General features: G+C 41.9%; 40 protein-coding genes, 1 long non-coding RNA gene, 1 other non-coding gene and 1 pseudogene across 86 annotated transcripts; 15 read left to right on the top strand and 28 right to left on the bottom strand.

Moving 5' to 3' along the window:
• Positions 1 to 4,703: 4,703 nt before the first annotated feature.
• On the top strand, positions 4,704 to 27,716 carry ubald1a (UBA-like domain containing 1a). Its single transcript, XM_074620637.1, has 3 exons — positions 4,704 to 5,015; positions 5,567 to 5,626; positions 25,332 to 27,716. The coding sequence occupies exons 1-3, from the start codon at positions 4,908 to 4,910 to the stop codon at positions 25,653 to 25,655; spliced, it is 492 nt and encodes a 163-aa protein (XP_074476738.1). The 5' UTR covers positions 4,704 to 4,907; the 3' UTR covers positions 25,656 to 27,716.
• A 19,467-nt stretch (positions 27,717 to 47,183) lies between these two features.
• Positions 47,184 to 55,546, top strand: LOC141758868 (uncharacterized). Of its 2 annotated transcripts, none has more exons than XM_074620634.1 (5): positions 47,184 to 48,261; positions 49,880 to 50,005; positions 50,195 to 50,341; positions 51,787 to 51,913; positions 53,091 to 55,546. In XM_074620634.1, the coding sequence occupies exons 1-5, from the start codon at positions 48,060 to 48,062 to the stop codon at positions 53,197 to 53,199; spliced, it is 711 nt and encodes a 236-aa protein (XP_074476735.1). In that variant the 5' UTR covers positions 47,184 to 48,059; the 3' UTR covers positions 53,200 to 55,546. The 2 variants fall into 2 exon arrangements, with proteins under 2 accessions (XP_074476735.1, XP_074476736.1); XM_074620635.1 differs by having other exon boundaries at positions 50,195 to 50,345; positions 51,794 to 51,913.
• mrtfba (myocardin related transcription factor Ba) lies at positions 53,892 to 94,935 on the bottom strand. Of its 4 annotated transcripts, none has more exons than XM_074620620.1 (18): positions 94,763 to 94,935; positions 83,660 to 83,748; positions 80,310 to 80,542; positions 75,139 to 75,213; positions 73,438 to 73,503; positions 73,197 to 73,252; positions 73,005 to 73,080; positions 71,434 to 71,595; positions 70,993 to 71,210; positions 70,740 to 70,883; positions 68,993 to 69,240; positions 68,301 to 68,472; positions 65,452 to 66,486; positions 65,185 to 65,307; positions 63,782 to 63,928; positions 63,038 to 63,172; positions 62,816 to 62,876; positions 53,892 to 59,794 (listed from the first exon to the last, which is right to left on the bottom strand). In XM_074620620.1, the coding sequence occupies exons 3-18, from the start codon at positions 80,461 to 80,463 to the stop codon at positions 59,283 to 59,285; spliced, it is 3,384 nt and encodes a 1,127-aa protein (XP_074476721.1). In that variant the 5' UTR covers positions 80,464 to 80,542; positions 83,660 to 83,748; positions 94,763 to 94,935; the 3' UTR covers positions 53,892 to 59,282. The 4 variants fall into 4 exon arrangements, with proteins under 4 accessions (XP_074476721.1, XP_074476722.1, XP_074476723.1 ...); XM_074620621.1 differs by having other exon boundaries at positions 70,993 to 71,207; XM_074620622.1 differs by lacking the exon at positions 75,139 to 75,213.
• Positions 94,936 to 97,682: 2,747 nt separating this feature from the next.
• ercc4 (excision repair cross-complementation group 4) lies at positions 97,683 to 134,751 on the bottom strand. 4 transcript variants are annotated; one of them, XM_074620625.1, is made up of 14 exons: positions 134,006 to 134,751; positions 125,486 to 125,598; positions 109,222 to 109,341; positions 108,855 to 108,886; positions 105,672 to 105,857; positions 103,459 to 103,639; positions 101,745 to 101,940; positions 101,412 to 101,619; positions 101,045 to 101,225; positions 100,817 to 100,948; positions 100,597 to 100,701; positions 99,536 to 100,190; positions 99,319 to 99,431; positions 97,683 to 98,438 (listed from the first exon to the last, which is right to left on the bottom strand). In XM_074620625.1, the coding sequence occupies exons 1-14, from the start codon at positions 134,011 to 134,013 to the stop codon at positions 97,699 to 97,701; spliced, it is 2,970 nt and encodes a 989-aa protein (XP_074476726.1). In that variant the 5' UTR covers positions 134,014 to 134,751; the 3' UTR covers positions 97,683 to 97,698. The 4 variants fall into 4 exon arrangements, with proteins under 4 accessions (XP_074476726.1, XP_074476727.1, XP_074476728.1 ...); XM_074620626.1 differs by lacking the exon at positions 134,006 to 134,751 and adding an exon at positions 119,193 to 119,283 and having other exon boundaries at positions 125,486 to 125,563; XM_074620627.1 differs by lacking the exon at positions 134,006 to 134,751 and adding an exon at positions 119,201 to 119,283 and having other exon boundaries at positions 125,486 to 125,533.
• A 2,431-nt stretch (positions 134,752 to 137,182) lies between these two features.
• Positions 137,183 to 182,802, bottom strand: cpped1 (calcineurin-like phosphoesterase domain containing 1). Its single transcript, XM_074620632.1, has 6 exons — positions 182,558 to 182,802; positions 176,368 to 176,586; positions 160,707 to 160,879; positions 159,078 to 159,203; positions 158,786 to 158,918; positions 137,183 to 139,029 (listed from the first exon to the last, which is right to left on the bottom strand). Exons 1-6 carry the CDS (start codon positions 182,622 to 182,624, stop codon positions 138,803 to 138,805), a joined length of 945 nt encoding a protein of 314 aa, XP_074476733.1. The 5' UTR covers positions 182,625 to 182,802; the 3' UTR covers positions 137,183 to 138,802.
• A 5,753-nt stretch (positions 182,803 to 188,555) lies between these two features.
• shisa9a (shisa family member 9a) lies at positions 188,556 to 260,415 on the top strand. The gene is made up of 4 exons (XM_074620630.1): positions 188,556 to 189,713; positions 190,671 to 190,777; positions 236,201 to 236,386; positions 249,245 to 260,415. Exons 1-4 carry the CDS (start codon positions 189,169 to 189,171, stop codon positions 250,174 to 250,176), a joined length of 1,770 nt encoding a protein of 589 aa, XP_074476731.1. The 5' UTR covers positions 188,556 to 189,168; the 3' UTR covers positions 250,177 to 260,415.
• LOC141758872 (uncharacterized) lies at positions 189,679 to 364,130 on the bottom strand. 4 transcript variants are annotated; one of them, XR_012591973.1, is made up of 6 exons: positions 362,319 to 364,130; positions 356,066 to 356,248; positions 355,304 to 355,347; positions 207,611 to 207,789; positions 199,907 to 200,032; positions 199,037 to 199,543 (listed from the first exon to the last, which is right to left on the bottom strand). It is a non-coding gene; the product is annotated as an uncharacterized LOC141758872 (long non-coding RNA). The 4 variants fall into 4 exon arrangements; XR_012591974.1 differs by lacking the exons at positions 199,037 to 199,543; positions 199,907 to 200,032; positions 207,611 to 207,789 and adding exons at positions 189,679 to 191,109; positions 193,849 to 193,941 and having other exon boundaries at positions 362,319 to 363,847; XR_012591975.1 differs by lacking the exons at positions 199,037 to 199,543; positions 199,907 to 200,032; positions 207,611 to 207,789 and adding an exon at positions 189,679 to 191,109 and having other exon boundaries at positions 362,319 to 363,829.
• A 496-nt stretch (positions 364,131 to 364,626) lies between these two features.
• Positions 364,627 to 540,097, bottom strand: snx29 (sorting nexin 29). Of its 2 annotated transcripts, XR_012591971.1 has the most exons (22): positions 539,667 to 540,097; positions 535,639 to 535,703; positions 534,918 to 534,970; positions 534,204 to 534,328; positions 532,602 to 532,782; positions 532,300 to 532,370; positions 531,294 to 531,554; positions 529,700 to 530,102; positions 528,528 to 528,640; positions 528,150 to 528,246; positions 527,948 to 528,030; positions 521,893 to 521,956; positions 521,085 to 521,213; positions 507,095 to 507,180; positions 456,349 to 456,455; positions 433,046 to 433,162; positions 430,745 to 430,800; positions 430,260 to 430,341; positions 399,866 to 400,006; positions 381,748 to 381,887; positions 368,815 to 370,119; positions 364,627 to 368,670 (listed from the first exon to the last, which is right to left on the bottom strand). XR_012591971.1 is itself a non-coding variant. In XM_074620629.1 (21 exons), exons 1-21 carry the CDS (start codon positions 539,671 to 539,673, stop codon positions 369,993 to 369,995), a joined length of 2,508 nt encoding a protein of 835 aa, XP_074476730.1. In that variant the 5' UTR covers positions 539,674 to 540,097; the 3' UTR covers positions 364,627 to 369,992. The 2 variants fall into 2 exon arrangements, 1 of the variants encoding a protein (XP_074476730.1); XM_074620629.1 differs by having other exon boundaries at positions 364,627 to 370,119.
• Positions 471,903 to 845,518, top strand: phf5a (PHD finger protein 5A). The gene is made up of 5 exons (XM_074620638.1): positions 471,903 to 471,907; positions 841,660 to 841,745; positions 842,099 to 842,122; positions 845,028 to 845,194; positions 845,320 to 845,518. The coding sequence occupies exons 2-5, from the start codon at positions 841,694 to 841,696 to the stop codon at positions 845,407 to 845,409; spliced, it is 333 nt and encodes a 110-aa protein (XP_074476739.1). The 5' UTR covers positions 471,903 to 471,907; positions 841,660 to 841,693; the 3' UTR covers positions 845,410 to 845,518.
• Positions 543,245 to 545,617, bottom strand: LOC141758869 (transmembrane protein 238-like). Its single transcript, XM_074620636.1, has one exon. It carries the CDS (start codon positions 545,407 to 545,409, stop codon positions 544,912 to 544,914), a length of 498 nt encoding a protein of 165 aa, XP_074476737.1. The 5' UTR covers positions 545,410 to 545,617; the 3' UTR covers positions 543,245 to 544,911.
• Positions 547,360 to 553,319, bottom strand: rsl1d1 (ribosomal L1 domain containing 1). Its single transcript, XM_074620631.1, has 9 exons — positions 553,168 to 553,319; positions 552,790 to 552,929; positions 550,759 to 550,897; positions 550,369 to 550,517; positions 549,889 to 549,990; positions 548,356 to 548,449; positions 547,972 to 548,109; positions 547,760 to 547,870; positions 547,360 to 547,631 (listed from the first exon to the last, which is right to left on the bottom strand). The coding sequence occupies exons 1-9, from the start codon at positions 553,204 to 553,206 to the stop codon at positions 547,500 to 547,502; spliced, it is 1,044 nt and encodes a 347-aa protein (XP_074476732.1). The 5' UTR covers positions 553,207 to 553,319; the 3' UTR covers positions 547,360 to 547,499.
• gspt1 (G1 to S phase transition 1) lies at positions 554,590 to 570,668 on the bottom strand. The gene is made up of 14 exons (XM_074619286.1): positions 570,208 to 570,668; positions 569,914 to 569,958; positions 566,501 to 566,773; positions 566,381 to 566,414; positions 566,030 to 566,107; positions 564,102 to 564,282; positions 563,698 to 563,852; positions 563,270 to 563,410; positions 561,223 to 561,316; positions 558,797 to 558,877; positions 558,382 to 558,555; positions 556,635 to 556,724; positions 556,315 to 556,483; positions 554,590 to 555,349 (listed from the first exon to the last, which is right to left on the bottom strand). The coding sequence occupies exons 1-14, from the start codon at positions 570,419 to 570,421 to the stop codon at positions 555,297 to 555,299; spliced, it is 1,782 nt and encodes a 593-aa protein (XP_074475387.1). The 5' UTR covers positions 570,422 to 570,668; the 3' UTR covers positions 554,590 to 555,296.
• Positions 571,588 to 579,981, bottom strand: dmc1 (DNA meiotic recombinase 1). 2 transcript variants are annotated; one of them, XM_074620742.1, is made up of 13 exons: positions 579,561 to 579,981; positions 578,423 to 578,467; positions 578,177 to 578,323; positions 577,961 to 578,028; positions 576,385 to 576,437; positions 576,249 to 576,290; positions 576,075 to 576,147; positions 575,831 to 575,922; positions 575,664 to 575,737; positions 574,490 to 574,604; positions 574,195 to 574,255; positions 573,980 to 574,096; positions 571,588 to 571,948 (listed from the first exon to the last, which is right to left on the bottom strand). In XM_074620742.1, exons 1-13 carry the CDS (start codon positions 579,615 to 579,617, stop codon positions 571,879 to 571,881), a joined length of 1,014 nt encoding a protein of 337 aa, XP_074476843.1. In that variant the 5' UTR covers positions 579,618 to 579,981; the 3' UTR covers positions 571,588 to 571,878. The 2 variants fall into 2 exon arrangements, with proteins under 2 accessions (XP_074476843.1, XP_074476842.1); XM_074620741.1 differs by having other exon boundaries at positions 577,961 to 578,043; positions 579,561 to 579,980.
• Positions 580,713 to 584,194, bottom strand: tomm22 (translocase of outer mitochondrial membrane 22 homolog (yeast)). The gene is made up of 4 exons (XM_074620744.1): positions 583,846 to 584,194; positions 582,256 to 582,374; positions 581,973 to 582,090; positions 580,713 to 581,784 (listed from the first exon to the last, which is right to left on the bottom strand). The coding sequence occupies exons 1-4, from the start codon at positions 583,933 to 583,935 to the stop codon at positions 581,710 to 581,712; spliced, it is 402 nt and encodes a 133-aa protein (XP_074476845.1). The 5' UTR covers positions 583,936 to 584,194; the 3' UTR covers positions 580,713 to 581,709.
• On the top strand, positions 587,160 to 595,815 carry maff (v-maf avian musculoaponeurotic fibrosarcoma oncogene homolog F). Its single transcript, XM_074620743.1, is given in 4 exon segments — positions 587,160 to 587,240; positions 587,242 to 587,264; positions 592,227 to 592,302; positions 592,438 to 595,815. Coding segments are annotated over 4 exon segments (603 nt in total). The 5' UTR covers positions 587,160 to 587,174; the 3' UTR covers positions 592,876 to 595,815.
• On the bottom strand, positions 599,142 to 618,165 carry tmem184ba (transmembrane protein 184ba). 2 transcript variants are annotated; one of them, XM_074621123.1, is made up of 10 exons: positions 617,776 to 618,165; positions 617,641 to 617,686; positions 614,561 to 614,794; positions 612,076 to 612,241; positions 606,996 to 607,086; positions 606,644 to 606,811; positions 605,391 to 605,560; positions 605,096 to 605,290; positions 604,764 to 604,790; positions 601,949 to 603,163 (listed from the first exon to the last, which is right to left on the bottom strand). In XM_074621123.1, the coding sequence occupies exons 3-10, from the start codon at positions 614,792 to 614,794 to the stop codon at positions 602,934 to 602,936; spliced, it is 1,281 nt and encodes a 426-aa protein (XP_074477224.1). In that variant the 5' UTR covers positions 617,641 to 617,686; positions 617,776 to 618,165; the 3' UTR covers positions 601,949 to 602,933. The 2 variants fall into 2 exon arrangements, with proteins under 2 accessions (XP_074477225.1, XP_074477224.1); XM_074621124.1 differs by lacking the exon at positions 604,764 to 604,790 and having other exon boundaries at positions 599,142 to 603,163.
• csnk1e (casein kinase 1, epsilon) lies at positions 621,268 to 636,741 on the bottom strand. 2 transcript variants are annotated; one of them, XM_074620225.1, is made up of 11 exons: positions 636,435 to 636,741; positions 634,274 to 634,371; positions 633,992 to 634,102; positions 631,393 to 631,541; positions 628,686 to 628,914; positions 628,209 to 628,379; positions 627,248 to 627,396; positions 626,870 to 627,080; positions 626,617 to 626,762; positions 624,439 to 624,504; positions 621,268 to 622,654 (listed from the first exon to the last, which is right to left on the bottom strand). In XM_074620225.1, exons 2-10 carry the CDS (start codon positions 634,347 to 634,349, stop codon positions 624,472 to 624,474), a joined length of 1,275 nt encoding a protein of 424 aa, XP_074476326.1. In that variant the 5' UTR covers positions 634,350 to 634,371; positions 636,435 to 636,741; the 3' UTR covers positions 621,268 to 622,654; positions 624,439 to 624,471. The 2 variants fall into 2 exon arrangements, with proteins under 2 accessions (XP_074476326.1, XP_074476327.1); XM_074620226.1 differs by having other exon boundaries at positions 622,557 to 622,651.
• tnrc6ba (trinucleotide repeat containing adaptor 6Ba) lies at positions 641,140 to 668,322 on the bottom strand. The gene is made up of 23 exons (XM_074620722.1): positions 668,182 to 668,322; positions 665,087 to 665,178; positions 662,928 to 662,949; positions 661,175 to 661,627; positions 658,173 to 661,057; positions 657,872 to 658,058; positions 656,317 to 656,481; positions 655,862 to 656,091; positions 655,454 to 655,528; positions 654,314 to 654,541; positions 653,981 to 654,100; positions 653,648 to 653,773; positions 651,019 to 651,189; positions 649,973 to 650,089; positions 649,675 to 649,879; positions 649,267 to 649,434; positions 648,965 to 649,111; positions 647,925 to 648,068; positions 647,555 to 647,647; positions 645,892 to 646,104; positions 645,475 to 645,542; positions 645,143 to 645,282; positions 641,140 to 643,614 (listed from the first exon to the last, which is right to left on the bottom strand). The coding sequence occupies exons 2-23, from the start codon at positions 665,141 to 665,143 to the stop codon at positions 643,044 to 643,046; spliced, it is 6,585 nt and encodes a 2,194-aa protein (XP_074476823.1). The 5' UTR covers positions 665,144 to 665,178; positions 668,182 to 668,322; the 3' UTR covers positions 641,140 to 643,043.
• Positions 668,267 to 674,820, top strand: LOC141758914 (putative endonuclease 4). Of its 4 annotated transcripts, none has more exons than XM_074620720.1 (8): positions 668,267 to 668,396; positions 669,574 to 669,726; positions 670,836 to 671,045; positions 671,216 to 671,398; positions 673,026 to 673,157; positions 674,000 to 674,104; positions 674,228 to 674,357; positions 674,560 to 674,820. In XM_074620720.1, exons 1-8 carry the CDS (start codon positions 668,384 to 668,386, stop codon positions 674,618 to 674,620), a joined length of 987 nt encoding a protein of 328 aa, XP_074476821.1. In that variant the 5' UTR covers positions 668,267 to 668,383; the 3' UTR covers positions 674,621 to 674,820. The 4 variants fall into 4 exon arrangements, with proteins under 4 accessions (XP_074476821.1, XP_074476820.1, XP_074476822.1 ...); XM_074620719.1 differs by lacking the exons at positions 668,267 to 668,396; positions 669,574 to 669,726 and adding exons at positions 668,510 to 668,640; positions 668,760 to 668,932; XM_074620721.1 differs by lacking the exon at positions 668,267 to 668,396 and having other exon boundaries at positions 669,480 to 669,666.
• On the top strand, positions 698,527 to 712,475 carry cdc42ep1a (CDC42 effector protein (Rho GTPase binding) 1a). The gene is made up of 4 exons (XM_074620602.1): positions 698,527 to 698,664; positions 704,884 to 704,994; positions 707,818 to 708,769; positions 710,810 to 712,475. The coding sequence occupies exons 3-4, from the start codon at positions 708,298 to 708,300 to the stop codon at positions 711,517 to 711,519; spliced, it is 1,182 nt and encodes a 393-aa protein (XP_074476703.1). The 5' UTR covers positions 698,527 to 698,664; positions 704,884 to 704,994; positions 707,818 to 708,297; the 3' UTR covers positions 711,520 to 712,475.
• sh3bp1 (SH3-domain binding protein 1) lies at positions 712,472 to 731,531 on the bottom strand. Its single transcript, XM_074620601.1, has 18 exons — positions 731,197 to 731,531; positions 727,143 to 727,185; positions 726,552 to 726,656; positions 726,388 to 726,464; positions 725,873 to 725,984; positions 724,875 to 724,951; positions 724,694 to 724,781; positions 724,521 to 724,589; positions 724,338 to 724,428; positions 724,113 to 724,249; positions 722,180 to 722,291; positions 721,731 to 721,812; positions 721,564 to 721,644; positions 721,295 to 721,408; positions 720,832 to 720,929; positions 718,727 to 718,898; positions 718,170 to 718,522; positions 712,472 to 714,298 (listed from the first exon to the last, which is right to left on the bottom strand). Exons 1-18 carry the CDS (start codon positions 731,244 to 731,246, stop codon positions 714,000 to 714,002), a joined length of 2,160 nt encoding a protein of 719 aa, XP_074476702.1. The 5' UTR covers positions 731,247 to 731,531; the 3' UTR covers positions 712,472 to 713,999.
• Positions 734,473 to 741,298, bottom strand: pdap1a (pdgfa associated protein 1a). Its single transcript, XM_074620603.1, has 6 exons — positions 741,114 to 741,298; positions 739,531 to 739,613; positions 739,377 to 739,451; positions 738,223 to 738,344; positions 737,930 to 738,081; positions 734,473 to 735,980 (listed from the first exon to the last, which is right to left on the bottom strand). Exons 1-6 carry the CDS (start codon positions 741,124 to 741,126, stop codon positions 735,946 to 735,948), a joined length of 480 nt encoding a protein of 159 aa, XP_074476704.1. The 5' UTR covers positions 741,127 to 741,298; the 3' UTR covers positions 734,473 to 735,945.
• On the bottom strand, positions 743,241 to 746,196 carry cby1 (chibby 1, beta catenin antagonist). Of its 2 annotated transcripts, none has more exons than XM_074620446.1 (5): positions 746,064 to 746,196; positions 745,735 to 745,833; positions 745,515 to 745,620; positions 744,391 to 744,503; positions 743,241 to 743,733 (listed from the first exon to the last, which is right to left on the bottom strand). In XM_074620446.1, the coding sequence occupies exons 1-5, from the start codon at positions 746,067 to 746,069 to the stop codon at positions 743,653 to 743,655; spliced, it is 405 nt and encodes a 134-aa protein (XP_074476547.1). In that variant the 5' UTR covers positions 746,070 to 746,196; the 3' UTR covers positions 743,241 to 743,652. The 2 variants fall into 2 exon arrangements, with proteins under 2 accessions (XP_074476547.1, XP_074476548.1); XM_074620447.1 differs by having other exon boundaries at positions 745,979 to 746,140.
• Positions 746,335 to 761,336, top strand: plbd1b (phospholipase B domain containing 1b). 2 transcript variants are annotated; one of them, XM_074620436.1, is made up of 11 exons: positions 746,335 to 746,954; positions 747,419 to 747,731; positions 748,996 to 749,079; positions 749,750 to 749,891; positions 749,987 to 750,133; positions 751,736 to 751,880; positions 753,480 to 753,680; positions 757,450 to 757,590; positions 757,674 to 757,859; positions 757,994 to 758,100; positions 759,189 to 761,336. In XM_074620436.1, exons 1-11 carry the CDS (start codon positions 746,885 to 746,887, stop codon positions 759,363 to 759,365), a joined length of 1,713 nt encoding a protein of 570 aa, XP_074476537.1. In that variant the 5' UTR covers positions 746,335 to 746,884; the 3' UTR covers positions 759,366 to 761,336. The 2 variants fall into 2 exon arrangements, with proteins under 2 accessions (XP_074476537.1, XP_074476538.1); XM_074620437.1 differs by having other exon boundaries at positions 747,509 to 747,731; positions 759,189 to 761,334.
• Positions 746,615 to 746,687, top strand: trnar-ccu (transfer RNA arginine (anticodon CCU)). Its single transcript has one exon. It is a non-coding gene; the product is annotated as a tRNA-Arg (tRNA).
• kctd17 (potassium channel tetramerization domain containing 17) lies at positions 762,858 to 787,538 on the top strand. Of its 9 annotated transcripts, none has more exons than XR_012591943.1 (7): positions 762,858 to 763,226; positions 778,387 to 778,495; positions 779,246 to 779,337; positions 780,285 to 780,383; positions 782,542 to 782,667; positions 783,171 to 783,656; positions 783,832 to 787,538. XR_012591943.1 is itself a non-coding variant. In XM_074620441.1 (7 exons), exons 1-6 carry the CDS (start codon positions 762,858 to 762,860, stop codon positions 783,291 to 783,293), a joined length of 918 nt encoding a protein of 305 aa, XP_074476542.1. In that variant the 3' UTR covers positions 783,294 to 783,333; positions 784,886 to 787,538. The 9 variants fall into 9 exon arrangements, 7 of the variants coding, with proteins under 7 accessions (XP_074476542.1, XP_074476540.1, XP_074476543.1 ...); XR_012591944.1 differs by having other exon boundaries at positions 783,821 to 787,538; XM_074620441.1 differs by having other exon boundaries at positions 783,171 to 783,333; positions 784,886 to 787,538.
• On the bottom strand, positions 789,914 to 812,370 carry gucy2cb (guanylate cyclase 2Cb). The gene is made up of 27 exons (XM_074620435.1): positions 811,547 to 812,370; positions 809,192 to 809,304; positions 808,731 to 808,798; positions 808,244 to 808,459; positions 807,633 to 807,751; positions 806,991 to 807,093; positions 806,397 to 806,511; positions 804,634 to 804,775; positions 802,821 to 802,903; positions 802,536 to 802,644; positions 801,227 to 801,308; positions 799,663 to 799,765; positions 798,735 to 798,794; positions 798,565 to 798,636; positions 798,344 to 798,448; positions 798,089 to 798,175; positions 797,028 to 797,160; positions 796,795 to 796,932; positions 796,532 to 796,608; positions 796,355 to 796,446; positions 796,064 to 796,222; positions 795,640 to 795,832; positions 794,740 to 794,914; positions 794,437 to 794,535; positions 794,130 to 794,224; positions 793,897 to 793,973; positions 789,914 to 793,141 (listed from the first exon to the last, which is right to left on the bottom strand). Exons 1-27 carry the CDS (start codon positions 811,770 to 811,772, stop codon positions 792,931 to 792,933), a joined length of 3,252 nt encoding a protein of 1,083 aa, XP_074476536.1. The 5' UTR covers positions 811,773 to 812,370; the 3' UTR covers positions 789,914 to 792,930.
• On the bottom strand, positions 817,456 to 827,313 carry csdc2a (cold shock domain containing C2, RNA binding a). The gene is made up of 4 exons (XM_074619931.1): positions 827,089 to 827,313; positions 821,432 to 821,779; positions 821,090 to 821,212; positions 817,456 to 819,912 (listed from the first exon to the last, which is right to left on the bottom strand). Exons 2-4 carry the CDS (start codon positions 821,617 to 821,619, stop codon positions 819,750 to 819,752), a joined length of 474 nt encoding a protein of 157 aa, XP_074476032.1. The 5' UTR covers positions 821,620 to 821,779; positions 827,089 to 827,313; the 3' UTR covers positions 817,456 to 819,749.
• aco2 (aconitase 2, mitochondrial) lies at positions 829,768 to 840,631 on the bottom strand. Its single transcript, XM_074619379.1, has 17 exons — positions 840,565 to 840,631; positions 838,179 to 838,321; positions 837,643 to 837,901; positions 837,455 to 837,547; positions 837,202 to 837,360; positions 836,961 to 837,111; positions 836,731 to 836,835; positions 836,249 to 836,340; positions 834,616 to 834,721; positions 834,332 to 834,489; positions 834,174 to 834,247; positions 833,969 to 834,080; positions 833,594 to 833,872; positions 833,296 to 833,487; positions 832,118 to 832,250; positions 831,830 to 831,951; positions 829,768 to 831,735 (listed from the first exon to the last, which is right to left on the bottom strand). Exons 1-17 carry the CDS (start codon positions 840,598 to 840,600, stop codon positions 831,604 to 831,606), a joined length of 2,346 nt encoding a protein of 781 aa, XP_074475480.1. The 5' UTR covers positions 840,601 to 840,631; the 3' UTR covers positions 829,768 to 831,603.
• Positions 845,519 to 848,277: 2,759 nt separating the features above from the next.
• On the bottom strand, positions 848,278 to 860,228 carry tefa (TEF transcription factor, PAR bZIP family member a). 3 transcript variants are annotated; one of them, XM_074621004.1, is made up of 5 exons: positions 860,023 to 860,228; positions 852,692 to 853,090; positions 852,115 to 852,335; positions 850,711 to 850,922; positions 848,278 to 850,378 (listed from the first exon to the last, which is right to left on the bottom strand). In XM_074621004.1, the coding sequence occupies exons 1-5, from the start codon at positions 860,087 to 860,089 to the stop codon at positions 850,354 to 850,356; spliced, it is 924 nt and encodes a 307-aa protein (XP_074477105.1). In that variant the 5' UTR covers positions 860,090 to 860,228; the 3' UTR covers positions 848,278 to 850,353. The 3 variants fall into 3 exon arrangements, with proteins under 3 accessions (XP_074477105.1, XP_074477106.1, XP_074477104.1); XM_074621005.1 differs by lacking the exon at positions 860,023 to 860,228 and adding an exon at positions 857,617 to 857,763; XM_074621003.1 differs by lacking the exon at positions 860,023 to 860,228 and adding an exon at positions 855,153 to 855,487.
• Positions 860,229 to 864,483: 4,255 nt separating this feature from the next.
• Positions 864,484 to 877,498, bottom strand: zc3h7bb (zinc finger CCCH-type containing 7Bb). Of its 2 annotated transcripts, none has more exons than XM_074618993.1 (21): positions 877,291 to 877,498; positions 876,426 to 876,487; positions 876,264 to 876,300; positions 875,755 to 875,952; positions 875,389 to 875,547; positions 874,424 to 874,564; positions 874,282 to 874,324; positions 873,935 to 874,176; positions 873,378 to 873,669; positions 872,288 to 872,346; positions 872,010 to 872,109; positions 870,606 to 870,767; positions 870,260 to 870,465; positions 870,074 to 870,174; positions 869,736 to 869,917; positions 869,431 to 869,510; positions 868,438 to 868,697; positions 868,216 to 868,321; positions 867,440 to 867,548; positions 867,131 to 867,264; positions 864,484 to 866,189 (listed from the first exon to the last, which is right to left on the bottom strand). In XM_074618993.1, exons 2-21 carry the CDS (start codon positions 876,482 to 876,484, stop codon positions 866,154 to 866,156), a joined length of 2,706 nt encoding a protein of 901 aa, XP_074475094.1. In that variant the 5' UTR covers positions 876,485 to 876,487; positions 877,291 to 877,498; the 3' UTR covers positions 864,484 to 866,153. The 2 variants fall into 2 exon arrangements, with proteins under 2 accessions (XP_074475094.1, XP_074475093.1); XM_074618992.1 differs by having other exon boundaries at positions 876,426 to 876,504; positions 877,291 to 877,413.
• Positions 877,499 to 879,173: 1,675 nt separating this feature from the next.
• rangap1b (Ran GTPase activating protein 1b) lies at positions 879,174 to 887,076 on the top strand. 2 transcript variants are annotated; one of them, XM_074620987.1, is made up of 16 exons: positions 879,174 to 879,328; positions 879,713 to 879,828; positions 880,406 to 880,533; positions 880,679 to 880,738; positions 880,832 to 881,011; positions 881,203 to 881,337; positions 882,140 to 882,298; positions 882,393 to 882,506; positions 882,597 to 882,696; positions 882,957 to 883,041; positions 884,137 to 884,305; positions 884,497 to 884,580; positions 884,728 to 884,830; positions 884,926 to 885,014; positions 885,239 to 885,360; positions 886,258 to 887,076. In XM_074620987.1, the coding sequence occupies exons 2-16, from the start codon at positions 879,720 to 879,722 to the stop codon at positions 886,352 to 886,354; spliced, it is 1,734 nt and encodes a 577-aa protein (XP_074477088.1). In that variant the 5' UTR covers positions 879,174 to 879,328; positions 879,713 to 879,719; the 3' UTR covers positions 886,355 to 887,076. The 2 variants fall into 2 exon arrangements, with proteins under 2 accessions (XP_074477088.1, XP_074477089.1); XM_074620988.1 differs by lacking the exon at positions 879,174 to 879,328 and adding an exon at positions 879,354 to 879,490.
• Positions 887,077 to 888,572: 1,496 nt separating this feature from the next.
• chadlb (chondroadherin-like b) lies at positions 888,573 to 907,455 on the top strand. Its single transcript, XM_074620986.1, has 11 exons — positions 888,573 to 888,732; positions 891,778 to 891,945; positions 892,033 to 892,227; positions 892,397 to 892,552; positions 893,129 to 893,274; positions 893,362 to 893,643; positions 893,740 to 893,959; positions 894,489 to 894,762; positions 894,860 to 895,272; positions 895,366 to 895,532; positions 906,690 to 907,455. Exons 2-11 carry the CDS (start codon positions 891,778 to 891,780, stop codon positions 906,988 to 906,990), a joined length of 2,322 nt encoding a protein of 773 aa, XP_074477087.1. The 5' UTR covers positions 888,573 to 888,732; the 3' UTR covers positions 906,991 to 907,455.
• On the top strand, positions 898,672 to 900,613 carry LOC141759068 (uncharacterized). Its single transcript, XM_074620989.1, has one exon. It carries the CDS (start codon positions 899,018 to 899,020, stop codon positions 900,611 to 900,613), a length of 1,596 nt encoding a protein of 531 aa, XP_074477090.1. The 5' UTR covers positions 898,672 to 899,017.
• Positions 907,456 to 907,702: 247 nt separating the features above from the next.
• Positions 907,703 to 920,723, bottom strand: l3mbtl2 (L3MBTL histone methyl-lysine binding protein 2). 4 transcript variants are annotated; one of them, XM_074620983.1, is made up of 18 exons: positions 920,671 to 920,723; positions 918,692 to 919,128; positions 918,461 to 918,554; positions 918,189 to 918,322; positions 913,937 to 914,003; positions 913,597 to 913,676; positions 913,181 to 913,298; positions 912,004 to 912,138; positions 911,705 to 911,793; positions 911,313 to 911,559; positions 911,128 to 911,198; positions 910,538 to 910,642; positions 910,227 to 910,374; positions 909,968 to 910,050; positions 909,601 to 909,835; positions 909,333 to 909,398; positions 909,050 to 909,190; positions 907,703 to 908,963 (listed from the first exon to the last, which is right to left on the bottom strand). In XM_074620983.1, exons 2-18 carry the CDS (start codon positions 919,040 to 919,042, stop codon positions 908,593 to 908,595), a joined length of 2,535 nt encoding a protein of 844 aa, XP_074477084.1. In that variant the 5' UTR covers positions 919,043 to 919,128; positions 920,671 to 920,723; the 3' UTR covers positions 907,703 to 908,592. The 4 variants fall into 4 exon arrangements, with proteins under 4 accessions (XP_074477084.1, XP_074477083.1, XP_074477085.1 ...); XM_074620982.1 differs by having other exon boundaries at positions 920,556 to 920,692; XM_074620984.1 differs by lacking the exon at positions 909,333 to 909,398 and having other exon boundaries at positions 920,556 to 920,691.
• Positions 920,724 to 926,686: 5,963 nt separating this feature from the next.
• Positions 926,687 to 957,507, top strand: ep300a (EP300 lysine acetyltransferase a). Of its 6 annotated transcripts, none has more exons than XM_074620715.1 (31): positions 926,687 to 927,195; positions 930,068 to 930,732; positions 932,076 to 932,255; positions 932,576 to 932,906; positions 934,293 to 934,406; positions 934,747 to 934,986; positions 935,992 to 936,097; positions 936,219 to 936,344; positions 936,965 to 937,082; positions 937,479 to 937,611; positions 938,313 to 938,387; positions 938,714 to 938,799; positions 939,077 to 939,229; positions 940,379 to 940,861; positions 941,094 to 941,499; positions 941,671 to 941,789; positions 942,083 to 942,146; positions 943,059 to 943,234; positions 944,279 to 944,367; positions 946,352 to 946,432; positions 948,079 to 948,135; positions 948,241 to 948,318; positions 948,413 to 948,480; positions 948,746 to 948,896; positions 949,189 to 949,335; positions 949,446 to 949,559; positions 949,748 to 949,913; positions 950,720 to 950,887; positions 950,991 to 951,152; positions 951,551 to 951,832; positions 951,953 to 957,507. In XM_074620715.1, exons 1-31 carry the CDS (start codon positions 927,102 to 927,104, stop codon positions 955,235 to 955,237), a joined length of 8,517 nt encoding a protein of 2,838 aa, XP_074476816.1. In that variant the 5' UTR covers positions 926,687 to 927,101; the 3' UTR covers positions 955,238 to 957,507. The 6 variants fall into 6 exon arrangements, with proteins under 6 accessions (XP_074476816.1, XP_074476814.1, XP_074476812.1 ...); XM_074620713.1 differs by having other exon boundaries at positions 946,322 to 946,432; XM_074620711.1 differs by having other exon boundaries at positions 938,298 to 938,387; positions 946,322 to 946,432.
• A 4,765-nt stretch (positions 957,508 to 962,272) lies between these two features.
• On the bottom strand, positions 962,273 to 971,978 carry cbx7b (chromobox homolog 7b). The gene is made up of 6 exons (XM_074620708.1): positions 971,311 to 971,978; positions 966,924 to 966,967; positions 966,588 to 966,653; positions 964,324 to 964,390; positions 963,860 to 964,202; positions 962,273 to 963,288 (listed from the first exon to the last, which is right to left on the bottom strand). Exons 1-6 carry the CDS (start codon positions 971,377 to 971,379, stop codon positions 963,083 to 963,085), a joined length of 795 nt encoding a protein of 264 aa, XP_074476809.1. The 5' UTR covers positions 971,380 to 971,978; the 3' UTR covers positions 962,273 to 963,082.
• Positions 971,979 to 975,596: 3,618 nt separating this feature from the next.
• On the bottom strand, positions 975,597 to 983,712 carry josd1 (Josephin domain containing 1). Its single transcript, XM_074619378.1, has 5 exons — positions 983,566 to 983,712; positions 982,101 to 983,021; positions 981,879 to 982,007; positions 978,879 to 979,073; positions 975,597 to 977,146 (listed from the first exon to the last, which is right to left on the bottom strand). Exons 2-5 carry the CDS (start codon positions 982,472 to 982,474, stop codon positions 977,047 to 977,049), a joined length of 798 nt encoding a protein of 265 aa, XP_074475479.1. The 5' UTR covers positions 982,475 to 983,021; positions 983,566 to 983,712; the 3' UTR covers positions 975,597 to 977,046.
• A 2,997-nt stretch (positions 983,713 to 986,709) lies between these two features.
• Positions 986,710 to 992,857, bottom strand: LOC141758510 (GTPase IMAP family member 5-like). Of its 5 annotated transcripts, none has more exons than XM_074620008.1 (8): positions 992,690 to 992,855; positions 992,195 to 992,311; positions 991,418 to 991,486; positions 990,940 to 990,990; positions 990,248 to 990,298; positions 990,090 to 990,140; positions 989,800 to 989,841; positions 986,710 to 988,968 (listed from the first exon to the last, which is right to left on the bottom strand). In XM_074620008.1, exons 2-8 carry the CDS (start codon positions 992,238 to 992,240, stop codon positions 988,247 to 988,249), a joined length of 1,032 nt encoding a protein of 343 aa, XP_074476109.1. In that variant the 5' UTR covers positions 992,241 to 992,311; positions 992,690 to 992,855; the 3' UTR covers positions 986,710 to 988,246. The 5 variants fall into 5 exon arrangements, with proteins under 5 accessions (XP_074476109.1, XP_074476110.1, XP_074476111.1 ...); XM_074620009.1 differs by lacking the exon at positions 992,690 to 992,855 and adding an exon at positions 992,616 to 992,685; XM_074620010.1 differs by lacking the exon at positions 992,690 to 992,855 and adding an exon at positions 992,613 to 992,677.
• A 132-nt stretch (positions 992,858 to 992,989) lies between these two features.
• LOC141759072 (X-ray repair cross-complementing protein 5-like) lies at positions 992,990 to 1,003,703 on the bottom strand (annotated as a pseudogene).
• A 1,230-nt stretch (positions 1,003,704 to 1,004,933) lies between these two features.
• Positions 1,004,934 to 1,028,186, top strand: desi1b (desumoylating isopeptidase 1b). Its single transcript, XM_074620992.1, has 7 exons — positions 1,004,934 to 1,005,204; positions 1,022,234 to 1,022,353; positions 1,022,544 to 1,022,565; positions 1,022,722 to 1,022,791; positions 1,022,962 to 1,023,071; positions 1,024,016 to 1,024,138; positions 1,025,885 to 1,028,186. Exons 2-7 carry the CDS (start codon positions 1,022,266 to 1,022,268, stop codon positions 1,025,964 to 1,025,966), a joined length of 495 nt encoding a protein of 164 aa, XP_074477093.1. The 5' UTR covers positions 1,004,934 to 1,005,204; positions 1,022,234 to 1,022,265; the 3' UTR covers positions 1,025,967 to 1,028,186.
• On the bottom strand, positions 1,012,629 to 1,020,895 carry xrcc6 (X-ray repair complementing defective repair in Chinese hamster cells 6). 2 transcript variants are annotated; one of them, XM_074620990.1, is made up of 13 exons: positions 1,020,797 to 1,020,895; positions 1,019,838 to 1,019,927; positions 1,018,488 to 1,018,600; positions 1,018,131 to 1,018,272; positions 1,017,504 to 1,017,755; positions 1,017,232 to 1,017,418; positions 1,016,916 to 1,017,102; positions 1,016,644 to 1,016,812; positions 1,016,305 to 1,016,466; positions 1,016,024 to 1,016,153; positions 1,014,914 to 1,015,014; positions 1,014,677 to 1,014,793; positions 1,012,629 to 1,013,328 (listed from the first exon to the last, which is right to left on the bottom strand). In XM_074620990.1, exons 2-13 carry the CDS (start codon positions 1,019,908 to 1,019,910, stop codon positions 1,013,129 to 1,013,131), a joined length of 1,833 nt encoding a protein of 610 aa, XP_074477091.1. In that variant the 5' UTR covers positions 1,019,911 to 1,019,927; positions 1,020,797 to 1,020,895; the 3' UTR covers positions 1,012,629 to 1,013,128. The 2 variants fall into 2 exon arrangements, with proteins under 2 accessions (XP_074477091.1, XP_074477092.1); XM_074620991.1 differs by lacking the exon at positions 1,020,797 to 1,020,895 and adding an exon at positions 1,020,754 to 1,020,779 and having other exon boundaries at positions 1,019,838 to 1,019,930.
• Positions 1,028,187 to 1,035,540: 7,354 nt separating the features above from the next.
• On the bottom strand, positions 1,035,541 to 1,079,281 carry shisa8b (shisa family member 8b). Its single transcript, XM_074619924.1, has 5 exons — positions 1,078,965 to 1,079,281; positions 1,077,621 to 1,078,307; positions 1,059,212 to 1,059,336; positions 1,042,616 to 1,042,729; positions 1,035,541 to 1,037,163 (listed from the first exon to the last, which is right to left on the bottom strand). Exons 2-5 carry the CDS (start codon positions 1,078,262 to 1,078,264, stop codon positions 1,036,484 to 1,036,486), a joined length of 1,563 nt encoding a protein of 520 aa, XP_074476025.1. The 5' UTR covers positions 1,078,265 to 1,078,307; positions 1,078,965 to 1,079,281; the 3' UTR covers positions 1,035,541 to 1,036,483.
• Positions 1,079,282 to 1,100,883: the final 21,602 nt, after the last annotated feature.

Below are 1,100,883 nucleotides of genomic sequence, written 5' to 3'. Positions count from 1 at the left end.
TGCAAATGTCAAATCAGTGCTCTAATTTCTGGCTAAGGAGGGAATGCACTTACAGTTACAGCTTTGTGCTGTCTGTATCCTCCAATTACATCCATAGGCCATGTCATTATGGAGGACGAAACATGCCAAAATCAAAAATGAATAAACAAATAAATAAATGGCTTGATAAATAAATAAATATGCAATTAAATATACCAAAAATAATATTAAAAATATATGTAGGCATTAATTAATTGATCAAATGTGTATTAAATTGACATTTCTGTTTTAATTTGCTTTTTTAAAATGTATGTACCTTTGTTTTAATTCCCCTATCTATCTACTCTTCTATTTAATTCTTCGTTTTATTTATTGATTAATTTATTTTTTATTAACTTTTACATTTATTTATTTATTTTTGCATTTGTTTTTATTTATTTCAAAATATTTTTTTTTATTAATTTATTCGTTATAAGATTGTATGTATTTATTTATTTATTTCTGATGTCATGGTCTCAGTACCCTGACTACCGAACACATTTGAGTTGCCGCCAATGCACCAGGCGTCTGATTGGAAATATGTGGATGTAATGACCTTATAATGACCCGGCCATGTGGCATTCAATGGCCCCTGCTGTCTATACATGTGGGATACACATAGCTACCATAGCCGACATCTGGTGTTAAGTCAAAGATTGCATACTGAAACAATCATGGCCACTTAACAACTAATATAAAGGGAGAAAGCCTTTACAGAAGTAAGAGCTGTGGCCCACCTTCCTCCTAAAGCCTGAGGCTATTTCCTACAGTATGCAGCAATGCCAACCATCTCTCTTTCTCCCAAAACAGATTCCGTCAACACATCTGCTGAAGTTAAAGAATTAGAGGCTGACAAGGGCTGGCATTCAGTGTAGGGCACCGAGGATGGATGAGTGGCAAAATCGTTTCTGCGACACTCAAAGAACGTGGATACGTTGGGCCAGCTGTTGCAAGTCATCAAGGAGGCTTGATTTTTAAAATGTCTCCAGGTTTGTTCAGGTTCTTGACAAAGGGGTCTGCTGGTGAGGCGGGCAAATGTTTGAACAGCTGTTCTTATTGTTGCCAGGCTTCCCGCTGTCCTTCGGCAGCAACTAAGCACACATACAGTATGGCTACAGTACATCTAATGGGCTGAAAGAGGTATGCATTTCTTGTTAATAGCACTGTTGACCTTTGGAGGGGTTTTTAATTCAGAAAAACACTAATATATGGCAAAGTCCTTGAATTTAATTATTTTGGCTACAACTCACAACTACTTATTTGGGCAATTGTGGGGGACCAACTGATGAACATGAGATACTTAAATATATTTAACATCGGTCACTTAATTAACTTGTGCAGATTGGAGTCCTGAATACTCTCTTTACGTGTTTCAAATGTTATTTTGGCCATATTTTGTTTTCTCTTTGCTTTACTTTACAGCTCTAAAGTTTGGAAGATTACATTTTTGACACTCTACATTAAAACAGGGGAAACACTACATGATTTTAAAGGGATAGTTTGGATGTTTTGAAGTGGGGTTGTATGAAGTATTAAATCCATTGTCTGTGAACGGTATACTGTATAATGGTCAGCAGGCCCCCAGTTTGGAGAAGCAGACAGGAGGTACCGCACTGAACCAAAGCAATGTGCTGCTGTGGACGAGGCCAGCAGCAAAACGTATTTTAGCCCCTGAAAAGAAAGGCCCACCTAAAAAAATAAATACCAGTTTAAGTGTACGCTATATTTAGAATATTTTTGCCGGTTTATTTTGCTGTCAGACAGCTACACAGTCTGTTTCCAACAAGGAACTGAAGCGGTTATGTATGCTCTCGCCACAGCAACCAGACTCCATTGAAATAAACGGCGATTTTACAGAAGCCCAGCAACCCCCATGTTCTGCGAGGTAAAATTACAGTATTTTTCAATGGAGTCTGGTGGCCCTGGCAAGAGAATAGACGGATACAAAGTCTTCAGTTCCCCATCGGAAAGTGCTGTCTGATGGCGAGGTAAACCTGTGAAAATATTCCAAATATAGCAAACACCTAAACAGATTTTTTTTATTTGAGCCTTTCTTTTATGTGGCTAAAATACATTTTGCTGCAGTACATTGCTTTGCTTCCATGCAGTAATTCCTGTCTGCTTCTTCAAACTGGTAGCGTGCCGACAGTCATCTACTGTAGGTAATACACTGACTATGGATAAGTACCTCATACAACCTCTTGCCGAGAGTTAGACGAGAAGATTGAAACTACTTTCATATTTGTGTGGCACAGTAAGTGAAGGCAAGTGCCCATAAATGACACCAAGGGAGCTGTAAGTCACATAGAACTGTAGATTGTTAACCAGCCCAAAGGTCACACTAAAATATAAATATGTATTGTACAAACCTCCAAGTTTATGTTTAATGTAAAAACATGACTTTATTACCATGGATGTCAATGACCCCTAACTTCACCCAGTGTGACAGTAAATGCTGTTTTCCAGGTTCCTCCTTTTACCAGCAGATGTCGCTGTTTCCAATCTTTCCTCCATCCTCTCTCTCTCTCACACACTACAGCTGCTACAAACATGCCATTGATAAAAGAATGTTTACAGTTTAAAGTTACCCACAATGCTGAGCGGTGTGTGTGTTGATATCAGAGGGCTCATTTTACACACAGCCTGCACTAAAACTGCTGCGTTAGAAGCCTAGATATATAATTTACTGACCCTAATCCATCCACAGTAATAAGCCAAGGGGGGTGTATTTAAAAAAAATTACATAATTTCTGTGTAACTCTATTGTATTCTATTGTTCATTCATTGTCTTACTTTGTTTAAAGCTGCAGCGGGTAGAAATGGAGCAAATAGGATTTAAAAAAAGTTATTTTTATAAAACGGTCACTATATCCTGACAGTAGTGCATGAGACAGGTAATCTAAAAAAAAAATCATGTGTCTCTGTGTCCTCCGGTGCTCCTAACGGCATCTGCAAGATTTCACAGACCGGAGGAAAACAACCAATCAGAGCTGAGCTAGAGCCTTGCCGTCTCTGAGCAGCTATCAATCACTCACAAACTCTTATCAAACAGTCAAACTAGGCAGCGCTGATCAAATATGAATCAATATTCTGTTACTGTCTATTTCTTGCCTCAAATGTTTTCAGAAACATCTTGTAGTGTACTGTTTAGCTGTAACATGAGAAAGTTTGTGACCCGGCAGCCATGTTGAGATCAATTCAAGGCCTATGGAAAGGAGGCTGGGTCACGGGCGGACATGGGTCTTGCAGTATGGGGTATGACACATGCGCAGTGTAACTGAAGCTGCGGTCGTGCGTTGCGATTGGCTCAATTTCGGCGAGTGCGGGCGAGATTTTACTGCGCATGTGTTATACCCCCAGAGATATGACGCGTGACCTAGCCTCCTTTCTATAGGCCTTGGATCAGTTGAGGAAATACCAAGCACCGCCCACCAGCCGGAGCACAGCCAATAGCAACGCTCTCTCTCTCTCAAATGACCTGTGATTGGTCAAAGTCTCCCGTCATTTTTTAAAGCCTGAAAACAGAGCCACGAGGAGGTGCAGAAATCTCTCAGAACACTTAAATTTTGCCCAATGACGCCAAAATATTCTGCCTACTGAAGCTTTAAGTGACCACAAATGACTCCATTCTCCTCTCTTTATATCACATACGCTTCTTCTGTCATTAAAAAGAAGAATAAATGGACCTATTTTGTTTAACGATTCCTTATTATATGCTCATTAATTTCAATAAATCACAGTAAGAGGGTGATTAAGTCGTTAATAATATGCGTCATTATGGCCATCTGGATGAAGCCTCTTCTTCATTATAAACCTGTTTCAAACTGCATCACCTATAACATCCGACCTGCCATAGTGTCCTTGAGCAAGATGAAAAAAAAAAACATGCTCGCTTTGTTGTTAACAAAAGGAGATGATGGGGTTCTGTTTTAATTTGCTTCTTTTTTTTTATGCACCTTTGTATTAATTCCCCTATTTATCTACTCTTCTATTAAATTGTTCCTTTTATTTATTGATGACTTATTTTTTATTAACTTTTACATTTATTTATTTATTTTAGTTTTTATTTATTTAAAAAATATTTTAATTAATTTATTCGTTATTAAATTGTATGTATTTATTTATTTATGATGCCGCAGTCTGCACTGATGTGTGCAGATAAGCTGCAGCACTGAGATTGTTTTATGAGAAGAAATGCGCAGAGCAGACACGATACGCTTCTGAATGTTGCATCTCATGACTGTATGACTGTCCCTAATTTAACTCCGAGCGATGTAATTGGCGACGGTGGATTTGTTTACCATATTTGGCAAGATAGTGACACAGCTCGCCTGGGAATTGGACGAGAGCGGCCGTCATTCACAAAACAGTCTGCCTTCTGGAGCTTTTTACAAACAAAGCGGTGGCTCACGGGTAATGTAGTCCAAAACAAACCCTCTCTGAGATCACTCAAGCAGGGTGTTTTCCTTTCTTATGCGGTGATTTAAACATCACACACGGTCCATACTTTAAAATACACTCACTATGATTAAGTTTGTCCGCTTAACGCGTCTGTAAGTGTGAAAATAAAGCCTGTATGAACGGGTTTAACGGAGACCCTCCGCCTTGCAGCATACAAATCCCACCGGCAGTGCTCTCACCTGATTGGCTGCGCTCAGCTGTCAATCACCCTCAATGCTCCTTAAACTAACCGCTCCTACAGTAAATATTTGTGTTTGCTTCAACCGGCTGTAATGGTGGACGACTGAAGGCGAAGAGCAACGGAATACAACTAGAGTGAAAGAAAGAGAAGAGAGAGAAGCAAACACAGTCTGTTTTCAAGAGCACAGCAGAACACAGCACAGCCAGCTGTAGTAGGACACACCGGGCTTTTCTTTTTTAGTCGAAAAATGGATGAACTCAAACATCAAGTCATGATTAACCAGTTCGTCCTGACGGCGGGTTGTGCGGCAGACCAGGCGAAGCAGCTTCTGCAGGCGGCACACTGGCAGTTCGAGGTAAAGAAGAAACACATTGTTGTGGTAGCAGCGTTATAGCAACACGGCTAATGTTTATGTCTGACCCCACCAGTAGTTTCCCACTAGCACTTCTTTTTAGCCTCTTAAAATGCAACACAAAACAAAGCCTTATAGTGTTAGTGTCCGTTTTAGTCGGCCCCACTTCCTAAGCAGAACTTTTGCCGTATTTAAAGTAGATGAATGTGTGTTTTAAACCAGTCAGGGAATACACAGTAAACACGTACAGCTAGCATATCCAATTACTCTAGATTAAATACTATAATCCCACACATGACAGCAGCAGTGTTACAGGCGAGGCCAGCGAGGGCTATTACGCAATAAAGAAGATGACCGTCGTGTTGTAACGACTAGCCTACTAAAGAGTACATCATTGTTTAGTCTGCGGTGGATATAGATTTAGCATTTGTCCTCTGCTGTATTGTTTATGTATCAGAAATAAGCAATATTTAGACGTATTCTTTGCTATTTTTAATGAAAACATTGTCACCAAAAATGTCATTAATTTTCTCTCCCTTGTGTTTTTATTATAGACTGCCCTCAGTGTCTTTTTTCAAGAAACAAATATTCCATATGGCCATCATCATCAAATGGTGAGTGTGAGGAGGAGGAGGAGTGTGCATACATTTTTTTTTATATGTATTGTTCTATTTATGTGATTATAACAAAGCTAACTTGGAGCTAGTACATCTTTAAGGCTGCTGTGTTGTTTTGGGTGGGATGGGGGAGGATAAACAGCCCCTATAGGCCGAGAGGGATGATGTTGTACTAACAATAACAAAGCACATGTCGGCCATGTTGTGAGCTTCCAGAAATAAACACACAGGCAGGCATGCAGCAGCAGCAGCTATATTGAGAGAGAGAGAGAGAGAGAGAGAGAGAGAGGGAGGGAGTGTATGTATGCTTGAAAGAAAGAGGGAGGGAGATGGACAGATGTGGATCTATGCAATTTCTCATTTTTCATTGTATCAATTGCATAAAAGGAAGGAAGGAAGGGCTACCCAGTTTCTGGGTAAAACAGAAAAAAAACAGTCTCCTTCCAGGAAGAGGACAGCTGCCTCTCACAAATAGATCCTGGTGCAGTTGCGTTTGTCTCTGTGTTATTCAGCTGTTTGCCCCCAACAATGCACATATTGGTGATTTTTTTTAGTGGCACACAGAACAGAACAGTGCAGAGTAAACTGGTAGGCGTTAGGGCTGTGCGACACTCTGACACACAGGTTGAACATTATGAAACACTAGCAGTATTTGGGCTTTTAGCAGCAGCCTTTGTTTGCAGCTGCATGCATGGCAGCATCTGGCAACAGCTGCCCTCTGGAAGAGACTGACATTACAGTACGTGTGGGGGGATGTGTTTTGGACGAAACTGTTGATTATTTTTAAGCCAACACACAACCGTTTGTGTGGGAAAGACGGTCACCGAACTGCCTCACATTTTTGCATTGCTAGAGGAGAGATTGGGATAAAAGTAGGGCTGACCCGAATGCTTCAAGGCTTCAGCTGTTGCCATGGTATTCAACCTCCAAATCACTATTCAAATGCTTTGTTTTTTTAATTTAAATTTGTTTTATTATATATATATATATATATACATATATATATATATATATATATATACATATGTGTATATATGTGTATATATGTGTATATATATATATATATATATATATGTGTATATATATATATGTATATATGTGTATATATATATATATATGTGTATATATATATGTATATATGTATATATAAATCCCCAAATAACCCATGAAATAAGGAATATTCCCACAACATTATTCACATCCAACATCAATTATATTAGTTATTCTCAGACAGATATTGCTGTTTGTTGTGTTTAGAGGTGTGTGTGTGTGTGTACAGTAGTGCTGCAGCAGCACGGTCCTGGGCACTGAAACGGTGGAAATGGAGACAGACAGACAGAAGAACATGTCAGCCTGCTGTGCCACACCGTGAAGCGAAGCTTCGAATACCTTTTGAATATTACTCACCGAAGCTTCGAAGTCCAAAAAATGGTATTCGGGACAGCCCTAATCATTTTGAAGCTAACACTCTTTGTGTGTGCATTTGGCTCACAAATTGCTTAACATTTCTGCATTGCTAGAGGGATAAAAGAGGATTTTTTTATTGCACTGTGTGAGAGTGTGTACATTTACAGCTTTGGAGTATAGAGCAATATCGCCAGTCGGCATAGAAACGGCTCACCCTGAGCTGGATCATTTATATAGCAGCTTTATATTATAAGAAAAGAAAGCTAGTCCTTCTTTATCATCTGATCAGTAAATAAGAACATATCTTATTTAGCTGCATGAAATGTCTCACTTTAATTTAGAGAGTAAACAATCTGCCAAGAGCTGTTCTTGTCCGTGTGCCAAATAGGGCTGAGCTTGATTGCCGCAGACACTACTGGATAATGAAAGTCAGGAAGGCAAGGAGCACCTACGTGTGTTTGTGGTGTTATTGTTATATAGACATGCTCTTGCATAATCGCAAGTTCCCTTTTTTTGCATGTGTGCGCGTCTCTGCGTACGTTACACGCATGCATTTGTATTTTGCGCATGGGTGTTTGTGTGTGAGTCACAACAGTACTACAGTAGGGCAGCGTGTCCAACCTTCCTGCAGCAGCTTACCAGGCCACAGTGTTTCGTCGGTTACACACATCTAATCCACTTTGCTCTCTATCTCTCTCTTCCGTTTTAGAGTAAACACGAGCAACCATTAAGTTACATTTTCTGTTGCACATGCAGTTGCGCAATGTTTTGTGTCACAACACCAACTGAACTCATCCTTGAGAGTGCTATTTTGGCTAGAGGCCTCGCCCCAGCCTGAATGTCCCCGACAGATAGCCTGTAGACATGCGGTTCTTGGCAGCGTGGCGAGTCAGGGACGTCATGTGGGTCAGTTAGTTTACGGATACTGTTCAATGAGCCGGCTTTATGCTATTGTTTTTTGAGGCCCAACAATGTGGTGTACCAAATCACTTTCCCATCTAACTTTGGCATCGACTTATCTTGGAAACAAAAGCAGTGTTGTTTAAGAAATACAGTCATCTCTAAACAAAGCTTGTGTGGTGAGGATTTGTCCAACCATGTCAAGTCTGATTTTGTTTACCTGCGCTTTGCTAATGCATCATTTGTCCACTGCATGTCAGAGGTTTATACCCTATATCAAATAGTGAGGTGAGCGAGCCTACTCATCAGTAAAGGTTTGTAATGCTTTGGAGGGCGGAGGATTTAGATAAAGCTCTTGTCATTATTATTTCCTTTTAGTAGCGATCCCAGACCCAGGGGAGTGCCCTGTGCTTTGGCACACGATGTAAAAGAGCTACAATCTCTGCACAGACACGCATTTAAGGCTCTGTTTGTTGTCGTCTATGTGCGTCTGTTTCAGTGAGAGAGGCAGCCACATGATGAACAGATTGGCCATTTACTCTGCGTTTTGAGTGACGCTATCAAAGCATACATCTACTGTGTGGTCCACGATGGACACCGATCCAACCTGCTTTGCGTTTTTTTTTGTGCGGCTACTCCCAGTTTCCTCCTCTGCACACACCCTGCCTTTACTAACACCGTAACCACAAACGCATTCCTACAGGATGCGGCGCTCGCACACATGCCAACCCAAAATGGACCCTTTCACAGCAGAGGGTGCCGGTATAAACTAAAAACACAGCACCCTGTCTTCTTTCTTTTAGTTTACACACTCTCACTCCTCTCTCCTCCCTCCCTCCCTTGCTCGCTGTCTCTTTCTGTTTACAGACGCAAAACATAAGGCTCTAGAATTCAATTAGCTGTTTATGTTTCCTGTTGGAGAATTTTATAATCGCGCCCTGTCCTCGTCATCTTGTTTTAGCATAAATCTCAAAGCAGTTACCACCTCCAGAACAGCATATCGGCATGTTCGATCACACTTTGGAACGTTGTATTTGTGTTGCTTCTGGCTGTTTGATGCTAATCCCGCTTAACACATTTTATGCACATATTCTTGTACCCCCTGCCTTTTTTGTTTTCATACATATTCTAGGAATGTGCCAAACTCATTTTAAAGGTGCTTTATTTGATATCCAGAGCATTAATATAGCATCAAACAACTATTTGCTATGTAAAGATATAGTGGAGTAATGTCTATCAGAGCAGAGAATGAAGTCGCTCTCCCTCTGTGTGTGTTGTAATCAGAGCTGCTTTGTTTACATAGCCCGGCCGTCCGCGCGTACCATTTAAGGCCCAGACACACCAAGCAGACGTCGAAGAACTAGCCGACTGTTGTGTCGCCTCACATCACCATTGTCTTGGCCGACAACTTGCATTTGAACACACCACAGAGCCTACAGCCGACAGCCAGTTAGCACAGATGTTCACACCAGCAAAAAGATGGCCGTGTCGTTGTGAAAATATCCGTGTATTGGAATGATCAAATGAAATGAAGATGAAAAATGTGTGTTTTTCCTCTTGACTTTACTCGTTGGCTTTCTTTCCTCACTTCCGTTTCTCTTCTCGTGCACTTACCCGCTTAAACTGAGCAGCCAATCGGAGTGATTTTTCTCACCAACGAGCTCCGCCGCCAATTCGACATGCTGAATCGGCCAAAATGCCTCAGACTCGGGCAGACTAAAGCCAACAGTACGGGACATACCGCAAAAACTAGGCTGACAGACGCTCACCGACGGCCCCAGAAATCTCCCTGGCTTGGTGTGTCATGTTAGGTCGCTGTTGGCACCGTTAGCTACGAGCCGCCGGCAATAGAAATGCTCCCAATCTCACATTTAGCACCTTTTAAGGCATTTTTTAATTAATGGCCTATGTAAAGTCTGAGCTATTTCTAATACTTGTTAGACAGTCAAAGATGCTCATCCACATTGTCACCACAGAATAACAGTAGAGAAAGGAGTTTGTCGATTGCAAGCAAAACTACCTAAAATGGTTTCCTGTGTGCAAAAAATAGATGCACATGAGCCACTTCGGAAACTATATTGTCATCATGTTTTTTGAATGATCAGGTCATGACAGGGTAACTGTCTGTCTTTTGAGTTGTTCACTATGTAACTCTATGAATTTGGAAGCAAAGACACTTGACACTTATCAACAATATCAGCGTTTCCATGATTAATGTCCCTCCATGTGTGGAGCTCATGCAGCCACAATAAAGTGAATGAATCCTCATGTGACCACAGAGGAGGAAGCAGCCGAAGCTGGATGACTTCCACGGCCGTGTGGAAACATGTGACCCCCATCATGTGACTAAGCAGGGAAACGAGCTAACTAAGCCACAATGCCTGCTTCTTCACATGCGTGTAATTTCCGCCAGAGTTATGGCTATTAAAAAATACAGCGAGGGGCCTCATGTGGCAGCCCCGCAGTAACGTCAGGACTGTGGTGTTATGTGAAAGCATGTTGTCTTTAGTAGGTCAGGGTAATAAAAACTAATCTCCTCGAGAAATATTTCACATTCTTCATGGATCATATCTGCACTCGTGAAGTATATGCACCTCCTGTTCTCCCTCTGATATGCTTTTATATATATAGTTCTTGCTTTAGCCCCTTTTTCTTAGCCCTATAGTCCTATTACACTGTAAAATATTGTCCAAGCACTGTGGATCTGGCTTTCTCCTTTTTATGGCTTAAATTAGCATATTAGCGATTACCTGGTCTACATACTGCAACCCATAGAATCATGAAAAAGAAGCTCCATGATTTGAATGATCACCTTTTTTTATTGTGCTGTAATTGTTGTGCATCACCGGGCGGGTGAGTGAAACGAGGATTTTATGAAGGGCAACGTTCAGTACCAACTGACTGAATAGTATTGGGCACTAAATGCTGTTTCCTGGCAATATAAACAGCCAGTAGGAGAAAGGAGAAGGGTGTGTATGTGTGTGTTTGAGGGGGTGTTTCTGGTAACTACAAACATTCGGTTTTGGTGTTCGGGTGTGGCTTTAAAAAAAGGGATTTTTAGAAATCCTAACTTTTCTCATCCGTGTAACATCTCTCTGAGATTTTGAAGTGTGCGGTGTGCCCATGCAGAAGAGCAGAGGTATAATTACCTTCATAAATCATGATGTGACAACATGGACGACTGTCTGCTCCTGTTTCTGTTTCTCTCTCTCTGTCTCAGCTTCTATCCCTTCATCACCGCACTGCGAGAGATGGAGGAAGGCTGACTGAAGTATATAAAGGATACTTTAATTCTTTCTTAAATAGCAGTGAGGAATCATTGGAAACGGGGTATTTGGCTGGTGCTTTAAGTGAAATAGGCTAATAGCGAGGCAATGCCAGGTATTTGGGTAGAAGATACAATGACACAGTGTTGCTTTGTGTCTCTGCCACAGAAGAAACAAGGTGCTCTCTGTCCCGCTGCAGACATTGCTTACAGAAACTTATTAAGTGCAGAATGAGGTGAAATCCAGTTTCTCCCATTGTATATTTAAGTCTGATTTCATGAGTGTAAAATGTGTCTCAAATTTAGACCTCTGGGGATTGAGCCATTTTTTCCTATTACTGGGGCCTCGACTCTCTTTTAATATATAAACGCGTGTATAAATGCAGTACTGTAAAGGCCTATGCACAGCAAGTTTATATTTTTCGTCTGAAATTGTCGCGCCTTTAAAAATAAATACAACTTCCTGTTGTATCAATCACGTTTACAGGCCGACTCCTTTTGTCCGTCATTAAAGTTTTCGGAACCGGTTCCATTTCTGTGTTTTTTTCGCCACTCGGAGCCACCGTCCGTGCAAATGTCATCATCAAAAAAGGCATTATAATCACTTTACGATTTAGAAAAGTAAATAAAAGAATATTGTGGAATGTGGAATTTAAAGATATGTTGTGGCAGGTGATTGCAGAACAGTTTGGAATCAGGGATGGTTTCAAAACAAAGGATGTAGGAAAGATTAAACAGTAGTGATTGTGCTCTAGGGAGCTAAACGATTCATGCTAATGTCATTCATTCATTAGCCCCATTTGGGACTAGTGCTATCCATTGCAACCACGTAATTAATTCAGTTTTGTCTTGTATTTGGAAACAAATAGAATAATAAAACTAGGGCTGTCAAAGTTAACGCGATAATAACGCAAATTTGTTTTAAAGCCACTAAATTCTTTAAGGCATTAACGCAACTTGCGATTTTAAGGTTTCAGCAGGCTCGGTTTTAAAGCTAAAGTGATGATACTGGCATCATGTGAAACTAGAAAACATAAAAATAACTCCGTTGCTTGGATGGATTATAAACGGTGGCTCATTGTAACGGCTGAACCGTGCGCCGCAGGACAGTTTTTAAAGTAAGTTGCTACGTACATCCGTTACAGAGATATTATTAAAAGTATGGAGTAAGTGTTTTTGCAATCGCGGCCGACTGATGCGACCCCAGAGGGTTAATCATGTCTAGATCTGTTGATGTTGTTAATGAATGTGCCTCGATATGTATGTGAGTGTGGTTGTCTGTGCCCGTGTGTCGTACAGCCATGCCAAGCAGCTAGCCACATCTGAAGAGGCTTGGCCTGCGCGCTGCATGTTCCAGCATGTTGCCCTGCATGTTTCCAGGAGCACGGCTTCCCAGAACCCTAACCACACACACACACACACACAAAGGCGTGAGCGCACACGCACAGAGACACACACACACACACAGGAACTTTGGCTCAAGGGACTCTGGGAATGGGAATCCATTTGGGATGACTGCGAGGACCAGATGTGTTTATGAGCATTGGAGTTAGATTGAGTTTCACACTGATTCTTGGAGTCACTGAGTGTACACACACACACACACACACACATAGACACACACACATAGACACACACACTCACACATAGACACACACACACAGGGGTTAGGCTTATGGCGCAGGAAAGACAAGCAGCACATGGGAACCTTGTCACATTGTGTCTCCCTGGCCTGTTTTCTCAGATTAGCTGTAGCACTAGCCTCAGCTCATCTTACGACCTAGACCTAGGCTGTAGTACACACATACTAACATACTATTTATACTAAATATGACGTAACATTGAGTATGTAGTGTGTTCACACTGCATAGTATGTGGATTTTGTGTACACAAGAAATGCACGGATGTATACTACTTTCGCAAGAATTTCTGCGGCGTGAGCTTACTGCACATTCTCAATTGCCCCACAATGCATTGCGTCTGGGTGCTTTGAGACCAGCTGTCAGTCCTGTGAGATTTTGAGCCAGGCTAAACGCTGTTAATACTTCACTTTATTAAGGCTGCAACTAATGATTATTTTTCTCGATTAATCGATTAGTTGTTTGGTCTATAAAATGTCTGAAAATGGGGGGGGGGGAATGTCGATTAGTGTTTCCCAAAGCCCAAGATGACGTCCTCAGTTGTCTTGTTTTGTCCACAACTTAAAGATATTCAGTTTCCTGTCATAGAGGAGTAAACAAACCAGAAAATATTCACATTTAAGAAGCTGGAATCAGAGAATTTTGACCTTTTTTCTTCTTAAAAAATTACTCAAATAGGGATGCACCGATACCGAATCGGATATCGGGCTGATACTGACTCATAGCTGGATCGGGTATCGGTGACTGGGGCCGATCTATTAAATTCAATTCTATGTTTATATACATTATATTCTGGAATTTTAATTCCTGTTGACCAATATGTTGCTGCATTAAAAGGTTTACACCTGACTTGTAATTCCTGTTTGTTTTGATTTATTTTTTTGCCATATTGTAGGTGTATGATTTATTATTTTAATGATAAATAACAATTCACCAAATTTATATCTATATATTTATTTGTTACATTTTGTTTTAGTTAGGAAATCAATGTTTAAGTCGAGCCTGATGTTGCCTTACACATAAAAGAATGATCCCAGTCACTTCCACACAGTAAAGCATATACAGCCTATTAATTATACACTGTTATCCAATCGGTAATTTGCGATGTTTTCGGAGATGTGACGCAGCCGCTGGCGTGGTGTCTTGAGGCCGGCCCGGTGTTTGCTTGAGCCTACTTCAGTGTGAGCAGTCTGCTGGTTAATCATACTTAATCTTTTATTTAGTTGGAAGTGTGCAATACGTTGGAACACAGTCGAAACGCCGTCACCGTCCTCAGCCTTGTCCATCCCTTTCCCGCTTGCCTGACTCACATTCATGACCCTTGACTCATCGCCAAGTCCCCGTTTCATCTGTCTTTCTCTTAGCTCTGCTCTTCAATTCCTACATCAGATCTCGAAATTGTTGATGAGTTTTCAAATAAAATTCTTATGTGATGGTGTTCAGTGGTTCAGATTGAAACTTGAAGCTTACACTGATTATAAAACCTAATATATGGGTTGCATGGGAGGTGAAATAAACAAAACTTGATCTACGGCACAGATATCTTTTGGCAAGCTGAACCCGAGTGTTTGCATCGTAATCGTGTTTTGTTCTCCCTTACGATGACCTTTGGCCTAGTAGTTTCTGTTGCCAGACTGTTACCAGTCGACAGGCCAAACTCCTTTTTCTAGATACGAGTGGGCAACTGAACACCTATTGTTAGCCTGTTAGCCATTGTTATGAGCAGTGCAGTGCGTGCAGTTGGTCAAAACACAACACATGCAGCCCCAGTTCTCCTATCTTCTGTCTGGTGTTGCTTTCTTTTTCTTTCCGTTTCTGTTCTTTCTTCTTGCCGTTGCTCCTATCTTTCTTTGTTTTTCATTCTCCTTCCTCTATTATACAGTGTGATAATACACTTGAAAACAGAGCACAGCCTGGCTAATGATCAACTGAGTCCCTCGTGAGCACAAATCCAACCATGTCCCTGTGTGTGTATATAATATTAACTCACACACAGACCTACACAGACTCGGGGCTCAGCTGCTGGAAAGCTGGGTGAGGTCTCGGAAGGAGCGAGGGGTCATGGGTGAGGAAGGGAGGGGACGGTCACTTGAAACGTTCAGCAGCACCTGTCAACCTCCTTTATTTAGTTTGGAAAAGAAACATCTAGTTCTGACAGTCCCATTAAAAAACCTGACTGTCACCTCCTGTTGGTGAGCCATGTGACGGGATAATAAAAACAGACACAGAGAGCTGCTCGTCTGGTTTAGATACGATGCGATTGTGTTGATTTGGTGAAACTGGCTAGTGCCAAACCTCCACTGATCTACTGATGTGTAAAGGAATGGCAGGTTTCCATGCAAGGCTTGGAGAGGATGTTGGCAAACAGATAGATGAAGGTCCTGTCAGCATATTAAGCTAGCAGTTGTTTTGTTTGTTTACGCTTTGTATTTTCATTTGTTGTCGTGAGAAAAGTTAATGCTCACTTTAGTCCAAATGGTTAAATCATCTCCTGAAATGAGCCGCTCACATCATTGAGATCCAACTGCAAAGATGCTGCTCCAAAACAAAAAAAGCAGCGCTAGGCTACATACGCACCAAATGAACACTCCCTGTTTAAACATTTATCAGGCAGGCAGAATCATGTGCAGTTAAATCCAACAATGGTTTATTCAGCCTGCCTTCTCTCCTTTTATTCCATCCTTTCCCTCTGGCTCCTGTTTTCTCCACTTTTTTTTTACTCTTTTTCTTCTATTAACATTAATCTGTCGCACCCTTCCATTTAGCCCTCATTTCCACAGTCCTCAGTTACCATTACATCGATGACTGTACAGCAACAGTAGGATCAAACGGCGGTCACATCTACACGGTGCCTGTTGTGCGACCCCATAAAAGGAAAAGTTTATTTTGCTGCATCTTTGTTTGTGGTTTATTGAGGTTTTCATTGCCAGTTTACAAGTAAATCAGGCCTTGAATGCCAGTAATTGAATGCCACGCAGACTCACTACTCACTAGTTGCTTGTTTATTGGACAGGGTCTCAGTAAACTGTCATCTGTTGAGGTTACATATTTGGGAAGCATGTTGTCAAAACATTTAATTCCAGTTCTCGTAATCTTGGCTAAACGTGATGGACTCGTCCGTACTCTCTGCCAGTATTTTTGACATATTGAGGAGGCATTTCATATCATCGGGAGGCCAAGTTTAACGTCCATTTGTCTTGTTAATCTAGGCTTGGCCAACATTCATCCTCTTTTGCCCATAAAACATTGCTCTTTGGGTTTCCAGTCAGTTGTCAGGTCTAAAGCCGTGTTTCCACTGCATGGTACGGCTCTGCTCGACTCGACTTGACTCACTTTTGGTACCAACTCCTTTTCGCAATGCCTTGTTTCCACTGCAGATAGTTCCCCCTCAGTGTAGACGGGATTCTCAGCTGATCGCTGTAGCGACGGCATGTGAAACTGCCATGACATCATCTTCAACGGGACACTCGCTGAATACTTTCAACGGCAACCAAACGGAGGATCTGAACGTCGTCAATTGTACGCCGTAGTTTAACGAGATGCCATTTGTTTTAAATCTGGGCCGATAAATACAAAATTGCAGTCGCCATTGACGATAGCTATTGACCTGCATTGTTTTAACTCCACCTTCTAGTATCGACTCAGCTCTCTTTGAACCTCGACCGAGGTGCTACCGAGAGTGGAGGGGTTCTATTGGTACAACTTTTGCTCATGGAAACGTGAAAAAAAACAACATTCTAATGTGTAACAAACTGAACTGAACTGCTCGTTGGAAACGTGCCAAATCATACTGTATTCTGGCACTCTTTCGAAGTGGACAGAGACCTGCATTGTCAGTGTTGCCAGGTTTGAGTGGCATTGTTCTCACATGCCCAAACAAACCAAACAAAAGGCGTGAATATATAAAGATGCATGACGTGAGTGCACCCAAGACTAGCCCAGACCTGATGCTGGTGAAACCTCAGCATCCTCCCACACAACCAGCACTTACCAACTAGTTAAAAGAGGTGCAGTCAACCACTTCTATCTCCTGTCCATATCTTACTCTTTTTTCTCAACCTTTTCTTTTTCAGTATTGCACAGCTTTACACCCCTGAGCTGCCCATTAATAGTCACAGTTACGGTGGAACAGTCGGATGAAGTGCCTTTTTGACTTTGTTTAGTGTTATGAGGTTTATATCCAATAACTTTGCTAGAAGACAAACAGTGAGACCATCAATGTTGTGTAAAATGCTCCCAGAGTTGAGGTTTATCTCGTCGTTGTGTAGCCAAGGAGAGCAATGCACTTGATATAACTCCAGGTTATCCTACACATTTGTCTCTAATAGGAAAATAAAAAGTTTGCATCAGCATAGACGGCAAACATAATACAGATTTCCTCAAACCATACATTGCCTTGGGGTTCACCAGATGACCAAATAAAGATTTTGACGTGGCGTGCCACAGCAGCCGAGCCATCAATGCAGACACCTCGTCTTGTTTTTGCAGTTGTCTACCATGTGTTGTTTTGCAAGTTGACAGGCTGTAGTGAGGAAACATTTTCTGACAGTCACACTGACCAGTCACCATCAGCAAGTGTTATTTTTGTATAGTCCCTGAACTCCAGATATAAAATTTCATAATGTTCTTATCTTAAAAAATTTGGGAACTGGCTTATAACAAGTCCACACATTGATGCACACACAACTTCATTTGTTTTTGGTGTAAGACTTCCAGCTATAAAGCAGTATATACTGCCGACAGTCAGTTTCTCCAGATACTACATGTATACGTTATACTGAAAAAGCAAGTTAGGCGCTGCGTGCGTCACCGTGATTCTCGTGTCTCACAGATCTCTCAGCACAGTTTGCTGCGAGCGCTGACTTCCAGCGTGTGAAGCCACAGACCGGAGGGAGAGGGAGACGGAGTGGGAAGTGAGAGAAAGATGGATAAGGGAGAGAAAACAGACATGTTCTAGGTTCATACTGCAGAGGGAATGATGGAGAGAAAGTAGTTTGGTTTCCATCACAAGTATTGCAAATTGTGATGAATAGAACTAATAATCCTGAATATGTACAGCAATATCCGATCAAACTTGCTCAATCTTCAAAAAACAAGTCAAGCAAAGAGACAAATTTAAGTATTGATGTAAGTTTGTGAGCTAAAGTTGTTCCGATTTGGGTCAAATTATTGATTTCTTAAGTAGGTAGCTGTGTAATAAGCGGGATAATGTACAGATAGCGGGTCATTGTTGTGAAATAAACCCCAACAGGGTGTAAGACAGCTGCATGGCCCTGTTGGGGTTTATTTCACAACAATGACCGGCTCACGGTACATTATCCCTTACATAATAATAATAATAACTATATATATATACATGTGTGTGTATATATATATATATATATATATATATATGTATATATGTATGTATATATATATATATATATATATGTGTATATATATATATATATATATATATATATGTATATATATATATGTATATGTATATATATATATATATGTATATATATATATACATACATGTGTGTATATATATATATATATATACATGTGTATATATATATATATATATATATTATCACGATGGTGTCGCTATCGGGGGGAAAAAATGGTATCGGAACATCTCTAGTTTGAGCAGATTTGGCTTTTGGACATTGTGAAATATTAATAAATTACAACAATAATATAAAAATGTCCAACATTAGCTGGAACTTGACAGCAATAACTTGCTCAGTATTACTCGAATTTCACATTTTTGGTCAATAAGGAAGTCTGTTTAATTGCATTAATCTAGTTAATGGAAACAAGCAGATCACTTTTCATTTATTGCAAAATTTGTCTTAGAATTCCTGTGACAGCTGGACGGAAACATCCCGAGAGACTGAAGTGAGATGAATGTGAGTGTGTGTGTGTGTGTGTGTGTGTGTGTGTCGTGGGGTAGAAGAAGCACTGAGGTAAACGTTACACTGGGGGAGATCAGCTGGGGTCACGAAACGTAATTGGACCCTCTGCAAAAGTACGCAAGAGGATAGAAAGCTTCACTTTTCACCCCGGTGCACACATACACACTTGATATTTCTGAGGAATGTGGTCGGTTAGACTGGAAATAACTCCGGCTCATCTGTGTTTGTGGACAAACACACACACGTATGTACACAAACGGAGGAGTGTTTAAGGTTGGTGGAGCCTGACCGCAGGCCCGGGCCAGGCATGTTTAGAGTGGTCGCTGCCTGTCGGCCTCGCGGTCTTCACGCTGGGCTCGGCAAACAGACTTGGAAGTGAGGGCGGGCAGGGCCGGGCCGCTGCGACCACAGAGCCCCGTCCCATCAACAGGAGAAGATCTGTGCTGCGTCCTCATAACAACAGTCGCCATGACAACCCCTCTCTGTTGGCTCTGTTTTGCACACAAACTCAAGCTCTCGCTGTCTGTTATTCCCCCCCCCCGTCTCTCCATCTGTATATCTAGAATAAATGGCTAGACCTCCCTGCTGTAACACACTTTCTGTTGTATGTGCTGCTGCATGCACTCGCACAGTCTGTCATACAGTATACTCAACAACAGCAGCTTCTAACATCTGCTTGTGTTTCCCGAACATACAGTTTTGGCTTTCTCAACAGCAGCAACATGGCAGTGAATTTCTGCGCTGCTCTGAGTGGGAGTCAATCTTTTCATCTTTTTATTTTTCATACTTTAGCATACTAGTTTACAAAGCCCACAGACAGCCATTTGTCTGAGTTAACTGAGCTGACTGTTCTCATATTAACACTCGAAACTGTTTTGGAGACGATTTAACGATGTCACCGTAACGTCAATTTGAAAACAAGTTTACCTTACCCAACCTGTCTCTTTAAAGGGATGGGTCAGGTATTTTGAAGTGGGGTTGAATGAGGTGCTTATCCATAGTCGGTGTAAACAATGGCGTCAACGCGGTATTATATTATTAATACATAATTAATAAATAATTACCAACGTTGACAGCCCAAATATAAATATATAAAACCAGTTTATGTTTTTATCTTACCGAACAACAAAGTGTTACTTAGTTCCCAGTAAAAAGAAAAATTTTGATTTAGTATTTAGCCCACAGCTTAAACAAATTCTCTTAAAAGACACATATTTTTATTATAAAAAGAAAGCCTCACCAAACTAACAGTTTTACAACAATGTGCAGATGTCTTTTGACCATCATCCAGTGATTTATTAATCCCAAATAAATATCCTTCTTGGCCATGAACCTGCCTTCTTCCACATCCCATATCGCTGGTATGTGTGTGACGCAACTGCAGACCCTCTGTAGACCCTCTTAACGTCAACATTGTGTGTGTGTATGTACATGGTAGTGATTTTCTCAAATGAAACATTAACCCTCTCGCTGCGGCTCACGTGCCCGTCAGTTGTCCAACAGCCAATTGGATTTGAGCTTCAGTCTGCACGCACCGGTCTCGGCAGCTCTTGCAGTATTTTGCCTCAGTGCAGCGAGAGTTAATCTGCCACTAGGCTGCTTAATACGCACAAAGGGAAAACACAGTAACCTGCTTCCTCAGTATGCTGCACCAGGGTTTAATCTCTGTGTAGGAAACCATGTGGAGGTTTTACCTCTAGTGCTGCTTTCTGTGCTTTGACAAAACACAGGTCATGTGCTTTAATACTGTACGCTTGAAACATAAAAACAACAGATGTAATACATATCACATATTTGTGTCTCATTTGTTTGGGAGTGGAAAAAGGTGTTTCTTTCTATCTATGTGGACAAATCTGGGGTCCGTTGAAGCTTTTATCAGTGAGAAAGTGTCTGTTAAGCAGTCCAATCCAAACTCAGACAGCTGCTCTGTCTTTGGGCCAGATTCTCTTCCCTCTGGGTCGATACCGTCTGCGTCTCTGACTCTGTCCAAGGTCCCCTGCAAAGACAAGACACACACTCGCATGCCGACACTCAGAGGTGTGTTTTTTAGTGAGTGGAGGAGTGTGAGGTGGGCAGTTGTGAGACAGAAACATGGTGTTTTAAGTCGCTTTTGTCGTCAGCCTCCCTCTCCCATCCTTCCTTTTTAGGCTGCTGTTAAATATGACGCAAAAGCCAAAATGTACAAGTGAAAGGTACAGTCTCTCAGCAGACTGCAGGTGTGTATTTATACCTGCTCATCTGTGTATGAGTTTATAGATGAGTAAGTCCGATGTAAAGGTCTCAGTGGACAACTTGAAAGGTCATGTGTCAGCATTTTCCATTCCTGGCCAGTAAGCAAGGAGGCAGGAGTCCTCGGCTATTGTTTTCCTACCTGAGCACCAGTCACACGGATCCTTAACTGATCACGAGTTTTAAGAAACCCAACCAGCCGCTTCCACCGCCGCTCGCCAAGAACAGGAAGGATCACAGAGGTCACTTCAGCATTCCAGGGTGTCTCTTTACCGCAGGAAGCAGCCTCAGAGACATGAGCCAGCGTTTCCTGTCAGGAGTGCGCAGTGGACACACTCACCTTTCATAACAACGTGCCACTCCGAGGACCTCTAACTCGGCCCGGCCCTGGCCGCGCCTGGCTCCACGCTGTGTATTCGCAGGACTAACCTGCAAGCCGCAGCACTTTTAGGGGGTAAAGTGGTCCAATTACAGCCCCCAAGGGAGGAATGGTGTTCCTGTCACGCTGTTGTTATTCTGAAGGCTGCTTCTTGTGCGCTAAGGCTGCGTGTCACAATCTGAGCATCCTGGGTGATGGAGCCAAGGGTAGATTATGCTGCATTTCCACCGCATGGTGCGGTACGCCTCCACTCAACTTGATTCGCTCTTTTTTGATTTTCCATCAGCAAAAGTTCTGGATAGTACCTGGTACTTTTTTCGGTACCACAGCCGATACTAAAAGGTGGAGTTAAAACACTGCAGACTACTGATTGGTTGGAGAGAATCGTCACTTGAGTGACACGAGACATCCTGTCCAAACTAAGGGTGTAAGAAAATATACGCAACATTATGTTTATGTTGATACTGTATCGATTCTCAAAAACACTATCGATTTTAAATTAAGTTTCCATTCTTTTTACTGTGACAATTTTCCTAAAATTCTACTTTCAAAAATCGCAATATATTGCCTCGCTTACAGTATCACAATATATTGAATCGTAACCCCTGTATCATCATACGTATTGTATTGCCAGATTCTTGCCAATACACAGCCCTAGTACAAATCTGCCATTTTTAAATAGCCAAGCTACCGTCAATAGCGACCGCAATTTTTTTTCTATTCACTCGACCCAGATTTTTTAAAATTGGCAGCTCGCAAAACTACCCCGTACACTACGTCGTACAATTGACAAAATGCAGACGTTCCTCTGTTTGGTTGCAGATGAAAGGATTCAGCGAGTGTCACGGCAGAGTCACGGTGCTTCTCTATAGAGAGCTGAAATTCCGCCCCTTCCAATGGACCCCATGGGACCTTATTTCGGAAAAAAATATGAAGGCCAGAGACAGATATTTTCTGATACCGTTTGAATTGCGCCATGAATCACACATGATGTTTGTCAATTTAAAACATAATTTTGCAAGTCAAGAAAGTTTTGTGTGAAACCGCTCAGTGAACTACATCTCTCGTCTCGCAAAATAAACATCACCAACACTAGCTAGCTAGCTATGTTCCACGCACCAATGAAACGTTATCTTACCTGATGTGTTTTATCCGTCGACTAGTGTTTTTTTCATCACCCGGGAAGCGAAAGAACGATCAAGACCGTTGCTGGTGTGAGTACATCTCAGTACGAAACACACCGGCATCGTAGCTCCGGAGAGAGAGACGTCACTTACTCGACTTTTGGGTGTGTCGTCTTTCTAATTACGTATTTTCACAGTCTTACAACAAATTGCAACTTTCTTGGCTTGCAAAATGATGTCTTAAATTGACAAACAATCATATGTGCGATTCATGGCGCAATTCATTTGCCTCTCGCCGTTGACTACCGTTCATATTTTTCCCGAAATAAGGTCCCATGGTGGTCGCCTCTATAGCCAGCTGAGAATCTCTCCTACACTGAGGGGGTACTATCCACAGTGGGAAAAAAAACTAGAGAAAAGGACCCGTTACCAGAAGTGAGTGGAGTTGAGCCAAGCTATGCCGTGGAGACGAGGCATTAGATACCGAGGGTCAGCCTGAGTTCTTCTGGTTGTCAGTAAGGGAAATGTTGTTTTCCATCTTTTTCCCAACATTTTTGGTCCAATACTCATGTGTGACTGCAGCTGCTGTTCCCCATAGTTGATTCATTGAGTGTATGACTCCCAATTCCAGAAAATGCCCCCCTGTAGGGTTTGAGCATGCAGACTGCACAATAGATGGTTAATTAAGTTGATTGAATTCGAATGCGAGCTCAGATTCTGTCATGCCAGTTGTACTTGAATCATAAGTAAATTTCATCTTGTATAATCCTGGGAGTTGCCAAGCTGTTTTCTTCCATTGTTGTGGCTTGGTGATTTAGGGTTATTTTGCCGTGTAGGTGCCTGCCCCGTCGGCCTCCCAGCCCAGGCAATTATTTTTAGATGACAAGCCTCCTGGTTAAAACACGGCTCCACCTCTGCTTCCCTATGGAATACAGTAGGTTGTTGTTTTCCTGGTCACAAATGGACGGGGACACAGAAGAGGAAGCAGGCCACGGAGCAGTGTGTGAGAAGCCGTGTTAGTGAGGATGAGGATGAAGGCTTTACTATTTCTGAGCAACCAAACATGTTGTTCACATGGTCTGTTAGCTGCAAGCTGGTAGGTCGAGTGTTGTTTTTGGCACTCGGGTGTATTGTGTGTGTGTGCGCTCGGGGTGCGCCACTAAAGGAACTCCTGGCAGCAGAACAATAACAGCGTTGGCACAAAGGAGGGTCGGAGCAGGTTAGAGCACAGGGGATATGTTCAGGCCAAGGAGACTTGGTGTGTGTGTGTGTTTATATGTCCACAAAGTTTATCTATTCTGCTAAATCAAGTCGGACGCCATATTACAGTTGGAACAGGAAGTGGTTGTAAACAAAGGACTGTAATGTCATCATCAGGACCCTCTGGGGAAGCAAAGGGATTCCCCTAAATTCCCCTTCAGTTATTCAAAACAGTTTGCTTCCTTTTAAAGCGATATCCGCTTTCGAACTGCTTGAAACAACCTTTTGTGCCAATGATGTACATTACTGAAGTAACAGTGTTTGTTGGTGTTTGCCCAGTTTTCTTGAAGATAAACTGGCCAGTGTAGACAGAAGAACATGATTTTTTACACTACAGAAGCATTGGAGTTTGATCAACCAGGTTTTGGTGTTATTCTTTTGTTATAAAAAAGCAAAAAAGGATCTTTATAGCCCACTTTATAGTGAAAGTCAACAGATCTATTGGAAGAAATCCATTATAGAAGATGAAAATTTACCAATTTCTCCACTGATATTATCAGTAAAACAGAATGTGGTGCAGCAACAAGACAAGTTGCATTTTGTTCTGTTATTCTCCACTATAGTCCACTATGACCCACAGCTGAAAGCAGCCAGTTCATTACATGTCAGCTGTGAAAATCATTCTCCTAACTAACAATTATTTTCATTATTGATTAATCTGCTGAATATTTTCCGACATTATGTTGATCTAGGGGTGTCACGAGAGCCGATACTTTAAAAATTCGGAAAACATGACGATACGTTTTCTACCCTACCACCGGTACCGTCAGGGCACGTGATGGCGTTCTGTTGTCCCGGGGACGATAAAAAATGAGTTTGGGACGCAGTAAAACTCATTATCAACGCGTCCAGGGGTCGCACCCTGTTTTTTCCTGTTAACGCAACATTGTGAACAACAAATGTGTGTTGAAATCAGCAGGACGAGAGCTAGTTAACGTTAGCTGTTAGCTCCGTGCAGGACTGTGCTGCTTACCGGCTGCTAACAGCTAACGTTAACTAGCTCCCTTCTTGCTGATTTCAACACAGGAGGTGCCATTGATTTACATTATGATGCGCGCAGGCTCTACTCAGTAAAATGAGCATTGGGTGATGGTAAATTCTAACTGTTGTCATGAAATGTAGTCTTGTAAAATTAAGTTTTTGCAAACGGTAACAAAGGAGTGGATGTTGAAGAGCATGGGAGTTATTGTTTTACTTTGCGTTTTTTTTACCGTGGTATCGAATTAGTATGGAGAATCATGGTATTTCACTGTAATTGGAATCGACTACTACATTTCTGGTATCGTGACATCCCTTTATCGATCAAACGGTTAATGACCGTTTAACGACCCACAGTCAAAAACCCCAAAAGATTCAACTTATTATAGATGACCAAGAAAACTAACCAGTATTTAAATTTGAGGAGCTGGAACCACTGATTTTTTTTTGTTTTGTTTGAAAGATGATTGATAATCATAATAGATACATTTTCTGTTGATCAACTAATTGATAAATGGACTAATCTTTTGAGCTCTCCTTACATCAGAAGTTGTTGGCATGTTATTGGAAAGAAATAGGACATGCATTAATCATTCTGTCTGCCTTCTCCTTCTCAGATGTGCACCCCAGCCAACACACCAGCGACGCCCCCCAACTTCCCGGACGCGTTGACCATGTTCTCCAGGCTGAAGGCGTCCGAGAGCTTCAGCAGCAGCGGCGGCAGTCCCATTGCCGCCATGGCCATGGCCACCTCACCCCCGCCCCCCCAGGTCGGAGGCTGGGGGGTCTCACCAAACATACCTAATGTGCCGCAACCTCCACATGGACTCTGGACTCAGGGGCAACCCCCCACGCAGCCCTGCCCCGCCTGGCCCACGGGCGTGAACCCTCACGCAGGCGCCGAGCAGAAGGCTAGTGTAGCGATGGAGGCTGAGAGATGAAGGGCAGCACGGGACTGAGAAGCCCCCCTTTTCCGCCCCAGGGAGGGAGGGAGACGGGGGGTAAATGCAGGGGAGGGTGGGAGATGATAATGGGTAGAAATGGTCTTTTTCCCCAAAAGACGGATGGAGATGGAGACGGATACTACGCAAACCAAGAAAAACTCAACGTGGACAATTTAAGAAGAGGAGAAAACCAATGCAAATGTCAATACAAAAATAGAAAAGAAAAAAAAAGATACGCACACACATAGTAATAAGAGAGCAACTGAAATCTTTTGTTAGTTTTTTCCTAAGTAAATGCATAGATAAGAGAAATATTATTGAACTAAAAAAAAAAAGAAATTTTTAAAAAATTGTCACGCCCAAGGATTCTATGTGATGTTCAAGGACTTTCAAGGCAGCAAACTTAATTTTCTGTTTTCTTTTTTTGTTTAGTTTTTTCTTTTTTTTCATCTTTTCAGCCAGTGTTTTTTTTAGCAACTGGTGTTTCTGTGTTTCTGCAACTCTGTGCTGCATGAGGAGAGAGGAACTTGCAAATGCAGTGTTTGAGATTGACTCAAAAATCTACACGCACTTGAGTGTGAGTGTGTACGCATGTGAGCGGGTGGTCAGTTTGTAATCAAAAATGTACACACACACATATATATATATATAAATATATATATATTCACACACACACACATACACACACTTTAGCGTTTAGAGGAAACACCTCCATACTGTCATCCCCATCGTCAAAGGTGGGACTTTTCTTACCTCACCTGGTGGTCACCTGACTTCTTTCAGCCAATCAGGGATTCTTCTTAAAAACCAACCGTTGCCGCCGCAGGACATGTTTTTAAAGTTTTTTTCTTAAAAGGCAGCCGCTCTGGTTTCTGCTAACTGATCCTCGCTGCGATGGCTTTTTTTCCTGACACCGTTTTAAAACCTGGACTCAGAAACAAACAAACTGTCCACTGTATACATTTTCTGGAGATTTGGGTTATTACAAGAAAAAAAAAAAAGAAATCATGGTTTAATATAATATTGTTTATAATGCTAATGTTTTTTTGTTGAAAAGGTTAAGGGGAGGTGGCTTTGAAAATGGGTGGGACTACAGGTTGATTTATTTTTTTTTTTTTTCTGAAAGAGTGAATCAAACGCAGCTAAAAATGGCTACAGATCTAAAAGAGGACAAACAAAAAAGAAAACACGACTACTCCATCTTTGTAAACAGAATTGCCACTTTGCATGATGTGTTCATAACGTGTAACATCTTTTGTAGCAAACATACATGAGGTCGAGACATGATTATGGGATGGGGAGGGGGGGTGGAGTTAAAGATGAGGGTGGGGGTGGTGGGTCTCATCCCCAACGCTAATAGAGATGTAATAGATGAGCGTTTCTCCACAAAGAGTCAAATCAGCAGCGTCTAAAAGGCAAAATTGGACTTGTTGGATATGAGAAACAAAAGAAGAAAATGGGTGTGGGGCAGCTTTGGGAAGCCCACCACCAACTATTTGGGGACACTACGGACTACTTTCAGATATAAAGTATATTATATACCCTCAGAGGGGTTTTTACAACATTTAGGTCTCTAGTGTCGACCGGTCCCTGGTCCAGTGATACCGCTGAGGGACAATTCAGGGATGACCCTGATGTACGGCAATATTTTAAATACAGGGTCTGCCCCTTTTTTAAGTTTCTCCTATTTGGATTATTTTTTCATTCGATATACAAGAAAAGAGATATTTTAAATAGCTGAGGGTCTTTTTTTTTTCTTTTTTTTTTTTTAAAGGAAAAAGAAATGGGAAGTTATGGATATAATAATGAATAAATAAGCGACTTCCTTTTTTTAAATTATTATTTAGACTAAACTAATGTTTGAGTTCATCCTTTCCCATGCTTCATACTTTATTTGGTTAAATCAGAGCGTTTCTGGGTGGGCCTGTTCCTAAATGGTTTCTCATGTATGTTTCCCCACTTGTATGACTGTATGAGACCATTCCCACAATATTTGTGGACTACCTGATAATTAACTTATCATTTTTTGTGAACCTAAATAAATATTGTATGTCAACCTAATCGGCATTGGTTTACTGCAGTGTGTTAAATAATGACAGTGGGGAGATGGATGCATCATAATCTCACGCTTGGCTACCTCTCAGCCAGGCGGATTTAATACAGTCACCCAGCCAGACTACAAAGTCATGTTCTACAAACCCCTCTGTCTCCCTGTGTCGGAGAACTAAGAAGTCTGTCTGATGTTTTTGGAGCAGGGAGTGCCGGAGATGAAAGCCGAAATGGAGGAGAAGAGAGCGAAAAGCTTTTTGAAAGAGTGAGTTTGGCTCTGTGGCCGTTGCTATCTTCACCTCCCTGAAACCACTCCACTCTTCAGATGTAAACACAAACAAACTCCAGCTGTCTACGTGCACAAAATTGGCATGCATAAACACCCGCCCCACACATGCCGGCGGTGTAATGGTGGTGGTTGTAATGATGGTGGTGATTAAGGAAGGGTCACAGAGTTCTCCATGTCCTCCGCTCACCTCCTGGCTTCTGCCGCCTCTACAGGAAATAAACCAGATTCCCTTCGCTGATTATGTGTGTGCCGCTTTGCCAGTCTCTGAGCTGCTGTGAGTGTGACAGTTGGGTCAGGTGAATGCCGACAACTAGTACGAGTACGTGGGAACAGGAATAGCAATAGGCCCTTTTCACAGCATCCATTTTGACATGGCATCACAGGTGTAATTGATAAAACGACTTATGGTCTCAATCCAGTGAGCCAGCATGCACAATACCAGGACCCTGGCACACCTAAATGGATCAGGGCCGCAATTGATGTTATTAATTTCCGCCTGTGTTTACCCTGCAATGACATGTCAAGATGGCTGCCAGGGTTTGTCCAAGAGCAGAACAGCATGGCCCGGTATTGCTTGTTTCCGACTCACAGTATTTTCCCCTTATCTTTTTTCATCGTAACCTCACTGGAAAGAGGGCTGTAAATTGATAATCTTATCCGAGTGATTCACTTTATTATACCCCCGCGACAACGTAGTCGCGGAGGTATATAGCGCTACGCGTGTCCGTCCATCCCTTCGTTCGTTCGCGCGTCACACTTTCGTTTCCGGAGCAGAACTCGGAAACTATTTAACTTAGGGACTTCAAATTTGGTATGATGGTTGACAGTGTGGTTTAGTTGTTTCTTTTGGGGGTTTGAAGTCTAGGGGGCCCAAAATATTGGAAATTTTGGCCAAAAACTGATTTTTTTTTTTCCGACTTCAATTTAATTTCCGGAGTAGAACTCATTCCGTTAGTTCCAAAAGGGCAAAACCTTTGGCCCTACTTTAGAAGGGGTCAAGCAGTGAGCGGGGGGTATGTGAGCCATGCTCACTTTTGCCTTGTTTTGGTTAGGGATGCACCGATCCGACTTTTTCAGTCCCGATAGCGATACCTGGTCTTTGGGCATCGGCTGATTCCGAGTACCGATCCGATACCGGTGTTTAATTAATAAGCTGTATGCCTCACTGTGTGGAAGTGACTTGATCAGGCCTGACTTAAACATTGCTTTCCTAACTTAAAACAAAATGTAACAAATAAATACATAGATAAAATTCTACGGAATTGTATTAAAATAATAAATCGTACACCAGCAACTTGGTAAACAGGAATTACAATTCAAGTGTAAACCTTTTTTAATGCAGCAACAAATTGGTCAAGACTTACCAGTATATAACGAATATTACATACAGACATAGAATTTAATTGAATAGATCGGCTCCGTTGTCTCCGACACCCGATCCAGCTATTTGAGTCGGTATCGGCCCGATATCCGATCCGGTATCGATATCAGTGCATCCCTAATTTTGGTGATGTCTTCAGCTCAGTTTTCCCAGAAAACACTTCTTTGTTTTGTTATTGTGTAATTACTAATGCTGAGTACCCGGTTCTTCTTGTATTTACTGCTAACAAACTGCTGATGTAAACACAACAAATCATATTCTGACGTCAACACTTTGCTGAGAGGAGCCACCACATGAAACATTTATCTATCTATCTGCAGGCATTTTAATTCCTCAGATTACATGACAGAACCTGCTTGTATTAAAAGAGGATGAGAAATGCAGCATTTATCATTAACGTGTCAACTGTTAGTTCACTGTTGTAGAGTGATGCGGCTCTGTTCAGTTCAAATATCCTTCACACAAAAGCAGGACATTGTTTTCTGGGTCACTGGATAGTGTGGACACAACACAGCCTCACAGATGGCCCGCCATCAGCACACCTGTCTCGCTTCATGAGTAAACATTGCGATATTAGCTCGCTGCTGTACCACTGCTAAATTAGTTTGACCTCAAATTATATGTTAATTGTATTTTCTGTAAACAAAGGAGACTACACTTGAGAAGATTTCCAGCTTACCTTTGGCCTCTACAAATAATTTCATTTTAAGATACCAGATTGGATCGTATTAAATCTGTTTAAAAATATAACTTTGCAAAACAGAAAAGGTTTATCATTTCACTTAAAGGTACCCTCTGGAGTTTTTGACCACTAGTAACGCCATCGAGCAATGTTTTTATTATTAGGGCTATCAAAGTCAAGTTAGTTTTAACGGCACTAATTTCTTTAACACATTAACACAATCGATCTTTCGGAGGTTGTAGCGCTCTCAGTTTTAGATACTGGTATTATATGAAACTAGTAAACCTAAGGAATCCATTGGTACCAATCATGTCATGCTAGCTTATTGCGAAGGAGGCTAAATAACGCTCCAAACTTGCGCTACATTTTGGCAAGGAAAAACTGGCATGGCCATTTTCAAAGGGGTCCCTTGACCTCTGACCTCAAGATATGTGAATGAAAATGGGTTCTATGGGTACCCACGAGTCTCCCCTTTACAGACATGCCCACTTTATGATAATCACATGCAGTTTTGGGGGGGCTGCACGGTGGTGCAGTGGTTAGCACTGTTGCCTCCCAGCAGAGAGGCTGTAATGGCTTCTACAGAACATTTTACATGATGTCCACTAACCCTTTTTAAGCGAGCCTCTGCTCCCTATAGCCTCGGCTATAAAAAAAATTATATTTTGTCTAAAACGCTGAAACATAATACTGGGGTTTTCTATCCGTATCTGTTTCACTACTACTTGATAGCCAAATTTAAGAACCTCGTCATGTTTACGTGAGGCAACACAATGCTTCACTCTTCGAGACCAGTGCTGTAGATATGGACAGGGTGCTTGTATGTATGCAGGGCAGGGGGAAGACAGAGGACACTGCACACTGTGTGGAGGTGGGCAGGGGAGCAGAACGGACACAGTGACATTGGGTGCGTTTGTAACCTGGCACCTCACCTGGCTGTGCACCGGACAGGCTGCAGCCACAGCAGCAGCAGGAAGTGGGAGAAAGGTGAAACACATGCTGCACATACACACAAAGCTTCTGGTAGACATTAGGTGGAGAGAGTGAGAATATGAGTAAAAGTAAGTAAAACGTCCGAATGAAGGGTTCATATTGTGGGAAAACATTGAAATTCATAGGCCGGAAACCCGGCTTTCACCTGTCAGTCGAAGGGGTGTTGGATATGACTTGGGAGACGAGAACAAATATGAAAGCTCCAAGATTTATCGAGAGAACGATGCATCATCTACGGTCCGTGGCAGTCAAAGTTCAGAGCGGGTAGAAATGACTCGGAAAATGAGCAGCTGTGTGTCTTAATGATGCCGCATCAATCACTCAGCCTGTCTCCAGCTGTGTGTTCTCTGTTTTTGGATTCTTGTTTGTTCTGCGGCAAATATATGTTATCAATAATATAGGCCTTATTGGATTTGAAGGTCACCTTTAAACTGTTACAACTATAATCGCTAATGTGATAACGCCTTCTTCTACCATTGTACATGACATGACAGCATGATGCTTAAGGTGCTACATGTAGCATTTTTTAAATCACCGCCTGGAAAAGCACCCACATGGAACATGCGCAGTAGCGTCCGCTCGGTCACATGACTCGGTCACGGGGTCCCAGCGTCACGCCGTCGTCACGGCTGGCGCTCCAGCCTCGTTCTGGGTCTCATTCACATGAACGGAGGAAGAGAAATAACTCTGGATTCGGCTATTAGTGCGTTTTACAACTATTAGGACCTAATGATTTAAATAAAGGCTAGTAGAGTGTTCGTACTGGGGGGTTGATTTGTCTAAAAAAAAAGTATCCGCTGAGTTACAGACGTCTATTTCCCAATGTAAGTCTATGGGTAAAAGTCTTCTTGGGCCCAATGGCATCACGTGACGGACACAGAAGATGCAGTAACGCCGTTTGACCACTAACAAAGTTGGGATCAACGACCGGCGCTCTTCCTGGCTTCCTTGCTTGCCCAGCACCAAATGGCAGACAGACAAAGTTAGCGACTAGCTGGTGAACCCAGCGGAGCATTTAACAGCTAAAGAGCCAGATATGTTTCTCAAGAGTTGGTGGAGACCAAAACGGAGCTATAGCAAGCTGACCAGAAACACGACCACAAACGAATGTTAATGATGCTCCATACGTTTCATGTGTAAATAGGCATTTGCCATTATCAACTTCAGAGGGTGATAAGATGTGAACACTGTGTTTGCAGCTTGTTGCTTGATCTAAATCAGTTAACGCAGCTTTGAGCGTCATTCTCACTGGAAGAACAGCACTGATTTCGTTTCGTCATACAGTACGTCACATTTCCTGTGAAATGTGCTCCAGTGGAACACAATTCAAAAGAAGCCATTAGAGCCTGCCAGTCAGCCGGGATGAATGGCCTTGTTTTGTTTGCAGTAATTATATCAGTGTCTCAAAATAATATGGCAATGATTCACTGATGTTGAACAGTGTTGCAATTGCACCTTTTATATCTGTGGTTTCAGCCAGTGCTGGTGTCACCAGTGTGTGGTGTGTGTGTGTGCATGACCGCGGTGAACCTGTGACAATGGCTGTGTGCCATTTCAGCCACTCTGTGGCCGAGATCCTGAGTTGGACACAAAGCCGGCTTTATCTCGGCTCTCACTGTTGTATCAGTGCTGCCTGGCTGGACGCATTAGCACCGGACTTAGCAGCCACACACACACACACACACACACACACACACACACTCTCTCTCTCACACACACACACCAGTACTAAAACAATACATTACACTAAAACTGGAAGCAGGGGAAGTTGTGTGTGCATACGTGAATGTGTGACCATAAAGAGACCACTGACCACCGGGGGAAGTGACAGAGACAGACACATGCTGTTTCAGTTCCCATGTCATGTGGGAAAGAAAGTCATATTAGTAACATTGATGCATGTTCTGTCTGTGTGTTTGTTTGTGTGTGTGTGTGTGTGTGAGGACAACACGCCCGAACAGGTCAGACTGGCCTCATAAAAACATTATGCATCAAAGTGTTGCTCTCTCTTTCTTTCTTTCTTTTTCACTTCCCTCTATCTTTCTTCTCAACATCACCCCCCCCCCCACCCCCCCCACGCCCTCCCCTTCCCTCTTTGCAGACACTCCTCCATGCACATGATCTCTCTCATTCTCACTTTCTGTCTGTCTCGAACTCTTTCACTCCCTCACAGAGAGCGTGGAATGTGGAGAGAGAAGAGATTTTCAAAAGACACAGAGGAGAAGCAAGCTGTAAAAAAACACAAAAAACACGTTTACAGGTGAATTAGCAGGTTGTTACACTGCAGCAGACACAGATGTTCACACATAAACAGTGAATGTGGCTGTTAACCCCTTTGCGTTCAGAAAAAATCTTAAAGTGAATCACCAGCTTGGTAAATTTGACACATTGTCATATATCTCCACGCTCCTCCCTCGCATTCAGTTATCATTTTTACGACCCAGTGTGAGCTTATCGCTGTCTGCTTTACTTCAAATGTGATTTTCTGTTACAGTGATGCTCTGCAGCTCGCACGCTGGTGTCTTGACTGCGCGGCGGCTCTGTGGTGACAGCAGGGGTTCGATTAGATTAGATGAAACATTAATGATCCCTGTGGGGAATCAGGCCATTGCAGCAAGCAAGCGCCGACAGTATGCATCAAATAAAAATAGGATGCAAAGAAGAAGACAGCCTAAGGGAGGTGGAGTGTATGCAAACATGCAGCTAACAACTCCAACACTTAGATGTATAAATATATGGATAACAATGTATAAATTAGCAGCATGTATTCCCAGTAGTCCCTTAAAAAAGCTTGCAAATTATTCCACATTGTGTGTGCCATATATATTCTGTGTGAGCATGTTCCAACTATTCACTGAAGCTGTCTGATGTTTATGCACTCATGTTCAAACCAAAGACTTTTTTATGGCTGCACCATTCCAGTACATGGAAATATTCGACACGTTTTCCCAAACGACAAGGATAGGTTGACACTTTTTAAAACAAGAAAGAACTCACATATCAAAGCTATTATAAGGCTTTAGCTGTCGGAGTTAGCAAAATCCTATTCTAGACCAGCAGCCCTCATGTTTTGTGAGGTAAAATTACTGTTTTTTTCAATGGAGTCTGGTGGCTTTAGCGAGAGCATAGATGGATACAACGGCTTCAGTTCCAGGTCAGAAAGGGCTGTCTTTGGCAAAGTTGTTGTTTGTGACTCATTCTTAAAGACTTACATTAGAAAGGACAAATGGCCTGGGGGCCGAGTGCCACAGACAGGGTATAGGGAAGTTGTAAAGTACTGAGAAATGGACTAAAACTGTTGTTGATTTTGATCTTTTACTGGGATTTGTTGAACAGTATGGAAAACACTAAGAGTCTACAGCTATGCTAGTGTCTCTGTAACGCTGTGCTTTGTGCTTTAGCTAAATGTTAATGTGACACTCACAATGACAGTGCTAACATGCTGATGTTTAGCAAGTGTTTACCGTCTTCACTATCTTAGGCCTGGTCCACACCATAGACTGTATACAGATTAACGACGCGTCTCCACTTTCTCCAAAATATCCCGGATACGGGAGCTGCTGTCTTGAGATTTTGACGACATTTAGAGCCAGAGTCTGCGCAGTAGTGATCGGGGGGTCTGGAGCTGCGGTATCGAGGTCCCGCCCACACACCTGTCCGAGCCAATCACAAGCCGAGCACGGCCCCTGCTTGCTAGCGTGAGCCACCTAGCTGCTACGTTAGCACCACGGGAGCTGTTTGGCTAGGAAGACACAACAACTATCAATATCTTTATGATCATACTGACTGTTCTATTACACAGACTCGTGACGGTTATGGAAAATTAGAGTTAAATCTCCTCTCTCGTACAATTCCCGAGCTGTCAATCATGTCTCACCACCTTTTTATAGCATCAAATAACTAATTAAAACCAAACTTACACTTGCACATACAGCAGCATGATAAGAACTACCTAAAATGACAGAAACCATCTTTGGGAAAAATGTAATTGATGTGTACTTTGATTTTCTTTGTTTTACCCATGTCCTATCCGCTAACATGGAGGGGGCGGGCTTTATGACCTATACTGCAGCCAGCCACCAGGGGGCGACCAAGATGTTTTGGCTTCACTTTTGTCATGTCGTCCATCTTTACATACAGTCCAAGGTCCACACATAAACAGATGGACGAGGCCTTAGTTTAGCGTGTCAGCATGCTATCGTTTGCTGATTAGCATTAAACACAAAGTACAGCTGAAGCTCATGGGAATGTCATTAGGTTTGCAGGTATTTGGTCATAAACAAAAGTGTTGGACAATTTTGACACTAGATAAAATGTTAAAAGATCATTTTTACAATTCATCGTGACAAGGACATGAATGTTTGTACGAAATGTGTGCCAACCCATCCACTAGATGTTGAGATATTCCAGTGACACCGACCAAGTGCCATCCCTACAGCAATGCTGCTAGCAAGGCTAAAGATAGAAAATAGTGCCAGCATTATCACTTAAGACTGACATTTACACTGGAGGAAACAGAACCCTCTTGCTCTTTAAGAGTCTTCTCAGCATCGTAGATGTGGTGTACATCTCAGAATTACCATGCCAGTGATGCACACATGTTGAAATACTACATGTATCTTGTATCATGTGTCTTGTTTAACAGTGTCTTTACAGGTCATCGTGTGAGCAGAAGTGAGTGGGTTGACAAGTCAATCCGCCCGAGACAAACGAGTCTGCGCCCTGCGGGGAGGCACGCTGTGGTAACACGCCAGGAAACTCCTTGTGATTTGTCACCGTGATTTATCTTTGTTGTCGTGCATTCGAGGCACAACAACGACGTGCCATGCAGTTTTAATCTCTGAATCTTTACAGCTGACTGATGCTGAACGGAGATTTTTAAAGGGACGCTCCATTACATAACTCCTCTTGTTGCAACAGATGATTTACAGCAGCGATATGTGTGTGAACATAACTCGTGTGCAGATAGGCGTCTGTGGGGGGAACGTGATGTAGTGTCTCTGATGCAGAACTGGATCCATCCTCTCTCTCTCTCTCGCCTGTCGCTGCGGCTGCAGACATCGTTTTTCATATTAAGACCTGCATGCTGGCAGCGTGCCTGACACCCTCTCTCTCGTCCTCTTTTCTCCCTCCTCCTCTTTTCACCTCTTCTCTTTCTGTTTCTCCCCTCTCTCACTTACTTGTCCCCTTACACAAACACACTTCTCCTCCTCCTCCTCCTCCTCCTCCCTCTCCTCTCCTCTGATCAGGCTGAGTGGTGCAGTGATCTCGCCTGTCTGCCCTGCCCGGCGAAATAAAACAAACAAAAAACTGTCCCAGTTTGATGACATCATCGCTCAGCCAACATGTTTCGAGACCATGAGTGGAACCAACTGCTGTGAGTGTGTATTCAAATTCCCCCCCCATTAGTCAGTGTGAGAGTCCAGCTGCAAGCTGCTGCTGCACAGGAAGTGGTTCTAACAATGGTTTTGTTCAGACAAGAAAACAGGAACATCACACACACACACACACACACACACACACACACACACACACACACACACTGTCATACCACACTCGTGAGTGTCTGTGATGACATTCATCACAGACAGCCGTATCTGTACCTGATGCTAATCTTGAGCCTAAACACAAGTCATAACCCCAAACTAATGTGCTACTACAATGAAAATGACAGTAAACAAACTATAAAATGTATCCTTGTATTGGTAGTTGATGTGAGAAAGAGAGTAAGTACACATTACATATTGAAAATAAAACTATAAAACAATTATTAAAAGACATAACAAGATTAAATGGACATTATAGTGGAAGAAATTAAAATTCAACGATATCCCTGGATGAGTTCTAGTTTGGTCCTCATAAGTATAGGAATGCATGAACACACACACACTAATCCAGGCATGACGCAACCCTTTCAGCAACTGTATGTCATCATCAGCGAGACGTCCTCTGGGAGGGAGCGACCCTGTACAACACGCTGCCTAATGGACACACCGGACTGCAAGAGTGTGTTGAAATAATCTGTACTTAGAGTAACAGTAACAGTACGGCGAGTAAACACAGACTGACCTATATCACTGCACTGATATTACAGCGTTGTTGTGGTGGAAGTCTAAGTCGTTTGATAGACCATCAGTTATGTAACAGCCCACTGTTATGGCTGGAATTATAGAGGGCTGTTCCAACGCTGTAAAAACATTATCAGGCTGGCTCATAAACCAACGCCTGCCAGTTAGTTTAGTAGCTGACTGACCTGACTGGGAAAAATGTTGCATTCCTTTAAACAAAATGGCCACTTGGGAGCAGCCCAACATTGACACATAACCTTATGAAGTTGATGTATTGAACCATAGAACCATATAAAGATGGACACGTCTCCACTTCCTGCCACTGTACAGAAGTGAAGCCAAAATATCCCAAATATGGGAGCTGGAGTTTTTGATGTAAGTTGGAACCAGAGTCTTCGCAGTAGTGATTTTGGGGGCTGGAGCCGCGGTATCGAGGTCACCCGCCCGAACAAATGGCCAGCCGAGCACAGCCGTAGCTTGTCAGAGAGAGAGACTCACACCTGCCAATCTTTTCTATAGCATCAAATAACTAATTAAAAACAAACATATCAGAAAAATTAACACTTATCAGCATGATAAGAACTATCAAAAATGACAGAAACCATCTTTGGGAAAAATTTATTTGACGTGTATTTTGACTTTTTAGTTTGGCCTGTGTCCAATCCGCTAACATGGAGGATTTATGACCTATACTGCAGCCAGCCACCAGGGGGCGATGGAGATGTTTTGGCTTCACTTTAGGGGAGCTGTCATGTCGTCCATCTTTACATACAGACTATATATTGAACATGTTAGCAAATAGTTGCTTTTCTACACATCAAGCAGACACGTATACCGACATTAACGCTCATTTGGAGTCGTGTTTCTGGCAACTGGGGTCTAACATTCACTCTCTTTTAGCTTGCTCTAACAACACATGTTGAAACACAGTACAACATGTGTATAAACATAGACTATATAAGGATATGTTAACAGATATCAATACATTTTGAAAAATAACTTTTTTTTTGCCTTGAAAAGGGATTGGAAAATCTTTTAAAAATAGGTTTACGGGGGGTGTTTATCAAATCAAATCAAATCAAATCAATTTATTTTTGTATAGCGTCAAATCACAACAGAAGTTATCTCATGACGCTTTATATATAGAGCAGGTCTATGACCGTACACCATAGTGTAGAGACCCAACAGGATCCACCAAGCGCACTGTGGCCAGGAACAACTCCCCGATTACTGGGAAGAAACCTGGAGCAGAACCGGGCGCAGGGCGGGCGGCCATCTGCCGAGACCGGCTGGGGGGATAGATAGATAGAGAGAGAGTGAGAGAGAGAGAGAGAGAGAGAGAGAGAGAGAGAGAGAGAGAGAAGCAGCCACAATAGCAGTCTAGCAGCTGTAATAGCTAATACAAGTAGGACTGATAACACAAAACCAATAGTGGTGGATGGAAAGAGTGATAATACAACTATCGGAGATGATATTATTGGGTCGTCCCCAGACGGGCTTTCAAGTGGAGCTTCCAGCTGTCTCAGTCCTCCATACATCTTGCTAGCTCGCCAGCACTGTCCAGCATCTCTCCTAAGTACGTCCATGTGTGTTGGTGTGGGACGTCCCTGCGATCGATGCCCGTGCGTTGGTTCCCGCAGCATTAGCATGTTTACTGGGAGCTCTTGATGTCTTTGGCAGTGACTGAGAAGTGTTATTCTCCAGGCTGCCACATTGTCACTAGGTGTTGGAAATCCCTCGTTAGCATTGGTAGTCCCTCGTACAGACGTAGTTAATTAAGGATGGTAGCAGTTGGTGTCAAGCAGGCACCGACGCGGCAGCAGATGCAGCCACAATACCGGAGACCACCAAGATGAATGTTAATTATTACTACAGTATGTTCAGACAAGTTAACAAGCAATGTTATTTTGATTTATATGTATCTGCGCTACTTAAACCTTAATAATAAATAATTTGGCTACTTGGGGGCAGCATAACAAGCTATGAACACAACATATAGACCTACCTTATAAAGTTGATGTGTCCAACATAATTACCAACAGGTACGTAGCAACATTACCATTAATTTGGAGATGTGTTTCTGGCCACCTGAAGAATATAAGTTTAATATTCACTAACTTTTAGCTCTGTTTTGGTCTCCACCAAGTAAAATATCTGTCTTTTTAGCTGCTAAATGCTACACTAAGTTCAACATAATGTAGCATTTAACAGCTACACTATGCTCACTAGCTGGCTGCTAACATTTTCTGCTGTTTAGTGGGCAGGTAAACCAATTAATTTGGGGTGAATAAACCCCTGGTTGGTGGATGGTGGGGTCAAGTCCATACAACTCTTGGGCCGGCCCCGTAAATAAGCACTTCAAACATTTATTTTGAATTGTTTCAGGACAAGGAGGTAACAATGATCCATGTATTGAACATTTACTCTATTACAGTAAAGCCATTGTGATGGTCTGAGGATACGTGAGAACTTTCTGTTGCTGAATAATGAAGCTCATTTACCATCAATGACCGTGTGTATCCTTCTATCCTGTGTGACTAATACCCTGACAGGTGGTGCACACGCATACTTTACTGTTATTTGATCTGTGTGCATCTACACACACACACACACTCACGCACATACGTACACACACCGTCAAATAAGCAGCTGAGAAATTAGGTCTGTAATTGTGTGAGAGAGAGTCTTAAAACTGGAAGGAGAGAAAGAAAGAAAGATGTGAAGCTTGTGCAAAGCTCCTTAATATTTCAGGTTGGTACATGCACTGAGGGATGAATGAAAGAATAGATGGGTCGATGGATGGATGGAGGTCTGCCACTGCAGGACTGGTGACGTCAGCCCTGTAAACTAAGGACATAATCCTCTGTAGGCCTGACCTGCTCCTTTAGTGTAAGAGACTGACATCCAGTGGTCAGATGCTAGAACAACATAAAGTTTGCCTCTCTTCTTTTATACTTAAAGCACTTAAAAATGTACAAATAAATCATCCTGATTTGTTGTTCGCCACTTTGCATTATATCCGTGTTTAGTCACATGAGCACAGTGGCCCAGATAACCTCCACGGTGCCATAGAAACGCAAAGAAACATTGATGACAACACCTTATCAAACTGTTAAGTGGTATAAAAAGACACATAGGAAATGAAAAGAGGTCACAGATAAGGCTTATGAAATACACTCCTTTATCTGTGTAATTACAATCTGTTGGTCACTGAGACCGATGTATGTGTGTGGAATATAGGTCAGACATCATCTGCTCTGCGGATGTTACAAACCAGCTCCAGGCTTTATTGATGCTACGGCGGCTGGCTACTGTCATATGGGGCCAACTGCCGCATTTCACAGTTCACCGAGCCGGTACACTGTGTGCTACCAAACACCACAACGGGTTAGCTTATTTTTAAACCAATAATTGACCGAGACATAAGCATTTATAGAGTGTGGCTATGACCTTTGAACTCAGCTTTATCAGCATGACATGTGTCTAAATTATTATCAAGTGTTTCTGATGGCTTAATGGTGTTATTAATAACATTTTTATGTAGATGAATTTATTTTTATTTTGAAATAAATAATAATACATCCACAGAGCTTTTAGAAAGGTGCTAAAATAAAAGTATGGCTTTTCCTGAAAGAAAAAATATTTTGATTGTGAATTAATCATTTAAAAAATGTTGGCGGGACCAAAATTAATGTTTTGTTTATCTCTGTGGAAGATATCGGACGTTTGGTTTCCACTTCTAACAAGTCTTGTGAGCCAATAGTAAAACTACGTTTTGGTATCCCGTGGTATCTCTGGGTCGTCAGTTAGTGTGGGAAAAAATGGATAAATGGCTGAGATTTATGGTAAATGCCTGGCAACGACTTGTTGTGAAGTGAGTGCAATGGAACGGGGGAGGGAAAATGCAACATCTAGTGGCTGAATGTTATATAGTTATATTGTAATCAGCGGTGAGTGGAAGGGAGTTATGAAACCCTCCAACAGCGAGTCTGCTTCGATGCCGACTTAACCAGCTGCCCTTACTGAAGACATGCAACGCCATAGTGTGTTTGTCATGAAACACGCTCCTATATCAGTACCAGTACAAACATTTACTCGTAAACTGCTCAAACTAAGATATATATATATATATATATATATATATATATATGTATATGTATATCAGGAGCTATAACCCCATCATTTATTATATCTTCAACTGTGCAATACAGTACAATAATTTTGTGCAATAATTCAGATGTGCAATAATCTGGTTTACTCCGGCATTAACACTGCATTTATATATACATTTAAACTAATATTCTTATTTTACACTGTTCTTGCATTTTCATAAATATATGCATTCATATTATTTGCACTTTTGTTATATATTGTATATACTGTATATTTCTTATTTATATTTTCTTATGATTTCTCTATTTATATATATATATATATATATTTATTTATATATATATATTCGCATTTATATTCTAGAACAGGGAGAAACGTTACTCAATTTCCTCCCGCGGACCAATAAAGTATTTCTGATTCTGATATTTATTTATTTCCTTGCCAGACAGAGGGAAGTTCGCCCCGAAGTGGCCGCTGTATTTATGCCCTCCACCTTAAAGAAGGGTGCTTCATTGAGCTGTGAGTGTGACTACAAATGGAGGGTGTAGGGACCGGGTTGGAATTGGGCCCTCGACCGCAGTGACTAGAGCAGGGGTCTTCAACCTGCGGCTCCGGAGCCACATGCAGCTCTTTAGCTCCTCTCCGGTGGCTCCCTGTGGATTTATTAAAAAATTAGTGGAAATGAATAACTGTTTTTTTGTTTACATTTTCATTTTTATTTGTCATTGTTGTAGGTCTATAGTACGACGGTATGACGGAGTATTAGGGAAAAAAGTCATACTATTATGAAAATATATATGTATAGCAGTAGTAATTTTACTACTCGCCACAAGGGGGTGCTAGTGTGGTTGGTACGGGAGGAGGGAGATGTTGGCTTGTTGTGATCGGAAATGAACAACAGGTGAATGCAATCAGGACATGCAGCGTTGGATCAGAGCAACAGAGACGAGGTCCACATGGAGTTGAAGATATTGTCAGTTAAAGTGCGCGAGCCTAACCTAGGCTATTTCATTGCAAACAATAAAGGCGTAAAAAAGGCTGGACGTTTCCAGAAGAGATTCAACCTGTCAGTAGAAGTTATGTTGCGGGTCTGCAGGTCAATTAAGGACGGAGAGGAGAGGCAGCTTCATCATCTTCAGCAGCAGGTCAGTGAAGGCATCAGGCACTCAGACACGTGTTGTGTCAGTTTGTGCTGGACCCTGAACGTCTCATCTTCCTGGACCTGGTAAGTGTTGATATTCTTCCTTCCAGTGCTAGGCTAAAAGTGCATTTTGTACATTTTAAAGTTAAATGCATCAATATGGTGCACTTTGAAAGCAAAGTTAGGCTAAATCTATGAAGAACTTGTGATCTTATAAACAATGTTGTGCTCTATTAGTGGTGGAATGTCACTATAAGTACATTAAGGCTGTACTTAAGTACAATTTTGAGGTACTTGTACTGTTTACTTGAGTATTTCCATTTTGTAACTTTATACTTCCTCTACATCTCAGAGGGAATATTGTATTTTTTAACTTCACTGCATCTATTTGACAATGTTAGTTACTACTAGCTACACTTTGCAGATTCAGATTCTTAATACAAAATATAAATCAACTAATGATGTATTATTAAGTAGTCTATATAAAGTAGTTAAAATGAGCTCCTCCTTTACCAGCTGCAACGTTAAAGTGATGAACTCATGCATCAATAATTATAATTCAATAATATCATTTTGAAATGGGCCATTCTGCAAAATGAGTACTTTTTACTTTTTGGTACTTAAAATATATTTTGATGCTGCTACTTTTGTACTTTTCTTAAGTAAGTTCTTAAGGACTTTTACTTGTAACAGAGTATTTTTACTCAGTATTACTTTTATTTAAGTAAGATGTCAGAGTACTTCTTACACTACTGTACTCTAGTAAACACTTTAATCATAAACACTTTGGTTGTATTGATATGAATGGTGATGGCATGGCAAAACAAAGTCACACTGCGTGGTAAACAAGACGACATGACATTCAATGCTTCCTTTATTATCTCCTTTAGCTTAGGATACACTGGACCATCCTTTACCAAAGGAAAAGAGAGAATAACATCCCACAATTCCTTGCGGTCGCAGCATTTAAAGGATGCACCATTCGGCCGTTCATGATAACAATCTATATGCTTACTTTACATATTATTTTCATACGCTTGTATACTAATTGGATTCATGTTTAATATGAGTGGACAGTGACAATGATTTTGTTTCACTTTATTTTTAATTAATTATTTATTTCGAACATGTAATAAATACCTAGGTACAAAACAAGAATAACAAATGAAATGAACAGTAAACAATCAATTAACAAATAATCAACATAAATAAATATTACATGTCCCAAAAGAAGTTGGAAGAAGTTTATAATCCTACACTTTCTCTATAACTCCAACAATTAACTCAATATTTATCATATGTTTCTTTGTTTATTTCAATTCCAACCTTAGTAATGAAGTGATATTTTTCACTGGTTTTCCACGTTTAAGGTCAGATAATCTTTATTATATGTTGATGTAAAGTGTTCCAGCAGCAGCAGGAGGACCGGCAGTATCTCTCTTTCACACACCGCATGGTGAAGGAGCACGTCATTGAAAGACCTATTTAACCACCTTTTGTAGTCCATCTTCAGAACATTGTAGTTTCACACCTTCGCATCTCTCCTTGACCTCATGACGTTTTCTATCGAGGTCAAGGAAAAGTGGTTAGGAAACGACGTTAGGAAGTAATTTTTTTACTTTTGACCATAGCCATATACAGCGGGTAAAATAAGTATTGAACACGTCACCATTTTTCTCAGTAAATATATTTCCAAAAGCGCTATTGACATGAAATTTTCACCAGATGTTGGTAACAACCCAAGTAATCTATACATACAAAGAAACCAAAACAAATAAGTTCAGAAATTAAGTTATTTGTAATAATGTGAAATGACACAGGGAAAAAGTATTGAACACGCTTACTGATATTTATTTAATACTTTGTACAAAAGCCTTTGTTGGTAAAGACAGACTTCAAGACGCCTCTGTATGGAGAAACTAGTCGTATGCATTGCTCAGGTGTGATTTTGGCCCATTCTTCCACACAAACAGTCTTCAAATCTTGAAGGTTCCGTGGGTCTCTTCTATGAACTCTGATCTTCAGTTCTTTCCATAGATTTTCAATTGGATTGAAGTCAGGTGATTGGCTGGGCCATTCTAGCAGCTTTATTTTCTTTCTCTGAAACCAATTGAGAGTTTCCTTGGCTGTGTGTTTGGGATCATTGTCTTGCTGAAATGTCCACCCTCGTTTCATCTTCATCATCCTGGTAGATGGCAGCAGATTTTTATCAAGAATGTCTCGGTACATTTTTCCATTCATCCTTCCTTCAATTATGTGGTTTGCCAGTACCGTATGCTGAAAAGCAGCCCCACACCATGACGTTCCCACCTCCAAACTTCACTGTTGGTATGGTGTTTTTAGGGTGATGTGCAGTGCTATTTGTCCTCCAAACATGGTGTGTATTATGGCATCCAAAGAGTTCAATTTTGCTCTCATCTGATCAGGCTATATTCTCCCAGTATTTCACAGGCTTGTCCAAATGTTGTGCAGAAAACTTTAAACGAGCTTCAACATTCTTTTTCAGTGTAGGGCAGGATAAGGTTTAAAAGCTGGATAAAACTGGATAAATTGTCAAACCCATGACAGAGCTACTGAATACACTTAAGGTGGAGACCAAAACAAAGCTATAAGAAAAGTGAATATTGGACTTCATCAGGGGCCTGCGCAGCTTTCACACTGGAAGATGGCGTACTCACAAAATTGGGAAAGTACGTACGCACAGAAATTTTCACATGTATAAAACCGTGCGTACGCCTGTTCCTGCGCACCTTTCCTTTATACATCCCAATTGACGTGAAATTGAGCGCAGCTGCACGCGCCGCTTGGTCCGCCTTGTCTCCTCCTTGTCTCCTCCCACTAATAAATATGCAAATTACTATAAATACGCGCCATGCTGTCACCTATTGTCCAACTAACAATGGCAAAACGTGCGAAAAAAAGTAAAAAAAAGAAAAATTTCACAGAATGTGAAATAGAAGTGCTTGTCACTGAGGTGGAGGCTCGACAAAATATTTTATTTGGTGGTCTTTCTTCGGGAATAAGCAACAAACGCAAAATGACTGAGTGGCAGTGTGTTACAATGTCAGTTAATGCAGCAGGATCGGAGACAAGGACAACAGCTGAATTAAAAAAAAAGTGGTCTGACATCAAAGTAGATGTAAAGCGAAGGGTAGCTGCGCATCGGCAGAGTGTAACAGCCACAGGTGGGGGCCCAGGAAAGCCGGAGCTGACACCACAAGAAGAACGAGTGGCTGCCATCGTGGGAGAAACCACACTTTCTGGCATCCTGCCAGCAAATGAGGGAGATTCTGACATGTGGGTTACTCTTGGTAAGTACATAAAATACAGCATGACTCAAACCTTGCTGCTGAATTCACACACCACGTACAACATCACATCTGTTATGTTACATTCCACTTTAATAAGCAGGCTGGAGACATTGAGTTACAGAAAGTAATGTCCTTTATTGTTACAGATAATGTGGAAACTGGGGAATGCAGCGTCAGGAGCGCATCTCCATCCGCCATCCTGAGCCAGGCAGAGCCAGGAGGAGGAGAGGGAAGCCATGGATCTGAGGCCGGCGTCTCCACAGCAGCTGACCGTGCGCTCCCGGAGGCGCATGGATCCGCTGCACCCCGGGCCTCGACTGCTGAAGGGCGTCAGTCTGGCCGAGTCCTCACCAACGCTGTGCTGGAGTCACAGACAGAAATTGTTAATACAATGAAAAATATATGCCAGGAATTAAAAACAATGAATGGATTCCTTGGTGAGATAAGCCAAACATTAAAAGAGTGATCTCTAAATACACGCTCCCTCCGAATTCTGCCATTGGCGATGTCCTCCAACAGTGCCAAAGCAGCCATGGTTTAGCAAGTACGCGCCATCATGTTTACGCAGCCTTTTATATGCCACATCTAATTGTCTACACCTTGTCAACTTCATAACGCATCACACGTGACTTATTCCTTTTCTTCCCAGGGGAGATGGGTCTGTGCGCCTCGCTCCCCGTGCGTCATGGATGTCAGTGCGCCTCGGCAAGTGTGCAGTCCCTGACGTGTGTTAACATCTCCGTGTAACAGGAACAGAGAAAACTTTCCAGTTTACTTGCAATGTTGTTTTTGGCACAGTGGTTAAGGCATGTCATCTCTGGGAACTTAGTTTAAATATGTTTTTGTTGTGCCTTTCTGATGTTAAACAATATGCTCAAACTAGTTAAGAAATATCTATTTTTTTTAATCTCGCTTCATTAACAAAGCTCAGTAAATTGAGTGGAAAAAATATTTTTACACATTTGGCGAGTTTCAGCACTTTGTAGTTTGACGCTGCCAAATGACAGAGTTTGGAGGACGGCCCGCACATTCTCACGACTGGTCTAGAGTTTGCGGCACGGTACGCACATTCTCACGTCACGTTGATTTTTATACATCCCGTTGTGAGCGTGAAACACAGCGTACGTAACATTTTAGTACGTGCGCACCGTTTATACATGAGGCCCCAGGTGACCAGAAACACAACTCCAATGAATGCTAATGTTGCTGTGGCTCTCTAGTGACTAAAACAATAATTAACAGTACTTAAGTATTTTTTATATAACATAAAATAATCATGACTAAATAAATTCTTTTTAGAATTTTAATAGAATTTAACCAACAAAACTAATCTTCCTCATCAAGGCTGTATGAGTTTGATCAGATTTGACAGTGGCAACATAAGTAAACAACAATACATCCACTTTTTAGTTAAAATGTCGATTAATCCTTATTGGTGCACTGAAGTAATAAAACGATCCAAAAACGAACCAAAACGGTTCCAACTTTAGCAGGAAATTGTATGGTCATGTTGGACCACATTGAGACAAGAAGATTATTGAAAAAATATGTTTGCAGGTCCTTTACATGTGTTGCTACCTGATACGTATCGCTATTAGGGGATGTAGAAAAAGGCATGCACTGTCTCCGTACTTCTGAGTGGGTCTTAAATAAAAACGATATAGTCTGGAGTTGAACTAAGCTGGACTTTGACCGTTTTGTTGAGGTCAACTCACCATCCATTGTGTTGTATTTTTAACCACACAGTGCAAACAGTGCAGTCTAAAAAAACATATATGATCGGCTCTGCCAAAAATACTGACTGAAAAGACTGTTGTACTTTCCCACTGGACCAAAACAGTCAAATCATGTCCACACCTCGTGAAATTACAATATGACCGCCGTCTTCCCGTTAATATCAGCCACTATGTATTGTCCTGTATATGGTCCAGGCTCACGACATTTGCATGTTTTACAGTCATCTGTTTGTGCAAGCTGTTTACATCACGCATTCAGTGACGTCTGTGTTAAAGCTACTTTCAGTGTCGTGAGCCAGGGCTGGCCAGATGATGAAACCATTTGGATCATTCGGATGAGTCTTATTTTTCAAAGCCTTGGATAAGTTTTGTTTTTTTAAATAATTTTCGAGAAAAGACAGATTTTTCGGAGGCGTCGTTAGAAATGTTCAACATCGTGCAGCTTTCCATTTCTCTGGGCTGCAAGTGAAAAAGCGGAGCCTCGAAACCTAAAACTTTCCCCAGAAGGACTTGACTCCGGATTCGAATTCTGGTTTTGAACAGCTTTTAGTTTACATTCAGTTTTGAGGATTCAGCTCGGTTAAAACTACGCCACTCAGGTGTTTAAACAGACTTTCAGGCATACACAGAGCATCGGGATGATGAACACAGGCGTCAGTTTATACCCAGAACAAGAGCAGCGGGATGACTCTGAACCCGGTACCCAGGATGAATCCAACTGGGAGACACCGGAGCAAAAGTTCCGCATACAGCAGCTTCACAACAGGCGTTTCCTTCTGCTCAAGATGAAGCATTTCAAAAAGAAGGCAGAGGACAACGGCGTCTGGACCACAGAGGAAAGTGAGTAAATGAATCGTAATTCAGTGGTTCCCAATGATCCTTTTAATCATTGGTGGTGGCAGCTGCTGCACCGCTTTGTACTTTTAGTGTGTCTGTTAATTTACCTTTGTTTTGTACGTCAAATTCATGTTTTTTTAAATATATTTTTTGATGAATGTATTGTAAAAAATATACAGCTTTATACTTTTCCTTTACCACCAATCAGTTTGCAAAGTAAATTGCAACTTATGATTTTTATCTTTCAGTAGTTAATTTTATATTTCAACATTTTTGCTGGCAAGCTGTCGCCAGCAAAGTTAGCTAAATTAAAAAAAAAAAAAAATTCTGCCCATTTTCTATGGGCAGAAATATGTATCACTAGAAACTGAATTTTAATAATTTATATTTTAATTTGAATTGCTAAACTTCAATAATTGCATTAGAAACTGAATCTAAATAGCATAATTTGAAATAAAATGCATTAGTTTGAAACTGAACTCCAACAAACTGGACTTACTGAGACACACATCCGGTCATCAAGGAAGAGCAGTCGAGTGCAGATTCACAGAACTCCGGCCCGTGCTAACAGCGTTGTGCTCTGGAGACATCGCTGTTCGCTGAGTATTGCTGAGTTTAACGATAATGTTATTGACATCTAACTATTAATTCAGGATTCCCGGCAGGAGATATTTAATATTTGATTTCAGTAACGTTAGTGTAAAATTTCCACAGTAGCAGCAACCGGTATCTGAGGTGTTTACGTTACCAACGCACGGAAGAAGTAATGTCTGCGTTGGTGACGTTGCAGGGTGTTCCGAATGGAGACATTTTTGTCGAGGGAAGTTCCCTTAACTGACATTAAATACAGTTTCAGAGCAACTGAATTCAATTTCATATCACATTCATTTTCAAGTTTATTGCAATTCAGCTCCAAACTAATAAATTAAATCTCAAATTTATGCCGTTGAGATTTAGTTTTTCAATGCAATTATTCAAGTTAAACAATACAAATGCAAATAATGTGATTCAAATTGAGTTTTTTAATGCCATTATTCAACTGGAACAATTAAAATTCAGTTTCTAGTGACACATATTTCTGCCCATATTGTTCCCCTTTACCGCCATTCAGTTGATGAATTAAGTCTTTATTTATTTTACTCTTATTTTTATCATTTACTAGTTACTTTTGTGTTTTTTGACAACTAATGCATTTTAGCTGGCAAGCTAACACCAACAAAGTTAGCCAACAAACTAGGAGCTAGCTAGTATTTATTTCCGTCGCAAGTTCTTCCATCTCATTATCATATCATCATTAGAAAAATTGGGATATGATGCATGGGGACAACATGCAATAAATGATTAAATGTGCGTTAAGACCTAAGAAATACAAAAGCCATGGAGGAAAATAGAAGCGTAATATATATTGAAGCTTTATCTTTCTTTTTTACACTCCATTTTAGGTATTTAACTGACAATATTATTCGTTGTCATATTTGTTTTTACTTGCGTAATAACTACATTTTGTCAGTTTTGGATCCATGAAGAAGTGCTGTAATAATTAAAAATGGTCAACAGGTATTGTAGCGTGTTCTAGATCTTTTTCATCTTTGTAAACTTCCTCTCTGTGTGATGTCATCAGTGACCTGTGAGGACAGCGACCAACTGTGTGAGCTGGAGGCCATCCAGAAGGAGCTGGACGAGCTGCTGGCTAAAAAGGAGTTGTTGGAGAAAAAGGGAAATCGCTCCGAACTCAGAGCAAATGAAGGCAAGTTGTTCTTTACTTTTTTTCACTTACTATTAAAGTTTAAAATCTGGACTTTCTATCACTGGAAAATATACTTCAACGTCACAGTAATAAGTAATGGCAACCCTGCTTTGTGTGAAAACAGCCTTTTTTTTTGTACATACAGATGTTGCTTAATGCATCTATAATGTCTCTTATGTTTTAAATCAGGTCAACAGGACGCTTATAACTCTGAGACACCCCGTGGAGGGATCTACACGCTACCGCCTGCCCAGCTGACACAGGAGGACATTCCACTGGAGGGGAGAGTAAAAACTAAGCCTGTAGCAGAAAGACCAACAGACCCAGTCGTTCCAGGTAAGTTACACACACATTCACATAATGGTCTCAGTCATGCAGAGCCGTAATCACCTGGCCCACTGGCCCGCGGGCTACACTATGAGAAACTATTTACTATACTATGATTTTTTTTTTTATGGCATACTATAGCCTACTAACATTTTACCATGACTTTTATTCTGACATTTTTTATGGCGCACGATACGTTGACATTGTCTTTGGCATACTAATACTGTGCCATTTGTAGGACATACTATTCTATGACTTTTTTAATGACACTTTGATATACTATGACTATTTTTTGACCATTTTGATGACATACTATACTGTAACTTAAACTTTATGAAGTACCATACTATGTCTTTTTATATATACTGGAAAAACAAAGTTCGGAAACTTGTGTTTGGTCAGTTATTTCTCTGTTGTTACAATGCTAATTGGCATTGTATTTAACATCGTTGGAAAGCCTGCGTCCAACTTTTTTTTTTAGACGTACTATACTATGACTTTTTTTAAAGTTTTCGACATACTATACTATGACTTATTTAAAATGTTTCGACATAGTATATTATGACTTTTTTTTTACATTTTTCGTTATACTGTACTATGACTTTTCTTTCGACATACTATACTATAACTTTATTTTATTTTTTCAACATACTATACTATGACTTTTATTTTTTCGACATACTTTACAATGACTTATTTTTTTTTACACACTTTATTTATTTTTTTCAACATACTATGACTTTTTTAATTTTTTCAACATATTATACTATACTATACTATGAACTACTCAAAAAAAAAAAAAAAAAGTCATATAGTTAATAACAAATTAAGTTAAAGTATAGTATGTCGGAAAAAAAAGTCATAGCATTTTATATCGAAAAAGTCATAGTATGCAGTAGAATGTTGAAAAAATAAACAAAGTGAGACCAAGTATAATTAAAAAATGTCATAGTTTTGTATGTGAAAAAAAAAAAAGTCATGGTATAACATGTCGAAAAAAAGTCATAGTATAATATTTCGAAGAAAAATACAAAGTCAGAGTATAGTAAATGCAAAAAAGTCCGATTTGAACCCGGGATTCAGCCTTGGTATATGGGTGCCCACTCTACCAGACGTGCTACCGGGCGCCCACTATAACACATTTTATTAAATTTTGTGACTTTCTATATATTATCACATTTTTCTTTTAAATTTTTTATGGTATATTTTACCATGATTTTTTATGACATACCATACTATGACTTTTTAATGACATTTTCATGGCATAATGAGTTTATTATGAAATGTTTGTCTTATCAAATCAATATCTCTCCGGGGTGACAAAGAATAATTAGATAACTTCTGAAGTGCCCTCTCAAAGTGTTTTGTGATTATGCCTCAGCACTCATACATTTGTCAACATCTGAGTATTTATTACGCCGGTAACAGTGTTCTCTGTCTCTCTTGTGGGCAAGCGGACAGTCTGGGTCGGACACCAGCAGTCACCAAATGTCCATCCTGTGAAGAGGTCATCATCACAGAAACCCGCAGCAGAGTGGGCGAGGCTTCGTGGATGTTATGCTTCTTGTGCACCCTGACAGGGTAGGTCTTTTTGGACTTGATTGGCTGTAGATATTTTTTACCCTGCCTGACTGCTGTAAAAAAACTTCACATTTTGTAAAAAAAAAAATCGCTTTTAAATATCGCTTTCCCGTCAAGAGTCTCATACAGTCTGTACGCTATATATGAAGCTACAGCCAGGACACGTTTAGCATAAAGACAGAAAGCAGGGGGAAACAGCTAGCCTCGTTCTGTCCGAAGGCTTTGGTTCTACAGCCTTACTTGGTCCGGTATGACCAGTACCTAATGGTTAATATTAGTTAATGTTAGATAACTTTAGATAGATATTGCCATGTCAGTAGATGTGTTTAAGCTGACCACTATAGACGGGTTTCTGTCCAACGTCATCACAGAGATGCGCACGCAACCAGGAGGCAGAAAGTACGGCATGTCTAACAGAGCCAAGCTGCAAAGCAGAGATGACGAGGAGTTGTGCAGTAATCTGCACCAAACTGCAGAAAAGATGGATTGAAAATGTTTAATATTCCCGAGGGGATCACATGCCTTCGCTAAAAACAGATTATGGATCCAGGCCTGATGTGGCAAAAGCATTGTTGTCACACAGCGCTAGCAAAGCAGCGGGTGGTCATGACTCCACAGATTGATAAAATGAACTGATCAACAACAGGGTGATCCACCCACACTCTGAGGAAGCCACTGTGTGACTGGTTGTACTGGTAACATGACCAAAATCCAAGTCTCCAGTTTTGTATTAACATTATACCTGTGTCTGGCGGCGGCCATCTCACCTAACTTGAACTCTGACCAGAGTGTCAACCAAACAGACGCTGGTCCCCCCAAGTCAAATCACACTTATGTCTGATCTAATGTTACCCATTTCATACCAGGTGATAATAATAATCAAATCTCATAATAATACGTCATATGATAATGGTATCTGGTGGTTGGACTCTGCAGGGGTCTAGTATAGTCAACAAAAATACGAAATCTACGCGGATTACAACGGTTGTCAACAAGCGGTTTTGTCCCCTGAATGTGCACTCACCCAGTAATGTTTAGATACGAGAAACCCGTCTATTATCCAAAGTGATTCAGTATTTAAGACAAACTAGTTGTTGTAGAGAGTTCAACCGACACCTTGTGTCATCACCTGTCACATTCCCACTCATGCTCACATTGTTTTTCTTTCCTTCCACAGGTGTGTCGCAGGCTGCTGTTTAATCCCTTTCTGCGTGAAGCGTATGAGAAACGTCCACCACCGGTGTCCCCGGTGCCAGGCAAACGTACACACCCACCGGCCATTCTGACATGGAGGGTTACGATATTAACAGCCCTGATGTGATTTGTAGAGTACGATCCACGACTTCTGTGCTCGAGTGACCACTTCCTGTGGTCGTCTTGGATCCGTCTGGGACTCGGCCTCAGCTGTTTACTGATCTTGGCAAAGTGCCTGGAGTCGACTACAGCGCTGGTACAAACTGATAAATTAAGGACATTTTCACACGGTGAAAGTCAGCCTCGGTTTGCCAACTGGAATATCAGCATAACAGTGACTTATTCAAGATTTAAGCTCGCAAATGCAAACTCACTTTAATCATGTGTAGACCAGCTAATGTGTTACTGAGAGCTACAAAAACTGATCCCTACATTTGAAAGGGATCAAGGTCTTTTTGCTGCCGATATTAGGATACAGCTTTATGGTTTGACAGTCAACAATCTAATGACCTTTATGACTGCTTTCGTTGGTATAAGGGAAATATGTCTGGGAACAGCCATTATCTCAGAGGAAAATGGAAATAGCGTTGCTTAACATATGCAAACACGGACCCGTAACCGTAAGTCCGGAAAAAAGTTTTCATACGCTGTCAACGGTCAAATGTAGTGCCTTGCTTGATTCTTCTGTTTCTGTACTCTCGTAAGTTCTAGTTAGATATTATTTGTTTGTGATATATTTTATAGAACATTTTTATTTTTCTGTAATGAACTTCTGCAGAAGGCGTTCACAGTACACCAAATTTTATTGACACATAAAGGCATACAGTACTTATATATACATCTTTTTGAGTATTTACAAAATAGAGAACCCATGGATGTTACACATGTAGAAAAATATGCATTACATCTATATAAATATGTACACAATGTGCAAAACATATGGCATACAAACAAGAGGCATGGCATGGGTGGTGCAGATAGTGGGGAGACTACGGCTACAATGAAGCATGTCAAATGTCCCCTAAATTCATAGATTTTAGTTAAACGTCTTGTCTGAAGTTCACCAAAAAATGTACAATGTTTACATGATGATAAACGGTGCAGGTGAACGAGGACAAGCAGGAGAGCTGAAGTCTATACAGGGGAAGCCTGAGCCAACACCTGTTAACTCTAACTATTAAAGTAGAGAAGCTGACAGGAACCTTAAGGGTTCTTCAGATCGACCATGCCTCCAAAGAAAACCTAAATTATGAGGGTTATTCAAACAACCACTCAGATATTAAGTGCTTTTGAACTTATAAACTGTCTTACTCTGTAGTAAAGGTTCTTACATTAATAAAATCAAGGCAGGATCTGACATACAGTACAGTATATCAAGGTTGCGTCTAGAAGGTAACCCACAAGTGAGAAAGGCATTGACCTTGAATAGTTAAAGTTACGATAGGTTGTCGGGCAACGAGTCTCGCGAGAGTTTTCACAAATTGTGGGTAACCATCTAGACACGACCTTATATCCAGGGAGAGCAGGCATTATTGCTTTTTAGCTGTCCCTGTCTGGCCATTCGGGAACCACAAATAGCCAATGGTTAAGGGGTGTCACATCGAGAGTAAATGTGTAGATTTACCGCAGCCACCAAGTTTGTACATGTCTGATATGAAAAATAAAAAAAACTCTGCAAACCAGAATTATACACATGAAGTCTTCTTTTACCCATTTTACATTAGCATAAAAACAAGATTAAATGTTTTTACTTTTACTTTTCACCCTAAAAAGTGATAAATACAAAAATGTGACAAAATTAACAAAATGTGATATATATATATGTTGCTCTGCCTTTCTGGCAACAAAATATAAAATTTAACAGCCTTAAAGCTGACGGACTAAAGAACAAGAAAAAAAATATTAACTCCTCATCTCTTCTAGGATACACATGAATCAACTCGTGATTCTTACTCCTCGTCCTATGTAGTATTTAACAATCGCAGCAATGTGGGAAAAAAGGACTACAACTAGACAAGGTATATCGGGGTCTAAGCACCCCGACGTGACCAGTAGAATGAGGCCTCATAAGAGGATTAAACAGGTGATTTAACACAACTTTGTTTGTAGGAACAAAAACTGGAATACAACAAGAGCATCACACTTCTTTGACAAGACAGTGCTGGAATAAAGGGCTCTCAATCAGTTTGCTGAGGCCACCAAATTATTGCCGATGAACAGCAAACCAGCATTCCACAGGCAGAAAATACCTAGATTAAAAATGCAAGAAAAAGAGCCCCATTTAAATTGTTTTCCTGCTGGAAATGACCCTGAAAATGTGCCACAATATGAAGACATGCGGCGCCCTCTAGTGCCCATGGACTTAATGACAGATTTAAGTGGTTAAAATGTACTGTGAATGTGGTTTCACTGGTGAATGATTTAAAAAAGAAAAGAAAAGACAATTAAAAAAAGCAATCTTATTCCAAAGTGCCATACAGTAAGACTGCATCAATCCCAAAAGAATATCCCTAAAGTGAGATACGAAATCAGTAACTCAATATTTAGGTTTGAAAAGAAACAGTGAGCGGGATACGATGCAATCTGTTAAAAAATAAACATCTAGAATTTATGACGGCTTTAAAAGTAGCTAAGCCCTCTTCACTGTGTATCACACCTCGAAAGGTGTCTGTGCGTTTTTGACTGTAGGACACCGACCGAACAACACAGATAAAAACAGTAAACAGTCATCAGAAGCCTTTTTAAAGAGTAAAGTTTTGAGTATGTCAATCGGATAGCAAATGATTTCATTTCATAGATATTAGCAAATTTCTTCAGACAACTTGCGGGCGACGGCTGAGAAAGAGCTCGAAACGGCCCGAGATTAAACGCGAATACAATCATGCACACGGAGACACGGGTGGACATGCAAGAGACAGGAAGACAAATCCACATGTACACACACACACACAACATGCTTGCTTGCTTCTCTCACACACACACATTTGGTCAGGACACTAACTTAGTAGCTGATGCATCACAAGACTATTCCACCAGCCAAATTGTAATTTAGAATAGGACTGTACCGAATGTCCCCTTTTTTAAAAAAATTCAAAGCTTCTATTGAGCTTTTCGATTTAAACTTTGAATGTCTGTCCTCATAATTTATGACTTTGTTTTTGTGGTTATATAAATGTAATTCATGGTGCTGTTAGATAGCTGCTAGACCGCCCCGTTACTACAGGTGCGTGCCTCGGTTTGTGTACGGCGAACGGGAGAGTAAACAGTTTTTGAAAGACTAAACGCCAACAAATATGTATTTAAGCAGAATATTTTGTTAGATACAAATTAGGGCTGCACAAGTTACCGAATATTAATCATAAATCAAGCGATTCCTAAACTAACAGCCAGCTACTGGAGGACAATCGAGATGTTTTGGCCTCACTCTTGGGGAGCCGTCATGCCGCTACACTCGTCTTAGGATCTACAGCAATGTCGGCAACCCACCCGACCCATCTTGAAACATGCTTTGTGGCTGTGACTTTTTTTTGCATGTCATCACCATTCATATCTATACAACCAATGTGTTTGTGATTACATTGTTTACAAGAGCACAACATTGTTCAGTTCCATTGTTCTAGTGTCTTAATTTTGCTCTCAAAGTACACCAGATTAAAGCATTTAACATTAAACTGTAGCTTACAAAATTTAGGGTGAATATTCCTGTATTTTTTCTAGGATTGTCAAAGTTACGCAAATTTGTTTTAATGGCACTAATGTCTTTAATGCATTAATGCATAAACTTGTCGCGAAGGAGGATAAATAACACTCCAAATGTGTGCTAAATTTTGGCGAGGAAACACTGGCATGGCCATATTCAAAGAGGTCCCTTGACCTCTGACCTCAAGATATGTCAAGGAAAAAATGGGTTCTATGGGTACCCACAAGTCTCCCCTTTACAGACATGCCCACTTTATGATCATCACTGGCAGTTTGGGGCAAATCATAGTCAAGTCAGCACACTGACACACTGACAGCTGTTGTCTTATGATTTGAGTATATTTTTTTATGCTCTGGACAATATTTGTCGTTGTTTTATGTTGTTAAATTATTTCCAATACTATATGCATAAAGCAGCATAAAGCAGCATATTTGTCCACTCCCATGTTGATAAGAGTATTAAATACTTGACAAATCTCCCTTTAAGGTACATTTTGAAAAGATAAAAAATGTGCGATTAATTTGCGTTTAACTATGGACTATCACGTGATTAATCACGATTAAATATTTTTATTTTATTTACAGCATGGAAGTGAAAGCAGTGCTGTTTATTTAAATGTGAAAGTGCAATAAAAATATGTTGTCGCTTAAATGAATGAATAATCGTGATTATCATTTTGGCCATAATCGTGCAGCCCTAATAAAAACACTAATTAATTTTGGAAATGATTACATCTATTGTTTTTCAGTACATTTTGACTTTTGGACGTCAACTTGCATGTTTGATGGCTAGTGATGCATTAATTTCCCGCTCTGACACACACACACTCACACACACTCACACACACAAAGACAAAGTGCCGGATACTGTAGGACAGCTAGATATAAAGCTCATCTCCTCCAAAGACATCTTTATTCCTCGATATAACTTGCAGTTTACACCTATTCTGGATGTGTGCCTGCATGTCTCATAAACTGATATTTGTTCCCTTTCCACCGTTTTGTCAGTTTACTATCGGAAGAAAAAAAAGCTGCCAATTTTGTGAGTGTAGTCCCATTTTTCCAAAATTACATTCAAAATAAGATACTTGTACAACAACTGCAGTATCTCTGGAGCAATTGGCCACACGATCTTGATGTTGATCACAATCATATCGATCACTCGTATTAACGATCACCTCGGATATGCAAAGTTCACATTTCCTTGTTCTGAGGTGATTGAGGCGCATCGTTCGATCTCTCTCCGCCTCTTTAAGTGCATAGCTCTCACATAGATGGAGGAGCTTCCTCCTCTCGTCGTCCGACTGAAGTCGAGTCTTTGTTCTATAGAGTCATTGGTTCATCAGCTCGACCGCGGGGGTCGTGATAGGTCAGAAGAAAAAGAAAAGTCACATCTGATACGACATATCAGATTAGTCAGCATACATGTAATGTACAGTACGTGGTAGATTGGACCAGTGTGAACGGAGGCTTCACCTCCTCTCAGTTAGGAGTCCCTTTAGCACAGTGACGGACTGAACACGTCTGGCTTAAAGGGAACAAACGGATTGGACTGTCCAGCGCCTCAGCCTTCGACTGGTTTAGTCTGAGTATCCCCAGGTGAAGCGGTCAATAGCTGAGGCCGTACTGACATCGTGACACACTGATATCCCAGGCCAAGCCCCGGATGAATTTTTATTGAGAATCTGACCTCCTGTCAATTTTCTTTATTCCAACTACATTTCATCTGTAGTCTGTGAGCGGCCATTTAGAGTGACACATTTATTGTGTTGTTAATGACCAGCTTTTTTAACCTAGCACGGCACAGTATGCTTCAGTGGAACAAAGGCCTTCACATCACGCCACCGTTTTACATTTAGTTACTGTGTTTACACAGTAAAATAGACGCAGTGTTCACACTGAAAGCAAACCAGGCAAATCTCCAGTAAGAAATAAACGGTTAGATCAGCCATCGATACTATTCAGGCTCTCTGTCAGGGAGAAAGTGAAGTTTCTATTAGTGTGGTTTAGATTATTTATAAACTGTCCATGCTACCAGTATTCATTTGGCTCTGTCTCCTTGTCTCTGTAAATGTTCATTTAAATCATGACAGACAAGTCTGTTTAAAATCCCTTTATCACTAATCTGATGGGTGATCACCTTAGTGATGACGTTATTCTGGCTGCTCAGCCATACGAGGCTTTCTTTTAAAGCTGTGCAAACTCCTGCTTGTAGTTCAACTTCAGTGCACTGCCTGTACAGCATCTCTTCCTGTAGTACAGTGGGAATATTACAGATGTTATGGATGTGCTGTTAAGAGTGGTATGGCACACAGATGCCATGTTTTCACCTTTTTAAAAATGTTGACTTCTTCGCATCTGTCGATCCCTTCTTCCTCTTCCTCTTCATCCATCCCATCTATCTCTCACTCCAGGCTCAACTTGCTCTGCCATATCTCTGGACTCTCTTTTTTTTCCTATGTCATCCACCCCTCTGTCAGTCCCAGTGCAGCTGCAGGTCTTGTGTATCCAGGAAGTCCGATGGGATCCCCAGTGGTGTGAGTGCCCCGGCAGGACCTGGTGGCATGGTGAGGTCCAGCCACTCCATATTGTCCAGGCCCGGGTCAGACAGGCCCATGTTGAGCGAGGACGGCGAGGAAGAGTCGCAGAAGGACAGGTCTGACGTGTCCATGGGCGAGTAGGGTTGCTGTTCCATCAGCTGGGCCTGCAGCTCCTCTATCAGGCCCCGTGTGCGTGGGTCTGACGCCGGCGCCGTGTCGGCCAGTGTGCCCTCCAGAAAGGCCTCCAGCTGATTGTCTGTGGCGAGCGAGGAAAGGCTGTGCATGCCGGGGCCGATGATGGCGTTCAGGGTGGGCGGAGGAGCCAACTGGATCTGTGGAGGCGGCCTGCAGAGCACAGTGTTGACCGGCAGGGTGGAGATGTTTGCTGTGACTGGGAGGGTCTTATTTAGAGACACGTGATGGTCCTGCTGGATAAACGGTGTGATTTCTGGATGAGGGGATAAAACATGGATTAATGTGAGCGTTCAACCAATGAGGGCTCTTTTGAAGACTCCTAAACCCTTTGATTGACGCCATAACCTTGATGTTCCAAGTAAGTTCATTGAAACACAAACTGATTAAACTGGATGTTATTTAACACTATTCAAGTTGTTACTATAATGTTTTTCATACAATTGTAGGTATTTGTGCTACAAGTGTCTAACTATTTCAACTCTTTATTCATTACTTTAGCTTAGAATCTGAAATGTTATCCATAACTTTTAGCTAACTATTTAAGCCCTGCAACTGGCCGGAGGAGGAGCCGCTGCTGCCGGGTGCGGAGCTCCGACTGCAAGTCGAAGGCGGCAGTGAAGCCAGATCTGAGTTTAAGGAATTTCTGGTGAGCCTGTATGCTTCTGTATGCTTTTGTGCGGTGGCACTGATGACGGGCATTCAGAGTTAACTACATAGAAAAGCCAATGTTCTCACTGATGGTCTTGTTTACTTATGTAGGTCATAAAGACGCATCAGTATTAAGTTGAGACTGTTTCATAATCAGTTAAAAGTTCCTCACAGTAACTTCAAGCTAACTATTTCAACTGTTAATGGATGAATTAATGGATAAATGATTAACGTCTGCTTATTCAGGGGCAGGTCTCGGGGTCAGCAGGCTCAGCAGGGTATTCCAGACGTCCCTCTCCCCAGCAACATTTTCCAGCTCTTCCTGGAGGACCCTAAGCGTTCCCAGGCCAGACATGATATGTAATATATATCCCCATATCTCTATCTATCTAGATCCATCTATCTATATCTACATCTCTATGTCTATGTCTATCTATAGCTATCTATATCGATCTAGATTTCTATCTCTATAATGCTATGCCTATCTATATCTATCTGGATCTAGATTTATCCATCTATATATGTCTCTATCCGTCCGTCTATTTACACTTCTCAATATCTATCTATCCATGTCTATTCATCTAGCTCTATATCTAGCTATCGATCTATATATTTATCTATGTCTCTATATCTATCCATCTGTATCTATCTATATCCATCTATCTGTCTGTCTGTCCATCTATCTCTATGTCTCTCTAGCTCTTTATCCATTTATATATATATCTCTGTCTGTCTATCTCATCTCTCTATATATCTATCTCTATCCATCCATCTATATATCTCTGTCTGTCTATCAATCTACCTATATCCACATCCCTATATTTGTCTCTCTGTCCATCTATATCTAGATTTATCTATCTATATATCTCTGTCTATCCATCTAGATCTATATCTAGCTATCGATCTATCTTTATCTATTTATATCTATCTATCAATCTATGTATATCTACCTATACTGTATCTATATCTATATCTCTATGTCTGTTCATCTATTTATAACTATCCATCTAGATTTATATGTCTATCTATCTAGATCTATCCATCGATCTTTATATCTATCATCTGTATCAGATGTATCCAGCCCCTCTCCAGGTGTTTGGTTCCAGAACCAGTGTCATGTGTGGAGGTGTGCTCAAATATATCTAGTTGATACTGCTCCACCTCCTGCACCAGCAGTTCATTCCCCACGTCCCTATAGCCAGTCTGCGATGCCAGGAGTCGGCACGCCTAGGTCCCTGCCCTTGCCTGCCGCCCAATAAGTGTCAAGACCCGGCCACCAGATGCTCGCCAGCGAGCTTCCTTCCCAGGTCTGGCGTAAATTGATTTCCAATAATAAATATATGGATACATTTGCATAGAGCAAGCACATTTGACAACTCCCATGTTCATAGGAGTATTAAATAGTTGACAATCTCTCTTTAAGATACATTTTGAACAGATACAAAATGTGCAATTAGCTATGGACACTCATGCGATTAATCACGATTAAATATCGATTGACAGACCTAAAAATAATTTAATTTAAAATGACTGTAGCTCACACCAAGAAGAGGGTGCAAAAACATTAAAAGCACTTTCCCTAAAGATGGTGCGGGTCCGAGGAACGAAAAACATAATTTGTCCGCATGACTGAAGGTCGCAGCTACTGATATTAATGCAGCATGGTATATAGAACATTTTCAAAGAAGATGAATTTGCATGCATATATAAAATATCACCATAATGAATTGCTAATAAAAGCATCATTGTTTCTATAATAAAAACCTAACTTCACCCTGAGTTATTTTGTAAGCCAGTCAATATGATGTTTAACTTTTATAAATATATAAAATTTTATCTGCAAACCATGGATTGTCACGTTTTTTATTTAATCTTGTATTTTGTAAGAATAACATACTTGTTTATAACATCTAAAAGTAGTAATTTAAAATATAAGGCCATCTGAGGGTCTGGACCGGTTACGCATGTCGTTCGATAGGTTCATTTACAGTCAATATGTTCATTTAACATGAGCGAAAGGAAGCGCTCTGTCTAGACCAGACAGACGACGAAACAATCGTTGCAGATCGTGAGCTGGCCTGCTCCGCACTGGCTGTTCGGACGCTGCGGTGCCGGGCCTGCACAACATGAGATGTGAGTTCCTCCTTCCCTCTCACAAAACGTTACTCTGTAGCTCTCTCACAGTCCAACAGCTAACTAGCTAGCAAGCTCTACTGGCATATAAACAAGAGGGAGGAAGTGGTAAAGTAATAAAAGCCGCCTCTTTGATTGGCTGCCATGGCTGGGTTTGACATTGTCGAGCGACGCGATTCTGCGCCTGGCGCTAAAAAGTTAAAACCAAAAGAAAAGCACGGCAGGTGCGCTGTACCATAGTTTTGCTGGCGACGCATTTCTAGCGACACATCTGTGTGAGCCTGAGTCTACATATTGCTGGGGTTGAGGAGGAGCCTCTGTCATATTAGCCAAGACAACATAAATTTGTAAAAGGCTGATTTCAGTCCAATTCTGTTAACATAAGCTGTAATGTCACCAAAGTGATGACGATGCTGCCTACACCGCAGTTTCCTCAGCATTTCCCTGAGACTATAATGTTCTGGGTGTGTACTGACGGTGTGCACCTCCTTACCTCCACTCTCTATAAGGATGTCGAACAAGTCATCCATTTGCTGGCTGGTTGCCGTGGGAACCTGAAAAGACAGTCAACAAGGTTAAGACACTTCAGTCTGCACACCAAAAGCAAAAAACAGTTCCTCAAGGCTGGAAAAATAGTCTATTATTGTATTCTGAAGGATACAGTGGTGCCTAGTGGCGTGTGTGTGTTTTGGACTTTGGCTGGCGCGTTTCTTACCTGTGAAACATTGTTGACGTGCAGGTTGCGGCTTTGTTTGATGGCCTCCTCATAGCGGGGAGGCTCTCTTGTCTTGGGAGGCTGATTAACAAGGGAGTTGGGCTGAAGGATGAAGGTAGGCTGGGGAGAAGAAGGCTGGAAGAATAAGAGAGATGGAGAAAATACAGACAGAATTAATATCCGTCTCTATGAAGCCAACTCTAGAAGTTAAGTTGGGAAAATTGTTATAATGAAATAGTAAATGATCTCAAAAAGCATCAACTTGTGCTTTACTTGAGTATTTCCATTTTAAGTAAATCTATACTTCTACTCCACTACAGCTCAGAGGTAAATATTGTACTTTTTATTTGTCTGACAGTTTGTTACTTTTCAGATTACATTTTTTCATCCCCTTCCTGTCCAGGGAAAAACATGCATCTTCAATGTGTTGATTTTGAATCTGTGATATTGTTCCTTTAAGTGCTGGGAAAATTCTCCTACTTAAGTTAAATAAACTATTTAAAAACCCTCTTGGATCAGCTGGAAAATGCTATTCTGCAAAGTCTAATAGAATATGATGCATTGCTGTAGATTAAACTAGCTAACAGTATATGTATAAAGGAGTTATAGACATAGTTACATACAGTGTGGTACTAGTACTTTTACCTAAGTAAAGGATCTGAATACTTTTTCCACCACTGGTACGTAGAATAGACTGAATCAAACTAAACCCCCTCCCCTCCAGTGATAACTCAACACTGATACCTTATTGAGGGGTCCGTTGGAGATGTGGTTGGGTGAAGCCCGTGGAGAGACCCTGTTGTCTGGGGAGCTCCTCAGGAAACACTGGGGATTCATCTCAGGCCTAGTTTGGTTCTCCAAACCAGTAGCGTTATTGCACATAGTCAGAGTCTGTCAAGACACGAGACAGAGTCTAACATCAGTGTTGTTTTAGAGGAGGAACTGAAGATACAGCAAATGTGACGTGGGACACACGACTTCATAGCTCTCACATACTACATAGTTACTTTAGTTTGAAGAGTAGGGTTTCATTAATTATAAACAATTATCTTAATTATTTCTGTTAAAATGTGAAACAAGCTAAATCTGAAAGTAAATACACTTTTAGTAAGAGATATGATCATGACTAATACACAAGCTGTTCAACTAATCAACATAATACCTGACACTACAAACTAAAGAGCACTGGTTGTGGGAAAAGATAGCCTGTCTCACATCTTGCATCTCATACTGCTGAAACAATTAGAACATTTTTTCACAATCGATTAAGCTATTAAGTAATGCTCACACTTTCTGGTTACAGTTTCTCTAATGTGAGGATTTGCTAGGGCTGCTCGATTATTTAACATGACTACGCATTGACTTTGGAAACATCATGCATTCAGAAAGAACATTTTGAGAGCAAAATTAAGAGGCTAGATCTATGAAGAACTTCGTGCTCTAGTTAACAATTTAATCAAAAGCACATTGGTGGTTGTATAAATATGAATGGCGATGACGCGGCAAAAAAATTCACGCACCGATAAAGCATGGTAAACGAGACGGGGTCCGTGTTTCGAGACGGGTTGGGAGGGTTGCCGACACCGCCGCACTGAGGACAGTCCGCCTAAGTGGCGAGGTCTGAGCGATGGGTGCTGTAAAGCCGTCGCCACGGAACCTTTTTAAGCCGACCTAGGTGGTCATGGCACACGAGGGAATCCTCCCACACCGAGTGGCCGTCCATGACCCGTCGAGCGGGGTGAAAGCGCATCAACGAGTGAAACGGAATGCTGCACAATAATCATTTGGTCTCGATTGTCTTGTTCTCATAATCTTTGGACGCAAAACTTGTAATTGAAACTGAAATTTGATTAATTGCACATCTCTAGGATTTGCTGTGTTTCTCTATTTTACATCACGGTAAATCAACGAGCAATTCGAAGACGTCACCTTGGTCCCTGGGAAATTGTAATGATACTCTTGACTTTTCTGACATTGTACAGTTCAAACAATAAATCACTTAGTGAAAAAATAATAAGAACAATCATTAGTTGCAGGCCTGCTTACATCAGCTACAGCAGCACTTCTCCAGTAACCATCATAACAGGGCACATTACTGTCATAGGACAGTGACAGATAAGCATTGTTGTTTTAGTGGCGTGACTGACCTGTAGCAGTGTGTTGTGGTTGGTTAACTGCTGGCTAGGTGGCATCTCCATCTGAGTGGTTCGCAGCTGAGAAACTGAGGCCTGCACCAGGCCTGGATTTGAGCCCGTGGCCTGAAGAACAGGCTGAGATAAAGGGAAAAGGATGTAAGAACATAATTGTGAGTCTACAGATCCCGTTTTCTAATTTGTAAGCCCCTAAAGCAGGAAAACACACTAACAGTTCTCTAACTAACATACACCGTTGTCTCTACTTTATTGCAATCTTACCTGCAGGCTGACAGTGGTGCTTGGCAGCTGGATTGCAGTAGCGTTGTTAGGTAGCGAGACTGGGAGGAGGATCCTCCCACCCTGGCCAGTCGTGGTTAACAAGGTCTGAGGCTGACCCAGCACCTGGGACACCCCACCTGAGTGGCTGATGAAGAACTGCTGCAGGCTGGGGGCTGCGGGTTGAGACTGGGGCCGGGTCTGCAGTTTGGGACTTCTCTGTGACTGGGAGAGTAGCTGTGGGTTGTTGGTTATTTGGGACTGAGCTTGGGACTGGATCTGGGTGATCATCTGGGTTTGGGTCTGGAGCTGGAGCGGCTTGCCAGAAGAAACAGTCACATCCTCCAACTTGACCACTGTTGGGAGGGGGGAGAGAGCCTGGGAGCCCAGGATAGAGTTGGGGATTGTAGCGGTAGTGGATGAACAGTTTGACAGGACTGTACCCTCCATTTTTACTACATTTGAGTTCAGGACAGTAGGAACAGGGTTCATGGCGGGTACAGAAATGAGTTTGGGAGAACCAGAGGTAGAGTCAGTGGTGCAGCCACCCTGGCCTCTCTTCTCCACCTCCAGCTGCATCTTCAGCTCCTCCACCAACTTCTGCTCCTGCTCCAGCTTCTTCATCAACTCCACTATCTGCCGCTCCTTCTCATGGAGCCGCCTGTCCTTTTCCTCCGGGACTTGGAAAGACGTGAGACCTGCCCAGCCAGAACTCACCATTTGCATTTCGAAAAGAGCCTCAGACATGCCTACGTCCTGCTGGAAGGTGGAGCGATCAGCGGGAATGGGTGAGACCGGCGGTGTGGGGTTCGTGTTCTCTGGAGCCACCTGCTGGACTGGAAGGACTATAGCCGGGGTGGCGTCCATGGCCATGGAGGAGAAGGTGGTGGTGGTGGTGGCAGGGGCAGGGGCAGGAACGGTTGTAGGAGCAGAGGTGCAGTGGTTGTCTTGGAAAGGTTTCAGTCTTTCTATCAGATCAGTTTTTGTTCCTGACACGGGGAGGCCACGCAGCTTCAGCTCCAGTTTTAGCTCAGCCACCTAGACACATACAAATATTGTCACATCATTAATTTTGGACTAGTGCTAGAGGAGTGCAGCTGATTTTTAAAGGAATAGTTCAATACTTTGGCCTCTTTGTTGAGGGTGAGATGAGAAAATGTATACCACTCTTTTATACGTTTGTTAAATATGAAGCTACAGCCAGTTGCCGATTAACGTAGCACAAAGACTGGAAGCAGGGAAAAACATTTAGCTTGGTTCTGTCCAAAGGTTTTAAACAAATCTGCCATCCCGCACCTCTAAATTTAACCTTTTATTACAACTATTTCTTGTCTGGGGGGTCGTTTCTAGAAGGTAACCCCCAAGATAAGAAAACGTGCGAAAACACCTGCGAGAGTCGCTGTCCGACGACCTAACCTAACCGTAACCGTTCGAAAGTCAATGCCTAACCTTAACTATCTCACGAGAGTTTCGCAACTTGGGGGTTATCTTCTAGACACGACTTTGACTGGGCCAGTCACTTCCTGGAGTGCAATCATCAGTGGAGCAACCACAACCAACAAGACTCCAGGAAATCACTGATCTTAGCAAAGATAGTCCTGCACATAACCACAAATAAAACCACAGCTTTTACACTTTTTTTTTTTTTTTTTGCATGGATTAAAACAGCAAGATACTGTATATGTATGTTTAAAGGTCTTATTGATAACATTTTTATGGAGACAAATATTTAAAAAAAATAAAAATAAAATACATCTACGGAGCCTTTAGAAAAGTACAGAATAAAAGTATGGCTTTTCCTGAAAAAATTCTGATTGTGAAATAATCATTTTAAAAATGTTGGTGGATCCAAAATGAATGTTTTGTTTATCTCTGTGGAAGATATCTGACGTTTGGTTCCCATTTCTAACAAGGATTGTGAGCCAATAGTAAAACGACGTTGGTATCACGTGGGTATCTCTGGGTCGTCATTTAGGCTGCGGTCAAAAAATTACGTCCTAATGTCTTTTCCTAACCACTTTTCATTGACCTTGATGGAAAACGTCATGAGTTCAAGGAAAGATATGAAGGAGAATTCAGAAAGGATTTAGAAAAAGACAACCGTGGTGTTCAGAGAATCCGACTGCTCTTTCACTAGGCTCCATAATGATTATGCGACGGCGGCGGATGTTATTGACACCACTCTGCTGTGGTGAAACTACAATGTTCTGAAGATGGACTACAAAGGGCGCTGCTTCCCCCCGTGTGTTATTAAATAGCTCTTTCAGTTTGTGAAAGAGAGATACCGCCAGTCCTTCTGCTGCATAATAAAGGATTATCTGACCTAACATGGACAACCAAAAAATGGCTGAGATTGACGGTAAGTGCCTGGCAACGACTTGTTGTGAAGTGAATGCAATGAATCGGAGGAGGGAGAACGCAAGATCTAGTGGCTAAATGTTATCAATGGCACCTTTAATTAATGTGTTAATTAGTGAGCTTTAGAGGTGCTGCTAGGCAGATTTAGTTACCTTTGGACAGAACAAGGCTAGCCAATTCCCCTGCCTTTTGTATTTCTTAATCCAATGAAACTTTAAGAAAAAGAGATTTGAAGTTGTCCGTGCCCTCAGATTATCATTGCTTTATGAATCTTCCTAAATGACTAGACAAAAAAACCTTGTTAGAGATCTGATAGCCCCACATATGATCTGTGAAAACATTCCTGTATTGGCTGTGTAATATCTTGAGTGGGCCTAAAAAAGGGAAAATATCTCCCTTTAGGCTACAATTTGATGATTTCTGAGCTGCTGGGGCATGCTTGTTCCAAGTTATAAGGGTGAGGGGTTTGCTGGTACAAGTCGGTTTCAAAATACCTTCATCTCCTCCAGGTTGGCAGGCAGGACTCCTGGCTTGCGGTTCGAGAGCGAGTTGTTTGGACGAGCCGGAGCCGGAGTCACGGGGGGAGGTGGAGGAGCAGAGGGCAAAGACACCATGATGGAGGTTGGCAGGCTGCCGGCGCTGCCGCTCTGACCCTCGGCCACAGGCCTATGGCGAGGAAGAGACACAAAAACATGAGGTCATTGTCATTTCAGGAAATAATTTACACTACTTCTGTATCATCACATGAATAAGGAACAGAGGAAGAGGAGGTGTGAGAAAGAGGGAAGGAGGACAAAGGAGTATTATTGGAGAGATCATTGAAAGGCAGGAAAGAGAGAGGGGAAATCTGTTCCCAATATGAACAGACCATCCATCCTGCGCCCTGCGCCTCACTAACAAAGTCAGTCAACCAAACCACAGTGCAGTAGTTCAAAGGGAGCTCGGTCATGCTGCCACTGTGAGGACATTTATGAAAAACAGCAGCTGCTGAAACAACATCCTGTTAGTTATTAATATGATTACACACAGAGTTGTTTTTGGAAAACTAGCTAACGGCCCTCTGGGTCATTGAAAACAATATTTAACTTGCTTTCAGGCGTTTCCAGATAAAGAGTTATGGAGGCAAGCCAAGCCAGAAACAATACAATTATAATCTTTTTTTTTTTATTAGTTCTAATATACGTACTTCAGTGGTGCTGGTAATATAGTCTGGTAGTTGTAGTGCTGCTGTTGCTGGCTCAGGATCTGCAGCTGGAGGAATAGCTGCTGTTGCTGCAGCAGTCGGGCGTAAGAGGAGTCCATGGGTTCTTCACTGGCCTCCAGCTTCTGGTCTGGGGGAACATACTGGTGGTACTTGAGCTTTTTCACCCTGGACTTGGGCTCTTTGCCCTTCTTACTGCGGCTCTTCTCTGAGGGCGACCTCTGCTGGCTTTGCTGTTGTGTGAGGAAACAGGAAAATGTACCGTTTGTACCAGCAGCATTCAAACTAGGGATGACACGATACCAGAAATTTAGTAGTCAACATCAATACCAGTGAAATTCCACGATTCTCGATACCAATTCCATACCACGGTAAAAAACAAATGTAAAACTAGAATGGCACTCGGAGCGCGCAGACCTCCTTAAAAATATTCCTGAATCCAGACGATGATCAGGATCGCCACCAAAATCTAATGGATTGTTCATTGTGCTACACCCCTACCCTCCAAAACATGTCATTCAAATCCATTGCAAACTTTTGGAGTAATCCTGCTAACAGACAAACCAACAAACAAACAAACAAACCAACGCCGGTGAAAACATAACTTCCTTCCTAGGCCTTCGGCCTTGGTGGAGGTAACAATAAATCCCATGTACTACAACATGCAGTGCTCTCCTTTATTACCGTTTGCGTACTGTTTTTTGCTAGGAAGTTACACAGGTCATAATTCCCTCTCTATTATTTATTTTATATTGCTGTGAAAACATCTCCTTCTATCAACTGGATTTATTCAAGTTTCTTGCAAAAACAATATTTTACAAGATTACATTTGAACACATCATGATAACGTTAGAATTTACCTTTGCCCAATACTAATTTTTACTGAATAGAGCACATCATAATGTAAATCAGTGGTTCTCAACCTTTTTGAGTCGTGACCCCCTCAGAATAATCAGGTTGGTGTTCTCGATCCCCCAATTTTGTTTAGCTTTTTTAGTTTGAACAGCTAGCACCTAGGTGTTGTCCACTGTGCTCCATTTTTGATGCGTTCCATGACTTTTTTCTCTCCCCCTGACCTCAGAAACTCATGTGCACACACTCAATAAAATCTATTCTGAGGCAAATTATATCACTGGTACAGGCGATGTAATGTAAAAAACATTCCCCAGTATCAAATTGTTTTTATTTTTAATGTTTTTTTTTTTCTTTTTCTCCACAACCATCTGGTGACCCCCAGAAATGATCTCGCGACCTTCTTGGGGAGAAGAAGGTCCCGACCCCCAAGTTGAGAACCACGGACAAAAATCACTGGCATCTCTGAACTAGGTAGGACAAGAGCTAGTTAACGTTAGCTGTTAGCTCCGTGCAGAATTGTGCTGCTTACCGGCTAACAGCTAAAGTTAACTAGCTCTCGTCCTGCCGATTTCAACATGGATTTGTTGTTCACACAGTGTAGCATTATCGGGGAGAAAAATTGGGTGCATCCCATGGACTTGTCGATAGTGAGTTTACTGTGTCCCAAACACATTTTCTATCGTCCCCGGGGTTTGACGGGACGCCATTAGTCTCGAGCCCTTACGGTACCTGCGGTACTGTAGAAAAACGAGTACCGTCACATTTTCAGAATTTTGGCATCAACTTGATACCGAACTATTGGTTCTCGTGACATCCCGTATTCAAACATTACAGTAAGAGGTTATATTATAATTAGAGGTGAAAAAATGCTTCTTACCTTCACCAGCGTTGGGCCCGGTTTTGAAGGAGCAACTGTGGTGACTGGCTGTACAGGAGTGACAGCTGGGCGGCTAGCAGGCTGCTCAATGGTTGATATCATTTTCATAAAGTCTGTTGTTGCTTGTGTGGCAACTGGGAAGGGCTGAAGAATCATAACAAAAAAGACACTAAAGTCCAATATCAATGTTATGAAGCTACAAAAACCTGGGCAATCATACACAAACACCAGTACTACTAGTCCTGTATCTGACCTGCAGCACGGTGGTGGGTATTGGTAGAGCTGGTGACGGAGCTGGTGCCGGTGCCGGTGCCGGTGCTGGTGTTGGTGCTGGAGGGGGCGTCTCTGGCACTTTGCTCTCCGGGGCGGGAGAGGGGACAGAACTCTGAGACTCCTGGCTGGCCGGCTGATCTGGGGACGGGGCATCACTGCTGTCTTCATCCAACACTTTGGGATAGTTCACCTGACCTACTAAGAGACAACAACAAAGTCCGGCACATAACCACTCAGTGTTTTTTGTATCTCTTAGCCAGTAATAAACAACTTTTATCATCAATTCTCTCAGATTATCTGCATGGCTGATCAAACAACGACCTCTTCTGACAGTGTCCATTAGGGCAGGTATTCTCTAAAAGCACTGGCTGTCTAATATATATAGATTAGCCTATTTATCATCACTGTCCCCGTCTCTCACCGATGATGGCCTGTTTAACGCTGGAATCCACGGGCAGGATGTTTTTCTCCACCAGCTCCAGGGGGCCGGGTCTCTGGGCGATCATCTCGTTCAGGTTGTCGGCCAGCCGAGCCCTCTTCAGTCTCATCTGGGTGGCCTGTAGTGAGGGTTCTGCACCAGTCTCTGAGGAACAGACAAACATGTCACACATTATACGGTCAAATTGCAGATTTCTTGTTATTTGTTTTATAGCCCTGTGTCTGGTGCCATTTTAAATTCTATTATGTTTAACATCTTCCACTCTTTGAGGGCGCCGGCAACCTTGGCTGACTTTACTTTTTTCAGAGGTTGTAGCAGGCTCAGTTAGTTAGAGCCAGAGTGAAGATAGGGGTATCATATGAAGCTAGAAAACCTAAGGAATCCACTGGTATGTCACGAGGAACGCTACAAAGTTATGCCAAATTTCGGTGAGGAAAAACTGCCAAGGCCATTTTCAAAGGGGTCTCTTGACCTCTGACCTCAAGATATGTGAATGAAAATGGGTTCTATGGGTACCCACGAGTCTCCCCTTTACAGACATGCCCACTTTATGATAATCACATGCAGTTTTTTTAATACAGTATAAATGTGTTATTTGCGCCTATTTTAGAAATGGTGTGTTTGAATATTTCTGCATACTGGGGTCCCTAAACAGTGTTGGAATTATATAAATTGGGTATCACTGTAAAGCTGAGACTCTTGTGGATCCAATGAGCCCAACTGTATTCATGTGTAATGATGTTAGTCCCCATAGTAGCCATTTCATTGAATTGAGACCAATTTTTTAATCTTGACCTCCCTGTATAAAATGACCTGTGGTGACCTCTAGGATAATCACAGCCTCATGAAACTTTACAGCCACAAACTAGAGACCTAGAGCATTCAGAGGATGGATGACTTTACTAGGTAGATTGACAATAAGGGAGTTTGTGAGCAGTTTCCAGAACAGAAGTGCTTGCCATCTAATCACTGAAAAATGCAATTCTTGCAGAAATCTCCAAATGTCAAAAGTTTTTGATACCAAATCACAGCATGGCTTTTTCTATGGTGTTCATCAAGGTCTTGGCGTCTTAATGTGGTATTTTGGAGGGATAATTGATCATTTTTATCAATTCTCACGTGGTAAAAAATGGTTAAATTTAGCACCAAATCTGTGTAGCAAATGGTATCAACCCAAAAATTTGCTGCAACAACTTATGATACATAATAGAGCATGGGAATGACCCTCACATACTTCCATCATAATGTTCTAAGCCCTTATACACTTCAATTTATTTTACTTATTTTATTTTTTTATTTATATTTATGACTATAACAACTTGACACACAGTGCTGAAACATCTCAAATTAATATTCATGTTCCCAGCTTTCAGATGATGTACACCACTTCTATGTGACATCTACTGTTGACCTGTGTGACCCCCTCCAAAAAAAGACAAAAGTGGGTTTATGAAAAAGAGGAGTGGAGTGGAAAAGGTTAAAAAAAAAAAAGTCTACGAGGAACACCAGATAATACAAAGTGTTCGTAGTGAGAACTAGAGAACCACCAGTACCTTGCAGGATGTGCATCCTGACCAGCTCTGCTCTCTCTGGACGACTGCGGATCTTGTGCTTGAGGAAATTCTCAGTCTAAAGAGAAAGAAGGCCAGTCAGCAAATCATCTAAATGTTCATGCCCTGTTCCCTTCTGCAGCATTGAGCTACACAACAGTCTTAGCACTTTATTTCCTGAACTGGGTGCCTTACCCTGGCTCTCTCCAAGCTGCGAATCTGCCCATGGAAAGCTGCCGGGCTCTTCAGAGCTGCAACACACAACATTGTCATCAAGCACAATTTAAAAAAAAAAATTATCCAGATTAAAAAAAGAAAAGAACAAACATGTTTATTATCTCAGCTATCAGGGTCCCAGTTTGTTATCATACACCCGCCCACACCACACTAGCTTTTCGGTGAGTGACAGACAACTGGCAGCGCTGCTGACACTCACGTGGCATGATGCCCTGGTCCACCAGCTGCTCCCGGGTTCGCCTTTGCTGAAGCCTCAACTGCAGGACTGAAAACAAAAATGGAAAGAAATGTTATTATAGAAAAACAGAGGCATTTGATTGTAATATTAAGTAGAAAACATGAAAATGAGGGAAAGCAGTCAGAAGAAAAAAAAAACGTGGTAGAATATAAAAATAAAAATACGGAAGGAAAAAAAGCTGAGAAGTTAACCACATACCAAGCTCTCCCCACCCATGCATCACTCACATCCTGCTCTAGTCATTAGGCTGACAATATATGATAACGTCATTCTATAGGGGACGCCTTGCACTCAGGACGTAAGTTATCCTACCAGTCGACCACATTTTGATAAACATTGGTTTCACACATAAGTGCATGGTAGTGTGTTGGAACTATACCAACTATTCCTGTGCTGGCATTAAAAGCCTGCAGAGGAGACTTTAGCGCCAAAAAAAATCAGTCCTATCTTGTGTTTTTTTTTTTGTGACTTCACTCCTGAGAGCTATCTAGTGCAACTTCAGTCCTCAGTAGCGGTTTAAAAGTTGTTTCGCACCAAGCACGGATTTTCATCCGAAAGGTTTGCACGGGAAATTTATAAAAACTGATTTTGTGGGTTCTTGTGAATCCTTGCACATCCCTGAAGAACATTCGTGTGGGGGGGGGGGGAATATTCGGACAGACCTCGATTTCAGCCGATTTACGCCTGCTGAAATATGTGTTTGACCAATGAAATCTTTTGTTCCAACTGATCGCCGTCGTTCTACATAATAATTAGCCATGTGCTTCTGTTTGTTGCACGAAGAGTGTGTATTTTCGGGGTCTTGGAACTATGGGTGCTTGTTTTCAAGGTAAAGGACTGTCAGACAAATGGGCTTTTTTCAGTCCAATGGGACATTTTTCGGACTAATGGTGTTTCGAAATAACAATGGGCTGTCCCCTTCTCAACACCCAATAATATATGACAAACACTACGACGTCAACAACCAAATAAAGGACAATACATGGCTTGAGATCGCCCAGCATCTGGGATATGATGAAGAGGGTAATGTGGCTGATATGCATTTGCTGATGTTAATTTGCTAATATGTTGGTCTAGTCGGGACTAGCCAAAACAGCTAGCGTTAGCATCACATTTTGGTCCAATTAGTTTATGTCCTGTTTAGTTAACCCCGGGGGTTAGCCCCTTAGACATTCTCTGTCTGGAGTGGACAGGGCAGTATTTGCATAGTTTGCATGTGCGTAGTTGTCAACCCGTAAAATACAGATGCAGATTTTTCGCATTCCCGCACAACATTTTCGCATTCCACTGGTGAGAAAAAGGCTTTTCGGATGGCATGGCATTTTGTTCTGTTTCCCCATAAACTTCTTTTACCAGGGTATGACATTTCACACGCTGTTATTATGTGCTCACAAGCCTGAAGCTTTAACGTTTGGACAGCTGCTACCCCAAAAACAAAAACAAGACAGAAGCAAAGATAGATATCCACCACCAAAATACTAGATATGATTTATTATCATTTAGTCCATCTCTTTATTTCCATCTGTTGAAAAATGTGAGTATTGAAGTGATTATCAAGCTGTTTTAGTAACCCAACAACAACTCCAGGACAAGCTGGCACCAGCATTAGCCTACTTGAGTTGAGGAATTAGCATAGAAACAACAAATAAGAGGAGTGCTCACCTGCTCTGAACCTAGTGCAGTCACTGGGGGTCTCTACCTCCATACAGGCCATTGTCTGAGACTGAGAGTCCTGGCCTATAGAGCAGTCCAAAATACAACTGAGTGATTAAGCCATTTGATTCCAAGGTGACAGCTGTTGTATTAAAGCCAAAAGTATGTAGCTTATAGTCATATCCTCTCTCATGATCAGCTGAACGATACAAATCCACGGCATTGTGACGCTTCTAAGAATTAGAGGAGCAACATTAGGCCCGTCCTCTATTCCTCTGTCCCTCCCTGACTCTTTTTTACTGCAGGGCCACAACCCCCTCCTACCCCTCTACGCTCACTTCCCTCTCTCACTCGGACATTTTCTGGCTGTAGGCGATTCCAACTCAGGCTGATGTGATGTCTACACGGTTTCCTTGAAACTACTGAGGAACAGTCAAGAGTCTGAGTCAGCTCTGACTAAGGACAAAAGGACAATAACAACTGCATCCTCAAGCTGAAAAAGAAGAGCTTGTGGCAACAACACAAGTGTTATACAGCTTTAATTGTATTTTGTTAGCGGGCCTACAACATAAGGATGTGTCACATTAAGAAGGAGGAGATTTGCACAAAATAAACACTGTTCATAGGCGTTTTCAGACTGGAGGGATTTTTTCACAGTTCTAAGAACCCCCATTTGTATTGTGTCCGCACAGCAACAACTAGGAACGATCTTAGGTCTAAGAACGCCGTTTTGAGGGACTTTTTTAGCTCCTATTTTAGAGTAGGTACTGTCCCAGCGCAAGAGGAACCGGGAGTGACTGGAGTGACGGGAGTGACGGAAGTGACGGAAGTGAAGGAAGTGAAGGAAGTGACGCAAGTGTACGGTGATTGGTCGAACACGTGAGCCAATGCAGCACCGGCAACGACCATTTTAAAAACCCTGTTAGCCTTGTAAACAACAGACAACACAAAACACAGACAACAGACATCGAACAAATGGGCCGACAGCAGGTCCAGAAGTTAACTCGTTCATGAGCACACAACAACTGAGAAAAAGAACGAGAGAGAGCTGCTGCTCAGCGAGCTAACCCTGTAGCACAAAGGCCAACCCAGTAAAGTTAGAGGCTAACGCAGTAGCACAAAGCATACCCAATGAGCCAAAGAACAATAGCCGCAAAAGGTACTTTTGTGACGGCTATTTTGCTTGAGTTTATATACAAACTAGCCGCTTGCCGATCTTCCAGATCTTCCAGGCGTCGGCCAGCTAACGTCACTTAAGCATTCCTATTGGCAGTGTGAATGCAAACAGAAAAACGCCCTTGAAGGTATGTAGTTCTCGGGGGAGCTCCCCAGTGGGCAGTTCCTCTCAGGGAGTCCCCACAACTGTTTTGTCCGAAATCGCCTAATGAGTACGAACACTTCTCCATTCACAGGAAGGAACAGGAAACAGCTGGCCTCACCAACGTAACTCCACGCCACTTCTCTCTCATGTCTTTGGTGGTAAACATAAACTGAGGGCAACTCTTTCTCCCAAAGTTAAGATCACTGATTGCATCACCTATGCAAAACTATTATACATCATCAATATGTCATAACCTTTTGCATACTCTGATGGAGCACTGTCGCTTTAATTCCAACTAGAGCTGTGGTGAAACATGTTTGTTTAAGGTGATATATATAGACTTCCAGTCAGTGGCATTGTCCTCAATTCCTCCGGGAAATGCTGCTCAGCCTGACAAACACATGTTGACCTCTGACCTCAGCATGCCGAGGCGAGAGGTGGATGATATGACTGAGCTGTTATGCACACAGAGACAGGCACGCACACAGAAAGCAGGTCAATGGAAGAAACACTATACACAATAAAAATGTGCCTGTTTCACCTGCAGTTAAAACGTGAGCTTTTAATATCTAAAAAAGAACCAGATGGTTCTGTTCAATATGAGGCTGGAGCTAGCAGCCGGCTAGCTTATCCCAGTTTTCATAGTTTAGCATAAAGACTGGAAACAGAAGGAAACAGCTAGCATTGCTCTGTCAAAAGGTAACAAAATCGGCCTATCGGCACCTCTTAAGCTCACTAATCAACATGTTATATCTCATTTATTTAATCAGTACAAAAACCGAAGTGTAAAAACATCACCGTGAGGTTACCAGGCATTGCAGGCAACCAGGAAGTCACTGCGTCAGCCGAGAAATAGTCCTGCACATATAACCCCGTTTAATCCATAACTTGCCATTTTTACACTGTTTTTGTAAGAATTAAACAAACAACATAAGAATGTTAATTAATGAGCTTTAAAAGGGACTGCATCGCTCAAAACAGTGAGGCGCACACGTCACCAGACGGAGGTCTTTCCATGAATCAATGCTGATCCTAGTGTTAACTTTTCCTGCTTCAGACTCCCGACCGCGGTGGGAGATAGATATAACTTTGCGGTTTTGGTGCTTCCGTGTAGTTTGTGTTGGAGTCTTGTCTGAACAGCGTAGCCACACGCGAGCGCGCATATGCGAGGACGTATGGGACACCGACCCGAGTGATTTATACGTGTAAGAAGTTACAAACAGTCCCTTTAAAAAGGTGCTGGTAGGTGGATTTAGTTACCTTTAGAGACAGCCAGGTGTGGGGTTTCCAGTCTTTATGCTAAGCTAAGCTAACTCTACATATGAGTGTGATGTCAATCTTCTCATCTAACTCTCAGCGAGAAAGTGAATGAGTGCATATTCCCAAAATATTGCACGATTCCTTTAAAGCGACCTGTTAAAAGTACAAACTAAGAAACCAAAATTGACACTGCTGTCACAGTCATTTATCTCTATGTTCACAAAATAAACACTAATGCCACCAACCAGAGACCTCACAGGAGGTCAGCCTGTGATGTGTGCATAATGAAGACTGACACGTTTCGGAGTTGCAAAAGAACTTGCGAACACTGTTTGAGTGTTGATACTGGATACCCAGCTGGTTGCACCTGCCCATGACTCTGGCCTATTTTTGAACATCTGACTAAAGACTGAATTCCAAAAATAATTCAAATACAGCATTACAGATGCGATGGACTGAAAGCAGCTACTCAACAAACGATCTCTTTAAAGAGTCAGACTCTGGGGTTAATTACAGACAACATTCACTATTTATAAACTTCTCTGCAGATGTAAGTTTACCTCCTACTTTTGGAAGTAGAAGATCCTATTTTAGCTTAAAAAATGTTCTAGCTGTGCACTTCTTCAGGCTTTTGCTGTTATCAATAACCTTATTGATTTCACCTCTTACTGGCCAGACTCTCATTCCCTGTCACAACAAACTCCCAGCCCTGATTCTCTGCTGACAGAGCGATCCTCCCGTCTCTCTCCAGACTCTCTGAGTTACATCCTCCTGCCCCACACAACAACAAAGTGGCCTTAGACACTCAGACCTGTCATGATGGTAGACAGATTAACACCTGCATGTTAAAACCAATGTGAGAGAGGGGGGGTACTCTGCGGTTGGCAGAGTGCTGGGGGTGGCTCAGTGGGCGGAAAGTATGAGGTGTGTGTTCTCACTGGAAGGGGAAATGACAAAAGCCGAGCTGATGAGTGGGTGCTACTGGTGTTGACATTCCACAAAAATGTTCCACTGCCGAGACATTTTTATGGCGCTCTCCTGCAGAGAGCGGCAGCCGCAGTGCACCGTGCATGACGGCACAAAACCCTACGATTATCCAAAAATGTGTTCAATCCACAGCTCTAACTGAACACACTGCGTTTCTTGACTGTATCTGACAAATTAGATTTTTCTAAGCGTGATGATCAATATCACAGGGAAAGCCATGAACTGATCTCCTTACACCATCTAAGCCACGATCAGGAACTGGCAAAAAGGCAGCAGTGAATGTAACCCACTCCTGAAGCCTGGTAATCGTGTACCCATCCATCAGTGTCTGAATCAGCCAGTACCCATGTGGCTGCCAGAACAACACCAACATCGTGAGGCTAATGAAAAGCTAACATGTAGGCTGGCTCGCACAAAAGAAAAAGCTGATGGAAGCTTCACTCACTTTTATGGCCCATTTTGAACTTAATAGTTCTGTGTGTATGTGTGTACATGCATTAACAGTGTGTAGGCTGTCTGTGTATAAAGGGTATTTAAGGACAAACAGGGCTGCCATAAGCGTCACCATGCTGGAGGAGTTGCAACAAAGGCAAGGAGCATAATGTTATTATATATTGTACATTAGCTGTCAAGTTTGATTTAGATGGGAATTCAATTTCAGTGAATGTTTTTAGGGAGAGTTATTCATTTTTAACTCTCCATACATTTCTTATGTTTTGACCAATCAAGAATAAACAGTTTTTCATCTTCTTCCTGACTGTTTTTTCTGCCTTTTTTCTGCCTTTTTACACTGACGAGAGGCACCTCCTTAGTATTTTTGCAGAAGGAAGAGGTGATTAATAGCGCGAAGTTAACGCAACAAATTTCTTTAACACAATTTGCGATTTTTAATTAACCTCTTAAAATCCGATGGGCCGCTATTCGATCTTTAGGAGGTTGTAGTGGGCTCAGTTTTAAAGCTAGAGTGAAGATATCATATCAACCATGTCATTATAGCTTGTCGGCAAAGAGGCTAAATAACGCTCCAAAGTTGTGCTAAATTTTGGCAAGGAAAGGCATGGCCATTTTCAGAGGGGTCCCTTGACCTCTGACCTCAAGATATCTGAATTAAAATGGGTTTTATGAGTACCCACGAGTCTCCCCTTTACAGACATGCCCACTTTATGATAATCACATGCAGTTTGGGGCAAGTCATAGTCAAGTCAGCACACTGACACACTGACAGCTGCTGTTGCCTGCTGGGCTGCAGTTTGCCATGTTATGATTGGAGCATATTTGTTATGCTAAATGCAGTACCTGTGAGGGTTTCTGGACAATATTTGTCATTGTTTTGTGTTATTAATTGATTTCCAGTAATAAATATATACATACATTTGCATAAAGCAGCATATTTTCCTACTTCCATGTTGATAAGAGTATTAAATACTTGACAAATCTCCCTTTTAAGGTGCATTTTGAACAGATAAAACAAATGTGCGATTAACTATTTTAATCGATTGACAGCCCTAGAAAATAGAAATCTTTTTTGGTCACTCTTTCATCATGGTGGCCTGTTCAATGTATCTTCTGTCCTAGCATGCCATGACAGGCCTGTACAGCAGCATTTCCTCACCGTTTTTGCGTTCATTGAGCGGAGGTAGCGGCTGCAGCGACAGCTCCTCCATCTCGTGGGTCACCGCCTCGCTCTGAGGACTGGGCAGCAGCAGGCTCGACATCTCGCAATCCCCCTCAGCCCCTAGCTGCCCGTGAGACGCCTGGAGCTCCATCTTGCCTCGTTGAGGGGAGGAGAGGCAAGCAACGGGGGGGTATGGGTCACCGTCCCTTTGGTTGCTGTCTCGCTGCTACCTGCGTACAAGAAGAGAGAGTGAGGAGTTAAGAGGGAAATCTAGTAACTGCTTTGCTCCTCTCGCTGAAGAACTCAACAGGAGGAATACATCACTCAAGGATATTTTGTGGGCTTGTCATGAAGATCAGTAATTCAGAATAATAACCATCATCCTGTTGGTATGACTACTTCACCCAACTGGTGAAATGCTAAGGGTGGCATTTCAATTGGGCCATCTGGAAGAGCTCAGTCGCAGCCCAAATTATTCATTAAACGAGCTGGGTCGGCTATTATACTGAATAATCGCCTCAAACCGCTGCTCGTGAGAAACAACGCCAGTTTATGCATGAATGTTCTCTCTGTTCAGACAGGCTTCATAATCTGGAATATGACGTCGCTGTGGCGGTTTCAAACCGGGGGAACGGAAACATTTCGGGGAGCAAAACAAACAGTTTAGTATCCATGGCTTCCCAACAGCCTCTTAACCAGACTGCTCGGTCTGAACATGCATGCTATTTATCGCTCTTCAGCAGCACCCACATCTAGCCATTCCAGGACCTAAGCACTCTTAACCGCCCTGTTGGGTTGCTTTTGGCTGATCCACTTTGTTCGTATGGCTGCTTTTATTTCTCCCTGTAGGTCCTTAAAGTGCCAAAGGCATTACACGGCCCAGGGAGACTACAGGACCTAAGTGGACTCATTGGGTTTCAACATGTCTGAACGTTCATTCTGGTTGCTGAATGCTGATGTCATGTATCCAAAAACAACAAATACTGAACCTCGTGCTTCATCATAATCGTGTTCTGCTTTTAAAGATTGTGTGATAATCTATAAAAAATGCTGTCGCTCAGTGCAAGGAACATATATTTTCACAAACACATACACTGAATTTCTGCTGTTTGCCAGACGTAAAGCTCTTTGTTTTTCTGCTTTACGGACATTCTGTGACTAGTGATCACTGTAGTTTACACTAAACATGGTATTCCTTAATGACAAGTTTATAATATTCTTGTGGTAATAAAAACTGGGGAGAACAATTGAGAGAGAACAAAATATATTAAATGGGCTGCTGATTATGTGCTAGAATTCATTTAAGTAAATGAAAAAAAAGCAAACTGGTATTTTTTCAAATATGATTTTTTTCTTCTTTTTTTAAATTTTCACCAGTTTTTTTAACATTCAAAACAAACAATGATGACTTCTAAATTATATTTTGAACACTATAAATAGGGGCTGCACGGTGGTGCAGTGGTTAGCACTGGCGCCTCACAGCTAGAGGGTTGCAGGTTCGAATCCGGCTTGGGACCCTTCTGTGTGGAGTTTGCATGTTCTCCCCGTGTTAGCGTGGGTTTTCTCCGGGTACTCCGGTTTCCTCCCACAGTCCAAAGACATGCAGGTTAGGTTAATTGTGGACTCTAAATTGCCCGTAGGTGTGAGTGTGAGCGTGAATGGTTGTCTGTCTCTATGTGTCAGCCCTGCGATGGACTGGCGACCTGTCCAGGGTGTACCCTGCCTTCGCCCAATGTCGGCTGGGATCGGCTCCAGCCCCCCCGCGACCCCTAACGGGATAAGCGGTTGCAGATGGATGGATGGATGGACACTATAAATAATTAGCCCTAGCCATACATGTCACAAATAAAAGGCGTAACAACTCAAACTTGTTATAAAAATACTAAATAAATGCAATAAAAAGGTGATAAGCAAATAAAGGTGGAGCTCTTTCATCAAAAAGATGCAATAAAAAAATGTAGTCGGTCAAAACTTCAAATCACAACTGTTACGCAAAATAGATGCAGCCTTTGTAGATCATTTTAAAATTTGACCTGATTTCAATATTTTTATGCTGCTGCAGCTGTAGAAGAAACCTGCTATATATGATTAGTAGGTTGTCCGTGGGTCAAATTTATATAAATGTATACAGTGCTGGTGTTGTTTGTTTACATGGTTTTTATTTTTTATTTTTATGAATGTCTGGCGGACAAATCCTCATAAATAAAATGACTATAAGTAATTATTTCACAGTCAGAGTTTTATATCTGACTATCTGTCTTTCAGACTTCCTCATGTACTCTGTAATAACTGTTACCTGCTATATCTGTGACATTTTGGGAGTGTGCCTTCAGCCCCACCAATCAAACGTCAAGTATTAACATGGGAGTCAATCCCAGTTCACTTGGCAGTTACTGGCAATCTGAATTGGTGCATGTTGAGTCTGGCAACCTCGACAAAATCACCACACTCTTGGCTTCTGACCCGCAGCCACTTTCTGGCCCCTTAATGATGATGAGGTGCCGCTAAAACGCCCCGCTACAGACGTTACTCAGGCCTTGATGTTCGACCTCAGGGGTTTTCTGTGGCAGAACAGTCCAGTCACAGCGTCTTCAGTGACTAACACGTCTCTGCTCCGTAGCATCTAAGTACTTCCTATAGATTACATCAAACTGTGCATCATGCGCTGTGAGGCCTTTTGCTTGGAATTTTCTGGGCCAAGTCAAAGCTGTTAGAAAGGGACTCTACATGCACGCTGGTCAAGAGTCATCTCTCTCAGGTTGTATTTCAGTGGAAGGAGGAGGTCATTCAGCAATGAAATTTAGTCAGTCAGGTACTGGATTTCACTCCTCACTGCAGAATAATTTTCCTTCCCCTCAGTTTCTCTAACAAAGAGTTGGAACACGAACTGAGACGGAAAGATAAACAGCACTTAATTCCCTTTTTAAGTATCTGGCCCTTCATGCAGAACTAACATCCTTTGCCAATTGAGGTAGGTTTATGTGATCCACATTTTGATTGGGATCAAATAAAAGTCGCCAACTTTGGTGTTTAATTTCAGGATGAACTGATCAAAGCTTTAGTCAAGTTTACAGATCTTGAAAAAGAAGTCTGACAATATTGGTTTCACTCACGATTTCACAAAGAAGTACACAAATACAGAAAAAGAGTGATAATGAAGAAATGAACACAAATATATTTCAGAGTTCATCACAACCTCCTAAACCAGGTCAAATTTGTTTGTGTGCTTGCCTGTGAAGTGAAAGGCCCAACTATACGAGGGCAAACAAAAGGCTTGGTAGGCAACTGTCTACCAATTGTTGATGAATCAAAAATAGCACTCTTTCAATCGATGAATTCATGCCTACCTGTAGTGGCAGAGGACAGCGAGGGAGAGAGGAAAGAGACGTCCGGGCTAGTTGCTGTGAAGAGTCCCGGCTAAGCCATGGAGTCGAACCTGGAAGGAGAGAGAAAGGAGCAAACCTAAATATCACCAATACAACTGAAAGAGATGATCCAAGCAGGATCTTACCTCTACCCAGCAGATTACAATTACATAGTATGTTCAGTCCTGTAATATCTTTTACATTTAATTTTCAGTTTCTAAAGTGAGATTATGTAGGTAGCCCTCTTCTCTGTCTCGGTCCAGCCATGTTGGCTATTGCTGGTCCCTCTGCCTTTGTTTATCCCCAAAAAATGTAACTTTTATCAATGGAAATTTAAAATACATTTTCTAAAGATATTACAGAGAGCAAGATAAAAAAAACAACCCCCAAAAAACATTGAAACAATGGCATGTTCTTACTTGGAGTTATGGCAAAGACACACTACAATTACTTTTTAAATACATTAAATACTAGGGGTGTATACATCGATCTTGATCGATATAGCGACTCAGTGATCAACGATCCAATATCATCAATTCAAAGTGAAAATACATACATGTCGTCAACTTTAAGATACGTATTTATTTTGAAATTCTTAACTGATAAAAAACATTTGCACTTTATAGTGAACAGGAGGTCTATTTATTAGAAAATAGATTGTTTTTTCATTTAAATGTCTGGAAGATCCCAGTAATAAAATTGTCAAATCATAATTAAGTTGCTTTTTGTGAGCTGATATAAATCTGATTGTGTTAAATATATATGAAATATGATATCGTCTCATATCGATTGCAGGCCCCTGAATTAAAATCGATATCAGCAAATATCGTATTGTTGTTCAAAGAATCTATGTAATATTGTGATTTACACCCCTATTAAATACTTTTTAAAGCGTAAAAAGGGGAACCATTAAAATCCATTAAAAAATAATGAAATAAAAACACATATACACACACAGTGCTGAACCAGACCCTGATGCAGCTTGAATAGGTGTGTTTGAAGACAAGTGGAGAATAAAACAGATGATAAGTACCACTTAAAGATGTCTGAATGAAACTAGCCGACACTTAAGGTCTGAAAATTGATGTTCACAGGTTGCTAGGAAAACCTGCAGCGAGTGGTCTCTATGACGATGGAAGTGGATCCTTCACGCAGAGACAAGAGAAACTCTTATTTAATATAACTACATTAGGGTCTTATTGATGTTTCAATTTACTGGCACTCAGGGCAGATCATGGTCTTGTACTACATATCAGATGTTTGCCAGTTATGTTTGTTTATGTGGGTTCCTTCCTGACCACAGCATCATAAATACTGTGAGCTTCTTTTTTGGCTATGATTTCCAGATGCTGTTTTTCGCCAGTAAGGTTGCAGGTTTGTGTCATTAAAATAGAAAAAATAATCGCATACTGACATAAAAAAGTGTGTATTAAGTGGCAAATAACAACCAAAAACCCACATCAGTCAACCTATCGATTTCAACTGGCAGGCCTAAAAGGCCAAGAAAGGTGTCAGCAGGATTAGTCAGAGCACTACATGCTGTGTGTATATATATATATATATATATATATATGTGTGTTGATGGAAACGAGGGTGGGTGGACGAGTGACAGAGAGAAAGGAGGCTATAAAAGAGAGAAGAAGGAACAAACAACTGTCACGGCTGACGGGGCGTTGTGGGATAAACATCGGCGCTTACCCGGCAGAATCAAAGAGCAGATCCAGATGGCAGGCGCTGCGTGTTGCTCTGCACTGGACTGCTCTTTTAACGGCACGGGGCAACAAGTACCATGTGTTCCATCAAAGGGCAATGCACACATATGGTACAAACACACACCAGTAAACACACGACTAGTTTCAGCGGTGGGCTTAACAGCAGAGGGTATAAAGAGGTTTGCGTAGGTCAGCGCGGTACTATATTATTCTGCTTACAAGGCAGTGTTGTCTTTTTACTCGTCACAATTAAAAAAATGATTTTTCCGGAGCTTGTGATGTAAGTAGCTAAAAAGTGAGCCATCTCGCTTCTTTGTCATCTCTGTTGAGAGTTGCACGTACACAGTGCTGATCGGGCGAGAAAATGGCGGCAGGTAAAGACAAAGTTTATGAGCTGAAGTACAAGCGAGCATTTCAATTATCCTGGAAACAGGTTAGCCAGGGTGGCGTTAGAGGATGAGGGCGAAACTCCAGATTCATTTACTTAAAAAGGGAACTATTATGCTGTTGTGCTTTTTCCTTTTGTGTGTTTCATAGTTTTTTAGTGCATGTAAAAGGTCTGCAAAGTTACAAAGCCAAAAGTCCACGCCAAAGGGTGTTACTCTCCCTCACCGAAACACTGCTCCTGAACTGCCTGAAACGCCTTGCTTCAAGTCCCGCGTTTTCTTCCGTAACGTTGTGATGTCACCAAGTAACACATTTAAATAATTCCTGCTAAGGAGTTAGCTTGGCACGCCCTCAAAAAAAAAAAAACTAGTTAGAGTGGATCTGGAGCGGAGTCCAAAGAGTTTGGTTCGGTTGACCATACGGGTGGAAAAAAAAAATCGATTCACCTATGTATTGCAATTTCTTAACAATTTTCAAATAATTTGTTTAATGCCAGAATCAATATATTTGCTTCATTTGAATCTATGCGGAGGTAGACGGAAGTTACCACTTTTATTATTGTAGTTAGAGTAATGTGACGTCATATCCGTATCCTGCATGCTAACAATGTCATGGACAGGAAATGTTTTGCGGTAATGTGCGGTCAAGCCAGCTGTCACTCTTATCTCCGTAGTCGAATCGGCCGACGCTGAATCTGTAGCGCACCCATATACTGACATTTATGTTAAATGCATTCAAACGGCCCCGATGGAGCTGAAAATGGATGGATAAAGAGAACAGAGCTCACGGGAGAGCTAGCGACGGACTTGGTGAAGTTAGTGGAAGTATACACGAGTGACTAAGCCTTGTTTTCAAAATAAGGTGTTAACAAAGGGAACTGTATATATAAAATACATATGGAAATAAGATTAACTGGATTATATTCACCAGAAGTATAAAACATTACATGTCCCATTAAAAGCAGGAGCTCAAACAGAGCGTTTCAGTCAGAGGGTGAAAAGAGGTGCTGCAGCACAGCCAGTACGAGAAAAATAAAGCGTTTTTTGAACATTAAAGCATATAAACATGCTCTAGTAGAAACCTTAAATACAAGTATGCACCTGAAAATGAGCATAATAAGTCCTCTTTAAATAAAGATTAAACATGACAATAAACTCTGGTCTTTGTTGTTATTTCATAACCGCTGATAAAACAATTTGTATAAGGGTAAGTCAAAATTTACTTTGGGCCAGCAGATTTCTGACCCGCTCAACATTAACGTTGAACTCTGTACATGAAATCTGATCTCTGCATTTGACCCATCCTAAGCATTTAAGAGAAGTGGGCTGCTGTAAAGCGCCCGGGGAGCAACTTGGGGTTTAGTGTCTCGCTCAAGGACACTTCAACATGAGGACAATAGGAGCTGGGTAACTGCCAAAAAAGACGACCCGCTCTACCCCCTGAGCCACAGCCGCCCCTGCCACTGGGTGTGTTTGGTATTTCAAGGTGAAGGGTCATTGCAGTGGCCCACCTGTACATCAATCATTAACACTGTGCTTAACCTATCAGCACATAGCCTGCTTTCTTGCTAACGTGTTGCTAGCAACCTGTGATCTGGTCTGCTCAACATATCATTAAGACAAACGAATGAAGACCGTCATCGTAGAGAAAACTTTATAAGCGCCATCAGAAACGAGCAGCCCTTTATCGCATTACAGTATTATTCTTAAAACAAAACAACACTGGTATGGGGTATCAGTGCCACACAGAGTGATTGTCAGAGGCAACAAAAGTTAATCTTCAATCAGTATTTGTACAGCTAGTGAGGAAGACAGAAAAAGGAATTTGTGGAGGAGTATCGGTCATATACCGGTCAGAATAAAGTCGCAAAAACTGGACGGCCTGTAAGGGCCTGAAAAGTCAAAGAGCCCCGCTAGACACTCAACCAAAAGACCCAACAAACGGACGGCCATCTTTCTATCCAACTGCTCTCACTGGAAGAGCTAAAAATACATTCTAACAGACTTCCAAATGAGATATTTTACTTATGGAACAAAAACATTTCCATTACCCCACAGACTTCAGTTTGATGGTGGTTTAAAGACAATCCTCTTCATTACCGATGCTTATTGTGAAGCTCAATGCAATGTTGGCATCATTAACTGAAAACAAACTGGTTTCATCTGTGTTTTATCATCTGCAGCACGAAATCAGAGTCCAACTAGGTAATCATGATGTAGTATGCAGTATGATGGCAGTAACTGGGTGTGTCTACCCCCTGAGGCGTTTGTTCCCTCTTTCTCACAACCTTATAAAAGGCATGAACATATCCAGTACAGGTGAGAGGCTTTATGACGTTCTACCGCGAGCATCTCCCTGATTGTCATAAGGCACACATAAAAACATGTGGGTGTGGATTCAGGCTATGAAACAATATTGAAAGTCTAACCAGTATTTCACAATCCTGTTTTCAGCAAAACAATCAGCGAATCAATAATTCTGCAGCCATAAAACGGAATAGGAACGATTACAACCACAGAGCTACGTATCCACAACAGTAACAAAAACAGAGATACCACCACTTTCCTGTCTCTGCCTACTAGGACATGGGTCATCTTTACTACAAATAGGCCTGGCTGTGAAGCCTTCACTTGATGAAGTTCCCACAAGCACTCACATACACATTCACTCAACTGACAGCATGAGATAACTGAAAACTGCAGCTTAGGTCTATGTAAGCCAGCCAGTGACCGGACCAATCAGCGTCCTGTGAGGAGCTACTGGCAGCTATGGGCATGGTTTATGTGTTTATGTGTTTATGTGACGTGACGACACAGAGTAGCAACTGTTCGTTGAAAACAACAATGCGGCCCCTTAAGAGGTTAGCGTAGATGCCACAATAGCATCAGTTTAGAACTGCAATGATTAATCGATTAAATGATTAGTTGTCAACTATTCAATTAATTGCAACTATTTTGATAATCGATTCATCTGTAATTTTTTAAAGAAAAAAAGTCTCTGATTTCAGCTTTTTAAATGTGTTTTATCTAGTTTCTTTACACCTCTATGACAGTAAACGGAATATTTTTGAATTGTGGATAAAACATGACATTTGTGGACGTCATTTTGGGCTTTGGGAAACACTGATCGACATTTTTCACCATTTTCTGAAATTTTATAGACCAAACACCTAATCGATTATTCGGGAAAATAATCGACAGATTGATTAACAATGAAAATAATCGTTAGCTGCAGCCCTACATCAGTTATATCAGAACTAGAGAGTATTTCTTCAGTGAAAGAAGAGCAAAGAACGGCACTGAAGGCTTTTCTCGATGGAGATTTTTTTTGCTCTTCTCCTGACTGGCTTCGGTAAGAGATTGATTGACAGATAGTTCATCCAATCACCTGCCAAGTATTTTGCCTGCCCTTTTCCAAACAGTTTCCAATGACGGCTTCTCAGATGTTTCTGTGTAGGGCTGTACAATTAATCAATTTGATCGAAAATGGCCTAGTGCAATTTTCAAATTGCAGGAGGCGCAATTATTTTTAAAGGCGAAATGTGTCAAAATACCGTTTAAATTCACTATTCTCATGCTGTAGAGATGTCCAGGCCAACTCATCATATTCTACACACTTAAGATAATATCTTTGTTTGGTAAAGATCCTTGCAAAAATCACACGACTTTAATATGTTTTTCAATGAAAATGAGAATAGTGATGTAAAAATTATCATTCCCCCTAATATCACAAATCATACTGCAATTGCAAAATTATTGCAATTAGATATTCTTTCAAAATTATTCAGCCCTAGTTCTGTGTAAACAAACCATCTGGCATGTCAGGTTATTATCACCTAGCCCTATAAGCCATTCATTCTGTAAATGTGTGAGAAATGCTAAACAAATGTACCATGCACATACAAAACACACACTTCGACTAGCACACAGCATGAGAACCACTACGTGCCAAACTACAGTCTTCAAACTGCATTTTTCTGGGCCTTAAATAGACCACGTCTGGTTCCAACAAAAATGTCTTCTTTTATCCAGAGATAAGACAGAAATGATGTCATCGCTGTGGCTCATTCACACGAGTCACTGTTCTGCCCTGTTCCCCACAGACACACGTGTGGTGTCGTTTCCTTCCTGGCTGCCTTTGTGCACTTTGCTGAAAAGATCTTCTGAAAACAGTACAAAAGGCTCAATGGGTGGAAACCAAACACTATAGGACTGTCTCACCTAAGAAAAGACCATTACAGCAGTTACATAGCCAAACTTCAACAGAGAGTGCGGCCTGTCATGAACAATTTTGTAGACTGGTTATGTAAAATAGTTTCTGAGAAATGAAAACAAATCTGACTCAAGTGCCCCGGTGAATTGTGGGTAGCCTGTCAGTACTAACAACTCCTGCACCTCAGTATAGTCTGATTTGCCACAATCACTGTAACCAGGGTCTGAAATTAGCACCTTGTTGGCAATGGCGGATAAAGTCGTCAGGCCATCCGCCACTTTGGCAGACAGAGAAAACGCTAGTGATGGGAATAGAGAACCGGTTCCTAGTTGTCCGATTCCTTGGCATGTCATGCCTCCGTGTCTATCGACTCCTCTTATTGATGCTTTCCGACAGTTACGCACGCAGGAGGAGAGTTAGTAACGTTACCTGTTAGCAGCTGGTGGACAGCACAGTCCTGCTTGGTTAAATAACGGAGCTACTAATGTTAACTGAGGTTCCATTGAGTTAAATAACGAAGCATTCATGCTCAGTAAAAATGACTATTGGGCGAAGGTGAATGACAACTGGCAAGAAACTTGAATAAATCCAGTTGTTTGAAGGAGATGTTTTCACAGCAATATGAAATAAATAATAGAGAGGGAATTATGACCTGTTTAACTTCCTAACACTAGCTCTTAACAGCTCATAATACATCATTAAAACTACTGATGCCAAGATTTTTTTTAATAAAAGCTTATATTTAAATAATCATTTCAATTGTGTGTTTTATGCAAATAACCACAATAAATGAAAATAGCAAAGTACAGTGCTGAGTAAAGTACCTTCCCACCGCCAAAAAATAGGGCTCCCCCAGAAGCTACGGTGTAATTCGAACACTAGAATTTACCATGCATACAGGTTTCGTCCGAAATCACACATTATGCACTACATACTCAACAGGTGTAGTATTGTTCAGCATACTTTTGTGTGAATAACCAAACAGTAGTGTGTATCTCTTCGGACGCACTGAGCAGTAATTTACGTCGTCACTTTCTGAGAGTTTCCTTGCCAGTTGGAGACATGTAACCATGGTAACCCGTGCCAACCTTATGTGATCAAAACGACGATTTGTTTGAATCAAAGTCTGAATTGATTTAAAATCAAATCAAAGCAAACTGATGTTACAGAGCTGTCCGTCAACGTCCATTATGAACGTTGTCCTCACTACTGCTTTGCATTGTGGGATATTTATGCTGCCGTAGTGTCCAGCGTTGCATACTGTAATATCTCACCGGAAATAGTAGGCAATTCGTGTACTATTGGTTCCATACTAAGGTTCGGACATACTGAAATATCTCACATACTGTTTTAATGTACTAAATAACATGTTAGTATGGAATTTCGGACACAACCACAATGTCTTTTATGTAAAATATATCGAACATTGAATGACATCACATCTAAAATGTTATTCCTTCATATTCCAGGAAGTGAAACAAAAGTTAATCTCAGACCCTGACTGTAAGGGTCCAATATTAGAACATTCTAAAATCAGTGGACACAAATCGGGTACTATAAAATGCAAACATGTCTGCCTGCATTGTGCTATTTGGTTTCATTTTAATTCACCACACAGGGAGAGACATGGAAACCCTAGTCTGAAGTGATCTGAGCAGACAGTCTTTCCTGCAAACTAATACTGCACTGGGGGGTTGAAACAAGTACAACACACAGGGATATATGGCTTACAGCCTTCGGGATAATTACTTTTTCCATCCGACCACAAGCACAGTGTTTAAGTTAATAATTCACACTTTGCAGTGGCAGACTTTGACTGGACGGGGTCGCCTCTGAAACTATTTTTATTTTTTATTTTCCTTTATTTAACCAGGTTAGTCCCACTGAGATCAACGATCTCTTTTATGATGAACCTGGCCAAGATAGCAGCAAGACAGTTATAGTAAAAGTAACAGACAACACATAAATTAACAACATTAAAATACAATGTTGCTCATACAAAAACACTTGCACACAGACAACCTGGACTGCAGCGATTTCACCAGAGCTTTAAACTCATTCAAGGTAACTAAGTTTTGAAGTTGAAGATCAGATTGTAAATTATTCCAAGCAGTAGGTGCCGAAAAACCTAAAAGCTTTCTTTCCCATTTCAGTTCGTACTTTGGGAACAACAACTACCACATCCTGACCGTCTATATGACTCACACAGACCGCGACCTGTGTGTGGATTTGCCACTGCAGCACCACTAACGTTACCTCACTTTCCTCTCTTCAATCGATTGGAAGATAAGATCCTCAGGGTTTGTGCAAGCGAAAGGGCCTCATTACACAGCGCTGCGTGGATAGTATTACTTGAGTAATGGGGCTGCCAACTCACAGTGATAGTGTATACCAGCTATTCTCTACCACTGGGCCGGGGCCCACTGGTGGGCCTCAGAGTTGCACCTAGTGGGCAGCGGAGGTACTGACAAATGGTTAGATTAACCTCTTCAGAATCCAACGGCCGCTCTTCTGTTTTTCAGAGGTTGTAGCGGGCGGGTTTTAAAGCTAGAGGAAGGATACTGGAATGAAACTAAAAATCCTAAGGAGTCCCTTGGTCCCAATCATGCCATGCTATAGCTTTTCGGGAAGGAGGCTAAATAACACTTCGAAGTTACGCTAAATTTTGTCGAGGAAAAACTGGCATGGCCATTTTCAAAGAGGCCCCTTGACCTCTGACCTCAAGATATGTGAATGACAATGGGTTCTATGGGTAACCCCGAGTCTCCCCTTTACAGACATATATGTCTCGGATGCAGTGACACAAAATGGAGTATTCTTTTAAACAAAAAGTGATGTTGGAGACAACCCTGCACCAGTAAAAGCTCCAGAGCATGTGGTGAGGACTAATGACCCTGAATAGTTTGGATTCATAATGGCAGGCAGTGATGAGGTGAGGGTAAGCTGAATATGTATGTGGGTCATTACACCTGACAGAGGCATAACACTTACTTATAGCCCAGTTTGTCATTTATTTGGGAAGGTGGTCCTCGAAATTATTTTAACAATCAGACGTGGGCCTCAAGTTACACAAGGTTGAGAACCCCTGGCATAGATGCAGCAATAGCATCAGTTTAGAAATGCAATGATTAATCAATTAATTGATTAGTTGTCACCTATTAAATTAATTGAAACTATTTTGAAAATCGATTAATCTGTAATTTTTTAAGATAAAAAGTCAAATTTCGTGGGCCTCAAGTTACAAAAGGTTGAGAAGCCCCTGGTGTGTGCCATGCTGCAGCATTCAGAGAGCATCCAGAGAGCATCCAGAGCATTCAGAGAGCATCCTGGCTCTCATTCAGAGAGCATTCAGAGAGCATTCAGAGAGCATCCAGAGAGCATCCAGAGCATTCAGAGAGCATCCTGGCTCTCATTCAGAGAGCATTCAGAGAGCATCCAGAGAGCATTCAGAGAGCATTCAGAGCATCCAGAGAGCATCCTGGCTCTCATCCAGAGAGCATTCAGAGAGCATCCAGAGAGCATCCAGAGCATTCAGAGAGCATTCAGAGAGCATCCAGAGCATTCAGAGAGCATTCAGAGAGCATCCAGAGAGCATTCAGAGAGCATTCAGAGAGCATCCAGAGAGCATCCAGAGCATCCAGAGAGCATCCTGGCTCTCATCCAGAGAGCATTCAGAGAGCATCCAGAGAGCATTCAGAGAGCATCCAGAGAGCATCCAGAGCATTCAGAGAGCATCCAGAGAGCATCCAGAGCATCCAGAGAGCATTCAGAGAGCATTCAGAGAGCATTCAGAGAGCATCCAGAGCATCCAGAGAGCATTCAGAGAGCATTCAGAGAGCATTCAGAGAGCATCCAGAGAGCATCCAGAGCATCCTGGCTCTCATTCAGAGAGCATTCAGAGAGCATTCAGAGAGCATTCAGAGAGCATTCAGAGAGCATCCTGGCTCTCATTCAGAGAGCATTCAGAGAGCATTCAGAGAGCATCCTGGCTCTCATTCAGAGAGCATTCAGAGAGCATTCAGAGAGCATTCAGAGAGCATCCAGAGCATCCAGAGAGCATCCTGGCTCTCATTCAGAGAGCATCCAGAGAGCATCCAGAGCATCCAGAGAGCATCCTGGCTCTCATTCAGAGAGCATTCAGAGAGCATTCAGAGAGCATCCTGGCTCTCATTCAGAGAGCATCCAGAGAGCATCCAGAGCATCCAGAGAGCATCCTGGCTCTCATTCAGAGAGCATTCAGAGAGCATTCAGAGAGCATTCAGAGAGCATCCTGGCTCTCATTCAGAGAGCATTCAGAGAGCATTCAGAGAGCATCCTGGCTCAGGAGGAAAGGGATGAAATAAACATGCAGTGCACAAACACAATACTGACAACTAGCTAGTTTAAACAGCAGTAACACATGTTCCTATGGAGGTTATTATTGACTGACATGGCTGTCGGCTCCACCACAGCTCCTGGTATCGCAGTGCAGGAGGATGGGTGGGTGTGGGATGAGCTAACGCTGGGCTAGCTACTTTAAATCTGACAGGTGAGTGAGTTGCAGACAATCATACCTGACAATGAAGCACTTCCGTGTCCATCATTCATAGGACTAAACAAAGTTAATATTAGTTACAGTCAAACCCCTCCACGCTTTGCTGCGCAGTCTCACCGAGCCTCAGTCTGCTGCCTCTTGTCTGCTTATCCTCGACAACAACAACCTCTTCAGTTAGCTCGGTTTAGCTTAGCACAGTGCTAACATGCTAAAAACAAGACAGCAGCCGCGGGCTCTTACCCAACTGCGAAGACTTGGAAGTCGGATATGTCCGAGCTCTGGTTCACGACGAGGTATCCATGAATGTCACTGGAGTTGTCTTGGTGTATTTCGTGTTTCTTCTCCTCTAGATGTGAGAGTGAAGTTTATCTCGCGCAGTAAAATGGCTGCGACTAGTCTGGGATCGGACGCAGAGTGACGTCATGACGCTGGAGTTTAGGAAGCCTCGAGGGACAGCAGTTACTACCCCATGAGCCTGACCAGTTTACTGCTGCTACCAAACTACATCACAATACCTCCACCGATTTCTATTTCAAAACAGTTTCCACCCAGAAAACTCATCTGTTTTTTGTTCTCACATAGTATTGGATAATGTTAGTGTTGCATAACTTGCAGGATGTATAAAACTAAATGTACATGACAGAATGATACTACTGTTGTGTGCTGTTTCTTCTATGTTATAGTTTATTTAAAGGGACTCTATGTAAGAATCAGATATGCTTGTTAACAGCGACACGTGTGGCCGTTAAGTCAACGAAAGTCAGCGTCGTGCTCGCGCTTGCTCGCTCTAAATAGACATGAACGAGCACCGCTCAAAACAGTGAGGTGACACACGTCAGCTAAAACCACAATATCACTCTATATTTCACCTGCTTGGCAGTAATGTTAGCTGACCAGACGAAGGTCTCTCCATGAATCACTGCTGATCCTGGTGTTGGCTTTTGCTCTTCAGCCTCCCGACCACAGCCAGAGGGAACGGGAGACACCGGCACCCGGTCAGAGACGATAACGTTTCTCGCTGCGGAGCACGGTCACTTCACAAGACACGGAAAACCTCTGTTGGTCTGGAGGAGCTGCAGCAGTTATTTCTGCACAAACGTCCCCTGTACATTCACTAGATATTCTCAGAGCTAAAATAACTCTTCTGCAGTGTGGAGTGTGTGCACGCATGCACTTGAGCGTGAGGCGAAATAGCGTGAACGTCTTGTCTGAACAGTGTAGCCACACGCGAGCGCGCATGGGACACCGACCCGGATTGATTTATACGTGTAAGAAGTTACAAACAGTCCCTTTAAAGCTTCAGTAGGCAGAATATCTTTGGCATCATTGGGCAAAAAATCTCATAATAACCTTTCAGCATATTGTAATTCAAGTGTTCTGAGAGAAAACTAGACTTCTGCACCTCATCATGGCTGTTTTCAGGCTTCAAAAAATCTAGCCCATGACGGGAGACTTTGGCCAATCACAGGTCATTTCAGAGAGAGGGAGCGTTCCTATTGGCTGTTCATTCGACGGAGGCAGCTGTCAATCTATCGCGAACTCCGATCAAACGGTCAAACTAGGCAGCGCTGAACAAATATGAATTAATAATCTGTTACTGTTATGTCTATTTCTCACCTCAAATGTTTTCAGAAACATCTTGTAGTGTACTGTTTAGCTGTAAAATTATATTATAATTTTTAGTACTTATATTTCTTTACATATATTTTGTTTATATTGTAGTATTATGTGCACATTGTAGCATTCTGTACATTATTTACATGTCACATACTCCTTAATTTCTATTTTCTTACATTTCTTATGTTTATATAAGAGCAACTGTAACGCCCCAATTTCCCCCCCCGGGGATCAATAAAGTATTTCTGATTCTGAATGTATTTGTGCTTTTGTTATATCTGGATATTTTGTTTCTCTCTCTCTCTCTCCGCTATACTCAGGTTTCTCTTGCAAAAGAGATCTTGATCTCAATGAGATTACCTGATTAAATAAAGGTTATGTACTGTGTATGAAGTACTATTCTTTGAAGCACTCATTTGTGGTATTTGAGCAATTTTTCCACCTCTGCATAACGCTGCCTAGAGTAAATGGAACCATCATCCTCGTCTTTCTTTTAACGATTTCAAAATTGACCGGCGGCATCACCACCCATTATCTCCGCAATCCATTTTTAAGGCGATAAAAAAAAGACATAAAAACTTGAATATTTTAAAACAAATATTTTGATAATAATGTATGTTTTTAGAGTGTGCTGTACTGTATTGTTCTACAAAGCTTTATTTTGAAACAGAGGTTATACAAAACACTTAAATATTACACTAAAATATTTACGGACTATATATTTTATTTACCAAGTTATTTAAAAAATCTAATACATGTTCAATTAGATTACAAAATACAATAGAAAAAAACAGTTCAGTTCATTCTATACATTAAAATAATACATATTTCCATTTTGATGACAAAGACTATACTGTACAAATGTAAGGTGTGAATTCAGTCTGCAATGTTCTACATTAACGGCATTGTCTTCCAGCTTTACAATGCTAAACTAATCCTGATACCAGGAAAAATATATTTCTATACATAAGTCAGATGCTTTAGCACAGTGGTTCCCAACCTATTTTCCTTGAAGCCTCCCTACTTGTCTCTAAGAAAAGCCCATATTTTCTGATCTCATCACCCTAAAAGAAATGACAAATCCTCGAACAAAATCCTCAATTTGAGCAAACTGTTTTTGACCGCAGTGAAAATGTTAAACGGCTAAAAGGCTAAATGCCAACAAATGTGGATTGAAGCAGAATATTTTGTTAGACAATTTTGGAAATTATATCATCTATCTTATTTTAATTAATGTTGACTTTTGGACTTTACAACGCTCTGGAGTTATTGGCAATGTTTGGATAACACAAGACTGAAACAATCCTTCGGAGCCACCACTGGAATCTAATTCTACTAATAGAAATTATCCAGTAAGTGTGTTATTATGATTTTAGTTATACGTGTGCAAACCTAATTTTGACAACGTCAGAGCAGACAAATCCTGGCGCACCCCTTGTGATCTTTGGCGCCCCCCTCAGGGGGGCCTGGACCCCAGGTTGGGAACCATTGCTTTAGAGGAAGAAGAAGGCATACTGTATTAATCCCTCTATAGGAAATTCAATTTGTTTTACTGCCTATCATGTCTGCTTGGCCTTCTGCACAGGAGGAGGGACGTCAGCGGCATTATGCAGAAACTCATACAGCAACTTAGCGTTGTTATTGTTCCCGAGTATCTCTGCCAGCTTGTCCTGGCTGAGTTTGGCTAAATCTGCCAGGCTGTCTGCGTTTTTTATAAGAGCCCGATAGTTTTTTGTATTGACCCCGGGCATTTTCAACAGGAAGTCATATGGTCCTGGGTTGTAGAGGTCTGCTGATTCCGCCACCATGTCTGACTCGGCTGTGACTGCTTGAGCTGCCGCGGCATCGGGTTCGGCGCGACCCTGCTTTAGATCCAAGAAGAGCTCAGCTGTGGCGTGTGGCGAGGTGCACCAGAGTATACGGAGCCGTGGGAAATGCAAGGTGAGCAAGGTGAGTTTTGAGGAAACATCATTGGACGATATCTCGTTGCGGAAATCTGATCGGGCTATTAAAGAAAACGGTTTCGCTGGGTCGAACTCGATGAGGAGCACTGGTTTCTTGTAGTACCGGGTCATGGAGAGACACTGGGTGTAGAGGCGGCCGCTCTGCAGCGAGCCGATCAGATCGCTGACGCTCTTGCGCTCGACGCACGTGTCCGGGGTCAGGATGTAGTCGCCTACTTCTAGGGTGACGGGCTCGATGTCCAGCCCGCGGCGGTGCAGCAAGGAGGGCAGTTCGCTGCGGAACTCCCGCATGTCCACGATGACTCGAGAGGGCTCTTTGGGCTGCTCCTGGCCTCCTGGTTATTGGACAGGAAAAGGAAAATAATCAGACACTTATTCAAGAAAATGTGGGACTTTTATAAAGGAAGACAAAGGAAACTGTTCAGGAAATTCAAAGAGAATCAAAAAACAGAACAAATCTTTCAAAAACGACTAAAAATAAGTCCCGTTTCCACCGCAGGAACTTTCCCCTAGAACTATGAACCTTTTGAGGAACTCGGTGCATTTTGACCGCAGAGACCAGTCTCTAAATTAAGTTCCGGGGACATTTTATGGGGCTTCTTTACCCCCAAAAAGGCCTTGGTCGGGGGGTAGTACTTTCTGAAAGTAGCGGAACTTTCGGGGTGGAGTTTGCAGGGATGATCATCGCTGATTGGTCAAACACACGCAGCGCTGCCCCTTCAACGGCTTCAACTTGTGCACCGTTTCATTCATAAACAAGGAAGTACTCTAGTATTAAAGTAAAGACAGAGATCGAGAGGGTGAGCGGTAGAAGAGGGAGACAGCGCGACGGTGCTGTGAATGAGAGAAAGAAAAGTTGTTTTCTGATTGTTTCACAGCAGTTACGTTCTAAAACGCAAATAAATAACCATCAAACAGATGATTTACTGTGGAGACAGATGCTCGTATATTAATTTTCCTCCTCTACATTTCATCTATTACATCTAAAGAGCATTAGTAAATATATGTGGCAGTAAATATCTGCTGTGACCACCAGCAGCCCTCGTCCCATGACATGTTGCTCAGCGGACTAATTTGCCTAATCTTCGCAGGTTCTTATACCGTGGTGGAAACACAGACAACAGTGGACTGAAGGAACCTTTTAGTTCCTTGAAAAGTAGTTCCAGGGACTAAAAGTCCTGGGAACATTTGGTGGAAACCTGGTTATAGACATGCCTGCTTTGCGGGTGTTGGTGGTGGCATTGGCAGGCTCTAAATTTCTAGCAAGGTCCAGGTTGGTGTCTTCTCGCCCCTCCCTCTCCTCTGGGATCACCATAGTAGCCTTTTCCCTGCAGAGAAACACACACACACACACACAAGGCACCAATGAGAAGCCGACACTTCAACAGCACATACATCAACAGATGCTTGAGGAGAGAGAACTGGTTCTGACCTGATCAGGTGCTCAAAGGCTTTCTTCTCCTTAGACAGCGCCGTCAGGTACTTCTGCTCTTCTGTCGAGCCTCCGTAGATGAGGAAATACACCCTCAGCGTCTTTCCGGGTCGGCTGGCTTTGTAGATCTCCAGCTGGCGGACGAAGCTGAGTTCGGCGTCATACAGCACCACGAAACTGGGCTCCACCTCGTGCAGCACTCGCGTCAAGCTGTGGGGGTCTGTGAGGCCTTTCAGCGGGTGAATGACGGTCAGCGGCTCCTTTAGGACGCCGTAGTAGGCGTCCGATGACAAATCCAGCTTCAGCTGATCTTCCTCCCCTCCGTCCTCCTCTGTCGGTTCATCCTCATCTCCGCTGCTGCCCATCGCCGCTGCTTCATCCTCTTTCCCCACCATCTGGGTCAGAGTCAGCGATGGCCTTTTTTTACTCTTTGTGGATTTTTTGTTCTGTGCAGGCTCCTTTCCCTTGGCTCCTTTTTTAGGCCAGCCGTTGCCCTTTTTGTGCGAGTCGAGTTCAAAGGCGGCGGCTGCAGCGGGGTCCCGTTTACCGACTGTGCGGGCGTACAGTCGGTTAAGCATCCAGTCGGAGCCGTGCCTGATGTACTGCTGCAGCTGGGCACAAGTCCTGTCGTCACTGGCGCAGATCAGCACAGCACCTGGGAGCAGTTACACAGACCACGCACATACCACGGTTAGGAGAGTGTGTGTGTCCATCCTTCTGTTAAAAGAGGCTGAATTCGATATTCAGAGCCTTTTTAACGTTCCGTCACGGAAGCGTAGCGACCAGGACAAACTAGCACACTCTGAGGATGACTTTGTGAAATGTCAGCTGGCCTTTCTGCTGGTTCTTTATTCAAAATTGAAGATTTCATCTTCTCATATGCTTTTCTTGTAGATTGAGGTGATTTCAATAGAAAACAAAACCACCTTTTGGAAACTAAAAGCTAGTTTCTATGAAATTCTGTTAATATAGTGCATTATATATAAATAGAGAGAATAGAGATGCTATACACTGTTGACACGATGGACCCTTATAGCGCTTTAACAGAACTGAGCTCTAACCTGGTTCATGCTGAGGGCTCTTGTTCTCCTTCTCAATCTCCTGCAGTACCTCGGTCAGAGCTCCCCACTTTGGGCTCGTTTCCAGCACAAGTTCCCGCTTCACCTCTGAAACAAACACACATACACACATCGAGCCTTTAGTCATTAACATACACATACAAGCAGATAACGTTGCAGATATCTACTCTGAAGAACAGAGATCTGTTCGTTGGTCGGTTACCTGAAGCAGAGGAGGACTTCGGTTTCTCCGCCTCCGGTCCCATTTTAAATTTCTTCTTGTTCTCAGGGATGCGGTACACTCGACCCCTGGCGTTCATAAACATGGAGGTGCTGGAGTCGAGGAACAACCACCCTGATGGTTGCAACAACAGGCGCATGTAATCAAACGCGGTGATTAATCGCAAAGATTAAATACAATTATTTTACTTCCAAATAAGTTCTAGTTTACCTGAATTGGATCCAAAGATCTTTTGGCTGGAGCGCAGCGACTCCAGCAGATTGAGGAAGGTGACACAGTCGTACTGGGTGAGGTAGAGCAGGAGCACCCTCAGCACTTTCAGGTCCTGGACCAGGCCCTTGGTCTTTGCTCCCAGCTGGTGCCACAACGGGTCCAGGTAGTGACGGATGGTCTGGATGGGAGAGAGGCAAAACACAACCTTAAAAATGAAAATTCAACTGACATAGAAATAAAAACTTACAAAAAGCTGGCACACGTGTCATTCTCATGATGTGTTTTTTTGTTTGTTTCCATTACACTAGGCCTTCCAGAAAAACAAGCAAAATGCTTAATCTATGTCAGTAACACAGTGACGGACCTTTTCGAAGGCGTTGCCTAGCGTGTTCTCCACGGAGAGGTCCTCGGCCTCCAGGGTGGGGTTGTAGCGTTTCAGCTCCTTCAGACAGGCGCTCATGATGTCCAGGATGGAGCTCTGGATGGCCTTCATAGCCGGCGTCGCTGTCACATGGAGCTCCACCACCTCCGGCTTGTGCCTGTCCAGCGCCGTGTTTACTGATGCTTGAAACCTGTTAAGAGAGCAAAGGTAAATAATGATAAGGGAAGTATACAGTCTTTGTTAAATTACACGTTTCCTGCTATGACATGTCTAAATGTCTGCAGTGAAAAAAGGGTCTGTTATGTTTGATCATACCTGGGCCACAGGTAGAGCTTCTTGACGAAGAGGTTCCTCATCACTCGCTCCACCTGGCAGAAGCCCGAGGAGAAGGACGTGGCCTTGTCAGTGAAAGCTTTAATGAAGCCCGTCTTGTTCTTCTGTCTGAACAGACGGAGGATGAAGGCCTCCTGACACGACTCAATGATTTTATGAGCACGATACACCAGGATGCCTGAAGGGGTGGTACAGAAAGATAGTGCAAGTTAGTCTAGGTTTTTGTTTGGTACTGAGAACAGAGAAATAGAAAAAACTGTCAAATGTAATGCAGTGCAACACCCATCAATAACTACTACATCACTTTAAAAAACGTTTTGATGAAGATGGTCTTATTGTTTTTAATGGTACATTTAGCTTTATACTTAAAGCTGCAGTGGGTAGAAATGGCGCAAATATGATTTAAAAAAGTTATTGTTATAAAACTCACTATATCCTGACAGTAGTGCATGAGACAGGTAATCTGAAAAAAATCATATGCCTCTGTGTCCTCCGGTGCTCCTAATGGCATCTGCAAGACTTCACAGACCGGAGGAAAACAACCAATCAGAGCTGGAGCCTTGCCGTCTCTGAGCAGCTGTCAATCACTCGCAAACTCTGATCAAACGGTCAAACTAGGCAGCGCTGATCAAATATGAATCAATATTCTGTTACTGTAATGCCTATTTCTCTCCTCAAATGTTTTCAGAAACATCTTGTAGTGTACTGTTTAGCTGTAAAATGAGAAAGTTTGTGACCCGGCAGCCATGTTGAGATCAGTTGAGGAAATACCAAGCACCGCCCACCAGCCGGAGCACAGCCAATAGGAACGTTCTCTCTCTCTGAAATGACCTGTGATTGGCCAAAGTCTCCCGTCACAGGCTAGATTTTTTTAAAGCCTGAAAACAGAGCCATGAGGAGGTGCAGCAGTCTGGTTTTCTCTCAGAACACTTGAATTACAATACGCTGAAAGGTTATTATGGACTTTTTGCCCAATGATGCCAAAAATATTCTGCCTACTGCAGGTTTAACATTAAAGGCTTGTTTTAAAGTGTATTTAACACAATCTGTTATTTTTTAAACATATATTTGACAAGTATATTCACTGTTGCACTGCTGTTTTTATCTGTTCAAGTATTTCTTTTATGCATTGTACGGTGTCCTTGTGTGTTCTGAAAGCCGTCACCAAATAAAATGTATTATTATTAATAAGTATATTCACAACCAAAGACTTTTTATTCCTCAACTGAGTAATTAAAGATACTGACAGATTTATTCTGTTAGCAATATCAGAATAATTAACTTGGCTTTAGTGGTTTTCTCTCTCGTTAGACCCCATGTTAAAAGACCTGAAAATGAAATTGTGAGTGACATCATGCCTGAAATTTTGGTGGACATGGCCTTTGAGATTACTATGGTTCCTTTGTAACTCAAATGGATGGCTCTGTTAGCACTGAAATGCCCTTAACAACTGATAATATGTTAAAAGTTTTGTTATATAATTATTAATCCCACAATAAGGCCATTCGATAATAATAGTAAACACAGGTGTAACAATGTTAGTGATAACGGACATGTTATCATAGGATGCACAAAAACAGATGTTGTTCCCAAAGTAAATGAAACTAGTCATTGTCGGTGATCAATAAGATCACAATATGTGACAAACAAACATGTCTGGCTCTCTTTTTTAGCCATGATCAGGTGGTCATCTGACCTGATATGAGATGAGCAGGGATGCGGTCAGTGAGGAAGTCGACCACCAGGATCCTGCTGGTGACGAACAGCACCCCTCCCTCGGTGTAAACATTATAGCGCTCAGTGCTCTGCACGTCGCTGGTCACTGTCCTGGGCAGGTGGGTCACACCCTCCACTCGCAACTGCTCTGTGAAATACTCCTGAGGAGGGAGGACAAAAAAAAGAACGTATTTTGTTAAACCTGCTCTAAGTACCGCTGCACACTGGATGCAGCAAGAGCTACCTGTAAAATAGAGGTAAACTGATTAATTGATTTGACCGATTAATCGTCGCCGATAGGGCGTTGTACAAACTATTGTTATTGCCGGAACTGGGCTCTGATAGTGGCTGATGGCTACACAGCCGCCATCAGTCAGTTGCATGGAGGCTCCGTACACAAAGTCAAGGTAGAGGGGGAGAAAAAAGTTATCTCTCGAATATATATAACGCAACACTAACAGCTCTTTGTCCATGATACAAGACAGGCAGACAGGGAGGAGAATAAATCATTCCCTGTTACTTTAACTTGTACCAATTTGGTGTTCTCTCTTCGGGCATATGCAAAAGTAGCCGACTAGGCTGATACAAAAGTAAAGAAGATATCGGCAATAATCTGCATTTTCCTGCTCCAAACTATCTTTATTATATCGGCCTTTAAAAATCCACTATCAGTCGACCTCTTCTGTAAAACTCAGAATTGTGATACCCAGGAGTGACGCATGACTGTAATATGTTTGCCTCTGTAAAGTCATCTTGCCCAGTGTTGCCAGTCCACCACACAGTAATTGGGTGTGCAAATCCTAAAAAGGGTTTTCTGTGAAAAAAAGGGAAATCATGTGTGACTACAATTTAACTGAATAAATGTAATAAATGAAAATGAAATGTATTGAGAGCTGTATTACAGTATTTGTTTATTTATTTAAAAAGGATCCCCATTAGCTGATACCAATGGCAACAGCTAGTCTTCCTGGGGTCCGAAATCAAGTACATTAAATTGATCACATACATACTATATACAACATCATATTTGTCTAATAACATTCAAATTTTCCAAACATATATAAATTTCACATTCATACACATCTTCCACAACCATTTAGCCTCAAGACCCATCATCATGGAAAAGGAACAAAAGAAAAAACACATATGACCAACACTGGACTATCGATCAGCTGCTTAAGTAATGTGTTCTTAGATGGTATTTTAATGAGGATTTGTTAGAGGATTGTCCGATGTAAAGAGGGCAGCTATTCCAATAATTGATGGCACGGTAAATGACCGTCTTTTTTAAGGCATTAGATTTTGGGTGAGGTAACATGATTTGGCCATCACCTGCTGTTCTAGTGAAATGACTGTGAACGTCCCTGCATCTGGTAATTTGACTGTATAAAAACTTGTGTTTATTAGAATAAATGCTGTTACTAAAGAATGTCGCTGTGCTATAGGATATATATTGCTATATAGACCCTTTTCACTGCATGTACAAGCAGGAACAGAATAATAACATTAACAACACTGTGTCCCAACCATGACTTTGAGTGAGCATGCACAATATCAGACCCCTGGAACTGGCTCACCTGAACAGAATGCAGGCATTATTAATGTTATTCATTTCACCTTAACTGTTTCAACAAGTCAAAATGTCTGCGTGCAATGTTCTCTTTATGTTGTTGGTAGGACTTGGTAGTTATGGGTTATTTTCTAACAGACACCATATTTCAGTGTTTCTGAAAACCACAACATTTACAAAGCTCTGCTCTTTACACCTAGAGTCATAGTTTACATTATTTAACTACATTATCCATATCGCAGATCCTTCCTTCCTGCAGACTCCACAACCAGCACTGCTCCCAGTAGACCACTTACACACCAACAACTGACAATAACCTGATATTTTGAGGTGGAATTTCATTCATTCATTCATTCATTCATTCATTCATTCATTCATTCATTCATTCTCACTGTGTAATATCATTTTCCACTTGTGCAATTGTGTTAACAAATTGTTTTTTGCACTATCCCCTTTGCTGCTGTACACTGCACATTTCCCCACAGCGGGACTAATAAAGGAATATCTGATCTTATCTTATTGGCTACCTTGCTGTTCCACATCACAAAGCTAACGTCAGTATTTAACTTATGAAGCCTTTTTTAAAGATACATTTCAGCTCGCTAACTCAATGTGTTCCTCACCTGTTCAGGTGTGGTGGTGTTGAGCAGGAGGACCAGGCTGCCCTGCTCAGAGTAAACCCGCATGAACTGCAGCAGGATGCGGTCTATCCCCATCCCCTCCGCCGTCACCAGCAGCCCGTCAGAGCCGAACAGAGACAGGAACATCTCCGTCTCAAACTCCAGCAGCGGCCCCGACATGCTGAGAGCCTAAAACACACGTAGACCAACAAGTTCTCTCTCACTCCCAGTGATAAAACTGAGCTAAAAGCGACAAAAACACATTGTGAGACAGACACTAGTGTGTGAGTGTGCTGCTCGCTTCTGTTACTCAATGTTTTGAAGTTGCACATCCGGTCACGTGACAATAAAAACAAACGAGAACGTGATAGTGAGCGTGACGTTTAAGAGCAAGAGCGCCATCTAGTGACGTGGAGGACTATAGCAGGTAAACCATGATGTCAAGCTCTTCTGTAGGAATTATGTTCTGCTTTTTACACAAAGTTGGTTTGTTGATGTTTTATTTAATATGCAAACAAAGCAGAAGTACTTTTAGTCTCTTTCTTGCTTTATCTCTTATATATCCTTTTCACATCCTCATAAATGGAATGGTAGTTTGGAAACTAACTCCCAAACAGACAACTCTTTGATGTCAGATTTTTTCCAGAAGCATGTGAATGCACCAGTTATGGTAGAAAACAGTCCTCTGCTCTCAATAGTATATATGATAAATTTGGTTACAGCAAAACAGCATGCATCTAAATTCTGTTTTACACACGAAGAAAATCAATGAGACCAGAATGTTTTGGCATTAAACACCACATTTAAAGTTATCCAATATCATATCTGGTTGTGACCTGTTACAATAGCCAGTTTTCAGATGCATCAATATACTCACACACTTTAATAGGCTTACTCAAAAAGTAAGCGCAACTACAAGCTAAGTATATCTTTCTGTAGGCCTATAAGGCAAGACTACTTAATTATACTTTTCTAAAGTATACCTCTATTAAAAGATTAAGTACAAGTAGGCCTATAAGCCAAGTATACTTTACTATACTTTTCTGTATACTTGTCAGTAAGAGCCAAGTATACTTAGACTTTTCTGTATACTTGTCAGTATGAGCCAAGTGTACTTAGACTTTTCTGCATACTTGTCAGTATAAGCCAAGTATACTTAGACTTTTCTGCATACTTGTCAGTATAAGCCAAGTATACTTGGACTTTAGTGTATACTTGTCAGTATAAACCAAGTACACTTAGATTTTTCTGTGTACTTGTCAGTATGAGCCAAGTATACTTATGTATACTTTTGTTAAGTATATCTCTGATAAGTACATAAAAGTAAACTGAAATTATACTCCATTATTTTAAGTTTAAAAAAAGTATACTAATAGCACACTTGAATAAACTTTTTTTTGGTAAGGGATATCAGTATCAAACCCCCAAAACCCCTCACACCAGTTAAAATAATAATCCACTTTCAGTTAATTGCAGCAATAAGAAACACACTAATACACCATCAAACAATAAAGCGGGCCCAGAAATTCAGGGTACGGCGCCAATCGCTGTTTTAGTGACAGTATTAGCGTGTTTTCGGGTGGATTATTCCTCTAATGCACAGACAGGAACAGTGCTGTAATATGCTTGCATAACAAAGCCTCCCAGCTGCGTTTTTGTAAAACTCACTGTTGTGTCAGCCCACATTTCTCTGCCGTAAGAGAGGAGGGGACCAGAATAGGTCTGTGTGCTTATGGACGACAGCAGAAGAGCCCACCACCTCCCCCCAAAACACGCACACACACAAACACACATACAAACACACAAACTCAGTGTTGTTACACAGGGGCGCGGACACGACTCACCACAGAGACTTCAGGCGTGAATTTAGCCACTTTGATGTTTACATCTGTCACTTATCCGCTGTGTTGCACGGACTCCATGTGGAGCCAGATTATATAAAACAACACCCTTGAGTGGGACACATTATAATGAATTATCTGGACAATATGTTCTTTTCACTCTGTCCTACTCTGCAAAGTTAGTTCAGGTTATCCTTGAAGTGACACAGGAAACTCTGAGTGAGTGTGTCATTTCAATCTGCCAGGAAAACTAATTTCTTATCTTGATTTTGAATAAATGAGGGGTGAAGGACTGTTGCAGAAATTAAGTAAGCATTTAAAACTCATATTTCAGTGACTCTTCCATCCCTAATGAATTTCATTATTGCTGTCAACAAGTGAAGGAAGAGTAATATGGGAAGTCTTATATAGCAGATTATAATATGGCCCATCCAACACCTTTGGAATGAACTGGAGTGCCGACTATAAACCAGGCCGTATCGCGCACCATCAGTGGTCGACCTCAAGAGGTGGCTAAGTACATTTACTCAAGTACTGTACTGTACTTAAAGGTACAGTGTGTAGGATTTGGCTGCATCTAGTGATGTGGTTGCAGATTGCAACCAACTGAGTACCCGCTCACTCCTCCATTTCCAAGACTCAAAAAACGTGAGTTGGCGAGTGCAAAACCGTGGTAACGCCGTTCTTGAATTTGGAAGCCTTTACGTGTCTTAAAAAAGGGAGTTTCTAACAAGTGGCTAAATGAGACTACTCAACGTCATCACGCCGACTTGTCCGCCTTTACAGCCTCGTTGTGTATACTCACGTTCATGCGCGGTATACTGCGTTTATAGCCTAACTTTAACTTTTTGCTTCTTACGATTGCATTCACAATTCAAAATCATAAGAGTGGTGTTCATTTGTGGAGATTATCAAAAATACATCATCCCTGGAGCACTCTAATGGTTTTGGAGTGAGACGTTTAACCATCACATAAAGGTGTAATAATCGGGTATCAACATACTTTTGGCCATGTAGTGGACTGTAATATTCCTAGGCCGGTATTTTTGAGGCCACCCATCTGACCTCACAGTGAAATTCTCACAATCTGCAGGCGTTTTGACAACTCAGATGCAGTGGTAGAGAGAGAGAGAGAGACATTTAAAAAAAAGCTCCAACACTCCAGCCAACATCAAAGGTGGCCCCAGAGCTGGAGACACACGACAGGCCCAGGCTGCCTCGCCTGCACAGTGCAACGCTACCGGGGGAGTTTATAGGTGCCTTGAACTTAAACTGAGAACTTGATGGAAAGGTGAGGGGGGAAAGCTGGAGGAAACCCAGCATGAAAATAAAAATGAGACTCTACCTCAATATGAAAGGGTTGGATGAGGTCGTTGCCTAGAAATATGAGTGTAGAAGTGCCATTATGTGGATTTGTATTCAAGAGTAAAATCCCCCCCAAAAAAGGCACAGAAAACACAGTGAAACACTTGCATCTCCAAAAATGTCTTTTTACGGCCACGTTTGCAGCCTTGTGTTCAGCTTGACAACCATGTCTCTTATTCTATCCAGTTCATTTGATCTTTCTAACAGCACAAAAATGTTGGGAGTGCACAGACACTGAAGATGACTCCTGGAGGATTAAAGCGATGATGCACTGTCATGAACAAGCCTACAGAGAGCAGTGGAGCGCCGTGTTCTGCGAACGCACGTCTCACTTTAGACGGGCTTACCTCTGAGGGGGTGATGTCTAGTGTGAGAACGTTTGTGTCTCTTCTTCTGCAGCTTAACAGTCAGGATGAAAACATGAGGCAGGCTGGTTGGGATGGAGTGGTAACACGACACCATTAGGACTGACAAGAGAGAGAAAGAAAAAAACATAATTGATTCTTCTGCTATTATTACAGTTTTATGGTACATGAAATTGAATCAAATGATGCATAAATGTGCTTGGAGGAAGCGGCATGTTTTCCCACGGAGGGAGCGTCAGGTTGGTTGGCACGTGTGAAGGATCGCGGCGAAAACCGTTCATCCGCTTCTCTTTGCACCGAGCGAGATGAGTAAAAAAGGTTTGGCAGCTGATGTGCATCCTGATACCGCGGATGGTGCGGCATTATTGTAAATGAGAGGGGAACAGCTTGAAATTGATGGCAGGCTGGAGGATAAAATAAGACGAGATATTTAACACTGACTGCAGTGTAGGAGGGAGAAAGAGAGAGAGACAGAGAGAGAGAAGAGAAAACAGCTAAAGGCCCGATACATCCCTCCAGCCCTCATTAGGAAGAGAGAGAAGCAGCAGGGTTTTGTTGTAAATGGAGGGCTAAGCCTGAGAGCCAACTAGGCTCTGAGGGCCAAACTCAACGCCTCTGGAGGTTAACACACACACACACACACACACATTAAAGGAATAGCTCAACATTGTGGGAAACACACTTATTTGCTTTCTTGCTGAGAGTTAGACGAGAAGATCGATGCCACACGTGAAATATGAAGCTATAGAGCCAGAAGACCGTTAGCTTAGCTTAGCACAAAGAGTGCAAACAGCTAGCCTGGCTCTGGTCAAAGATGACAGAATCCACCTACCAGCACCTCTAAAGCTAACAAATTAACATTTTTAAAAATGATCTGTTGTGGTTTCATGGGGGTGGGGGGGGTAAGTGTTGGACTATTTAGCCTGCTAGTCAGCTAGTTTTCAGTATGTTAGTCTGGATCGTAACTCCCACGTAAAACCATAACATGACGTTTATACACTTTAGTTTTTGTACAGATTAAACCCATAGGTTACTGTTTAACATGTTAATCTGAGTTTTAGAGGTGCTGGTATGTGTGGATTTTGTTACCTTTGGACAGAGCCAGACTCTGACTCCTGTTAACCAGCTCACCGGCTGCTAGCAGTAGCTTCAAATGTACTGTACAGACATCATAGACTGTATATAAGAAGTGAACGTAGTCATCTTGACGTCGCCCATTGGTTTGTGGACTGCCGTTTTGAAGCTTCGAGTTTGGCATTTTGGCTGTCGCCATCTTGTTTTTTTGCAACCAGAAGTAACGCAAGAGGGTGGAGCTAAGCACAACCGAACGCTGAATAAGACATTTTCAGGCAACCAAAAGGGTTACAATTAACTTTCATGAACTGAAAACACACTGTGAAAGGGTTAAAGTTGTAAGACAAATATGCGGACAACACCCAGACCGGAAAACATCTTGGTAGCGACCTGTCAATCACAAGGTAGCCACGCCCTAAAGCATGCCCTGCTTTATGGTCTATTTGACTCTAAATGGGACCATCATTTACTAAATGAACATCATGCTGTATTGAAGACCATAAACTCATGTTTACAATGTTTACTGAGGTAATAAATCAAGTGAGAAGTAGGCTCATTTTCTCATAAACTTCTATACAATCAGACTTCTTTTTGCAACCAGAGGAGTAGGCCCCTGCTGGCTGTTAGAGAGAATGCAAGTTTAAGGCACTTCAGCATTGGCTTCACTTTCCAGACCTGAAGGAAGCCCACTGACAGACATCAAAGAGATATAAATCTTCTCAACGAACTTACAGCAAGAAAGCAAATAAGAGTATTTCCGAAAATATCAATGTTGTGCACTCTAGCTAAGACACTATTACTGTGGCAGCAGAATAAAGCTTAAGGTAGAGTACCCGGCCCAGATAGCAAGAGGTCAGCGGCACATCACAAACACCGTTTTTAGACGTCCCTGGTCAGTTGTTGGCATGCTGCTCAGAATGCAAACATGAGGGCTTAAAGGTGCAGTGTGTAGGATCTGGCGGCATCTAGTGGTGAGGTTGCAGATTGCAACCAACTGAAACTTCTCCCGTGACACCCGTGTGCCAAGCGGATAGGAAAACTACTGTGGCCGACGCAAAAACGTGAATGGTCCTATCTAGAGCCAGTGTTTGGTTTGTCCGCACTGTAGAAACATGGCGGACTCCGTGAAGAAGACCCACTCTGTGTAGATATAAACGACTCATTCTAAGGTAACGAGCACACGACGATTCTTATTTTCAGGTGATTACATAGTGATAAAAGATTGCCCTAAATGCTACACACTGTTCCTTTAATGGAGATTATTTAAAGCACAATTCATTTCATGTAGCAGAGGCTTGTGGGTTTTGATTTGGTCATTTGCAGGTGTAAAGAAGTCTATTAAGACTTCATTTTTGAAAACTAAGTATCATTCCAAGGGTATTTTCGTATTCAGATTTTCAACCTGTGATAAACGTTGTATATATTTAGCCAAAGCCAGTGTTGCCGCGCAGGTTTACAGGTGAGATGCCACCGTAGTAATGGCGACTCGTTTACTTCTGCCCTCAACCCAGATTTGTGATTCCAATCCTAAAACCGAAGGGCAGCCCTGCTACAACATAGCAACGTGCAAGGAAAACATTTTTCTGTTCAATTCTTTTTGGAAAGGTTTTGTAAGGAATGCACAAAGAATAACCTTCAATCAAACCTGCATGGTGTATTTTTCAAATAATATCAGATGTGTGTCTATAATTAAGGTGCAATGGGGCCAAAAAACACTTAGACTGCACCTCAGGTTGAACCAACCAACACAGGGTCAAACTCTGAAAAGTATGACTCGCTGAAAGCCTTTTAGTGCTATAAGAGCAGTCACAATTTTAGAAAACAACTGTGAGCGGGAGCTGATTTTCGGTGGAAATAAAAGTACTCCAGCTGCACGAGAAGATGGCTGCTGCAGGCTCTCCATGTGTAGCATTTCAGGCTGTCATGACCCTTGTTACTCCAACTCCGTAGCGGAATGTGACTAAAGATTACAGCGCTCGGAAACGGCAGAGTGGTGAATGCATGTTCACAAATTGGGATTATTACAGCACACCCTCGGTGCACTGAAATATAGATGAGAGAGAGGAGCATTTTGGCACTCGGAGCCGGGTCAAGCAGCACCAGTCAAGCAGCGCCTGTAATGCTCAACCGTAATGCTCAACCGTAATGACACACAGAAGTAATTTCTTTGTTTACGTAACGGTGGGAGCTGATTACCAAAAGCAAAGAGACCTACGTTGTTTCCAGGGCTGCAATTTGCATATATTATCGGTGACAAAACAAGACAATAAACATTTTGGCGGTGATGAAAAAGCACTCTCTCATGGTCAAATTGCGGCGTGCAAAAGACGAAGAAAAAAAGATTCTATTGAAGCAAATGTATGGCTTTTATAAGATGCACGAACAAGGCTCGCCGCCTGTCACATCCACTTTAGCAAATCACTGTGACAGCGGATGCCAATAAACGGGAGGGGAACGTGGCATTTGTGAGAAAAGATGAGAACAGAGGGGAGAGCCGAGGGAGAGGAAAAAGACAATAACAGGAAGTGAAGGAGTGAGACACGGGGCGACAGATAAACAAATTTTTCTTGCCTGTAATGTTTGGCGAACCAGCGCGACGGCTGGCTCTGTCAAATGGGCATATTAGATGAATAATTCAAGGCGGCTGGCAGACTGGAGGTTTAGAGGATGGTGTCAGTAGGTGACTGGGGAGACACGTTACAGGCTGGAGTGGATGTCAGTGATGCATTAGAGGGAATGGCTGCTACGTGTGTGTGTGTGTGTGTGTGTGTGACAATATTTGGTGAGAATATGAGATACAGAGCGAAGGAGGGATAGTGTGTTTGTGAGGAAACAGGCACTAACAGAGAAATACCCACACTGCAGAGGGACTCGCACGCAGAGTTTTCAGGATCTATTAGCATATCTCACTCAGTCCCTCTGATGAGCGATCGTGGGAGAACTGCAACTGTTTTCATGGTATTTTTTTTTTTTAACAGACCAAGGCTCTCTGTTTGATGTTGCGGACACATTTCGCTCTGTCTGTAAACCAATAAAACCCTAAATCCCGACAGGATCCGGGGGCCCGTTATCGACGGGCAGACCTCAGATCCACAAGGCTGCACTTCCTGGACCAGAGATAGAGGGGCGAGGAAGAACAAGAGCGAACCAAAGGAGAAAAGCAGAGATCAAGGCGGCTCAAAGGCTGATTTGATCTCTACCAGCTGTGTTCTGGAGAGGCGAAACCTTCGATCTCTCTGTGGTGGGGAAGGATGGGGGTGTGAGGTTGAGAGGGTGCTCGTGTTGAATTTAAAACCTTGGCATAGGCGTTTATGTTTTCACATTAACAGCATCTGGACATTGACTACGTTTACATGCACACTAATATTCCACTATTATTCCAAATATCACAATATTGTGAATTTGAAATGGGTCATGTAAAAAGCATATTTTGTTTGGATATTGGATAGCATTTTCCGATTAAGACATGAGATATGCCGATATTATTCAGGTTTTAGGAGCATTCTTTGGACATGAATACAGCACATTCGTCTCAATTGGGGTTTTTACGGCAGTTTGCGACCATTGGGCAAAAACCTGGTCTAAAAAGTGAAGCCAATGCTGAAGTGCCTTAAACTTGCATTCTATCTAATAGCCAGCAGGGGGCGACTCCTCTGGTTGCAAAAAGAAGTCTGATTGTATAGAAATCTCTGAGGAAATGAGCCTACTTCTCACTTGATTTATTACCTCAGTAAACATTGTAAACATGAGTTGATGGTCTCAATCACTAGTTTCAAGTCTTCTTCAATACAGCATGATGTTCATTTAGTAAATTATGGTCCCATTTAGAGTCAAATAGAACATAAAGCTTAGTACTCAGTTCCACCCTCTCGTGTCACTTCTGGTTGCAAAAAAACAAGATGGCGAGGACCATAAACGAAGACGGCGACGGCCAAAATGCCAAACTAAAGGCTTCAAAACAGCAGTCGACAAACCCGTGGGTGACGTTAAGGTGACTACGTCCACTTCTTATATACAATGTTTACGACACACGGCTCCACGGCCTCTTGCCTGTTTACGACCAGCTCTGTGCGTTGTACAGTACGCAAACCGACTAGCCGACAGTTTCTGGTCGGAAGGAGAAACACACCTACTGTTAAACATTATGCAAGAATTGGATATCAACAGGTTTTTTGGATATTCACAAATATCGCAACGCCGACCTTTTCAAAGAGGTTTGAAGGAATGGAAGATTGAGGCTGTGTTTGCACGGTCAAACAAAGACCGCAACCGGTTAATCGAAATAAGCACGGCTGCATGTAAACGGAAATATTAGTGGAATATTTATTTTCATCAGCAATGTAATAGTAGGAATATTGTCTTTTCGGAATAAGGGCAAAAACCGCAACACAGTAATCGCTTCTGGATGTCGTTAGCTTAGCTTAGCACAAACACTGGGAAAAGAAGAAGGCACCAACATGTTATCGTCATGTATAGCCTACAGCAGTGGCGGCCGGCCAATAGAGGGCCACGGGGCCTGGCCCCACCCACCTTGAGCCACCAAAAAAAAAAAAAAAAAAATTATAAAATTATTAATTATAAAAATTATAAAAATTATAAAAATTGTCAATATGTGTGTTTTTGACCTATGGAATATACCCGTAATATTTGTAAAATAGGATAACTGCGCCAAATATCTGCTTTCCTCCTTGAACTCTCTGCTAGTGCACCTCTCAGCTGCTCTGCTGCATGTGCACTTTCTGGGGCCAAATGGATTTGGCCCAAGGAAGGCGGGTCTAATAAGCAGTACAGCCAATCACTGTTTAAAGATATATGATTACAAGCATGAATGACATACAATTCATCCAATCAGCGCCGTAAAAAAGACTTCCGGGAGGGCCAAACTGATTTGGCCCATGGTGTGCGCGCGCACGTTCACGTGTGTCTCTCTCTGTTCTCGTCAGGGCTCATGTCAGTTCTCGCGTGATCTTGTCTTCTCGTCTCTCGCTTCTCTCCACTTCTTTTTGATACTTTTTTTTGCATTGAATCGTACTAGGATGTTTGTTGAAATTGATTGGCCCTACCCAAAAAAAAATCCACCAGCCGCCACTGGCCTACAGGTATTGGCATTATGGGCCTATTGTCCATGTGACAAGAGTTCTATAGAGGACTAAAGTTGCCAATATTCCCTTTTGCTACACGTTTTTACGTTGAGTTAACTCTGCATTTCTTTGTGTCTAAACATGAACTGCTAACCAAGGACCAGGCTAGTTCCCGTTAGCATGGGTGCTAATAGCCACTTCAAATCAGGTAATGTCCATGTAAGTGCCCTATAGGCAATCGTCTGACAAGATAATTTATTGTTGCTCATAGCCTTTGTAACATCTGGTAACATTTTAAACCTCACTGGCTAGCTAAGCAACTAAAAGCAAAGCACATTCAAGATCATACAGTTACACCATCTGCTGGCTTGGCTGACAGCAAACTATCCCATATGGCTTTGGAAATGCAGTTGTATTTTCTTTACGGAACAGAGTGTGCTAAAGGGATAGCATCCTCTGTTTTAGCCTCACTCGTTTCAGAGGTCAACACTGTCAAATAAGTTTGTTACTGGTCCATTTCCAAAGACCTAAAACTATTTAGTCTTGTTCCTGACATATACTGGACAATTTTCTATTTTGAATGTCTTTTAATGAAATGTATTTATTGAAATTAAATACAACCATGCTTTAAATTACTGTTTAGTCTCCGTCTTATTTTTCTGTGGACAAGTGTTACAACAGATACAATTAAGCCTGATGGTGCACCCCCACAGGTGTTCTCTCATTTGGACTGTGTGGACACATACAGATTGTGCTCTACTTAATATAATCGCAATAGCCATTTTTTTCAGGGCAGACATCTCGACATGTAATAGCTCGAAAAGCACAGATGACAAATACACACGCGGCTGAATAAATAAACGTTGTCACATACACAAATCTTAATAGACCTTTTTCGCGGATGACATCTGGACTCGTCAAACACTGGTGTAATTAATTAAATTATCCTGTTATGTTGCGTGCACCGGTTCCAGGCCTTGACACATGCTGGCCCACTCTAATGGTTTATCGGCTGATGTAAGCAGAAGGAAGCCATCATTAATGTTATTAGTTACACCTGTGCTTTTCCTGCAATGACATGTCAAAATGTCTGCCGGGAAAAAGGTCGAGGACAACTTACACTTATTAGCACATGGAGTCTGGTGATTTCACACAATTCCCAGAATAGCTGAACCGAGGTCTAATCAGCCAGAACGAATGAAAAGACCTGTGTGGGTATGTAGTTTCCAGTTAAGAGTCTCATACCAACACACAAGACACCCTTTAGTGTTTGTATGAGACGCACCGGGCTTTCAAGCAACAGTGTTTGACTCGCTTGTCTACCCAGCGCGCCAGAAAGTGACGCCAAGGGGTCTTATCCAAGTGTCAGTATGTACAAGTTGGGATGAGAATGAGCTATATATATCAAGGGTCGAAAGTAGCGGTGGACACGGCTCCTAATCTTGAACAGTATCGGATGCCCGGTAGTGGTACAAACAAGAAACAAATCACCGGCACTCACAGATAAAGGGTCTTTCTTTCTAACGCGTTTCAGCTATAAGCCATCATAAGTGTCACGCTGAGAGTACCGTGAGTGCCGGTGATTTGTTTCTTCTATATATCAACAGTCAACAGTGAGAGCCATCAGGAGTCAGCTACAGGGACTTGCAAAACAATGAGTTTAAAGCGATATATTAAACTTAACTTTATCTTTCATTCATGACGTAATTACCTCGGAAGTTCAGCAGGTTTGCTGATTCACACTGGTATTTAGGCCTGCAGTATAATGCGGATTTGAATTCATGTCAGCTAGGCTAACTAGCTAACGGAGAAAATAGTGGAGCGGATAGTGGAAAAATCATGCAAATAGTGATACAAGCACCAAATTTGGCACGATGATTCCCAAGTGGACGCTCAGCAAGTATGAACGATTGGCCACTTGAAAATCCAATATGGCGGCCATTTTTCAAGATGGCCGCCAAATTGACCTGCCGATAATGGTTTCCCTCATAGAAATTCATCTACTTGGTCGAGTAGGGGATCAGTAGTCCAAAGTTTCCTTCCCTGAAAGACCGGATAAGCAGGAATATGACAAACTCCATATCCAACACCAGGTGCTAGAACTGGAACTGTGGACTCTCAAGCCGCAAAAACCACAAAGCAAAGACTCAGCGGACGGCCAGAAAGTAATAAAAAACTTATTGTAGGATGTTAAAGTTGTAAAAATTAGATCAAGCATACAAGAAAACATATAACTTTACATCACACATTCAAATTGACCAAGTACAGTAAAGTAAAGTCCTTAAGAAAAACATTGACAGCCATCTTGAAAAATGGCCGCCATATTGCAGTCAATAAATGTTAAAACAAACATCAAAATTAGATCCAGCATGCCACAAAACATATCATTTGACACCAAGATCACTCAAATCAATCAAGTAGATCAATTACTATGAGAGATATCATTATCAGCAGGTCAATTTGGCGGCCATCTTGAAAAATGGCCGCTATCTTGGATTTTCAAGTGGCCAATCGTTTATATTTGCTTAGTGACCCCTCGCGATCATCATGCCAAATTTGGTGCTTGTATCACTATTTGCACGATTTCATTGAATAATGGATGTTATCCGCTCCACTAAAAGGTCAGCTATAGTGTTTTATGCCATTATAAAGACTCAAGTTTAGGCCTTTGTTGTCAGAGTCCCAAAAGAGATGGAAGACCAGGTCAAAGTTCACATAGAAAAAACATCTTGAGAATCATTTGCTCTCATTTTGAACTATCTCAGCTCAGGAGTAAGAAAAGAAGGGCAGCTGGGAGAGTGATGCAAGGTGTGGATGAAGCCAGTGTATTTACCGAAAGTCAGCGGAGGTGCTAGCACGTAGCGAAGGTTTAGCTAACTAATTCAGATCCACACACACAAAGAAGTACACACTACTCCTTATAAAAGCCAGATAGCTGTCAAGCGTCTGATGCAGTAAGTCAAAGGCAAAGGAGGATTTCGAACATTAGCATTCCTCCATAATTCCTCCTAATCCAAACACTAACATAACAGTAGGAAGTTCAATCTAATTGAGGAGGGGATGAAAGCCAAGGATATCCTGTGTGGGAAAAGATATCTGGATTAATTAGTATTGTTGTAGTAGTGTACGTGTGCGTTTTGGTTGTACAGCTACTTGTGTGTGCCAAAATGGGCCCTGTGTAACGGTGGATGTGCGTGGACGTGTGTTTGTGCATTTGACAATACGTGAGAGGGTAATTGTTGCTGTATTATATCCTATATGTGGAGCCGCCACCTCATCAGTGAATGTTCACTAACATAAGAAGCATGTGTGATTGGATTTTCCCGTTTTAATCACTCTGCCTCTATTTTTTGCTTGTTGGTGTTGAGGCCTGTCTAATTACAAGGACGGATTAAATTTGAATGTCAACATGTTAAAGGCATGCAATCACGGCCATAAACACACAGAGGGGGGATCTGCAGGCATCATTTTTAACTGAATCAACCACACATGTGAGTGTTTGTGTGTGTTCGTGTATCCTTGTGAGGACTTGCGTATACTTGCATCCTTGCGAGGACCATGTTCATGTGGCTGCATGCATAGCGACATGTGCTTCTGACCGACATACAAATAAACTTGAGCAAAGTGTTATTGAACTATTGCGCAAAAATAAAGTCCCTTGACTCATAATGCTAACAAAATGCTACAATGCTAACAAAACACCCAGGTAATCAACCCCAGGTATTCATAGCGTTGCACTCGTCGTACAGACGAAGACTGACAGAAGTAAATGGGTGAAAAAAGAACTTGAATGCTTACTTTCACACCTTCAAACACCTGGCGAATCACTGCATGAGGTGGGCGTGCTTGTCTGGTTTGGAAAGTTACAGAAATTCTGGAAGCAGTCGCCCTAAGAAAAGTGAAAAAGGTGTCAGGCGTCAGAAAGGTGTTGGGTGAAGGTGTTTCAGATGCTGTTTGATCATTCAACAACATTGTCTAATCCACTAGTTTCATAAAAGCCCTTCTAGTGACGGGTGTTCCTTTCAATAGATAAATAAATAAGCACTGTAGTTGATGCATACTGACACCTTTACTGTCCTCTGTCAGTAGCAAAGTTATAAGTATGATGAGTGAATAAAAATACTTTTACTCAGTCCTGTCTTGTACCAAGCAAAAGGCAACCTCCGGGGCTGAGAAATTAAGCCAAAACTGCAGTTCCTCAAATGGCCACTTGAGTCTGGCTCCAAAAGCGAGCCAATCCCCATGGACCCATACGTTCAAATACCCAACTTTACAGTAGAAATAAACATGTTTACAGCCTGGTTATGGTCTCTATAGCTAATTTTCCCTTTCATCTGGGGGTGAATTGTATAACTCACCCGTTTAAATTATATTAAGACTTAACATTATGCATAATTAAGGGAATGGCCTCTTTGAGTGACGGGTGGTTGCCGTGGGTGCCATGCTGACGATACCTAGCCCGCCAGGCCCCGCTCTTCCCTAGCTCCACCCTCTCGTCCAAATATGGTCACTTCTGGCTCCAAAAAAAACAAGATGGCTACGGACAGAATGCCAAACTCGAGCCTTTAAAACGGTAGTCCACAAGCCAATGGGTGACGTCACGTGACTATGTCTACTTCTTATATACAGTCTATGGTACCAACAAATCAAATCAAATTTGGTTTCTGGCCTGACGATATTTTCTAAACCATAACCAAATAGTTCCAGTTGCCTAAACCTAACCAGACCTCAGAAAACCTAACCAGACCTCAATAATGACGACTGTAATTTACATTGAATAAATAGTTACCTAGTACCAACCTACTGTTCTATGACTGTGTGGTCAAGTTGGAGCATATAACTGTGCATGTAGCAAATTTCAATTAAATATGCTGTGGTTACCCTGATTGATGGACTAGCTATTGTGAGGCATTTCAGACACACTTTACTATAGCGTGCTCCAGGGATGACGTATTTTTGTTGGCCCACCAGGAAGTTAGAATCGCCCTGGGTTTCCTCGAGAAAAAGCCAATGGGATTTTTCCATTAGGTTTTGGATTATTGCAGAAAATAAGCTGTGTGGCAAACATACTTTTATGATAATTACACGTTTTGTTCAGCAAGATAATCTCTACAATGAACACCACTTCTATGATTTTTGAAGCGTAAATGCAAAATAAAAAGTAAGAGTAACATATACATGCTTGGTATTCTGTAATATATTATTCAAATGTGTGTGAGTGAATGTATAAGCACATATGTGTGCCCTGTTTGTCCACGTTCCATTGAGTAATGTTCCACCCCATTATAGGGGATGAGTGGGACTATCTGAGGATCTTCTGTACATTAAGCCTGGGCTTTCTGCTCCATTTTTTCATCCTTCTCTGAGAAACTAAAGAATATTAATATTTAGAATGATTGTTGCATTGCCTCGCTCCGGAGGCGCTTTTCAGTGATGCGCGGCACGTCGGAACCCGTCAGTTTAGTGCGTTGTTAGACTGCATCTTGGGTGCTAATGTTCCCTTACAGTTTATTGCTTGGCGAAATGGCTCCATTAGTGTCGAAACCCAGTAATGGCATGCAGATGGGCCGTCATGCGCTAAAGCAAGAGTTGTGAGAGGGAATGTTGACTGACAGGCAGGAAGGGAAAATGTCTACCTGTCTTTATACTGTGTGTTTATGAAGAAAATGTACCATATACTGTATGTATGTGAAGTGTGCTCACGCGTGTCTCATAGTGTGTGTGCTTATTATCATAGTTGTGTAAGGGTGTTAATATGTGTGTGTGTGTGTGTGTGTGTGTGTGTGTGTGTGTGTGTGTGTGTGTGTGTGTGTACATGCATTAGAGAGAGAATGTGTGTGTGTTTATGTGTGTACACTCTCCTCTCAGGGGATGGCAGGCGGCTTAGAGATGTGTTCACTTCTATTCAGCTGTTACACTCTGCTGCTCCTTGGGGGTCTTAAAGAAGCGACGCAGCAGTGGGGGGAGACTGTTATGATGACAGTGGGAAATGCCCGCTATGCCACACTACAAATTGCTCTGCTGGCTAAAAGCAACTTTAAGTTAGTTAGCGTTGGCCCGCAGGAAACTCTGAACTTTCAAACTCTGTGGCGATATTCCAACTAGCACTATGAAAGACAGAAAAAAAGGCAATTACATTTTGTTTCTGGCTAATGATGCAACCCTTCTTCTAGGACTGAGGGACAAATACGTACAGTATATGCTCTTAGCTTAACATTTTGTGGCTTTATAAGAGAGAATAACATACACTGACAGGGGATTATTACAATATTTGTTGCATGGATTTTTGCCAGCCGCGACAGCGATGCTGGTATTGTCTGTGTGTGTGTCATCATGGCAAAATGCTGTCCTAAAGACTTGGACTGTAGTGGGAACTACCACAAAAGTGGTTTTGAGCACTTTGCCAAATGTTTATATTTGTCTGTCTGCCTGTGGACAGATTTTGTCGCTGCGAATTGCAGCCCGTTCTCATTCCCAGGGCAGCAAATACCGACGCTTTGTCACGCCCCTCGGCGTGTGATACTGACGCATAAGGCACCCACAAAGGGCTTTCATCCAGGAGACCGATGTTCGTGTCCCGTGCATTAAGTTGCGCTTTCACTTTACAAACAGCTGTCCCTGCGAGTCCCATGTTCACAACGTTAAGTTGGTGTGATCCAATCGCATTAATTGTTTTGTTTTGCACATCAAAATATGAAATAACTCCATAATGCATATACTAAGGATGCAAAATTGCGGGAATATTCAAGGTGGAAACATTCCATGGGATTTAACTGGAATTTATGGGAATTAAAGGGAAATAAGGCAAATAAAATGGACGTCACCCATAGGTTTCTGAAGAGCAAAAATTAAGCTCAAAGTGGATGGCAAAATCACATTGGGTTTTTGTCGAGGGAATACGTCCTCCCTGGAGCACTCTATAAACAAAATGTTAGCGTTTTTCTTCAGTTTTCAAAAATCCTGATTTTGACTATGAATTAAAGTGTGATTTATCATGAGATTTAAAAAAAATCTAAATTGTACTGTTAGAAACTTGCCCAAAGTATGTCCATACCAAATTTCAAGACTTTTGACAGATCAGAATAAATGTTGTGGCATTTTTCCTTATCATACTAAATATAGGCTTTGGGCATAAAAGGGTTTGCAAACATCTTGCAAATCAAATGTACTTTGGGCCAACAGGCTGTTGCCTGATTGTTCCTGTCTGTAATACAAATAGTGGTTTGATCACATATCCATAATGGAAACCACAGTTTTTAGTTCAATGGAACATGGGCGCTCGCAGCTAAACGTTGGCAAAAATAACCTTCTGAAAGCTCCCTTTGTTCATGTTAATCTAAACACCATTATGTGTGAAAAGAACTGACATCTTTAACAAGATGACAGTGCTCCAATAGCTCTTCAGTAGGTGGCCTTCCTGGCAACTGAGCTAACTTTAACATATAGCTGTGGTGTTGTGATCACAGGAACCGCAGGAGACCGTGTCAAGTTTACACATCAGATGGACGCAAATTACGCAAAACTGTTGTTTACTGGCGCAATATTAGCTTTACAAAGCCAAAGAATATTTCTGGTGCATGAAACCCTCCAAACTTTGATTAAAGGTGTTAAAAAAAATTAAATTGAGTACATAATGTACCTCAATATGCAGTGATTATAATGTTAATTTAGGCAGGCATCCTGCAGTTTATACTCACACTATTGTCCTCGACGCTTCCTCACAAACTTTCATCTACAAACACACACATACACCTAGCTGCGTAGCGAGGTGGGCGCAGGTGCTCCTCGTTGTCCTGACAAACCACTCCTGTCTCTCTCCGCCTCTCAGCCACTACATTCACATCCTGTGTGCGGGTAAATAACAGCATTCGGCCATTTTTAGTCAGCAGGTGGCTAGTTGATGGGGAGGTTGTGTTCCACGTCCAAAAAAACTGTTGAAACAATCTTCCATCTTCACTTTGAGAGAGTGGGAGTCCGGTTGGTGGTGGTGTGAAGAACAGTATTGTGGGTAAATGTCACAGAGAGCCTTCTGTTCCGTATCTGACTAAGTGAACACACAAAAAAAATATCCATGCACGGGCATATCCACCACTCTGTCTGCTCTAACAACACACAGAGAGAACAAGACTCAAGAATAGTAGGATTTCTGCAGAGTAATGATGTCAATGTCATATTTTTAGTACTAAGACACATACAGCAGATGCAACTGTTGTGCTATTTAACTATTAAAACCTTTTTCTAAATGATTCATGAACAAAACATGAGCATATTTTTCAGTAAAATGACTTTGGCTTCTTACCCAAAGTTCAGGTACAGTGCAGTGCAGTGCAGTGTATCTCTCTATTTTGTTGGCATATTGAGGATTTGTCTCACCCACTTCCTGTTTCTACATACTGTATTTGCGTCACATGGGATCTATATAGAAATGGGAAACATTCCCATTTCTGTGACTTGCAAGCGTTCACGTCACTGGACAGCTCAGTACTTTAACCCCTCGAAATGACAATATAGTACTATCTCAAAGGTACTAAATGCTAAATTTGAAGCACGGCTCTCAACATGGCAACGACTGAGCTGGCGGCTCCCAGCTAATGGTGCTAACAGAGCTAACAGTGAAAACAACAGCAACAGTGCTGACAGAGCTAACAGTGTTAACCGGGGGGAAGGGGACAGGTGGGTGCCACGCTTCCGCAATGGAAGCTCTGATCACAACACACACAGGGGGAGAGTGACTTCATTCTCTGCTCAGGTAGACTCTATATCTTTAAAAAGCAAATAGTTGTTTGCTGCTAAATTAATGCTCTGAATATCGTATAGAGCACTGTTAATTACATTTTGGTTTAATAACCTTGAAATAGAGACTTTGGCAGACTATATCAGAGCTTCCAGAAAAAGCAGTTTCCCCCAAGACTTAGAGACTGACATGAGCATTTACAAATTGTAAACAGGTAATTACGATAACTCCGATATGACACAAATGCGACAGCCTCACACTATCAAAGCCCAGTCAGATAAGAATATAAAAGACTGTATAGATTTAGTTGAATAATAAGTAATAACGTTTTTTTGATAAAACTCATGAATGTGGTTGATTTGTTAAGATTAACCAGCATTTTAAGGGGGCTTGTCCTCATCCAAGAAACTCAAGCAAAGAGCGGTGCTTTGAGGTAAGTGCTAACGTCAGCATGTTAACATGCTTGCAATGACAATGCTAACGCGCTGACGTTTAGCAGGTATAATGTTTACCAGGTATAATGTTTACCATGTCCACTATCTTGGTTTATTAGGTAAGCGTGCCAAAATTTGCCAATTAGGACTAAACACAAAGTATGGGTTGCTATGTGTTTCATCATCAAACAAAGTTTTGGACGAATGGAAATTTTGACCTGATGATGGTGTCACCCATTGGTTTGTGGACATTTTGTTTTTTGCAACCAGAAGAGACACGAGAAGGTGGAGTTAAGTACAACCCAACGCTGAATAAGACATTTTTAGGTGACCAAAAAGTTACAATTAATGTTCATGAACTGAAAACACACTGTGAAAGGCTTAAAGTTGTAAGACGAAGACAAGGACAACTCTCAGACCGGACAACGCAAGATAGCCACGCCCTAAAGCATCCCCTGCTTTATGGTCTATTTGACTCTAAATGGAACCATAATTTACTAAATGAACATCATGCTGTATTGAAGAAGACTTGAGACTAGTGATTGAGACCATAAACTCATGTTTACAATGTTTACTGAGGTAATAAATCAAGTGAGAAATAGGCTCATTTTCTCATAGACTTCTATACAATCTGACTTCTTTTTGCAACCAGAGGAGTCGCCCCCTGCTGGCTGTTAGAAAGAATGCAAGTTTAAGGCACTTCTGCATTGGCTTCACTTTTCAGACCCGGAGGTTGCCTACTTTGCTGTACGTAGGTGGTGGTAGGCACCACCCATAGAGCCATGCCACTAGTGTGGCTAAAAAGTTTGACAGGTGAAATAGGTCAAAGGTAAAAAAATTAGACCTCAGCTTTGTAGGATCAAAAGTCAGTGTGATAGCTGTCGTGTCAGTAGGATGTTCTCCTGGAGGTCAGTGGTTGGTACCTTTAGATGTCTCCAGCAGAGTGGGTCGCATGATGTCATGGATGCTTGAACACATTTCCTCTTCGGGGTGCTCTCTCTGCTTCAAGTGTGACATTTTAGCTGAAAACTTTTCTCTGGAATTCATATGAGAGAAAAAAAGAAACTTTTAGTTCAAGCAAGAAGACAATTATCATTTTAATTTTCTCATCACAGCCGGTCTCCACCTCTCAATTATTATCCAGCGAACTCACCAAGTTATGCGCCCATACTTTTCTGTCAACCATGATTATTAACCTTGCTGAAGGGTATTTGAACTCTCTCGCACGTCGTGTCTCCTCGCTATCGCTGCTGCTGGAGAAATGTGATTGGGAGATGACTGGGCGGTCAAAACGTGTGCAGACAAATCATGACTATTTCATGTCATCTGGTAATAGACGGTGGAAAAAACACATACATATTTATGTGAAAATATGACGGATTATTTATGGCCTTAACGCAACAGTTGGGGATACATCTGTGACCAGTCAGACTACGTGGCTGAAACCAACCCCGTCGCATTAAATAAAGCGACTCGCGCATATTTTTGACCCCGCTGAATGGTAGAATGATGAAAACATGCTCCATCTTGGCAAGGCGAGCGAGGAGCGCCGGTCCCCGCCAGCTCTCCCAGTCTGTCTCGCTGGCTGCAGGCCCAGAGGGCAGGGCGCGGGGATGGATGGGCCTGTCGCCGGCTCTCTGCTGCCCAGATGGCTCGCTCTGTCAGCGGGCTCACTACCAGGAGGGGTGGCACCCTGACGTCAGGCCATGATTGGATACGCCAACTTTCATTTGCTTCCCCCCAACACCTGTGGACTGCGTGGGGAAATGAAGGGGTGGCGGTACTGCTGGAGCCCGGCCGAGTGTGTGCGCTCATGTTCTTGTACTTCTGCCCTTTCGAAGAGCCAATTTGAGTTTAATACTCAGCATCATTCAGCGTCATTTCTGAGTTGACAAAACAATCTCACCACAAGGTCCGTTTAGTAGCTCTTCTGGAGCTTTTTTATCGTATCACACACCAGCGTCCTCGGCAGATTGAGTTGGCTCAGTTGTCATGAAATTGTAGACGTTCAAATGTCCATTTTCTCTGAGCACTCTGAGTGCTGTAATCGTTTTATATCAACAATGGATGTAATCAAATATGTGTAATGTGGAAGCGGCAGCTTGTAGTGACAAACCAACAGAGAATAATCACCCGACTCAGCAGTTTGTTTTAGTGTCTTTTCTCAGCTCAGTGTTTTGGTTCCGACATCCACAACTTTACTGTTTTGGAGCAGCTGATTAGACTGTTGTCAGGTCATTAAATGAGCGTTATCTGTGGTTATCAGCCTCATAGATGTAGGTCAGTAGGGCCCTGTTGCACCCAATATTGGGTTTTTATCATCGATTCACATGGTCGATCACCAAAAGAAGGAATAAAAGAAGACGACAGCGACCTCTAGCGACTGTAGTTATTATAACAGGAGCAAAAGTGGAAGGGTGACGCTGTAGTATAGACAGCGTGAAACTCCGTATGGGGTGGAGATCGGGGGCGATGGATGGGACACAAAACACAGGGCTTTCACCCACGAAGCCGGAGTTCGCATCCCGTGTGAAACCAATAACAATGTGACCACGGGCCAAACAGCCAAACCTTGGTCTGACGAATAGAGGTGGTCTCGGTCCGGATCAGATTGAACCATAGTTCATTTCTATTGTGTTCTCGTGTTCGGGCTTTCGGACCAATTACAGGAAGTTCTGGCAGGCTATCGTCATGTTATAAGAGTAGCGTAGCTCTTTTAAGGAATAGCTCAGTGCGTATTGTGGCTGGCTCGTGTTGTCTGATCCAATAGAAGAGCTACTGGAGCTCAAATTGCTGAAAAAGTGAATGCTGGTTCCGGTAGAAAGGTGTCAGAACACACAGTGAGGAGCAGTTTGTTGCATATGGGGCTACGAAGCCGCAGACCGGTCAGGGTGCCCGGGCTGACCTGTGTCCACCGCCAAAAGCGCCTACAATGGGCCCGTGAGCATCAGAACTGAACCCCGGAGCAATGGAAGGAGGTGGCCTGGTCTGATGAATCACGTTTTCTTTTACATCATGTGGACGGCAACAAGTTCGAGGTGTTGACTCGACCTTCAAATTCTCCAGATCTCAATCCAGTCGAGCATCTGTGGGATGTGCTGGACAAACAAGTCCGATCCACGGAGGCCCCACCTCGCAACTTACAGGACTTAAAGGCTCTGCTACTGACGGCTTGGTGCCAGATACCACAGCATAGCTTCAGAGGTCTAGTGGAGTCCATGCCTCGACGGGTCAGGGCTGTTTTAGCGGCGAAAGGGGGACCTACTCAATATTAGGCAGGTGGTCATAATGTTATGGCTGATTGGTGTATGTCAGAGTTGTGTTTCTGCTGCCACAAAGTGGCCAAAAAAAAATCAGTTAACGCAGGTTTATGTTATAAGATCTAAAGCTCCAGAACAGCTACTAAATAGACCTCGTCATGAGATTGTTTTGTTATGAACTGCAGTTTTCGGGGCCTGTGGGAAATAACTTGAGGGTGGAGAACTTGAAGATGTTTTATAGTTGACAGGATCAAATTGTTATGCTAATTGAATTGCTTTTAAGTGGATAGCAATACAGACCCGGTACCTGGTAGTATGGTATTTTATCAGTACAGAATGAGGCAAACACATTGCACTACATAGTGAATATAAGTTCAGTGTTTGTCAGCCTGTCAACTCTAGCATTTAAGGCGCGTGCATTATTATGGTTTTCTGGCAATGATGTCAAAGGACTGCCTTGCTTTTCCAAGTTTCTAAATTAAAAACTGTAAAGTCTCTCTCTGTAGATGTTATAATGAACCTGGAGGCTTGTTTTTCATCACCTGCGTTCACCTTTTTGACACTCTTTTATTAATTTTCCCAGCGTGGCATTTCTCCATGGTGCTTTTTTTCTTACCTTCACTTTAGTGGGAGCATTGGCATTAATAACATTTGAAATTTATCTTTGACTGAGGCCAAAGCGAGAGCAGGCGTAGAAGAGAAAGTCTGAATTAATTCATTTTCAGTGATGGTCGTCTCAAAGAAAACACACGGATGGTCAACGGTAATAGTTCTTTGGTGCTGCTTTCAACATGAATGTTAAACGGTCAAAGTCGATGCAGATGATAGAAGTTCAGCAAAGTCATCAAAAAAGTTTGCAGTATATTTGGGTGGCCTATACTGTAGACGCTTAGAATACAGCTTGACATTAGTATTTAGGTATAAGGAGGACTTGCAGTAAATGGGAGATTTATGCTGTAAATAACAACACCACAGAGAGCTTCATCAAAAAAAATGATACCCAAACGGATTTGTGTAGTTATGGCATAATTCCTGATAATTCTGCGATATGATTATCAGCTTATGTAGAGGGGTTTATTTGAATTAAATATCTGGTCACGGCTGCTCTGGTTACAACAGCGCTACGTGTGGGCGGCTGTGGCTCAGAGGGTAGAGCAGGTTGTCCACCAATCGGAAGGTCGGTGGTTCGATCCCCGGCTGCTCCGGGTCACATGTCGATGTGTCCTTGAGCAAGACACTTAACCCTAAATTGCTCCCGGAGGCATAGCCATCGGTGTGTGAATGAGTATTTAGATTAAATCCTGATGGGCAAAGTTGGCACCTTAGTAGCCTCTGCCATCAGTGTATGAATGTGTGTGTGAATGGGTGAATACTTACATGTAGTGTAAAGCGCTTTGAGTGGTCGGAAGACTAGAAAAGCGCTATATAAGTCCAAGTCCAAGTCCATTACGTGTTAAGCAATAATTCTGAATTCAACCATTTAATTCAGTAGCGTATCAGGAGGATCACATCATGCATAAATACACACACAAAAACACAAAAACAAGATGCAATCATCAGTTTGTCAAACTAACATAAGTTTGTCGGCCACGCACCTTCAAATTAAAAGATTTAAAGGGGACATATCATGCTCATTTTCAGGTTCATACTTGTATTTTCGGTTCACTTTATTTTTCTCATACTGTCCGTCTGAATATACCTGTATTCAACCTCTGTCTGAAACACTCTGTTTTAGCGTCTGTCTCTTTAAGACCCGCCTCCCAAAAGAGATACCCAAATGTATGGGCACAAGAACTGACATGATATATCCCCTTTAACAATCTTTATTGAGACAAATGATATTACAAACATTCCTTTGCACACACGTTGGACACAAAAAAAAATGAAAGAATGAAAAAAAAAGGGGGTGAAAGAGAACAAATATTATTAGCTGAACTCACATTATTCTTCAATAATGAATCATCGTATGAAAAAACACACTACTTGATGCTGATCTACTCCTACATTTAAGATAACTGTAATTCTAACCTTAAAAAAACCCAAATCCCCTTTTAATCTTAACACAAAATAAAAAACACAAGGTTGATTTATTAGCTGTTCTGGGGCTTTTGGTAGATGATTTTGGTTGAAACTTGGTTACTTAAGTAAGTTACTTAAGTAAGGCCAAAGGTTTTGCCCTTTAGGAACTAATGGAATTAGTCTATTGAGCACAATGTAGCTTGTTATTAACTCACCTGCCTCAAATCTAGACTTCTAACTCCCAAAAGGCAAAACTACACCACACTGTAAACCATCATACCAAATTTGAAGTTCCTTAATGAAATAGTTTCTGAGTTCTGCTCCAGAAACGAAATTGAAGTCGAAAAAAATCTAATTTATTTTGGCCAAAATTTCAAATAATGTGGCCACCCTGGACTTCTATCCCCCCAAAAGGCACAACTAGACCACACTGTCAACCATCATACCAAATTTGAAGTTCCTAAGTGAAATAGTTTCCGAGTTCTGCTCGCGGGACAAAGTGTGACACGCGAACGGATGGAAAGACGGAAAGACGGACAGACGGACAGACGGACAGACGGACAGAAGGACGTACACGCGGAGCGCTATGTACCCACGACTACGTTGTCGCGGGGGTATAATTACAAATTCAGCCTATCATCACCTTAAGAATATGCCAATAATTAAAGGAATTCAATTTTCCAACCGGTCCGGAGTGAGGCGGAGTGACCGCTCTGGCTGGCTAATTATTATTATTTTAGATTATTTTTATTTTCTATTTTATTTCACTCTTTAAATCCTGTTTAAATGTCTATTTTATACTGTGTTTCTTTTCTTAGTGCCTTTATGTGTTATGTAAAACACTTTGAATTGCCGGCTGTTGAAAGGTGCTATACGAATAACCTTGCCTTGCCTTGACTCCAGCATGAAGTACTTTGAGTGAACCAAACAAAAGTGGATTTTATTCCTCGGGCATTATACTGCAGGAGATTTTGTGCCGCAAAATTATTTTCTCTATTCAAACAACAGTAACAGTAGTCCTGACTCATGGAGCCTGTTAATTTAACTTCCTAAGCTGTCATTACTTTGAGTTTGAAAACTTTTGATGAACCCTGGATGAATAGTGGAGTACATCATGGCGGTCTTTGCTTTATTAAACTGTCTGCTTCACCTACAGTTCGTCTTGTGAGTTTCCTCGGATGCGGCACGGAGCCAAAAATATCTGACGACCAAATTGATCCAACCACCGTGTAATGATAGCTTCTCGGGATTCCATTAGGAACCAAAACACTCAGGCGAACATAAAACAAGCTGCTTTTTTTTGTGCCTCCGGTGGAAACATTCACTCATGCTATCATACAGGCCTCTCATGTACGTTTCAAATGCAGGTGACCTGTGAACCCAGTTGCCTACAGGCACTTGAAGTGAGGAAAACCATCAGTGTTATGGACTCTACACCCTGGCAGCTGATGAAAGTGTTGCAGAGGGATGCATGTGTCTTTTATGTTTGTGTGTAGGGGGTGTTTATGTACATGCATCTATATGAGTATGTCTGCATGTGCACCGCAACAGCGCTCTGGATCAATAAACAGGAACTAGCTTTCATCTGTCACAGCAGAATAAATCTCCTGCAGGAGAGCAAAAGGCCACGACGCTGACCTCAAGCCCGTCTAGAAAGCTGCTCTCTTGAGAGGACATTTTTTTTTTTTTTGCAGTATCAACCATTTGCATGCAATCCCTAAAACGTTCTTTCGAAGAAATGTATTTTCGCAGCAGTAAAGCGAGAGACTAAACCTCAGTTTCAGAGCAGAATAGCTCGAAATATGTGGTTGCGTGTGTTTTTTTGTGAATGAATTACTGTTCTGCAGGCAGTCAGTCGCACATTCAGTCCCCGCCGTAGTGTCCAATAACAGCCATTTGTTCGACTGTAGAGTCCTGGAGCAAGCCAACCCCACCTGCTCACTCCCCTCCGGCTGCGCTGGAGTCAGCCAATCTCTGATTTAACACCGAGGGAGTGGAAAAATATGGAGACAATACTCGAGTGGATTCAGTTGAAGCTGAAAATGTTGATGTTTTTTACGTTCAAATGCCACATCTTATCAGCAGCCTCAGCGGGTTTTTCGGTGCGTTTCTTGTCGTCTGATTCGTCTGTTTGTTCTGCTAAGCTGAATCTCCTCCAGTTTTGTGTCTGTATTGACGGATGAAAGTTTAAACTTGAAATGACAGACGCATGTCAGAATCATCATCATCCATTAAACAAACAGAGTCGAGGAGGAGCCAGACATGTTTCTGCTTTCCGAGGAGGATACACACCAACTGTATCACATGAAAACAAACGATGACAGGAAGACACACACTCAGGTTGAAATTCTGAGTGCACACTGCCGTTCAAAAGTTGGGAAACGCCTCCCACAAGAGCTTGATTGGGTACAGTGAAATAGCAGAGAGGATATTTTTTAATGGTCCTTCATGTCTCTTTACAAATAGATGTTATTTTGTATGAAGGGTTTACAAAATAGTCCTGTTTGTGCATGGAGAAGAATGAAACGGAGAAAGAAACTAAGATCCCTCGGAGCAATCAGAAAAGAAGAAATCACCAGTAATTGGTAAAAGAAAGTGGAAGCTTTGAATCAAAATGTGTGCAGATTCAAAATAGGAACAGGTTCCTGTTTCAGTATCAAGTGCACAACAATGCAGCCTATTACAAGCTGGAATTAACCAGTGAGCAACCTCTGGGTCTCAGAAGTGAAGCCAATGTTGAAGGGCCTTAAACTTGCATTCCTTCTAACAGCCAGCAGGGGGCGACTCCTCTGGTTGATGAAAGAAGTCTGATTGTATAGAAGTCTATGAGAAAATGAGCCTACTTCTCTCTTGATTTATTACCTCAGTAAACATTGTAAACATGAGTTTATGGTCTCAATCACTAGTTTCAAGTCTTCTTCAATACAGCATGATGTTCATTTAGTAAAGTCTCTACCACAGCGTTGTCCGGTCTGGGAGTTGTCCGTGTTTTGGTAGTAGAACTTTAGTTCAGAAGGTTAATTATAACTAGAGCTGTCAATCAATTAAAATGTTTAATTGCCATTAATCGCATGATTGTCTATAGTTAATCGCGATTAATCGCAAATGAATCGCATTTTATTTCTGTTCAAAATGTACCTTAAAGGGAGATTTGTCAAGTATTTAATACTCTTATCAACATGGCAAATATGCTTGCTTTATGCAAATGCAGATGTATGTATATATACTGTATATTGGAAATCAATTAACAACACAAAACAATGACAAATATTGTCCAGAAACCCTCACAGGTACTGCATTTAGCATAAAATAAAATATGCTCAAATCATAACATGGTAAACTGCAGCCCAACAGGGAACACCAGCTGTCAGTGTGTCAGTGTGCTGACTTGACTATGACTTGCCCCAAATTGCATGTGATTATCATAAAGTGGGCATGTCTGTAAAGGGGAGACTCGTGGGTACCCATAGAACCCATTTTCATTCACATATCTTGAGGTCAGAGGTCAAGGGACCCCTTTGAAAATGGTCATGACAATTTTTCCTCGCCCAAAATTTAGCGTAAGTTTGGTGCGTTATTTAGCCTCCTTCACGACGAGCTAGTATGACACGGTTGGTACCGAGGCTACCAAGTTCCTTATGTTTTTTTGTAGTTCCAAATGATGCCAGTATCGTCGCTCTAGCTTTAAAACGGAGCACAATACAACCTCCGAAAGATCGATTATTATCACGTTAACTTTGACAGCCGTAATTAGAACCTTTTTGGTCGCCTAAAAATGTCTTATTCAGAGTTCAGTTGCACTTAGCTCCACCCTCTCGTGGCATTTCTGGTTGCAAAAAAACAAACATAGCGACGGCCAAAATGCCGAACTCGAAGCTTCAAAACGGCAGTCCGCAAACCAATAGGTGACATCACGGTGACTATGTCTACTTCTTATATACAGTCTATGGAATTAAGAGGTGTGTTGCTTTAGCAAAACTATTCTTCAAACTTCACAATAGATATATTAGGTTAAACTATTAGTGGGGCAGGAAGGCAAACCAAGTGTGCATTTTATGACTAAAGCATGAAAGTTTCAGCAAGTAATCTACATAACCCAAGGTTTTATTACAGACATGGAGGTAATTCGTATCTGAGCTCTGGTGCCCTTGAGTGGTCACTGACCTCAGCATCAGTACAGTCTGGACAATCAGGATCACCAAATCATAGATGGATAGTAATCATATATAAAGAATGGATCCGGGAGGACGTCGAGCAACTTCAGGTGTCGCCAAACAGACCTGAACCACGCGACCTCCTCACCAACATGGAGACCTGGAGGAGGACAGAATACACAAACACACAAGAGCAAAGATCACCATTCACAGAGACAGGAGAATGAAACAGAGAGAGAGAGACAAGAGGAGAGGCTGGATCTCTTGAAGGATGAAGATCCAAAACTTCTGGAACGAGGCACCGACAGCCAGGGGAGAGAAAAAGAGGTCCCAGGACATCCAACACAGAGAAGGCCTGAGATAGTCATCTTCATTATGAACTCATGATTTCACTTAATAAGTGAAATCAAAATGTGATGAATTGGACACACTGTTCACAGTGCAGCAGTAGAGGGGAACCTTCAAGGAGAAAATACTGGGTTTCAGTCTGGCAGACTGATTAAGACACACTGATTAAGTCTGAAGTGAAGCACCTGAAAACTAGCCTGACCTAGACGACGGAAGTCTATGGGAATAGGTTACCATGGTAACTTATGTCAGACTAATTCAAACCTCCTTTATGAAACAGAACTTCCTGATAATAAGTCTGATTTACTGAAGTAAGCCTGTCTTGCTTTATGAAACACCCCTCTGTTATCCTTAAAACTGCAGTGGGTAGAATTAGAGAAAATATGATTAAAAAAAAAGTTATTTTTTATAAAACGGTCACTATATCCTGACAGTAAAGTGAATGAGACAGGTAATCTGAAAAGGATCATATGCCTCTGTGTCCTCCGGTGCTCCTAACGGCATCTGCAAGATTTCACAAACTGGAAGAAAACAACCAATCAGAGCCGAGCTGAAGCCTTGTCGTCTCTGAGCAGCTGTCAATCACTCGCAAACTCTGTGAAACTAGGCAGCGCTGGTCAAATATGAATCAATATTCTGTTACTGTAATGATTATTTCTCAAATCATATGTTTTCAGAAACATCTTGTAGTGTACTGTTTACCTGTAACATGAGAAAGTTTGTGACCCGGCAGCCATGTTGACATAATTTAAGGAAATACCAAGCACCGCCCACCAGCTGGAGCACAGCCAATAGGAACGCTCTCTCTCTGAAATTACCTGTGATTGGTCAAAGTCTTCCGCACGGGCTAGGTTTTCTAAAGCCTGAAAACAGAGCCATGAGGAGGTGGTTAGTAGAAGCCTAGTTATCTCTCAGAACACTTGAATTACAATATGCTGAAAGGTTATTTTGGAATTTTTACCCAATGATGCTAAAAATATTCTGCCTACTGCAGCTTTGAGTAAAAATGACATGACAGAGCAACAGGTTGATGAACATAAACATTTTAAGAACAATTTAATGTAGTCATTTCTGAGTAGTGAATTTCAAAACGTTTCATATCAAACATGCATCAAAAGTCGTTTGTGCGAGTCCAGCTTTTAAAATACAAAGAACGGCACAGTAACACCCTTCCATCATTAGATAAAATCAACATTTATTATAAAAAAATACAACCAATCATGTCACAGTCGTGGTGCCCGGTACGGTCATTCATTAGAATTCAACACGGGGGGGGCGGACAAGTCAAAAGCGTGTGATGTTCCCCGATTCATAGAGCAAATATGTGCTCTAAAACAAATTCACACACACAAAAGAAAGATAAAGAACAATGTGATAGAGCTTGGCTACCGTGAGGATATAAAAATAGATAAGGACATAAGGTTCCTTCTCAGACAGGAAATGAAGGAGATGGACTGAGTCGTCTTTCACACATCACACTCATTATCCATTCCTCTCAGACGCACGCCCCCCCTCTCCTCCCTCCCTCCATCTATGCTGACTTTTTGGAAAAGAGACAGAACCCGTCAGTGTGAAATGAGGTCAGCGATCGTGGCGCTGATGGAAAATCACCTACAGTACCCTCCAGACCGCGGACGGACTCACACACAGCCAGGGGAGTACGTACACTTTCTCTGCTGCACCCGTAGTCTCTCTCCGACACACACACAGATGTGTTGCTAAAGAGTTGCCATGACAACTCTCTTAAATTCCCAGTCGGTCAGGGCGAATGTGAGAGTCTCTGTGTGTGTGTGGATAGTGTAATCGAGGAGTCATTTAGGGCTCACGGAGAAAGTCATTTTGTTGCAGAAATGTTCATTTTAAAGACAATTTCAGGACTGTGAGCTTCCAAATAAGCCTGCAGCTGTAACACTGTGAGGTTGTCTGAGCTATGACTAGAACTAGTCAGAAAAATGCTGTGCTCCTCCCACCATTAATCACATCACTATCACTACGATTTTATCAGCCTGACACCAATCCCTTTAGTTTGGCATTTAACAACACAATCACACCTTATTCATTTTATTTACAGAGTTCACAGCAAGCACCCCAAACAGATTAGGTGTGATGTAAACGTTAGGTGTTACATCGTGGATATTTGCAACACTTAGTCTGCTGTCCGACATTAAAGTGAGAGATTTTCACTTAATACAACCCAATTTTTTTATGTAATTATTTGGACCCATTTTTTCCTGCAATTGCCTCTTTATATAATAGTTTTCCCATTTAGTGGCGGGGTCCGCCATTCCTGCGCTGGCTTTGACTTCCTTTCACCCGTACTGGGGATTCACATGACATCAAGTTACGCAATTCAGCCTTACTGTTTTTATCTGAATGACATATCACTATCACTGGTTACTGTTCTAACTTTGTATTATGTTACTTTTACCGCTAATGCAAACTGAACATTTCCTACGGCTGCGGTTTCACATTAAAGGAACAGTGTGTAGCATTTAGGGGGATCTATTGGCAGAAATGGAATATAATATTAATAGTTTTCTTCAGTGTATTATCATCTGAAAATGAGTGTTGTTGCGTTTTTCGTTAGCTTAGAATGAGCCGTTTATATCTACCGTACATATGGAGTGAGTCCTCTTCACGGAGTCCACCGTGTTTCTACAGTAGCCAAGAAAAGACAAACCAAACACTGGTTATAGATAGAGGGATTTGCGTTTTTGCGTCAGCCACCGTCGTTCTTCGACACGCTTGGCACACGGGGGGAAATTTCAGATGGTTTCCATCTGCAACCTCACCGCCAGATGCCGCCAAATCCTACACACTGCACCTTTAAAAAAGTGTATAACTGGCAAAACATGGGTTTTATTTATTTTTTTAACAGTAGATCAGTTTTAAATGTTTCCACAGGTGTCATCCATGGGAATATTTCTTTAGTAACCAGGACTGAATTCTCAGGGATTATAACTTTAAAATCTAAGTTCTTATAAATGTTATGGGTAAGAATTATCTCTCAAGCCAACACATATTAAAAGACTATCTAAAAATAGTATTTTGGCTGGACAGTACACAAAAAGCTTCTCAGTTTCTATCTTTTACCGGCAAGGGCCGTGCATCTTAAACATCGTACCACGTTAAACATAAAAACACACACACACAATATGGAGATTTGATTAGCTTGCATAGAATTGCCAACGGCAAACAGTAGAAATAGCTACAACAGCTGGATATTTTAGGATCATTAAAGGAAAATGCCACCCTTTAATACCCTCACACTGTTAACCTGCTGCATTCAGTGCAGTCCAGCAGTCATTCTGGGATGAATCTTTTCCTCGTCCACACTTTGTCTCAACCTGTCTGATCTCCTTTTATATATTTTAGTGGTTTCCTACATCACCCGTGATGCTGTTTTTGAATGAGGTTTCAGTGTTTTAGGGTGGAATCTTCCTTTAACGATGGAAAAGTTCGGATACATTCAAAGTTACACGGATAACATCGGACTTAGAACACAAGTTTGTAGAACACATTCAATGACTGTTGTGAGCCCCTTTTAGGTCGGCGGGGACAGATTATTATCCAAGGAAAACATTTAGTAGAGACACAAACTAAACACAAGTTGCATGTAGTTGCATCTTTGTTGGTTTAAACTCTCTGTTATTTTCTTATTTCTGACCCAACATGGAGAACATGCCTCAATATAAATCTTTCGAGGAACAGTGTGTAACATTTCAGGGGATCTATGAGCAGAAATGGAATATAATATCCATAACTATGTTTACATTCATGTATAATCACTAGAATCTAAGAATCGTTGTGTTTTTGTTAGAACCCAGAACGGACAAACCAAACACTGGCTCTGGAGAGAGCCTTTCGTTGTTTTTACGTTACCTGAAGGCCACCGTAGTTCTCCGACACGCTTGTGAAACTGCGGAAACGTGAGCCGCAGAGTGCAAAACCGTGGTACCGCCAGCCGCCGTCTGAAATCCGTAGTAGTGTTATTATGGTAAGGATGGCCCCTGAGCGAGGCGAATAGCGTCACCACGGTTTTGCACTCGGCGGCTCACATTACCGCAGTCTTGGAAGGGGAGGAGTGAGCGGAAGAGGTACTCAGTTGGTTGCAATCTGCAACCACGCCACTAGATCCGCAAAATCCTATACACAGTACCTTTACATTTTATTTTTTTTTCCACTTTAATGAATACACAGAATTTTTAGAGAATGGGCCATTGGTTAATATTTGATGAGACTTGTTTGCTGGTAGATAATAATTAGCTTATCACATTGGAGAAAATGAGGTATGAATGATTTTAATATCTCATATTCTTATCTGCGGGTATGAGTTGACCAAGTGTCCAAAAACCTTCTTGTGTGCCTCCACGAACAGGGGCTCAAAACTGTATGAACAATTCACAAAAAAAAACAACTTGTTGTTGACAAGTTAGTCAGATTTTCCCTCCTTCAGTCTTCAGACCTGCAGGAGCTTCCTGAGCTCCTCGTCCATGCCTCCCGCGCTTAGCTGCTCCAGGCTGTAGTAGCGGTGGACGACGTCGTCCGCGGTCACCACCACCACCCGGAGGCCGTGGGCGTCCTTGCCGAGCTGGCACCCGATGGCCGAGCTCACGACCATGTCCAGGCCGCCGTGGCAACCGCCGGCGTTTCGGTGATAGTGGCCGGAGAACACCGCTTTCACCCCTGTGGCGATGAGACAGGTGTCAGAGTGCGGGAATCTCATCAGTGAAGAAACCCAAGCATTAAATCGGGGGAACACAGAAAGCTTGAATGAGTTGTTTAGTGGCCTGATTTAGTTTGTCTCTGCTGACGTCACCGGTCTCAACTGGGACGTCGCTATGAATAGGCATCATGCTCTTTAGAGCGCCATGTAATTCACACCACGTCTGACCCCTCTGTCCCTCATGGATCCAGGATAAAAGGTGCAGTACAATTATTAACACCTCGCGGCACAAAATGGCCAAAATACGTCCACAAGGACTTGACTGGGTTAGTGATGCTCCATCAGGAGATTTCTCTGCTTTAAATAACTCACTTTACAGCCCAAACAAGAACCTGCTGCTCAAATGTAGGTATGCAGTCGCATAATATCATTATTAGAAGCAATTGTTCAGTATAACCTGTGAGTATATGCAACAGTAGTGCACTGTTATAGTTATAGAGTCATCTAGAATAGTTTCCTATCCACAACTGTAGGGAGGGAGGAAAATGAAAAGAACAGAGAAACTAGAGAGGAGAGAGAAGAGAGGAATGGAGGAAGGATGGAAGATGGATAGAAAGAAAAGCAGGAGAGAGAAGAACAGAGAAATTAGAAAGGAGAGAGATGGGGAGAAAGGAGGGAAGTAAGAAAGGAAGGAAGAAATGTGAGAGGTAGAAAGGAAGGACCTAAGGTAGGGAGTAAAAAAGAAAAGAACAGAGAAACTAGAGAGGAGAGAGAGATGAGAGGAAGGAAGGAAGGAAGGAAGGAAGGAAGGAAGGAAGGAAGAAAGAAGGAAAGAAAGAAAAAAGAAAGAAAGAAAAGTTGGAAAAAGAGGAACAGATAAATTAGAAAAGAGAGGGAGGAAGGAAAGAAAGAGAAGATCAAAGACAGAAAGAAAGAAAGAAAAGTGGGAAAGAGAAGAACAGATAAATTAGAAAGGAGAGATGGAGGAAGGAAAGAAGGAGAAGATTAAATACGGAAAGAAAGAAAGACAGAAAGAATGAAGGAAAAAAGAGAACAAAGAAAGTAGAAAAGAGAGAGGGAGGAAGGAAAGAAAGAGAAGATTAACGACAGAACAAAGAATAAAAGAAAGAAAGAAAGAAAGAAAGAGAATAACAAAGAAAGTAGAAAGGAGAGAGGGAGGAAAGAAAGAAGGAAAGAAAGAAAGAAGGAAAGAAAGAAAGAAGGAAAGAAAGAACGAACGTGAAGGACATGAAGTGAAGGACATACTCGGGAGCTTTCCACTTGTGGCATGTTTTGAAAACCTGGGGAACTTTCATTAAGGGAGGCACGATTTTCAATTTATTTTCAATTACACACATCATCATTAATAGAGCGGCAGGTCTGGCTCGGCTCGGCTCGGCTCGGCCCCGCGGCACCGCTGCACCGCTGCACCGCTGCACCGCTGCACCGCTGCCGTGTCACTACAGTTGAAACGACTGCACACTTAAAATGGCAGGTCACAACACGCCATACTTTGAGCGAGGAGCAGAGAGTCAGTTGTTTTACAGCGTGTGAAGGTAGGACTTGTCTGAAGTTGTTTTTTTTTGTTTTGGGGGAACCAATTGGACTTTCTGGCAAGTTGGTAATTTTTGGCCAATTTTCACTTGAACGAGGAGTAAACATTAAGGTTAGGATTTAGGTCGGGGGTTTTATGCTTTAAGATTACAATAGATAAAGTTTATGTTTATATTATTATCTGTGAAATTTGCTCATAAGTACAATGATATGCGTGTATTCTACCTACGTGTGTAGGTGATTTTAATTCGGGTCTACTGCAGGCTTTCGGCACAGAAAATGAGCTGCTCTATTTAACAGCGAGTGTTTCCATGGAGGGAAGTCTGGCTGCTCGCTGCCTCGTCTCTCCGGAGAGACGCCCAGCCAAAATAAAATAATGAAAAACCGGCAACAAAAGAGGATAAATTGCAGTCAGCGCATGAGAAAGACATCGGTCTGTCCCAGAAATCCGCACAACAAAGACGAGGAAGATCCCTTCCGAAAAAAAACAAACTCCCAGCTGCTGATACTACTTCGATGTCGGCGCCGTGAAATTGCCCTGAATCACCAAGTCCGCTGCTCTGCATAATCAAACAGCACCAGAATACAAATGTGACCTAAATTTATATTAATATTCAAAGCTATGTGAGGACAGCGGTTGCACATGCTGGACGATGATTAAATAATTAATCCGCCATAGATGGAAATTGATGGTTTAGGGCCTAGTGTGTGTGTGTGTGTGTGTGTGTATGTCTGCGGCTAAATTAATTTACAATCAAAACCTGGGGCAGCGCCCCGTGATGCGTGGATGGGCCTGCAGCTATATCATTATGGACACCAGTATGTGTGGCCAGTAGGGACGCACCGTTTTATCAGCTGAACATTGATATCGGCAAATAGGTTGTCGTTCGCCGATGTCAGTGTCCGATGTTTATCTGTTGAGTCGAATCTATTTTGCGCCGGCTAAATGGTGCGTCGGTTATTTGCGGTCGGTCTCGGACACCAGTAATTCTGGCATGACGGTGGGTCCATACGCACGTGTGGTTTGTTCACAAAAAGTCGGCCGTGTGGGAGTATAACGCTGTCTTGGAGAAAGATCGGCGACACGAACGTTGTTATGTTCAACGAAAAATGAAGCAGTAAAATAACGGCTTACGAGATTTCTTAAAAACAATCCGGGCCGCCACATTGTCATCTTGCTGCTCCGCTGTGGGTCCGTCCAGCCCAGACAGCTGAGGCAGTGAGACCTGAGGCTGAGCTGGCAAAGTGGAGATCTTCATCCGCGTTCTGCCGCTACTAGTCCACTAGTTAACTGATCGCGGATGCCGTCATTCTCTCGGACGGATAAAAAAATGTAAATGAAAAATGCTGAAATGGGTCGCCAAATACACTTGGGTGACTGTTAATATATGGGCGGCCCGCCCAAGTTAAATCTATGTATCGGAAACACTGCTTATGTTTCTGCTTATGTTTCAAATCGCTTTCACTTTTACATTTAATTTATGTGTCGCAAAACAAATATGTGTTGTGATACTGTATCGATTCTCCAAAACACTGAGTCGATTTTTAATTAACCTCTTAAAAATCCGACGGCCCGCCAATCGATCGATCGATTTGATCTTTCAGAGGTTGTAGCGGCCTCAGTTTTAAAGTCTAGTGAAGGTACTCACATCATATGAAACTATAAACACCTGAGGAATCCATTGGTTCCAACCATGTCACACTAGCTTGTCGGGAGTGAGGTTAAATGACGCTCCAAAGTTACGCTAAATTTTGGCGAGGAAAACTGGCATGGCCATTTTCAAAAGGGGTCCCTTGACCTCTGACCTCAAGATATGTGAATGAAAATGGGTTCTATGGGTACCCACGAGTCTCCCCTTTACAGACATGCCCACTTTATGATAATCACATGCAAAATGGGGCAAAAACAATGCAGTTTTTTGAATGCATTACAAAAGTGTTATTTTTGCCTATTTTAAAAAATGGTGGATATCTGGCGTGTTCTTTATACTATGACAGTTTTCCCAAAAATTTGACGTAAAAAAAATCCCAATATATCACCATGCTCACATTATCGCAATACATCACAGTATATTGAATCGTAACCCCTGTATCATGACACATCATATTGCCAGATTCTTGCCAATACACAGCCCTATTGAGTAGATAGTTGTATAGTTATTTAAAAAAAAAAAAGAATCTTCTTCATGTGAAAGAAGGTTATATTAAGGTTGTTTCATGAATTTTGTATGATTGAATTTGTGCTAATTCAAAGACAGTGTAATGAAATGCTGAATGACTTTAAAACATCTCAGTTATTCTTTTCATAATGAACTGGTGTTTGTTTCCCTGGCACAAAAAGGAGAATAAATAACAGCAAAAACAAAAAACATCGCTATCGGCCAAATTGTTATTTTAAACATCGGTATCGGCCCAGAATTTTGCAATGGTGCATCTCTAGTGGCCAGGAATAATAGCCTTTCATATAACCTTGCCCCTGCTCTAGGTGGCTGAGTAACTGGCCTGCCTCAACACTGTCTAGTCATAAATGTGTGTACACATGTGTGTCCTTGATGTTATTTCTAGATGAGGGCCACGAATGCCCTCTAGGCCAAAGCATGTACTCAATATTCTGAATGACTGTGTGTGTGTATAGTCGTGTGTGTGTGTGTGTGTCCCTCTACGCTGACAGACGCCTAAGTGTTTTATCTGTCCTTTGAGGAATCACACAGCTCATCTTCATTTATTTAAACCCTGCGAATGAAAACAAAGCAAAGCGGCAACAGAAGTGTGAAGCACGGAAAAATGTTTGATGGGATCACCTGATGACTCAGACTGTGGAAATGTTGGATTTGTTACAGTATCCGCTGTGACTACTTATTCGTCGCGAGAGAGATGAGTTGGTGGGAGGAAGACGCTAAGACAGCAGTAGTAAAGAAGCGATAGACAGGAATTAATCCCGTATTAATAATAATAATAAATGATAATGATAATAAACCGGCATCTTTTTGAAGCTGATATGTTTTTTCCGAACCTCCTTCCAAAACTCCCAAAGATGCTGCCGTGATTAATCACGCCGCCGAATAGACTGCGTGGGAGTGTGTAAGTGTGCATATGTATACATGTGCCAGTGCGTCTGAGTTCTGTCGCCACGTCTCTGATGATCCACGTCCCACACGTACACCGCACGACACACCACCACGCAGCAGCAGTGAGCTTCCCCCATATGTATGTGACATGTTTGTGATGCATCCATGGAGCTGTACATTTGTTGCTCATAGCTTTAAAAATAAAAGGAATAAGTCACAAACGGCCCCACTGTGCAAAAGAAACTGCTACAGAAGGAGGCCCTTTTGGACATTAAAGGAACATTTTGGGAAATACACATTCACTCTCTTGCTGAGAGTTAGACGAGAAGTTTCATACCAGAGACGGTTCAGAGAGGAGACGGCACACTGTGAGTCAGTTTCATGTATCCGCGTCACATGGGATTCGTCACTGCCCCGCCGCTTTAGAAGACTAGCAGCATCACCTGAGTCTATTAACTCCAATGGGAGAAGTGAACGTGAACACCAATTATAACTGATTCTTTCGCCCCATAGTCACCAAAGTAAATATTGGACCCATTTTTCACAAGCCACATATCTTCCAAACATTCTGACACTAAAATGTCCTTTTACAGACGGACAAATCAGGAGAAAATTAACTTTGTTCAAGACCTTAAGCAAGGTATCAATCTTCTCATCTAAAGGCCTTTACGCAACGGGGGCATGACGAATAAACAAAACAAAAATGCGAAACACTTTCCTGCGAATGTTATATGTAGAGGGCTTTTATTGTGAAAGGTAAGAACGGAAGGAGTGGACCTGGTATGTGTTGCCTTTGTCAAGGTTGAAAGGAGTAATACAATTTGCCACCTTGAGTCGGATTATGGACAAAGAATGTAAATTGTCAAGAATTGAAAATTAATTGTTCGTTCCTTTAAATCATCAGTGCCTAGCAGCAGAGCTACGCTTCCACCATTTTGGACTGAAAGCGTCTACCGGGCGAAAGTAAAACGTCCGCCTAAAAAGTGCCATACAAAAGTAAAACAAAATTATTTCTATTCTATTGTCATATTCTACCAAAATGGCCTGTGTTGAACAATAAAATATTAGAAATATAATAAGCATTTTCAGTCCAAAATGGCGGCAGCGGCTGTTGTCAAAAAACAGGAGTTTCGTCTCTTTGCTTCTATACTCCATGTTGTTGTTTCGTAAATAAAAAGAGGAACTCAACCCATTCCGCATAACGTCATTGGTTGATGCCTTTATTCGCTGTGCGAAACCTCCGAAAAATCGACCATGTTCCGAAAAAAAAGTAGTTTTTTTGTCTTGTAATATTGGCGGTCTGTGTGAAAGTAATCATGACCAAAACAACAGATGGAAAAAATATATTGAAGTGCGTATTGATTTAAAAAAAAAAAAAAAAAAAAAACTCCGCCGGTGTGTAAAGGCGTTAACTCTCAACAAAAAGGCGATTAAGAGCATTTCCCAAAGTGTCGAACTATTCCTTTAATAAAACAACTGCAAGTTAATAAACATACCTTTACACAATATAAATTAATAATAATCCATATAAGTCATCTTGAATATTAAGTTGTCACTAGCATTTACTACAACAATAAGTAAAGTATACCATTAAGTGTAAGTGGTCATATCTTCTGCACTTCATTGGTATTTTAAAATGTCTCTCAGCCACCCAGAATAACCTTCCCCCCGCCCCAACACTACTATTGAAATACAACAATAACAGATTCACCCCCTGGTTTTCTCCTCAGAGGCACAAAGGTCCTTGGAGAGTTGCGCTTGGCCAACCTGTCTAATGTCTATCAGGCAGAATGAGATCTCTGTTAGGTCGTCACGACACACACTACAGGCTTTCCTTCAAGGCCTTAAGTATAGCTGACAACTGAAGTGGACTCAACCAATAGACAATTTGTATGTTGTGGGAATGAATCGGCTCCCTCCGCTGGCCCGCTCCACCGGCTCTTACCGAGCGAAACCGATTTCATAGAAACAATTTAGCAGAGGCCCAGAGATAACACCCTGACCTGAATTCATTAGAGCACGTCCCCTTTCAGAGCGCCGTCATTACGCAGGCTTTAGAAGTCAAACCACTCCACCTGGGCTCTTGTCTGCTAAAAAAAATAAAATAAAAACACTCTCTGAGAGAAAAGATGGCCTGTCTGAGAAAGAAAAGCATTTTCAATCTCCAAAAGATTTTCTGCATGAATAAAAGATAAACAATTGAAAAAAAAAAAAAGAATAAAGAAGCTGAAAAAGCCGTCCCCATTGCCATGCAGTCAGAAGATGAAGCTGACCTCTGAAATTGTCTGCTGGAAAATGAATGCGGGGAAAGCACTCTTTCAAAGTGAGGGGTAGAGGCTGAGATTGCCTGCATGGAACTAAAAAATACACAAAATAAAAAGCAAAAAAACAATTTAAAAACCTCCAAAATACCCTAGCATTGTTTCAGAGACGTATAACTATTGATTGGCAGCGATCCCTTGTAGACCAACACAGTGATGAGGATTAAACCCACATTGGCGTCTTGGGTTGAACGCAGGTCAGACACTACTCAGGTTTATGAAGAGGAAGTCTGGTAAGGCCCTTGTATGTACTCCAAGAAAGGTGCCCAAGTTCTTACTCTGTTTTGATTTGACCACTGAGAGTGCTGTGGTGGGGGAATATTATTATTTTTGCAGGTAATTTGTCATAAAGTATGGGACAATTTGAAAAAAAAATTAATTAATCAAAAATCTGACCGAATGATGGCGCTAAATGAAAAGTCAGAGGATCAACAATGTTATTATGATTCTGGTGATCTGGGGACCATGAATAGCCGTCGTGATCAAAGAAATTTAGTAATCGATACCAATACCAGGGAAATACCCCAGGTCACGTGGAAAAACGTTTCTAGAAAGGCTTGGGAACATGGTCTGAAATTAGCACCTGCCACCCACCAAATGCAAGTAAATTGACGGCAGTGGCGGGTGAAATCATCAGGACAGCGCTACATGGGTGCTGCTACTACATCAGCATGGCACTACTGCTACTAAACCTGAGGGGACACACCCTTTTTTTTTAGAGAGAGAATTATGACCTGTTTAACTTCCTAACAACTTAACAAGATTTTTTTTATCATTTGAATTGTGTGTTTTTATGCATATAACCACTATAGATTACAATAGCAAAGTGCAGTACAGTGTACACTACCCTCCCTAACCCCAAAAATAGGGCTCCCCAGAAGCTACAGAAACACCATGTATTTAATGTTTTTTATGTAAACTATATTGAACATTGAATGACATCAGATCTAAAATGTTATTCTGACAATACCATACTAAACCCATTCAGCCGTAGAGAGAATGGAACATATAACCACGCTGAGTGTCAGTGTCTTGCATTACCCACTGAGCTATACGCAGACGGGAGACACAGTACGTGTTCAGAGAGTGTTAAATAGCAGTGTATCGCATTCAGTTAAGGATTGTTGAATCCAATTTCAACCCGTTTTAGTCTCTTCGCCATGCTTTGCTTCATTCTTCCCCTTTTCTTGCCGAGCGGGCGCCCTCGCGGAAAACATCGCACTCTCTGTGGCGATAATTCCCCATCTTGTCTCGGCTTCTGCGGAAATCCCATTTACCTGTCAGCCTTGAAACAGTGCTCGATCTTTTGTGCTTTTCTTTGCGATAAAGATTCCCATCTGGGGATTGGCCTTTGCTTTGACAGACAGAGGTGGTGGAGGGGTGGGAAGGAGAGAGGAAGGAAGGAAGGAAGGGGCGCTCAGAAAATACCCAGAGTAAGCAGTCGGAGTGATGGAAACATATTGAATGCTAACGGAGCAAAATTACCCAGAGTCAAATTGAATTCTGGTCAGAGTTGCAGAAAAAATGCACAGAAATGAGAGGGGGGGGGGGGGGGGGGGAGAGTCCCTTCCAATATGCCAATATATATTTCTATTATGATTTTCATATGCTGCAGCCGTTTGAGCCATGTTCGCCTTAATTGCTGGATGTGTCTGAATATTCTGAAACACCGTCGCTATATAAATGCTAATAGCGGCAGCCAATGTAGACCGCCAAATAAAGGAAGTAAAGAGACGTCCGTCCACATCCGATCACGTTTGATGTTTGTGCTCCTCAATCTGCCGTCCCCTCCTTTCCTTTCCCGCTCTCCATCATCTCCCTTTCATCTCTTGGTCACTGATTTTGCAGGCTACGAGATTGGATTTGCTAATTGCGAGCTAAGTTCCTATCTTTGCCGCTAACACTCTTCCCCCCCCCCCCCTCTATCAGTGATGACCTCCTTTCCCCCCCCCTCTTTGACACAAACTCTTAATGCAGTTCAGAACAAAGCTGTCAGCTGTGAGAGCGAAGGCTGCGTAGGAGTGAACATGCGACGCGTGTGCTCGCGTTGAAGGGCGGTTGTCATTAAAGTGCAGGTCTGGGAAATAATTCATCATGAAAATGGTGGCTGTTGATAATTTGCATGACAGAGGGATGCAAAATGATGTAGCGCGGTGAGGCATCTTGCAGCCCCGGCTCCCCATAAATCACTCTCAGCCATCAGTCACCACGCAGCAGCATCCCCTCCCTGTGTCCTCCAGTCACACGATCACAAAGGGAGCTGGGAAATGAAAGTAGTCAGCATGTCATCTATCCCTCTGAGAGCACGCCTGCCTTTTGGCCATTTGGTACCCAACGTGGTACCTAATCATCCTGAATTCACCAAGCAATGATCCTTATGTTTCTCTAAGGACAACAGGGGCTTAGTTGTGAGGGGGGTAGTGGAACTAAGCCCCCCTACCTGGTGAGGACCCTCAAGAAGCCTCAAGCTAAAAGTTTCTTTTCATCTTTTGTTTGAAATCATTAGCATTATAAGAAAACTAGTTGTAGTTGTTCATGTCACTCTATAATGAGTAGTAATATGGACACTTGTGCTTTATTCCACAGTGTCCTCACAGGAGGTGTACAGCGAAAGCAGCATCTCAGCAGCAGCAGCAGCTTCATTTCATGTCCACAGAGGAGGCGTTCAGGCACGGTGCTGAGCGTAGGTCACCCACGTCTTGGCAGCCCACAACGTAACCGCTGTAGATACTGCATGCGAGTAAAACGCCTCGAGGCGCACCTTAACCCGCAGTAGGGGGAAGAAGTGCGAGGTGAGATGTAGCTGCGTCGAAACCGAACGATGGCGGGGACTTTTGAAGGAGTCTGGGAAGTTGTATCAGCTCCGGAGTAGAACTTTAACGACTACATTTAAACGGACAATATTTCAACTTTAAAACAGTTAGCCAGTGAAGGAATATTTAACATTTTTGAAATTTCTTTGAAGTACTTGTATGTTAGTTGAGTATTTCCATTTTCTGATTCTTAATACTTGGAATCCACTACATTTTAGAGGAAAATATTGCACGTTTTACTCCACTACATTTATTTGACAACAATAGTTAGTTACTGGGCAGATTAATATTAAAGGAGGATCTATTGGCAGAAATTGAATATAATATTAATAAGTGTGCACCGTTAGCTGTAAGCCACCGACTCAGCCGTCGCCATGTTGTGAGCCATATAGAGGCAATAGAAATGCTCCCAATCCCGTATTTAGCACCTTTAAATCTCCTCATATGTAATTTGCCGACCTACAATCATTGTCATTATTTTTGGATACACCGCATCAATGAATGTTTTCTTGCTGAATTCTTACACAACTTGAATCCCCCTCCCCCTTTTTATTTTTCTGTTTGTGTCTTTGTTTTGTTTTTTAATCCTCTGCCAATTAGTTATTAATTTTCCGTCCTTTTCACTCTTTTGTTTGTAAAATACACAAATGCAATTTGCATTGGAATTATCTGTAAAACTGAAAACCACAATTAATTTAATTTTAACTGATTAGAAATAAATAATAATATATAACTCCAATCAGGGCCTTTCTTCTGCATAGTAAGTACATAAACAAGAGCAGTGTAGTCATGCATTTATGGTTACCAATTAAATCTTTATGACCTTCAACTTGCTGTGGAAGAGAAAAGTGCCAGAAGCAAGCAGAAACAAGACAAGACCTAGACGTGAGTGGAAAAAACGTTCCCTCCTCATTCATTTCGATGAGGTCACTGGGCCGAACCTGGCGCAATGAAATGCAACGTCATACAGCAAGGCATTACGTTTGCCAAAGAAATACGTGCAAGTACACAGTCCTGGTCATTACTTTGTACGGTTAACTCAGGCTACATCCACAATAATACGTTTTAAAATGCATCGTTTATGCCTAGCGTCCACACTAATTGGGCGTTTTCGAGCCCCTAAAATGGAGACATTTGAAAATGCTGCTTACCCCGTTTTAGTTTTGAAACTCCAGGGTTGCGTTTTAGTCTGAACGGACAGAAACCAAGACCTTAGAAAACAATGAAGCAGACACCCACGTTCGCTTCTCGATTGGGTCTTATCAGTCACGTGTCCATCCCTGATTCGTCACGCCCCGTCACTTGAACCTTTTACAGTAGAAAACATCAGCGTCTACCACCAGTGGTTCATTTCAACATGGATAACGAGTTACAAGCGTTGCTGACCTTGTTGTCTACGCTAGCAGCTGTTAAATTCTGCATTTTATAATGCGACTACTGCTTTCATGGACAGGATGCAAGCTATTATTGGAGCGCTTTACACATGGATGTATAAAGAGAACTGGATACAGCGTTGGAGGCGGGGCCCCGTTCATTCCTATGAAAGTTGTTCAGTGGCGCATGAAGACAAAATGGCTCGACTTCCGCCTGGAAAGGTACCCGGATCTCGGGCACATGGAACATGAGCAGTAGCGTCCGCTTAGTCACATGACTCGGTCATGGTGTCCCAACGTCACGGCTTGCGCTCCAGCCTCGGTCTGAGTCTCATTCACATGAACGGAAGAAGGGAAATAACTCTGGATTCGGCTATTAGTGCGTTTTACAACTTTAAAACCTAATAATTTAAATAAGGGCTATTAGAGTGTTCGTACTGGGGAGATGATTTACCTAAAAAAAAATTATCCGCTGAGTTACAGACGTCTCTTTCCAAATGTAAGTCTATGGGAAAAGTATTTTTTGGGCCCAATGGCATCACTTGACGGACACTGAAGTTGCAGTACTGCCGTTTGGCCACCACGAAAGTTGGGATCAACGACCGGCGCTCTTCCTGGGGGCTTGGCTTTACATCAATTCCTGTGTCCAGCGCTGCTTCCTGTATACACAGGGACGCACATGCCCAGTGTATGTGAATGGTCATTTTCAGGCGTGGCAGTATGGACAGAGATTAATTCTGAAATGACCCTAAAACGCTCATCTGGACGGATATTGTTTTAAAACGACACGTATTAGTGTGGATGTAGCCTTAGTTATCACATTTATCTGGAGATCGTTGCAACAATCAGAACCTTCTAGAGTTGTAAAATCCATTCTCATAGTATTAAAAACCGCTGTGCAGTGTTTCAGAGACTGATAAGCCTTCAAGCTCCAAGAATCCATTACTCAAACTGGCCTTCCTGGATCTTATCGTCTCACTGGCACCTAACAACACGCCCCCAACCAATGCACCCCCTCTTTTGGGCCTGAATACCTGTTATGTCATCACCGCCAACCCCAACCTTTGGCTGCGGTAGAAAGAGAGATTAAGACAAAGAAAACGACAGAATAAAGAGAAAGCATTATTCAGCCTCATCATTAAAACAATGGGGTTAAAGGCTTAACCGTGGCCTCTTATCAAATCCCCAGTGGGTGATAAATGTGTCTTCGGTTTTTGAACAGAGTCGGCCCCTCGCTGATAAAGACAACCGGCGGCAAGAGAGAGAGAGAAAGAGTGAGAGACAAGAGAGGGGAGAGACGGAGAGGCTTATCTTTGCCTCTAATTAGCTACTGTATATGTACAACTCTACAGCCGCAAGCGATGTTGGGAATTCCAATGAATTTCTCAGCTGTACGCTTGTTTTTTTCCTGTATAATACAGTATACAGGATTTGGAGGCAGCGAGGGAGCAAGTGTGTACAGTATGTATATCTGTGCGTGCGTTCATTCTGCCTTGTTTATATGTGCGCTGAAGGTACTCTGAATGCAGGATATAAACCTTTCAGGAGGAGGAGGTGGAAAGAAATCTAATTACAGTACTCCATCTGAGAGGATAGAAGAGGCTGAGAGCACTGCTGGGATTTCTGCTACTCCACTCCTCTCGGAAAGGAGACACCGGTCTCCAGCGATGGGAATTCAATCTTCTCTGAAGAGATTCTGGATGCGCGTAAGGCCCGCTCTCTCTAAATTCAACATCCGCAACGAGCAAGCGACCTACGATTTTTTTTTTGCACGTCTTTCTTCCTCCGCTCGCGGTAACTGACTGCTGACTGAGTTGCGTTCGTGCACTGAAAAATTGGCATAGGTAGAGTAGGGGCGAAAAGAGAGCATTATTTACTATGATTACGAGTATGACAGTGACGAGGAAGCACAGGTGTACCCATAACAAGAAGAGTAAAGAACTTCCTCCGGGGTGTTTAGGGCTTTTGCATGATTGTTACCAACAAAACTGACAGTATTGTACTGACTGAAAAGTTCTACCAAGCAACACGTTGTCTTGTTTACCGGTTGTCATAACAGTTTGCAAAGCAACCAACGAATCAGACTTATTTGAGCCGTTTGAAAAAACATGCCCTTTTTCCAATCACGTGCTCCGTTTCAACTCAAAAGATATTAAATGTACGGAGCGAGTGCACAATTAAAGGCAATATTTAATATCAACCGAATCACTGTCACATCAGAAACCGGGGTAATTGCTTGTGCAATTAAAAAAAAAGAAAGGGGGAAAGCACGGTACTTTAGTTGCCCGAGAGGGGGTCATCACGCAGAGACAGTGCATCATTAATATGAGCTGGAATGCAGTCAACAGTTCCCAGGGTGGAACCGCTCGCTCTGATGAGCCACTGGAAGACTAATTGGTGTCGCACCTTTCCCCATGTGCGGCTGTGCTGTCGAGATAACATATAGATACTGATATATCATGCATAGAAAAAATGCACCAATGCGATTTATATGCAGAAATGCATACAAGGACATGTATAAAATAAACAATTACTCAAACATCTCCTGACACACATGAGAAGAAGGAGTAGGGGAGAGAAATAAAAAATACCTCCGTGAGGAAAAATCAATTAAATTTCTTTTGTCTGCCGGGGACTACGCTCTCTATTTCCATCATACTGTATGTCCCCGGAGTGGTGGGTGGGGGCGGCGGCGGCGGCAGAAAGCAGCTATAACAACCTCACAAATGCTGAGCCAAATCCCCGGCATGCTGTAAGTCAACTGACGCCACACAAAGACACCTCTGAGTGGTCGAGAAGAGCTCAGTTACACACAGCGGAGCGTACTTTTCTTAATGCGAGGATTGATTTGATGCCAGAGACACGTTTGTGTTACATCCAGCGATTCCATTTCAACGGCCCGCTTTTTGTAGAATTTTGAATTACAGAGACAAAGGACGAGGAAAGACGTCCAGATTTTTACCTCTTTGTTCTTGCCAGACTGCTGTTTTCCTTTTTGCTAAAATAAGTACCAATTAGAAGAACTTTGAGGCAGCCAACTAAGAAGAAAGATCCTTGAAGAGTTTTTTTTGAACAACCTCCATGTGTTATTAGTACAAAGAAACACTGTTAAAGTATCATAAAGAGCTTTCCGGCGTTCCTTTAAGGGATCTTGAAACTAAATTCTTTTCTACACAATAAAACCCGTAATCCGTCTGTTGATATAACTGCATTTGTCTCCGAAGGAAAAAAGGATGTGAGAGCTGGCAGCACAGACACAGATAGAGACTTATCCTTGTCAACCGCGTACTTAATGGAAATCTCAGTAGAAAAATGACATTCACGCGTCATCTGTGCCAATGCTTAACTGTTCCGGGTGTGGACTTGAATCTTTTTGAGAGCGGGACTGGAAACAGAAGTGTGTGTGTGTGTGTGTGTGTGCGAGAGGTTAATGACGCTGGCCTTTGCTGTAATGACAGTAATGATCACCAGAGCACATCTGGAGGCTTCGGATCACAGGGTGCAGCGGTGAGGACGGACAGACATGGGAGGAGAGATGATGCGTGAATAACGCAATGCAAATAGGGGGGGAGAAAAATTACCATAGACGTATGTATGTCCAGAAGAGACATCATTTACCACGGATGAGAGGAAACTCAGCCCCTCGCCGCACAGACAAGGAAGACAAATAACACACTTGCCCTGGCGCTCTTGTTTCTTCAATATGCAGCAAATAACATTTCAATTTCTTCAATTCCTCGCTCGTTTTGATTGTTTCCTCCACAAAAAAGCTTGCAGTATGTCCACTGGGATATTTTTACCAGGCGCCTGTTTGCCCTGCGGGGAACTTCTACTTCATAGAAGTTCCTACAATTCCGTCATGTTGTGGTGAACATTTAAAAAATAAGAAAATCAGTGTTTACATTTAGTTTTATGTGAAGTTTTTTTACTTCTGGTGAATACTTTCCAATGAATCTTATTTCCATTACGTATTTTTTAAGACTGTCAAAGTTAAAGGGACTGTTTGTAACTTTTTAAGCGTATAAATGTACCGGGTCGGGATCCCATGCGCGCTCGCATATGCGCGCTTGCGTGTGGCCGGAGTCACTGCTCCTCTGCCTGCTTGCCTTCACTCACACAGTGCGCGTTCTCGCTGTCTCGCTCCACCTCTAGACGTGAACGCGCGCTCACTCCACACTGTAGAAGAGTTAGTTTAGCTCTGAGACTATCTAGTGAATGTACAGTGGACGTTTGTGCAGAAATAACTGCTGCAGCTCCTCCAGACCAACAGAGGTTTTCCATGTCTTGTGAAGTGACAGGGCTCCGCAGCGAGAAACGTTATCGCCTCCGACCGGGTGCCGGTGTCTCCCTCCGGGCGCAGTCGGGAGGCGATAACGTTTCTCTTCCTGCTTCAGCCCCGGCACCGAACCGCTTTTGCTGAAGCAGGAAAAGCCAACACTATGATCAGCAGTGATTCATGGAGAGACCTTCGTCTGGTCAGCTAACATTACTGCCAAGCAGGTGAAATAAAGAGTGATATTGTGGTATTAGCTGACGTGTGTCGCCTCACTGTTTTGAGCGATGCTCGTTCAGGTATATTTAGAGCGAGCAAGCACGAGCCCGACGCTGACTTTCGTTGATTTCACGGCCACAGGTGTCGCTGTTAACAAGCATTTCTGAAAGTTACAAATAGTCCCTTTAACGCGATAATAACGCGTTAACATAAATTCCTTCTAACGTCACTAATTTCTTTAACACATTAATGCAATCGATCTGTCATAGGTTGTAGCGGGCTAAGTTTTAAAGCTAGAGTGAAGATACTGGTTTCATATGAAACTAGAAAAAACATAATCTATTTATACTAACCATGTCATACTTGCTTTTCGCAAAAGGAGACTAAAACTTGCTAAAGCTAAATTTTGGCAGGGAAAAACTGGCATGGCCATTTTCAAAGAAAAGGTCCCTTGACCTCTGACCTCAAGATATGTGAATTACAATGGGTTCTATGGGTACCCACGAGTCTCCCCTTTACAGATATGCCCACTTTATGATAAACACATGCAGTTTTGGGGCAAGTCATAGTCAAGTCAGCACACTGACACACTGACAGCGGTTGATTTGAGCATATGTTTTATGCTAAATGCAGTACCTGTGAGGGTTTCTGGACAATATTTGTCATTGTTTTGTGTTGTTAATTCATTTCCAATAATAAATATATACATACATTTGCATAAAGCAGCATATTTGCCCACTCCCATGTTGATAAGAGTATTAAATACTTGACAAATCTCCCTTTAAGGTACATTTGGAAGAGGTGAAAAATGTGCAATTAATTTGCGATCAATCGCAATTAAATATTTTAAATCGCTTGACAGCCCCTACCAAAAATCGAAAATAGTTTTCTGAACAACATTTGGTACAAATGTACAGTAGCAGCTCTATGATGAACGGACACAGAGCACAAGGACGATTACAGTCAGCGTGCCTCCAGGACATACTACGGCAGATTCAGAGTACAGATCGTACAGCATCAGAAACTGAGACACTCAGGAGATGAAGGAGAGAGAGCAGAAGGAAAGAGAAATCTGGGGGGATCCGAGGAGAGCAGAAAGAACAAAGAGACAAAGGCTGTATAATTCAATAATAACTGCTTTGATTCCTTATGTCAAGTCATCAAATTTGTGTTTTAGATTTAGCACATTTATCTGACTTATCAAGAGCTATTAACAATGACAAAGCTGTGCCATATTTCATAGCCTTTTTTTGTAATTGTCATTTGGAACTCCTATGATCTTAATCACTACGAATCTTTATAAACACTGCAAAATGATTGTTAACATTGCTATCCGAGCAGTAGAAATTTCCAGATAAATTCAAGCGACAGAGCTTGACATTTATGCCTGAGCCCATTGTTATGTATGGGACAGGACCGGACCGAGAGAATGAGTAAAACGTGACATGATAAATCACAACCCTTCTCTCGCAGAAGCACCACATATTGTACTTACACATATGTGCACAGAAACATGAGAAAGTCATGTAGCGTACGCTGCTTTACATCAAGCAACCGCATGTCTGTCATCAATTATTAATAACCACATACATGCACTACGTATATAGTCATGCAGTACATGCCCTGTATGTAGTCTGAATTTAATTGCGGGCAGGACGTGTGAACAAGAGTGTGGATGAGAAAGGACACTTGCGCATATAGCATGTTCTGCACATACAGTAATACCCATTATTTCCTGTGTATGAAAAGCCTATATGGGCTGCCCTTTAAATCTTTAACCAGTGTTCCTTTAAGGCAGTGATTACCAACCTATTAACTTGTATCTTATAAAAGCCCTCCCTACTTGCATGGAAGAAAAGCCCCCCATTGTCATCACCCAAAAAAAATTACAAATCCTCAATTTGAATAAAGGGATTTTGTGTATTGAATGTTTTCTTTTTTTTTATTAAATCAACTTTCTTAAATGAATCGAACTCGTCAGTTTTGTCAACATACCTAAAGTGATGATGTCTTGATGGATTTGCTAAGCTGCTAATGTTTATGATTTTTGTAACAACTTAATTAATTTACTATATTAGAGTTAGAGATAGGGATGCTCATTTTGTAAAAATGTCTTAACCAATAACCGACCCTCGTTAACCGATTTATTAACCGTTAACCGATAGCGTTAATCGGTTAAAATGCTTAATGTCGGTTAACAGTTAATTATGGACATCCCTAGTTAGAGCCAAAATAGATTTTTTTTCTTATTGTGGTTAAATACATGAAATTTATGGTGTTGTTAGATTGCTGCTAAACCGCCCCGTTAATACAGCGACGTGCCTCACTTTGTGCGCTTCAAGCGCGAGAGTTTTTGACCAGAGTGAAAATGTTGTTTTTGAAAGGCTAAACGCCAACAAATGGATTGAAGCTGAATGATTTGTTAGATTTTGCTACTAAGTAGTCAAGAAATATATCTTTTTAAATAGTTTTATATACAGACTTTTGAATAGATTAGCCAGTAAGTGTGTTATTATGATTTTAGTTATACATGAGCAAATCTAATTTTGACAACCTCAGAGCAGACAAATGCTGGCGCACCCCCTGTGGTATTTGGCACCCCCCTAAGGGGGCCCGGACCCCCAGATTGGGAACCACCGCCTTGGGGCCCTGACACACCAAGCCGACGGATCGGACAGTTTGGGGGAGTCGTTGAACTTCTGTCAGCCCAGTATTTTTTGGTGTGTCTCACACCATCGGCTTTAGTCTGCCCGTGTTGGAGGTCTTTCGGCCAATTGAGCATGTTGAATCGGAGGTGACACATCGGTGAGAGAAATCACTCTGATTGGCTGTTCAGCTTAAATAAATCAGTGCACGAGAAGAGAAACGAAAGTGAGGAAAGCAAGCCGACGAGTAAAGTCTAGAGGAAAAACACAGAAGGCTCTTCTCATTTTTCATCATCATCATCTCATCTGATCATTCCAATACAAGGATATGTTCACAACGACATGGCCATCTGGAATGAAGCTGAGTGGTGTGAAGATGGTCGAGAAACGCCACTTTGTTTCATGTACGTATCCTAACAACTGCTTGTATATCCGCAGTACTCGGTCTTCTAGTTTCCCTTTTTGAATGACGAATACAGACTACCGCCACCTGCTGGTGTGAAGAGTTATTTCCTCTAACACAGGCGAAGAACGTACGCGGTAGTTGGCCGTCGGCTGTAGTCTGTGCGTGTGTTTGCGTGTAACTTTTTGGCCAAGACAAAGGCGACGTGAGGCGACGCAGCTGGTTGCCTTCGTCGCCGCTAGTTCTTTGATGTCGGCTTGGTGTGTCACCGTCCTTAGAGAAGCCTTCAATTATAAGGGAGAGGGGTCATCAGACAGAAACAGGCCAACGTGGTTAAATAAACGCTGGATAATGTAATTAATACCATCCCCCGACAGTCACCTTGATGCATGATTGAGCATGACATGTGTCCGTGTGAGCTGTCCTGTCAATCAGTTGGAAGTGGCCGGATAGTGCGATGAGTGCTTTCTTAAAGACGTATTGTCCTTGTGAGAGTCTCCCGGCCCGATACCCTTGTATCAGACTCTTCTAAGCCGACAACAATGGATTTTGATTATGGAATTATTCCTCTTATAGGGAGTGAATGCATTCATTAATTCAATTACGCCCGTGTTGAGTGTGTGTGTGTGTGTGTGTGTGTGTGTGTGTGTGCCAGGAGCTCCTCCTGCGGTTCTGGCTAATGGCGTATTAATCCTCCGGGCTGGGATCTTAACAGTGCTTCAGTTAGATATGCTAGAAACGAGCAGGTTTAATGGGAACATTAGCTCAGAGGTATTAAAACAAGAAATTTAAGACCACTTCACAGTGGCCTAAATCCATCTTTATGGAAAATACTGCTGATATTTTATGGTTTTGGAAGCTGCTTGACTTTCAAAACAATACAACTCGGCTTTATCTCTTTTGTGACTTCTAACTCAAAGTTAGAGCCAAAAATAAGATATACACTAATCTGGACTGACAAGACCTAGTAGTTAGAAGAGACGACGCATACTGTCTGTCATGTTGAAGTGCCCGTGAGCAATACTGGACTCTCTTCTGCTCAAGTTTGTCCGCATAAAAACACAGTAACTAGAGGAAAAAGGTATATAACGAGCCCTGCTGTCCTACCTGCCTTCTTGAATCTGTCCAGCAGGATTTGTCTGACTCCCCTCTGCAGGTTGAAGTAGTCGTCGTCCTCATCGGGGCTCTTTAGGTACAGAGGAATGTGCTGGAACACCAGGATGTGTTTGGGTTTGGGTTCCTGAACAGAGACACATGTGAGGGAATCGGTTCATCACCGATCTCCAAAATTCAATTGTTGTGTCAAATGGCTTTCGAGAAGGCAGACGGAAGACAATATCTAGATGAACGCCTTCATAAATCAGACGAGAAAAGAGTCATGTGAGTGATGGGATTGTACCGTTGAGGAGGAGGCTGTGCTCAGCTGCTCCTCCAGCCACGTCTCCTGGGCCTCCTTCATCAGAGGGCAGGACGAGCCGTCGTAGAACAACTGGGAGTTCAGAACCAGGCAGAAGACTCCACCCACCTGAGACAACAGGAGAGAAGAAGAAGAGAAGAGACACAGAGGTTACCTACAGTTCTTTCATTTTTCAAACAATAACAACAACCTATATATACAAAGACCTTCTTTTATAGTGCATTTTCTACTATCTATACATTTCTATTCCTACTTTTTTTCCCCTGTACTAATTCCTAACCTCCGCACAGAAGATCGATGACAAATCATCTTATTTTAAAAATTCAACTACTACTGCTTCTCCATGAATTATCACATGGTCAAAGTGAGCATGTGAGCAGGGACCTGGAGTCGAGGGGGGCTTACGGCATTTAAGGTTTGTTCAAGTGGTTAGAAATATGTAAAAGGACCCTGTATACATGGAAGTGGGCCTGCATGTGAATGCTGAGCGGATGTTAAGTCATGTCAGTCAAGTGTCAACCATGATTTCATGAAAAATGATCCACTAACATGGAGGGGGCGGCGTTTGGGTGATCGAGATGTTTTGGCTTCACATTTGGGGAGCTGTCATGTCGTCCATCTTTATATACAGTCTATGGTATTTACCAGGCAGGGAGGGTCTAATGTAACCGTGGATGTATAAAGAGAACTGGATACAGCGTTGGAGGCGTCGCCCCGTTCATTCCTTTGAAAGTTGCTCAGTGGCGCATGAAGCCTAAATGGCTCGACTTCCGTCTGGAAAAGTACCCGGATCTTGCTGGAACATGCTCAGTAGCGTCCGCTCTGTCAAATGACTCGGTCACGGGGTCCCAAGTTCATGCCGTCATCACGGCTTGGCGCTCCAGCCTCGGTCTGGGTCTCATTCACATGAACGGAGGAAGGGAAATAACTCTGGATTCGGCTATTAGTGCATTTTACAACTTTTCAAAACGTAATTGAAAAGAGTTGATTCACCTCAAATAAATGATCCGCTGAGTTACAGATGTCTCTTTCCCAATGTAAGTCTAAGGGAAAAAGTATTTTTGGGCCCAATGGCATCACGTGACTGACACAGAAGTTGCAGTACCGCCGTTTGGACACTACGAAAGTTGGGATCAACGACCGGCGCACTTCCTGGGGGATTGAATGTAAGATGCTATTGAGTTGCATTATGGGAAATGTAGGATGTTTTTGAAGCTTGACCCATTCTCAAGACTAAAAGTCAGGATATCTTGCTTTAATTTTGATCAATGTTTTTTTTAAATCTGTCTCTTGCGAGTCCCCTAACTTTATGGAAGTAGAAAACTAAATAATCCTTTGAATAAAAATAATGTATGCTGTCCATGATATGCACATTGCAGAACAGAACCAAAATGTGGTTAATGTCACATACCAAAAGAATCAACACTAACTGCAACATAGTATGGTGTGTGGAGGTTACTTGGCCCTGTGCTTTTGTGCACCGTAGTCCTGTGAGCAGGGAGTGGGCATGCTCAAGGCAAACATGTATGCGTGTGTAGGTAAGAGCCCTTGGGCATATTTGTGCCACTACTACTATGTTTACTAATTAAACATTCTAAGGTCTCTGCTTACCCAGAAGCTGAAATAGTCGTTCCCCCAAGCACTGCAGTACTGCTCCACCGTCCTTGTGGTGGGGGTGTTGCCCACGTCGTGATTCCCGCTGACAAACACCAGCGGGATGGAGGGATCTGTCCCCTTCAAGGCCACCTTCAGGTCTCGCTCTTGACCTTCTCTGAATGGGGTGTCTGGGGGGGGGGAAAGAGGAACTCATTGTCACAAGGTGAAAAACGCCTCGATGTCCTTGCGTCAAATTAAGCGGTGGTTACAGACATCCACAAAGAAAAACCAAACAGCGTTGACTTGGATCATACAAATCAATACTTGATTATTAATATTGATAACAACACATTGCCTGGACAAGATAAAAAACGAGTCAGAGAGGGAGGAATTGATATGAATGTTGATGAAAACTGTCAGAATGGGAGTGTGAAGGGTACTACAGGTGAGAGGCGCCTGAGGGAAGGGGGATTATTTGGATGATAACGATGACAGCTCAGGGAATGATCAATAGTCTGTACAGCTCGACTTCATATCACCATGGTTACTGGCATGATGAGTTCTGGTGGAAGCCTCCCCAGGTCCACGCGGCAAACCCAACCTTTCTGCTGAGTTGAGTGCTATGCGGAGCACTTGTCAGATTCACCGGTCCAAGATGCACGAGGCTATAGGTTTTACGAGATCTATACCATGTGGTCATTTGTGTTAAGATCGGGAGTAATGCGCTAAAGGAGAAGAGAATTCAGTCCCAGTGTAGGTAAAGGACAGAGAACGGGCGAGACTCAAGCCTATTTATAATTTAGAACGTATATCAAACAAACCTATCAGCCATTTCTCTGAAGTTATTCCTTCGTCTCCCTCTTCTCCTCTCTTTTCCTTTCTATTCATCCGAGTAATTATTTTACTGGCCTACTTCTGGAGCAAACGTTTCCTTGGATGTTTGGATAGGACTCATTACATAAGAGCCTTTTTCCCGACAGAACATCTTGTGCATGACAGAGCGAGAGAATGCAGAGTTTAAAACGCGTTTGGATAAAAAGGTAAAACGTCGCTTTCACCTGTCTCTCTTCTATAATTAAGCCGCCCTGTCAGACTTCAAATTGTCAATAGAACACGCAAACATTCGCTGGAATACAAAAAGGAGACATGAAGGCTGTTTTTTGTTATGTAAAACAGACTCGGCGTGACACTTTTTTTTAATACGACTGCATTTCTGTTCAGTTTGAAGGGTAACTGCTTCTGTGCAATCACACAAAGTAGATTAATTTCCTCACGTATAACACGTTGTACTTCAAGAAGAACAATTATCACTAGCAGTTAATAATGTCGTGAAATATTGCCCAACATGGGCTGATGACACCTGAGGGTAAATCTTGTTACTCTGTTGAGCTGCCAGTACATCTAACAAGTCTCTTGGTCAATATCTACTACTAGGGAATGAAATATGGAAGCAATTATCCATCCATCCATCCATCCATCCATCCATCTGCAACCGCTTATCCCGTTAGGGGTCGCGGGGGGGGCTGGAGCCGATCCCAGCCGACATTGGGCGAAGGCGGGGTACACCCTGGACAGGTCGCCAGTCCATCACAGGGCTGACACATAGAGACAGACAACCATTCACACTCACATTCACACCTACGGGCAATTTAGAGTCAACAATTAACCTAACCTGCATGTCTTTGGACTGTGGGAGGAAACCGGAGTACCCGGAGAAAACCCACGCTAACACGGGGAGAACATGCAAACTCCACACAGAAGGGCCCCAAGCCAGATTTGAACCTGCAACCCTCTAGCTGTGAGGCGCCAGTGCTAACCACTGCACCACCGTGCAGCCCATGGAAGCAATTAGGGCTGCAAAAAAAAGTGATATTGCAATTTGTTTTCCTATAATACATATTGTGATGTGAAAAAATACAGGAATATTCACCCTAAATTTTTATAGGCTACATTTTAACGTTAAATGCATCAATCTGGTGCACTTTGAGAGCAAAAATTAAGAGGTTAGATGAATCATTTTGTGCTCTTGTAAACAATTTAATCATAAACACGTTGGTTGTATAGATATGAATGGTGATGACATGGCAAAAAAGTCACACCCGCAAAGTATAGTAAACGAGACAAAGTCCAGGTTTCAAGACGGGTCAGGTGGGTGGCCGACATCGTCGCAGACCCCCTGACGCACTGAGGGCAGTCTGCAGGGGGCCCTGTCCCTCCACGCAGGGAGAGAGGGCACAGCAAGCATTAACCCCACCGTTGAGAAGTGTAAAAACATATACAGTTCATTGTGAAACTGGCGGTCAGATTGTAGGTAATTAATGGGAAACACTGGATTAGTCATGGAAATCGAGAACCATGCGAGTGTTCCTTTTGCATCCAGCAGCAAAAGAGTTGTAGCATGACGTGTTTGAGTTCATTTGCCGAACATCCTGCGATGTGACTATTGCGCATGCGCACATCGCAATGTCACGATATATTGTGCAGCCCTATAAACAATGATTTATAACATGTCTCGATTAAAAGATATATCGGGGCACCTCAGAGTGAGCTATTGCATTCATGCAATGGCTGCCCACTATTTTGTGCATAAATCGATCATTACAAAATTCATGCACAAAACACTTCTTAAACAAATTTTTGAGTATTCCGGCAGAAGGTGCATTTAGTTTTGGCTTTATAATAACGGTAAAGATACTGTAATTATGTCATTTTTACAAATCAATTTCCGTCATTTTGTTCCGGGAAACGAATTCTGTGCCATGAAAAGTGAAAGTGAAACTGTAATACTATATTAAAATGATTAAAGTTATGCATTAGTAAGACACCTTATTTATCTATTCACAGTGTTCTCAGTGATTATCAATACATAGATAAGCTATCAGAGTAATTCAATCCATTGAGAAAACTTAACATCTTGTTTGGTCTCTGGTGAGCTGACGGTCTGAAGCAGAGTTCTTGATGAAAACGATGACAGACGAGGCCACAACAATGTGGACCCATTATTCCACAATCACAATATTTGACCGCTGCCACAATTATATACAAACAAAGGCAGCCGCACTAATGAAAATGGGATGGAGAGTAGGGGGCACAAAGGTTGTTATTTGAAATGGCAATTGTTGCGGCCGCTAGCTCTCAAATAACCCCGCTGTTACAATTGGATTTAAACAGATTTGATTTATTTATTCACAAGTGGAGACTTTGTCTTGTTTTTTTATTTCTAAGGTCAGTCTCTACAAGTATTACAAGCTTGGATAAATCTAGAAGGGACCTTGTCACCTGCTCCACTGGAGCTGGTTGGTGCCTAAAAACAGAAAAACAAATGTTACGTTTGACACCATCCAAGTGTCAACGTGTGTAATCGAGTGAGTGGGAAGCAGGTTGGGCCTCGACATGACCATGTAACCACGTTTTTTATTTTCTTTGGATACATAAATGTGAAAAAAATAAGCAGCACTGGTAGCCACAGAGAGTGGCAGGGACGCTGTGCTGCCTTCTGCTTCCTCACACCTCCAGCTGCCTGCCCCTCAACGACAGCCATCCGCTTAACATGGCAATGTCCATGAATCATCCTTCAGCACTAAAACAGCGTAAACCAATCCTCAACCATACAGTGCCCCATCAATCTGCGTTTAAGACACCCTGCTTTGGATTAATGGGGAGTGGTTATGGGCATGACAACATGTCGGTTTAATATTTGTTTAGATATGTCCGGCTGCAGTTGTACAGCCTCGACTGCTTATTCACTATAAATCTGGATTCATTCTTATCTGGTTACATTTGTCAGTTGACAAGTCCTCCTTCACTTACCATTAACCTATCGTAACAGTGCCATACAACATTGTGCAAATGATCACTTGCTTGGCAAGAGGTAAAATACAAGGGGGAGTTGTGATGAGAACCATTTACAAAGAGCATGCACAAAAGAGTAATAAATAGGGGTGGGGTGATTCTCTGGTGATTCTGGCCACTAGTAATAAAATGAATTTCATAAATAAGTAGGGTACATAATGAAGGCTCACGAAACATTTTATGAAAATGTCATTTCTATGCATACATTTTCTCGCCCTGCTTTCCTCTTCTGGAATAAGCAATCCATGTACCGAGCAGGTATACGGAAATAAAAACACAATGCTGCTCTCCGCTCTCTCCGGGGCTCTGACAGAAAGGCCTTGTTCATTTAATGAGATTGCAACACTGTGATTCTCAAACCTTGACAGGAGACTTTGGCAAGTTCTCCTTGAGCCCGTCCAACATTGTAAGCACTCCTCTCAATCCAGAGCGAAGACTGCACACAGGCCTCGGTGTGTGGGGTCTTGCTGTCACATACATTTCCTACACTTAAACAACTGTATTTTCGACTTGTAGGTGGGGGGGGGACCTCTATATTTGTGACTAACTCAAGCAATGTTCCGGCGCTGACAGGTTGTGCTGATGTGGCACTGGCCTACGGTCTATGACAAGGTGGTAGCCGGGATGAAGTCGTATTAAACGCATCCCACAACCTTGCACACACTTTGTTACATTACAGCATGCTGGACCAATCCTGTGAGCGATGAAATTCACCACAAGTACTGTAAACTGTAATGTGTATTGTGAATTGTCACCACAAAACTTGAAATGTCCCGAGCTGATCTTAAGGATCGGTACCTGGGCATACCAGACGTATTTTATATATATTTTATATTTCCTTTCTTTACTGTACTCTGCTGTGTTTTGGCCACCTCAAACTGCTAGTTTTGCAGCGTGTCTCTCTCTTTTATGACAGCTGGGCTCTACAGTGCAGCATTTCGCTGCCAGTGAAAATGTGTGAATGTGAATGAATTTCATAGACTGTCAATAAGGAGTGGACGTAGTAACCGTGACGTCACCCATTAGTTTGTGGACTGCTGTTTTGAAGCATCGTGTTCAGCATTTTAGCTGTCGCCATCTTGGCTTTTGCCCTTCGCCATCTTGTTTTTTTGCAACCAGAAGTGACCCGAGGAGGTGGAGCAACCTGAACAAGACATTTTTAGGCAACCAAAATGTTATAATTAACTTTCATGAACTGAAAACACACTGTGAAAGGGTTAAAGTTGCAAAACGAAAACAAGGACAACTCCCAGACCGGATAACGTCATGGTAGCGATATTTCAATCACAAGGTAGCCACGCCCTAAAGCATACCCTGCTTTATGGTTTATTTTACTCTAAATGGGACCATAATTGACTAAATGAACATCATCAATTCAGACGGAGTATACTTGTTAGGGGTGTCGCAATTTAGATTCTAAATTGAAAATCAACCGAAATGAGCTTTCGATTTCAACCTTTGGAAGTCAAAAGCAGGATCTGAGATTCTTCCCGTATTCCCACTTAAAATCTATTGCATGTCTACGTCGCTTTGTGCGGTAAAGCATGTGGGCGCCAACAGGGACTTCACGGTGCATTCGGGTGTACCTCGTAAACGCTGAGAAACTCAAGCTGTTGTTTTAAAGTACCCTCCTACCATCTAGTGGATCTTCCTTTTTGTTGTTTGGCAGTTAGTTCCCAATTGACTGGAGAAATAAGTTATTGTTATTAATTATTTAAAAATGTAAATGACATAAAACCAATGATCTGTTGATCTTTACGAATCAAGACTCCATAGTCTAACGATGGCATGTTTAAATCGAAAAAAATCAAATTGAATCGTGACGTTAAAATCAAAAGTCAAATTGTGGATTTGGAGAATTGGGACACCCCTAATACTAGTGCCTTAAGGATGCCTCCCTTTAGAGGTATTCCAGGCACCTCCAACTTCGAGTAGACCCCAGGGCAACCCAGAGCATGCTGGGAGGACTACATATCCCATCTGGCTTGGGAACGTCTTGTGATCCCCCTGGATCCTGGTAAGAGTTATCCAGATTACTCGGATACGCCATCAAAAAATGGATGGATGGAGGAATTCACCCTGATATTTACAGTTCATTTCACAGTTGTCTTACCAGAGGATCTCTTCACACTGACATTTTCAACTGTGCATCTCCTGGGCCACTATGAAATGGAGACATTTCTAAACTTCTACACCCCTTGATAGTCCCAAACCCCCTAAAAAAAACTGCACAAGCCTCTGGATGGTCCCATTAGATAAACACACACACAGAACCTCCCTGCTCACCCGAAAACCCCTCCAAAAGATTTTTCCAAAATGCTTCCCAAAAACAACTTCTCTCGAGGCAGTCTACATACTCTCCTCTCCTCTGCTTCAGAATCCCATGGAGAGTCCCACTTCATCTGCCTTCAACTCCAATTAAACGGGTTTCCACAGTTACAGAGAGGGGACAGGGAAGTCCCAGGGTAACCTCTACTTCACCTTTAGGAGTTTTTACACACATACTCCAACACTTCTCCCCGCTGTATCATGCGTAACATCCCTCGCGAACCCCCAGAGACAGAGCTTGGATCCTTTGTAGTGCTCATTAGGAGAGTGTTAAGTCCAGCATGTTTCTCTAATCTAATCAGCTCTCTATCTCGTCCCCTCCTCCCTCTGCCGCCGCCGCCGCCCCCCCCGCCTCCCTGCTCTTTATCCTCTTCATTTGTCAGCTTTGAAAATAAGTGAGAGAAAGACACGAGAGAGGGGAAAGAGAGCGAGGGAGAAGCGAGATTGGAGGAAGTCCTTGAGATGAGAAAGCGTCTCTTGGGGGCGTTGGCTTGGATTGGAGAGGAGACGGGGAATTGGGATCAAGGAACATTCTGTCAGTAGAGGTCTGGAGGACGCTGGCCAGGAAGTATGACTTAAGAATTGTTTAGTTTTTGGCGTCCCAAAAATAAATGAACATGATCGAGTGCGATATTGACATCAAAATGCGTGCCCCGCTCATAGAAAACTCTGCTGCTTAAATTAAGCGCTTCCCAAACAAACTAACAAACCGGTTTGCAGAAGTCTCATATATCCAAGCTTTTTGCTGGTCACACACATGTGCAACCGCCACATGGTGATTTTGCGTTGGCAAACAGCGGCACAGTTAGTAACATCACACGCATACGTGTCGTCGGAAGTTCTTCAGCGCGAGTGAAGAGGACATAAAGCTGCAATTTGTCACAACTACAATTCCAGAATAAGCCGTGGAGGAACAACTTTACAAACATTTAGAACAACAAACTTAATCAGACACTTCTTATATTATAATTCATTCCCATGGCTGCTGCTCAGAGTAATCACAGTGACAGCGTTCGTCTGCCGTTAGAAGAGGTTCCAGTGAGTTACATTACGGTGCGTTCAGACTCTGCTCAGTAAAAATGAGGCGATGGTAAATTATAGCGGATCTGAGTACACTTGACCCCAAAATCAAGTTTGTTTGATTAGTGTAGACGCTCCGTACCGTACTCTGGCACGGTTCGTCGATCCAAATCCACTTGAAAAGGTAGTCTCGGGCACGGATCATGTGTACTCCGGTGCGGTTCGCATCAGGTGTGAAAGCCAACTGTACCAAAACACGGAAGTTGACCGCTATTTAACGCGAGCAACATTAGCAGTCAGCGAGTAGTTGTGAAAGGGTCTCCTCCGAAATCTGTATATATGCGCGTAGCATGTGCCGATGTCATCCTCTGAATTCCACGGCCATGATTGATAAAGCAGGAAGGCAGGCGAGAGGTACATTAAAATACAGACAATAGTAGGCAATGGGGTTGGGCGATGTTAGTTATTTCATTTAGCTAGTTTAATGGTGTGCCTCCGAAGAATGAGAGCCACTCAGCTGCTCAGAGGGGAGAGAGAGAGAGAGAGAGAGAGAGAGAGAGAGAGAGAGAGAGAGAGAGAGAGAGAGAGAGACACAGCGGGGGAAACCGAGTGTAGAGCCGCCATATTTTCACATCAAACTCGATGAAATAAGAGTTTATTTTGACCAAACCAGAGTTAGTGATTGTTGGAAAGACTAAGAACGCCGGTTTTGGGGGAGTTTTATTTTGTTTCTGTGAAGTTTGAATGAAGTGTGTTTTACGATGCTCTGCCACCAGAACAACTGATCTCAACATTAACAAATACATGTGGATGATGACGCAATCATACTCAAGCACGATACGGATCAATCGTACCTAATATGAAAACGCCCTTAGAGTTTTTCACGGTTGGAATGTTTCACAAGATGGAAGTGAAAGCAGCGCTCTGTTTATTTAAATGTGAAATTGCAATAAAAATATGTTGTCCCTAAAATCAATGAATAATTGTGATAACAATCGTAATCTCAATATTGATCAAAATAATCGGGATTATAATTTTTTGCCGTAATCGTGCATCCCTAGATTGCACCTCGTGGACCGTCTGTGACGGGATGCAAATGGAAGTCCATCTGGGTTTGTGTTTCAGAACAATTACAAGAACAAACAGAACTTCTGATTCCTCCGCGTTAGATTTAATTCACATGGATGCTTCAAATAGATTCATCAGAGGCGAGAATAAATGTGTTTGTGTACGGTGTCAGACTTGCAAATGAAGGTTGTCAAAATAAAGTATGAGGCATGAGACTGCAGCTGTTTGCTAAAGAGAACAGACAGACAAGAAAGAGCGAGAGACGGAGAGGGAAAAAGAGACAGAAAAGGAGAAGGAGAGTGTGAGAGCGAAGGAGAGGAGATAGAGAGCGCAATCCGTGGGAACAGAAATACAGTTGCCAATTTCCTGTCGCCGACAGGCAGCGGTGTTGACAATGCCGGTTGACAGCCAGCTTCCCCTGGCCGCCACCCATTCATTCTGTATTGTAAATAAACAGTTTAAGGGGAAATGTCAGCCGAGAGACGGAAGTAGCAGCTCCGGCTATAATACCTCTTCCCTCCTCCCTACTGATGCAGCAGCGCCGTTGCCAGGCAAGTGACGGACGTGGCGAGTAATGAGGATGGCACACACAACCTGTTCTGTTGGGGGCTGACAGTAACAAGGGCTGACGCCGTGGCGTTTAAAGGTCCCCAAGGGCCTCGCGGTTTAAACCCCGTGCTTACACTATCTACTGTCCCAGTGTGCGTCTGAAATAGATCCCGCCGCGACCTATAAATGCGACTGATCAGAGTGAGACGAAGGGGGGGGGGGGGGGGGGGGGAATGGATGGCGGTCATGTTTTGGTCTAAATGGTGCAGTCATGGAGATGATGAGGATACTTGGACGCCTACAGCGAGACTCTCAGATGATAGGGGGAGACAGCTCCGGGAGTGTTCATGACTGTTGCCGGCCATGCAGCTAAAATTGGCGGACGTTATGACCCAAAAAAAAAAGGAGAAGAGGGAGGCAAGAGTTGCTCTGTGACTAAGCCAAGCTAAATCTGTGTTGTATGTGAATAGTTTGCCTTGAGTCAAATTTTAGAAACAGGGGCCAAGGACGTTTTAGAGATGACATACTGTACCACATACAACAGAAAATATATTCTGCTAAATAACTTCAAATCAGGGTCAAGGCCAGATTCTTTCATCACAATCCAATCAAACTAGGGTTGTCAAAGTTAACGAGATAAAAACATGTTAACGCAAATTTGTTTTAACGCCACTTATTTTCTTCGTAGTGGGCTCGAGTGATGATACTGCTTTCATATGAAACTAGAAAAACCTAATGAATCCATCGGTACCAACCGTGTCATACTAGCTTGTTGCGAAGAAGGGCAAATAACACTCCAATCTTACCTCAAATTTTGGCGAGGAAAAACTGGTATGGCCATTTTCAAAAGGGATCCGTTGACCTCTGACCTCAAGATATGTGAATGAAAATGGGTTCTATGGGTACCCACGAGTCTCCCCTTTACAGACATGCCCACTTTATGACTTGCCCAAAACTGCATGTGATTATCATAGTCAAGTCAGCACACTGACAGCTGTTGTTGCCTGTTGGGCTGCAGTTTACCATGTTATGATTTAAGCATATTTTTTTTATGTTGAATGCAGTACCTGTGAGGGTTTATGAACAATATTTCTCATTGTTTTGTGTTGTTAATTGATTTCCAATAATAAATATATACATACATTTGCATAAATCAAACATATTTGCCCACTCCCAAGAGGGTTAAATACTTGACAAATCTCCCTCTAAAAGGTACATTTTGAACAAATTAAAAATGTGCAATTAATCAAGATTAACTATGGACAATCATGTGATTAATCGTGATTAAATACTTTAATCGACTGAAAGCCCTAAATCAAACATGTAAACCGAAGCACTGAGAGACACCGACATGCAGAGATGGAGAGAGAGAGAGACAGGTTCGCCCGCTGACTTCTTTTCTCTCTCTGTGTCCATTCCTTGAGGCCAGGCAGGCAGCTCACGCTACTCCCTAATTGTCATGCAAAGGTAGTTTGCATCGGTTTGGCGGCTTGTGGCTCTTTTTGCTGAACATTAACTCTGCTGTGGGTCCTGCCAGCCCGTCCCTCTTACCCTGTTATCAAATCAGGCTCATTTCATTACAGTTACATCAATAAAAAGCATCCACTATTGCCTGCCAAGCTACACAGTCTTCTACTGAGTATCGTCTACAGCGTAAAAAAAGGGCTTTTACTTTGTAAGTGGAATTATTTGGCTTATGTTTACAGGTTAGCATTAATCGTCATATCTCTGTCGCTACCCAAACAGAGACACAAGACAGACAGAAGGGAGCACAATTGAACACGGCGTGAGTCAAACACGGCGTGTCGGTTCCAAACAAGGTGGGAAATGAGCAGCGAAATTATTATTTGGTTTACTCGGCCAGCCATTTTCTGGAGGTAACCAACTGTTCCCAAAACCCCCGTTCTATTCTGAAAATCTGTTTGTCTGGCTAGACGGCGGAAGCATCTGGTGAATTGGGGAAACCAGCTGCCACTGTGGCAAAAGACGTCAGCTCGCTGTCCCGGTTCCAAGACATCTAACACGTCTAACTCCCAGCATAAGATTGATGGAGTGAAACCAACGTTCGCTCGCTGTTGCAAAATTATTCCCGAATGATTGAATAGAAAGGCCTCATAATGTCCATCTGCAACCGTTTCACAAAGCTAAATCTTTGCCTTCATGCAAACAGCACCCAGGTGCTTTATATAGATAGATATCGCATGCTGTCACGGGGGTGAGGGGGGTCTGATGTTTACAAATTTGACTTTACAAACAGGGTAGAGAACTTTTTCACCTCCCAGCTGCAGCACTCAAAAACACACCAGCCGCTATCTTGTATAGATTTTTAGAATTTGACAGGAATTTAAAGTGTGTCTGGTCAAATCAATAGCCAAAATCCTCATCAGCACAGCAACCAAAAGTTGCCCGAGAACAGCCAGAAGCCCCGTGCATTTTCAAAAGATAAATATCAGCTGCTGTCATGGGGGAGTTCAGTGTTTACAGACTCTGGCTGGGAAACAGAGCGGGCTAATGTTCAAACCTACCTCAGTGAGAGATATTCTGAAACATCCCAAAGCTGATGTTCTTCACAGAGTGCATTAATTAGTTTGGGATTGTCTCGGAGGGCGGCCGAGAATACATTAATCAATATATATAAATCAGACATATTCCATTCTCTTTAAAGACTGATGAGTGTCAGAAAGCTCGCTCGGCTTCTGCTAACAACATATCTGAGAATCGGCAGCGATGGACGCAGTATGAGGGAGGTCTGAAGATTCTTGTTACATTCTGTATATTCAAGCTCTCCTTACTCACAAATCTAGAATATTAATTCCGTATAACAACGTCTATCACACGCATCCTTTTCTGTTAAAGGGATAGTTCGGGTGTTTTGAAGTGGGGTTGTATGAGGTACGTATCCATAGTAGGTGTATTACCTGCAGTAGATGACGTAAGCATGCCCCCAGTTTGGAGAAGCAGCCAGGAGTTACCGCACGGAACAAAAGCAATGTAGTGCCGTGGACGGGGCCGGCAGCGAAATATATTTTAGACACCCAAAAGAAAGGCCCTGTATCAGATTAAGTGTACGCTATATTTAGAATATTTTCACCGCTTTACATCGCCTGGAACTGAAGCGTTTGTATCCGTCTATGCTCTCACCAAAGCCACCAGACTCCATTGAAAGAATCTGTAATTTTACCTCGGAGAACACAGGGATTGCTGGTCTACCGCTGCCTCAAACGGTTAGTTAGTTTGTGCTATTGTGTAACTATGGTGAATCTAAACTAACCAAAGTCACACAATAGCACAAACAAACTAACCGGTCAAGGCAGCGTTAGACCAGCAGCTCCCGAGTTCTGTGAGGTTAAATTACTATTTATTTTTTTAATGAAGTCTAGGGCTGTCACAGTGAAGCAATTTCCCCTGCGGTGAGAATGATTGTCTTAACAGCACATTATGCAGTATTATTGCCGGCTTTTTTTTTTTTAATTTATCCTGATTTTAGTGCTATATGAAGACGCTTTAGGCTATTATTAAGTATATTGTTGCTTATTAAATGATTAAGATGACAGTTTTAAAACTATTTAAATACGTGTTTTCTGTTAAATGCAGAACACAAAAGGGCAATGAGGCACAGCCTTTTTTTTTCAACTGAGATGCTTTGGTTGCATCTGGTTGCTATACAGAATGTCCACATGAGTAAATATGTCGGCACAAGGTAGAGTACTTGCTCTGGATGAAGGGAAGGCCGAAGCACGTATAGGGAGAGAGGACGGACCAGCACTCGTACATGTGGGATGTGACGGTTGGTCTTTGTGGTATTTGTCCTGCCTTTCCTCCATTGTGATTGAACGGCTGGGTAAAAAAGTGACAGTGATGAACGCAACGTTTTAAGTTGAGCATTTCTCAACTCTCAGCGACCAGAAATAAAAACGCCAAACGTGCAGCGCTCAGTTTAGAATAGACGCTCAGCACCTCTCTCACGCTGCTGGTGTTTTCCAACATGGTGACCCATTGCAAAGAATTCAAAAAAGAAAAATGTGAACATAGTGGTTTTGGCGATTGCCTTCCATTCCCTGCTGTTGGCTTGTCAATAGTGCGGTATTGCAGTATGTGGTTATTGCGTCATCCCCAATGGAGTCTGGTTACTTTGGTGAGAGCATAAATAACGGCTTCAGTTCCCCGTTGGAAACATAGATAGCTGTCTCACGGCAAGGTAAAACGGAGAAAATATTCTAAATATAGCGTACAATTAAACTGATTTTTTAGGTGCTACAATACGTTTTACTGCCGTCCACAGCAGTGCATTGCTTTGCTTCTGTGTGGTAACTCCAGTCTGCTTCTCCAAACTGGGGGCTTGCCGACCATCATCTACTGTAAGTAATACGCTGACTATGGATAAATACCTCATACAACCCCACTTCAAAACACCCAAACTATCCCTATTCCCTGTATTTTGGTCAAATGCCATCCACTATTTCACTGTTTTGCAGGTCATCACAAAACCTGCACGGGGGTCACAAATAAGCAACTCTGCCCGAGGCTCCAAAAACTGACAGCCGTATCGCACAAAGAGACTCAGATTACACTGCATGCCTATTTGGAATCCTATACGACAGAGAGAAAAAAAAGCATGACATTTTAATGGTTTCAGTCAGAAACATTCTTGTCACATTTTGCAGTTATGACAAATATATTTGACGTTGGCATAATAGCTCCTTTCAGAGCAGCTTTCCTGCCTAATCACAAAGTCATCTCACGCTGGGCAGGTCAAAAACTACAATCCACAGTGGAAATAGTGTAGAGCGAGCGGAGGCGGGTTTAACACCGCTGATCAGTCTGACCTCTACACATCATGAAATAATACAAGGTTGAAATGTCAGTGCAAATACCCGATATAGCACGGATATGTGGCAAATTTAAATAACAATCTATTTAATCAGCTTAAACTGAACAAAAGTTCAGCTTGCAAACGCCACTAGCAAGTGAAAAGCAGCAGCGATAGTTTATGTAGCTGGTTGCTGGTGCATTTTCAGCTTGCAGTGGAAGAGTGATCACAGTGAGTATCGGTTATGGTGGATTAATAGTTCAGTCTGTGTTGGGGTTTAGCAACGGAGCTGACACACGTAGCTGATGTGTGTGGCGCCTCCTCAAAAATGTTACTCTAGTAAAGGGATCAGCAACCTTTTCTATCAAAAGAGCCAATTTAGGCAATAAATAAATAAAGAAAATATGTCTGGAGCCGCAAAACATTTGAGCATTGTGATGAAGGTAGCACAGTTTATAGTCTAAGTATATAGTATATAGGTTTAATGCAGTGAAGGCCAAAGTGCAAATGTACTACAGAGTATTAGGGCCACATTGAGGGAAAAAACATCTGAGATTTACAGAATAAAGTCATAATACTACGAGAAAAAAGTCACAATATTACGAGGAAAGTCATAACTTTACGAGAAAAAAAGTTGTAATATTACGAGAATAAAGTCATAACTATATGAGAAAAAAAGTCGTAATATTACCAGAATAAAGTCATAACTTTACGAGAAAAAACGTCGTAATATGAGAATAAAGTCAGAAGTTTACGAGAAAAGAAGAAAATAACATGTAAAATTACTACTTTATAATATTATGACTTTATTCTCAAAATCTCTGATTTATTTTTTTCCCTCAATGTGGCCCTAATACTCCGTCGTACCATAGACCTACAACAATGATAAATAAAAATTAAAACGTAAACAAAAAAACAGTTATTCATTTCCACAGATCTTTTAAAAATCCATAGGGAGCCAGTGGAGAGGGGCTAAAGAGCTGTATGTGGCTCCGGAGCTAATTTCTCCAGATCCAAACTGTTATGTGGTATCAGATCACGTTATACTCCTAACGGAACTATTGACTAAAATAAATAAAATGTCATAATAAAAAGCTGTATTGTGTATATAAAAGCAGGACGCAGCCTCACAACCCGAGTAGGAAAACGTTTATGTTCACTGGCCACAAACCTCAAAGGTCAGCAGGTGATTTAAGAAGAATATATTATATAATATGACTTAATTCGATGGCCGATGGAATAGTACATCATTTAACAGTGTTTGAGTGGTGCTTGTTGATCATTTCTGACTCTGCTCAGTACCATCCTTTGATCTCTTTGAGGGAAAAACAAGATCTCGGTGTAGGGGCGCCGAATCTGTCAGCACGCCGAATACAAACGAGGCATAAAACAAGTCGGTGAAACGGGTGTTTGGCGCGCGCGTGACATCACAGCTTGTGTTTCTAAATAGTCTGCGGTTATCTGTAATTTGGGAGAGGCCATTTCGAACACTTTGAACTAAGTGCAGCATTTGCATGAGCCTGCGTGATGTACCAGATGCCATGAGATAACGCTCGCGGGACCACTGCTGGGTCGTTTGGTCTCACTAAAAGAGGCTGAGCGGAGTTTAAACTCACGCCACCGACATCTGTGGGTTCACATTACTTGCTCCGACATTAGGCGGATAATTGGCAGCTACACCGGTTTGATGCCAGTATCTAGTTTGTCCACGGGAACCCTCTCCTCGCTGCTGTGGCTTGTGCTTGTTGTGGTTTCTTTACAGCCCCTCAGAACTCAGCATGCATTTATCGCACAGAGAAGTTGAAAGTATTTCAATGTTTAGCAACAAAAAAAAAAAGGCAATGTACTTCAAAACAGCGTTTCATCAGGACACAACAGCAGGACCCACTGGAAAAATAAGTTCATTCTCAAAAGACTCTACCGGGAGAGAAACTGCAATGACAACCTCTTCATTTCGAGCAGCAGTCGTGCTCTCGTGTAGCTCTTGAAAACTACATTTTATAAAGGTTTTCGAGTGCAGTGTGTGTCCTTCATGTGCTCTATCCCTACCTGGCATGGCATGGACCAGGTCGCCACACAACACCATGAACCTCGGCCTGGGTCGGAGCCGGTTCACAACCTCCACGGCCTGCTTGGTGAGCTCGATCTCCTCGGCCCATTCGTCCCCTCCGCCGTCGCAGTCGCCATCCCTCCAGGCCTTCATCAGCCCGAGCTGGGGGTCAGCGCCCTGGATGAAGCAAAACGGTCCCGTCCACTCGTGCTCTGCATCTGGAACAAGGAGAGACGGACACTGGTTCATGTAAAGCTGCATCAGGCAACTTTCTGTGCTGTTACATCTTTATTTCACCGTGTTAAAAGGTTTCTTAGTGTTTTACATGAGCAAAATACAACACTTTTTTTAGATTCTCATACAGTTTGATAAAAAATTTGTTTATTATCAATTTACACATCCTCAAGAGTCCTCCTTTGTCTTTTTTGCTTGAGCACTTACAGTGTGAAAGCAAGTACACACACTATTTTGATAGAAATGTTTTTCGCATGACAAATACAAGGAGAAATGGCAATTAATACTGATTTACATGAATCTACAGCTATAAATATAAATGTCACCTTATAATGTATACACCATGACCAATAAACGGCATGAAAATGCAAAATACTCGCCTGCGAATATTATGTGTATAGGGCTTTTATTGTGAAATGTAAGAACAGAAGGAGTGGATCTAGTCTGAGCCGCCCTTGTCATGGTTGAAAGGAGTAATAAAGTTTGCCGTCTTGTTTCGGACTACGGAGCCTCCGAGTTGTTGTTTTATAAATATAGGTGCAACTCAACCTGTTCCACACAACGTGATTGGTTGATGCCTTTATTCGCGACGCAAAAGCGCAGAATGTCAACCTTGTTCCGGAAAAAAATTACGTTGCTTCGCCGCGTAAAATTCGCGTTTTGTGTGAAAGTACTCGTGACAAAAACAACAGTTTGAAAAAATATATATTTATGGGTGAATTAATCTCACAAAAAAAACACTGCCAGTGTGTAACGACCTTTAGTCTATTCGATTAGTCTATTGACAGAAAAAATAATGGCCAACCATTTTGATAATTGTTAAAGTCATTTTTCATGCAAAATGGCAGAAAATGCTGTTTTCAGCCTTTGAAATATGAAGATTTCCTGCTTTTTCTCTGTTTTCTATCATATTAAACTGAAAATCTTTGGGTTTCGAACGGACAAAACAAGACATTTAAAGACATCACCTTGGACTTTGAGAAACTGGGATGGACATTTTTCACTATTCCCTGACATGTTATAAACCAAACCATTAATTGATTAATCTAGAAATGTATCGTCATATTAACCGATCATGAAGTAGTTGCAGCCCTAGTGTGAATATGCATATAGTTGGGTAGTTTTGCTCTGATTTAAACTTATTTAATGGACACAGCTTTCATTAGCAACCAACCTATTGATTTATCTGCCGGGTATTAAAGGGATAGTTCAGGTGTTTTGAAGTGGGGTTGTATGAGATACTTATCCATAGTCAGTGTATTACGGATGGCGGTCGGCACGCCCCCAGTTTGGAGAAACAAACAGGAGTTACCGCACGGAACCAAAGAAATGTACTGCTGTGGACGGGGCCGACAGCAAAACATATTTTAGCCACCTAAAAAAAAATCAATATCAGTTTAAGTGAACACTATATTTAGAATATTTTAACCGCTTTACCTTTCCGTCAGACAGCCATTTCCAACAGGGAACTGAAACCGTTGTATCCATCTATGCTCTCGCCAAAGCCACCAGACTCCATTGAAAAAAACTGTAATTTTACTTCGCAGAACACGGCAGCTGCTGGTCTACCGCTGCCTCGATCGGTTAGTTTGTTTTTTGCTATCGTGTAACTCTGGTGAATCCGAACTTACCAAAGCTGTCTCACGGCAAGGTAAACAAGTGAAAATATTCTAAATACAGCACACATTAAAACTGATATTGATTTTTTTTTAGGTGGCTAAAATACGTTTTGCTGCCGGCTCTGTCCACACTAGAACATTGCTTTGCTACCGTGCGGTAACTCCTGTCTGCTTCTCCAAACTGGGGGCGTACAGGCCGTCATCTACTGAAGGTAATACACTGACCCTAACCCTATGGATAAGTACCTCATACGACCCCACTTCAAGGTTCCCAAACTATCCCTTTAACTTCACATTCTGTCAGCATCTGAACATTTTCGTCGCAATATTTTTAGGTCACAGGATGTTTGCACAGAACACTTCACATAGTGACAATAATAATTCTATTTGTATAGCACTTTTCAAGCTGGGAGCATAAAGCCTTGTATGCAGAAGAAACAGAAAAGCTTAAGTGATTAGGTGTCATCACAGCATTAGTCATTCAGCTGTCCCGTATAAGGCCTGCTGTGAAAGTTTCATGTAGAAAAAAAGCTTTATATTCATTCTTAATCAACACTTGAGTTGAAAGGGCTTTGATTTGGATGTAGGGACTGGGATGTGATGTACGGCCTTTTGTTAAAGCTCTGCATGCTTGCTCCATGAGCAACCAATGACAAGTAATCAACAAACATGTTGGAGCATGAATGGCAAAGAACAAGTGTTTTACATAACCCCTGATATTGCGTAATGGAAGGGCTCTACAATCTAATCACTCTCAAATATTCATTAACAATCTGTTCCTGGCTTTCCGTGTAAAGAACGGAAGCAGACACTCCACACGGCTTAGCTGATGGTAATGACAAGGTTCGACATGAAGGACACGAGAGAAAAGCGGTACGGAAATGGAGTCCCCTTGTTGCCCGCAAATGGACAGATGCAAAGAGCAGATGTAAACAGTTTCTGCTCCACTCGTTTCGTTTCCGGAGGATGTGAGGAGCGGTGCGCGCCGCCGCCGTCGCCGTTGAGAGTATGCATCTGCATTCTGCACAAATCCCATCGCTCACACTCTCAGCGGGGACGAGTAGCTGTTCAGCATCCTCCGTGTTTAACATGCTCTCCGCGTGTCTCGCTCCCAAATGAGTTTACGAATTGCGTCCTCCAGAGGAACTTCAACAAAGATAAGCAAAGAAAAAGAGCGACAAAAGAGTGTCTTGCTCCTGGGGAATCAGGCGAGTAAAAGCTTAACAATGATCCCCTCTGTGTAATTGACATTTAGAAAAAACCATGAGGGGAAACACATTCTGCCTTTATGATTACCATCATTATCTCTTCAACCAAATTGCTTTAGAATGCCTTCAGTCCAAACTAGCCTGGCCTTGATCTAAACTTACAGCTACACGGTGAGGACTGCTGATGAATTCTGAACAGCTGCCATGACCACTGTAGTATAAAGTTAAGTTTCCTGTGTTATCTCAGAAGTCTATGACAGTCCATCAACATTTAAGTAGATCAAAAACTCGCATCAGCACATCTTGAACTCCTGCAGCTCAGCATAGAGTCTCTAAACTCAGTCCGAGCTCACCTCGAGTGTTTGCATATGGAAATAACTGCCTAACAATGCACACGTCAGTAAGTTTTCAACTCACACAGCACATGCAACATGTAAATTTGCATGTACACCCCCCCCGTGCATGTTGGTCCTAGTTATTATAGGGCTGCATGATTATGGGCAAAATGATAATCAGGATTATGTTTGATCAATATTGAGATCACGATTATTTATCATGATAATTCATTGATTTTTTTGCACTTTCACATTTAAATAAACAGAGCACTGCTTTCACTTCCATGTTGTGCTACATTCCTGCTAAATTTGTACAAATCTTTGCATCAAAATAGGTAGGGCTGTCCACTCTTAGTAGATTAGTTGATTAATCAGTCGTTTTGGTCTTAGTCGACTAAGATTTCTTTAGTCGATTAGTCGTTTAGTCGTTTTTGTATGCTGAATGACTTCTTTCCAAGAAACTTATGAGCACATCTCTGGTAAACACAAGATTTAAAGAAGTGCTTTTGTGTGATTCTTTGTGGAGAAACTAAGTTTTACAGACACTGTATGTTAATTAAGTCAACTAATCGATTAGTCGAGTGTCAGTCGACTAAGAATTTCTTTGGTTGAGGACAGCCCTAAAAATAAGACCTTAGTCCTTCTTATTCACAGTACATCTCCTAGATGCAAAATAAAATTGTTTTATACCCAAAATTTAATCAACAGAGCACTCCTTTCACTTTCACTTTGTGCTAAATTCCCGCTATTCAACACATCTTTGCATCAAAATAAGACTTTTTTTTATGAGTGAAGCACGCATTTTAAACATCAATGTTACAGTAAATCATGTTCATTTAATTGTGGGAAGCCAAAATCGTGATAACGATTCATATTTGATTAATTGTGCAGCCCTAAGTTATTATTAGTTATCTTCTCTTGTGAGTGCCCTGAACAACAATCTGTAAAAGATTCCCCCGAAGCTGCAAAGGCAAAGCACATCCTGAAATGTTTTTCTTTACGCTGAGCATACTTTACAGCACAATGTCTCTCCCTGGAGTCAGGTGTTGTGAACTATTTCACAGACAAAGAAAAAAAACAGATTAAAAAAACAAAAACAAACAAACACCAGGACTTTGCCGAAGCCGACAAAAGCTCCCCATGACAGCAGATAAGAGCCTTGTGTCAGCCATGTGTGGCTGCGCTGGTCGAGCACAAGTTCAAACATGAATCTGCACAGATTTCTCAGGTGGCAGCATGTGAACAAAATGAATCATCATCTGAGATGAAAGCACACGAGAGGGCTTGCTTTAGCAGCAAAGAATAAAATACTGAACATTATTAATTTCTTCCCTTGGAGTTTTACCTTATACTAACTGGTTTCCTCCAGTAGGCGCGGAAGAACTAGATAGATAGATAGATAGATAGATAGATAGATAGATAGATAGATAGATAGATAGATAGTAACTTTATTGATCCCCAGGGAAATTCAAGTTTCCAGCATCACAGTTCCATAGTGCAAAACATGTTAGTAAAAAGGCAGTAAAAAAGTTAGTACCGCAAAGTACAAAAAAATATACCAGATATAAAAATACAAGGAGATGAAGAAAACTGTTAAAACTGAATATAGTGCAGGGTAACAGCTGTGATACAGGACTATTAAAAAAGTGAATAAAGTGCAGAAGAGAATTTTAAAAATGAGTATATTGCAGGGTAACTCCAGTAGTTTAGTCTATGAAAGTGCACTGTGTGCATTATTATCTGTCCTGCAGACCGTAGACAGACAAGACAGGTTGACAGAACATAAATGGGTTGAGTTGTTTGAGTGATTATGGTTTGAGTCCTTGAATAACCTGCCTGCAGGGCTGAACCACTTTAGTAATTAAACATTTTAGACCAATTTAATCTACTTAAAAAATTATGTCTGCCACATTGACAATAACAACATTCCTGATATTCCTAAAAACTTCCTGCAGCTGTCAGACTACACAACCAGCACTGCTCCCAGTAGACCACTTACACACCAACAACACAATAACCTGGTATTTTCAGGTGTAATTTATTTCATTCATTCATTCATTCATTCTCACTGTGCAATATCATTTTCCACTTGTGCAATTGTGTTAACAGTCTGTTTATTGTCAATACTGTATATACTGCTCCTATTCTTATACTTTATATTGTGTTGCACTTTGTTTAGCTCTTTTTTACTGTGTTAGCTGATGCATCTTGTTTTTTGCACTATCCCCTTTGCTGCTGTACACTGCAAATTCCCCCACTGCAGGACTAATAAAGGTATATCTTATCTTATCTTATCTTAATATCAAGTTATGCTACAACTCCCACTTAAAAATGCAGGAATGTGGTTAAACGTTGCTGCAGAGTCAGAGGTCCTCATTAGAATGTAGTGGACCAAACAAGATGTTTTTCAAAGTGAATCACCAACTATTACCTTATATGGTCATGAACAGTTACCATTAACCGTTAACTACAGCACTTTTAAAAAACAACAACTGTGCATTATTGCTCTGCGTTTGATTCACAACACTGGCTTTAACGTTACTCTTTAACTATGTTGTAAACACAAGCTAGCATGTTAACCCTCGCTCAACCCGACAACACAACAGTTATTAAAACTACACGAAGCTACACAAAAAGCTGTCTGCGTTTGCTCTTTGTGACCGTTAACCTACAGCCAGCGACAACAACAGGTTGTTGTGTAACACCAGAGTTAAGGAGAGTTAGCGTTAGCTCGCGCGTTAGCATGTCAGTTGGCTAACCGGCTAAATGAATAAGCTAGTTAAAGTCTGTTACCTTCAGTCAGTCCGATGAACGTCCGCTGCTGAGCCTTCAGGAACATCTCCTCCTCGCTCTCAGCCATAAGTGCAGAGTAATGATCAAGAGTTGTCCCAGTGAACTGTGTTAGAGACTTGTGCGTCTGTCAGGGAGCCTCCGAGCAGGTTAGTTGTGTTCTTCAGTGTCGGGTCGTCCGGCTGACTCTGGTGACTTTAACTCTGTGATCGACTACACTGCCTGTTCGTGAGTCTGTGTGACTTCCCTCAGTGAGGCTGCAACATGCAGGCTTTCCTATATACACACACAAGAGCGCATTTATGGATCCACTCTTTCACTTTACTCTCAGAATAACAAGCCAGATACAGCCTTTAACGTGTACTGTAACTTATTATACACTATAACATACTTTTTTTTTTTTTTTTTTTAAAGTCAGGTGAGGGACCCTGGACAGTGGCAGGGGCCTTTCAGCACCATGGAGAGAGGTGGTTCCAATTTATTTTTATTTTTTTTAATTTATTTATTTATTTGCACATAATATAAAACTGCACAAAATCCAGTCAATACGATACGATACAACTTTATTGTCGGTTTGCACTGAAATTCATTTTGCATCCATAGGCAGCTCAGTTTGAGAAAAAGTACACATACTGTATTTCCCACAATAAAATACAAATCAATGTATAACTTTTATATGATGTGATTTTCTGGATTTTTTTTTAATATTCTGTCTCTCACTGTTAAAATACACCTACCATTAAAATTATAGACCGTTGTTTTCTTTGTAAGTGGGCAAACTTACAAAATCGGCAAGGGATCAAATACTTATTTCCTCCACTGTACAATAGACATACTGTTACCATAGACAGAGAGACAAGTAAAAGACCCATAAGACAAAAAAACAAAACACATCACAATTATTCATACATAACCCATTACAAAATTACCATCTGTCCTCTGGATTTACATGTCTTTAGCAGCACATTAATTATTATTTAGCATTATTATTTAGCAACCAGATGGACTGATGGACAAAAGCGTTCTTTAGCCTGATGCGGTTAAATGTAGGGACTCTAAATCGCCTCTTGGAGGGCAGAAGTTGATATTCCCCATTTAAAACATGCAAGGGATCAGAAGAGATACTGTTGGCAAGTCTGAGCATGCTCTTGTTGTGAGCTGCTTGAAAGGAGGCTGTCACAGGTTGGCCAATGATCTTCGCGCAGATTTTGATTTGGCTATAAAGTTTAGTTTGAAGTTTTACAGATATAATGCATAACATTGCGCCTTTGGTACGTACTGTGCGTTCCAATACCCATACTACCCTACTATTTAGTATGCCAGAAAAAGATTTACATGTCCCAATACATAGTATGTCAAATGCAGTATGCCAAAAATACCAGGACATCCTATACTACATTCGGTCGCATTTTGCAGTATGCAAGCCAGCATACTTCTCTGGCTATTCTGACCCACAATACTCTGTGCAGGGGATACATGAGCAAGAGGGTCAAAGTTCAAGGTGCAATGTTATGAGGAAGTAGTGTGTCCCAATGTCCCAATTGTATGCATACTGCATGCAACAGTATGTACTTTGTAAGGGCAGCTGCAGTACGTACTAGAAGTAAAAAGAAAAAGTATGCGATTTGGAACATAGACTGAGTCTGTGTGCAGCGGCCCACAGACAAGAAGCCACAGGCTTATACAAAGGACCTCCCCCCCTCCCCCAACCCCAGGAGAAAATAACTATAACAAAAAAGGAAGAAAGATCTAAACTAACATCATTTTAAAAATACAACAAAAGTGAAACAACAACAAGCAGTACACAAAATGTGCAGAAAAACCCTAACCAAACAGTGGAAAACAATCCAATAAAAACAATGAAATACATTTCAAAAGAAGCAGTACAGAAAAAAAAGAAAACTTATCTAAACATATCAAAAGATAATTAGACATCATGAATTAAATGTGATGATAATTTCCTTTTAAAATGTTCTAAGGATAACGAGCTCTTGATAACATGTATTTTGGTGTTCCATATTTGTACACCACGATATCTGAGGGAGTACTGGCCATTTCAGTATTTGAATGAGAGTTCATTGTTGGTTTTGCTCGCTTTCACTGCACCCAGTCAGTTCAAACAACCTTGAAGGAGATGCTTTTTATAACCACAAAATCAATCAACATAGGCCAATTGTGTTACAGGTTTATATAAGTATGTTTTACTGGTGGGGAAATTAACTTACATTTTTATGCTCTTCGGCTCAGTTCAGCTCAACTCAGACTGTTAAATCTCTCTCTCTCTCTCTCTCTCTCTCTCTCTCTCTCTCTCTCTCTCTCTCTCTCTCTCTCTCTCTCTCTCTCTCTCTCTCTCTGCACCTGTTTGGCAAAAAACAATTGCACTTGAAGAACTTGAGATATCCACTAAATAATCCCATACACTGGTGGACTCAGGGGGTGCCCCCATGTTTGAACGAACCGCAACAAAAGTGCCCTCTTGGATGCCCCTATGGTAGATAAAACAGGATAAAGTACCCTCTTGGGTGCCCTTCTAGTGGAGAAAATGTGATGCAGTGCCCTCTAGGGTGCCCTTCTAGTAGAGAAAGCATGATAAAGTTGAATCTAGGGTGCCCTTCTAGTGGAGAAAACATGATAAAGTTCAATCTAGGGTGCCGTTGCAGTGGAGAAAACGGTGTAAAGTGCCCTCTAGGGTGCCCTTCCAGTGGAGAAAACATGATAAAGTTGAATCTAGGGTGCCCTTCCAGTGGAGAAAACATGATAAAGTGCCCTCTAGGGTGCCCTTCTAGTGGAGAAAACATGATGCAGTGCCCTCTAGGGTCCCCTTAAATGAAGAAAACATGATAAATTGGCATAAAGGGTGCTTTTCCAGTGGAGAAAACAAAAAGAAAACATGTTAAATGCCATGTAGGGTGCCCTTCCAGTAGAGAAAACATGATGTAGTGCCATATAAGTTACCCTACATGCTAGAAAACTTTATGCGCACTGGTGCCCCACCACGTGCAGCTATATGCATACTGAATTTGCCTGATTCTCTTCAGGTGCTGTAGCATAAACCTTTATATGCTAAACATCTGTAGTCCAGATAATTTTGCATTTCGTGTCAAAAACTCCGGGGAAGCCCCGTGGTCCCACAGTCCCTTGTTAACACAAAGTCAGGTGAGGGACCTTGGACAGAGGCAGGGGCCTTTCAGCACCATGGAGAGAGTTGGTTCCAAATTCAGCACCCAATCCTCTCTTTTATCCAACTGGGAAAAAAACGGCTGATCTGGTTGCTCTAATATTTTCAGTATTTGAATGAGAGTTAATTGTTGGTTTTGCTCGCTTTCACTGCACCCAGTCAGACAGTTCAAATAACCTTGAAGGAGATATCTGCTTTTTAACCACAAAATCATATTATATAAATATGTTTTATTGGTTTGGAAATGAACTTACATTTTTATGCTCTTTGGCTCAGTTCAGCTCAACTCAGACTGTTAAACATTTTTTTTTTCTCTCACTCTCTCTCACAGCACCTGTTTGGCAAAAAACAACTGCACTTGAAGAACTTGAGATATCCACTAAATAATCCCATACACTGGTGGACTCAGGGGGTGCCCCCATGTTCAAACGAACCGCAGCAAAAGTGCCCTCTCGGATGCCCCTATTGTAGATAAAACATGATAAAGTACCCTCTAGGGTGCCATTCTAGTGGAGAAAACGTGATAAAGTTGAATCTAGGGTACCCTTCCAGTGGAGAAAACGTGATGCAGTGCCCTCTAGGGTGCCCTTACAGTGGAGCAAACATGATAAAGTGCCCTCTGGGTGCCCTTCCAGTAGAGAAAACATGATAAAGTGCCATCAAGGGTGCCCTTAAATGAAGAAAAACATGATGCAGTGCCCTCTAGTGTGACCTTCGAGTGGAGAATATGTGACACATTACCCTCTAGGGTGTCCTTCTAGTGGAGAAAACATGATGCAGTGCCCTCTAGGGTGCCCTTAAATGAAGAAAACATGATACATTTTGCCTAAAGGGTGCTCTTCTAGTGGAGAAAACACAAATAAAACATGATACATTTTGCCTAAAGGGTGCTCTTCTAGTGGAGAAAACACAAATAAAACATGTTAAATGCCATGTAGGTTGCCCTTCCAGTAGAGAAAACATGATGTAGTGCCATATAGGTTATTCTACATGCTAGAAAACTTTATGCGCGCTGGTGCCCCCACCACCTGCAGCTGACTTTTTATTTTATTTCGCCCCTGCCCCTCAGACAGTTCACCACTGCTCCCATACAAAGTGTTTTGCTTTCGCCTTGAGCCTATTTTGTTTGCGAAGAAGTATCAGTGTTTTTGAAATACTACTAGTTGAAAGGGAGAGACATTTTCCAATCGGACACCATATGGGAATGAGGCAAAAAGAATCTGTCAAGCACTATGTCTGTTGTTTTGAAGATTTACTTATCTTATTATTTGGTTGTGTCTTTTTGTTAGGATACATTTAAACTAAGGAGCTGCTTCTCGTGAGCAATATACTGCTTAAAAAACCCTGATGTTTTCCAGAACGTCTCCAGGGATGTAGTGGGCATTAGTGCGTCCTGCATGGGGCCACATTTTTTGTTGAAGGGGCCGCTCTTTTACAAAATGTATCCCCTGCTTTAGAAGCTGTGCCAGCCAGCCACTGCCTATTACAGCACATTAAGCTACTTGTGATTTCAGGATTTTCTAGAACAATGGATGACAACCTACGACTGAAACTGAATAAAGTGGAAAATGTGGGGGTGGGGGTGAGGCTCCCACGCCTTTCCTCGACGGCAAAATAGTGATGTGCGTATTCAGAGGCTTTTATCATAATATTTCATGATACATTCTCTCTCTGTCTCTCTCTCTCTCTCTCTTGGATGCCCCTATGGTAGATAAAACATGATAAAGTACCCTCTAGGGTGCCCTTCTAGTGGAGAAAATGTGACGCAGTGCCCTCTAGGGTGCCCTTCCAGTGGAGAAAGCATTATAAAGTTGAATCTAGGGTGCCCTTCCAGTGGAGAAAACATGATAAAGTTCAATCTAGGGTGCCCTTCTAGTGGAGAAAACGTGATGCAGTGCCCTCTAGGGTGCCCTTCCAATGGAGAAAAACATAATAAAGTTGAATCTAGGGTGCCTTTCCAGTGGAGAAAACATGATGCAGGGCCCTCTAGGGTGCCCTTCCAGTGGAGAAAACATGATAAAGTACCCTCTAGGGTGCCCTTCTAGTGGAGAAAACGTGACGCAGTGCTCTCTAGGGTGCCCCTTCCAGTGGAGAAAGCATGATAAAGTTGAATCTAGGGTGCCCTTCCAGTGGAGAAAACGGTCTTAAGTGCCCTCTATAGGGTGCCCTTCCAGTGGAGAAAACATGATAAAGTACCCTCTAGGGTGCCCTTCCAGTGGAGAAAACATGATAAATGACCATATAGGGTGCCCTTCCAGTGGAGAAAACATGATAAAGTTGAATCTAGGGTGCCCTTCCAGTGGAGAAAACATGATAAAGTACCCTTTAGGGTGCCATCTAATAGAGAAAACGTGATGCAGTGCCCTTTAGGGTGCCCTTCAAGTGGAGAAAACTTGATAAGGTTAAATTTAGGGTGCCCTTCCAATAGAGAAAACATGATAAAGTGCCCTCTAGGGTGCCCTTCCAGTAGAGAAAACATGATGCAATGCCCTTTAGGGTGCCCTTCCAGTAGAGAAAACATGATAAAGTACCCTCTAGGGTGCCATCTAGTAGAGAAAACGTGATGCAGTGCCCTTTAGGGTGCCCTTCCAGTGGAGAAAACATGATAAAGTTGAATCTAGGGTACCCTTCCAGTGGAGAAAACATGATAAAGTGTCCTCAGCTGTGCCAGCCAGCCACTGCCTATTACAGCACATTAAGCTACTTGTGATTTCAGGATTTTCTAAAACAATGGATGACAAACCTACGACTGAAAATGAATAAAGTGGAGAAAATGTGGTGGGGAGGAGGAGGGGTGGAAGGCTCCCACGCCTTTCCTCGACGGCAAAATAGTGATGTGCGTATTCCGAGGCTTTTATCATAATATTTCATAATAAATTCTCTCTCTGTGTCTCTCTCTCTCTCTCTCTCTCTCTCTCCTCAGCCCTCGCAGTCTCACTCCCTCCCCATGTTTTTCCTCCTCCTCTCCTCTCCTCTTTTTGCGCACCAGGCTCTCCCACCCTCGGCTCTTTCTTTCTATTCGCTCACTGCGCTCTCCACCTCGGTGCGGCTCGTGTCTCTGCCTACTGCCCGTGCGTAAGAGCGCACCGATGGATATGTTCAAGTGATGCACTCCTGAAGAAAAACATTTCTAAAAAAGACGCATAGATGCGCAGCAGAGGAGAGGAATTATAGTTAGATTAAATCATTCCAGGGAGATTGTTTTTAATTTTAATTTTTACGCATTTGTTGTTTTTTTCTTTTTTTCTTTGGATGATGATATGACATGTTGACTAAAAAGATGTTGATGGACGCGGATGACGGTGCGTCGCTATTATTTGGATGTGGTGTGTTCAGGGACTTTTCAGCAGCGTGCCATGACCGCGCGCCCTTCTTCTTCTTCTCTCCGAGTCTCGTCGTTTGCGCGTGAAGTTGAACGGAGGAGAAGGGCACCACGATGAGAGGGAAATACTTTCTCCTCGGCTTCCTGTTGCTCAAACTTATGATGGCTCTGGTGTGCAAGGCTGACGGAGAACCGGGACTGCTCGGCGGGTTCGTGATGATCGCCACCTCCAACACCTCCACCTCCAGCACCTCCAGCAGGGAGGAGCAGGAGAGCGCCGCGTCCGAGGTGACGCCGCCGCACACCGAGGACCGCTGCCGGGGCTACTACGACGTGATGGGCCAGTGGGACCCGCCGTTCGTCTGCAAGACCGGCAACTACCTGTTCTGCTGCGGCACCTGTGGCTTCCGCTTCTGCTGCTCCTACAAACACTCGCGGCTGGACCAGAGCACCTGCAAGAACTACGACACGCCGGTGTGGATGAAGACCGGCCAGACGCCCTACAAGAAGATGAACAAAATGATCGACAGCACCAAAGACAAGACCAACTTGATTGTTTACATCATATGTGGAGTAGTGGCCATCATGGCTCTAGTGGGGATTTTCACCAAATTGGGACTGGAAAAGGCGCACCGGCCTCAGAGAGAGAACATGTCCAGGTGAGTCTCTTTCTTTCTTGCTGCTGAATCTCAGTGCGCTTGTTTACAAAAGAGACTTGCAGTATATAGTAGAGCCTACGTACGCACGCACTGATGATCTGGAGCGCGCATTTCATCATCTAGTGCAGAGAAGTATATATAAATGGGAATCAATTAGAACATCACTGCTTAGAATAATGCATTACGCGTCCGCAGGGAAAAAAATACAGATTTCTTAAGGCACTTTTATATGACATGAGGGAGACCGAGCTCTTACACCTCGAAACAACAATTATATTGTACATAAATTAAGGTAATAAACATAATACACATTATAAAACATGTACAATTAACATTCAGAAATGTGCCACAACGTCGTTTTGGATATATCCATGATAATCCAAATTATTGACAGATATAGATCAAACTAAAACCTGCTTTATGTTGCACAATTAATAAAAAATATAATAATACATAATCTGTGCAAGGTTGAAAGGTGTCAATCTCATTTTTGTTCCTTGGCAACCATGAGCAACTCGTGTCATCTTCTGTATTTTGGTAAAAAAATAAAAAAGAAGTGGATTGTGCATGGCATGCGCTCTCCACTCCAGTCTCTCCATCCACTGTGGTACATAGCATAACATTACGTGCAGCTACTCTTATCAGGCGTGGGCGGCTTCCTTTCACTAGAGTAAAAAGGCGCTCCATTGTGTTATGATAGGAGATTTTTTATACATAGGCAGGAGTATATGTGCAGAAAAGAAAAAAAACAGGATAAAATAAAAAACAAATATTTCCCCATTCATCAGGGGAATCACCTTTTATTTTCCAGTTGGCTGCAAATCACAGTTTCATTTGAGGATCCATGTGCAGCAGTGCAGCCCAACTGAATAATTCAATTAACCATGTTATCCTCATGTCTGCATCCATCACCGCCTCTCTCTGTCTCTCTCCTCCCTCTGTCTGTCTGTCTGACAGGGCCGTTGCCAGCGTGCTGCAGGGCGGGTGTCCAGGTGAGCAGTACCGTGGGGAGGAGGCCCTCGGGATGCACTCACAGCACTTTGTTTCCAGGGCAACAAACCTCCGTAAGTGCTTTTATTTTTTAATATATATATATCTGGACAGAGGGTCTGCAGTGGTTAGCACTGTTGCCTCACAGCGAGAGAGGTCGTAGGTTCAAACCCAGGCTTGTGTGGAGTTTGCATGTTCTCCCCCGTGTTAGAATGGGTTTACTCCGGGTGCTCAGGTTTCCCCCCACATTCCAAAGACATGCAGGTTAGGTTCATTGTTGACTCTAAATTGCCCCGTAGGTGTGAATTTTGAATGGTTGATGAATTATAGTCTGGCGACCTGTCCAGGGTGTACTCCGCCTTTGCCCAGTGTCAGCTGGGATCGCCTCCAGCCCCCAGCTGCGGCCCTGAATAGGATAAGCGGTTACAGATAATGGATGGATGGATATTTGGACAGCTCATTACTGGATTAATTTAGCATATAGAGGTGTGGGTGGGGGTTGTCTGTCAGCAAAAAAAGCTGCTTGAATGTGTCAAGGTTGAGGCTTTTATGAAGTCATCTGGAGTGACGTAAGGATGTGAGAAGTCACTCCTCCCCAGCTGGGCTCCAAAATGTTTTAAAACCGCGCTCATATCTGGCTGATGGTGCGTAGTCAGAAAATCCTCAAATATACAATACACACACAGACACACAGGGGGGGGGGAACACACACATCGCCGCAGGCGTGTTCCTATTTTGTTTCAAATGACAGCATTGGGGTTTTTTGTTTTATCTCGCACCGGCCAGATATCCATCCATTTCATAACGCGCTAGAAAGAAGAGAATATCTGCCTGCCTTTTTTTCTGCAGCTTTTCAAATCCAAAGCTTTATTCACTGTTTTATTTTGGTTCATGCCCACATGATATAATGAGAGAGAGAGAAAAAGGGGAGTGGGAGTGTGTGTCGGTGAGGAAGTAAGTGGTGGTGGTGATGGTAGTGTGTTTGTGTTGTGTTGTGTGTGTGTAAGGGGGTGGGAGTTTGAAGGGTGGTGGTGGTGGTGGTGTATGAATGCCATCTATTTCTGTTGCGTCCCGTGGGCTGCTACAGTACCAAGCTTTGTGTTTTAACACCGAAGATCAAACAGATGAATCCACACAAAAAAACACACAAACACACACACACACACACACACACACACACACACACACACACACACTCAAATATGTACAGACCCCGGCGTACACTACATACACATCACAAACACATAGAATCAAGCCAGCACACAGCATTCAGATCCCCTCCAAAAGTTGCATCATTATTTCTTGTGCCTAAACAAAACGCAGATCTAAGTCACATCTAAATCATAGTGGCTGTACTATTAGAGGGCTGTCTTTCCCACATTTCTCATGTTACTATCAACTATAGGGCTGTCCTCGACCAACGAGATTCTTAGTCGACTAACGTACGATTTTGACGACCAATCGACAGATCTGTAAAACTGAATTTCGCCACAAAGAATCACACAAAAGAATCACTTTAAATCTGGTGATTACCAGAGATGTGCTCATAAGGCTCTTGGAAATAAGTCATTCAGCATGAAAAAAGCATAAAAAAATGACGAATCGACAAAAGAAATCTTAGTCGACTAAGACCAAAACGACCGATCAGTCAACTAATCGAGGAGTGGGCAGCCCTACTATCAAGCTATACATGACACCATCTGACTGCAGTTGAAATCTCAGTTGAAATTGCACATCAAAAAGACCACACCTTGCCTTTTTGCCTGCGTTTCACCCCTGTGGTGCACGGCAAAGATAAATAAATCAATTTCACCCAGTTATTTAATCTGACGTTTGAGTGCTGAAAAGTCCTAGCTTTAGGGAAAAGTGAAAAGATTTGCCAGTTCAATGCGATTATTTTTGCAATTTTCCAACACAAACAAAGTGGTATCAAGACTGTCGTTCCTATTTGGCACTTGGGTTGAGAACAGAACGATTTCTTGCTCACAACACAACATTAAAGAGGACCTATTGTGCTCATTTTCAGGTTCATACTTGGGGTTGTTACAAAAACATGATTACATGCTTTAATGTAAAAAAAAAAAACGCTTTATTTTTCTCATACCGGCTGTGCTGCAAAACCTCTTTTCACCCTCTGTCTGAAACGCTCTGTTTGAGCTCCTGTCCCGCCCTCTCGAAAAGCCCAGTCTGCTCTGTTTGGTCAGCTGGCCCACTCTGTTGTGATTGGTCAAACGAACCAAACTTTTTGGACTCCGCTCCTGCTAGCTTTGTCTGAGGGCGTTCCAAACTAGCCGCTAAGCAGGTATTATGCAAATGTTACTTGGTGACATCACCACGTTACGGAAGAAAAGGCGGGACTTCAAGCGAGGCGTTTCAAGCAGTTCAGGAGCAGTGTAACTCCCTTTGGCGTGGCACAGACCTTTTACATACAGAAAAAACCCCACTATACAACACACTAAAGGAAAGGGAATACACACAAAGGCATAATATGTCCTCTTTAAAGCGGTATCCCCAAATGTTTTTTAGCAAGTTACAGTTTACATTTGGAAACTTAACACACAGTAAACATAGTTGAGTTTAAACCATCAACAGTGTAAAAGAATCTGGGATTTCGGGGCGCTGTTGAGTGCTATAACCGACAGGAAGACAGGAAGTGTTCATGTAAGGAAGTGGTGGGGGGGTTGAGTTACTACTTCTCTTTGCAGAAATGAGATAAATATGTAATCCTACAACAGCTCCCCCAGCTAACGACATGGTGACATAACCCTACTCGGCATGAAGCACTCCGCCCACAGACACCATCACCATCACGATGAGAGCACATCTCGTGGAAAAGGGGAATGAAAGGTTGCATTCATTAAAATGGTTTGGTTTCGGAAGGGGGGTGGGGGGGGAGGAACTCAGTCTCAAAACCCCTGAAAAGAGCTGAATAACACTTTCAGTAGGTGTTGGGGTCCACTCGAGTGTTTTTTCTTCTCTTCCTCCCTCGCTGTGGGAGAGAGGAGATAGCGTGGCGGCCTTTCACCCGAGTGGCCGGGACGACACTACTGTGAAATAGCGATTATTATTTGCGACGTGGAACTTGCTCCCCCCCTGAACCTTCTAATCCTCGGGGTTGTGGGTAATCATGTGGAATGTTATTAACCTCTGTGATCTGGCCGGATCCTCCACCTGATTGGTTCACGGGTCCCCTCCGCCGGCCGAGGAAGACGATTCATCACAGGGGCACGGGGAGAGGCTGTTGGAGGGAAGAGGAATTAGATATGGATTTGCTGGATATGACCGTGTTATTCTTGTTTTAAGTGATTAACGGAAGATAAATAGACTGAAAAGGGCAAGACGATTTTTCACTGAGAGAGCCGCTGTGAATGCACAGGAAGGTACGGGGAAGGGAGAGAAGAAGAGAGAGGCGGATGTAAGGATGAGCGCTTGGGTTAAAAGGGCCACTGCATGTGTGCACAAGGGGAATTTGTCCACATATAGCGCAGGTTTGTGCAGGAAAATCTATTTTCAGGACTAACTACGTATTGATTATAGCTTATGGCTAGATCGTCCTATTACTGGCATCAATGAATTTGGTCTGGCAGATTCTGGCAGCTCCGTATATAGGAGGAGCAAATCCCTTTGGGCCTTGTGTGACTGTCAGTCACAGAATGCTATTTGTCTGTAAAGGAATCACCGATGACCTCAGTTCCTTTATCATTGATATGGTTCCCCCCAGCAAGCACTTTATTCAATGCATTTGTCAACAGAGGTATAGAAAAACAAGCAGACCCTTATTCCCAATACGTGCTTCGCTGCGTCTTGATCATTAGTAATCATTATCACATGTACCACACAAGTGAGAACGTATCAATTAGTAATAGTAAAGCCAGAGGCTTGTGTTTGTTATGTTGTGGGCCCCTGTGTGTATCCAGGAGGGGCCTTCGCAATCTACTGCATATTAAAGGGGACAAATCGGCATATTGTACATATTGTTTCAGACAGAGGGTGAATAGTAGGGATGGGACAAAAAAATTGATTCACCTATGTAATGCAATTTTTTTACGATTTTGAAATTGATTTTTTTAATGCCGGAATTGATATATTTACTTCATTTGAGTCTATGTGGAGGTAGAAGGAAGTTACCGCTTTCATTGTTGTAGTCAGAGTAACGTGACGTCATATCCGTTCCGTATCCGTCAACCAAAACAAACCGCAGCGAGACGAAATGACAAAGCAGGAAACGGAGGGTCTGCATGGATACGACCTGCACCCTCACATGTCACATTCAAAGTGGTAAACACTACACATTGCCAGGAGCTGCCAGAGCTAGACATCATGGCTAAAGCTGCATGCTAAACTCTGTCATGGACAGGAAACGTTTATCATATCGCGGTAACGTGCGGCTAAGCCGGCCGTCACTCTCATCTGCGTGGTCAAATCGTCCGACGCTACAACTCTAGAGCACCCATATACTGACATTTATGTTAAATGCATTCAAACGGCCCCAATGGAGCTGACTATGGATGTATAAAGAGAACGGAGCTGACGGGAGAGCTAGAGACGGCAAAGTTAGCGGAAGAATACACATGTGACTATGTCTGGATTTCAAAATAAGGTGTTAATAAAGGGAACTGTATATATAAAACACATATATGGAAATAAGATTTATTGGATTATATTCACCAGAAGTATAAAACATTACATGTCCCTTTAAATTAAAAAGAAAATACTACTAATTTCTGAGGGAAATGTCTTTATTCTTTGATTTTTAGGTTGCTGGAAAATTTTGATAAATAATGCCTGACATTGACTGATATATTTGACTTCAGGACATCTCTGACTACATACATGCTGTAAATCAAACATTTTGACTGTATTAAGTTAGATATTTTCTAAAGTAAAAGTCCCTAGAAGTGTATGGTTCAACTTTTTCCCATGGTCTTGTGTTAAAAAAGTTAAAAATTGCAATAAATAGTCATATCGAATCACAATACATATCGAATCGGAACCCAAGTATCGGGATAGTATAGAATCCGGAGATAGGTGTATCGTCCCAGCCCTAGTGAATACAGGTATATTCAGACAGACAGAATGAAAACAATGATGTGTTTTTTGAACATTGAAGCAGGTAAACATGTTCTAGTAGAAACCCAAAAATACAAGTATGAACCTGAAAATAAGCATGATATGTTCCCTTTAAGAATAGACTATTTGGTTGCCTAGTGAACCAGAACCAGTAAGAACCACCAATCCTCAAGTGTGCCGGCTGGCAGACTTTCATGTCATCTCCAAACCCTGAAACTTTGTTTGAATCCTTAAAAGGCTGAAAATCCTGCGTCTCTTCACTTCCAGCATCAAAGAGCCTAAGAGACAAAGAGGGGAGGGAATGGAGAAAGAGGGGAGAACGCTGGAAGGAGAGGGAACAGCACAATGTGAGGAGTCAAGAGATGGCAACGCCCAGACTGATGGTAGCAATTTCCGAAGCTCTGAAGGACAGGGCTTTGTATCTGTCATGTCCTCTATATTAAAGGGGACATATCATGCTCACTTTCAGGTTCATACTTGTATTTGGGGTTTCTACTAGACCATGTTTACATGCTTTAATGTTAAAAAAAAACATGTTATTTTTCTCATACTGTCTGTCTGAATATACTTGATTCACCCTCTGTCTGAAATGCTCCGTTTTAGCGCCTGTCTCTTTAAGACCCCCTTACTGAAAAAGCCCAGTCTGCTCTGATTTGTCCCGTGTGAATCCAAAAGACGTTGATTTATTTGTCACGTAACTTCTGTACTTAAGTAACACCACTTTGTAGTTATTTTGACCAATACCACGATCTTTTCCTAAACCTAACAAAGTAGTTTTGTTGCCTAAAGCTAACCAAGTGTTTCAAACGTAGTTATTTCAACCCAAACTACAATCTTTTCCTAAACCACCCAAGCAGTTTATTTTGAAAAGACTGTTTTCATGTAATGTGCGGAAATTGACACGCGTTTCTGGACATTCATGGTAGAACGCAAGAAAAATTTGGAATAACTTTTCCTAAGATATCATATGAACCGTTGTATGAGGATACGTTGATTCTAATGAACCAGCGTGTGACATAGGAAGGTGAGTCAAATCTGAATGGCTTGTTGAATCGCATGTTTTCTGATTTAGGTAGCCCACAAAAAACTGACTGGGTTGTCTTATTTCACCGTGTGTGGGTTGGTCGGCACTCCAGATACCCGAATGTATTCGCACAAGCACCGAAGAATTGAGTTTCACATGATATGTCCCCTTTAAATCCGCACTAGTGCTATGCTTTTGTTTGGATTGCCATGAAAAAGTCTGACAGCATCTAGAGCAGTGGTCTCAAACTCAATTTACCTGGGGGCCGCTGGAGGCAGAGTCTGGGTGAGGCTGGGCCGCATCAGGTATTCCACAAAAAAAGCTTTGTTAAAAAAAACAACAATCTTCTCAAACGTCATTATTAACAGTTCTTTAACTTGAATGGGTTCTTCTGAACATGAACTGTCCTGAACATTAATGGAACATTGAAGAACATGAACGGTTCTTCTGAACATGGCCTCTATTGCGTCTCCCACTTTTCCTGAAATTGTCTGTGCTCGTCACCAACCTTTCTCTTCACTGCAGGCTTTGAAAAAGACATGATTGGGGCTGTGTGACAAGATATATATTCATTCCACTTGGTGTCACTCCGCAATAAAGTTGTGCCTGCTGTGTTTGTGTTGCTCTGCAATTACACCACCAAACCGCTAGTTGGCGGCGGCGTCTCTATGAGTTTCCTTCTTCTTCTTGTACTACAAACAGAAACTGAGGGAGTTGGAGCTAATAACTGTTGAACCACAGAACTTTTACTGACATTACTGCAACGCCGAAAAGAGAAAATATATCTGAGTGGATTTGTGTGAACAAACATTGAAAAGATGGAGGCAGAGAGAAGTAGAACTTGGTCCTGGCCGCTCAGCATCGCTGAGAGACTGGACCAATCACAGCTGTTGCGGTCTGCGTCGCCGCGACGTGTAGTTACATTTCTGGAGAGGTGCACGTCAGGCTACGGCGTCGATTCAACGCAGAAGTATAAATCAAGCTTTAATCGAGTTTATGCGATGTTACACGGGCGCCGCCACAGTTGTTGTGAAATGTTTCTCTGCTTGCATCAAGCCCGGCCGATTGCCCGCCCCCGGGAGCCATATACCCCACTGTGATTGGTAGGTTCGTTCAGCTCGGGCTCGCGCAACAAAGGGACCTTCCACGGCAAACTGCCATTCACATAAAACTCGCGGGCTGAGGGCGCCTGGTTAGCTCAGTTGGTAGAGCGGGCGCCCATGTAACAAGACTTGGTCCTGACCGCGGCGGCCCGGGTTCGAATCCGGCCTGTGGCCCTTTCCGCATCCACTCTCTCTCTCCCCCCTTTCCAAGACTCTATCCACTGTCCTGTCAATAAAAATGAAAAAATGCCCCCAAAAAAAACTTTATAAAAAACTTTATAAAAAAAAAAAAAATTTGCGGGCCGCACTAACATTAAACTTTCATATCAAGGTGGGGGCCACAAAATATCGTCTTGCGGGCCGCAATTGGCCCGCGGGCCGCGAGTTTGAGACCCCTGATCTAGAGCCATTACCACCGAGTTCAGGGTGACTTTCACTCCAGCTTTTGGCACCAGAAGAGTCTCTTAAGTGTAATTGACAAGCAGCAGCAGCTAATCTCTTTGTTACTACACCCGCTGTCTAATCTATGAAGAAGTTAGTGGTGAAATTTAATTGGAAAACAGTATTTATCCTTGTGAATTATTACACTGAACAATTCCTCCAGACCAATATTGTACTTCTTAGTCCTGTAATTGTCATTTTGGGTATCACACTAAAGAGCTTTAGGTGGGCAGCGCTATTAGAACACACACACACACAGCTACACGCACACGCTCACACATGGTACTCTGTATTCACAACTCAATTCAACATTTGCAGGCTTAATTACCTCCCCAGCAGTTATAATCTTTCCCTAAACATTCTGAGACGGGAAGGATGAAATTTTAATAGGTAATTGCTTCTGAGATTGCACAGGCACGAGGAAAGGCCCTGTCTGCAAAATACTCCTGCTCCGCCTTGTGACTGTGTGTACAAGCGTGCGCGTGTGTGTGTGCGAGCGAATGTGTATGCGTGCGCACAGTGTGTATGCAGTGCGCGGGCCTGTCAAAAGGAGCTGTGCATATCCTTCGTTAAAAGTAGGTGACTGTGTGACCTTGTCTTCCCAGCTGTCATCTGAGCCTTCAGTGTGTCACATCTGATTGCAGAGTGTCAGAGCGGAAAGAGGAGCACCAGCTAGTGAACCCACACGCCGTCGCGCAGGCCGTAGAAACAAGCAAAAGAGAGAGGCTGCGTGAGAGAAAATGACAGAGCCCGAGGTAGTTATCTGGGAGGCGTCACTCCGGCAACAGCTCCCGTTTGAAGCTCAGCTTCTTGTCCTCGTGTTCAAACAGGCAAGAAAGCAGGTGAAGTTGAGGTTCCGTCGCAGAGTTTGTCTTTCAGTCTCATAGCTCGTCGGAGCGACAGTAAAGCTTCTTCTCCAATATCCACAGCTGGTTTTCTTTCATCCAGACCATCGAGGGAAATGTTTTTGTTCTAGTTTTTTTATTGACTTACTTTCACTCACACTGCCTATTTACAAAAAAATCAAGGCTTATCGCAAACACAAAAGTCACGCAGTCACTCTAGTAACACATTTACTGTCCATTTTCATACATACACTTAAAGGTATATTATGTTGGTATTTGTTGGTTGGTGTTTGTGAACACACGGCATTCAAAGTTGGCCTCTCCTCAGCGGCTATACTAGTCGAGAGCTATAGCGAGCTATAGAGTGAATGAAGAGAGGGAGCGGCGTTAGTGAGAACATAGCGGTGAATCTGAGAAATAAAATGTTATTTTCTGACCGTTTCAGGGCGGTTACGTTCTAAAGCACAAATAAACACACCCACACCTCCACACAACCCTGCGGGAGGGTGCAGAGTTGCTGGATTTTGAATGAATGCAGCCGAAGGTCAGGTTTCATCCTGTCCTCTCTGCTCGGTGTATGTGTGGCTCGGTCAAACTGACACACCAAATAGCAGCACACAGACGAGTAGAGAGAGAGGAACAGGGGGAAACTGAAGCACATAAATAACACACAGCGATGTGTCAAACCCGTTCTCATCCCTCAAATACGGGGACTTGTACCTCGGTATCAGACGTCGAGGGGCGTGACAAAGCGGTGGTATTTGACAACCTGAACGGGCTGCACACCCTGCGTGCTGTTATTGACACGTAGGGCCCAAAGGCTCTTTGCTGACACCGAGAAGAGTCCTGAACACAGCAAAATAAGAAGAAAATACAGGCAGAGGGCTGTGGGGTCTCTGTAGACCACCACACACTACTAGTGGATCATAAGTGATAATTGAGAGGGCTTATTTTTATACCAGTCTATACGTCGTTTTTTAGGAAATTCATCCATATTATACCTTTAAATTAATAGTTTGACTTTTTAGGAAATACGTTATGCACTTTCTTGGCGAGAGTTACCTGAGAAGATTGATACCCCTGTCGTCTTCACAGGAAACAACTTTGTTAGGTTTAGGTAAAGATTGTGGTTTGGGTTAAGATAACTACGTAAAAAAAACATCTTGTTACAGAAACAAAAAAAAACTACGGAAGTGACGTAACTTAAGTACGGAAGTTATGTGACAAATAAATCAACGTTGACTTCTGCTTTCACACGAGGTACAAACAGCGGTCTCCTGGGCTAAAGTCCGGCATTTTTTGACTCACCCTTCCACCCCGACCTCCTCCCTATGAGGCATTCGACAGTTCTTCGTGGATTACATACGGTGTTGGCTTTAGCACTTGCCGCCATCTTGACAGTTGATACCCATAACATTTGGGCACCAAGGTGGAGACTTCAGGTAAAGCAAGCAAGCCACAACCATCCAGTTATCGTTGAGATGTCAATTAAGATAAACATGCCCAAAAAGATGCTTTTTAAGTCTCAATATGTTCTTGATATGGACTATGACTTTCAAAACTGCCACCAAACACATTAGAAAAAGTTAAATTAGCTGTTGAGACACCAATGCCCTGTCAAATGGCCATTAGAGAAATACACGCTAAACTCCGAGACTGAACTAATCCGATTTCAGTCCATATATTGTAACTTTAGCTACAGATAATATACTTGTATATTAGTTTGTCTGAATAGCTCGTCACAACTGACAAACCACGTTGCTTTCCCACATTTTCAGACATCCTAGTGCACTTGGTTCCACATACAAGTATCGCTCCGGCCATGAAAGGCGCAAATCAGGCTACAGTGAGCAACAAGGCAAAAAGTCAATAAGTCACAGGCTCAGATTCTCAGAAAGTGCAGAAGTGTCTCCTCCTCCTCTCCAGGGCCTCATTCCTGCACCCTCTCTCTGCCTAATTATCTTAATGTGAGGCCCCTCAGCAGCCCAGGGACGCCATTAGATTCCTGTTTATTAGGGCTCTGGGGCCGCACAGCCGGCAGGCATCGACCAGCGGCAGACATCCACTCAGTTTAGGCACAGAGGGAGGCCGGCCGGGGAGGTGTCAACACAGCCAGAGGGAAGGAGGGAGGGAGTCTGGGATTGAGGAGCGGAAGAGGAAAAGAAGCAAAAAAGATTTTTGTAAACGATAAAGAGAGAAATAGAAAATCTCCCCCGAAAGTAGCAGGCGACCCCCTGAGCCGTCGCGCTTCTGCTCCTAAGCATTTAGCTTCCTTGTGGAAGGCAATGTAAATTGGAACAAGCACTCATTTTGTGGACATTTAAAGAAATCAAAGAGTATTTTGACGGGCAGAGAGAGAGCGGCCTAATGCGTGCCGCCCGTCATTTTCTGTCCTCAGCGTTTTGCATCACCCAGCGTGTAATTTCCCATCTTGTCATTGTGGTGGCGTAATAAAAAAGAAGCAATAGGGACAGTGAATATCTTAACATCTAATCAGCCAAACCCCCCGCCTCCCTCCCACCCTCCTCACGAATATTAATCACTTCATTTACTCCCAGGAAGTCCCATCTTGCATTTGACAGGTAATTACGTCTGCGACTGTGTGTGTGTGTGTGTGTGTTTGCACGTGCGTCCAAGTCTACGCTCACTTGCGTGCTCATCATACATGCTGGTGTATGCACGTAACCTGTGGTGCGCTTCAGTAGAATCCTGTGTCATGAGCAACATTATAATCCCTCCATACGTCTTCATCTACTTCCAGGCTCATTTACATTGGACTATCCGTGATGATACGGCACTCGCAGGCAGTCATGGGATAAGCAGACAGACTTCCCATCTGTATGTTTGAACAGGTGGTTATCACCACTGGTTTCTAATTAACTGCTACACTGACTCTCCTTAATCGACTATTCTACTTAATGAGTCAAGCCTTTTGCAAATATTAGGATTATTGTCTGTATGAATAGGAATTCGCACAAAAATGTAATTATTAGCGTAAAAATAACTGTAAACACAAACTCGAGTCGAGGGTTTTGTTTTGAAGTTTCGAGAGGCACTTGGCTCGATGCATGCATTCTTATATTTGTCATTGCAGAAGGGGAGCTAATGAGGAATCAGCTATGTTCCTTTTTAACAAGCTCCACGTCTGTCAGACATACATTGAAGCGAGCTGAGTCTCAGCATTGTAAATCTAGTTAGGCCCCCTAACATGTAGCTGTGTGTTACACCGTGTGAAATCCTCTGTAATCTGCAGCTTTTGTTGCACAGTTTTCCTTTTATACTGTTTCTAATGGAAAAATAGAGCTCTAATCTTCTGCATTGCTGACAGTAATAGTATATATACATTCCTGCCACTTCCCAACAGTGTTCCAGCGGTGCTCTAATAGTATGCACAGTGGAAGCTCTCGTCTCACGGGGTATGCCAAGTGATTCCAATCCCAACTTGGGGTACTTGCACCCTAAGGGGTACTTCATGCGGTTGCCAGGGAGTACGTGGAAAGACTGTGGAGTAGCTCAACAAATAAGGCGGAAAATAGAAGTTATGATTTGATTTATGACATGCTCGTGCTCATACAGCGTTCTGTAACACCTGAACATCACAGGTTGTGATTGAGAGAGCGTGAAAACTAGTTAGCAAGCAAGGAGATGAGTCTAAACAGTTGGTTAAAAGTAATGGATAAATGGTTTAAATTGAGAGCTAAAAGTAACAGATAAACAGTTGTGATAGTTACTGTAGCTAAAAGTAATGGGTGGTAAATGGACTGGCATTTATATAGCGCGTTTCTAGTCTTCCGACCACTCAAAGCGCTTTACACTACATGTCAGCATTCACCCATTCACACCCATTCATACACTGATGCAAGATGTCAACTTTGCCCATCAGGATCTAATCTAAATACTCATTCACACACCGATGACTATGCCTTCGGGAGCAATTTTGGGGTTAAGTGTCTTGTGTCTCAAGGACACATCGGCATGTGACCGGAGGAGCCGTGCATCGAACCCCCAACCTTCCGATTGGTGGACGACCTGCTCTAACCTCTGAGCCACAGCCGCCGATAAATGGTTTAAATAGTTAACTAAAAGTAATGGATGAATGGATGGAATTAGTTAGCTAATAAACAGATGAAATAGTTAGCTAAAAGTACTGGAGGAACTGTTGTAATAGTTATCTAAAAGCAGTGTATAAATGGTTGAAATAGTTAGCTAATAAACAGATGAAATAGTTAGCTAAAAGTAATGATACACTGTAGAAATAGTTAGCTAAGCTAAAAGTAGTGGATACATGTTTGAAATAGCTAAAAGTAATTGATAAATGGTTGAAATAGTTAGCTAAAAGCAATGGATAAATGGCAGTAAGAGTTAGCTTTAAGTAATGGATACATGTTGTAATAGTTAGCTAAAAGCAATGGATAAATGGCAGTAAGAGTTAGCTTTAAGTAATGGATACATGTTGTAATAGTTAGCTAAAAGTAATGGATAAATGGTTTGAAATAGTTAGCTAATAAACAGTTGAAATAGTTTGCTTAAAGAGATGGATAAATGATTCCAATAGTTAACTAAAAGTAATGGATAAATAGCTGTAATAGTTAAAAGTAATAGATAACTGTTGAACTATAGACTGCTATTGGATAAGTGGCTGAAATATTTAATAGTTGAAATAGTTAGCTAACATGTAATGGATACACCATATGGCTGAAATGGTTATGTCACAATGAGTACGAACGCAACCTTTATCAAAACATCCTAAACTTTAACATTTCATGAAAATATATTGTAAAAATGTTCACTTTTATGTAGTTAATAGTGTTAAATAGCATCCAGTTTGGGTTAATGAAGTGGTGCTTGAGTTCATCCGACAGGGCAGTTGAAAAAAAAAACCTAGGTTGGGGAACACTGGAGTACAGAAGATCTTATTACACCTCCAGTATTATAGGAGCTGAGCCGTGAATTGGCCAGTCACGTCTCCATGGGTGTGCATTTTGAAAGTCTTGGCATTGAAAGAGAACAATCTGTTTTGGATGAACTGGCCAAAGCAACAGATCACACAACGCGTCCCTAAGGTGCTGAGGGCTCTTTTTTTTTTTCTCTTTTTCTCCTCCTTTTGCACACACATGCACACACACACACTTATGGACGCCCACACCACGTGTACAACCTCCATATACACATATATTCTCCAGGCCTGTATTTCACACGGCCCGGGGACAGGCAGCAGATTTGCTTGGCAAGCTGACTGATGCCACCAGCGATGTTAAGTCACAGGCAGGGAAAGCTCATGCTGGGAGCACATTTGTGGAACCCCCCACCCCCACCCCCCCTCCCCATCCACGTGCGCCATCCACAAACACACACACACACACACACACACCCAACTCCACCTCGTTCTCTCTCTTTCGCCTACGGGCCTCAGTATGGCCTGGCTCGCTCACCACCCTGCCCCGAGGAGGTATGGACACATTGGCAGCCTTCCCGTCGCTCACCCTCCCATCCTCATACATACATATGGACACACACAAACACTGCACTCGTGGACAGGCTTACAGCCCCCGCTCCCCCCCCCCCAATGCTGCTGGGCACTGGCCCATGGATAGGGGACATGTGGCTGGGTGAAATGCGTCACGATGCTGGGCTCTCGCTCCAACAGATCTTGTGCCTGTCTGCCTGCCTGCAAATTACCAGCCTGGAACGCCTCACAAAAAAACAGAGAAGGAGTTTTGTTTTTCCACCCTTCTGAATGCAGCAATCGGCCCTGCTCTCGGCTCCCCTCGGCTTCTGGCCACTGTTGCCTTTTCTTTCTGTTGGCGTTTCTTGTCTCTTATGGCAGTATAGCTGTTTACAGAATTTGTTCCTCTTTCTACTCCTGGTGTTGTTTTTTGTTGCGGTTTCAAGACGATTTCTCACCATTTTCCCCAGAGAGTAGCGCAAGTGTGTTTCCGTCTCTAGTCATTACCAGTATGTACGCATGCAACAGGCTTAGAAGGCACCGATAAATATGTTCAGATTGCTACACTGAATGTATTTTGCTCTGTGAGTTTGGAAGTGAGTCTACAATTGAATAAGAAATCTCCTTCCTTGGAGGATTTAAACCGGGAGATCAACTGTTTTTTTGTTTCAGGGAAGGTCGTGCTGTTTTTATTTATTTTGCCCACATATAACCTGACATTGATAGTGGAAGCTTCACACAGCTAGAACCGCCTCAGTGTCAAAGGAGAGTCGAGTCAAGGAGAACACACTGATTGAATACATCATACCATCGGTGAGACTTTCTTTTTCTTGCTTCGAAATCTTTGAAAGGACCTAGCCACTGAAAACTTATGTTTTGAGTACGAAAGGTGGCTCTGAAAAGCTTGCTCCTTGAAAGGCAGGAAGACAGCTGTAGTCAACTTGCAGTTGGACAATGGTGACCCAGTTTCATAGAGTGGCACTCAACATCCAAATCCACTCTGATGTCTGATGTTAAATATGAAATGACAGCCGGCAGCCGGATAGCTTAGCTCAACATACAGTAAAGACTAGAATCGGGGTGAAACAGCTACTGGTTGCTTGGCAACCTCACAGCGACGACAAGGTTGAAGGCACGGTCACACAGTCGTGTCTAGAAGGGAGCCCGCAAATTGCAACATTTGATCTGGGATCTGCAAAGACTTGCAAAAACCCTCACGAGACTCGCTGCCCGACTACCTATCCTAAACTCAATTATTCAAGGTCAATGCCTAACGTTAACTATTCGAGATCAATGCCTAACCTTAACAATCTCCCGAGAGTTTCCCCACTTTGCAGGCTCCCTTCTAGCCACTACCCGGTCACACGTGCGCAAACATTCCTCTCCCGTTCACTTTCATTCTATGCGAGCGAAGGGGCGAAAAAAACATTCGCTTCCGGTGCCATGGCAAATTTGCATCTTAATATTTGCGTGAATTTCAATTTTAGTGAACTTTCAGGCGAATATCCCCCTCATGTGTGACTGTGCCTTTAAGAAAGTCACCCGCTCCCGGCCAAAAAGTAGTCCCACACAAATCTGCAAATTATCCGCCTTACACTTACGTTTTTTGTGAGAATCAAACAAATGAGATATAACAGTTTAAATGGTTAGCTTTATAGGTGCTGGTAGGTGAATTTTGTTACCTTTGGACAGAGTCAGGCTAGCTGTTTCCCTGTTTCCAGTCTTTATGCTAAGCTAAGCTAACCAGCTGCGGGCTGTAGCTGCATATTTAGTGTAAATACTAGGGATGTCATGAGAACAGATACTTCGGTAGCAAGTCGATGCCAAGATTCTGAAAACGTGAGGGTACTTGAGCGTCTAAAATCCAAAAGGACGCAGTAAACTCATTATTGTGAACAACAAATCTGCGTTGAAATTGGCAGGATGAGAGACAGTTAACGTCAGCTGTTAGCCGCACAGTCCTGTGGAGCTAACAGCTGACGTTAATGGAGGTTGCATGGAGTTTCATTATGATGCATTCAAGTTCTATTTAGTAAAAAGAGTGAGAATAAAGGAGTATTAGGCGAAGGTAAATTATAACCTTATCATGATGTGTTCAAATGTAATCCTGTTTTTGGCAAGAAACCTGATTAAATCCAGTTGTTTGAAGGAGATGTTTTCACAACAATATCAAATAGATAACAGAGAGGGAATGATGACCTGTGTTTATCGCTGTATTGAATTGAGTATTGAGAATTGTAGAATTTCATTGGTATTGGTATCGACTACTACTACTTTTCTGGTATTGTGACATCCCCGGTACAAAGAGAGTGGTATCGATCTTCCCATCGAACTCTCAGCAAGAAAGCAAATGACCATTTTTCTCAGAATGTCAAATTATTTCTTTCATCAAAACATCCAAATAAACTTCTCAAACTACTTCTGCAATATAATTTGTGTGCCCACTCTCGGTGGTTTAGTGAACCTGTTGACTCAATATGGAGATTTCAATTACTTTCCTGCCCGTTCATTGGCTGCCCATGTTTAGTCTCATGCATATATGCAAATGCACAATTTCAGTATCTTCTCATCAGATCACAGGCAGCAGCATGCCACTGTGTCTGTGCACAAAGCAATTTAATGAGGTTCATAATCCCAACGGGCCTTAACTTATTGGAAAATCAGGGAGCACATTAATTTAGGCGGCTGCCCAGTAATATGTAATATACAGTACTCTGCCTCTGATGAGGCATTCAACTTTACTCAGCTCTTGTGTGCAGAGCTCCTGCATGCAGATTTAATACTTCCCTCGAGTGTCTACCCGCAGCCTATAATCATACAACTCTGTACGTCTTTGCACATATGGTAAACATCTCCAATCACACAAGAAAGGTACTTTTGCACTATAGAGATACGGCAATTGCGTGGAGTGCTGCAGCGAGTGGAGGAATAGTAATTCTAGGGAAGCGTAAGAGACAGCCATCCAGTGGGAGAGGTACCTTTAGATGTCACTGTCAACCTCACCAGCAGGCTGCGATTGAATCGGTCCCCCTCAGGAATCTCGGGAAATGGAAGCGGAGGGGATGTGAAAGCGCCTTTTTTTTCTCTTCTCCTTCCCATTCTGATATACGGAGCCTGATGGAGAGTAGTCGTACATGCCAAGTCTGAAAGATAGAGACTGAGTGGAGAAATAAAGTGAGGGAACAAAAAAAAACCCGAGACGGGTAGAGTGCAAGCGGAGGACCAGAGATGAGAGAAGAAAGATTGTGGAAAAAGAAACCCACAGAGGGGAGGCTGGGAGTGTTTGGCGAAAGATGGAGTGAGGAGATCTATACGGAGACCATCGATCTTTCAGGCCTCTCCTGATATGAAAGTGGGGAGACACAGAGCGGATAGGATTCAGACAAAGCTCCCTGTTGCGTTTCGAGTTCACAATGGCACAGCATTGGACTGTCGTGACGAAGTGGGCTTCGATGCTTTGACATTCACTTAGTCCTGAATTTAGTCCCCATTTCCTGTAGCAACATCGAGTATTTTACATGTCAAGTGTGAACAAACAGTATTGATGTGAATGTGGCAGGTGCATCAGTCTCGCATAGTGTACGAGTGGAAGATGAGAAACATTGATTTCTTGTTGCCGGTAGACAATGAGACGGCAACGGATATGTGGATGGAGAATTGGAGGCAGCAGAGACAATGGGGTTTGGAGGAGTGTGTATATTGTATGTTTGCATGAGTGCGTATGAATTGGGTGTATGGACAGGTTAATTGGTGCTTGTAAGCAATTCTGAAATAGTTTTCTCACATATTTGGTTACTGCCAGCTTGTTTTTAGGGGAATTCTGGTTTATTACTACCAAGGTCTTGTTTGCATAGTTGTAACGATTCTTCATGGTGGTAATAACATTAAAAGCTTATTGCTGAGATCTGGGAATATGGCAACAATACTATAACAATATCCCATGGGACGAGAATCATGAGCAGTCCGACGATCAGACAAGATTTAAAAGGTACCGTTTGTAACTTCTTACACGTATAAATCGTTCTATAAAGCTTCTGTAGCTTGTAGACGCCGACAGTAACGTTAATATTGCCGTTGCTTAGCAGCGCTGTTCTCACGACTTAACCACTTGAACGCAAAGCATATTGTGTACACGACTTCCCATGTTTAAAACACGAGCTTGCGAGTTTCATTTGAAGGCACCAGATGTTGCATACCAAACAGAACCTCCTGTACCAAAAGGTTCAACACGAATACACGTACCGTTACACCCCTAGCTCCCCGCCGTAAAAACAAAACCCAACTAATAACGGATGGTGATGAAACAGCCTTAGAAACACCTCAGAAAAGCAAAAAAAAAATAAATTACGTTGTTGGAGAAACATTTTGCTGTCTGTTTGTGAACTTTAATCCGCAGTGGCATTTTAAAGGTGCAGTTTGATTGACGTTTTAACAATGCAAATATAGGTCCTTTTCACAGCGGCCATTTTGACAAGTCATAGCAGGGTAAACACAGGTGTAATTGATCAAATGATTATGGTCCCGCTCTATTTAGTGTCAGCCATTCCAGTGAGCCAGCATGCTCAATACCAGGGTCCTGGCCCACCTGAATGGAACAGGGACATAATTAATGTTATTAGTGGTTTACCCTGCAATGTCAAAATGGCTGCTGTGAAAAGGGCCTATTGTATCATGTTGAGTTATTCACTGTCCAATATGCAAAAACAGTATACTAGATAGATTACTATGTACTGTAGTACTGTACAGTTCGTATATAGTATTTTCGATTGTACCTCCAAATATGGTGGTTTGGATAATCTAGCTAAACTGGTGGCTTATAACATGTCTGGTCAAGTTAAGTCTTTAAGTCTCAAATCTTCATTTTTGTACCTTAAATCCAAGTCTACAACTCTGGTTTCTGCCGTTTATGCCCATTATGTGCATGTTTGCATGTAAGGGTTTGTTAAAGCATAATGTGCGTGCTTTTATCTCTGCACTGCCTGCATGGCCTTGAGTGCAAACATTTCACTTGGCTGCTTCTCGTGTTATTTCAGCATCATATTGAATTCCATCTTGCTCTACCTGAGTCATTTAGTCCAGCCGTATGTTTGTATCGATTTTAATCTGCGCCCTCAATACATCCACTTCCTCTTTACTTCTTTCTCATCGTCTCCTCCCCTCTCATTGTGTGCATTGTTCCACCAGGCTCTGCCCTGAGATCAACAGTTAAAATCATAAATGATGTATAATTAATTCCACGCAGCCGTGCCTGCACAACAGATTAGATTTATGTATGACTGCCTCCCCTGACCCACAATATTTATCAGCAGGTACCTTCCTAAATTATAATGCATCCCACACTTTCTGGGTTCTTTTGTGAATGTGAAAACAAGCTACTTTGCTCTCTTTGTTGGTAAAGTTCGGCTGAAGTCTCTGTGCAGCCCTGTCTCGTTTAGGAATTCAAAGTGTGTGCTTTGATCAGTTTTGTAGAACACTGACCGTTCACTAAACCCCTCTCCCAAACAGTGATTGTCCAATCATAGCTTAACAACTGTAACTATGAAGAAGACGAGCTTTAGATTTTTTCCTCAAGTTGAAGCAGGGTAAGAGAGATATTCTGCATTTAAAGGGTTTAGAGGTTGGTGTCTTTTTTTTTTTTAGCTCTTACCCGCTCTTCCAGGTTCTGTTCGAGAAAACCACATTCAAAATCCCATTGACATTTGTAACTACGCTAATAAAAATACAGCCCTGGAACTATCTCAACAGTATGTTACGTGGCCCGCTTCACGTGTCTAGATAAGGATGGTGTTTTTTTTTTTTTTTAATTATCTAATATTGTTTTTTATTGAGCATTTTTAGCTGCCTTTTTAAAAAAACAAAAACAAATAAACTTTATTCAGAGCAATTATAATACAGTTTGTCGTAGGGATATGAACTTGCATTTCCCAATAACAAACTAATCAGATTAAAACAAAAAAGACCAGCAAGGCAATATTGACAATAAAATAAATACATAAAAGTAAAATATTACATGAACATAATAAAAAATAAATATACTTCTACCTTTAAAGGTGCTAAATGCGAGATTGAGAGCATTTCTATTGCCTCCACAAGGCTCTCAACATGGCGTCAGCTGAGCCGGCGGCTTGCAGCTAACGGTGTTAGCAGAGCTAAACAGTGTTAACCCGGGGGTTGGGTGGGTGCTACGTTTCCATGATATCTTTACATACAGCAAATTAATGCTCTGAATATTGTATAGAGAACCTTTAACGAACATAAGAACCACTTTTTTGAATTTAGGGAACTTTACACTTCGGCAACCCCAGCCCGTTACCCGAAATAGCGCTACGTTCACCAAAAAAAGAAGGATTAGTCCTCATGCTAAAAAATACGTCAGAGGCAGCATTTTCAAACTTATGGAGCTAACTTTAGCTCAATTAGCTAGCTAGAGCAACAGCTGATAAAATGCCAGTGACAGTTGTCATTTAAAGCCTGCAAAATTGAGGGTTGCAGACCAAAAATGAGAAGCTGCTTTTGTCAACCCCTAATCTCTGTGGGCAACGGGACAATATTTTGGTATCTGAAGTGTTCCGGTTTATGTTTGTAGTCCGAATAGTATTGACCGATCACGTTCGAACAGGCTGTGGTTGATTGCAGTTAAACAGTCCGCGCGGAGAGCAAAAGGGGCATTGGCCGATATGCAATCTCGGAACTATCGTATAACAATGATTTAGCTTTTTATTGGTTTAAAATTAGCTTGTAAACTTCTGAAACAATCCGGTCGTACAGGTCGTCTCACAACTCCAATTCCAGTCTCAAGTCTCAAGTTGCTGATCGGACTGTAAACAATGAGCAGCGCACGGAAAAGGAAGTCTTGGCCCAGATATCCACTGGCTACACCCCAGAGATATAGCCCCTTGCCCCCAGAGGCTTATCCGTGATCAGACTGATAGCTGATGGGTTATGAGATTGGTCAACCTGTCTGAAATCAAGGACCGGTTGTTTCAGAAACAAAGTTTTGAGTGGTAAATCTGCCTCCATTGCAGCACATGTCATGTCATTGGCAATGTCAGTGTTTTCCAAAATCACTATCACGTTTCCTACACTTTAGCAAAACTATAAAAGCGTATGTATTGTGAAGCAAACTCTCTCCCCCCGCCATAGATGAGCACAGCACAATCCATAATAGTAGCAAATAAAGCAAAGTGCAGAGTACAGCGCAACAGAGGCTGCCAATCTTCTAAGTGATAATCTGTCTGTTTATGTCTTGTTTGTGTTAATGGGTTTATTGATGCTAAAATGCAACACCTTCAATAGCCCATCTATTTGCCAGCAATGGCACAGTTTTTCAGCTTTCATACAAGCCAGTGTTTGCAAAGAAGATTATCATCATTATCTTCAGAGACACGTGTTTACGGCGCACGTCTGCGACCTTCCAGACATCAATATCAATAGTGAGAAAAAAAAAATCAAACACATGCTGAAGTATTCTTCACCGGCTCCTACACTGCAGCTCTAGCAACGCTGGAGTGAAGGTTTTTAATATCAGTTTCTGAATAAATTTGTAACGCGTCTTAAAATTTGTATTGGTTTGAAAATCAAAATACAGTCATGAAGCTGCAGCACAAGCTTTGCTGTGCCAACCAACCGCTCCGGCCAAAAGCACCATTACCATCCCCAGCATTAGCTCGGCCCTAAATTATTTATTGTTTTCTGATTGCTAACCGACATCTCAGGTTTCTCCATCGCCACGTCCGCACTCCTACACCGTCTGCCCATCTGCGGTTGATGGAATTCCAAGACTTGCTTCATCCGCGTGCACGGCCAGCCAGCCAGCCAGCCAGCGCTGCACAACATTTGTTTATGGCGGCGCTTATTTATTTTCTGGGATGATTCGCTAACAGCAGGCACAGGGCACACAGGTTGTTGGAGGTAATGAGCAGGGGAGGGAGAGATGGGAAGAAGGAAACAGGAGAGGATAGGAGAGAAACAGAGAGCGATGCTAGCGAAATAACCGTGTTTTTATGGAGGATAATTTTCCTCCCCAGAAGGCAGTGATTGGCATTAATTACCTAACAGGTGCTAACAGCGATGAATCTCATAATTAACCAGTTTAGATTTAGTTCATTTGGGAAGACATGAGTATGAGGCGGCTGGGTGCAGAAGTGTGTGTGAGCATGTGTCGGGTGTGTGTGCGAGGAGAAAGCAGAAGTGAGAGACAAAGACGTCTGAGAGATGTACAGTATGTACAGTAAGTAGGCATGCAAATGTGTGCCTTTCTGTGTCTGTGTTGTAATTTCACGCGTGAATCATCCAGACTGTGATCATTTTGTGTCACACGGAGCTCTCTCGTGATCTCCATCTCGCAGCTTGGACAAAAGTTATCAGCTATCAGAGCTCAGAGTTTGTACTTGAATAAAATGTGTGTGAATCAGCGTCAGACCAGTATAATCAGTTTGCCATCGAATGTGATCATTTAAAAGCAGTCATTTTTGCCATACTTCCCACATTAGTGTGGAGTTTTTGCGACTCATTTCTGAGGGTAAAACCTTCGTCTGCCTGCAAAAAGCGTCTGCACCTCTTTTGGTTTTTAGAGAATGAAATCATCATGAAATCATTTGGGGCAAGTGTTATAAAAAAATATCGGTTATACGTAACATGTAGAAATCAACCTTTCCAAGTCATTCCAAAGATGCTGGAATGGGTTGATATCTGGGGGGGGACTGTGCGGGCCAGTGAAGCGACAGCAGGAGATCTCTCCTTGGAGGCATTCGGTGACATGACAAGTGTTGTTCCATGGTGTGTTATCATGCCGGAGGGGTCCATCCAAGTGTGAATAAACTGTAGCGAAGAAGACTAAACTTGCTTGGCAACAATATTCAGATATGCCATCCTATCAACGGGCAACCTCCGGGTCTGAAAAGTGAAGCCAATGCGGAAGTGCCCTAAACTTGCATTCTTTCTAATAGCCAGCAGGGGGCGACTCCTCTGGTTGCAAAAAGAAGTCTGATTGTATAGAAGTCTGTGAGAAAATGATCCTACTTCTCACTTGATTTATTACCTCAGTAAACACTGTAAACATGAGTTTATGGTCTCAATCGCTAGTTTCAAGTCTTCTTCAATACAGCATGATGTTCATTTAATACATTATGGTCCCATTTATAGTCAGATCGACCATAAAGCATGGGATGCTTTAGGGTGTGGCTACCTTGAGATTGACATGTCGCTACCAAGGCGTTGTCAGGGAGTTGTCTGCGTTTTCGTTTCACAACTTTAACCCTTCCACAGTGTGTTTTCAGTTTATAAAAGTTATTTGTAACACATCAGCCCCCTAATTATATCTTATTCAGCATTCGGTCGTACTTATTTCCACCCTCTCGTGTCACTTCTGTTTACAAAAAACAAGATGGCAACGGCCAAAAACCAAGATGGCAATGGCCAAAATGCAGAATTTGAAGCTTCAAAACGGCAGTCCACAAACCAATGGGTGACGTCATGGTGACTATGTCCACTTCTTATTATCATTCTACGCATCCTGTTAAAACTTGTTGTTGTTTACACCAAAGAACGAGACTGCAAGGTAAAATCTGAACCAGGATGCAGATTCAGGTTCCTATGCTTTGGATTTGACTAAGATACTTTTTTTGCACTCCTCAGTGGACTACATTTGATTTGTTTTGCCCGCTGGAGACACACGTTCTTGTTCTGCACCCAGCATGGGTTTTTGTCTTGATTGAGCTGCAGCAGCCTAGCTGCATAAATAAGTGCACTCTGATTTGACCTTCTTTACACACATTTTGAGTTGGATGTGATTTGTCAGGTTGTGGCCTGTCCAGCCCGGTCTCATCAAATGGCGTATGAATGACACCGCAATTTGTAAGTAATTTCGCAGGCAATAACAACGCCATTCTTGCTTTTGGCGTGTCATTTCGCACCATGTAGTCCGTACTGACTGCGATGTAAACACGTCCATGTGAAGAAGCTACGCTCAGAGCTAAGGACGTAGAATAACAAAGTGAGAAAGACTGCTTATGGTGGGGGACTTTCAACCAGGAGACCGGTGTTTGTGATGTGAGTCAGTGACATTGGTAATGTGTTTTCCGTTCTTATGTTACGTTGTTTGAGTGTGTATATTACTTAGTTCACATACTTATTTTAAGCACAAGTATGTTTTTTCTAAACCTAACTAAGAGGTTTTATTTCCTAAACATAACCGCAGCTGTTTCAAGGTAACGAAATGGCATTAAATGATGAAAAAGCAGTTTCACAAACTTTAACCCCGCGGTGTGAAATGACACGCGGAAAAAGCCGCAAATGCGTTATCATGAAACGCGGAATGTCCTTAAAATGTCGTGCTAATTATACGCCTTCCCATGAAGTCTGCTTTGCAAGATTCTTCACATTCTCCGTTCACCTCACTTATCCACACACAAGCTGATCTGTGATCTGTACTTTTGAACTCACACCAGTCTGCAGATTATTGAAACTTCCCAAAACAACAATCATTTGGGTGATGGTAGAATCAACAGGCCTATAGTCAACGATCTTGCCTACACCAACTGATTCGAATACACTCACTAACACTAGCCTAACTGATGCAGAAAAAGGCTGGTTATGTGATGTATGACTTGTTAGAATATGAGATCAGTGTCAAAGCAGAGATTGTTCCTTATAAACCGGCACCTCACTGTATATGTGGCCAAGCGTTCGTCCCCTCTGTGCTTCTCGCTTTTGGCTCTGGGTTCGTTTTTGGAGGGCTACTGGCAGTGCAGGCACTGCCCAGCGGGGTAGGGTGTAGGGTGGTAGTGGGGGGGTCGTCCATATGGGGATTTCCTTATGACCCACTTCTTACCCCCCCCCCATGCTGTCACACAGAACCCATCTCTGCCTCTCCGCTCTGCAGCATTCGTCAAGTCTTTGTCTGCTCGCACTGGTTCCCTCACACTCCCCTGTTGCCAAGACACGGAGCGGCGGCGCAGGAGAGCTGACAGTTACGCTGGCACTCTGCAGGACCGCTGCCTCGCAACGGAGGACCCTCACATGAATGCTGTAGCAACAAAGGCACACGGAGAAAAAAAAACGCATTCACGCGGAAAGCAGCCGTAAACCGGACGCTGGGCGCAAACGCCCACGCGAGAATGTGCACCCACATGTGTGCATACTCGTACAGTTCATCTACTCAATGTATGCTAACGTTTCTGTTGTTCTTTGTACAGCTCTTGTGACCGCCGTTTTGCTCACAAAGTGACAGCAACACACGCACTGTACACTTTGCACCCTGCCAGCACTTGTGTTCTCCCGTTTACAAATAGAGCAAGGCAGCCGGTCCTTCTTCAGTAACCTACTTTTTCCCCACTCCCCTCTCCTTTTATTTTATTTTTGCATCCCTAACTCTCCGAGGGAGTATGGATGTCTCGCTTGAGTCAATTCCTGCGGCGCGGGCCATCAATAAACGCCGCGTTTAGTTTATATATCGCTAATAATAGAACGTCACCGAGGCATCTTTTGTGGATGAATAGACAGGTTCCCGCGGTGGAGTGTGGGATTCACTCACAGGGCTAATCTGTCCCTCTTAGCTCGGAGATCCCTCGGGGGCCTTCTCCGAGGTTCCTGAAAGAATATTCCGCTCGAATTTTGCATCTTTCATGAGCTGGAGGAAAGACGAGGCGGAAGGTATCGGATGCCCTTCTGTATCTGTGTTCCGAACGCAGTGAAAGTGCGCTGACCTGCTCCTTCTGCGGGGAGACAGATAAATACTCCGGAAATCCTTTTGACAACAGATGGACTGAGGGAGCAGTGGGATTGAGAAAGAGGAGGAGAGATGGATAAACAGGTACACAAATAACAGTGTGCTGATATCAGACGGGCATATGGCAGAGACAGAGAGGAGAGATTACTCTGAACACCGAGCATCTCGATCCGGGGCCCCGCGGAAGCCTTTCTCCCTATTAGTAAACCCATGTTGCATCTACAATAAAGCACCTAATCATGTTCAATTAAAGCCAATTATACTCATGCAGGAGCAATGCACAAACACACATACTCCAGAACATAGCAAAGCAACACAGGCTGATACTGAAGATTACCCCCAGCGAGCGAACAGAAGGCAAAAAATCTGTGTTTTTTAGAGGAGCGTGAGACAGATTATGTCCCTCACGGATGCTATTTCTGCAGCCTCACTCACTTTGACTCATTGATGTGCTGTCTTGTGGCTCTCAGGAAGGACGGGAGAACACGAGAAAAACAAAAAGAGAGGAAAGGATTGTAGTTCTTGAGGAAACTTCTAAATGTCATGAAGCTACAAGTCTGCGAGCAAAAAGCAGATCACGTCTGCAGATGATGATAAAGCATTGCGTTATCGAGCTGTTGTGCTCGGAGCCGATTCTAGAAAGTGTGTAACAAGGGGTTATTTGTGCCGCCGCTCTCTAGACACACACCTAGAAGCTCCTTTCTTTGTTTCGCCAAACAAAGGAAACGGTTAATTGCAGTCTGGGATTGATTAGATTGTTCTGATGCCGCGTGAACTGCACGCAGTTTAAGCCGTCACCGCTCGCATTTAACTCCTGAATTCAGCAATTATTGTCAAACATTTCTCATCCTGCTGCTGGCTGGCTGGTTGCTGAGGGATGAGCGGAGGGGAAATCTGCCTACTGCCCTGTCTTGTCTTCGCAGGGCCAAGAAAAGCCCCTCACAGCTGTGCTCCGATACTTAAACCTGCCAGGGATTCAGCCCGAGGGCCAGGTGCAGCAGACTAAAGCTTTTAAACATAAAGCTTTAGTCAGCGGAGCCGGAGGAGCAGACTCTGGGTCAGAGACTGCAGGGGAATAAATTCTGAGGTTAGGTTTAATTAAACGCTATCAGCGATCGGGATCCTGCCTTCAGCACGTCTGCTTTGTTATGATAGAGTCTGCTGGATTATATCAGTTTAACCTCTATTTAAAATCAGATATTGCCATAACCAATTGCTGGTGTTATAAAAATGTTTCTTAGAGCACAGGAAATTCAAATTTATGACAAAGTATGATGCGTTGGCATCAAAATGCTATTTTCCCCGAGCCCTTCTAAACACTTTTTCCCACATGACCTGACGTATTTTTCTGCATGATGACGCTGCTACATTTACAGTATATACATTCTTATAGTCAGTGCATTAACGTCACATACAGTAACTTAGATGGCGGTCGGTGTGCTCCCAGTATGGAGAAGCAGACAGGAGTACCGGCACGGAAGCTAAGCAATGTACTGTTGTGTGGACGCCACGTTATTGCGAATCCGAAAGTCACACAATAAAACAAACGGACTAACCGACCGATGCAGCGGTAGACCAGCAACTCCTGTGTTCTGCGAGGTAAAATGACCGTTTTTGTGAATGGAAATATGTGAAAATATTCTAAATATAGCGTACACTGCCTACAGTACACTGATACTGATTTTTTTAGGTGGCTAAAAGACGTTTTTTTCCGCTGCTCCCGTCCACAGTTGCTTAACCTCGCTGTCCTTTCCGACAGGGAACTAAAGCAGTTATATATCTCTTTCTTTAATGCTACCGTTCACAAAAGACGTCATTTTAGCACGCAGAACGCAGGAGCATACATACAACCCCACCTCAAGAAATCCAAATTAACACTTTCAGTAATTTCCAAACTGTCAGTTAGTGCTAGCATTCACATTATTCATAGCCTTAATAATTAGCTTCGACTAGCTGACTTTGGAAACCTACGTCACTGCTTTTTGCAATGGCTGCGTGGGCGTTTCCATTTGAAAAAAACGTAACAGGATGCAGACAGACCTGCCACAGATCTGTAAAACTGAGTTTCTCAACAAAGAATCACACAAAAAGCACCACTTCAAATCTTGTGTTTACCAGAGACGAAAAGTTTCTTGGAAAGAAGTCATTCAGCATGAAAAAAGCATAAAAAATGACTTATCGACTAAAGAAATCTCAGTCGACTAAGACCAAACGACCAATCAGTCGACTCAGAGGTGGCAGCCCTACCACCAAATTTCATGACAATCCATCCACGAGTTGTTGAGACATTTCACTCACAAATATTCTCATGATGGTACTGTCAGGTGATCACCAAAGTCATACGGTTCATCGTCTGGGAACCATAAATGTTGGTGCAAAATTTAATGGCAATCCATCCAATATTTCATACGGTATTTTAGTGTGGATCAAATTCAACTTAATTCAATACATGCACAATACAGTATAATGGCCTTTTTTACAAAGCAAAGTTAGCTGCGGCTTAATATTATACTCTATCAGTTTAAATCACATATGTTTTGCTTTACTTTTGTCATCTTAAATACCATAACTACCTGACAGGCTCTCACAAGCAACCGTTGGAAAGCAGTGTCCTGCCCGTCTCTCTCCGGTGGTATCTGGGTTGGCCCCGCTGACATGTTGTCAGAGGTGTCAGCCCCCCGTGGAGACACACATCATTATCATCACCATCTCCCACTGCCTCCCTCCCTAGATGTCTGTCTCGCTTTGTCTGTAGCAGCATGTTGCCCTCAGTTGATGGAGCGGTAGTCCCACTGCTGACTCATAACACTGGATGAGAGTGTGGTGGGGGGAACAGTATTAGCCCAGTAAGTCATTGTGGCACTGCAGTGGTAGCATCCTGCCAATCAGAAAGCTCACAAACAAGCTCTTGAAAACTCACAATGAGAAGAAAGAAAAAGTTAGACAAACAAATAAAAGGACTTTGGCCCCGTTTAATTCATAAACAATCAGGCCGTGACTTTAAAAATGGAACATTTCTCTGCGAGAGAGAGAGACAGGGGATCATTGAGAAAAAACAATAGGCCCAGATGTTATTGTGGATGCTCTGTTGCCTTGAGTGGTGCTTCATCATCATGATGAATAAGGGGCTCCTCTTTGTCAATCATGTGCTTTAGTGGAGCAGGTATTTATTTCTCCGTTTTCGCTGTCTGCCCCGTCTTTCTCTCTGTGGCCCGGTGACTGATGAGCCCTGTCACGGGGAGGAACACCCAGTCTGTAGCCACCGGAGATGACTGCCCGAGGCACTTATGAAATAATGTGATGTTTTGAAATATCAAGAAAATTCTTTGACAGGTGAGCGCGTGGAGGAAAAACATGCACCGTCTCTTGCTTTGGCTGAAATTAAAAGAACGTACAAAGGAGATTAAACGTTTGTTTTCAGGCTTAAATCTGACCTCCGACCACTCTTTGTAGCGATGCACCTGTCTGCCCACACCAAGTACTGATCTAGTACCAGAGCTATCTTTTTCTAAAATCGGCATACATCACTACATTGAACTCACTGGGGGAAATCTTTATGTAATGTAACATGGGTACAGGCATTACAGTAACAGAATATTGATTCATATTTGTTCAGCGCTGCCTAGTTTGACCGTTTGATCGGAGTTCGCGAGTGATTGACAGCTGCCTCCGTTGAATGAACGGCCAATAGGAACGCTCTCTCTCTGAAATGACCTGGGATTGGCCAAAGTCTCTCGTCACAGGCTAGAAAACAGAGCCATGAGGACGTGCAGAAGTCTAGTTTTCTCTCAGAACACCTGAATTACAATATGATAAGGTTATTAAAGGTCCCATATTGTAAAAAGTGAGATTTTCATGTCTTTTATATTATAAAGCAGGTTTAAGTGCCTTATAAATACTGTTAAACTATCAAAATGTTCAATATACGGAGCAACACACACAGCCCGCATTCAGAAATTGTGAGTTTGAAACAAGCCGTTAGGATTTCTGTCCATTTGTGATGTCACAAATATACAATTTTTAGACCATTTCAAGGTTTTAAACGTAAACATTCTAAATGTGTCCCAGTTTATTTCCTGTTGCAGTGCAAGGCCTATATAAAGGAGGCTGGGTCACGCGTCATCTCTCCGGGGCTATAACACATGTGCAGTAAAATTTGCCCAATAATGCCAAAAATATTCTGCCTACTGCCGCTTTAAGCGGATCGGGCTTCAGCCGGGTTCGTCTAATCCAGGTTAAATACAGTTTCTTCGTCAGTGTCATTCAACCAATCAGTTACATACGTTATATCACAGATTTGAGCACCACAGGCTCATGTTAACCTGACATAAAATGATCCCAAAAAGGTCCGCTGAGACTTGAAATTCATGAAAAAGAGAGCACTAGTATTGGATTGGGAATTGGTATTAGCAAATACCTTGAGTTCAGGTTTCTGCTAACTGGTAAAAAAAATAAATTATTCTTGTCGATATGAAACTGCAGTTTTATTTGAAAGAATTCAGCTGCTATTTCTTTTCCAAACAACTTTTTTTGCCCATTCTGTTTCCTACTACCTGATGTTTTCTCCCACACATCTGTCAGCGCTCAGCAGCGCAGAGGACTTATGGTCTTAAGCGTCTGATAAACAGGTCTCGCTACCCGGAGGTGTTATTTGGCATTTCGTTTGCTCGAACGCCCTTCACGTGTGAGTTGCTTCCATCCACTCGTGCGGCGCAAGATGCCACAAGGTAGATTCTATTTTGCCCGTTTAAATACGAGTGTGAAGTCAGCTGCAATGACACATTATGATGATGCCGTTACAAATGGATGCCCCCATCTGCTACGGTTTAGGAGTTGGATGCAGATAATAAGATAAGGCAACCGTCCTAGTATACAGTATGTGTCAGAAGCAAAAGGGAAAATAATGGAATATGTTCAAAAGGAAGCATCTCAAGGGACAGCGACGGTCATTATCAGAATTGTTCCGACACCGATATCTGATTTTTTGTATTCCCACACAGCTTACTTTTAAAACACTATTCCCTTGAACTGAGATATCTCTACTTTAAACAGGCCTTTTATAGATATCAGAGTGATATCTTACTATTGATTCAGTCACTAGCTTTAACAATGTCCTGTGAGACTCGAGTCGACGCATTGTCCTGTGACAAGACAACGCGAGAGGGAAATGGTTGTTGGATCCTGTTGGGAAAGGTTCCTCTGTGAATAGGAGAGGGAAAAAAAGATGAGAGGAACAATAGAAATCGATAGCACTTCAAAATGAGGAAGGTATGACGGAAGGCTCTAATCATAAAAGGGGTGCAAACGGAAGTCATTGTGCCTTCAAAGGCTCAGGGAGGAACAATTAAGGGTAGATAAGCTATTCTCTCCGCTATCATTCCTCTCGCCGCCATTTTCCACGACAGACTTTTCAATAATACGGTTTCTCTGCATCACACTCCTATCTGTCTAATGGTCAGCCCTCATGAGAATTACTCAGAGAGATATGTGATCGCTTTTGGAATGGAGTTGGCAGCGCACGCTTTCTCTGTAGCCCATTTTCTCTGCATCTCTCGAGCATTTCACGACACACTCCCCCTCTGAGCTCCATCTCACTATCTCTTCCTAAACGGGAGTGTGCTAATGCGCTAATGAGCGAAGACAAAGCTAGCAGCATATGGTGATGATAATGAGATGAACAATGTTTGGAAAACAAGGCCATATATAAGACTGGAGGATCTGACACATTGGAGAAGACGGAGAGAGCGAGCTGTGCACTGAATGCCGTGCAGCAGCCTTACGGCTAAGCTACATGAGATATATTATTCATGGCTATGCACGCCCAAGTCCTTAAGGCAATATTTCTGGGCAAATAAATGAACGCTGGTGCCAGTGACATGCTTTTAATATCCTTTTATCATATCGCAGATGCTTAGCTTTTGCCACCAAGTGTTCTCATGCTCTGAAACAGTAAAGCAGTGGTTCACAACCCTTTTTTTCCCCCAGACGTACCCCCAGAGCTGTCAGAATGAAACATCTGTCATGTTCCAAATGTGTTTACAATTGTTGATGTTATTTAATACTTTTAACTATATAAAAGTGGATATTGTTACAGTATCTTTTCATACAATTTAACGGTGTTTTTGGCTTAGAAAAGTTTGAACATGCAACTAGTGGCAGAAGCTAGACGCTTCAACCATTTACTTTAAGCTAACCGCTTCAACCATTTATAGCCTACGTTACTTTTAGTTAACTATTTCAACCAATAGTAGCCTACATTACTTTTAGCTAACCATTTCAACCATTTATAGCCTACGTTACTTTTAGCTAACAGTTTCAACCAATAGTAGCCTACATTACTTTTAGCTAACCGTTTCAACCATTTATAGCATACATGTCTTTTATGTCTACTATTTCAATCATTTATAGCATACATTACTTTTTGAAAACTATTTCATTCATTTATAGCATACATTACTTTTTGAAAACTATTTCATTCATTTATAGCATACATTACTTTTGGTTAACTAATTTATTTCAACCAAATACCCGTTAATTTTAGCTAACCAACCATTTATCTGTTACATTTAGCTAACCATTTCAACCATTTCTCCATTGCTTATAGTAACCATGTATCCATTCTAGCTATTTCAACTCCATATCCGTTATTTTTTAGCTAACTATTTCAACCATTTACCTTCAGCTTTTATCACCATTTATCCAAAAGTTAAGAGCTGTGTATCCATTACTTTCAGCTACCTGTTTGTTTCTCTGTTGGCTTGCTAACCAGTTATCGCATTTCTTTTTGTGTTGCAACTTGTGGTTTTCAGGTGTAATAGCTGACTTATGTTTTTTTGATCGGATTACAATTCTGTATTTCATCAATTTAGTTGAGGCACTATACAATCTTTCCACCTATCCACTGGCAACTACAGAATTGGGGGTACAACTACCCATGATTGGGCATAACTATTCCAAAGTAGGCCACTCAGTGACTTTTGAAGCATCTCTAAAAGCTGTATGCTGTCTGCTTGACTGGCCTTCTTTCAGGCGGTAAACATCGGTGTCAGATAGTTTCTATCTGGGAGCTTTTTGGCCCTTACACTTCAAACTTGCCCCCCACTGCTGACAGTGCCAGCAGGTAGCGAGACCCACGGAGCCCCAGACATCTGTTCTGTTCTCGCTGTCTCTCTCTTTCATTCTAGCAAACTTTCTTGTTTATATATATATATATAACGATTTCGATGAATTTTCTCCACTGTGCCCACCAATCACGTAGGCGTGACCTTACGCGATCGGTGGAACACGCCTTCCTTGCTCAAGCCTCCACATGAACTCGCTCACCTTATACCGCCCACCACACAAAGGGGATTTTACACCCGGCTCGCGCCAAAAATTCCCGTGAGCTCAGCGGTCGCATAGCGAGGGCCTCTGCTCGCTCTGTGATCCTCGCCGTCCTCCGGTGCTGCAGGAGAGAGATATGGGCCGAAGGGATGAGGTCAAGACGGATGCAGCGCTTTTTTTATGTGCTGTAAACAGACAGGAGGGCAAATAAAGAGGAAGCTCTCGACTCCCGTCTCAACACAGGCTCACACATAACCTGCTTACCATTTGCAGTGTGACTAAATATGCATATGCAGAGAAACAGAGAGTACCCCACACACTCCTACACACGGGATGTGTGCACACTGTCACATGAGGGTGAGTGATTTGGACGAGTCAAGAGCTCTCAAAGCCGCATCATAAATACAGAAAGCCTCACAAATTAGAGACCGTTTTTGGTCTCGGGATGCATTTCTTGGGCACAAATTTTCATATAACTAGGATCACAGATGTTAATCATCGCTCCCATTTTCACAAAACAAATGTCGCTTTGGACAACGCACACATGTCACCTTTCATTATCAGGCTCCATTTACATAGGGTTTTCATTGTCGGCGTTGACTTTTGTGTCAACATCTCTTTAACGTCAAAATGCTTTTGCTCGGTTATACCCAAAGATGACTCACGAAATTGCTCTCTTTACCAAACTGGAACAAGTCTTTTCAATAAAACATGCACGCTTTTTTGACAACGCTTGACAAAAAGCCGTTGTGGATGTGACCTAGAACAAGCTAGGAGGAGTGCAAGCAGACACGTGAAGAAGAGATGAACAGACAGACCAACGGAGCAGCAGGCAGCATAACATAGGTTGCATAACAATGACTTTTTCAGTACAGTACAGCCGGCCTGCCTGTTGATATGTGGGCGCGGGTGACTGCGGGACAATGCGAACTCGCCGTGTGCTGCAGTGCAAATACTACACGAGAGAATACTGTTGCCATGACAAGAGAGAAAGGAAGAGAGAGAGATGGGAGAGAGGGTTGAGTAATGACAGAGAGGCAGTTTTGCAGCTGAAGAAAAGAAGAGGGTTTATCCATTTGCAGAGTGAGGAGAAAGAGGGAATAATAGATGAGTCAGCTGCTTACAATTTTTCAGCGGCGAATCAAACAAGCGGCGAAATTACACTGTACAGCCAGTAGCGATGGAGTCAGGCCAAGCATGAGATAGAAGCACTCCTACATACATGTGCTCTGGCTCGCTCTTGATCTCTCTCTTATGTTTTTTTCTTCATTTTCTCTTGCACACACACATCTATACAGTACACATCAAGGGACACAGATGAATGCGTTGTCTACCCTATTTCAGCATGTGGCAGAACGGAATATATATTCTTGTCTGGGACATGAGAAAAGAGCAGATACCACGTCTGCCCCCGGGAGGATTGCCTCACCGCTCCATGCTGGATGTCTGGCTTCCCACGGGGGAGACGGCGCGGCGGCTTTGAAATCACTCTGTTTTTTGGTGCCGTATGACTCGGCCTCGGCGGCGTTATGTATGCACACTCATGTTGCGCGTTTGCTGACTGCACTGTCTGTTACCTGGCGGTCATAAGCTCATCATCCACGCGCTGTCTCATCAGCGCGGTCACACTTAGTGTAATCCTGACATCCCCGCGCCTTCGCCCTGCAGGGTGGATTCATGTAAATGTCTTTTTCTTTAACATTAAAAATAGGGTTCAAACGGTGGCAAATGCAGGATCAAATCCACTGCTTTTAGCCTTAATTCCTTAAGCAGTACCCTTTGAAGACTTCATACTAGGGCTGTCCTCGACCAAAGAAATTCTTAATCGACTAATCGATTAGTTGATTTTATCGACAGATCTGTAAAACTGAGTTTCTCCACAAAGAATCACACAGAAGCACCACTTTCTCATAAGTTTCTTGGAAATAAGTCATTCAGCATGAAAAAAGCATTAAAAACCAACTAATCGACTAGAGAAATCTTAGTCGACTAAGACCAAAGCAACCGATTAATCCACTAATCGACTACGAGGGGGCAGCCCTACTTCATATCAATAAATTCCCTGTTTCCTCCTGACAGTGTAACATAGCAACGATTCAGCCAATTTACAGCCTCTTTTACAAGCAGCCAGTGTTGTGAGCAGGTCTTACGAAACAAATGGCATAGAGCTAATGATAAATCTTTCATACTGGGCAGCAGTAATCTGGCAAAGCCAGACGTCCATCTTGTCAAGCTCACGGAGGTCTGAGGTAAATCATAATATCTGACCTTTAGAAGTCTTCTGGCAGCCATTCAACTGGCTGTGAGATGGAAAAACACACCTGCCTATTATATGGAAACCTGGTGCATCTGGACAGATTCAATTATAAGGCAGAAGTGCGGATTCTCTACTTTGGTGGGAAAATACAATAAAAACGTTTTCTTTCATGAGCAGTTCTCAAAACTGACATGGCATTCATTGAACGTGACTCCTACACAGCTATATAGCAAATATTAATTTTTCCAAGTTAGTGCGATAATCGAAACTTTTCACACCAAACATGCAAGCAAGGCTTGAGACCACCATTGTTTTCAATAGAGAACTTAACAACTAAACAACTGTGTTCAAGTCTAAATTTAACTTTGACCTTAAAGCAGCAGTAGGTAAAATGTTTTTGGCATCATGGGGCAAAAATTCCATAATAACCTTTCAGCATATTGTAATTCAAGTGTTCTGAGAGATAACTAGACTTCTGCACCTCCTCATGGCTCTGTTTTCAGGCTTTAGAAAATCTAGCACACGACGGGAGACTTTGACCAATCACAGGTCATTTCAGAGAGAGAGCGTTCCTATTGGCTGTGCTCCGGTCATGTGACTGGAACTTGGCGTTCCTTCAACAGTTTTCACAATGGCTGCTGCGTCACAAACTTTCTCATTTTACAGCTAAACAGTACACTACAAGATGATTCTGAAAACATTAGAGAGGAGAAATAGGCATTAACGTAACATAATATTGATTCATATTTGATCAGCGCTGCCTAGTTTGACCGTTTGGTCGGAGTTCGCGAGTGATTGACGGCTGGCTCTCATAGACAGCAGAAGGTCCCAGTGTTGGATTGCGAGATTTAGAAGAAATTACAGAGTGCAGACGTTCAGTTAGAGGATTGCACGGCCACTTTTAAGAAATCCCAAGCATCCACCGCCAGTCTTTTATTTTGAAGGCACTGAGAGGGTCCCAAGAGCAGATTATCAAAATTTCATTAAGAATTTTAAAGGCCTTTTGAATCTTTCATTTGAAAAGTCTTTATACAAATGGGACGAATGAATGAATGAATGAAGGAATTCAATATTAAGGATTAGCTCCACCTGTTGTATCTCCATAGAGTACTGCAGGTTAGGTGATCACACGTGTGTCCATCTATTTTGTCTGTAATCGACATACTGCACAGCATGTCCATTACAGTATGTGAGATATGTTTAGCAATGTGTATTTACTGAGTGCATTCAGGCTCTCAGTGAAATTAATCTTTCTTGTAGCACAAACCTCAGTGCAATCTTTGTTTTCAGATGAACATATCTTCTGGCCTTTCTCATAAACACAATATTCTCAGTACAATCAGGCTCCAAACAGGATAAGACCTATTGATTTGGTTCACCTCATGACCTTTAACCAGGCATTTTATACAACTATCATCTATTCAGCACAGCTTGGCTCTGAAAGCACCAAATACCTGAGATGATTAGACTTTGGTGGAGGTTTCTATTGAGCTCTACTGAGCAATTTTTCTCTTCAAATTGAAAAATTGAGTACATCAGCTTTTTCAATGAGCTCTGATTTTTGCCTTCTTGGCTGCTACAAATGTATTGTTATTCTGTTGCCAGGACTGTTAACCTGAGGGGGAGCCGGAGGGAGGGTGCTATGCTTCTGTGACGACGCCGTTGGTCAGGGCGGGGTTAGCAGTGAGCTAGCCAGTGGGGCACGTTCACATGCACTAATATGCTCTAAAAGGCATGCGAGGTCGGCCCGGCTATCTCAACAAAGCACAGAGAAGCTCATATTTCAACACACACAGAGGGAAAGTGACTTCATTCTCTGCTCAGGTAGACATTACTCCACATATCTTTACATAGCAAACAGTTGTTTGATGCTGCAGTGGGTAGAAATGGAGCAAATATGATTAAAGAAAGTTATTTTTATAAAACGGTCACTATTGCCTGACAGTAGTGCATGAGACAGGTAATCTGAAAAAAATCCACTGCTCCTAATGGCCTCTGCAAGATTTCACAGACCGCAGGAAAACAACCAATTAGAGCCGAGCTGGAGTCTTGCCGTCTCTGAGCAGCTGTCAATCACTCGCGAACTCCGATCAAACGGTCAAACTAGGCAGCACTGATCAAATATGAATCAATATTCTGTTACTGTAATGCCTATTTCTCGCCTCAAATGTTTTCAGAAACATCTTGTAGTGTACTGTTTAGCTGTGAAATGAGAAATTTTGTAACCCGGCAGCCATGTTGAGATCAGTTGAGGAAATACCAAGCACCGCCCACCAGCCGGAGCACAGCCAATAGGAACGCTCAATAGGAACAATTTTTTTTAAGCCTGAAAGCAGAGCCATGAGGAGGTGCAGAAGTCTAGTTTTCTCTCAGAACACTTGAATTACAATATGCTGAAAGGTTATCATGGAATTATTGCCCAATGATTCCAGAAACAATCTGCCTACTGCAGGTTTAATGCTCTGGATATCGTATAAAGCACCTTTAAAGCTTTGTTGCAATGTTCAGTAAAAACATAGTAAGAACCAGTATCTCAGGATGGCCTTCTGTGGCTGAAATATTTAGTCATAAATGTATATTCGGATGACGAGAAGCATTGTTGTGGGATCATAATTTTTGTCTTTAGTTTCCATTTTGTTTGACCTGATACCTAAAAACACAATGGGCTTGTAATTGTCATAGCTTGTCAAACTGATTCCCAACTATATCCCTTTCTTTGTTTGCTGTAGTCCTAATCTTGGGGAAATACTCCAGTAGCAGAAATTAAATCTGGCTGTCACTGGAGATAGTTACAAGATGGCAGTGACCTTAGAGAATCAGTGTGTTTTGGTTCAGCTTGGCGACCACACACACCAGCAGACTCCCTTTCATCATCCTGATGGGCATCCCGGTGACAGCTGTCAGTCATCCTCTCATAGAGTGATGATGTCATCAGGCTGCTGTGTTTGTTTTCACTGTGTGTGTGATCCTTTTCACTAAGATCAAAATACAGGGATGAGAGGTTTTTAACAAAGACAGATCCTGGAGCAGTAGTAGCAGAATAGCTGGATCTATTTTTTTGTATCTCTCGAAATTGCACGAGGCGAGGTCTGCAATTATATTCATTTTGGCTCAATGTTCCATCATCTTTGCCACCCTTGTCAACCGAGCGCTAACACAGTGTTTCTATAAACCTGAAATAATTATAGCACTCTGTAAGCAAAGAGAACAGGAGGAGAAGAGATTGTGTATTGTTTTGCACTCTGGAGCAGAAGTGTATTAGAGTAAATAGCAGAGAATTAGCAGTACACAGCATTAATCCATGTCGTGGATCGTATGCATGAGCAATAGAGCTACATTGGCAAAGACTGCTTCTTCTTAAGGAACGATTAACAGCGAGTTTTATAGACTGGATAGCTTAAAATGTTTTGTTATAATGTGATAAACTGTAGAAAATGTGTCCGATAAATTCAAAAGCACATCTATTATAACCACAAGTCCTAACAACACTGCTTGCTGCAATTTCTTGTCTCATCATTGTTACTTTAAGTCTTTGTGAGGTGTTGAATTGCTTTTGAATTTGGTTCACTGAAACTTGGTTTTCCATTGAAAATGGATGACGTATTGTAACTCCAACATTTTTAACAGGCGCTGGATAAAGCAGTGGGTATAAAAGGCAAAATCTGGACTGGAACACTCGCTTTTATGCTACTGTGATAATTAGTTGTTATTGTAATACTTCACACCATCATGGAAAAGTTAAAGCAACGGATAATTAAAATGATTATGGAAGCATAATGAATGTCTTTGAATGTGGTTTACTTGGCTAAAGTTCCCATTTGCATTTAAAGATACAGTTTCAAATTTTGGGAAATGTGCTTATTCACTGTCTGGTAGAGATGTTCCGATACTATTTTTTCCTTCCCGATTCCGATACCTAAATTTGCGGTATTGAGTATTGATCTGATACCAGTGTGATAAAAAAAAAGTATATACTTATTATTCTAATTACCTCCACCAAGGCCAAAGGCCTAGGAAGGAGGTTATATTTTCACCAGCGTTGGTTTGTTGGTTTGTTGGTTTGTCTGTTAGCAGGATTAGTACAAAAGTTCACAATGGATTAAAATAAAATTTTTTGGAGGGGTGTGGTGTGGCACAATGAACAATCCATTAGATTTTGGTGGCGATCCGGATCATGGGCCGGATTCAGAATTTTTTTTAAGGATCCCAATCAGCCAGAACATTAAGACCTCTGGGTATAACACATGCCCAGTGTAACTGATGATGCATGACCCCGCCTTCTTCCTTCAGAGAGAGAGAGACAGAGAGAGAGCAGGGGTGGGGCTGGGGGTGGGACACGGCACCTGCAGATTCTGCGTTTTTTCACATTAAACTCGGTGAAATTACAGTTGAGTTCGACCAAAGTACACTTGGTGATTGTTAGAAAGAGTAATAACGACGGTTTAGGTGAGTTTTTTTTTTTGTTTCTGTCCAGTTTGAATGAAGTGTTTTACGATGCCCCGCTACGTACAGCTGATCTCAACATAAACAAAAATACACCTGTTTGATGGTTTAAGCTGCACGGAGAGGGGGGGCAATCGTACCCGAGCACCTTGGCGGAGGTCTGAGCTCTCCGAGTGCCATTCTAGTTATTATTATTGTTATTTAACAGCTGTTTACTACTGACCATGTATGGATGTCATATGATTACTACTTTAATTCACACAAATCGTCGTTTTGGTCACAAGAGGATGGCAAGGGGTACCATGGTTACACGTCTCCAACCGGCAAGGAGGCTCTCAGGAAGTGACGACGTAAATTAATGCTCAGTGCGTCCAAAAGGATACATACTACTGTTTATTCACACAAAAGTATGTTGCACGATAGTACACCTGTTGAGTATGTAGTGCATAGTATGCGATTTCAGTCTAGTCTATGTCATTTTTTGACGCGTAATATTTACGTTCTGTGTGAAAGTACTCACGACAAAAAACGCCCCCAGAGTGTACACGCATTAACTCTGCGCTAAAAAATTGTCCAACTATTGGTTTGAGCCAAAATGCACCACAGTTGTAAGCAGATGTTTATCTGTAGCTCAGTGAGGCTGTAATTTGAATTGCCAGCTCTTCACATCCTCAGCCAGCCAACTTGGCAGAGCAGACATGAGTCCAGTTTAATACATTGTGTTCGTAGTCTCTCTGGTAAAAGACTATTTAAACATTATCTCACCAGATTTTTCTTTCTATCTATTATCAATATAAAGCATTTGCATACAATCACAATTAAGTATCCAGTATAAAATATAAGGCAGTCTCCTTTTTTGTGCTGCCATTTCCATGAATGTTCATGTATTCACTGTGAGCCAATTCATGGCAGAGTGCCTGAAAACAAGGGGGGTGCACCAGCGCTTTGATAGGATATTAAATTTTACAATTGTGCACGGCAACCAGGCAAAACCCATTATGAAATGAGAAAATTGGTGACCTCGTGCCAGCCACGTTGGCCTCCTTATGAAAAATAAAAGCAGAGGACGGGCATTCATCGCGACTGGAGTGAATGTTGTTTTTTGAGAGATGCATGAAAGAGAAGGGCTTCATCAATGCCTCCAGCTGTTTCCATTTACTTATAGCCTTTAGTAAGCCAGACGTCTATATGTACTTACATCACACATGTCTCTTCTTTTTCACCGAGCACCGTGGGACATCTCATCACATCGGGGCGTCTCGTCTCTTATTCTTTCTACTACCCGGCAACACGCTGTCTCGCACTCTGATGCTCTTTTTAATTGTCTCGACTCTCTCTCTCTCTACCTTGTCACTCAGCGTATGTGTGTGTGTGGTTTGAGTCGGTGCCAGGGCTAAGTGATTAATTAGTAACAACACAACTTGCTTTTCTTGACAGTCGGACTGTGCAGGTTTAAGGCCTTTGAGCGCACCTCGTGGCTCAACAATCCACCGCTGGGATGAAACAGGGAGGAAATGGAAGGAGGAAATCAATATTGTCGGGTTGTGGCCACATGACTTCCCCCTTCTGTTTGCTGTGGAGCGACAAAAGGCCATCTGGATGAGCACCTTTAAGAGGGCTGAAAGGAGAAGGAGGGGAGGAAGAGATGGTTCATCTTTTACTATAGTAAATCAGTCTATATCAGGGGTGTCAAACTCATTTGAGTTCAGCGGCCACGTACAGTCCAATTTGATCTCAAGTGGGCCGGAGAGGTGAAACCACTGCATAGTAACCTATGAATAACAACACCTCCAAATTTTCCCTTCCTGTTAGTGAAAAGGAGTACAAATACATTCTGAAAATGTTCACAATTAATGATCCATTTACAAAAGAGATGATGAAATGTCTCGCTGACCTCTTATCTTCTCAGTTTTCCTGGCAAGTTCTTGTATTTCCCGCCATGAGTCTGATAGTGGCCCTAAATATTCTGTAACTTGAGCACTGAAAGGTGGACAATAGGATCTGGTCCATTTTCTTGGAAAATCTCACAATCTGTGTCAATATTTTTCCTTTTTTGACAAAGATATTTTCCATCGCCGGCTCCTGCATGAACAGTAGCTTGACAGTGTTGTGTCAAGTAGCTCCGAAAACGTAGAAGCAAATGTTCCAATTCGCCATCTAATATTGTAAAACTGCCAATATTCAATATCTTCACAGTTTATTTCTCAACTCAAACATTTTCAGAAGTGAATTTAGTGATGAAATAGCTACGAAAAATTTAAAAAAAACCAAGCCGTTTTTGGCTGCTGTTGTTGTGACCATTGCCTGTACCATTCCAGCGCTTTGCATTGTGGGATACAGCAGGCGAGGTAAACTGGTATGATGTATACTGGAGATTTTTTCCAAATCAGTACGACATCTACGTACGCCATTTTTGGCATACTAGAGATTTTGCTTTTGTTTGCATACTACATGCTACATTTGGGCCAAATCAGTATGTACTATTAGTATAGTATGCAGTTTTGAATACAGCCTTTGTCTAGTTCCCTTTGAGCTCCACACATCTCCTGTGTTCCTCTTGCAGCCATTTTTTCTAACTTTTTTCTCACTCTCTTCATTCTTTATGCATCCTCTTCCCCCTCTCTTTCTCCTATTTCACTTTACTCCCTCTCGTTCTCCGTCTCTTAGCTTGTTCTTACTTCTCAAATTATCAAGTGGCAGTTTTTGGGGCTTTTAACAGAATGTATTCACTTAGCGAGGGGTACCAGCGCCTTCAGTAACAGGAATTTGCAATTATCCGTCAGACTCAGCGCAGCGAGAGAACAATGCTGAAGAGAGTGTCCTCCGAATCCCCACACATATCTTAACATTCGGCTGTGCTTTAAAGTCAGACCGTGCAGTTCTGCTACATTTCCCCACCACTCGCTTACAACTCCGTCGAGCTGCCGGCGCCGCCCTTCATATCCATCTGTAGCCTACATATCCTGCCATCTGCTTTCTGCGTCTTCCAGAGGAAGTGCAGCTTTTAGGTGCAGTCCTTGAGGAAAGCTGATCCATTCACTAATCAAACATGCTGGAATGAAGTCGGAGAGTACTACAATCACACGTTCAACACACCTTTTGAAATTGAATGATCACTTAACGAATTAGGGGAATACATTAGCACATCTTGTAACCAGGATATTATATTTAATATAAGACATCTGTTACTTCCTACACCATAAGCAGGAGTTAATATTAAAGCCACCAACAGGCAACTTCACAGAATAATAGATACTAATAGTAAAAGTAACAAAAAAATAACGGATAAACTGTTGACATAGTTATCTTAAAGTGACGGATAAACTGTCGAAATACTTAGCTAAAAATAACGGATAAACTGTCGAAATAGTATAATAATGCTATGGACTATGGAACAGTTCAATAGTGCAGTATATACTATACAATATACACTTCCATGCAACTGTTGCAAATATAATCAAAATGCTAGTTTTGCAGTACACTGCATCAGCATTTTACCTGAAGCACTTTCTTCCACTCACTTTTCATGCTAAAGCGTTTATAGTTCAGCTGTGTGGTGAAATATCTTTTAGATTAACAAAGCAAAGCACAAAATCTGTAAACCATGCAGAATGTTCGACAAATAGCTCAATCAGATATGCAGACTTTCATCCCCCGGTTAGAGAAATGGGGCCGATTGCAGAGCATTTTCACAGTTGGGAGCATTGAGATCAGAAGATCTCCCAAATGTTACAACTACTATGTCCAACAACAATGGTCCTGTTAAACTGCCTGAAATGGCTGCATGTGACAGATTTTTTTCCCCTGCCACAGCAGCAGAATTAACCTCAGGTCAGCACTATGAATATGGCCAGACGGTTGCCTTAGAACTACTCGTAAAAAAAAAATGCTGTCTAGAGGATATGCTGGAAAACTAATCAAAATGATTCTGTCTGGTTGGCATTTTGAGAATTGTTTCCCTGCTAAAAATCATTACACACACATTATCTTACAAATGTGAAAAAAAATCCAATCAGAAAATTACAACTAATTGAATTTGTTGTAATTTGATGTAATTGCAACAAATTGAATTTTATGACTGATTTGATGGGGTTTAAAAGTTATTTAATGGTGGTAAATCCTGGGCAAACACAGCACCTGACACCAGGATTTAGGATATGTCTACAAAGCACTTCAAATATAGACGACTATAGCTCTTTGTTGCAGATCAACTTCCATATTGAGACTGATGGGTACACAAGACTCAGTCCAAACAGAGTATATGTCTGGACCGTGTACGGTCAGTCTGTGAATTTGTGGCTAAATTGTTACACAAATAGTCAGTGGTCATGTCTATAATGTTAAATCCAGCGGTGCACGTCCACCAGGTCCGGCGAGGACACTAGGGTAAGAGCTGCTCTGCTCAGCTTGCCGTTCAAGCGGTGACGTACCCTATCGTGGAATGCGCCTGATTGGTCCCTGGTTTTCTGCTCGCCGTTTAAAACAGGAAACAACAAGGCGGCTTGCTCGTTAAGTTATTCTGTCTAAATAATCCACTAAAATCTACTTCTGAAAACATTTTAAGAGAGAAATGAACCTTGTTTCATTTTAGAACTATCGCCTAGTTCAGTGGTCAGCAAACTTGCGGCTTCGGAGCCGTCTCTTTAGCTCTTCTCCAGTGGCTCCAGTGGTTTTTTGTTTACATTTAAATTTTTATTTATCATTGTTGTAGGTCTATGGTACAACGGTACGATGGAGTTTTGGGGCCACATTTTGGAAAAAAATATATCTGAGATTTCGAGAATAAAGTCATAATATTATAAAATAGTAATTTTACGTGCTATTTTCTTTTTTTTCTCATAAAGTTCTGACTCATCTCGTAATATTACGACTTTATTCTCGTAATATTACAACTTTTTGTCTTGTAAAGTTGTGACTTTATTCTTGTTATATTCCGACTTTTTTTTTGTAATCCTATGACTTTATTCTCGTAATATTAAAAAAAAAATTCTCGTAAAGTTCTGACTTTTTTCCCCTCAATGTAGCCCTAATACTCCGTAGTACATTTGCACTTTGGCCCCTCACTGCATTAGACTTATAGTATATACTACATACTTAGACTATAAACTGTGTTACCTTCATCACAATGCTCAAATGTTTTGCGGCTCCAGACAGATTTCTTCTTTTTTTTTTGCCTAAAATGGCTCTTTTCATAGTAAAGGTTGCTGACCCCTGTACTAGTTTGACAGCTTGGTCCAAGTTTTGTGCGCCGGACGGGTTCGTTTGCATAACGGACTGTTCCCCTGCCTTTTCACTTTGAAAGAGCAACAGCCAATGAGGAAACTCCAACACTTGGCTAACCAATCGTGTAACTTCATCACTCAGTCAGTCACTCACTCAGTGACAGACTTCTGCGTTTGTAGGGCCGCCCCTCTGCAGTATAATAATAATATACTAAAATCTGTATTCTGGTGCATGAGCATGCATGGTCAAATTACTGGTAAAACCTCATGTAATAGACAGCAGATGCAGCTTATCAGTGCACATATATACTCTCTGGATTCTGCCCAAATGTGTATCAAGCATCATGACATGTAATAGGCTGCAGCTGTAGATCGATGGCAAGAGTCCATCCAAAAGCTGATGGTACTGATATGAATGGATGTTAATGTGGACATCATTTCTAAAGCAACAGATCATACAGTATAAAAAAGAAGAAAAGAGGGGTGTTATGTAAGTGGATGCTTGTAAGTGGAGCTTTAAACTGTCGACCCTCCCACACACCCCATCCTAAACCTGATTCTAACCTTGTCCCCTGTCATGTGTCCTCGCCCACAGAGGGTGGTCAGATCAACAACAACGTGGGACAGGGCTCGAACATGGGCCAGCAGCACCCTTACCCTGCCCTCAACCAGCTGACCCACGTCTACGAACAGCAGCAGCATCAACAACAGCAGCAGCAGCATCAGCAGCAGCAGCAACAAAACAAGGATCTCAACAAGTACGCCTCCCTGAAGGCTGTGGGTGAGTGTCTGTCAAGTGCTCTTGTTATCTTTCAATTTTAAAGACGAAACAGTTACAGTTTGAGATAGGCGGTGCACTTGATGTTGCGCAATTGGGTTTTAAAATAAAACAAGTTGGTTTTTACCGGTGGTTGCTGCTGGCTCTGACTAGTTTGGAGAGGGTGCATCATCGCCTAAATTAATCTTGGGGCTTCCCTTTTCTCTTGTCAGCAGAGTCACCATCTGATGCATCCTGAGTTTGGCAGTGAATCTTTTATCAATTACTTGTTTTGTGATCCAAACACAAAGGATGCTGCTTTTTTTTTTTTTTTTCAGAGGTCTCCAGTAGTGATGTGACTGAACTATAGCAGTCCTGCGGGCAGATCTGACAGGTGTTATTGATCGCACTGCCGAACTGGACGCGCTGCAAAACACAGGCAGCCTGCTGCTCGTCAAGCTGTTTGACAGCTTAATGCGCGCCGCCGAATTCAATGAGCTCGGTCGCCACAGTGCGGCCCGATTTGAATTCGCCTTACGCTATTGGCAGCGGCGTCACTATTTCATAACCTGAATTCATTTAAGGATTGACTCGTGAATATTTCAGCGCGTTGTCTGTCAGCATGTTTATGCCAGACAGGTTGCTCGAATTCGGCACCACTCGCGCCAGATATCACCCACGAACACATCTCGACATCTGTATAAACATATGCAAGATGCCATTTGTCTGTTTATTAGAAAAGAATCAGCCTTTCTCTGCGTGCCAAGCGGCAGAAATAAAAAAAAAAATATTTGATCCAGACGACAAATGTAGGTGTGAACATTCTCCGTATTGTAAATCTAAATGTTACTCCCCACGCCACGCTGTGTGCAGAGGGCCGTGACTCATCCCCCAGACATGTCACAGTAATAGATCATCATGCTTGTTTATGATGAGCACTGCTTTGTGCCCTGGAAGCAAAGACGACGTTGTGTAATTATAGTAGCGGTTTAAATAACTGCCAGCGAAACTGAAAACAGAGGAAAAGATGAATAATGACTGATAAGTGGACAACATTTTAAGTTTAAAAGGACCAAAGAACATCAATGAAAATGCTGATTAACGCTGTCATCCCGAGTCGCGGACCCTGTCATATTGTTTGTCGACGTATTTTTTGTTCATTCCCAGATAACAGGCCAAATATAGACATCACACGATACATATTTCCAGCTACAGCTGTGTTTGATTGCAGGAAAATTGTTCAGTTATATGAAACGCCAACGGAAGACGCCTTGGTGTTGGTCCCCGAGGATCAAAGAACAAAGGGATTCTTTCTCAACTCAATATCTTTTTGCACCAATATTCAACCAGGAGAGAATGAATCCATCAAAGGAGAGATGCCAATTTCTCCACTGACGGGAGCTTTAATAGACCAGAATGCAGCGCAGTCGCAATTTGAGGAAGGAAAAAAGGGGACGCAACTCCACTGTTTCCCAACTGGAAAAGCTTACTCTCTGATGTTAGGCTACGGCTTTCCTTTCATCTCAAGCGCACATAAAACCAACAGATGGATGCAGCACACGCTCCGGGGATTGAGGATGGCATTTTGGGAAATCTCTAACTGTAGGGGAAAATAGATGAGGCAGTTTGATGGGGGGGAAAAAAAAGGGGCACAAGGAAAAAGGATAATTTTAGCAAAATGACTGGAAATTGTAAAGGATAACAAATTGAGAACGTACTCTTCACAGTAACAGTATTCAAAGATGTATCTATATTTTGCAGCTCAAAAGCGTTTTTTCAAAACTTACTGTGTCTGGGAATCAAACCTGAAGAGACAAACATTAGGCAAACATGCATGTTGTGAAAAGTGATTTTTTGTTCAAGATCCCTTCCAGACATGTTTCAAGACATATACTAAATTAATTAATCAATTAATTACCTTGTTTAAAAACCTCTTGAAATTACATAAACTCCTTCTTCGTGTTATTAAAAAAAAAAATCCAGAATCTATAAATATGTAAATATAAGTAAATATGTAAATACTCCATTTGAAAAAGTTTAACTACTGGACACACAATATATGGAGCCTTCACGTTTCCACATCACACTTGTGTAAGTTTATTGGACCATGATTGGCTCTAGACCATAGGCTGCATTTAGGAAGTGGATGTAGTCACCGTGACGTCACCCATTGGTTTGTGGACTGCCATTTTGAAGCCTCAAGTATGGCATTTTGGCCGTCGCCATCTTGGTTTTTTGCAACCAGAAGTGACACGAGAGGGTGGAGCTAAGTACAACCAAATGTCCAAAAGACATTTTTTGGGCAACCAAAATGTTACAATTAGCTTTCATGAAGTGAAAACACACTGTGAAAGGGTTAAAGTTGTAAGACAAAAACACGGACAACTCCAAGACCGGACAATGCCATGATAGCAACCTGTCAATCACAAGGTAGCCACGTCCTAAAGCACGGGTCCATAATGGGAAATGCGACCATGATTTACTAAATGAACATCATGCTGTATTGAAGAAGACTTGAAACTAGCGATTGCAACCATAAACCCATGTTTACAATGTTTACTGAGGTAATAAGTCAAGTGAGAAGTAGGCTCATTTTCTCATAGACTTCTAAACAATCAGACTTCTTTTAGCAACTAGAAGAGTCACCCCCTGCTGGCTATTAGAGAGAATGCAGGTTTAATGCACTTCCACGTTGGCTTAACTTTGCAGAACCGGAAGTTTCTGCCTGCAAACTATAGAGTTATGTTGTGGTCCAAGGCAAGTGGAAATTTTGGATAGCTTAATAGTCGGCTTTACTTCACCCAGAGACTAATGTTAGAGCTCCACCACCAGCAAACGAGCACACTCTGCAACTTTTGACAGAATTTACAGGCAACTCTGGTTGGCCAAAGAAAAGAAGTCGGCCCACGGTCTGTTTCATTGCAAAGACACACTGCTTTTCATTACTTCTTTACTCCAGAACACAAATGACATTTAGCCTGTGATGGTCAGTGGATTACACTTCATTATTTTCATACAGGCAGAAGACTGTGACATTCTTCTAGCTTTTTTCAAATAAAGAAGCGGCGTACTCCCACACATTTTTCTCTGCTTCTTTCTGTTTGCCGGTGACCTTCATCAAGACCATTTAACTTAATAACTGCCAGCCACAGTATATCTCATATTGCATTTCAGCGGACTGAAAACACAAGTGAGTGGTTTGGCACAAAGTGCACTGATGTAAGAGCCTGAAACTAGTAGCCCCTTTGTGATTTATTGAATTTAAGAATCGGTTTTGAATTCAAGAATGGAATTGTGAGATTTCCAAATATTCCCAATAGGGCTGTCAATTGATTAAAATATTTTATCGCAATTAATCGCATGATTGTCCATAGTTAATCACCTGTCATCCCAAATTAATCACATGTTTTTTTATCTGTTCAAATGGAGTTTCATATGATACCAGTATCGTCACTCTAGCTTTAACTCTGAGCTCACTACTACCTCCGAAAGACCGACCGATTGCGTTAATGCGTTAAAGTAATTAGTTGTGTTAAAATTAATTTCCGTTAAAGCGTTATTATTGCGTTAACTTTGACAGCCCTAATTAAAATATTTAATAGCGATTAAGCACATGATTTTCCATAGTTAATCATGATTAATCACAACATTTTTAATTTCTTCAAAGTGTACCTTAAAGGGAGATTTGTCAAGTATATATTACTCTTTTTAAAATAGGAGTGGGCAAATATGCTGCTTTATGCAAATGTATGTATATATTTATTATTGGAAATCAATTACTTACACAAAACAATGACAAATATTGTCCAGAAACCCTCACAGGTACTGCATTTAGCATAAAAAATATGCTCAAATCATAACATGGCAAACTGCAGCCCAACAGGCAACAACAGCTGTTTTCAGTGTGCTGACTTGACTATGACTTGTCCCAAAACTGCATGTGATTATCATAAAGTGGGCATGTCTGTAAAGGGGAGACTTGTGGGTACCCATAAAACCCATTTTCATTCACATATCTTGAGGTCAGAGGTCAAGGGACCCCTTTGAAAATGGCCATGCCAGTTTTTCCTCGCCAAAATTTAGCGCAAGTTTGGAGCGTTAATTAACCTCCTTTGCAACAAGCTAGTATGACATGGTTGGTACCAATGGGTTCCTTAGGCTTTTCCAGTTTCATGTGATAGCAGTACCTTCACTGGCAAGCTTTAAAACTGAGCCCGCTAAAACCTCACCAAGTGGCGTTAAATTTGCGTTAACACGTTAATATTGTGTTAACTTTGACAGCCCTAATTCGACCCTACAAATAATTCTGGATTGTACTTTAATGACCGCTGTTTAAAAATCAAGTGTTTTATTTTTCACACGAAAAAAGGAAACAATTTCTCAGAAGATTCTTTGAAAAAAAAGTACCAGAATAAATGTTCACTGTGATTGATTAATATTCTGAGGCGGTGTTAACTCTCTGCAAGTTGATTTTGATAAGGCACTGACATGTTCTGAGAGCAGTGGCCGCCTGGAGGGCACAAAATCAATCTGCGTAACCGTGGTAGGCTCTGAAAAATGGTCCGAAGTGCTACAAAGTGTACAGGATTACTAGTTAATGGGATAAAAAATGTGCAAAACTACCAGTGTGCTGTACATGTGGGTTCACACAAGGAACCTGTTCGCGAGGACTGAACTGGGTCCGGGCAGCGATGTAGAAATTACATTCAAACCTTTTTTAGCGCATCTGACAATTCTCTTCAGCTCCTTTTCCAACCCGCTTCTTCCTCTCTGCTTCTTTATGTCTAAAATGGCCCTCATCTTCCCGTCACCACCGCTTCTCCTGCACAATTTTCCTCCCGTTTGCTCTTCTAACCTTTAACGCCTTGGCTCGTTTTTCTCTCCCTCCCTGTCTCCTTCATTTCCTCTCACCTTTTTTTTTCTCCTGTTCCTTTCCTCCCACCTCTCTCCGTTTCCCATCTTCTCTTCTTCCTCCTTTCATATCGCCGCCTTTATCACCTGCGTCCTGCCCTCTGCTTTGCATTTTTCCTCACCTTTTTCTTTTTGCTTCCTTTGTCTCCCCCTCCCACACACCATCTCTTCCTCACCCCCTGGACTCCCCATCCCCCTTCCTTCAATCCATCAAACTCCATATCGCACCCTTAAAGAATCACTGGGCTGCTAATCTCAGTCCTCTCTTATAGCGGCTCATATCTGATTCCATTTCTGTAATTGAAGGGAGGCCTCATGCCCTCTCCCCCTTTGGGCTCACAATTGACTGACAGATTTCCATTCCACAAGTGGTATTCAAAGAGGCTCCCACGAAAATGATTGGAAACCCGTCCGGAGATAAACAGCACAGGAGCCTGGGATTCCAGGAGGCGAGCTGCCAGTCCAGTGATGGAACGTTGCACACAAGCATGTGAACAATGTGTGTGAGGGAAGAGGGAAAGACCAAATATCGGCAAAACAAAACCAAAATGCCAGCGGTGGCTCTTTTTAGAAGTCACCTTTGTGCGAGCTCTGCTAATCTTGAGCAACATAAATGGACTTGGCTTTGCTTTTCTTCTCCTTCCCCACACAGTCTGGTGCTCTCGCTGCCCGTTGACCCCATGAGAAATAGAACCAAGTCTAAGATCAACACCATTTTCCCAACTCCTTCCAATCGCCTCTTTTTTTCACCCTTTTCTTTAATTGCCTCTGCCACTTTCCCAATGGTCTACCGTCCAGCTGATAAGCCGCACTTCTGTCAATCAATAGCCATCTCCACTGTCCCCCTGTGCATCTATATAAGGTCACTTTATCGAGTTCTAACTGCAGCCAAGGCAAAAACCAACTAATAAAGGTCCCTAGATGCAGACCAGTGGCTCAGCCCAGAGGAGGACGCAGTACAAACGACCAATTATGGCCCATGTCTAATGCACTAAGTCTACAACAACTACCATAAAACCTTAACCCTCGGAGACCCACAACGGACCCGTTTTTGTCTTTTTTTAAGGGGGTTCTTTAGGGGGAGATAGCTGGTCAACAGTAGATGTCACATACTGTAGAAGTAGTGTACATCATCTAAAAGCTGGGAACCTGAAGATTAATTTGAGATGCTCAGCAGTGTGTGTTAAGTATTTCTAGTCATAAATCATAAATAAACAGTAATTAGTTAATTAAAAATTAATTTTCAAAGTGTATAAGGGTTTAAAACATTATGATTGAAGCACATGATGGTCATCCCCATGCTCTATTATGTCTCATAAGCTGTTGCAGCAAATTTCAGGTTGATACCATTTGTTACACAGATTCTGTGCTAAATTTAACAATTTTTTATCACTCAAGAAGTGATAAAAATGACCAATAATTCCTCCAAAATACCACATTAAGTCACCAAGGCCTTGAGGAACACCATAGAAAAAGCCATGCTGTGATTTGGTATCAAAAGCTTTTGACATTTGGAGATTTCTGCAAGTATTGCATTTTTCGGTGATTAGATGGCGGGCACTCTCGCTCTGGAAACTGGTTGGAAACCTCCTTATTGTCAATCTACCTAAGAAAGCCATCCATCCTCTGAATGCTCTAGGTCTCTAGTGTGAGGTTGTAAAGTTTCATGAGGCTGTGATTATCCTAGAGGTCACCACAGGTCATTTTATACAGTGAGGTCAAGTTTAATAAAATGGTCTCACTACAATGAAATGGCTACTATGGGGACTAACATCATCACACACAAGAGTCTCAGCTTTACAGTGATAACCACTTTATGTAATTCAAGACTGTTTCAGAAATATTCAAACACACCATTTTTAGGAAAGGTGAAAATAAGACATTTATACTGCATGCAACAAAACTGCATGTGATTATCATAAAGTTGGCATGTCCGTAAAGGGGAGACTCGTGGGTACCCATAGAACCCATTTTCAGTCACATATCTTGAGGTCAGAGGTCAAGGGACTAGTTTTTCCTCACCAAAATTTAGCCCAACTTTTTATTTAGCCTCCTTCCCGACAAGCTAGCATTACAAGGTTGGCACCTATGGATTCCTTAGGTTTTCTAGTTTCATGTGATATCACTTTAGCTCTAAAACTGAACTTGATACAGCCTCTGAAAGAAAGTAAAGTCGGTCAGGATCGTAGGTCTCAGGGGATTAAGGGACGACATGTTCCTACATCGGTACCGGGTCGAAACAGGTTGTGCACTGTTGTGTAGTTACACAAAAGTTGCGATTGAAGTTGACATATTTCTAGAACATATGAATGCGATACCGTTTTGAAAAGCTGAGATCTCCAGCTTTCTGAATCTGTAATCCAAGTGTATGTAGTCCAGACTATGTCTTATTACGAAGTATTTCAATGATAAAGTCTTACAGAAATAAACTTCGTAAATATAAGAATAAGTTGTGATCAAAAGATCCGCTACAATTTCCTCATAATTCTACATTATCATGCCTTAAACGCCCCTCGTATCACAAACACAGCGGGGGAAACAAAGCCGTCACATTTTACAGTCACACTCTGCTCACACTGACACAAATCTATGTTCTTGCCAAAATATTTCACCCAGGCGTACTGACGAGAATGAAACACCCAACAACAACAAAAATCACCCAAGAAGCCACAAGCCTTCTTTTATGGACTTCAGGCTTCCACATAGCTCCACCTGCTGCTATATTGCAGTTTTTAATATGCAGGGCTCACGTAGAAAAAGATTGTTATCGGTGTAAAATTATTAAAAATGTAAAGTTTTTTTTAGAACTTGCAGATTATAAACATATATCCTTATACCTCGGCTATCATTTCATCTCCTATAATCTCTTTATATGCAAATGAGTTTCTAAAATGAAGCACTGATTCGGCGCGACATGGGGCGGTGATATCTTAACAACAGTGCTCTGGGCTTTAATGCTAATGCCAGCATGGCGACATGTTCACAATGACAATGTTAACATGCTGATGTTTAGCAGGTATAATGGTTTCCAAGTTTGCTATCTTAGTTTGGTGTGTTTGATGCGTAGCAATCACTTTCGCTAATAGGTACTAAACACGAAATACAGCTGAGGCTAATGGGACAAAATGAAATATTGACCTGCTGATGGCGTTACAGAAAAGGTCAGAGGACCACCAAACTCATTAGGATACATCATCTGGCCACCATGGATATTTGTACCAAATTTCATGGCAATCCATCAGTTCCCAAGATATTTTACTAAAAAACAATTATGTCAAACTCCTGGCGGCACTAGGGGTGTTACGAGAACCGATACTTTGCTACCAAGTCGATGCCAAAATTCGGAAGACGTGACAGTACTCATTTTTCTACAGTAGCGCAGGTACCATATGTAATGTTACCGGGGATCAGGGCTCAAGACTAACGGCATCCCGTCGTCCCAGGGACGATATAGAAAATTCTCTGATAATGCTACATCGTGAACAACAAATCCATGTTGAAATCGGCAGGAGGAGAGCTAGTTAACGTAAGCCGTTAGCAGCCATTGGGCAGCACAGTTGGCTAAATAAAGGACTTAACAACTAATGTTAACGGAGGTTGCATTGAGTTACAATATGATGCGTTCAAGCTCTATAGAAAGGCAAAGTCCCGCCCCTTCCAGTGGACCCCATGGGACCTTCGGAAAAAATATGTACGGTAGTCAGCGGCGAGAGACTAATGTTTTTTGATCCCATTTGAATTGCGCCATGAATCACACATATGATGTTTGTGAATTTAAAAGATAATTTTGCAAGTCAAGAAAGTCGCAGTTTGTCGTTGGTTTGTCGAAGTATCATTTAGTTTTGTGTGAAACCGCTCAGTGAACTACATCTCTCGTCTCGCACAACATACGTCGACAACACCAGCAAGCTAGCTAGCGCTAGCTAACTTAAGCTTAACGTTATCTTACCTGACGTGTTTTATCCAGCGACTCCTGGTCGTTTTATTAGCTGGAAAGAGAAAGAACGAGCGAGACCCGTTGCTGGTGTGATGTACAGTATAGCTTTTGGCTGTGAAGTCTTTCTAATTACATATTTTCACAGTCTTGGACATCACAATTGGACATTAGTACTGGCACTTGCTAACCAGCTTTTAAGAGTATTTATTGCTAATGCTTATTTTTTTTATCTTATTTATTCTTATTCTATTCTTAATCTTGTTGTGTGCTTGTTCTATCTTTTGCTGCTGTAACTCAGAAATTTCCCCTCTGGGATTAATAAAGTACCTACCTAACTACCTTCAACAGTTTTACAACAAACTGCGACTTTCATGACTTGCGAAATGTCGTTTTAAATTGAGAAACGTGTGATTCATGGAGCAATTCAAACGGGATAAAAAAAAAAAATTGTCTCTTGCCGTTGACTACCGTACATATTTTTTACCGAAGTAAAGTCCTATGGTGGTCCACCGGAAGGGGCGGGACTTAGCCCCTCTATTCAGTCAGAAATGAGTATTGGGCAAAGGTAAATTATAATGTATCATGATGTGTTTAAATGTAATTGTAAGATTTTGGCGAGGAACTTGAGGCGGATCACCAGGGATTAATAATACATTTGCAAAAAACAGTATGCAAACAGTAATAAAGTCTATAGAATTGATGTTTGTACAAAATTCCATGGCAATCAAGATATTTCAGGGTACACCGAGACAGACTGATCCGAGAACTCGACACTGTCGCCGCTAGACTGGCTAACATGTGTATGACCATAAAGATGTCAAATTCTCTTGCATTTTATAACAAAGCACAAGCAGTTTGCACCTGCGTCTATTTCAGCCCATTCTATGTGCTACAGTAGCCCATAGTTCAGCCTGTATGTTTGACATTACTGTATTTCCACAGCGAAGATAGCAGCTGATCTCCTAGAGAGCAGGGCGGTTCAGATTTACATCTCACATCCTGTTAAGAGCATTTTCCTTGCCAAAGAATACAACCATTCAGATGTAAAGAGTTTACTTTCCAGAGTGGAAAAGCCTCACAGAGAGCTTTTACTTCATCATAAGACAATAAAAGTCCCAGACTAATGGATGTTTCTGGGTAGGGTGGCAGCACTGTGACAGGGAGATCCACCCACTTACAGTAACATCCCAGGAATACATTAGGTTCTGAATTTGCAAAAACATGTTGTAAAATGTAAGGTATTTAAGGCTTTTAAAATGATTAAAACCTTCCATCACCTTGGCGGTAGACAGCCTGATTGGCTAATAAAAGCATATTGACATACTGGTCTAACCCTAATAAGGTCCTTACTATACGTTATTGGCACTTAGGGACTTCGGGGAAGCAGTGCTTGATTTTCTGATGCATAATGCGTGTTAGTCTCTGTGGGATGCTGGCCTTTCTCAGATAGAGGCATGCAGAGCCCACGCTGCGAAACAGCTGTGCTTCCCGTTTCCACTCACGTACGCCGCTGGGTGTGTGCACCATCGAGCCGACAGCCGCCGGATTGATTCACCTGTCGCCTGAGCAGGTTTGATCCCCGGGGGCGGTCCAGCGGCGACTCGACGGGTGAGACGCCGCGCCGCTCCTCCCCCCCCCTTCCACCTCCTCACAAACATCCCTTCACTTGTTTCTCTCCCCCGTTCGCAGAGCGATAAAGCAGATTTATAGTTACAGCGGCGAAGCAAAAACTCGCCGAGTGTGTTAACTTTATCTTCAAGGACGCGGAGGCAACGAGGGTTAAAGAGTAATGACTCGACTGTGAACGCGAATTCGACGGGGGGGAAAAAAAGCTCACATTTCGCAGTGATAAGAGAGACTGTAGCTTGGTGACAGTGACTGACAGAGGGAGGAATGAATGTGAGGCATTAAACCTGACTGCTTCAAGGCTAAAGAGACACAAGCACACACACAGAAGATACGGGAAGATGCTTACACCAACACACAGAGCACAGTAAGGCTTGGTAGACAGATACGCGTGGGCGTCTGTTGAGTCTTTGTATTTGCATGCATGAATGTTTATACTGTCTATATGTACGTATTTCCTTATACTCTTTAACCGTTATGGTCATCAATTTGTTTTTTTCTGAAACATCCTGTATTTCCTCATATTGCAAAGCCATGGTCGGGGCCATAGATTCTAACTTGCACAAACCTCAGACAGATAAAGGATCAATGAGTCAGGTGAACTACACAAACATATTCAACTTGAAAAGCAATTTCTGAAGAAATTGCGTTGTGAATGCTAGATGCTGAAGAGCTGACGCTACGCTGTAATGCTGGCTTAAATGTTGTGAGAAGAAGATGAAGTAGTAGGAATAGTTGGAAAAGTGGGAATGGGTTTAATTTGTATGAATATCATTGAAAAGTTGAATAATACCAATAGTGTATAAAAGATGTGGAATATTTTAAGGTTTTTGAATAGCTGACACTAAACTGCATTGCTGGCTTTAATCTGTATGAAGAAGGATACAGAATCAGAATCAAAAGATTATGAATCAGTAAATAAAAGTTGTAATTGCATGAAAAGCAGCTGAAGCCTTATTAATAGTTAGTTCTGAGTTCCCTGATAAGAAAGTTACCTTCTGTGGCTTTTATTTTGAAAAACTAGGTGAATCCTAGTTTCCTGATAACATACAAAAAGGGGAATTTTACCAAGCTCCAAACAAAGTTAAATATTTCAAAATGTACAATTGGGATGAATGAAAGTTGAATAATAGCCAGAATCTACGGAAGATATGGAACATTTTACAGTTTGAATGGAGTTTCTAGGTGAAAGTATGAATGAGCAGTGAAGAGTTGAAAATGTTTAATTTCTGAACATGTCTTCCATTCATTTCAATGGAGAATTTTTGATGAATTATGGTTAATAATTCAGAAAATATGAAAGTTATGAATGAGAAAAGTAATAGCCATCATGTCCTAATTGAGCTGCACGTTTTCATGTTTGAATGGAGTTTCTATGTTGAAAAATGTGGAACGAGTAGCGATGCAAAGAAGTGGTCTGACGACAAATAAAAATAGACTCAGTAGAATAACATATGTAACCCCTCTGCCCCTGCACTCTCTCTGCTACTAGGGGATGGAGAGGGGGGGGGTGGCAGTTTAACAAGCAGCATGCATTTTGGTCATTTTGCTTGCAAGGTGGATGGCAACCCCCCCTCAAATCTCCTACTGACAATAGTGCATGGTGTAATGGTTTTACCAACGCAACTAGTTTGTCAGAAGCAAAAAAAATGTGAAACGCTGCTTACACAGAACTTTGTATCAGAAAGCATTCTAGCTCTGCAATGGCACTGCCCTTCATTTCCTCCTCAGAAAGGGCGGTCAACAAGGTCTTCTTGAAATCGTTTTCTAGTTATAGTATGTCAAAAGGGGAAAAAAACATTCGCCATGCTCTTTTTATCATAGTGAACACCTTCCCACAACACAGAAATTAGATGTTTTCTTGGCTTCACAGTGGAGGAAGAGGCGAGGTGGAGGAGACATTCTGGGCTTTTCTTTTTGATTTCACTCCCCCGGTGGCACGACGGGCCTCTTCATGCAGGCGTTTTTACAGTGGCCCTGACACTGCTTGGTCAGTTACAGGAGATGAGGGTAGGCTGACTAACAAAGTTAAAGAATATGGGGTTTGTTATACGACCTTTTCAGATTGTGGGAGTTAAAAAGAGATGGGATGTTTTCTATCCAAACTTTGGAGTGTGCTCCCATGTCTCAGTTTGCAGCTGATCTGCAAACTGCTGAAAGACTTATTTTATGAGTCACTCTACATAACAGTTTTATTTTCGATCTGTTCTACCGTAGCAAAACGGACAAGCTGAGGATATTGTTTTATCACAGCTGGCAGTCTAAAAAGAGCAAACAAATTGAAAGGAAATTCATTTAGATTTCAACATTTGTCCCAAGATTTCAGCTGTGCTCTTCAGCAGCTCTTTTATGTCCACTTAACATTTTATTAATTCGCTTTCTGTTTCTCTCTCTCCCTCTTCCGTCAGCTGCCAAGTACAACGGTGAAGTCTACAACAAGCGCCGGCTGATGGTGGAGCTGCCAACGAAGGGCGGGCTTCCTCTCCAGCCAATGGGCAACTCCAGATCTTCCATGGGCAACATGTCGTCGATGACTCCTCCGATGACTTCCAACCCCATGGCTTCGAACCAAATGGCCTCCAATCCCATGAACCCCAGCATCACCCAGATGACCTCCATGGCCCCAATGACATCTATGATGCCCATGACCTCCATGACACCCATGACTTCCCTCACCCAGATGACCTCCATGAACCATATGACCTCCATGACCCCTATGACCTCCATGGCCCCTATGACTTCCATGACCCCTATGACCTCCCTTGGTCCACTGACTCCTGAGCCAGTGGCCACCTATGTCACAGAGATGCCCAGCATCTCTTCCATTTCAACCCTCCCGACGGAACGGCACATAGCCGGCGTTGGAGGACTAGGGGGACTCAAGCTGAATGGCCAGAAACCCAAAGGCAGCCATGGCCACGTGGGCCACAGCTCTCACAGCTCTCACACTCACAGTCATGGTCACAGCCACAGTAGCAAGCCGCCAGGACTCGGGGCTACCTCCCTGGCACACATGGCGGGGACCATGCCAGGTGGCATGTCCCTGGGTATCTCCAGGGCCGCCGAGACCGCCATTGGCCACGGCTCAGCTACAATGGGCCGCCCAATGGCGTACAGCTCCAACACAATCGCGGCTGGGCATACGATGGGGCTGGGGCTGAAGGCCTGGGATGGGACTGAGACGGTGGGCCGGAGGAAGACCTACGGCCACAAGAGGCCTCAGTGCACCGTGCTCGAGCCCAACCAGCTACACAGCACCAGAGGCCAAAGCCACAGCCAACACTTCCTCCCCACACAGCCCTACTTTGTGACCAACAGCAAGACAGAGGTGACTGTGTGAGAGAGGAAGAAAAGGAGAAAAACGAGGGGGAAAAGGATGCATGTGGAGTGGCGGCACAAGTAATCTCTTGAGTGGAGACGCCAACCCCAGTGTTGGTCAAAGGCGCAGATCTATGTGTGTGTTTATGTGGCTCGTCGGTATACTGGTGAATGTGGTGGGACAGTAACACTGTGTCCGAGTGGTCCTCGTTTCACAAACCGAGTTCACCAATCAAATCACTGAACGGACCTTTGTTGTCAAACACATGGCGTCCAAGTTGGTGGCATCTGTAACCATAACTTCAACGAACCTGGGATGTGTGTACACTTGTGGTGATATTAGAGTGTTGTCTCACAGCTAATATCTTCTCGGTAATGATACCTATATCTGAGCATTACCAGTGCAACACACGGATGATAAAGTGGGATACTGCTGATAATAAAATGGATTGGCTTTACGAACCAAACCTGAGAAGCAATATAAGGGATTAAGTGTAACGCACCGGAGCATCGTGGGAAAGAAGGAAACACAGCAAGTTTACCCACAAAACTCGCAACAACTGTTCTGCTCATCTGCCCAATAAAGCGTCGAATGGTTTGGAAGAACATTCCCTTATGATCCCGACTTCCCCAAATCTCCTGAGGGCTTTGAAACAGACACACATGATGAGGGCGCTGGGCTTTGGACTGCTGACATGCAGGGCTTTGTACTGTGGCTATTCAGAAGCGCCTTCATGAGATCTGCAGCTGAAGGTCGCCCCTTTTTTTCAACAAGGCTCCAGCATAGAGAATGGAGGCTGTCGTATACTGGCATTGTTCTGTTCTGATCTCGTCTGCGTGGCGACAGCTGGCCCAGAGGAGGGATAAGGAGGCGGGGAGGCAGCATCTGGATGATGCTGCGGCTAGCAGAGGCTCCACGGAGCGCGATTCTCGTACACTCACACAAACACATTCATGCACACGCAGACACATATTTCCACACAAACAAACAGAAACATATACTGTAGAAATACCGCACACCAGGGTTTGACCAAAATGGCTTTTAAAGAATGACACCAATAATTTTACAATTAAGTCACAGATGGCTGATATTTAGTTTAATTTACATATTTGTTATCTTTAAATTTGACAGTTTGCAATTAAAAAACTCGGTTCAGTGCTTCCCCAAGATTATGTTCTTATCGGTGAATTTAGACGGTCACAGTACTCTTGAATTAAACTTGAGAAAAATGTAACTTTCAGAAATGGCAGCTAAGTCAGAATGACCCATCTTATCTATTCAAGGACAGGGTACAGTTTTAGATACATAAATACTTTTGAATGAAAATTATTTACAATTAAAGTTGCACAATTAAAAGGGATAGTTTTGGGAAATACCACTTATGTCTGCATGTTAAATATGAAGCTAGAGCCAGCAGTAAGTTAGCTGAGCTCTAGCTTAGCTCAAAGACTGGAAACAGGGTGAAACAGCTAGCCTGGTTCTGTCCAATAGTACAATAACAAAATCTGCGTATACACGCATCGCAAAAGCTCACTAATTTATATATTATATCAAGTTTTTTATCCAAACAAAAATCAAACTGTAAAAAAGATACTTTGTGGTTTTTGTGCCAGACTATTTCTCTACAGGACACAGTAACTTCATCATATTGTCGCTGTAAGGCCGTCAGGCAACAAAGTGTTTCACTATTTCTTTAAAAGAATAAATAAATTGTGCAAAAAAAAAAAGCAGTTTTAATGTAGCTGTGGTCAGGAATTGCCTTGATCATTCTGGAAGTGGACAAAATGACCTATTGACCCTTTTACAACCGACGTCATGATTAAGTCACAGTGTTAGCTGGAGGCAAAACAGAGGTAACGATGCATCACCTCAGCGCAGTGGGCTACAGTTACACATTGAAAATGTCATCTGGCTGGGTTGTTGGGTGCCAGAATCAATATCGCATACATTTCAGATGACAAACTGTGATTGGAGGCTTTATCAAGCTGCAATATTGGCAAAGCCTTTCAGAGATGGAGATAAAACGTTGCTGATAGTTTAGCTTAGCCTTCTGCTAACCGTAATTAGCCATCATGGCGGCTGCACCGCAGCAGTGAGCTCACGAAGAAGGCCAAACTATTAAAAATATGGAGAGAAAATGTTGCTAATAGGCTAAACTGTTAAATATATGGAGAGAACATGTTACTAATGGACTTAACCACTAGAGTTGGGGAGGAAATGTTGCTAATAGTTTAGCCTTCTGCTAACCGTTGCCACAGCCATGAGCCTTTGGCTGCCGTTAGCATTAGCTAAACTATTAGCTATATTTTCTCCCCAACTCTGAAACGCTTCGCAGCCATTGTAAAACTCTCTTTTTGATTAGTCCGCCATTCTAAAAGTTGCGGTCCCTGAGAGTGAGTGACACACATCTCTATAGCCATATGTTAAAAAACAAGCCAACTAAACTTGCTAGCCAGCTTTAGCTAACGGGTTGTGAAAATCATTCTGCCTCCAGCTACGCTCTGCCACAGAAATAGGTCATCACGTTTAACAAACAGAAAAAGGGTCTATTAAATGAAAAATATGTTATATATAGGCTACGTATTAGTTTAAGGCAAACACAGACAGCACACATACAATATGGGTCTATTGAGCAATTATACGCCTAACAACATATTTCAGTAGGTGGACCGAATGTAAGCTTTATTGGCTTTTCAACATTTTATTTCTGCACAGATGTTGTATAGGATGTTATACTTCTCTCTAGTTTTCGACAAAAGCGAGAAACTACTGTGAAAAGTGGGTGTAACAGGAGTAAAAATACCACACTTTTTTAAGCTGGTATTAGAAGACACTGCCACAAGAAGACTTGATTAGATCACTCACTGTACCTGAGCTCTAGCTGGAAAAAAAAACACATCACAAACTGCAGAAAGAAAAAATCTATCTGGGTTACATGACTCAAACATAAAAATAAATCCTTAAGTCTGACAAATAGGCCAAATCTTCTAAGGGGCTTCTCGGAGCCTGTTTTTTTTGCTTGTTTTGTAATGATGTGAGATTTATTAGCAGCTGCAGCCGCGGTTATCATTTCGACCTTGTTATCTAAAGTGCTGCTTCCACCTCTAAGACCCCTCTTTACACTTGCGATTAAGATGCATTTTGAAGCGATCGGGTCGTAATCAAGACATTAAAATAGAAAAAGGAGACACGGTGAGGATGGATCATGATTGGATTGCTTAAACCATCTCTGTAGAGAGTAGATCCAACCAAAGCACAAGCAAAAAGGTGTAAATTGACAATTTTAAAACATGTAGATGTAAGAGAGGTGCACATGACAATCTGTTGATGATATAAGACACTGGATTTCAGTTAGACACATTTTCATCGGAAGCTCCAGCAGAGCCAGAGAGTCACTTTGAGTACACTGTGTATCCAGACATGTAGATCTGAGGTACAAACGGGGTCTAATACTACAGCTTCTGAATGAAAAGATGAAAACAGACGAGCCAGTTGGTGCGTAAGGTAAAGGGGGTCTACAGGAAGGGGATGTTTTTTTTGCCTCATGCTGTGGAACCCCCCGCTGCCTCGAGTGGTCACATGACTTGGAAACCTGAGACCAAATTGAAAGCATGGAACAGGATTTCAAGAAGTCATCAGAGCATTAAAAACACACCCACACCTTACACGTGCACACAAACACATTACAGGGTGGACTCTGCTTTCCCTCCGCTCCAACAGTGCCGAGCGGCAGGCGTCATCGCAGCAGGGAGACAAAAAAAGAGTCAGCACTGTTATCGCGCCTGTTGTATATGAAAGACTGTGAAACTCCAGACCATGGCCCCTTTGTAGCGATAACTTATTATGCTTTTTATATATATAAATATACATAGCCTCGCTCTCTTAATCTCTTTCTTTTCTTCACTTCTTTTCACCCCCTTTTTTTCCTCCTTCTTTTGCTCCCTCCATGTCTGAATGGAGAAATATCCGCGAGAAACAAACACGGGGCTGTGATGAATCTTTTCTGTGATAGTGGAGTACAGTCATGATGAGACAGTGAATAATAATAATTCGCCCCCCACCTTGAAAAGGCATGATTGGTTTTCCCCCCAGTGTGCATTGTGTTCCAGCAGGAAATATAAGTGATTGATTCTGTGTGCCAAAAAATGTAATTCATTTTGCAATTTTGTACCACTGTGTGTCCTCTTGAACACTGCGCACATTTCACTCTTTATAACTACTTTTTCTACGTGTGTGTGTGTGTGTGTGTGTGTGTGTGTGTGTGTGTGTGTGAATCCAACTTTGGCATATTGTCTCTGAAGAAGTCAAAACTCAAACAAACAAGACAAACAAAAATGCATCGCATAACAATGGAGATCACAATCCCCATAAACCTGTTTGCCTCCTATGAGAATCCTTTTGCAAATTTTGTTTTGTTTTTTTCCTCCACCTTGTATTCATGTCCTCCTCTTCTTGCCAGCTGGTGGTTTTGTTTGCAACAGAGTTGAGAAGCAGGTCAATGTTTGCTCAGAATGTGCATTATCGGACCCAATTGACTTAATCCAGCAAGGCGGAAATGTGGAAATATGAACCCTCCTTGCCATCACGTACTGTTCCGTCCTTAAAGCCCATTCAGCTCTGCAAAAGCAGCCACTGGAACAATTGGTAAGCGGGTGGGGGCAGTTGGTAAACAAAACAACCCCAAAAAAAAATTCATCCCTCACGGTAACAGCCAAAATAAACCCGATAGAAAGCGGGGAATTGGTTGCGCTGGCTGGGTCGCGGTTGATAGGGTCAGGGCCACAGATGAGTGGGTTCAGGAGGCAGTCATGTCTGACATTTTTCATCAGACGAGTCAGTCGGACAAAAAATGCCACAGCAGAGACTAAAGGACACAGGTAGTCTGCAGGCTCAATGCAGCCGGCTCTAACAGAGCCAGTAGGAGCTCTGGAACAGCCAGTGTTCGTCATTTATTGTGACATTCTCGGTTTTCTATGTTTTGACAACAACATTTGGTGATAAAATGTTGTGCTTATTATCGGTACTGGCTCAACATACTGTGATAAGTTTATTCAGTGGCTAATAAACAACTGTAAATACAACAAGGTCCAAAGAAAATGAGGTAGATGTGCATTATTCCTTCTCATTTTGGAGTGCTTTTGTAATTTGAAGGACAATTTTATAGAGATGGTTTCTTTATGGTTTCCACTAATGTTTCTGAGATAGATATCCTTATTTCCAGCAGGGGAGCAGCATAACCTATCATGAATAGATAGGGTATATGAATGACTTCTTTATGGTATCATATACGAAATACATCTATGATTAACTGATTTTGCAATGGCCCGGTCACCACCAATTTAAACTGCGAAATCAGTTCATTTCAATGGCATGGCCGTGATCTGTAGATTCGCTCATGGAGAAAAGTAAATCCATCAATGTAAAGGCTCATACACCGGTCGTAGCTATACCTACGAAAAGTAATGCACTTTAATTCATATAAATAATCCCACGAATTTCGTACGTAATCCATGTAATCGTGAACCAGGAAGTATGAAGAGCAAAAAAACGTGTCGTAGGGAGTAAGTTAGGGTAGGTCGGTGGGTGAAAAAGAAACGGACTTTCGCCCAGAACACATTGATTTATTTGCCACGGAACCTTTGTTATGCCACTTCCGTAACCCTAACGTTGATTTGCCACGTAACTTCCGCACTTAAGTTACGCCACTTCCGTAGTGATATTAACCCAAACTTTGACTTATTTGTCACATAACTTCCGCACTTAAGTAACGCCACTTCCGTAGGGATTTTAACTCAAACGTTGACTTATTTGTCACTTAAGTAACGCCACTTCCGTAGTTATTTTAACCCAAACCAAACATTTTTCCTAAACCTAACCAAGTTGTTTCCTGTGAAGATGGAAGTTTATTTTGAAAAGACTGCATGCATGTAACGAGCGGAAACTAACACGTGTTGCTGGGCATTCGTCGCATGTTGCTGGACATTAGTAGGAACTCACAAAAAATGAGGAATAACTTTTGCATAAGATATCATACAAACTGTTGTATGAAGATACGTTGATCCATGCAAATGTATCGTGTTGAGTTTGGTGAACTTTGAAATGTGAATTTGCGCTGTCGACCAATAACAAGCCCTCAAAGCCAGAGAGTCCAAAAAGGACAAAGTTGTCATTGCTTATCAGCTGTTTTGCGCCGTTCAGTTTTATTTAACCTTAAGTATAAACTGTTCTACAAAAGAGGCATGGTTTGCAGACAGCTTGGGGCTGCTGGTACAAATAAGTCTTTAAGAAGCTTGGAGAGCCACTACGCCACTACAGGTCTAGAACCACATATTTCGCGAAGATACGTGGATGACTTTCACAGTTGGTGTGACCAGGCCTTTAGTGAAACTAGTCAATCAGAAAGTCCCTCACCCAGCTGGCCACTCTGTAGTAACTGACACCCTGCAGTATAGTGTCAGTGATCCCTTTCACCTCTGAGTGTCTTACTACCTACCGTGACACTGCCAAATGAGTTCCAGAATTAGGGATGACCACTCAGTGTGAACTCATTGCTCCAAATCATTCAGGTCCTGATTGCCCCTGAAGGTGCACTGCCTGCCACAGCTCAAAGCTTTTTTTTCTGTATTATTCTTTTTTCTTGCTGCCTGAATGGAAGTAAAATGGAGGTGCAATTGGCCTAATTATAGGAATCAAGACCCAAGTTAGAGGGTGCCGCGGTTCACCGGCACATTGATCACCAACAGAGGCAGGAGCAGGAATCAGGCCAGTCGAGCATGCAGCCTGAAGTTATGTAGTGTTAATGCTGGATCTGATTTGGCCTTGTGACCTGGAGTTAATAACTATTATTATATTCTGTGTGTTTTGTTTTTTTAAGAATGCAATATTTGACTCAATTTACACCCATCTTATCAATATTAATCAAAGTGAGACCTATCTATCTAGTCACTTTATTCAATTAAAGTAAGTAAAGTAAGAAAAGTAAAAAAGATTCTGTCAAGGACATTCCAAACTAAGTGACAAATTGAAACAAAAAACTGCAGTGAGCGCTGCGTTCAGCCTTGTATGTTTTGTCCCACTTTGCTATGAAGCATTGCACACCAGCTACCTTGGTAACACAAGCTACCTAGCTTGAGCTACGTGCAGTTTGTTTATGTCACACTACAGGATTGTTTTTACTATATATTTTTCTGCATGATCTACCTTTTCTTTTATCATGGTCCAGACTGCTACACTGTGTCCCTTGCTACTGCTGACCCCTCCCCACTGCCATATGTGCCCTCCAATTAGGGCCGTGTATTGGCAAGAAACTGGCAATACGATACGTATCACGATACGGGGGTTGCGATTCAATATATTGCGATGTATTGCGATACTGTAAGCATGGCGATATATTGAGATTTTTTAAAATCTATTTTTAGGAAAACTGTCATAGTATAAAAAACACACCACCGTATGCATATAATCTCAGTAAAAAAAAAAACTTTTTTATGCAATCAGAACATCTGCATTTGCATTCATCACAGTCCCTGTTACATGCAACATCATAGCATTTCTTTGAGAGGACGCACATCTTTGCAAATGAAATAAAGTAAGTTAATCTTTGCATGTAAACTATTAAAAATCGATTGGCTTTTTGAGAATCGATACAGTATCACAATACTAATATCGCAATACTCAATATTTTCTTTCACCCCTACCTCCAACACACTACTTTTCACCAATTGTGAAGAGCTTTACCGAAACTACTTACATCCCATCCCCCCCTTTGCATAGGTGCACCAACCAACCAATAAGCGCAACGACAATGATCCCCGACTGGCTTCCCACCTGCAAAACACTGCCAATCGTGCTCTGCCCGGGGTCGAACACAGGTCCTCAGCCTTGCATCGCCTGAGCCACCTGCCTCTCATAGCCATGTAGCCACCACTGTGCTCATTTTTTATGTGCTCTTCTCTTAGGGCGTATTCACACCTGCCTTGTTTAGTTCGGTTGAATCGAACCCTGGAGCGTTTACCCTCTCGGTGCGGTTCGTTTGGGCAGGTGTGAACACAGCATTCACACTCGGGTGCGGACCAAAAAAAAGCTTCCAAACGAACTGCGGTACGCTTCGGTACGCTTCGTTTGTGGTGAGAACATGATCCGACCTCGATCCGGCCCAACTGGAGAAAGCATTGCGCCTTTTAGGATTAAACCAGCTCCGGTAGCAAGCTGCGCTGTGCATGTCAACACCAGACACCAGAAAAAATTACTACAAAAGAGCCTGCGCTTGCCCTCGCTATTCAAAACAGTACTAAACAGGTGTAACGTCAGGCTGTGTTGAAGACCATCGGCATACCTGATGGATCTTTGGAAATATTTTCGGCCGATTGGCATGTCCCAGTTTAGGAGGGTTAATGCACGACTCCTCCTCCGGCGACTCCAGTGCATCAATACATTGTTTTCCAGTCGCGCCTCAATTTCAAACTGTATCGTTTGCCTTGAGTGGAAAATTGCTACGAGGTAAAAGAAAAAAAAAAAGATGACAAGGGCCAAGATCAAGCCGCGTAGTTGGCCCTCCATTGTTGCGTTATGGAAGTCTGCTCTTCTTTGTTTACTTCCAGGAGTTTGCCAGCGTGGAAATTCTGACCAATAGAGATCAGTTTCTTTGCGCACCAACATTTTGGTCCACTTGTAACGCTGCCATGTGAACACAAACCAAACTCGAGGCAATATGCAACATGATAACAATTTGGTCCCTGATTCGGAGCAAAGCGAACGAACTACAGGTGTGAAAACGCCCTTACTGCAGTGTTTTGAGTCTGTCTGGATTCATGTCAAAAAGCAAAGACCAACAGTGGCAGACGAGCGAGAGAGATTTTAATGAAATGTCTTGAAACAAGACAGAGAAAAAAAGCTGCTGAACTCACCTACCTACCTACAAAATACACATTAACAAGTACCAGCAATGGCAGAACTAGAGAATTACAAAAGCTTATACTTCCACTAGCCCACACAAGCCTCACTGAGAGGCAGAAAGTGGCAGGTGAGATGTGAATGGAATATATAAAAATTGGGATTGTGGTCCAAATTCTCCTCTCTAGCTTTAGCAGAGAGAGAGAGAGGCTTATTAATACAAAATAAAGCAACCCCCATTAGACAAGTTGTGCTGAAATCAAGCCTCTCTTGTTCAGCAGAGCAGACAGGCAGCAGTCGGGAGAAAACCACATAGCGGTATATCTACAAGGAATATTCAATAAGAGGCAGAAAAAAAAAAGGAGCTGTACTGGGACCAGTGGCCTGGGGGGGCTTTACGAGTTCTCACTGTGGTCTTTAATCACCGAAACCCGGAGTGGGGAAGAGCTTTGGTGCTGCGACGGGGACTTGAGTCCACAGTGGCACACAAAGACAGAAAAGGGACTTAATGTCAACACTTGATTGGGAGGAAGCTTTGAATTATTGATGTCGCAAAAAACGTTGGCGGCGGCGCGGCACGTGAGGGCTAACAGCTCCATTTGTGAATCAGAGATGACTGTTGGCTCACACACACACATTTTATGTTGTATTGTTTTGATCATTAATGCAGAGTATATTCACAATCAATCACTGATTCCTCCAGACAAATTGGCCATTACTAACGAACATGCACTGGAACATATTTGTCAGCTCCTTTCGGGCTGAGTATTTGCTTACACTGTGTATCCCGTTTAAGCTGAAGACGTGAAGCATGGCTTGTTCTTGATGTCAGACTGAATCAGGACAATGCAGTTGTCTGTAAATATTCATTTCTTGGTGGGGAGGTATAGTGAAGAAAGTCTCTGTTTTTTCCACCCTTAAATCACAGCAGATAAAAATGCAGAATACTCTCTTCATTAAAGAAAAGAAAGAGCAGCGTTCTCAAGATCAGAAAGTGGGATATGTACAGTACATCTGGGATGACACTAAAGGGCTCAAACACCAGGTTTTCCTCCACTCTTTTCTTTTCTATCCTTTACCGTCGCTGTTTGCTGGACTCCGTAGCGTTGTAAACCATTTACAGCCTACGAGGAGCGGCATCTGTATGATCAAAAAAAATATATATCGGTATATTATCAAAGGGGTTTTTCTCGTCAGCTATGTTTACGACTTTGTATAGCATCAGTCTTTATGCGCAATGTTTTCACCAATCTGGAGCTTTCTGCACACGGGAGACAGAGGAGATGCAGTGTTTGTTGTCCAGTAACGCTCCACATCTGTTTTAAAAAGTTTTTTTTGCTCCTATGGTGTGCTTTATATGTATGATTTTTTTTTTTTTTTTTAAATTATCATAAACCTATATTAAATATACTTGCTGTTAGAATAAACGGAAGGTTTTCAATCACGGCGGATGTGAGAAAAAAAATAAATCTTCGGGTTATTGACCTCTGCTAGGGATTTTCCATTACCTTTTGAAGAATCAATAAGCTATTTGCGATATGACTACTATCCATTAGCGAGCATATCCTTTTATAGAACCACTCATTGATTAACTCATTTTCGGTGTTAATCATGCATTACATACAAAGTTATACGAGAATCCAATTTTCTATTTTTGATGTCCGGACCAGTTTGTGGTATTTATGCATATGTGTATATGGATACATAATATGGCCCCCCGACACTGCATTTATGAGTGACTAGTAAAGCATATTTTCTATGGTAGAGCCCATCTCCCACTATTGTTTGCACAGTAGCTTATATTATGCACCGTGATGCCCCATTGTCCTTTTACTGTTTACTGACTTTATAATTTGTGACATTAAGTTATGAAAAAGCTGTATTTTGGTACTATTCAGATATTGTTAGAAAAAGAGATATAGCAGACGTTTTGTCCCAGAAATATATTACCATAGTGTTTCTATGAATTTGTCTGTTTTCCTTATTTTGGGGAGGGGTGACAGGGATATTTTTCTGTTCTTCTTTTGTTGATGATTTGCCATCTGACAGTATATCACCATTGTTCTATATACGACTTTCTTACGTGGCAATAAAAGATGACTTATGTAAAAAAAAAAAAAAAATTGCTCCTCTCTTTGCCGTCCTTTCGTGTCTCTTTTATTCTCTGTTGTTTCTTTGTCCCTTTGTCCTCAGCAAATCCGCAATCCTTCAGCTCTTCTTTATTCCCCTCTCCTTTTTCCTCTACGTATCTCCCCTCCCACTTTCCTCCTCTCTGTTTCCCTTGGCTCTCTACTTCCAAGCAAACATTTGATGTTAAATAGACGTTGTTAGTGCAGATTGGACTAACTTCGGAAACACATTTATATATAGCAGCAAAGGAAATGCTGAAAGGACGTTCATAGTCAGCTGCTTCCTGCTTTGTGTTTTTTTGAGGTTGACACCTGAATGTCTTACAGATGTCAATTCAAACAAATTCTCAAATTAGTTTTTCCTATTCTTGTCCGTTAAATGCTGCTAAGTTAGCACCTCTTTCTCTATTTTCTTCACAGTGAGCATTTGACAGATGGCAATATGCATTCTCCATCTGTATAATTTAAAATTGATATAATATTTTAATTAAATAAAACACATTTGATACTATTTATGGTCTGCATTTTTTCAGCAACAGTCATTCAATGTATTTAAATTCAGTAATTACTAGAGATGTCACGATACCAGGAATTAGTAGTTAATAACAGTAACAGTGAATTTCCACTATTTTTTTTAATACCAATTCGATACTACAGTAAAAACTAAAGTAAAACAATAAATCCCATGTACTTCAACACACACTCCTTTTATTACTGTTTGCGTACTGGTTTTTATCTTTATCTTTTATTCGGATCTCCATTAGCTGTGGCCAAAGCCCAGCTACTCTTCCTGGAGTCCACTCAAACCACCAATACTATTCTAGCACAACTTGAACTATACTAGTTCAATTATCTTGCTTGACATGCCCATGCAGTGTTCCATGTCATCATGGCTCTTCACACTACAGTGCTTTTCAACCTGTTTGTTTTCACCTTAGGAAGTGTGAATCTACCTTCAGTTGGCATGCCTGGTACTATAATCATGTTCATCAGAACTGAAGCATAATTGTTTATATAATACCCTTGGCATGTTAGTTACCGATATATTTCTAATGAATTTAAGCAACGAGGCAGTAAATCTGTCTTTTCGTTTTAACCGTGATAGACTGTTATGCATGTAATTGACATTAGTTGTATATGAACAACGAAGTAAACAACGTGCTGCCTTATTCTGAGCAATTTGCAACTTCTTTATGTGTGACACGTCAGCACTAGACCAAACCTTTAAGCAATAGTCCAGATGAGATAAAACAAGTGTTTTAATGACATTTCCCCTTACATTTGAATTTAAAACATTTGAACATCTCCCTATAACGGCATGCCCATTTTACTGACCACCTTACCTAAACAGGTAAGAAACAGATAGAAAGTTTAACAGGTCATAATTCCCTCTTTATTGTCTGTTTTATATTTCTGTATTTATTCAACTTTCTCAGCAAAAACTACATTTTACAAGATTGCATTTGAACATCACGATAACATTTACATTCGCCAACTCATTTTTACTGAAAAGAGACTGAATGCATCATAAAGTAATCAATGGCACGTCCCCTGTTGAAATGGGCAGGGCGAGAGGTAGTTAACGTTAACTGTTAGTAGCTGGTAAGTGGTAACTAACGCTAACTAGCTCTCGTCCTGCCGATTCAACGTGGATTTGTTGTTCACAATGCAGCACTATCAGGGAAAAGATAGGCTGACGTGATAGTGAGTAGTAGATAGCGAGTTTACAACGTCCCAAACACATTTTCGATGTTAACGACGTTAATCTCGAGCCCTGACGGTACTGTAGAAAAACGAGTAAGGTCACGTTTTCAGAATTTTGGCATCGACTTGGTACCGAGGTATCAGTTCTCGTGACATTCCTAATAATTACCCCTCTATACAGTAGTCTTCATTGTTAGTGGCGGGGTCCGCCATTCCCGTACAGGATTTAAATTGTCTACCGTGACATGGGGGTTTGTAAATTCACCTTATTCATATCAGCATCACTGTTTGCTTTTCACTGAATTACGTTACTGCTAATGATAACCCAACACTTCCTACAGCTGCTGCTACACATTAAAAGCGTTGACATAGTGAAACATTGGGTGGCTTTTATTGTGAAGCAGTAAGAAGAAACACAATGTATTTGTCACAATGACAATAATCGTTCATCAAAAATGCATCTGCAAAGAAAGACATGGTTAGTGCCTGCATTTTCTGACACCAGATCAGTTTTAAATATTGCATGAAGCTTGAGCTGTTAGTTAATGATGGAAAAATGACATTAATTAGCATTTCTTCTTTATTAAAACAATGCAAGTTTGTTTGCCTGAGCTGTAAACAGATACTCTTTTGTTGTATTTCTGACAAAGTAGCTGCTCACGTAAGAGTGTAACATTCTGGGACCTGTAGTGTTATATCACATTATTTTAGGGCTTAATTTATGCTTGCCTTTATGCTTTTTTGCATATAGTTGTCTCAACATCACCTTTTGGAGTTTTAGAGATTATTTTTGGCAGTATGCCTTTCATTCAACAGAACTTCAGAGATAAAAGGTCCCAGGGAAGATGAAATGTGCCTCATTCTACAAAGTCACTATATTCAAATCAACATCTATTCTCCATAAATCCCGGGTCCTCTCCTCTCGTACCTCTTTCCCCTGCCGCTTCCCCTCATGCATGCAGAGCCGAAGCCAGAGAGTTAATGTGTCCTTGGGCTTCAAACGTAAGATCCGTGCCAGACTTAAATCAAACCTACTGTTTGGTTGTAAATATTGTTTTTTTTAACTTTCAAACTGTGCATGCAAGGTAAAAAAAAACAACCAACAAACAAGAAACCATCTATTAACTGCACACAAACGTTTGCCTTCACACCCGTCCAAATACAAACACACACCACAACAGACACGCACATTCACACAATGTGAGTTTACACTAATTACTCAGGCTGCCAGTGCTATTGGCAGCGAGGAAACAGTCCAGGGAATTTAACTCAAAACAAAGCAAACCTGCTTTTCCCTCCCGCTCCCCTGCCAATCCCTCTTTACCTTCCTGAATCCTGCTCAGCAGAGCGGAGCTGCACAACAAGAGCTTTCTGTGTGTTTTTAAGCCATCTGGCACTGATCTCCACTTCTACCGTCAGGGGGTATCATCACCATCATCATCACAATCATCATCATCATCTTTTGGTAGTTGTTTTGGTTCTCGCTGGTCTTTTTCATCAGTTCTGCCAACAACATTATCATCATGAACATGTTATGATCACCACTGTCATCATCATCATCCATCAATCACCGTCAACTTCCCAGACTTCAGTTTATTTGTATAACTAAAGTTATGAAAAAAACCAAAGGACTGGACCGGCTTGCTGATATAGGCCTAATTGTCCAAATTTAGTCCGGAATAAAAAAAATACTTCCAGGTATTTCAAAAACACTTGATGTTGGAAGCAAGGGCGCCATGATATGACTTGATCTGTGCTGTGTATGCAGGTGTAAGTATTTAGTTCAATAACCCAGCACAGTTTGCAGGAATTTTTTTTTGCATTAGGGATGTTAATAATTAACCGTTCAACCGTTAACTGACATTAAGAATTCAAACCGATTAACGCTATCGGTTACACGGTTAAAATAAATATTAATAATTAATTAAAGAGCTGAGCAAAACTCAGAGGAGCGGCTTGTTACTTAAAGGAGAAAAGCTGGTCCACCTTAAGAGAGCCAACATTTTTTTCTAGCGCCTGGGTTGAATAACACAGCATGACCAACGCAATAATGAGATTAATCTTCTATCGTTTTGATAAGTAGGTTCAAATTTGAATGTACCAGCTCTGACAGCCCGGGGCAAACATTAACACTTAGTTATCTTACGGTGTGGCTGCCGGATTCCAACTCTTTTGGAGAGTAGTGACAGTGTGTATTTGACCAGTTAATTGAGTACTTTTAGTTTTTAGAGATTTTAATGAATTTTCTGCTTTGGTTAATGGTTTCTTGTAATGACACTTGTGAATTATGTATGTAAAGTAGGATATCATCTGCGTATAAACTAATATGTTAAAATCACCTCCAATTCAATTCAGCTCCAATGATAATTTAATGAATTTAGTGAGTCTCTGAAATGATATAGGGGTGTGAAGAATTTCTTATGAATCAATATTGATACACCTCTTTGTATTTAATTAGAAGCAGCAGAGAAAACTGAATTCTGGTTACTTTAATCGATGGTCGTGAGAGTTTGATATGCGGGTTTCTTGAAGAAGGCAAGTGTCTGGTTTTAATTTATTTACATGATTAAATATTTAATTCCTTTTAGCTTGTGAGCTTATCCCACATATATTCCATTTTAGGAATTTAAATGGAACAATGATTTGGGTGCGTTTTGTGGGTCTGTAAGTGAAGGTAAAGAATACATCTTTATATTTAAACATTTTGGTATTTTTTTTAATAAGTCAGCTGAAGCATTCCAATTCACTGCACAGCACATCAATTATGTAGCGAAAACAGCACTCAGCTTTTCAGAAATTGCATGTTATTCTCATGGCCCAAGGCAGCAAAAATCAGCGTCTGTGAAAATGAGCCATTCTCTTCCAAAGCTTAAGACCAGGAGGAGTCAGACTCTAATCTGCGAGTAAGAAAGCAATGTACAGCCTGGAGGGATACCACTGACAGCGACGCTGGGACTCACTTTGTCGTCTCTTCCACTGTTTGTTTGAACTTTGAGATCCAAGGGAGCTACGCTTCATAACATAGTAATGTTGTCTGTTTGAATTTAGAAATGTGCCCTGATAGTCAGAATATATCATGTTTGATTCTGTTGAGCTTTATATATTTTTTTTTTTCACATCTTTTGTTGAGCTTATTTTTTCCCCCTTTTGCCCGTTCATCTTTTATCCTGCATTACAGATTAGGAAGAAAATTGTGAATAGAAGAAAAATAGAAAATATTATGACCAAAAAGAAGGTTTAAAGAATCCAGAGCAAGACGCTTGAGGTTCTGCAAGTTAAAAAGGTACCATTTTTGGAATCTTTGGAGAAATTTACTATCAGACATAGACAGACTTGACAAAGACAGAAAAAAAAAGAAAGCCGATTAGACAAAAGAGCATCTTAGACAGAGTCCATTTTTTTATGGAGCTATCCTGCATTGCAGATGCCTCTTGGCAAATTGTGAATGGAAATTTGGAGAAAGAAAATAACCAAAAATAGAGTTCAACGAATTCAACGCCAGACACTTGGACTTGGAATGGACTTGCATTTATACAGCGCTTTTCTAGTATACCACTCAAAGCGCTTTACACTACATGTCAGCTTTCAACCATTCACACACACATTCATACACTGATGGCAGAGGCTACTAAGGTTCCAACTATGCCCATCTGGATGTAATCTAAATCTCATTCACACGCCGATGGCTATGCCTCCAGGAGCAACTTGGGGTTAAGTGTCTAGCTCAAGGACACATCGACATGTGACCCCGAGCAGCCGGGGATCGAACCACCGACCTTCCGATTGGTCGACAACCTGCTCTACCCTCTGAGCCACAGCCGCCCCTTGAGGTTATATAGAAACTTATTATAAAAAATACACTTAGATATGTATAGATGAGAAGAAAATGGAAAGATTCGAGAATAAATTGAGTAATAAAAGCAGAAAGTAGTTCAAATAAATAGGTGAAAATACTAGGTCTGTCAAGGTCAACATGATAACGCGTTTGTTTTAACGCCACTAATTTCTGTAACGCATTTAAACAACTTGCGATTTTTAGGTTGTAGCGGGCTCATTTTAAAGCTAAAGTGAAGATACTGGCATCATATGAAACAAGAAAACCTAAGGAGTCCATTGGTACCAACCATGTCATACCAGCTTATTGCGAAAGGGGCTCCGCAGAGACAAACGTAACCGTCTCGTTACCGGCGGTTGCCGGTGTCTTCCTGCTCTCTCCGGCTGCGGGCGGAGGGAGACGAATTTCTCGCTGGGGAGCCCCGCTGCTGAAGCCTGCGCTGAGGCAGGAGAAGCAAACACAGTATCAGCATTGATTCATGGAGAGACCTTCGTCTGGTCAGCTAACATTACTGCCAAGCAGCTGAAATATAGAGTGATATTGTGCTTTTAGCTGACGTGTGTCGCCTCACTGTTTTGAGCGATGCTCGTTCACGTCCATTTAGAGCGAGCACAAGCATGAGCCCGACATTGAATTTCGTTGATTTCACGGCCACAGGTGTCGCTGTTAAGAAGCATTTCTGAAAGTTACAAATAGTCCCTTTAACTTTGGACAATCATGCGATTAATCGCGATTAAATATTTTAATTGATCGACAGCCCTATTGAACACATGAAAATAAACACATACAAGCTGCAGGTCATCACTGGGAAAATCACATTTTATGGCACTTGTGAATCACTACTTTATGCCACTGCAGCTCTGACCTTTAACCTTTTACTGTTAACGGCCAATATAAAAACATCTGATATAAAGACATCAATGTCATACATGTCAGCAAAATTGTAAAGCTGAACATGAGCAGCGTAACTAAAGTCAGAGCCGGGCCGGTCAGTGTGTAAACGCTGCACATCACCTTTTCACAGCAAATGATTTTATGCAGAAGGCTTTGCATGATGGGACTACCCTCCACACAAAGTTCAATGAGTCATCCTGTCAAAAGGATTGACCGGCCAATCACCCTGGAGACTGTTTCTCCTCTTCACTCTCTCTCTCTCTACCGAGATAATACAGTATTCAAACACACACAGGGAGACAGAATGGGCTCTGGGCTCTCAGGGATAAACTGCACTATGCTAAGCTGGGCTCCTCTCCATGCTCTTTTGAAGGGTATATAATGTGGAGTAGTTGAACAAATAAGTTCTTCTTTTTATACCCTCCTTTGTCAAGACTATGCACTTGTTCAACGTCTTGCTAATGTAAAGGAGAGGCAGTGTCGACTGTGTGTGGTTTGTACAGTACATCTATCCTTGTGAGGGCTATTTTGAATGTTAGATGTTTTCATGCTTGCTTTTTTATTGGTGCAGTGCATGGATGTATTAAGAGAATTGGATACAGCGTTGATACCTCGTTCATTCCTTTGAAAGTTGCTTAGTGGTGCATGAAGACAAAATGGCTCGACTTCCGCCTGGAAAAGTCCCCGGATCTTGGGCACATGGAACATGCGCAGTAAAGTGTATTTAACTATCCACCTTTCCGACCTCCTCCGCGCGCGCTTCTGCGGACTATCGATACAAATGGATTTGTGATACGTCAAAAACAGACATAATCAGCGACAAAGTACGTTTCCCTTGACATGCATTGTAATTTACAATGCAATTTTGTTGTGTGGGAACGTAATTTTTAGGAGACGAGGCTGGACTAGGAGCAACCGGGAGAATGAGGCTCGGGGGTTGGCTAATTTTTTACATATAGGGAGAAGGGACGGCAACAATGTGAATAAACACAAGGTTAACATTCTAGTTACAGCGGCAGCTATCAATATTTCTATGTCAATAAAGCAAATAATAACTACAGATGAACCAACAAATAACAATATCACCCAACTCTGCAGTTCACCTCAGCTCTACAGAACATTTTTACAACTTTACTGTTTTGATTCACTCCTACAGTTGCAGCATGCACCTGTTTTCAGCAACAACAACAAAAAAGCAGACCGATAAAGTTCGCAACTAGCTGGTGAACATAGTGTTAGCATTTAGCAGCTAAAGAGCCAGATATTTCCCTCAGGAGCTGGTGGAAACCAAAACAGACTATTTGGCTTAAATTCATCAGGTGTCCAGAAACATCAAATGAATGCTGTCACTCGACATGCAACTGTGGTAAAAATTGAATTGAATTCTGGTTTGACTGTTTATAAAGCATACAGCATAAACAATCACCCAATTCTGTGTTACATCTTTTTGACTAACTTCATTCCTAATTATTCAATTTTACACTTTTTTGGGGGGGGGGGGGAACTTAAGGTTAAGGTTAAGGTTTTTTGTAAAAAAAAAAGCAGATCTTATGAATTATTTTGACTATAGTTATTATCAGAGGAACATAATGTTGATGGATTATCACATACTGGTATATGTAAACTTTTAGTCAGAATATTGTTTTGAAATCATTAAAAAAAAAATTAATAGCAGCACATAATGACACTTAGTGGTCAATATGTATATATGTTTTTTCAAAGACCACAGTGGGCAACCATCCATGTGACTTTGGGGCAATTAGATTTTAAAAAATCCATATCTATGATATAATGAAGTTTGAAAACGGGTCAAATTTGACCCGAGGACAACAGGAGGGTTAATGTTGTATCCAAAACATCAATTCAATAAAAGTTTGAGAAGCAAGTTTGAGTGGTTTCTGTGCTGCTGCAGGTTGTATGTAAAATGCTAGTGGAACCCCAAGGCATATATGGGAGTGATAGGTTCACACTACAGTAGGTTTATTTGACCATGAAATACACATGCTTTTAAAATCTCATGGTGAAATCAATGCATGTATCGAGAAAAGAGTCCTAGCAGATCTCTATCCGTGGTATACCATGAGCTAACCGTGTAGAATTGATTTTTCTTTTGAAATATTGCTGCTGAGCGCAGCATCACTCAGAGCAACTCCACTGCATACAAAGTGTTCCCCGGAGGCGTAGCACCGAGATCCACAGGTGAACGCCGGAGTGTCCCCGTCAAGGTACCTCTGCTTCATCAAAACTGCATCGCCAATGTGGTATATTTTCAGGTCTTATACAAGACAGCGGGGCCCCTCTTATGCAAACATGGGTAAATAGCATACGTGGACATAGGGACCAAAGTCCAGGGGTTGAAAGATAAACATGTAGGACACACATGGACTTATGCTCAGCTCGCATGTTACATGACAGATGTTGCATAACATCTGTGCCCGATATAAGGAGGCGCGAGAGCCCCAAAGGGAGGACTCTCAGATTTGAGTTGAGACCTCCGGACGTTCTAGACGTTCGTTATGACATTTGTTGCTTGTTTGTAATAAACTCTATTATACCAAAAAGAACAGTGTCCGCGGAGCATCCTTCCTCATCACTTCAACAGCACTGTCGCAGGAAAGATACGACATAAATTGGCGTCACGGGACAGGATCGGAAGTGACCATCAGCACAACTTCACAAAACGGTGAGATCACTCGATGAATGCTGGTCATTAATTGGGGCTGTTATGTGGAGTTGTTTGGACACACCGTAAATTAAGAACCTTCTTGTTATGGACATGTACTGTTGATTTGATGTTTAAAGTGAGGCTCCGTGCTAAATTTAATGAAAAAAGGGGAATGAATAGAGAAAAGATATAAAGTGAAGAAAAGAAGTATGAGAAATACAAGGAATAGTTTAGAATAGTCATGGTAACTATAAGGTGTACTAAAGAGTATTGTGCAAGATTAACGCTAAGACACATGCATAAAAAATGCATATTAGACACTGAGTAACGATGGCTCTGACATAGTCCGGAATTAACTTAGAAAGACAAAATTGGGAAACCTGGATCCAGGTAATTTGAATAAATAAATGTAAAGAGTGTTAAGAGACAGAGAAATAAAGGAAATAAAGGAAATAAAGGAAATGATCATAGGACAGCCGCAAATCGGATAGAATAGAAAGCCCTCAAGTGGAGGAGCATGTAGTATGGGCCGCGAGTAAAACCTGAAAACGACATCTTATGGTCAGTTTAATAACTGGAGAGTGTAGAATCACAATTCGAATGACCGTTACCACTCTGACGCTTGTTGACGAACGGTGTTCAAGAAGTAGCCTCTCTTCGGAGATTTTACACTTCAATGGTAGCACAAATTTTATGAGAAAAAGTAAGGAAAATAGCGGCAGAAAGCATGCTGTATGAATGAAGATATCTAAAGTTGGAGTGAAGAGAATGTGTGTGTATGGACTTTGGGAGGAGATGCAGCTGGGAAAATGTGGGTGTGTGACACATGGCGCCATATGTGTGCCATAAAATGCATGGGAAGAGAATATATGTGTCAAAGTTAATAATTTGTAAGAATAGATACGTGGCCCGATGTATTGTATAAAACCATGAGCTTCTGTTTCCAGAAGACTAAATTAATTAAATAATGTAAAACATAAGCTGTTGATTGTGGGAATTGCTCTGGATCAGAGATCGAAGCGCACCCTCTCTGGATCTCTGCTGTCACTCACGCCGTTGGGCGTGATGACACGGCCGGTAGGAGTGGACGCTTGTTTTCTCTGCAAAAGAGGGACTTCCGGGAGATACAGTAAAAGAATAAAACGATGAGCCACTGAAATGAGCCTGGTTACGATAAACGCATACACATAAGATAAATAACTATAAACCAGGACAAATAAAGTGGAGTTGTGTAACTGCAGTACCCGTATAACCCTTGGAAAAGAATAGAAATATATAATAATAAGAATAAAGAATGTATAAAACCATGAACTTCGTTTAAGAAGGGTAGCGTTTGAAACCCCCCCCCCTCTCTCTCACTCGCCTCAGAATTCCCTAGAGGAGGTTGGAATGTGGGAGTATCCTTGGCCGTTTGAACTGTTTGGATCAGTGGGGTTTACTAAGTGCTTTAATGTGTAGGTAGGGGTTTAAGTTAGGAATAAAATTGATGATGCTGTTAAAGGGACCTAATGGGTTCACAAGAGACTAAATCATTACATGTTTTTTGTCTGTTATGTCATTTATGGTGAATGAGAATTGAGACGGGAGGCACGGCAGCGGGCCGGCACATCACGGAGGGTGGATTGCTGACGTCAACTTGGAGGCTCTCCAGGTCAATCTACTAAAAAGGCCGGTACAATTTATTCACAAACTCTTTAACAAAAACAAAACCTGCATTCCCATATTTGTATGTGTTCTCAGTCATAAGCAATATTGATGGTACACATATAGACCTGCTTTCATTTATTAAGCCTAAGAGGAAACTGACCTGCTCATTCAGGAGAAATAAATAAATGAATTAATAGAAAACTTGGCAACGGATTGATCAGTTAATGCATTTGATTAATTAATGGCATATGATTGTTTAGTCTAAACTCTGCTGACAATTACAGATGTTCAGTTATGTTATGGTGCGTAGTTTGTAAGAGAAAGATTACAAAAGAGTGTGATTTTTGGGCACCATGTTTGCTTGAACAGATTGATTATGTCATAGGCAGGTGTAACTAGTTGTGGACTATGTTGACATGATAAAACCGATTGAAGGGAATGCTCAATCGGTTGCCAAGTTCTTATGCAGAGAGGTCATAAGCAGGTGGGGACTTCCAGATCGAATATCCTCAGACAATGGGAAAGAGTTTGTGGATAAGACGGTGAAATTGATTTTGGAAAAAAACTAGGAATTAAACAGCGTACAATTTACTACAGTAACCACTCCAAAGGTGATTAGTACACAGATAAAGCTTGTTACGTTAGTTCCGGAAACAACTAAGAATGTTCATACACCTACTCAGGCTACTACTCTAGTTATGACTTCAAAGGGGATGAATGCTACAACAGTGACGACATCCGTGGCATCTACGACATTTGTAAATACAACGCAGACATCTAATATGACATCTTGGACCTTTAAGGATGTGATTAATGTAATCCAGAAGCAAATGTAAAAAATAGAGCCTAGCGTGAACAGCAGTAATGACATTGTTGAAGTTAGAGAACAGAGGATAGAAGAGAAGTATGTAGAGTCATCTATGACAGCTTAGAGGACTATTTTAAACATAGATAATAACTTTGTTGACTCTGATCAGACACCAGAGTACAGGATGGATCAATACCATACAATACAAAAGAGAGACACTAAATGGAAGGCATTTGGGTTTGATCCTTCAGTGTTACAAATCGCAGTACTGGAACCGCGGTCCAGGTTAAGGGATCTCCAACTTGGTATCATTTATCGCACTGCGTCAAAGCACCCAGAGTCGAGATGACTCTGTGGAACAAAATGAGGGAGAACAGGCAGCCGAAGGGCAGAGGCATGAGAATCTCCCAAGTCAAAATCAAGAAGGGGGGATTGTCCAGATTGTGGAAAATATCGATGATGCTGAGCATATTTTTGATGATGTCAGTAATGATAATGTTGATAATGGACAAGGAAATGTATTTGGGGACATCAAATTCCAATATGTCCCAGAAACAACAGAGCATGTTTCAGTGGAGAGTGACACACCAGAGGATGCAAAGAGATCTGACTCCATTGCGAGAAAACTCGGAGGTTCAGTTGGGAAAAGGAGTCCCAGGCCAGTCCGGAGGAGGGTCAAACCTCTCCGTTATGAAACTTAGGATGGTAGAGAATGTGTCACAGCTAACAACAGAGGTACCTAATAAGATTTATACGACGCAAAAACCTGAAGAGATAGTGGTCAGAGCCAAGCTTGGAAAAATGGTTATTCTTCCTTGTAAATGTGGAATAGGGAATAGCCGTATTCACGATTTTCCCAAGTGGGAAAATAGTCGTGGAGAGGATGTGGAGTTGATACTTCCTGGACAACACGGTCCGCCTTATAATCAAAGGAAGTACTTATTGTACAATGATATGAGGTATACGAAAATTGTAGATGATTGTTCACTTGCAGTGCGCAACGTAACTCGGGAAGATGAAGGGGAATATATGTGTACATATCGGGAGCCAGAGTTTAAATTTGTTCCATCTAGCCACTCTTGGATTGGAAGTTACATAAGTCGTAAGGTGAGACTTATGATAACAAACCTAAGACCTGTTGAAGTAACCACTGCAAAGGTAAATAACACACGTATAGAGGCTGCTACTTTAAATTTGAAATCAATAAATAATGATAATGCTTTCGATCAGAGTACTACCTTGGCGACATCATTGACGCCTAAGAAATTGGAGAATGTGACACAGACACTTGACAAAGTATCCTTGAAAGTGAAAGAGATGGTGAATGAGAGCCGGAAGTCTATGTTAGAGATGGGGATTAGTGTGAGTAGTAGGAAGGAGATTGAGGAAGTGAAGGTTGGAAATTCATTTGAGACTGTTCAGAGGAATATTGTAGATGAGGGAAAGGAGTTTGTTGACTCGGATCGGATATCACAGGAGATGTTTGAACAGAACCATGTAATGCAGAAGAGAGAAGCTAAGTGGAAAGCGTATGGATTTGATGCTTTAGCGTTGGGAATTGTAGACCCATGGGCAGGTAGAAATTTATGGTTTCAGCAGTTAACACACTCAGTGAGATCAATCAAGAAATTGAAGGGTCCATGTGTGTTGAAAGTACCAACACCAAGCTCATGGCCTTCGATTTTAGAGACTATACCAGAACCACTAACCACTATGTGTCAAAGTTATGCATTATCATGGCTCTTGTATCAACAGCAATCATCAGTGGATAAAGTGATGGCTTTAGCAATGAACCTTTTTAAGCCTAGATTGACTTGTTCTTGGTTGGCAGGTTTACCATATGTAAATATACTTGATCAGCATGAAGATATCAGAACAGCGGTCCCTGATATAATGGAGGTGACAGCAGTGGGAGCTAACAGCTGTTTTTGTTCAAATACAACTCATGAAGGACCGGGAACGTTTATGGGGTTATCAAAGTGTGATAAATATATGATGGACTTGGGTAAAATGGAACGTGGGAATAGTAATGATTCGTATGAAGCGTCTTTTCAGGTACCACAACACAAAAAGAAGACAATTGTAAGGGTACATAATCAGATATTGCCAGGGAATGTGACTATCGGGAATTTCAAGGATATTTGGTGGGTCTGTGGTAATAAGGCATACATATTTCTACCATATGGGTGGACAGGATGCTGTTATATGGCACTGTTGAAACTTCCATATGAGGTTCTTACTATCCAGAAGGGAGAAGGGCCAAAGGGGGTCCAATCTGATGTTGCTTCAAGTAGTAGGAGAAAACGTGAGTTGGCACAGTTTCACAAGTTGGAATCCTACCATTGGAGAATAAGTTTAGGAGAGAAGTGGGGTATAGGATTATTTCCATGGTATGGGGTGGCATTCTTGGCAGATCACATCGACAACATTACCTACACCTTGCAAGGCTTTGCGAACGAAACCATAAGAGGTTTCGAATTGTTGTCAAACACCCAGAGAAGTCACAGACTGACGTTGCTGAAACATGACATGGCTCTTGATTATATTTTGGCCAAACAAGGGGGCTTATGTGTTGCTTTAAATTTATCAGGAGATGCTTGCTATACGTTGATTCCTGATAGTTCTGATAATATGACTAGTGTCATAGAGGCATTGAAGCTCATAAGAGATGCGTTTGGCCCATCAGAAGACGCGGGATGGTCTGCAAATGCTTGGTTGCAGGATAAATTGGGGCCATTAGGAGCAGTGTTAGTTCAGGTTTTGGTAGCGCTCGTTCTGTCGTTGTGCGTGATGTTTTGTTTTTGCACGATGTTGTTGACCTTTGCAAAGGCCATGATAATTAAATGGGTTGGAGTTGTGCTGCCCGGCGATCAAACATTGATGCCATTATTACACGAAGCTGACACGGACGTGGAAGAGGATGACGCAATAAAGATCGAATTGGTGGAGGAATATCCATTTTAAATATCTCAGAGGATTATAATCCTGTTCTTTACCTCTGTTTTTGCTGGCATAGTTTGTAGTGTTGATTTGGGTTTGCTCTTTCGAGACTTTGTGTAGTCTCGAAGGGGGGGTATGGCAACAAATGAACAATATGATTAATGGATAATATGATTTCTAATTTCACATTTTTACTTATAGAAGTGTTCTTATTCTGTGTTTGATGTTTTAATTTGTATCTGTTATGTATGCAAAAGATACTGGTTTTCTTTTCTTTCATTCTAGAACATATTGGGGGAAGAACACTGTGAGGGTGGTGGATTGTCAGGGACTCCGATGGGCTGAATGGATTCAGACACTTCAAACATGAAAATACGAATGGCCTGAAGAACTCTGAACGTGGACTGGCGATACAACATCCAGAGTCAAGACGTCATCGATACTACACCTGAGTCAAGGCTGCTGAGAAACTGCAGCGTTATACAGTCTTATGTCTTCTCTTAGATGTTACCTTAGTATTATTGAAAATGAATTTTCTTTTTTGTGTATTACATGCTTGGGAAATGATGGTTTCTAAATATAATGGGACCTCAGATGTTTTCTTTTTCTTTTTCTCGATGTTTAGGGACAGTGGGGTAGGCAGGAAAAGGTCCATAGAAAGGTGCGATGGGTCGACCAGCCTGACTTTGGACATTATCTTGTTTTGATTTGCTGAGAGTTCCATATGCATTTGCTTAAATCATTTCCATACACAAATTGCTAAAATTCCTCATTTCAGTGTTATGGAGTACGACGTATGGTCGCCTTGGCAGAGGGACCGTGAGAGAATTTTCCTGTCTACATTGTTTAATGGATATTTCAAGAAAGATTAGCTGCCGGACAGGTTTTTCACTCTCACTTTTATACTCCATGTAGTTGTTTCAATGGTAAAAAGGAAGGGTTGTTAAATTTGTCATGTTTATACACCTGTATGTCTTTTATTGTATTTTTTCAAGACTTTGTGTAAGTCTCGAAGGGGGGAATATGTGGTATATTTTCAGGTCTTATACAAGACAGCGGGGCCCCTCTTATGCAAACATGGGTAAATAGCATACGTGGACATAGGGACCAAAGTCCAGGGGTTGAAAGATAAACATGTAGGACACACATGGACTTATGCTCAGCTCGCATGTTACATGACAGATGTTGCATAACATCTGTGCCCGATATAAGGAGGCGCGAGAGCCCCAAAGGGAGGACTCTCAGATTTGAGTTGAGACCTCCGGACGTTCTAGACGTTCGTTATGACATTTGTTGCTTGTTTGTAATAAACTCTATTATACCAAAAAGAACAGTGTCCGCGGAGCATCCTTCCTCATCACTTCAACAGCACTGTCGCAGGAAAGATACGACACCAACAACATCACACTGATTCTAAAAAATAAACACTGTCAGCTCGACGTCTACCCCCCTCTTTTAACAAATTAGCCTGCGAGCATAGCTGCTATTTCCAGTAGATGAAGTACTCCGTCTGTGGGTACAGGAGAGGAATGGTGCTGTCCGGGACAAAATGGACGGCGACAAAAGAACGCTCTTTAATCATTCCTTGCTGATGAGATCGATTTTACGGTGGAGACGAGAGCCCGCCGGGGTCAAGCAGCTTCCCGGGGGTAAGACGGAGAGAGAGAGAGTGCCGGTGATGCACCTGGACACCAGATGGTTCATCAGCAGGTCTCTCTTTGTCCTCACTGACAGGAAATGGATCGCTGAGGGACAGACTCTTTCCTAATTACTACAAAACCACACAAACACACACACAAAACAGACACACATGGACTCAAAGTCACACAAACCCACAGCAGGATTTCCGCCGGTGTATTGCAAAGCCCGGCAGCCTGTGGATATTATACGTCTAGGGCTTTTATTGTGAAAGGTAAGAACAGAAGGAGTGGATCTGGTCTGCGCCGCCTTCGTCAAGGTTGTAAAAAGTAATAAAGTTTACCGTTTTGGTTCGGAATACAGAGCCTCTGTGTTGTTGTTTCATAAATATAGGTGCAACTCAACCTGCTACGCACAATGTTCCGAAAAAATTTTCACCACCTAATATTCCTGTTCTGCGTTAAAGTACTCATGACAAAAACAACAGTTTGAAAAAATACATTGCCTCTGCCAAAAGAAAATACATAATATATAATAAAAAAATACACTTTGCTGGTCCTAACAACTTTTCTGGTGGAAACCCACACGTCTGCCCGCACTTTTGCATACACACACGGGACTGTTGCACCTGAGTCACACCAAGCATACGCACAGCAAAAACACATGCATGCTTGCTGTACAGCACACACCTGGATGCACACATACAAGGCAGTGCGCCGGCTGTCAAATTGGCTACTCTCTTGCTTTCCTCTTTGCTTTTCCCAGAGTACATTTCAGCACGGAGCTGTCAGATGGCTCTTTATATCCAACTGTCCCAGTGTGGCCTGCCAGGCCTCCACACATACATACACGCGCTGCATTTTGGTGAGGAAAAACTGCCATTGGCCATTTTCAAAGGGGTCCCTTGACCTCTGACCTCAAGGTATGTGAATGAAAATGGGTTCTATGGGTACCCACAAATCTCCCCTTTACAGACATGCCCACTTTATGATAATCACATGCAGTTTGGGGAAAAAGCAGTTTTTTGAATGCATTATAAATGTGTTATTTTCGCCTTTTCTCTCCTATAAAATGGTGTATTTGAATATTTCTGCATACTGGGGTCCTTAAACAGTCTTGGAATTACATAAATTGGGTATCACTGTAAAGCTGAGACTCTTGTGGATCCAATGAGCCCAACTGTATTCATGTGTGATGATGTTAGTCCCCATAGTAGCCATGTCATTGTAGTGAGACCATTTCTTTTAAACTTGACCTCACTGTATAAAATGACCTGTGGTGACCTCTAGGATAATCACAGCCTCATGAAACTTTACAACCACAAACTACAGACCTAGAGCATTCAGAGGATGGATGGCTTTCTCTAGGTAGATCGACAATAAGGGGGTTTCTGAGCAGTTTCCAGAACAGAAGTGCTCGCTATTCAATCGCCAAAGAAATGCAATTCTTGCAGAAATCTCCAACTCTCAAGGTCTTGGTGTCTTAATGTGGTATTTTGCAGGGATTGTAGATCATTTTGATCAATTCTCGAGACATGGAGCATGAGAATGGCCATCATATACTCATATCATCATGTTCTATGTTCTTATACACACATTTTTATGTCTTACTAATAACTAGAACAACTTGACACACAGTGCTGAACTGCATCTCAGATTAATCTTCAGGTTCCCAGCTTTCAGATGATGTACACCACCTCTATGTGACATCTACTGTTGACTATTTATCTACCCCTGAACATCCCGTGTACCCCACCACTACCCCTTGAAAAAAAAGAGGGTGGAATGGTAAGGGGTTAACATTTCTCCTCGCTTTCAGCATTGTATAACTTTCGTTTTATTCCAGCTCTCTCCGTCTCTCTCATCTCACACACACACACACACACACACACACACATAAACAAGTACACTAAACAGCGCCACTAACATCTCCATCATCTATATAATAAGACTTCTGTGCAAAAAGACTAATCACAGTGGAAATGTCAGCTGATGGAGAGGAGGCAGCAAATAGTTTTATGTTGAATAGGTGTACATTTTAATATCTACCTCGGGACCTTTTACATCCAAAGTTATTATCAATAAAAGGAAATTGCCATAAATAACGTTGACAGACTCTGCAACAAAAGTAGAATGTTTTTGTTTTTTCCAAAGCAGTTTCAATATGAGTTTTTTACAGTGCTATATAATTATTTTGCACTCCTTTGGGTTCACGTCCTGGTTCATGTAACTCACGCGTTTCACCTGTCAACCGCTCAAACGAGAGGAAGAGCAGCTAATTTTGCAACTTCTTACACACTGTACTGACAGAGGAAAAACAGCTTTGGAATATGTTTTGAATTGACATCTGTGAGACATTTAGGTCACAACTTCATAAGACAATGCAAGCAGCTGATGGATGAACTTTCACTTCGCCGCTATATATAGATGTGTTTATAGTTAAGTTAAGTGCAAGGCGGTCCATCAATACCGAACATCAAAACTGTGCTGGAAAGCAGAGGGGAGTGGGAAGGGAGAGGAAGTCTTCACTGTACGACACTGTGCATGTAAAGTCTGAGAAGAGAGAGTATATTGCAACAAGATATAAAGGCATCGAGCTTTTTCATTACTTAACAAAGAGCATCGCTAAACAATACAAAACAGAAAAACATAACACCGATTCCATTATCTTTAGTTTAGAAATGAAATGAGATTTTGTATCCGTTTGACCTTACAAAGAAAACACAACAAAGCAGAACAGAATATAAAAGAACAGCAACATTATACTGTTCATATACCGGATGTGTGTGTGTTGTGAGTGTGGGGTGTAGGGGTGGAAGATTGGAGGTTTGTCTCAATATTTCTGCGGTAGAAATAGTCAGCATAATAAGGGTTAAATCTTAGCAGCTTTAACACTGACCTTGACAGATTCACTCATGTCTGCCAGATCAAAATACAGCAGACTGACACACGAATGAAGGCGATGTTGACCATTGACCATGTAATGGTCGAGTGGTGTTTAACTGTACTCACTACATTTTTTTTTTCTAGATCCAAAGCTCCCAATTAGAGCTGTCAATCGATTTAAATATTTAATGGCGATCAATTGCATTTTTTTTTATCTTTTCAAAATGGACCTTAAAGGTCACATATTATGCTCATTTCCAGGTTCATAGATGTATTTTAATGTTGCACTAGAACATGTTTACATGCTGCAATGTTCAAAAAACCCTTTATTCTTCTCATACTGCAGCCTGAGTCTGCCTGCCTCAGAGCCTAATTCAGCCTCTGTCTGAAAACCACTGATTCACAGCCTGTCTCCTCCCACTCTGCTCTGATTGGTCAGCGTTTTCTGTCAATCAAACTTCCTCAACAACAACAGCGTCACCCTCCCCCTCCCTCCCGGAGAAGCTCTCGAGAGAGAGAGAGACGAGTGGAGAGAGAGGAGCTAGAATAGAGCTTATAAACCACTTTAAAGTTTATAAACCAGAAACTTCACCCAGCGCACGTTACCGGAGGAATCTGATCAGAAATCGGCGACACATGATGAACATCTGCGGTCCAGATTCCAGGTTTTCCTGACGGTTTCTCTCAGGTAAATAATACTATTTATAGCTCTGTTAGTTAACTCAGTGTTTACCTCATGCATCAACTCTGTAAACCGTAAACATACACTCTGTTTTACGTCTGTCTTTACAGATCCATCTGTGAGAAATGACCGACAGAATCATCCCAGAGGAGAGCAGACAGCTGTGAGCAGATGGGAGATACAGAGCTAACGGGTTAGCTACATGCTACCGCTATGAGACGGTGTGTAAACACAGCGACCATCAGGGTGGAAAATAGAAGATGTGAAACAGTAGTCAGTTCATTATTTCTGCTAAAAGATAAATGTATGGAAGATCAGAGTAATGGTATATTATTTACAGTAGTAGCTGTCTCTGTGTTACCATGACTACAGACCACCGGAGCTTAGCTTACCATAGTTTACCAGAGCTGAAGACTTTCTCCTGTACCATGTTAACATAACTAACTAACAGGTGAGATGATTACAAATGCTGTGAATAATTAATATTGTCATCTGTCAACTCAAATAAAGTTTGACTGTGAAACAGAAATGTGTTGTGTTGCTTACAAGTCACTATTTACTCCCTGTACTCTTCTACATGCATGACATCAAATATATATAATATATAAATATCATCTGTTTAAACAGTGTAATTACATAAAGCCTTTGTGAAAGAACATGTTATATTTAGATGATGGGAGTACATGAAGCCTGTTCTGCTGGTTCTTGCAGACTTTGCTCAAGTTCGGTTGAGGAGGAGAGACAGTGACGCGCTGTGGGGCGGGGTCAGCTACTGAAGGTTCTCTCTGGTTCGACCAGGAAACCCTTACATGGCTTGCATTTCTCTAATGACGTCAGAAGAGAAGGAAAAAAAGCGATTTTTTTTTCTGCACCCATTTCCGGACAAACGAAGGAGGAGAAAAAGAGAGAGGATGGTCTTTTATGATACTATGGTGGCCTGTAGACACACTGGGGACAGATATTGATGTTTAAAAGACATGGAAAAGTGCATTTTGCATAATAGGTGACCTTTAAAGGGAGATTTGTCAAGTATTTAATTCTCTAATCAACATGGGAGTGGGCAAATATGCTGCTTTATGCAAATGTATGTATATATTTATTATTGGAAATCAATTAACAACACAAAATAATGACAAATATTGTCCAGAAACCCTCACAGGTACTGCATTTAGCATAGAAAATATGCTCAAATCTTCAAACCTTCTCATCTCATCTTCAACTGCTTATCTGGGGTTGGGTCGCGGGGGTAACAGCTCCAGCAGGGGACCCCAAACTTCCCTTTCCCAGGCCACATTAACCAGCTCTGACTGGGGGATCCCGAGGCGTTCTCTGGCCAGTGTGGAGATATAATCTCTCCACCTATTCCTGGGTCTTCCCCCTGGCCTCCTCCCAGCTGGTCGTGCCTGGACACCTCCCTAGGGAGGCGCCCAGGGGGCATCCTTAATAGATACCCGAACTACCTCAGCTGCCTCCTTTCAACGCAAAGGAGTAGCGGCTCTACTCCTACTCCCATTTTCATTCACATATCTTGAAGTCAGAGGTCCAGGGACCAGCTTTGGACCAGTTTGGAGCGCTATTTAGCCTCCTTCGACAAGATAGTATGACCTGGTTGGTATCAATGGATTCCTTACGTTTTCTAGTTTCATATGATGACAGTATCTTCTCTCTGGCTTTAAAACTGAGCCCGCTATGAGGTATCGCGAGTTTGCGTTAAAGAAATTAGTGGCGTTAAAACAAATTTGCATTAACGCGTTATTATCGTGCTAAATGTGAGAGCCCTACTCCTAATAAATGGGTGTAAAAGTATTGATTCATTATGTTACCTAATGATGACAGAGGAGGGTCGCACTCAATGACAAGAAGTCCCTTTATTTACAGGAGACTAAATCAAGCAGTATAGATGCTTCTTAAAGGGACAGTGTGTAGGATTTGGCAGCATCTAGTGCTGTGGTTGCAGATTGCAACCAACTGAGTACCCCTGTGCTCACTCCTCACTTTGCCAGGCCATCCATACCATAATAACAATACTTTAGGAGTAACGGAAGTCAGACGGTGGCTGGCGTTACCGCGGTTTTGCACTCCGCGGCTCACGTTACCGCAGTTTCACAAGCGTGTCGGAGAACTACGGTGGCCTTCAGGTAACGTAAAAAACTCTCTAGAGCCAGTATTTGGTTTGTCCGTTCTGGGCTACTGTAGAAACATGGAGGACTCCGGGAAGAGGACCCGCTCCCTATATGAAGGGCTCCTTTTAAGCTAACAAAAACACAACGATTCTTAATTTCAGATGATTATACACGAATGAAAAATAGTTATGAATATTTTATTCCATTTCTGCTAACACATCCCCAAAATCCTACACTGGTCCTTTAAATAACAAACACATATGTGATCCGCTTTAAGATAATTGGCACTATCAGCATTGGAAGAAGGAAGAAGGGGTTATTCCCTATTACCTTGATGACATCATCAGGGTTCTTCTTTCTAACTCGGGAAAATTCTTTGAAGAGCCACAAAAAACATCACACAAGGATGAGTAGTGCTCCTTGTGACAGGTAAATTCAACTTAGTGTGCAAAATCGGTGAAGTGCCCTTTTATTCCGGTGTAACAGCTTGGATACATAACTTGTTTTTTTACTTTTTATTCCGTGCATGAATTGAAGTGATTTTGTTCTCATTGCGTCCTGCCAGTCACCATGACAATGAGAGTAGGGAGGAGACTAATCTGTCGAAACGATACCCAGAGAATTCTTTTCAATAGGCCTTGATGTGAAGCAGAGACGAAGTCACGCTGTATTTGAAAAAAAACGACAAAACAAAGAAAAAATCATTGACACTCAGACAAAAGACTTCACAACAACAAAACACTGACACTCTTACACAAGTGTAATCAGTTGCCGGAGTGTTGATGCCAGGTTTTGGCCTGGTAAACGCAGTAATTCCCAACCCCTGCCAGAACCAGCCTGCCAAAACACAATCCCATTAGCGTGACATCTCTAAAGTGCATTTTACTCATTGGCACAATACATCCAAAATGTCAAGTCTCCTGGTGCTGTTGTAATAAGCCCATTAGTTGCCAACTGGCTGCTGCACCTCGCGAGTGGCGCACAGTTTCGGCACCAGCTGTGCAGCATTAGCGTTTGCAGCAATATCTGTGTTCCACCAGCAGGGGTGTAGCAAGCAATTATGTTCCCGAGCGGAGGAAAGAGACTCTCAGCCACTCTTCTCTCCTCAACACTCTCATCATGGATCTTTCTCCACGACTCAAACACAAGTTCAGTCATCAGACCTACCATTTTGGGCCAAACTACGAGTACTAATTCCTGTCACAGCTGGTGCTCCCCAAAGTCATTCAAGGAAGTATCACAGGAAAACACTTCAGATGTGTCAGGCGACATAAAAGTTCAAGCTGCTTTAGTTTTTTAGCCTGTATGTCAACACATTTTCAGCACGGGGCAAATATCTGTATATAAACAGATAGAGCAGAGTGTCAGTATGTCAGGAATATAAGAACCATGTTGACAGGACATTCAGAGCGAAGGAAATGTCAGAATATGTATTGATAGTGTAAAAGGAAAAAAAGTTATTATTAATGGGTTTTGTCAGTCCTATCGTTTTTTCTTTTTCGTCCTGTTCTAAGCTAAGAACTACAGTTCCCATCATGCTTTGGGGCATGCAAGATGGAAGTTTGTGGTGCCTTCAAATGAAACTCGTGACCTCGTGTTTAGAACATGGGAAGTCGTGTACACAATGTGCGTGGCGTTCAAGTGCTTAAGTCGTGAAGAACGCCGCTGCTAAGCAACGGCAATATTAACGTTACTGTCGGCATCTAGAAGCCACAGAGGCAAATAATTTAGCAAGCTAGCAAGCAGGTAACATAATGCAGTAAATGTAAAGGTATAATGACAGAGGAGAAAGAATAGTCAGTTAGTAACATCAACATTTTCCTCAGATTTATTATAAAATTACGAAGAAAAACAATATACCACTTATTTACTTATTTATTTACGTTATGACCACCAGTGTTGGTTATTTCAATCGTGTTTTTTCTGTTAGTTTTCGGATGACCTCTAAATAATTCCAATGAGCCTTGCTACCATTGGAGCAAATCAAAGGCGACAATCAGAGCAAATCAAAATGCTTTGTTGTTGAATCTTTTGAACAAAAGATGACGCCATAGTTGCTGAATTCATCCAAAATTTACCCCGGAATCAACAAGTGAATTAATCAAACCAGTACATTGTGTTCCGCCCTCTATTAGCGGTGCATGTAACAGAATTTGAAGCTCGTTGATTGGATGCTTCTTTCTGAAATACATTTTGGGTGTCGTCGTTAACTTCTCATTAACTTCTTGTTAACTTCTCATTTTTATGCCCACAGTCCTTTGACTTTTTATTAAGGAACCAGATATTTCCTAACACAGTTATTGCTCTTTTTTGTACTGATGATTCAACCGGGAGAGTTTCATATCGATCCTAGCAATAGAAGTGCACATAAAGTTGTCTATGGAAAAAAATAATGGGACTTTTATTTCTGAAACCGTGGTAGGGATTAGCTGTCCCAGAAAGGTCGCCAATAGCCCATGCCTTTGCCAATGTAAGGACAATATTTGGCTTGTTTTCCCATTAATGTATTAAATTATTACTATTATTATTATTAGCTGTTGTTGCCTGTTGGGCTTGAGTTTGACATGTTATGATTTGAGCATATTTTTTATGCTAAATGCAGTACCTGTGAGGGTTTCTGGACAATATTTGTCATTGTTTTGTGTTGTTACTTGATTTCCAATAATAAATATATAGATACATTTGCATAAAGTAGCATATTTTCCCACTCCCATGTTGAGAAGATATTGAATACTTGACAAATCTCCCTTTAAGGTACATTTTGTTTTCTAATTGCGATTGACTACAGACAATCATGCCATTAACCGCCCTAAAATAAACCTAAACCAGAGTGAGACAAAAGAAAATAACTCTGCAAGATGGAAATCATTCCAGTCCAAACACTTAGATAATCACCACAGCCACAATCAAAACAGTGAATCTCCAGCAGTTTCAGTGCCACACACCCCTCCATCTTATCTGCATCTCCTCCAGAGCCCACAGAGGCACCACCAGCACTTGAGCCCTTTCCAGCCAATGGATAGCCACGATCCCCACCGACGGTGGTCAGTACAAGCCGGCTGGAACGGACCCGGAGGGCGGCGCGCTTCCAACAAACGGCCTGGAGGAAAGCCAAGCGTTGCCACGGTGACAGAGCTGCGAAGAAAATCTCTTTGTATTGTTACCAAGGCAACAACTGTGGATAGGTGGGGAGGAAGGGAAGGGAAGGGAAGGATGGACTGATGGAGAAAAGGGGAGAGAGGGGGAAGAAGGAAAAAAAGAAAGAAGGGGAGAGTAAAAATAACAGGGTGAGGCGAGAGGAAGGAGAAGGGATGGCGATGGTTTGTTGTTTGAGGTGCAGAGAGAAGAGCTTGGGCTTTATTATTCCCTCCATCTCAGCCGTGTTGATGCTGGATGATTCTCGACTGCGTGGGAGAATTTACAGTTTGCTGTAACCTCATCCCAAACAAAGTTACTCAGCAGATTCTTTTGAGTCAGATGGATACAGCAGCGCTTCTTTGAGAAGGCAGCTCAAACAGGACACAATAAGTCAATGGCTCCTTTACCGACTCTATGTCTCCAGGCTGGGTAGTTTAGTGAGCTCTGCTATAGCATCACACTTTCTATTTCTCAGTATTACACCTCTCCGTCGTCTGTCTACCCCCCCGCCCCCCCTCTTCTTCCTCCAGAGCTGAGCACTGAGTCCAACATTTTTAAGAGTTCTGACTTGAGAACGTTTATTGGAGTCATTTTGATAACTTCTGAACTGCTTTTGCTCCAGGGGCTTCACTAATTCCCACTGTGTCTGAATTGATTGCATAAATCTAGCGGGGAAAGAATAACACTGCAGAAGTGTTTCTTCTCAGCATTTCTGGATTTAGCATATGCGAGTGTGAATGTGTGCGAGATGAAAAACACTCTTCTAAGTGGCTCCGTCGCCGCTCTATCTACACTATAATAAATATAATGAATAATGTAGTCATTCCACTTTCTTGCGAGGCCAGAGAAGTGCAAGTAGACAGAAGGACTTGACAGAGGGGAGGATGAATGACTTTATTTCAATATGCTCTTGGTTACATTTTGGAGTCTATGTATGCAGATTTATGCAACCCGCCGTTTTTCAGCCTGCTCGTTACTCAAAGCAAACTGGAAATTTCTCATCAGTCCCCCCAATTCTACACTTCACACGCAGCTTCCACACATTCTAATGTGCATGAGGCAGCGAGATTAGAGGGAAATTGAATCGAATCAGAATCCCACGGAATTGCACGGAGCTCGGCGGAAAAAAGAGGACAGATCCAAAAAGGAAAAGGTATCTGTTATCTAACGCCGGCATCGCATCTCATCTCTGCTGATTGCCTGGAGACAATCAGCCGCTTGGTGAAGGGAGAGAACAGAGGACTTCAGGTTTCAGCACAAACTCTTATGAAACCTCCCGTGGTGGTGGTGGCGGTGCAAATCTGGTCAGCCCTTCGCCGTGTCCACGTGAAAGTGTTTTGTGTTCTTTTCTCGACACAGTCGGGCCGCTGGAGTGACAGGAAAAACGAGCACAGCGGGAGAGAGAGAAGAAAGAGGAAGCTGCGAGCGCCGCCTCGGTCTTAATTGATATTCCGGCCGAGGAGTCGGAATATTCAAATGTCAGTAAGCTCTGTTATCTCACTTGGGAGTCGGCAGAGATTAGGGGATAGGTGAACGAGGGGCGCCGGGAGGTATCACACTGCTTAAACTTCCTCGCATGCAAACACACACACACTTTTGCACATGTGCGCTCATGCATACTTCCATCACAAAAAATGCAAATATGCGCGCACGCTCCAGACAGGCAGTCCAGCTCCCCCCCGCCCACCTGCAGAGACTTCCCCCTCTCACAAACACCTTTCTGCATACACACACACACGCACTTTGTCACTCACACACACTTCTCGTTGCATGTTCTTTGTTTGCAAGGAGGTCGGTGAGTGAAGGCTATTAGCTCAGCGGAGTCTCTCCTGCTGTCTGCTCGGGCTCAACTACAAAGACGGATCGCTGTTTCAAATCAATATTACTGCGGCCGGATCCTGGCTGTTACACAGAGAACGGTGTGTATTAACCCTCGGCTAATACCAAATCCTATTAGCTTCTTCCTGTTCCCTCCCGTGCGGACGGTTCTATCTGGCTCTTATATCTACAGTATCTGTCTCACACGCGAGTAACTTTGACATATTAAACATTATTACCATATTGCTAGATGAAAGGATTCATTGTTATTCGCAAATTACTGGCACATTTTCTATCTGTTCAAAATGTACCTTAAAGGGAGATTTGTCAGGTATTTAATACTCTTATCAACATGGGAGTGGACAAATATTAGAGCTGGGAGGATTCACCTATCTCCCGATTCAATACTATCATGATACTTGGGTGCCGATTCGATATGTATTGCGATTTTTAAGTACTGCGATTCTACAAGTATTGCGACTCGATATTACGATTTATTGTGATTTTTGTTAACTTCTTTAACACTAGACCATGGGAAAAAGTTGAATCATACTCTTCTAGGGACTTTTACTTTGGAAAATATTTAAATTAATACAGTAAGAATGTTTGATTTTCATGTCCTGAAGTCAAATATATCAGTCATTGAGAGACATTATTTATTAAATTTTTTCCAGCAACCCAAAAATCAAAGAATAAAGACTTTTCCGTCACAAATTAGTGATATATTTTTTTTAATTTATAAGTAACATGTAATGTTTTATACTTCTAGTGAATATAATCCAATCAAGCTTATTTCCATATATGCATTTTGTATATACAGTTCCCTTTGTTAACACCTTATTTTGAAAACCGGACGTAGTCACACGTGTATTCTTCCGCTAACTTCACCAAATCCGTCTCTAGCTCTCCCGTCAGCTCTGTTCTCTTTATACATCCATGTTCAGCTCCATCGGGGTTGTTTGAATGCATTTAACATAAATGTCAGTATATGGGTGCTCTACAGTTGTAGCGTCGGCTGATTTGACCACAGAGACGAGAGTGACGGCTGGCTTAACCGCACGTTACCACAATACGATAACGTTTCCTGTCCATGACAGAGTTAGCATGCAGCTTTAGCCGTGATGTCTAGCTCTGCTTTTCCTGTCAATGTGTGAAACCCAAAGTGTTTCCATACTTTACTGGATGTGTAGTGTTTACCACGCTGGATTTATAATGTGAGGGTGCAGTTCGTATCCACGCAGACCGGAACGGATATGACGTCACGTTACTCAGACTACAACAATAAAAGTAGTAACTTCCTAATTCCTCTGCATAGATTCGCAAATATATCGATTCTGGCCTTAAAAAAAACAATTTCAAGATCGTAAAAAAAAACAATGCGATACACAGGTGAATTGATTTAATTTCCTACCCCTAGCAAATATGCTGATTTATGCAAATGTATGTATATATTTATTATTGGAAATCGATAAACATCACAAAACAATGACAAATATTGTCCAGAAACCCTCACAGGTACTGCATTTAGCATGGAAAATATGCTTGAATCATAACATGGCAAACTGCAGCCCAACAGGCAACAACAGCTGTCAGTGTGTCAGTGTGCTGACTTGACTATGACTTGCCCCAAAAACTGCATGTGATTATCATAAAGTGGGCATGTCTGTAAAGGGGAGACTCGTGGGTACCCATAGAACCCATTTTCATTCACATATCTTGAGGTCAGAGGTCAGGATACCCCTTTCAAAATTGCAAAGCCAGTTTTTCCGCACCAACATTTACCACAAGTTTGGAGCGTTATTTAGTCTACCAATGGATTCCTTATGATTTCTAGTTTTATATGATTCCAGTATCTTTAATCTAGCTTTAAAACTGAGCACGCTACAACCTAAAAATCGCAAGTGTTGCAGAAATTAGTGGCGTTGAAAAGAAATTGAGTTAATACTTTATTATCGCGTTAACTTTGACAGCCCTCATTTTTATATTTTCTACTCTCCTCATTTCTTTTGCCAAAATGACCTCACTCTGGAGACCTAAAGCTGAAACCGGCTCTCATCAACACACTCTCTCAAACACACACATGTATAGAGACCCTCCTTCTTCTGCAGGCCAAGGAGCTGATCAGAAGAGCAACTCTGCTCCATTCACACGGTTTTCCTCTGAGACTGACTAGGAAAACAACTAAGGCACAAATAATCACATGTATATGCATACACACGCACGCACGCGCGCGCGCACACACACACACACACACACACACACACACACACACACACACACACACACACACACACTGTAGTCAAGTCAAGTCAATTTTATTTGTATAGCCCAAAATCATAAATTTGCCTCAGGGGGGCTACTGTAGACACTTCCGACCTCCTACTACCAAAGCACTTTCTACTGTTTATTTCTCAAGTGACATTGTTTCCTCACGATCCAGCTTGACTACAGGCAAAAGCGCAAAACAACACACACATAAACACCCATACACACCACGGACACTGTGTGTATTTATAGATAAATGGAGAGACGAGGAACGTATGGAGGGCTCATTTTATGAAAGCATGCTAATTTCCATTCTGCTACTAGTTATTAAAAGGACGCCAGAAGCTACAATAATATGGTGCAATTACATGCATGCGTAGAAGTATAGGTGGTTTCTGCTTTTTTCTTTCTGCATATTTTAACAGGCGAAAACAGACACATTTATCAGCCGCAGGGGAGAATCGTAGAAAGAGATAAAATTACGGGGGTGTTTGTGAAGTCATTTTAGCTTCATTTGGTATCTTTCTTCTTAAGGTGTAGCAGTGGGAATTATTTTTCTGACCAATAGCCGACTCTAACCGATTATTAACTGTTAACAGACAAGATCACTGCACTTCATGCAGCGCTGCTGTGGTTTTAGTGCCCAACAAGCTGCCCAGCTGAAACGATAAGCCGATGCACAAGCAGGTTAAATCCATCAAAAACAAAACAGACAACTGAGTCCCCAGTTCACCCGACCGGGAGAGTTGGCAGCCGGGATGCTGAGTGCATTGTCGTGGACACATGCAGTCATTTTCCCAGTAAAAGTCTCCATTGCATCGATTAGTTTAGCTGCAAGGTTGTCAGCTAAACCTAAACCTAACTAATCTTACTCCTCATGCCTAAACGTAGCCAACCCAACCAACGAAAGCAACGAGTAATAAGAGGCAGAGTGATGCGTTATGCCTTCGCCAGTAGGGAAAAATAACGGGAAGGTCCGATGATGTCATTCTGCATAATAATGAGGGCTGTCCCGAATACCATTTTGGTATTGAAGGGCTTTGAAGCTTCAGTGAGAAATATTCGAAGGTATTCGAAGGTATTCGAAGCTGCGAGACAGCGCCCCTGCCGCCCTGCTGTACACACACGCATCTGTACACACAACAAACTAATAATGATCTAATAATAATTCAAGTTGAATATGAGAACTGAATAATGATGGATTATTCCTTATTTCTGGGCTATTTCTGGATTAATACATTATTATTACATACTAATATACATATATATTTAAAAAAAAAAAAAAAGCATTTGAATACTGATTTGGAGGTTGATTACCATGGCAACGGTTTGTTGCACGGAGAGTATGTATTTTTCGGAGCAATGGGAGTTTGGGCTGTCGGACAAATGGACTTTCGGTCCAATGGGACATTTTTCGGACTATTGGTGTTTCGTAATAATGGGCCGTCGGAACAATGGGCAGTCCCTTGCAAAAATAGACCAAAGCTGGGTTTCCAACAAAAGTTCCCAGCACTTTAAGTCCCTGGAACTACTCTTCAAGGAACTCATAAGGTTCCTTCAGCCAACTGTTGTCTGCATTTCCATCGCGGTCTAAAGCAGAGATTAGGTAAATTAATCCGCTGGCGTATGAAAAAGCAACACGACATGGGACCAAGGCTGCTGGTGGTCACAGCAGTAAACACAGTCTGCAGTTCAGTGTGTCCGCCTGTTACAGCTAAAAAAAAAAACACTGGAAAAAAAAATGTAAGGTTTAGTCTCACTGGGACGACATTTACTGCTGCATATGTTTACTGATGCACTTTGGATGCAATGAATGAAATGCAGAGGAGGAAAATGAAAATAAGAGCGTCTGTCTTTACAGTAAATCATCTGTTGAGAGTTTGAGGGTTATTCATTTGTGCTTTAGAACGTTAACGCAGTGAAACAATCAGAAAACAACTCTTCTTTCTCTCATTCAAAGCACTTTCATGCTACAACTCTCTCTCTCTCTTCTACCACTCGCACGTACAATCTCTCTCTTTTTCTCTGTCTTTTTTTAGTCAGGACGCCGACGGCAGAGCCTAACTTTACTTTTAATGCTATCAAACAAAGAGAAATGTTTACCCCTAAAATGGTCCTAAATTGATACTAGAGTACTTCCTCTTTATATGAATGAAGCGGTATACAAATTGAAGCAGCAGTGCTGTGTGTGTTTCACCAATCGGCGACGGTCATCCCTGCAAACTCCACCCTGAAAGTTCCCGTACTTTCAGAAAGTACTACCCCCCTACCAGGGCCTTTTGGGGGGTAAAATGTCCCCGGAACTTAATTTAGACCCTGGTGCCTGCGGTCGAAAACGCAATGAGTTCCTCAAAAGGTTCTTGGTGGAAACGGGGCTCAAGATAGAGAAGATGACTAGTGGGGAGGTGTTTCTTGTTATAAAGGTGTGAGGACTGGAGCACCCAGGGGTTACCAAGTGGTAGCTCCAAATTACCTCCTGCCATGACAGCTGCGAAGACTTATACAAGAATCTGCAAGAAAGAAAAAAAAAAAACATGTCTGTGACATTCCACACCGGGTCTGACAGAGAAATTTCTGAGTTCAGAATGTGACTCCATTGTTGGCCTGTTTTAATGAGCTTTGCCAGTAGCCCGGGGTAAAAGTGCAGTTGGATCCAGTGATAATGAGAAGCATAATGCTGCTCCCTCTGCCTCTTCATGCCCTCCGTTAAAATAGGACCTGAGAGTTAGCTTCACTTCAAATTAGACTTAAAAGAAAGTCCTGGGCTTGACGAGGGGGGGAATGAATTAAAAAATGCTTTGACCAGGAGTCACAACAACAGAGTTAGATGGTACGTCTTGGTATTTATATGCAACAGCTCGTTTTGATAACTTTGCTTCAAAGTGTCGTTCTCAGCAGGCTTCCTCAGGCAAAGCCATTTGACGCAATCTTCATCTTTTACAGTCAACTTCATGGCCAATTTTAGAGTATTCAAACGTATCCTCTTGATCTTCTTTACTTTAAATGCAGGCTTTTTGTCACTGCTATTCAGTCATTACTCATGCAGTATTCACTCATACAATTAATCGCTAATTCAATAATTAACCGACTGATAAAAGATGTTTCCCTGTATATCGAGTGTGTGTCTGTGAGTCGAGTCTTATAAAGTGTCTTTTTTTAGTTTATTCTGGGCAAACAAACAAACGCGTTTCAGCTATAAGCCGTCATCAGCGTGATCACTCAAGACGTAATGCCAGTTTGAAATATTCAGGTGAGGCACAGACACCAATCAGGAAAGAGTAGGGGTGTGACAATTCACTCAGCTCACGATACGATACACGATATTGGGTTCACGATCTCGATACGATTCGATATTATAACAATAATTTCAACAAAACTTGGAACTGAAAAAGCAGCCTTTTATTCAAAAGACACAAAATGCAAAACAATGCTGTTGTTTGCCATATAATTAAATTTTTTATGAAATTTGAATGTGTTATATAACTAGTAACATGGTATAGCCTAATCATCTTGGAATAGAATGTGTCACTTGAATTCTACTTTATGACTGAACCCTTTTCCACACACTGAACTAAAAGGTTTCTATCCAGTAGGAATTCTCATATGCATCTTCAGTTTCCTATTTTGTGTTCCAAAATGATGCCATACTTTCGCCTGACTCCTCCATTATTGCCTGGATGCAAATCAGCTGCAAATGCACTAACCACACCAGCACTAGGGATGTGACGGTGAGGACATTTTCCCACCGGTTAATAATCTTATGACAACACCGATGTTACCGATTACACCGGATATTTTACAAGAAAAGATTACGGTCAACAGTTGTGTCTGGCCTTGGGTTTAAATCTGAAAAATTTCCAAATAGGCGTGTGCTTTCCGCTTTGACATCAAATCCTCGGCTTGTCTGCTCTCGTCCCGGCATGTAATGTAATCAGTGCATGCCCGAACACCGTGTGGCGGCGGTGCTTCACCTACTGGTCTGAAGTCAGAGCGCCATCGTCTATTCAAACAAAGCACTGAAAAAGACGAGAGAATGCAGATCAGTTCTTGTATGACTAGATGTACCTATGATGCCCTGATATCGCGATACAGTTTTTTGTCTAGACGATACACATCGTCACGTTTTTAAATCGCGATATTTCGAAGCGCGATATTTCGTCACACCCCTATAGGAAAGTGACTACATGATTACACAATAGGATTCATCTGTGAATGCACCGCCAGGACACTGCCTCTCACAACAAAGGAGGCGTGACCAAAACAGTCATTCATTTTTTTTTAATGAATACATATTTACATTTTAACTTAATAAATAAATAACTAAGTTACATGTTCTGTCATCTATTATTCCATTATTTTTCCTGATGTTTTAGATTTTTGCCGTGGTATCGTTTCAGTATCGGTATCGAGATATTTAGGCAAGGTATCGTATCGAAATCAGAATGTTGGTATCGCGACAACACTACTAGCCAGTTGGTAAAAATTGGCTACCTATAGAGGAAGTGCTTATAAATTACATAAAACACACATGTGGCTTTACCTCAACCATCAACGAAACAAGTGTTCGACATCCTTAAACAGGAACTGATTGATTTTATGATCACTTGGGTGCAGATCAACATATTATAAAGCTAATAGAGCCAATATTTTAGCAAACAATTGCCTATTCACACGTCCAGCAGACACAGAGCATTAGCTTTCATTGGATCATATTTTTGGCTACCTGGGGAACGTCAGTCCAATAATTACTCTCTGTGTAGCTATTTTGGACACTAAATGCTCCACTATGTTCACCAGCTAGTTGCTAACTGGGGGCAGGTAGATTATAGTGGGAAAGAAAGCAGCTGCCAGCTGGAATCAGGGTTGATGAGAGCCGTAAAACTGAACCAAAAACACTTAAGTCGCACCATAACACCAAAGCAATTAACTGGGAGATGCTAAAACGCTCCATAGAGCTGCAGAGTCTGGTGATAATTCTCTGCGGGTTAATCACTTCGAGCAAACCTTTTTTAATACACTTGGTGAAAGGCTCCATTGTTAAAAATTGACTGGTGCAGCTTTAAAAAAGGCACAAAAGTCACTAAGTAGATTTTTTTTGGTTTGAGTAATGGAGGATTCATTTATGTTCACACTGTCAAAGTCAGTGAATCAGGGCTTTGAAAACAGAAATCACATGAAAAGGCAGATGGCATGTCTTCTGGTCAGACATTTAGTGACTTGACATCCCACTAAAATTACAGATTTTGACGAAAGGGGGGAAAGTAAAGCATGATTGACGGAACTCTTTGCTGCGATTAACGACTCACGTTCTCAACGAGCATATTAACTCTAACAAGTGTCACCATGCTCTTTAGTAATCAGCGGAGAATGCAAACGGAGCAGTCTTTAGTTGGTCAAAAGGTAGGATGAGAGACAGCAAAGTGAAAGCAGATAGATTCTTTTTTAAAAATGGTGAAGTGTCATAAATCAGGAAAAAGATCATCAGAACTAGAGCAGGCTGGGAAAAAAATACTGTAGTTGGAATGCTACGAAAACTGCACTGCATAGATGGTCTGGAAGTCAGTGAGTAGCAACAGTTCTCTATGTGGGTAACAAGGTCGGATGAGAGGTAGGTGAGAAGGCATTCATTGGTACCAACCATGTCATGTTAGCTTGTCAGGAAGGAGGCTAAATAACGCTCAAAATTTAGGCTTAATTTTGGCGAGGGGAAAAACAGCCATGGCCATTTTCAAAGAGGTCCTTTGACTTCTGACCTCAAGGTATGTGAATGAAAATGGGTTCTATGGGTACCCACGAGTCTCCCCTTTACAGACATGCCCACGTTACGCTTATCTGATACAGTCTGGGGCAAAAAACAGGCAGTTTTTGTAGTCTTGGAATTGCATAAATTGCACTGTAAAGCTGAGACTCTTGTGGATCCAATGAGCCCAACTGTATTCATGTGTGATGATGTTAGTCTCCATTTCATTGTAGTAAGACCATTTTTTTTTTTTAAACTTAACCTCACTGTGAAAAATGACCTGTGGTGACCTCTAGGATAATCACAGCCTCATGAAACGTTACAGCCACAAACTAGAGACCTAGAGCATTCAAAGGATGGATGGCTTTTCTAGCTAGATTGACAATAAGGGGGTATCTGCGCAGTTTACACAACAGAAGTGCTCGCCATCCAATCGCCGAAAAATGCAATTCTTGCAGAAATCTCAAAATGTCAAAAGTTTTTGATACTAAATCACAGTATAGCCTTTTTCTATGGTGTTCCTCAAGGTCTTGGTGTCTTAATGTGGTATTTTAGAGGGATTATTGATCAATTAACAACTTAAGAGCCTTAAGTATATCATAATGTTCTAAGCCCTTATACACTCTCACTATTTATTTTAATTAAATAATTAATTAATTCATGTTTATATCTGATTCATGACTAGAACAACTTGGCACACAGTGCTAAGCTGCATCTCAAATTAACCTTCAGGTTCCCAGCTTTCAGATGATGTACACCACTTTTATGTGACATCTACTGTTGACCTGCTATCTCCCCCTAAACACACACACACACACACACACACACACACTCAGGGCCCCTTAGCGCTCGTCCGTCCCGCTCCGGGCGAGGTGCCAGCGCTCGCAGATGGCATTAGTGGAAGATGAAGTGGAGCCAGTGAAATGTGAATGCCAGTTAGTACCCTAACTGCTATCTGATCAGCCTCGCTGAGCGTCAAAGACTTGTTGACTTGAAGCAAAAACAGCTACAGGTGCACACTGTGCTACTTATGCAAAAGACTGTTTCCTGTTTGTTGTTTTTACAGTATTTCACCCCTCAAATCCCTGAATAACATGCCAATGTCTATCTGTATACACAACTTGTTTTAGCGTAATCTTTAAATGCTTTGAACCCAGGTGGCAACTTGCAGTTCTGAAAAGTGAAGCCAATGAGGAAGTGCCTTAAACTTGCATTCTCTCTAACAGCCAGCAGGGGGCGACTCCTCTGGTTGCAAAAAGAAGTCTGATTGTATAGAAGTCTATGAGAAAATGAACCTACTTCTCACTTGATTTATTACCTCAGTAAACATTGTAAACATGAGTTTATGGTCTCAATCACTAGTTTCAATACAACATGATGTTCATTTAGTAAATTATCGTCCCGTTTAGAGTCAAATAGACCATAATGCAGGGGATGCTTTAAGGCGGGGCTACCTTTGGTATGGACAGGTCGCTACCATGGCGTTGTCCGGTCTGGGAGTTGTTTGTGTGTTCGTCTTTTAACCCTTTCACAGTGTGTTTTCAGTTCATGAAATATAATACATTTTGGTCGCCTAAAAATGTCTTATTCAGCATTCGGTTGTTCTTAGCTCCACCATAAACCAATGGGTGACGTCAAGGTGATTACGTCCACTTCCTATATACAATCTATGTTTGAACCACGTCGACCGTGAGATGGGCTCAACAGAAACACTTTATGATCCTCACTGTAATGTGTAGGTAAAACATAAAACATTTTATATTATACACTAGGGCTGCACAATTAATCAAATAATAGCATAATGAGTATTATAACATATTATAAAGTAAATTATAACGCTATCATGATGCGTTCAATGTAACCTTGTAAAATGTAGTTTTTGGCAAGAAACTTGAATAAATACAGTTGTTTGAAGGAGATGATTTCACAGCAATATAAAATAGATAATAGAGAGAGAAACACTAGCTATAAGCAGCTTATAATATATAATTAGAACTACTAATGCCAAGATTTGTTTTAATCAAAGCAAATATTCAAATAAAAATACAATAATTTGTTTCCTAATCAATTGACTTGTGTGTTTTTTATGGAAATAACCACAATAACAAAGTATAAGGATAACATTTAGAGTTTTTGTCAGTTTGAATGTAACACAACGTGGAAGTGAAAGCAGTGGTCTGTTCATTTAAATTGTGAAATTGCAATAAAAATATTTTGTCCCTAAAATCTATGAATAATCTTGATAAATAATCGTGATTTCAATATTGATTAAAATAATTGTGATTATAATTTTGGCCATAATCCTGCAGCCCTATCGTACACCACAATGCCACTGTATATTTAAATTTTTCTATATTAAATTCCTCTGAGCTGTGGCACGGAGGGAAAAAACTTTATCAGGCTTTGGCTTCAAATGCAATACTTAGTGGGATACATTCATGGCAGACAATAAAATATATAATCTCATTCTAATCCTATTTCATTTTAAAGTGCGACATTGATTACATTTCAGTGATGGACGTATACAGTGCTGTATGGGTTTTGAGGGCCAAAATTAGGAGTATAGTGTTTTTTTTTCTCGATTTGAGCACATTTGCACGCTGTTGTGAAAAGTGAGTCAAGGCAATTGGAGATGACTGCGACTGCCAGGCAAAACCGCTAATCAGTGCTAGGCGGTCCTTGCAGATGAGAAGTGGGCTGTTTGTGGCTGCAGTGATTGGCTACTTCTCTTTTATTCCTTCCATCTCTGCCTTGTTTATGCCCGATTATGCGTGACAGTGTGGGCGGATTTACAGTTTGCAGTAACCTCATCCAAAACAAAGTTACTCAGCAGAATACTGAATCAGAAAGATGCAGCAGCAAGTCCATCTTTGAGGCAGAAGCTCCAACAGAAACAGTAGGAGTCTGTGCCTTTTCTTTTTTTCTTCTTCAGCGTATGTTTCCAAGCAGAAGATTATGTGAGATGTTTGTTGATGTGTATTATCAGTTCTGGCTGAATTACTTTACCTCGAGGAGGATGTGTGTGTTTACAGTGCGAGAGAGCTTCCGATAAATAAATGATTTTTATACATCCGCATCATTGTAGAAGCTCATCGATTGCCAATAACGGAGGCCTGATGCAACAAGTCGCTGCCTGAAATTACAGCAGAGCTCGGATCCTTTCCGCTTATGCTCTGACACACACATCTGTCGCTATGGCAACACACACACCTGGATAATTTCAGCTTGGCCAAAGAGTATAGAAGCAAAAAATGCCAATGAGTCTGTGACCATGGATGTATAAAGAGACGTCTGTAAATCAGAGGATCTTTTTCTTTTCTTTTTTTTTGTAAATCAACTTCCCAGTACGAACACTGTAATAGCCCTCATTTAAATCATTATGTCCTAAATGTTATAAAATTAAGTAATAGCCAAATCCAGAGTTATTTTCATCGGCATAATGAACATGCATCAGACCCACAGGACTGCATCGCCCTGCACGTTCATATATTCTGGCTGTACGTGGCTGTCATAATGGATATATTGACTGTAATTCATCACTTTTATTATCTTATATTAATAAATTTGACTTATATAGCGCTTTTCAGGGACTCAAAGACGCTTGAAAAGGACACTTAATACACCCATGGGCTGTATGTTGTAAGCCTGTACCGTGGTGGATGTATTACCGTCTCTGTTCCCAAACAACCGGCTATCGGCCAGTAGCTAGTAGCGCTAGTAGCATGACATCAACAGAATTTAATGTAGTTGTAGGCTATTTACTAACACGCAGGGAAAACGCACAGGACACAACCTCTTATACATCCATGGTCTGTGGTCTATTGGGCATCGATTTTGGAGATCCTTTACATGAAAAAGATTGCGATCGTTATCAAAATCAGTGTGCTGGATATTTTAACTTCCATTTATGTCCATCGCTCATTTTATGCTCCTCTGGGAAGCGGCCGGAAATAAATAAGTACGGAAATAGTTATAATAGTGCACATATTTATAATATTTTATTGTTCAACACAGGCCATTTTGGTAGAAACATTAAAATTATGACAATAGAATAGAAATAATTTAGTTTTACTTTTGTAAGCCATTTCGTAAGTGGACGTTTTCGACTCGATTACAGTCCAAAATGGCGGAGGCGTGGTTCTGCTGCTGGCGTTACAACGTATAATTGACTTCGGGCGGCTGTGGCTCAGAGGGTAGAGCAGGTTGTCCACCAATCGGAAGGTCGGTGGTTCGATCCCCGGCTGCTCCGGATCACATGTCGATGTGTCCTTGAGCAAGACACTTAACCCCAAATTGCTGTTGCTGTGAGTGAGTATTTAGATTAAATCCTGATGGGCAAAGTTGGCACCTTAGTAGCCTCTGCCATCAGTGTATGAATGTGTGTGTGAATGGGTGAATACTGACATGTAGTGTAAAGCGCTTTGAGTGGTCGGAAGACTAGAAAAGCGCTATATAAGTCCAAGTCCATTTACCATTTACCATTTACTTTCACTTCTTAGCAATATCTGTTCTTTGGCTTGGGCAAAACCCCCCAGATTGAAATGACATTAGATACTAAGTAAAGCTGCTAGGCCAGAGAGCCAATCGAGGCGGCCAGCACATATTCACCCAGTGCATGCACCGGAACAGTGAGCTTCCAAATATTGCTTATCATAGCATATTTCCTATTCCAACCTCTTCAGATGATTAGCTTTTAAGAGAAAAATCTGACATTAACCTTTGAGTGGAAAAGTACTAAAAGGAATTTCTCTTACTTTCCTCCTCTGATAGAACCTTTATTGATCCCTCACAGCACTGTTAGGGTTTGGAGGTGATGGGTCATCTAACAGAGGAGGAGATGAGTTGGCTTTTCTTTTCCAGAGGAAATGGAGCTGAAATTACTCTTTTGAACTTTGGTCCGACTGCAGTTCTTCTGCTCGGCTCTGCACAGCCTCAGTCTCAGCACTGCTTGAGAAAGAGGTCGACCCGTCGCAACGCCGTCGGATCCATCTGTCTGTCTGAATATGGTCTCTGGTATGCTTCAGAGGCATCCTCCATAATACCTTTTTTGCAGGCTAATGGTTTGTTCTGGCAAAGCACTTCATCAGCGTTTCAGTGTGATGAGCAAACATCACAATCCTTGAAAGGTATTCAAACCTGCTATCCTTTTGCTCTTTTCTGTTGTGCTTTTCAACTTATTCAGAATTTATTGAGCTGTCTAGGTGCTAGGCAGAGCACTTTATTCTATCAAAGAGAAACAATTTTGCTCTTTTCAAACACCCACCAACGCTGCTTAATAAGACTGTTGTTCCAAACACACTGACAAGTGTGTGTCCCCACAGTAGCTCGATTGCTGATGTAATTCGAATGGATATTTAGCGGTAATGTTGCTTTGCTTTTAGCTGTCAAATTGCAGTAATATTTTTCCACCATTGCAGTATTTGCTCCTTATTCTTGCGTGATGCCTAAAAAGGGAATTTTACATATCAGTATCTGTTTACTAGTCATGGGGCATATTACCTGCAAAAAACACACCAGCACCAGCCTGTGAAAACAGATGAAGAAATGTCCTCCGTGGCTTTTGGAGGAGCTTTGTCAAGTCTGAGAAAATAACGGCTGATGATGTGGAACGTGAAAGATGTGAGTGATCACCGGGCATGGAGAGTCTAAGACCAAGGTGACGAGCCTGCAGCCATGCTCGCAGCTCTGTCAGGCTGTATTCAGACATGCTAACGTCAGCATGTTAAAATGCTCACTATGACAATGATGGTGATGTTAAGCAGGTATAATGATTAACATGTTAGTGTATTAAGTCAATGTTATTTCTATAGCCCAGGAGTCAGCAACCTTTACTATCAAAATAGCCATTTTAGGCAAAAAAATAAATAAATAATCTATCTGGAGCCGCAAAACATCTGAGCATTGTGATGAAGGTGACACAGTTTATAGTCTAAGTATATAGTATATGAGTCTAATGCAGTAAGGGCCAAAGTGCAAATGTATGACTGAGTATTAGGGCCACACTGAGGGAAAAAAAATCGGAGATTTAGAGAATAAAGTCATATTACGGGAAAAAAAAGTCGTAATATTCCGAAAAATTAAGTCATAACTTTACGAGAAAAAAAGTCGTAATATTACGAGAATAAAGTCATAACTTTACGAGAAAAACGTCAGAAGTTTACGAGAAAAAAAGTTGTAATATGAGAATAAAGTCATAATATTCCGAGAAAAAAGTTTACAGAAGTTTACGAGAAAAAAAGAAAATAACATGCAATATTACTACTTTATAATATTATGACTTTATTTTCGTGATATTACGACTTTTTTCTCTTAAACTTCTGAATTTATTCTCGTAAACTTATGACTTTGTTCTCGTAATATTGTGACTTTATTCCCGAAATCTCTGATTTATTTTTTTTCCCTGGGTATGTTGAACTTGCTTCGTAGCACAGGCCTAAGGTCAGTGGTTTCAGGTTCATTCTCTATTTTTTCACAAGATCAAGATCTATTTTAATGACGTGAAAGGTTGCTTTCACAGCATACATTAGAAAAAAGGCAGGTAGACACACTGGACAAATCACCAGTATTACAAAATATAACCTATATTCAAACACATTCACACTACTGGCAATTTAATGTCTGAAATTCACCTGAGTGGATGTGTGTGCACTGTGGGAGGAGTGTGGGTTGTCTCGCATTTACACATTGATTTTATACAGGAGCAGCATGAATGTCCAACAAAGCTTTTGTTCGGGCATGATGACTGTTTTATATGCATGCTATATTCATCATATACACCTCACAGAATTATAGCCTAACAAAGCGGTTTGTGTACATCTACGTCACTCTCCTCATCTGCACAACTCCAAAGCAATCAACATTTAACACAGAACGCCATCAGTAATAACCAAATCAACTGCAGAAGATTACTATGCATCTTGTCATACTTTTTCACTCAAATGCCTTAATAAGGACTGGATTTATTCAGAGTAATTAGTGGCAATATTCCAGCGACACACACACACACAGGCACTGCCCTAGAAATGGGTGTAAGTCTTCAAAAGCATTACATCTGTTTCTACAGTGAAAGATTATCTCTCCTTTTTCGGAATACAGATTTATGAATTACAGCCAATAATGCTTTGATTGATGGAAGAAAAAAAATAGCAGCCCCATTTTCCGGGCGGTGAAAAACAGCAGCATATGTCAGTGTCGTGGTACATTTTTCTAATTCCCTGGCTGTGAAAACGGGGAGGAGAAAACATTTGTTTCGTGTTGTCTTATGGGCCACTTTAATCACGGATAGAAAGGCCTGTGGAGGAGATTTCGGAATTCATCAAACTGAAATGTGGAGGAAACTCGTGTCGTGCCAAGTGTGCAGATATGCAAATGCAGGTTGGCAGACATGTGAATTTATGATTATTTACATGATCCTATAGACGTGCACCGACTCTTAGATCTAGCTAGGAAACTTTGTATGACACTGGAAGCAGTTCTGCCATACCTTCTATATTTTTGTATGCAATTTATATGCTACATGTAAGGGATAATGCATGACGAGGTGTCCATTATCAGGAATTAATGGACGACGGGGAGGCCAGTTCATTAATTCTTGATTATATACACCTCAATGGGCATTATCATGATTAGACAGCCCATTCTCATTACCAGGGCGTCAAATACCGAGGCTTGGTCACGGCCGTCGGTGTGTGATACCTGCCACACAAGGCGCCCTTTAGCACTGGTATGAGACGCACCAGCAACTACAATGCGAACCCGTCCGCGGCAATAGTAAATGCTCAAAGAAAATGCGCAGGGAGTGACTGTGGTGAAGTGGTTTAAAGAGCTAAAAGACACACTAAGGGTGGGTGGAAGGGATAGTGGATGGGTCCAACAAACACAGGGCTTTCATCCAGGAGGCCGCTGTTCGCGTCCCGTGCGACACTTTCACTTTCACGTTAGAATCAGCTTTTCGTTCGTGTCCTGCGTTCACAACGTTCAGTTTCAATTTCACTTTACAAACGTAGAAGTTTTAAGCTCAACCATTATGTTTTTTTTTCCTGAACCTAACTAAGTGGTTTTGTTGCCTCAACTTAAAGTACAACAAGTATTATAAAAGTTCAGTGGGGCGGTGTAACTTACTTTTTGCAGCCACCGTGTGGTGTTCAGAGGATGACGCACTGAAGGACTAACGTTACACTCAGTGTTGTAAATAATATACTCTATTTAGAAAGGTGAACATTCACTGCACTACTATACTTAGTAGGTGTTTATTATCAGGAATTATTACACAGCTTTGTTGAATATTCAATTCTGATTGGACAATCACGGCGTTCTACGGTCTGATAATTCTTTATAGCAGACCGTTGCTACGTATAACAGACCGTTGCTATGTATAACAGACCGTTGCTACGTATAACAGACCGTTGCTATGTATAACAGACCGTTTTCATGGGCTCAGTTCTGATGTCGGACTCTGGCGGACCGTTTTGTGTCAAATTATTGATTGCTTAAGTAAGTAGCTGTGTAATAAGCGGGATAATGCACAGCTAGCGGGTCATTGTTGTGAAAGAAACCCCTACAGGGCGATGAGAGACCGCAGGATCGCCCTGTCCGGGTTTCTTTCACAACAATGACCGGCTCGCTGTACATTATCCGTTACTTAATGGCACCCTGCAGCCAATCAGAATTGAGTATTCACCCAGACCATGGTATAATAAGAAATATCAGCTAATTTGATTACACTGATTGATTGATTCATTTTTTAAGCTACTTTTCATGATTCTTTAAGAGGCACCTGGCCTACAAGTAGACTAGAGGTACCCACTGCAGTACCAGGCCATTGCAGGCCATTGCAGTTTATGGATTTAGTCCTTTCTTAAAACAGATTACTTTAGCTAATATAAAAAGTCATGAGCTCGTCTGTGCAGCAAAACTAAAACACGGATGACTCGAGGGCTTAAAAGATTCACGGTGAAGGTTGAAAACGATTCCTTGTCACCGACCTCATGGTTATTCCAACAAGTGCGTATCCTTCACTGTCACAGATCATCAAAAGTGCTCCTGATCAGCGGTCCACACGTAACTCTTTGATACGATGGATGTGACACGAAAAAGTTGGGTTTCATGAGCCGGTGCAGGTCAAACACACGGCTGAATAATGATGAATCAGGATGCGATGATGAGGACGACACGACCGACTTCAAAGGCACCAGCGGAAATCACATTAACTTTCTGACAGCATTTCTACACACCGCTGTGCCTCATGCAGGCATGGGCGAACATGAATTAGCAGCACACAAACACACGTAAAGCATACACACACACACACACACACACACACACACACACACACACACACACACACACAGAAAAGCAAACAACGACTACAGACACTCAAGCATTCAAACACTCATCAATCTCTCTCAGCGCTATATTCTCTCTCTCCGTCTTGCCTTTTCCTTCCCTCTCTTGCTTTCACATACAAACACACAGCCACTCAGGTGGGGTAATTGAATGTGACAGCAAATCCTGAGAGGGTTGTTGGCGGGTTATCAGGTTAACCTGTGAAATGTAACCCACCTGACACCAGCAGGTTGGCTCTGACACCTACAGCAGACACGGTTGAATCACTCCGGCAAAGACTGGAGGCTAAATACACTAGCTTCCTCTTCTTCAGCACAGGTATTTTCACTTTTTTTCTGAGTAGTGCAGGATAACTGCAGAGTAACAAAATGCATGTAATCACACTTTATCGGAACTGACATGAGACTGTAAACTACATCTTTGTCAGAAAAGTGCTAAAGATGGACTCCATCCTGTTTTAAAGGATCTGTGGTTTACTCCCCCCGAGGCATTTTGCTCTTCATCAGTTCATCGTTCTCTCAAAGGTTAGCACTATCAAGATGTCGCGTCAAATTTGGGCAGCAGCGTAAACATAATTGACCAATCGTAGTTCCTGCCCCACTTAGTTACTGTTGCTAGGTCGGACAAGCTTGACAAAAAGAAACATGGCGATGCCGGTGCCACAGTGTGTATTAGATTGTTTAGATTAGTTTCTGGGCGACAGCAATATAGCTTCCAGAAGCCATCAGCAAGGACTACAGTATCAGATATATTAACGATGATAAACTTTACTCAGGTAACTTTTACGATTGGGATGCTAGACACCGTGTATATCAAAATAAATAACACCAAAAGGTACTATGGGGCGGAACGAAGCAGGGATAGTATAACCACAGGACTAAAATCAGACAAAGTCATGCAGGTTCACCAGAAATTCCATCAGCTCAAGACTCGAGCCAAGACTGACACCACGCTGCTGGGGGCCCAGGCCGTATTGCTGGGTCCGCTGGAGTGAAAGGAGGCACGGGAGAACCAGATCCAGGACAGCGCGGGGAAGATTGTCAGACACTGCTGCAATAAAATAATAGATTTTCTAAAGGGACTCTGGTTTAAAGGGACTTTTGTCCACAGGGACCGCCAAAATCAAAACAAAATGAAAGTTCCTCATAGTAACTGTGACTATATACAATATAATGTGTCTGTGAAGATGTGACACCAATTTAATGTGACTTACATAGTAATGTACCTTTGAACAGACGTAGCATATCTAAATATAACAGGAAAGGGGAAAGTTGACAGAGGTTCAGCTGGTTTCCAAGCTTGCTCAACTGTTATTGGAGCACAGAGCTGAAAAGGGGTGGGGCTTAAAAAGGGTCCATTGTGATTGGCCCAATATTTTTTCTTGGGCCCTTGCCCCAAACACAAGCACACACACACACACACACACACACAGACACACAAAAACAACCACTCCAGACAATTGCTATGTCCCCATGGAGAGGCTCACCATGCAACTCCCATCCAGCAAATCAGCACCATGGACAGCAGCCAGAGCACCAAACACTATTAGATTGCCCTGAACTCAGCGGCCCGATGTTATCACAGATTAGAGTAGGTGCACATTTTCCAAAAATACTGTATGAGAGGTAACAATTACATTGCTTTAGATGTAAAATCCCTGATCCTACTCCATAACAAAGAGAACCTTAAAGCTAATAATAAAGTGGCAAAACAAATCACCCTTCTACATGGGCCCCTGACAGCATCTGGCCCCTGTGTAGCTGCCCCGGTTGTACAGTCGATATTTACGGCATTGCGTCTGGGCTAGCCTCTGTTCACTATCTTCTGTAACTCAGTGAGCATTTCTTTCATCTGTCTTTCTGAAAAAATTATACGTTCTTTGGGTTTACTCTCTATGTTCATAGACAAAAAGCGATCCACGTGTGATTTTTAAAAAGTTATACGATTACTGTTAGCTTATAAAAAAACAACGGTTTTCTATGAAAATGTATCAGTGCATTTAAGGGACTATTTGTAACTTTCAGAAATGCTTCTTAACAGCGACACCTGTGGACGTGAAATCATCGAAAGTCAGCGTCGGGCTCGCGCTTGCTCGCTCTAAATATACCTGAACGAGCATCGCTCAAAACAGTGAGGCGACACACGTCAGCTAAAAGCACAATATCACTCTATATTTCAGCTGCTTGGCAGTAATGTTAGCTGACCAGACGAAGGTCTCTCCATGGACATGATTTAGATCTGATCCTAGTGTTGGCTTTTCCTGCTTAAGTGCAGGCTGAGGCAGCGGGGCTCTCCAGCGTGTCTCCCTGCTCTCTCCGCCCGCAGCCGGAGAGAGCAGAGGAGACACCGGCACCCGGTCGGTAACGAGAAGACAACGTGACTCTCTGCAGAGCTCCGTCACTTCACAAGACACGGAAAACCTCTGTTAGTCCGGAGGAGCTGCAGCAGTTATTTCTGCACAAACGTCCCCTGTGCATTCACTAGATATTCTCAGAGCTAAACTAACTCTTCTGCAGTGAGTGCGCGTTCACGTTTAGAGGTGGAGCGAGCTGATCGAGAACGCGCGCTGAGTGAAGGCGAGCAGGAAGAAAAGGAGGGTACAGCGGCTACACGCAAACGCGCATAAGCGTGTGTGCCGACCCGCAACATTTATACGCTTAAAAAGTTACAAACAGTCCCTTTAACGTTGGTACTTATGTCATTCTAACTTGATTATGACTATATCCATAATGTTTACCCACACTCTCTCCTAGTCATTTTTCCAACTTTTTATCTGCACTGCTCAGTACTCCTTGTCTTGATGTTTCATTAGCAATGGTCTAAGTTTAATGGGAATTGGCTAAATACTACTAAAACTGAAATATTGAATACAAATCAATATTAGATCAGGTTTTTTTGTAATAACCTTAGACATATGGAGTATCACACAGCACACTATTGCGTAAGGGATGGACTAATTAAGAATAATTATTAATTAAGATTATTAATGATTTAAACAATACCTGTTTGTTTTGGTAAACTGACTAACATTGCTTCAGTGGAAGCCAAGCTCTTATTTACTTTTATTTTAAAGACTACATAAAAATGGGAAGATAATAAAAAATGTCCTGATGAAGGTCCTTGTTAGCTAATAAAGCAGAGGAAAGTGTGTGCGCAAGCAAGTAATTTTTTTATATGAAAAAGACAATAAAGATCCCACAAAATTTGCACTTGAAGTCTTATGTGTGATTCATCCCGGCTTCATTTATGATGTTCAATAGCGAGCACATGCAGAGAGAAGAAGATGAACTTCCACACAACTGTAAAATAGCAAGGAGGTCTTCGGGATATTAAGTTACAGCCAGTGTTGCAGAATCTCAGCCGTGTAACATCTTAAAATCCCTCTCATATTTACAGTAGGCATACATATCCTCCTTTGAGAGGTCCAGAAGGGATTAGGGTTTTTATACCTGGATTTACATTGTCAAAAACATAAAGAAATTGCTGTGTATAAGAGGATGTGCTGCGTAGTGCAATTACACACTTCTCTCCTCCGGCAGCAAAATATTGTAACAGTGAAAATGGGATTGCGGTTGCCGCCAATTAATGGAGTGTGATGATGAGGATCTCCAGCTCGAGGCGCCCGTTATGAGTCGGAGAGACGCCCGCCAGGCTCCGTTTATTGACAGCTCGAGAATCAACAACGCACCCGTAGCCAATCAGTCAACGGTTCTCAATTCAACTGTTAAAATCCATCTGCAAGTCTACAGCAGTTCAGCTCGACACCAACAAAGCGCACGCATGATGAAATGGAGCGCAATCACCGGGGTGCTGCGTGTTGTTGCTGTCAGCCCCCTTCTTTCCACACAATGAGGGAGTTTTAACTCAGTGAGGGCCACAAAACATCAGTCACTGGCCTTCAGTCACTGATGGCAGCTTTGATCCGCAGGATAAAGGGGACTTTGAGGCACCATCTGCATGTAAACCGTCGCTTGATAACCCGATGATGACATGAAAATGTAATGATGGAGACGAGATATGAAGATCAGGAGGAGGAAGCGACGGAAGATCAGAGGGAGGATAAGTTTGCTGTTGATAATATCGACACTGATGACAATAATGAGGAGGATAAAGAGAGAAAGAGACAGGGTATGTGAGGTTTTCATCATGATTATGATCATGATGATGGTCTTGATTGAAATGACAATGAATCCTTTAGATCCCAAATGGAGAAAGGCCTCAAAACAGTATCAGTTGCCTTGGTTAATTTTTTAGACAATGTCATCTATGGCTTGGTTTATCCACCACTTTAGAACTATCCGATGGATTGCCATGAAATTTGGTACACATATTCATGTTGCCTAGAGCATAAACCCTAATGAATTTGGTGATCCTCCACCTTTTCATCTAGTTCTACCAGCAGGTCAAAATTCTTACCTGTCCAGTGGAATATCTTAACATCTGGTGGATGACTTTTCATCATTTGTAGATTTGAGTGAAATGTCACAACTACTGGATGGACTGCTATGAAATTTGGTACAGCCATTCATGTTTCCCTCAGTATGAATTTTAATCAAGTTGGTGATCCCTTAACTTTTCATTTGGAGTCACCAACTTTAAAACTGTCCAGTACTTTGCTCTATGACCAAATACCTGCAAGAATAATGGCATTTCCATCAGCCTCAGTTGCATGGACGGGCCTACCGGGCACAGGCCTCGGGGCCCAAAGTGTCAGGGGCCCCCCTGGCCTTCCCCTAGAAAAAATGTCACTTAAAGAGACTCGTACCAACCAAGGCCTATAGAAAGGAGGCTGGGTCCCGCGTCATCAACGCTTCATATCTTTGGGGATATAACACATGCGCAGTAAAATCTGGTCTGCACTCGCCGAAATTGAGCCAATCCCAATGCATGACCGCAGCTTCAGTTACACTGCGCTTGTGTTATACCCCATACCCCAAGACCCATGTCCGCCCGTGACCCAGCCTCCTTTCCATAGGTCTTGGTACCAACCAGGAAGAGAAAACAACTACAAAGAGATGCAAAATGACTACAGACAGAAAATGACAAAAAGACCAAAACAGTTACAAAGAGATACAAAATGACCACAAAGAGACACAAAACAACTACAAAGAGATACAAAATTAGCACAAAGAGATGCAAAACAACAACAAAACTGGGCGCCAACAACCACAGACAAAAAATAACCACAAAAGACCAAAACAACTACAAAGAGACTCAAAACGACCACAAAGAGACTCAAAACGACTACAAATAGGGGCAAAACAACCACAGACAATAATAACTACAAAAAGACTAAAACAATTACCTAGTGACAAGAAGCAACTACAAAGAGACACAAAATAACCAAAAAGAGACAAAAACTGACCACAAAGAGACTCAAAATTACCACAAAGAGACACAAAACAACAAAAAATAGACACAAAATTAGCACAAAGAGATTCAGAACAACAACAAAACTGGGCACAACAACCACAGACAAAAAGTAACCACAAAAGACCAAAAGCACTACAAAGAGACACAAAACGACTACAAAAAGGGGCAAAACAACCACAGACAATAATAACTACAAAAAGACTAAAACAATTACCTAGTGGAAAGAAGCAACTACAAAGAGACACAAAATAACCACAAAGAGACAACAACTGACCACAAAGAGACTCAAAACAACAACAAAAGAGGCTGAACAACTATAGAGTGTGTGTGTCTTGCTCCTACGTAGGCGGTGGGGCTTGTCTGCATGTCTGTGCCCAGGAGCCCATCGTCTCATAATCCACCCATGCTCAGTTGTACTTCATGTTGAGTGCATTGCACGCTAACATGTTAAACTAAGATGGTGAACATGGCAACACATTACACCTGCTAAACATCAGCATGTCGGCATGTTGTCACTGTGAGCATCTTAGCATGCTGGCATTCGCATTTAGCTCAAAGCACCTCCTCACATGACCGCTAACATGACTAACGTGACCGTATAGACTCGTTGTTTTCTCATATTCGGTGCTGCTATTTATTTTCACATTCTCCTCTTGATGGCTTTCTCTCTGCTTTTTAATTCACTGCACTCAGTTGAACTTATCAACTGCAGCAGTGCTTCAATCCAAAGGGAAACAATTAGGAAGTTAAAACCTTGAAGGGAAATAAATAAATTGTGACATGCTACTGTTTATTTGGGTATGTTAAATTCTGACTGAGAAATTGGATCCCCCAAAAAAATTGAAGGGGAACTTGAGAGTTTTCCTCTGATCTGTGGGAAACAAGCTTTCCCTTACTAATCGACTTCACGCTAGTTCTTCAAGTGTGCCGTTGTAAACACCGCCGTTAGTATTCTGGCTCCGTAGCGTCGCCGTGAAACCGTCCATAATCACACTTCTCTGCATTTGAGTCGAATAATGGCCGGTCATGGCCCCTGCGTTATATTCAAGGGCTCACCTTGTATTGATCCCATTGATCAATCTACACATAATTGTAATAATAATGCATCTTCACAAATCAATGTGTGCATTGTGACGCTGTGAAATCATTCCTGTGCTGCATCACACATGCTCCGGTGTGATAGTCATAGATCTGAGCTGCAAAACTAAAAAGAAATTATTGCAAACTTTGTACTGGAAATTTTCCCTCTGACTGTATTTCAAAGTCCCTCGGTGTCATAAAGGAAGTGTGTGTGTGTGTGTGTGTGTGTTTGTTTGTGTGTGGGATCACAGGTGTGAGAGAGATAGTTATGGCTCTTTTATGCACACTTCACACTCTTGCACATGCACACACATATTAATATGTAGCCAAGGGCAACAGCTGGATCCATTCCCGTTCCAGGGGAAAGCGGCGGCTTCGGAGAGCCATGTGGCGTTTGCATATGCATATGTAAACATGCACTCACGGTGCAATGCTGGTAAATTGTATCCGCTATCTGCATCAACAGTGGCTTAGAGATATGTAGCCGCCCGTGCGTGGAGCTCTCTGTGTAAATACGCTCACATCCCCTCCCTCGGTCTGTTTGAAATTGCAGGTCGACTGTTTGTTTTTTGATATTGCAATTTGCCTCGGCAATGATATCTGAAACAGGGGACAGTTATTGTGTCGCGTGTGTTTGTGTACATTTGTGGCCCTTTGTTGCATATTTGTAGATATTTGATGCTTTGTGACTGTGTTGCTTTGTAGCTCTCTGTCTGCTGGAGTTACATGTCATGGCTGATCATGCCTAAAAATATGAGTTCCAATATAATTCCAGTTTAAAAAGGACTGTATGTAAGTTTTTACATGTGTAAACGTGTTTTAATGGTGTGTTTCTAACAGGTTGTAACCTAACCTAAAAACATGAGACCTTCCATGACTTTCTGGGTTTCCTCTATAAACCTGTAGACTGCTTTTAATGTGACGAACCAGGGCCGATTTCTTCCGGGAAAATCTAACGGATGTGACGTCATGCGTGTTCGACGAGTGCCTTTAGTTTCAGCTCCACATACAGGGCTAACAGAGAGCAACCATAGCTAACGTTCAGTTAGAAATGGAGTCCACTAACGCCAACAAACAACCAGCCTCCACCACAACTCAGACTCCAACACAAACTCCACGGAAACACAAAAAAACAAAACAAAGTTATATCTAGTGAAGCCCGTCTTGTGAAACAGAAATGTGAGTGACGTCGGGCGAAAACTAGTGTTGTGGGAGAATAGCAGAGCCACTGCAAAGAGTGTGTGTGTGTGCACGTGGGAAGTGAGTGGTAAAGCAAGAGAGAGAGGGAGCGGCGGCGAGTGTGTGATAAAATGAGCGAGCAGCGGAGCAGAAGAGAGTTACTTTAGCTCTGAGAATATCAAGGGAATGTACAGTGGAAGTTGCAGTTTGTACAGATATATAAGCTGCAGCTCGTCAAGACCAACAGAGGTTTCCCGTGTCTTGTTTCCTTACTGGGGGTTAACTAAGGAGAGAGTAACATTATCAACTCCGGCCCAGGAGACCAAAACTAAGGTGTCTCCCCTGTTCCTTCTGACCACGGTCGGGAGGCTGAAGCTGGAAAAGTTAACACTAGGATAAACATCTGCCGGGCCTTTGATTCATGAAGGGACCTTCGTTTGGTAAGCTAACATTACTGCCAAGCATGTGAAACATATGGTGATATTGTGGTTTTATCTGCTAATGTTGCTAACATTAATCAACGTGATGCCTGTCAATCATGTTCAGTCTCATGTGTGTCGCCTCCCTGTTTTTCCCGATGCTCGCTCGCGTCTTCGTAGTGTGAGCGCGAGCAACAGGACGCTGACTGTCGTTGACTCTAACGGCCACAGGCGTCACTGTTAACAAGCAAATTCTGATTCTAACATAGAGTCCCTTTAATGTTGTGCAAAGTAATAACTTCTGTCTCTTTCCCTTGTGTGCATTTTCACAGGTAAATAACATGCATTCATGTTAGCCTCGTGCACTGATGATCAAAGTACACGACACGTGTATCTTGTTCCTTGATCCTCTAGAAAATCAAGGAGCTCCTAATAATGCAGGATTCATCTGATTATTGCAGAGTTTATGCCCTGTGGGGATGCTCACATGGGAGCATCTGGTTCCACATTACTGTAAGTAATAGACACATACAGCAGCCAGCCTGGATGCCAATCTCTCTATTAAGGCTTTGATGTGCGTATGTAGCGAGGCAGCGCTCCCGCAGGACGCCCCGCGCTCGCTGCGGCGCGGATCGGCATTACTGGCATTATTACACACAGAATTATTATTTAGATTTCCTTAGAGGCAAAGGGAAAAGGAGAAAGCTGGTGGGTGTGTGTGTTTGTATGAGGTTGATGGGTTTTGTGGTTGTTTGTGCATGTGTTGGACAGTTTGCATGTGTTTGAATGTGTGCAGAGACAAATGGAAAGATGGAGAAAAAGACTCAGAAGAGATCTATCTCTAGGCTATAAGGCATCACGAGACACGCACCCCCCCCCCATAATGCAAATGACTGCAGGGAACGTACACATGGGGTATTGCTCGGTCCCTCTGGGATCGATGCGCATGTGGTGAAAGTCAAACATAAAGACGTAATGTACACCATCCAACATGCAATATGTCTTGGAAAGGCTCTGATGCAACGTGCAGCACGAGGAGGAAGAAGATAAAATAATTCTTCGGAGCCTCGTGAAAGACTACTTGAAGAGCAATACTTGGAAGACCATCAGAGAGTTTGTTCGTCAGCCAAGAAAATGTTCAGAGAGGTCATGCATTGATCACACAGTAGCTCATGTTCTGGGTTTGAAATCAGATCTGGATTTCTCTGGTAACTTAGTGATATGCAGGAAAATAGGAGCTTCTGGTGGTTTAAATACCATGATAAAGGTATGGTAGGTGGGTGCTCCAACAATTTAGTTTTCAAATTCCATATGGTTGGGTCACTCGTACCCCTGTTTCTTCTTCAGACGCTGAGATATCCGGATTTTTTGTCCCTATGGGCCCAACAAACACAAGGCTTTCCTCAAGGAGACCACTATTCGTGTCCAGTGCAACACATGTTCACACCGTTCAGTGTCATTTTCACTGTGCAACGTAGTAATTTCAAGCCCAACCATGTAGTTTTTTTCCTCAACCTAACTATAGTGGTTTTATTGCCTGAACCTAAGCAAGTCTTTTTGTTTAATTCACAACACAGCACGTGTTTACTGCGACCAAAAAGTGACACTGCAGGAACTGATAAAGCGTCAATATGTGACGAGTTGGGATGAAAATATGTTGGTTACACAGAACCATCTGAGAAGCCGTCATTAGAAACCGTTTCGAAAAGAGCAGGCACTTTCAAAAAATACATGAAAGGTGATTGGATGAACCATCTGTCAGTCAAACTCTTCCCGAAGCCAGTCGGGAGAAGTGCGAAAACATGTTTTCTATCGAGAAAAGCCTTCAGTGCCATTCTTTGCTCTTCTTTCAGTGAAGAAATGCTCTCAAGTTCTGATATAACCTCCTCAGGAGTCGCCATTGTCGTTTAGAACGAACAGTCGCCTCAACATGTCGTCTCACACACTTAAGCCAGGGCGTAGCTGCTCACAGGACGCCGATTGGTCCGTGGTCATGCTTGCCGGCCACAAACGCATAACTTGAAGCCTGAGAAGTTGGATTTTCATGTGTGATAGAGCATGATCTCGTGACATTGCGAGAATCCAGCTGCCGTGCAAGGTAGCAACAATGCTGGATCCAACAAAAGCATATTTTTGTTCCTCCCTGCCTGGTCTTTCAAACTCCAGACTCACTTATGGATGAGCCCTGATGATATCGACAGGGTCATTTTATCATGGTGCCTTCAAATAGTGTAGTAGGCGTACTGTATATTGTAATTATTCGTAATGTTGTAAACACGAGCTCACAAGTTTCATTTGAAGGCGCCATCAGACTTAATAAATATTCTTTCAAAGCCACAAAAGACATTACACTGGTACTGGTACTGGTACTGGTATACTGCCCATGCTAATAAACAGATATTTAAGTATAAAATTGGTGGAATGTCCCTTTAACTTTCAGTCCATTCTACACATGGAATGAATCCTTCACCTTTGTGCAAATCCAGCAACTTATCCGTGTATCTGTGTAATGGAAGTGCAATGTGTAATAGAGCTCAAACGCTATACAGTATACAGTAAAGTGCTGCTATTAGTGTTCCCATTTCACACATCCATCATTTATCTAGCAACAGGATTATAAGGAGTAGAACCTGGCTGTTATAGTGTAATATCAAACTCACATACAGTGGCAGACAGTTGTCTAGTTTGGTAGAAACAAAGGGGGCACTTGCCCTGCCTCTGTTCAGTGATGAGATCTGTCACAGTGATGTATTGCTCTATAAAGAGTGGACTTGTGATGCTGGGAAAGATATGTTTGGCGATGGTGCCGAGGATACGGGTTCTGGTTGGGAACTTGCAGCTCCTTAGATGATTCAAGCAGGCCAAAGGTTTTCTGGAATCACATTTGAGTTGCTCATAAACACCAAGTGGGTTATTTTCAAGTGGGTGGTTGTTGGTGAACATGTTGGCTATTTACACATCCAAAAGACAGGAAGTAGCGTCCATTTGGAGACCATTCAACTCACAGTACAACATTGGCAAATTAAGTCCATTAAATACAATGTCACACTGGGTATTCCCTTTTAGTTCCAGTTCCAGTTTTTCCTCAATCTCTTTGGCTCAAACAGTCTTAACATTTCTAAAAAAGTGCAATTGTCACAACTGTTTGATGGGACATCACATATTGCATGTCTGCAAAAGGTATTAAAGCAACAACAACAACCAAAACCTGCAAACAAACAAATTAAAAACAACAAATTGTACCTCCTCGTCATGGATATTTATGGAATATACATGCATGTCTGACAGATTTTGATAATTGAATGGATCATTTTGCATGTGATGGCTCAAACAATGAAAGAACGTTATAATAATAATAATAAGGGGTTGGGCAGGTAATCTTCATGCAGACATTCAACACTTATTGTCTGCAGGGTTGTTGAAAGAAATTCTGGGCAATGTAGTTAATCAGTAACTGAAGTAGAAAAAAATGAAGCAGGCGGAGGCAAAGTGGGTAAAACAAAAGAGTTAATTAAAAACCTCATCAGAAAAATACCACTGAAGAAATTGAACATCAGCGGTAATAGATGAACGGTGTAGGACCTGCAGAGTGTATGCATACTGCACAGTGCATACAGTACAAACATACACAGAGCTTTGTGTATTTAAGAAGTGCAGTATAGGCTAATTAAATTAGCTTGGACAGAAGCTCCTAACCCCTAATTAACCTCTGGTTAATTACATACACAGATGTTAGAGCACGGACTAAATTATTTCCTCTGGCCTGATGAGCTTATAAACAATAAAAGCCACCAGATGATAAATCTCCTAATCCAAGACACTGAGAACAGTTTTAGAAATAACTTTATCACACCAGCCGTGACGCCAAATCGGGCCGGGGCGTACAGTGTGTGTGTGTGTGTGTGTGGGGGGGGGGTGGGGGGGGGGGGGGGGGGGCAATGGCCCATCTTCACACTCAGCCTTCATTTTGATCTCAACTACAGTATATAAGAAGTGGACGTAGCCACCGTGACATCAGCTATTGGTTTGTTGATTGTCGAGCCCCTAGCTCGGCATTTTGGCCGTCACCATCTTGGTTATTTGCAACCAGAAGTGACACAAGAGGGAGGAGCTAAATACAACTGAACAATTAACTTTCATGAACTGAAAACACACTGTGAAAGGGTTAAAGAGCGCAAAGAGCTGGCCGTAAACAGGCAGGAGGCCGTGGGGCCGTGTGTCACCCATTGATTTGTCGACTGCAGTTTTGAAGCCTTTAGTTTGTCATTTTGGTCGTTGCCGTCTTCGGTTTTGGCCGTCGCCATCTTGGTTTTTTGCAACCAGAAGTCACACGAGAGGATGGAGCTAAGATCAACTGAACGCTGAATGAGACATTTTTAAGTGACCAAAAAGGTTATAATTAACTTTCATGAACTGAAAACACACTGTGAAAGGGTTAAAGTTGTAAGACGAAAATGTAGACAACTCTCAGTCCGGGCAACGCCGTGGTAGCGACCTGTCAATCACAGGGTAGCCATGCCCTAAAACATACCCTGCTTTATGGTCTATTTGATTCTAAATGGGACCGTAATTGACTAAATGAACATCATGGTGTATTGAAGAAGACTTGAAACTAGCGATTGAGACCATAAACTCATGTTACAATGTTTACTGAGGTAATAAATCAAGTGAGAAGTAGGCTCATTTTCTCATAGACTTCTACACAATCAGACTTCTTTTTGCAACCAGAGGAGTCGCCCCCTGCTGGCTGTTAGAAAGAATGCAGGTTTAAGGCACTTCAGCATTAGCTTCACTTTTCAGACTCGGAGGTCGCCCACTGCTACACACCTATAAAGTTTTGTGACGCGAAATTGGGCCAGGGGCTTAAAGTGTGTGTGTGGGGGGAGGGTGGGGAGACACATTTTGCCATGATGACACACACAGAGACTGACAAGGTGAATACTGACGGCTGGTTTGGTTGGAAGGACAGAACGTCTCGTCTCCACTTGACTTTGACTTTATATGTCTGAACAAATGAATACATTTCTTGCATTTGGCTCAGAGGAAAACCAGCATTATGAACTGCATTAATTCAATTTGCATTACGAGTTAACATTTTTTGTGCGTGTTTGCGATGATTTCCGTGTGTGTGTGCAGGGTGCATTGAAGCAGAGTTGAATTTATTGCAATCAGCATCAGTGATTATGTCTGCATGGAGAGAAACCTCCAACTAGCTAATCTTGAGCTCATCTCCAAACAAGATATCGACACCCCTCTGGAGCCAAATTCTCATTCTGGCGGGGTGTTCCCCAGAGCTGTGGTCTGAAAAGGCCAGGAGTTATTTCCATATTTATTGTGCTGCTTCAGCCCTAGATGAATAAATCAAAGGCGTAGCTAATGGCCTTCTACAGATATTCCTTAATAAATCTCTGCTTTAATGCGCATCATTAAGTACTCGCTTGTGTATGAGGCGGCTCAAAATGCCACTTTGTTTTCATTTACCAAACAGTCATTTCTAACTCTGCCGGTGCGGTGAGTCCCTCTCTTTCTCTCACTCTGCTTTCTCGCCGTGTCTCAGCTTCGTGGAGGCAGTCTTGGGGTCTTAATCATGGTACTCTCCCTGATTAAAACCAGTGTACTAAGCCAATTAGGATGCCCACAGGTGGGCAATTAGGAGAGTGAATGTGCAGCACAGTGCTGAAGTGGGTCAGACAAGGCTACAGGTCGGGGACACGTTCTCCTTTGATTGGGAGACGGTGCTCCGACATCAGCTCCAACTTTGCTGTAACAGTCATTAAAACAACTCTGCTAGTTTGTTTTCCTCCTTAGTAAAAAACAAAACAACTAAGACGCTTCAAACTTTGTGTCATGACACCCTCAAGTACAATAAGAGGACAGTGAGCCTCTCTTATGTCATCCACAGTGGTATTCACTTATTTTATTTACCCATTTCCTCTACTATCCCATCTGTTCAAATCTAAAGGGTGTTGTGAGACCCGATTTCCCCAGACAAAAATGCAGGAAACGTAACAAAGCTCAAATTTAACTCTGTACGAAGCTAAAGAGGTAGGATCACATTTGCAACCAGATGTGAATACATCTAACCGCCTGAATTCGGTCTGACCAAAGCTATTGAGTGAAGGCTTGGACACGGCCTTGAGCTATGGGGTATGAAAACTCCCCCTGCAGCCCAAAAAGCATTTTCCCCATAGACCACCATTGTAAAAGAGACATCTGTAAAACTGTTGACAGGAAACCTCGAACTGCAAACAAGGTCGCTAATGACTCTTTCCATTCTGAATTTTTGATCCATGGAGGCTTTATATTTGTAAAACCTTCCTCGAGCCGAGAAAAGCGATTTAAAAATCTGTGAGGTCATCACAATGTAAAGTCTATGGGCCAAGCGTTAGCTTGTGGGTGGCGGTGCCGGCAGGAGAAACACTACTGCGCATATTCAGTGGGCTGCATACCCCAGAAGTAAACCGAGAAGCTAGAAAACTTTTTTAGGCGTATTGGAATGAATAGGCGCCATCTTGGGGGTCCGGTATCTAGTTCCAGTTTGGCACTAGAGATAAAAGGATGGTGTCCACTCGGGTGCTCTTTGGTTGGGCTTGGCCTGGCAGAAGGTTTTGGGTTAGCTCGAATAGATGGCGGTGGATATACAATAGAACGTTTTCAAATAGAAAGCACTTGTTTATAGTCTTTTATTAAAGATCTTTTCAATAATCGTTTTCAATAATTGAACAGAATTGGGGTTCAGTGGTTAGCACTGTTGCCTCACAGCGGGTTTTGAATGGGATAAGCGGTTACAGATAAAGAACGGATGGATGGATGAACAGAATTGTAATTATCACCCATAAAGTAGGCTCCTATAAAACCCTCCCTGCGGACGCCTCATGAATCAAATCTATCATCTCCATGTTCTATGATCGTGCGCCAGCTATGAGCCTTTTAGGAAGTGCAGACCGGATTTTACTGCGCATGTGTTGTACCCCGATGATCTGACGTGATATGAAGCTGTGACATCTCTTTTAACCCTCCTTGGGTCGGACCAGGAACACACTTGAAGGGCCGCTACAACCTAAGGCAAGGGTCACATGACAGATTGAATCAGTAGGCTACTTTTCAATAGCCTTGTTAGTCCTTGTACTGAAGGTAATCAAGGAAGAAGTGCATAGCACAACTGTCCTTGAACAATAACAGAAGTAAAACTCGTTACAGCAGAGGGTAAGATGCAGTAAAGATTCAACCTGCTGCGTTTCTTTTTTCCTTCACCAATTTTGGCAAAGACTAGCAGTCAATAGTGGTAGGTGTCCATCCTCCTGCTTCTTCTATATTGCATGTGAATTTACTCGTCTCATAGCCTGCAAATAAGCAGGAGAAAGACACGACCTTGTGTTATATGTTTGTGTTGTGCTTTCTAAAAGAGGCCATAGGAGCAAAGGGCTGAATGGTTGGTCATGTGGCTGGCTGAGGAAGACAGCAGTATTGTAGTGAAATGGGGATGCTGGACTGTGCATTGGTCACTTGGGAGTGTGTGTGAATGGTGTTTGAGTTGACAGTCGGAGGTCCTGAATTCACACAGCCATCACTCTTACTCTGTTTCTGTGTGCACGCTCTCCTCATGCCCTCTCTTCTTCCTCCTATACCACCTTCCTCGTCTCCGTCTACTCCCAGACGCTCTTCAAACACACACACACACACCCTCTGTGCCTCCATCATCATGCAGCCCATAATGGAACATCTGCATGAATAGGGCATTTTCAGTATGAGCAGGGGAGAGGAGAGCATCATAAAAGTGGTCGGGCTAAATGGGAGCTCGGCTCCGTGAGGCCGTATTAATCATTTTAATATCTGCAACCTTAATTTTAATGCTAAGCTCTGGGTGCGGATACCCAGCTTGTGGCATGGCTGAGAGAAAATAACACATCGCAGACACCCGAAACAGCCTCTTCCTCCTCCTCTTCCTCCTCCTCCTCCTCCTCCTCCTTCTCCTCCTCCTCCTCCACCAGCAGCACAGAGAGAAAAAAGTTTGAATGCAGAAACAGAGCCTCAACTTCCCTTTTAAATAATTCAAGAACTGGACAAAAAAAAAAGTTTTTGGAGGCAGAAACTCCTGGCAAGGTTTTCTCTGGAAAGTCTCCTGCAGGGAGCCGGTGTGCAGGCCCAGGTATGAGCAGAGATGATTCTCTGGAGAGCGAGAGCGGAGCTCTGAGGAACGGGTTGGAGAAGGGAGGTATTACGTCAGCCAACGAGCGAGCATCCGCCGCCGTGTGATCTATTCAAAGAATCCCCTCTTCAGAGGATGTTAATGTAAACTCACTTCCATCCAGTTCAGCGTGTGTTCGGTTCAGCTCCACTCGTCACTGTTCTGGCTGAGCGCACCCACCCGTTGCGTCTCATGAGTATTTCCTCTGATGTGTTTAATGCAATTTAATTAAGAAGAATCTTATTCCCATCAAGCTTAAAACCGATGCTGTTATTTTCTCTGCCAAAAAAAGTTGGAAGAAAGTTTTTCTTTTTCATTCATGGTATATTTGTTTGAAATTTGACTGGAAGTTTGGTGGGCAGCTCCAGGTTGATTAGATGATTTTTTTCTTTTATTGAATATAGTCATCTTATCAGACGTACAAGCTTCAAACTGCAGCAAATCCATCGTATTAGTCGTGATGGCAGGGGAAATTTTAGACTCTTTTTAGGGGTGCTCAAGCACACCTAAATTTCATCTCAGCACCCCTAAAAAATAATTATCAAACCATTTGAGACTGCTGACATTACCTTCTTTAAGAGGCTGTAGCGGACTCTGTCTTAACACTAGAGATAGATAGACATATTGGCATCATATAAAACTAGAAAACCTAAGGAACACATTCACATTCATTATCAACCATGTCATGCTAGCTCGTTGAGAAGGAGGCTAAATAATACTCCAAAATTAGGCTAAATTTTGGTGTGAAAAAACTGGAATGGCGATTTCCAACGGGGTCCTTTGACCTCTGACCTCAAGATATGTGAATGAAAATGAGTTCCTTTGTACCCACGAGTCCCCTTTACAGACATGCCCACTTTATGATAATCACATGCAGTTTTTTTAATACAGAATAAATGTGTTATTTTCGCCCCCATTCTAAAAATGGTGTGTTTCAATATCTCTACATACTGGGGTCCATTAACAGTCTTGAAATACATAAATTGGGTATGACTGGAAAACTGACACTCTTGTGGATCCAATGGGCCCAGTTGTATTCATGTGTGATGAAGTAAGTAGCCATGTCATTGCAGTGAGACCATTTTTTTTTTCTTTTAAACTTGACGTCAATGTATAAAATGACCTGAGAGCCTTACCTGCATTATATTCCATTATATCCATAACTTGATGCAAAAAATCTGAAATTGGAGCATACAAATTTACTAGAATGCAGGAAATTAAGTGTTTGACACTCAAATTTTCATGGGGGGGAACTCCAGGCCCCCCGCTTAATGAGTCCCCCCCCAATGTTGAAACAAAACCTATGCCCTTGACTATACATATGGTACATTTCCATTGAGGGCTGAGCCGCCTAAAGGTCTAGAATCACTCCTGGGTGATTGTAACAAAAGTAAAATGACATTAGTATTATCATTTTAACCAGAGTGTTAGCAATAGTCTGTCCACTCTGGACAGCAAGCCTGACAGTGTTCATTTGCCCCTACAAAAGTCAACAGTACCAGTGTTTATATTAAGTCCTCACCCATCAGAGTTAATTTGAACAGCTGCCTCGGAGCCGTATCTGCTCTATGAGTGGACAAACAGCCCACTCCACCGCAAATAATTGTCACCGGAATGGCACTAGAAAATTGGTTGTGTGATTGTGTGTCCTAGAACGAACCTCGCATGGCCAGCCCGCCAATGTTGCTTTACGCTTTGTGGTCAAGGCTCAGGACAAAAGGTGAAAAGATCTGCCTGTAACTACAACGGGTGACTGACAAGTTCTCATTGAAAACAACGTAAGCTCTTCCTGCACCCGATGGGGGCAAAGTGCAACCTTGTTGTGAGTGCAACCGGTCTATTCATGGGCTTTGCTTTAGGGGCCCAACGACCAGCTCAAGCAGCGCTCCGACCTTGACACTCGCTTTGCCCATCTGTGAGGTGTTTAGATGAGGCACAAGCAGGTGTGTGGCTCATCCAAATGAGGCAGCGCAAAGCGGTTGTTGGTATTCTGGTGGAAATTGAGTCGTAGACGGACATTACCCTGAAAACAGACGCTACCATCTGTTTCGGGTGCGAAGTCACTCTTTTGCCACTTTTTATCAACAAGAACAAACTGAATACTTAGGCACAGCAATAACAGAATGATGCTTAAAATGTAAATAAAGTATTTTAATTAAACCCTGTCCAACCAGTAGATGTGTCGAAATCAGAAGTGCAAAAAGCAGTGATGTACAGAGTAATGTGCATATAGAATAAACAATAAGGGGTAGATATGAATACACTATGATATACGTATATACAGTATACTGTATATATACAGTATATATATAAATACACAGTATGAACAAAAAGTCTGAAACTCACTAGTTACTAGTATGTGATTTCAGACACAGCCTTTTCAAACTTGTCAACATAAACATTCTAAATGGGCCCCTTTGTATTTGCTGTTGCAATGATTGTTAATGCAGTAATTGACAGGAAGTAAACTTGGACCAAAGCTGTTGCCCTAGTAACAGAATGGCAATGAAAAGGTCTATAAGTACAAGTAATGGCAACAGTGAGAATATACAGGAAAAAGAGCAGGTGGGGGTATCATATGGATACTGTGTAATGTGGTTCAAGTAACAAGAGACCATCCAGCTTTCGATGGAAAAGATGTTTTCGCTCTTCTCCCGACTGACTACGGCAAGAGTTTGATTGACAGATAGTTTTTCCAAGCATTGCTGTCACGGCTGGTAACAACGGTCCCTTTAAGGCAAAAACTGGCCTTGAAGTTGCTCAGCTGTGTTTTAGACCTACACTACAACACCCAGGGTAAGTTGCCCATGAGGTGCAGAAATTGAGAGGTTAAAAAGTCATAACACAGCATTGATTGTTGTTATCATAAACCACACACTGTAGTTTGCTGAAAGTCTGGCTTTCAATTTTTCAGCTCTCAGTTCTCAACGGTTCTTTTCCAGACAAACATCTCACAGTTAAGACTGGCTTTGGGAGCCATCATCATAAATTGTTGACATTTATAAGAGGTGACCTGGGAACAGCCATCTGTAGCAGCCTTAAATGAGATGAGAACATCCTCAATCTAATCAAGAATACCCAGCAGAGGATCTCCTTCCCGTGTCCAGTCACTGGATCACAGCTAATTCAATCCTATCGATCGTCATGCGTCACAGGCTCATATGTTTCTGCCTCGTACCGTCTTGTAGGTCGCGCACAAACAACAAGGGATTGATGAAGGAGACCACCTGTTTGACCTCTAACCCTCAGGAGGATGGTTGTATTGTTTCAGCAGTTTCCTCACATCAGTCGCATCACTACTCAACCCTGTCTCCTACTAAATGTGTTCGTATACAATTAATTTGGTGTGGCAAACCTTTGTAAGAGTAAACATGACTACTGCCTGGATTATGTTCACTGGCAATGTGTTTTCTAATTCCGGTAGTGTAACGCCTCGTTTCCACGTAGCTCTGTGAATGTATGCGAGTCAGCCCAAAGTCCATTCATTTCTATGGGAACCTCTGATCTGCAATAAAAACAACTTTCTTTAATGAATAGAACTCGTCAGTTTTGTCAACATAAATAAAGTGACGACGTCTTGATGGATTCGCCAAGCGATTGCAAATACATAATATGATCTCTTTTTGTAACGACTTGATTCATTAATAGTGATAGAGCTGAAATAGATTTGTTGTTGTTGTGGTTAAATAAATGTAATTTATGTTGTTAGATTGCTGCTAGACCACATCGTTGATAAAGGTACGTGCCTCGCTCTGTGTGTGTCAAGCGGGAGAGCAAATTGAGGTTTTTGATTGCAGTGATAATGTTGTTTTTGAAAGGCTAAATGCCAACAAATGTGGATTGAAGCAGAATATTGCGTTATATTTTGCTAATAACTAGCAAAAGGACATATCTTTTTTAAATAGTTTTATATACCGACTTTTGTTTAAATTATCCAGTAAGTGTGTTATTATGATTTTAATTATACATGAGAAAATCTAATTTTGACAACCCTTTATGATCTTTGGTGCCCCCAAGGGATGCCCGGACCCCAGGTTGGGAACCACTGATATAGAGTGCATGCATAGTGGTTCAAATGTCTTTTAACAAAATATATATATTTTTTTCTAATAAAATTATGAAAAACAGACAATCAACTTCTCTATCCATCCGTAGAGAGATGCATTTCCTTGCGTTGAACACTAGCGGACGTACTCCGTAAACTATACGAAATTACGGACACAAAACAAAACTGTGTGGAAATAGGTGCAAGGTTTTTATTCTTTATACTTTTACACTAGAGATTCATCTTCTGCGCCCAACATGTCATTAGGTTTAGGCTAATACAATGTTCAGTTAAACATGTTTTTTTGGGGGGGGGGAGAAGGGGCACTTAAAAGGGCGCAACAAGTGTAAAGTGGTTATGGCTAAAGAGTAAGCAAACAGTTACTCATCCAGCAGGAATGGAGCAACAGTAGCATTCATTTGGAGTCATGTCTCTGCCTTTGTATTGCTTTAAAGTCACTGCAAAGTCACAAATGTGCAATCTATACTTTGTGAGGTCCAGTTGCCTTAAATTCAACTTTCCCTGTGTTTTCCCTGGTTTCCTTTTTCCTCCTCCTGCATCTTGTTTCTTCTCTGGCTGTGTTTACAACCCACTTATCTTATTCCCCCTCCCTTTTCTTCCACTTGGATCCGCTTGTCATTTTTCTCCTCTCCATCATTGCGTCTTCCTTCATCACTCCTCACCACTTCCCCCTGCTGCTGCTTCTAATTCTTCCCACTTCTGTCTTCTCCGTTTCTTATCCCTCTCTTGTTTGCCTCCATCCCTCCCATAACACCCTCCAATCCCTCTGTGCTATCTTCTCTCTTCTTCTTCCTCCTCTGCCGGTTTCCCACACTACGTATAGCTGTTAGAAGTAGCAGCGGGTCACATCAGCCCCGAGCCAAGCTGTGCCGTTTCAGGCTCTATAGCCGTGCCCGGCCAACTGTTCTGCTCCGTTTGGCTCACCTGACTGGGCCTTTACAGCAACCCCGCCATCGAACCGTCCTCCTCCTCAATCCCACAACAATCAAACTCCAACTGTCACTTCTCAACTGTCATTAGCCTAATTGTCACGCTGCCTGGCTCCTTTCTTACTGCCAAGTGTGGGACTTGTCCGCCTGAATGCCAAATACTGGGCTCATCCAAAAGAGTTTCACCCTGCTGCGCCTGGCTAAAGGCAAACGCTGTGCCCATCCAATACATCCCAATTATCCTAACAACTCCGATTTCCCATCAGGGCTTCGGTCCAAAATAGTCTCATCTTCCATTAACTGATAATGATCAGCTAAACTGGACCACACAGATTTAATGTGAGCACCTGTAAATGTAGCTGTTAATCTTACTGGGACTCCCACCACGTTTTAACACACCAGCCAACTGTTCTGTTCTCTTCCCTCCCAGCACAAAATGGGAGTCATGGGAAATGAGATTTGTTCATCTAGTCAGCCAAAGAGAGCAAACATGAAAATCAACAGGTGGCAACAAAGAGCACTCTGAATCTCATCTGCAGAATTCACTACTACTACTACTACTACGAGGGAAAATAGATATAGAATGGACATAGAAACAGGGAAAATAAGATGAGAAATAAAATACACTTCATAAAATAATATAGATATAAGAAAAAAAATGTTAATTTATGAATTTAGTATTGTCATCGTTATAGATATTTTCTTTCTTTTATATAGGCCTGTCGTGTGGTGAGTTTACCAAGTTGACCCAATCGCAGAGTAACAGGCAGGACAGGTAGTTTTTAAATAAAAGCGAGCTTTAATAAAGCTGAAAAATCCAAAACCACAAAACAGGGAGGGGAACAAAGTACAAAGAAACCACAAAGTACAAATGAAAACACACCAAAAAAAACAAACTGAGAACAAAACGAAACTACAAACCAGAAGATACGAGAAACACGGGCAGGAGGAACACTAGGACCAGAGCAGGAGGAAACAAGGAACACAGAGGACAAGGTAGACGGGGCTGGGGAGACAAACGAACCACAAGGGCAGAGGGGAACACACAGGCTTAAATACAAGACATGATTACACACAGGTGAAACAAATCAGGGCGGGGCAGACAATCAACAAAAGGCGGGAAAACAAACAAAGGAGGGAAGTAAAACCAGACAAGACACAGGAGGAGTGAACTACCAAAATAAAACAGGAAACTGGAATGAGGATATAAAAGAAACCAAACACAAACCAAAATCACATAAACATAACTAATAAAGACTGGCACAGCCAGAACATGACAAGGCCAGTAATTCTCAAAGTGGGGTCCGTGGTACCCTGTCAGGGGGGTCAGCGAAAAAAATAGCTATAAATTATTAAAAAAATTAATGAAATTATAATATATATATAATTATAAAAATAAATGTATAGAAAATGTATCATTAAAAAGTGCATAGCTACTGATGGGGGCCATTTTATTTAATTGTTCATTACTCCCACCCACGTTGCTTTGGGACAATAGAATCTCTGATATGATTGTGACACACAACAGTAAGTTCATTATTTTTAAGTTGGAGCACTTACTGAAAGTCAGCTTTAGACTGGTAATTTTAAACATCTGGATTTATCAGGACTATGCCAGTCTTGCTAATGTTCATTTTCTGAATGTTTTAAGATCAATTACTTGAAATGTAGGCTATAAATGCTGTCAAGTTGAGTCCAAATGTGAATAAAATCACCTTCTGTTTAAAGATACAGTATGTGGATTATCTAATCTCCTTTTATTATCATAATGATTCAAATTGAAATGTTGTAGGAGTTATTTGTTTGTTGTTAGTATTTATTTGTTGTTTTACTAATAAGAAGTTTTGTTTGATTTATTATTTTAGATGTTTACTTTATTTTGACTCAGTTTTTGATAGTGTTTTCTTTTGCTAGTTATTTGTTTAGTTTAATTATTTTCTTGTTAAGTAACCTATCTTGTTTTTTTGCGTAATTAGTATTTTGTTCTCTTTTGTTTATGAATTGGGTAAAACTGTGGGCACCCATGGTTATATAGGTAGGCAGGCAGTGAAAATGTTTGTTGTCAAATGTTTGTGAACAATGATCTGTTTCTCGAATAAAAATATGCATAAAAAATAAGATGAAATAGAATACATGGAATGTATGCCATAAGATGAAAAATAAAACCCACTGAATGACAATAATATTATTAAAATCAGTACCCTTATTTGCAGCATGCACACATACAACAATAAACACGGCAGCAGCATCAAAAGGACTGCATTCCCTTCTTTTCTACATCAGTGGTGGAGATTTGAATTTTTAAGACGAAAACTCAGAAAGCCTTGAGCGCACGGTTTGCAAACACGTTATCCAGTTATTACTTGTTGCTGATAGCTTGTTTTGGAGTCTACTTTGTGCTCTCTAGTGCTCGAAAGTAATTTACTAGAACTGAGAATAATGTCTTTTAATAAGATTGATTTGGTTTCATTTCACTTACAAAATTACTTGTGTCCAATGTAAAATATGCTCTATATGATATCCAGAGCATTAATATAAAGCAGCAAACAACCATTTCCTATGTAAAGATATACAGTAGTGGAATAATGTCTACCTGGCCGCCACTCTGCACTGAGCTCATGCGGCGGTTACAGCTGATAACGCCGTCCAGGAAACGGCGGTACTACAACTTCCGTGTCCGTCACGTTATGCCATTGGACCCAAAAATACTTTTTTCCCCATAGACTTACATTGAGAAAGAGACGTCCCTAAATCAGCGGATCATTTTTTTTTAGGTGAATCAACTTCCCAGTACGAACACTCTAATAGCCCTTATTTAAATCATTAGGTCCTAAAAGTTGTAAAATGCACTAATAGCTGAATCCAGAGTTATTTCCCTTCTTCCGTTCACGTGAATGAGACCCAGAACGAGGCTGGAGCGAGGGCTGGGAGTCGGGGTTAAAGGAAACACTGCTGCGCCTGCTCTATGGGCCCAATGGATGCGGAAGATCGCCGGATGATCCGGGTACTTTATCACTCGGCAGTCAAGCCATTTTGGCTACAGGTGCCACTGAGCAACTCTCATAGGCTCATAGGCATAGCTAAATGCTCCCGATCTCACATTTAGCTCCTCTAAGCCCCTAAATTGTGACCAGTGAGTTGTACATGCTGGTGTAATGCTGGATCAATAGCTGGTGTTATATTTATATATTTATATTTACATCTCACTTTAGCATGTTAGCATGGTAACATTTGAAAAAACAAAAACAAAAGTACAATTGAGACTAATGGGAATGCCTTTAGTTTTGCAGGTATTTGGTCATAAACTAAAGTATTGGACAAATTAAAATTGTGACCTGATGATGGCACTATATATAAAGATATATATAAAGCACAGGGATCAACATACAATACTTTGCATACAATGCATGCCAGCAGTGATGTCAGGAGGGACAGACCTGCAGTCGGAGCTCCGGCAGGAGGTGGAGAGCTCCACGCCCGGCGGCAGCAGCAGCAGCTCCTCCTCCTCTGGCCACGAGCAGAGCTTCACCTTTCTGCTCCACCGGTCCCCGCTGGGTGCCAACACCGACACAACACTGTTGGAGGGCCAGGCCACATTTCTGGGCCCGCTGGAGGGAAGGGAGGCACGGGAGAACCAGGACTATACGCGGGGCAGACTGTCAGACCCTGCTGCCATAAAATTAGAACTTTTCTAAAGGGGACACTGGTGCTCGGAAACACTTCTGCTTTTGTCCACGGGGGGCTGCCAAAATGAACACAGTAGCTTTAAAATGGACATTAAATATATGCTGATAACAGCGCGGTGTTCGTATATGGTCGTTATTCGTTTTATTACATTATTAGTGCATAGTATTATTCCCTCATCCACTTAGTTTCACCTCATTTAACATTATAATATTTGACATTCAATAATGTGGTGATATCACCCAACTCCATTAACACATTTGACATTTGTAGCCCATTATGAGACACATTTTATTGCCTTTTGACAAGGTTAACAGCCCTTATAACTTAACCGGTCACTACATTGCTATTGTATGCTACAGTAAATTACTGTATGTGTCTGACAAAGTCTCTCTCCTCTGACTTTAGTGTCAGGAGCCAAGGGCAGCGGGAGAGAGGAGCGGGGGGGGGGAGGAGACGGTGGGAGGGCTGTCTTTGACAGGTGGACGAATGACGACGATAGCTACCTGTATCTGAGAGCTTTTTTGCACTTTGATCCGTGGCAGATGACTGATTTATCAACAGACAGACAGATGTTATCATCAACGGGAGATACGGGTGACAAATGGCAGTCTGGGAGACGGGATGCAGGTGGGGGGGGGGGAGCAACACGTGGAGGATGCAGGCAGGGAAGGAAAGGAAAGTGAGGTGATGTGGGAAGAAAGTGGGAGAAGTTTCAACGGATAGACGGATTGATAAATGGCTGAACACGCGTATACTATACGCAGACTGATAATTTAAGTCGGGAAAGGAATTGACAGGGAGAAAGAGGAGGAAGAGAGATGCTATGCTCAGTAGACTGTGATAACTGGCAGGATGAGAGAGATGTTGTTCTGCCTCCAAATTACTGACTGCAGCGTGTAAACATGATGCTGGGCAGAAACGGAGCTGCTGCTACATTGATCAACGAGGAAATAAATCACGAGGTGAAGCCGAGAGAATAACCAAGTGCTTTCACCAGTCAAGGCCAGCCGCTTCTTGCAGCAGCTACAAGTGTGTCTGAATGTGTATGTAGCAGGTGTTCACGTGGTGCGTCTGATTCTGCACAAACCGGCGATGCATTTACGCTGAGAAGTAACCACAAAACCAACCTCAGTGTGTTTCAGCTGCTGCTGTCTTCTGAAGCCCGAGGCACAGCTCGGCGCTTGTGAGCATCATAAAATGCAACAAGTCGAGCCGGACACGCGCGCGCACACACACACACACACACACACACACACAACCCTAGTTGCTATGGAAACAGGGCCCTCAAAAAGGCTCAAAGAGTTTTGAAGGATGCAAAAAAAATGTGCTGTGAGAGGCTCTGACTCGCAGGAAAATAGCTAGTATTAGAAAATAAAAACGCAAGCACTTTTTTTTTTTATTGACGCCATCAACAAGTCATGAATAAGTTTATTTGATTTATCTGTAAGTTAGGGGCTTTTGTAACATCTGTGCATTCGCTATTTCAGCTTTTTCGGTTTTCGGCTTTTTCTTCGGTGCTCTGAAGATCGCTTGGTATGCAGCACGGCGGCTTGGCCCACTTTGTTCGTTCGAGCGGCATAAAACACATTTGACTCGACAAAAGACATTAAAATAGATGTCTAATCCTTGACTAATTCAAACCAAATCCTTTTGTTCGTGTCCTGTCACATCATGAGCGCAGAGAGAGAGAGAGGCATGTTCACGCACACACACACACTGAGAGGAGAGTGTGGTATCTTATTCCAGGCTTTCAGACGGACCATTGTTATTTAGAGAGCCCCCACCACCGGCCAAACCACCCACACACACACACACACACCAATCATCCAACTCCCACCCTGCCGCCCACCATCCTACCCACACCACCACACACACACATATGAATGTATCCTCCAAAAATTGGACTCCTGACAGGGTGGGAAAGCCTCCAAAACGGCATTTAGACATGAAACTCTCCACTGAAACCCAGACTAATGAAATCCTTCTCACAGTTAGCAGCTTCTTAAGGAACGGTGATCCACAAAAGTATCCGACGACATGGGGAAATCTCGACACACAGGCGCACACACACTCATGGCTCACCCGTCATGCTCTGCTATTTGACACTTGCCAGGGCCGCCTCTTGGTGTCGTGCCAGCCGGATTCCCTCTCGCTCCGGCAGCCAAACAAATTAACGAAGGCGACTTGACCCCTGTTCAAAGAGAGGGCATCGCCGGGAAATTGGAATTTCGAGACCCGATTAGAGACTCCACGAGCACCGTCCACGGGCGCGTGTCACCGATATGCCACACCGCCCTCCTGCGTGTGGCCGGGGCCTGTAATTAACACGCAGCACCGATGCTCGGCGGTGACAAGCAGGGACACGGGTGTGTGGATTCATTTTACCCACGGGTGCATGAATATGCAGTGTGTGCATGCAAATGGGGGCCTTTTGTATTCAAGGCGTTAATTACTCCCTCTTTTGGTTTGATGGCTTCCATAAATGCAGCACAAAAAGGTAGTGAAAGTCAGAGTGCCATTAAAGCAGCAGTGGGTAGAAATGGAGCAAATTTGATTAAAAAAAGTTGTATTTATAAAACGGTCACTATATCCTGACAGTAGTGCATGAGACAGGTAATCTGAAAATAATCATGTCCCTCTGTGTCCTCCGGTGCTCCTAATGGCATCTGCAAGATTTCACAGACCGGAGGAAAACAACCAATCAGAGCCGAGCTGGAGCCTTGCCGTCTCTGAGCAGCTGCCAATCACTCACAAACTCCGATCAAACGGTCAAACTAGGCAGCACTGATCAAATATGAATCAATATTCTGTTACTGTAATGACTATTTCTCTCCTCAAATGTTTTCATAAACATCTTCTAGTGTACTGTTTAGCTGTAAAATGAGAATGTTTGTGACCCGGCTTGTTTCTGAAAACATTTGAGGAGAGAAATAGGCATTACTGTAACAGAATATTGACTCATATTTGATCAGCGCTGCCTAGTTTGACCGTTTGATCGGAGTTTGCGAGTGAATGAACAGCCGATAGGAACGCTCTCTCTCTGAAATTACTTCAGATTTTTTAAAGCCTGAAAACAGAGCCATGAGGAGGCGCAGAAGTCTAATTATCTCTCAGAACACTTGAATTACAATATGCTGAAAGGTTATTATGGAATTTTTTGCACAATGATGATGCCTCAAATGTTTTCAGAAACATCTTGTAGTGTACTGTTTAGCTGTTAAATGAGAAGGTTCGGTCCTGCTGGTGGGCGGTGCTTGGTATTTTCCTCAACTGGTGTCAACTTTCTCATGTTACAGCTAAACAGTACACTACAAGATGTTTCTGAGAACATTTGAGGAGAGAAGTAGTCATTACAGTAACAGATTATTGATTCATACTTGATCAGTGCTGCCTAGTTTGACTGTTTGATCATGAGTTTGCGAGTGATTGACAGCTGCTCAGAGTAGGCAAGGCTCCAGCTCGGCTCTGATTGGTTGTTTTCCTCTGGTCTGTGAAATCTTGCAGATGCCATTAGGAGCACCGGAGGACACAGAGGCACATGATTTTTCTCAGATTAACCTGTCTCATGCACTACTGTCAGGATATAGTGACCTTTTTTTAATCACATTTGCTCCATTTCTACGCACTGCTGCTTTAATGTCTAAGCAAGAGAAATATTTACAATATTCTGTTCAGCTGTGTCGGAAGCTAAAGTAATAAAAATCCCTTGTTATTCCACTTGCAAAATTATCTTTGACACCACCCAAACATGTCCACAATCCTCTTCTACTTGCTAGAAAATACACAAACTTTCAATAATGGGTTTGTCAATACATTGTTAACAGCCTGTTTGCGTTACCCTGTTGCCTTTTGCCCTTTGTTTCAGTCATTAGGCCACATTTTGTCAATCCGCTGTCCGTTTCATCCACTTTCTCGTCTATTTTCTTGCCTCTCTCTCTCTCTCTCTCTCTCTCTCTCTCTCTCTCTCTCTCTCTCTCTCTCTCTCTCTCTCTCTCTCTCTCTCTCTCTCTCTCTCTCTCTCTCTCTCTCTCTCTCTCTCTCTCTCTCTCTCTCTCTCTCTCTCTCTCTCTCTCTCTCTCTCTCTCTCTCTCTCTCTCTCTCTCTCCAGAAACATTTTAGAGTACATAAACGCCGGGCCAGGAGTAAAGGTTAGCAGGGGTGTTTCTAAACCCAAACAGACAGATAGATTTGGTCTGCTTATTGAATCCATTTGTCTTTGGATTGGCACTAATGAAAGCTATTAGGCCGAGAACACATTAGACTCTGCATATCTGTGCGGTGTGTGTGTGTGTGCGTGTGTGTGTATCTGCGAGTATGTGATGGAAAGAGAGGCAGATCGAGAGCAATGATGGGTTACCTCTCCGTTGGCCACTAAAGGCCAGTAGTCTTTAAAAGAGAATATTAGTCCCTTCTACTGTAGACCTCTCCTTAGCAGTCCTCCGGGTGCTATTAGGACTGACTGCATCACTTAAATGCTTCCTTCCTTACACACTCGGCATGACTCATCTTCACAGATGGGTGAAAGATGTGAGGAAGGGTCAGGTCTGTTTGTGGACCTGCAGTAATTACGGTATTTAGGTTGTAGTATGAGCTGTTTACTCCAGTAAAAGGAGACAGACGAGGCCAGCTGCTGTCCTGTCAGTTCAGATGAAGCTCGCTGTGCTGCTGCTTCATTCCCAGTTGACATTTAAGTACAGATGAACTGAGATTCCCTCTTTAAAAAAAATAAAACGGCTCCTCTATTACCTCCACCTGACACAGCAAGCCTCCCTCTCTTTATCTCTGTCTGCTCCTCCCACCACCAAAGCAGCTAATTCAATAAAGCAACCATTTGTTTCTGTTCTAATCAGTATCTATCTTGCTGATGGAATAGAGGCTGACTCCGGTGATTGTTTCCTGCTGTTTTTGGGGGTTTCTTTCCCCGCCCCAGGTTCAGGCTTGATGATATGCTTGGCAAATTGGAATTTGAATTAGGAATGAAAAAAAAAGAGTGCCAGCTCAAGGAAAACCCATCACTTCCTACTTATTGCAAAGTAACACGGATTATGTTGTCTGAAACAGCTTCAGTGAAAGGGAAAGATTAGGTTCAGGCGACCCAAAAACTTTAAAAAGTTTAAAGGAGGTTGCCAGCCATCAGAGATTGGAATTTCATCCAAAGGCATCTGCAGGTCACAGGGTTATACACTCTATTCTATAGATCGCTTTGAGATGAGAATGATTTTCAATTTGTGCATAAAAAATGGCAAAAAATTGGAAAAAAGTCCAAACGTTTTAAAGATTGACTGGAGCTGAAAAAGTTGGTGTATATATAAAAGTGCAATGGACACTAAACTAAACTGACTTTCTACTATATCAACACATTCTCACTCCCAACTTGTCGAAATACCGAAGCTTGGTCAGTGGCCCTACGCTTCAAACTATGACGCTCTAGTTACCCCCCTAGCGTCAGTTTTACCCCTCTAAGTCAGGGATGGCGTGTCAGTTTTCGCTCTTAACATGCATGGTGTCTTTCAAAATCAACTTCCATCCCCACAGGAAGTTTATGTTTAGACACTTTAAACTCGGTTAATGTTTGGAAAAGATTATGGTTGACGTTAACTTGAGCGGGCTGTTCTCAAACATTGTTCGTAGCTATACCTACGAAAAGTAATGCACTGTAGTTTCTGTATATGTCATGAAATTAATTAATATGAAAAATCATGAATCAGGAAGTATAAAGAGCGACAAACGGTGCGTAGGGAGGAGGTTATTTTAACCTGAACCACAATCTTTTCCTAAACCGAAGTTGTTTTTGTCACGTAACTTCTGTACTTAAGTTACGTCACTTTCGGTGACTATCGCAAACCATGATCTTTTTTCCTAAACCTAACCAAGTTGATCTTTTCCAAAACCTAACTAAGTAGTTTTGTTGCCTAAACCTAATCAAGTAGTCTTGTTGCCTAAACCTAATCAAGTCGATCTTTTCCTAAACCTAACTAAGAACTTTTGTTGCCTAAACATAACTAAGTTGATTTTTTTTCCCCTAAATGTAACTAAGTAGTTTTGTTACCCTGTATGCATGTAACAAGCGTAAATTGACACGTGCTTCACGTGTTGCTGGACATTCATAGAAAAACGCACAAAAACGTATGTTGACTTGAGTGACGAGTCAGGTGACTAGCGAATCATGTGACAAACTAACTCAATGTAGCGGCCTCCTGGGTGAAAGTTATGTGTTTGTTTGACCCATCTGCCATCCCTCGCTCCCTCCCAGCCTACGCAGACATTCTCGCTCTTTCTATGACGCTACTTGCTCTGAGCGTCTAATAACGGGTTTACACTGGAGTTAGTTGAAAGCCCGTTGCGTCGCATACAGACGCTAAAGGGTGCCTCGGTGCTACGGTATCAGACGCAGATGGGCACACTGACCAAGTGTCTGTATTTGACGAGTTGGGAGTGAGAACGGGTTGACTATGTCATTGTCAGACTAAAATAATTCAGTCATTTTCACTCCTGTGATTGTAAAGTACCACACAAAATTGGGCTTTAATGAGATGCCCTCCAACTCCCCACCAAAAAAACAAAAAAACAAAAGGTTACCAAACTTTCTTGCCCCAAAAACTGCAGCCGTGCAGCGAAACGCCTTCACTGACAATACACAAGCTCATTTGATGAGCTCCATTGTCGAGGCACGACATGATTTCGCAGCGTCTCGCACTTCCCTTTCGGCGATCTCGCTTCACCCATCTATTACGGCGTGTAACATCATGGACGAGCTGCTTTCTCTCCTCCCTCCCTCCACTCCCCCTTTCTACCAAAAAATGCCTCATCAAGGTCTGAGTCAATGTGAGCCTGTGAGAAATTAAATTCCCCTAATTAGGCCAGCAGATTTGCCTGCTTTATCCTTCTGCCTCCCAAACCTCCCCTCATCCAGACAAATCTCTAATTAATCGCCGCATACTGACTATACTTCAGAGGCCCGGGCCTCAATGAATGGTGCAGGGATTCTCATGCTTCTTCACTCTAGAAATAGGATTCTAAAAAAAGGCTATTATAATCAGAGCTCTCCTTGTATATATGTGTGTGTGTGTATATATTCTCTTAGGGGTTACTCAGTGCTTACATCAAAGGGGAAACGGCTCCAGGCTGTAATTGAGGATGACATAGTTCTGTGAATTTAAGGAAGACATGTTGTATGAACTGTGCTTCCCTGTCTGTGTATCATAACAGCTGTGTGGCAGACTATGTGTGTCTGAAAACATCATATATGGACAGGCGGCCATAACGAGAACGAGAGGGCAAAGATGAAGGATTTCTGCGGATTTCTTCAGCTAATTAAGGGTATAAGTTGCCGTTCCAGCCGACTTCAGAAGTTCGGATTCCTCACAACTATGGCATCAGTGTCTCACTCTCAATCTGAGCTCATGAGTGAGAATTTTCTAGACATACAAAGGTATTGTTTTTAGTTCCTTCCTTGCTCGTTTCTGCAATTTGGGCCCATTTTTAAGATGAACTTTTGTTAAACTATGAACCATTTGCACCAAATATTTGTGGATAAAACACTCCAGGGCGAATTCACTAAGAATAAATTGCGGCTGCCGATCATCATTTGCAACCGTCTGAAGGTCCAATTCACAAAAGATATTACACTAATGATATTACAGCACAAACATGTGTATAAAGTTTTGCCGCTGAGTGTAATTTGCCATTTTTTTTGCGTCTGATTATCCTGCAATTATTCCATGCGGCAAAGTATAAATGTGCTTGAGGCCAATGCGTTTGTTGCGAGGGGTGGAGTCAATCTGTGCCAGACCACCCGAAGGTATTTAAGAGAGAGGAAAGAGGCCAGGATTTGGGAAATTTTGCGCCAAATGTATAAATATTACCTGATTTAAAGGTCCCATATTGCAAAAAGTAAGATTTTCATGTGTTTTATATTATAAAGCAGGTTAAAGTGATGTATAAATACTGTGAAAGTATCGAAACGCTCAATCCATGGAGAAATACACAAAAGCCCGTATTCAGAAACTGTGCCTTTGAAACAAGCTGTCAGGATTTCTGTCCATTTGTGATGTCACAAATCTACAATATAAATAGTGCCTTCAAATGGGGTCGCGTTTACCGTGTTCACGAGGAAACTAAACTGGAAAAGTCCATATGAACGCCCCCCTCTCGTAGTATTCACGACCTCGTAAGAGGAAAGTTTCTGGAAGCTCAGAGTTTACGAGTTGTGACGTGTTTGTTGACGTTGTTTTGACCAGTGTCAAATCAGTCACACTAAATCTACTCCGATTCAATGTTGCAAGGCAATAAAACAAGAAAAATGAACATGAGAAAATATCTCATAGATACTGTGTTTGTTTTTTTTATAACCAAATATTCCCACTAATGCTCCACAGATTTACTATGGTTTGAATCTGATCTACTGGGAATACGTGTATACAGGCGCAAAACAAATTCCTACCCCACAAATAAGCTCTTCTGTGTAGTAACTGTCTACATTTGGTGGCCGTGGTGCGTGTGATATAGTAGGTGTAATGCATATGAATCACACTCTCCCCAGCCAATATCCACACCCCGCACACACACAGTCACCTGCTGTTTACCCCGGCGCCGCTAACGTCCCACTAAAGCTCGGTTAGAGAGCGCAATAGAGAATCCATCTCACACTCTCAGCTGGTCTGAAGCAATCAGTGAGATGGGATTCCACTGGCTGCTTGCTTTACATATCCAATCTGACTCCATCCTCTTTAGATAAACATAGCGTCTCGGGGTCCCCAGCTGCAGTTGCACTGTGGCGACACCGTAATGAGTCGCGGAACGCTGACAGAGATGTGGAGGGGGACTCCATTTCTGCTGCTGCTGTGTGGGTCGAGACCCGTGTAGGTGGAGCTGCCCGCTCCAATACATGGAGTGGAGTGTGTGTGTGTGTGTAATGTAAAGCGTACATGTCTGTGTAAATGAGTGTGTGTACAGTATGTGAAAGTGTGTCAGTGCTTGGACTGCTTGCTGCTCATTTACATGGAGATGTATTTCTTCTATAATGCACTGTTCTCCTATACACACAATTCACTTCACAAACACACAGAGTTTCTCTCAGCAGTGCAATCGCCACATCTGTCAGAGGTTAATGCAATTCCTGTGAGTATGGTGGAAAGAAAGAAACAAGGATGCATCTTCACAACGTAACACACACACATGCACACACACACACACACAACTTCAGATGTATTGAAATTGATTTTTCCCAAAGGGGCGTCTCAGTCGGCCTCTCAGCTGCTTGACCATAATGTTCCTGCGGCTTACTGTTCATAAGTGTGTGTGTGTGTGTGTGTGTGGGTGTGTGTGTGTGTGTGTTTGTGTGTCTGGGGCCACAGCAGCAAGATGATTCTGAAAACATTTGAGGCGAGAAATAGGCATTAACGTAACATAATATTGATTCATATTTGATCAGCGCTGCCGTTTGACCGTTTGGTTGTAGTTTGTGAGTGATTGACAGCCGGCTCTCATAGACGGCAGACTTGACAGCAGATACTGTAGCTTTAAAATAACTCCAGAAGTGACGTTACTTAAAGCTGAAGTAGGCAGATTGGAGTAAATATGATTAAAAAAAGTTATTTTTATAAAACGCTCTATCGTGACAGTAGTGCATAAAACAGGTAACCTGAAAAAATCATGTTCCACTGTGTCCTCCGGTGCTCCTAACGGCATCTGCAAGATTTCACATACCGGAGGAAAACAAGTAGTAAGAGCTGATCTGAGGTCCGCTGTCCAGCTGCTGTCTATGAGAGCCGGCTGTCAATCACTCGCAAACTCCGATCAAACGGTCAAACTAGGCAGCGCTGATCAAATATGAATCAATATTCTGTTAAGTTAATGCCAATTTCTCATCTCAAATGTTTTCAGAATCATCTTGTAGTGCACGGTTTAGCTGTGAAACGAGAACGTTTGTGACGCCGCCGCCATTGTGAAATCTGCTGAAGGAATGCAAAGTTTTGGTCACATGACTGGAGCACAGCCAATAGGAACGCTATCTCTCTGAAATGACCTGTGATTGGTCAAAGTCTCCCGTCACGGGCTAGATTTTCTAAAGCCTGAAAACAGAGCCATGAGGAGGTGCAGAAGTCTAGTTATCTCAGAACACTTGAATTACAATATGCTGAAAGGTTATTATGGAATTTTTGCCCAATGATGCCAAAAATATACTGTCTACTGCCACTTTAGGTACTGAAGTTACGTGACAAATAAATCAACATTGACTTCTGGTTTCACACGGGACACAAACACCGGTCTCCATGTCGAAAGTCTTTTTGACCCATCCATTAACCCCGTCCTCCTCCCTACATGCCGTTTGTCGCTTTTTATACTTCCTGGTTCACGATTTCTTGGATTACATATGAATTGATTTTGTGGGATATATATATATATATGAATTACAGTGCATTACTTTTTGTAAGTATAGCTGCAAACTGTGTATGAGAACAGCCTGTTCTATTTCTATGGTTTCACCGTAATAGAGCAAAATCAGCATCCTTGGAGGTTTGCAGGATGTCCCAAAGCAGAACCGTCATGCAGTTTCTAACCACAAGCAGGACATTTTTTACAGTGTGGGTCAATGTGCATTTAGGGGTTAATGTTGTTTGCTTAAATATAGTCTAGATTGTTTCCCATTTTGTCTCGTAATCTTCAAAGAGAGGGTGAAATTTAATGAATATCAGCGTTTCCATGATGATTTGCAAAGGAATGAAAAGGCTTGGTTGCCATGGGGTTTGAGGCGTATATTGAGTTAAAAGCTCCCTAAATACACTGTCAACACACTCAGCGGTCTGCCGGGACATAACAGGGAGGATCACACACACACACACACACACACACACACACTGACTGACACAGAGTGAACACCCTTAAACACAAGGGCATGTCAATCACCAGAAAAATTGAGTTTAATTATAGATTTCCAAATTAATCAACATCCGATTTGCTTTAAAGTTGGGCTTCACTTTTGTCTGTTTAAAGCTGCATGTCATGGTGAGAGGTGTCAGGACAGTGGGGAAGCTGTCAAAGAAAACCGATATGATCCGACAATTCCTTTTAACCTTTATTTAATTAGGATGAAGAACAAATTGCTTCATAGAAAGGACTTCACACAAAGATTTTTCTTCCTTTGTACAGTCTATTATTGAAAGAAACTCTCCTTTCATGCACTGACTAAGTTGAAATTTCTCCCTTTTCCTTTGTAGGACGGTCTTATTATTCTTTGCCACCAAAAACCAGAATTCAAACTAAAAATGCATTGTACACATGTGATGTCATTTTAATGTGTTTAAGGTTGTATTCAACATTTAATTAAGAGCCTGGCAGCTGATTTATCATGTCAGGTCGTCCAGTATTGCCAGCAGCCTTTGATTTTCTCAGCAATTTACACTTATTTCCTGTCTCAGGTGGGCTGCTGTGAGTTTGCTCAAGGTTTTCCCCACTGATGTGGCTTCTTGAGCAAACAGCTGACAGTGACTTCCTAAAGGCCAGGTCAATTGTCCACCCTAATCCTCTTGATTTCAGGTAGCAAATCCACACACAGAGCTTTTGTGGTGGTTGCAGCTGCTCACCACTCCAGAGATGCTGTACGTGTGTGACCCACAAACACTGCTGCCAAAAGTTGAAAAACAAACTATGAACCTACAGCTGTGCTGGCTCTGTCGGACTCGTACGCTCGATGGTGATGCTTTGAGACAACATCAGAATATATGCTGCTTATATGCTTATGTTTAGGTAGCTATAATGTTGACCATGGTCATCACATAGCATGTTAGCATGCAGGCTGTTCGCAGCAACCTGTATTCTCTAGTCAACTGGCCATCACTTGTTACCAGGCGTCAGATCCACGGGTACCAGTTCATTTATACAACTATCATCGGCAAAACTCCTCCATATCTCCGCTCGCTACTCACTAATATCTCCAACAGTACCCGCAATTTACGTTCTAGTAAATTCATTAGTATGGTCATTCCTAAAGGTCTGCACCTCCTTTGGTCGTCGCTCATTCCAGTTTGCTGCTCCCAGTGACTGGAATGAGTTACAAAAGACGCTAAAACTCCACACCCTCATTTCGTTACCCTCCTTTAATAACTCCTTACAACCGATAGTTTCTGATCACTGCACCTGCTTCTGAATTTGCCTCTCTGGAACACAGCATATACAGTACAGTATATATTTATACAGTATATTGTTATATATATCATTATATACTGTGTACATACACCGATCAGCCGTAACATTAGGTCAGCACGGGCACCCTGACCGGTCTGCGGCTACGCAGCCCCAGACGCAACAAACTGCGATGCACTGTGTGTTCTGACACCTTTCTATCAGAACCAGCATTCACTTTTTCAGCAATTTGAGGTGCAGTAGCTCTTCTATTGGATCGGACCACACCAGCGCCAGCCTTCACTCCCCACGTGCATCAATGAGCCAGGAAGGCCAAATTGGAATTTGCCAAAACACAGAGACGAGGCTCAAAAGTTGTGGGACATTCTATTTCAAGGCTTAAATTGGAAAAAAGTTTTGAGTACTTGGAAAAATGGATTGTGTATAAACACCATTGATTGAAGTGTGACATTGTATATCAAGATGTATTTACAAAAATATACATTTAAGAGTTTAAAAAAAAAAGTTGTGGGACAAAGTTATATGGACTGATGAGGCAAAGATTAACCTTTACCAAAGTGATGGAAAGGCTAATGTGTGGAGAAAGAAAGGATCTGCTCATGATCCCAAACACACAAGCTCATCTGTGAAACACGGTGGAAGTAATGTCATGGCCTGGGCTTGCATGGCTTCTTCTGGGACGGGCTCATTGATCTACATTTATGATGTTACACATGATGGCAGCAGCAAAAAACACTTTTATCTGCCAATTTAAAGAGAGATGCAACCAAACTGATCGGGAGATCCTTCATCATGCAGCAAGACAACGACCCAAAACACACTGCCAAAACAACCGAGGAGTTCATCAGGGGAAAGGTTTTAGACTGGCCGAGTCAATCTCCAGACTTAAACCCTATTAAGCATGCATTTTACCTGCTAAAGAGGAGCCTGAAGGGAGAAACCCCCCTGAAACAAACAACTGAAAGAGACTCCGGTGAAAGCCTGGAAAAGTATCACAAAAGAAGAATGCAAAAGTTTGGTGATGTCAATGGGTCACAGGCGTGATGCAGTTATTGCAATTAAAGGATTTGCAACTAAATATGAAGTATTATTCACTTTAATCTATTTTAAGTCTATCTGTTCCTATACTTTTGCTCACCTAAAAATGTGGTGTTCCGTTACCAACGATGCTATCTTCTAAGTTGTGTAACAGATCTAGATGTAAATACCTGGAAATAGAAGCTGAAATCCTGATCTCTTGTCTCATAATCATCTTTTGATGTCAAACCCAAATGTTTTCAGTGTACAGCAAAAATAAAGGAATTGGCCTCGCTGTTCCAATAGATTTTGAGGGGATTGTATATATATTGTAATATATATACTGTATATATTGTGATGTTTTAATTTTGTCTAATGTTTTATTGCTCTAATCGTACTTATGTTCTAATATCTTGTATCGCCTTGCCTTCCGTCGCTGCCTCTTGGCCAGGTCGTCATTGTAAATGAGACTTGGATCTCAACATACCTATCTGGTTAAATAAAGGTACAATAAATCAAATAAAAAGGACCACTGTCTGACTAGTTTACTACTTTGTCCTGGTGGACAAGAACCACATAACAACCATATATGAACGGATCCATTTATCTGCTCTCTAATCCCCAGCACCACGTTGGAGCCGAGGCTTGCCGGTTCCAGCTGTAGGTGGAGCGGTGGCTGTCTACCAGATCAGACAAAGTGGAGACACCCTCTGCCCCGGGCCGCATGTAATTACTCCCACAACAAAAAGCACAAGTGAGCAGAGGAGAGGAGGCTGCCAGGCTCGTTGGGAAAAAAAAGGCAAACTCCCTCTCTTCTCATCTGTCTCTCTGTCGTAGAGTTTTGTCTTTTCCCCACGCTGTCGCTTCCACTTTATCTCCCTTTTTTTCTCTCTCATATACACACACACATAAATAATGAACCATAACAACACAAGCTCCCACAGCTTCATATGACTCAGTTGGTTCACAAGAGTCCACCGCACACACACATGCAAACACAGGCACAACAAGCGGATTGCCACACAACAACAACAACAACAACAGCGCTGTTGGGAGTTCCCGGAGGCTTCGCGGAGCACTGTGGTTCATGGAGAGAGTCTTATGTAATCTGAGAGACTGGCAAAATGGGGCTAAGCGACCAGTCCCAGCCAGAGCTGTAGCTCACTGAGAGTCACAGCTGGAGCTATACTGTACTTTCAAACATACTGTAGCTTGGACCGGGAGTTTAATCGGGGGGAGTGTCAATACAAATGACTCAATAATTGTGTTTCTCTAAGTACTAAACATTTCTAACTTTCTTGTCTATAATCTATTTTTGAATAAAACTTTTTTTTGAGCAGCTCTCAATCCCCCCAGCTTTGATTTCACATTTTTAGCTGCTTACCATGGGAGGATGAGTAGTTGGTGTTGCAAGAAATGCCAGCTTGGGATAAAAAGCTTCATTCTCAGACCAAAAATCTGTGTTGAAAATAGACGTTTCTTAAAGGGGACATCTCATGCTCATTTTTAGGTTCATATTTGTATTTTGGGTTTCTACCAGAACATGTTTACATGCTTTAATGTTAAAAAAAACACTTTATTTTTCTCATACTGTCCGTCTGAATAAACCTGTATTCACCCTCTGTTTGAAACACTCCGTTTTAGCGCCTGTCTCTTTAAGCACCCTGCCTGAAAAGTGAAGCCAATGCTGAAGTGCCTTAAACTTGCATTGTTTCTAACAGCCAGCAGGGGGCGACTCCTCTGGTTGCAAAAAGAAGTCTGGTTGTATAGTGTCTATGAGAAAATGAGCCTACTTCTCACTTGATTTATCACCTCAGTAAACATGAGTTTATGGTCGCTAGTTTCAAGTCATCTTCAATACAGCATGATGTCTATCAGTAAAATAGACCATAAAGCAGGGGATGCTTTAGGGCGTGGCTACCTTGTGATTGACAGGTCGCTACCACTGCTTTTTCCGGTCTGGGAATTGTCCGTGTTTTCGTCTTCGAACTTCAACAGTGTGTTTTCAGTTCATGAAAGTTAATATTAACTTTTTTGGTCGCCTAAAAATGTCTTATTCGCATTCGGTTGCACTTAGCTCCACCCTCTCGTGTCACTTCTGGTCGCAAATAACCATGATGGCGACGGCTAAAATGCCGAACTACTCAAGGCCTCAAAATGGCAGTCCGCAAACAAGTGGGTGACGTCACGGTGACTACGTCCACTTCTAATATACAGTCTATTTGTGCAACCCGATATCACGCTAAAGCGTGTAATAGACCACATCTGTCCACCAGAGGATATTGTGTCAGGTTCATGTTTTGCCTCGCCGAGGTCTGAATATTACACACGTGTATGAAGGTGCAGTACCAGAAGAGGTTAATAAACCCCTCACTTAGGTTTAGCCAACAAAACCACTAAGTTAGGTTTAGGAAAAACGTCATGTTGGCCTTAAAATAAATACGTAAACTAAGTACAATACATACGGAAACAACATAACCGGTCTCCTGGTTGAACGTCCTGTGTTTATTGGACCATGCGGATTCATGCGCCTTTTCATGCGATCAGGCTGGCATGTAACATAGGAAGGGGAGACAAATCTGAATGACTTGTTGAATCACGTTTTTCTGATCATGGCATTCCACAAAAAAACTGACTAAGTTGTATCATTTCACAGTTTTGTGGGTTGGTAGACACTCCAGATACCCAAATGTGTGTGCACAAGCAGTTTTTCATGATATGTCCCCTTTAAAATAAGAGCTCGTGGAAATAAATCGACATCATTTTGATATATTAAGAGGACGCTAGCTGCACTGTCTCCCCGTCTGTGTGAAAACGCCACCTGTTTTGCGAAACACAGCCTGTTATAAATGGAACCGAACAGCCAATTGTCAGCTGTGATAACGCTGCATTGAAATACTAAGAAAAAAAAAAAAGTGCGGGTAACTTGTGAAAACGAGCACAAGCAGTCTGGCTGACCTGAGATGGTGTGATGTTTGCACTTCTCTGAAATAGCAGCAGTCACCACTGTTGTTGAGAAATAAAGGTAATTAGCACATGCAACATAATGGTACGGACACACACACACACACACACACACACACATTGTTTGTGCAGACGAACAAACAATGAAATTCTCACCCAGGCGCTCAAATTAAAAAACAGCAACAGAAAAGTACAAGGACAAACAAACACACACATACACTACCCTCCAAGATGCACCTTCTTCTAACGAAGCGGCAACACTTGCAGCACGTGAGGGAAGCCTTGTGTAGGCGAGGAGGGAATCTACAGTACTAAGAGTGTGATATCTAACAGCTTAGCATGTCGTCTCTCGCGGCACTAAATCACGAGGATTCCACCTATGACTCAGTAGTTTGGAAACTTCTGCCATCAGTGTTCTCCCCAAAGGAAAAATCTGTCACTTTCTTGCATTAAAGAAGCTGCCTGTGCATAGCTTTTAATAATACACTTGACATTCAGCGATATGAAAAAAGATGTGAAACATACAGCGGGCTGCTGGCTGTGTTCAACATGCTCTCGAACTTGAAACCTTAAGTTGTTTTGTCGGCTTTAACACGGCGAAAAGTCCGGCTCCGCACTCTCTAATCAATTATATCCAAAGGGCAATTGTTTCTACCATCCCTCCGATTATATAGAAATGAACGTTTTCCATTTTGTACCAAATGAAAATGATGTGCAACTGCAGGCATCAATCAGACTGCAATATTTCGAATCATCTCTGCCAAACAAACTTCTCTAACAGAAAGCAAAGCCCAGATAAATTTGGGGCTTATTTTGTTGAAAAAATCCTTCACAATTTGTTTGAATGTTTTTCACAGCAGACATTTTGACTTGTAACAGCAGGAAAAATACAGCTGTTACTAATGACATCAACAATGGCTCTGTTCTATGTTCTACTGGAAGTGTCCCAGTAAGACAAATTGTTCCAAATCCACATTACACACTAATTATAATCCAGTTGTGAGTATGTAGTGTCAGTGTTTCCACTGGAAAATGAAAAGGATGGACAGTTGTTGTCGTTTTCACAGCCAAAACAGAAGATAACCACATATTCGATAATTTCCTGTTTGTATAAATGGGATGAGGATGTGGATTTTTTTCCATCCTGCATAATCAACGACCCAAACATGGTCGTATGAAACTTCTTGTTCCTGTCTGTTTGTGGGTAAGTTTCATTCCCCAAATAAAGAAAACATTGACCCCGCAGAGCTTCAAGTCCTGCTGTAAGAAACTTGACATGAAGGTAGATGCTAAAAAAAACATCGTTCTTAAGCAAAGCGGTCCATGACTAATATGAGAGGTGGTCATGTGACGGTCACGGAGAGAGAATAGTATAGCCTGCCGTAGCTGATGTTACACTGCGGGGTGCAACAGAGGATGATACTGGCCAGTAACCTGCGTAAAGAAGACACCCATTTTGAATGTCATCAGCCTATTGAATGGACGTTATCAGTGGTTATTACTCGCCTTTGTTGATTACTCAATTCTGATTGGTCAATTACGGCGTTCTACGGTCTGTTATTTCTTTATAGCAGACCACTGCTATGTGTTACAGTAGAATTAAAAAGTTGTAATTCCACCGTTTGGCCACTTTGTCAAATTGGCCTGGCGCCCTTCCTGGGGGCTTGGTAAGAAGGGGCCTGCTACGCCTATTAGTAGGTTCAGAAGGCTGTTATCATCTATTCACATGGTTGATCACCGATATGAAGACAAGAAGATGCTGCCGACCTAACCTACCTGGTTAGGTTTAGGAAAGGATCGTGGTTTGGGTAAAAATTATGCTTGTTACGTAACCTAAGTATCTTGGCATTAGTGGAGTATGTACAGTACTTAAGAGAAGTACGGTAAAATATGTTAACGTTGACTTTTGGTTTCACGTAGGAAACAAACAGCGTCCTCCTGGGTGAAAGTCCTGTATTTGTTTTGTCTTTATACTACATTATCTGACTTCCTCCTTTGCTCCCGTCATAATTACTACGGCCACTAGAGGTCGGCGGCATCTTCTTCTTGTCTTCATATTGGTGATCAACCATGTTAATAGATGATAACAGCCTCCTGAACCTACTAGTAGGCATAGCAGGCCCCTTCTAACCAAGCCCCCAGGAAGGGTGCCAGGCCAATTGGACATAGTGGCCAAATGGTGGAATTACAACTTCTTAATTTTTTTTAAATCTCTCTATTTGTATCAGTGAACACATCTGAAATTTGAGCACTTCGGTGGTGTGGAACGAGGCGTCAGAACCTGCTCAGATTAGCAGTATGTCATGTGAAACTGGGACACAGCTTTTCGCTTTTCATTGCAAAAGGCCCACACGTGTAATTACTAACATTAGTGATGGCTCTGAGAAATGCCTGAGATATGAGATATGTGTTCATGAGAATGGACCACGGACCAATGGACGCGAAAACATAATGCCTCCGGCCACGGCTCTCGCCGGTGCGGAGGCATAAAGAGTCTCATTCACAATGAACTGAACAAAAGAAAGAGCCAGAGAGGCCCATGAGCGTCATTTAGGTGTGGAGACTTGACGCCTCGGCTGATAAAACGCGATCAAGGTGAAATGGAAAAAAAAAGACTTGTCCCGTTTTTTATTTCAAACACTTTCACCTCACTCCCTTGTCATTTCCTCCCCCTGAATACATTTTAGGGTTTGATTTATTCAGTTCTCGCCGTCACTTTGGGCTCCAGATGCCAAAGCTGCCTTGTTTGGCCTTGAAGAAGCGACCTGGGGAGAAAGAACCTTGGCCAGGACTTTGCCGAATGCCTTCAAACGTGTCATTTTTTTCACCGCTGAAGGCTGTCTTTTTTATATTCAACGCCACGCGGGACACAAACATTACACATTCATGAAAAGCACCTGTTTGACAGTCAAATGTATTCCCTTCTGTCAATTGCGTGTGACAAGAACACGCCAGATGGAATCAACCTTCATGTTTCCCATCACCGACGGCCTCGTCTTTCATCCCCCTTTGTGCTCCCGCTATCTCTCTCTTTCGTCACATGAAGGACCCCGTTCGTCTCCGAGGAGAACAAATGAGGCTGACCTTCGTTCCGCGCACGTTAGATGGATCCGCTGTTCGGTGGCGGCTTTGAATTCTGTCTCCTCTGTACGCTCCATTTCCGTTTCTGAAGAGGAGGGACGCCTCTTTCCGTCCGCTCTCTCCATCTTTTGTCTCGATCTCATGATCTCAATTTTCTCCCTTTCTTTCCACCCACTCTGCTCATTTCTCGTTCCCCCTTTGTCTCGAGCGCTCCGTAACTTCCTCTCATTGCCTTCTCACTCCCCCCCCCCCTCCCTTCCTTCTCCTCTCTTTCTGCGCACCACATTTGTCATTTTCTACTTTGTCTGCGCCCTTCCAACTTCTCTTTGCCCTCTTTTTGCTTTCTGTCTGTGTGCTTCGGCAGAACCGGGAAAAGATATAGAGCCTCGGCGGTAATGACAGGGGTCACCGTCTGGGGTCAGCGATTTCTGCCTCAGAGCTAAATACTAAAAATGGCATGTTGTAGCCAGAAAATGGGACCAGGTGAGACGAGGGAGAGGGAGACTGAGTAAGAGAGGGCTCAAAAACTTGAACTCGCTTTCCTTAGGGCAACACCGGCAGTACTTCAGCTAGTGTGGCCAGTCCCACTACATCATGGTCATCAAAGACAGTCCTCTTCTGTCCTCCGCCATTACACCCCATCCATCGCTTCTATTAAGGGTCATCAGATTGGGCCGTAAAACACCACTTCCTGTGATTAAGTGTCCAATTACGATACCATTCTCCTCCCACGCCTCCTCTTACTCATTGCATGAACGGAGGTTTTGAATCACGCCGTGTGGATGGGGCTCAGTCTCTGTCCACAGCTTTTCCCTCCAATGGGAGGCGTCAGCCAACTACAAAGATACACAAAGAGATACAACAAAACTACAAAGAGACACAAAGAGATAAAAAAAAAAACTACAAAGATACACAAAGAGATACAATAAAACTACAAAGAGATACAAAACAACTACAAAGGGACACAAACGACTACAAAGAGACAAAGCAATACAAAACAACTACAAAGAGACACAAAAGGACTACAAAGAGACACAAAACAACTACAAAGAGACACAAAAGGACTACACAGAGACACAAAACAACTGCAAAGAGACACAATACGACTACAAAGAGACTCAAAGCAACTACAAAAGACACAAAAATGACTAGAAAGAAACAAAATGATCACAAAGAGACACAAAACAACTAAAAAGATACACAAAGAGTTACAAAAAACCTACAAAGAGATACAAAACAACTACAAAGAGACACAACTAGATACAAAACCACTACAAAGAGACAAAAAGGCTACACAGACGCAAAAAAACTACAAACTCACAAAATGACTATACAAATAGACACAAAATTATCACAAAGAGACACAAAAAGACTACAAATAGACACAAAGAGACAAAAACAACTACAAAAAGATGCTTAACAACTTTAAAGTCTTTGTTTCTCTCTCCTCTGTACATGTAGGAAAGACGGTGGGGCTTTTTGCATTTCTGTGCCCAGGCGCCCATTGTCTCATAATCAATCCATGTCAGTACTGTCACGCAACGTTAAGAGACTCAGGTTTGATGACATTAGCATGTTCTTTCTGTGCAAGTCCAGCACTAGGGCCGAACTGTTGTTGGGGAATCTGCACCACTAAAGCATATTAACTGGCAATGATTTAATCTTGAGGGCCTGTCTTCACGTATCACTGTATCAAAATCTAGTTTTAAGACCTTCATTATTTCAGTTTTGTGCTTATATGCTGCATATTCTTAAATAACCGTTTTGTTTGCAGTGTTAGGAGCAAAAGCCTAGTTTGGGGAAAAGGTAAAACAAACATTTTCTGTTTGCAACTCATGCTCCAAAAGGTGTTGTGTTCTCAGAATTCTTACATCAAATCACACACTAGTGTCTAGAAGAAAATACTGCAACGAAACTCCTGACTCAAAAGACCAAAAAGACAACAACTTTCTTTCTTCTGCAGCACGGTGCATCAAATCATAAGTTCAAACCTGCAGTACTTGAGTAGTGATGATGAAGTAAATATTTAAGGTAGTCAGTTCACTGCTCCATATCTCATCATTTACATCAGGTCATAGATTTTCTCTCTCATCACACCTGCTGTAACATTCCTTCTGGTCAGACACCTGGCCTGTCCTGACCTGCACTTATGTTTTGCAGAGCGTGTTTTCTATGTGATCCTTGTGTGAAAAGGAAAGAGAAACTGTGTTAAAAGAACCACAACTTATTATAAGTAAAGTGAATGCATTAGTCATCACTGCATCACCGCAAATGCAGTCTTTGAACAAGATCAGTGGATAGCAGTGTTCATTTCATTAAAATTCCGACTAGATAGTTCGTCAACGACCATGACTAAGACGAGACAATGACGAGACGGCACAACGTCATTAAGTCTGGAGGATGCTGAGTAACTTACTTACTGAAGTTAACAATGACAACAACAGGGCTTGGGAGAAATAAACAAGGTGATATTTTGGATTGACTGAAATGTTCAATATAATCTGATGACTAAACAAATACTAAAATGTCAACAGTTTTCATTAACTAAAGTTAAAATAGTTACGGTTTTCTTTGACTAAGATAAGACTAAAATGACCAGACTTTAAGTCAACCAAAACTAGAATTACCGCCTTGGGGTTGAATGCCTCTGTCAACCAGTCAAGTTGTAGTTTACATCCATGTCTGTCCAAAATGTCATTACTTCATCATATTATCCTACAAGACATTTGTGTGAAATTTTCATAATTAGCATATGGATTCTTGAGTTATGGTCAAAAACGTGTGTTGTGAGGTCACAGTGACCTTTGACAACCAAAATAGAATCAGGTCATCCTTGAGTCCAAGTTGACGATTGTTGCCAAGAAATTTACTCAAACGGTTCCTGAGATATCAAGAGATTGGGACGGACATTAGGTCACAGTGACCTCTGACCTTCGACCACCAAATTTTAATCAGTTCATCCTTAAGTCCAAGTGGACATTTGCGCCAAATTCTAAGAAATTCCCTCGATATGGCGTTTACACGAATAGACCAGACGTACAGACGGATGTATGGATGGACGGACAACCTGAAAACATAATGGCTCCGGCCCTGGCTGTCGCCGTCGCAGAGGCATAAAAACAGGATGAGGTTGATGATAAAAAAACTAACAAGGAATATTGACACAGGACTTAGACTAAATACAAACATAGCTGACAAAATGAACACCAGTAGATCGCAGACTGCATCAGAGTTTTGAAGACGATGTGGTTATTGTGACCCTGTGCACACATGCTTTTCCCTGCCAGCTTGTATTAGCAGTGAGGGTTGTGTCCTTGAACAGATGTAAGCTATCCAGAGCTGACCTTGAGGTCCAGAGTTGTGAGTGTAGCCTGTATAACTGGTAGATATAAATGTGAGCCTGTTTGTGTAGCTCTGCAGTGGAATCACTACCTGCAGGGCGTCCCCCCTGCCCTCCACACAATGGATGCTGGGATTGGCTGCGGCCCCTGTGACCCTGGAAAAGGATTAAGCAGGCGGAGACAATCCTGAACGCTTCGGGATCATCTACATCCCTCTCGTCCGGTACAAGGCTGAGATCTCTGAAGAATCTCAGGATGTTGTCAATAATTACGTGATCGTGGGCTGTAATAACCAAAGTTATCTCATGGGCACTTTCATGGGTCACTTTTTAAGGACATTTTGCATGTCTCGTCACGCATTTTAAACTTTTTTGAGTCTCATTTAACAACCCCATTCTAGGTTTAGCTGCTTAAAATTGCGAAAGGGCAAATTTTTTCATAAAATAAAATTCATTGATTTAACCATGCAATAGTCTCAGAGAGGCTAACAACAACAACAACAACATAAGGCTACGGTTTCAAAATCAGGGAATACATTTATTGATCAGAGCATGTATGAATGTAGCACTATCAGAGCGCTGAATATATTTCAAATTTATGGACGATTCTCTGTCAAATCAGCAGGGGGAGGCGCATGGAAACTATCAATCTCCTCCAATCTGTTTCAGTACTGCGCACAGCGCCTAAACCCTCCACGCACAACAAACAGCGCTGTCCATGGTTCTGAAACAACGTCGTTGATGAACAATGCATGTGATAGTTAAAAGTCAAAGTGCGTCACAGCAGTCAGTGGGAGTGGGTGACGGTGGCAAATATTATTTGGCTCGTTAATAATACGAGTTTTGAGAAAAAAACATAGATAAAATTCAGGCTTTTATTCATAAAGGTATTATGTTAGAGTCCAAGAGTTACCCGGGCCGCGGCCCCCCGGGCCACACACTGCTGCGGTCTATGATTCATACGCCATTTGGTGAGGCCAGATTGATATAACAACTCTCTGGGCCCTATTTTAACAATGGCACATGGTCTAAAGTGCATGGCACAAGCACATTTAGGGCGTGTCCAACTCCACTTTTGCTAGTTAACGGGAGCCATCAGCCTCAAAACGCCACTGTTTAGGGAGAGAGGGCCTGCAAACTTTGAAGTAGCCTCCATACTCACACACACAGAGGGACGAGGAGAGGAGACGCCACAGAGGCGTTTGAACCGGTGGTGACCGGAGGAGCGCTGAGAGCACGCTGCAGGTTGAGCAATACAGAATGACTGAGAGCCTAACTTCATTATATTCCCTTATATTCTGAACTGTCACCTGCCGCTTGAGTTTTGTGTTTTCCTTAACATAAATAAAAACCCTCTCCCTGTGTGTGTAACAAGCAGATACGCGTGTTGTGAACCTGCCTGTAGACATATCTTCTATCTGAATAATGCACTCTTTAAAAAAAAAATTTTTGTTGGTCAATGGCGCAATCGCTTTCTGCTGCTTCAAGTTAGCAATGCGCCAACAATGCACCTGACCACACCTCATTTTATGACCAACACACCCATGGGCGCAAGTTCATTTGCTACTGACACAACGTGGGCGCTGGGTGTGAAAACGAAACTGCGTCAATCTGAAACTAACAATGACAGCGGTGCTGTGCGCTGCATTGCGCCGGGTTTAAGATAGAGCCCTCTGTCTCTTATTTTTGTTTTAAAATGTTACTTATAGTTACTAAGTAGATTGTATTTAACCAAATAAAGTCAAGTTTTGACATAAAATTTGTCATTTTAAATATACAGGAAACAGGAGGATGGGGGGGGGGGACTCCAAGTGGCTTGAATTTGGCTGCGAACTGGCTGGCCTTCGGTTGGGTTGGGAAATAACAGGTGGCTGGAATTGGATTTGTAAAGCGCACACAGTAGCGTACGCAGAAATCACAATGTGGGGGGGGCACAGAGAAAATCAGGTGGGCATACCCCGTCCAAGACCAAACATCTACTTAATGTCTACTTAAGGTTCTGACACACTGCATATGTCAACCAAAATAGGCCATTACAACTAATATATTTGCCTGAATGCACCACAGTGTAATCATACAAGCCTTTCACATCCTCATCATCATCAGAGGTAATGTTACAGGCACCTGACATGTATACATGCATACTGCACATATCCACCTCGACCTTATTTTTTGCTGCATTTCTATTTCCGTATGTACAATGAGAGCAAAATAACCAGAGTCAAACACATGGCAGCCTACTCATACCTGGACAATCAAGCTCCAACAAGACAAACAATAGCAGCATGGTATAGCCTGACACGGCGGCCACATATTCACACACAGCATCATTAATCAAGTGTATGGATAGAACACCTGCATTAACGTTAAAAATATACACTTTAACATAGCCTGGCACAGCGGCCACATACTCACACACACACAGCTGGCAGCAACATCAGCATGAAATCAAATTGTACACCCAACAAAAACTATACCCAATAAACAATAATACTTAAATAGGCCACTAGTCCAACATTTTAAATTGGCTTACTTTTGATGATTACAGCAGGAGACGACAGGCCGTCATCACGTATCCTAAACAAGGACCAAAGAAACAACAATTGTTTTATGGTCGTAGTCAGATCATTGAAACAGCTTCATTGGCAGAAAAGGAAGCCTTCTGATTGGACAGCTACACGACTGACCGCACTGAACTATGAAGAATTAAGGATTGTTTCAAAATTTCAAAAGTTAATTCCATAATATTTCACTTGTAGAGTATTCAGCTACATTATTACCTTATTATTATTCAACCTGATTTCATGGGAAGGCATATAAATAGCACGCCATTTTAAAGACATTCCACGTGACATGATAACATATTTTAAGCTTTTTGTGTGTCATTTCATACCACGGGGTTAACGTCGTGAAAACTATGGTAATGGTCGCAGCAATGTAATGCTGCTTCTCAAAAGGGAGCTAATTTCAACTACTACTAGTTGTCAAATCAATGTAGTGCAGTAAAAAGTACAATATTTCCTCTGAAATGAAGTGGATTGCAAGTATGAAGTGTCAGAAATGGAAAATACTCAAGTACAAGTATCTCAAAATTGAAGTACACTGCTTAAGTAAATGTACATTGTTACTCCTTCACTGGCTAATTGTTTTAATTTTTGAATATTGCAGTCATTCAAGTCATTATTAAGTTTTAGTTCTACTTCTGAGCTGATACAAGTTCCCAGTCTCCTTCAAAAAGTTCCCGCCATCGTTAGCGGTTCTATCGTGAGCTCGATGCAGCTCCATCTCTGCTCACCTCGCACTTCCTCCTCCGCTGCTGTTTAAACGTCGCTTGGAGGTGTTCAGATGAAGCTTCTGAGTTGATCAAAAGAGTGCCGCGGGCGATCGTGAAAGCCTGTGATAGCTTTGAGGGGCAGGCAGAGCAAGCTTCAGTTCAGCATCCGTCTGCATAGTGAAGGAGTGAAGGAGGGGAGGCAGCCTGCAGGGAAAGAAACAAAGTCAAATAAGAGGACAAGAACAAACGGAGAGCATTGTGAAATACAAGAAAATATTGGGTGGGGGCGGGGGTTTACAGTAAGAACTGAAGACCAAGCTGGAGTTTTCATGATGGATAAATGGCAGAGCTACAAACAGTTCATCCTACCTGTTTACCTGTAGACTTCTTTTCTGTTAGTAAACATGATGATTTTTTAGGGGGCGGAGCGAAGGTGGAGGCAAAATAATTCTCCGAACACATTAGTTAAAGGGGGCCAAGTTATAGCTTGTTTTTTTTTATAATGGCTGAAAAAAAATACAAGTTTCTCTCAAGATGTACAGTCAGTCACTTATCACTAGTTAACATTAACCAATGGGGCCAAAATAGCTAACCCCTATGCCGCTGGCGGCCTACTTCGTCTGAGGAAGAGCAGACGGGAGCCCTGGAGAGAACGGCTGGCTAGCTAGGGGCCATATATTACAAAACTGAAGTTAGTTAATGATATCGATCCTTATACAAATTAGGACTACCTTGACAGTTTGCCACCCTTTACAGTCACTGCTGTGTTCTGGTGTTAGTGAACACCTGTCAGCAGTTCAAAATCTTTGGAGGCTGATGTCCAATTTACAAACGGGTATATGACCTTCAAATTTACAAGCAAAATTCCAACTACACAATTATCCAGATGAAGATAAGCTAGCTAACGTTTTCCAAATTTAGAAAATGTTGGCTAATAATGCATATTTAATCTACCGGTGGCCTATCTTGAAAAATGAAACCCATAACGTTAGCCTATACCTTTGTGTCTGACTGTATGCTAAATATACTACAATTCAGCTTTAGAATCGTATTCTCTTTGTAGTGTTACGTGTTAGCTTTTGACACTTGCAGTAAACAGCCAGCGGATGGCACTCTTATCCTATATTCTCCAAAAAAGTCCGACTTGCTGTTGGCGACGTCGCATTCCCATTCACCTGTAAGACAAATCAAGGGGTGTATAAATCTTTGGAGGCTTGTATGTATCCTGCAGAAAAGTCAGTCAAAAAGAGTCTTATACAATATCGGCGAAGCGTTTCAGAGATGGAAAGAAAATGTTGCTAATAGTTTAGCTGCCGCCAATTGCTCACGGCTGCCATTAGCAGAAGGCTAACCTATTAGCAACATTTACTCTCCAAACGCTTCGTCGATATCGTAGCCTGCTAAAGCCTCGAATCACAGTTTGTCATCTCGAATGTATGCAATATCGATTCTGGCACCCAACAACACAGCGAGATGACATTTTTGATGTGTAACTTTAGCCCACTGCTCTGGCGTGATTTGCCTCCATTCTTTCCTTTGTTTTGCCTCCAGCTAACACCGTGATGTAGTCATGACGTCAACACTATAAGGGTATATAACATTACCTTTGAATTAACATGCTATGTCACATGCGTCTCTGCTCTTATCTGAGCCCCAACATGATGAGAATCAGCATATCCGTTATCTAATTAAGTTGATGTTGCTGTATGTTCCCTTAATGCCAGAGAAGTTTCCAAACAGCTTATAGGGATAAATCACACAGTTTATTTCCCATGTTTCCACATCTGATAGCGTACTAATTAACATAATCCATTACAGCTTAATTTGAGATTTCACTCAGATAAAATACAACAGAAATGTATCCCTCTGTTCAGAGCCTTATCCATTTTCATGATGCAACCCCTCCTTCTCCCTGAAACTACAGGTCATGTGAACTTTGTTTGACATAACTGGCAGGAGTCGACGCTCGATACGGAATAAATTGAAAAGGATGGAAGGAGGGAAAAACACACCCTGAAACAATCAATTTTCCAACGTGGTGTTTTAAGATTCAGCGGCAGCGGGAGAGCTGGGAGGAAAAATCCTCCGAAGGGCTGGTTCTCTCTGTCTCTCCTGCCTCTTCGCTGAATAGGTAATAAACAGAGGCAGCCAGTGACGGGCTGAGTAAATACAATGTGCCAAGCAGGCTGGGTCTCAGAGGGAAACGGGAGAGAGGGAGAGAGAGAGAGAGAGAGAGAGAGAGAGAGAGAGAGAGAGAGAGAGAGAGAGAGAGAGAGAGAGAGGGTGAGGTGGTGATTGGAGGAGTGAGGGGAGCATGAAGGTAGAGGGATAATTGGGAGATGAAGAGAGGATAGAAAAGATCAGAGTAAAGGGGGGAGACAGGGAGTGACAGGCTGGAGGAGACCCAGATGAAAGGGGCGACCTGTAGATGAGGAGAGGACGGGGGTGAGAGAGAAGAAGAAAAATGAAAGAAAGGACAGGCGAGAGAAAAGAGGACGAGATGACAGAGAAGAAGGGAAGATAAAGAAAAAGCATGGGATATGTTGTAGAGACAGAGACGGAAGGCTGAAATAAATAAGAGGAGAGAATGTGAGAAGCAGGATAGAGACAGAGAGAGATTGAGAAGGTGTTGTAAAGTACAGAGGAGGAGCATTTCACCATCTGCAGGGAATACGGTGAACCTTCGATTCAACTTCTGCCAGCTGGAGAACAGCAGCCCGTGAGTAGGACAAAAAAAAAGTCACTCACTTGCTTGTTTTCTGACAAATAACTCAAAACCTGGAAAAAAAAAAAAATTAAGGAAACAACAGCGGTGCTGAAATAGAGCTGCTGCTGGAAGCTGACAGCAGAAACAAAGATGAACGTCACAAATGTGACTTATTCAAGCAAAGTATGTCACTTCTGCTTGCATGGATACAGGTCACAGCACATATTCCTGCTTTATTAGAGCGACTCAAAGTGTAATGCCAAAACTAAATAGTCTACAAGACTGGCATTGAAAAGTGACTTAAACATATGATAATGACAATATAATCAAATAGCTACAGTGGCCCTGAGAGCTCAACATACTGCACATCTTTGGTATTGTTTTCTTGCTAAGCTGAAATGTTCCTTTTTCTTTCTACTGTGATCTGTTTGTATAACCATTTGCAATAAAATGTGAATGAAAAGCGATGCATTGATAGAGGTGAGATATTTACGGAGGCCCTGAGAGATCAATGCACTGCAAATAAAAAAAAAACACATGCAAATAGACACAACGCTAGCAAATGAAGAAAACACTTTCACCAATTTGACAACTTATGCAGCATTTAGAAAAAGTGCTGAAAATAGAGAAACACGCTGCAAGAAGCTCACAACACAACGTAAACCGTTTCCAGGGGACACTAAAAAGTGATACACACGGCTGGAACGGAGTTGAATGTCGACGTCTGTGAACCAAAAATGGTAAATGGACTTGCATTTATATAGTGATTTTCTAATCTTCTGACCACTCAAAGCACTTAAATACGTTTCATAACTATGTTTCATATCACGCTTGCAGAAACGCACAATGCCACGTGGTTAACGTAGTGAAACGATTGGTTAGGTAACAACACTACCTGGTTAAAAACAGTGTAACATAACAGCTTAACGCAACAGCGCAACGAAACAGCGCAACGAAACTGCGCAACGTAACAGCGCACCGTAACAGCGTGACATAATAGCGCAACACAACAGCGCACAGCAACAGCGGACCATAACAGAGCAACGCAACAGCGCAACGCAACAGCGTACAGTAACAGCATAACGCAACAGCGTGACGTAACAGCGTACCGTAACAGCGCAACGCAACAGCGCACCGTAACAGCGCAACGCAACAGCGCACCGTAACAGCGTAACGTAACAGCGTAACGTAACAGCGTAACGTAACAAGTCTAATAACCATAACACGTAAATAAATAACAACTGCCCCTAGCGGACTTTCTTATGTAACAAGTGTAACAACATTACGTTACAATTCAACATTAACTTTTGGTTTCACACAAGACACAAACAGCGATCTCCTGGCTCAAAGTCCTACAGTCATAATGGACAATACTAGACAATACTATAAGAATTAACACCCGTGAATTTCCCTTTAAATCTGTAACTAAAAGTTCCTATAATCGCAAAGCATTCATTATTGTTTATATACTACATAGTGCATACCACGCTACTTTTAATCAGGAAACTGGGGTAATGAAAAGTATCCTCTACTGTATGGGCAGGCGAAATGCCCCAGCAATCAAAAGTAGCACCGGCTAAAGTTACTGTAATTACTGACACAAGCATTTCAGATAGATGCAGCTCAGCAGAGCTCCTCAGTCTCTGAGGAACATCTGCTGTTGGCCGTCTTGTAAGCATAAATATGAAGCACATGCTAATCGTGGTTTCTGTTAGGAAGCTCCTTCCTGAAGGGCTTGTTGTCTATAGGGTGCCTGAGACGTCAGCCCTGTTCCTTATCATTATAATGAACATGCGTCCTGATGCCAAGTCTGCATTGTGCGTTATAGAGATAGGAGCACTGCTTATACAGTGACCTTGTTTAAACCAGGGTCCCTGTCTCATTGATGTTCCTCACACAAAGGTAAGAGCTTGGTAAGTGCATAAAGGGACCTCCATATCTTCAAGGAGAGGCAGGAGAGTGGGAGGACGTGAAACACAACGGATGTATTTGTACTTCGACGGGTGGACGTTGTTGCAAGTGTTGGTTCAAGATCAACTCCCTCTGGTGGAGGAAGCTTTAATTTTGTTTGCATCTTTATTCGTGTTCTATGAATATGAAACTTCACGATTCTTATTTTCAGGTTATTATACAATAAAGAAAACATACTTAAACCTGCAGTTGGCAGAATATTTTTGGCATCATTGGGCAAAAATTCCATAATAACCTTTCAGCATATTGTAATTCAAGTGTTCTGAGAGAAGACTAGACTTCTGCACCTCATGGCTCTGTTTTCAGGCTTTAGAAAATGTAGCCTGTGACAGGAGACTTTGACCAATCACATGTCATTTCAGAGAGAGAGAGCATTCCTATTGGCTGTTCATTCAACGGAGGCAGCTGTCAATCACTCGTGAACTCCGATCAAACGGTCAAACTAGGCAGCGTTGATCAAATATGAATCAATATTCTGTTACTGTAATGCCTATTTCTCATTGCAGATGCCATTAGGAGCACCGGAGGACACAGATAATCAAATTTGCTCCAATTCTACCTACTACAGCTTTAATTAATATTATATTCAAATTTCTTCCAATAGATGCCCCTAAATGTTACACACTCAATCCACAGGGAAATACACACAGCCCGTATTCAGAAACTCTGCATTTGAAACAAGCCATGAGGATTTCTGGCCATTTGTGATGTCACAAATATACAATATTTAGTCCCTTTACAGTTTTAAACGTAAACATTCTAAATGTGTCCCAGTTTATTTCCTGTTGCAGTGTATGTGAATGTCATCAACTGACGGGAAGTATACATGGACCCAAGCTGTTGCCTAGCAATGCAATTCTGTTGCAATTCCGTCAAAATGCGCTAAAACGGAGCGTTTCAGACAGAGGGTGAATACAGGTATATTCAGGCCGACAGTATGAGGAAAATAAAGTTTTTTTTGAACATTACAGTATGTAAACATGTTCTAGTAGAAACACAAAATACAAGTATGAACCTGAAAATGAGCATAATATGGGACCTTTAAGAGACCTCTGGCGCTCTCTTCAATTAAAGAATTTTTCTGAGTCATAAACAATGATAAAAAGCTTTTAGTCTCGAGTTTGCACAGTATAAGTCAAGGATTTTTACTTTGATCTTTCACTTCAGGTCCAAAATCTCTTTTTTTTTTTTAGCAGTCTGATAAACAGTGCCTGAACTACACAACATTTTTGCTACAATTGCTGATGTTAAAATATTCACACATACGATATACCTAGCAGCTCGAGGACATAGACAAAATGTACAGTGATGCATGTGAATATAGTAGGCTGTATACATATTATGCTTCAGTCAGCAGGATAGGTAGCTATACCCAAACTCCAACCACAGCATTAACTTTCATCTTAACTGCATAACTTAAGTTTAATCAGGGCAACACCATCTGGGACTTGCTACACATTTACTGCAATATTTGTAGTGGATTAAATGTGAGTGAACATGAAATTAGTCATTTGTAAGTGAAAAATAGAGACCGTGTTATTATAGCTGTTCACTGTGTTCTGTTATCTTGGCCTGAGAGGAACAGGTTTGACTCACCTGTAGTCATTCCAGCTGGTTGGCCTCTTCTGGCTTTAGACAGCCCACTCCTCTCTGGATGTAGGCAGTTCAGGTTTGATTTTATATGTAAAATGTTGGATGAAAAAGTTTCAAATTGCTGCAAAGCGTAAAATAATTGGATTAACATTTCACCCTCCGCACTGTTGCGCTCCTGGAGTCCCCCAGGTGTTTTGCATTAGTGGCTAATTAGCAGTCAGATGGTGCCTTCAAATGAAGCTGGTGAGCTCGTGTTTACAACATGGGGAGTCGTGTACACGATGTGCGTGGCGTTCAAGTGGTTAAGTCGTGAGAACACCGAACTTTCAGAAACTTTCCACGTTCATATGGACTCTTCTGGTGAACACGGTAAATACGACCCCATTTGAAGGCACCAGGACACATCCCCTCATGTGTGACATCTCATTCTACACACCAAATTATAAGACTTATCATAAGAGTTATATACAGGCCAAGCACCTCATAATATACATATTTACATACAATGAAGTTAGTTACATTTGTTCAGCTGTTTTCTTACTAACACATGTCAAAAGCCAAGCCAGGTTTTTTCCATCCTATTCTATGAAAACAATAGGAACATTGCAGGAGATGTGTTGTGTCAGTGCTCCGAGTACTTGGCTCGCATGCGCCCGGTTGTGTGTTCGTGTAATGTCTAACATTGCCAAAAGCAACCATCCACATCCTAAACGGGCTTGTAACCAATTTTCTGGTCAATGGACAATGAGCATTTAGTGCACCCTCGCCATTCTTCTCTCTACCGACCCGGTACAGCATGCCCAGTACAGAAAGAAAAAAAAAAAACAGTCTTTCCCCAAAATGGCTTTGAATAAAAGCGCGGAGACCGCTTAGTGAGGCAGTGAAGGTTAAATAAGCATTCGACGAGCAAAACAGATGCAATGAGGGCCCCAGATGCTCAGAAGATGGAATTCACAGTATCTCTCCATCCATTTATGCGCAGTTTATATGGAGAACATAATGAGCTCATCTCGCCGTGCACGCTTTAGCACACACATACTGTATGTATTTAAATGACACTATACTTACCTACTCTAAGTACCTATACATGCATGAATGCATCATTGTACACTGACATGCATTCACACAGAAAAGCTTACTGTTGCAGCAGAATGGCCTTTTGTACGGAAGCCTTAACCCGACATGTTTCAAATTTGTTATCACAAGAAAACAAACGTTTTTTTTTTTATTTTATTATTTGTAATGTTTGGATCAAATCAGCCGATGGTAATAGCAAACAGCCCAGATCGAGCTGACAGCGTGGATGTATACATCCGTGGCTGACTTGGTGAAGTTAGTGGAAGGATTTTGTGTCTGCATGTAGTCCGAGATGTCTTCAACTCAAATGTATCAGTCATTGTCAGGTAATATTCATTTAAATTTTCTTCCAGCAACGAAAATAATCCAAGAATAAAGACATTTCCATCACAGTTTAGTGTTATTTCCTTTTTAATTTACTAGGAACAAAGGTAACATGTTTTATACTGCTTGTGAATATAATCCATTTCATCTTATTTCCATATATTGTACGTGCCCTTGTTAACACCTTATTTTGAAAACCGGACGTAGTCACACATGTATCCTTCCGCTAACTACACCACGCTGTCAGCCATGGATCTATACATCATCATGCTGTCAGCTCGATCTGGGCCGTTTGAATGCATTTACCGTTGGCTGATTTGACCCAAACATAATAAGTAATAAAAGAAAACAACCTTTTAACTTATTGTAATAAAGAGTTAAGGTTTATTGATAACATTTTTATGTAGACGAATATCTAAAAAAAACAAAAAAACATCTACAAAGCCTTTATAAAGGTGACGAAAATCTAATTTCCTGAAAAAAAATATTATGGCTGTGAACTAATAATTTTAAAAATGTTGGCCGGTCCAAAATGAATGTTTGATATGAATGAAGATATCTGACGTTTGGTTCCCACTTCTAACAAAGCTGGGAGTCAAAAGTATAATGACTTTTGTATCATGTGGTATCTCTGTGACGAACTGGCAATGACTTGTTGTGAAGTAAATGCAATGGAACGGGGGAGTGAGAATGCGACATCTAGTGGCAGAATGTTATCAATAGCACCTTTAATTATCTCAAGACAACAAAGCTTGTTTTCTCGAGTTGAACATAATTAACTTGTGATCTTGAGATAACGGCGTTAAAAAAAAGTTTGAATCATGCCCGTTGTGGGCTTCCGTACTTTTGCCTTCATCCATAATATCAAGCAACAATGTTAACAATGACAACACTGACACATAGTTGGTGGTACTGTATTGTACTGTACACACTGTACTTTATTGTTCAGCTTCTCTTTGCTGTGATACTGATAGATAAGGCCCGACTGCTGACTAAGGCAAGGACAGAAAAGTACACAAGAACAGACGTAATGCAACAGAACAGTTGGGCTGCATCTCGATAAGCTAAACTCACTTCCTTTGCTTGTCGTCGCTCTGATTACCCGCCTCGAGGTACAGCGAGATTCAATTCATTCAGCGTCGGGAGGATTCTGAGGGAAGGAGATGGAGTCATTTAAAAGAATAGTGATGTTTGTGATCGTATCATGAAACTTCTATACCCCAAGATAGAGGAGTAAAACTGTCATGTCCACCAGGAACTCTCTGTACAGCACTGGCCTCTTTTCTTTCTTGTCAATGACAGGCTTGCGCTTGTGTATTCTCAACAGCACTGAGATATTTTTAGCATTTACTGTAGAGCTTCAAGCCATAGAAGAAAGCACATTTTGATTTTTTAGCAAAACAATCCTGATTCAAACCAGTTTTGAAAGAGTCCTTAACAACGGCAAGAGAAAAGTTCAGTACTTTCTTCTGGAAGAATTAAATGTCAGGTTTAAAGGTGCACTGTGGAGTTTTCCTTTAATCGAACAAAAGTTAATTTTAAATTGTTACTCTCCAAAACACAGTGAGCTTTAGCAAATGCGTATTTCCTCATAGCTCATTTTTATTGTTTTAAATCTTGCATTGTTAACATCCATGTTTGCAAGCTAGCAGTCTTCTTCTTGCCTTCTTTTTGTTGGTGCATTGCAACTCTACTTTGTGCGTTACCACCGCCAACTGTCTATCAGCAGACTAGTGTGAATAGCGCTACTAGTGGTCAAAAACTCCACAGGGTACCTTTAAGTTGCTTTCAGGGTTTCTTAAAGGGGAATTTCACCGATTTTACACATCAATGTCTGGTTACAGATCTTAAAGGAGTGCTACTGCATTGTGTGAAAAAAGGTGTAAAGGCTTTTGTGGCTTGAGAGGGAGCTGTGTGTAGTCTGATAAATTGCCTCAAGTGATGTCACCTGAGGCAGTTGCGGTTGAAGACTGCAAGAAAAATAAATCTGGAGGTGTGGAGTTAGAAAGAAGTGAGCTTACCAGACCTCTTTAGCCCGCTGCTCATCTCTGCCTGAGGCTAGCGGCTTGGGGCTACATGGAGTGCTACAGAAATGAGTCCTTAAACCCAGAAATTAGTTCGCATTTTAGCACTTTCGGTTCCCTCGTCTGGAAGTCATTAGGTTTTTTGAATGGGTTTTAAGTTAGATGCCTGAAATAAGGTCTGTGGTTATTGCAAGCTTAAAAGATTTTAACGTTTTGTTCTACGATATAAAGTACATCAATAACTAGCGAATTTTGAAGCCTTTATGTCTCTTAAAAAAGGCGGTTGCTAATAAGTTGCTAAATGAGACTACTAAACGTCATCACGCCGACTCGTCCGCCTTTACAGCCTCGTTGTGTATACTCACACTCATGTGACTGCGGTGTAGTTAGTTTATAGCCGTTAGCTTTCACTTCAAAAATCATAAAAGTGGTGTTCATTTGTGGAGATTATCTTGCTGAACAAAACGTGTAAGTATCATAAACGTGTGTTTACCACAGAGCTTATTTTCTGTAATAATCCAAAACCAAATGGAACAATCCGATTGGCTTTTTGTTGAGGGAACCCAGGGCAATGTTAACTTCCGGGTTGGCCTAAAAAAAATACGTCATCCCTGGAGCACTCTATTAGGTGACTAAACTGTGGCCATCAAGTTGCATTGTGGGTAATGTAGGCACCAGGTTTTGACTAGGAAGAAGAATTCTGTGGAATAAAAAATGCATATCTCTGGTTCTGCTGCATCGATTTTGATCCTTTTTTAAATTGCCCAACAGTCTTATAGGAGTGCAATGCTAAATCGGTGGAGTACTCTTTTAAAGACAGCTTTCTGTGAATGATCCTGTACATATTTACTGTGCATTACCACACATACAATATGGATATTTGTGCAGGGAAGTTAGACTCACCAGTGGTCCCAGAGACAAACCATTCGCTGTGAAAGAGATCTCTATGAAAAGGCGAGAGACTACGCAACGATTTTGTCAGCAGTACGGAATATAATATGATACTGTGTATATAAGGCAGTGCTACACTTAGAATACCACCAATTCTACGGTTTTACTGTATCACAGCAGAGAATAATCTTTAATAAAAAGAACGTCAGAAATTCATGTTTAAGTTATATTACATGTTCTTGATAGGATGCAATAGAAGTGCCATTTGCCAGAGAATGTCAATGTGTAATATAATTTCTTTAAAAACTTTTGATACTATATCTTATTTTCCGTCATGTTGACCACAGACAGAATCTATCTGTAAAAGATCTCAGGGACGTCTAATAAAAACCTTTATGTGACGGTATCCCTGTGAGAATCCCCTAACACCGCCACGCACTGTTTACTAGTAGATGGATACTTGTGAGGGTCACTTTTGTGCAAGAATAACAACTTAATTAAAACCCACAAGCCTTGTTTGTTCACCTCCCCTCGCAGACGGTGAACAGTGTTTACCATTCCGCAGGCCGACCCTTTGATTCAAGTTTTCCGACACCCTTCTAACACAATCACTCCTCGTTTGAACATAGTCTCTGACTACTCTTGGGTAATCCATACACATGCATGAGCTTCTGTTTTACACACACTTGATGCTCAGCAGCCCTCTCTTTACACTCTAACAAGCAGCTTTTCTTCAAGTGTTTAGTCCTTGTTAAAACATTTATTTGCAACATAACGCTGCATTAAATCCTGCTAAGACACATTAGTTAAACAATCTTTAAGCACGGAATTTTTCCAGTATAGCCAGCCAACCTTTATGAAGACCCTTATTCATGTGATATAGTGGAGTTGTATTGTATAGGCATAGTGGGGTTGAGGATACTGAAACAACGCTTACATATCTATTGTAATGAGAAAATAGTGCTTCCTTTTTTTCTGCGCAAAAATATTTGACATAAATGTGGCACACACATCACAGTAGGTGTTTGAAACTGATCTTAGACGTGTGGATACGAGGAAAGATACTTTTGAGGGGAAACAGCAAGAATGTATACTTATTTATGAACTTTCTCAATAAGGGACCGTCCAAAAATTATTAGGGGGCAAGGGGACGTTAAAAAAAAAAAAAAAAAATGGCTTTAGTATATAAAGTGGGTCAAGAAGGTGTCCCCATATGCAGAGGACAACAATCCTCCTGTCACTGTTTTAGGGCTTCTTTTTCCCATCAGTCAATTAGCCATTAGGACCAATATGTCATAAACAAATAATATGAATATGAAACTCATGGATCTTTATTGATACTGGTGATTAAATGGTTTCTCTACCAACTGTCATCTTCCGTCGTCACTTTAGTCTGCAGCTTCATATAAAGTTGGCCTACATTATAATTCAAGTTTAGCCTTTTATTTAATATCTCTTAAAGGGCCAGTGTGTAGCATTTTGGGGGATCTATTAGCAGAAATGTAATATAATATTCATAACTATATTTTCATTAGTGTATAATCACCTGAAACTAACAACCGTTGTGTTTTTGTTAGCTAAGAATGAGCCCTTCATATCTACATAGGGAGCGGGTCCTCTTCGCTGAGGCCGCCATGTTGCTCCGCCATGTTTTTACAGTAGCCCAGAAAGGACAAACCAAACTCTGGCTCTAACAGGAGCCTTTCATGTTTTTACGCTAGCTGAAGGCCACCGTAGCTTTCCGACACACTTGGAAATGAAGGGGCGAGCGGAGGGGGTATTCAGTTGGTTGCAATCTGCAACCTCATTGCTAGATGCCACTAAATCCTACACACTGGTCCTTTAAGGCCTTTACACACTGGGGGTGTGACGAATAAACAAAACACTCGCCTGCGAAAACTGTATGTCTAGGGCTTTTATTGTGAAAGGTAAGATCGGAAGGAGTGGATCTGGTCTGCGCCAAGGCCTATGGAAGGAGGCTGGGACACGGGCGGACATGGGTCTTGGGTGTTTGGGGTATAACACATGCGGTAGTGTAACTGAAGCTGCGGTCGTGCGTTGCGATTGGCTCAATTTCGGCGAGGGCAGAGCAGATTTTACTGCGCTTGTGTTGTACCCCCAAAGATATGACGCGTTGATGACGTGTGACCCAGCCACCTTCAAGAGGCCTTGGTCTGTGCTGCCTTTTTCAAGGTTGAAAGGAGTAATACATTTTGGCGTTTTTGTTTGGACTACGGAGCCTTTGTGTTGTTATTTCATAAATACAGCTGCAACTCAACCCGTTCCGCACAATGTGATTGGTTGATGCCTTTATTCGCGGTGAGAAAATTCCCCAAAATCAACCTTGTTCTGGAAAAATATTGCGCTGCTTTTCCACCACGTAATATTCACATTGTGTGTGAAAGTATTCATGACAAAAACAAGAGGTAATTTGAAAATTCCACTTCTAATGTGTGAAAAATATTAATAACGCTGGGGGCAGTGGGGTGTTGCTTTTTTAAAACGTTAAATATAAATTCACCCCATCCTCCCCACCCCAATAATTTTGATACAGTCCCACAGAGATTTTGATTTTATCAGTGGTGCTTAACCCTAATCCATTAACATGATCATTATGTGGAATTTAAAAGCTGTTTTTGATAATTACTGCACCCCTGGTGACATTAAGATATGTTACACTCTCTGCAGTTTTTCTGTAATAGCCATAATAATTATAATAATAATATAACAGAAGTAAGAAAAAGCAATGCCCGTCGCATAGTGGTCTACGCCAGAGAAAGTGAATCATCGTCGTCTAAAATGTAATGGCACCATAATGCTTACACATTAACTGAAAAACTAAATTCCTTTCCCAAGAGAATAATTAAATATACCCTCCTCACCTCTCTGCACAGCGTTCCCTCCCTAACCAGAGCAGGAAGCAGCTACAAAACACTGTAGGCACTGATACACTTTCACTACAAAACTGAGCAGAGTAAGAAAAAAAACAAAAAAACAACACGTCTCCATCATCTCTTTGTGTTTTGAGATTAGAGAGAGCAGTCCGGGCTAGTTCATGTGCAGTTTAAAGAGAGTCTTTTTTGTCTCTCGGTGAGGTAAGAGGTGCTGTATGATTGGGTCCATCGATAGGCAGCCTCGGGGGGGGGGGGGGGAGTCATTTATCCTTTACTCAGCCAGACGATGCACAGAAACATTTACATATCTCCAACTCCCTTCCTCGACTGAGGCCTTTAATCTGAAAGGCTTTGAAGGTCCGTTAGATGCCCTTAATGTCCTCACAGTCCAGGGTGGACACAGGGACATCCTCAGCCTAAACAGTGAGAGATTATTAGTTCAAAGATATTGGTGGGGGGGGGGGGGGTTAAAGGTCACCACTCTGGGGTTCAGGTCTGGTCTCCTGGTTGCGGCTGCGGCCCAGTCTGGGGAAACGGGATGAGGTTTTGGACCGGGGCGTCTTGGGTGCGCCGTCGTTGGCCTGGGGAGTGTCTCTGCATGAGAGGAAACAGCAGGAAAGGAAGGTGAAGAAAAAGAGCCACGGACTTTAAACGAACATCTGGCGAAGTTTATCACCAAGTTTATTATTCAAACAAACCACTGATGCTGCATCTGGACACTTAAATGCATCATTTCCCTTCTGCCAGAGGACGTTTTCTGGGGAAAACCCGACATCAGTCAAAACAGCAAATAGAGAAGCTTTCATGCACCAAATAAGCTGAATCTCATTATTCTGCAGTAATTGCCAATAGAGAGTAGCAAAATGGAAACATGTCTAATTGAGTGTTCACTTTCCTTTAGTTACTAATACTAAGCCTGTCAAGTTTTTTTATTCTTGCACAGTAAATGTGTAGTTTACAATGAATGTGAATGGAGGCAGATATACCACTCAAAATTCTTAGTAATTTTCCATAGGTTAATTGGTAGCAGTACCATACCTTGTATGGTAGGGGCCATCTGCTCATCAGGAAAGACCTTCTGATTAGTGGAGCCACAGCCGCCCCCTACAACTTATAGCCTACTGATGTTATACTCCTTGAAACCTACGCCATCTCCACAATGGATGTGTGTATTTTTACTAGTGATGTTACGTGCTGTGCCGAGGCTTCGGAGCGTGTGTTGAGTAATCCAGGATGTTTTCTGTGAAGCGCGTATTGACGCTTGTATCGCCTTAGACCAATGACGTCATTGAAGACGCCCCGAAGCCGAAACACAGTTGAAAAATTGAATAAATCCGAATAAAGTCTCCCCTCTATCATTTTCCTATAGTTACACAACTCTGTCCTCTGCCCGATTAAACCGCTGCCTCACATCTGTAATATATCTGCCTGTTTTTACACACTTTGACCGATGGGTGGTTTCGTGTACTCATGAAGCCCAGATGAAGCCTCGTGAAATGAACCCTTTTGCGAACCAATTTGCTGAAGAGCTTCAATGCTTCATGAAGCTCCATCTCACCATCACAAATTTTTTACTAGGGGTGTCACGATTCCGATTCAAAATCGTAAATTGATTGCCGATTAGTTTTTTTCTCTCTGCCCCCACCTACCTGCATGCGTCCGACGGATAAATACAGCTGGACTCAAGTAATGTAACAGCCTTCTCACTCATGGATAAAACTATAAACCAGCACAAAAATCACAATTACCCACATAAGCCACCATGTTTTGAACAGACATATTACCCTCACACCAGGACCGGCTTCTACACAGTGGGAGCGCTACTTGTGAAAGGGGCTTCTTTTATCCTGTAACCCAGGGGTCTCAAACTCGCGGCCCGCGGGCCAATTGCGGCCCGCAAGACGATATTTTGTGGGCCCCACCTTGATATGAAAGTGTAATGTTAGTGCGGCCCGCAAATTTTTTTTTTTTTTATAAAGTTTTTTATAAAGTTCTTTTTGGGGGCATTTTCTCATTTTTATTGACAGGACAGTGGATAGAGTCTTGGAAAGGGGGGAGAGAGAGAGTGGATGCGGAAAGGGCCACAGGCCGGATTCGAACCCGGGCCGCCGCGGTCAGGACCAAGTCTTGTTACATGGGCGCCCGCTCTACCAACTGAGCTAACCAGGCGCCCTCATTTTATGTGAATGGCAGTTTGCCGTGGAAGGTCCCTTTGTTGCGCGAGCCCGAGCTGAACGAACCTACCAATCACAGTGGGGTATATGGCTCCCGGGGGCGGGCAATCGGCCGGGCTTGATGCAAGCAGAGAAACATTTCACAACAACTGTGGCGGCGCCCGTGTAACATCGCATAAACTCGATTAAAGCTTGATTTATACTTCTGCGTTGAATCGACGCCGTAGCCTGACGTGCACCTCTCCAGAAATGTAACTACACGTCGCGGCGACGCAGACCGCAACAGCTGTGATTGGTCCAGTCTCTCAGCGATGCTGAGCGGCCAGGACCCCGGACAACCACAGAAAGTTCTACTTCTCTCTGCCTCCATCTTTTCAATGTTTGTTCACACAAATCCACTCAGATATATTTTCTCTTTTCGGCGTTGCAGTAATATCAGTAAAAGTTCTGTGGTTCAACAGTTATTAGCTCCAACTCCCTCAGTTTCTGTTTGTAGTACAAGAAGAAGAAGGAAACTCATAGAGACGCCGCCGCCAACTAGTGGTTTGGTGGTGTAATTGCAGAGCAACACAAACACAGCAGGCACAACTTTATTGCGGAGTGACACCAAGTGGAATGAATATATATCTTGTCACACAGCCCCAATCATGTCTTTTTCAAAGCCTGCAGTGAAGAGAAAGGTTGGTGACGAGCACAGACAATTTCAGGAAAAGTGGGAGACGCAATAGAGGCCATGTTCAGAAGAACCGTTCATGTTCTTCAATGTTCCATTAATGTTCAGGACAGTTCATGTTCAGAAGAACCCATTCAAGTTAAAGAACTGTTAATAATGACGTTTGAGAAGATTGTTGTTTTTTTTAACAAAGCTTTTTTTGTGGAATACCTGATGCGGCCCAGCCTCACCCAGACTCTGCCTCCAGCGGCCCCCAGGTAAATTGAGTTTGAGACCACTGCTGTAACCCCACAAAGGCTAGTAGTTGGCCTTGGAAATAATGTTAAGTTACTACTGTCAGTAGTAGGCTAGTTAGCAGGACATGCTAATAACTGCAGCTTCTGTTGGAGCAGATAAACAAACAACACCTCCCTCCAAACTCTTTAAATGACGAGTATGTAACTCTTACTATGTGGACAAATCCACAACTCGACAGGCCAGTTGTGCCTAGTTACAGTTGCTAAGATATGACTGGACAATCACTGTTCAGAGGACGGACTTAGCAAAGAGTTGACTGAAAACATCAAAATTTTTTGCTTTCAAGGGGCTAAATGCGAGACACACAGAGGGAGAGCGACTTCATCCTCTGCTCAGGTAGACATTACTCCTCTATATCTTTACATAGCAAATAGCTGTTTGCTGCTATATTAATGCTCTGAATATCGTATAGAGAATCTTTAATATGATATGGAATACATTTTCTGCTAAGTTAATTGGTTAACCTTTCATTTTTTATACATCTAAAATCAATCTATTTTAGTCCCATGTAATCATGTACTGTAAGGTACAATTCCAGTGAAATGCAATCCCAGTTCCTCCATTATTGCTGCCCTCGCCACCGGAGGTTATTATTTGTGACACGAGGAGATCAAATTATAGTCATTTCTGATCTTATGATGATGTTTAGGCTTCTCATTACTCAGGACGAAATAATCCCGGCCACTTCATGATGTCATCGCCCCGGTTACCCTGACGACCGTCTTCACAACACGTGAACCCCTGATCCCCGAGTCTTATCTGATAACGATGAGGATGTATGAGAGGCACTTGTCAAAGGAAGGAAATGAAAAGCGAAGGAGATTGAACGCCTGGAGTTAAATGCTTTCTTGTTGCATTTCTTCTGAAGCATTTCATCGCCGAGACAGTGACCTCTCACCTGCTGCTTCTGATGATGAAACAGCGATTCGGTAATAGGAGCGGTGAGTTCAAGTGCTTCATTGACAACGGGATGTTCGATAGATATTAAAAAACAATGAAGAGGCAGAGGGCATTTCCCTGTTGATGTCCAGCCGGCCTCTTTAATGAAGCACCCCAGCTGCTGGAGCTGTGATTAAGGTTATCTGGGACATCTGCGTGGTCCTGGAGTTTAATTTCCATTCGAACAACATATGCTAAAAATAAATGCACTCATGGTGAGGTGATTTGGCTGAAAGTGTCACTGCGGGCCATATGGTTGTATGTGAGGCAGCAGGGGCTAAAAAAACAAAAAGCAGCACTGTAAGAAGGAAGAGAGTCTCTGTCATGTTAAAATAGGCTGAGACATGGAAGAGACTAGGGCTGGGAGGATACACCCATCTCCGGATTCGATACTATCACGATACTTGGGTGCGATTCGATATGTATTGCGATTTGATATTACGATTTATTGCAATTTTTGTTAACTTTTTTAAAATTAGATCATGGGAAAAAGGGACTTTTATTTTGGAAAATATCTAAATTAATACAGTAAAAATGTTTGATTTTCAGCCTGTATGTAGTCAGAGATGTCCTGAAGTCAAATATATCAGTTATTGTCAGGAATTATTTATAAAATAAATGTCCAGCCACCCAAATATCAAAGAATAAAGACATTTCCGTCACAAATTAGTGGTATTTTCCTTTTAATTTAAAAGGGACATGTAATATTTTATACTTCTAGTGAATATAATCCAATCAATCTTATTTCCATATATGTATTTTGTACATACAGTTCCCTTTGTTAACATCTTATTTTGAAAAACGTACGTAGTCACACGTGTATACTTCCTTTAACTTCGGCAAGTCCGTCGCTAGCTCTCCCCGTCAGCTCCGTTCTCTTTTTCTCAGCTCCATCGGGGCCGTTTGAATGCATTTAACATAAATGTCAGTATATGGGTGCTCTACAGTTGTAGCGTCGGCCCATTTGACCACGGAGATGAGAGGGACGGCCGGCTTGACCACACGTTACCGCAATACGATAACGTTTCTGGTCCATGAAAGAGTTTAGCATGCAGCTTTAGCCGTGATGTCTAGCTCTGCTTTTCCTGCAATGTGTGAAACCCCAAGTGTTTCCATACTTTACTGGATGTGTAGTATTTACCACTTTGGATTTAAAAAGTGAGGGTGCAGGTAGTACCCACGCAGACCCTCCGCCGTTTTCTGTCATTTTGGCTGGCTGCGGTTTGTTTTAGTTTTTGACGGATACGGAACGGATAAGGGCTGCACGGTGGTGCAGTGGTTAGCACTGGCGCCTCACAGCTAGAGGGTTGCAGGTTCAAATCTGGCTTGGGGCCCTTCTGTGTGGAGTTTGCTTGTTCTCCCCGTGTTAGCGTGGGTTTTCTCCGGGTACTCCGGTTTCCTCCCACAGTCCAAAGACATGCAGGTTAGGTTAATTGTTGACTCTAAATTGCCCGTAGGTGTGAATGTGAGTGTGAATGGTTGTCTGTCTCTATGTGTCAGCCCTGTGATGGACTGGCGACCTGTCCAGGGTGTACCCCGCCTTCGCCCAATGTCGGCTGGGATCGGCTCCAGCCCCCCCGCGACCCCTAACGGGATAAGCGGTTGCAGATGAGGATGAGGATGAGGAACGGATATGACGTCACGTTAGTCAGAGTACAAAAATAAAAGCGGTAACTTCCTTTCAAAATCGTAAGAACAAAAAATCCCGATACATAGGTGAATTGTTTTTTTCCCCCCACCCCTGGAAAAGACTGCTCTGTAAGCACAGAGCACAGATGAAAAACATAAGGCTTCAAAGTGCGATAACCATCAAGTTCAAACAGCTCCGGGGGGGACGGTGTGACCAGATAATATGCCTGGGCTTTGTTAATATGGCAAACATTATTCTCTGGCACAAAATGTACATTCATCAGTGGCACAAGTATCACTTATCCCCGTATCTCCGCCGCAACAGGCGAGCTCAATCAAGTGCAGTAACACAACTTGAACTTGACCAAGGTTGGCCAAACAGTGATGCGACGGGGAGTTATGTCAGCAAGAATATCATACTAAATTGGAGGCAACATGCAGAGTCGAAACCACAAGCCATCTCATTTATTCATATCAAACTGGGTAAAGTAGCTAAATTAATTAGGCTTTCAGTATACGTTTTTTCTCTGTCACTCAGCGTGGGCCTGTCCTCCATTTGGACATTGACTTGTGCAAGATAATAACTTTTCCAGGCACTGTTGGAATATTAATAATTTGACCGCAGAGGTGCATAATTAGAGTAAGCAGGTGCACAAACACAAGCGTGCATGAAATTGATTGTCTACCAGTCTCAAGTAAAACCAACCATGTGTACAGGCAGACACAGATAAATTGTCTCAGGCCTCCACAATAAAAGGTTACACCCTCATTCTAAAGTCAAACTGCTCTTGACCGCCAGACAAAAGTCTACAACACTTTTCTCTGAGGCAGCAGGTCAATAAGGCGAGAGCCCAGACTGAGAGTGTGTACTTTCTGTCCTGAGTAAACCATACAAGTGTTGAGGTTGAGCTGCATGCTAAGTGGTAGCATCTAGGGAGAGGTGTGACCGAGTTGTGAGGAAAATTGGAGCATGCGAGTCCAAAGAAGTGAGCGCGGAGAGGCACAACAAGAGATCTGTATGCATCATGTATTGTACAAGCATGAACACTGCTGACAGGCCTGTTACTCTACATATAAATTACATAATAGTGTTATATAAAAAGGTGGGTCAGTGATGACCTACAGTTGGTCATCAAAACAAGAGTCTACAGCCATCCTAGCAGCTACTGTAGGCACATTGGTGCGTCTAGCTAAATGCTAACGGCAGCATGCTGACATGCTCACAATGACAATGCTAACATGCTGATGTATAATGGCGTAATGTTTACCATGTTCACCGTCTTAATTGATAGCATGTTAGCATTTGCTAATTAGCTCTAGACACAACTTAAAGCTGAGGCCTCTGGTTGCAAAAAGAAGTCTGATTGTATAGATTTCTATGAGAAAATTAGCCTACTTCTCACTTGATTTATTACCTCAGTAAACATTGTAAACATGAGTTTATGGTCTCAATCACTAGTTTCAAGTCTTCTTCAATACAGCATGATGCTCTTTTAGTAAATGATGGTCCCATTTAGAGTCAAATAGACCATAAAGCAGGGGATGCTTTAAGACGTGGCTACCTTGTGATTGACAGGACGCTACCGGTCTGGGCGTTGTCCACGTTTTCGTCTTAGAACTTTAATCCTTTCCGTGTGTTTTCAGTTCATGAAAATGAATTATAACCTTTTTGGTCGCCTAAGCGTTCGGTTGTACTTAGCTCCATCCTCTCGTGTCACTTCTGGTTGCAAAAAAACAAGATGGCGACGGCCAAGATGATGAACTGGAGGCTTCGAAATGGCAGTCCACAAACCAATGGGTGACGTCATGGTGACTACGTTCTCCTCTTTAAATAATAATATTTACCATGTTCACCATCTTAATTTAGCTTGTTAGCAATGCTAGCATTTGCTAATTAGCTCTAAACGCAAATCAAAGCTGAGGCTGATGGGAAACGTCATTAGTTTTGCAGGTTTTTGGCCAAAACTTGACTTGATGATGGCGCTAGATGAAAAGTTAAGATCTTCAGGGTATTTAAACTTCATCCTGTGTGAACCGTATTGTGTGAGTGAAATGGCACTGCATACTTCCACTAGAGTAGGTATCATTATTTCTCCTGGGAGCAGTTATTTGATCCTCTGAAAACACAATATGTCATCCACTTTTACCTCCTCTGTGGAAGATCAGTGGGATCAAACAGAAACGTCTGGTGTTAATGCCTTTGTCAAACTACTGCTAAGTTAAATCAAAGCAGTGGGAACACTTCCAAGTACGTTAACCGTCAGCTCACATCAATCTGAGTAACTAATTATGACAAAATCCAAACAGATGATTGGCAGGTAACATAGTTATTAAATGACTCAACTTCAAGCTGATATTTAAAGGGTAAGTAGTAACTTTTTATGGCTTTGTAACAGGAATATAGTCACTGAATATATCATGATACGGCGTTTAGTTCAGTGCAGCATCATTAAGGAGTTTTGAGATCCATCTGGTCTTTGAGCACCAAGTGCCTCAGCAGGAGATCTGAAGTGCTGATCCCCAATCTGTCTTCCCCTTTTTTCTCTCTTTCCTCTGTCTCCTCCTCAGTCCAGCTTGCTTTCCCTCCATCCTCCGCTGCCCCCTTCCCTTCATCTTTCTCACTAAACTGCCTCCTGTCATTTTCTCCCTCCGCTGGCTTCTCAATGAACCAGAACATCTGTTATCCCGCATTTGAGTCTCTCCACCCTTTTGCTATTGTGTTACAACCATAGACTGTATATAAGAAGTGGACATAGTCACCGTGACATAACCCATTGGTTTGTGGACTGCCGTTTTCAAGCCTCGAGTTCAGCATTTTGACTGTCGCCATCTTGCTTTTTAGCCGTCACCATCTTGCTTTTTTGCAACCAGAAGGGTAGCTGCTAGAAGGAAGCCCGCAAACTGGGGAAACTCTCATGACATTGTTAAGGTAAGACATTGATCTTGAATAGTTAAGGTTAGGATAGGTCGTCGGGCGGTGAGTCTCGCGAGAGTTTCTGCAAGTTTTTGCAGATCTCAGATCAGATTTGCAGTTTGCTGGCTCCCTTCTAGACATGACCAACCAGAAGTGACCAGACAACACCGAGGTAGCGGCCTGTCAATCACAAGGTAGCCACGCCCTAAAGCATCCCCTGCTTTATGGTCTATTTGACTCTAAATGGGACCATCATTTACTAAATGAACATCATGCTGTATTGAAGACTTGAAACTAGTGATTGAGACCATAAACTCATGTTTATAATGTTTACTGAGGTAATAAATCAAGTAAGAAGTAGGCTCATTTTCTCATAGACTTCTATACAATCGGACTTCTTTTTACAACCAGAGGAGTCGCCCCCTGCTGACTGTTAGAAAGAATGCAAGTCTAAGGCACTTCCTCATTGGCTTCACTTCTCAAACCCGGAGGTTGCCCGCTGGTTACAAAGCAACAATATCTGGTTGCATCATGGAGGTCCAGAGGATAATTAGCTAGATAATGTAAAATATGTAACTATTAAAAATATTAAATATATATATATATATTGCTAGTTTGTGGGGATAGATTAATTTGGTAACGTTCATAGTAAAAGTGAAGAATCTGACGAAGTATATCTGATGTTTGGTCCATTAATCAGTCACCTATACAGTGGGATTAGGGAAATGAACATGCTGGATTTACCATATTTTTACCCGGCCTATATTAGCGACAGGCCTTTATTTGTTCATGCTGGCTATTATTTGAGGCTTGGCCACTATTTGAGAATTTACAGTCGTCAATAGTCATGTTTCCATTCAATTGACAAGCAAATTTTAAGCAACCTTTTTAAATATCGCAAAAACAAAGAAAAGAAAAGAAAATTAGGTCCGTTTCCATTACCTGGTTTGGAGCAAATAAACTTGACCTTAGTTTGGTCAGAAGTTGGTGCTATGAGGCTGTAATTTGCCAATAAACTAGAGGAAGTAGAGGTTGCAAACTGGAAACAAAACAAGTAGACTTGGCCATCTAGCCATCTACAAGAGGATATTGGAGATAGAATTTGTTTCAATTGGGCAGGTTTTATTTGTTCTTTCATGTCAGCTAGTATTAGCCATGTTTCATGCTGTCCGGAGACGAAGACAAGCATTCGCACGTAAAGGGAATATCCACGAAAATGCAGAAACCTTCAAAATGCAAATAGAAATACGTGAATGGAAACACTGCTACAGTTAATTTGGATCAGACACGGTTGTTACATAATTAAGCAATGTATGGGTTCTATTTAGGGCCAAACAGTATTCTCTACACGTTCCTCCCAACCTCCCTCATCAAGTTAATGACCTGACTAATCAGGCTTTCATCCCTCCACTGAAGATGTTAGACCAGCACAGGTTTGATCATGCCAACTAAACAGGCAGTTAAACAGTAACATCATTAAACATCATGACAACACTGGCCGATCTCCGAGCAACACTGAAAGAGAAACTACAGAGTACTGTATGCCTATTATGGTATGCTGATTGGTGTTGATCCGGTGTCGGCTGTGATTCCTTTGAGTCACAGTATAGCGAGAATTTCAGTGTCAGCACAGATCACAGCGGGCCGAGACAGACCTGCGTACGCAAGTAAAAGTCTTCAACCATCCATTCAATGTCGCTGGATATGACGCTCGAGATATTTGTTGTGCAAACATGTTAACGTGATGTACCGATGAACTGCTGTCTGCTGCATCAACTCAACTTCAATGCTAACCTTTTCTGAGGTGAATTTTTGGCCAAAGAGTGTTGACCCATAACATCAGCTGTTCACATCACCAACTAGAGCAGAGTTTGTTGTTTTGTAACCGTTAGCCTACTGGGATAAAACTCACGAGTAAATCCTACATAAGCAGTAACTGGGGAAGTGTGGATGTGTATATATGAGCGAAGACGTATTAAACTCTGAATACCAATATTTCAGTGTAGGAAGAACAGAAGGAAGTAATGTGATGTGGCTTGACACTGTAATATTTCATGCCATTCAAAGATGTGCAATAGAAAGGTTTCTATTTCAGCTCGGAGATATGAGAAGGAGAGATACTGTAGGATTATTAAGCCCCTCAGGGTAGACTAAATAATGAGCAGTCTGCGCTCTGGAGGGTTTACACAGGCCCATGTTGTTCTCTTCTTCTACTGGACTACTGCCTTTAGAGACTTACCTCTCAATTTGAATTCATCTTTAATATTGATTTTTTTTTTTTTATGACTGTATTGATGCTACTTAATAATACGAGGGATGTGATATACACAGAGCAGAGTTTAACTTCTTTTTTTCTTCTGATGTATCTGGGAAAATTATGTGCATAGGCGTTACCATGGTTACCAAATGATCTTGGATAATTCTGTGATCTTAGGAGATCTTTTCCTGGACAGTTCTCACGATAAGCAGATGGATTTAGTAGCTTATACGATCACACGGTAATGTGGTTGGTCTGCTTTGCTTTCATACCACAAACCGCACCAGAGTCTGATCCAGAACCAGACCAGAGACCCACCTTCTGAAGCGGTCTCGTTCCAGAACCCAACTCGGGGGTATGACTGGGCTGAAAGCAACACATACAGTAGACTGCACTGTCTCATTTTCAACAAATAAAAATGCATGCCTTGAGAACGATTTGAATACCATCATCACATTAGAACTCTACACATAGTGGCTTTTAACAAGGCCACACAGTGAAGACATCTATGTCAACTATGTTGTTGTTGTTGTTGATGTTGTTGCCTTGGCCCGATGACTCAGACGTCTCCAGAGAGGAAATGACATTCCAGTCAGATGGTGTGACGGGTCACGGCAGCTGACTGATCGCAGTAAAGTGGAAACTGAACAGGAAATGACTGGAACATCTCATATTCAGACGTAGCCTGATAGGTAGGTGGGCAGCCGGGGGCATCAAACGCTTTCACACGTTGCTAGTCCGAGTGTGTGTGTGTGAGAGAACATAAACGTACGCTTGTATGTGTGAATTATGAGTGTAAAACGCTGAAGTTTGTGTACAAGGGATTTGGCATCGTCGGTGACATTAATCCTCCCTGTTTTGTATCCTGTAACAGCTTCTACCACAACAGCTGTGGCAGCTAATTCCTTCTGAGAATCTTGTAGATTAAATTGGTATAATAAATATAAACTATTGCCAAAAACTGATGTTTTTCCTGTTTAGATGTCATGTGAGCATACAATGGGATTTCTGCAATGATTAAAGGCATCTCTACATTTTTTTTAAAGCAGTAAATAATGTGGATTCCATTATATTTGAGTTTGCTGTGCACAAACCACAACTAAAAAACACCATCTAATGCTGTGCATATATAAAGAAAGTTACACATGTTCCCTGATTTCTTTCCCTCCTGTTCTGTAATCTTTCACAGACAGGAGCCCAACACCTGCACACACGTGCTGGCATCCTTATCCTGAATCTCTCTCACCTCCCCTCCCTCACACACACACAAACATATCTACACATGCTCACATAAAAGGCTATGAACTTGTATCGAACATGCCCGCGTGTGTCCACTTACAGACAGAAAGGCAGCAGAGACAGCAGGGTCTCTTTGGTGGGTCGGGATGTGAACTCCGGCAGCGTCTGGATCAGTTTGTTCATCACCGTGCGAAGGTAGCCCTGCAGCTGCTTCCTCCTCTCCTCCACAAACTTGGCATCCTGCAGACCGAGAGACACAGCAGAGAGGCAAACAGAGCGGGGGAAGGAGAGAGAAGAAAGAGTTAGTTGCAGATAAAATGGTGCAACTTTTTTATCACACTAAAATAATACATTAGTGGGATGTATTATAGCGGCTATAATAAATATTTTTTATGTTAAAGGGATAGTCTATAGTCAGTGTATTAACTACAGTAGATGACGGTCGGCACGCCCACAGTTTGGAGAAGCACACAGGAGTTACTGCATGGAACAAAAGCAATGTACTGCTGTGGACGGGGCCGGCAGCAAAACATATTTTAGCCACCTAAAAGAAAGGCTCACCTAAAAAAAAATCAATATCAGTTTTAGAATATTTTCTCCGGTTTACCTTGCTGTGAGACAGCCCTTTCCGACGGGGAACTGAAGCGGTTACCTATGCTCTCGCCAAAGCAACCAGACTCCATTGTAAAAAAACTCAATTTTACCTCGCAGAACACAGGGGTTGTTAGTCTACCGCTGCCTCGATCTGTTAGTTCGTTTGTGTAATTGTGGGACTTCGGTTAGTTCGGATTCACCAAAATTACACAATAACACAAACAAACTAACCGATCGAGGCAGCGGTAGACCAGCAACACCTGTGTTCTGCAAGGTAAAATTACAGGTTTTTTCAATGGAGTCTGGTGGCTTTGGCTAGAGCATAGATGGATACAACAGTTTCAGTTCCCCGTCGGAAAGCGCTGTCTCACGGCAAGGTAAACTGGCGTAAATATTCTAAATATAGCATACACTTAAACTGATATTGATTTTTTTAGGTGGCTAAAATACATTTTGCTGCCGGCCCCGTCCACAGCAGTACATCACTTTGCTTCCATGCGGTACCTCCTGTCTGCTTCTCCAAACTGGGGGCGTGATGACCGTCATCTACTGTAGTTAATACACTGACTATGGATAAGTACTTCATACAACCCCACTTCAAAACACTATCCATTTAAAGACCTATTACTCCGGAATGATTAGGTCTTGTTGCTGCTAGGATCTGAGTTTTCTTTCTGTCAGTACAATTACTTTATGTTTGCAGTTAAAACTACAACTACACTTTAACATAGTCCATAAGGCTGCCAATGACCAGGCCTCCAAATCCCATATCTCCCATGACAAGCAATGCTCCACACTTGATGGAAAAAAAGAAGTCTTTTCAAGGATTAACACACCTCTATATTTGTGTTTATTTTGTGATTTGGTCGCTGATGTTGAAGAGAAATTAGGCACAGTCATATGAGCATTCAAACTTCCCTCACAGAGCGACTCTGGAGGCACAGGCACAGAGCCACATGGCCAATGTTAGCATGGCTAATCGGTGTCCAGCAAGGCTCAGAACAAAGCCTGGGCAATGCTCCGTTTTACTCTCTGGTGCTCGGGACTGGAACAAAACAGCCATTATACTGCAGGAGGCCAACATGCTTCTCTTTTGATCTAAAATCCCAACACCCGAGTGAGTTGAAGTGCCTTGTCTTAAAATACAAATGTGGTTATTCTGTACAAGAAGCCCTGGCACCACATAGAATTTTTCAATGAAAGCAGTGATAACATAAGGCTGACGTAGGTTCAAATTCATTCATCAACGAGTGAAATGAAATTACTGCTTGTGTATAAGTTGTTAACATCCGAGGCCAATGGGGATTTCAACAAGCTACCTGCTATTTTCCCAGGTGCAGGGTCATTACACTTACACTAACAGTAATGCTTTTGACAAAGAAAAATATGATGAAATTCATTCAATTCAATACAATCCATAACAGCTATAAAAGAGATTAAATACAGCAGCATGCATAATTAAAAAAAAAAAAAAAAGTAGTCTTGGGGAAGTAGGAAATGCGGGAAGTATTTGCAATATTACATTTATTGCCCAGTAGTTTTGTTTTTTAATTAAAAAAAAAATCAAATCATGGAATGTATTAGTGTTTACTCTCAGCCCTCAGAGAACCGCAGGAATGGGTATGACTTTAAAAGCGGTGGATCCAATGAGCCCAACTGTATTCATGTGTGATGATGTTAGTCTCCATAGTAGCCATTTCATTGTAGTGAGACCATTTTTTTGAAACGTGACCTCACTGTATAAAATGACCTGTGGTGACCTCTAGGATAATCACAGCCTCACGAAACTGTACAACCACAAACTAGAGACCTAGAGCATTCAGAGGATGGATGGATCAAACTAAAGACCTATAGCATTCAGAGGATGGATGGATCAAACTAAAGACCTAGAGCATTCAGAGGATGGATGGATCAAACTAAAGACCTAGAGCATTCAGAGGATGGATGGCTTTCCTAGGTAGGTTGACAATAAGTGCTTGCCATCCAATCGCCGAAAAATGCAATTCTTGCAGAAATCTCTCAAACGTCAAAAGTTTTTGACACCAAATCACAGCATGGCTTTTTCTATGGTGTTTCTCAAGGTCTTGGTGTCTTAATGTGGTATTTTAGAGGGATTATTGATAATTTTATCAATTCTCGAGTGGTAAAAAATGGCTAAATTTAGCACCAAATTGGTGTAACAAATGGTATCACCCAAAATTGGTGCAACAACTTATGAGACATAAGTGAGCATGGAAATGGTCATCACATGCTTCATATCATAATGTTCTAAACCCTTACACACTTTCACAATTCATTTGAATGAATGAATGAATTCATGTTTATTTCTGATTTCTGACTAGAACAACTTGACACACAGTGCTGAGCTGCAGCTCAAATTAATCTTCAGGTTCCCAGCTTTCAGATGATGTACACCACTTCTATGTGACATCTACTGTTGACCTGCTATCTCGCCCTAAAGACCCCCTGTACCCCCCTAAAAAAGACAAAACCGGGTCTATGTGGGTCTCTAAGGGTTATCTCTTACAATACAGAAGAAAATATAAGCAGTTCCTTTTCTACACATTTTTCAATTTCCATAAAAGTACCACAGAGGGTGCAATGCATGAGGTATTTAACGCTATTCTCCCAGCTGTACAGACCTTTATAGCCATCTAAATCAACCAGTGGCAAGTGTGTGTGTCCTCTAGGGCTTTATTTCAAGGTATCAAAATAAATATATAACTGTGATATGTCATACAGAAGATTATTTCATTGGTGTTGAAAAAATAAAATCCACAAATCTCTGAGAGTCGTGACCAGACTACTGCATCACCGTCACGCATCAACTTTAAGTGCATGCAACCTTATTCATCACTAAAAACAAATTAAAGTCAACCGTCAACGCTTCCGCTAATGTTGTACCCTTGTGCTGAGTCACTAACTGTGTGTAGCAAACAAAAGCTGTGTGAAAAACAACAGGTGGAAAATGTGCTGAGAAGAATTTCAATATCTCCACGAATGCATACTGAATTTACAGAGGCACATCATCAGCTGCCTTTAGGCTGCATATTCATGGTACATATATATATGTTCACATTTTGACACTTACCAAAAAGTTGGTATGCATTACAGTGGCAAGAGAGAACTTTTTTTTAAAACGGGGGAGTATATAAGAGGTTCACTGTCGCCCCAAGTAGTGGATAAGTGTGTACGTTTAGGGGAGTACTGTGGGAGTGGATAAGTAAACTCTGCTGTAGCGTGCAGGGTGAAACAGGCGCGGTACGACCGGGTAAATCTGATGTGTCAGATTAGCCTGTGCGTGCCAGCGTGGGTTTCATGCTATGTCAACACAATAAGGGACACCCTGACTGCTTTCATGGATGTCAGTGCAGTAATAACACTAATGGACATCACGACTGATTCATCCTCTCGTGGAGGACGGAGAGGAGGGCTGAAGAGGCCAGGTGCTTGTCTCTTGTACGCAGAGAGGGCAGAGCGGATACTACCGTGGCATACTGATGCAGCTACAAGGCTCATTCTGTCCTCTTACATCTGTCTGCTTACATCAAGCTATCTCAACACTAGATCCTTCCTAGTCGTCCTCCACCCAACCCCATCCCACCCCATCCTCTCTTATAAACTGATATGACATGAAGCCTAAATCAGTCTATTATTATTCATCATATAGGAAAGGGCAAGTAACAGCAGCACATACAAAACATGAGGGTGAGCGAGGCCTATTACTGTCTCCTATGGAAGCTACATAAATCACACATATCCTGTTTAACCAGAAGATATAGGAAGATATGGGGAAGCTCTACAAAGGCTGTTGAGACCTGAATTTGTTGTTTTTTTTACATGTTTTACCATATAAGAAATGATAATGTCATAGAAAAGTACATATGTTGATGTATAAAAGGCTTTTTAGATTTGCAGTGGCTACAAAACAAAGCCAAAACTCCAACATAGAAAAGAAAAGCCAACTATAGGTGGCTAAAGCCAGAGAGCTAGCTACATCAGAGGAAAGCTAGCTAGCGAGATACCCGCAGCTAGTTTGAGAAAAAAGCTAAAACTAACTTGTTTATTTTTCCCTATCTGTAAATGAAAAATATCTATTTTCATTCAGTTAGTTATTCCTCATAATTAAATGAGGCAGTACTTAGCTCAAGCCAATCACACCAGTGGAAAAAAATAGCAAAACCTGCTAAGGGTGACTAGCTTAGCGGATCTCAGTAGCTGCTTTCTTTGAGTGTATGCAATATGGTGTTGTTAAGCTAAGCTACCTTTAATCATATATTTAAATGTATTCAACAGTAAATATTTTTTATTATACTTATTTTATTACAAATATTAAAAGTAAAAAGACAGACATACACCTAACAAAACAGAGATATGCTGTATTTAAACAAGCTATGGGTTGTGAATAATAAAAATTAAAGAGGACCTATTATGCTTTTGTGCTTTTTCCTTGTCCTTTAGTGTGGTATATATATATATATACATATATATATATATGTATATATATATATATATATACGTTTTGTGCATGTAAAAGGTCTGTAAAGTTAGAAAGCCCAAAGTCCTGGCCAAAGGGAGTTACTCTCCCCCATAGAAACACTGCTCCTGAACTGCCTGAAACGCCTTGATTGAAGTCCTTCCTTTTCTTCCGTAACGTGGTGATGTCACCAATTTGCATAATACCTGCCTAGCAGCTAGCTTGGCACGCCCTCAAACAAAGCTACTTAGAGCGGAGCTGGAGCGGAGCCTGAAGAGTTTGGTTCGGTTGACCAATCACAACAGAGTGGGCCAGCTGACCAATTAGAGCAGACTGGGCTTTTCAGACAGAGGGTGAAAAGAGGTGCTGCGGCACAGCTGGTATGAGAAAAAAAAAGCTTTTTTTGAACATTAAAGCATGTAAACATGTTCTAGTAGAAACACAAAACACAAGCATTCACCTGGAAATGAGCATAATAGGTCCTCTTTAAGTTTATTTTCTTAAAACAAACTAGTGAAAATGGATAGATGGGTAGATGTTGCATTTTCCCATCACATTCTGTGAAGATTATCAAAAGACAGAGCACAGTATCTGTAGGTATTATGTAGCCTATTGTAGATTTTATGGCAAAACGTTAAACTCTTTCTTCATTGCTTCAGTGGTTAATACTGTTTTGTATTTGTAAGGCAGGATAGATGGTTTATGGACTTATTTCTTGTGTCCATTCTTGCTTCCCTCACCTCTAGATGTCATAAATGTTATGGATTCTCGTCGCGAGATAAGACATTTTCTATATGCATGCTTATCAGCAGCGTATGATGTGATATGGGACCATAAAATGGTCATGTAAATGCAGAAAGATAAACCGAATGTACTGTATATATACACACATGCACTAGCACACACACACCACAGCTAAATGTCACTTCCCAGAGAGAAGAGATAAGCAGGAGAGGGGGGAAGTCAATGGAAGAGAAGCGTGAAGTAGTCACATATGCGTCGGGGTCTCCACAACTGCTCAGTGAATTTGCTGCCAGCTTTACGCCTTTCAATTCAGGGGGAGGGAAAAAAAAAAAAAACTCCACATAGCACGCCTGAAGAACTAAATGTTGCCTGGCAACAAAAAAACATATTCAGAAGTGAAAAGTAACTACACCCTACGATATCAACCACTTTTTTTTCTCTCCAAAACAGAAAATCAATGCTTCTGACAAGACTTCGATCCTGCTTGAAATTCTGGAGTAACTGTGTTTACAGTGATTTATATTCCTGTTGTGTTCCTTACACAGAGAGAGAGAGAGAGAGAGACAGGAGGGATGTAGGGATGCCATGTAAGTACCAGTCCAGATTTGCTGGTTGCATAATAAGCTGCTGTCTTGCCAATTCAGACACTTATAACAAGCAGACTGTGAACACATTTTGTGTAAGGCTTTTCTGTATGTGGATCTGGCCCTGTCTTGTATATTTTCTGAAAACAAAAAGTTTCTTAGCTTCACATATGCGGTCCAAAAACAAAAAACAGAATCTCCCAGCAGGTCATCACCACTTAAAAAAGGAAAATCAACCTGAGCGCTGATTTGAACCTGCAGTACACTTGAATTAAATGAGAGTGGACAGCGTCGGTGCACGCAAACAAGGTCAACACTTTCCACCAAGTCAGCCCACACCGGACCACAGCCAGGCTGAACAGGCTGTTCTCTAAACATGCTCCGAAACCGCGGAGTCCGGGGCCATGCATAAAACATCAACAGGCAATTCCAGGAATGCTCATACAAGACCTCCACAATGTCTCCTTGTCATAATTAAAAGCGTAAAACATGTATATTGCATAATATGTGAACACAACATACTAGGGCTGATTAATAATTCACTTTGTAGTCTCTGATTAATTAATCAGGGCAGCCTTGGCGCTTTGAATGTGCAGATGGGGTGACCGCTGAGGGCAAGTGGTAGTTGTGTAAGTGCCATTTCTTTCCTGCTATGATTGCCTTTCAGGACTCTAATGTGATGTTACTGTAATCACAATCATCCAAAGCCATAATGTCACATTCATTGCCATTGTTGTAAATTCCATTGAAACAAATATCTGGTATCAAAGAACTAGGGCTGTCAATCCATTCAAATATTTAATGGCGATTAATCACTTAGTTAATTGTGATTAATTGCAAATTAATCACACATTTTGTATCTGTTCAAAATGTACCTTAAAGGGAAATTTGTCAAGTATTTAATACTCTTATCAACATGGGAGTGGGCAAATATGCTGCTTTATGCAAAGTATGTATGTATTTATTATTGGAAATAAATTACCAACACAAAACAATAACAGATATTGTTCAGAAACCCTCACAGGTACTGCATTTAGCATAAAAAAATATGTTCAAATCATAACATCAGTGTGCTGACTCGACTATGGCTTGCCCAAACTGCATGTGATTATCATAAAGTGGGCATGTCTGTAAAGGGGAGACTTGTGGGTACCCATAGAACCCATTTTCATTCACATATCTTGAGGTCAGAGGTCAAAGGACCCCTTTGAAAATGGCCATGCCAGTTTTTCCTCGCCAAAATGTAGCGCAAGTTTGGAGCGTTATTTAGCCTCCTTCGAGACAAGTAAGTATGACTAGGTCGGTGCCAATGGATTCTTTAGGTTCTTGTTCCATATGATGTCACTATCGCCACTTCTAACTTTAAAACTGAGCCCACTACAACCTCCGTAAGTATTGATTGCGTTAAAGGAATTAGTGGCATTAAAACAAATCTGAAACAATTTAAAAAGTTAACGTGTAAAGCAGCTTGGGCAGGAAGATCATATGCAAAAACAATTGCTGACAAATCTAATTAGTCTGTTGAGAAAATAAAAGTACATCTTCTACACAGTCCTATATGACAGCTGGCTTAACACGCTCAATAAACAGTGTTCTCTACCGTGGAAGAAACAGCGTTCACCACAAGACTCTTTTACATTGGGTGTCTCTTTTAATCTGTAGCTCCTGGGAAAAAGAAAAACCACAACGTCTCCATTTGTGGCCTTGAAAGAAGAAAGAGGGAGAGATAAAAGCCAGAAATGAAGCCATTTGTATCGAAGCCTACGGCGGATGAGTGACTTGAGTGAGCAGGAGGGGAGACAGAGATACGAGTGGGGCAAATGAGAGAAATTGATATCGAAGGGTGAGAACAAGAAAAAGACGCCTTTGGACGCAAGTCATAAAATGTGGATGAGGTGCGTCCAGTGAAGAAAAGCTGACAGCTGGACTCTGGGGTCTGACAACAACGTGCGTCTTTGCCGTAATCTTTGTGCCCCCTCTCTGTCTCAGTGTTAGCATCAGGAGGGATTTGACAGGCGCGACTTGGGAACATTTAGCCTGTATGCCTGGCCGGGGCCCCTGACAAATCAGCTGGTTAAGAGCTGTCACAGGCAGTGTGTGCGGAACATCATCTGTATTGTTAGGTCACGCAGCTGGACAGTCTCGCCCAAAGCGCTCGGCGACTCAGAGAGGAAGAGTCTCATTAGCGGGACTGAGAGATGCACAAATGAGTCAACGAGGCAAAGTCTTGATGGCGTCGAGGCCTCACGGGGCCACAGCGACCGCCGTCAGGAGGTCAACTCTGCCGCTGGCTGTTGTGACATGAGCCACTCTCTAAATGAAATGAATCCAAATGATGATTCCCTTGACTGTATTTTCATGGTTGGCACTTAAGTAGTGATAGCTGAAGGTGTCCTGTTTACAAGCACCACAGTCAGCAATTTTAAAGAGGACCTATTATGCTTATTTTCAGGTGCATACTTGTATTTTGGGTTTCTATTAGAACGTGTTTACATGCTTTAATGTTCAAAGAACACTTTATTTTTTCTCATACCAGCTTTGCTGAAGCTCCTCTTTTCACCTTCTGTCTGAAAAGCCCAGTCTGCTCTGATTGGTCAGCTGGCCCACTCTGTTGTGATTGGTCAACCGAACCAAACTCTTCAGACTCCGCTCCAGCTCCACTCTAACAAGCTTTGTTCGAGAGCATAGCTGCTAGGCAGGTATTATGCAAATGTGATACTTGGTGACATCACCGTGTTACGGAAGAAAAAGGCGGGACTTCAAGCAAGGTGTTTCAGGCAGTTCAGGAACAGTGTTTATTTGGGGGAGAGTAACTCCCTTTGGCAACTTTGGACTTAACTTTGCAGACCTTTTACATGCACAAAAAACTACTGTGTATATAACACGCTAAAGGAAAGGGAAAAAGCACAAAAACCCAATAGGTCCTCTTTAATGAAGGGTTCTGTATACCACTGGTTCCCAGCCTGGGGGTCCCGAGCCCCACTATGGGTCGCCAAAGTTTCACAGGTGGTCGCGAGGTCTTCTTGATTTTCAGGGGTGTAAAACAAGTTTTTTAAACAAATGTACAGTTGGCCAATATCTCAGCATTTCTTCCATTTCTGTGAAGAAAACTAAATTAAATTGTTATTTTTAAAGTTTGTATTTAAAACATAAATTAAAACAAATCCCATATGATACGGGTATGGTAAAGCCTTTTTTTTTTTTCAGAGAGCCTTCCCTCTGCTAAACAGCCTCGTCCTGCATCAGAAAAGTATGCAGATAAAACAACCAGAAAAGCTGATAGAACAAAGGCCAAGCACCAGGGAGGAGAAAACATTGAATTTATAAAAAAAAAAGAAGAAGCCTTTTAAATATGAATGCTTGTTAAATAAAACTACACAATACAGATAATTGTAATAAAAGTCCCTAAAAATAACAGGGAAAACTCTTCTCTGATGCATAATTCACAGGAAATAATCTAATCAAAATTCATCTTTATCACTCGTTTTACACAAACTTTCCTGCATTCAATTTTGGGTTATTTGTAGAGTTTATCAGTTGTTCTGTACTGTTATTGTTATGCATTGAATATAATATGAAATATCCATAAAATATGTCACTTAGTTAGGGGTCGTCAGTTTACACAATGCTAGGAAAGGGGTCCCCCTAAGGAAAAAGGTTGGGAAGCACTGCTATATACATTCATTACATATACAGTATATTAGTGTATGGAAAGAGTCAAATTATTCCAAAAAAATCGTGATCTGAAGGAATGTTTACTTACCAGATTTTAATATTTTTTTCAAGCTAAATCAAATGAGTTTTAAACTGAGCCCGTTTATTCTGAGTGATGTCTTATTCCAAATGTCAACACATATGCCATTTGGCTCCATTTTTAAGTCCTGAATCTATCCTGCATTAATCCTGAAGACAAATGAGTGTAATGTCTCAACTGTCAACTAGACGCAATTTCAAACTCCACTTCCCACAATTCGACCCGGAGTTGTACATATTAAAAATGTTATGATGAAGCTTCTCTTCTCCGAAATGCAATCACAGGTTCGCTTATTATTTCGCTTCACTGTTCAAGGAGAAATTGAGGTATTTTCTGAAAGCTCTCAGAATTACACTTAAAACGCTTTAAAGAGCCAACTTTGAAATTAAAAAAGTTCTTTGCTTAAAGGAAAAAAAACAACACATTTATCAAGGTGACACACAAACACATTTACACCGACAGTGTAGGCAGAGATGTTTGGGTTGTTCATGGGCGGCAGTCGCCCCCTCCGACAGGTGAAGGTGTGTGACTGGGGAACTTATTCAGTCTCAAAGCACTAGTCTGAAATTGGTTATGACACAGATTTTTTTGGGGGGAAAAAATCATTAATGTACCACTTCCACCTCCACAGTCTGGATGTGAAACTGCTGTGTGGAGTAGCTAATTAAATCCAGCAGGAGTTACTTGCTATGTTATGATTTACATTAAACTCCATGATTTCTTGCATTGCAAGAAACACAATTTCCTAAAAATCGTAAACACACACACACACACACATGATACTGTCATTTTGACCAGAAAATACTGCGAAGCTACCAAGAGATATACTGGGTCCTTGGACTTTAGCAGTCCTGAGTCAGTCCTTCAGCTGCATGCAGCTCAGAATGCGATCAAAACATGAGAGTTCAATGGAGATTTATGAAAGTAAAACTGATTTCATGGAACAGAGGCTTGGTGCTTTCACTTTCTGTTTTTTTTTTCCCCCCAGTTTGTTGTTGGAGCAGCACGGCTCGGAAAAGACACCCATTTGTCTGTTAAAACTTAACTTTTGTAGATTATAGCCATGATTTGATTGGCATTTGATGATAGTTCCAATATAGAACTGGTTCTACATCTCTTCTAGATCTCTTGGACAGATTTCTCTAATTATAATTGTGGAGCTCAGACATTTTGGCCAGGATGGAGACAACAGGTAAAAGACGGACAGGAACAGACGGTCCTGAGGGAGTTATAAGTGGAGCGAAACACCCGTTGATGCGCAGAAGGAACTGTGTATAATTAATCAAAACGATACGTTTGATGTGCACATAAGCACGGAAGATTCTGTGGTTCAAAACTGCACTAAATGTAACAAGCGCATCTGCCGTGTCCTTGCGTAATTGTGGCTCAACAGCGCGCAACATCACTCTCTATTGCAGCGGGGTGTGCTGTGCTGGCTCTCTTTTTACTTATCTCATGCGCACAAATTAATTAATGAGTGGAACATGATAAACGTCTATATAAGTATAATATTATTATTTTAATTGTGGTGAAAACCGGGACAATTTGTCAGTGACTGTTGCAAACCGGGACATTTGAGTGTTTTATAGATATGTGTCGGGACTCGGGACAAGTCAGCTTGAAACCGGGACTGTCCCGGACAAACCGGGACGCCTGGTCACCGTATGCTTAAAAACAATACAGACATTGGCGCACATATCTATTTCACAATAGTTAAAATTCCTGTCTCATCAGATGTAACGTGATGCAGGAGTTAAGCCGGCATCCAGTTAACACCTCTGTGATTCACCTTCCCTTCCTGTATTGCACTACTGATGAGTCCTGACATCACACGTGGCGTGAGATTATCTGAACCGCCCAATGACAGGGCACTGGCATGCCAGCTGCCTGAGAAGTCAGCTAAATGTTGGCATAGATAATCTGACTAAAGTGTGTGTGTGAGTGTGTGTGTGTTTGTGTGTGTGTGTGTGTGTGTGGGGGTGGGAGGGGGGGGGGGGGGGGGGTACCTGTTACATGTGATAGGTGTGTACCATGTTTTTCCGTAAGATTTCGAATGACTTAAATCCATAGCAGAGCACAACTACAGCTGTGTTTCTCTCTGAGCTGTCAATCATTTTGGGAAGTGTGTGTGTGATGATGATGAAACTAAGAGTGTCCTTTGCATGTAATACTGTAAGTAAGGCGTGTGTGTGCATTTCGCATTTCTTCTACTACCTGATCTCCACTGACAGTTGGTATGTTTCATCCTTTCCAGAGCAGATATTCACGGTGCTGCTGCTGCTGCTGAAAAGGCTTTTGAAGGTCTCTCCGTCTCACATCACTCCTGATATTAACATTCCTCCGTCATTAGCCGCACATAATAGTGTGTGTGCCGTATGTATGGGTATCAAAACCAGCTTTGGATTTGCAAAACTGTCACGAAAGTGTCACTTTTGTAACAGATGAAAGCAGGAAAGAGACTCAAAAGACAGACTGTAGCAAAAACAGGTAGACGGAGATGAGAAGACGATACGGATACACATGAACGGGGAGAGAGACAGAGAGAGAAACTGGGAGAGAAGATGCAACACAGCAACACCTTTTATCATCGTCCTTAACTAAATGTTTTGAGAAGCTGTCTGTCAGCCAAGGTTGGAAGTAAATAAATTCATTATGATCAAATATCATCATACTTTCAGCATTTTCTGTGCTCTTTTGAAAGCCACTACAGTAACTGCATCACAGACTTATGCAAACCATAAACCTTGACGGTACCACCAACACTTTAGAGCAGAGTGTGTGGCCACGTATTGTATGTATGTTATACTCACACAAGGCTGCGGGCGAATAGCAAGCAAAAAAATGACATCCTATGTGGTTTCCTAACCACTTTTCCTTGACCTCCATGGAAAACTTCATGAGGTCAAGGAAAGATGTGAATAAGAATTCATAAGGATTTAGGAAAAGACAACCGCGGTGCTCAGAGAATCTGACCCACTACACAACAGCGGATGTTGTTGTTTTTTAAGCAACTTTATTTATAACAAATAGAAAATGAGTACAGCGACAAACTCGTTGCTGTACCATTCAATTAAGGATTCCCGTCCAAAATAGAATCACACCTTCAAAGAAGGATGTTTTAAATGTATTCATAGAAGACATCTTTCTATGCAAATGAGTCTCATTGCAAAAACAGTCCGATTCAGAAAGATCAGCGCTAAAGGCCACACGCAGTTACACTGAAATTATTAGCATCTTCAGAGAGGTGGTGGTAACTGAAGCGCATTTATAAGGGATGTCCACTGCAGTGACAGGAATGTAATTCATTCCTACAGTATGGGCATAATGAAAGTAGTGAAGTTAAATGAGTCTGACCCGAACCCGGTCTATAAAAAAAAAAAAAAAATGGCCAGAGCGCTCAAGTAAAAAAGACCAAATTGCACTCAGATACAAAACATTATGGCCGTGTTTACACTGTAATATCATGATCGCAATATCTTTTGTGAATCGGACCTTAAAGGACCAATATGTAATATATTTACAGTAATGAATCGTAGAATGACCATGATATGTCGTCAGAGATTAAGGAAACATGCTAAATTGAACTACTGGCTTCTCCAACAACAATGTCAGAGTCAGTATTTTCCCCTTTGAAATTTCCATTCAGGTCCAGAACGTTTTAGTTTTTGTTTTGGCCGGTGTGATCCCGTCCACTGCCCAGTTCAACACCCCATTGCCACATATGAAACAATTTGGCACACAAACAACAGCCTTTTGCAGGCATGGAAGCAAGCTAACGAACTGAATCAACAGAGATAACGTTAATGTTTCTACCCGACCTGAAAAGCCTCGGCACATCTCTCTGTGGTCCGTGTGCAGCTGCGTTATCAAGGCAGCGAGTATTTGAGACACACAGCCGGTGAAGTGATTCCAACTACCGCTGGTGGCCAGAGGTTAACAAGGTCGTGTCTAGAAGGTAACCCTCAAATTGCGAAAACTTGCCTCTAACTGCTATCAGGTAGCTGTCAGTGCTACATATTGCTCCTTTAAGACGGGGCAGATAGCAGATGGTGCACAAATCATTGTGCTATCAGCAGCCACAGTCCATTCTTTGTGAATTCGCCCCTATGAGTATTATTTGAAACCAGTTAAATTAGCTCCATTTAAGCCTAAAAATTCCAGACAATTTATGTCTGAGTATAAAATATCTTGGCACAATTCGCCTCTGTACTCTCTGCCGCAGCACCGCTCCCCACTTCACCTGAAGAAGAAGGTCGTCGCTGCTGCCGACACACTCAGAAGTGCTCCTAGAGAGCCAGAGACAAACACCGGCTGGATTGAAATAACAGGGAAACTCAGCACGGCAGGCCTGCTGATTACCAAGAACACAACACACACACACACGAGAAACACACCTGAATATACTGAATACACACTTCCATGCTGCAGAGACCCACTTCTGAGGTATAGAGACTTAGTTGTACACAGATATACACACACAGACACCTTTTCAGAGAGAACAGTAGTGTTATACACACACACACACAAACATCCCCCCTGCACATACAGCTCCTTTGTCTGACACACAAACACACACAGCATAACTGCTCTTTTATGCTGTGCAGCTTCCACTTTCACAGTACATTCATATTTTGCATGCACACACACATTAAATGTACACATGCACACACATACTTTACCAATCTGGTACTTATCAAATCTTTGAGCTATAAAGCCCTCCGCCTGCTCCCTCATTTCATTTCAGTCTGGTCCCTAAGGCCTTGAGCTCTGCTGTTATTTGTTGGCAGGTTTCTCCAAAACTTCTGTTGCTATAGCAGCTCATTTGAGTACTCTGAGGAAATGATTACATTTAAGCGTCAAAATGCTATTTTCCCAAAACCCTTCTAAAAACGACCTGACCTGACATAGGATTCTGCATGATGACGCTGCTACAAGAACCGTTTACACCGATCAGCCATAACATTATGACAGCACGGGCACCCTGACCGGTCTGCGGCTACGCACCCCCATACAAACTGCTCCTCACTGTGTGTTCTGCCACCTTTCTATCGGAACCAGCATTAATTTGTTCAGCAGTTTGAGCTCCAGTAGCTCTTCTATTGGCTAGGACAACACGGGCCAGCCTTCGCTCCCCACGTGCATCAATGAGCCTTGGGTCTGACCCTGTCGCCGGTTCACCGGTTGTCCTTCCTTGGACCACCTTTGGTAGGTCCTGACCACTGCAGACCGGGAACATCCCACAAGAGCTGCAGTTTTGGAGATGCTCTGACCCAGTCGTCTAGCCGTCACAATCTGGCCCTTGTCAAAGTCGCTCACATCCTTACACTGGCCCATTTTTTCTGCTTCTACCACAAAGTTCAAAATGTTCATTTGCTGTCTAATATATCCCACCCACTGCCAGGTGCCATTGTAACGAGATAATCCATGTTATTCACTTCACCTGTCAGTGGTCTTAATGTTATGACAGAAGCTAAGCAATGTACTGCTGTGGACACCATGTTAGTTCTGATCCGAAAGTCACACAATACCACACCGATCGCTGTAGCAGTAGACCAGCAACTCCTTTGTTCTGCGAGGTAAATGACAGTTTTTGTGAATGGAGTCTGGTCTGGTGGCTTTGAAGACAGTGATATAACGACTTCAGCTCCCCGCTGGAAAGGGCTATACAAACAATAAAAGTGTAATGTATGTTCATGGTCAAAGATTTACAGCTCAGTTTCACCAAATTTGCAGCGAGCAAGCTGCTATATTTACAACGTGAGATAATTTCCTCTTGCTCATTTTGACACTTTTCACCAATCAAAACAAATACCATACTCGCATGAGCGTGCGAGAACCCTCTAAGGTCCCGCAAATGTATCTGAAATTTACGAGCAACAATCATTTGTGAAAGCAGTGCTCGCAAAACGCTTCAGTGAAATGGGCCTCTGCATGACTGCTTAAAGAGGAAAAACGAGAAAAGGGGGGAGAGATTTTAGGTTGTGTCTGCATAACGTTTTAGGTTTCAGTATCAATGAATCAACAGGAAAAGCTGGTCTCCACGGTGCAACCTGACTTGAACATCATCACTGTATATATTTGTAAAGTAACAGAAACTGGGGGGAGCAAACACAAACCGTGTGGGTGATGAAGAGACCTCAAGAGGCGTATAAAAATGAATCCACTTTAAAGAGAAAGTCGCAAAAAAAGAAACATGATGGCAAACGGCGGTTATGGTACTTTGGGTAGAATTACAATTTATTGAGGACAGCACAAAAATCTAATTTGTGTGTATTATGGGACGAAAATACTGCAATTGATATAAAATTAAAACGACAGAGAAGAAGAAGCTGGCGTCTAACAACCTCTATTATTTATGCCGGTTATTCAGAATGACTGAATCGCCACGGTAACGTAGATTAAACCCTGAAAATCATCGTTTCACTGAACTCTTCTGGTTGAAAGTTTCAAGCCTGCTGCACCTTTGACCACGCATCACAGTGTACTGACTACACCCTGAGTGCACCTCCACGTGAGGTCAAGAAAAAAAAACTGCACGGTGTTAAGTTCCTCTGATACTTTGCAGGAAGTGTGAGGCAAGGGTTCAGTGTGTGTCGGTCTTTCCAGCAGCGTGTGGAGCTCCCGCCTTTAAAGTGTGGTCAGAGAGCAACAAAGTCAGGGCTGCTTTCTGTGCGGCGGCGACGGCCGACTTCCTGGAAATGGTGAAAAACCAATAATTCACACAAACCTGCAGCGTAATGGGCTTTCAGAGAGCTTTCCCGGACACAATGACACAGACCGGCTGGGCCTTTGATAACCACTTGCACTTTCACATGATCCCGCAACGGTCCCGCAGACCCACACAACTGCTTTTTTTTCCACATCTGCAGCCCCGGCACATCGGCCGTTCAGTCCAGTTTCTAGCCGTGAAAGCGCAGTGTCTTTGAAGGTGGGGGGTTAGTCAGACGCGGCGTCAAATCCAACCAGCCAGAGAATCGGGGTCAGAACCGAATTATCTCCCAAAGGTTGGGAGGGAGACAGAGGAGAACAGGATGAAATGGAGGGAAAGGGGAGAGGGGTTAGGAGGAGACGGAGAGAGTTCTCCTAGTAACTAGACAGGTGAGTGAGCCATGGGGACCCTGGAGCAGCGATTGTCCCGGGTAGATGAAGAGTGAGGTTGTGTGTTTGTGTCAGCAAAATAGAAAACGGTGGCGAAAGAGGAGAAGTGATAAAGTGCTGGCAGGAAAATGGGGGGGGTTAAGGCCCTTTTTCGGTGTGTCCCGCACCGTGTTGGAGGTTTTTTCGACCAATTCAGCATGATAATAACGCGCAAATTCGTTTTAACGCCACTAATTTCTTTAACGCATGAACGCAATCCATCTTCCGGAGGTTGTATCAGGCTCCGTTTTAAAGCTAGACTGAAGATACTGGCATCGTATATTAGAAAACCTAAGGAATCCATCAGTACCAAACATGTCATACTAGCTTGTCACGAAGGAGGTTAAATAACGCTTCAAACCAGCGCTACATTTTGGCAAGGAAAAACAGGCATGGCCATTTTCAAAGGGGTGTAAATGGGTTCTATGGGTACCCACGAGTCCCCCCTTTACAGACATGACCACTTTATGATAATCACATGCAGTTTGGGGCAAGTCATAGTCAAGTCAGCACACTGACACACTGACAGCTGTTGTTGGGCTTGAGTTTGCCATGTTATGATGTGAGCATATATTTATGCAAAATGCAGTACCTGTGAGGGTTTCTGGACAATATTTGTCATTGTTTTGTGTTGTTAATTGATTTCCAATAATAAATATACACATACATTTGCATAAAGCAGCATATTTGTTCACTCCCATGCTGATAAAAGTGTTAAATATTTGACAAATCTCCGTTTAAGGTACATTTTGAACGGATACAAAATGTGTGATTAATCATGACAGCCCTATTTTTTTATATATATATTTTGTCCATAACGATCAACAGGAGGTCACATTATTCTTTACGTACCACTACTCTACAGAAGAGACACAGTCACAGAGAAAGGCCCCAGCAGTCAGTCAGTTGACGGTTACGTGCAGCTCACCTTGTTCCCTATGGCTTTCTTGGGTGGGAAGTTGAAGGTGTCCACCTGTGGAAACTGGGTCCTCAGGTAGTTGTGGAACTCCCTGAACTCGGTGTAACGCCTGTACACATTCCACTCGTTGTCCAGGATACGGATGTACACCTGAGGACAGGGTAAGACACGTCATCATCATCACATTCATCAGTCCTCAAATCATTAATAAAATGCAGTAGAGAACAAACTGAAACCTCCCCTATGAGAAGATAACTTAACAAGAACTCCGTTATCAAATATTCAAAAAGAAAGAAAAACACTGCAGTGTAATGGCCTTTTACCTTTTCTTTTGCAGTTTATATATTTGTCTTTAAGCTCTTATAGCGGCCTTACAATAAATGAATGAGATGGGTGAGAGAATGACTTCCCTTCAACCTTGTAAATGTGTGTTTTCACCGACATACTGCAACACATAACAGAGAAAGAGTGTGTCTATAGGCGCGCCACCATTTCCATGCACCATTAGCCGCTTTACTCAGACTCACGGAAGATAGAGGGAGCAGAGAGAGAAGGACAGATGAGCCTATTACAAGGAAGAGAGCGAGAGATGGGGGCCCAATTTCACAGTAGAAAACAGGGAATACACAGAGACAGATAAGAGAGCAGAGCGTCTTTTGAGAATTCAATTTAGGGAAAAATGCCAAACAACAAAAAATACAGACTTGATTCAGGTACATACAAACAGAAATTGATATAGAAATCGACCAAACTCCCCCCCTACCAGGCAAAACAAAAAGAATAAAGTAAACAAAAGCCAAGAACGTCTGTGCCGTAATGTTGAACCGCATGTTCCCTTTCCTCCGGCTCTGTCATCATCAGCGACAAGTTTCACACTAAAAGTCAGGATTTGATGCAGCCTTTTAGAGCTCCTTTTCCAGCTTCAAATGATTGTCAACACACAAGACTTTCATACAAACTCAGAGCAGAAACATTCAACTGGTTATCTTTAACTTTTCATTTCTTAAACCTCACAATCAGAATAAGTTGACTGAGCATGCATGCCATGTTTCACACTCACACACAGACTCCCACAGAGCTGCCCACGGAGGTAAAAAAGAACACAAGGTTTGAGCTTCTCTCTCAAGCTACAAACACGTGCAACACTATTACCCTTTTTTCCACCAAAATTAGCGCATATATGTAGGTTTTTTTAAACACGGGAAAACCCGCTAGAAATAGGCAATACACTCTTTTCCCATTGCGAGTGCGCTGTTTTTTTCCTGCTGTGTGTATATATATATATATACTTTTTTTTTTTTTGACAGCCGAAGAGAGACAGGAAAGGGGGACGACATGCAGCAAAGGGCTGCAGGTCAAATTTGGTTATGAATGAACATGAATAATGAATAATATTGTTGGGTTATTCCTTATCTCATGGGCTATTTTGGGATTTATACTTCATTATTACATACTTATATTAAAAAATAAACAACAAAAAATAAGCATTTGAATACTGATTTGGAGGTTGGTTACCATGGCAACGGTCGAAGCTTCGAAGCATTCTGGTCAGCCATACAACTAACTGATATTAAGTTCAGCCTAATTGTAAGTCACAATCCTATTTTTTCCTCATTAAAGCAGCAGTAGGTAGAATTGGAGCAAATATGATTAAAGTTACTATATCCTGACAGTAGTGCATGGGATACTGTAGGTAATCTGAAAAGAATCATGTGCCTCTGTGTCCTCCGGTGCTCCTAATGGCATCTGCAAGATTTCACAGACCGGAGGAAAACAACCAATCAGAGCCGAGCTGGAGCCTTGCCGTCTCTGAGCAGCTGTCAATCACTCGCGACTTTGCGATCAAATGGTCAAACTAGGCAGCGCTGATCAAATATGAATCAATATTATGTTACGTTAATGCTTATTTCTCACCTCAAATGTTTTCAGAAACATCTCGTAGTGTACTGTTTACTTGTAAATGAGAAAGTTTGTGACCCGGCAGCCATGTCGAGATCAGTTGAGGAAATACCAAGCACCGCCCACCAGCCAGGTCACAAACAAGAAATAGACATTACAGTAACAGAATATTGATTAATATTTGATCAGCGCTGCCTAGCTTGACCGTTTGATCAGAGTTTGAGAGTGATTGACAGCTGCCTCTGTTGAGTGAACAGCCAATAGGAACGCTCTCTCTCTCTGAAATGACCTGTGTTTGGCTTAAGTCTCCCGTCACGGGCTAGATTTTCTAAAGCCTGAAAACAGAGCCATGAGGAGGTGCAGAAGTCTAGTTTTCTCTCAGAACACTTGAATTACAATATGCTGAAAGATTATTATGGAATTTTGCCCAATGATGCCAAAAACATTCTGCCTACTGCAGCTTTAAGTCCTTAGGATTAATTTTCTCAGGACTGTGAATGTCTATAAACTCCCATAGCAATCCAGTTGTTGAGATCAGTCTGAACCAAAGTTGTGGACAGGCATTACCATCCCTAGATCCACACCACTAGCTAAAAAGAGAAGTTACCATTCTATTCTCACCATGATTGGTACGAGATAAATAAAGGCTCATTGTTTTTGCTTTAAGACACTTGAATCACCCTTCTTAAAAGACATTTAATGGCCTTTTCGGAGGTGCAGACAACAAACTGTCAGAGCTCCAGTTCAGGAACTCTTACCACACTCTGTGTTGGTGTCAACCTCAAAGACGTTTTGACGGACATTGGAACGAGTGGATAATGACAGCTTTTTGTTTTGTTTCGAGGCCGACTGTTCTTTTTACTGAGTGATCTTTTGTCACCGTTCGTGCTACTGTGCAGTCTAGGTTACACGGCGAACACGGGAAAATGTGACATTTTGGACAGCCATTAAGAGGAGACTGACAGCCGAGGCTTTGTTAGCTGTCCCTAAATGTCTCGCTGACAGACACGTCTAGACATCGTTAATGTTATAAAAAAAAAAGATAGGAGAAAATGACACTTCACAGTATCGCTGAATAGAATGATCTAAAAGCATGTAGCATCATTTAAATGGACATCTACTGAGTGGGAGGTGAGAAAGAATACCGTGATGCTGTTTTTTTTATAATCCTATGCTTGCTTCTTGGCGTCTTTATCAATTAACGCTCACTTTGTCTACAGTATGATCACAGAAGAGTAGAATAATACGCTCAAGGGTAATGAGATTTTATACAGTGGTATGAACACAACGCTCGCCGAAGTAAAGCAGCATTAATTGCCCACAGTGGGAGACTCAATGATATAAAGTACAGGAACTGTTGTCTGAAGAGCAGCAGCTGCACTAAAGGAAGGACGTGAATCTGGTAAATGACAGCGGCGGCTGACGAGATGGGAGCGGACAAGGCCGCTAATGGACGGGAGACTTGTCGTCTCAGCACTTTGTGTCTGACCTACAGAAGCACAGCGAAGTTTTTAACTTCTTTTTTGCAAGTTAAGAGAAGGACTCTCTGTGTGTGTGTGTGTGTGTGTGTGTGTGTGTGTGTGTGTGTGTGTGTGTGTGTGTGTGTGTGTGTGTGTGTGTTATGTCCTTCTTATAGCTTCTTTTATGACTATATATATATTGAAGTTCTCTGTTATTGTATTTCAAGGTAACACTTTATAATAACCATCATTTATAAATGGTAAATTGATAGTTAATTGAACTTAGTTAATAGGTATTTTACTGTTAACAAACAAACAAATAAAATGAATATTTACTTATTATTAGTAATGCTATACTTTCTAAATGATTATTAGCTTATTAGTAACAGTTTATTGTTGCACACATAACATTTTGTAAACTATATTAGCTATTTGTTAATGATTACCGAATGATTAAATTATAATAATTATCATTTCAATTGATATCATTATCAATTCAATTATCATTTCATTGTTTGCTAACAGGACAAGGCAAAAGTGAGCATGGCTCACATACCCCCGTTTGGGAACTAATGGAATTAGTCTATTGAGCACAATCTAGCTTGTTATTATCAAAAATGTAGGGCACCCTGGACTTCTAACCCCCAAAGGCATAACTAGACCACACTGTGAACCATCATACCAAATTTGAACTTCCTAAGTTAAATAGTTTCTGAGTTCTGCTCCAAAAACGAGGACACGCAGAGCACTATATACTCCCGACTACATTGTCGCGGGGGTATACAAATATTAACTGTCAATTTACCACTTATAAATGATGGTTATAATAAGGTTTGTGTCTGTTCTTTTTATGCCAGTTTAGTCCTACATTCGAATGCACATTTTCACAATTTTATCATCATCTGAAGCTCGTTTTTCGACGAGGCTTTCCCCGCTAAAGACGAGGCATTTTTTTCTGAATTTGTTTGCGCGCAGCTTTTCATAATTTTTTACAGAACGCCGTGCTCCTCTGACTCCTCTGCTCCTCTGTAGGTCTATATCACTGTGTGTGCTTCTGAAAAGCTTTGTGGAGCAGCTTTGAGTTGCACTTTATTGGAGGTGGTGAAACTAACATTTGCACGTACAATAAGCCACACGACGGTGAGTATCATGCCTAGTTAGATTCGGTTTTCCATCTCCGATGAAGAGCAGCGCACAGCCGCTTCTCTGAACTTTGTCTCATCCAGAGACCAGAGTCCCGAACGGGGTTCTGTGTCTGTCAGACGGTCTGAAGGGGATAATACCATTTCAACAGTAACATAATGTACAGCAGACTACAGGCCAGATCGATTTTTTCTCAAAACATTACAACTTTATTCTGGACTTCTCAGAGAACACAGATATGTGGGAAATGTTTTGAATGTCCAGAAACTTTTAAACATAAGCGGAAATCTTGCTGAAACATAAATGAGCTATTAAAGTCCAGATGATTATAAATTGATTACAATAAATTAATTTATCATTGACATGAATCGGTGCCACGTGCACATTTAAAGAGGTTACTTCCCCAGAGAAGATGGAGTAAATAATGCCTGAATGTGTTGACTCAGCAGGGATAACATAAATATTTCTAAGCAATACAGAATGCCCGAGAGCTGTACTGCATTCATTTGATTCTATTTTTATTTTCTATCACCTGCCGCCTGAAGTTTGTGTTTTCCTTTACACAAATAAAGACATTTCCACCATAAGTTTGGTGCATAAAAATTCCCCAGAATGCAGGAAATTAAGTGATTTATGCTCAAACTTCAATGAAAGCTTCATCTTCAAAGTGCCCTTCTGTTTGGCGACTGTTTGTGAACAATAACGAGACCTAATTAATGTCAAATTTCTAACTGTTTGTTTGAAACTCATAAATATAATTTATATTCACATGGCTTTTTAGGCTCCCAGGGAAATTAATGATAATGATATTCCAACTGTCCAGTTTAATCAAATCTGTTATTGGGCGTTCAATGACATGCTTTTTTTAATGATCTAACACGGAATAATAATCAACATTAATATTCAGGGGTCACAATTAGCCTACGTTTTAGGAGATAGGGGGGCGCTGGCTCAAAAAAGGTTAAGTCACTATTTTATAATTCACAACTTTAGTCTGGACTCCTGTTGAATAAGTGAAAAATAAGCTCATCCATCACCTTCATAATCATAAAAAAAGTTTACAAAATCATTTTAGAGCTGAACTTCCACACATCTGCATGCTCGCTCCATCACGGTAACTACATGCCACGTCAAAGTCAAAGTGAAGGCAACGCCAAGCAATTACTGTAGCATTAAGTTGAGAGCTAGACATCTCATGATGTATTTTATGCTTTAATGTTCAACTGTGCTTTAAATATTCCATATGGTCTGCTGAACATAAAGCCCTGACAAGCATGACAAATAACTAGATATATAACTATATATTGTACAACGCTAATCCTAAAGGTAACATTTCACTGTGTGTTTGTGTGTGCCATGTTCTGGAGTGAAATGTATCTTGAGCCAAAAATAAACATCTTCATGATTTTTCTACATAATCCATAATGAACATACTGTATAGCCTGCATCAAGGACCGGACTACAATGGGTGCAACACATATTGCACCCATTTATAATATTTATAAAATTATGGTTATTTATAATAACCATCATTTATCGATAGTTAATTAAAATTAATTAATAGTTATTTTAATGTTAACGAAGAAATCATAATTAATAATGTTTACTTATTATTAGTAATGCTATATTATTGTTATTTTAACAGTTATTGGTGCATTATAACACTTTTTATATTACATGTATACACACATATATATACATACTGTATAGGTGTTAATCTACATATATATATATATATATACACACACACACACACTTACTTACTTACTTAGACAGATATTTGTAACACTTTGTTAATGGTAATATTTGGTTTCTGGTCCAACTGTATATGTAATGTTTATATTAGCGCTGTCAATAGATTAAAATATGTAATCGTGATTAATCGCATGATTGTCCAAATTTAATCGTGATTAATCGCAAATTAATCGCACATTTTTTATCTCTTCAAAATGTACCTTAAAGGGAGATTTGTCATTGTGTATTTAATACTGTTATGCGTTAACGCATTACAAAAATGATTGCCGTTATTATCGCGTTAACTTTGATAGCCCTAGTTTATAGATGTTTTATAAACGATTTCTTAAAGGTCTAAAAATCATTTGAAAACGTTATAATGTGTGCAACAATAAACTGATAATAAATACTTAATTAATGTAATCAGAATGTAAAAGTTATCGTGTCTTATCAGCTGTGCTGCAATATAGAATTTATAAACTAATTATTTCATTCATTACACAAACTAATGATAAAATAACAGAAATTACAGCATTACTAATAAATAGTAAACATTATTAATTATCATTTCAATGTTTGTGAACAGTATAATAACTATTAATGAGTTTAATTAACTATCTAACTATTTACCATTTATAAATGATGGTTATTATAAAGTGTGTCCTTATGTAATACATGTAATGTAGCCACAGTAGTAGTCTCTCAGCTCTGAATACACATTAAGAGCTGCATTAGCAAAGATGTAACGATAGAATCAGTCCCGTAGTGTCTGTAGCTTCTCAGACATCAAATGGCTCCGCACATATGACGGCGGTATTAGCACAGCGAGCTTAATCCACTTTACACCATCTCATTGGCATACTTATTTATGGCAACACACACACACACACACACACACACACACACACACACACACACACACACACACACACACACACACACACACACACACACACACACACACACACACACACACACACACACACACACACACACACACACACACACACACACACACACACACACACACACACACACACACACACACACACACACACACACACACAGCTACCAGCTCTCTCCTCCCGACTAATCACAAATAGTCTTTCATTATCTCCGACAAAAATCTTGGCGACATCCAAACGGCGGCAACCTTGAATATTTGAGCAACCGGCGCTTTGATGTCTCCAATAAAAAGCCGTCTTCAAACGGGGGACAGGTCCTCTAATCGTGGTTCAGAGGGACCTTGTGGAAGAGGTATGATGGGTTCTGGCTGTGGTTGAAAGCTCAGACTGTGATGGACGCGGTCCTATTGTCTGTATTTAAATGGAATATCTGAGAAAGCACAATAATATGTTTGATGAAAATATAACCTCAGGGACTCGATATGAAAAGGAAAATCCACCTTTGGTTACTGAAGTATCAGCGATTTATGAGTTTTTTTTGTACTTCTTTGGCATACAGACTTCTCCCACAAAGTTGACTCACCTACTTCAGGTGCAAACTCACTGCATTCAGCTTCAGGCCGTATTGTAGCAATATGAAAGGTCAAGAATAAGGCGCTGCTCCTTAGTCATAATACTACACGCCTTACAGAGTAACTGCATTGCACTCCTGTCTAGCGAGACTGATGTAGGTGCAGAGAGTTGTCTCTGCCTCTCGCACGATGGATGGATTTCTCGCTCTATGATACAGCACGTCATTGCGGAAAAAAGGGAGTCTATAAAGAAGTGCTCACTGTGTTTGAGTCTGAGGAGCCGTCTGCACTGTTTGTTTACTGTTGATAGTTTTTGGATGGCATTCCTGGTGTGCAGCAAATTTCTTTATCTTCACTAGAGAAGATTTTATCTATACATTTGAGAAGTTATCCACAGGAATAAGACCCAGAAATACACCTCACCACAAGATTTACAATGTATAGACCGTAACATATGCTTTACAACAACATGGGACTCTTCACTGGTGGACTCAGGGTGACTCTAGGATGCCCTTCTAGTGGAGAAAATGTGATGAAATGCCCTCTAGGGTGCCCTTCTAGTGGAGAAAATGTGATAAAGTGCCCCCTATGGTGCCCGTTGTAGTGGAAAAAACGTGACAAAGTACCCTCTAGGGTGCCCTTCTAGTGGAGAAAAAGTGATAAAGTACCCTCTAGGGTGCCCTTCTAGTGGAGAAAGCGTGATGAAGTGCCCTCTAGGGTGCCCTTCTAGTGGAGAAAGCGTGATGAAGTGCCCTCTAGGGTGCCCTTCTAGTGGGGAAAAGTGATAAAGTGCCCTCTAGGGTGCCCTTCTAGTGGAGAAAACATGATAAAGTGCTCTCTAGGGTGTCCTTCTAGTGGAGAAAAAGTGATAAAGTGCCCTCTGAGACGCCCTTCTAGTAGAGAAAACGTGTTTAAGTGCCATCAAGGTGCCCTTCCAGTTTACACTAAAGTCACGTCTGATCGTGGGAGATTTTTGCGAGATTTCCTTTTTTTTGTAGTCGGGACTCTTGTTGTTCATGAAAGAAATCTGTTAGTGTGTGATGTTTTGGTCAAACCGCTGCTCACCACACCGTATAAGAACAAAATTGTTAAATTCATCACAACATGTCGTTATGTGTGGGGTCTCTCACATTTTCAAAATCTGTTAAGATTTGCACAATCTTTTAGTGTGGGCCAGCCTTAAGGCAGCTGTGAGAGGGACAGAATTAGCTTAACAACTAATGAACTGCAGCTAGCAAGTTGCCATGCCTAAGCACGTCAATAAAATAAAAAAAATAAACAATGAAGTTTGTTTTTTCAGGTTCATTTGAACTTCCATTTAACTCAGATTAAGGCATTATCATTTTTAAGTACATGACTCGTTCATTTGTACCTGAGAGAATATTCTGAGAAAAATCTTAAATGTCTCATGCTTCTTGAATGAGGCCCGATCACTCTTTTAAACTACCAAACTACAACACAAACTGTTCCAAAATAAACCCATTTGAAGTGGACTGTCATCACTAAAAACAGATCAGAAAACTTCATGTTATTTAAAAAAAAAAACAGAGCGTATCTCCCGTGTGAATAACTCATTTGTTCGCTGTTGTGTCTTGAAATATTAACAGCGAGCTGTTTTTAGATGCTCACTTCAGCGTGTTGGACCAATTCCGATAGATCAGCGGTAACATTTAAGACAAAACGTCATTGAGCGAGAACACTTTTATCCGAGGCTCGATAAATACTGTATGCACACAGAAACGATCGACTGTAGAAATGAAAAGGATAGAAAGCTGTTCCCCTGTTGAGAGAATGTGTATATACTATATGTGTTACACATGTCTTTCCAATGAATTCATTTCCAGAATCGATGTCAGTTAGCGGTTATCAAATGACAATAACTTTGCATACATAGTGACACTATGACAAGGCAAAGGCCTACCTGCTCACAAGTAGGGCCAAAGGTTTTGCCCTTTTGGAACTAATGGAATTAGTCTATTGAGCACAATGTAGCTTGTTATTAGCTCACCTTCCTCAACTAGACCACACTGTCAACCATCATACCGAGTTCTGCTCCGGAAACGAAAATGTGACACACAAACAGACGGAAGGACAGAAGGACGGACGGACAGACGGAAGGACGGAAGGACGGACACTCAATACCGGCTACGTTGTCGCGGGGGTTTAATAAAAGCTCTGTGTTTTACCAGCCTGCTTAGATGTAAAAAGGCTAGCATGTGCTCTAATATATTCATTAAGAGCCTCATTACCAGACACCTCAGCACCGGGAGCTGTTCTGAGGTCTACATACATGCATGATTCAAAGTTTCTAATTGCATGCGTGGAGAAGTCCCAGCACCTGGTAGAAAGCCACATGATGCTGAGGAGAACATGCAAACGACACACATAAAAAACCTACATCTTCTCCAGGGCACACACTGGCCCAGCACGACGGCTTCCTGAAGAAACGAGTACTTGCATAGCGTGAAATAACGACGGGAATAAAGATCTGAAACGGGAAGTCTGTGAACGGATAATTGCAGCTTTTTCTTTGCTTGACATTTAACTGGATCTTTAGCCTGAGGGTATTCCATCGAAGCAGGTGGAACTAGGAGGAGTAGTCGTGAGCCGCGACTGAGAATTGCAGAGAGTGCAGATGATAATGATGTCTCTCTCTCTCTCTCTCTCTCTCCCTGCTGTATCTCTCTGAGAAGACCCCGGGTCTGTTGTTCGCCCCTCTGACAGGCAGGCTAACTGTAGGAGTTCCCACTGTGGTAAAAACTGTGTGCAAACCCATTTCCAGCACCACAGGAGACCCACACAGAGAGCCCACTTGCTCACTTCGCTGTTGGGAGACTATGCAACTGCCAGGTAGGGATGTCGCCATACCAGACATTCAGTAGTCAATACCAATACCAGAGAAATTCCATGATCCCAATTCGATACCACGGTTAAAAACAACAACACTTAGAGGTAGTGTTAGAAAGGTAAACAGGTCATAATTCCGTCTCTATTATCTATTTTATATTGCTGTGAAAACATCTCCTTCAAACAACTGGATTTATTCAAGTTTTGTGCCAAAAACTACATTTTACAAGATTACATTTGAACTAGGGTTGTCAATCTATTAAAATATTTAATCGTGATTAATTGCATGATTGTCCATGATTATGAATGATTAATTAGCAAATTAATCCCATTTTTTATCTGTTCAAAATGTACCTTAAGGGGAGATTTGTCAAGTAATTAATACTCTTATCAACATGGGAGTGGGCAAATATGCTGCTTTATGCAAATGTATGTATATATTTATTATTGGAAATCAATTAACAACACAAAACAATGACAAATATTGTCCAGAAACCCTCACAGGTACTGCATTTAGCATAAAACATATGCTCAAGCCCAACAGGCAACAACAGCTGTCAGTGTGTCAGTGTGCTGACTTGACTATGACTTGCCCCAAACTGCATGTGATTATCATAAAGTGGGCATGTCTGTAAAGGGGAGACTCGTGGGTACCCATAGAACCCATTTTCATTCACATATCTTGAGGTCAGAGGTCAAAGAACCCTTTTTGAAAATGGCCATGACAGTTTTTCCTTGTCGAAATTTAGCATAAGTTTGGAGCGTTATTTAACCTCCTTCGCTACAAGCTAGTATGACATGGTTGGTACCAATGGACTCCTTAGGTGTTGATGTTTCATATGATGCCAGTATCTTCCCTCTAGCTTTCAGACTGAGCCCGCTACAACCTCCAATAGATCAATTGTGTTCATGCATTAAAGAAAGTAGCGGTGTTAGTTAAAACTAATTTATGTTATTATTGAGTTTACTTTGACAGCCCTAATTTGAACACATCAGGATAACATTATTATTTAACTTCTTTCCTTTAATTTTTACTGAATACAGCTTGAACGCATCATAATGAAACTCAACGCAACCTCCGTTAACGTTAGCTGTTAGCTCCGTGCAGGACAGTGCTGCTAACGGCTAACGTTAACTAGCTCTCCTCCTGCCGATTTCAACACGGATTTGTTGTTCACAATGTAGCATTATCAGGGGAAAAAATAGGTTGGACGTATCTGGACATGTTGATAGTGACTTTACTGCGTCCTTTCTGATTTTAGACGCCGTTAGAAAAATGAGTACCGTCACGTTTTCAGAATTTTGGCATCGACTTGGTACTGAAGTATCGGTTCTCGTGACATCCCTACTGCCAGGCACAAGATGGCTGATGTCTTCTTTGACCGGTGTATGGTATCACCAAACTGGCTAGTGTTTGGAGGTAGCTAATGTGTGCAACATTAGCACGCAGTAATGAGAGCTACCACTTACACAGTGAACCAAAAATCCAACTCCTCCTGACCTGTTTCAATATGTTCTGGTCGACTTTAAAGAAATGGAACACTGGCTGAAAGTGTTGATCAGACCAGACAAGTAACAGAAACACAACAACAAATTGCACAAAGAAAAAATTAGCGGCTTTTCGTCGCAGGGCTGTGATTTGAACCCATGAAAAAGAATTAGAAAAGAAGTGAGCACATGAAAGAGAAAAAGCTTTGAAGCCCCAGGAAGACATGAGAGGTACCAGGATGTCTTTAAAGGTGTGTTTTTAGTGAGAGAAAGAGAGAGAGAGAGAAAGAGAGAGAGAGAGATAACGAGGGGGCAAAAGAAGAGAATGAGTCAAGTCAAACCAAAGCAAAGGCAGCTTGGCTCATGTCATCCCCCTCCCTCTTCACAGATCATTGTAGGCCAAAACATTTGCCCAATTAGGCAGAAAATAGAATCCATTTGGAGGTTTGGAGAGAGAGGGGGGGGCGTAGCAAAGGACCACAAGAAAGGATAGACACGAATGTATGTGTGCGTTCAAGGTGCAGTGTTTTGTAGTGAAGGTTATAATGTGACGTTTGTAACGTGTTGCGTAGTGACGGAAGTTTAATTTCAGAGCAAGTTAGAAAGACCAAACACAGGACTTTCAACCGAGAGGCCGCTGTTTTGTTTTTGCAAGTTACGTTAATGACCTTCGTCATGTGTTTCGTAGTCGTCGACAGTTGTCACTTGACGTTTTCAACCCCTGCATGTTCATACAGGCGTGTAATATTCACGTCTCTGCGAGGCAAAACGTGACAATGACACGTTATCCTCTGGTGGACAGGCGGGTCTATAACGCGCTTTGGCGTGATATTGGATTAAAATATATAACAATAATTCTACAAATCACTGATGGCCTCGGGGCTTGGGGGCGCCCAACCACGACACACATCGTCAATCTCATTTCCTGTCATATCTCTCCGTAAACATATTAAAATCATCAGACGTGAAAACTCTTCGAGTCACTATAGGGGTTTTCAAAGAAGAAGAAGAAGAAACAAGTGATACTTTTTTTTTTTTTTTTTACATGAATACAGAAAGAGAGAAACCCTACAGTGAGGCAAACTGAGAGAGAAATCTCGAAAAATAGAAGAAATAGTGACACAGACACGGAGAGACAATGCCAAAAGACTGGGACAGGGTGATGATTACTACCTCGACAGCAGTGAAGGTGTTTATTTTAGAGCTCTGCTTGCTCCTGACATCCTACTGAATTAGACACTGTGAGGAGAAGAGCCGGTGTGGATGCAGATGAGGAAGACACAATGAAGAGGAGGAGGAAGGTGGAAGAATGCTGTTGGAAGAGTGGAGAGGAGGAGGAGGAGGAGGTGGAGGAGGAGGAGGTGGAGGAGGAGGAACTAAATAGATTCAAGGGGCAACGACAGTTAAAGAAACACAAGAGAAACAGGTGGAAGGGCAAGAAAAGGAAGAGTGAAGAGGAGGAGGAAATGGAGGCGTGTGGTTGGAAAGTGTGCTGACTTTTCATTGTCCAAATGATTAAATGGGGAAATGAGTGTCTCTCCACGAAGAAATCAACAACATCTAACATCGATGTGGTGCCGTGATGAAGCAACAGGAGACACTCAAACCAAAACAATCCAAACTCCATTGTTCTGTTGCTAAATAGAAGCGAATGAAAGCTGCTGCGCCGAAAAACACAAAGACGACCTTGTTTCCTTTTGATTTACTTGATTCGAGGATCCAGTGGCGTTGCAGGGAATATAAGACTCTGTATACAGCGAGCTCCACTTTCCAACCTCCCTCCCCTCTTAGGTCTTTGGTCGCGCACGTATAACTACTCCCCGTCTACCGATAGAGACTGAGATACTTATTTTGGCAGATAAAACAAAGGCATTCACCTTTAGTGCGTCCTACACCATCTGTCTCTGCTCCGGGAGGGGAGGTTGCCGGAGGTTTGAGGTGAGCTCTTAAACGCGGAGGGAAAAGACGACCTTCTCTCAAATCTGCCTCGCCGATTATCTTACCCTTTACTTGATCTCTCACATCAAGAGAAATGTACCAGGAGGAATAACTCCTTATTCAAATGGCAAATGAGTAGCTATTCCTATATGTTCTTTCAACTGGCCAAACAATAGAACATATTTCCATTATATGTCATCTAACAAGCCGTCTCCTGTGTGTTGTGTATACGTGGTGCACACATCAATAGATCACTTTTGTGCTGCTACTATCAGTCTGTAAAATATGAAAAAAGAAGCAGCTCAAGGAGGATCCTTCTCATTAAAATGTAACTAAAAGAGTGACAAGGGACACACATTTTACTGACTATCCAAGCTTTCTCCCACATCCCTATAAAACAACAATTCTTAAATGTGAAAGGGACTTATTATTAAAATATTCAGTTTCACTGTTTGAATTGAAGAAAAATGTCATATCACTCTACAAATCTCGGCAAACAACACGCTGCCTGCTACCGATCCCCGAGTGCATATTGGTGCTTTTGAAAGGCAAGAGTTTTGTTGAAAAGAAAAGTGCTGCTTAGCAGCAGAATGCATTATCAGTTGTGTTATTCAAAAATGCATGCAGGACACAAAATAATGCAAACACCTCATGAAAAAGGACTTCAACTCAGAAGTAACGTAGTTCCCGGTTTGGAAAACTGATCACAAACATTGGTCATATAAAGCTGGGCATACAGTGTACGATTTTTAGCCAGTTTCTGGCCAGGATTCTGAGCAGCACGACTCATTTTAAAGCCGGACTGAATTTCAACTTCGTCAGGCGTCGTTTGCCGTGCCGTGTACAGGACCGAGGACCGATTAACTCCTCTCGGCTCGGCCTTGGGATTATCAGATGAATTTCTGACATGTCAGAAAATTTGGGTCGGCCGCCCACAGGCTCTCGCACAGTTGAAGAAGAGCCGATTCCCCGACGTACACAAAACATTGTTTTGTGTTGTTAATTGATTTCCAGCAATAAATATATATATACTTTGCATAAAGCAAGCATATTTGCCCACTCCCATGTTGATACTTGACAAATCTCCCTGTAAGGTACATTGTGAGTAGATTAAATATTAGCAATTAAATATTTTAATCGATTGACAGCCCTAATCGCAATATATCTTATCGCAATACTAAATGTTTAAAATCACGATAAGATCATCATAAAAATTAATGAATACATTAACTAATCAATTAAAATACATTGTGTAGTGTATTAGAGTGTACAGAACATGATGATTTAAGTTTGTGATGGCCATTCCCATTGCTCTATTATGTCTCATAAATTGTTGTTGGGTTGATACCATTTGTTACACAAATTTGATGCTAAACCTAACCATATTTACCAATCAAGAATTGATGAAAAAAAAATGAATCAATAATCCCTACAAAATACCACATTAAGACACCAAGACCTTGAGGAACACCATAGAAAAAGACATGCTGGGATTTGGAATCAAAAACTTTTGACAGTTGGAGATTTCTGCAAGAATTACATTTTTCTGCGATTGGATGGCGAGCACTTCAGTTGTGTAAACTGCTCAGAAACCCCCTTATTGTCAATATAGCTAGATAAAGCCATCCATCCTCTGAATGCTCTAGGTCTCTAGTTTGTGGCTGTAAAGTTTCATGAGGCTGGGATTATCCTAGAGGTCACCACAGGTCATTTTATACAGTGAGGTCAAGTTTTTAAAAAAAAATGGTCTCACTACAATGAAATGGCTACTATGGGGACTAACATCATCACACATGAATACAGTTGGGCTCATTGGATCCACAAGAGTCTCAGCTTTACAGTGATACCCAATTTATTCAATTCCAAGACTGTTTAGGGACCCCAGTATGCAGAAATATTCAAACACACCATTTCAGTATAGGCAAAAATACCCATTTATCCTGCATTCCAAAAAATGTGATTATCATAAAGTGGGCATGTCTGTAAAGGGGAGACTTTCTAGTTTCATATGATACCAGTATCTTCCCTCTAGCTTGAAAACTCAGAAAGACCTCAGAAAGACAGAATAGCGGCCGTCCCGCCAGCAGAGTTTTAAGGGGTTAAAATAACACGGGCCAAGATTTAAAGATCTGAGATTAAAACTCATGACGAGCACAGATAAACTACACTGTCAAAGACAGACAGCTACATTTGAAACCAACAAGGATATAACAACAGACAAACACAGCAGTGAATTTGGAGCGGATGATAAATTACTGCAAAGGTATAAAGGCAGATTAACGGTCGAAATTTACAGCAGCACTCGACGTTACGTTGCCACATCCGACGAAAGAAGTAAAGACATTCACAGTAAAGTCTCAAAGCTGGTGGTTAAGTTCACACTTAGGTACAAAACTTCAGGAGGTTAACCGCTCATTGAGCACGCCGTACAAAGAATCCCCCCAAATGTGGCCATATGGTTTTGTTCCGTCGACCCATTGGGGGGAGAAAAAACGCTTTCTTTTTTTCTCCCTCTTCCTCATACAGAGCAGCCATCAATACACCACAAACTGTAAGCTCTTTATCACTTGAGGACTCAGCACAAGTTCTTTAAGACCGGCGGGTGGTAAACAGATATGAGCACTCAACTTCTAAGTTGGAGGCTACCTTGGAAAAAAAACTGCCTGACGCCGCAGCAGGAGGAAAACAGGACACGCCGCGGCTCTTATCTCCGTCTTTCATCACAATTGCTTCCCTATATTCTGTTCTCTTCATCTCCCTCTCCCTTCTCCTGTCACACACACCTTCCCTCTTTGTGTGGCCCTCCTCAAACACTCGACTAAAAAAAAAAAGAAAAGAAACTAAGTCACGGTAGGAGACTCTTTCTCTCTGCTATCCACTTTCATATGAATGAATGAGTCACTGCAAATTGGCTTTGAGCGTAGTAAGGAAGCCAGCGAGCAAATGATTGAGGGCGAGGGCGGGGAGTGGACGATGTAGAGCAAGAAAGAGGGGAGGGGGAAAGCGGAGTGATGGGGGGGAAAATGAAGCATGAGAGAGGGGGGGGGGAGGCAGACAATTAGAGACACAAACAAAATGGGTAAATATAAATTAAGAGTAACAAGGGAGAGGGAGCAGAGAACGCAGAGCAGAGGAGGCGAGGCAGACTGACAAATTACGCTCCAGCCCCAGATCTAATCAGACGTCTTGAGGCCACAGCAGAGATCATCACACTCCCTCAAAGGGACAACGCCGTCACCAGCCGAATCCCGATTTCGCCGCCCCCAGAGGGCCGAGCCGAGTCGCCCCCTCCTCACCCCATCACATCCCATTTCCCCCCGCTAACAACACGCCTTTGAAGTTTTTATTGGAGGGCAGCGCGCTGATGAAGTGACACAGCAGGACTTCAAACTCAGAGACACCTTCAGGAAAACCACGCAGCTCAGTTTGTGTTTGTTAAGCAGGGTTAAAATACAGATGAGCACAGAATAGTGACACCTCAACTCAGGTTTGAGGCAGGGTGAGGCATAAATAATAATCCCCTGAAGATAGACGCCATTACTCCAAATTATGGGCTGTTTTTAGAGATTCACACCAAAGCAGTGTAGTGAGTGTTCACAATGAAATCATCACCTGTATGTATGTAATATTTAGTCTCCATGCAAGGCAGTCCGACACAACAACAGGCCAGTATAGAAAAAGCTAATCACAGATATATTGGTGTCAATGTGTGCTATATATTAGCAGATGTACAAAAATAAACTTTACAGTAACGACTGTTTTATTTATGGCATTTCTATTTTAATTTAAAGGTCTTATTGGTAGCATTTTTATGTAGACACATTTTTTTTTTTTTTTAAAAGAATACATCCACAGAGCTTTTAGAAAGGTGCTGAATAAAAGAATGTTTTTTCCTAAAAACTATTATGATTGTGAATCAATGACGTCTTGTTCCCACTTCTAACAAGGCTTGTGAGCCAATAGTATAACAACGTTGGTATCATGTGGTATCTTGTCGTCAGTGATCGAGTTGCCAGTTAGTGTAGGAAAAAAACAGATAAATGTCTGAGTTTGACGGTAGACGCCCGGCTTCACTCTGGTACCAATAAAGTGCTCCATTGGGCTGCAGAATATGTGAATGTGTAACGTGGCAACAGGTGACACCTGACGTTGGCACATATTAGCTGTGTTAGTTTAATCGTCCGAACAACAATGACCCATAAAATGATGATTCGGCATATTTCAACAAAACCAACAGCAACTACCAACAGCCATAGTCCTTACAACCTTAAGTCATGGGTTGTTACTGGTCAGATTGTCAAAATAAGAATAATAACAGCTTCAATCACTGAGGAGCTACATTAGCATCTTAGCATTAGTGACACTTGCGTCCACTTACTTAATGTTAAAGTTCCCTCAAACAATGTTTAGCAAAGATGCACATCAGTGGGTGGCTGACTGAAAAGTAAGTAGGTATATGCCGTATACCTGCGTATACCCTGCACTACACCACTGCTTACATGACAAGCTAACAGTTACCTAAAACTAGATAGACATGTCCTAAGTTTACCATAGAATAGGTGAGGCTACACGAATCTTGAAACACCACCACACAAAAAGTTACCTGACTCTATAGCTAATGTTGTAAAATGACTTCATTACTCTACCACGAAAGATTCATCACTTGACATGACTATCTGTCTGAGTCTCACTCCACTCGACCATAAAATGTGCAGGTATTGCAACAGATTGGCAACGACTTGTTGTGAAGTGAATGCAATGGAACGGGGGAGGGTGAATGTGACATCTAGTGGCTGAATGTTATCAATGTTATCAATAGCACCTTTAATTTTAACTATTTTTATTTAAAACAATAGAAATTGACATTTGAATTTCTCATTTTTAACAATATGTAATAAGAAAGAAAGTTTGTTCTCTTTATTACTAAAAATACCAATTCTTTTACGAGGAATGTCCCGTGTTATAACAACATATCAATCTAGCTTGTTATATCATGAAACTTTCTCATTATTTTACAAAATCAATTTATCCCATTAAAAGAAACGTTTCTTGTTAAAACATGGTTAGTGTGTACGTTGTTATGACAAGTTGTTGTTAAAATCAAGAAAAAGACCCAGTCAATGCCTCAAAAGAGGACATTGTAGTCGGCATGGGCTGGAAAAATTTGGCGGCATCTAACGGTGAGGTTGCAGATTGCAACCAACTGAAACTTCTCCCATGTGACAAGCGTGTAGGAGAACTACGGTGGCTGATGCAAAATTGCAAAATCGCAAAAGACCCTCTCTAGAGCCAGTGTTTGGTTTGTCCGTTCCGGGCTACTGTAGGAACATGGCGGACGGCTCTGTGGAGAGGACCCGCTCTGTATGTAGATAAAAACAGTTCATTCTAAGGTAACAAAAACACAACGATTCTTAGTTTCAGGTGATTATACACCATAGAAAACCTACTTATTAATATTACATTCCATTTCTGCCAATAGATCCCCCTAAATACTACACACTGTTCCTTTAAAAAGCTAGTGTTTATTGCAGATATATTGTAGCATTATACTGTACAGGCCCTTATAACCTCCCCCTCTAACCAGAAGGTCACCGTTTTGAGCCCTGCCATTGCCAACACATATCCATAAACAGCTACGCATCTTGTTGAAGTGCCATTGAACAAGACACTGAACCACAACCTCCCCACCGTGAATCGCTCTGGATAAGAGCATCGACTCAAGTGCCCTGAAATGGAAATGTAATGTAAAATACGCTGATGCTGGAGTTGATGTGGTACCCACGCTGCAGCGTGCAGCAGTAAAAGCAGCCTCTGTGTCTTCCCGAGGGTGTTTAATCTATGACTGATGGATGTAAGACCAAGACAACGATTGTAATTATCATCATCATCATTGTAAAACATTCATCATTACCACCATCAACATAATAGTTATCTCCCTCTGTCACCAACCAGCCATTATCATAACCATAATCGCTCGTGTGCGTGTCCGCACACACTCCCAGTACATGCGTGACAACACACACGTGAAATAAAAAAATGCAGATCATCTATCTGTCTTTGAATGCAACACCGGCACACTCAAAGCTAACCGCACACATAGTTCGCATTAATACATATGGATGTATTATCTCATCAGCATAGCTACAGTAACCCATCACCATGCGGTCTGGGCCTCTGGCTAATCAGAGCGACTCACACCTAACGGGTCTGGAAGTAAAACTTGCCGCCTCGGCAGCCACAAGTCTCCCAGGTTAACCCGGCCGTACCCGAAGGCTAATATAGAAATTAAAGGTGCTAACGCATTTCCCACATTGCATTTCTCTGGGGGGATGGCGGTCCGTTGCAGGCAGCGGTTCACACATCTGAAAGCGTGTCAACGAGGACGTCTCAATTATTCATTGAGAGGCTGATTTATGTGGTTTCATATGGTGCATATTAAAGGCTTTGGGAGGCACCGGGAAGCGAAAGATGCTTTATGTAACTGCTATTAATTGGGAGCCTCTATCATTCTCTTTCTCTTAGAATACGCAAGCAGCCACGGTTAAAGGTACTGTACTGTGCATGAAGTCAGGCGCGTGCAGAAAAGATAATACAGAGGTATTTTAAAAAAAATAGAAGACACGTGTGCATATTGAGAGAACGGAAAATAAAAATAGTTATAATAGACATATCCAGTCTCATTAGCATAATTAAAACAGCGAGAAGTTTGCAGCGAGCTCCTGACTTTGTGTGGAAATTATAGGCTCAGCTTTTTGCTGATCAAAGAGAATTGCTCATTTGGAATATATGCACACATAATCTATCGAATGTATATGTAAAACAGCCGGCGAGTTGTGGAGAGTTCTCAGCATTCTGCTGTTTCTACTTACTCTTCATTCACACTGCATTGCATTTGTGCTTTGGTGCAGATTTGAACAAAATAGGTTCTTGTTTTCTCCTCAGTGGGTAAAATACATCCGAGAAATGTTTCGTCTTTGTCTCGTCTGGGAAGTGGTGTAAAGACAAACGTGTGATTCATTATTGTCAAACTGCCCCCTTTGACCTGGAGCTCATCATCGGGAGCAACACCAGCCTCCCAAACTGTCTAAAGATTGGAAAATGATTGGGTGAAGATTGACAAAAGAGCAGGGAAAGAGAACGGAAAGACAAAAGATGGGGTGAAAAAGGGAAAGAATAATTGATCAAAAAAAAAAGGACAGTAAAAGGAAGGAAAGTAGGAGGGGAAGAGATGGATGATGATAAGGGGCAGTAAACACGATGAGTTTGTTGGACCAGAACTCTTAAATAACATTTAGCTCCATTGCCAGGTGAGTCATTAAGAAGAAAAAGTGTGTCCCAAGTGAAATGTTTCATCTAGCGATGCCCTAATTCAGCAGAGAAGACTGCGTTCATCAGGAGTTCACGCAACATGCAACTAACTACAGAGAAGTGTGTTTGTCTCTTTATCATAGCTCGACGGCGTCAGCTGCCGTCCAAAGTGTATATCCGTCCCGCGGCGACGCCACAGGTATGACACCTAGTAATCAACGACCTGAAAGCTCCCATCAGACAGCTGCACAGCGGTGAGTCTCTCAGCAGGGCTACCCCTCGAGTGTCTGACAAGAAAAATGTAAAACACCTTGAGCCAAATAGCGTGATTCAGAGTTAAAGTCTGTTATGTTGTGCTGTTTATGAACATGAGCTGAACAGAGACTAACCCAGAACTTAAAGTTTCACCAGCTCCTTTGTCACACTGAGATGTGATGAACTCAAGGTAAAAAAAAACCAACAACCTGGTAGTCGGGATGTGCCAGTCTGAGGAGTGAATGCCATATAATGGTCTCAATACACCCACGTGTGGAGCTACTTGGCAAAACGTCAAGGCCACGCCCCTTTTTGGGGCATAGAAAATGGAAGATCCCATAGATGTCAATGCAGTTTGACTTACTTTTGGATTGTATTGATTGTAAGTTCATATGCATTCACTCTTTGTTAAGCAAATGTTTGTTTTATACATATGTTTAATAATTATTTTGCGATCTTGAGTGTTCGCGGTACCTTAATAAATTAAGGTCAATCACCTCCATGCCCCTTCAGTCTTCCCCCGTCCAACATAGTGGCTGGATATTGCTTATCCGGACTTCTATACATATTTGATTGAATCAGTTAGGCTAAGTGTTGTCTGTAAATAACCAACGTGTTAATAGACAACTGTTTAATCTATAGGCTGAGATTTAGTTGGAGACGACAGTGGGATGATGCTATAACATTAATGTGTGTATATTTTTTTAGGACATGGCAGAGGAACAACTCAGAGATCAGCGTTTTTGGATTTATTGTTGGTGCAACCAAGTACACAGCAACTCTTCAGCATAGCGTTATTAATTCAAAGGGAATATATGTACGTTTTTACATGTATTAAACATTCTTCATTGCCAATGTGTGAACAGGTTGTAATCTAACCTAAAAAATGAGACCTTCCACGACTTTCTGGGTTTCCCCCAACGTTATCTAACGCCAACAACTAGCCAACTAGCCAACTAGCTAACGACAACGACCAGCCTCAGCCATAACTCAGACTCCAACACAAACTCCCCGGAAGCACAAAAAAAGCAAAGTCATATCTAGTGAAGCTCGTCTTGCAAAACAGTTATGTGACCGACGTCGGGGGGGGAAATAGGATCAATACCGGCCGGGCCTTCGATTCATGGAGGGACCTTCGTTTGGTTTTGGGAATCAAAACGGACCCCGAGCTGGCAAAATTCCTATTGGACAGGTAAGCTAACATTACTGCCAGACATGTGAAATATAGTGATATTGTGGTTTTAGCTGTCAATCACGTTCAGTCTCGTGTAACGCCTCACTGTTTTGACCAATGCTCGCTCACGTCTACATAGTGCAAGCAACAGAACGCTGACTGTCGTCGACTTAACGCCACAGGTGTCACTGTTATCAAGCAATTTCTGATTCTTACATAGAGTCCCTTTAAGCCGGTTGGTTTAAAGTAGAAGTTTGGAGACACTTCTTCTTGTGTTCAATTTCTTCTGGTTACGCTGTTACCGTCTACGAGGGTCATAGGATGTTTCCCCCAAAAGGGGGCGGGGTCAAAAGAGCCAAAAGAGTGCCGGTCTGATTATGTATTGATGTATTGAAACAATGACACGTGTGTAAAGGGCTTGTGTTGCCCTTAATAAACTGAAGCATAAGGCGTATCAACTCTTTAAATGAAAAATGTAGATGCCAAACTTTAGGTAGCGTGGTACAGTAGGTAGCAGCCGCATTAGTGGCTCTGTAAGGCTGTACTGTACTACAGTGTTTTATATGCTAAATACTAATGTTAGCATGCTAACATGTTTACAATGACAATTCTAACATGCTGATGTTCAGCAGGTATAATGTTACTGTTCACCGTCTTAGTGCTAATAGAGTGGTGCAGGAATGAGTCCTAAAACCTGGCAATGAGCATTTTAGCACTTTTGGTTCCCTCATCTGGAAGTCAATGGGTTGTTTGAATGGGTTTTTAGTTAGAAGCCTGAAGTATGGTCTGTGGTTAACACAAGTTTAAGAGATTTAAATTTTTTGTTTTATGACATAAAATACATTATTAAATACGCCATAGTGAATTTTGAAGCTTTTACATGTCTTAAAAAAAGCGGTTGCTAACAAGTGGCTAAATGAGACTACTAAACGTCATCACGTCAAACAATAGTCCGTGGTGTTCATTAGTGGAGATTATCTTGCTGAACAAAATGTGTAAGTATCATAAATGTTTGTTTGTCACAGAGCTTATTTTCTGCAATAATCCAAAACCCAATGTAAAAATCCCATTGGGTTTTTGTCGAGGGAACCGATGCTAACTTCCTGGTTGGCCTACAAAAATACATCATCTCCGCAGCACTCTATTAGCGCTAACATAAAGTACAGGTGAGGCTGATGGGAATGTCATTCATTTTGATAGTACGTTGTCATGAAGCAAAGTATTGGATACATTTAAGTTTGGACCTGATGAGAGCACTAAATGAAGAATTGAGGGATCACCAAAGTTTGAACAATTCATCCCGAGGGAGACATGAATGCCGACTGTACCAAAATTCATGGCAATCCATCCAACAGCTGTCCAGATATTTCACTAAAAAACTACAAATGTCAACCTCACGGTGGTGCTAGAGGAAAATCGAAGTACATGTTGGGATATTTCATCGGAAGAGTGTAAATGTTGACCTGCTGGTGGCGCCAGATAAAAGGTCAGAGGATCTCCAAAGTACTTAGGATTCATCCAGAGGGGAACATGGAGGTCGGTACCAAATTTCATGGCAATATGTGCAACAGTTGCTGAAATATTTCAGTCTGAACCAAGGTGAGGGACCAACCGACTGACTTTGCCAACCTTAGATCTAGATACTCTCCTTTAGCTCTTCTCTTTCAAAGGTTTTTTTTGTATTTGAGATTTAACTAAACCCTCCCTCCTCTATATCTTCGTCAGCTTCTGACTGATGCTCTTCCCACAGCACAATGCCAGCCTAAAATACACAGGTAATGAAAACACAGACCCTCCTGCACACACCAAATGAGTCCTTGTGTTCGTTGACGGCGAGCAAAGGACGCTTCCTTCCCTCCTCTCATGATAGCCTCTATTGTTGCTATTGTGTGGGAGGAAGACACTGATTTGCCGCGGCCGGTATAATTCTCTCATTACGAGTTCAGAAAGGGAGAAAGAGACGCCGGGAGGGATGGAGCGACGGAGGGGATGAAGGACCCCGGAGGCACGGCGTGCCACAAAGAGCAAAGCCCGACTGATAATGGAGCAAATCCATCAGTCTCTCGCTCTCCGTCTCTGTCTGTCTCTCGCCATCCATCCCACAGGCCTTACTGAGCTTTAGATGGAAGTCATTTCGGAGAGAGCTTGGAGAGGAAAAGTGGCTCTGAAGAAATGCAAAGAGAGAAAATGGGAGTACAAGCAGTTTTAGCGGCGCCATAATGCCGTTGCAATCTGGCGGAGGGAGGGAGATGGAAAAGGGAGGCTGAAAAAAGAAGTGAACAGAAGAACATTAAGGGACACGAGATGTGAGAGGTGGTGTTATATCAGCCTTTCTTGAACATCAGCCTTTCTTGCACTCTGGGTGAGTTTAACAGCAGCACGGAGCTGTTAGAGGGCTTATTTTCAACCACAAGGTTGCTGTGACCTAACTTAGGCTCTGTCTTCTGAAATCCCATTCACCCTCCGAGCCTCCCAAAACCCTCTCTAGCTTCGGCTATGGCTCATTGCTCTCATCATTGGTTCAATTTTGGAAGCATATGTGTGTGTGCGCGTGTGTGTGTGGGTGTGAGAATGAGAAAAACACTGAGAAAAGAAAGTCTATGCACCCCCTTGAGGGTATTTTAAAGAGACCCCTGCCTTCTCCTCCTGATACTCTCTGGTCTTTAAGACTGTTGGCTCGGTGTTCAATCATCACAACAACCTCACCTTAACAACAATGACTCCGGTAACCTTGGCCATCCATTAGCCTGTCTAAGAACAAAAGCTGTATCCACAGGGAGCCATTAGACGAATATAGCTCTGGGAAGGGAAGTATCCAATAGACCAGATGGGCTGCGCTTTCTACCGGCTCCAGGGCTGGACAGCAGTCTCACAGACGGCTATCGAGAGGGAGAAATTAGGCTAAATCGGCGCAACACATGGAAAATGTTCAGGTTTGATGCTGGAGTCAATCCAAGAATGGGGAAACTGCAGGTGGACACTGATTATTGCCCCAAAGCATGGCAGATATCTCAAAGTGTTCCACATACTTCTAACCAAACTGTTATCATATTTAATTCATTGGAAAAGTGTGGGATTTCCTCGGGTAAAACATTATCTAACAACCTTCAAGGCACACATTGGTTTCTTATATTGGTTGTTTGAAATTTGTACCTTCATGTTGGAAATGAGCCCCAGTGTGTTTCCTTCATGTATTACCTTTACTGTACTCTTGAGTCACAGAGCTGAAGCATCAAATTTACTGTAATCTAACAACACTCACTGCTGTTCTCAAGGTATTTCCAGAATCTTGTTTAAACCCTCTGGATGGAGCGACTATATGCTAGCTAGCTAGCTAGCTAGCTAGCTAATAACACAGAGGATGACGTACTTTTGTAGGCCAACTCGGAAGTTAGAATTGCACTGGTTCCCTCGACAAAAAGCCAATGGGATTTTTCCATTAGATTTTGGATTATTGCAGAAAATAAACTCTGTGGCAAACAAACGTTTATGATACTTAAAAATTTTGTCCAGCAAGATAATTTTCACAAATGAACACCACTTTAATGATTTTTGAAGTGTCAATGCAATCGCCAGAAGTAAAAAGCTAACAGTGTATAAACGAACTAGGTAGCATGAGCGCGAGTATACACAACGGGGCTGTAAAGACGGATTTGTCGTGATGACGTTTAGTAGTCTCATTTGGCCACTTGTTAGAAACCGCCTTTTTTGAGACACATAAAAGCTTAAAAATTCACAAGTGGGATATTTACTGACGTATTTTATATCGTAGAACAAAACGTTAAAATCTCTTAAGTTTGTGTTAACCACAGACCCTATTTCAGGCATCTAACTAAAAACCCATTAAAAAAACGGATCCGGAAGTGCTAAAATGCTAACTCATTTCCAGGTTTTAGGACTCATTCCTGTAGCACTCTATAGTTGATCTATGCACGCTGATATCGATCAACGAGTAGTCAAAATGTTGACCCCATGACACACATTGAATGACTGCCCCCTCATGTTTATATTGAAGCAGAAACACAGGAAGAAATGTATAAAGAAACAAATACAGAAATAGTTTGTGGAAATAAATGGGGTGTGCAAAGGGAAAATCATGCATAAATAAATAAATACATGCATTTATTATTGACCAGATGAATTTAAAAAGAAATTAAAAGAAATCCAAAAATAAATAAATATATATAAAAGTGAATAAAAACAAATGAATAAATAGAAGGGAAAAGTAAACAAGAATTAATACAAAGGTAAATATAGAAGCAAATTAAAAGAAATATTGATTTATCTCACATTATATCAATTAATTAATGCCTACATTTATTTTTAATATTATTTTTGGTATGTTAAATGGCATATTTATTTATTTATTGAATCGTTTATTTTAGATTTTGGCATTCCTAATTTGGTATTCCTAATCCAGGTAGCCAGAAATTACATATGTCTATGCTCTTTTTGTAAAACAAAATATTAATGTTATTTTGTATATATATGTATATTGGAATGAAACTTTAAACATCAATATATATATCAATATATAGTAACTAATAATACAGTTTTTCAGTTTGGTTCACTTTGTGCAAAGTGAGCTAGAAGACATGCAATTTCTGGCTTCCAGCTTTATTTGGATCAGGAAAAAGAGGAACTTGAGAAGCACGTCAAAAATCATATTTATCAAACAACAGCTACAGCATTTTTACATCCAGATGGCTAGAAGAGTCTTTGAGGATTCTGGAAATGATCAAAATGACTGAAGATCAGAGGTTATATACCTTTCAGAAAAATCAGATGCTTGGCTCTATTACTCAAATGTAATGGTGATAACGTGGTAATACATCAGTCTGTAATGAATCCTCCAAAACTGTGCACCATTATGATGCACCCATCTGTAAGTCCTGCTGCATGAATACACTCCCAAATTGCATGTAACAAGTCACTTTCCCACCACTATGCTGCAATTTGAAAGTGATCTGACTTCCGAATTAGCAATTTTACCAACGCCGATGCCAGAAATATTTTATCTAAGCACACTGAACACTCAAACGGGTCTGAAGGGATTAAACAACGCATCTCATTTGTCATTGTCGTGCTTCTGTCCTGTCTGAAGGATGGATATAATTTAACGCAAAAAGATGTCAGGCAGCTCTCGGCTCGAGCCCCGAGTTGTGAATTTACATCTATTATGTATAAGGTGAGCCGGGCTGAGTATCGGGAGCCAGCCAGTCCTGACTATCAGTTAGAGCAGAGGATGTGTCACCTGTCTCTTAGCGTCCCATATGGTTTCCCCCGACTAACGTTACAGCTGTACCTCCTGGCTACGGGGCAGATAACAGCGCAGTGTGTGTGTATGCGTTATTCTGTCAAGTGGTTCTGTAAAGCATGATGAAGTGTGTCTACTACATGTGCGCTTCCATGTGTTTCTGCATGTGTATCTGTGTGTGTGTGTGTATTCCACCCAGTGAGCATTATATTTGTGTTTGCACCACTATATCCATGTGTGTCAGTGTGTTTCTGTCTGTCTCACAAAGCCCAACCATGGGACCGAATGTCTGTGTGTGTGTGTGTGTGTGTGTGTGTGTGTGCGTGTGTTTCTGTCTCACGGGGGGTGGGGGAGGGACCGGTGGACAGCTGCGGTGAGGGAGCTGAGGTGTAACACCTTGTTAATGTGACAGACACAGTAAAACAGTCACCGAGGGAATGGGCCGCCGTCGTCTACTTTGCTCGATAACTTGACAGATACAAGAAGAAGAAGCAGCAATTCGGTTTGTTAAGCCGCCCTCGAGTTCAGTTCCCCACACACCTTATTTAGATAAGTGCCTGGCACAAGTGGAGCCGCGCTATTATCACTGGCGTAAATAAAACAGACCTGATTACAAAGTTAGAAGTGGCACAGACTGTAGCGGGGAAGTGCAGTCACTATTTCTGGGGCTGGGAAAGTTTTGTCGAGGTACCGATCGATGACGAGGCAGCTATGTTGGAGGGTTGACAACACAAAAATGGGACTCTTCGCTTTAAACTTCTTCTTCTGTGATGGAAAAGATCAGTGAAAAACTTTTATTTTTTAAATCCTTTTCTTTTCTTGGCACTTGAACATTGGCATAAAATTCTAGACAACCTGTTTCTAAGCTTACCAGTCTTCTGCTCACTTTGTTCACATGACACATGCATACATTTGAGCCAGAAAACAAGATTAGTAGTCTACAGCTAATCAATCCAAAAGTTTAGGAGAGAATTTACTCCATAAAACCACATATGTCAAACTTATGGTGGCACTAGAGGAAAAATCAGGGGATCGCGAAAACCATTGTTATGAAAAACAATTAACTAAATGTCAAGATATATCACTGGAAAACTTTGACCTCATTAGCGTTTATCATCTGGACACCATGGATTTCTGCACCAAATTTCCTCAAATAGCTGTTGTTGATATTTCAGTCTGGACCAAAATGGTGTACCGACCAGTCGGTCTAAAAAGTGAAGCCAACGCTGAAGTGCCTTAAACTTGCATTCTCTCTAATAGCCAGCAGGGGGCGACTCCTCTGGTTGCCAAAATAAGTCTGATTGTATAGAAGTCTATGAGAAAATGAGCCTACTTCTCACTTGATTTATTACCTCAGTAAACATTGTAAACATGAGTTTATGGTCTCAATCGCTAGTTTCAAGTCTTCTTAAAGACAGCATGATGTTCATTTAGTAAATTATGGTCCCATTTAGAGTCAAATAGACCATAAAGCAGGGGATGCTTTAGGACGTGGCTACCTTGTGAATGACAGGTCACTACCACGGCATTGTCCGGTCTGGGAGTTGTCCGTGTTTTCGTGTAAGAACTTTAACCCTTTCACAATGTGTTTTCAGTTCATGAAAGTTAATTGTTACATTTTGGTCACCTAAAAATGTCTTATTCAGTGTTCGGTTGTGCTTAGCTCCACCCTCTCGCGTCACTTCTGATTGCAAAAAAACAAGATGGCGGCAGCCACAATGCCAAACTTGAGGCTTCAAAACGGCATCCCACAAACCAATGGGTGACGTCACGGTGATTACGACTACGTACGGCGACACTTCTGCCACACTACTAGCATGGCTAAAAACAGGTTTGTCCTGGTAGCTAAATTTACGAATCCTGCTATAGAGAAGGCACGACCCGCCTCACTCTGCCTCTGATTGCTAGTGCTCGTTGCCTGCTTTGGTTGGGTAGGTTAGGTTTGAGCATGGGTAGTTAGATTTGTTAGGTTTAGGGTAAGAATATCAGGGTAATCCGACCAGGTAGGCCATAGTCGGGAAAAATATTGCATCCCGGTCCCTGTCCAGGAGAGTGTTCTGTTTGACCACTTGAGCAGTTGAGTTGGGTAAAAAAAAAAAAAAGTTGAGGTATTAATGCAAACTTTAAGGCTTAATTATTTCAGAGCTTACTCATTTATTCCCTTGCTCTTTGGCTTAATAACTTTGTAACTCCATCCCTCTATTGTTTGGTTTGACTCAAACAAATTGATCACAAAAATCTCTCTCTAGTGCTCCGTCTTTGTTTTCACCAGCTTCTATGTCCTCTTGGTAACATTTCCCACATATACCAACAGCGAGTATGGCCATATGGTGTGTGAAGCAATATGTCCTTATGCGATGACTGTACTTGCTAGTTTTGCCTGCTAAAACAGAGAACACAGATACTAAAGTGGCTGAGTGTACCTGGTAGACGTGGTAGGCGTTGGCAGCTCTGCCCTGCAGGAACACCGAGGGGATCCACACGTTGATGAGAGCGCGATGAGCCCTGTGTGACACAAACAACAAACCGTCCTCACTGCCGTCGTCATTATCATCATCATCATCATTATCATTATCACAGCAACATCAACAGTGTGTCAGAGCTACGCTTGGACAGCTACGGCAAATTACAGCTCACTCTGGTAAAACTCCTCGAAAATCTAATTTGGTCACGATCTGAGGGTGGAACGAATGAACGAATGTCTGAAAATCAAACAGTGTTCGAGCTCTGTTCACTGGTGAACCTGAGAAAGAATAACTAGATGCAATTAGATGCAATACAAGAGAAACTCCAGAGGTAAGAGTGAATTAATATAAAGAGAAGGAAGGTTGGAGGAAGAGAGAGAGAGAAAGACAGAGGTGAGGGGGAGAGACTAATGGAGGAAAAAATAAAAGAGAAATATTCTTACGTCTCAAAATCTGACAGGCTGGGGTCATCTGATGTCTGGCTTAAATCACCTGGAACCTGGAAAAGAAAGAGAGGGGGAAATTGATAACAAGTAAGAAAAAGACATCATCATATAGCATAAACGCAAAACTACACACGGTGTCAAATATGCCAGTGATTCCCAAACAGAGGTACTTGTACCCCAGGGGGTACATCTGCAGCTGCCAGGAGGCACAAGAAAAAGATTGTAGCTCAACTGATTTGAAAAAAATATAAAATACAAAATAAGTTCAGCATCACACCATCGCAGTTTGTTATCCTATTTGGCTTTTAATTTTCCTCCTTAGCACCTATATACAGTGTATTTGGGCTAAGGAGGAAAATAAAAAGCCAAATAGGATAACAAATTGGTGTGATGCTAACTTATTGAATATATTGTCACAATAACCAGTAAGCTAATAAGCAACAGTAGGCCAACTGCACAATACAGTACACACCTCCATCTGACAGAGTCAGTAACACCTGAACACAATGTTCTGTGATTAATGCTAAAGTAATAATGGGTGTAAATAGTTAGCTAAAAGTCACTGATTAACAGTTGAAATGGTGCGCTAAAAGTGATACTATTAACAATATAAATAGTTATCTAAAGGTAAGGGATAAACAGATTAAATAATAAGCTAAGATAATAAATAAACAACTGAAATAGTTTGCTAGAAGTAATGAGTTAACAGTTTAAATAGTTAGCTAAGAGTAATGAATAAACATCTCCATCCCCTAGAAGCAGAGAGAGTTCAGGGGCAGCGGGGTTGTTTAGTTGAATATGTTAGTCTACTCTGCCTGACCCATTGATCCTTTATCTGACTGAGGTTTGTGCAAGTTAGAATCTACGACCGCGACCACGGCTCTGAAATATCAGAAGCCTAACTGTGCTGTGTGTGTTGGTAAATCCGTAGCGCTGTCCGTGGTGCTGAAGTAGCAGTAGCAGGGAGGTGGGGGAGTGTTACAATTGTTACAATTGAACTGTTGAATATTGTAACATCCAACCGCCACTCTAAAGTCAATTGAAATGAACACATTTGGAACATGACTGGTGGTGTTAATGAAGAGGTACCTGACAGGGCTGTGGGAACCATTTCAGTATGCAATACACTGTTTACACACATCTGAAGCACACATCTGGAATGCCTCTTCACGCACATATGTGTGTGTGATGCTATTACTGTTGATGAGTATCCTCAGTTAGCACTGGTTACCTTATCTGACACCCTTTATGCAAATGTGTCATGTCTGTGTGTCTGTGTGTGTGTGTGAGTTTATCGAGCCTGTGATTTGTTTCACTCCTTCCAGCTCCCTCGAGGGACCACATGACCGGGCCCAGATGTTTCTGGCCTTCTGGATGAGTGTGTGTGTGTATGTGTGTGTGTGTGTGTTTGTCTTCCCCCTCGCTCTCATCCAGAGCTGGCCCTGTCAGCTTCTCAGCTCTCCCTGAGAGACTATATAAACCTGGGCTAAAACACTGTCACCACAGCCCCCCCCTTCAGCGGGGTCTCCAGCCTCCAGGCTTTGATCAAATCCTCAAAGGGTGTCGCACACAAACAGAAACACACACACACACACACACACTGCGATAGAAATAGAGGAGTGAGGTGTGGAGAGAAAGTGACCGGGGTTTGGTCATCTGCAGCAATCAGGAGCCAGAAATGAACACACACACACACACACAGAGAGAGTAAGTGGTCCAGCAGAGCAGGGCTGAAGCTGGGGGATAAGAGATCCTGTGTTCAGCCTGGGGCTCCCCACCACTGCCGCCGTCCACACTTTGTGTGTCCAAACTGCTTCGAGCTCTCCTGAGCATGACCAGATGTTGGCACTCTGTGTGTGTGTTTTGTTGTCATTGTAGAGGACCACTTTTGAAAGTGAGTAAGTTTGAATTACTCTCCGGATGGTTAGCGTTAGTAGCAGCGACGAGGCACCGAAAGAACAACCACCTACAGAAAGTCAAACTCAATGTTTGATTGACAGATTCTCTCGGAGAATGGCGGTGCAGAAACACCACGGCAAAAAAAGGAGACTCGCAGATGACAACTTCAAGGGGAAATGCAGTTAACCGTTATTGGCAGTGGCAGCCATTGACCGTATAGAGGAAAAATGAGCAGAGAGACCGCCTGCAAAAAAACAAACACGAGGAAGTGGAGATGAAAATCAAACAAAATCACTGGGAGGAGAGGGGAGAAAATGGCACGAGGGGAAAAAAAAAGAGAGCAGGGAAATCAGATGAGAGGGGACGTCAGTGTTTGTGTGTGTGTGTCCAGTCACTCACCGGGCCTCTCAGGTCAATGAGTTCCTGTCTCATCTGGACAATGAGGTGGTCTTTGGCCATGAGGGAACGGTACAGGCGCTCATTAAACTCTATCAACTCGCCGTGCATCTCGGCCACCTGCAGCGCACACACACACACACACAGAGGAGAAAAATAAAAACACACAAAAAAAAGAGCGCTTAAATTAATCATGCATTCGTCATTATATAAAATACCAATTATGTAACAAATGGACAATAGAAAAATCACGTAAACACATTATGTATAGCGTGAGAGCATTCAAAAACACAATTCTCAGTTTCCACACAAAAGGCAGAAGCACTCCAGGTGATGAATGCGATGACGTAATGAATGTTGACAGCAGGACCGTTTCTGGGAAACAGTCAAACCCCTGACAGGGATGGCGGGAGAGAGAGGGGTGAGAGACATAGAGAGATTAACAGACGGAGAGAGAGAGAGTGAGTGGGGTGAAACCAGTTCGTATCCTAAACAGACTCCTGCCAGCCTGCTAATCAATTGTCGTCAGCTCTAACTAACCTTGACGTGGTGTTATTCACATCTGTGTGCACATGGAAATATGGCCAAACTATTCTGTGTGAGTATATATATATGTATGTGTGTGTGTGTGTGTGTGTGTGTGTGTGTGTGTGTGTGTGTGTGTGTGTGTGTGTGTGTGTGTGTGTGTGTGTGTGTGTGTGTGTGTGTGTGTCCCCGGCCCGTCTGCCTAACCAGGCCGGACAGTGTGGACGGGTCTTTGTCAGGAGACTGACAGCTGTGACACACACTGTGCTGTATGGAGGACACCTGCTGTCACGGCCGCTTCGGCAGAGCGCCGTCTCCGGCTGACAGGTGAGCCGAGACGCTGCGCCGCCGCTGCTGCTGCTCCGACGTCGACCTTCATACATTAACTTATTCTCATCCCGTTAAAGAGCCCACACACTGCCGTGAAGGAGGAGGAGGAGGAAGAGGAGGAGGAGGAGGAGGAGGAGGAGGAGGAGGAGGAGGAGGCTCCTTATGTAACAACAACAACAACAGTGGTGACAATCATAATAAACTTAATTCATCAGACACTTGAATGCTTCACAAAATACTTTTGCGTCAAAGCAGATTTCTGTTTCGATACCATTTTACATCCAAAAGTTCATATCATGACATTGAAAAAATGTCACGCATCAGAACAAGAATAACGGTTTCTTTCAAACAGAGGTTACATTTAAAGCAGCAGGAATTTAACACAGCGTGTGTGTAACAAAAAAAAATCTTACTAAACTACTTATACAACTCTGCAACAAGAATCCTCATCATTTTTTCTTATTTAACCTTGAGGTTGGAAACCTTTTTTTGCAATGGAGACATGACTATTTTACTCCTGACTAGAGTTTATTCACCTGGTTAGATGACACAGAGCGCCCAGGGGAATGTTCTGAGTATATGGGAACTTTTTCTGTTTCACAACTGAGACTATAGAATAAAGCTCATAATATATCAGTCTCCCATTCATTGTCAATGGAGCAGCTCCAGACTTTACACCCTATGACATCACAAGTTTGAGACTTACTTCTCTGGTTTCTGGCTTTGAGAGAGAGAGAGGAGCTCATGTTCACAAATGTTGATTGAACTTTCCTAGGCGATGGAGATAACATATTGGAATTCTTAATTTAGGTGGTGTTCCCCTTTAATGCCACTCTCATATCTGTTTGGTAAATATGAAGCTACTGCCAGCAGCCTGTTAGCTTAGCAGGTTTTCTTACAAGCGTATAAGTGTATTTCCCACTATTAAGGCAGGCTGTCCTGCCATGCTGTTGCTTTTGCATTTCTTTGTGTACAATGACACAGCAAAAAAAAAAAAAAAGTGCAATGATTGATTGACAAAATTTGACTCAACTTCTCAACTGATGACTCAAATCATTGACTTTTAGGGGGAAGCCACATTCAAAGTTTTGAACAATCTGTAAAGGGATACATAAAGTCACACCTACATGAATGATAAAATAAAAAGATCCGAAGTGACTTGGCAAAGGAATGGGCCCACACATACCCCCCTCCCCAGATTTAACAAACAATATAACGTGTTAATTAGTGAGCTTTAGAGGTGCTGGTAGGTGGATTTTGTTACCTTTGGACAGAGCCAGGCTAGTTGTTTCCTCCTGTTTCCAGTCTTTATGTTAACCGACTGCTGCCTGTAGACTTACATCTAACAGACAGACATGAGAGTGGTATTGATCTGCTTATCCAACTCTCGTCAAGAAAGTGAGTCCCTCTTGGTGTCTCATTGGACAGTGTCTCCTCAAGCTGCGCACTTTGGAAGATACCCTTTTTTTTGCACAGTACAAGGACTGTGGATCTTTTATATTGGAGCCACATTGTTTCATATTGGCATGCGAATGTTGTTGTAAGACAGACTTGAAAACATGTGACTGCAGCTCTGTCTATCAAGCCTTCACAACTATTCCAGTCTACGGAGTGACCCAGCCAAACACGGATGCCCTCTAGAGGTGACGCTGTGGTGGAATTTTCAGGAGAACACATTTAATGAATGTTTCCAAAAATGTTTATAAAATCACTGAATTCAGTCTTTGGCAGTGGTATTGAAGTAGTTTCAAGTCTTCAGTTGCCATGGCAACCCTATTTCTAAAACACAGAAAGCAAGGCTACACTACATGTTGTTGTCCCCACCTCAGGAACATTTCTGGCCCCCTGCAACCTATCTGTTCAAAATGTACCTAAAATTATGATTTGTCAAGTATTTAACACTTTTTTACTTTGCAAATGTATGTATATATTTATTATTGGAACTCAATTAACACAAAACAATGGCAAATATTGTCCAGAAACCCTCACAGGTACTGCATTCAGCATAAAATAATATGCTCAAATCATAACATGGCAAACTGCAGCCCAACAGGCAACAACAGCTGTCAGTGTGTCAGTGTTCTGACTTGACTATGACTTGCCCCAAAACTGCATGTGATTATCATAAAGCAGGCATGTCTGTAAAGGGGAGACTCGTGGGTACCCATAGAACCCATTTTCATTCACATATCTTGAGGTCAGAGGTCAAGGGACCCCTTTTGAAAATGGCTATGACAGTTTTTCCTTGCCAAAATGTAGCGTCAGTTTGGTGCGTTATTTAACCTCCTTCGCAACAAGGTAGTATGATGGATTCCTTACGTTTTCTAGTTTCATATGATAGCAGTATCTTCACTCTAGCTTTAAGATTGAGCCAGCTACAACCTCCAATAGATCAATTGTGTTAATGCATTAAAGAAAGTAGCGGTGTTAAAACAAATTTGCGTTTACGTGTTATTATCGCGTTAACTTTGACAGCCCTAATATAAATATATGTATATGTGTGTGACTGGAAGATATATATTATAATATGATACTGATACACAAATAAAAAACGAACAAATAATAATAATAAAAAACTGACAAAAAAGTATTATTTAAATCAAATGTGCTACATAAAAATTAGTCTATGCATGAGTGTAGAAAGTAAAAGATGATACAGAGCTTAGACTCGCTCCTGAGGCAAGGTATTCAGTATGATGAGGGCCCTTACGGCAAAATACTAATCCGATTTAGTCTTCATCCTAAGAAGCAGTATTCATCGCCACACAGCACAGATCACTCTGAATCACGAGCTCTGCTGTGTTTTTGCCTGAAAATATGACAACTTTCACGCTAACTTCTGTGAAGTTGCTGTAATGTTGTTTGCATGGTCTCTTCAGACAACACTGATTCAATTACTTGTCGCTGAAATATTAATTTCTATATTTAATCAAACATAAAAGGTTTTAGACAGCGTTCACTGCATAAATCAGTCTGTTAGATTTGTCTAAACAGAAACCAGAAAACATGAGAGGACAGAGATCGTTAAATACAAACAATTACATTTAACTGTGTGTTCAACCTGAGTAACGCTATAAAGACTTCACCTAATGTTTGCAACAAATATAATATACAACCGCTCTCACAAAAAATCATACCACAAATAACGACCACCGTTTCCTATTTAATGATAACACTTGTAAACGGAGTCTCCTGTAATAAATGCTCTCTCATCATTCCTCTCATCAACACAACAGCTGCTATAGCGAGAGAAACTTTTTGCTTTGATTTACGTGTCCGTCCGTCTGTCTTTGTTTCTCCATATTACTGTTTAACTGCAGCTCAGATGTTATTAAGCGAATAATGATGTGTGTGTCCTGAGGCAGACTGCTAAATCTCTCCACTGTCAGACACAACCTGAGCTCTATAGGAAGTAATCCATCCAAAGTATCAAGTAAATGAGTTTTAACGAGTCTGGCAGTTTTGGAACGAGCTGACTTCAGCGATAATTAATTTAACACTTTTTGAAAAAATTAAAAGACTGCACTTTTTTTTCTTCTTTTTTTTAGTTAAAGGGATAGTTCTCATCCATAGTCAGTGTATTACCTACAGTAGATGCTGGTCGGCACGCCCCCAGTTTGGAGAAGCAGACAGGAGTTACCGCACGGGAGCAAAGCTGTGGACGGGGCCGGCAGCCAAGCGTATTTTAGCCAACTAAAAGAAAGCCTAACCTACATTTTTTTTACAAGTTTAGCTAAATGTACGCTATATTTAGAATATTTTTTAACATTTTTGCCGGTTCCGAAAGGGAACTGAAGCCGTTGTATCCATCTATGCTCTCGCCAAAGCAACCAGACTCCATTGAAAAAAATAGTAATTTTACTTCCCAGTAAAACGGGAGTTGTTGGTCTACCGCTGCCTCGATTGGTTCGTTTGTTTGCGTTATTGTGTGACTTTGGTTAGTTTGGATTCACCAAAGTTACACGATAGCACAAACAAACTAACCCATTGTGGCAGCGGTAGACCAGCGACTCTCATGTTCTTAAAGGTAAAATTACAGTTTTTTTTAATGTAGTCTGGTGGCGAGAGCATAGATGGATACAACGGCTTCAGTTCCCTGGGCGGTCTCACAACAAGGTAAAGTCGTGAAAATATTCTAAATATAGCGTATGTTTAAACTAATATTGATTTTTTTTTTAGGTGGCTAAAATAGGTTTTGCTGCCGGCCCCGTCCACAGCAGTACATCGATTGCTTCCGTGCGGTAACTCCTGTCTGCTTCTCCAAACTGGAGGCGATTAAGAGTCATAAATACTGGAAAATAAGAGAAGTATTTCACCTTGACAACTACACGTAAAAAATCTGAGTGCTGCTTAACTGAGACCATGGGAGTCAAATTTAATCAAACTGAAGTCTCTAAACAACCGAGACCTTAGAAATCTCAGGATCAGATCGGGCGGCAAAGCAATAAAACACAACTGATGGTAATCATAGAACATAAAACATAACTGACTCCAGCTCAAAACATTAATCCCCAAACCTGACATCTTAATGTTTCTGTTTGGATCCTGAAAGCACCCTGACGTCACGCTCACTTCAAAAACAGACAAGGACGCCCAAACACACACTTTTAAGTTGAGTTCATGCCCCTGGTCCAACAGGCCCATGTCATATTCAAGTCAGGGAACAGGAAGTCCACCCTAAAACACTCGACGTCATTCATCACCTCTTATTACTTAGCCACCACAACTCTTAAATAGGACATTATAAAAGAGGGAATTAATTTTAAGCGTGAAGAAACCCAATTAATTCTTAGTGAAAGGGAGCTAATCAGTTTGTCATTCTCCGGCTGTGCATGTGTGTGTGTGTCTGCATGTACAGTATAGTACGTGTAGGTGCATGCATATGTGTGTTGGCTTGTGTAGATGTGTCTTTGAGAGTGTGCATGCTAATTCTACACACCAAACGGCGGTCCATATGAAGCTGTGGCTGTGCGTGCTACATGCTAGCGTTGCTCATTTGCTTAAATGAGTTCATCTTCTCTACCGTTATTAACGCAGGGTCATTAAGATGCACGACCAGGTTTCAGGGTTCATTGCATAGAAACAGAATAGGAGTAGAATGGACATTGAACTTTTTTGCCGTGCTCATTTGACTAGTACAAAAGAAAATGGTGATTGTTGTTAGTTGCTAAGGTGACAACACACGTCAGTGGGGCCGTAAAGTGTGGTCACAGCATGCCAGTAGCTTGTGTCCTACTCCGAATTAGCAAGCTAGGCTAACCAGCCAGCTGCCGCTAGCTAGCTACCTAGCTAATTAGGGAGCTAGCTAGCTAATTCCGCCATGCTTTAATGCTCCGCTAGTTACAGAAAACGACCAGCGGAGTCATCACTCATCTGGCGACAGCAATGTGCTTTCCTACGCTGTGACAAGAGTTTTTGGATGAAGCATTAAGTTGTTCAATTTGACTCATTTACTCTCTATGCTTCGTAACTTTACTACTCAACTGCAGAGCCTCACCTCAGTGAGTCCACGACTTGCAGTAAGTCGGTTTAGTTTACACTAGGGCTGTCAATCGATTAAAATATTTAATCCCGATTAATCGCATGGTTGTCCATAAATGATTGCGGTTAATTGCAAATGAATCACACGTTTTTTGTCTGTTCAAAATGTACATTAAAGGGAGATTTGGCAAGTATTCAATACTCTTATCAACATGGGAGTGGGTAAATATGCTGCTTTATGCAAATGTATGTATATATTTATTAATGGAAATCATTACCAACACAAAAAAATGACAAATATTGTCCAGAAACCCTCACAGGTACTGAATTTAGCATAAAAAATATACTCAAATCATAGCATGGCAAACTGCAGCCCAATAGCTGTCAGTGTGTCGACTTGACTATGACCCCAAAACAGCATGTGATTATCATAAAGTGGGCATCTGTAAAGGGAAGACTCGTAGAACCCATTTTCATTCACACATCTTGAGGTCAGAGGTCAAGGGACCCTTTTAAAAATGGCCATGGCACTTTTTCCTCGCCAAAATTTAGCCTAAGTTTGGAGCATTATTTAGCCTCCTTCCCGATTAGCTAGTATGACATGGGTGACACCAATGGATTCCTTATGTATCTTCACACTAGCTTTAAAACTGAGATCGCTACAACCTCCGAAAGATCGATTGCGTTAAGGCGTTAAAGAAATTAGTGCCGTTAAAACAAATTTGCGTTAACGTTAACTTTGACAGCCCTAGTTTATACAGAAGTTAGCCCTCTATAACGGTCACAATGGCAAAGGTAAACATAAAACTGGCCAGCATTGTGACCATCCTGCTACGTTGATTTGAATGGGAATGTCCATTCTACTTTTCTAAGGTTCATTCACTCATGCCTGGACCGTACATGCAATGGGCATCACTCAGTTGCATAATCCAACTCTCTATGAACTCTTTCTCTAGTCGAGGCCACCGAAAGGCTCGCTCCAGGCTTGCATCGGCCAATAAATATCTGCAGGGCAAGGTCTAATCAGTGGCTGCAAAATTCATAACAAACAAAACAAAATATGAGGTAAAAAGGGATCAGTACAGCACAAGGTAGTTATAGAGACTTCAAAAGCTAAAGGGCATCATCAGAACGAGTTAGGTTTAAAGTTAAGTTTAACTGCACGAATGATTTGAACAACAAAGACAAGAAATAACATGACAAACAATGACATAAATCGGATCCAAAGGACATGGCACACAAACAAAAACACAGGCAAGATAGATGAGGAGTAGAGAGCAGTGCATCGGAGGATGTGTGGGTGTGTGCATGCGTGAGAAACACAGCATGTGTGTCTACTTTCACTAACTCTTTCCCTCCTGACACTCACAACCTGAACAGGAACTTGTTAGTCTTGAAGGTGATGGACTGGCTTACAATATCCTTCAAGCCAGTGCGGTTTCGAGTTGAAAACCTTTCAGTGTGAAACCATAAAAAACATCACAATAAAACCTGACAGCTCAACAAGTCGGCAAAGTGGAAGCCCGACAGGCTGGTGTTGTCTGCTCGAGGCTACAGTCGATCTGGAGCCTTTGGAGCCGCGGCTATGTGGCTCACGCAGGGAGCTCCCACGGCCATCCTACGATCAAAGATCAGGACCAAGTGACCAGAGTGTGTTGCAATATTCTGCCTGGGGAGCTGGGACAAGCAAAATCAGCAACATGGTTACAAATCTCTATTTCTATTTCTTTTCTCTTTTTTTTTTGCAGTCCCATGAGAAGAAGCACAGCCGGTTTGACTGTTATCAGGACATTAAATGGGCTTTCTAGGTGGTTATAAGCCTCATAGATGCGGGTCAGTAGGGTGGCGGTAATGGTACTATAAAAAGAAACATAGAGGCGTGCCAAGAAAGTACAGGGTACCTTTAAACCTGCAGTAGGCAGAATGTTTTTGGCATCATTGGGCAAAAATTGTATAATAACCTTTCAGCATATTGTAATTCAAGTGTTCTGAGAGAAAACTAGACTTCTGCACCTCCTCATGGCTCTGTTTTCAGGCTTTAAAAAAATCTAGCCTGTGACAGGAGACTTTGGCCAATCACAGGTCATTTCGGAGAGAGAGCGTTCCTATTGGCAGTTGCCAATTTAGCTGTAAAATGAGAAAGTTTGCTCTGGCTGGTGGGCGGTGCTTGGCATTTCCTATATTGATTTATATTTGATCGTTTAATTGGAGTTCACGAGTGATTGACAGCTGCTCAGAGGCGGCAAGGCTCCAGCTCGGCTCTGATTGGTTGTGTTTTCTCCGGTCTGTGAAATCCTGCAGATGCCATCAGGAGCACCGGAGGATACAGAGGCACATGATTTCTTTCAGATTACCTGTCTCATGCACTACTGTCAGGATATAGTGACCGTTTTATAAAAATAACTTTTTGTAATCATATTTGCTCCATTTCTACCCACTGCTGCTTTAATTAGCCAAAGCCAAAGTTCAATTGTTATTTTCTGGGATCAAGTTACTTTGCAATAAATTAGATTTTCTATTATGTAGGTATAAAGAGGGCAAAAAGTAATTGGATTTAGAGCAAGGATGTGAAAATTAGATGAAAAATGATCCAGAAAATCATATACTTCATATCGGTATTCATTTAATTAAAAAAAAAAATTGTAATTTTATAAGTAACAAAATATACTTGGCTGATTAAGTTGAAACTTGAAAATCTTTTTTTCATGACCTAAGCCTTTCTCTCTTCCTAAATTTCATTTTCTATGGAACTGATGTCATTTGTACTGTTCACAGTAGTTTAACTTTAAGTTAACTTCAAGTGAGAGTAAGAGAGCTGAACTGTGAAAGGAAAAAATAATGCAGTGATCTGACCCCAATATGATTAATAATGACAAATGCACTTACATATTTCTCTGCTCTGCAGTATACATTACTGTCTATGTTGGTTACACTCTGTGTAACAAAGACAAATCGGTCTCATTTATATCACGCAACACAGCAAAGTGGAACTGTGCATCTTAAAAAGCAAATACAAAAAGCTAAGTTTACTTTTGTTGTATCACAGACACTGAAGAGTCCGCCAGAACAACTCAAATAATGTGGACAAAAAATCTAAATTCACTCCACAAGACAACAGCTTCACTGCCTACTTGGGAAAAAAATTCATTCGTGTTCTGTGCAAAAACAAATTTGTACCTGATATGACTGAAAATGGGACCACAGCAGAGCAGTGATGCAAAGAGTTGTTTGTTATCAGACAAGTCTGGCCTGCAGGGCTGGTTTAGTTATGATGTAACTGTCGGCTCTGCTGGAGTCATCGCAGCAAACTGCAGCCCGAGTGATGCTGACCGCACGCTCTCTCCCACATAAACACTCTTAAAAAACACACACACACATGTAGACACACACAATCTCCTCCTTCACACAACGCCTCCTCCTCCTCCTCCTTCTCCTCCTCCTCCTCCTCTGTGCTCCTCTGCCATCTTTACTGAATCTCTTTGTGCCTCTTCCTCTCCTCTCCCCCGGTGTATGATCTGATCTGAGCTGCGCCAAGCTGAGCTGAGATGGCCTGAATAAAAAGGCTAAGAAAGCCTTGGCTGAGTGGACAACTCCCCCACCTCCCCCCCACCCAACCCCCCCAACCTCCCCAAAAAATAAGAGACAGAGAGAAAAGGAGAGCAAGAGGCAAGAGCAGTAACCTAATAACCTTGATTAGACGGAACACATAGGATGAATGGGGTGGAGCTAAATGAGGTCAAAAGGAGGGAGAGAATATGAAAACAAGTCAATGTTTACACAGACTGACAAGAGGTAAGAAAAGAGGACAGAGGACAGAGGACGGAGTGGGACACGCAGAGAGGATAGAGCTGATAACAGTGCTAGGAGGTCACACACAGCACGGAATAACTTGTTTTGATTGTCTGCTATGGTGATAGACCAGGACACTGCACCAAGGAGGGCTGCTGTCTGGACTTGAACAAGGGACACTGTGGTTAAGTACACTCCAACACCTCCATTCTTGAGGGTTTCTGGTGGAGTGGAAGTTGAGTTGCAGCGTGATACGAATGCTTTGAAGAAGATACACAAGCAGGTACAGCAATGGAAACTAACCCACTGGCTGAAAATCACGTCGTCCTTTCATTGTACATTCTGCATGTATGTTTTTGACCACTACGATGACTTGCTGTATAACAAAGATCATGACGCCGGACTGGTGCTAGGACTTGGGTATCGGTACTCTATACCTGTAAGGTATCGACCAAACTAACCCAGTAGTTTGGTCGATACCTTTTTGATCGGAGTTTGCGAATGCTTGACAGTTGCTCAGAGACAGCAAGGCTCCAGGTCAGCTCTGATTGTTTTTTTTCCTCCGGTCTGGGAAATCTTGCAGATGCCCTTAGGTTACCTGTCTCATGCACTACTGTCAGGATATAATGACCATTTCATAAAAATATCTTTTTTTTAATCATATTTGCTCCAATCTCGCCTTCTGCTGCTTTAATGGGGCGGTCTAGCAGCAATCAAACGAAACTGACTGATGAATCCCTTTTGATGGTGAATGTTGTTTGAAGATTTTTTTTTTAGGGTGATGTCATAAAATATGACGACAGACATTCAAAGCTTCATCTGAAAACCTCAATAGAAGCTTCGAAAGTAAAAAAATAAATAAAAAAGAAGACATTCGGTAGCCTACAGCCCTAATTAAAATACAACACAGCTTGTTTCTTTTTTGAACGATTTGAGTGGAGCGGCTTTGAGCTGGCGAGTGGAGGGAACAAACTACAGTGAGCTACTGTAGCCAATGGGACACACACATACACAGCTTCCATTCACATGATTGGTATCGAATGAAGTACTCTGTGTATTGGTTATTGCTGTCAAAGTTAACGCGATAACGCAAATTCATTTTAACCCTTCTAATTTCTTTAACGCATAACGCAATCAATCTTTCGGAGGTTGTAGGGGGCTCAGTTTTAAGGCTAGAGTGAAGATACTGGCATCATATGAAACTAGAAAAACCAAGGAATCCATTGGGACCAATGGCACCATCATACTAGGAGGCTAAATAACGCTCCAAACTTTTGCTAAATTTTGGTGAGGAAAAACTGTCATGGCCTTTTTCAAAGGTGTCCCTTGACCTCTGACCTCAAGATATGTGAATGTAAATGGGTTCTATGGGTACCCACGAGTCTCCCCTTTACAGACATGCCCACTTTATGACAATCACATGCCGTTTGGGGCAAGTCATAGTCAAGTCAGCACACTGACACACTGACAGCTGTTGTTGTCACTTTAAGGGTATTGTATTGGTATTGGAATTGGCATCTTAATTTTTTTAAACGATACCCAGCCCTAACTGGGCTGAACGTTACATTTACTGTTATATGGTATGCATTTTAGATAACTAGGCCACCAATGACAACACATAGACACAGACTACAACGCAGAAAAATCCATGCAGGGTCACAAAAGTTCAAATTTACTGATAGTCAGACATGTACATCATTTTTTTCTTATTTAGCATTCTTTCTAATTTCTTCAAATCATTCCATAACTCAGTTTCATGCTCCCCCAAATCCAGTCCAAAAGTCTAACTGAATTATTTCTGATATAAATACCTCTTTGAAAATATTTCATGGAGTACTTCTTCAAGTGAAATCGTGGGCGCCTGTCTCCTTTCCAATTCAACTTCAAGCATTTGCTTAAAAAATTACATGTTCACATTTTCAGGAACATGTGCTGAGATGTTTCATGAAGCGTAATGGCAGGTGGTTCTTAGTGCTCATATTACAACTGGGACTATTTCATAGTGGGCAGGGACACCGCGACTTGAAAGGAAAACGCTTTCATCTTTTCTTTTTTATTCGTGGCAGAAGGGAGACCCAGCCGCAGGGTTATCAAAGGTCCATTTAAACATCTTAAACTGGGTGAGACCTCAACCAGAATATGGCCGATACTAAGGGTTACTTTGTAAATCAAAACGCAGCTTGTGTCTCTATATGCGTTTCTGACTCACTTCAGCACAGCTGCTCTGAGAAGAGACACGGCTGAGAGACGTGGGGGGAAAAAAGGAAGAAAAAGAGGGTGAGAAAGGACCGATATAGACATCACAAGCTGTGCTCTCCACTCTGAACTGAGGTGAAAAAAGGATACAAAGAGAGGAGAAGTGTGAGCACATTGAGAGCGGCAGATGGACACATAGAAAAGGCAGAAATGGTTTATCAAAAAAAAAAAAAAAAAAGGCTAAATCTGGCCCGTGGTACAGACGCAGCTCTTTGTCACGGCTGCATCACACGGCGAGCTCCATGTGAGCGCATGGATCACACATTTTTTTGGTTGTGTAGTATTTTTACTTTGAGACTCCGCAGTGATGACAATGTTAAAGTACAGTCTGTCAGCTTTAATTCTGGGGTGTTTTCATCACAACCGGATGATCATTGCGAGAACTAAAGCCCTCTCTTAGTACATGTTCTCCTGGTACGGGTGGCAGAAGTATTTGAACATATTAAGATTAGGTTTACATTTGAAAAAGTAGTCATCTTCACCATTAAGAGCCTGAATTTTAATATACACTGACAGGACTTTGCCAGTATGAAGATAGCGTATTAAATGGATGCTGGATAATCGCAGCATATGGTATGATTTACTTATAGGGACATGAATGATGCTTCTGCTATGCTTCCATTATGCTGAACGATCTACAATATGATTGTTGAACAGTTTAGCAACCATAACTAGGCATGGGTGGTATGGAGGACGGAACCTGCCAAAATCAAAAATAAATAAATTCATATATAAATAACTTGATAAATAAATAAATAAGCCATTAAATGTACCAAAAATATAAAAAAATAATTTAGACATTAATTAATAATTAATTATTGATTCAATTTGTAATTAATAAAATGTGACATTAATGGATATTTCTCTTTTGATTTGCTTCTTTATTTACATTTTTATTCATTAATACATACAATTTAATAATGCATAAATCAAATAAAAAATAATATAAAAAAAGTATATGGTGGTCATTCCCATGCTCTGTTATGTCTCATAAGCTGTTGCAAAAATGTTTTTGATCCATTTGTTACACAGATTTGGTGCTAAATATAAATAATAATTTTTTACCACTCAAGAATTGATAAAAATGATCAATAATCCCTCCAAAATACCACATAAAGACCCCAAGACCTTGAGGAACACCATAGAAATAGCCATGCTGTGATAATAAATACTCTACATTAATTTGGCATTTTGTGTCCGTTCCCGTTTTTGTCATGGCCCACGGGCCAGGTTATGACATTTGGTATCAAAAACGTTTGACATTTTGAGATTTCTGCAAGAATTGCATTTTTCGGCAATTGGATGGTGAGCACTTCTGTTCTGGAAACTGCTCAGAAACCCCCTTATTGTCAATCTACCTAGGAAAGCCATCCATCCTCTGAATGCATGGTTTCTGCCACAAACTGTATGTGATTATCATAAAGCAGGCATGTCTGTAAAGGAGAGACTCGCGGGTATCCATATAACCCATTTTCATTCACATATCTCTGGAGCGTTATTTGCATAACATGTAATGGATTCCTTAGGTTTTCTAGTTTCATATGATATCAGTACGTTCACTCTAGCTCTAAAACTGAACCTGCTACAGCCTCTGAAAGACAGTAATGTAGGTCAGGATCGCCCTCCATCCCGCAGGTCTCAGGGGTTACTCCGGTAGTCGTTTCGCTTAGCTCAATACTACGTTAAAAGTAGAGATGAACTTTAACATACATGCACATCTTCAAGCTACATAGCAGGAACATTAAGTTTTAATGCTGGTGAGATGATTTCACTGTAGTGTGGGTGTTGATGAATGATTCATCCACATTGAATTAAATGCCCACAAATTGTAACTGAAACACTGAAACCAGTATTGCATTATGCTTTTGCACCTAAAGACGTGAGGAAAAATTTGCAACCAATCCGAACATATATTATCCTTACATGCATACATACCGAAAATAATTCAAGTAAAAGCCAATGTAATAAGGCCTAGGAAGGCTTTTGTACTCGGAGCATGTATGAACACTTCAAAGCAGATTCACCTGCATTATTCTGAGAAGAATAGCATGCATTATGCAGTATTTTGGCTTTTCAAGGGTCACATATTCGCATTACACAGCAAAGACAACAGGCATATCCGTTCATGTTCTCCTGGTTTTCGCTGCATCCCCTCTCTGAAGGGATTCGGAGAGACTCGGAGTCGGTGGCTTGTAATTGTTGTTCTTGTTCTTGATGTTGTTTATGGTTAATTAATGAGCTTGTGGATCAAAGGGAAAATCCCTGATCCCACTGGAAGTTTCGACCCATATCTCCTCCCTATATCCTCCAAAAGCACTCTTCCTCTACTTATCAATACAACGCAGCAGATATAAAAATACACCATGGGAAAACAAAACAGCAACAAACAAAAAAGATCTGTAATTGTAACTGCATAGTCACAATCTCCTAATGTAGTTAGAGCCTGTTTGTTTATTGGATGTGAGTCAGACGAACAATTTGGGTGAGGATGATCCAGCCTTTGAGCTACAGACAAGTTAGTTTATAGTACTACTGTATGATGTAATGAGGCCTCAATTTGAGGGTTTCGGAGGGTTATTTTACAACAGCTGCTTAGATTTCTGCCTTTTAGAAACTAATTTTCAAGCCTGTATTAAAGCTTTTACACACCGGGGGCAAATAAACAACACGAAAATGCTAACTACTTGCCTGCAAATAGTACATGTCTAGGGCTTCTATTGTGAAAAGTAAGAACAGAAGATGGATCTGGTCTGTGCTGCGTTTGTCAAGGTTGAAAGGAGTATAAAGTTTGCCGTCTTGGTTCGGACTACGGAGCCTTTGTTGTCGTTTCATGATTGGTTGATGCCTTCATTCGCAGTTTGAAAGCTCAGAGAAATCAACCTAATTTTGGGGAAAAAAAGCATGCCGCCTTTTCACCACGTAGTATTCACGTTTTGTATGAAAGTATTTATGACAAAACAACAGCTCAAAATGAATATATTGACTTGTGAATTAATTGCACGAAAAAAAAACAATGTGTGAAGGCCTTAATGCTTAACGCATTCAGGCATTGTATTTTGTTCACAAGCCAAATGGACAGATTACAAAACAGTTATAGTTTGCACTGTGATATTATCTCATCAAGCAATTCTATTGGATCTGTGCTCTAATTAGCTGGCTAACCCATTCTATTGAATATGTGCCTCTACTACAGTAACCTACTTAACAAACATAAAAAAATAAAAGTCATACAAACTACGTAATGTTTCTTTAAAGGTTCTCAATTCGATATCCAGAGCATTAATATAGCATCAAACAACTATTTGCTATGTAAAGATATAGAGGAGTAATGTCTACCTGAGCAGAGAATGAAGTCATTCTCTCTCTGTGTGTGTTGTTATACGAGCTTCTCCGTGTTTTGTTGACATAGCCCGGCCGACAGCGCGTGCATGTTTGTGCATGTGAGTCTCAGTGTGTGAGCCCCACTGGCTAGCTCACAGCCGCCGCTCTGCACTGCTCTCATACGCCGGTTGCCAATTATAACGCCATCCCGACCGAGGGCTGGCACCCACCCTCTGGTTCCCCCTCAGGTTAACACTGTTAGCTCTGTCAGCACTAGGGATGTCACGATACCAGAAATGTAGTAGTCAATGCCAATACCAGTGAAATTCCATGATTTTTGATACCAATTCAATACCACAGTACTTCAACATCCCCTCCTTTATTATCGTTCGCTTACTGTTTTTTGTTAGGAAGTTGAGAGGAAATATGACCTGTTTAACTTCTTGTAAAATGTATTTTTTGTCGAAATTACATTTGAACACATCATGATAATGTTAGAATTTACCTTTGAGTACCCCCAATACTCATTATTACTGAATAGAGCCTGAACGCATCATAAGGTAAATCAATGGCACATCCCATGTTGAGATTGGCAGGACAAGAGCTAGTTAACGTTAGCTGTAAGCAGCCGGTAAGCAGCACAGTCCTGCATGGAGCTAACGTTAACTAGCTCTCGTCCTGTCAGATTTGTTGGTTTGTTGTTTGTAGGGTGCGTCCCCTGGATGCGTCAATAGTGAGTTTACTGCGTCGCAAACATATTTTCTATCATCCCCGGGACAACAGGATGCCGTTGGTCTCGAGCTCTGATCCCCGATCCCTAGTACCTTCGGTACCTGCGGTACTGTAGAAAAACGAGTAGCGCCCCGTTTTTAGAATGTTGGCATCTACTTGGTACCAAAGTATTGGTTCTCGTGACATCCCTAGTCAGCATTGTTGCCATTGTTTACACTGTTTGTGCTGTTAGCACCATTAGCTGCTAGCCGCCGGTTCAGCCGTCGCCATGTTGAGAGCTGTGTGGAGGCAATAGATATGCTCTGAATTTCGAATTGAGAAACTTTAAAGCCCCTGAAAACCTTCATGCTTAAATAAGCAAATTAAAGCTGAAAAACACTTGCATCTCACAGTCTTCATGAACAAATGGAGTTTGCGCAGTTGTAAGAACGGCACCACGTATGGATCGTGATATCGGGTGGTCGTACTGTAGCAGTAGTTTAGTTTAAACTGTAGTTTATTCATAGTTGTATTCAGTCAGGCATACAGTAGTCTTTTGTTGCCAGCATTTCCTCGAACTTCCCTTTGTTTGTTTTTTTAACTAGCAGTTTAGTTCTTGAAAAGTTCTTCAAAAGATTTAAATCTGGTTTTCAGAAAACACAAAGACGCCTTCACTCGGGAGGAGCCCCCGAACGTCTCGTTTCGCAACAGCCAGAAGTGGCTTCAAGAATTCCAGGTGAGTTTGAAAATCTGAAGTGCCTGAGGAGAGGTAAGCCTTTACCTTCGTCTGTCTCTGTTTCATCTAAAAACCGCAGCTGAGAAATCCTCCCTCTCTTCTCTCTCCTTCATTATTTCCCGCTTGCTCGACTGTGGCTGCTTTCATTATTTCGGAGATGCATTCTGAGCCTATGACAACTGAAAGACGTTGACAATAACAATATTGACAACACCCTGACATCATTCTGTAACAAAGGGCACAGCAAACAATAACAATAGTGAAATGCCAAATCCATGCTCTTATCATTTTAGTTTAATAACTGATTAAAAATGTAATTAAAACTGTTGAGTGTGACTGATTCTCAGGCCTATACCTTTAAAGAGGTGCTTCTGTACTGAATACATTCAGTCTGACACCAGCAGCTTGTGTGCACTGATAAGAGGATGTGTTACATCACTACCTGCCCACCTGTTCCTTATCACTCGAGCCTCACAGATCAATATCATGTAGTTTTGCTGTTTGTCAGAAACCTCGGTGGACGGATGTTAACCGCATTATGTAATTTGTTTTTATTACTCACAGACAATGAAAATCACCACGCAATAAGGCTGAAAATTAAAATGCGTACGCTTCTTTCCCCTTGAGTTGTTGTAGTTTCACTTTCTGTGCATGCGTCAGTCTTTCACTCATTTTCCTTTTCCTCATCATTTCATCGTCTTTCCTTTCATTTCAGACTAGCCTAGGCCTATTGGGATGTGTTAAAGTGGCCTCCCACTCTGATAGCTTTTTAAAACCACTTAGATCAGACATCCATGCAGATTCATGTGAGAAAGTCCCACTCATCCCGGACGAGACTTTGCACATCTGGAGAACGCGCGCACGCATACATAAACACACCTCGTAATGCTTCTGCACAGTCGCAGCAGAGAAGAGAAGGAGTGAGAGGCATGATGAAGAAGCAAGTAAGGAGGCGGCAGGAGAGAAGAGAGAAGGTCCTGGAGTCATCAGAGGGTAAAAATAAATGCTTCCTCCTCAAGTCACCGTGGTATACCACGCTACGTTCTTAGTCAGCTGGGACTAAGGGAAGTGATGGTAAAAAAAAACAAAAAAAAAAAACAGGAATGATAAGAAAACTCAGGTGGGAATACAAATGTGTGGCCCGAGAGCGGAAAAGAAGACTGGGATCGCTGGAGGAACACATTGGACAATTTCCAATTCACCTGATCTACTGTGTGTGTCTTTGGACAGGAGGAGAACTGCACCGTTCGTAGCTATAACTACGAAAGGTAATGCACTGTAATTCATAAATATCCCACGAAATCGTGAACCACGAAGTATAAAGAGCGACAAACGGCATGTAGAGGGAGGAAGTCGGGGTGGATGGGTCGGTAAAACACCGGACTTTTGCCAAGGAGACTGCTGTTCGTACCCCGTGTGAAACCAGAAGTCAACGTTGATTTATTTGTCATGTAACTTCCGTTCGCAAGTTACGCCACTTCCGGAGTTGTTTTAACCCAAACCACAATCTTTTCCTAAATCTAACTGTGTACTTTTGTTGCCTAAACCTAACTACGTACAACGTAATTACGTATTTTTGTTGCCTCAACCTAACCAAGTTGATCTTTTGCTAAACCTAACTACGTACTTTTATTGCCTAAACCTAAACAAGTTGATCTTTTCCTAAACCTAATTACGTACTTCTGTTGCCTAAACCTAACCCAGTCAATCTTTTCCTAAACCTAACCAAGTCGATATTTTCTAAACCTAACTACGTACTTCTGTTGCCTAAACCTAACCCAGTCAATCTTTCCCTAAACCTAACCAAGTCGATCTTTTCCTAAATCTAACTACGTACTTTTGTTGCCTAAACCTAACAAGTCAATCGTTTCCTAAACCTAACTACGTACTTTTGTTGCCTAAACCTAACAAAGTTGATCTTTTCCTCAACTTAAATAAGTAGTTTTGTTGCCTAAACCTAGCCAAGTCGATCTTTTCCTAAACCTAACTACGTACTTTTGTTGCCTAAACTGAACCAAGTTGTTTCCGGTGAAGACTGAAGTTTATTTTGAAAAAAACTGTATGCATGTAACAAGCAGAAATTGACACGTTTTGCTGGATATTCATAGGAAATGCACAAAAAATAAGGAGTAATTTTTTGTAAGATATCATACGAACGGTTTTATGAGGATATGTTGACAAATCTAAACACAAACACTGGGAGAACGTTATAACTCCACAAAGCTGGCCCTGCTTGTTAAATCACAGACATTGCTTTGAAGCGACAGTGCTAACCATTAAGCCCTACATCTGGCATCTTGGACAGCTGTTTAGTGACTGTTTAAAACCCCCTTAGCCCCAACCCAAAGCCATTGGCCGTCGACAGACACATGAACATTAGAGGATGGAAAAGAGCACAGAGCGCCTTGAGATTTGGCTCAAATATAAACAAAGTCAAAGTCAATACAATGCATTAGCATCATTCAATTAAAACGGAACTAGGTCACAAACACGGGCGTGTTTCCCAGATTAATGAAGGCTGAGCCCTGTCCAATATTTATTTGTGTCTGGCAGGCCTGCAGTTATCCAACAAGGCTCGATGTGACATTTTCAAAAAAATCAATAACCTGGTGAGTCAGATTTTTGTCTCAGTTGCTGAAGCGAGACAGCTGAATCAGGAGTGCTGACAGCTGCTCATGGATATCGCACAATTTTCTGAATCCTCACATCAGGACCGATGGTAGTGCCGCTGATGCCGAATGGACGCACACATACTGTTCACACACTAATACACACTCTGAATATTAAGGCAACTCCTATTAAACCAGATTGTTGAAAACACTGGTGGTGGTCAATGATGACGATATCCTGTATCTCCTGTTCAGTGCATATCTTTCCTGTTCCCTCTGTGATTAAAGGGATAGTTCAGGTGTTTTGAATTGGAGTTGCATGAGGTATTTATCCATAGTCAGTGTGTTATCTACAGTAAATGATGCTCGGCACGCCCCCAGCTTGGAAAAGCAGAAAGGAACACACAGAACAAAAGCCAATGTACTGCTGTGGACGGGGCCGGCAGCAAAACAAATTTTAGCCACCTAAAAGAAAAGCCCACCTAAAGAAATAAAATCAGTTTAAGTGTACGTTATATTTAGAATATTTTCACCTGTTTACCTTGCCATCAGACAGCTATACAATCCATTTTTCTGACGGGAAACTGAAGCTGTTATCTATGCTCTCGCCAAACCAACCAAACTCTATTGAAAAAAACGAATTTTACTTTGCAGAACTCGGGGGTTGCTAGTCTACCGCTGCCTCGATCGGTTAGTTTGTTTGTGTTATTGTGTGACTTTGGTCAGTTCGGATTCATAAAAGTCACACAATAGCACAAACAAACTAACCAATCGAGGCAGCGGTAGACCAGCAACCCCCGTGTTCTGTGAGGTAAAATTACAGTTTTTTTTCAATGGAGTCTGGTGGCTTTGGCGAGAGCATAGATGGATACAACAGCATCGGAAAGGGCTGACATCAAGGTAAAGCAGTGAAATATTGTAAACATAGCGTACACCTAAACTGATATTGATTTTTTTCGGATGGTCCTTTCTTTTAGGTGACTAAAATATGTTTTGCTGCCGGCCCCGTCCACAGCAGTACGCTGCTTTGCTTCTGTGCGGTAACTCCGGTCTGTTTCTCCAAACTGGGTGCGTGCCGACCGTCACCTTCTGTAGGTAATACACTTACTATGGATAAGTATCTCATACACCCCCACTTCAAAACACCAGAACTATCCCTTTAAGACACTTGCTGACATCATTAGCCAAAGAGCCAGCACGAGCCTAGCTATTTTACAGTATTTCCGCTACACATCAGGGATGAGGAAAACCCTTTTGTCCTACATGACTTGCTGATTTAAACAAAGCCTGGCTGGCCTGGGTCCAGAAGAGAGGCTACAGTGCGATTGTGTCCCTCACCGGGCCTCCAGCCCCGCTGTGATCGAGACTGACAGTCAAGCAAATGGACAAATAAATAAGTAAACACCATTAAAAATGAACCACACATGCATGTGCATAAATAAGTGAAAACATAGTTTGGCCGAACACGGGCGGAATTATTTCTTATTAAAGAAATATAAAACCATTGATTAATTATTCATGTAGACGCCCCCTCACGCCTCACTACGACTTTGCTTTTCTTCTTCTATGTCAATGTCACTTGAGGGTTTCCTCATTGGTCAATCTGACATCTAACATCCGACACACTGTTGGTAACGTTATGCCTGATGTCCAGTTATTAGAGATCTTCACCACGCACTGCAATCAATATCTTTGAGAAGAACGTGCTCAGGGAATAGCTCTTGGCGCTGTTGAGAGTTTTAAATCAATGCAGCTGCAGAAAAGTAAAATTCTCTGCTTTATTTAGATTGAGTAGCTTGGTGAAGATTTTCTCCTGCACAGCTCTCACAATGCCATAAAACTTTAAATACCTGTTTTATCCTTATTTGTTTCAGCTTGCTAATGTACTAATTCAGGTATTTCTCAATGCAAAAGCTCCAAGTGGCTCTGTGACATGAATAAATCATTACCACATATAAATTAGATTACTGTCAACAAACAAGATTATTGGCCTCCGCACTGTTATTTGTTGCATTGTGTGCTAGCAGCTGGGACTTGCACTGTTCATCTATAGCAAACAGAGCTGATGCTATCTGAGGTTCTGGCGCTGGCAGATGATACAAAGAGTGAAATGCAGATGGAAAAAAATGTTTATCCTCTTCAGTAAAATAAACAGGATGAACCTTAGACTGGAGAAACAACTCCCTTTTTAGAACGGGAAGCAATGACGTTTATGTGGTCTGCATTTTGAAAAAGTTTTAACCATGGTTTGTTGATGAACAGTAACTGTATGAAGGTGAAGCTAGAGCCAGCAGACAGTTATCGTAGCTTAGCATAAATACTGGAAAAGGGATTGATACCACTGGTCTGCATGCTAAATGAAGCTAGAGCCAGCAGACAGTTAGCATAGCTTAGCATAAATACTAGAAAAAGGATTGATACTACTCATGTCTGCATGCTAAATAAGGCTAAAGTCAGCAGACAGTTAGCGTAGCTAAGCATAAATACTGGAAACAGCTAGCCTGACTCTGTCCGAAGTAAAAAATAAATCAATTTCAATTAACATGTTATATCTTGTTTGTTTAAGCCGTACACAACCCAAAATTCAGAAGTCACAATTTGTGTTTTTTTTCTACAGTGAGTCACCATCAATCTTCTCATCTAACTTTTAGCAAGAGAGTGAAAAAGAGTATTTCCCAAAATGCTGAACTGTTCCTTTAAATGCTGCAAATAGTACTTTAAAAATGTAATGTAGTCACAACCCTTCGATTCAAGATTATTTGTTGTCCATTGGGGAAAATGAGCATCTTCTAGAACAGGTATTCTCAACCACTGGGCCAGGGCCCAGTGGTGGGCCTCAGAGTTACACCTAGTGGGCCGCGAAGGTACTGACAAATGGTTAGATTAACCTCTTCAAAATCCAACGGCTGCTCTTCTGTTTTTCAGAGGTTGTAGCGGGCGGGTTTTAAAGCTAGAAGAAGGATACTGGAATGATATGAAACTAAAAAAAACTAAGGAATCCATTGGTCCTAACCATGCCATGCTAGCTTTTCGGGAAGGAGGCTAAATAACACTTCGAAGTTACGCTAAATTTTGGCGAGGAAATACTGTCATGGTCATTTTCAAAGAGATCCCTTGACCTCTGACCTCAACATCTGTGAAGGAAAATGGGTTCTATGGGTACCCACGAGTCTCCCCTTTACAGACGTATATGTCTCAGATGTAGTGACACAAAATGGAGCATTTTTTTGAAACGCAAAGTGATGTTGGAGACAACCCTACACCAGTAAAAGCTCCAGGGCTTGTGGTGAGGGCTAATGACCCTGAATAGTTTGGATTCATAATGGCAGGCAGTGATGAGGTGAGGGTAAGCTGAATATTTATGTGGGTCATTACACCTGACGGTGGCATAATAACACATATTTATAGCCCAGTTTGTCATTTATTTGGGAAAGTGGTCCTCGGAATTATTTTACCAATCAGACGTGGGCCTCAAGTTACAAAAGGTTGAGAACCCCTGTTCTAGAACACAGAACCGTGGTACTTCCTTGACGTGTGGCAGCACTCACCTCTATGAGTTTGCGTTCATAGCTGGCGGCCAGCTCCTCGACGTCGCCCATGAAGTTTTTCTGCGGGACCGGGGCCTGGTCTTCACTCGACGGCAACATCGACAGGGCTGCAGAAAAAAGAAAGAGAGAGCAGCTATGTTTACACAGACGTACACATACTGTGACATGTCGATAACGCACACTGAGAGGAAACAACTCTTCTCACAAGCAATTAGAAAACAGTGAGTTTCTGCCAATTACGCCGCATTGTGTTGTCTTCTGTAGCGAGTTGTGACACCTGTGTCTGTTTGGGGCTTTTGTTGTAGTAGCAGGAAGCAGCAAATCTATATAATGTACACATTACCAGCCAGGCATTTCCATTTTATTGAATTAATGTCTTGCACTGAAGTAGATATGAGTCATGCATTACAAAAAAAACATACAATCACGCAGTTAGAGGCATACAAACACACACCCACAGAAAGACACCCATAAGCACACAAATCCTCGCTTGCACACGTTCTTGTATGTACATTATAAAATGCTGCAGCAGCACACACATTTTTTCCCTTCTGAGAAAACTTCTTACTGTTCTGTCAAAGTGATAAACTCCCCGTCTCTCACCATCGCCTGTTTTTCCTCTTATACGTCCTGTTCAGACAGAGCTTTATTGTTTCTTTTGCACGCCGCTGTAGCTCGCTAACCAGCTGAAGTTATCACGGCGGAGCCTAAAGCGCCGCTTCTTTGAGGCCATAAACATCAACTAATCGGGTTCCCTCAGAGGAGAATGGCAGAACTTAGCAGAAGTCGGAGCTCTGTATCTTTTTGGCGGTTGGGAGACAGATTGTTTTTTTCACCTCGGCAAAAGCAAATTAGAGCTTGTTATTTCACTGCCACCGTACAGCACACAGCTAACACCTGGACAAACACACTGAGGCTAGGAGAGACAGAGACAGAGAGGGAAAAATAAAGCACAGAGGTAGAAAACTCAGCAGGTCTAAAGGTGCCACAGGGCTCAAATAAACGTGTGGCGATGGCACTTCAGGGAGGAGTTTTAAAAAAATATACAGTTGGACTGTGATTATAAAAATGTGAACCCCCCCACCGAGTGTCTGAATGTCTAGACAGAGTGAGGCAGGTATTGATGAAGGAGGCCGGCTCATTGTAGTTCCAAATAGACGGGACCGTAGGGGGAAACGCTGCTGAGAATCAATAGCAGGTACAGGTACAGAAATAAGAGCGCTGTTGGATAAAGTCAGCCCAGTGGACTGCAGATACAGTACACACACACTCAAACACTCTATATGTGCATTCTCGGACTAATAGATTGGCCTTCCTGGTGAGACTTTTTGTCCATTCATTGCATATTATATCAAACACAATGTTTGCATCTATTTTGTGTTCTGCTGAAAGGCACAGAGTAGCAGCATGGTACCAGGGTGGTTTAATGCTTTACTTAACTAAAGGGAAAGAGGAGAAGGACTGGATCAAATAACATCAAAAATCAGGTGCTTTAACTTTTCCAAATCCACTTTTCCTCCAGCTCAATGGTAATTATTACTGTATGAGGGTGAGAATTTTTTTCTTTTCTTTTTGGCATTTTTCACCTTTATTGGAGAGACAAAAGTGTAGAAGCAGACTGGAAATGGAGAGAGAGAGAAAGAGAAAGAGAGAGAGAGGGGTACGACATGTAACAAAGATCCCACAGCTGGAATCAAACGGAACGTTGCGGTTACGAGGTTACCGAAGTGCTCCAGGGTGAGAATAGTTTGACAGAGAAATTGTACAGAGTTAGAAACAGGCAACGACGAACTAAGAGAACCATATTCTCGGCTCACAAATGCAATGTGAATTGCACATAAACTTAATATACCCAAAGGGGTTCAGTTTTGCACAATTTTCTGCACAAAACTACCACTTCTAAAAACTTCACGTTTCATTTTAATTCAGATATATTTATTTATTACTTTATCCTATTTTCATTGTAATTTTCTTTTATACAGTTTTCATTTTAATTCCGATATATTGCACATATTCTTAAGTATTGTTTTTATTGTCATTTTCTTCTATACAGCTTCAAATATATTGTACATGTTTTTTGTATTTTTTTCCAATTTTCATTGTAATTTTCTTCTAAACAGCTTTCATTTTAATAATTCAAATATATATTTTTTTCTAAATTATTTCCTATTTTCATTGTAATTCTCTGCTATACAGCTTTCATTTTCATTCACATATATTGTACATATTTTCTTATATTTTTTCGTATTTTCTTTTGTAATTTCCTTTTTTCTGTTTCTTGATTTTTGTGCTTTTATTTTTAATCCAATTTTCTTTTATTATGTTTATGTTACTATATGCACCAATACAGTAAACAGCTAATTCCTTGTACGTGAAACCTACTTGGCAATAAAAAAAATTAAATTAAAAAAAAAAGGATTTTTCAAATTGCGGATTAGTTATTTTGAAAATCAGCTCATCTATTTGTTGTTTCAGTATTAATTTAGACTCCTCAATAGAAGAAAAACACTGATACACATATATGGAATACATGTGAAACAGACACGTACGGAGATACAGCCCTCAAACTAAACTGACAAAGTTCTGTCATGCTACAAACTACAATTACTGGCACAGCAAGAAAGTTACACACACAGAAACCAGCTTTCACACACCTATAGGAGGTTGTACGTATACACACACACGCACACACGCACACACACACACACACACACACACACACACGCACACACACACACACACACACACACGTATACGGTATATATATACAGAGGCTGACAGAAATGCTTTATCATGGCTCCTGCAAAAGGCCCAGCAGCACAGCAATCCCTCAGCTTATCTTTGGCCCACCAATAGCACCATACTGTGAACCTCAGTCAGCAGCCTAATAGCCTAGACAACTACTGTACACACACACACACACACACACACACACAGACACACAAAATGAAAATATATACATACTGAAAAAAATACAAAAAGACGTACTTTCCCAGTGAGAGAGGAATCCAAGACAACACACACACAAAAATGGGAACAACGGCATAAATAAAGGTGGCAAACAGACACTTGAACACACACACGAACACACACACACACACACACACACACACACACACACACACACACATACACTGAGGACTGCTGACGGTTGCTCTTGCGGTACCAATTTGCCTCAGCTCTGAGGTTTTTTTCCCCCTTAAGTTGGATTTCTGTTACTTGTCACATTGATAGGCTCTTAATAATGAAACATACAGACCTACGGGGTGCGTGGGCGAACGAGGGGTGAATTAGAGAGAGGAGGGGGCACACACAGATGTTCCTGACTCAAGGAAATTTGGCAGACAGCTGGTCTGTAATAACAAAACTAACTGAGCAACACCGCCTAGCAGCTGTGCGTGTGTGTGTGTGTGTGTGTGTGTGTGTGTGTGTGTGTGTGTGTGTGTGTGTGTGTGTGTGTGTGTGTGTGTGTGGAAAACGTCAGAAACGTTGAGCTACATATGAGAAATATGCTGCATTGCAAGTGCAACTGCTGCAACGAGAGCATCAGATCATATTATAAAATTGTTTATCAGTGCGTGTGTGTGTGTGTGTTGTGCTGCATTCCCAGAAGTGTGCATCGTCCTCCTGGGGTTTTCACCTGAGTGTGGTCCTCTCCAGAGACGCCTCTATAATGATCACAGTGTGTGAGATAATGAGCCAGTTTAGTGGGGAAGTCCACTGAGAGACGGACACACACAGTTCCAGTGGCTGCACCTCCACACTGAGAGCAACTTCCCAGAAACTGGACCGAATGTTCAGATAGTTACATCCGGAAACCAGAGGAGCAAAGTTTCACTTTTTGCTTTACAATCTGCACACACAGGCAACACCTTCTATCCTTAGACCCTCATGTCATGTTCACAAACTTACAAGACACAAGGGTGTTTCATTTCTTATTTCCAACAAAGTTTTCCCACCCAATTCTGTATATCACACGGAGCATGTGACAGACACCATGCGCGTCACATCTGGCCTGAGACATCCTCCACTCCACTCTAATCCACCGTTACTGCCATACAGAAATATTTAAAGACATATGACAACATTGGAAAAATTATTTGTGTCTGATATCATTCTTTACACCAAAAAACTATAATTACCAAAATAAATTCTTAACAATACATCTCCTCCTTGTCCCTCGTTTAAAAAAACAGAATCTATGAATATGAAAATATTATTTATTTCCAAAATTACTGGACACAAAATGTCTTCAGTGAAACGTCCATTCTCAATGTTTATGTGCTGGAGGATTCCAGCGTCCACATCACACTTATAAATTTGAATATTGGACCAATAGACTGTATATAAAGATGGACGACATGACAGCTCCTCAAAAGTGAAGCCAAAACATCTTGATTGTCCCATGGTGGCTGGCTGCAGTATAGGTCACTAGCCCCGCCCCCTCCATGCTAGTGGATGGGACATGGGCCAAACCAAAAAGTACACGTCAAATACATTTTTCCCAGAGATGTTTTTTGTCATTTTAGGTAGTTCTTATCACTCTGATGTTTGTTCAAGTGTTCATTTTTCTGATAAGTTTGGATTTAATTAGTTATTTGATGCTATAAAAAGGGGCTGAGACGTCATGATTGGCAGCTGTGATTGACAGCTGCTTTGAGTGAAGTAGTCGCAGCCGGAGGCTCGGGAGGAGATGTAACTTTAACTTTCCATTACCGTCACAAGTCTGTGTAATACAACATGTGTCAGTTAGATCATAAACGTAGTTATAGAGATATTATGGTTAGTTGTTGTGTCTAGCCAATCACGTGATTGGCTCGGGCGGGGTGTGTGGGTGGGACCTCAATACCGCGGCTCTAACCCCCCGATCACTACTGCGCAGACTCTGACTCCAAATGACGTCAAAATCCCAAAATGGCAGCTCCCGTATCCGGGATATTTTGGCCTCACTTCTGTAAAAGTGGGAGGAAGTGGAGACGCGTCGTCCATTTATATGTACCGTCCATGGTTGGACCAGAATAAAGCCTTTTCATGTCTTTCCATCCATGGGAGAGGAGACACAGTATCAATGATATACTGTTAGCATGATGACTTACGCTAAACAACTTTAACGTGCAAAAAAGAGATCACTAACATTTTAAATTTTAGTGTTGATGACGTTGCCTATAGGAGGTAGAAATAGATAAAACCATGACATTCTTAATAACAGCCTGTGAAGTCCCAATATGTTTTAAATAAACATTAATATGTGCTAACCTTTTAATGATTAAACAGTCTTGCAATGGACTATACATTGCCAATTCATTCAGGTCTTTACTGAATTCCAATGTCCAATCATCCCACCCTTCTTGAGACCTTAATCCTTTTGTTTTCTTGGGTTTTGCCTCAGACTCCCAGGAGCACCGAGTTGAGAGAGCAGCAGCAAGATGGCCATCATACATAGATAATGATCTAGAGTACACACAGAGTGGATTCCCCTCAGACCACAAAAGATCTTACACACAATACGGACAGAGAACGCAGGTAGAGTGAGTTTAAAGAGGCAGGAAAGCCACAAAAAAGTGGTCATCAATACTGAAAATACCGATATGCGTTATCAACAATAGGCCTTACCAAGTTTTTTTTTATCTTTACAGTTAAATCTTTACAGTTTGACGGCTGGGAACAGACATCAGCAGCGGGAGGCGGCTGCCTCGCTAAGACTGATAGCGTTTCTGCTGCTGCTGCCGGAACGGAAGCAGGAAGTGTTGAGTTAAATGGTAAATGGACTTGCATTCATATAGCACTTTTCCAGTTTTGGGACCACTCAAAGCGCTTTAAACTACATGCCAGCATTCACCCATTCACACACACACACACACACACACACATTCATACACTGATGGCAGAGGCTGCCATGCAAGGTGTCAACTTTGCCCATCAGGATCTAATCTAAATACTCATTCACACACCGATGGCTATGTCTTCGGGAGCAATTTGTGTCTTGTGTCTCAAGGACACATCGACATGTGACCAGAGCAGCCAGGGATCGAAGCACCGACCTTCCGATTGGTGGACGACCTGCTCTAACCTCTGAGCCCCAGCCGCTCAAACAAATCTTTACTACTACTATTAAATCTTTTTTTTTTCATGTCTGTGACATATTCTACAGATACAGACATTGAAACTGTAGTAATGTTGCTGATATGATGTCAATATACTGTCAAAAGATCACGTCAATGTCTGTTGCTGCTGTGAACCGCTCGCGGTAAAAATAGGCGTGACCTCGAATCTCTAGAAGAGACGCAGCTGACACGCAGCCGAGCCGTGCTGCTCATTGTGGCTGCTCTAACCTGTCAACATGGACGTCGAAATAAAAAACAACAGGTTCCGCAGCCGCCACGCTCCCCGCTGTGAGAGAGAGGAGCCTGATAATTGGGGTTTTTGGAATTGGAGTTTGCCATACATCCTTCACATTTCTGTTGTTTTCACTTGCAGATTAGCTTGTTTCTAATTCTGAACCACAGAGCAGATGGTTATCACAGCTCACAGAACAAACTGCAGTTTGAAAACAAAGTCTCTCTCGTACATCCGGCCTGACATGTTGAGGGCAAGCTGCTGCAAACTGCCTTCTGCCTGCCGGTCAAGAGGTTAAGAGAAAGTTTCGCAACGGAACTGTGATGGCAAAAGGGTGAAAAGTTGACGAGCTGAGACATTTCCTCTCTCTTATGACCTCGGGGTATGAGAGAGACAAGTCAATTTCACATCAGACGCATTATATGTAGCAGCGGGTTCACATACGGACCACACTACGTTCCTCTTGTCGAGCTGAAAAACAGACGGAAACAGAGAAATCCTCACATTAGAAGTGACTCGGAACCTGTGAAATCGAGAAAAGCCTCTCCAAAGTGGAAGCTTTTGACGGGTGATAACGAAGCCGGTGCCAGGAAGCGGGGCAGAGGAGCTGACACACTTGACTAACGCCGCACCGTCCATTAGCAGCGAGGAGACGTGGCTCTGCATCCGCGACCCCGAGAGCACACGGCGAGAACAAACAAACGTCCGGCCGAGGAGGCTCGGCGAGCCTGCTAAATAAAACATATGCAGGGCTCCTTCCACAATGGGACTAATGCGCAATCAAGTGGAGCGCTCCTTGTGACGGCAAAAACCCGCGGCACTCACACCGCTGTGAAATTGGGGCTCTTCTGAATCTCGTCTTCCATATCTTATCTTCTCATGAAATCGCTCCCTCCCAGCTCCTGCTTCACCATCCACCATCCTTTGTTCTTTTTTGTTTTTGTGCCCCTAACTTTCTCTCATCTCTCAAAAAAACATGTCCTTGTTTTTGTTGAGTCTTCTCCTCTATGAAATATTGATTCTGTTTCTTTCTTTGTTGCGTCTTCCTTTCGAACTCTACTCTACTCATTTATGCAACCTTCATTCATCCTTTACCTTTGAAATCTTCCTCCCTCCTCCCCCTCATTTTCTTTCTCTCATCTCTCCTTTAATTTCTTTTTTTTTCCCCCTTCTTTTCAATCTTTCATTGCCATTCAATTCTGCGATGTTGCGGCAGTCCCATGCTGCTAATCACGCATGTTGTGAAAGCCGCCCCCCGCTTTGCCACGCTGTGCATATCAATGAAAAGATGCATAAAAAGATTATTCACACGTTGCACGCTCACCTGCACAGGCAGACATCGAAGCAAATTGAGGTTCAAGGTTCATCTGTTTTTCATTATAAAACTACAAGATCGAAAAATCACGAAAAGGAGAAAAAAATGGTCTTGCTACGCTAACAGCACACACCGGCACACACACACACACACACACACACACACACACACACACACACACAGTTGAGTTAATCACGCAGTCGGGCCATATATTGTTGATGGGCTGGCTAGGGAGCAGGCAGGCGGCTGACTGAGTTAATTAACAAGCGCTAATCAAAAACAATCTTCTTTCATTTTCTAATCGTTCATAGCTCATTTCTCCCCTCCCTCAGATAACAGAGGCCTTTGTGCGTCGGTCCATGTGTGTGTGTTGAGAGAGAAAAGAGAGAGAGAGAGAGAGAGAGAGGCAGAGATCAAGCCGGGCTCACTGCTGTTACATGATGGGACAAACAGGTTTTCATTCACACACACGTGAGGCGTGAAGGTGTGGAATCACTTTTTGTCCTCGTTCCGATGGCTCCAATCAGGGAGCTTCTGGCTCACTCGGAGGCCTGCCGATCACGAACAGAGAACCTGATAACACACACGTGTTGCTCAAAAACACACAGCAGCTCATCCACACCTGTCTACAGCTCTGCGAAGCCGTCTTAGGTGGCACGAAAGATGCCGCTCCAACAAGTGCAAAAGTGAGCATGGCTCACATACCCCCACGCACTGCTTGACCCCTACTAAAGTAAGGCCAAAGGTTTTGCCCTTTTGCCCCAAAAGGCACAACTAGACCACACTGTCAACCATCATACCAAATTGGAAGTTCTTAAGTTAAATAGTTTCAGAGTTCTGTTCCGGAAACGAAAGTGTGTAAATAATAGTTATAATCCACAACTGAAACCCGGCACTGTATTCATTCATGGAGCACTGCAAGTCACTGCATGTTCTACAACACTGTCCTGTGTGGACAGGACGGAAGGACAGTCGGAGCGCTATATACCGACTACGTTGCCGCGGGGGTATAATTATGATGGGGAAAGAGGTGGAAAGCGAGAGAACAGTAGTCGTGTTTCCACTCAATTGTCAAATTGTCAAATTTTAAAAGGTATGGTTGGTAAAGATTTTAGAAACATTTTTTGTTATATAAGTTGAAATTCTCACCACATCCCAACAGCAATCAATAAATCAAATCATTAGTAAGGGATCTCACTTGAAAAAAGAAAACCAAAATATGTGGGAAAAAAAGACAAAATGATAATAATCTACACGCATAGTAACAAGAGCTCTGTATGTATAAAAATATACCCAAAACACACACACACACACACACACACACACACACTCAAAGCTATTATTTCGAAACCATCTGGCTGTGTGTCTGTGCTCTACTTCCATTTCAAGAGTGCTCTTTGAGCTCTGTTCCCTGGAAGTGTTCAGAATAGCCCCAATCACAGCAAACCACTGCCATCCACCATCTATCAGGAGCAGCTTCAAGCCCTGTATCACACAAAAGGTGAAATGCGGCTGAAAGTACTTTTCTTCTGCCCCCCCGAATGTCCTTTTTCACACCACACACCAGGTCAAATCATGTCCCAACCCTTTGTAAAGAAATCTGAAAGCTATTTTTCTTCCTGGAAATGTAACAAAATAGCACAATTTTCACAAGATTATACATTTTGACTGTACATGGAGCCGTTTCCATTAGTTTCAAAGCAATCAGCTGAATAACCCGAAATATAAAATGTGTAAAAAAGTGTAAAATCAGACATTGGCAGATGGCGAGGAATACTAATGGACAAACATTTCCTATTTACCAGCCATCCCATAGTAACAAGAGGAGATGTCGCGGGCCTGGTGACACAACAGCGTCAAAAGATGGCCGTGACTCATGCGGAGCATTTGTAATGGAAAGAAAACATCAACAGTGTGTTAGTGAGCTCTTTACACCCATAATCAGATTTTGTTGATGATAACGTGGGCGCATTCAGTGCAACACATGTTGAAAGTCTCACTGTGGCTTGAAACTTGATACTCTTCCTTATTTGAATATTAGCATATTTCCACTCCCACTGCCCTACAGCTCTATCTAACACATGTGGGTAGCCTTTTAGCAACTTTCAGCTCATTGTTTTGGTTTTACGGCCCACAGCTTTACTGATTTGGTGCACTCTCACCGTTCCCATCTCATTTCCAGCCTTACAGCGTGGACACACATACAACGTCAGGAGCGCGTGGCGGCTGCGGGCGTGTTGTTTTTTGCTTCGGCGTCTATGTTAACAGGTTAGAGCAGCCACACTGCCCGCATGAGACGTGCTATAGAATAGAGGTCTCGCCTATTTTTGATGTGAGCCGCGCACGTCTCAGCTGCGTCTCACAGCAGCAACAGACAGTGAAAGTGATCTATTGACGGTATATTAACATCATACCAGCAAGACTTTACTACAGTTTCAATGTCTATCTGTAGAATATGTTACGGAGATGAAAAAAAGTAAAGACTTATTTTTTGCTTTCATTTCAAAATAAAAGCCCTCAGGCATTTTTTCTATGGACCGAATTCCTTCATTTGTTAACACAAGGCCTTTATTCTGAAATATGAGCAGTCAGTGCTGTGAAACACGCAGTGACTTGGAGAGATCCATGAATTGATAAAGTTTGGGGTTCAAATCAACACTTCCTGCTTTCATTTCAAAATAAAAGCCCTCAAGCGTTTTTTCTGTGGACAGAATCCCTTCATTTGTCAACACAAGGCTTTTATTCTGAAATATGTGCCGGACAGTGTTCTAGAACATAGAGTGACTTGGAGAGCTCCATGAATGAATATAGTACGGAGATTTAATTGTGGATTATTACTATTATTTACATTTATCATGAAGTTAAATGGCAGGCTGGGCTTTTTCAGGAGGGGGTCTTAAAGATACAGGTGCTAAAACGGAGCGTTTCAGACAGAGGGTGAATACAGGTGTATTCAGACAGACAGGATGAGAACAATAATGTGTTTTTTTAAACATTAAAGCATGTAAACATGTTCTAGTAGAAACCCAAAATACATAGTATGAACCTGAAAATGAGCATGATATATGTCCCCTTTAAGTATATGAATTTTGCACTTATTACTGCAAAATAGTACATTATTAATAAGCTCAAAACTCTCCTCCTGTTGAATTTCAACACACGAGCAGCTCCTCCATGTATTGAAGGTCACACAGAAAGATTAATTTCTCCTTCAGGGATCCACAGAGAATCACAAAATGAGTTTGCTTCACGTTCCCCAACACACACCTCTAAATCGCTGCTTACTGTAATGACCCAATTTAGCTGCCAGCCAGGATCAATAAAGTTCATGCGACGCTCTTATGAGGACTCAGACGATTAAATCTGATTATGTTACACTGAGGTTATAATGAGAGATTCAGCCTGCAATCAGACTGCGCGTCTACGGCAATACTGATCAAATCAGCGGGGTGATTGTTTGGACAAGCGCATAATCCAAGTGAGCGTGCCACTGTGCCCTAAACAACCTGTTCAACATTTGGTCCGTTATCTGACAAGATTATTATATAGCTTTTCTGCTTTATTAGACACGTACCTCAACAAATCTGTGGCTGGTTGGCTTAAATATTTGAACATATGTTTTGAACATATGTTTTGTCCAAACATTTCTATCCTGCTGCCGCCGAAAAATATGTCCTCTCTTAACTTAACCTGTGTTTTACCCTCGGTACAGTATGTTCTTTGGTTGTAATTACTTGTGTTATCTGCGAGTCTCCATTCTCTCCCTCCTTGTCTGCTATTCTTCCCTTCTGCAATGACCCAGTTTTCCCCACAGGGATTATTAAAGTTTCATTTTATCAGCGGCTCTAATCTGAAGTGCTCAGCCTTTGTTTAGCCTTCGCACCTCGCAGCGTTACGCGAACACTCGCTGATGTTACAGAGCACAGCTGCTGCATGCGAGCAGCGTGCCAATGCCGTGTGGTGGAAATGATAAGACGGGACATCGCTCACGCAGGGGGAGGGATGGACGATCAATATATGTAGTGGAATGATTTAATAAATATTTATAGGAAGTGTTAAGGGCTTAATCATAATCGGAGTGAGAACACAAATTGGATTATAGTGTGCATGTGTCACTGTGTATACCATACATGCACAGGCACATCACAAGCACATGTTTCACAGATACAGACAGAAACGCACACAGAATCCAAAACCGCGTGGCCCACTTCTCAAACTCTGCCGTGCAAAATCTCATTTTCACTAAATTAAACCTGTGGAAAAACCTTCTTCACTCAGTGCATATTTAGTACCTTGATGGCTTAAGTTTTCCACAGGGGAAGCTCAGAACTCAGAAAAATAAGCTATTTTGCAATGGCGGTCCAAACTTCTTTTTTTTTTAAATTACATTTATAATACAATTTTTTTATTTATTTTTTATTTACTTCACCTCGACATAATATGGAGTTATTGCAGTTAACTCAGACAAACAGAAAGAAATTACATAGGAGTTTTTGTTGCCCGAATGTTGCATGATCAGGATTCCATCATTACTAATACCATCACCATTAAAGCCATACTTACCATTAAAGAGGACCCATTATGCTCATTTTCGGGTGCATACTTGTGTTTTGGGTTTTTACTAGAACATGATTACATGCTGTAAAATTCAAAATACGCTTTATTTATCTCAAAACCGGCTGTGCTGCAGCACCTCTTTTCACCCTCTGTCTGAAACGCTCTGTTTGAGCTCCGCCCCCTCCCAAAAAGCCCAGTGTGCTCTGATTGGTCAGCTGGGCCACTCTGTTGTGATTGGTCAACCGAACCAAACTCTTCGGACTTCGCTCTAACTATCTTTGTTTGAGAACGTGCCAAACTAGCCGCTAGGCAGGTATTATGCAAATGTGTTACTTGGTGACATCACCACGTTACGGAAGAAAAGGCAGGAGTTCAAGCAAGGCGTTTCAGTCAGTTCAGGAGCAGTGTTTCTGTGGGGGAGAGTAACTCCCTTTGGCGTGGACTTTGGGCTTTGTTACTTTGCAGATCTTTTACAAAAAAACTGTATAACACACTAAAGGAAAGGGAAAAAGCACAAAAGCATAATAGGTCCTCTTTAAACACTGAAACTTGCCAGATAACTATAAGTGCTTCCAAGAATCTGCTTCACTGCACAATATGATTGTACTTCTAAGATTAAAAAAAAAAAGACTCCGGAGGAAAGAAACACGGTCGGGGGTGATGTAATTGAATTTGGGTTTTACAAGTCTCCACCTTGAGCACAGCATGCTCAGCTCCATTCAACAAATAGGTAACGGTTAGTACAGCAGCTTCAAGAGAGTGATTATCGCTTCCTGTCCTGGCACGGTGAAGTGACGGATCTATTTAAAATTCACACTATCTTGGCTGTGTGCATTAAGAAGATCGAGTTTCCGCTAATTCTTTGACCTGACAGTGCTTCACTTGTTTCGTTGCCTGATCCGAAACGACTGTCTTTCCACCTTTTTGTCAGTGTATCTTAAAAGGTACGTCGCTGTACAGTATACTGAAGGACGGGAGAGAAATGTTTGAGAGCAGGTGCTTGTATCTGTGTGTTTTGAGCAGGCGTGGAGAGGAGAAAACCTAATTATTCCTGTGATCAAAGCAATTATTAGAAGAAAAAAAAAAGAGAGTCTGACCCAAAAAAGTCTCAGCTGGGGAGCATCACAGCTCAATCTGCTGCAAGTTATTAAAAGAGCTATCAAGCATTCACAGAGCGCTCGCACACTCGTATTCGCAGAACCGCATGCGAAACGTGAATCGGTTTACTTAACCGCGTTCACGCATTTACTCACAATATGCCCCGATTTAAGGGACGTACAAAACCACTTGCATCAGGCATTTACATTTAGTTATGCATGAAATATTGTACGCACATACAGTAAATGCCTGCATAACCTTTTCTCATGTAGCTGACATACTCCTGGTCTAGACAGCTCAGCAACAAAAACAAAAGCGCTGCGGTATAAGTCAGCTTCTACATCTACAGTAGATGATTTGTTATTCATATAGAAAGTACACTCCATGCATATTAAAGTCTGTGATCCTTACTGCGCAGAGATGATTTACACATCGAATAATAGTGCTGAGAAGTGCAGCGCTGTGCCACAAACGCAATTTCAAGTCTCCAAAGAATTGTTAGAGTTGGATTGATGTATCAGGTTTTTAGTCTGTAAAAGCTGCAGTTAAATTCAGGTTTCTTTGCAGATTTCATTTAAATGGCTCAGTAGTGGCCTTCACTTCACTTCACTTGTCACTGAGCTTGTGACGAGAATTGAAACTGGCAATTTCTTTATTGTACGTTTCAATACAGGGCCATTGCCCCATGATGGGCTGAATAATGTGTCAGGGGCTTTTCTATCCTGCCAACATGATATTCTGATCATTTGGGCATGAAGATGGAAATACTCTGATACTAAATACTGGTACAAAACTGTTGGCCTGGCTATTTGGTGCCTTGGCACGAACACACTAAAAAACCCAAAGACCCAACCAAAACCAGGTTTTAGACCCTTTGTAGTTCGCACTGCTTGAAGTTTGGTCTTTTTGGTAAATTTGTATATCAATCACTCCCCCCGTGTTACTCGTGTTACTCCAACCGAATCTGGAGCTGGATAATTTAACAAAGGTAAAACTGTACATCATTACACAGTAAAGCTTTCACCACTTATTTTATGGATCTCTGTGAACCTTCATTGAAGTTGGTGACAAACCAGCCCGGTTGCACGAAAAAGGAGTATGAATAACACAATAATGTGCAAGGCAAAAAGCGTGCAATAAGAACGCCGTTCTTGCTTTTGGCGTGTCGTTTGTGCGCCATGTAGTCTGTACTGACTGCAATGGTGAGCGGAGGGGATGGGTCCAATAAACACAGGACTTTCAACCAGGACACTGGTGTACGAGACCAGTGTTTTGTTTTGTAAGTTACGTTTGTGACGTGTTTTCCGTACTTACGTTACATTATTTCCGTACGTATTGTACTTAGTTTATGTACTTATTTCAAGGCCAACCATGAGGTTTTTCCTAAACCTAGCTAAGTAGGTTTTGTTGCCTAAAACTAAGTGAGTTGTTTTGTTGCCCCCTGCTGGTACTGCACCTTCATACACGCATGTAATATTAACGCAACGGCAAGGTAAAACGTGACACTGACATGCTATCCTCTGGTGGACAGGCGGGTCTATTAAAGGCTTTGGCATGATACCGAGTTGGACATACTGGTGTGAAACATTCTCTTGTATGTGCACATATTCCTCACTACCTTGGAATGTGTTGTTTTTGTTACTAAATCCCAATGCATCCTCAACGTCTTTGAGGTACATTTACCCCTGTGTTTAGAAGTGTCCACTTCTGATTGGACCACCCATGAGACATGGAAGTGACTAATATGAACAGGGACTTAAGCAGACAGTCGGCCAACCTTCAAAACTGGTATCAGCCTTTCATGCCTGGCCTTTATTTTGTCTATTCCCATGAGTTTCTTTTTTCCTGTCAAGTCTGCCTCCTTATAGTAGCACACCATGAGACATCATTATGTACAAAAGCATACAATAACACCTTCGTTCCTTCTGCCATTTTTGATTCACTCTCCAGGTCGGAGAGTGTTCTCGCTTCCTATAAAAGGGTAAAAACAAAACAGCTGAGAGAGTAAATACCTTTAATTTGCACGGAGAGTGCCTTTTTCATAATTTTCTTTAAGGCTGTGTACTTCTCTCTTGAATACCAAATAGACTGGGCCTCACAGACAGACAGAAACTACAAACTAGAGTCATATTCATAGAGACTTAACTTGAAATTTAAAAATGTAGGATTAATCCATATCGGTCAATCTTTGTTCTGACAGGAGATATAAAACAAAGACAGATGTCTGCACAACAACAACAAAAGTTGAACCCGTTTTAAGCCACAAACAAAGACACTCTGCGAGAACAGTTTACTTTTAAGATTAAAAAAATCTTTGTAGCATCTGACAGAAAATGCTTTGAGCGGATTGTTCCTTTGTTCTTCAGTGTGCTTCTGACAGAACTAAACCTGAGTCCTGCAATGTGTGACTGACCAGACATGGATCAGCGGAAGTGTAGTCCTAGAATAAACTAGGTTTTAATCGATAGAAAAAGGGGACTATCAATGTCAGTGCTGGAAATGCCATTAAAAGTCAGAGCAAGAGGTCTAGTTGGTGTACAGTAAGTGCTCATATAAAAGCATTCAAATAAAGTCAGAGTCTCAAATAATGACAAAGGCCAGCAGCTAAAACGGCAACGAGGCCATACTCGCTTCATACTTTGCTTCTCTGATTTTCTATTTTTAACAGAAACACCTGTTTCATCTACCTATTCATTCCAGTTTATCAAAATTTCCCTTTTTTATGATCAATGTCAGCTACCGTATAGAACGTAGATTTTCACATTAAAAGTATGGGTGTAAAGTTTCCTCACGATACTATATTGATTCTAACAACGATGTTTTGTTTTTTTTACAACGATATGATATTTGCTCATATCACAAAGTCTGCCATGATACGATTTCGATGTGATTCAGTTCAGGGGCCTGCGATCGATATGAAACGAAATCATATGCTCATTTAATACAATCAGTTACATTTATATGAACTCACAAAAAGCTACAAAATGTGATTTGACCATTTTATTACTGGGCTCTGTAGTTAAGGAGGTGCGCTTGGACGGAAATGGTGAGACAGACGTGCCATGGGAATTTCAAAATAAAGGCGTTTCTTGAAGATGATGATATGTATCAATGTTTTCACTTTGCAACGATGATATTGGATCATTGATCAGTGAATCCATTATCGTTACACCCCTAGTTATAAACCTACTATTGACAGGTGGGCCGGGTTAGGGTGACGACTTTTAATGTGAAAAATCAGCTGGAGTTGTTCTTTCAACGAAGTTTAAATCGATCTGGAAATATGACAAAGTGAAGGGACTGGAATTAATTGGTGAATGAAAACTGTATTTCTGTTAGAGGAGAGAAACTGAGAGCAGCGGAGCGATGAGTATGATGACATGACGGAGTTAGTGTTGTGGAAATACACATTATGCTGAATTAATCGAGAAAACGGGTAAACATGGAGGAAGTTTTGAGTTTGCATTAACTGGGAAGCAGGTATGTAATGTAATCGCGTGTGCCCGACCACCGTGTAACACCGGTAACGCCGACTACAGCGACAAGCCTCACCGATACTGACACAAATAGCTAGATCGGATATCGGTGATAATGGGGCTGATCTATAAAATTCAACTCTATGTTTATATACTATATACATTGTATACTGGAATTTTAATTCTTGTTTAAGTTTTGACCAATTTGTTGCAGCATTAAAAAGGTTTACACATGAATTGTAATTCCTTTCAGTTATTTTAACTTTCCTTTTTATTATTTTAACAATAAAGAACAATTCAGTAAATTTGTATCTACGTATTTATTTGTTACATTTTGTTTTACAAAGTTAGGAAAGTAATGTTTAAGTTAAGCCTGATGTTGCCTTACACATAAACGAATGATCCCAGTCACTTCTTGGTATCGGAATGGTACTGGGTATCGGCCGATACCCAAAGTCCAGGTATCGCTATCAGTATCGGGACTGAAATAGTTGGATCGGTGCATCAGATGACAACTACAATCTGACTCTTGTCTCCCTGTGACATTAGAACAGCTGGTTTCCTGACCGTCGTGACTACGGCATCAACAGCAGCATCAACAGCAGCATCACCAGCGGCATCACCAGCGGCAGCATCCGCGGCCACCCAGCGTGCCGTTTTCCTCTCGTCACTCGTAAAGTGAAGGCAAACGGCCTCTCATTTCCTCTCTGTGTCTTAGTCTTTCTCTCTCACCTCTTCCCACCACGCAGCGCAGCAAGCTTTGCTAATTGACTGCCATTTTAGAAAGTCAATCTAATTGCTTTTTGGTTGTTGTGTTAATAGTCTGCTGTTAAAAGGGCACGTGCGCCGCTAACATCCAACTTAATGACACAGGCCATTTGTTCTCTGCGGCTCTCCCTCTTCGGAGCCGCCCACTGACCAACCGAACCGCCATTTAGCAATGATGACTAATGAGAAAAGGTTAAAGGGGTCAAATTATTAACAACTTACATTAGATAACTCCTCCGTAGCAAAAACCTCTAAACCACAATTAGATGGTAAGTACAGGAAGCGTGTGAGAGCATAGAACATTTTACTTTTAGGTTAACGGACAAAATGGAAAAAAAAATATGGGTGGGAAAAGTTAATGTAGGCCAATCTCACCTCTCAAAAAGTACTGTCAAGGTGCCCTTAGTGCCAGAATATGAAGGCGTCATGCAGTAAAAGCTGTAAGTATGTAGTTTATGAAAAAAAGGAGCTGTCTGTGCTCAGCCTGCATTCCCTGGTGAAATGAAAGTTGAAATACTTGTATGATGGAAAAGGAGAGCAGAATTTCGGTCAGAGCAGTCACTTTGCTCTCACAATAACAGCGTGTACGATTCTCCTCGTCTCCGCCGAAATACGGCGAAAGCAAACGCTGTGTAGATAGGAAGAAAATGAATGTAGAATGCAATGTGAAAACACACATGCCATACATCACCATGGCGGAGGGAAATGCAAGCCAGAAAAAACATCTAGCCCTGACATTTACAGGTGTAGAACAGCTGAGTTCCTCGCGTACTTAAAAGGCAACACGAAGCCACAGTAACAAATGAGCACGTCTAGCCATCCTGTCTGCCACGGATCGCTGCCCGAGCATACATTGAGGTAACAGCGTCGACTGTGATTCAACCACTGCCAGTTTAACACACTGACTCGACTGCCAGTTTGACAGAAAAATAAAACGAAACTACATTTGTGAGTCCAGGAAATTTTTGGTGGGAAATAATGAATAATGTAGCAGAGACTGACATGACTGGCAGACTGTGTTACATTTGTATAGCTGTGATAAACAAATGACGTGAAGGCAGCGATGACTAATATCTATCTAACACCATTGGATTGTTAGAAGTGCTGAAACGAGTTGACTAATTCATTAGTAGATCAACAGAAAACAAATCAATGACTATTTTGACGATTGATTAATCGCTTAAGTCATTTATCAAGTTACAAGAACACGTCTACAGCCATGCTAGCACCCTGTAGAAGCAGTTTCACACCAAGCACGAATTTTCGTCTGATAAATTCGCACAGAAATAAAAACTGATTTTGTGGGTTCTTATGACGGACCTCGATTTCAGCGGATTTCCACCTACGGATGTATATGTTTGACCAATGAAATCCTTTCTTCCAACTAGTACCCTTCATTCTGCATAATAGTTAGCCATGTGCCTTTGTTTCTTGCACGTAGGGGGTGTATTTTCAGAGCAATGGGCCTTGGAACAATGGGTGTTTGTTTTCGGGGTAACGGACTGTCGGACAAATGGGCTTTTTTTCGTTCCAATAGAATTTTTTTCGGACTAATGGTGTTTCGTATTAACAATAGGCCGTCCCCTTCTCAACACCCAGTAATGTACGACAAACACTATGACCTCAACAACCAAATAAAGGACAATATATGGCTTGAGATCGCCGAGCAGCTAGGATACGATGAAGATGGTATTGTAGCTGATACGCACTTGCTAACGTTATTATGTTTGTCACTTAACAGGGCTAGCCACAACAGCTAACGTTAGCATCAAATTTGGGGTCGGATTTGTTTATGTATTTAGTTGTTAACGTTAGCCCCTTAGACATTCTCTGTCTGGATAGGTTTTTGTTTTGTTTAGTGGACACTGCAGTATTTAGGAGGAAGCTCATTTCGCCTCTTTGACGAAAATGGAACACGGCAAAGCAGATCATTCGCACTGGAACCGGTGAATAGCTGTTAATCAATCAATCAATCAATCAATCAATCAATCAATCAATCAATCAATCAATCTGTGTGCAAATTGTTTTAGTTTAGCAGGTATACTCTTTACCATGTTCACCATCTTAATTTAGAGTGTAGCCATGCTAACATTTTCTAATTAGCACTTAAGGCAAGTTACAGTTGAGGTTTATGGGATTTGGTCATAAACCAAAGTATTAGACAAACTGATATGTTGACCTATGTTTTCTACTTTCTAGTACAATTCATCCTGAGAGACGCATGAATGTTTGTACCATATTGCATGACAATCCAGCCAACAGCTGTCGAGACGTTTCACAAAAAAAATAGTCAACATATTGGTGGCACTAGAGAAAAACTCAAGTTCAAGTCATTACGACACATCCTCTGGGAACAATGAAAGTCTGTACAAAGATGAATTGCAATCCAGTTGTTTAGTTGGTTTAGATGTTTCATTCTGGACCAAAGTGGTGGACCGACCGACCAACACACCAACATGCATCCGTCTATTCCTAGATTAACGCAACTACCACGGCTGAAAAAAATTATATTTACTGTTTACCGCTTCTCTAAAATCGGAATGGTGTTTTTCTCTGTTTCATATCATGAAACTGAATACCCTATTATACATTTATGTAGCTTTTTACCAAGGAGGTTATGTTTTCACCAGCGTTGGTTTGTTGGTTTGTTTGTCAGTTAGAAGGATTACTCCAAAAGTTTGCGATGGATTTGATCCAGATTCAGGAATTTTTTAGAGGCTCTTTAATTCAGATTTTGGATAAACATGTCATAACTAACTTCTGTGTTACTTCTTTCACTATCCGCCAGACTATTATTTCCATTTGCACTTGACAAATGCTTTTTCAAAACATATTTTCTCTCGACCCGATTTCAATGAAGTCGAGCTCCAACCAAATCAAGCCCATCGGCACAAAACACCGTAGAGGCCAACGGAGGCTGCCAATCTTCTCGGTGATTGCTGAGAGTAGTTATTGTAATGTCTCAATATTAATACGTTAATGATCTGTTGATGTGTGCGCCCTGCATGACGTACTTTTAATGAAGATTTGGCTCAGGCGTCTTGGGAGTGTTTATTAAAAAGAGAAGACTACATCTTTGGTAGGTGTTTAAGATGAGCCAAGTGAGATACTGAGCGTTTGAGATGCTGCCCTGTGCTCTGGTTTTGTATGCCCGGGGGGGGGAGGGGGGGGTGGGGGGGGGGGGAGAGAACGGGTACCAGCAGCATGGCAGAATGAGCATTAAGAATTGATGTTCCCATCTGGAGGGGAAGGGAGGAGAGGAGAGGAGAGGAGAGGAGAGGAGAGGAGAGGAGAGGAGAGGAGAGGAGAGGAGAGGAGAGGAGAGGAGAGGAGAGGGAGAAGGAGAGGAAGGAGGAGAGGAGGAGAATTGGAGATGAGGAGAGTTGGAGAGGAGAGGAAGAGGGAGAGGAAGAAGGAGGAGAATAGAGGAGAGTTGATAAGAACAATCCTTACATTTAGTATCAAATGAAATGTGTTCTGTCCCTAACAGTAAATTAAAAAAGACGAAGACAGAGGGAGGGAGAGAGGGGAGACTGTGCTGCTGCAACCTATTAGCAAGTGTAATTTAGACATTTCCTATTTTAGAGCTGAGGGAAAGCCAGAGGGATGGTGACAGAGGGATGGTGAGAATGACAGAGAGAGAGAGAGAGATATGAAAGGCCGAGAGAGAGAAATAAGGGGACAGAAAGTGTGAGAGAGAGAGAGAGCAACAGGACAGAGGTTGTTATCAGGATCTGCCAGGAGGTCTTTGATTTCCGACGCTATCACCAGGCTATTATGAGTGTAAAGGGAAAAGGCAGTGTCATGAAACTGTCACACATACACACACACAGACAGGGGAGAGAGACCGAAGAGAGAGGGCCGGTGGAAGCACTCGCTTCAGCAACACAACCGAACACATCCAGACACAAAGACGCACGCACATACACTTATCTGATCTGCATTTCTTGAAATGATCATATCCAAAGGTTGCCAGACACAAGTCTTGTGAGCTAAAAACAGGATAAATCGCCGCCAAAGAGCAGCAGCAGAAAAAAAGACACGCAGTCGTGTTCTTCTTTTTCATTCTGAATGTGTTGATAAAACGAGGCAACGTCTACGCTGACAACGGCTCACGGTTTGCCGGTTGTCGGAGAAAGAAAACACGATTTCCGGCCCGCTAGTTGTCCATTTATACGGCAGTCAGAGATATTGACTGTCTCCACAACAAGATTTGTCACTGTAAATAGAGCTCAAAGAAACACTGTTAACAATACAGAATAAGCCACTACTCTGTCTTTCAGAGGTTGTTGCAGGCAGAAAATGAAATTGGGTTCTATGGGTACCCACAAATCTCTCTTTTACAGACATGCCCACTTTATGCTAATAACATGCAGTTTTGGGAAAAAAACATACAGGTTTTTTTAATGCAGTATAAATGTGCTATTTTTGCCTATATTATAAATGGTGTATTTGAATATTTCTGCATACTGGGGTCCCTTAACAGTCTGGGAATTGCATAAATGATGACTGTAAAGCTGAGACTCTTGTGGATCCAATGAGCCCAACTGTTTTCATGTGTGATGATGTTAGTCCCCATAGTAGCCATTTCATTGTATTGAGACCATTTTTTTAAACGTGACCTCACTGTATAAAATGACCTGTGGTGACCTTTAGGATAATCACAGCCTCATGAAACTTTACAGCCACAAACTACAGACCTAGAGCATTCAGAGGATGGATGGATTTCTCTAGGTAGATTGACAATAAGGGGGTTTCTGAGCAGTTTCCAGAAGTTTCCAGTGCTCGCCATCCAATCGCCGAAAACGGAATTCAAAACAAAAATTGCAGCTGAACATCCCCGGTCCCCCGCCCCACCTCGAAAAAAAATCTTCCGACCACTCAAAGCACTCTACACTACATGTCAGTATTCACCCATTCACACACACATTCATACACTGATGGCAGAGGCTACTAAGGTGCCAACTCTGCCCATCAGGTTCTAATCTAAATACTCATTCACACACCGATGGCTATGCCTTCGGGAGCAATTTGGGGTTAAGTGTCTTGCTCAAGGACACATCGACATGTGACCCGGAGCAGCCGGGGATCGAACCACCAACCTTCCGATTGGTGGACAACCTCCTCTACCCTCTGAGCCCCAGCCGCTCCTACTAACATTTTGTTGTTGCTTATTACAAGAACGTCCTTTTAATGGACAGTTTCACAGAAATAAATATTTTAAGCCTAAAAAGTTAGCCACCCTACCCCTGGGTTAACGGTACGTGTCCACAGGCTCCGTCCTTTCCACACTTCCCATTCATAGTCTATGTAAGCAGCCGTGCAATGCATTCTGGTAGCTCGGCGGCGCGATTCTAGAGACGGTGCATCACGTTGGCCGCTCCTCATTTGCATAACGTTGAGGTCAAGGCTACTTTATGTAAATCAGGGGCGTCCGGCGCGACTTGCCGCCTCTGGAAACTCCCGAAGAATTTTTAAACTAAGCATTGTCGCTCCAAAATAAAGACAGATGAAGCAACTGCGTGGCTTATTTCTCGCATAAAATGTTTTCGGAAACACATTTCGGTGAACTATTTTCGTGATATAAGAGAAGAAAGTTTCCAAACGAGCTGCCATGTTGGTTCCGGTTTGAAAGCTGGGAGGAGCAGCCCACGAGGGAAAGCTTTCGTCCAATCAGGTGCCGAGTGCCTTGTGTCTAGTGGCAGCCCATCAAGCGTCCAATGCTGGGCAGCGAGGCGATCCCTCCCTGTGGGCATGTACCATAACTCAGAACTGAGAGCCATGTTACCATGGTAACTAACAAGCAGCCGCACCTGTTGACCAGTGGTATCCAAATGACTAAAGAGAGGAAAACATGGCTCATAATTTCTGGTTGGCTAGGTTTTTTTTTTTTTGCATTTCTGCTTTTATTTTGACAGTGAGAGAGACAGGAAAAGCAGAGGTGAGAGAGTGGATGACGTGCAGCAAAGGGCCCTGGGTCGGACTCGAACCTGGGCCGCTAAGTGCAGCTGTGAGGTCTTTTTTTCTCAAGGAAACTGAGCCTGTCTTTCATGCTCTGTCAACAGTGGGATTAATACCAATTCTTCTCGCTGCAATTATTTTTCCAAATCATTTTTTTTTTTTTTTTTTTTCATCGGTATACTGTGATTTTTTTTCCCCAGTAGAAACTGTTGAATTTGTTCCAGAACGCAAACATTTTCTGCCGGAATGAGCAAAGCTGAGCCGATTGATACGGTTACTTGGTCAGCCGTGTTTTTTTTTTGTGCAACGAATGAATTTAGACGTCTATCTGAGGTCTGACTGTTTCGGCTTAGCCAAAGTCTGTCTTTGTGAAACGGGTCTTAGAGAGGTAAATGAAAAACACAATGAATGTATGATGCCATGTATGAGTCTTTTTTTGGTCCTTTCTTTTGAATATCAACTTTTATTGACACTCCAGAAACAGAAACGAAATCTTTCAGACATGTCTCTATTAAAAACACCCCAAAACGCTGCTTTTACTCCTCTTGGTGCTGCTCCATAATGGATGAGGAGAATGACACAGACCACTGGCTCCATATGAGCCTCAGGAACAAAAGGCAGCAGAGGAGGTGGCGGAGGAAAAGAGGCGGCAAATTCACAGCAGACGGGGGTGAGAGCATGTGTCGATGGCGCTCGTTAATGCACAACCCCTTCGCCGCTGTGACCTTATCAACAGGTCCGGATCACTTCATCCCACGTCTCGACAGAACAGCGGAGATAAAAAGAAAGACTGTGACGTTCTTTTTCTTCCCCCCCCCCTTCCCACTTCTTCACTAGCATCATTAGTCAAAGCCTTTGTCGAATCAATGATCTGGTCCGCCGTTTCGCCGGCTCGAGGTCGGGCCGCGGCACGGCGGAGCAAGATGTCTTTCCAAACTATTTAACAGTGTACATCTCATTTCCTCGCAGGCCATTACTGTAAATCTGCATTACGGAGGCCTGTCAGTGGCCGTCTGCCTCTCCTCCTCACACCATTACAGACCAGCAGACACACAGGCGCCATGCTGGAGACTCATGGACACACTGCCATCTATAGGTAAAAGATGTAGACCTGGAGAAAGAGCTTGTCCCACTAATGGAAAGACACACCTTTTACTCTCATCAACACCCACAACGGAGCTCATAACTGCACAGTGTAGTAGATATTATCAATAATACACAGAGAAAAAAGTTTGTTTTGACACTTTTTAGCTGCTGGAAGAGGAAAAACTGAGGACAATTAAAGATTCTTTTTCCCCTTTTTCTGTTCTGCTGGTGCAGTATCTCATCTGCTGCTGTGAGCAAACAATCAAATCTGCTGTGACAGCGTGTCATTAAAGTCAAAATCTCAAGCCAAATCACAACTAATGGCATAATCCATCCCATAATCCCAAACAATGTTAAATTGAGGGCTTCTTAAATAACTAGCTGACAAGACATTACATCAAGATATTATTATCGGTCATGACCGCTGTCCATGGCGCCGATTCTGGAGAATGAATCTGCCTCTACAGTATTATTTCCCTCCCATGTTAAGGTCATTATACTACTCTGTATATACCTTGTTCCAGATCCTGGTTGCGGCGTCTTGGAGACGCCAACGCCAAGCTACCCTCGCTCCAAACAGTATCTTTGGTTCAATGCAGCAGAAGCAGATATTTTGTAATTTGTATACTGCTTCCTTGTCAAAAACCTACATTCCCCACACCGCCGTTAGTTCGGTCAGAGAGTTTGGGCAAAGAAGGTATATTGATAAGAAGTGAAAGCCAATTGTTCGTTCCATCCCAGCAGCAATGCTGCGCTTCCGCCATTTTGGACTGAAAGCAACTACCGGACGCCAGTAAAACGTCCACCTACAAAGTGTTGCACAAGGTAAAACTAAATTATTTCTATTCTATTGTCATATTTAATGTCTCTACCGAAATGGTCGAACAATAAAAGTATTATAAATATGCATACTATTATAACTATTTACTTATTTATTTATTAAACTTTTTTGCCCGGCCGCTCATAGAGGAGCATAAAGTGAGCGATGGACATAAATGGAAGTTGGAAAAATCCAGCACACAGATTTTGAGAGCAATCTCAAACTTTTTCATGTCAAGGATCCAAAACCGATGTCCAATAGACCACAGACCACGGATGTATTGGTAAATATCCTACAATCAACGTAAATTCTTTGCTCATACTACGTTAAACTCTGTTGATGTCATGCTACTAGCGCTACTAGCTACTGGCTGATAGCCGGTTGTTTGGGAACAGAGACGTTAATACATCTAACACGGTACAGGCTTACAGCCCATGGGTGTATTAGAAGATAATAAAAGTGATGAATTACAGCCAATACATCCATTATTACAGCCGCATACAGCTAGCAGGAAGCCGGCAGAAGCGGTTATGTCATATGAGCGTGCAGGGCGGTGCAGTCCTGTGGGTCTGATGCACTTTCATTACACCGAGGATAATAACTCTGGATTCAGCGAGTAGTTAATTTTACAACTTTTAGGATATAATGATTTAAATGGGGTCTGTTTAAGTTTTCGTACTAGGAAGTTGATTTCCCTAAAAAAAAATGTCTATGGACTCATTGGTGTTTTCAGTCCAAAATGGCGCCAACGCTACTGCAGTGCCATCTAGTGGCCATTGTCAAAAAAGCACCAGAGTTTTGTCTCTTTGCTTCTATACTCTTTGGAGATCGTGTGTGTCCTAGTAGCCGCTAATGTAGCTTCGAGCCGTTAGCCTCAGGTAGAAATGAGGAGCGGCCTACAGAGGTCTGGTAAACACTTCTTTCTAACTCCACACCTCCAGTGACAAGTGACATCACTTGAGGCAATCTTATCTTATTTCACGAAGCTCCCTCTGAAGCCACAAAAGGCTTTATAACTTCTTTTTTTTTCCATATAAGCAGTAGCTCTCCCCGAGACAAGTAAACAGACTTTGATGTGTAAAATCGGCGCAGTTCCCCTTTTAGCAACATTACAATTTCCTGCTACAACAGAATTTAATAACAAAGTATTAAAGCAATCTGAAGCATCAACAGGTTTTGGTGTCAGTTTCTATGACTCAGAGAGCGACAGCTTCTTCATATATAACATCAAAAATGATATGGACATATTGTTTTGTTCGACACATATTAAGGAGATTGGTCTTATGTAATACACAACAGTAAAACACAGTTCATTACTTCCGACGTGATTTCTATGTAATCTCTATGAACAGATTATGTATTCACATGTAGAATCTGGAGGCAACGGGACAAGATTTTGGTATCAGAAGCATTTTGGTTTACATTTGTAGTCCAAGTAGTATAGGCCTCTCTCTATCACAGGATGCATGGCATTCCATAATTAAGCTGGTTAATTCAACCTCTCTATGTGCTCGTCACGGCTTAATTCAGTACAAAGTGGTACACAGGGCTCATATTTCAAAAGCCAAACTATCTTGCATGTATCCTGAGGTTAGTCCCAACTGCCACAATCTTTATCCTAGGAGTTCAACAGTGTTAAATGTCAAATTGGGACCGAATACTCTGGTTGCTCGGTTTGGGGTCACCGGAGATGAAACGCAATTAACGTACCTAACGCCCCGGCCAGTACGCCCGCATGAACAGCGCTTGGCGGCTGCGTCGCGTGGCGGCTGCGTCGCGTGGACGGCTGCGGTGCGTGGCGGCTGCGTCGCGTGGCGGCTGCGTCGCGTGGCGGCTGCGTGATTCATGCGTTGGGTATTCACACCAGCTGCGTTTCAGCTGCGTTTCTGCAGCTGAAATGTAGCCCTTTCTTTCTACATAGAGTTTGCCTTTCATAACGACCATTTAATTTCATTATAAATGTAATTTACTGTATATTTATTTTAGAAAGAGAAAGTTTAAGGAACGTGTGGTAATTTGTAAATAATAGTAATAATCGACAATTAAAACCCTGTACTATATTCATTCATGGAGCTCTCCAAGTCACTGCATGTTCTACCACACAGTCCTGCAAATATTTGAAAATAGAAGCCTTGTGTTAACAAATGAAGGAATTCTGAAATTCCTGAAAGCATGGGGCCCTTTTTTAAACACATCCCTGACCCTGTAAATACTTGATTATTAAGTGCAGCTTGACTACATCACACACTATTCACCCGTTCACCGCACGTCCTTGGCGTGACAGTTAGATTTCAGTATAGCTCGCTGGTAGTGGCTGGGGAGGGATTGTTTTTTTGTCTCTCAACTCCAGTCTCACATCTCAAGTTGTTAATCGGACTGTAAACAATGAGCATCGCACGGAAAAGGAAGTCTTGGCCCGGATATCTGCTGGCTACACCGGAACCCCAGATATATAGCCCCTTGCCCCCAGAGGATTATCCATTGTCGGACCTATAGTCGGTGGATTCTGAGATTGTTTTGTTTGTGGTTTTGCATATGTAACGTAACATTCATTTTTAATAACATGATTATGATTTCAAACATATCAGGCCAGCCCTTGTTGGTGCAACATTTACTTTTCTGTGTCACACGCTACAGCACATAACCACTTGAATGACCACCTTTGAGTTACTCACTGCCATTCACGCTGAACCCCCGGCGTACGAGAGAACACCTCAACCAGCAAAAGTTCAACAACTTCAACTTCCTGAGTTCATAAACAAACACCACCGACTGCATACCTTATTTAATCAATATGAGGGCCAATTATGCAGGAGATGAGGGTGCTATTACACACTGAAGTTGAGACGTGGCTAATCACTCGAGGTGACAGCAAGTTTCAAATCAGCACCACCTGCTCGTCACTCAATGCTCTTGAAAACACGCCGTGTTGTCGTTTTGTTTTTGTAAACTTCACCTTGAGTGCGAGTGAGAAGCCTGGCTCGTCCACAACCACAAACCGACTCCGTCGCTAATAAGTTCTGACACCAAAACTTGTCAAAGTTTATCAGATGGCCCTTTAATCACACTAACAAAGCTCTGTCTTTGTTGAGCCTAGTCAGCAGAGCTGTCCTGCAGAAAACAGGAAGAAGAAATCAAAGTGTGTGAGCTGTTGAAACGGTGAAATGACCCCCGCTGCTGTTTTGATGCGAACGATCTGCATTAAGCTCATGATTTCCCCCCAAAACAAAACAGATCACCTGTCTTGTACCCTGGCATATGCAAAAACAAACACGCCATCATTAAGCAGCGATCTTCCAGGAAGTAGTCGGCGACGTCTCTGATGTCAACAGCTTCGCCCCCCAAAACATCCTGACACTTCTTTCCATATTCATATTTACACAACGAGGAAAAAGCTGCAGCACTTCAGAAGCTTTTCACACATGCAAGAGGATGAAAGGGACGCCGAGTGCAGCAAAGACACTCTAAAGTGTACTTTTGTGTTTCTTTTTTCATTGTTATTCCGGCTGCTCAGACACGGAAGCGGCTCCAAACACGGGCCGATATCAGCTGCTTTCTATGGGCGGTCAAAGGTCTGGAAGATAATCAAATATACATACAGCGTCTTATTTATATCTAGCGCATCCACTCTGCATTAGCGTGGGTTATTAATGCAACAAGATAGCAAGCGAGGGAGAGAATAAACGTGAGAGTGTGAAGATGAGAGTCAGATGGACACTCGAAGGAGAAAACAGGAGAAACAAAACGTAAAGGAAATGAGAGTGAGGCAGCGTGAGAGAGAAAGCGATTGCACGAGGCTCGGCGCCAGTGTTAAATATTTCAATCACAGATTGAGTTGCTATGAAAATGCTTTTGATCCAGACTCCAAAGGACTTTTACAAAACAAGCATTTTTCTTTGAGTTGGCTGCGGCACAGTGGGATTCACGGAGGGAGAAAATACAAAAAATATATATTCTCACTAAGTGGATTCCCTCCAAGTGAGTTATCTTCATTATGTTGTACTGTAGAAAGTTCCTTTTTTTATATCTTTCATCTTTCAGATACCATGGGTTCTGCATGTATATATGAAGTGCTGGGAACATGCTAATTTTTGAGGACTCAATTTAATCAGCGCTTCCGAGGTTTTCCAATTTAAAAGGAGACGGGCAGTAGCAGGGGACATGTGGAGGATAACACCATAATGGAGCTTCTGAACTCAGTCGACATTTCGCATTAATGAACCCAAAGTGTCTACATCGGATGTAGCCTAATATTAAATTGTGAAAGCCTGTAAAAATGACACACGGAGAACTAAAATAAGCTAATGGAAAGGGTCTTTCATTATAAAGTTAAACTTTTACAGAGCACTTTGTTTGTAGAGAGGACCTCCTGTACGGCTTACTTTGGAGTCCTCGTAGGATCTTACATAAGTCAATACCTTGTAATGGCGGGAGCCAATAAGCACCTAAAGGAATAGTCCACGATTTGGGAGATACGCTCAATTATGTTCTCACTGGGAGTTAGATGAGAAGAATGATGCCACTCTCATATCTGTACACTAAATTGCTAAAGTTTAACCTAGAGCTAGCATCTCATTAGCTTAGTTTAGCATAGAGATTGGAAACAGGTGGAGACAGCCAGACTGTCAAATTTATGTCCTTCCCACATAAATGTGTCCAATTGATCCAATCGTGCCTACGGGAACCTCCGCGATGTGTTTGCAAAGTTCTTCCTTTCGTTTTTTTCCAGAATTTGCCTCAAGTACGTTGAAAAATGTTGAACTTCTGCAGTAGTTTTTTGATGGACCTTATGCACTGTGTTAGCGAAAAACGGACAGAATTAACTCCTCTCCCATATTTCTGGTGGCGTTTCTATTCGTTCGTAAAGAGATGCATTTCATTGCGTTGAACACTAGGGGGCGTACTCCGTTTACTATGCGGAATTTCGGGCACAAAACAAAACTGCGTTGAAACGGGGCATAAAGATTGCCAATTTCCTACAAAGACAACTGACTCATCAGAGCTAAGAAATAGTTACAGTATGTAACTATATATATATTTTTTTTTAAATTGTCTTTTTCACTTGAGCTGTCAATCAATTAAAATATTTAATCGCGAATAATCGCATGATTGTCCATAATTAGTCACGATTAATCGCACATTTTTATGTGTTCAAAATGTTCCTGAAAGGGAGATTTATCAAGTATTTAATACTCTTATCAACATGGGAGTGGGCAAATATGCTGCTTTATGCAAATATATGTATATATTTATAATTGGAAATCAATTAACAACACAAAACAATGACAAATATTGTCCAGAAACCCTCACAGGTACTGCATTTAGCATAAAAAAATATGCTCATCATAACATGTTAAACTGCAGCCCAACAGGCAACAACAGCTGTCAGTGTGTCAGTGTGCTGACTTGACTATGACTTGACCCAAAACTGCATGTGATTATCATAAAGTGGGCATATCTGTAAAGGGGAGACTCGTGGGTACCCATAGAACCCATTGTCATTCACATATCTTGAGGTCAGAGGTCAAAGGACCCCTTTTAAATTGGCCATGCCAGTTTTTCCTGCCTTTTAGCGTAAGTTTGGAGCGTTATTTAGCCTCCTTCCTGACAAGCTAGTAAGCTAAGCTAAGCTAATCGGCTACTAATGGCTGTAGCTTCACATCTATTGGACAGACATGAGTGTGGTATCAATCTTCTCGTCTAACTCTCAGCAAGACAGCAAATAATTGTATATTCCAAAACATCAAATGGCCATATCATCAGGGATCATTAAAGTTTTTTCCATTGTAAACGTATACAATGTGAGGAACCCCAGGGGTTTCCAAGACGTACTTTTACTTTTTAGAGCGTACACAATTTAAATATATGCTTTTTTTAGTTTTTTGTTTATTTATTTTTTATCAATCTTATAACCATATCTGTAATGCAATTAAAAAGCTGAAAAGGGATTGTTTGCATTTGCATGCATGTAAATGTTAACACAGATGATGTAAGACGACAGCAAGACGTGAAAGCATAAATTGGAATTGAATTTTGAACACTGGAACCCGAGAGACTATATGGACTTAATTGTCATGCTAAAAACAAACTGCGGATCAAGTTAATCTCAAAACCCCCCGTCTCTAAACCCATTGATCTAAACTAATATCATAATCAGACGGGAGCCAAAACAAAAATTATATTTATCTCAATCGCATTCACAGTATGTGAATCTATTCAGATCCACGATTACAGCGGCTCAGGATGAATCATGTAGCAGTGTTGGCTGTCCAAAAACCAAAACGTTGGCTGTTCACTTTTACAGAAAATGTACTGTTTACTTCTGTCTCAATAGGATCCTTTCCATCAGACATGTCCAATCCGCTGCACCTCACTTGTTTTTTAAAATTTTTTGCTGCAGGTGAGCAGTTCACACGATCATCAATACATCCTGGGTGCATTCACACCTGGATATTTATTCATTCTTGAGCTCGCAATTTAAAATCTGATTACCCTTGACGCATGTTAGAGTCAAAGGAGGACATAAATTACTTGTAAATGACTCCTCCCCTCCGTGTGCTGCTGCTGCTGAATATGGCGGCTCTGCAGGCAAACAATTTCACCTCTTCATCAGTATTCTGGGTCTGATGTGGCACAGCTGGTTGGAGAGACAGGTAAAGCCCGTGTCCCGTCCCAGAGGAGGAAAAAAGAAATGCGAAGAAGCGCGGCAAAGGCCTTTAGAGAGCTCTCCTTATCCTCGGCACAGGTATTTGACCAATACAAAAGAGCCTTCTGGAAGCAGTTAGAATAAGCAGCTCTGCAGCGTCCCTCATCATCCTTCCACACCCTCCTCCCGTGTAGCATAGTCAAGAACAGTGATATGTCAACTCTACTTTGATGCTTTAATTCAATATTTAATTCAGATTCTTTCACCAAATGTGTGCTGCAAGCTGAAATTCTATTTTCAGGATCACGCTGGGTAAAAGCTTATGCGTTTAGATGGGAGATGTATTGAAATAGTTTTACAAAGACTGCAGAGCTCCAGTACTATTGACACTGAATAATAGCAGAGTAACATTTAAGCACCGGCGACCATGGCAACATCGAACATCCACCAAGTCTTTTGTGCATACAAGAGAGGAGAAAAACATTTTTTGGACATATTTGTGGAAACAGCATCTAAGACATGCGAAAACCTGCATTGCTCGGAGACGCACTAACTTAAGCATGTCGTAGTTTTGTACAGACTTTTTTTTCAACAAGTGTACATATGGCTGGTTATGTATTTAAGAGATTTAAAGGAATAATTCACCCAAAAACAATATGTATTGTATATAGTACTCCCCTCTCTAGGCTCTCTATGGTCCAAGTAAAAGTTTTCTATCGAGTGGCCTAACAGAGAGCGGCCTGCCCGAAAAATGACTTTGACAGAGTCTGAACGAAAGACGGCCAAAAAATTAGTGTTGCATCCATTCGTGGACTCATGGAAATCCAAACACAACTATGCATTCACAAAACAAATTCCTTCACGGAAGGATAATCCAGAAAATGTTTTGTTTTGCAATAGTTTAGCAAAGAATCGTGTTTGGATTTCCATGAGAAATTATTTTGAACGTCTTTTTTGCCGTCTTTTGTCAAAGTCTGTTTGCACTGATATGCTTTCTTTTTTCCGAAAGCTCCGCTCTACTTTAAGGTGCTAAATGCGAGATTGGGAGCATTTAATTTGCCTCCGGACGGCTCTCAACATGGTGACGGCTGGGCTGGTGGCCCGCAGCTAACGATGCTAACAGCACTAACAGTGAAAACGACTGCAACAGTGCTGGCAGAGCTAACAGTGTTAACCTGGGGGGGGACCAAAGGGTGGGTGCTAGGCTTCCGCAACAGTGCTGTCAGTTGGAACGGCGTTATCAGCTGTAACCGCCGTATGAGTGCAGAGTGGCGACGTGCACTAAAACGCACGTGCAGCCGATCTGGCTATGTCAACAAAGCACGGAGAAGCTCGAAACACACACAGATGGAGAGTGACTTCATTCTCTGCTCAGGTAGACATTACTCCTCTATATCTTTACATAGCAAATAGTTGTTGGACATTGTATAGAGCACCTTTAATGGCATCCGATAAGAAAGCCTTTTCTGGGATCATAGAGAGCCAAAGGACTTATATTGTTTTTGGGTGAACTATTCCTTTAAGACATTTGTCCCTTTACGACAGTCAACATTTGGGAGGATCCTTCATGCTGATTATTTTGAATTCCACAATTTGAAAGTGGGAACCAGTTAGCTTAGCTTGCTAAGGTAAGCGTGGATTCCCGCAAGATGTTACTTTTTGTTGTTATTTCAACATGTGCTGAGTTATCAGCAGCTCCTGCACACTTACAAAACAAGGCAAAAGTGAGTATAGCCCACATACCCCCGCTCACTGCTTGACCCTTACTATAGTAGGGCCAAAGGTGTTGCCCTTTTGGAAAAATGTTGGGCACCCTGGACTTCTAACCCCCAAAAGGCACAACTAGACTACCATCATACTAAATTTGAAGTTCCTAAGTTAAATAGTTTTCGAGTTCTGCTCCGGAAATGTAAGTGTGACACGCGAACGGATGGACGGACGGACGGACAAATGGACACGCAGAGCGCTATATACCCCGGACTATGTTGTCACGGGGGTATAATTACAATTTTGACCAAAACAAGTCAAAACAAACACTAAGGATATATACAGTATATACTGAATTTTTAGCAGGTTCAAGTTTTAGATTTTCATGGTGCTACACGGACTTCACTACTTTCATTTCCATCTATACTCCTCAACCTTTTACCCAACTGCAAAACACAGTTCTTAACGGCCTCCCCAACAACCTTTCTATCTTTGTGAGGACATTCATTGACATAATGCCCCTTACCCTAACCTTAACCATCACAACTAAATGCCTGACCCCAACCCCAACCCTTATCCTAACCTAACTCTTTAAACCAAGTCCGAAACCTCAAACAGGCCGCTGAAGGTCTGTCCCAAAGTGAGGACCGGCCAAAATGTCCACACTTTCCAAAAATGTCCTCACTCTGAAGGTCCGAAACTCAAATAGGTCCTCACAAAGACAGCTGTACAAGTACACACACACACACACACACACACACACACCTACCCCCCACTCACCTGCACCTCTGCTCTTAAGCCTCCAGGTCTTTGAAGGAGCACAAAGCGGTGCTCCCCGGCACATGAGATGCAGGATTAAGTTGTTTATAGAGCTGGGCTGTTCTCACATAGCACATTAACAAGCTAAACACTCAGACATTAGTCAAACACACACATACACACATAAATGAAGTGGTGGTGGTGGTGGTGGTGGTGGTGGTGGTGGTGGTGGTGGTGGGGGGGGGCGTTGTCTTAGAGAAAGCGGTGATTCAGCGCTAGGGGAGGGGGTGAAATGCGCTATGAGGCGGCGATAAAGAGATAGAGATTTGCTGGTGGCATTTATTCCGGAGAGGGTTTGCGGCGGCTTCTCAAAGACTCCATGGGGTTTGAGAAGAAAAAGGCTCCAAACGAGCGTGGATAGTTATCTGTGTAAGACTCTAAATATTCATATCCAAATCCCAGCAGTGCTCCAAAACAGAAAAAGAAAACTCATAATCAAGCCGAGACATATCACTCAAAACAGATTACTCCCACATGTTTGGAGACTCAATCTGAGACTAGACAAGAAGAATTATTCTTTTGTGTTGAGCAGCATCCTTGGGTTCCTTGAAAGGCACTCCAAACTAAATGTATCATCATTATTATTATTATTATTATTATTATTATTATTATTATTATTATTATTATTATTATTACAGGGATTCTGGTGAGCAGAATAATTTGAAATGACTTTCTCTATGTGGCTCTTATTTTCTGACATTTTCTAGCACTTATTCAACTCGACATGCTACATATTGTGTTGCTCTGGTTGCAGTAATTTGTCATGGCATTGTGGGTTTGACCTTTGCGGTCCTTGTACTGTCTGCTTGTAATCTCACTGATCAAAGAACAGAAGCTCATCAGTCTGTACTCACTGAAAATGACTCTGGATAAAAACCAGGGGGGATTATTAAGGCATTACTTTTCAAACATGCATTATTTTTTCCCTTGTTCCTGCCATCACGCCAATCAGTTCCAATCAGGATTTACGTCACTGGACAATTACTTCCCTCTCATTTCCATTTTTAGCCACACTAGTGGCGGTGGCTCCAAGGATGGCGATGTCGGTCTGTTCAGCTCTTTGGTCCAGAGTGAAATATTTCAACAAATACTGGCTGGCTTGCCATGAAATTTGGTTTCCCTAGTGCAGGTGCATGGTGCTGAGAGGATGAATCCTATTGACTTTGGTGATCCCCTCCCTTTTCCTATGGCGATACCATCAGGTTTTACGGTCTGTTATTTCTTTATAGCAGACCACTGCTATGTATAACAGACTATGCTGCTGCTATGGACACAGTTCCGATCTCTAATCTCGGACTCTGGTGGACCATTTTTGTGTCGCATCGCCCTGTCGGGGTTTATTAAACAACAATGACCGGCTCGCTGTACATTATCCCTTACTTAATAATTTTTTTTCCTCATAACTATGAACTGCAAACTGTGAAAAAACATTTAATGTTCTGGTGGTTCTTCCAGAAGCGTGTTAAAGCAGAGGCTCCTTGTCTGAAATAAAGCCAGCTTCCACTAACTATCAGATGAAGAAATGATTGCAATTTTATGAAATATAACATTAACCTTTAGGGAAAAGGAGAAGTTTAACTGTATCGCAACAACAAAGGCTGTATATTCGATGAGTGAGGCAACTGTTTTGACAGTCATCTAGCAATTAAATCACGAGACGAGATGCGTCACGATCTGTCAAACTGACAATGGACGACAGATCGCATTGTACATTCGCTTTGTGGTAATTAATCAGAGCGGCACATCGCGATGTCAGGAAAAAACAAAAAACCTAAAATGATCGACGGTGTTTCTGATATTTTTCACCTGGCATCACAAATTGCGGGAGTGAAACCGAAAGAAACATTTAACATAACAGGGAATCAACTGATGTCATCTGTCTGAAGTAATAAACATCATAATTACCCTCCACATTCAAACTAATTTATTCAATCCCTGCTTTTGAAAACATCTGCTGCAGTTCATTTACGGTTTATTTTTAATCCGCCAGAGGATCTCAGTGTTCATATGTTTAATTAGAAACAATAAAAAACATTCAAGTTCAAGCAAATAAAAAAGGACATTACGCTGCTTCTCTAGATAAAAAAGAAGAAGGTGAGAAATAGCCAGAACTTTCCTGTAAACACTTTAAGTACTTATGATTAACCAAAATGTTTACAAGCCTGAGAAGATAACACTAACAGGGGGAAGGACAACAGAGACAGATGCTCCTACAATTTCATTATCAGCCCTGTGTGTGGGACGCAGCGTAGGTTGGCTGTCACAGAGCACCGATCAGCTCTGATTAATATCCCCCTCGGTCCAACCACGCCAATGACATCATTGCTACTAAAGTATCCTTGTAAGCCTCCTACCCAGCATGCATTGCAACAACTGTGAGAGGAGGTGTGGAAATTGGGGGGACCGCCTGCCGCAGGTACCCGACATACAGCTGCTGTTGTAATTAAAAACCGCCCTCTTTAAACAAGTGCACACTCTTCTGTGATTCCAAACACACACACTTAACCTCAAACTCTCCTTCTGTACTTAGTGAAACACACACCCGACTGTCGCACCACCTCACGGCTTCACCGCGCGCCGCCGCCGCCGCAGCAAAAACATGTGTCTTGGTAAAACAACAGCCGGCGTGACAAGCAGCCATCATGTCGCTTCTCTGTCCCCGACATCTGCTCTCCGCAACCCCGGGCCGTTTAGTAGGCCCTCGCTCTGGCCCCGACAAAAATGCTGAAGTAAGTCTGTGCTGTGGCTGTGTTATCATCAGCAAGGGCAGTCATGCAGTAAATGACTGGCTAGCCTGGCCTCTGCTAATACAGCACCAGTTAGTTCCTACACTTGGTCGGGAGGCAGTTCAGGTGAGCTGGGATCAGATGTAATCACTCCCAAGATAGAGGTGGGAGGCAGACGGGGGAGAGGAGGGGGGGGGACAGGGGACAGAAGAGGAGATGTTAGAAAGAGAGATTGTGTGCTATGCATGGACTGTATAGCACACAAGAAGTGGATGAAGTCACCCATTGGTTTATGGACTACAGTTTTGAAGCCTCAAGTTCCACATCTTGTCCATCTTGTTCCACATCGCCATCTTGATATGTGGCCATCACCATCTTGTTTTTTTGGCGGTCATCATCTACTTTTTTGGACATCGCTTTCTTGGTTTTTGGCTGTCACCATCTTGGTTTTTGGCCATCGCCATCTTGGTTTTTGGCCGTCGCCATCTTGGTTTTTGGACGTCGCCATCTTGGTTTTTTGGCCATCACCATCTTGTTTTTTTGGCGGTCGTCATCTACTTTTTTGGACATCGCTTTCTTGGTTTTTGACCGTCGCCATCTTGGTTTTTGGCCATCGCCATCTTGGTTTTTGGCCATCGCCATCTTGGTTTTTGGACGTCGCCATCTTGGTTTTTGGCCATCGCCATCTTGGTTTTTGGACGTCGCTATCTTGGTTTTTGGACGTCGCCATCTTGGTTTTTGGACGTCGCCATCTTGGTTTTTGGACGTCGCCATCTTGGTTATTTGCAACCATAAGTGACACAAGAGGGTGGAGCTAAGTACAAGGGAACGCTGTATAAGACATTTCTAAGTGACCAAAATGTAACAATTAACTTTTATGAACTGAAAACACACTGTGAAAGGGTTAAAGTTGTAAGACGAAAACACGAAAAACACCCAGATTGGACAACGCCCTAGTAGCGATCTGTCAATCACACGGTAGCCACGCCCTAAAGCATCCCCTGCTTTATGGTCTATTTGACTCTTAATGGGACCATAATTTACTAAATGAACATCATGCTGTATTGAAGAAGACTTGAAACTAGCGATTGAAACGCCCCCTGCTGGCCATTAGAAAGAATGCAAGTTTAAATCACTTTTGTATTGGCTTCACTTTTCAGAGCCGGAGGGAGCCGCCTGGTGTTATGCTTGTTTAGAAGTGGTACAATCTCGCAAAACACACCCACCCGGTCTCACACACATGAAAACCTTGAGTGGTTGCAGAACGACGGGATGCAACTTGTGGAGACCTTGTGTACCAGGTACAGTAATGGCCTGGAGGCATGTGTGTATATGTATGTGTGTGTGTGTGTGTGTGTGTGTGTGTGTGTGTGTGTGTGTGTGTGTGTGTGTGTGTGTGTGTGTGTGTGTGGATTCAAAAACACCCTGAGGCAAGAGAGGGGTTGAATCTCCAGACACATCACCTGAAGGCTCCCCCCCACCCCTCCACCCCCTGTCTCCTCTCTCGTCAGACTCTTAGCTGCTCTCTCTTTACTTAATCCAGTCTCAGAGACAGACGTCGCACTCCATTACAAAGCTTCAAGAGCATTGAGCGAGCACAAATATTAGAACCGTCCTCCTTAAATTGACTTGCTCTCAATTTTTGCACACAATGCCTCGGCTCGGCTGAAAGCGTGCAAATCCCTCTGTATCTCTATAAGCTCTTCGCTGATCCTTTTTGAAGATGATTTCATAGTTGAAACAAGTATGAGATCTTGGCTTTTACTTCGATTTACCTGTTTGGGCTGTTGTAGAAAACATAGTTTATATTCCAGGGGGCTTTCAAAACAGCAAATGTATTCAGAGAAAGACTTGGAAAACTGTCACCCAGACAGTGACAGACTACCTGACAATTTCCTGTGGAAATGACACTTATGGGCGTAGGTGTAGTTCACACCACCCTGTAAAGCTACAGCTAAAGACTCAACCTGAAAATTCACATCTTTATCATTTTATGCCTGTTAAAGAGGACCTATTCTGATTCTGTGTTTTTTTCCCTTTCCTTTAGTGTGTTGTATCGTTTTTTATGCATGTAAAATGTCTGTAAAGTTACAAAGTCCACGCCAAAGGGAGTTACTCTCCCCCACAGAAACACTGCTAGTGAACTGCCTGAAACGCCTTGATTGAAGTCCCGCCTTTTCTTCCGTAACGTGGTGATGTCATTTCAGACAGAGGGTTAAAAGAGGTGCTGCAGCACAGTAAACATGTTCTAGTGGAAACCCAAAAGTATGCACCTGCACATAAGCATAATGGGTCCCCTTTAATAGGACGGGGGCGATAATTTGATATTATGGTTTTAGTTTGACAAAGACTAAAAACGCCATGTTTCTGGACAAGAAACCGCATGAGACAACTGTTATCAACTGAACTGAGACGGGGTTGAAGGTCATCAGCCATGAGACAGTGGACAGTTGGAGAAAGATTCAAGGCCTGAGGCCATCTCTGAACAGCGCGAGTGGTTACGACCTCCTGTTCTTATGTGACCGAAGTTCCACACTTTTATGTCAAATGAGCCATCTGATATATACTGATGCTGGCGTATTATTAATATCATGACACTGATTTCAATCCTATTACGCATGCACTGCCTGTCGTAGAGTGGAATTGACAGTATATAGTTCTTGGCTTTACTATTTAGGATTATTTTGTAGATGACGTTTCTTTAGGTGGCGCTCTTTTGTGGCACTTTTAAAGGTTCTTTATACGACATTCATAGCATTAATATAGCAGCAAAAAACGTTTTTCTTTGTAAAGATATAGATGAGTAATGTCTACCTGAGCAGAGAATGAAGTCTCTCTCTCTCTGTGGGTATTGTAAGCCGAGCTTCTCCTTTCTTTGTTGATATAGCCGGACCAGCCGTGCGTGCTTTTTAGTGCATGTTAGTGCATGTGAGCGTACCCCACTGGCTAGTTCACGACTGCCGCTCTGCATTGCTCTCATACAACGGTTACAGCTGATAATGCCGTCCCGACCGTCACAGAAGCGTAGCACCCACCCTCTGGTCCCCCCCCCCCAGGTTAACACTATTGGCTCTGTTAGCAGTGTTGCCGTTGTTTTCACTGTTAGCACCGTCAGCTAAGAGCCTGCCGGCTCAACCGTCGCCATGTTGAGTGCCGTGCGGCGCGGTAGAAATGCTCCCAATCCCACATTTAACACTGTTAAGTCATCAATAGACGTTCTGTCAACCCAGTTATCCTACTCACTCCCATAAACTGCTCCTGTTAGAATAACATAAAACGGTAGAATTCTGTCACTGCCGTGTTACATCATTTAGTGCCGTGGTTCGAAAACTGGAGGTTTTAAGGATGAGCCAACATTACATTGTGTATCAAAACAGAAGAAATATGCAAAAAAAAAAAATCTAAATCGCCATATCAAAGACCCTTTAATATGCAGTTATGCAGAAGCTAATGACATGCCATCTCACGGTTGCCAGGTGTCAAAGTAACACTGTATGCTTTCCGGCTCGTGGGTTTTCCAGGAACAAAAGAGTCAGAGAAAGACTATCAAAGCAAGCGACGGAGAGAAGATTTGTCACTGTAAATCAAGCTCAAATAAATGCTGATACATCTCTGTTTGGAAACCGCTGATTTAGTGACAAGAGAGTATAAATAAGGACTTGATTTTAATATGAAAAGCATGTTTATTTATATCTTTAATTTGGAGATAAGCAATGTTTGTGTTATCAAGTACTGTGACAAAAAGGCAGTAAGTCAATGATACGAACGAGAGCCAAAATATGCATCACGTGGGAATCTGCACCCCGCTGGAGTGCTTTCCCTCCACAGCCACGCTTTTTCCATATTTATCTCTGGGGAGAGGCGGACGAGATGACACCCAGCAGGCTCCGGCGTTTCGGCGAGATGATTAAAATGTTCATTAACACCGATCCGTCCAGGTGATGAAATCTGTCGTGCACCCCTGCTGCGCCCGCATGGAACCGGCCTGTGAGATACGACGCCGCAGAAGCATTGAATCCGACAATCGTGCGGTGACCACCTGGCCCCTCCTGCGACAAAACAATATGCGATGTCGCCTCTCTCATGCCAGGTAAATAAACAAGTGTCTGTTGGATTAATCGTCATATGCATGCACGCGCGGACGGACCACCCTCCGCTGAATAAATGAAAAGTCTCTCACACCTTTGAGCTGGTAAACACGCTCAATCTGTCGGACTGAGACCTGAGAGGCCAAACAATGTGAGCTGTTGTGATCCGCGGCTAAATGTGTGGGCACAATTAAGCTCAAATCACAGAGAGAATGACTCATCGTTTGCTCCTTTTACAGTCGGCCTACTGGGACGTAAATATCTTCATAACAGAAACCACTTACACATCAGTTACAACGGTTTCATGCCCACCTACAGCCGCTAATGCAGTTTAATTTAGGCCTCACACACACCGTGTCTCACCTACACTCCCTCATTGGGATATGGGACTCATCCACCGAATGATAATTAACACAGATAAGAATGCGCACACGTGCACATTTGTCCTGACAAAACACACACCTGCACACATTAGCTAAATAATGTCTCCCATCTCACCACTGTGACCTGCTTTTCTCACGCGAGCCCCCAAACACACTCATTAGTTAATGAAAATCTACCTCCATAACACATATACACGCACATATTGTTGGTTTAACAGCTCCAGGAAACACTAAGGACACACATCCAAAGTTTTTATTAACATGCTAACACACTTTCACTTCTTTTATGCATACATAGGCTTGTGCACACACAGAGCTGACACCTCGCACCTCGCACCTCGCACGCCTGACCTCCCCGAGGCCCTACAAGGGCAATAGCGGAGGGACAATAAACGCAGATCTATGTGTGTAATGAATAAGTTACACACTCCTATTAGGGCAGGCAGCGGTGACAAATGCCTCTCATTCACTCATTAGGCCACTGGCTGTCGGAGGAAGCAGGAGACACCGAGGCACAGCAAGGGGAAGCTTATTGGGTTTTAAATGGCCGTGCAATCCATTTCCTTATTGGAGATGAATAAGCCGGCGTCCGTGGCAGGTTTATTTATGGACAAATTAAACACGTACGCGGTGACAGGCACAAAGCAGAATTAATCAAAGTGCGGGTCTGCTACTGTTCACGTCTAATCCTGGAGGGTGGGAAAAACACAGGTGAGAGGGAAATAAGAGAGGTTTAGTTTGAATGTATTTACACATGAAGTATAAATCATAAAAGAAATATAGAAACTACAAGGGGCTTACAAAAAGTATATATCTTTGAAGGAGATATTTTCAAAGTTATTTTAAGGCAAAAAAAATATTGGAATGATTGAAACAAAGCTAAACTTTGCATTCTCAATTTTCCTTTTATATCTTGAGGTCACTCCGTCCCATTTTTGTTGTTTCTACAAGAAAGAGCATTAAAGGTGCAGTGTGTAGGATTTGGCGATAACTAGCGGTGTGGTTGCAGAGTGCAACCAACTGAATACAAGTGTGTCTGAGAACTATGGTGGCCTTCAGCTAACGTAAAAACACAAAACGCTTTCTCTAGAGCCAGTGTTTGGTTTGTCCGTTCTGGGCTACTGTAGAAACATGGCAAAGCAACATGGAGGATTCCGTGAAGAGGACCCGCTCCCTATGTTGGTATGAAGGGCTCATTCTAAGGTAGAGGTTCATGTCGATAAAAGTCAATATATATAACTATTTAAAAAGATATATATTTTTGCTACTTAGTAACAAAATATAACAACATATTCTGCTTCAATCCACATTTGTTGGCGTTTAGCCTTTCAAAAACAACAATTTCACTGCAGTCAGAAACCCATTTGCTCTCCTACCTCACGCACACAAAGCGAGACACAACCTGTATTAACGGGGCGGTCTAGCAGCAATCTAACAACACCATAAATTACATTTATTTAACCACAATAAAAAAAACTCTATTCAGACTCTAATGCTATTATAGTAAATTAATTTAATTGTTACCAAAAAAATCATATGTTTCTGCATTTGCTTTATTCATGTTGACGAAACCGATGAGTTCTATTCATTAAAGAAAGCTGAAAAAAACTAATTTAAAACATTTAATCACTTTATTTAAATTGAAGATTTAGTTCGAGGAGTTGTAATTTAGTTTTTTATGGTGATGATGTCGGGAGGGCTCAGCTTTTCTTAGATACAAGTAGGGGGGCTTCAAGGAAAATAAGTGCTCTAAGCTAATGAAAACAATGATTCGAGGTGATTATACACTAAAGAAAACACAGTTATGAATATTATATTCCATTTCTGCTAATAGAGCACCCAACATGTTAGACGCTGTTCATTTAAGGCAAAAAAAGAATGATAGGAATGGTTGAAACAAAACTAATCCTCTCATTCTCAATTTTCCTCTTATATCTTATGGTCACTCCGTCCCATTTTTGCTGCTTCTACCAGAAAGAGCATTAATGTAAAGAACTAATGGACTGTCTGGACAATAATGAGAGGAAATAGAGGTATCACACAGCTCTTGACAAGAAAATTGAAGAGGGGGAATTCCATCTCGCCGGACTAACTGCCCCTTGACCCGTCATCGATCTCCTAGAGTGTCTGAGGCGCGCTCGTCCAGCACTTAACAGGTTAATAACTCCTGATCCCTATCCCGCCACTGGCAGGCCAATCTTTTTTTTATATACAGCACAGCGGGCCAATTTCAGCCGACCATGTGGAGCGATCAGCCATCTCAAGAGGGAGGAGGTGGAACCCGTTTACCCAGGCTCGGTGACTATCCCCCCGGGGAATCAGTCCCTCGGGTAAAGCAGTCAGTCATCGGCAGCCGGTCAACCAGCCAGCCATTAAACCTCCGACTGGGAGAATGAAACGCCGTGAAACTTTATGTCCCGGGAGACAAAGAGTTTCCAGCGAGGACAAGACAGCGAAGGTTCTCTGAGAAAACTAATGTTTTCTTATCCGGTCAGTGCCCTCGCTTCCAACCCTGATCCTCTATCATTGCACCGATTGGCCTCAGACGAAAAGAGCTCTATCTCGATTCATGCCATCCTTAACCCTGACTGTTTCTCATACCACGCTTAAGTTATTGGACTGCCACCACTATAGAGCCCTTTCTTTTCACAGTTACCTATGAGCCTGAGAGGAAAGCTGCCATGTTGCAGCCCGGTGATGCGAAAGGCGTATGAATGAACCGTAATTCGTGAGGCATTTAGTGTTGCAATAAGAGCGCTTTTGGCGCCATGTAGTCTTTACTGACTGCAATGTAAACACATTCGTGGAAATATGCTACAATCAGAGCTAGTGACGTAGAATAAAAAGTGAGAAAGAATGCTTATGGTAGGAGGGGAGGTGGATGGGGTCCAACAAACACAGGACTGTCAACCAGGAGGCCGGTGTTAGTTAGTTATGTTTGTCACATTTTTTAGTGACATTTGTGACACGTTTTCCGTACTTATGTTGCGTCGTTTTCGGACGTATTTAGTAGGGCTGTCAAAGTTAAAGGGACTATTTGTAACTTCCAGAAATGCTTCTTAACAGCGACACTTGTGGCCGTGAAATCAACGAAAGTCAGCGTCGGACTCGCGCTTGCTCGCTCTAAATATACCTGAACGAGCATCACTCAAAACAGTGAGGCGACACACGTCAGCTAAAAGCACAATATCACTCTATATTTCAGCTGCTTGGCAGTAATGTTAGCTGACCAGACGAAGGTCTCTCCATGAACATGATTTAGATCTGATCCTAGTGTTGGCTTTTCCTGCCTAAGTGCAGGCTGAGGCAGCGGGGCTCTCCAGCGTGTCTCCCTGCTCTCTCCGCCCGCAGCCGGAGAGAGCAGAGGAGACACTGGCACCCGGTCGGTAACGAGAAGACAACGTAAATCTCTGTAGAGCTCCGTCACTTCACAAGACACGGAAAACCTCTGTTGGTCTGGAGGAGCTGCAGCAGTTATTTCTGCACAAACGTCCCCTGTACATTCACTAGATATTCTCAGAGCTAAACTAACTCTTCTGCAGTGTGGAGTGAGCGCGCGTTCACGTCTAGAGGTGGAGCGAGCTGAGCTGTCTGAGTGAAGGCGAGCAGGCAGAGGAGGAGTGTACAGCGGCTACACGCGAACGCGCATATGGGAGCGCGCATGTGTGACGACCCACTACATTTATGCGCGTACAAAGTTACAAATAGTCCCTTTAACACGATAATAACTTGTTAAATGGCCACTAAATTCTTTAAGGCATTAACGCAATTGTTCTTAAGGAGGTTGTAGCGGGCTCATTTTAAAGCTAGAGTGAAGAAACTGGCATCATATGAAAATACAAAACCTAAAGAATCCATTGGTACCAATCATGTCATACTAGCTTGTCGCAAAGGAGGTTAAAAAATGCACCTTATATAATAATATTATATTATAATAATGCTACATTTTGGCGAGGAAAAACTGTCATGGCCATTTTCAAAGGCATCCCGTGACCTCTGACCTCAAGATAAGTGAATGAAAATGGGTTCTATGGGTACCCACGAGTCTCCCCTTTACAGACATGCCCACTTTATGATAATCATATGCAGTTTGGGGCAAGTCATAGTCAAGTCAGCACACTGACACACTGACAGCTGTTGTTGCCTGTTGGGCTGCAATTTGCCATGTTATGATTTGGGCATATTTTGTATGCTAAATGCAAAAATGTGTGATTAATTTGTCATTTATTACGATTAACTATGGACAACCATGCGATTTATCGCAATTAAATATTTTAATCGATTGACAGCCTTAGTATTTACTTAGTTTACACACTTATTATAAGCCCAACCATGGCGTTTTTGCTAAACCTAAGTGTTTTTGTTGTCTAAACCTAATTGCGAACATTACCGTAGTTTTGTTGCGTGGCGTACAAATGACACGTGAAAAAAACTAAAATGCGTTCTCATGACACACTGAATGTCCTTGTAATGTTGTGCCATTCATGAGATCGGGTTGCATGTTCACATGGATGAGGTCGCAAACAGAGGAAGACGCAGAGTCAAAATGATGAAACTGGGTGCAAACATACAGCATCTGGTTGATAGAATGCATTTTGGGGGTATGTCACATGACAAAGGCTTTAAAACCGAAGTGCAAACTAACTTGTGCTATCAATGTCATTTTGCATTACTGTGGAGAGTTTATTAGGGCCTGTGCAATGACCAGGCGGTCAGCGGACAGAATTATTGTTATTGTCTCAAATGAATGGCATTTTTGAGGGTCTTGTGAAACGGTGCTTGTGAAACGGCATACAAATCAGAAGTGGAGAAAATTTACATGCGATATCGGTCTTGCGCATGGCCATGGCGAAGGCTTACCCAACCGCCCCCAAGGTGCTTTTCACCTAGATCTATGGAATTTGGTAGGTATATGTAACGTGGAGATGTACAAAAAAAGTCTCGGAGGTATGCTGTGGTAGTGTCTAGAAGGGAACCAGCAAACTGGGGAAACTCGCGCAAGATTGTTAAGGTTAGGTATTGACCTCGTATTGCTAAGGTTACGACAGGTCTCGCAACAGTTTTTTGCAATTTTTTGCAGATCAGACTTCGCAGGTTCCCTTCCAGACACGACCGTATACCGTAAACCCAACAGGAAGTCGGACATTTCGAATTTTAGGGCGTTCTTTTTACATTTCAAGGCGCTGTACTTTAACAAACTCCTCCAGGAGGAATAATCAGATCAACTCCAGATTTGGTCAGTAAAATCTAAAGATTTATCAAACATTTGCATTTTCATGCAAGATCTGTTTCCGTGGCAGCAAAAAAAAGTGCCTCTCACCGTAAAACAGGAAGTTGATGTAATTCAACATACTTTGTCCGATCTGCTCCAAATTCCTCGAGCATGATAAGGAACAAGGCCTGAGGAAAATTACAGGCCAATATAGACTCATAGCCCCGCAGCCTACACTTAAGCCCCGCCCTTTTTCATAACTCGTGAACCATTTCTCGCAGACGGGAGGGATCATTGCACTCAGCAGAGTTCCTGTTTCATTTGTGCCTGGCTGCATCGACCAGCGTCCCACCAGTACCTCCAATGTGTGGTAAGGTGTGAGGGCCCGATCCTCGCAGCTTTAATTTGAAATGTATTGGAAGGCACTGCTTCTACTAGCATCTGTCAAAGTATAATAAATGTGTGCAGAGGAATATTTAAAAAAAAAACTCATATACTGCTCTTTCAAGGCCACGGATTTTTGTTAAAAAAAAAATTTGTTCAGACTTATTACATTCTTCAAGAGCCACGGGAGCTGTGTAAAACTGGGTCAGCCTGGTTGTGATAATTCTACATGTGCTGCTCGGCGTCTCTCCCCCGGAGACTTCTCTTCATCTAAAACTCTCGCTTTACAGTAAACATGACTGTCACCGTTACGCTGCAAGTCCTCCGAGGTTCAGCTAATGGTTTCTCTTAATAACATATAAAAGCGTATAGACACACACGCGTACCTACAAGCGCCTATCTGGAGCACTTAAATGTTCGACTTACTTTGACGTTACGCAAATTGGAGCCACGCTAATGGGACATGCAAAGTATGCACATCTGCTATAGGGACATTTTCAAAATGAATTCATGCATGACATGTGACACAGTATTATAACACACATTCATATAAAGAACACACAGCAACACACAGTATGCTCTCATATGCAAGTATAAGTAGAGAGGGGAAATCCCCCATCATGCAACAATAATTATCCCTCCTCTGAAACAGTAGAAAGGAGAAGCGTCTCTTGTGGGATGTCAGTGGGGATGACAGCGCCTGAGGAGCGTTCGAGAGATCACGTCTACGGCGCTATCATTAGACAGGAGGGGTTTCAAAAAGGCAGCGCATTGATCACGGGAAAGCACACTGACAGCACATGAAAAAGGGGCGCTGGTGTATAAATTCATCCTCGCCTTTTTTTTTTTTTTTTTCCTGATTTTTTTGCTCCCCCCTAAACTGCTCACACGTTATTCCTCCTCCTTTACTCCCAACACACACACCAGCAGACTGCGGTAGTCAACATCAAAGTGTGATGGAACGAGGCACATCATTAGCAGGAGAAGACAGAGGCGAGGGAGGATGAAATCATTTAGACGCCGCCGTGGAGAGGGAATTACTACGCCTGTCGGGACGAGGAGGAGCGGCGACGGGAGGAGTGGGAAAGACAAGAGGGATGAAGGAGGGTGGTAAGGGATAGAGGGGGAAAGGGCACACGAGTGATGGGAGGATGAAAAGTCAACATGAGAGAGAGAGAGAGAGATGATGAGTGGCGGTAAAACAAGAAGGGCAAAAAAACAAAAACAAAGAGGAGAGCCAGAACAGGTTTGTCAAGGCTGTGCTGTTGAGCTGGGTGATGGCTATTTCCTGACAATATAAGGGCCTTTTTCATGTGTGAGGCAATCACCCTCATCTCCCTCCAATCATCTCCCATCCCTCCCCGCCGCGCTCTCCGGTGGCAGCGGTACAGGCGGCCGTGTTTGACAGGCTGAACGCGGTAATTGCCAGAAACCAGAGGGATGAAAGGTGAAGCCGTTTTGTGATGTTTTAAACATGATGGAGTTGCACAGGTCTATGCTTTTAACACGTGGGGGTCGCATACTGAGGACTTTTTATAAACTATATCGGAAATGTTTTTCTAAGTCAGCGGCTGTTTGAAACAAAACCCTACTTTTGCCAAACGTGTTTAGTAGTAACAGTAGTGCTTTTATCTGTAGGCGATTTGTTAAGTTTTAACGGGGGGACGGATTTGGTTTGTTTCGTTCACCCACGACTAGCACAAGAGTCAGGCAGACGCAACCAACATCTTCAACTAAACAACCCCTCTGCCCCTATATTGTCTCTGCTACTAGGGAATGGAGAGGGGGGGGGGCGGTGGCAGGTTAACAAGGGGCATGCATTTTGGTCATTTTGGGAAGGGGAATGGCATTCCCCCTCATCCCCACTCAAATCTCCTACTGACATGTATACTATAAAAGATAAGCAAAATAAGTCATGTTATTACGTTTTCTTTGATGATATGTTGTCTACCAAAGTATTTTGTGCCTGGATCTATCTCTCTATCTCTATCTTGACCATGATATTGGGATATACAACGATCAGCCATAACATTATGACCACTGACAGGTGAAGTGAATAACATTGACTGTCTCGTTACAATGGCATCTGGCAGTGGGGGGGGTATATTAGCCAGCAAGTGAACATTTTGAACTTTGTGTTGGAAGCAGAAAAAAATGGGCCAGCGTAAGGATGCGAGCGACTTTGACGAGGGCCAAATTGTGATGGCTAGACGACTGGGTCAGAGCATCTCCAGAACTGACCCAAGGCTGATTGATGCACGTGGGGAGCGAAGGCTGGCCCGCGTTGTCTGATCCAATAGAAGAGCTACTGGAGCTCAAACTGCTGAAAAAGTTAATGCTGGTTCCGATAGAAAGGTGTCAGAACACACAATGCATCGCAGTTTGTTGCGTATGAGGCTGTGAGCCGCAGAACGGTCAGGGAGCCTATGCTGATCTAATGTTATAGCTGATCGGTGTAAATATATATATAACAGGAAAGAGGATGACATCCACATCGCCCACCCTAACATCATGTTCACAGACCAACGTCCAACTTCAAACTTGACCATCATACTTGACGTTGCGGCCTGTCTGATGGTCTGTCTGATTGTTTCCTACACCGCTTGACACATCAGTGTTGCAGTGTTTTTATCACAGTAATAAATTCTTCCACCTAAATGAATAAATAAATGAGAAAACAATAAACATGATCACGCAAATCCAAGCTGGATTTATGTTGCGTTATTAAAAAAGGATTTACAGCACCGAATAGTCCTTATGACCCCTTGAATGAAATAAAACACCAACAACTTGACATTACAAACTTCTACATACCCTTTTAACTCTCCCGTCTCGCAAAAACATACAATAAAACTCGCAAACACATAAACCCTCCGGGGCGTCGCAGATAACCGCTCTCCCTTCTATCCCCCAAAAATGCAATTAGCCATTATGTGGCCCCTCTATAATCTGCCCATGTTCATTTTTATTTGCCTTTGATACAGCAAGGGGCTTATCTCACCAGTTCTTTACACAGAGCACCGCTTACATTCCCCCCCCGGCAACACGGTAAAACAAAGTCAAAGTTATCAAATCTACCCAAAAAAGGAGGCATAAGTCAGAGTAAGAGAAAGAAGGGCGTCGCGCCGCGAAGAGGGAGGTTAGTCATCGGAGCCCCCGAGAAGGGAAACGCCGAAGAACTGATCTGGGATGTGGAGGAAACTGATGACCTGATTTTTCATCTATAAGCGTTTCTGTTTGAGAGCAAAATAGATGGACTGGGACACAGATATGAAATCTAATATGAGGTCATTATGCTGCAGTGTGTGTGTGTGTGTGTGTGTGTGTGTGTGTGTGTGTGTGTGTGTGTGTGTGTGTGTTTTACCGTCGTTGCACTGGCTTCCCTCTCTCTTCAGCATCTGCACCGCCCCCACATACTTCTTCAACTGGACCTTCAGGACCTCGTTCTCCCTGCACACACACACACACACACACACACACACAGCTTATAACTACAGAGCACTAACAGTAAGGAGGCTATAACTACAACACATTATATGCAAGCATTACAAACTGTTTTGAATGTCAAATATCTTTGCTGTAATTCATAACAGACTAGATTCAGTCTTGTGCATTTAGAAAAAAGAAATAATCATCCGCTGACTGGTTGTCACAGTGAAGATGCCAGCGTGCACAAAGTGACAAAGTTTTCTGTCCAACAACTCTGGGAGCTGCATCGAGCCGGCAACAGGAAGTTGTTTACTCTGTTTTATATGACAGCGTGCGGTAGAGGGAGACAGTGTGAAACTCGCTGTGACATCTTGTCAACCTGTGGAAATAAAAACATTTGAAATGTAATCCAGGTGGTCAGAGTGAGGTATATTTACAGAGTGTGCAGCTTGACTCGCTTTTCAATACGCCTACGGCACAGCGGCAGTCCGGCCGGTAACAAGTGGACTGTCTTTACACTTTGCATGTTGGCCTACGTGCAGCCTGGAGAAGCATTATTCCAGCTTCAGTTCAAAATTGATTGTGAAGAAGATAGTGATGTTTGGGGATCAAGAAAGGCAAGATGTTTAATGTGGATTTTGAAGAGATTAGAATTAGGTCCAATGCAAGTCCTTTTTTCTTTTTTTTTCTTTTTAATACTTTTGGGTTGAGGTTGTTCTTCCTCGTTTGAGGCTCCTTAGTTCCTGCTAAGGGAAATTTTGTGGGACAACATACAAAACGGTCACTATATCCTGACAGTAGTGCATGAGACAGGTAATCTGAAGAAAAATCATGTGTCTCTGTGTCCTCCGGTGCTCCTAATGGCATCTGCAAGATTTCACAGACCGGAGGAAAACAACCAATCAGAGCCGAGCTGGAGCCTTGCCGTGTCTGAGCAGCTGTCAATCACTTCGCAAACTCCGATCAAACGGTCAAACTAGGCAGCGCTGATCAAATATGAATCAATATTCTGTTACTGTAATGTCTATTTCTCACCTCAAATGTTTTCAGAAACACCTTGTAGTGTACTGTTTAGCTGTAAAATGAGAAAGTTTGCCAGCCATGTTGGGGATCTACCAACCACCGCCCACCAGCCGGAGCAAACTTTCTCATCGATAAATTCCACAAGGATAGCCCAAAAGCGACAAAGATATTATATCTATTACGCAGTACTCGCTATCGGCCGATAACGCAAGTTAAGGTATCCGAATCAGTATCGGAAGCTGTAATAAAGTGCTGTAGCTACAACCCTCAAACACATAAATAAACTTTATCTACTGCATAATGCTCATATCAAAATCTGCAGGCTGTAAGGAGCCTAATGTATATGCAGTATCCAAGAAAGTTCTCTATGATAGACTCTTCTTCTACGTTTCCCTCCATGGAAGTATTAAAAGAGGCAGCGATGAGTGTTCTGACCTCCGTTTAGCAAGCGAGAGCAAAACTGAATTTCAGTGTTCACTATCTCAGAGATACATTTTAAGAGCACTTGTAAATGTTTTCCAGCAGCATCAGATAAAGACACAGTTTGGGTATAAGACGCAGGTTAATGGTCAGAGTTATGGCCCCGTTAAGCTACCGTCCTACACTGGCAAGGCTCAGAGCAGCGGTGGCGTGTGTTGGACTGCAGATGAGGACGCAAGCACAAAGACGGAGTGATAAAGACACAGAGTGAGAGACAGAGGCAGTCTCTTTACAAGCCGTAACCGGTTGAACATCATCGACTTTGGGGAGGAAATCAATCAGAGTTGGAGTGTGCCTTTATGCCCTTGGCAGTTAAACTTAACAGCCTTTGTCTTGCTCCGCCGCCGTCCCCCCCAACCCTCATTCTCCACGAGTGATTTTGTTTGGTGCCCTGCTTATCAGCCCCTCATTCCCCGACAACAAAAGAGGTTCCTGCCGGGAGACCTCCTGAATCCGCGCGACGAGCTCTCTCCGAGGAGCCGTCCGCGTCGTTATCAGCGCCACCCGCAGTCCAGACGCCGTTCCAGCCTGATTAAATTATAGCTAATGCACGCACGCTTGCTCTAAGTGTGCCTGTTTGTGTTGGGGCTCTGGGAGATACGCAGACATTCAGATGTGTCTCATTTTACTGAGAATGAGTCTTGTGTCTGTTGTTACACCAGCAGGCGGATTACAGCATTTGACAAAATGTGAGTTGAAGTGGCACTGATACCTGGCGCTCAGGTAAACAATGTACTTTCAGGAAATGTAGAGCTTTTACCTAGATTACTTTTGTTTTATGTTCCTTTCAGTCTTCAGATGACAGTCTTCAACTTCATACAGCTACATGTGTTCACTTTGAGCTTACACTGGCCTTGTAATTTTTGTCGACTTTTTTTTTTAAAAAGACATTATTAAAGGTGTACTTATCAATATTTCTACATTAAGCAGGGATCAAACGTGTAACGTGAAAGGCGTCGCTCGCAGCGAGCTATCGCTCATTAGAATTATCACCCAACTCTGCTGCTGACGGGGCGTTTTAGCTAGTTTTTCATTTGGTTTTGTCCGTCATATCAGTAACTGTATATTGAGCGTTGAACTTCGTGCTGTCAATCTCAATGATACTAACTGGAGAAGAGGAGGGACAAGTACAGCCTAATAAAAAATTGGGGAAATGCCCAAATGGCACAAAAAGTAGTCCAAATTATTACAAGCCACAGGAAAAACATTCAAACACACTCAATCAAATAAAAAGAAGTCCAATTGGGTTTAAAACCGCCCAATCTGGCAACACTGGCCGCACCAAAGTGCAAGTAGCTAGCTGGTGAACATAGTGGAACATTTAGCAGCTGAAGAGACAGATATTTCCCTCATGAGCTGGTGGAGACCAAAAACAGAGCTAAAAGGAGGCAAAATATTGGACTTACATTCATCAGCTGGCCAGAAATACATGCTAATGTTGCTCCGTATTTACTGGGTGTTTAAATGAGGATTTTCTTCTGCTCGCACCTTGTATATACACCGATCAGCCATAACATTAGGTCAGCATGGTGCACCCTGACCGGTCTGCGGCTACGCAGCCCCATACGCAACAAACTGTGATGCACTGTGTGTTCTGACACCTTTCTATCAGAACCAGCATGAACTTTTTCAGCAATTTGAGCTCCAGTAGCTCTTCTATTGGATCGGACAACACGGGCCAGCCTTCGCTCCCCACGTGCATCAATGAGCCTCGGGTCTGACCCTGTCGCCGGTTCACCGGTTTTCCTTCCTTGGACCACTTTTGGTAGGTCCTGACCACTGCAGACCGGGAACATCCCACAAGAGCTGCAGTTGTGGAGATGCTCTGACCCAGTCGTCCAGCCATCACAGTTTGACCCTCGTCAAAGTCGCTCACATCCTTACGCTGGCCCATTTTTTCTGCTTCTAACACAAAGTTCAAAGTTCAAAACGTTCACTTGCTGATATCCCCCCCACTGCCAGGTGCCATTGTAACGATATAATCCATGTTATTCGCTTCACCTGTCAGTGGTCTTAAAGTGATGGCTGATTGGTGTATACATATCAGCTTATAAGGTGTAGTTATTTCAGTGTGTTTACAGCCTGACTAACCGAAGGTGGCAAAAAAATATCAATTAATACATTTTAGTTTAAAGTTTAAAGTAAAGTGCTTCTTCACAGCTCACATTTTGATTGTCATAGCAGGAAAAGCACAGGTGTAACTAACAACATTAATGATGGGTCTGTTACCATGACACCTCAGCTGGCTCACCTCATTAGTGTTATAAATTACACCTGTTCTTTTTCTGCTAGGACATACCAAAATATCTGCTGTAAAAAAAAAAAAAAAAGGTTAATTACAACTAGTCTTGTGGTTATTTTCCATATCATTACATTTAACACTGCTTTTATTATGACTTTGATGAGTGTAATTATATTTGTGTAACATTTTAGTGCAGTGTTGTTAATTAGGTTTGAATGCTGGACGTTTCTAGCACAACTAACCAGGGTTGCCATGGTTATTGATCCAACATGTTAACACACTGCAACGATGTACTGTGAGCACTTTTCTAACCTTGCTCCATTAGTCTTGGTTTTTATAATGCTTCCGGTCCATTATGTACCTACATAATGTCAACAGCTCTAATGGCTCACCACAATTTAAGACGCTGCCAATAGAAATGAATTCCCCGAAAAGCTCTTCAGTTAATCAAGGACACTACTGTGTGATCAGTCTTCTTTGTTCAGAGAATCATGTATTCAGAGCAAGCGTTCATTGCTGTGAATAAATGATTCGTGATGATAACAAACAACACTTTAATTTCTTTTTTTCAGGTTACCACAGCCAGTTTGTTGAATTATTGATCAATCTGATACAAATGAAGTGGTTTTCTGCGAATGTAATGCGCTTGCTTTTTGCAACATTTAAAGCTGCAGTTGGTAGAAATGGAGCAAATGTGATTGTCCTCCGGTGTCGAAAACAACCAATCAGAGCAGAGCTGGAGTCTGCCGTCCATCTTCCGTCTATGAGAGCCAGGAGTCAATCACTCGCGAACTCCAATCAAATGGTCAAACTAGGCAGCGCTGATCAAATATGAATCAATATTCTGTTACTGTATTGACTATTTCTCTCCTCAAATGTTTTCAGAAACATCTTGTAGTGTCCTGTTTAGCTGTAAAATGAGAACGTTTGTGACCCGGCAGCCATGTTGATATCAAGTTGAAGAAAGGCCAAGCACCGCCCACCAGCCGGAGCACAGCCAATAGGAACGCTCTCTCTCTCTGAAGTGACCTGTGATTGGCCAAAGTCTTACGTCATGGGCTAGATTTTTTTAAAGTCTGAAAACAGAGCCATGAGGAGGTGCAGAAGTCTAGTTTTCTCTCAGAACACTTAAATTACAATATGCTGAAAGGTTATAATGGAATTTTTGCCCAATAAAGTCAAAAAATTGCTGCCTACTGAAGCTTTAAGACTAAAAATGACCGCTCAATATGAAAAACAAAAGGAATATTTTAACAGGAAAACTATCCATCCATCATCTGTAACCGCTTATCCTATTCAGAGTCGTGGGGGGGGGGCTGGAGCCGATCCCAGCTGACATTTGACGAGTTGGGGCACACTCTGGACAGGTCGCCAGACTATCACAGGGCTGACACATAGAGACAGACAACCATTATCACACTAACTGGTTCTCAACAGGAACCGAATCTCTTTCCCTGCCTACCAAAGTGGCGGATGATGTGGGAATTTGGTGGGTGGCGGGTGCTAATTTCAGAGCCTGGTCATCAGACACCTTTTCTCCTGGACTTTCTACCAACCTCAAAACAATTTACACTTGAGCAGCCCTAAGTTTAATGGCTCCTTGCACAGAGACATATGCATGTTCCCAGTGTTCCACCTCCGGTTTGAAAAGAATATAAAAACCAGACGACAAAATTCTCTTCATCATTATATCAGACGATGGAGACAGACACGCTGGCATAAAACAAAATCCTGACACAGGTGTAGATCACACCTACGTTACGACGTGCATCTCCAGTGTAAGCGGTCTTGGGGGAAATTTGGGGAAGCGTACGCAGGCTGCTGTCAGCTGATATTACTGAGTGGGGCAATGTACATAACCAAGTGTGCTGCAGATTATGAGGGAACATCACTCCAACAACAGCCTCACCTGCTCGGTACATTTTTCAAATCCAATTTCAGAGCAGACTGATAAACCAGGACCCGGAGGTGTAAAGTACACCCTGTGTGTCCTGTCTGTGTTGGAGCGGCTTCCCTCAGGTCGCCACATGCTGAATCAAACACAGAACTTCTTTTTCCCCCACGAGCAGTTAACCTGTTCATGAAAACTCTCCACCTCGTGCCTCAACGTCCCCAGGCATTACATTTTCTTCCCTATTTTCAACTGATTTCTTTTTTTTTTCATGTATCTTGTAGGCTTCCGTTAACTGTTAGGAGAAAATGCATGCCTTGCTCCATATTAAGTATCCCATCGAGGCTCAGGGGCACCGTGAAGTTTCTCTTAATGCATGTCATTTCACCCTCTTAATTTGACACTTCCCTTTAGGGCTGCAAATAACAATTATATTCATTATCGAGTATTCCAGCAATTATTTCTACAATTTATCATTTAGTGTCAGAAAATAGTGGAAAAACAGCCCTCGAGGTGATTTCTTTGAATTGCTTGTTTTGTCCAAACAAAAGTTATCCAATTTACAATTAAATAAAACACAAAAAAGTAGCAAATCCTGGGGCGGCTTTTTGTAATTGTTTTCAATGAGAGTGAAGCGTTTTTGCCCGCTGCTTTTGCGTTGCTGAGCACCTCGCGTTTTTCCACTCTATGCGCCCGGCGTTTTTGTCGCGTCAAGTTGAAAAAAAATTATACTCAGAGCTAGGGATGCTAATTTTGAAATTTTTTCTTAACCGATAACCGACCCTCATTAACCGATTATTAACCGATAAGGGGACTGTTTGTAAGAAACAGAAATTGATACAGTCCTCCGACCGCGGCCAACACTGTTTTGCAAGACGGGCTTCACTAGATATAACTTTGTGGTTTTGGTGCTTCCGTGTAGTTTGTGTTGGAGTCTGAGTCTGAACAATGTAGCCACACGCGAACGCGAACCCGGATTGATTTATACGTGTAAGAAGTTACAAACACTCCCTTTAACTGACAAGATTTGTGTAGCGGTGGGCCAGCTTCAGTGGATGAGCACAATAGACAACTGAGTCCCCAGTTCACCCCTACGGGTGTGTTAACGTAGCAGCCACGATGCTTTGTGTAGTGTCGCGGACATGCAGCCACTTTCCCAGTAAAAGTCTCCACCGCACATTTAGTTTAGTTAAGCAGGTTGTCAGCTGTGTGTCTGCCCGGCGTAACGATACTCTGTCTGCGCGGCATAACTTTAGCGAGTGACCGACAAACAGTGTGTGTATTTGTGCTACGTTAGCAGCTCCAGCATTGCCGGAGGTAGGCAGGTGGTCATAATGTTATGGCTGATCGGTATATATATATGAAAATAGCTGTATGCTATTAAATACCAGCTTGTGTTGCATTCAATGCCTTTTGGCGAGTCCATCATTACAAACTCAGTTTAGTGGACAACCATTATTCCGACCCACAGGACAGAGCTTGAATGATAGTTACCAAACAAATCTAAACTACAAAGCCCCCCGGGATGGACAACATTGTACAATTCTCTCTTCCCTAAAACTGTAGCGAGAAACTGCAGCTTTGTCTCTCTGTTAATGCTTTCCAATTGAGAGCGATCCATTAAGTTGTCTGATGCTTTGCTTCTAGTGAGTGTTGGATCGCCGGAAATGTGGCGTGTGTTTGAAAGTCATCTGAAACCCTAAGTGTCTTCTCTGCCTTAAGGGACGGTAAAGTTTTAAATGAGTGTGTCCACACAGTGAAGTACTTGCTCGGCATCTCTGTTGCAAAAACTGCATCCTTGGCCCGGCTGATACAGTAGGGGACCGGCACCAAACCACTTTCTCATTAAGGGCAATTAAAATCTGACCCTAAAATATTGTTCGTGCGACTGCCGCCTGCTCAGAGGAGAAGCCTATTAACTACGTTTATTACACGGCTGTGTTGAATACTCGTTCCTGATTGGTCAATCACGGCGTTCTGCGGTCTGTAATTTCTCTATAACAGACCGTTGCTATGTATAACAGACCGTTGCTATGTATAACAGACCGTTGCTATGTATAACAGACCGTTGCCATGGGTGCAGCTCTGATGTCGGACTCTGGCAGACCGTTTTTGTGTCAAAATATTGATTTCTTCAGTAAGTAGCCGTGTAATAAGCGGGAAAATGCACAGCTAGCGGGTCATTGTTGTGAAATAAACATGATGAGAGACCAGCAGCATCGCCCTGTCGGGGATTCTTTCACAACAATGACCGGCTCGCTGTACATTATCCCTTACATGTTAATGTTGATTTCATCTCATCTTATTCCATGTGAGAGACGAGCAGCGTTTGTGCACGAGGAGATATATATATATATCTATAGATATATATCTATATAGATATATAGATATCTATAGATATATATATAGATATCTATATATATATATATCTATATATAGATACAGTATATATATATATATCTATATATAGATATTTAGATATATAGATATATATATCTATATATATCTATATATAGATATTTAGATATATAGATATATATATCTATATATCTATATATAGATATATAGATATATATACAGTATATATATCTATATATATATCTATAGATATATAGATATCTATATAGATATATATATATAGATATATATATATACTGTATATATATCTATATATATATATATATAGATATATATATGAGAGTTTTTGTGTGCAAAAGAAACAGCAAGAGAAAGAAATGCTGTGTACCTTAGAGATACACTTAAAGAAACTGTTTTTTGCTCAAATAAAGGAGATGGTGAAAGAGAGGGAAACAGTGTGCGTTTGCGAGATAAAGTCATAAATAATGTGTGTGAAAGAGAGAAAGCTAGTGTAAAGTTTGTGTTTTAAATATAGCAAATACTGTAAGAGACTATTAGAAAGAGAGAACGGATGTATGATCTTATCTTGAAGAACGAGCAAAGAAGTATCTCAAGAGGGATGCTTAAAGTTAAACTACACGCAGTAATTACTTAAGTTGAGAGAAGCCCTGGGGTGATTTTCTTTTTTTTCTCTCTCTCTCTCTTGCATTGCCCCCACCCCCTTCCTATATCCTCCCCGTGCTCGGTAGTCGTCTTAATGTGCAATAAACACAGCTAAATTGGCTGTTCTTCAGGTATGATCTAGTTTTGTTTGGAAGTAGTAAATGAGCGGCACAAAGACGCCTTCACAGACAGACGGCTCAGTCGCTGGGTAATGCTCCTGAGTGCAATTTACTGCTCAGCCTCTCCGGGAAAAAAAAAAAAAAGAACTTCAAGCATACACTCTGGTGTCATACTTCCAAAGGCTCAATGCTCAGAGCTGTATAAACGCACACATATATCCACACAGCAAGGGAACGGGGTGCAGGGCTGGGTTGTTAAAACTCCAGCATCGAAAAGGAAGAAAAAGCCCCCCGCCCCCCCCCCTCCTGGGCAGAGTGACATAATTGACTTCCCAAAGAAAGACAACATAAACACTTCCAACAAGTAAACGAGGCAAACTTCACAGCCGCTCTCTTCTCCGCCACTTCTTAGATCAGCTGTATACCAGACCGCCTGGAGAAAAGACGGCAGCTCGGCCAGCTAAGAAAAAGGCATCTGCTGCCGTTTCTTCCAGTGACGAGGTACCACTTCCTGGCCCCCGAGCCAACTCGACTGGCCGCTTTCCCGTCTTCCCGCTGCGAGAGGCCCGCTTTCTGATCTGCCAACTGACGTCTAAAAAGGGGGACAAGAAGTAGTTGTGGGGGAAGAGTGTCTGTGTGTTTGCTTCTTAGCTGCCATCCTTGAGGGAACGAGTCTGAGCGTTAGACATCCAGAGCAAGGCCGTTTTTGGTTTTATGATTTCTATTTTAAAAGCAACCGTTATCGCCAAGGAAACCATTCTCCTCAATTGGAAATCAAGACACCTACTCTCTATAAAACAATGGTTGAACCTCCTCTCAGAACATATATCACAAGAGCAAGTCTACGCCAAACAAAATAATTAAATCACGGAATTCAATCAAAATGTCTCATATCTTATCCTGCCTCTTAATCTGCCGGTGAACTAAATGCCACCCCGTCACTCCTATCATCTTCATATTACAATCCCACCCCTTTTCTGTACCCCATTTTACACAGCTGAACAAAAAGGGAAATTATTTTCTATGTCTTTGTTCTATGTTTGTCAGCTCCTTGTTTTCTGTCATTGTTGATATTTGTCTGGTTACATAAATGTGTCCATGTCCACTCTTGAATGTTTTTTTTTTGTCTGTTTATTGGTTTATATGTCTTTAAGGTGGCCAGCCTATTCGCCCCTACTTTTATTCATTTCATTTTTTATTATTATTATTATTTTTTATTATTTTTTCCAAGTAATATGATTTGACTAAGATTATGATTATTATTAGTATTATCACTTTTCTTTTCCTTCATTGGCTATTAATTTGAAAAAGAATACAAAGTAAATTTAGTGCTCTGAAAAAAGAAAAAAAAAATGAAAAGCAACCGTTTTTTTTTTTTTTTTAAGTTATTTTTTTGGAGAGATTTTTCAAGCATTTTATTGATAGGACAGTGGATAGAGTGTTGGAAAGGGGGAGAGAGAGGAATGACATGCGGAAAGGACCACAGGCCGGATTCGAACCCGGGTCCACCGCTGCTAGGACACAGCCTTGGCAATACATGGGCGCTCGCTCTACCGACTGAGCTAACCAGCCGCCCAGCAACCGTTTTTTAACGACTCAATGTCGTGTTATCTGTGTTGAAATCGGCAGGACGAGAGCTATTTAACATTATGCAGGACTTTTCTGCTTACCGGCTGCTAACAGCTGACGTTAACTAGCTCTCATCGTACTGCCGATTTCAACACAGGAGGTGCCATTGATTTAAATTATGATGCGTTCAAGTATGTGTTCAAATGTAATCATGTACAAGGTAGTTTTTGGCGGGAAAACTAGAACAAATCCAGTTGTTTGAAGGAGATGTTTTCACAGCAATATAAAATAGATATTAGAGAGGGAATTATGACCTGTTTAACTTCCAAACAAAAACCAGTATGCAAACGGTAATAAAGGAGGGGAAGTTGAAGCACATGGGATTTATTGTTTTACTTTTGTATCGAAAATCGTGGAATTTCACAGGTATTGGTATCGACTACTCAGTGTCTGGTATCGTGACGCCCCTTGTAAATACTATATGTTACGGAAGCACTAATAGTGATCCCCCTAAATTCTGATATTGACTTGTTCAGTTGATAATATTGTGATATTTCATTTGCCACCGGTGGATTCAGTTCAGATGATTTAAGGATGCTGTGTGCGTACGAACATACTGTACATGAGGACTGTTACACGTGCGCTCGGGTTTCTACAGTCTGGGAGGAGTCGAGGGGTGAGGATGTGGGCGGTTATGTGTCAACGTGTGAGTCTTACATTATCATGTTATATTTGGATGTGTGCGTGAGTAAGGGGTCCTGCTGTACATTGAAGTTTTGTGTGTGTGAGTAGCTCGGTAAGTGAGCAGCGGGCTCTTTTTAGCCCACTCCCCTCTGCCGGAGTCTACGTCAGCCGAAATCTATCTATGGCGGCTCGCTCATCCTCTGCCACCCCCGTATACAGCCGGGGCTCAACACACACACGCATGCAACTTCCTCGGGTTTGGGTGCTGCTTTACTGTACTACTACTTGGAGAAAAAATAAGCAGATGACTGGTGGCATCTTCCTCGAGCAGCGGGACCATCTGGTGCTGGAGATAAACATTTAACCTGAACATTTTCTGCCCTCGGCAAAGTGATTTCCTGTCAAAGTTAGCGCATATTAAACAATTTCAATTAACTCCACAGCACTTCAGCTGGCCGTCGGTCAACGGGCGAGCCGACCCGTCCTTTCAAGTGTTAAGATGTTAACTGTTCGGTGTCAGGATTTTATGTCAGGCTTACTGACTTCCGATTCACCCCTCGGCGCGAGTGAATCACAAAGAATTGTGGGATTCATAGCAACCGTTGCCAGTAGCCTCTTTCACTGAATGATGCTGACAGCTTCCAGCCCTCATTCAGTGGCTAGCTGCTCCTTCAGTGGTATTTATAGCCGCTATTGATCGAGACAGATTTGGCTGAGGAGGAAAAGCAGCACTTGAGATTTAGCGGCGGACTATAGAATGGGCTTTGTGTGTCGGGAGTGTGCGGTTGAGTGAAAAAAGCACACAGTATGTCGCCTGCATAGAGAGCGAGGCAGTCATGAGGCCATCCCGCGTTCCTTGTACTCTCTCTCTGCCCTCTCGTGTCATTTTAACTCCATTAAATTGTTCCGCATGAAAATCATCATGTGTTAAAGAGCCCCGGTCAGCGGCTGCACCGTCCTCGTCGAAGTGCAAAACCCATCAGCTTCAGCGGTCCCTACACACTTAACTTGAGTCACTCAATCAATCCTGGCTGGTGGCTTGACTTAGTGTAGGAGGCTACTATCTGAACGCAGACTTGCCGGGGCTTCCTGTTTAGACTGCTGAAGGATGAGTAATCCTCTATTTAAAGGGCTCGGGGCTCGACTGAAGACTTGTGGCGTACAGGCAATCAATTGTAAATGCTGAGGTGACGCAATTCACTTTCAGAGGAACGGTAGGTGGTCACTTAACTTACTGGGATAAAAGTGTGTGTACGTGTGATTTACCGAAGGAAATGTAGCAAAAGCTGTTCTGACATTCGCCCTCCGATTTTCGTCATGATGCGGACTGAACTGGATGTGGAGACTTTAACAGTGATAGATGCACAAATATAGTTCCTTTTCCTGTCTGGGCGAGGCTCCTGCCGTTAGATGGTGTAGCGGTAATTACTGTGATTATGTGTAAAACACTGCTGCAGCTACTGTAGGTATAAGGCACAATTAGCAGCGACAAAGCAGCCTTTTACACAATGTTTACTGACTGGAAACTTTTTGGCATTCAATTTGGAGATATTTGAGACAGTAGTTCCCAAACTGGCTCGTCATCTTTGACTTTGTCTTTTTGACTCGCCTCAGAAAATGGAAGCCAGAGCTGAGAATGACGTCACACCCGAGTTGACAGCGTTTTAAGTACAAGTCGGAAACATAATGGCGTTTGCGCCAGCCAGGTTAGCTATTGTTAGCCATGGTTAGCAATACCAGTTAATAACAAGCCATTATGCCGGTATTTTGCTCATACAAACACCGTAGCAACATGTCCACAGATAGAAGTTGGACAGCATTGTGTGTACGACTGATTTTATGAGACACGAATAAGACAGAGGTGCTAATAAACTGTATATTACTATTACAACTTTTATACTATTGATGCGCGGGGCAGCCATCTTGGATTTTGAGGTCGAGGTTGGCGAGGTTTTTCCGATTTTCTGAATCGGAAATCCGACTTCGGGAGGCGTTCCAGTTGAAATTTCCGACTGGGAACTCGGAAATTCGAACTTCCCAGTTCAAATGGAAACACAGCATAATATTACTTTGTTGACATAACCAGGCCGGCCGTGCGTGCCTTTCCGTGCAATGTCTGTCTATTCACCTGAGGAGCACAGTGATCCCGCGGATCCCCGCGGGACATCAGTTGTGTAGGCGGTCCTTAATGTGGCCCAGGACACATTCGCATACACACTGCTAAAAGAATGTGGCCATATGTAGCCAAGACCACCTCTGAATGTGGTCTGAAAGATCCGATCTCAATGCGTCTTGAGTTTGTTCAACCTGTACTTAGATCACTGAGGACGCATGTTGATACCAGGTCTGAACAGGGCCAAAATGCCTGATGTGAGAAAGGTCTAGTCAAATGGGTTGGATGGCCCATTATGTAAAAAGTTTCACAGCACAAAACAGCCATCATACTGTATCTCTGCAGTGGGCTGATGAGTTTAATGGTCAGTACCAATGAAACAATCATTACAATGTCAAGAGATACAAATTCTGGCTTTTCTAAAATGTTTTCCAGCACTCTGCTTTGGAAAAAAAACTCCTCTCACCAGCTACTCTTATTTTCAGCTGATGGTGGAGGAAACAACATCCAAGTGACCTTTGTCCTCAGATTAAAAAGTAAAAGCTGCATTAGGTAGAGTACAGTTCATGGTTTGTGTTAAGCTAACATTAGCACTCATTCGGTGATCGCCTAGCAACAATAAAAAAAAAGACGCAGCAAATCTCGCTCTGTCTGATCAGAGCCTTACTGGGCATTAGATATACTAGCTGTTCACAAGTAGGTCCTCTTTAATCTTCCATACTGCAGACTGAAATGACTTGATGTATTAATGTCTGTCCTACAGACGTCCCAGCTGTTCCTTACCTGGCCAGTGCCTGAACCTTGGCGGTGTGTCTCTCCTCCAGCTCTGCCAGCTTCCGCTTCAGCAGATCGGTCTCCTGCCTCAGGCCGGCTGAGTGCTCCATCTCCCCATCCAGCAGACTGCGAAGAGACCTGTCAAACACAAGAAGCAGATCACGTACCTTTGTTATTTTCTGTCCCATTTTACATTCAGGTGACGCGTCTTGTACAGACCTAATCCTCCACATTTAGACATACTAAATGTTGACATTCTGGTAATATTATTTTCATACGCAGTAGATCGGATAAACATTATTAAGCTTCTGTAATTGCAGTCACAGTCTGATACAAAACACTCAATCAGCACACATCTGTGATTGCATCGCTGCTATCTTAATGCCCCGAGTACAAATCACAGTTTATCGTAAAGATCTAAATACTGCTTGGCAGAAGATTCACATTTATTTATTTATGAGTAATTGCAAACGTGGATAAACATAATAATGAGTTTTTTTGGCCATTACGACAGACTGTTATTGAACTGTGCCGTTTGCAGTTTGCACAACGATCCCTTTTAGCAGCTGTTAAATGAGCGTAAATCACCGTCTCCGGTGGCTTCATGCTGAAAACAAAAACACAACAAAACAGTTTGCTGCCCCCGAGTCAGCACAAAAAAACCCTCTCGTCTCAGGATGAGAAGAAAACAAGCTGACACAATTTATACAGAAAGGTCATTCGATATCTTCCTCCAGTCTGAGTGTGAGTATGTGTGTGTGTGTGTGTGTTTGGGGGGTTTGCAAGCAGCAGATAAGGAGAATATATCCCAACGTACGTGTTTTGTTCCTCCAGCTCGTCCTTCCTGTTCATCATGGCTACGATGGCCTGACGCAGCTCCACTGCAGATGAGAGAGACCAGAGTGAGTTTTTCAGCACTAAAACTACTTAAAAATACACAAAACACACACACAGACACTACACACAGCAATATGCATAAACTGATAACCTACAGTTTTCAAATGTAGAAATAACAGAATCCCACTTTTAATGCTGCACTTTTGTTCCATCCTGAAGATGAACTGCTTTGATAAAATTGGGTTTTTACTTTTTCCAGCTGACAGAAGTTGCACAGAATGATATCTATCTGACTCACAGAGGACACTTTTATTGCTGCAGTAGTGAAACATACTTTTTCGGAAGCTGCTTAAAGAAGAAATGAACCAATCCAGGATAAATGTAAGGGAGGAAAACACTGGCTACCATTTGCATATAACTATGTATCAAGAAAAAACAAACAACAACAATTATAAGAGAATTATAGTCGGCTGAAAAAGTGTAATTGGTAGGCAGTGATATAATGGCAGTTCCTCCCTGGTTCATCGTCTGGGGACAGTGAATGGCGGTACAAAATTTCATGGCAATCCATCCAATAGTTGAGAGCACAAAGTCGTGGACCAACATGTCTAGAGGTAGCTGCTAGCATGGCTAAAAAGAGACAAAAGTTGCATCCAAAATTCCAAACTAGCGTGCTAGTTAGTACGCTAAAACAGTATGTGAGGTTTTTAGTATGTCCGAAACCTAAGTATGGAACCAAGAGTACATAAATTGCACACTATTTCCAGTGAAATATTACAGTATGCAAACGCTGGACACTACAGATGCATAAATATCCCACAATGCAATGCGGTAGTGACGACAACATTCACAACAGACGTTGACGGACAGCTCTTTAACATCAATAACGCTTCAATCTACCTGTAAGTATAAGATTTTTCTTTAATGGGAGTAATTTATATTTTTAATTAATTCGGAATTTGACTCTCACAAACCATTGTTTTGGTCACATGTGGTTGGCACGGGTTACCACGGTTACCAACCAGCAAGGAGGCTCACACGAAGTGACGACGTAAGTTACAGTTCAGTACTACTGTTTATTCACACAAGAGTATGTTGAAACACTGACAATTCCAGGATCACTATGTAGGAAAAACATATTGTAACTGAATCAACAATGAATATAATAATTAACTGCATCGCTATGTGCCATTTTTTTTGCTTTGGTCAAATTGAAAGAAACTATCAGAAAGCAGCAGCTTTGGTCTGAAATCCTCAGTATCCCTTCCAGCCTTAAAGCAACAGTCAGTTGAACTGTATCAGCTCCAGTCTGCTAGCAGTCAGCTGCTGGCTGATGTTAATCTCCATCCTGATGGAAGGGACAGATTTGGGCCGGGGCGGCTGTATGGCGGTATAGTGACTCATCTCCATAGTTACGCTTGGAGGTGCACATGAAGGTTTCAAAGCATCCGGACTAGGCCGTTACCAGGACTTCCAAAAATAACAACTATGAGATGAGGAGTTAATCTACCCTGCACTTTGCATTCCACCATCACACACACACAACATGCAGAGACCACAACTCTATTCTCATAACTAATGTAGGGTGTCGATGTAGCCCCAGACACAAGTAGGTCTCCTCCAGCCCCAAGCTAAGTGCCTGGTTGGGGGAGGAGGAGGAGGAAGAGGAATGTGATGAAGAGCACAACAGAGAGCAGGGGGAGAAAAGAGGAAGTCTATTATCTCCGCGGCTCCATTCTCCACATCAGCGGGCCAGAAATAAATGTGACCTTAAGTCCGACCACGCGTTCACAGCGGGTGCCACAGACGAGCCATTAGGGACTTCAGTAGAGCCAAACGCCCCTCCGTCCTCGCAAAGGGGACGTGGACAAATTGCGGCGCAAGTGCGTGAGTGGAAATACGTACATGTGCAACTTTGCCCTAATGTGTGTAAGAGCCACCTTTGCTGGGAAAAGAGTGTGCGTGTGTGCTTGTGTGTGTGCTGTGTGTGTGTGTGTGTGTGTGTGTGTGTGTGTGTGTGTGTGTTGGCCCTCACCGGATCCTACACGCTCTTGCTCAATTGTTCCAATAATAGATGCATTAGCAGAGAGCTAGGCCATGTAATCGAGGTGCCTTGTGAATTATAGACTCCATACTCTCCAATCAATGGACTGCTTGGCCTCACACGCTGTCAGGGCCAGGTGGGAATCACCGAGGGAGAGCTTGCACTGCACACCTCTTCGCCTCTAACACCGTTTTTCCTCTCCCAACACACACACACACACACACCTTAAAAATACAGCATGCTTTGTATTCACCTACGTGTGTGTGTTTGTGTGTGTGTGTTTCACAAAGCCTTAATCACAAAAAAGGGCAAACACTGTCATTAGCTGTTTTTTACTATTCTTTAGCACTAAACATACACGCGCTGTGATGATATATTGCAAATTGTTCCTATTCATAGAAGGTCTTATTACTCTCTTGCGTTCCGCATGTGATCCAATCAACTGCTCATTTTGATCCCTGACTTAATCAACAGGCTCAAGCAATTTAGTACTGCACACGCATACAGTTGGGGGAACTCACATGAGACAGATTATTTTTAAAAAGAATAGTCAAAATTGAGCCGGCAGAGGCCAAGGTATCCAGATTTTTACTCCCTGATATGGTATAACTACATTTCCCATAATGCATCTCAATAGCTTTGACTTTGCAAGACTTTGCGGGATAATGTACAGCTAGCGGGTCATTGTTGTGAAAGAAACCCCTTCAGGGCGATGAGAGACTCCGCCTCGGGGTGCAGCATCGCCCTGTCAGGGTTTCTTTCACAACAATGACCGGCTCGCTGTACATTATCCCTTACTTAATTCTCAAGCCCAAGCTAAGATAACCCTAATGACATCATCAGGCTTATTTTTTTCAAAACTCTGAAAGCTCCCACTACAGCCACAGAAGACATTACACAACAGTTTTCACAGACTGAGTAGTACTCTTCCTGACGAGTGCACTGAGCTTCATATGTAAAATTGGTGGAGTGCCCCTTTAACTTTGCCTTTATGAAGATATAAGGCATGAGCATTAGTAAGAAATGAGTTAAGCTGCAGATAAGACCGATGGAAACGGTGTGTAATTTGTTTAATAAGGCTAAATCCACAATGAAATATTCAATAAAACCAGCGCTTTTCAAGAATTTTTTTCATTTTCCCTAAACCTGCCTCATCTTCTTCTTCTTCCTCAGTCGCTTTCTAATGTTTTCCCAAAACAATTTTTTGCACAACCCCTGCAGAGAGGCTTCTGCACTTGTTGCTTTGGGTTACGTGAGTAGGCGGGGGGGGAGAGCCAAAGCAGCAGAGCCAGGCGATAGCGAGAGCATGGCAGATAGAGAGGTTTTCCCAGTCGAGGAAAAAGCCACGGCCTTTTACTTGAAATGCAATATTTCTGTTATGGCTGCGTTGCATTCTGGTCTACTGAGCTGACAGCAGGCGTGGAAACTGGTATCTCTGCCTCTGTCGAGCTGGGTTTCTCTCTGTGAGACTGTTTCGTGTCAGTGAGTCTGGAGAGGAGCTCTTTGATTCGGACACAAAAACCTGACGTCACAGAACTTTTAACGGACTGTGGTTCTGCTGTTTTACATCTTTCAACGTCCTCGTGGATCTCCGTATCTTGAGGACCATTTTCTCTCTGTGACCCCCGTGACCACCTCTTACCGAGGGCTAATAGATTGGAAGACGGCTCAATCCCGGCGCTTACAGGCAGCTCCGCTCACCTTTTCTCCCCTGGCTCTCTGTCGCTTGCTCTCTCCCCCTCACACACATTCACACACACACAGAATTCAAGGAATCAAATAGCATCAGTGGTCTGATGAGCTCCAGGGCGCCAAGCAGAACCAGGCAAGAGGAAAAACCTGCGTGTGCTGTGAGACGCATTAAAGTGCTCATCACGTGTGTTTAATCCACATCTGAAAATCACATAGCTGATGTAAATGGCAAGCATTCACACACTTTGTGTCACACTCTCCCAATTTTTCTCTCGAGCATAATCCTTTGAGGGGAGCAGACGGCGTCTACACCGGCCCAACAGTGCCACCTGGTGGATCATTTGCTATTATGGAAATATTATGGAACTGAACAATGTTTTGGACTTCACTCGTAGAAATTAGATCAATTTAACCGGACAGAAAAAAACAACAAGGTTTGAAATACCAATCAGCAGAGTCTGATTTAATTTGCTGCAGACGACAGCTGGTGGGGAAATTTCCAGACAAAGACATGTCAGGACTTCTAAAGGATTCATTATCATCACAAACTACTGGGGAATACACTCGGAGATTAGATTGTCTTCTGGTAAAACCTCATGAGGAACTGGTGATTCAACAATCACATTTTTGTTGTCATAACAAATAAAAATCATTTTTACATTTGATTTAATTTATCCTCGGCGCTGCAAAGAGACTTCACTATAAGGCCCTCCGCTTATATCCAGTTTCTGTTCACTGATGTGGCCGCTTGCTCTACAAAATGAGTGCGGTCCATAAAGAATGTAGTTTCAAGCGGGTCCGTCAAAGTTAACGCGATAATAACGCATCAGTTTGCCATGTTATGATTTCAGAATATTGTTCTGGACAATATCTGTCATTTTTTGTGTTATTAATTGATTTCCCATAATAAATATATACATACATTTTCATAAAGCAGCATATTTGCCCACTCCCATTTTAATAAGAGTATTAAATACTTGACAAATCTCCTTTAAGGTACATTTTGAACAGATAAAATATGTGAGATTAAACGCGATTAAATATTTTAATCGATTGACAGCCCTAGTTTCAAGCATCTTTAATTTACATTTCTGGCAATTTTATGCTCATATGAAGCTTAAACCTAAGTCTGTTTTACTTGTTTTGAGGAGCTGTAGTGGCTCGATTTTTATACTAACTTCAAGAAAACTTTTTTCTTTTTAATTTCACTATGTGCAGCAGTGCACGACTGATAAAACCTCAAGAGGAACTGGCTATTGACTATCCGGTTCCTCTTGAGGTTTTAACAGACGACAATCTGATCTTGGAGTTAGTGGTTGCAACAAATCCTTTAGCTCTTAAGGCTTCAGTAGGCAGAAAGTTTTTGGCATCACTGGGCAATACATTATAACCTTTCAGCATATTGTAACTCAAGTGTTCTGAGAGATAACTAGACTTCTGAACCTCCTCATGGCTCTGTTTTCAGGCTTTAAAAAATCTAAACCATGACGCGAGACTTTGACCAATCACAGGTCATTTCAGAGAGAGAGCGTTCCTATTGGCTGTGCTCCGGCTGGTGGGCGGTGCTTGGTATTTCCTCAACTTATCTCAACATGGCAGCCAGGTCACAAACGTTCTCATTTTACAGCTAAACAGTACACTACAAGATGTTTCTGAGAACATTTGAGGAGAGAAATAGGCATTACAGTAACAGAATATTGATTCATATTTGATCAGCGCTGCCTAGTTTGACCGTTTGATCGGAGTTTGCGAGTGATTGACAGCTGCTCAGAGACTCCACATCAGCTCTGATTGGTTGTTTTCCTCCGGTCTGTGAAATCTTGCAGATACCATTAGGAGCACCGGAGGACACCGGAGGACACCGGGGGACACCGGGGGACACCGGGGGACACGGAAGGAAATGATTTTGTTCAGATTACCTGTCTCATGCACTACTGTCAGGATATAGTGTCCGTTTTATGAAAATAACTTTTTATAAATCATATTTGCTCCAATTCTACCCACTGCAGCTTTAACTGCATAATTCCTCCTGACCGGTCTTTGTTTGGAAATTGCACCACAGCTGTTATCCATAAGAACTGCAATCCACCTTGCAGGTGAGCATGTTCAAACCCTGCAGTTGCAATGAGTGAAGCACTGTGCAGACACACTGTTCGGTTGTCTTGGTGCTAACTCACATGTGGCTTAAAATGATGACTCACAGCACAAAACCGGTGTGAGAACAAACCCGGCTAGAAGAGCAGGAGAGAGAGTGAGAGACAGTAAGAGGCAGACAGGTGGAAAAGGGAGAAACACTCACCCACTGTCATGGACTCTGGCAGACCAGATGTTGGCAGCACACTGGAGAGTGGAACAGACTGCGTCGGCGGACTGGACTCCATACTGAAACACATTTTTATTTTAGTGAAGAAAGCTGCAGCACAAAAGCACACTTTACAAGACTTGCCAGTTTAAATCCTGTAACTAAAACTAATGAAGTCCCGCCTGAAACGATAGCTTACTTGAATGTTAGCAGCGACCTGCTGCTCTCACAGTTTCCCACCGGTCCTGTTGACTCACAATGAGCAGGAAATGCGGCCGTGTCCTCCACAGAGCTCACTGAAACAAAGTAGAAGTGAAAGTGAAGGTGCAGACTAACAGAGAAAGTACCGAGATTTCATCTGGTAGACATCTGAGCTCTATGCCGAAGCCACATGCAGCAGTTGTCAGCAGTAAGAACAGTCAAACAAACATAACAGAATCTTAAACAGGAGTCTAATATTATACTGATCTGAGAACGACATGAAGTGTATTTTAATATCTTCTATCTTCCTTGAAGGGGCAGGATTCTGAATAAAGTGTGCAGCTTTTGTTTAGGTGTTTTTTTAGGACTACAGTACCTGGCTGATGGTCTGAAGGGTTAAGAGGGATGAGAATGTCCGAGCTGCTGTTTTCAGTCATCACCTGTAGAGGGCTCCACGTGGAAACGCTGGACAGGCTGCCAACCACCACTCTAAAACAAAATTAACAATTTGAACCTCAGTCAGTTTGTCTGTGGCTTTTCACAGAGCAATAAGTACTTTTCACGCCCATTCATAGGTCAGTTGTGAATGTTTTCGATGATTTCTATGCAGTTTTATGATTGTTTATTCGCAACGGACACCAGAGACAATGATATTCTCAGAAAGTGAAAGTGAATCTAAAAATATGTGGTCATGTCTTTGTGTTCATGTTTGACTGAGTTATGACTCCAAGAATTAGCTTCAGTACATTAATTGCCTCTATGAGCTGTGTGTCACAGCCACTGCTGCTGCGGGCAAATCAGTGGGCCAAACTACAGTAACCAAATTCCCAGCATGCACCTGTCCCTTTCACTTCACACAGCAACTTTGCCTCAGGTATGCCCACAGTATGAAAACCTCTGGTCTCTCTTGTGTTATGAATCCGACTGTCAAAGTTAACGCAATAATAACGCATTAATGCAAATTAGTTTTAACGCCACTAATTTCTTTAAAGCATTAACGCAACTTGCAATTTTTTTTTTTAAAGCTAGAGTTAAGACACTTGCACCATATGAAACTAAGGAACCCATTAGCACCAACCATGTTTAATCGATTGACAGCCCCGGTTATGAATAGATGTCCGGACCAGAGTAAGACTTTTTTTTTTTTTATGTTTGCTCTTCGCTCAGATTTTTCAGGATTTTAGTGGTTTTCGGGGGTAACTTTATTGAACTACTGTGTATTGGAAAATGAAGTCTACATTATTGGCTTCCACCATCCACTTTTTTAAAATGTTGGTTGATTTTGTGTTTCTGCAGGCTGTGTATGCATTTGTTTTCTGATTAAAAAACACTTATTTTCTCCAAGAGGAAACTGACTTTTGGATCCTACTAATCACAGCCGCTCATAATTCGAGAACTCAACATTTCATTTCACATGCACTTAATGAACCTCCAAGTGTATTTTGCCCCGAGTCCACGCTACTTTCTGTCAGAATAAATACAAAATTGTGAAATATTTCTCTCTATACTTTTTATAACCCGACATTCAACTGAAGTCATCCGACTCACTGATCAGAGCTGCTTCTCCTCTCCTCGTCCTGGCTTTGTGCTCTGGGTTTGTACATCTCCTCCTCTTCGTCCTCCTCCTCGTTGTCTATGCTCTTACTGTCAGGCAGAGGAGGTGTAGCGGGTGGAGTACGAGAGGGATGGGGGGACCCCACCCAGCTGATTATGCCCGGCTCGTCCACGCCGTTCTGGGCCGGCGACTCGGAGAAGACCGGCTCTAAAGGATCTATGCCTTCCTCCACGCTGCTCTGAGCGGGAGCAGTGTGGCTCTTCCTCATCGCGCCCATCTTCTGGGAGTCCTCCTCTCCCTCCTCCTCATCCTCCGCTCCTCCGTCCAGATCGTCATCAAAGGAAATGATGTTGGTGATCTTCTTTTTCCTCCGGCGCTCTTTCCTCAGTCCTGAGTCTGGGAGGGAAAAGATGAAAAAGAAGTGAACAAAAACCTCCAATTTCAACCTTGAATAAAATTAAACTTAAATCAATTCAGCACTTTTCACCTGTCTAGACGAGCTGCCTCCAAATGTTCACACAGCAAAGTTTAGTACTGGTGACATCAGCATCTTAAGTTTATTTCAATTAAGTCTGTGGTTCAACTCTCTCTTCCTTTTCAGAGCCAAAAGGCCTGGCAGTGCATTAGCGAGACTTCTACCAGCGAATAATCTGAATGGGTTCCCACCTTGAAGAGCTGGCACACATCTGAGAATTTACATTCACTGCAGTGGAAAGTTTTCGCATCACACAGTTGAAATTTAAAAGCTTGTTCATCGCACTGAGCAGAACATAAGGAGAGAAAACGGTGCAAGTTCTCCCCGGAGGGATGGACCGGGGCAGACAGCTAAATGAGGTCAAACCAGGAGCCGACACTGGAAGTTTATTCATTTCATGGGGGATTTCATCACTCTGCTGCAGACGCCTTGCGTTTGCATCCACTAGATTTGTTCTACCAGTGCATTCATTATACATGCTCCAACTGAACCATATGCTGTTTCACTGCTTGTGCTGGTTCTGTGATGCTTTTTGTGACACTATTTCTAGGAGTAAATATACAGCATGCTGCAGAACGATTTCATGTTAGAGCCAGAGGACCATGGTGTACTGTATTCAAGGGGTGGACAAATCAACAAAAACACCTTACAATACAGTGAAATATTCCCAAAAGTAGATCGCAAAGTTTTGAGGAAGTGTTTGATTTTTGCAGCTGGTGTATAAATTACAAAAACTGCAAAATGATGAGGTTAAAAAATGATGCTACTTTGTATTTCTTGCACGGCTATTGTATTGTATTATGAATGAAGTCTATATTAAAAATGACTTATTATGCTTTTGTGCTTTTACCCTTTCCTTTAGTGTGTTAAACTTGAAGTCCCACCTTTTCTTCCGTTAACGTGGTGATGTCACAATGTAACACATTTGCATAATACCTGCCTTGCAGGAGCTCAAACAGAGCAGTTCAGACAGAGGGTGAAAAGAGGTGCTGTAGCACAGCTGGTATGAGAAAAATAAAGTGGTTTTTTTTTTAATGAAAGCATGTAAACATGTTCTAATAGAAACCCAAAATATGCATAATAAGTCCTCTTTAAATATTGCTGTTTCCTACCAGCAGAGCTGCTGCGTGGCAGGACAGGTAGCGGATCTGAGGCCCCGTCCACTCTGGGGGTGAAGCCGGGCACCACAGCCGTGGCGGTGCTGATCTCTCGCAGCAGGCTGCTGACCCCCTGGGTCGACTCTTTCCACAGGCTGCCGATGCCCTGCGTGGACTCCTTGAGGAGGTGGGTCACCGAGGAGCCCCCTGCTCGCGTCACCCCTCCGTTCAGGTCAGTGTTGTCGATGTTGATGGCGAACAAGATGGAGTTCAAACCTGAACAGCATAGCAGAAAGAGAGAGGCCGAATGAAATTCATTACAGATTCGTCTAGTTAAATCAAATAAAGCTTTTGAACTTCTGCAAAGTGCTTTGTAAGCTTTTCTGGGCACACACAGATAGAGTGGGCAACCTGAGACGAACTCAGGCTATCTGCCTGTGTATGAACAGAGAGGAAAAAGCTCTGGCATAAGATCAGTGGTTTATATTCTTAATATTTGATAGTTTGTGCTCATCTGAGTTGCACTCATCAATAGTTCAACAGGAAGAGCACATCCATTAACAGTAATAGGGTCAGGACTTCAATTCCCACCACATCCAGTCATGCTAAACACGTAAAGTGCAAAGTCACTGTTTTTACAGAAGCTCCGTTTGTGTGAAGCATATTTAAAATTCAATGAGATTGAAAGCGAGGCTGTAAAGCTCATTACACACCAGATGATACAATATTTCAATAGATAAAACATGAGGACACAATTTTGCTGTTTTTAGATCCTTACCACTAATGGGGCAAAAAAATATAGCCTGGCCTGAGGGTAGCACCAGAGGAAAGGTTGTGACTCAAAAGGACATTTTAGCTGTGCTTTACTGCTATCTTTAGCATACTAACATGTTAATATACTAACTGCAACACGTTATCATGCTAACTGAAAACATTTTAGCATACAAAAGATACCATATTATGCTATTGAATATTAGTATTAGTACCTGCAATTGCCTGCAACATTAAAACACAGCCTCACCTGCAGCCATGGTGGGAAGCATACTTGTTCTCTCTTCATCGAGAATAAAAGCCCAGTCTTCATAGTAAGTTCTAAAAAAACAGAAAAGGAAGGTCAAGTAACATATCTAATCAAGACAAAGAGAGGAAAGCCCTGCACACCTGAGGAAATACCAGCAGTACAGAGCGGAACTGTGGAGATGAATGGATTCGGAAGTGTCAGTATAACTTAACCCTAACCCTCTAATATTAAAAAAAAAGAAATCATACATAAACCACACACACACACACACAGACACACAGACACACAGACACTGTACTAACCCCAGGCGTGGGCGGTCAGCCAGCAGTGTGTGCAGGTAGCGCTCCAGCGAGTGCTCGTTGAGGGCACAGCGCAGCCAGGCACGACCCCGGCCCAGCTCGGAGGAGATGTGACGTAGGGAGTAGAAACGCTGGAGCTCGTGGCGGTTCAGATGCTCCTTGACATAGAACCAGAAAGTCAACTCTGAGGAGAGACGAAGGAAGAGGAAAAGAGACAAAGAAGGAGAGAATCAGTTCTATCTCATTTGTGGAAAATTAAGGCTGCTATTTATGGCTTTGTCAGAGGGATGGGCTTCATTAGGGAGCTCAAAATCCACGAGTTCAGCCACAATCCTTTCTTCTAATTGACTGTGAAATACAAGAAAACCTCAGATATGCTAATGGTTATGACGGTAATCCATTACAGAAGTCATGCATTTCCGTCCATACTCCATCTGGAAATAATATGGTTGAAAATAGTTTGCTAAAGGCAGTGGATAAATGGTTGAAATAGTTAGATAACAGTAATGGATAAATGGTTGAAATAGTTTGCTAAAAGAGATGGATAAATGGTTGAAATGATTAGCTAAATAAAAGTAATGGATAAATGGTTGAAATTGTTGAAAAATGTTAAAAATCTTATCATGATGGGTGGCATCAATGAAGGGGTGCTTGAGTATCTTAACAAAAAATGGTTGTGAACCACTGCCATAAAGCACAAATCTCAGCAGCAAACAAGTAAAAACAACATGAGACTTCTTCAGTAGGATAAAGACAGTTGGAAGCTCCTTTCTTGCAAAACATCTCAACTAAAATGTCAAATAAAAGGGTGGCTGTAATAAAGGAAAATGCAGCTTTCTTCTTCAGGGTGCAGTGAAAGGTAAAGGAGGAGAATCCTGAAAATAAGACAAAAGAAGGAGGAAAAAGAGGGTGTTTTCCAGAATGTATGGCCGTATCACATACTGTATATTATCTATCTGCACTTTCCAACACTTTAACTACATAGACATCATATTAAATTGACTGAAATATTCAGACCAAGTTGTTTTTTTTATGGCTGCCCCATAACATCAACTGTAAATATCCCAGATGTCTTCTGCATTTTTGTACATTTCATCTCCCCGTACTTCAGCATGCCATCGGCTGTTTGGCATCTTTGGGATCTTGACTGGAATTTGTAACAAACGTCTGTTGGGTTTATGCATTTATAACGACAGCATGTGCTTTTTAGGAGTGCAAAGCCACAGCAGGTGTGCTGCCCACCACAAACTGAGACAGAGAGACAAAGGTTTAAAGACAGACAGGTTGAGCACAACAAAGAGAGTGGGAAAAAGGGAAGCCATTTTGAACTGTTGCCTATCTGTAGTCTAACCATCTGCTCTCACAGGCGGGTTGTGCGAGTGTGTATGTGGTCATCCTGCAGCTCGGAGCTTCCCACTGACCAACGTCCTCTCACCCTCCATGACTTCAAAAATAACAAGCCAAGCTACCCTGTTGCAAAGGTTTTCATTCTGCAGCGCTGCTTTTTTTCCAAGGTAAAGGCTGGAGGTTAAAGTTAAGTTGGGACCTCGATTTTCAACTTTAGACCCGGGTTTAACAGACCGTGCAGCCAGTTAAGAATCGTACCTGCTTCAGTCTTGGTGCTGAAGCCCGCAGCCTGCTTTAGAGCAGCGGCGGTGAGGGCCAGACCTCGGCTCTTCCTCAGGCCGTGCTGCAGCACCGCTTCAAACTGGGCACACAGGCAGATCACCCTGCAGAGACAAAGACAAGTCACTGGACCATGTGCACCCTTTGACACCCTTGTTTTTTATGCCACTTGAATTTGTAGCTGCACTTTAAACCCCGCTAGAAGTCCCATTATTTATAGTTTCAGATGAAAAGATGAAAGACCACCTCTAAGTTACAAACAGTCCACAGCCAAGTTTTTTGAATCCACTAAGAGATACTTTATCAACACGGCAGAAAATGGTAATTTATGTTGAATAAAAACTGTAGCTATAACCTCAAAATTAGATCTGAGCAGCACAGGATATGAACTTTTGATAAAATATTTCTCTCCAATGGTATTAAGCTCTGATGGAACAAAGTCGGTACATCATTTTTCATACACATTTTTCCTTTTCGTCATAAAAACGTTCTTATTGCTCAGATACGATGGAAATTATTGTAACGCTCTCAAACCAAAAAAATACGGTTATTTAGTTCATTGTAGCAAAGAAATCAATCCTCGAGCTGTAAGATACTGGAGAATAAAAACGCTAACCAAACAGCCTCTTGGGTGCTAAATAAACACAGATGTATAACGAAAAGAATTTCTCTGCAACAGGCAGCTTCTCTTACCTGCTGTCTGAGTCTGTGGCAATCTCCTTTCTTCCTCCAAAGCGGATTTGGCACTGAAACGATATGAAGGGAATGATAATAGCTGCCTATGAGATACTTCTTTCTTTAGTGTTTGCCTGCTAGATTCAATCTTTGCTCGAGCACACAGTGAGCACATTTCTGAGATTTCAAGAGGCCTAAATCGCCACAGATCTAGTAGAAGTCTTTTGCTGATGACCAGTAGCTGGTAAGTTTGGAGTGAAGTCTGCATTGACACATCATGAGGAGCTTCTATTAGGAAACTATATGGCTCTTCCTTGTATCCTTTTTTACTCTTTCAGCATTGATCTCAGTTGTGATTTTCATTTCCTGTCAAAAACCGGAATTGAATATAGTATTCAATTCCGGTTTTGGTGTCAATGCAGACTTCACACAAAAATGTCTGCCTACTGAAGCCTTAATCAAATCAAAGATCAAAGATCAACTTGTAAAAGTTGTAAAACATGCTCAGTATTACCTCCTCCAGTGTGTTTTTGGTACACAGTAGATAAAGGAACTAAACGGTATTTTCCGACACCACAAACCAATGTTAAATCATTTCCTTGTTCCAGTGAAAGGCATTATTCCCAACACTACATACTTTTAAGGCGAGGTGATTTCACACACACAACCGAGCAGATTTTGGAATAAAGTTTGGTACCATGTCGTCTCCCGGCACATACACAGATAACAGGTGACTCACCTGTTTGACAGCATCCAGCAGCCTCTCCAGGAGGTGCTGTCTCTTGGTATCACTCTGCTGAGTGCCTGCAGACGAACAGACAAAACAAAGGAAATGACCCTAATTCAGTTTGATGATGGATTAAGAAAATCAATTACCCAGTCACTGCCTCTTCCTGTATTAATTATGCATGAGAAGAGGAAATGAACTGCTGAAGAAAAAGTCAGTATAAAACAGTTTGTTTACAATGGAGGAATCCTTTTTATGAATTACTACAGCATGCAAAACCCCTCAACTGTATTACAACCCAACAAACAAACACATAGAATGAGATAAAACAAAATCACTACTACAAGAACTTTGTCTGCAACATTCAACAGCGAGTTCATAGTGAGAATTAAAGGTGCTATTGATAACATTGATAACATCCAGCCACTAGATGTCGCATTTTTCCCTCCCTGTTCCATTGCCTTTACTTCACAACAAGTCGTTGCCAGGCACTTACCGTCAATCTCAGCCATTTTCCGTTTTTTTCAACACTAACTGATGACCCAGAGCACCTTTCTATAAGCTATGTGGATGTATTATTTTTAAAAATATGTATTTGTCTACATAAAAATGTTATCAATAAGACCTTTAAAGTTAAAGGCCACCTAGTAGCGCTATGGAGCAATATCTCCACGGCTCCATAGGGTACCTTTAATATTCACTTATTGTTATTGCTCTGCGTGCTTTTAAACTATTTCAGTTACTGTTTTGATTTAATCTCATTGTTTCTAGGGTGACTATTTTTGGTGCCTTCAAATAAATCTTGTGAGTTTGTGTTTACAACATGGGAAGTCGTGTACACGATACTCGTGGCGTTCAAGTGGTTAAGTCGTGAAGAACACCGCTGCTAAGTAACAGCAATAATAACGTTACTGTTGGCGTCTAGAAGCCACACAGGCTAACAATTTAGCAAGCTAGCAAGTGGGTAACATAATGCAGTAAATGCAAAGGCATAAAGACAGAGCAAAAAGATGAGGCAGTTTGAAATATCAACATTTTCCTCAGAGATATTATAAAATTACCAAGAAAAACAATAAACGACTAAAATCACAATATATGAACTTATTATGCATTGAAAAATGAACGTCCATGGCCTCCGCCATTTCTGACAACGTCAACAAACGCGTCACAACTCATGAACTTGAAGCTTTCAGAAACTTTCCATTTACGAGATCGTGAATACGACATGAGGGGGGCGTTCATAAGGACTCTTCTTGTGAACACGGTAAACCCAACCCCCTTTGAAGGCACTAGGGATGTCAGTTATTAACTGTTTAACCGTTAACCGACATTAAGCATTTTAACCGATTAACACTATCGGTTAAAACGGTTAAAAGAAATGTTAATAATTAATTAAAAAGCTGAGAAAAACTCGTCACTCGTCTGAGCCGGCGTTACAGATACAGGAAGTCGGCTCTCGTCTATAGCCTCTCTTGAGCGGAGGAGTTGTAGCCTAGTAGCATTTATTCACCGACAAATAAACTGTACACACACTGTCTGCTACACCTACGTTCACAGCTATAACGCCACCGACAACACACACACACGGTCTGTCGGAAACCCGCTGAAGTTACGCCGCGCTGACAGACCGTATGTGTGTGACTATGGTGAGCACAAAGCTACCAGCAAAGCTACAGATGCTAACGTAGCACAAACACACACACTGTTTGTCGGACAATCGCTATCGTTAATCCGCGCAGACAGAGTGTCGTTATGCCGGACAGACACGCAGCTGACAACCTGCTAAACTAAACTAAATGTGCGGTGGAGACTTTTACTGGGAAAGTGTCCGACACTACACAAATCTTGTCGGGTAACGGTTAATAATCGCTTAAAGAGGGTTGGTTAACGGTTAAGAACAATTTTCAAAATTAGCATTCCTTGAGGGCACCAATTGTTACAATAGTTGTATAGTACCCTTCTACAATGAGTTTGTTACACAGTTACAATTACAGCTGAAACATTATTTGATTGAACGACGTACAGAACATTTATCTGAAACAATTTTCATAATTTTGTGTCAATTTTTTAAGCAAAAGCCCATTCTCTGGTTCCAGCTTCTCCAATGTGAAGATGTGCTGCTTTTCTCTGTTTTATATTATCATAAATTGGGTGTTGAACTGTGGGTCAGATAAAACAAAACTTGAAGGCATCACTTTAGCCTCTGAGGAAACAGCGATGGATATTTTTCACCCTTTTCTGACATTTTATTGACTAAACAAACGATTGAAAAAGATAATATTCGTAATTGCAGTGACACAATGTGTGGAATTGTTATTGTTCCAGCATTTCTGTGATTGAAATTGACATCTTTGTATATTGTTATAAATATTTACCAGGTGTTTTGCCAGTTCTACCTCAACCTTCTACAAGCTGCCAAACCACTGGACCAGCTCTGGGCCACGCTGCTTTGCTAAAAGGGCACCTCGACAGTTGAAGAGGGATGGAAGCTGGGGACAGTCCCTCCACCCACATGTTTCCATGAGATTCAGACTTGCAAATTGTATGGAATTAAATAACGTATTTACAGAGTAAGTTATGTGTATTTGCAAATCGCCCTGTATTTTTGTGGATGTGACTTTACACAACACAAACACAAAAAGACGTTTGTCGGTCGTGAAATATTTGCAGATCATGGTACATATTTGTGAAATGTCTTCTGTGGATTACAACTATTATCTACAGATCTGCTGCGGTACCAATCGGACAAAATTCTGTAAACAAACAGGAGGTAAGTTATAAATGTCATGTGGCCCATAAATCCACAGGAAGCGATCATCTGCAAATGCGCAAATATCATTCCACGTGTAGAAATAGATGCATAAATGCGTAGATATCACTTTACATGTAAACCTTAAAATACGTATTTACAGAGTAAGTTATGCGTATTTGCAAATCGCCCTGTATTTTGTGTGGATGTGACTTTACACAACACAAATACATGTTTGTGGATAGTGAAATATTTGGAAATCATGGTACACATTTGTGGAATGTCTTCTGTGGATTACAACTAATAAAGTCCAATACAAACTCCCATAAACTTGTCTTAAAGGTCCCATATTATGCTCCATTTCAGGTTCATACTTGTATTTTATGTTTCTACTAGAACATGTTAACATGCTGTAATGTTAAAAAAAAACTTTTTTTTTCTCATACTGTCAGCCTGAATATGCCTGTATTCACCCTCTGTCTGAAACGCTCCGTTTAGGCGCATTTTGACGGAATTGCAACAGAATTGCATTGCTAAGCAACAGCTTGGGTCCATGTGTACTTCCTGTCAGCTGATGCCATTCACATACACTGCAACCAGGAATAAACTGGGTCACATTTTGGAATGTTAGCGTTTAAATTTGTGTAAAGGGTCTAAATATTGTATATTCGTGACATCACAAATGGGCAGAAATCCTGACAGCTTGTTTCAAATGCAGAGTTTCTGAATACGGGCTGTGTGTATTTCCCTATGGATTGAGTGTTTCGATACTTTCATAGTATTATAAAGGACTTAAGCCTGCTTTATAATAAAAAAAACATGAAAATCTCACATTTCTATAATACGGGACCTTTAACCACACTTCTCTAACCTCAATGCTACTTCTAGCCTCAATAGTAACTGCTTCTCATGTTAACTTGAAAACAAAAGTGTTTTCCAGGTGTGCACAGTGACCCTGAACAGTATTCTGTGGTGGTGCAGTCAGTCATGCATGGGACACATTCACACAAAGAGCAGTTTCAACTTTACAGCCTACAGAGTGCATTTGTATAGTGTTGAATTGCTTTTGTTTTCACTTTCCTCTATTATCACCCTGGTTTGACAGACCAGGAAGGCCGTTTTGCTGTGTGTTAACATTGGGGAAGTAACTTTTAAATTAATAAGTCAGCAGAAATCCCAAACTCACTGTGTGAACACAGAGTATAGGGTAGAGGGTTAGAGGGTACTAACAAGTTAACTGAATGTCCTCTTGCATGAGAAGCTTTTGAGACAATGACACAACAAAACTCACCGTTCATTCTGACAGCCACACTCCGGTAGCACTGACATCCAAGCTAGAACAGTTCACCACCGATATGACAGCTTTATATCATAAGAGAGCTACTAGCGTCGCACCGGCAACATGCTGCCTCTGTTGGCCGAGCTGGACACACCCAACCGCGGCGTGAGGACTGATGCTCAGGCGGTGAACAGGGAGGCCTGCCGGGGAGCCGCCGGGGATGTGAGTCTACCACAGGAAGACATGGAGGAGTTGGACGAAGCCTAATGAGCACATAAACTGTGCTGAGCACACGCCGGAGTGTAGTTTAGGAGCCGTGAAAGCTCTCGTCTGCAGCGTGGTGGTCTGTTTAGTGAGAGGAGTGAAGTGTTTTAGGTTAGAGGTCCTGGTGGCAGCGAGAGAAAACAGAAACAGACTGACTGAGCAGTATCAAGGTCACATGACACAACACACAGCTGTCATATGACAGGAGAGCCCTACTGGGAGTTGTAGTTTTTTTGTAAAACGGTTGTAGAACTACAAAAGTAAGCTTTTAAATGCAGAAATGTGATTTAAAAAATATATATATAATAATTAACCCTTAAAGGTCCCATATTATGCTCATTTTCAGGTTCATACTTGTATTTTGTGTTTCTACTAGAACATGTTTACATGCTTTAATGTTCAAAAAACACTTTATTTTTCTCATACCAGCTGTGCCTCAGCTCCTCTATTCACCCTCTGTCTGAAACGCTCTTTTTGAGCTCCTGCAAGGCAGGTATTATGCAAATGTGTTACATAGTGACATCACCTCGTTAACGGAAGAAAAGGTGGGACTTCGAGCAAGGTGTTTCAGGCAGTTCAGGAGCAGTGTTTCTGTGGGGGAGAGTAACTCCCTTTGGTGTGGACTTTAACACACTAAAGGAAAGGGTAAAAGCACAAAAGCATAATAAGTACTTTTAATATAGACTTCATTCATAATACAATAAAATAGCCGTGCAAGAAATACAAAGTAGCATAATTTTTTTAACCTCATCATTCTGCAGTTTTTGTAATTTATACACCAGCTGCAAAAATCAAACATTTCCTCGAAACTTTGCGATCTACTTTTGGAATATTTCACTGTATTGTAAGGTGTTTTTTGTTATTTTGTCCACCCCTTGAATACAGTACACCATGGTCCTCTGGCTCTAACATGAAATTGTACTGACAGAAGATGGACACTTGCTGTATTTTAGTATTGCAGCATGCTGTATATTCACTCCTAGAAGAAGTGTCACAAAAGCATTCTCCTCATACTGTCAGCCTGAATATGCCTGTATTTACCCTCTGTCTGAAACGCTCCGTTTTAGTGCATTTTGACGGAATTGCAACAGAATTGCGTTGCTAGGCAACAGCTTGGGTCCATGTGTACTTCCTGTCAGCTGGTGACATTCACACTGCAACAGGAATAAACTGAGACACATTTAGAATGTTTACGTTTAAAATTGTGTCAAGGGTCTAAATATTGTATATTTGTGACATCACGAATGGGCAGAAATCCTGACAGCTCGTTTCAAATGCAGAGTTTCTGAATACGGGCTGTGTGTATTTCCCTGTGGATTGAGTGTTTTGATACTTTCACAGTATTTATATAGGACTTAAGCCTGCTTTATAATAAAAAAACATGAAAATCGCACTTTTTTATAATATGGGACCTTTAAATGACTATGTATTTCCTGGAATTTATGCAAGGTGACGCAACATTAACACATCTTAGCCTCTTTTTATTTGAAAAAGGGGAAAAAAATATGTTTTTAAGTTTTTCTTGTTTATTGCTCCTTCAATGGAACTCCTTGCAGTGTCCAGTGCAAAGGAAACAGGATAGATAGATAGATAGATAGATAGATAGATAGATAGATAGATAGATAGATAGATAGATAGATAGATAGATAGATAGATAGATAGATATAGATAGATAGATAGATAGATAGATAGATAGATAGATAGATATAGATAGATAGATAGATAGATAATTTAGTTTTACAAAAAGACTAGTTTTATAAAAACTAAATTACTCCAAAAAGAAAAGCCACCTTTTAAAAATAAAAAAAATTAAATAATGTTTTGAGATTGATTTACCTTCACAGATCCCACATTTATCAAAATAAAATAAACCCGCCCTAACTTTAACCTTCTGAAAGTGTTCCATCCAAATATTAGCTTCCTGTAGTTCAGAATATATTGTTATAATATGAAAAGACAGTAATTCCACAAGCCATCTAACACTGGCTTATAGCTTCTGACAATTTCTGAAAGACCCTCCTCAAGACTTTTCCTTCTTTCACAAACCTGAATTTACTTTTTCTGGCCAAAAGAACTCCGTAAACTTAAATTAGTTGATTGGGGCAATATGACCATGATGCACCATAAAAATAAATTATTTTGTAAAAAATCGAATCTGTATTAGTTTAACCCCAGACTTATTATTTTATTATCGGATTTATAGTTCTAAAGCACTAAAATAATACATAATGTCAGCTAATTTATATTTATAGGTTTAGCCAAAAGCCAGCATTCCCATTTGGATATTTTATATCATCACATTAATACTGCCTGCATTTGTTTTGAAGGGCCTCTACAGATTATATTATATTATAGTACTTTATATTATTATTATATTATATTGTAGAATTTTATTTTGTTAAAAAAATGTTTTATACTTTTGCTTCTGCTTTCAATATTACTCCCACTATTACTGGCACTGCTACTACCAGCAGTAGTACAAGTGCTCGCTGTGAAGACTCAGTAACAGAAAGAAAGGAGTTTAGGAGGGTGTAGCCTTTCCTAACCTGAACCCTTTGGCAACATCCCATCCAAAGAAAATATACAGTATGCTTCCTGTTGAGAGACAGACCTGTGCACTACTCCTTACTGGCCTATGCTCTAGACTTCAGACTTGTGCACTCCTGACCTCTTGTGGCTGAAATGAGTCTAACATTGTATCCCATACAAAAAAAGCTTTGGTGCAGAATCATCAGGAGAATCAGGAGAATTATCGGTCATTTATGTATATTAACATGGATTTATAGTGTAGGAAAAGCAGTTGGAATGGATGAAATATTGCAAATATACCTTCTGTTACATTCCCAAATTGGGCCAGGGGATGAGGGGAGTAACAATAAAATTCTAATTAAACCGGGGAAAAAGAATCAAGGAAACCTAGATGTAAGCAAAAATAAAGAGGGATTTCTTAATCCAATTCAAGTCATCAACCGCTGGTTATGGTTGTGCATCTGTGCCAGGAAGAGAAGAGGATTGTGGTCAGTATATACACCATCACAGGAGATGAACTGGAGCCGACATACACCTCTCTGCAGGGTGAGAAGCATGGCTATGGGGTCTCCTTCTCGATGGTGGAGTAGTTCAACTGGTGGCGTTTGAACTTTGACGATAAGTAACACACCAGGTGGCACACATCTACGTCTCCGTCCTGCAACAGGCTCCGGAAGCACTAACATCAACTTCAAGTTTAAAGGGGAGAGAGAAGTTGGGAGCAGACGACACAGGAGCACTATTATTCAGCAAATTTGTAATGGAATAACATTAAATGTACCATATTAACAACAATGAATGATTAAAAGCTTTTTATTTAGTAGAAAATAGTAAATTTTAAGAGTTATGTTCAACACATTTTTCAATAAGATATAGAGATTCAAAATGTGCTATACCAAACAGTCAAGCAGAACATCAAAGGGTCTGCCGTGAACTGTTGCTGTTGTGGACCTTTGATACAAAAAAAAATCTTTTTAGCAGCGATGTGTTGTTAGACAGCAAGATTTGTTTGAGACTTCATTATATTTAGTACATAAAGGCATTTGTTATTTTTCCACCAGAATTATACTCCGGACAGCTAAATGTGGGAAAAACTTAAATAATTCAATATTTTACAGCTTTTTTTGGTGGGTAGTCAAATATTTCTTAGGGAGGTAGTGTTGTCATGGTCCCAAACGCCTCCTGTGTAATTCTTTAAGATACAGAAGCATAGCAACATTACTTAAAGGTGCTAAATATGGGATTGCCTCTCAATGGCTCTCAACATGGCGACAGTGAGCCGGCAGGGTTGTGTCAGGTAACTCGCAAATTGCGGAAACTTGAAGAAAACATGCAAAAAATCTCGCAAGACTCGCTGTCCAACGACCTTTCCAAACCTTAACCATTTGAGGCCAAATAAGGGTCAGCCTCATCATAATAAGTGTTTCTGTGGCTCTATCTATCTGGCGTGGAGAAGAGGTCGTGTTGCTCTGGCTCTATCTATCTGGCGTGGAGAGGAAGTTGTGTTGCTCTGGCTCTATCTATCTGGCATGGAGAGGAGGTTGTGTTGCTCGGGCTCTATCTACCTGGCGTGGAGAGGAGGTTGTGTTGCTCTGGCTCTATCTATCTGGCGTGGAGAGGAGGTTGTGTTGCTCGGGCTCTATCTATCTGGCGTGGAGAGGAGGTTGTGTTGCTCGGGCTTTACCCATCTGGCGTGGAGATGAGGTCGTGTTGCTCGGGCTCTATCTGTTTGCCGACGCCAGGAAGCTGCTTGACATCCTCCTGGATCCACCTTCTCACATATGTTCACATTATACGTATTATCTTTTGTCATATGGATTGTCTATGTTGTATTTTCATTATGCTGTTACTCTGTACACACAACATCTATTGCACGTCTGTCCATCCTGGAAGGGGGATCCCTCCTCTGTTGCTCTTCCTGAGGTTTCTTCCATTTTTTTTCCCTGTTAAGTTTTTTTTTTTGGTTAAGTTTTTCCTTATCCGATAAGAGGGTCGTACTGTAAAGGACAGACTGTGTCGTATCCTATACAGATTGTAAAGCCCCCTGAGGCAAATTTGTGATTTTGGGCTATACAAAATAAAATTGACTTGACTTGACTTAATAAGTCCCTTATCATACCCTTTATTTTTCTATTTACAGTCACCACATCCCTACTCTGCAATATCTGTGAATCAACCAAACATGACTTATGATAACATGACAAAAATAGTGATAGTGGATAGTGGTTTCACAATCAGAGCCATTTGCAATTCTGTTATAGTGTGCAAAGTTTACATCTTATCAGCTAGATAAGAACATGTGGAGGTTTTCTAGACTTCAGTGTTGTCTAATCATTACAAGTGCATGATAGCAGAGCAAACACAAATTCCCTTTCGACAGAATAAACTGACAAGAAAAGGAAACAAATATAAAGATTTGAGTTCGGTGTGTCTCTGTGTCATTTACAGTCTGTGATGGGTTAGTTCATACTGACAATGTCTCTCTCACAACTTCTTTAGATGAGGAGGAGGCGAAGGTGGTGTCGTAGATAGTGGAGAGCGACACCTCTGTGCCGGTGTTTGAAGGTCTGCTGTTGCCTGTGGGGTCTTCTCTGGTGTACCTGTCGTTCTTTCTGAAAGAGTTCCTGATCCTGCTGGAGAGGCGGTCGGACACGCGCCTCACCACCTGGCTGAGTCCGCTGTTCTTCAGTTTGATCATGCCCACGTCGTCCTCCAGCTCCTCGGGCGGCACGTCGATGTTCCCGGAGTACCAGAACACCCACCAGATCAAGCTGAGGAAGATGATGATAGCCCCCGCGTAGATAAACAAATCGTGGATAACCAGCCCTCCGAACACCCCCACCATCATGATGAAGACACCGACTATGTCGTGGGCCACTGCGAACCAGAACGAGCACTTGCAGCGGCCGACTCCTCCGTAACTCCTCTCCATGACTGGATCTACCTGTACAGATGTTGACATGGTGACAGTGGAGATCCTCCAAACCAGGAGCAGTCTTTTGCCAGTGTTCGTCCAAGTGCAATCCTCATTGACTCACAACAACCTGCAGTGGTCAAAGTACAATGTATGCAGGCGGTTATCAGCAAGAACCACACCAGTTTTGTGACTCCATTGGATGATTCAAAGGAAACAGTTGCATCATCACTGACAAAAATAGTGCTTCCACTTTCCCCGCTATGGAGTCGCTTCTGTTCAAGCCCCCTGGCAGTACTGCTTGCGCCTCTGTTTCTCCTTCAGTATGGGGATCCACACCAGCCCCATCGCAACAAACATCAGCCCTATGGACAGGCAGGCCGAGGCTACGGAGCGGGGAGCTTCAGTCACCTCCAACGACCGGAGCAGGAAGATGAGACCGCCGGCGGCACACATCAGTGATCCCATCACCATCACGATGATGGGTTTGTGGAGGTGGGCCCAGCCTGGGGCCGCCGCTGCGCCCGTGTGAGGGTCCGGACACCCAGAGTCATCTGGAGATGAAGTTTCTCCGATTGGTTCCATGGTTGCGTCGCGGAACGATTGCCTGTTATCGCTTTGTTGCTCCCCTCTGAGAAGCTTTAACACATGAATAATGGAAACACCAGAACATTCATAGCTCCCTGTTGAGCTCGTCCTGTCTGCTCAGTCAGTCCCTGCTGAAATCAATGCAGCCAACTCCCAACAGTCATATGAGGGAGCTATATATCATCTCTATGACCCGACGAGAGAGTGACCACATGATGCATCACTCATCCTCCTGCCCAGTAAACCGTGGACACTGTAATTTGAGATGTCCCACCACACCCACACAACAGAGGAGGAAGGGCTGGGATGAATACACAAGACCCAGCCCACCTGTTCACAGCAATATCAGCACCAATGATTGGCTGGCCACTTAGTGAGTGAGCATCTTGTTGCATTACACCTCCAAAACAAATATACTGTCTCTGGAAATGTAAGGACATTCATATTTCAATGTCGCAGATCAACTCGCATGTATAATGTGTGTTTGGCATTTTTCAGGAAGTGTTGTGAAGACACAAAGCCTCATATGGGATGTAGTAGCAGGCAGCAGCTGAACAAGCCAGAGCGTAATCTCATTAACAATAGGGATGTCATCTGATACAGCTTGCAGCTATACACGCACAGCGCCGATGGCTAAATTTCCCCATGAGCAAACAGGTCTCGAGGCTAACGCACTTCAAAGTACACAACAGGTGTATGATGATCAGTAAGTATATGAAACCATATACTGTTCTATAGAGCCTGACGGTGAGACTCTTAAAATAAAGAGCTGCTGATTTGAAACCAGGTGTTTTTTAAAAACTAAAAAGAGTGTGCGCAAATAAATTCTTTAGTCACAAAAGCACAAAAAAAACATCATAATTCTGTCTGCTCATGTTCAGGAGTCATTGTGGGAGTCAAGTGTTGATTCCCATTTTGAGTAATACATTCTTGGAGGATCTACAACATACTGGGTGTTACTTTAAAGCTGCAGTCAGGAACTTTGAGCAAATATGATAAAACGTTATTGGTATATAATTTGTATTTGTCTATTGTATGTCTATTTCTTACCTCAAACGTTTACAGAAACATATTTTAGTGTACTGTTTAGCTGTAAAATGAGAAAAAGTTGTCTCTGGCCGATGGGCGGTGCTTAGTTTTGGCTTGACTGTTGTCAACATTGCTGCCGGGTCACAAACTTTCTAATTTTACAGCTAAACAGTACACTACAAGATGTTTCTGAAAACATTTGGAGGAGAGAAATAGTCATTACAGTAACAGAATATTGATTCATATTTGATCAGTGCTGCCTAGTTTGACCGTTTGGTCGGAGTTCACGAGTGATTGACAGCCGGTGTGATAAAAAAAGATGTCTTTGGTGACAAAGGCCTATTGTAACAACGCATTAAGAGAACACAACACAGCCATGGATAGTTTCAGATAACAACGTTTATAATCTGTTTCATCCAAGCAAAGAAAAGACAAAATAGACTGAATATATATCGGGTCCTGTGTACTGTGTAAAATGTCCATGTTGAGAGGGTAATGCACAAAAGAAGCTTTACGGAGAATCATTTCACTTTAGGCACTCTTCTTTTGCCAGTCTTGCCAGCCTTCTTGGTCATCTTGTTTGGTGCGTTTCTTCCTTTCTTCGCTCCGGAAGGTTTGCGTGACTTCTGCAGCTGCTTCTTTTTGGACGGGGTCTACAAAGAAAGAAAGGCAATGAGGTTTTGGAGTCCATTTAATTATGACACAGCACCACCTGAGTCAGTTGAAAGATTTAAATTACTAAGTTAAGTATTTAATCCTAGCAGCTATGAGTAGCACTGACCTCCAGTTTAGGCTTTTTGCTAGGTGTTGCCTCTCCGTCTCCGGTGGGATCTGTTTGCTTTACGTCCTCCGTCTTCTTATTCTTCTTTGCCTGCTTTTTGGCTTTAGCTCGCTGAAAATCACAAACACGTGCGCGGGTGATTTTACACACTGTTTCTAAGAATGAACCTCAGACACAAGAGGAATATTTCAGTACCAATTTGTGGTTCTCACCTTTTTCTTGGAAATCTGAGCCTGAGCCTCTTCCTCTGCGTCTTCCAGCACTTTGACGTTGTCCAGGTCTGAGGTGTAGACGGGCAGGGCCACTGACGTTTTACTCTTTATATGGATGAGCTTCATCACGGGTCCTTTCTGTAAATAGGAATGTAAATAGAATACATAATCAGGGAGCAGCAGCATGAGACAATAAGGACAAAACCAAGAAGGTTACGTAGCTCATTTATTTGCCATTTCACAACACAAGAGTTGCACAATACACACATAGAACACATACAAATATTTAAATTAGAAAAGAAAACAATATATACAGTTACTTGTATACAAATATACATATATACCTAGAGAGACTTTGAACTGGATGTTATCAAGGGAACTCACCGTGCGTAGTTTGGCCGCCACCGTTTGGACAGCAGCTTCGATGTTTTCGGTCACCTCGTCTGCGGTCATGCCGGCGTGGCCGACATGTGCCATGCTACAACACAGGACAATCATGCAGTGTTAATCTAAGGTGACACTGTAGACAACATCTATACAAGTAAGGTTGGGCGATGTGAGCGGCGGTAGAAATGTGTCCACCGGTAGACTTGTCGCAGTAGTCAGGTGTTACACGGTGGTTGGGCACACCGATTACATGACGTACCTACTTCGGATTTAAACCCAATGCTATAAGGGAATCATAACGTTAATGAGGCAATAGGCGTGAGGACGTCGGAGCGGCCACTGCCGGTGTGCACGGCGGAGGAGCGCTGGCTGGAAACCTGCGGCTCCGCAGGGAAAACTCGACCGGAGAGGCCAGACACACCGCCATTCGACGTTAAAGATCTAAGTAAGCGCGCTACACATATTTACCGTCATCTTTTCTTGTAAAATATCCGGTGTAAATCGGTAACACCGGTGTTGTCACGTCGTGGGGAACCGCCACACCCCTATCAACCGGTAGAGATTTGGCGATACCGTTTCCACCGCGGTAGCATTTCTAGCGGGATCTCCAGCTGCATCGCAAGGTAACATGGTTTAGGCAGACATAGAAGAGGAGGGTGAAGTTGTAAACACAGAGCAGGAGGAGGCATCCCAACCAGCCCAAGATGAGGAAGAACTCTGGTTACATGATTACCAGACATTTGCACACTGTAGTTTATTTCGTTTCGTCAGCTTTTTTAAATGAAAGATGAGCAAATCCTGCAGGAAAAGTCAAGTCGTTTTTTCTTTTGGTATACTCTAAAGTTAATATATTCCACTGACTGAAGTCCGGCTGGTATTTGTTTGCACCTGTTAACCTTAAAACCTGGAAATTATTGTTCTCAGGAACCTTAAAGCTTCCTTTTTGATAGAATTTTATTGTATTTTATTTGAGTCTTTTGTTTTTAACTAAGTGTCTCATGTGAGGAGGTTGTTTTTGTTTGTGTGGAAGTTCCAAATAAAAGAAGATAATCAAATGTGATGAAGTATGGTAAACCATTTCTTAACTGAATTTACAGAACAATTACTGTATCATGATATAAAATGACATATACCGTGATAGAAGATGTTGGCCGTATCGCCCACCCCTAAATCAAGGTAGTATAAATGCAGGTATTTCTGTATTTCATGTGAACATTACATAATGTGTATCAAAGTTGTAGAGACAGGCTCCACAGGGAGAGGAGGTCCATCAGGTCTTGCATTGAATCTCTATAGCACCAACAATTTGCCCGTATCAAACACCTCACAGAATGGACAGGGTTGATGAGAGATGCTGTTACTCTGACGCGACATAAAAACATTCTGTGAAACTATACGATTGTTTTATTTGCCATCTTGCTGAAGCAATACTAAAAAAAGGCAAATTGTTTTCCTAAAGCTAAACAGAGAGCGGAATAAAGCGGTTTCAGATTTCTTTAGGAACACAAAGAGCAGCGGAGCAAATCTCACCAGCAGCAGCCCTTGTTGGTAACCTTCATGCTGGTGCCCTGGATGACTCTGTGGATGTCTCTGGCCAGATTTTTGCTCACCAGGTTTACAGACAGCGGCTCTCTGGTAAAGACAGAAATGGGGTTAAGAATGCATCTAGCGCAGCTACAAAACCACCGAATGTGAAGAAACACAAAACCCAGAAGTTTTAAGTACATAAATATTCAGTTTTGTAGAAAATAAATATATTTAAACATATGAAGTTATACATTTCCATTACATATCAGCTATTAAGCACGTAATTAGTAGCGTAACTGTAACGTGTAACAACTGTTTTCTGTTTCCAAATTCAGTTTCTTGCATGTTTTTCATGCGTATGACATGTAAATAGTGTCACTCTTAAATATTAGATCTACACCCAACAGACATGTTTGCTGTGGCACTGTACTGGGAGATATTAAGGAATTGAAGGTACAACTCCCGACAACACTGCGGTCTTACTTTTTCCTCTGGTAGAAGTGTTTTCCGATGTGGGAAGGCAGCAGGCGGCGGACGCGGTCGTCAGAAAGGAACATGTCGTAGTTCAGCAGCAGACGGCGCTTGGCTTCAAACGGTTTGTACTCCGTCCTCAGGACCTTGTACGGGATGATCTGCTCCGGATACAGGGACACATCAGGATTGTGGCTGCCATCAATAGGAGGTCTTAATGTAGACCTAAAGCCTACTTGACTGGTAAAATACTAGTGGCTGGTAAGATTTAGGACTTACCAGCTACTGTGGCTAGTCAAACAACTTTAGATCTATTTTTTATAGTCCAAATGTGTTTCTGCAATGTGTCTGTCTTAAATCAGCAGCTCTCAGTGCTCCATAAGGACTCTGGCTGGTATTTACCTCAGTGATGTTTTTCACTCCCCTCTCCTGCAGCAGCTTCTTATAAAACCTCTGGGTCTGCTCTGAGGTCATGTTGGGCTCATCTCTAGTGAAGAGGCAGACCTCGTCTGTGTCGGGCCGCTGGCCATGGGGCAAGGGACTGGGGAGGGAATGAGATGTCAATACAAATACAGTCGGTTCAGATGAGAGCAAACAATATCTGCTACAGAAGAACTACGGGCAGGCATACGAAGGCAGCTTTATGTCCCTGTCTGGTGAACTCTAGGGCTGCACAATTAATCGAGATCACAATTTTGGCTTCTCACAATTAAATGAACCTGATCGCATGAGATATCACCGTTTTAAAATGCACATTCTGCTCATAGAAAACGCAGCAGCATATCAAATAAAGAGCTTCCTAAACTAACAGCCAGCCACCAACCGGTGATCCAGATGTTTTGGCTTCACTTTTGGGTATAGATATTTTCTATACAACCAATATGTTTATGATTAGAGCATACAATTGTTTATCCAGCTCTTAATGCTGCTTATTGTGTGAATACTCTTTCAGCATTCCCAGTGTTGTTCTTCTAAGGTTTCGTCTACAACTTCTTCTATTACTTCCGTACGTTTTTTGGACTTAAACTACTTTTGCATTCTTTGAGCTACAGAAACCATTCCACTATCAAAATATTCAGCTCTTTAAGGACATTAATGCTGTATATTTTCTTGTTTCTACCGCTTATACTACTGCTACTGCTATGGATGTCACGAGAACCGATACCTCGGTACCAACTTGGTACCAAAATTCTAAAAATGTGACGGTACTCGTTTTCTTTGGTACCAAAGGTACTGAACGATGCCTGTAATGGTCATTTGGTTCCGGAGCGGAGGTACTGTAGATGCGATTCTTCCGGATCTCATGGGGCAGAATACGCTTACAAGTATTCTCATCTGCCGTGAAATGAAGGAAGAAGAAGAACGCCGTAACAGCACGGAAAAAAACAACAACACGAGACGTGAAAGATGGCAACAAGTGCTGCTGAAGCGCTGCCTCCGCCTCAACTCGTTGAGAAAACCAATAGCAAGAGTTGGGTATGGATGTAATTTGCTTTTGAGGCGGATTTACAAGGAATAATAATAGATTCGCAAAAACCAGTATGCTGTGCAGTAACGGTGCCGTCGTACTTTTCTTTCCAAAGGAGGAAATACTTCCAATTTTGCAAAGCACCTCAAAGACGGACATCCAGACAATATTGTTGGTTTTAAATAGTTGAAGGCTACATGCCACTGTTCTGTTTTGCAAAGTTAATAGACGTTTCTTTTTATTTATTACTAAAAGGCTACATGCCTCTATTTTTTGTAATGTTCAAATGTTTTAATAAAGAAGTGTTGAATTACATAGGATTTATTGTTTTTTTACCGTGGTATCGAATTGGTATCGAGAATCGTGTAAATACACTGGTATCAACTACTAGATTTCTGGTACCGTGACATCCCTACTTTAAGGACATTAAAGCTGTATATTTTCTTGTTACTACCTCTTATACTACTGTTACTACTACCATTGCTGCTGCTCCTTCTGCTACTACTACTACTGCTACTACTTTCCACCCAAATACCACTTTCTGTCTAACAACATATTGTTTTAAAGGTTAATTCCGTCAAAATACTACTTTATGTACAAGCACTTATAGTTTCAAAGTTTGTTCCAACCAAAAACGACTTTCTGTCCAAGAACTTATAATTCTAAAAGTTCATTCCACCCAAACACTACTTTCTGTCTAACGAGTTAATTCATTTCAACTTCCACCTTTGACAGTATTACAGTTAGTTTTTTTCCATCATGGTGCAGCCCTAATGTGTTCATTAACAGGGATGTAGCACAGCATGGAAGTGAAAACAGTGCTCTGTTTATTTTAATGTGTAAGTGACATAATAATATATGTTGTCGCTAAAATCAATAAAATAATCCTGACAAATAATCCTGATATCAATATTGGTACAGTGATTATCATTTAGGCCCTAATGGTGCGGCCCTGGTGGACTCACATGCGGATGGTCTGAGCCTGTTTGGGGATCTTCCAGAGGGTGAAGAGCAGGCTGATCTGTTGAGTCTCGTCCAGGAACAGAGAGTCTCCGGTCGACTTGGATTTCAGGAAAGCCTGCAGAGCCTGGACGGCCTTTTTCACCTGGCAGAGAGACAGTAAGTACACAGTTATAAACAGACAATGTAACGTTAAACCCACCGACTACAAAATCCAGTTTTCTCCCACCAGACGTGTTACTGTGAATTAGCTCCGGTGCTAAACCAGCTTATATAGCTGCTGTCGGTTCATAACGTCGTTTATCACGGTCATGTAAACTTTTATCAACCGACATGATATTTATAAAGAGTTACATGTATTGTAGTAAACAACAACGTGTTACCTGAGTCCGGTCTAACGTGACTTCTGCTCCGTCCGCCATGCTGTCTGCTGCTTCACGTGTGTGAACCGGAGTCACGCATGCGCACTAGGTATGCTACTCTACGTCACATAATACAAAAAAAACTTTATTGGTACTAGAACTCTGAACAGTGAAGAAAAGTTGCCTAGTATGTGATTAGTTGTATATATAGATCTATATATAGATCTATATATATATAGATCTATATATTTATATACATGTATATGTATATATATATATATACATATATATATATGTATATATATATATACAACTAATATATATATATATATATATATAGTTACAGATATGTTCAATAACATGCTGATCATTCTGTGCAATAATTATATAATAATCTGATGGACACTTTGTGCAATAATCTGGCAAAACTGTCATCTCATCAATATACGTATTGTTATTTTATATTTTATATTGTATTATCTTTTATATATATTTAGATTATTATTATTTTATGATTTAGCACCTGTCAAATAACAGGGTAAATGTTGGCTGTGGCAGTTAAAAAAATTCAGGTCACCTGCCACTATGGCACAGATTTTCCTCATATTAAGAAATATTATTTTAAAAAGCAATTCTAAAGCCTAAATTTAATATAGGGTGACTCTTCATTTTACAGGTCCACAAATTTCATGGTAATTAGGTGATAATTAGCAAGTATTTGAAATTTCTCTGGAATTACTGTCAAATTACCCCCAATATTTACCTCAAAATTGATCCAAAATTGCTTTACTATAAACATTATTTAATAGTAATATTCCGCTATTTCCCAACAGCTGGTAATTTATTTAATACATTTCCAGGAAAAGAATACAAAGTTAATTGATCTGCTTTATTTCCATGTCTGCTGGTAAATAGATGATAATTAGCAAATAACTTATTTGAAATTCCTTAAAAAACTCACTGAATCATGACATTAGCGCACAGCCACTTCTCAAGCCTAAGGGCCCTATTTTAACCATTATATACTATTTTAGCATATAATTATTAAATAATGTTTATACTAAAGTAATTTTCAATCAATTTTGAGGTAAATATTGGGGTAATTTGGCAGTAATTCCAAAGAAATTTCAAATAGGTTACTTGCTAATTATCACCTGATTACCATGAAATTTGATCTGTAAAATGAAGCGTTACCAAATATAGTCATGGATTAAGGTTACATGATATATTCCAGGTGAGCGAAAAAATTAATTTCAGACCCTGCACCCAAGTATACAAATATAAAAATGCGTATATCAACAAAGGAAAGGAAGCTATTATAGTATTGATATATCTGTGCTATCAATATTCAAAAAGAAATGTCAGGTTATGGTGTTGACACATTGGATATTGATTTGCCCATCCCAAATGGGACTACTTATAAAAAGAAAAAACAAATACACCTTTCTGTTGCAGCTTGATCATTTATTTTCAGTTTAGATTATGTAACAGCTGTGTGTGTCTGTGAGTGTGTTTATCCATGGTTCATCAGAGTAGTATGTGAGCTCAAACCAATTAAACCATCCCATGTGGAGAGAGACCAAACTAAAAAATGTTGGTACAGCAATCCTTAAAACCAAAATAAAAATATCCACTGGATTCTTAATCCCACTCTTAAAAACTGGAGATGTGTTTTGCAAATTATAATTATAGGCTAACTCTGGTCTTTTGCAGGGTATGACGATATCATTCTGTAGTTTTTTTTGTATTTCTTCCCCAAACTCAGCTCCACTGCATCCATCTCCATTCTAAAAACAAATGGTGTGGCCAGCCGACTGTGCGGTTAGCCGTGGGAGTACAGAAGGGGAGGGTGGGAGGGGCGGGGGGGGCATGTAGCTACATTAGTGGCATAGCTGAGCTCTCAATATGAGAAAGCTGACACACTGGACTTGGTCTCTCGTTTCATATTGTTCATCATAAAAACTGATTCAGTCTTGTTTTTCTTCATTTGACGCAATTTGTATTCTCCTTCTTCACTCCTTGTTGTCATTTGCTCTTCTCTTCAGCATAGTTGTGTGTAAAGAGAGAGTAGCTGTTTGGGTCGGCTCTAGCAGCGTTTTCTCCTCTGGGGAACGGGTGGAAGAACTCCATGCATGCTGCCGCTGTTGCATTTAGTCCTTTTCTGGCACCAGCTTCAGCACTTTGCCGATGGCGATAGTTTTGCCTGGTGGAGGAGTGGATAAAGAGAAGTGAGCGACAACACTTCTGTTCATATCATTGCAGAAATAAGCCAGACCACAGGCGCAGTTTGCGTTGGTTCAAAACTAATGATTTATTGTAATGATGAATAATATCGACCTTGTTGTGTCTTCTTATTGACAGAATAAGAGAACCAACAAGATAAGACGATAGATTTGTGGTATTTTTATTTACTTATAGCCTAATAACATCGGACACTCTCTGTCCACACTGTTAAATATGCACTTCTGTTACGCGATGTAAACAAACCACATATCTATCAGCTGTACGGTCAAGATCAGACTAGAGACGTAACCACTTAAAAGATGGGCGATAATTGCTATCTTCCGTTGTGTGTGCTTTTTAAACTGAAAACACCGGTTTTATACTGCGATATTTACTGAAAATGACGCACAATACAGCCACAACAGTAGCCTCAGTAAACTTTCAGGCTCCTGGTGATCTCCCTCCAGCCTGCTGCATCCTTATTTAGGTGTTTGTAGTGAAATGAGGAGGTATCGTATCAGATAACTCCTCATTTCATCTTCACGAATCAGCCGTTCCTCATCCGTTGGAATAAGGAATAAATAGAAACAGGGCGTCTGACAAAAGTTCAGCTCAAAACGTCACGCTGCACAGCGCTTCGTCGCTCGCGGCCAGTTAGTTCATTCCAGTAGAAAACAATGCAGTCAAACTGAATTTGGAGGGTGTAATATGTAGGTTACTTACATCCCAATACATTAGACCTCACTGCGTCGTACACATTACATTCCCTCTAGAATTTTTTTGTGAACCCCCAACCTTAAAGTTCAAACTGCGCCTTTGAGCCAGACGTGCACAGAAGCAAGTAAATTCACAATTTTTCATCTCTGCTGTAACATCTGTGTCTGTAAGCAAGTTGTGCAAAATCTATTAGTTCAAGGTCTTAACTCACGCCCACAGTGTCCTTACCTTCGTCCCGCAGTGTGAATCGTCCCATCTGAGGGAAGTCTTTGAAGGTCTCTAAGCAGATGACTCCAGCTGCCCGGAGCCTGGCGATGCACACCTGGTCCTGCTTCACAAAGCGTGGTCGTGTTTTGCTTTTCTCTCCCGACTTCTTGTCCACCAGACAGATTAAGGCCTGCAGTCAAAGAGTGAAAGAGTTGAACCGCGGTCCGGGCGAGGCCAGGAGGCGATCAAAAACTACCGGCTGAGCAAATAAAATGGACTCTAATACCCTAAAAATGTTTCAGCAGCAACAGCTTGGAGAGCAGAGCAGAGGAGTGACTTACTGAGATTTGCACTTCTTCAATGCAGGTGTGGATGTGAAGGACTGCATTGTAACCAGGACAAATTATTGATTTGTGCTCAATGATGACGATCTGAAATAAAAAGGAGAAAATGAGCGACATCCAAAGTTCAGAGATTTTTAAAGCACAAATCACAATCAGTTGATTGAGACATGTATACTATAGTATTGAAACAGAGACGGATGTTTTCGTATGTACTGTATACTATACAGTACATACGTTTATTACACGGCTGTGTTGAACACTCGATTCTGATTGGTCAATCACGGCGTTCTGCGGTCTGTTATTTCTTTGTAGCAGACTGTTGCTATGTATAGCAGACCGTTGCTATGGGCGCACTTCTGATGTTGGACTCTGGCGGACCGTTTTTGTGTCAAATTATTGATTTCTTAAGTAAGTAGCCGTGTAATAAGCAGGATAATGTACAGCTAGCGGGTCATTGTTGTGAAAGAATCCCCTTCAGGGCGATGAGAGACCCAGAAGCAAAGCGGCATCGCCCTGTCGGGGGATTCTTTCACAACAATGACCGGCGCGCTGTACATTAACCCTGACGTATACAATATTAGTTCATTATCTATACTCTTCATATCTTCATATATAGTTGAAGGGCGGGTCCATCTGCATTCGGTTCCGTTTTATTTTTTCAAATAGAAATGCCCACTCAACCGTTGCAAAAAGCAGTGACGTAGGTTACCAAAAGAAGCTAATCCATAAGGTTATGAATAATGTGAATGCTAGCACTAGCTGAGTCAACGTTAGTTGTGCTAAGTTTGGAAACAACAGAAAGGGTTAGTTTGGATTTTTAGAAGTGAGGTTGTATGTATTTTACACGTTCCGCAACGTAAAATCACTGTTTTTTGTGAGCGGAGTCTGGTGGCTTTGAAGAGAGCGATATAACGGTTTCAGTTCCCCGTCGGAAAGGGCTGTCTGATGGCGAGGTAAAAAACGGCTGTGGACGGAAGCAGCAGAAAAATGTATTTTAGCCCCCTAAAAAAAAATCATTCTCAGTTTAAGTGTACGCTATATTTAGAATATTTTCACCGTTTTACCTCGCCATCAGACAGCCCTTTCTGACGGGGAACTGAAGTCGTTTTTCGCTGTCTTCAAAGCCACCAGACTCCATTCAGAAAACCAGTCATTTTAACCTACATTTAAACAGGTCACGTGGGGAAACGTTTTTGTTCAGATTTGAATACATAAGGAACGGCACCGGCAAGCTACCCAATGATATAAAAACCTAGAAAAAAATAATGAACCCGCCCTTTTAACTGATAAAATCGGTTAGCATCAGCTGGCACATTTCAGTGCCTCATGCTCAACCGCTGGGCCTTCTGGCTTCTGTACATTATAAATACATTAAATGAGATCACAACAACTCTGTGCATCAAACAAGCAGCTAAGAGTTGCTGCTGACGGGCCTTTTAACAGTGGCTCTGCAATAAATGTCTGACTTTGAAATGAATCGGCTTGCAGCGCAGCCTACTTGAACACACCCCAAACTAACATTTATTGGTACTCCAACCTGCAAAATACTCCATTTTTAGGTGTTTTTTTTGGGGATATCTGTAGATTAAATACAGGAGTGGGTGGTGGAGAATGTATCTGGTAGCATCAAGCCTAAACCTGAAGATTCAAATTCTCCCCACAAGTAATGACTCTGAAAGTCAGATGTACAACGAGGACACAGACGCCAGCAGGCGGTGACTTTGGCTGTCTGGTGTCGATGTACCTGTGCGTCAAAGGTGCGCCCGGAGTGGCAGACGTTGTCGGGGCTACAGAGGATAAAACCAGGGAGGATTTCTTCCTCCTCGATGCCCTTCAGCCTCAACTTCAGATTCTCCCCGGGACTTGCATCGTCCGTCTCCACGTCGTCACTCAGCAGGCTCAATACCTCCACTGTGTGCTGCAAAACACACACACACATAAATATTTCAAATAAACACATTATTGCTGTACTGAAACACATGGCTACATGGCTACATGGCTGGTGTTAGAACTGAAACTATATCATTTTGGTTACAGGATCTTCTTTCCATCTAGGCTGCAGTATATTTAATACAAAAATGAGGCCTTGGAGTTATTTCTAATAGCAGGTTTATTGGTCCCTTGTGAGACGGAGCAAAGTCATACAGAGGAGATCTCACCCTGTTTGGCATCATGACCAGCTGCTGGGCTTTACTGATGCAGCCGGACTCCAGCTTCCCGAGGATAACTGTGCCCATGTCCTGCAAGGGCACACACACACACACATACATGTTGAGAAGGATCAGTGTGAGCCATCAGTAACTTTTGATGCATCATTACAGCTGAAACAAGGACAAGAATCTTTGCCTTCAAATGGTTTTGGACCATAACACCTGTATTGTGTAAATAGAAGGGTGGGGGAAAAATCGATTCACCTATATATATCACGATTTTGTAATCAATTTCTTTAATGCCGGAATCGATATATTTGCTTCATTTGAGTCTATGCAGAGGTAGAAGGAAGTTACCGCTTTTATTGTTGTAGTCTGAGTAACGTGACGTCATATCCGTTCCGTATCCGTCAACCAAAACAAACCGCAGCGAGCCAAAACGAGAAAGTAGAAAACGGTGGATACGACCTGCACCCTCACATGTTAAATCCAAAGTGGTAAACACTACACATCCAGTAAAGTATGGAAACACTTTGGGTTTCACACATTGCAGGAAAAGCAGAGCTAGACATCACGGCTAAAGCTGCATGCTAACTTTATCATGGACAGGAAACGTTATCGTATTGCGGTAACGTGCGGTCAAGCTGGCCGTCACTCTCGTCTCCGTGGTCAAATCGGCCGACGCTACAACTCTAGAGCACCCATAAACATACACCCGATAGAGCTGACCATGGATGTATAAAGAGAACAGAGCTGACGGGAGAGCTGGCGACGGATTGGAGAAATTAGAGGAAGTATAAACGTGTGCCTATGTCCGGTTTTCAAAATAAGGTGTTAACAAAGGGAACTGTATATAAAAAATACATTTTTACTGAATAGAGCGTACCATAATGTAAATAATGGCACCTCCCGTGATGGAATTAGCAGGACGAGAGCTAGTTAACGTTAGCTGTTAGCAGCCGGTAAGCAGCACAGTCCTGCACGGCGCTAACAGCTAACGCTAACTAGCTCTCGTCCTGCCGATTTCAACACACTTTTGTTGTTCACAATATTGCGTTAACAGGAAAAAATAGGGTGCGGATAGCGAGTTTACTGTGTCCCAAACACATTTCTATCCTACCGGGACACCGTTACTGTCGAGCTCCGATGGTACCTACGGCACCTAACGAGTACCGTCACGTTTTCAGAATTTTGGAATTGACTGGGTACCAAAGTATCGGTTCGTGACATCCCGAGTCTGAATTGTTTAAAATAGTACGTTTTTAAGGGAAAATGCATGTGTTTTGGAAGCAGTGAGCATACAATAGATGAGATTATAGTGCACGAGTTTTGATATAGTTTTGCTGCTGTTAAACGCGGCCACCATTTAGTTCAATTCATCAACACTTTTCTCAGTGTTTTGATTCTTCGAACTGTGGAGGCATGCGAGAAAAACTAAGTTTTCTTCAAGAATTCAACTCAACATGGGGTGAATAATTGATATACAAATGGTAATTTGGCGGGTGAAGTATTCCTTTAAGTACGTCTGTTTGTAGCAGTCCAGAACATCGGAAGAGTCTGTGAATTTATCCAAGCTCAAAAAACAACACACAATTTCAAGAACTACAGCCTAAAACATAGTTCAGACACAATGATTAGAAAAATGTGTAAATTATGAATTAATTGAGTATTTTACCTTTTATGTTTTATTAATACTACCTTATTATTCCTTTATTAACTATGTATTCAAAACACTTTAGCATTATGATAGGCATTACCAACTCATTGCAAAATACATGATTAACTACAGCTGGCATGTAAAAATGAATTAATAATGATGATTTCCGGTATTCCTCATTAAATAATGAGGGTAATTGTTGTTTCCACAGCTGTGTGGATGTGCAGATAGCTTGCTGTATGGAAGTGTTGGCTGGTCCATTAGTATGCAGCAGCCAGTTAACTGAACCATAATCCCCTTACATCAGGACAACCCCAGTTGGGACTACTTAATCTTATAACCACTTATGCAATCACATGGACAGAAGAGTATTTAAACAACTTAAAGACAAGAGGATAACGAGAAAGGACGATACGTGGAAAAGATGATTAATGTTGGGACAACTGAGGGAGCTCCAAAATAACTCATTTCAACCAAGTATCTGTTGAACTGCTTCCAACATCTAAACTGAAGCGAGTGCCAAGAAGCTGAATTATCTTAAAGAGAAATGACATTGCAGAGGCTGCAGTGTGTGTGTGTGTAAGGAAGCATGTTGGTGTGCTCTTGGAAAATCACCCAACAGGACGGAGAATGACAAACTGGAGAGGGGACATAAAAAGATTTTGGCCAAGTAAAAGGAAAACCAAAAGAAACTGGACGCCCACACGAGACAGTGGAGAAGACGCCAGAAGCTGCCACAGATTTTTCTCTCTTTAGAAAGAGAATCAGTTCTGCTCACCTTGTACTTGTCTACAATAGGTAGTCTGACCGGTCCGTCGTTGGATCTGGTGAAGTTTGGCAAACTGTCCAGATGGGCAATAAATGGCACACCCCTGGTAAAGAACAAAAATCACAACAGTCATACAAAAGAAATTCCACTTGTTCATATTTTATTTCTGTTGTCAGAAATGTCTTCATGAGTGCAGCTACTGTGTCTGACAACCTATGACTCTTATTTCAAGTGCATTCTGGGAGATTTATAATGAAAGTTTTGATCAAATCACAGCTGAAGCAGCAGAAAATACTGCAGCCAGCATTAAGAACAATACAGGCTCCACACTAACAAATGCATCAACCAAAATAAAACAAAACCTCACATGTAAAAAAAGAAAAAATGGAACCTTGATTCTTTTCTGTAAGACTTGTGAGCTGTGAGACAATCTTATTGATGAAAACATGTGCATGATTTACAGTTTCTCTTCACTAATCCCAATGAACTAGTTATTAGTACATCTCCTTAATTACAGTTGGTAAAAAAGTGTCACTCTAACTTTTTAGGGCTGTCCCAAATACTATTTTTTGGACTTCGAAGCTTTGCTGAGAAATATTCGAAGGTATTCGAAGCTTCACAGAGCAGCGCGGCGTGGCTGTCTCCATCTGCCCCGTTTCAGTGCCGCTGCCACACTATTGTACACACACGCACCTCTACACACAACAAACAGCGATATATCTGAGAATAAGGACTAATAATTAATAATGTTGTGGGATTATTCCTTATTTCATGTGCTATTTGGGGATTTATACATAATTATTATTACATATATATATATATATACAGTATATACTAGGGGTGTGACGATTCACTCAGCTCACGATACACGATATTGGGTTCACGATCTAGATACGATACGATATTATAACAATCATTTTAACAAAACTTGAATGATGTAAATATATGACTGAAAAAGTAGCCTTTTATTCAAAAGACACAAAATGCAAAACAATGCTGTTGTTTGCTTTATAGTAAAAAAATGTTATGGTATCAGTCGCTCCTCCTGGCTGGGTCACGGGCGGAAATGGCTCTCGGGGTACGACACATGCGCAGTGTAACTGAAGCTGCGGCTGTGCGTTGCGATAGGTTCAATTTCGGCGAGGGCAGACCAGATTTTTACTGCGCATGTGTTGTACCCCAAAGATATCTAGCGTACTCAGCCTCCTTCCATAGGCCTTGAACAGCAGCAGGAAGAGGTTGCAGCTGCCTGTAGCCGGTATGTACGTAGTATCTATTATGCCCTGATATCACAATTCAGTTTTTTGTCTCGTCGATGCATATCGTCACGTTTTTATATTGCGATATTTTGTGGCACGATATTTCCGGTCAGCCCTGTCTTTTATGAATATTCTATATAGGGCTGTCCCGAATACCATATTTTGGGCTCCAGAGCTTTGGTAGTAATCAATAGCATGGACAGCCGTAATCAGAGGAGTGTCTCAACCTCCCGGTTAGTGGGTAGAACGGACTCCTCATCACAAAATCTAAATTCCAGAGTATTGCAGGCCCCTGCGTTTTGAGGCTGCTGTTTCCGCACATATTAGATTTCCTCACCGTCACATCCCTAATGCATAGAAGGGCACTACTGTGAATCGACATCATGTCAGTGCCACAAACCAGAGCTCTCTGAGAGCTCTCTTTCTTGTTCCAGAAAATAAAAGGTGATACTGATGTGGCATTAAAGGAACAGAAAGTGCTGGCAGGTATCCTGAATGTACCTTTCACCGAACCATGCAGTCAGCATATCATCATGTGCTGAGGTAAAACATGAAATATAAATCCATGCGTGTGCTAAGATGTGAGGATTTTTCTATGACTACTTTGTTAACATATAACAAAGCATCATTGTTCAAGTAAACTGAGTGTGCGTAGCTGTTTTCAGCCAGTGGGCAAATAACGGCTGAAGAGGGTGTGACTGTACATCCAGTTACATCATCTATAATTTCCCCCATGTGAACCAGACAACCTGACAATACTCCACACTGTGCTGCCATCATCCACAGAGGCTACTTACGTGTACCAGGGGCATTCGGTTACGGGATCCTTGAGGTTGGCACCTGTGAGTCCGGAGCAAGGCATGAAGTGGATGTCCTTCTTGGGGTTGAAGCCCACCTTCTTTAGAAATGGAACCAGCTTCTCCTTACACTCTTCATACCTGCAGGAATGTAATGAAAATGTGGGATTATTTACTAAAATATGAAAGGCATAGCATCATGGATTTTTACAAAATGAGTCAGAAGTCACGGGGGAGCTATAAAAGCAACATCTGGATAAAACAGACAGCCCATACCAATGCTAATAATTCACTGATATACAATATTTCGGTGCTAAAATCTTTGTAATTGATTATTTTAACACAAAATATAGTGTGGAAATGACACTGACACGGCATTAAAGCCAACATAAACATGTCATATCTATTTTAACCCGGTCCCTGTTCACCTTTCTAGGCTCCAGTTGACGGTGGGGTCGTCCATCTTGTTGACCAGGACAATGAGATGCTTGACTCCCGCTGTTTTGGCCAGCATGGCATGTTCCCGTGTCTGTCCACCCTTCTCAAAGCCGGTTTCAAACTCCCCCTTTCTCGCTGAAATCACCTGATACGAACCGATAAGGGAGGCAGAGGTAATCCCAACGTTCATGTTGTGACATTTAAAGAACTTATTTATAATAAAGATGGACAGTGGAAAACTTTTTTTCTTGCGGTGAAACATCTAACCAGTGGAATAATTTACTAATAAAATGTACAAAATGTATATGAAAACATTTTAATTTCAAGATGTACAGGATTTAATCTGTGTGTTTAGGGCTAGTTAGCGTTAGGATTGGTTGTTTGTCCATCTCACCAGGACTGCCAGGTCGGCCTGTGACGCTCCACCAATCATGTTGGGTACGAAGCTCTTGTGTCCGGGGGCGTCCAGGATGGTGAAGTGTTTTTTCTCCGTCTCAAAGTAAGCTCTCCCGACCTCCACCGTCTTCCCCTTGTCTCTCTCCTCCTGGTTTGTGTCCAGAGCCCACGACAGGTACCTGCAACGACCATGTTTATTTATTCATTTGTGTTCTACATAACTGTGTTATGAGATATTAAAAGAGAGGGTCCATCTGCTTTCTGTTCCGTTTTTTTCAAATAGAAACGCCCACTCAGCCGTTTCAAAAAGCAGTGACGTAGGTTACCAAAATAAGCTAATCAATAAGGTTATGAATAATGTGAACGCTAGAACTAAGTCAACGTTAGTTGCTCCCAAACTGGGAACATGCCAACCAGCATCTAAGTTACTGTATGTAATGTTAATACACTGAGTATAAGGATGTACACTGATCAGCCATAACATTAAGACCACTGAGAGGTGAAGTGAATAACATTGATTAACTCGTTACCATGGCACCTGGCAGTGGGTGGGATATATTAGACAGCAAGTGAATATTTTGTTCTTGAAGTTGATGTGTTGGAAGCAGAAAAAATGGGCATGCGTAAGGATGTGAGCGACTTTGACGAGGGCCAAATTGTGATGGCTAGACGACTGGGTCAGAGCATCTCAAGAACTGCAGCTCTTGTGGGATGTTCCCGGTCTGCAGTGGTCACTCAGGACCTACCAAAAGTGGTCCAAGGAAGAAAAAACGGCGAACTGGCGACAGGGTCAGACCCAAGGCTCATTGATGCACGTGGGGAGCGAAGGCTGGCCCGTGTTGTCTGATCCAATAGAAGAGCTACTGCAGCTCAAGTTGCTGAAAAAGTTCATGTTGGTTCCGATAGAAAGGTTTCAGAACACACAGTGCATCACAGTTCGTTGCGTATGGGGCTGCGTAGCCACAGACCGGTCAGGGTGCACCATGCTGACCTGTGTCCACCGCCAAAAGTGCCTACAATGGGCACGTGAGCATCAGAACTGGACCACGGAGCAATGGAAGAAGGTGGCCCGGTCTGATTAATCATGTTTTCTTTTACATCATGTGGACAGCAACGAGTTGGAGGTGTTGACTCAGCCTTCAAATTCTCCAGATCTCAATCCAATGGATCATCTGTGGGATGTGCTGGACAAACAAGTCCGATGCACGGAGGCCCCACCTCATAAATTACAGGACTTAAAGGATCTGCTACTGACGGCTTGGTGCCAGATACCACAGCAGACCTTCAGAGGTCTAGTGGAGTACATGCCTCGACAGGTCAGGGCTGTTTCGGCGGCAAAGGGGAACCTACTCAATATTAGGTAGGTGGTCATAATGTTATGGCTGATCGGTGTATATAAACTGTACATGTAGCAGCGTCATCATGCAGAAACCTACATCAGCTCATGTGGGAAAAGGTTTTTAGAAGGGCTTGAAGGGAAAATAGCCTTTTGACGCTAAAACATACATACTTTGACTAAAATTTGAATGTTCGGATTTGAATACACAAATACACAAGGAACACCACTGTGAAGCTACAGCATCATATACAAACTTAAAAGAAAAAAAATGATGGACCCGCCCTTTAAGATTACTGTACCATACAAGCCTATTGTAATCAAAGCCTTTGCAATATTTGTTTGAATGATTCATATTAATCTGCATGGCGATTAGCTGCCGAGTTAAAAGAAACATGCAAAATAACAACACATCGTTAGTCAAAATTAGCGCTTCTGAAGGCTTTCATTCAAATATTTTAGGCAGGTTACTGCAATTTATTCACATAAATTAATACTAAACATGAGGAGGAAAAGAATTAAAGGCATGTTTCCTTTTTTTTAGACACAAGAAAATAAAGATTGTTGAGAACAACACCAGCCTCTCTCACCATGTCTCCCTGTTCTTTTCTTTCGCTTCTCTTTCATATTTTTCCAGAGTTCGCTTTTCCACCATTCCGGTTAAGTACCTAGAAAGGAGAAAACATAAAAAGGGACAAGTTGACATGACGGGTGGCCATGGAAGTGACACATTACTTATTGTATCTGTGGCATTATGGAGGCAAACTAAGGCTTAAAGTGAAAAAACACTGGTGTGTCAGAGGCAGACTGTTGCACCGCAGCTGACAGCCGTAGTGGCAACAAACACTGAATTTAGTTTTAAAAGAGAAATACTACATATTTGTATTTATTGTGCTGCCCTGTGATCAGCCAACACAGAGCATTAAAAGTGGATTACTCACATGATCTGTCCTCCAATAGTTGATTTTCCAGCATCTGACAGACACAAAGAGGTAGAAACATTAGAAGATGATTCAACAACCTTCCTGAGATAAATTAATATAAATACAAATGCGACGCACCCACGTGACCGATGAAGACCACGTTCACGTGTTCTTTCTTGGGGGCGTTTGGCGGAGCCGGCGCCACTTTGGGCATGGGCATCTCCTCCTCTTCCTCCTCCATCATCTCCTCCTCATCGTCGTTCCTCGCGGCGCCCTCCTCGCTGTTTCCTCCTGAGCCCAGGTCCTCCTGTCCTCCGCCGCCTCCTCCTCCTCCCCCCGGCTCCTCCTTCTGCTCCCACGTCTCTTCCTCCGTGGTCATGTCTGCCTCTGTGCCTCCGTTCTCCACTGGAGCTGGAACCGTGACACATTTTAGTTTACTTCTCTGGAAGGTCTGGATGCTACAGGCATCCCACACAGCTCGGAGGGGACGAGGAACTAATTAATGATGCTTTTTTGGCTGGAATGAAAATCTGCAGACTTGTTATGAGTTCATTCTGATTTATTCTGAATGCTGGAATTCATTCAAGCTGCGACATTTCTGCCAGTTTTAGCTCAACTATAAGGATTGCCCAGGGAAAATAAAATGCCACATCGCGCTAGTAAATCTATCTAGCAAAACGCCACGTCGGGCAAGTGAGTTAATTCACATTAAACACACCGTTTTTTTTCAGACCTGATGATGTAATTAGCTATAGAGTGAGGCATCTCGCTTCCTTCTCATCTCTGTTGAGAGTTGCACATGCACAGTACCGATTGGGCACTCACGAAAAAACAGAGACGGGTAAAGTCAAAGTTTATGAGCTGATGTGCAAGCGAGCATTTCAATTGTCCTGGAAACAGGAGGTTAGTTGGCTGGCGTTAAGAGGATGTGGGCGAAACTCCAACTATGTATTGCTGCAGTTTGCATGCATATCATCTAGCTTCACATCTATGACACACTGTGTCCTTGTTCTGATACATTTACTTAAATAAAGATTAAACTTGACAAATAACTTTAGTCTTTGTTGCAAGTTGATAACCACTAGTAAAGAAAAGCAATTTGTATAGGGACTGTAGGCTATAGGGCTGTGTATTGGCAAGAATCTGGCGATACGATACATATCGTGATACAGGGGTTACAGTTCAATATATTGCGATATGTTGCGATGCTGTAAGTAAGGCGATATATTGCGATTTTTTAAACTAATTTTAGGAAAACTGTCATAGTATAAAAAAAACACCACCATATGCATAAAATCTGTGTAAAATAAAAAAGTGTACTTTTCTTATGCAATCAGAACAGAGGGATCTGCATTTATCACAGTACATCATCGCACTACTTTCAGAGGGCACATCGCTTTGCAACTGAAATAAAGTATTGACTGAGTTAATTTTTGCATGTAAACTATTAATCAAAAATCAATACAGTGTTTCTGAGAATTGATACAGTATCACAAAACATAATATCGCAAAAATTCGATTTTTCCTATATTGTCTTACACCCATACTTCAGGCAAGTAGATTTCTGACCCACTTGCCAAACCGGGGGAAGAAAAAAATACATTAAGGTTGAACCCTGACCACATTTGTACTAAAATTTGGAATGAAGTCCTCTTTTGCACACATCAAACATAGACTTAAACAATTGCAACTTCAAAGACAGAACTGCACTGAGTCAAGTCATCTTATTCACTAGTATCTCCTGCTCCATTATCATCCACATGCTCCATTACATTTCTTTTGTGTGATATTATTGGTAACTATTGTGTAATGTGCAGGTCTATTTATGTCATTTTATTTTATTGCAATTGTATCTTAATTCCAGGGAACCTGCTGTAAAACTGCCTTCACCACAGTTAGGTTCAGGAAAACTAATGTTTGACACTATTTACAAATGTTAATGTCAACTGATGGTTGTGTTCTAGCGTGGGTATTTCTAGGACTGAAAACATATTTTTGGTCATTTCTAATCTTAAAATCTAAACCTATGACAGTGGCATTTGATTTCCAGATGCACCAACTACTACTGGAGCCTTGAATCTACATAATGTGTGTCATATAAAGACCTCGTGGATACCACGTGCTCATGAAAATCATTCGCCTTCACAGATAATCTAAAAAGAGATGCAAGACTTGCAAGAGCCTGTCTGTGGTTCATTAGTCCTGTCCACTTGCTAGAAACACAATCAATGCAATGTTCAGTAAACAAGTCCAACTAAAAGAACAAAAAAAACAACAGTAACAAAAGTACGCTGCAATCTGCTGAGCGCTGCAGAAGAAGCATCTTCCCATGGCAACGCACAAATAAGCCTCCCATTTCCGTAACTATGAAATTATGCAGCCCAGCAGTCATGTACAAAGCCTATTTTCTTCTCCTCGTTTAGAATCAGCCAGTGAGATATTGCTGCTGGCAACTCAGAAAGCCATTTGTGTGCCTTGACTTTGTCGACGGTCTCATTATATTGCAATTAGAATTTTTCATATTAGACATGTTCGGAGAAATTTGATGAGGCAAGTATTAGAACAGGCTTCTCCATGAACATAACTGTAGTAGGGTTGTCAAAGTTTGGGGCAAGTCATAGTCAAGTCAGCACACTGACACACTGACAGCTGTTGTTGCCTGTTGGGCTGCAGTTTGCCATGTTATGATCTGAGCATATTTTTTATGATAAATGCAGTACCTGTGAGGGTTTCTGGACGATATATGTACATTTTGTGTTGTTACTTGATTTACAATAATAAATATATACATACATTTGCATAAAGCAAGCATATTCGCCCACTCCCATGTTGATAAGAGTATTAAATAACTATGAACAATCATGCGATTCAATATTTTAATCGATTGACAGCCGTAATCTGTAGGAATTCACGCTCACGGCCTGTCTCTTATATACACTGCATCTGATCTTTTTGTTGTCTCCCTGTTACCCTCACCCTGCTATACAGCTGCAGTGCTCAGCCACTCTATTTAAAAATACAAAAACACCACCAGTTCTCTGTAACTTGAGTTGAGACACACAAACACATCCAGGGTCAGGCCAATGAACCAGGACTCAGGCAAATCAACACTAGTCAGCACAAAGTGACCAAATACATTCAGATTGCTCTGACACACACACACACACACACACACACACACACACAAGCAGACCAAGGCCTCGGACATGCAGCAGCTTCACACATATCAGTGTTGAAATGTCTATTTCAGGCATGGACAGAAGTGAGGTTGCACCATATTCTACGTAGGCCTCATGCACATGGGTTTGCACATTGCCAGCAAATCCAAATATGGCTCAACAAAGTGAACCTATACTTAAAAAGACTCAAAAAGTAGAGCATCCAAGCTTTTCCTATAGTCTAGCATGAGGTGTTGATCTGACATTTAAAAATCTGGCTGCAGGCAAATGTGCACACCTGAGTCTAATAACCACACCTGTCTTGTGGTTACACAACCTGATCTGTAACTTATAATAACATGAAGTGAACTGGAGTAAACTGTGGATGCATACCAGCAGTTTCTGCAACCTCCATGCTGGCAACTGGATCAGGGGCACCTTTAGAGGAGAGAAAGCAAAGCAAACTTTCATACATATTTATTAGACCAGGATGTGTCACGTTTTGAATGTCTTGTTGTGGCTTATTACTGCGTTATAAATCAGCTGTTACAACACATGACAACTTGTTGATGAGTTAGTGTGAATAACTGACTGGCTGAGCAGAGGAAGGCTAACTTAGCTGGATTAGCATGCAGGCTAGCAAGTAGAGCTAACTTCCAGCCAGCTGTCTGGCCGTGCTCAGCTCACCGTCTGAAGCCGGTGTTTCCACGGCGCTGGGCAGAAGGAAGCTCGGTATAAACACCGGGGCGTTCACGTTGGGGACGAACGGCTTGGCGTTGACGTTGAGAGCAGCGAAGGCGGCGGTAGGGAGCTGCTCCGCGGCCGCCGAGTCTGCTGCTGCCGGGGCCTCGGCATCCTCCTCCAGCTCCCATGAATCCGGGGCTGTGTCTCTCGGGTCCATCGCTCCTTTCTGCCAGAGTTGACAAGCTTTCCTCTAGCAGGGGAAGCTGGGTGGCTTTTAGAGTTTCCACTTAAAACGCGTTGAGTCGCTGCTGTTGTTTAGACTCTTAGCAGCACATTTGGTGAAGTTGCCATTGCTTTGTTTAAGCCTTGCTTTGAGCAAGCATATGGAGCGCTGTACTCCGACGAGAGGTGGTGTTCAGCCCGCTGCAGGTTCCACACAGCACCGCTAGAGGCCAGCACTGCACCGGGGCTCTGAATACTCTACCAGCATGCTACTTTACATTCATCTCTCTAGGGCAGGGGTCAGCAACCTGCAGCTATCAAAAGAGACATTTTAGGCACAAAAATAATAATCCAAAATCTGTCTGGAGTCGAAAACATTTGCAGTGAGGTAGGGGCCACATTGAGGGAAACATAATCTGAGATTTCGAGAATAAAGTCTTAACTTTACGAGAAAAAAAGTCATATTACCAGAACAAAGTCACAACTTTACGAGAAAGTCATAATATTATAAGAATAAAGTCATAACTTTATGAGAAAAGAAGTCCTAACATTACCAGAATAAAATCATAACTTAACGAGAAAAATAAGTCCTAATATTACCAGAATAAAGTCATAACTCTACGAGAAAAGAAGTCCTTATATTACCAGAATAAAGTCATAACTCTACGAGAAAAGAAGTCCTTATATTACCAGAATAAAGTCATAACTCTACGAGAAAAAAGTCATAATATAATGAGAATAAAGTCTTTACGAGAAAAACAACACGTAAAACTACTACTACTATACATATATATATATATACTAATATTATGACTTTATTCCAATAATACTACGAATTTTTCTCTCTTCAACTTCTGACTTTTTTTCTCGTAATATTATGACTTTATTCTCGAAATCTCAGATTCATTTTTTTTCCTCAATGTGGCCCTAATACTCCGTCGTACCGTCGTACCATAGACATACAACAATGATAAATTAAAATTAAAATGTAAACAAAAAAACAGTTATTCATTTCCACTAATTTTTTTATAAATCCACAGGGAGCCACTGGAGAGGAGCTAAAGAGTCACATGTGGCTCCGGAGCCGCAGGTTGCTGACCCCTGCTCTAGGTCATTTGAGCAATCTCAGGAACTATAAACTATAAAAACTACTCAACAAACTTGTCTTTTTTGTGTTTATTTTAACAGCTATGAAGCACAACAAAAACACTACAAAGTGTATAAATAGAATAAATACATCAAACTTACCATGGTACAAGAGTGTAACTTTAAGAAGTTATATAAAAGTTATAAAACTCAATAAATAAATATATTAATGATACTTTGTCATTGTAACTTTAAGAAGTTATATTAAAGTTATAAAACTCAATAAATAAATCCATTAATAATACTTTAAATAACTTGAAACTGACGGGAACAGGGGACTGTGCAAACAACACTTCCTTTTCTCCTTCACTCTTTGGCATCAGTGATTCCTCCAGCAGTGATGGCGAAAGTGGCCTCATTCTCAGGCATATCGGGACTAAAGGAGGGGAGATAAATGACAAGATCAGGTCATGTCTCAGCTCAGATTCAAGTCTATGCAACCACTTTCAGTTTACTCAGACTAGAACATTTTTCTTCAGTTGTTTTATTAAATCTTGCACAGCTTCTCCTGCCAGTTCATTTAAAATCGACATACTGTAAAGCCAGTCCTACACTACGCACTGCATGCTCACCATTATATCAAATCAGACCATCAAAGGTGTGTTTAAAGATACATTTTCATATCTTGACATCTACAAGTAGGCCTATGTTGATGATGAGCAGGTACAAAGATCATCGTGAAAATGGATGAGTGTTTAATACTCAATAAGTTTTGGATGGAATATTACTTTAGAACACTCGAAAAGTAATGTTTAAGTCAAAACCTTTTTAGGCTTTGAGCTTAGTGATATGAGAAAATAAAAATAACATGATAGGCAGAACACCTTGTTGTGAACACAACATCTATTTGGGTATGGAAAATCACGTCAATTTGTTTAGCTAACATGATAAGGGGAAGTAAAACTTGTAATTTGTAACTGTAATTTGCAGCGGACATTCTCGAGTATTTAAAGGTACAGTGTGTAGGATTTGGCAGCATCTAATAATAATAATAATATAATAATAAATTAAACTTATATAGCGCTTTTAGAGAACTCAAAGACGCTTAACAAAATCGGGGGAGACGGTGTGAAACAAACAGGAGACAGACGACACACACAGGCGCACTCTCATTCATACACAGGGACAAATGGGTACGGGGAGGGGGGGCTAGGAGTAGGCAGAGGAGAACAGGTGGGTTTTGAGGCGGGACTGGAATAGGGGGAGGGGAATCAGACTGTCTAATGAGTTGTGGGAGGGAGTTCCAAAGCTTGGGAGCTGCCCTGGAGAATGCTCTGTCCCCAAAGCTGCGGAGGTTGGACTTGGGGGTGGAAAGTAGACCAGCTTAGGTGGATCTGAGGGGCCGTTGGGGTTGGTAAGGGGAGAGGAGGTCAGAGAGGTAGGGGGGGGCAAGTTGGTGGAGGGCTTTGTAGGTGAAGGTCAGAATTTTGTAGGAGATCCGGTGGGAGACAGGGAGCCAGTGAAGGTCTTTCAGGACTGGGGTAATGTGATGCCAGGATTTGGTGTGGGTGAGGAGTCGGGCTGCTGCATTCTGGACCAGTTGGAGTTTGTTGATGGAGGTGGTGCTGATGCCGTACAGGAGAGAGTTGCAGTAATCAAGGCGGGAGGAGATGAAGGCGTGGATGAGCTTCTCGGCAGCGGGGGGGTGTGAGTGAGGGTCGGATCTTTGCAATGTTACGTAGGTGATAGAAGGACATTTTGAAAAGTTGGCGGATGTGGGGCTCAAGGGAGAGGGTGGGGTCAAGGATCACGCCATCTAGTGGTGTGGTTGCAGATTGCAACCAACGGAGTACCCCTCCGCTCACTCCTCCATTTCCAAGACTGTGGTAACGTGAGCTGCCGAGTGCTAAACCATGGTAACGCCGTTTGCTTCACTCAGAGGCCATCCTTACCATAATAACACAACTTCAGGAGCAACGGAAGTCAGACAGCGGCTGGCGGTACCACGGTTTAGCACTCTGCGGCTCACATTATCGCAGTTTCACAAGCGTGTCGGAGAACTACGGTGGCCTTCAGGTAACGTAAAAACATGAAAGGCTCTCTCTAGAGTCAGTGTTTGGTTTGTCCGTTTGTCTGGGCTACTGTAGAAACATGGCGGACTCTGTGAAGAGGTCCAGCTCCCTATGTAGATATGAAGGGCTCATTCTAAGCTAACGGAAACACAACAATTCTTTTTTTCTTTTCTTTCAGGTGATCATACACTAATGAAAACATAGTTATAAATATTATATTCCAATTCTGCTAATAGATCCCCTGAAATGTCACACACTGTTTCTTTATGAAATCTTTAAGGGAGAAAACCTACTAATTGTTTTGTTTTTTTAGACAATATATCTATCGTGCATTATAATTCACTGAATCAAAAAAAACTGCACTATCAGTATTATAAATAAAAACAGCCAACTACCTGTCAAATATTTTGGCAATTCTCATCTCCCCACGCCCCTTCCTCAAGCTGATCCGTGTGGTGGAGGCGTGGGCCAGGATATGCCCACCTATTGGCTTCTTGGGATCAGCTTGAAACCTAAAACAAGGACAGGAAAAAAACATCACATCGAAGCTGCAAACAATGACAGGAAACAGAATTTGGGGCACAAAACTTGTATTCAGAATGGCTCTTACGACATTCCTGCACCGGGATCAGCTGTCATTTGGTTGGTGAGAAACACTGCGACGTTGTACTCTAAGAACAACAAAAATAACAACCCCCAAAAAGTTATCGTCATTATTTGGAACATTACTCCTTTATACTTTATACATACTTGAGACCACCAGATGAGAGACACCAAGGCTGAATTAGTCAACAAACAGCAATATTAGTTTCTGCAGATGTTCCCTGTACATGCCAGATAGGATATATATGGCTGATGTTTGTGGCTATTACATATTTGCACATAACCACCCTCCTGGTTCAGACCTTCAGAGATCTTCTGCAGCCTGGAGAGCATCTGGGCCAGTTTCTGCTGCCGCTCGGCCAGCTCGCCTCGACCAGAAAAGTCGACTCTGAACAGAGCCATGATGGAGTCGATGATCTGACAACAGGGAGGAGCAGACGAAAAGGAGACTGAAAGGCTGAAAAAGCTAAGAAAGAATTTAGAATTTATGCCTGTATTTTAACAGGAAAAAACAAGAACGTGTTCGTTCAACACTACAGCCAATTATATTTGTGATAGTGTACCGCGCTCCAGGTCCGTACTCTGAATTTCTATCTGAAATCTTAGAGTTTTTTTTATCAAGTTTAGTCCTGAAAACAGATAAAGTAATTATTTTAGGTTATTTTAATATTCATGTGGACGTCAATAATGATAGCCTTAGTGCTGCGTTTATCTCATTATTAGACACCTACCCTCGACCTTGTTCTGGCATATGGCGTTGAAATTGCACATTTAATTGTCTTTCCACAGAACCTTCTTTTATCAGACCATTATTTAAATCACTTTTGAATTCTTATTACTAGACTACACACCAGTGATAGTGCTGTAGCCAAATTTAAGGAAGTGATTCCATCAGCATTAAATTCAATGCCATGTCTCAATATAACAGAGGACTCTTATGCTAACTTTAGTCCCACCCAAATTGATCATCTTGTAGATAGTGCTGCAGGCTCACTGCGAATCACACTCGATTACGTTGCCCCTCTAAATAAAAGAAGTTAATAAAACAAAGGAAGTCAGCTCCAAACATATAGGAAGGCTCTCCTTGATGCCAGAGCAGCCTGTTACTCATCATTAATAGAGAAAAATAAGAACAATCCCAGGTCTCTTTTCAGCACTGTAGTCAGGCTGACAGAGAGCCACAGCTCTATTGAGCCATGTATTCCTAAAACCCTCGGTAGCGGCAACTTCATGAGCTTCTTTAATATAAAATCCTAACTATTAGAGACAAAATTAATCACCTCCTACCCTCAACTGGTTTATAGAAAACGGTCTAGACCTGCTCTATATGAAAAGAATCTCAAAATAACTTCTGTTATGATTTGACGCTATATAAATATAAATTTAATTGAATTCTCGCCCTCCAATAGCTTCACACTAAAGCCACCAACATGATGAATATGTTAAGATGTTATTGGAGTTCATTCTTTTACTCACCAATAGTTTGAACACTCCTCCTTCCTCGTGGAATTTGGCTGCGACAAAGTCCAACAGCTCCATCTGGTGTTCACCTGAGGAGCGAGCAGGACAAAAGTTTAATACACCAAAATATTATAACCTAACAAACTGCAGTTCTCTCGTCTAAACGAACTGTATGTTCTCACTGGTGTAGGCCCGGGCGTAAAGCACGTTGTCCAGCACGGCACCGTGGTCCACATTAAACCTGTCGGCGATGTCTTTCAGTCTGTCTGGACGACTGGAGCCGGAGAGGTACAAGTCAAGGATATACACATAATAACAAACAATGATACTTCAGTGAAGCCTGAGATACAGTCGATTTTAACATCAACCAAACAGCACATCAAATGTTGTGTGGTTGTTCCCGTCATTATGAGACTATGAGGATACAAGGTGTGCTCCGTGTCGATGAAGACGATTTTCCCGCCTGAGTAGCCATCCTCCCCAGGCAGCTGAGCAGTGACTGTGGAAAGAAAAACAACTCAGACTCTGTTTTATTTGACTTGTACGGTTGTTTTATCAATCATTTTGGAGCAGCCATTTTCGGAAAGGCTCCTTACTCACCACAGAATGTGTGAGACAGCTGGGTTTTCCCTGTGCGGAACTCTGTAGGATGAAACAATGTAGTAATAGTTTTGAGTGATATTTAAACAATATAATCACACACAGTATATTTAGCTAAAGGAAGACATCTGCTCACCTCCAAAGGCCTCTGTGATAGCCATGCTCTCTATACCTCCACCCAAAAGTTTACTGCAGAGATAAAAGATAGATGTTTTAACATATTTACGTGTACTTTGAATTAGCAATATTTTAACAGATTCACAATCAGAGAAATGAAGTTATTATTTGTACTGTATCGTTTTGTATCGTATCGCAGACCATGTTGTATCGAGATACGTGTTGAATTGTCTTAGAGGGAAAGATGCAGACCCCTAGTTCTGTGCATTAATAGCACTTTTTTTATTCTGTTTCTGCCCTTTGTGATGTGCCTGAGTCTTTTTTTATTTCACAACTGAAACAATAAACATTTTTATTAAATTAATTTGCATTTGTTTAAAATGTGGCATTACCAAAAGCAAAAAAAAAAAAGGATTTAAATAGGCTGCTGAAAATGTCTATCCCATCTACACTTTCTGGTTTTAAAATCTGGCCTAATTGAACTTGTAATAGCGCTGAGGCCTGTACTACGAAGCAGGATTTGGGGTTAGCGAGGTAACCTCAGGGTTAACCCTTCAGGGTTTTCAGTCCTACAACTGTGGTTCACTTCTTACCGGGGTAGATCGCTATGGTAACTTATGCTGCACACCTAACCTGCTCCTGAGCAAGGCCTTTTGAAAGAGGGTGGGACAAGGGTCTTGTGGTATGAGGTACAATACATGCACAGTGTAGCTGGAGCTGCGGTCGTGCGTTGCGTTTGGCTCAATTTCGGCGAGTACAGACCAGATTTTACTGTGCATTTGTTAGCCCAAAGATGTGACATCTCCTCTTTTCACCCTCCTTGCTCTAAAGCAGGTTATGTTCCAGATAAGAGAACAAGTCGTATAAAAGTACCACCTACTCACCAATCAGAACTCGATGTGCAGATTGTATGATAATATTGCAAATACGAAGAAGTTACAGTCATAATCCAGGCTAAAAGCAACACAGTTTAAACTGACAAATGCAGAAAGGACAGCTGGCTGTATACTGTAGGTGTTTACCGCTTTGAATTATGTTTTTATATATTTTTTTTTTTACTTGCTCTCAAGTCCGTTTCACACCGCCGGGGATGCAGCTGAGAGAAGGCTGAAATACTCATACAAGCCACATCATCACCTAACGGCATAATGAAGTGTAATCTATTCATCCAATTTATCCTGAAAGCTTTTTATAATAATCACTGCCCCATCTAGACGACTATATCTGACTTTTGAGTATTTAAATGAATAGGTCTGTTAATTTACGCATTCACACATTGGCAATTTTATCTTTTGCCAGCTGTCCTTCCTGCATTTGGCAGCTTCAACTGTGTTACTTTTAGTCTGGATTATGTGTTGACCTTCTTCGTATTTGTCTAATATTATAGTTTGCTCTTAGTTTGTAAAATATGCCGCTCTGCTGACAGTAGACCTGTTTATGTTTGTGGTAACCACCATCATAGGACTGCTTAGTGGGATCTTGTTTGTCAGGGTTAGTTAAGCCAGATAACGAGAAGATACCCTGGGTATGTTGAACTCGCTTCGTAGTACAGGCCTCTGGTCTACACGTTATTAACATTAAGAGTATATCTTAACTCAAACTCCTGGCTCCCAGTTGTGATGTGGAACACCTGCTTCCTCTTTGCACTGTACTCAAAGGCGGTCTGGAAACCAACATTCTACAATGTAAAGAAGATTATGTCATAGGCAACATCAAATGCTCTGTAATGTTCTCCAGTAATTCAGTCTTAAAGCCACAAGAATACAGGTTGAAGAATGACATGAAATTCACAGAAGAAAATCCCCCTTTACCAGCATTTTCCCAGCAGCCTCCTTGATTTTTTCCACTTTCGCCTCTGACAGGCCCTTGATGTTGCACAAAGCCTTGCGAGTAGTCATCTGAATCCCCTTCACAGTGCAGATACCCACTAACTTCATCTTCTTGATGTCTGCCGCATTCTGTGGTCACATGTGGGGAGGGACAGAGAGATGCTCACATAGACAACTGACTTTTGATCTGACGGGGAATCTGTGTTACAGCCCTGCTTGTTTACTCACAATGCCATGTTTCTGTAGGAGGTCGATGTCTTGGAAGAAGGACTCCTGTTCGGTTCACAAAAAAAGAAAATATCGTAGTTGCTGAGGAGTAAACTTGATTATTTAAGAGAAGAATCTTTACCTTCAAAACATCTGTAGCATAACTTACTAATAAATTATCAAAACATTATTATCAAACTATTGTCATATTGTCAAAGCAACTTACAACCATTATGCATACTACAAAAGAGAGCAATCAGGATAGTAAATAATGTGGGATATAGGGAACACACTTTTTAAAGTCACATGCATTGAAATTCATGGATTTGGTCAAATTTAAAACCGAATAATTATGTTCAAAGCAAGACATAATTCACTTCAGGGCAATTTTCAAAAAAATGTTTTGTGACAGGGATGGGGGATATAATTTAAGAGGAAAATTGAATTTTAAAAAGCATTGTTCGTACAACAAAGAAGAGTATGTGTATTTCAGTCTGTGGGGTGGATTTGTGGAGTGGGTTAGGTGATGGGTTGAAGCGGAGCACAAATATAAATCACTTTAAAAAGCTGCACAAAAAAGATATTTTTGTCAGGTATATCGTTGAGGAAGAGTTGTGATAAGGGTTGCGTTAAGGGTTGGTTTATATCTACTTTTTTAACTCCGGATGGATATGTGGGTTGTAAATAAACTTGGGATGCTGTTCATATATTTAATTTGGGATGTAAATAAATCTGAGATAGAATGATAATATAATATATAAACTATGATATATGAGTTATTAGAGAAGTGAGAAAGGGGTAGGAAAATATAAGTTTTACTTCTATCTACTCCTTTTCGGACACTATTACTCTTGTTTTGTATGTTTTTATTCATTTTTATGTTTGAAATAAAGTCTTTCATTCATTCATACAGTGTTTACACCTAAATTGTTGTTTTGAATAAAAAATATTCCATTTTAATTTTAAATGATCATTAAATGTAAAGTCATGTTATATATAAATTGATATCTGTAGAGTTTGGTCATTTCAACTGTTAGCATTGGTGGCAACTTATTCTAATGTTTTAGGCTATATAACACTAGCTGTGGGGGATTTTCTAATCAGGGATGGCTACTGCAAGTTAGCAAAGATAAGAGTAATTTAAATAATATGATCTCACCTCATCATCCTGGAAACTATTATCATCTTCAACAACCTGATCCTCTGCAGCTTTCATTTTCAATGTAGTAGGGGGTTAAACGGTGAAGATCAAATGGATTAAGCTGGTCCAGTTATTGCCAATTAACAAGGATCTTTAGCCAAGGTCAGCTAAGGTCAACCAAGGTCAGCCAAGGTCAGCTAACCTTTTTAAGTAGCTAGCTCAATTGCTAACTCAGCTAGCTCTGGTCTTTAAACTGCTCACCACATAAACAACTAGTCAGTAAAACTGTCTAAGCTAGGACATTTGCTTGTTAAATTTTGTTAACTAGAAAACAACAATAATCTTGAGATACTGACTAAACAATACAAGGTTAAAAGGTTAAGAGGTTAAGAGGTTAAGAGCTCTTTAGTTCTTCAAGCAGCTTTCTGCTCAACTGGCGGGAAATCGTGATTTCTGTCCTGTTCAAGAGCAGTCGGATATTACAAATTTATCAGTTGAGCGACAAATAAACAATGGATGTGCAGTATTATGAGATCACTAACAATTAACGCCTTCAAGTGCGAATATAGGCAACTCCATAAAGTGATTTATAGCGGGCTTTGAATTTTCAAAAAAGTATCATTAGTTACTGCCAAAGAGGACATATTCCTATTACAAACCACAAAACCAGGGGCTGAAAAAGAGCAGTGAATGCAGCATTGTACACTGGCATTATAACTAGCTGTGTGCATTGTTATAGTCTTTATTGTCTAGACTCTTTGTAGTGTTTGAAAATGTATGTGCTGCATGACACAATAGTAAAAACTTTTCACAACAACCACTTTTCACTGCAGACATGTTGACATTAATTATGGCTGCATTATATTTAGGTGCTCTGGTTCCAGCTCTCAGGTAATCAAAATAAGTAATGCCATGATTGCACCTAAGCTTTTCCTGATATACAGTAAGTGAATATGTCTGATGTGGAAAAAAAAGTCTAATGGCTGTTTTGATTTGTAAACATTTTAAGAATTGAGTGAAAAAATAATCTTGTGTTCCTCTACACTCTTTTCAATACTAGAAAATATAATTAATAATATAATCATTTAGTCTGCTCTTTCATTAATAAATCTGTACTTAATGCTTTATGGGCAGTTTAATGACACAACTAACAGAAAGTAAACACTTGGCTTTCCACTTGATTTGGTGTTTTAATTGCCGCAGTCATGTTGAACACAAAACAGAGACACGGGTTTGCTTACTGAACAGAGGGAACAGATTGTAAATTCACACGGATGGCAACAGAGAACAGAAAAATAACATTCTCTTCAGATTGGACGTGTCAGGATAATATTGAGACATTTAAGCATCAAAACTTAAGTCAACCACCGCAACCAACATTTGTCCAAAACCCTATGACATGTGCGCTGTCTTAAATGACAAAATCATTTTACTTTTCACATATTATCAATGGAAAAGGACACATTGAACAGCATGGAATCTGGCGTTGTTGCATTATACAATCCATTGCAATATAATAAAACCAATAATTAAAGTGAGAGGCATTGCACTCTAACAAACGTACGAACAGGAATGCAGCACATAGGAAAAGAGTGTCATTTAGGTTGTAGAACTTCAAGAGGCCATCATGTGGACCACATTTCTATTAATAGTGTCTACAGCATGCTCCACAATGCATCGGACCGCTCTGTCAGATATTCTACTCACTTAATTCTCCATGTAGAGGTGGAACCAGCAAGCTTGTGATGATGAACAAAACTGCCGACACACTTAGTACAGCAATGTTCTTCAGACTGCAAACACCAAGACATGAAATTGGTAACCTTTTTTTCTCTCAATTTATCCACTTGTACCTTCTATTCCCTAAAGAACACATTATTTATGTTGATATAAGTATTTATTTAAAAAAAAGAAAATAGAAGCAGTGCTCCTGGAAATAAGTCTCTGCATGATGTTGGGAGTAAGGAGAGACAGTGAGAGAGAAGTGTTAATCCCATCAGCCAATCCAATACGTTGGAGTGAGCCGGTCATGCTTTTGCTTCTCTTTTTTTGTTGAACTGCAAGTTCTTTGCCCTTCTCCGTGGTCTCTCTGTCTCTCCTTGCGACCGGCCCCCGCTGTATCGCTAGCAGCAGATCTCAGCTTCATGTTGGTGGCCCTTTCTGTGTCTCACATCTTGCCAGGCGCGGGAGGCATCATGCCCGGCATCCCGCCAGACATTCCAGTGTTGGGACCCAACAGGATCTGGAAGGGAAAGAGTGGATTGTTCAAGTTGTTCATCATGTTTAATCTATTAGATTTTGCAATTTCTGCTCATACGTGCATTCACTCCTCAGCCCGTGTCAATACTTGCTTCCCCACGCCTGTAAAAGCGTAGGTGTTTGTGGCCCTCCGTCAGTTATTGGTTACCGTATGTGCACATGAACACTCACCTGTCTCTGCTGTTGTAGCTGCTGCTGCTCCAGCTGTAGTCTTTCTGTCTCGAACACAACAGGAAGCACCAAGATCATGAAGGAGGTAGTACCGACCCAGAGCGCAGAGCGGGAAAAACTGAAACAAATTAACAACCTGATTAGTTTCTGCTTCACGGACCAATGGCTTCTGCTGGGATCAGACCTACAAATTAGCGGTTAATCTCTAGATCCACTTGGCTGCCATGACACACACACACACACACACACACACACACACACACAGGTGAGACAGGAAACATACCTGTAAAACTTCTTGGCCAGTGAGACAGAGCAGTATGCAGAAGCCTCAGCAGCGGTGCGAACTGTGTCAGGGAACATCTCTGTCAGGCCCCACAACCTCTCCATCAGTGTCTCATCCAGCTGAAGGAGACACATACACAAACATCAGACATGACAATGTTGGTACAAAAAGACTGCGAGTAAGCAATCAAGCAGCATCTCATATGAATAAAAGCATGCAAACAAATAAATAAATCCACATTCATTTATCAACTTGGTAAATACAGTTTGTGCATCCGGAAGTTTGCTACAGGTTGGTATAGCTGGTGTTAAGACTGAAATATTATTTAGCTACCGTCATAACATGATGGTGAAATGTAGTCCGACCTGAGCTTTAACAGCCATATTAAGACAATTACAAAGACAGCCTTTTATCACCTGAAGAATATAGAAAGAATTAGAGGACTGATGTCTCAGCAGGATTTGGAAAAACTAGTCCATGCATTTATCTTCAGCCGACTTGACTACTGTAACGGCGTCTTTACTGGTCTTCCTAAAAAATGGATCAGACAGCTGCAGCTGATTCAGAACCTGCTGCTGCTAGAGTCCTCACTAAGACCAAGAAAGTGGATCACATCAGTCCAGTTCTGAAGTCTCTACACTGGCTCCCTGTCTCTCAGAGAATTGATTTCAAAATACTGCTGCTGGTTTACAAAGCACTAAATGGTTTAGGGCCAAAATACATTTCTGATCTTCTGCTATGTTCTGAACCATCCAGACCTCTCAGGTCATCTGGATCAGGTCTGCTTAGTGTCCCCAGAGTCACAACTAAACATGCAGAAGCAGCGTTCAGTTTTTATGCACCAACTATCTGAACAAGCTCCCAGAAACCTGCAGGACCTCCAACTCTCACTTCTTTTAAAACAAAGCTTAAAACTTTCCTGTTTGCTGCTGCCTTTTATTAAACCAGATAATGATCTTATACTGCACTAGAGCTTTTACTCTTGTGTTATACTCTATTTTAGCTTCTATCCTAGCTTTTATTTTTATTTTCTAATCTTTAATGTTTTTATAACTGTTTTAATTATGTCTTAATATTCTTTTGCACTTTGTCGCAATGTTCTTGAATGTTTATGTAAAGCACTTTGAATTGCCCTGTTGCTGAAATGTGCTACACAAATAAAGCTGCCTTGCCTTGCCTGCTAGTTAGACGAAACAATACTTTTAACTATTGTGTGTTTTGCAACAGATCAGGAAGTCAAACAGGATTCATCACAGCCAGAACAAACACCTCAGGTAGCTAGCTAGCTAGTTAGCATTGTATAGCCATGATAACTGGCCATTATTTTGCTATTGTCATAACATGATCGTGAAACGTACTGCCAGGTAGACGAAACAACACTTTTAACTACTTAACAATGTTGTATGCTTGCAACAGACTCAAACAGGTTTGTCACAGCAAGAACAGACACACAGAGGCTACTAGCTGGTTAGCATAGCTACAGCCATGCTAACTAGCCATGCTTAGCCAACAACAGCACAGTGTGCACTTTATCTAAGTTATATCTTTATTCTCTCATCTACACTTCACTAGAATGACTGAGCCACTTACATCTTCATCTTCGTCGTCGTCGATCTCGTCCTCTGGAGGCCGGGTGGACACTGGGCCCGCAGCGGGGGACAGCTCCTCGATAGCGGCCATGATGTCTGCTGCTAGCCGGCTCTCCTCTGCTCTCTGTCGGGTTGATCAGCTGTGTGTGCACGGTGGTGGAGAACAGGTCGCTGGATAACCACGCTGAGAGTCGACAGGTCGTTTGAGTGTATTTCTGATGATTTCCCCAGCGGGTGTCGTTAAAGCTGATGCTAGGAGGAGGCGTGCATCTGTTCACCGACAGTCGGAGACTCCGAGGTCACGGTGGGAAAACGTGAGGAGAGTCAGGGACGGATGACGTCATCGGGTCAGGGGTCAGTTTGTATAATCACACAGAAATAAAGTGCGCCCCCTGCTGCAGCGGGGACGGTCAAATAGCAGCCTGTTGGTGGCAATACATGTAATGTTATTAAACCTGCAGTAGGCAGAATGTTGTTTGCATCATTGGGTAAAGAAATTTCATCATAATCTTTCAGCATATTGTAATTCAAGTGTTCTGAGAGAAAACTAGACTTCTGCACCTCCTCATAGATAGATAGATAGATAGATAGATAGATAGATAGATAGATGGATAGATAGATAGATAGATAGATAGATAGATAGATAGATAGATAGATAGATAGTAACTTTATTGATCCCGAGGGAAATTCAAGTTTCCAGCATCACAGTTCCATAGTGCAAAACATGTTAGTAAAAAGGCAGTACAAAAGTTAGTAGTACAAAGTACAAAAAAATATACCAGATATAAAAATACAAGGAGATGAAGAAAACTGTTAAAAGTGAATATAGTGCAGGGTAACAACTGTGATACAGGACTATTAAAAAAGTGAATATAGTGCAGAAGAGACTGTTAAAAATGAATATAGTGCAGGGTAACTCCAGTAGCTTAGTCTATGAAAGTGCACTCTGTGCATTATTATCTGTCCTGCGGACCGTCCTCCTTTCTTGGCTCTGTTTTCAGGCTCTGTTTTCAGGCTTTAGAAAAATCTAGCCAGGAGTTGAATCAGCATTGCTGGAGCACTAGTACTTAGTTATAACACTTATTAAGGATTAGGAGAACACCCCAAAATGGTTAGAACATTAATAAAGCATTGGTACAATCGTACATTGTTAAAAGAGCAACAACATAGCAAAAAGGGTACCACATTTTGGTTATTTGTTATATGGTCTATTTTATACTTGACATGACTTGACTGTTTTGCCACACAGCGTAGCTGGGTAACAATCAGGGAATATATCACTATAGAAATATTCATATTTCCCCTTATGGGTCAATGTAGCCACGTCCCAATGAATGGTATTCACTCAAAATATGTACAGTAGAGTTCAGAGTGGAACATTTGCTCCTATGTTCAATGTAAATTGGCAACTGCAGGTACATTGACAATATATTTTGGCCATTTATAGATATAGGGTGAATTAGCCTAATGTAGGACATTTTTTGCACTCCAGATTTTTGGAATATATTGTGATATGAAGCCAATATATTAAATACAAACCCAGTACCACTCTGAAATCCCCAGGATGTATCCTAATTAAACCGAAAAAAGGAAATGCAGATATCACAGTCAAAAAAGAAATGGTAGATATATGAGTACTCTAATGCCAAGTTTTCACAGACAAATTTAGATTTTCTAATGTGGGACAATTATGTCCGAAATGTGGGACAGTGAAAAGTCTGTTAAAAGGCCTAAATCACCTTAATTAATGTACAAAACACTCAAGGCTAAATGTGCAATCCCATGTTCAAAGTTATTGCTGTTACAAAACCTTGGCTTATGTGTGTGGATGTTACAAAGAGAATCGAACAACATCAAACAAACAGTAAGACTATAAATACTAATAAATAAAGAATAATGAATAAAGACTATAATAGTTTTGAAGCATTTAGGCGTATTTGAAAGACATTAAATATATCAATAGTTGTATTGACTTTTTTGTTTGAGGAAGACCTACAACCACTTGACTTTAGGTGTCCCACTTTACGGCAACGCACCCTCTACTTGAATTGAGCATATTCTGAAGTAGGCTATTTGTGAAACATGTTTTTCCTCTAAGGATTTTCATTTATCATTTTTTATTGGCAGCTACATAATGGTTCCAGGAAACTTAAATGTCCTGCTGTATGTAAGATAAGATATTCCTTTATTAGTCCCACAGTGGGGAAATTTGCAGTGTGATATTGCACAGTGAGAATGAAATGAAATTCCACCTGAAAATATCAGGTTATTGTCAGTTTTATAACTTATATAACTTATAACTTTATAATATATAACTTTATAACTTGTAACTAAATAAAATAAAGTAGTCCCAGCCCTTATAATTTCCTGAGTTAGAAAAAGAGACACATAATGGATAAACCTCTATATGGTTGTATTTGGTGCAGCAGTGAAATAAATTCTGCCCTAAAATGCCCTTTTCAGCACTTTTACTGTGAACTATGAGTATCTGTGTTTGTGGGTTTTAGCTTTAGTGCTTGTTTTTATTGTTGGATCCAGCTTGATTGTTAACATCCCCATCATATGGCTTCTAATGTTAAAGGTCCCATATTATGCTCATTTTAAGGTTCATACTTGTATTTTGTGTCTCTACTAGAACATGTTTACATGCTGTAACGTTAAAAAAACAACTTTATTTTCCTCATACTGTCGGCCTGAATATACCTATATTTACTCTCTGTCTGAAACGCTCCGTTTTAGCGCATTTCGACGGAATTGCAACAGGATTGTGTTGCTAGGCAACAGCTTGGGTCCGTGTGTACTTCCTGTCAGCTGGTGACATTCACATCCACTGCAACAGGAATAAACTGGGACACATTTAGAATGTTTACGTTTAAAATCTGTATAAAGGGTCTAAATATTGTATATTTGTGACATCACAAATGGACAGAAATCCTGACAGCTTGTTTCAAGTGCAGAGTGTCTGTATACGGGCGGTGTGTATTTCCCTGTGGATTGAGCGTTTTGATACTTTCACAGTATTTATATAGGACTTAAGCCTGCTTTATAATAAAAACACGTTAAGATCTCACTTTTTTTATAATATGTCCCCTTTAAATAGTGTCAGTAAAGCGTGACTTTAAAGCCTCTCCCAGCAGTGTGTTATAATCTGTTTCCAGAGAGCAGTTGTTGTTCCTAGGAACAGGAGAAAGAGGGGCTGGTCATGGAAAAGTTCTGGATGCAGGAGGGATTCCTTGTTTACATCCTCCCGGAGTACGCCGCGGGGGCGGGGTTTGGCTCCGCCCTCATTCTTTTAGACCTGACGTCATTGTCGCTCTGTGTTTTTTGTGAATGAAAGAATCCAACCTCAGAGAGCAGCGGAGTAATTCCGGGAAAAGGCGGACTGACATTTTGTCGCCCAGAGTCGCTTCGACCCAGCAGGTAAAATAAACATTTCTTATTATTAATATGTAGCTGGAATATTGTTATAAACAGGCGAACACTTAAAGGACGTGTCTCCACCGGTGAGTTGACTAGCCGACCAACCAAAGGACGTGTGAGGTAGCAGGCAGCTGTTTGCTTTAATCTGCTTTAACGTTAGCTCCTCACAAGCTAGCATGCTAACAGTCACTAGCATGTTCAAGACGAGGCGGACTATTTGACCTCGTTATTCATATTTACGCCTTTATACTAATATCATTTGACAGCCAGGTGATATTCCCACTTCCCATTTTAAACTGTATGTTTTAAAACTATTTAAATAGGTTATTTAAAGCCTTATAAGATGGATGTCGTAGGGTCACTCGTGATGGCTGTTTACTACTATAGCAACAGCAGCAGCAGCTCCTCTCTCTCTATAAGGGTCCGGCTGGCTTCTGGAGGTAGCTAGGTGAATAAATACAGTTCACACGGGTGGTATGTGTTCAGTATTTGTTTATGTAGTCGTTTAATATCAAACTGAGTACATATTAGAGTGTTTAACTTTATAAAACCCCGCTAACTAGCGGTAGTTGTAGCTGTGTGGTGCGTTCACTTGTTGCTGTTCTAGTCCGGTAGAAAGAGTACTACGTGCTCTAAAGTGATCTTTATAGTGAGCTAATAAACGTGGATATCCTGTGTTGTTTTGGCAAACACACACAGAGAGAGAGAGAGAGACAGTGGTCACAGCTGGTTTTTCCTGGGTATTTTGGACTGACTGGCAAGTCTTGGCGGAGCTGTGTGTATTGCTGAATCACCGTGACTTTACGAAACGGCGGTCTCATCGTCCACCGGCTGGTTGGACAACCAGCAACCAGCTTATTGCTGCAACATCCAACTTCCCACGCATGTCGGGAAATGCAGTTTATTGTCATGCAAACTACAGATACCATAACAGGGTCTTTTTATTGAGCTTATATGGGTCAACACCTACTGTACTACGAGTTGGCAGGCCTACATGTACAGTTAATGCCTCATTGTACTATTATGAAGTCAAGTCTTTAAGATAAGATAAGATGAACCTTTATTAATACCCAGAGTGAAATTCAGGTGTCAAAGCAGCAACATCAGCAAAACATCAGCAAACAGAGTGAAACACAGGAGAGGTAAAGGTATACAACAATTATAAAAACAATAATAGAGATATAAAAGATACAGAGTGAATGGGTGAACATAGTGTTGTCTACACTATGTTCACCCATTAATAATAAATGTAGTATGTACAATAAATAAATGTAATATGTACATATGTGCAGTCTATAAAGTTGTATATATAATAATATAATAAAATTCAACTTATATAGTGCTTTTCATGGACTCAAAGACGCTTAATATAGGATGTATAGTGTAAAGTGTGCCAGTGGTTAGAGTCAAAGATGGTTGCAGATAGTGCGTGTTTAAAGTTCTCAAAGTCCTCATAGTTCTCATATGGGGGTCAGCCTTGGTTGTGGAGTCTGATGGCTACCAGCATGAAGGACTGACCCAGGCGCTTTGTTTTGTGCCGAGGTGGGGTGAGTCTGTGGCTGAAGGTGCTCCTCATCCTTTAGGGAACTGTAACTGAAAGCAAGAGTCCCCCCTCAAAAATGAAAGCGGTGAAGTGGTTCCTCCTCCTGCCTGCATGGCAGCATGGTTAGCTGTGTTGGGAGTCCAGTTTGTTTTCTGACATGTGGCTGGAGAGCGGCACAAATCAAATCTTCTCTTTATATCCACTGGTTATGTATGTAGGCTACTCTGTATACACTAATGTTTAGGCCTACATTGTTTTTAAATTTACACAGTTTTGAGTCCAGGAACAAAAAGGCCTAGTAGTAGTCAAATTGAAAATGAAAGTAGCCTAATTTATAGACGTGTAATATCCTTTTATAAGTGGGGGTCGTAAATGTGATGAAAGTCAGCATATCGCATTCGAAAGCAAGCAAAAAATCAACTGAAATTATCTTAAATAATTCACACTAAATTAGTCAAAGCTGCAGTGGGAAGAAATGGAGCAAATATGATTTTAAAAAAGTTATTTTTATAAAACGGTCATCAGATCCTGACAGTAGTGCATTAGACAGGTAATCTGAAAATAATCATGTTCCTCTGTGTCCTCTGGTGTTCCTAACGGCGTCTGCAAGATTTCACAGACCGGAGGAAAACAAGCAATCAGAGCCGAGCTGGAGCCTTGCCGTCTCTGAGCAGCTGTCAAACACTCGTGAACTCCAATCAAACGGTCAAACTAGGCAGCGCTGATCAAATATGAATCAATGGCTGCGGTCGAAAAGTCCTTTTTGCTTAGGGAGGTTCCTAACGAAGTGAAATGACCCTGGAAGTATCTCTGTAGCAGCCATGATAACAGCTGAATTCTCGAAATGCTAAGGAAAGGTGCTTCAATGCTTCCTTTATTATCACCCTTAGCTTAGGATACACTGGACCATCCTTTACGAAAGGAAAGGACTTTACGAAAGGAAAGGAGAGAATAACATCCCACAATTCCTTGCGGCCGCAGCATTTAAAGCGACGCACCATTCGGCCGTTCATGATAAAAAACGATATGCTTAAGAACAACAAATAAAATGAACAGTAAACATATAGCAAACAAATAATCAACATAAATAAATATTACGTGTCCGAAAAGGAGTAGGAAGAAGTACAGCCTACACTTATATGGTCCTACCCTTCTCCATAACTCAAACGGTTAACTCAATATTTATCATTTATTCCTTTGTTTATTTCAATTCCAACCTTGGTAATGAGGTGATATTTTTCACCGGTTGTCCACGTTAGGTCAGCTAATCCTTTATTATCTGTTGATGTAAAGTGTTCCAGCAGCAGGAGGACCTGCAGTATCTCTCTTCACACATCGCGGGGGAAACAAACCGTCACTGAAAGACCTAGCGCCTTTTGTAAGCCATCTTCAGAACATTGTAGTTTTACCACGGCAGATTCACGTCACTAACACCCGCCGCCGTCGCATCATGATTACGGAGCCTAGTGAGAGAGCAGTCGGATTCTCTTAACACATCATGTAGTGTACTGTTTAGCTGTAAAATGAGGAAGTTTGTGACCCGGCAGCCATGTTGAGATCAGTTTAGGAGATACCAAGCACCGCCCACCAGCCGGAGCAAACTTTCTCATTTTACAGCTAAACAAGATGTTTCTGACAACATTTGAGGAGAGAAATAGGCATTACAGTAACAGAATATTGATTCATATTTGATCAGCATTGCCTAGTTTTACTGTTTGATCGGAGTTCGCGAGTGATTGACCCCGCTGCCCCCGCTAGCTGCCTCTGTTGAATGAACAGCCAATAGGAACGCTCTCTCTCTCTCAAATGACCTGTGATTGGTCAAAGTCTCCGGTCACGGCTACATTTTTAAAGCCTGAAAACAGAGCCACGAGGAGGAGCAGAAGTCTAGTCATCTCTCAGAACATTTGAATTACAAAATGCTGAAAGGTTATTATTGAATTTTTGCCCAATGATGCCAAAAATATTCTGCCTACTGTGGGTTTAATCTAAAATATTTATAAAATTCAAAGATTCACAACAACAGATTCCCCAAAAGTTTCTGTCACATACCGCTTTTAAAATGAAGAGAGCATGACCGCATCTTCAAGATTGTGTTGTTGATAGATTAACAAGAGGAAAGAGACAAAAATAAGTGTCAAAGATCATATAACACGCCGGTACCCAGCGCAGACATCAAGAAGTGGTGAAACTCAGCTGCAGATCAGTCTGTTTCTCAAAAGAAAAAAGGAGTTAGCTCATCAGTGAAGCTCTGCAGTATCATGCAACCACGCTTGTTAACATTTTGTTGCGGGTTTTTTTCTACACTTCTGGGCAACAAAGAGACTAAATGAAAGCCCACTCACTTGAAAAAAGAAAAATCCAATGTTGCAACAAATATGAAAGTTCACACTTTCGCTCTCCAAAAGCCATGTGGGAAAACCCCCCCTGTGGTTTGATGATGTCAAAGTAGACCTTAATTAAATGTTAATGTCAAAAGATATTTTTTGCCACGCAGTCAACAACAGGGTATAGCTCCTCGTCAGCATACCGCGGGGCCGTTTCTAACTCTGCGTGCTCTGGTCGGGATGGAGGCGAAGCTGATGTTGCTAAAATAGAAGTTGAAGTGCAGAGTTATTTTATCAACATGACGGCAATCTGCAACCAAATCAACCAAGGAGTGACTCAGGGGGAAAAGCAGTTTACGTTGGCCCGGGTAGATGTTGGACTTTAATCCCACACAATAAAATTTGTGAGCTGACCTTAAGAGGAGTGGAGGAAGTCCCCACGCAGTCTATGTGAACTGCTCAGCAAGAAGAACGGGAGAAAATTTCCAAATACAGTGAGACGGCACAGACTTAAACACTCACTCACTGCTGTTATTACAGGTTGTTTACTGGAAGCAGCAATTTAAGTGGTTTCATTTTAGGTTTCAAGGCAATGTCGAGGTTACTGTAATGTGTTCCTTTTCACTTAAATGTCTCTTGAAACGGTGAGAAATATACCGCCGCAATAGTTGCCTGTCCTTTTTTCACAGTGAAAGTTTAGAACCGTTGGTGTGTGTGTTGACAAGAGGAAGTGTCGGGTGGAATTGGTTAGGACACCTGCTTTGAGCAACCAAAGGGCAACCACGTGATCACTTCCTCCTCACTATTCCAGCTAACTGAGTAGAAGCCATGTCGCTTGTTTCAAAACCTCCTCTTCCTTTTTTAATATCAAACCACACAGTTTGATGAGCGAGCGCGATTGGAGAAGCATGAAAGATCTGTGGCTTCTCCTTTTCCTTTATCGTGCATGACTGGCTGGTCTTGTGAGCGGATGGGAAATGTCAGGGCCAGATCTGGACTAAAACAGCATGATGTCCGGAGTCACATGTGATGATAATAACGTACCTTTTTGTTTGTTTGTGTGTGTGTGTGTTCCGTTTCTGTTTCTTCCAGAGTGTCTTTATCTGTGTTGGCTGGTGCTTGGGGGAGTCGAATCATGACATCAGAAAGAAACAGCAAAGCCCTGAAGGTAACACACAGCCTGAAACGAAACTCACGGTTGTTATCTCAAGAAGAATGAGTCGTGTTTGGACTATTTGTACAAGAGAGGAAATGTTGAAAAGAAGTTTTACTCAGCTCCCTATTTCCCCCTCTTTCTCTTCAGGTGAAACAGGAATGTGGCGAGAACGTGCCCGTCCTGTCGGACAACGAGCTCATGTCCCTCACAGTACGAGAGCTGAACCTCCACCTGCGCGGCATGTCCCGCGACGAGATCCAGAAGCTGAAGCAGCGCCGGCGCACCCTGAAGAACCGGGGTTACGCCGCCAGCTGCCGAGTCAAGCGGGTGTCCCAGCGCGAAGCCCTGGAGCTGCAGAAGACGGAACTCCAGAGGGAGGTGGAGAGGCTCGGGGCGGAGAACGCCGGCATGAGGAAAGAGCTGGAGGGGCTCGGCGCGCGCCTGGCCGCGCTCCAGAGGTTCGCCCGCGGCCTGGAGGCCGGAGGGGGCAACCTGCTAGCTACGGCGCCGCGCCTCAACACCGCCTCAGTCATCACCATCGTCAAGAGTCCGCCTCAGCCACAGAGAGATCAGAAGCCGTCCTAGAAGGAGCTGCTGGACCTGGGGGGGGGCGCACAACATGCAATGCAAACACACATATATATACTATACACACACACGCCGGAGAACAGGAAGACGATTTTAGTAGGAAAATACTAAGCACTTGTCTGCGTTACGCCTCGTTCACATTTTTTAAATTCTATAGGATTCATATATGCAGGAGTGTTGACGGAGTGGCGTGTGACGTCACCTAACAGACAACAGCTATGCTTCGTTTTCTAAAGCAAGGGGCTTTGGAAAAACAGTTGAAAACCCATCTTGGACCGGTGGAGGTGTCCTCCACTTAACGCCGTTTTATGACACTGCAGCTTAGTTGACTGAAATTTTACTTATTTCGATTTATGTCCGGAAAGATGCAGCAGGTTCAATGTGAACGAGGCGTCGAGCACTGATGCACTCACAGTCATCACACACGCACAAAAACCCCTCACACTCAAGACTAACTGGACTCTGACTGAAGCCAGAACCAACACAACCAGAGTTACTGTACATGTTTTTCACTGCTCAACAAAAAACCCAGCTCTGTTCAAGACGCTGGTGCTCTCCGATTGTGCTACCGCAAGGCTTCTCTCTCTGCTTCAGGTTGTTATGGCACCCGACCAACAGCGAAAACGCCAGGGCGGAGCGGACGCGTGTTCAGCTTCCTCTAGCTCCACGACGCCTGCATTCCTGGTTCAGTCTGTAGCTGTTTCTCATACCAGCCCAGGCCTCTCTGCTACCGTGCAAGGAAAGTTGGGCAACACTTCATTTTATAGGTCACCAAATTTCACGTAATTAGGTGATAAATAGAAAGTAACCTATTTGAAACTTCTTTGGAATTACTCCCAAATTACCTCAATATTTACCTCAAAATTTTATCAAAAATGACTTTATTGTAAACATTATTTAATAATTATATTCCGCTATTTCCCCAATAGCTGGTAATTTATTTAATAAATTTCTCTGAATCATGACATTAGCTACCAGGTTACATCAGTGTAGACAATAAGTCACACAATGGTGCGATTTGTGCCTGATCAGAAGTGTCTTCTATTAGTTTCCCACCTCTGATGAAGAGCAGCGCACAGCCGCTTCTCAAGCCTATGGGCCCTATTTTAACCATTATATGCTAATTTATTAAATGATGTTTATAATAATGTAATTTTCGATACATTTTGAGGTAAATATTTGGGTAATCTGGCAGTTATTCCAAATAAATTTCATTTTTTTTTTGCTAATTATCACCTAATTCCCATGTAATTTGCGGACGTATAAAATGAAGCGTTGTCGAAAAAGTGTCCCAAAGTATGATTCATTCACTTTTGTTAGTCATTAACGCAGAGTTTCTCAACCTTTGGTGTCACTTGGTATGCAGGCGGGGTCACGGGAGGAGACTAATAACTGCTTGGGTCATGAGGATTCTTGGGAGCAAAGAATGGCCACACAGTTCAGAAGAAAGGTTGAGAAACGCTGCATTCGTTCAATCAAGCGGTTTCTTAGTTTTTTGGGACTCACCTGCCACTACTTCCTACCTGTTCTACAAAAGTAGTTTTTGTACTGCTTGTGTACACATTTTCTCACATTAATGCAGTGCCTTCAGTGTATGTCGGGAGGGAGAAGAAATACAAACCTAAGAGGGGGAAAGGGTAAAAACAGATCATCGTTGACCGCACAGTTCTTTCTTTAGGATATGTTTCTTGAGCTATAATCCCACATTGCTCATTTCACAATCCCTACTGTGCAGTAACTTTGCTACAGTCTGCTGTGGCTTCCTTTTTTTTCTTTCATATCTGGTAGACTCCCAACAACAGATGTTGGTCATTTTTGTTTGCTACAAACGTGTAACAGCGGAGTCGCATCTGGTAGGAATTACGCTCAAAAGTCGATGCAAAATCCTCCGCACACATTCCCGTTTTGTGTTCTTTATTTGTAATGTTTGTACGTGCCGTTGAGAGACGAAAATGTTGAGTGACATTTATCAGAGATATATTCTATATTTTATTTGTATTTAAAGGTAGATGTTATGAAAAGACAAGCTAACGAGTGCTGTGATGTTCTACGTGTTTTCAGAAGTACTTACTTATGACTAGTCCGGGGATATTCTCATGTCTAATTATTGTGTTTGTGTGGCAACGATGATTACTTTACAAAAATGTTAATTATTATTATTAGCTATGTAGAAATATGCTCAAAGCCAATGGCCATATTGCTGTATGATGATTCTTTTTTTTTGTTTGTTTGTTTGTTTGTTTGTGTGTGTGTGTGTGTGTGTGTGTGTGTGTGTGTTTTTTGCCATGTTTGTACTGGCTTGTCATAGTGGATTCTTGGAGGGATATTATTTTTCTATGATGATTTGTATGTTATTTTGTGTGAAAAATTAAGGTCACTTCTGTATTGGCTGGGTGGGCAGATCCACAGGGTGTTAAAGGAAAACAGGAAAAAGATGGAGACGAGGAGGAGATAAGAAGAAGGTTGAGGAGTTGGAAGAATGATGGAGAAAGAAAGTAGGCAAGGTCGGACTGGGAAAAGGAAGGTGGAGAGGTGGTGCTTTATTCACTTGAAAACCTCCGTCAGTCGCAGGCCTGTTTCAGCCAAATGACATGCTCAAACAGGCTGGCGTCTCACGGGAGTCCAGGCCACTGAATAGTGCTAGCAATATCATTTATAAGCAGGCATTGTAACACATTAGTCTGTGTGGACAAGTAACTCCTTAAGATATGAGGCATATATTTAGCTATATGAATATCAGTGTGGCAAAAAGCATTTATTCTCAATATTTTAAACGTCTCACATCTGTCAAAACTGTGCTGGATGTTTTGTAATACCTGCAAAACAAAAAAATGGTTTTTGTATTTATTACTTGTATTTTTTCTATTGTGAAAATTTAAGTACATTGTCTATTTTATATATTAATTATAATAAATGTTGTACATATTGTACATAAAACGGCGTGTTTGTGGTTGTGGGCTGGATTGGCGCAGTAGGTGCACACACACATGTGGTACAGAAAGGAAGTGGATCTACAGGATGTGTTGCAAAAAAGTTATCTCAGGATCAGAAGACTATATATGTATTTACATGTTCATTTTTTTTTTTAATGTGAGAAGACTTATTTCTCTTCATTTTGTGACTAATTAAAAACAAGTCAGTAATTCACATGCATCCCATACATCCTTTTGTGCAGTACCATGCCACCAAATAATGCTGACTCAGATACACCAGCACTCTGTTGATGTTTACTTGTACAGTATGTGGATGTCATACATGAGTAATATTAATTTTGAAAGTACTAGAGCATCAACATTCATAGATTGTTTGTTTTTTTAATATACACTTATTTTAATTGTGATCCCTTACAGTAGATACTTCTGAAAAAAGAAAGTGAAAGTATCAAACAATATAATAGCTCCCTCCCACCCCACGATCCCAACTTCTCAAAAAAATGAATTAATAAAACTATATAAAAAATAATCACAGTAGTAGTTATATCTTTAGTTAATTATTTATCAATATATATAGATTAATGGCCTTATAGCACAAAATAAAGTTTTTCACAGCATCGGGTGGTGAAAAGAGTGAAAGGCGTCCCTATTGTGATAGGAAGCAATGAGGTTATGGGAAATATCTTCTAATTCTCTTCTTCTAATAAGTCTTAATTTTTAATTTATTACCACTGTCGTACACGGAGGTTAATTATCCTGTTTAATTCTAAACATTTTGGCATGTTAAACATGTAGCAACATATTCATGGGAAGAAACACAACTAAAAGCTTGTGACAACAATTTCTACCAAAACACAACTGCGAACACCAATCAACTAAATGACACAGCAGCAGAAACACCCTACCGGTGCATGCGCTCGTAGTGGTGCAAGCGATTTTGCTACCCACACAAACAATTACGGTCATTATGAAAGCTGAGGCTCCACAGATTCCAACGGTATAAGTCTTATCACTCTGACCAAAATTCACAGAAGAAAAAAAAAAATTCACTTTATATACAGCTATAACCATAAATGATGTCTTACTTTTTGCTGTTTTGTGATCAAAAGTTGTGTTTGAGGGCTTGTCAACGCTGCTAATGGCTACTCCAATGCCTCTGGATCGTTCGTTTTTGAGTCGATTCCTGCCGTCTGTATTCATTCGCATGGCATGGAGGAGCATTTGCACTCTGCCTTCCTCCAGCATCGTATAGCCTATCCTCAGCCTTCCATGTGGCTGTATTCGAAACCGCATGCTATACTAGCAGTACGTACTGATTTGGCCAAAATGTAGTATGTAGTATGCAAACAAAAGCAAAATCTACAGTATGCCAAAAATACCCAGATGTCGTACTGATTAAGAACAAAATCTCCAGTATGCATCAGACCAGTCTACCTCGCCTACTGTATCCCACAATGCAAAGCGCTGGAAGGTACAGGCTATGGTCACATCAACAGCAGTTGGCATGTTTTTTACATTTTTTATAGCTTTCAAGAAATTTTTGAGGCGAGAAATCAACCGTGTAGATTTTGAATATTGGCAGTTTTAGGATATTAGATGACGAATCCAGCATTTGCACCAAAGTTTTTAGAGTTTAGAAGCTCCAGAAACTGGCGTGACAGCTAGCTAGATACCTGCTGAGACAACATGATCCTTTTTAACATGACTCTACTATCTGGAGGGATATCAGTCCACTGTTTTGTTGCTGTAACTGAAAAAGCAGTTGAGTTAATTTTGTCGAGTAATCTTTTATATTTCCCGTCTCCCCTCGTTGATGATCCTGTTTTTTCACCATGAGCAGTTAGAATAAATAGTTTAAGGGGTGATGGAGTTATACCAAGCAGTATCTTATAAAGTAAACACACACTGGTCACATCATTTTTGTCCAGGCCAGTTTCATTAGTTTGTTTTTTAAAATGATTCTGTTGAACCACAATTCAAAAACAATATCTGATTTTCATTAGTTCATTTTCAGTAAATTTTTATTTATTATTACTTTTGTCAGTTTCAAGTTATTTCAGTGACCATTGTGGGTTTTTCTCTCTTTAACGGAAGGGTACCAACAACTTTGCCTACGTCTGTAGATACCTGACTCATTAGGCATTTAAAAATCACATTAGAAAAAAACAGTTTGAATCAAAAAACTTTGATTGTGCAGTCATCAAAAAAAGTCCACATATCAAGTGTCTAGAATGCAGCTTTATAAAGACACACAACATTAGGAGAGATAACCGGCACTATTTAAGGAAAAAACATAGAACATGCCTGACCTCGACTGGGTTGCTAAGGAGGAGACCTCAAGGGATGGACATAATATCTCAAGTGAATTTAGAATAAACATATTAGAAGTGTTAGGGATATATCAGGAAAATATCTTAGAAAAAAAAAGAAGATATATAGGAAAAAAGTTAGAAAAAATACATCGAGAAAAAACAATTCTATTATGGAAAGAACAAAGAAGTAGAAAAGGTTAAAGACAGACAGAGGGAAGACACTTAGGTATCTATATGTACTAATAGACGATAAACTCTATATACAAGGTATGATAAAGGGGTTTTAAATCTAAATTTAGGCCCTTAGGGACAAGGGCATTTAAGTAATAGATCTGATAGCCTCTCTTTTCAACAAAAACATATCAAAGGAGATTCTGCTTCACTAATGAAAACATCGCTGTGAATATTATATTCATTTAGATCCCCCTAAATGTCACACACTGCTCCTTTAAATCAAAGTTTAAGACAAGTACAAGCAGGATCACTAGTTTATGTGCCAATCATGGTCCAATATGTAACTTCCATAAGTGTGATGTTGAAACTTGAAACCTCCGGTTCACTGAGAAAATGACTTTTCAGTGGTTAAATGTCACGTAAGTGTGTTGAAACATGTCTGCAGAGGAGCTTTAAAATAAACAGTTTACCTACTGTGGCTTTCTTATATAACCAAAACAAAACAAACAAGCGGTTAACTTAGATACCAGACTAAATATCTTTTATTATACATCTTCAGATAGTTCTCCATTTGACATGAAATAATAGCAACGAGCAGCTTTTATTATATACAAAGAACTAGAAACCAAAAGTCTTTGAAATAATACAAAAAAGACAGTTATGAAGTAAAAATACAAAACTAGGTCTTTTTTCTTCTTCTCCTATGCTTCATCTGTACAGCATATATATATGACTATTTCAACATACATCACTACTCCTCCTCCTCCTCCTCCTCCTCCTCCTCCTCCTCCTCCTCCTCCTCCTCCTCCTCCTCCTCCTCCTCCTCCTCCTCCTCCTCCTCCTTTAGACAGTATTTACAACATCAGTCTGCAGCGTTTCCTCAGCTAGATTCATATACACACATCAACACATTGAGAAAGAGGATGAAGCTTAAGCTTGGAAGTGAATTATGGCTTTCAAAGTGCGGTACGACTGACTTACTGTCTACTTCACTTTGAAATTGTAAACTATTATAATATCAGGCAAGGAAACCTGCATTTAGGAGCTGTAATTCAACAAAAAAAATGTGTTTCATCATCATTTTCACCCTGATAAGATGGTTTCTTTTCCAGTTTGTAGCATGAAAATGACCAAATTTAAAGAACAAGTGCACAAAAAATTTCTTCAACCCCAAAGTATCGGCACTGGCATTCAGTGGTTCAGCATGAAAATGCATGTATATAGACAAGAAACTGTATGCACATACAGTGTACCGCAAATTGCAACACAATGAACTGGCCAGAGCTTTTCTAACAGGGTCATTTGTAGCTGGATGAAGCTCAGTCAGTGTATCTATGTCAAAATGAAGCAACCCAATTATCCAGACAACACTCAGCAATGTCTAAAAATAGGACACTGCTCCTGTGCACAGACGTGGCTTCTGTCCTATTTAAAAACCAATATAATGTCAGGCAGGAGCAGAAATAATAAAAGAGAAATAGACCCATGACCACTGTCTTCTATTCTATCTCTATAAGAAAGTGACAAACTGGTGCTCAGACAAAGCAGTTACACGTGCGCCCAGCTTAAAGTGTGTGATAACTGCCTGTCTGCCTGTAGATAAGAGAGCTTGAGAGAGTGTGTGTTCACGTCTTCTCCACACGGCCCCCTGGTGCTCACAGGGCGCTACAGCAGAGCAGTGACAGTAGTTACAGTAAACACGTCGGCAGATTCCGCATGACTCACTCAGATGACTCAAGGACTTCAATTATGTGTTAAGAAATAACCAGCTCTGCATGCGGTGAAGTTAAATCGACCGAAAAAAGAAAAAGAAAAGGAGACTGCCTGGAAGAACGGAGGAAATGCAACTATGTGAATTTTATTTTTAACTGAGAGAATATTGTAAATGCATAAGATGAAAATGTGGTACACAAAATATATATTCCTATATTATTGTGCTAATATTCTGTTTTATTAAGCTTTAAAATATATCATAGCTCAGGATAAGAACTGTAAAATGTGCAAATAAAAATCCTTACAAGCAAAAAAAACGTATAATATAGAAGTCACTGTAGTGGGTGTGTCGGGGCAAGTGCAGAAAACTCCCTTGATTTTGATAGATTTTAGTCTTTTTCTTAAGTATTTGGAGACAATCAGGAACAACAGGCGGTGAAATGGGTGGATATTTGAAAACGTATATATACTAGGGCTGTGAAAGTTAACGAGATAATAACGTGTTAATGCAAAGTGGTTTTAATGCCACTCATTTTTTTAACGCATTAACGCAACTTGCGATTTTTTAGGTTGTAGCAGGTTCAGTTTTAAAGGTAGAGTGAAGATACTGGTATCATATGAAACTGGTACCAACCATGTCACACTAGCTTGTTGCGTAGGAGGATAATAACGCTCTAAACTTACGCTGAATTTTGGCGAGGAGAAACTGTCTGTGGCCATTTTCGAAGGGGTCCTTTGACCTCTGACCTCCAGATATGTGAATGAAAATGGGTTCTATGGGTACCCACGAGTCTTCCCTCTACAGATATGCCCACTTCATGATAATCACATGCAGTTTGGGGCAAGTCATAGTCAAGTCAGCACACTGACACACTGACAGCTGTTGTTGCCTGTTGGGCTGCAGTTTGCCATGTTGTGATTTGAGCATATTTTATATGCTAAATGCAGTACCTGTGAGGGTTTCTGGACAACATTTATCATTGTTTTGTGTTGTTAATTGATTTACAGTAATAAATATATACATACATTTGCATGAAGCAGCATATTTGTCCACTCCCATGTTGATAAGATTATTAAATACTTGACAAATCTCCCTTTAAATTATATTTTGAAATGATAAAAACTGTGTGATTAATCGCGATTGACAGCCCTAGTATATACTGTACGTATATCCTTTGTGTTTTTTTTAACATGTAACACTTATTTGATCAAACTTGTAATGATCAAAAAGAAAAAAAAAGTAAGTTTTTATCTATTGTTCTGCTGGGATAGCGCCCTACATTAGTGTTCTCCAATGTGAATTTTAAAGTTTTGGTACCGACTGATGATGTCAGTGCTGGTAATCTGATTGGTCCTCCCAAATGTTGTTTGCTGCAAAGGGAGAAGCCACACAGAGGCTTTAAGCTTTGGATGTGCGCTGTTTCTGCAAATATGTCCAAAAATGAGTTTAGGCACAATATTTCCTTTTACAAAAAAGTGAGAAAATGTAAATTTCAGTTTGACTTTAAATGTCTGCCTTTAACATTTGGAATCATGTATGTTAAGAGAGGAAAGGTTTAATTCCTACAATAGAGCTCCTCTACTGAAAACAAGCATCTAAGGTTATCTTTAACCTATATTCCTCTCTTGTTTTTCCCTCAATCCAGTTAACCTACATTGTGGTCTGCGGAGGTCTACACCCTGAGTAAATCAGCACCAGCTTTAATCCCGGCCATTCAAATAACGCTCCAATTACACCAGTGTAATCCTGACCATCTCTGATGTTGGTGCTGCTGCTGCTGCCCTTCACTCCTGGAGCAGATGTGCTTTATAAATCTATAATCTGCTCTCATCTGTTCCACTTATATCAATAACAACATTGATCCATATCAGCTGACATTAACTCATGTTCTTGACTTGGTTTCCCTTTAAATCCATCCCTACACTGCAGTGAAGGATGCCACTGAAAAATCACTTACAAATTCTCTACACATATGTTCTCCTTAAAGGTGTTCAATTAAAAAATAAGAGCATATCTATTGCCTCTGCATGGTTCTCAACATGGCGAAGGCCTGGCTATGTCATCAAAGCATGAAGAAGCTCTGATTACAACACACAAAGAGGGAGAGAGACTTCATTCTCTGCTCAGGTAGACATTACTCCTCTATGTCTCTACATAGCTAATAGTTGTTCTCTGCTATATTAATGCTCTGGATATCAAATAGAGCACCTTTAACTTTATACCACATTTTTATGACTGCATCACAAGATGTCTACGATACTGAAAACAGCTTCTGTTTGAAGCACATACATGTATTTGCAGACCAACTAATTTGTTAAATTGTTGCAAATTACTATCTATTATACTACTATAATATTGTTCCAAGTTTCACAAAATTTAAAAGTTCAAAACTTTTATAAAACTTTAATAATATTTTTCTATTTCCAGTCATGGAAAAAAAAATATTAAAATTCAACTTTGAAAGGATTTTCATGGCTCGATAAACAGCCGATAACTATCTGAAAACAAACCAATACAGGTTCAGAACTAAAAAAAAACATCCTTAAGGACGATGACATGACGGAGCTGAAATGTGAAATTAAGCTTCTATAAAAGCCAGAAAACTTTCATTCCAAAAGTCAAGTATGATTCAGTGTGTAAAGAGTGTGACTCACAAACTTTCCAAACACAACCCTTCTTGTTTTCTGGCCGACGGTTTTAACGCCAAATCTGTTTAAAGTGTTCCCACCAAATAAGACGCACGGGGAGATGTGGGTGCGGAAATGTTTATGCTTGGAAGGTCCTCGAATCCATGACCAGTCTCAAAAACGGGAAAATCAAACACGCACCTCTCTAATCATTCACACGTTGAAGCTGCACAGGAGGATTAAGTACCATCCGCCATTCAAACAGTCTGAATCTGATTCAGCTGTAAACGTTGCTTTAGAATTCATCATCGGAGCTGAGCAGGAGGGTCTTCTCCGTGTCGCCGCGGCCACTGACGGCGCTGTGGGTGCGGGAGACGGGCTGCGGCGCCCCCTGCTCCAGCGTGGACTGCTGGGTGTACTGCTGGTAGGCCGGGGAGAAGTTGTGGATGGCGTCCTGGACCATGTCGCCCGGGTTCATGGTCTCCTTCAGGCTGCTGGAGATGCTCTTCATGGGGGCGCAGCGACCTGCGGGAGGCGGACGAGACGAGAGGGTTAGAGCTCAGGAGAAGAGGTGAAAGAGAGTAAATGGGGTTTAAAGGGTTAGTTTGGGTGTTATGAAGTGGGGTTGTATGAGGTATTTATCCATAGTCAGTGTATTACCTACAGTAGATGACGGTCGGCATGTTTCCAGTTTGGAGAAACAGACAGGAGTTACCGCACGGAAGCAAAGCAACGTACTGCTGTGGACGGGGGCAGCAGCAAAACGTATTTTAGCCACCAAAGAGAAAGGCCCACTTAAAAAAATCCATTTAAGTGTTCACTATATTTAGAATATTTTCACCACTTCAGCCCTTTCTGATGGGGAACTGAAACCGTTGTATCTATCTATGCTCTGACCAAAGCCACCAGACTCGCAGAACACAGGGGGTTGCTGGTCTGCCGCTGCCTCGATCGGTTAGTTTGTTTGTGTTATTGTGTGACTTTGGTGAATCTGAAGTAACCAAAGTCAAACAATAACACAAACAAACTAAATGATTGAGGCAGCGGTAGACCAGCAACCCCCTGTGTTCTGCGAGGTGAAATGACTGTTTTTTGGTTACTTTGGCGAGAGCACGGCTTCAGTTACCCGTCAGAAACATCGACTGTATAGCTGCGTCACGGCAAGGTAAACCGGCGAAAATATTCTAAATATAGCGTACACTTAACTTTGATTTTGTTTTAGGTGAGCTTCTCTTTTAGGTGGCTAAAATATGTTTTGCTGCTGGCCCCGTCCACAGCAGTACATCGCTTTGCTTCAGTGCAGTGACTCCTGTCTGTTTCTCCAAACTGGGGGCGTGATGACCGTCATCTACTGAAGTTAATACACTGACTATGGATAAGTACCTCATACAACCCTACTTCAAAACACCAGAACTATCCCTTTAAAGGAAGAGGAAAAATGTAGAAAAGGACAGTGGGGAGAGGAAATAAAGGGTGTAGAACGGCATAAGAGTGATTTAGAGGAGAGAAAAAGTAAGAAGAGGAAGGAAAGGGGGGGGGGGGACATTAAGAGGGGAGAGTGGATTTATGGGGATTTAGGAATAAATGAAATGAAGAGGGGAGGAAAGGAGAAGAAGAAAGAATAGAGTTGGAAAAGGAGTGATTTAGTGGAAGGAGAGAAGGGTGGGAGAGGAAAACAAAGGACCAAAAATAGAGAGAAGAGAAGAACGGGGCATCAGTGATTTAGAGGGTGTTAAACAGCGAGACAAAAGGAGGGAATGGGTGAAAAAGAAATTAGGGAAAAAAGGAGGAATTGTAAAAGGGACAGTGGATGTGATTTAGAGAGAGGGAACAGGAAGGAAAAAAAGAGTTCACTTCACAGGGATGTAGAGGGACGCAAGACAGGAAGAAACTGTACACAAAAAGGGGAAAGTAAAAGAAGATGGGAACTATTTAGGAATAAGAGCAAGAAAAAAGAGACCGAAAGAAAAGACAGCAAAACAGAACCAAATCACACTCAAAACCTTGGATAAAAAAAGAACAAAACAGAAACTAACTTAATACATCTCAGTAGGACACAACTAACTAAAAACAGTAGCAGCATGAAAGAGAAAGGGGGAGTAAACATCATCAGTGTTTAACCTACCAAACTCTCCATATGTAGGAACTGGTCCTTTATGGCACAGCAGAGAAGAAGAGAGACAAATAAAGATGGATGCGTAGACACAGACCCAAACACAAACATGAGAACAAATCATGGAAGAGAAAAGAATAAAGGATGAAGAAGTAAATGAAGGTGTGGGAGGATTTTGGTTGAAAGAAGGGAGATGAAGGAAAAAAATACACATTTAAAACAGATGGGAATGGATGGAAATAAGATGGAGACAAAAGGCTATTTTAGATTCTTCCTTCAGTAAGACATGAAGTAATCTCTGGTGTGGTGTTAGTAATCACACTGTGAGTGTCCTCCTTTCTCACCTTGTGAATCCAGACTCTTGTCCATGTAGCGTGTGTACGTGAAAGCGTGGCGCAGAGCCAGCGATGCGAAGAACATCTCGATGCAAATGATAAAGTTCTGGTAACCGGCGGCGACCGTCCCCTCGCCGACGGACACCTCCACCGAGTTAATCTGGGGTATGGCGCCGCACTTCTCCAGGATGGCGAGCAACATGCCTGACCGCAAAGGATAAGATGGTACATAATGAAGATAAAACACTATCTTTAGGTAGGTACATATAGGAATGAAAAGCATGTCGTGTCTTGTGTGCCCTACCCTGCCAAAAGGAGAGGAAGATGACGGACTTGACCATGAGGAACTTGAGCATGGGGCTGTAAGGGCTGAGCAGCTCCTTGGTGGAGAAGTAGAAGAGGAAGAGGGCGTACAGAGACAAGCTAACGGAGATGTTGTAGATGATGGTCACGTACAGGTAACCGCCGGCGACACTGTCGAGAGAGAGAAGATAGAACGATGTTAGTTGTGTTGGTGTTGATTTATAGGCTAAAAGCCTAAATCTCCCATTAGAGATTATAAACGCCCTAAAACTGAAACGATTAAGGGAGGAGGTGATGATCAGTCTGGGACATTTAATCTACAAATTAAAGGAGTAATCCACAAGTTCCTGTTTTTTTCTAAATTTGGTGGCATCTTTGTTAACAGCTTTTTCTGTACTGAATTCATGTTTTTGCGAAGCTAGGGATGTCACAAGAACCGATACTTCGGTACCAAGTCGATGCCAAAATTCTGAAAACGGGCAGTATTCATTTTTCTACAGTACCACAGGTACCCTCAGGGCTCGAGACGTAAACTCACTATCGCTGCGTCCTGCGGACGCACCATAGTTTCCCCTGATAATGCTACATTGTGAACAATAAATCTGTGTTGAAATCAGCAGGACGAGAGCTAGTTAACGTTAGCGGTTAGATCCGTGCAGGACTGTGCTGCTTACCGGCTGCTAACAGCTAACGTTAACTAGCTGTCGTCCTGCCGGTTTCAGCACGGGAGGTGCCATTGATTTACAGTATGTTGCGTTCAGGCTCTAGTCAGTAAAATGAGTATTGTATTGGGCGACGGTAAATTCTAACGTTATCATGATGTGTTCAAATGTAATCTTGTAAAATGTAGTTTTTGGTGAGAAACTTGAATAAATGCAGTTGTTTGAAGGAAATGTTTTCACAGCAATATAAAATAGATAACAGAGAGGGAATTATGACCCGTTTAACTTCCAGACAAAAACCAGTATGCAAACGGTAATAAAGGAGTGGATGTTGAAGTACATGGGATTTATTGTTTTACTTTTGTTTTTTACCGTGGTATTGAATTGGTATCAAGAGTCTTGTGGTATTTCACTAGTATTGGTATCGACTACTATATTTCTGGTGTAGCGACATGCCTATGTGAAGCGGCTGTTTAGGTAACTACTGTTCTCATTACCAGCTCCACCAATCAGAAGCAATATATGAACTCAAAAGTCAATCCAGGCTTGGCTGATAGACCTCCTACCTCCCCTCCCTGTTGGCAGCACTTACTTGAAGTCTCCGTCCTTGTATTTGCCATAGGCCTGCAGGATGACGGTGATGACGGCCATGAGCGGTTTGACCACGCAGAACTGCAGAGTGGCCTGCTTACAGAAGCGCAGGAAGCCGATTGAGTACGCCTTCCCCCGTAGACAGCAGGTGCCGTACATACAGCTGGACCTGACGGGACAAAAACACCCGGTTCACACCTCTGTTTTGGGGAATTAAGTGTTGTAGATACAGCAGGAAAAGGGAGATTATATGCAAAATAATTGCTTTGGACAAAAAAGGATGTCCTCATTTCATGCTGGCTTTTACAATCTTTTAGAATCTAATCCTTCAACTCGGGAAATGTGAGACTCACTCGATGGGTTTCCCTCTGATCTCAGCCATGATGGCGCTCTCTCCTCCCAGGTATTCATAGCACAGACTCAGGAAGTTGTAAATTACGAACGCTGCAGAGAAACAAGGAGAGAAAAGGTTGGTTGTTATTGTCTATATGCAGACATTCATTATTTTAATAATCATGGTAGCCCTTCACAAGCCACCATGAGGGCACTATCAAAATGTCTTCCACCATGACTAAATAGTTAGGCTGGAGCCTGCTCACTGTATTGCTGCTTTAAGATATCTTCAAATTGTCATATGAATTTTTGTTGTGAAAAAAATACATTCTGACTTTATGAAATTTTGACGGTGTGAAAACAGATTTAACAGCATTTGTTACGGATAAATATTCTGCACTTGGAAACTTTGCACAACCGCAACTTCAAAGGGAAAATGTGTGAAAACTGTTTCAAGTGTAATACCACAAACTGCAAAAGTTCAGCGGAGTGAATCAGTCAGTCACCCACAGACCCCCGAGCAGTCACACAAACACCACACACATCACTTCCTGTCCCACTTGTTTTGAGACCTGCAAGCTAACATGCTGCACAATCATGTGTTAGTTATAACACTGTGCTGATTGGAGCTGATAACACTTGATACAGACGTAAAATGTTAGATTTATAATATTTCAGTCGGACAGTAAGGGTTCTACGCTCAGGAGACGAGATACGTCCGGCTCAAGTGTTGACGTTGAGCAGCTGATGGAGATGAACAGTGGACACCAGAGAGACCAGCATCTATTAGTGGATCTGGTCAAGATGCTGCAGCTGGATACCGACCAGCAGCATCAAACCCCTGGAGGTTCTGCAGCTTCCTTTCTTTACTCGCAACCTCCCCCGGGGCTCCCAACCTGACACCTGCATAGTGATAATGAACACTGAGGAGGCTGGACCAAACAGTCCAGTTGAAACCTCTCTCCTCTCCTTACAGATTACCGTGTTGTGGTTTTTGTTGTTTTATCTTTTCTTTTGCAACACGACACCCACCTCTCACTCATCCACTCCTGACACTACTGATATTACAGACTCCACCTGCCTATTTGTTTAAATTATTCCCTACTAATATGTTGTAAATAAATGGATTTTTTTGTAAATTAATTTACTTTAGTATTCAATATTTTGATTCAGTTATATGTACAGATATGAGAATGGATGTATTAAAAGGGGAAGGGGGCCCACTAAGGCTGCATACTGTATGTACAAAGCAGTGGGCAAACTGAAAAATGAAGCCAATGCTGAAGTGCCTTAAACTTGCATTCTTTCTAACAGCCAGCAGGGGGCGACTCCTCTGGTTGCAAAACGAAGACTGATTGTGTAGAAGTTTATGAGAAAATGAGTCTACTTCTCACTTGATTTATTACCTCAGTAAACATTGTAAACATGAGTTCATGGTCTCAATCCATAGTTTCAAGTCTTCTTCAATACAGCATGATGTTCATTTAGTAAATTATGGTCCCATTTAGAGTCAAATAGACCATAAAGCAGGGGATGCTTTAGGACGTGGCTACCTTGTGATTGACAGGTCTCTACCAAGGTGTTGGGAGTCGTCTGTGTTTTCGTCTTATAACTTTAACCCTTTCACAGTGTTTTCAGTTCATGAAAGGTAATTGTAAAATTTTGGTCGCCTAAAATTGTCTTTTTCAGCATTTCGGTTGTTCTTAGCACCACCCTCTCGTGTCACTTCTGGTTGCACAAAACCAAGATGGCGACGGACAGAATGCCGAACTCGAGGCTTCAAAACGGCAGTCTACAAACCAATAGGTGACGTCACGGTGCGGAAGTGGCTACGTCCACTTCTGATATACAGTCCGTGGTACAGAGCCCAGACTTTTGTGTCGCACCACTGGCAAAGAGCAATGCATAAAACATGCACATGGCTATATAGCTAAATTGCACACATAACCTGATAAAACTTGAGTTTTAGTTCTTTGGATATTAACCTTTGAGTTTTAGATCTTAAATATTAATATCTTAAATTTTGTTGGTTAAAATTGTTATGGGCTAAACCGAAATAAATGTGATAATGGCTTCAGATTCAACAGACTGCTCCTGAATATGTAAAAAACTAAAGAGCACAACGCACAGATGACTAAGTGTTTCATCCTTCTAAGGACTCTTCACTGGCTTACAGAAGCTTAAGCTTACCCATAAGTCCTCCCTCTATAATAAACCCTTAACACTAAATCATAGGTTTTTGACCTCAAGTTGCAGAAACATCTTCACTTCCTGGGCGAGAATGATCTCATGAGGATAGAAGATCAAAACAAACGCACACACCTCTCTCTCCCTGTGTGACTGATGTTCACCTGACTGTCTCTTGTGACCGGTGGATTATGTCTCCTCTGTGCTGCTTCAGTGAGAGGGTGATGACGACCTTAAAAACACAGCAGCAGCCAGGCTAATCCTGTTAACACACGCTCTCTCTCCTCTCATGACTGTGCATGTGAGGGAAGATAAGGTGAGCGTGAGGCGTGTGTGGGTGTGTCAGTTAACTGTGAAGAAAGTGTGAGAGTGTGATATATCTTGGGTGTGTTCCATGTGGGTGTTTGGGAGTTTCAGGAGGATGTTTGTGTGTCACAACACTGATCTCGAAGCAGCTGTACTGCTGGCAGTGATTCTTGTTGCGTCAGTTATCTGGTGCTGAGTTGTTATATTTTCCTTTTTCTCACTTTAGCTCTACTCCACCCTCACACTAAGAGCTTCACTGCCTTCTGTGGTCTGACGTCAGATGCATGTCAGACAATACTTAGGGGATACGATGCCCTAAATGCCAGCTCACTGTCTCACTTGAACACAAAAGCGAGCGCACAGAGCTGAGTGATGAGAACTGGTTGATCTGCGTAGCTCTCTCTCTCTGTGTCTCAGTTGTTTACAATTATGCTCTCTCTCTCTCTCTCCAAGGATCACCGTCAGTCGGGCTGGTTGCCACGGTGATACAGTAGGCCTACATGCAATGAGAACAGGAACTTTGCAAGTTGCAAGGTCGGTTGAGAGAAACTCATTATCTGATGCAGCCATTGAGGTTGATGAGGAAGATTTGCGAGCGCTGGTTGCCATGCAACAGGTCGGCCATCCTTGCTCGGGAAAAAGATCTGGGCAGGGCTCAGCGGCGTTGTGGGGAGGGGAAGGCAAACAGGAGGAGACGGAGCGGACAATAATACGAGGAGGAGGAGAAGTTGGTGAAAAAGACTTGGTTGAGACTAAAATAAACAGCGAAGGAGTCAGAGATAACGTCAAGAGAGGAGGAGGAGAGCGACATGACGACCACAATACTGACGACGCTTCCTCCCAAAAGCAGAACCTTACATAGAGCGCCTCCACTCAGCATTCGAACGCACATGACATCATCAATTTGCCAACACAGGAAGTGACGACCGTGCTGAGTGTCTCTCACAGAGAGGGGACTATTTCTATTCCTGAACGTCACTCTGGAGAACGAGGAGCGGAGGCAGTCGGCTGCCTTTCTGCCAATTCAGAAATGTGAAGAGTCGTCAGAGATTCAAGGGAATCCGGCTGCGTTTTGTTTGCGTCATCCATCCGCTCAGCAAAGCTGCCAGCTCATCATCAACTTTTCTGACCTAACAAATAAACCATATTCTACAGTGAGCTGGAAGCCATTGATCCAAGTTTACAGCACTTCCACTAGAATCCAGTTGAATGAACTCAACTCAAAATATAATCAAAACCAAATTTCTGAGATACATATACATGGAGATGTGCAGATTATAAAAAACGCCTCAGCTGGTATAAACAAAAAAAACAATTTGGGAATGATACATATGGACACTTTAGAATCAGTGTTTGTCTTAAGAACTCTCTGAACAAGCAGGACAAGAATCAGCATGGCTGTGGAGTTTGTTACAGTAAAATGTAAACATCAAGACAAGGAATTACAAAATAGATTGTGGGACCGTCACAATTAAAAATTAAGATAAAAGAAATATAAGTCCCACCAATCGCTAATCCTTCAAGCTCATTTCAAGCCTCTCAGGCCAGGAGGAGAGTACTGCAGTTTCAATGAAAATTACAAGTAATGGGTAATAGATTTCTATTCTTCCATGTGTAGAGCTTCTAATTTACTTTAGTACTGCCAAAAGTATATGTTTAAAAAAGTTACAAGACAATTCAAAATTAAGTAGGGCTGTGTATTGGCAAGAATCTGGTGATATGTATCATGATACAGGGGTTACGACTCAATATATTGCAATTTTCTAAATATAATTTTAGGAAAACTGTCAGAGTATTAAAAAACACCACCAAATGCATAAAAAAACTTTTTTATGCAATCAGAACAGTGGGATCTGCATTTGCATTTATCACAGTCCCTGTAACATCCAACATCATTGCACGACTTTGAGAGGGCACATATCTCTGCAAATGAAATGAAGTATTGACTGAGTTGATCTTTGCGTGTAAACTATTAATTAAAAATCGATCCAGTCTTTTTCAGTATGGATACAGTATCACAATACTAACATCGTGCTGCTCAATATTTTCTTACACCCCCTAGTACATACAGGTTCAGTATATGACAGAAAAGGCAGGAATCTAATAAGGGTGAGAGGGCACTTTGCTAAATAAAACATTCACTGTGTGGGTGGAATAATCTGTTTACAGACTGTTCACCTCCTATCTGATTTGATCACAATGTGTTTCAACAACTCAACTGGAAAAGACGCCCACAACGAGGTGGAAAGGGCTTTAATCTGTAACTTCTGTCCATCGCTGGTATCAAAACAAATGCTGTTAAATGTGTATTTATTCAAAACAACTTAGTGTTTAATGTGAGGTTAGAGTTTTAGCCTAAATAGCTACTAAACATAGCAATGTTAATGACATTTTTTAATGTCATATACCTAATGTGCGACTGAGGCAATTTTTGGTGCAACCATAATGACTCCCAAAACAGCATTCCAACCAGCACGCTCCAGGCAAGAGCTGTTCTTGTGCACTGTCAAAACAGTTCATCGATCTTGTGCCCCCACCACCGCCCTCGCTGTCTGCTGATTCGGTGGCATTAACAAAACTGCATCATCACTGCAAGCATGTCCTTACCCTCATAGCAGTCCCTGACGGTGTCGAAGTACACGTAGTACTGGTCGTTGGTGAAGAAGAGGAGGCTGAGCCAAGAGTCGAAGGCGTAGATGGGAACGATGAAGAGGATCCGCACGATGTGGCGCTGCTCCCTCGGCCGGCTGTAGAAACGTAGGTGCATGTAGATCTGGGACAGACAGAGAAGAGACACTTTAATATTGAAAATGAGACTCCTTTAAGCACTTTTTATACGTACAGTTTAAAACTATAAATTGTGTGAAATGTAAGTTTAAAACATCAGCACTATGTCAGGATGAACGAAGGTAACAAATTCCACAGCTTTGTGGCATAAGGAAGAAAAGCTGCTTTCCTCTTCTTACAATGGCTGCAGACTCATAAGCCTGCTGTATCAAAGGGCTTAAACACTTGTAGATAAGACAGCAAGTCTACAAGTTCGGCTGAAACAGAGCTTTTGTGAGCTTTAAAAAAAGGATTTTGAAACTAAAAGATAAACTTGTCATTATGAGGATATAGATTCTTGATCTTATTCAGAATTTTATACACTGCATCATTAAAGGGTAGCTTTGGTATTTTTCAACCTGGACCCTATTTTCCCATGTTTTTGTGTCTACGTGACTAATGTAATGAGGACAACAATTTTTGAAAGGGGTCAAGTATTCAGGGAGAGCGCTGCAAACAGCAGCCGCTAAACGGGCTGTTATGTAATCTCTCGGGGCAACTCCTCACCGCCAATTTATGTCCACTAAAAGTGCTTGTTTTTGCTACTGACAGGCTCAGATTGTTATTACATGTGTCTGACAACATTATGGAAAGGACCCTACAGAGAAATATAACATTTTTCTTTACCTTTCTCTTAATCTGGTCTGTTTGTTATTGTGTGTTTCGCTCGGAGAAGTCCCGTTTTGAAATCTCGTGTCACATACACATTGTAGACACATATAAGCTAAATATTCAGGCATGACATTGAAAATCTTTTAGATAACACTACTAGGCAACCTGCAGTTCTGAAAAGTGAAGCCAATGGGGAAGTGCCTAATACCTGCATTCTTTCTAGTTTATGGTCTCAATCGCTAGTTTCAAGTCTTCTTCAATACAGCATGATGTTCATTTAGTAAATTATGGTCCCATTTAGAGTCAAATAGACCATAAAGCAGAGGATGCTTTAGGGCGTGGCTACCTTGTGATTGACATGTTGCTACCATGGCGTTGTCCCGTCTGGGTGTTGTCCATGTTTTCGTCTTCGAACTTTGACCCTTTCACAGGGTTTTCTGTTCATTTAAGTTAATATTAATATTTTAGGCGTTTAAAAATGTCTTATTCAGTGTTCGGTTGTACTTAACTCCACCCGTTCGTATCACGTCTGGTTGCAAAAAACCAAGATGGCAACGGCCAAAACGCCAAACTCAAGGTTTCAAGACGGCATTCCACAAACCAATGGGTGACGTCACGGAGACTACGTCCATTTCTTATATACAGTCTATGGATAACACTAAGCTACGCTTTCTGTAGTCCAACACAACAAACTCTGACAACACCGGCACTCGTCTCTCCAACTCTCACTCACGTTTCCACCGTTGTCTTTCGGAAACAAGTCACATGACACAATAACAAACAGAAAGCGAAAAATGTTTTATTTCTCTGTAGGGTCCCCTCCAAAAAGATTTTCAATGTCATGCCTGAATATTTAGCTTATTTCTACAATGTGTATGTGACACGAGATTTCAAGACGGGACATCTCCGAGCGAAACACACACTAACAAACAGACCAGATTAAGAGAAAGGTAAAGACAAATGTTATATTTCTCTATAGGGTCCTTTCCATAATGTTGTCAGACACATATAATAACAATCTGAGCCTGTCAGTAGCAAAAACAAGCACTTTTACTAGACATATATTGACAGTGAGGAGTTGCCCCGAGAGATTACATTACAGCCTGTTCAGCGGCTGCCGTTTGCAGCGCTCTCCCTCAATACTGGACCCATTTAAAAAATTGTTGTACCATGGGAAAATACAGTCCGGGTTGAAAAATACCAAAGTTTCACTGACAAGACAAAGAGATATCAAAGGGTATCAATGTCACTGACCTTAACAATCAATGCGCTACCTCGCCTCACCTACATCATCTCACGGGAATGTGTGAAAGATAAAAGCTCTGACTCTATTCAACTTTTTAGTTTTTTTGGTTTCATAAAGGCTTTTCATCTACCTGGATCAAGTTTCACCTTTGTGTGTGTGTGTGTGTGTGTGTGTGTGTGTGTGTGTGTGTGTGTGTGTGTGTGTGTGTGTGTGTGTGTTTATGTACATTCATGCTCTGTATCAAAAACACCTGCTGAGGGATGTTGCCAAGCAACCCCTGCCCTTCTCTGGGCCTGAGCAGATGTGTGTGTGTGTTTGCAGGATCACATCATTTGTGCATTAAACAACACGCACACAACAGTATCAAATAGAATTAAAGACCTGATGATTTAGTTTGGAAGCAGTTACCTGGTGACAGGTGAGGATGAGTGCGGTCCAGACGAAGAAGCCAGACACAGCCTGCGCCGCGGGAGTCATGAGGAAGATGGGCTGGTCCAGCGTCAGCAGTGGGGCTTCAGGGAGCCACGAAATGTTGGGGCCCATCGGGGCTGCCGTCGGCGGGAGGCCGGGCGCCGCGGCCAGAGGAGAGTCCTCCCCCAGCCTCTCTGAGAGCGGCACGTCTCGCCTCAACAGCTTCAGCATCTGGAGGTGACACAGAACACAGATAAGGTGTCTGTCTGCGTGTGTACATATGGAAACCACTTTTCAAACAGTGACTATGCTGTGACACAATTCATTCAGTATGAACATCCATTTCCACTAGTAATCATCAACCTGGAATATAGATCACACACTCTATGTTATCAATGTAATGTGTAATCTGAGATAGGAAGACAGATAGAGGATAAACACAGACAGGTCAACAGGTCACCATGAGTCAAGGGTGTGTATGTGTCATTGGTACAAAGGTATCTGTGTTGGACTTTATGGAAAGAAAATATATAGTTTTGTTAATTCCTACTAGGGATGTGGGACGATATATGAATTTCCATCATGTGGATAATCGTGAATATCGACACGAGTGACTTGAAGAAGCTGTCAAGCTCGCTATCATCGTAGAGAGGTGAAAATGGGAGCCCGTTTTTTTTTTAATACAGGAATTATCATGTAAAAAAGAACAGACGTGCACAATGTTGCTGTTTATTTATTTATCCTTTATCTATGCAGAGGGACCTTATGATTTATGTTTACCTCATTTAAGATTTTGTTTTTCACAAAAATGGATGTTCACTAAAAAAAGATGTGTCCCATCTGTGATGCAATAAAACAAAATGTAAGGTAAAGTGATTCCAGTATGTATTAAGCATATTTTGATGATTATCAGGATAATATTGTGAATCGCAATTATTTTGGCCAGGATAATCCTGACATGAATTATTCATATCGTCCCATACCTATTTCCTACATCTCCTAGAATGCTAATTGACCGCTGCCAGATAACATCCCAAAAATCTACTAGACAGTTGTTGTTTGAGTTGGAGCTTGTGAGCTTGATATCACAAGGTGTTTTTCCAAATTAAAAGAAAGCAACATGTCATTTAGTTGCAACAAGGCCTTCTGGTATTTTGAGGCTTCATTAAATCCTCCTTGTATTGGGGCAAAATAGTGAGATCTATAAGAAAATGCTCTTTGATTTGCATGACTGACAACAAAACCTGGCTTTTAAAACTAATGTTTTCAATCACTGAAATGTTTCTACAATCAAACTCCATCTCATATGTGCTCTAAAGACCTGAATGTGGCCATTTATCCTTGAAAATAAGAAAAAAAAACTCTGATATTCACACATCTTTCCATATCTGAGTAGCGTGTCAAACTAGAATGAACAGCCTACAGCCTGACCAAATTTAGGCAGACATGGACAAAAGACGTCATATATGCTGCCGCATCCACTTCCAGCTCCTGAAGATGACTGGACTTGAAGCGACCAGAAGACACGTTACACAAGCAGCAGCTTGTCACCGTCTCCAAGGTGACACATCTAGTCGTATTCTCAGGGAATATTTGTTCTTGTACACTGACAGACAGCCGTCATATAGTACTGAGCTTGGGGGAGACGGAGACCTTGGAGGTGGAGTGGGGGCTGACGCAAATACACCCACACAAAATACACAGAGAGGAAAACAAATAATAAGAAAAGTGGGAATAAGTGCTGGCCACTGAATGAGGAAGAGAGACAGTGAGAGGGTATCCTTCATTCTGACCTATCACGTCTCGTCTGCCGGAGTACCATGGCAACCATAAGTCACACAGCACACTAAAACAGACAGGCTGACATAATGCTATTTTTCTTTACAACACTAATTATATTAAAAACCAAGTGATTTCATTTGGTGGTTCGAGAAAATGAATTAGGGCTGCTTTCACGCTTTTACATGTGACACTGAGAGGAGTTATGGTTTCGCTGTTTGTCTGTGAGACAGTAGCAGGTCATTTGTATTGATTTGCCAGGGATCAGCAGATATACATGTCAACAAGGAGAAGTGAAGGCATCAGCAGACACAGACACACACACAATGCCCATGACAGTGAAATGATGCTGTGGCGTGAAGCAAAGGGACATCTGTGTGTTTCATTTGAAAGGCAAAAAAGGTCAGAGTGTGGGGTCTTTCTCTGTGTCTCTCTCTCTCTCTCTCACACACACACACACACACACACACACACACACACACAGAGAGAGAGAGAGGAATATATCAGAGAGGCAGGGGGTCAGGAATAAAGCAAAGCAACAGATGGAAAGGGGTGATGGGGGGGTTTAGACTGGCTGTGTATATAATTCATAATAAGTAATGATATGGGTGACAGCCAGACTGGATCATCATACTGAATGAAGCAACAACAACAACAACAGCAGGCTAACACTGAGGATTTATGAAGCAGAAAGCTTCCTTAACATTTCGTCACTTCTTGTCTTTGCTTTAACATTACTTCCATAACAGTATGGAATAATATGGAACACCAAAATACATGTTATCAAGAGCTCGTTATCCTTAGAACATTTTAAAAGGAAATTATCATCACATTTAATTCATGATGTCTAATTATCTTTTGATATGTTTAGATACATTTTTCTGTATTGTTTCTTTTGTACGTATTTCATTGTTTTGATTGGATTGTTTTCCTGTTTGGTTAGGGTTTTTCTGCACATTTTGTGTACTTCTTGTTGTCGTTTAACTTTTGTTGTATTTTTAAAATTATGTTAGTTTAGATCTTTCTTTCTTTTTTGTTATAGTTTTTTTCTCCTGGGGTTTGGTTGAAGGTCCTTTGTATAAATAAGCCTGTAAGGCTTCTTGACCTCTCCTGACTCATTTCTTGTTTGTTTTTTTCATTGACTGGATTGTGTGCAGTTTTATATATGTGCAATATGAAAATAAATAAATAAATAACAGTGACTTTATTGTACTGCTGTGATTTAATCCTGCAAGTTTGAATAATATGGAAAGATGAAATTCAAACAAATGAACCAGAAACAGCTTGAATAGACTTACCTTAGCTAGCTGTAGCCTCAACAGTTCACACACTTGACTTTTAAACCTGGAATTAGAGAAAGACACAGTTATTAGTCGGGTTAAAAGGTTGTTGTGTAAAGGCAAAGTGTTTCCAACCTGTTTTTAAAGGCTCACCTGGTAGATAGGCTGCTGCTGCTGCTTTACAATCCTCCCTGAGCCTCGTCAGCTTGATTCACGGCCAGAAATAAACCCAGAAAACGGCCTTAATTCCTCCTCAGAGCCGCTCCGCTGCTCTCCGGACGGACATCCATGTTGAGCCCCGTCAACAACCTCTGCGTCTCCCCACTAAAACTCACCTCTAAAGTTACTTTCTCATGTTAAACAACTTCTATTTTATCCTTTTAGTGCGTCCGTGTGTGCACTAGCATCGTGTAAAGTCCGTGTTTCTGTAGTTAAAGCGGTGAAACTCCGTCATTCCTCTCTTTCTCCTCTTTCTCCTCTTTCTCTCCGCTCCGCTGACTTCAAACCTTCAAACACAATCCTGCTGGATTAACGGCAGGTCACTGGAGCTCCGCCCACAACCGCTACGACGACACCGCTCAGCCAATCATACGCAGGTTTGCGTTAATAACCCGGAAGAGGGCGGGGTTTGCTCATTGAACACTGCGCATGCGCGGGTCTATTCTCGGTCCACGGTTTATGTGTTACTGGTGAATAACATCCTCATTTCTTGGAAAATTGTATCTGCACAAATCCAAGTATATGAAAGTGAAACCTAAGTTTAATGTGTTTCATTCTGAGTTTCTTTCTTACATAAAAGCCCTTAAAGTCATGAAAAACAAAAATGCATTGAAACTTCTTAGCATAACAGAAGAATATGAATTACAGGTACAGCCCTAGCCATTAATTTAATTTATTATTATTTACATGTATAATTTTACATATTTTATTTGTTCTTGTTCTGTATGCACTTTGTCCTTTTACTTGAATGTAATGATCTATGAGACATGTTGTTTGTAAATTTGAATTTTTTTTAATAAAATGTATTAAAAAAAAAAACAATTAACAAAAAAAAGGCAGCTTTATTAGTATAGCACATTTCAGCAACAGGGCAATTCAAAGTGCTTTACATAAACATTCAAGAACATTGCGAGAAAGTGCAAGAGAACATTAAGACATAATTAAAACAGTTATAAAAACATTAAAGATTAGAAATTAAAAACAAGCTAAAAATAAACGCTTATTTATAGGGGAGATGTGGGTGATGTACAAAAGCAGGTTAACACAAAGCTCCCACACACTCAGTGATGAATTATTTGTTATTATGACTTCCTGTCCTAACTGTGTAGTCACAGTGTGTGGGCAACAAATACTCACCATAATAATAATAATTGGTACATTTGTTAAGAGATAAGATAAGATAAGATATTCCTTTATTAGTCCCGCAGTGGGGAAATGTGCAGTGTACAGCAGCAAAGGGGATAGTGCAAAAAAACAAGATGCATCAGCTAACACAGTAAAAAAGAGCTAAACAAAGTGTAACAAAATATGAACCATTTAAATAGAAGGAAGTATAAAAATAGGAGCAGTATATACAGTATTGAGAATAAACAGACTATTAACACAATTGCACAAGTGGAAAATGATATTGCACAGTGAGAATGAATGAAATTCCACCTGAAAATATCAGGTTATTGTTAGTTTTGTGGTGTGTAAGTGGTCTACTTCTGCACTATATTCACTTTTTTAATAGTCCTGTATCACAGCTGTTACCCTGCACTATATTCAGTTTTAACAGTTCTCTTCATCTCCTTGTATTTTTATATCTGGTATATTTTTTGTACTTTGTACTACTAACTTTTTTACTGCCTTTTTACTAACATGTTTTGCACTATGGAACTGTGATGCTGGAAACTCGAATTTCCCTCGGGATTAATAAAGTTACTATTCATCTATCTATCTATCTACTGGGAGCAGTGCTGGTTGTGGTCTACTGGGAGCAGTGCTGGTTGTGGAGTCTGACAGCTGCAGGAAGGAAGGACCTGCGATAGAGCTCCTTCACACACTTTGTGTGGAGCAGCCTGTCGCTGAAGGAGCTCTCCAGTGCTGAGATGGTGTCCTGCATGGGGTGGGAGTCATTCTCCATCATGGATGACAGCTTAGCCATCATCCTCCTATCTCCCACCACCAACACGGAGATGTGGGTGATGTACAAAAGCAGGTTAACACAGCTCCCACACACTCAGTGATGAATTATCTGTTTATGACTTCTTGTCCTAACTGTGTAGTCACAGTGTGTGGGCAACAAATACTCACCATAATAATAATAATTGGTACATTTGTTATGTTATATTGTCCTTTTTTTGATATTTTATTTTTATTGTTTTTCCATTACAGAAAGACAACATACACATAGAACAGTAAAACAAAACCTGAAAGGATATAGATTGGCCTGTCCTTACAAAGTTTTCTTATTGCTATGACATATTCAACGGTTCATTCCCTCATCCTGTCTTTGACATGTAAACATTGTCCATTTCTCCCACTTCTCTCGATATTGTTCCTCTTGTGTTCTTATCCTATGGGTTAACAGTTCTATATCATATGTTTCATTCACAATTTTCAGCCATCCATCTTGCGTAGGTGGTTCTGCCTTACACCATCTCTTCGTAATGGCCTTCTTACAGGCCGCCAACAACACTTTCAGCAGGTATGTCTTCTCTTAACACAGTATTTCCAGTCATATTACCGAAATACAGTACTATACATGACTTGGGTATATCATAGCCCAGAATTTTGCAAATTATATTGTCCTTTTTATGTAGGCTACTGCAACTTTGTTTGAGCTTTTTCCAATTACTTTCTTTTTAATCTCCAGCAGCAGTAATGATCTGAGGACAAATGATGGGATTTAGGCCTATTTCATTTTGATTTGTTTAGAATATTTCCTTGTTATTCATTTACTTTTTCTGTTTATCACCAGAACATCAGAATGAATTGTAAATAAATAGGGCATGACTATGGTGCTTGATCGACAGGGGCCTTCAACTAAACAATATTTCAAGCAATTTACTGCTGCAGAAAAATGTTCTGAATAAGGTCATGAGAGTTTCACCTCTGTTGGTGCGCGCTCCCGTCACTTTGCAGAGCTGCAGACATCCTGCAGCTTTCTGAAGGATTCATTCAAGTCAAACAACACAGAAACATGATGTCAGAGAACCGAGTGAGACACAGTCAGTCAAACAAGCAGCAGTTAACAAGGAGACGACACACTGAAACACTAAAATATCATCCGCCACCATTTCTGAACAGCATTTTTCCTTCCTCAATAATTGATTACTTGAATAACAGAATGGACAGATTCATCAACTATTAATATAATGGTTAGTTGCAGGTGTAGTTCAGTCTCCTCTGATGTTAACACATCTACCTGGAAATGATAAGAACACACATCATTAATCTGATAGGAACATCTCAGCCTGCCCTGGTTGTCATGGTAACAGAAACTAGGGTCCTATAATCTGTAATTTGTCGGCAGCTTCTTGTGAAATTATTAGTTTCATGGAAATGCAGTTCAGAGGAGCGTAAATACCATCTGTAAAAACTAAAGACAAATAAATAAGAAATATTTTGAGATCAATTGAAACATACTGTTAGAAGTCTGTATAAGCTGTGTATATCTTTATTGATTCAGAAAATATACACAAATATCATAGTAATAAAGTTGAAGCATGGTAAAGAAATGTACAGCTCATTCCCACCAGTGACACCCGTCCGTCCTGACAGGCCTGGGTCAAAACACTCCTTGGTTTACGAACAAGAACCTTTCTGTCATTGCCTGCCACAGTGGAAACCAAAACACACACACACACACACATACACACACACTTCTGGCGGACTCTAAAGGTTAGTGGTCTGTTTCACGTTTCCCCCCACCAGGTCTGTCAGGAAGTAAACGTCTCTCCAGCCTCAATCTTTAAAACAATCGGTCACATTCTGGCAAAAGGTATCTACACATTTTACATGTATTATAAAAAGTAAAGAACAAAAATACGACACCAGACTTGTTCACCACCAAGATCTTATAACTTTCTCAAGAATTTTCATACCTGGAGTTACAAGCTGGACTAAGGCTTTATCATATCATACAATCCTCATGGCTCTCTGCTTTATTCTGTCCTCTTCCTCCTCCTCCTCCTTCTCTTTCCACATTCAATGTTTTCCTCGTCATGCTAAGACAGAAACAAGTGTGATGAAGAAGAGGAACTTTGAATTGGGGACTAGTCTTCTGTTATGATTCATGGGTAATTCATCAACAGCCACCTTTCCCTCCTCCATCTCTCAGGCTCTCTAAAGCAAACCTAAAGGCAAAAACACTTAAGACAGTAACACACAGACGGACACTGACATTTATTGACAAAAAGCAGCCTCACTCCCATTCACTAATTCACCTCAGACTCTCTCACATTCATCCCCAGACCTCTGATCATCCCTTTGATCCACTGTCTCATCTGTTAAAAGGCCTGATTACACTTTGTGTTCGTCTCCATAGTTGTTTACATATTTATTTATTTATTTATAATCAAGAACACCATAAGCAGCGGATGTAGCTCTTAGCAGGTTAGTAGTTGATTTTTTAAATTTTTTTTATCACAGGTGTAAACCACAGAATAACTAATAATTTAGTCCATTTTGTGCACTTTAATGTTTTTTTCTTTTTGCAAGTTGAGCCTCTGAGTCGATGGGCAGGTGAATATGAGTGACCTGTGTGTGTTGTTTCACCCACTTCCCCCTCCGGCCACATCCAGAAAAGAAGCAACCAGTTCCAGCCAAAGAGTTTGTTTTGTCCCGCAGTCTTCCTCATGGTCACCACTGTAGTTCACGCAGCATACTGACAGACACACGGATGGCCTTGAACCCCACCCCTCTTTAAGGGCCTGCAACGCCTCCTCCTCCTCCTCCTCCTCCTCCCGCTCCTCTTGTCCTCCTCCACTCATTCATGTTTTCATTCATCCATTTTGAAAGGTAAGGGGTATTTGATACCCTGCAGCTGCTGAAGCACAAGAGACAAAACAAGGAAGAGAAATGTCACTTTTTGGGTTAATGAAAAAATAGAACTGGAAATATTCTATATTTTTTGTTGCGTCAACAAATCCCATGAAGCGATACAGACGATGCATTAATCTGTATCTGTATTAGTCTCTCAGTACTTTCTGACTTCCTCACCCTGTCTGTGGCACCCAGCCCAAAGCCCATTACTTCATACTGAAGACATTGATCTTTAAAAACAGGTCACAAATATATACTCTGATCTTTAAAGGTGCAGTGGGTAGGATTTGGCGGCATCTAGCGGTGAGGTTGCAGATTGCAACCAGCTGAAACTTCTCCTGTGTGCCAAGCGTGTAGGAGAACTACGGTGGCCGACGGGAAAACGTCAATGGTCTAGAGCCAGTCTTTGGTTTGTCCGTTCTGGGCTACTGTAGAAACATGGTGGCCGGCTCCATGAAGAGGACCCGCTCCCTATGTAGATATAAACGGCTCATTCTAAGGTAACGAAAACACAACGATTCCTATTTTCAAGTGATTATACACTAACGAAAACATACTTTTTAATATTATATTCCATTTCTGCCAATAGATCCCCCTAAATGTTACATACTGTTCCTTTAAAAAGGGCTAAAAAAGCTGGTAGTTTTTTTAGCAAATGTTACTCATACAGGAGTAAATAGTGCTTTTGTTGGGGGACTATTTCCATCAGCACATTAGCTGCCCTGGTGAGTATTTACAGCAGCAGGACGGTGTATGTGGGATCAAAATAAACTACAGTTCATGGTGATGAAGGAATATGTCAACATTGATGTTTTTATAGTTTTTGGACAAGAATGAGCTCTATGGCACAGATGAATAAGATATATAAGGCTTTGATACAGACATTGTTAGGATCATTGTTGGTTTTGGTCTTTTTATGGGATTTGTTGACAATAAGAAACAACTTATTACATACAATAATTACATCATGTTTTGACTGTTGCATCCAACCTCAAATAATTTTACACGGTTACTGTGACATTGATGAATTTGATAAAGTCGAGTTGGTCTATGATGTTTAGTGTATATGAGTTTTTTGTTCTACAGGAGTTGTAATTTACTTTTTTTTATTTTCTACATTTTACAGAACAGCTTAAAGGGATAGTTTGGGTGTTTTGAAGTGGGGTTGTATGAGGTACTTATCCATAGTCAGTGTATTACCTACAGTTGATGACGGTCAGCACGTTTCCAGTTTGGTGAAACAGACAGGAGTTATTGTGCGGAAGCAAAGCAAAGTACTGCTGTGGACGGAGCCGGCAGCAAAACGTATTTCAGCCACCTAAAAGAAAGGCCTACATTTCTAAATATAGCGTACACTTAAACTGATATTGATTTTTTTAGGTGGGCCTTTCGATTAGGTGGCTAAAATACGTTTTGCTGCCGGCCCCATCCACATTGCTTTGCTCCCGTCATACTCTGGCTATGGATAAGTACCTCATTAAACCCGACTTAAAAACACCCAAACTATCCCTTTAATTAAAAAAAAAAAAAACAACAACAACTAGCCAACTAATTTGTGAACACCCAGTTTTATGATCACACACATGCATTTCTTAGATATATAATAAAAAACATGTTTTTGGCCTGCATTGCTTTAGATTGCAGTAGCAAGAGGAAAAACAACATAGCTGAGTATCAACAATTTATTTCTCTACCTGGATATGAAGGCTAAGGGGGTCAGGGGTCAGGAAAGACAAAAGAAATGGATAGCAGTGTGTTTGTGTGTGTGAGAGAGAGACATGTCCATACCTGCCGCTGACCTGCAGGCCAGCCAGGAGGAACTCACTTTGCCAGATGTTCAAATGGCACACTGACCTGAGAGCGGAGGGAAAGATGAGAAGCTTGAAGCAGATCAAAAGGAGAAACCTGAAGAATACACTGAATTTATAATGTGAGCTCTCCCATTCCCAAATCCTCGAAGCTTTCCTAGTTCTTGATTTACCTCCTAAGTTTAGTTCTTTGGTAATATTTGTGATCTGTTAGCAGTTTGACAGGGGTTTTCCTCTAACAAAGGTAGATGCTAGTATAGAAAAATATCCAGATGACAGGTAGACCCACAGAGAAACAGAAGCACACAGTAGACGGCTACTGAACTGAATTATTTACAACGGTCAAGATTATAGGATAATATGCAATTGCGCAAGTTTTATCTACTTCATAATTAATTGATGCTAATTCAGACTGTACAGTGTAAATTGAGATTGTATCGATTTGAATTTGGAAAATCTTCTCCACAAATGTGAGATTATTTAGTGATGTAAAGACAGTCTGGATATTTAGAATGGCTGCTGACATTCCTGGAGGATGCAGACGTGATCCGTAATAAATGAAGAAGCATTGGAGAGAGTCCAATTACAAATTCTAAAGAGGCTTTGGGACACGAGGAGCCTGCCTCGGTGGATTAGTCTCCTCTGTGTTTTGTATCATGTCACACTTAAACTGTGCAGTAACAAAAACTCTTCACATCCATATACTGGTGGTGGTAATTATGAGTAGATTATGTTTGAATATTTTACCCAGCTCCAATATTTGCAATTTGGCATCATGAATTATGAATTTGTATCAACAAGCTTAACGGAATCCTTCGGATCCAGTTTATTCACAAAAAAAAGCAATTAATGCCACACAGGAAAAGAGAGCAATATCTGCTGTTTATTTATGGTTGAGTTTTGTAAATTCTAAATTTAAGTCTACCGGCATGCTATTAGCTCCGTGGGGCACGGTGGAGTTTCAGTTAAATGCCAACTACAGTTTACCAACATGCTCACAATGACGATGCTAACGTGCTGATGCTAAGCAAGTATAATGTTTACAATGCTCACCGTCTTAGTTTAGCGTGTTAACATACCACTACAGCTGAGGATGATGGGAATGTCATTGGTTTTTGCAGATATTTGGTTATAAACTAAAATATTGGAACATTTTTTGAAAAACATAAATGTGATCCTCATGGTGGCGCTGGAGGAAAAGTCAGATGATCACTAAAGTCAGTAGGATATAGCGCCATGGGGACCATGAATGTCTGTACACAACTTTGTGCCAATCCATCCAGTAGTAAGTGAAAACTTTGACATGCTGATGGTGCAACACGAAAAGTAAGATGGTCACCGAATTCAGTAGGATTCATCCTCTGGGGACCATGAATGTCTGTACAAAATGTCATGGCAATCAGCCCAACAGTTATTGAGATATTTGGAATAAAGTGGTAGGCCAACCGACCGACCGGCTGCTAGCATGGCTAAAAATGATTCAGGAAACACACAAACTCTTTGACCAGATGGTTTGTTACACAGAACCAACTGAGAAGCGGTCATTGGAAACCATTGGGAAAAGGGCAGGCACGATCAATAATTACTTGGCAGGTGATTGGATGAACCATCTGTCAATCAAACTCTTGCCGAAGCCAGTCGGGAGAAGAGCGAAAACATCTTTTCCATCGAGAAAAGTCTTCAGTGCCGTTCTTTTGCTCTTCTTTCAATGAAGAAACACTCTCCAGTTCTGATACAACTGATGCTAGTGCAGCATCTACGCTAACCTCTTCAGGAGACGCCATTGTCGTGTAAAACAAACAAAGTCGTCACTATGTGTCGTAACACACACCTAAGCCACGCCCATAGCTGCCAGTAGCTCCTCACAGGACGCCGATTGGTCCGTGGTCTGGCTTGCCGAACACAAACACAAACTCGAAGCCTGACAAAATGGATTTTTGTGTGATATGTGATCCAGCGATTCACGTGTGACCTCGTGACATTATGAGAATCCAGCTGCCGTGCAAGTTAACTATGAATCACCATCTTAATCTGAATGCATTTCCCCAATGAATAAGACGAGGACACTCTCAGCTGAAGCGACTGATGCACATGAAACGTGCAGCAGCTCCCTTCACAACAAAGCCTCGCTGAACCTGTAAAGCCGTAATCTTCCTACCTGCGATGCAGCGATGCGTGATTGGTCGAGGCGTGCGGTGAGGTCGGAGGAGGAGACGTTGGCGGGGGCCCCGCGGTGAAGCCTCATGGCCACCTTCCTCTCTCGCTCGGCTCGCTCTGCTCTTCCCGCCTGAGGAGAGCGGTTACCTGCACACACACAGACACACACACACACACACACACACACGCTTGAATTGAAAGTCTTCATTGTGTTACAGTTGTATCTCCAAAAAAAACACAAACAACATCCTGACCTGACGGCTGGACCCCACGCGTGGCCGGGTTTGAGGGAGAGGCGTCCGCCTCGTTCCTGACTCTGTTGGCTGCTGAAGGGTTCGGAGCAGGCGGCAGAGCTCGACCTCCAGCTCCTCTTTGGCCTCCTCCTCCTCCTCCTCCTGCTCGCTCCTCTCCCTCTTTTCCCTCCCTCCTCTCCCTCTCTCCGTCCTCTGCGGTCCTGCCGGCCCCCTGAAACACAGAGGAACAGTACAGATGTGAACGTATGCTGGAGAGGGAGAGAAAAGGGACAAAAAATATAACCAAAAATGCTTTTGAACATCCAAGCTGGAACTAGTTTGCAGAAGCACGATGCTCACAGTGTTCTGCTAACTACAAGGTCTGAATTCTGGACTCACAAACTTCAGCATGTTCCAGTCAAAGACGTAATCATATGAGAAGCCCTGTCTGTGGAAAAGGTTCCTGAAGAGCTGCCTCAGGTACGAGTAGTCCGGCTTGTCGTCGAACCGCAGGGAGCGACACAAGTTCAGGTAAGTGGAGAACTCAGCTGGGAAACACAAGAGAGAAATCAGAATCAGCTTTATTGGCCAAGTATGTGTGCACATTAGGGGTGTAAGAAAATATCAGTACACATGAGTATCGCGATATTATGTTCTGCGATACTGTATTGATTCTCCAAAACAGTGTATCGATTTTTAATTAACCTCTTAAAAAGCCGCTATTCGATCTTTCGGAGGTTGTAGCGGGCGCAGTTAAAGCTAGAGTGAAGTTACTGGCATCATATGAAACTAGAAAAAACCTAAAGAATCCATTGGTATCAACCATGTCATACTAGCTTGTCAATAAGGAGGCTAAATAACGCTCCAAATTTAGGCTAAATTTTGGCGAGGGAAAACTGGCATGGCAATTTTTACAGGGGTCCATTGACATCTGACCTCAAGATATGTGAATGAAAATGGGTTCTATGGGTACCCACGAGTCTCCCCTTTACAGACATGCCCACTTCATGATAATCACATGCAGTTTGGGCAAAACCAGGCAGTTTTTTGCATGCAGTAAAATGTGTTATTTTTGCCTAATCTAAAATGGTTTATTTCTGGTGTGTTCTTTATTCTATGATTGTTTTCCTAACATTCAATTTTTAAAAAATCACAATATATCGCCTTGCTTACAGTATCGCAATACATTGAATCGTTACCCCTGTATCATGATACGTATCGTATCGCCAGATTCTTGCCAATACACAGACCTAGTGCACATACAGTACAAGAACGCCTTTTGACTCGAAGGTGTCAAGGTGACAGGACTAACGGCCTCTTTAAATTGTCCGTTCTACTGTTTCTGTTTCTCTTCACTCACAGGGGTATCCCTTGCAGAGCACCTCGATGGGGGTGGACATTTTCTTCTCACTGATGCGTTCGTATTTCTGCCTCTTGGTGGCAGCCTTCAGCCCCTGCCAGGGCAGAGAGCCCAGGTTGAAGTACATGAGAACGTAGCCCAGAGACTCCAGGTCGTCTCTCCTCGACTGCTCTGTGGAGAAAAAGACAGAGCGGAGAGAAAGAGAGAGAGAGAGAAGACAGGAGAAAAGAGCGTGAAATGGCAATAACAAAGTTTGAGGGGAAGAGGAAGAGATGAAGAGAGAGGTAGAAGATAAAAGGAGAAGGAAAGGAAACAAAAGGAGGCCGCAGTTCTGAGAATCTGATCAATGAACGTGCATATTGCAACATATTCTGCTGTGAACACACACACATAAACCACAGTGGAGTTAGCAGAACACACACATTCACACCTGCACAGACATCTAGGCCAACCTCTGCTGCGTGCATGCTGTCTTACCGATGCCCAGATGGGTGTTGATGGAGGCGTAGCGGGCGGTGCCGGTGAGGTTCTTATTCTCACGGTAAGGGATGTGCTGGTGCGTTCGGGCGTCGCGGTACTTCTTGGCCAGGCCGAAGTCGATGATGTAGACCAGGTTGCCCTTTTTGCCGAGCCCCATCAGGAAGTTGTCGGGCTTCACGTCTCTGTGGATGAAGTTCTTGGAGTGGATGTATTCAATCCTGCTGATCTGGATCGGAGAGATGGGGAACAGGATTTAGTTGGGATTAAAGGAGGGTATTAGTGGTCTTGCATGTTGTAGCCCATGAATAATAAAAAATGCATGACTATACTATGAGTTTTTAGGTTTAGACCTTCCAGGAATCATGTCAGTATGCTATAACTTAAGACGTGGACACACATGGAACATCAGGAGCGCGTGGCGGCTGCGTGGCGTGGTGGCTGCGTGATACACACGTCGGGCGTTCATACCAGCTGCGTGTCTGCTGCTGCTGTCAGCTCTTTCTTTCTACATAGAGTTTGCCTTTTAATGGCCATTTCATTTCATTATAAATATCATTTATATTTATTTTAGACAGAGAAAGGTTAAGAAACCTGTGGTAATTTGTAAATAATAGTAATAATCCACAATTAAAACGTCGTACTATATTCATTCATGGAGTTCTCCAAGTCACTCTGTGTTCTAGAACACTGTCCGGCACATATTTCAGAATAAAAGCCTCGTGTTAACAAATGAAGGAATTCTGTTCATAGAAAAAACGCTTCGAGGGCTTTTATTTTGAAATGAAAGCAGGAAGAGTTGATTTAAAAATAAGTCTTTACTTTTTTTCATCTCCGTAACATATTCTACAGATAGACATTGAAACTGTAGTAAAGTCTTGCTGGTATGAAGTGAATATACCGTCAATAGATCACCTTCACTGTCCGTGACATATTCTACAGATGTCTAGACATGTAAACTGTATTAATGTAGCTGATATGATGTTAATATACTGTCAATAGATCACCTTCACTGTCTGTTGCTGCTGTGAGATGCGCCCGGCACGCGTCAAAAATAGGTGAAACCTCTATTCTCTAGAAGAGACGCAGCTGAGGCGCCCGTGAGACACACGTCTTACGCGGGCAGTGTGGCTGCTCTAACCTGTAAACACGGACGGCGAAATAAAAAACAACAGGTAACGCAGCCGCCACGCGCTCTTGACGTTCCATGTGTGTCCACGGCTTTAAAGAGACTTGAACCTGGTTTAAACCACAAAATGAATCACTCAATCAAACTTTTTTTGCCTTAAAGGGAAACTCCAGCAATTTTTTGCACTGCACTTTCATAAAGTTGGAAGACTCACAACAGACAGATTTAAAAGAGAAATGGTCACAATCGAAGCAGCAGAGTTTGACTTTTAGTCCTGAGTATGGGTTGGGCTCTAAAAACACTGGATCCTACAATTCCCATAATGCAACTCAATAGGGTCTTTTGTTTGTTTGTTTGTTGATTTTCATAGTGTATTAAACAAAGTGGAGGCCGGTAGGATATTAATACTTAGTATATGTAATTGTAGGGTACGGTCCTTTAAGTTATGTATTTAGTGAGAGATCTATCCTTTCTGCATCGCTCCAAAACATGCAGGTGCTGGTCAAATCCATTTTTAAAAAACTACTGTGGAATAACCGACTGATGGGATGTTTGGTCTGAGCATCTGGCAAACAGTTACTCCTTTTTCAGACAATCCATTCCTTTTACTGGTCATGATTGGTAGAGTTGCGATGGCTCTTTATATTGCCATAGTTATATATAGAGTGTTGGGTCTAAAACTGAAAGTGAGTTTTAAAGGCCACAAGTCTCATTGCCCAGTGAAATAATAGTTGAGTCATTGGTATTGATCAATAACCCTGTCAGCCCTGTCTGCAGATATATAGAGGTCATTTCATGTTATAGGACAGTTAAAATCGTAGTTATTGCCCCTTTAGGGGAGAGGAGAGGAGAGGAGAGGAGAGGAGAGATGTTACAACGGCAGCAGAGAGAGCGATTCGGAAAAGTGGCCAAAGAGAAAACGGGACGAAAAGAACAAATGTGCCAGTTGTGGACTAAAGAATGACATATGAGGGATTAAAGAGGCTCATAAAAGACACCACGGGCTGACCCCTGCGACGAGGATTAGGCCGTCTCGCTGAGCTTCCGTGTCCTCGATTGCAATTGACTTTTATGGCGGAGCTGAACGGTCGAAGATAGTGAGGGGATAAGCTTTGTCTCGAGCCAGGAAACGAGCTTCGGAGGTTTAGATGTGAATTATTCTCCGATTTCAAATGATCCATTTAGTTCCAGGCTAAAAATAGCCACATCCTTTTATTGAAATCGGTGTAACTTCCCAGCCAGAGGTTGACTTCAGTGCATTATGTGCAAGCAAAGGTGCACGTTCAGACAACTGGTCTTTTTAAATAGACCATAGCATTGCGTAATTTAATGTGTACCTTTCCGTTATCTATAGCTCTTACTGTTTATGTATTGTTTTTCCTCGAGTGCTTTGAGGGAGCTCTACGTAAAGACTCAATGAACCCTGATGGAGCCTCCATGAAACATAACAGCGAGCTCTTAAAGTAATTAGTTACTTCCGGTGGACTGTGTGGCAATTACTGGCTCTGGATCTCAGGACAAACCCTGATGAACTATTAGGTTTTACAGCGTGGACTGCAGTCAGGCAGTCTGTCTCACCATCTGGTCGGCCAGCAGCAGGACAGTTTTCAGACTGAACTTGCGGGAGCAGAAGTTGAACAGGTCCTCCAGACTGGGGCCCAGCAGCTCCATGACCATAACGTTGTAGTCGCCTTCCGCTCCGCACCACTTAATAGACGGGATTCCCACTGTGGCAGGAAGGGAGGGGGAATCAGAGGGTTAGCAAACAGAATAATACTATTATTTGTGCTATGTATTAATTGTTTGTTGTTTTGCTTCGTTTTTGATGAGTAATAATGTCATTTTTTATTTATTTTTTATAGGGGTGGACTCTGAATAAGCCTTTCAGGCTTCCTACCTCTCCTGCTGTGAAATGACTGTTTTTCCTATTGCATGTATTTTGTATCCAAATATTTGTGCAAATAAACACTTTTTTCACTTATTTGACTGCACTTGCAGTTTGCATTTATATTACTACCTCTACTATAGCCAAAAATGGACGTTTACATTTCTTTGAGGTTTTTCAACAATCTATTTATTCATTTTTACCAACTTTTTCAACCATCTATCCACTACTTTAAAAAGGTACAGTGTGTGGGATTTGGTGGCATCTAGTGGTGTGGTTGCAGATTGCAACCAACTGAGTGCCCCTCCGCTCACTCCTCCCTTTCCAAGACTGCGGAAAAGTGAGCCGCAGAGTGCAAAACTGTGCTAACGTCGTTCGCCTTACTCAGAGGCCATCCTAACCATAATAACACTACTTTAGGAGCAACGGAAGTCAGACGGCGGCTGGCGGTACCCCGGTTTTGCACTCTGCGGCTCAAGTTACCGCAGTTTCACAAGCGTGTCGGAGAACTACGGTGGCCTTTAAGTAACGTAAAAACTCTCCCCAGAGCCAGTGTTTGGTTTGTCTGTTCTGGGCTACTGTAGAAACACGGCGGAGCAACATGGTGGACTCCGGGAAGAGGACCCGCTCCCTATATAGATATGAAGGACTCATTCTAAGCTAACGAAAACACAACCATTCTTAATTTCAGGTGATTATACACGAATTAAAACATAGTTATGAATATTATATTCCATTTCTGCCAATAGATCCCCCCACACTGTTCCTTTAAGCTGACTATTTCAACCACTTATTCATCATTTAAAGCTAACTACTTCAACTGTTTATCCATTACTTTTAGCATAGATCTATTTTGACCCTTTATCCATTTTCTACTACTTTTCACACACTCTTAGTCACAACTTAAAGTGCTCTGGTGTTATAACTGACTCAATATGCTGAAGTTTCTATTTCATTAAATGACTTGAGCTCCTCAACAATCTTTCTACGTTTCTCCTGGTAGCTACAGAAGTCCCCCGTGTACCCAAGTACCTCTGGTTGGTGGTTTATAAATGACAACCCAAATTTTCGCCTTATAGGTAAACCAGACAATACTTAATAAATGAGTCCAAATAAATGCATTTAGGTGGAGCTAACAGGCTCTCGTTTTTTTCCCTCTCATCAGTAAAACAAACAGAATGTACGCTAGCCTTTCATATTACATTAAATGTTATAAGTAGGCTACAATTATTAGAACAATACGAACATTCAGGCTCCCTCATGTGGCTCAGGGGGGTACTGCAGATATACATTTTTAATAAAAGACTATGGAAATACTGCAAATTTATTTGCTGACCCTCATAAAAGCTCCTGCGACCCACCTGTGGAAATCACTGCTCTAGAGCACCAACACACCTGCACCATGTCTTTATTATATATGACTATTTTTATTATCACTGTGGAGGCAGTAGGAACATAGCTAACACAATATATATATATATATGTATATATATATATATATTACATTGCTTTATTACTTATATCACTATATAATAATGCTATATTACTACTATATTTTTATATATATTTCATAGATGTAACATATACTATACATATATTATATATACCTCTATATACTTAAATATGTAATTAATATTGTATTTATCATTCATACTTATATACTGTACCTACTACTACTGCGTGGATTTCTTTGGAACAAATATTTGTAAAATGTTCTTATATAATTATATTATATATTATATAATGTATATATTGTACATAGCTTTTTAACTTAATATATGTAATTACCCTGATTTATTTTACTTATTTATTTGTTTAATTAAAATATGCTACTGTGACATGAATTCCCCCCCTCCAGGATCAATATAGTCTTATCTTATCTCATATTTGTAAATCAAATACATTAATATTGCATTAACATGCAAGGGTTCAACACCTCTCAACAGCCATGGCTACACCTCAATGCTAGTGAATGACCATTCATATCTCTCAACAACCCTAAACTGACATAAACGCTCCTTAATTCCAGTCAAAGATGCCTCTCAGTGTCCCCGAATGACCCTGAATGACCCTGAATGACCCTGAATGCACCTCAAATGCCCTTAAATGTCCTGAAATGCCCTTTAAAGTCTCTAAATGCACTGCAATGCCTCCTAAATAACTGTAATCACTGTTCATCCCCCTCACCAGCTCTAAATACCCCCTTAGTGCCCCTTAAACTCTTCACGGCCTCTCAGTGCCCCCTAGTAAAGCTTCCAAAAAAAAACTGAAACACTTCCTTGTGCATCTTACCTCCGCCCTGCATCATCTTGTAAAATTTGCTCTCGATGTGGAGCTGTGGGTGTTTGGTTTTCACACATTCCAGTTTTATGGCTACTTCCTCTCCTGTAGCGATGTTAGAACCTGATGGGAGAAATGCCAGAGATGTAGTTACAACATCGACACATAAAGGGTCTTTTGGACCTGTGAAGAATGAGGTCTTATTTAACACAGTTCACAAGAAATGGAGTATGTGTAATATCTGCTTTTTGCATTTAAGAAGGAACAATATGAGGTTAACACAAACAGTCTCACCGAGGTAAATATCTCCAAAGGATCCGCTCCCTATCTTCCTCCCGAGGCGGTACTTGTTCCCCACCCTCAACTCCATGGCTCCTGAGCTTTTCAACTCACTGAAGGGGGACACAGACACAAACACACACACACACACACACACACACAAAGCTGTCATCAATCAGTGGTGATCAATAGAGTAAAAGGACAGTGGTGCAAAGCTGCAGACTCTAAACTGGAAGCTATGAGCCCTGGGGCGGATGTATCATGAAAGAAAATGAAACTGGAAGCCTGGGAAAAAAGAATGAAAAGTGCAAATGACTGAGGCGAAGCAGTGTGGCGTATAGTTGAAACACTGGAACTAGAAGGGAAAATGTTGCTCACTTCCAGCTGTAAAGTGACTTTATGTGGCTAACAAACCGCTGTGGAAGCAAAGCATTTTTCAATACACAGGCTCTGAATGCTGGGCTGTCCAAAGCGGGGCCCGCGGGCCAAAATTGGCCCGCCATCAGGTTTGATTTGGCCCACCAGATGTTAGCAAATTATTTTTTTTATTAAAAGACCCAACCGACTTTACTGTCTTTTGGAGGCCGTACACGGCTTGGCTTTATGGTTAGAATATACTGGCATCATATGAAACTAGAAAACCTAAGGACTCATTTATACCAATCATGTCATGTTAGCTTGTCAGGAAGGAGGCTAACACTCTAAAGTTGGGCTAAATTTTGGTGAGGAAAAACTGGCATGGCCATTTGTCAAGATGTTCCTTGACCTCTGACCTCAAGATATGTGAATGAAAATGGGTTCTATGGGTACCCACGAGTCTCCCCTTTACAGACATGCCCACTTTATGATAATCACATGCAGTCTTGGGGAAAACATGCAGTTCTTTGAATGCAGTATACATGTGTTATTTTTGCCTTTTCTAAAAATGGTGTATTTTAATATTTCTACACACTGGAGTCCCTAAACAGTCTTGGAATTACATAAATTGCATAAATGACCCCAATTGTATTCAGCAGGTGGGTTTTAAGGGGCTAACTATCTAAAACATATTAAATTAAGGGAACTTGGGATCCTAGTACCATTTTGCATCTTAATAATACAATACAATAGGTGTTTAATTTTGGCCCGTGGCTCTCCATTGAGTTCCAGTTTTGGCCCCCCAAGGGAAAAGTTTGGGCACCCTTGCTCTAATGTAACCAACCCCTGCTGCTCCTGTGCTCTTGTCAGCCATGTTTCGTTGACACCTTCAGAGGACGAGATAATAAATTCTGGTATCTCAGAGGACAACAATGAAGTGTCCATAAAGTGCAATGGGGGAAAAGGTGCGAGCAAAGAGCGTGTAGTTGTGTAACATGATTTATTCAGAGCTGCAGGAGGGGGGTTGGTGGTGGTGGTGGTGGTGGGGGGGGGGTTGGAGCTGGATCAGCATCTCACACACTCTTCCCAAAGCACTCCAAGGGAGTCTGGTCCTGTGTATAGAAGCGATTTGCAAAAAACTCCCAATTTCTGACTGGAGTCCCCTGATGAAATTCGTATGAGTCATGTTTTCCTCACCTAAGCCCAATCTGTCTGAAACAGGGACTTAAAAGTGGGGGCTTTTTCTTCGACAGAGCCAGTTTGACATTGCACTAAACGCTGACTAAGTTATTTTTATTTGGGGGGGGTGTGGGGGGGTTCATTGTAAACCTACATATATATATACATAAACATATATATGAATAAGGCAGAGCCACTGCTGCACATTACCAAACCCTTTACCTCAGGTCTCCCCATGCAGCTCATCTCTCTCTCAGCCTCCTATAAGAGCTGCTATATACTGTCAGTGTTGCAAAACCTGAGAGCACACTATTGCTGCAAAAGGACCGCAAAAACAGGCAAGACGTTGTGTTTTCAGAGAGGATACTTCATGCAGTTGCTCCAGATACCACAGGAGGGTAGATGGAGGAAGGTGCTGAATGTAAAAACACACAGATCATCATCCACTGACCATCACATCTGATCATAATACCCATAACCGCACCCTCTATATATACAGGGAGGACCCCCCACCACCCACCACCACCACCACCACCACCCACCACAACACGACTCTATTTGTCTAACCTCACACACACCATCACAAGCCTCAAGACACCTTGACAAGCCAACATACACCCAGCCTCCACCTCCTCCTCACCGGGTGATGTCAGGCTCCGTGGTGGCACTGCTGGCTCCCCGTCTCACTCAGGACTCAGGACCCCGGACAGCGACGCACCGACGCGGCTTCGGACGGCTCATAACCTCGGGAGATCTGTGACCCCCCACACTCCTGAAAAAAAGACCCCAAAAAATATACAGCTGATCTGATCCGACTGGAGCCACCGAGACTCTGACAGATTCTCAGTCACGATTTTATTTATTTCTTTTTTGGGCGGAAAAGACGCCGAAACCAGACAGTGAGGTCCTTCTCTGGCTGCTCTCTCTCTCCTCTCTCTCTCTCTCACACACCCCCACCCACCCAGCCCTCTCTCTCTCTCAGTTTACACCATTGACAATATCAATGATGTCATCCGCAGACTGGAAGAGATGCCCGGATTGTCTTAAAGCCGCCGCGGAGCTGCTGCTGCTCTCTGCGGGCATTGAATGAAGCGCAGCCAGCAGCACTCACAGCCTGCACTTAAAGCTGCTATTTACACCAACACATCCCCCTCTAATTCATTATTAAACATGTAGAACAATAAGATCATCATAGCAGGGCTGCACTAATTGTGTTGTGTCTAGGAGAAGTGTCAACCCCCTCTAGTGGTGCCACCTAGACATGTCTCACTTAATACCCAACATACAGAGGCCTGTTTCAAGTGGACCAGCAGACTTTATGTTATTTATTCAGTATACAGAATCCCATTACAAACACTATTAATAAAGGTTACGAGGAATAAATAAGAAAAGTATGCCAAAAATATGAAGCTACGAAAACTCATATAAAACTCAGCTCAAAGTGGAGCCTCTATTAGCTTAACTAGCCTCCATTAACTAAACTAGCCTCCATTAACTAAACTAGCCTCCATTAGTTAAACTAGCCTCCATTAGTTAAACTAGCCTCCATTAGCTAGCTAAACTAGCCTCCATTAGCTAAACTAGCCTCCATTAGTTAAACTAGCCTCCATTAGCTAAACTAGCCTCCATTAGTTAAACTAGCCTCCATTAGTTAAACTAGCCTCCATTAGCTAAACTAGCCTCCATTAGCTAGCTAAACTAGCCTCCATTAGCTAAACTAGCCTCCATTAGTTAGCTAAACTAGCCTCCATTAGCTAAACTAGCCTCCATTAGCTAAACTAGCTTCCATTAGCTAGCTAAACTAGCCTCCATTAGCTAGCTAAACTAGCCTCCATTAGCTAAACTAGCCTCCATAAGCTAAACTAGCCTCCATTAGCTAGCTAAACTAGCCTCCATAAGCTAGCTAAACTAACCTCCATTAGCTAGCTAAACTAGTCTCCATTACCTAACCTTTCTCCATTAGCTAGCTAAGCTAGCCTCCAATAGCTAAACTAGCCTCCATTACCTAGCTAAACTAGCCTTCATTAGCTAAACTAGCCTCCATTAGTTAGCTAAACTAGCCTCCATTAGCTAAACTAGCTTCCATTAGCTAGCTAAACTAGCCTCCATTAGCTAAACTAGCCTCCATTAGCTAAACTAGCTTCCATTAGCTAACTAAACTAGCCTCCATTAGCTAAACTAGCCTCCATTAGCTAAACTAGCCTCCATAAGCTAGCTAAACTAGTCTCCATTACCTAACCTTTCTCCATTAGCTAGCTAAGCTAGCCTCCAATAGCTAAACTAGCCTCCATTACCTAGCTAAACTAGCCTCCATTAGCTAGCTAAACTAGTCTCCATTACCTAACCTTTCTCCATTAGCTAGCTAAGCTAGCCTCCAATAGCTAAACTAGCCTCCATTACCTAGCTAAACTAGCCTCCATTAGCTAGCTAAACTAGCCTCCATTAGCTAGCTTAACTAGCCTCCATCAGCTAAACTAGCCTCCATAAGCTAAACTAGCCTCCATTAGCTAGCTAAACTAGCCTCCATTAGCTAAACTAGCCTCCATAAGCTAGCTAAACTAACCTCCATTAGCTAGCTAAACTAGTCTCCATTACCTAACCTTTCTCCATTAGCTAGCTAAGCTAGCCTCTAATAGCTAAACTAGCCTCCATTACCTAGCTAAACTAGCCTTCATTAGCTAAACTAGCCTCCATTAGTTAGCTAAACTAGCCTCCATTAGCTAAACTAGCTTCCATTAGCTAGCTAAACTAGCCTCCATTAGCTAAACTAGCTTCCATTAGCTAGCTAAACTAGCCTCCATAAGCTAGCTAAACTAGTCTCCATTACCTAACCTTTCTCCATTAGCTAGCTAAGCTAGCCTCCAATAGCTAAACTAGCCTCCATTACCTAGCTAAACTAGCCTCCATTAGCTAGCTGAACTAACCTCCATTAGCTGAACTAGCCTCCAATAGCTAAACTAGCCTCCATTACCTAGCTAAACTAGCCTCCATTAGCTAGCTGAACTAACCTCCAATAGCTAAACTAGCCTCCATTACCTAGCTAAACTAGCCTTCATTAGCTAGCTGAACTAACCTCCAATAGCTAAACTAGCCTCCATTACCTAGCTAAACTAGCCTCCATTAGCTAGCTGAACTAACCTCCAATAGCTAAACTAGCCTCCATTACCTAGCTAAACTAGCCTCCATTAGCTAGCTGAACTAACCTCCAATAGCTAAACTAGCCTCCATTACCTAGCTAAACTAGCCTCCATTAGCTAAGCTAGCCTCCATCAGCTAAACTAGCCTCCATTACCTAGCTAAACTAGCCTCCATTAGCTAAGCTAGCCTCCATCAGCTAAACTAGCCTTCATTAGCTAGCTGAACTAACCTCCAATAGCTAAACTAGCCTCCATTACCTAGCTGAACTAACCTCCAATAGCTAAGCTAGCCTCCAATAGCTAAACTAGCCTCCATTACCTAGCTAAACTAGCCTCCATCAGCTAAACTAGCACAAACGTCCGTTAGTCTAATTCATTTTGCCTTTGTTGGACTAGAAAGTAGCTGCTATCACTAACTATATCGCTCAAAGACAGTTTTTTGTCATCATACATTAGTCTTTTGCAAAGCGGTGTCCAAAATAACACATTAACAGAGCGGCACTACGAGGTGAGAGCAAGCCAACGACTTTCAATAACACGAACTAAGGAAACAGCTTTGCTAGCATAGCAGCTACAGCCAACATGTGTATGTGGGGCCCATGTGGGTAATATGGGATTGTCCGTGGGTTCCATAATGACCCAATGTCAATTGCCCTTGTGGGTTTCATGCAGCAGTACAATGGGTGTTATATGGGCCAAATCTGGGCAACATAAACCAAACCCTATCTCTGCCCCCGATTTAAGTTCTATGTGGGAACTACATGGGGACTCCATGGGATGAAATATGGGTTGTAAGTGGGTTTGTCCACAGTTTCCATGTTGGCCCCATGCACTAATTTACCATTAGTGACCCAACTAGGACCCACATGGGGAGCCCATGAGGGACCTACTTAGTTGATCCAAGTGGGCGCCAGATAAGATGCCCATTTTGGGCCCGTACCCACTTGGTACCCAGGTACCCCCAGCATAACCCATGTGGGGCCCACATAACCATGTTGGCTGGGTAGCTAGCATAGCAGCTAACAGCTAGATAGCTTAATTTGTCATGAAACATTCACCAGGAAAACAATATTTTCATTGTAATCTTTCAACACCCAAAAGTTTCATTTTCTTCTGCAGGTACATCACCAGTTGAGTAGTTACGTTGGTTCTCTTGTTGCCAGCTGGGAGAGAAAATGTAGCCAAATAGTATATATAGAAGCAAATAGGCGGAACATTGCTGCTTTTTTTGAAAGCGCTTATTACATTTATAATATTTTACTGTTCAACACAGGCCATTTCGCTATTAGTTTAGCTTTTCTACGACACTTTGTTAGGCGGACGTTTTACTGGCTTACTGTCGTCACTTTCAGTCCAAAATGGCGGAAGCGTAGGTCTGCTGCAGGGCGCTTGACTTTCACTTCTTGGCAATAACACTATAACAATATACAATCTTTGATGTTGCTACAGAAAAGATGCTGCGCATGCACCACAGGAATTCCTAGAAATTAACAATAAATCATTATAAAATATAATAAATGACAGTATAGGATTTATTTATAGTTAGCGTCACTTGGACTTTATTTTTATATGGACATTTTTATTCATTCAGAATAATGAACGATTCCCAGAGAAACCGCAAAATGAGCCTTTCAACAGAAATGTGTGTTCCACCAGCCTGACTGTGGTTGGCTAAGGTTATGGGCTTGTATCACAGTTGATGGGGCTGAAAATCCTCTCTAAACCCAGGCCAATTACTCTTTCCTTAAGCTGTAAATCAGAGGGGATACCTTGACTTGAGATCTTCTGTGATGCATTATAATTACTTCATTAAAACTTTAAAAATGCAAAAGTTAAAAACAGAATAAAACATGACAGTGAGATGGAGATGGGATCAAAAGAATCCGGGACTGCTCCAGAATTTATGCAGCGTTCACCCCAACATGAACTTTTCCAGCACTGCTAAAGAGATTAACTGTTTCAAGGCAAGAGATTTTTAATCTCTTTATTTGGGTGCAAATAATTCACTTTAGTCAACCAAGTCACTGCTCCATTCACTATGTATTGAACAATGATGCATTGGCAGACAGTCCTATTGACTTCACAGTCCCATGGCACAGGAATAACACGTGAATTAATAAGATGGTTGGCATTAAACGTGAAACAGCAAGGGGAAAATGTGCCCAACAACGACTCGCCGCACAGATCAAACAACAAACCACTACAGACTTCAATTCAACCTTTATTATCTTGTTCTTTTCTGCTTTAAATTAATTTCCTCTCCTTTTTTTTGTAACATCTGAAATAAATGAAAACATCCCGAACAGGAGTGATAATAAAGACTGACTTAATTTAAATTGATACATAATAACAAAAACAAAACAAACAGTAAAACATAACAGGTAATGTCTTTAACGTGTCTGTAAAACACTGTTCCAGCTCAGCTTGGTATGGTAGGATTTTGGCATCTTAATAGAAAATGCCTTCAGTTGGTTGCTTCGTCTTAAAAACTAAATATTCTCTTATTGCATTTGGCAGAAAACAAAAACACAAACAGGAACAAAATGCTGCTAAAAAAAAACAAAAACACAACTTAAGAGACGTAATGCAATAGTGCCAATGTTTTTGAACTTTTTAGCTATTACAATATCCAGACAGTCGAGCACGCAAACATGTACACGCATCCACAAACGCACCCTTTCTCTCAAAATGTAAGCTGTCAGATTAACATCTATTCACTTCCCTGACTGGAGCAGATAAGTGTTCAAAAGCAAGTACGCACACGCACACGCACGCACACACACACACATTTCTCATGAATCTCATGGACAAGAAAGAAAAAAAAACATTCAACATTGTAGCAATAACACACACTCCCGATATCATTATTATCTTCATCACATCCTCCTCCATTCGGTCATACCGTCATCACTCCTTTCATGCACACACAGGCAGGCAGGAGGGCACCTTGTACAGCGAGTAAATAAGTGATCATCATTAACATCATGACAATATATAATAACCAACTTGATTTCTCGAGTAAGAAAAAATACAATAGCGAGGTCAGTGTTTTGAAGGGCAAAAAAAAAGAAAAAAAAAAGGACATCTCTGAATTTCCACAAAGTTTCACACATTTCTTTTTTTCTTTTAAAACAGAAAAAAAATATGATAAACAACCGACGTACATCAACAAGGAGATACAATTTTGCTTGTCAAATATAAGAGCAGTGTGTAACTGATGGTGTGAAGGCTGCTGACATGGCGGGCGGGCGGCCGCTGGTTGTTAGCCAAGGCCACTGCTGTTGTAACATTTAGTCGTCCTGTGTAGTTGTTGTGTTGTAGCTCTGTTTCAAAAAAATGGAGGGATTTGTGGAGGATGTTTCAACAACAAACCCAGAGGCATATAGTGCAAGTTTGGCTAATGTTGTTTCTGTTTAGATTTTTTTTTTTTTTTTTACCCTGGGTCCCATGTTGATGGCATATTTCCACCAAGGTAGAGGTGTCGGTAGGTACCTACTAAAAACGCTCTCCTTTTCCAGATCTCAAAAAGGCTGCTGATCGTCCATTTGACTCAGTAGTGTGGCGCCATCCACAATTTTCTACAAACTCCAGATATCCTTCCCCCACTCTCAAGCTTTCCGAACATGAGAACTTAGAAGTACGCCAGCCAGGTCTACGAGGGCTCAGTCTGCAAGTCAGAATTTTTGAGATTCGACCATTAAATAGTTATACAAAAAAAGAAAAAGAAATCGTGGCACACTAAAAACAGCAATAGCTAAACTTGTTGACGTGTACGACTCTGGCTGAGCCTGTCTACAGTGCATGCCTGAGCGATCGGGTCTCTGAATGCAGATGGTGGGATTTTGGAGTAAAAAGACAAAGAGCTATCCAGTTGAGTCCTAAAGAGTTTAATGGATTTCACCTTTTTTCCCCCGGTTCAAGTTTTACTGTTGTCTTCATTTAAAGTTAAGCGGTTTTTGATGTGTGGATATAATGTGTGCATGTACTGCATGTAGCCTGTGTGTAGTATGAGTGTTGGGTAATTCATGTCATCTCTATGTGTAAATAAATACAGAGCGTGACATGTGTATTACAACTTGGGTGTAAAATGTGTGTGTTTGTCAGTCGGCCCCTTAGATGGAGTCAGCCCCCCCGCCCAGCAGGTCCCCTGGCAGCAGTGAGGCGGGGCTGCCCATCTGGTGACGGTCGTCGAGTGCCGGGGAACCCCATAGGCTACTGCTGGAGTACCCCGCCCCGCCCATCCCTCCCCACAGACCCTGCCTTCCGGCCTCCACGCCCCCGGCCCCTCCGCCCACCCCGGTCCCGTTGCTGCTCCACTGGGCGAAGATGCCCAGCCCGGGCCCCTGGGTGGCGGACTGGTCCGATGAGCTGCCTGTGCTGTCCAGACTCTGCCACCCGGAGCTGGGGGGCCCGGCTCCTCCGTTTCCTGCTCCTCCAGCCACGGAGCCTCCTTCTACTCCTACTCCTCCTCCCCCGCCGCTGCTGCCTCCGGCTCCGGATCTATCGCAGCTTCCTCCGTTACCGTTGGCCCCCACTGCGGAGGAGGCGGTAGGCCCGGAGCCTGCAGAGCCGGGTGTGGTTCCTCCGCTCCCTGCTCCTCCGGACTGGGAATGTGCAATGTAGCGAGCCACATCCTCCTCGCTCACAAACTCCGCCAAGATGGTGGTGTTACCCAGAACACACCTGATACAAACAGAAAGTCCGTCAGTCACTCTTTAATAGTGAATGGGTTTTAAAAATGTTAATAAAGTAAAAAAACAAAAAAAAGAACTACAATGAGCGATTTACACTGGGTTTTACAATAGATTATACTGTAAAAATGTTATGTGATACAAATGATTGCATTTATTTGATTCTATTTTTAATAGAACAAATAGATTTAAATTGGGTTCCCATCTGCGTTCTGTTACATTTTTTTTAAATGGAAACGCCCACTCAGACGTAGCAAAAAAAGCAGTGACGTAGATTACCAAAGTAAGCTAATCAATAAGGTTATGAATAATGCAAACGCTAGCGGAGTCAAAATTAGCTGTGCTAAGTTTGGAGTTCTATGTATACTAAAATTAAAATGACTGCTTTTGTGAATTGAGTCTGGTGGCTTTGAAGACAGCGCTATAACGGCTTCAGTTGTCTGTAGGAAAGGGCTGTCTGATTGTGAGATAAAGCGTCTGTGACGGGTGCAGCAGAAAAACACATTTTAGCCACCTAAATAATTTTTTTTTATATCAGTTTAAGTGTTCCGACGGGGGAAGCCGTTATATTGCTGTCTTCAAAGCCAACAGACCAGACTCCATTGACAAAAACAGTAATTTGACCTCACAGAACACAGGAGTCGCTGGTCTACCGCTGCATCGATCGGTTAGGTTGTTTGCGTTATTATGTGACTTTCAGATCTGAACTAACGTTGCGTCCACAGCAGTACATTGCTTAGCCTCCATGCTGGTACTCCTGTCTGCTTCTCCAAACTGGGAGCATGCCGACCGTCATCTAACTGTTACTGTATGTAACGTTAATACACTGACTATAAGGATGTATATAAACTGTACATGTAGCAGCGTCATCATGCAGAAACCTACGTCAGGTCATGTGGGAAATTGTTTTTAGAAGGGCTTGCTGGGAAAATAGCATAACGTACATACTACTTTGACCAAAATTTGAATGTTTGAATATGAATACATGTGGAACAACATCGGGAAGCTACACAATGATATAAAAACCTCAAAATAATAATAATAATAATAATAATAATAAAGGACCCGCCCTTTAATAGTTACGTATTAGTAGTAATGGTGAATTAATTGAGGTTTAACGGTAACAAGAAGCTTCATACCAAGCCCACAAACTGTTGTAGCAGTTAACAACTTGAAATTTACTTCAACTTTAATTACAGTGCCTCCCACAAGTCAGTGTACTTTAAAAGTTAGATGAGAAGATCAATACCATTCTTCGATCTTTATATAATTATTGAAACAATGTCAGCAGATGGTTAGCTTAGCATAAAGACTGGAAATAGGAGGAAACAGCTAGCCTGGCTCTGTCCAAAAGGTAACTAAATCCACCAGTACCTCTATAGCTCAATAATGAACATCTTGTTTCTTTGCTACAGATTAAACAAATGAGATATGTTTGAATTCATCTGGTTTCAGTTACATATTTATCATACAGATACGAGAGTGATATTATTAAGATGTTATCAAAACAACAAACTTACATGTGGAGTGCGCTCTGGGCCTTGGCTGCCTCCTGTTTGGAGCCGTAGCGAATCAGAGCGGTGCCCTGGGTCAGGCCAAGGTGAAAGGTCAGCAGAGGGCCGTGCTGCATGCAGATGGTCCTCAGAGTAGAGCCATCAATCTGCAGGAAACATACCAGATAGACGACGGTGAAGTTAAATAGAAGTGTGACGGGTTGAGGTATGAAATTATGAGTTTCCATGTGGAATTACTTTTTTTGTGCATGCATGATCTTTACAAAAACATTAAAACAAAACAATTCCTCTGTTTTCCCCCCACAGTAGTTGTTTTTGTACAATGTGTCTGTGTTTACCTGTGGCGTGAGGTTGCTGAGCACCAACCAGCAGCTTTCCCGAGAGCTGCCGTCACTCCAGGACGAGGCTGCAGAGAGAGAGCAAACAGAAGAAGAAAAAAAAATGTGAGTGAGAGTTTTCCACATTCCCTATAAACACAATCACACTCTGTTCTTCCCCTCGGCTTCACAGATGTAATAAATGATGAATGACTTTCCCTGCTGCTTCCACCGAGGCTCGGCTTCTCTTCCAAATCAAATATAAATGACTCTTAAGTTCAAAAGAGCACCGTGTTGTAGCTCGGCAATCAGAGCCAGTCGTTTTATCTCCTGTGTACATTTAAATCTGATGAATATTTCATCAAGCGCTGTGCCCTAGATGAGGAAAAAGGACAACATTGTAACCAAAACAGCGTGAAAAATGCGTCGGGGCATTACCAGTGGTGCTGGAGCCACCGCCCCAGCTCCGGCCAGCCAATCGAGGGGCTCCTCCAGACCAAGGGGAAGGCGATGGCTGCTTTTGACTAGCTAGTCCTGGAGGAGGGCGGGACAGCTGGGACATCTGGCTCTGGCTGCTGCCGCGGTTAGCTTTCCAGGACTTGTGTCCGATGGGCTCTGGGGGCCAGCTGGTCTTGTAGTCTGTGTACTTTGCTGTAGGGTTACAGAAAAAATTAATGAGGGTCTGGAGGGGTTGTATACTGGTGGATATAATATCAATATGTAACAATACCACCACTGTAATCAAGAAGAACTTACAACAGTTAGGACAAAGACAAGATGACGTCGCAATAAGACGAGTGTAATGCTGCGTTCACGAGGACTCGCGTGAGTTTAATCGCTGGGATCACTTGTGTTCATTCGCATCACTCGTGCTAGATGTGCCGGAGAAGAACGGGGAGGCTTACCTCATGTAGATACTAACAATGTTTCATCAACCATGGCTGAAATAACCACTATTGTGGCTTTGTACATATTGTGGAAGTCCCAGATACGTAGGAAAACCAAACGCCGTCATGTCACCGAGCTGTATGAACCCAAAATGGGCTTTGATTTAATTGCAAAAAACTGATCAAAAGGATGCCCAAATAACTGCATGATGATGCAGATATGTAAGGAGTTTGAATTCATGCTTTGTCAGGTCTGTCCGCAAGATGACGAGCAAACAACTTTTGAAATGCTTGTTTTTTCGGATTGGTAAGTGCCAGGCTATGTTAACATTGTAGCCGCTCCATCAACACCCAACATAACGTCATTCTAGGCATAAATACGGCAGCGACGCTGTTGTGACATCCCTAGTTTATACACATGAATTGTGCGTAATTTGCACAGTGTCCGTCACACTATTCACGGCGCCTGGCACGAACTCACACCTATTTGCTTCTTTGCATCAGCTTTGTATGTAATTTCGAAAAGTTTGCTTTGCGTTTGATGTGAAGATTGCTCACAATTTACAGTTGTTAAGATGTAATGTCATTATGTCCATCTCTTGAAGGCTTCTCCTACATCTACTGTGGCCTTCTCTTGTTCTACATCATCAAAAACAACTTGAATCACTTATAATACTGCATCAAGCATATGCTTTTCCAGCATTACAATTATCCAGCTTGTTGAAGCACATTTTGGAGATGGTGCATGTGGTCCACTTTTAACTGCAAACTAGCCAAGCCACTGTGTTCAAGTTATTGTGTCTCAAGTGAGTGACTTCAGATCAGGACACAGCTGAGCTAACAAGTACAAGTCACATGTAAGTTGTGACTTGTATATCATTCAGTTATATACAAAAATATTTGTAATACATCAAGACAGATTATATGTGAGGGACAATCAGAAACGGGGCAGCGACTAACGATTATTTTCATTAGCAATTAACCTGCTGATTATTTTCTCAATCGTTTCATTATTTGATCTATGAAATGTCAGAGGATAGTGAAAAATCACAATCATGTTTGACATTTGAAAAATGACTTGAAACGAATAATCAATGGCCAAGTTACAGATTATTTCTCTCAGAGGTTGAGTTATGAATTAATCGATGTTTCTAATTGAAAGATAAAGCAACACCAGCCCAGAAATGAGATGGTGAGTGTTTGTGTGTGGTTACCTGAGTTGTGTGCGTTGTTGAGGGGACTGTCTGAGGCACTGTAGGGCCAGGCACCAGGTGAAGGCAGCAAGGTGTTGAGGGGAGGGGTGGAATCTGCAAACACGTCAATCAGTCATGAAAATATGTCTTACAACTATTCCAACAGATAACAAAAATATCTATTTAGTTTAATCTGTATGCAAAGTGAACACAAGCAAACTTATACAGAACTAAACAAAATGAAAAATTATATAAACACAATGAAACTTAGAAAAATATTTTCCCTTCTGCCACATGACAAGAAAAACAACCATAAAATATAAAAGGTAAACTAACTAACTACACACCGTATGGTAGTGATAATGAGGCAGTGGAGCTGTTAAATGCTTACCAGTATTGTCTTGTAACAACTGGTGCTCAGTATCATTAAGGTTGGGAGACACTGCGTTTCCCATCATGCTCCCTGGGGTCATGTAAGGGTCAGAGTCAGGGTCGACACGGTCGATTCCCTTCCAGGGCACGCCAGGCTGGAACTCTAGAGAAGAAACACACATGTGGCATGTTAAACGTACAATGTGCACATCTGGCCTCCAAAAAATTTGGCGGGAGTACATCGTCCGGCGGCACCGGAAGGCGGACTGAGCTTCCGTTAACAGTTAGCTCGGATTCAGCTAGAGCAAACCCCAGCAACTTGGTGCTGATCCCGGGGGACCGCCCTGCCTCCCCGCCTAATCAGCAAACTTTCTGTTGCTGCCGTTTCACAGCTTAGACCCAGCACTCCACCGGCCCGCTGAGACTTTTGGCGCTGAGGTTTTCGCCTGCCGAACACAAGCCGCCACAGCAGCTAGCTGAAGCTCGTTCCCTGGAGCCGCCGTACGCTCCAATCCTGGCGAAGCAGTCCCCCGTCGGCGGTGAGGTCGAAACAAAAACACAAGTCGTTCCACTGTCTCTGCTACCCCGGACCCAAGCCAATAAACAAACTATGGAAACGTTACACGGACCGCACAGCCCCTGGTTAGTGGCACAGTAAACACAAAGATGGCTTACGTAAACTATAGGCCAATGCCATACGTGAAGATTATAAGATAGCAGAGTTATTTTGACCGGCTCTCGGAGTTTCAGTAGTTTGGTTGAATTTTACATATTCTTGCTCGCTGTTATTTAGTAGTTGGCTTTTTTTATGTAACGGATGACTGTAAATTTAGATTGTATGGACCCAGTAGTAGAGGTGAAATGCTGCCCCCTATTTCTTTGGAGCAGGTGGCTTGGTATTACACGTTGCACCTTTAAAGTTAGAGAAAACACATTCCCAAACTGTTCTTCTCCTTGATACTAAAACATAGAAATGATTTCTTCTCCTTTTTGTCTTATATTAAACCTTGTGGGATCCTGTAGCTCAGGTTATCACTTTAACTATAACTATTCACTAACCAGGGGGCCAGCTGGGCGTGGCGGTAGGCTTGGCACCCATCTTGTTGCCAGGGGTGCGATGCCAGTTGTCTCCCAGCCCATCTCCAACCATCATGTCATACTGAGAGTAGGGCGAGCCCCCCGGCATCTTCATGGGGGTGACGGGACCTGGAAGGTGATGAGATTGTACGTTACATCACTGAACACCAGATGGGTTCACTAATCACCGTAATATGTGACTTCACATCTCACTTCATGCCTCAACACCCTCTCATTCCACGTCTTATCAAACATTAGTAGAAAATAAATAAATAACATCTCACCGTTTTTGTGGAATGCGTTCTCAGGTGAGGAGGTGTCTGGAGATGAGTGTCCTTCCATCATCCATTTGAAGCGGGACTGCTGAATCCCCAGGTCCTTCATGCCCCCAGGCCCCCCCACTACAGAGCCGCCCATGTCCAGACCTGGGAGGTTCACTCCAGATCCAAACCCTGATCACAGGAAGAGACAAAGAGAAACATTTTTAACATTTATCTAGTTCTATCTAGAAACCTTAAAATAACATGGCAACCTACTCTAAATTCATCAACAGAGAAGAAAAAGTACAACATAAATCACAGTGCTAAACAAGTATAGCTAAACCTGTGATCTCTGGGAAATGTAGTGCATACACACTACATTGGAGGGAGCTTTTTATTTTTATAAAACCAGTGGTAGGAACAAGCGCTCACCGGAATATGGTCCGAGATTTTTCTGGTGCATGTCGGCCACAGAGCCCGCCAGGCCTTGGTGGGGCAGGGAATCAGCCCCGGGCAGTTTGGGACCCCCTCCGACACCTCCACCGTGGTGGGATGGGGAGAGTTTGGAGCTGCCGCCTAAACCTCCGACCTGCTGCTGCTGTCTCTGCTGCTGGAGCACTGCCATGATCCTGGCCAGCTGAGGACACACAACAAAAAACAAGGAGTCAGCAGCTGGAAGGAGTAAGAAGGTAAGAAGTGACAAAAAAGAGTGAGTGATGTTTGTGTGTACCTGTTGAGGGTCAGCCTGCTGCCGCATGTTCGGTGGGAACTTCCTCTGGTTTTGCAGCAGCTGCTGTTGCTGCTGCTGTTGCGGCTGCTGCTGCTGCTGGAGGAGGAGCTGACAAGCCTGAACAAACACCGGCAGAACGAGACAGAAAAAGAAACAAAAGGAGAAGTGAGACGGCAACAGAGACAAAAATGCACTACATTTTCAAGCTTTGCACTGGACAAACCCACGTGTCAACCGATTTTTTAGCTCCACTGGGAGGTAATCCTCATATCTAAATATTTGGGCAGTGAGTCAGAACTGAAGTAAAAGTTTGTTTCACAAAAATACATTTGTATTTAGGGCTGCAACTAACGATTATTTAAATGTCAATTAATCTGTTGATTATTTTCTCGATTAATCGATTAGTTGTTTGGTCTATAAAATGTCAGAAAATGGTGAAAATTGACGATCAGTGTTTCCTAAAACCCAAGATGACGTCCTCAAATGTCTTGTTTTGTCCACAACTCAAAGATATTCAGTTTACGGTCATAGAGGAGTAAAGAAACCAGAAAATATTCACATTTAAGAAGCTGGAATCAGAATTTATAAAATTACTCAAACCGATTATTAAAAAAGTTGGCGATTAATTTAATAGTTGACAACTAATTTATTAATATTTGTATCACAGAATTTAGTAAAATTTGTGGTTTGAAATAAGTGTGATCCTACCATAACAATGTCTAAAGATATTTGATGATGACAGTGTTCTGACACTGTTTCGATTTGGGTTTTGAGTATACTTTTAGGGAGTAATTCTTAAGCATCAGTAAATGTGAGATGCAGGGGGAGTAATTTGTTGACATTTACCGTATGTGTATATACACACAATGTACAATCATCTGTGAAAACTATTTAAACATGTCTCTCTTTTCCTACATTTTTATGAAATGTCCAAAATGTGCAGGACTAAGAGATGATCTCAGAATTTCTCCATATATTTCCAGACTCAGCAGACCTGTGATGGAACTCTGCAGTGACTTTCAGAGATAAATAGTGCTGCTTCTCACCAGCTGAAACTGGATGTGAGGTGGGTAGATGCTGCTGAGCATGGCAATATGCTGGGGGGACAGCTGTGGAGGGAACACACCTCCCCCGACTCCTGCCACTCCTCCCACGCCGCCAACACCCCCCACGCTCCCGCTGGGAGGGGGCATCTGCTTCAGCACGGAGCCTGGCACCTGGAGTCAGACACACAATGGCAGGCAGGCACACCTGTTACCACAGAAACGCGTTGCTGCTGTAGCCACTAGCAACCCCATTAGCTTACTGCCTCCCCGATTAACATTGATTCGCTTTCATGTTCTCATTAACTGTTGTTAACAAGTGCCTCGACCCGAGTGACTGAATGGAATTGATTCAATTCCTGGAGAAGACATGCGTTTCACTTTGTATTCTTTAGAAGTAACATGATCAATGTTGTCCTGACGAGAGATTATGCGCTCTAGGGACCGCACCGACTAATAGACACAGCCAGCAGCAGACCACGCTGTGTATGCTCATAGACATAAGAATCAGACTATTACACACAATATCAGGAAGTTCACTAAAAAAAGACAAGTCTGTGAATTACGCAGTCGACCCTTTGCATGACCTGGACATACTGTGTTGATCCCACATTGAAGCCAGCTTACAAATAACGGTCTCTCCACCATCACCTCACTGCAAGTTTTCACCTTAAAAATCAATATATGTGAAGTGCATGGAGATACAAGTGTCATCAAATATATGACAAAAGCATTTTCCCATAAAATAGGAGTTACCAGATGATCACAACAAGAAGAGCCACAGACATTGCCCTCACAAGCACGACTGTAGAGTAGAGCTGACCGATAAATCGTAATTTTCATCGTCATCGCGAAATGAACACGCACGATAAACACATCCCAAAAGGCTGTCTGAAACGCGATGAATAAGAAATTATTATATTTAGGATTACCGAAACCCGTTATTAAACGGGCCGCGGGGCTAAAGACTGTAGTATTTATTATCACGCTGCAGCATCTCCCTGCTCTGCCGGAGCTCTCTACACACAAAACACACAACAAAGTCAGTGAACAGCTGATCAGAGAGGCCGCGGTGGAGACGAGTTGACGAGAACTACGCTCGTTACTGTAAGTAAGTGCAACAAAACGTTGCAAGTGTAAAGCCAAGATACGTTATCGTTACACCTGTTCGACAAGCATAAACATGATGAAACGGTAGGAAAGCGATATTTCAATCTGCTCGGTGATGCGCTGTTGTTGACAAGGGTGCGGACTACGGAGCCTCCGTGTTATTAATTTATTATCTTCATAAAGTATAGGAGCAACGTAACCCTCGGATACACAAGCTAAAACAAAAGCTGGCAGTAGGCTATGTAGTCTAACTGTTTAGGTTAGTTTGCCATGAATCTTGTAAACTTATCTGTTGGCTGAGACAAAGCAGCCCCTCTTCCCTCTACCAGCGGTAACAGTACCTGCAGTGGTTCACATCAGCAGAGGGAGGAGGACAGAGGACAGGAGGACAGAGGACAGGAGGAAGGACTGATACTGACTGATGTCGGTGTTCTTCAGTCTTTATAAACTTCACTCAGTATTTTCATGTCAGGAATATGCTTTATTTTATTAACGTTTTAGATTTGTTTCCAGTGAGATATTAATGAGTTTATAGTGACTTTGCTGTTATAAACATTACTGTTGCTGCTCTAGAAACAACATTTAGCCTAGTTAGAATTAAAACATATCTTTATGTATAGCTAATATGCACACTTCAATATTTGTTTATTTATCGCAAGTCATATTGTCATCACAATATTGAACAATGTTATTGCACATTGCAGATTTTCCTCATATGGTGCAGGCCTACTGTAGAGGTGGGCATTGCAGCAAGTTAAACTAATTCACCCGTCGCTAAGCCCCTTGGTTACTCCTGCTAGGCCTGTCAAAGTTTCGCACCCGCCATGTCAATATGGTGTTTTCAACGATATCAGTGAGGATATAATGGCAGATTTTTGGAATAATCGTTCTGAAATATCGGAGAGAAGTAGACAGAAACCATATGCATTTGAGAGCTATATTCACAGTAGCCTATAGGCTAATTTGTCGGAGGAGTATTGTGAATTGAAATCGAGGGAAAAGCTCACCGGTCCTGATGCAAAGGTCAGACACTCCGGCTCTTGACAACTCACATGAAGGACAAAACATATACGGGAACAACATTTTTCTTGCACAGCAGGGTAAGTCAATATATATATATATATTTGTTTTAAGCTAAGTTAATGCTTAGTTTTAACTCCCAAAGCTTTCATTATCTTATATAAAACAATATTTTTTTCCATTTGTTTAAAGCGTGCCTGGATATGGGCCTCACAAATTAATAAATATAATATAAATAAATATAATATATAATAATATGAAAGCTTGACCGACCTCCTGTGCCTAGTTACGGTTGCCAACGTAGGATTGGACAGTAGCCGTTCTAGGGAGGGGCTTCGTGAAGGGTCAATTTCCAAGATTAAGTTATTCTGCCTTTAATTGCTTACTTAAATACGACTCACGCCACAACTAACAATGTTTAACACCAACAATCAACCCACTTACTTCACGAAGACAGCTGGGAAGAATACTGACCGCAGAATAAAAGCAAAAGCATTAGTACCTGAGGCGACAGGAACTGATGAGGCACTTGCGCTCGTATCCCTGGGGACTGGTTTATGGGTGGGACACTTGGCTGGTGTCTTGACTGAGCCATCCCTCCGCTACTGCCAAAGATACTGTGACCGCCCTGTGATCGAAGATGGAGAATTAAACCTTGAATGACCCATAACAGTGGAGAAATATTGTATACATGAAAAACAAACAGACAACATGACAGACTGGAGGAGGACAATTTGGGGGTATAATTGTATGATTATCTTTCGAAAAACGAAAAAACTACAAGAAGCTAATGTAAAAAATGGCAGGACAGAAACAAGAGGCGCGGTTATCTTACTTGTCTAAAGGGAATAGTGTGGTTGAAGAGGGAATGGGGCTTGTAGACAGTGGGTGGTGAGTACAGAGAGCCATGACCCTCCTCCCCAAGGCACCAATCCTGATTGGTCAAAGGCAAGGTCTGTCACAGTGACAGCCAATGGGAGACCAATTTGAGTGGTGGTGAGGGGGGGGGGAGATGGGGGAAGATTGAGACAGGGAGGAATGGGGCAGACCAGGAAGAAGAGGTAGAATCACAAGAGGAAATAAAGAATAGTAAGAAAGGACAACATGTTATCTAGACATAAGAAAGACATAGAAGACACAGACTGCTGAGGTGGCAGTGAGGCATTACCTTGTCATAGTAGGACCCAGCATCCCCAGGTGCTGCCTCTTTGGATCCAGGTTGACGATAAGCCATCCCCCCTCCTGGTCTTCCTCCCTTCCTCATGTCTCCATTGTAATCGTTCATACCCATGCCCATTCCCATCCCCATCCCCATGGCTCTTTTCTCTGCATCCATCTTCTTCTCCTGGTGGGAACCCGGAGCCAGGTCAATGTTTGGGCCACTGGGGTCATCATTCTGACAAGCAGGAAAGGCCACCATCATCATCATGACCATCATCATTATGAACATCATCATGTAGGAAATAACCAATCTGTTAAACGGCTGTACATTTTTGCTAACAACTGCATGGGTAGCGTACAAAACAAACAGGGATAGACAATATTTTTAAGCAATGGCACCACGGGCCACTAAGCCCCTAAATTTTTTAGCCAAAGTACATTTTTGGTGGCCCAAATGTAAATGTGGGTAAAAAAGAAAAAAGAAAAAGCAATTTACCGCAACTTAGCACAGCCTTCCTTATCTGTGACATTAACAGAATGAAAATATGTAATCATCTATTCAAATTGAAAACTCAATTTTTTTGTTCTCTCAGTCTCTTAGTGCACGCACTACAAAAGATAGTCTATCTTTTTCACATAAAAACTCAGTTCAAATGATTAGGAAATAAATTATTGTATTTTTTTATTTAAATATTTGCTTTGATTTGCATAAGTAGTTTTAATTACGCTCTTTAATTATCCACATTTCAACTTCACAAATCGTCCATGTGGCACTTTCAAAGCGAGTGAAAACAGAGCGTCTGACAAAAGTTAAGTCGCGCTGTGCAGTGCTGCATTGCTCGCAGCAAGTTAGAACACTCAAACACGCAATCAAACTGATTTCATCGCTGACGCTCGCTCGCATCATATTCAATATACAGTTTATGGTTAGAACACGGACACCGTAATCTCATTGAGATACGCAGTCCCATTTTCAAGAGTCTCGATGAAACTTGGTAGCGGATATTTGGTAGCCACAGAGTAACCTTTTGTGGCCACAGGCCACGGTTAATGTCGAACTCTGACAAAGCATTTGAAAAGGAGGAAAGTTTTGACGTTTCCCTGCCACAATAACACTTTACCAATGCTAAGACGTTATTTATCTTACCAGCAGCCCCATGTTAGAGAACTGTCTGTTGATGGGGCTCATCCATGACTCTCCTACGCCAGCCTTCATTGGACCCTGAGAGACAAATACAAAGTGATTAGACAATGATTTCTCAAGTTCTACAAGGGTTTTAACTGAGAAATTATAATTTCGATTAAGGCAATAACATTGCCATACAAAACCAGTAGAAACAATTTTTACAGCTTTCCCAGAGTGGTACAAATTTATACAACTTATTACCTTAGTTCACCTGAGCTTATTTCTGAGACAACCATGAGATCAAATAGTGGCAAAGTAGCGGCATAAAATACATCCATGCCTTAATTTGACATAATTTGTCATAATTCAAAAAACAAAAAGTTAAATTTTTGTGTTTTTCCTTTATCAACATTTATTTTCCCCACCCACCTTGCTGCTGGGCTTTTTCCCAGGGTGGGTCTGTCCCCAGCCCCCATTGCTTCCCTGTCCCCAAGACGAGCCGCTTCCCTGGGAGCCGGCGCTGTTCCACATGCCGCCGCCGCCGCCGCCGCCGCCGCCTCCGCCTCCGCCTCCCTCCTCCTCATCCTCCCAGCTTGAGTGACGCGAGGCAGCCACAGGGCCCTCTTTCTCCCCCCAGGCATCTTGCATAGACTTTGAACCTGGAAGAGAAAGGGGTCATACTGAATATCACCATCAGACTGTGAAAAAGCAATTAACAGATCTGAAACTGATAGCAATTTCTCTGTTTTCTAAAGATGGCAAATGCAATACATCTGGCAGAAACAACACAATCCTCAAAATCAGATTGTATGGATATCCCACAGATAAAATAATTGTCAGCTGTTTTCACCACATATGCTTTAGTTTTTATTTGATTTTCTAACCAGATTTGATGGGGTTGGGAGAAGGGTTTCCCCAGCCCGATGTCTTCCCTCCAGCATCTTCAGGGTCTCCCCAGCCAGTAGGGGCGTCAGTAGTCTTTCCCCAAGCTGTAGTGCCGGTGTCTACTGTAGGACTAGTTGGAGAAGTACCACCCCAACCTGATGAACCTGCAGACACACATGGACAACACAGGTTACGATGGAGGAAGCTGGTAGAGACATGCAGGCTGAGCTGGCACTAAGTTTCGTTTATGTAGTTTGATGTCACCTCAGCTGTTGTGTTTGTTTAAAGAGCAATGGCGAAAGGGCTTTAAAAATGATTAGCAAAGGGCTATGGCAACTCTCTTCCTCACATGTACTTTTTTTTATGAGTTATTGGCTTGATGTGGTGGTTCTCTGCAGTCACAGTATTACCCAGAGAATAATCACTGACAGAAACTGTGTTTTTACTAGGGCTATCAATCGATTAAAATATTTAAACGCGATTAATCGCATGATAGTCCAGGATTAATCGCAAATTACTCACAAATTTTGTATCTGTTCAAAAAGTACCTTAAAGGGAGTTTTGTCAAGTATTTAATACTCTTATCAACATGGGAGTGGATAAGTGGATAAATATGCTGCTTTATGCAAATGTATGTATATATTTATTATTGAAAATCAATTAACACAAAACAACGACAAATATTGTCCAGAAACCCTCACAGGTACTGCATTTAGCATAAAAAAAATATGCTCAAATCATAACATGGCAAATTCAAGCCCCACAGACAACAGCTGTCAGTGTGTCAGTGTGCTGACTTGCCCCAAACTGCATGTGATTATCTTAAAGTGGGCATGTCTGTAAAGGGGAGACTCGTGGGTACCCATAGAACCCATTTTCATTCACATATCTGGAGGTCAGAGGTCAAAGGACCCCTTTGAAAATGGCCATGACAGTTATTCCTCCCCAAAATGTAGCGCAACTTTGTAGTGTTATTTAGCCTCCTTCATTACAAGCTAGTATGACATGGTTGGTACCAATGGATTTTTTAGGTTCTAGTTTCATGTTACCAGTACCATCACTCTAACTTTAAAACTGAGCCCGCTACAACCTCCGAAAGATCGATTGTGTTCATGTGTTAAAGAAATTAGTGGCGTTAAAACCTTTTTGCATTTACGTTGACAGCCCTAGTTTTTACCTCAGCTGTACTCAGCGACAGTACCATGGCGGAGTACTGTTAATGTGGTTTTGAGATGAACTGCAGAGATAGCAAGCAGGTGGCTGGCTGAACAACGACTACATCGCTCAGTTGTCATTTCGATGCACTAAACCTCCACGCTAACCTATAAACAGAAGACAAACCGTTCCCGTAATGGCAGCAGTTGTACTGGAACATTTTTGAGTTGTTCACTTCTCTGTGATTTTCACACAGACAATCGATAAGGAGCATTTGTCAAAATGCTTCAACGTCTTTAGCCGTCAAATTGCCAAAGCTGTAGATTCATCTTGGAATTTCTTTATGACAACTTCAAAATCACTATATTATGGTCAAATTGAGAGTTTGTGGTGTCTTACCAATAGCTGTAGTTTTTGCAGGTCCATGGCCAGTGTTGAAGTCTCGGTTACCTCCAAGCCCTGCAGCCTGCCTGTTGGGCTGCTGCTGTATTGGAGGTGCCTGCTGCTGTTGCTGTTGCTGCTGCTGCTGCTGCTGCTGCTGCTGCTGCTGCTGCTGCTTAGCCTGAGCCTGGGCTTGTGCCTGAGCCTGAGCCTGGGCTTGAGCTTGAGCTTGAGCTTGAGCCTGAGCCTGAGCTTGAGCTTGAGCTTGAGCTTGAGCTTGAGCTTGAGCTTGAGCTTGAGCTTGAGCCTGAGCCTGAGCCTGAGGGCCATGAGCCTGCTGGCCATGAGGCTGCTGGTCATGCGGCTGCTGCCCAGCAGGGGCGCTGTTCTTATCCCACAGGTTGACCGGCTTGTAGCTGTAATGGGTTGGGTCTCCCCATGCTGATGTTCCATCATCGATCTCGTTCTTCCTGCTTATAGACTGCGGTGAGGGCTCCTCCCAGCCGCTCGGTTCAGATCCGCTTCCACCTCCACTTCCACCTCCGCTTCCACCTCCTCCGGAGCCGCCAGGGATGGGCCCCGAGGTCCAGCCTGAGCTTTGGTTCTGATTCTGGGCTTGAGAGATGGGTTTCCTCCCCCCGCCCCCTTGCATAGCCCCTTGGTCCAACGCTTGCTGCCGCTGTGGATGCTGATTGCGGGGCTGTGATTGTTGCTGTTGCAGTTGTGCCTGCGGGCCTGTGATGGAGCCCGGCTGGCTGTTTGGCATCTGGTGCATTTTGTTTCCTCCACTCCAACCTTGATGGGGTTTGGACCCCATGCCCCCGACACCCATCCCCCCTCCTCCACTCCCTCCTCCTCCCCCTGTGCCCCCTGCTCCCCAGGTTCTCCGAGGAGCACCTTCCTCCCAGCTCCCCCAACTACCCACACCTGAATCCCCACCTGAGTTTCCTTCTCTGTTCTTCCTCTCATCCTCCCATCCCCCTCCTCCGCTATTTGATTTGGACTGCTGCTCTCCCCAGTCCCTACCTGCCCCGGCCTTCGGTCCTGATCCCCACCCGCTCCCTCCTCCATTCCCTCCCATTTCTTTCCACCCCCCTCCTGTCCCTTTCTCCTCCTTATTTCCTCCCCAGCCTCCACTCGCTGGGTCACCCTGTTGCCCATGATCACCCCATCCTCCGCCATTTCCTCCTCTACTACTGTCTCTCCATTCCTCATTCCCCCAGCCCTTGGCCTGCTGGCTGTCCCCAGCCCCCATCCCTCCTCCACCCCAGCCTGTAGCTTTCCCCTGCTGGCTATGTCCTGGCATTACCCCTGGCCCCATACCAGGTCCTGTTGGGGTCACTGGCCCAGATTGTGAGACGCCAAGATTCCTCATGTTGGGGCCTGAAGGTGGCGGGGCTCTCCCAGACATAGAGGCCCCACTACTGCTACTGTTGCTGCTGCTCTCCCAGCCCTCTCCGGTGGACCCCGCTGATGGAGGCTGGGAGGGACTGACCCCTGGACCCAAAGAATCAGTGTTTTGAGTCCTGGGTCCACCAGAATATTGAGAAGAACCACCAAGAGACGATGCGTGTTTCGATGTAGCTGATGTCGATCCACCTTTACTCTTTCCTCCTTCAAAGTCCCAGGATGTGTTTTGTCGGATCTGCGTTTGGCCCCAGCCTGTGTTGGACAGGACCCGAGGGTCCAGATCAGACCGGCTGAGCAGGTTCTGTAAGGCAGCTTCAGCATTAGGTGCGGGGCGGGGAGGATGGCTGTGACTACTGTTAGGCCTGCTCCCGTTTCTGGAATTTCCACCACTGGATGAAGATCCTCCATGTGCTCCCTGTCCGTCTACTCCCCCACCCCATTCCCCTGTTTCACTCTCCCCCTTCTGATTGTCCCAAGCTCTGGTCATAGTGGTGGTTGTTGAGGAAGAGGAGGAGGTGGCCGGGGGGTTGCCAGCTGTGCTGCCCCCACTACTGCTGCTGTTACTGCTGCAGGCTCCACCAATTCCCTCACCTCCTGGATTAGCTCCACCAACACCAGTGGAGCTCCCACCCCAATCACCTCCAGAAACCCCTCTCTCCCCTCCGACTCCTGATGACCCCCACCCTCCCTGAGATACCCCGGAGGTTTGACTACTGTTTCCCCCAGTTCCAGCACTGCCCCAAGCATTAGCCCCACTAGTGGAACTCTGATACCCCCAACTGGAGGTCCCATTATCTCCTTCAGCAGCTCCGAATCCACCTGTGCCACCTCCTCCACCCTCCCATCCATCAGTCCTTGAGGCACCCGTTTTGGAGTTAGCTGCAGGGTAAGAAGACTGGCCTCTCCATGAGGAGGCAACGCTGTGGTCTCCCACACTCATCTCGCCTCCTCCCGCACCACGGTCCATTCCTCCCCCAATCCCTTCCCCCCCTGCGATTTTTGGTCCCGCTGATTCGCTGTCCCACTTTCCCCCTCCCATCTCTCTGTCTCTGGATTGCATTTGGTGAAGTTGCCGCTGATGGGTGCTTGATTGATTCACAGATAAAGGTGGGTGACCCCCCAGCACCCCGACTGCCCCGCCTCCCAGGCCCAGGGAAGCAGAGTTGTTGGCAGACAAAGACCCTCCAGGGCCCTGGTGATGGAAGGAAGACGGACCTCCTTCCGCTGCAGCAGCGGGCCCATCCTGCTGCACCAGGGCAGGCCAGGCCGAAGGGTTGGCATTTGGATTGAAGTTGGCACCTGGAATCCCACTGCTGCCGTCGACGGGGCCACTGGCGTCATGGCTCCCTGGCACAGCGGAGGCTTTGGAAAGTGAGGAGGGCTGTTGTAGCAGAGGCCCAGCTGCAGCTACTGCATTCCCTCCTCCAAGATGACCCTGGGAGGCAGCCATCCCCCACGCCACACCGTTGGACGACTGCATACATTCATTGGGCAAAGAGAACGAGGAAGTGGGTGAGGATTGGTTGCCAGAGGCACTGATGCTGTTCACAGGCATTCCGTTGTTGCTGCTGCCCCCTCCGGCCCCGGTGAAAGAAGCTCCTCCCCCATCACTGCCAGCGATGCTAGGCCACTCCTCCAGGTCGTTGCCATCGACGATCACCTTCTCCCTGCCCTGAGAGGAGGCCTGGCTGCCTGAGCTCGCCCCCCACATGGAATTTGCATAATTAGAAGTAGTAGTAGAAGCAGCAACTGATGATGAGGTGAGGGCCAATGAGGAGACAGCTGCACCAGAATCTGAAAAAGCAAATCCCAAAAGAGAGAAATTTTAGGGGTCAGAAGGAAGAAATGTTAAAGAAATTATCTTAAAATGGATCACTTCTAAACGTGACCTACAGCATTACTAACACTTACCTGAGACAGCAGCCATGTTTGCATTTGGGCCATCCCCTCCTCCCCCTCCTCCTCCTCCTCCCCCTCCCAGCAGCATGGAGGACAGTGGCGGCTGACCCCTCTTCAGTAGCACTTTATGGTCCTGCTGGCAGCGGAATCGCGGCGGCACTTCTCTCGGCATGTAGCGCGGCTGCTGCTGAGGCGCCTGGGCTCCGCCTCCGCTACTTGTGCTGCCGTTTCCAGCAGCACCGGGGCCGCCAGCGGTGGAGGAAGAAATGGTGGTGGAGGTGGGCTGTCCGTTGGCCACCGGCAGGCGCTTGGCATTGTTGCCGCCCTGTGACGGGGAGGCAGCACTGCCAGGGCCCAAGGTGGCTGGGGATGGGGAGGCAGAAGGGGTGGGTCCAGGGCTGGGGGAGGCAGAGCTGCTCTGAGTGGCAGGAGACTGGGCAGATGCCGGCTTGGTCAAGTCTGGCACTGCAGGAAGGGCAAAGCAGAGAGGGAAACGGAGGGGATGAAATAAAGCATAATTTAACCAAGTACATCTTAAGAAAACAGTGCACAATTCATTTTCTGTAAATGTAAGCACATGAATGTTGCCCTTTTCTTTTCTCAAAACTACAACATTTAAGTATTGCAAAAGCCAACTAGAAGTGCACTCGGAGAGAGCAGACCTCTGCCAAGGCAGGTTTCATGTACGTCGCTGTGGTGTTAATGCACAGGCTGAGCGGAGTTATTAAAAAGAATTCCCGAAGCCTCATGATCCGGATCGCCACCAAAATGGATTGGATCTAATGAATTGTTCATTTTGCCACACCCCACCCCTCCAAAAAATTTCATTCAAATCCATCCCAGACTTTTGGAGTAATCCTCCAAACGGACAAACCAACAAACAAACCAACGCCGGTGAAAACATAACCTCCTTCCTAGGCATTCGGCCTTGGCGGAGGTAATTAAGACAAGCCATGAAAAGTTACCTAGCATCAAGATGGTTACTGTGGCAGAGGAATGGTGATACCAGAAATATGAAATCACGCAATATTATTTAGATATTTAATCTGTCTCCGCAGTCTCTCATCCACCACCGCCATGTTTTACACAAGCACATCATGCTAGCTTGGCTAATAGCGAATTGTTGCAAACAAGCTAAAACAAAAGCAGTCTTCTCTCTATGTAGTCTAACTGTTTAGCTTAGTTCTGCAAATTCTTGTGAACTTAGCTGCTGGTTGAGACAAAGCAGCCCTCCTCCCTCTACCAGCTGTACATGCAGGCAGTGAATCACATCAGCAGAGGGAGGGGGACAGAAAACAGGAGGATGAACTGTCACTCAGGAATATTATTTATTTTATTGACATTTTAAATTTGCTTTCAGTGAGATATTATTGAGTTTATAGTGACTTTGCTGTTGTAAACATTACTTTTGCCGCTCTAGAAACAACAGTTATATTTAAAACATAAATAACTTCTAATACTGTTCTGAATTTATTCTTGTTAAAAATAATGTTTTTTAAAAGCAATTATTAAGTAATGAAAAAGAACCTAAGAGTATAAAAGTAACGATAAAGTCCCAAACCAATAAGGAGTATCGATAAGAGTAGTAGTCTCTATAAAATCCTAACGATACCCATCCCTAATCACAATCCATTTGGACAGAAAACAATACAACTGAAAATAAAAGATCAAATGTCAGAAAACAGATAGATTACATTGGTGAACATAGCAAAACACCTGAGATCTATTATCTAAACATATAAACATACATCTCTGTGCTGCTTACCTTTGTTTTTTTGTTCTGTGACCTAAAATGATGAGAGAAAACATCTGTTACTAAATCATTCTTTAAAAAACATTTCATTCATGCAAATGTCAAACCTCAGTACAACAACATGCGCTGAGCAAAGATGAAACAGAAAGTAAAAGACAACATGAGGTTCACAAAAATAAAACTCTTGATTGTGGTCAGATAAAGATTTTCTTCTGAGTCTAGGAGTGCCAAGACAATAAATACATCTCACCCCCATTCACCCGCCCCCCTGCCCCCCAAGATCCTGTATTTGTTCAGACTTGTTATGTCTTCAACAGTATCCTCGTAACACTGCCAGATGTAATCCAAATATTAAGGTGACTCACAATTTGGTCTTCTTCCCATTAGTTACATTTCATATTTTCAAAACAGAGCAACCTAAAACTCCTCCTGGGTCAATGAAATCTTTCACAATTGTGCTAAATGCAAACTTCTGTTTTCTAATAAAAAAAATTGGTGATTTGAAGTCCTTTTTAGAATGACAAAGCTCTATTCTAAATTGCCATAACTAGGAATGTCATGAGAACCGACACTTTGGTACCAAGTCGATGCCAAAATTCTGAAAACGTGACAGTACTTGTTTTTCTACAGTTACTGCAGGTACTGTCGTCCCGCGGATGATAGTAAATGTGTTTGGGACGCACCCTATATTTTCCTTGATAATGCTACATTGCAAACAACAAATCCTTGTTGAAATTGGCAGGATGAGAGCTAGTTAACCGACCGTCGGACAGTTTGGGGCAGCCAAGTTTTTGTAGTGTGTCCTGCACCGTCGGCTCTGGTCTGCCCATGTCGGAGGCTTTTCGAGCCGATTCAGCATGTGCAGAGCATATCGGTGAAAGAAGTCACTCTTATTGGCTGTTCAGCTTAAGCGAATCAGTGTACGAGAAGAGAAATGGACGTGAGGAAAGCAAGGCAGCAAATAAAGTCCAGAGGAAAAACACAGAAGTCTCTTCTAATTTTTCATCTTCATGTCATCTGATCATTCCAATACACGGATATTTTCACAACGACATGGCCATCTGGAATGAAGCTAAGTGGTGACTGAGAGTGGTGTGAGAATGGTTGGCAAACACCGCTTTGTTTCATGTAAGTATCATAACAACGGCTTGTATTTTCGCAGTACTCTGTCTGCCGGTTTCCCTTTTTGAATGACGAATACAGACTACCGCCGCCTGCTGGTGTGGAGAGTTATTTCATCTCACGCAGGCGTAGAACCTACATGGTAGTTGACTGTCAGCTGTAGTCTTTGCAGTGTGTTCAAATGCAACTTGTCGACAAAGGCGACGTGAGGCAACGCAACAGCCCGCCTTCTTTGCATTCTAGTTCTCTGATGTCGGCTTGGTGTGTTGGGGCACCTTATTGGCTGCTAACGGCTAATGTTAACTAGCTCTCGTCATGCCGATTTCAACACGGGAAGTGCCATTATGATGCGCTCAGATCTATTAAGTAAAAATTAGTATTGGGCAAAGGTAAATTCTAATGTTATCATGATGTGTTCAAATGTAATCTTGTAAAATGTAGTTTTTGGTGAGACACTTCAATAAATCCAGTTGTTTGAAGGAGATATAGCAAGGGATTTATTGTTTTACTTTAGTTTTTTTACCATGGTATCGAATGGATATTGAGAATCATGGAATTTCACTGGTATTGGTATCGACTACTAAATTTCTGGTATCATGACATCCCTAGCCATAACTCTGCCGTGAACTATAGCCAATACACAAATGTTTGACACCACATTAAATAGTAACACATGCAAGTGACGTCACATAACATGTGACAATGAAGAGTACATATAACGATATGTACTCATATCATCATAAAGCAACATATGATAGGATATGGATGTGAATTAAATCTACACAACTTGTACAAGATAGAGTTCTTTCATGAGATGTAGATGTAAAGTAACTGCTCAGAAATATAGCCTTAAAGATGGAATATATGAATACAGTTTAATCCTAACTCATCCTAAAAATAACAACCCCAAATAAGCAAGAAATTATAAGATAATTTAAGGCCGTTTTCAAAGCTTATCATACTGCATTTGAACACAGCGCTGCCACATGTTTGTTCAATGGTGTCCAACCCAGATGGAGGAGCTTGCAAGTAATTTTGAACATGTTCACCTTCTGAGAGGCTTCCCTTTTCCTTTTTTCTTCTTTTTTCCTTTTCTTGTCTTCCATGAACTACTGCTCCTGTCCCGATACTCCTTTTTTTTCTAGAAGAAAAAGAAGGGTGTTCTAAAATGTGGTCACACAGTCGACAGTTCAAAATCACTGAGTGCTTTAACTGCAAAGTAACTCACACTGACCAATAGTTACTGATGACTGCAGCAAGAATCAAGGGAAAAAGACAAACATAACAGTCGCACTGTGGATGGAGGCCACGTGAGCCTCCATCCATGTGTGTGTAAGCGACAATGGGCTGCATGCTTGATTGGTTGAATCAGCCATCAGGTGCTAGAGCTAAGAATACTGCTGGACATGTGGGCAACAAACAGTAATTATCCCTATCATACGCATGCAGAATGCTGTAAGCTGATCACACTGGTAGGTTCAACCAATTTAGACGGTTTACAAGGGGCTTGATTTAGTCAGCCAACTCATCTTGTTAGCAGACTGACTGAGTCTGCATTGTGGCTATGGAAACCATAACAAGTGACCGACTGAAGGTCTGAAACCCATGCTGGTGCTTTAATTGTTTCTAAGATGGAGGGTGAGCAAAACTTCCGGATTAGGCTCTTTAACAGCTGTGAGACGAGAAACGCATGCAATACAAGAACACCAAATAATGCATTGTCATTAGGATCCTCAATTGAAGACCACAGAGCAGGCTGATGTGAACAAATCGAACTAACAAAACATTTTGGATTCGATACCTCAATAGGGATAAATATTGATAAACTGTAGTGCTATTTTAGGGATAGATTTTGACGCTTTAAAGATATTTAATAGACTAAGATTTTTCCCTAAAGAAAACCATTAATACTAGGGCTGTGTATTGGCAAGAATCTGGCGATATGATATGTATCATGATACGGGGGTTATGATTCAATATACTGCGATGTATTACGATACTGTAAGTAAGGAAATATATTGAGATTTTTAATCTAATTTTTGGAAAACTCAAAGTATAAAGAACACACCACCATATGCATAAAATCTGAGTACAAAAAGTTAACGTTTTTATGCAATCAGAACAGTGACAGCTGCATTTACATGCATCACAGTCCCTGTAACATACAACATCATAGCACATACACAGAGGGTGCGTATTTTTTGCAAATGAGATAAAGTATTGACCGAGTTAATCATTGCATGTAAACTATTAATTTAAAATTGATAGTGTTTTTGAGAATCGATACAGTATCACAAAACATAATATCGCGATATTTTATATTTTCTTGTACCCCTAATTAATACTGTAGATATGATGGCCATCATATAGGTGTAAGTTCACCTGTATGATGAACAGGTAAATTAATTCACTGTTAATAAAACTTTCACATTTTAATATGCTTAGAAAATGTTGTTGCCACTCTACTGTAATGTAGCAGGAAACATACAAGTGTACACCTGCATGTATCGCAGTATTATGGTTTGTGATACTGTATCGACTCTCCAAAACATCGATTTTTAATTAACCTCTGAAAAATCTGACAGCCTGTCGAAAGACCCAACCACTATTCTGTCTTTTCGAGGTTGTAGCGTGCTCAGTTTTAAAGCTAGAGTGAAGGTACTGGCATCATATGAAACTAGAAAAAACAATGTCATACTTGCATGTTACAAAGGAGGGTAAATAACGCTCCAAAGTTATGCAGTATAATATAGTTAAAGCAGTATAAATGTGTTATTTTCACCAATGTAAAATGTTGTATTTGATTTTTTTTGCATCCTGGGGTCCCTAAAAAGGCTTAGAACTACTTAATGTGGGTATCACTGTAAAGCTGAGACTCTTGCGGATCCAATGAGTCCAATTTTGTTCATGTGTCATGATGTTAGTCCCCATAATAGCCATTTTACCTAGTGACTTTTTGTCCACCGATTTTATACATATGGTGTGTCTTAATTCTATGACAATTTTCCTAAAACTAGATTTGAAAAATGTTATTAAAGTAATAGATCACCTTGCTTACAGTATCATGATGCATGATGTATCCTATTGCCAGATTTTTGCCAATACACAGCCCTAATATGTAACTCATATTAGCATGTTGAAAATCCTCAGTTTATGAACTCTAGCTTTAAATTACATACACTTAAAGAAGTGCTAGGCCGTGACGTGTCTGCTTTTAGTTGGTTTCGTTTTTGCTGTAACTCCTACAGCAGACAGGATTCCTCCATTCACACACACACACACAACGAACCTGAAGCATTATTCCTGAAGCATTCCTGACCTCTCAGGCCTGGTGCATCACACAACCACCAGACCTGATTATAATATGATATAACGAGCTGTCAGATCCGCATCAAGCCACCCTTCAAACCACTGATGTACACAACACCAGCTAATGTCACCGTACCTGTGTTGTCCTGTTATCACCAGCTCATCCGCATTTAGCTAGCTATCGTTAATACAGCAGCAGAAGATCACAGCTTTCTTATGCTAAAAAATGGGAACGCGTTCACGAAAACCTAACACACAGGGGATTAAAGTCGCCGTGCATAAACTGCATAAACAGCGTTCATCCCTGTGCTTAGAAGTTGAAACAGGCGACTAGTTTAACAGCAGCTGCTGGTAGTATATCTGGTCGACGGCTACATTAAGGAGTGGTTTCTGCTCATACTAGTAAAATACGCAGAGACACAACAGCGCCGCACATTAACAAGTTACCGACATCAACCAGGTGTCAAACCAACACGAGGTATATTAACTACTCCTTTATGTTTACACAACGGTGCTGAAGAGCAAATAAAGCCTTGAGCCACATATACCTTCTGCTAACGCACAGCCACCACACATACTGCTACACCAGAGCTAATGCTAGCGAACGTTAGCTAAGTTGCTGCTAACTGACAGAAGCTACAAGTAGCCATGCTAACGGTAGCTAGGCTAACGGCGTTAGCTCGTGTAAGCGAGCTAACGCCGTTAGCATGGCTAAGCGAGCGCAGTGGCGTTTCATTAACGAATACGTTGCACTCATTTTGCATGCATAGCGATTATGACATCTTAAAAACAGTGATACATATCTTGAACATGTCCAAGCTGAGCGGTTACTCACCTCTGGAATCACATAAGAAGAGGAGCTAGCGGTGCTAGCTAGCGGAGCTAAAGTGCTTCAGTGCTTCTTTTTCTTCGCTTTTGGAGGCATTCGTCTTCAAGCTACAAGAAACAGCGACGCCTGAGCGGACAGGAGAGTTACGTCGGCTAGGTGATGTGAATACACGCGTAAAGTAAAGCTACCGCTTCGTAGATAAGTACTAATGTTGTGTAAGAGTGTAAACCCGCTAATGTGCAGAAGAATGTAGATTTCAAAGCGCTGTGGAGTCGGTCCGTTGACGGGCGGCCATTTTGCTGCTGAGCATGAAGCGTCTCCAATGGCTCAGCCTGTTGGCAGCTGCGTGGACGCGCTGTGACTGGCTGGCTGCTGCGACCGGGAGGGATGCATAAAACACCGCATTTTGACCTTCATAAACTTTTGACACAGCCAAACTTAGCGCCACTGTTCGTTCTTTGCACGGTCACAGTCCTCCCAGATGCACGTATTTTAAATTATAGTCCCACTATAGTCATAAAGAGAGCAGCCTTTTGCAGAGATTTGCATATTCATTAGTTAACTCATAACTTTCTCTTTGATAGCATGGGTCCGAAAAAGAGAGGAGCGAGGAAAAGGAAAGCCGAGGAGGCTTTTAGAGGAGAAAAGGAGGAAGAGGAGGACACTGAGGAGAAGAAGGATGCTGAGGAGAGAGGAGGCAGGAGGAGGAAGGATTGTGGGAGTAATAAATACATTGGAGCTCATGTTGGCATTCAAGGTGAGTAAGCCATCTTGTTGGGAGTTTAAGTTATTAAAACACCCTCCTATTCCTTGTGCTGCCTCTTTACCCAGCCAACATGGTTATGTGGGCCCCACATGGGTTATGCTGGGGGTACCTGGGTACCAAGTGGGTATGGGCCCAAAATGGGCATCTTATCTGGGGCCCACTTGGATCAACTAAGTAGGTCCTAGGTGGGTCACTACTGGTAAATTAGTGCATTGGCTCAGAATGGGCAACACAAATGGGGCCCACTTGGGTCAACTAAGTTGGTCCCACATGGGCTCCCCATGTGGGTCCTAGTTGGGTCACTACTGGGAAATTAGTGCATGGGGCCGACATAGAAACTGTGGACAAACCCACTTACAACCCATATTTCAGTCCATGTAGTCCCCATGCAGTTCCCACATAGAACTTAAACCTGGGGCCGAGATGGGTTTATGTTGCCCATATTGGGCAACATAAACCATGGAATCCATGTGGGCAATTGACATTGGGTCATTATGGAACCCACGGACAATCCCATATAGGGTACATTTTTCAGCCCATTTACTACCCACATGGGCCCCACATACAAATGTTGCTGGGCATTAGCGCAACTCATAACTTTCTCTTGAAAGCATGGGTCCGAAAAAGAGGAGCAAGGAAAAGGAAAGCCGAGGAGGCTTTTAAAGGAGAAAAAGAGAAGGAAAAGGAGGACACAGAGGAGAAGAAGGATGCTGAGGAGAGAGGAGGCAGGAGGAGGAAGGATTGTGTGAATAATAAATACATTGGAGTTCATGGTGGCATTCAAGGTGAGTAAGGCCAATCTTGTTGGAGTTTAAGTAATTAACTGACCCTCACATTTCCTTGTGCTGCCTCTTTACCCAGCCAACATGGTTATGTGGGCCCCACATGGTTTATGCTGGGGGTACCTGGGTACCAAGTGGGTATGGGCCCAAAATGGGCATCTTATCTGGGGCTCACTTGGATCAACTTATCAACCAGCCCCCCAAGTAGGGTTCTAGGTGGGTCACTAATGGGAAATTAGTGCACGGGGCCAACATAGAAACTGTGGACAAACCCACTTACAACCCATATTTCAGACCATGAGTCTCCATGTAGTTCCCACATAGAACTTAAACCTGGGACCAAGTTGGGTCTTGGGTATGTTGCCCAGTTTGGGCCCTCATAACACCCATTGTACTCCTGCATGGAATCCATGTGGGTAGTTGACATTGGGTCATTATGGAACCCGCGGACAATCCCATATAGGGCTAATTTTTCAGCCCATTCACTACCCACATGGGCCCCACATACAAATGTTGGCTGGGTAATGCCATCTTGTTGGAGGTTAAAGGTCCCATATCATCCTCATTTTCAGGTTCATACTTGTATTTTGTGTTTCTACTAGAACATGTTTACATGCTGTGATGTCCAAAAAAAACTTTATTTTCCTCATACTGTCAACCTGAATATGCCTGTATTTACCCTCTGTCTAAAATGCTCTGTTTTAGCACATTTTGACTGAATTGCAACAGCATAGCGCTAGGCAACAGCTTGGGTCCATGTGTATTGCCTGTCAGCTGAACACATTCACATACACTGCAACCAGGAATAAACTGTGACACATTTAGATTTTTTATGTTTAAAACCGTGTAAAGAATCTAAATATTGTATATTTGTAACATCACGAATGGACAGAAATCCTGACGGCTTGTTTCAAATGCAGAGTTTTTGAATACGGGCTGTGTGTATTTCCCTGTGGATTGAGTGTTTCGATATTTTCACAGTATTTATATAGGACTTAAGCCTCCTTTTTATAATAAAAAAACATGAAAATCTCACTTTTCTATAATATGGGACCTTTTAAGTAATTAAAACACCCTCACCTTCCTTGTGCTGCCTCTTTATTTGTCCCCAGGTGGGATATGGAAAGCAGTGGGGTCCAGCTCAGAGATGGGTGGCAGCAGTTTCGCCCTGTTTCTGGGCTCCCAGCGGTCATGGAAGAGGCCTGCATTGGACCAGTCAGCTGCAGCCAAGTTTCGTGAGCAATGCTCCCTACAGGGGTATGACCCAGCTCACATCCTGCCTCATGGATCCTACCTGATGAACTGCGGATCTCCCAAAGAGGGTTTGTCAGACACTGATGTGTGTCTCTTGCAAATTCTGTCCTTGACTTGTCTCCCTTGCTCTCTCCCCCAGCCCTCGTCTTGCATCATTTATTTAATCTTTTCAACCGTGTCTCCTCTTCTTCTCTTCTGACAACCTCCTCTGTTTTTTGTGTTACCACGTTGCACCCAGATGTGTTTGAGAAGAGCCAGGCCCTGCTGGTGGATGAGCTCAGCCGCTGCAGCCTCCTGGGCCTCAACCTTTACAACTTCCACCCTGGCTCCTCCCTGGGCTCCATCACCACTGAGCAGTGTGTGGAGAAGATAGCAGGGGCCATTAACCACGCTCACCAGCAAACACCTGCAGTGGTTACAGGTACAGGGAGTGGACAAAGTGACAAAAGTGCTATCTAGAAATTGTTGAGACTATCAGAGGTGTTGATGCAACTCAAGGGTTATACAGCCTCAACAATTGCAGTGATTTTAAAGAGGACATATTAGGCTTTTGTGCTTGTATCCCTTTCCTTTAGGGTGTTGTATAGTTTTTTGTAAAAAGTCTGCAAAGTTGCAAAGCCCAAAGTTCACGCCAAAGGGAGTTACTCTCCCCCACAGAAACATTGCTACTGAACTGCCTGAACCGTCTCGCTTGAAGTCTCGCCTCTTCTTACGTAACATGGTGATGTCACGAAGTAACACATTTGCATAACACCTGCCTATAGCGGCTAGTTTGGCACGCCCTCAAACAAAGCTATTATTATATATACAGCCTCAACAATTATAGTGATTTTAAAGAGGACCTATTATGCTTTTGGGTTTTTCCCTTTACTTTAGGGTGTTATATAGTTTTTTGTGCAAGTAAAAGGTCAGCAAAGTTACAAAGCCCAAAGTCCACGCCAAAGGGGGTTAAGCCTGGTTTATGGTTGCCGTAGTGAAGCCGGTGCAAGGTGTTTAGTGTTTGCTACGGTTGCCAGGCAGCCTACTTTCCTTTCCGGTACCACTCTTTGATTTTTTGCTTATCCACAGAATTATTTTTTTTGTACACTGTTACCGTACACCATTACCGCACACCGTTATCATTTGTACCACCGCTTTGGAGCATATTGCAACAAACAACACGCTGAGCATAAACACCTCTGTGCATGCTTTTAGTCTATGGAGTCCCTCGCCATGCAAAGCTTTACTCTCCCCCACAGAAACACTGCTCCTGAACTGCCTGAAACGCCATGCTTGAAGTCCCACCTTTTCTTCTGTAGCGTGGTAATGTCACCAAGTAACACATTTGCATAATACCTGTCTAGCGGCTAGTTTGGCACGACCTCAAACAAAAGCTAGTTAGAGCGGAGCTGGAGCGGAGTTCGAAGAGTTTGGTTCGGTTGACCAATCACAAGTATGCACCTGAAGATGAACATAATAAGTCCTCTTTAATCCATACCTCTTGATGGCTTTGTCAAGCAGAGAACATTATGAGCTTCACTGTAACAGGAACTTACTTATACAGGAACTTAGCGAGAGAACTTAGCAGTCAAACCCAGTGCACACAAATTAAATGTCACTAAAATCACAATTGGTGGGTTAATCCCTTTGCATGTAATTAATTTTAATATATTCTTGACCCTATTTAGGAGGATTAATATTTTACTACCACAAGTCAATTATCAAAAAAAATTAGACATGTCATAATGTCACACAAAACCACTTGACCTCAGACTGACTTCTGTGTTAATGCATAACTTGCATTTTGCAGAACTGACTGCAGGCTTGACACCGGTGTTGCATTACTTGTGATCCATGGCAGTGATAGTCCTTTTGACTCGCATACCCCAAATGCCTCTGCAATACGCTGCAAAAACTGCCCTCAGGCTGTATTTCAGGAATGAACAACGGCAGCCAAACCCAATTTTTGATGTGTATCAGGTGTTGTAGCAGGTTGGGGTAAATATTGGAGTTGAATAGATGTGTCAAACTGATCGTGCCTTCTTTTCTTTTGCCGCCTATGCGGTCAGTGTTGGAGAACATGAGCGGTCAGGGCAACACGTTGGGTGGTAAATTCTCTGAGCTGAAGAACATCATAGACAAAGTGAGAGACCAGACCAGGGTAGGAGTGTGTCTGGATACCTGCCATGCCTTCGCAGCAGGTGAGTGAAACACAAGGTTATCTTTTTTGTCCCACAAAACCAACAGAAATCCAAAAGGGAAAACGGTTTACCTTTAGTTCATAATTTGCTAAAACTCCATGGTATAAACCATAGACTTTATATAAAGATGGACGACATGACAGCTTCCAAAAGTGAAGCCAAAATATGTCGATCGCCCCCTGGTGGCTGGCTGCAGTATAGTCATAAATTCTGCCCCCTCCATGTTAGAGGATGGGACATGGGCCAAACTAAAAAGTCAAAGTACACCTCAAATACATTTTTCCGAAAGATGGTTTCTGTCATTTTAGGTAGTTTCTCATCATGCTGATGTATGTTCTGATAATTTTGGTTTTCATAAGTTATTTGATGCTATAATAAGGGGCTGAGACATCATGATTGACAGCTGCTCTGAGTGAAGTAGTCGCGAGCCGGAGGCTCGAGAGAAGATGTAACTTAACTTTCCATAACCGCCACGAGTCTGTGTAATACAACATGTGATCATAAATATAGTTATAAAGGTATTATGGTTAATTGTTGTCTTTCTAGCCAAACCGCTAACGTAGCAGCTAGATGGCTCACGCTAACAAGCTGCGGCCGTGCTCGGCTCGGGATTGGCTCGGGCGGGTGTTTGGGCAGGACCTTGTTACCACGGTTCCACCGCCCGATCACTACTGCGCAGACTCTGGCTCCAAATTACATCAAAATCTCAAGATGGCAGCTCCCGTATATGGGATATTTTGGTTTCACTTATGTACAGTGGGAGGAAGTGGAGACGCGTCGTCCTTTTATATATACATACATTTTTGTGTTGGAGTCTTTGTTTCTTGTGTTGGATTGTGTAGGATATGACGTGGCTGCAGAGGGAGGAGTGAAGGCCATGCTGGATGAGTTTGATAAGGAAGTGGGGCTCCGCTATCTTAAAGCCATCCATCTCAATGACTCTAAAGGTACAGCTTTTGGACGGATTAGATAGACGAATTCATTGAGTCCGTATGAACTTTGTGACTTTTATGAATTCAGCTCTGCTTCGTTAGCTCTCACTGTCCTTTCTGTCTTCTCTTTTTTTGCAGGTAAACTAGGCTGCAACCTGGATCGCCATGAGGACATCGGTAAAGGTCACATCGGAATCCCTGCTTTCCGAGACATCGTCAACGAGCCCAGACTGGACAACATCCCTCTGATACTGGAGACACCTGGACGGTGAGACAACTGCAGACGAGGGCTCTTTTCGTGAACAGTGAACATATCTTTATTGACTTAGAAAATGTGAATATTCATGGAGAAGAGTGCACAGTCTGTTCTGACTGAGTTAAATCAATCATGTTAAATCATTTATGGATGCCATTATGAGGCACCGGCTCAGGTGCAGTTTTAACACGACTGTTGTGTCCTTTATCCACAGGCCAGGGTTCGAGTATGCCGAGCAGATTGAACTTCTCTATTCCCTCTGTGAGAAAAAATAGTAAGCGCCCTTACTGATGAAGAGGCCCTGCTAAACTGAAGCCTGTGAAACCACAGCTCACACGTCTGTTAGGAGAATTGAAGTGTTTGTCAAGGACCAAAGAGGCTGGGTGCTGAAGCCCGTTTCACTTTGTTCGGTTGTTAATCACTGTGTGAACAGTTCCGAACATGAGCTGAATAAATGTGTTGTTGAAAGTTTTCATTCGACTTGTGAGGAGTTGTCTTGTTCACAATGAGCCACTAGATGTCAGCAAGAACTCACAGCACAAACCTAATGTCAAGAGTCCTCAATGTGAGGAGTATAATATAAGCAGGCAGAGATGAAAAAAAATGATACAAATCCAATTTATATGCACATTTGTATTGCATTTTTAATGGTGCAGCTTCAATTTACAGGACCTAATGTAGTTATTGGTAATTTAACTTTGCTTATCTGCTCCATTCACATGTCATTATTTCCAGATGGCCCTTTCTTTTATTGCTGATGTACATCTTTGATGTGGATTTACAGTACACATCACAGGAAGTGCTATCAAGGTAATGGGATCTATTTGAAGTCGAGGACTTTAACAGTAAACGCATAAATTATATATATATTTTTTCAGAATGAAATCACATCAGTTTGCCGAGGAAGTTTAACCGTTCAAGGACTTGGGTGATTAATTGTTCCCACAAGAAACATTTACAAGGTTAGAAAGAAATCAGACATAAGGGAACAAGGACATGATATATCACTAGTGTATTAAATCAGAAACATCTCACATTGGTGGAATGTAACTAAGTACATTTACTTAAGTACTCTACTTAAGTACAGTATTGAGGTACTTGTACTTTACTTACCATTTTATGCTACTTTATACTTCTACTCCAGGGAAATGTACTTTTTACTGCGCTACATTTATTTGATAGTTGTTACTATGTCAACAAATAATCAACAAATAAATTATAATGGTCTTTTTTGCTTATTTTGTTAAACAACATGTTTATTCAATATTGTACATTTGGAGTATATACAGTACATAGCTGCTTTCAGGAAATGAAAAATAATAATGAAAAAAATAAACTATTCTCACTTGGGCAAACAAACATCATGGCATCATGTGCATCCCCCCTTAAAATAGACAAATGTTAGTAAATAAAGTCATTAAAATGAGCTCCACCTTTACCAGCTGTAACATTAAAGTGATGCTTACACATTAATGTATTAATAAATAATCCAGTAATATAATATATATGGTTCTGAAATAGGCCATTCTGCATAATACATTTTACTTTTGGTACTTTAAGTATATTTTGATGCTAATACTTTTGTACTTTTTACTTTACACTGTTGTCTTGCTACTTTTACTTAAGTAAAAGATCTGAATACTTCCACCATTGATGTAACATATGTACAGTATATAGATTCATGAGGACCCCCTAAAACACACACACACCACTCTCATCTATAACAAACCGCCACATTCCTTCTATTAGGAAAACAAAATGGCCCAGCTGTCGAATACCAACACTTTGGTGCAGCTGTCGACCCCCAGGGGGACACCAATTGATTGTCACACCTATTCCAACACCCCACAAAGTGCACATAAACACACACACACAAGAAAAGATTCAAAACATTCCCTAACATTTGAGGCTTGGAAACATGCATTTCATGCTTTCTACCTTTGAATGCAGGTGAGAAAAAGACACGAGAGAGCAAATACAGAGAGAAACGTCATTGTGACTCCTAATACTCAAAACAGTGCAAACACAACCACATGCAAGTTTGTGTTTTCTGGAGTCATCTTGAACTTTTCCCACACTTTTAAACACAAGATTGACACAATATTTCCATAGCATGTCTGTCTCATATCATAGCGTAAGTTTCACTGGATTGTTTTGTTCCCTCTATTATCTGGGCACCTAGACTTTGACCTTGCACTGTTTAACTCTTGTTTACATGTGACATTAGTAATCTTGGAGTTTAAACTTAATCTGCTGCTGCTGCATGCACGGTGGATAAGAGTAAAGTGTGAAAGTACGAGCAGGTCCAGACAGTACGTCTTTCAGTGTGGCGTTAACAGAGACAGGAAGTGGAGGTGCCTGGCCCAAGAATGTCTCTGGTCTCAGGTCCCACCCACAGGAAATGCCTGTCCGGCCTGTTTGAGTCTGTGCTGACGAGAAAAAAAAAGTAGTCTCCTGTTAGCGGAGTTTGGCTTTTGACGGAGGAAAAGATGGATGAATAATGAGGAGGTTGGTCCTGGTGCTTGTGTTGCTCTATAGTTTAGATAAGCAGATGTCTGATGGTTTTCAGAGGTGTTCTGGTGAACTGGTCGGGTCAGGGGTTACAACCCAGGGAAGCCGAAGACTAAACATTAAACACACACATTCCTCAACTCTAAATTAATCATTTGCTGGAGGAGGCATGCAGAGGAAAAAACACCGATGGGAATATAAAAATGCCTTTCCATTCTCTAATTATCTTAAGATGTGTGGTATTAGCTGGTTCTGGTGTGCCCATGTTTTGCGAGCGCTCCTCCAGCCCTTTCTCCTCTTCCTCTGTCATTACATTATGCTGTGAATATTTTTCCACTGCAGCCTAAAGCCACTGATCTAATTATACAACTTTGTAAATACTTCCAGATATCTTTGGTTAGATTTTCAGTGTTTCATAAGGGCTTGTGAGTAGCCAACTGATGATCTCTCGCTGGACTCGGTTTCCATCAGACTGATAGCTGCTGTGGGAAATAAGACAGCAGCCTCTAACGGGCTGCCAAAAAGAAGCTGGAAGGAAATCTCAAACGGGTTAGGATGACCACGTTGTTTCTGTGTTCGTCCTCAGTGGCTCAAAGCTTAAAGCACCAGAACTTCTCAGTAGAACCACACTCTTCCACTGAACAGCTCCAGTGGGACAGTTGCAGGGTTTTGGTCACGAGTGCGACCAAGCAGAGGGAGGGTGAAGTGTTCACTCTCAGATGCTCACAATCCATACAGGGATTTTAATTGACAATATTCAGGTCATAAGCCCATCTCAGTGACCTTATCATTTATAACTGTTTTTAGAGAAATATAACAAATGTTATAGCCACGATTTAAAGGTGCAGCATGTAAGATCTGATAGCATCTAGTGGTGAGGTTGCAGATTGCAACCATAGGAAACCGTGTGCCAAGCCTGTCGGAGAACTACGGTGGCCGACGCAAAAACGCAAAAGGCCCTATCTAGAGCCAGGGTTTGGTTTGTCCGTTCTGGGCGACTGTAGAAACTTGGTGGCCGGCTCTGTGAAGAGGAACTGCTCCGTATGTAGATATAAACTGCTCATTCTAAGGTTGATTTTTATTTTCATGTGTGGTGTTTATACACTAAAGAAAACATACTTAAAGGTGCTATTGATAACATTCAGCCACTAGATGTCAAATTTTCCCTCCCGTTTCATTGTATTCACTTCACAACAAGTCGTTGCCAGGCGCATACGGTTAACGGTGCTCAGTGTTAACTTGGGGGGGAACGGCGCTGTCGGTAGGGACGGCGTTATCAGCTATAACCTCCACACAGTTACTGGTAATTGGGACAATGAATATATTAAAGATCAACCTCACACCAACTTGAAATCCTATTTGTGTGTTCACTTTGCTCCTTAAAGGGACTGTTTGTAAGAATCAGAAATGCTTGTTAACAGTGACACCTGTGGCCGTTAAGTCAACAAAAGACAGCGGGGGGCTCGCACTTGCTCGCTCTAAATAGACATGAACGAGCATCGATCAAAACAGTGAGGCGACACACGTCAGCTAAAACCACAATATCACTCTATATTTCACCTGCTTGGCAGTAATGTTAGCTGACCAGACGAAGGTCTCCATGAATCACTGCTGATCCTAGTGTTGGCTTTTCCTGCTTCAGCCTCCCGTCCGCGGCCGGAGGGAACATGGGAGACACCGGCACCCGGTCGGAGACAATAACGTTTATTGCTGCGGAGCCCTGTCACTTCACAAGACACGGAAAACCTCTGTTGGTCTGGAGGAGCTGCAGCAGTTATTTCTGCACAAACGTCCACTGTACATTCACTAGATATTCTCAGAGCTCTTCTGCAGTGTGTAGTGAGCGCGCATGCAGGTGTAGAGGTGGAGCGAGAACGCGCGCGGTGATAGTGAAGGCAAGCAGGCAGAGGAGCAGAGACTCCGGACACACGCGAGCGCGCATATGCAAGCGCGCATGGGATCCCGACCCGGTAGATTTATACGTGTAAAAAGTTACAAACAGTCCCTTTAACAAGTATGTGGATATCTAATTCATCAAATCAAATTTTTTATTTAGTTATTTTTTCCAAATTAGCCGACTTAATCAACAATCTTCCCACGTAGCCAACCCCCTCCCCTGGTAACGGCAAAAGTATGGGTACCCCTGGCTTGGGAATCACTTCATTAACTCATTATGAGTTGTAATCTGTAAGTGACCTTTCAAAAAGAGATTTAATTAACAAAATCAGTATTTGTGTCATTAGAGCATTTGATTGGAGTGTGTTGACCTGATGGAGGCTCAGAAGATAGATGGAGATTCATGTTTAGTTGAACCGCTAAAAAGACAACTGCGGAGAGAAAGAGAAAGAGATAATACAAAGAAAAACAGAGGAAAGAGAGAGAATGAAAGAGAAAGGACTGTATGCGTGGCTCTTCTGTTCTAGTGCGGCTTGAGTTGCAGCGTGAGCCAAACTTTATCCGTCCCTCTGTACCCGCAGTCTGACTGCTACATCTGCCAGCACTTCCCAGAGGAGATGCCACACAAACACACACTCAAAATCCTCTGTATTGCCTGCAGTGCACACATGCCCTAAAAACTCACACACATGAAGTGAAGTGCTCAGAAGAAATAAGAGCTGAAGGGCAGGGTGGAGTCCATTTTGCTTTCTCAGCAGATCTTTTATTTTTGCACCTCAGCAGCAGCGCAGGCATCATAACTTACCTTCAAGATATGGCATTTCATTTCCCACTGTGAAAAAAAAGAAAGCGAGCGCGGTGTGTATTTTAGTAGACCCCTGCGCGGTCAAGCTGTGTGGGTATCTTGTGGCCTGAGTGTTGTAACGAGTGAGCGGCTGTTTAAAAGTGAGTGGATGTGACTATAAACAGAAGAGGAAGGTTTATGACCCAGCGGGCACCGTGAAAAAGCTGGAAAAGCGACAAACAATTTGGAGAAGAAATTTCTCCTCGCCTCTTCAGCGAGGTCACCGATATATAACATCACACTCTATATAAGGAGACCCCGCTGTGGTTCCTTCTCTCATTCCTTCCATTTCTCCTTCCCCCTTCAATCCCTCTCTTCCCGTTGGCTCGGGGTGAGGAATGCTACCCAGTGGTGGCTGGGCACCGGGCCACGAGGAGACAGGCAATCACAGCAGCAGAGCAGGAAAAAGATGAGGAGAAAATGGATGCGGAGAAAGAGGCTGGAGAAGAAGAAGAATGACGGAGCGGAGAAAACCGAGTTAAGATGGATGAGCGTTGCAAGACAGAATATCATAGACCGTTACTGCTGAAGTCATCTCACTTGTATCTACAGTACCTCTCTCAGCAGCAGTTTTACTTCTTCTTACCCACTATGGTCTCTGCAAGTTGTGGCTTTTTTTTACCGTGCTCTCCTCAAACATGTCACGGAAAACCTTGTCCGTGAAAAAAACTCTGAAAAAGACTAAGTGAATGGCAAATCCACATTAAAACATCCAGTGTGTAGGATCTGGTGGAGTTGAGGAGATTGCAATCAACTGAAGCCTCTCCCGTGTGCCAGGTGTGTTGGAGAGCTACGGTGGCCACCGTGAAAACGCGAATGGCCCTCTCCAGAGACAATTAGAGCAGAGCCAGTGCGTAGAGTGTGTGTGTACGTGGGAAGTGAGTGGTGTAGCAAGAGAGAGAGAGAGCGGCGGCGACGGCAGCGAGTAACGTTATCGACTCCGGCCCAAGCAGGAAAAGTTAATAGAGTTTGGTTTGTCGGTTCTGGGCTACTATAGAAACATGGTGGTGCAACATGGCAGACTCCGTGGAGATGAAACGCTCCCTATGTAGATATAAACGGCTCAATCTAAGGTAACGAAAACACAACGATTCTTATTTTCAGGTGATTATACACTAAAGAAAACATACTTATTAATATTATATTCCATTAATAGATCCCCCTAAATGTTACACACTGGTCCTTTAAATAGCAGTTGTGAAACACAGACATACTGTAGGCCTATTCCCTCATACTGTACATTCATTGTTTCCTCAATAGTCTACAATGCAATACAACCACGGTTTACAATGTAAACTTTACATCATCTTTGAATATGTCGCTGGTGGAGAGGAAACTCAGTGGTTTCTTCAGTGACCTCTTTGTAATTTGCTCAAAGCAGCAGCACCTCCATGACTTTGTTCTCTGTCCTCTGTCACTTTTATTCACTATGGCATTATCAACACTCTCTCCACAGCTACAGTTCATGTATACAGCTCTGAGATCAAACAACCCCCTTTTCTGGGTGTTGTCAAAGGCACCCTTGGAAATGTAATTGATCACTAACTGAAGTAAACATTTTCCAGGGTAGTATGATGGAAACTACAGTAAAATAAACTTTGTGAGTTTTTACTTTTCTTTTTTCTTTACCTCTGTGGAATCAAATCCTCTACTTTAAGGTGTTAAATGCGAGATTGGGAGCATTGCTATTGCCTCCGCATATATATATATAAAAAAGAAAATTAAAAACAAAGTATTCAAATACTGATTTGGAGGTTGATTTCAACGGAAATGGACAAAGCTTTGAAGCATTTGGGTCAGCCCTACTTTACAAAGCAATAAGTTGTTTGCTGCTAGATTAATGCTCTGGATATTGTATAGAGTGACTTTAAAGCTGCTATAATCAATATTTTTATATTAACAATCAATAAAATGACTATGTGTAATGTTAAACCAGTCACTGGTAGGGACAAACTCACAGAGAATTAGCACCTAACTCTGCAGTTCCCCTCACTTTTAGTGTCTTTAAACTCGTTGTTTTGGTTTCTTTGTCCACAACTTTACCGTTTTGGTTCTCTCACCGCTCTCATCAACCTTGTTTCCAGCAGAGGCAGGCAACTATTCTAAAGTCTAAAAGCCCAGTGTACACTACCTGCTTAGCACCAAACAACAGACACACAAAGTATGCAACTAGCTGGTGAACATAGTGGAGCATTTAGCAGCTAAAGAGCCAGATATTTCCTTCAGGAGATGGTGGAGACCAAAACAGAGCTAAAATAAAGTTAATATTTGACTGACATTCATCAGGTGCACAGAAACATGACTCAAAATGAATGTTGCTTTGTGTCTGCTGGGTGTGTAACTAAGCAACTGTTCGCTAACACGTTGACCATAATAATAATATGTCAATGTTGTGTTTACACCGTTTTACACTGCCCCAAGTGGCAAAAAAGAGATTACCAGTACTTTTCCGCAGCAGAAATACCACCACAAGCAATAACAAACACCCGGAATGTGACAAAATATAGCTGTCATTCTCATTCACAGAAAAACACTACTCTTAAACCTGTTTGTCCCGAAATAGAAACTTCAATCAGCAGACTCTCCACACACACACACTGCTATTTTCACACTTACAAACTTACCGCTTACACTCACACTGTTATTTAGATGCCACTGAGCCAAACATATTGAGAACTAATTACAGTGAGGTGAGTGAAATCACACTGCCTCTCGACACAGACTGACTTAGCTCAGCATCCACTTGTTGACAAATGTGTCTGAAACACTCGCAGAGCATGTATGGCATGTTTTTTGGCTAGCGTGATTGGGGTTTTTGTTCTCGCTTTAGAAAAGAGGCATGTCTGGTGTGTGTGTGTGTGTGTGTGTGTGTGTGAGTGAAGCCAGCACACACAGGTCTGTCTTCCAGGTCAATCATCCATACGCAAAGAGCACAAAGGTCAGACATCGACATTCCTCACACACACACACACTGTCCTGACCTCCCTTCTATCGGGGCCTTGGTCATCGCCATCCAATGGATGAACTAAGTAAACACATACAGTTTATATAAGAGTCTCTGCTATCACACCTTCAGATTCACAGGCTTTGAAGAGAGAATCCACACACACATACAGCACGGAAAACAGCGCTGCTCTGCCACATACCTCCAATCTGTAAATAGCCTCCCTTCCTCTACATCTTTCCCTTCCTTTGACTCTTTTGACAGCCTGTGTGAATCCATACATCATTCGGCCTCAGAGCTCGGCTCTCCCTGCTGACCTGAAAGGTGACAAGTCCGAGGTCACAGGCTAAGACATGGACATGCTAGAGTGTGTGTGTTTGTTTGTTTGTGTGTGTGTGTGTGTGTGTGTGTGTGTGTGTGTGTGTGTGTGTGTGTGTGTGTGTGTGTGTGTGTGTGTGTGTGTGCACATTGAGGTGGGGTCGGACATTTAAAGAAGCAGTGGCAGTAGTGTGTGTGGAAGGTCTAGACTCATGTCTTGCCAAACTGCCTTTTATTAATAGAAGCAAACAGATATACTTCACCCAGGAATCCCCCAGGAAGAGCGCTGGACTTTGATGCAAATTTTCATAGTGGCCAAACAGCGGTACTACAACTTTCGTGTCCATCACGTTATGCCATTGGGCCCAAAAAGGCTTTTTCCCATAGACTTACATCGGGAAAGAGACGTCTGTAACTCGGCGGATAATGTTTTTTGAGGTAAATCAACTTCCCAGTACGAACACTTGAATCGCCCTTATTTAAATCATTAGGTCCTAAAAGTTGTAAAATGCATTAATAGCCAAATCCAGAGTTATTTCCCATCCTCCGTTCATGTGAATGAGACACAGTCTGGCTGGAGTGAGGGTTGGGAGTCGGGGTTAAAGCAAACACCGCTGCGCCTGCTCTATGGGCCCAATGGATGCGGAAGATCGCCAGATGATCCGGGTACTTTATCACTCGGCAGTCAAGCCATTTTGGCTTCATGCGCCACTGAGCAATTCTCATAGGAATGAACGGGAGCCCGCCTCCAACGCTGTATCCAGTTCTCTTTATGCATCCATGATTGAAACTGATGGAGAATGGCTCCTCAAGCGAATATTTTTACCTGCTGTATGAGTTTGAATAGTTCTGTGCAACTTTTATATATATGGAATATGTAGATGGGAGCCTCTCAAATGTGTGTACTGAAAATAATAAAAATCCCTAAATTGTTATTGCTTATTCTAGGGCATTTAAAAAAAAAAAAAAAAACATAGCCGTCTCATGTGCCCAAAGACTAAATATAGTATGATAAGAAAACGGCTGCATCTCAGAAACTACAAGGAGCACAATCAAGTATTTAGTATCTATGAACTCATCACAAGTTGAATATCAAAGATATGCACACATATACAGTACAAAAAATAATATTAAAAAGACATTTAATAAACACAATTTTAGCGTTTTCCTCATTTTTCAAAAATCCGGATTTTGACCATTGATAAAAGTGTAATTTTTCATGTAATCTAAAAAATTCTAAGTTGCACTGTTAGATACTTGCCCAAAGTATGTCTGTACCTAATTTCAAGACTTTTGACCTATCAGAAAAAATGTTGTGGCATTCTTCCTTATCATACTAAATGGGTACAAATAGGTTAAAGGAACAGTTCACCCAAAATACAATAAAGCTTATTTTTAACTCTTTCACGAGGAGTTATCTGTCCAAGTAGTTCAAATGCGGTTTGGAAGGCTAGCAGATATTAGCTGCCGCTCGTCTCAGTATAATAGCTCAATTAAATTTGTGCTGCTCAAAAGGTCAGATCAGGAGAGGTTTAAATTGTGCCGTCAATGAAATCTCCTCATAAGAGACGGTGTTTGTGCGTGATTAAGAAACAGGAAAGGGAACGTTGACGGCCTTTTCTGGCTTCTCTTTGACGCTGCGTGTTCGTGCAGGTTGGAGTGTGTGTATGCTTGTGCCCGTCTGCGCGTTTTCCTGTTTTAGCCTCACATGGACATAAAGTGCGGCCTTACAATAGCCCATTGTCCCATCTCCTCTCCACGCTTCCTGTCAGGTCAGAATTCACGGAAATTAGGACACAGGGCAAACAAACAGTGGCGGCTACAGCGCTCCACCCACCGTCGGGCCCTACAGGAGGAACCCAGCTTCGACTCCGGGGTTGGGTGGTAGCGTTCAGGAAGCTAATCAGCGTTGCATCCCAGTTTGAAAAATGCAAGAGATCCACAAACACAGTATACATGTGAATGTGGAGTGATGGGGACTGGAGCAGGAGGTGGTGAGGGGTGGAGGGTGGGGGAGCGCAGAAGGGTTGGGGTTTGAAAAGCAAAACCAGGAATGGGGGGGATTTCCAACAGAGGCCTTTATGGTTTATAGAGTATCAAATACAGTGTGATTACACCTACTGTGAGTTGGTTTTCTTTGGTGGGAAAGTGGGCTTTTCACATTTTTAGGTTTGGCTGCATACAGTCGAAACATGACCAATCTGTTTCTCAGCAGCCTGGCTTTAAAAAGTAAACGTCTCTTTCATTCTCTTCATAGATATTTCAGAAAATCATTACATAGAGAGTTTTAAGTCCTGAACCAAACCAAGTAGCAACGACATAAATCTGACTTTATAATAACTTACTCACACACAATTTACTGGGAAGATCAGATGTCTGATCATGTAGTTGTTTGTTCCAACTGAGACTGAATGACATCACTCTCTCCTTGACAAACAACGTGAACTAGAGGGGGTAACATGCCAGATTTGGAATAAATTGCTCCAAACGTGCTGGGTGTGAATACAAGCGTTTATCTGACCTTCTCTTGTTGACTAATGCTTTTGGACTCCAGGCCATCAAGTTCAGCGCAAACATGGCACTGAATTGGCAGCTGGTGAAACGCTGTTTGTGAAGTCATTGTGGTATGGATTAAGCAAATGAGATATAATGTGTTAAAAGTGCTCTAAACAATATCCAAAGAATTAATATACCGGCAAACAACTATTTGCTATGTAAAGATATAGTGGATTCATGTCTACCTGAACAGGGAATGAAGTCGCTCTCCCTCTCTGTGCAACCCGATATCACGCCAAAGCGTGTAATAGACCGACCTGGCCTCGCAGAGACGTGAATATTACACGCCTGTGTTAGCGTGCAGTACCAGCAGGGGGCAACAAAGCCACGGATTTAGGATTAGGCAAGAAAACCACTTAGTTAGGTTAAGGGAATATGTCACGGTCACTGACTTACGGTTTGACAAGAAAAACAGAAACTTTTTATCCTACGTCATTGGCTTGGAGCTTTGTATGGAGTACAGAAAACACATGACAAATGTCAGGTGACAACCATTACTTCATAACACTGCACCGTCATGCAGGCGTGTAAGATTCACGGCTTGGCGAGGCAAAATGTGACACTGACGCGCTTTCTTCCGGTGGACAGGCGGGTCTATTACACTCTTTGCCGTGAGACTGAGCTGCTCCGTGTGCTGTAATCCGAGCTTCTCTTTGCTTTGTTGACATAGCCGGACCAGCCGTGCGTGCTTTTAGTGCATGTTCGAAATGTAAGCGTGCCGCACTGGCTAGCTCACAGCTGCTGCTCTGCACTGCTCTCATACGGCGGTTACAGCTCATAACACCGTCGCAGAAACGTAGCACTCACCCTTTTATGCAAATAAAAGGTTTTGCATAAAAGGTTTTAAGCACCTGAGAGATATTTTAAAACAAGTATATTAACAGCTTAACGTTGTGAAAAACACTTGCTTAGGTTTAGGCAACAAAACAACTCAGGTTTAGGAAAAAGCTGTCGCTGTATTGAGAGCCGTGCGGAGGCAATAGAAATGCCCCCAATCTTGCACTTAGCACCTTTCTTTAGTGAGCTATAGATGTGTGGGTATGTGGATTTTACCATATGTTTAGTTTTGGACAGAGCCATGCTAGCTCTTTCCCCCTGCTTCCAGTCTTTATGCTAAGCTAAGCTAACCAGCTGCAACCTGTAGCTTCATATTTAGCGCACAGACATGAGAGTGGCATCAATCTTCTCATCTAACTCTCAACAAAAAAAGTGTTTTAAACGCATCCATCGCTTCTATCTGTTGTCAAACTCTTGCTACATAAATGAATAAACCTCCCAGTTGTTTTGAAGTGGGCCAGGTCATACCATATATCTGTGAGTGTGTACGTGTGTCAATATGTTGTGTCAATAATGCCTGCATGGCTGGAGCCGAGCCTTTTTGAAGACTATTATTATCAGTGGACTTTCCTTTGATCAGCTTTGTTCATCTACTGTGTGTTCAGTGGACGTATGGACTGTGTTTGTGTGTGTGTCTGTGTGTGTCTGTGTGTGTGTGCAACAGGCCAAGGGTCTCTGGGTCTGTGTTATGGCTGCTTTTGTACATGCAGTATTTTCCTACAGATGATTGCACTGTATATATATGAATATGTTCTGGCACAGTTATGTATGTTAATGTTTAGCTTTTCAATTTCCTGTCTGTAGATTGAAAGGAACTGAAAATTATTTTTCAAAATCTATTTCAGAGACAAAAGTAACAGAAACGGCTGGTTAAAGTTAGAAGACGGTAATCTGTAATCTGAGGGATTAACTGGCAGACATGCATACATATACATAATACTCACACGCGCATGAGCATGCATGGACAAACACACACACACACACATGCAGCCCAATCCAGACAGACTGGAGAGTAAAGATCCGATCAGGAAACACACTTGATGAAAACAAGACATTTGGGATTTTTTTTTTGCGGTAAAATAGTAAAACAGTCCCTCCTGAACACATAATTCAACTGAAGTCCTGGAGGAGAGCGAGCGAACACCTGTGTCCACTGCAGACTCCCTAGACGGACGTTTGGTTCCAGACTCCTGAAAAACACAGTAGCCGCTGTTATTCTAGGAGTCAAATTAGCGGCCGGTTGGAGAGGCCTAATTTAAACCAGCGTGGCCGCTGGGGAGCAGATCATGCCGCTAGAAACAGGATTTACTAACTGGTACTCGGTCCCTGTTTTAATGTGCACCGCTGCGATAAAAAAAGAGGATATTACTTCTACTGAGAATTTGAATTTAATTAAGTTTGGTTTTGTTTGAAAGTGAGAATTTGTGCTTTATAAAACAGTCTGTTGGCAGGCAGAATGTCTGCTTCAGTGTCCAACACTCACACAAAGGACACTGGGCCACTTAAAAGCACAGTTGGATTTTGGGGGATTTTTTTTTTTACTCCCGTCTTACTTTACCAGAGAAGAAGAAGAAGTCATGGCTGCATTTCAGCATGCTTTTTTCCTGTTATGCTGAATGGTGAGATCAGCCTGTTTTAGCATAATGTTTATAGGATCAAGTAGCGGCAACACAATAAAACACAACTATTCCTGTAAGTGCACACTTTATAACAGCACATAACTCTCTAATGTTGCTGCACAATTTGGGAGGGGAGACTTTATTTTCCCTAAACCATTACTTACAATTTCAGAGGGCTGTTGTTCATTACCTGTAAATGTCTCTGGTCTCAAATGAAAATACATCACAGTTCACGGCTGGCCCAGCGGTGAATTACTTCGGTAATTGGTTGGATTTCTCGGGCTTGTTGCCGCTGGAAATGGTTTCAGTGTATCTGGCAGGCGTTTGCACTGTGAGAAAGTCATTTCCTGGAAAGACATCCCCGAGTTCTATCTGTGAAATATTCACCGTTTCAGCACACCACCTCACTCCCTTCACACTTTCCTCGTCTTCTCCTCGGGCCTCCCTCATCCTCTCTTCTGCATGCTTTTCTGCAAACCTGACTTCCTCTCAGTCTCCTTCCTCCCTTTTCCTCCTCCATCCCTTTGTCGGCCTTTTGGATGATGCTTTGACATAATATGCTTTAAAATGACTGATTGCTACGACCCACACTCTTTAGTAAAGAGAAGAACATAGTATCCAGGACCGGCTTCCATTCAGTGTGGAAATAGTTGCACCATGCATGTGCTACTTGTGAACAGGCCTATTTTTAAAGTGCGCCTGTAACCCCACAAAATAACATGGTACCAAATGGTTCTTGGCATTTGGAACTAACACTGGTTTAGATTACTAATGTAGCTAGTAAGCTAATTAGCCGGAAATGCCAACCTTTCCATCTTACATTAGGGAATATAGAGAGGAGAAGTCCCGCCCTTTCCGGTGGACCATCATTGAGCCGTAAAATATGAACGGTAGTTAACGGCGAGAGACAAATATTTTTTTTTATCCCGTTTGAATTGTTTGACAATTTAAAACAAAACTTTGCAAGTCCACCTGGGATGTAACCGGAGCACCAAAAGCATGTGTGGCCAGTCCGGATATGTCAACAAAGCACAGAGAGGCTCGGATTACAACACACACAGAGGGAGAGCGACTTCATTTTCTGCTCAGTAGTCATTACTCCTCTATATCTTTGCATGGCAAATAGTTGAAGAACCTTTAAACCACTCCTTACACTTATACTCTTGTATTTTTGGTTTTGAACAACCAACTGCTCCGCCTGGTTACATTTGCTAAACTAGGATTGGATAATCATTATTTAGGGGAGAGGTTTAGCAAACAGTCAATTCCCAATGGAGTGGTGAGGGGATGACGTATTTTTGTAGTCCAATCCGGAAGTTACACTCGCGCGGGCTCCCTCAACAAAAAGCCAATGGCATCTTTCCATTGGGTTTTGGATTCTCACTCACTCATCTCACTTACACGTTTTGTTCCATAAAATAATCTCCACAAATGCCACTTTTATAATTTTTGAAGCGTAAATTCAATCGCCAGAAGTAAAAAGCTAACGTTAGACTATAAATGAACTACACCAAGGTCAAATGAGCGTGAGTATAAACGTACCAAGGCTGTACGTGTCGCCATGATGACGTTTAGTAGTCTCATTTAGCCACTTGTTAGCAACCGCCTTTTTAAAGACACATAAAAGGCTTCAAAATTCACAAGTGGGGTATTTGTTGATGTATTTTATATCATAGAACAAAACCTTAAAATCTCTAAAGCTCGTGTTAACCACAGACCTCGTTTCAGGCATCTAACTAAAAACCCATTCCAGAAAAAACATTGACTTCGAGACAAGGGAACTAGAAGTGCTAAAATGCTCACTCCTATCTGGGTTTTAGGACTCATTCCTTTAGCACTCTATTACATAAATATCCGTGACAGACTGCTGATTCTGCTTTCATTGCTCAAGGTTTAAAAGGAGAAAAAAAATTCTCCTTGTTCCTGAACAAAATGCTGTGATTCACGTCAGCAGATTCATCACAAAACATTATTTGCACACTCCGACTGACAAAGATCATCTATCTTCTCTCCTCCAGACATCTCTTGGAAGGAGACTCACCGAGGCAACAAGCCACAGACAAATTGGTTGAGGCCAGAAAAGCAGCTTTGACACTCTCAGACACAAAGTAAATCACAGCGAGGGGTTAACAAGCACGTCAGGCGCTTGTCGTCACACACCTACTCATGAGGAGGAGGCGGGTTTAGGGGTTGATATTTTTTTCAGTCAGACACAAACACACAAATGTATTTTTCACCATCATCGTTACCACTGGTGGCCATGGGGGAAAGGATATGACACTAAAAACAGCCTGCGGGTTCGTGCTCCAACACCCCCCTCTTCTTCCCTCATCTCTCTCTGGTTAGATATAATTACCCCGTCATCATGCTCGGGAAAGCAAAACAGTGATCTGCATCTCCATATAGGAATGGTGGCCTAGTCTAAACACAGCCGCTGTATTGTTGTGTAAAGGCGTGTGTGTGTGAATGTGTATGTGCGTAGGGATATGAAAAGAAGCAAATCTCAGCGTGCGTCACCAGCAGGATGCACATAGAAATGGGTCTTCTTTGTCTGTGTGTTTTCAAAGAATAAAATGTCTCTTAGTTTGTGTGCCAGTACCAGTGGGCAACCGCCGGGTCTGAAAAGTGAAGCCAATGTGGAAGTGCCTTAAACTTGCATACTTTCTAATAGCCAGCAGGGGGCGACTCCTCTGGTTGCAAAAAGAAGTCCTTAAAATGTCTTATTCAGCGTTCGGTTGTACTTAGCTCTGCCCTCTTGTGTCACTTCTGGTTTCAGAAAACCTGCCTCCATTGAATGAACAGCCAATAGGAACGCTCTCTCTCTGAAATGACCTGTGATTGGCCAAAGTCTCCCGTCACGGGCTAGATGTTTTAAAGCCTGAAAACAGAGCCATAAGGAGGTGCAGAAGTCTAGTTTTTCTCTCAGAACACTTGAATCACAATATGCTGAAAGGTTACTATGGAAGTTTGGCCCAATGATGCCAAAAACATTCTACCTATTGAAGCTTTAACCTAACCAACCTAACCCTAACCATTTCGCGAGAGTTTCGCAATTTGCATGTTACCTTCTGGACACGTCCCCCAAAATGCCAAACTCGAGGCGGTCCACAAACCAATGAGTGACGTCACGGTGACTATAGCCTACGTCCACATTTTATATACAGTCTATGGTCAGTACACATCATCGGCTGTGGGTGTATGTTTGTCACAAGATACAAAAGTGAATTTAGAATAATTTTCCTGGCAGAAAAAACATGCAGCACAACTGAAAGTCTGCAGACCACACAAGGAAAAGTGTGTGAACCAAATAACAGAGGAGTACTTTGGATGTTCTACATTTTATCTCAGCACAGAATATTCTGGACTCCAACTATACACAAGCATCCTTGTCATCAGAAAAATGTCCACATCAGGTCATCATCACACACAAAAAAAGCTTTTCCAAACAACTCTGCGATAAGCAAATGCCAAATTGGGAGTGTTTTGCCACAGAGTCACTGAAGTGTGTGTTACACTCTCAAAGGGACCTGACACGGGCTGCTCAGAGTCATGAGAACTGGTGTTCAGTTCCCCCCCTGGTGTGTTAATCAGAGAACAGTGATGAAAGCTCCTGACAGAAAATAAATCAGCGGGAATTTGAAGACTCTATATGGTCAAACTGGTTGGAACGGGAGGAAGCTCATACACAAAGGTGATAGGGCGTCGAAACTCACAAATCTGGGTATCACCAAGTTTCAAGTGAGACATGTACAAGTCGTGAGAGAGCTGGAAGGAAAAAAAAAAGAGCAGCACAGACCAAGAAAAATGAAAAACAGAGGGGGGAGATTATGAAAAATCACTAAATTTGTAATCTTGCCTCCCTTTGGAGACCAAGCTCTGAACGGCGTCCAAAACCTTGTGAGCTTTTTTGAACAAATAGCTGACATGCTTCAGAACAGAGGTTGTTTATCTTGGGATGGAGTGAAGGGGGGAGAAGAAGAGGGATGTAAGGAAAGCCTGGGAGAGAGAGAGAGAGAGAGAGAGAGAGAGAGAGAGAGAGAGAGAGAGAGAGAGGAGGGGGAACAACAGGAACAGAGAGATGGACAGGAGGATTTGAGATTGTGCAAAAAGAAATAAAAGGGAGGCGGATGAGAGATGAGATGCTTGGGAAAGTGGGCTATTAAAAAAAAACAGATCTACAGAAATAATATTTTTGCTTCTCAAACTCACAGTAACAAAGACATGAGCAGCCTAAAAATCAAGACAACCAACAGCTCCAAACAGAGATTTACTGTAAGAATAAATCTACTGGAGTGTGAAATCAAGACATGTCAAACAGTGCTTCAAACACACGAGTCACAAAGTGGTTTAGAAAGGTAGGAGAGGACTGGACAACACCAAGGAGTCTGCAGGAGAATTAGCGACAGATATAAAAAAAGGTTTGCAGGCTAAAGTGCTGACATTAATGCAGATACCATATCAACTACGATAACAGCATTCAAAAAGCCTGACTAGCAACAGACATATTTCAACAAAAGAGTCATGACGTAATGGAAGTATACACCGCTGTAACAACAGGACTGTGCACCACTTACTCCATAAACACTTCTATTACCAAGGCAACCTTAAAAGCACCACTTACAGGTCACTGTAATGAATCAGGCATCCAAACATTTTCAGAGTACAAGGTTTTAGCCACTTTGGAGACAGCTCAAAAAAGTTTCACCTTGTAAAGTTGTAATGGCTAGCTAGCAAGTGAGCAAACAGTTACGTAGCAGCATTAGCATTCAATTTGAGTTGCGTTTTTGGCCACCTGATGAATGTAAGTCCAATATTAACTCGGCTTTTAGCTCTGTTTTGGTCTCCACCGACTCATGAAGGAAATATCTGGTTCTTTAGCTGCTAAATGCTACACTTTGCTAGTCGCTGATGATGTCTGTGTGTGCTTTGGTGCTGGACAGGTAGTGCAAGTGGGTTCATTAGAGCTTTTTCACTGAAATCACTAAAGTTGCAGGTCATAAAACCAAAACAATGAGCTCAAAGGCGCCCTGTACAGCTGAGGGGAACTATAGAGTCATGTGCTAACTGCGGGTTCATCACTACGAGACACCTTTCACATTACACAAAGTCATTGTATCCATTGTTAAAGGTGCTAAATGTGAGATTGGGAGCATTTGCCTCCGTATGACTCAACATGGCGACAGCTGGGCCGGCAGCTCGTAGCTAACGGCGCTAACAGCGATAACAGTGAAAACAAAGGTTTTAAAGTTTTTGGACAACAATGGAGGTTGTCGATTGGTATGGAGGAATACGCTATATCAGGCTTTGGCTACACAAACCATTCTTATTAATATGTTTCGGCCTTTTCATGGGATTTGTTGACAACATAGATTGTATATAAAGATGGACGGCATGACAGCTCCCCAAAAGTGAAGCCAAAACATCTTGATCGCCCCCCTGGTGGCTGGCTGCAGTATAGGTCATGAATCCTGCCCCCTCCATGTTAGCAGATGGGACATGGGCCAAACTAAAAAGTCAAAGAACACGTTAAATACATTTTCCCCAAAGATTGTTTCTGTCATTTTAGGTAGTTCTTATCATGCTGATGTTCAAGTGTACATTTTTCTGATAAATTTGACAGCTGCTCTGAGTGATGTAGTTGCAGCTGGAGGCTCGGGAATTGTACGAGAAAGGAGATGTAACTTTAACTTTCCATAACCGTCACGAGTCTGTGCAACAGAAGATGTGTCAATTTGATCATAAGTGTAGTTATAGAGATATTATGGTTAGTTGCTGTGTCTTTCTAGCCCAAACAGCTACAGCTACAAATGATGTCAAAACCTCAAGATAGCAGGTCCCGTATCAGGGATATTTTGGCTTCACTTTTGTACAGTGGGAGGAAGTGGAGACACATCTATATATACAGTCTATGATTGACAATAAGAAGAATATAGAATATCACCAGCGTTATCCTTTAAACTACACATTTATTTTTGTTTAGCATGTGGAATGTTTTAGCGAGAAATTATGTACAAAAAAGTGCTTTTCTGTAAGAAAAAGAGCTTCTTGATTCTGACTGGAAACTATAGAGGGCAACTTTTATTGCCAATGGAGCAAAAAAGCTGGAAAATTTGGTGAACAAACATCCAAAGTGAATGTGACCTAGTGAATCTGCTGAAAGCACGGTGAAGCCTGGCTGCTGGCGGCGTTAAATGAATGTCTGTTGGAGCTGCAGTGAAAGCGTGGCGGCCGCTGTGCCAGCACTTCATGCCCGAGAAGTGTGGGCATAGGTGGCAGCAAGACAGACCAAATACAGACATGCTGTTTGACACACACGGGTACGGAATGCACACACACACACACACACACACACACAGTAATCCTCAGATGCCCTCCAGTACTGTATATACAGATTAGAGGTGTGTATTAAACAGTGTCTGTGCTTTAAGGACATTCAGCCTAACAAACTATGAATCAGCTGATGCTCCAATGATCAGTGTGACATATTGTTCAAGTGGAGGAATGAACAATGTGGAGACCGTGACGTAAACCTACCGATTGAACAGGATTTGGTTTGAATGCAGTAAAGTGTCCTGATTGGATGGGTTTTAGTAATAAATGAGTGCTCTGAGCCAATATGGAAGTATACAGAATTTATTCTGAAACTTCCTGTAAAAAAACATGGATATCTAAAAATGCAATAACTGCAAATTTAACTTCTCAAGCAAAGTATTTATTCATAAAACTTTGACAACTTGAGTAAACAGAGACCAACTTAAGTGTTGTGAGATGAGGAAGGGTGTTGTCTGTGAACGATGGCGGCTTTCCAGATTGTGTTTACTTCCGCCTCTCTACGTGTGAGCTCGTAAGTGTTTGTGTGTGTGTATGTGTGTGTGTGTGTGTGTGTGTGCAGTAGCACTAAGAGGTGGCATGTGGCTGCGGTGTCATGGGTCGCGGTGAACGTTGGCAGATTTACAGGCCACCTCAGAGTTTTAATGACAGACAGACCTGTTGGAGGACGGCACGAGGATGCTTCTGTTCCTGTTGATAAGACACCGTTTCCTGTTGAACAGGTCAGCGAGGGACCAATGACATGTGCACTTTATGGGGCTACACCTCTAACGGCTGTTCTCCAATTTTTTAGTTTTAAGTAAAACTCAACTTACCTCATCAGCATAAACCTCAAAGTGGAACTGCAATAGAGGAAAATCAACATATCACTCTGGTGTAAATGCTATACTGTAGACTTACTGTGTTTGCTCAAATGAAATTCAGATATTATGTATGGACACTTAAATACTAAATAAATAATTATTATAAACTGTATTATAAACAGCAGTTAGTGAGCCATTTGTCCAATGACTCACTAGACTCAACTCTGGTTTCCTTTAGATGAATCATCACAGGCATGAGCCAACTGACGTCATTTTTTCAGGATTTCAAGGGATTTCTGTTTTCAAACAGAACATGGAAACAATATGCAAAACTGTCAATTGTGCAGTTTTCAGCCTCCATTTTTATAGGTTTTAAAACACAAAAACTACAACATCATCCCCTATGTAGTGGTAATTATTTAACAGTACATCAACTGTATCAACAGACAATCACTGAGAACACTTATAGCCATTATATGTATTATTATTATAGCTATTATTTATATGCAATAGCTGTAAGATTAAAGTGTCAATAGGCAGTATATTTTTGGCATCATTGGGCAAAAATTCCATAATAACCTTTCAGCATATTGTAATTCAAGTGTTCTGAGAGATAACTAGACTTCTGCACCTCATCATGGCTCTGTTTTCGAGCTTTAGAAAATCTAGCCCGTGACGGGAGACTTTGACCAATCATAGGTCATTTCATTGAGAGAGCGTTCCTATCGGCTGTGCTCCGGTCATGTGACCGGAACTTGGCGTTCCTTCACCAGATTTCAAAATCACGGCAGCGTCACAAACTTTCTCCTTTTACAGCTAAACTGTGCACTACAAGATGATTCTGAAAACATTTGAGGCGAAAAATAGGCATTAACGTGACATAATATTGATTCATATTTGATCAGCGCTGCCTAGTTTGACCGCTTGGTTGGAGTTCGCGAGTGATTGACAGCCTGCGCTTAGATCAGCTCTGACTGCTTGTTTTCCTCCGGTATGGGAAATCTTGCAGATGCCGTTAGGAGCACCGGAGGACACAGAGGCACATGATTTTTTTCAGGTTACCTGTTTCATGTACAACCGTCACAAAATAGCGACCGTTTTATAAAAAATACTTTTTTTAATCATATTTGCTCCAATCTTGCCCACTTCAGCTTTAAAGCAATATTTAAACATTTGGGGAAATATTTGTTGGTTTATTGCAGAGAGACAAACAAGAAGATCAAAAGCCTACCACTTTCATATCTGTTTATTAAATATGAAGCTAGAACCAGGGGGCGATTAGCTTAGCTTAGCATAAAGGCCGGAAACAGGGGGAAACAGGTAGCTTGTTTACCTTGCTCACCTAGCTAGCTTACCAGCACCTTTAAAGAAATACTACAGCAGACGTTCCCCGGTAAAACTGCAACTTGGCATTATTATACTTCAGTTATTGTGCAGATTAATGGTGCCTTCAAATGGGGTCGTGTTCACAAGAAGAGCCCATATGAACGCCCCCCTCTTGTGGTATTCACGACCTCGTACGTGGAAAGTTTCTGAAAGCTCCAAGTTTACGAGTTGTGATGTGTTCGTTGACGTTGTCAGAAACGGCGGAGGCCACAGAAGTTCATTTTTCAGTGCATAATAAGTCAATATATTGCAATTTTAGTTGCATATTATTTTTTTTCTCATAATTCTATAATATGTCTGAGGAAAATGTTGATATTCCCAACGACCTCATCTTTTTCCTCTGTCATTATGCCTTTGCATTTACTGCATTATGTTACCTACTTGCTAGCTTGCTAAATTGTTAGCCTCTGTGGCTTCTAGACGCCAACAGTAACGTTATTATTGCCGTTGCTTAGCAGCGGTGTTCTCACGACTTAACCACTTGAACGCCACGCATATCCTGTACTTGACTTTCGAGTGGCTCACGAGTTTCATTTGAAGGCACCAATAGGCTAACGTGTTCATTAGAGAGCTTTAGAGTTGCTGGTAGGCAGATGTTGGTACCTTTGGACGGCGCCAAAGCTATAGCTGTTTCCCTGTTTCCAGTCTTTATGCTAAGCTAAGCTAAGCGTCTCTTAGCTGTAGCTTCATAACTGTACAAACATGAGAACGGTATATATCTTTTCAAGTGACCTAAATCTCGGCAAGACTATTCCTTTAAAAAGTAGCCTACAACTGCTCTAATAGGGTATTATAGTGGAGCGGATAACATCCATTTTTCAATCAAATCGTGCAAATAGTGATACGAGCACCAAATTTGGCATGATGATTGCCGAGGGGTCACTAAGCAAATATGAACGATTGGCCGCTTGAAAATCCAAGATAGCGGACATTTTTCAAGATGGCCGCCAAATTGACCTGCCGATAATGATTTATCTCATAGAAATTCATCTACTTGATCGATTTGAGTGATCTTGGTGTCAAATTATATGTTTTCTGGCATGATGAATCTAATTTTGATGTTTTTTTAAACAATTTTTAAATGCAATATGGCGGCCATTTTTCAAGATGGCTATCAAATTTACTCGCGGAGAATGTTTTTGTTAAGGAAATGCATGTACTTGGTCAATTTGAATGTGTGATGTAGAGTTATATGTTTTCTTGTATGCTGGATCTAATTTTGATAGTTATAACATCCTACAATAAGTTTTTTCTTACTTTCTGGCTGTCCGCTGAGTCTTTGCTTTGTGGTTTTTGCAGCTCGAGAGGAGAGAGTTGGATATGGAGCTTGTCATATTCCTGCTGATCCGGTCTTTCAGGGAAGGAAACTTTGGACTACTGATCCCCTACTCGACCAAGTAGATGAATTTCTATGAGAGAAACCATTATCGGCTGGTCAATTTGATCTTGGATCTTTCATCTTGGATTTTCAAGCGGCCATTCGTTCATATTTGCTAAGCGTCCCCTCTGGAATCATCATGTCAAATTTGGTGCTTGTATCACTATTTGCACGATTTGTTTATGACTATGCGCTCCACTATATCAACAGATGGTTGTTGGCTTAAAAGCTAGTTTCATTTTCTTTTAAGGCACATAAAAGCCCTAAGTGAAGGTCAGAGTCATTGTTAAATGTGGGTTTATATTGAGACACTATCATGTGGTTAGTTATTGGACATCAAGAGCAAACTGAGTCATCATGAAACAATTTCATAATTATGTGTTTCCCTCTAGCTCAAAGTCAGCAGATACTCAGCTGATATAGTCTGATGATTAGCACTTGACAAGAGCTGGTTTGCACACTTCTCATTCAAAAAGTGTCTTTTTATGGAGCCTGATAAAAGTGTACACATTTACTAATTCTGTCTGTAAAAGCCTCATTTCTTTACATGTTTAACTTACAGCTCCAACTCGCGTTGACAAGCCATTTGACATGTTGTGGAGAGAGACATCAAGCTGAAGTGTTAACCATGAGGCGGTGTGGGAGCTCCCGGTGTGGCTCTCTTCATGGTTTCGTTGGTATTTGATCCACAGCCCCGCCCTCCCCCTCCTCCTCCTCCTCCTCCTCCTCCTCCGCGCTGCGCCGCTCAGCTCACCCAGCGCACCAGCGGGTCAGTCCGGCTGCAGCACCGGCTCGCTAGGACCACACCGACCAACCAGCCCACCAGCCCACCATACATTACTAATGGACACATAATTAAACCGGAGTCTCCTGTTCTTCCTGTCGCAGTTTCCTGTGGTGAGTTTCTATTCAATTTGGACCATTAAATCCCTCCATAATGTTGTCAGAAAGACCCTCAATGAGTCTGTAACACTCAGCCAGAAGTTAACTTTAGCACACTTTTATATATGTTATATTTAATAACATATTTATTTAGAGTGAGTTTGCATTAAGTTCACTGAATCTGTGACATTTCGGTGCATATTTAGACATTTATTTATTTAATTTTTATTTATGTATTTTCATAATTTTTTGGTAATTTATAACCTCCTATAATATTCCTAATTGTATAACATTCCTACAAGTGTTTTTTTTCTTTCTATTAGGCCTATATTTGTATTGTATCCTCAGATACTATTGTTTGGAGATATGGAATAACTTTAAAAAAAGAACTTATCAATTGCCTGTTGATACAATTATTAGTTGCATATCATGTGATTAATTATTAGCTTTATTATGTTTCTGCTGATATAGATGCATTAATGGGAGAAAATGCCACCAGAGAAAGAAAGCAAACATATCAGGTTTAGTTTCAGATAAGGCGATACCATTAAGACTTGTAGACATGTTGACTGAAACCAAGCTGTTATCTGACCTGGTGTTAATGGTCACACTGTATTCTGTGTAAGTTGTTTTAGAGTTGTGTGAGACTCTCAGACGTCTGACAGTGAAACTCAAAGCGCTCCGTAACGTGTTTATATTCAACAGCAGTATGTTCTCGGTGTGTGCTTTGATTCTTCATCACTCTGATGCCTTGTAATTACAGCAGTTACATGACATAGCCTATCAATATTCCCTGTATGTCACTGAAATGACCGAGATGTGCATGTGATTCAGTGGAACATGTTACATGACACGGACGGGGGGGGGTGAAGTTGAAGTTGGTGGCCTTGAGGTGTTTTAATTATGGAGGCGAACAGGCGGCGCAGTGTTGGAATCGTTACAAGTTGGGGGCCAGTGACCTTCTGACCCCTGGAACTTGCCAGCGAGCCATGAGGGAGGCCACCATGTGAAATACCACACACACACACACACACACACACACACACACACACACACACACACACACACACACACACACACACACACACACAGACACAGACACGCACATTGATTGAAGAGCTCGTTGGCTTGCTAAAGCCCGTCAATAAACAAACATACACAGTGGTGATCAATATAAAAAAGCCAGTCTGCTCCAGTGATAATAACGCAACTAAAAAAATCCAATAAACAACATGCAGTGATGAACTCAGTCCTCCTTACTGTTGATCTGTGACTGTTTCATTTTTAACTGGCTCTGTAATTCCCCCCCAGTGAGTCTCCAGAGTAGGCGTACAGTATTTCCTCCTTGACTAACATGCTTTGATATTTCTAAGATGATTAACACATGCATGTAATGTTTCCTTCACATCCCCCTCATATGATTTACACTAATGACACAGTGCTTAAATGAGCACAGACATCCCCTGTGGTTTGTCTTTTTTACCTGAGTTCAACATTCCTCTGAGGGTGGACCCTTTGTGACCTTTGGGTGTCATTGACGCAACCAACCAGGAAGGGGTTAGTTGAAGAGGTGCGAACTCTGAATCTGGGTGCTGTATTTGTTTTCACACCGCAGGGATGTTTTTTTTTTTTTTTTTGCCACACATGATGATGATGTCGGGAAAACTGCTCCATCATGGTCTGCCATCACCAAATGGTCACAACATGATCCAACCCCCCCCAGTTAAAGGAATACACCAAGTTTTTGAAGTGGTTGATTCATCAACAGCCAACTGGTCACTGCCACACGGCTGTGTGGAGTGAAATGTGGGCAAACTCCCAATTCTTGTTAACAATCTAAGTTAACATAGTTTATAAATTACTATTTAGTGGACTGTGTGGTAGAAAAGAGAGGACCAAGCTGTCATGATGTTTTAGTTTGAAAAACAGGGACAGGTGTGTTTGTTGATTGGCTGCTGTCCAGAATTTGGCTGCATGTGAATTTTTCAGATGATGATTTATGTGGACGACTGTAAAGTTTCTGTGGCTAGCTGCTCTCCCTGCAATATGAAACTATGTTTACAATATTTTGTGCTGTCGGTCTAAGTGATAAGAACATGGACAACTAAATCAGTTGGCTGGAAGCTTCATGTTAAGGGATAGTAGCTAAGTATCATTATGCAAGAAAATGTAACTTAAAACTTAAACTCAACATGGAGCACCATCAGGGGCATGTGGATGGTTTGGTCTCAAGTAGAGCTCGACAGATAGGTCTACTAGATTTCTGAGGCCGATATCGATACCAATACCGATGTCAATATTTGAGAGTTTAAAAAAATATGATAACAAAATATCAGCAAACATCCGTAACACAATTATTGACAAGGGTCTCTTAGATTTGCTTAGTTTGACATGTTGGGAAATACGGTTATTTGCTTTCTTGCTGACAGTTAAGGCTGGCCCACACTAAAAGATATTTCAAATCTTAACAGATGTTGAACATGTGAGAGACCCCACACATAACGACATGTTATGATAAATTTAATTTAATACGTTTTGTTCCTAGTGTGTGATGAGCAACGATTTGGCCAAAACAGCACACCACACACTAACAGATTCCACTCATAAACAACAAGAGCCCCGACAAAAATCTCGTAAATTCTCTCGCAATCAAACGTGAACTTTAGAAACTTTAGTGTAAACAAACATGGTGTACTACGGGCAGGAAGAATCAGCGATGTTAGTTTTTTTCTCTACTTTGTACTGAAAATTCTAAATGGATGAAGTCATGGAGACAAGTTAAACACACACTTGTGTTGTCGCCACAAATCAACAAGTTGGTCCTCCATTTCTGAGGTCCATCTTACTACTATGCGTTTTTGCATTAGCTCATGCATAAGCCGCGGTTGACATGACGGCGGTTGTTGTCTTTTCTTCTTCTGTCAGCTTGGTTCCCAGTTGGCTGCCGTTCTTTTCCCACGTGACTTATGTAAATATTGAACATGTTTAATTTTTACGAATTGAGATTGGTGCGACCAGGATGGATTTCTGAGGCGATCGGAGGATGTATAAAACACTCTTAACGTACCTCACACCACAGGAATATCTGGAAAGATAATCTTTAGAACCATCCAAAAATCTGGGTTTTGCTGATTATTGTCCGGAGGGGGGAATCAGGCCGGATTCTCTTGTACCTGGCATTAGATGAAAAGATCAATATCACTCGCATGTCTCTACGGAAAATATGAAGCTACCGCCAGGAGTTAGCTTAGCTTAGCTTAGCAAAAAGACTAGAAACGGGGGGAACAGCTAGCCTGGCTCTGTGGAAAGGTAACAAAATCTGTCTATCAACACCTCTAAAGAAATATTTAGCACATATTACCCTGCAAGCATCTTTAAAGCTCACTAATTAACCCATTATATCTTGTTTCCAGTCTTTGTGCTAAGCTAAGCAGCTGTTGGCTGTAGCTTCATATTTAGGCTATCATACAGATATGAAAGTATCTATCTTCTCATCAACTTTCAGCAAGAAATCCTAAATGTCAAACTGTTCCTTTAAATACTTGTGACCTCGACATGTACAGAGATAAACTTGTCAGTGCTCTCTGGTGGACAAATGATGTCGCCTAATGGTGGAACTGTTTGCATTCACAATTATATCAATATACCGTATATGTGTAAAGATGAAATTGGCCGATATTATCAGCCTTGTACATGTGTCAGTCTGGCTGCAGTGTCTGTGTGCTCTCATCTCTTACCATGTAAACTGATCACAAACCAAAACTTTATATAAAGACTTGTAACATGGCAAATATCAAGAGAAGGGAGAGGGAATGTGTGTATTTGAGTAGAACAAAGGGAGAAGGATACAGAGAAGTTTATGTATGAGCGCAGAAGATACACAAACTGAAAGAGAGAGGCAACAAAGAGGGCAAATTGGGACCGCCGGTTCAAGCAGATGCAGGAAGCAGAGAGCCTCGGAGAGTATGGATATTTGTCGAAGCATGAAAATGTTTTCTTGGCTGAGGAGGAAGTGTAGCTGTGTTTTGCTTGGATTCAGACTGAGCGTGGACGGCGAAAATAGGAACGTAATTGAAAGTCAAAGAGTGAGCCTGAAATATGTGGCCTTATCTTGTATGTTTGTTCACCTGGTTAGCGGGGTTAGCGAGTGAAGGACATGAGGAGAGAGGCAGAGAGAAGGGAGGAGGAAAGTCCATCGCTGATTTCAGTCAAGACAAACTATTACAGAGTAAACATTTTTGAGTTTAAGTTATCAAAAATAGAGATTACAGCATGAGTGTGTGTGTGGGCCCAACAGCTGTTCTGTCAAGTTGTTTCAGCCTTCCTTAGTCAGTCAAGATGCTCAAAGAGAGAGAGGAAGAGAAAGGAAAAAGAGGGAGCAGAGGAAACAAAAGGAAAATATTCAGAATGAGGAAGAAAGAGAAGACAAAAGAAGGAGAACAATTAAAGAGAAGACAAGAAACAGTAGAAGGCAAGAATGGAAAAGAAATGAGAGGGAGAACGGAGAGAAGCAAAAAGTGTGAGGGAAGAGGAGAAGAGAAAACGAAAGAAAAGAAAAAAGATGGTTCGGACCGAAACGTGGTTTCAATCAACTCCGAGGTTGAGAAGAAGGATGTTTGATGGTCGTAATCGAGAGAGAGAGAGAGAGAGAGAGAGAGACTCCACCGACCGATGCTCTGCTCAGGAATGTGCTCGTACACGCACACAACACACACGGCTCCTATTAGACTGTGGTTACTCTGGTTTATATCCAGCAAAGCCACCTCAGGCAAATACTGTACATAGTGACATGGAAATATTTGATTCTGTGATGTATGAACGCACCGAAATCCCCCCGAATGGTGAGTTGCCCAAAGAAAGCAACTCGAGGCTGCAGCAGAAAGATGAACTAAGCAAGAAGTGAACACTGACCGAGTCTGGTCTACTGATGTCTCGTTGCAAGATTTCTGGGTATTGCAGTTCAACATACAGTTATCTGTCACCACCTTTGGAGATATCTGTTCATATCTGTTATTTGGTACAGCGTTAAAAAAGAGCTTTGGACACAACACCTCAGGCTCCAATTTCTTTGGTTAAAATCATGAAAACAGCACCATCTAGCGGTGAGGTTGCAGATTGCAACCAACTGAAATTGCTCCCTTGTGCTGAGCAGTTATGTCTAGAAGGTGACCTCCAAGTTGCGAAACTCTCGCGAGATGGTTAAGGTTAGGCAATGACCTTAAATAGTTAAGGTTAGGATAGGTCGACCTTCTAGACACAGCTGTGCCAAGTGTGTAGGAGAACTACGGTGGCCGACGCGTGAAAAACGTGAAAACGCAAATGACCCTGTCTAGAGCCAGTGTTTGGTTTGTCCATTCTGGGCTACTGCAGAAACATGGCGGACTCTGAAGAGGTTCTGCTCCGTATGTAGATATAAACGGCTCATTCTAAGGTAACGAAAGCACAGTGATTCGTAATAAGAAAACATACTTTTTAACATTATATTCCATTTCTGTCAATAGATCCCCCTAATGCTTCACACTGCTCCTTTAAAAAATGTCTGGGTGAAACATGAAACCATGCAGTGGTTTATAAAATCATCTAATTTGACAGATATTAAAGTCACAAGACTACAAGACAATAGACAGAATTACTACAGTTCATCCTGTGGGGGACATTAATGTGTTCCAAATTTAATGGCAATCCATCCAATAGTTATCGAGACATTTGACTGAAAACGTCAACGTTATTGTGGCGCTAGCGGAAAAAATCAGGGGATCCCCCAAAAAATTATACAAAGGAAGGAGGAAGGAGATGATACAGTGCAGTAAGATAGGTGTCAGTGATTATCAGTGATGTTTATTAATGATGACAATATCAAAGATGACCAATCTGATTATATGTGTTCGTAAACTGATCAGATCCATTCACTGAAATCTTACTGGGTCTTTAATGTTTCAGTCAGTATTGTTTCTATTCTGCCCTCCTACCCATGTTACCTCGTTCCCTCTCCTCATGTGACCTTTTCTCTTTCTGTCTGTCTCATTTCTCTCAGCATCCGTCCCCGTCATCTCTATTTCTGCCCCGTTTCGCCGTCCTCCCCCTTCACTCCTTTATGGGAAAATGAAACTTTTTATATTTTTTATTTTCATCCCTTGCTTCCTTCCATCACTTCTCACGCTGTCTCGCTTCAGTTTGAACTGACTCTCTCCCTCCCTCAAACTCATTTTGTATTTTATTTCCTCTCTCTGACAGAAATCAGAACCAGTGCAGCAGCCGACCAGGGTGGTAGCAGCCAGGCCTTGCCCAAAAGAGGCGCACTACCGGGGGTAACGGAGGAGATGAAGGATTAGAGGATAATCCAGGGTACGTCCAAGTCCCTCCTGTCGAGAGGTCCCCCTATTCTTTTCTGATATCCAATACGCAGGCAGGCAGGCTGCTACTGGGATTACAGTGTTATATTTATTACCTTTTAAAGATTTTTTTGGCCTTGTGGTGCTTTTCAGGCCATTTTATCGGAGGCCTGAGCGTGTTGGCTGCTTTATTTGTGCCAGAAAACAGAGGAGCACAAGTGCAAAGAAGGAGCACAGAGAGGAGGGAAGGGGAGTTCAGTAGGATAGAAGTATATGTGCAGATAAAATGCCCCGAGGGTCCAGATACGTTAGAGGAGTCGGCGGGAGCGACCCCCTCTGAGCTGTGGTTAAAGGTCTTTAACAGGATTACAGGCAAAGACAAAACACCAGAGCTTTCTGTAAGCACGCAGTCAGCCAGAGTAATTAATGGCCCCGTGTGTATTCCTGTAATACTGTAGGTTATCAATTAGTCTGAGGTTTTTTCTTTGTTCAACCTTGATTAAACAAGACAAACTATTTCCCTTTATCGGGAAGACCGTAATGCCATGACATCACTGGGGAGTTGTAATCAGAGGTGGCCTGTTGCTTCAGCGCGGTTCATGGGAACATGCACAAGGTCCCTGCAGGCTCACGCGATCTTAGATTGAACATCACACCTCGGTATACTGGTCCCTGGCGTCCCTTTGTGAGCCTTGATATGGCTCCGCTCAGTGCTGGTATGTGCCGTGTTTCCTCCCAGATGCCCCTCTTTAAAATCGCCAGCCAGGGGAAGTGGAGCGCAGGGCTTGGGACTGCGGTCAGCAGCAAATTAGAAGGGCTGCCTTGGACCTGACGCAATCCCCATCTCTTGAACCATAGCAGGTCATTAATGAAGCCAGACGGGGCCGTGCATGCGTGGGAGGCCCGCGCAGACATTTAGCTGCTGCTGCAGTGGAAAGCTTTTAAAGAGAACCAGAGGTCTTTGTCAGGGCTGCCTTATGCTATCAAAATATTTTAGAATTGGATATCCATTACTCTGCTGGCAAAGAACAACACATGAGAAAAAGGCCAATTTTTGGTCTGCCTTCATTAGAGACTTACAGGACTAAAGCTTCAGTTATGCTTTCTGCAAGGACAGTCGCACGGACATGAGCTGTGTGATCTTTTATAGTCCGTGCAGGTTTCTCCTCGCGGCAAACAAACATTCTCAAAGTTCTTAATTTTGCCCACCCATCCGCGTCCATGTAGTTAGAAAACTGGATGTGTGCAGACAGGCGACAACCCGCCGCACAGAACCCCTACGAAGTGACTTGTCTGAAGGGGTGAGGTCACTTTGGCCGCGTAGACATTCGCGGCCCTCGCAGATGTGGCAAGCATAAATCAATCAAGCTTGATGTACTGAAGGTATGGAGCTCCAAAACTGACAAAAGGAAGGAAAAGGCTGTCAGTCAAGTCTAAAATATAACTGAATGCATCAATTAATAATAGCTACTAATATCAAATAATTAAAATGGACTGTAAAAATAAATATAAAGCTTTAACCTCCAATCAGTTGGTAAAAAAATAGAGAATAATAATGGAGGATGATATTGTGGAGACAAAAATATGGTGTCCGATAATGCTAATTTACGTTAGCTAGCCTACTTTGTTAGCGTTAGCATGCCGGACAAAACGCTTTAGCTAGCTAATGTTACGAGAGTTTATACAGGTACGTTACAGAAGTGTGAAACATTACAGTACTTGCACAACAGTTAGCTTCAGATAGGTAGCTAGGTGAAAAGGCTGTTGCTCATTTAAGATAGCTAGCTACACAGCGCTCTCATTGCTCCACTGGTCATAAACACACTCAGGCAAAAGGCCCTTTACACAGCAGCCATTCTGACATATAGCAGGAAAAACACAGGTGTAATTGATCAAATGAATTATGGTCCCGCTCTATTTAGTGTCACAGCCATTCCAGTGAGCCAGCATGCTCAATACCAGAGCGCTGGAACAAGCTAAATGGAACAGGGCCGTAATTAATGTTATTAATTACACCTGTGTTTACGCTGCAATTACATGGCTGCTGTGAAAAGAGCATATGAAAAAAAATTTAATTAAATAGAAATAGTTGCATGAGGAAAATAGGGAATAGCTAAATGACCAAAAGATAAGAAACCTAAAATGTTGAAAATAAATTGTAGCCGGTGAAATCAACATATTGGAGGCCATGGGGAAAAAAAATACAAAGCTTTTTTCTTTTTACAAGACTTTTTTTTTTTAATGATAGTATAATTAATTAAATAATCTTTCACTGCATTTCGACGGTGCCGGGCCTCCATACACAGGCAGTAGCAGTTCAGCTAAGTAGCAGCAGCGATTTCCTTATCAGGAAATGTTCATTATCTCTTCCTATCTCGCTGAGCATACTTTGCCTGTTTATAAACAAATGTAAGCCTGTTGAATGAGGGCTGCTGCGCTGCTTTAAAAGCGTGATAAGTCTTCTCAGTGAAATGTAAAATGAACTTTGTGTAACCTTCATGCCAGACAAAGCAGGACAAAATGGAAGCAGGAATTCCCTGAAAGTCCACCCATTTTATGGACAAGAGGCAGACTTTGGTTTGTTGCACAGAGGAGTGCCTGTGGTCTAAATTTAGATGGTTCCAGACCAGCGGACCTTTGGAATCCCAAAAACCTGCAGAAAGACAGATCTAGTTTAACATACAGTATAGGAAAGCACAGTGGTCTCTCACTGAATCTCACTTTCCGCAGAATAAACTGCAAATGTCATCCGTTTCTGTCGACATCCCTCAAAATCAAGTACATCCCTGTCTTCATTTTAAAGATAGATGTTTTTCTCTGTTTTTACTCTCGATAGATGGTTCCGTGGTGCGACCGCAGAACCGTTTGCAGCTGGACTCGGACCTATTTCTGAGCTGATGTCGACAACGCCAAAGCCCAAGGCAAGCGGGGGAAACCAGGCAACCTGACCGCACTCCAACTGGCCCGGCTGCTTCCAGGAACACAACTGCACAGTGTTCTCCTCAGTTTATGGCCGTTTAATTCAGCCAGCTATGCATAACAACGAGCTACAAAGAGTGGGACAGAGTTTGGCCCGCATATGATAAACAGAGATAATAGTCCAGTGATCTATTTGGCATCGCAGGCCTGGAGTTGAGCTTTTCAGAAATTACACGGTTTCATCTTGGAATAACCTCTCAGAACTTTGGACTGATGAACTGTCAATGATCTGGGCATTAATCTAAGAGGAGAAAAGTTTTGCCATTCGGTGGGATTGAAGGCAATTCCAGATATTGTTCAAGGTTGATTTTCAAGAAGCCACTCACCTCTTGTGACCATGAATCTTCAGGAGAAGCTGTCAGGCCTAAAAGGTCTGGTCTCACACTCCCACAGCAAGCGGCGCTTTAAAGGCGACCTCACGTTGGACATGATCAGCCCTCCTCTGGGCGACTTCCGCCACACCATGCACGTGGGCCGCGGCGGCGACGTGTTCGGGGACACCTCTTTCCTCAGCAACCACGGCGGCACCGCCAACGGGAACAACGGGGAGACGGATTCCATCTCCTCCCCCGACAACAAGATCGGAGCGTTCTTCTCCAGGACGCTCCGTCAAATCCGGAGGGGCTCCGACAACCGACCCCCGGCAGGACCCAAGGACCTGTCGCCGCCGCCTCCCGTCGTTTCTCCCATCGTCAAGAACGCCATCTCCCTCCCCAGGCTGGATGTGGATTTGCCAAACGGGAGTCCCACCGCCAAAGTGCTTTTCCCCAGCTCTCAAAGCACGCCAGAGGAGAAGAAAAGCTCTTATGGTGAGTATGGTGATATTTATTTATTAAAGCTGCTATAATCAATATTTGTACATCAACAATGGGTTAAACCGTTATGTATGTAAACGGGCTGGTCAAAGTGACGAACTCCCAGATAATTATTACCCAACTTTCCAGGTCTTGAGAGCTTTTTAGCATCTTTAAAGAGGACCTATTATGCTCATTTTCAGGTGCATACTTGTGATTGGTCAACTAAACCAAACTCTTCGGACTCTGCTCCAGCTCCGCTCTAACTAGCTTTGTTTGAGGGCATTCCAAACTAGCAGCTAGGCAGGTATTATGCAAATGCATTACTTGGTGACATCACCACGTTACGGAAGAAAAGGCAGGACTTCAAGCAAGGCGTTTCTGGCAGTTCAGGAGCAGTGTTTCTGTGGAGGAGAGTAATTTTGCCATGGATTTTGGGATTTGTAACTCTCAAGACCTTTTACATGCACAAAGAAACTATATAACGCACTAAAGGAAAGGGAAAATGCACAAAAGCATAATAGGTCCTCTTTAAGATAATTGTTTTGGTTTTCCATCCTTAACTTTACTGCTTTGGTTCACTCATTTCCGGATACAGCAGGCAGTTTCCAGGAAAAATGCTAAAATAAACCCACTGTATGCCAAAACTTCATTGCTGTTACACAATCTGCATTGTGAGCGATCTATTTAGGCTTCCGTTTGTGTGAAAATGTGTCTTTTACAACGGATTTCTCCACTTAAAATGATTGAAAGAAGCTTTTGCTGTTTAAATCTGAGGAACTCACAAAATCAGTGTTTTGGATCACTAAAAAAGTCCAATATATCTTTACTGGAAATTTCTCAACATGATGTCACTTCATCTATTTTTTTGCCTCGTTATTCGAGGTTTAAGAAAAATTCGCCACTAAATCCCCAAATGGTCCCTAAGATTAAAGGTGGACGTTTCCTTCAAATTAAAGGTCACTGCTGCTGAACAAAGAGAAACGAAAAGGTCAAACGAGTTAACCGGTGTTAACTGGAAACCGTAGAGCTGCAGTGAAACTCATCCCTCAGTGGTACCCAGTAATCTAGACAGATTTGCCCCAGATGTCCTTATGAATCACCTTGGCTCATAATCAGCAGCGTTCGCACTGATAACTGATCCAGACAGAGCCGGCAACAAGCTGTCTGAGAGGCTCCCATTAAAAACACCACACACATGGCTCAGGGTGTGTGTGTGTGGTTTTTACATGGATGTTCGAGTGTGTTCGTTGACAGTTTTATCTAAAATCACAGTTTACTTTTGTAGTGATAACTGGAGATACTTTGCTCTCCGATAATTATGCATTTTGACACACAGATGTATTCATCCAACCAAATCCTCCATAAACTGGTTTCACTGATTACTTCTTTGTGACTCTTCGGTTAAAGTGTGTTAATCTGTGAAATCAGACGCTGTTTTCTTTGGTCGGTATAAAAAAAACCTACAGACTCTTGGCCCTTTACGGCTGGCACTGAGAGGCTGCTGTGGTAATTTTAGCCGTTTGGGTCATCATGAAGGCAGCAGTGTGTGACTTGTTAAGTGATCTGGCAGATGATTCACTGTTCACACAGCAGAACAAACTCAGCACTTTGCAGGCTGGCGTTTGCTGGCTCAGACGGGATGTTCTCAGATGGGTTTACAGCGCCCCCTGTCGGAACTGTATGATAAACCTGTTATAATAATCTGAGACATAAATTATACTGTATATATTTATTACACGGCCGTGTTGAATACTCGATTCTGATTGGACAATCACGGCATTCTACGGTCTGTTATTTCTTTATAGCAGACCGTTGCTATGTATAACAGACCGTTGCTATGGGCGCAGTTCTGATGTCGGACTCTGGCGGACCGTTTTTGTGTCAAATTATTGATTTCTTCAGTAAGTAGCCGGGATAATGTACAGCTAGCGGGTCATTGTTGTGAAAGAAACCCCATGTCGAGGCTCGCTGTACATTATCCCTTACATACCACATAGACAAACCACCTCCTACTGAATCTCATGTCTTGATATATGTGTGTCTTCTCCTCAGGTCTGGAGTCTGGTTTCGTCACTCTGCCTCGCCTCTCCCGCTCCGAGCGCCAGCAGCCCTCCATCTCCCTCCCCACTTCCTGCTCCCCCAACATCCACCGCGGCTCTCTCACCGACCCCACCGACGCCATCTTATCCACCTGCTCCGCCTCCATCACGACCTCTGACCCCAAACCTTCCTTTTCCGCCTACTCCGACTCCCTCCCCTCCCTCGCCTCCCTGGACACCTTCACCTTCGACCTGGGGCCCTCCCTCATGAGCGAGGTGTTCGGCCTGATCGACGGCCACTCGGAGGAGCACGTCCACCACGCCTGGGAGGGAGAGGAAGCGGGGTCGGCGTGCGGGTTGACCAACGAGGGGTCGGAGATGGACTCGGCCACTATCTCGTACGTGGATTCCCTGCTGAGGGAGGACTGCGGCGGCAGGAAGAGCCCGCACGGGGCCGAGTGGGAGGAAGAGGAGGAGGCGAACGGAGTCGGGCTTTCTGTTAAAGCACCTGATGTGGTGATGGGGTCTCCCGAGCGAGCGAGGTTGGGGATGGAGAGCGAGCGGTTCCAGAGCGCTACAGATGTGCTCGCACGCCACTACGGCGTCAGCCACTTAAAGGGACAGAGCAGGGTGGAGGTCGCAGATTCAGAGATGATGATCATCAGCCAGAAGAACAAAATGACCTACAGTTACATGGAAGACGAGGATGAAATTAAAGTCTGAGCTGAGATATTTTGACACCAAAAGACTGTCTCTGATGTATGATATATAAAACCAATCAAATCAATCATCTAAAATCTTTTTTTTTGCGTCAACGAGGCTGGCTCTTTTGACAGGATGACCACGAAAACTACAACTCTTCATATTGGATCTTTTACTTTTATACAATCGTGCTTCGAGGACGTACAGTTTTGATGCAAAACTGTTGCTGAATGTATCTAAAAAGGAGTGAAAGACTTGATGCTGCACGTTTCCAAGCCCAGCGCAGAGAAGGAGGATTTCAAAAGACTTAAAAAGGACTGAAACAAAGAGGAGGAAAGCGAGGATGTGCAAGAGAATGTAGATATTAAGAAGGTCTGAAAGGAAATGCCAACATTACACAATGTAGAAGTTACAAAGCCCGTCATTCACTTTATATTTTTCACACTTCCTCACACACACGAGGGGAAAAGATTCTCTGTCACTAAATGAGAGAGGAAGTGGCGATCAGAAAAATAGATCATCTTATTACAACCTCACTACAATCTCCTGTCCTTTCACTCAGGAATACACTACCAGGAAACAAACAAAGGGAAGGGAAATAAGACATCTGGAACCTCAGGCCTCGTTAGATAAACCAAACATCTCAGTTATTAAACTAAACGGACTGAGGGGATATGACAAGTAAGACTGGTATTTGCTAGTTACCATATATTTGCTCATTTTATGCTGCAGATATAGAGACTCCGTGCACCTTTTATGATTATGAAGACCGACTCCTGTATTGCTTTTTAAAGACTTGTCATTTATATGTTCTTTTATACGACTGTACATACAGATATTAACTGACCTCCTATAGATGTGTACTTACAGTATGAGCACCTGCAGTACGTAGTGCAATTCACATCCATATGCTGCAGTCAATACCAATGATATATTATGATGATGATATAAATTGACAATAAAGATGTTTCTAATTAGGTTGAGTATGCATTTATTTACAGAGTTTAAGTACAAGATTGAAGGTTGGTTTAAAGGAATATTCCAACCCCCGAATGTAGACTTGGAAGGTGGTTGTGAAAACTTTATTTACATCAAACCTCAGCTCCTCCTCATAAAATGATTTACACATACTTAATTAGTTCACAAGAACACTACAATTTTGTATATTTATGAGAAAATCCACCCTAAAAAAACACTACAAAACAGAAACTGTCTGTTTTGGATGGCTGGATTAATTTATTGTGTAGCTAATATTTTGACCAGAAAGACCCGCTTTCCTTTGCATTCTGGGAAATATAGGACATCAGCAACTAAACAATAAATAAGTGAAGCTGGTTACAGAAACATTTGTACACCAAAAAAAGTGAATTAAGCTGCAACACTTGAAGGAAAATATTGAACTGCACAGACTGACATGAAGAAAACCTTGAATGTTTAAATAGTAAGTTAACAGCAGACTGAAAAGCTGTTTTGCTGTCCTCTCTGGTTGACAGTTTCAATCCTGTTTCAACCATAGACTGTATGTAAAGATGGACAACATGACAGCTCCCCAAAAGTGAAGCCAAAACATCTCGATCGCCCCCTGGTTGCTGGCTGCAATACAGGTCATAAATCCCGCCCCCTCCATGTTAGAGGATGGGACATGGGCCAAACTAAAAAGTCAAAGTACAACTTAAATAATTGTTTCCAAAAGATGGTTTCTGTCAGATTAGGTAGTTCTTATCAAGCTGCTGTATGTTCAAGCGTTAATTTTTCTGATAAGTTTGGTTTTAATTGGTCAATTGATGCTATAAAAAGGGGGTGAAAATGATTGACAGCTGTGATTGACAGCTGCTCTGAGGGAAGTAGTTGCAGAGTTGGAGGCACGAGAGGAGATGAAACTTTAACTTTCCATAACCGTCACAAGTCTGTGTAATAGAACAGTTGGTTAGATCATAAATGTAGTTCTAGAGATATTATGGTTAGTTGTTGTGTCTTTCTAGGCAAACAGCTACCGTGGTGCTAACGTAGCAGCTAGGTGACGCACGCTAACAAGCTGGGGCCATGCTCGGCTCGTGATTGGTTAGGGCGGGTGTGTGGGCGGGACCTCGATACTGCGGCTCCAGCCCCCCCGATCACTATTGCGCAGACTCTGGCTCCAAATGTGTCAAAATCTCAAGATGGCAGCTCCTGTATCCGGGATAATTTGGCTTCACTTTTGTACAGTGGGAGGAAGTGGAGACGCGTCGTCCATCTATATACACACAATGGTCTATGGTTTCACCCCTAACCACAGCCAGCGTCACTGATAGGTGTGGTCAGAAGTGTGTTTTGTTGCACCTGTAACCATACCCAACAGTGATCTCACGGGGTCCTGGAGTACACCTGTACATCACTGCAGCAAGGTGAGAAGTGAAACCACTGGCGATCAGCAAAGACAAGATTTTCAGGGGTGTTAAGTTACTCTTTAAAGAACTACAACTAGAAAATCCACCTGATTAAGGAATGGCACGTCATTTTTCTCACTGTGCTAAAGACGGAACCGCTTTTGGCTGTGCTGGTGGAGGAAGAGGTGGAGGGCAGTTTGGGGCTCTGACTCCAGGCCTTTTCGGAGGAGGCTTTTTGACCGAGTTGGCCGACTGGGCTCGGGGTGCGGGCGTCGGCGGGGTCCTTGTGTCCACAGCGGCCGGGGCTGTGGTGGTGGTGGTGGTGGTGCGGGGTGGAGGGGCCTTGGGAGGTGGCGGGGGTCTGGGTTTAGAGAACAAAACTGTCAACTGCTCGCTAGCTGGGTTAGCTTTGGTCGGGTTGAAAGTTCTTTTTGCTGTAGGGTAAGAAAGAGAAGACAGTGAGATTATAAGGAAGCCCCCTGAGAGCGACCAGAGTGAGTTGCTGCATCATGAGGTGCTTGTAGTTAAAGTGGGACTCTGCAGCTTTTGACAAAAGAAATAATATTATTTTCCTCTTACAAATTAAAAGTTGAATTCATATTCAATTAAACACACCCTTGATCAATTAAATACACTCAGGGGTTTTGCTGCTACAGCCCTTCTTGGTCTGGTATGACCGGTAGCACACGGTGGTTAATGTTAGCTAACTTTTTAAAGATATTGTTGCGTAACTGGCATAGTTTGCTGACTCTAGGAGTCTTCTTTACATTTTAGCAATGCATTATTTTTGCATGATTATCCCGTAAATGTGGCCGCAGTAGCAACTGTTTAGGAAAAGTTACATAATTTAACTGTAAATTGAATTTTAAAGACAAATGCAATGGAAAAATAATGCAAACGTTAGATGCAGCATATTTGACATAAAACACAAAATACTTCAAAAGAAAAAAAATTATTAAATTGAATAAAAATAAGCCAATCTTACTTTGTCAGTATGGATCTTATATCACCAGTTTTAGAGGGTTGTAAGTGTTTAGACAACTATTGTGCTGCTTTCAAGTTCAAGGAAGGAAGTCTAACATTTGTCTGACAGGCTGCTGCATTTAAATTCTTTCATTAGAAAAACAACCCTGGGAATGGGAATCAGTTCTGTAGTCAGATAAACATATCAGGATGACTTACAGTATAAGGGAAAGTATTCAGCCTCTACCCCGCGAGTGAGGCGGTTACAACAATGTGAGAGATGACGCAAGACCCCGGGGGTTTATATTTTGGTCAGTGGTGTGAGACTTCCTGTTTCCTGTGTACTTCCTGGTTGTTACAACAAGAGAAGTAGATTTATTTTCTCTCTGTCAGCCTGACCTAACTCGCCAGCCCTGAGTGAGAGGAAAAGAGTAGAAGTAAAGAATCGGTACAGGACATTACACAATAGAAAGAGGCATATATGTACAGACGTAGGCAAAGTTGTTGGTAACGTTCCGTTAAAGAGAGAAAAACCCACAATGGTCACTGAAATAACTTGAAACTGACAAAAGTAATAATAAATAAAAATTCACTGAAAATTAACTAATGAAAATCAGCTGTTGTTTTTGAATTATGGTTCAGCAGAATCATTTAAAAAAACAAACTAATGAAACTGGCCTATACAAAAATGATGGTACCCCTAGAAAAGATGTAAAATAATGTGACCATAGGGACATGTTAAACTAAGGTGTGTCCTGTAAATAGCATCACAGGTATCTTCAAACTTGTAATCAGTCAGTCTGCCTATTTAAAGGGTGAAAAGTAGTCACTGTGCTGTTTGGTATCATGGTGTGTACCACACTGAACATGGACCACAGAAAGCTAAGGAGAGAGTTGTCTCAGGAGATTAGAAAGAACATTATAGACCTTCATGTTAAAGGTAAAGGCTATAAGACCATCTCCAAGCAGCTTGATGTTCCTGTGACTACAGCTGCACATATTATTCAGAAGTTTAAGGTCCATGGGACTGTAGCCAACCTCCCTGGACGTGGACACAAGAGGAAAATTGATGACATATTGAAGAGACGGATAATACGAATGGTAACCAAAGAGCCCAGAACAACTTCCAAAGAGATTAGAGGTGAACTCCAAGGTCAAGGTACATCAGTGTCAGATCGCACCATCCGTCACTGTTTGAGCCAAAGTGGACTTAATGGAAGACGACCGAGGAGGACACCAAATCATAAAAAAGCGAGACTGGAATTTTCCAAAATGCATATTGACAAGCCACAAAGCTTCTGGGAGAATGTCCTTTGGACAGATGAGACAAAACTGGAGCTTTTTGGCAAGTCACACCAGCTCTATGTTCACAGACGCAAAAATGAAGCATCCAAAGAAAAGAACACTGTACCTAATGTGAAACATGGAGGAGGCTCGGTTATGTTATGGGGCTGCTTTGTTGCATCTGGCACAGGGTGTCTTGAATCTGTGCAGGGTGCAATGAAATCTCAAGACTATCAAGGCATTCTGGAGCGAAATGTGCTGCCCAGTGTCAGAAAGCTTGGTCTCAGTTGCAGGTCATGGGTCCTCAAACAGGATAATGACCCAAAACACAGCTAAAAACACCCAAGAATGGCTAAGAACAAAACATTGGACTATTCTGAAGTGGCCTTCTATGAGCCCTGATCTAAATCCTATTGAACATCTGTGGAAGGAGCTGAAACATGCATTCGGAGAAGGCACCCTTCAAACCTGAGACAGCTGGAGCAGTTTGCTCACGAGGAGTGGGCCAACATACCTGTCGACAGGTGCAGAAGTCTCATTGAGAGTTACAGAAATCACTTGATTGCAGTGATTGCCTCAAAAGGTTGTGCAACAAAATATTAAGTTAAGAGTACCATCATTTTTGTCTAGGCCAGTTTCATTAGTTTGTTTTTTTAAATGATTCTGCTGAACCATAATTCAAAAACAATATCTGATTTTCATTAGTTAATTTTCAGTGAATTTTTATTTATTATTACTTTTGTCAGTTTCAAGTTATTTCAGTGACCATTGTGGGTTTTTCTCTCTTTAACGGAACGTTACCAACAACTTTGCCTACGTCTGTATAATGAGACGTGCAGTGCAAAAACAACAGTGAATGAAGAGGCTGCTGCTTCCGTAGGAAAATACTTTAAAGGGGCACTTCACCAATTTGACACATGAAGATCGGTTTACTTGTCATGAGGAGTAGGATACTACCCAGCCTGTGAAAACAGCTTAAATATCTTCTGTGGCTCTCAAAGGAGCTTTCTATAATCTTAGGAAATAACTCTAATGATGTCATAATGATGTCATTATTGGGTTGCAGCAAAACGTATTTTAGCCACCTAAAAAAATCTATATCGGTTTAAGTGAACGCTATATTTAGAATATTTTCGCCGGTTTACTTTGCCGTGAGACAGCTATACAGTCTATGTTTCTGACGGGGAACTGAAGTTGTTATCTGTGCTCTCACCAAAACCACCAGACTCCATTGAAAAAAACTGTAATTTTACCTCGCAGAACAAGGGACGCTGGTCTACCGCTGCTTCGATCGGTTATTCTGTTGGTGTTATTGTGTGACTTTGGTTAGTTCGAATTCACCAAAGTCACACAATAGCACAAACAAACTAACCGATCAAGGCAGTAGTAGACCAGCATCCCTTATGTTCTGTGAGGTCAAATTATAGGCTTTTTCCAATGGAGTCTGGTGGCTTTGGCGAGAGAATAGATGGATACAACGGCTTCAGTTCCCTGTCAGAAAGGGCTGTCTGGCGTCAAGATAAAGCGGTGAAAATATTCTGAATATAGCGTACACTTAAACTGATAGACTTTTTTAGGTGGGCTTTAAATAAGTTTTGCTGCTGCCCCGTCCACAGCAATACATCGCTTTGGTTCTGTGCGGTAACTCCTGTCTGCTTCTCCGAACTGGGGGCGTGCCGAGCATAATCTACTGTAGGTAATATACTGACTATGGATAAGTACCTCATACAACCCCACTTCAAAACACTCAAACTATCCCTTTAAGTTTGCAAAATGTGGGTATTTACCAGGCAGGAGGGGTGTGACAAAAGCCACTATTGATTTGCATCATGGGAAATGTAGGATCCAGTGTTTTTGGAGCTTGACCCGTACTAGGAACTAAAAGTTGTGACATCTCAGCTTCTGCTGCTTCAATTTTGATCATCTCTTTCACAAATATGTCTCTTGTAAGAACCCCAAAGGACAGAAAGTGTGATGCTAACATGCTGGAGTGCCTTGTGTTCCTGAAAAAAAATCAACATCTGAGGTGTGGACAACCATTGGGCACATTGGACTTACGTTTATACGGTGTGTTGATCTTCACTAAAGTAACTCCTGGAGAGTCCGGAGGAGCCTCCAGAATTGGCTCCAGCTGGCCTTGATCCGGGCACTGCTTCTGGGTGGGACTCCTGACCTGACCCGGGTTTTGCGCCGATCCAGTCGCTTTAGGAAGCGCTGTCGAGCCACAGGCGGCGGAGGCGTTGGAGGCCACGGCGGGGCTGGGATTGAGGGAGGACGAGCTGCTGGATGTTGCGTTTTGATGGGTTGGTGCCGCCGTGTCAGCTACAGGGCTGCCCCACGTGGAGGTGCCACCGCGACTCACGGAGCCAGATTTCACCAGGGAGAAGCCACTGCTGTCCTGAGAGGTTGTGCTGATGGAAAGGAATAGACAAATGTTGATTTGTCTATTTGTCTATGCCTCTTGCTGCCATTTGGAGCCACTAGGGTGCAAACTGGAGCTGTTTGTCATAATGTCATAAGGCAGTAAATGTGTTATGATTGTGCTGTCATCGTAATGATGATTTGATGCTGCACTGTGAATGCAATTTGTGAACTCTGCCCTCACAGAGCGGTACCTGTTTGACTTTGAGAGAGGGAGGTGATGAGAGGAGCAGGAGGAGGCTGTGGATGAAGAGGAGGAGACTGTTCTGCTCACTTTCTCCTTTTCTGAGATCAGAGACTGGGCGACAGGAATTGGCAGGGACCCATCTGGGACCTCAGGAAGGTCTGGGATCTCAAAGGATACAGCTGAACAAAAAAAAAAAAGACAAAGTAAAATGTATGAGTGCTACGTCAAATAGACAGCATTTCTCACCTAATTTATTGCGGAGATCTGACCTCGCTAACAATACGTCCAAGTGGGCAAGAAATGGGAGCAGTCAAACGACCAGACGGCTTTTAAACAAACCCAAACGTCAGCTAAATGTATGTGGAAAAGTAAAATTACAACATAAACTGTCTGTTGTAAATATTTATCAGAGTTTACAGACAGACTTCCTGGTTCAACTTTGACTTGCTGTGCTTGCAGTAGTTGCTATAGTGTTTCCTGTGCAATGGGTTTGCGGACTTTCAGTTTTACCTAAAAATAAAGTTGTTCAGGTTAGCAGTTTCCACCCCGCGGTGGGCCAAGGGTGCCGCAAGATTTGCTAATTTTCATTCTTTTATTGTACATTGTAATAATGCTTCACTACTTTAAAAAAAATGGTGACATTTACATTAACTGAATTTTATGTTTTTAGGCATGGATTATTAATTCAGTTTACCTTGTGCTTATATGGTATATATTCAGAAATAAATCTGGGCTCAGATAAGGTACCATGAATGAACTAATTAGTATTGACAAACTAACTAGCGATGTCACGATACCACAAACCGTGGTATGCAAAACCGTTTGCATACTGGTTTTTGTTAGGAAGTTAAACAGGTCATAAATCTCTCTATATTATATTGCTGTGAAAATATCTTCTTCAAACAACTGGATTTATTTAAAGGGACTGTTTGTAAGAATCAGAAATGTGTGTTGGTTTTTCCTGCTTTTCCTGCTTCAGCTACCCGACCGCGGTGGGAGGGAGACACCGGCGCCCGGTCGGAGACGATAACGTTCCTCGTTGCGGAGCCCCGTCACTTCACAAGACACGGAAAACCTCTGTTGGTCTGAAGGAGCTGCAGCATTTATTTCTGCACAAACGTCCACTGTACATTCACTAGATATTCTCAGAGCTACGAAGTCTTCTGCAGTGTGTAGTGTGCGTGCATGCACGTGAGGTGGAGCGAGCTGAGTGAAGGCAGGCAGAGGAGCAGAGTACAGCAGAGACTCCGGCCCTGGAGACCAAAGCTACGGTCTCCCCCCGCGTACTCCGACCGCCAACACTGTTTAACAGACGGGCTTCACTAGATATAACTTTGCAGTTTTGGTGCTTCCGTGTAGTTTGTGTTGGAGTCTGAGTCTGAACAGCGTAGCCACCCGCGAGCGCGCATATGCAATCGCGCATGGGACACCGACCCGGGTGGTTTATACGTGTAAGAAGTTACAAACAGTCCCTTTAAGTTTCTCACCAAAAACTACATTTTACAAGATTACATTTGAACACATCATGGTAACGGTTAGAATTTACCCTCACCTAATACAGATTTTTACTGAATAGAGCCTGAACGCATCACAATGTAAATCAATGGCACCTCCTGTGTTGAAATCAGCAGGACGAGAGCTAGTTAACGTTCGCTGTTAGCAGCTGGTAAGCAGCACAATCCTGCACGGCGCTAACAGCGAACATTGGTGTACTGTAGAAGAAAGAGTACGGCCACTTTTTTCAGAATTTTGTCAACTTGTTACCTAAGTATCGGTTCTTGTGACATCCCTATAGCTAACACATACTCAATGCATAGAGAGTAGGAGAAACAGGGGTGTCAATAGGGGTCTACAGTTAATTTTAAAAGGAGGCCTTCCTTTTAAAGGATCATCCGGCCCTGATGTTTACAAATTGTCTGATCATCTGACTCGTAGCAATGTCTGCTTATTCTTGGATCTCAGCGAAGAATTTGAAAAGTGCAATGTTATGATAACCGATAGAAACGCTAAAATGCCAAAACTAAAATCCTAGTTGTAATAAACCATAATAAACCTATAGATTCTGAATACTGATGTTACATGAAGGGGGGGAACTTCAGTGTTTGTGTATACCTTCGAGGAAGAGGCTGGAGCTGTACTGAATGAGAGGCTCAACGACCGTCACCACTTGGACTGAGGAAGCTGACGCCATGTCAAACAGAGCAACTTCCCTAAAGAGGTGAAGAGGAAAGACATGAGGGACGGACAAGGGCTCAGACTGCAGAATATGATGACATCAACTCTTTCTTTATGGTTAAAGAAAGACAAGTTCTTTTTTTCAGAGACAATTTTCACTGCAGAGAAAGTGTTAGCCTAGCCAACCATCTGTCACGGTTTATCTGTTAACAGGAAGCTGCAGTTTATGTGACCAGCGGGTCTCGTCGATGAACTATGTCCCCGATACTCACCCCTTCACATTAGGACACAAAGATGATGAAAGAGGAAGAGCAGGCAGGTCGGGGAAACATGTGTGAATGTATGTATAGTAATAGTACACGCAGGGTAAAGACAGAAAGACCATCAGGTCAGTACGCACCCTTCAGCTCGTGGCCAGAGCAGGTTGGGCCCCAGGACGATGGCGATGTTACTGGGGGTCATTTTGTTTACAGCCTGCTGCTCAGACAGCAGAGACAAGAACTGGACCAGGTACCTGGCAGAGAGGAAGAGGAATAAAACAAGTAGTAAAGGGAGGTCAAAGAGGAGTATAAAGCTGGTTATAAATTATTTGAGAAGGTTGTCGTCCAGTGGGTTTAACACTGTCAAGGTAAACAATTATAGCACCCCGCACATAATGAGTACACATACCTGAGGTTGTTGTAGTTGTCAGGAGGCAGCTGCTTCAGTAGCACTCTGAACTGCTCCATCTTCTCTGTCGGGTCTTTTTCCCTGTGAAGAAAGAGATCCAACTCAAGTACAACAGACTTGAAACCAGAGTAGAAGTAAAATATACATAGTGTTGATATTATACACACCCTGCTGCTTTAAACCAGTCATTGTAGAGTTCAAAGGTCATGAGAGGTTCAGGAAGTTCTCGCAGGTAACTCTTCAAAGCTCCTGTCAGAACACATTTAGAGATAAATCAGAGTTTAAACAAGCTGAGGTAATATGTTAACTTAATTACTGCACATTTTGTATTGTTAGATATATGATAATAATTAATAACCCATGATAAATAAATAAACAAATAAAGCTTTTATTTGACTATTCTAAAAATTATCTAGCACACAGGAAATTATGCATTTGACATTACTGGAAGCTGCAACAGGGGCTGTATTTGGAGTAAACGGAAGAAGAACTGGGCAGTTAGAATGAGCCGCGAAAGTCACGTTGGCTGAACAGACGAGGGAGAGCGCCCCCCAACAGGGACTCACAACTCCACTGAGAGGAAATCTAAGCAAAAAAGTAGTGGACACATCCTCACCGGCCACAGCGTGAGGGTCCATGCTGAACTCGCTGTGGTCGACCGCTTCTTGATCCAAACAAGACTTCAGCCTTTTCACCACCGAGGCTGCTGCCGCGAGACGGAATAGACCCTGAGGGATGAGGAAGAAGAGGAACGAGACAAAGATGGAGGAAAAGAAGAGATTAAATACGAGAGCTGAGGATAGGAGCAGTCAAGACCAGCCATGCTCGGAGCAGCGCTTGTCAAAAACTCTAAACAGCCTGCAAAAAATACATATATTAATTTGCACTGGTGCACTGTGTGGGATTTGGCGAAATGTAGCAGGTGAGGTTGCAGATTGCAACCAACTGAAACAAGCATGTAGGAGAAATACGGTGGTCGACGTGAAAACGTGAATGACCCTATGTAGAGACATTTGGTTTGTCCATTCTGGGCTACTGTAGAAACACGGCAGTGCAACATAGCGGACTCTGTTCCTTTAATTTCCCCTTGCAGGATTAATAAAGTATACATTCTTATTATCATTATTTACTTCTGTATTTTTCCAGCACTACAGTAGCTAGGAGCCAAATTCAGAGTTAGGGTTAGGGTTAGAGAGCAGAGATTACTTCCGTCTTAGCCACACTTAGCTAGTCGGTCACTCAGTCGGTCAGTCAACTGAAATGTCTCGACAACTGTTAGATAGATTTAGATAGAAATTTTGACATTCTTGGTCCATTTCAATTTATCCAATATTTAGGTTTATCACTAAATCCCTGCAAACCAAATGGCATTGCCGAGATATACTTTGTTTAGCACTAGCTAACAAAGCAACTAGCAAATGTTAGCATGTTAACACACTAAACTAAGATGGTGATCATGGTAAACATTCTACCTGCTAAACATCAGCATGTTAGCGTTAGCATTTAATTCAAAGCACCACTGCGTCAGTACAGCCTCACAGAGCTGCTAGCATAGGCGTTTAGTATTGTTACCACACTAGAAAATAGGGTACGTTTCTTTGCAAATGTAATAATATTGAAGACATTTTATAAGAATTAGCTGATGTGTATCTACAAGCAAAATGCCCAGTCCCATATACTGTACCTTTAAATGTGTGTATCTAAACTGGAAAAACAAAGTTTGAAAACTTGTGTTTGATGGATTATTTCTCTGTTGTTACAATGCTAATGGTCATTGTATTTTACATGGTTGGAAAGCCTGTTTATTTAACTTCGCAATGATGTCCAACTTGTAAGGATCATGCATTTGTGGGATGAGCACAGCTGATTATGTGGGTAGTCCAACTTTGGCAGACAGAACCAGGACTCATCACTGAACATGATATTCCCCCACATGTTCAGGTTCCATTGTCTGTGTTGTCGACACCAGCGCAAACGGGCCTGACGGTGAAGGGCAGTCATTGCAGGCTTCCTGGTAGCCTTATGAGAATACACTGTTTACCATTGACAGAGCATTTTGGCAAATTTTTCTTGGGCGCTACCCACATAACCAGCTGTGCTGCTCATCCCACAAATGCATGATCCTCACAAGTTGGACATCATTGCGAAGGTAAATAAACAGGCTTTCAAACCATGTAAAATACAATGACCATTAGCATTGTAACAACAGAGAAATAATCGACCAAACACAAGTTTCCGAACTTTGTTTTTCCAGTATATATAGAAGTTTAAGGACCATAAACCTGCTGGTTTCTACAGCTCAAATCTGTTTACAGCACCATGGAGAAAATAAATCTAGCATCAATAAAACTACATTTCCAAAGGAAATAAGTCATCAACATCCAGCAGCACCTGAGAAAGAGGCAAAATAAACAAAGAAATAAAAGCTGCATGCAGGGATGGTGCGTAGTTTTGGGAGGAATTAACCTAAAAGCTAAAGGTACTGAATTTACATGTTTATCAATCTGAGTGTTAGGATCATCAAGGTAGTCTCATTCTGTCAGTCCTACCTCCTCATTCATGCCCGTCCTCAACAGCATGTGAATACACTCCTGGATGGGAGCAGCGATTTCTCTGTTGCTTTGAGAGAGATGAGAGAGGAGAGGCTCCCCGTAGACCCTCTGATTAGAGAGGTTTAGCGGTGGCCCTGCGGAATCAGATAAGTACACACAGGAAATAAGAACACACGTAGAAGTATCGCAGTGACAGCGCAGCAAATACAACTGGTGCTTCACCTTTTCGACTGAGACTCCCTTTAAGCTCGCTGATGGTTTTGTCCAGGAACTCGTGGGAATATTTGTGATATTCTGCTTGCAGATCCAGAAGCTGCGGTCAGAGAAACAAGAGAGGTACGTTTGATTTTGTTTGCACGTTTAGAAGAAGAAGAAAAAAATAATAACTGCACAACTGCAACTCACACGGATGAAGTAGTCAGCGTAGTCGCCTTCTTTAGTTGCAAAGTGATACAGATCGGCAGAATACTGGTCCTACAGAGAAACAGAGAGGTCAGAGGTCGAGGCTATCGTACTAATTCCACAGAGGGCTGGATGCTTGCTGCAGCCCAGGTGGTTTTAAGAGAAACCACTGTTACCTTGATGTTCTCCAACCTCTTCCAAGCTTCTTCCACTTCCTCCCTGAGCCCATCTTGCTTTGCCTGGGGACCAGTGCTGGCTTGGCTCCTGACCACACACACAGAGAAATGAGTAAAATGTCTATTAGCTACTTTGTTGGTGGATAACACACATAGCCCTGGCTGAGGTTGTGTAACTCACCTGGTTTTTGCGTTGTTCCAGTCTGTGGTGAGCTTTGCAAACTGCTTCTTGTTCTTGAGAATCTCTGGTAAATCATCCTAGAAGGAATAAAAAGCATTTGCTATTAAATATCATTTTTTTAAAGAGGACTTATTACACTTTTGTACTTTTTCCCTTTCCTTTAGTGTGGTATATAGTTTTTTGTTCATGTAAAAGGGGTGCACCACACCAAAGGGAGTTACTTTCCCCCACAGAAACACTGCTCCTGAACTGCCTGAAACACCTTGCTTGTAGTCCCTCCTTTTCTTCCGTATCATGGTGATGTCACCAAGTAACATATTTGCATTATACCTGCCTAGCGACTAGTTTTGCACATCCTCAAACAAAGCTAGTTAGAGCGGAGCTGGAGCGCAGTCCAAAGAGCTCGGTTCCATTGACCAATCACAACAGAGTGAGCCAGCCTACCAATCAGAGCAGACTGGGTTTTTTGGGAGGGACAGAAGCTTAAAAAGAGCGTTTCAGACAGAGGGTGAAAAGAGTTGCTGCAGTACAGGTGGTATGAGGAAAATAAAGCTCTTTTTGAACATTAAAGCATGTAAACACGTTCTAGTAGAGACCCAAAATACAAGTATGCACCTGGAAATGAGCACAATAGGTCCTCTTTAATATTTTGCTATTTTATTTCCATTCAGCTACTGTACAGCTAGTTGTCAGTGCATTTATTCAGGCAACATAGAGGGACAGAAATGAACAATAAGACATTGACACATGGATACTATACACTTCTATATGAATACATACTGAGGATGGAAAAAATTAAACACCTGACAATACAATGCAATCCAATACAAAATCATCCCTCTGTGTATTGTGTATGTTCTGGTATGTATTTACAGATGTAGTGCAGCTGTCGTCACACCTGCATGTACTGCACACACAGGCTGATTCATATGAAGCGCGGCGTTCAGAAGTATTGTATTAGTTTCTGTTCGACGAAACGCGGTACGAGATGATCTCACCTCGCTGAGCTTGTTGAGTGGCTCCAGAACGTCCTTCTCCACTTTCATCTCAAAGTCTGCCAGCATGGTGGCCAGCGTCTGCTCAGTGAAACAGCACATCTCCAACACGCCCCTGTCGTACACACACAAACACAGCTTAAGGTCAACTCCTGTCTTGCAATTTATATATTTTTTCAGATGGATGTCACAGTGAGAGCTTGCAACAAGAACTAAATATTCTGATCTAGTGGCATGGATCTTCCTTGGGACTAAGAAAAACTAAATTGGAACATCATTATATAGAGCAGGTGGCATGTAACTCACCTAGCTACTCTAATAGAGCCTTAAAACTATAAATAAAACACATGATAGAATCTAGTCACAAGCTGTAGACAGTGTGTGGGATCCTCTTTCTTTCTAATCCAGAACTGAAAACCACCGTACGAAAGTCATGAGGTTTATCACATGAAAGCAGTCAACACAGCTATCAGTCAAGAGTTCAGGTTCATGGAGAGAGAGAGAGAGATGGATGTCACCTGATAGACGACTGTGCATCAAAGTCTTTGAGGCTCTCTGCCATGCTGACAGACAGCAGCATCAGAGGCAGCTTTTTCTGTAGAGACAGAAGCAGACGTTTCAGCTTTCAGTGACCGATCGAATGTTTTCGGACACGTCCTCGTGGATGTAATAGTTTTAGTACCATTCGTCTTTCAGCCTCCAGGCCTGTCTGACTCTGCATGCAGCCCTGCAGCTTCTTGTGAAGGACCTGAGCCGCTTTCTTGGCCGGTTCCACCCGCTTCTCCACCTTCATTCAGTCAGAGACACACACACACACATACAGCAATGCTTTGAGCTGTGTACAAGGTGATCTGCAGTAAAGCTTGTGGATGTGTAAGCGTCTAATGTTTCCTGTCCCTTTTATAATATCATTATCTTGGGTTTTTTTCTCAAAACAATGCACGTGGCGGCGATTAGTTACGTATGTTGAATGTGTTTTTTGTCGGTGGTGTGGTGCTTTGTGGCTCTGGTGATCATGGGAAAGATACAAAAAAATCAAATATGAGTGGATGCTATATAATATATTTCCCATAATAATAATGCCGTCAGACTGAGAACAAGTTCACCTGAGTTCAGGTGGGTGTTTCTTCTAAAGCTCACGGAACAATACAATTTTTTATTACAATCCAACAAAATACTGCTGAAGCTATAAAACAAATCACTTGTTAATAATAAGTCATTCATAGTAGAATTATAAACTGTAGGGAGCAATCAGCAATTCTCTTTTTCTCACCATAACCAGGTCCTCGTGTAGAAGTTCAGTGGCATCTTGTGACCTGCAAAAGAGTGTGTTGTGTTGGTTAGTGAATATACAGGAAAACAATATCGGACAAGCATATCTCCCACAATGTCGAACGTTTTGTTTTGTTTATCTGCTGCTTTTGCTCTCTTTTATAGTCTATTGTTGTGAATTAAAGGAGACATATCATGCTTATTTTCAGGTTCATACTTGTATTTTGGGTTTCTACTAGAACATGTTTACATGCTTTAATGTTCATAAAACACATTATTTTTCTCATACCGTCTGTCTGAATATACCTTTATTTAGCCTCTGTCTGAAACGCTCCGTTTTAGCACCTGTCTCTTTAAGACCCCCTCCCGAAAAAGCCCAGTCTGCTCTCATTGGTCAGCTTTTTTTGGTCTTCTGCATCTGCGCTGTCGCCGTCTTCACAGCATAACTGCAGCCGGGGAATAGTGTCAACTACACAGAGTTTAGCAGCACTTCTACCCGTCACTGTATAGTTGTGACATCACAACCTTACGGAAGTCCCGATGGCTCATTTAAAGGTGCAGTTTCTGAATACGGGCTGTTTGGGTTTCTCCGTGGATTGAGTGTTTTGATACTTTCACGTTTTTTTAAATAGCACCTAGACCTGCTTTATAACCAACTAGAATTACCGCTTCGCATTTGCATACCTCCACCAACCAGTCATGTTGCAGTTTACATCCATGTCTGACCAAAATATCATCACTTCATCATTTTATCCTGTGACATGTGTGTGAAATTGTCTGAATTAGCACATGAATTTTTCAGTTATAGACATAAACGTGTTCTGTTCATAAAGAAAACATAGAAATCTCACTTTCTACAATATGGGACCTTTAAGAAGGCACAGCAGTGAAGCTTTGGACAGAAATTACATCTGAAAGCTTTATCTGATGGTAAAAAGAACACTTTGCCTAATGATTGTGTTTAAAATTCTTTAAAATGGAAAATACAAAGAAATTGTGATCGAAATTTAAAAAAGTTGCGACTGCAAATTAACTTTTAAAAAATAACTATTTTCATACTGTGTATGAATGGTTCCTATGTTATATTCAGCATGAAAAACAATCAGATCATTAGATGATAATCCAATATAAACCACTGCAGAGGCTTTACAGCTTCTGCTCTGAGATCTCAATATATCTGCTGGCTGACATGTTAAAACATTTTTATGCCCGACTGACACGCAAACCTGACGCCAGCAACCTAAACCTAGACTGCTGCTGTGGTTTAGCTCAGCACCATCTCTGTGAGAGTAAAGGGAGGGGCTGACACACATCATCTCTGCAGCCGTTTAGGAGATAATCAGAGAGGTGAAACATCCTTCTCTGAAGCTTTGACAACACCAAAAGGAAGCCCAACCCAGTTCGCAAAGAGGTCACATGAGCTTTGAGTAGCACCTCCACCCCGCCGTAGTGTCTTATTTCCCCCAGTGAACACCTGACGTTTCAAAAACACAAAAAAAAGGAGAATTCCCCAGTGTGTTCGAACCGCACGGCAGTTCCTTTTTCTTTATCTCTTACTCTCATTTCAACTTTTCATTCTGGAGTGGAAAAAACAAATGATTCCACAAAGAGTAAAATTACATAAGAGCATGTGAGCAGATGTGTTGTATGCTTTATTAGGAAAGTAGAAGTGAGTGTGTGTTTAATAGTCACTGACCACAGTTACATAATGAATCGCTGTATCAGAATCAATGTATTGTGTTGTGCTCTGAGGTTATTAAACTTGAACAAAACTGCTCTATTCATACATAATATATAGTACATGTAAATACTTTGAGTATGTGCATGTGCTCTATTTTGGTACATATGTGTTTATCTCATCAAAGGGCACAGCGTCAAACTGAGAATGGGGTGAAGTGCAGCTGTGGTATAGCTGAAGCCAACGTTGCCCTGCTGCAGATGCACACTGTGTAGGTTTATTATTAAGAGCATCAGTGGTGGAGGCCACATGACACACAAAAACACACACACACACACACACTCCTTTAGCCCTGCTGCATGCAAGTTTGTACCAAGGAAACCAGACAGGGGGTGTGGAGAGGTGTGATTTGGTTACCCACTCATTTCCGTATGTCAGTCACTCATACGCACAAGCTCAACAAACAACGAAGTGACACCTATTTAATGGTGAAATCACTGAAATTAAAATAAATTAAATATTTTTCTTGCGTCAAAGTTTGGTTTCCTCCCAGAGAGGTGCCACATTAACAGACACCAACCCCCCTGGTTGACACCCGCTGCCTTCACAATGTGTGTTGCTTGAGTCAGTTTATCTAGCCTGAGGTATCCCCCTCAAACCCCAAACAGCATGTGTCACTTTCATGAGGAACCAGCAACTGTCATTCCAGCTTTGCACACTTTTCAACACTGCAACAAAACGAGAACATGGAAACCAAAGCGTCATTTCCTCAAAGCAGAATATATCGCGCTGAAATGAAAACCTCTCCAGTATTGCAGGTAATGATGCACAGGAGCTCCTACCTACAGGCTTTGTGAACGTCTAAAATGAGGCTTCAAAGTTTTTATAACTGAAATGATCCATTAACACTGCAATGCAGCAGCTTTAAAGTGACACTATAACTTTTGCTTAAAGGTGCTAAATGCGAAATTAAGAGCATTTGTATTGCCTCCGAACAGCTCTCAGCATGGCGACGGCTGAGCCGATGGCTAGCAAGCCCTGAGGAAGAGCGCCGGTCATTGATCCCAATTTTTGTAGTGGATAATTTGGCGGTACTACAACTTTCGTATGATGCCAAAGGGCCAAGAAAGATTTTTTCCCATAGATTTACATTGAGAAAGAGACATCTGTAACTCAGCGGATCATTTTTTTTTTAGGTGAATTAACTTCCACGTATGAACACTCTAATAGATATAACACCCTAAATGTTATAAATGCACTAATAGCCGAATCCAGAATTATTTCCCTTCCTCCGGTCATGTGAATGAGAGGGAGGCCGAGTTAGCAAGCCGAGTTAGCAAGCCGTGAAGACGGTTGTGACCCTATGACCGAGCGGACGCTACTGCGCCTGCTCCATGTGCCCAATGGATGCGGAAGATCGCCAGAACATCCGGGTACTTTTCCACTCGGAAGTTAAGCCATTTTGGCTTCATGCGCCCCTGAGCAACTTTCATTGGAACGAACGGGGCCCCGCCTCCAACGCTGTATCCAGTTCTCTTTATACATCCACGGTGGCTAGCAGTTAACGGTGCTAACAGTGAAAACAATTGCAACACTGCTGACACAGCTAGCAGTGTTAACCTGGGGGGGGGGGAACAGGAGGGCGGGTACTACTCTTTTGCAACAACGGCATCAGTCAGGACCGTGTTATCAGCTGAAAACGCTGGATGAGAGCAGTACAGAGAGGCGGCCGTGAGCTAGCCAGTGGGGCACGCTCACATGCACTAAAAAGCACGCACGGGCGATCCGGCTATGTCAACAAAGCAAAGACAAGCTTGGTTTCCAACGCGCACAGAGGGAGAGAGACTTCATTCTCTGCTCAGGTAGACATTACACCTCTATATCTTTACATAGTAAATAGTTGTTTGCTGCTGTATTAATGCTCTGAATATCGTATTTAGCACCTTTAACAAAAGCCGATAGGGGAAGAGGATAAAAGTGTGACAGTTGCACAAGTCGAGAGTCAAACTTACACGGTTTTACAGCAATATCTGTCTAAAGTCTGATGTCATTAACCACCATAAGCTACTGGTCATACCAGACCACGTAACATGTAGCAACTAAACCTGAAAGTGTTCTGCCTTGAAAAAAGGGTGCATTTTATAGATTATGAATAAGAGGAAGATTGTGTTTTTTCTTCTTTCAAAAGCTACTAAGTGACGCATTAAAAAAAAAAAAAAATTAGACCTATCCTACACCAAAACATGCCACTTTTGGGTTCACACAAGATCTTGAAAGCCCTTGTGTTCAGTGTACATGCGAGTGCGAGAGCCTTATATGCAACATCTTCTACAAAATGCAAAGGATAGATATATATATATCAGATTACAGCACGTACCTTGCCGCAGAGCCAAACTGCTTCAGGATGCTCAGAGACTGCCGGAGCATGCTGGCAGTGGAGTCTGACCAGCTTCTCTACCTGACCTTCTCAGTCCTGCTCAGCCCCACGAGATATATCCTGCTCCAAAGACGTCCAGCTGTGCTACTTCATCAGGGAGAGACTGTACACCCCGGGTCGCCTCTGCCTCTGCGGTGCGTGTTTTGGCCGTCAGTTTTCTGTTCTTGTTTCAGGAGTGTGCTCTTAAGTCACGCAGAACATTAGTGGGTGAATGAGGAAGTTGCACAGATGAGGTTTCAGCTATGAGGGGAGGAAGAGAGATTTCACTGTCACACTATGATTTAGCCAAAGACACTCCACTACTACATGTACTCACAGAGCTGAAGGAGCGATTTGGTATTATAGGAGATATGAAGGCAGAACATTTGGTTTTTATTCAGTTTTCCAGACAAGAAAAGTACCATTTCCTCCAACTGTATGAGCAGGTAAATCTATAAGTAATATTTGTGGATGGTAATAAGACGTTTGCAGATTTAAATCTCAGAGTGATGCTTACGCTCTTAAAAAAATCAGTCTGGCATGCTGTGGTTGGTATGTACTTCTGTAAATGGTAACAATGTGGGCTAAAGCATTAAAAGGATGTGAAAAGGGCCAAAAGAGGAAACTAGCAATGCTGCAGGCTGTAGCAAAAAACTTTTTTTCTGGTCAGTTTAAAAATTAGGCTTTTCTCAAGCCTTCTTGGTTAAATTAGGCCTTTTATGATGTATATTAGGCTTTTAACATATCTTGTAGAACACTGGTATAAAAATACAATATACAGTTGGCCTATATTGCAGCATTTCATTCGTTTCTGTGAAGAAAACTATATGATCTTTTTTATAAGTTTGGATTATTATTTAAGATATAAACAGATTAAGGACATGGTGAAGACCTGAACACAAGCTATAATTACCGAGCCGTCCCTCTCTGCTAAACAGCCTCGTCCTGCATTAGAAAAGTACGTAGTTAAGAGAACCAAAGAGCTGATAGAACAATGGCCAAGCGTCAGAGAGTAGAAAACACTGAATTTGTCAAAAAAGAAGCCTGTTGAGTATGAATGAGTGTTAAAAATCAAAAGAAACATACAGAGAATTGTATTAAAAGTTCCCAAAAAATAACGAATACTAATCTCTGATGCAATATTCACAGGACATCAAATAATCTGCTCATTTTACACAAACTTCCAGCAGTTTTTGCGTTCACCATTTGGGTTAACTGCAGTGTTTGCAGTTGTGTTGCACCGTAATATATAATATGAAATATCCATAAAATGTCGCTTAGTCAGGGGCCGTCAGTTTACTCAATGATATAAAGGGGGTTCCTTAGGAAAAGGTTGGGGACCACTGCTGTAGAGTAGTCAGCCCCACATTTCAGTGCACATATTGAAAATACGAGTACGGGACGAATCAATCAATAACCTTGGTTATTGTTAACAGAAGTAGGATGAAAGAACATTTCATTATTACAATATAATTTCAAAATGTACTGGCTTGTTTTACAATTTCTTGGTTGTTCATGTGATTATTTATAAAGTTATATGCATATATTTCATATTGAATACTTTGATTCTCAGTAATTGTACAGCTGTATTTTTCGCAAAAACCCTTGTTAAACTTTCTCAAGTTTCTGTGTAGAATACAGTTAGTACAGCATCCAGGATGTGAAGGGAGGAGCTCACCTGAACACCAAAACAGCCTGAGTCATGGCTCTGCAGATTGTATGAGGTCAATCATCACGAGTGCTTCAGTTGCCATCTTTGAAGTCCTTTGCGTTGCTGAACATCAACCAGTGTTGGAACAGCAGCACATCAAGAACTGCATGCAGATGTTCAGGTGGAGGCTGTAACCCTGGTGACTGTCAGATGCTGCAGTCTAGTGGTGGCAACAGCAAAATACACTCAACTAACAAGAACAGCATCAATGGGCCTCATGCAGCAACATTTTCTTAAATTTCTCTTAACTTCCTGTTAAGAGAAACAATAATAGAAGTCAACTCCAGATGCACCAAATGTTCTTAAACATCCAAATCTGCTCTTACCCAGGTGTCCTGAATGATGAATCCAACTTGATCATAAATTGGGAGGCGTGTGGCCGATTGTTTATTAGCATAGGTGACGCCCCTTAAACACTATATAAGGGCAGGTGCTGTGTAAATAATCCGGCGCCTGCCCAAGAATTGGAGCAATGCCAGCAAAACATGCTGTAAGAAGAAGAAATTCAGCAGTGAAATTGAGGTACTATTAAATAAACTTAAAGTAACCATGATTTAACCAGAGCGACAGTGCTGCTGTTACAGGAAAATCAAAACGCATTGAAGAGCAGTATGTACGCCACACCATATCATCCAAGGGTGGGATCAATGGAACAATAGTATTTCTTTAGCCCACAAATGTATTAATCCAATCATTATAATTACTCTAAAACATACAATAATCTAATTTTGATTACATGATGTTCATGTTTTTTTTTTTTTCAAATTTAAAACGGATGTTTCCTTGCGTTGGACAAAATGTGTGGACTGAATACAAGATGCTTTTTTTCTTATCTTGGTAAGAATGCTCTCGACCACCCGTACAATTTTCTCTTACCTAAGAGATTAAAAATGAGGAAACATTGGTGAATAAGAACAAAAATAAGAGGAAATTTGTTCTTATATCACTTTTTGCATGAAGCCCATTGAGTCATATAGAGCTGCAACTATTAATCGATTAGTTGTCAAATACTAAATTAATTGCCGACAATTTTGATAATCGAGTTGAGTATTTTTTTAAGAAAAGAAAAAAAAGACAATTCTCTGATTCCAGCTTCTTAAATGTGATTATTTTCTGGTTTCTTTCCTCCTCTATGACAGTAAACTGAATATCTTTGAGTTGTGGACAAAACAAGACATTTGAGGACGTCATCTTGGGCTTTTGGAAACACTGATCGACATTTTTCACCATTACCTGATATTTTTTAAACCAAACAACTAATTTGATTAATCAAGAAAATAATCAACACATTAATCAACAATGAAAATAATCCTTACTTGCAGCCCTATTGTCATTTGAGTCTTTCTCAAATAGTTGAATCTAACAACTTAACTTTTTTTACAGTGTTTTTACACACATCTGCTGCCATCACTTTCAGTGTCATAACTTGCAAGTACATGAATCATAAGAACTACAAATTCCAGCTGCTTTAGGCGAGTAACTAGAAAAACATTTGAACAAATTGAATATAAAACACAACATAAAAGTTATTTATCTATTAATGAATTTATTTTTTAAAAATGACTTCAAATACATGTCGGAAAACTTGAGGAATTAATTTTTACGCTGTGGCTACATTTCTCACTCTTTGTGGTTTCAACGGTTTGTTCTGTAAGCTATTGTCATGATATAGGGAATACTGTTTTCCTGATCAAGGCATTTCCAAATCGCCAACACACTGAGTTACCAGTTTATCACGTACACTTGCAGTCTAAACAATACCAATGCCCTGCAGTAAATCTTCTCTTTGTGACGTAGATAATGTGGCGTTTTACTTTACACTGTCGGTGGTAATTTGCAATGATGTAAAGGATTCTATTAGCTTCTAAGTGTACCTAATAAACTAACTCAGTGTAGGTTCTTTGTAGGACTTTAATAACAGGAGCAAGACAGTGAACTGGTCTAGTGTAAACTTTTTAAGCGGCAACAAAAGACACAATCCCTCCTATAGAACCACAGGGCAAGGCCACAGTTACTGAGGCAGTTTGAGACGATGCTTTCCAGCACTGATGTTCGACACTTAAAAATGCTTATTATAGGCAATTCAAGTAATATTACAGGTGCTTACAAAACACATTCTGAAACACTTTTGAACTGACAGCAATAAGATGATTCAAGTGAGCAAAGTGTAAATTTGGGGAAAAGAGCTGACAAAGTGAAAGAAACTAAATATTTTTCTACTTTCTAGACGTGTCGTGGTAGGAGGACCGATCATTCTTCCAACTGTGAATTTCTTATTGAAAAAAAAGGGGATCAAAACATGGCAAAACCAACACCGGGACAAAAAGAAGCTGGTGGGAAAAGCAAAATATTCTTGTTTGGATGATGGGGAAAAAAAACTAAAATCTTTAGAAATATAACAATGTCTTTGTGCAACATATCCACAAATACTAAACTACATTGTATAATTCCTATATATCAGTTTATCCTCTGAATAGTGTTCTTTTTCTCCATCTGTCACTGATTTGCCCTCAAAACAGGCGAGATGGAAGGAAAAGCAAAGCACCAAAGATATCCCCATGCACGCTCACTGTAATTGCTGTCCAGTCATTAAGTAAACTCGGATTAGGTAACCATGTAAAAATGTATAAATCAATCAAAAGAAATGGAAATAACTTCAGCAGCTTCAGAATTAAAACCCTGGTGGGTGGGGAGGAGAAAAGAGGCAGTGAAGCACTTGGAAAACCTGCGATTCGTCTCCTCTTGAGGAAGAAACCTGGAGGCATCCCAAATGTCGCATTCCTCTTCATCTCGCTTTGATCCACCCGTTTTCCCCGTCCCGACTACAACGTTATGGACGACCCACGCCCCTCTGATTTGAAATGACGGGCGGGAGTTCAGAAGCACCCCCGGTCTGATGCCACTCGTATTGGTCCCCCTCCCCGTTCTCCTCCTCCAGATCTCCTTCTCCCTCCATCCCGCTGAGGCTGAAGTGCATGTTGTAGCTTGCAGATGGAGGACTAGCGCTTTGCTTTGGCGTCTTCACCACCTTTATCTGCAAAAATAAATAAATAAGAAGCAACATAGAGAATTACGTAAGGCTCCAAACAACGTGTGCAGCACACAGGAGAACAACGGCTCAGTGAATCCTAATGTTTGCTTTTGGAAGTTATAGTTACGATGAGGGGATGCACAGAGGTCCGATACTGTGCTCATGTACTCGTAATTGTAAAACTACTCCGATACAAAAGCACCCGCCTACTTTACAGCAACCTGACGTTAATCAATAAGATTAGTGCCTTGCATGCAGGGGTGCTGTGGTTGAAGTGCCTAATAAGCCGCCCAGCTGCAACGATAACTTGATGCAAACAGGTTAAATCCTTCATTTACAGCCAGCTGCAGTGTAAGCGCAAAACAGGCAGTCCCCCAGTTCACCCTCCGGGAGAGCAGACACAATGTTGTGTGCATTGTCGTGGACACATGCAGCCACTTTAGTCTCCACCGTATCATTTAGTTTAGCTGCGAGGTTGTCAGCTCTGCGTTTGCCTGGTAAACTCTGTTGGGGTTTCCTCCAGTGTATAGCAAGCCCGGCGTAACGTTAGTGAGCGTCCGGTCGAGAGACAGAGTGTGTGTGTGTGTGTGTGATGAGTATGAAGTCAGCAGTAATATTACAGCAAGCTGTGAACGTAGCAGTGCAGTGTGTGTGTACAGTTTATTTGTCGGTAAATAAATGCCACAAATCCTCAAAACGCAAGCCCAGTTCTCGTGTGTTGCTTGCTACCTGCTGATTAAAGTGAAGGGGGTTAGCCCTAGAGTTAGCAACAACTTCAGCTCAGGTTATGACCAGCTGTTCTCCTAAGTGACAAACCACTCCGAGTTTTTCTCAGCTTTTTATTTTTAATATTTAAACGGTTAATTATTAACATCCATACTGCAAACTATGCTCTGTATTGATCAGGAAAACACAAAGTTCAATGTTAAAATGTCAGCATCAGCATCACGTTGTATATTTAATTTGTTACAGTCAGAAAGTGAGGAATATCTAATATAAATAAAACTTCAAACTCATTGCTAGAACTGTAATGGTATTACTAAGTACTCATATCGGTACTTGGTATTAGCAAGTACCCAAATGTAAGTACTTGGTCAGAGAAAAGTGTCATCGATGCATCCCTAGAGGAGAGCATGCTCGAACAACCTGATACAGTGGCAAATCTTACATGATGCCAAGATATTTTGTGGAAGTTCCCATCTTCTTCTCTTAACGAAAATGCATTTGCATTTTCTGGCCTTGTATGTAAGGACACAGTGTGCATACTTTAGGTATCCAGTACATGTATGAACAAATCTGACAAGAAATCCTAAAGCTGAACTGAGAATAATGAATCATTGCAGTGTTTTGCATTGGCGCTTCCCTCACTGGTGACTGAAAATAACGCAGTTACACCAGTGTCAGAAATAATCGAGGGTTAAAGGTAAAATTGCCCCCAAATTCAAGGTATTTGCCACATAAAACACAATCAAGGGGGCAAAAAACAATTGTGTGATTGTTTATGTCAATGCCTCCAAATTTCGAACCTCGGGGGCAAAAATTGCCCTGTGAAAAAGTATTTTATTTTCTACCCTGGGTTATACAGTACAGTATGTAACTTGCTGATTGAAAGACCCCTGAAAGCCACAGAAATAAACATGATGCAACCACTCTGTTGAAGTAGATGGTTGCTGAGCTATTAGCCTTATAAGTAGTGCTAATACAGGTCTTGTTTTTGTACAGAACTGAATGAAAAAGTTCAAACCAGCAGTGAACTTGCTACTGAATTAAAGACAACCGGAGGCAGTCAGATCGGATTGCTAATGCGCGTACAGCTTTGCATTTTCAGCGACTTAATATGTTTAACAGAACTGAAAAAATATTCAAATCAGCAATGTGATTCCTAATTTCCCCTTCTAGTAAATCAAGTTTTGACTTTACCAACCGGTGTGTCAATAGTTGTGTCCTCTCACCTTTCTTGAGATCGTCTCTCTTCTTGGCGGCATCCTCCCTCTGTTTCTTGATGATGGCCAGTCTGGCCAGATCGGCTCTGGCCTGCTCAGTCTTCCCCTCCAAATGGAGCTTCATGTAGCGTTCCTTTGATTTCTGCTTTTCTATCTCTTCTCTGACAAAAAGAAGAGGAGGGCATACACATAACATAAAGAAATGCTTAATCAAAATAAAAAAGTCTGGTGCCAGCAACATTGTTTAATTTCAAAAGCTAAACAAAATATAATAATTTCCTGAGTGACTGTGTGACACCTACCTCTCCCTGCGAGACAGCTCTCTGGGAGCAGTGACATCTACTTCAGTCACCTTCTTGCTCTTCTGAGACACACGGTTGGGATTCTCAATCTCTATAAGCCCCTCCACTCCGCTTCTCTTCCTCTGTGCGCAAAAAATAACACCTTTTTAACATCAGTGAGACAGGAAACTACCAAGACAGAGCTGGTAAATAAAATCAGAAGTTGGTAAATGTGTTAGTCTAAAGCTGGGGACACACCAACCCGACATCAGAGAACTAGCGGCGACGAAGGCCGCCTGTTGAGTCGCATTTGTTTGAAAAGTTGCACACGAACACACAGCAAAGACTACAGCCGATGGCCAGTTAGCACGGACGTTCTGTGCCTGCGTGAGATGAAATAACTCTCCCTACCAGCAGGTAGCGGTAGTCTGTATTCATCATTCAAAAAGGGAAACCGGAAGATTGAGGACTGCGTATATACAAGCCCTTGTTATGATACGTACATGAAACAAGGCGGCATTTGCCAACCATTTTCATACCACTCTCACTTACCATTCCACATGGTCATGTCGTTGTGAAAATATCCGTGTATTGGAATGATCAGATGACATGAAGATGAAAAATGTGAAGAGTCTTCTGTGTTTTTCCTCTTGGCTTGCATATCTCTTGGCGTGCATATCTCTTCTCGTGCAAGGATTCGTTTATGCTGAACAGCCAATCTGAGTTTTTTCTCTCACTGACGGGTGCTGCCGCCGATTCAACATGCTGAATCGGCCGAAAAACCTCCAGACTAGAGCCGACGGTGCGGGACACGACGCTCACCGGCGGCACCAAACTGTCCGACGGCCGACCGTCGGTTTGGTGTGTCTGGGCCTTAACTGCTACTGTGGCTGCTACTACATCTAACCATTGTATGTGTGTAGTTTTATCCACCAAAAACACATTTCCAGACATTTTATTGTTCATTGTGTGTTTTCTTAATCCCTCTGATGCCAAAATAAAACAATGTCACATAAGGATATTGACAGCAGTAACAATGGAGTTGAAACTAAATGCATTTTAGCAAGGCCAAACTTCAACACCAAACACTCGGTGTGGTGTCAGTCCTTCAACCCCACTTAGTTCTTGACCAAGTAGTTTCACCGCCAAGACATCATACCCCTGCCCTCACTCACATCAGCGTCGTCTTCGCTGCTGCTCTCTTCCTCCGAATCTGCATCGCTCTTGTTCTCTGCACCGGGATTTTCTTCCTGTTAACATAACACATTCAATCACACCAGGCCTTGTTTGAAGGTAACTCCGCGTCTGCCACAAAGATCTTTCACTCACCAACTCTTTCTGCGCTTTCATCTGTCGGTCAATCTCCTCGGGGTTGCTAAATTGCTTCCCTCTGCCCTTGTGGCCTCTTTTCCCTGCAACACAGTTATAAGAGCTGTTACTGGCAAATCAACTGTATCCAACAGGTTTTGGGGTCATTCTACAAGAAAACTACAAAGTTTACTGAGACATTTTCAGTACAAGCACACATTTACATTCATTCCACTCAACAACTGTACTATTAAATGTGATTATATGTGGCCCTTGACGACGCTTTCTGTTGATACCGAGAGGCCTGGACTAGACACCATGTTGTCACTATGTTCCATATTCGACCTGTCGAACACTTCGATCCTCTAATCTCGGCTTTTTATCCATCCCCTGCGCAAACTGCAAAACAAAAGGTGATCAGGCCTTTTCTGTCTTAGCCCCAGCTCTCTGGAATCACCTCCCCCTTATCTATTAGAGCTGCTGAATCTCTGGACTGTTTTAAGCGGCTTCTAAAAACCCATCTCTTTAGGCAAGCCTTTCTATAGGCCTCATCCACATGTGTGTTTGTCAGTTTTTGTTTGACCCATTTCTCATTGTTTCTGTGTTTCATATTGTAATTTGTTCTTGTTTTTTTTCATTGTTTGATGTTACATCTTGTGTGTGAAGCACTTTGTAACGGTGTGTCTTAAAAGGTGCTATATAAATAAAGCTTTACTTACTTACTATGAAAACCCATCTCTATGTGCAAGCCTTTCTATAGGCCTCATCCACATGTATGTTTGTCTGTTTGTTTTTTTGTATCTGTTTCTCATTGTTGCTGTGTGTCATATTGTAATTTTTTCCTTGTTTTTTTTATTGTTTGATGTTTCTTCTTGTGTGTTTTTCAACGGTTGGTTTTAAAAGGTGCTATATAAATAAAGCATTACTTACTTACCATGATAATTTCGTCAGTCATTATGTTGCGCAAATGTGGCTGTTTTTATGTACACCCCATGTATGTGGACACACCTGTCCCTAACCACCTCTGGGTGATAACATCCCAACACAGTTCAGACCTGTAATTAGAGATCTACATGCTAGTGCAACGTGTGAACGGAGGCAGAGAGTGTGTGGAGGGAGATGAGTCACACATGACGTTCACTGAAGGCCAGCTAGCGTCACCGCCGAAATGTCATGGCCAGAGAGAGTGAGGACATGATAGCTAGATACTCAGCTACAGAAGACTTTAACTAAACACTTGTAAACGCATCTGGTGAGAGTAACAACAGCTGAAATAAATAACATTAAATATGTGTAGCCTGAAGCTGGTCTGCGGTGCACATGGTTAAACACTAAATGGTGAGAAACTGAACAATTCAAGGCGTTTAGATACTGAAATCACCAGCAGATGTTCACGTGTAGACATTAATTAGCCACCATTAGTACACGCTGTGTGTTTCCTGACTCTATTATACCCGCAAATACACCATGCTAGCCGGTTAGCATGCTAACAGCTAAGCATGTGAGCGTTCAACGGGGATTCATGCTACTTTAGCTAACAGCTAGCTAGCTACAACTAGCTTGCTAACACATTAGCATGTAACGTTTACTTGATCAATACTCACCGCCTCGAGGCATTGTTAAAAGTTGAGTGTATACTAATGAAGTCCGCTGCTATATGGCTGAGTAATTTGACAGTAGTCGGAGCAGAGCAGGCGGTTTAGAGAGCTGAAAGAAGAGGTGTTATAAACTACTTCGTCTCTCCGGCTGGAGGAAGAACAACCGTCCGGTCGGAACGCTACAACTCACTAAAACATGCGCCTGCGCAGTCAGGACTATTCAACCAATCACAGCACGGAGAATTTTGATTGACAGGTACGTCGACCAATCAGCGAGTAGTAAAGTAATAGAGAGTAAAACTAATTTATAAAAGGCCGTACCTTTCATTGACTGGGACCCGTTATTGATTTGTTAATACAGGATATTATCAATGCGCATTTCTACTTTGAACAAATTTTTTGGGAAGTATTATTCAAACAAACATTGAAATTGCAGACTTCATTTAAGATAATAGTGTTAGTGATAGTGCAACTACCTGTGTTTACATTTTATTTATTACATCTACCCTACCTATTTTACAAGTGCAATTACCTCTGTTTACATTTCATCTATTTTTATATTTTATACTTCTAGTGTAACACTTCTGTTTATATTTATTTATTACATCTACTTACCTATTTTATTTACTTTATAACTATGTGTGTTTTACCTGTTATATGTTTTATCTGCCTCGTCTTGTCAGGTATTTGTTTTTAAAGCACTGACCAGAAGTGGCAACTTTGAATCTCGTTGTATTTAATACAATGACAATAAAGCTTTCTATTCTACTTTGAACAAATCAAATTTTTTAAACTAATTTATTTTTAAAACTAATTTATAAAAGGTCGTACATTTCATTGACTGGGACCTGTTCTCTTCATACATCCCTGACTGGATGTATTTGCTATTACAGTACAATAGTACAATTTGCTATTGTTGCTGCTATATTTATAATGTTTATAATAATGATTATATTTTACTTCATTATTGTTATTCAATTGATTGATTGATCAATTGTCTATTATACAGGGATGAGAGAGTAACAAACAGGAACAAAGAATCTCACTGCCATGTCAATGTGTATGTGATCAATAAACTAAACTTGAAACTTGAACTTGACTGGAACCCATTATTGATTTTTAATACAGGATATTATCAATGCACATTTCTACTTTGAACAAATCAATATATATATATTTATATATATATATATTCAAACAAACATTGAAATTCCAGACTTCATTTCACAAGGGATAGAAATTTGATGACATCATAGAATTGGTAATATTACCGTGTACTAGAAGTGATGCAGAGGAAGATAAAAATACAAGATTTTCTTTTTTTTTTATATTTTATTTTCAAATTTTTTAGTTAACCAAATATACAAAACATACCGAACACAAACATGGCTCCAAATTCCCTCCCTATCCCACCCACATACAAACTAAAAAAAGAACCTAACTCATGAGGAGTAGGCTAATTAACAATTATTATCAATTGAATTAAAAAGGATATAGAAAAAACAAATTAAATACACAAATAAAAAAATCATAAATAACGAGATGCAGTGTTCGGACTTATTCAGATGACTAATGATGAATCAAGTCTGATAATTTTGTTATATCAAATCCGATATAGGTGTTGGTAAGGAGTCCATATAGGTTAAATAGGGTTGCCAAATCTTCAGAAAGGTGTTGTATTCATTTCTGAGGGCATATGTGATTATTTCAAGTGGAATGCAGCTGTTCATTTCTAAAAGCCATAATCACAAGATTTTCTATCCTGGTTTGTATCAAAGCCATACTAAGTAAGTTCATACTGTACATTACATTATCACAATGTCTTAATGATGATCTAGGATTTTGACAAAAAAAACACTTTGCTCAAGGTCCACTTACTGAGTTGTGAGTAAAAGCTCTGCAAAAAGCTAGCAGGTGGACCTTGAGATACGATTTTTTGCAAACTATTGTTCCCAAGGTCAAGAATGAACTTTAAAATGATTAGGATTATTTATGCAAAAGCAGGCAACATTACTGCTCACATGTGGAACTCACTTCTTGTGAATTTGTCACTGGATATGACTCAACAAAATATCAATCCAATAAGTGTTTATGGTAATATTCTAAAAACTGTGAATGAAATAAATGGCACACTACCCGTAATGGACTTTATTTTTAATCTTAATAGAAAATACAGTAAATACAAAAAATCCTAAAAAGAAAATGTCAGCCAATATTTGCCATACAGATGTAAAAGATGTAAAAATGATGCTGTGTATAGAACAAACATGTTCACAGTTGTTTAAGATTTGAAGAAATGCAGGACAGAACAAATAAAAGTCCTCACTAAATCTGATTAAGGGGTACCTGCTTTTCCAATTAAATACAAGCAGGGCCGAGACCAGCAGCACAAAAGTCCTCATTATACGAAAAAAATATCTCTGTGCTTATGAGCAAAGAAACAAAAATTAAAAACAAAGTAACGCTTCTTTTTTTTTTTACATCAACAAACTTCAAACTGTGAATGAAGAACATTTCCTAGGATGAATGCATCGGATCCGGTTTGTCATTTCTTCCTTCGATGTTGAGTCTTTATATCTTCCACTTCTTTCTCTATCAGGTGGTATTCTACGGTAGTCTCTGTCAACTAGAAGAGAATGATTAAAAATCAGTTACACAGATTTGGTAAGACACTAAATTGCATCAACCATTGACCTGGTAATTAAGTGTGTATTTAAAATATATTAAGCAAGCTTTTATAACAAATCCAAGCAGTGTTAGACCGGAACTGAACATATGTTGCAAGCATGGTTACGGAGTCTGGAAACAAATAAGAGACATTGAAGCAACCTGAATATATTTTTTAATTTCTTTAAATTTGTAAACATTGAAAAAAATATTCAAATTCAGCTTTTGAAATTGCAAATCTAGAAATTTCGTATTTTTATTGCATCAAGTTGATTTCAGAAAAAATAAATTTGGATACATGGCTTTCAAAGTAATTTATTTCTACGCTATGAATTCAGTGGTTTAATTTCAATATTAAGTATTCAGTGGCTGTTAAAATTCAAATACGTATGCCTCTTATTTGCCTCCATACCTGAAGGTGATCATATATGATATGATATATTGGCCCATTCATACATTGGACAAACACAGGTTTATCCAAGGTCACTGCATCTGCCTGAAAGGGGTTTAAGGAGGAGGAGGCCAAAATAAACTTCCCTACTTAAATAAACTTGCATATTGCATTTTTTATGTTTATGAGAATGTAAGGGCACAATCAAAGCTGCTCAGGTCTTACCATGTCCAACAGAATTTCAATCTTAAGTTTCAGGAGGTTGTTCTCTTCTTCAAGCTGTACATTTCTTTTCTTAAGCCGCTGCACTTCCCTACCAGATGCATTCCCACCAGATTCTGGTTCAACAGGAGAAAAAAACAAGAATTAGTGTTGTTTTGGCCATTCACAGACCAACAGTGATCGATCACCTGTTCTCTGCACTTAGGACAAGCTGATCAGGCGGGCCTGCTCTGTGGTCGGCATGGAGCTCGACTCTCTGGTGACGGTGGCAGAGGAAAGAACACTCCATCCTCTGCACGCCGTCATCACCAAACAGTGGAGCTTGTTTAGCGGCAGGCTGCTGCTCCCCAAGTGCTCCACAGACACACTCAGGAAATCCTTTGTCCCACGAGCCATCAAACTGTACAACACCTCTCTAGGGAGGTTGGGGACAAAGGAGGACGGTCTGCAGGACAGATAATAATGCACTTGCATAGACTAATCTACTGGAGTTACCCTGCACTATATTCATTTTTAACAGTCTCTTCTGCACTATATTCACTTTTTGAATAGTCCTGTATCACAGCTGTTACCCTGCACTATATTCAGTTTTAACAGTTTTCTTCATCTCCTTGTATTTTTATATCTGGTATATTTTTTTTGTACTTTGCACAACTAACTTTTTTACTGCCTTTTTACTAACTTGTGTTTTGCACTATGGAACTGTGATGCTGGAAACTTGAATTTCCCTTGGGATCAATAAAGTTACTATCTATCTATCTATCTATCTATCTATCTAAACTGTGGAAGCACTGCAGCCACTGCACTGTTCTGTAAGGCAAGGCAAGGCAGCTTTATTTGTATAGCACATTTCAGCAACAGGGCAATTCAAAGTGCTTTACATGAACATTTAAGAACATTGCGACAAATTGCAAAAGAACATTAAGACATAATTAAAACAGTTATAAAAACATAAAAATTATTAAAGATTAGAAAATAAAAATAAGCTAAAAATAAAAGCTATAGGATAGAAGCTAAAATAGAATATAACACACGAGTAAAAGCTCTAGTGCAGTATATAAGATCATTATCTGGTTTAATAAAAGGCAGCAGCAAACAGGAAAGTTGAGCATTATCAAACTCAGTACCTGATATCCAATGTCCTTCTTCAAATTTCCAACTCTGACCTCCAAGGTTCATCACAGGAGGTCCATACTCAAGACCCAGCTCGACTTCTCTTGTTGAGCGATCCAACTAAAAGAGATGAGAGGGTAAAAGACAATATATCAATCAACAGTGTAGATTAGACAAGGGGTCAATGAGGGATAAGGGTTTATGTGAACTCATCCATCAGTTGTGTGAGCTCACCGTGTGGAGGCTGGACAGAGAGGCAGATTTGCGAGGAGGAGTCTTCTTCGGACTGAATGTGTTTCCAAAGAGCGGCATCTTCAGTGATTTCTTCAGGTCCTGTATAACAGATGGTACACCAGTGGTAGCATTAGCAGCTATTGTACAGAGAGCAGCAGTATCACGTAGCCACAGTAACCGTGTTGCTAACGCTACATTACCGAGCTAATGCTAGGTGGCTAACACTAACACTAGCTGCTCATACCTGACATTTAATTGAAACAGTTGCCTGCCTCACAGGTGGGTTAGTAGTTGCTTTGTCACTGAGATTAGACAGCTAGTATATTTACCTCCATACAGACTATTTATTTAAACTCTTAACGTGCTGGTTGAAACTGTCATCTCTCACAACAAAACCATACTGGCTACTGCGCATGTGCGAAAGTTCCATTTGTGTAAATAAAACAGACAACAGACTGAAATATCGCACGGCTTTAATAAAAAGCAGTTGGGAAAATATTGGCCAACACCAGCAAGTTTATGATATTTACAGTGTAACTCGGCGCTTGAATGTTATATCTAGGGCCTTGTGTGCATATTTCAATAGTCAAAGTCGCATTAGGATAACATAAATACCCCTATTTGAGGGAGATAATGGAATCACCCATAAAACGTAAGCGCATCACCATGGTGATCGTGTCACTCGGCCTATCCAAGCCCATGGTTTATGTTCACATATTGTGTATTCAGAGGAATTAATATAACAATGTTGTTTCAGAAACTCAATTTGTCAAAGCGGAGGTTTTAAGTTATACAAATACAAACTCCACAATCAAAACCAAGTCACAATAAGTCTCGTAGACGGTTATAAAATACTTTGACTCCGCCCCTTCTGCATACTGCCCCAGTGGCCTAATGGATAAGGCACTGGCCTCCTAAGCCAGGGATTGTGGGTTCGAGTCCCATCTGGGGTGAACTGTTTTGCTCGGCGAAAGGGAAGTTGATGCTGAGGATGATCATGGTGACGAAAAATGTTACACGCAATTAAAAGTACCTGCAACCGAAATACAACGCTTCGTGGACTCTTGAGAAATCACGCTTCATCACCGTCGCTTTCAATATGACTGACCATAATAACATTTATTAGGTTCGCAAGAAAATACCAGCTGACATGCAGAAGAAGCAAAGCATCAAACTCTGCGTCCTGCTGAGCACTTTGGCTGCATCAGTGCAAACTTACCGTGAGTAACGTTGCCGTGGTGTGTCTGTTATAATATATATATAATATCTATAATAATATAATATATAATATAATATAATATATAAAGAAAAGCTGTTTGTTGATATGGAATTGCAAATGACAAACAGATCATGGTAGCACTTATGTTAGGTGTTATATAATGCAAATGTCTTTGTTCTATTCTGCTCTACTCTATTCTATTTGACATATATTACCATACCATTTATTTTTTATTTTGTTTCATACATATTATGTTTACTAATGTTTACTGGGAGAAAACCATATGCTTCCATGTATGTGCAAACTACAAGAAAATCAGTAGTAGTAAATAAATTATCTTCTATCTGTATGTTCAAGTAACTATACTATTTATTGTGAACCACTAGTCTATAAAGATAAATACTTATTCCACAGAAACAAATAAGAAAGTGTATTTGTTATTTATGAGCTGTTTTTTCCTTGTAGTTCATTCTACTGGTGTCATGACATTATCTTACATAATGTGTGTTATCCAACCTCAACCCTGTGACCCCGTCCATCCTCCTACAATGGTAGAGCTCCAAGAGGCCACCGTGTACTGGGATGCTGCCCAGAAAAGTGTGGTCCTGAAGGAGGGGGTGATGGAGACAGAGGGGGGAGCCTACGGTTACTTCAATGACACTCTGCTCCTCTCTGGATGGGGCGTCTTGGAGATCCTAGCAGGTCATGGAGGGATCACACAGGAAGACGAGACCACCTTCTTCCTTGCTGGGTACCTGGAGGGTTATCTCACTGCTGGGTGAGTCTCACAGGTCTTGAAGTGAACTGCAAATTAAACTAATTTGTGTGAAATATCTCAAACCAAAAGTCTTTGAGCCCACAGGGTCAGTCACCAAATCACCTGAACACATCATCAACTCAAGTCTGTGTTCAAGCTATTGAATCAGAATCAGAAAATAGCACATACTTTGTCTTTAACAAGGCATAGACAAATATGTCATCCCCCATGATTGACGGGGTCTCTGTCAGGGCCAATCAGCATCATTTTAGTTATCAGTCTCCATAGACTGTATGTCTGTTGCCAGGGTGTCTCTGACGTTGAATATGTGCGAGCAAAATAATTTGATATATTCATTTTACATCAGTTAGCTGGAGAAAAATAACAAAAAGGATTCTACAAATTATGACAACTTACAACATTTTTTGCTAAATTTTACTCTGAAGGTGTTTTGTTCCATTTAGCTTTGGCTCACTGTCACACTTTAATAGAACAGATTCATTGCTAATGTTATTAGTAACACCTGAGTTTTTCCCACTATGAAAGTTTGAATTGCCCCTGACTGAAAAGGCCTATTATACGGCATTGTGTTGTAAAAGACTCAGTTTTAACAAATTCTAAATGCAAAAAAAAAATACTAGAAGATAATCAAAACACAGAGAAAGCCTTTAAAGAGGATATATTATGCTTATTTTCAGGTTCATATTTGTATTTGGATTTCTTTTTAGAACATGTTTTACATGGTACCCCCCTTCCCAGCTAACCCACTCTGTTGTGATTGGTCATCTGAACCACACTCTTTGGACTCTGCTCCAGCTCCGCTCTAACTAGCTTTGTTTGGGTGCCAAACTAGCCTATAGGCAGATATTACGCAAATGTGTTACTTGGTGACATCACCGCGTTACAGCAGAAAAAAGCGGGACTTCAACCAAGGCGTTTCAGGCAGTTCAGGAGCAGTGTTTCTGTGGGGGGAGAGTGACTCCATTTGGGGTCGACTTTGGGCCTTGTAACTTTGCAGACCTTTTCTACATGCACAAAGAAAGAGAAAAAGCACACAAGTATAATAGGTCCTCTTTAAAAATGTGGCAGATGCTCTTCATAAAATGTTAAAGTCCAATTTTTACTGTATATATAAAGCCGAGTTGATCACTGAGTTGGTTTGATTAATTGGATTACATTTCCGATTACAATTCTGACAGTGTCGCTAATAACTGTAGCTGTAACTGTGTTAACTTAGTGTCATAGAAATGGTTTAATTCCAACTGTTCTTATTCTTTCTCCGCAGACAGATGTTCAATCATTACTTCAACATGTACCCTCAATTCCTAAAGGATGAGAAGGTTTTGAATCCCCTGAAAAGGTTTTTAAGGTACAGTCTCACTATCTGTTCACGTTCATGGCCTGTAGGCTAAGATTAAACATTATAGGCATATTGGCAGAAATTGGTCTGATGGCTTTGCTGGGATAAATCGGCTTTATCTTGTCTACTCTTATATATACCAGAGGTTCCTCATTCTCATCATTTCATTATTCTGAGTTTTCTTTTTTTTGTGATCAAATTTTATTGGTATTGAACATATGCATTGGAAATTATTAACAAAAAATTTGCATTATAAAAAAAATAAAAATAAATAAATAAAATCATTACTAACAATGATAATAATAAATACAGTTTTCATGGAAAGCTATCATGTCTAATGCTTTTTCGGAAGCTTTTTCACCTGAATAAGTAGGTTCATTTGTTGAAATATTAATATTAATATAATTCTACTCATATTTGTATTCTTATTTTATATAGGAATTAAAATTTTAAGATATTGATTGATGAATTATTGCTAGCTTCACCAGTACTGTCTCATATTTGTCAAACACTAGTGTACACTAAATGCAAAAATGCCATTTATGCATGCAGTGATTGTTGTATTTCTGAATTTAGACACACAGTAAAATCAGGCAGCACATTTGAGAAGCAGCCAAACGCACTGATTAGTAACAGAAAACAGCCCAAAGTGTCCTTCAGCTGTCTGAATGATCCGCAGCAAGCAGGACCAGTGGGCCAGAGAGCAGGTGAAACTGAGGAGACGCAGCTACCCCTTGTGGAAGCACCTGGGACTGATCCTGGCCCAGTTGGACGGACTCCACGCCGGAGCTGCACAGTGGGCCAAAAGCAAACACAGGGAGGTGTGTGAATGTGTGTGTGTGTTGGAGAAACAGTGAGAGAGTTGTCCACAGTATCATGTCATTCATCTCAGCCACTTCCACCATCCCCCTCCCAGCCTCTGTCAGCGTTCGCCCTCCAGTTTCTGAATGGCGTTGGTGACCTCTTGGACCTCGTCCCAGCTCTGACGCCTCGGTCCAACTCCTCCGCAGGGACCGGCGCTTTCAGGATGCCAGGAATGGGCCACTGCACCGCTCTTATCAAGGTCAGGCCAAGCTCATTTGGCTCAAGCTGTGAGGGAGCACTTGGGAAGCTTCAATGCCTAATTAGTTTTATTGTGGGTTTTCCTCTTCTGAAGTGCATCAATGAATGCCAAAAGGCCATTGGGAGGAGGATATTTTCTCTTCCACCTCCACTCTTTTAAGCAAAACAACAAAGTGCCAATGGAATGAGGACACTGAGTGAGGCAGTGCAATCAGAAATCCACATTAGGTTTTAATTAATGAGATTTTATTTCTTCTTATCTCATTTGATTATTGGAAGCTTAAAGGAATAGTCTGGGTGTTTTGAAGTGGGGTTGTATGAGGTACTTATCCATAGTCAGTGTATTACCTAGATGACAGTCAGCACGCCCCCAGTTTGGAGAAGCAGACAGGAGTTACCGCACGGAAGCAAAGCAATGTACTGCTGTGGACGGAGCCGGCAGCAAAACATATTTTAGCCACCTAATAGAAAGGCTAACCTAAAAAAGTCAATATCATTTTAAGTGTACGCTATATTTAGAATATTTTCGCCACTTTACCTTGCTGTGAGACAGCCATTTCCGAGGGAGAACTGAAACCATTATCCATCTATGCACTCGCCAAAGCCACCAGACTCCATTGAAAAAAACTGTAATTTGACTTCGCAGAACACAAAGTTTGCATCATTGGGTGACTTTGGTGAATCAGAACTAACCAAAGTCAAACAATAACACAAACAAACTAACCGATCGAGGCAGCGGTAGACCTGCAACTCCCGCGTTCTGCTAAGTAAAAATCAAAAAAATTTCCAATGGAGTCTGGTTGCTTTGGTGAGAGCATAGATAGCAGCTTCAGTTCGCTGTTGGAAACATAGACTGTATAGCTGTCACACGGCAAGGTAAACCAGTGAAAATATTCTATACATAACATGCACTTAAACTGATATTGATTTTTCTTTTAAGTGAGCCTTTTTTTTAGGTGGCTAAAATACGTTTTGCTGCCGGCCCCGTCCACAGCAGTATATCGATTGCTTCCGTGCGGTAACTCCTGTCTGTTTCTCCCAACTGGGGGCGTGCCAACCGTCATCTACTGTAGGTAATACACTGACTATGGATAAGTACCTCATACAACCCCACTTCAAAACACTCAAACTATCCCTTTAAGTTTGCAAAATGTGGGTATTTACCAAGCAGGAGGGGTGTAACAAAAGCCAATATTGATTTGCATCATGGGAAATGAAGGGTCCAGTGTTTTTGGGGCTTGACCCGTACTAGGAAGTAAAAGTTGTGATATCTCAGCTTCCGCTGCTTCAACACCCAAACTATCCCTTTAATGATGCTATTATGCTAATATTTTTCTAATTAGCACCAAACACAAAGTACAGCTGATGGGAATGTCATTAGTTCTGCAGGTATTTCACATAAACAAAGTATTGGATGAATCAAAAATGTTGACGTGATGAGGGCGCTAGATGTTAACTTCAGGGCTTGCCAAATTAAAATAATTATAATTCAAGAGTGATTCAGTGAAATAGCATATACATGCCCGAACCAGTCCATCGTTTTATTACTGCCAACATCAGACACGACATGCCATACCCGTTCTCTCCCTCCTCTGTGTCCAAGGTGCTGCCAGGCTTTGAGAACCTGCTGTTCGGCCACTCCAGCTGGTATACGTATGCAGCCACCATGCGTATCTATAAACACTGGGACTTCAGGGTGTCTGACACACACGCCGCCACTGGAAAGATGTCTTTCAGCAGCTACCCTGGTACACACACACACACACACACACACACACACACACACACACACACACACTTGCACAAAGTGTGATATCACACATGAGCTGCACAGACTGTATTTATACTTTCGCCTAATAGATCATAAGATATGGCATAAGTAAAGTGTGCAAAAGTGAGATTCAAAGCTTGCAGATGAAACAGTGTTTGCATGACTTGAATTTGGAACAGTAGAGTTTGTCAACCTACAGTACAGCAAAGCACAGCTTTCCTGCGAAAGCCCTGAGTTGAGGTGAACGGCTTGTCCTTAATCCACACGGTTTCATTTTCATCTTGGAAAACATAAACACTGACATCAAGGACTTAACCCAAATCCTCAATGTGCATTCTCTACAGAAAGTAATTCTTCTGCTAAGCACACAGCTTAGTCAGTGACGGGGGAAACATCTAGCGCAGTGTGTGCACAAAACAGAGCCATGATGAAATGTATTCCCTCACCGTTGAGTCGGAGGAGGAGGCGGAATAATTTTGTGGGCAAAGATTTGCGGTGTGGTCTGGGCCTCAAAAATCCTCTTACAAGGCCCCATAGCTATCAGAACGGGAGTGGTTTTAATGCACTATTTTTAGAGGCCAGCAGGCCAAGGATATCACTTCACTATATTACATCGAAGAGACGAAACACACCTCTGCCACTGCAGGTGGGGTCTGACCCCTGCAGCCTTCTTCTTAAGCTGCTTTCTCTCTGACAATGTGACGCATTTAGCAGGTCAGAGCCAACAGAATGAGAAAAGATGCAATGCAAATACTTTATGTAGGAGTGGAAGTGGTTGTGGGTGGTGGAAATATTCCTCTGCCTATGATTTACATTATTGATAACAGCAGCAGTATTGTATATTCATTATTAATAGTAGCAGCAGCAGCAGCATTAATAGTAATAGAAGTAGTAGTGGTAATATAATGGTAGTAGCAGGAATATTAAAGAAGTATTTCTTCTTTCTGTATGTAGTAATGGTGAAGTAAATATACAGCTACAACTAGCTGCTGGTTAGCGGTAAACAGCGAGCCAGGCTAAAACTCTTTTTAAAAGGCACAGTGTGTAGCATTTTGGGGATCTATTGGCAGAAATGGAATATAATAGTAATAAAAGTTTTCTTTAATGTATAATCACCTGAAAATAAGAATTGTTGTGTTTTCATTACATTAGAATGAGCCGTTTATATCTACATAGGGAGCGGGTCCTCTTCACGGAGTCGGCCGCCATGTTTCTACAGTGGCCCAGAACGGACAAACCAAACACTGGCTCTAGATAGGGCCTTTTTGCGTCAGCCGCCGTAGTTCTTGGCTACACGCTTGGCACATGAGGTCTAAGTTGGTAGCAATCTGCAACCTCACCACTACATGCTGCCAGATCCTACACACTGCACCTTTAAACTTTGTTTAAAAAAACATGCCTGCTGTAGGTTGTAGGTGAGGATAAGAAATTATCTCAAATATTCCCTCTCTAATATTTGTCCTAAAACATCCTTCTCCTCTCACTCCCTCTACTCTTGGCTTCTATATATGACCACCACTTCTTCCTCCTCCTCCTCCTCCTCCTCCTCCTCCTCCTCCTCCTCCTCCTCCTCAAGGCTTCCTGATGTCTCTGGACGACTTCTACCTGCTTGGGAGCGGCCTGCTGATGACTCAGACCTCCATCGGCGTCTTCAACGTCTCTCTGTTATCCCAGCTCGGCCCTCACAGCCTGCTGGCCTGGCAGAGAGTCCGCCTGGCCAACAGCCTGGCACACAGTGGAGAGGAGTGGGCGCACATCTTCTCCAAATACAACTCAGGTGAAATCCTATAGTTGATGTGAATCAAGGGGGGTGGATTCAAAACCAAAGTAGGAAAAGATCAGTTGTTGAACACTTTTCAAATACATAAATAAGGACTTTGTTTCTTCAATTGAAAAGAATTGGCTCTAAACCCTTATATCCTTCCAGACGTGTCAGCAGAAGACATGATGTTCAATTCCTCTTTCTTTGCCTGAGCAAACCCTTTGATCAAACAAACTAAAACTCCTTCCTGCCTCATATATTATAATGTTGACATGATCACGCGATCTCAAAACCCCCAAAATGGCTGACAAACTACAGATTGACCATGAATACTGAATGCCAGCTGACAGTGGCCTACCAGGTATCAATAAATAGAAGTTGCGTACAGACTATAAACACGTGTAATTTAAATACACATTGAAATATATCCAATAGAGAAAAGGTCAGGGGATCAATTACAATTCTTCCTGAGGGGGACATGAATGTCTGTACCAAATGTCATGAGAATCCGTCCAATAGTTGTTGAGATATTTCACTTGAAACCAACCTCATGGTACGCTGGGGAATAGTAGTATGCTGGGGATAGTCTGGTGATCACCGATGTCAGTAGGATTCATCCTCTGAGAACCATGTATGTCTGTACAATAGACTGTGTATAAGAAGTAGAATCACTGTGACGTCACGCATTGGTTTGTGGACTGCCGTTTCGAAGCCTCGAGTTTGGTATTTTTTTTTTTTTTAAATTAATTTTTTTGGGGGCATTTTCCATTTTTTATTGAGAGGACAGTGGATAGAGTCTTGGAAAGGGGGGAGAGAGAGAGAGTGGATGCGGAAAGGGCCACAGGCCGGATTCGAACCCGGGCCGCCGCGGTCAGGACCAAGCCTTGATACATGGACGCCCGCTCTACCAACTGAGCTAACCCAGGCCTCGAGTTTGGTATTTTAACCGTCGCCATCTTGTTTATTTGCAACCAGAAGCTGAATAAGACATTTGTAGGCAACAAAATCTTACAATTAACTTTCATGACCTGAAAACACACTGTGAAAGGGTTAAAATTCTTAGACAAAAACACGGACAACTCCCAGACCGGACAACTCCCAGACTGGACAATGCCGTGGTAGCGACCTGTCAATCACAGGGTAGCCACGCCCTAAAGCATCCCCTGCTTTATGGTCTATTTGACTCTAAATGGGACCATCATTTACTAAATGAACATCATGCTGTATTGAAGAAGACTTGAAACTATGGATTGAGACCATAAACTCATGTTTACAATGTTTACTGAGGTAATAAATCAGGTGAGAAGTAGGGTCATTTTCTCATAGACTTCTATACAATCAGACTTCTTTTTGCAACCAGAGGAGTCGCCCTCTGCTGGCTATTAGGAAGAATGCCAATTTAAGGCACTTCAGCATTAGCTTCACTCTTCAGACCTGGAGGTTGCCCACTGGTCTGTACCAAATTGTGTGCCAATTCATAGAACAGATGTTAAAAAGATGAACAGACACTTTGACCTGTCACCAAAGTAAAGTATTTGAGTAATAGAACGACGGGGCAGGACAGAGAAATAAGAACAGACACAAGGAAAATGAGACTTGCAGAAAGGAATTAATGATTACTTTAGTCTAAAACCCTGGCTATGTAAAAATCCACAGGACACATTTCCACAGAGATTTAACCGGCTCTCAAACAGACCATCGTTCTCATTACACACCACTTGTGTTAATTGGGCAGCTGCTTTGATCTTTCACGTCATGTTGCTATGGGAGGGCAGAGGAGAACAGGACAGAGTGTTCTTGAAACTGACAGTCCTCTCGTCACCCACCAGCTTCTTGCTCTCCGTCCTGCCAAACTGTTGTGGTGGCCTGCAGGAAGTGAACATCAGAGCCTTTGCCTTTGCAATTTCATATAGATAGGGTTAGGTTAGGGGTTTATTGTCTGTGCAAGTCAGTAACTCCAGAGCCAGAAGTTTGTTTTCTAGAATCAGATCCCTCAGGCACATGCAAGACTGTGCATGTTGTTTTTCCTTTGCCAGTCATATACTAGAAGCCATGCAACTAGATAATGATGTGACTTACCAATATTGGTCTGTTATTAGATAAAGTCACCATACTTTTGTGGTGGTTTTGCATGTTTTGGCCCAAAACATGTATGTTTTATGTGCACACTTTCCAAAGGTTATAGTATATAATATATATATATATATATATATATATATATTATATATTTTAATTTCCTTCCTTCTAGAAAGTCAGGAGTTTATGTCAATACAGTAATCCTGGACTTGCAGAAACAGACAGTCTAACTTTACCTAATGGTGCGTTCAAGGACGCGTTGACATCTGATATTTTAAAGATCACTGTGTTAAACATTCCTGTTCGGTAGCCAGCTTCAGGGAATTTGTGGCCGGGTTATAGCAGCATGGCTCTAGGAATGACAAAGTTGGTCCATCACTTTGGTACAGACTGAAATATCCAGTGGGCAACCTCCGGGTCTGAGAAGAGAAGCCAATGCTGAAGTGCCTTAAACCTGCATTCTTTCTAACAGCCAGCAGGGGGTGACTCCTCTGGTTGCAAAACGAAGTCTGATTTTATAGAAGTCTATGAGAAAATGAGACTACTTCTCATTTTATTATTACCTCGGTAAACATTGTAAACATGAGTTTATAGTTTCAATCACTAGTTTCAAGTCTTCTTCAATACAGCATGATGTTCATTTAGTAAATTATGGTCCCATTTAGAGTCAAATAGAGGATAAAGCAGGGTATGTTTTAGTACGTGGCTACCTTGTGATTAACAGGTCGTTACCACGGCGTTGTCCGGTCTGGGTGTTTTCGTCTTACAACTTTAACCCTTTCACAGTGTGTTTTCAGTTCATGAAAGTTATTTGTAGTATTTTGGTCGCTTAAAAATATTCAGCGTTAGCTCAACCCTCGTGTGTCACTTCTGGGGTCGTGTCTACAAGGTAACCTGCGAGTGTGGAAACTCTTGCGAGATAGTTGTTCTCGAATAGTTGAGGTTAGGATAGGTCATCAGGCAGGGAGTCTTGCGAAATTGTTTTGCAGATTACAGATCAGATTTCCCAATTTGCGGGTTACCTTCTAGACACGATTTTCTTGTTGCAAAAAACCAAGATGACGACGGCCAAAACCCAAGATGGTGACAGCCAAATCTCAGAACTCGAGGTTTCCACAAACCAATGGGAGACGTCACGGTGACTACGTCCACTTCTTATATACAGTCTATAGATTTTGATGGATTGCAGTGACATTTTATACATTCATGGTCCCAAGAGGATGAATCCAGTGACTTTGGTGATTCTCTGACTTTTCATCTAGCACCACCAGCAGGTTAAAATGTTCTTAATTTGTCTAATACTTGATGTAGACTTTTAGCTCAATCCAACCACACAAAGTCACTAGTGTGGCAGTAGATTAAAAAATAAAAAAGCTCCTTTTCAGAAACTTCCCATCACTTCTCAGCTGTCAGAGTATCCTTGACCACTTGCAAGGATACTCTGCAAGGACAGTTTTGAAGATGATCCCCGCTCGCAACTGTAGTACCACACAATCACGGTGTCCCCGTGACAAATAATAAAGACAACAAATTGTTCACTGAGATGGTTTACCAATTTACAGCAAGCTTAAGTCTCTCCAAGTTGATTTAAATGCACTCACTGCCTGTCCTAGAAAACCAACAGCATGCTTTACTGACCTTCAAACCCCACGTGGATTCTCTGTGTCTGTGAGGCAGGAGACAGAGCATGTCCCCCTCTGTGTTTTAGGTACATATAACAGCCAGTACATGGTGGTGGACCTGAGCAAGGTTTCTCTGGGTCACAGTATCAGGGACGGAGCTCTGACTGTGGTGGAGCAGATTCCCGGGAAGGTGATGCACTCTGATCAGACTCAAGCTTTACGCAGAGGTGAGAAACAAACATCCATCTATATAGGTTTTATCCGGGATAATGTGTCTGGACAACCTCCTTTATTGTGCTACATTTGGCAGGTTACTGGCCATCCTACAACATACCGTTCCATGTTGAAATCTACAACCTGAGTGGGTACGGCGTGATGTGGAAGAGATACGGAGAGGACTTCTCTTACGACCTCTGTCCCCGAGCCAAAATCCTCCGCAGGGACCAAGCTAAGGTGTCTGACCTGAGCTCCCTCAAACACATCATGAGATACAACAGTAGGTGGAACATATTTTATATCCTTTCCTGAACTCAAAGGACTTTGGAGATGTAGCAGAAAACGCACACAAATAGTTCAAGATATTTTCAGACTGTAAGCAGCGTGAAAAAAGTCTGACTCGTTCTGTTTCAGATTACAAGAGAGACCCGTACTCCAAGGGCCATCCGTGTAAAACCATCTGTTGCCGTAACGACCTGAGACCAAGGAGACCACGTCCAGGAGGTTGCTATGACACCAAGGTCAGAGATCATCAGCACTTGAATGCCAGAATAAAGTTATGTACTATGAAAAAAATTGCTATTACAAAATATTATACAGAATTGTTTAGAGCTAATTGATTAGTTGTCAACTATTAAATTAATCGCCAACTATTTTGAAAATCGATTAATCAGTTTGAATAATTTTTAAAGAGAAAAAAAATTTAAAATTCTCTGATTCCAGCTTCTTAAATGTGAATATTGTCTGGTTTCTTTACTCCTCTATGACAGGAAACTGAATATCTTTGAGTTTTGGACAAACAAGACATTTTGAGAATGTCATTGTGGGCTTTGGGAAACACTGATTGACATTTTTCACCATTTTATAGACCAAACAACTAATCGATTAATCAAGAAAATAATCAACAGATTAATTGACAATGAAAATAATAGTTAGTTGCAGCCCTGCAATTGTTTATAGGTGCATTTATGTTTTTTTGTGTAGGAGTAATATACCCTATTATTCGATATAGGTTATTTTCATCACTGTCACACAGGTCCTTCATGTTCCCAACTTCCTAAAATGTTTGTTAAAACCTGCAATGATATTTTCTTTTCTTTGCCTGTTTTGTTTAGGCCTAGTCATTTAATCATTTAGTTACATGCTCACAATGACAACTCTAACATGCTGATGTTTAGCTGGTATAATGTTCAAAGTAATGTAAAAAGTACATTTTTCAATCAAAGATGCCAGAGTTTAGGACATGTACACTGGGTTACCCGGCCTGAAAGAGCTGCTAACATGGAAACAACGTTGTTAGTCAGGAGCTTTCTTCAGAGGCTTTTCCACTCTGAAGGAAAAAAAACTGAGGAAAAATAGTGAAACCTTTTCATTTCTGGCTTTAAAAAGGTAAAATTTAATGTGATCAGCAGTTTTAAAATGTCACGGAACCCACATTGGTTGAACCCAAACATTCATAGTTAATAAGTATAAGGTTTAGAATGACTAAACTCCATTAATGGCAACAGAAATGTCTTCATGGATGTCTATTTGATATTTGAATCATATTATTAAATGACCTCACTTTCTTCCTGTTACTCCCTATACCCGTATCTATCTCATGGTACAGGTGACAGACTACCGGATGGCTGTCCAGCTGGTTGCAGAGGCAATAAACGGCCCCACGACGCAGGGGGGCCTGCGTCCGTTCTCATGGCGATCGTTCAACCTCACGACTCATCGGGGTCTCCCACACACCTACAGCTTTCCCTTTGTCACTATGAGGCCCACACTGCATCGGCCCTGAGAGCACAGAGACAGAAGATAGCACCTGTCAAGGTCCGAACAGGTCATGCTGTGCATTTCAGTACCCACACTACCATACTATTTAGTATGCCAGAAGAAGATTTAATATGTCCCAATACATAGTCTGTCAAATGTGGTATGCTAAAAATACCAGGATGTCCTACTACATCCGGTCATATTTTGCAGTACGCAAGCCAGCATGCTTATCTGGCTATTCTGACCCACAATCCTCTGCTCAGCGTATATACACCGATCAGCCATAACATTATGACCACCTGCCTAATATTGAGTAGGTCCCGCTTTTGCAGCCAAAACAGCCCTGACCCATCGAGGCATGGACTCCACTAGACCTCTGAAGGTCTGCTGTGGTATCTGGCACCAAGCCGTCAGTAGGGGATCCTTTAAGTCCTGTAAGTTGCGAGGTGGGGCCTCCGTGGATCGGACTTGTTCGTCAAGCACATCCCACAGATGCTCGATTAGATTGAGATCTGGACAATTTGGAGGCCGAGTCAACACCTCCAACTCGTTGCCATCCACATGATGTAAAAGAAAACGTGATTCATCAAACCGGGCCACCTTCTTCCATTGCTCCGTGGTCCAGTTCTGATGCTCACGGCTACGCAGCCCAATACGCACCAAACTGCGATGCACTGTGTGTTCTGACACCTTTCTATCGGAACCAGCATTAACTTTTCCAGCAATTTGAGCTCCAGTAGCTCTTCTATTGGATCGGACAACACGGGCCAGCCTTCGCTCCCCACGTGCGTCAATGAGCTTTGGGTCTGACCCTGTCGCTGGTTCACCGGTTTTCCTTCCTTGGACCCAGTCGTCTAGCCAATTTGGCCCTTGTCAAAGTCACTCACATCTTTATGATTGCCCATTTTTTCTGCTTCCAACACATCAACTTCAAGAACAAAAATGTTCACTTGCTGCCTAATTTATCCCACCCACTGCGAGGTGCCATTGTAATGAGATAGTCGATGTTATTCACTTCACCTGTCAGTGGTCTTAATGTTATGGCTGATCGGTGTATGAGCAAGATGGTCAAAGTTCAAGAGGCAATGTTATGAAGAAGTAGTATGTGCTTTTTAAGGGCAGATGCAGTATGTACTAAAAGTAAATAGAAAAAGTATGTGATTTGGAACGTAGCTATGCTTTCCTGTTCAAATCAGGAATAAATGTCACAACACTCAACATCCTGGTGTACCTGTGATTACTGGGCAAAATGTAAAAGCTTTGTAAAATATGACATACATGTCCCACTAATGTGGTCAAAAATATAATTGAAATATAAGCAGAGGTTAAATTTTCAGACAGTGTGCATTATCGCAAGTAAATATTAGTCATTAAAGGATGACATGGGGCAATCTGAATGACTTCATTTCCCATTGTCAATTATCCATCTGAATTTAGTGTTACAGTCATTTATTATAAAGCTGATTAATGCCGTCCTGGGGTAGAAGGACACCGGCTTGATTGTTTGTTATTAAACTATTTATTAATCCGGTATTACATCATCCTGATATGATTAGCCACAGTGAGATGATCCTTTTGGAATCACTACTGCTCTCATTGAGGATTTATCAGCAGTGTTTTCACAGTTTGTTTCAAGTTTGGGATTTTAGCCATCAGGGAAATGCTATTAAGTTTTTCATTTTTGAAATAAATACTAATTTATTTTGTTTTGTTGTTTTGTTCTATGCAATGTTTCCTCAGGTTTATACAGTGTGTAACAAAAAAAATCTAACTAAATATTAATGATAATAAAGTCTTCATATATTGTAAACGATGGTGCGTTTTCTCCTTCATTTAGTATTCAGAATTGTTTTACAAAAACTACAAGACCAAGTATTTTTGGTCTTTGTCAAGTTTGTCAGAAAGACCTAGACCGAAACCAAAAATTGGGCAACTTTCAAAATAAAACATTTAAATGAATTTATCAAAAGAGATGCTAAAAAACTCAGCCAATTTCATGAAGACTTAACTCATAAATATGATATTTATACAACATGTTATTGTATGACAGGTTCTCCACCATTCCTTCAGAAATAGCCTATATATTTTACTTTGTAGGAATACACTGCATGCTCATTTTTTCACCGATAGACTGACAACTCAGCCTGCTATACATTTATACCAGTAGTAGTAAACCATCATAAATCCCTGCAAACAGAAATAAGTTAATCGTGATAGCATTTGTGCAAAGGATATATCAAGCAAGAAAGCATGATTTCCTAATTTTCTAAAACTATAATATATTTTTAAAGGACCAGTGTGTAGGATTTAGAAGGATCTATTAGCAAAAATGGAATATAATATGCATAACTATTTATAATACTACTATATTACTTTTCTTTATGGCATAATCACCTGAAAATAAGAATGGTTGTATTTTTGTCAGAATAGAATGTTGAATGATTCATATCAACATAGGGAGCGGGTCCTCTTCATGGAGTCCGCCATGTTGCTGGACCTTTAACTCTATGAGAGTCTGCTGCACAACCACCCCACATAACTGAGGTACAGCCTGCGTAAATGTATAATATAAACTGCGGAAAAAAAGTTCGGAAACTTGTGTTTGGTGGATATTTCTCTGTTGTTACAATGCTAATTGGCATTGTATTTGCCAAAATGCTCTGCCAATGGTAAACAGTGTATTCTCATAAGGCTACCAGGAAGCCTGCAATGACTGAGTCAATACCAACAGGAGAATACACTGTTTACCATTGGCAGAGCATTTTGGCAAATTTTTCTTGGGCGCTACCCACATAATCAGCTGTGCTGCTCATCCCACAAATGCATGATCCTTACAAGTTGGACATCATTGTGAAACGATGTAAAATACAATTCCCAGTTTATATTATACATTTACGCAGGCTGTACCTTAGTTATGTGGGGTGTTTGTGCAGCAAAATTACCTCTCATTGAGTTAAAGGTCCAGTGTGTAGGATTTAGTGGCATCTAGCGGCGAGGTTCCAGAATGCAACCAACTGAATACCCCTCAACCCCTCTCTTTCAAAGCGTGCACTGTGGCCTTCAGGTAAGGTAAAAACTAGGACTGTTGAAGTTAACGCGATAATAATGAGATACTGCAAAATCAAAATCAAGCATTAACGCTCGATCGATCTTTCAGCGGTTGTAGCATGTTAAATAACGCTTTCCAACGATGTAAAATACAATGCCAATTAGCATTGTAACAACAGAGAAATAATCCACCAAACACAAGTTTCCGAACTTTTTTCCCCCAGTTTACTTACCCTAGATTGTATTACTTCAGGCTATGCATACTTTCCATACTTAGTTGGCCGTGTACAGCTTTTATTTTGAAAGTACTTCCCGGATGTACTACGTCTCCCTTCCTGTAGCTTGATGGTGGGTTGTGGGCGGAGCCTGCTCGGCTGGTTAACGGGAGAGAGAGACGGTAACAGCGGACACGGACGGACTGGACGCTCCTCGCTCGTCTTCACCCCTCGTCTAGCGGCTGTTTCTCCAAATGGCAACGACGGCGGACGAGCAGCGGGAACCGGAGGACGTCGCGTCGCTGTCGACGCACCACGGCGGCAACAACAACAACAACAACAATAACAACAACAACAAAGACAGCGAGGCGGGAGACAGCACGACGTCCTCCGGTACCACCGCCGGCAGCAGCAGCACGACGATCGAGCCGGGCGGCGGGACGGCGGCGACGCAGAGCGTCGGTAACGGCTCGGTGCTCAACCCCACCGGGGGGAACAACGGGAAGTGGGTCCGGTTGAACGTCGGCGGCACAGTGTTCCTCACGACGCGGCAGACCCTCCTCAAAGAGCAGACCTCGTTCCTCTACCGGCTGTGTCAACAGCAGGACCTGCACTCAGACACGGTGAGTACCGTCAGGACACTCTACTAACGGCCCCCCGGTGACCGTTAGTGACCGTTACTTCACAACGGGCGAAAAACAGTTATTACTCTGTTATAACAGTTTGTTGCGTTCATTAATAACATGACCTCCTTCTACATGAGTCACACAGGTGATGCTTAAATAGGTATTTAAAGTTTAGTTATGACATTAGTTAGTTATTGAGTGTCTCAGTTAACTAACATTATTAAATATTAAATTATAATATTAAAGAAGAAGGCTGGTGTTGACCGGAAGTGGAGGGCACTGTAACCGTCTGTTAACATTTTATAACATTCCCGCAGTGACTCATAGTTGCTCTCAGTAGTGAGTCTACATTGGTAACTGGTGTGTTTTTCACCCCTATTATACCTGGACAGGTGGTTACAGTTTGGCTTGATATAAATGTGTTTTATCCCTACAGGATATTTCACCATGATTTTATTTTGAAAGGTTGTTTTTCTCTAACCAGACTAAAGAGATTTGGCAAAATATGTGTATGCATAATATATGCATGTCTTGGCATGAAGTAATGCCAATTTTGGCCTTGGTGAAAGAAAGCTCTTTCCAATAGAGACTGAATGGTAAAATCATAATAATTGTGCACCAGGGCTGGGACAATACACCTATCTCCGGATAGGTGATGCTGTAATAGGCATTTAAAGTTTTGTTATGACATTAGTTAGTTATTGAGTGTCTCAGTCAGCTAACATTTGATATCCATGATTAACAGGAGTATTAAAGGAGAAGGCTGGTGTTGACCGGAAGTGAAGGGCATATTGGCCAGAAGTGAAGGGCATGTGTAACCTAACAGTCTGTTAACATTTTATAACATTCCCGCAGTGATGGTACGTGTCCACAGGCTCCGTGCTTTCCACGCTCCCCATTCATTGTCTATGTAAGCAGCCGCGCAATGCATTCTGGTAGCGTGGCGTCACGATTCGAGAAATGGAGCGTCACAACGCCCGCTCCTCACTTGCATAAAGTTGAGGGCTAGTCCACTTTATGCAAATCACGAGCATCCGACGCGACTCGCCGCCTCTCGAAACTCCCAAGAATCTTTTAAAATAAACGTTGTCGATCCAAAATAAAGACAGATTCGGCAACTGCATGGCTTATTTCTCGCCTCAAATGTTTTCAGAAACACATTTCGGTGAACTATTTTCGTGAAATAAGAGAAGAAAGTTTCCAAATGAGCCTCCATACTGTTTCAGGTTTGAAAGCTGGAAGCAGCAGCCAACGGAGGGAAAGCCTTCGTCCAATCAGGTGGGGACAGCCTGTGTCTAGTGACAGCCCACCAAGCGTCCAATGTTGGGAAGCGTCGCGTCCCCTCGCGATAAAAAACGCCCTTGTGGACATGTACCATGACTCATAGTTGCTCTCAGTAGTGAGTAGGGATGTCATGGTACCAGAAATCTAGTAGTCGATACCAATACCAGTGAATTTCCACGATTCTCGATACCAATTCGATACCACGGTGAAAAAAACAAAACAACAACAATAAATCCCATGTAATTCAACACGCACTTTTTTATTCAAAACATTGAACATGACAAAAAACAGGCATGTAGCCTTTAAGTAATAAATAAAAATAATTGATCCATTTTGTTCATTTTGGCATATCAGCGGCATGTTATCAGTCGATAGTCAGACAACGGACACTACATACTGTCCGTGAATGCATCTGGTCTGTCAACTCAGAGTAGTAGGAGCAGGAGGCAGAGTATTTGTTGTCGAAGTGAAAAGTAAATGCACGTATTTGACAATATTTCACATTTAATCTCAATGCTATAAGGGAACCATAACGTTAATGAGGTAATCGTCGCGAGGTTGATAGAGCCGTCGCAGCCGGTGTGCACGGAGCAGCGGCGCCAGGTAGACCCCCGCAGCGGAGCACCGCAGGAAAAGCGCTACTCGAGAGGCCAGACACACCGCCACCCGACAGTAAAGATCAGATCCAGCTCTCTGCTCATATTGACTGTCATCTTTCCTTGTAAAATGTCCGGTGTAATCGGTAACACCGGTGTTGTCACAAGTTTATTAACCGGTGGGAACATTTTCCTCACTGTCACATCACTACCAATGACCATTACAAGCATCGTACGGTACCGTCGATACTGTAGAAAAAGAGTACCGTCACTTTTTTTAAATTTTGGCATCGACTTGTTACCGAAGTATCGGTTCTCGTGACATCCCTAGTAGTGAGTCTACATTGGTAACAGTGGTGTGTTTTTCCACCCATATTATACCTGGAGAGGTGATTACAGTTTGGCTTGATATAAATGTGTTTTTATCCCTACAGGATATCTCACCATTATTTTATTTTGAAAGGTGGGTTTTCTCTAACCAGACTGGCAAAATATGTGTGCATGTCTTGGCATGAAGTAATGCCAGTTTTGGCCTAGGTGAAAGAAAGCTACACCTATCTCCGGATTCGATACTATCAAGATACTTGGGTGCCGATTCGATATGTATTGCGATTCGATATTACGATTTATTGAGATTTTGTTAACTTTTTTAACACTAGACCATGGGGGAAAAGTTGAATCATACACTTCTAGGGACTTTTACTTTGGAAAATTGCTAAATTAATACAGTAAAAATGTTTGATTTTTATGTAGCCAGAGATGTCATGAAGTCAAATATATCAGTCATTGTCAGGCATTATTTATAAAATAAAAAGACATTTGGCTCACAAATTAGTGGTATATTCTTTTTAATTTATAAGGGACATGTAATGTTTTATACTTCTTGTGAATATAATCCAATCAATCTTATTTCCATATATGTATTTTGTATATGCAGTTTGTTAACACCTTATTTTGAAAACCAGGTGTAGTCACACGTGTATACTTCCTCTAACTTCGCCAAGTCCGTCGCTAGCTCTTATTGTCAGCTCCGTTCTCTTTATACATCCAAGGTCAGCTCGATTGGGGCCATTTGAATGCATTTAACATAAATGTCAGTATATGGGTGCTCTAGAGTTGTAGCGTCGGCTGATTCGACCACGGAGATGAGAATGACGGCTTGCTTGACCGCACGTTACCGCAATACGATAACGTTTCCTATCCATGACAGAGTTAGCATGCAGCTTTAGCCGTGATGTCTAGCTCTGCTTTTCCTGGCTATGTGTGAAACCCAAAGTGTTTCCATACTTAACTGTATGTGTGGTGTTTACCATGCTGGATTTAAAATGTGAGGGTGCAGGTCGGATCCACGCGGATGTATCTGCCGGTTTCCGGCTACTGGTTGTTTTGGTTGACAGATACGGAATGGATATGGCGTCACGTCACACGGACTACAACAATATAAGCGGTAACTTCCTTCTACCTCCGCATAGACTCAAATGAAGCAAATGTATTGATTCTGGCATTAAAAAATATATTTATATATATTTTTTTAAATAATTGCGATACATAGATGTATACATTTTTTTCCCACCCCTATTGTGCACCATGATGTTTTTATCTCCCAAGGCATCACAGTAGTCTTAAAGGGACTAACTTTATTACTGTGTTATCTGTGTGCCATTCCCAAAACCTATTACTACTCAACTCTGTTCCGCTCCGGAAATGCACGCCTGCAGCTCCAGAGCAGGCGTAGCGTTGTCTAATGACCAGCTGATATACTGTATATGTTCAGCTCCTCTGTGTGTGTGTGTGTGTGTGTGTGTGTGTGTGTGTGTGTGTGTGTGTGTGTGTGTTTCAGCATCATTTTGTGGCGTGAATGTAGCTCAGGTCAGATGGATGAACACGTGCCTCCTCTTCTGCAGGGAGCTGCACAGTCAGTAGCTGTACAGCTGGCATCTAATGGGGGGGAGAGAGGGAGCTGTATTATGTGTCTTCCAGTCACATGTGAACGCACTGTAAGGACGGGCAAGACTCATGAATGATGCAGATTTCTATGATGCTGCTGCGGCCTTTGATGTGCATGTGTGTGTGACAGAGAGAGAAGGGGGAAGGTCTTCCCTGCAGCCTGGAGACTATACTGTAAGTTGACATTTTGTGTTGCTGTCGGCTGGAAAGCTCTCCAAAATGTCATCTGTTTTAGCGGCCGTAAGAAAATTAGCTATAGGAAGGATAATGTGGATAAAATGTCCAGTCTAGGGCTGCAACGATGAGTAGATCAACAGAAAAATAATCTGCAACTATTTTGATAATCAATTATTCGTTAAAGTGATTTCTTTTTTGTGCAAAAATGGCATTTGGTTTTCAGCCTCTCAAATATGGAGATTTCCCTCTTTTCTCTATTTTATTTTAATCATATTAAACTGAATATGTTTGGGTTTTGGACTGACAAGACAAGACATTAAAAGACATCACCTTTGACCTTGAGAAACTGGAATGGACATTTTTCACTATTTTCTGACATTTTAGAGACCAAACAATTAATCTAGAAAGTAATCTGCAGATTAATCAATAATGAAAATAATCATTAGTTGCAGCCGTAGTCCAATCAAGGAATATGTAGTTTTATAGAGCGGTACCATGATATGTGGATTGTTTTGGCCATTGTTACCGCATTATTAGATGGTAGAGAGCTCACAGTAGCGAGAGGAAATAGTCATTTTTAACTAATAACTAATAATTGCAAAAAATAAGGCATCTGAAGACGTCGCCATGGGCTCTGGGAACTTGTGATGGGCATTTTTCACTATTTGCTGACATTTTATAGACTAAACGTGTATACGACTAATTGAGAAACTCACCTGTGGCGTAACCCCAACTGCTTATAGATAAAAAATAACACAATGTCAGTTAAAAGATAATAAAATATCAGAAAAATCAACACATTTTTGTAAAAATCCATTATTGCTGTAGAACAGTCCCGCTCTAATACAGTGGTTCACAAACTTTTTCACGTCAAGGACCCCTAAACTAAATCCACAAATTAGACCACGGGCCCCCATTTGATAGGATTTTTGCTTTTAGATGTTTTATTACAGAAAGTGTATGAAACCCGTGACCAAAAGAGTCTTACATTCTGTCATTGTGTTACTTATGGATGTAATTATAGTGAAATTAAATGATTCTCCTTTTAGCTGGGGACCCCCCGGAAGCCCCTCAAGGACCCCACTTTGAAAACCCCTGGTCTAATACACCCAGAGAAACTAAACCACAGTACAAATTGATGCAGAATAACTGACAATCGACACATTTATATCATCTCACAGTATACACCGTCATATTGCCAAACCCTAATCAGCTCATGTTTAGCGTCACCATCATGTGCTTTAGATGTTATCTAACCTCAGCTGGAGAGCAGGTATCCCTTCAGCTAAAGTGACTAAGCCAAAAAAAACAAAACAAAAACACCAAAATTGGAGTTAGGAGATTTTTACCCGACAGCAGCGATGACTCTGTGGAAAGAATATATACCCATGTGACCTTCAGCCGCGACCTGACAGGAGCTCCCTCTGCACCGCCCTGAAGACACACAGTCACACACCAAATCTCCCTCTCCGTCTGTCTCACACATGCACAAACACACACCTACATCTCTTTCCTCCACCGTCGTCCTGTCCTCTCTCCTTGTCCTCGCTATCAGCAGCTGACTCACTCTGAATGCTTTATCGCACGTTTGTCCTTTTCTCGCCTTGTTATTTCTGCTCTTTGTCACAAACTCTTTGAATCTGGAGAGACGTGGAGAGAGTTTATTTTAGTGTTTTCTTTTTCTTGCTCCATCACATTGCTGTCATCCTAAAAACAGGAACTCAGCTGTAGGCGAGGCTCTGAATCCTCTGTGAGTTGCAATGTCTGAGGGGAGACAGAGCTGCTTTTCGTCAGGCATCTAACACAGTCATCTGAGTCAGTATTTATACATTAATAGATGGGACACTATAAAAAGACTTGATTTGATTGTATTTTCCGACCAGAGAGAGACGGGATTTAGGTTATTATAAAGGTCTTGCCAGTTGGTCTGTTGTCTGTTGGTGCTGTTGTCCCTATATGTAATGTGTGCCTGTGTGTATTTTTGTCATTATATAAGTTATTAATGCTCCGCCACCACACACACAAGGACAAGCTCCTTTGTATTATACTCAGAGATACAGATTTTCAAAGCTAAGAATAAAAACACCAGTTGCTGGATTAAGGATTTTACTGAGCAAAAGTATGCACACAGGAAAAATGTTGGCGGTTGTTTGGTTAGATAATCACAATACTGCTTATTAATTCTGTAAGCCACAAGAATAATTACATTAGAAATGTGAAATCAGGTTTTTTTTTTAGATTGTTTTTATTCAGCGGTTTTAACCTCAGAAGCCTCATGATGAGTGTTTCTTCATTTCGCCCACTGATCTTTATAGCTGTGAATGCACACAAGCATGAACGACAAAATAGATTGGGTGCACAATTAAAAAAAACAGAAACTCGTCTCATTGTGGATTTAGCGTTTTCCAAAAAGGCAACACAGATGTAACTTATCTGTCTTCTTAGAGGAAACGCAAGTGCAGTTTATTCCTCTCAGCTTGTCTAACTAGTAAAGTCGTATAAACATATGGAAATTAAAGAGGACCTATTGTGCTTATTTTCAGATGAATACTTTTGGGTTTGTTTACATGCTTCAAATGTTAAAAAAGCCTTATTTTTCTCATACCAGCTGTGCTGCAGCACCATGTTTCACCCCCCCCCCCCCCCAGGAGCTATTGTTGCTTTTGTTTTGGCTGTCATGGACAAACTAAGTGGATCAAGATCTGGGTTTTTTTACCACCTCTAGTCTGCAATTTCCAGAGGAAACCCTGTCGTTGACTTCCTACAATGTTCTAGGTTCTATTAGTGACACAATCAATCGAACACACTGCTAAATCCTGACCCAAAATGAGTTCTGGAAAAGTATTGAGTGCATATTGTGCCAGCTGAATCCCACAGAGGAGCAGTTCAGCCTGTGTGTTTTCTTCTCTCACTCAGGAGGGAAGCTCATTTTATCCTCGCTGGAGTTCCTCCGCTGGCGTTGGCGTGTTTCTGCTCAGGGGTTCTTGGCTGTTTTTAAAACCCACGTACACACAGACTGTCTGGCTGCGTGCGACTGTTTTAATGAGATTATTACCAGCACCTCAGCCGCCCTGCCCCCTCACCGAACTAAAACCCAGGGATATACGCCGCTAATGCGACCCAAGCTGACCTCACGCCGTCCCACGACAATTACATTATGTAGCTAAGATGCAGCTTTGATGAGCCAGATGATGCTGGCTGAGCAGGTGTAACAGGACGGCTAGGAGCGGACTATAACCACATAATCCCATTACCACAGATTTGTGATCATCAATGGCTTGATATTAGGGAGGATCATAGGCGAGTTTTGATGGCCCGATGCTGGGTTATCCAAATGTTTTTTTGTTTTCTCTGTCCTGTCTTGCTGTGTCAGCACAAATTCCACAACACGCCTAGACACGCTTTATCATCTAATATGAAGGGCAGGCAGGGACCAGTAATCATGAAAAAGATGCTGGAGCCAAGGTTTTTATTTGAATAAACACCACAAAGGTGTGTGAACTTGTCCCCTTTCTACCATCAGGATACATGAAGTAGACTTTGGTTTGGACCACACACACAATAACACCTTGTTAGGTATATACATTTAGTTACAAGGCTGATATTCACAAACCTTTCTCAGAAAAAAACATGGAAAAGTTGACATTTGTCACCACATTTCTTAATTATTTCCTTAAATCCTTTGCTGTTTTGTTTACTTAAACTTACTTGATTAAATCAATACAGATGTAAGTAATATAGGTGACAGCCAGGGGGGAAAAAAGGTTATACAAGTAGTTGCCGTTTTGGAAAAGTTTGCAGATTTGCAGCCTTTTTAAGAACTTCCTAAAAGTTTTGCTCATGCAGTTTTTAATCCACAGAGCTTTTTCATTCACCCAGCAAAGAGCGGAAGCACATACAATGTGTTTATGTGGAGCTGCTGCGATTCCCGCTACCTCAAAAATATCATCAACACTGAGACGTGGGTGGTTCAGCCAGACCATCTGTGGTGCCGGCGATGATAAATTAGGCTGATCTCTAATTAGAAATCACACTCATTTCTAGATCAGGCCAGATATGTATGTGTGTGTGTGTTTTCTCATTTCCACTAAGGCTGAGTCTATTTCATTTCAGCATCTACATCACAATGTATGCATGTGTTATGGTTACAATGCAAAGGATATGCAATGTAATAAATTAGATGTTGTACTCCCAGAAGCCATTTTTATGGAAAATAGACAATTAAATGTGGCAACGTTCTTATGGCTTATTGTAAAGCCAAACAGTTAATCTGATGAATAAGTTAAAGCAACACTAAAATGTGTTGAATTTGAATTCATAGTATCCAATAGGACTGGGCAATATATTGATATTATATTAATATCATGATATGAGACTAGATATTGTCTTAGATTTTGGTAATAGGGCGCAAGTGTCTTTTCCTGATTTTGAAGGCTGCATTCAGTGCATTACAGTAAAATGATTTAATTTTCTGAACTTACCAGACTGTTCTAGCTGTTCTATTATTTGCTTTTACCCACTTAGTCATTCTATCCACATTACTAATGATTACTTATCAAAAATCTCACAAATAGTCAACCCTACAATAGTATGGCATTATAGATCGCGGTATTTGGTCAAAAATATAATAAAACAAATTTTGTTTTTCTGGAAGTAAAGATGATTGGATTTTTATATAAAAATACGAAGAAATTGGGTTTTTTTTTGTAAATAAAAAATGTGCATATATTGTTAAATCGGTGTACAATATGACCAGGGATGTGATCTAAAAGAGTTAAAAAGGCATTTTTCATTTCATCTTGACTTAAAAAACACTTCAGGCTTTCTAAAAGATTTATCTAAACTCTTGACTCTTTTTTTCATGGTTGCCAGAACTTTACAGTGAGTGTAAGACGAGGGATTGATCAACGAGTATTGATTTTATTAGATTGACGGGTGGCTGTCATGTTGAATCAACCTTGAAATTGCCCTACTTTCTCATACATCTGCCTCGAGTGATAAATTATTGCCAAATGAAGCTGCAGAAGTTACAGGCGGCATTCACAATAATAAGTAATGTTAAAAAAAATGCCACAATGAAATGCAAAAAAAAACGTTTACACATGCTCGAACAAGCAGCAGAATGCAGGTGTGTGTTTTGTTTGGCTATTGGTGATAGCCCGTGGGATGCAGTCGCCTCTGCAGGGAGACGTTGCAGAGTCATGTCTTATTTCCCTGAACAAATGCTCTGTAAACCAACCAGCGTCTCTGACTGTCCTCTCAACAACTGACAATATCGTCTTGTGTAGAAAGTGAATGTTCTGCGGCTGCAGATGGGGTCTGTCGTAATGAATAACAATACTAATTCTGTACGTGTGCGTGAGAGAGAAAGCGGGCTCTGACACATTCGGCAAGCTTTTCCCCCAGTGCTGTCATGCCCACACTGTCAAGTCAAGTCAAGTCACGTTGACGAGGCGTCGGTTCTGTCCTCCGCTGCAGCTCCGCTCATTTCAGATGGTGTGTGCCTGTCTGCTCTGCGCTGCAGTCACAGCCCTTCCACACTCTGATCACTGTGATTTTCAGTGCAGACACAAGCTGCCTCTTGGTCTCCATACCCCGTCCCTCCATCCTGTCTGTCTCTTCGTGTCTGTCTGTCACACACACCATCTTTTATCTGTGGCAGTGTCCCTCTATGCTTCTTTGACTTTGGTATTTGCAACTGCGTCTACCTGTCATTTCTGATAATGTGGTTATTTGTTAACATTTGTCTTCCTGCTGTTTATTTCCTGTTAATCTGCAGGTCTCTCCCTCGCTGTCTTCTGTCAAGCCTGTTTTGTCTTTTTCTCCACTAATCCGTCCCTCATCTTGCCGCATCGCTCATCCTACGCCTCCTGCTTTACAGTCTGAATCCGTCCATTTTGTGTATGTAGGTGCCGTCGTTCATTGCATTCGTCTCATGTCTCACATTGGGAACGGCTCATCAGAAGCTCCTGTCACGCTACGCCAGCAAAGATTGGCTGGACTTGGAGAGATGAGCGTCAGGGACGAAGAGATACTCTTCCTTTTTATAAATTGGGTTGACAACACACCATATATCAATCAAAAATGTCTTCTTGCTGCTAGCAGAGCGTCCCTGTTATCCTGATTCTGTCTGTGGGTTTCTTTTGAGATTCTCTTACTAGCCTGTCACACTGGAGACGACAATGGGTTAGAGCTCATCATAACAGACGAAGATGCAGATGAGGATGCTTTACTTGCTTACAGAATCCGTAACCACTAGCTAGTTTCAAACAAGTGATTTACTAAAGTAAAACGGAAGGAATGTTTCTAAAGATGTGTTCACACTACGAGTGACACAGCAACAGGCTACACGTCATTTTCAATGGAAACTGGTGACATGAAGCTACAAACTCCAATGACGCGGTCAAGCATCAACCAATCATGTGTTTTTCCTCGCCCTGTTCCGTTCCATCTAAAAAAAATGCCGTTAGCTAGTTCCCAGTGCGATTTAATGACATAACTACATCAACGAGCGCTTGAGCAACACTTCAACGGTGATTCGGCGACACTGTAGCTGGCCACGCTTGGCCGTTTTGTTGCTTTTGTCGCTAGTCGTGTGCAACATAGCATCAGCTGGTAAAAACCTTAGCAATGGTTCAATTGGTTGCTAGGAAATATCTGTTGCTGTCCAATCAAAAGCAATCAAATATGTCAACAGGAAGTCACTGTACCAGCACAAGCAACACACAATGATAAACTTTCAATCCATTTTAAATCTAGGCATTACTTTGTGTTATTTATATAATGCATTGATGGAGTTAGTAGTATTCATGTAGTTTAGAATGAGTGGTAGATATTTGATTATGCTAAACAAGCTACTTTATTAGGTAATTTATTATTTATGTTATTATTAAACAGAATTTTATAAAGAGTGAGGTCAGATGTGTTGACCATATTCCTCTTATATTACCTCTTTTACATGTAATGGTCATATATTAGCATACCAACATCGTTTTTTGTCAAATAAAGGGACAGTGTTTAGGATTTGGTTGCATCTAGTGGTGTGGTTGCAGATTGCAACCAACTGAGTTTCCCTACGCTCACTCCTCGCTTTCCAAGTCTGCAGTAACGTGAGCCGCTGAGTGCAAAACCGTGGTAACGCCGTTGGCCTCGCTCAGAGGCCATCCGTACCATAATAACACTACTTTAGGAGCAGCGGAAACATGGCGGTGCAACATGGCGGACTCTGTGAAGAGGACCCGCTCCCTATGTAGATATGAAGGGCTCTTTCCAAGCGAACAAAAACACAACAAATCTTAGTTTCAGGTGATTATACACTAATGAAAACATAGTTCTGATTATTGAATTCCATTCCTGCCAATATAATAGATCCCCGAAATGTTACACACTGTTCCTTTAAGTTAGCTCAGTCAACTACGCAACAGTTACACGTGGCAAGTAATCTCTACAAAACAAGTAGTTTGTGTGATGCACCTTTTAATTTAGTGATGGATAAATCTCCACTTAGTTAACACTGAAGGTATAAGTAGGCTAAACCTACAAAGAGTGGTGCAACCGCGTCAAGCTCCATGAGATGGGAGTGGAGGCGGGACAATGGGGTTCTGGTGCATCATCCAACTGACACCTGCAAGACCTGCAGGCTGTTTAAAGCACAGGTTTCCCCTCAGACTCCTCATAGCAAACACATTTCAGAGGGCCCGCGGTAGAGGAAGCCACTTCCACAGGCCCGGAACTCAGAGTGACCTGAAGTGAGCCTCTACCTCCATACAGGAGGACAAAGAAGACTGGCCTCATATTCTAATAACTGAACTGTAAACTGTAAGCCAGTGGTTGTAGGCAGAAATCACAGTGTGGGTGGGCACAGAGAAAATCAGGTGAGCCTGACATCTACTGAAACGCATACAGTATGTTGTGTGTTTTGTTCTTGTTCTTCTATTTCCATATGTACAATGAGAGCAAAATAACCACAGTCAAATTCGTGGTAGCCTCTCTGTGTAGGCCTCCTCATACCTGGACAATCGAGCTGATTCTGATCCAACAAGACAAACAATAACAGCATGGTAAAGTCTGCACGGCGGCCACATTTTCGCACACAGCATCATTAATCAAGCGTATGGATAGAGCACCTGTATTAATGTTAAAAATACACACTTTAACATAGCCGGGCACAGCGGCCACAGATTTCACACACACGCACGCACGCACGCATGCACGCACGCACACACACACACACACACACACACACACACACACACACAGCTGGCAGCAACATCAGAATAAAATCCAATTGTACATTGTAGTATTGAAGTAAATTAGCTTACTTTTGATGATTACAGCAGGAGACGACGGGGCTTGGTGCTGAACACTGAAATTAGTCTCTTTCAAAGGGAGAGCAGGGACAAAGAGATCAGTCTGATATGATGCCCTGATGCCAGTGTTTATCCAGTTAAAAAGAGTCTTTCACCAGTAGGCCTACAGCTTGTTATGGGTAGGTTGACGAGGGGCCACGTAACATTACGTGTCGTTATTACTTGGCAGGAGTAGATGTCTTGGTTGAGAATGAAGGCTGAACTTGATCAGATATCTCCTCAGGTTTCTGCTCCTCAATGATGCACAGGTGTTTCAGTTTAATGAGTGATCGTGTTATCTGGTGACTTTCAGCCGAATGCATCCGTGTGCTCGTAGTAACTTTTATGTTACTGGTTGACTTTGATAATAAACACAGAGGATTGTTCATTTAAAATTGCTAAAGTAAAAATAGAGGCTTTCTGTTTGTGTTTTCAACAGCTGCCGTCACTACGAGCAATCAGAGAAGAAACACCGGCTGTGCACTGATTGATAGTGGAGGGGCTAATCCAATCTACCATTTGTCAAATGCACTGCCACTCAAAAACCCTTTGTTTACAATCCAGTTGGACATCTGTACTTTTAAAGCAGCAGTAGGCAGGTTGGAGCAAATATGATTAAAAAAAAGTTATTTTTATGAAACGGTCACTATATCTTGACAGTAGTACATGAAACAGGTAATCTGAAAAAAATCATGTGCCTCTGTGTCCTAATGGCATCTGCAAGGTTTCATAGACTGGAGGAAAACAACCAATCAGAGCCGAGCTGGAGCCTTGCCGTCTCTGAGCAGCTGTAAATCACTCGCGAAATCCAATCAAATGGTCAAACTAGGCGGCGCTGATCAAATGTGAACCAATATTCTGTTACTGTAATGCCTATTTCTCTCTTCAAATGTTTTCAGAAACATCTTGTAGTGTACTGTTTAGCTCTAAAAGTTTGTGACCGGGCAGCCATGTTGAGATCAGTTGTGGAAATACCAAGCACCGCCCACCAGCCAGAGCACACTCTCTCATTTTACAGCTGAACAGTACACTACAAGGTGTTTCTGAAAACAGAGAAATAGACATCACAGTAACAGAATATTGATTCATATTTGATCAGCGCTGCCTAGTTTGACCGTAGATTTGTTTAAAGTCTGAAAACAGAGCCATGAGGAAGTGCAGAAGTCTAGTTTTCTCTCAGAACACTTGAATTACAATATGCTGAAAGGTTATTTTTTTTGTCCAATGATGCCAAAAAACATTCTGCCTACTGCCACTTTAACCTGGAACTCTCTAACCGAGGGCAGGAGCTGATACTATTGCAGTTCCAAATAAACAAAGTGGGATTTGCATACATCCTAATCAGGTCTATCTGCAGCAGTCGAAATACTACACCAAGCTGGACCAGGAATGTCAGATACATTGGCAGTAGTTTCTGTTTTAATGTCTGGATTCAGCCTTTTGGGTTAGGTTTATAACAGTTGCAGCTAGGGTGAGTGGTACTGTGTGAATGAGTAAGGACCCGCGAATAAAAGCTGATAACATGCATCTGCGCAAGATGCAGCTGGAGGCTAAGGTTGTCCATTCTCACTTCAGCGAACCATAAAAAGAATCAGTCATGTGAATAGAGCAGGTTTACTTTATCAAGCTTCTTCTCAATTTTCTCACTTAAATGTTCCACCTTTCTTCAAACATTATATTCAAGGCCTGCTCTACTTTTAAACATGGAGTTGGTGTAAAGAGGTGAAAGGGGGTTGGTGAACTCTGGGACTTTCTAGTCTGGAGTTACGTTTCAACTCAGGAACCAAAGTACATGTGTGTCATCTCTACAGATACTATTGAACCATACGTTAATGACACATGATCAGCGGATGTGACTGATGTTATTTAACTTCCTCTTCGATACGTTTCCCAACAATCCTCCCCCCCTCCTCTATATCCCTCTGCTAGGATCTCCTAAAGGCCTGCATGTTTTCCTATGGATTTTTCCAGCAGTAGCTCTTTTGTGAATTCAACTCTCAAAAGAGGGGGGGCTCTGCTTCAAGCAATCATCACGAGGAAGAGCAGGGGGAGGACGTGTGTATGCTGGAGGTTGCAGTAGTCATGACATAACAGCCAGCCAGTGCTTGGCAGAAGTTGCCTGGAAGTGGGAGGCTGTCGACATATGCGTGTTAACAAAGTCAGCAACAACTACTCTGACTTCTGTGTCCAGCTGCAAAAAGCTGTTGCTATGTCAAGAAGGTCGAATAGCAACATATTTGCAACAGGGTTTAATGGAATATTTGACAAACGCAGAAGTTTTTATAATCAGTAGCTGAAAAGTTACTTTTCTATCTGACTACCGGTAGTTACGTCGCCTTTTGTACACAGCAATAAAAACAACATGTGTGTAAAATTTGTACATCCACTCTATGGGGGGGCTTTTATTTTGGAAATTCTGCAAAGCATCTTGCCTACGTACATCTGCTCTGGAGATCCAGTACTGCATACGTAAGATAAAAATAGCCAACCAGGATGTTATTCTCCAGCTAGTGTTCTTTTGGGTCTAAAAATACTCAACATATTACAAAAGAGGCCCATTAATGGTCCGAAATATAAAAGTAGCCACATCCTTTTGTTTATACACATGACCACAAAGAGTACAGTAACAAGTTACAACATCCACAGCTTATAATAGAATAACTTTGCACTGAATAACCCTCCAGTTCAGGCCAATAAAAACTCTGTGAGTAAAAACCCAAGAAGAGAGGCGTTCTGCAGCTGTGTAAATACATGCAGATGTGATAATGGTTTAATAGACAGTGTTTTTTTCTCTCCCTGTAACAGGATGACTCTGGAGCCTATGTGATCGACAGAGACCCCACCTACTTCGGTCCCATCCTCAACTACTTGCGGCACGGCAAACTGGTCTACAACAAGGAGCTGGCTGAAGAAGGTCTCTGACTCCGTTCTGACGGATCCTGGGTGCATGAGTTGGTTTTATTTGTTGGGCAAGTGGAAACCAAGGCATACTGAAAGAGGCTGGGTCACGTGTCAACAACGCGTCATATCTCTGGGATACAACACATGCGCAGTAAAATCTGGTCTGCAATCGCCGAAATTGAGCCAATCGCAACGCACGACCGCAGATTCGGTTACACTGCGCATGTGTTGTACCCCATACCTTAAGACCCGTGTCCGCTCGTGTCCCAGCCTCCTTTAACAGGCCTTGGTGGAAACAAGGAAATGCCTTGAAAATACTGTGTGCCTCCATACTGCCTCATGTGATGTCATTTCACCTTGAGGGTCTCTTCGCACTTTAGATTCTTAAATGTGAGAATATACGATATGAATACACAGATTAGTAAATATTGTAGGGCTGTCCTCGACCAAAGAAATTCTTAGTCGACTAACACTCATATGATTTTGTCGACTAATCGATAAGTTGATTTGATCGACATATCTGTAAAACTAAGAAGTTTCTCCACAAAGAATCACACAAAAGCACCACTTTAAATCTTGTGTTTACCAGAGATGTGCTCATAAGTCTCTTGGAAATAAGTCATTCATGATTGGTGGTGTCGATAAAGGGGATCTTGAGTTCATCTAACAGGGCTGTGGGTTTATGTCTGATAAACATGTCTGGCAGCCACTTGGTGTTTAGTACGCAACCAGGTGCTGAGTGGTGTGTTTCTCTTGTTTCAAGGTGTCCTGGAGGAGGCTGAGTTTTACAACATCACCCCGCTGATCAAGCTGATCAAGGAGAGGATCGTGGAGAGGGACTCCAAAGCCACACAGGTATACACACAGAACTTATCAAAGTGCTTTTATGATGGAGGAGTTTGCTGCTTCACTCTGATCTGAAGGGCTTTAAAATAAATCAAACAGATCGTCTGTCGCTGCAGTCATTTTTAATGAAACTAATACAGTATATCGTGTGTATATAATGATAAAGATTTAATGTGACAAAACCGTTATATTAAAGGCATAGTTCAGTGATTTGAAGTGGGGTTGTATGAGGTAGTTATCCATAGTCAGTGTATTACCTACAGTAGATGACGATCAGTACGCCCCCAGTTTGGAGAAGCAGACAGGAGCACCAGCACAGGAGCAAAGTGATGTACTGCTGTGGACGGGGGCAGCAGCAAAACGTATTTTAGACACCTAAAAGAAAGGCCCACCTAAAAGACATCAATATCAGTTTAAGTGTATGCTATAATTAGAATATTTTCACTTGTTTACCTTGCCGTCAGACAGCTATACAATCTATGTTTTCAACTGAAGCCGTTATCTACTCTCTCGTCAAAGCAACCATGGTGTCTGGTGGCTTTAGCGAGGGCATAGAATGGATACAACGGCTTCCCTGTATAACACGTACTGTACTAGACATCTTTCAATACTTAACTTCACACACAGCTTTATGGTGGTGGTGTAAGTGCAATGGCTTTCAGTCACTTTGTCTTTGTTAGTGATTTCACCCTCCTGTGCTTCTCTACAGAGAGTCTGCTGTACATCAGGCTTCTTTTCTTTTCTCAGGATGGTTGCACTCACCCTTACATAATCCCACCGCCCTCTCAAACAAACACCCACTTTCCCTGCGTTCTACTGTACTTTACTGGACACACTGCTGGTGTTTGCGTGGGGTTAAATGTGAAAATAAAAGTAATGGTTTCGTAGCTAGCCAAAGGTTTGGTGGAGTGACCCTGTCTTCTCAACCCCCTCTCGTCTCATCTCTCTCTCCCCAGCAGGTGCCCCCCAAGCATGTCTACCGAGTGCTGCAGTGCCAGGAGGAGGAGCTCACCCAGATGGTCTCCACGATGTCGGACGGCTGGAAGTTTGAGCAGGTCAGCGTGCGCGCCTGCAGAAAGCCCCGCACCGGACTGCTCTGGACTGTGGGTTGGACTCACGCTGCTGCTGACCCTTCAATCTTGACCCTTGGCCTGACCCCTTGGCCCTGACCTGAGCCCTGCTATCTGCACTCCCAAAACTGAGTTTAGGACTCCCAGAATTACATTAGTTTGATCGATTTATTGACCTTAAGTAGGACTAATCTAGTGAGTCCATCATGCCACCGCAGGCACAGCACCCGATCTTAAGTACCTTTTACCTTCGGCCTCTTACGAAGGGATCAGAACCCCAGATGAGGCCTGCTGGTACTGGAGTAGTACCGGGTCACTGTCTTTGTTAAAGAGGTTTGTCTACAGCTGTTAGAGTTACAGTTTATTTATCAAAGTTGTAGACAACCAAATACCCACTATGTGTTCATTAAGTCTACTATAGATTACAGGACATATTAGACCCCTATAATAATACTGTGTGTTCACATTGTGAGCTACAAAATCAAATATATCACTGACTAATTAGTTAGTTTTATACTTTTGTTCTGGACGCATTAAGCTTTTTTTTTAATGGCTGAGCTAATACCAGCACTCAGACTACTACACGCATTTATTTTGAGAAATGTAAATGTTTGCTTTGATAATTTTTTCTTATATTTTCATTCCCTATATTTGGCTTTCATTTATAGAAAATTCCTTTGTTACAATTTTGTGATAAGTGATTTTTTTAAAGCAAAAAATTCACTGTTCTCAAAATAGCTATTTTGTTGGTCATCTAAACCGGCTGAAGCAATTTGAATTCTGATATTTTCAGACCAAATGATTAAGTGATTAATTAAGAAAAATAATCATTAGTTACAGCCTACAAGTTAAAATTTTGAAGCGCCTGAAGGCCATTAGACACCGGCAGCATTTCTTTTAGTGCAATTAATTTGCACCTCAATATATTTTTTCAAACTGTTGTTTTTGCCACAAATTTTCACACAGAACACAATTATTACGCTGCGAACAAGCAATGCACTTTTTTTTCACTTAGATTTTTCGGAGCGTTCGCACCGCGAAAAAGGCATCAACCAATCACGTTGTGCGGAACAGGTTGAGTTGCACCTATATTTAGATTGTGTTTAGAAGGTAACCCCCAAGTTGTGAAACTCTCGCTCGATTGCTAAGGTTAGGCATTGACTTGGAATGGTTAGGGTTAGGATAGGTCGTCAGGCATCGAGTCTTGCGAGAGTTTTCGCACGTTTTCGCAACTTGGGGGTTACCTTCTAGACACAACCTCCTATATTTATGAAACAACAACAAGGAAGTTTTTGTAGTCTGAACGAGGACGTCAAACTTCATTACTCCTTTCAACCTTGGCGACGGCAGCACAGACCAGATCCACTCCTTCCATTCATAATAAAAGCCCTAGACATAGAATATTCGCAGGCGAGTTTTTCCGCAGTTTCCTGTTGTTTATTCGTCTCGCCGGGGGGCGGTGTGTAAAGGCCTTAACTGTGGCATTGTAGCTGCAGTCTGTTAAAATAGAGCAACCCACTGCTCAATGTGAACACACAGTAAAAATAGGCTCATTTATATTGATCTGTAGAGTCGCTGTAATGTCAGTAACAGGGAAAAGTCTGTCTGTGTTAACATTAGATTTTAAGGTGAAGGCCTGGACTCTTAAGTTGAGAGGCTGTAGTTCATTGATGTCCACCAGTGATACTCAACTCAGAGCGTCCTGGAGTCTTAATAGGTCAGTGTAGCCTAGATGTAGATGTACAACGTAGACCCCCCCGCCCCTTCACCCCCTTCCCCACTGCTTTGGCACTAAGCTCCACTGCATGCTACACAGCTATGATCTGCACACAGAAGCTGACCCACAGTTGTTTGTGCCGTTCCCACAAGTAAAAGACGCTTCTTGTCGAGTCCACTGCTGAGTGTGTAACAGCAGGATGTCCGCTCTTTACCCCCCACTGCCCCACCACCCCTCCAACCCACCATGCATGAGCACAAGAAGTCTTTCCTCGCTGTAGTCTGGGGGATCTCTCCGTTACTTTCTCTCTCTTGCTTTTTGTTTTCTCTGCCGTAATCTCTAATTCGTCCCGACACTCACTCTGTCTCTCTGTCCCTCTCTCTCCTCTGCTTGTCCGTCTGCATCCGCGTCCCCGTCTTTTTCTAGATGGTGAACATCGGCTCGTCGTACAGCTACGGATCGGAGGACCAAGCTGAGTTTCTGTGCGTCGTGTCCAAGGAGCTTCACACTCCGGGATCTGGGCTGGCTACGGAGCAGAGCCACAAAACCAAGGTGAGTCTCCATTTTTGTTTTCCTTTCATAAACACACAAATGTATGTTGAAAGACTCTCACTATGTATGGGATCAAGCTGCGTGGCTGTGTGTCCATGTGGTCCTGTCCTTGTTCTGTGTCTTCCTGTCTTGTTGTGGCGTGTGTGAAAGAGAAGGGGGGGCATCTCCTCTCCCTGAAGCTTTGATCCTGCGCTCTCCACCGAAAGCTCCAAATGTCACTCGCCTTCAAAATGTCATTCACAAACACATTCACTCCATCATTCACACAGCTCTTCCTGCTATTATCGATCCCCCGCTTTGTCTATCTCTGTCAATCTATTTTCTCTCTCTCTCTCTCTCTCATATGGATATATAGATATAAATCTCTATATTTACCTCGAAGCTTCTCACTATCCACTCACTGACACTCATCAGCGTGTTCATTCTTTTGTCGTTTTTTGTCTTGTTTTTTTTTCTTTTCTTTTCTTTTGTGTTTTCCCCTCCGTCATCCATGCTGAATGAAGCCGGCGGAGATGCAGGAAGAGGAAGCCGCGAAGGATGAGGAGGAGGAGGTGGAGGTGGAGGAGGAGGAGGAGGAGGAGGAGGGAGGGAGAGATACCACACCAAATGAGTGGATTAGAGAATGAGGGAGTCATGTTTCTTTGTTCCAAAGAGAGGCGGGAATGGGTGAGGAACTTTGCGATAGATGTGCTAGTGGGTAGACCTGGTAGAGTTTAGTGTGTGTGTGTGTATATGTGTGTGATGTCTACAGAGATCTGGGGTGTTTCATGGCGCGGCATTGAGTATGACCTCGGTAAACTCAGTGCTTACTGAAATCAGTGTATATGAAATATTCCTAATGGAGTGAAAACACTAAAACTGAGCATATATGAATCAATATTCTAATACTATAAGGCTTCGCACAAGATTAGGCGGTGCGGCGTAAGCGCAAGTTTTTTTTATCAATTTTGAATAGGGGTAGTGCGATTGGGCTGCGACGGCAGCAGGGGGTGCCAAAAAAAATGCAGCAGAAAAGTAGAAACAAAATCAACTTCTGGAGAAACGCAACCCGACGTCACACTGCGGTGGCCAATCACATAAAAGATGATCCAGAGCTGTACAACCCAGTTATAAGGGAACAGGAGGAGAGCTTGTTAACATTAGCTGTTAGCAGCCGGTGGGCAGCACAGTCCTGCTTGGCTAAACAACGGAGCTAACGTACGGAGGTTGCATTGAGTTACATCATGATACACTCAAGCTCTATTCAGTAATAAGTACTGGGTGAAGGTCAATTATAACGTTATGTTGTAATCTTTTAAAATGTAGTTTTTGGCAAAAAAACTTGAAGCGTATCATCAGAAATTAATAATAAATTCACAAAAACTAGTATACAAACGGTAATAAAGGAGTCTGTGTTGAAGTACATGGGATTTATTGTTTTGTTTTTGTTTTTTACCGTGGTATAGAATTGTTATCGAGAATCGTAGAATTTCACTGGTATTGGAATTTACTACTAAATTTCTGGTATTGTGACATCCCTGTTTCAGACTCTCCGAACATTTCTCTAAGAACTGTCAGGATGCAAAATGCTTCAAGGTCAATCGATACAAATCCAAAAAGTCTTGTCCCACAGCTGAAAATGTGTACTCTAAAACCCCATTTGTTTAAACACCTGGCATACGTGATACATTTTGCCAATTTCCAGTCGGATGGAAATGTCACACTCTCGTGCGGTTTGTCATAATGACCTGCTGCAGCAGCTTGTGTATGTGTGTAAACACGGACGCGCTCGGTCTGGTCCAACAGTGACCCGGCGCAGCCTTACTAGATATCGATCGAGCGCTGTGTCTCTATGGGCTCTCATTACCAACGCTGTGACATGAAATATCCCCGACCTTTCAGTGCAGCAGTAGCGTCAGATGTCCTTCCCAGTCTGTGTACATACTGTACGTACAGTAGCCACACACAGTCACACACACCAGCCAGCACACAGAAACACATTTAAACACACAACATCAAGTTAAAGTTAAAGGGGCACACATTTTATAACATGTAATAAGTGTTGTTGATGTTCCCCGCCATTATGCATGTCAGTGAAGTCATTTGCTCTCATTCTGTCACCATTTTCATCATCATCACAGCCAAATCATAGCATAGACTGTATGAAATATTGATAGATTATGGATTATGGACTATGGATCTACAATCCCCTAATATTTGTTCTTCTGTTATTTCACAGCTCTTCCAGCTCCACGGGTCCCGGATGTAGAAATCACAACAATTTAAGTTATTTTTTTCTAGGCTTACTACGACATGGTGTATATGTGTCATCAAAACAGATTTGTAGCATCAGTGCGCTGACAAAATGCCGGTTAGAACGATTAGCAAATGACCAAAAAGAGGGGGGAAAAGAAGAATCCTAAATCTCACAGTCAGGCACAGCAATATGTTCAAAAATATTTTTCAGTGAAACTAATTTTATTAGTAGAAATAATCATGTGTTGGTGTGTGCAAACGTTATATCGCCAAGGGGCAGTAGTGGAGCTTAGTAAATTCTAACCAAAGATCCAGATTAAAGCTGGCTGAACCAAGGTGCTGAGTCACAAAATGTGACGGAGAATAGAAAAATCTGCCTGGAGAAAAATTGACATTGTGTTGTCTTTGTTACCCAGTGAGGAGCCGTTGCTGCGTCACCATGATCTGATAAATGTGAAAAGATCAGATTACATTTATTAATGTTAACACAAGACCATTGTTCCCGTAGTCTTCTCATTTATTTTGCAACTAGAGGCGGACGTTTCGAGGGAGAAAAAAATCACCTCGACCGGGAAACTAAACAACCGCAGTGATCCCACTAGCTGTTGACTGCAAACATTTCAGCCAGGCCCAACTTTGCCTTAGAAATAATGATGGTTCATTTAAATATTTGTTGCTGTCAGTGTGATCTCCTTGTATACTGACTCTGCAGCCCTTGTAGTCAAGGCTGGAGCAGATCTGGGCGGTGTGCACTGCATACAAAAGCTTGTTAAAACCAACTGTTTTATTTAGAGATGGCCTCATATGTGAGTCAGAGCGCCTTCGGGCCTGAGTTGAGTTGGGTGCGTTGACCTCGGTCTACCTGCCTGCAGATCTACTTATTTGCTCTCGGTGTGAACATGGGTTAACGCTGATTATTACATGGCTTTGTTGAATACTCGATTCTGATTGGTCAATCCCGGCGTTCTACAGTCTGTTATTTCTTTATAACAGACCGTTGCTATGGGCGCAGTTGCGATGTCGGACTCTGAATAAGCGGGATAATGTACAGCTAGCGGGTCATTGTTGTGGAATAAACCCCTTCAGGCCGATGCAGGCTTCGCGTCGGGGTTTATTTCACAACAATGAGCGGCTCGCTGTACATTATCCCTTACTGGTTCCTAGTATTCGATGTTAGCTTAGCTATTTCTTAGTTCTGTTGTGCTTTGAATTGACAGATGGAAACAGTGAAGCTGGAGACAGACGAGAGCATTTGTTGGTGTGTGATATGTATTATTATAACACCATTATTTACTGGTCACCTTCATGTGGCTACAGACAAACAGAGCTCAAAGTAAAAGCAGTCACACTGCACTGACAAAAACACACACTGCTCTACTTCCCACCCTCTGTACCAACACCCCGTCGTGCGCTGGTGCACACCTGCATCAGCTCGTGCCGGTGCATGGTCAGCAGCAGCAGCAGCGGCGGCGTCTCAGTCTGTCGCCCTGGCAGAGATCCAGAGCCAGCTTTGGCCCCGACTGACACAGTGATGTTGGCATGAGTCAGGCGAAAAAGGCTGTAACAGAGAAGGGTAGATAGCAGCAGATCAAAATGAAGAGGAGAGGATGAGACAGGAGAATGAGGTGTATCTGTGTAATAGCGATAGTCACACGCTGTCCTCTGTCATCATCTTTGTTTGTGAAAAATAAGGAAGAGCAGCTCTGCCGCAGTGCAGGTGTATGATTGAAAAGGGTTTTAAGAAGCAGTTAGTTAGATCACACATGACTTTTAACAACCTCTACTGGCCACTTGTAGGAACTGCACCACACATCAAATTTGCATTCCCCCTGCTGCACAAGCATGTGGCACAACCCCTGACCGTTTGTATAATGCTGTGTAATGAAATGAATTCATTTCTTAAGTGTCATTCAGCAAACACACCTGCCACAAGGTTTTGACAGCACATTTAGTGGTGAAACTCTGGAGGTGTAGTTGTTGAATGCTGGAAAATAACTTCAAAATAACAGGGTTTTTATCAGCAGGTAATAAAATATGTAAATACACATATAGCCTAGAATACATCTACAGTAGTGGACAATGTCGTAGCTTATCAGAAAACTGTTAACCGAATAAAACATAGATAACACATTGCAGAACAGATTGGGGGGGGGGAGGGGGTAGGACTTAGGGTCTCTTTCGAAGCATTTTCTTGGAGGCATAAATAACTAGAATAATTGAGTTAATCTGCAGTGGTACGAGCCAAACAACCATTACAGTAAAAATATGGCAACACAAAAGGGAAAAGAAGAAATGGTAACCATGCTAGGTTAGCTAGTTAGCCCAGTTCAGCCCCGTCTACTAAAAAGGACGTTCCCATACAATGAAACTGCAGTGGGAATCACGTTACATGGGAAACGTATATTGGCACGGATTACATTTGTTTTTGACGTATCACAAATACTTTTGTAACGATAGCCTGTGGAAGTCTGTGAGGGAGAAGGTCAGGGTGGTGGATGAGTCAAGAAAAAAACACAGGACTTTAACCCAGGAGGCCACAGTTCAAATTTGCCTCGGGGGGCTTTACAATCTGTACAGGATACGACATCCTCTGTCCTTTACAGTGCGACCCTCTCATCGGATAAGGAAACCCCCCCCCCCCCCCAAAAAAACTTTAAAGGACCCATATGTAATATTTTGATTGGAATAAATCAGAAAATGACCATGATATGTCATCAGAGATTAAGGAAACATGCTAAATTAAAATACTGGCTTCTCCGACAACAATGCTACAGCCAGTATGTTCTATGACAACAAATTGGCACGCAAACACAGCCTTCTGCAGCCATGGAAGCAAGCTAACAAACTGGATCAACAGAGTTAACGTTAATGTTTCTACCCGACCTGAAAAGTCTCGGCACATCTCTCTGCGGTCCGTGTGCAGCTGGGTTATCAAGGCAGTGAGTATTCTAGACAGTGAAGTGATTCAGAGTACTGCCGCTGACCAGAGGCTAACGCAGTGATGCTAACACACGCTAACTGCTATCAGGGTTAGGACTGTAGTACATATTTTAAATGCTAGCTGTCAGTACTACATATTGCTCCTTTAATTAAGTAACATACATTTAAGTCATTTTGAGCCAAACCATGATGTTTTTTTACTAAACCTAACGAACAACGTTAACCACGTGTTTGAAATGGTTCAAAACTGCGACCGTAATCCGGGAGAAAATACTCAAAACGTAATTTGAGAACGCAGTGTAGTTGTATGGGAACGTCATTTTGTAGGAGACGGGGGGGGTTGCCCTGTTGACATTCCAAATGTAAGTTAGCCATACTAGCCAAATTAGCCGTACTAGCCAACAGCTGTGTAGTTAAGCTGGTTAATAACATTCCAACATCCCGTATGACGTGATTAGCTAACTTTAGCTAACGTTACTCAAACAGGGTAAATACAGCATTTGTCTGGGTTTATTTTCAGCCACAGATTAAAACACATTTGATAGGATGAATTCAAAGTTGTTTTTGGTCTTTTTATGGAATCCGTTGACTTGTAGAAAAATATAAAATACCACTAGACTCATCCTTTAAAGTTTGTCATAAAGCTGTCCTTCACTAACCCTAGAAACTGCAGTTCTTTGGCTCTGCCCGCCGAGGTTTACCTCAAACAGACAGATTATTTCTGCCTCTGAAGGTTTCTGCAGCCATATTGAGCGTTGGCTGTCAGCAGCTTATGTCGGACCCCTCCCCCCCTGCTGTTTAGCTCCTGTAACACTGACTGACCAGCTACATGCAGTAGTAGGGAAACACACTCGGGCGGTTTTATACAGGCAATAAACAGTTAGTTGCAACGTGAGACAATCGAGAATTAAGATCGGGGTTGGCGGCGTTTTTGATAACATTTTGATAATTAAATCTGAAGGAAAAAACAGGCTGCAAACACAATATTGTATGTGTGTGTGTGTGTGTGTGTGTGTGTGTGAGTCCATAAGATGAAGTGTCTCGTCCATTTAAAGTGTAAAATAAAAACATACCCTGGACCTTTAAGGTTCCTTGCAATACCTTATTAGCAGATTACAATAAATGTTAGAATAGTGATGTAACTCATCATGCTTATGATAATCAGAACCGTAAGATATGAGCAGGAGGGAGAAGACTGTTTATTGTTTTGTCACTTCAGCTTTTTTCTTGAGGCTCTTTTTAACTCGGATCATTCGGTGCCTTGAGTTCAAGCCGCAAAACTGACACGTCAAAAAGGCAGACATGTCAAAATGATCATATGTTTTTTTTAAATGGTTTTTAATATTTTAGTCGGCGAATGGGTAGTTCACAATCTCACTGAGGAGTCCAGTTTTTGGTATTTGTGTACATTTCTTCCAGTGCATGTTTGTTTGGAGAATTTTTATTTTTCATAAGGAGTTCCAAGTAGAGACAAAGAAAAGCTGTTTTCATGCAGCTCCTGCAGAAGGCTTAAGCTGATTTTGTATAAAATGTCATGCCTTTTTTTATTTTTTTGTACGTTGTCTAATTTATTCTCGCCGTTTCTTTTTGAATGTTACACGGTAAAAAAGAATTTGGGCTTCGACATTTTTTTAGTAGGGGAGGGAGGGGGTTAACGTCACCTTGGGGTGACTTTTGTTGTTTTCTACTTGACGACTCGCTTTTATTTTTGACTCAACTGATCTTCAACAGTATATAGAAATATATTCATCAGGTTTACTAAATATGATTACGTTTTAGTTCACATAAATGCTGTTGAACATTGTTGACATTTCCCCCTGGAGGAGTTTTTCTCTCCAATGAAAATGTGTTTCCATTACTTTTATAAAAACCTCCATTTGCATGTCCAGTTACCTTTGTTTGGTTTGCTGGATCCACACTTCATTTTCTTATTTGCACACTATGTGTTGAATTGTTCCTGCTGTACAGTAGAGTGTGTTTTCACATAGTATTTGACGTGTAAAAGTCTACCTAGCAGTCACTCTTTCATTATTCTGTGCAAAAAAAACACAAACATCTGTCAGGCAGCTGTGGATAGAAAAATATTTTAATCTGATGCTGGAGTTTTTTTTGTTCATTCTGCTGTCCATAGAGCCTCAGTGTCTGTATACATAAAACAATGTGACACATGCATTGTAACGCCTCAGATGAACCTGTACAGGCTTCAACAAACGCTGTGTTTTGATTTCATTTAACTGTATTTCACCTGAACAACAAACAAACATTTTCAACAATGTGACAGAAGGTGATTTTTTTTATTATTTTTTTATTTAATGTAAATGAATGTCACCATTCTCGACAAAAAATAAATCTTTGTCCTTTGGTTTAAAATACAACTGAAAATCTTGTTTTTTCTAGGCAGACGTTAAAACCGATCGTGGCGAGCCCACGTCAGTGTGTACTAATTCTGAAATAACAAAGCTGGTTATACAGTCAACGGTTCCATACAGCCGGTACAGTAGTTACCTCCTAAACGTCTCACCTTAATCTCAGTGGTTGAAATGTACAGTCAGTGCTCCTCCAGACATGCAACAGGCCCTTTTCACAGCAGCCACATCATTGCAGGGTAAACACAGGTGTAATTAATAACATTAATTATGGCCCTGTTCCATTTAGCTGGGCCAGAGCTCTGGTATTGTGCATGCTGGCTCACTGGAATGCCTCTGACACTAAATACAGCAGGACCGTAATTTATTCTATTAAATACACCTTTGTTTACCCTGCAATGACGTGTCAAAATTGTTGCTTTGAAAAGGGTCTACTGTGGTAAAAAGCAGTTGTCTTCAGATGTGTCATTTGGATACAAAAAAATATAAATGCATATAAATTAACCAGTACAAGAATAAAAGCATATTTCCATTTCATTTCCTGTTAGTTCACTCCTCTACACTGATCAGCCGTTACATTATGACCACCTGCCTAATATTGAGTAGGTCCCTTTTTTGCCGCCAAAACAGCCCTGATCCGTCGAGGCATGGACTCCACTAGACCTCTGAAGGTCTGCTGTGGTATCTGGCACCAAGCCGTCAGTAGCAGATCCTTAAAGTCCTGTAAGTTGCGAGGTGTGGCCTCCGTGGATCGTACTTGTTTGTCCAGCACATCCCACAGATGATCCATTGGATTGAGGTCTGGAGGATTTGGAGGCCGAGTCAACACCTCAAACAAGTTGCCGTCCACATGATGTAAAAGAAAACGTGATTCATCAGACCGGGCCACCTTCTTCCATCGCTCCGTGGTCCAGTTCTGATACTCACGTGCCCATTGTAGGCGCTTTTGGGGGTGGACACGGGTCAGCATGGGCACCCTGACCGGTCTGCGGCTACGCAACCCCATACGCAACAAACTGCGATGAACTGTGTGTTCTGACACCTTTCTATCAGAACCAGCATTAACTTTTTCAGCAATTTGAGCTACAGTAGCTCTTCTATTGGATCGGACAAGACGGGCCAGCCTTTGTTCCCCACGTGCATCAATGAGCAATGCCCGCCCATAATCCTGTCGGTTCACCAGTTTTCCTTCCTTGGACCACTTTTGGTAGGTCCTGATCACTGCAGACCGGGAACATCCCACAACAGCTGCAGTTGTGGAGATGCTCTGACCCAGTCGTCTAGCCAGCACTATTTGGCCCTCGTCAAAGTCTCTCACATCCTTACTCTGGCCCATTTTTTCTGCTTCCAACACAAAGGTCAAAGTTCAAAATGTTCACTTGCTGTCTAATATATCCCCCCCACTGCCCGGTGCCATTCTAACGAGATAATCAATGTTACTCACTTCACCTGTCAGTGGTCTTAATGTTATGGCTGATCGGTGTATATGATTTTGCAAAATAACATCACTGGGTAAAATGGCAGATATACTGTAAGTTAAATCTGCTCCAGTGTCTTATTTGCTATTCCTGCTCAAAGGTTAAAGGTTATTCCAAAGAATAAGTTGCTTGATAAATGTATTCTTACTCAGTTTAGGGCCAAAACTGGAACTTAATGGTGTGCCACGGCGGGTCAAAAGCATACACCTATTGTATAGTTAAGATGAAAATGGTACTAGGATCCCAAGGTCCCGTAATTGAATATTCTTATTGCTTGTACATAGTTAACCCCTTAAAACCCACCTGCTGAATACAAAAGGGATAATTTCCAGTGATATTTATGCAATTCCAAGACTGTTTAGGGACCCCAGTATGCAGAAATATTCAAACACACCCTTTTTAGAATAGGCGAAAAATAACACATTTATACTGCATTCAAAGAAACTTTTTTTTGTCCAAAATGCATGTGATTATCATAAAGTCATGTCTGTAAAGGGGAGACTCGTGGGTACCCATAGAACAAATTTTCATTCACATATCCAGAGGTCAGAGGTCAAGGGACCCCTTTGAAAATGGCCATGCCAGTTTTTGTTTTTGTTTTTACTTAGGAGCGTTATTTAACCTCCTTCCAGACAAGCTAGTATGACATGGTTGGTACCAATGGATTCTTTAGGTTTTCTCGTTTCATATGATACCAGTATCTTCAGCTCTAAACCAGCTTATACAGCCTCCGAAAGACAGTAAAGTAGGTCTTTTAATTAAAAAAAAAGAAAAAAATCACTAGAAACATCTGCCACTTTGGGCAGCCCTGCTTTAGAGCATTAACAGTCATTTTTTAAGTTTGATAACTAAGGGCCTGGATCTTTAGATCTGAACCAAATCTAATACTCCAATACTACATGTTGTGAAGTTACTAATTCACACTTTCACTGCCATTAAGTAGAGTTCATCTTGTCATCTTTCTGGTACAGATAAGCTACACCTACATCTTTGATTTTAGACCAAGCAGTAAATAATTGCATATTTAAACAATCAATGAACCTGACAAGAATATGCAGGAGAAAGGTCCACATGTACAAGAGCGTTTCTTGATGTATTAACATTGGACATTAATGCTCCTCATTGCCTCATTGGATGTTGTACATCCGACCAGGGATTCACCATGCTACAGTCATTACCTGCTGGTTCCCTTCCCAGTCTTACTGAATAATGTAATATCATACAGCGGTGATTGTAGGTTTGTACTACAGGAATGTACTGAGGGTGTTATCCACAGTAGCCAGATGCAGGTACTCGGGATGGTCGCCCTCAGACTCCACCTCGGATTCCTGGTCCTCGTCCTCCCTGCTCTGACTCGAGAGCGGCGTCTTCCTCTGGATGGAGCCTCGAGTGCGCCGCTCCAGACACGCCAGGATCATGTGGGCGAGGTCCTGCTGCAGCCGCTGGAAGTTCTCCCTGGAAAAGCAGGAACCAGTACACAAGGTTTACGGTACAGGCTACAGTAAATGTGCAGTAGAATACCAAATACATGTCTTAGTGTCACACGGGTGTTTTCAGTTCATCTGGCTGATCAGACCTTTTCTCAGGACTGTGGGTGTGTATAGACTACTTGATCTTTCTGACTCTCCTGTTAGCTTTTGGTGATAAATTTAACCATTTTTTTACCACTCGCGAATTGATAAAAAATATCGATAATCCCTCCAAAATACCACATTAAGACACCAAGACCTTGAGGAACACCACAGAAAATTTGGTATCAAAAACTTTTGACATTTGGAGATTTCTGCAAGAATTGTATTTTTCGGTAATTGGATGGCGATCACTTCTGTTCTGGAAACTGCTCAGAAACCCCCTTATTGTCAATCTACCTAGGAAAGCCATCCATCCTCTAAATGCTCTAAGTGTCTAGTTTGTGGTTGTAAAGTTTCATGAGGCTGTGATTATCCTAGAGGTCACCACAGGTCATTTTAAACAGTGAGTTCAAGTTTCAAAAAATGGTCTCCCCCATAGAACCCATTTTCTTTCACATATCTTGAGGCCAGAGGTCAAGGGACCCTTTTGGCTTAATTTTGTTAAACTTCAGCGCGGTGTATCTCCCTTTTTGTCATGGCCATCAGAGCCGGGTCGTAACAAAGCTACATAAACTAAGGTTAGTAGTAAATACAGATATTTGAGAGGAATACATTTCAGCAGGTGGAGGGTTTGCTTACGTTGTGGGTGGAGTTGGGAGGTCGTAGTCTTCGCCCGTCTCACCTGTCAACCAGTAGGTTGTCTCTGTGCCTTTACCCTTAGAAAACACACACATTTACAACATTTTGATCCATGCGTGGCAGTGAAGTCTGCAGACATCCATGCTTCAGTCGGTGCTTTCTGCAGAATTGAGCGTTTCTAGATTCTATTTAAAAATGGTTCATTTGTCTGACCCGTCCAGGCCCATCTTTACCTTCAGATATGTTTCTCCTCTCATCTCGTACTCAAACTTGCAGTCTGTCCTCTGCAGGATATTTATAGTAGGCTGACTGACGTGGATCCGCAGGGCTGGAGGATATTAAAAGATAAAACGACAGGCATCTGTTTTTTACCAAAGCTTGGCTGTGGTAAATTTATTGAATTAGATTGAATGGTAGCTTCTGAAATTGCACAGGAGTAATGAGCAGTACACAACTGGACCACACTAGCTGGCAGCATGAGTGTCAGCGCATATCAGTTTGCTCATTAAATGTCTCTGGTGTGCATGTCTCTCGACTCACGGTGTCCTGTAGACTCCATACGAGACGCCGTGTTGACCGTGTCTCCAAATAAACAATATCTGGGCATCTTTATCCCCACGACGCCTGCTGCACAGAGACCTGGACACACAGACATTCAGTCAGTTTTCCATCTTTACAACCGTTTACAAGATAAAAGAAGATATGAGTGGACAAGATCCAAGGGAAGTTAAGGTTTTAAAGTTATTGTGGAATGGACATGAGGGACGTTTAAAGCAATTTAAAGGTTGCAGTCTCACACTGCATTTAGGACAACAGAAAGACAATTTAAAGATCTTATCGTACCTGAGTGAACGCCGATGCGTATCCACAGAGGGATGCCGGGAAGGTGTCGGAGCTGGAAGGTACCCATGAACGCCAAGATGTCCAGCGCCATGCGGCAGATGTCCACCGCGTGCCTGTTCCCGTTTCGCTTCGGAAGCCCGGAGGCCACCATGTAGGCGTCACCGATCGTCTCCACCTGAGGGTAGATGGAGGAAATGATGATGTCTTTGGTCTGTGCTGTCTATCAGTCTATTTGTCTGTTGAATTTCGCCCTCGTCAATACAAGGCAGCAACCTCCAGTTCTGGAGAGTGAAGCCAATGCTGAAGTGCCTTAAACTTGCATCCTTTCCAATATCCGGGAGGGGTGGACTCCTCTGGTTGAAGTCTGATTGTATAGAAGTCTGAGAAAATGAGACTACGTCTCACTTGATTTATTACCTCAGTAAACATTGTAAACATGAGTTTATGGTCTCGATCGCTAGTTTCAAGTCTTCTTCAATTCAGCATGATGTTCATTTAGTAAATTATGGTCCAATTTAGAGTCAAATAGACCATAACGCAGGGGATGCTTTAGGACGTGGCTACCTTGTGATTGACAGGTCACTACCACGGCATTGTCCGGTCTTGGAGTTGTCCGTGTTTCCGTCTTAAAACTTTAACCCTTTCACAGTGTGTTTTCAGTTCATGAAAGTCAATTGTGACATTTTGTCGCCTAAAAATGTCTTAATCAGCGTTTGGTTGTACTTAGCTCCACCCTCTCGTGTCACCTCTGGTTGCAAAAAGCCAAGATAAGGACGACCAAAAACCAACATGGCAACGGCCAAAATGCCGAACTCGAGGCTTCAAAACAGCAGTCCACAAAGCAATGGGTGGTGTCACGGTGACTACGTCCACTTCTTACATACATTCTATGGTCAATACCTTGTATACGTCGTGGTGGTCGACGATGCTGTCAAAGCCCTTGTAGATGTCGTTGAGCATGTCCACAACTTCCATCGGCGTGCTGTACTGGCACAGAGTGGTGAAGCCGACTATGTCGCTGAAGTATATCGTCACTTCCTCGTACAGCTCTGGCTCCACCGCACCGGTCTCCTTCAGGCTTTTCACCACTGGGCTGAACACAGAGAGAAACAAAGACAGATGATGATCTACTTGTGCTTTCATTGAATCGGTTAAACCAGTGGCGGCTTTTTTTCAGATGTACCCCCACCACCCACAAAGGTGTTGCCAGCCTGGGCGTTTTTTGCCCATGCGGCCTACTTTCAGGTATTTATTATTATATTATCTGTCTTATCAGGCCAGCATCTAAAAAATCTGTTGTGTGCTCCTTTCGGTGTAAACAGACCCAGGAAGCAGCATGAAGTTGAGGCAGTCTGCTCGGTCCCTCTCAGCTTTGTAGAGGACCGTTCTCTCCTCCACCAGGATCTCCAGGTTTCTGGAGTACATCTGCAGCCGCCTGATCATGTTATCCATGTAACTCTCATTGTCCTGGTTGTGAATTTTACTAAAGGACGACAGAAGGGGAGAAGGAAAGGAAGGGGAAAAAAAAAAACTTTCACTAAAGCCAAATCTCTCAGAGCACCTAGAAGCTAGAATGGCAACAAGAGGCCCAGGAAAGTATAAGCACAGTGAATACCTGATGATTTTCCCCAGACAGTTTTCTATCCTCTTAAAGTCAGGTCTTTTTTCTGGATCCTCATCCCAACAGCTTTTTATCAACATGTACACCTAGGAGACGGAGGACACAAAGCTTTAAAGACACATCAGACACACAATCGCAGATAAAGTTGGCCCACACTTGGCATTAACTCACCTCTAATTCTTTCTCTGAAGCTGTCTCAACCTTAAGATCAGGTCTGAAGTAGGACATGATGACCTTGGCGAGCTTTCCTGTTAGGAAACACACAGACATTAATTACCCCACAAAAGGTACTTACAATAGAGTGTGTATCACAGCAACCACAAAACATCTCACTACCCTTTCTTCAGAAAAGGGAAGGTAGTAAGACGTTTGATATTCAAGAGCTCAGCATGTGAGGGCTTCGTTTTGGACGGTGGTCGTGTAAATTGTGTCACCTGCGCGGTCGGAGCAGCTCTCGGTGTAGAAGGTGCTCTTTCTGAGAACAATCTCGTGAGCGATGATGGCAAAGCTGTAGACGTCTCCTTTCTGAGACTCGCCCTGTCTCCTCAGATGCTCCGGAGCTGTCCACAAGTCTGAGAGGAGGATGAGGAGAATGTGAGAAAGTGAAGGAATGAAGATAAACTCAGTGAGGGACTAGAGACACACTGCGGCTGTTGTTTTTTTTTACCTTTGCCGGGGCTGAGAAAGCTGTTGCAGCCAAAGTCTGTGATCTTCACCACCATGCGATTGTCCACCACACAGTTGGTGGACTTGAGGCGACCGTGCACCTGGATCTCACTGGCATGGAGGTAGGACATGCCCTGCACAGAGGAGTTACACACCAGAGGGTTCATCGGTGATCTTTACTGACCTCTACTGGCTATCAGGAGGGAACTGCAACAGCAATTCCTATCGGTGGAGGTGAGAATCATTCAAGTCTCGACTCAAATATTTGGCTTGGTATGAACCTGACAAGCCCTCCCACATATAATATAATCACATTACAATTACTGAAGAAGTGACAATGTGTCTGTGTAACATACTGTAAACAGTTTCAGGAGTGCTACTGCACGATGCTCCTTAAAATAGCTGTAAGGAAATGCTTTTACTTTTTGATACAGATTCGTTAATAAAAAGGAACTAGTAAATTCATCAGAGAGGAATGAGTGAAATATTCCCATTACAATGTAGATCAAGTATATACCATAGACTGTGGGATATACTAGTGTTGGGAAGATTTCTTCTTAAAGTGACTAGTTACTTGTTGCTTTTTTTTTCAAAACACATGCTTTAACAAGGTAAACTTTATCAGAAACCATGCAAATACATTTTCTTTCAGCAAAACTTCTACTGTATGGGTGCTTTTATTTTGAAGAGCTTCGGTTTAGGTCCACTTTTCTTAATACGGCCATGTTTATGTCAAATTACATATTAAGGAAATACAAAAGTAACAAAATTCTAGATTAGGAAGTAACAACCGATAATAACTGGTAACAATAATTTGAAAAATGTGACAAGTTGGGGTTTTAATACTTAAAAATAAATCTGAGTTTATTACAGAGGGACGTAATATATAAGAGTATGTCTTGCATATTGTGAGACTGAGCTCCGTGTGATGTCAGAACATGTTAGAAGCGTGAGCTGAACATATGGCGCCCACTCTTCAGTCATTCACATACTACATCACGTGCCATACGCCAAATACAATAAAGCACTTCAGAGTTCCATTATGGGTCGTTTCTGTCTCACCTTGGCGATGTCGTACATGACGGAGATCTTGAACTCCCAGTCCATGAAGGTCTCTTCTGGATAAGAAACCTTATCGTTCAGCACATACTGGAAGGAGAAAGGGAAGTGAAATGATATTCTGAACAGATTATATTCTGTCCTGAGCTACTGCTATTGTTGAACGTGTCAATCAAAGTAGTCGTTTGATTTGTGCAAACTGAACTTCCGTTCAAACCTGAATGGACTTGAGCTGCACGCGGAGCATGCCATACGTACCCTGAGCGACCCTCTCTCTCCGTACTCAAACACTCCGAACACACCCTGATCAAACTTCACTGTGCCATAAAACTTAGTGAGGTTGTAATAGTCGATTTGCTTGAGCTGTGGAGAAAAGGAGAAACAGTAGCTCTTTAGATGGCACAGAGGCTAGCCTGGAAAAACATTAACAGGCACACGGGAGTGGAAGACAACTGCTGTGTGTGTTTGTGTGTCTTTACCGCATTAAGTTCGATCATCTGGGTCTCGTTAAAGTTTGCGTCCGAGTGCTCCAGCTCCTTCAGAATCACTACCTGAAAACATCGCAGCGGCATCAGTCACACCAGAAATTAAATTTTCATGTTGCAAAAGCGTGTTGATTGATTTGAAAACGGCTGTTGTATCCCGCTACCTTCTTGTCGTAAAACGCACGGCGGATCTGGAATTTCATGGTTTTCCTCTCGTCTTCAATCTGATGGGGGCAGAGCAGATGGACAACAATTTAACAGAGCAAACATGTCCAAACCTTTCTTTTTTTTAATCCTTTCTTTAGGGTTGTCAATCGATTCAAATATTTAATTGCACATTAATCGCACATTTTTTATCTGTTCAAAATGTACCTTAAAGGGAGATTTGTCAAGTATTTAATACTCTTATCAACATGGGAGTGGACAAATATGCTTTCTTTATGCAAATATATGTATATATTTATTATAGGAAAGCAATTAACAACACAAAACAATGACAAATATTGTCCAGAAACCCTCAGGCATTTTGCATTTAGCATAAAAATATGCTCAAATCATAACATGGCAAACTGCAGCCCAACAGGCAAGAACAGCTGTCAGTGTGTCAGTGTGCTGATTTGACTATGACTTGCCCCAAACTGCATGTGATTATCATAAAGTGGGCATGTCTGTAAAGGGGAGACTCGTGGGTACCCATAGAACCCATTTTCCTTCACATATCTTGAGGTCAGAGGTCAAGGGACCCCTTTGAAAATAGCTATGACAGTTTTTCCTGGCCAAAATTAAGTGCAAGTTTGGAGCCTTATTTAACCTCCTTCACGACGAATTTAAATTTGCGTTAACGTGTTGTTATTGCGTTCACTTTGACAGCCCTAGTTTTGTGTGTTTGTGTGCTTTAGTGCATTCCCATTCAAGAACAAGGTTAACTTGAGCACTTTATAGAGAACAAATGGTTGGAAAAGTGATGAGAGCTGTAGAAACTTGACTTGATCATAGATTTCTGAGTGCACGATCAGCTTCACTGTCCTGCTCGGGTCAATAAGTGTTGAAAAAGAGCCTCCATGCTGACGGAGAGCTTTACGCTTCATTTACCTTGAGAGAGATGACATTGAGTTGGTTGTTCTCCAGCAGTGTGACGAGATCAGAGGCGATGTGGGACCAGCGCTTCCTGACACGGCGATCTCTCCTGTTCTGTCTACACAGGAACAAAATACCATTGTGAAATACAAAATGCAACTAAGTACATGGTCACCCAAGACTGCGCACTTTTGACATCTGCTTATTTAGCGTCCAATTTTGCACATTTAACACAAAAACTTCACTTGGCTCTAAAATCAGGACAAAGAAATTATTTGGCTCTTCAGGTTGGTCAGAAAAATATCTTTTAAAAGATCCAGACAACTGCCATTTTCATTTGTTTTGACTCTAAAAGAACCCAATTTTGCTGCATTTTATTTATATCTATCTATAGAACAGTTAGAGAAACTAATCAAATATCTAAAAATGTTTCACATTATGTTCTATGAGATAAAAAGCAGCCATAAATATCTCAAATACTGAGCCTGTATAGTGACAGCTTTTACCTATTACTGTATTACTGTACTTGTTTTGTGGTTCAGTAATGGTAAAAAAAAAATATGTGTTGATTTGACAAAAATGTTTTCACACATCATAAATCAGTGTTTGCTTCAGGGTTTATTCCTTCATTTATTTGAGCATACCACAAACATTTGACTGATCTGCCACGGAAACTGTTTAAAGGGGACATATTATGCTCATTTTCAGGTTCGTACTTGTATTTTGGGTTTCTACTAGAACATGTTTAAGTTCTTGAGGTTGTAGCAGACTCAAAAAGCTAGAGTTTTAAAGCTAGAGTGAAAATGCTGATGAAACTAGAAAAACCTTATGAATCCATTGGTACACCAGCTTATTGCGAATTAAGTTAATTAACACTCCAAACTTGCACTAAATTTTGGCGAGGGGTCCCTTGACCTCTGACCTCAAGATATGTGAATGAAAATGGGTTCTATGGGTACCCACGAGTCTCCCCTTTACAGACATGACCACTTTATGATAATCACATGCAGTTTGGGGCAAGTCATAGTCAAGTCAGCACACTGACACACTGACAGCTGTTGTTGCCTGTTGGGCTGCAGTTTGCCATGTTATGATTTGAGCATATTTTTTCTGGTAATGCAGTACCTGTGAGGGTTTCTGGACAATATTTGTCATTGTTTTGTGTTGTTAATTGATTTCCACTAATAAATATATACATACATTTGCATAAAGCAGCATATTTATCCACTCCCATGTTGATAAGAGTATTAAATACTTGAGAAATCTCCCTTTAAGGTACATTTTAAACAGATACAAAATGTGCGAATTAATCACGATTAAATATTTTAATGCATTGATCAAAAACACATTATTTTTCTCATACTGTGTGTCTACCCAAACATATCTATCTACAGTATATATAGCTATACCCAAACATATGTGCACAAGCACTGAAATAGTGAGTTTTTTTTATAATGTGTCCCCTTTAAAGTGAACCTCTGGGCTTTTAGACAGTGTGCTGTCATAGCCGTTCAGCTCACTACCCTGTGTGATGTCCCTGATTAGAGGTTTTATGTATTAAAGTTGATTCACCACTCACCTGTAGAAAATGAAGGCGATGGTGGCCACCACAACAACCGTAACAGCCAACACAATGACGATGATGTCATGAGGTGCCGGGCCTGAAGGGGTGAGCACAAAGAAAAAGCACTGTTACAATTTAATTTAAGGTTATTTACTGTAGCAAACCCTGACTCATCCAGGACATGTATGTAAAATAAGAGAAAGGAAATAGTGTTACTTTATTGGTGCTTATTTATGAGGGGTGGAAGTAACAAAAATTAACTGATAAATATGGAGGTGATGAAAATGCACGTCAGTTGAAAAATGGAGTGAAAAATTATCAAGTGATTTGATTCATTTAAAGCTGATTTGACTAAAACGTGATGAAAACAAAGTCATGTTTCATCATTTTCACCATCTTGCAATCATCATTCACAACACAAAATTGCCATTTATCATTTAATCACTCCATTTTTTCAATTCACGTGCATTTTCACCATTTGTATGAACTCTTTTTTGTTACTTCCAGCCCTCATACTTATTTACTCAAGCTTAAAGGTCTTTTTTCTGAAATTTTTGCTTGTATCGTGCACATGCAAGTTACACATTCCTGATGCCGGTTTCGTACTGTACGCTGGTTGGTGGCAGTAACGAGCAAATAAAGTATTAAAAGTGTGCTTTGCAAATGTTTTATGAGGACGGAAATGCATTCAACACATTTGTTAGACCTCAAGGATGCACACAGTGAAAAACATTGAATGTAAACCTAACTTTTTGTTTGTTTACAAGAAAACTCCTCAAGGTACCTTTAACTAAACGTGGGTTGAACCTGTGTTTTATGTGTTAAAGTGCTTCTAAACTACTAAACATTTGAATTCTACCTGATTGAAACAACCTGCTTTTAGCCAAGATACAAACTAAGACTTCTCAGAATCAGTGTACAACATAAAAGCAGACACTTCAGCTAAATTATCTTTATTTTAGTTTCTATCTGTCATGGAAGGGTAGAAAATCCTCAATAACAGTACTTAAACCTTGAAACAGAGACAGAAATTCCCATCTATTATTAGGACATTTTCCACTTTATCAGTAAAACCTTTAATAAGAATAGGGAGTTCCCCCCTTTATAACACATCTGGAGCTCATTCTCAGATCACTCCACTGCTGACTGATAGCTCATCTCACTGACAGCAATAAACAGCTGATGGTCTCTTAACACGGCTACCTAACGGGTGTGCTACGTGTCTGTTTATATGTGTGCAAGGTGTGAATGTGCGTAGAAAGACTGTTTATGATTATAGGTGGCTGACACGATCACACTCTGTGTGTGTGTGTTTTAACTGTACCTTGGTCTGGTGTGAAATCAGGAAGTCTATTTCCCCAGATGAAGGAAGGGTTCGCCTCAACCTCGCTGGTTATGTTGTTCTCCGTGTCGAATGTGAATAAAATCTGGTACTGAGAATCACATGAGAAGAGAAATTTACATATTTCAGAATAAAACACTGTATTGACAGCAAGAGATTCAGCACAGGGAGGTTTTATTGCTGACAAAAAGAAGGAGGAGATCTGTGTTTCTTATTATATTCACTGCTGAATGGCATAATAATTAACGTTAAAGTGGAATAAAGTACCTTGTCGTCACTAGTGGTGTAAATGACTGAGAGATTCACATCTCTGTCTCCGTGCTTGTCCAGCTTGTAGTTTCCAGCTATTCCTGAGCACAATCATAGAAACGTCTTTATACACCAATGTACGGCAGACACTTTGTTCACCACAATGACTATTTTAAATTAGTGTACTGTGTAGTGTTAGCTGATTAGATTTCCAATAGTTTGTTTTCTGTCATTAGTGAAAAAAACACGGATAAAAGACCCTGACAAAAGGAACAGCTTGTCTTTGAGTGTGTCTCTCAATCACACACACCCAATTACACTACTTCCAGCTGCTGCCTGCAGGCTGTAACACCTCATCCCTTCATCTTGTCAGCGAGTAATAAGTGACGGCAGTTGACAGCTTCCGTCTGTTGGGCCTCACACAAAACAGTAACCAATGTCAAGTCTGAGGGCTGCTTTTATCAAGGCCATCAAGGTCATGTCATCAGTATCTTCTCTGGATGTTTGGGGGTTTTAGTTTTACAATTACAGCCTTTTACTTTGGGAGTACTTCATGAGCTGATTCCAGTATTTTTAGACTCCGTATGTTTCCAACTTTTAGGCCAATTAAACTGGACTAGGAGTCGACAGCTATGCTACTTGCCCTGTGAGGCTGTACTTAGACCTCAAACTGCAAACAAGGTAGATTATGACTCTTTCTATTATGAATTTTTGTTCCATCGAGGTTTTACTTTTCCCTGAGCTGAAAAAAGCGATTTTAAAATCTGTGTGTAAACCAGGCCCTGAATGACTTAGGCCCAGTTCAGACCTGGCATTAACATGCGTCTCCACATGCGTCTTGAGTGACCACTTGTGATCCGATCTCACTTCCCCGCTCTATATGCAAATAAACACGTAATAAAGACACGGCTAATACAGCAGACGTTGTGACCTAATATTACATGAATGTCAGTAGTAATATCCTACATTTTCGGGAATTTGGGTACATTTTATTAACATCAAAATAAAAGGTTATTGTACCACTGCCATGCAACGAAAGAGAGCTGACGGGCGGGTGTCAGCTCTGTGCAAAGCAGTGCAACAAAAACACAGACACATGTCCGACAGTATGATAATAATGCACTTTGCGTGCCTAGTCTGATAGTCTGTAGATTATGTAGCCTATAGATGAGATATATTTCAATAAAATACAGTTGTACTGACAGGATACAGTAGAGCACAGAGGCCGTTTCCATGCCGCGAGGCAGACAAGCGCTCGTGTCTGTCTGTCTATTCACATGAAGAGTGCAGAGACCTCGTGGATCCCAGCGGGACGTCAGTTGAGTAGTCGGTCCTTAATATGGCCCAGGACACATTCACATACATACTGCTAAAAGAATGAGGCCATATGTGGCCTAGACCACCTCTGAATGTGGTCTGAGTGATCGGATCTCAATGCGTCTTAAGTGCTTTCACACCTGTACTTAGAGCTGTCCACTTGTAATCCGATCACTCGGGTCGCATGTTGATACCAGGTCTGAACAGGGCCTTAGACACAGCAATGCTTTGAGCTAACTGCTAACATGAGCATGCTAATGCAATACAGTGAGAAAGCTAACATGCTCATGTTTAGCAGGTAGAATGTTTTCATGTTCACCAGTTTAGCGTGTTAGCATGCTAACATTTGCTAATTAGCACTAAACACAAAGTGTAGCTGAGGCTGATGGGAAACCAAAGTGTTGGAAAATTGGAAATTTCAATGGTGGCATATATCTACAGCCATGAATGTCAAGTATATTAGAGGTTCATTCCCTCTCTCCCTTCCTCCCACCATCTCTTCCTCCTTCCTCACCATTAAAGGAGAGGTTTCTGAAGTAATTCACATTGACATACTCCATCTGCTGAATCTCCCACTGAGGTTTCTCAACAATTTTCCTCATCACCTCGCCTATCAGCAGCACTGAATCATGGTATGCCGCCATGTAATCGTTCATCTGCAGAGAGAGAGAGAGAGAGAGAGAGAGAGAGAGAGAGAGAGAGAGAGAGAGAGACAAACAAATTGATGACTGGAACTAATTGCTGGATAATAGTCCCTATAAGAGCTGGTAACACACTGCTCTGTAGGTTATTCAGAGGAGCAGGAACAGTAGTGTTCCTTCCATTGTATTGGGGTGGATGCCGTGGAGACAGTTACCTCAGCAAATAAAACAAAAACTGTCTGCATGGCGAGACTGAAGTCAGTGATAAAAAAAAAAGTGTTTTTGTAATTTAGGAGAACTGGCCCATTAACTCATATAAAGATGCACATACAACAGACAATTTAGAAAAAGAGCCTTTCTGGAGTCAGTAGTTGAGTGGATGCTGATTACAGCCATTGTCCGATAATCTTTAAAAAGGAATAGTTTGACATTTTCGGGAAACGCAGTTATTTGCTTTCTTGCCGAGAGTGAGATGAAATGCAACCATGGCAACCCCGCCGTGAACGAGACTCCACCCGGCAGGTCACAAATTTTTTTGTCTGGATTAAACTAACATAGAACGTGTTAATCAGTGAGCTGTAAAGGTGCTGGTAGGTAGATTTATTTTACCCGTTTCCCACTGCTTCCAGTCTAAAGGGTAACTTTTTATTTGTATTTTTCAACCTGGACCCTATTTTTTTCCATGTTTTTGTGTCTAACTGACTAATAGGGACAACAAGTTCTGAAATTGGTCCAGTATTGAGGGAGAGCGCTGCAGACGGCAGCTGCTCACAGGCTGCAATATGGCGCTATAGGGGCAAGCTGGCAACGTCATTTACGTCCACTAAAAGTGCTTGTTTTTGCCATGACAGCCTCTGAAGTATCTGACAACATTATGGGAAGAGTCTCGCTCAAGGAGAAGTCTCGTTCTGAAATTTGGCGAGGTGACGTGTTGCCAGAAGACAACGGTGGAATAGTGGAATAATCCACGGTGGAAACGCGAGTGGCAGCCTGACAGTTTGTTGTGTTGGAGTACAGAAAGCGTAGCTTAGTGTTATCTAAAAGATTTTCAATGTCATGGCTGAATATTTTGATGATTTCGACAAGTGGATTGATTTGAATTTGATGGCCGCCCATATTTATTTGAGCCAGAGTATACAGATATTCAGGTTTCACAAAAAGACTTCTCCTTGAGAGGGACTTGGACAAAATAACAAACAGAAACCTTTTATTTCTCTGTAGGGTCCTTTCCATAATGTTGTCAGACACTTATAATAACAATCTGAGCCTGTCAGTGGCAAAAACAAGCACTTTTAGTGGACCGTAATGTTACACTGATTCTGCTCACTTGCCCTCGAAGCTCATTTCGCCGGTTACAGCGTTATCCCTCGATACTGGACCAATTTCAAAAATTGTTGTACCCATTTGTCACTTAGACACAAAAACATGGGAAAATAGGGTTCAGGTTGAAAAATACTGAAGTTGCCCTTTAATGATAAGCTAAACTAACTGTTTCAGCTTCATATTTGATTGCATCTACTGTAACTCTCAGCAAAAAAGGAATGAAAGCGTATTTCCAAAAATGTCAAACTGTTCCTTTAAAACAGCAATATGAGAAAGAAAGGAGTTGAGTCATTTGGAAATGTGTCCTCCTCACCGTGTTGTTGTCTTTCAGGTCTGAGTTGATAGTGTAGTTTCTGGTGTGGGGCATAGTCACTACCAACACGTTCCTCATGAATGGCAGCGACGAGGTGTTGGTGTAGTATTGATCACTGTGGAGAGGAGGCAGGGGAGACGGTCTTAGAAGTGCTGTATGTGCAGCATCCTGACGGGAATACGTCTTCCCCACGTCATCATAATGAGAATGAGAATGAGAATCTGAAGCTGGCAGATTCAGTAAAATCTATATTTTCATTTTGTACATTATATTGCAGCAAAACTGCAGGAGATAAAGAAAAAATGAATGGAGGACATGCATCAGTATAAACTGAATTGTCAACAAAAATTATGAAATGTCATGAAGTTAGAGGAAAAGTTACAAAATTCGTCATGTAGTGTATGTACTGTATGTCAAAGAAGGATGTGGGAATGAAAAGAACCATTTGTAACTATACAGTATAATAACTGTAAACATGCCTACAGGACAGACACGTGCAGAAAGTACCAAGATAAGAAAAATGAGAAAAACTGAATTTTTTTTTTTTTTTTTTTAGAGATGGAAAAAGAGATTAAATGAATAAAGAGCACTGACTTGTAGAGATCAATAAGGATAAAGATAATATCACTGTTGTCCGCCTCTTTGGAGATATTTTTCATCTCCTCGACATCCATGGGTGATCCACACATGATGAACACTGCAAACAGAGAAGCTGTATGTAACACCACAGACCAGTAGTGTATGCATTTCTAGCACAGTATAACCTTGAGGGGGGAATCACACCCTCTGATCCTGATTTCCATTTAAATGTCTGCTTCTACCTTGAAACTTAAACCAAATGCCCTTTTTTAATAGCTGCATCAACGTGAAACAAAAAGCTATGGTATGTGCACAAGTTAATATTTCTATTGAGCTCCCTCAGCAGCAGTGTGTTATATAGGCTATATCATACTGTAGGTCTCAAAGGTTGTTGGGACATAATTTGTCCCGCATCCATTTATGGTTCAAAGTGAGAAACCTGTCCTTATCAACCTCTGAAAGTCAAACTTACCAGTGCTTTTAAAAGTATACACTCTTGTATAAGTAATACTTTAATACTGCTCTCATGTCCACTTGATGTCATGTAGTGCACTGGGGATATAAATATCCAGGTTCAATGTGTACTAAAGGTTAGCAACCCAATTTTACAGTATTTGTACACCTTTCATCAAAAGTGTTTTTAAAGAAAATACTTACGATTGCTTGTCCTGTTTTTGGGCGATGTCAGCACTCTTTTCAGGTCAGCCGGTTTGCGCAGCACCGCTCTGCTAATATTTAGGGCGAACTTGCGGTCTGCATCCAGTGCATTTATATACCTGCAGAAGAACATCACTTAGAATTCCAAGTAAAAAAATGATTTATTAAGCCACTGAAGGAACACAGTCATATCACATGAACAGGACCTGTCAAAATCCAATATAGATATATATAAAATAAATGAATAAAAAATTAATGCAAAAATAAATTAGAAAATTTGAGTTAATATAATGAAATAAATAAAAGGGATAGAAGTGTAGATAAATACGGGAATTAAAACAAAGGTAAATGAATAAAGAAGCAACTTAAAACAGAAATATAAATGTCTTTTAATTTAAATTTTATTTATGCCTACATTTATTTTGAATTATTTCATTATTATTATTATAAATAATATTTTTATTATTTTTATTTATCGAGTAATCTATTATTTATTTTTTATTTTAGCAGGTTCTGTCCTGCATAGATCACAAGCAGCAGCGGTCAATCTACCCACCGCGACACATTCCCACTTCAGTGTACTCTTTAAAGACATCTCCTAGGTGACTCACCAAAAGCAATCCTCTGTGTTGACCTCTTTCTTGTAAACATAGGCTGTCTCCCATTTAGGTTTGATCTTGTTTCCGTACACCCAGAAGTTGATGAAAAAGTCTGAGATCTTGCGTGCCGGCGGCAGGAGGCGCTGCAGGTTGAGAGTGTAGTCGCAGGAGGTGCCGAAGCTCCCCGCCGAGATGATGGGCGTACGGAGCTTCAGGCCTTTTTCCACACTGAAAGAGAGAGAGAAAAGTAGAGGAAAAGGGTGCAAATAGAGAGAGATAGAGAATGACATATACATGGAGGGAATAAATGGTGAGATGGATCTTAGAGACATGTAGCTACATCCACCACTAAATGTAAGGAAGCGTGTTTGGGAGTAGATCCCAACATGCACCATTTCCACATTTATACATGTAAAACACTGTTTGAATAATGTGAGCGATGTTTTTATAGATTTATTCAGACTAATGTGGATGTGACCTTGGAAGAAAATGCACTTACTCAACCAATTGGTAAGTAGCAAAGGTGCAGGTAGGCCCAAGCACGGCACATCCCAGGCTGCCTGAACTCTGCAAGAGAATACAAATGAGTGCGAGTTTTGTCAGTGTGTGGCTGTTTGTTTCACATTTGTGTGCTCAGTTCAGTTCAGGAGTGCTCTGATGTACTTGCTTTTAACTAGGTGTGATAGCTACACTTGTATACATGTGTATAAGATGCAACTAAGTGAGCAACAGACTTGAAACAACAGACAACAACAGTTAGTATTGACACTGTAGTAACCCTTTGGAGTGGCTCCCTGTTTACATTGAGCCAAAAGCAGGATGATGTAGCCCCTGATCTGTCACCTAGTGGATATAGTTTATAACACTCAAAGTACACACACTAAGCACACAGTCAAATCTATGCCTACATGTTAAAAAGCAAGTACCATGAGTCTAAGGTGGATGTAAAACTGTACTCACCATCAGGTTCTTTAGCTTGTCCACTCCCTCACACGCGCTAGCCTTGCAGCCGGTATATCGATAAAAGGCCGGTGTGAACCCGCCAAAGTTAGCCGTGAGATTAAACCCGACATCTGTTTTTGTGGTTTGTGGAAAGAATGAAAAAGCAGAAAAAACATTTCATTGATTAAATAAAATATATATATATAGGCTAGATATGGGTGTCCATTCAGTCTGCTTAAGCTCTTCCCCAAACAGCAGTTGTCACAGTTTAGAAACAACACAACAGGGCTGTCAAGCTTTGGATGATCTGCATCCTTTTTTTAGGCTTTCAAAAAAACAGAAATGCAATAGCAAACATTTAAGAAATGGATTAAACAGGGCGTTTGTCTGCTGCAAATGTTAGCATGTCCAGCTAAATAGCTTCCTACCAGTAGTAACGTTAGTATAACACTGGGTTAGGCTACTACTAATGAAACATTAACTTAGCTAGCTAGAGCTGATAAAATATGCTAACAACAGTTGTCATTTCAGCCACTTTCCAAAACAAAAAATGAAAGAGAAAACATGTAAGAAATGGATTAAATAGTGCATTTATCTGCTCTAATACAAGCTGCAAATGTTTGCATGTACAGCTACCCAGCCAACATTTGTATGTGGGGCCCATGTGGGTAGTAAATGGGCTGAAAAACGGGCCCTATATGGGATTGTCCGCGGGTTCCATAAGGGCCCCGTGCCAATTGCCCTTGTGGGTTTCATGCAGGAGTACAATGGGTGTTATATGGGCCCAATCTGGGCAACATAAACCAAACCCTATCTCAGCCCCAGGTTTAAGTTCTATGTGGGAACTACATGGGGGCTACATGGGCTGAAATATGGGTTGTAAGTGGGTTTGTCCACAGTTTCCATGTTGGCCCCATGCACTAATTTACCAGTAGTGACCCAACTAGGACCCACACGGGTAGCCCACATGGGGAGCCCATCTGGGACTAACTTAGTTGACCCGAGTGGGCCCCAGATAAGATGCCCATTTTGGTACCATACCTAATTGGTACCCAGGTACCCCCAGCATAACCCATGTGGGGCCCACATAACCATGTTGGCTGGGTACCAGTCGTAACGTTAGCATAACATTGGGTTAGGCTACTACTAATGAAACATTAGCTTAATTAGCTAGCTAGCTAGCTACAGCTGATGAAATATGCTGACGTTGTCAGTTCATCAAGCAAAATCCCTGACTAGACATGAGGAGCTACTTTTGTGTATACCTGCCTTAAATTAATTCAAAACTTACTGGGATTTTTTCACACAAAATCTCCATTTTCATTGTGTGTCAGTTAGTTTGTGGTAATTTGGTGAACTGCACATTTGTCTGGGATAATGCACAATATCAAATCAGTTAATAAGGGTCAATATGGGTTCAACCTGTCTTGTAGAGGTCAAAACAGGCCCTTTTTCATTTTGACATGTTATTGCAGAGTGAACACCTTTATACGTCCATGGTAAACACAGGTGTAATAAATGTCATAGCCCTGATCCATTCAGGTGGGCCAGGACCCAGGTATTGTGACACTAAATAGAATGAGACCAATTAATTTCATTAATTATCCTACACTATGTGTTTACCCTGCCATGTCATGTCAAAATGGCTGATGTGAAAAGGGCATATTGCTAAATAAATGTGTTTAACCAAATTACCATAAACAATAGGGGCCCACAATAGCCTACATTTTTGCCATGGGGCCCATAGCAGGTTAATCCAGCCATGTCTAAGTGAGTCAAAACCTAAATCAATCATTATCAGACTAAGGATCAAGTTAAGCCATCACAAAACATTATGGATTTCCTTTTGGTTAGGTAATGACCCGTATCTAATAATTTATTACACTTAATAAATAATATCTTATCTGTTATCAGTCATTGCTTCACTTGAACCTTGAAATGGAAGAGATAGACTTGTCTAGTATAGTTTACAGTGAAAACAAGCTGGAAGCCAAGAAACTCTAACTTTAAGACACAATTTCTAAAAAGAACTAAAAAGCTGTAACCATGGGGAAAAAATAAATATATGCTTTTGACAACCCTAAACACTTTTTGACAAAGCTTTGAGATTATATCAAATACACACAGTAATATAGGCTACATAAACCGTGTGAATGTGTTCAAATGCAACCAGCTACTATATACACAAATAGATCATTTTATGACACTAGCCTACCTGACGCATCATAGAATAATTCAATGTTTAAAATTTTACTGCAGAATCTACACTACACCGTAGGCTATAATATAATTTTGAGTCCATAATGTAACAATTCTGTGTACACATGCAGATGACTTTATGTTGTATTTCTTAGTATTTTTATACTTTATTACCTTCTTCAGCATTGATGGTTGAATCCGTCTCTATGGCCTTCAGTATTTTATCCTTCACGTACCTCAGACTCCAGGGAGACTCTTCATCATCCAGCAGGATCACATTGATTGTAATCCCAGCCAGACACTGTCTGACGCCCCGACATGGAGCAGCAACAATCCCCAAGAAGCACAAACACAACCACCACCACCCCATTCCCACCCTCAGCTCTGAAGGTCCTAGCATTTAGATTTTTGAGCTGTTAAAGAAAGTCCATGATCAGGTAAAGGCTTTCTTTTTTTTCACTGCTCCTGCTCCACTGCGTTTATAGTGCAGTAAAGTCACAAAAAACTTCCTCTTAAATTTTGCTGCAAATTCCAGATGAAATTTTGTCTGATCCACAACAGAAAGTTCACTTTACAAGAGCAAAATCCAGGACTAAAAATCCTTGTCTGTGTTTTTCTCGGAGTTGTTCGCTCCTCACAGTCACACTCCCTCTGTTCCTCTAAGTGGCCGCTCACCTGTCCTCTCCACATCAAGTTGTTAATATACAACCTTTAAAGACACACAGCCGGGCCATATAACCTTCTCACTGTTGTTGTGCCAAGGTCTGCATGAATTACAAGCTTCAAACTAGGGCAAACACAGAGCACAGATTGTAGCTGGTTGGGAGCTTGTTGGGAATATACATAGATTCCACACAGGATGACATTTTAAAGGGAATACCACCAATACTTATTGTTTGCGCTTCAGGACAGTTCAGTCGAAGTTAAAATAACTGGATATTTGATCATGTAAAATAAGCTTCACTGACCTTGTCCAGTAGGGTTATGACGAGGTTTTAACCACATGTCGCCTCCGGAAATGTTACTGTAACAAATCCTGTGGTAGATACTGTGTACTTATGAACTCACATTGGCTGCAACACATGATGATTGCCAAGCTTGTTAGCTCTGAGCTGAGGTCAGCCTACACACCTGGAGTCACTCAAGCTAAGTAGCAGAGTCAAGTTGTTCTTGGTGAGCACAGAGGGAATTCACAACACTGACATTTTGATTAATATACTTGTTTCACACTTAGATGAGGAGATTTGTATCAATTTAACTGTGCATTCAGTGCTTCGTTTAAACATTGCGATATAAGCTTAAAATAATCTTTTATTCTGAAATTTATGGTGAAGTGTATAACAAATACTGGAAAATCAAAGTCCACCTTTTGCATTTGTTACAGCAGCAATTCTTTGTGAATAAGTTTTAACTTTGAACTGTGACGGGATCTTCTGTGTACAGCTCTCTTTAGGTCATTCTAGGGCTGTCCCAAATACCATTTTTTGGGCCTCTAAGCTTCTGTGAGAAATATTTGAAGGTATTCAAAGCTTCATGACAGTGCCGCAGCCCTACTATTGCACACACGTGCACCTCTACACGTATAAAACAGCGATATCTGTCTGAGAATAACTAATAATTAATGTTGAATATGAATTATTAATCATGCAGGATTATTCCTTATTTCATGGGCTACTTGGAGATTTGTACTTTGTTATTACATACTTACATAAAAATATATATATTTTTTAAATAAAGCATTCAAATACTGATTTGGAGGTAGGTTACCATGACAACAGTCTAAGCTTCGAAGCATTCGGGTCAGCCCGAGGTCATTCCACATGTTTTCGATGGGATCTAGGTTTGGGATCTGACTGGGCCACTTTGATTTTTTTTTTTTAAGCCATGCCTTGGTCAACTTGGATGTGTGCTTCGGGTCATTGTCATGCTGGAATGTGAAACTCCTCTTCATCTTCAGCTTTCTGACCGAGGCCTGCAGGTTTCATGCCAAAATATCTTGACATTTGGAGCTATTCTTTGTCCTGTCTACCTTGATCCTGCTGAAGAGAAGCAGCCACCAAAACACATTTTCCCACATAGTTTGAGGTGACTGAATGAGTCTTTTGGCATAATTCATACATGCTTGAATGCTCCTTTTTGGGGGGAAAGGGTTACTGTTTTTCCACCCTACCCTATTAGCCCAGACATGCAGAATACAGGAGATGATGGTCACATGCAGGGAGTGATCAGTAGCTGGCCTCTTGGTAGCCTCCCTGATAAGTTTTCTCCTCGTCCTCTCATCAACTTTTGAGGGTCGCCCTAATCTTTGTGACGTCTCTGTGGTGCCACATTTTCTCCACTTATTGATGATGGTTTCGACGGTGCTCCATGGTACATCCAATGCCTTTGATATTCTTTTATATCCCTCTCCTGAGTGGTACTTTTCAACAAATAGACCATTGCTCTCCCAGTAAGACGCAACCCCAAACATTCAAGCAAATCCTACAGCAACAGCTGACTTTAATCCGATTGTAATCACAATCACTTTAATTAATGGCAGGTGTGATCTATCTACCTATAGGCATGATTTTGAATGTGATTGGTCAACTTTGAACACAGCTAGAACCTCCATTATGAAAGGGTGTGCAGACTTGAGCAATCAGGGAGTTGTATTTTTTTTTTTTTTTTTTTAAATGTTCCCAATAATCAACTACCTGTTCAAAAACCTGCAATTTCATAACGGTCTGTCATTTTTATATCCCCTGTAGAATACATATGTACGTGTGTTGTGACTGTATGCGCCACAGACAGTCATAAGGCAAACACAGACACACAGCGTGTAAATTTCTGAAAGACAGCCCAGGGGAAGGAAATCAAGGAGAGAAAAGAGAAGAGCAAAGGTTGGTCTGGCCATAAAACTCGATAACGTGCTGTAAAACCGCACACACACTTCTGTGGCTCAGTTCAGACACTTTCTGTACTGTTTGTCTGCACCACATACGTACATACACACTTCCTGTAATACAGTCACCGGGGAAGACTGACGGAAGTGAATTAATCCTCCTCACTCAATTAGCACAATCTCTTCAAGTTAATGAATGCGAATGATCAGGTTACACAGTCAATTAACTCTGTTGTCTGAGCAGTGGTGTGACCAACCACACACACACACACACACACACACACTGAGAGTTCCCACATTTCCTCCATGACACAAATGTTACTCATCTATCACTGTGACATTGAGGGAACCAAATCTGAACCTGGCAATAAAATGTGTGTGTGCTTTGCTTCATATTCAGGATGTCTGTATTGTAATTGTAATCGATGCGTTGTGATGGAAAATAATATAATAAATTAAATAAAAACAATGATTATCCAGTGGTGTTGCTCTTTCTCAGCATATTGTTTCACTATCATGGTCATCATTATTAACATTTCCTGTGTTTCTGGGATGCTAATGGGTTGGGTAAAGTTTTTTTTTAGGGATTTATGGTTTTGTTTTAACAAAAAATGTTAGGATTATTGATTTTATCACGTGGGCTGAGCTGTCTGAGGTGATTTCTCACACACAGACTCTGTTTTTTGACCCAACATGCTGTGTGATCACACTGATTGGCCCAAATGGGGTGTTCTATCTTCTTTTATCTTCTTCTTTTTGTATTTGTGGTCGTTTTGTTTTTGTTTTATTATTTCATCATGGAAGAAAATCGAGCCACTAATTCACGATTGTGCCTCTGTATTTAACCAAGTCAGACTGTGAGACTGGACTCTCATGTTTATCTTTCATATCAGGATCTACAGATCTTCATTATTACATTTTGTCTTATGGACCTCATTTGTTATGATTACTGCAGTGTGATATGTATGGAGGACGGAACCTGCCAAAATCAAAAATAAATAAATAAATTACTCGATAAATAAATAAATATACCATTAAATGAACCCAAAATAATATTAAATAATGAATTAAGTGATAAAATGTAACATACATTTATATTTCTGATTTAATTTGTTTCTTTATTTATTTATCTTTGTATTACTTCCCCTAGCTAACTGCTCTCGATTTAATTTCCCCCTTTATTCATTTATTTGAATTAACTTTTGAATTTTTATTTTTTTTAGCATTTTATCCTATTTATTTTAGACTGATTTTTAAATGTCTTTATTAATTATTAAATTGTATGTATTTATTGTATAATGTGGTCAGAGCTGAATATACTGTGGCTCAGTGAAATGATTTTTTTCTGTTTAGTTTTTCCTTTCTCGAGAAATCAGATACTGTAGCAGTGTGTGATTAAAATATAATTCTTGGCTCCTGTGACATATGGCTGCAGGTTTAGAAGGTTTGGGTCGATATTAAAAAAAAAAAGGGAAAACTAAACAAACACAGTCTGTATGAATCTGACCAAAGTCCTGTCTTTTCTGCCTCATTATGCTCATCGTTGTGTTTGCTCTCCATTCGTTTTATTATCATTGTCTGTTGTATTGACTTCTCTTTACACCTGAAACATTTGCTCAGCTTTGGGTCAGGATAATTCAGTTTTCTTTGTAAGTCTATTCAATGTATTCTTTTTGTTCTGGTATATTTAATAGGCTTATTCAATTTTCAATTGTTCAGTCACTTACAGTTCATTGTTTTAGGCTTTCACCCGTGTGTCCACTGTCTGTCAGCATATGTGTCCGAACTTGAACAAAATAAAAACAAAGCATCAAAATCAATTAACATACATTTATACATATTGCTCTAACTTCAGATCATAGTGCTATCAATCTCAGACCATTCATCCCTTGTTATTCCACTAGCTTTCCCTGATTCAAATTTTACAAGGAAGCACTGCACGGTTATTAATAGATGGGCACTTCCTTTCTATCTTTTTTTGAGAAACCTGAAGCAGATGTCTCTGTAACTGCTTCTAACTATTGTCATTTTATTACTATTATTTTATTTTAATTATTAATTTAATTTAAATTTTTGTATTCTATTATTCATTTTAAGAGATTTTTCTATTACTTTTTCTGTATATATTTTGATCTAAGCTTTTTTTTGGGACTTTCATACACAACCTTTTTTGGTCATTGTCATTTGTTGGTGTTTGTGTGTGCAGGTTTAAATTGTACGCTAGCATGCCATGTCCACTGGATGCGTGGTGTTAGAGTTAACAGTTCAAATGTAACTTGTGCAAGATGTTTATTTGTATTGTTGCACATTGATATTCCTTGTAAATCTTGTAAATAAAAAACTACCTCTACTTATAAAATGGTTAAATACCTTGTTTTCAGTTTGTATATCATTCTCTTACCTTTTTTTTTATCTCTCACACTGCAATAATAAATACCCTCCACACAAGAGAACTAAAGGGGGCGGTCCTATCTATCAAATACAACAATATGATCTTACAAGTACAACACTCCACCTGTTTCCTACCACGAAGACAACTCTGTTCTCCCTCTTTAGAGACTGGCAGGTGGAACACTGAACTTTACACTGACACCTAACCTTTCAACTTGATAAATCGGTAATAAATAATATAGTACAGTATATAGCAATAGTTAAACACCCATGGGGTGTAATTTACTGTATTATGTGTACTTTTATTTTTATTACCTCAAGTACATTTTGCCCCTTATGCAAACATATTTAAATTTAAGTAACATTTTTCAATGAATGACTTACTTGTAATGAAGTATTTTTACATTGTGGTATTGCTGATTTTACTTTTCTCACCACTGAACTTGAAATACTGTACATTTGTATGTGGTGTGTTGTTGTTTTTTTACACGTCTTTTGTCTATTGATGTGTTTTAGGCCCATCACCATGAAGAGAGTCATGTAATGAACTAGCAGATTATTTGTGCTGGGCTGCCCTCTAATGGAAGATGTGGACACAACATAGTCTGTGCTAAAGCAAAAACCCAGATGAACATTATCTAAGATCCCAAACAGCTGCCTGTCTGAGACACTGAGGCAAAAGCTTTGTCACAGACGGCTCTCGAAATAACCGCCCCAGTTATTCCACTTTGTACCGACACCAGTGACGACTAGAAAGACTCAACGAGCACGGAACAGTCTAAATTATCGTAATAATATCCCCACGCAGGTCTGTGAATACAGTAGTACGTTTTATTCAAACATTAACTTAATGACAAAAGACAGTGTCACAGTGATTTGACAGAAATAAAAATGCTTGTGAACACAATCCAACGTGTTTCCCTCACAGTAAAGAAACAAAGTGTGTTACTACGGCGTTAAGTCACACGACAAATCAAAGATGCATGATGGGAGACGTGCCGACGACGCCTCTCTGAAGGCTCCGGCTGTGTTAGTTACTGCATGATGAAACAGAATCAACACGTTCTACGTAAAAAAAAAAGAAAAAAATGACGACAAACAGTACAGAACATGCCGACTACTGCTTGTTATTTTGAACATCACATAGTTATTAAAAATTAGACAAGGATTATGTAGAAATTAGAAACTTGTGTTCGGAAAGTTTTTTTTTTTTTTGCCCGTCAATGACGACATGACAGTAGCAAAGGGATATTAACAGGGTAGCATCATTAGAGTGAGGTGTGCAGTGTATTCAAATAGGCTTACAAGTACTTATAAATGCAGCTTTTAATTACCAAACACCTGATGGTCTCATAGTTGCAAAAGAAAATAAATAAGTCAATAAATAAATAGTCTTTTTAAACTTACATCAGGAAGCTTTTGCTTTTTTTTCTCCCCACAGTTGTTTGCTTTGACGTACAAAACTTACTGGACTCTCCCAACTTTTCTCAGCTTGACCCTCCTCTTGAAAATCTAACACGGCGATTATTATTCTCCTTTATCGGCTTATTTTGACTGCTGACTTCCTGATTACACGTGCTTTGTAACATTTCAAATCAAGCTGTATCAGTGCGCAAATACATCTACAGACAATCACTCCATCCTCTGCCCCTTTCCCGACCTTCCTCCCTCTCCGGTTTCCTTCAACAACCAAAAACCCTCTGGCCTGTTTTCCAGCTACTGTCTCTACCACCAAAACTTAAGACCGTCATAGGAGCTGGCTACAATAATACTGGATTTCTACACTTGCCAAGTACACAAAATAGAGTAGTGCTACAATACTAAGAAGGAAAATAATTCCTTATTTATAGAGCTTTATTGCAGCTCTTGAGGCCGGAACGCATTAAGAGCTATTTGGATCTTTGTCAAAGATGCTTTCCGCTGTAAGTGTATTGATTGTTTCCGTTTCCGCAGCCGTGTACTAGCAGGGTTGTGTGTGGTACCTCAAACCACCTTAAAATGTTTTTGTTTTCTGAAGGCAGTGAGATGAAGGCAGATCAGAGAGGGTTGCTACAAATGTAAAAAATTTGTAAATGTAATTTCCTTTTTAATTCTGCTACGAGGCAACCGTCTCCATCTGCCTTTGTAAACACAGACACAATATGGCTAAATTGTGCAATTTTCAAATCAGATATTTGTCACGTGACTTTTGGCAGTGGTGGCATGTAATTTACATTAGTTCGTGGCTTAATTGTACTATAAAAAGAAGGAATATAAAAGTGAGATTGAAACTCAGAACTCCACTGAGCTGGTCCCTTGAAACTTAAAGGGGACATATTATGCTCATTTTCAGGTTCACACTTGTATTTTGAGGCTTCTACTAGAACATGTTTACATGTTCTAATGTTAAAAAAACCCTGTTAATTTTACTCATACCGTCTGTCTGAATATACCTGTATTCACCCTCTGTCTGAAACGCTCCGTTTTAGCGCCTGTCTCTTTAAGACCCCCTCCAGAAAAAGCCCAATCTGCTCTGATTGGCTTGCGAGAAAAATATGGACACACAAAAAATTGACTGGGTTGTCTTAATTCACAGTTTGCGGGATGGTAGGCACTCCAGATACCCGAATGTCAAAAGTGACTTTTTCATAATATGTCCCCTTTAAACTCTCTTGTCTGTAGTGTGCAAGTGGAGCGTCAATATAGCTCAACTGGGTCAAATTTGCTCAAAATGTGATTCGGCCTCTTTTTAGCATTCCGATTCAAGACATCGCTTCCCTAACAACCACTGATTTCCCAACTAAAGTATATCCCTTATGGGTCAAAGTAAAAATTCTATCACCAAGCCCTGAACCCTAACCTTCAAACCCTAAATTTAAACATCCAAACCCAAATGATGACCGTTAAAGGAAAACATTCAAACATATACATTCAAAGCATAATTGCCAGCCCTAACCTCAAACTAAAACGTTTCTCCAACACCTTTCCATAACCAAGCCACCTCAGGCCGCGGCACGACGAGCTCCAATCCCTCTTCCCCACACCTGTTCCCAAACCTCACACCCCAAAAACATAAAAACTAAATCCCCTTTTTTCCTTTGCAGCCTTGCAGCCTGGAGCGCTGGTCTAGGAGCTGATGATCTGACCTGACCAGGTCTCGTGCTTGCTGACTGGATTCAGGTGGGTGAGCACCACGTCGACAGCCTGGATCTTCTGGTTCTTGGGAGGGATGGGGCACACCTTGTACGTGACCTCGTCCCCTTCCATAGGCACGTACTCTCCATCAATGCTGTCCGGGAAACACAAACAAAACTGTTGTTGACTCATTTGTGAGCAATGTTTTTAAATGTAAAGTCTAAGTTAGCCCTGTCTCAGCTGTCTGCTCCCAAACAGCAATTTAGTACTGCACTTCCATAAAGTTGGGGGACTTGCTAGAGACAGATGATCAAAATCGATGCAGCAGATATATCCTGACTTTTAGTATCTATGGGTCAAGCTTCAGAAAACACTGGATCCTACACTTCCCATAATGCAACTTGATCCCATTTTAGACCCTCTTAGTGTCTTTCCTTCTGTCAAGTCTCATATCCAATTCTCATTTGTGGCACAAACATCATATTATGTTAAACACACCGTTTCTTTTTTAATTCTTCCATTCTCCATAGTTCAAACCACAGACTGTATATAAAGGTGGACGACATGACATCTTGATCGCCCCCTGGTGACTGGATGCAGGATAGGTCATAAATCCCACCTTCTCCATGTTAGTGGATGGGACATGGGCCAAACTAAAAAGTCAGAGTAACACGTCAAATATATTTTTCCGAAAGATGGTATCTGTCATTTTAGGTAGTTCTCACCATGCTGATGTATGTTCAAGTGTTCATTTTTCTAATAAGTTTTGTTTTAATTAGTTATTTGATGCTATAAAAAGGGGGTGTGACGTCATGATTGACAGCTGCTCTGAGTGAAGTAGTCGCGGAGTCGGAGAGAGGAGATGTAACTTTAACTTTCCATGACCGTCACGAGTGTAATAGATGTGTCACGGTGTCAATTTGACCATAAATGTAGTTCTAGAGATATTATGATTAGTTGTTGTGTCTTTCTAGCCAAACAGCTACCGTGGCGCTAACATAGCAGCTAGGTGGCTCACGCTAGTAAGCTGTGGCCGCGCTCGGCCAGTGATTGGCTCGGGTGGGTGTGTGGGCGGGACCTCGATACCGCGGCTCCGGGACCCCGATCGCTATTGCGCAGACTCTGGCTCCAAATGATCTCAAGATGGCAGCTCCCGTATCTGGGATATTATGGCTTCACTTTTGTACAGTGGGAGGAAGCGCAGCCGTGTCATCCGTCTTTACATGCAGTCTATGGTCCAAACGATATATTAAGAACCTACAAAGCAGGTCAACTTGCACAAAGTCAATTCATGTCATGAAAACAGTGTAAACTAAAAAAAATTCACTCACTCAGAGATGTGGACAAAGATGTCCTCTCCTCCTTGAGAGGGGTGTATGAATCCATGACCCTGAGACCTGGAGAAGTTTTTACACACCCCTTTATATACTGGACCTGATTTGGCTCGCACTGTCCTGCAGAGAAAGAGAGACGGAGACAGAGGGAGAGACAGAGAGAGAGGGAGGGACATCATAAATAATTACCATAATGGACATTATTGTAAAGCTTCCTTGATGGAACGATGACATGGCAATATCTGGTTTCTGGTTGTGGGCTTTTATGAACCATTATCAAAGTAAATGTAATGCACTATAAAAAAACAGGATATAAAGACTTGGATGTCTCCTACTCACGCTGAGTATGTGCGGGTGCGTTTGGTGGGCAGTGGGCTGGGCAGCTCTCCAGGCTGCGGCGGCTTCCTCTCCCTCTCCCAGACCCGACTGCCCTCCCTCAGGAAGGGGAAGGAGAGCTGCAGGGGGGTCCGGGGGGAGGTGAGCGGCAGCGAGTGGGCTGCCGGCGAGGAGGCATCAGGGTCTGACATCTTTGACTGGTTACAGGTTGGGGTTCTTCTTTTTTTCTGTTTTAGGTCTCCTCCGATGGAGCGCAAGGAAGAAGAGGAAGGAGGGTTACACCTCCTGCATGGCAAGATTGTGTGCGAGGGTGGGGAGGCGTTCAGAGAGGAGGTCTTACACCAACAGCACCTGCAATAAAGGAGCAAGGGAGGTATGGAAAGATGCCAGAGAGACAAAGAAAGGTTTTATTAAGTATCAAAGGTTGACAGGGACATACAAAAACTGGTGCAGGTGTAAGTTTTGTGGCCAGTGAAGTCTTACAGTTGAACTGTGCGCTTGGTGCAGCTGCAGTTGTCTAAAAACATGATTTATTAATACACATTGCCCTGTTTCCAAATGCCTGCAGTAACTCAAAGAGATAAGTAAATTACTATACTGGAAATGTAGAAAAATCTAACATCATCTCGACGTTTTTACTGTAACATGCTGACTATCACACTGAAGGTTTAGTAAATACAAAAGGGGAATCTGGCTCACTTCAATCATCACAAGAGGTTGATAGGAAATGTTACATATCAACTATTTTCCGACACAGACAAGCACATTTATAGTGGCTGTCCACTGAAATCTCCAAATACGGTGACATTGAACATTTCAGATAAACAGAAGGATTAATTGCTCCTCTGTGAGTTCAGACAAATCTCTAGTTTTTAAGATAAATAAACCATTAAAAAGCCCACTGGATTATCTAAAAATGCATTGTCATAAAGCCGAAGACGCACCTATAATTAAGAAATAATATATATTTATGATTGTGTTGGCAGAGCCGGCCTTGACCAATTTGATGCCCTGGGCAAAATTTTAGTTGGCGCCCCTTACATAGCAGCCGATTCCACCACTAACCATTTGGGTGATGGCAACCCAGAAAATAGGGGCTATTTAATGGGCTATGTAGTTATGTTGTTGTGGGCTTTTATGGTAATATTCTAAAATAATAGTATTAAATTAGTACTAGTAAAAATAGCAAAAGTTATACTTTTTTTTTTTTTTACTCCCCTCCTTTGGGGCACCCCTATGGATGGACGGCGCCCCTAGGATTCACCTATAGCGCCTATACAGCCTATACAGCCTATACCTAGGGCCAGCTCTGACTGTTGGCAAAGGATGAAACATTTTGATTGAGAGTCTAATTCGAAATACAGCATGTCCTCTGTAGCCGTATGGGGAAAAAATATTGTTTAAGTTGTCACAATAAGAACAATTAATCATAAACAGACCGAGATATTGGCTGATTTCCACCTATGTGTGTTTCAGAGTGTTTTTTTCTTTTGGTTGTAACATAAAAACCAGGCGTACAACAGCTGGCAGCTGCTGTGAGAAAAATGAGACTAACGAAGCAATTTGATTTCCGAGCACCAGACTGTGATCTTGCTGGCTTTGAAAAGGTCCCAAGATTATGTAAATAACAATCCTGCCCCGGAGGACCTCTGCTTGGCTCGGCTCATCACACATTATTATATTAAAAAACCCCACTCGCACATGACTGACATCCATTACAGGTTTGCTCTTTACAGCCTGTATTCAAACAGCAAGCTGCTCTCTGAAACGTTGACGACAGTCATTTTAGGACGAATGAGCTCTGTCGCCGTGCCACGACACAAACCCCAATTATCCTGTTGTAACTGGGAGTGTGTGATGTGTGTATCATTAGCTGGCTCACTACAGATACAAAAGGCTACAGGGTCACTGTTCTGCAGATAAGTTACACTGAAACCTGCAACACAGACGTGGGTGGATGCGTTATTGGGGTCATGAGCAGCCACCTCCTCGTGAATGGTAGTATTGATGTCACATCTGACTGTTGACAAAGACTGATGAATTCAGTGCGTGTCAGAGTGAATCCCTACAGGCTCCATTCAATATCACACTCCGCCACTCTCGCTGTCAGTCTAAATATAGCACTTTGTGTGTGTGTGTGTGGTGAGGTGGCGACTGTCTTTTACGCTGGACAACGTGGGTCACAAGCTGGAGGCTTTAAAGCTTTCCAAGGCAGAGGTTAACAAGCCGGCGTTGGGATGTATACACACTTCATATCATCGATGCAAGCCTTCGCTTCTCTCTGTGTTGTTTTCAAAATTTGGCAACGATGTTGTCATCATCTAACCCTCATCTGACTCATTGGTCCAGCCTCCATCTGCCGGTTTGAAATTATTCTTATTGAATGAACCGTCAGCTGATGACTAATATTTCATTGTAAGATATTTTTCTCCTAGGCAGCATGTGCAACTGTAAACAGAAATTGCATTAAAGAGGACCTATCATTCTAATTTCCAGGTGCAAACTTGTATTTTGGGTTTCTACTAGAACATGTTCACATACTTTAATGTTCAAAAAACACTTTAATTTTCTCATACCGGCTGTGCTGCAGCACCTCTTTTCACCCTCTGTATGAAACTCTCTGATTGAGCACCCAGTCTGCTCTGGTTGGTCAGCTGGCCCACTCTGTTGTGATTGGTCAACTGAACCAAACTCTTCGTACTCTAGTCAAGCTCCGCTCTATCTAGCTTTGTTTGACGGCATGCCAAACTAGCTGTTAGGCGAAATGAGTTACTTGGTGACATCACCATGTTACGGAAGAAAAGGCGGGACTTCAAGCAAAGCGTTTCAGGCAGTTCAAGAGCAGTGTTTCTGTGATGGAGGGTAACTCTCTTTGGAGTGGACTTTGGGCTTTTTTAACTTTGCAGACCTTTAACATGCACAAAAAACAATATAACACACTAAAGGAAAGGGAGAAAACACAAAAGCATAATAGGAACTCTTTAATATCAATTTTTACGCTAGCTTGGGGTGGTTTTTGCCTTTATCGAAAAATAGTCTATTCATTAAATGTGTTATAGAAACTCTTTTTTCCAATAAATTCTGATGTAGCAAACATTTAACTCGCATGACTGATCATCTGTTTCCGCTGACGCTGTTTTTTCGGATATTCCCATAACGTGCAAATGCTTATCTTCGTCTTCAGACAACATAAAACATGGTCAATACTATCTGACATGAAAGCACAATTACAACTTTCCCAATTCCTGAAAAATCTTTCCATTTTTCTCTCATAGATGGTTAGATGCATGCATGGCCAAGCCAACTTGTTTTGTTACTGGTTCGCATTCGCAACCTCTACCTCTTCTACACTGTTTACTGGCGGATTACAGCCATGCAAAGCCAATAGCACCAACTTTTTTGACCGGTAAGCCAAGTTTATTTGCTCCAAACCAGTTGATGGACATGCGTAATTCACATTCACTTTTTTTGCAATATTTCAAAAGTTTGCTTAAAATTTGTTTGACAATTGAATGGAAACACAGCTAATATCTCCTTAAAAATACCTCATGGCTCTATTATTATTCTTTGGAAAAACATATTTTCCCTATCAAACGGATTAAAACAGAGGATTAAAAGAGGGCAAATTCAGAGTAACATGAGAGAGCTGGTGGGATTTAGTTTGGCTTCTGTAAGGCACGTCCAAATAGTACAAGGGTTCAAAGGTCCCAAGCATCACCACGGGAGTGGCTTTAATCTTTCCAGTTTATAAAATCATTTAGCAGAGAGATTCTGCAAATGGCTGAGTGGGGCTTCTATCGCCCTGGTATCATGTTAGATAGTGTTGATGCGGTAATGATGACATCTGTCATCATGGTGGCACAGGGGAGAGGACTGATGCCATGACTGAATGGATGACAAGGCATAAATATGTAGCCTGAATAATTCAGCGACTTGACTGGCTGAGCTCCTCTTTCATTGGCCCTCTTATTAGCACCCAGAGTAGGCCAGCAAATGGACTTCTTTTTTTGGGGGGGAAGAGAGAGGCCAGATCCCAGACTGGACTGGAGAACGGAAGAGAGCTGGAGGAGCTTTGAAAAGAGAGACAAAAGGCCAAAAGCACCTCCCTGTGAAACCACGGCACTGAGGCAGTCTGTACTCCTCTCTGCATCAGCATGGGAGGCACGTCAACTCCTCTACACACACACACATTGTTGTGTTTCCATCACTTTAGAGGACATTGACTTCATTTCCTGGAGACGTATCCTAACCCTAACCATAACCGCTACTTGCCTAATCCTAGGGATGTCATGGAACCAGAAATCTAGTAGTCGATACCAATACCAGTGAATTTACACGATTCTCGATACCAATTCGATACCACGCTAAAAAAAACGGAAAAAAACCCCAATAAATCCCATGTAATTCAACACACACTCTTTTACTAAAACATTTGAACATTACAAAAAACAGAGGCATGTAGCCTTTAAGTAATACATAAAAAGAAACGTCTATTAACATTGCAAAACAGAACAGTGGCATGTAGCGTTCAAGTATTTAAAACAAGCAATATTGTTTGGATGTCCGTCTTTGAGGTGCTTTGCTAAATTGGAAGTATTTCCTCCTTTGGAAAGAAAAGTACGACGGCACCGTTACTGCACCGCATTCTGTTTTTTGCGAATCTATTATTACTCCTTGTAAATCCGCCTCGAACGCAAAGTGCTTCCATACCCAACTCTTGCTATTTGTTTTCTCAACGAGTTGAGGCGGAGGCAGCGCTGCAGCAGCACTTGTTGCCATCTTTCACGTCTCGTGTTGTTGTTTTTTTCCCGTGCTGTTACGGCGTTCTTCTTCTTCTTTCATTTCACGGCAGATGAGAACACTTGTAAGCGTATACTGCCCCCATTAGATCCGGAAGAATCGCATCTCCAGTATCTCCGCTCCGGTACCAAATGACCATTACAAGCATCGTTCGGTACCGAAGAAAACGAGTACCGTCACATTTTTAGAATTTTGGTACAGAGTTGATACCGAAGGTTTCTCGGTTCTCGTGACATCCCTACCTAGTCCTAATCCAAACCTTGCCTTAACCTAAACCTTACCTTAAACCAAGTCTTCACCCTAAAATGTAATAATTTAAGTTATGGGGACTTATGGGCATTTTTTCCCTAAAAGGAAGGTGAGTCCCCACAATGTGACTGTGTAAACAGATATAGGTCCCCAAAAATAAGTAATACAAGCACACACTCACACACACACATGGAGCCTATCTTTAAACTTTAAATTAGCCTTATAGCTTTATAGCTTGTTTTATAGTATATTTAGTTTGAAAGTGAGGGTGGCATAACCTAAATAATTCACTACACAATAAGAGCCCTTCAGGCGGCTTGTTTCCAGAACATTCTCACACTGTGGAGACAAGAAGGAGACAAGAAGGAGACAGGATGCTCAACTGATGCCAAAAAAATGTGACACCCAAAATGCCACAAAGAGGCTAAAATACATACAAAGAAATGACGGGTTGAGATGGTAAATCTGTGCTAAAAGACTATCACAGCGGCATTGTATCACAATAGTGTGGTGAAGCGGCCGTCTGCCCGACAGAGAGGAGAATAAAAGGCTGGATGTGTAAAGCTACAAATCACCCACAAACCGCCCGGTTCCATTTAACGATTACTTACCGTCAAAGCGCCGTTCAGCTGTCAGTCAGACGCGGTATACGGCCCTGTGTGTTTTTGGGGTTGATAACGAGCTCTATTATGTAATAAAATCCGGTGAAAGCTGCGGCGACATGTGGGGAATGAGTGAGAGGATGTTAGTCTGGATGCGGAGCAACACAGGCGGGATGAGAGAGAGAGAGGCGGTAGTAGAGAGATGAGATGGGAGGAGGGAGCAGGGGGTTCACTCTGAGCTAAACACAACACACCACACTACACTACACTCTTTGTTCTCCTCATGGATGGAGACGTTTCTCTTTATCACACTAGTGAGATTTAAGTGGATGTTGAGTGGACTTTATTTGATCAACCTACAGGTATTATGTGCTCTAGTTGTGTATGCTAATTGTCCTTGCTCATTTCAAAGGCAAATCAAGTCATGCTAATTAGCCTAGTGCTATTTCAGATTTTTTGTTAGTGTAGGCCTGAATAAAATATGCTTTTTTTTTTTTTTTTAAACCAAACATTGGTTGTTAAACCATGTTATTTCTCCACTTTTATTATTATTATTATTATTATAATAATAATTATTATTATTATTATTATTATTATTATTATTATTAATAATAATAATAATAATAATATTGACATGACGGGGGCTTAGTCTACAATTGTTTGACCAAATAGATAAAAAGAATATTATTATTATTATTATTATTATTATTATTATTAATAATACAAATAATTATTATTATTATTATTAATAATAAATAATAATAATATTGACTTAAGGGGGGCTTACTCTACAATTGTTTGACCAAATAGATTAAAAAAAATATTATTTATTTTTTGATATCTTGAAACATGCCTGGAGGGTTTCTTTAAACATACAGAGTCCATAATCTGGTATTGTATATCTGCTACGGTATGGTACATTGCTAGTATTGTTGTTATGCAGCATGTTGCAGTTATCCATTTGTCCCTGTATCTTCTACAAGTGGAAATTTCTCCCTATAAATAGTTTCTGGGACATTTCAGAATGACCACTTTGTTTGAAGGAGCTCTGGACATATTTTTTCTACACAGAATGGATAAGAGGACGAGACAAGTGTCTCATTATGGAGAGATGACAACATTCTTACATGGCCACTTTGGACAATAAATAATAAGAGAGAGAGAGAAGCTCTTTAAACTGGTTTCCATCCAGTTTATCCAGCATCTCAGTTTATCAGTGGTATCAGTACCATCAGGGGCAAAGCCAGGGCATTTGTATGCTGCATTTGCACACATGCACTACTTTACGTATTCAGCCTGTGTTCTATCAGGCCTTACCTTTTGACAGATGTGTCCCGGTTGTGGGCTATATTCAAAGCAAATCAAGGCCTGTCTCTAGAAAAGTGAAACTACTACAAAGACAGAGATCAAAAACTTGACTTCCATTCTCTTGATACAGGATTCCATATATCAGGACATGTCAAATGCAAATTTCCTCCTCTGTAGAGGCAACGCACGCCTTAATTATTCAGTCTTTCCCTTTTTTCCTGGATGTGTGAACTCCGTTGTGCAGATACATCTGAGCTGTCAAGAACCTGTCACTCAAAACAGGATTCATATCGAACTATTCTTTCAAAACCTTACAACAAGCCTGCTCAATAACAAGCTGAACGATTCTGAAAGGATGTCAAATTATTTTGACTGATATTTCAATTGCGATACAATTTGCGATATTAGAGGGAGTTTTTACATCATTATTCTCAGTTTCATTGAAAAACATATACAAATGATTATGGTGTGATTTTTGCGGGGATGTGTACCAAACAAAGATGTTTTTCCAAGTCTGTAGAATATGATGTGTAGGCCATGACATCTCTGCAGCATCACAATAATTTAAATAATTTAATTTTAATGAATAATAAATCATTTTAATAGTTGGTTGTTAACAAATATTGCACCACCTACGATTTGAAAATTGCAGTAGGTCATATTGCGATTTTGATACAATTTTGATTCATTGTGCAGCGCTAATTACCCCCAGATTTTAGATTAATGCATTGTTCATTTGTTCAGGTTTATCTTACCAACATCGTGCACGATTTAATTTTACTTTAAAGGTCCCATATGATGCTCATTTTCAGGTTCATACTTGTATTTTGTGTTTCTACTTAAACATGTTTACATGATTTAATGTTCAAAAAACACATTATTTTCCTCGTACTGTCTGCCTGAATATACCTGTATTCATGCTTTGTCTGAAACGCTCCGTTTTAGCGCATTTCAACGGAATTGCAACGGAATTGCGTTGCTAGGCAACAGTTTGGGTCTATGTTTACGTCCTGTCAGCTGATGGTTTTTACATACATGTAACAGGAAATAAACTGGGACAAATTTATAATGTTTACATTTAAAACCGTGTGATGGTCTAAATATTGTATATTTGTGACATCACAAATGGACAGAAATTGGCGTGTTTCAAACGCAGTTTCTGAATACGGGCTGGGTGTATTTCTCCGTATATTGAGCGTTTTGATAGTTTAACAGTATTTATATAGCGCTTAAACCTGCTTTATAATATAAAAGACCTGAAAATCTCACTTTTTACAATATGGGACCTTTAAGAGAATGGATCACTTCTCATCGTTACTGTACATCTCTACAAATACCAATAACCGTAGACAGATTGTAGTCACGTCACTGGAGCCAATGTAAATAAATGAGATCTGTGATTTTTATTTTACAACCCATTGGTATTTCTGTAATACAGAAAAGATTATCTGGGAGAAAAATAACACTTAAATGTACACGGAACCAGACACTTCACATACAGTCGGTTAGAGGAAGAGAGTGGTTTTAAGCTTTCATCTGATTTACCTCTTGATGCATTTAAATTGAAGGGACCAGGAAGGGAAGTAAAGGTAGGCATAAAGACAAAAACACATCTGGTTTCTGATCTGATGTAATGATCCACATGTTGAGGTTTTGGTTAATTATATCATCCACAGAGGACCAAAAGCAGCTGGCACAGTAATGTGGGGTTCTTATGAGTCGCCACAGTGGTAATTCAACATCAGTTTTACATTTTTCTCCACCATTGCAAAACAGACTATGCTGTTAACGTTCTTTATCTTTGTCGCGGTAAAAATAACATGTTACCCTACAAAAAAGGGTACTGGAAACACGGGATGGAAGAGGACACAGGTCCATGTTGAACCTGTGCTTGCCGTAAAAAGAGGTTTATGGAAAAAGAGCGCAGGATCTGAACCTTTTGCAGAAAAAAAAAGGATTAATAAATAAAGAAGGGGAAAAAGACATGACGTGTTTGACCTTGTAAAGAGGTTAAGGACTGATCGAAAGGGCAGTATAAAGATGGTGGAAGAAGAAGAAGAGGGGTTTTTACTGTATTCTTTCACAGTATTGAAGCATACAAATATTTCCGTATCTTAGGAAATGTCTGCAATGGGTGTCTGCAACCTCTTGTAACATTGACAACATGTACTGTGATGGATAAAAACATACTTTGCGTAAAGAACATGGATACAAAAATTGACCCCTTAAATGCCCTGTTAGATACACAGTAATTCATCTGTGATGTTCCAGTTACGCTGTTAGCTTCATTAACTTTTGTGTTGAATGCACTTACTGCCCAATGCTCTTGTGCAAGTTCCTACATTTCCCAGAATGCCTTTCAACAATCCCTAGAAAACAGCTGTGTCAACTAGGTGCTACTTTTAAAACTGACATATAAATAAAATGTGTAGCTGCTGTGCCTTGTAGACACTGCAGTAACTCCTCGTGGCCACTAGGGGGTGAGAAAATAAATGAATGAACGTGTGTGTCCACAAGTTCCTTTTGGATCCAAGTGGTTATTGCAACTACAACTACAATAAACAACAAATGGACCCAGAGGTGCAACCAACATTAGTGTTTACCCTGTTCAAGGTGGAGCAGGTTGAATGAACGACAATGGTTGACTGGAGCTGGTTATTGCCATAATGCAGTGTGCAACACAATCCTCAAGCAAGTGTGTGATCAGCTGGCTGAGCTCCAGCGTGAAGTGGCTTTATACACTCTACAGACCTGTTTGAACAGCTGCAAAAACACCGGCAGCACATCAGCTGGCAGGGTATTGTGTCAACGCTTGGGTCAATCAGCTTAGTGTGTCAAAGTGTGTGTGTGTGTGTGTGTGTGTCAAAGCTTTGTTTTAACAACAGACTCTGATTTCTAACCGGTTATCACTGTTTGGCTTTGAAACATAGCAGCGTACAGTACCTTCAAGAACGCTATGTACCGACAAATGAAATGTTTTAGAAATATCTGAGTTGCTATAGTTCCATCATGAACATTAGCTTGGCACTGAACTAATCAACATTTAACTCTTTGAGGTATACCGACACGTCTTCAGTCCAAACCGTGTGCTAATGCAGATGTTGGAACGATTATTAACAGCATCTTCATTCTTCATCCCCCAATCTTCCACGCAATCCTTTATCCCTTGAAAATCCACCTCCTCCTCCATGTTTTGTTCCTCGCTCCTCCTCTTCCTCACTGCAGCTGCTTCATCCTGTTGAGGGCGGAGCCCGCCTGGAACCATTCGATCTGCGTCTTGTTGAAGCTGTGGATCATCTCCAGGGCGTCCTCGCTGCCGTCGCTGTGCTTTACGACTGCGGTGAGAGGCTGGAGGAGAACAAGAGGAAGAGAAGAGGTTCTTGTTTTTCATGTAGAAACTGTAAGCGTGACATTTTTCTGTCTGTCTGTAACGCCCTCTTACCGTTCCTGGAGCGAAGGTTTGGAGTCCTCTGATGGAGATGGTGTCATCAGGGCAGATCTTGTCATAGTCTGAGGGGTTGCTGAAGGTCAGCGGCAGCATACCCTGCTTCTTCAAGTTAGTTTCTGAAGACGGGAGGGAGACATGTTTGTTCAGTCCTCACTTCAGGTAAAAAAACACTATTTTATACATAAATTCAGAAAAGAAACAACTAAAATTACTGGACATTTAGAGTTCTCTTCACTGAATCTTATGACGGTACCCCCATCTTTAGCAGTTATAGTGCAGTACCGTGAATTCTGGCGAAGCTCTTGACGATGATGGCTCTTCCTCCCAGATGCCTGGGCTCCAGCGCAGCGTGCTCTCTGCTGGAACCCTCGCCGTAGTTGTCATCTCCGACCACAACCCAGGACACACCGTTGGCCTGCACACAACAGGAAGGAGAAAGGGGTATTAAGCTGGATCCATACTTGATGTGAGGGGTTAACGGGAGTCCCGCTGTAGATAGCTACGGTGTAGGTTTTGATGTTTAGTATTTACAGTGTGGTTCACCTGCACCGCGCAACACTAGACGTGCGTGATCAGGCTGGATCCTTCTACCTCTCTAGGATTGTGTCAATGTCGAGCAAAATAGTGGGTAAACCCCAAAAGCCCTTGACTCAACATTTTACAGGAAGGACGAGGAAGAACCTGAGGAGTAGCCTGGCAGATAGCTCCCATCCTCATCAGCCAGTTTGAGCTCTTGAGCTCCAGGAGGCGCCATTGAGTCCCTCTGGCAACTAAAATGTGTTTTTAAGCCACAGACATGAACTGTTGTAATGTGTAATATGACCTGTCTATGTATATGTTTTTACTAACTGCTTTTAATGTTGTTGTTTCCTTTCCAAACACAGGAAACAAAAAGCAAAAATTCTTTAATTATATTCCCCACAGCAACTCTGTTCACAGTCTGTCATTACATTGTGAACAGAGCAGGGAATGGTTGAAGTTTTTGCTTGAAAAACAAACAAAAAACAACCGATTAATCGGTTATCAGACTTGCTGCCAATTATTTTGCAGCTCTACAACTGTAAATGCAGTTTTTGGAGAGGCAGTGTATTCAGTACGAGCAAAACACAATTGTGCGTCACATAAAAGGCATTTATCTGATGTTTAAGTGGGACACGATTCAATTTATAGGTCAGTGACTTTTAAGCTTCAAACTGAAAAGAAAGTAAAACACCATTCCTGTGATTCCACAAAGATCAGAAGGAGTAAAAAAAAGGGGAAAGAAGTGACAAAAAGAAGAGCAAAGTAAAGAGACAGGTGTGATTATTTTTAGAGCATGAATAAATTGAAGAAAAAGTTAAAAAGTTTGATGGAGGCCCACTCCAAGTCTGTGAATCCAAAAATTAAAATCAATACGATGCTAAAGGACGGACTACCTGAGGAAAGTAGTAGTGTAACTAGTCCCCCTGGTCGGTCCTCACCTTGTAGTGACGGGCCACATCGGGGACGCCTCCGTACTCCCCTGTCAGGAGGTTCTTGAGCTTGTTGATGCCGTCATTCTCACTGTTGACTGCTCCGATCAGCATGTTGTTGGAGATGTTATCCAGGTGACCGCGGAACTTCAGCCAAGGTCCGGCGGCGCTGATGTGGTCTGTGGTGCATTTGCCCTTCACCTGTGGGGGACAGGAAAGGAAAAGTAAAAAAACATTTCCAGCTGCAGTGAGAACATTTAAAGATAAACTGGAACCGGGAGGGGTTGGGGAGGGGGGGAGACCTGACCTTGATGAGGACCTTCAAGTCCTCAAGATCACTTCCGCTCCATTTGTCAAAGGGCTCCAGCAGCTGTAGCCGGTTGCTCTCTGGGCTGACGTCCACCCTGAGGCTGCCGCCGTCTGGGGGCGGGTGCTGGTAGGTGTCCTGGCCCGGGTCAAAGTCCTTGGCGGGTAGTTCATCTCCGTTGGGTGGGTCCAGCTTGAACTTCTCGCCGTTGGCGGCTGTGAGGTAATCCGTCTCTGGGTTAAAGTTTAATGTGCCGGCGATTGCGAGGGCGACGACAATCTGAGGAAGAAGAGGAGATGGAGGGAATTTAGTAAGAGTGTGTGTGTACATTCTAGTGTCACAACTAGTGTTGAGCATCTAGTGGGGTGAGTTTACCTCAGGGGAGGTAACAAAGGCGTGTGTTGCAGGGTTAGCATCATTCCTGGCTGTGAAGTTTCTGTTGAAGGAAGTGACGATTGTGTTCTTCTCTCCCTTTTTCACGTCCTGCCTGAATGCAAAATACACACAATATATTAACTTAAAGAAAACACAAGTCCAGTTGAACTATTTGGACACTGTAAGTCATGGCACAAACACTTACCTGTCCCACTGTCCAATGCAGGGTCCACATGCGTTGGCCAGGACCACACCTCCGACATCACCGAGGATCTTTGACTACAGGAGGACACAAACACATCTGAGTTTTTGATACATCACCCAGAGATAAATCATCAGTAGAAGGGAGTCGCCAACACTCACGTATCCGTCTCTTTCGATGGTGGCGCGAATCTGCTCGGAGCCGGGGGTGACCGTGAACTGAGCTTTGCACTTCAGGCCTTTATCCAGCGCCTGCTTGGCCACGGAGGCAGCGCGGCCCATGTCCTCGTAGCTGGAGTTGGTACAGCTGCCGATCAGACCTAAAAAGGGGGGAAAGGAGCCAGATCGGATATCAGAGAGCATCTCGCTGAAAACAATGTAATGAGATAAATAGCAGGAGTATGACTGAAAGCCGTGCAGCCTATCCATCCCTGTTCAGTTCTTACCAACTTTAACCTCTAGCGGCCAGCCGTTCTTCTCAGCCACAGCACCGATTTCAGACACTGGGTTAGCCAGGTCAGGGGTGAAGGGTCCGTTGATGTGAGGCTTCAGCTAGAGAAAGAAGCAACACAACGTTCAAGTTACTTAAGTCATTCTCAAATAAACCGAACTCCGTAACTAACTACCTAACTCTGTAACTGAAGCAGTCAAGTGAACCTCTCATATTTTGCAGCAATTTATAACGTATGAGTCATGTTTAATTGTAATGGTGCAAAGTATATTTAGAGCTAGAGGTGGGAGTAAGTCACAAGCAAGTCCCAAGTCTTAACCGTCAAGTCACAAATTACTGTGGTGAGAATCAAGCAAGTCAGGTCGCGCTCCTGCTATGAGTCAAGCAAGTCACGAGTCAAGTCGTAAGACCACCCCAATGTATAAAACTAGAATGGCACTCGGAGAGCGCAGACCTCCGCCAACGCGTGACTTTAAAAACAGATCACAGCTCACAGCTGGCGGTTACGTGAGGTGGTCGGCTTATTATAAACACGGTGTGTTTCCGTGTGACGTATCGGCGGATGCCTCTCTCATTCAGCAGCCTTGTTATGTCTGTAGTATAACGTTATACTACGTTGTCTGTCATCCCGTCATCTACAGTTTTTTTCTGTCTCACCGCGGACGGCCAGCAGCTTCCGCACACATCCACACATGTATCTCTCTGCTCTCAGATGGAGGCGGGGTCATGCGTCATCAACGAGTTATCAGCTACACTGCGCATGTGCCACTGTAACTGCCTGACAGCCGCGGTTCATCTTCTCGCTGTGTGTGCGTGTGTCGGTGTGCGTGTGACGGAGTGTTTGCGTAATCTTGAATTGTGTACTCTCTCGCAATTCTACATGCAAATTGTATTATTCTTGGACAAGCCCCCTCCACGATAGCTGGCTTGTGCGTTGGCCTCTGCTGGTCTGCCGTGTCCTAGTGAGTTGCCAGGTTTGCGCACATTGCACTAGAAATCACCTAATCATGTTTCAAAAACAAAACGTAACTTGTCAATATCTAGAAGAAATGCTAATATTTAATAAATAATAAGTCAAGTCCTTTTGAGTCATCCGTCTCAAGTCATGAATACTAAGTACAAAGTCAAGTCGAGTCTGTTATCTGTGTTAGTCAATCAAGTCTCAGGTCTTCAAATTTGCGACTGGAGTCTGACTTGAGTCGAGTCATGTGACTCGAGTCCTCCACCTCTGATTTAGAGATGTAGAGGAAAAATTCAGACCACATTCTGAGATATCAAAGTATTCCAGCATTGATTAAAGACCTACAGGAGTTATATCTGCATTATTCCCAACCAAGACCCGGATCCAACAACCCATAACGTTCATGACTTTACAGAACTAAGTGACAGTATTTCTTAAAAATGATATAAAACAGTCTGGTTTCTAGCAAACTATAAAAGTAATATCTAATGCAAATGGAATGTTTAGGTTCTCTCTCTGGGCTACAGCTCATAAAGTGGTGTTAAATGATCCCTGGCCAGAGACCTTTGTTTCATGTCACCCCCTCCACGTATTTCCTGTTGCTCTACACTTTGAAGTATCCAATGAAGGCAGAAACACAAAAAGATCATTTAAAAAAAAGACAGACCTCGTCCAGATTGAGCTCGATGAGCTCGTCGTACTCGCAGCCTTCATCTGGTACCAACAAGTCTGAGTATTCATCAGCCAGGGCAGCGATCTCTGGGAACAAACAAGACACCAAGCTTTCATTTATAACAGGCCACTTTTCATTCTTCTTCCTTCTAATCTTGATTACTTGTATCCTTCTGTTGTTTGTTAGGAGGTAAAATGGTTTATATGTCCAAATCTAATGCAAAAAAATCTATCATTTTATTATTTTTCTGGATTTATTTTGTACAGTTTTGTTTTCTCTGACAGTTTGACAAAGGACAGGGAGAAGAATCAGAGAAGTGACCGTGATCCTGGCCCACATGCAAATTCAGGACATTAACTACTTTAAATCTTTTGGTGTTTATTGTGGATTTTATAATCGTTTTGTCTTTCTTTGACTCGGTCACAAGTGATAGTAATAGAAAATAAGAAATTGTATGAACAAAGCCCTAAACATACGTCCACGTCCAGTCTTCTCCAGGTACGTCTTCATGCGGTGGTTGTAGGGGAACACTGAGGTCGTGGCTCCGATCTCTGCTCCCATGTTGCAAATGGTGGCCATTCCTGCAAACAGCAAAACAAATGCATATTACATATGAGCCAAACAGCTGCGAAGCTAAATGATAAACAATATCAAAATGTAATGAAGTCAGGTTGAAAAAAGTTTTTTTTTTTTTTTTTTAACTCACCAGTGCAGGAAATGGAGTCAACTCCTGGTCCGTGGTATTCTACGATGGCTCCAGTGCCTCCCTTCACCGTCAGGATGCCGGCCACTTTCAAGATGATGTCCTTAGGAGACGTCCAGCCTGAGAGGCTGCCGGTCAACTTCACGCCGATCACCTGTGAGGAAGAGATTGGTGAATTACTAGTGGTAAGGAAAAGGAAAACTGTTGAGACAGAAAATACAGGAACATATCGTATCCTGCTAACCTTGGGGCACTTGAGCTCCCAGGCGATTCCTGCCATGACGTCGACGGCGTCTGCTCCTCCGACGCCGATGCAGATGGAACCAAGCCCGCCGCCGTTTGGTGTGTGGGAATCTGTGCCGATCAGCATCACTCCAGGGTAGGCGTAGTTCTCTAGGATGATCTGGTTTTATATGAAAAATCTGAACTTTAGCATGTTAAAATTACAACGACATGTCATTTTCCAAGCACTGCATCAGAACTTTAAGCAATAATACCTGATGGATGATTCCAGAGCCTGGTTTCCAGAAGCCAACTCCATATTTTGCCCCAGCGGTGGACAGGAAGTTGTAGACCTCCTCGTTGACTTCCTACGATGAGAATCACAACAATAACGCCATGTTAACAAGTCATTACTTTTGAGACATTATTAGTACAATTACCGTGAACAAATGAGATCCCTCACCTTTGCTCTGGCCAGATCCTGCACTCCTCCGGTCTGGGCCTCGATCAGGTGGTCACAGTGGATGGTGGAGGGCACGGCCACCTTCGGCAGGCCGCTGCTGATGAACTGGAGCATCGCCATCTGGGCCGTGGCGTCCTGCATGGCCACGCGGTCGGGGCGCAGCCGCAGGTATGTGCGACCGCGGTCGATCTCCTGCGTGTGGGGGGCGTCGAGGTGGCCGTACACGATCTTCTCCGACAGGGTGAGTGGCCGGTTGAGTCTGGGCAGAAAAATTTAATTTCATTCGTAGAAGGATGCTGCGACATCAGAAGAAGTTTCAGCAAGGAACAGGTCAGACGATGAGCTACAACATGGAAATAACCAATAAAAAGTAGCTAATGAATAAAACAAGTGTGAAGACAATGCACTGTGGGTCAAAGCTGACTAGCGAGAACTGTGGTAAAGGACAAGCAAACACTCAAACAGATAAGGCAGTGTTTGGTAGAAACAGTGATGTGAGCCACAGCAAACACAGAGCAGATTAGGAGAACACTGACCTTTTTCGCACAATGTCAATGTTGGACTGGAGCCTCTCATAGTTGACGTAGGAAGTGGGCTCAAAGCGGCTCATAGACACATTGGCCTTGGCTCTGTAGGCTGCAGATACATGCAGGCGCCGTGCACCGTGGCCCAGAGCCAGCTGGAGACAACAACACAAGAAAAAAAAAATACAAGTATGAGCATAATGACAGAGCTGCGGACAAAAACAGACACACCGTTATCACTTCTATTTTGTATTCTTCTTTTGAAAATCTTCTTGAAATAGAGCTGAAAGAGGAGGATGAGAAAATAGGGTGCCTAAAATCGTATACATGACTTCCATAATAGGAAGTTAGCATGTGAATGCCACGTTGTTTTCCAGTCCACACTCAAGTGTCAGATATCAGGGTGATGCCAGGTGAACATGCTAGCCCCCTCCCTCCCATAAACTCACTCCAGTGAACCTGCTGAGCAACTCAGCTCTGTTTGATTATGTACTAATGTGTGATTGTAAAGCATGTTATTACCAGAAAAGAGCAAAACTGTTCGGTAGACTCCCTCCAAATAGATAAATCAGAATCAGCTTTATTGGCCAAGTATGTGTGAACGCATACGAGGAATTTGACTGTTTTTTGCATTGCTCCCAATGAATACTTAGACAGAAATAAACGTAACGACTAGGAACAAGGACAACAAAGCTGGACATATAAAGGTAAAGTATAGACAGGACTATTATGTCCACAAGTATGTGGGAAAAATAAGTGTACATTATTATATATATAAATAAATAAATAAATAAATATATATATAGAATGTAAATGTAAAGATGTCTTTATACAGTACGTACAGCGTGTAGGATTCTTATTGACAGATGATATAAAAGTGACTGCCTGCAGGAAGAAACTGTTCTAAAATCGTCACTAATATCACAAATAATGAAGTTATCGAAGAAGACGGGCAGAAGAACACACGGTCAGACAGCTGAAGGTCTTCAATGACCAGACAATGTGTGCTAGAGATTAGCTGCCATTCAGTGAAAGAGCTGACAGAGAGCAGCTGAACCCACAACCTTTAAATCAGTTGACTTTTGGTGTCAAGCAGCTCCTAGCAAACAGTTGCTGTCAATCAAGGAGCTAATTCAGGAGTTAATAATACAGCAATTGGTAAATCTAATTGTGGGTCCTTCAGACATCAAACTGGGCAATCTATTACTTTCTATTGGTGTAAACCTTAATGTGGTGTTTTTATGAGTTGGGATGCACAGATTTCTTTTCGACTATTAAAGTAACACTACAGAGCTTCAACTGGCTCAAGTTTCTCTAACACTTAATGACAATGCCAATGCCAGCTGAAAATGGCCATTGAAACACTGGCGAAGTTACATAACACAAAGCCTAGTAGTGCCACAAGGGTTGAGTTCTGATAGCTGGTTCCAGGTTGGCAAAAAACCCAACTCTCTGTCTATCAACCCTTTCATCTCTTTTCACTCTTTTTTTTTTTTTTATTAGATCAGTAAACAAAACCTTCAGATAGCTTTACCAGCAGCAGATTATATCAACTGCAGTTAAACCTGCAGTAGATTTTGGGCATTATTGGGCAAAGATTCCATAATAACCTTTCAGCATGTTGTAACTCAAGTGTTCAGTTATTCAGTCACATGTCATGAACTAGAATGGGATTTTTACAAGCCTTCAATGACACAGTTTATTATGTCTATATTACTAGAAGAAGGTGATCTGGTTATCTGCTCTTTTTCTTTGACATCACACAGCTCGATGGAGCCATCAAAGTGAGATTGAATACACTTCAATTGAAGCTGTGGGTTCAGGTGGAGGAGACACCTGCTGGTCTGTTATTATTAAGGACAGTTATTGGACATATGAGTCACACACCTTGTTAACTTTACAACAGACTGAATGGGTTTATTTATCTTAGAGCAATCACAACATAATGATGAGTAAGACTGTGTTTGCTATGATCTAACAGACATGTTTTCTGTCTTCATCATGCTGCTCTCCTGTAGCCTGCTGGCAGCTCTAACCTTGTGGTTAACCTTGCTATTAGACACCTAACTCCATGTCTAAAGCTAGCCTAGCTGTGTCCGTTTCAGGGTTAAAGGTAAAGGTAATGAGCTCCTGTAAACGCAGACATTAGCTGTGTTTCATTAAGCCGGTGTCAGACTATCAGACTATCTGTTGCTCATTAGATGGTTCAGTCAGTCAGGACACGATGACCCGGTCAGCGAGCCGGTGACCGGTGAACAGCTAGTTGTCCTTAGCAACCGCCCTCTGAGCTTTACTGAGGTCAGACTAACATTACAGTGGGTTTATTAAATGCAAGACCGCAGGTGACATCCTTCGCAGGTTTATAATAAGGTGAAATGAGCCGTTTCTCGTCTCTTACCTGGAGCCGGGCGACAGTCAGACAGTAGGTGGCCATTTTGTTCACTGACAAAGATGTGTCGGTCGGAGGTGACGTCACAGTATTTATAGCCGCGGTCTCGCAGGTTCTTGAAGGACAAAATATTTACGGTAGTTTTTACCTTTATTAAAATTGTTAATAAATTGTAATTTAAACTTAGATACATCAGTTTTTTTTATATTTCTTTTGTATTAGATAAATATATAAAATTTAATTTTATCTATGCTAGACATGATTTTAATATTTGATTGAGTTTTATAAAACTGAAAGGATGAGGACAATTTTTTTTTTTTTACTTTTTATTTATGAAGATTTAACTTCTGCACAACCACGATTTTTAATGACGAAATATTGTTATAATGTGTTTTTTTTGTTAAATAAATAAATAAATAAATAATATAAAATTAAAAAAATCGATAATCGTTTCCTTTCTTGTTTCTGTCTGGAGAAATATTCCCCTCTTCATTCATACATAGAATTTATTCCAGGACACTCCAGTTTTATTGATGTTTTTTTTTCCCTTTGGCCATTTTCATTTTATACATTGTGCTTTTTTTCATTGTTAAGCCATGATGGAGAAGCAAAGTGACCAAAGTCTCTTGGCAAAGTCAGCCCTGCACAGCTGTGTGAATTCAAACCTCCCTTCATTTGTGTCATTTTAAACTCAGTTTTGAGTTGTTGTTTATTTTCTTCTCTCTCTCTCTTCTCCCTTATTTAAAACACGACATGCCAAAACTGAATTTGCTGTCATTCCTGTTCTGGTGAGGGTCTTTATGTTGTTCACATCCACTGCTAAGCCCCTCGTTTCTTGTTGTTGTAAAAGGTGTAAGCTTTTGATTTCTATTTTACATTTCCTTATTTTTGTTAACAATTTATGCTTACAGAACACAATATATGCTGTAAACCCTGTTAGGACATAATGTGAATACGTATCACTTAATATAGTTCACTCTTTGGCTCGACTGTAAGTTGCGTTAATTAATAAAAATGTTTTTAAAAACAGTTTCTCTCCGGAGACGCTAGGTGGCGGTAGAGCAGCGCGTCATACAGAGTTTCCGGTTCAAAGGTGAGAGTTGAACCAGCAGCGCTCTCCTCACGTTTAGCCAACAACATGGCTAAACATCATCCAGATCTGATCTTCTGCAGAAAACAAGCCGGTGTCGGTACGTTTAAACTTACTTTGTTTCCTGCATTACCCTAACACTGTTATTTGTGTAGCAGCTTGGTGTCTATTGTTGTTTTGTTGAGGTAACGTAGCTGCCATGCTAACATGCTAGCATGTAGTTCATTCATATAATGTTAGCCCTGGTGCTAGCTAGCTCTAGAAACGGCTCACAACACGTCTACATGTTAGTTTCGCTGAATATTACTTCAGTGTATTTAATACTGGGTTTTACTATAACTATGAAGAAGGAGTAGGTTGTTCATTCTAATCTAGTAAAGCGATATTAGCTCATTAGCACTGTTAGCCAGCCCGGCAACACTGACTGACTGACTGCTTTGTTTTGATCCGCAGCGATCGGGAGACTTTGTGAGAAATGTAAGTGTTTCCTTCTATGATTATATATCACAACTTGAGTGTTTGAACCGTCATGTGTTTTCCTCTAAGCTCAAAGTCTTTATTTAAGTCTACAACAAATACAAAAGTGTATTATTTGAGGACAATATTGGCTGGAAAATCACAAACCATAACATGAATTGGTTTCCCAGCTAACAAGAGAATTATTGGTTCATGACTTGTACAGTTAATGACGTGTATATATATATATATATGTATATATGTATATATACAGGTGCAGCTCAAACAATTAGAATATCGTGAAAAAGTTCAATATTCTTCGTCAGTTATTTAAGAAAGTGAACATTTAATATATTATTCATTACACGAAAACTAAAAAAGTTTCAAGCATTTTTTTCATTTTAATTTCGTTAATTACAGCCTACAGCTCAAAAGAAAGAAAGAAAGAAAGAAAAGGGTATCTCAAAATATTTGAATATTTTTTTTCGAGTTTGAGTAAATTTGCTATTCATACAGTATAAATAGTCTAGTCTCAGTCTAGTTCAGTACACGTAACCACAATCATGGGGAAGGCTGCTGACTTGACAGCTGTCCAGAAGACGATCATTGAGACCCTCCATAAGGAGGGTCAGTCAAAGAAGGTCATCGCTGAAAGGTCTGGCTGTTCGCAGAGTGCTGTATCGAAGCATGTTCATGGAAAAGTGTGGTAGGAAAAGGTGCACAAGCAACAGGGTTGACAGCAGCTTTGAGAAGATTGTCAAGCAAAGCCGATTCAAGATATTGGGAGAGCTTCACACGGAGTGGACTGAGGCTGGAGTCAGTGCATCAAGAGCCAGCATCCACAAGACGTCTTCAGGAGATGGACACAGCTGTCGCATTCCTAGTATCAAACCACTCCTGAACCAGAGACAACGTCAGAAGCATCTTACCTGGGCTAAGGAGAAGAAGAACTGGACCATTGCTGAGTGGTCCAAAGTCTTCTTTTCAGATGAAAGTACATTTTGCATTTCATTTGGAAATCAAGGTCCAATAATCTGTAGGAAGAGTGGAGAGGCACAGAATCCAAGTTGCTTGAAGTCCAGTGTGAAGTTTCCACAGTCAGTGATGATTTGGGATGCCCTGTCATCTGCTGGTGTTGGTCCACTGTGTTTTATCAAGTCCAAAAGTCAACGCAGCCGTCTACCAGGACATCTTAGAGCACTTCATGCTTCCGTCTGCTGACAAGCTTTATGGAGATGCTGATTTCTTATTCCAGCAGGACTTAGCACCTGCCCACAGTGTCAAATCTACTGCTAACTGGTTTGCTGACCATGATATTACTGTGCTTGATTGGCCAGCCAACTCGCCTGACCTGAACCCCAGAAAGAATCTACGGGGTATTGTCAAGAGGAAGATGAGAAACATAAGAAACAGCTGAAGACTGCTATCAAAGCAACCTGGGCTTCAATAACACCTCAGCAGTGCCACAGGCTGATCGCCTCCATGCCACGCCGCACCGATGCAGTAATTTGTACATTTATTCACTCAATACCAAGTATTGAGTAGTTATTCATACTGAGATACACATACTTTTCATAAGCTGGACCTTTCTGTATTGTAATTCCTTTTTTGATTGATCTTATGAAATATTCTAATATTTTGAGATACCTTTTTTTTCTTTTTTGAGCTGTAGGCTGTAATTATCAAAATGAAAAAATGCTTGAAACATTTTAGTTTGTGTAATGAGTTTAGAATATATTAATGTGGAGGCAATTTCTGTAAAGAAGGACTCGAAAATCAAGAGAAAGTCTTTTAAAGGTTTAATAAACACTTGCAAGTGGGCAAACAACCATCAACATAAATGTTCAAGGCTGAGAGCCCAGAGGCTCTCCGTTTCGTGACATTTATACCCTCGCTTGCAGGCTCACAGTCGTATATCTCACATTGTCTTTTTGACTGACAGTTCTGTCCTTTTTAGGGTTACTTGTCCTCAAATAGGCTCTACAAGTTCGTTGACTAGGTGACCGACACCTAAACAGAAATAGGCCTTAAGGGCAATGAGTGTCATCTGTCATGACCTTAGGAATGTGCACATGTTTGTATTTTTCCAACACAATTCCTCCCTTTGAGCATTCAATGCTCACATAAAACAAAGAAAATTACAAACATACATATAGGTCAACGTCAACTCTAACACATACATATTAATCAAACAACAAGGAAAAGTTCGTTGACTAGGTGACCGACACCTAAACAGAAATAGGCCTTAAGGGCAATGAGTGTCACCTGTCATGACCTTAGGAATGTGCACATGTTTGTATTTTTCCAACACAATTACATTTTCACTTTCTTAAATAACTGACGAAGAATATTGAACCTTTTCGCAATATTAAATTTTTTTGAGCTGTACCTGTATAACAGTCATACTAACCTTCTGTATAACTATACTTATTTCCATGGTGTTATTAAACCTTTGACATTAATACAAGCAACTAATAACATAGTCAGCATTTGAGTTGTGATAATAAGTGTTCACAGTTTCCCATTAAAGTGTACTCTGTAGTTCAAATGTTCAAATATACAGTATATCAATGAGTTGTGGATTGTTTCAATACGTACTTGTCCATATACCTGTTATTTTATAGACAAAATTATGAATCAAATATTATATATAACATATCTGGATCAATCAGTAATGAAAACGTTTGTGGCTGCTGTACATTGACACACACAATGTGACATTATGGTGGGGTAAAGATTTATCTCAAAACACCTATTTGAATTATGTCCCCTAGACTTCAATGATACGTTGTTTCAAAGTTCATTTAGTTGCTATAATGTTTCGACTACTACATTTTATTATTTATTAATATTTTAGTACACATAATTTTATTTGCCTCCCCCTATTTTCTCTCATCCGTGTCCTTCCTGTCCCGGCTCCTCTTAGGTGATGGCAAATGTGTCATCTGTGACTCCTACGTGAGGCCGTGCACGCTGGTGCGCATCTGTGATGAGTGTAACTACGGCTCCTATCAGGGACGCTGCGTCATCTGCGGAGGGCCCGGAGTGTCTGACGCCTACTACTGTAAAGAGTGCACCATCCAGGAGAAAGATGTGAGTGTCCTTCAGCACATTTCACTTCTTTCTTATCTGTCACTGAAAAGAGACTGTATAAGGATTTAAGGCTTCTTTGAGATGAAAATGTTTTTCTAAATGTTTTCTTTCTGTTTCCTTTCCAGCGAGATGGCTGTCCTAAGATTGTGAACTTGGGCAGCTCTAAAACAGATCTGTTTTATGAAAGGAAGAAGTACGGCTTCAAGAAGAGGTGAAGACACCACGGCCCAGTTCTTGTTTTAGTTTTTCAGCTTTATGCAGATTTTTTTTTTTTTCAAACCTCAAGAAACTTTTTTTGACTTTTCAATAAAACTCAGTTTTATATTTCTGTCTTGATTTTCACTCTGTTCTGAATGTTAAAATACTCAAGAAGCTGCATGGGCCTGTCGACGCTCACACAGTGCTTTATATTAATAACAACTAAACATTTGTATACTTAAGTGTCATCACCGAAAAACATTCTTTATTGATCAGCAACATGCAAACATCACAAAACATTGGATTTATAATGGAACATTTAAAGATATTTTAATACTCAACAAGGCTTCATCCAGTGGTTCCAAGGTTTTTGTCATCTTACTGCACGGATAACTGATATACAGACGTGGACAAAATTGTTGGTACCCTTCCGTTAAAGAAAGAAAAACCCACAATGGTCACTGAAATAACTTGAAACTGACAAAAGTAATAATAAATAAAAATTCACTGAAAATTAACTAATGAAAATCAGATATTGTTTTTGAGTTATGGTTCAGCAGAATCATTTAAAAAAACAAACTAATGAAACTGGCCTGGACAAAAATGATGGTACCCTTAACTTAATATTTTGTTGCACAACCTTTTGAGGCAATCACTGCAATCAAGTGATTTCTGTAACTCTCAATGAGACTTCTGCACCTGTCGACAGGTATGTTGGCCCACTCCTCGTGAGCAAACTGCTCCAGCTGTCTCAGGTTTGAAGGGTGCCTTCTCCAGACTGCATGTTTCAGCTCCTTCCACAGATGTTCAATAGGATTTAGATCAGGGCTCATAGAAGGCCACTTCAGAATAGTCCAATGTTTTGTTCTTAGCCATTCTTGGGTGTTTTTAGCTGTGTTTTGGGTCATTATCCTGTTTGAGGACCCATGACCTGCAACTGAGACCAAGCTTTCTGACACTGGGCAGCACATTTCGCTCCAGAATGCCTTGATAGTCTTGAGATTTCATTGCACCCTGCACAGATTCAAGACACCCTGTGCCAGATGCAGCAAAGCAGCCCCAGAACATAACCGAGCCTCCTCCATGTTTCACATTAGGTACAGTGTTCTTTTCTTTGGATGCTTCATTGTTGCGTCTGTGAACATAGAGCTGATGTGACTTGCCAAAAAGCTCCAGTTTTGTCTCATCTGTCCAAAGGACATTCTCCCAGAAGCTTTGTGGCTTGTCAATATGCATTTTGGAAAATTCCAGTCTCGCTTTTTTATGATTTGGTGTCCTCCTTGGTCGTCTTCCATTAAGTCCACTTTGGCTCAAACAGTGACGCATGGTGCGATCGGACACTGATGTACCTTGACCTTGGAGTTCACCTCTAATCTCTTTGGAAGTTGTTCTGGGCTCTTTGGTTACCATTCGTATTATCCGTCTCTTCAATTTGTCATCAATTTTCCTCTTGCGGCCACGTCCAGGGAGGTAGGCTACAGTCCCATGGACCTTAAACTTCTGAATAATATGTGCAGCTGTAGTCACAGGAACATCAAGCTGCTTGGAGATGGTCTTATAGCCTTTACCTTTAACATGAAGGTCTATAATGTTCTTTCTGATCTCCTGAGACAACTCTCTCCTTAGCTTTCTGTGGTCCATGTTCAGTGTGGTACACACCATGATGCCAAACAGCACAGTGACTACTTTTCACCCTTTAAATAGGCAGACTGACTGATTACAAGTTTGAAGATACCTGTGATGCTAATTACAGGACACACCTTAGTTTAATATGTCCCTATGGTCACATTATTTTACATCTTTTCTAAGGGTACCATCATTTTTGTCCAGGCCAGTTTCATTAGTTTGTTTTTTAAAATGATTCTGTTGAACCAAAATTCAAAAACAATATCTGATTTTCATTAGTTAATTTTCAGTAAATTTGTATTTATTATTACTTTTGTCAGTTTCAATTTATTTCAGTGACCATTGTGGGTTTTTCTTTCTTTAACGGAAGGGTACCAACAATTTTGTCCACGTGTGTACTTGCCCAAAGTATGTCTGAACCAAGACTTTTGACCAATCAGAACACGTGGCATATTTCCTTTGGACGCACATGAATTAAACTACAAAACTTCTTAATAGTTTAAATATACTCATCAAGAGCATAGGAAATTTGGCACAGCTATGGAATAAATCCAGGAACAAAATATGTTCTCCATCGTGAACAAGAGTGGAGACATAATATATTATTAGCTTGCTTGTACAAATATGATATAAACTGACACTATAAACTTCTATAGCAAGAGTTGGAATGCTGGATGAGCTTGTTTCAGGTTAAGTTTAATGAGCAGCATCTCTCTTTTTTCACATCTTCTCCTTGAACTTCCTCCACCAGGTGGCAGTGTTTCACAGTTTTTGCTCTGCCTTCTGCTCCAATAGTCCACACAGGACTTCTTTTCATATAAGGGAAATTAATCAAATGAAATAAATGATTGTGAGCAAAGATAGTGTTGAGTTATTGACATGAAAATATAGTGCCTGGAAAAACTTCTCCACATGAACAGATCATAAATGAGTGAACTTGGGACTGCTTAAGTTTAAAGTTTGACTGTTTTAATACAGTGAGGGATTTGTGCAATAATCCTAACAACGGAATTCACAATTTGACTCAAATCAGAAGACAATATGGTAGACATATTAATACAGGAATAAAATTACTATATGAATTATATATACGATCATATTTCTATATTGCCCTCTGATTGGTCCAACCGACTCAAGCAAACTACAGTACCCATTCTTTCACTGTGGACCCCAGCTTCAATTTATTTAGATTGGATTTAGGTCTTCTAAATGAACTGCTAGAATCTAAAGAAACATCTCCGTGTGAAAGAACTCAACACTTTTAGTCTTTCTCAACAAGGCTTTATTTATACATACCGTATATACAAGACACAAAAAGTAGCCACACTCAAAATGCCATGACGTTTCTTTACAAAGAAATACAAAGACGGTACCAGGAAGGTTAAAAACAACTCCTTTAAGTTGACAAATTGACCTGTTCCGTTATAGCAGAAAGCATTAAAAAAATACCAAAAGTAGTCAGGAAGCTCATCATCATTCATGTCAGAATTATACAAAATTTACTGATGTAAAAATTGCACTTATTGACAAATGTGACTGTCCTGACTTTTAGATGTACTCCCCAAGAAATATAGCACTTGTCTGATAACTTTAACCAAAAAAAAAAGATGTATGAACAGATAAAGATGCATTTAATGCAAGTTGTATTGTTAAAAAGGAACCTATATTAGTTTAAATTTTATTTCACCTTGAATCATATTTCACACATGGGGAAAAAAGGACCATAATATTGAACTTATTTTGGTGAAAAGTCACTGTGTTTGTTGTTTGGAAGCACAGCAACAAAAGAACAAAAACAGCTTTCCCTTTTTGTCAGAACTGGAGAGTAAAGTAATTAATTTTCAGATGTTATTATTGTTACACAATATGCCCCCCCTGTAAACTGGCAGACAAAAATGGCTTGGAGAGTTTTTGATGCGCCAATATAGTCTGCACCCATTGAGGCTTCCTGGTTTGTCAAAATTAAATCATTTAAAAAAAATCTGTTGGCAACAGACGCTGCCGGCTGACACGCCTCAGACAGAACAGACAAAGCAGTTCAGACACAAAATGAGGAAGAAGGCTGATGAATGTGTCCACCAACACATCCTAAAAACTTAACAGTTGATACAATCTAAATGCACATTTCCTCCTCGTGAAAAGGTTTTTTTAAATACCCAGTTTTGTGATAATTTCAAGTAACCTGTTGTGAATAATAGGAAAGTATGAGCTTGATTGTATTAGAGTTTTTAGGCTCAGTGTGTCAAACATTTCCCCCTCGAGCTGCCTTTAATAAAGCACTAATTAAAGTCCCGTTAGCATGCGACAGCCTGCCTTAAACACTCATTTTCAGACATTAAACTCGGCCATTGTGCAGCTCTTTTATTTCAGGAATTTACACTTTCCTTGCTTGAAATGTATCCAAAACTTGCAGTGCAAAAACTTGCCTTACACTGAGTTTTTAATGTCCAATGATGCTGAGCACATTGTGACATGATGGAGGAGGAAAAAATACAGTCTAGAAAGTATAATCTTAGGCTACAAGTATTTACAGTACATGCATTAGTGGATTCTACACACAACACCTCTGAAAGCTTACTGACGTAAATGGACGAGTCTACGCTGACAACCCGCAGAGAGCTAAGCAGCAGGCGTCCTACTCCGTGACAAAAACGGCACAAGAGCGACAGCGAGAAAGACGCCGAGACAGGGAGTGCCGGCTCTGTGCCGCCAGTAACGGGTATGTGTACGTGAAGTGTCACTGTAATCCCCTGAAGAAGCTTAAATTATTGGAAATGTCACAGTTAAAGAGGTTTTTTTTGTGGGCAAAGAAAAGCCCAGCTCTTCACATAATCCGCGGCATAGTTTGAAAATAAAAAGGCGGATTTCAGAATTCATTCAAATGTGGAAAGAACTGGAAGTAACCTGCAAATCAGTTTTCTACAATATCTAAATAATGACTAATAATCTCGTCTAAACTATTGCAACTGCTACCCAAAGTATCATCTATCGTTTGAAAAATAAAAACCCACGGTTCCTCCAAAATAACCATCACGAGTGATCTCTTTCGGCCCAAAAGGCGTACAAAACATGATAAAAGTACAAGTCGTAAAAGACGTGTACTGAAGAAGCACTTGAATATCCTCTCGCACTCGTCTCACTCACATGGATGGTAAATCAAATTCTTAAAAAAAACAAAAAAAGATATATCAGGTCTTTTACATGCTATTGCATCTCCACGGCAACACCGGTCATGCCTTTCCTCTTCTTCATCTGATCGATTCTACAGTTTCCAACGCCGTTGGTTTTGATTTATTCATTCATCAGAAAAAATAAATTAATAAATCAACTGCTGTCTATTGGTCCTCGTCCGGCGATGCACTTGAAAGAGAAGAAGGATGACAAGGGGAGGAGGGAGAGAGGTCAACATTAAACAGCGGAAACATTATTCACACGGTTTGGTTTTTGTCCTAGTCTCAAAGGGGCGCTCCTCTCCCTCTCCCTCTCACTCCTCTACTGCGGCTAACTCCCTCCGTAACACAACACCGTCTTCTCAGTGGATTTCGGCACGACTAACAATCAGGACTGCCTCATGAGAGCAATGTCCGAATAATGTTTTCTAACCTGACATTTGAAAACAAAGTGACTCATACTGTGCTGCCTGCTCTATGGATGTCCATTAACAGTTTCATGCTTTTTCGTGGTCCCCTTACAGTGGTCCGAATTTGGCTTCGTAGCGACCCGTTGTGTTCTTGTAGCGGCCGCACTCCTTCCGTAGCTCGGCCACTTCTGTCCGCAGCGCCGTGTTCTCGCGCTCCAGGAAAGCTGCTCGGACCGTGATCTGGTTCTCCTTTAACCTGCGGGCGTCGCGTGAGCGCTTAGCGGCCACGTTGTTCTTGCTCCTTCTATGCCAGTACTTGTCGTCCTGGAGGGAGGAAAGAAGCACTGAGTCAAAGAAACAGGACAAACATGCCTTCTGGGCTTCAGGTTAACCTAGTTTAACAGTTATTGTCAACACATTCGACCCAAATCTGAACCCAGCCAAGTGCTCAATATGGCCCACAGCCAGGCTCCTTTGTGTGTGTAAACAAAAACCCGTGTTCTCAGGCGGGCTGGGGAGGAAGGAAACCATCAATTTGAATATCGTCATTCCGCTGAGTCACTGTGAGTTCGCAGAGCTGGTTCACTGTGACATGGCCCGAATTCTACTGCGAGCATTGAGAAGGTGGCTGATGAAATTAGAAGCCAATAACACAGTTACAGGCTGGTGATTTCATCAGCCACCTTCTCAAATGAAATTTTTTTTGTATCACGGTGTCAGCTAAACTAGAAATCAATATTATAGGTGCATAGGCCACCATGCATTAGCACTGGAACCCTTTCGTTCTTTCATAATCCAGTTGTCTAAAGATCTTTGCAGACCAAGTCCGAATTTTTCGTACATGTTTAATCCATCATCTAATGAAAATCACCTCAAGCAAAAATCTTGCACACCGAGTCCGTGAGTTCGCAATACAGGACAAAACTGAATTAATTACGTGGGTGCAATGGATAGCACTAGTCCCAAACGGGGCTAATAAATGAAAGACATTAGCAAAACGCTATTGTTTAGCGGCCTAGCGCACAAGAACTACTGTCTAATTTTTCCTACATCCTTTGTTTTGCATCCATCTCCGATTCTAAACAGTTCTGCAATCAAATTCCGCATCTCTTTAGTCTTTTATTTGTTAATCCTGAAGTGCTTTGTGCTGGGAGACAATACAAATGTTTATTATGCCAGTTTGGATGATGATGTTTGTACGGACGGTGGCTCTGAGTGGTCAAACAACCCTCTTTTGCCTTTTGACGGATGCGAAAAACACGCAAAAAATCTAACCTGTTCCAAAACTTAAATGACGGACGAAAGATTCGGAGTCGGTGTGTAAATTTGCACGAATTTCAGACGAAACATACGGACTTGGTGTGCAAAGGCCTTAAGAAGTGAAGCTTATTCTAATTCTAAATGTCAAAGCTCTGCTTTACGCTTAAGTTCTCCTATCTATTGTCGTGTTTTCCATAAAACAAACTATGCACAAACACAGTGAAACAAACTGCTGGACTGTTGTGTGTTAGCATACCTTCTGTTCTTCAGGTACAAACACCTTCTTGGCCTTCTTAATCATAGGCTGTGGCTTGAGCTCATCTTCAGAGAACTTGTGTTTGCGAGGGTCAAACAGCTCCCCTCCGGGCACGCTCGACAGCACCAGGTCGGTGGGATCTGGCTCGTAGTTGATGTCGACTTCGATCTCGTCTGGGTCTTCGGGCTCTGGGGTCGCTCGGTTGGTTTCAGTGATCACCTCTGAGCAAACAGAAGAGGAACACGAGAACTGAGAAATTGGACGGCTGTAGATTAAACTGAAGGTTGGCGACACAATTCAATATGTGGTTTCTTTCCGCCATAACACACACACTGACACTCCAACATGTGCCGACTGCTGATTATCCTGCAGTTAACTCTACTATCTTTGCTATGCAGAGGCACCGGAATCTATTTCTGTCACCCCATCAACACCATCTTTAACCATAGCCCCCATTCCCCCACACTAGGACTTGACGAGTCATCTCACTTATCCTGAACATCTAGTTTCCCGCCTTGTAAAACACATACTCAGCAAGAGTTTAGTGAAACCCTCTGATCCACCAACCCCCACTCACCAGCAGTAACTTCACAGATGATATCAGAGTCGCTCTTGGTGATGATCACCACTTCCCCCTCACACTTCTCCAGTTCCTGAATGGGCAGCAAGGACAGCTGGGACACGCTCGCCAGCTTGGCGGCCTTCAACTGTGCAGAGGGGGCGACCTTCCGTTTCTCCGTCTTCACGGCGTCTCCGTCCGGGTTGCCCTTTAGGAGGTCCACGTCGGGCAAGGTGGGGATGCCGTTCTCCATGAGGAACTCCTCGAGGTCCATGTACTCCAGGTGGAAGTTTTCGCCATCGTAGGGAATGGTTTTCTCCCAGATGGCGGGGGTCAGGGCAGCTGAAGGACCCATGTCGCTATCTCCTCCGACCAGGTCCACATTGACTCCCAGACACAGCTTTTCCTTGTCGGTGTCTGAAACACAGGAAAGATAAACATTTAGATATAAGAGAGGGTATTCGTAGTAATTGGTAAACGCATTTGTGATGACCCTAAAGTCAGTTTTGTGTCCAACCCTATGGAGGTCAAAAGGAAAACTCTTCAAGTGAAGCACAACTGAGAGTTCAGTTGGTTTTTTTTCTCCAGAGAAACCCCACCCAGAAAGGTCCCCAAGGGCACCTAATCCAAGTTTTTGTTGCACTTTCGACAGTTACGGGTTCAGTCGTAAATTCCACAAGCTACAGATGATAAATGCAATTCATAACTGCAATCTGCTACAGAAAATCTCAATTTTGCAACTAAACAACATTTGCTGAGGTTCACCAGTTCACCATTACTGTTCACATTCAAAGTACGATTTTTGTTATTATTTATTGAAAACTTTTAATCGGAAGTCCTCCACGCTCTACTAAAAGCTCAGTGGAGTCCTCGTGATACCAATAATAGTAATAATAATAATAATGGTCATTACTTTAGGATGGACCTCAGATCCATCCAATGCAAGTTTCATGAGCATACTGAAATGTTTTCTGGTCAACACAGTTGTGACAGTTTATGAATAGAGTGTTTAAGCCCATTCCACAGTAAAAACAGATGCATATAATAGCAAGGCATTACTGTAAATATTAGTGTAGAGAAACATGCTACTGACACCTTTTATCACAATCTTTGACAAGGCATGCACTCTCCTTCACTTATTACTGAAAAATAAGTCATTGCAACTAAAAGAAAGGGAACTTTCTATCAACAAAAGTGCATTTAAAATCAGGGGAGTGTCTAGAAAGGTCTAGATGGTGAGGTGGGTCTAGTTAGTAGCAGACTGGCCCACACAGAATCGCTTCAAAAGCTTTAGTATAGCAGCGATTAAATGCATCACAATTAAGTGGCTAAAACCTGAGCCCCTACATACAATTTATGGATTGAGAAGGTATGGGAAATTTACCACATGGAACAAATAACCTATTCCCTGAGACTCCAAAAAGACACATTTATTAAAGGGGGAGCCCTGTCATGACCATACTGATACATTGTTTAAGTGTGTGTCCATTGTTTTTCCTCTGAATTCACTTTATATTATAGTTTAAGATGAAGTCTTGTTTTGTTTTTGTGTTTTCTCTCTCCCCTCTTGTTTTAAGTTGTGAAATTTTGTGTAAAATGATTCAATACTGAAGTGTTTTTATTACGCAAAAGAATTGTGAACAGTATTCACTGCGTTCACAGAACCTCTTTGTGCTCTCTGTCCCAGAAGCTCGGACAAAAATTGGGGAAAGGGCTTTTGCATATTCTGCACCCTCAGCCTGGAATTTGCTCCAAAATGACCTAAAAATCAAGAAGCTGGTATCATTAAATATGTTTTAATCTAAAATGAAGGCTTTAGAAGCAGACTCTATGACATGCCAATGTTTTTAGCTCCTTTGTTGTACAGCTGACTCCCAGAAAAACTCCTTTTTGTCCCCCCATTTCTCTTTAGATAGTTCTCTTTTAATGCAGATTATAGTGCTTTTAGTGTTTGTGAATTGTATTTTATCTCTATTTCTTTCTTTGTCTGCAACTTTGTGTTCTTGCTGCTGACCGTCTTGGCCAGGTCTCCCCTTGGAAAAGAGGTTCTTAATCTCAATGGGAGTAACCTGGTAAAATAAAGGTTAAATAAAAATAAAAAAATCCCTGCAAATGAACAATGAAAGCAATAAAACCACTTGTATTCTGACTATTTCATGGTGGTATTAGATTCAATCCATCCATACAGGTGTAATACCAGAGCTTGGCCAGCAGACGTCGTGATTTATTTTGTTACTGTATCAGCTGCTTAGAAACAGACTGAAGAGAAGAAGAGAGGTCTGTGTACATTATGTTCAAAGCAGTGTACTCTATAGTGAACACAAGTTAATATCGCTACACAACTGTTAAACACATGTTGGATATCCTCTGTCGGCTACATTGTTGTGATACATGTTATTATCACGTTTTTAGACTGTTTGACCTAACAAACTAACGCCACATGGTTGTCCCCTCCGTCTCCGTCCATTTAACTACTCACCGTCGTCTCCGTCCAGAATATTCGGCGGAGGCATTTCCATGATCTTCTTCAGCACCACGGGGAATGAACCCGGAGCCCCCGAGGCCGTTTCCAGGGTGAAAACAATAGGCTCTGACATGTTGAACCCTTGTTTGTTCACGTTATCCTAAACTCAATAGTTATACAGGGTGTCTCTAATGTGTTTAAATCCACCACGACGGTAAGAGCATCCCCAAAAAACTCTCTGCACTGGCACACATCCACTTTCTCTGAAAAAAAGTAGGTCGTCTGGTTTTCGGTGTTTCGGAACAAACCGCACCTCCTCGTCTGTACACACCCGCCCAGCCTGATGCTGATTGGCCGACCGGGCCCTCGTCTCATGAATATTAATTAGATGGCTCAAAGAGGGGGCGGGGTTTATAGTGAGGAGCCAATAGCGGGCGTCACGTCGCACCTAGCTGAGCTCTCATTGGTTGACCGAGTTATGTATCTATATGTTCCACAGAATACATTAACAGGGGAAAATAAATGTGTCACGAGCCAAAGGCATTGAGATGATACATATATCCATGTAGTCTGGAATCTATTAGGTCCTGAGGTCATCAAGTTTGTTTTCTTATCTAGATTTTAAACAATGTCCCATATTATATGCACACTTTCAACTTTTCAGTGATTAACAACCAGCACTACTCCCAATAGACCACTTACACACCAAAACACTGACAATTACCTGATATTTTTCAGGTGGAATTTCATTCATTCATTCATTCATTCATTTAATTCTCACTGTGCAATATCATTTTCCACTTGTGCAATTTTGTTAATAGTCTGTTTATTGTCAATACTGTATATACTGCTCCTATTTTTATACTTCATTCTATTTAAATGGTTCATATTTTGTTACACTTTGTTTAGCTCTTTTTTTACTGTTAGCTGATGCATTTTGTTTTTTTGTATCTCCTTTGCTGCTGTACACTGCACATTTCCCCACTGCGGGACTAATAAAGGAATATCTTCTCTTAGTTAAGAGCTAATTAATGCATCAGCAGTGTCATCACATTATCATCTTCACAAATTACACTACATATTAAACGCGGGTTCCCATTTTTTTTATCCTGCAAATTCGTTCACACTTCTAAAAAAAACATTGCCCCAAGAATACAACATATAGTGAACGTATGTTGTTATGTTGCAGCGCCACCGCTCACATGGAAAAAACACGTGCGGCTGCTCGCCCTAACATGTGTACAGGCTCTGACCAATGGAGCGGCTCCACTCACATGCACAGAACATGAGAGGAGGGGCGGCGAAGTGATGCAATAGTGCAATTGGCCGCGTCATGAGTAGCACTTATGGGCTTTACGTTGCAGTGCGTTCTGGGTGCTTTGCTGCAGCTGGGACATCCCAAGGGCAAAGATCAGAACAGAACTGGATCAGTCTCATGACAACTTCACCATGAGAGGTGGTGGCTGATATTCCTGCCTCATCACCTTCAGCCATTGCATAGGAAACTGCTTGTTTGCAATATTTTGTCTGGTTCATCCTTATCAAACACTTGATCAAAACTCTCTTCGCTGGCCCACATCCACATCCTGCAACAAAAAATAGTTCTAATGCTAGTACATCCTGTTTTCTTTGACAGATGAATACATTTAAATTCACGGACGCATTCTCCAAATGTTCTCTCCAATGTGTCTATTTTTGTCTGGGAGGGGGACGTTTTTGTCCAATGCTGCTTGTATGTGTCTCACAGAATCTGTTTTTGGCACAACATTATGAGGAGAAGCCTTCGGGGTAGGCTGCTACAGTAAATGGCACGTGAGCTCGGCGATGTAAAGTACCTATAACCTACCTGGCATTAAATTAATAACACAACCAGAAATATTATAATTAAGTACGCACTATAAGTCAAAATGCCCTGACTTTCCTAAGAAAAAAATGATTGACACTTGACCTTTTAGGACTTGACCTTAAGAATCTTCCATTAAACTACCTGTTATCACAGAATACTAAATGACAATCACCATGAACCATGATGTACAATAAAGTCAGCAACTCTAACTTACATTTTTAATACTTCTTTGCAGTAGTCTACACAACAAAAAAGAGAAACTGTTATTTAAAGTTTTCAGGCACTCTGTTTTACTAGAGAACTAGAGAACAGGGCCTATAAAGAAACATTTCCATATGACCCTGACTAAAATGTGCATGTTCTGTGTGTTAGTGTTAAGACAGAAACATCCTGTAACACTGCTATATTACATAAACACACTAACTCTTAACTGACAGTTGGCTAAGTCAAAAGCAAACATACATAAAACCTCAAACAAACATTAAGTTCAATTAAATCAAATGAATCAAACATTTGCCTCTACGACGCCTCGCAGTTCTTTTTCTACGTCAACCATCACACATGATACAAGTTGTTTTAAGTTTTAAACATCGGTGGCTGGTCAAAGGTGTGATCATATAATATTACACTCACGGTTAAGTCCCATGTGGCTAACAGATGCAGGTATGTCTGGACACAGCAGCAGCAAAGACGGACTGTTTTGGCTCACATGGATGCACGGCAACTAATTTAATCTGCCCACAAAGCCACTTCCCTTTCTGGCAAAGTGAATTAAAAGTGAATGGCTTTCTCTGAAAACAAACTCCATAGTCAGCATGACTGTGCTGAAAAGTCTTAGGGATGTTTGCAGCATATTTTGCTTTTGTGGATTCTGTGTGGTCTTGCTCAAATAAATCCTTGTTCACTATCAGTGAATGAACAGCAAATACAATCAACAAATTCAGAAGGGAACAGCTACTGTACTGAGCCCTGTGTCACGCCGTGTTATATGCATGAAGCAATGTGACGCTCACAGATCATATAAGTGCTTTGCCACAGGTGATGCAGTCGACAATGCAATCTAAAAATAAAGAAGCCAAGATTTTGAAGCCTACGTAGCAAATTCTTAGCAACTGCACGTCGAAGGTCCTGGAGCAATTCCCAATCACACAAAGTGCACTGTCTCTGTAAGCCCTGCAGCCTATTACCATGGCCAGCACAACCTATAAAGTTATTCTTTGATATCATTTTTGGATTAAAGGACCAGCTCACCCAAAAAAATTTAATTTCACTCCCATGTTTGTATGACCCTCATGACCCCATAACTTCATTTCAGACTACTAGAATTAATGTGAACATCTTCGGACAGCTCTAAAAAAAAACTTAAAACAATCAAATATATCCAAAGAGTTTTGTAACCTAACTACTGCACTATGAATCCATAATTGCCAAAGTACCTCATTATATTAACTGTTAGCAGGTGGAAGATAACGATGGACATTTCACCAATATGGGAGAGAGAAAATGAAGAATGTATGTAATTAATTATACTTATTGTGAGGTTCTTTAGGTGCTCCTTTAAATTACACACAGAAACAGACTGACTGAGTGATTGTTAAATCAGGTGGAATGAGGCCAACGGCAACAACAAAAACAAACCTCTCAATGTAATGATATTACCTGACTCTAATCTGATCTCACTAAACATGATCCAGAGAAAGGAAACAACAGAGCCACCTAGTGATTTAATCACGGATCTACAAAGCCCACCAGCCTGTACAATAACAGGACCATAATGCTTTTCCTTATCCAATCTTCTCTTTTATCTGATCAACACATCCCAAGGACAGGATTTATGTAGGGTGGGGTGTGGGGGTGGGGGGTGGGTTGGTGGGGGGGGAGTAATTCTTTATGTGTATCACCCAATGTCAATGTGTTTCTGATAAAGTTGCTATAGTGCAGGGGGTCAGCAACCTGTGGCTCTGAGGTCCAGGGTACGACAGTAAGACAGAGTATTAGGGCCACATTGAGGAAAAAAAAATTATTTGAGATTTAGAGAATAAAGTCATAGGTTTACGAGAAAAAAAAGTAGAATTTTACGTATTATTTTCTTTTTTACACTTACAGTTATGACTTTAGTCTCATAATATTACAGCGTTTTGTTTCTCTTAAAGTTATGACTTTATTCTCATAATATTACATCGTTTTGTTTCTCGTAAAGTTATGACTTTATTCTCGTAACATTACAACTTTTTTCTCGTAATATTATGACTTTATTCTGGAAATCTCTGATTTTTTTCCCTCAATGTGGCCCTAATACTCCGTTGTACATTTGCACTTTGGCCCTCACTGCATTAGACTTATATACTATATACTTGGACTATAAGCTGTGTTACCTTCATCACAATGCTCAGATGTTTTGCGGCTCCAGACTGTTTTTTTTTTTGCCTAAATTGGCTCTTTTGATAGTAAAGGTTGCTGACCCCTGCTATAGGGTCTAGTTGGGGTTAAAGGTCACTTTTAGTTTTGTTTAAAGATGCAACAGGATGGACAGGTCTTGCTGGGAGCAAATGTTGGTTTAACAGTCCTCACTATTCAGACTAACCACGCTCACTAGATTGACATTGTTCCCCAATAGGTTTTTCACAGCAATAATGCAGAGATAATGATGATTGCAGCTTTTGTACAATTATTTAGCTTTAGTTTGGGGTGATGGGCTAAAAAAAAACATTTAGTGATCAAGCAGGTAGAGATTCACTGTTCATCTCACTCAGCTACAGCAGCTAGTTGTGTAACCTATATAGGTTAAAGTCAAGAAAGTCAGCATTTTAAATATTACAATGTGATGATCACCAAAATGCCACAGACCCCCTCAGCAGCTGGCGACAGGTTCCCATCCAGCTCAGCTGACGGGGATTACGCAACAAGCACGCAGTCGTTTGCAGATATTTCTGTTTAAAAACGCCAATCCTCTTTTTTGCATTAAAAAAAACAAACAATATGAAGTCACGATGCTGCATGTAAAAGTCCAACAAAACACACTTTGATTTGCACACTTACCATTATCATCAAAGTTGGGGAGATTATCAAGAAGAGCCCTGAAAACCTCAGGGATATCAGTGCTCATGTTTGTTTTCCTTTAAATTACAAATAGGATATATATATAATATAAAAAATATTTCAGAGCTCACAAAAATCAATATTAGATTAAATCGAAAAGAGTCCGATTTGGGCTTTCACGAGCCTGACAGCTCCCATGAAATGCTAGGACAAAACTTAAACAGGTCGCACACTATGAACTCTTAGACAGGTTACTTAACAAGACCCGCCCATTCGGCTCCCCAGCAGCCAATCAGCAGCGCGCTTCCTCTCGGCAATCGACGGAACGAGCGCCGATTGGTCAGTAAGTGTGTCCGTCACAGCGGTGACAGCCAATCATGAGCCGCGTCTGGATTACCTAAGGGAAAAAAAAGAAAAGTGTAGGCCATAAACGTAGCAGACTGTTATGTAATAATAAAACATAGATTACTAAAAAGTAACATATAAACACCACCTGTAGCTCCTCCAGACTCGTCTGTCTATACAAAAATAAACTGTTTTAACCAGTTGGTGAGATTTAAAACAATAAATGCAAATATCACCAAATAATACACCTATTTGTTTACAGTAATAGGCTACTGTAGGGACTAGGCTATAGGAAACACTAACACAGGCTACAAGATACTAACTTTAAACTAATACGCATTGTATGTCACAATTGGAGCATTCATTTCCTGAAATGTCACAGTCACCCATTGGAAATTTATTTGAAAGTATAGGCTATAATAATACACGTGTATATGAAGGTAACACGTGTATTTCTCACAGTGAGCACAGGTGAAGCTAATTACATTAATAATGGTTAATTTCCTCTTGCATGTGACTCAAAGGCCAGAGAACTAGCTCTGCAACTCAGACTGAAGAGCAGGTTGTGTAGCAGGAGGTAATGTGAGTGAATTATAGGTGCAAAGTGCAAAGAAACAGTGATGCCGTCAGACCAGTTTGCAATTGGAAAAAAAACTAATATTCAGAGAGTATTTTTTTAAGAGAGCCAACCAGAAAACGTGATCAAGTGCCATCTGGTGCCCTTATAATGGAGAAAACATGATTAAGTGCCCTCTAGGGTGGCCTTAAAAGAGAGAAAACATGATTAAGTGCCCTCTAGGATGGCCTTATAATGGAGAAAACATGATTAAGTGCCCTCTAGGGTGCCGTTCCAGTATAAAAAAATGGGATGAAGTGCCCTCTAGGATGGCCTTAAATGGAGAAAACGTGATGTAGTGCCCGCCCTCTAGCCTTAAAATGGACCTCATCAGCTGACTGGGCACAAGTCTAGAAGAGAGAGGGCTGTTATAGCAGGATATTGATGTCCATGGTTTTGAAAAGAGATGTGCAATAATTACATACGAGTGAGATGTCCAGGTGTCCACTTTGGTCCATGTAGTGTGTATGTGCATAGGTAGATACCACAAGGGGCATTTTATTATTTGTGACCTGACCCCTTAAACCAAACCAATATAATTGTTGTGAAATGTTGTGCTTCGACAAATGGAAAAACAGAGAAGCATTTGTTTTTTTCTAAAACAGTCCGTTTATTAAATGCTTTCAAGAGATTTGGTCCACTTATGATATCATGAACTTCCAACCAGGGAGGAGAAAAGAGAAAACAAAGTCAAGAAGATAAAACATAAAAACAACAAAATGTAAAAATACAGTACAAAAAGAGGCCTTGTTTTTTCCACTTCTTACAACCCTGGTTTCTTCATCAGAGTTGTTTGAAAACTATTCAAATAACCGATAATTTCTAACTGATTGAAAACCGATAAATTAAGATTATTTTTTTTGTGGCTGTGTGGGTGTGTGTTGCTGCTGGGAATCAGATGACACAAACTGTATCAGGGGGGCAGGACGATTATTACCAAAACGCCACTATGTCTGCGTGCTTAGGCCTACACGTGGGGGGAATAATCACTGGATTGTAATGTTGGAATGAAAGGCAATGACAGGTTTCTTGTACTGCAGCCACTTTAAATATTGTAGGTATGAGTAATAGAAAGTTTAGCCATACTAACTAAGCATTAATCACTGCCATTCATGTTGAAAAGGATGCAAAACAGAACCGCTAGAGGTAATTCACCCTTGTGATGTTAGTAATATTACAGATTAGCTCCGATTTGACTATGAGAGATCTGTTATGTGTAAACATAAAGCAGCACAAAGCCTTAAGTTTGTATCACGATTCGACTGCCTTTACAAACACACACAAACAGAACATGCAGCACAGGTTCCACTGGTTGTTGTTTTGTTTTCTTTCCGTGCAACTCAATTACATCATCAGTGCCTTCCTCCAACAATAGAAGAAGAGCTCCGCCTCAAATGCTCTTTAAATGCAACAACAATACCAGCCATATTCACCATTTAATGTATAGAAATGGAATTGTAAAATTAAATTCCACCGTTTTGGTTATTTACCAGCGACATCCTTCTTTTTCCCCCAGACAAAATAAAAGATTTACCGAGCTTCGGCTAGTGGCCGACTTTCCGTCCCAGCTGCTTTGCAAACATCCTGAATGATGAATGATAAAAGAGCATTTGAGTGTGCGGCACTCTCCTAACAACTTAGGCAATCCTAACACCTTACTGATCCACTGCAAACTCTTCCACAGCCACAGAAAAAAAAACAGCTCCACCATCTCTTATCTAAATTACCTTATAAGGGTTTTTCTAAGTATTATAATAGGTATCAGGTATCATATACTGTATATAGTAAGCAGGATTATACAATAGGGGTATGTATCATCTTATAGGTGTAGTATATCGAATAAGGCGCTATACGGGAGTATATAGGCTACTATGTATGCTTTTGTTTCCGTATCTTTCGTTGCCTGGTGAATCAATTTAAACAAAAGCGCACAGCGCGGGCAGTGAGCAGTGAGCTCTGTTGGTAGGATCAACACTGAGACAAAGGGGAAACAGTTAACCGTGTATATATATATATATATATACTGTAATCATCAACTAGCTTTTTTTTTTTTTTTTTTTCTTTGGCCAGTGCCCATATAATCCTTACAAACAGAGCTCAGACAACATTAATATATAGCAGGTGTACCGTACGGTGTGAAATGTCTTCTACTACTGACGACCTATAGGCAGCGGATAACTGACCTTGTAGGATTAAAAACTCTTTAACATCAGAAAGCTTCTGCTCACCGCCTCCCAGACACAGCCGTGCGCCGCCGCATACACAGACGCATATTTACCGTTAATTATTATATTCATACATGGATACATATATAAAGAGAGTTATACATTGCAATTAACATACATATATCAATAGCATATAGAGAAGAAATAGAAATAAGTCAATAAGACAGCAATCATTATCGTCATCATATTCATCATAATACTAGGAGTAGTAGTAATACGATCCCTCGGAGAAGCTAATACCTGGGCTGTTCCAGACGAGGGCTCCTCGTCAACAATCCCCAAAAGCTGACCTGACATCTGCTTTTTTTTGGTTTAGCCCAGGATAGGCTGTCCGTCTTAATTCTGACTGGGCGTAAAGTCGGTTTTTAAGAGCTGGATGATTAAAACACAGCAGCCTTTGGCGCCACAACCATTTCTCTATTTTCTATTTATCCACTGAATGAGCTTTTCTACATGTAAAATGTCTCGTCTTTACATTTTTTTTTTTTACGTTTTGCTCCGATTGACCATAACGTTCTGCCTGGTTGAGTGTATTAATGTCAGTATTTTGGGAATTGAAGTTGATTTTACGCACTGAGCCGAGGTCACTGGGCAGGAGAAATTAGATGAATGGAAAATAGAAATTGCAGCTTCTCAGATATTTGACCTAAACATTGCAGAACGGGAACGCTGCCGTGTTCCGTGCGTCCGGTTTAGCTGCTGAACTTGTGAACAAAAGAAAAAAAAAGCCCTCACAAGTTGGACGATTCAAATCAATCTGCTTCAACCCCCCTCATATAAACCCTGTCTGGAACAACCCACACAGAAGGAAAAAATTACAAAATAAAAAAATCACTATAGTCATCTAGTTCAGCGATACATGTCATATAGCAATACCTCAATAACAAGAAGTTCTTCTATGTAATCAATACAGGTTTTCAGGTTATATATTTATTAAGCTTAACCGCTAAGTTATCAATTATTATTAGTAGTATACCATTATTTGTAAATATGTATAATATGTGTGTATCTGAATATAGACAGACCTCCGTCGTGTCTCCGTCCACATTAAAAGGCTAGAATAACATGGCAACAGATATCCTGCCTCTGCGTGTGTGTGTGTGTGTGTGTGTGTGTGTGTGTGTGTTCGTGTTAATGTGATGTGTATAGGCACAATATGTGGTGAGAATGATTTCCCATAATGAAAAGGTTAATATTAGGAGCTACTAATAGCTATCAGGAACATAACATAATGGGTGCATATGAGGAACACAGGTTTCCATTTGAAGGCCGTGATTGTTTTTTTGTTTTTTTTAATGAAATAATGACCCCAGTTCAACTGAAGAAGTAGCAACACGCCTTTACTTTGAAATTATCTTCAATATTCTCACAATCAACTATAGAAAAATACATTCTTAATAATCCTTTCATTAGCCATTTTCCCCCAGCTTTTCACTCTTTAAAGTATCTTTATTTATTTAACTAATACAAACTTTAACTAATCTTAAACTGAAGTCTTACTGTCTGACTGTTTTCACTACGCTTTGGTCCAAACGGGGTCATTATTTCTTAACGGGCATCTGTGGTCTGAACTGATCTAATGCTGAGAGCAGTACGTGTGCTGCAGTCACTTCTCTGTAGCCCCTCCTACGCCAGCTTCACCTCTCTGTCAGCTGCTTAGCAACAGTTTAAAGTACATGATGGTGAACGTCCACGTTGGTCGCTTTGGCAACTTTGAGCCGTTTGAGCCATGTGTACTTTAGCCGTAAGTGATTAGCTGTCGACCTGAAAAGGAGCTGACGTTCAAGCGCGCTTTGATTCACCCGGACACCAGCAGCTACGAGGTTATTATGCGAGTGTGTGTGCCTGTCTGTGCTCGTCTCATGCACGGATGGTTGGTCTCATTACACAACCAGCTATCAAAAGGCCTTCTTATATCTATATAGAGAGAGAGGGGGGTCGGGGGGGGGAGCTGGCATGTTACACAAGTTTGTATTTTTTTTATATACTTGCATACATTCCACAACAACAGCAACGTTTTAAATGACTAATCTCCTAGTTTTAAAGGCCCATGCAGGCATTACATTCATAGCGTTCTACCAATATGGCAGACAATATAACAAGGATGTACGACTCCCCTTGGAAAAAAAAGAAAAGAAAAAAGAAATTGCGCTCAAAATCAGTAATCTCCATAACGTTATTTTGACCCTCTCTCAATATTCCCATGAAGGAAGGAGAGTGGGATTTGGTTGATCGGCTGCTTAACGAAAAGTGTCCACCAAGAACCTCTTTTTATTTTCACTCTTCATAGTTTTCTTCAGTCTCCATTGCCATCGACAGCACTGTGGGCTTGGCACTCTTATAAGCGTACGATTAACGAGCTTCAATTTGAAATTATCACCAAGCTGAATTTTAAGAGCTGCGACCAGCGCGCCCACCCGAGAATCGTTTCAGTGCCGCGAGGATTTTTAACAAAGAAAAACAAAAGTGGTGCCTGGTGGACACAGATACTCAGTCCAAAGAGCACTAAGGAATACTAGTTGATTATATTAGTCAGAACAAAACTAGTTGTCTGTGGAATTTCTGCGGTATAATCTGCTGAAGGGAGGAACCTAAAAGGTGCTGTGTGTAACTGCAGCATGATATTAAAACACAACGCTAAAGCCGAGTCCTGCATCTCCACTTACAAAGCCTTCTCTTTGTGTTAAGCGGTGCCTGTGATTAAAGTATCATGTGTGGAAGGGTTTCTATGTATGTGTGAATATGTGTGTGTGTGTGTGTGTGTGTGTGTGGGTCGACCATTTTGCTGTGTGACCATCTGCTCTGACACTGCTGGCTAGATGTTAGAGGAGGTCAGACTGGCGAGACGACAGACTGTTTAGTTGTAGCTGGTGTTGCAGGCCTGTCTCTCGGTCTCTGTCTGCAGCTCAGCGGCGATCAGCTGCCTCGAGTTGGCGCGGCGACACTCAGAGATCGTCCCCGTCTGACAACCGCCGGCCTCCCTGAAACGATACACAACAACTCAGCTCATCTCTCACACTCAGGAGTTTTTTGTCAACTCAGCAAACAGGGATGAATTCAGTTACTATAAAGGCCCAGACACACCAACCCCGACATCAGCCTGAGGCGACGCAGTCAATGTTGCGTCGCCTCAGGCTGCCTTCGTCTTGTCTGACAAGTTGCATTTGAACACACCGCAAAGACTACAGCTGACAGACAGTTTCAGGTTCACAGACAGGTTCACTGAGTTCTCTTTTTCAGGAACGCTTTGTTCACATTCACATAGTTACACATTCACACCTGGAAGTACAAGCACAGTCTGATCTATTGGCCACTGAGCGGTTGGGGTTAAGTGCCTTGCTCACGGGCACGTCAGTGGTGGTAATGAGGGGCAAGCGCTTTCCCCACCCAGATTTATCCTGCCGGGGACTGAACCGGCAACCTTTCAGTCCAAAGTTCGCTTCTTTAACCTTTAGGCCACCACTGCCTTAACGTACCACGTACGTTATGCGCGTGCATGAAAGGAAATAACTCTCCACACCAGCAGGTGGTGGTAGTCTGTATCTGCCAATCAGTGTGATTTCTTTCACCGATGGGCGCCACCGATGCAACATGCTGAATCGGCCCAAAAGCCTACAACACGGGCAGATTGGAGCAGACAGTGCGGGACACACCGAAAAAACTAGGCCGACGGACGCTCATCAACGGCTCCAAACTGTCTTGACGGCAGAACGTCGTCTTGCTGTGTCAGGGCCTTAAACATGCAAACACTCTCGTAGCCTTTTATATATATAGAAGATTCTGTGACCAAATTTCTGTGTGCTTTTTCTGAATTTTTCAGAACTCTTAGAAGTCAATATCTTCATCAGTGGAGAAAATAAATGTGCCATATTCACTTGATATTCAGATTTAAATCGCTGGTGATAGGGTTATAACCACTCACCATGTTTTCTGTGTAATCTGCTGTTATGGTGACCTGCTTGTCCTCTGAGGGCGGGGACGCAACGGAGGTATCCGTGCGTCTACTCTGATTGGTGAGCTGCAGCCACAGTTCGTACATCTGTTGCATGTCTCTCACTGCGGAGGAGCGAGGGGGGAAAGAAGAGAAGACTTAAAAAAATCCAATTTGAGGAGTAACATGATGATTAAATCTAGATCTAAATACACCACCACTCTTTCGTGTGCTATATTTAACAGCTATAAATGCACTGATGTCAAAATGTAGTGGTTCTGGATGTTCCCAGGAGCTTACAGCTGTTGTTCTTCATGTACGTCCAGACGTCCCTCTCCTCCAGACTGTGAGCAAATGAGCAGTTCCCAATGTAGTGGCACTTCTTCTGCTTCATCACATGCACACACATCTGGATGAGACACAAGCAAAAGTCAAGTGTTAAAGAAGCCGGGTTTCCACCACAAGCTCCCTGGACTTTTAGTCCCTGGAACTACTTTTCAAGGAACTAAAAAGGTTATTTTTAGCCCACTGTTGTCTGCGTAAAATGTCCCGTGAACTTAATTTAGAACCTGGTTCCTGCGGGCGAAACGCAATGAGTTTCTCAAAAGGTTCTTAGTTCAGGGGAAAGTTCCCACAGTAGAAACGGGGGGCTAGAGTGAGGCCAAAAACATTGCAACAGAGTTTCCTATTGGATTTAATTAGCCAGTTTACCCCTCTAAATTGTGAAAATGTCCCTTATGTTGTTGTTGTTTATGTCGATGGCCATGATTAACTGTGTCATGGCTGCCAGTAAGAGTTCGATCAAATATATTGAGAGTCTTAAAACGTCTTAAAAATAACTTTTTCTTGTAACTAGAATATGGTAATTCTACAATTACGGTGTTAGTTAACACAGTTGACAGTGTCAACATGAAAACACTGCCAAAGACACACAGGCAGCTGCAGAATAATGACACCCATGGGTAAGGAGATTTACGACAACGCCTGTCCCCCAGGGCAAAAACAGAGTCAGCTGTACTCGGCATGTGACAGAGGTGAAGAGGTGCGGAAGAGTGAAGAGTGTGTGAAGGACTCACGTCATATTGCTGTGGATAGGTGCGGGAGAAAGGCAGAGGCCGAACAACAACCCACTTCTTCTTCTCAAATGATTTCACCAGAAGGACTCGACGCTCCTTCGTCCAGCTAAGGGGACAGAGAGACGGCATGAATTAATAAAAACAAAACGCTGTGTTGTATTGCTGTGACTCATTGGAAACAAATGCTGCTGCGTGCATGCATGTGTGTGAGACGGGCCTCACCTGTGCCGTGCTTTGGCGGTGCAGTACTTGAGGTTCTTGTCGGGCTCGTTGACCTGTCCTTCTCTCCAGCACTGGCCGCACACAAACTTCATTTTCAGGTTGAGGGGGCGCCCTCTTCCCACCCCTGCTCCTAACCCCCCCAACCCACCCACCGGGCCCACACCACCCCCACCAATGCCATCTCCCCCTCCACCCCCACCACCCATTCCCCCTACTCCTCCTGCAGGTAGGCTGCTGCTCGAATGGGGGATGTGGATAGGCTGAAACACACAGAAAGAGACACATGGGAAGTTAATACTGCTTTACCGGTTTTGCAAGAATTCTTTAAAAAAACGCAGATAACATTTTAATTTATTTTATACATAAATATAAGAAGGATAAAGCAGGGTCTCGCGGGGGATAGCATGAACTTCCGTGCTCATTATGCTCTACAGGTGAAGTTCTTTCTCAGGTGAAAAGAACTGTCTGGCTCCCATGTGTATCATGGGATGCGGCTGTCCTCACTAGGGATGTCCCGAGAACCGATACTTCGGTGCCAACTCGTGACGGTAAAAATGTGACAGTAAAGGCCCAGAAGCACCAAACCAACATCAGTGTATTGGAATAATCAGATTAGATGAAGATGAAAAATGAGAAGAGCCTTCTGTGTGCGCCCTCTTGACTTTACACATTGTCTTGCTTTCCTCACTTCTGTTTCTATTCTTGCGCACTGATTTTTCTCACCGACGAGCTCTGTCGACAATTCAACATGCGGAATCGGCCAAAAGACCTCGGACGCGGGCAGACTAGAGCCGACTTTGCGGGACATACTGCGAAAACTACACCAACAGGCGCTCATCGACGGCCCCAAACTGGCCAATGGCTGACCGTCGGCTTGGTGAGTCAGGGCATTAAAGTTGTAAACTACAGCTGTCGTACGGGGGGGGGAACTGCCCTAATTGTTCAAAAGAAAAATCACATATCCAACCATCTCAGTGCCCTTTCCTGTCTCACCTTCTGCTGCTTCTGTGCGTTCTGCTCCAGCCTTTGCCAGTGTCTCTTGGACTCCTGCACCATCTCTTCATGGGTGATACCTGAAGGAAATATTAGGCAGCAGCTCTGTGAAAAACCCTTTCATGCAGTCAAATGCAGCCTACATTTGGCAAGACATTATTTCAGTATTGCTAATATGGCAGACCTCTATTATTAATCACAGAAAGCAACATTATGTACTGGATTACATTTTGTTCCAGTTAAGAGCTTAATGTTTTCATTCCATTCACAATAGACAAGACGACTGATGTGTGTGTTCTACCCACCAGTGTCCTGCTGCAGGACCCAGCATTTGAGCTCTATGACGGAGTGAGCGAAGGAGCAGCTGTCCTCGCGCTGGCAGCCGTAGCGAACCTCATGGCGACACACGTCGAATTGGCAGAGAGGGTGCAGGGGACGCACCTTACTGTAGCGCACATTGGCTGACCTCACCACGTGCACCAGGCACCTGCAACGGACAGAGGAGCGCAATCATAGAATGTTTACAGGCCAACAGACCGATTGAAATAACATTTTGAGTGTATTTATCCCCTCTGTGTTTCATCACACTATTATCAAACCTAACTAAACTGAATTTGAAGACAGAAACTCCTATTACACTCACTTGTTGTCGTCGAACGGGTGTCGAGCTGTGAGGTTTGAGCACACTGCTAAGTTTTCTTTGCTGCGCTTGCTGATGATGCGAGGCTTACTGTCAAAACATTCCTGTTGTAAGAGGAAAGAGATCAGTCTTGTTCAAACACTCCAAAAGTGCAGGTCTAAAGAGACCAAAAACAGACTGTGGTCTCACCTCACAGAGGAACATGAACATGCCCATGTGGAGCTGCAGCAGTCTGGTGACGCTGAGCGCCCGTCTCTCTGTGCTGCCCAGAGGATCGAACAGCAGCTCTCGGCTCAGCGCGCCCTTCCTCTCCTGGGTCCACACGTCAATCTCCTCCTGGCAGTAAGCAAACGTACAGTTCTCCCCGTACTGGCACTCCTGACGCTCCTGCACCTCTGTGGGACCCAACGAGTTCAACATGTTCAACAGAGTATAAACACAGAACTTAAACTCCATTTGGCTTTGTTCATTTCCCAAATAGATTTTTCCACTTTCAAACATACATTCAAGTATTTTATTCATAATATATACAAACCTTTACAGAGTACAAATGCCCCCAGGAAGTTGTTGCGTGCAGGCCTTGGCCGGATCCTCTTCCAAGTGGGGTCATCCATGTTTCTGAGGCGGCACAGCAGCACATCCCTCTTGCAGCGGTGTGCTGCCTCCGGCTGATACTTGTAGTCCATCACTCGTGGACCTGTGAGCAAGAGGAGGAAAGAGAAGGTTAAATTACCCTAACTTTAACTTTTATAAGATGAGATACATTATGTAAATGATGTTGCAATTCCTACTAGACAGTGAGAGGCAGATAAACACATTTAATGACTAAACAGCCCTTAAAAACAGTGCTGAAGATATTTCCCATACAAACACAGTTAGTGTGCTAACAGAGACTGCAATGCTGCAACATCCCACGAGTGTTGCACGGTACACCAATACTCGAAATTGATCGCAATACCCGGCCTGTTAAAGTGGTACGATACTCTAATTTATTAGTACCAATACTTTAAGAATGATAGTGTTTTAATACGAGCCGTAAGTTGCGTCAATGTGCGACAAGTGAAGTTGAAAAGAAGATTAAAGCAGGTCATGAATCTCTTGCGGGCTGCACAGTCCCGCTCTGAGCTGGTGTCTCTATCAGCAGAACTCCCTTCAACAAAGAAAATAACAGCGCGGCTCTAATTACCGACCAAATGTAGCCATAACATGACAAACACATAATCCACCAAAGAGCATGTGTTAAAGTATTATTTTACCGTGTGTCTCTGTAACGTGAAATGGACGGAGCGGAAAAGCAAGTGACATTCTCTGCAAACATCACTTCGACACAACACAGCGCTGTCTACAGTTATTGTGGTGTGTTCCTGATTTTAGCAGATTTTCCCTCATCAACTTCTCAAAGAACTTCATCTGAATTTATTATCATTTTGTGGGTTTTGTTTTAGAAGCCTGTCTTCGTCTTTCATGCTGCAGTACCACTCTTTGCCTTAATTGTTACTAATGCGGCGACGGGGGCGCTGTTGTACAAAAATAGAACTTATCACTTACTCAAAGAGTTTAATGTCAGAATCAGAAAAACTTTATTGATCCCCGTGGGAAATAACAGTTAGAATAGAGATAAAATGTAAATATGTCTGCATTATCAAATATAAATGCAAAAAATAAATGAAAAGTTAAGCATCAAAGAAATCACAAACTCAAGTATAGGGGACATCACATGTCACATGTTCTGTCATCTATTGTTTCATTACTTTTCCTGATGTTTTGTTTTTTTGCCGTGGTATCGTTTCAGTATCGGTATGATATATTTAGGCAGGGTATCATATCAGTCAGAATTTTATCGTGACAACACTACACCCCACTGTAAACATTTGTAAAAAAGTAGTTATTCAAAGGCTAATAAGAGAAAGTGAGTCAGGAGTCGGCAACTTGAACCAACCTATGCGGCTGTAACAGGCATGACAGGCCTGCCGAAACTCATGTGTGGCTGCCAGAGGATTCCTGGAGAGCAGAGACAGGTTCGTTCCTGCTGGACCGTTCTGAAGAAGGAAGAAGGAAGAAAAAGAAGAAGAAGAAGAAGAGGGGGATATGGGGATGTGACATTAAACACAAAAGCCACATAGCTGCATAGTCAGAAATGGATGCTAATTAATAAAAAAAAAAAGGCACAATGTAAAAGCAGTTTGTCCTGCCTGTGTGTCTGTGTGTGTTACTCACTGCATGTGCAGCACTGTGGTTGCGCATTCCAGGGATGAAGCTGTGACACACTCGTCCCCCTGAGGACCACAGACACAAGGACACTGATGTCAGACACCATGTTGTAATGGTGATGACTCACATCTCAGGTTAAAGCCGATTCCCTATGAACTGTGCTCTGGTAACTGAGCAAAGCAAGCTAACATATTGCACTGAGTCAAAATGTGTCTACTACTTCAGTTACAGGTAGATGGGTTTTTTTACAGCATAGCTGGCATACTTATCATTCCTTAGACACTATCAACATCAGCACTGTGGGCAAAGCCAAACGTCTACATTCATTTGAGCAGTAAATTTGAGTTAAAGGTGCACCAAATCATTTAAAAACATGAGTAACAAAGTGAGTCCAATTTCCAATGTAATTCTGGTGTTGCTTTTCCCTAAATTTAGATATAAACTAGGGCTGTCAAAGTTAGCGCGAGAATAATGCGTTTTGTAAATTTGTTTTAACGCCCCTAATTTCTTTAACATATTAACGCAACCTGCGATTTTTAAGTTGTAGCAGGCTCAGTTTTAAAGCTAGAGTGAAGATACTGGCATCATATGAACCTAGAAAACCACTGGTACCAACCATGTCATACTAGCTTGTTGAGAAGGAGGCTAAATAACGCTCCAAACTTACGCTAAATTTTGGCGAGGAAAAAATTGCATGGCCATTTTCAAAGGGGTCCCTTGACCTCTGACCTCAAGATATGTGAATGAAAATGGATTCTATGGGTACCCACGAGTCTCCCCTTTACAGACATGCCCACTTTATGATAATCACATGCAGTTTGGGGCAAGTCATAGTCAAGTCAGCACACTGACACACTGACAGCTGTTGTTGTCTGTTGGGCTGCAGTTTGCCATGTTATGATATGAGCCTATTTTTATGCTAAAACATATTTGCCCACTCCCATGGTGAGTATTAAATACTTGACAAATCTCCCTTTAATGTACATTTTGAACAGATAAAAAATGTGTAATTAATTTGCAAATAATCTGGATTAAATATTTTAATCGATTGACAGCCCTAATTGTAAACACATTAAGATATAAAGTCTTTGCTCACCAGGGAGAGTGTACTCAGACAACGAGTCCAGTCCGCCAGAGACTCCTGCCTTCCCTTCTTCATCCGTGGCCCCCGTGGGGAAGCCTCCCAGAGCGTCCTGCGCCTGGGTGGAGCCCTGGTCCCGCTGGGCCAGCGGCGAGTAGGTCTCCAGAGGGGGCATCTCACTGATGGACGAGCTGAAGAAGGCTGGGGGAAGCTGGGGCGACGGGGCTGGGAGGTTCGGGGAGTACGGCGGCCGTAGACCCACCGCTGTGTTGGGGAGGTTGGTGGGGATAGCACCCTGTACTGGACTCTGGACCAGGAGACAAACAGAGGCGAGCATTACTACATGTAGAGGGCCTAATAATACAAGTCACCCCTACTAGCAGAACATGCTCTCCTTTGTTATTTACCTCTCTGCCTTCCCCTTGTTTAAAAAAATATTACAAAAAGGCATTTCTAAATTTAAATTGAGCAAAAATTACCAAAAAAAACACACGTATGTGCTGAAATTAATGTGAAAATAAAAACAATTCTGGCACCACAGTGGTGTACGATTGGTTGATGCCTTCATTCACCTCACTGACTTTACTGGGGATGCAGTCCAGCAGACTGTCCAGCTCGTCCTTGATGACGCTGCTGCTGCATTCATCCATGTGCTCCGACACCGGGACGGAGTATGGCATGGGAGGCAGGCCCTGGCTGCTGGGGCTCTCCGACAGGTCGGTGCATGGGGTCACCAGGGAGGACGCTGGGTCGTCGCTGACTGGGATGGGTGTGGCCAAAGGAGCAGGGATGCACTGCGCATTAGACAGGTCCGCTGAGGGAGGATAAAAACAGAGATGAAGATAAGGAAATTAATATGGGTAACAGATGGGAGCCTGTGTAGAAGCAGACATGTTCAAGGTGGGCCAGTTTGTCATACATGGTCCAATGTCACCCAGAGATTCCAGCCCATTGGAAGACATCTGACAAAAAAAAGAGAAAGAAATAACAGACATGATTAGCGTCTCAATCAGTCACCGCATTCCAAGTATGTAGCTCTACACTGCGACAACAGCACCCACCTCTCCTGTGGGTGGGGAAGTCTCCCCAACACTCTCTCCTTCTGTGGCCGTGGACTCCGTCTGTGGGCTGACGTAAGCCTTGCGGCCCTTAAGGCCCAGTTTGTTGGCCAGATCCTGAGCCAGCTCACTGACCTGCCTGTCCTGGAAGATGAATCACAAAAAAGAGGTCCCACTTACCAAGAATACATTTCATTCACACAGAAATTCACCATTCTATTCCAAATCTGCATAAACAAAAGTGCTCACCATCTCCACTAACTCATTTCCTGAGATATAATCCTACATTTAAAACTAGATCTTTAAATGGTGCAATTGAGAACATTGAGTCACTTCACAAGTGGTTGCCAGTTCGTTGCACATCCTTTCATATTTTATGGTTGACCAGTGGTGACAACACATGAGGAGTAAAGGTTCTAAGGACTATGGCTGTTGGTAGTTGTTGTTGGCTTTGCTTAAATATGTGGAATCATAATTTTATGGGTCATTGTTGTTCGGACGATTAAGCTAAGACAGCTAATATGTGCGTCACTTGTTACCATGGTAAATATTCATGTATTCTGCAGCCTGATGGAGACACCAGTGTAAAACTCGGCCATATATCTGTTTTTCCACACTAAAAGGCAACTTGATCGCTGACGACACAGAGGTACCATTTGATACCAACGTTGTTATACTATTAGCTCACAAACCTTGTTAGAAGTGGGAACCAAACATCAGATATCTTCCACAGAGATAAACAAAACATTAGTTTTGGACCCGTTGAATTTTTTTCAAATGATTAATTCACAATCATAATTTTTATAAGAAAAGCCATACTTTTATTTGACACTTTTCTAAAAGCTCTGTGGATGTATTATTCTTTTTAATTATTCGTCTACGTAAAAATTGTATCAATAAGACCTTTAAAATGATGTGGGGGGGGAAAAAGGTAATTTGTATAAATATTTTCAGTGTTGTTGACGTACGTGTGGTGCTGTGAGGAGACACTTGGTTCCACACTCGTAGGCCTCTCGGATTCGTCCCAACTCCCTTAGACAGATCGCTTTGCGGTACAAAGCCCTGCGACTGCCTTCTGACACACACAGTGCGCTCTCACAGTCCTGAATGCCCCGCTCGTACTCCCTCTGAGGCCGAGAAAACAAAAGATACACAGTAAGAGCAAGAAAGGCTTTGGAAGTTAAGAGTAATTTTACATAGAGCAAAGAGACATGCACAAGAGTTAAACCGAACCTACAAGAGAAGATCATTGGTATATAATCTGTATAGCGTTTTCTATTTGTCCACATGAGCTTCTGCAAGTGACATATCCCCTCTTTCCCTTTCTCACTCACCGTCTGGTAGCAGGCAGCAGCCCTGTTCACGTATAGGCCCTCCAGCAGCTCGTGTGGGATGACGAGGGCCTCGGCCTGAGCGTAGCGGGCAACGTTGATCCCCTCCCCATACTGCTGGGTCGCCTGACGACAGTCCCCATCTCGGAAGCAAAAATTGCCCTCGTCCAACAAGTTACATACCAACTGGGTCACAAATGCCTGAAGGGAACATGTAGAGAGAGGTCAAAGAGAGATAATAATGAGGAGGGGTGAGAGAGGGACGAAGAGGGTGATAAAAAAAATTATGGGAAGGTGATATGTGATGGTCAGAAAGACACATAAAGAGGGGAACAAGAAAAGAGAGAGAGAAAAAATAACAATAAATCACAATGCCTGAGCTCAAATTTACATCTAGGTACAGAACAAAATGTGAGTATGGTCATGGTGAAATCTGTGGGTATGTATTATAAGATGAAGATAAAAAAAAAAAGTTGTGAATGAAAAATTGGATGAAAAGGATCAATGCAAACCTCATAACTCTCTGGTTCTGGGAAAGGCAATGATGACCTGTGGACAGAAAATAAGAAGGCTGTAACACCCATGATGACCTCATGTTCTTTATTCTCAAATAAAAAAAGAGTTTATAAAAAATTAAAAAATGTAAAAGTCAAAATGACTGTGTGTGTACTTACTGGATAAAGCTCATGGCTTTCTGAATTTCCTCTCTTCGTTTCTGTCGATCAGGATCCATAGCCTGAGAGTGTAAAGCCACTGCAACAGTTTACAACTCCACACTTTGCACAACAGCATCAGCAGCTTTGACAGCTACGATCAATATACATCCGCAAATAACATTAGTATCCTGATGCATCAGGTTATATTCTGCAATGACTTAAAAACCTTTGCAAAAACGTGCTAAGGCCTGCCACTAAAACACACTCAGCAATCATCGGACTTGCGTAAACAAACAGCGGGCACAGCTACCGGTGAAGCCGGCTAACGTTACTAGTTATAGTTAGTATTTGGTCAATCTGGAGATGACACAGTTCGTTAGTATTTCACGCATGACTCGCGGACATTTGTTAGGGGAGGGGACATGTGAACGTGAGCTATACAGCTTAAAGGTTAGCCATAACAATGTTGGGTTTATCTAGCGTTAGCATGTGACATGCAGGTCAACTCCAACCCGTTTCACCGACAGATGTGCATGTAAAATACACAACTAGCATCCCGTTAGCTGCTCCGGATGTTAGTGTAGGTAACGTTAACGATAGGTAGGTTTAGCTACTGACAGTTTGGATTAGCCAGCTAGCTAACGCTAACTTTAACTCAGCCTGAATGCTAATGACTGTACTTTAGCATGAAATGAGGCATTTAGCTTTAAAAATGTTCCATTCTTCATTGTTTTGACTTATTGTTGAGCTGACATATATGACTACACTGCTTATAAACCAGTGTTAACTCGCTACCAGTTAGTTATCTAACTTCATTTACTAATGCTAGCTCCGGCTAGTAGCTAGTAGCCCTCACTTAGCTTAGCTTAGCTTAGCAACTCACCGAGAGTTAGTTACAGCGCTCTTCAGATCACAAACAGCTTCACAGAGCGTAGTTGATAAAGTCAGGGAAGATAGCCAGCCAGGTATCAGTGAGTGTCCGGGCGCATGTGTGCTCATGTGTTGTTCCTATCATTGGTGGGAGGACGGAGCACGAGTTATCTCCGCTACGACTGACCGGCTAACGGTAGCTAGCTAGCTGCTATAGCAACAAGTCTCCAGAAGGAGTGACGCCACCAGGGGGCAGCAGAGGTCACTGCTCTGGATGGGCTTCATGTGTTGGTGGTATTCACCAGTAATAACACCACAGTGATACCATACTGTGGTATTCATCAGTAATAACACCACAGTGATACCATACTGTGGTATTCATCAGTAATAACACCACAGTGATACCATACTGTGGTATTCATCAGTAATAACACCACAGTGATACCATACTGTGGTATTCACCAGTAATAACACCACAGTGATACCATACTGTGGTATTCACCAGTAATAACACCACAGTGATACCATACTGTGGTATTCATCAGTAATAACACCACAGTGATACCATACTGTGGTATTCACCAGTAATAACACCACAGTGATACCATACTGTGGTATTCATCAGTAATAACACCACAGTGATACCATACTGTGGTATTCACCAGTAATAACACCACAGTGATACCATACTGTGGTATTCACCAGTAATAACACCACAGTGATACCATACTGTGGTATTCACCAGTAATAACACCACAGTGATACCATACTGTGGTATTCATCAGTAATAACACCACAGTAAAACCATACTGTGGTATTCATCAGTAATAACACCACAGTGATACCATACTGTGGTATTCACCAGTAATAACACCACAGTGATACCATACTGTGGTATTCACCAGTAATAACACCACAGTGATACCATACTGTGGTATTCATCAGTAATAACACCACAGTAAAACCATACTGTGGTATTCACCAGTAATAACACCACAGTAAAACCATACTGTGGTATTCATCAGTAATAACACCACAGTGTACAAATACTGCCCCATTACAAGTGTAGGTCCTGTATTCAAAATGTTAAAATGTTGCACAAGTATCATCACCATCTGTATAATGTAAGTAAAACAATTAGTAGAATGGTCTTATTATTACAGGTACAATCATGTGTAGACAGCATTTTAATGGTCGAGATGGAGTTAATTTTACCCACTTAATATACTCTTGGTTATTGTATATATATTGTATATACATACATATATATATATATGTATATATATATATATGTATATATATATATGTGTGTGTGTTTGTAAATATCTAAAATTAATAATTTTAGTTTAGTTAATAAGTTATAAGTTAATAATTAATAAGTTTAGTCTACATTATTATTATTATTATTATTATTATTATTATTATTATTATTATTATTATTATTAATAAGATAAGATAAGATATTCCTTTATTAGTCCCACAGTGGGGAATTTTGCAGTGTACAGCAGCAAAGGGGAAAGTGAACCATTTAAATAGAAGGAAGTATAAAAATAGGAGCAGTATATACAGTATTGACAATAAACAGACTATTAACAAAATTGCACAAGTGGAAAATGATATTGCACAGTGAGAATTAAATGAAATTCCACCTGAAAATATCAAGTTATTGTCAGTTTTTTGGTGTGTAAGTATTATTATTATTATTATCATCATTATTATTAATAATATTATTATTATTATTACTATTATTATTGTTATTATTATTATTACTATTATTATTGTTATTATTATTATTATTATTATTATTATTATTATTATTAGAGAGCTCAGCACTGAAATAAATCCAAGCAGTTATGATGTAGTTCAGGATAGTAACCATAGTAACAGCAGGTGGCGGTACAACACTGTAGATCAGTTTTAACTGACGTAAACAGAATCAACGAAGAAGAAACGGCATGACGTCACACGGTTGAGCAACCGGCGCGCTGCCCCCGGAAGAGAGCGGCGTGTGTTCGCCATCGCTTCATTGGAAACTACTCTTTCTCTTTGTGGTGAGTTCAGGGCTTCACTGAGCTGTGTGACTGATTCAGTGACCGAGAAGACACGAGAATACACGTTATAACACCGTCACATCAGTGTTAGGTGACCGGTAGCTCCTCGGTGTCACTGTTACTATCGTTACTATCGTTACTATCGTTATCTAGCTAGCACCGGTGAGGCTAACTAGCTAGCATGGCTGTTGTTGATATAGCTCTTCTGAACTGTTACTGTTGTTATAAATGATCTGTTTGTAATATATCCACTGTCATTGAACATCATTTATTGATTTGGGATTAACTAAGGTTACTGTAACGTTACTTCTGCTCATTTATATGTTGAGAAAGTTGCTAAACTGTGATAATCCTCTCTAATGTGTGACTTCTGGATGTTTCTAGAGTCACTATGGCCTCTGATGACATTGCTCAGCTGGCTGATGCTCTTTCAAAGACCCACGTCGGGGATGAGTTGAGCTATAAAGGCTTGGGACTGAAGCTGGACAATGCAGAATCAGGTCAGATGTTGAGCTTTGTTTTCTCTTTTTCATTTTCTGTTCAGGTTCAGGTGACTTTATTTGTAACCATAGGTAGATTTGTTTTGCAGCAAAAATAGAGGATGGCATCCGTATTGACAATAAGGTAGAGCAAAGACAAGAGACAGACATACCAGAAACATGACAAAGTACTCAAAGGCTTACTGGGATCAGGACCCAGCAAAAAGAAAAGAATGCCACAAGAACAATATAAAAAAGCACTGAAATATCAGGACAAAAAAGAAACAATAAAATGAGAAAAGAGATAAACTTTCCATAAATATGTGCAAAAGCTGCTAGGAGTTATTTAAATGAACAATTGCAGCGGAAACAAAGCTGTTCCTGTAGCGCTTTGTTCTACACCTTGGAACCCTAAACCTCCGACCAGATGGAACTCACCAGACAGAGGATGAGAGTTATCTTGTGAGATGTAGCTGGCTATCCGTTGTAACTGCCTGGTATACAGGGACTCTAGGATCAGCTGTACTGTAGACAGCAGAAGACTGGTGGCTGTTTTCTCCTCAGACCTAACAACCTGTTTTGTTCTCTGTGCTTTCAGTGGAGGAGCTGGTTCGTGAGATTGAGCAGTACCAGGGTCTGAGAGCTTTGCGTCTGGAGGGGAACACTGTGGGAGTGGACGCAGCCCGGGCCATTGCCAAGGCTCTGGAGGGCAAAGACCAGCTCCAGGTTCATAGATTGCATTCACAGTGAACAGATATGGGCCAGACCACATTTACTTATGATACTTTTATATTCCCTCCTGCCCATTGTTGTAGTAAGGAAGACACACAATGCTGTTTTCTTTCTGTTTAAAGCCCTTTGTGTCTTACAGAGATGCTATTGGAGTGACATGTTCACGGGAAGGTTGCGCTCTGAAATCCCAACAGCCCTGGTGAGAATTTCAGACACTGGTTTATGCAGTTTTCAGGAATTATATGTGATGATGTGTTGTAATATACTTCTTCTCTTTCTGTGCATTCATCAGAGGTCTCTGGGCAGCGCCTTAATGAGTGCAGGGGCCAGGCTGACCGAGCTGGACCTGAGCGATAACGCCTTTGGGCCAGATGGCGTGAAGGGGATCGAGCAGCTGCTGAAGGGCCCTTCCTGCCACACCTTGCGGGAGCTGAGGCTCAACAATTGTGGCATGGGGATCGGAGGAGGAAAGGTGAGGTTTAACGCTGTAAATTTCCACGCACTACCAAATAGCAGATATTAGTTTTGTCTTCTCCCCCAAACAAGCTGGTAGAAAAGAACCCTAGATTCACAATAAACCACCACGAAAATGTTCCACACAGATCCGGTTTTAATATGTTTGCATTACAGTGTAGTTTTAACAGTGCTGTTTGCTTTGTGTAGATCCTGGCAGAAGCTCTGATTCAGTGCCACAGACAGTCATCAGCACACGGAGCTCCACTCAAACTGAGAGTGTTCATCGCAGGGAGGAACCGCCTGGAGAATGAAGGAGCCAGCGCCCTGGCTAAGGCCTTTCAGGTTGAAAATAATCACCCCCAACATTGATTAACAGCTTTTTTTTTAACTAGACTACCAAATCAAGTTTTTTCTGATGCGGTTGAAGCTTTACACCATGAATACCTGTAAACACAGGAGTGATTACAGTTAGTACGAACAGTTATCAGTTGAGAAAAAAAAAAAAATCTTTATACTGTACTGTATGTTTGAATATATATATATATATATATATATATATATATATAAGATTTACTTAACTGTTACATAATCTGATTATTGGGGAAACATTTTGAGAGCTGTTTGATAATCAACTAATTGTTATGTATGAGGTACTTGTCTATAATTAGTGTATTAACCACCTAAAAGAAAGTCCCAACTAAAAAACAAAAAATCAGTGTAAGTGTACGCTATATTTAGAATGTTTTCACCCCTTTACGTCGTTGTCAGACAGCCCTTTCTGACAGGGAACTGAAGCCATTGTATCCATTTATGCTTTCGCCAAAGCCACCAGACTCCATTAAAAAACCCTGTAATTTTACCTTGCAGAACACGGGGGTTGTTAGTCTACCGCTGCCTCGATCGGTTTGTGTTATTGTGTGACTTTGGTGAACTTGAACTAACCAAAGTCACACAATAACACAAACAAACTAATCGATTGAGGCAGTGGTAGACCAGCATGGATAAGTACCCAAACTATCCCTTTTAATAGTCATTTATCAAGCAAAACATTTCCCTGTTCCAGCCTCTGAGGATTTGCAGCTTTTCTCTGTTTTGTATCACTGTATATTTAAATCTTACACTCCTCTCTTTTTTCCCATGTAAGCTGATGGGCAGCCTGGAAGAAGTCCACATGCCCCAGAATGGTATCAACTACGCCGGTGTGATGGCGTTAGCTTCAGCCATGCGACACAACCCAGAGCTCCGCGTCCTCAACCTCAACGACAACACCTTCACCAAGAGGGGAACACTGGCCATGGCACAGGTAAGGCCTGTTCACACACTCCGTATATAAGTAGAGAAGGCGTGTAGCCAGCCTGTGTGCTTGAGTCAAACCGTTTCTCCTGTCGGCCACACAGGCTCTGAGGCACCTGAGGAACGTTCAGGTGATCAACTTTGGAGACTGTCTGGTCCGCTCCGAGGGAGCCATTGCCCTCGCCGCTGTCCTCAGAGAGGGGCTGCCGATCCTCAAGGTCAGTTCACCATCAAAGCTCAGCCTTTTCTCTGTCTGTCTGTCTGTGTCTGCCTTGTTACAGTGCTCTACTATGTTTTTTTGTCTTTAGGATCTCAATCTGTCATTTGGTGAGATCACGGAGGCAGCAGCTCTGGTGGTGGCTCAGGCTGTAATGGACAAACCGGACATGGAGAAAGTGGATCTGAACGGTACGAACACTGACTGTGGAACAGGTCTCACTATCCTTATAGGAGTAGCTGTTACATGAGAGGCCGTGAAAATCCGGGAAAAGTTATGGAATTAGTTTCCCAAAGAATTGTAATTTTCTTCAAAAATTGTTAAATGTAATGAAAATGTAGGAAAAGTTGTGACATTTCGGTTAAATATGATTTTGTTTAACCTGAAAACAAAAGAATAAGAAAATGATGATACAGCAGGTGAACGTTACTGTTGTATGTGACTCTAACAGGTAACTGTCTGGGAGAGGAGGGCTGTGAGTCCTTGAGGGAAGCTATGGAAAACATGGACAAAGGAGACATGCTGGCATCACTCAGGTAATACACGTCTGTGTGTGTGTGATGTTAAAAGGTAACTTCCGTATTTTTTCAACCTGGACCCTATTTTTCCATGTTTAGATAGATAATAGAGACAATTTCTGAAACTGGTCCAGTATTGAGGGAGAGTGCTGCCGACAGCAGCTGCTTCGGGGCTGCAATATTGGCTGGCCCGTCATCTACTTCACTAGTGCTTGTTTTTGCCATGACAGCCTCTGATTGTTATTATAAGTATCTGATATTATGGAAAGAGTCTCGCTCAAGGAGAAGTGTCGTTCTGAAATCTGGCGAGGCGACGTGTTGCCGGAGGACAATGGTGGAATACATCCAGGGTGGAAACGCGGGTACAGGAAGCATAGCTCAGTGTCATCTAAACGAGTTTCAAGGTCATGGCCTGGATGAGGTCTTTGAATTCGATGGCCGCCCGTATTCCATCAGATTTCACAACGGGACTTCTCCTTGAGCGGGACTTGCACACAATAACAAACAGACTGGATCAAGCGAAAGGTAAGAAAAACTGTTTTATTTCTCTGTAGGGTCTTTTCCATAATGTAGTCAGACACTTACAATAACAATCTGAGTCTGTCAGTGGTAAAAACAAGCACTTTTAGTGGACGTAACGTTATATTGACGCTGCTCAATTGCCCTCCCTGCTCATTTCGTGGCTGCCAATTACAGCGTTATCCCTCAAAAGTTGTTGTCAGTTAGATACAAAACCACTGAGAAATAGGGTCCAGGGTCATAAGCTGTTAACACCGCCACTTTCATGTGAACGCGCTCACAGTCAGATTGAGAAACCCTGGGTTGATTTACCGAGTTGATAAACACCGCCGTAGGACCGTTTAGCGGGATCTAGTTTGTCAGGGTTAGTTAAGCCAGATAACGAGAAGATACCCTGGGTATGTTGAACTCGCTTCGTAGTACAGGCCTCAGATTGAAAAATACCTAAGTAACCCTTTAAGTAATCCAAAAAATCTTTCCTGAAGCTATTGTCTAGTTCCTTCAGGACAAAAACACAACTTCTCTCTGATCGGATTGGTAATTGAACAATATTTACTGAGAAAAAAAAATGTCTCTCTCATGACTTCACTGTAGTGATGATGAGGGAGAACCTGATGACGAGGATGAAGAAGATGACGACGACGATGACAATGATGATGATGTCAGTGACGACTGTAATGAAGACAATGAGGAGGACGGTGAAATTGGGAGGGAAAACGGAATGATGAAAAAAGACGACAGTCCTGCAAAACCTCAGAGCTCAGTAAGATAAGACACCAAATACACGATGCATACATTTTCATATTTATGTATTTACCAGACGACAGGTCAGCTTGTAGTTATTCGTCTTCCAGTAGGTGTTGGGTCTATATTGTTAATTTCTAAACAAATGAGTTATTGTAGTCTGGTCATTTTGTTGTTGTGTTCTCTGATTGTGACTGTGTCCCCCCTCAGGCAGAGATCATGTCTTTCCTGAGCTGCCCCTCTGCAGAGAAGCTCCTCCAGCTGGGAGAGACGAGGACAGACCTGCAGCAACAGGTAAGAATCTAAAAGAAGTGAAAATCAAGAGTACCAGCAGGTTGTTTGCTGCTCCCACGATCTGATGTAGCTGTACTTTTTGATGTTTACTGTCCTAGGTTAGGTGTACAGAATGGATATAATAAAACTAATCTCTTTTCTCACCAGGTGGATGCATCTGATCCACACAAGGCCGCTGATATCCTTCTGAAAATCGCTTCCTTGTACAGCGAGGAACCAGAGACCAAGACCGCTGTCCTTGAAACTTTTGGTGAATAAAATGCTGCTTTTATATGAAGTGTTTCACTAGTGGGTCAAATAGTGTTGTTGATTGATCTAAATCACCTGCATCCCTGTGTCCCACAGACGCTGTATTGAAGAAGCTCCTCTGTGGCTCAGCCTTCCAGTCATACTGCTTCCTGTCCACGCTGCTGGTCATGATAGGACTCCTCAAGGTACAGTGCTGCCGCAACACTCCCAACCCTGTGTCTCCAACGAGTCTGATACAGAACTAATGGGCACTGGGATTGCTTAATTCAGTCAAATCACATTGAAGTTCTGCACATAGTAACTTTAATTATCTTTAGACAATAACACAGTTGAAAGGTTTGATATAAAATAGTATTTTTGATTAAAAATGTGTTCAATTTGGTTTCTACTTTTGTGTTCTGTGTTTCAGGGAGAGGGGAAGATGAAAAAGGTGTCACTGGTCCCAGGTCAGCTGTTGTGTTTGGAGCACGCTGTCCAGCAGGAATACTTCCCTCAGCAGCACGCCTCGCTGCTTCACACCTTCATGTCCAAGTAGGATCATCTTTTATCTACACATGAAGGGCCCGGGTCCACCAAAGGGTTTTTATTTTCCCAGCTAAAAACGCCAGGCGCCCTTCTGAAAACGGCCAGCTGGGAGCACTTGAGAGCACTTTGGAGGCTCAGGAGTTTTTCAGCTGAGATGCTTTGGTGTGTCTGGTTGCTAGTTGCTAGAGTACTTGCTCTGGCCCTTGTTCTGGATTAAGGGAAGGGCCTGCCGGTCTATGTAGGTTCATGAGATTTTGTGGGCGAGTTCAGATTCAGGTCAACTTTATTAATTCAGTTCAATATGCTTTATTGACATGAATGTAACAAGGACAATGTTGTCAAAGCATCAAGTAATGAGATTATACAGAAAAAGAACACGGTACAATTCACAAAATCATGAAAATAGCAGAAAACAATGTGTTTGTGAGAGACTGTGGAAGTAGGGTGATGATTTTTCACAATAAGACCACAACATACTCAAAATAAAACACATTTGATCACGTCTTTGTGGTCGGCTATTTGTCCCGCTCCTCCTCAACTGTGGAGTTGGAAGACTGCGTAAAATGCGACAGTGTTTTACCCAAAGTTGAACATTTTTCAAACTCAGCGAACAGAAAAAAAACGCCAAACGTGCAGCGCTCGGCACAGAATAGGTGCTCGGCACACTGCTGCCGTTTGTAGCAAAGCGTAAATACACGGCGCTCCCATTGCAAAGAATTTTAAAATACGATGGCCTCAGGAAAAAAACGCCTTGGTGGACACAGCCTCTTACTTGTCAGTCAATGTGAAACCTATGAATAAAAGTAGTGTAGAACAGTTTGTAACCAGTTGGAAAAAAAGTGTCACATTAGTTCCTGCTGCAGTGTGATACACCATGTACGTTTTGTCTTTGTGAACGTGCAGGAACAGTGAAGCTCTGGAGTCCTGCAGCAGCGCCAGTGAGAGGCTGAGCTCCACTCTGGAGAAGAAGTGCCTTGACCAACCACCGATCAACCTCTGATCAACCTCTGATCAACCTTCTGACCAACTTGTACCAACACTGGGACACAGACACACACTGCACTGACTTTAATGTCTTCACAAAGAGAACCAACAGGGAAGTTTTACACTTGAACAAGGGACTCGGACAACCACTTAACGTACTTCCACTCCTGATTTTGTATATTTTATGAAGGCAAATAACTGTCCTGAATGTCTTAGTTTTTATTTTTCTACTTATGCTCTAAGTGACTTATATTTTTTTATAGAAAATACAGATAGAAATAACACATCAGGTAAACTTTGGGTTAATGTGTAAAAAGGATGAAACTGATTGTAAACTGGGGTGGAGCTAACATTAGACAAGCTGGCACCTTTTGCTGCTTTGCATTTAGTTAGATATAGTTTCACAATTCACTGTTAACAACAAAACAATGCCTTTTCAGACATAGCTACGGAAATGTCCAGGTTAACAGATTCACGTTATTTCCAGATACAGATGACTTTGGAAATTGTACCGTAGATTTGGGAAAAGAATGACGGATATTCAGAGTGTTCTGATAAACGCACAGCGACAGATTTGCTGTATTTTTGAGATCTTTTAGATCTCACACACTGATATTTGATGCTGTGAAAACATTGTTATGGAGTGCTGAGACCGAAATGGAAATGCCAATTCATGTAAATCACACTGAAAAGAAAAAAACTATAACTATAAATCAAAATAAAATAGTCAAAAATAAAGAGCTGACTTTATTGTTCCGTTTTACTGATAGGATGCGTTGCATGATATAGTTGTTTTTTGACATTGCTTAAAGCTGCAGTCGGTAACTGAGCAAATATAAAAAATATTTTTTTTTAAAAACTGTCACTACACTATATCCTGACAGTAGTTCATGACACAGATAATCTGTGATAATAAAAAATGATGTTCCTCTGCCTCCTCCTAGTGTTCCTGATGGCATTTGCAAGATTTCACTGTGCCTGAACAAAAACAACCAATCAGAGCTGAGGCGTCTCTACAGCAGCTGTCAATCGCTGCTCCTGAAACTCACAAACTCTGTTCAAACAGTCAAACTAGGCAACGCTGATCAAATATGAATCAATATTCTGTTAGTGTAATGCCTATTTCTCAACTCAAATGTTTTAAGAAACATATTTTAGTGTACGGTTCAGCTGTAAAATGAGAAAGTTTGCTCCGGCCGGCGGGCAGTGCTTGGTTTTGGCTCGACTGTTTTCAACATGGTGGCCGAGCCTGATCCGTTGTTTCCCTTCGGGCACGTTGAAATCTTGCAAATGCCACTAGGAGCACTAGGAAGACACCAGAGGAACATGATTTTTTTTCCACAGATTATCTGTCTCATGCACTACTGTCAGAATATAATGACAGTTTTATAAAAAATAACTTTATTATATTTGCTCAAAGTGACCGACTACAGCTTTAATTGAAAAAAAAAATGGTAATGTTTAAGAAGAAACTTTTGGGACAGTCTGTCCAATCCCAATCATCACACTGCTGATCATAAGGTCCAGTCAAGTCCGGGTGCTGCTGTGTGCATCAGACTGTGAGCAGGAATGGGCTGCATGCAGGAGCACCACACACACACACACACACACACACACACACACACACACACACACACACACACACACACACACACACACACACACACATGAGCCTGAATACACATCAGCATGTGCACTGAGCCCTGTCATAACACCACAGAGCTCAGGGGACCAGAATCACATTTACCTGATGTTTCTTTTCTCTCTCTTGTTGATCCATAATCAGTCTTATTGAAAAACATGCTCTAATATGATGACTTTGCATTGCACAAGTTCAGTGCAAGTTACCTCGTATAGCCGCTTATGTGTTGGTGATGTGAGGGAGCATTCAAGGGAAATATGATGAGAATGGAATATACACTTTAATGGCAGTTATTCTGAATAACATTAGACCACGTGGACTGCAGTTATACTGTCAGGATGATGTTTGTTGATGATTGTTACTGAACGCCCTGTCAGAAATAGAACTGATCTAACCAGCCTTTAGTCTGTGTATATATATTTGTCTCTTTTTGAATCAGAGTAACAAGATGAGAGCTGAGCTGAATCTTCCAGCTTCAGTGGAGATTGAACAGGCATGGCAGGGAGGTGAAACAGGCTAAAATAACTTGTTTGTTTTGAAGCGAACTGTTCCTTTAACGGGCTCAGCAGACTCCAGAGGTGGAGGAGGAGGAGGTGGAGGTGTGTTTGAATGAAGGGATAAACGGAGTTTGTTTTGGATGGGGGGACAGCCAGGGGAAGAGAAGCAGAGAGAGCAGAGACCGTGAGAGAGTCACGTAGACGGCCAGTAGACGACCAGCAGCTGGACGGAACCACCACCAAAGCGAAGCAAAGGTGAGTGCGCGTCAAAACGGATTCCTATACCTACTGTAACTAGTCAGAAGTTTGGATTTCAAACATGTACATTTATTGGGGTGATTGTGATGGTGACAGATAAACATTTGGACGCAGAAAGAATCGAAACACACGGATTTCATAATTATCCAGTCATATGGACACACTGGGATGTATTTTGCGCATTTTAGCGTATAACAGAAACCTTTCCAAATGTTATCACACTAAATACTTCATATTTTATTGGTTGTAATTATGTACGTGAATTGAACAAATACAAGGGCTGTATTTTTCCAGATTATATCATATGACAGTTTTTTTGTCATTCCCAAAACGCCATTAAACCATCATTCATGTTTACGCATGGCTCAATCGTAAGGTCGTTGGTTCGAACCCCGGCTGCTCCGGGTCACATGTCGATGTGTACTTAAGACACAAGACACTTGCTCTTGAAGGCATAGCCATCAGTGTGTGAGTGAGTATTTAGATTACATCCTGATGGGCAAAGTTGGCACCTTAGTAGCCTCTGCCATCAGTGTATGAATGTGTGTGTGAATGGGTGAATACTGACATGTAGTGTAAATCACTTTGAGTGGTCTGAAGACTAGAAAAGCGCTAAAGTCCATTTACCATCCATGTTTACGCACAGAACATCATTAACATTAATGATTAATGTTGCAAGGTAATTTCTGGTAAAAGCATTCAGAGAGGACTGCGAGTAGTTTTCTCACCGTCCCTGGCCAGTGGACACAGTTTTTCAAGGGGAAACGCGTTTTGGCACCACACCGGTGTGGAGAGACACTGTGCGTCTTTGTGCGCGGCAGCTCTGCAGCTCCTTCTGCGGTCTGGACTGTTGATCCCCGGGGGGACAAGGACTAACAGTCCGGCGGGAGGACATTCCTCCGGCTCTAGTTTCTTGGCCCCTTTCTGCTCAGGGGGGTCTAAGGAACAAAACGTGGTATGCTGCTAAAATATCATACACTATATGGCAAGGGTGCCCAAACTTTTCCCTTGGAGGGCCAAAACTGGAACTCAATGGAGAGCCACGGGCCAAAATTAAACACCTATTGTATTGTATTATTAAGATGCAAAATGGTACTAGGATCCCAAGTGCCCTTAATTGAATATGTTTTACATAGTTATCCCCTTAAGACCCACCTGCTGAATACAATTGGGCTCATTTATGTAATTTATGCATTTCCAGACTGTTTATGGACCCCAGTATGCAGAAAATAATAAAATACACTATTTTTAGAATAGGCAAAAGATAACACATGTATACTGCATTCAAAGAACTGCATGTTTTTTGCCCCAAACTGCATGTGATTATCATAAAGTGGGCATGTCTGTAAAGCAGAGACTAGTGGGTACCCATAGAACCCATTTTCATTCACATATCTTGAGGTCAGAGGTCAAGGGACACCTTGACAAATGGCCATGACAGTTTTTCCTCACCAAAGTTTAGCCCAACTTTAGAGTGTTAGCCTCCTTCCTGACAAGCTAATATGACATGATATGGTACTAATGGAGTCCTTAGGTTTTTCTAGTTTCATATGATGCCATTATCTTCTAACCATAAACCCAAGCCTGGTACGGCCTCCAAAAGACAGTAAAATCGGTTGGGTCTTTTAATAAAAAAAAAATATTTTCTAACATCTGGCGGGCCAAATCAAACCTAATGGCAGGCCAACTTTGTACCACGGGCCCCACTTTGGACAGCCCTGCTGTATACAGTCAGCTTGATTCCCATGCAGCCATAAAGTCGACTTCAACAAATGAAATGTAATTATTTTCTATGCTGACTGGTTCTACAGTCCTGTGTCTCCGTCATGTCCATCTCTTGGTGCAGCAGTTTTGTGAGAGAGAGGTTTCAGCATGGCACCATTTCACCGTGCCAACATTTTGAGACCCCAAATTTCAGAGTGTGGAGCTGTGAAGCTTTTCATGTCCATTCCTGCGGATCAAGACTGTTGATCCGACATGGGAATGTGGTTTTAAGGCATTCCAGTGAAGACTGGGGGCAGCCCAATCTGAGCAAAATAACACTAACACCCAAAAAGTACAGAATGATCAAACTGAGTAAGGAAATGTAAAACAAGGTGACACACACACCTTTCTCTGATAGAATGGAGTTTTTTTCAGGCTATGGTAAATGTCTAGAATATGTCCTGTAGGGGCCTTGGTTGTTTCTGAGCTTGGCATCCTCTTCCTTTAACCTGCACGGGTACACATTCTTCCTGCTGTCAACAACTTCTCAGATCATTTACTTAAGTAGATGACTCAATAACAAAATGTAAAAATACTCAATACCACGGTCCTGCATTTAGGATTAAGTAAAGGCATAGAAGTATTATATGCTAAATTGTATTTAAAGTAACAAAAGTAAAACTATTAATTCTGCTGTAACTGATATGTTATCATATAGAATATAATTAGATTGTTAATGCTGTTGCATTAATGTGTAAGAAGCATTTTAGTTTAGTTTAGTGTTCTACCTTAGACACAGTTCATTTTGCTAGTTTAGTGTAGTGGTTCCCAACCTTGTGTGTTGGGCCCACTTTCAAAGCATCACAAGATATATGGTGTTGTGAGATGATGCATGGGGTGAAACAAAACCAAAAAAATCTGCTTCACAAATCTGTATTTATTTTTTGGACCTTTATGTAATCTTTGATTTTCTTTTTTTGGGTGACATTTTGAATAATTCTACCTATTTGGGCCGTGAACAGTTATTTAAATGAAAGGTTTGAATGGGATATTTAGAGTTGAAATGTCTCTCAAATGGAACAACTCTATCTGAAACTTGACGAGCGGCCCCAACCAGACACTGCTTTTTAGAGGGGGTCACAGGTCAACAAGGTTGGAAACCACTGGTTTAAAGAGGACCTATCATGCTCTTTTTCAGGTGCATACTTGTATTTTGGGTTTCTACCAGAACATGTTTACATGCTTTAATGCTCAAAAAACACTTTATTTTTCTCATACCGGCTGTGCTGCAGCGCCTCTTTCACCCTCTGTCTGAAACGCTGTTATTTTCCCTCTCAGATGTTCTCCCATCTCTGTCCTGACACCCTCTGGGTCGTCCTGCTCCTCCTCTGCATCCCTGCAGCACACACAGCAAAATGTCCACAGCAGTGCGTCTGTGACCAGATCCAGCTCACTGTGACCTGCATCAACAAGAACCTGACCCAAGTTCCTCCTACTGTTGATGAGGTCTCTTACTCACACATGACATTTCTATAGTATATTCAGTTCCCACCTGGCTCCATCTAATGTGTAATCCCCTTTCTCTCTTCGTAGATCACAGTGAAATTAGATCTTCGAGGCAACGACATCCAGGAACTCCCCAGCAGGGCTTTCAAACACACTCCCTACCTGACTCACCTGTCGATGCAGCGCTGCAACATCCGCAGGGTGAAGGAGGGGGCTTTCCGCGGCCTCAGTCGCCTGGTCTTCCTCAACCTGGCCAACAACAACATTGACATCCTCTACCAGGTCGTCACACACATGCTGCAGATCCAGTTCTCATAAACCATCCACAATATTTATTTTGTCTTTTAACTCTGCATAGCTCCTCCTTGTTAAAACAAACTCAAACCCCCATACACATTTTCAGTGCAGAACAGTTAAACTTTTTATCTTCCTTTGTTTTTTGTGAGTCCAGGAGTCATTCGACGGCCTGCCCTCGCTGAAGCAGCTCATGGTCGACCGTAATCGCGTGGAAGAGATCCAGCCCGGAGCTTTCTCTCAGCTCGGCTTCCTCAACCTGCTCTCCCTTACACACAACCAGCTGGTCTACATCCCCAACATGGCCTTCCAGGTAGCAAAATACCACAAAATGGCAAACTGAAAAGGTGCTTTAAAGAGGACCTATTGTGCTTTTGTGCTTTTCCTTTTCCTTTAGTTTGTTGTATAGTTTTTTTGTGCATGTAAAAGATCTCTGCAAAGTTACAAAGTCCACGCCAAAGGGAGTTACTCTCCCCTACAGAAACACTGCTCCTGAACTGCATGAAACGCCTCGCTTGAAGTCCTGCCTTTCCTTCAGTAACATGGTGATGTCACCAAGTAATACATTTGCATATTACCTGCCTAGCGGCTAGTTTGGCAAGCCCTCAAACAAAGCTAGTTAAAGCGGAGCTGGAGCGGAGTCTGAAGAGTTTAGTTCAGTTGACCAATCACAAGCATTTCAGATAGAGGGTGAAAAGTGGTGCTGCAGCACAGCCGGTATGATACAAATAAAGTGTTTTTGGGACATTAAAGCATGTAAATGTGTTCTAGTAGAAACCCAAAATACAAGTATGTACCTGAAAATGAGCATAGTAGGTCCTCTTTAAAGAAATGCAGAAATGTCTCCTGTTGGAACATTAATTAAAAAGCCGACCTCTTCTCCATCCAGGGCTTGCAGAACATCAAATGGCTTCGACTAAGTCACAATTTATTAAACTACCTGGACACCGAGGCCTTGGCCGGTCTGTTCACGCTCACCCGTCTCAGTCTGGACCACAACGAGCTGCAGTTCTTCCCCACGGAGACCATGACCAGGTAGGCTGCGCTTGGCATAACGACACTATCTAGGTATCAGGGGCCTCTGGGATCTCATTTTCCAAACATCTCCCCCTCGGTATCCAGACTGCCAGAGTTGACCCGTCTTGATCTGAGCTACAACCCGATGACGTACCTCGGAGAGGAGGTGGTGTCCATGGCCAAACTGACCCACCTCTTCCTGGACCACATGTCCTTGCAGGACATGGCCAACTCGGCTGTATCAAAATGCCCCAGCCTCGTCCACCTGGACATCAGCTACAACCAGCTGCGCGTCATCCAGCCCTTCTCTGAAGGTACACCTAACCTGGCACGCATCAACCTGGCTGGGAACCCCATCTACTGCAACTGCTACCTGCGTCCATTCAGGTACAGCTGTGGATTTCAAACTGATGGCTGACTTCAGAGCTTTAATTTTGTCAACCAAAAAGTACTAATCCTCTAATTGTTTTTACCTCACTGCAGGGAGTGGTCGATCCGGAGCAAGGTGAAGCTGATGGGGACATGTGGAGGACCGGCTCATTTTTCAGGAGAGAACCTGGAGGCTGTTCACCCTCCTGATCTGCGCTGTCAGAGCCAGGAGGCCATGCTGAAGGCCGAGTTCGAGGAGGCGACCAGGAACTTACCAGCGCCCACGCGAGAGCCAGAGAACAAGGTCAAGTGTCCTGTCAACTGTGTCTGCGAGGTGAGTGGGCTGTATGACGTTTTGTGATTTACTTTTGTAGTGTACGGACACTCATTTCCTGTCTACTAATACTTGGTCGTGATTACAAGGTAACACGCAGATTGCGAAACTCTCGCGAGGTGGTTAAGGTTAGGCAATGACCTTGAATGATTAGTATGGGTTGTCGGGCTGTGAGTCTTGCGAGAACTTTTTGCAAGTTTTTGCAATTTGCGGGTTACCTTCTAGATACGACCCTTATACTTCTGTTAGCTGATGTCAAGGTTCCCAGAAAGACTTTTACCTCTTACTCAAAAAAATGTCTTGTAGCTGCACAGCATTGTCACTATTGCTCTTTGAACTGACATAAAAACATAAAACACATAAAAGCACATGTAAGTATATTTCTTAAAATGTCGTACTAATGCTTTAACCGTCAATGTTTTAAATCATTGAAACATTTTCTGCTACCAAACCCCACTGTAGCTCATAGAAATACTTTAAACATAATGTCAAATTGTCCATTACATTCCCGTTACCTACCCGTCTCCAGGCTGAGACGCACCACTCCTCGTGTGAGAACCGCGCTCACACCAAAGTTCCTCGGGGTTTCTCTCCAGACACGCGTCTCCTCGACCTGCGCGGCAACAACTTCCACTACATCCCTAGCAACAGTTTCCCCGGCGTCGCCCAGGTGGTGTCCTTGCATCTCCAGCGCTGCAAGATCGCAGAGGTGGAGGGCGGAGCTTTCAATGGAATGAAAGGACTGATCTACCTGTACCTGTCGGAGAATGACCTCACATCCATCAGCCCCGACGCCTTTAAAGGTCTTTTAAATGCTAAATTACATTTGTAGATGAGACCCTTGTGGCATTATTCTGACTTGTCACTCAGTACTCAAATTTCTATCATCTAAATCCACAGGCCTCCCTCAGCTGACTTACCTCCACCTGGAGAAGAACCGCTTCACCGGTTTCCCCAAAGGAGCCTTCAAACTGGTGCCCAGCGTGTTGGCGCTCCATCTGGAGAACAACTCCATCGCCAAGCTGGAGCCGGACATCTTGACCGGAGCCGAGAGCCTCAGGGCGCTCTACCTCACCGGGAACACCATCGATCACGTGTCGCCCAGGGCTCTGGACCAGGCCGGTGACCTCGATACGCTCCACCTGGGAGGGAACAAGCTGAAGGAGGTGCCCACTGAAGCGCTGAGCAAGGCGGGGAACATCAGAGACCTGAGGCTGTCTGGGAACTCCATCCGCTGGGTGGGGCCGAACGCTTTCCGACCATTGGAGAGGTCACTGAAGGAGCTGTATCTGGATAACATGGGACTGGAGAAGGTGAGTGATGAGAACTACTACACTACGATCGGCAACAAATCATTCCACAGAGGTCATTTAACAGTTTTCTGACATAATCTCTCTGAACTCCAGATGTCACAGAACTCCCTGGCAGGTCTGGGTCCAGGGTTGAGGAGTCTCTTCCTGGAGGGCAACCAGCTGGAGGAGGTGCCCAACCTCCACCCTCTCACCTCTTTGGAGGTCATCAACTTGGCCGACAACCCTCTGATGTGTGACTGCCCTCTGCTGCCGCTACGCATGTAAGACAGTTACAGAGCAATGTGTGGAGTCACAAATGATTGGCCAACGAGAGTTTTAAAGCCTGAATTCTTTTCAGCTCTTTAAATCAGGACAAAGCATGTTTAATGTCTAAAAATATGTATTATTTTTTTTATCTGGGATGATTCTTTACCATTATATGATAAGTTTACTCCCAATGACCCAAAACTTGAAGGTGCTATTTTTTTTTTTTTTTTTATGCCTTTGTTTATAGTGAGAGAGTTAGTTATGAAAGGGGGAGAGAGATGATGTCATGCAGCAAAGGGCCACAGGTAGGATTCAAACCCTGGGTACATGGGGCGCCCTCTCTAACAGGGCAGCTACCGCGGCGCCCCATTAAAGGTGCTATTGATAACATTCAGCCACTAGATGTCGCATTCTCCCCTGCATTCACTTCACAACACGTGGTTGTTCATGCGTCATCAACGGGTCATCAGTTACACTGCACATGTGTTATACCCAGAGGTCTTAATGTTCTGGCTGATCGGAATCTTTAAAAAAAATTCCTGAATCCGGATCATGGTCCGGATCGCCACCAAAATGTAATGGATTGGTCATTGTGCCACACCACACCCCTCCAAAAAATGTCATTCAAATCCATCGCAGACTTTTGGAGTAATCCTGATAACAGGCAAACCAACGCCGGTGAAAACATAACCTCCTTCCTAGGCCTTCAGCCTCGGCGGAGGTAATAATACCTTTAAATAGTTGCAACACTATATTACACTCCACTCTTTTATTTATTTTTTTTTCAACATATTTTTATTATTTTCAGAACAGAAGGCTCACAGCAATGTTATGTTCAACAGTTATTCTATACAGTCAGACCCCCCCACCCTTCCCCAAAACCAATAAATAAAAATAAATGAATTATAAAAATGGGTGAAAAGGGACATTTTACATAAAATAACAGTGGTTAAACTGACCGTAAAAATAAATATATATATATATACATATATACACATACATACCTACATATACCTACATACCCATACATAAAAATAAATACATAAAAAAAAAAGAAAAAAGAAAAAAAAGAAGACAATAAGAATAGCAGATAGTATCTCATAGAGTAAAGTATATTGTCCTCAGACTCTCATGAATGGTAAACGGTGATCCTAGAAATATATTTTATGTTTTACGTGGCACTAGGCATAATTTGCTTCCACCCTGAAGGGTATTGGCCTTTCAACAGAGTGTGTTTGAGCTCTGATGGTATATAGTCCAGGACAGGGTTCCAGATCTTAATAAATGAGCCCTCAACACCCCTAAGGACTGCACTCATCCTTTCATGTGGCAGTACGTTGAAGATCTCCCTGTACCAGAAAGTTACTGTGGGTGGAGTGTCTTTCACCCATTTTAGCAGGATGCATTTACGAGCAAGGAGTAGAAGTTTGTCCAGCAATTTGTACTGATTTCTCAAGAGAGAAACTACTTTAGAGGGTAAGCCCAGTAAAAATAACCCTGGATCCTTTCTTATTGTAGTCTTAAAGATCCCGCTCAGTTCTCGGGCTACGTGATTCCAGTATTTAGCAATCCAATTGCACCCCCAAAAGTAATGGTAATGGGACCCAAGGTCTGTGTTACACTTACCGCAAATGGGAGAGATGGTTCGAGATATTTTGTGGAGGGTAACAGGGGCTATATGGAGCCTATGTAATATTTTATATTGAATCTCCGCAAGCCTGTTGCAAGTGAAGGTTGATTGCACCAGGTGCACTGCCTCCCGCCAGTCTTCCTCATTGTAGTCATTACCCAGGTCACCCTCCCATTTGCGTGATAATTTGGTCGTGTCATATTTATCCTGAGAGTAAAGTACAGAATAGAAACGGGATATTCCGTGCTTAAAACCCTTCTGCTCACGGATAAACTTTTCTGCCTCACTATAGATGGAAATGTCCTCTGTAGGCTTTACAAGTGTATTAACAAAATGCCTTAATTGTAAATATGCAAAAAAGTGATCTTTAGGGAGATTAAATTTGTCTTGAAGCTGCTGAAAGGACATCAAGGTATTAACCTCAAACACGTCCCCTATCACATGAATCCCTTTGTCACGCCATGAGTGGAATAAAGAAAGCCTCAAGCCTGGTAAAAATTCCTGATTATTACAGATGGGAGACAGCATGGATTTGACACCTCGTCTATCCATGTAATCGGAGATCTCCCGCCACACTTTAATAGAGTTGATAATTAAAGGGTTATTCTTAATGTTCATTTTAATTTTTTCCGGTCCACATGTCACCAAACTCCACAGGGACTCAGGGGAGCACGCCCAAGAGTCTACACAAGTTTCGAGCCTAAGATATGAGTGTAACCAAGTCCAAAGAGTACGAATGTGACAGGCCCAGTTGTAAAAGAGCATGTTGGGTACCGCTAAACCACCTTTTTCTTTGGGCAACTGCAGAGAACTAAACTTTTGTCTCGGCCTTTTACCGTGCCAAATAAATTTTGAAAAGGATCTCTCCAAGTCTTTGTTAACTTTTTTGGAGATGCGCAGTGGCAACATTTGTAGAGGGTATAGAAGTCGAGGGAGTACGTTCATCTTTATCAGGCTAACACGACCAATAAGTGAAAGCGGAAGATCATGCCACCGAATCAGATCTTGTTTCACTGTATTAAGTACAGGGGCAAAGTTAAATTTCCATAAGTCGTGGTTATCTGGCGATATTTTTAGACCTAGGTACGTGAAACCAGCAGTGGACCACTTGAAAGGGAAATTTACTAACATGCTGGTATCACTGAAGCTGCCCAGGGGCATAGCCTCGGATTTGCTAAAGTTTATCTTGTAGCCTGAGATATAGCTAAATTCGTTTATTATTGCTAGGATGGTGGGAACAGAAGTTTCAGGAGAGGTAAGGAATAAAAGGATGTCGTCAGCATATAACGCAATTTTGTGAGTGGTACCCTCGACAGCTATACCCCTCACATCTCCATGGCATCTAATGGCTTCTGCCAACGGCTCGAGAGCGATGGCGAAGAGCAGAGGGCTTAGAGGGCAGCCCTGGCGTGTGGACCTTTCCAAAGGGAAGGAGCCCGAGCGCAGACCATTAGTTATAATACAGGCCGTGGGTGAGTGGTAAATAGTTTGGATCCACTTACGCCTCAGAGAGAGTAGAGAGAGTAGAGAGAGTAGAGAGAGTAGAGAGAGATTTCAGATTGAGAGGACGCTGGCGTGTTTGTCGCCGCTTCTCAGTTCCGTAGCAAAACTTCGCTTTTTGTTAAATCTGTGCCTACATTCACTGCATGTAGGAATAAGTTATCACTATAAGTTGTATTTACACTTCACTGTCTGGTGCTGCTAACTGTCAGAAGATTGTGCACATTTGGCTCTGTGTGCTCGCCTTCTCCAGTGATCAGCTGTTAGCTGTTAGCCGCCGGTCAGCTGTTAGCTCCGCCGACCAAGTGGCGCTATCAATTTACTGTGGATTATCCAACGTCACTCCGCTGCTCACGTTTGGACATCTCCATGCCACGACTCCAGGACTATCCACCTTGTGTTCTGGCTACACTGTTTGCTGCTGCTGTTCTGGCTACATTCCCTGCGGCTGCTGCGGTCCGAGGCTGGGAGCCTCCTCCACGGATTGCGGCTCCAGGATTTAGCCGGCGCTCCACTGCTGCAAACATGGTGTTCATCAAATACTCAACAACGCAACTCCTGGACCTCTTCTGTCACTTCATTCCAAACTGCATCGCTGACATTAAATCCCTCGGACTCCTACGCCGCCCCCGTTATGTCCATAGAGCCTCCAGGTGCAAGTTTGTTTACGCTGATCATGGTATTCCCTCAGTACTGTCTGACAGGCGCTCCAACACGCAGCTACGACGTCATCACAACAAACCACACGTGTGCACCCTGAACAATCTGAGGTCCCTGGTCTGTGTTGACAGTGTCGTTCCCTCCACACCGCCTGCCCCAGCATTCACAAACAACAGTGCAACATTTATGCTGCAGAATGCTCGCTCAATCAACAATAAAGCTCTACTCATCCATGATATTATCACTGACAGGAAAATTGACTTTCTCTGTCTAACTGAGACTTGGCAAAATCAGCAGGATTTCATGGCACTTAATCAAGCCACTCCCCCTGGATATGTCTACATACAAAAGCCTCGCTCCATGGGTCGTGGTGGCGGGCTGGCTGTTATACATCGAGCTGACATCCTGGTCAAAGACCTTCCAGTACCCAATGTCACCTCGTTTGAGTGTGTCATTTTCTCCCTGGTTGGGTCTACACAGCTCCAGGTTGTCCTCATCTACCGCCCCCCTAAAACCTCCACCACCTTCATGTCTGAGCTGTCTGAGCTTCTCACCTCTGTCTGCTCCATGTCTCCATCTACACTCCTGCTCGGTGACTTCAATATTCATGTGGACTCCACCAGCTGCTCGTTTGCCACTGAATTCCTGTCACTGTTGGACTGTTTCAACTTCACACAGCACGTTAAAAGTCCCACCCACACTAAAGGCCACACGCTGGATCTGGTGTGCTCCACTGGCACAACTCCCTCCCATCTGCAGTGCCTGGACCTCGCGGTCTCAGACCATCTCGCTGTTCTCTGCACTGTTCCTGTCACCCTGCCCAGGCAGCGCACAAAACGTACCATCCAATACAGGAACATCAAGACAGTGAGTACACCAGCTCTGAACGACCTGATAGCGACCCATCTGGCCTCAGATCCACACGACAGCTCTGCTGATGGGCTGGTTGCCCACTACAACGCCACTTTATCCGGCAGCCTTGACTCCCTTGCCCCCCTCAAAACCCGGACTGTCTCCTATACCCGTCCCGCCCCCTGGTTCACCACTGAACTCCGCACCCAGAAGTCCACCGGCCGTCAACTGGAGAGGCGCTACAAAAGATCTGGCCTCACTGTCCACCTTGAGGCTTATAAAGAGCATGTGAGGGCCTACAAAGTAGCTCTCTCCCAGGCCAAAACACAGTACTACTCCACCCTCATTACCAACCAACAAAACCACCCCAGACTGCTGTTCTCCACCATCAACCGGCTCCTTCGCCCCCTCGACCCCCCCCCTCCCCTCAGGTGCCCCCGACCTCTGCACTAAGTTCCTGGACTTTTTCCAGGACAAAGTCGAGTCCATCCATCAGCAGCTCCTGGTGCCTGCCCACCTCCCTCCACACACACCTCAGCCACTGGGCGTGGCTCCCTTGGATGTTCGCCTGCCTCAGTGCTCCCTCTCCTTCTTCTCCCCTGTATGTGCTCCTCAGGTCGCAAAGTTGGTCACTAAGGCCAAAGCCTCCACCTGTTCTCTGGACCCCATGCCCACAGCCTTGGTCAAGGCGTGCCTACCTGCCCTGTGCCCCATTATGGTGAACATCATCAACTCCTCCTTGGCATCTGGTCTTGTACCCGACAGCCTCAAGATGGCATCAGTCACTCCCATCCTCAAAAAGCCAGGTCTGGACCAGGATGACAGCAACAACTACCGACCGATCTCCAACCTTCCTTTCCTGAGCAAAATTCTGGAAAGAGCAGTGGCCGCCCAACTCCATCAACATATGGCCAACCATGAGCTCTACGAAACGTTTCAATCTGGCTTCAGACCACACCACAGCACAGAGACCACCCTCATCAAAATCACAAATGACCTCCTCATCGCTGCAGATTCTGGTCACATCAGCATCCTCATCCTCCTTGACCTCTCAGCTGCCTTCGACACAGTCTCCCACACCATCCTCCTCACCCGCCTATCTGACTACCTTGGCCTCACCGGTTCAGCTCTCTCTTGGTTTCAGTCCTACCTCACAAACAGAAAACAGTTTGTCACCATCAGAGACTCCAGTTCCACCCCGGCCCCAGTCAACCATGGCGTACCTCAAGGCTCTGTGCTGGGACCCCTCCTCTTCACCATCTACATGCTCCCCCTTGGTCAGATCATCCGCCACCACGGTCTCAGCTTTCATTCATATGCTGACGACACACAACTATATCTCAGCACCAAACCATCCACCCAGCTACCCCCACAGTCACTTGTAAACTGCCTACATGCAATAAAAATCTGGATGTCATCTAACTTCTTAAAACTCAACAGCAACAAAACCGAGCTCATGGTTGTGGCTCCCAAGGCCCTGCTCCGGAAGGTTGGAGATCTCCACCTGGATGTTGATGGCTGTTCCTTCTCCCCATCCTCGGAAGTCCGCAACCTGGGTGTCATCCTGGACCCAACACTATCATTCCAATCTCATATCAGGTTCATCACCAAATCCGCCTTCTTCCACCTCAAAAACATCTCACGTCTCCGGCAATCACTCTCTGACTCTGTGGCAGAAACCCTCATCCACGCTTTCGTCACCTCCCGTTTGGACTACTGCAATGGAGTTCTGTCCGGGGTTCCCAGCAAAGCCCTGGACAGGCTCCAGTATGTGCAAAACTCGGCTGCCAGGGTTCTCACCCGCACCAAGCCCTGGCAGCACATCACCCCCACCCTCATCCACCTCCACTGGCTCCCGGTCAAGTCCCGCATCACCTACAAAATCCTCCTCCTCACCTACAAATCCCTCAACGCCCTGGCTCCTCAGTACCTATCTGACCTCCTCCACCCTTACACACAGCCCCGGAACCTTAGATCCTCAGGCACGGGTCAGCTCTCCATCCCTCACACAAGAATGAGAACTTTTGGGGACAGAGCCTTCAGTGTGACAGCCCCCACCCTCTGGAACTCTCTCCCCATAGAGCTCCGCAACGCACCATCTCTGGACACCTTCAAAAGACTCCTCAAAACCCACCTCTTCACCAAGGCCTATGGCCTCTAGCTACTGTTACATTTGTTGTATTTATTTATGTCTTTGTTAAGCGTCCTTGGGTTTCATGAAAGGCGCTATATAAATCCAAGATATTATTATTATTATTATTAAGGAAATCCCCCCCCAAACCAAACCTCTCAAGGACGTCATATAGATAGTGCCACTCAACTCTATCGAACGCCTTTTCGGCATCTAAAGAAATGGCGAGGGCCTTCTTTTTAAAATGGTTAGTAAATTGGATAATATTCAACAGCCGTCTAATGTTTGTATGTGAGTAGCGCCCATGAACAAAACCCGTCTGGTCAGGATTAATAATACAGGGCAGAAGCAATTCTAACCTCCTAGCAAGTAGTTTAGTAAGCAACTTATTTTCTACCGGGATAAGGCTAATAGGCCTATAGGAGCCACATAGGTCGGGGGGTTTGCCCTTCTTCAGAATAAGGGAGATATAGGCGCCTGGGTTAGCTCAGTTGGTAGAGCGGGCGTCCATGTATTAAGGCTTGGTCCTGACCGCGGCGGCCCGGGTTCGAATCCGGCCTGTGGCCCTTTCCGCATCCACTCTCTCTCTCCCCCCTTTCAAGACTCTATCCACTGTCCTGTCAATAAAAATGGAAAATGCCCCCCAAAAAATAACTTAAAAAGAATAAGGGAGATATTAGCTAGATTAAGAGTTGAGGGGAGGTAGCCATTTTCAAAAGAATCTCTATACATGTCTGTAAGAGGGCTTACTATGATATTCCCTAGTTTTTTATAAAATTCTGGGCAGTACTCATCAGGCCCTGCCGCCTTCCCTCCTTTAAGTACCCGAATAGTTTCCAGAACCTCCTCCTCTGTGATTGGTTTGCATAAGCCTTCCTTTTGGTCATCTGAGAGAGTTGGTAATTTTATTTTGTCAAGGAATCTTCCCCTTGTCTCCTCAGAGGTGAGACCATCTGATGAATATAGTTTCTGATAAAAGACCTTCATAATTTTATTTATTTCAGTAGATTTGTGACATCTAACTCCATTGGTGTCTTGGAGCGCCGATATTGAGGTTGAACCGCTCCCCCCCTTGGCCAGACGGGCCAGCAGGCGACCTGGTTTATTACCTGATTCATAGAGCCTATGTTTTGCAAAAAATATTGAAGACTCTGCATTCTTTGTTAACAGTTGATTTAAAGCAGAACGCGTAGCATCCAACTGTTCCCCAATGGACCTGAATGGAGAACTTTTAAATTCTCCCTCCACCTCCTTAATTTTCTTCTCCAACTCTAACTGGGTTTTGAGAGCCTTTTTCTTTTGTGCTGATGTGTAGGATATGATAGCCCCACGAAGGTAAGCCTTAGCCGCCTCCCACAAAGTAGTAGAACTCACTTCAGGTGATTTATTCTCAGCAAGGAATTGTTTAAGTTCTTTACTAAGGAAATCAACAAAGGGTGGGCTGCTTAATAAGGAAGGGCTCAGGCGCCAGTGTCTACAAGAGGGGTCTTTATACGGGGGATCAATGGTTACGCTGATAGGGGCGTGGTCAGATATAGTCTGACTTCCTATAATACAGTCTTTAATTCTATCTAAAAGTGTCCTGGAAGAAAGGAAAAAATCAATTCTAGAGAAGGACTGGTGAGGCTTAGAGAAGAAGGTATAGTCCCGGCCTGTTGGGTTAAGAACTCTCCATGCATCATTCAAGTCCAAGTCAGTACAAAATTCAGCCAGTTTAAGACTTTTGCGAGAAGGAATAGGCCTAGGAGGAGATTGATCGACAGTAGAGTCAGGGGTACAATTAAAGTCACCACCTATCAAAGTAAAGGAGGTAGAAAAGTCAGACATGTCTGCCAGAAGTTTGGGAAAAAAGGTAGATTCATATATATTGGGGGCGTAAATGCAACCTAGTAAAATGTGCTCTCCATAGATGTATCCGGAAATAAGCACATAACGCCCTTCTTTATCGGTTACTGTTCTATCCAATGTAAAAGGAAGGCTGCGATGTAAGAGAATAGCCACACCTCGACTGTTGGATTTAAAGGAGGAATAAAAAACTTGCCCAACCCAATTTCTACGTAATTTAATATGTTGCAGATCGGACAGGTGGGTTTCCTGTAAGAAGGCGATGTGGCACTTCTCCTTTCTTAGTAAAGTAAGAATCTTTTGGCGCTTGACGACATGGTTTAAACCTTTAACATTTAGCGAGGTAATTTTGAGATCACTCATAAGTACAACCACTAACAAGGTAAATGGGTGGAAGCATATTTGCAAATGGGTTTACAAAACCCAAACTAAGATGAGAAGTCTGATAAGATCTAGTCTTACATGAGAGAGAGGACATCTTATTACATGAGAAAACTGAAAACAATGGAACAGGATAACAAAAAATAAAACACAAAACATTACCCTCAAAAACAAAGCCTGACAGCTGGAGCCTATCGAACACTTTCCCAAAGAAAACACAACAAAAATCACAAATGGTGAACACATTTGGGTGCGTGAAGCTGAGAAGTAACATTCCACCAAACCGGGAGAGAAATCTAGATCCCATAACTTACCCCTAAAGATCCAGATCAACTTCTGTCACCCTCCCGCCACCTACCACCTTGAAAAGTACAGTTGCCCAACAGTATAGGGCTATACTAATTATTACTCATTCCAGTGTTACACAAAAAAAATAAAAAAAATCATTAGAGGCAACAACTTATTAGTGTGGCGATAAAAAAAAAAGATAAAGATAAAAGGTGGTGGGCGACTCAGCATTTTAAAGGTCTTAATTATGCAACTCAAAAAGAACAGGCAGTTGTCAAAAGGAGAGATTATGTATGGCAGAAACACCACATGAACTGAAAAAGACGTTATCAAGGGCCAAGATCATAATAAACTGAGGTCAGCCTTGACTTTATCCAGTCCATTAAATTATTCACACAAAAAAGAAATGCAATGACCGTTTTAAAACAAAGTATTGACCCGTTATTTTCTCAAAACAGAATATAAATAACACGTGAGAGCTGGGTGTATTATAAAGAGTGTCTGTATCTGCCAGAGCGCGCGCTCGGCTGTAGCCTACGGGACTATTTACGTGCGTAATTGTGTGCATGTGCGTAATGCAGGGTTCTACAACCAGCTAATGTGAATGTGTGTGTGCGCTCATGGATGTATAGGAAACGTGTATAATGTTCGGGTGTATGAAGCTTAGAATATGTACCAGAGACAGCTGAGTCGCCCTAAACTAGTTCAAAATATTCCTTCATGTCCCCATCCCACAGAGAGCAGGAAAAGAGACGGAGTTGTACCTGACCAAGTTTTTCATTTGTCCCAGTCCTTCACAAACTCCCAAGCCTTGCGTGGAGACTTGGAAGTGTAGTCCTGGTTGTTGTACGAAAAGCACAGGCTGGCTGGAAAGCGCATCTGGAAGCGTATCCCTCGCATGATGAGACGCTGGCAAACCTCATTGAACTCCCGTCGGGTCTGCCTCACCTGGACCGAGAGGTCCTGGCGAATGTAGATTTGGTTCCCGTTGTACAGAAGCTTCTCTTTTTCCTTGACTGCAGCCATGACCCTCTGTTTGTCGCAGAAATTGTGCAGCTTGATGATCACCGGTCTTGTATGCTTTTCCTTCTGAGGGCCGAGGGATCTGTGCGCTCTGTCGATTTTAATCGTCCCTCGTTTGGTTTGCAAACCCAGTAGTTTGGGGAGCCATGATTCGAAAAATGAAGTTGGTTGTTGTCCCTCCGTGCCTTCCTTCAGACCGATAATCCTGATGTTCTCCCTGCGGCTGCGGTTTTCGCTGTCCTCGGCTCGTTGTGAGAGAGTATTCACTTCCTTTTCTAGAGCCGTAATCTTGTTAGACAATGAAGTCACGAAGTCTTCAGCATCTGAGATACGTGATTCAGCCTCCGTTATGCGCTTGGTGTTGCCTTCGATACGGTTGTTAAATCCTTCCAGAGTCAGATGAAGTTCGGTAAACTTCTGATCCATTAAGGCGCTGATTTTCTGTGTGACATCCTGCGCGAGGAGAGTAGCCAAGCCCTCCTCCTCGCAGGTGGCGGCGCCATGCTGGCTAACGTTAGCTGTAGCGTCCATGCTAGTGGTCTGGAGTTTCTTCAGCTCTGAGCGAGTTCTAGCCCCGGCATCACGTTGAACTTGGTTTGGATCAGAAGCGGACATGTTCATACATAGATAGCCACCTTTAGAAAGTCCAGCCTGGGTCAAAAAGTAACTTTAAATTGTAAATTGTATCTGGTGGTGACGGGAGGTCGGCGAAAAACGACTCCTCACGATGACCGCATCACGTGACCTCCTACACTCCACTCTTGAGATGTAGCTTGTCCCTTGTTATATTTTAGCCACTAGTTGAGATGTTTTACTTCGTGTTTGGGCATTTTTTAATAACATAATTTCCTCTTCATCTAGGTGGATTGAGAAAGTCAACCTGAAGGTACGAGCCACCTGTGCCAATCCCCCCGAGCTGCGGGGTCGCAGGGTCAAGGACGTCCACGTCTTCAAGTCCTGTCCCGGGGGGGAGAGCCTCCCCTCCCCGCCTGCCGTCACCCCGAAGCCCGCCAAGGCGCCCAAGGCAACCAAACCCAAACCAATGCACCTCAACGGCCTCCGGAAGGTCAAAATGCTCAGAGCCAAATCCAAACTTCGCAAAAGTCCGAACACAAAACCGGCGGCAGCCAAGAAAACCACCAAGACACGCAGCATGGCCTGAAGCTGCTGCCTTTTGTACTGATGTTTTGAGACGACCTCCTTGAGGTTAAACCATGGATTCAACTCTCTAGAACTGTAACCTGCTGAGGCTGTTTTCCATCAGCCAGTTTTTGTGCAGTATTGCCTCTTTGCTGTCTAATCAATAGTGTTGGAAAAAGGTCAAAAAGATTTTTTTTTAAATCCTGGGAACCTACACTGAGCACTGCCCTGCTTCACATTCACAGCATAAGATACACATTACCAGTTCCTCAAGAAGCTCCTGAGCAGCTCTGTTGGAAGTTTTAGTATCTAATGAAGTGAATGACATTCATTAGCTTTAGTTACTTGCTCAAAAATTATGCAATCATTATGGCTTTTCGCTAGTTATCCTTAACCACTACACCACAACAAAAGAATGTACTGAACGAAACACCTCGAGACAACATTCAAATCAGCAAGTTGAAGAACGGTGTTTTCTTTTTTTTTTTTAATATATGATTTCATATTTACAAGAAAGGAACACATCTGGATATAAAACAGGAAAAAATAAAACATTACAACAAACATTTGTCTGCTATGTCAACCCAGAATGACCTTCAGAGTCCTATTTACAGGTTGGATGTTAGTATGATAAGTCCTGTTAAACTCAACTAAAACAAAAGAAGTTCATTTTTTTACAAATGTCATTATGTAGTGGAATTTGCCAACATGGAGAAAGTGAGGTAGTTTCAAAACTGGCTAAGCTGGTCCTTGTGAACTACATGCAGACATGATTTTAAGGTATATAAAGTATTTAAAGGTACAGAGTGTAGGATTAGACGGCATTTAGTGGTGTTGTTGCAGATTGCAACCAAGAATACCCCTCCACTCATTCCTCCCTTTTCCAAGACCGCGATAATATCTGCCGCCGATTACAAAACCGTGGTAACGCCATTCGCCTCGCTTAGACGCCATCCTTTGCCATAGTAACACTACTTCAGGAGCAACGGAGAATGTAAAAAAATGCGAAAGTCTCTCTCTAGAGCCAGCGTTTGGTTTGTCAGTTCTGGGCTACTGTAGCAACATGGTGGACTCTGTGAAGAGGACCCACTCCCTATGTAGATATGAAGGGCTCATTCTAAGCTAACGAAAACACAACAATTCTTAGTTTCATGTGATTATAAACTCATGAAAACATAATTGTGTATATTATATTTCATTTCTGCTAATAGAGACCCCCGAAATGTTACACATACTTCCTTTAAAGTTATGACCCTCAAGATTTCCATAAAATCAAACACTGTTTTTAATGCGATTTATGGTCTGCATCTTTTCAGCAATAGCTAGTCAATGTATCTATATTCTAGAATTACTTCTATGTGTAGTACTTTTTTATTGGTAGTGGCAGAGTCCGCTTTTCCTGCTCTGGATTCAAATTGCTTATCTAAGCTCAGGTTATTCACAGGAATCTATCCCAACTGATGTTGTACCTTTTTTGTGTGATTTAAATATCCCATTCTGCTTTTTTTCTGTTTTTGTTTTGTCTTCGCCAGAATTGTTTTATTTTACGCCATCACAGAGTCATCCCAATCTCTTTGCTCATCCACCTTTTGTCCTCTTCATTCTTTAAGCAGACATGCTCGTCTCACGTCTCCATTCCTGCAGCCTCTCCTGTTGTGTCCTGCTCTGTGTTGCTCTCTGAAGTTTCATCCATGACACTGTCCTCTCCTTGGCTCAGCTTGTTTTCACTCTGCTCCGTGTTGCTTTCACCGGTAAAGCTCTCTTCCAGTGATCCGCTCTCTTCACTTCTTCTTACTGCGGTTTCGCTCGGCTCCGTCTTTTGACGCGGTACGTTTTCTACGCTGCTCTGCGCTGATGGTTGACGTGATTCAGACTTGCTCTGCTCCCCTCCCTCCTCCTGTTTGATTTTCCCCAGATGGGCCTGTGGAGGGTTGTCTGGGCGATCAATGGGGGTCTCCATCTCCACCTCCTCCACTTTAACCTGCACTGCAAAGACTACAGAGGCAGAATTGTGTCAGCAAATTACCAAAAATTGTCTCAGGAAAAATGAGAAAAGATGTTTTAGGAGTTTGTCCACTTACTCTCCTGCTCCTCTGGCTCAGTCTTGAGCTGGATGAGAGGCACTTTTGGAGGAGGACCGTCGGTGCCGGTGACCTCAGGCTGCTGACCGGCATCATCTTCAGCTTGGTCCCCAGAGAGCCTCTTCTTTGCAGTCTTCTTTCCTATGGAAAACAAAAGAAGGAGATGAAAGTTATATAGATAGTTTTATAACGATCAGATGTGAGAAAACACCAAATGTGATGGCTAGTCTCCTTTCTGTGGCAAGACACAAGACTCCATATACATTTCTGAGTCAAAACTCACTCCTTTTCCCATAAGGAAGGCCCTTGTATTTCTTGTTCTGTGCCGACTGGTATCCCATTAAATCAACTGGAAAACAGAACGAAACACCCGTGACTTTTATACAAGATCAAAAACATCTACACCAGTGATCTAAATTACAGTTCAATCTGAATTACTAAACCTCATGTAAACACCTCTATCAGAATAAACTGGCTCAGATGCCCAGTTGATGGCTTAACATTAACGCAACAACACACTAGGGTGTGTTGCTCTGAAACGGGGCGTTTACCGAGTCCTGGAGGCGGCTGGAGCTGGTAGCCCATGAGGTCGCACCAGCCGACGGGGTAGATGTCCGGGGACTGGTGGTCGATCCACTGGTCGAACTCGTCCTCCCAGCCGTCGAAGTGGATGAGCAGCAGGCGGCCCACGTGGCGCTTCACGGTGGCCACGCACACCAGGCGCGGCTCCATCAAGTCCACCGCCTCCAGCTTCATGTTGGGGGAGAAGCCGTGACCCGGGTAGTCCTGAAGAAAAAGGACACACTGCGGGGTTCAAGTGCTGTTTGATGAAGTTCTTTTTTTGTACCAAATATAACTGATCTGACTGAGGAAAACAGAGAGCATGGCCTCAAATGCTACACTAGGTTCCTGTCTTACGGTGTTGAACAGTCGTAGCCGTGCAGCTTTAGCTTTGGTATTCTCCAGGTATTTGTCCCAGGTGAAGGTCTGAGGGTCATAACCTGCCGAGACACAAAGAAATCAGGAAGTATTTTCATTAACAGTACACTGCTCGAGTTATTTTCTCTGCATAAATTGACAACACCTTTTCAAGAACAGGATGATAAAGCAAACTAGTACAAGCAGAAGTGCACAAGTGCTGGAGACAAAGTGTGAGCCTAACCGTGTTTATATTTACCTTGAGGTACCGTGAGAGGGATGTTGTTCTTTTTACAGAAGTCTACAGGAAGGATGGCATGAGATGAGGCGTGGTAACAAAACCAATCGGAGCCCTTGTTTGATATGGTGCCGTCTATACCCACCATCAGGTAGCCATCTAGTAGCACCTGGGAGGAGTGGAGGGCGGCGGAGTCAGAGACGCGTAAAAGAATGTAGGAGTTGCTGTGTAATATAATTCATAACCACCTAATTTGCCAGTCTAGTCTGTCTGATGAGGTCTAAACAAGATTAAACACACAAAAACATACCAACCAAAAGTACTGGTCTTACCTTGTGTACTGTGGCGACACAGATGGTTCCTAGGTTGAGAGGGTCAATGGCCTCCAGCTTCATCCCTTCCTCAAAGAAACCTCCATCCATGTAAACAAATCTGGGCTGCAGGGCACACAGTAGTTGTTAAGGAGTTGTGCTGATGTCTAGTTCACACTACACGACCTTAGCCAGGATTTTCCACTCCCAGAAAAACCACGACTACTTAAAAACTCCCGATTACAAGACAGCAAGTTGTGTAGTGTGAACAGTACAGCGATCGAATGACTTTGAAAGACCTGTAGTGTGAACTTGAGTTAAAGCAACACTATGTAGAGTGTGACTTCACTCGTTTCACTTTGACATGTACTTTGTCATGAAATAGTGAGTTGTGATTATGAAATGGCATCAAAATACAGAGTTGAGTGTTTCTATCCCATTAAACAGATTCTATTCAAGCTGCACGGATATCCAGTGTGGATTTTCTGTCAAAGTTTCCATGGATGGACATCTTGGTATTAATAAAAAAAATCCAAAGCAGCTGTTGCGTCTACTTTTGCTTTTTGAACTCATTTGATAAATTATTTCTTGAGCGATGACATTTCTCTTACCTTTTTAAAGAGCAGGGATGAGTTGTCGTAGTTACCCTTCCAACCGCCTGCAGCAGCTTCCACACCGTTTGCTATCATTTAAAAAGAAGCATTTTTATTGCCATGTAAAAAAACACATCTTCAAGTTAAAGGCTTTAGTTCAAGACAAAGTGTGATGTACGGATAAAACGAAATCCTAGACCTACCAGGTGCTTTCATGGCATGACCCACTTTGCAGGACCAGCTTACTGGGTGCAGGAGGGGGCTCCACATGTGGCACCAGAAATCAGAGATGGTGTTGTCAGGGGCGTCGCTTTGGTCTTCGTACACCAAACGCAGACGGCCGCCGATGATGGTGTCTACGGTGGCCAGGCGGGTCCGACTCACGTGTTTGGGGTCCACCACCTCCACGCGCATACCTAGTCTGAAGGAGTTCTTCATGCCCTCTGCCAACTAGGGAGAGGACAGGAGGAGGATGGCGAAGGGGCAGAGATGAATTAAATTCAATATAAATTAAACCACATTCATGTCATTTTAATTCATCGCACTCTTCACATGTACAAGACAGGTGGTTGTGAGCCTCAGCATTCAGTTTTACCTTCAGGTAGAAGTCAACAGGTAAAGTGTGGGCCCCCACAAGCTTTGTCATCAGATACTCTCTCCAATCTGGGATGGTCTGCTTCACATCTACGAACACACAATTTGTCAAATTAGAACATGCTATAATATCTGATATATGCCAATCCCGGCACATTTAAATGTATAACGCTTCAGTCCATGTTTGTTTTAAGTGCTGACCCAACCAGGACAGAAATAAGTCATGTTTACTGTCCTAATGCCATCAGGACGTCAGCCAGCTGAACCACAGTGGTTCAGGCTTTGAGTGCGAGTCCTCACCTTGCGGCGGCACCAGCAGCTTGCTCGTCATGGCGCACCATCCGATCGGGTTCAGCTCTCCCGAAACGAGGCTGCACCAAAAGTCACGGCTGCTGTCGTGTTCAAAGCCTTCGTACCTCAACAGGGCTTTGTATCCTGGAGACAAGAGATGGGAGGAAGGCAAAAGTTAAGTTACAGTTGATGCTGCTGCATTTGGTACAGAACAAGGTACCTTGATAACCGCTGGGCACACTACACTAAAATTTGCTGTGGATATTCACAGACATCGGAGGATGAATCCTAATATGCTGGCTGACCCCATGGCCTTTCCTCCAGAACACCATCAGGACAGTTTTAAGTGTTAAAAGGCCTACTACTCTTACATTGCATGGCAACTTGATTCTCGCAATGTCACGAGATCACAAGAGAATCGCGGGATCACACATCGCACAAAAATCCATCTTGTCAGCGTCTTGTGAGGAGCTACTGGCAGCTACGGGCGTGGTTTAGGTGTGTAAGACGACACAGAGTGACAGTTCGTTCCAAACAACAATGGCGGCTCCTGAAGAGGTTAGTGCAGATGCTGCAATAGCATCAGTTATATCAGAGCTGGAGAGTATTTCTTCATTAAAAGAAGAGCAAAGAACGGCACGTTCGCTTTCGTTAGTTTGATTGACAGACGGTTCATCCAATTTTTTGTATCTTGTAATAATTACTGTAGCCTCTAGGGGGTGCTAGTCTGCTTTATCTCTTTAGTTTTGTAATAAATGATGATGCATTTCCTTCTTAATAAAACATTTGCAAAGCCCAGGTTTTAAGTATTTTAAATCCAGGATTCTTTACATCTATGTGTACTTGCTAGCAGTGTTCTTCTTCTATATCTTCATATCTCTGCGCGTTACCGGCACCTGTAGATGAGTAGAATGGTGCGAAACCACTGGCAGGAATGTGTATCGCTTCACCCGTGTGTGTGTGTGTGTGTGTGTGCACACATGCATGCATGAGATAAAGAAAGCAGGGACCCGCTCATAGAAAAACAGATCCATAGCGCTGCTAGGGGTCAAAAACTCCACAGAGAACCTTTAAGATCGATTAAGAAAATAAATGCAACAACTGCTGTAATTCATAATCATAAAACAGATGATTCAATGGCAGAATGGCCTGTTAAAATAATAACTGACATACAGGATGTACACACCTGCAATCTGGATGACGGTAGCGATCCAGTAGACCTTACTGGGCAGGACCGCATTTGTGTTCAGGACCTCCACCCTCATCCCCAACGTGACGTCATCCCACTGGGCACACAGGGGAACCTGCAGGTTGGAGGTCACATGTTTCATTTACAGATCAGCAGTGAGAGGTATTTTACACATTCATATATTCCCTGGGAATTTCATGAGTTATTCTCAGCACCGCTCAGAGTTTACTTCTAGTTTAGTTTTTTTTTATGTTGGAATATTTTTTTCATGCTGGTGTTTAAAAGGTTGTGTGTGTGCAAGTCTAAATGTTTACATAAGTTGGCATAATTGTCCCTACAATAATACTAGAGGCACATTTACCACCTGGGTGTAAAAACATTGTTTCTAATTACACTTAGCAGGTAGGACTCACATGTCTGAAGCAGGACACTGATGCAGCCAAAGAGGTTTCCTTCTCCAAGTAGGCGCCCCATTCAAAACCTGCAGCCAGTGCTACAGAATGGAAACAGAGGAATCATACATACAAATCTTGTGAGATGCTTGTTTACAAGTGGTGTATTCAGCTTCTAATATTCCCAAACAAGCTCCAAATACCAGTAAAGTTGGTCTACGTGGGATAAATCAATGGTCACCCACAAAACTGTATGGCCCTGGTCAGACCTAGTATCATTAGTATCATAGTAACATTAGAGTTCACATCTGACTTCAGAATGCGTCTCAAATGACTCAAGTAACCTGTTCAGTGGCCTCACCTGTTGGGGCTGGGGGGGCTTTGTTCACCTTGCTCAGCACTGTTGCTTTTTTTGAGGGGGGCCGTCCCTGGAGAGAGAGAAGCACAAAGAAAGACTGAGCAAAGTTGTCTCATCGTCTTCATTGTTGTGATCGCTTCACCACTTGTTGCACATTTAGCCATATGACAGACTGTTTATTTCAAACTGCTGGCATGTAGTGCAGCGGAGGAGAGTAACGAGTCAGATCTAATCACTGCTGTCAAAGGTGAAAGCTTCAGAGAGTTTGACAAATTCCGGTTATATTTCCCGATATGCAAAGAGAAGACTGAAAGAAGCTAGACTGGTTAGAATGGCAAAACACACTGAACATTAGTCAAAAATCAAACTCTTTGGGATTAAATTCATTGCCAGACAACCTGTCTTCATGCATAACGTCACACAGGAAGAAAAACACGCACAACAAATGTCAACTAATTACAACTATGGACAGGTTTGGTCTCGGGCTGCAAGGATTATTTTCATTGTCTAGTAATCTGTCGATTGTTTTCTTGATTAATCAATTAGTTCTTTGGTCTATAAAATGTCAGAAAATGGTGAAAAATTGTCGATCAGTGTTTCCCAAAGCCCAAGATGACGTCTTCAAATGTCTTGTTTTGTCCACAACTCAAAGATATTCAGTTTACTGTCACAGAGGAGTAAAGAAACCAGTAAATATTCACATTTAAGAAGCTGGAATCAGAGAATTTTGACTTTTTTTTCTCTTAAAAAATTACTCAAACCGATTACCGATTACCGATTACTAATCGATTAATCGTTGCAGCTCTAAATTAATCAATTCACCGTTTGGTTTATGACAAACAAAAAAAAGCTAAAATTCTCCCAGAGCTAAACCTCATGTTTTCAAATTGCTTCTTTCGTCCAACAGTCCAAAACACATAGATATTTAGTTTAATATCGTAGACAAATAAAGACAGCTAGTATTCACAATTGAGAAGTCAGAACCAGTTGAAGGTTGTCAACTATAATGATTGAGTTATACAATGTTTGCCAGTACATTTTCTATCGATTAATTAACAATTAGTCAACTTATCCTTTCAGCTCGTTTGAACATACCTTAGTTTTTGTACAATTGGCTTTTAATCAAAATGTTACATTATGTTCGAATTTTTTTTTTCTCAGTTAGTAAATTTCAGATAAATAAAAAAATTCTAAAACCCCTATTTTATGCTGTTGTGATCTCAGTCAACTTGTTGCAACAGGTTGTTTTTTTTACATTAATTACCTTTCAAAGTTGAAGGAGTTCTGCTTTTTTTAAATAATAATAATAATAATAATAACTTTATTTACATAGCCCTTTTTTTTAAAAACAGAGTTACAAAGCACGTAACATAAAAACCAGAACAAATCAATGAAAAGACATGGTGGAAGGAGACAAAGTGTTAAGTAAGTATTACAGGGGCAATTAGGAATATGAATATAAAAACAATAATATGAATTTAAAAAAAATAAAGAGATGAGTGAAAACCAAAATAAACCATTATAAAAGCATCAGAATGAAGAAAGCTGCTGTATAAAAGTGTTTTTAGGTTCATTATTGGGTGTTTTGCAGGTCCTGTCCTGTCTTTAAGCTGCAGAAGGAGAAACTGCACTCTTCACATCACCAGCCTCACTCACCTGTTGATCCAGGTGAGTGAGGCTGGCGGTGGGGTCACCTGTCCCGGAGGTGAGCCTGGTCTGGGAGGGGACGGCGGTGGTCTTGAGGAGCCGGGCCGAGCGGCTCAGCGGACCCGGGCTGTTGTAGTAGTCGTCCGGCTGGAAGTGCTTGTGGCAGACGAGCAGCGTGTGGAGTAGGTGGAGCGGAGTGTTTACATCCATGTGGAGAGCAGACAGCCACCGCCTCAGTCTCTCCGGCTCACCGGCTGGGAACCGGTGATAGACGAGGACCGGACGGTTGTAGTTCCAGCAGGAGACAACGCAACACTTGTGCACCATTTGAGCTGTTTTAATACACGGACGTCTCCGTTGAGTTAAAGCGAGAAAAGAGAGACAGACACGCCCGCAGACAGCCTCTCAGGTCGGTGCAGGGATTTAAATCCAGCGCGGTCCTCCTCCTCCACCTCCTCCTCTTCTTCTTTCTCTCCAATGGCGACAGTTTTTAGGGAAATACCGCCGCCATGTGTTCGTCATTATAAATTGTGAAAATATAAATACACACCAACAAATGAATACATTTGTTAGGCATATATTTTATACCTTGGTGTACTTCCAAAGATACCAGTTATGTGAGGTTGAATTTTGGTGAAAGGCATATTAAAGGGGACATATCATGCTCATTTTCAACTTCATGTTTGTATTTTGGCTTTCTCCTAGAACACGTTTACATGCTTTAATGTTCAAAAAACACATTATTTTTCCTCATACTGTCAGCCTGAATATACCTGTATTCACCCTCTGTCTGAAACACTCCGTTTTAGTGTATTTCAACGGAATTGCGTTGCTACGAAACAGCTTGGGTCCATGTTTACTTCCTGTCATTCACATACACTGCAAACAGGAAATAAACTGGGACACATTTAGAATGTTAACGTTTAAAACTGTGAAATGGTCTAAATATTGTATATTTGTGACATCACAAATGGACAGAAATCCTGACAGCTTGTTTCAAATGCACAGTTTCTGAATCAGGCTGTGTGTATTTCTCCATGGATTGAGTGTTTTGATACTTTCACAGTATTTATATAGCACTTAAACCTGCTTTATAATATAAAAGACATAAAAAATCTCACTTTTTACAATACGGGGCCTTTAAAAAATTTCCATTTGATGGATTGGTGCAGCCATAAAAACATGGAGTCTTGGATTTGAATATATCGCTCAGCATAAACATCATATAGCTACAACTACAGCTTTATTTTGACTTATGTAGAGCTGCAACAATTAATTGATTTAGTTGTCAATTAATTGCAAACCATTTTGTTAATCGATTGATCGGTCTGAGTAATTTTTAAGGAGAAAAAAAAGTTATCATTCTCTGATTCCAGCCTTTTAAATGTGAATATTTTCTGGGTTCTTTACTACTTTATGACAGTAGACTGAATATGTTTGAGTTGTGGACAAAACAAGACATTTGAGGACGTCATCTAGGGATTTGAAAAACACTGATTGACATTTTTTTTACCATTTTTACCACAACTAATCGATTAATCGAGAAAATAATAAACAGTTGAATTGACAATGAAAATAATTGTCAGTTGCTGCCCTAGTCTTATGTGAGTTAAATCAATATCTTTGGGTGTTGGACTATTGGTCAGACAAACCAATCAACTTGAAGACATCACCTTTGGCTTTAGGAAATTGTGACCTTTTTTTTGTCTTTTTCAGACATTTAAGATGAGTTGATTTATCGAAAATAAATGAAAAAATAATTGTTAGTTGCAGCCTATAGGGAAAATATGATCCTGCCAGAAAGCGTGGAATAGGATCATTTTTCCATCCAAAAAGCTACGTGAAGGGAAACAAAACTGTATGTTAAAGGTGTTATGAATTTCAAACTTGGGAAGGCATCGCACACAAACCTAAACCAAACCCTTAAGTCTCAAGTCTCAACAAATTACAGCAAAACAATCTGGATAGAACTACTGTATGTTCTCTTTAACGACCAATGAAGCAATAGTAATCACAAAAACCACCAGCGTTGCTTAATCCTGATGTTTTTCCCTACTGAAACAAGAAGTGGCAGACCACATCCCCTTACAAGTCTTAACAATATGCATTTCACATTGTTTTGCACTCCTTCATCACTAAATGTACTCTCTGTAATCTCTGCACTCGCACCTGTCAAGCAAGATACGCTCTGCTGATTTTGATTGCTTGTAAAACTCAACTCAAGTGTCCAATTTTCATTAAGGTCAGTGCTGACACTGTGTACCACTAAAAACAATCAATCATCAATATGACCATATGAAGCTACGGAATTGGAAAACAACACTAACTCTAGACACTAACGTTTTGACCTCTAACTTACTGTCAGATACAGCATTAGTATGTCACAAAATGTGTAAGGTGGCCAAACTCCTGAAAAGTTAGTGTAATTATTTAATTAAGCAAAACAATCAACTACAACTGCCCCATTGGTGCCACCTAGTGGTCAACAGTATAAGTGATTGTACTGTCAAGCTCAACAAATAAATAATAAAGCCATGAGTAGCTGCAAACTTTTGCTTTTGGGAAGCATTTGGGTGAGAAATATAGCTCTGCTGAAAGATGTTCTCACCTGCAGTCGTGCCAGTATGGAGGACTTCTTGGAGTTTGATGAATAGGAACGTGAACAGGATATACTGCAGAAACGCTTGGTCTTCGAAAAGAAGGTGCCAACGGTGCCGGCGACGCCGCACATCTCACACACCACTGTAAAGATAAATAAATAAAAATCATCAAATCGTATTAACAGCCCCTTGAGCTTATACAGATGGGATTTGTATTGGTTCAAGTGTTTTGTGGAAAACTTCCACTTCTATTAACAATTGTTCCTAATTTGCACCATACATGGTCGGTCGTCTGCGTTTTTTTCCTCCCGCTTCATTTCTCCTCCTGTCAGATGCTCTACGTCACCTCCTCCATCAGTATCATCACACTCTGCCTGTGAAGAAGAAAAAGTGGTAAATGAATGCATGAATGTGACTTTACATCATACATGTAAACATTCAAAGAAGCTCGCTTAAAGCTGTCAGAATGACAGGAGCTCTCTCTTTCTCTCTGCAGTGAACCACTACTCACACTTGTGGCACGCTCTCTTGGTCTGGCTGTGATGCCCCGGCGTTGGATAGCAGGCAGGCAGCTACTACAGCCCACTCCATCGCAGGAGAAACAGTGCGGACGGACGAACACTGTAGGAACAGCTCCCACCTTCAGCTTCAGAGCCCCTGAGTGCGGTTTGGGCTCAAAGTACTCCTTGCCAAAATGCTCTTTGCAGAGGTGAGAGTTGGGCGTGGCGACCCACTGGGCGCGGGTGCGCTGGACCTGCTTCTCCCATTTGCGAAACTCCTCAGGGTCCTTGGGGAATTTAAACAGCGTCACGCCATCTTCTGAAGTTTTGCCGCATCCATAAGCCACACAGTGGTAAGGCATCCTGTGTTCTGCTCACAAAGAGGACCACCAATCAGAGCCAATGCATCCTTTCTTCTTTTAAGCTGTAGGATGTTCTTCTATGAGCTCTGCAGAGGAAAGTGATGACTGAATGTTACAAATAGCAGACATTTTTCTTATTCTACACAAGAAAATGTAACATTTACTTTCAGGTAACACCAATTTCTAAAGACACTAGGCATGAGAAAACAGTTGGTCAGCAGGGGCAGACACAAGAAGAGCTGGATGGTAGTTTATAAAATATCTATGCTCGTTCTGGTCTAATATTTCGTGGTCTTAAATGCTGCATTACAGTTATGTCATACAGTAATTTCTGACTGAAGTGCTCCACAGAGAGACTCAGGAAATCCTTTGTCACCCGAGCCATCAAACTGTACAACACCTTTCTAGGGAGGGGGGGGGACAAAGGAGGACAGTCTGCAGGACAGATAATAATGCACTATATTCATTTTTAATAGTCTCTTCTGCACTATTTTAACTTTTGTAATAGTCTTGTAGCACAGCTGTTACCCTGCACTATATTCAGTTTTAACAGTTTTCTTCATCTCCTTGTATTTTTATATCTGGTATATTTTTTTGTACTTTGTACTACTAACTTTTTTACTGCCTTTTTACTAACATGTTTTGTACTCTATCTATCTATCTATCTATCTATGTATGATGCATAACACCTCTAGCTGCCTGGCTAATATATTCACATTAGAAATAATAGTTTCTCTACATTGTCTGACATAAATAATATGTGATAGTATTTGGTTATTTATACTGAATTGATTGCTTAAGAATCTTGATATGTGATTTTGACAATAATATGCTGTAAACACAGTCTGCCAATCAAAACATGTACAATTAAACTTTAAGTTCCAGGCAAGACAGACTGTTACAAACCAGAACTTACAGTATAAACATTTGTTAAATACGTGCACACTCCTCTCCATGACCTCTGACCCTTCACCACATTTATTTTTATTTAAATTCATTTATTTATTTTACTTTATTTGATTTTAATTCTTTGGATTGTTTAAGTATGTGTCCTCCCTTTTCCCTCTGAATTCAATTGAAATTACAATTTAAGATGAAGTCTTGTTTTGTTTTTTGTGTTTCCTCTCTCCCCTCTTGTTTTAAGTTGTGAAATGTAAATGTAAAAACAAAGAGACAGTTGTGAAATGAAAATACAGTAGGAAAGAATGTGATGATGATTGTATAAGTTGCTGAAATTGCAATAAAAACTAAGTTAAAAAAATAAATAAATAAGTGCACACAAATAAACGTGCCAAACATGCGAAAAAAATAAAACTTCCACATTAATTTTGCTGTTAACCTCGCTGTTTTGAGCAGATTGCTACCAGCTACCAGGCTCAATAACAAGCTGCTCAAAGCATAAACAAACATGTGGCTAGCTCACATGCTAGCTCACTGCTAACAGTGCTAACAGCACGTTTATACTATATATGAAGCAGCAATAAGCCTGTTATTACTTTAAGATGCTACTTACACATAGACTATTACTACCTAGGCCCTAGATATGAAATGTTTCATACAACTGTTGAACTATATAGATATAAGTGGTTTAGTTTTTATCTTGGTGAGTTAGCCCCCCAGTACTGTACCGCTGGTGCTTCTTCTTCTGTGGTGTTTTAGTGAGGTTGGCAAACAACTTATGGTGCATTACCGCCACCTACTGGTACAAAGTGTGGATCAGGATTACAACTATTCACTGATATTCTAATATTAAAGAAAATGAATAACTAAATAACTAAATAAATAAATAAATAAATAAATAAATAAATAAATAAATAAATAAATAAATAAATAAATAAACAAATAAATAAACGGACAAAGCATTATGGGAGTTGAGGTTTTAGCAGAATTGGAAGGACACACTAGTCCAGGGGTCAGCAACCTTTACTATCAAAAGAGCCATTTTAGGCAAAAAAACATTGATATTGATAATCTGTTATCACCATAATAATCTATTTTTAATTGGTAACTACTCTATTTGTGTTCTTGTCCAGCGAGCTAATAACTGCATGTTATAATTTATGAGTTTGTAAAATTTGATTATTTGATTATTATATTTGCTGCTACCCTGACAGTGAGGAGTATGGTGTTTTCTATTTCAATACACATACATAATAACAGAAAACAATCTGATAATTCCAACAGCCGTCATGCAGAAACACCTTAGTGATTAAGTCTAAACATTGACATGAAAACCCAAAAGGTACTTTATAGTTTAGTTTGGGCCTATTTTTGTGCCTATTTTTGTGAGTATACTGAGAGTTTGGGCCTAAAATAAAAATAATATTGATATCCAGGAATTGCTTTCAATACTGACATCACAATCAATATTAAATGACAATGACACATTAGTTACAACGCATACCTTTAAGTGTACACACATGCACCACTATGCAACAAGATTTTTCTGTTGTCCTCTTAAACTACACTGAAATAAGTGTATGTATGTATTCAGTTAGTGATCTCTTCATGGTTTCCTTCACCTGCTGCCCAGCATCCTCTTGTCTGTGCCAACATCACAGCAGTTTATTCTCAGAGGATTTCCTCCATGCTGTTTGATGATTATGGACTCTGTGCTGAACTGGCCTCGCTCTTTTTGTCCTGCTGGTTGCTGGAAGCAAGCCCCGAGGAAAGCAATGCTAGTCAGTGGGTCTGTCCGCAACTTTAGTGTGGAGCAAGATATTTTGATAGCTACAGGTAAAATTGCATGGTTATGATTACCGCAAAGTGCAAAACCGTGGTCTCGCCAGCCGCCATCTGATTTCCATTGCTCCTGAAGTAGTGTTATTATGGTAAGGATGGCCTCTGAGCGAGGCGAATGGCGTTACCACTGTTTTGCACTCCGCTCGGCTCACGTTACCGCAGTCTTGGAAAGGGAGGAGTGAGCGGAGGGGTACTCAGTTGGTTGCAATCTGCAAACACACCACTAGATGTCCCTAAATCCCACACACTGTACCTTTAAGGCCAACATTTCCACTTCTCACTAAATCTAATGGGCAGTAGCCATCAAATTTACTGAGCATATTCATAGTCACCAGAAGATGAACCCTTTACATTCACATTAAATGACACCAAGACTTTCCTGAGGCCACCCTCAGGACAAACTTTACATGTTTAGCCTCACTATTGGGCAATAAAAAAAGCAAGAACAAAGTCATATCTCTGTTGTTTGTTCCATCCAATACTTTAATACTTCAGAGTTTAACAAACATTGTAACTTTTAGGTGTAGGTCTTGTTGTCCTTGGTGACAGTTCCTGATTAAAAGCACAATTTATGATCTTAATCTAAATCTAACAGAAATGGAAACTACCATCTCTCTGAAATAAGATAACAACTAAATCTAATCGAATAATAATAATAATAATGTAATGTACCCTTATGTTGTACAATGCTCGTTAACATCGGTATTGTTTGTCAAAATAAAACAAAAACAGTGTTCTCAATTAAAATCAGCTGAGAAATAAAGATGTTTTCATTCTGGCCTTTATCACTGGTACTATAGATCTTTTTCACACTAGACATTTTGACTTTTTGTTGTAGGAAAAACAAAGGTGCTACTAATAACATTAACGATGGCTCTGTTGTATTCAAGTGTCCCAATGACAGTGTGACAGTGTGACAGTGAGCCAGCATGCACAATACCACAACTCTGAAACTGAAGCAGCTAACTGGAATTCAGCACTCATTAATTTGATTATTTACTCCTGTGCTTTTCCTACTGTGACATGTCAAAATACCTTCAGTGAAACAGTCCTATTTCCAAAAGAGCATTGAAGCAGTAAATACAAATAAAAATAAGTCTTTATGTTTGTATTTTAATAAAAGTTGTATTCCTGTCTCCTGGTCAGTGACCTGGCAGAGGTGGCAACTGCTACAGGACCTTGAAGGCCACATGTTCACCGTGTGTCCATTGGTTTGAATTCGCTTAAATGCACATTTGTTTGGGAATGTGCACCATTTATAAACTTGGAATCAACTCATGTAATAAAGCTCACTCTTAAAGAGGGTTTGTCTTCTGCTCTGTTTGTATCTTTGGTGATTATAAAGCATCTGACACTTCAATAAATGTTTCCACCCTTTGCATTCAATTGTCCTTATCTTGTTTCTCACTGTGCCACATTAGAAAGCCCTTTTCTTCATTCTTTATGACGTAAGCACAATATCAACTGCTATGGTAGGGACCTTAATAAGGGTCATGCATCACTGAGATCCTGGCATGAAAATTTTAGTCAAAGTAAATATTATTTTGTTTTCAAACCCTGTAAAAGGCTCTGATTCCATTCCTTCAACATAAACTGGAAAAAAAAGTTTGGAAACTTGTGTTTGGTCGATTATTTCTGTGTTGTTACAATGATAATTGGCATTGTATTTTACCTCGTTGGAAAGCCTGTTTATTTACCTTCACAATGATGTCCAACTTGTAAGGATCATGCATTTGTGGGATGAGCAGCACAGCTGATTATGTGGTAAGCGCCCAAGAAAAATTTGCCAAAATGCTCTGCCAATGGTAAACAGTGTATTCTCATAAGGCTACCAGGAAGCCTGCAATGACTTCCCTTCACCGTCAGGCACGTTTGCGCTGGTGTCGACAACACAGACAATGGAACCTGAACATGTGGGGGAATGTCATGTTCAGTGATGAGTCCAGGTTCTGTCTGCGAAAGTTGGATGGCAGGGTCAAAGTATGGAGACGACGCGGAGAACGCTATGCTGATTGTTGCACCGATGGAGTAACAGCTTTTGGTGGGGGCAGTGTCATGGTGTGGGGCGGCATCTCCCTCACTGGCAAAACAAGGCTTGTCATCATTGAAGGCCATCTCAATGCAGGGAGATATCGGGATGAGATTCTGCAGCCAGTGGCGATCCCATATTTTCACAATCTGGGACCTAACTTCAGCCTCCAAGATGATAACGCTCGCCCCCACAGAGCCAGGGTTATCACAGACTACCTCCACAATGTGGGAGTAGAGAGAATGGAATGGCCTGCCGAGAGTCCAGACCTCAACCCAATTCAACACTTGTAGGATGAGCTTGGGCGTGCTGTACGTGTTAGAGTGACCAACACAACCACGTGACCCATGACTGGGCATACTGGCCACCACCAGGGTTTGATTCCCAGTATAAGGTATACACTTACGGCCCTGTCCCCCAAGTTTCATTATTCACTGATGTGGTTATCAAATGATAATGCAGGTTTAGTGAAGCTTTCATGTAGTTTTTTTTTTCATGCTTTTGAAAGCAGCTCAATGGATGTGACAACTTACAAATATTAAAACAGTATTGAGTATGTACTGGCAGTATGCAATGCCTGCAGCAACATAGTACAGAATGATCTGGAACATACGTGAGATTTTTCATAGAGAAATTTAGATAGACTTCAGATCTGTCATCTGTTGGCAACCAACGTTTTTATCTTTTATCTTCACCAAGATGGACTTAAGACCTGTGGGGCCTAGTGGCCATGTGTTGTTGACAATTTATAGATTTGAAAAAAAACTTTATATTTTTCATTAAAACTACAACCTGTTCAGTTAGGGGAGCATTTCTCAGTTAAAAGAATTTGCATATTGACTGCATTCACCTTAAAAAAAATTTTGTCACCTGTACAACACTGATAGAAGTCCGTGTCTTCTCAAACAATGACCACGTGCAGTGTATACTTAAGACTCCTAACAGGCCATGTAATAACTTCTATGAATACAGTATGCATCCCTGAAAGGCCTGAATAAAACAAGCTTAGAAAGACAGTTTACAATTATTTCTCTAGATTGCAGATCACTTCCCGTTATTCTCTTCTGGGGAGAATGATTTGGGATTGGCTATAACGGAGGACCAGTGGGAAAATACCTTGAAGAATGTACATACAGCATCAATATGTATAAGGCATGGGTTATTACAGTTCAATCATTGTCTGTCTATATTCCAAAGTAAAACTTGCCAAAATAAATCCTAATGTAGACTTAATTAGCTCCTTGCTACTCTGGAACACATGTTCTGGCTCTGTCCTAAATTATCTAACTACTAGAAATCTATCTTCCAAACTCTATCAGAAGTTTTTGAGCAGGTGATAGAACCTGATCCTTTGATTGCCATATTTGGTGTCCGAGGACAGGATAGTCCTCTTAGAGGAGCTAAGGTCGCGACCTTTGTATTGTTGTTGCGCAGGCTGGTTCTCCTAAACTGGAAATAATACTGTATATAGCCGACAAATTTGAGAAAATGTGGTGTCCCTTCCTAACGCATCAATGAAATTTCAAGTTGAATTCATAAGCACCTTGAACTCCCCCTTTTTTCTAAATTTAATTCTAATATTTTATTCTATTTATTTATTTCTCATTGTGTGTGTTTTTGATTGTTTTTAATCCTTTGCCAATTATGTAAGCATTTTTTGTCCTTTTGTGTTCTTTTGTAAAACACAAAATGTAATTTGCTTTTAACTTATCTGTAAAACTGAAAAACAATTAACACATTTAGAGGAGACAAATGTTTTACATATTGTATGTAAGTCCTTTATACTCCTCATTGTGCATCTCTAGCTGTAAAAACCCCACTCTTTCCCACTGCTGACAGCAAACACATTTGCTTTCTTCTTTTACAAACTGCTTTTGTGCCACTGGACAGTCATTGGGAATACCAAGTGGCCAAACACATTTCAGATTCACAAAACTTGATTCTAAATTGAAGTACAGATGAAGTTTAAAAACATAAAATCATGCTGTATTGCAGAAAAACATGAAAGATAGCACATATATTCTCAAGACATCTATATGTTTTAGTTGATGTAATGATGCAGTAATTAAAAATGACATCTTTGGTTTAACTATTCAACTCAATATAAGCATACTGTTTGAATGTAGTAGTTACATCTACAGTATATTGTATGAAAACTAAAAAGACTTGGTGGAACTTCCTCAACAACTAAAAAATGTAATTAAAGACCCAATCCTGTTTGTTTTATATTGATTTGTTTGGTTTCTCATAGGTAAAATACTTTTCCAACTAAACCTCACAAAAAAAAAAGCAGATGCAACTTCAGGTTGTGGATGAATTTCATAAGAAATAACTTTTTTTTCTTTTACATGCATAGCCCAGGCGAATAAGCATTATTATATGATATTATTATAGCTTTCTCCCCCCATTGCAGCTGCACATTTGTCAGTTTTACACCAAGTCTTTCTAGTTTTCAGTGTTTGTGAATCCACTGTTGCCTGCTGCACTATAGGCCTAAATGTGCATTTTTTTTCTTATTAAGATACTGACTGCAAAACTAGCTATTAAATTACTTGCATTTGAGATAACTGTTGAACATAATCCAACTTTAATCCTTGAAACTAAACCTCACAAAAAGGCAGTGGATGAATTTCATGAGGAGTAACTTTTTTTCTTGTACATAGTCCAGGCGAATACGCATTATTATATGATATTATTATACCTTTCTCTCCCCATTGCAGCTGCACATTTGTCAGTTTTATTTTTATTATTATTTTTTATTAGCATCCCCTCATCCTTCCCCACTGCCACCAGCAGCACCACCATCACTTCGCAGGAAAACAAGCCTCTTCTCTGCCCGACATTATCTCCATCCAGACTCCGCTGGAGAAGGAGGTTGAAATGCCGGATGCAACCACGGGAGAGAGACCCGGGCACAGTTTATTTACATCCTCGGAGGCAGTGTAAGTTTAGAGGGGAAGCCGCTGCTGCTGCGTGTGTCTCCCTCTTTACTTTCACCGAACCCCCTCCTCCTCCTCTCCTCCTCTCCTCCTCCTCCGCTGGCAGAAATTTATAAAGAACAAAAAATCCTGCGAGGGAGGGAGGGGGGTTGATATATTCGCCGAGGCTGAAATCGAGAGGCGAACCCAGGGAAAGAGGAGTAATTTCTACACGGGACTTTCCCCCTCTTAGTCCCCCAAAAGGAGGGGGAAAAGTCGCAATATTGGAAACGAGAAGGACCGAGCTTCTAAAGGGCGTGAAAACGTCCGCAACTGTGGAGACTTTATATATTTTTATTTCGAAAAAAATATGGCCGAGAACGTTCTGGACTCTGGCCCGCCTTCAGCCAAGAGGCCTAAACTGTCGTCTCCGGCTCTCTCCGCCTCCGCCAGCGATGGAAACGGTAACTATTGTCTCATCATATCACCTCTTACGGGTTTATTAAACAATTTAGTTATCTCCAGGGGGCTTTGGTTGACTTAAAGGGGCGAGGAGACGCGGGATTACTCGTCTGTTTTTGTCGTAGCTGTGCTAACGTTAGCTCTCCTAGTGGACGCGAAGAGGAGCAGCTAGCTCGCAATGCTAACAGCCATTTTAGCCGGAGCTAGCTCTCCTGTTAGCATTGCGAGCTAACTAGCGCTAGGTAGGCTAGCTAACCTGAATGCGGGTCCTCAACTGACGGTCCCGTGTCTAATGGCTACTGTAGCCAGGGTGATAAGAAGCTCACTGCTTAACACAACTTATCATGAAGTTGCTGGTGTTGTGTTGGATTGACTGTCAGCTACAGATACACACAGACTGTTATTTTAGTTTTCAAGCGTCTAAAAGACAATCTGTTGTGTTGCCCCATCATAACTCAGACCCTTTCCCCATCTGATGTTAGCTAGTGCTGGTGGAAGCAGAGGTTGGTGGTGAGGCTAGAGACACATTTTAGGCCCACAGGTCTGATTGTTAAGCTCAAATTGCCATTGTTTTTTTCTTGTGGATGGCGTTGTGACAGCAGCTGGAATATAGTGGCCCCGAGAGCCAAACTGTGGAGCATGGACAGAGCCATGTCCTGCCACTGCGATGTTAACCGGTTAACCGGTTAAATCATCCAGACTTTACACACATTTACACAGTTACCTTGCATGATATATAGTCTGAGCATCAGTGCAAAGAGATCTGTACATCAGGGGTGCAATTAATTGTTTTACAAGATTATATGTGACACTACTACGTTGAGTGTTTATAGTTAAGTTGAGACATAAAAGCATATGACAAATTGAGGAGATTGATATGATAAATTGGTATAAGTTCTTGCATACTAGTACTCTAGTGCTTCGATAAGTGATTTGTTAATTTTCAGATTTAGTTCATTAAACTTCAGGGCTGCAACTGCAGATTATTGTCATTGTAGATCAATCACTTAACATAGTCACAATTCAATAATCCAGACGTTGCACACATTTATGTTACCTTGCATGATATATATTCTGAGCATCAGTTCAGTGCTGTCAAGTACTGTATATCAGGGGTGCATTTAATTGTTTTACAAGATTATATGTGACACTACTACGTTGAGTGTTTATAGTTAAGTTGAGACATAAAACCATATAAGATAAGATTAACGTTTATTAATCCCCAGAGAGAAATTCAGGTGTCAAAGCAGCAATATCAGCAAACCGAGTGAAACACAGGAGAGGTAAAGGTATACAAAAATTATAAAAACAATAATAGAGATATAAAATATACTGAGTGAACATAGTGTGTACAGTCCATCAATAAATACATGTAGTTTGTACAATAAATAAATGTAATATGTACATATGTGCAGTCTATAAAGTGGTATCTAGGATGTATAGTGTAAAGTAAGTGTAAAGTGCGCCAGTGGTTAGAGTCCAATATGACAAATTGAGAAGATTGATATGATAAATTGGTATAAGTTCTTGCATAATACTCTAGTGCTTGTACCTTCAAAAACAGTTTGCAAATTATGTTTGCTGCTGATTTGTTAATTTTCAGATTTAGTTCATTAAACGTCAGGGCTGCAACCGCAGATTATTGTCATTGTAGATCAATCATTTAACATAGTCACAATTCAATCATCCAGACGTTGCACACATTTAGGTTACTTTGCATGATATATATTTTTTGAGCATCAGTGCAGTGCTGCCAAGAAAGAGATCTGTATATCATGGGGTGCAATTAATTGTTTTACAAGATTATATGTGACACTTTAGTGTTTATAGTTAAGTTGAGACATAAAAGCACGTGACAAATTGAGAAGATTGGTATGATAAATTGGTATAAGTTCTTGTGTACTATTACTCTAGTGCTTGCACCTTCAAAAACAGTTTGCAAATAATGTTTGCTGCTGATAAGTGATTTGTTAATTTTCCGATTTAGTTCATTAAACGTCAGGGCTGCAACTGCAGATTATTGTCATTGTAGATCAATCATTTAACATAGTCACAATTCATTAAAATGTAAAAAAAAACACACAAAAAAAACACTGGCATATGACAATCACAAGCAGGGTTGGAAATTACAACTGCTGATAAAATAGTGGCTGCTAGTGTTGCACCAGCCAAAAAAACAATGGTTATCTATTGAGTGGCTAGTAGATTTTGGAGTCCACCCGCAAGAAATGTAATTTCCAACACTGATCACAAGTGACAGTTGGGACTAAATTAGATTTTGTAAACTTTGGGGGATGCTTTTTGGTCTTGATGTCCATTAGAAAGATACATGATGGACATCATGTGTCTTATTTGATTGCCGAAGCTCTCTGCTGTTGAACTCAGTGGTTACAGACTGACACAGTGAGCGTGCGTCTCTACCGACCTGGCTCCATTTTATGCCGTTACTTCTACGTCCATTCGTCACCTTGTCTGTACAAACCTGTCTTTGCAACATGTTGAATCACTTTACTGGTCAGGGGTTCTCCGTGCGAGCAGGCCATGTGGGTGTGTGTGTTTGCATATATGTTTGTGCATGCAGCTTTACACACAGGTTCTTCTGGATCTCACCTGAAGTTTAGTGCTCAGTTGTGTTGTGCTCGGTGGCTTGTTATTAATTTCTGATGGGAGGGAATTGTCCATACGCCTCTAAACAGCTTTTATCAGTTTTTAATGTCACGCATGCAATTGCATTTTCACTCATGCTGAAAAATGAAGGATTATACCAGCTTAACATGGCTGTGGCCCGTTTTTTCTTCCTCTCACCTTTCCCTGCATTGTCTCCCATCTCATTGGCTCTCCCCGCCTGAACTTTGCACTTCTTCTCCATTTTAGATTTCGGCTCACTATTTGACTTGGAGCACGATCTCCCAGACGAGCTCATCAGCTCTAACGAACCAGGCCTGGTCAATGGTGGGGACCTCAGCCAGTTGCACACCACTCTGGGAGGAGGACCTGCAGGGCTGGGTCCTGGAGGAGGCGGCGGAGGGCCAGGAGGAATGGGACTTGGGCTTGGCGGCGGCCAGGATGCGGTGGCCAAGCACAAACAGCTGTCCGAGCTTTTGCGTTCGGGGGCGCCCACCTCGACCCAACAAGGACACCAAGGAGCCATGGGCAGTCCGGGAGGCCCCAGCGCCATGGGGCAACACTTGGCGAACATGAAGGCGTCCCCAGGCCAGGGGCCTCAGCAGATGATGGGCCAGGGGCAGCAGCACCTCTCCCCTCAGCAGCAGGCCAACATGATGCAGCAGCAACAGAACGCTGCAGCCGGAATGATGGGTGGCATGAACAGGGCCATGATGGGAGCGCAGCAGAAAGGCAATAATGGACAGCAGCAGCCAGGCATGATTGGGAGCCAGGTGATGAATGGCTCCCCCAGGATGGGCTTTGGGAATCAGGGGATGGGTGGCAACAGCAACCTGCTGGCTGAGACCCTACAGCAGCAGGGAGCTGGGGGCCAGGCAGGGATGAGAGGCCAGCAACCTGGAGCCATGAACAAGGTAGGAACTCCTTCAATTATAGAAATATTTTCCTGTGGACATAACTTAACATTGCATATGAACCGTTTCATTCATTTTTTATTTTTTTATTTTGATGGAATTTATATGGAATAAGAAGGTTGTAAATGCCATATTGGGTGAAAATAGAATCTTGTATTTCAAGTAAACAACATATCATCATTTGTAGAACTCACATCATCCTCCAGTTAATGCTCAAAAACCTTTACTACTGTCTAAAACCTTACTTTTAAAACAGAAACATGGACTAATTTAGGCAAGCTTTAACAGCAAATTTTTGCACGATTGATTGTAGGTCAAGATCTTATGTTTATGTGTAAAATATATTCACAAATTATATTTAGCTTTTCCTTTAACTTAAGCTACTTTTCTGCAGCCTCCACCGAGAAAAAGATGCTTTTTTTGGGTATACAACCACGAAGTAGAGCTCTGTCTCCATGGCCGTATCTATGTATTTTAACGACGAGCGACGCACATGCTTGGGAGTCGAAGTGGCAAAAAAAAAACTGCTCTGCTTGTGTGATTGACGGCCCCACAGGAGTGACAGTAAAAATGTTGCAGCGGCAGGCTGCTGCTGAATGAATGTGGTGATGTTTGATTTAGCCATAGAGATCAAAAGCAGTGAGTGAGAGGGTTTCCATGTTCGGTATAGGGAGCAGTAAAAGAAAAATGCAGTGGACCCTCAGAAGGAGACGGAAGGAACAAGGAGGAGAGGAAAGACACGGATGAGGAATAGATTAGTGATTAAAACAAGTTCAAATAACTCCTTCAATGTGCATGTGGGAGAAAAGAGGAACTATTCACATCAGATTGCTATTAGACACTCTGCTAGCTACTGTTAACTTCTGTTGATGTTAAGTTGTGATTAGCTTAGGTTTTGAATTATAATTTTTGAATGATTTAATTACACATTACTTGATGCTGTAACCCTGGTTTTAGAAGTACATTTTCTCTTTTCTGTAGTAGGTAATTGCTCTTGAGCAGTAGAAAGCTAAAGTGGTAAAAACTTCTTTTTTTGGGATGAAAACTTTGGCTTTGGTGGAGTTCATGGTGTGAGGAAATATCCATCAGTCCGGCTCATTTAACAGTTCAGATTTGAGATCTTGGGGTGTCACTGGAAGATTATAAGAACACAAAATACTGTTGCATGTACAGTTCAAATGTGATCACTGATAGCATCAGTGAAATGTGGTTGCAACATAGTTAATTGTGGTCTTACTTTGCCTGATGTATCCTGCATAACTCTCTTCTACTCCTTTATAGCTCTTCATTATTCTGACTAACTCCCCGTCTCTCCTCTCTCGTCCTTTTTTTTTTACTCCTAGTTGGGAATGATGGGTAACCCAGGGGGCCCTTTTGGAGGTCCGTATGCAGGGCAGGGGAATCAAGGTCTGGGAGGCGCAGGGCTGGGCCCTCAGCTCCAGAACAAAGGTCCCATGGCCAACAGCCTGGCCCAGTTCAATGTGGACAAGAAGAACCAGCCCATGCAAGGAATGGCCGCCATGGTAGGGAACGAATACAAACTCTGTGAAAAAATGTTTGTGTGTCAGATGCAAGTGTGCTATAATTCTGTTACCAAGTTGGCAGATTTAAGTATCAGCTCAAAATGATTCCCTTATCTCTCATGTCTTCCCTCCTACCTTTCTTCCCACCGCACCACTGTACCTGTTTTTTTTTTTTACTTACCTCACTTTTTATTATAAATTAAACACCGCCTCCTCTCTTCTTATTCTGCTCTTCCTTACTCCTTGTTACCTTCTGCGTTTTACTCTCCCTATTTCGTATTTATTTACCTTTTCTTATTCCCTCCTACTTCACTTACCAGGGCTCCCAGCAGTCACAAACGGGCGTGGGCGGTCCCTCCGTTGCACCTGTGGGAGGATCCCCGGGGATGGTGCCCAACGCTCAGGCAGGTCTTGTCGGTCCCGGTGCCCAGGTCTCTGCAGCATCTGCCGCTGCCGGAGCACCACCCACAGCCGACCCCGAGAAGCGCAAGCTAATCCAGCAGCAACTGGTACTCCTGCTCCACGCGCACAAGTGCCAGCGGCGGGAGCAGGCCAACGGCGAAGTCCGGCAGTGCAACCTGCCCCACTGCCGCACCATGAAGAACGTCCTCAACCACATGACTCACTGCCAGGCTGGCAAGTCCTGTCAGGGTGAGTTGAGGGGATGCTGCATGCTCCTGCACTCAGTGGATAGCCATGATGTGTCCCTGCGTTGTTACAGAGACATTTGTGTTATAAAAGATAATATATTTGATGTTTTATATTATAATCAACAAACGCAGTGAGATCATAATCATTCTGTGTTTATCCAGTTACAAATATTGTCTGTGTTGATCCACTCTGATATCGCTTGTACATCATCGCTATACACGAATCTGGGGAAGTATCAGAAGTAGTCGCCATTACTATGGTGGCATCTCCCTCTAGTACGTGTGCTTTTGAATGCAAGTTGTCCTAAGAATTTTCTACTTTTACCTTTACTTTTTATGTAACGTTACTATTGACAACGATTTCTAGGAGTTTGGGAAGAACCTGAGCAGTTCTCAGCCGAACTAACATTAGTGGGCTGAGACACCGTTTAAGGGCTGCGGTGGTCCCACCGAATAAATGAACTCACTCAATTAACTGTGGTGTTATTGTGAAATATAACGTTTGTTGCTCTAACCAGGGCAACCTAATGACCACAAAGTAAACATCATTCAGTCGGCATCACAAACAGAACACATACAAAGTGTCTGCTAACTGTGTTAACTTGTGACTCTCAGCAGAATGCTTCGTGGTTGCTTGTAGAGGCGGTAGCTGTGTCCTCGTAAAAGCCTTCAATTTGACTTTAATCAATATTAAATACATACTCATCTGTGTTTATTATCTACGCCAACCATTGACATAAGTTACTACGAGCAACCATGGATACTTTGGGCTAAAAGTACCCAGTTAGTACTGTTAGCAAGCATTAGAGTCACTATGACTTGCCACAGCAGTAATGGCGGTGCCGCTAGATGGCGGAACGCACAAAGCGCTTGCCAGATTTGACTCCATTGTCGTCCCAAAAATACTATTCAAACATAAGGAAGCCATATTGTATCGGTTGACATATTCCTTTCGTTGCGATCGACACGGCCAGTTTATTCTGAAACAACTGATTCTTGTGATTTATTTTCTATAGAGTAGCTCTGTCTTAATGTCACCGTGCACGCTCAGAGATGAGGTTCAGTGTTGACACTGATTTGATTTCTGAGGTTGACGAGTTGAGATAAATTAAATACACTGGCTGTGCTCCTCCTAATAAAGGAATATGTCACCTAATGCAACGGTATATCTCTAAAGTAAACGATGCTGGAGGTTATATAAGGCTACACAGACAATACTTGTTAGTTTGTTTTCTGTGTGTCAGCAGCATTTCTTAATCTTTTTTTCCCATGACCTCACTGTTTAATTTTTGTTGTCCTGCCTCTTTTCCCCTCCCTCATACACCTCTGTGTTTCCCAACCCTTTCTGGCTGTCTAACTGCTCTTTCCCCCCCCTCCCCCCCCTCAGTTGCTCACTGCGCGTCATCAAGGCAGATCATCTCCCATTGGAAGAACTGCACCCGACACGACTGTCCCGTCTGTCTGCCGCTAAAGAATGCCGGAGACAAGAGGAACCCGCAGTGTGAGTGTCTGTATCTGACCAAGCAGTGTTATACATTCCTTTTCTTAAAACTGTACACCTTATTGATATTATCATATTGTGTTATTGTGAGATCATCATCAATTCCACTTATTTTTGTTGTGATTTTACAAATACATTGATATATATAGTGCTATTAATATTGTGATACCTTATATTGCCTAGCCTCGCTCTGGTCTGGATAGGAATTACGATAATAGGATTTGCAGCTTTTGCATAGATATTCAGTCCCAGGGTTTTCTTATATTTAGTTTTTATTATTCTGTTGAGCAGATCAGATGTATTATTAACACTCTCCTGTCCTGTCTTTATATCCTAACAGCTCTACTCAGCGCGGCCGCTGCAGGTCTGGGCAGCTCTCTCGGGGCAGTACCCGGTGGCCAACCAAGTACTCCCAACCTCAACCCGCCGAGCCAGATTGACCCCAGCTCCATAGAAAGAGCCTACGCAGCCCTGGGCCTCACCTACCAGGGCAACCAGATTCAGGTGCAGACTACCCAGCCCAACATGTCCAATCAGGGCTTGCCAGGCCAGGCTGGCATGAGGTCTCTGAACCCAATGGGTGAGTTGAGATGCATGTTCACTGGCTTTACTCTCCAGAAAGATATACTTTCCCCTGTTACCAATAGCACTCAGAGCAATTTTTCCAGAGCCCAGGCAATAATTTGAAAAAGCACTTAACATTTTCAGAATAAGAGAATTACATAGTATATCATGTAATATTATATAGTTCGATGCTTCAAGTGGCCTTCAGTAGTCGCGTATTGCCAGCAGGAAGTCTGGAAATTGCCTGCCAAAAGTATCTTTCAAAGGACTCCAGGTAAAAACATAGAGGACCCCTGTAGATGCAGTAGGGCTGGGCAATATGGCCAAAATCTTCTATCACCATCTAGGTCATTTCATATCTCAAAAAACTATATAAATCACAATATAGCATGTTTTCTAGTAATTAAATAAATAAATAGTCTATATGGAATAACCACATGGTAAAGCCTATTTTTGTGAATTAAATACTTAACAAATGAAAAGTATGGAGTATTTTCTAAATTATTTAAGAACTATACTGCAAAATGAACATAATGGTTTCAGAAATTATATAGAAAAAAAATGATTTCCATATATATATATATATATATATATATATTTCCAGCTATACACTGACTGTTTACATGCATGCACACAAAGATTATCAGATGAAGACAATAGTTTGATTTATCTGAGTTTGATCAGATTTTCCAAGAAATTTGAGTTTGTATGTTGGTGTCTTGTTATTTACAATTTAAACAATGTAATTGTGTATCACGATATCTCGATATACGATTTCATCACGATAAAATTCTATTGAAAGACTTTAAATTAAATAATATATATATATATTTTTTTAAATCATATTGAATTATCGCCCAGCCCTAAGTCAGATCAGTACCTCAATAATATGTTTTTGATGCCATGTAGCTTGAAGACATTACTGAGTACATGTCCAAGAGCAAGGTGTATAACTGTGTTATTATTAGTTGGGGAACACAAGGAATGCAAACGTATGATGTCCTGTCCTTTCCATGTGCAGGTACGAATCCTATGGGAGTCAATGGAGGTGTGGGATCTTCGCCTCAGAGCCAACAAGCCAGCCTGCTGCAGGACACCATGATGCACCTCAATGTGAACAGCCAAGGGTAAGAAGGAACACACAGATACCTTGATTAGAAGAACCTATCATGGCTACATCAGACCACGGCACACACATCTATATTTTATTAAGAGAGGGTAATCATTATGTCCTCCTATCTCTCCCAGTCTGATGAATGATTCCGGTGGGGTCGGCTCCATGCCCACAGCAGGCCCCCCCTCATCCTCAGGCATGAGGAAGAGCTGGCATGAGGACATCACGCAGGACCTACGAAACCACTTGGTACACAAACTGTAAGTATTAAAGAGGAGCTCCACACTATTTCTTTTTGCACTGTACATTTGATCGTGTTCTTGTTGGCGTATTATGTTATGCCAAGGGATTTTTCCACCAATATGCATATTGTGGGAGTGTAGACAGACTGATTGGACTTGAAAAAGTTCAGTTAAGCTGGGTGATTGTAGCCCCAGTTTGTGCCACTCGCATATAACTGCTGGCAAGATATAACATCAGCAAGCCTTCATAAGCGCACTGGTGGAGAGACAATGCCGTACTTAAACAAGAGATTTATTCCTCTTCAGCAGCAGTAAACGCAACTCATGTACCAGGCAATAACTGTGCTATATTCAGAGCTTAACAAGATATTTATTGCTGACGAACAGTAACGTTAACCACAATAAACACCAGGGCTATGACTATGGCACTTTCCCAAAGACACATGCAAACTCACCGGGTAATGCCTCTTTTAGTAAAGCCGCTAGCCCAGCTACAACACAGGTAACCACAAAGAAATGCTCTCAAAGGGACTACAAATTTGTTTAAGCAGTACTTTGACTGAGACCTGAGTTAACGATTACACTTTCACCTTCTTTCTTCCTCTTTTTGCTTCCCTTCTTTGTTCTCCCACCCACAGTGTTCAGGCCATCTTTCCGACTCCAGATCCCGCCGCGCTCAAGGACCGTCGAATGGAGAACCTGGTGGCCTATGCCAGAAAAGTCGAGGGAGACATGTATGAGTCAGCCAACAGCAGAGTAAGTCGCCATCTCCTTCAGCTCAGTGTGTTACTCAGAAAAGAAGGGAGAGACTGCTGGGAAGTTTCATCATTTGTCATTTTGCAGCTGTAGCCAGCCACTTGTTAGCCCGTTAAGTTAAAAAAAAAAAAAGCACAATTGTTGGACGTAGGTGAAAACCTAGAGCGTATGAGCTTGACTGATGAATTACTTTAAGTTTACTACAGCAGAGAACGCCCTTCATGTGTGTTATACTGTTGCTAACTTGTCTTTTTTTAGTTAGAGATCCTCAAATAACTTTTACTGTAGTTGTATTCATTTCATCAAGAGTAGATATTCAAAGAGTGTTTTTCTACTGCTCTTCCATGTTCGGAGAAATCTACCCCCCCTTATTTCGTTACTCTCTCTTTTCGCCAGGCTGAGTACTATCACCTGCTAGCGGAGAAGATCTATAAGATCCAGAAGGAGCTGGAGGAGAAGAGGAGGACCCGGCTCCAGAAGCAGGGTCTGGGTATCGGGATGGGTCAGCCCCCCACTGGACTGCCTCCAAGTGAGTGGACATTCAGCATACGTAGACTTGGATGAGCTAATGTTAACGCTGGGCTGCACGCATTCATGTGAATGAATATTTAATCCGGCGGGAATGTGACATTGGGACATTTTAGCATTGTTTTGTATCTCTTACCTCGTGCTTTGAGATGTAAAGACAGCCATGATGTGTGACTGCAGATATGTTACTACAGGATTATTTATATCATATTGTATTATCTTGATGTCCTCTTTTTAATGCATTTGGCAGAATTTAAGGGCCCAATTAAGTCAATTTTCAAGATCTAGTTTTCTTGTTTATTAGACAAAGGGTGCAATCACGCCACCGGATTTTAAAAGTGACTGAATAGATTTACCCGTAGCTTGTTTATTGGACAGTTTTGTCATCCTACGTGGTTGGAAAATGGTGAGCTGTTAAGGGGAGTTAACGTGAATCTCGTTTTTCCTCTGCCAATTTTGCCATGCATTACACCTTGTCCAGTGTTTTCTCACAGAAAACTTTCCTTCCAGGTGTCTCTGTTCAGTCATTTTTTTGCCACAAGTTCAAATAATACTGATCTTATCTCACCAAACAAATAGAAAAAAAGATTAAACATTTGTACAAACCACACAATCCACACGTGCTTGGTTGGTGCAGCTCCACCTCTCCCTCTCTCCTATGCACAGACTTAATTTTTTAAGCTTCAGTCTCTGTTCTTACAGACGGTCCCCTCCCTGACCCATCAATGGTGCGACCAGCTGGACCAAATCAGATGGTCAGCAGGATGCAAGTCCCAGGTAAAGAACCACTGTTAAGCAGGACGCATTATTTAAATTCATCAGTTTATGGTAGGACCACAAATTTGACACATTTTAGTTGTTGTATCAGCACAAATGCAAATTTAAGTCAAAAAGACAAACTCCTTTTTTCACAAGAATGGTTTACAAGTGTTATTTTTTGGTGTTGACGGCGCATTGTGTTTAGGACACTTTTACACAACAACATAGAAATCACACTCCTGCACAATGCATGGGAACTATTTAAGAACAAAATACAATATGTACTGTGGTTTCCACACTAAATGTTCTGTGTTGTATCATAACAGTCTCTGTGTTTTTGTCAGGTATGAATCAGTTCAATCAGATGGGGATGCAGTCTATGGCCCAGAGGTCCACGCCTCCTCTCCCCATAGGAGCACCTGGTAACCAGGTCAGTACTGATCACACACCGTGTATCACATAGTATAGTTTTTAATGTGCCCATAAACACAATTTAAGAATTCACTTGAGTGTACTGTGTCTTTTTATACAGTGGCTACCAGAGTGTATTGTTTGAAAGTTCAAAGAAGTATGAGTATCAAAATACAATTTAAATGGGCAGAAGCTGAATTGTTACTAGCTTACATAAATGCTGCTTTAACCAGTCAGATGGCTTGGCAGAAAAGTCGCATAGGCATTTTTAACCCCTTGCCCTTTGAATCCTCTAGATGGGAATGGTCGCGCCCAGGATGGGGCAGCCTAATGTCAACCAGCTGCAGAACCAGTATCTGTCCCAGGGACAGTTTCCTGGCTCAGGACCAGGAGTTGGACCAGCTCAGCCTGGGATGACCCAACCTGGAGCCCAGTCAAGCATGGCACAGGTAAGGTTGCCTAAAGTTATCTATCCTGTTAGTCAGAGATTTATTAATAGGGAATGTGTGGCAAGTTTATCTTTTATTTAGGACAGCGGTTGATTCTGAAGCACAAAAATTTATTTTGTCTTTCAGCATTCTGTATGATAAGAAATATTCTAAGGATACAGTTACAATCAGTAGACTTTACCTTTATGATGTATACTCTATCAAATACTTCACAGCATCTAAAGTTGGAGGATTGTAGATGCTAGTGTAAAATGCAATTGTTTGACCAATCAGGACCATCCAGTACAAACAAACAACACCCCAATAGTTCCTTTACCATTAGAGAGTACTACTATTAGGGACCTAGAGTAGGGACCTTTTGGGACAGGATCTTTGGTTCTGGAAAGACATTTAGAAATGTAGCGTTCTTTAAAAACAATCATGGGTTAATAGAAAAGTACCTGTAATATACGATGCCTAAAATTAAACCACTGAGGACCTGGTAAACAACTTCTCCTTCTGGAGCTTTGTTGTTATGCAAATAATTTTTTTTGATGATCCTAAGGCCGCTTTCACAAGCCAACTTTTAGTCTCTTTTAATCAAACTCCGGTGCGCAGTAATTGTACTCAAGTGCGCAACAAAACAAACGATCCGAAATGGCTTGTGAGAGGCCCGTTTCCAAGCAAACCAAAATGCAGGCTGCCTGTGCGGCCATTTGTTGAGATGGAGACAGTTAAACGACAGGTTATCATGAGTGGGAGAGGACAGACCTGCACTTCTGCAGAAGTCCGATGTTTGCTTGACATCTGGGCCGAAGAGAACATACGGAATATGATGCAATATGCAATATTTCAAAGTTCCCTGCAAAGTGGCAGCTCTCGAGACGAAAAAGATAAATTCTCTCCTTCGTACATGCCCCTCAGCTAATTAGTTTCTTAATTTGGTCCGCTTTAATTTGTGCACTGTGAAACTGAACCATACTAAATAGAAAAGGAACCAAAAGTATCAATTTCATTCTGATTCGGACTAGCCAAACGGACCACTGTGTGTGAAAGCGCCCCAAGAGTCATGTCATACGTGCTTAATGTTCTGTTAAAATACCTGAACCTTAATTGACCCTCTTCCTGTCTGTCACCCCTCTCTTCACCCTCATCTTCTTCTATCCTAAGACGCAGATGGGCACTCCTCCTTCTCTTCCAGTTGCTAGTCCTCTAGCACAGCCGGGTTCAGTCGGCGGCCCCGGTAGCGTCTCTGCAGTGGGGCCCATGGGTCCTCAGAGCGTGGGCGGCGGAGGTCCCAACTCGGTCGTCGGAGCCCCCTCAATGACTCCACCTAACGCAAATCAGCAACCCAACTCCATCCCCCATTTGGCAGCCATGCGCGGCTCGCCCTCCCCCGCTCACAGCCGATCTCCTACTCCTCACCAAACGCCCCCCAGACTAGCCGGCTCCCAGACCCCGCAGCCGCACACCCCTAACGCACCGCAGCTGGGTCCACCTTCAGTCCCCCAGCAGAACCAGCTGAGCCAGGGCCCCGGCTCCAACAAGCCCCTCCAGCAGCAGCAAATGGGGTCCGCTGGTTCGACCACTCCATCCCACCCTGGAATGGCCTCCAGCTCGATGCCGCATGGCGCTCAGCTGCCACGCACTCCGGTCAGTGTGATTTAGCCCTTTAGAAAACTTGCACACTTAAGATCAGTTCACCATATTCCATGGATTCCATTGATCATATAGCAGTAACTCATGTCCTTAAGGTTTATTTTAATCTGCTGCGTCCCCATATATGGCTTGGTCTTTATCATGAGACCAAACATTTTACCGTTGCCTCACTTCGTCATATTCACTATTTCCGTGCACCTGAATTTTTTTTTTTGTCTCCCTCTAGTTGTCCCAAAAGGGTTCCTTCCCAGCGGACAGTCAGGCTCTGACCCCAGCCTCGGTCAGCAGCCTGGACGCTTCCTCCCAGCAGCCGCAGTCGAACGCTTCAGCCGCCAACCTCGACCCCAAGATGGAGATCAAGCAGCAGGACGACGAGGACGAGAGCGACCCCGGCAGCTGCTCCAAAGGAGGGAAGCTGAGCAACATCAAAATGGAGGAAAAGCCTGTGAAAATAGAGCTGAAAAAGGAGGAGTGTTTCGGAGAGGGAGGTAAAGGGCTTTCCATGGATACATCGACGACGAAGCCGGTGGCGAGCATCAAGACGGAAGACAGGAAACCGGAGATAAAGAAGGAGGTGAAAGAGGAAGAGGAGACGTCGGAGGCAGCTACACCAACCCCAGTGAAAAAGAAGAGTAAGAAGGACTTTTGATCTTATATGCACTATTTAAACATCTCATTGTATATAATTATTGATCTAAATTGGATGTTTTTCTTTTTTTTTTGGTCATGGAAGCAGTGTATAATGGAAGTTTTTCGATCACTCTTTAATCCCATTCTCCTCTCTGATCTCTATTTCATCCCAGTCTTCAAGCCAGAGGAGCTTCGTCAGGCCCTGATGCCCACACTCGAATCTCTGTACAGACAAGATCCAGAGTCTCTGCCCTTCAGAATGCCTGTAGACCCGCAGCTACTGTGCATACCTGTACGTATCCCTGCTGAGGTTGACATGTATTTGTTCCTGTGCCTTGTATAAACTGCACTGTCCCTGTCAGTGTTCACCACATCAATGTGTTCTTCTCCTCACTAGCTTAATTGAAACTGTGGTGTAGTTCCCCCACTTTGTGAGAATTTGTGCAAAAAATCCAACATCTCCTGACTGCTGTCGCTTGTGATATATTTAGGATGTAGTTTCCAAACATCTTGCTTTACTTTTTGATGTACTCACAAAAGTTTAAAGTGCTCAGTTTTAAACACATGCCCACTGTGTTCTTGCAGGACTACTTTGATATTGTGAAGACACCCATGGATTTGTCTACTATCAAACGAAAGCTGGATACAGGTTAGTACTTGCTGCTTAAGGGGCCCGTTCACATGCCGTGTCTAAACGCATGGAAAGCCACTTTCTTTCTTTTTTTATCCAAGGTGCTTGGAAGGTTGCCCTCCTGTCGCGCCTGCCGTTACTAGGCAACCAAAACCTGCGTGCTGCGATGACAATGATGATGAAGTTGTGGTAATTTAGCAGTAAAAGCCTCACTGACTAAACTAAACAAAGTCAAAACAAAGAGAAATGCATTTTCCAGCACTGACCCTCACAGTAGCTCTACTGCTCTATTGTCAGTTTGGCTCACCTTCCAACTGGATCTTGTGACATCCTCGGACAGAAAGGGTGAAGCAAGTAAATAGTCCGTGGGACAGATCATAAAGCTCTGGGTAGTCCTGCACTAAAATGATTAACCTCTCTTCCATATATTTACTGTAGACTGATATTTACAGAAGAAAGAAAAGATACCTGCCAGCTGTGATTGGTTATTCCTTGTCACATGACATGCGCGCTGCAGCGTTCCAAAAGTTTAACTATTTTTATTTTGGGGCACAGTGTTGCACCATGAAAAAGAGGTGCCGGGGAACGCTTGCGCGTCCTTCCGTGCGTCTACTTTGACAACAATAGATTTGAGGGTGCAAAAAACCTGGCATGTGAACGGCCCCTAATATGACAGAGTGTGGTCATCCCTGGGCAATGTAATTGACCACAATAAAAGATGGATCAAATTGTGAAGATGTAAGTGAGTTTGTGATCAAGTTTAGGAATATAAAGACAAACGTTCATTGAACTGCACCATTTGTCTTGCTGTGTTACAAAGAATAACATTTATAGGAGATGCTCCAATGAGCTAACTATCTTTAGTTTGGAGCGTTTTTTTTTTTTTTTTTTCATTTTCATCACCCGTCATGTTTTGTGTTGTGGTTGTAGGTCAGTACCAGGATCCCTGGCAGTATGTGGATGACATCTGGCTGATGTTCAACAACGCCTGGCTGTACAACCGCAAAACATCCAGAGTCTACAAGTACTGCTCCAAGCTGGCCGAGGTTTTTGAGCAGGAGATCGATCCCGTCATGCAGAGCCTTGGCTACTGTTGCGGGAGGAAGGTGAGACGGAGTGCTGGAATGTTATATTAGTATTTGACACTAGTCAGTACTCTTTCTGTATTTTGTATGGCCACTCTGTTCGCCACATTAAATCTGTGCTTGATAAACTTAAAGGCTGAACGGTGACACTGAAACCTTCTTGTTTTTGCGGTTTCAAATTAGCAGTTTTGAAACTTAACTTCAGATGTTTTTGGTAAAGCTCAGCACGTAATCTTACCTTCAGGTGAACAGAGCCTCCTCTGAGATACAGAGCGTATGAAGTTATGTACGTTGAATATGTGTCTGGATAAGGTGGTGTGTATGAATGTCGCGAGTATGTTTCAGATGCAGAAATTAACTCCCATCATTCACATCCGATAGTGGAAGCAGTGAAGTGTGTTCATAGCTAAATTTGGCCTTGGGCATACCAACACCATATCACATTTCAGCTCTCATTAGACTCTGCTATTTTTGGGTTTTGCAGACAAATAACAAAAGTGATTGGGCCTTATTATGAGAGGCTGGCTGAGGGGTCTACTTCTGACAATGGCACAAAGCAAAGTGGCCCTGGATGTAACAGTAGCTGTAGTAACTTTTTACAAAACTAAGCCAAACAGACATTAGCTCGACTCCACTGTGGGGAGTTTACGGCTGCAATGCGGATGTAGGTTCAGCTCCCACAGCAGGACCTACATCTTTTTAAAATGATATTTCTTTTTTTTTATTTCATCACATATATTTTTCAATGTTCACATCCCTGTCAATATTTGTGACCACACGAGTATTATATATCCCTTGCCATAATTTATTCAGACAACAGGAATTTGTAAAATGATGTCACACATCAACACAGTTCCACTCGAAGTTCATAAACTACAAGTCTCGTTTGAGTTAAAGTTCACTTTAGTTGTATTATAAGCCGTACCAGTCAATGTTAACTACCACTGGAAACCCAGAGAGATCTTTACGTGGTGTTGAACCTCGATTAGCTGAATTGGGTGTGACTAAAGTTCCCATTGTTGATGGTCAAGAGATTAATATGTTCTTTATGTTTCTGTCCGTCAGCTGGAGTTCTCGCCTCAGACACTGTGCTGCTACGGAAAGCAGCTGTGCACTATTCCCAGAGATGCTGCTTACTTCAGCTACCAGAACAGGTATGGAGGGAGTGACGAGATGGATGGATGGATGGGTCAGTAGAAGAGGAAGGGATTATAATAGAGATGAATTGGGAAATAACAAGTGTGCATTGAACTGAATTGCACTGAGGGAGATTTTTCAAAGTGTTCATCTGATTAATCTTGTTTCCCCAAACGCTTCCCTTCACTTCACGTTCCCCGTTTATATACCTTCACGTGGTGCCTAAAGCACTGGCATTTTAACAGTCGGTCCTATCTTCTCACATTCTATAAGTTGTTCTTGGTGTCATGAAACTAATCTATAAATAACACCTCAGCACAGAAAAGTATTTCAGCGTTTACTGAAAAGGCTGCACAGACAAAGCAAAGAAAATGCTATTCGTGCTTTTGCGTAAAATTCTATGGGCATTTTCTTTTAGGACGAAGCAGCAAAAATCTTTGTTACCGCTCTTCTAAAGTGGTGGACACACTACCCGCGTCAAGAGCGCGTGGCGGCTGCATGGCGTGTTGTTTTTTATTTCGGCGTCCATGTTAACAGACGCGCGTCTATTTTATAGAATAGAAGTCTCCCCTATTTTTCACGCGAGCCGCTCGCGTCTCAGCTGCATCTCTCAGCAGCAACAGACAGTGAAGGTGATCTATTGACAGTATATTAACATCATATCAGCAACATAATACAGTTTACATGTCTAGACATCTGTAGAATATGTCACGGGCAGTGAAGGTGATCTATTGACGGTATATTAACTTCATACCAGCAAGACTTTACTACAGTTTCGATGTCTATCTGTAGAATATGTTACGGAGATGAAAAAAAGTAAAGACTTATTTTTAAATCAACACTTCCTGCTTTCATTTCAAAATAAAAGCCCTCAGGCGTTTTTTCTATGGACCGAATCCCTTCATTTGTTAACACGAGGCTTTTATTCTGAAATATGAGCAGTCAGTGCTATGACACATTCAGTCACTTTGAGAGCTCCATGAATTGATAAAGTTTGGGGTTTAAATCAACACTTTCTGCTTTTATTTCGAAATAAAAGCCATCAAGCGTTTTTTCTGTGGACAGAATTCCTTCATTTGTTAACACAAGGCTTTTATTCTGAAATATGTGCCGGGACAGTGTTCTAGAACACAGAGTGACTTGGAAAGCTCAATGAATGAATATAGTACGGAGTTTTAATTGTGGATTATTACTATTATTTACAAATTACCACACGCAGCCGACACGCGTCTGGTGTGAACACCAGACTCGTGCATCACGCAGCCGCCACGTGATGCAGCCGCCACGCGACGCAGCCGCCACGCGCTCCTGACGTTGGTAGTGTGCCCACCACTTAACACGGTGGTCCGTTCCGTTCAGATTTTGTATTCTTCAGTATTTTACACACCCATGAAAACCTTACTGGAATGTGACAGGACCGACTTTAAAATGAACTGCTTGAATGAATGAATGAACAGCTGAGCAGCTGTCTGTGCTTACTTGTTCATATTCGTTCAGTGTCTGTATTATGTCCCGTTACCACTTCCTGCTCAAGTTCCCTCCTCACGTTTAGCTGCCGTTGACTCTGCTCCTGCTCTGTTAGCTGTGATGGTGCTTGCTGTTGCTCATCCTCTCATGTCCAAATTGCTAATCTGTGCCTTGCCTCGGCTCTCTGCTGTGTGTTGTCTTGGATGTTCGTCTCTTCTTGTTCCTGCTCCATTTGTCTGTCCTCCCCTTCCGATGGCTGTGGTGTCAACATTGGCTTGCTTTTGGCTTGAACAACCATGCACTTCCAAAACCTTTCATCCCCCATCCCCTCACCCCCTCAAAAATCATGACTGGCTGTTGCGATGACGACTTCCTGCTGTCCTGCGCTCCTACTTCCTGCTTGCTCCTGCTTGTGGCACCCTGCCTTGCCCATGTCCTGTACCAATTGGTGACTGCCCTCCCATGCGCTGTCTGTGATTGACTGTGCCATGGGGAACGGTGTAGATCACCAAAATTTGGGCTTGTTGCTGACAGGTACCACTTCTGTGAGAAGTGCTTCAACGAGATCCAGGGAGAGACTGTTTCCCTGGGCGACGACCCCACCCAGCCACAGACGTGAGTATTAGTCCATTCAATAAGCAAGATAACTCCAGTTAAAAAATTCTTGTTCTATTTGAAAAGTGATCATCAACATTCCTGGTATTATAAGCGCGTTTTCTACCTACTCTTAAAATTGTATTTGACAGTTAACTTTTACAGCAGGGACAGATGATGTAGCCTGTACTCGACAGTTCTGTTGTTATTGCTGAATAATATGGCTTTTTTTTTTTTACATTTGAAGCTTTTATTGAGTGTTTCGAATGAAGCTTCAAATGTCTGTCGTCATAATTTATGGTGTTGTTAGAGTGCTACTAGAGCGCTCCTTTAATAAAGTTGCATGCCTTCCTTTGTGTGTGGCAAGCGGGAGAGCAAACTTTTTTTTGAAAGGCTAAACGCTAAAGAATATGGATTGAATTAGAATATTTCCTTAGAGAAAAACTAGGGCTCTCAATTGATTAAAATATTTAATTGCGTGATTGTCCATGATTGAATCACGATTAATTGCACATTTTGTATCTGTTCAAAATGTACCTCAAAAGGATATTTGTCAAGTATTTAATACTCTTATCGACATGGGAGTGGGTAAATATGCTGCTTTATGCAAATGTATGTATGTATATTTTAATTATTGGAAATCAATTAACCTAAAACAATGACAGATATTGTCCAGAAACCCTCACAGGTACTGCATTTAGCATAAAAAATATGCTCAAATCATAACATGGCAAACTGCAGCCCAACAGACAACAACAACTGTCAGTGTGTCAGTGTGCTGACTTGACTATGACCTGCCCCAAACTTTATGTGATTATCATAAAGTGGGCATGTCTGGCCATGACCGTTTTTCATCGCCAAAGTTTTGCGCAAGTTTGAAGCGTTATTTAGCCTCTTTCTCGACAAGCTAGTATGAGTTACTATTGGTTAGTAACAATACATTCAGTTGGTCTTTTAGTTTCATATGATGGCAGTATCTTCTCTCTAGCTTTAAAACTGATCCCGCTACAAACCTCCGAAAGATCGACTGTGTTAATGCGTTAAAGAAATTGGTGGCGTTCGAACTAAATTGCGTTAACGCGTTATTATCGCGTTAACTTTGGCAGCCCTAATAAAACATGTTGTGAATTTTGGAAATGACTACATCTATCTTTTTTTTCAATACATTTTGACTATTGGCTCTGGAGTTATTGGAAATGTTTGGATCTCACGAGTCGGTCTGGAGTGTCCATATAGCGTTTAGCGAGCACTGGCAGGACACTGGGGAGTGCTTCATCCACAGTGGCACCAGCGACTTTCTGAAAAGTTAAGAGATTTTCAATTAGAAGCGCTCAGAGAGGCCGCACGAAAAAGTCAGAGTGCTCTGAAAAAAAGATGCTGGGTGAAGCACTTTTTCTCTAGCTTGCTCATAAAAATTGCTATATGGACACCCAGGGCCTAATAATATTAGTGTAGCCTAGTCGTTATCTGCCACTGTGCAGAAACACCGGGTTTAAACAGAATGAATAGACCATGCAAAAAAAAAAACCTGCTCAGAATTAATAATTCATTTGAATGTCAACGTTATAAATGAAGCTTCGAACTATTTAGTACAGCCCTACTGTATATTGACACATTTCCTCTTGTTGTTCTACATATTGTCATACTCCCTCTTCATTTTTTTTCAGATCGATTAACAAGGAACAGTTTGAGAAGAAGAAGAATGACACACTGGACCCTGAACTGTAAGTTCGCCAAATGTCAAATATTAGCATTTGGGAAAGAAGATTAAACCAAATTAGTTTCAAGGACTTTATGGAACTTGTATCTTCATCTCTTCGTCCTCTCAGGCTTGTTGAATGTATGGACTGTGGGCGAAGGATGCATCAGATTTGCGTCTTGCACCATGAAACCATCTGGCCATCGGGGTGAGTTCTCAAGGTTCATGTGAAAGTCATTCGCTAAATATTTTTTTTTTTTTATGCAATTAAGCTGACTCGACCCCTTTTTTTATTTTCATAGTTTTGTATGTGACGGCTGCTTAAAGAAGACAAACAAGACCAGGAAAGAGAACAAGTATTCTGCCAAAAGTAAGTGGCAATGCTTCTTGTGGTTCTATCCCATTTTATCCCCATGTTTTACTTTCATACAGGAACGTGTTTTTAACCCTCATTTTTACCCATTCATATGAGACTGCTGTCGCACATTAATCCCATGTTGTCACCATTTACCGACTCAATGTCACAAGTACACCAATAAACATATTTGGATTAAACAGAATTCTAAATTTCTCATCGCTTGTTTTTCTCCCTGCTAACCAAACTCATGAAAAACGCTTTGCTCTCCCCCATACAGGGTTGCCTCAGACAAAGTTGGGCAGTTACCTAGAGATAAGGGTGAACGACTTCCTGAAGCGTCAGGTCTACCCGGACGCCGGGGAAGTCTCCATTCGCGTCGTCCACGTCTCTGACAAAGTGGTGGAGGTCAAACCAGGCATGAAGTCCAGGTACAAGAACAAGACACATTAGAGTTGGAGACGCCCATCTGGTTTCCTGCTTACAACCACATTTGTGTGTCAAATAGAAACAGACTTAATGATAATATCCATCATGAAAATTCCGCTGTACAGAAATTAAAAGAATTTGTGTTTAGAATCAAATCAAATATTTTCTGTTTGACTTGCTCAAAGTGAGAACTCAGTGCAGAGTAGCTGGCTAATATTTGATTAATGCAGATATATTTTCTGATAATCTATTTTACAGTCATTGAGTTTAGATGTTTTATGTTTTTGTCTCCAGATTTGTGGACAGTGGAGAGATGTCGGAGTCTTTCCCATACAGGACAAAAGCCCTTTTCGCGTTCGAGGACATTGACGGAGCAGACGTCTGCTTCTTTGGTATGCACGTTCAAGAGTACGGATCGGACTGCCCTCAGCCCAACCAGAGGTAAGGATATCACCATATTAGAAACATGAATTTTATAAGCTATAATTATACATAATAAGTTACATTTCAGCTGTTGTGATATATTATTATTTCCTCTTTCACCCACTCAGGCGAGTATACATCTCCTACCTAGACAGCGTGCACTTCTTCCGGCCTCGCGCTCTAAGAACAGCAGTCTACCATGAAGTCCTCATCGGCTACTTGGAATATGTCAGGAAGTTGGGGTGAGTGCTGCTGCTCACAGATGACATTTATTTTGGACATGATAATATGAATGCTTATGCAAATTCTTCTTTTTTTTAAATTTTTTTTTTTTTATTATTATTCTGACTTGTCCCATCGCAAAGCTTACTTTAGTCTGTAAATGGATTTTGCTCATTGTGTACGCATGTCTCTCGCATGTCCTCCTCAGCTACACCACTGGGCACATCTGGGCTTGCCCACCTAGTGAAGGGGACGACTACATCTTCCACTGTCACCCTGCAGATCAGAAGATCCCAAAGCCCAAACGCCTCCAAGAGTGGTACAAGAAGATGTTAGACAAAGCTGTGGCGGAGCGGATAGTGCACGATTACAAGGTAGAGAGGCAATGTTCATCTGTATTCTTATATATATTGGAGGAATGGTCATTTTTGGGATTACTTTACCAGCTACTTTTCTAACCTAGGGCTAGGTATCGAGACTCGCTAACTTTTAAGGTATCGACCGAAATAACTCTGTAGCAAGTAGAATTGATACTTCTCCAGTCCAACAATGCCTGCAATCGACCCTTTTGGTGCCCAGATCTAGAAAAAAAAGAACTATTTGTATGGTTTTGTTCGCAGCCGATCACCATAGGGGTTCTTCGATTTAATGTGACGTATGATCGGCCCACTCCCGCAGCAGCTACAAACCATCCAGCTGGGGTTGTCCGCTTGCACACGGCTCTGAACATTGAGATGTCTGAGCCGGCGGCTAGCTAACAGTGTAACAGCGCTAACAACGGCAGCAGTGCTGACAGAGCTAACAGTTTTTACCGGGGGGGTGGGCGCTATGCTTTCGCGACAACGTGATCCCGCCACCGTGGGTCGGCGGTAACCGCTGTATGAGCGCTGTGCAGTGCGGCAGCGATTAGCCAGTTGGACACACGCAGCTTCCATTCACATGATGGGTATTGAATGAAGTACTCTATTGGTATCGTATCACTTTAAGGGTAATCATATTGGTACTGGCATTGTCATTTTTTAAACCAGCCCATGGCTATTTTTCTCCTCCAGTGTGTATGTAGCACAGCAGGGAAGATTAACTTCATTATAAATAAATGTAACGGTGTAGCTGATAGGAAGGCCTGATTTGAATACCGCCCGTGCAAAACGCTAACTTTATTTTCAATTTACCCCAAAAGGATGTCTTCAAGCAGGCGACAGAGGATCGTTTGACCAGTGCCAAGGAGTTGCCTTACTTCGAGGGCGACTTTTGGCCCAATGTGTTGGAGGAGAGCATCAAAGAGCTGGAGCAGGAGGAGGAGGAGAGGAAGAGGGAGGAGAACAGCACGTCCAATGAGAGTATTGATGTAAGAATGCGAAGATCTATCAAATCGGTCCTGAAGAGCGGTTGGAATTATGAAGAAGAAGGTTTCTTGTTGATCACTGATATTCCCCTTCTTTCTTGTGCAGGACACAAAAGGTGACAGTAAAAATGCAAAGAAGAAGAACAACAAGAAGACGAGTAAGAACAAGAGCAGCCTGAGCCGAGCCAATAAGAAGAAGCCAGGGATGCCCAATGTCTCCAATGACCTTTCACAGAAACTCTATGCCTGTATGGAAAAACACAAAGAGGTATGAAAAAAGGAAATGATACATCACTCATGCTTATTTATAAAGATCATTTTTTGGGGCTTTTTATGCCTTTTATTGAGAGTGATAGTGATAGTGGTGAAATGGGATGACAATGCAGAAAGGGCCACAGGTCGGATTCGAACCCTGGGCCACTGCAGCAAGGACTCGCCTAATTGATACATGGGGCGCCCGCTCTACCCGGTGAGCTAACTGGCGCCCCTCTCATGCTTATTTAAATGCCTACATATTATCACTCTCAAGCAATTTACTTAAGGAGTGGAATGAGTGGACTGGAAGAAAGCTCAATTATTGACTAGATTTTCTGGCACCAGTTGCTTTAAAAGACGGCATTTCACCCCCTGTCCCTCATCTGTTCGCCCCTCTTTTTCCTGTCCTAGGTGTTCTTCGTGATCCGGCTGATCGCAGCACCCATGGCGAATGCCTTACCCCCTATTACGGATCCGGATCCCCTTATGGCGTGTGACCTCATGGACGGCCGCGACGCTTTCCTGACACTGGCCCGAGACAAACACCTAGAGTTCAGCTCGCTGAGGAGGTCCATGTGGAGCTCCATGTGCATGCTGGTGGAGTTGCATAACCAAAGCCAGGACCGCTTCGTCTACACTTGTAATGAGTGTAAGCACCACGTGGAGACTCGCTTCCACTGTACCGTCTGCGAGGTGAGTTCGGGAGGTGTTGTTTTGGTGGGTCCCGAAAAATACGTACATTATTGGATTTACGTTAATGTAAACCTGCTACATATCGCGTCTAAACATTTGTTTTCATGCCATCCCTCACAGGATTACGACCTCTGCATCACGTGCTACAACACTAAGGGCCATGTGCACAAGATGGAGAAGTTAGGCCTCGGGTTGGACGACGAGAGCAACAACCAGGCCGCCGCAACCACTCAGAGCCCCGGAGACTCCCGTCGCCTCAGCATCCAGCGCTGCATCCAGTCCCTCGTCCACGCCTGCCAGTGTCGAAACGCAAACTGCTCTCTGCCGTCCTGCCAGAAGATGAAACGCGTCGTTCAGCACACGAAAAGCTGCAAGAGGAAAACCAACGGTGGCTGCCCCATCTGCAAGCAGCTCATCGCGTTGTGTTGCTACCACGCCAAGCACTGTCAGGAGAACAAGTGTCCGGTTCCGTTCTGCCTAAACATCAAGCACAAGCTCCGGCAGCAGCAGCTGCAGCACCGGCTCCAGCAAGCCCAGATGCTACGGAGGAGGATGGCCAGCATGCAGAGAGTGGGCCAGCCTGCTCCTGGAGGAGCTCCCGGGGGCAACGGCCTGCCTTCTCCAGGAGCCAACAACGGAGCAACCGGTCCTGGTACCCCTACATCTGTGGGCACGCAACCTCCTACCCCACAGACGCCCACCCAGGGGAACATGCCTGCACTTCCGCAGCAGCAAGGAGTTGGGATGGGTGGAATGGGAGGAATGGGAACCCCAGGCCAGCAACAGCAGGTTCAACAGCAAGGTGGTGCCATGCCCCCTCAACATCATCTCCATCAGTTTCAGCAAGTGGGTGGAGGAGGTGGAGGGGGGATGATGAACTCTCCTCAGCAGCAGATGGTGCCTCAGCTCCAGCAGCAGCCTCCCAATGTCCAGCAGCAGCAGCACCCTGGTGGTTTGCCTCCGTACAACCCCAGACCGCCTGGGGCTTCTCCTCTCCACCCGTCCCTGGGTAAACCTGGCCTGGGTCCAGCCACCCCACCCCAGCAGCAGCAACCCAACCAGGGCCCGGGGTCCATGCCTGTACAAGGCCAGCAGCAAGGGCCCCCTCTGGCTGCTGTAGAGACGGCCCTAAAAATCCAGCGCCTAGCAGAGAACCAGAGACAGATGGCTCAGGCCCAGGCCCAAGCCCAGATACGTGGCTTGGGACAGGGGGGCATGATACCCCAGCATCCTCACCACCAGAACACCCAGGCCCAGATGGGCATGCCCCACATTGGGGCCCAAGGCATGACCCCCCAGGCACCGGGAGTTGTTGGCAGGACTATGTTAGACCCTCAGCAACAGGGAATGCTAGCGGGGATGCAGCAAGGCGGCCCCCAGTCGCAGTTGCCGCCTCAAGTTCAGCAGCAGCTCCAGCAAGTCCAGCAGGGAGGTGGTGGACAACTTCAGCCAGCAAACCAGCAGTGGGGTGCTGGCGGACCAGCCATGAACCAACAACAACGGCAAGCCATGATGGGTCACATGGCACCGCAGCCAGCGGTTACTCAGCAACAGCAGCAGCAGATGAATCAGCAACAGCCGCAACCAGGAAACCGCGGGCTGATGCAGGTAATGGGTGTATCAGGAGGGGCAGCAGGGGCGCCTAATTCAATAGCGGCTGCAGCCGCGTCAGGAAACCTACCCCAGGCAGCACTACAAGACCTCCTGAGAACACTGCGCTCTCCGAGCTCACCCCTTCAACAGCAACAAGTCCTCAACATCCTTCGTTCCAACCCGACCCTTATGGCCGCTTTTATCAGGCAGAGAGCAGCCAGGTACCAAGGTGGTCAGGGTGGCCCTGGAGGAGTGGTAGGGCCTCCAAATGGGGGCCCTGGAGGGGTGAGGTTCGCAGGGGCTGCTGGAGTACTGCCCGTTCTAGGAGGGGCTAACATGGATGGACAGCAGCAGGTTAATGTGAACCAGGCAGGCCAGCCAGGGATGAGCATGGCTCAGGGTGGAGCAGGAGGAGGGAATATGCCCACCATGGCTCAGCTTCAGCAGCTACAACAACAGCAGCAGCAGCAGCAGCAACAACAACAACAGCAGCAGCAACAACAACAGCAACAGCAGCGCCCAATGTTGCCTGGGAATCTACAGCAACAGCAAATGGCTGCATTACAGCAGCAGCAGCAGCAGCAACAACAACAACAACAGGGAGCAATGCAAGCAAGGGAGGGAGCAATGCAGCAAGGCAACATCACCAATATGACGCCGCAGTTCAGAGAGCTGTTGATGAGGAGACACCTGCAGCAGCAGCAGCAGCGACAACAACAGCAACAGCAACAACAACAACAACAGATGGGAAACCACGGGCAGTTCCAGCAGCCTCAAGGACTCCAGCAACAAGGCCAGCAAGGTTTCATGCAGCCTGGCCAGGGACAGCCAGGGATACCCCCCTCTTCCCAACCCCAGCCTGGGGGTGGAGGCGTAGGGGGTCCCCAGCAGCAGCAGGGAGGACCACAGGGCGGGCCGGGACAGCAGCAAGGCTACCCAAACTCCATGTCGCAAGTAGCTGCAGCGCTCCAGCAGCGGCTCCAGCATCAGATGCAGATGCAGCAACAGCAGCAGCAACAACAACAACAACAACAACAACAACAACAACAGCAGCAGCAAAATACAATGGGTGGGCTTCAAGGACAAGACGGAGGGCCCGGTGGAGGCACAGGAGGACCAGGAGGGCCTCCACTCCAGCCTGGACAAGTGGGACCAGGGCCGGGGCAGCAACAGCAAGGTGGAGTCGGCGGCGGGGGCGGCGGGCCCCCACTGCCGCAGACAACCCAAAGCATGCTCCACCAGAACATCCACCAGAGGCTCCTGCAACAGCAGCAGCAGCATCTGGGCGGGGGCTCTCCAGCGCAGCACAGCAGTCCCATGAGTCCTCAACAGCAGATGGCGCAGTCCCCGCACCATCTCCAGGGACAAGGTGGACACGGTCCAGCGGGGTCGCTCAGCAGCCAGGTCAGGTCGCCCCAGCCGTCGCCGAGGCCGCAGTCGCAGCCGCCGCACTCCAGCCCGTCCCCACGCATGCAGCCCTCGTCCCAGCCTCAGCCTCAGCCCTCGCCTCATCGCATCTCGCCGCAGACCCAGACCGGCTCGCCCCACCCGGGCCACTTAGGCCAACATCACCCCAGCATGGCGCCGCCCCAACCTCCGCAACCCCAAGCGTTATCTCAGCCGGGTAGTTCTGTAGATCCCGGTCAGTTCAGCTCGGACCAGAACTCCATCATGTCCCAGCTGAGCGGGATGACGGGGATGCACGGCGGGCAGGGGGGACAGTCGGACATGTTGGGGGGGAATAACAACGGCAGCAACAACAACCAGGAGCTGGGAACGAACATTAACCACAACAGTTTAGACCTTATGTAGCCTCGACTGTCTCTCCGTCTCGACGCTCTGATCAGTCGCCCCAAATCACAAACTGCCATGAAAGGAGAGCGAGGCGGGACTACAGCTTTTGGGCTTTTAGAAGTTTTTATTTTTTATTTAAATATTTTTGTGATGTATAAATATGAACTGAAGCTTCCTTCCTATGGGAGATGCAACATAAATCTTAGAAGTCAATAAATGAATAAATTAAAACAATGGTAAGTTATTGCTGTTAATATATATCTATATATTTTTGCCAATTGTGTACAAAAAGGTGGAAGGGCAGTGTTTCAGGTTGAAGATATTTCTTCCTTAGTCTATGACACAATATTTTTGGGGACTTTGCCTTTTTATGAATATTTTTAAGATTTTAAATGTGGCTAAAAATTAAAAGTGAGTTGACACGATGTACCTTTTTTATCGTTTTGTTTTCCTCCTCAAATACCCAGTCATAATTGTATCTATTTTGCAGAGTATATTTTATTTCTGAATTTATTATTTTTTCTCCCCCCACCCCCCTCAATGGATCGTAATACAAGCATCAACATATCTTCTGTTACAGGAAATCTCTTTTTTCTGGACAGTTTTCACAGCAATGTACATTTTACAGCGACCGCAACGATTCACATATATAGAATTTATTTTATACGATAGGTGGGCGGGAGGGGGCGTTAAATGCAGTTTGATTTTTGGCAGGTTGTTTTTGTTTTGACAGGGTTTATAGGTTGGAATTAAACCTCAACAGTGTTTTGGGGGAGTGGGCGACACTGGTCGTATTTTTCTGCAAACAATGGCCAGATCCGCAGAACAAATCCTTGCACCCACGGGCCACCTCCAGTTCTCCTATGAATGTGCACACCTTCCTTACCCTGACCCCCTCACCCACCCACCCCCTGCAGGAAATGAACTGTTGATGTCCGATCGTCTAGCTGTTAGAGGCGTATTGTGCCCCTGTTTCAAGCTGGCCGATGTTGAAAGGTTGTGCGTGTACATATATTACAACCTTGTTTATGAACTGTGACTCAGAAAGAGGTCGATATGTGTTTTGGGCTGCAGAGGTTTGAGAAAATCCTGCCTGTATCCTCAACGGTTTCACTTTCACTACTTTCCTCTCTTTCCCTTTTGTTCCTCATCCTCAACCACAAGATTTAATTCAATGTTAGTACTGTACAAAGTAAGAAATGGTGGACTTAGATACTGTTTTTGTAATGAAATTGAAAGATGTAAAAAAAAAAAAAAAAAAAACCTGTACATACTTTAAATCCTTATGAGCAGAGACGTTATTTTCTGCTGCTTGTTTCCCCTCTTGTTTGATTGGATATTTGCTGTATCTGTAAAAAAAAGACAAAAAACTACAAAAGTACTCCTGAGCTACTGTACAGTATTGAGATTCTTTTCTAAAAGGTACAGTGTGGGGTGTAGTCGGTCACAAGCACCAATGCGCCTTTTTCTGTGTATTTTTGACAAGGTTTTAGGGATGGGAGGGGGTTATCGCAACAAGTCGCACACCTGAACAATCTCAAAACTTAAAGATGATGTAGAGCCGAGACGGGTTAGAGGTGTGATCGGAAAGAGTTTAAATTTGGTCATTTAGCTTTTTACGGAGAGGACTGAAGACACAATATTCACATGCTCACTATTTTTCTCAAAAGGTTGGGCTTGCTGGGTATGGGGAGGGGACGCGTCAGAACCAGGTGGCAATATATCTTGAGACTTATTTTATAAGAAAAAAACAAGGAAAAACTGTCTTTTATATATAGATATATTATTTAATTTTATTTTTTGGAAATAAAACTTGAAGCTACAGGAATTATTAGATAAAAACATGTTTTGTTTTGTATTAAAGATGTTATGGTGATGCAAAAAGACACTGCAGACAGTCATTCAGTTTGCCCTGGGGGAAGCCGTGGAGTATATTATACCATCCCTTTTTCAGAAATGTTTCATGTACATGAATATAGTTGTAAACATACTGAATCACTGTACAAACTGATAGCAACTGAACAAATAGTTTTGTTTTTAATCATTTCTTCTCCTAAACAGAGACTGGAAATAAGACTATTTAAATATTTGTTTAGTATTCAAATGGAATCTTTGACCACTTTTTCGTTCCTCTTGTTAACAATTTTTTGGTGCTTGCTGAGAGAAAGCAAAAATAACTGTTGCTCCATTTTCATTAGTTTCTTTTTTTAAGTTATTTTGGTGGTCTGATTGTTTTTTGCCAATAAATTAATTGTACAATAAAGTATGTTTGTACCATTGGAAAAATACTCAATTGTTGCCTCGTTTTTCACATTTATGTAAGAGATTTTTTCTGCAGGTGAATAAATTGAGCATCGCTTGATGGAAATTCATGGTATTTGTAGTCTCAAAGTTTTACATTTTCTAATTATGAAATCAGTTTGAACGAGAGCTAGAGCGATAAAGCTGCCAGGCCGATATATCGGCGGATGTTAGCTTGTTGCAGATCCATCAGTATCAATGTATACTGTATGTCAGTCAATAAATAAATAGTTTTTCAGCAGTAAAATGTCCCGCTCAGTAGGGATGTCACAAAACTAGAAATTTAGTAGTCGATGCCAGTGAAATTTAACGATTCTCGATACCACGGTAAAAAACAAAACAATAAATCCCATGTATTTCAGCATCCACTCCTTTATTACCGTTACTGGTTTTTGAGAAAGTTTCTTGCCAAAAACTGAAGTTTACAAGATTACATTTGAACACATCCTGATAATTTAACACAGATTTGTTCTTCATAATGTAGCATTATTGATTTTCTAATTTAATCATTTTCTATTGTCCTTGGTACGCCGTTAGTCTCTGGCCCTGATCCCCGGTACCTGCGGTACTGTAGAAACATGAGTACCGTCATGTTTTCAGAGTTTTGACATTGACTTGGTACCGAAGTATCAGCTCTCGTGACATCCCTATGTATGTACCTTGGTCATATATTCTTTTTTTTTTTTTTAAATCTATCACTATCAAAATTGTTTATGTTCTGTGTTTTGTTAAAATAAATTACTATTGGCCAGTTTACATTTATCTGATTTCTAATACTCAAATATCGATATTAGTGTTACCTCAAAAACCCAATATTGGTCAAGCTATCGTTTAAGTACATGTAAATAAGGGACTGTATGAAAATGACTGGAGTGAGGAGGGGGGTTTAATTCTTATATTTATGTTTTTGTAAAACTTCCCTTGACTTAGTAAAAAACTGCAACACCCTTCCCCTAACACCTCAAAATATAGTGCTATCCACAATTTAAACACATCCAACTGCATCCATGAGTAACTAGAAACAAGTATCTTTGTCAATAAGCAACTGAACAAGTGGTTAAAATGATATTAAACATGAGCAACATTTATTTTAGTATTCCCATAGAAATATTCTATACACATTAATGACACTTGGTAGACTGGAGCAGGTAATGTGCAGGTTTAACATCACAATAAAGTGCAAAGGTTCGTCGCTCGGTGGTGGACGGAAGCAGCACAAGCGACCACATTAGGCAACGTCATTAAATCAGTAGGTCAGTACATATGGCATCAGCTCAATGGTTATCACAAACTGTATAAAAACTATTCTGTTCAGTCATCTGCGTGACAAATACACAGGTTATCTTTAAAGAATAAATATACATTCAGGTCAATGTAGAAAAATAAGGACTAGAAAATACATGTTTCCCCCCCACCCGACTGTCCCCTCCATTTTTAAAGTCTCCTCATATTTCAAGTCTTAATAGTATCAGTGGAGGATCGTGCATTCAGACATATGGAAGCCAAATAAGCTGGGACAGTAATAGTGTTTGAGTGTGTGTGTGTGTGTGTGTGTGTGTGTGTGTGTGTGTGTGTGTGTGTGTGTGTGTGTGTGTGTGTGTGTGTGTGTGTGTAAAGGACAGAGAGAGACATTAGCCCTAAAAGCTCTGCAGACAAAACAACAACAAAATGATGTGACATCAGGCACTTCCATTCCCTGCAGCTTCACTGTAGCACAGAGACAGTTTTGAGATCACGAGACGCTGACCCATCATCCTCAGTGTGGGATAAACAACTTGTGGAACCAATGGGACGCCACTGTGGGAGATTCCACAGACATGACACATCACATCAGCTCAAGGAAGCCACCGGGGTTAGAGACCTATATACTGGGTTGAAAGTTGGGCTTTTATTTTGTTAAATTAGTGATATTCGGCTTTACAGAACTTATCGATGGCCGCAGTTACATGAATTAAATCTGTAAAGCTGTGGGGAAACTGTCCACTTTCAATTGATGTGTTGTTGTTATATAAATCATTTTTAGAATTTTTTTGATTGATTGTTTGATTGATGGAGGGAGATGGATCACCCTGCGTTAAGACCATATCGGTCGGTTTCTCGTGTTTTAGCCCAACTTTAACTACAAATTGCATATACACTGCTAACAATTTGTCCAAAGCACACTGCGGGTTCTCTCCATGGAGTCCGCCATGTGCTCCGCCATGTTTCGACAATAACACATAACGGATAAACCAAAAGCTGGCTCTAGAGAGAGCGTTTCACGTTTTTACGTTAATTTTGTTGCTCCTAAAGGCAAAGTCAAGGTCCTGAAAGATACCTCGGCGTGACCACGGTTTCGCACTTGGCGGCACACGTTACTGCAGTCTTGGAAAAGGGATGAATGAGCAGAGGGGTACTCAGTCGGTTGCAATCTGCAACCACACCACTAGATGTCACTAAATCCTACACACTGTACCTTTAATAAATAAATCAAGTTGACACATTACGTTACCTACAGTTTCTCAAACACAGTTTAAGAATGCACGGTAACTGGAAGGTAGGAAATTAATGAAACCTCTTGGTATTTCTTTTATGAAATAGTAGTCAGTCATGTAAACTATGTGTGATTTACCCTGTTGGTCAAACTCTACAAACAGGCTCCACACAAACCCTCATAATGTGCAGTAAATACAGTGCAATTTCCATACTACATTCTGTTATCAGGTCTCATATTAATGTTGGTTAATACTCAGTCATCACGTCTATGTTGTGTTGTGTGTATTGAGATGAAGAGGTTAGTTAAACAGAGACAACTACAGCCTGTCTTCGCATTGGTAGAACTGCACTGGAGGAAGAAGGCATGCAGGCGGATCAAATCGTCTCTCGGAGGATTGTGAAACGCATACAGGACTAAGCCACGTGTTGTACAGTAGTAACAGTCTATGTATTCACAGGTTACAGGTTACAGCACTGCATGTTAGTATGGGACTGACAGCTATGCCCACCTACTCACTGTAGTTTGGAGTATGTACAATACGTATATGAGTACAGTACTAAACGGTTAGCTGAGTGTGGAAGAGAGACGGAAACAGCGGCCATGTTTACATGCACAGAGAACTCTTCTTCTTCACGATTACTTGACCTGTATTTTTCATTAACAATTGTTTGCTACTTCATACTCTTAAACCACTACATTTATCTAACGACTGTAGTTACTATTGACTTTTTTGGTGAATTGTACAAATGCAAGCTTGTCGCATTTGCTCAATCTGACGTGACAAACTCAGAAGAGTCCATCTCACAAAATCAAAGCATGAGAGGAGACAAGAACATGAACACTTTCATGCCCATTCTGTTAAGTGCTTTAAAGGTACCCTGTGGAGTTTTTGACCACTAGTAGCGCTATGGAGCAATGTTTTAATGAGTGGGTCCCCCATAGAAATAGAATAGGATTACAAAGGAAATTCCCATTCAAATCAATGTAGCAGTATGGTCAGTGCGGTGGCCATTTTTATGTGTAAAGTTGCCATTGCGTCCGTTGTAGCGGGCTGACTTCCGTATAAACTAAACCAACTTATGGAAAGAGGTGAGGTTTTGCAAAAACGAGCAGTAGAGTAGTAACGTTACAAACTCTTGTCACAGCGTAAGAAAGCACATTGCTATCACCAGATGAGTGACAACTTTGTTTGGCTCATTTTCTGTAACCAGTGTAGCATTGAAGCATGGTGGAATTAGCTAGCTAGCTCGCTAACTAGCGGACAGCTGGCTAGTTAGCTAGCTTGCTAATTCTGCCATGCTTTAATGCTACGCTGGTTACAGAAAATGAGCCGAATATGAGCAGTGGGCTGGTGGTCAGCGGCAACGCTGGGTCCCTCCGCCTCACTCCCCATCGCACCGGAGAAGGATAAGCTACCTCGCTAACTAGCTGCGTGACTGCATCCAATCTCTGCGACCACACTTTAAAGCCCCACTGACGTGTGTTCTGTTTTCACCATAACAACTAACAACTCGCCATTTTCGTTTGTACTAGTCAAATGACCACGGAAAACAGTTCAGTGTCTGTTCTACTCCTATTCTATTTCTATGGGGTCCCCGTGTTGTTAGTTCTTGGGCGTTGCTGGTGCTGGTTTCACATTATTCCACTGATCTACAGGTCGCAGAAAGGCACCAAAAAAAATAAGAATGCAACAAGAAAGAAAGATCCAAACATGGATGTATGTAATGCAGGGTCCGATTCATAAAAAAAAAAAAAACGTCTTTGCACATGTTTTGTGAGGTAGGAAATGCATCAGACACATTTGTTAGACCTCAAGGATACACACAATGTTTCTGGTGAGTAAAGGCCTTTAGACAGTGAGGGTATTTTTTTAGTGTGATTAATTCGCACGTCCATAAATTTTTTTCAAACTGTTGTTTTTGTCATGAATAGTTTCACACAGAACGTGAATATTACGGGGCAAAAAAGAAACAAAACTTTTTTCGGAACAAGGTTGATTTTCTGAGCTTTTGCACTGTGAATAAACGCATCGACCAATCGCATTGTGCGGAACGGGTTGAGTTGCTCCTATATTATATAGAAGCAACAACACGGAGGCTCTGTAGTCCGAACCAGGACAGTAAACTTTGTTACTCCTTTCAACCTTGACAAAGGCAGCACAGACCAGATCCAATCCTTCCATTCTTAACTTTTCACAATAAAAGCCCTAAGCATATAATATACGCTGGCGAGTATTTTGCATTTTCGTGTTGTTTATTCATCACGCCTCCGGTGTGTAAAGTCCTTAACACTGTTTGGAAACACAACTGTATTTGTTTAGAAGAAAACTCTTCAGGGTATCTTTAAAATGGAAAAGTTAAGACCCGTGACATATAAAAGAACAGACTTGTAACGGCACATTTTAACCAATACTAACAAGCCACTTCCCTCGCCTACTTTGTTACGTTTTAAACTGTTCGACAGTGGAAGATTCCAGGGACCAACAATGGCCCTCGGCCAGCCAAAGTACTGCTAACTGGAACTGATTCTCAGCCAAAGTGTGCACCCTGAAAATCAACCTAAATCTGGCAGTCACATATGGGCCACAGCTCACTCACATTTGGTCCTCCAGTGCCAGTGATTGCACCTCAACCAGTAAACATTTTGCTCCAGAGCTGAAAAAGTCAAAACAGAATTATTACAGTATGGATGTTTTGGTCGTGTCTCTTGTTTCAATTAGCTAGTTTTCTCTTCTCTCTGGAGGAAATGTGACTTAATTGTTGTACAGGCTGTATAATTACCTGCACGTTTTTGCATCTCCTCACTTATAACTATCTAATACCCTTTTCATTCAAGGCAACTCAGTCCCACCATATCAAAGGTGAATGGCTCAATGTAAATGTAACATTAACTGGAGTTCAGCTCGCATCCAGGTGACTCTGTGCATGTAAACGTACCACCGACCAGGCTGGAAGCAGCAGGCAAGGGGAGGAACAGAGCGAGAGGGGATAAAAACACCAACCCAACCACCATTCACACACACTTTGCCTCCAACTCCCTCTCGCAGTGTCCAACTCTCCCCGCCGACCTACTCAGACATCACGCCATCAGACCTCCAGGCCCCAGTCTCTGAAGAAGCCTTTGGCCACTCTCGACTCTCGGAAAGTCACTGTGAGGGAGTTGAGGGTGACGTCTGTGACCGTCACCTCGCCCGGGACGACGACGGGCCTCCAGACGTCGCCCGGCTTCTCCGACGCGACGATGACCTCGTCCGGTCCGATAGCGGAGCTCCACTCATCTGTCCTCTCCTGTCCTGGGCGAGACGGAGAGAGGAGGCAGAAGAGGGTAGAGTTGATTGCATCAAGCCTATCACATGTGTGCTGTTATTGAGTTAACCTCCCTGGACTGTCCTGGATAGATTATCTCTGCTCTGATAGATGTTATAAACGGACAGAGGCTGCAGGAACAGACGGCTCTAAGTGCTTCGGAGGTGATAGGGAGGACAGGAGTGCCACATTCTGCCCTCCACGTCATTATTTTGGGCAGATTTAGTGATGTCTCAAATTTAAATCGACATTTTACAACTCTGCCTTGTAATATTATTCATTTATTAAAGATTAACATCTGCAATGGTGTCAAAGGTTCAAGCAAAGGGATGCTAAATGACGGCCGCTTTACATTCACATGCACAACAGAGACTTCAGATGCAGTCTTTAAAGAGACCTCCGCGTGATGTTCTCTTTAATCAGCTCAGGACGGAGGAAGTTTCATGTTTTTGGTTGCATGCCCGGTGAAAAAAGCCTACAAGAAGGTTCACGGAGAGCCAAGTAAACTGGGTCGTGATGGTGATTAGAGTCTACTGGCTGACCGACTGACACACTTACCATTTAAAGTGCCTTCGCCCTTCTCTGTTTTCTCCTCTTTCTCTTTCTCCTCCTCCTCTTCCTCATCTCTATCCTTTTCACTTTCTACATCATCCTCTTCTTCTTCTTCTTCCTCCTCCTCTACCCGCCATTCCCAGTCCTCTTGTGTGGGACTTGGGGGGTTCGAGTCAAGGCACGTGAACTCGCCTTCTCGATGCGTAAGCTGTGGGTCCGTCCTGCAGGCGCGGTACGGCCGATCCTCGTCCTCGGGGAGCAGAGAGCGTGTCAGGGAGAGACGCAGGCGAGGCAGAGGTTGCTCTGGGCACTTGTGAGCGCTGCGGAGATCCATGGCGTAGACGGTATCCTGAATAAAGATTGAAAAGAGACATTGAAAGAATGGGGGCCAACAAGGGAATGGGAAAAGGAAACAGAGTTGTATAAACAAGTATAAAGTTATATAAAAGTTACATAGAATGCAGCATTACCTGCAAAATGACTCTTTTGGCTTTGGCTCCTTTTCTTCTGTGACCCAGATTTCTCTCTTTCTGCTCTCTGAAAAGTCAAACACACTGTTAAAAAGAGGCTGATGGCAAAATGTCTTCCGTAGACATGTTCGCTGACAATTTTAAGAGCTGTTCCTAGGCTCTGTTCGAACACTTTTTTGTGTCTAGATGTTTCATTGGATTATATCTTCACATGACGTTGGAAAAACATCCTACAAACAGTTCCTTAACTGTAACCTGTGGAGTTTTGACCACGCAGTTGAAAAGTGAAGTCAATGCTGAAGTGCGTTTAACTTGCATTCTTTCTAATAGCCAGCAGAGGGCGACTCCTCTGGTTGCAAAAAGAAGTCTGATTGTATAGAAGTCTATGAGAAAATGAGCCTACTTCTCACTTGATTTATTACCTCAGTAAACATTGTAAACATGAGTTGATGGTCTCAATCGATAGTTTCAAATCTTCTTCAATACAGCATGATGTTCATTTAGTAAATTATGGTCCCATTTAGAGTCAAATAGACCATAAAGCAGGGGATGCTTTAGGGTGTGGCTACCTTGTGATTGACAGGTCGTTACCATGGGGTTGTCTGGTCTGGGAATTTTCCGTGTTTTTGTCTTAAGCCAAGTTCACACTACACGACTTTCAAAGTCGTGAGATCGCTGTACCATTCACACTACACAACTTGCTGTCTTGTAATCGTGAGTCTTTAAGTAGTTGTGGTTTTCACACTACATGACTGACCAGCGACAGGGGGTCACACACTACAAGATCTTTCCCCAGTAGGAATCCCCGATGAGTTCTCCAAACTACGTTTTGTCACAAAATCACACGCGAGAAATACACAGTAAATGACGTGATACCATACGCGAGCCTGTTTCCACACTCTTTTTTACTATTTATTCCTCTTGGTGCAACAAAACTTTGCTCCGTGTTGCAAATGCAAAACATACAGTAAGTTCCTATTGTTACAGGCGACCCCTCCTCCTCCAGGTTTCCCCACAACCCGAGTCTGGCGCTCTCATTGGCTGTAGCTCTTGGCCAGAGTCCCCGACAGGTCCAGATATTTAGCATGCTAGATATCTGAAATGTGTCGGCGAAACATCGGCTCGCGTCATGATGCTCGAGCGCTGATGTTTGAAAACTGAGCCAACACCGATTTGCCTCTGATCTGGGGCGTTTGACGGGGAGCTCCAAAAACTGTCGGGGAGTGGAACATCAGGGTTAAAGTCATGTAGTGTGAATTAGCCATTAGGACTTTAACCCTTTCACAGTGTGTTTTCAAGTGAATTGTAACATTTTGGCCACCTAAAAAAAGTCTTATTCAGCATTTAGTTGTACTTAGCTCCACCCTCTCGTGTCACTTCTGGTTGCATAAAACCAAGATGGCGACGGCCAAAATGACGAACTCAAGGCTTCACGCAGCATTCTCCTCCCTTCCTGCTATCTTCGCTATCTATTTTGCAAGGGCACGTCGCTGCATCATGAGCTTAGTGCCGCCCAAGACGATTGTGATTGTTTTTTTTTAAGTACAAACAAGCAAGAGCGTTTTTCCCCTACATCAGAATGATAATGTGTAGAGCAAGACCTTTCTTTAGCGCTGTGGAGATAGGTCTGGCTATGCAAGACTAGCAGCCAGGTGGGTATCGGTCATAAAAACAAAAGAGAAAAAAAAGGGCTAGAGGAAGAAGCCACCCCCACAGACCAGCGTATAAAGATTCTATGACTTCTGAGTCTGAAACTTTTATACAGTCCAGTTGAGAAAAAAGGCCTCAAGGATACATACAATGCCTTTTGTTGTCTGCAAACAGACACTTTGATGACAGGAAAACTCCACAGGATCCCTTTAAAGAAAATATGACTTGCCGCCACTTATTATTAGTCCAGCATAGTAATGACACCTTGTAAAGAAGCATCCCACCACCTGTTTATTTCGTGTGGACTTTGACATTAGGGATGAAGTGCATTTACACCACCATTATAAATGTGGCCAGATGTGTGTCTGACCACCTTTGGAGAGGATTTTGGAGGCAACATCCTCCTCACATCTTCGGTGCCTTTAGGCAGGCCACATGCTCAAACCAGCTGGAGAGAGGTCTTGGTCTGCTGACTCATAATCTCTTTGTGATTAATATAATGAAAGAAGAAAAGTGATTTATTCTGCACATTCCTGCTCCGCTATTTGTCAGACCTTCAGGGATTTGGCAAGGCTTTTTCATCAGTAAGTATAACATGTGGAGTGGAGCCTTACTTCTCTTCATAGGCCTGCACCAAGCGCTGGTCCAGAATATGTTCCTCAGGTTCCCACGTGCTATACCTGTAAGAGGTTACAAAAAGTATATGGTCAATTAATGCAGTATTGTTTAACTTAAACATAACATTATGAAATAACAAAAAACATTTTCCATATTTCCCAGAATTCTGTTAATAAATCAATCTGTCAAATGCTATGTTATCTCTGTTAATGAGCATTATGTTTTTGGTGTATTAATTTTCCATATGGCCATGGTACTTTTCTGTGCAAATGACGCACATTTGAGACTGTTATATAATCCATCCATCCTTTTCATTAAGTTTACATACTTACTTTGGAGGCCATCCTTTCCACTTCAACAGATACTCCACATTCCCCTGTGGAGACATAAAGTTTAAGAGCGTTATCAGTCAATAAATTAAAGAGGACTAATTATGCTCATTTTCAGATGCATACTTGTATTTGGGGTTTCTACTAGAACATGTTTACAGGATATAATCTTAAAAAAACGCTTTACTTTTCTCATACCGGCTGTGCTCCTCTTTTCACTCTCTGAAACGCTCTGTTTGAGCTCCAGTCTGCTCTGATTGGTTAGCTGGCCCACTCTATTGTGATTGGTCAACCGGACCAAACTCTTCGGACTCCGCTCCAGCTCCGTTCTAACTAGCTTTGTTTGAGGGCGTGCAAAACTAGCCACTAGGCAGGTATTATGCAAACGTGTAACTTGGTGACATCACCACATTACTGAAGAAAAGGCGGGACTTCAGGAGAGGCGTTTCAGGCAGTTCAGGAGCAGTGTTTCTGTAGGGGAGAGTAACTCTCTTTTGACTGAACTTTGGGCTTTTTAACTTTGCAGACATTTTACATGAACAAAAAACTTTATAACACACTAGAGGAAAGGTAAAAAGCATAATAGGTCCTTTTTAATTTCATAAATTACATCACAGATTATGCTGTAGCTTTTCACAGCCTTTCTAATACATGTAGGATGCATCATAGTCCCTTCTACATTTATCAAATGTGATTTCTTTGCAGATGTCTGAGATACTACATGTCTGATTTTTATTAAAAATGAAGAAATGTGTTTCTTTGCAATCACCTACTGGAGGTGCTACAATCAACAGACACGACTGTAAGATCAAGTGTGGTATCTCAGACACCCCAGATTGGTGTTCAGCCTGTAACTGCTCCAACAGCGATTTGGATTTCATTGAAACTTGCAAGGTGATGCATCTTGTTAATGGTCGGCCCCCGAGGCTGCCAGCATCTTTTGTGGGAGATGACATGTTTGCTTGTTTCCTGTTAAGCCCTTATTACACTCAGACCAGAGAAGGTTGTAGCTCTCACATCTACAAAAGTTTCCATCAAGCTTTCCCGTCTTTTTGTGTTTATTATTTTCAGCCCAGTGTAAAACCACCTGAACACATTTCACCAAGTTACTCATTATTATCAAAATAAGAGTTCTCTGAGGCAGATGCAAAACTTTATGAATTATAAATGTATAGTATCATACAAGTAAAATATCTATGAAAAATAGTTGTGTAAGTAAAAATCATAAATCTTTACTGTATAATGTAATGTTTATATTCCATTATATTCTTACTGTTGAATGGAGTTCATGTGTAGGAGGATGTTGCCATGCCATTAGAGAATACCTATAATTAATAGATAATGTTAAATGTGCCGTATGTTTTCCATATACCCGCCAAGCCACTCAGAGTTAGTCATCCTCGGTGACATCATCTGATAATAACTTCCAAGCTCTCAAAGGTATTCTCAGCTGGTGAAGTCACCACTTTTCCCGACTTCATTTTACTCACCCAGTTCCTCATTATACAGTAAAGAGGCTGTATATTGGGGGAGACTTAAAATGAAGTGCCCATATCATCAACAACTTGCAATGTTGATCACATAATTAATTTGACCTGTAAAGCATGTGAATATCATGCTCTCATACGGTAATTAGTGGTATTATGGTGGGTATATTATGCTACAAATATATTTTGTATCATCATTCCAAAGGACTGTTCAACTCAAGATGCCTTTGTGTACTCTGGTAACCAAAAACCTCTCTGGATTTGGGTCGAAAAATATTGTTAAAGTATGGTTATCCACCTATAACAGAAATATCAGCCAATATTTTACATATATCTGACAATTTGACAGTTAGTAGCAACACAAGTAGACGTGTTTGAGCTGTGGATGGACGGATATAGTCTACTGACCACTACATGTGGTTTTAACTTTGGCCTATGTATATTCTGTCTCTACTAAACTTTCACTTTATACTCTCTGAAGCCTTGTTTAAGCATCAAACCATTTATATAGACAAATTAATATCAAGTAAATCTCCATTGCAAACACTAATAAAATAGAAGTTAAGTTGCACATCGACTCCTTATGCTGTGTATTTAACCATATTGCTGTTGGATTAACTCATTTATCAAGCAAACATGCCCCACACTTGCTGAATGGGAAGATTTAAGAGGTTTTATATTATTAAATGTTAGGTTTTGGACTGCTGGTTAGACAAAACAAAAGAAAGAGAAGAATCAATAATCAAAAGAATAATTAGTTGCAGCCCTACCGCATGTTGTAACATGTGACATTTTGAGACTGTTGCCCTTTACAATTTAAATTAGCTGCTATTTGACCATTTTTAATTTGGGATTAGGCTCTTAGCTGTTTCATACTACTTTGAAAACTCAGATGTTAAAGTGCTAATTGACAGAAAAGGCAGCTAATTGGCATAATGGCTAATATGCCCTACGTAGCCTACCTTTAACCTTAAAATGTAGCATAGCTTACTTACTTACTTACATACTTCAGAAATAGAGTTTTAGTTTCTATCATAACATTTTTAAAGTATTCTGACTGTCCCTTTACATTTAAACAGTTTATCAATGTTAAAGAGGACCTATTATGCTTTTTGTGACGTCACCAAGTAACACATTTGCATAGTACCTGCCTAGCGGCTAGTTTGGAACACCCTCAAACAAAGGCTTCTTCCGAAATCACATACTATGCACTACATACTCAACAGGTGTACTAGCGTTCAACGTACTCTTGTGTGAATAAACAGTTGTATGTATCTTTTCGGACGCATTGAGCAGTAATTCACGTCGTCACTTCCTGAGCGCCTCCTTGCCGGTTGGAGACGTGTAACCATGGTTACCCGTGCCATCCTCATGTGACGAAAACAGTTGGTGAGAACCAAAATCTGAACTAATTAAAAAAATTATATCACGCCTAGGAAAGTGAAATCAGTTAAATACAGAGCTGTCCGTCAACATCCGTTATGAATGTTGTTGTCCTTATCATATTGCATTGTGGGATATTTATGCTGCCGTAGTGTCCAGCGTTGCATACTGTAATATTTCACCAGAAATAGTATGCAATTCGCGTACTATTGGTTTCATACTAAGGTTTCAGACATACTGAAATATCTCACATACTTTTTTAGCATACTAACTAGTATGTTAGTGTGGAATTTTGGTATTTAGAGTGGAGCTGGAGCGGAGTCTGAAGAGTTTGGTTCATTTGACCAATCATAACAGAGTGGGCCAGCTGACCAATCAGAGAAGACTGGGCTTTTCAGGTAGGAGCTCAAACATTTCAGACAGAGGGTTGAAAGAGGTGCTGCAGCACAGACGGACTGGGAAAAATAAAGCATTTTTTTTCTTTTAAAGGTCCCATATCGTGTTCAATTTCAGGTTCATACTTGTATTTTTTGTTTCTACTAGAACATGTTTACATGCTGCAATGTTCAAAAAATCTTTTATTTTCCTCATACTGTCGGCCTGAATATGCCTGTATTTACTCTCTGTCTGAAACGCTCCGTTTTAGCACATTTCAACGGAATTTCAACGGAATTGCGTTGCTAGGCAACAGTTTGGGTCCATGTTTACTTCCTGTCAGTTGATGTTATTTACATACACTGCGACAGGAAATAAAGTGGGACACATTTAGAATGTTTACGTTTAAAACCGTGTAATGATCTATATATACTATATATTTGTGACATCACAAATAGACAGAAATCCTATAACGGCTTGTTTCAAAGGCACAATTTCTGAATACAGGCTGTGTGTATTTCTCTGTGCATTCAGCGTTTTGATTTGACTTTCACAGTATTTATATAGCACCTAAACCTGCTTTATGATATAAAAGACATGAAACATGAAAATCTCACTTTTTACAATATGGGACTTTTAACATAAAAGCATACAAACATGTTCTAGTAGAAACCCCAAATAAAAAGTATTCACCTGAAAACAAGCATAATAGGTCCTCTTTAAATGATTCAGAGAGAAGTCTAGTAAACAGAAGAGTTTCAGGGGGCCCTCGTGCGCTCTGGAGGAACAATAATTTCTAGCTGCGCACCTGCACCTGTCAACACCATATGGTATCTTAAAGTCAAACCCAATTAGCAAGCAAACAGGCCCAAAATGTTTTAGTTCATAACATCATCCCGTGTCCTCCTCCTGCTGCCTGTGGAGCCAAACACCTGACACATTATACGCTGTAGTGCAATGACAACACTATCCACGTTACTGTTAAAGGGACATCCTCCTCCAACCCGCCCCCTTTATACACTGCCTGCAATTAGATAACCAGATTACTGTTCATTTAATCTCTCACAGCTTTCATTAGCACACAAAGTAGCATCCTTTCCTCCCAAAAAATGTGTCTCCTACAAACACTGCATAATAAAGGTTACCTTTCTAACTCTTTTCTTGACGATTGATTCCACAGCAAACACTTGCTCTCCAATAGCGGACAGCTCCATCTCTGCGCACGCCGCCGTCCTTTGGCTTTAAACTGTCAAAGTACCGTATTCCTCCTCCGTTGCAAACCGGGATAACGTTTATCCGGTAATGAGAGCAGTCCTCCGGGTCTGTCCTCTCTTCTTCCCGTCACTCCCTCTGCAGCCGTGTTTTCCTCACACTTCCAGGGCCCGTGTAACCGGAGCGTCTCTCCTCTGCTGGATGTCTCTCCGCTCCGCGCGTCCAGTGACTTTACAAAATCTGCGACACATCTGCACACCGCTTCAAGCGCGCACCCGACTCCCGAGAGCGCGCTTACAACGAGTCCGCGCGCCACACCACTAGCTGCCTCATCATTCATACAGTGTGAATGGATGGATGGATGCTAAAAACATAAAAATACAAATACTATGTGAAAATACACTGTTACAAGTAAAAGTCTGGCATTTAAAATCTCACTGGAGTAAAAGTAGGAAGTATCAAAGCAGAATGGCACCTGTGAATGATGCATTGTTATATATTAGGCTATACATTATTAGTTTGTATTAGTTCCTCATGGCTCTGTTTCCAGACTTTAAAAAATCTATCTTGGAAAGCTCTACATTCATAAGTAATTAATTCCAAGCCATATTGCAGACTGCTTTTGGTATGCCTTTAAAACATTTTCAATTCATTAGACCCACATTAAAGCTGCAGTAGGCAGAATATGTTTGGCATCATTGGGCAAAAATTCCATAATAACCTTTCAGCATATTGTAATTCAAGTGTTCTGAGAGATAACTAGACTTCTGCACCTCCTCATGGCTCTGTTTTCAGACTTTAAACAATCTAGACCATGACGGGAGACTTTGACCAATCACAGGTCATTTAAGAGAGAGAGCGTTCCTATTGGCTGTGCTACGGCTGGTGGGCGATGCTTGAGTTTCTAATTTTACAGCTAAACAGTACACTACAAGACAACTCATAAACATCTGAAATAAGGCAAGAGCCCCCAACCATTTTTTCTAAGGGTTCACTAGCCAAAAAGGTTGGTCATTTTTTTTTTCCCGCAAAATCTTAATTTGAAAAGAAACTCCTAATCGCAGCTATAGTTATGTAAGAGATAATGTGCAGCGAGACGGTCATTGTTGTGAAAGAAACCCCGACAGGGCGATGCAGCACGATGCCAAGCGGAGGGGTCTCTCATCACCCTGAAGGTTTTTTTTTCACAACAATGACCCGCCAGCTGTACATCATCCCGTTATTACACGGCTACTTAGTGAAGAAATCAATAATTTGACACAAAAACGGTCCTCCAGAGTCCGACATCAGAGCTGCGCCCATAGCAACGGTCTGTTATACATAGCAATGGTCTGCTATAAAGAAATAACAGACTGCAGAATGCCTTGATTAACCAATCAGAATCGAGTATTCAACAACGCCATGTAATAAATATATATAGTTATATCTAGTGAAGCCTGTTTTGCAAAACAGGAATGTGACTGACGTCGGGGGAGGGGGGGAAACTAGGATCAACATCGGCCGGACCTTCAATTCATGGAGGGACCCTCGTTTGGTTTTGGGTATCAAAACGGATCCCGAGTTGGCAAAATTCCTATTGGACAGGTAAGCCAACATTACTGCCAAGCATGTGAAATATATTGTGATATTGTGGTTTTAGCTGTAAAATCATGTTCAGTCTTTGTGTGTGTCGTCTCACTTTTTTTGCCCGATGCGTCCTCGCGTCTACGTAGTGCGAGCACAAGCGTGGGCAACAGGATGCTGACTGTTGTTAACTTAACGGCCACAGTTGTCGCTGTTGCAACAAGCAATTTCTGATTCTTACATCTAGCCCCTTTAATATTATATTCCATTTCTGCCAATAGATCCCCCTAAATGCTACACACTGTTCCTTTAAGTAAATGTGAATAGAGTAAATGTGTTAAGGAAATTACTTTCCACTACTGACCAAAACATCCTCAAAATAGACCGAGAAAAGGGACATTCTGCTTCGTAACCCAACAACGACCTTTTCATAGCAAATAATGACCCATTTAATACACCCACACTGCAGCGTATACATAAAGTGCCATTATAAGCATTTTATTTCTATGCAAAAAATAAAAAATAAACAAAATACAGTGACAATCAGGATTCCTTAAGTAGGAAGGGCTGGATGGATTGTCATGGCAAAAAAAAAAAAAAAGCACATGTTGAATGTGAGTCATGATGTGATCAGGTCCAGAAATCTCAGCAAAATATTGACAACCTCTCTGGATATAACTTGGATATAATATGACATTAAAGGTCTACAGACTGGGCTGGAATTTGAAGAGTGTCATTCCAAAATACGACATGCACCATTTGAAAAAACACGTGATCTCGTCTTTATAAAATCATACTAATCAAACACTTGTAAATAACATAAAGCCCTTGGCAGCAAAACATTATATTCGATGAGCTTCTGCTGCTTGTCTTCTATATTTACGATAAATTGGTGCTTTGGAATAACTCTCCTGAAATGGCATCAAACTGCACAGCCCCTCTTAATCTTTCAGAACAACAAATATATTCTTTTATGTAAACAAGTTAAGGCCAATATTGTCGTCAAAGAGACAATACGTATAGTATTAACAGTTTCTCTTTAAACTGATATATTTGAAAGCTACAAATAGTGGAATCTCTCATAAGGCTTCACAATAATCAACCGTAGCACACGTCTGGCTGGACATGTGCTCACTAAACATCAACTTTCACTTTTCTGTTTCTACATTATTCTCTACCCAGGCACACTGCGCTCCCTCTTCCGACAACTTCCCTTCGCCTAACACACCACCGAACCCCTCCTCAGACTGAATCCTCCCACATTAGAGACCCACGCTGACTGTATATATGACTCAATGGGACAATCTGTGACATCCTCTCATAATAGCTATGTTTGGCAGGTTTGACAAGAGATTTTTGAGAAGGAGGCGGAGGAGGATGAGGCCTGCATCAGCTGAGCTCCTGTGCTACAGAGGGCTGCTGTGGTGGTGACCCTTTGGACCAGTGTGGAGCCAAAGGAAAATAAAATAAAACAATGGCGTATCACTATTTTGTCATCTGTCTGTGTGGTGTCATTTTACCACTGTGCAAGAAATGATTGTGGCTCTGACTAAGCAAGAGTGGGTGATATGAAGAAATAAAACAATATTTCTTTACAGCGATATGATGATTTGTAACAATTCGTATTAATTATTCAGATTATTATCGACAATCTAAACTCGAAGATCACGTACTCGCTTGTTCTGGAGCTTCTGACCTTATCATTTAATCCTCATCAGCAGATTGAGTTTACTCAGTTAGCATAGAACCGTATGCTGCAACAAAGTTTTTTTTTTATTATCGATTAATCTGCCATCCATCACAACTTCTGAGTCATGGTTTTCATTTTTATATTGCCATAAAAGGAGAATTACTGGCAATTTTTTATAGAAATTGCTTAAACAATTAATAGATAAGCAAAATTGTTGCCAATTAATTTTCCGTCGATCAATTAATTACTTAACCAACAGTTTTAGCACGACAGGAAAGTTTGAATGTCTACATTTCCATGGCAACTGAGCCAACTCAATCTGCTGACGAGGACCATGTGCTGCGGTCGAAAGCTCCAGAACAAGCTTGTAAGTAACTAGACCTTGAGTTGAGATTGTTTTGTCGACTGTTTTTTCCAAAGTACGGCCAATTTCTGTAATTTTGTAACGTTCGATTTTGTTAATAATTTAGACAACAGGGGCCTCATTGAAGAAACTTCCTAAATCTAACTGCATTCCGGATCTACCTAATCTTAGGATAGGATATTAGCTATTACAGAACCGCCCTAACTTAGAGATTCCCAAAGTTAGTAATCCCTTAGTTAGGATGGCATAGACCCTGTCCTAAATTCAAAACAACTGTCATAAATGGCAGCAGCACTGTTGTTAGGTCTGTATGGCACTGATAATGAAGATGGGGAACAACGTGAACACCGAAATATAAAGACTGAAAGGCTACTCAAACCGTATGATGACGCTTTAAATGTCCCGGGCCATGTATTAATGGCTATATATCAACTGCCAAGACGATTAATTTTGAATTTGACTGACCAACACGAATAGTGGCTCCGACTCCTCGTAGCTAAAATCGAATGCCCGACTTTTTTTTTGTCCATGATAGCAAGCAAGCTAGCCAGTGCCAAGAGAGAGCCGTTGATATTAAGACTTGTCCATCTCGAGAAGCTTACCGTATGTCCTAAGTAAGGGATAATGTACAGCGAGCCGGTCATTGTTGGGGTTTATTTCAAAACAATGACCGGCTAGCTGTACTTTATCCTGCTTATTACACGGCTACTTACTTAAGAAATCAATGATTTGACACAAAAACGGTCCGCCAGAGTCCGACATCAGAACTGCGCCCATAGCAACGGTCAGTTTTACGTAGCAACGGCCTGCTATAAAAAAATAACAGACCGAAGAACGCTGTGATTGACCAATCAGAATCGAGTATTCAACAAAGCTGTGTAATAATCAAAGACACCGGCTGTCGTGTGTACATTCTAATCAAAGATGCAGGCATGACAGGACGAGCGCTGATCGAAGAATCAAATCTACAATTCTAGTTAGGATTTCGTATAGGACACAGCCACGAGTTTAGGAATTACTTCTGTAAAAGGAGGATTTCTCCCATCTTTGAAACTTAAGACTGGACAAGCAGTTAGGATATTTTTCTGAAATGAGGCCCCAGGTTTTCTTATCACTCCAATTAGATATATAATATATCATGATACATTATAAGTCTATTGAGAGATGATAACCGTTAGTATTGCATTATTTCCTCGATGACAAGCGCTCTTCAATACTATAAATAACCATTTGAACTATTAACAAAAAAACTGGATGAATGATGCCGTTAGTTCTTACTTGAAAGGAAACGGAGGCAAACATCCACTAGAGGGAGTGCTTAGCCTGGTTTGTGTTGCATTGCTTTGTTGCATATAAAACTGTTGTGTCGGCACAGCCTCAGTATAGTGTAGGCGCAGACTGTGCCAGGAGTGTTTGGGAAGTGGATGAAATACAAAGTTGGCAACGTGATAAATCACCGATTTTGAGCTGTGATATGTGAAAAAGGGGCCGAGAGGAGGAGTGAGATGGAGTCACACTGAGGCAAGAAAAGGGCACGCTTTGGTGAAAGTGAAAGACGGGGGGGAGATTCACGACGTGAAGGGAGGGACAGAAACACGAAGACACATCCGTGAACATCATGACTGAAGCAGGAGAGGACCACCGAGGGAGACAGCAGATAAAAACAGCGTTGAACTCCCATGACTTTGGAAACTTGAACAATAAAAAGAAGAAAAAAAAAAAAATCAAAACTGACATTGAAAAATAGTCAATATATATATATAAAAACATAATAGCAGAAACAGAAGAGTAATTTTTATAAGTCTTAACTGTGTTGTGAGTAAAGGACTGTGATTCTCCCTGTAAAGTGTTTGCTTCCTTCATTGCTTCGCATCCTCTCAGATAAGAGTCCAGCAATGGTCTGTGTAAACAAAACCCAAAAAAGGGGAGAAAAAAATACATCTGCGAGAGTGCATCCACGTGATTGGCTGTGCACGACTTTACTTCCTCTCCCGTCTGTTCTGTGATTGGCCCGTTGACCCAGTTGGAGCTGCGATCCGCTGGTTTGAGCCCTCAGCCGTCGGACCGCCACGTTTGGTGTGCTTCCACTTCCTCTGAGACGACCAATAGGAGTTCACAGTTTTTCCCTCGCAGCTGCTGGCGGAGGAACTTCCTGGGGTGTGGTGAAATAGGACAGCCACAGTTTATTATGATGAAAAGCAAGATGAGCAACTATTTTTTTTTCAAAGCTGTTATGGCCAGCGTGTTGGCAAACAGTTGCCTATTTACAGCAGACACTCATCTAGACCAAATTTTACTCTCCCTTTAGCTCTATTTTGGTCTCCACCAACTTCTGAGGGGAATATCTTGCTTGTTAGCTGTTAAAGCTACGGTGGGTAATGTTTTAGAAACATTTATTGATATATTTGTTGAAATTACATCCCGACAGCGATCAATAAATCAAATGCTCTGACAAAAAAAAAAAAAAAAAATTATATTATTATGATGATAATAGTGGGGGAGTGGCTTTGGAGGGAGGCCTGAAGGGACGGTCTGTTTATGTTGCCGACTTGGCGACTTTCTCGCTAGATTTAGCAACTTTTGGAGCTAGTGCTGCTAGCTACTTTCATTGGAAAAGAATTGGCAACACTGCGCTGGGTTTTTCGGTTGGATCATTTTTTTTAAATCTAGCGTGCTCTTGCTGGTTTCTCAAGTGTTGCCAACCCCATCTTTCAATGCTCCGCTATGTTCAAAAGCTAGTCGCTAACTCCGTCTGTCTGGCGGGCAGCTGTGGGTTTATAAGAGCTTCATTGCTGTAAACAGCTGCCTGCTGCTACTGGAAACAAGGTTAATGTTACAGTTTGCGGGCCAGAAAACCCCCCCCAAAAAAACTGTACAGTCTGTGGGTTTGTCACAATGAGCGACCCCTTTCACGTTACACATTTGCTCCATCGTTTACATAAAATATTGATTAGTGCAGCTTTAAAAGGAAGAGTTTGGCGTTTTGACGTTCATATCTGTACGGTAAATATGAAGCTACTGCCAGCAGCCTGTTAGCTTAGCCTAGCATGTTTTCATACAAGCATATAAGTGTATTTCCCAAAATGAAAGCTGTCCTGCCATGCTGTTGCTTCTGCATTTCTTTGTATACAATGACGCAGCTAAAGAAAATGCAGTGATTTGATTCAACTTCTGACTCGAATCGTTGACTTTTAGGGGGCAGCCATTCCCAAAATGTTGAACTACTCCTTTAAAGAAACAAATCTTTAAAGGGATACACAAAGTCTTTGGGGGAAAAATACCTACAGTACATAAATGATACAATAAAAATATCCTTGTGTGGTCACACTGGCAACCAGAAAGAATGTTGCTTTTTTAAATGTATTTTTAAATCTATGTTCTGCAGCTCCTGTGTAATGTAAATGGAGCATTTGTTGCTCTGGCTTATATAGTAGCCACATTATTTCTGATCTGCTCTCCTTTTCCATGTTATCACAGCTGTAATGATTTCTGCAGCAGTGTTAATCTATTGTTGACGTAAACTCAACTCTTCCTGCAGCTGCTTCACAGTAAAAAGCCTCCTTCCAGCTGTGAACAAATCCAGTGCTTTTATTGTGAAAAAGCTGCAGAAAGTATAAATTAAATCACAGATGTTAATACCTAACTCAATATCAAGTTTCTTGGCAACCTGCCCAATACTAGAGTTGTAAATAAATCTTAATCTGGACCAAAGTGTCGGATAGACAGACCAACATATTCATCCTTAGATCGCCATCACCACCACCCTGCCGCTAAAAAAAACCTCCTGCTTGTGATAAATGAATCCACTATGGCACAATTACTCATAACAATCATAGCTGTCATAGTAAGAACACTTCAAAACACACACATCCCGTCATTCTCACCTGAGCTCATCCGGGTTGCCGATGGGTTGAGGGCTACGCAGCTTGGAGTCCAAGTTGTAGTAGACTCCCCCCACCTCTCGGACTCCTATCCAGTGCTGGCGTTTGAGCGGCAGCCGGAGAGGCCCCCAGCGCAGGTTGGATGGCACGTTCAGGATGAGGCCCGTCACGTTGGAAAGCTCGATGCTGCCTACGTCCCTGGAGGAAGAAAGGCAATTTAATGTGGTAGTAAAAGTTGTCTAAATGAAATGCAGTGTGTTTTAATTGACCATACAAATGCTTTTACAATTCTTTATCCCATCATGTTCAAATTGTATTTGCATTTTCTCTACCATCATCTATCATAAAGGGAAATGATCACAGGGCCACTCGGTGTATGAGACACTGCCCATGATAGTGGTAGGAGCACAACGGTAGCAATACATATTCAAAATGATATCATAACATCATATACAATACATCATGACATTGATGTCAAACTGAAATGAAAACAAACTAAAGTAGCAAATCGATTTAAAAAAAGCAGGAGTTGATCATGCACTGTATAATATGTATTTACTGCACCATGAAGTGCTTTAATTTTGGCAATTTCTACTGAGATGAAACGTCCAGTTCCAAACTGCATTGAGATTTTTTGTTTTTAAACAAATGCAGCAACACGTAGAAACTTTCCACCCATCAAATGTTAAACTGCCAGTTTATGGCTGAACTGCTGCAAATCTAAAGAGTTTCAGTATTAAAATGTCCACTGTGAAGGACTGACACACCTAGGCAAGAGATAGGCTTATCAAGACAATATTTCACAATAATAGTCCCAGTATAACGAAAATATATTGGAACTAGGGCTGTCAATCGATTAAAATATTTAATCGTGATAAATCGCAAATGAATTGCACATTATCTGTTCAAAATGTACCTTAAAGGGAGATTTGTCAAGTATTTAATACTCTTATCAACATGGGAGTGGACAAATATGCTGCTTCATGCAAATGTATGTGTATATTTATAACTGTAAATCAATTAAGGACACAAAACAATGACAAATATTGATCCAGAAACCCTCACAGGTACTGCATTTAGCATAAAAAATATGCTCAAATCACAACATGGCAAACTGCAGCCCAACAGACAACAACAGCTGTCAGTGTGTCAGTGTGCTGACTTGACTATGACTTGCCCCAAACTGCATGTGATTTGGTAAAGTAGGCATGTCTGTAAAGGGGAGACTCGTGGGTACCCATAGAACCCATTTTCATTCACATATCTTGAGGTCAGAGGTCAAGGGACCCCTTTGAAAATGGCCATGCCAATTTTTCCTTGCCAAAATTTAGCGCAAGTTTGGAGCGTTATTTCGGCTCCCTCACGAGCAAACTAGCATGACATGGTTGGTACCAATGGATTCTTTAGGTTTTTTCTTATTTCATATGTTGCCAGTATCTTCACTCTAGCTTTAAAACCTGGTACAATCTAAAAATCGAAATTTGCGCTAATGCGTTAAAGAAATTAGTGGCGTTAAAACAAATTTGCGTTAACGCGCTATTGTCGCATTAACTTTGACAGCCCTTTGACAGATAATATGCTACTATAGTGATTATTTGTCCCTTCCTTAATAAACATGTCTTTACTTTTCGTCAATGACATTGTAATTGTGCGGTATAAAAGGCAAACATGAATGTTGTGAAAAGCATCACATTATTTTGGTAGTTTGATGCAATAACAACGAGGTTGCTGCGTGAAAGCTGATTCTGAAATCTTGGCTGTTTTTTTCCAGAAGCACTTGAATGTGATAGTTATGAAAACAGTCCCAGATCATAGATACATTACAAACCATTACACATTTTCCCTTGTAATCACTATTGCAGGAAATCTACAGTACATTGCATAGGAGTGGATTATTATAGGTACTGTATGGTTTAAGTGGTAATCTGTAAATTGTGTATTTTTGTGTTTGGTTGAAACCTTAAAACATATCTGAATAATTACAATGACAAGAATTTAAAAGCTTTAATTACATAGTTGAATCACCACTGTGTTGCATCAACCAGCAACAGGGAGGAGTATTTCTGTTTCTTGTCACTAGATTAGGAGTAGCTAGGATTTTGTTCCTGTTTGGGTCGAGACAGAGAAACAGGAATATGGCCTTTCTGATAACATTATCAGTTTGCTGATAAAAGCACGTCTGTGGCTGCTGTTGTTGTCAACAGTCATGTAAGGCGGTTAATGAGGGAAGCGGGAATGCTGATAAAACTGTCTCGTAGACTTTGTCGACTGATGGAACAGCAGACTAATCACAGAGATCATTCCAGCCCCTGCTGATTAGCTGGCTGGGGTGCAGAGGAGGACACAGGGAGCCTCTTTACAGCATTTACCTTGTGTTTACATTCTGTGATTTAAAGGCACAGCCTGTAGCATTTAGAGGGATCTATTGGCAGAAATGGAATATAATATTAAGGAGTATGTTTTCTTTAGTGTGTAATCAGCTGAAAATAACAATCGTTGTGTTTTTATTACCTTTGAACGAGCAGTTTATATCTACATAGGGAGCGGATTCTCTTCACGGAGCGGGCCGCCATGTTTCTACAGTAGCCCAGAACGGACAAACCAAACACTGGCTCTAGATAGGACCATTCATGTTTTCACGTTTTCGCGCCAGCCACCGTAGTCCTCCTACAAAGCTTGGCACACGGGAGAAGAGTCAGTTGGTTGCAATCTGCAACCTAACCGCCAGATGCCGCCAAATCCTACACACTGCACCTTTAAGTGGATGCTGCTAAACTGCAGATGTCACCGCTATAACAGTTGCCTGCCTGACCCTCATATTGACTATTTAGGGAGATAACGAGGACAGCAGTCACAAGATATACTGCATCTACAACAGAAGCAACTGATGCGAGCAAGGGGGACAAAAACAATCTAAAAATAAATAAAAGCTAAATTACACTCCTTCAACTTTCTAGTGCAAGAATAAAGACAATTGAAGTCTTCAACACCGGCCCCACATACCTTCTTTTATCCCACCAAACTGCCTCGAACCCTCGGGTCTGCAAGGCCGCCATGATGACGTTTACATCGTAGTTCCCGTTTCCCAGCATACTCTTCTTGTGAGGTGTCACCAGAGTGCTGGGAGAAAGCCTGCGACAAGTTGACGAGAGAGAGATTATTCACAACTTTTCATGTACCCGGGGCTGAATGTTGATATAGATCGGCAACACAACTTTCCCCCACCTCTGGTATATCTCCTGCAAGGTGTCCCTACTGAAGGCCGTCCCATCCTGGAAGACGTTATTGAGCGCGTGCAGAGCGCACAGCTCCCTCCGCTGCTTCTCGTGATAGATGGCTGGAGGCGTCAGAGAGGGTTGAGGAGGCAGCGGGGGGGTGAGGGAGGAAGAGGAGGACGAGAGATCCTGCTGCTGCTGCTGCTGCTGAGAGTCCGTGGGATCCCTGCACCTCCTCTCCTCCACTCCCACCACCACCACCTCCCCTCCTCCTCCTCCTCCTCCTTTCTGCTTGCTGACCTTCCAGCGCATGCAGCCAAACTCTTGCAGGCCGCCTCGCCCCTTCCCCTTCCACTCGCCGGCTGGATACGGAGCGCTCCCCATCCCTGGACGTTCACCACCACCACCACCACCGTAGCCACCGCCGCCGCCACCACCTCCTCCAGCTCCTCCACTACCTCCACAGCTACTGCCTTCAGGATGCTACATCAGCATCATGACAACCGTTGCCATGGCAACCTCTCAGCCGCTTTGGAAGAGAGGAGCTTGTGTGTGTCTCCGTGTATGGTCCGAGGAGGGGGAGGTGGGGAGGTAAATGAGACCTGTGGCTGTTTTAACACCTGCTCTCTCTAAAGGATAGATGTGAAGAAAGGTCAACAGGGAGGGAGGGAGGGAGGAGGGCGAACCCAAGATGGGATTGCCAAAAAACAAAGATACTCCAAAATGAAAGATTACTCCTTGGCCGGTGTCGTCAATCAAACTGCCGCTGCTCTCTGTGTGTTTCCACTTCCTCCATCCTCTGTGTGTGTGCGTTGACAGCTCTTTCCATCCAGTCACCAAAGCCTATAGCCTTGCAGTTCTTTCCATCACCAGGCTGCTGACCATGAGGCGTCACTTCCACTGGAACAAGGAGTTTGATGCTGAGCAGCGCCTGGAAGACAAGACAGAGAGAAAAGCTGCATTTTCAGCATCTAAATAACAAATATGGTCACAAATTTCCACCACAAGTTAGAAAAGCCCAAAATAACCCCTTAGAAACAGCTTCCTTAGTCTGACACAGCTTTAAAAAACACGTTAAAAGCATCCCTTAATGTGTTGTTGATGCTAACAGATAGCTGAAGTGACATTAGGAGCTGCTACCATCTCCTCTTGGTCATCAGACCCAACACTGAGCAGAAGGTAAACATTTCCAGGAGCTGTGAGTGGATAGAGGAAGCAGGCTGTTCAGTAAGCTAGTAGCACAAACATGACAACAGCAACCAGACACACTCACACTAGACAGCTCACAGTCCATTAATGGAGACTGTTTCACTCTGAAAACACACATGTACATGTTGAATTAATCCGTGATAGTAAACAGATATGTGTCGATAATCTCCTGGCTGCTCTACGTGCCTCCTGTTGTCTACAGCAAACAGCAGCACAACGCTTCCTTTAACGTCTCATAACTTGGTTTTGTCCAGCAGACCGCTCACCTGGAGGCTTCCCAACGCTGCTGGCACAGCTGGACTCTGATAAACCGGTGTGAAAGACTCAATCTGCTCTCTCCTGGTTCCCTTAAGGCTGTTCAGTCCTTTGTCTTTGCCAGTTTTTCCCCTAGTATAGCTCTCTCTCTCTCTCTCTCTCTCTCTAGCTACAGTCTGTCTCTCTCTCTCTCCGGCCGTGCAGACGCGGACATGCGCAGTAGCGTCTCTCTGGCTCCATGTTGCTGTCACCGCCTGCGTCAGTAGACAGAGGAGCAGCAGTCCCTCCCAATATATCCATGGTCCCTCCCATCACACTGCGAAACACCGGATTTTCCAATTTATGCTCACTTAGTGAGTGGGCATGTTGAAAATGAATACACGAATGACATACTTCTGCTTTACGTCCTGTTTGCAGCAGTGACCTACAAGTAATTAAAAAGAGTTTTATGACTTCAAGGCCCAGGTGTTAATGATTTCACATGATCAACTTAGTTATGTGGGCCCCACATGGGTTATGCTGGGGGTACCTGGGTACCAAGTGGGTATGGGCCCAAAATGGGCATCTTATCTGGGGCCCACTTGGATCAACTAAGTTGGTCCCACATGGGCTCCCCATGTGGGCTACCCATGTGGGTCCTAGTTGGGTCACTAATGGGAAATTAGTGTGTGGGCTCAGAATGAGCAACACAAATGGCGCCCACTTGGGTCAACTAAGTTTTTTTGTTTTGTTTTTTTAAACAATATTTTTATTGAATTTTACATATATACAAATATACACATACAGACAGACTAACAATATTTATACTAATAATTCAATTATACAATGAAATGTTTAGTCCGAATTTCAAAGAAAGAGAGACATGACATTGCATGTACTTCACTTATCTAACAAAGAAAACAAAGAAAATAAAAGATAAGACAAAATAAATAAATACCTCAAAGAAGAAGAACAAAAAAACACAACAACACAACAATTTCAACAACAGCACTCAGCAACACACAGCAGTTTCAATTTGACTGTGCTCCTTGACATCCAAGAAACTCCAACAAAGGTTTCCAAACATTTTCAAATTCTGCTGCTTTTCCTCAGGGGTCAACTAAGTTGGTCCCACATGGGCTCCCCATGTGGGCTACCTGTGTGGTTCCTAGTTAGGTCACTACTGGGAAATTAGTGCATGGAGCCAAAATAGAAACTGTGGACAAACCCACTTACAACCCATATTTCAGCCCATGGAGTCCCCATGTAGTACCCACATAGAACTTAAACCTGGGGCCGGGATGGGTCTTGGGTATGTTGCCCAGATTGGGCCCACATAACACCCAGTGTACTCCTGTATGAAACCCACAAGGGCAATTGACATTGGGTCATTATGGAACCCGCGGACAATCCCATATAGGGCCCATTTTTCAGCCCATTTACTACCCACATGGGCCCCACATACAAATGTTGGCTGGGTTGTGCAGCTTTTTTTAGCCTCTTTTAGCTCATTGTTTTGGTTTTCAGCTGTTTTGATTCACTCCCAGTGTACTTTATCTAGTTTAGGAGCAACAGAAATCAGAAAACGGCTGGCGGTACCACGGGCTTGCACTCTCTGGCTCACGTTACCGCAGTTTCACAAGCATGTTGGAGAGCTACGGTGGCGTTCAGTTAACGTAAAAACGCGAAAGGCTCTCTCTAGAGCCAGTGTTTGGTTTGTCTGCTCTGGGCTACTGTAGAAACATGGCGAAGCAACATGGCGAAATCACATGTTTTCTGATCTAGGCAGCCCACAAAAAACTGACTGGGTTGTCTTATTTCACAGTTATTTCACAGATACCCAAATATATGCACAAGGAAAACGTGAGTTTTTCAATATGTCCACTTTAAATAGAGAGTGAATATTGGACTTACAGAAATGCTATTTAATCTGTGTCTGCTAGATGTAAATAGGCAATTATTTGCTAAACGTTCACCACAACAACTTCATTAAGTGATAACAGGCCTATTTCAAGTTCGTATTTACAGCAAGGTTAATTGAAACCAAGTCATGTGATGCAGGTTATCAATATTTATGAATCACATCTTTAAGATTTTCATTATATCAAACCCGTTTTTGTTTTTGTGGCTGATATTTCTTCAGGGATAGCTTCCTTCGCATTCTTTCATTGCGTGTTAATATAATAGTTTTCATTGTGACCGGTGGAGTCACATATTGCATACTATGCACAAGGGAATCACAGGACACAATGGATTCACACACTGGACGTGAAGTAGAACACAAAAGCTGCTACAAGGGTATACTTTAAATAATGATGACATTGTTAATGGTCTTTTTTAGTCTATTTTATTGAAACAATGTGACACAATGAATCGCCTCAGCCCATAGTCCATTTGGTTATGGTGTAAGCAGATACAAAAGTTGTTACTCATGTTGAATTTTTGACATTTCGAGAATAGCTCACAATTCACTCATATTTTTAGCTCTAGTTTGGTTTGCGAACTCCTGAGAATGTTGGGCAGGCAGAAAACCTAAAACAAAGAGCCAAAAGTGGCTAGAAAGCTGCAAATAGCTGCAGACTTTGGTGTTGATTCTCAGTGGGTTTGCCCACCTATGACTGACCAGCTTAAATTAGAGGAGTCATTTGATTCAGTGCCAATATAAAAATTATTGTAAATTGTGTAACAGACTTTGGCACATTCGATCAAGTCAACTTTAAACCCCATAAAAGTTTTAGGACCACCACCAGTTAGCCCTGTTTAATCCCATAATGTCCACAATAATGTGGATACATTTGAAAATTCATCTCTTTTTCTCAGTTGTGGCTAATGGCATGTTCAGCCACAGAGAACAGATCTGTTTTGACAGCAGTCTTCAGATTCAATAACCTCATAAATGCTGGTGCTGTGTTTTAGTGCAGAAGGGGAAGATCAAGCTTTTTAGAAAGTGTTTTTCAGCTAAACTAAACCAAAAGTCCAACATTTACCAGTTAGACAATGTTTTACTTTCAGTTCCTCAGAATTAGTTTACTGAACACAGTAACACGTTACCCAAAAGTGACACTGGAATGTCTTGGCGCTAATGAGGTAAATATTGGAGTACGTTTGTTTGGACTGCAAAGTACTGTATATAATCCCTGGCTGGTTCAAACTGGAAGACAATGACTGCAATTCCATTTTGGGACAAACTATTTTTTTAATGCTGTTTCTCTTTTTCTCAGGTCAGAGGTCAGGCTTGGCAAAAGAACAGACAAGAGGGTAATTTTTTCCAATATCAAAGTTTATACATCATGATGCATGAGGAACCTGATTGGTCTGTTGAAGGTCTGTACTGTTTAGTTGAATGCTATCCCTAACCACAGAGCCACTCTGCTTTACTTGTGTCATTTATGTGGGCAACTTCAATTCTGAATTTGACTGTTATCAGGCCATTGAATAGGCCTTAGTGGTTGCTATAAGCACCATTTATGTGGGTTATTGGGGGCCTATTATGCCTACTATGTTGTAAAAGTGAAAGTGAAACTTAAAAGCAACACATTCTAACATGTTGTAAAACTGAAAGAAACGTTACATTTTGAACACAAAAAGGCTTATTTAGGTTTAGGGAACAAAACTACAACTTCTTTAGGTTTACGCAACAAAAACAGTTACGTTTTGACTTAAAATAACTAAGTTTGAAAAGTGAAAGTGAAACTTAACACCTAAACACAAATACAACTACACGGGATGCAAACTCTGGTCCTCCGGGTGAAAACCATGTGAATCATGTCCCATCCATTGCTCCTAACCTCCATCCCATTTGGAGTTTCAGGCTGTATATACAACAGTGTCTGACTTCTGCTTCTGCTCGTCAAATATTACTTCGGTTGCTAGAGGTCACTGTCGTGTTTGTTAATACCTTCTTTCGGTGATCGTCCATGTGAATAGATGATAAAACCTACTATTGGGTGTAGTAGGCCCCTATTGACCCACATCTATGGTGATCATAGCGGCTGATAATAGTCTAATTGTCTGGAAAATGAAAAGTTATTAATTAAAATGGGTTTACACCGCACTACATTGACGACATATACTGTACTTGCGTGATATTATTATATCATAAATCAACTCAATACTGTCATCTGTTGACAATATGATGAAGATGTTTTATGATAACAGCTACATAAATACAGTCTATAAAACCTTCAATTAATGCTAATTAAATGCTGTTTCAGAGGCCTCTGGAGAAAACACAGAATACATTGAGCGATGCTGCTGAACTCTATTCCCAATGTGACTTCAGTTTATTTTCCCTGATCATCTTTAAAGTTTGATATCTTATAAATTATGCAAGACAAGGGAGGGCCAACGAGCACTGGAGCAGAGTAAGAAAACACGAAGCACAGGCCTTCACAGAAGAATACACAGACATCGAAGAATTACAACACACCAAAATTGGAAAATGAAGTGTGTGTGGGCATGATATCTAACCAAAAGCATCTGCGGCATGTTGGAAAACCAAAAGGCGGCCAGTGGTAGTAAATCCGTTTGGACAGTGGTGAACCAGCAGAGTGACAAAAATACCTCAGGCAAAGAATCACCCTTGCACCGAAAGTCAAAATTGCATGTTTAACACTTGAATGAATCCTGCCTCCTTATTTTGTCACTGCTCCAACAACGCTGTCATACACACACACCAACGGCACCATCTCTCGATCCTTCCCCCTCTCTTATTTACATGTGTCCCAGTTTTCCAGCCAGTGCCGAGCCCATATCAGCTAGCAGCTCCTCCCTGATGTGGTCCTCCCTCCTCTGCAGCTCGTGGACAAAATGCCCCCTCACTGCCTCCGTCTCCATCACACGCTCCACCAGCAGCTTGCGCATCGCAATCTGTGCCTCTAGGGTGCGGTCTGGCCCGTTGTCCAGCAGTTCTGGCCTCTGGTCACACAGAGATAGAGCCCTTTTCAGACCCCCAGAGTCCGCATCCAGCAGCGCATCTACGGTAGGCCTCCGACCCAGACGGTCTGGGTGGGTGAGCACAGGGATGATGTACCCCGCGACCCCGTCTCCAAACAGCTTGAGGGTGGCTCGGACTGCCTGAGCCGCGTCCTGGTCGATGGTCATGCTGGAGCCCGGAGCTCGGATCACCAGCAGGAAGGCGTGCGGTCCAGGACCGGAGAGCTGGAGGCTCCTCAGAGCTTCCCTGGCTTTCTTGTGGTTCCCCAACGACAACCCCAAAAGATCCGGAGTGTCGATCACTATAACCTCTCTCCCACCCATTATTGTCCTTCTCTTGGTGCTCTCCATTTGGGGATCCATGGGTGTCTCAGTTTTGCCCAACAAAGTATCTGCAAGGGAGGTCCGTCCTCCACCCGTGGGCCCCACGAGGATCAGCCTCAGGCTTGGTTTGTTGGTGCTGCTTTTGAGATCCTCCAGTGCTCCATCACTGGATGACCCTGCAGAGGTGACAAGTTTTCATTAGATAGATAATAAAGCACTCTGCAGAAAAGCTGTGATTCTCAGCCCAATGGGTCCTGAGTGAGTGGATTTTATGTTTTAAAGGAACAGTGTGTAGCATTTTAGGGGATCTATTAGCAGAAATGTAATACAATTTTCATAACTATGTTTTCATTAGTGTATAATCACCTGAAAATACGAATCGTTGTGTTTTCGTTAGCTTAGAATTAGTCCTTCATATCTACATAGGGAGTAGGTCCTCTTCCTGGAGGCCGCCATGTTGATCCGCCATGTTTCTACAGTAGCCCAGTATGGACAAACCAAACACTGGCTCTAGAGAGAGCCTTTCGCGTTTTTATGTTACCTGCAGACCACCGTAGTTCTCCGACACACTTGTGAAACTGCGGTAATGTGAGCCGCAGAGTGCAAAACCGTGGTATCGCCAGCCGCCGTCTGACTTCCGTTGCTCCTAAAGTAGTGTTATTATGGTAAGGAGCGAGGTGAACGGCGTTACAGCGATTTTGCTATCGGCGGCTAACGTTATCACGGTCTTGGAAAGGGAGGACTGAGTGGAGGAGTACTCAGTTGGTTGCAATCTGCAACCACACCACTAGATGCCTCCAAATCCTGCACACTGCACCTTTAAAATGTCTACTGTAAAGGACTGAAACACCTTGGCTTCAGATAGGCTTATCAAGGCAATATTTAACAATAATGTTCCCAGTATAACGTCAGTATATAGGAACACAGTGTCACCGTCACTTTAAATTTCTTACATTCAACAGAACAAACACAAAAAAAGTATCAAAGGAAAAAGAAGGTGAACTGACCTGTGATGATAGCAATCAGCCACTTGAACTTGGAGGAAGATGCTGATGCAGGAGCAGATTCTTAATTACAGGCCTATAATGAATATGTAGCTCTATCACTGAAATAGCCCCGCTCCACTCAGATACTAAATTGCTGTCATGTGTCTGCTCCTGAATTTCTGAGTCACTTCCTCTGAATACCCACTCAAATTGTAAACTTCTCCTGACCTGTTTACCCTAACTTAAAAAGTCCATTTGAAACACTCAATGAAGAGTACACAACATCCAACACAAACGCAGGCAGCACTCACCTCTGACAAACCGCCAAACTCGAGACAGCCATTTACACAGGCTCTGGATTCCTGAGACATAAATAGAAAAGTAAGACTCTTTTAATTCGTAGGTGACATGTGACACATTTTGTGTTTTATTACTATTGGTCAGACATAAAGGGATGTATATTTCGTACCACGAAGGGTTCCCACCAGGCGGCCCACCCAGCTCCAAAGAGCTGTCAGACCTGAGGCAGAACACATTAATCAGACGATTAGACTGTTATCAGGCCATTAAATAGGTGTTACCGGCCGCTATGAGCACCATAGATGTGAGTCAGTAGGGGCCTACTACACCCACTAGTAGGTTTTATCATCTTCACATTCCATTCACATGGATCACCGAAAGAAGGTATAAAAGAAGAAGACAGCAACCTCTAGTGACCGTAGTGATTACGACAGGAGCAGAAGCGGAAGTCAGGCGCTGTAGTATAGACAGTGTGAAACCAAAACACAATGTTTTCCTCTTAACTTAACTAAGTGGATTTGTTGTCTAAACCTAAAGAAGCTGTTCTGTTTTTTATTAAAACGTAACATTTCATGCAGTTTTACGTATTAGAACGTGTTGTTTTAAGTTTCGCTTTCACTTTTACAACATAGTAGGTGTAGTAGGCCCCTAATGACCCACATCTATGGTGCTTATAGCGACCGATAACGCCTGCTTAATGGACTGGTAACAGTCGAATTGGGGACAGATTTTATTTGACATCATGCACAAACATTATTGTACTGACGGCAACGTTAGTTTTGTGCGCTGTCAGTTGTAATCAGACTGTGAGGGGACAAAGTGACCTCTGACCTCTGATATATCACTGATTAAACCACTCACCAGTTAGAGAGCAGAACAGACGAATCGGCCATCGGATCAGACGTGGGAGTGCTGCAGGGAAAACAGACCACTATCAGTATTACAGCAGGGGTCATCATTGATTCATTGTTTTGGATTTGCTGACCATGAGAAAAATATAGAATATCAACTGCTTTATCCTTTAGAGTTGTGTGTTTTTGATCAGTAAATCAATGTGCACATGTGTTGATGTTTGTCACTGAAAATGGAGGGAGGTAAGGGTCACCCTCAATTCCTGCCTAAACCCCTGATAAAACCATCAGGTATGACAGTTCTCATCAAAGGCATTTCTGATAAATTCAAGCAAATCTAATCTGTTTTACATTTGCTGTGCTTTCTAGTTTCCAGACACACTATCTCAGAGGAAGACAGGCCAATCAATCAGAGAAACAACATGGTTTATATGTCAGGGGAACCTTCTGTTTTTTTCAAATGAATAGTGTGTCGGTGAGTGACTGACTCTGTGAGAACCTGTAGAGAAGATACCCCACCACGGTAAAAGCTCCCATCTGGCTGCTCATCCACCAGCCTACAAACAGAGAGGGGAGGGAGGAAAGCATGACATCAATATTACAAAGTTGTACACAACTTATCATGGGGTTTACCTTTCACCTACATGGGAGATGCGGAATGAAAATACTATTAGGAAAACCCTATTGGTGAATTCAGGGCTGCGTGTGTGTGCCTGTAGGAATATCAAAGTTAATTTGACTCTATATATGTAAAGGCTGACATCACAATCTCTCAATCCAAGATTGTTTTGATAGCATAAACATATAGCACAGTTTTAAATATGACAGTTCACAGCTGCCAATTATTTTAAATTGATTATTTAATTAAACTACGTTAAAGATGGTAAATAGTAGTGTTTAAGTTCTTGTTAATGTTCTCAAATTGTCAGAACTGGAAAGCAACTCGCTCTTGATTGCTTATATTTATTTTGAAAATCTAACCCGGAAGTTAAAAACATTTTGCTGCTAGCTTGACGTCATGCCTACAGTACTGGTACTGCACAGCACACAGGTGTTTTATTTGCAACCATGAAGATATATCACAATATGAGATTAAAAAAAGACTATTGAGTGTGTAATGGACATCTAATTAAGAGCAAATTTAAATGTTAGTGTCATAAAATGGGAGTTAAAATACAAATAATACTCTGAGAAGTAGCAAACACATCTTTAATGTCTTTAAAGGTATGTTTGATGATTTAAAATAATAAAAAAATCCTTCTCACCTCCATCCTCAGGGTTGTTTGCACATTGACACTCCATGTTATCCATCTCTCTGCACTTTACAGACTCTCAGCCGTTGTCAAGGTAACGAGAATAGGTGACAGCACTTCTGCTCAAAACTGTCAAAATAAAAGCACTAAAAGTTAAAATGTAACACTCGGGTTGACAAATGTTTTTCAACGATTATACTTTGAAAATATAACTAAAATATCAATATTACAGCAAAAGTAAAGTGCCCAGGTAGCATTTCAGACCTAGCGAAGGCTGCATAGTTAGTCAGTTGTATGGTAACATGTAGCAAAGTTTCAAGACAGAGTAAAACCTACAGAAAACCTACACAGGGAAACAACATATACAATATAATGTAGTAACAACAAGTCTATTTAAACCCATAGCAAATGCAAAATGTTACAAAAGTACTGCCTGCTGTGTAGTCAGATAATCCTCCACAAAGAATGCCATCTACTTCCAGTCTGTCAAAACCTGCCGCAACTCACCAGGTCAAAGTTGTATGTGATCCCTTCTTCTTCTTCTTCTTCTTCTTCCTGTTGTTGTGCAGAAACATTTGCCTGCACAGGCCTGCCCTCAACAGGAACACTGCTCTTATTTTATCTTGAGGTGTGACAACACAATGTAGTGTGTGAAGGTCCAGGTATGCTGATAATCCTGCAGTCTTACTTTGGAGGGACACACCTTTTTTTTCTCCTGCTACAAGAACTGGAAATGCTGCTTAACATGTGCAGTACAGTAAAATGACTCATGTAGTTATTAGAATAAAACACAACTAAATACAGAGCTGTGAAACTTTTTTGTTTTATTCAAGAAAATGCAAAATGTGATCACTAGTTACAGTATTTTTATAATAATAATATATTAGATTTATATAGCGCTTTTTAGGGATCTCAAAGACGCTTAACATATTCGGGGGGAAAACGGTGTGAGACAGACAGGAGACGAACGACAAAAACAGGCGACATACACAGGCACACTCACATCCAGACACACGGACTGATGGGTAGGGGGAGGGAGAGGGTTACGGGTAAGCAGATGAGAACATATGTGTTTTGAGGCGGGACTGGAATATGGTGAGGGAATCAGAGTCTCTGATGAGATTGGGGAGTGAGTTCCAGAGCTTGGGAGCTGCCCTGGAGAATGCTCTGTCCCCAAAGCTGCGGAATTTGGACTTGGGGGTGGAGAGTAGACCAGCTGAGGTGGATCTGAGGGACCGTTGAGGTTGGTAGGGGGAGAGGAGTTCAGAGAGATAAGGGGGTGCAAGTTGGTGGAGGGCTTTGTAGGTGAGGGTCAGGATTTTGTAGGAGATCCGGTGGGAGACAGGGAGCCAGTGAAGGTCTTTCAGGACTGGGGTGATGTGATGCCATGTTTTGGTGTGGGTGAGGAGTCCGGCAGCTGCTTTCTGGACCAGTTGTAGTTTATTTATGGAGGTGTTGCTGATGCCATAGAGGAGTGAGTTGCAATAGTCAAGGCGGGAGGAGATGAAGGCGTGGATGAGTTTCTCTGCTGCAGGGGGTGTGAGGGAGGGACGGATCTTTGTGATATTGCGAAGGTGGAAGAAGGATATTTTGACCAGTTGGCGGAAGTGGGGCTCGAGGGAGAGGGTGGAGTCAAATATCACGCCAAGGTTGCGTGCTTGTGGGGAGGGGGAAACAGAAGTGCCATCGATGTTGAGTGTGAGGTTGTTGGTTTTGGTGAGGGTGGATTTGGAGCCGATGAGGAGGAGTTGTGTTTTGTCGCTGTTTAGTTTTAGAAAATTCTGTTGCATCCAGGTTTTAATTGCAGAGAGGCAGGAGTTGATGTGGGAGAGCGGTGGGTTGTGGGGGGTGTTGGTGCTGAGGTAGATCTGAGTGTCGTCGGCATAGCAGTGGAAGTCCAGGTTGAAGTGGCGTAGGATCTGACCGAGGGGGAATATGTAGATTATGACTGTATGAGACTATGAGTGCAAGATTTTTGTCATAATGTTGTAACACAACAGTTTGAGAGTTCTCAATCACAAGAAAATGGCTTTTTTTTTTTTTTACAATCAAACATTATTCATGAAATGTTGGACTGACACACCTAATGCAGACATTAGCATTGAGCTGCACTAAAACATGCTGCCTTGCAAAAAAAAGGTAAAGCAGGTTTTATTTCATCAAACATAACAGGGAGTGTTTTTGGTTGAACCCTAAACACAGTGTCCCGGTCCATCCCAAATTTCACAGGCCCAGAAGTAGATTTAAAACGTGTTACCTGCCTTTAAAGTAAAACACAGAATTTACCAGAATTTGGTCATTACAAAGTGGCTGAAGACATTTCTGATGTGATCTGAACAAGCCTTGCCTGCTCATGAAGGCACTGTGAGTTGTATATTTAACCCCTCATGGGCCCAGCTTGGCGATCAGAGCATCTATCAGCTCCTGCTTCTTGGTCCCGGTGGTCCGAACCCCGAACTGCTTGCAGGCCTCCTTCAACACGGGCACGGTCAGCTTTGCCAGGGTGCCGTTCTGCACGTGTTCCCGCAGCTCGTCTTCTGGCACCTCCACTTTAGGCTTCTTCTCGGCTCCGCCTCCGGCATCAGCTGCAGGTTCATTCGTGGGGAAAAAGCATTCAGTCAAAAGAATAATTGAGATTTTGACTGTACCACAGCAGCCAGTGATGTATTTCAAAATCATCAGTACTGATCAATAAACCCTCTGCAGATACTGTGTATTGGGAGAACAATTCAAACTTGTGGTACCAACCAGGGTTATTATATTAAACTAAAACTGAAACTAAGTCGGAAATTAGCAGCGAAAATATTTTTTATTATATATTATTTTTAAAAACTATATCCTTTAACAAAAACTAAACTGAATAAATATTGCTTAGGTAAAAAATTAAGGAAAATAAAATAAAAATGAACGTAAATTCATTTCAGTTTTTGTTTTTGAGCTATAATGTATCACTACTGAATAAAGGAGACAGCATTTCCGTCAACTCTTATGACATTGAACCACAGAAATTGAACGGACTTGACATTCCAGGAGACAACGCTATGCTGCAATTGTTTCACTAAAGTAGTGCGAAGATTAAACAGTTATACATTTTTATTATATTATATTATCATTATTATATTTAATACATTTTTAAAACTAAACCTTTATGAAAAACTGAAACTAAACCAAAACTAGCAAACACGCTCTGAAAACAAATAAAATAATTTTTTTATTTTTATAAAACTAATTGAAAATGTAAAACTATTATAACCTTGGTACCAATAAGCAAAAACAACAAAGATACAATAAAAAGCTTAGTTTCTGTTTTGACTCCAGCTCTGACCTGCTTTGCGTTTGGCAGCTGGTTTGCTGTCGGGGTTGTAGTCGTCCGGGTAAACCAGATCTTTAAACTCCTGAACCAAAGGACCCAGACAGCGGTCCATCTGATCCACCTTTGGCACTGAGACGGAGAGAAAAAGAGAGACAGACGAGTGCAGAAATTGTGAGACGAAGGAACAACAAGTGGTTGTACCGGTCACAAGAGGTTCTCTGAGTGTTTGTTTGTCTGCGTCTTACTGATGAGGTCTTCTATGTCCTCTGGAGCCATCATGTCCAGAGCCAAGGCCTCCAGGTTCCTGTACTGCTGCTGGATGACTGGATTCTCAAAAGCACCACTCCTGCATTACAAAGAATGGAAACATGTTACAGAAAGAAATTACCTTGTTATGAGCAGAGATCACGCTTGCTAAGTGTAATTTTGACAACACAAAGTGTCCATAAATCCCACAGGTGGTCATTCTATAAATTAGTTTTGTTTATTAAATGTATGTCCCCCAATATCCCTACACTGACCAAAGAAACTACAAAAGGAGCAAAAGTTCGTTAGCCTCCTTTGCTGAGCCCGGCAGCGTGTTACCTGGTGGTGTAATCTGCACTTTCCCCTCGTCGACCTCCTCTTTCTGAGGCACCAGGGCGACAAATCGAGGCGGGTCGTTTCGGCGAGAGACGCAACGGCACAGAGCGAACACGTTCCTCTCGCTGCACTTCGTCAACAAGGCAGAGAACAGACATGCGCTGCCTGAGGTGGAAAACACAGGAGAAGATGCTGTAAGACACTTTTGATGACACAGTCCAATCAACTGTGTACTATTAAAGGCTCAAAACTAAAATCGTTAGCATACATGTTCAAACACAGACAGTCAATGCTGAGGTTTTAATATTTCTTCCTATTAGTTTTGAAGTAAATAAGACACAAACAGTGCTACCTTTCACCTCTTCCTCCTCAGGATAGAGGAAGACGGCGGGTCGGATGTGGTGGTGACATTTGAGCCTCTCCATCGGTTTGAATCCGATCAGAGACATCCCAGGATCTTCAAACTTCTTGATGGCGTCCACCTCGTCCCTCTCCATCACTATCTGCTTCTTACCGTACGTCTACAGCAGACACACACGAACAAACAAGGGAAAAAAGAGCAACTTACAACATATTTTTATGAAACAACCAAACCAAAATGAGCTTATATTAGGTCTGCTCTTACCTGGGATTTCTTTTTTTTTTTTTTTTTAAAGTTATTTTTTGGGGTGATTTTTAAGTATTTATTGATAGGACAGTGGATAGAGTGTTGGAAAGGGGGAGAGAGAGAAATTACATGCGGAAAGGACCACAGGCCGGATTCGAACCCGGGTCCACCGCTGCTAGGACTGAGCCTTGGCAATACATGAGCGCTCGCTCTACTGACTGAGCTAACCAGCCGCCTACCTGGGATTTCTTGATCTCACTGGGCAGCAGCAGGCTGCCGGTCTGGGTGTGGAAGATTCGGGTTTTGCTGTGGACCGGCTCATTGGTTTCCCTGTAAAGTCTGACGGTAGCTGGTTTCGAAGCTGTCAGAGCTGTTTTATAAATCCCCACAGCGACATTTATGCCCTCGCCAAGACACAGGTTTATCCTAAAGATGGCAGAGAGGGAGATGAACCACTAAGGATGAAGATGGCAAATACACAGAGCAATAAATAATAAAGGAAGTGACTAAACTGCACTCTATCCGTCTGTAAAATGTGTTGCTTATCTCTACCTTGCCATGGCTCTCTTCTTCTGCTCCTTGGCACGCACCCTCTCCTTGAGGTCCTCCAGTTTGTCACAAGGCTCCAGCTGAAGCCCCAGCTCGCTCTCATCCTCGGGTGGACTTACAATGTCACGAAAAAAGGGCGCCACATCGAAGCCGCCCGGTTTCAACAGATGCATTAAATCAATGATGACACCTAAGAGCGAAGGGATCAGTCACACGAGTCCACGACATGCAGGCTTAACGTATTAAAAGCTGCAAAGCTTTTGCTGAAGACGTACCGGTCTCTTTGAGGTCCCCGGCCTTGGTGCGAGCCTGTCGGTCCTTCACACTGTCCCCCTCGTGTGGTTCGTCCCTGCAGGTGAAGATCATGAGCCGCTTGTGCGAGAGGCGTAGCTTGATGTCGCTGTAGAGGTTGGCGCAGCACCACAGGGCGTCGCCTAACGACGTCTCCCCGCTGCCCATGGTCTCTGCCGCTTGCTGGGCGCCTTTTTCCCCCTTCAGAGCGTCCACGTCCTGCACTCGCTTTGCACCTGTGGACAATAAGAAGACAGATGAGGAGAAACAAAATGAATAGGGGTGTTATAAAAATATGTTTTCCCAAAACTGGTCCAAATACTTGATTAAGAGGACTTTCTTACAGTGCTCACATTTTGCATGTATTGATAATAATAGTAATCACTAAAATCAACTGCAACTTTGCACCGGTGTTTTTAAGTGCTCTTGTGTTTGTGTGAAATAACATGTAAGAACAATAATAACTTGAAAAAAAGTTGAATATTATTTTATCTGAATACATTTGAGGAATGGAACCTTTGTGTTTGCAGCAAAACAACAGCATCACAGATGAAGTGTAATCATCATGTGTTAGTTTGAAACGTGCAGCGTCTCACTGGGTTCGTCGAGGTCGTGGTACACGTAGACGTGCTTGAATGAGTTCGTGGGATTTTTGCTCTGCTCGGTGCCAAAGAAAACCAACGCCATCAGGTCCCTGTGACTGCTGATGATCTTATGGGTGTACACGCTGCGCACGACCTACAAGGACAGAACAAAGACACTTATTATTATGAAACAAAAGGGCCGATTTGAGAACAAATAATTGGATGAAATAAATTGGATAATTTACTCTTAAAAATGCCTTTCCTCAACTATGTTGTCTCAACCTATATATAATATTTGAAGGGTTGGTTGACTGTACTGTCAGCAGGATGTTGTGATGCGTTACCCACGGTAACTGGGGTTTTGCGACCCCTGGCTGAATTAGTAGGAGATCTCGGAGCTGCAGTGGTCCCTAGAGGTGTTCCAACAACCACTGCCCCACTGCCACGTGGGTAAACCTTGGGAGGTACGATGGCTAGGGGAGTAAACCCTGATCACAAATCTGCAGTTGGGGACAGGCACAGGCGGAGTCCAGTAGACCGGACAATCGGCAGTCCCCTGCAGCTCTATCCAGATGAAGGTCGTCACTAGTTTCTCATGACACTGGAAGTCTGTCTGGTGGAGTCAAGATGGTGGGAGCGAGGACCGCGCACCCACACCCTCACCCTAATCCTTTCCCTGCGCAAGCCCCTTGCTCCAATCCCCCTAAAGCCCTGTGGCGATATGGAATGGCGGCAGGCACAGGCCAAGGATGTGGCTGGGAGTGCCTAGCCAAACCATGCACGCAGGCGGCAATGGAGTGATGGTCGCCGAGATACGGGATGGAGCAGCGTGTCTCCTCGGCAGCTTCCATTGCGTCTGAGCAGCCCCACACTGCTCAACCCTGATGGGGAAGGACCTAAAAAGGTGGTCTGAAAATTGTCTGCTCCTCCTACTCCGGACGGTAAACCGCAACCGTCGAAGCATCCCTTTACTGCGGTCGAAAAACAAAGAAAATGTACTTGCACGTTGCTTCGTGGAACGTTCGCACGATCTTGGATTTGGCTGTAACACCTGACAGACCCCACCGCAGAACAGCACTTGTGGCTCTTGAGCTTGCTAAGTATAAAATTGACATTGCAGCACTCAGCGAGACCAGGCTACATGGAGAGGACTCTGACAGAAGTCGGTGCAGGTTACACTTTCTTCTGGAAAGGGGTCCTCGAAGGCACACACCGCCTTCATGGTGTGGATTGTGCAGTGAAGACCCAACTGCTGCAACGGATCCCTGACTCCCCCATCGGCCCCAGTGGCGCATTCCCCTTACAAAGGGACGCTCTGCCACAATCATCAGTGCCTACGCACCGACCTTGGATGCAGAACACAATGTCAAAGAGGACTTTTACAGAAGTCTTGACTCCATTATCCAGAAAACCCCAGCTACAGATAAGCTCATACTTATGAGAGACTTTAATGCCAGAGTGGGTACAGAGAGTCATGCGCGGGGCTGAATGCTGGACTGACCACCTTATGGTCAGATCCAAACTCCGTATGGGTATTCAACCACGTCGCCCAAAGACCGCCCCAATCAGAAAACTAAACTGCACTGCACTCAACAACCCCGCCACTATAGGCAACCTCCGACAACTCCTTGCAAGAAACCTCAACCAAGTTCCAGAGGAACCTACTGATTGGTCAGCTCTGCGCACAGCCATCCACGCTGCAGCCTCGGAAGCACTTGGCCTGTCAAGGAAACGTCATCAGGACTGGTTCGACAACAACTCTACAGAAATCAAATCACTCCTCCAAGCAAAGCATAAAGCCCACATAGCTCTCCTTGCCAACCCTGGATCCTCCACTCTGAAAGCCACTTTTGCCAAAGCAAAAGCTACAACCCAGCATGCGCTCCGGACCATGGAAGACGCATGGTGGATACAGAGGGCACAAGAAATCCAAAAGTTTGCAGACTGCAACAACACCCAGGGCTTCTATGATGCCATCAAAGCCATTTATGGCCCCAGGAAGCAAACCATCGCCACTGTCCGATCAGCAAACAGGAACACTCTTCTCAAGGAGCGCCATGATATTCTTGGCCGCTGGGCGTATCATTTTGAGACCCTCCTCAACCACACCAACCCTGTTGATCTCCATATCCTCAATAAACTGCCGGACCTTCCACCAATCCTCCCTCTTGATACTCCACCACAGTTCTCTGAAACCCGTAAAGCCATTGAAAGCCTAAAGAACAACAAAAGTGCAGGACCTGATGACATCCCAGCAGAGATCCTCAAACATGGGGGGTTCCTCCTCACACGCCGCCTACATCTCCTGATCATAAACATCTGGAAGTCCGAGATAGTCCCTCAGGATTGGAAGGACGCTAACATTGTGGTCATCTACAAACAGAAGGGCGACAAAGACATCTGTGGGAACAGCCGCAGAATCTCACTCCTCTCCACCGCAGGGAAAGTGCTGGCAAAGATCATGCTCAATAGGCTGGTGGAGTACATTTCGGAAAGTGCTCTCCCAGAAACGCAATGTGGCTTTCGGAAGTCCAGATCCACTACTGACATGATCTTTGTTTTACGGCAGCTGCTAGAGAAGAGCAGAGAACAACGCAAGGACCTGTAGATATCCTTCATCGACCTCAGCAAAGCCTTTGACATCATAAACCGTGAGTTGCTCTGGAAACAGCTCTCAAAACTTGGGGTACCACCCAAGTTTCTTTCAATCATGCAGCAACTGCATGATGGGATGCAAGCCAGAGTTCTCACAGGAGGACTCCAGTCAGAGCCCTTCAAGGTCAGCACTGGGGTGAAAAAGGGCTGTGTCTTGGCACTGGTCCTGTTCAATCTCCTCCTTTCAGCCATTACCCACCTCTTCCACCATACCCTGGGACACAGAGATGGAGTTCACCTGGAGCACCGCCTTGATGGTAGTCTATTCAACATCCGACGGCTCCAGGCCTACACAAAGAAAAAGACTTGCCAAATCAGTGAGCTCCAATACGCAGATGACTGCGCTGTCTTTGCACATAGCCCAGAGTCCATGCAGCATGCCCTTAACATAATCTCCAGCCTATACCAGTCCTTTGGTCTCCAGGTCAATGTTCAAAAAAACGAAGTCATGGCACAACTCACTACCCAACCTCCTTCACTCCCTAACTTTCAAATAGGTGGTGTTCCACTCTCAGTAGTTCACCAGTTCACCTATCTTGGCTCCACACTCTCCTCACACTGCTCCCTTGACACTGAAATAAACAGTTGCATCAACAAAGCATCATCAGCCTTTTGGCGACTCCGTAGAAGGGTATTCCAAAACAAAAACTTAAAGATCAGTACCAAGGTGGCTGTTTACAACGCGGTATGTGCCTCAACTCTGCTCTATGGGACGGCATATCAAAAATTTGGAGGCCTCCCACATTCGATGCCTCCAAAAAATCCTCGGCCTCTCTTGGGAAGATCGGGTGCCTCACACAGAGATCCTTTCCATGACCAACTCCATCTGCATGGAAGCAGCACTAGCAAAAAAACATCTTCGCTGGATAGGGCATACTATCCGCATGCCCAACCACCGCTTGCCCTGCCAAGCCGTCTATGGGCAACTCAGCAACGCAAAACGGGCTGCTGGCGGACAAAAGAGGCGCTACAAGGACTACACTAAAGACCTCAAGCGCTGCAACATAAACCCCACCCATCTGGAACATCTGGCACTTGATAGGTCAGCCTGGCAGGTCACCTGTGCCAGAGCGACCGAACAAATACACCACACCACCCAACAGAGGAGGACCGAAAGGCGTGCCCAACGACACCAACGGGCAGCCGGCATTACAACAACATCTAGGCTCCCTTGCCCCATCTGCGGGCGAGTGTGTGGCTCACGCATCGGCCTCCACAGCCAAATGAAGTGGCACCAGCGCCAACGGCGCTGAACCCCCTCCCCAACCCCCTGGAGCAACCGTCATCATCGGACACAATGGACAGCTAAGAAGAAGGATAATATTTGAGATATTTCCAGTACATTTCTTGTAATTCCAGCAAAGACAAAGCAAAAAAAAGATAACTGGCCATCTTACCTGCATGGTCATGTCAAAGTTGGATGGCTGTCCATCTTCTCCTTTCATGAACATTTCCTTGGAGGCATCAACCAAGAAGACCAAACTGTCTCTCCCTGTGCCCTTGTAATCTCCTAAAAAAAGAAAGATAGCCTGATTTGTTGTTTTGTAACTTTTAAGGGTTCAGACAATGTCTTTTTTGGTATCAAATACTGATAACAAGTGCATATGTTAATTACATGTCAATAACTATAGTTCATTATAAAAATGTGGAAGAATAATGTCGCAGAGAGGAATAATGACTAAATCAGAGGGACTGATGATAGCTGACATTGGTTTCTTTCTTTAAACTCTTTTTTTATTTGAGAACAAAGAACATGAGGTCATCATGGGTGTTACAATGTCAGATAACAGCACATTTTTTTGTAAATACATCTTAATATACAATGTCACACTTCAATCAACAGTGTAAATACACAATCCATTTTTCACAGTACTCAATACTTTTTTCCAATTTAAGCCTTAAAATAAATGTTAATCTTTCCATACAATATATTTCATTTACAATACCCCGCCATTGGTCTAATGTTGGAGGATCAGTCTGCATCCACTTTCGAGGCATAGCTTTCTTACTACTTGTCATGAGAATCTTTATTAAATATTTATCTTTGTGTAAAACAATTTCTGGTATTTTCCCCAAGTATAGTGTAATGAATGAGTACTTTAACTTTAATCCCATTATTTTATGAATTTCAGTTGCCCCCTCTTGCCGATATGGTTGTATTTTAGGGCATGCCCAAAAAATATGCACAATGCCTGTTTGCAGTGCTGTTAATTTAGGAGTGATGAAGAATCGCATTACGTTCTTCCATCCAAACTCCCTCCTGGATCCTGAGTTTGTAGTAGTTGCCCAAGTCTCACATATCTCTGTCCAAGTCCTCCTCTGTTTTTTGTGAATCTGACTCTTTCTCCCTGGTAGCTGACATTCTTGCATTATTTGCACTTCAGATGAAGTGATGGGGCCTTCATCTCACCTCCAGATTGCTCTCCTTCCTCTTGCTCTTCCTCATCATCTTCATTCCGGTAGAAGGCGTTCCACTCTGGCATCTCTGCTGCTTCAGGTCCTGTCAAATAATAAAAGGATTCAGCAGGTCAATAAGACACAACAACAGGAAACATAAAGAAGATACACTGTTGCAACATTTAATGATCAAAAGTTCATTTACTGTGCTCCTTAATAACCAGAGAACAAGAACTGTACAAAAGACAAAGCCCCTCAGAACCATTCATTATGTTTAATTAAGATATTATTAATATTTTATTAACTTATTAACCCAGACAACATTAGCTAGCGCAGTTTAGCCACTGTTGGCTTCATTGGCATTTTAAGGTCACTTAGTTAACAAATGTATCTTTCTAATAACGCACACAAACTATATGGACTGAACACATTAAAACAGTAACCTGAAGAAGTGATATAAAGTTAATGTATAGGAGCATACAGTAACTCACCGTGCTCTGCTTCTGTGTGTCCACAAGTCCAGGCTAGTTTCAATGGCAGGCGTGAACGAGCAAGCTGTTGACTGTACGTGACGTCTCATCTTCTATTGGACGCTCGTCTTGTCATTCAAAGATACTGACCAATCCTGAAGGGAAGTAGACGGGATTTGTGTGTCTCTCTCTCTCTTTCTCTCCTCCTCTTCCTCCTGCTCTGTACCTGTAGACAGTCAGCACGCCGTGCACCCCTGCCCCTCCCTGCTTGATGGTATGATCCTCGTCTGTCATCACCTGATTGGTCACATGGACGTCATTAAAAATAACATTCAGTAACAGTTAGTGCATGGAGTGCCCGTGGCGCGGGCATCATTCTGCCTTAAATTAATTAAAGAAAAAAAACAAAAAAAGCTTTCGGACGGGAGCCGGCTCTTATCGTTCACTTAAAGGGACTGTTTGTAACTTTTTACACGTATAAATCACCCGGGTCCGTGTCCCATGCGCGCTCGCGTGTGGCTGCGCTGTTCAGACAAGAGTCCAACACAAACTACACGGAAGCACCAAAACCAAAAAGTTATATCTAGTGAAGCCCGTCTTGCAAAACAATGTCAACTCTTCCTGCTACAGCCCCCCGACCACAGCCAGGAGACACAAGGGAGACCGTAGCTTTGGTCTCCAGGACCGGAGTCTCTGCTCCTCTGCCTGCCTGCCTTCACTCACAAACCGCGTGCGTTCTCGCGCTCCACTCTTACATACATGTGTGCACACTACACACTAGAAGAGTTAGTTTAGCTCTGAGAATATCTAGTGAATATCTGGACGTTTGTGCAGAAATAACTGCTGCAGCTCCTTCAGACCAACAGAGGTTTCCCGTGTCTTGTGAAGTGACGGGGCTCCGCAGCGAGTAACGTTATCGTCTCCGACTGGGTGCCGGTCTCTCCCCTGTTCCCTCCCGGCCGCAGTCGGGAGTCTGAAGCAGGAAAAGCCAACGCTAGGATCAGATCTAAATCATGTTCATGGAGAGACCTCCGTCTGGTCAGCTAACATTACTGCCAAGCAGGTGAAATATAGAGTGATATTGTGGTTTTAGCTGACGTGTGTCGCCTCACTGTTTTGAGCGATGCTCGTTCATGTCTATTTAGAGCGAGCAAGCGTGAGCCCGACGCTGACTTTCGTTGACCTAACGGCCGCAGGTGTCGCTGTTAACAAGCATTTCTGATTCTTATAAACAGTCCCTTTAAAAGAGCCGGCTCTTTGAACCAGCTCGTTCGCGACCGACACATCGCTACCCTCCATGTGAAGGCACTGTATTTGACAGTCATGTTATTGTTTACAGTCAGACAGTGACACAGCACTGCTGTCAGCACCCGGCACCCGGCTACTCTGGGATATTACTAGGAGATTTATATTTGCTACTTTTTTTTTTTTTACTTTTCATTTTAAATAGTTCACAGCCTATGTTTATATCCATTACAGTTTCACGATAAACTTTTGTATTGAAGATTAGTTTGCTATCTACCCGGTAAGCCAGCCAGCCGGCCACCTCTCGATGTGACTCAGCTAACTTTGAAGTAACCAATTTGTGCAATAATGGACCAAACCGACTCTTATCCGGTGAAACTGTACATCTACGACATGTCCAAAGGCATGGCCCGACAGCTGAGTCCTATCATGTTAGGTGAGTTTCTGAGGTATTTTTGTCACTCTGCTGGTTCACCACTGTCCAAACGGATTTACTACCACTGGCCGCCTTTTGGTTTTCCAACATGCCGCAGATGCTTTTGGTTAGATATCATGCCCATACACACTTAATTTTCAATGATGACACCTAAGAGCGAAGGGATCAGTCACACGAGTCCACGACATGCAGGCTTAACGTATTAAAAAGCTGCAAAGCTTTTGCTGAAGACGTACCGGTCTCTTTGAGGTCCCCGGCCTTGGTGCGAGCCTGTTGGTCCTTCACACTGTCCCCCCTGTGTGGTTCGTCCCTGCAGGTGAAGATCATGAGCCGCTTGTGCGAGAGGCGTAGCTTGATGTCGCTGTAGAGGTTGGCGCAGCACCACAGGGCGTCGCCTAAACACGTCTCCCCGCCGCTAGCTGGGCGCCTTTCCCCCCCCGCAGAGCGTCCACGTCCTGCATTCGCTTTGCATCTGTGGACAATAAGAAGACAGATGAGGAAAAACAGAATGAATAGGGGTGTTAGAAAAATATATGTTTTCCCAAAACTGGTCCAAATACTTGATTAAGAGGACTTTCTTACAGTGCTCACATTTTGCATGTATTGATAATAATAGTAATCACTAAAATCAACTGCAACTTTGCACCGGTGTTTTTAAGTGCTCTTGTGTTTGTGTGAAATAACATGTAAGAACAATAATAACTTGAAAAAAAGTTGAATATGTTTTATCTGAATACATTCGAGGAATGGAACCTTTGTGTTTGCAGCAAAACAATAGCATTACGGATGAAGTGTAATTGCCTCTCCGGAACCATCACCTTAACGTGGTGGAGAGGTTTGCGTGTCCCTATGACCCTGAGGGCTGTGTTGTCTGGAGCCTCGTGCTCCTGGTAGGGTCTCCCATGGCAAATTGGTCTCAGGTGAGGGGCCGGACTAAGAATGGTTCACAAAACCCAAATGACGACACGAGGCAGAGGAGGAGTTACCCGGCTCGGAGGAAGCCCGGGGCCCACGTCTGGAGCCAGGCCCAGACGGAGGGCCCGTCAGCGAGCGCCTGGTGGCCGGGCTTGCCACGGAGCCCGGCCGGGGATACCCCGAAGAAGCAACGTGGCACCCCCCTCCTCCTCCTCCATCCATCCTTTGGGCTCACCACCTGCGGGAAGAACCGCTTGGGTCGGGTGCGCTGTCACACGGGTGGCAGTGAAGGCCAGGGACCTCGACGGACTGGACCCGGGCGGCAGAGGCTGGCTCTGGGGACGTGGAACGTCACCTCTCTGTGGGGGAAGGAGCCGGAGCTTGTGCGGGAGGTGGAGCGCTATCAGTTGGATCTGGTAGGGCTTACCTCTACACACAGCCTCGGTTCTGGAACCGTACTCTTGGATAGGGGTTGGACTCTATTCTTCTTTGGAGTTGCCCATGGTGTGAGGCGCCGGGCGGGTGTGGGGATACTCACAAATCCCCGGCTGAGTGCCGCTATGTTGGAGTTTACCCCGGTGGACGAGAGGGTACTCCCTACGCCTTCGGGTTATGGGGGGGAAAACTCTGACTGTTGTTTGTGCGTATGCACCAAACAGCAGTTCGGAGTATTCGGCCTTCTTGGAGACCCTGAATGGAGTCCTGTATGGGGCTCCAGTAGGGGACTCCATAGTTCTGCTGGGAGACTTCAACGCGCACGTGGGCAACGATGGAGACACCTGGAGTGGCGTGATTGGGAGGAACGGCCTCCCTGATCTAAACCCGAGTGGTCGTTTGTTATTGGACTTCTGTGCTAGTCATGGACTGTCCATAACGAACACCATGTTCGAACATAAGGATGCTCATAAGTGTACGTGGTACCAGAGCACCCTAGGCCGAAGGTCGATGATCGATTTTGTAATCGTATCGTCTGATCTGAGGCCGCATGTTTTGGACACTCGGGTGAAGAGAGGGGCGGAGCTGTCAACTGATCACCATCTGGTGGTGAGTTGGGTCAGAGGGTGGGGGAAGACTCTGGACAGACCTGGTAAGCCCAAACGCGTAGTGAGGGTGAACTGGGAACGTCTGGAGGAGGCCCCTGTCCGAGAGATCTTCAACTCACACCTCCGGCGGAGCTTTTCTGGCATCCCTGTGGAGGTTGGGGGCATTGAACCCGAGTGGGCGATGTTCAAAGCTTCCATTGCTGAAGCTGCGGCGGTGAGCTGTGGTTTTAAGGTCTTAGGTGCCTCAAGGGGCGGCAACCCTCGAACACCGTGGTGGACACCGGTGGTCAGGGAAGCCGTCCGACTGAAGAAGGAGGCCTTCCGGGATATGTTATCTCGGAGGTCTCCGGAGGCAGTTGCAGGGTACCGACGGGCCCGAAGAGCAGCAGCCACTGCCGTGACGGAGGCAAAGCAGCGGGTGTGGGAGGAGTTCGGAGCAGCCATGGAGAAGGACTTTCGGTCGGCACCAAAGTGCTTCTGGAAAACCATCCGGCACCTCAGGAGGGGGAAACGGGGAACCATCCAAGCTGTGTACAGTAAGGATGGGACACTGTCGACCTCAACTGAGGAGGTAATCGGGCGGTGGAAGGAGCACTTTGAGGAACTTCTGAATCCGACCAATGGTAGAGGCAGAGCTGGAAGCTGATGGGGGACCATCATCAATTACCCTGGTGGAAGTCACTGAGGTAGTCAAACAACTCCACAGTGGCAAAGCCCCGGGGATTGATGAGATCCGCCCAGAAATGCTGAAGGCTCTGGGTGGGGAGGGGCTGTCTTGGATGACACGTCTCTTCAACACCGCGTGGAAGTCGGTGACAGTGCCTAAGGAGTGGCAGACCGGGGTGGTGGTTCCCCTTTTCAAAAAGGGGGACCAGAGAGTGTGTGCCAATTACAGGGGTATCACACTGCTCAGCCTCCCTGGTAAAGTCTACTCCAAGGTGCTGGAAAGGAGGGTTCGGCCGATAGTCGAACCTCAGATCGAAGAGGAACAATGCGGATTCCGTCCTGGCCGTGGAACAACGGACCAGCTCTTCACTCTCGCAAGGATCCTGGAGAGGGCCTGGGAGTATGCCCATCCAGTCTACATGTGTTTTGTGGACTTGGAGAAGGCATATGACCGGGTCCCCCGGGAGATACTGTGGGGGGTGCTGCGGGAGTATGGGGTGAGGGGGGCACTTCTCAGGGCCATCCAATCCCTGTACGCCCAAAGCGAGAGCTGTGTTCGGATCCTCGGCAGTAAGTCGGACTCGTTTCCGGTGGGGGTTGGCCTCCGCCAGGGCTGCGCTTTGTCACCAATCCTGTTCGTGATATTCATGGACAGGATATCGAGGCGTAGTCGGGGGGAGGAGGGTTTGCAGTTCGGTGTGCTGAGGATCACATCGCTGCTTTTTGCAGATGATGTGGTCCTGTTGGCATCATCGGTCTGCGACCTCCAGCACTCACTGGATCGGTTTGCAGTCGAGTGTGACGCAGTCGGGATGGGAATCAGCACCTCTAAATCTGAGGCCATGGTTCTCAGCAGGAAACCGATGGATTGCCTACTCCGGGTAGGGAATGAGTCCTTACCCCAAGTGAAGGAGTTTAAGTATCTCGGGGTCTTGTTCGCGAGTGAGGGGACGATGGAACGTGAGATTGGTCGGAGAATCGGAGCAGCAGGGGCGGTATTGCATTCGCTTTACCGCACCGTTGTCACGAAAAGAGAGCTGAGCCGGAAGGCAAAGCTCTCGATCTACCGTTCAATCTTCGTTCCTACTCTCACCTATGGTCATGAGGGTTGGGTCATGACCGAAAGAACGAGGTCGCGGGTGCAAGCGGCCGAAATGGGTTTCCTCAGGAGGGTGGCTGGCGTCTCCCTTAGAGATAGGGTAAGAAGCTCAGTCATCCGTGAGGGACTCGGAGTAGAGTCCTTGCTCCTTTGCATCGAAAGGAGCCAGTTGAGGTGGTTCGGGCATCTAGCACGGATGCCTCCTGGGCGCCTCCCTTGGGAGGTGTTCCAGGCACGACCAGCTGGGAGGAGACCACGGGGAAGACCCAGGACTAGGTGGAGAGATTATATCTCTACTCTGGCCTGGGAACGCCTCGGGATCCCCCAGTCAGAGCTGGTTAATGTGGCCCGGGAAAGGGAAGTTTGGGGTCCCCTGCTGGAGCTGTTGCCCCCGCGACCCGATCCCGGATAAGCGGTTGAAGATGGATGGATGGATGAAGTGTAATTGTGGCCCGGGCCCAACAGCCAATGGCAAGGCCGCAACTTAAAGTACCAGTTAGATTTAAAAAATAATGTTTTTGCTTAGAGCCGACAACGCCACCTAGGAAATACTTAGAGCCTAGGACTCTGATAAATTCAGGTTCTTTTAAATCAGGTGAGCAGAGTAAAAAACCAGACAGAAGTCTAAAGTCAAATTAAAACCAGATTTATTGCAATTAAAATAGCATGGGTCTAAAAATGAATGATTAATCTAAAAGCTAAAAGGAATAAAATGTTACTAGCAACAAGGTTAAAAACCCTAAAAAAATCCAGTCCAATCCAGTGATTTAGTCCAATCCGGCTCTTTAATCCAGTCCAGTCTACTCCACTCCAGTCTAATCCAGCGATCCTCCCGTGTCCGCGTCTTAGCTCCTCCCGTACTCCTACAGCCGTCTGCCCGTCTCGGCAGTCTCTCCAGCACCGTCCGAAACTATGAAATAACAAGAGACCAGGACCAGTAGTGTGTTCTCCACTACTTGGCTATCACAACTCCAGCTAAAAGCTATCCTGGTCTGTTTCAGTGTGTCCGCCACGTAAATGTACCAAAGGGTACTTACGTTTTTTGAGTGAATCTGCGTTGGCGGACACGGTCTGCTGCATGTAGTCTCACAGGAACTCTCAGGTCACTGGGCTGGTAGGTAGTAGCAGGAGGGCTTTTCTGCTGCACTGCTGTCTCTGGACTGTCTCTGACTGAAGATCTCCCCGCTGCTGTGAGCCGCTCTCTCCTTTTTGTCCTCTCCACCTGTGCTGCATCCTGCTAATTGCAGGCGCTCCGCCACACCTGCCGCTCCTCTCCTAATCAGTCTCTTTGATTGGGGGTGTGGCTGTCCATGGGTCTCATTCCAGTTCATGACTTCTTAAAAACACTTCAATTTACGTATTAAAAGCAATCCAAACAACCAACATGCAGGGATAAAACACATACAAGAATAAAAACCATAAAACATCCAAAATAGAATAAAATCAACCATAAAACATGCACAAGTCATTTTTTGACAGGATAAAACACAAAATAGAATAAAATCAACCATAAAACATAAAACATGCACAAGTCATTTTTTGACCCTGTCACATAATCATCATGTGTTAGTTTGAAACGTGCAGCGTTTCACCGGGTTCGTCGAGGTCGTGGTATAAGTAGATGTGCTTGAATGAGTTCGTTTGATTTTTGCTCTGCTCGGTGCAAAAGAAAACCAACGCCATCAGGTCCCTGTACTGCTGATGATCAGACAGAACAAAGACACTTATTACCTTTAGACAAAATTTGCAGATTTGCGAACAAATAATTGGATGAAATAAATTGGATAATTTACTCTTAAAAATGCCTTTCCTCAACAATGTTGTCTCAACCTATATATAATATTTGAGATATTTCCAGTACATTTCTTGTAATTCCAGCAAAGACAAAGCAAAAAAAAGATAACTGGCCATCTTACCTGCATGGTCATGTCAAAGTTGAATGACTGTCCATCTTCTCCTTTTATGAACATTTCCTTGGAGGCATCGACCAAGAAGACCAAACTGTCTCTCCCTGTGCTCTTGTAATCTCCTAAAAAAGAAAGAGAGCCTGATTTGTTGTTTTGTAACTTTAAGAGATCAGACAATGTCTTTTTCGGTATCAAATACTGATAACTAGTGCATACCAGCTGTCATCCATGATGGAGAATGACTCCCACCCCATGCAGGACACCATCTCAGCACTGGAGAGCTCCTTCAGCGACAGGCTGCTCCACACAAAGTGTGTGAAGGAGCTCTATCGCAGGTCCTTCCTTCCTGCAGCTGTCAGACTCCACAACCAGCACTGCTCCCAGTAGACCACAACCAGCACTGCTCCCAGTAGACCACTTACAAACCAAAAAACTGTCAATAACCTGATATTTTCAGGTGGAATTTCATTAATTCTCACTGTGCAATATCATTTTCCACTTGTGCAATTGTGTTAATAGTCTGTTTATTCTCAATACTGGATATACTGCTCCTATTTTTATACTTCCTTCTATTTAAATGGTTCATATTTTGTTACACTTTGTTTAGCTCTTTTTTTACTGTGTTAGCTGATGCACTATCCCCTTTGCTGCTGTACACTGCAAATTTCTGATCTGATCTTATCTTATCTTATGTTAATTACATGTTAATAACTATAGTTCATTATAAAAATGTTAAAGAATAATGTGGCAGAGAGGAATAATGACTAAATCAGAGGGATTGATGGTAGCTGACAGTCTTGCATTATTTGCACTTCAGATGAAGTGATGAGGAGGCCTTCATCTCACCCCCAGATTGCTGTCTTTCCTCTTGCTCTTCCTCATCATCTTCATTCCGGTAGTAGGCGTTCAACTCTGCCATCTGTGCTGCTTCAGGTCCTGTCAAATAAACAAAGGATTCAGCAGTTCAATAAGACACAACAACAGGACACATAAAGTAGATACTGAAATAAAAGCACTAAAAGTTAAAATGTAACACTCAGGTTGACAAATGTTTTTCAACGATACTATGAATATATAACTAAAATATCAATATTACAGCAAAAGTAAAGTGCCCAGGTAGCATTTCAGACCTAGCAAAGGCTGCATAGTTAGTCAGTTGTATGGTAACATGTAGCAAAGTTTCAAGACAGAGTAAAACCTACAGAAAACCTACACAGGGAAACAACATATACAATATAATGTAGTAACAACAAGTCTATTTAAACCCATAGCAAATGCAAAATGTTACAAAAGTACTGCCTGTACCTGCTGTGTAGTCAGATAATCCTCCACAAAGAATGTTATCTACTTCCAGTCTGTCAAAACCTGCTGCAACTCACCAGGTCAAAGTTGTATGTGATCCCTTCTTCTTCTTCTTCTTCTTCTTCTTCCTGCTGTTGTGCAGAAACATTTGCCTGCACAGGCCTGCCCTCAACAGGAACACTGCTCTTATTTTATCTTGAGGTGTGACAACTCAATGTAGTGTGTGAAGGTCCAGGTATGCTGATAATCCTGCAGTCTTACTTTGGATGGACACACCTTTTTTTTTTCTCTTGCTACAAGAAGAACTGGAAATGCTGCTTAACATGTGCAGTACAGTAAAATGACTCATGTAGTTATTAGAATAAAACACAACTAAATACAGAGCTGTGAAACTTTTTTGTTTTATTCAAGAAAATGCAAAATGTGATCACTAGTTACAGTATTTGTATGACTGTATGAGACTATAAGTGCAAGATTTTTGTCATAATGTTGTAACACAACAGCTTGAGAGTTCTCAATCACAAGAAAATGGCTTGTTTTTTTTACAATCAAACATTATTCATGAAATGTGGAACTGACACACCTAATGCAGACATTAGCACTGAGCTGCACCAAAACATGCTGCCTTGCAAAAAAAAGGTAAAGCAGGTTTTATTTCATCAAACATAACAGGGAGTGTTTTTGGTTGAACCCTAAACACAGTGTCCCGGTCCATCCCAAATTTCACAGGCCCAGAAGTAGATTTAAAACGTGTTACCTGCCTTTAAAGTAAAACACAGAATTTACCAGAATTTGGTCATTACAAAGTGGCTGAAGACATTTCTGATGTGATCTGAACAAGCCTTGCCTGCTCATGAAGGCACTGTGAGTTGTATATTTAACCCCTCATGGGCCCAGCTTGGCGATCAGAGCATCTATCAGCTCCTGCTTCTTGGTCCCGGTGGTCCGAACCCCGAACTGCTTGCAGGCCTCCTTCAACACGGGCACGGTCAGCTTTGCCAGGGTGTCGTTCTGCACGTGTTCCCGCAGCTCGTCTTCTGTCACCTCCACTTTAGGCTTCTTCTCGGCTCCGCCTCCGGCATCAGCTGCAGGTTCATTCGTGGGGAAAAAGCATTCAGTCAAAAGAATAATTGAGATTTTGACTGTACCACAGCAGCCAGTGATGTATTTCAAAATCATCAGTACTGATCAATAAACCCTCTGCAGATACTGTGTATTGGGAGAACAATTCAAACTTGCGGTACCAACCAGGGTTATTATATTAAACTAAACCAGTGAAAAATATTTTGTATTATATATTATTTTTAAAAACTATATCCTTTAAGAAAAACTAAACTGAAACAATATTGCTTGGGTAAAAAACTAAGGAAAATAAAATAAAAATGAACGTAACTTATTTTAGCTATAATGTATCACTCCTGAATAAAGGAGACAGCATTTCTGTCAACTCTTATGACATTGAACCACAGAAATTGAACGGACTTGACATTCTAGGAAATGACGCTATGCCGCAATTGTTTCACTAAAGTAGTGCGAAGATTAAACATTATTATACATTTTTATTATATTATTATTATATTTAAAGGGACTATTTGTAACTTTCAGAAATGCTTCTTAACAGTGACACCTGTGGCCGTGAAATCAACGAAAGTCAGCGTCGGGCTCGCGCTTGCTCGCTCTCAATATACCTGAACGAGCATCACTCAAAACAGTGAGGCGACACACGTCAGCTAAACCACAATATCACTCTATATTTCAGCTGCTTGGCAGTAATGTTAGCTGACCAGACGAAGGTCTCTCCATGAATATGATTTAGATCTGATCCTAGTGTTGGCTTTTCCTGCCTAAGTGCAGGCTGAAGCAGCGGGGAGACACCGGCACCCGGTCGGTAACGAGAAGACAACGTAAAGCTCCGTCACTTCACAAGACACGGAAAACCTCTGTTGGTCTGGAGGAGCTGCAGCAGTTATTTCTGCACAAACGTCCCCTGTACATTCACTAGATATTCTCAGAGCTAAACTAACTCTTCTGCAGTGTGTAGTGAGCGCGCGTTCACGTCTAGAGGTGGAGCGAGCTGAGCTGTCTGAGTGAAGGAGAGCAGGCAGAGGAGGAGGGTACAGCGGCTACACGCGAACGCGCATATGCGAGCGCGCATGTGTGACGACCCGCTACATTTATGCGCGTACAAAGTTACAAATAGTCCCTTTAATACATTTTTAAAACTAAACCTTTATGAAAAACTGAAATTAAACCAAAACTAACAAACACGCTCTGAAAACGAACTAAAGCTAAACTAAAATTAAATCTAAAAGTCAAACTAAAATAAAATAAAAACTAATTGAAAATGTAAAACTATTATAACCTTGGTACCAATAAGCAAAAACAACAAAGATACAGTAAAAAGCTTATTTCTGTTTTGACTGCAGCTCTGACCTGTTTTGCGTTTGGCAGCTGGTTTGCTGTCGGGGTTGTAGTCGTCCGGGTAAACCAGATCTTTAAACTCCTGAACCAAAGGACCCAGACGGCGGTCCATCTGATCCACCTTTGGCACTGAGACGGAGAAAGAAAAGAAGAGAGACAGACGAGTGCAGAAATTGTCAGACGAAGGAACAACAAGTGGTTGTACCGCTCAGAAGAGGATCTCTGAGTGTTTGTTTGTCTGCGTCTTACTGATGAGGTCCTCTATGTCCTCTGGAGCCACCATGTCCAGAGCCAAGGCCTCCAGGTTCCTGTACTGCTGCTGGATGACAGGATTCTCAAAAGCATCACTCCTGCATTACAAAGAATGGAAACATGTTACAGAAAGAAATGACCTTGTTATGAGCAGAGATCACGCTTGCTAAATGTAATTTTGTCAACACAAAGTGTCCATAAATCCCACAAGCGGTCATTCTATAGATTAGTTTTCTTTATTTAAAGGGACTGTTTGTAACTTCTTACACGTATAAATCACCCGGGTCGGTTTCCCATGCGCATATGCACTAGCGTGTGGCTACGCTGTTCAGACAAGACTTCAACACAAACTACACGGAAGCAGCAAAACCGCAAACCTGGTCTCCAGGGCCGGAGTCTCTGCTGTACTCTGCTCTTCTGCTCCTCTGCCTGCTTGCCTTCACTCAGCTCGCTCCACCTCACGTGCATGCGCGCACACTCCACAATGCAGAAGAGTTAGTTTAGCTCTGAGAATATCTAGTGAATGTACAGTGGACGTTTGTGCCGAAATAACTGCTGCAGCTCCTCCAGACCAACAGAGGTTTCCCGTGTTTTGTGAAGTGACGGGGCTCCGCAGTGAGAAACGTTATCGTCTCCGACCGGGTGCCGGTGTCTCCCCTGTTCCCTCTGACCGCGGTCGGGAGGCTGAAGCAGGAAAAGCCAACACTAGGATCAGCATTGATTCATGGAGAGACCTTCGTCTGGTCAGCTAACATTACTGCCAAGCAGCTGAAATATAGAGTGATTTTGTGGTTTTATCTGACGTGTGTCGCCTCACTGTTTTGAGCGATGCTCGTTCATGTCTATTTAGAGCGAGCACAAGTGCGAGCCCGATGCGCTGACTTATGTTGATTTAACGCCCACAGGTGTCGCTGTTAACAAGACATTTCTGATTCTTACAAACAGTCCCTTTAATGTATGTCTCCCAGAATCCATCTTGAAGTGGCAAAACAACACAGAACAAAGACACTTTTTTTTTTTTTTTACAGAAATTGATATAGTATCAACATTTTTTTTAAGGCATCTCCAAACTAAGATCTCTGTAAAGCTCTGAACATGAGCAGCTACCTGTATTTGAAGCGGAGCTTGGAGACGATCTCCTTCATCTTGTCCACCTGTGTTTGTGAGGCCGACGGGCACCGGGGAAGATCCAGAGTCCGAATATCGTCAGCGTACGGCAGATAGATGACGTTGAAACCTGATGCAGGAACGAGAGACGAGGCTTCAGTACACTACAATGACCTAGACTAGAATATAGTTGCCTATCTTGCTCATCAGAGCCAAATACAGAAACTACAAAAGGAGCAAAAGTTCGTTAGCCTCCTTTGCTGAGCCCGGCAGCGTGTTACCCGGTGGTGTAATCTGTACTTTCCCCTCATCGACCTCCTCTTTCTGAGGCACCAAGGCGGCAAATCGAGGCGGGCAGTTTCGGCGAGAGACGCAGCGGCACAGAGCGAACACGTTCCTCTCGCTGCACTTCGTCAACAAGGCAGAGAACAGACATGCGCTGCCTGAGGTGGAAACACAGGAGAAGATGCTGTAAGACACTTTTGATGACACAGTCCAATCAACTGTGTACTATTAAAGGCTCAAAACTAAAATCGTTAGCATACATGTTCAAACAAAGACAGTCAATGCTGAGGTTTTAATATTTAGTTTTGAAGTAAATCAGACACAAACAGTGCTACCTTTCACCTCTTCCTCCTCAGGATAGAGGAAGACGGCGGGTCGGATGTGGTGGTGACGTTTGAGCTTCTCCATCGGTTTGAATCCGATCAGAGACATTCCAGGATCTTCAAACTTCTTGATGGCGTCCACCTCGTCCCTCTCCATCACTATCTGCTTCTTACCGTACGTCTACAGCAGACACACACGAACAAACAAGGGAAAAAAAGCAACTTACAACATATTTTTATGAAACAACCAAACCAAAATGAGCTTATATTAGGTCTGCTCTTACCTGGGATTTCTTTATCTCACTGGGCAGCAGCAGGCTGCCGGTCTGGGTGTGGAAGATTCGGGTTTTGCTGCGGACCGGCTCGTTGGTTTCCCTGTAAAGTCTGATGGGAGCTGGTTTCCGAGCTGTCACAGCTGTTGCATAAATCCCCACAGCGACATTTATGCCCTCGCCTAGACACAGGTTTATCCTAAAGATGGCAGAGAGGGAGATGAACCACTAAGGATGAAGATGGCAAATACACAGAGCAATAAATAAAAAAGGAAGTGACTAAACTGCACTCTTTTATCTGTCTGTAAAATGTGTTGCTTATCTCTACCTTGCCATGGCTCTCTTCTTCTGCTCCTTGGCACGCACCCTCTTCTGGAGGTCCTCCAATTTGTCACAAGGCTCCAGCTGCAGCCCCAGCTCGCTCTCATCCTCGGGTGGACTTACAATGTCACGAAAGAAGGGCGCCACATCGAAGCCGCCCGGTTTCAACAGATGCATTAAATCAATGATGACACCTAAGAGCGAAGGGATCAGTCACACGAGTCCACGACATGCAGGCTTAACGTATTAAAAGCTGCAAAGCTTTTGCTGAAGACGTACCGGTCTCTTTGAGGTCCCCGGCCTTGGTGCGAGCCTGTCGGTCCTTCACACTGTCCCCCTCGTGTGGTTCGTCCCTGCAGGTGAAGATCATGAGCCGCTTGTGCGAGAGGCGTAGCTTGATGTCGCTGTAGAGGTTGGCGCAGCACCACAGGGCGTCGCCTAATGACGTCTCCCCGCTGCCCATTGTCTCCGCCGCTTCCCGGGCGCCTTTTTCCCCCCGCAGAGCGTCCACCTCCTGCACTCGCTTTGCACCTGTGGACAATAAGAAGACAGATGAGGAAAAACAGAATGAATAGGGGTGTTATAAAAATATGTTTTCCCAAAACTTGTCCAAATACTTGATTAAGAGGACTTTCTTACAGTGCTCACATTTTGCATGTATTGATAATAATAGTAATCACTAAAATCAACTGCAACTTTGCACCGGTGTTTTTAAGTGCTCTTGTGTTTGTGTGAAATAACATGTAAGAACAATAATAACTTGAAAAAAAGTGAATCTGAATACATTCGAGGCATGATGGAACCTATGCACAAGAACTGTGATCACAATTGTGTTTGCAGCAAAACAACAGCATCACAGATGAAGAGTAATCATCATGTGTTAGTTTGAAAAGTGCAGCGTCTCACCGGGTTCGTCGAGGTCGTGGTACACGTAGACGTGCTTGAATGAGTTTGTTTGATTTTTGCTCTGCTCGGTGCCGAAGAAAACCAACGCCATCAGGTCCCTGTGACTGCTGATGATCTTGCTGGTGTACACGCTGCGCACGACCTACAAGGACAGAACACAGACACTTATTATCATGAGACAAAAGGGCCGATTTGAGAACAAATAATTGGATGAAATAAATTGGATAATTTACTCTTAAAAATGCCTTTCCTCAACTATGTTGTCTCAACCTATATATAATATTTGAGATATTTCCAGTACATTTCTTGTAATTCCAGCAAAGACAAAGCAGAAAAAAAGATAACTGGCCATCTTACCTGCATGGTCATGTCAAAGTTGGATGGCTGTCCATCTTCTCCTTTTATGAACATTTCCTTGGAGGCATCGACCAAGAAGACCAAACTGTCTCTCCCTGTGCTCTTGTAATCTCCTAAAAAAGAAAGATAGCCTGATTTGTTGTTTTGTAACTTTAAGGGGTCAGACAATGTATTTTTTTCGGTATCAAATACTGATAACAAGTGCATATGTTAATTACATGTTAACAACTATAGTTCATTATAAAAATGTGGAAGAATAAGGTCCCAGAGAGGAATAATGACTAAATTAGTGGGATTGATGGTAGCTGACATTCTTTTTTGTTTTTTATTAAACTATTTTTTTATTTGAGAACAAAGAACATGGGGTCATCCTGGGTGTTATAAAGTCAAATCACAGTACATAATTGTAAATACATCTTAATATACAATGTCACACTTCAATCAACGGAGTAAATACACAATTTTTCCCAGTACTCAATACTTTTTTCCAATTTAACCCTTAAAATAAATGTGAGTCTTTCCATACAATATATTTCATTTACAATACCCCGCCATTGGTCTAATGTTGGAGGATCAGTCTGCATCCACTTTTGAGTTATGGCTTTCTTACTACTTGCCAAGAGAATCTTTATTAAATATTTATCTCTGGGTAAAACAATTTCTGGTATTTTTCCCAAGTATAGTGTAATGAATGAGTACTTTAACTTTATTCACATTATTTTATGGATCTCAGTTGCCACCTCTTGCCAATATGGTTGTATTTTAGGGCATGCCCAAAAAATATGGAAATGATCAGCCATTGAGGTTCCACATTGCCTCCAACAGAAGCCAAATACTCCGTGTGCCTGTTTGCTGTGCTGTTAATTTAGGAGTGATGAAGAATCGCACTACGTTCTTCCATCCAAACTCCCTCCAGGATCCTGAGTTTGTAGTAGTTGTCCGAGTCTCACATATCTCTGTCCAGTCCTCCTCTGTTATTTGTGAATCTGACTCTATAATGCACTATACTCACTTTTAACATTCCCTTCTGCACTATATTCACTTTTTTAATAGTCCTGTATCACAGCTGTTACCCTACACTATATTCAGTTTTAACAGTTTTCTTCATCTCCTCGTATTTTTATATCTGGTATATTTTTTGTACTTTGTACTACTAACTTTTTTACTGCCTTTTTACTAAAATGTTTTGCACTATGGAACTGTGATGCTGGAAACTTGAATTTCCCTCAGGATTAATAAAGTTACTATCTATCTATCTATCTATCTATCTATCTATCTATCTTTCTCCCTGGTAGCTTTCATTCTTGCATTATTTGCACTTCAGATGAAGTGATGGGGCCTTCATCTCACCCCCAGACTGCTCTCCTTCCTCTTGCTCTTCCTCATCATCTTCATTCCGGTAGAAGGCGTTCCACTCTGCCATCTCTGCTGCTTCAGGTCCTGTCAAATAATAAAAGGATTCAGCAGGTCAATAAGACACAACAACAGGAAACATAAAGTAGATACACTGTTGCAACATTTAATGATCAAAAGTTGATTGACTGAGCTCCTAAACCAGAGAAAGATAAGATCAGATATTCCTTTATTAGTCCTGCAGTGGGGAAATGTGCAGTGTACAGCAGCAAAGGGGATAGAGCAAAAAACAAGATGCATCAGCTAACACAGTAAAAAAGAACTAAACAAAGTGTAACAAAATATGAACCTTTTAAATAGAAGGAAGTACAAAAATAGGAGCAGTATATACAGTATTAACAATAAACAGACTATTAACAAAATTGCACAAGTGGAAAATGATATTGCACAGTGAGAATGAATGAAATTCCACCTGAAAATATCAGGTTTTTGTCAGTTTGTTGGTTTGTAAGTGGTCTACTGGGAGCAGTGCTGGTTGTGGTCTACTGGGAGCAGTGCTGGTTGTGGTCTACTGGGAGCAGTGCTGGTTGTGGTCTACTGGGAGCAGTGCTGGTTGTGGTCTACTGGGAGCAGTGCTGGTTGTGGTCTACTGGGAGCAGTGCTGGTTGTGGAGTCTGACAGCTGCAGGAAGGAAGGACCAATAACTGTGCATAAGACAAAGCCCTCTGAACCATTAATTATGTTTAATTAAGATATTATTAATATTTTATTAACTTATTAACCCAGACAACACTAGCTAGCTTAGCCACTGTTTGCTTCATTGGTACTTTAAGGTCGCTTAGTTAACGAATGCTTGTTTCTAATAATGCACCCAAACTATATGGACTGAACACATTAAAACAGTAACCTGAAGAAGAGATATAAAGTTATTGTATAGGATGCATGCAGTCACTCACCGTGCTCTGCTTCTGTCTGTCCACAAGTCCAGGCTTGTTTCAATGGCAGGCGCGTTCAGGTACGTGAACGAGCACGCTGTTGATGGTACGTTACGTCTCGTCGCCTATTGGATGCTCGTCTTGTCATTCTAAGATACTGACCAATCCTGAAGGGAAGTAGGCGGGATTTGTGTGGACACCGGAAGTAAGGCCCCCGCCATAAGTGATGGGAACTCAGGCTTTTTTTAGTGAGCCAGATCATTTGGCTCAGCTCACCAAGAAGAGCCGGCTCTTTCGGCTCCCAAACGGTTCTTCATTTTTTACCACTTCTGCCTTTTATAATTCAGCCAAATTTAGCGCTGTTTTGATTTTTGATTAGTATGTTTGTGCATATATCACTTAAATTATTCAATATAATTATACTAAACCCCATAATTTCCAGAATATCATAATTTTACATGCTGCTTCGTTACAGACTCATCTTGTCTGCTATTCGTGCACCACACTCCTCTCTCTTTCTCTCCTCCTCTTCCTCCTGCTCTGTACCTGTCGACCGTCAGCGTGCCGCGCACCCCCGCCCCTCCCTGCTTGATGGTATGATCCATGTCTGTCATCACCTGATTGGTCCCACGGACGTCATTAACACAACATAAGATAAGATAAGATAAGATAAGATTAACATTTATTAATCCCCGGAGGGAAATTCAGGTGTCAAAGCAGAAACATCAGCAAACATCAGCAAACAGTGAAACACAGGAGAGGTAAAGGTTATACATTATAAAAACATTATAAAAACAATAATAGAGATATAAAAGATACAGAGTGAATGAGTGGACATAGTGTGTATACAGTCCGTCAATGTAATATGTACATATGTGTTGTCTATAAAGTGGTATATAGGATGTATAGTGTAAAGTAAGTGCTAAGTGCGCCAGTGGTTAGAGTCCAAGATGGTTGCAGATATAGTGCATGTTTAAAGTTCTTAAAGTAACATTCAGTCACAGTCAGTGCATGGAGTGCCCATGGCGTGGAGAAGATCATCCTATTATTCTGCCTTGAATTAAGTAAAGAAAGAAAAAAAGAAACGGCTCTCGGACGGGAGCCGGCTCCCATCGTTGACTTAAAAGAGCCGGCTCTTTGAACCAGCTCGTTCGCGACTGACCCATCACTACCCTCCATGTGAAGGCACTGTATTTGACAGTCATGTTATTGTTTACAGTCAGACAGTGACACAGCACCGCTGTCAGCACCCGGCACCCGGCTACTCTGGGCTATTACTAGGAGATTTATATTTGCTACTTTTTTTTTAACTTTTTAAATAGTTTATAGCCTATGTTTATATCCATAACTTGCAGGATAAACTTTGTTATCGAAGTTTAGTTTGCTATCTACCCGGTAAGTCAGCCGGCCACCTCTCGGTGTGACTCAGCTAACTAACTTTGTACTAGACAGCTGCAGTTGTCTTTTTGAAGTAACCAATTTGTGCCATAATGGACCAAACCGACTCTTACCCGGTGAAGCTGTACATCTACGACATGTCCAAAGGCATGGCCCGACAGCTGAGTGCTGTCATGTTAGGTGAGTTTCTGACCAGCTAACCTACCTGTTGCTTTGGCTTTCTGAGAGCCGCAGACAGTGCATCTGAGCCGGCGAGAGAAACCAGGAAAGAGCGGGGATGCTAATCGGGCCTGAGCTATTTTCTGCCTACTAATGCAATAAGTTCATTGTGTATTAATTGTGTATTTTTTTTTTTTTTTTATCATCACAGGGACACAACTTGATGGGATATGGTGAGTGCAGCTTTTTATAGCCTTATTTTTTTATTATTAGTTATTTGTATTATTATTATTATTATTAGTCTAATCAAACTAAAGATCCTGTGAACTGTGGTTAAATCCTTTCATTGGCTTGTTTTTATTGGAATAATGTGTTTTGGTATTTTATAGGCACACTGGTATCGTGGTCCATGGGAAGGAGTTCTTCTTTATGGGAGAAGGCATCAGTAGTTGTCCCCCTGTAAGAATCAGTTTCAGCCTTTTCTCAAATGCAAAGCACATACAGTATGATATAAACACTTTCCCACTTTAACCACTCTACAGGAAAATACTTAGAAAGTAATGGATCAAGAAGTGTTTGGAACAAGGCATACTGACTGTGATACTGTGTCTATGTGTGTTGCGTCCTAGTGTGGCACACCCTTGGGTGAACCTGACTCCATAGTGGACCTGGGCTCCACTGAGGTGCCTGCAGAGCTGTTTATGGAGTACCTGTTTTCACTGGCAGATTCAACATACAGGTAAAGGCTTCTATCCCAGTGGGACTATCCTGGAGGTTAGGGTGGGAAGGGGTCACCTTGCCACTAATTGACTTTGACTGGTAATAAACATGTTTTAATTGTTTACTACCCCATAGTTTGGATGTAGGCTACAACTTCAATTTATTATGAAACATTCTCATCATACTCCAAATTATTAAATCAGGAATTTTAAAAACTTAAAGAAATAAAATCACAAACAATTGTGAGGCAAATGCATTGCTGCCACGCTAACCTTTTAAAAAAAACTAAAAAACATATTATCGCCTGGAAATTTCACTTGGTATGTATAGGCCATAATTCTTTTGCATTGAAAAAAAATATTTTTGACATCCTCTGTACTTTGTCTTAAATGCATTTAAAGTCTCACACTTCTCACAGTGGGCAACCTCTGCGGCTGTAAAGTGAAGCCAATGCGGACGTGCCTTTAAACTTGCATTCTCTCTAATAGCTAGCAGGGGGCGACCCTACTTCTCACTTGAATTATTACCTCAGTAAACATTGTAAACATGAGTTTATGGTCTCAATTGCTAGTTTCAAGTCTTCTTCAATACAGCATGATGTTCATTTAGTAAATTATGGTCCCATTTAGAGTCAAATAGACCATAAAGCAGGGTGTTCTTTAAGACCTGGCTACCTTGTAATTGACAGGTCGCTACCACGGCGTTGTCCGTGTTTTTGTATTAGAACTTTAACCCTTTCACAGTGTGTTTTCACTTCATTGGGACACAGTGACTACGTCCACTTCTTATATACAGTCTATATACAGTGTTATCTCACCGTCAAAATGTCTCTTATCTTGTCTCCTCCTGCTGCTCACCCACCCTTCTCCACCCTGTCTGGCCTCTCGGTCTTCTCTCTGAATTTCTGTCTCTGTCTCCTCTCTTTCTCTCTTTCCCTCTCTCCTTCATTCTCTTGGTGCACAGAGGTGACAAGTACAACTTGTTTGAGCACAACTGCAACACTTTCAGCGACGAGGTGGCTCAGTTCCTCACGGGCAAAAAGATCCCATCGTACATCACAGACCTTCCATCTGACGTTCTATCCACGTAAGTCATTAATCACCATAAAGCTGTTCTTACATCGCCCATGCGCTTCTCATTTTTCTCTCTGTCTCATTCTCTGTAGTTGTAGTTAAACTGCATCTTTGCTTATACTGATGTTGTCACAATACTAGAAATCCTGAATGTATATTTAATACCTAAAAAATGTATACCATTATGATTATCCAAACATATTCCACTAAGTGGTGGAGAACTCGGTTGCAACTTTTGAGGAGTTTTAGTGTCCATCTTTGCGAGTTTGGTTCCGTTCACTTAGTTTAGGTGAACTTGGACTCTGTTCAGGACAGGATGGTCGTTCAAATGCTGTCAGGTGTTCTACTCTGACTCTAATGACCTCATCCAGCCACCCAACCACATTAAAACACCAGAAAACTCTTGAGCACACATTGTGTGTTCATTTTGTTGGTTGGTACTTTTCTTGTGAACGTCTGACCAAACATAAATAAGTGTACGTGGGAAAATACAGATACAGTAGGGTTTAATAGAGTTTGATCTGCTATTACGGCATATGTAATTTAATATCACGGTAATGGTATATATCACAATACAGTAATTGCTCTGTAAATTCAATTCAGAAATGGTTTAAAATAACCGTACAGTACTTCATCACGTTCGATTATTTTCTTCTTTTATTTGGATCTTCCACACAAACAAAAACAACTGCTTCATATGAGACAACACTTGAATTAAAACAAAAGACTCAAAATAGTAAAAGTAATATTTTTTCAAAAATACCAGCCTGACTTCAGTCAGTGATATAAAAATCACACAAATTTGTATTTTAGAGTATACCAAAAGAAAATATGACTTTTACTGCAGGATTTGCTCACCTTTCATTTCAAACAGCTGATAAAACAAAATAAGCTACAGTGTGCAAACGTCTGGTTGTCATGTAACCAGAGTTCTTCCTCATCTTGGTTTGGTTAGGATGCTTCATCCTGCTCTGAGTTTACAACTTCACTCTCCTCCTCCACGTCTGCCCAAACCACGTTACCTTGCGAGGCAGCTGGAGATCACATGAGAAACGCTACCGTGGTGGAAACGGTATCACCAAATCTCTACCGGTGGACACATTTCTACCTTTGCACGGTATATACCGTCATATCGCCCAACCCTACTAAAGACAATGTCAAACATCTTCAATATATACAGGTGTGAGTCCCTTCAAGGTCCTTTCTCAGAAATAGAAAGGGCTTGTGTGTTTGACTCGTTTTGCACCAGTGTTTCCCGATTTCACAGAGAGAAATCCCTTATAGAACACATGGAGTAAAAGTGTAAGTAGAGAGGCAATTAGAAAAAAATAGGCATGGAAAAATAGTAAATTGCATAATTTCCTCCAAATAAAGCCTGAGATGCACCGAACATCCCAGACTGATGATGACTTGTGTGCGAAAATGTGATGGTGGATTTTGTCTTTGATCAGTTCAACTGATACTTCCCTGAGGAGGTGACACTGAGACATATTACATTACCGCAATATATATGAATTATTAATATTACAGAGCAATTGCTTGCAATAGTACTGTAGTAAAGATGAATTTGTAGTTATAGTGACACTGTCTCTTTCTGGCTCTCTCTCTCCGTGTGCTACCCTCAATTGAAACACTGGTCTTGCTGTGCTCAATTTGTTTCCCTTCCCCCTCTGCGTAGCTCACATACTGTAAATTTGTTTAGACTTTCTTTAGGGCTTTTGATTTCAGTGTAACGGTACTGTCTGTGTTTCCTCTTTAGGCCTTTTGGCCAGGCTCTCCGTCCCTTACTGGATTCCATCGTCATAAATCCTGGAGGCACCAACATAACCGGACAGCGATAGACGGGCCGTGCACATTAAAGGGGAACACCACCTAAATTAAGAATTTCAATATGTTATCTCCAACGCCTAGGATAGTACAATCAACATTTGCGAACATGAGCTTCTCTATCTAAAAGCCAGAAACCAGCGAAGTAAGTCTCAAACTTGTGATGTCATCAAGTATAAAGTCTGGAGCTGTGGTCAACCTCCGGTTCTGAAAAGTGAAGCCAATGCGCAATAATTCTTTTCTAATAGCCAGCGGGGGGCGACTCCTCTGGTTGCAAAAAGAAGTCTGATTATATAGAAGTCCATGAGAAAATGAGCCTACTTCTCACTTGATTTATTACCTCAGTAAACATTGTAAACATGAGTTTATGGTCTCAATCACTAGTTTCAAGTCTTCTTCAATACAGCATGATGTTCATTTAGTAAATTATGGTCCCATTTAGAGTCAAATAGACCATAAAGCAGGGGATGCTTTAGGGTGTGGCTACTTTGTGATTGACAGGTCGCTACCACGCTGTTGTCTGGTCTAGGCGTTGTCCACGTTTTCGTCTTAGAACTTTAACTCTTTCACAGTGTGCTTTGAAAATGGCCATGCCAGTTTTTTTCTCGCCAAAATTTAGCGTAACTTTGGAGCGTTATTTAGCCTCCTTGCCGACAAGCTATCATGACATTGAGACCAATGGATTCCTTAGGTTTTTTAGTTTCATATGATACCAGTATCTTCACTCTAGCCTTAAAACTGAGCCCCTACAACCTCTCAAAGACTGATGGATTTTGAAGAGGTTAATCTAACCATTTGGCAGTACCTTTTCGGCCCACTAGATGACGCTTTGAGGCCCACCAGTGTGCCCCGGCCCAGTGGTTGAGAATAGCTGATCTATAATATATTTCCCTATTCATTGTCTATGGAGCAGTTCAGACTTTATACCCTATGACATCACAAGTTTGAGTTTTAGCACTTTAGTTTTTGGATTTGTGAGAAAGTTGTTCATGTTTAAAAATATTTTTGGACAGCCTTAGACCGTAGTAGTAACATGAATGAATTTTGAAAATGGGTCCTTTTAATGAAAATACTTTCATTCAAGTGTTTGGGTGAGAGTGGGACACTCGCCATCAGCCACCAGTCAGACCCTGATCACATCTCTGCCTTGTGGTTGACTGGTTGATCTTTGCTATAAGTCACTTTTCCAGTTAACAAGCCATCATTTGTACAGTCTTCTCTGAAGCTTTTTAAATATACATCATCCTATAAGGTGCTTCATTATGACAGTCTATTATGAAATGGGTTTCAATTAGATGACCTGTACAGGAAAATAAAGAGACAGGCTCCAAAACGGAGTGTTTCAGACAGAGAGTAATACAGGTATATTCAGACAGACAGTATGAAAAAAATAATGTGTTTTTTGAACATTAAACCATGTTCTAGTAGAAACCCAAAATACATGTATAAACCTGAAAATGAGCATGATATGTCTCCTTTACCGCAGTCCTCTAAACAGTTTTTTTTTCTTCAAACTCCATCCGGGTCTGTATCAAAGTACACATAATAATACCTGTTCTCCTGATCATATTTCTTTTAACATGTGATTTTCTGTTTTGATTTTTTTCCCCTTGTGGTCATTAATAATAATGTCAGGACTGCACTCCAAGAGCAAAACCAGAGTAAGTGAAAGTTAAAAGGAAGGAAACCCGTTTGTCTTCTTTAGTGTACACATGTGTAACCTCTGAGATTCTTGCTTCCCTCAGGAACATCTAAGATCATAGGATTGTGTTTTTTTTGTTTTTTTTAAATACAGGACCAATACACTCGTACAATTTACTTGCCTAGACTTGATCAATTTATAAAGACAGATTGTTACATATCCAGCAATTGTGCCTAATACCACTGAATATTGAAGTTTTGTATTGTTTGTATTTAAATCATTAAGCCAGGCCTAGGAAGATTATATGTACAGCAGGTGTTATGCAAACAGCCACTTAACCTGCAAGGATCCCTCCTTGAAAAAAAATACATATATTGTTGATTGTTATTTTGAATATATTTATTGTTAGTATTGTTTAATCTATTGCTATTACACCTACTTGATTATGCTTAAAGGGTGTCTGTTTAAAAAGTATTAAATTGTCTCAAATGTAATCTTACATACATGCACGAGGCCTTTAAAATCACTTATAATTCTCATAAATTGGACTGTAAAAGGTCTTGGGTTTGATTAAAATATTTAATCTGAAAAATGACTCATCACTGTTCTCAAATTTTAACAGCACAATCTATGCAAACTAATGATAAGAACATGAGTTTTTATAGGATAAGGAGCGAGCTGCCATTAGATTGGTTGATAGGATTTTTGTAGTATCAGGAACAGCCACATGGTGGCACTGCAGGCTCACTGCAGCGTTGGCAGCTAGTTTATGCCACCCATGATACATCAAGGCAACACATACATCTTTGATGTGTTTACATTTGTAGAATTGACGGGTGAATCGCTGGTTACTGGGACATGTTTGTGATTGCCGCTGCTTCAAATCCAGGCTGGGAAAATCCTGCAGATGTACTGTAACTGCTGTCATTTACCTCCAACTATTCAAGAGGAGCTGTGGCTGACAGTGAGACAGCATTTGTGCTCTCAATCTCCTGTTAATTATAGCACTATTTACTCTTAACAAAGAGTTGGTAAAAGTCGTCTCAAATTGGCTCTTAAAGCCATATGGACTGATTATGATGTTTTGCTGGTAATTTGAGCCAACAAAGAACTACTGATTTGCTGTCATGTTGTCATTAAGTCTTTGGCTGCGGGGACTTCTGTCTGTTCAATGTGTGGAGTATTTAGCCGACCCAATTAAGGTGCCTTCTGCTTGTTGTTGGGAGTGTTTTGCCCCAAAAGAATGAAAGGTCCAACATTACTTCTTTCATACAAACACAAAGCCTTGCATTGATTTTTACAATCTTTAATATTTCATATCATCAAAAAGTGGCATCAGTTGCTAAACAATCCGCTGCAAAGAACATTTTCTAGAACATTTTGGGTATAAATGAGCTGTTTTGTTGTAATAAGAAGTACAGGTACATACAGTATATACATATTTTTTGCTACATACTGTATATCACACCAATACACTTTGGATTTACTTGGCTATTTGTATTTATACATTTATCATAGCTCTGTCCTCTTATATATTCTTTTGTTAAACTACTCCAAGACGATGTACTGCAGAGGTTAACTGTGCCAAAGTGGGATGAATTCCCTCCTTTCACTTGCTGCAAATAAACTATTCTATTGCAGTTAAACAGTGACAGGCCAGTATCTGTACACATCACTAAATATTTTCTCTGCATGTGTAAACCAGTTTTAAACAAACTGCTGCACGCTCAATTCATCCTCACCGCTACTTGCTTTTCCACAGCGTCCCATTTATCGGTCAGTATTATGCAATCGCACAATAGAAATGTTATCAATGCTTTAGACAGCCTGTCTGCTTTATAGTTGCTTTGTCCTACACTACAGTTAATTTGTGTCACTGTGTTTTCGCCACTAATGTAAAAACCCCACTGCAGTAATGTGACATACAGTACAGTAGGCCTACTTCATCCTCCTCTATTGCACATTAGAAAATTGCACAACTCTGATGTAGATCTCTCTATACATCGTGTTTCATGTTACTAAAATCATTAACATGAAATAATATATTCTGTTAAAATCTGACAGCAGTTATAATAAATACTCTTTGACTCAAAATGACTTACAGCCCTTATTCAAACAAAATACATAGGAAATTACATTAAATCAACATATTTACACAATATTCATAAATAAAGCAGAACACATGATTTTTCCAATGATGTTTGCACTACATTAAACCTAAAAAAAAATTTCAAAAATAATTGACTCAAAACTCCACACAAGATGTGAAACATTTATCATAAATAGATGAAAAAGAACAGGGGCACCGTTGTTTTAGGTGGGGAAAATGCATGATTTCATACCAAGAACAACATTGGAAGCACTTGTTCACGTTAAAAAGAACTAAACTTCTATTGCTTATAAAAAAACAGATTTTGTGTCTCTAAACCAGCAGATCTCAACATTTTTAATTCACAACATCAAGAGGAAATGATTCCTGCCCAGGATCCTTTGCTGCACTGGTAACGACAAAATGACTTTTGTGTTTAATCATGAGCGAACGAAAGACGGAGAAGAGATGTGCTCGGTGAAAGGGCGACAAGTGTATGCTTTCTTGACCAAAGCATCCGTCACAGTGCTCTTAAAGGGGAACAACACCTAAATTGTGTTATTTCCATGGCGTAGAACAATTCAATCTATATACGTGAACATGAGCTTCTCTCTCAAAGCTAGAAACCAGAGAAGTATGTCTCAAACTTGTGATGTCATCAAGTATAAAGCCTGGAGCTGCTCCATAGACCACCGCCGCATCCGTTATCGCATATTACGCACTACCCAATATGTGTACTATAGTTCAACATACTTTTGTGTGAATAAACGGTAGTATGCGCTTTTTTGTACACACTGAGCTGTAATTACCACGTCACTTTCTGAGAGCCTCTTTGCAACCATGGTAACGCGCGCTAACCTCATGTGACCAAACGATGCTGAACTAATTAAAAAAATATATTACGCCCAGCAAAGTGAAATCTTATACTTACACTTAAATTGGAGCGTTATTGACGTTATACAGCTGTCCGTCAACGTCTGTTATGAATGTTGTCTTCCTTACCGCATTACATTGTGGGATATTTATGCCAGCTTAGTGTCCAGTTTTGCATACAGTAATAGTTCACCGGAAATAGTATGCAATTCATTTTGGACATACTAAAAAATCTCACATACTGTTTTAGCGTACTAAATAGCATGTTAGTGGAATTTCAGATGCAACAAATGAATGAGAGACTGATTTTGAGGACCTAAAGATTTTTTTCTTTTTTATACCCAAATGAGCTTTATTCTATTTTAGTGTACCCGGTTGTCGAACATAAAATGTTCCCATACTCAGAACATTCCCCTGGGTGCTCTCAGCGTCATCTATAACATCTTTCCCAATTCATTGTCTATGGAGCAGTTCCACACTTTATACCCTATGACATCACACGTTTGAGTTTTAGCACTCTAGTTTTTGGATTTGGAAAGAGAGTTGTTCATGTTTACTAATATATTTTGGACCGTCTTAGACCATAGGAATAACATGTATGAATTTTGAAAATGGGCGTAGTTCTCCTTTAATGTCATTTTTTAACGCTCCATTTTCTAGAACTTGTTAAAACGTACGGTGTAGAAAGTTAAAATCTGAGAAACAAAGAAAGTGATGGTAAGTTTTTTTTTTTTGGTGTTTGTTAGTGAATGAGAGAAATGGACTCAGTCTGCAGCAAGATGCTCAAAAAACATCACCTGTCGACTGTCTTTGAGACAGTGTGGTTCACTGTGTGTGGATTGGGGGTAATGAGGGCGAAGGAGTGTACTTTGTTGTGGAGAGGCAGATTTTGGCAGTGGGACAGAAAACCGATCGTATTCCATCGTCAAAACTCATATTTTCTGATATCTCTGTGGAGTTATCTGGTGCCACCATCGTTCAAATATACCATTCAAAACTCTTGTTGACAACTTTCCAAAAAAATATACTTAATAGATGCTTTTACCTGCAGCAGTTTATCCCTGGTTAATGAATCCTTATACACAGTGTCGATGCCTTGCTCTACTTACATAACTACACAGAAGGGTTCAATCCTCTCGTGTGAAAAAAAGAACAAAATGGGATTCATCCATAGGAAGCAAACTGCAGCAGAGGTTTAGCATGTGTGTAGTTAAAATTAGTTTAATATCTACATATGTTGCAGCCAGGCTAACAAAAATAATTTATATTCTTATTTATACTTTGTTAATGTTATTCTGATTTAGGTGTTTTGATCTCTTATATATATATATTAAAAAAAACCTTTATGGACACTTTTTCAAAGGCTAGAGCTACTCTAAAGATTTCTCCTGGGAAGAATTAGAACTTCTTTTATGTTGTGCGTTTTCTTAACGCGTCTATAATCAATAATTTTCCAATAGAACTGGATCCAGTGATTAGTGTAATGTCAAGGGGGTCACTTCAAGAGCTGAGAATTATCAACTCTGTAGTTCCCCTCAACTCTATGGAACATTTTAGCGTCTTTCAGCTCATTGTTTTGGTTTTCCAACCAGCAGCTTTACTGTTTTGGTTCACTCTCACCAGTCTCATAGCATAAAAGCTCTAAAAACCCACTGTTCACTACCCATCCAGCACTAACATCAGAAAGACAAAGTTAGCGACCACCTAGTGAACATAGGGGAGCGCTTAGCAGGTAAATAGCCGGATGGATATTTCCTTCAGGAGACAGCAGACCAAATGGATGACCCCGTCCAGCGTGACACGTCCGGCTCACGAAACTTGGACCAAGCTTTCAAACTAGGCGATCTGGTTCTAAAATGAAACGAGATTCAGCAGTGGCATCATAGCCTATTTCTGACTTTACTCTTTACTCTCACACAATGTTTTTGGTGGATTGCTTAGACGGAATAACAGAAAGTTTACGAGCAGGCCGCCGTGTTGTTTCCTGTTTGAAACGGCTAGCAGAAGACCAGGGACCAATAAGGTGCATTCAATGATATAGGGTGCGTCACCTCTTGAACAGCCAGTTGAGTGGAGCAGTGCGTCCCCTAGTGTCCTCTCTGGACCTGGTGGACATGTAGCGCTGGATTTCACATTATAGAAATGACCACTGACTATTTGTGTTACAATTTAGCTAAAAATTCACAGACTAACCGTAACCCGGTCCAGCCTTATGCTCGGTTTTGACTGAGTCTTGTTTTCCAGTGGCCACTTGTGGCAAGAAAAAAATCCCCAGCAGCCCAAAAAGCATTTTCCCCATAGACCACCATTGTAAAAAAGACGTCTGTAAAACCGTTGACATGACACCTCGAACTGCAAACGAGGTCGATTATGACTCTTTCTATTATGAATTTTTGATCAATGGAGGTTTTATATTTGTAAAACTTTCATTGAGCCAATAAAAGCGATTTGAACATCTGTGACGTCATCACAATGTAAAGTCTGTGGGCTGAGTGGGAACTTGTGGGTGGGGCCAGGCGAGCAATTCTCATTGGAATGAATAGGCGCCATCTTGGGGTCCGGTATCCAGTTCTTATAATCCATCCATGGACGGGCTCAGTGGAAGAGGACCCGCTCCCTATGTAGATATGAAGGGCTCATCCTAACCTAATTATACACTAATGAAAACATAATAATGAATATTATATTCCATTTCTGCCAATAGATCCCCCTCAATCCTACACACTGGTCCTTTAATAAGGTGTTTGCCAAACTTACTTGATAACATGTCCTGCATCTGGGAAGATGTTAACCTAACAATGTTCTCTTTTGTTGCCTTGAGGATGGTGGTTGCTTTCAGATGTTGGACTTCTTTAATATACAGCATGATATAAAAGGATTTGAGGAAGGTTGAGCTGCAGCTCAGACTTGAGCTGTTATCTCTCAGGAAAACGGGACATTTGAAATTTAGTTTGACATGTCCGACCCATTTTTTCCTGCATAACTTTGTGTGGCTGTACGGGATTGTGACGTCTCAGGTAGCATCTGTGTATCTCTGTGTGACAAAGCTAACACCAGAATTTGATTTGGCTAAATATGGTGAATTTATATGATGCTTTATGGTGTTTATATGGGTGTACTTTAGCGGGAAGGAGGGGTTTGGTCATTTAGTTATATTTTGTGATTTATTACTTGTGTTTGTTCTTTCTGTTTCACCTCTTTTTGCTCGACTCTTAATTCAGCTGCTACAAAAGCACCTCACGCTGTGACTGTGTGCAGTGTTTCCGGACACATGTGCAATCATTGTTAACAGTTCACTTCATTGTGCAGTTCCTGAGGGTGTTGCAGCCGTAAACTTTTACCAACAAGTCTTGCATTAACTGTTGCATGTTCATAGCAGCTGCTCTGCACACTGCCCTTTGCTGTACGGGCTTCAGAGATGAGAGGAGAAATGTTTAACGCTCCAGGCCTGGAAGTGCCTCAGCGAATTCCCCTGCAATGGTGCCCGCGGGTTGGAAATCGCACACAGGCATCCACACACTCTCTGTTATAACCCGGACAGCTTAGCAGTGAGAGAGCCAGATCCACAGTGACTCCTTCCCTTTTCCCATCCCCCGAGGAACGAAAACACGCGGCCATGTTCATTTGTTTTTCTATTTTTCCCTTCCCTCTCCTCCCTTTCTCTCCTTTTCTAAAGAGTCCCAGCCTCTGGCTTTTACACTGTCCCTCTCTTCCCTCCTCTCCCCTCTCCCTGGTCGGGGATGGAGGCTGATGGGAGCTGACGTGATGGTGGCATTGTCCTCACCGTCAAGTTAATGTGACCCCGGGGATGCTGTCCCTGTATGCTTGGCCTGATGGTACAGAATGCAAAGCGCTTCATCGTGGAAAGAGGGTGGGAGAGGCCCAGAGGGGTGAGAGAGAAACAAGGCGAAAACAGCTGTGCATGGAGGTAGACTGACTGAGAGATGTAAAATAGTAGAGGTGTTTTTACAAGAAGAACAGGAGGGAACTTATCAAAAAGGCATCTACGGGGTCTGGAAATGACCTGAACTGTGTTACCTTGAGATGATTGATGATTACACTGGAACTAAATGGTTTGTGATCTATAGATTACAATGAGAAATGTCCAGCGTATCTAAAACAAATAAAAACTGGAATGCCTGGAATTTAGATATCCTACTTGGCGAAATGTAAAATCAAATGGTAGTGTGCTCTAACTGGGGTATCTCTTGAAACCCCTTATGCTCCATTCATGCTTAAAATACACCCCACTCACTGGAGTTATGAAGGACTCCCAATTTTCTTAACTACCCCTGCAAAACATTTTACTGAAAATATTGTAATCTCATGTTTGTGCCAAAAAGGAAGTGATAAGAAGCTTATTATTCCACTATCTATTATAGGGATGTATTAACTTTTTCACTTAATGTTTCTGATTAAATTTCTGATTGAATTAGCTCGCTAATGTACAGGTCCCTAGGGACCTTTACACACCGGGGGCGTTTATTTCATGCGATTAATTTGCACGTTAATATATATTTTTGGAACTGTTGTTTTTGTCATGATTACTTTCACACATTTTCTGAGCTTTCGCACCGCGAATAAAGGCGTCAACCAATCACGTTGTGCAGAACGGAACGGAACGGAATAAAATGTTATAATGTGTGCAACTATAAACTGTTAAAATAACATCAATTATAGCATTACTTATAATAAGTAAACATTATTAATTATCATTCCATTGTTTGTTAGCAGTAAAATAACTATTAACTGAGTTTAATTAACTATCAATTTACCATTTATAAATGATGGTTATTATAAAGTGTTACCGAATAATAATCTGTTACACACGTATTCCTATCGCTCAAAAATACTAAATTTACCCATTCCCTTCTGTGTTTCTGTAATCTCTTCTTTTTTTTGGGCCGTCGGACTACACTTGTATAGGTTGCCATTCTTTTAATCTTGCGCCGCTGTCAGGCGTATCGTAGCAATGCTGAGACAGGCTGAGGGACGACAGATCAGGAGGGTTTCCTTCTATCTCATATAAATCACCCATAATCTTAATCTTAATAGTCTGACCTGTAATATTTCTCTCCCATAAATTTGCACTGAATTGATTCTCAACAATACGTAGCAAAGTGCGTCCCTTATCAGTTCAATATAGAACAGGTCTTTTAGTTTAATTCTCCTTATTTTACGGGGATGGTTTGCAACCCTAGGTGACCCACAGAAACTAATCTCAGAGGTTACAAACCACATTAACATTGAAATAGCTGCGTGTTAGCACTGCATGGCTGTTTGAATTGACAACAATTGGAAATATGGCCTTTGGCTGCAGTTTTTGTCACTGCCAGGCTCATTGTGAAATGTTTTTTTTTTTCAACAACAAAATCTAACCATGAGCCAGGTTGTTATTTTGCAGCCACATGTACCGATGACCTACTGTACTGAAACTTAACTGGAGTTACCTGGCTAACACAAACGCACTGTTCGTTCCTGCCAAATGTGACAGGAAGCCAACATGTAAAACCTTTTTCACAGATAAAATCAAGCTTGCTCCCTTTTCTAAGAGTTCTGTTCTCCTATCCCTATTCCTATAAGGATGGTACAACCACAATGAAACCACAAAAACTGTAGTGGTTGAGATCTCTGAAAGCTGTGTGACCTATAGGAGCCAGAGAGTGGTAGATTTCCTTTCATCTATATACATTATATGAGCAATGAACAAGACCCTTGCTGAAGTCCAATAATAACCTTTACCTAAACTGTAAAGAGTGGTGGTTCTACTTATCAAAACACCCCTTTTCATCTCGTCAATCTGAATGTGTTTAATATCCCTCACCTGTTGGGCCGACTGTCCCAAACTCTGGCGTTTGGCTAACACCAAAGCTTTTTGTTAGTGTTTGTGTAACATTTCAGCAGGATGCTCTCTGAGGCCTCGGCGCTCAGACGGTCACCTCAGTCGTACTGTGGGTGGAGCAGCTCTTTGCCCTGTTGTGGTGGTAGTAGGTAGGTTGAGATGGGTGTTGCCCCTGTACATGCTGCCCCTGTACATGCTGGCCCTGTACATGCTGGCCCTGTACATGCTGACCCTGTACGTGCTGCCCCTGTACATGCTGCCCCTGTACATGCTGCCCCTGTACATGTTGCCCCTGTCCCTGTCCCGCCCCACCTCCAGCTCCTCCGTACATCCCTCCATACGGCTGGCTAAAGAGATCCGGTATGTTCTCTATGCTCTGCTGCCTCCGGGTCGAGTAGCCGTGTCTCCGAGTGGAGCTGTGCATGGAGGAGGGGTTTTGCCCCGGTTGGGCAGCAGAGGCTTGCCCCGGGGCGGAGGCCTGCCTGTGGACGCGGCGGCCGGTCGGCTCCCACGCTGTGAACGCCGAGCTGGAGAGCTGCGGGTGCGTGGTGGTCTTGGGGATGCGAGAGTGCTCCAGGTGGCTGGAGGGGATGGAGATGGAGAGGGGGGCGTGGAGGTCATGGTGCGCCGACACGGGCTGGTGGATGTATGATTTCTCTTTGGGCGGCACAGGCACAGGCTGAAAGGCAGGAGGCGCCACGGGCTGGTACTGGGAGAAGTCCATGAGAGGGAAGCTCTTGTAGTAGCTACGAGACGCACTGTGTGCTGTAACGAAGAAAAGGGCTGAGTGAGAAAAAGTAATATCTAAACAGAGCATTCATCTGTAAATTAAAGAACCATTTTGGTTTATTACTACTTAGTGTTTTTTGTAGTTTTGGACATCATGTCTATCTCAGTTAATTGCGGAAAGAAACACTAGTGGGTTTGCCAGATTAGCCTGACTCATTTGGCAGAAAAACATGAGTGTGAAACTGTCAGCTGTAAACAGTTTACAGACCAACTTCCTGGTTGAACTTTGACTTACCGTATTTACTGTAGTTGTGAGCAAACAGTTTTTCTGTGCAATGAGAGAGACATTTTAGTTATGTAGGAGGGTAAAATGATTTACATACTAAAACATAAACTGTCGGTTTATTTTCAACCTGTTTGATCCACTTACCGCTCTTTTCTTGCCCTGTCAAACTTCAATTTAACCAAATCTCAATTACTTTAGTGATTACAATGCTATCTGATAGAAACAATTGCCAAAGATACAAAAATAAAAAAAAAGTTGGAATAAACAGGAGTAACCCTTTAATTTACTGTAGTATGCTCCGTTCTTAACCTTTAACAATTAGGCCAGTACAGCAAACACATGCTATGTTTTGCCTCCTTAAACTTGTTTATACTTTAGAGTCATTTTCAATTTGTCACAGTTTGATGCATATCTGAGTCACATGCAGAAGCAGCCCAAAATGAACTGCCAGTGTGCAAACACAGAGTCTGTCATTGTAGGAACACTGACGACTGAATCACACTTAATCCATGATGCATTTATGTTGGGACCTCCCGGCTCCAACCTGTCAGCAATGTCATCTTCTTTTGCTCCTCAAAATCTTTTAGAAACTTTTAAAGGGAGACCATGCAACTTTTGAAAGAAGAAATTAAACATTCTTCTTCATACAAATGAAAACTTAAATCCATAAAACCCAAACTCAATTTAATGCACTCAGGGGTTTCTGCTGCTTCAGCCTCACTTGGTTTGGTATGACCAGTAGGGCTGGGTATCCGTACTCAATACCTTTTAAGGTATCGACCAAAATAACCCAGTAGTATCGAAACTTTTCCAGTCAAACAATACCTGAAATTGATCCTTTTTGTGCCCAAATCTGGGAAAAAAAGACTATTTGTATGGTTTTGTTTGCAGCTAAACATTCTTCGTTTTAATGTGACGTGATTGGCCCACTACCACAGCAGCTAGAACCCGAACAGCCGGGATTGTCTGCCTGTACACGGCTCTGAACACGGAGATGTCTGAGCCGGTGGCTAGCAGCTAACTGTGCTAACAACGTAAACAGCATTATCAACGGCAACAGCCCCCTTAAATAGCACCCTTAAAAAAAAGAAAAAGAGGGAAAGAAACATGTCTGTGATCTTCTGACATCTGATCTAATCAGTTTGAACACACCTTGGAATTCACCAGGAGTCATAAAATCAGTTTCCTGCAACACTTTTGGAATATTAAGCATCTATTTGGTGGACATTTTAAAAAAGGTCTGCCACGGCCCTCAGACCCCAAATTACTAATGCCCCGATATCTATATCTTTTCATAACATTTGAACCTACATCTGTGCCAAATGTGTTGCTTTTATCGCAAAGTGCACATTTGCTGTGCTTAACTGCCCTACTAAAAAACTAGAAGGCAGCAAGGAGTAAGTAAAGGTTTAGTAGGGGGAGGTGAACATTTGAAGGAAAGGATCAATTGACATGATAAGGGACAAAATAACAAACAAAAAAAGTAACACAGTAGTGCTGAGTGGGAAGGATCAGTGTGAGCCATCAGAAGCAAAAAAAAAGAGGTTACTTTTTCTCCTATTACAAATAAATTGGACTTTGATTGTCCAGAAAAATAAAAAATTACTTTAAGTGAGTGGAAAGATAACACACACAGAGAGAATCAGAAGAAAACGAAGGATGGTCAGGATGAGGGGGAGGGTTTGAAGAAGATTAAAGGGGAAAGCTGGTGATTTAAGTATTTCCAATTGGCGTATGCCCTGAAGGTGAATCCTAGCGGTATTCCTCTCTCGCTGGAATACGAGAGGGCAGAAGGCAGGGGGAGCGATGAGGAGGGAGAAACTGAGGAGTGCAATGGAGATGATGGAGGTAGGCTAAAGGTATCATGTGTGTCAGGATGTGGGGACATTGCAATGATGGTTTATAAATACCCTCGCCCTGAGTATGGAGAATGCACGCGCATGTGTGTGTGTGTGTGTGTGTGTGTGTGTGTGTGTGTCATGGGCTAGCATGAATGTCACAGAGGATTATTTAAATATACAAAAAACTGAGGTCATCGCCGCTAGCTTCCTGGCTACATGAACAATAACCTTGTCTCTGTGTGTGTTTTCATCATTTTTGTCCGAAAGTAGGAGTCCACTAACAACAGCTGTTTGTTTTCATCCTTTTTTTTTTTTTAAAAAGCTGCTAGTTTTTACCCAGATGATTTCATTTAAAAATAGTTATTAAAACTTTAAAATAAATGTTCATATGAAGTTGTATAATATCTGAATGTCCTGTTTGCCGTCAACCGTAAACATTACACCTGGAGATGGCGTTTACAGCTATGGAAGCCCTAAAAGGACATGATTCAAACATTTTTTCTTAATACCGTTAACTCGAGAAAACAAGCTTTGTTATCTCGAGATAATGAACTCGTTATCACGAAAAAACAAACGGTTGTTTTCTTTTATTACTTATAATGTTTGGGTCAAATAAGCCGACGGTAAATGCATTCCAACGGCCCAGATCGAACTGACAGCGATGGACTTGGCGAAGTCAGCGGAAGGATACACGTGTGACTACGTCCGGTTTTCAAAACAAAGTGTTAACAAGGGTATATACAATATATGGAAATACGGTTAAATTGATTATATTCACAAGCAGTATAAAGTGTGTGTGTTCCTTATAAATTAAAAAGAAAATACCAATAAATTGTGATGGAAATTTTATTCTTTTATTTTTTCGTTGCTGGAAAAAAAAAAAGAATAATTCCCGACAATGACTGATACTTTTGAGTTTAAGACATCTCTGACTACATAAAGACACTGTATGCTGTCAGCTCGATCTGGGCAGTTTACTTTTACCATCGGCTGATTTGACCGAAACACGAAAAGTAATAACAGTTTTCTCGGGATAACGAATTAATCATCTAACATCAATTAGCTAGCAAGCTAAAAGTCTGTAGCCTTTGCTGTTACTGGGCATCTCCCAAATGTAAATGTACTGTTTGTACAGTGTGTAAAGAGCTGGGTTGTTGCTTGAAAATGACTCAATCTCTGCCAACCTTCCATAGATAAAAAAAAGGTTAAAACAATCTACCTTGACAAGCAGTGATTGGCCTTTGGCTCACTTGTAGAGGATTGTTTTGTTCTAATACCTGGGGTTGGATGTAATTATGTACACTATTACACCCACTACTATTCAAGGACATGTGCGTGTGTGACCTTTACTGACATGAAGCGGTCTGTACAATCACCTGGTAAAAGCCCTACAGCCCTACTTTTCCAGGCCGTAGCTTTGCAGTTACATCACAAATCTCTTACAAAACCCACATGTGTAGGCATCATAAAAGTGCAGTGAAAAAACGTACAAATAATGACCAAAAGTTAGAAAAAGTGTAAATTTATTGCATTCAGGAGAGTTGTGCATAAAGAGAATAATCTGATTGGATAGATTTGAGTCCATTTGTGATACTGTAAATTATCTTTTTAGCCTTGGGCTACAGTATATCCCTGTTCACACTCAATAGTTTACTCAAAAGTGAGTAGTAAATTGGGATTTGGGACAATCATGAGCCATGTTTATTTTGTGCCATCATTGACTGTGACTTTAACTGGTTTAGTGCTGCATAACATCTATTGAATATGAAGCTTAGCATTGTGAAATATATAGCCAAATGGTACAAATCATAGTAATGCTTAACTAATACTTTACTAATGCATGACTCATGATGATTTAATGCATGTGTTACTGCAGGACGTATCATGAATTCCTGTTGCTCACCATTAACAAATGATCAAGTCACTATGACTTGATGTGATTAGTTCACATTTTATTCACAGTAACTTCATACATTAAATGATATGCGACCAAATTAGCTGGATTCCAGTTACATAAAAGTTCGTTCTGACCCATGCATTTGCTCAGCCTCTCTTAAAGCACAACAGTCATAGAAATATTAAGCTATTTTTTGTTCCGTTTCTTTCCATTCTCCTTTAACCCTTTGAGACCCACAATAGACCCGTTTTTGTCTTTTTACAGGGGGTCTTTAGGGGGAGCTAGCAGGTCAACAGTAGATGTCACATAGAAGTGACTGAAATAACTGAAAAGGGTTAGTTCAAGTTTTTTAAAGTGGGGTTGTATGTATACTCCCGTGTTCTGCGAGATAAAATTACTGTTTCTGTGAATGGTGTCTGGTGGCTTTGAAGAGAGCGATGTAACGGCTTCAGTTCCCCGTTGGAAAAGGCTGTCTGACGGCGAGGTCGAGCCCTCACCGATGGAGAACTGAAACTGTTATGATGCTGTCTTCAAAGCCACCAGACCAGACTCATTTCACGAAAACAGTAATTTTACCTCGCAGAAGATGGGAGTTTGTTGGTCTACCGCTGAATCGATTGGTTAGTTTGTTGTGTTATTGTGTGACTTTCAGATCCGAACTAGTGTGGCGTCTACAGCAGTACATTGCTTAGCTTCCGTGCCGGTACTCCTGTCTGCTTCTACAAACTGGGAGCGTTAATACACTGACCATAAGGATGTATATATACTGTACATGTAGCAGCAGCAGCATCATCATGCAGAAATCTACGTCAGGTCACATGGGAATTTTTTTTAGAAGAGCTTGGGAAAATAGCATTTTGATGACGAACACCACTGGGAAGCTACAGATGATATAAAAACCTAAAAAAAATCCCAAACAAAATAATGGACCTGCCCTTTAAGGTACATTTTTATTTTGGTGTATAATTAAAATCAAAGTGAGGACATTCACCAGTCACATAGTTTTCATCACGTTTGCCCCAGTAGTGTCTTCCTGCTCAAGAGCTCCATTGCTGCTCCCAGAGGTTGTGTTGCATGAAATACATGTATTATAGAGCTCTGCCTTCGCAATGACCTGCGCTGTCTGGTTAGACTCTGCTGGAACATAGTTGCACAGTGATCTTGGCCTCAATAAGATCATAGTGCTAGTTCCCTAGGCTTGTCTGTAGGCCACGAGGAACTGTGGAGTAAGTCTACTGTAATCAATCAATCACTCAGTCACATTTAGAGACGATTATCCACCCAATCAAACCACGGACAGGAACTGCGTGGGCTCCTCTTTAAGATCAGCTCTCTGTTTGCCAAGAGGCAGAGAGACCCTCGTCAGTTGACAGCTCCTGAACTGCCGTCCTACTGTACTCTAAAGGTTACTGTGTCAGTTGGAATCAACATCATTTTGGGTGTGTGTTTGTGCGTCCGACTTACCCACAGCTTTGAGGGAGGTATATTTGTTGAGTCCCACTGTGCTGTGGTTGCTGTGCGGGTGTGGAAGCCCTTGTCCAAACGGCCCGTAAGCTGAGTTATTCAGGTGGTACTGTTCTGGGGAGAGACGAGCAAACAGAGAAGCAGTCAGTTGTTGGTGATCACAGTAGTCCAGAGTGTGTGCTGTACCATATATACAATTTATGTTTCACAACCTTCCTTAGCGATTTAAAGATGATGTAATCAAACAGTTGCCATATACAGAAAAGAAATACATTTTAAAAATGCTGGCATTGAACCATTGCTGGATTAACCCCTTAGGTAGCTCTGGAGCATTAATGTGCTGAGGGTCCCTACTTACTAACAGTTCCTTCCACTCAGTGCAGTCTATAAGTACCCTGTCACCTTCAAGTTACCCAGCTTGTACCTCAGACTACACATGGCAGATTCACTACAATTTGCCTACAGCCCCAGATCCAAACAGAGAATACTGCCTGCCGAAAGTTTGATGTGTGCCAGTTGATTTGTGGTAATTTGATTACACACATTTATTTGTGAATATGCGGCATGTGAGCACAATATAAACTGAAATAAAAAAAGTGTTAAAACTAGATTTTAGCCCCTTTCCCACTGGACAAAAAACATCTGGCTTTTGTCTTTAGTGTGAAAGATCACAATCAATCGGCATTCATCCATCCATCCATTATATGTAACTGCTTATCTTATTCATGGCTGGAGACGATCCCAGCTGACGTTGGTACGAAGGCAGGGTACTCCCTGAACAGGTCGTCATACTATCACCGGGCTGACACATGGAGACAGATGATCATTCACGCTCACATTCACACCTACGGGCAATTTTGAGCCAACAATGAACCTTACCTACATGTCTTTGGACTGTGGGAGGAAACCGGAGAACCCGGAAAAACCCATGTCGACACGGGGAGAACATGTAAACTTCGCACACCCGGGTTTGAACCTGCAACCTTCTTGCTGTGAGGTGGCAGTGCTAACAACTGCACCACCGTGCAGCCCTATCAGAATTCATTCCTGGGACAAATATCTCTGCAGTAGTAATGGGGATTTATCGGCTCCAGCTCAGATTGGCAGTGACCAGATGACCCTTTTCACCCCCTTTTCGCCCCTTTTCTGGTGCGATGCTATGTGACGTACGTTGAAGTGAATATATAATTAATAACATCTCCTCAAAACCACCAGACTCCAGTCAGACAGCAGTCATTTTATCTCGCTGATTGCTGTAAAACACACTTCACAAAACCGACTTTGTTAGTCTTTCCACTGTTCCAACAATCACCAACTCTGGTTTGAGAGTTTAAAAAAGAGACTAAGTAAGTAATGGGTATGAAAAAGGAGTAACTACTGTAACATTTTTGCAATTAAATCACAACTGATTGAAGACAATCCAACTGACACGCAGTGAACTTGGAGCTTTTGGGGGAACATGGGAGTCTGGGCCCGGGGTGCAGCTGCCTGCTTTGCCTGCTCAGGAATCCAGCATTGCATTGGACGATCAGAAACATCATCACTGAATGGAATACAGGGTCGCAGGGTCAAAAGTGTTGTTACTGGTTTGAATGGCCACACTTGAAGTAGGCGAGAATCAGGGTCGTGTCGAGAAGGTAACCCATAAATAAAAAAAACTTGCAAAAACTCTCAGGAGACTCGCTGCCTGACGACCTATCCTAACCTCAAACATTTGAGGTCAATGCCTAACTTTAACCATCTCGCGAGAGTTTCACAACTTATGGGTTACCTTCTAGACACGACCGAGGAATAGAGAGCCTGCCGGCATAGAGAGGGTCAAGACGAACTGTATAAATGGGGATAACGTTGATTGCATTCTTTCCTCTAAGGCATTAATGGTGATGCACTCGTATGGACATAGAAAATATAACAGAAGTAACTGTGTGAAGAATGAAAAAAGAGAGTTGGAGAAAGAAGTTCAATCCCTGTATACTTTCTCACCTTTGCACACCTAGCCAATCCATTCATGTGTGGGTGACGCAACCCCCAAAACTTGTTGAAAGCATACTGACACCTTAAGCCGACAGTTGGCCGTCGAAGCTGCCGGGTAGCATTAAGCATGCCTGACAATGATCTCTTCTTCTTTGGGAGTCGGGGATTTCACTCATTTACTGCTGGTGTTCTTTATTTTTTATTACCTCCATCTTTTTTCCCACAAACTTAAGACCACGGGCTAACAATGCAACTACAAAGCAAATAATTAAGAGTGTTCACAGTGCGCTGAACATGGTTGGCTAATTTCTTTGTTTGTCTTTTCCAGGATGATTTTTGGATTATAATACAGAACACTGAGGAGTTATTTTGCTGTCAAGCAAGCGCAAATGTGCGTGCATGTTGGCGGTCAGCTGGTTGTCTGCTTTCATTGCAGTGTGCAACCTTTGTTTTTGCCGGATTAGCATGAGTTATCTCCCTTTTACCTCGAGGCTGGTGACTTTGGGTGAGACAGCGGCCCCAAACCCTGACGGCCAGCCAGTCCCATGCTAAATGAAGTGAGGTTAATGAACAATGGAACAAACTAGCTGAGAGAGTGAAGCCCCGGCTATTAGCATTAATGAAGTCCATTGATGCAGCCAGCGCACTTGATGTCAGCCTCAGAGATGGATGGGCACACATGTAGCGCTCACGAATGTCCACTCTGACACACACACACACACACACACACACACACACACACACACACACACACACACACACACACACACACACACACACACACACAGAGAGACAACATGCTTTATAAGGTCATTTGAACGAGAGCAACAAAATTAGTGATAAATAGCATTATTGTTTTAACATCGTCAACCTATAAAATGTGTGTTTATGTGTGTGTCAGTGCCTCTTTGTGTGTTAAATTGGCAGTAAAGCGTATTGATATGCTCGCCAATCATAGACTGTATATAAGAAGTGGACGCAGTCACCGTGACGTCAACCATTGGTTTATGGACTGCCGTTTTGAACCCTCAAGTTTGGCATTTTGGCCGTCGCAATCTTGTTTTTTTGCAACCAGAAGTGACACGAGAGAGTGGAGCTAAGTACAACCGAACAATAATAAATAACAATAATGATAATAATAACTGTAATAATAATAATTAATGAACTGAAAACACACTGTGAAAGGGTTGAAGTTATAAGACGAAAATATATATATATAGCGCTTTTCAAAGTTCTCAAAGACGCTTTAAATATTGTACAATAGAATAAAGAACAAGCAGTAAACTCTTTAATACAGACAGAAAAGATAAGAAATAAAAAGAAAAGATTAGAATAAAATGTGTCGACTAGGACGCATTGGTAGCGACCTGTCAATCACAAGTTAGCCACGCCCTAAAGCATCCCCTGCTTTATGGTCTATTTGACTCTAAATGGGACCATCATTTACTAAATGAACATCATGCTGTATTGAAGAAGACTTGAAACTAGTGATTGAAACCATAAACTCATGTTTACAATGTTTGCTGAGGTAATAAATCAAGTCAGAAGTAGCCTCATTTTCTCATAGACTTCTATACAATCAGACTTCTTTTTGCAACCAGAGGATATAGAATATAAGTTTAAGGCACTTCAGCATTAGCTTCACTTTTCAAACCCACTGTCAGCAATCAGATTTGCCATGCACAAGTCAAATCTATTTGCGCATGTGTGTGTGTGTGTGTGCCTGTGTAGCACTTGGAAGCATATAGCATCATAGACAGAAGATTCCATGACATCTGTGACTGTCAGTGCTAAGAAACAGGTGTACATGGCACAACTTCTGAAAACTAATCACTGCACACGCACACACATGAAAGAGTGAGAGAGTGTCATGTGTGGTTTAGGTGATGCAGAGAGACAGAGAGATGTGGAGGATGGATGGCAGGATGTTCTGGTGGAATAAATTGGAAAATTATGCTAAAGCCAGAGGGGTGGAGAAATGTCAAGAGTTAGTCTTTACAGTAACAACATTGCACTTACAACTCTGAGCCTCTACCTTAATCACTGCACACACACGCACACACACGCACACGCGCACACACGCACACACACTATTATCAATGTGCTGTGTGCTGTAGTTTAAGCTGATTAGCTTGGAGGATGTTTCACATGTTGTAATATGCATCGTGTGTGTGTGTGTGTGTGTGTGTGTGTTTGTGTGTGTGTGCAGACACAGGATAATCATCCAGTGTAATTCAGTGGTGCTGACCTCTCATCATGTGCCAGATTAGCGGATTAAGAGGAAAAAAACCTTTTTATACTGTCATCATCATTACCACTATCTTCATCTTCATCATCGTCTACTACCTTCTTATCATCGTCTATTGTTCCTTATGACGTTGCTGGAGCAGCAATAAATGACTGATTAAGACACAGCGGTATCATATTAACTGGTTGTCATGAGAAGCTCAGGTCTTTGGAGTTTTCTCTATGTGTGTGTGTGTGCGTTCTCCACTCAGCATCAGATTGCACTAATGTAATAAATTTCAGATTGAAAAACTCTACTTAACTCTGATCACTGGTAGGAAAATAACTGGTCGTCCTTTGGCGATTTTAATATTTTATATCATTTTCATCGTCAGATTTCTACGGTACCTTCACATCTTTCTCCCAGGCTTGTATCAAGTCCTTCTTCAAGTGAGTTTGGTATCTAAATTTGAGATTGCTGGCAAACTAAAAAAAAGGTGACCGAAGCAGAAGGACAACCACCGCCATCATGTCGGCTGTGGCTAATGCATGAGCTAATGCAAAACACGAAGCATAAAGTAGTAGTAAGATGGAGCTCAGAAATGGAGGACCAACTTATTGATTTGTGGCGACAACACAAGCGTTAATTTAACATGACGTCATCCATTCATTTAATTTTTTCTTCGTGAATTTTCAGTACAAATTAGTGCAAAAACAAACTACTGCCTGTCCGTTATGTTTGTTTACACTAAAGTCACATTTGATTGCGAGACATTTTGCGAGATTCACATTTTGTTGAGTCAGGAGTGGTTGTTCATGAGTGGAATCTGTTAGTGTGTGGTGTGCTGTTTTGGCCAAATAGTTGCTCACCACACACTATAGGAACAAAACTGTTTTATTTATCATAACATGTCGTTATGTGTGGGGTCTCTCACATTTTCAAAATCGGTTAAGATTTGAAAAATCTTTTAGTGTGGACAAGCCTTTAGCTGTACCCAGGCTACCAAAGAAGATTCTTAGCACAATTTTGCATTGAGCTTTGGAGAAAATAAGAAATTTGCTTTGATTTTCTAAAAAATTCAACTAACTTTTTACCATTTTGTGCCTTAATTTTACAGGAAGTGGTACACATGATGCCCATGCTGATGTCCTCATGCCCATGTGCACATACACTCACTCACTCACTCGCTCACACACGCACGCAGAAATACTAACAAGACCAATTAATGAGTCCGTCTGCTTGGCCAAACCCTCTTTTGGGGTACAAGGTTTGAATGATTGCGTAATGAAGTAAGTATGTAAGTGTGTGTGTGTGCAAGCCAATACATAAAACAGGAACTGGGGGAATTAGGAGAGGTTCTGGTTCGGGGGGTTGTGGATTTTAAAACTCCAGCATGGCTGCACATATTAATTTCTCCATTAAGCACCACCGAGTGAACGTCTGGCATCGGGATCTTTTAAGCGCAGAGCAAGAGGACAGAAATGCTGCTTAATGAGTTATGTAATATCTTCTCTCTCAGTGGGAATTGCAGGCAGCGGTCGATTGAGGTGTACAACGGAGAAGATCAGGCTTCCTTTGTATCATTCTGTCTAAACGATTCAGGAGTTTAGAAACAGGCTGACACATCTGAGGGACGAAGAGAACGACTTGGTCCAGAGTGGACTGGAGGCGGTCACATGTGTGTGTTACTCAGGCATATCACCAGTGGTGGAAGTACGCCGATCCTTTACTTAAGTAAAAGTAGTAATACCACAGTGTAAAAATACTCTTATAACAAGTAAAAGTCCTGCATTCAAAATCGTACTTGAGTAAAAGCACTACCAGCAAACTGTACTTACAGTATCAAAAGCAAAAGTGCTTACTATGCAAAAATCTTATCAGCAACATAACTGAAAACACCAGTGAGTGCATGCCAGGCCTTTATACTAACATACTTCAACACATGTTTAAGAAGTTGATCATATGTTTTGTATGTTAAATCAAAGTAACTAGTAATTTAAGTCTGATTTGTTGTGAAGTAAAAAGTACAATATTTTGTATTATAATATTATTATTATAATAATTTTGTAGAAGTACAAAGTAGTATATTCTTAAGTAAAGTACAAGTACCTCACAATTGTACTTGAGTAAATGTATTAAGTTACTTTCCACCACTGCATATCACAAAGTATTAGGGGATGTCCATGTGGAGAGAGTGAGAATATCCCACTTAATGAAAAAGTTAATTCCTTAAAATATTGCTTAAAGGTGCAGTGTGTAGGATCTGGAAATGTGAATGGTTTTATCTAGAGTGGGGATGCACCGATACCAATACTCGATCGGATATCGGGCCGATACTGGCTCAGGGACACAGGGACTGATCTTTTAAATTCAATTCTGTGTTTATATACTAAATATATTATATGCTGCAATTTCAATTCCTGTTTTGGGAAGTCCAGGGTGCCCAAAATCTTTTAAATTTTGGCCAAAAACTGTATTTTTTCGACTTCAATTACAAGGCAAAACCTTTGGCCCTACTTTAGTAGGAGTCAAGCAGTGAGCGGGGGTATGTGAGCCATGCTCACTTTTGCCTTGTTATTTTAATAATAAAGAACAATTAAATACATTTAAATCTATGTATTTATTGGTCATATTTTGTTTTACAAAGTTAGAAAAGCAATGTTTAAGTCAAGCCTGATGTCGCCTTACACATAGGAGGATGATCCCAGTTACTTCCACACAGTGAGGCATACAGCTTATTAATTAAACACTGGTATCGGATCAGTACTCGATATCGGCAATACCCAAAGCCCAGGTAGCGCTAATGGTATCGGGACTGAAAAAGTCGGATCGGTACATCCCTAATCTAGATCAAGTGTTTGGTTTGTCCGTTCTGGGTTACTGTAGAAACATGGCGGCCGGCTCCGTGAAGAGGACCCGCTCCCTATGTAGATATAAACGGCTCATTCTAAGGTAACGAAAACACAACGATTCTCAGTTTCAGGTGATTTTACACTAAAGAAAACATACTTATTAATATTATATTCCATTTCTGCTAATAGAGCCCCCTAAATGTTACACACTGTATCTTTAAAGAAGTGGTATTACTTGTTACGTCTCATGTAAAAGTCTGTCTTTTGAGGACGACTTTGATTAACCGTTACATGGACACCATGGAAGAAACAAAATTGCCTTTAATATCAGTTCATATATGAATACGTCCTATCAGCCAATCTCTCTCTGCAACTCAGTGATGCTCTATAAAGGTGGCCATCTTTTCTTTATAAAAGGTAGAAATAAATAAGGAAAGAATAAGAAAACCAACAAAGTATTCGTCTGATTGTGGCAGAACTGTTGGCTACTCTGTATTTTTTCATTTTCAAAAAAGACAAAACTTCATAATAAATAATAAAACAATACGGTTCGGACATCAAACATTATCTGATTAACAGTTTTTTTTTTTTTTTTTTAGATGAAAAGAAGGATATCTTTTTCTCTCATCATGTGCAGTGTGTACTAGGTTATCAATAAAATAACAGTGTCATTTTATTACACTGTGCTGAATATTTTCCCGGCTTGACTGGAAGTAGTTAACTGAGTTTTAAGAGAAGCACTAATGATGACAAGTAGATTCATTTTCAGGTCAGCAACTTAAGATGAGTTAAAGTTTTTAGGAGGAGTTAAAGGAGTTTTTGATGCAATGGGATCCTCTCTCTCTCTCTCTCTCTCTCTCTCTCTCTCTCTCTCTCTCTCTCTCTCTCTCTCTCTCTCTCTCTCTCTCTCTCTCTCTCTCTCTCTCTCTCTCTCTCTCTCTCTCTCTCTCTCTCTCTCTCTCTCTCTCTCTCTCTCTCTTTCACACACACAAATAAGTGCACACACACACCTATGCCATCTGCTTCTGTTTGCACTGGCGTGCTATTGTGCATGCTCATGACCGTGAAACACAGAGAAAAGCAGTGAGGAGGTCAACACGTGTCGCTGTGTACGGCGTGTCCTCCGAGTGTGTGTTTGTGTGTGAAACGACACATGAAAGCAGTCTTAAGTGCCGTGGGGAAAGTGACAAAGGAGAGAGTGCATTGCTTGGCGTCCATCATCACCATGATAAAATCAGAACGTCCCCGTGTGTCAGTGTGAGAGAGAGAGAGAGTGACGGTACGTGTAAGCACACTTAAGTGCAGAGAATAAAGCGAGAGTGTGTACCGCGTCTGTCATCAGTGAGATCATATATGTGAAAGTCTGTGTTCATCATCATTTACTGCAGCAAAATCAGAGCAGACAAACACAACCCTCTCCCACCCTTACATACTTAATAATCCTCACTTCGTGATCTGCTGAGTTGGTCGTACACATGTCAGAATAATCAACATGACACGAGCAGGGGAGCAAAGATTCAAACTGAGATCATTAATTTACAAGAATAAGTAGTTTGCCTCTCATGACCCCCGGGGGAAGAGTTAAGAGTGCAGGAAAACATTTTGGAGGAGACTATAGCGCTCAAAAAGCAACTCTTCTGACAGCCGGGGTATAAGAAGAAAAAAAGGTGAAATGTGTGTTAGGAAGAGTGATTTGCTACTGGGTCATGTTACTTCTGCAGTCGTCTTTGATAAATAGGTCATCGCTTTTCGCTTCAAGCTTTCTCTCTGCAATGAGTCATGTTTGTTGGAGACTTTTAGGCCTAATATTTGACTCTTGTCCTCAGTTAACACTAGCTGCTGATGGTTCATGTAAATCTAAACAGAAATTCTGATTCATTCTGAGTTTTTGGCATTTCTAACCGTTAAAGTCACAGTGAAACGTAAGTTAGAGCGTCTTTAGTGTTGTGACGTACTGTATTTCTGAGTTAGGGTGATCACCTGCCGAGGCGATATTTGCCTGAAAGTTCACCAAAGTTGAACTCCATGGAAGTGAACGGGAGGCGAATGTTAATTTCGCGCACATGTGACCGGGCCTGTAATATGTGGATGCGGCTCAGTTACCAGAGGAATTTAAATAAAATCCATCAGATTTGATTGGATCGCTCAAATGTGGGCATGGCTTCAAAATAGTCTTAAAAAGATACTACTACAATTTAATGGGGAAAAACAAGGAATTTTGATGTTAACATACTCAAAACTTTTTTTTTGACACACATTTAGAGTCTAAAAAGTGACAAATGACTAATCAACACAGGGACACAGCTGGATAGAAAACATATTTTTCATTTCACTGTGACAACTGGAGGATAATAGTAAATGCTAATGCCAAAGCATCCGGTAACATACAGGGGGGCAACTTCCAGGTCTGAAAAGTGAAGCCAATGCGGAAGTGCCTTAAACTTGCATTCTTTCTAACAACCAACATGGGGCGACTCCTCTGGTTGCAAAAAGAAGTTAAGTTGTAAACATGAGTTTATGGTCTCAATCGCTAGTTCCAAGTCTTCTTCAATACAGCATGAAGTTCATTTAGTAAATTATGGTCCCATTTAGAGTCAAATAGACCATAAAGCAGGGCATGCTTTAGGGCGTGGCTACCTTGTGATTAACAGGTCGCTACCACGGCGTTGTCCGGTCTGGGTGTGTTTTTGTCTTACAACTTTAACTCTTTCACAGTGTGTTTTCAGTTCATGAAAGTTAATTGTAACATTTTGGTCGCCTAAAAATGTCTTATTCAGCGTTCAGTTGTACTTAGCTCCACCCTCTCGTGTCACTTCTGGTTGCAAAAAACAAAAACCAAGATGGTGACGGACAAAATGCCAAACTCGAAGCTTTGAAACGGCAGTCCACAAACCAATGGATGACGCCACTGTGACTACGTCCACTTCTTATATACACTCTATGGTAACATCCTATAAAGTAATGTGTGTACTCAGTAGCCTGATGTCAGTTACACACCGATATCTATCCAAAGTTAGCTAACATTAGCCACCACAAGCTAATGGTCATACCAGACTAGTTAAGGCTGTAGCAGCAAAACCCAGTGTTGAAGTGTTGAACTATACAACGGTGTGTTTTATTGCTTCTAAGTTAAACTTTTCATTTGTAAGTGGAAGATATTGTCATTTCTTTTTTCCAACAGTTACGTAGTTTGGCTTTAAAGTGAACGGCAGCCACAGAGAGAACGGCAGCAGGCCTTTTAACACTTGCCTCCAATCAGTTCAAATGTGTTTAATTACTCCGTGTAAACAGCATTACTTTTTCCAAAGGCCTCTGCCTGCCATCTTGTCTACTATGGAAAAACCAATACTGTTCATCTGTTTTTGCCCTGGCAATCTATCTAGTGTTCCACTTTGTCCGGTGGCTCAATTAGGCAACATTTTGCATTACATTTTGCATTTGCATACCCATCATACAGCGTGTGCCAGCTTAAATTCACAGTCTCGGTATCTAAAAGCAACAAATAAAGCAACACGAGTCAACCCTGGTCACGGAGGGGGGTGATTCATGATGTGAAGCGCTGACGTGTCGACCTTCAAATGTCAACCTGTGAGTTTTCTGAAAACCGTTCGATGACCAAAAACAATACAGCTTTCAGGAGATGAGTTATACAACAGTCTTCGGGCAAAGTTATGACTTCTAAGTTAACTTTTTTCCCTCCAAACAATACCTGTCATAGGGAGTTCAGATGTGATATGAGGATGAGGATTTTGTTTGTTTTATTGGCACGAAGCAGCCCGCTGGACAAAGTTTTTTTACCATCTGTTTTTATTGATCGCAAACAGCCAGTGGACATTTTCCTCCTCTCGGAAGAAGCGGGTGTAATGTGCATAAATATGGAACTCATTAGCATCAATAGGTATCATCATCAACCCTGATTTCTCTGCCAGGTCCCCTGCCTTTCGCTACACTGTCACTTCACATTAAGAAGTGGACTCACTCATGTCCCACGCCTACATTTACTTATAGTTTTTTCATTCACTCAACATTTCTGTGCATGCTGGCTTCTTTGAAAGACTCCACCATGTCTTAGTTTTAGGACGTCTGGCCCTCCAGAAGCTGCAGGATGACGGTGTCAATCACAAAGCAGTGGGTGGTTCTCAGCGATGGGAGATTTTTAATTTCCCACTACGCTGTCGACAACTAAATAAGACTTAAGCCTTTTTGAGCACAGCAACAGGAGGAACAGCTGGAGTGAGCTCAGAGAAAAAAGCTAGAAAAGTGGAAGGAAGGAAACTTGGTAGGGTGTAGGAGCGACTGAAAAGCCCATATGTAGTAATTATTTGGAAAGAGACTGAGAGAAAAAGCAGAGGAGTGTTGGGCAGTAATGTGATTTCTTTTTTTCAGCAATGAGAAGTGTAAAAAATTACAGCTCTGGATTTAGAGGACCAGCCCGTTTGCACAAAAAGACGTATGAATGACATGATAATGCGTATTTAGGTATATATTTAAGGTATTTAGCGTGCAATAAGAATGCCTTTCTTGCGTTTGGCGTGCCATTTGTACGCCATGTAGTCTGTACTGACTACAATGTAAATGCTCTGCGTAACTATGCTACGATCAGAGCTAGTGACGTAGAATTAAAATTGAGAAAGATTGCCTTATGGCAGGCGGGAGGGCAGGTGGATGGGTCCAACAAACACAGGACTTTTAACCAGAAGATCGGTGTTCGACACAGGTGTTTTATTTTGTATGTTACAATAGTGACGTTTGTCATGTTTTTTAGTGACATTTGTGATGTGTTTTCCGTACTTATGTTGTTTCTGTACATATTTTTCTTAGTTTACTTACTTATTTTAAAGCCAGACCAATTCCTAAAATGAATTAAGTGGTTTTGTTGCCTCAATTTAACTGCGGATGTTACTGTAGTTTTGTTGTGTGGCGTAAAAATGATCTGCGAAAAGTGGCACGCAAATGACAAAAATGACAATGACGCGCAAAAAGCCTAAAATGCGTCCTCAGGACACACGAAATGTCGGTGTAATGTCATACTATTTGTGCGCCTTATATTGCTATTCATACACATATGTTGTGTGTTCTTAAGGCCTGTATACACTTGAAAAGGAAAGGTTTGTTTGCTGGCTTGCTAATATTAGTCACTGGTAAGCCTACATTCAGGAATCAACGTGGCTAAGCTATCGTTAGCTGTGCATAGTCAGTAAATACCTTCAAAATGTAGGCGGCCTGCTTGTGAAACCACAATGTTTCTTTTTGTTTCTACACATGTTAAAAGACCAGCGTTTAGGATTTAGGGGGAATTATTGGCAGAAATGGAATATAATATTCATAACTATGTTTTCATCAGTATCAACTGAAATTAAGAATCGTTGTGTTTAGAATGAGTCCTTTATATCTATACAGGGAGCGGGTCGTCTTCATGGAGTTCGCCATGTTTCTACAGTAGCCCAGAACAGACAAATCAAACACTGGCTCTAGAGAGAGCCTTTCACATTTTTTACGTTAGATGACGGCCACCATAGTTCTCCAACGCGCTTAGAAAGGGAGACGATGAGCGGAGGGGTACTCAGTTGGTTGCAATCTGCCACCCCACAGCTAGATGCCACTAAAATCCTACACACTGCTCCTTTAAGTAAGGAATATGTCACTTGTGTAAACAGTTAAGTCACAAGTAATGTAACTAATTGCTTTGCTGTTGAATAATTAGTAAAGTAATATAATTAATCTTTCAATGAATAATATGTAATAAGTCATTTTTCTAAGTAACGTGCCCAATACTGTCTGAAAGCTGCACTTCCCATGGATCCAAATGTCAATACCTGCATACGTCTCACCGTACCTCTGTAGATTTTCCTTCCAACCAAGAATAACAAGCAGGTAATTTCATCACTCTTCCAATCAGCCAGCAGAGATCATTTTAGCTGCTGAGATTAACTGATATGTGTCCATTAATATTTATGATTTGATAACTGCAGGGGCATGAAGTATGTGTAGTATCTGAGTATTACAGACCAGCCACTTGACTCCCTTTTTCTATTCACTCCATCACAACTCGATAGATAGTCTTGTGCATCCACTTCAGTGCTTATTACTGTACTACGGGCTCTCCGGCCACAAGCGACCGTTACTCAGGAGATGAAACAATAAGGCTGCTGCCCAACAAACAGCCGTTTCCCTCTTTTTTTAAGTGACTTATGATCAATGAAACGCTCTCCGCCACATGCAGTATGTCATATCATGTCATTAGCAGTGTGTGAAATTCTTCATAGCAAGAGATGAGAGATGCTCTCAGCAGGGGGCCTCTCATATCAAACACCCCTCTCCCTCCCTCTAACACACACACACACACACACACACACACACACACACACACACACACACACACACACCCATGCACACTCACATGTTCACATGCAAACGCACGAAAAAAAGGCACACTAATCCACACACATGGGGACACACATCAGTTGCACTTTTACAGTCCAAACATTAAAAAATATGATGACACTCTTACCCTTCATTCTTTAGAGTGGCATGTACCTGTGTTATATGTAGACTGCTGTGTCTGCATGTATATAGTGAATGTACGGAAAATGGCACATGCCGCCTGTAGGGGTGCAGCCTGCTTACATTAACATACTAATTAGACAGTGTACGTGTGTTGCACGTGCAACAAGCATGTGTTCTACTTATAGATGAAGATGCTCTGCTGTTCAATTCTCTCACTCCGTCCTCTCCTCTCAGCCCTATACCTAAATGAGTCTCACCAGCCAGTGCCAACAATGTGTAACATTAAAAAAACGCCCTGTACATTGTTCTGCGTTGAATCTGAGTGAAAACATGCGTGTGGATGGCAAATATTTTGATGTCCATACAACAGCCAGCAGCACTGAAAAACTGTGTCAATTAAACCAAACTAACCCAAAATGAAAGGGAGGTTTCTGGCAGTCATCTACAGCTGCTACAAAAAAATTCAATTAAATAAATATATATATAAATATATATTGCAGAAAAGAAACTAATTTACTTCATTGATGTCAGATTTTAAGCAAGCTGCACAATAGATGATTGACAGCTTCCTGCTTCGGGGTGTTTTCCAGATTTTAATCTCATTGCAGAGTCAGAAAATGTAGTCTGGGTCTGTGTTCTAAATCACATACTAACATACTATTCATACTAAGTATGATGTAAAATTGAGTATGTTCACACTGCATAGTATGTATTATAGTATTATAATTATATATTATAATATTTTGTGTACGCGAGAAATGCCCAGATGTATACTAGATCATATAATATCTATAACAATAAATACCCCACTTTGAAGCTTTTATGTCTCTTAAAAAAGGCGGTTTGCTAAAGATTGCATAAATATAGACCTGAGATATCAAATATGTGTTTTAGATGTGGTATAGAGGAGGGCTCGTTTTTGCAATGAACCTGGTCATGTACAAAACTTAATATCTTTTGGCAGGACTTCTCTGACATTATGACAATACCTACAAGATTTATCTTCCCATTGGATCCGCAAATTTGCTTATTATGGAATCAGTACACCTTTTAAGAAATTTTCAATAAAGGTTTTTTAGAAATAGCTCTATGCATTGCCAGAAAATCTATAGCAATTACATGGAAGTCTGATTCCCATCTCCTCACATCTAGATGGCTTTTAGAAATGAACAGCTGCATTCCACTTGAAAAGATCACATATACTCTTAGAAATGAATACAACGCCTTTCTGAAGATTTGGCAACCCTATTTAACCTATATGGACTCCTTGCCAACACCTACAGTATATCGGATTTGATATAACCAAATTATCAGACTTGATACATCATTAGACATCTGAATAAGTCAGAACACTGCATCTCGTTATTTATGATTTCTTTATTTGTATATTTAATTTGTTTTTTCTTTTTTTATCCTTTTTAATTTAATTGATATTTAACTAGCCTTTTCCTCTTGAGTATGGTTATTTATCAGTTTGTATGTGGGTGGGATAGGGAGGGAATTTGGAGCCATGTTTGTGTGAGTTTGTTTGTGTTTTATATGTTTTGTATATTTGGTGAACTAAAAAATTTGAAAATAAAATATTCTAAAAAAAAAAAAAAAAAGGCGGTTGCTAACAAGTGGCTAAATGAGACTATTAAACGTCATCACACCAACTCGTTTGCCTTTACAGCCTCGTTGTGTATACCTGCGTTCATGCGACCGTGGTGTAGTCTGTTTATAGCCTTACATTAACGTAAGCTTTTTACTTCTGGTGATCGCATTCACATTTCAAAAATCATAAAAGTGGTGTTCATTAGTGAAGGTTATCTTGCTGAACAAAACGTGTAAGTATCATAAACGTTTGTTTGCCACAGGGATTATTTTCTGCAATAATCTAAAACCTAATGGAAGAATCCAATTGGCTTTTTGTTGAGGGAACCAGGGCGATGCTCACTTCCTGGTTGGCCTACAAAAATACGTCATCCCAGGACTCATCCTCTATTTAGTAGGCAGTATGCAGTACATACTCATTGAGTATGTAGTATGCAGTGCGTTAGTATGCAGTACTTAGTATGTGATTTTGAACACAGCCTGGGTTTGTGAGGTTAGTGAAACTAAACAATGAAGTTCGTCTCCATAGCAACAAATTAAAAAGCCTAGCTTGACACTTTTTGTGTCTTCCTCTCCCTATTTAGTTGAAATATCAGAATAAAGAACTGAAACAAGACACTGGAGATCATCTGAGAGATAAAGTGTTAGTGTGTTTGTGGAAATAAAAGTAAGATAGGGGTTGTTTGTCTTGCGTTATGTGGTGTAAGAAAATCTGGCATAATTTCTATTGTCTGAATTCAGTTGGGGAACAGCAGCAGTAGATAGCCAGTGATGTGTTTTTCACTTTCTTCCCTACATTTTTTAAATAAAGTCAAGGGAGCTCTGGGAGTTTTCTCTCTGTCTGTATTACGAACAAAGTCTTAACCAAAGAAACCAACTGGGTTTTTGCTGTTTTTATGCTTTTAGGCTTTTTTTTCACCAGTATCCTACTTTTTTTTTTTTTAAGTTTCTACATTTAAACAGTTTACCCTCAGGACCCTAAAAATCTGTTGGATATGAATGTGAGAATTTTCAATGTTGAATGGTTGTCTGTCTGTACAATATGTGTTAGTCCTGTGATAGACTATCCCAGCTCACATCAGCCTGGAACTGATACACTGCACTAGATAAGCGGGTTTAGATAATGGATGGATGGAATTTCATCTCTTCTGTCATGGAAATTGAATGGAGTGAAATTCACTGCATGTGTGACCGTACATTATGCAAATAGAGAAAAAGAGAAACATCAAACAGTCATTTTGTCTTTTTTTTATATAAATATATATATATTTGGCATGGGAGTGTGATTCTCACTGACTTCACACACACACACACTGTATTTTTCTCACTTACACCAGCACATACAGGTTTTCTATACTTCGGATAGTAGCACTGGTAGTATATTGTATTTTACCCTGAATTTACCTGTGTGTATGAGCGTGCACGCTCTCTCTCAGTACTCACCACTCCTGCTGCGCAGCATCCTGGCTGAAATGCCGTTGGCTCTCCCTCCGCTGGGCGAACTGGACGCGGCGTTGTCCACCGAGCTCACCTCAGCTCCCTGCTGCTTCAGCAGGTCTGTCAGTGTCCTGGAGAACAACACATACACACACTGAACGTAAATTAGTGCTCAACTTGTATGAGCCCTGATTACTGTAGAATGTTTTTGCCATCATTGGGCAAAAAATCTATAATAACCTTTCAGCATTTTGTAATTTAAGTGTTCTGAGAGAAAACCAGACTTCTGCACCTCCTCATGGCTCTGTTTTCAGGCTTTATAAGATCTAGCCGGTGACGAGAGACTTTGGTTGTTTTCCTTCGGTCTGTGAAATCTTGCGGATGCCATTAGGAGTACCGGAGTACACAGAGGCACATGATTTTTTTCAGATTACCTGTCTCATGCACTACTGTCAGGATATAGTGACCGTTTTTTAATCATATTTGCTCCAACTGCTGCTTTAACATATCATCCTTCAACTTGAAAATCAATAAAATGTGATGACATTATATGTTCACATTGGAATTCACATCTGTCTGGCAGTAACAAACATCATCTGTTATCCAGATGTGTATAGTTGGTCCCCTGATAGGGCTTTTCTGAACAGCTGGAACATCCCCTCCACCCCCTACTACAACACACATGCCAGCACTTGATTTACAGTGCATCTTCTCATCCCAGGGGAGCGTGTTCTCACTATGAGTGGAGGTTGCCTGTGTGTGAATGTGTGTGTTTGTGGTTATGTATCAAGTTTGAAAAGAGGTGGTGGTGTGGAAGTACATCTGTGGGGTGTGCAGTGAGGTATAACAGAGATTAACAGAAGTCACATGTGCATACAGTCATATCAATAGCCAGCGAACTTCTAAAGCCATTTTGACAGCCGTGGCCGGAGGCATTATGTTTTCGGATTGTCCGTCCGTCCGTGTGTCCGTCCCATTCTTGTGAACGCGATATCTCCGGAACGTCTGGATGGAACTTCTTCAAATTTGGCATGTCCACTTGGGCTATAATCACACTGCAGCTATCCTTACATGTATACAACTCTGTCATAACATTGTGTCTTAAACTTTGACCCTGTTGCTCATACAGTATGTCCACTGCACAGAGCATAGTGGGTCAGAATAGCCAGGAAAGCATGCTGGCTTGCATACTGCAAAATGCGACCGGATGTAATAGGACATCCTGGTAGTTTTGGCATACTGCATTTGACATACTATGTATTGGGACATGCTAAATCTTTTTCTGGCATACTAAATAGTATGATAGTGTGGGTATTGGAACGCACAGTTGGACTCAAGGATGAACTGGATTTTGGTTGTCAAGGTTACTGTGACCTCACAAAACATGTTTTTGGCCATAACTCAAGAATTCATGCGTTAATTATGACAATGTTTAAAAGGATAAAATGATGAAGTGATGACATTTTGGACAGACATGGATGTAAACTGCAACTTGACTGATTGGAGGAGGCATACAACCACGAGTTGAATTCTAGTTTGCCTTTGTTTTGCTCTACAATATTGGGCGGTCCATACACTTATGTCAAGGAGTTGACCATTTCTAGCAATGGTTATGAGTTAGATTTGGTAGAAAAGGAATCAGGTGTTGCGGTCCATGTGTGAGACAACGGAAGCCGCTGCTTTTATTTTTAAACGATTTCTGTCGTGTGACTTTAAATTTAGGAAGAGTTTTTTTTTTCTACTGCATTTCATTTCATAGTCAACATCCCTAATTACTGGTTTTAGTTTTGTCAGTTTGTGCTCGCCAAGACACATTTTCATTGAAAGTGGCTCATCTTCAAGCTGCGTTTTGTTGTGTGTCCTCTACGATAAATTCCAGTCAGCTGTATTTGACTAGAGGCCTTTTAGATGAGCGACATACGGGCAAGATTTCTTGCAATATGGTCATGTTTGGACTCAGGGCTTGTTGTGTTTGGATGCAAGAAATGCAAAGGAGTGACAGCATCTCAGACACACACACACCCATACACACACACACACACAGGCATACACACACAGGCATACTCATCACTTTGAATAAACACATTTCCGCTCCCTGTGCATATGCTGAATTTACAGTGTTGATGGTATTCACTCCCTTGATCAATAATTCAAACACTGGTGCCTCTGTTTCGCTAACGAAGCTCATGTGTTTCGCTCCTTCTACCACACACACACACACACACACACACACACACACACGCACACACACACACACAGATATGTACAGGTACACAAAACACACACGACTACAAGTATGACCGACCTGACCTGGGGCAGCTTGTTCACACTTCAACCTGCCAAATAGAAAAGTGAGTCCCTTTGGCTACTTCTCTGATCGTCTACAAAGTGTTTGTGTGTGTGGTGATCTCAGGGAGTCATAGTGTCACAGAACGTGTCCCCTGCGGGGCTGTTTCAGTGTCAGATATCATAATCATGCTTGTTTTATCAGCCACAAGTATGTCATGTAGACAAATGGTACATGTGTGTACAGTGTTTGCATGCATGACCTTTGTATTTGACTCCCAAGACCAGTAGTAATAATCATTCTTAAAACATAGTAATTGTATTATAAATATAGCCGCGAATGGTATATTTCTGGGCGTATTTTTCAGCCAATTAGACTGTTATCAGGTCATTAAATGGGCGTTGTCAGTGGTTATTAGCCTCATAGATGTGGGTCAGTGTGTGGGCCTGCTACACCAACTAGTAGGTTTTGTCATCGATTCACATGGGCGATCACCAAATGAAGGAATGAAAGAAGACGACAGCGACGACTTTCACTTTTCAAACGTAGATATTTTAAGCCAAAACATGATCTTTTCCCCTTAACTTAACTAAGTGGTTTTGATGTGTAAACCTAAACAAGTTGTTTCGTTTGTGTTCAAAACGTAACGTTTCAGTTTTACAATGTGTTAGAACTAGGACTGTCAAAGTTAATGTGATAATAATAACTTGAAGCAAATTCATTTTAGCGCCATTTTAAGGCATTAATCAGACGGACTACCATTAGGCCCGGCCACTATTCAATGTTTCGGAGATTGTAGCGGGATTTAAAGCAAGAGTGAAGATACTGGCATCATATGGAACTAGAAAACCTAAGGAATCCATAATTTGGTACCAACCATGTCATGCTGGCGTGTCGCAGAGGAGGTTATATAACGCTGCAAACTTACGCTCAATTTTGGTGAGAAAAAACTGTCATGGCCATTTTTAAATAGGTCCCTTGACCTCTGACCTCAAGATATGTGAATGAAAATTCAAGTTCTATGGGTACCCACGAGTCTCCCCTTTACAGACATGCCCACTTTATGATAATCACATGCAGTTTGGGGCAAGTCATAGTCAAGTCAGCACACTGACACACTGACAGCTGTTGTTGCCTGTTGGGCTGCAGTTTGCCATGTTATGATTTGAGCATATTTTTCATGCTAAATGCAGTACCTGTGAGGGTTTCTGGACAATATTTGTAATTTTTTTGTGTTGTTAATTGATTTATTAATAAATAAATAAATAAATAAATAAATAAATAAAATATGTGCATAAAGCAAACTAATTTGTCCACTTCATTTGTTGAGAAGAGTATTAAATACTTGACAAATCTCCCTTTACATATTGAACCGATACAAAAATAAGCGATTTATTTTACAATTAGCTGTGGAAAATCATGTGATTAATCCCAATTAAATATTTTAATCGATTGACAGCCCTAGTCAGAACGTGTCGGCTTTAAGTTTTGCTTTCACTTTTACAACGTAGTAGGTGTAGCAGGCCCCTACTGACTCACATCTATGAGGTTTATAACGACTGATAACGCACATCTAAGGAACTGAAAACAGTCGAATTTGGATCATTTTTTGGTTGTAGGAAATTACTAACTAACTAACTAAATTTATAAATGAGACATGTCAAAAGAAAGTAAACACCAAAAAGATAAATTATAACAAAAAATCACTCTTTTATGAGTTACATTCTATTTGTGGAACCTTAATTTGAGTGTTATATTCATTCATTCAAATCCATTCAGATCTTAATCATCTTATTGTGAATCCTTTTATATACACGGTGCATGCGTGTGTGCATTAGATTATGACGCGAATTTATCCCCTCCTAAACATTTGCATCACACAACAAAAAGATTTGAAACGATTTCTGTTCCTCTTCTGCAGAGATGTCAATCGCTTTCTCTCTTCTTTTTTCTTCAGTTTTCAATTCTTTTTCCTTTCAGTTTTTTTTAATTCTTTTTCTCTCTCTGCCCCCCCCTCACCTAAACTCAGCCCTAAATCTGTCTCTTTCTCTCCCCCCCTCCCTCTTTAAACCATATCATTTGTCTTCCTCTCCTCCAGTCTCTCTCTCTGCTCCTCATCCCCTCTCTGACTCATTGCCGTGCAGAGCCTCGGGCCTCGGCGCACTCTTCTCTTGGCTCGCCGCTCAAACAACTTGCTGATTTGGACTTTTAATCTGCAACAAAAACGGCACCTGTCTCCGGGCTATGTAGTGTTTATGGAGCGTTGGCTGAGCTTCATGAGAGTTTCTGCGGATGCCTTTGAAAGAGTGTAGATGGGCGTGCAGCTGGTTAAAAGATTAAGACTCACAGGGTGGGATGGATTGACAGTAAAGGCATGTGGTGGCTTCAAACGACAACGTCTAAATCAGTGATATAATGAATGACCAGGTGCATGTTTGTTAATAAATCGCAGCCTGCATCAGTTTCCATATATTGTCAATACCTTTATGATGTCATTACAATTTGTCATCCTGTTGCTGCTGCTTTTTTTTTTGCACGTCTCTCAAATACTACCACAAAGAAGTCACGTATGCCAAAATTCTTTAACTTACTGTAATCAGTCCTCTAGGAATTTTTGAGCTATCAGTTGCCAGAATGACCACATATTCAACCAGTTTGCCAGTCTGCATGCACATTTGTTCGAGTCCCCAAAATATTTCAACAAAACATTGTCAAACTGAACAAAAATGCTTGCAAATATAATCACAATTACCTCCATAAAACGATCCAGTCTACGCAGCCTGGTCGCACGAAAAGACGTATGATTGACACAATAATGTGCAAGGCAAAAGCGTGCAATAAGATGCCATTTTTGCATTTGGCGTGTCATTTGCACGCCATGTAGTCTGTACTGGCTGCAATGTTTTTTACGCATCTGCGTAAAAATGCCACGATCACAGTTAGTGATGGAGAATAAAAAGTGAAAAAGACGGCTTATGGTGTGTGGGCGGGAGTGGAGGTGGATGGGTCCAACACACACAGGATTTTCAACCAGGAGATCGTTGTTCGAGACTGGTGTTTTGTTTTTTAAGTTATTTTTGTATTTTTTAGTGACGTTTGAGACGTGTTTTCCATACTTATTTTATGTTGTTTCAGCATGTATTGTGCTTGTTTTAAGGTCAACCATGATGTTTTTCCGAAACCTAACTAAGAGCCTTTGTTGCCCCCTGCTGGTACTGCACCTTCATACAAACATGTAATATTCACACCTCGGCAAGGCAAAACGTGGCACTGACACACTATCTTCTGGTGGACAGGCGGGTCTATTACTCCCTCTGGCGTGATACCGGGTTGGTCCACGCTATGAGTCCAAGCCACGTGGGATCTCAGCTCAACAAGCCAAGATACTTGTAAATGCCTTCAAAGACCAAGGGATTTTGTTGCCCTGAATTAAGATTCTGTAACAATCTTTTTTCTCTGCTATGTGCAGACATGATTTGGAAAATGAAACAAGAAACTGCATTGGAAAATGTGGGAAACTTTGCTGTAAATTAGATAATTTGTGCTGCAATTTTTACAAACGATTTTACAGAAACTGATTCCTGTTTTTCTGCGACCGAGAAAAAGTTCTGCTGTTGGGGAAAACTTTATCGACTATGTGATATGTACAGTATATATTTCATAAGTAACCTTCATCTCATCTCCCGCGACTCTTCATTACTCTATAACACGTTGCGTAACGGCGATGTGTGTGAGATCTGTGGGATCATCAGAACCTCCATGTTCTCCCATCACATTACAGCCACACTGAGATGAGACTTTGCTAATGTCCTGTAACAATCAATTACTCCTCCCAGATCAGAACACACACTCCGTGATTAGTTACAACTAATATTACAGTAACTCTCTCCGTCTCACTGCAGAGTGACCCCATTGATTACTCTAATGTAAAATGTCCTGAATACATACAGTACATCTACACTCAGGACATACAGTAGACATGTTTCCTGTTCATCCTTGTGTCCTCTTCATGCCTTAATGCACACATTATTGATCCTGTAACTGCACAAGCCAATGCACTTTCACAAATATGCCATTTTATCTCTGGGGTTCCAGTTAAATAATGAAAAAAATGTTTGTATGCTTTTATTTTTCTGATAATATCCTGGTATGAAAATGGCCATTATATGGCAAAGAAGCTTGTGGAGCTTGATTAATAAACACTGACAGATAAAAGTCACTACTTTTAGTGACAGATACTACTGCTATCTAGAAACACACTCACGAACACACATATGGGGACAGATCTGGGCTCTTCCGGCCTCTCTCCAGTTTCTAGACACCATCCTTCATGCCATTTATCTATAAAAGCAAAACTTTGAGATAATCCACTGAAAAAGTAAAACGGCAGTGGCAGATATCTCCGTGTCACAATCTCTTTATTTCCCCCCCTCTGTTGTCACTCATCGCTCCCTCTTTTCATACAGTTAAAGCCAGTTTCGCTGTCGCTGACGATTACTGATAGAGAGTGAGAAGATGACAACTTGCATCTTAAACACACACACATACGCAGTCATACACACACAAAAGCTTGCACACAGAAGTAGTTTTGTCTTTCTGCAGCGGGTTGGTACTTCTGCTTTTACATGTTTTTTGTCTGCCCTAATGTCTCTGAAATTCCATATACAATTTTTTTTAACAAAGTTAAAGAAGAAAATTTTAAACTGCATGACAGTATGTATACATATGGAAGATGAATATATTCCCCTCATCATCTTTGACCAGGTAGTGTCTAAAATGTCAATACCCAGATCCCCCTCCCGATGATCTTTAAGGGAGTCATATTTTCTCTCATTAATAAGGAATATATGTCACCTATCTTTCCCTTTCTGGATGATGTGATGTCATTGATTGAGTCTAGGAGCGTGTCTAGCGGCTGTGAAGGGAATTAAATGATATTTGAAGACATGAAGCTGCGAATATGTAGGTATGTGAAAAAGTGTAACATGGGAATATTGAATTTCTGAACAATCTGCTCAAAAGAGGCAAATGAGCCATTTATGAACATTCCTTTAAATGAACGAACCCCATTTCTGTGCCAAGCACTGAAAAAGGCATTCGTCAAAGGCGCTAGGAAGGCATGGTTCTTTACAATTGGAGCAAGTGTTGAGAATTCACAGATCTCGAAGGATTGTCTGAATCGTTTCCACATTTTTAAAGAATGAATAACAACTGGGTTAGAAGTATATTTAGTAATGGGATCTGAGTATGGCAGGCTAGAGCATAATAAGGCGAGTAATGAGGTGTTCTTACAAGAGTCTCTCTCTAGAATTAGCCAGTCAGGCACAGCTGTTACTTCAGTTCTTTCCATCCAATAATCCATGTACATTTTTATCATTAGTATTTTAGATGAGATGTTCTTTCAAGAATAACATTTATTTCCTTATATTAAAAAAGAAAATTGACGATTTGGTTAATGGAAACTTACTTCTGCAATTTATTTGTGCACCAAATAAATGAAGTCAAACATGCTTTTCAAGGGATTTTTGTCATTGAACCGCCCCCAAAAAACATGAAGGCGATGAGGCATTTACACCTACAGTACATTTAAATCTGACTGCTCATTTCTTAGACATGTAGAGAGCTGTGATTATAATGTGCGTGACCAACAGGATTAACGATGACACATATGGTGATTTGTCAGTTTTCAAGTAGCCTACATAGCTACAGTATATGTGGGTTATTGTTCAGCTGTTGGATGCAGGCAGAATCTGAGTGGTTGTGGTTTTATGCTAAAAGAGTAAACGGGTAAAACTCATTGCTTTGCCTTGTAACTTTGTTTTTAATTGCTCTTGTATAGTTTATATTTTTACTTCTATTCTTATGCTAGTTGTATATAAAGTATCTCCTATTTTTTTTAATTCTTTAGTTTTTCATTTTTTTATTTTTTACTTCTCTATGTATCTGTGCTTATTTCTGTCTTTGTGCTGCTGCAGCAACTGAATTTTCCCTCAGGGGATCAATAAGGCTTATCGTATCGTATCGTATCGTATCGTATCGTATCGTAGTACCTGAGCTTACTGTACAGTATCATACCGAACCGTACCATACCAAACCGTACCGTATCGTATCGTATCGTATCGTATCGTATCGTATCGTATCGTATCGTATCGTATCGTATCGTTTCGTAGTTCCTTAGCTTACTGCACCGTATCATACCGTACCTTACCTTACCATACCAAACCGTATCGTACTGTACCGTACCGTATCGTATCGTAGTACCTTACCTTACTGTACCGTATCATACCGTACCATACCGTACCTTACCGTACCGTATCGTATCATATCGTATCGTATCGTATCAATCTATAGCCTTTCTCCTAAGCACAAAGGTTGCTATTAATATTTTTTCAGCCACCTTGAAAATAAAACAAATTTGATCTTATGGTGATTTATCAGTTATCCAGAAGCCTATAGCTATTGTTTTCGGGGTTATTAGTCTATTTGGCTGTTAGGTGCAGGTAGCATCTGTGTGGTTTTGTTTTCATGCCAACAAGCTAACTTGTAGTCTTCTTCTCTCTGGTGCAGAGATTGCCATATGGATTTATTTTTGTTTTTGCAACCTTTTAAAAGGTTGCACTGCAGTTCTATGGTAACTTATCAGTTTTGAAGTAGCTCAATTTATATATATGGGTTATTATTCACTTGTTAGATGCAGGCTGCATATCGAGCAGTTGTGTTCTCATGCTAACTTGTTTAGTTTCCCCTCTAGCACAGAGGTCGGCATGTGTTTTTTCTTTTTTTCTGACACTTCGGAAAGAAACATGGTTCCTGGAGATTTTTCAGTCCTCAAGTACCCTATATAGTTTCATTCACATATTAGTCAGCTGTTTGATGCAGGTAGCATCTGTGTGGTTTTGTTTTCATGCTAATAAGGTAACTTGCAGTCCTCCCCTCTCCAGCATGGAGGTTGCCATGTGGAATTTGTTTTCCTTTGTTTTTGCAGCTATCTTTTAAATGAATGCAATGCAATTTTATGGTAACTTATACGTTTTGAAGTAGCCTACTGCATAGCCCATAGTTATCTGGGTTATTGTTCAGTCGTGTGTGCAGTTGCTTTAACCTGTTTAGTTTCCCCTCTAGCACAGAGGTCGGGATGTGGTTTTCCTTTTTTTAGGCCATCTTGAAAATGAAAGAAACGTGATTCCTGGGGGATTTTTCAGTTCTCAAGTACCCTATATAGTTTAATTTAGGTATTATTCAGCTGTTTGACGTAAGTACCATCTGAGTGGTTTTGTTTTCATGCTAACGAGCTAACTCGTAGCCTTCCCCTCTGGCACCGAGGCTGCCAAGTGATTTCACTTTATTCAACCACCTTGAAAATGGAAGAAATGCAGTTTTGTGCTGAATTAAAAGTTTTCAAGTAGCTTGCGTAGTTATCTGGGTTGTTTTTAGCTGGTTTGCCTGTTTGAAGCTGGAGACAGATGGCCCATTATAAGTTTGGGAGAAGGATGAAATGGAGCTACAGGGGCCAACTCACTGTGTGTCTGCTGGTCCTGTGAACTTCACTTTTGACTGAGTTTGACTGTGACAGACAAAATGTTAATCTTGGAATCAGCTATTTTATACAGCCTGAAAAAATGGAAATGCCACCTTCAAGCTATGACGGATAGAAAGCTGGCAATCTTTCAACTTTTCACATGTCAACCATTTTTGCTTCACCCTGACAAACAGACCAGCCGCAAAGACAAACCGAAACAGAACATAGCCGAACCCTTGAGTCAGTGGGCGCTAACCCACATTTAAGTGTGTGTGGGCCCGGCGAAGCCCAGCAGGACTGAGGAGGAGCAAGTAGGGGAGGAGAGAGGAAGGTAAAGCAGCTGGAGGGTGAGAATTGTCACATCTGATACAGCCAGGAAGCTGTCAACTTATATGTCCTTTCACTTTGGGAGGAATTGCGGCAAATGGCGACGCAGGGGCGCATATGTGTGCACACTTTAACACATGCATGTAGACATGCTCTCACACACAACGGTGACAGGTGAAAGGTGATAGAGAGTGACAGCGCAACCCTGGAGGTGATCATAAAGGCAGGAGAGATTGAGGGGAGCTGAGAAAGTAGAGCAGAGGAGGAGGAAACTTTGAGGAAACTCGATGAAAACTTCTGTTTTTTTTCTTTTACTTTGTGTTTTCTCCCATGGCATGTATTTAGGGCTCACACCAGTGTGGTGTGCTTCTTGCCTGGAGTGTCTTTCTTTCCTCTCCCCTAAAACCAGAGGAAGAGAAACTATAGCAGCAACAACAGAGAGATATGGATAACGTAATAGATGTGGGCATTCTCGAGTTTGTTGATTCTTGTGTGTGTTCAAACATGCATACATACTGTAGGCTACATCAGTGAGCATGTAATGCAAGGAGCAGAAATAAACAAGGATTTAGAAAAATGCTTTTGGAAGTTTATAAAATATCTAGGGCTGTCAAAGTTAACACAAATTTGTTTTAATGCCACAAATTTCTCTAACGCATTAACACAACTTGCGATTTTTAGGTTGTAGCGGGCTCAATTTGAATGTAGTTTCATCATATGAATCTAGAAAACCTAAGGAATCCATCGGTACCAGCCATGTCATAGCTTGTCTTGAAGGAGGTTAAATAACACTCCAAACTTGCGCTAAATTTTGGTGAGGAAAAACTGGCATGGCCATTTTCAAAGGGGTCCCTTGACCTCTGACCTCAAGATATGTGAATGAAAATGGGTTCTATGGGTACCCACGAGTCTCCCCTTTACAGACATACCCACTTTATGATAATCACATGCAGTTTGGGGCAAGTCATAGTCAAGTCAGCACACTGACAGCTGTTGTTGCCTGTTGGGCTGCAGTTTGCCATGTTATGATTGGAGCATATTATTATGCTAAATGCAGTACCTGTGAGGGTTTCTGGACAATATTTCATTGTTTTGTGTTGTTAATTGATTTCCAGTAATAAATATATATGCATATATTTTCATAAAGCATCATATTTGTCCACTCCCATGTTTGATAAGAGTATTAAATACTTGACAAATCTCTCTTTAAGGTACATTTTGAACAGATAAAAAACGTGCGATTAGTTTGCGAATAATCGCGATTAATTATGGACACTCATGCGATTAATCGTGATTAAATATTTTAATTGATTGACAGCCCTAAAAATATCTGTGAATCAAAAAAATAAGTAGGGAAAACATTCTTGGAAATTAATTAATCATTTCACACTTTTTTAGATTTTACTTTGGTTATAAGTTATTACATATGTTTTCATGTGCATGTGACTTTGACCACCTATAAGCTATTATAAGTGATTACTGGGAGCCAATGGAGCACATCATTACTGTGAGCAAGTTTGACTTCCTATTTGCAAATTTAATTTTGCCCAGCTCAACAATGATTGGAAACCCACTAGAGTAGGATAATGTTGCATTTCCCCCCCCAAAAACAGGTTTTTATACTTGATTTAATATCTCTGGATCACCGTTAAGGAACTTGTAGTCCAGTACTCAGCTGGACCTGTTAAAGACACACCTACATGTACCTTTTTTTTGTAAAATGTTCCTTTATAGAACAATGAAGATGAACTCATCCCTCTGGCTGGCGTATATCATCTTCTCGAATAACTTGTTTTGATTGTTGTTTTTGTCTAATTCTTAATTTTTTATGTTATTGTGCAGGAATTGTTCAGACCATCCTGACAAAATCCATTTGTTAAGTTATTAACATGAACCCCTATTATCGCAGCCGCCTGCAGATTGTGGTAATGGAACCAATTTATATAACTGCAGATCTGATGTCCAATTCGAAGCTCATGACCCTTTATCAACGACTTAATCGCTTTCTAACAAGTCGTGAAGTCTGCCGTTACGAATGTAAGTCATTATGAAGTGTCATGAGTTTCTCACTTTCTAATAAGCCATCAAGAGAGATTAAAGAGCAGTCAAAAAGACAGAGAAAGTTCTACTGGATGAGGATATACGCCAGCCGAAGGAATTTCCTACAACCAAAAGTTGCTCTTATTAATGCTTTTAAACTAATTTATAAGGCATGTGTTAGTTAATTGCTGTCACAACTTTTAAAAACCTTTTTAAAGCATGTCTTATGTTGTCTGAAGGTGTAGTAAGTGTTTCTGAATGTTGCTCTGGCACATATACAGTGCAAAAGTATGATTTTTACAGCTCAATAAAATTGCACCAATTACCCCAAAAGGACCAAACTGTCACTGAACATCCCATCAACAGGCCAAAAAATGCCCTTGAAATATTAACCATGACACCATATCCTGGTGTCATTATAATGTGTGTGTCACAGAGAAAGAAAGAGAGAGAGAGGGTGAAATGGAAAAGCAATCCTCTTTGTTCCGTGCAGTTGTGGTCCATATGTTTGCCCACGCTGTATTGAGTATTGCTTATCTGTCTGCCTTAAATCAGGGCAGAGCAGTCAAACCCTTTCAGTGACACTGTCCTTCATTACATAACATGATGGCTAAAAAGCCCACCGCAGTGCAAACACACACACACAAACACACACACACACACTGGAGATAAACTACATTCAAACGCAGTCAAACATATAGATCTGTATGCAGATGGTGTGGATGCCGGATGTAAACCTTGTATCTCCAGAAAAACATTGTTGTCAGTGTAAAGGCCTTTATAGACCGGGAGCGTGACGAATACAGACCATGAAAATGTGAAATACTCGCTTGCGAATATTATCTGTCTAAGGCTTTTATTGTGAAAGGTATGAATGGAAGGAGTGGATGCGGTCATGCCTTGTCAAGGGTTGTGTCTAGTAGGTAACACGCAAATTGCAAAACTATTGCAAGATGGTTAAGGTTAGGCATTGACCTCGAATGGTTACGTTTAGGACAGGTGTTCGGGCAGCGTGTCTCATGAGAGTTTTTGCAAGTTCTTCATAATTTGAGGGCTACCTTTTAGAGACGACCATTGTCAAGGTTGAAAGAAGTAATACAATTTGCCGTCCTGGTTCGAACTAGGAGCAACTCCACCCATTCTGCACAACGGGATTGGTTGATGCCTTTATTCACGGTGCGAAAGCTCAGAAAATCAACCTTGCTCATATTTGCATTCTGTGTGAAAGTACTCATGAAAAAAACAACAGTCTGGTAAAAAAGAATTGACGTGCGAATTAATCGCACGAAAGAAAAGGCAGGGTGGGCAATCTTAAGAAACTAGCAAGAGTACACTACATTTTTAAATGATCCAGCCAATAAGCTGAGCCCACTGTTACCAACTCTTTTTCGATCAAAAAAATCTAGCGAGAATGTCCGTCGCTTCAGGTCCTGCTCCAAAGCCACTCCCCCAATATGATCATCACGGACATCAACATATGAATGTGAACAACAAACATGGCTATTGTTAGTACTCACAGCTGTCAAGCTAGCAGCTTGTGGAAGACTCTGGTGTCGTGCAATGAGTGCACGGGCAGAGTGCACGCTGGCTGGCAGGCAGGTAGGTAGACAGGTAGGCCGTCCAACCATTACATTCGGGCCAAATGAAATGATTGGACGGATTTATTATAGTTCTGCAACAGCCACAGATAGCAGATTATTATTTTTTTTTTATTTTAATTTTTTTGTCAGAGCATTTGACTTATTGATTGCTGTCGGGATGTAATAAGAATTTCAACTAATATAGCAAAACAATGTTTCTAAAATCTTTACCGACCCTACCTTTAAGAATAATAATTTTGGACATTATACCAAGACTGTTTGAACAGATTTCACGACCATAAGAAGTTGATATACTGTATACTGTGTCTTCCTCAAGCTCGGGTCCTCTACCAGAGTCCTGGGAGTTTGAGGATTCTGCACAGTATCTTAGCTGTTCCTAGGACATATATATATGTATATGTATATATATATATATACGTATACACGTATATATATATATATATATATGTGTGTGTTCCATGATATTGGAGATACAAGTTTTTTTTTCCTGTTGATAGCATCTGGAGTGCTGGGTCACATAAATGGCCAGGCACATACATGAGCACACACTCTCGCATGAAAGCACTCACTTGTCCACATTTGCACATACACACTCTGTTTGAACCATGTGAACTCTGCTGCCACCATGTTGGAACACTTATGTTAGGTGGACATTGTATTGCGGTGCATCCCGCCTCCAGGCTATCCAGACCGTTCACTGTGGTGATCTGAACCGTGCTCACGCAAACCTAAATGCCACTACTATCATTCTTGTTGTTAATTGAACTATAAATCACTGCGAGTGCGTGTGCGTGTGCGTGTGCGTGTGCGTGTGCGTGCGGGCGGGCGGGCGGGCGGGCGGGCGTGCGTGCGTGCGTGTGTGTGTGTAAATCATGAAGGTCATTGGTGTTTGTTTACTCTCTGGGTGTAAAGCCAGCCTCTCTCCGGTTGAGGCCTTTCATTAGACGTGACACACGTGACCTAAGGCGGCGATCTCCGTTCCCTTTGTTGGCTGAGGATCAGTGCAGCATGCAAAAACACACTGAACCTGGTTTAGTTGGGTTCCTGTTAGATTAATAGGTATGTGTGTGCGTGTGTGTGGGAGGAGGGTAATCTGAGAGGAGGATCACTTTGGATTTTAACTTTCAAAAGCTGATTCGGGAGAACTGGTGGGATTTCAGAGTGTTAATCATCCTCCGCTCGCTGGATGTTGAGACGGAGAGAAAGACGGTGGGAAGGGAAAGAAAGAGAAATCCCAAAAAAGAGCAGGTGCGTGGCAGAGAGCAGAAGTTGCCTTTTGTGCTTCCGACTCTAAAGTGGGTGGGCGTATGTACATGTTCATGCATTTCACCTTATGAAGCGCATGCAGTAACATGAGGTCTTAGTTGCACGCACACTTTTTGGACCAGGGATTTATGTCAGCGGGCTGATAACTAAATGAGCGTGCAGGCAGAGCAGTCCAGAAACGGTAAAGCTGTAATCTTGGGTGAAATTCGTTTAATCGTGAGGAGGAGCGCTAATCTGTCGAGATGGGGCTCACGGAGGGAGGGTGTTTATGCAGCCCGAGTGTTTCTATTTCAGTGAGGTGCTACCCCTGCAGGAAATATTAATCCACGGCTGTGTGTTATCCGCCGAATGAGTTTTTTGTGGCTCAGGTTAATGGGAGACACACAAGCGGAGCTGCTGGTCGACGGAGGTTTGGTGGGGAGAGTGTGGCTCTCTGCGTTGTCCACTTTCTTAAATAAAATGCATAAAGACATCAGTAAAAATAAGTGAAAGAGGAAGAGATGAGGAAGAGATGAGGAAGGTGTGACTGACTGAGAGGAGGGAGGAAGGTGACGGAGATGGAGAAGAAAGAGGTGAGTCACTGAATAAAGATGGGAGTGATTGAAACTGGCCCCTGAAACTGGATGAGATGTGGAGGAAGACCAGTGAAGAGGACTTTGCGTAACATGAACGGTGTAATAATTTGTGACAAAGTGCTCAGGAGGATGAGTGAAACATAACGGCACGTGATGAAACGGAGATTCTTGGAAGAAAACAAGATCAGAAAGAAGAAGCTCTGAGAGATAAGAGCAGATAGAGGAGAGAACGAGGCGAGGCAGCGAGCGGAGGGTTAGATAGTTTGGGATGAAAGCGGGGGAGATTTGAGCCCATGCTGTGCGCGGTTTGCTGTAATGATTTCCTGAGGCGAACAGATTGAACCCTGGACCACGTATTTAGCCCGACTGCAGCGGGACCGTGTGTTTTCACATGTGTGTGCATGCTTGCATGTGCATCAGACGGAAATATCAAACCGTAAATGCTAATGTCTTCTCTACACAAGGTTCATTAAAGTGGGAAATAATGGAGAGACAAAATTGAATAACAGTCCAGTCCATTAATTCTTAGTTTTATATAAGATTTGACTTGTGCTCATTGGAAAAACCTTGCACATGTGTGTGTGAGTGCTTTACACGTTAACATCTACTGCAGCAAAAAATGGTTTGTTTCAGTTTTTTTTGTTTATTTCAAATGTAAATCATGCTTACAGGCAAAATAAGGGTGAAATACAAAAGCAAATGAAAATGAACATGGAAAAAATGAGAAAGAAAGAAACAGGCACAAAGAATAAAAACAAAGAAAATCCAAAATTAGAAACATATTAAAAAATTATGAGATAATGCAAAATAAGGGTGTGATATATGCGTAGGGTGGTAGGGGTGTATACAGTAGACACCTTACAGGTATGGTCTCATTCACAACCTGATCACTGACAGCGCTTTACACACTTATTTTAAAATACCATGTTAAGATCAACAGGATTTTGCCATTGTTTCTCTCTCACTTATTCAGTCCTCTCTCTCTCTCTGACAAATCTGAAATACAGGACGATACTAAATTCGACAAACTTTCCACTTACAGTACATCTCCAGGACAAAGTGAGCTTCTGCTCTAAACAGGTTTTGTGAGGTTTGGGTGGCTGGACAAACGTGGTTACGTGTTGTTAGAAAAGGCTTAGAGATTGATTTGTACACGTGCAAGCAAGCACACACGCATGCACAAATGTTAGTAAGTAGTTAGTAGTAGTTAGTAAGCCTACGTTCAAAGTTGGAAGTTGTAAACTCAAAGCTGGCAGGTTGTGTGTTAACCTGAAGCTGCACCTTGACATTTTTCTATTTTCTATTCCAATATTTTTGGTCTCTTTTCTGCTGGGGTGACGTCAGAATTTCCAACTTTCCAACATGTTGCAATGCATCAGAAACACATGCATGTGAATACACACACATACATGCATTCACAAACACACGCAGACATGAATACACGCATGTACACACACAGGCTGTTCTCATACAACGTTCGTAGTGATACCTATGGAATGTAATGCACTGCAATTCATATTTATCCCACGAAATAAATTTGTATGTAATAGTGAACCAGGAAGTATAAAAAGCGGCTTAGCAAGGGGACCAGGATGGATGGGTGGAACAGAAAGACTTTTCCCCAGGAGACCGGTGTTTTTACCCCGTGTGAAACCAGACGTCATCATTGATTTTTTGTCACGTAACTTCCATTCGAAAGTTACGCCACTTCCGGAGTTATTTTTACCCAAACCGTGATCTTTTCCTAAATAACTAAGTAGTTTTGTTGCCTAAGCCTAACCAAGTCCATCTTTTCCTAAACCTAACTAAGTAGTTTTGTTGCCTAAACCTAACCAAGTCCATCTTTTCCTAAACCTAACTAAGTAGTTTTGTTGCCTAAACCTAACCAAGTCCATCTTTTTGTAAACCTAACTAAGTAGTTTTGTTGCCTAAACCTAACCAAGTCCATCTTTTCCCAAACCTAACTAAGTAGTTTTATTGCCTAAACCTAACCAAGTTGATCTTTTCCCAAACCTAACTAAGTAGTTTTATTGCCTAAACCTAACCAAGTTGATCTTTTCCTAAACCTAACTAAGTAGTTTTGTTGCCTAAACCTAACCAAGTCATCTTTTCCTAAACCTAACTAAGTAGTTTTGTTGCCTAAACCTAACCAAGTCCATCTTTTCCTAAACCTAACTAAGTAGTTTTGTTGCCTAAACCTAACCAAGTCCATCTTTTTGTAAACCTAAGTAGTTTTGTTGCCTAAACCTAACCAAGTCCATCTTTTCGTAAACCTAACTAAGTCGTTTTATTGCCTAAACCTAACCAAGTTGATCTTTTCCCAAACCTAACTAAGTAGTTTTATTGCCTAAACCTAACCAAGTTGATCTTTTCCCAAACCTAACTAAGTAGTTTTATTGCCTAAACCTAACCAAGTTGATCTTTTCCTAAACCTAACTAAGTAGTTTTGTTGCCTAAACCTAACCAAGTCATCTTTTCCTAAACCTAACTAAGTAGTTTTGTTGCCTAAACCTAACCAAGTCAATCTTTTCCTAAACCTAACTAAGTATAAATTCCCTGTGAAGACTGAAGTTTATTTTGAAAAGACTGTATGCATGTAACAAGCAGAAGTTGGCACGCTGCTGGACATTCGTCGGAGAATGCACGGAAAATTTGGAATACATTTTCGTTAGATATCATACGAACTGTTGTATGAGGACATGTTGACCCCCCACACACACACACAACTCTGCTTAAATCTATTCTCTATGTGCTGACAAACAGAGCTCCTTCACATACACACACTGACACACATCCTCACCTGGAGTTGAGGTCAGCGTGCGCTGCCCCCGCTGCTCCTCCCCCACTTCCTCCGCGGCTCTTCTCCAGGCCCAGTTTGGTGAAAATGCCCACCAGCACCATGATGGCAACCACGCCGCAGATGATGTAGACGATGAGGTGTGTGCGGTCCCGGTCCTGGTCCTCCGTGCCCTCTGTGATGGTGGCCACTGGCTTGCCGGTGTTGGCCCAGATGGGCGTGTCGTAGTTGGAGCAGATGCTCTGGTCCAGCCGCTGCTGGCGGAACTGGCAGCAGAATCGGTAGAAGCAGGTACCGCAGCAGTACAGAAAGACGCCGGCGTTGCAGTTGAACGGCGGGTCCCACTGGCCCATCACGTCATAGTAACCCTGGCAACGAGTCCCACCGTTGGGAAGGACATCCTCGTCGTCCGCGTCTCCGCCGCTAGTGGGAGTGGACAGCCCCGTCTCTGGAGGAGTGTTCTGAGTTGTCTCCACGTAATTGGGAGTCGTCTGGTCGGCCAGCGTGGTGGGGACGATGATCGAGTCACCTTCGGTTAGTGTCACCGCGGTGACGGATGGGTCCTGGGTGAGGGCAGGTTGAGTTATAAGGAAGGAGAGGAGGAAGAGGAGGAGAATGTGGCAGGAGGAAAGGTTGGTGGCCGCCATGCTGCTGGGAGAGCCCTTCTGTCTTAAGTCCTACCTGCAGGCTCTGGACAGCAAACAGAGAAGTTTGGAGACGAGTGTAAAAAGACAGAAAATAAATAAGGAAAATGGCTTTCATTTATTTTACTTTTACAAGGTAGAAGTTATGTCATGATGATATGTCAAAAAACAACAATCTACATGAGTTTTGGAGACGCAAAGCGGCACTTCTGCTACATATGAGAGCGCTCTAACAATCAAAAACAAACAGATTCGCGGCACGTTCCTGTAAAAACTCAGAGAACATGGATTTTTAGCCAGAATGATTAAAGACGTGATGTATCTATTGATCTTATGAGCTTATTGAATCAATAATGAAAGAAAGAGGGTAGAGGACATTTTAAACAGGTCAGTCACAACCACTATTGGAGACTGTTACCGTACAGTGAGACGTCATCAATTCCCAACTTTTTAGGTTAAAAAGAGAAACTCAAGGCAAATGAAATGTTTACAATCAGCTGTACTACTGAAGAATGATTAAGTAGATCATTTGCTCTTTAAGTGAGACACTTAATTCATCAAAATAAAAAAAAATGGAAAAGCAAGCATGAAAATAGCACAATATGCTCTTACCTTCAAAATAAGAGATTACAATCCTTTTTTTTTTTTTTTTTTAAATAGTGCAATAAATCAAACAATTTAAAATCACTGAACGCGTTCTCACCTTTTTCCTCTTTGCACTCTGCACACAGCCGCCCGTCCACTGCGTTTCTTCCCCAAAGTTTAAGGGCTAAAAATTCCCTCTAGAAATATCCACAAACTTTACTCAGCAGCATTTTTTCCCCCTCCGAGTGCCCCCGCAGATCTCTCTCCTCATGTGTTCTCCATCGTCAGCTGGGGGGCTCGATCCGGGGGATTCAACGAACACAAAACGACACGCTCCTCTTATCCTCTTTTTTTCCTCCCGTGTCACCTCTTCTTCTTCTTCTTCTTTAAGCGCTGCTCAGTCTGTGCTGGCAAGCGTGAGTCCAGGCTGGTCCAGGACTGATCTTCTGTGCTGTGTGAGTATGTGTGTGCATATATATATGTGTGTGTGTGTGAGTGTGTGAGTGTGTGTGTGTGTGTGTGTGTGTGTGTGTGTATGAGGGAAATTGAATGAGAGTGTGTGTGTGTGGCTGCACTGAGCGCTGCAACAGTTCAGTAACCAAATGAGATCTCTTCCTCTGTTTACCTCTCCTCAGTGCCAGATAGGCAGAGAGAGAGGAGAGGGAGAGTGTGTGTGTGCATGTGTGTTTGTGGAGGGGGGGGGGTATATCCAGCTGCATCTCCCATCATCCCCAGAGGAAAAAAGCCTGGGAGGAGAGAGGAGGGAGGAGAGTGATGGAAAAATAAAAAGAGGAGGGAAAAAAAGCTTAAATGTGGACAGTAACTGAGTGATTAAAGTCACTTTTTATAATTTTTTGCTGATTTTTTCTCGCTGTTTCCATTGTTTGCATCCCTGTTTGTGTGTGTGTGTGTGTGTGTTACTGTATGCCAAATGTGTTTGCGTGGCAGACGGAGGACAGTCAACATCTGCTGTGGTCACTCCTGCTCATCATCTACTTATTGCGCTTCCCATCCCTGCGTTTCCTGCATCCCCATTCACCACACACACACACACACACACACGCACGCACGCACGCACGCACGCACGCACGCACGAGCATTACCCCCCCACCTCCCCCTCCTCTTCCCTTTCTCCCCCACCTCCCAATCCCTCTTCTCCCACTTCGCCATCCTTTCTTCTCCCGTCTCTTTTAGCGTGTCTTTCCCGCCCTCCCCTCACGCCTTGGGCATAGATAACACACTTGTTTGCAGATTTCTGTGTCGAGCGCGTGCACGTACGAGTATGCGTGTGTGTGTGTGTGCGTGTGAGCGTCTGTTTGCGTCAGAAAGATTCAGGAGTCAGCAGGGTCCAACTCCAGCTTTGCCTTTTCTTTTGTTTAATTCCAAACCTGCGCAGGAGTTGCCAAAAACCGGGAGACCGGCACACGCTGCTGAAGACAGCAGCCCATGGACACACACACACACACACACACACACACACACACACACACACACACACACACACACACACACACACAGACACAAATCAGTACACATGCACATTGAAAAAGTGCAGATAAACACCTGCTCATCTGTGCACAAACTGTTTCCTGTCCCTCACTCACACACACACACGCACAAACAGATGCCACTGCTGAGGCCAATTATAAGAGCTTTTCTCAAAGTAAACTACCACATGTACAATTTTTAATGGAATTATAAGCCAGATTGACAAGGGGCTTTTTGTTTTTCTTTCCGCTAATCGCCTCTCCCAAAATCCCCTCCTTTATGTCTTGTCATTCCGGAGCAAACTCGACGCTTCCTCCACTTTCCTCTGATTTCCACTATATTGCGTGCTGGATATCAGCGAGGAAGAGAGACAGGGCGAGGGAAAAGTGTAATAGAGAGACTGAAAAGAAGAGAGAGTAAATGTAGGGCAGTGGGGAGGAGGCCCGACAAGAAAAGAAGGAAGGAAAGAAAGGAAGGAAGTGGGGGAGGGAGAGGTGGAACAGTGGAGGAGAGACGATTGGCTGAGGACTAAAGATGAGACAGGAGAAACTCTCTGACAGAGAGAGAGAGAGAGACGGGTTTAGAGGAAGAAGTAGGAGGAAGGAAGAGAGTTTGGGGATGTGAATGTAGGGAACAGAGGCGACAGGTACAGGATGGAAGGGAGAGATGATCAGAAAGAAGTGAGGAACGGTTGACACGGGGGTAGGGGTGATGAAGGGAGGAGCAATTGACACCATTTTATGCTGATAAGACTTTTTACTGTGTGAAATTCAGAGTAAACATACAGTATAAGCACACAGATGTATGTTATGTAAGAATGAACAGCGAGTATTGATTGAACCGTTATTAAAACAGGAAACGATTTCCAGCTGACGGCAGCTGCAAGAAGTTATTTTAGGTCCTTTGCAAATTTCCGGTATCCTTAGAATAAACATTCCAAGTGTGTGAAAATATGAATCGTACAGTATGCAGGTATGCATGACTTTGGCTATTCATTAGGTCTAGTGAAGAGATGCTGAAGCAGTGTGATTATCTGAAAATATTGTACTCCCTTTCAGCCAATCAGAATCTCTGTAGCCGCATAATTATAAGAAAAGTTACAATAAATGAATGCCTTTCTTGTAGTTCCAATGATTACATTTTGTCTTGGTGTCTACCTTATGAATCAATCAGACAACTAGTGTTCACTGCATGAGGTTGAGGTCATAGTTAACATGCAAGTATGGAACATGAAGGTCTTGCTGTGATCTATGCGTGTGCTGATGAGATGTGCTCTAAATCTCTCTGATGTTCTTGTGACCTTCTTGGTTGACAGTGAACGGTTTTATTCATGATGGTTTGACACTCAGTGTTTTTTTTGCTCAACCCGGTATCACGCAAAAAGCGCATAATAGACCCGCCTGTCCACCAGAGGATAGCGTGTCAGTGTCACGTTTTGCCTCGCCAAAGCGAAAATATTACACGCGTGTATGAAGGTGCAGTACCAGCAGGGTGCAACAAAACCACTCACTTAGGTTTAGGCAACAAAACCTACTTAGTTAGGTTTAGGAAAAACGTCATGGTTGGCCTTAAAATAAGTATGTAAACTTAGTACAATATGTACGCAAACAATGTAACATATGTACGGAAAACAAGTCACTAGCAAAACTGACAAAACAAAACACCAGTCTCCTGGTTAAAAGTCCTGTGTTTGTTGGACCCATCCACTTCCCCTTCCTCCCACTATTATCAGTCTTTCTCACTTTTTTTTGTATGTCACTAGCTCTGAGTGTATCATATTTACGCAGAAGCATTTACATTGCTGTCAGTACACTTATTGCACGCTTTTGCCTTGAGCATTGTGTCATTAATACGCCTTTTCGTGTGACCGGGCTGTTTTTGCACTTTGTTAGGTTTCTTTGTTTCTAGTTTTTAGCCCAATAGAGGTCTCTCAGGATGGCAATGTTGGTTGGTCTAGCACGGTAGTCGCTTTGTGTACATTGTGATTCCCTCTTGATGTTTCCTAACGCCATGTAATACTTGGTTGAAGACCAAATGCCTATTAAACACACGTTTAATATTGTGATATTTACTGGAAATTACATACAATATAGCTGACAGCAGTAGGAAACGTTCAGCTCTCTGACGATCTCCCTCCAGCCAGCTGCCACCTTATTTAGGTTTTTGTATTGAAATGAAGAAGTATTGTATATACTGTATAACTCCTCATTTGAACTTCACCAATCAGCCGCTCCTCGTCCATCGAGGCGATTTCAAGGCGAGTATCAGGAATAAATAAAAACAGCTGGGCGTCTGACAAAAGTTCAGCTCAAAATAGCGTGCTGAGTCGCTCACGGCCAGGACGTTCCAATAAAAAAGGACATGGTTCTTAAGTGGTGTTGTTAATGACTTTGTGGAGCACAAGATCTGTAGGATGAACTTCTAATGGGTGAGTACTGGTTTCTTTTTGTTATTATGGAGTGCGATCAGGGATTTAAATCTGTAGCATTGCAATTGTTACATCTCAAATGTTGGAAAATGTGCACCTACTGAAATCTGCTTGTCCGTGATGCTGATCACAGGCTGGGTTGCAGTATGGGAGTTGCATGGCGAGCCTCTCCATGGTGGCATAGTAATTGTCTGCTTTGCACATGCCTGGAATGATTATGTGTGTGCGTGCGTGCGTGGCCCTTGCACCAAACACAAGCGCACGAGCTTGTGTTTGGTGCAAGGGCCCAAGAAAAAAGTTTGCACCGGGGCCCAATCACAATTATGTTACGCTGTTGGTCAACGTTGGCTTGACTGCGGTCTCCTGGGTGAAAGTCCTGTGTTTGTTTGACCCATCCAACCTAATCCTCCCACCTGTCCAACGTGGACTTTCTTGCTCTTTATACTACATTAGATTCTCTGCCCGTCTAATAATGTTAGTTGAAAGCCCGGTGCGTCCCATACAGACGTTAAAGGGTACATTGACCAAGCTGGGGTTTTTGACTAGTTGGGCATGAGAAAGGATTGGTTGGGGGACTTATGAGAGACTGATTGGAAAAAAAATGGTGAAAACTGAAGCAGTAATTCCAAAAAACACTGGATCCTACATTTCCCAGAATGCAACTGGATAGTGTCTTTCATTAGACACCCCCTGCCTGATAAACGCCTGTGTCTTTCAAACTCCACACCCCCTTGTCCGTAATGCTTTCTTTTCCGAATCCAAGATAATAATTTCCTCTGAGTAGAGCTCCTTGTGACGAGTAAACTGAACTTCATTTGTAAAATCTGTGGAGTGTCCCTTTAATAAAGACATTTTTTTACCCCAAACTTAAACTTTGATAGTTGCTTATTTAGTCCTACGTCGGGATAATTGCATTATTAAATAATTGCTGTGTGGTATTCTTGAGTGTGTGAATGTGGTGTGTGTGTTGTTTTCTATCACGTCAGGTGTGCTTATAGATAATTCATGACAGCACCTCCCTCTATGAGAGACATTTGTTCTGTGTGTACAGCGCTGCTCTGGTGCAGGTCTGTGTGACCGAAAAAGCTTAGGAAATAAATTGAGTGTCTGCAATAGGGATGAGTGTGCAGATGCTTTGACTTCTTTGCATTTACTATATGTTTTGTGTGCAACACCGTCTTGATTTGTGGCAGCGTACAATAGCGTGGGAAATTGACATAGTTTACCTGCACAAATTGCTTTCTCACTTTTTTTAAATGGTGAGTGCAGAAAAGATAAGTTGCCTCCAATGAAAGTGTCACTGTTGCATTTCTGTTTTCACCAGCTTAGGACCTTCAGGGAAATAGAGGCCAAGGTGTCTAAATGAGAAAGCACGGTGTGTTTTTGTGTAGAGTTTAATAGAAACAGGAAAATAAAGATGACGTGTGTGTGCGGTTTGCGCGCGGAGGGGCTGTTGTCGCCACATGAATTCTAAATAATCCTGTTGAATTAATGTTCATCTTGAACTAGATTCTCAAAGTGCCTGCAGGTCTCTGATTTACTAGAGCAATGTTGCCCCCTTCATTAGGAGACACTTTGAATATCCCGAACGTGTTGAATATTTCATTTGATGACTTCACAGCGTCTATGAATATTCATACATTGGCTTTGTGTGCTCCCTCACTGATGAGTGTTAATGGGAAGAATCTTAATCCTAAAACACACGTTCGCATCACTGGTGCACTTTGCAGCTTATGGTCCTTTTTGTTCAACTTTTTCTCATTCATGGATAAACAGAGAGACGGGGTAACAGTACAGTATTTCCAGCAGATGTGATGGAGTTTGATGGCAGAGAAAGTTTCAATGATCTAAACCATCAACAGTAAAAGTCAGGTGTGTTGGTGTCAGCCTCTGAAATCAAAGTGCTTCTTTCTAGAGGCCCCCGTTTTAGCCCAAAAACACAGCAGAAGAGGCAATGCAGGCTTTACAGCATGTTACTGTACATTCTGAATGAATGATCAGACACAACTTTCGCATTTCTTCCCTTTCTTATTAGTATTTCCCTACCAACCTTAAAGAGCGGGTCCATCTGCTTTCTTTTCCGTTTCAAATGGAAACGCCCACTCAGCTGTTAGCAAAAAGCAGTGACGTAGGTTACCAAAGTAAGCTAATCAATAAGGTTATGAATAATGTGAACGCTAGCACTTGCTGAGTCAACGTTAGCTGTGCTAAGTTTAAAAATAACTGTAAGGGTTAGTTAGGATTTTTTTGAAATGGGAAATGGAATCTCCTGCGTTCTGCACGGTAAAATTACTGCTTTTGTGAATGGAGTCTGGTGGCTTTGAAGAGAGCGGTACAACAGCTTCAGTTCCCAGTCGGAAAGGGCTGTCCGACAGCGAGGTAAAGTGGCTGCGGACGGGAGCAGCAGAAAAACGTATTTTAAACATCTGAAAAGTTCACTATCAGTATAAGTGTATGCTATATTTAGAATGTTTTTACCGCTTTACCTTACCTGTCAGAAAGCCCTTCCTGATGGGGAACTGAAGCCGTCATATCGCTGTCTTCAAAGCCACCAGACCAGACTGCATTCACAAAACCAGTAATTTTACCTTGCAGAACACGGGAGTTGTTTGTCTATCGCTGAAATCGATTGGTTAGATCGACTGTCTGCCTCTCCAAACTGGGTGCATGCCGACCGCCATCTAAGTTAAATTTAATATACTAACTTTAAAGATGTATATATACTGTTCATGTAGCAGCGTCATCATGCAGAAACCTATGTTAGGTCACACGGAAAAAAGTTTATAGTCCACTTAATGCTCTTTTCCAGAGCTTTGCATCCAATGGTCCTCCTCAGAAGATGCAGGTTGGTCAGTTGTCATGGAGTTATCACCATACAAAACTACAAGGTCAAGAATGCAACTTTAATGATCTACTGTACATTAAAGCTCAAATATATTTAGCGGGACAGATGATATACAGTATATCTCAGTGTGAAAGAATCAGTCCTAAAAACAGTTAAGCTCTTAAAAGCATTTCAAAAGGCACTGACTGTTTTGCAAATGTTTCTCTTGTAGAGGACACGATGCAGATAACTACATTTACATACCTACATGTCTTATAAATTCATACATGGGGGCTGAGCAGATGTAAAACAGAGGTACAGCAGGTAGAGAGAAGATCACATCTTCTATTAAATAGCATTTTAAGAGGACATGTCTCACTTAAATTTGCCAATTTAAACGGGTCGTACAGTATGTGTGAGTGTGTAGGAGAATATTTTCAGTGTGTGTGCATGAGAAGAGTGAGTACTCCACTTGAAGCTGAAGAGCAGTGCGGAGCTGTGATCAGAGGGAAGCCCCTTAATGAGTTGATCCAGGCGAGGCTTTGATGCTGCTCTACTCGGGGGGACTCTGGGAAATCAAAGGGAGGAGGTGGGATGGCAGAATGACCTTTAAACCTTCACAATCAGTAGATAAACTTACGCTGCAGGGCTGCATTACAAAAACTCAAGACATTACCTCATGTTTGGGAAACCCCATTTTGCAGAATTTTGCCACAAAAGTCATTTGAAGATCTTCCTGAAAAATTACGTGAAGCTGTTCCGTCTCTTAGAAAATATGCTACTCTAGTATGTGTAAACATTTTATGGATAAGTTTGAATTAATTCTGTTACTTCAAAATGTATTTCTTGTAGCCATGCTAGTGGCACGGCTCAAGGCATGAGAGTGTAGGTTGGTTAGTCCACCACTTTGGTCCAGACTGAAATATCTCAGCAACTATTGGATGGATCGCCATGGAATTTGGTTCAGGCATTTATACACCCCTCTGATTAAATTGTAACCTAGCACCATCATCAGGTCAACATTTCAGTTTGACCAATACTTTGGTTTATGACATGGTTAACATTATACCTGCGAACCATCAGGATGTTAACATCGTCATTGGCCTTGCATTAACATGCGTCCTGAGTGATCGGATCACAAGTGGACAGTTCTAAGTTCGTCTGTTCACATCTGGTATTAGAATGCGTCTCCATATGTGTCTTGAGTGACCACTTCCGATCTCACTTCCCCGCTTTATATGCAAATAAACACGTAGTAAACACATGGCTAATACAGCAGACGTTGTGACCTAATATTACATGAATGTCAGTAGTAATATCTTACATTTTTGTGAATTTGGGTAAATTTTTTTAACATCAAAATAAAAGGTTATTTACCGGTGGTCCCCGAGGACAGGTCAACTCCGTTCAAAGCACAAAAACACCGACACATGTCCGACAGTATGATAATAATGCACTTTGCGTGCCTAGTCTGATAGTCTGTAGATTATGTAGCCTATAGATGAGATATATTTCAATAAAATACAGTTGTACTGACAGGATACAGTAGAGCACAGAGGCCGTTTCCATGCCGCGAGGCAGACAAGCGCTCGTGTCTGTCTGTCTATTCACATGAGGAGTGCAGAGACCCGTGGATCCCAGCGGAACGTCAGTTGAGTAGGAGGTCCTTAATGTGGCCCAGGATCCATTCACGTAAACACTGCTAAAAGAATGAGGCCATATGCGGCCCAGACCACCTGTGAATGTGGTCCGGGTGAACCGATCTCAATGCATCTTGAGTGCATTCACACCTGTACTTAGAGCTGTCCACATCATTATTACAATTTTAGTCTTGCTTTTTAGCTAGCATGAGTCACTTTTTTAAAGTTGTAAAATGATATAACTAAGATCTGTCAAAACAAAATGATATTATTTAGTCAAATATGTGACTATGGATGCATATGAGTTGCTCATTTCAAGTAGCTAATAAGACACACAGGCAGCCAAATGTACAATTTGTCCTCAACCTAAAAATGGTTAATTTCTGAGTTGGTTTAAATGAGAAATGATTATTTAATCACTGACGGATCTGATTTTATGTTAGTGATTATTTCAGCTTGTAAGCTATCTAAACATTTGGGAAATACAAATAACCTAATTGAAAAGTTCCAGACATGGATTACAGCTCAAAAAAGTCAATACTATCAGTTACAGTAGCTTGCTAATCCGTATAATATTATTACATTAATATGTTGTTAATACTTGGGAGAAGAGTTGGGAACTGCCAAGGATGCCAGTAGTGCCCAGCTGCATCAACAGCCTCACATCAGTCAATGTTGTGTCTGTCTGCACATATCAAAGGCTCAGACTGCCTCTGTTGTTCTGATTCAGCTGCAGGTCAAACCAAAGTGTGTGTGAGAGCCTCTCTGTGACCGTCTCAGGCAGTCGTTGGCATTTCTTTTTCATTGCATGAGCGATGATTGTGCTTCCCGACATTTACAGGTGACTAACGCGGCCGGGTCTCCATGTGTGTACATGAACACAGCATAAAGGTCAAAGGTCATGCAGAGAGTTAGACCATAAACTTATCGACTTGGGCCAGCTATCTATTGCTGTACCGTGCTTATCATCGCACATAAGTAAACAACCAGTTCAGTTCATTCTAATGCAATGACTGATAGATGACTCGCTCTCCATCTGTGATATTTTGTACTGATTTTGCTGGACGTGAACATTGTACATTGATACATTACAGTACCCTCGTTCTCAGATTTGATCAATTTATCAGCAACGTACTTTAGGTCTAACTATCAGAAGCAATGGTGTTAAGAACATAGAACATATTGTATACACCCACCAACACGTGGGTTGGCATCCGTGTCTCATGACGGATGTATCTCTCAGCTGGTCTGACAGGATGTAGGGCTTTGGGGTCAGGCGATTATAAGGTGAGCTCCTCTGGGACAAACAGACCGACAGCACACTTCAAACAGGAAGCCGATGGATCACAAACATCAGCCCATCGATCTGTGCTTATAGAGCGTAATGTCATGCAACCGCATCATGACAGGAGCTTTGCATGCGTGTCTGTGTGAGTGGACTAATGTATTTAGCAACTATACAGATGGCTCGCTTGACTGTCCTGGGGGATACATTTACGTGTTTTTACAGTTTATTGAATGATGGGATTCGATGAATGAAAATGACTGTAAACAAATGAGACCACAGAGATGGATATGTAGCTTCTATGGCATGCAGCTGGTAACGCTGGCACTTGTTAAGACCACATATCCCATAAACCCTGATGAATAATACATTTGGAGGTGGTTTTTCACCCCTTTTACCATCTGCAGTCCCCTGAAGCTCAGCCTTTGTTGACATGTAAAATAACACTTTTATTAATAGTCAAAATCAGGATTTTTGAAAAATAAGAAAAAACACTAACATTGTTTTCATTAAATGTTTTCCACATGATTTTTCTTTTTTTTTTACAGTGCATGTGTGCATATCTTTGCACATACTATATCTAGTATTTGGGCACATGGGACTACTATTTTTACCTGAAGTATAATGGAGTTTAATGCAAAAGCAGAAGTCTCATGTGCCCAAATACTAGATATAGCATGATAAGAAAAACTCACTTTTCAGCCAAACGGTTTGACCGATTTAGAAAATGTCTTCACATTTCTGCATAGGTAAGCCCAGAGAACACTTCCACCAAAGGAAATAAAAAAATTCACTTGCGAGTACAAACAGTTGATCTATTAATCTGGTCATACACTGTACGATTTTAGCCCGTTTCTGGCCCGAAATTTGAGCCCCATGGCTCATTTTAGAGTCGGACCAAATTTTTGCTTAGTCGGGCGTTGTTTGCCATGTAGTGTACGAGGGGGGGGGGGGGGGACCAAGGACTAATTAACTACTTCCGACCGGCCGTTGGAAAGTCGGATGAATTTCTGACATGTCAGAAATTATGGTTGGCTGTCCACAGGCTCTCGCACCGTTGAAGCAGAGCCACGAGCCGATCCCCAGACGCCTTTTTTCACTTTTTTTTTACAATAATCAGAGCGTATACTATCAAGATAACAATGTACAATAGATATAGTAAAATGTAGCTAGCTTACCTTAAATTCTCTCTGCAAAATGGACAAAGCCATACTGTCCACGTCTTCCTAGACACCTGCGAGTCCATATATGCCGCGCCTCTTTTCTTTAGTCGTTTCAGCAGACAGGATGGCCCAGATGATCAAGGCAGCACGTTTCTACCTTGTTAGCATTGTGACCTTTACTGACCTCTCCTCGCAAACAAACTTACCTGCCTCGGAACTTTCAAATGAATCTTTATTGAAAACTGTCAACAGCTAGAACGGGCCATGTATTTTCTCATTTACACGTACAGTGTGAGCACATAAATTGTGAGCTTTGGCTTTACATCGCAAACCATCTACTCCTACAGTAGGACTAGGAATTATACTATATATAATATGAATAATTGTAATATTGAGTGAATATAGTGTGCAAAAAGCAAGAAGAGCTGCAACCGCACGTCAGAGGGCTCATCTCACTGCTCGGTAAAACTACTAATTCTAATGTTAGTATTCTGACGGACTCGGTTTGATAAAGCCTTTGCTCATGCAAGTGGCTTTTAATGAATACCAATTACATACGTTAATTCAGGCAATGCTTTATCTGCATTTATATGGTCACGAGTGCACACCGGAGCCTGTGTTGTTCTTAGGGATGCAGCGTGTGCTCTCATTAGTTCAGGTCTCAAAGGACCACATTGTAATAGAAAGAGTTTATACTCCAGGGAGCCGGAAAAAGGTAATTACAAATTAAAATCCCCTTGTGAGGCATTGGGTGAGGGGTTCAGTGTGTGTGTACGTCTTGTCGTCTTCATATGATGTTTGTGCATCGGTGTGTGCGCCTGCATTCACGTGCAAACACACATACAGAAACAAACTTGGTAGCTGAAATAGTATGACTTGCAGTGTTGTGGGGATGCTGCATCATCGTGATGTTTGAGGTTTATTCTCTTATCTCTCCTGCATTGGCGTACAGTAAATGCTTGATTTTGAGGCGTCAGCTGTCAACCCTTCCTCTCTTATCCGCTCAAACAGTCTATGCGTATGTGTGTGTGTGTGTGTGTTCACCCTGACAGCCCACGTTGTGAGTTCCCAGCACAAAGCTAATGAGCGAGTCTGATGTTTCCGATGCTGCAGGACTGAACCCGTTTGACTCCACATCCACACAACAACACAGCAGAGAATCTGACAGACTGACACAATGGTTAGAGTCAAAGACATTTAGCGCTCCACATGTTTTGACCAGAGTAAATGTTGCTGACTTCATAGCACTCCTTGGGGTGGTGGGCTTTGATTTGTTGATATGAGATGTGACGTTGGGAAATGTTTGCTCCGGCTTCCATTTTGTTTGCCTAGAGAATAATTTAAATCTCTCCCTCTGTCGCTGTCTGTTCCCTCATGCATTAACGCGGCAGAGAACATATAAGGTCATGTGTTGGCTGCTGCTTTAATAAGGGGAACTTGAGGTGACTTGTTGTGTTATGCGTTATTGCTTTTGGTCATTATGCACCAAATGGAAAAAGGTGGTTGTTGTAGGAGTCCCTGAAAATTAAGATGTTGTGACACAAAATTTGCAGAGCTGCAAAAGGCAAGATTAAACTCACACTAGTCTTACAAAGTGCCACAAAGAAAGAATGTGTCATCTTTACCCAAATGTGCATTATTTCTGACGAGAAGGCGTATAAATGCCACGATAATGCATAAGGCGTTTAGCGTGCAATAAGTACGCCTTTATTGATTTTCGCGTGTTATTTGTACGCCATGTATCCTGTACTGACTGCGTATAAATGCTACGGGAAGGGTTTGTGACGTAGTATAAAAAGCATGAAAGTCCACTTATGGTGGGGAGGTGGATTGGCCCCACAAACTCTTTTAACCAGGAGACCGGTGTTCGAGACCGTTGTTCACTGGTGTTTTTTTTTCTAAGTTACGTTAGTGATGTTTGTCACATGATTTTTATTGACATTTGTGACATGTTTTCCATAGTTGGGTTACGTTGTTTCTGTATTTTACTTAGTTTACGTACTTAATTTAAGCTCCGCCGGTCTCCGCTGAGCGTCGACACCACACTGCTGGAGGCCAAGAGCGTATTGCTGGGACCGCTGGAGGGAAGGGAGGCACGGAAGAACCAGAACTAGGACTGTGTGGGGCAGTAAAATGACTCTGGTGCTCGGAAACAATACCGCTTTTGTCCAGAGGGGCCGCCAAAATCAAAACAAAATAAAAGTTCCTTGTAGTAGCTTTAAATGATTCTCTTTCTACATCATTGAAAAATCTAGAATCTATCAATTTTTCTTTTTAAAAGTTCATCTACTGGACACAAGATGTCTCTAACTTCACTGAAAAGTCCATTCTCTCAGTGAACGTGACCTTGAGGTTTCAAATTCCCACATTACACAGATCGGATCGGAATTGGTTTCCAAACTAGTTGTGATGTTACAAATTATGCTCATACATACACGTCTTGACCTGAGATTTAAGGTGAGCACAGAGAAACTTCAGCAGATAAATGTGAAAACAGCTTTCTAATCTCAAATCCTGCACAGTGACGCCAAGTGAGGCAGCAATAAGTGAAACACATTTTTGATGATTGTGATCCAGCAGCCGAGATTTATACGATAATATGGCTTCATCATCAGCATAACATATCATGCGTGTAGTTTCATTACGCTATAATCCAACATTAATTGGTCCGGAATGACCTTTAAGTTGACGGTTACCCAGCTCCATATTGATCACCGTCTGGCTTGTATGTCTGTCACTTGTTGGTTAATACCAGGCCCAACGAGCAGAACGGCTGCACACAATCCATAAAACAACTGTGACATTGATTGTTTTTGCTGAGTGCATTTACCCTGGTATTGAAGTAAAGGTCGGTGCATGTAAACTGTAATCTGTTTACAAAGACCGGGGTGATTTCAATTGTCAGAAAAGTGTAGTTTAAATGTTTGTGCCACAGTATCGGGGTTAGTTGAATCCCAATCCAATTGAATATTTGGATTCTCACCATAAAGAATACATGGAAAACTAACCTGCATGAATAGGATTGGACGTCAGCTGATAGCCACACAGCTGGTCAGTGCTCTGCCTGAACTAACATAATACTTAATTCATAACCGTAATGCTGCAATTTATGAGTACAGCCAACAATTAACAACAAAGTCTTCTTTAAAGCCACAAGTCTTGATTTTTTTTCCCCCCAACGAATTTGTTTCCAACAACGAATAAGCTAGATGACAGAAGTCCAGCCTTCCAACATGGCCACCATAGTGTCCCTACGTGCCCTGAAAGACAGAACCGACAGAAAAAAGAGGTGTCGAATGAGACACGGTGACACAGAGGCACAGCAGAGTTATTAGAATCGGTTAGGTGAATGATTAGTGATGTTCCTCTGACTGTTTGGCTGCACTCAGTCAGCCAATTAGAAAAGCAAAGACAAAGAGGGCAGCAGAGCCCAGAGGGCCTGAATCAGAGAGCAGGACTACCACCCACAACATCCCCTGACACACACACACAACACACACACAAACACTATTATTGTACGCTATTTGGAAACTAAAAAGCAGCAGCAAGAGTATAAAAGAAAAATAAGGAAATTGTGTCTCAGTTTGGATGATTTAGACACAAGACAAGGGAAGCAAAGAGTGACAGTATTGTCTCCAATCAGGGTACCATGTGTGTGTGCATGTGTGTGTGTGTCTTTCTTCGCGGTCCCCCCTGGACCTCCCTGTCAGCAGTGACCTTTACCAAATCAAATGAGATGCAAATATCCAGCTTCATTTGGGCCTATTACAACTCCACACACAGCGACTTATAGAAGTGAATGAGCTGTGCGCAGACACCCAGTGAGAATAGCTGTCAGTCTTCTCGGCCGGCTTTGATTAGCAATTTGAAGGTCCTCGGCCCCCGGCCCCCGACTCTCCTCAACAGATACAAATCAGCCCTGACGCTGCCTCGTTCATTACTGGCACCATTTCTAGAGAGAATTGTAATGAATCTCATTTCCCCACAGTCTTTGTGTCTCCCCCGCCCTGTTTCTCCCTCCTCCCTCGCAGCTTCCACAACAACACTCGACTACCTGAGTAGTCATTTTACTGTTATGTATACTTTAAAAGATGATGATGTGACTTTAAAGGCTCTGCGTGCATCTTTAGTCATTCTTTTCCAAAGATTTCAATGATGCAACCGTAGTCTAATAACTGTCGTAACCAGGATTTGTAAATAAGACCTGTAGGTAGATAATTAATTACAGCACGTAATCATAACGTTACCTGCGAGTTTGCACATATACTGAATAATTCTCTCCGACAAGGCAACTGTCACAATGACCAGAGCACAGCACTAGACATTAAAGTGTTACATCACCATAAATCTACATATCAACTCCTTATATATCACCATAAATTTGAATATAAACACCAAGGATGTGCATAGCAACACCCTGTATCATTGACTTTGTCTGGGCACAGTGTATCTTTGGGCGTTTCCTGCACAGTCCAAGCTAAACAGCTTTACATTGTATGTTACATTATACCACAATAAAGTAAAACCTGTGTATAATGCACCTTGTACCTGTTGAAATGTCTCTGTTAGCAGCGACGCCAACACCTGCTCCATGCATTAAGGCTGTTGTTATGCACATCTGTAGCTATACCTACGAGATGTTAGGCACTGTAATTTGTATATCCGATATAATTTTATATTTAATCACTAACACACAAACACAGCGTAAGCAGGAGGTCGGGGTGGATGGATGGATCCAACAACACTGGACTTTCACCCAGGAGACCGCTGTTTGTGTCCCAAGTGAAACCAGAAGGTTTGTCACGAAACTTCTGTACTTAATGCCACTTCGTAGTTATTTTAACCCAAACGTTGACTTATTTGTCATGTAACTTCCGTACTTAAGTTACGCCACTTCCATAGTTATTTTAACCCAAACCACGATCTTTTCCTAAACCTAACTGAGTAGTTCTGTTGCCTAAACCTAACTAAGTAGTTCCCTGTTAAGATGGAAGTTTATTTTGAAAAGACTGTATGCATGTAACAAGTGGAAGATGACACGTGTTGCTGGACATTCGTAGGAGAACGCACAAAAAATGAGGAATAACTTTTCGTAAGATATCATACCAACCGTTGTATGAGGATATGTTGATGCATTTAACGGGAATACAATTATGCCTTTTAGACCACATCTTTAACCAAAATATTTAGATGTTGCTACTGTGATGACTGCCTAGTTAAAAATCTTCAATTTCGACCGATAATCATATTTTGTGTAAACAAGACTGAGAGTCTTTAGCCATGCTAGCAATGTTTGCTAAGTAGCATTTAACACAAACTACAGCTAAGGCTGATGGGGACGCCAATATCAGGTCATAACTGGTCATGGTGTCAACGCTCCCCATGACATTAGCCAAACACAGGGCTTCTTTATGTCAGAGCAGAACAATATTGTTTTGTATTAGGACAGCACAGACGGGGCAGTGTGTGTTAGTCTGGCAGAGATATAAATGGCATCTTGGATTAGAAATGGAAACAGTATTTATTTGTAGCTGTGTTATTTATAGTGTAAAGGTGAAATTTAATGGGAATATTAGGAGAGGGCCTCATCTGGACAGTCCTAAATGAAATCTCGTCCTCACAAGGAAAGACGTAAAAAGGAACGCAAAAACCGCAAATGAATGCGACTCGTGGGAGGAAGTTGAGAAATTTGGTACATGAGAGATAATATAGCAGAAGAATGAGAGATGGCTTAGTGGATGAATGCAAAGCTTTGATATCTGTGACAGAGCACATTGTGATGAGGAGTGAAAAAGTGAAGAAGCAGGAACCGTAAAAGCTTCAGAAACTCCAGTCGAGAGATTTGCTGCTTCTGTCTAAAACTCAGAAAACATATTCTCAGGCAGTGTGTGTGTGTGTGACAGTATTAGTAATTCATTCAGTAAGTTTACATGCACCCAAAAATCAGATTACTTTAAACTGTGTGTACATGCAGCAGGTCAGTGATGAGATTTCTTCATTTTGGCTGTCGCCATCTTGATTTTTGGCAGTCACCATTTAGTTTTTTTGCAACCAGGATTGACACGAGAGGGTGGAGCTAAGTTCAACCACACTTGCCAACCTTGAGATCTTAAAAATAAGGAGGATTTCAAAACCAAAGCAGGGGTTTTGGGGATCTTCATTAGGTTAGCATGCATTTGGGGATAAGATATTGGACAAATTGAAATTTTTGACCTGACGTTGGAGCTAGATGAAAAGTTCAAACAAATCACCAAAGTTATTACAATTCATGCTAAGGGGGACGTGAATGTCTGTACCAAATTTAATTGCAATCCATCCAATAGTTGTTATTTCAGCCTGGACAACAGTGGTGGACCGACCGACTGACCACCAGACATTGGCATCCATAGAGCCATGCTGCTGGCGTGGCAAGAAAACCTAGGAGGTGATCTAATGGTGTTAAAATAATATATATTATTACATGCATAGTGATTGTCTCTGGAAAGATTCAGCAAAAATGGAAATAACCCAGGAATTCAGAGGGCTCACCGAGTGCAGGCTGCTGACCAAATACACTGCCTAGCTGATTTACTGGACCAAGTCACATTTTGGAAGAGCACAGTGAAGCCTGGTGAGGTTATGAACTGAATGTGATGACGGTAATGTTAACTAGCCATGCGTCTTATTGATCATGTGTTCAAAAGGCAGGGTCGGTAATGCTGAGAAACGAGCGAAGAGTACGCTAGATTTTAAAAATGATCCAACCGAAAAACACAGTCCAGTTTTTGCCAACTCTTCTCCGATGAAAGTAGCTAGCAGCTCCAAACGTCCCTAAATCTAGCGAGCAGGTCGTCAAGTCGGCATCACTGACAATCCGTCGCTTCAGGCCTCCCTCCAAAGCTACTCCCCCAAAATTATCATGATGAACGTATCAACAAACATTGCTATTGTTAGTACTCACAGCTGGCAAGCTGGCAGCTTGTGGAAGACTCCAATGACGTTCAATGAGTGCACGGGCAGAGTGCGACTTATTACGGTTCTGCGACAGTAACAGATACCAGATTTCCTTTTTTTTTAGTTAGAGCATTTGATTTATGAATTGCTGTTGGGATGTAATGAGAATTTCAACTAATATAAAAAAATAATAATTGAACAGCACAACAGCTTTAACAAGGTTTAATCAATTAACCCCAACAGTAGCTTCACTCTCTTTGATACAGTGTACGATATTATAGTATAATGGATATATAATAGATTTTTCTAGTGTATTGCCCCTGTCGTTACTTTATAGTCAAATAAAACAAAGCTATGCCTACTTGCAGGGCTTAGTTTATGCCACTTCCCTCCTGTTTTTTTTCATTTGGATAATTTTAGATGCACAAGAAGAAGAAAAAAGCAAGGAGTAAAGAAAAGTTGTAAAAATACATTTTAATGAGCTGGGAGGATTCATCTACGGGTGCTAGAGGTGCATTACAGTTGCTTTACAGTTCTGCAGAAAATACATTGTTAGCAGTCACACATCACACCATATACAGTAACACATATTCAGTGATGTCATTGAGCTGAAGGTCTCTGGTATGTTTTTGAGTGTGAGACGGAGAGATGAATGAATTCAACTGCTGAGATTCCTCACATGGATCAACAAAAGTTTAATCTTGAATGTCAGAGGGGGGGAAAAAGTAGACAACTCAACCTTACAACATGAGACACAAAATCCATTGATGAAGTCAAGCCATCGATTTCTACTCAGCCAGAGACTTTTCTAACCTAGTCGTAAAGGTCATGGTGTCAACGCTCCCCATTACATCAGACAAACACAGGGCTTCTTTATGTCAGAGCAGAAGAATTTTGTTTTTGGCAGGCACAGGCTGTGCAGTGTGTGTTAGTCTGGCAGAGATATAAATGGCATCTTGGATTAAAAATGGAACAAATGCATACAGTATTTATTTGTAGCTGTGTTATTTATAGTGTAAAGAGTCAATTTAATGGGAATATTAGGAGAGGGCCTCATCTGGACAGTCCTAAATGAAATCTTGTCATCACAAGGAAAGACGTAAAAAGGAACGCAAAAACCGCAAATGAATGCGACTCGTGGGAGGAAGTTGAGAAATTTGGTACATGAGAGAAAATCTAGCAGAAGAATGAGAGATGGCTTAGTGGATGAATGCAAAGCTTTGATATCTGTGACAGAGCACATTGTGATGAGGAGTGAAAAAGTGAAGAAGCAGAAATCGGAAAAGCTTCAGAAACTCCAGTCGCGAGATTTGCTGATTCTGTCTAAAACTCAGAAAACATATTCTCATGCAGTGTGTGTGTGTGTGTGACAGTATTAGTAATTCATTCAGTAGGTTTACATGCACCCAAAAATCAGGTAACTTTAAACTGTGTGTACATGCAGCAGGTCACGACCTTATTATAGTGATGCAACCATAGACTGTATATAAGAAGTAGACGTATCACCGTGACGTCACCCATTGGTTTGTGGGCTGCCGTTTTGAAGCCTCGAGTTCTGTATTTTGGCTGTTGCCATCTTGATTTTTGGCGGTCACCGTTTTGTTTTTTTGCAACCAGAAGTGACACGAGAGGGTGGAGCTAAGTTCAACCACACTTGCCAACCTTGAGATCTTGAAAATAAGAAAATGTTTACTTTCAGAGACTTTTTTTACTTTAAAACAATAAAAATAGCAAAATATTAAGTACACTGCAACAGCATTTTTATGTTAAACTTTTAATTTTACCTTTAATTTTCAGGAAAAAAAACTAAATAATTTGCCTCTGACGTAAACTTGGCGTGTGAATATCTAGCATAAACTAATATTCATCAGTTTTTTTGCCCCTGCTTGAGTATTTCTATCAGTTAGCTCTCTCCATTTCTATCTCCTTCTCTCACTCACTGAAGGCTCTTTCAGACAAAACGTGACAAGGGCACTACTGCACTCTGAAACGCGTTATTTCCAACGGTTTGCGCCACGCAACGACAGCTTTGTGCTATGTTGAGCAAAGCCCAACTCTGGGCGCTACACGCTGTGATGTGCGCAGAACCCACCAGCGAGGCGGGAAACGACATTTTGTGTAGCTCTTATCGTCATCCGGGTGGAAACAGTAGGGATAATACACGCTGTACAGTGCCAGAAACAAGGTAAGATAATCAAAAGGAAAAAAAGTGTGGAAATTTGCAATAAATCGGGAGAAAAACGTGAGAATTGTGACCCTAGGTGGAAACCGGGAGAGGGCAATGAAGAACGGGAGTCTCCCAGGAAAATCAGGAGGGTTGGTAAGTATGAGTACAACCGAAGGCTGAATAAGACATTTTCAGGCAAAAATGTTACAATTAACTTTGATGAACCAAAAAAAACACTGAGAAAGAGATAAAGTTCTAAGATGAAAATACGGTCAACTCCCAGACCGGACAACACCGTGGTAGCGACCTGTCAATCACAAGGTAGCCCCGCCCCTAAAGCATCCCCTGCTTTATGGTCTATTTGACTCTAAATGGGACCATAATTTACTAAATGAACATCATGCTGTATTGAAGAAGACTTGAAACTAGTGATTGAGATCATAAACTCATGTTTACAATGTTTACTGAGGTAATAAATCAAGTGAGAAGTAGGCTCATTTTCACATAAACAGACTTCTTTTTGCAACCAGAGGAGTCGCCCCCTGCTTGATATTAGAAAGAATGCAAGATGAAGGCACTTCTGCATTGGCTTCACTTCTCAGACCAGGATGTTGCCCACTGGATGCAATACAGAGCAGCTTTTCTTCACAGAGTGAATATGGTAGAATTTTACAAATAATCAATGTTCGGCAATGGAAATGTTAACTTCTAGAGGCTACTTTGTGTTAGTTTCAGTTTTAGTCGGACTTTGGATGGAATAATTCCGAATATAGCCCCGAGCAGAGATGAGGAGTGGGCTACAGGGGTCAGACTTGTAGTCTTCAGCCCCACACAGCTCCCTCTGGAGCCACAAAGGGCTTTATAACTTTTTTTGCATGCGTAGTACAGTACTCCCCAAGACCTGTAAACAAACTTTGATGTGTAAAGCATTGATTGTTCCTCGTGTTCGTACTGGCAAAAAGATACCTTCATAACGTGATTCCAGTGTAAGAGATGCGGGGGCAAAATCCAAAGTTCAAATGCATTCTGAAGTTGAGTCAAATTCACTATATGAGGCCTCAGCAGGCTGGGTTAGTTAAAATAAAGTGGACATCTTCCAAATCATATTTTTCTTAGTGAGAAATCCCCCCCCCACTGTGGCTCAGCAAGAAAACACTGTCAGGGGAAACAGACAGAGGGACTCTTGTACTATAAAGACCGTATCTTTGGAAGATTCCCACTTGATTTGTCTTACTCAGACTGTTGAAGCTTCATATGAGCTTCAGATTAATTTAACAATTGATTGTTGCACAGAACTGTGGATTTTGTCCCCCATCTCTTATATAGGAATCATGCCATGAAGGGATTTCTTCACAGCCAATATGAACAGAAGGCAGGATTACAGCCAGCCCTTTTCTAACCAGCATTAGTGTCTGAATTTTTTACCCACGTCTCCGTAAAACTCTCACATTTCCACAAACAGTGCTGTTTCTTGACACACAGAGGATCATTAGTAAAATGTGTGTGTGTTTTTTTTTTTTTTATCTTTTTCATTGGCCTCATGCCTCCATTGTGTGAAGCCTACTCTGAAAGAACTGCAACAAATTTTTTTCCCAGGCGGCAACCTCCGGGTCTGAAAAGTGAAGCCAATGCTGAAGTGCCTTAAAACTGCATTCTATCTAATAGCCAGCAGGGGGCGACTCCTTTGGTTGCAAAAAGAAGTCTGACTATGAGAAAATGAGCCTACTTTTCACTTGATTTATTACCTCAGTAAACATTGTAAACATGAGTTTATTGTCTCAATCGCTAGTTTCAAGTCTTCTTCAATACAACATGATGTTCATTTAGTAAATTATGGTCTCATGTAAGGTCTTTGCACACAAAGTCAGTATTTTTTGCATGCATTTTTTTAATCCGTCATTCGATAAAAAACGTTATGCACAGAAACGTTGCACACTGAATGTGATTTGTTTTATTATAATAATTGTTGCGAAAATTCGCAATACAAGAAAATACTGAATTAATTACAAGGGTGCAATGGATAGCGCTTGTCCCAACGGGGCTAATGACTGAATGACGTTAGCAAGAAGCTATTGTTTAGCTGCCTAGAGTACAATCACTACTGTCTTA

Source organism: Sebastes fasciatus, chromosome 20 (genome assembly GCF_043250625.1).
Source record: "Sebastes fasciatus isolate fSebFas1 chromosome 20, fSebFas1.pri, whole genome shotgun sequence".
NCBI lineage: Eukaryota > Metazoa > Chordata > Actinopteri > Perciformes > Sebastidae > Sebastes > Sebastes fasciatus.
The sequence above is the reverse complement of the archived record's forward strand: the minus strand, read 5'-3'. Positions and strand labels throughout refer to the sequence as shown.

Coding starts and splice junctions, on each gene's coding strand:
- sh3bp1 (XM_074620601.1), bottom strand. CDS start 731,246: ATGCTCCGGCAGTCTCTGAGCATCCTGAAGCAGTTTGGCTCTGCGGCA. Junction 724,590..724,693: donor AGAGGTTGGAGAACATCAAG/GTAACAGTGGTT, acceptor GTTTCTCTGTAG/GACCAGTATTCTGCCGATCT. Junction 718,899..720,831: donor CTCCAGCCTCTTCCTCGAAG/GTATACACAAAC, acceptor TTTTTTGTTCAG/CTGTATCCTTTGAGATCCCA.
- tmem184ba (XM_074621123.1), bottom strand. CDS start 614,794: ATGCTGAAGCTGTTGAGGCGAGACGTGCCGCTCTCAGAGAGGCTGGGG. Junction 607,087..612,075: donor CGTCAGGGACTGCTATGAGG/GTAAGGACATGC, acceptor GTTTCTCTGCAG/CGTTCGTAATTTACAACTTC. Junction 605,561..606,643: donor TACAAGGACGGAGACTTCAA/GTAAGTGCTGCC, acceptor CTCTCTCGACAG/TGTCGCCGGCGGTTACCTGT.
- tefa (XM_074621003.1), bottom strand. CDS start 855,270: ATGTCAGAGCCTATTGTTTTCACCCTGGAAACGGCCTCGGGGGCTCCG. Junction 853,091..855,152: donor TATTCTGGACGGAGACGACG/GTGAGTAGTTAA, acceptor CCTGTGTTTCAG/ACACCGACAAGGAAAAGCTG. Junction 852,336..852,691: donor CATCTGTGAAGTTACTGCTG/GTGAGTGGGGGT, acceptor CTGTTTGCTCAG/AGGTGATCACTGAAACCAAC.
- LOC141758510 (XM_074620008.1), bottom strand. CDS start 992,240: ATGGATAACATGGAGTGTCAATGTGCAAACAACCCTGAGGATGGAG. Junction 990,141..990,247: donor CCTGGTGGGAACCCTTCGTG/GTACGAAATATA, acceptor TTTATGTCTCAG/GAATCCAGAGCCTGTGTAAA. Junction 988,969..989,799: donor GCTGATTGCTATCATCACAG/GTCAGTTCACCT, acceptor TCACCTCTGCAG/GGTCATCCAGTGATGGAGCA.
- csnk1e (XM_074620225.1), bottom strand. CDS start 634,349: ATGGAGTTGAGGGTGGGGAACAAGTACCGCCTCGGGAGGAAGATAGGG. Junction 626,763..626,869: donor GCGTGGGGTCCAGCCGTCAG/GTCAGGATGTTG, acceptor GTGTGTGTGCAG/GTAACCGCTCTCCTCAGGCG. Junction 624,505..626,616: donor CACGCATCGCTGCATCGCAG/GTAGGAAGATTA, acceptor CTCCGCTCTCAG/GTCAGTGTGCCATTTGAACA.
- zc3h7bb (XM_074618993.1), bottom strand. CDS start 876,484: ATGGATCCTGATCGACAGAAACGAAGAGAGGAAATTCAGAAAGCCATG. Junction 874,177..874,281: donor TCTGGGTGACATTGGACCAT/GTATGACAAACT, acceptor ATCCTCCCTCAG/CGGACCTGTCTAATGCGCAG. Junction 870,175..870,259: donor TGTTCATGTTCCTCTGTGAG/GTGAGACCACAG, acceptor CTCTTACAACAG/GAATGTTTTGACAGTAAGCC.
- LOC141758868 (XM_074620634.1), top strand. CDS start 48,060: ATGATGAACACAGGCGTCAGTTTATACCCAGAACAAGAGCAGCGGGAT. Junction 48,262..49,879: donor CGTCTGGACCACAGAGGAAA/GTGAGTAAATGA, acceptor TGATGTCATCAG/TGACCTGTGAGGACAGCGAC. Junction 51,914..53,090: donor TTCTTGTGCACCCTGACAGG/GTAGGTCTTTTT, acceptor TTCCTTCCACAG/GTGTGTCGCAGGCTGCTGTT.
- ep300a (XM_074620710.1), top strand. CDS start 927,102: ATGGCCGAGAACGTTCTGGACTCTGGCCCGCCTTCAGCCAAGAGGCCT. Junction 932,907..934,292: donor GGCTGGCAAGTCCTGTCAGG/GTGAGTTGAGGG, acceptor CCCCCCCCTCAG/TTGCTCACTGCGCGTCATCA. Junction 948,136..948,240: donor GACACACTGGACCCTGAACT/GTAAGTTCGCCA, acceptor TCGTCCTCTCAG/GCTTGTTGAATGTATGGACT.
- cpped1 (XM_074620632.1), bottom strand. CDS start 182,624: ATGGCTGAGAGCGAGGAGGAGATGTTCCTGAAGGCTCAGCAGCGGACG. Junction 176,587..182,557: donor GTTCATCGGACTGACTGAAG/GTAACAGACTTT, acceptor TCCTTGTTCCAG/ATGCAGAGCACGAGTGGACG. Junction 139,030..158,785: donor GGACAGATTCAAGAAGGCAG/GTAGGACAGCAG, acceptor TCATCGCCACAG/GGGTGAAAGCGGTGTTCTCC.
- mrtfba (XM_074620620.1), bottom strand. CDS start 80,463: ATGGAGCTCCAGGCGTCTCACGGGCAGCTAGGGGCTGAGGGGGATTGC. Junction 65,308..65,451: donor GCACCACTGTCAGCCTGCAG/GTAAGATTGCAA, acceptor CCTTTATCTCAG/CCTGTTCTTCAGGCCACGGG. Junction 63,929..65,184: donor ACCACAACACACTGCTACAG/GTCAGTCACGCC, acceptor GTGTCTTGACAG/ACTCTGACTATGTGCAATAA.
- shisa8b (XM_074619924.1), bottom strand. CDS start 1,078,264: ATGGCGGCCACCAACCTTTCCTCCTGCCACATTCTCCTCCTCTTCCTC. Junction 1,042,730..1,059,211: donor GATGCTGCGCAGCAGGAGTG/GTGAGTACTGAG, acceptor GTCTCTCCCCAG/AACAGTACCACCTGAATAAC. Junction 1,037,164..1,042,615: donor TACCTCCCTCAAAGCTGTGG/GTAAGTCGGACG, acceptor TCTTCGTTACAG/CACACAGTGCGTCTCGTAGC.
- cbx7b (XM_074620708.1), bottom strand. CDS start 971,379: ATGGAGCTGTCCGCTATTGGAGAGCAAGTGTTTGCTGTGGAATCAATC. Junction 966,654..966,923: donor TGGAAAGGATGGCCTCCAAA/GTAAGTATGTAA, acceptor AACCTCTTACAG/GTATAGCACGTGGGAACCTG. Junction 964,391..966,587: donor GTGCAGGCCTATGAAGAGAA/GTAAGGCTCCAC, acceptor TTGACTTTTCAG/AGAGCAGAAAGAGAGAAATC.
- josd1 (XM_074619378.1), bottom strand. CDS start 982,474: ATGGGGAGCGCTCCGTATCCAGCCGGCGAGTGGAAGGGGAAGGGGCGA. Junction 979,074..981,878: donor GTTTGGTGGGATAAAAGAAG/GTATGTGGGGCC, acceptor TTCTTCCTCCAG/GGACGTAGGCAGCATCGAGC. Junction 977,147..978,878: donor GGCAACCCGGATGAGCTCAG/GTGAGAATGACG, acceptor ACCACACCCCAG/GAAGTTCCTCCGCCAGCAGC.
- csdc2a (XM_074619931.1), bottom strand. CDS start 821,619: ATGTCAGACCCTGATGCCTCCTCGCCGGCAGCCCACTCGCTGCCGCTC. Junction 821,213..821,431: donor CGCACCCGCACATACTCAGC/GTGAGTAGGAGA, acceptor CTTTCTCTGCAG/GACAGTGCGAGCCAAATCAG. Junction 819,913..821,089: donor ATCTTTGTCCACATCTCTGA/GTGAGTGAATTT, acceptor TTTCCCGGACAG/CATTGATGGAGAGTACGTGC.
- rangap1b (XM_074620987.1), top strand. CDS start 879,720: ATGGCCTCTGATGACATTGCTCAGCTGGCTGATGCTCTTTCAAAGACC. Junction 880,739..880,831: donor CTGAAATCCCAACAGCCCTG/GTGAGAATTTCA, acceptor TGCATTCATCAG/AGGTCTCTGGGCAGCGCCTT. Junction 883,042..884,136: donor GACATGCTGGCATCACTCAG/GTAATACACGTC, acceptor ACTTCACTGTAG/TGATGATGAGGGAGAACCTG.
- LOC141758914 (XM_074620718.1), top strand. CDS start 669,510: ATGTTGCTGGGCATTAGCGCAACTCATAACTTTCTCTTGAAAGCATGG. Junction 669,727..670,835: donor AGTTCATGGTGGCATTCAAG/GTGAGTAAGGCC, acceptor ATTTGTCCCCAG/GTGGGATATGGAAAGCAGTG. Junction 674,358..674,559: donor ATACTGGAGACACCTGGACG/GTGAGACAACTG, acceptor CTTTATCCACAG/GCCAGGGTTCGAGTATGCCG.
- aco2 (XM_074619379.1), bottom strand. CDS start 840,600: ATGGCCACCTACTGTCTGACTGTCGCCCGGCTCCAG. Junction 837,548..837,642: donor AGGATCTGGCCAGAGCAAAG/GTGAGGGATCTC, acceptor TTCTCATCGTAG/GAAGTCAACGAGGAGGTCTA. Junction 831,736..831,829: donor AAACCTTCGCTCCAGGAACG/GTAAGAGGGCGT, acceptor GTTCTCCTCCAG/CCTCTCACCGCAGTCGTAAA.
- tnrc6ba (XM_074620722.1), bottom strand. CDS start 665,143: ATGGAAGACAAGAAAAGGAAAAAAGAAGAAAAAAGGAAAAGGGAAGCC. Junction 653,774..653,980: donor ACACTATTCCCTTTAGACAA/GTAAGATAACCG, acceptor CTTCGATCACAG/GGCGGTCACAGTATCTTTGG. Junction 649,880..649,972: donor AGCAGGCTGACCCTCAACAG/GTACACACAAAC, acceptor GTGTGTCCTCAG/CTGGCCAGGATCATGGCAGT.
- gspt1 (XM_074619286.1), bottom strand. CDS start 570,421: ATGGACCCGAGAGACACAGCCCCGGATTCATGGGAGCTGGAGGAGGAT. Junction 566,774..569,913: donor GGAGGTTGCAGAAACTGCTG/GTATGCATCCAC, acceptor TCACGGTTCCAG/CTCCAGTGGAGAACGGAGGC. Junction 555,350..556,314: donor ATTCACACTGCGGGACGAAG/GTAAGGACACTG, acceptor CTCCTCCACCAG/GCAAAACTATCGCCATCGGC.
- ubald1a (XM_074620637.1), top strand. CDS start 4,908: ATGGATGAACTCAAACATCAAGTCATGATTAACCAGTTCGTCCTGACG. Junction 5,016..5,566: donor CGGCACACTGGCAGTTCGAG/GTAAAGAAGAAA, acceptor TTTTTATTATAG/ACTGCCCTCAGTGTCTTTTT. Junction 5,627..25,331: donor ATGGCCATCATCATCAAATG/GTGAGTGTGAGG, acceptor TCTCCTTCTCAG/ATGTGCACCCCAGCCAACAC.
- plbd1b (XM_074620436.1), top strand. CDS start 746,885: ATGCAGAAGAAGCAAAGCATCAAACTCTGCGTCCTGCTGAGCACTTTG. Junction 749,080..749,749: donor CCCCTGAAAAGGTTTTTAAG/GTACAGTCTCAC, acceptor AATGATCCGCAG/CAAGCAGGACCAGTGGGCCA. Junction 753,681..757,449: donor CTTCTCCAAATACAACTCAG/GTGAAATCCTAT, acceptor TCTGTGTTTTAG/GTACATATAACAGCCAGTAC.
- l3mbtl2 (XM_074620983.1), bottom strand. CDS start 919,042: ATGCCTTACCACTGTGTGGCTTATGGATGCGGCAAAACTTCAGAAGAT. Junction 914,004..918,188: donor CCATACTGGCACGACTGCAG/GTGAGAACATCT, acceptor CTCTCTCTCCAG/GGACGGCCCCCCTCAAAAAA. Junction 910,643..911,127: donor CATCCCTGCTCTTTAAAAAG/GTAAGAGAAATG, acceptor TGTGCCCTGCAG/CCCAGATTTGTTTACATGGA.
- cby1 (XM_074620446.1), bottom strand. Junction 744,504..745,514: donor AGAAGGACATTGGATATCAG/GTACTGAGTTTG, acceptor CTGTTGAACCAG/AATCTGGTGGGAATGCATCT. Junction 743,734..744,390: donor TTGAAATTCTGTTGGACATG/GTAAGACCTGAG, acceptor ATTCTCTTCTAG/TTGACAGAGACTACCGTAGA.
- rsl1d1 (XM_074620631.1), bottom strand. CDS start 553,206: ATGGCGGACGGAGCAGAAGTCACGTTAGACCGGACTCAG. Junction 552,930..553,167: donor TCACGTTAGACCGGACTCAG/GTAACACGTTGT, acceptor TCTCTCTGCCAG/GTGAAAAAGGCCGTCCAGGC. Junction 548,110..548,355: donor TGGCGGCCAAACTACGCACG/GTGAGTTCCCTT, acceptor TCCTATTTACAG/AAAGGACCCGTGATGAAGCT.
- snx29 (XM_074620629.1), bottom strand. Junction 534,329..534,917: donor GCCACAGACTCAGACAGCAG/GTAAGAGAAGCT, acceptor TTGTCTCTGCAG/GGTGATCTGCCTGTGTGCCC. Junction 532,371..532,601: donor GCTGACCGCCCACGCCTGGG/GTTAGTACAGTG, acceptor CTGTTTTTTTAG/AACTTACTATGAAGACTGGG.
- phf5a (XM_074620638.1), top strand. CDS start 841,694: ATGGCTAAACATCATCCAGATCTGATCTTCTGCAGAAAACAAGCCGGT. Junction 842,123..845,027: donor CGGGAGACTTTGTGAGAAAT/GTAAGTGTTTCC, acceptor GGCTCCTCTTAG/GTGATGGCAAATGTGTCATC. Junction 845,195..845,319: donor GCACCATCCAGGAGAAAGAT/GTGAGTGTCCTT, acceptor TTTCCTTTCCAG/CGAGATGGCTGTCCTAAGAT.
- desi1b (XM_074620992.1), top strand. CDS start 1,022,266: ATGGACCAAACCGACTCTTACCCGGTGAAGCTGTACATCTACGACATG. Junction 1,022,354..1,022,543: donor GCTGAGTGCTGTCATGTTAG/GTGAGTTTCTGA, acceptor TTATCATCACAG/GGACACAACTTGATGGGATA. Junction 1,023,072..1,024,015: donor CTGGCAGATTCAACATACAG/GTAAAGGCTTCT, acceptor CTTGGTGCACAG/AGGTGACAAGTACAACTTGT.
- dmc1 (XM_074620741.1), bottom strand. CDS start 579,617: ATGAAAGCTGCAGAGGATCAGGTTGTTGAAGATGATAATAGTTTCCAG. Junction 575,923..576,074: donor ATCGACACGGAGCACACCTT/GTATCCTCATAG, acceptor CTCCGGCTCCAG/TCGTCCAGACAGACTGAAAG. Junction 575,738..575,830: donor TTACGCCCGGGCCTACACCA/GTGAGAACATAC, acceptor CTCGCTCCTCAG/GTGAACACCAGATGGAGCTG.
- LOC141758869 (XM_074620636.1), bottom strand. CDS start 545,409: ATGTCAACATCTGTACAGGTAGATCCAGTCATGGAGAGGAGTTACGGA.
- cdc42ep1a (XM_074620602.1), top strand. CDS start 708,298: ATGAATCTTCAGGAGAAGCTGTCAGGCCTAAAAGGTCTGGTCTCACAC. Junction 708,770..710,809: donor GGAGAAGAAAAGCTCTTATG/GTGAGTATGGTG, acceptor TCTTCTCCTCAG/GTCTGGAGTCTGGTTTCGTC.
- xrcc6 (XM_074620990.1), bottom strand. CDS start 1,019,910: ATGGCAGAGTGGAACGCCTTCTACCGGAATGAAGATGATGAGGAAGAG. Junction 1,016,154..1,016,304: donor AGTACAGATTACACCACCGG/GTAACACGCTGC, acceptor TTCCTGCATCAG/GTTTCAACGTCATCTATCTG. Junction 1,013,329..1,014,676: donor AGCTGCCAAACGCAAAACAG/GTCAGAGCTGCA, acceptor ATGAACCTGCAG/CTGATGCCGGAGGCGGAGCC.
- kctd17 (XM_074620439.1), top strand. CDS start 762,858: ATGGCAACGACGGCGGACGAGCAGCGGGAACCGGAGGACGTCGCGTCG. Junction 778,496..779,245: donor CAAGGAGCTGGCTGAAGAAG/GTCTCTGACTCC, acceptor TCTTGTTTCAAG/GTGTCCTGGAGGAGGCTGAG. Junction 782,668..783,170: donor AGCAGAGCCACAAAACCAAG/GTGAGTCTCCAT, acceptor TGCTGAATGAAG/CCGGCGGAGATGCAGGAAGA.
- shisa9a (XM_074620630.1), top strand. CDS start 189,169: ATGAGAGGGAAATACTTTCTCCTCGGCTTCCTGTTGCTCAAACTTATG. Junction 189,714..190,670: donor CAGAGAGAGAACATGTCCAG/GTGAGTCTCTTT, acceptor TCTGTCTGACAG/GGCCGTTGCCAGCGTGCTGC. Junction 236,387..249,244: donor CGCCTCCCTGAAGGCTGTGG/GTGAGTGTCTGT, acceptor CTCTTCCGTCAG/CTGCCAAGTACAACGGTGAA.
- gucy2cb (XM_074620435.1), bottom strand. CDS start 811,772: ATGCTAGGACCTTCAGAGCTGAGGGTGGGAATGGGGTGGTGGTGGTTG. Junction 804,776..806,396: donor ACCTGAAAGACAACAACACG/GTGAGGAGGACA, acceptor CTCTCTCTGCAG/ATGAACGATTACATGGCGGC. Junction 796,609..796,794: donor GAGCTGCTCCGACCGCGCAG/GTGACACAATTT, acceptor GTTTCCTAACAG/GAAAGCTCGCCAAGGTCATC.
- chadlb (XM_074620986.1), top strand. CDS start 891,778: ATGTTCTCCCATCTCTGTCCTGACACCCTCTGGGTCGTCCTGCTCCTC. Junction 891,946..892,032: donor TTCCTCCTACTGTTGATGAG/GTCTCTTACTCA, acceptor CTCTCTTCGTAG/ATCACAGTGAAATTAGATCT. Junction 895,533..906,689: donor CCTCTGCTGCCGCTACGCAT/GTAAGACAGTTA, acceptor CTCTTCATCTAG/GTGGATTGAGAAAGTCAACC.
- LOC141759068 (XM_074620989.1), top strand. CDS start 899,018: ATGCCACGACTCCAGGACTATCCACCTTGTGTTCTGGCTACACTGTTT.
- ercc4 (XM_074620625.1), bottom strand. Junction 109,342..125,485: donor TCTGCTGGAGACATCTAAAG/GTACCAACCACT, acceptor CTCTCTTGTCAG/TCCTAATGGTGTCGTGTTAC. Junction 98,439..99,318: donor CACCAACACCCGCAAAGCAG/GCATGTCTATAA, acceptor TCCAATAACCAG/GAGGCCAGGAGCAGCCCAAA.
- pdap1a (XM_074620603.1), bottom strand. Junction 738,082..738,222: donor GAGCTGTCTCGCAGGGAGAG/GTAGGTGTCACA, acceptor TCTTTTTGTCAG/AGAAGAGATAGAAAAGCAGA. Junction 735,981..737,929: donor GAGAGACGATCTCAAGAAAG/GTGAGAGGACAC, acceptor TTATTTTTGCAG/ATAAAGGTGGTGAAGACGCC.
- tomm22 (XM_074620744.1), bottom strand. CDS start 583,935: ATGGCCGCTATCGAGGAGCTGTCCCCCGCTGCGGGCCCAGTGTCCACC. Junction 582,375..583,845: donor ACGACGACGAAGATGAAGAT/GTAAGTGGCTCA, acceptor TGTCTCCTTCAG/CTGGATGAGACACTGATGGA. Junction 582,091..582,255: donor CTGGCCAAGAAGTTTTACAG/GTATGTTTCCTG, acceptor AATTTGTTTCAG/TTTTTCCCGCTCTGCGCTCT.